This window comes from Schistocerca cancellata, chromosome 4 (genome assembly GCF_023864275.1).
Source record: "Schistocerca cancellata isolate TAMUIC-IGC-003103 chromosome 4, iqSchCanc2.1, whole genome shotgun sequence".
Lineage (NCBI taxonomy): Eukaryota > Metazoa > Arthropoda > Insecta > Orthoptera > Acrididae > Schistocerca > Schistocerca cancellata.
This window is the reverse complement of record NC_064629.1, coordinates 182,159,536-183,312,968: the sequence shown is the minus strand read 5'-3', so window position 1 is coordinate 183,312,968 and position 1,153,433 is coordinate 182,159,536. Positions and strand designations below refer to the sequence as shown.

General features: G+C 40.9%; 1 protein-coding gene, 1 non-coding gene and 3 pseudogenes across 6 annotated transcripts; 4 read left to right on the top strand and 1 right to left on the bottom strand.

The window, feature by feature from the left end:
• Window positions 1–207,098: 207,098 nt before the first annotated feature.
• On the top strand, window positions 207,099–207,216 carry LOC126186143 (5S ribosomal RNA; annotated as a pseudogene).
• A 43,920-nt stretch (window positions 207,217–251,136) lies between these two features.
• LOC126183202 (ankyrin-3-like) lies at window positions 251,137–1,143,889 on the top strand. Of its 5 annotated transcripts, none has more exons than XM_049924970.1 (37): window positions 278,797–278,832; window positions 293,280–293,360; window positions 437,868–437,969; window positions 532,339–532,471; window positions 549,296–549,459; window positions 562,028–562,183; window positions 575,857–575,985; window positions 579,489–579,686; window positions 579,775–580,071; window positions 588,629–588,826; window positions 593,078–593,224; window positions 621,828–621,977; window positions 635,420–635,560; window positions 640,503–640,658; window positions 642,711–642,809; window positions 647,816–648,013; window positions 648,526–648,712; window positions 681,914–682,039; window positions 682,129–682,249; window positions 697,124–697,348; window positions 712,825–712,985; window positions 718,483–718,694; window positions 753,296–753,500; window positions 806,885–807,074; window positions 809,539–809,674; window positions 810,162–810,344; window positions 810,425–810,569; window positions 810,705–810,911; window positions 811,041–811,261; window positions 813,736–813,790; window positions 817,809–818,309; window positions 846,895–846,960; window positions 853,085–853,144; window positions 1,042,995–1,043,045; window positions 1,114,478–1,114,537; window positions 1,131,743–1,131,821; window positions 1,141,591–1,143,889. In XM_049924970.1, the coding sequence occupies exons 2-37, from the start codon at window positions 293,322–293,324 to the stop codon at window positions 1,141,673–1,141,675; spliced, it is 5,583 nt and encodes a 1,860-aa protein (XP_049780927.1). In that variant the 5' UTR covers window positions 278,797–278,832; window positions 293,280–293,321; the 3' UTR covers window positions 1,141,676–1,143,889. The 5 variants fall into 5 exon arrangements, with proteins under 5 accessions (XP_049780928.1, XP_049780927.1, XP_049780926.1 ...); XM_049924969.1 differs by having other exon boundaries at window positions 681,914–682,045; XM_049924971.1 differs by lacking the exons at window positions 278,797–278,832; window positions 293,280–293,360 and adding an exon at window positions 251,137–251,266 and having other exon boundaries at window positions 681,914–682,045.
• On the top strand, window positions 431,244–431,361 carry LOC126186123 (5S ribosomal RNA; annotated as a pseudogene).
• Window positions 906,469–906,586, top strand: LOC126185612 (5S ribosomal RNA; annotated as a pseudogene).
• Trnat-ugu (transfer RNA threonine (anticodon UGU)) lies at window positions 1,101,886–1,101,957 on the bottom strand. Its single transcript has one exon. It is a non-coding gene; the product is annotated as a tRNA-Thr (tRNA).
• Window positions 1,143,890–1,153,433: the final 9,544 nt, after the last annotated feature.

Sequence of the window (1,153,433 nt, the reverse complement as noted above, 5' to 3'; positions counted from 1 at the left end):
AATGGTGGTGCCCTCTCTGCGCTCTATAAATGCGAGAGTACCTGGAGCCTCAGTGGCAGTAGCCGGACGACCTCGGAAGATGTCTCCCGCAGATGGAGACGAAACGTTAGGTGGAAATCTTATATATCGACCACGGCCTCTCAGCCCGGAAGTTTCAACCTTCTCTCTCATGTTGGAATTTTGAGCCAGAGCCATAGGCTCCTACTGTCTGCCTGTTCTCTAGGACCTGCCACCAGACACACAAGCATGAAGCGCCACCTCTCCCGTTTCCTGTTCCTTTATTTTGTTCACACTCCTAGACTGGCAGTCGCTCTTTACCTCCGTCCTCAAGGCGAGCCATTTCTGTATTCCCTCAATGAGAATATATTCCTAGTTTTCTTTAACTGACTCTTTTATTTCACCGTCTTCCTTCCGACGCTAACCTATCCCAACCTGAGCATACTGTACGAAGTTGGCTTCAGAATCGGGACCCAATCCACCGTCCAGTCTGAAGGAGGCTGCCAAACTGTGGTTCAGGTTCGAAACCGGGAGGCCGGTCAGAAACGTTGTGCTGTTAGGCTAGGCGCAAACAGACGAGTATAGCACGTGTGACGTGACACGACACTATACAGCACGACACGCACATGCCGTACGAGTCGCGCGGGTGCAGCGCATATTGCGACGCGTACATCGTACTTCGCACGCGCCGACTGGCGACGCTCTGCGCTGACAGAACCGATGCGCGCAACCTGTTATATTTCTCAAACGATTTTACAGGAACTATTCACTGAAAATATATGATTTTTGTCTTACTTGTAGCGTTATATGTCAGCTTCGTGGCGAAGTGCCCATCACCTCGCTAATGACCATTCTTATTGTGATGAACACATTTTAGTAAAACACTACGCAAATCTCAAAAAGTTTGCAACGAAAATTAGGGGTCGCTATGATTTTGCGTTTGGTGCATATTACACCATATGTCGCTGCGTATGAAATTTAGCTAAATTTAGCTGAATTTTTGTTTAGACTGCCTCCGATCTCGAGAAAATGGATCCCAGGTAGCGCGCTCACTTCCGATCTCACGCCCGCGAGAATGAAATACTCTCAATATCTCTCATATCTCCTAAACCGCTCCAGACATCGAAACGAATGTTTGGCGAATGATAGCACACAAGGAGGAGAGTGTTTTGCCAATTCTTAAACACACGCAACTTTCTTATCTATGACGTTATATCTGTACTATTTCCCTTTTTATTTATTTCACTCCATTGACTGTAATTTTTTAAGAGTTATCGACAGCTAGCGAAACATGAGCTTCCTAGTATGAAAATAAACATGAAATTTCGTCTTTTATGTTACTGCAAACCGACACTATGAGGTTTTTCGTAAGCTATTGAGCTCTGTGATTGCCAATTACATGTTTAATGAGGCACTCCGTTTCGGAATTCTGTCTCAATAGCTGCTGTGAGATGAGTTTGGCAAATTACATTGTGACGAAGGAAGTACAATTAAACCAGTCACCAAGAGAAATGTGGCCGTTACTCACAAACTGTGATGCTTCTTCGAATGAGAAAACGTTAACAAAATGGCTCTGAGCACTATGCGACTTAACTTCAGAGGTCATCAGTCGCCTAGAACTTAGAACTAATTAAACCTAACTAACCTAAGGACATCACACACATCCATGCCCGAGGCAGGATTCGAACCTCCGACCGTAGCGGTCGCTCGGCTCCAGACTGTAGCGCCTAGAACCGCACGGCCACTCCGGCCGGCAAAAGGTTAACAGCTCACACAAAAATAGATTGCCAATTGTGTTGAAATTTTGGTGGAGTCCCCGTAACGCATCGTATTTTTAACACTTAGCGACTGGAATGGAAATTTACCAAAGGATTTTATCCCTCCCCTTGAACTGAGCAGTATTAAAATAATGACGAGCGTTCCTTCAGGCGGAATGATAGGCACATGCCAGATACTGGTTACTCACCTTCGGCTTGCCAAACTGAAAATGTGTGATCGCGAATAAAATAGTTGTTATTGAGAAAAATAAAAAATTGATCTGTCGCACAAAAATGGTTCAAATGGCTCTAAGCACTATGGGACTTAACAGCTGAGGTCATCAGTCCCCTAAACTTAGAACTACTTAAACCTAACTAACCTAAGGACATCTCACACATCCATGTCCTGCCGGCCGCAATGGTCTAACGGTTCTGGCGCTGCAGTCCGGAACCGCGGGACTGCTACGGTCGCAGGTTCGAATCCTGCCTCGGGCATGGGTGTGTCCGCGCGGCCGACAACGTCCAGCGTCGAACCTCCGTCGGCCGGGTAGCGCCGCCTCGCCGCTACCTACAGCCGTGCGGCGCTTCTGATGTCCGTTTTTCGGCTCAGCCCACCTGCGGCTGCTCAGTCCGTCGTCCGGGGTACTACACCGTTGGGCCCCAGCCCGCCTCGCCGCTGTTTGCAGACAGCTACCACATCGCTAGGTGCCAGCGGTCCATGCTGCCCGTGGGCGTCAATGGTGCCGTACCGCTTCAACACGTCACCCGATTAGTACCAATAAATATTCCTGTGGTGAAGGCAAAAAGTGACTATATACAAAGAGTGTTTATTTATTAAGTTAGGTGTGGCCGGCCTATGTGGCCGTGCGGTTCTAGGCGCTTCAGTCTGGAACCGCGTGACCGCTACGGTCGCAGGTTCGAATCCTGCTTCGGGCATGGATGTGTGTGATGTCCTTAGGTTAGTTAGGTTTAAATAGTTCTAAGTCTAGGGGACTGATGACGTCAGATGTTAAGTCCCATAGTGCTTAGAGCCATTCGAACCAAGTTAGGTGTGATAGTTTTCAACTGAGAAGCTGTCACTGAGAAGTGTTCTGCGAATCTTAATGTTCACTGTCAGGTTTTCGTATTGTATATTGCTGCTTAGTGTCTTTAGTTGACAAGAGGACCATCAGACCTTTTAATCAGTCATTTGGTGCGCCTTAGATAGAAACGTGTAAAATGGTTTATTAAAAGTATTTAAACTCAAAATGGAAATACTTGGTTATTTCTTCTATTTCAAATGTAAATACACACATCACAAAAAAAGTTTTGCATCATCCCAGTTCCCAGAACTCCTGAAGATAGACGTTGACTGTGGATATTGTATCACAGACACAATTCTTTTGACTGTTCAGAGATGTCATTAAAACCGATCAAAGACGTGAACAACCATGCATGGGCAGCGACTATTAGACGAAGGGGGTCCGACAGCCGATCAGTTCCAGACATTCCACCAGGAAGGAGGTACACGGCTCGTGTTGTCTGTAGTTCAATCATGCCTAGATGGTCAATACCGCGGTTCGATTGCGTCCGCATTGTTACTTTGTGCCAGGCAGGGCCCTTAACGAGGAAAGTGTCCAGGCGTCACGGAGTGAACCAAAGCGATGTTGTTCGGACATGGAGGAAATACAGAGACAGTAAATGATGAGATCCCTCGCTCAGGCCGTCCAAGGGTTACTACTGCAGTGAATGACCGCTACCAACGTATTATGGCTCGGAGGAACCCTGACAACAACGATACCATGTTGAATAATGTTTTTCGTGCAGCCAGAGGACGTCGTGTTACTACTCAAACTCTGCGCAATGGGCTGCATGATGCGCAACTTCACTTCCGACACCCATGGCGAGGTCATCTTTGCAACCATGACACCATGCAGCGCGATACAGATGGGCGCAACAACATGCCGAATGGACCGCTCATGATTGGCATCACGTTCTCTTCGTTCTCTTCACTGATGAGTGTCGCGTATGCCTTCAACCAGACAGTCCTCGGAGACGCGTTTGAAGCCAACGCAGTCAGGCTGAACGCCTTAGACACACAGTCCAGCGAGGTGGAGGTTCCCTCCTCTTTTGGGGTCGCATTATGTGAAGTCGACATACACCGCTGGTGGTCATGGTAGGCGTCGTAACGGCTGTACGATACGTGAATGCCATCCTCCGACGATAGCGCAACCACATCAGCAGCATTTTGGCGATGCATTCGTCTTCATGGACGACAATTCGCGCCCCCATCGTGCACATTTTGTGAATGACTGCCTTCGGGGTAACGACATCGGTCGACTAGAGTGGCCAGAATGTTCTCCAGACATGAGCCCTATCGAACATACCTGGGACAGATGACAGATTGAAAAGGGCTGTTTATGGACTACGTGACCCACCAACCACTCTGAGAGATCTACGCCGAATCGCCATTGATGAGTGGGACAATCTGGACGAACAGTGCCTTGATGAACTTGTGGATAGTATGTCACGATGAATACTGGCATGCATCAATGCAAGAGGACGTACTATTGGTTATTAGAGGTACCGGTATGTACAGCAATCTGGACCACTACCTCTGAAGGCCTCACGGTATGGTGGTACAACATGCAATGTGTGGTTTTCATAGCAATAAAAAGGGCAGAAATGATGTATATGTTGATTTGTATTCCAATTTTCTGTACAGGTTCCGGAACCCTCGGACCAGAGGTGATGCAAAACTTCTTTGATGTATGTAGCTGAGTGGTCAGCGTGACGGATTGCCATTCTGCGGGCCCGGGTTCGATTTCCGGAGGGGTCGGCGATTTTCTCCGCTCAGGGACTGGGTGTTGTGCTGTCTTCATCATTATTTCATTCCCATCCGGTGCGCAGGTCGCCAATGTGGCGTCGAATGTAATAAGACCGGTACCAAGGCGGCCGGACTTGCCCTACAAGGGGCATCCCGGCCAATGATGCCAAACGCTCATTTCCCAATTTTCAATAAACATATTTAAGTACAAAATGCAAATTACGTATTTTCAAAATATATTTACTCAAATAAAATACTTCTAGTTAGTATTTACATAGCATTTATTTCACTGGTTTTAGTGTCAATAATTATTCAGATCTTTGACCTTTCATGTTCCGACCATGTAGCTTCATTATCAGTCCACCCAAGGTAAACAGTCGTTCAACAGGAGCAGAACTATTGTATTTAAGGAAACGTTTTTGTACAGTTGGATATCTGTTCAAGGAACCTAAATTATTCTCATTATCTATTACATACTGTAATGTTTACAGGTCTAGTGAGACGTGGTCTCTATCACTCTATCACCAGAGTCAGCAACAACCATATAATTAGGCTGACTAGACGTCCCAGTTTTGCAGGGACAGTCCTAGTTTTCACATAAATGTCCTGGTGTCGCGAATAAATCACTCGAGACACATACTTGTCCCGGATTTAATTGAGAAACAAAATGTGTGCAGTAATATTTCTCATTAATTAAATACACTCCTGGAAATGGAAAAAAGAACACATTGACACCGGTGTGTCAGACCCACCATACTTGCTCCGGACACTGCGAGAGGGCTGTACAAGCAATGATCACACGCACGGCACAGCGGACACACCAGGAACCGCGGTGTTGGCCGTCGAAGGGCGCTAGCTGCGCAGCATTTGTGCACCGCCGCCATCAGTGTCAGCCAGTTTGCCGTGGCATACGGAGCTCCATCGCAGTCTTTAACACTGGTAGCATGCCGCGACAGCGTGGACGTGAACCGTATGTGCAGTTGACGGACTTTGAGCGAGGGCGTATAGTGGGCATGCGGGAGGCCGGGTGGACGTACCGCCGAATTGCTCAACACGTGGGGCGTGAGGTCTCCACAGTACATCGATGTTGTCGCCAGTGGTCGGCGGAAGGTGCACGTGCCCGTCGACCTGGGACCGGACCGCAGCGACGCACGGATGCACGCCAAGACCGTAGGATCCTACGCAGTGCCGTAGGGGACCGCACCGCCACTTCCCAGCAAATTAGGGACACTGTTGCTCCTGGGGTATCGGCGAGGACCATTCGCAACCGTCTCCATGAAGCTGGGCTACGGTCCCGCACACCGTTAGGCCGTCTTCCACTCACGCCCCAACATCGTGCAGCCCGCCTCCAGTGGTGTCGCGACAGGCGTGAATGGAGGGACGAATGGAGACGTGTCGTCTTCAGCGATGAGAGTCGCTTCTGCCTTGGTTCCAATGATGGTCGTATGCGTGTTTGGCGCCGTGCAGGTGAGCGCCACAATCAGGACTGCATACGACCGAGGCACACAGGGCCAACACCCGGCATCATGGTGTGGGGAGCGATCTCCTACACTGGCCGTACACCACTGGTGATCGTCGAGGGGACACTGAATAGTGCACGGTACATCCAAACCGTCATCGAACCCATCGTTCTACCATTCCTAGACCGGCAAGGGAACTTGCTGTTCCAACAGGACAATGCACGTCCGCATGTATTCCGTGCCACCCAACGTGCTCTAGAAGGTGTAAGTCAACTACCCTGGCCAGCAAGATATCCGGATCTGTCCCCCATTGAGCATGTTTGGGACTGGATGAAGCGTCGTCTCACGCGGTCTGCACGTCCAGCACGAACGCTGGTCCAACTGAGGCGCCAGGTGGAAATGGCATGGCAAGCCGTTCCACAGGACTACATCCAGCATCTCTACGATCGTCTCCATGGGAGAATAGCAGCCTGCATTGCTGCGAAAGGTGGATATACACTGTACTAGTGCCGACATTGTGCATGCTCTGTTGCCTGTGTCTATGTGCCTGTGGTTCTGTCAGTGTGATCATGTGATGTATCTGACCCCAGGAATGTGTCAATAAAGTTTCCCCTTCCTGGGACAATGAATTCACGGTGTTCTTATTTCAATTTCCAGGAGTGTATATATGAATAACAAGTTTCCTAGAGGTAGGACGTTATAGAAATATACATTTTCACAATACCCTGTATAGGCATACCGCATTGCGTTTAACTCTCCTTATGCCTAAAGAAAAGAAAGGTTGGTATTATCTACCCCACCTCTAATATGCCGACCTTCCACTTCATGGCCGTCGAGTCCGCCCCGATAGCTGAATGGTGTAGGCTGTTCCATGGAGGGCCCTGAACTGTAAAATTTCGACGCGGTGTGGCCGGTAGCCTTTTCTGATCACGAGGCCTATATATGTGCCGTCACCCTTCGTCGCCAACGGGTGTGGCGCAGCCGACTTCCCTGGAAATTAAACCTCGCTCATCTCGCTTCTCCGGATTGTCGACGCGCCGTCGAAGACAAGTGGAGTTTGTGCGTCCGCGGCCTCCCGACGAATCCCACATCGGTTAGTTGGTGGTTATTCCGCGCCAAGCCGGCTCTACGGAGCACCTTTATTACGTATCGTCGTGAGAGTGCTGCTTGGAGGCGGCAGACCCTCGACTTTTACTTCACCGTCCTTCTCGAATGCTCCTCCTTGCCACCCACACCAGAACGACAGATGACAGTACAGCGTGCGAAGGCACAGATCGTAGCCCATATGCGCCGACACCTCGAAGGGACGATCGTCCCAGCGCGAACACAAGATAGACTCGCAACGGAACGACCCACCATGTACCACGTCATTCGAGAACGTACACTGCGAAGACGGGCGCTGATATATGCAATCACCACTGAGGACGGCCGTCATCACACCACACAACGCGATATTGGTACAGCCTTCTTCGACCATTACGCACGACTTTATTCTGCTCAATGTTCCGACCTGATGACGGTGACAGTAGTCTCACAACTGGTTTACGGCATTGTCCCACGGGAAATACAAACTGAATTATTCAACGAAATTACGGAAGACGAAGTTATCGACGCCATAGGTAAAGGAGCGGCAAATAAGTCTCCTGGCCCCGACGGGCTCTTTGTGGAGTTTTATAGAACTTTCCAGTATTTACTGGCTCCCAAGTTGGCAAACATCTGTCGGCAGCTTATGTCCCCCGTGGTGCCGCTCCCCGCAACCCTTGTAGAAGGAATAATTATACCGGTTCACAAACTTAAAGATGGGGCTCGAATACAAGATTACCGCCCGCTAACACTCGTCAACTGCGACATGAGGACATTCACCAGACTATTAGCAAACCGTCTACGTCATCTCACCAGATCAGACTTCCCTAGGGGGTATCAACAACATCCACACAGCACTGTGTCGATACCATGACATACTAGCCCTAGCAGGGCACGCCGCATCCCGGGAGCGCTGGCATCACTAGATTTTAGCCAAGCTTTTGATCTAGTGGATCAGCAGTACCAAACGTCCGTTCTCCAACACATGCAGTTCCCACAGCAGTTCACAGACCTCGTGGTGGGCCTCCTCCGATGGGCGACTTCCAGAGTGCTTGTTAACGGGCGTCTCTCGCAGTCCCTCGCGATTTTCCGATCCGTGCGTCAGGGCTGCCCCTTGTCGACGTTACTATATGCTCTGGCACTGGAACCGCTCCTCTGTGGCCTCCGTCAACGCCTCACCGGTCTCACCTTACCTGACGTCGCGTTTCGCTGTACAGCATATGCAGACGACCTGGTTCTCGTGTTCCGCAATCGCGACGATGTAATCGGCGCACTAGAATGGATTACCGCGTACGGTGTTGCTTCCGGCAGCTGTTTCAACGTCACAAAATCGGTCACCATGGACATAGGAGACGGGTTGACCCCAGCGTGTGTCGAACCCCTACAGCTTCGTGGCACTATCAAATGTCTCGGAATAGAGTTTCACTACGAAATATGGTGCACTGCGGCCCTTAACTATCGCCGCTTATTACAATAAATTAAGGTCCAGATCTTCAACCTTCGTTTGCGGACCCTCGACATTCTTCAAAGGACACACTTTGTCAATGTTTACCTCTTCGCGCCTTCCACACACAGCGCGTGTCCTTCCAACACCGTTACAACGTCTATTAGCGGCATTCGGAGCCTACGTCAGTACAGGCATGCTCTTCAAAGTCAGTTATGAGTCACTGACCCTTCCCCCTGAAAGGGGAGGTCTTGGTCTAGTCCATGTCCACGACAGAGCTGTGGCCCTGCAAGTCAGCTCGCACATCAAGCTGTGACGCCACCACCACGAAAGTTTGACAGGTTTGCTGCTGGAGTCCTTAGCTCCGTCTTCCCTTATGCCCCCACTGTCGACGCAAGACATACCCCACAGTTCTACTACTTCGGGAACTTTTACATTGAACACAGCTATGTCCGTATCGCAGTATCAACGACGAAACAGGTGTCGACGCGGGATTTATATCATGAAGCCCTCAGGTTAATTGGAAGGTGGTGTGGCGGAAGATAAAAACTGTTACATTGATACAGACGTCCGATCCGGATGGTACATCACAGTCAACGGTAAACAGATCATCCGATCATGACTCCACAAGATAAATATGGCGGAATCGCCTCTATGTGTAGACTGTGGAATGCCAGACACGGACGAACACCGTCTCACATGTGGCGCGGCAGAAGACGTATGGCGTTTGGTGCGACAAATTTTGTCGTATTTCCTACTAGTGACTCCGGAACACATTACACCTCGGTTTCTGCTATTTTTGGATAAACAGTATTTCCCGCCCACCAAAACCAACACAGACACGTGGATCCGTGGGCATGCGGTACAATACTTATTTCCCGATGGACCTAAAGATTATTCGACTTTTGGAACTACCTACAAGAACGTCATTGCAAGATCGTACGAAACACAAAATACGGACAGCACCTTTCTAATACTCGTACTTAGGGAGTGCCCTACGCGACCCTCCACGCAGCTGGATCATCAACAGGTAGGAGAAGACACCCACTGACTGAGCTGACAGGACCAAGTCCGGTTCTCGGTGGAATAACGTACGACATACGTGAAGACGTACCTGGATGAAGAAGCGTAAGGAGAGTAGCGACACACCCGTCTGCATCATGTACGCAGCACTTTTTTTTGTTTTCCCCATATATGTTACCACGGTGTAGGAACGTGCCGAGATATTGTTTTGTTTACTCAGAGCACGATGCGGTGCTAGGTACATTTTTTTTTGTTGTGGTATAAAGTAAATCCGAATTACAAATATATTAAAATCAGTATATATATATATAGTGGTCAGCGTGAGGGACTGCCGTCCTAAGGGGCCCGGGTTCGATTCCCGACTGGGTCGAGGATTTTCTCCACTCAGTGACTGGGTGTTGTGTTGTCTTCATCATCATTTCATCCCCATCCGGCGCGCAGGTCACCCAATGTGGCGTCGAATGTAATAAGACCTGCACCAAGTCGGCCGCACCTGCCCCGTAAGGGGCCTCCCGGCCAATGACGCCAAACGCTCATTTCACTTCCATGGCCGTCGAGACAATAAAACCAAAACCAAGGGTGGTATAAAGGAGCATCACTTACGCCTCTTCTCCTAGGTGGACTGCAGTCACGTGTGAGTTAATTTTGTGAAGAACATGAACGATGTGAGTGTGTTAGCAGTGCTAATTTATTATTGTTTTGCAAGTATGCACGCTTGCCCTAACAGTATGCAGTACAACGAAATTTTCCTATGAACAGTATAATTTGTATCTGACTACCGATTAGTAATATTACACAGACTGTGGGATTAACAAATTGTACCTAAATAAGTGGCAAAATATGGCATAAATATAAGTAGGCTGCTAGAATAAAAAAGTATGTATCAGTCTTCTTTATTGCTGAAGAAAAGAATTTTATCTATATGTAATGTACCTACAAGTTCCTTTCTAATTCACAAAAGGAAGATACGTTCATGCTATGGGTTTTCACCTGCTGCATCGTCATAGGCTTATGACCGACTTGAAAATTTCACGACAATTGGCAAGAAGGATAAGCATAAGTGTAGTAATGAAGTTAGGTACAAAGTATAAACGCAAGTGTCCCGGTTTCGTCTGTTTGAAGTGTGGTCAGACTACGTATAGTAAGATTCAACCATCTGTTTTCTATCAGAATATTGCAAGCTCTTCCCAACTTCTTTATCTGTTTCATCTTTCGCACTTCTGAAATAAACATTTCTTTGATGTACTCACTGCTAGCCTCTGGTATCCGTTACATTTCGAAAAAGTGTATAATATGGATGCTAATACACCATCCTTTGCTTTTAGTTCCTCTAATTTATAGAATCTCTTAAAACGCCTGATAAGACTTTCTTTAATAACATCTATCAACATACTGCAGTACTTAACGTTATCCACTTTCAAGCTGCTTAGTATTCTTTCCATTCTCATTAGTCCCGACAGGATACATCCGTAGCAGATACCTATGCCCCCTTCTTAAGATCTGATGCCGTCAGTAATAAATTTTGAACAGCTTATGAATTCTTTCAGGCATTTTATTTTAATTTATTTAAAAGCGGTGATCCGATTTTCTTTGTAGTTTCAATTAGAGTATCACTGACTATGGGTAGATCTTGAACACAATTACAGTGTGAATTACAATGTGTTGGACATGGATAAGTAGGGCATTTTTCCAGTTAAGTCTAAATAAGTTTCATAAGCATTAGGAGACCTTGGACACAGCTTCTAAAATGACTGACATTTTGACATGGCTGTGTCATGAAGGTTTTTGTATGAAACAATGGAGAATCCAGGATGAAATAATGACATGTTATGAAAACGATAGATTGCTCCTCACCATATAACGGAAATGCTGAGTCGCAAACAGGCACTACAAAAGCACCACTAAACACGTTAGCTTTCGGGCAGAAGGCCTTGTACTGAATTACACAACATGCACACACACATTCACGCAAACGAATCTCACACACACGTGACAACCGTCTCTGGCTGACGCGGCTCCGGCACACGTGTTCGAGCTGTGTTTGCGTGAATGTGTGTGTGTATATGTTTTTTTTTATTTCAGAAGAAGGCTTTTTGGCTGAAAGCTTATGTGTTTGGTAGACTTTCTGTTGTGCCTGTCTGCGACTCATCGAATCCATTGTATGATGAGTAGCAGTTTTTTGTATGAGCTATTTTGAGACATTGCAGAAAACCATCGATAGGCATAGCTCCACGTGTACTCATTACATATGTCGACTATTATAGTGAACTGGTACACAAATCAGGAGCCTAATACTTCTGAGCGTAACAGTTGCAGAGTCGATCTGCACAGCGATAGTTTCTAAAGTCGATTGCACTAGGAGAAAAACATTCTGACACAAATATGCAGTAACTTGGGTCATGTTTGCAATCGTTATGGGATTCATTAAAGAGAAAACGTTCTTACAACTTATTTAGTGTTACATTACGATCGTAGTATCACAAGACAGACTCACACATTCCTTCCTACGAAGAAGAAGAAAAGGGCTATGGTCAGCCAACGTGTTGTACAAGGTAGCTGATCAACATCGTAGTAGTGATTCTATTGCTGCTTCAACACATTTTTTATGAACCTTTATAGGTCCCGACTGTCGTTTTTTAAGTAGACTATCGACGTATTACATCCTACCATTGCTGAATAATCCATTAAAACTGCAATCTTTCACAACACGAACACATCCAGCTAAAAATATAAGATGTATTCGAATTTTAGGATCCATTACCAGAAAAGCCATCATGTTCGACTCCATCTCAGCTGGTATCCCCAGCAGACAAATTGCGGAACGTTTTTGGTAATTTTAAAGGGTCTGGTTGACAAACAATATCTCCTACCCGTATCAGAAAGGCATAACATATTCTACATCACAACCAACTAGACCCGCTGGAGCGGATGCCTAGTAGTTCTTTGCATTCTCAGATTTACTCTTACTAGAATTTTCCATACTGATTTACATACTACGAATAGACAGTCATCTGTCAGTACACCCCTTATCAGTCCATTTTGGTGGGGGTGGACATGCTTTTACTAGGTCATTTCTACATTAATTCTCTGTGTGGTGGTGGGTTGACCTCAGCCTGTAATTTTACACACATGTCATTTCGCTATTATTGTGTAGGTCAATCCCTGGAATGCATATTTTGTAGTTTGATAACTATAGGGATACAGTTCTATAACCGATTATTCGACCTAGTTGTCAGGAATAGATGTGACTTTAGACATGTCACTCATATCTACCTTAACTCCCCGGAACGTGATGTTTTAGATCTCACATCGTCTTGTGAATTTTCTGTTATGATGACGACGAACGAGTCGTTGCCAGTGTTGAATGATGACGACGAACGAGTCGTTTCCAGTGTTGAATGGTGGCCAATGCTAAGTAGAAACATATAAATAACAGCAGGTTTGTCAGTAACGTCGATAAGGTGCTGGCTGTATGGTATGGATCTGCAACGACTAAAATAATTAGAAGTCGTTGGTAAAAAATAATATGCATTGTACTTAACTGGTTGTACAGGATTCTTCTTGGCTGCGTACATATAATAATAAACAGATAGCTATTGAGGCCTCACTTAGGCCATACGTTACTAAGCGCCTTGTTAGAGGTTGCGTCCTGTCAGCTGAAGGTTATGTTACATTACTACTTGATGTCCCGATCAAGAGTGGGCGAGAACTCGCTAGAAACCTGATACAAGCCGCGGAGCGTCGCTAGCGGTGCTGGTCGAGACTCGCGGGTCGAACGATACTAATACGGACCGCGGTCGATAACTGCAACCCCTAACAAGTGTGGTATCGAACGTTGATACCACATTTATAACTTCCCCCCCCCCTCATGTGTCGTATTTTGCGTGTATGTTTTGAACATAGGACAACGGTTATTCGTACCGAGGACAGAAAACAACATCCGAGTAGAAATGGAAGCACTTTGGATCGTATAGGCTGTAAATAATGTTGCACTAAATACAATGATGTTACTTCCAACCACAGAGATTTAAGTCAATAAAACTGTTCAAAAACTAAAAAATTAAAAGTCAGTAGTCTTAGATGAAATACCAAGGTGTGTACTGAAACAATGCATAGGGTTTATACAAGGCCTCTTGACAAATATAATAAATGAATCCTTCACATCAGGGACATTTCCAGAGCAGTTAAAACAGGCAAGAGTTGCTCCACTGCTTAAGAAATGTGATGCAGAAGACATAGAAAATTACCGGTACATTTCCCTATTGTCAGCATTCTCAAAAATAATAAAAGCGATTATGAAAGACAGATTAACGAATTACCTCAATAAATACAATATTTTAAGCGAATCACAGTTTAATTCCCGAAGAGGCAAAAACACGGAGTCAGCTATAGTAGTATTCACAAAAGCTGTACTTAATGCTCTTGATAAATATTAGTGTGTCACAGGCATATTTTTGGATCTTTCTAACGCGTTTGATACAGTCGACCACAAGATTTTATTAAATAAATCAGAAGCATTAGGAGTAAGAGGAGTAGCTAATGACTGGTTTCGATCATACCTAACAGATAGGGTACGAAGAGTAGAGATAACACATACTTCAAATAGATCTAAACATTTAGTAAAACACTTACCACAATCAAAATACATTAATATAGGGGTTTCGCAAGGTAGCATACTAGGACCAATACTGTTCCTGATATACACTCCTGGAAATGGAAAAAAGAACTCATTGACACCGGTGTGTCAGACCCACCATACTTGCTCCGGACACTGCGAGAGGGCTGTACAAGCAATGATCACACGCACGGCACAGCGGACACACCAGGAACCGCGGTGTTGGCCGTCGAAGGGCGCTAGCTGCGCAGCATTTGTGCACCGCCGCCGTCAGTGTCAGCCAGTTTGCCGTGGCACACGGAACTCCATCGCAGTCTTTAACACTGGTAGCATGCCGCGACAGCGTGGACGTGAACCGTATGTGCAGTTGACGGACTTTGAGCGAGGGCGTATAGTGGGCATGCGGGAGGCCGGGTGGACGTACCGCCGAATTGCTCAACACGTGGGGCGTGAGGTCTCCACAGTACATCGATGTTGTCGCCAGTGGTCGGCGGAAGGTGCACGTGCCCGTCGACGTGGGACCGGACCGCAGCGACGCACGGATGCACGCCAAGACCGTAGGATCCTACGCAGTGCCGTAGGGGACCGCACCGCCACTTCCCAGCAAATTAGGGACACTGTTGCTCCTGGGGTATCGGCGAGGACCATTCGCAACCGTCTCCATGAAGCTGGGCTACGGTCCCGCACACCGTTAGGCCGTCTTCCGCTCACGCCCCAACATCGTGCAGCCCGCCTCCAGTGGTGTCGCGACAGGCGTGAATGGAGGGACGAATGGAGACGTGTCGTCTTCAGCGATGAGAGTCGCTTCTGCCTTGGTTCCAATGATGGTCGTATGCGTGTTTGGCGCCGTGCAGGTGAGCGCCACAATCAGGACTGCATACGACCGAGGCACACAGGGCCAACACCCGGCATCATGGTGTGGGGAGCGATCTCCTACACTGGCCGTACACCACTGGTGATCGTCGAGGGGAGACTGAATAGTGCACGGTACATCCAAACCGTCATCGAACCCATCGTTCTACCATTCCTAGACCGGCAAGGGAACTTGCTGTTCCAACAGGACAATGCACGTCCGCATGTATCCCGTGCCACCCAACGTGCTCTAGAAGGTGTAAGTCAACTACCCTGGCCAGCAAGATCTCTCCCCCATTGAGCATGTTTGGGACTGGATGAAGCGTCGTCTCACGCGGTCTGCACGTCCAGCACGAACGCTGGTCCAACTGAGGCGCCAGGTGGAAATGGCATGGCAAGCCGTTCCACAGGACTACATCCAGCATCTCTACGATCGTCTCCATGGGAGAATAGCAGCCTGCATTGCTGCGAAAGGTGGATATACACTGTACTAGTGCCGACATTGTGCATGCTCTGTTGCCTGTGTCTATGTGCCTGTGGTTCTGTCAGTGTGATCATGTGATGTATCTGACCCCAGGAATGTGTCAATAAAGTTTCCCCTTCCTGGGACAATGAATTCACGGTGTTCTTATTTCAATTTCCAGGAGTGTACATCAATGACTTTCGCAGTAGTGTTACTCATGGTGAAAAAATTCTCTTCGCTGACGACAGCAATATTATAGTCACTGAGAAAACAAGAGAACTTCTTGCCGAGAAAGCAAATGAAACTCTCAAGGAAGTTTATGACTGGTCAATAAGCAATAAAGTGACATTGAACATAAAGAAAACTAATGCCATGAATTTCAGTTTGAAATGCCAATGTTAAATTAAATGTAGATGGCACCTATATAGACTTTTAACAATTGCAAAATTTCTACGAATGAATATTGATTCTCTGTTGAAGTGGTGTGAATACACAAAGGTACTTGCAAACAGAATATCATCAGCATGTTATGCCCGTAGAATCCTATCATCAGTGTGTAACATGCAGTGTTTTTTAGTTACATATTATTCATAAGTACACTTAATTCTTAGCTATGGCATTCTTTTTTTGGGGAACAAATGCACAATTTTCGAACTCCAGACAAGAGCCGTAAGAATAATAACCAAAAATACTAGTCGAGCTCATTGTAAAGATCTGCTCAAAACACTGGGGATTTGAACTGCTCCATGTGAATACATTTACCAGTCAGTTGTGCACATAAAAAATAACATTGGCAATTACTGCACAAATAGCTCTGTCTATGACCATCTATAAGAGATAGACTCAACTTACATTTACCAAGAAAAAATAAACACAAAATTCAAAACAGCATTTCCTACCAAGGAATAAAGCTGTGCAATAAATTACCAAAAGAGATTAAAGAAATTGCAAAAATACACTTATTTAAAATGGCAGCCAAAAAGTACCTGTTATGCAGTACATTTTATAGATTGAAGGATTACTTAGATAAAACAGAGTAGGGGTTACATAAAAAATGTTATACAAATAAATAAAAATAATAATGATTATAAAACATTCAAAATTCCACATAACACCTTCACTTTATGTTTTTTTCCTTATTTTTTTTCCTTTCTAAAATACTTACCCCCAAGGTATGATCAGCACAATACTACCAAATGGTTCAAATGGCTCTGAGCACTATAGGACTTAATATCTGAGGTCATCAGTCCCCTAGAACTTAGAACTACTTAAACCTAACTAACCTAAGGACATCACACACATCCATGCCCGAGGCAGGATTCGAACCTTCGACCGTAGTGGTCGCGCGGTTCCAGACTGAAGCACCTAGAACCGCTCGGCCACGGCGGCCGGCCCAATACATCTCACTCATTATGGAGGAATACTGACTCAGTTTTTGAGGATAGTAAATGGGAAGTTGTGGTACAGAAAATGGCCCAGAGGTCACCAGTGCTTGTGCGTGTGTGTGTGTGTGTGTGTGTGTGTGTGTGTGTTTGTGACTGTAGTGAGTGAAGTGTTAAGAAACAATGTGTGTATAGTGTGTGCAGTGACTGATAGTGAGATATGAGTGAACAGTGTGGCATTACATTATTTAATAAGTTATTTGTAAAAAAAAAGTATTGTACACGAGGAGTAAATCTAATGATTGTCTCTAACTAGAAATCTGTAAATATATGTGTATACGAATTAGCTTATTTTAAATTGATCTATACATGTAAATACTTTGACATGTCCTATATCCTTGTAAAAAGAGATCTATGGATGAATAAAGCTACTACTACTACTACTACTCTACCTATTTATCCACCTAATACACGTCTGCACGACGCATTACAGTCCTTATACACCTATACCAATTAGGCATCTCCTTTACATTATCACAGTTATACTCACTAGATTTTTCCCCAGATACTGTTAACGCATTAGTAAAAATCTCTGGGAAAGGCGACGCTTTTGACGGTTTTAGAAACCGTAAGTAAGAGACGTGTCTCCCAGTAGCGTGTACCAGACCCCCAGCTGTAACATGTCTGACGAACGGACGATAATCCCATCCCTTTCGCACTGAGAGACGGAGAAAATATGTTCCTACAGCATAATATGTTATTGACGAGGAATTTACAGCAGTGTTTGGATAAACAAAGCTGGTTAAGCAATAATTTTTCAAGTATTTGTACAGCCGGTGGACTATGATTGGAGAATCTCACAGGATGGAGGATTAAGCTGTCGTCGATCCTGGACGAAAGCAGTATCAACGCTAACAGCGCCTTAGACCATCCTTCGCCATTACGATTTCACTCTCCACAGAAACACACCATTGGATATTTGTCGAAAGCAGTAAATTTGCAGAAACTGATGCAGCCGGAAAGAGCAATCAACAGAAAATTTAAATGTACGAAAAATAGGGTTGTAAAATTTGACAAACGCCAGGTAATAGTGTTGTTGTTGTTGTTGTTGTTGTTGTGGTCTTCAGTCCTGAGACTGGTTTGATGCAGCTCTCCATGCTACTCCATCCTGTGCAAGCTTCTTCATCTCCCAGTACCTACTGCAACCTACATCCTTCTGAATCTGCTTAGTGTATTCATCTCTTGTTCTCCCTCTACGATTTTTACCCTCCACGCTGCCCTCCAATACTAAACTGGTGATCCCTTGATGCCTCAGAACATGTCCTACCAACCGATCCCTTCTTCTAGTCAAGGTGTGCCACAGACTTCTCTTCTCCCCAATCCTATTCAATACTTCCTCATTAGTTATGTGATCTACCCATCTAATCTTCAGCATTCTTCTGTAGCACCACATTTCGAAAGCTTCCATTCTCTTCTTGTCCAAACTATTTATCATCCATGTTTCACTTCCATACATGGCTACACTCCATACATATACTTTCAGAAACGACTTCCTGTCACTTAAATCTATACCTGATGTTAACAAATTTCTCTTCTTCAGATATGCTTTCCTTGCCATTGCCAGTCTACATTTTATATACTCTCTACTTCGACCATTATCAGTTATTTTGCTCCCCAAATAGCAAATCTCCTTTACTACTTCAAGTGTCTCATTTCCTGATCTACACTCCTGGAAATTGAAATAAGAACACCGTGAATTCATTGTCCCAGGAAGGGGAAACTTTATTGACACATTCCTGGGGTCAGATACATCACATGATCACACTGACAGAACCACAGGCACATAGACACAGGCAACAGAGCATGCACAATGTCGGCACTAGTACAGTGTATATCCACCTTTCGCAGCAATGCAGGCTGCTATTCTCCCATGGAGACGATCGTAGAGATGCTGGATGTAGTCCTGTGGAACGGCTTGCCATGCCATTTCCACCTGGCGCCTCAGTTGGACCAGCGTTCGTGCTGGACGTGCAGACCGCGTGAGACGACGCTTCATCCAGTCCCAAACATGCTCAATGGGGGAGAGATCTTGCTGGCCAGGGTAGTTGACTTACACCTTCTAGAGCACGTTGGGTGGCACGGGATACATGCGGACGTGCATTGTCCTGTTGGAACAGCAAGTTCCCTTGCCGGTCTAGGAATGGTAGAACGATGGGTTCGATGACGGTTTGGATGTACCGTGCACTATTCAGTCTCCCCTCGACGATCACCAGTGGTGTACGGCCAGTGTAGGAGATCGCTCCCCACACCATGATTGGTCCTGTGTGCCTCGGTCGTATGCAGTCCTGATTGTGGCGCTCACCTGCACGGCGCCAAACACGCATACGACCATCATTGGCACCAAGGCAGAAGCGACTCTCATCGCTGAAGACGACACGTCTCCATTCGTCCCTCCATTCACGCCTGTCGCGACACCACTGGAGGCGGGCTGCACGATGTTGGGGCGTGAGCGGAAGACGGCCTAACGGTGTGCGGGACCGTAGCCCAGCTTCATGGAGACGGTTGCGAATGGTCCTCGCCGATACCCCAGGAGCAACAGTGTCCCTAATTTGCTGGGAAGTGGCGGTGCGGTCCCCTACGGCACTGCGTAGGATCCTACGGTCTTGGCGTGCATCCGTGCGTCGCTGCGGTCCGGTCCCACGTCGACGGGCACGTGCACCTTCCGCCGACCACCGGCGACAACATCGATGTACTGTGGAGACCTCACGCCCCACGTATTGAGCAATTCGGCGGTACGTCCACCCGGCCTCCCGCATGCCCACTATACGCCCTCGCTGAAAGTCCGTCAACTGCACATACGGTTCACGTCCACGCTGTCGCGGCATGCTACCAGTGTTAAAGACTGCGATGGAGCTCCGTATGCCACGGCAAACTGGCTGACACTGACGGCGGCGGTGCACAAATGCTGCGCAGCTAGCGCCATTCGACGGCCAACACCGCGGTTCCTGGTGTGTCCGCTGTGCCGTGCGTGTGATCATTGCTTGTACAGCCCTCTCGCAGTGTCCGGAGCAAGTATGGTGGGTCTGACACACCGGTGTCAATGTGTTCTTTTTTCCATTTCCAGGAGTGTAATTCCCTAAGCATCACCCGACTTAATTCGACTACATTCCATTATCCTTGTTTTACTTTTGTTGATGTTCATCTTATATCCTCCTTTCAGGACACTATCCATTCCGTTCAACTGCTCTTCCAAGTCCTTTGCTGTCTCTGACAGAATTACAATGTCATCGGCGAACCTCAAAGTTCTTATTTCTTCTACATGGATTTTAATACCTACTCCGAATTTTTCTTTTGTTTCCTTCACTGCTTGCTCAATATACAGATTGAATAACATCGGGGAGAGGCTACAACCCTGTCTCACTCCCTTCCCAACCACTGCTTCCCTTTGATGTCCCTCGACTCTTATAACTGCCATCTGGTTTCTGTACAAATTGTAAATAGCCTTTCGCTCCCTGTATTTCATCCCTGTCACCTTCAGAATTTGAAAGAGAGTATTCCAGTCAACATTGTCAAAAGCTTTCTCTAAGTCTACAAATGCTAGGAACGTAGGTTTGCCTCTCCTTAATCTAGCTTCTAAGATAAGTCGTAGGGTCAGTATTGCCTCACGTGTTCCGATATTTCTACGGAATCCAAACTGATTTTCCCCAAGGTCGGCTGCTACTAGTTTTTCCATTCGTCTGTAAAGAATTCGTGTTAGTATTTTGCAGCCGTGGCTTATTAAACTGATAGTTCGGTAATTTTCACATCTGTCAACACCTGCTTTCTTTGAGATTGGAATTATTATATTCTTCTTGAAGTCTGAGGGTATTTCGCCTGTTTCATACATCTTGCTCACCAGATGGTAGAGTTTTGTCAGGTCTGGCTCTCCCAAGGCTGTCAGTAGTTCTAATGGAATGTTGTCAACTCCCGAGGCCTTGTTTCGACACAGGTCTTTCAGTGCTCTGTCAAACTCTTCACGCAGTATCATATCTCCCATTTCATCTTCATCTCGGGAGCTAATGTAATGTAAATAAAAATTATGGTATCGAAGTTGCCATTTTTATATCCTATAGCAGCAAACTTCCGATGATTCGCCTATAGTTAGGCTAGTTTGGCATCAATGTGTTTTGATTCTGAAATGATACCACTTTACACCAAATGCAAATTTTTATGGTTCCAAATACATATGACTTCCAGTTAGAACTCAGAAAAACATAACACTACAGTTCCCTCACACACACGTAGTAAGGCAAATGTGCTGTCACTACCCCTCTTACATTTACTCCTTACAGCTCCTTTTGACCGATTTCGACATCCGTGTAGTGATTTTGTTTTTACTCTACTACATCGGTTTATAGGTAACAATAAAAACCACATTTTTTTTCCAAGGAATCTAGAACGAGCTCTCTCTCCCTCAGCCCGTAGCATAGATCTCAGTCAGTCTGCAGAGAGATGATGTAGTCCAGTAGATCACTCATGCTCATAGCAGCTTTCTAGAAATGTATCCAAGACATCTATCCAGACACATTGATCTAGAGTTTATGTCACCTTTCTACCACACACCAGGTATAATACAGGTATACTGTGTGACATCATATCCAAATGTTTTTACCGAATTTTTTGACATCTGCCGATATTAATCCATTTATTCCATATGTAAGCCTACAAGTATAAAAGTGTTATTACCGCTTACGGGGTCAGATGTGACTTGCTATTTAGTTTAATGCCATCGAGCTTTGATACAGAGCCACAACCCAGACATGGTATGTTCTTATTCCTCTAAATGGCAAAGAAAGACTAAAACATATGGACTGCTGTTGGAGGTAGTGTGTTGACGTTATTATGCTGTAAACGCACATTTCGCTATTTCAGGTGTTGACTTCCCACTCCCTCCCAGCACCGATGCCGGAGGAGTCGTTGGTGGTAGCGGAAACCGCGGCGGTGGTGGCCTTGGGCTCAGCCTAGAATGATGTTTCAGCGTTGGCTTTGCCATTTGGATGAATAAGTGTATACCCGGCTAGGTGGGGGATCTGTATCGAAGTTGTATGGTATAAAAAAAAAAACAGCAGGCCACATCTGATCGTGTAGGCAATAAGAGCATATTTATACTTGTATGCTCACATATAAAAAAACTGATAAATATAGAAAAATATTGGGAAGGTCAAAATATTCGGTAGAAATGTATGATGTGGTCACACAGGATATCTATATTTGTACATAGTGTGTGGTAGAAATGTGACATAAATTCTACACTACTGGTCATTAAAATTCTTACACCAAGAAAAAATGCAGATGATAAACGGGTATTCATTGGACAAATATATTATACTATAACTGACATGTGATTACATTTTCACGCAATTTGGGTGCATAGATCCTGAGAAAAGCAGTACCCAGAACAACCACCTCTGGCCGTAATAACGGCCTTGATACGCCTGGGCACTGAGTCAAACAGACCTTGGATGGCGTGTACAGGTACAGCTGCCCGTGCAGCTTCAACACATTACCACAGTTCATCAAGAGTAGTCACTGGCGTATTGCGACGAGCCAGTAGCTCGGCCACCATTGACCAGACGTTTTCATTGGTGAGAGATCTGGAGAATGTGCTGGCCAGGGCAGCAGTCGAATATTTTCTGTATCCAGAAAGGCCCGTACAGGACCTGCAACATGCGGTCGTGCATTATCCTGCTGAAATGTAGGGTTTCGGAGGGATCGAATGAAGGGTAGAGCCACGGGTCTTAACACATCTGAAATGTAACGTCCACTGCTCAAAGTGCCGTCAATGCGAACAAGAGGTGACCAAGACGTGTAACCAATGGCACCCCATACCATCACGCCGGGTGATACGCCAATATGGCGATGACGAATACACGCTTCCAATGTGCCTCCACCGCGATGTCGCAAACACGGATGCGACCATCATGATGCTGTAAACATAACCTGGATTCATCCGAAAAAATGACGTTTTGCCATTCGTGCACCCAGGTTCGTCGTTGAGTATACCATCGCAGGCGCTCCTGTTTCTGATGCAGCGTCAAGTTTAGCCGCAGCTGCTGTAAACGTCGTCGAACTGTTCGTGCAGATGATTGTTGTCTTGCAAACGTCCCCATCTGTTGACTCAGGGATTGAGTCGTGGCTGAACGATTCGTTATAGCCATACGGATAAGAGGCCTGTCATCTCGACTGCTAGTGATACGAGGCCGTTGGGATCCAGCACGGCGTTCCGTATTACTCTCCTGAACCCACCGATTCCATATTCTGCTAACAGTCATTGGTCTCGACCAACGCGAGCAGCAATGTCGCGATACGATAAACCGCAATTGCGATAGGCTATAATCCGACCTTTATCAAAGTCGGAAACGTGATGGTACGCATTTCTCCTCCTTGCACGAGGCATCACAGTAACGTTTCTCTAGGCAACGCCGGTCAGCTGCTGTTTGTGTATGAGAAATCGGTTGGAAACTTTCCTCATGTGAGCACATTGTAGGTGTCACCAACGGCGCCAACGTTGTGTGAATGCTCTGAAAAGCTAATCATTTGCATATCACAGCATCTTCTTCCTGTCGGTTAAATTTCGCGTCTGTAGCACGTCCTCTTCGTGGTGTAGTAATTTTAATGGCCAGTAGTGTAGATCAAAGTGTCTGGATTGATATCGTGGATACATTCCTAGAAAGCTGCTATGAGCATGAGTGATCTACTAGACTACATCATTTCCCTCAAAATTGACTGAGATCTGTGCTAAGGGTCGAGGGAGAGAGAGCTCGTCATAGAGTCCTTGGAAAAAAATATGGATTTTGTGTACTGAATAAGTAATAGATATGGCGGTGTCACTGATGAACTTAGAGAAAAGCAAAATCACAACACGGATGTCGTAATCGGTGAAGAGGAGCTGTAAGGACTAGATGTGGAAGGGGAAGTAGCATCACATTCGCCATGCTATTGGAACGATAGGACATTACAGCGAGAGAAGATGAATAGATGAATTTGTCGCATTTCCATTGGTTCCACGTGTGTGTATGTGACGGAACTGTAGTGTTATTTTTTCTAAATGCTACGGCATTCACTGACGCAATACACGGTAGTTGCAAATCATACGTATTTGGAAACGAAAAAAAAATGAAAAAATTGGATTAAGTGAAGAGTGGTATTACTTCAGAGTCGAAACACATTGATTGCATATTGACGACACAATAGGAAATCATGGGAAATTTGCTCATTAAGGATACAAAAAAAAAAAGAAGACACTGTTGGCAGCGTGGATAGTTACATGACGTAGATTAGGTCCTAATACTATTTCTTGGACTTTGCCTGATTTTATAACACTATCTATTGCACATTTAAATTTTTGTTGACTGTTCTTTCTGCCTGTATTATCTATGGCAAATTTACGGCTTTCGGCACTAATACAATGGAATGTTTTGGGTGGAGAGTGAAAGTGTGATGGCAACGGACGGTCTACGGCGCTGTCAGCATTGATACTGCTCTCGTCCATGGTCTACGACCGTTTCCAATCCTGCAAGTTCCTCCCGTCAAAAAATAGTTGTCAAATGTTTGCTTATAAACCAAATCTCTTTTTTTACAAACAATGCTGCTGGATATTCCTCATAAACAAATTAGTATGCGATAGAAACCTGTTTCCCGCTCTCTCAGTGCGAAAAGGATGAATTCACTGTCGCTTCGTCAAACTTCTTACAGCTGGTGGTGGGCGGGGGAGAGGAGGGGGAGGGGGAGTCTGGTAGATGCTACTAAATCAAGACTGGGAGACATGGCCGTTATTTATGGCTTCTAAAACCGTCAAAAGCGTCGCCTTTCCCAGAGATTTTCATTATTGTGTTATGAATATTGAGAAAAAAAATCTAGTGAGAGTAATTTCGATAATGCAAAGGAAAGTCCTAGGAAGCGTAGCGTCCCTATATGAACGAAATCTCCCATCTTTACCTGGGATGATGTTGTTTGACATCGGTAAGAGTAATCGTCATCGTGTGTTTACCATACATACACAAAAGATGACACATGACAGATAGGGGTTGCAATAATAAGACAAGTCAATGTGAGATATAAAACACAACATTTCGGAAAGTTAGGTAGGGTAATGTATAAAGACACACACGTATTGCTGACAGTCAGGTCAAATAATCGGTTACAGAAATGTATCCCTGTTGTTTTAATTATTTAACGTGGAAATATGCATTCCAGGGATTGACCTATACAATAACAGCGAAGTGACAGATATACAAAATTACTAAAGTAGAGTGACATGGGATCAACCCGCCACGAGCAAGCGTAACAAGAATACAGTCACAGACAATTAGAAGAGAACCAGAAAGCAACCCTCTACAATATCTATATTATAAACAAAATTAATTATGCGGTATGTACAGACAATGGAAAATTACTCCAAATAGTGTAACGGCACACTTGTTAAATGAATAGCCTCTGGAAGTTTTAACCCTCCAATAAATACCAAACGAACTATTCCATCTAAAACGTTTCCTAATCGAACGCAACTACATTCAATTCAGCGTTCTGGAAAAGAAAATGACCAACGTCAAAGGAGAACGCAGAAAATTAATGGAAAGCGAGAACAGGAGCGATGTTGCATTAAAATGCCCACTTAACAACTGGCTTGCAATCTGGACAAATTTCCACAACGGAAAGCTACCATCGGCAATGAGATCAGCGTGGCACGCAGCAGTCAACATAAAAATACCTACAAATTCTTAGCTTAACCAGACGAATCTAGCAGTTTCATCAATATGCCCCGCTTGCAACGTAAGGGATAATTAGGAACGCAGACTCATGTCTAAAAGTGTGGAAGACGTTTGGAATATTGGCAGGCAGAAACTTGTGAGCATCAACAACACTTCTCCAAACGCTATAAAACCATTGTATTTCCTAAACAAAGAGGAAATAGCGCACCCTGACAACCAGGAAAACATATCAGAGGACAGACAATGTACTATATTTTTGTACTATATTTTATGCGAAAAGGACACAAATAAGAAATATTGTTGGCTAAGTCTTACAATGGAACATTACAAATTAGGGAAGAAGAAAAGTACAGGGAAAATTACGCAACCTTGAAATGAATAGATTTACTATGGAGCACAGAGCAATAGAAAATAACAAGGAGAGAACACTGAGGTCATCAGCGTCCGTACAAGTTCCAATCTTTACATTTACAGTCTCGTCACTACCCGAATGATGATGAGATGATGAGGACAACACAAACATCCAGTTTCCGGGCTTCTTTTTCTTTATGAAAGGCTTATGACGAAGAATTCACGAAAATAATGTTCACTGTCGTTGTCTTCGGTGCCAAAGGACCTGGATTCAAACCGCTCTACCTCCTCAGACTTTTTCGTGAGATGTGGAGGTCTGGTATGGGGTCAACTCAGCACTTGTGAGACCGAATGAGGAGCTGCCTGTTTAAAGAAGCATCGCCGGCCGTTGTGTCCGAGCGGTTCTAGGCGCTTCAAAATGGTTCAAATGCCTCTGTGCACTGTGCGACTTAACTTCTGAGGTCATCAGTCGCCTAGAACATAGAACTAATTAAACCTAACTGACCTAAGGACATCACACACATCCATGCCCGAGGCAGGATTCGAAACTGCGACCGTAGCGGTCGCTCGGTTCCAGACTGTAGCGCCTAGAACTGCACGGCCACTCCGGCCGGCCTAGGCGCTTCAGTCCGCCACCGAGCGACGGTCGCAGGTTCGAATCCTGCCTCGGGCATGGATGTGTATGATGTCCCTTAGGTTAGTTAGGTTTAAGTAGTTCTAAGTAGAAAAACACGTTAGCCAAACACATGGTGTCATCCCATTTGTAAAAACTTCGTTATATGCTCACATACCTTCAGCGACTTGTTTGGATCTTGGCCATCGTCACCAGAGAACCCGGAAGGATGTCTCATGTGGTGGCACACAGTTGATATCGTAACGTCCTCTTCTTCTTCTGTCTCCGATAGATTGCGATCTGTTGAATATGGCTCCAACTCGTGTTCCTCGCCACGTAAACAGCGGCTCTGTCGTGGCCTGATGGGAGCCACTGTGACGTCGATAATATGTGCTATCACAAGTTCCAATACCCAGCGTCTGCACCAGAATAATTTCACGTAGAAGAAGGTGTTATTAGATGAACGAAAGTTTATTCAGCACTTGCACATACAAGCGCGCGGACCGAATTGCCTCCGGCCAGAACACATACGGTATATACAGGGTGAGTCACCTAACGTTACCGCTGGATATATTTCGTAAACCACATCAAATACTGGCGAATCGATTCCACAGACCGAACGTGAGGAGAGGGGCTAGTGTAACTGGTTAATACAAACCATGAAAAAATGCACGGAAGTATGTTTTTTAACACAAACCTGCGTTTTTTTAAACGGAACCCCGTTAGTTTTGTTAGAACATCTGAAAATATAAACAAATACGTAATCAGTGCTGTTTGTTGCATTGTAAAATGTTAATTACATCCGGAGATATTGTAACCTAAAGTTGACGCTTGAGTACAACTCCTCCGCTGTTCGATCGTGTGTATCGGAGAGCACCGAATTACGTAGGGATCCAAAGGGAACGGTGATGGACCTTAGGTACAGAAGAGACTGGAACAGCACATTACGTCCACATGCTAACACCTTTTTATTGGTCTTTTTCACTGACGCACATGTACATTACCATGAGGGGTGAGGTACACGTACACACGTGGTTTCCGTTTTCAATTACGGAGTGGAATAGAGTGTGTCCCGACATGTCAGGCCAATAGATGTTCAATGTGGTGGCCATCATGTACCGTGTGTACCGTGATGTGCCTACAACCCCAGAGGATATGAAACAACGTATTGTGGCAGCCTGCGGCGACATTACACCAGATGTACTGCGGCGTGTACGACATTCATTACGCCAGAGATTGCAATTGTGTGCAGCAAATGATGGCCACCACATTGAACATCTATTGGCCTGACATACCAGGACACACTCTATTCCACTCCGTAATTGAAAACGGAAACCACGTGCGTACGTGTACCTCATCCCTCATGGTAATGTACATGTGCGTCAGTGAAAAAGACCAATAAAAAGGTGTTAGCATGTGGACGTAATGTGCTGTTCCAGTCTCTTCTGTACCTAAGGTCCATCACCGTTCCCTTTGGATCCCTACGTAATTCGGTGCTCTCCGATTCTCACGATCGAACAGCGGAGGAGTGGTACTCAAGCGTCAACTTTAGGTTACAATATCTCTGGATGTAATTAACATTTTACAATGCAACAAACGACACTGATTACGTATTTGTTTATATGTTCAGATGTGCTAACAAAACTAACGGTGTTCCATTTAAAAAAACGTAGGTTTGTGTTAAAAAAACATACTTCCGTGCGTTTTTGTATGGTTTGTATTAACCAATTACACTAGCCCCTCTCCTCACGTTCGGTCTGTGGAATCGATTCGTCAGTATTTGATGTGGTTTACGAAATATATCAAGCGGTAATGTTAGGTGACTCACCCTGTATACAATTACAGAACATTCCAGTACAATGATTCTTGACATTTGTGGATACTTCTAGAATGTACTCGAACCAAATATAGAAATTGAAATTTTACAGTTGAGGTGAGTTTTGAACCCACAACCCTCCACGCAACAGTCTAGCATCATAACAACAACACCACAGTGACTGTTTTACAGAGTTTTCTCTGCTACAATATTTGTGAGCCGGTGTTCGCAAAATCATGCTGTGTTCCCTAAAATAAACTTTTTAGCCCTTGTACACGAGCATTTGGAGTGAATAATAGTCGTGGTTTAAAGAATGAGTGCACTCGGTGAATATTGAGATGTATCCTTGGCATAGAAGCCTTTACCGTTCATCCCACCAACACCTGTAATTGAGAGAAGGAAATTCCAATAATAAAAGCTTTCTTGATGTAGTGATACGATGACGAGCCTCAGTGCTGCTCCATCTCCAAAAATCTGGGAGTGATCACAGTCTGTTGCCACACTGGCGCGTCTCATCCGCTAATAATAATGTAACTCATAATCTGTAATATCTGAGTTTAATTAGCATCTTTTTATGAAAATAAGTAACAATTGTGATTACCAGTGACAGTGATTGTCAGATGAATCCGTCTAACTGTGCATTAATTCCTTTTTCTTGGTGGATGTCTTGCATTAATTTTTCGATAATTCAGTTGACTGTATGATGACCCAAGCCGTATGGGCCAGGCCATTGACCCAATGTCAGACCGACCTTCATGCGGCTGGGGACTGCCTTTTCAGTGGACTGTGTAAACCACAGTAACCGCGAAATAGAAGGTCCTGTGTTCTGACCCTCGCTATTGTCAGGGGCCGGTCACAACCAGGCACTTTCCTGCCTAGGCAATGATTTTGGAAAAAACGACATTTTGTCAATGGAGTGATTGACTGATTATTTTGCAATTTTTTTTGTTTATTTATAGACGCAATCACATTCTTATGACACATTCATAACCGGCTTCGGCCATACAATGACCATCTTTAGATTCTAAAGGCGGCTGAAAACCCATGAACCTTGTAAGTAGGCTGTTTAGGTTTTTATGTTGGTAACGTCACCTAGCGCTCTGTATGAAAATCACTGGATGTGCTGTGTGCAATCTGTGGCTGGTTGGCATTGTTGGAATATTCGTCATTGTAGTGCTGGGCAGTTGTATGTGAACAGCGCGTAGCTTTGCGCAGTTGGAGGTGAGCCGCCCGCAGTGGTGGATGCGGGGAGAGAGATGGCGGAGTTTTGAGAGCGGATGATCTGGACGTGTGTCCATCATGAACTGATATACACTCCTGGAAATGGAAAAAAGAACACATTGACACCGGTGTGTCAGACCCACCATACTTGCTCCGGACACTGCGAGAGGACTGTACAAGCAATGATCACACACACGGCACAGCGGACACACCAGGAACCGCGGTGTTGGCCGTCGAATGGCGCTAGCTGCGCAGCATTTGTGCACCGCCGCCGTCAGTGTCAGCCAGTTTGCCGTGGCATACGGAGCTCCATCGCAGTCTTTAACACTGGTAGCATGCCGCGACAGCGTGGACGTGAACCGTATGTGCAGTTGACGGACTTTCAGCGAGGGCGTATAGTGGGCATGCGGGAGGCCGGGTGGACGTACCGCCGAATTGCTCAACACGTGGGGCGTGAGGTCTCCACAGTACATCGATGTTGTCGCCAGTGGTCGGCGGAAGGTGCACGTGCCCGTCGACCTGGGACCGGACCGCAGCGACGCACGGATGCACGCCAAGACCGTAGGATTCTACGCAGTGCCGTAGGGGACCGCACCGCCACTTCCCAGCAAATTAGGGACACTGTTGCTCCTGGAGTATCGGCGAGGACCATTCGCAACCGTCTCCATGAAGCTGGGCTACGGCCCCGCACACCGTTAGGCCGTCTTCCGCTCACGCCCCAACATCGTGCAGCCCGCCTCCAGTGGTGTCGCGACAGGCGTGAATGGAGGGACGAATGGAGACGTGTCGTCTTCAGCGATGAGAGTCGCTTCTGCCTTGGTGCCAATGATGGTCGTATGCGTGTTTGGCGCCGTGCAGGTGAGCGCCACAATCAGGACTGCATACGACCGAGGCACACAGGTCAACACCCGGCATCATGGTGTGGGGAGCGATCTCCTACACTGGCCGTACACCACTGGTGATCGTCGAGGGGACACTGAATAGTGCACGGTACATCCAAACCGTCATCGAACCCATCGTTCTACCATTCCTAGACCGGCAAGGGAACTTGCTGTTCCAACAGGACAATGCACGTCCGCATCTATCCCGTGCCACCCAACGTGCTCTAGAAGGTGTAAGTCAACTACCCTGGCCAGCAAGATCTCCGGATCTGTCCCCCATTGAGCATGTTTGGGACTGGATGACGCGTCGTCTCACGCGGTCTGCACGTCCAGCACGAACGCTGGTCCAACTGAGGCGCCAGGTGGAAATGGCATGGCAAGCCGTTCCACAGGACTACATCCAGCATCTCTACGATCGTCTCCATGGGAGAATAGCAGCCTGCATTGCTGCGAAAGGTGGATATACACTGTACTAGTGCCGACATTGTGCATGCTCTGTTGCCTGTGTCTATGTGCCTGTGGTTCTGTCAGTGTGATCATGTGATGTATCTGACCCCAGGAATGTGTCAATAAAGTTTCCCCTTCCTGGGACAATGAATTCACGGTGTTCTTATTTCAATTTCCAGGAGTGTATATACAGGGTGAGTCACCTAACATTACCGCTGGATATATTTCGTAAACCACATCAAATACTGACGAATCGATTCCACAGACCGAACGTGAGGAGAGGGGCTAGTCTAATTGGTTAATACAAGCCATAAAAAAATGCACGGAAGTATGTTTTTCAACACAAACCTACGTTTTTTATTGGAACCCCGTTAGTTTTGATAGCACATCTGAACATATAAACAAATACGTAATCAGTGCCGTTTGTTTCATTGTAAAATGTTAATTACAACCGGAGATGTTGTAACCTAAAGTTGACGCTTGAGTACCACTCCTCCGCTGTTCGATCGTGTGTATCGGAGAGCACCGAATTACGTAGGGAGCCAAAGGGAACGGTGATGGACCTTAGGTACAGAAGTATGTGGTATCAGCATGATGGTGCACCTGCACATTCCGCAATTAACACTAGGCTGACCCTTGACAGGTTGTTCGACAGGCGTTTCAGAAGACGTGGAGGACGCGTAAATTGGCCAGCCCGTTCTCCTGATCTTACACCTCTGGACTTCTTTCTGTGGAGAACGTTAAAGGAGAATGTGTACCGTGATGTGCCTACAACCCCAGAGGATATAAAACAACGTATTGTGGCAGCCTGCGGCGACATTACACCAGATGTACTGCGGCGTGTGCGACATTCATTACGCCAGAGATTGCAATTGTGTATAGCCACCACATTGAACATCTATTGGCCTGACATGTCGGGACACACTCTATTCCACTCCGTAATTGAAAACGGAAACCACGTGTGTACGTGTACCTCACCCCTCATGGTAATGTACATGTGCGTCAGTGAAAAGGACCAATATAAAGGTTTTAGCATGGGGACGTAATGTGCTGTTCCAGTCTCTTCTGTACCTAAGGTCCATCACCGTTCCGTTTGGATCCCTACGTAATTCGGTGCTCTCCGATACACACGATCGAACAGCGGAGGGGTGGTACTCAAGCTTAAACTATAGGTTACAATATCTCCGGATGTAATTAACATTTTACAATGCAACAAACGGCACTGGTTACGTATTTGTTTATATGTTCAGATGTGCTAACAAAACTAACGGGGTTCCATTTAAAAAACGTAGGTTTGTGTTAAAAAACAAACTTCCGTGCATTTTTTTATGGTTTGTATTAACCAATTACACTAGCCCCTCTCCTCACGTTCGGTCGGTGGAATCGATTCGTCAGTATTTGATGTGGTTTACGAAATATATCCAGCGGTAACGTTAGGTGAATAATGACTCTTGAACATTATTAAGGTAAATACATTGTTTGTTCTCTATTAAAATCTTTCATTTGCTAACTATGCCTATCAGTAGTTAGTGCCTTCAGTAGTTAGAATCTTTTATTTAGCTGGCAGTAGTGGCGCTCGCTATATTGCAGTAGTTCGAATAACTAAGATTTTTATGAGGTAAGTGATTCATGAAAGGTATAGGTTATTGTTAGTCAGGGCCATTCTTTTGTAGGGATTTTTGAAAGTCAGATTGCTTTGAGCTAAAAATATTGTGTGTCAGTTTAAGCACAGTCATTTATAATTTTTCTAAGGGTAACGTTTCATATGTCGACCCTTAGCCGGGGATACCTCACTGTAATCTTCTGATTTTTTCTTGTAGTTTGTGTAATTAGTGTAGCTATTGTTTATTGCTAGCGCGTAATTTTAGATAGAAATTCCTCTGCAGTTTTAGTTTTTCATTGTTGTACAGTAAAACAGTTGTGGCATGCATGTAGATTTGCACCAAGTATTTCGCAGCTGCGCTTGCGATTAACTAGATATTATTTTCAATGCTATGTTAATGTGTTTTCTTAGTTTTGCTCTTCAAATTATGCTTTTCTTGTTATCGTGTGAAATACGTGATAATTATGGCGTGTGAAAAACGTAAGACTAGGCTCCAAAGTAAATTGAGAAATGATAGTGACGACGATTGCAGTTTATCAGCACCACCGTGTAATGAATTAACAGACATTCAAAGTAGTAATTTGGTAATTGGGCACAGGGAAATGGTGCGGGCAGCAAATAATGGTGTAAACAGTGGAACAATTAGTGAACAGGGAAGCATTATCGATCGATCGATCGGCAACAACTCATCTCAGGAATCCGAAATGACAGGACACAATCTTGCAAACACTGTAGATTCAGGTTTTGCGTCCTCACCGTTTTCTCAAATAAGTCAAGACACATTTTCTGCTTTTCAAAATGCGAATATTACCGGTTCAAATGCACTGCCGAACAGCACTGAGGAGCATGTTTCAGACACCACCAGTGCACTGTTATTACAGTTAATGCAACAAATTGGACAAATGCTACAAAAGTTAGACACAACGCTTGATCAAAATCAGAAACAAATGGGACAAAATCTTCGAAAGTTAGACGCAATGGAACAAAATCAAAAACAGTACAGCAACAAATGGAACAAAATCAGAAACAAATTAAAGAAACACTTCAACAAACACGTGAAGATTTAACTATTGAGTTATATAACATCGAATTGAAATGTCAAAAAGTCTGTAATGACGTAAAAACACAAATTTGTGAGCATTTTCAACCTATTTTCGCGGCATGAAGATGCATTACAGAATCCCGAAGCAGCCATAAAAGAACTGCAAACTATTGTTCATGAAAATCACGAGACCTTGCGGGCTAACATTGACTCAGTTGCATCTACCGATTCGGTTACGCAACTTGCAAAATCTCAGGAAAACTTAAAGGACACATTAGATACTCTGAAAATTGGTTCAGAAAGACACATGGAAGAAATTAGTTCATTATCAGAGAAAGTAGTCGAACTTTCGGATCAGCTAAATAATTTACTTACGAAGGTACAAGATGCTCTGAATGACACAAGAACGGCAGTCTTTAATGACACAGAAGAGTATGAACAAATTAGAAAATTCAAACAAAATCAGAATCAAATCAAAACACAGTACAAAAGAGAAATCCGGGAAGTACAAAATCAGTTGACTCAGGTAGGTAATACAAGAATTACATATTTCAGAGGACACTCACGCTCCAATACGGGAAGAGGGACATAGAAATACGGAACAGCCACAAAATAATAACACAGGGCACTTCCGAAATTGTGGAAGAAACTGGCAAGGTACACCGAATTTTGAGATGGAACCGCCGAAACGACGTCACAATGACCGACATGCGATTCGCCGACATGATGATTTTGACTATAAGCTGTTCATTACTACACGTAAATTCAAAACATTTAAGAATTCCGGCAACGACATTCATCCACAAGCGTGGCTTCATCGATTCTCTCATTGTTTTCCTCCCAACTAGTCATTAGAGCACAGATTAGAATTTATGTGTGGCTATTTTCAGAATGAACCAGCTGTAAGAATGCGATCGGTCATTCACGATTGCCACGGTGAAGGAGAATTTAATCATGCCTTCCTCTCAGCATACTGGTCTCAAGCTACACAAGACAGAGTAAAACATAGCATCATAATGATGAAACATTTCGAACAATCTGAATTTTCCAGTCTTGTGAAATATTTTGAAGACATGTTGCACAAGAATCAGTACCTGTCAAACCCACACAGCCCCTCAGAACTCATCCGCATTTGCTTAATCAAATTGCCTGAACATTTACGACACATTATTTTGGCAGGACGTTGCAAAGACGACATTGAAGCTTTTCAGGGACTCTTACAAGAATTGGAAATTCATACTGACAATCACGGGACGCGAAAACAGGAACACAACAATTACAGGTCACATCCGTCACAATTCCGCGATGGCAGAAATAATGACTGGACACGACAAGGCTATTCCTAAAACGTAAATCGTGACCAAAACAGACACCACCCACATGACAACCGTTGGCAGAGTAGTAGTAATTACAGGGAAAGATCACCTCTCCGCAGTGATGACTATCACAGAGACAATCAGAGAAACAGACAATATGGGAACCAAAATAATTATTATCAAAGAAGACAGAATAACTTCAGACGCAACGGTCCACCACGCAGTTACGATTCCGGGAGAAATTCTCCACCACATGACCGACAAAAAAGAAACTATGTAAACTACCGACAAAACGACAGACCTGAATTTCATCAGAACTGGCGGGATTCAAACAAGGCAGGGCTCGCTCGACAAGGTGAATTTGTAGAAGTTAGATCTCCAAATCCCAATAACGACGCACGCCAACAAAGAGACAATAGGCAATGACTCACACCGTTGCTAGCCACAAAACGTACTTATGAAGCTGACGACGTAGCTGCTGTAGTTAGTAATTATGTAAAAATGGAAGACATTAGGGACATCTTACTCCAGGAACATGATGTAAAACATAACAACATTGCATATCCTGTAATTCACATTACAGTAAATGGCGTAAAATTTACGGCAGTACTTGACTCTGGCAGTCCGATTTCAGTAGTTAGTGAAACAGCCTTTAGTAATGCAACAAATTGAACGATTTCCCCACACTTCCTTTACGTAAGATTATATTACAAGGTGCAATTTTTGGAAAAAGTGTAGATGTACGCCAACAAACCAACTTAGAATTCTTTTGTCAAAGCCACAGCTTCTCTATGAACTTTCTTATTGTTCCATTATTGTCGATGGAAATTATATTGGGAGTAGACTTTTTGGATGGATACAAAGCAATCTTAAACTTTCACGATGCTGAAATAAGTTTAGAGAAAGAAGGTAAGTCAATAGCTTTGAAATTTGAAGATTGGCTCTTAAACCATGACGAGGAAATTAATAGGCTTTACCTTCTGTTAGACAATAGTTCGGAATTTTCGACGGAACTAGACACTAACAATCACTCTGCAAGTACTGACAGGGATGATATCGATGGCGTATTTGATACTAATGAGTTAATTCAGAATAAAATTCAAACAATTGAAAATTGTAATGATACTGATAGGCAGGACCTTTTTGAGATTTTACAAGCACATTACACAGTTTTTACCCACAAAACAGGAACAATCAAGGGATTTCAATACCAATTTCGTGTTCGTGAGCATACTAAATTTTGTGTTAGACCATACGCAATTCCGGCACATTATAGGGACTGTGTTAGAACAGAAATACAATCTATGCTTGACGAGGGCATTATTGAGCCTGCAGTAAGCTCATACAACATTCCATTAGATGTTGTTGAGAAGAAAAATGGCTCTATCAGGCTTGTCTTAGATTCGAGACAAATCAATACTATCATCATTCCTGAAACAGACAGGCCGCAAACGTTGGAAGAACTTCTTCAAAATTTTAATGGTGTAAAAGTGTTGGCTTTCATTGATCTCAGATCCAGCTTTTATCAGATCGAACTTCATCCAGAATGTAGAAAATACGCAGCTTTTCTTTGTTTCGGCGTTTGTTATCAATTTCGGAAACTTCCTTTTGGTTTGAACATTTCTTCGGCAGCATTCATTCGCGGGCTAAATTCCATATTACCTGAGTTCTTAAAACGTCACATCACCTTATATGTGGACGATATTCTGATAGCAGAAGCCTCATGGGAACAACATAATCGCATCCTCAACAGCGTGTTACATATTTTTGCAGAATCTGGAATTACAGTTAACTTGGAAAAGTCTGAATTCGGTAGGAGAAAGGTGAAGATTTTGGGACATATTATTTCTTCTCAAGGCATTCAGCTGGATCCTGAAAAGTTAGAAGCAATCTGAGCCATTCCAGTTCCATCCAGTTTTCTAGGTCTCGTAATTTTTTTACCGTCGTTTTCTGAATATGCAAATTCTAGTTACATCAAAACTTCCTTTTGGTTTGAACATTTCTTCGGCAGCATTCATTCGCGGGCTAAATTCCATATTACCTGAGTTCTTAAAACGTCACATCACCTTATATGTGGACGATATTCCGATAGCAGAAGCCTCATGGGAACAACATAATCGCATCCTCAACAGCGTGTTACGATTTTGAACTGGGATGAACAGGCACATTTGGAATTCAGTTCTTTGAAAGAATCGCTACTTAACACGCCAATATTAGGTCATACAGATCTGTCACAAGATATCTACCTTAGCATGGATTCTTCTAAAGTCGGTCTTGGTGCCCATTTATTTCAAGAAGCCATAGAAAATGACGCTACTGTTCAGAAAACCATTGATTTTGCTAGCCGAGTGCTAACAAAATCTGAAAATAATTATTCCGTTACTGAATTAGAAGCTTTAGCTATCGTTTGGGCATTTAACAAATTCTATTTCTTTCTTTCTGGTAAGCACGTAAAAGTATACAGTGATCATCATGCATTACAATTTCTTATGTCTTCAAAATTAAATCATGACAGGTTAAAACGTTGGGCATTGTTTCTGCAAGAATTCCACTTCACAATAGTCTACATTCCCGGCAAGCAGAACATTGTTGCGGACGCACTGTTACGCGCACAGGTTGGGCTTGAGAAAAGTAACACAGGAGGCAACCTCGAGAAAAATTTCAGTATTCTTTACATTCAGAAAGTCGCCTTTGAAAACTTCATCACCACATCTGTAAAGGACATTGCCCATGAACAAGATTAAGATCCGATTTGGAAAGACATCAAAAGTAAATGGCATAAAAACACACACACAGATTCGGCATTATTATCTGGTTAGAAACAACATACTCTTCAAACGCTGCACTGTTGATGACAAGCTATGGGTACTCTTTTGCATTCCTGACGATTTTGTTAATAAGCTCATTGGTACATTCATTTCAGCTACGCACATTTTGATCCACGAAAATGTTATCATACTCTTCGGACAACTTGTTATTTTAACAATATGGAAAAGAGAATTCGAAGAGTCTTGTCTATTTATAAACTTTGTCAAAAGGCTAAACCATCTACTATCTCACATCGTGCTCCGTTGTCTCCTATCATTCCTTCTAAATTGAAAGAATTTGCTGCTGTTGATCTCTTGGGTCCCCTTGTTAGAACATCGAATGGATTTTCGTACGTTCTAGTAGCTGTGGAACTTACTTCAAAATTTGTTTCTTTCACTCCGTTACGTAAAGCCACTGGGTGGTCTGTCTCCAACGACTTTGTTAAAAATTTCTTACGTGGCCACGTTGCTAAAGTCATTTCAGATAACGGACCGCAATTCAGATCTGCTGTTTGGTCAAGCATGCTTCGGAATCATAAAATCAAATCTGTTTTTATTTCATTGTACTCACCACATTGTAACCCGTCTCAACGGATTATGAAAGAAATCAATAAGCTTAGCAGACTTTATTGTCACAGTAAGCATCAGCATTGGGACAGATATTTACACTTCTTTCAAAACGTGGTGAATGAAATGCCTCATGACTCCAATGCTTTACCACCTATTCATGTACTGAAGAATGAAGAACAACCGAACAGAATCAGAGAGCTTGTACCATTTCCGAATACGCGTAAACTTCGACACAAAGACATAATTGATTTGGCTATTAATAATACAAATTTTGCTGCAGTCAAAAGGAGAAAACTACATGGTAAAGCAAGTGCAAAGAAACTATATATTAGTCATAAAGTTCTCTTTAAGGCTCATTCATTGTCACATAAGAAGAAACACTTGAATCACAAATTATTTCTGATTTACAATGGACCTTACAGAATCCGACGTATACCACATGATAATTGCGTTGAAGTTGAAACTCTGCGTACTAGGAAGAGTAAAGGTTTACACCACATTTCACATGTAAAACCGTTTATTGAAAGATAATCTGCTTTTTAACTTTGTCTTTGCCATAAAACTTTTCACTTCACATTACTAGTACGCTTTGTCAGACTTAGAAACTGTTAACATGCAACAATGTTTGAAGTTAAATATCCAGTCAAGAACAAGAGAACTTATTTAAACAGAAATTACGAACGCATTGTTATAGTGAACAGACGATACAGTGTTGTTATTTGTACATTCTTGCTTGCTGGTTGCACAATTATGTAACGAATATACGGCTTACATACTTAGAACATATACTGCTAATGAGATTTTAATGCAACATTTTGGTTTACTTGAAGAGATATTAATTATTTGAAGTACATTCTGTGAGATTAAAGATGACTTAGCATTTGGTTTCTTTGACAGCTATACGATTATATCACGACGCTACTAATGTGTGACACAATTTACATTGTTGCTTTTGCGGTGTATCTGTTTTATATCTGCACAGTTTTTCTGTATTATTCTGGAAAGTAAAACATGTTTTAGTAGTAACTTTGTGGTATAGCTACAATGAGACAGCCTTTTCCATAGCACAACTATACGTTACAGTACAGTACTTACTTCATCATGGCAATAAGAGTAATAACTACGATATCTATAGCCAAAGCATTTCACTTTTGTTTATTACGAGGTAAGTACATTGACCTCTACATAACTTTGCTTACGGACGATGATAATTACGACACTTGGCACATTTTCTACCTTTAAGTAATGACAGAGATTATCTTACAACAAGATGCACAGTTTAACGCTACAGTACACGTATTTGAGTGATTAATTTTGTACTTAAAACATTTATTTTTAAAGATTTTTGAAATACAAAGATACAAAGGTTTTCCGTGATGCATTTCACTCCATTGCTGTAATCGGTAACACCTGCGGGTATAATTCCATTATCCTCAGGGGGTACACGCCTACTTTGTGTGCTAAGCGTCTAGCGATCGCTAGGAGCCCTAGCTAATATGGTATTTGCTTGTACAACTTTACGCATCGATACCATATTTCTCTAACACATAATTACACAGCTATCTGATCATTTAACTGAGAGAGAGAGACAAACATTTTTTTACTACATCAGTGACGTAATTACACAGTTGGATAACTTCACACTTATGAAATTGTATTTTGAACTGTTCATATTTTTTCGGAACCATTGTGATATTATGAGAGCTTTGAATGATGTATTTGGTGTGGGATCATGATTTTTAAAGTACGTTTGAGGTAGATGACACTATTGCAATGAGCAGAGAATTTTTTTTAAGGTTTTGAAATTATTGCAGAAAGCTATAACGTTTTTGAGATTTGGTTGAGGTTTTATGATGCTATTATCACGATGACAATGTGTATTATGCTGCTGAGGTATGTTTATGATCAATAAGCTGATGCTATCGTATATGAGGAATGTGATTATGTGTTTATATGTATATGAATAATGAATAGAAATTAGGGACTCTGGTTTGTGAAAAAGGATGTTGGAAACCAAGAATCGTACTTTAAGAGTTATGAAATGTGTGTATGTGTGAATGTATCACAATGCGGCGAAAATTTTTTGGACACTGTTATATTTATAGGATTTTGTTTCTACACATTTGTAACGCAAATTCTCAACCTGTGAAATTTTTTTTATATGAGACTGTCACTGCTGTCGTAAATATTTCGGTAAGAAAGTTAAGTGACCTTCATGTAATGCATCGTGGGCGCCCAGCTGTGCCACCTCCCTGGAGAAAAAGCCATTAGGTGGAGAAAAAAGAGGCCATTAACCTCGCTATTGACATTCCTTTGTAGAAAGCATCGCAAATATGACACGCTCATTACTTGGAAACATATTGTACTTTGTGATACTTACTGAAATTCTTATGAATTGATGGGAAATATTCTTACATCTATACACCTGATTATGACTACTGTCTTTCTAGTTGAGAGATTTTTTACTGCCTTATACAATGCCATATGGCTAGTGAATCATGTTTCATGCCTTCCTTTGTATATATATTTGCCTATTTTGTTTAATATCTAGTTTCTAGCTGCACTGCAGCATTGGTTAAAATAAAATTTAACAGATTTACTAATTTAGATATTTTATGCCTACAGATCCAGTAAATAATAATTTTATGATCTACTTCCAAAAAACGAGGGAGCACAAAAAGACATTTCCCTTCACAGGAATTGCATACATAATTTTTGACAATGACTGGGTATCTTGTTTCATAGAGTAAGTCAAGGTATTTTTTCTGATTGAACTTTGTCATGTTTAGATGTAAGTTACTGCATTTGCTGCTGCTGTTTGCCAGGCATAGTGCTACTGAATTTCACTTTGTATTACTCTGTTAAGCCAGTTTTACTACTGATTTATTTTTCTTGTCGGCTGCACATTGCCTTATATTAGTTGTAATATTGCATTTGCTTTGCTAATTTAAATATACTGCTGATTCCTTTGCCAATTTCCATTTTTTTGTCATTGCTGTTTGTGTTAATTGTTTTGTGCTGCTGCATTGCCTCATACCTTAGTATATATATCTGAGCTTAAGTTACCTTAAGATGGGGTAAGCAGTATAAGAGAATGAGTTGCGATGAACTGGATGAAATGCATTGAGAAGTTATAGGAAAAAAAAGTTTGTAAAAAAAAGGTACTGTACAATGAAGCATAATTATTTTGAAAGAATACAGAAAGCAGGTATAGATAGGCCTTTTTGGGAATAATGATGAATAAAGGGAGATCTCCAAGAAGTAAAGAAAGTTTTGTTTGCAAAATACTGCAGTAAAACGAACCCTGTCCTTTCCTTTTGTGTTATTCTGCTATGTGTTTGTGTACCCTTGGGTATTTGTGTTTTTCCTGTCTTTATATGTTTAGCTGATAAGAGTTATGTTGTAGAATTTTTTAATAATGTATTATTTACTTTGTAAAGATGTTTAGACATTATTTATTCTGTTTTGTTTTAATGCTCATGTGTGACATTAATGTTTCGAAAACTACTTTCATTATTTTTTTTATTTACTTATGTCATAATTCCTGTAACACTGATGTATACGTTTATTTCTATTCTTTTGTAAATCCTGTGTTACTACAAATGTTATCTGTGCTATTATGTTATTTATGATGTATTTTGTACCTTTGTAATTCTATTCTTACATTGTAAATTTATAATTGTATAGACACTAGTTCTTCAAATTAAGTTACATTTCACTGCACACGTTTCTGTTGGTCATAGTATATGCACAATAGATGAGAAGTTGAGACTGTTAGTGTTAGCACATGTGTTGATAATTCTGCAAGGGACTGGTTAACAGCATTGCTGGTTATAAGGACATACCAAAAAGTTTGTGAGTGCAAAAGTGGTGGTTTTTTGGACTTGCTATATTGTCTGCAAGACTCTTAGATGGTGATTGTGCACCTGCACAGTCGCAACGGATGGCTTCTAGCCATCTCTACAAGGACTACAGTCGGTCTGCACCTTTGATGACCCACCAATACCATTATTTCTACAACGACTGCAGTGGGCCTGCACCTCTGGTGGCCCACCAAAACCATACTCTCTACCAGGACTACAGTGGGTCTGGTCTGTGATGACCTACCTACCAATATTCTTCAACTTCGACTGACTCTGCTGTGGGTTTGCTCTGTTGTGGCCCATTACCCATCTGCATGTCAAGAGTCAGCACTGACTTTCCATTGGAAGGACAACACTGCTTCTTCAAGACTGCATGGAAATCCACTACTTCCGTGCGCATTTTCTTTTACTAATGAGACTTTGTAAAAAAAACTATAATTATTATTGTGATAAATGATCAGGACTGTCTTTATGGACTGTGAGAAAATCTTTGCTTTTGACCAACAGTGAGTGTATCAATAAGTGTGTGCATTTGATATCTTTGTTATTGTAATTATGAAAAAATTTTTCAAATCTGCATTGGACACTGCCCAAAACAATTTGTAAATTTTTTTGTGAGGGGCATGGGGGCTATGTAAGTAGGCTGTTTAGGTTTTAGATTTTTGTGAGGTAAATGATTCATGAAAGGTATAGGTTATTCTTAGTGAGGGCGATTCTTTTGTAGGGATTTTTGAAAGTCAGATTGCGTTGAGCGAAAAATATTGTGTTGTAATTTTTTCTCCTATCTACGTAATTCTGTAGCTCTCAATTCGTTCGAGCAATCAATCATTCATGATAGGAAACACAGTCATAGCTCAGTCACTCAAAATGATTCTGAAATTTTACTTGTTAGAATGAAATCAGGCGATGATTCTTCTTCTCTGCAGGCTCGTGCTTTGCGGCAGTCTACTAATCTGTGCAAATAAAATACCTCGTAATTTTGGGAGCGTTGTATAATCACTCGGGAAACCTCAGATCAAGCGGATATTTGGCTTTGATGAAGTTTAACCTTTCGAAGAAGTAATGGAGCTCTTGTATTATTATATGCAGGATCGTATCCAGTCTTTCGGAAGTCCCTTCTGATTAACAACTACGCAATATATCGATAAATATCATGAACTCTCAGTTGTCAAATACACACCTTTGTATGAAGGACCAATCTACATATATATTTCCTTTTTAATCGTACAGTTCGTATCAGTTATCTTCTGTTATAAATCTCAATAATCAAATTACAGTTCTTCCAAACCAAGCTCAGGCTAATCGGCACGAAGACAATCTCGGAAGCCCCCTTTCTTTTTTTTCTAACAACCACCAGAGAGAGTACTACAAAGAATACTTATGCGCTCATGGCATAGCTATTGTATGAAACTATTTTGCGCATGGATTCTGCGAGTATGAAGATAGAAAATTTGTAAACGTCATTCAAGGGTAGAATTGTATCAGAATAATTCATCGAATATAAAGAGATATTACAGTGTGTCAGTTTAAGCACAGTCATTTATAAATTTTTCTAAGGGGAACGTTTCAACCTGCGTTCAGTGTATGCCGCCTTTAGAAGCTGAAGATGGTCATTGTATGGCCAAAACCGCTTATAACTGTGTCATAAGAATGTGATTGCGTCTATAAATAAAAACAAATTTTACAAGACACTTTTCTGCCAGTTTCACATAATTCTTTACTATCTGCACATCTGCACTATGTGAGTCCAAGCCTGCAGTCATAGAAATACTTAACTTGGCGTGGTGAAAAGCTATGCTCGTTAGAAAGCTGCGATTTCTATGAGCAGGGACATGGACGCCAAACAAACGTCAAAGTAACTTCTGAAGCGAGGACGCACTTTCCAGGAACGTTATGCGAGGTGCAGTAAGAGATAAACATCTTACCATGTGTGAGACTCTAACAATACCACCACTTGCAAAGTGGGCTAGAAATCAGATTAATAATGTTGCTCACGCAGAGTATGTTCGCTGTATCGGGCAACAGCAAAGTTATTGACTGTGGATGGTATCGTCAGAATGCAAATAATGAAGTCACTGTAAAAAAGTCATTAATTTTGGCACTTGTCTTGAATGGATTCCCACGTACATTTCGTCGAAGTTGTTATGGCTCATCTTGTTGATTCCAGGTTGAGTCCACTTTGACTGCTAGAAGGTCCAGACCTGTATTTTAGCAATATTTTAAGACCTAACAAATGTGTTTTTCAGGAAATTCTTGATGATCAAACAATCCCAGATCAGAACAATGGTATGGTAGGAATAATTTTTGACTTGGATTTCACGATCCACATTTCTATTAAATTTCTTGTAAATTCACATATACTTTTTCTTAATTGTCACATCATCAAGAAAACAGTTTTGTATCAATCTTCATATATTTAATCTCCACTCTGACCAAACACAAGACTTTACTGTTCTTTTACAAAGCGAAATAACAACTTAACTTCTGCAAAGTGAAACAAAGGCTACTCTGTGCGCATTCGCGCCAAAACGGTTGCAAGTCGAAGACTATGACAGTCTCACAGAAATGAACACACACAAGAACCATATCACTGTAATATATCGATACATCGGAGTACCTATACATTAATAAAACCAAATGTGAATATTGTCACAAAAATATGTCTGTTACTTCGCAGAAAAGTAGTACGATATTACTGGTATCGAGAACTGGGGTTCGAGTGCCGTAATGGCCACGTAAATAAAGAACCATTACAAGACGCACCAGGGCTGCTTAGTGAGTAGAAATACCTTTCTTCTCGGACAACTTGTCCGTCCCCACCTTACGCGTGTTGGATGATGCCTGGCCTAAAATGTTGTAAGAGGCCTCCTCATTCGCTAACCTCAACAAATTGCAGAGTGTGGGAAACCGAGACAACAATTTTTGAAAAGTGTGTGTGTGTGTGTGTGTGTGTGTGTGTGTGTGTGTGTGTGGCTAAAACATCCAACAGGCTGGAGGGTTGGAGAGAAACTCAGCATTGCTAAAGGGCTCCAAGCTCATTTGTGTAACGACTGATTGATGTTATAAAACTTTAACTCGGAGTGGAGACAGTTTACTTGGTAACATATATACGATTGGCAAATCCTTTACAGAACTGTTGCCATTGGCACGCTAGATCTGTGCAGACTTACAGAGCACAGAACGAATCCTCTTATCGACAGGGAACAGAGAGACCACTCGATGTCAAAGGACAGACTACTGGGTGGTCATTGGGAGAGGGAAGAAGAATTCACTTCAGGTCTCAAAGGAGAACACTTAGAGACTTCAATTCCTATGTCGCGGTCTGCACCAATGCACGATAGCCATTCGCTTCACGCATTCAAAAGCTGAGTACTAAGAGAGATCAGAGCGATGGCGAGCGGGATGCGCACTGTTAGGGCTAGCCACTTTCCACAATCGAATATTTTCGAGCGCTTCTCCTTGCTCACCGAGCATCAACCAAAAATGTTACTTTCATGAGTAATAGTTTTCTTCTGTTGGCGGACATCGGCAGTCAGCGAGCGATCACCGTGGATTTAACTATCGATAAATCACTTTTAGATACCAGCTTTATCTCATCTACCTGAATTATCCAATCTTTGCCGAGGTATTCACGTGTTTGCTTTATTGTGACCCGGGTAAACAATTAACACTTTCTCGTTTTCTGCTTTGCTTGTAATTTAACTGATCCAATATTAGTTTGTTATTCGTGTATGTGAGCAAAGAATATTGTAATAAACGGGGATAAATGCAGACCACTGATTCATTTCGTAATTAGATGTACGTTCTGTTTGTTATCTTGTATGAGTTACAGCATCCAGTACCCATGTTTGCTGGTGCCATCCTGTCACGTTAATTAACTTTTGCGCGACAGCTTTTACACTGAATGCACATGAATCCGTGGTGAGCGATCTGACCATTGGCGAGGTGAGCTGATGCAGATCATTCTACCACACACAAGGATAGGTCGTTATCTCACACTGAAACGATCTCCATCAATTCCTTGCGAAATGTGATATAGCTTCAAGTCTATATTAGAGATTTCATAACGATGTGAACATGGCTGACTGGAAGGATGGTATTGTGCCGATTTCGAGTGATTTACGGATTACTGTGATTAAAAATTTCCGATTATATATACTTATGTAGAGAACACCTCTTCTTCTTCTTGTGGGTCCCTGTGGTCTAGTGGTAAAAGAGCATGTCTGGAAACAAAAAGGGCGCAGGATCGAAACCCACTTGGACCACGAAACTTTTCAATCTACGTTGAAACTAACCATCACCTTCATCTCTCAGTGATACGGATATTCGCCAGGAACTACAAGTGGTTCGGATTCCAAGTGAAACTGTAGGTCCCCTTTCACTGATAGGATATCTGGCGTAGGTCAGGGACAAGCAAGACTTCGAAATGGCGTCTAATTGGAAGCCTTACACTGCGCCTCTGAACCACACAAAAGTTATTTATTCTTATTATTATTCTGTCTCACTATTTTTATTCGATAAACTTAGTATCTTCTACTTTATATCAGAGCGACTACATGCAGCCACACAACCCCCACATGAGTAATGCTTTCAACCTGCAGAGGCGTGTAACCGGTGAGACGAAAAGAGTCGGAGGAAGTTTGGTTTTGAGCCACATCTTCGACAAAAGAATTACTTCGAATTTCATCTGTTGGAACAGGTCATATGCCTCGTCAAAATGAGCTATTAACGACTGCACTGGCGTGGCCGACAGTCAGGCCATAGGTATGTCCCACTGTGGCCGTCAGATCGCCGAACTGCGCCGTCCCTAATTGCTCAGTGGAAGGAAGACTAGGACCTGCATTTGCTACGGGAGATATTTCTCGTGAGTGACTACAGCTACGGTCCTCCAGGCTTCAATGAATGTTGACTAGCTAACAGAATGCATCTAAAGAGAGAGGACTGTTCAATGAGAAGGATAACATGTCCATCATGCAGGACACCGCAATGAGTACTTTTACCTGTCTTAAGCAACGTTTAAGGAGTAATAAAAGAGAAGGTTTATGTAAAATACATGACAGGATTCTAAAAAAAGTACCACTGTAATTTAAGTTTGCGGGCAGCAGAAGTAACCATATGAAGAATGAATTAACTTTAACACACTACTGGCCATTAAAATTGCTACACCACGAAGATGATGTGCTACTGGCGCGAAATTCAACCGACAGGAAGAAGATGCCCATGATACGTAAATGATTAGCTTTTCAGAGCATTCACACAAGGTTGGCGCCAGTGGCGACACCTACAACGTGCTGACGTGAGGAAAGTTTCCAACCGATTTCTCATACACAAACAGCAGTTGACCGGAGTTGCCTGGTGAAACGTTGTTGTGATGCCTCGTGTAAGGACGAGAAATACGTACCATCACGTTTCCGACTTTGATAAAGGTCGGATTGTAGCCTATCGCGATTGCGGTTTATCGTAGCGCGACATTGCTGCTCGTGTTGGTCGAGATTCAATGACTGTCAGCAGAATATGGAATCGGTGGGTTCAGGAGGGTAATACGGAACGCCGTGCTGGATCCCAACGGCCTGGTATTACTAGCAGTCGAGATGACAGGCATCTTATCCGCATGGCTGTAACGGATAGTGCAGCCATGTCTCGTAACTGAGTCAGCAGATGGGGACGTTTGCAAGACAACAGCCATCTGCACGAACAGTTCGACGACGTTTGCAGCAGCATGGACTATCAGCTCGGAGATCATGGCTGCGGTTACCCTTGACGCTGCATCACAGACAGGAGCGCCTGCGATGGTCTACTCAACGACGAACCTGGGTGCACGAATGGCAAAACGTCATTTTTTCGGATGAATCCGAGTTGTGTTTACTGCATCATGATGGTCGCGTCCGTGTTTGGCGACATCGCGGTGAACGCGCATTGGAAGCGTGTATTCGTCATCGCCATACTGGCGTATCACCCGGTGTGATGGTATGTGGTGCCATTGGTTACACGTCTCGGTTACCTCTTGTTCATTGACGGCACTTTGAACAGTGGACGTTACATTTCAGATGTGTTACGACCAGTGGCTCTAACCTTCATTCGATCCGTGTGAAACCCTACATTTCAGCAGGATAATGCACGACCGCATGTTGCAGGTCCTGTACGGGCCTTTCTGGATACAGAAAATGTTCGACTGCTGCCCTGGCCAGCACATTCCCCAGATCTCTCACCAACTGAAAACGTCTGGTCATCGGTGGCCGAGCAACTGGCTCACCAAAATACGCCAGTCACTACTCTTGATGAACTGTGGTAGCGTGTTAAAGCTGCATGGGCAGCTGTACCTGTACAGGCCATACAAGTCCTGTTTGACTCAATGCCCAGGCGTATCATGGCTGTTATTGCGGCCAGAGGTGGTTGTTCTGGGAACAGATTTCTCAGGATCTATGCGCCCACAATGCGTGAAATGTAATCACATGTCAGTTCTTGTATAATATATTTGTCCAATGAATACCCGTTTATCATCTGCATTTCTCCTAGGTGTAGCAATTTTAATGGCCAGTAGTGTAGTTTAATCAACTTAAGACTTGATGTGCAATAAGACTCGGCTATAGAATATTGGTGTCCATTGCCAAATTGGCGGGCGATCTGTTGCATTTAGTCCCCATGTACGAAAGAAAAAGAAGCTCGGAAACTGGATATTTGTGTTGTTCTCATCATCTCATCATCATTCGGGTAGTGACGAGACTGGAAATGTAAAGATTTGAACTTGTACGGACGCTGGTGACCTCAATGTTCTCTCCTTCTTGTTATTTTCTGTTGCTTTGTGCTCCATAGTAAATCTATTCATTTCAAGGTTGCGTAATTTTCCCTGTACTTTATCTTCTTCCCTAATTTGTAATGTTCCATTGTAAGATTTAGCCAACAATATTTCTTATTTGTATCCTTTGCGCTTATAATATAGTACAAAAATATAGTACATTGTCTGTCCTCTGATATGTTTTCCTGGTTGTCAGGGTGCGGTATTTCGTCTTTGTTTAGGAAATACAATGGTTTTATAGCGTTTGGAGAAGTGTTGTTGATGCTCACAAGTTTCTGCCGGCCAATATTCCAAACGTCTTCCACACTTTTAGACATGAGTCTGCGTTCCTGATTATCCCTTACGTTGCAAGCGGGGCATATTGATGAAACTGCTAGATTCGTCTGGTTAAGCTAAGAATTTGTAGGTATTTTTATGTTGACTGCTGCGTGCCACGCTGATCTCATTGCCGATGGGAGCTTTCGGTTGTGGAAATTTGTCCAGATTGCAAGCCAGTTGTTAAGTGGGCATTTTAATGCAACATCACTCCTGTTCTCGCTTTCCATTAATTTTCTGTGTTCTCCTTTGACGTTGGTCATTTTCTTTTCCAGAACGCTGAGTTGAATGCAGTTGCATTCAATTAGGAAATCTTTCAGATGGACTAGTTCGTTTGGTATGTGTTGGGCATTTATTGGAGGGTTAAAACTTCCTGGGACTATTTCATTTAACAAATGTGCCGTTACACTATGTGATGTCATTTTCCATTGTCTATACATACTACACACATACAGGACTGTAAATTTAAAACTAATGTCAGTGAGATTTAGCCCTCCGTTGGCAGAAGCGTGCGTTATAGTATCACATGTGATTTTGAATATGTGATCTCGTGTAGTGAAGTATCCTATCGTAGACATTGATTCATTCCTCAATTGTTGGGGATAGCGGGAGAACTTGTGCCACATAATTAATTTTGTTTATAATATAGATATTGAAAGGCTTGCTTTCTGGATCTCTTCTAATTGTCTATGACTATATTCTTGTTACGCTTGCTCGTATTTGTGTATAATCTGCAGGACTTCATCTATTTTCTTTTCATTTTTTACCAAACACCTTACGTCGTCTATGTATGCATTGTATATAATCTTTTTTTCATTTATATGTAAATGTTGTAGTTTTTCTGTCAACGTGGTTCGATCGAACAGCGGTGAAGAGTGCCATTGACACTGGGCAACCTTGTCTCACAGAGATCTCCATCTCGATTTCTTTAATTAGCTGTCTGTTAACCAAAATGTTTTTACACCATTATTTAACAAATTTTTTGTGAAGTTGATAAACTGAGGTGGAATGTGCCTACTCTATATGATTTTCTGTATGTAGCCCTACTAATGATTTACTTCATCAAATGTTTATTCAAGGTATAATGAAGCCATTGCGCACTGAATTTTGCAGGCTTCCGCAGTTTCTATGACGTCTCTAAATTCGTTTATGGTATGCAGGAGTTTCTTAAGTTTGCCTTGTTTGGTACGGCCGTGTTATTGTGTCCGTTAACGTTTCCACCCTGTGTAAACGATCCGCGCCATTATTTTATAATCCGTTTTCGGTAGAGTAATGGGTCTTAGGTTGACAATTTTTTTATTTCCTGGATTCGTGGGACCTTTTCCTCTATGGATCACATGTTGTGCCTTCACTCTTACTTTACAAGTATATCCTGCTAGGCGGTTTCTCTTTAGTGTGATTAATTTGCCTTTAACCCCGGAATTTTCGCGTCATTTTCTGTTACCTTTACGTCTCCTTGACGCAATTCCCTCAAGCATCTGAGGTATAATTTCGTTGTTTCCTTGCACCAGAGGTTCTTTTCTTTTGTTTAGGTGGTGACCATCCTTCGTATTTTTGGTTCTGTAAATCTAAGCCACCATTTAATTGCTGACTTACAGACAGCTAATTTGATTCCACATTCTGCACAGGTCGCAGATAAGGCCTTTCGGTATTCCGCATCTTGCACGTGTGCAACATTAAACTTCCCCTCTCCTTTTGCACGGTTCGTCTTCCATTGCTCCATATTTATTAAGGCTAAATATGAGGTAAGCTCAGAAACGATTACTGGCCGGATTTCAGCTTGTAGGACTCGAGTATTTAGGCTACTTGAAATGTAGATTTTGTCTAACCTGCTGGCAGAGTGGTTGGTTATATGGGTGAATCGGGGCATTGTACCACGTTTCAGTTCCCACGTACTCATTAAATGTAATACTTGATTGGTTCAAAAAATGGTTCAAATGGCTCTGAGCACTATGGGACTCAACTGCTGAGGTCATTAGTCCCCTAGAACTTAGAACTAGTTAAACCTAACTAACCTAAGGACATCACAAACATCCATGCCCGAGGCAGGATTCGAACCTGCGACAGTAGCGGTCTTGCAGTTCCAGACTGCAGCGCCTTTAACCGCACGGCCACTTCGGCTGGCTGTAATACTTGAATTATATGTTCTAATTATGTTGTTTTTGTGAAAGTACCTGTTTGGTCCGTTGGTCTGAGGACGCAACTTAAGTCTCCTGTAAGGGGTCGATACTGCTGATGTTTTCGAAATAAGGGGACTGTTGTTGTATTAAAGAATTCCGACGTTTTAAACTTACTGTTATTCCCGAGAGGTGCGTAAATGCGAGGGCTATTTTTTATCAACCTTCGATCGGCCGCGAAATCGAAACCATAATGAAAACAGAAATTGTTTTATTTGCAACATTTAGCTACAGCTCCCAGCTACTTGTCTACATAGTCGCTGCTCCGACACAGACATTAATTTTCTCGTAGCGTGGTTCCAACTTTCCAATACCCTCGTTATAGAAGGCAGTCGCTTGTGCTTTACTGAGCGAGGTGCTGCAGTGGTTAGCACACTGGACTTGCATTCGGCAGGACGACGGTTCAGTCGCGCGTCCGGTCATCCTGATTTAGGTTTTCCGTGATTTAAGAAAATCGCTTCAAGGAAATGCCGGGATGGTTCCTTTGAAAGGGATCAGCCGACTTCCTTCCCTAATCCGATGGCTCCGATTACCTCGCTGTCTTGTCCCTCCCCAAATCAACCAACCAACCAACCAACCAATTCCCTACGCAGGTCTGAAGCTCTCAATCCATGCAAGAATGCTGTCCTAATAGCCAGCGGTTCATGTGAGCAGAGAGATGAAAGTCGGAGGAAGTTGGTTCACAAATTTGTGTATTTAGTCTCTTATTCGTGGCCTGGTTGTTAGGGATCGTTTCCGGCGGTTGGTTCGCATTTTTATGGTTCAAATGGTTCAAATGGCTCTGAGAACTATGGGACTCAACATCTTAGGTCAGAAGTCCCCTAGAACTTAGAACTACTTAAACCTAACTAACCTAAGGACATCACACACACCCATGCCTGAGGCAGGATTCGAACCTGCGACCGTAGCAGTCCCGCGGTTCAGGACTGCAGCGCCAGAACCACTAGACCACCGCGGCCGGCGCATTGTTATGTTCTTTAGCAACTGCCGCATAGGTTAAGTGTAATACTTACCTTGTCGGAGATTGTAATCGTGCTCCGATTGGATCTGTTGTATAAACTACCATCGCATTTGTCCAATAAGTTTTCTACTCGGTTGCCACGTTATGCAGGGTGTCCCAGGATAAATGGTCAATATTCTGGAATATGACAGGCACGCTCGTTTAAGGGAAAAAAACTATGTGGGGGAGTTGGAAAATAAGTTTCCCCTGTCGACTGTGGTCAGAGTTGTGTGTGAAAGGTAAAAAAAGAGAACGACACATTAAAATTAATACATATCTTTATTTTTCTACTTAATTTCCAAGTACATTGAGACATTTGTCAAACCGCTTTATAAGCTTCAAAAAGCCTTCCAGGAAAAAATCGGGGCGTTGCATACGGAAGAAGCGTTGAACGGCTTCTTTGACATCAGCATTGCTGCCAAAGCGCCTTCCGCCGAGAGTCTTCCTCAAAGCAGGAAACAGATGGAAGACACTTGGTGCGAGATGCGGTCTGTAAGGCGGGTGGTGTAGGCGCTCCCAACCAAGAGTTGCAATATGGTTTTATGTTGCCGTCGCCGTGTGTGGTCTTGCATTGCCATCCAACAGCAGAACGCCAGATCTGAGAAGGCCAGGCCACTTTTCCCGAATCACCTTTTTCAATTTCGACAGAGTGGCACAGTACCACGCAGCAGTGATGGTTGCATCCTCCAGAAAGTCCATCAGCAAAACTGCTTTGGCATTCCAGAAAACGGTGAGTAGCACTTTATCTGCAGACGGGGTGTTTTTGAACTTTTTTCGGACAGGTGATGACGGATGTTTCCACTCAATGGATGTGGCCTTCGATTCGGGCTTGTAATGGTGGACCCACGTTTCATCCCCCGTCACAATCCGAAACAGAAGGTCACTGCCAGATTCACGGTAACGCACGAGCTGTTCCAGGCTGAACGCCATGCGTTGTTCCATGTGTGTCGGATTCATTTGGCGGGGCACCCATCGTGCTGACACCTTCCTGTATCGAAGAATGTCGTGGATGATCTTGTGAGCTCGCTCATGTCCGATTCCAAGTTCTGCCGCTACTCCATTGATGGTGATAAAAATGTTCAAATGTGTGTGAAATCTTATGGGACTTAACTGCTAAGGTCATCAGTCCCTAAGCTTACACACTACTTAACCTAAATTATCCTAAGGACAAACACACATACCCATGCCCAAGGGAGGACTCGAACCTCCGCCGGGTCCAGCGGCACAGTCCATGACTTCGATGGTGATACGCCGGTTCGCTTTAAACATATCATTCACCTTCCTGGCATTTGCATTTGTAGTGGCCGTGCACGTCCTTCCAGGTCTCGGTATATCCCGCACTTGCTGACGTCCATCAATGAATTGCAGGCACCATCTCCGCCTCGACATCACACCTGACCCTTACACCTCAACAAGGCGGTTATCAGTTTCTGTGCCTGATACTCCACGTGCCCATTCATTGTGGATAACAGCTCTCACTTCCGCCTTTGACCACGACTCCTAAACGAGCCTTCTCTCCATAGCTCCGGGAAAAGACCGAGCGGCTGGCCTCCGCTTTGCCCAGGCACTGCGACAGCGCCAACTGCTTGATCGCGGTCGACCTCTACCCAGTGGTGTATCGGTGTCTTGCACGTGCGCTTTCACCTGCCGTGTCATCTTTCGCCCATATCACACAACTCTGCCCACAGTCGACAGGGGAAACTCATTTTCCACCTCCCCCTCGTATATGGACATATGCCCAATTACGAATGGTTAGCGAGATGGAACACATTTAATGTATGTTTGTTTCTGGACGACTGGCTCGCTCGCACGTATGTGTCTTAACTGCCCAGCCTCTTTGACGCTTTAGTGTAGCCCAACCTTTTTGCTTTTAATCTCTTTGCTACTGATGTCTTTCTGCCATTAAATTAGCCCGTTGAACGCGCAATTGTCAGCGGTGTGTTGCGAGTGAAGCAGTGCGAGGGACTGAGAGTGTATTAGAGAGAAACATCGTTTGTACACCCAGTGGCTAAAATGCCACACATCTACATTAAAGAAGAAAATGCCGATATGGTGTATATTTCCAGCTTCTGCGATGGTAGTGCACCTGCTGCCATCGAAGAATAATGGCTCTGAGCACTATGGGCCTTAACATATGAGGTCATCAGTCCCCTAGAACTTAGAACTACTTAAACCTAACTAACCTAAGGACATCACACACATCCATGCCCGAGGCAGGATTCGAACCTGCGACCGTAGCAGTCGCGCGGTTCCATCGAAGAATACCGTCGGCGCATCCCCACGCGTCGAATTCCTGATCGTAGAGTATTTGCTAGAATTTTTAGCACATTGCATGAAAGATGCATTCTTCCAAGTTCCCATTTACCTTTTGAACGTGTAGTTGAACAACCTGTGCAGGAAAAGCAACACACTGTAGGAAAGTGACGTGTAAGATAATGCTCAGAGGTGAAAATACGTATTTTTCAAATGATTCTTTGCAAAATGCATGTCGAAAAGTTTACCAATTACTACAAATGTGTACATATGTAAATCTGACAACGTCATGCTCACCCTGTATACTGGATGAATCACATAAAAATTGCACCCCACATATTGATGTATGGTTTTCACATAACACATTGATAGTCAGGAGCTTGTACTGCAATAGCAGTTAGAAAGTGTATTTCTTGTACAGTCATAATTTTTTTTAAATATAACATTGCCTCTTGACATCCACAAACTAAAAGTTGGGTGAATCAGAATGTCAGCAGTGTTTATTGCAGGATTCTAGTGTGAGCCGTTTGCGATGTATTGTATTTGGAAAACCATCCACACCTACAATTGTAAAATACCTGTGGTAGCAGTCACTAAAGAATAACGTAAGTGCATAAACTAAATGTGTGGATCCTGAGCAGTAATGAGGCAACTGACCATCACACGTTGTATTCAGAATGACTGCCGGCAGCGGCAATACATGCTTCCAGTCTAGCATGCAATGACTGCTGCACACCCAATTGAGTGTGCTCCCTGCCGCCGTTGGATAAGCAGCTGCAGCAGCAAGTCGTATACTCCTAGCTCACTCATTTGTTACATAGTTTAATTCTTAATTTCTTTGCGTGTTTTTGGTACTTGCATTGTTTAATTCATAAATTTCGGGCGTATTATAGTATTTGAGAGTTGTAGCATCGCGTTTTAGTACCTGAATAGTGTAAATTCGCGTAGTCGTCTGTCATCTGTTTTTGTTTTGAACGGCCAGTGTCGGTTGGTCACAGTCAGTGTGCTCCCTGCCGCCGTTGGATAAGCAGCTGCAGCAGCAAGTCGTATACTCCTAGCTCACTCATTTGTTACATAGTTTAATTCTTAATTTCTTTGCGTGTTTTTGGTACTTGCATTGTTTAATTCATAAATTTCGGGCGTATTATAGTGTTTGAGAGTTGTAGCATCACGTTTTAGTACTCGAATAGTGTTAAATCGCGTAGTCTCCTTCCGCCGCCGAGCAGTGTGTCAGCAGTGCACAAGTGGCAGCATTACTGCATTTACTAGGCAATCTTGTATTTTAATAACCGCTTCAATTTTGTGTCGTTTTGTTTGCGCTCTCTGTAGATTAGTTCAGACGTTCTTTGCACAAGTTTTTAGCATGGATAGGGACTGCAACTGCTGTGTTCGGATGCAGGCTGAGTTGGCATCCCTTCGCTCACAGCTTCAGGCAGTGTTGGCTTCGGTCACACAGCTTGAGGCTGTTGCCAATGGGCATCACTGTGGGGGTCCGGATGGGGGTTTGTCGGGGACGGCCAGCTCGTCCCACGCATCCCCCGATCGGACTACGACTGTGGTTGCCCGGGATACTGCCCGCATTGAGGCTGCTCCCTCACCTGTGGTAGAGTGGGAGGTCGTCTCAAGGTGTGGCAGGGGGCGAAAGACATTCCGGAGGGCTGAACGGAAGGCCTCTCCAGTTTGTCTGACGAACAGGTTTCGGGCTCTGTCTCAGGCTGATACTGATCTTCAGCCTGACATGGCTGCTTGTCCTGTTCCAGAGGTTGCCCCTCAGTCTGCAAGATCCGGGCAGTCGCAGAGGGTGGGCTTACTGGTAGTTGGGAGCTCCAACGTCAGGCGCGTAATGGGGCCCCTTAGGGATATGGCAGCAAGGGAGGGGAAGAAAACCAAAGTGCACTCCGTGTGCATACCGGGGGGAGTCATTCCAGATGTGGAAAGGGTCCTTCCGGATGCCATGAAGGGTACAGGGTGCACCCATCTGCAGGTGGTCGCTCATGTCGGCACCAATGATGTGTGTCGCTATGGATCGGAGGAAATCCTCTCTGGCTTCCGGCGGCTATCTGATTTGGTGAAGACTGCCAGTCTCGCTAGCGGGATGAAAGCAGAGCTCACCATCTGAAGCATCGTCGACAGGACTGACTGCGGACCTTTGGTACAGAGCCGAGTGGAGGGTCTGAATCAGAGGTTGAGACGGTTCTGCGACCATGTGGGCTGCAGATTCCTCGACTTGCGCCATAGGGTGGTGGGGTTTCGGGTTCCGCTGGATAGGTCAGGAGTCCACTACACGCAACAAGCGGCTACACGGGTAGCAGGGGTTGTGTGGCCTGGGCTGGGCGGTTTTTTAGGTTAGATGGCCTCGGGCAAGTGCAGAAAGGGCAACAGCCTCAACGGGTGCGGGGCAAAGTCAGGACATGCGGGGACCAAGCAGCAATCGGTATTGTAATTGTAAACTGTCGAAGCTGCGTTGGTAAAGTACCGGAACTTCAAGCGCTGATAGAAAGCACCGAAGCTGAAATCGTTATAGGTACAGAAAGCTGGCTGAAGCCAGAGATAAATTCTGCCGAAATTTTTACAAAGGCACAGACGGTGTTTAGAAAGGATAGATTGCATGCAACCGGTGGTGGAGTGTTCGTCGCTGTTAGTAGTAGTTTATCCTGTAGTGAAGTAGAAGTGGATAGTTCCTGTGAATTATTATGGGTGGAGGTTACACTCAACAACCGAGCTAGGTTAATAATTGGCTCCTTTTACCGACCCCCCGACTCAGCAGCATTAGTGGCAGAACAACTGAGAGAAAATTTGGAATACATTTCACATAAATTTTCTCAGCATGTTATGGTCTTAGGTGGAGATTTCAATTTACCAGATATAGACTGGGACACTCAGATGTTTAGGACGGGTGGTAGGGACAGAGCATCGAGTGACATTATACTGAGTGCACTATCCGAAAATTACCTCGAGCAATTAAACAGAGAACCGACTCGTGGAGATAACATCTTGGACCTACTGATAACAAACAGACCCGAACTTTTCGACTCTCTAAGTGCAGAACAGGGAATCAGTGATCATAAGGCCGTTGCAGCATCCCTGAATATGGAAGTTAATAGGAATATAAAAAAAGGGAGGAAGGTTTATCTGTTTAGCAAGAGTAATAGAAGGCAGATTTCAGACTACCTAACAGATCAAAACGAAAATTTCTGTTCCGACACTGACAATGTTGAGTGTTTATGGAAAAAGTTCAAGGCAATCGTAAAATGCGTTTTAGACAGGTACGTGCCGAGCAAAACTGTGAGGGACGGGAAAAACCCACCGTGGTACAACAACAAAGTTAGGAAACTACTGCGAAAGCAAAGAGAGCTTCACTCCAAGTTTAAACGCAGCCAAAACCTCTCAGACAAACAGAAGCTAAACGATGTCAAAGTTAGCGTAAGGAGGGCTATGCGTGAAGCGTTCAGTGAATTCGAAAGTAAAATACTAGGTACCGACTTGACAGAAAATCCTAGGAAGTTCTGGTCTTACGTTAAATCAGTAAGTGGCTCGAAACATCATGTCCAGACACTCCGGGATGATGATGGCATTGAAACAGAGGATGACAAGCGTAAAACTGAAATACTAAACACCTTTTTCCAAAGCTGTTTCACAGAGGAAGACCGCACTGCAGTTCCTTCTCTAAATCCTCGCACCAACGAAAAAATGGCTGACATTGAAATAAGTGTCCAAGGAATAGAAAAGCAACTGGAATCACTCAACAGAGGAAAGTCCACTGGACCTGACGGGATACCAATTCGATTCTACACAGAGTACGCGAAAGAACTTGCCCCCCTTCTAACAGCCGTGTACCGCAAGTCTCTAGAGGAACAGAAGGTTCCAAATGATTGGAAAAGAGCACAGGTAGTCCCAGTCTTCAAGAAGGGTCGTCGAGCAGATGCGCAAAACTATAGACCTATCTCTCTGACGTCGATCTGTTGTAGAATTTTAGAACATGTCTTTTGCTCGAGTATCATGTCGTTTTTGGAAACTCAGAATCTACTATGTAGGAATCAACATGGATTCCGGAAACAGCGATCGTGTGAAACCCAACTCGCTTTATTTGTTCATGAGACCCAGAAAATATTAGATACAGGCTCCCAGGTAGATGCCATTTTCCTTGACTTCCGGAAGGCGTTCGATACAGTTCCGCACTGTCGCCTGATAAACAAAGTAAGAGCCTACGGAATATCAGACCAGCTGTGTGGCTGGATTGAAGAGTTTTTAGCAAACAGAACACAGCATGTTGTTCTCAATGGAGAGACATCTACAGACGTTAAAGTAACCTCTGGCGTGCCACAGGGGAGTGTTATGGGACCATTGCTTTTCACAATATATATAAATGACCTAGTAGATAGTGTCGGAAGTTCCATGCGGCTTTTCGCGGATGATGCTGTAGTATACAGAGAAGTTGCAGCATTAGAAAATTGTTGCGAAATGCAGGAAGATCTGCAGCGGATAGGCACTTGGTGCAGGGAGTGGCAACTGACCCTTAACATAGACAAATGTAATGTATTGCGAATACATAGAAAGAAGGATCCTTTATTGTATGATTATATGATAGCGGAACAAACACTGGTAGCAGTTACTTCTGTAAAATATCTGGGAGTATGCGTGCGGAACGATTTGAAGTGGAATGATCATATAAAATTAATTGTTGGTAAGGCGGGTACCAGGTTGAGATTCATTGGGAGAGTCCTTAGAAAATGTAGTCCATCAACAAAGGAGGTGGCTTACAAAACACTCGTTCGACCTATACTTGAGTATTGCTCATCAGTGTGGGATCCGTACCAGATCGGGTTGACGGAGGAGATAGAGAAGATCCAAAGAAGAGCGGCGCGTTTCGTCACAGGGTTATTTGGTAACCGTGATAGCGTTACGGAGATGTTTAACAAACTCAAGTGGCAGACCCTGCAAGAGAGGCGCTCTGCATCGCGGTGTAGCTTGCTCGCCAGGTTTCGAGAAGGTGCGTTTCTGGATGAGGTATCGAATATATTGCTTCCCCCTACTTATACCTCCCGAGGAGATCACGAATGTAAAATTAGAGAGATTAGAGCGCGCACAGAGGCTTTCAGACAGTCGTTCTTCCCGCGAACCATACGCGACTGGAACAGGAAAGGGAGATAATGACAGTGGCACGTAAAGTGCCCTCCGCCACACACCGTTGGGTGGCTTGCGGAGTTTAAATGTAGATGTAGATGTAGACACTTGCTAGCATATCAACGAAGATGTGAAGATATGGTGTAGTAATACTTCATGCACTACAGACTGGACAGCCTTCATGTTGGTACCACATTTTCCTTCCAGTCTCCAGTGAATCGCCCTCTAGCAACCGTAGAAGATGGTCTGTTAGGGGGCTGCGGCACTTGTGTTTGTTCAGTGTTCGGTCTACGAGCTGATGATTCACTATCTGACAACAAACGTTTACTCTCCACGGACGCTTAAGTTCCACCTGGGGAAGCCAATGGGGATTGTCAACAGACCAATAGTGCATGTTTCAGCGGCTTACATGACCATTATTGCCAAATTGGTTTCAGCACTAAACAAGATACATCATACATCTGGAGTATCCTGTCTTGTACCCATATACAGAAGTTAACACGATTCTCATAATCGTTCCCATGCAGCTCCTGGTAGAGAAAGATGTGACAGGGATGGAAACTATGTCCGTGGAGAATAATTACGACACATGCCTGACTCATGCTACTTCCTTTTGGGATTGTGCGGGAGTTAACTTGCGGACAACTGCAACAGCAGAAAGAACATTAGTTTCCTCCTGTTCTGTCGTCACTTGTTTCCTTCTTTTTACGTGGTCTAGGCGTTGAGAAATAATTGCCGAGTTGGTTGACGTCTATTGAGGCCGCGCGTGATTAGCCGCGCGGTCTGAGGCGCTGCAGTCATGGACTGTGCGGCTGGTCCCGGCGGAGGTTCGAGTCCTCCCTCGGGCATGGGTGTGTGTGTTTGTCCTTAGGATAATTTAGGTTAAGTAGTGTGTAAGCTTAGGGACTGATGACCTTAGCAGTTAAGTCCCATAAGATTTCACACACATTTGAACACACATTTGATGTCTATTGAGATATCTTGCTCCATACACTGTACAAGAACGAAGTGTATTCTTTTTACACTCTCCATTCACCATGACCATGTCGGATTTTTTGCACCGGTACGTCCATCGTCCACTCAGTACCTAGTGCTTGGATTGTCACACACTAACTGACTAGCTCAACGAACACGCAAGCACACTGCAAGTAAACATAACAACGTCGTACCCAGCAACTAAGCAGGTCGAATGGCACAAACAGGTGTCAGTATGGAAACCGTTCACAATACAATATCTCCTAAATGACTCGCACTAGAATCCTGCAACAAACACCACTGAAATTCTAATTTACCCTACTCTTAGTTAATCTGAATAGGCACTGTTCCATTTAAGAAGTTTGCACAAAAATACACTTTCTAAGTATTATTACTATCTGTTTATTGGCTAAGAGAACGAGCCCCTGACTATCAGTCAAATGGTTCGTATCGCTCTGAGCACTATGGGACTTATCTTCTGAGGTCATCGGTCCCCTAGAACTTAGAACCACTTAAACCTAACTAGCCTAAGGACATCACACACATCCACGCACGAGGCAAGATTCGAACCTGCGACTGTAGCGGTCGCGTGGTTCCAGACAGAAGCGCCTAGAACCGCTCGGCCGCCCTGGCCAGCTGACTACCAATCAATTGTGTGAAAACCGCACATTAATAGCACTTTCCATTTCCGAAGTATTTGCGGGCAAGTTTTAGGTGATTCACCTTGTATACGGAATGTCTCTCCTAAGAGTCGTCACCCACTATTTCTCTGGTGTTCCAGCAGATATCTGCAATTACGCTTTGTTGTGGCTGGCAGGAGAGCCAACACCGTGTTACTAGAGGAGGCCGAAAGGCACGCGTTTTAGCTCACGCAGGCTGGCGTGAGGTCTGGAACAGGACAAGGAAATTAGAATTTAGAAAAACAGACGTAGCTGGTGGAATACTTAACTTTAATCCATTAATGATAAACGTCGCTCCTGACGGTACATGATTAACAATATCAATAGTAACTGATAATGGCGCCTTGCTAGGTCATAGCAAATGACGTAGCTGAAGGCTATGCTAAACTATCGTCTCGGCAAATGAGAACGTAAGTAGGCAGTGAACCATCGCGAGTGCTAGGAAGTCTCTCTAGACCTGCCGTGTGGCGACGCTCGGTCTGCAATCACTGATAGTGGCGACACGTGGGTCCGACGTATACTAACGGACCACGGCCGATTTAAAGGCTACCACCTAGCAAGTGTGGTGTCTGGCGGTGACACCACATGCTTTTGCTTTGTGTCGCTGGAGTCAGCCCAAACAGATAGAGCTGATCACGTCCTTCATGCGACGCCCGGCGTCGACAGAAAGCGACGGTTTGTTACCCGTTACAAGCAAAATGATTTTTAAAGTAGAATTGTACATGGCCATTCGAAAGAGTGATACTAGATTAGTCTCCTACGATATTTGTTTTATCGGTATGTGTTACCAAATAGTAAAACACAGAAGAACCAGAACTCGAGCAGCGACAACACTGCCCTAGCCCCTGCTGACTGCTAGCGCCAAGCATGCAGCACTATCGACAAGGGAAAATCCCAGTCGCATCCCCCTTCAGATTTAGTGGTCAAATGGGCCAGTGGATGGCTCGTCAAAATTAAAACACAAATTAAGCATGAGAATAGGGAGAAGAAGTGCTGAAGTGTGGAAAAAGAAGCAAAATACACTACTGGCCATTAAAATTGCTACACCAAGAAGAAATGCATATGATAAATGGGTATTCATTAGACAAATGTATAATACTAGAACTGACATGTGACTGCATTTTCACGCAATTTGGGTGCAAAGATCCTGAGAAATCAGTATCCAGAACAACCACCTCTGGCCGTAATAACGGCCTTGATACGCCTTGGCATTCAGTCAAACAGAGCTTGGATGGCGTGTACAGGTACAGTTGCTCATGCAGCTTCGACACGATACCACAGTTCATCGAGAGTAGTCACTGGCGTATTGTGACGAGCCAGTTGCTCGGCCACCATTGACCAGACGTTTTCAGTTAGTGAGAGATCTGGAGAATGTGCTGGACAAGGCAGCAGTCGAACATTTTCTGTATCCAGAAAGGCCCGTACAGGACCTACAACATGCGGTCGTCCATTATCCTGCTAAACTGTAGGGTTTCGCAGGGATCGAATGAAGGGTAGAGCCACGGGTTGTAACACATCTGCAATGTAACGTCCACTGTTCAAAGTGCCGTCAATGCGAACAAGAGGTGACCGAGACATGTAACCAATGACACCCTATACTATCACGCTGGCTGATACACAAGTATGGCGATTACGAATACACGCTTATAATGGGACTTAACTTCTGAGGTCATCAGTCCCCTAGACTTAGAACTACTTAAACCTAACTAACCTAAGGACATCACACACATCCATGCCCGAGGCAAGATTCGAAACTGCGACCGTAGCGGTCGCGCGGTTCCAGACTGTAGCGCCTAGAACCGCTCGGCCACTCCGGCCGGCCTTGACAGTTGTCATACTATACATTGGTTATAAAATATGAATCATGTGGTAAGAATATACACTCATGTTCACAAAAACAGTACACCTTGAACTACTAGAGATAGGACTTTCACATTCACAGGACACGTACATTAGTATGTTGTGCACAAATGATTAGCATTTCAGTCACCTCAGCTCGTCATGTGTCCTGTTGCTTAGTAGGCACAGGATCTACCATGGGTGCAGATATCTTGTTCCATGCGTGATATTATCGACGCATATATGGCCCGCATGTGGTCCTGTGGTATAGTCATCCACGCTGCATTCACCTCGTTCCAAAGTTCACCTGTGGTGGTTGGCATTGGGTCGCAACACTGCACCTGTCCTTTCGCAGTACCCCACACACTTTCGATTGGCGACAAGTCTGGTGATCTGGCGGGCCAGGGCAAAAGGCTGACATCCTGTGACACCAACAAGGCACGTGTTCGTGCAGCAATATCTGGTCATGCTTTGTCATGCTGAAAAATGGCGTCTGGGGTTTTGTGCAGAAATGATAAGACTACTTGTCGCAGGATGCCATTCACATAGGTCGCATTGTTCGCAGTGCCCTGGACATGCACCGGCTGAGATTTGTGGTTGTGCCCAACAGCACCCCACACCATAAGGCCTTGAACTGGCGCCGTACGTCTTGTGCGAATACAGTCACAGGGGATGCGGCTTCCCCTGTCAGTGGCGAACCAAACGCGGCCATAAGTTTTTAAACAAACAGAACCTCGATTTGTCCGTTAACACTATCTGATGCCATTCCTGTCCCTAGTGACGTCGTTTCATACACCATTGCCGTCTAGCAACACCAATATTCAAGAAAGGTAGTAGGAGTAATCCACTAAATTACAGGCCCATTCCGTTAACATCGATATGCAGCAGGATTTTGGAACATATATTGTGTTCGAACATTATGAATTACCTCGAAGGAAACGGTCTATTCACACACAGTCAACATGGGTTTAGAAAACATCGTTCCTGTGAAACACAACTAACTCTTTATTCACATGAAGTGCTCAGTGCTATTGACAAGGGATTTCAAAAAATGGCTCTGAGCACTATGGGACTCAACATCTTAGGTCATAAGTCCCCTAGAACTTAGAACTACTTAAACCTAACTAACCTAAGGACATCACATACACCCATGCCCGAGGCAGGATTCGAACCTGCGACCGTAGCAGTCCCGCGGTTCCGGACTGCAGCGCCAGAACCGCACGGCCACCGCGGCTGGCAAGGGGATTTCAGATCGATTCCGTATTCCTGGATTTCCGGAAGGCTTTTCACACTGTACCACACAATCGGCTCGTAGTAAAATTGCGTGCTTATGGAATATCATCTCAGTTATGTGACTGGATTTGCGATTTCCTGTCAGAGAGGTGACATTTCGTAGTAATTGACGGAATGTCATTGAGTAAAACAGAAGTGATTTCAGGCGTTCCCCAAGGTAGTGTTATAGACCCTTTGCTGTTCCTCATCTACATAAATGATCTGGAAGACAATATGAGCAGCCGTCTTCAAAATATGGTTCAAATGGCTATGAGCGCTATGCGACTTAACTTCTGAGGTCATCAGTCGCCTAGAACTTAGAACTAATTAAACCTAACTAACCTAAGGACATCACACACATCCATGCCCGAGGCAGGATTCGAACCTGCGAGCGTAGCGGTAGCTCGGTTCCAGACTGAAGCGCCTAGAACCGCTCGGCCACTGCGGCCGGCCAGCCGTCTTCGGTTGTTTGCAGATGGCGCTGTCGTTTATCGACTAATAAAGTCATCAGAAGATCGAAACAAACAGCAAAACGATTTACAAAAAATATCTGAATGGTGCGAAAAGTAGCAGTTGACCCTAAGTAACGAAAAGTGTGAGATCATTCACATGAGTGCTAAAAGGAACTCGTTAAACTTCGGTTACACGATAAATCAGTCTAATCTAAAAGCCGTAAATTCAACTAAATACCTAGGTATTACAATTACGAACAACTTAAGTTGGAAAGAGCACACAGAAAATTTTGTGGGGAAGGATAACCAAAGGCTGCGTTTTATTGGCAGGACACTTAGAAAATGTAACAGACCTAATAAGGAGACTGCCTACACTACGCTTGTCCGTCCTCTTTTAGAATGCTGCTGCGCAGTGTGGGATCCTTACCAGATAGGATTGACGGAGTACATCGAAAAAGTTCAAAGAAAGGCACCACGTTTTGTATTAGAGAGACTGTCACAGAAATGATACAGGATTTGGGCTGCAAATCATTAAAAGAAAGGCGTTTTCCGTTGCGACGTAATCTTCTCACGAAATTCCAATCACCAACTTTCTTCTCCGAATGCGAAAATATTTCGTTGACACCGACCTACATAGAGCGGAATGATCACCACGATAAAATAAGGGAAATCAGAGCTCGTAGGGAATGATATAGCTGTTCATTCTTTCCGCGCGCTATACGAGATTGGAATAATAGAGAATTGTGAAGGTGGTTCGATGAACCCTCTGCCAGGCACTTAAATGTGATTTGCAGAGTATCCATGTAGATGTAGATGTAGCATGTTTCTGCACATTTGTCAAAGATAGTCGAACGTAACCCATGCCGTAACAAACGGCGACGGCCAGTCTCCCCTTTTAGAGTACAGTGTGTTCCACTGCTGCGCCAAGCCAAGCAGGACGCACATCTGTCCTGCAATGCCATTGATATGATGTTGTAAGTAGGCTGTTTATGTTTTCTTATTGGCAACGTTACGTAGCGCTCTGTATGAAAATCACTGGCTGTGCTGTGTGCAGTCTGTGGCTAGTTTGCATTGTTGTCTAACTTTTGAAGATTTTGTTCCATTGTGTCTAACTTTTGAAGATTTTCTCCCATTTGTTTCTGATTTTGTTCAAGCGTTGTGTCTAACTTTTGTAGCCTTTATCCCATTTGTTGCATGAACTATAATAACAGTGCACTGGTGTTCCTCAGTGCTATTCGGCAGTGCATTTCAACCGGCAATATTCGCATTTTGAAAAGCAGAAAATGTGTCTTGATTTATTTGAGAAAATGGTGAGGACGCAAAACCTGAATCTACAGTATTTGCAAGATTGTGTCCTGTCATTTCGGAATCCTGAGGCGAGCTGTTGCCGACCGATCGATCGATAATGCTTCCCTGTTCACTAATTGTTTCACTGCCTACACCATTATTTGCAGACCGCTCCATTTCCCTATGCACAGTTACCAAATTACTACTTTGAACATTAGTTAATTCATTACATGGTGGCGCTAACACACTGCTTTCGTCTTCACTGTCATTTCTCAGTTTACTTTGGAGCCTAGTATTACGTTTTTCACACGCAATTATTGTCACAATATTTCACACGACAACACAGAAAAACACAATTTGAAGAGCAAAATAAGAAAACACATTAACATAGCACTGAAAATAATATCTAGTTAATTGCAAGCGCAGCTGCGAAATACTTAGTGCAAATTTACATGCGTGCCACACCTGTTTTACTGTACAACAATGAAAGACTGCAACTACAAAGGAGATTCTCTCCACAATTACGCGCTAGCAATAAACAAAATTTACACTAATTACACAAACTACAAGAAAAAATCAGAAGATTCCAGTGAGGTACCCTCGGCTAAGGGTCGCCATACGAAACGTCCCCTTAGAAAAATTATACATGACTGTGCTTAAACTGACACACAATATTTTAAGCGCAACGCAATCTGACTTTCAAAAATCCCTACAAAAGAATGGCCCTGACTAACATTAACCTATACGTTTCACAAATCACTTACCTCACAAAAATCTTGGTTACTCGAACTACTGCAATACAGAAAGCGCCACTACTGCCAGCTAAATAAAAAGTTCAAACTACGGGAGGCACCAACTACTGATAGGCATAGTTAGCAAATGAAAGATTTTAATAGAGAACAAACAATGTAATTACCTTAATAGTGTTGAAAAATCATAATATACATAGCAGTTCATGACATCCAGTCTTACAAATTTCAAAACTCCGCCATTTTTCTCCCCACATCCACCACTGCTGGCGGCACACCTCCAACTGCGCAACGCTACGCGCTGTTCACATCCAGCTGTTCAACACTACAATGGCAGACAACAATGCAAACTAGCCACAGACTGCACACAGCACAGCTAGTAATTTTCATACAGAGCGCTACGTAACGTTGCCAATAAGAAAACATAAACAGCCTACTTACAACGTGACGATCTTCTTGGGGAGTGGTCTCAGTGGCGGAACATGACACTTCTCGCCGTGTTCTGTGGGAATCTGCATACACCCGTCGCACTGCCGAAACACTTCGCCCCACACGAGTAACAATTTCGCGGATGGAAGCATCTCATTCTCTCATGCCAATAATGCGACCTGTTTCAAACCTACTGATTTGACGGTACGGTTCGCGCATACGTCTGCGAGGCATCCTGCACATCTGCTTAAGTTACACCGATCCATTACCTCTGGTTTATAGAACAAAGAGAGCCGCACGTACATTTTACCGGTAGGTGGTGTTGCGCCACGATACGGATGTTGACCTGGAACCCGCGGGCCGATATTATTCAAATGCTAATCATTTCAGCAGAACACACTAATGTACGTGTCCTGCGAAGATGAACGTCCTAGCTTTAGTCGGCCAAAGTTTACTGTGTTTTGTGAACATGACTGTATTACCGTCGCAAGTAAATGTGATGAACAGTGAGAGCAGGCGAGAAGACGCACAGCCCTCTAACAGCCTCGCGGGATTAGCCGAGCGGTGTCAGGCGCTGCAGTCATGCACTGTGCGGTTGGTCCCGGCAGAGGTTCGAGTCCTCCCTCGGGCACGGGTGTGTTTGTTTCTCCTTAGGATAATTTAGGTTAAGTAGTGTGTAAGCTTAGGGACTGATAACCTTAGGATTTAAGTCCCACAGGATTTCACACACATTCGAACATTTTGAACAAGACCTCTAACAGAAATGAAAACAACAAATAAACGCATGTGAACTATGTTACAATAAAGGAATTCAAGAGTTAAAACTTCCAAAACGGAATGTAAGAGTCATAACATATGGTAGTTGTGCAGAACAAATAGAATGTACGTACGTCTGGAGCTCGCGTCCTCACGCTCCACACATCACTTGGACTAAGCAGTGATGTCTTATCTGACACAAAATGCGGACCTCGTGGACGCCCTGTCTCTTTGCAAATAGTTGTGACAACGATTCCTACTAGCAGTTTAACTGCGGTGCAAGTGATTTATGGTTGTGCTAGTTTTCTTATTGTGTGTCTCCATATGCAGGGATTTTCTAATTAATTCGTACTTGTTTTGAATACTATTGTATGACAAATGTCTTGTAAAATATTACCGTTCTGACAGCTTCTTCATAAAATGCTCTCATTTAATGATCGTACTTACAGTTAGGAAGCCAGGTAGAATTGTGATTATTGTCTGTTTCAAAAATGAGAAATTATTAGTCAAGAAAAATCATTTTTTAAACGACTTGCTCTATTAATATGACGCTGCGCTCGTATCGGAGGGAGATGTTAGCTCGGTAACTCGTACAGCTATTGCTGTAGCTATTTTCCAATTTCCGCATGACGTCCCTGCAACTGCTTCAGGAATAGAATGAGATTTTCACTCTGCAGCGGAGTGGGCGCTGATATGAAATTTGCTGGCAGATTAAAATGTGTGCCGGAACGAAAAATGGTTCAAATGGCTCTGAGCACTATGGGACTTAACTTCTGAGGTCATCAGTCCCCTAGAACTTGGAACTTCTTAAACCTGATTAAACTAAGGACATCATACACATCCATGCCCGACGCAGGATTCGAACCTGCGACCGTAGCGGTCTCGCGGTTCCAGACTGTAGCGCCTAGAACCGCTCGGCCACCCCGGCCGGCTGCTGGACCGAGACTCGAACTCAGGACCATTGCCTTTCGCGGGCAAGTGCTCTACCATCTGAGCTACCCAAGCACGACTCACGCCCCGTCCTCACAGCTTTACTTCTGCCAGTATCTCGGTAGAGCACTTGTCCGTGAAAGGCAATGGTCCCGAATTCGAGTCTCGGTCCGGCACACAGTTTTAATCTGCCAGGAAGTTTCATATCAGCACACACTCCACTGCAGAGTGAAAATCTCATTCTGTAAACATCCCCCAGGCTTTGGCTAAGCCATGTCTCCGCAATATCCTTCCTTTCAAGACTGCTAGTCCTGCAAGGTTTGCAGGAGAGCTTCTGTAGTTTGGAAGGTAGGAGACGAGATACTGGCAGAAGTAAAGCTGTGAGGACTGGGCGTGAGTCGTGCTTGGGTGGCTCAGATGGTAGACCACTTGCCCGCGAAAGGCAAAGGTCCCGAATTCGACTCTCGGTCCGGCACATAGTTTTAATCTGCCAGGAAGTTTCGCTTCACGGATAATTTTTCTCTTTCGTTTACATAATTGTTTCTACTTCTAACAGAACCGTTTTTCATGACCTAACGGTACGGAGGGGTGAAGAGGAATTCACTCGCAATGAATGACTTATCCATAGCACCAGCTGTTCTCACACGGTAAGCCTCCTGCTCTTTTTCACAATACGGATCGCATGCAATTATGAATCCTATAATATGCCCTGAATAAAATGTCCGCTTCTGTACGAGATTTAAACTCGTGAAATCATAAAATAACGCAGTCTCACAGCACCTTCAAAATGGTTCAAATGGCTCTGAGCACTATGGGACTCAACTGCTGTGGTCATCAGTCCCATAGAACTTAGAACTAATTAAACCTAACTAACATAAGGACATCACACACATCCATGCCCGAGGCAGGATTCGAACCTGCGACCGTAGCAGCAGCGCGGCTCCGGACTGGAGCGCCTAGAACCGCACGACCACCACGGCCGGCACACAGCACCTTCAAAGAAATATGACAACAGCAGAACAGAAATAACTGAACGTATACAGACATTTCTTTCTTTACTTATTCTGATCAACAGTAAACTAACACACTATATATATATAACCTACACCTTTCACAAATCACTTACCTCACAAAAATCTTCGTTACTCGAACTACTGCAATACAGCGAGCGCCAATATTGCCAGCTTAATAAAAGACTCTAACTACTGAAGGCTTTTTTTTTTTTTTACTTTATTGTAATTTTGAAACCTGAACAAACAGGTAGGCTGGCAGCAGCACAATACGCCGCTCTTCAGCCGAAGAGAGTACATGGAGATAAACAAGGAAGAGACATTACATAGAAAAACGGCGGGAAAAAACAGGAGACACAAGAATAGAAAAGCACAAGAAGCCGTTCACACTTGATGACAATCCACACTAGGAACTGGAGACCCGACGCACAAACACTGAAGAAGACGATGTCACAGGTGAACAATGGAGCGTGACGGCGAAACGGAACACTAAACATGACGGCACACACGATACACTGATGGCGGTGATCTCCGGCGCGCGAATGTCCACTTAGCGTGTGCGAGTCCGGGGACCTGCCAAGAGGGCAACAGGGATGAGGAAGGGGAGAGGGGAGGAAAAGAGGATGCCACGGCTGAGGAGACGGGGACAGGAGGATAGGGACAGGGGAGGGGGGGCCCGGGGGACGAGGGACGAGAAAAGGAGGAGGGAGGGAAAAGGGAGAGAAGGGAGGGAGGGTGCCCTGAGGAGCAAGCACAGGAGGAGGGCGGGAGGATCAAAGTTGGTAGGAGGGGTAGATGGAGGGGAGGAGGGCATCATCAGGGAGGGGGAGCTGGCGGAAGCCACCTTGGGAGAGGGTAAGGAGGGTGGAGAGATGGAGACCGGGTGGGACATGGGAGTACAGGCGCGGCAGCGGGCGGGGTTGGGAGAGGATCGGGGAGACGAGCGGGTGAGGAGGATCGAGTTTACGGGAGGTGTATAGGATTCATATCCTTTCGAGGAAGAGGAGGAGGTGGGGGAAGGGGATAAGGTCATACAGGATCCGCGTGGGGGAAGGGAGACGGATGCGATAGGCAAGGCGGAGAGCATGGCGTTCAAGGATTTGGAGGGATCTATAAAAGGAAGGGGGGGCGGAGATCCAGGCTGGATGGGCGTAACAGAGGATAGGGCGGATGAGGGACTTATAGGTGTGGAGGATGGTGGTGGGGTCCAGACCCCACGTTCGGCCGGAAAGGAGCTTGAGGAGACGGAGTCGGGAACGTGCCTTGGCTTGGATTGTCTGGAGGTGGGGAGTCCAGGAGAGGCGACGGTCGAGGGTGACGCCAAGGTACTTAAGGGTGGGGGTGAGAGCGATGGGACGGCCATAAACGGTGAGATAGAAATCAAGGAGGCGGAAGGAGGGAGTGGTTTTGCCTACAATGATCGCCTGTGTTTTGGAAGGATTGACCTTGAGCAACCACTGGTTGCACCAAGCGGTGAACCGGTCAAGATGGGATTGGAGAAGGTGTTGAGAGCGTCGCAGGGTGGGGGCAAGGGCAAGGAAGGCGGTGTCATCGGCAAACTGGAGAAGGTGGACGGGGGGTGACGGCGGCGGCATGTCCGCCGTGTACAACAAGTACAGAAGGGGGGAGAGGACGGAGCCTTGGGGCACACCGGCGGAGGGGAAAAAGGTGTAGGAATCGGTGTTATGGATGGTGACATGGGAAGGACGGCGGGAGAGAAAGGAACCGATCAGACGAACGTAGTTAATGGGAAGGGCGAAGGTTTGGAGCTTGAAGAGGAGACCGGAATGCCATACGCGGTCATATGCGCGTTCGAGGTCAAGAGAGAGGAAGATTGCAGAGCGACGGGAATTGAGCTGTTCGGAAAGGAGATGAGTGAGGTGAAGGAGAAGATCGTCGGAAGAGAAGGACGGCCGAAAGCCACACTGGGTAACGGGGAGGAGGCGGTGCTGGCGGAGATGCTGGTGGATGCGGCGGGTGAGGATAGATTCCAGGACCTTGCTGAAGACCGAGGTAAGGCTGATGGGACGGTAGGAGGAGACGGCGGACGGCGGTTTGCCAGGTTTGAGGAACATGAGGATACGGGAGGTTTTCCACAGGTCGGGGTAGTAACCGGTGGACAGGACTACATTGTAGAGCCTGGCCAGGGTGGAGAGAAAAGAGACAGGAGCTTCACGAAGGTGACGGTAGGTGACACGATCGTGACCAGCAGCGGTGTTGCGTTTGGTGCGGAGTGTAGTGATGAGATCCTGTGTGGTGATGGGGGCATTAAGGTCCGTGTGTGGAATGTTGTCCAAGTACTGGAAACCAGGAGCGAGGGGAGGGACAGAGGTGTCAGTTCGATCGCGGATATCTGGGAAGAGGGAGTAATCGAACTGGGGATCATCAGGGATGGAAAACACATCGGACAGGTAGGAGGCAAAGTGATTGGCCTTACTAAGGGCGTCAGGGAAGGGGTGATCATCGTGGAGAAGAGGATAGTAGGGGGAGGGTTTAGTTCCGGTAAGGCGACGGAAGGCGGTCCAGAACTTGGACGAGTTGATTGGTAGGGTTTCATTTAAACGGGTGCATGTCTGTCGCCAGTCCCGGCGTTTCTTAGCCGCGAGCAAATTTCGAATGTGTCGCTGTAGTTGCCGGTGGCGTCGTAGGGTGTCCGGGTCACGCGTGCGGAGGAAGGCACGGTAGAGACGACGGGATTCACGGAGGAGGAGGACGGCCTGTGGTGGTAAGGTAGGACGGTGGGGGTGGATTGCAACAGTAGGGACGTGGGCCTCCACGGCCTCAGACAAGGTCTGCTGGAGAAAGGAGGCGGCATGGGTGACATCATCGGGACGGCGGTAGGCGAGAGGGTGGCTATCGACCTGAGTGGAGAGGGTATCCCGGTAGGCATTCCAGTCGGCACGGGAATAGTCATGGATGTACTTAGGGGGAGGGTCATGACGAGGGTCGGGGCGGGGGTGACGGCCGTCTGAAACGGTGAGGAGGACAGGGAGATGGTCGCTACCAAGAGGCTCCAGGACATCCACCGTAATGCGACCAAGGAGGTTGGGGGAGGAGAGAATAACATCGGGAGTGGAGTTGGATTCGGGACGGGTGTGCTGGGGGATGGGGATGAGGTCGCCTTGAAGGGAGGAGAGGAACCGATGCCACCGTCGTAACTGGGCAGCAGAGCGACTATGGATGTTGAGGTCGGCGGCGATCACATAGGAGGAGAAGGTACGGTCGATGTGGGAGAGGAAGTCGAAAGGAAGAGGGGCGTTGGGGCGGACATAGATGGTGGCACAGGTAATGGTAAGGCCGGGGAAGAAGAGACTAAGGATCAGGTGTTCGGTGGGGTCGGGAAGGAGAGGTTGGAGCCGAACGGGGATCTGGCGGTGGTGGCCAATGGCAACTCCGCCACGCGCAACTGGGAGGGGATTATCGGAGCGGTGGAGGAGATAGGGGGAGGTGTGGATGGAGTGGTGGGGTTGGAGGAAGGTTTCATTAAGGAGGAAGGCATCCACACGGTGGGTAGCAAGGGTGTGCAGGAAGAGGTTCTTGTTGGCGGGAAGGGAGCGGATATTGTTGAAAAGGATACGATGCTGTCGCGCCATGATAAGGACTTATACGAGGGTGTCAAGGCGGGAGAAGGTGAAATGGGCCTGGTTATTGGAAAAGGTGGCGTACATTTTAAGGTGGAATATGGAACGGGCGGCGAGGGAGATCTGTTGTAAGGTGTGGGGGCGCTGAAAGGGATGGACGTTTCGGAGGACAATGGTGAGGAACCTGATGATGTCCTCAGCAGTGGGGGGGGGGGGGACGAAGGGAATTGCCAGGAGGGGTGGGGGCGTCCAGGGGACGGACAGGTACGGTGAGTTCAGGAGTGGCGGGAGGGGGTCGGGCTTTACACTTTTGGGAGTAGGTGGGGTGGGGGAGGCTGCAGGTATTACAGGAGGGAGGGGATTGGAGGTTGGGGCACTGCCGGAGGAAGTGCGCTTGCCGACAATGCGGGCAGGTTGGGGCCTCGCGGCACTCTGCTGTTGGATGTGCATTGTAACGCAGACATCTCTGGCAGCGCAGGGATTGAGGGGGGGAACGGGAGGGGTCGACCTTGTACCGCTGATTGAAGAGGAGGGCACCCTCCTTCAGGAGACGGTCAATGGAGGGGGCGTCCTCAGAAAAAACCCGCATAAGGCGGGTGGGGCCGGTCGCGTTGAAAATGCGGCGGACCGCCCGCACCTCCAGGGTGGGATGGGCCTTCAGCTCCGCCAGCACCTCCTCCTCCGTGATCGACGGACTAAGCCGAGTGATCACGGCGGTGAGGGTCGGCGGGCGACGCGGGGGTTGGGGTTGGCGGGTAGGAGATGGGGAGGGAGCAGGGGTGAGGGAGGCGTGAGGACCAAAACGGGTGATGGGGAGGCGGGAGAGGATGTCAGTATGGAGGGTCGGGCTGGGGGAGGAGATAAGAACAGAATCCCGTCTGGGAGTAAGGAGAGAGATGGGGGCGCCTGGGAAATGTTGGCGGAGGAGGAGGGAGAGATTCCGGGCCTTGAGGAAGGAAGGATCGGGACGGGACAGGAGATATTTGTAGAGACCGGGTGGGGAGGAGGAGGAGGAGGAGGGAGCGGGGCCTGGTGGGGAGACGTCCATGGCATTTTGGGGTGGGGATGGGGGGCGGGGTGGAGCCTTTTTAGGAGTAGAGGAAGTGGAGGCGCCACTAGGGCGTTTGACAGCGGCAGATGGGCGGGTGGTGACAAGAGGGACGGGAACGATGGGGAGGTGGTGGGAAGGGACAGGTCCCGGCACGGACGCAGCAGTCGGCGCCGGAGAAAGTGACTGTGGCAGTGATGGTGATGGCGACGATGATGACGGTGGTGGCGGTGGCGGCGGCGGCGGTGATGGCGATGGCGACGGGGAGAGCTGGGCGTGGGCAGTGGCCCGACGGGCCACCACCCTAGCCGGAGCTGCAGTGACAGGCTGGGGGAGTGGGGGGAAAGGATCAGAACGAGAGGAGGAAGCGGGAGAGGGGGCGACAAAGAGCGAGGGCGAAGGGATAGAGAGGAGGGGAGGGATGGAAGGAGGGGGGTGGGACTGGGCACACCAAGTGATAGTGGTGGAGGCGGCGGAAGGGGACGTATACACGATGGCGGTGGTGGTAGTAGTGACGGTGGTGGTGGGGGCGGACATGACGACAAGAAGAAGAAAGAAAAAACACAGCACTAAAAGGACAGGACACACACTGGGAGACGACGGACGGCGGACGGACGGCGGACGGACGGCGACGGCGACGGCGACGGCGACGGCGACGGCGACGGCGAGAGGCAGGGACGCTGCTGCCGCGGACGGGGCCGGGGCGGCGGCGGCGGCGGCGGCGGCTGCTGCTGCTGCTGGCTGGACTGCTGCTGGCTGGACTGCTGCTGCCACCGGAGGGCGGGCTGGCTGGCTGGCTGGCTGGCTGGCTGGCTGGCTGGCTGGCTGGCTGGCTGGCTGTGGGACCACTGCTGCAGGCCGGGACCGCGAACTGCTGCTGCTGCTGCTGCTGCTGCTGCGGGCTGGCTGGCTGGCTGGCACCTGGAACCCCTAACACTTCGATTAGCGCGAAAATTGCACTATCGAAGGGCGGTAACCTTTCGGTGTACCGCCGGAGATGCTACTGAAGGCACTAACTACTGATAGGTATAGTTAGCAAATGAAAGATTTTGATAGAGAACAAACAATGTATTGACCTTAATAGTGTTCAAAAGTCATAGTATATATATATATATATATATATATATATATATACAGGGTGTTTCAAAAATGACCGGTATATTTGAAACGGCAATAAAAACTAAACGAGCAGCGATAGAAATACACCGTTTGTTGCAATATGCTTGGGACAACAGTACATTTTCAGGCGGACAAACTTTCGAAATTACAGTAGTTACAATTTTCAACAACAGATGGCGCTGCAAGTGATGTGAAAGATATAGAAGACAACGCAGTCTGTGGGTGCGCCATTCTGTATGTCGTCTTTCTGCTGTAAGCGTGTGCTGTTCACAACGTGCAAGTGTGATGTAGACAACATGGTTTATTCCTTAGGACAGAGGATTTTTCTGGTGTTGGAATTCCACCGCCTAGAACACAGTGTTGTTGCAACAAGACGAAGTTTTCAACGGAGGTTTAATGTAACCAAAGGACCGAAAAGCGATACAATAAAGGATCTGTTTGCAAAATTTCAACGGACTGGGAACGTGACGGATGAACGTGCTGGAAAGGTAGGGCGACCGCGTACGGCAACCACAGAGGGCAACGCGCAGCTAGAGAAGCAGGTGATCCAACAGCGGCCTCGGGTTTCCGTTCGCCGTGTTGCAGCTGCGGTCCAAATGACGCCAACGTCCACGTATCGTCTCATGCGCCAGAGTTTACACCTCTATCCATACAAAATTCAAACGCGGCAACCCCTCAGAGCGCCATTGCTGCACGAGAGACATTCGCTAACGATATAGTGCACAGGATTGATGACGGCGATATGCATGTGGGCAGCATTTGGTTTACTGACAAAGCTTATTTTTACCTGGACGGCTTCGTCAATAAACAGAACTGGCGCATATGGGGAACCGAAAAGCCCCATGTTGCAGTCCCATCGTCCCTGCATCCTCAAAAAGTACTGGTCTGGGCCGCCATTTCTTCCAAAGGAATCATTGGCCCATTTTTCAGATCCGAAACGATTACTGCATCACGCTAACTGGACATTCTTCGTGAATTTGTGGCGGTACAAACTGCAATCGACGACACTGCGAACACCTCGTGGTTTATGCAAGTTGGTGCCCGGCCACATCGCAGGGCCGACGTCTTTAATTTCCTGAATGAATATTTCGATGATCGTGTGATTGCTTTGGGCTATCCGAAACATACAGGAGGCGGCGTGGATTGGCCTCCCTATTCGCCAGACATGAACCCCTGTGACTTCTTTCTGTGGGGACACTTGAAAGACCAGGTGTACCGCCAGAATCCAGAAACAATTGAACAGCTGAAGCAGTACATCTCATCTGCATGTGAAGCCATTCCGCCAGACACGTTGTCAAAGGTTTCGGGTAATTTCATTCAGAGACTACGCCATATTATTGCTACGCATGGTGGATATGTGGAAAATATCGTACTATAGAGTTTCCCAGACCGCAGCGCCATCTGTTGTTGAAAATTGTAACTACTGTAATTTCGAAAGTTTGTCTGCCTGAAAATGTACTGTTGTCCCAAGCATATTGCAACAAACGGTGTATTTCTATCGCTGCTCGGTTAGTTTTTATTGCCGTTTCAAATATACCGGTCATTTTTAAAATAATCAGTTCATGAGATCCAGTCGTACAAACTTCGTTTTTGTGGCGGACACATGTCCAGATCGTCGGCTGTCAAAATTCTGTCATCTCTCTCCCCACATCCACCACTGCTGGCGGCTCACCTCCAACTGCGCAACGTTACGCGCTGTTCACATCCAACTGGCCACCACTACGATAGTGAATATTGCAACAATGCAAACCAGACACAGACTGCACACAGCACAGTCAGTGATTTTCGTATAGAACGCTACGTGGCGTTACCAACATAAAAACCTAAACACCCTACTTACAACGTACAGGGTGATTAAAAAAGAAAGAACAGATTTCAGTTGTTTATTACAGACAAACTTCGAAAGATATAAGCTCATTGTGCATAACAATGGATAGAAGAAGGTTCAAAGATTTATTTTCGCATAGACACTATGCCATAATCTCAATATGAGGACTCCGTGTGCTGCTCGAGAAATATCGAAACGGTAGTCCATTTCATTCCACACACGAATCAACAGGTAGCCGTTTATTGAATTAACAGCTTCAACAATTCGATTTCTCAGCTCTTGAAGAGTAACTACCATAGGTGGGACAAAGGCTCTGCCTTTAATGTACTCCACTGCCCCAACCCCAACGTCACCCCCCGCCCAGAAAAAAATCGCAAAGTGTGAGGTCTGGTGACCTTAGAGTTCAAAAGAAATGAACAGGATCTTGTTGATATCCTCTTCCAACCCACCGTAGTGGGACGGTGGTGTTAAGATAACGCAGTACCCCAAAGTGAAAATGACGCGGGACGCCATCGTGCCACGGTGGAACCATTTGAATCTTCATGAAGTTGAGGAAACAACCAATTCTTCAGCACGTTCAGGTATCATATTCCTTTCACAGTTTCCTCCGTAAAAGAGAAAGGCCCATAAGCTATGTGAAGAAAAACAGCACGAAAGACATTCAGTTTCGGTGAGTCTCTTTCATGTTCGACGACCACTTCAGGATTTTGTGACTCCCAAATTCTTACATTATGGCGCTTTACTTTACCCCATAGATGAAACGTCGATTCATCCGAAAACCTGAATCGTTCAGAAAAAGTGTCCTCTGCCGGTTGCTGGGGAAATGAAATGCAAAATTCACGCCTTCTGTTGTGATTGCCGGGGCAAATGCTGCAGTAACTGCAACCTGTAAGGCCCCATATGCAGCCATCGTTTCAGAATGGACGACAACGTTGTTTGAGTCCATTGAAGTTCCTGGCCTGCGCGTCTTGTGGACTTCCGAGGGTTCCCTGTGAACACATCTCGGATCTGCTTGACATTTTCATCAGACGTGCGTGGCCGGCCAGTGCTCTTCCCTTTGCATATGCAACCAGATTCCAAGACTTATTATGCCGGTCATAAATCTGCTTGTGCAGGGGGGGGGGGGCTTCTTGCTTAACTGACGGCGGAATGCACGTCAGACTTGAACAATGGATCGACTTCGCGCAAATTCCAACACACAAAAAAAGATTTCTCTCGTGGTGTAGTCGCCATGCTACTACGTACTAATAACAGCTCAGCTGTGTCAAAACTTAAAACCGTCATCTATCCAGAGACGTGCGCAATGTGTTTCTACCTCTTATACACTACTGGCCATTAAAATTGCTACACTACGAAGATGACGTGCTACAGGCGTGAAATTTAACCGACAGGAAGAAGATGCTGTGATATGAAAATGATTAGCTTTTCAGGGCATTTACACAACGTTGGCGCCGCTGGCGACACCTACAACGTGCCCACATGAGGAAAGTTTCCAACCGATTTCTCATACACTAACAGCAGTTGACCGGTGTTGCGTGGTGAAACGTTGTTGTGATGCCTCATTTAAGGAGGAGAAATGCGTATCATCACGTTTCCGACTTTGATAAGGATCGGATTTTAGCCTATCGCGATTGCGGTTTATCGTATCGCGACATAGCTGCTCGCGTTGGTCGAGATCCAATGACTGTTAGCAGAATATGGAATCGGTGAGTTCAGGGGCGTAATACGGAACGCCGTGCTGGATCCCAACGGCCTCGTATCACTAGCAGTCGAGAAGACAGGCATCTTATCCGCATGGCTGTAACGGATCGTGCAGCCACGTCTCGATCCCTGAGTCAACAGATGAGGACGTTTGCAAGTCAACAACCATCTGCACGAACAGTTCGACGACGTTTGCAGCAGCATGGACTATAAGCTCGGAGACCACGGCTGCGGTTACCCCTGACGCTGCATCACAGACAGGAGCGCCTGCGATGGTGTACTCAACGTGAACCTGGGTGCACGAATGGCAAAACGTTATTTTTTCGGATGAATGCAGGTTGTGTTTACAGCATCATGATGGTCACATCCGTGGTTGGCGACATCGCGGTGAACGCACATTGGAAGCGTGTAATCGTCATCGCCAAACTGGCGTATCACCCGGCGTGATGGTATGGTGTGCCATTGGTTACACGTTCGCTTTGACAGCACTTTGAACAGTGGACGATACATTTCAGATGTGTTACGAAACATGGCTCTACCCTTCATTCGATCCCTGTGAAATCCTACATTTCAGCAGGATAATGCACGACAGCATGTTGCGGTCCTGTATGGGCCTATCTGAATACAGAAAATGTTCGACTGCTGCCCTGGCTGGTCTAGCGGTTCTGGCGCTGCAGTCCGGAACCGCGGGACTGCTACGGTCGCAGGTTCGAATCCTGCCTCGGGCATGGGTGTGTGTGATGTCCTTAGATTAGTTAGGTTTAAGTAGTTCTAAGTTCTAGGGGACTTATGACCTAAGATGTTGAGTCCCATAGTGCTCAGAGCCATTTTTTGCTGCCCTGGCCAGCACATTCTCCAGATCTCTCACCAATTGAAAACGTCTCTTCAATGGCGGCCGAGCAACTCGCTCGTCACAATACGCCAGTCACTATTCCTGATGAACTGTGGTATTGTGTTGAAGCTTCATGGGCAGCTGTACCTGTACACGCCATCCAAGATCTATTTGACTCAATGCCCAGTCGTATCAAGGCCGTTATTACGGCCAGAGGTGGTTTTTCTGGGTACTGATTTCTCAGGATCTATGCACCGAAATTGCGTGAAAATGTAATCACATGTCAGTTCTAGTATAATATACACTCCTGGAAATTGAAATAAGAACACCGTGAATTCATTCTCCCAGGAAGGGGAAACTTTACTGACACATTCCTGGGGTCAGATACATCACATGATCACACTGACAGAACCACAGGCACATAGACACAGGCAACAGAGCATGCACAATGTCGGCACTAGTACAGTGTATATCCACCTTTCGCAGCAATGCAGGCTGCTATTCTCCCATGGAGACGATCGTAGAGATGCTGGATGTAGTCCTGTGGAACGGCTTGCCATGCCATTTCCACCTGGCGCCTCAGTTGGACCAGCGTTCGTGCTGGACGTGCAGACCGCGTGAGACGACGCTTCATCCAGTCCCAAACATGCTCAATGGGGGACAGATCCGGAGATCTTGCTGGCCAGGGTAGTTGACTTACACCTTCTAGAGCACGTTGGGTGGCACGGGATACATGCGTACGTGCATTGTCCTGTTGGAACAGCAAGTTCCCTTGCCGGTCTAGGAATGGTAGAACGATGGGTTCGATGACGGTTTGGATGTACCGTGCACTATTCAGTGTCCCCTCGACGATCACCAGTGGTGTACGGCCAGTGTAGGAGATCGCTCCCCACACCATGATGCCGGGTGTTGGCCCTGTGTGCCTCGGTCGTACGCAGTCCTGATTGTGGCGCTCACCTGCACGGCGCCAAACACGCATACGACCATCATTGGCACCAAGGCAGAAGCGACTCTCATCGCTGAAGACGACACGGCTCCATTCGTCCCTCCATTCACGCCTGTCGCGACACCACTGGAGGCGGGCTGCACGATGTTGGGGCGTGAGCGGAAGACGGCCTAACGGTGTGCGGGACCGTAGCCCAGCTTCATGGAGACGGTTGCGAATGGTCCTCGCCGATACCCCAGGAGCAACAGTGTCCCTAATTTGCTGGGAAGTGGCGGTGCGGTCCCCTACGGCACTGCGTAGGATCCTACGGTCTTGGCGTGCATCCGTGCGTCGCTGCGGTCCGGTCCCAAGTCGACGGGCACGTGCACCGTCCGCCGACCACTGGCGACAACATCGATGTACTGTGGAGACCTCACGCCCCACGTGTTGAGCAATTCGGCGGTACGTCCACCCGGCCTCCCGCATGCCAACTATACGCCCACGCTCAAAGTCTGTCAACTGCACATACGGTTCACGTCCACGCTGTCGCGGCATGCTACCAGTGTTAAAGACTGCGATGGAGCTCCGTATGCCACGGCAAACTGTCTGACACTGACGGCGGCGGTGCACAAATGCTGCGCAGCTAACGCCATTCGACGGCCAACACCGCGGTTCCTGGTGTGTCCGCTGTGCCGTGCGTGTGATCATTGCTTGTACAGCCCTCTCGCAGTGTCCGGAGTAAGTATGGTGGGTCTGACACACCGGTGTCAATGTGTTCTTTTTTCCATTTCCAGGAGTGTATTTGTTCATTGATTACCCGCTTATCATTTGCATTTCTTGTTGGTGTAGCAATTTTAATGGCCAGTAGCGTACGTACTAATAACAGCTCAGCTGTGTCAAAACTTACAACCGTCATCCATCCAGAGACGTGCGCAATGTGTTTCTATCTTTTACAGTTTCTGTCTATAATAATCAACTGAAATTGTTCATTCTTTTTAAATCACCTGGTACAGGGCAGTTATAATAAATCTTTCAGTACTTGAGAGGGTCCCTATGAAAAACGAGTGATCATAATAGAACAGCGATATTTTGTGTAAACATTTTTGACGACATGCGGAAGAGGAATAAGTATTAAAGCACTGAAAGAAAAACAACAACATTCACTACGCAAATGCTGCAGATCACAGTCTGAACATTATTCCTATAAATTTGGGTACCCTTGCGGTAAATGCACAGAAGCGCCAAAGAAACTGGTGTAGGCATGCGTATTCAAATAGAGATATATGTAAACAGGCAGAATACGGCGCTGTGGTCGTCAACGCTTTTATAATATAGGTGTCTGGCGCAGCTATTAGATCGGTTACTGCTGCTACAATACCAGATTATCAAGATTTAAGAGAGTTAGAACATGGTGATGTAGTCGGCGCATGTACAGTGTGACACAGCATCTCCGAGGTAGCGATGAAATATAGATTTTCCCATACGACCATTTCACGAGTGTACCGTGAATATCAAGAATGCGGTAAATATCAAATCTCCGACATCGCTGCGGCCGGAAACAGATCCTGCAGGAACGGGACGAGCGAAGACTCAAGAGAATCTTCAACGTAGCAGAAGTGCAACCGTTCCGCAAATTACTGTAGATTTCAATGCTGGGCATATGAACAAGTGTCAGGGTGCACGTATACGGATACGGGTATGGAGACAACCTCATAAACACATGGACCCTGCATGTCAGCAAAGAACCGTTTAAGCTGTGGAGGCTCTATAGTGGTGTGGGGTGTGTTCCGGTGGAATGATATTGTACCCCTGATACGTCTAGATACGACTCCGACAGACATCCTGTCTGATTACCTGCATCCATTCATGTCCATTGTGCATCCCGATGGACTTGGGCAATTCCATCAGGACAATGCGACACCCCATACGTCCAGAATTTCTACAGGGCGTCTCCAGGAACACTCTTGCGAGTTTAAACACTTGCGTTGGCCACCAAACTCACCAGACATGAACATTACTGAGCATATCTTGGATGCCTTGCTGTTCAGAAGAGATCTCCACCCCTTATACTCTTACGGATTTATGGACAGTCAATTCTCTCCAGCACTGCTTCATACATTAGTCGAGTCCATGCCACGTCGTGCTACGGTATCTCTGCGTGCTCGGAGGAGCGCTAAACGATATTAGGCAGGTGTACCACTTTCTTTGGCTCTTGTGTATGTATCCGTTTACACTGGCTGAAATAGGGAATGTTTAATTCTATCCACCCTGAATGTAGTTGACTGAACTGCACGAACATGCTAAGCAGTGATGGCTCTGAGCACTATGGAACTTAACATCTGAGGTCATAAGGCCCCTAGACTTTGAACTACTTAAACCTAACTAACCTAAGGACATCACACGCATCCGTGCCCGAGGCAGGATTCGATCCTGCGACCGTTGCAGCAGCGCGGTTCCAGACTGAAGCGCCTAGAACCGCTCGGACACAAAGGCCGGCTGCTAAGCAGTGAGAAACTTGCAGTGAGAAATTGGCGTGAATAATACACTCCTGGAAATGGAAAAAAGAACACATTGACACCGGTGTGTCAGACCCACCATACTTGCTCCGGACACTGCGAGAGGGCTGTACAAGCAATGATCACACGCACGGCACAGCGGACACACCAGGAACCGCGGTGTTGGCCGTCGAATGGCGCTAGCTGCACAGCATTTGTGCACCGCCGCCGTCAGTGTCAGCCAGTTTGCCGTGGCATACGGAGCTCCATCGCAGTCTTTAACACTGGTAGCATGCCGCGACAGCGTGGACGTGAACCGTATGTGCAGTTGACGGACTTTGAGCGAGGGCGTATAGTGGGCATGCGGGAGGCCGGGTGGACGTACCGCCAAATTGCTCAACACGTGGGGCGTGAGGTCTCCACAGTACATCGATGTTGTCGCCAGTGGTCGGCGGACGGTGCACGTGCCCGTCGACTTGGGACCGGACCGCAGCGACGCACGGATGCACGCCAAGACCGTAGGATCCTACGCAGTGCCGTAGGGGACCGCACCGCCACTTCCCAGCAAATTAGGGACACTGTTGCTCCTGGGGTATGGGCGAGGACCATTCGCAACCGTCTCCATGAAGCTGGGCTACGGTCCCGCACACCGTTAGGCCGTCTTCCGCTCACGCCCCAACATCGTGCAGCCCGCCTCCAGTGGTGTCGCGACAGGCGTGAATGGAGGGACGAATGGAGCCGTGTCGTCTTCAGCGATGAGAGTCGCTTCTGCCTTGGTGCCAATGATGGTCGTATGCGTGTTTGGCGCCGTGCAGGTGAGCGCCACAATCAGGACTGCATACGACCGAGGCACACAGGGCCAACACCCGCCATCATGGTGTGGGGAGCGATCTCCTACACTGGCCGTACACCACCGGTGATCGTCGAGGGGACACTGAATAGTGCACGGTACATCCAAACCGTCATCGAACCCATCGTTCTACCATTCCTAGACCGGCAAGGGAACTTGCTGTTCCAACAGGACAATGCACGTACGCATGTATCCCGTGCCACCCAACGTGCTCTAGAAGGTGTAAGTCAACTACCCTGGCCAGCAAGATCTCCGGATCTGTCCCCATTGAGCATGTTTGGGACTGGATGAAGCGTCGTCTCACGCGGTCTGCACGTCCAGCACGAACGCTGGTCCAACTGAGGCGCCAGGTGGAAATGGCATGGCAAGCCGTTCCACAGGACTACATCCAGCATCTCTACGATCGTCTCCATGGGAGAATAGCAGCCTGCATTGCTGCGAAAGGTGGATATACACTGTACTAGTGCCGACATTGTGCATGCTCTGTTGCCTGTGTCTATGTGCCTGTGGTTCTGTCAGTGTGATCATGTGATGTATCTGACCCCAGGAATGTGTCAATAAAGTTTCCCCTTCCTGGGAGAATGAATTCACGGTGTTCTTATTTCAATTTGCAGGAGTGTAGTACTGAAACGGAGGATGACAGACTAAAGGCCGAAGTACTAAATGTCTTTTTCCAAAGCTGTTTCACAGAGGAAGACTGCACTGTAGTTCCTTCTCTAGATTGTCGCACAGATGACAAAATGGTAGATATCGCAACAGATGACAGAGGGATAAAAAACAATTAAAACAGCTCAAAGAAGGAAGGTTGCTCGACCTGATGGGATACCAGTTCGATTTTACACAGAGTACGCAAAGGAACTTGCCCCCTTCTTTCAGCGGTGTACCGTAGGTCTCTAGAAGAGCGTAGCGTTCCAAAGGATTGTAAAAGAGCACAGGTCATCCCCGTTTTCAAGAAGGGACGTCGAACAGATGTGCAGAACTATAGACCTATATCTCTAACGTCGATCAGTTGTAGAATTTTGGAGCACGTATTATGTTCGAGTACAATGATTTTTCTGGAGACTAGAAATCTACTCTGTAGGAATCAGCATGCGTTTCGAAAAAGACGGTCGTGTGAAACCCAGCTCGCGCTATTCGTCCACGAGACTCAGAGGGCCATAGACACGGGTTCCCAGGTAGATGCCGTGTTTCTTGAATTCCGCAAGGCGTTCGATACAGTTCCCCACAGTCGTTTAATGAACAAAGTAAGAGCATATGGACTATCAGACCAATTGTGTGATAGGATTGAAGATTTCCTAGATAACAGAACGCAGCGTGTCACTCTCAATGAAGAGAAGTATTCCGAAGTGAGAGTGATTTCAGGTGTACCGCAGGGGAGTGCCGTAGGACCGTTGCTATTCACAGTATACATAAATGACCTTGTTGATAACATCGGAAGTTCACTGAGCCTTTTTGCCGATGATCCTGTAGTATATCGAGAGGTTGTAACAATGGAAAATTGTCTGCGACGCATTTAGCAAGGTGCAGGGAGTGGCAATTGAATCTCAATGTAGACAAGTGTAATGTGCTGTGAATACATAGAAAGAAAGATCCATTATCATTTAGCTACAATATAGCAGGTCAGAAACTGGAATTAATTCCATCAACTATCTGGGAGTAGGCATTAGGGGTTGATGAAAGAGATGGAGAAGATCCAACGGAGAGCAGCGCGCTTCGTTACAGGATCATTTAGTAATCGCGAAAGCGTTACGGAGATGATAGATAAACTGCAGTGGAAGGCTCTGCACTAGAGACGCTCAGTAGCTCGGTACGGGCTTTTGTTGAAGTTTCGAGAACATACCTCCACCGAGGAGTCCACGTATATCTCGTGAAGAGACCATGAAGATAAAATCCGAGAGATTAGAGCCCACACAGAGGCATACCGACAATCTTTCTTTCCACGAACAATACGAGACTGGAATAGAAGGGATAATCGATAGAGGTACTCAAAGTACACTCCGTCACAAACCGTCAGGTGGATTGCGGAGTATGGATGTAGATGCAGATGTAGATCGGAAACAAAAGGTAATATGTGGTACAATATGAAGCATCAATGCTATGCGCTTCACAGTGGTTTGCAGAGTATAGATGTGTGTGTACGATGCCAGAGAAACCGCCTAAACGAGGAGTAAGTCACTAAGTAGCGGCAAGGCTAGATGCAGCCGATGTCAGCTGTAGATTCACGACGGCCGGCGACGGCCGCTGATCTGAACACGGCAAGCAGCTCGATATCGTCGCCTGGGGCGCAGCGACGGCGCGGTGGCCGCAATGAGTTCGTTTCATCATCGCCTGGCAGTGCTGGCGATGCGAGCAGCGAAGCTGCAAATAAACGTACCCGAAAGAATAGACACCCTTTGTCTCTTTGGGGATAAGGTGAGCTGCAATCTGGGGCTGTTTGCTGATGGTGCTCTGGTGTACAGCAAGGTGTTGCAGAGTAGGAGCATACAAGGTGACGTAGACAAAAATTTTCTAAATGAAGAAAATATACCTTACTGAGGATGAGTAGGAAAAGCAATCCTGTATTGTGCGAATACAGATTTTGTAGTGTAGTGTTTGACACAGTGACGTCGATTAAATACTCTACGCCGTGCTGGATCCCAACGGCCTCGTATCACTAGGAGTCGAGATGACAGGCATCTTATCCGCATGCCTGTAACGGATCGTGCAGCCACGTCCCGCTCCCTGAGTCAACAGATGGGGACGTTTCCAAGACAACAACCATCTGCACGAACAGTTCGACGACGTTTGCAGCAGCATGGACTATCAGCTCGGAGACCATGGCTGCAGTTACCCTTGACGCTGCATCACAAACAGGAGCGCCTGCGATGGAGTACTCAACGACGAACCTGGGTGCACGAATGGCAAAACGTCATTTTTTCGGATGAATCCAGGTCCTGTTTACAGCATCATGATGGTCGCATCCGTGTTTGGCGACATCGCGGTGAACGCACATTGGAAGCGTGTATTCGTCATCGCCATACTGGCGTATCACCCGGCGTGATGGTATGGGGTGCGAATGGTTACATGTCTCGGTCACCTCTTGTTCGCATTGACAGCACTTCGAACAGTGGACGTTACATTTCAGATGTGTTACGACCCGTGGCTGTGCCTTTCATTCGATCCCTGCAAAACCCTACATTTCAGCAGGATAATGCACGACCGCTTGTTGTAGGTCCTGTACGGGCCTTTCTGGATACAGAAGATGTTCGAATGTTATCCTGGCCAGCACATTTTTCAGACCTCTCACCAATTGAAAACGTCTGGTGAATGGTGACCGTTGAACTGTGGTATGGTGTTGAAGCTGCATGGGCAGCTGTACCTGTAAACGCCATCCAAGCTCTGTTTGACTCAATGCTCAGGCGTATCAAGGCCGTTATTACGGCCAGAGGTGGTTGTTCTGGGTACTGATTTCTCAGGATCACTGTATCCAAATTGCGTGAAAATGTAATCACATGTTAGTTCTAGTATAATATATTTGTCCAATGAATACCCGTTTATCATCTGCGTTTCTTCTTGGTGTAGCAATTTTAATGGCCAGTAGTGTAGCTAAGCAAAACGTTTCACTGCAATACGAAACGTAATAAGCACGTAGGTGAGGTAGTACAGAAGACGAATGGTCGACCTCGATTCGTTGGAAGGTTTTCGGAAAGTGTGGTTCATCTGTAAAGGATAGCTCGGATAGAACACTAGCGCACAGCTTCTCGAGTACTGCTCTCGTGCTTTTGGATCCGCACCAGGTCTGATTAAAGGAAGACATAGCAAGCAATTAAGAGGCGGGCTGTTAAATTTGTTGCCGGTAGCTTCGATCAACAATCGAGTATTCTGGAGATGCTTCGTGGCCTCGAGTGTGAATTCCTGGAAGGGAAGACGACGTTCTTTTTGCGAAAATTTAAAGACCGGAATTTGCAGCTGACTTCAGAACGATTTTTTTGCCACCAGCTTACATTTCGAGTATGGACCACAAAGATAAGAGAAATTAGCGCTCGTACGGAGTCAGTCGTTTCTCCATCGGTGTGTTTACGAATGGAACAGAAAAGGAAATGACTAGTGGTGGTAATAGGTACCCTCCGCCACACACCACAGAGTGACTTGTGGCGTATGTATGAGGACTTAGATGTAGGCAAAGGCGTTAAAGCTATAAAAGATACGAAACTGCGGTGCCGCTGTTTCATTGAGCTAGCCGAGATTGCTAATAGGCTGGGTTTATTTATGAGAGGTGGAACACCGGTGGTTGGTGCAGCGCGACGCGGATGAGTCACGCGAGGCTGGGGTCACGTGGGAGGTCTACCGCAATGCGCCGGCGGCCGCCGCCACCGCGACGCCGCCTCCGGCTCCCTAACCTGCACCCCCCCCCACCCTCCCCAGTCACACAGCCGCGCCGCTCCACATCCGCGCACCATTGTCAGAGTCTCCAATCACGGCGCCGGGATTCTTCCCTGAAAGTTTCTTGTTGCGAATTGCATGTGGAAGTGCGGTGCGGTAACTTCCCGGCTAGCCAAAGGAAACGTAGTATGTAAACATTTCTCCTAATACACTCTCTCTGTCGACCAGTACACTGATGGCCATTAAAGGCGGCGAGAGACGAACTACAGATTAGAAATACTTGTATTTGGGTAGGCGATGGACAGTTTTCATAAATGTTAGGAACAGCAACATGTAATACACAGCTGTACTCAGTACTTCGAAAATCGATTTCTGTGAATTGCAGTCATCTGTGTCAAATGAGAGCAAGAACAGCTTTACATTTTTCATCGAGTACACACACATTTTACATACTGTGTCACCATTGTATCAGGTGCGCCTAATGCGAATACCTCTACTAGCCATTAAAATTCCGACACCAAGAATAAATGAAGATGATAAACGGGTATTCATTGGACAAATATATTATACTAGAACTGACCGGTGATTACATTTTCACACAATTTGGGTGCATAGATCCTGAGAAATCGGTACCCAGAACAACCACCTCTGGCCGTACTAACGGCCTTGATACACCTAGGCATTGAGTCAAACAGAGATTGAATGGCGTGTACAGGTACAGCTGCCCATGCAGCTTCAACACGATACCACAGTTCGTCAACAGTAGTGACTAGCGTATTGTGACGAGCCAGTTGCTCGGCCACCATTGACCAGACGTGGTGAGAGATCTGGAGATCTGGAGAATGTGCTGGCCAGGGCAGCAGTCAAACATTTTCTGTATCCAGAAAGGCCCGTACAGGACCTGCAACATGCGCTCGTGCATTATCCTGCTGAAATGTAGGGTTTCGCAGGGATCGAATGAAGGGTAGAGCCACGAGTCGTAACACATCTGAAATGTAACGTCCACTGTTCAAAGTGCCGTCAATGCGAACAAGAGGTGACCGAGACGCGTAACCAATGGCACCCCATACCATCACGCCAGGCGATACGCCAGTATGGCGATGACGAATACATGCTTCCAAAGTGCGTTCAACGCGATGTCGCCAAAAACGGATGCGACCATCATGATGTTGTAAACAGAACCTGGATTCATCCGAAAAAATGACGTTTTGCCATTCGTGCACCCAGGTTCGTCGTTGAGCACACCATCGCAGGCGCTCCTGTTTGTGATGCAGCGTCAAGGGTAACCGCAGCCATGTCTCCGAGCTGATAGTCCACGCTGCTGCAAACGTCGTCGAACTGTTCGTGCAGATGGTTATTGTCTTGCAAACGTCCCCATCTGTTGACTCAGGAATCGAGACGTGGCTGCACGATCAGTTACAGCCATGCGTATAAGATGCCTTTCATCTCGACTGCTAGTGATACGAGGCCGTTTGGATCCAGCACGGCGGTCCCTATTACCCTCCTGAACTCACCGATTCCATATTCTGCTATCCGTCATTGGATCTCAATCAACGAGAGCAGCAATATCACGATACGATGAACCGCAATCGCGATAGGCTACAATCCGACCTTTATCAAAGTCGGAAACGTGATGGTACGTATTTTCCCTCCTTACACGAGGCATCACAACAACGTTTCACCAGGCAACGCTGGTCAACTGCTGTTTGTGTATGAGAAATCGGTTGAAAACTTTCCTCATGTCAGCACGTTGTAGGTGTCGCCACTGGAGCCAGCCTTGTGTGAATGCTCTGAAAGGAAATCATTTGTATATCACAGCATCTTCTTCCTGTCGGTTAAATTTCGGGTCTGTCGCAAGTCATCTTCGTGCTGTAGCAATTTTAATGTCCAGTAGTGTACATAGACAACTGACTGACAATTTCTAGTGAAATTTTGAGCTGCGTACACCCCAAAGTTCTAATTAGGCAGTAAATGAATTTTCAGCTTTTAACTGTTTGGAATACCTTGAACCTGTACCTTAAGATCTTTGGATAATTGTAACACTAGACTCGATTCTAAGGCTGTTTCTGGCACGTTAATGTTTTTTTAGGACATGTTATACTTCATCATAACATTTTATGAAAGATTTATCACTGCAGTAGCGAAATACATAGTTGATAACCTTTTAGTAAGTATATTCTCTGTATAATCGACAATTTGCATGCAATGCATGTACGCCCAATGGAAATATTTTCTCAAGCGGCACATAAAGCTGTTATATGCACTTTACGTATGATGAGCGGTAGATGGACTACATTTGAGCAAAATCGTTGAGTGAAATTAAATGGCAAGTGTAGTTGTGTCTTATATATTGCATTTCCTAAAAAAAGCCAAATTGCACAGAAGCGCCAAAGAAATTAGTATAGGCATGCGTATTCAAAATCAAATACTCAGATATGTAAACAGGCAGATTACGGCACGGCAACGGCTATATAAGACAACAAGTGTCTGACTAAGTTGTTAGGTTAGTTACTGCTGCTATAATAGCAAGTTATCAAAGTTTAAGTGAGTTTGAACGTGGTTTTATAGTCGGCACATATACGATGGGACACAGAATCTGATCAAACCACAAATCTCTGTCATCGCTGCGGCCGGAAAAAGATCCTGCAAGAACGGGACCAACAACGACGGAAGAGAATCGTTCAGCTTGACAGAAGTGCAACCCTTCCGCAAATTGCTGCAGATTTCAATGCTGGGCCATCAACAAATGTCAGTGTGCGAACCATTCAACGAAACATCGATATGGGCTTTCGGAGCTGAAGGCCCACTTGTGTACCCTTGATGATTGCACGACACAAAGCTTTACGCCTCGCCTGGGCCCGTCAACACCGACATTGGACTGTTGATGACTGGAAACATGTTGTGTGGTCGGACAAGTCTCTTTTCAGATTGTATCGAGCGGATGGACGTGTACGGGTATGGAGACAACCTCATGAATCCATGGACCCTGCAGGTTAGCAGGAGACTGTCCAAGCTGGTCGAGGCTTTGTAATAGTGTGGGGCGTGTGTAGTTGGAGTGATATGGCTCCACAGATATGTGTAGATACGACTCTGAAAGGTGACATCCTGTCTGACCACCTGCATCCATTCATGTTCATTCTGCATTCCTACGGACTTGGGAAATTCCAGTAGGACAATGCGACACCCCAACGTCCAAAACTGCTACAGAGTGGCTCCAGGAACATTCTTCTGAGTTTAAACTGTTGCTTTCGCTGTATCAGCGTGAAACTGTGTACAGATCTACGGCAAAGCATGAAATGCAGGCGCCCTATCTCGCTTTCCGTTTGGCCCAGAGCCTGATTTTGATGCATCTTCTGCATCTTGTTGCCAAATCGATGCGCAGGATTCTGAATTGCTGGACTCTTTTTCCTTGAACTCTTTTTCGGACCGCAGTTCACTCCAACTGATTTTGAACAGTTTTGTGAACACAATGACATTCGTCATCTAACAAGTGCTCTGTTCCACCCACAGTCTAATGAACAAGCAGAACGCTTCGTACGCAATTTCAAGCAACTGATGGCCAAGATTCGCATCACCCACACACTGGAATAGGCGCTGCAACTCTTTCTTGCCTCCTATCGCTCCCACCCACTAGACGGACCATCACAGGCGGGATTTCTGCGTGGCCGCCGCCATCGGATGCTGCTACACTTGCTCCACCCACAACAGCATCTGGCGCTACCAATGGTCCGCAAGCATCGCTTTGCGCCGCACGATCTTGTTCCTTTCAGTGTCTATGGCAACCGTGGGTGCTCGGAAACAGACATGATCCAGGAACGCATTGGCTCTTACATGTATTTAATTGCAGGTCCCGATGGTTTGCAGCGCCGCCAACAGGACCAGATCCGTGTATGTCATTTGCCCCGTGATTATGCTGCTTTTCTTCCCCAGATTCAAGTCTTCATGGGACCACACGGCCTTTGCAGCCGCCCGCTGGTGCCACCAGGGCACTCCAGGAGGAGCGGATGGACGATGCACCCTCGCTCCCACCGTCCCTGCTCGCCGATCCCATGGACCTGGACCCAACATCGCCCTCGCCGTCGCTGTCGCCGTCATCGCTCCAGCACACGCCCTCAGGCCTGGATGTGTGCCCTGGCAGCCGTTTACCAGAGGCTGTTTCTGTTGCCTCGCAACCCAGATGCCGGGGTACGGTCAGGAGTACAACGTCCTCCACAGTCACAGCTCATGGCCCATCGTGACATCCAGTGTCCCGCTTCCTTCCCCGCTGTCGTTTGCAGCCTCACTACACTACAAAGGTGCAGCATTTCAGGGGAGTGGAATGCGCTGGCGTGAGCTGGTGCCAGCACAGCATGCGACATAGAGTTTACAAGAAGATCGATCGAGGCCAACGACATACTGACTGGGAACACGCCGCCAACGCCCTCTGAGCCGCCAGTATTTATTATCGCCGCCGTGGACTGGAGGGCCAGTTAGTTCAGTTAATTCGAGTCTGTACGCATGTGAGTTCCAGCATGTCACCAAGATGGAGCCGCAGTCACAGCCTCTAGCTCAGATCCAGAATAGTGAACATACTGAACTTTGTACTTCACGAGCAGGGAGGCTAACGTGAACTAACAGAAGAGCTTGTACCACAAGTTAAGTAGATTTCTTATTCTTGTGAATAAAGAACCTAGTTAATATCTGTGTGCTGTTTGTGTTTGAGAACGAGGATACCGGCCACCAACCAACATCCTCTCCTTGGTTCCCATGGTACAGCTCTACAGAGACAACGAGACGACATAAAAGTTAGTGAAAACGAGCATTCAACATAAACACTTCCGCTGGCCACCAGACTCCCCAGACACGAACATTATTGAACATATCTAGGATGCCTCTTACTCTTATGGATTTATGGACAGCGCTGCAGGATTCATGGGGTCCTCCAGCACTGCTTCAGACATTATTCGAGTCCACTCCATGCCATGTTGCGCCACTTTTACGTGCTGGTGGGGACCCTACATGATATTAGGCAGGTGTACCAGTTTCTTTGGCTCTTCAGTGTATGATGGTCCCCTAGTCGTTATAAAAGGGGTAACGTGTTCCTTAACAAAGTGTCTGATCACCACGGACGGCAGTGCATGCTCTGAAACGTGCTCCCATGTTGTCCACAAGGTTGGTAAGGAGTTCTTGTGGCAGGGCATTCCATTCCTCCACGAGAACGACTGAAAACCGCTGGATGGTCATTGGCGCATGTATAGGGTCCCGCCACGTTAGCTGATAGCGCTAATGAGCTGCTTCCTGTACTCGGGTAAGCGCACCGGCCCCGGATCGAATCCGCCCGGCGGCTTAACAACGGAGGCCGGTGTGCCGGCCAGCCTGGATGTGGTTTTTAGGCGGTTTCCCACATCCCACTAGGTGAATACCACGCTGGTCCCCACGTCCCGCCTCAGTTACACGGCTCGCAGACATCTGCACACATTCGCACTATTCCATGGATTACACTAGTCACAGACAGTTGGGGTACACTAATTCCGTCCCAGGGGGTATGCGGTGGCGGCAGGAAGGGCATCCAGCCACCCCTAAAATTAGCCTTGGCCAATCCGATTAGCCATGCCGACCCCGCATCATTGCAGGAACAAGGTACAAGCAAAAGAAAGAAAAGAAACGAAGGTCATTGGCGCCTGTGAACGTGGGGCAGAACATCACCAGTCAAATTCCCTCTCATTTGAGCCCGTCCATCTGCGCAGTTCGATGTGATCGCGCATTGTCATCCACGAAAGTGAAGTGAGGGCAAGCTTATACTTTTGAGATATCGACTCTGTCTTGTTTTCCCCATCTTCTTTGGAGTTATTTCAACTCTGTCATTGACTTTAGTTGTGATATGTATCCAAACAAAAGATTAGTTCTCGTTTGTATTACGGAAAAATATCCAGTTTATGTGTTACAGCGCAATAAAATCGTCAAGTAACGTTCTTCCTTTCTCGCTAATACAAGATTTGCTCAGTCTGTTTTTCTTTTGTTTATGTATTGCATATTTGTGAGTGTGGTTTCACATCACATAATTGTGGTATCTGTTGGTGTTACTTTACACTTAGTTATAGGAAATACAGTTTATAAACGTTTAGAGCGCCCTGACACGAAACATGCGATTCGTAAGTACTGCATCCGTCGTCAGAAGTTGTTACTGTACATAATAGCCAGTAGACCTGAATCATGAAAGTTGTAACTGTCAATCAATATCATCGAGTATCTATTTCTAGTATATAACGTGTTGCATTACCTTCGTTCTTCCAAAAATGGGGCTTCAGTACAAATTAGATGTGGACATATTTAATTTGAGGTCATATTGTGACTTACACTAAGAGAAGATCTAATCAATTACATATTTGCAGTAAACCAGACTGCCTATTTTTTTGGGTGCTTGATGGACTGCTTCACGTAATATGTATTTTCTGCAGTTATAAGCGTGGTTGGGTTAGTTTTACGACATCAAACTTTTCTGCTTAACCTCTAATGTCAACTGATACTTCGTAGCCAGCCGCGGTGACCGAGCGGTTCTAAGCACTTCAGTTCGGAACCGCGCGATTGCTACGGTCGCAGGTTCGAATCCTACCTCGGGCATGGATGTGTGTGATGTCTTTAGGTTTAAGTAGTTCTAAGTCTAGGGGACTGATGACCTCAGATGTTAAGTCCCATAGTGCTCAGAACCATTTGAACCATTTTTTTTTTGATACTTTGTACTGCTATTTTTAACTACACCGAGGTGAGAAAAGTGGTATGATAGCAGTAGGTCATATACTGATCAGCTATAAAATTATGACCACCGACCTACTATCAATATAAAGCCATGCAGGGGATAGCAGCAACACAGGGTGAGGAAGACTGCTGCTCAGACACGCATATGGTGCATCATGTAGTATCAGTGAGCCTGCTGTCTGTGTGTACAATGGACAAGGCACGCAATCTATCTGAGTTTGACCAAGGGCAGATTGTGATGATCTGGAGATTCGGCACGAGCATTTCAGAAATGGTTCAAATGGGTTTGAGCACTATGGGACTCAACTGCTGTGGTCATAAGTCCCCTAGAACTTTGAACTACTTAAACCTAACTAACCTAAGGACAGCACACAACACCCAGCCATCACGAGGCAGAGAAAATCCCTGACCCCGCCGGGAATCGAACCCGGGAACCCGGGCGTGGGAAGCGAGAACGCTACCGCACGACCACGAGATGCGGGCGAGCATTTCAGAAACAGTGCAACTTCTCGGGTGTTCAAGGAGTGCAATGGTGAGTGTTTTCAACATGTGGCGAAACCAAGGTGAAACCACATCCAGACTTCATGGGTTTCTGTGGCCACACCTCATCACAGATGTCAGACACCAGAGACTGAGTATACTTGTAAAACAGGACAGACTGCAAACTGTGGCACAACTAACATCAGCCGTTCACGCTGGCAGAGTACAAGTGTGTCTGAACACACATTGCACTGGACATTCCTAATGGTTGGCTTTCGCAGCCGACGACCAGTGCATATGAGAATTTCAACACCACGACAACGACAACTACAGCTGAAATGGGCACGTGACGATTGGCGCTGGACGATGGCGCTATGGCAGAGTGTTGCATGGTCTGATGAATTCAGATACCTTCTTCACCATGCCGATAGGTGGTCGCGAATCCCTCGTCTTCTAGGGAAACAGCACCTTGACTGCGGGATGGAGACAAACTGGCGGCGACACCGTTCTGCTCTGGGGAACATTCAAGTGAGCATCAGTAGATCCAGCGGAGCTCATGCAAGGCACCATGATAGCCAAGGACTATCGTAGACTGGTTGCAAACTCGTACATCCCTTTACGCGATCATGTTTACTAACAATAGTAGAATTTTTCAACAAGATAATGCGCCGTGTCACAAGGCCAGGAGTGTGATGGAGTGGTGTGAAGAACACAGTGTCGAGTTCCAGTTCATTTGCTGGCCCCCATACTAGCTAGATCTGAACCCAAAGGAACACATCAGGGATGTTTTTGAACGTGGTGTCACAGCTCATCGTCCATCGTCCCCTACCCTTGAACTCACGGGAATTTGGTGACTTCTGCGTTCAGATGTGGCGCCAGCTCCCTCCAGCCACCTACTAAGGCCTCACTGCTTCCATTCCACGATGCATCGCTGCTGTTATTAGTGCCAAAGGTGGATATACTGGCTATTACGCAGGAGGTCATAATATTTTGCGTGATCAGGATATAAACAGACGGCTTTATATCGCGTATACAGGGTATAAAACGGCAATGCATGGGTGAAGTTGTCATTTATACTCAGGTGATTCACTTGAAGTAGTTTCCGACGTGATTATGGCGCCGGCCGGTGTGGCCGTGCGGTTCTAGGTGCGTCAGTCTGGAACCGCGAGACCGCTACGGTCGCAGGTTCGAATCCTGCCTCGGGCATGGGTGTGTGTGATGTCCTTAGGTTAGTTAGGTTCAAGTAGTTCTAAGTTCTAGGGGATTGATGACCACAGATGTTAAGTCCTAAAATGCTCACAGCCATTTGAACCTTTTTTTTTTAATTGTGGCAGCATGAAGGGAATTAACAGACTTTGAAAGTGGAATAGTAGTTGGAGCTAGACGCATGGGACATTCCATTTCAGAAATTGCTAGGAAATTCAATATTCCGGGATCCACAGTGTTCCGAGAATACCAAATTGAAGGGATTACCTCTCACAACGAACGACAGTGTCTGGTGGCCTTCACTTAACGACCGATATTAGCGGTGCGTAAAATACCCGCAGATATCAAATTGGGACGTAAGATGAACGTATCAGTTAAGACAATGCTGCGAAATTTAGCGTTAATGGGCTGTGACAGCATACGATCGAAGCGAGTACCTTTGATAACAGCACAACATCGCCAGCAGTCCCCCTTCTGGGCTCAGGACCATATCAGTTGGTACACAGACGACTCAAAAACCATGGCTTGGTCAGATAAGTCCAGACTTCAGCTGGTGAGAGCTCATGGTAGGGTTCGAGTGGGGTGTAGACTCCACGAAGCATGGACTGATGTTGTCGACAAGGCACTGTTCAAGCTGGTTGTGGTTTCATAAGAGTGTGGGCTGTGTTTATATGGAATGGACTAGATCCTCTACTCAATTTGAACCGATCATTCACTGCAAATCGTTATGTTTGGCTGTTTGGGGACCATTTGCAGCCATTCATGGACTTCGTATTCCCAAAAAACAATGGAACGTTTATGGATGACAATGCGCCATCTCACAAGGCCATATCTGTTCGCGTTGTCTTTGAAGAGGATTCTGGAAAATTCGAGTAAATTATTTGGCCCTACAGATCGACCGACATGAATCCCCTCGATAATTTATTCGACATAATCGAGAGACCAGTTCGCACACATGAACCTGCAGCGGCAACACTTTCGCTATTACGGACGGATATAGAGACAGTATGGATCGACATTTCTGCAGGGCATTTACAACGACTTTCTCAGTCCGTGCCACGTCGAGCTGCTGTATTACACCGGGAAAAAGGATGGCCGACACGATATACGAGGTACAGCAACACGTTTGTTACCTCAGTGTATTTACACATGGATATAACATTAGATTAATTACTTTAGGCTTCACAGTCACGTTTTAAACAGTAATCTGGCAGTTATTTCTGTATGTGGAAAGTAAAACAGTAAAATCTGACAAAACATACTACTTTCTGTTTTCGTTACGTACACTACTAGCCATTAAAATTGCTACACCACGAAGATGACGTGCTACAGATGCGAAATTTAACCGAGAGGAAGACGATGCTGTGATACACAAATGATTAGCTTTTCAGAGCATTCACACAAGGTTGTCGCCGGTGGAGATACCTACGACGTGCTGACATGAGGAAAGTTTCCCACCGATTTCTCATACACAAACAGCAGTTGACCGGCGTTGCCTGGTGAAACGTTGTTGTCATGCCTCGTGTAAGGAGGAGAAATGCGTACCCTCAGGTTTCCGACTTTGATAAATGTCGGATTGTAGCCTATCGCGATTGCGGTTTATCGTATCGCGACATTGCTGCTCGCGTTGGTCGAGATCCAATGACTGTTGCAGAATATGGAGTCGGTGGATTCAGGAGGGTAATACGGAACGCCGTGCTGGATCCCAACGGCCTCGTATCACTAACAGTCGAGATCACAGATATCTTATATGCATGGCTGCAATGGATCGTGCAGCCACGTCTCGATCCCTGAATCAACAGATGGGGACGTTTGCAAGACAACAACCATCTGCACGAACAGTTCGACGACGTTTGCAGCAGCATGGACTATCAGCACGGAGACCATGGCTGCAGCTCCCCTTCATGCTGCATCAGCGACAGGAGTGCCTGCGATGGTGTACTCAACGACGAACCTAGGTGCACGAATGGCAAAACGACATTTCTTTGGATGAATCCAGGTTCTGTTTACAGCATCACGATGGTCACATTCGTGTTTGGCGACATCGCGGTGAACGCACATTGGAAGCGTGTATTCGTCATCGCCATACTGGCGTATCACCCGGCGTGATGGTATGGTGTGCCACTGGCTGTACGTCTCGGTCACCTCTTGTTCGAATTGACGGCACTTTGAAAAAACAGTGGACGTTACATTTCAGATGTGTTACGGCCTGTGGCTCTACCCTTCATTCGATCCCTGCGAAACCCTACATTTCAGCAAGATAATGCACGACCGCATGTTGCAGGTCCTGTACGGGTCTTCTGGATACAGAAAATGTTCGACTGCTGCCCTGGCTAGCACATTTTCCAGATCTCTCACCAATTGAAAACGTCTGGCCAATGGTGGCCGAGCAGCTGGCTCGTCACAATACGCCAGTCACTACTCTTGATGAACTGCGGTATCGTGTTGAAGCTGCATGGGCAGCTGTACCCGTACACGCCATCCAAGGTCTGTTTGACTCATTGCCCAGGCGTATCTAGGCCGTTAGTACGGCCAGAGGTGGTTGTTGTGGGTACTGATTTCTCAGGATCTATGCACCCAAATTGCGTGAAAATGTAATCAAATGTCAGTTCTAGTATAATATATTTGTCCAATGAATACCCGTTTATCATCTGCATTTCTTCTTGGTGTAGCAATTTTAATGGCCAGTAGTCCCCTCCATGTAATATACGACCACACCATATCACCACCGCCTCCGAATTTTATTGTTGGCACTACACACGCTGGCATTCGCCATACCGACACCCCACCATCGTATCGCTACATTGTTTACCGGCGTGATGTTTAGCTTATGAGCAGCCACTCTACCATGAAATCCATCTTTTCTCACCTATCGCCTAACTGTCATGGTACTTGCAGTGGATCCTGGTGCAGCTTGGAATTCCTGTGTGATGGTCTGGCCAGATGTCTGCCTATTACACATTACGGTCCTCTTCAACTGTCGGTGGTCTCTGTCAGTCAACATACGAGGTCGGCCTGTTCGCTTTTGTGTTGTACGCTCCCCTTCACGTTTCCACTTCACTACCACATCGGAAACAGTGGTTATAGGGGTGTTTAGCAGTGTGGAAATTTCGCGTACAGACGTGTGACACAAGTGACGCCCAATTACCTGACCCCCTTCGAAGTCCGTAAGTTCCGCGGAGATACCCATTCAGCTCTCTCATGATGTCTAATGACTACTGAGTTCGCTGATATGGAGTACCTGGCAGCAGGTGGCAGCACATTGCACCTAATATGAAAAACGTATTTTTTTGGGAGTGTCCGGATACATTTGAGGCCAAATATTTCACGAAATAAGCGTCAAACGGAAAAAGCACAAAGAACGAATCTTGTTTAGCTTGAAGGAGGAAACCAGGCGCTCTGGTTGGCCAGCTAGATGGCGCTGCCATAGGTCAAACGGATATCAATTGGGTTTTTTAAATAGGGACCCCCATTTTTTTATTACATATTCGTGTAGTACGTAAAGAAATATGAATGTTTTAGTGGACCACTTTTTTCGCTTTGTGATAGATGGCGCTGTAATAGTCACAGACATATGGCTCACAATTTTAGACGAACAGTTGGTAACAGGAAGGTTTTTTAAAATGAAATACAGAACGTAGGTACATTTGAACATTTTATTTCGGTTGTTCCAATGTGATACATGTACCTTTGTGAACTTATCATTTCTCAGAACGCATGCTCTTACATCTTCGTTACCTGTAAATACCACATTAATGCAATAAATGCTCAAAACCATGTCCGTTAACCTAAATTCATTTGGCAATACGTGTAACGACATTCCTATAACAGCGAGTAGTTCGCCTTCCGTAATGTTCGCACATGCATTGGCAATGCGCTGACACATGTTGTCAGGGGTTATCGGTGGATCATTATAGCAAATATCCTTCAACTTTCCCCACAGAAAGAAATCCGGGGACGTCAGATCCGGTGAACGTGCGGCCCATGGTATGGTGCTTCGATGAGTTATCCACCTGTCATGAAATATGCTATTCAATACCGCTTCAACCGCACGCGAGCTATGTGCCGGACATCCATCATGTTGGAAGCACATGTCCATTCTGTCATGCAGTGAAACATCTTGTAGTAACATCGATAGAACATTACGTAGGAAATCAGCATACATTGCACCATTTAGATTGCCAACGATAAAATGGGGGCCAATTATCCGTTCTCCCATAATAGTGTATATTATGCCGGTTTACGTTACCGCTGTCATCGTCCCGTAATTTCTCTTGTGCCCAGTGGCAGAAGTGTACACGACGTTCAAAGTCGTCGCCATGCAATTCCTGGTGCATAGAAATATGGTACGGGCGCAAATCGATGTTGATGTAGCATTCTCAACACCGACGTTTTTGAGATTCCCGATTCTCGCGCAATTTGTCTGCTACTGATTTGCGGATTAGCCGCGACAGCAGCTAAAACACATACTTGGGCATGATCATTTGATATATATATATATATATATATATATATATATATATATATATATATGTGTGTGTGTGTGTGTGTGTGTGTGTGTGTGTGTGTGTGTTTGTGTTTTCGCAAATCGTGTGTTATTATAACCCTCTCATTATAATATAGCCATTGTAGCTCATTCACTAAGGTAATTGTACTATAGTACCTACGTATGTTATCATTATTACAAGTGTTCCTTTCTATAAAAGCCCATTGCTGATGTAGTTGGTGTCATGGCAGGATGGATGAAGCATCCTCGCCACAGTTATATCCCCCCACCAGAAAATGTAAAGCCAAACACTGTGCCCACATTTGAAGATGTTGCTGTGGAATACCAGGATCAAATTCGAAGGTATTTCTGGTTTGGTCGTCATATGAGTGTTGACACATTTTGAGTCGGACATATTCCAGACTTACAAAAAAGTTCTTGAGGGATAATGAAAGCCTCATTATAGCGTTCAGACAACATAATTTAAATTTAAAGCACATTTACCAAGTACATGTAGGAACTGATATGTGATTCAGTGAATTTGTAAGGATATGTGGAGATTGCTGGAATCACCAACAGTATGAGTTTCTTGTTAGTGATAAAACAAGAGAACTGAATAATGGTAGGTATAGACGAATTTTTCATGAATTTCTAGGTGTATAGCTATGAAAAGAGGTAACTGTATCAGTAAACATCAGATCATGAACAAGTTCGCATGCATGTTGACCACTCAACCTGAGAGGAAGGATATACATAGACAAAACATTCTGGCTCTCAACCATAAAGTTGTAAGTATAAGCAAGGAACTACCAACATATTGTCAGACCCTTATGAGATCGATAAGTATATCAAATAGTATGGTTAATGTAACTGAAAAGAAAGTAACCGACTTAACTGTAAATGCTGATGCAATTCAAAAGAATTTACGTAAGGTGTACCCCACACAGAACTCTGCTTACTATACGACAAGTTGTCGACGAAGCATAAAGTCAACGAGGCACGGAAGGCTATTCGAGAGAAATTATGGCTGTTAAGTTTAGGACCATGGAGTGGGATCAAACACTAAAAGAAACCTTTAAGCCAGTTACTGAATCTCTCAGGCAGCTCTCGGTAAAATTACGTGATTATGACGATGATGCCACTGCCGATTTCATTAACCGTCACAATGATGTTAGGATAGACAGACTATTCGGTGTCACCGGCGTAAAGCCGTACACGCTGGGCACACAGGTAGTAAATTTAGTTAAAAACCCAATACAGGTGGGTGATAGGGAATTTCAAAGAGCACCATGTCTACTTAACCTTATTTTCCTAAGACCTTCGAAAACCCTAGATTATTCAGCTAAAGCTCTGGAAACATACGGTGAAATATTCCATTTGACTGGTCTACAGCCGGCCGCTGTGGCCGAGTGGTTCAAGGCGCTTCAGTCCGGAACCGCGCTACTGCTACGCTCGCAGGTTCGAATCCTGCCTCGGACATGGATGTGTGTGGTATCTTTAGGTTAGTTAGGTTTCAGTAGTTCTAAGTCTAGGTGACAGATGACCTCAGATGTTAAGTCCCATAGTGCTTAGAACCATCTGAACCATTTGAACTTATCTATATAGCGAAACAAATGGAGTACCAAACAGCCAAAGCAGTGTGAAATACAAAACCATCATAAAACCTATATTAGATGGTGAAAATAGCAGCGGCGATGGTATTCTCATTCAGAATAAAAGAACGAACAATCGATTCCTGCAGTATATGTATTATGACGATCCCAAAGACCTAACAGATTCGCTACGATTTATCATGGCATCAGCTGACACTGGTAATACAGCTCATTTGAATAAGTTTCAGTAATTTCAGAGCTTAGACAGAGCTATCACGGAATAACTATGGAGACAGTAGTTCAAGAACTAACCAAATCAGCAGACAAGTTATGATTAAAGGTTTGGATGAACTATGGCAGGATGATGTTTCAGATATAAGGACGTATTTGCCAGTGAATTCGGGTTTCAAGTATATTTTAATGGTCCTTAATACATACTCTAAATTTGTCTGGGTATTACCTGTGGAAACAAAAACGAGAAGAGATGCCGCGGAGGTGTTTGAACACATATTGTGGAAGGTCACGGATGAGAGTTTTACAGCAGGTACTTCAAGAACGTAAAGAGGCAATATAGAATACACCACTGGTCCACATGCACCCACCAGAAGGCGAGTCTTGTGGAATATCTGAACAGAACAATAAAAGGTCAGACATGGATATGTTTTAATCTTCACGGTTTATAAAAATGTACAGATATCCTCCCACAAATTATTATACAGTATAATCGAACCAAACATAGCACAATAAAAATGAAACCAACCAATGTTTATGAAAATGACCTCCTAGATAAAGTGTACTGTCGCATTATAATGCTGGATCCATGCAAACAAAAGTTTAATCTGGATGATTTAGTACGTATTTCAAAACGCAAGACAGCATTTGAGAAGTCATACCTACCAAACTGGTCAACTGAGATATTTACAGTATCCAAGGTGCAAAGAACGAGTCTTAGAACTTATATCTCAATTGATAGCACTGGTACTGAATTGAAGCATGCTTTTACACGAAGAAATGCAGAAATGTCCACAATCGGCTGTGTTTCTCGTAGAGAGGATCATAAATCATTTAGGAAACAGAGCGCTACTTAAATGGTTTGATTTTGCTGCAACACAAAACAGTTGGACTGACATTGACGATTTGCTATATAATAGGGTGCGCACACCACAGCCACCACAGCAGCATAACACTCTTGATGGGAAAGGCATTACAGAAGGTTGTGGTATTCCCGACAAGTTGCTGCTTGAATTACACGTTCCTGGATATAACTTCTGTCGACCAGGAACAAGGCGTCAAAAATATTTGGCATGCGATGATAGGGGTTTTAATCTATTTGACGTGGTGTGTATGGAACATAACACTACATACGCAGCAAATGTAGATCTACCAGGACTAAAACTGTAGATCTTGTTTTAGTTTATAAAGCCAAGGCAATATGTTTAAGAAGGGATAGTGGCATAGATCAATGCATTGTCGCATTTGCAGCTGAAGGAACCGTGCGTGGTAAATTCAAGTTGAGGTTGGGGATGAATTTCAAGAGAGTTATTATCACAGCACGTCGCGCACTAAAAAACAAGAAGATGATGATGAGAATGAAGCAGACGGCCCAGGGTTATTTAGGAAACAGTATCCTGGTAGCGATGTATTTAGTTAAAAAGGCTCTGAAGCATAAAGGAGCGGTTAAAGAATCAGGGTTGTGCCAATACCCAGACGAAATTATTCCCTTCCTCATTCTGGCCGTCGAAGGTCTCTCAGCAGTGGGTTCTGTGGCTGGTGGTGCTGCAGCTATTGACAGAACAGTCAAGAATCCACAAAACTCCCAGGGGCAACTAGAGAGAGCAAGAAGACATGTGATGGAAGCAGCTGCCATCGGAAAAGGACTACACTTGAAACCATACAAGAAAGGGCTAAATTACTTCATAAATACAAAAAACCCTTAGCCTCCTACCAGATTACAAATACAGACCTGCTTAAGTTTATTACAAAAAAAATTCTTCGTTCCTAGATACAGTTGTGTGTTTATGCGGAATAGATTACCAATGACTGGAAATCCACAGAATGTGGAATTGTGAAATTAGATGTTGCTTCAGGACCTCGAACCCAATGGGTGGTGTATGTTAAAAAAAATAGATATAACGGCTACTGGTTCGACTCATTTCGTGATCTCAACTTCACTAGCAGAATACAAGTGTTCCACAATTTTCAATGCTACCAAGACTGTAATACTTACCTGTGAGTCACCTATGCGTTATGTTCCTCCTTACGTTTATAAGTAGGTGCGTTAAGCATCCATTCACCAGCTGAGCTTCAGGTGCAGTGTCGTATACTATGAGTTTCAAGAACGACCGTCGTCATTACGTGCAAATTATTTTCCACCAATTCATTTAACCATTGGAGAATGGAGTGTTGAACTCACTGGGCTTGAGACAAACGACAACATTCTGAATATCACAAAAGCTAATAATAAACTACATCCAGAAATTAGTGGTAGAAAAGAAATTGTGGAAATGGAGCCTGATGTATGCAATATTGATGATGCAAACGAAGTTTTAAAACTGTATGGAAAAGGGTTCGAGCTACGTGGAAACATCAGTACAATTAAATCTAAAATAAGGACGGGGAATGCAACAATTGACTGTAGATAGTTTCAGTAGGATGGCTGCTGCGTTTCACAAAAGGACATGTTTTGCTGAAGGATTCCAATAAATTTTACAGATCTGATCAGACTGTGGATATACTCCCATAAGTTCAGTCTGTGTTGTGTGTAACACTGTTACGAACTCCTATCTCAATGAAAGATTGAATCCTACAATTTATGGATTCTTGCTGTCAGTGGTTAGACAGTGGACTCGCATTCAGGAGGACGACGGTTCAATCCCGCGTTCGGCCATCCTGATTTAGGTTTTCCGTGATTTCCCCAAATCACTCCAGGCAAATGCCGGGATGGTTCCTCTGGAAGGGCACGGTCGACTTCCTTCCCCATCCTTCCCTAATCCGATGAGACCGATGACCTCGCTGTCTGGTCTCCATCCCCAAAACAACCCAACCCAACCCTCTTGCTGTCAGTTGTATTGGGGTATAACATTGTTGAGGGCCCCACCAAACGCTATATACCTCCAAGTGACAGTTCACACATTGGACTATCTTGAGCTGCATACTGTGGACCAGAATAACCTACTTGTTTACTTTCGTGGTGAGGAAATCATTGTGCGACTACACCTAAGATGTGATGGGTATAAGGTATAAAACCAGAGCACATGTCCCACAGCACAGCACTTCACAGGAGAACCGCAAGGTGATAACATTTTCGAACTATGAGTTTTTAAATCAGTGGGTCTGTAACCCCATAAAGACGTTGCTCATTATAAGGGTCCCAGTAGAATACGAAGAGCGCATTGTACATCACCAATACTTCTTACATAAACATTATGCTTCAACCATATTTAACAAGAACGACGATATTACGATTGGCATCCAGCACCGAGATGCTTTAACCCTCCCAGGCAAGAGTTTTATATATTTCAATAGGATATTTAGGAAAAAAGGTGTTTCTCCCACTGTGAGGTCAAAGCTTACACGTAATGCTTTGGCATTCCTATTTCATGAGACATGAAAGGAAATTAATGGGTTTGAAATGGACTGTACATGTAATGTAGGTATAGAGTAAAGAGTTAAGACATATGTCTCTGCCTCTCCCTGAACTTTAGGAGGCTTAGAAAATGCAGGATGATTCATGGACGAGCCAGTGCGTAAGCTAGGGGAGGAATACAAGACATTTAGTGTCTGCATGTCACTAGAACTGCTCATAAGGTACTTAGGCAACATGGGACGAGTTATTAGTAATGCTGAAGAGGAACTTATTATGGTACAGAGTGCAACGGATAGCAACTCACACATTCAGGGACGCCAAGATGAGAACTAGATCATCATATTGTCTTATTACTGTCACAGACAAGGAGCGTTTGAAGCTTTTAAAAGTTCTGAATGCTGGTGCATATCTGCCATTAAGTTTCTGTTAGTGGGAGATTTTTGAATACCCAGAGCTACCGATGGCAACTAGACAAACGTGGGCTATTAAAACCTTTGTGCAACTGGAGACAGCCAGAATTCACCATACATGCATTTCAGACCAACAGAAGGGGGAATATAGAAAATGATTCCGCTCCATTTGAAAATTGCAAGTTAACTAACACCAGAGTCTATGTTTAATTCAGAACTCTATAAATACGACTATTTACTGCTACAACAGGATAAAAATGTATACAGTCTAGCATTTTACACGTATGGAACGCTGTCTTTTTCTTACCATGAGGGTGTTGAAGAGAAAAGTTGTCTACTCAGACGAAGCAAATTCAACGAGCTACCACCAATCATCGTACTAGACTGCTCAAAAGAGAATGAGGTAATTACATCAGGACTGATAGATGTAGGAACTGAATTTGAAGCTTCAGCAAATTTCCCACAGCTCACTGTGGCATAGGCTCTAGTTCAATATGACTGTTCAATTAAATATTTCCCTCTCACTGGTGTTGTGCACTGAGCTGTATAAACGAATAAGTGTTGCACCATACTCAAGGAATTTCACAACGGCCTCTCAAATTGTGAACATCTCTGCAAACATTCAAGGTTTCTGTGTGATAATGAATGTAGATGGTTCATATTTAATGATATTGCATTCATAGCATTCACAGCACATTCTGGTGTAACAGAGACATTCTCAGTAAGCATTGAATCGCCGATGTCTTTCATCGATATGAAGTGCGCTAAAACATTCACGTTTCGTCCATGGAATTCAGTGGGACGATCGCGGTATACTGTATAAAGATATGGTGACATTGTTACGATTAGTTGACTACCAATATATGTATTTTGTTATTCTCCATCTTAAACTTCACCTCCTTACTAACACTCATTCTGAGAACTAATACGATATGTGTTTTGCACGCCCTCTATATATGCAGTGCAATGGTGGGAAGGTTGTCCGCAAATAGCAACAACAAAGACGTATCGTAACAAAATTCATTTGTTCAATTTTCCCCTATATACAAATACAATTTACTTGTATAGATACATTATGATTCTTTTTTGTACAACACTGTCACAATTTGGTTCTTGAAATACAATTTTGTTGTACAGATACAATTTGCTTCTTTTCCACAATGACACAGTTTTTACATAATATTTTTCAATGCAAATATACTTTTTTATTTGTATACTATCACTAATACTAATACTAATAACTATGGCTCGACAAAATCTCCCACAGCCCACCCAACAGCAGCACTGGTTGAGCATTTACACTTTTCAGGACACACTAGCACAGGCTGAAAATATTCACAATTTTTTCAATGGACTGACGATTGAATATATCTGTGCTAAAGGCTGATCACAGTTGGATAATTATCAGCAAGTTAAATTTCAACTCTTTTCTATATTTATATGACATACAGGGATTATTTATAAGTGTACACATTTTAACGGGCTATTTACTAGTACACATTCTGGTGGCAAACATGGTTGGCATGTATTTTACACAATGTTTGGTCTATTTACACCATCACTGCACATACCGTGTACATATTCTTACAAGTGCACAGCTATATTGACACACATGGTGTGCATATATTTTACACAATTTTTGGTCTATTTACATTATCACTGCACTCATGGTGTGGCATATTTACAAGAGCACAACTGCGGCAACATGCATGGTATGCATATACAGGGAGTTCGAAAAGATGTGTCGAATACTTTGAGAGGTGATAGTTCTCATCACACAAGAAAATTAAATCGACAAAACATGGGTCCAGGCATGCATACTTTCTGAGGTAAGTCCAATAAACATTGGTCCAGAAATGCATACTTTCTGCGACAAACACATGTTTACAAGAGCTGTTCAACGTGGCGTCCTTTCATGACAATGTAACCCTCTTGTCTCTGGCATATGGAACGAAGTATACCTGTGAATTATACCCAGTTGCTGTTGTACCTGCAGGCACACATTGAAGACGTGACCCTGTACTGTCCACACATCATTGATTGGCGTGGCGTAGACCAATTCGCTCAAGTGTCCCCATAACCAGAAGTCTAGGGGATTGAGGTCGGGGAATGAGAAGGCCAACGTGTGGGATTCCCTGACCACTCCAGCGGTACTGAAATGTCTGCATCAGATGTTTGTGCACATTGTGATGAATGTGTGCTAGTGGGCCATCATGCAAGAAGCACATTTGTATTCACTGCTGCGACGCCACAGCCTCCATTAACATTAATGAGAAAGTACAGATAATGCACCGCCATTAACCTTTGTGGTACCACATATTGCCCTATTAGTCTACCGTTAAGCACCTGCCCATACATTAATTGAGAATCGGTGTTGATGGCTTCTTTCCTGAACAACTTGGGGATTTACATCTGCCCATACATGCTTGTTATGGAAATTCACAGCACCATCTTTTGCGAACACTAGCTCATCAGTAAATAAGGTTTTGGATGTGAACAGTGGATCTGCAGCACAATTCTACAACAGTCATTGACCGAACCACCATCTCCCATGATTAGCTTGTGCCCTTAGGGCCTGAACGTGCTGAAGATGATATGGGTACAACAATTGTTCGTGAAGTACCCCCCAAATATGAGTGTGAGAAACTCCCTCTAATGCTGCTAATCATCTTATACTGGTCACAGGGGCTTCTTCAACCATACGTAGCACACACGCTTCTCCATGTCAGGCATGTGAGTTGTGTGGGCCATCCACTGTCAGCCTTTGGAGTTGAAAGGGTACCTGAGGCTGGAAAATTCAGCTGAACAGCTTATCACATGGCACTCTGCGTTGTGGACAATTTTCAGCCGAGAGGCCACAGGCTCCCATGCTACGTCCATTTGCTAAACCATAGCAGGTTATCATATCAGCCATTCCACTTCTCGAGTAGCAGGCTTCCATTTCTGACAAGTGATGGAAGAGAGAAAACGTAAATGTACTACATCATTTCCATGTACAGACAGCGCAATAGCATTAATGACATACGTGAATCAAGTGATTGGAAGAAGGTAAAACATCATGATACATACCCAGGTTTGACAGTACTGTTCAATAAGGCACACCAACATGACGAAACCCAACGTAGCCTACAATGCGACTTGAACCACACAACTGACTGGAGACCACCTAATAGTAGGTGGAGTACAGTGAGTAAGACATCATAATATCGTTCCAACACATTTGATGGAGCGCCAATGTAACGACTGTGGTAATGTCCACACCCAAGTGTCACGCAGCCCTTAATATAAACACATGTTTATCTTGGTAAGTCTTCATTTCTGGATCCATGTTTACTGGATTTATTTTTCTTGTTTCGGTTAGTACTACCGCCTCTCAAAGTATTCGACACTTTTTTGTACCCCCTGTATATTTACACAAAAAGGTATTTATACTACGATAAACTGATCATACCATTCCACACACAACCACTGCTCACACACACTCTTCTTCTCTCGCATTCATATCACTCTCATCAAGTGAATAGCGTGAGTATGGGTGAGTTTCGATCCCGTTCTCACAAGTGACCCACTTATCGTTTTGAGCGACAGACCGATTTTAGAGTGCAGCACAGTGTACACATCTTGCCATCACGATTGAATACTAGTTTGCTGTACCATATGCTGCAGCTGCGGTGGAACACCACGTACACTGCTGTACAGCAGTACAAGTAATATTCAATCATGAGGGAACTTGATGCCGCACAATCTGCACCATTTGCCAGCTTCTGGGTGGCAATGTGAGACACGCTTACGTTTTGGATCTAAGACCCGCAAACTCCACAATTGGCAACCCTTTCGCCTTGTCTTTTATAAAACCAATAACCTTTTTGTTCTGTGGTACAATACCATAACGATTATTGGACATGTAGGAATACATGTCAAATGCATTGGCGTTGCACGTTATTGATTCGTACGAATTGCACCACTTCACCCAATTGATGACCTGTCTGTATCCACATAAAGTAACTCTGATTTAGCGAAATATAGTTTCGCAAACTAATAATGGACTTGGTACATGTGGACTTTGGGCAAGTCTAATATGCACACCCCCCGTACATCGGTTTCATCAACAACACTGCAGTCTTGACAGCAACAAATATGATATTGAAGATAGTGATCAACTTAAAATTTGTTCTGGCGACACATTTCCTCACGCCCCAACGCCCATCCTTTTGTGTTGTGATATGAATTTCGCAATGTTTTCCCGAATTCTCAGTTGTCTAGTCGGAAACTGCGTTATTCACTAATTTTAAAAAATCTTTTTCTAAATCCTCAGAAGCCATCTTCTCAGTATTTAAATCAACATAATTCTTCAACAAGGGTGAATACTTGAAGGAGCTAGCATGGGTGATTCTAACCAGCTCCATCCCTAAGTTGAGACACTGCTGGAGGTTTCTGTAATGCATGTCGTATCTTTACTTGTTCCCCAACTTTGTCATCGGTTTGGGGATGGAATCCCCTCGCATAACTAGTTGCTGAGAACAAAGCAGCAAATATGTGTGCACATCATGCAAACTAATAGGGTATTTGTGGTCTGCCTGCACATTATACCCTACACCAGAAACAACCACCTCACTATGGGTATTTCCACCTAATCCCTTCCATACGTCTTCAAACAGCCATAGAAACTCGCCAATCGGCAGAATTTGTTTCGTGGCAAGCGTGTAGAAGTTATTTACAAGTACATGCTGTAGCTAGAATAAATGGATGCGTTGAACCTCTCGTCCATCCATGGGTTATATGCCTTAGCGTGCCTATGGATACATTGGCAAAGTCTCCACAGGCACCGCACTCAAAGAATAGAATCTTGTCAACATCAGTTAATAGCTCGATGTCGACTTTTGTTTTCTTAATCATTGTGTCATAAGACGACCAAGATGCTGTATAATCTCGAAAACATCAGTAATCAGATGCACATCTGTGTCCATATAAAGTTTCGCATACACTCCTGAAGTGGAGAAGTTATACTCTTGCTAAACATTCACAGCATGCTCATACTCTGCATCCGATATGGTATAGCCTAATGAGATTACTAGTGAACGCAGACATGTTGGGTAGTGTGATTTTGTCGAGTTTTACAATACAATCTAGACGCTTGCATGGGAAAACCCCCTTCCTTGTCACAAGTTGAAACTCTGTGTCATCATAATATGCACCTCGAGTGATGTACATATCCACTGATGCAGAGTTTCAACAAGTTTCTGGAATGGTGCTGCACAAAATGTAACGAGTCCAGGAAGAGGAACATAATTTTTGGCACAATTCTATTGCAGAATGAAATATAGTTCTCAATGCTGTCAGGCAGGACACTGACCTATTCATTCTCCATACTGAAATCACCCAAGTACTTAAGAAGAAAGTGAGCGTCATACGCGTTCAAACTGTGGAAGAACTAGGGTATGTACTAGGTAATTTATACTTCAGGTTCAATGTTTAATGGGTGGCACCATGGAACCCAGCTGTTAGATGAAAATGGTACCTACAAGGAGTTTTCACTTACTAATCTAATGGCTGCCCGCAGACATGAAAGTCAACCGGTACATATCACCATTCTCCTTTTACTCAGTCAAGAGAATGTTGTTTCTGTAAAGCTTATCATCTTCCCATGAATGATTTTCCAGCTCAGTGAGCAACAAAATTGCAGGATTATCTCCAACACGTGATTTGTGACAGCTTAAAACTCTAATAATGTGAACATACAGCCTGTTAAACTCCCACATTTCGAACGTATTTTTCTGTGAAGGTGGAATATGAGGCTGCAGGGTCACCTTCACACTATCTCGCAGGAGCGAGGAGGCACACAAAGCCAACACACACTACAAAACGGCAACACTTTCATCGTGGGGGTTCTTAAAATTTAAGATTTTGTTATCATCAGTGAGTATTACAACCGATACCCGTTCCTGGTAAAGCAATCAACGAGACATTCAGCCTATAATTCTCTTGTGATAAAGGCAATGAAACACCTTAAGCAAATATGCTTTTTATACATGTGCTTATTCAGTTGGAAGGAAAGGAGTCGTGAGATATCACTGATCCGTATGCAGTAATAAGTGTCTCATTTGCAGAACAACAGAATGCTTACGTGCAGATTACACTGACTGGAAAATTCGGAGAAATGAAGGGGTCTGACAACTTTGTTTGTAGCTTTACCATCTTTATGTAGCTTGCTCTCCTTCAGATTATAAACATGAACTGATATATCCTGTGCCTCAAATTCAGGGATGCCATGGATTTTAACGGCTATCTCGATACTGTCAAAACTACACTACTGACCATTAAAATTGCTACAAAGATGACGTGCTACAGACGCGAAATTTAACCGACAGGAACAATATGCTCTGATACGCAAATTATTAGCTTTTCAGAACATTCACACAAGATGAGCGCCGGTGGCGACACCTACAACGTGCTGACATGAGGGAAGTTTTCAACCGATTTCTCGTACACAAACAGCAGTTGACCGGCGTTTCCTGGTAAAACGTTGTTGTGATGCCTCATGTAAGGAGGAGAAATGCGTACCATCACGTTTCCGACTTTGATAAAGATCGGATTGTAGCCCCTCGCGATTGCGGTTTGTCGTATCGCGACATTGCTGCTCGCGTTGGTCGAGATCCAATGACTGTTAGCAGAATATGGAATCGGTGTGTTCAGGAGGGTAATACGGAACGCCGTGCTGGATCCCAACGGCCTCGTATCACTAGCAGTCGAGATGACAGGCATTTTATCCGCATGGCTGTAACGGATCGTGCAGCCACGTCTCGATCCTTGAGTCAACAGATTGGGGACGTTTGCAACACAACAACCATATGCACGAACAGTTCGACGACGTTTACAGCAGCATGGACTATCAGCTCGGAGACCATGGCTGCGGTTACACTTGACGCTGCATCACAGACAGGAGTGCCTGGGAAGGTGTACTCAACGACGAACCTGGGTGCACGAATGGCAAGGCGTCATTTTTTCGGATGAATCCAGGTTCTGTTTACAGCATCATGATGGTCGCATCCGTGTTTGGTGACATCGCGGTGAACGCACATTGGAAGCGTGCATTCGTCATCGCCATACTGCCGTATCACCCGGCGTGATGGTATGGGGTGCCTTTGCTTACACGTCCCGGTCACCTCTTGTTCGCATTGACGGCACTTTGAACAGCGGACGTTACATTTCAGATGTGTTACGACTCGTGGCTCTACCCTTCATTCGATCCCTGCGAAACCCTACATTTCAGCAGGATAATGCACGACCGCATGTTGCAGGTCCTGTACGGGCCTTTCTGGATACAGAAAATGTTCGACTGCTACACTGGCCAGCACATTCTCCAGATCTCTCACCAACTGAAAACGTCTGGTCAATGGGTCAATGGTACCAGAGCCACTGGTTAGTCACAATACGCCAGTCACTACCCTTCATGAACTGTGGTATCGTGTTGAAGCTGCATGGGCAGCTGTACCTGTACACGCCATCCAAGTTCTGTTTGACTCAATGCCCAGGCGTATCAAGGCCGTTATTACAGCCAGAGGTAGTTGTTCTGGGTACCGATTTTTCAGGATCTATGTACCCAAATTTCGAGAATATGTAATCACATGACAGTTCTAGTACAATATTTGTCCAATGAACACCCTTTTATCATCTGCATTTCTTCTTGGTGTAGCAATTTTAATGGCCAGTAGTGTACATGTGCTTATTCAGTTGGGAGGAGAGGAGTCGTGAGATATCCCTGATCCATATGTAATAATAAGTGTCTCATTTGCAGAACAACAGGCGGCCAGAGTGGCCAAGCGGTTCTAGGCGCTACAGTCCGGAACCGCGCGACCGCTACAGTCGCAGGTTCGAATGTTGCCTCGGAAATGGATGTGTGTGATGTCCTTAGGTTAGTCAGGTTTAAGTAGTTCTAAGTTCAAGGGGACTGATGACCTTACAAGTTAAGTCCCCTAGTGCTCAGAGCAGAACAACAGAATTCTTACGTGCACCTTACACTGACTGGAAAATTCGGAAAAATAAAGGGGTCTGAGAAGTTTGTTTTTAGCTTTACCATCTTTATGTCGCTTTTTCTCCTTCAGATTATAAACATGAACTGATATATCCTGTGCCTCAAATTCAGGGATGCCCTGGATTTTAACGGCTATCTCGATACTGTCAAAGTTATAAAACCCACAAATGTCAACGTCTCTGCTATATCAAAAGGTCCTCCGCGAATGTTTCATCTAACTTCAATTAACTTTTCTCAAAAACCTGGACTGACCATGCAAAACAGTAGTTCTCTTTTTTTTTATTTTGGACAATACGTGCCTTCTTATCATCCATAACCTTAGCAAGCTTGATGTAGCTGGACCCCCATTTATCAGATCAAAGTATAGTACTCGGTTGAGTCCTTTATCTGAGACTCTAACTTCTATCTCAGAAAACTTAGTCCATCTAACAGTGAAGGTAGAATCATGAAACCACTTAGCGACTGAGATTCTTCATGAAAACAAGCCATTTTTCCCCAAAACGGGGGAAGGCGGGGCAAGACACTCAGATGTTTAGGACGGGTGGTAGGGACAGAGCATCGAGTGACATTATACTGAGTGCACTATCCGAAAATTACCTCGAGCAATTAAACAGAGAACCGACTCGTGGAGATAACATCTTGGACCTACTGATAACAAACAGACCCGAACTTTTCGACTCTGTAAGTGCAGAACAGGGAATCAGTGATCATAAGGCCGTTGCAGCATCCCTGAATATGGAAGTTAATAGGAATATAAAAAAAGGGAGGAAGGTTTATCTGTTTAGCAAGAGTAATAGAAGGCAGATTTCAAACTACCTAACAGATCAAAACGAAAATTTCTGTTCCGACACTGACAATGTTGAGTGTTTATGGAAAAAGTTCAAGGCAATCGTAAAATGCGTTTTAGACAGGTACGTGCCGAGCAAAACTGTGAGGGACGGGAAAAACCCACCGTGGTACAACAACAAAGTTAGGAAACTACTGCGAAAGCAAAGAGAGCTTCACTCCAAGTTTAAACGCAGCCAAAACCTCTCAGACAAACAGAAGCTGAACGATGTCAAAGTTAGCGTAAGGAGGGCTATGCGTGAAGCGTTCAGTGAATTCGAAAGTAAAATACTAGGTACCGACTTGACAGAAAATCCTAGGAAGTTCTGGTCTTACGTTAAATCAGTAAGTGGCTCGAAACATCATGTCCAGACACTCCGGGATGATGATGGCATTGAAACAGAGGATGACAAGCGTAAAACTGAAATACTAAACACCTTTTTCCAAAGCTGTTTCACAGAGGAAGACCGCACTGCAGTTCCTTCTCTAAATCCTCGCACCAACGAAAAAATGGCTGACATTGAAATAAGTGTCCAAGGAATAGAAAAGCAACTGGAATCACTCAACAGAGGAAAGTCCACTGGACCTGACGGGATACCAATTCGATTCTACACAGAGTACGCGAAAGAACTTGCCCCCCTTCTAACAGCCGTGTACCGCAAGTCTCTAGAGGAACAGAAGGTTCCAAATGATTGGAAAAGAGCACAGGTAGTCCCAGTCTTCAAGAAGGGTCGTCGAGCAGATGCGCAAAACTATAGACCTATCTCTCTGACGTCGATCTGTTGTAGAATTTTAGAACATGTCTTTTGCTCGAGTATCATGTCGTTTTTGGAAACTCAGAATCTACTATGTAGGAATCAACATGGATTCCGGAAACAGCGATCGTGTGAAACCCAACTCGCTTTATTTGTTCATGAGACCCAGAAAATATTAGATACAGGCTCCCAGGTAGATGCCATTTTCCTTGACTTCCGGAAGGCGTTCGATACAGTTCCGCACTGTCGCCTGATAAACAAAGTAAGAGCCTACGCAATATCAGACCAGCTGTGTGGCTGGATTGAAGAGTTTTTAGCAAACAGAACACAGCATGTTGTTCTCAATGGAGAGACATCTACAGACGTTAAAGTAACCTCTGGCGTGCCACAGGGGAGTGTTATGGGACCATTGCTTTTCACAATATATATAAATGACCTAGTAGATAGTGTCGGAAGTTCCATGCCGCTTTTCGCGGATGATGCTGTAGTATACAGAGAAGTTGCAGCATTAGAAAATTGTAGCGAAATGCAGGAAGATCTGTAGCGGATAGGCACTTGGTGCAGGGAGTGGCAACTGACCCTTAACATAGACAAATGTAATGTATTGCGAATACATAGAAAGAAGGATCCTTTATTGTATGATTATATGATAGCGGAACAAACACTGGTAGCAGTTACTTCTGTAAAATATCTGGGAGTATGCGTGCGGAACGATTTGAAGTGGAATGATCATATAAAATTAATTGTTGGTAAGGCGGGTACCAGGTTGAGATTCATTGGGAGAGTCCTTAGAAAATGTAGTCCATCAACAAAGGAGGTGGCTTACAAAACACTCGTTCGACCTATACTTGAGTATTGCTCATCAGTGTGGGATCCGTACCAGATCGGGTTGACGGAGGAGATAGAGAAGATCCAAAGAAGAGCGGCGCGTTTCGTCACAGGGTTATTTGGTAACCGTGATAGCGTTACGGAGATGTTTAACAAACTCAAGTGGCAGACCCTGCAAGAGAGGCGCTCTGCATCGCGGTGTAGCTTGCTCGCCAGGTTTCGAGAGGGTGCGTTTCTGGATGAGGTATCGAATATATTGCTTCCCCCTACTTATACCTCCCGAGGAGATCACGAATGTAAAATTAGAGAGATTAGAGCGCGCACAGAGGCTTTCAGACAGTCGTTCTTCCCGCGAACCATACGCGACTGGAACAGGAAAGGGAGATAATGACAGTGGCACGTAAAGTGCCCTCCGCCACACACCGTTGGGTGGCTTGCGGAGTATAAATGTAGATGTAGATGTAGAAGACGGGGAGGTGGGGTTAGACGGGAAAGGGCTATAAGCTACAGTTAGAGTGCTGCCATCTGTGGATAGCTACGTCACCATCATCAATACACAGGTCTCAGTGCGTTGACATTGCTGAACCTTAGTTTAGCGGCGGTTTCTGCGAGCTTTGCAAGGTACGTACAAATGTTATACTGATTTGCAATGTTTTACACCTTTTGAGGTCCTAAAACATGTGTTTCGTGAACATTTGTCCAGACTGTATATATAGCACTGAATAGTACGTCTTATTAACAGTAAACTGCTGTGTCAGTAGTCAATGTTCACTAAATAGTGTTCATGTAGGCGTAACATAACCTGACAGCATGGTAGGGGGCAAGACGGGGTGGGGCAAGATGGGGAGCTTCCCCGTCTTGCCCCTAGTATTTGTCCAACCATTACGTTCTTATCGTCTCATGCGTTTACCTCGCTGCTTGTTTTTAAATCGTTCATTATACGTTGAATACAACTGTAAATAGAATGGTATTCGTTATTCCAACGTTTCCTAATTAATTACAAAGTATGCCTTAGGCTATATGCTGAATAAAAATACACAAAACGTGTAAAGTCAGTATTCTTGCTATGCTTTAACGACTGTCTATTGGAAATATGGTATTTACTATACAATATAGATTACCAGAAATGATCTGACTCAATAGTACGTACCACGTGTTTTATTTCAGATGGTTCGCAAGTATCGGCGACAAACGTCTAGGCAAGATTGGTCATTGGAGTCAATTGCTGGCGCTGTAAATGGTGTTATAGAAGGTCAAATGGGTTCTCTCAGGGCTGCTCGACAGTTCAACGTGCCACAGACAACGATTGAACGACATGTGGCAAAGAAACGTGCTAATCCTGGCTATACATTTGTGAAAAGGTTAGGGCCAATCACTAGTGTGTTTACCCCAGAACAAGAGGCAGAACGTAAAGACTACTTAACACAGATGGAAGGACAGTATTTTGGCCTAACACTTAAAGAACTTTGTGAACTTACTTTTCAGCTAGCTGAACGAAACAACATCAAACATCCATTTAATAATGCAGCAAAATCTGATGGAAGAGATTGGTTAAATGGGTTTCTTGCACGAAATCCTACCTTAACAATACGAAAACCAGAGGCCACATCAATTGCACGAGCAATGGGGTTTAATAGAGTTGCTGTAGACCGGTGTTTCGATCTGTTAGAAAGTCAATTAGACAGAATTTTCAATTGCGATGAGATCGGTTTAACAGTCATTCCAAAAGGTCACACAAAGGTGGTTGCTTTGAAAGAGCGCAGACAGGTGGGAGCAATTACTTCAGCAGTAGTGGCCAGACTGTGACTGCAGAAATCTGTGTTTCAGCGTCGGGGTGCTACGTACCACCTATGTTAATTTATCCTCGAAAACGAATGCAACAAGCGTTTGAGACTGGCCTGCCACCTGGTGCCTGGGCAGAAGTCCAAGAAACTGTTTGGATGACGAAAGAACTATTTTTGACTTGGTTTAAGAAGTTTTTTGCATTTACTGGAGCGTCAAAGGAAAGACCAATAATTCTCATATTGGACGGCCACAAAACGCACATCAACAATTTAGAACTGATAGATGTGGCCCGCGAAAATGGGGTTGTTTTGCTGTGTTTGCAACCACACTGCTCACACCGTCTTCAACCATTGGACGTGGCATTTATGAAACCTCTCAGTAAATTTTACGAAGATAAAGTAAGATCGTGGTTTCGCACCCAACCTGGAAAAGTTGTTACGCTGCATCAGATCGCAAGTTTATTCGGCAAAGCCTTCATTCATTCAGCTACAATGTCCACAGCCATGAACGTTTTTCGGAAAACAGGCATTTCACCCCTAAACAGAAATGTGTTTCAAGAAATTGATTACCTTCCTGTTCAACTACAGACATTCATCAAGCTCACACATCTGAAGTTACAGAAACGGAAGACCAAATACCAGAGATGTTGTCAAGACGTAAAACACCTGAACAATTAACAACTGACGATCAAGACTCTGTTTCGTCTAACTTTCAGGTTACCAGCCCTGAAATGGTGTTAGCTATTCCAAAGGTGGATAAGAAAACCAAAAGGAAACCATCTAACAGGCGTGGAAAACCCATAGTTTTAACCGAATCTCCTTATAGGAGTGAACTATCTGAAAAAATTAAACAAAAAGAGTCCCCAAACGTGCTGCATGTAAACGAAAACTCTTCTCACAGACGTTTAATAAACCTGGGATACCACCAAAAGGACATAATGACAACGAAAAAGTGACGAATGACAACGAGGAAGAGAGTGAAGAATGTTTATACTTCTATGACTCCTTTGAAGGAGGCTGGATACGGTGTATTAGCTGCGGACGCTGGGCCCACGACACTTGTGCAGGGATAGAAAGTAATGATGACGAGGCTGTCCACACTTCTGTACTACGTGAAAGTAAGAGGCCTAAATAAGACGTAATACCTGATTCTACAATTCGCAGAACCATGTTTCGAAGCCTTATCGTCACATGATTTCGTTATTCCAGTCCTTATTTAAGCTTTAGAGATGAGTTCATGCTAGTTCCCCATCTTACCCCGCATATGGGGCAAGATGGGGATTTGGTAGTTTCTGTTTCAAATTGAGATATTTCTAACTAAATGTAACAAGTTTGCTGGTTTCTTTGCATGTTATTGTAATTCAATTGTTAAGTAAACAAATGATAATCAGACCAACTTGAATTTGTTTATTTTTGACCCTTTTGTAAGGGTTTAAAGTTAGCTTCCCCATCTTGCCTTGCCTTCCCCTATATACAATTTTCATGTCTTCGACACCAGAATCCTGTTTGGGGGGAAATTTGAGTTCACAACACAGTGCAGCACTTAAGGACTGCATACCAAGGATCAGTCACGATTTTGAGGAACTTTGCCTGCAGAACAGAAAGGCACTCTTTCATTAAAAAAAATGGTTCAAATGGCTCAGAGCACTATGGGACCTAACTTCTGAGGTCATCAGTCCCCTAGAACTTAGAACTAATTACATCTAACTAACCTAAGGACATCACACACATCCATGCCCGAGGCAGGATTCGAACCTGCGACCGTAGCGGTTGCGCGGCTCCAGACTGTAGCGACTAGAATCGCTCGGCCACTCTTTCACAGAACCGAGGGTCTCTGTGCCCTAATGCAGCCTTCTATATACGAAAAAATGTGTTGCACTCCTCAAATGCATCCTCAGTCAACTCTTAATTTAACTGTAGCATCATGTTACTAACCTGGTGTCTCTCTTGATCCTGATCACTTCATGGTGTTAGAGTCACTATCATCTGCTCAATAAAAGAAGCAGATGGATGCACTAACAACAATGACAGCTGAACATAATCACAGACAGCAGCAGAATGACGATGACTGTGGAGAGGGTAGGGCTTAGTTAGACTCAAGTTTCAACCACAAATTTCGCGTAAGGCGATAGGAATGCTTATACAGGGAAAAAACAAAGGTTGGCAGGTTCAGACACGTCAGGTGTTGTTGTGCCACAGAAGGTAGGTGAAAGAACCAGTTCTGCTTCCTCTAGGAATGTCTTTATCGGCATCCACCACTCCTCCTGGAAAAAAATCTGTTGTTGGCTACATCAAAGATGGCACAAAATCCTCGGCGACAAGTGTTGTTTCAGGAAAGTCTTTGTCAGCATTCATCAGTCCACCTTGGGAACCTGGTTGATGGCTACACCAATGCTGAGGTCAGCGTCCTGGTGTTTTGATCTTGAAAATTTCTCAGTTATTCAGCCGGGTAGCGTCGTCCAAAATGCGCGATATTTCGGCAAGCTGACTTCTTGCCATCTTCAGGCGTTCTTGGTGTCTGATTGATCTCTGATGGATGCCGACTTTATATAATCTCCACCATTCTCCCGCAGCCTCCGTCTGGGCGCTTCCGAGCGGTCCGCGGCTGGTGGTGGGGGAAGGGCGGCGCTGGGTGGTGGGGGAAGGGCGGCGCTGGGTGGTGGGGGAAGGGCAGCGCTGGGTGGTGGGGGAATGGCAGCGCTGGGTGGTGGGGGAAGCGCGGCGCCCCGCGACAAATCATGGGCCGCAGTCCTTCCACGGCTACAGCCGCTTCCAGAACTCTGCCATCGTGGTGACAGTGCTTTTCTTCTTCTGCTTCAGGTGTCCTGAAAGGAGCGGATTTCCATGTAGACTGTCGTTGTGTTTTAATCATACTCAAAGCTGGATCCCAGGCTTTGCTTAACTGGAAACCGCTTTCTTTATTTATTAGTTTGTCATGCAGCCGGGCCTCCACTGCCTCTTTGAGGAGACAATCTCAGAAGGTGTTCTATTGCTGTAACACCTTTGTGCCATCGTAGTTCATGTCATGTCCATGTGAGATGCAGTGCTCTGCCACAGCGGACTTGGTGGGTTGTGCATTGTCTGTGTGGCGTTTATGTTCACTACATCTTTCCTGTACCGTCTGGATGGTCTGGCCTATATAAATTTTCTCGCAGTGGCAAGGAATGCTGTAAAGTCCTGGTTTCCAGAGTCCTAAGTTGTCCTTGACTGATCCCTATAATGTTTTCGTTTTGGATGGAGGGCGAAACACGCACATGACATTACATTTTCTGAGTATTCTGCCGATCTTTGCCAATGTGTTCCTGACATATGGTATGATCACTGTCGCAACCGGTTTGTCTTTGTCCTCGAAAGGCTGCGGTCTCGGCCACTTCGGTCATAAGGCGCGTTTTATCTGCTGGTTGTTGTAACCGTTCATGAGGAACACAGCCTGCAAGTGCTGCAATTCAGCTGGTAGGCGGTAACAGTCCGAGATTTCGCGTGCTCTGTGCACCACTGTGCTTACAACACACTCTCGCTGTGAAGGAGCATGACAGCTGGAGGCATGCAGGTACAAATCTGTATGTGTCGGCTTACGATAGACGCTGTGTCCTAGTGTGCCATCTGGTCTTCGCTTGACGAGCACATCCAGAAATGGAAGGTGGTTGTTTTCTTCTACCTCCATCGTGAACTTGATATTCTGGTGCAGCGAGTTCAGATGGTGCAGAAAGTCTTGGAGGCGCTGTCGTCCGTGCAGCCAGATTACGAATGTATCGTCTACATATCGAAAAAAGCAAGAGGGCTTGTAGGCTGCCAACTCGACAGCTTCTTCCTCAAAAGCCTCCACAAACATATTGGCCACTACTGGTGATAGCGGACTGCCCATCACTACTCCATCTGTTTGTTCGTAGTAGTTCGCATCGAACAGAAAGTATGTTGACATAAGTACGAATTCGAAAACTTTCATTACTGGAGTTTACAGCATCCCTTGCCAGTGTGGGAAAATGTGTATAGGCCAGACCATCCGGACGGTACAGGAGAGATGTAGTGAACATAAACGCCACACAGACAACGCACAGCCGACCAAGTCCGCCATGGCAGAGCACTGCATCTCTCATGGACATGACACAAACTACGATGGCACAAAGGTGTTACAGCAGTCGAACACCTTCTGGGATTGTCCCCTCAAAGAGGCAGTGGAGATCCGGCTGCATGACGAACTGATAAATAAAGACAGTGGTTTCTAGTTAAGCAAAGCCTGGGATCGAGCTTTGAGTATGATTAAAACACAATGACAGTCTACACGGAAATCCGCTCCTGTCAGGACACCTGAAGCAGAAGAAGAAAAGCACTGTCAGCACGACGGCAGAGTTCCGCAAGCGGCCGTAGCCGGGAAAGGACTGCGGCCCATGATCTGCCGCGGGGCGCCGCGCTTCCCCCACCACCCAGCGCTGCCCTTCCCCCACCACCCAGCGCTGCCCTTCCCCCACCACCCAGCGCCGCCCTTCCCCCACCACCGGCCGCAGTGCTATAAGTGTCAAAAGGTGGGACACATAGCCAGGGAATGCGACGGCGTGGTTGCGTGTGTTAAGTGCGGGAAACCGCACAACACACGAATCTGCACCAAACCGAGGGGTACTGCAGCGGCGTGCGTAAATTGCGGTGGCTCGCACGCCGCAAACGCGCGCAGCTGCAACTATCTGAAGACGTGGAAGCAGCGGAAGTTGGCCACCACACACGAAGAGGTGGCCCAACAAGAAGAAAAGGTGGACACCCCGCCCTCCTACCTTAGTAGGGGAAGCGGGCTGCGCCACAAAGACGTCGTGGACGCCTTCCGCCGATCACTGCGGGAAGCCAACGAGGACGCAATCACCGAGCTCAAATCCGCCATGGCGGAGGAGAGTGCGGCCCTGAGATCGGAACTAGAAGAGACGCGTCAGGAGGTGACTCAACTAAGAGTCGCCTTGTACCTCGCGTCCCGCACGACGACGTACGTGGCGCCGACCCCCACCAGTACGGGGCTAGACGCGGCAACACAAACGACCGCCTCCCTGGCCGACGCGGCAACGCAGGTGGCTAGGGAGGTGGTCATACAATCGGGGAAAACCACCGACAACAAGGAGACGGCCCCCTCGGAAGCAGTCGTCACTCCTGTCTCTGCGGTAACGCAGACGACACAGGAAGTGCCGATGGAGACCGAGGGAGAAGAAGAAGACGAGCCATTCGAGCGCCTCCCCCTCCCCAACAAGAACTGTGTGAGGAAGGTGCTCACCAAGATCACAGATTCCCTGCGCGACAGTACCTACCCCCATCGTGATCAAACCTTTCACTGTAGACAACATCCCTCCCCTACTTCATAAAGCTTATCCTTCCCACTGGGGGTGCGAACCCTTGAACCAGAAGCTGCACGGGAGGGATCTCGTCAGGCGTGCAGATCTGGAGCTGATAAACAAGCACCCGATCTTCACCGACGAGGATTGGCTGTACATGACTGACCAAGCAGTCATGTACATCCAGCAACAGACGCCGCCAGTGGACTTCTCCCGCCTGAAGAAAATAGAATTCGGGCAGCCAGGAAGCAGCAAGAAAAAGAAGAAAAAGAAGCCACCGGAAGCAGCCGGCAGATAATTCTTCAGCTACAGAAACCAGAGGCCAATCCAAACCGAGAACAAAAACATTCCCAGCAGATAGGATTCAGGAGGAACAGCTTATCCAAGCTTAAACTCCTACACCTGGGGCCAAGGCAGGTCCGTGAATATAGTGAGTGAGTGAGAGAGTGAGTGAGATCAATCAGACACCAAGAACGCCTGAAGATGGCAAGAAGTCGGCTTGCCGAAATATCTCGCCTTTTGGACGACGCTACCCGGCCGAATACCCGAGAAATTTTCAAGAATTCTGTGTGCCGGGAAAACCTCAGATCACACGTCCTGGTGTTTGCCATAAAACTATTCTGAATTCCTTTGAGCCGGCCGCGGTGGTGTAGCGGTTCTAGGCGCTCAGTCCAGAACCGTGCGACTGCTACGGTCGCAGGTTCGAATCCTGCCTCGGGCATGGATGTGTGTGATGTCCTTAGGTTAGTTAGGTTTAAGTAGTTCTAAGTTCTAGGGGACTGATGACCACAGATGTTAAGTCCCATAGTGCTCAGAGCCATTTGAACGATTTTTTGAATTCTTTTGAAGCAAGGGCTTGCGAGTGTGTGTGTGTGTGTGTGTGTGTGTGTGTGTGTGTGTGTGCAGACAGGAAATGCACCATCCTTCCAGGAACCACTTCGTGCTTTTGTCAACATGTTTTCACTGTGCAAGTGGTCACTGTCCTTCCAACAACAACAGGATAGGCTAAGGAATGCCTAAAAGCACCTGCCTGTGTGTGAAGACAGAAGATGCACTGTGCTTTGTCAGTCTTTCAAGGTAGGCCTTTGAGCTGCCGCTACAGTTCTGCTGGCTCAAACACATTTGGGGATGGAGGTCCCAGAAGTAATTAGGTACGCGGATAGACTAGTGCATGTGCAGGCAGCTCCAGGACCCCAGAGGCGTTACAGGATCGAATACAAAGCGAATCGATTACTCGCAGGTCCTTGCGCCAGGTCACAACTTATTGCACGAACAAAACACTGGCAGTTGCCAGCCAACCAGCACTTACAGCCAGGCCAGGGACCTCCAGATAGCAGGCGCTGCCGAGGTGGCTCTCACGACCCTGCTGGCTGTTGCTGCGCGTGAATATGCTCGTAGTGCTGAACGACACATTGTTTTTTCACACTATGTATCATTCCCCACCAATTTCTACACTCGTGATTGGTGGAAAGTGATGTCAGTTCAGTTTACTGTGATTATTTTTATCCGTGATGAAGGTTGTAACCACTGTTTTTCACGATACGTGTGATTCACGGTCAGTTTCTACAGGCATAATCACTGTAAAGTAGTGTCAGTTCAGTTTACCGCGGTTTTCCATGATTATTTTTATCTGTGACGATGTTTTTAACTAGTGTCTTTCGCGATATGTATGATTTACCGTCAAAAAGACCTGCTTTTACAGATATGTCTGGATTGACTATATTGAGTGCTAAGATTGCGATCTGCAGCACTGTAATTATGTGGGGAGACGGTTTATGCTGATGTTGACGCAAATTTCGCGGTGGTATTGCGCACAGAGTCGGAAAAGAGATCTATTTGCTTATTTAATTAGTTTTTGAGTGGTCGATAGGCTTTTAGAAGTATTTTACAACACTTGCAACTTCCAAAGTTAAATAAACAGCAGAAAATGGTGAGTATGCCCTAAAAAAAACGAGATCTAATCCCAGCAAACTGAATTTTTTAACTAAACAATTTACTATTGTATCTTCTGCAATATACAGTACTGGCCATTAAAATTGCTACACCACGAAGATGACGTGCTACAGACGCGAAATTTAACCGACAGGAACAAGATGCTGTGATATGCAAATGATTAGCTTTTCAGAGCATTCACACAACGTGCTGACATGAGGAAAGTTTCCAAACCGATTTCTCATACACAAACTGCAGTTGACCGGCGTTGCCTGGTGAAACGTTGTTGTGATGCCTCGTGTAAGGAGGAGAAATGCGTACCATCACGTTTCCGACTTTGATAAAGGTCGGATTGTAGCCTATCGCGATAGCGGTTTAATGTATCGCGACATTGCTGCTCGCGTTGGTCGAGATCAAATTACTGTTAGCAGAATATGGAATCGGTGGGTTCAGGAGGGTAATACGGAACGCCGTGCTGGATCCCAACGGCCTCGTATCACTAGCAGTCGAGATGACAGGCATATTATTCGCATGGCTGTAACGGATCGTGCAGCCACGTCTCGATCCCTGAGTCAACAGATGAGGACGTTTGCAAGATAACAACCATCTGCACGAAAAGTTCGACTACGTTTGCAGCAGCATGGACTATCAGCTCGGAGCCATGGCTGTTGTTACCCTTGACGCTGCATCACAGACTCGAGCGCCTGCGATGGTGTACTAAACGACGAACTTGGATGTACGAATAGCAAAACGTCATTTTTTTCGGATGAATCCAGGTTCTGATTATAGCATCTTGATGGTCGCATCCGTGTCTGGCGACATCGCGGTGAACACACACTGGAAGTGTGTATTCGTCATCGCCATACTGGCGTATCACCCGGCGTGATGGTATGTGTTGCCATTGGATACACGTCTCAGTCACCTCTTGGTCGCACTGACAGCACTTTGAACAGTGGACGTTACATTTCAGATGTGTTATGACCCGTGGCTCTACCCTTCATTCGATCCCTGCGAAACCCTGCATTTCAGCAGGATAACGCACGACCGCATGTTGCTGGTCCTGTATGGGCCTTTCTGGATACAGAAAATGTTCGACTGCTGCCCTGGCCAGCACGTTCTCCAGATCTCTCACCAACTGAAAACGTCTGGTCAATGGTGGCCGAACAACTGGCTCATCACAATGCGCCAGTCACTACTCTTGATGAACTGTGGTATCGTGTTGAACCTGCATGGGCAGCTGTACCTGTACATGCCATCCAATCTCTGTATGACTCAATGCCCAGGCGTATCAAGGCCGTTATTACGGCCAGAGGTGGTTGTTCTGGGTACTGATTTCTCAGGATCTATGCACCCAAATTGCGTGCAAATGTAATCACATGTCAGTTCTAGTATAATATATTTGTCCAATGAATACTCGTTTATCCTCTGCATTTCTTCTTGTTGTAGCAATTTTAATGGCCAGTAGTGTAATTGGCATTGATTACAATTTAATGTCGTGAGATATTCCAGGCCGACAGCTAAGCACAGGCTGAGCATTTCCCGCCATTTTTCCAGGTGGGGGAGGGGAGGTGTACAGGTCGGAGGGGCAGGACGGTGTATAATTGATCATTTTAATTAATTATTCAATTCATTTTGTATCAAAAATTCAGCATTGTCACTTCTACATGAGGGGGCAAGGGGAGGCTAAGGGGTTGGTCCACCATCTTGAATAAATTAAAGCTTTGCCAGAATCTCCCTTGTCTCACTACACATGTTCGAAAATGTTCCTGGGTGCTTCTCTCTGGACAGGGATGGCGTCGCATTTTTGTTGCCGTACTGTATGGATTTCTATTGTGTTGAGATTAATTGCTCAGTGAAGAGAATTGGTGGGGTCTATAGACCAGTAACAGACAGCTAAAAGAGAAGCAAGCATATTCTCGATTCTCGAAAACACATGGAAATGGGAGAGTCTCGAAACAGATGGAAGGTAACTAGCCATTCCACAATTTCAGACTACACAGCTCTCCGCAGGCTTGCTGTGAACCAAGCCACAAGTACATGAAAAGACGAAATAAATAAATATAATGGTAACTATTCGTGTCTGTAGAGGGAGTTTTTATACAGCTTAATAAAGACAAACACCTTGCTTCGAGTCACTGGTTCAGGTAAAGTGCTGTAACTTGAAACACCTTGTGAACACTCTGATAGGTGCAGCATGACAAAGATTACCTATATCACATTGATAAAATCAAGAGGCTGATCTCTCGTGTTGCAAACCGGATATTTTAATATTAAGCACAGTCGACTTTGCTACGAGCGTTGTCACTGAGTGAAAAGTACACGGTTGTTTCCGAGGTGGTGAAAACGAACACATGAATCGTGAAATGGAGGTTACTACCATGTAACTGCAGGTCGCAAAGTAAGGCTTACCATGTAGTACCACGGACTGTATGCTTCCTCTGCGAGCAAAAGTTGCCAGCTACCAACATGAGTGGCAGCAGGAATGCCGACTGTTGCTTACTCTTTCAGCCGAGGGCCTGTCAGGCCCATCCATGCACCTGGCGCCTGGGGAGACCAGTGTCCATCTGTGCAACATCGCATTGGCTTAGATTTTTTGAAGCAACAGCTGCTGAAACTTCGACAGGTTTGCGCCATTTCGAGTAATTTATGAATTAACTGACTGGTGATCCCAGAAATTTATCTGTCCCCACTGTAGCGGCACCACTGTTTAGGATAGGGCTAGTCAGTTTTGTGCAATATTCTGATTACAAGTTACAACCAGGTGCAGGCCGGATTGCAGTGAGTTACGCATACCAACAGTTGTGAAGTAGAATATAGGCCATAGGGCCGTCAAATTGCTGAAAGAGTACATGCAGTAGTTTTGCTTGTCGCAAATCACAGGCAGAAGGGGCCCACTGGCCAACCTAGCATGTTAACCCTAGGACGCCCAAGCCTTTTTTCCTAACTTGGATGCCTAGGGGGGGGGGGGGGGGGGGTTCGGCGAGCCTACACGTATTAAATAAGTTTATTGACGAAAAATTACAACTTTCAAAATGGTTTATGTATTTTAAGTAAGGCTTCGGTTTATAAATGTTGTTAATTGCTATAAATATTGGATTGAGTGAATAAAAAATTGACATATTACAATGCAAAATACAGATGTGTTCATATACAATAGACTACTCTGAGTCCTCAACTTCAAGGCAAGAGACACACTTCACAATTTTTTCTGAATGTGTTACACACATGTTTATGACACTGTCCACAATACTGTTTTGGTTTACTTAGATTGTTGTACTTCTGCTTCTTTGTTTTAGCTTTTCTTACACAAATATGGCACCGACCTTCTTTGGTTTTCTTTTGTAGTATAGACTCCATTGATTGAACAATTTGGTTAGATAACCCTCTTGCATTAGCACTTCTTTCTTCTACCTGCAATTTCACTAGTTCCATCCCAGCTTGCAGTAGATAAAGTTTCCACTTGTTGTGTTTCTTTTCATTCCATCTTGGATGTTGCTGGATGAATATGGTGGTTCCATTGATAGCACAAATGTCGATGAGAGAGTAAAATACAGATAGAGGCCATCTCTTTGTTCCCCTCTTGCAGGTGTACAGACGCGCCATTTGATCAATGGTATCAATTCCACCTTTAGTGGAATTATATTATGCATTTATCTCGGTTTTATTCTTCTCTCCTCCAACAGTGCCTTTATCTTGGTGCATTGTTGACAACATCAGTAAGTTTTTACTTGGTTTCGTTTTTGCTGTTTAGGACACCAAAGTTACTGGAGGCCTACGTGTTGGAACTACACTAACTCACTGCAAGTTTACGAGATAAATAACAGCTGACTGACATCAACAATCACTTCCTCTGAAAGTAAACTGATTGTTGTGAATATCAAGAATACCAACCAACAAGAAACTAACTTGCATTGTTGTAGAGATGACAAATACGAAATCCTTCTAAGAGAAATTTTCTATAGCATGGAAGCCTAAGGGGGGGGGGAGGTTGTTGGACCCATAATAAGTTTATATATTTTTTCTTTCAAAGCAGGAATTTTCTATAAAATATATTGACACTAACGTTTCATAAAATAGCCAACAAACAATAACTCAAAGGGAATATGTAGTATGAAAGTTACTTGGGCAAAACCAGGGGACATAAAAAAATTATGGGTTCAACAAACCCCCTCCTTAGGCGTCCTAGGGTTATGAGTACGTGAAGCGAAGCGCCGCTTATGGAAAAAAGAGGCGCACAGCCACGTACAAATAGGTGCGGGTTTCTAATGAGATTCATTCAAGTGTGGCACCTCTCCTTGGACGGTGGGGCGTGTCACACCACCAGCTACACGCAGTAGCAGATGGGGCGCCATTGACATGGAATTTAGACGGAACCCAAGGACTTGCGCATTTGATGGCTGTTTTTGAGAAGCAGATTTGTCGGGCTATGGAGTTTAGACTATCTCTGGAGGCGCATGAAGAGGAACATAGATCAGTGCCCTTTCTTCCTTATGCTGGAGGCATAAATGATTTGGCGGACAGGATAGGCAGCAGTTTGCGGCTATTTGCTGATGATGCTGTGGTGTACGGTAAGATGTCGAAGTTAAGGGACTGTAGGAGGATATAAGATGACTTGGACAAAATTTCTAGTTGGTGTGATGAATGGCAGTTAGCTCTAAACTGAGAAAAATGTAAGTTAATGCGGATGAATGGGTAAAACAAATCTGTAGTATTCGGATACAGACTTACTAGTGACCCTTGTTGATTGGCACAGTGGAGGAGGAGATTAGTGTTTAACGTCCCGTCGACAACGAGGTCATTAGAGACGGAGCGCAAGTTCGGGTGAGGGAAGGATGGGGAAGGAAATCGGCCGTGCCCTTTCAAAGGAACCATCCCGGCATTTGCCTGAAGCGATTTTAGGGAAATCACGGAAAACCTAAATCAGGATGGCCGGAGACGGGATTGAACCGTCGTCCTCCCGCATGCGAGTCCAGTGTGCTAACCACTGCGCCACCTCGCTCGGTCGATTGGCACAGTCACGTCGTTGAAATATCTGGGCGCTACTTTGCAAAGCAATATGAAACGTAACGAACATGTGAGGATTGTGGTAGAGGAGGCAAATGGTCGGGTCATCAGTGAAGGAGACCACATATAGGACGCTAGTGCGACTTATTCTTGAGTAGTGCTCGATTGTTTGGGATCCGCACCTAGTCAGCTTAAAGCAATTCAGAGGCGGGCTGTTAGACTTGTTCCTGGTAGGTTCGAACAACACGCAAGTGTTACAGACATGATTCGGGAACTCAAATGGGAATTGCTGAAGGGAAGTCGATATTTTTTTCGAGGAACACTATTGAGAAAATTTAGAGAACCGGCATTCGAAGTTGACAGCAGACCGATTCTACTGTCTGCAGCATACGTTGTGCGTAAGGACCATAATGATAAGATACAGATTGGGGACGTTTGCAAGATAACAACCATCTGCACGAACAGTTCGACGACGTTTGCAGCAGCATGGACTATCAGGCGGTTACCCTTGATGCTGCATCACAGACAGGAGCGCCTGCGATGGTGTAGTCAACGACGAACCTAGGTGCACGAATGGCATAACGTCATTTTTTTTTCGGATGAATCCAGGTTCTGTTTACAGCATCATGATGGTCGCATCCGTGTTTGGCGACATCGCGGTGAACGCACATTGGAAGTGTGTATTCGTCATCCCCATACTGGCGTATCACCCGGAGTGATGGTATGGGGTGCCATTGGTTACACGTCTCGGTCACCTCTTGTTCGCACTGACGGCACTTTGAACAGTGGACGTAACATTTCAGATGTGTTACGACCCGTAGCTCTACCCTTCATTCGATCCCTGCGAAACCCTACATTTCAGCAGGATAATGCACGACCGCATGTTGCAGATCCTGTACGGGCCTTTCTGGATACAGAAAATGTTCGACTGCTGGCCTGGCCAGCCAATTGAAAACGTCTGGTCAATGGTGGTCGAGCAACTGGCTCGTCACAATACGCCAGTCACTACTGTTGATGAACTGTGGTATCGTGTTGAAGCTGCATGGGCAGCTGTACCTGTACACGCCATCCAAGCTCTGTTTGACTCAATGCCCAGGCGTATCAAGGTCGTTATTACGGCCAGAGGTGGTTGTTCTGGGTACTGATTTCTCAGTACCTATGCACCCAAATTGCGTGAAAATGCAATCACATATCAGTTCTAGTATAATATATTTGTCCAATGAATACCCGTTTATCATCTGCATTTCTTCTTGGTGTAGCAGATTTAATGGCCAGTAGTGTAGTTTTTCCCACTGGTGCAAAATTCGTTTCTATCCAATTCCGTTTGAATTCTGATAAATCAATAGGTTCCATAGGTTTTACAAAAAATGCATTGGACATAGCACTCCAATGAGCACGCCTAACTATAGAAAGAAACAAAGTCATTTGCTTACCACGTTGAGGTTACTGCAGCGACGTGTCAACGCTGTAGAGACCACTGTCTCCAAATTCTAAGCTCTGTAGTCGAACACTTCCAACACAAATTCTCTGATGACGCCGTCGAAGTGCACACTTCTGGCACCAGTTGGCAGGGATGTCGAGCAGTGGCGTCCCTGCGTGAGGTCAGGCTGGTTGCTGGGAACATGTGAAGCGCTTTCGACGCTTTATTAAAGTTCAAACATTTATGCACTGTGTTTATACTACATTGCACTCTCACACCAGTGTCGGCTGATGCTGCTTCCAGCAGCATGTTGGATTCTGGCTGACGACTATTTAGTCAGCTCAGCATGCACTCCCAGATGATGGCGTGGCGGGTTGCCAGCTGGCATGCGCTGGCGATGCTCGACGTGAGGATGTGGTCTCGAGCTGCCACCGGAGAGCCCTCCACCCCACTGTGAATTCTACGATGGTCCTTGACGACGCATTAGCGATGAACCTGGTGTCGGTAGTCATGTAGTCGGGTGATCTCTTCCCCACCGGCCTGGCAAGTCTCAGCACCCAGCATGAAGGAAAAACGTTTCACATCGATGTAAGCTCTTCTTGAATCAGGTTTTCTCCCATCGGAAAATTCTTTGACGTGTATGCCATTTCAGAATCACAAGAATTATCATCCATTCTGCTTCCACTTGAAGTACTTCTTTGTAGTTGTACAGATGTACTTCAAGTGCATATTTGTCTAGGAGTAAGCTGTAGGTTGGTTGGGTTCATTTTGGGGAAGAGAAGAAACTGCGAGGTCATCGGTGTGATCAGATTCGGGAAGGAAGTCGGCGGTGCCCTTTCGAAGGAACCATCCCGGCATTTGCCTGAAGCGATTTAGGAAAATCACGGTAAACCTAAATCAGGATGGCCGGACGCAAGCTGCAGGTGTTCCGACGACAACGAATTCTGGTTGCAACACTATTCCCGCCAGTAAATATTGTTACAACAATGAGTAACATCGCTTAAAGCAACCAGTATAATCCATTGTAGCTAACTACTTGCTGCGGAAATGGTGCCGAGACATCAGAGAGTAATCTTATTGGATTGGCCGACTTTTGCTGTAACTGTAAAAATGCATATATCGTGTGATTCATATCCTTGTGATTTAGAGTGTTCATACACACACCAGTAGTTGACTTTTTATAAAACTTGGTTCAAGGGTTGATGTAAAAAGTCAGCATTATGCCATTATCAAATCAAAATCAATTATGAATTTTTTTCATACATCGAGTTTTGAAAAAACGATCCTCAACTAGAACTCGCACATAAAGAGTTTGGTGCTCGTTTTTCTCGAGTTTCGTACATGACTGGAAAAGTCGAAAAATTGAAGATATTCTGTGAACCCTTTACGAAATTCTTAATTGTGAATTACAGAGTAATCGTGTATCACTGCGATGTAAATGAAGTGCCTCAGCAAAACGTAATTTCCGTCGTGTAGCACTTATTGTTTCAGAGGCATTGAGTACACTTCGTAAGTGCTCAATATGCGAATAGTACACTACGTATACATAATTGTTTGACAAGGTTGCCACCGGAACTGTTTACTTTTACAATGCGGTTAGTTATCTTGGTGCCGGCCGGTGTGGCCGTGCGGTTCTAGGCGCTTCAGTCTGGAACCGCGTGACCGCTACGGTCGCAGGTTCGAATCCTGCCTCGGGCATGGATGTGTGTGATGCCCTTAGGTTAGTTAGGTTTAAGTAGTTTTAAGTTCTAGGGGACTGATGACCATAGGTGTTAAGTCCCATAGTGCTCAGAGCCATTTGAACCTTTTTTTTTTAAGTTATCTTGGTAGAATACATATTTTCTTACGGTGAGATCTAATGCTGACTGCTTACAAGAAAGAATAGTTTTCTGCGTCGTAGGATTACTACGTAGTTGAAGTATTTTGTGGTAGCTACGTTTAGCATAAGTGTATTCTTTAACTTACTTTTAGTTAAATATTTGAATAAAACGTCAAAAGTAGATGTGACTGCTAATGTTTAGCAAAATAGGTATAGCTACGTTAAATTATACTACACACTTGGGTACGGTAGATGAGTTGATGGATGCTTGAAGCTGTGAGCGTGGCTTTGCGGGCTGGGCGGCTGTCGTGCTGGCCTAGCAGCTACAGCCTGATGCCGAGGTGTGACCGAAGCAAACAAGCCGGCAGTGGCGGAACAACAACTCCCCGCCGAGGATGGGTCAGCACGGCCGCAGTGCATGGCTCTGCGTCTCCACTCCTTTTGACGTAAATGAGTTTACTTCCTCTCCCGGCATCGGTATAAGAGCAGCAAGCAGAAATACACATCAAGCCACCTTTTGCAATGGCTCATTGGGAGAGATCAACTCGGTATAGAGTCGTCGTTCTTACTGAAGAAGGTGGATGTTCCACCAGAGAAGCTGGCAGAAGGTATGGTGTGCCACATACAACTGCAACGAGATGGTAGAGGAACAACCTTGAAAGAGGCACTATCAAAAAATGGGTCAAATGGCTCTGAGCACTATGGGACTTAACATCTGTGGTCATCAGTCCCCTAGAACTTAGAACTACTTAAACCTAACTAACCTAAGGACATCACACACATCCATGCCCGAGGCAGGATTCGAACCTGCGACCGTAGCAGTCGCGCGGTTCCGGACTGAGCGCCTAGAACCGCTAGACCACTGCGGCCGGCGAGGCACTATCGACAGAGCTTCTGCCCCAAGCAGGAAGGGAGTGAGCTCACAACAGGAGGACAGGGAGAGAGTGTCTAAAAGCAGAGAAAACCCATTTCTGAAAGCGAATCGGTTGCGATGGGAGATCACCTTTCCTGGTTCCAGGCTCGGGGACGCTGGACTGCACGCACGACGATCCGCACTGAAAAAATGGCTAAACGAAGACAATGTTTTATACCGGCAGGCATCTGCGGACATCCATCTGTGTGTGTCGTGGGAAAACGTCATTTTCACTGATGAGAAAGTGTTTTCCACCAGTAACGACGGTCCAAGAGTCGTTTAAGGGCCGCAAGGGACTCGCCATCAACACTAATATACAGGGTGGTCCATTGATCGTGACCGGGCCAAATATCTCACGAAATAAGCGTTAAACGAAAAAAGTACAAAGAACGAAACTTGTCTAGCTGGAAGGGGGAAACCAGATGGCGCTATGGTTGGCCCGCTAGATGGCGCTGCCATAGGTCAAACGGATATCAACTGCGTTTTTTTAAATAGGAACCCCCATTTTCTATTACATATTCGTGTAGTACATAAAGAAATACGAATGTTTTAGGTGGACCACTTTTTTTCGCTTTAGATGGCGCTGTAATAGTCACAAACATATGGCTCACAATTTTAGGCGAACAATTGGTAACAGGTAGGTTTTTTAAATTAAAATACAGAACTTAGGTACGTTTGAACATTTTATTTCGGTTGTGCTAAATGGATGCGTGTACCTTTGTGAACTTATCATTTCTGAGAACGCACGAGAGCTATGTGCCGGACATCTGTCATGTTGGAAGTACATCGCCATTCTGTCATGCAGTGAAACATCTTGTAGTAACATCGGTAGAACATTACATAGGAAATTAGCATACATTGCACCATTTACATTGCCATCGATAGAATGGGGGCCAATTATTCTTCCTCCCATAATGCCGCACCATACATTAACCCACCAAAGTCGCTGATGTTCCACTTGTCGCAGCCATCGTCGATTTTCCGCTGCCCAATAGTGCATATTATGCCGGTTTACGTTACCACTGTTGGTGAATGACGCTTCTCGCTAAATAGAACGCGTGCAAAAAATCTGTCATCGTCCCATAATTTCTCTTGTGCCCAGTGTCAGAACTGTACACGACGTTCAAAGTCGTCGACATGCAATTCCTGGTGCATAGAAATATGGTACGGGTGCAATCGATGTTGATGTCTCAACATCGACGTATTGTAGATTCCTTTTTTTTTTCTTTATTGTCATTTTGAAACCTGTATACAGGCAGGCCTGCAGCAGCTTACTACGCCGCTCTTTGGCCGCAGAGAAACAGAAAGATATAATGAAGACAATGAGAGAAAAATAATGGTGGACATATAAACGGAGATAAACACTTTTTAAAATACAAGGTGCCGTTCACGGGCATAGATTCCAAGATAAAATTGTTCAGACACTTGGACACAGACAGAAACGAAAATTGTCATACGTGAACGTAGGTGCACAAAACGAATAACACTGAACAACTTAAGCACAAAACGACGGCACACACAGAACACGAGGCGTTGATCTCTGGCGCGCGAATGTTCACTAACTGTGTACGAGTCTGGAGACCTGCGAAGAGAGGAGGAGGGGGCGTGGGAGGGGGTAGGGGAGAGCAGATGCCATGGGCAGGGGAGACAGGGGGAAGGGAGGAAGGGGGAGGGGAAGCCCGGATGAAGAGGGGTGGAGGGAGGGGACGGGGCAAAAGGAAAAGGAAGGGAGGGAGGGTGCCTAAAGGAAAGGACACAGGAAGTGGGGGGGGGAGGATCAAAGGTGATAGGAGGGGTAGATGGAGGGGAGGAGGACATCATCAGGGAGGGGGAGCTGGCGGAAGCCACCTTGGGAGAGGGTAAGGAGGGTGGAGAGATGGAGACCGGGTGGGACGTGGGAATACAGGCGAGGCAGCGGGCGGGGGTGGGAGAGGATGGGTGAGACAAGTGGATAAGGAGGATCGAGTTTGCGGGAGGTGTACACGATCTGTATCCTTTCAAGGAAAAGGAGGAGGTGGGGGAAGGGGATGAGATCGTACAGGATCCACGTGGGGGAGGGGAGACGGATGCGATTGGCGAGGCGGAGAGCATGGCGTTCAAGGATTTGGAGGGATTTATAAAAGGTAGGTGGGGCGGAGAGCCAGGCTGGATGGGCGTAACAAAGGATAGGGCAGATGAGGGATTTATAGGTGTGGAGGATGCTGGAGGGGTCCAGACCCCACGTACGGCCGGAAAGGAGCTTGAGGAGACAGAGTCGGGAGCGTGCCTTGGCTTGGATTGTCTAGAGATGGGGAGTCCTGGAGAGGCGACGATCGAGGGTGACGCCAAGGTACTTAAGGGTGGGAGTGAGGGCGATAGGACGGCCATAGATGGTGAGATAGAAATCAAGGAGGCGGAAGGAAGGGGTGGTTTTGCCTACAATGATCGCCTGGGTTTTGGAGGGATTGACCTTGAGCAACCACTGGTTGCACCAGGCAGTGAACTGGTCAAAATGGGATTGGAGAAGGTGTTGGGAGCGCTGCAGGGTGGGGGCAAGGGCAAGGAAGGCGGTGTCATCGGCAAACTGGAGAAGGTGGACGGGGGGTGACGCCGGCGGCATGTCCGCTGTGTACAAAAGGTACAGAATGCGGGAGAGGACAGATCCTTGGGGCACACCGGCGGAGGGGAAAAAGGTGTAGGAATCTGTGTTATGGATGGTGAGATAGGAAGGACGGCGGGAGAGAAAGGAGCCGATCAGACGGACGTAGTTAATGGGAAGGGCGAAGGTTGGGAGCTTGAAGAGGAGACCAGAATGCCATACGCGGTCATAAGCTCGTTCAAGGTCCAGGGAGAGGAAGATGGTCGGAAAGGAGATGAGTGAGGTGAAGGAGAAGGTCGTCGAAATAGAAGGACGGCCGAAAGCCACACTGGGTAATGGGAAGGAGGTGGTGCTGGCGGAGATGCTGGTGGATGCGTCGAGTGAGGATAGATTCCAGGACATTGCTGAAGACTGAGGTAAGGCTGATGGGACAGTAGGAGGAGACGGCGGACGGCGGTTTGCCAGGTTTAAGGAACATTAGGATATGGAAGGTTTTCCTCAGGTCGTGGTAGTAACCGGTGGACAGGACTACATTGTAGAGCCTGGCCAGGGTGGAGAGGAAAGAGACAGGAGCTTCACGAAGGTGACGGTAGGTGACACGATCGTGACCAGGAGCGGTGTTGCGTTTTGTGTGGAGTGTAGCAATGAGATCCTGTGTAGTGATAGGGGCATTGAGTTCCGTGTGTGCAATGTTGTCCAGGTACTGGGAACCAGGTGCGAGGGGAGGGACAGAGGCGTCAGTTCGATCGCGGACATCCGGGAAGAGGGAGTAATCGAACTGGGGATCATCGAGGATGGAAAATACATCGGAGAGGTAGGAGGCAAAGTAATTGGCCTTACTAAGGGAGTCAGGAAAGGGGTGATCATCATGGAGAAGAGGATAGTAGGGGGGGGTTAGTTCTGGTAAGGCGATGGAAGGCTGACCAGAACTTGGACGAGTTGATAGGCAGGGTAGCATTTAAACGGGTACGTGTCTGTCGCCAGTCCCGGCGTTTCTTAGCCGCGAGCAAATTACGAATGTGTCGCTGGAGTTGCCGGTGGCGTCGTAGTGTGTCTGGGTCACGCGTGCGGAGGAAGGCACGGTAGAGACGGCAGGATTCACGGAGGAGGAGGACGGCCTGTGGGGGTAAGGTAGGACGGTGGGGGTGGATGGCGACAGTAGGGATGTGGGCCTCCACGGCCTCAGACAAGATCTGCTGGAGAAAGGATGCGGCATGGGTGACATCGTCAGGGTGGTGGTAGGTGAAGTGGTGGCTATCGATCTGGGTGGAGAGGGTATCCCAGTAGGTATTCCAGTTAGCACGGGAATAGTCATGGACGTGCTTAGGGGGAGGGTCATTACGATGGTCGGGGCGGGGGCGACGACCGTCTGAAACGGTGAGGAGGACAGGGAGATGGTCGCTACCAATAGGCTCCAGGACATCCAACGTTATGCGGCCAAGGAGGTTGGGGGAGGAGAGGATAACATCGGGAGTGGAGTTGGATTCGGAATGGGTGCGCTGGGGGAAGGGGATGAGGTCGGCTTGAAGGGAGCAGAGGAACCGATGCCACCGCCGTAACTGGGCGGCGGAACGACTGTGGATGTTGAGGTCGGTGGCAATCATGTAGGAGGAGAAGGTACGGTCAGTGTGGGAGAGGAAGTCGAAGGGAATAGGGGCATTAGGGCGTACATAGATGGTGGCGCAGGTAACAGTAAGGCCGGGGAAGAAGAGACTGAGGATCAGGTGTCCAGTGGGGTCGGGAAGGAGAGGTTGGAGCCGAACAGGGACCTGGCGGTGGTGACCAATGGCAACTTGGCCACGCGCAATTGGGAGGGGATTATCGGAGCAGTGAAGGAGGTAGGGCGAAGTGTGGACAGTGTGGTGGGGTTGGAGTAAGGTTTCATTGAAGAGGACAGTGTCCATGCGGTGGGTGGCAAGGGTGTGCAGGAAGAGGTTCTTGTTGGTGGGAAGGAAGCGGATGTTGTTGAAAAGGATACAGTGCTGTCGCGCCATGACAGGGATTTAAACGAGGGTGTCAAGACGGGAGAAGGTGAAATGGGCCTGGTTGTTGGAGTAGGTGGCGTACATTTTTAGGTGGAAAACGGAACGGGCGGCGAGGGAGATCTGTTGGAGGGTGTGGGGGCGCTGAAAAGGATGAACATTCTGAAGGACGATGGTGAGGAATCTGATGATGTCCTCAGCGGTAGGGGGTCGGCGAAGGGAATTTCTGGGAGGGGTGGGCGCGTCCAGAGTGCGGACAGGAACGGTGAGTTCAGGAGTGGTAGGAGGGGGTCGGGCCTTACATTTCTGGGAGTTAGTAGGATGAGGGAGGTTACAGGTATTGCAGGAGGGGGGACTGGAGATTGGGGCACTGCCATAAGAAGTGGGCTTGTCTACATTGCAGGCAGGTGGGGGCCTCACGGCACTCAGATGTCGTGTGTGCTTTATACCACAAGCACCTCTGGCAGCAGAGGGACTGAGGAGGGGAATGGGAGGGGTCAACTTCATAACGTTAGTTAAAAAGGAGGGCACCCTCCTTCAGGAGACGGTCTATAGAGGTGGTGTGCTCGGAAAAGACCCGCATAAGGCGGGTGGGGCCGGCAGCGATGTGAATGTGACGTACCGCACGCACCTCCAGATGGGGATGTGCCTGAAGCACCGCCAACACCTCCTCCTCCGTGATCGTCAGACTAAGCCGAGTGGTCACGGCGGTGAGGGTCGGCGGGCGACGCAGGGGTTGGGGTTGGCGGGAGGGAGGCGGGGAAGGAGCAGGGGTGAGGGAGGCATGAGGGCCAAAGCGGGTGACAGGGATGCGGGAAAGGAGGTCTGTGTGGAGGGTAGGGCTGGGGGAGGAGATGAGCACCGAATCATGGCGAGGAGTGAGGAGGGAGATGGGGACACCAGGAAAATTCTGGCGAAGGAAAAGGGTGAGGTTCCGGGCTTCAAGAAGGGAGGGATCAGGACGGGAGAGGAGGTAGCGGTAGGAGGAGGAGGCTGCAGGCTGCTGGCGGGGACCGCTGCTGGCTGCTGGCTGGGACCTCTGCTGGCTGCTGGCGGGGACCACTGCTGGCTGGACTGCTGCACGCCGACGGGCTGGCTGGCTGGGACCTACAACACCTATCGCATCGATTGGTACCGGAATAGCACAATCGAAGGGCGCTATTCAACCGAATTACCGCCGGAGATGTTTGACATTCCCGATTCTCGCGCAATGTGTCTGCTACTGATGTGCGGATTAGTCTCGACAGCAGCTAAAACACCTGCTTGGGTGATACCACGTACTTATACATTTGCGACTATTACAGCACCATCTATCACAAAGCGAAAAGAGTGCTCCAACTAAAACATTCATATTTCTTCACGTACTACACGAATATGTATTAAATAATGGGGGTTCCTATTTAAAAAGAAACGCAGTTGATATCCGTTTGCCCTATAGCAGCGCCATCTAGCGGGCCAACCATAGCGCCATCTGGTTTCCCCTTTCAAGCTAGACGAGTTTCGTTCTTTGTAGTTTTTTCGTTTGATGCTTATTTCGTGAGATATTTGGCCCAGTCACTATCAATGGACCACACTGTATAACCGTGACGAGAAGAAGTGGGCGGCTATCTGTTTCCTGCTGGGGATCGATTTCTGCGAGAGCAGCAGGATTTCTTCACAGGACGGAAGGAGCTTTCGACACCGAGCAGTACGCCCATATAATGGAAAATGTGATGCTCCCGTCAGTGCCAATGCTCTACAGAGAAGTGGACTTCACATTGCAAGAGGACTTTTCTCCCGTTCACATTTCTGCATTCGTTCAGCAGCAGCTTTCCACAATTGGGGTCAATGTCATGGACTGCCACGGGATGCTGACATGAACTCTATGGAAAATGTATTGGCTGAGGTCGCCGGTACGTTAACAGAGAACTGGCCACGAAACCGACGAACTACAGCGGACGCTCTTTTGGACTGCGTTAGTGTTGCCTGGGAGATAGTTGCCTCTAATGGCCGTTACGTCTGACGGCTTATAAAGTCTGCGCCCAGACACGTGGTAGAAGTGCAATTTAATGTGGTATTCTGGGAAAAATATTAGAGTCCTTGAAACGTTTTGTTATGTCGTCTTTTTCTTCATTTTCCTCATTGCGATCCAGTGAAACATCACTTGGCAACAGATAAACTAAAATTTGAGTTAGTCTCCCGTTCAGTTGCATTTTTTATTGAAGTGAGTTTCTTTTAAATACACAGTTTGTTAAATATTCTATTTTTATTTCATGTATGCCCTGTCTAGATACTTAGGAAGCAAGCAGTTTAGATGGACGCTTTTAAAGTATTGTATTATGTCAAATACATCTCTCTTTCCCCCTCCATCAATTGATACACACCAAAAATTATACAAACGATTTCGTCTTTATTCATTGTAAATTTCTTCTTCAGTATCCCTCTCGCCTCTCTCACATCGTCACCTCAGTTGCCTATCTCCTCCATTCTCCAAAAACGTTATAAACAAATCTAGTGGTTTCTATTGAAACTATATGTTCTCGTTTATTTTCTGATTTCTTTTCTGCACTCTACCATTCCACTCAAAACCAATGCAATAGTATTCTTTTATATCCTCTACCTATGACCCATACTACGTTCTGAAAACTTTCCTTCCTTTTCTCACTGTCGTAAGATAAAAGAAACAGTGGCATAAGTCTAAGCAAGGAATACTTTGCAAGCTTTACACTCTTTTTATTGTGCACTTCTGCATTCCTTTCCATTCCTAGATCCCTCCCTCCTTCCTGCTATCTCTCCCTTGACATCTACATCCACATTTATAAGTATACTCTGCAAGTCACAATTAAGTGCTTGGCAGGGGGTTCTTTGAACAATTGTCACAATATTTCTCTAACACTCCACTCACAAAAAGCTCGATGAAATAATGAACAACCAAACCTTACCGTGAAAGCACTGATGTCTCTTATTACAATGACCCTATCTCATACGAATATCGGGGTACGAATATCGTGGCATTCAGCGGACGAAACTGGGGATTGGAATTTCGTGAAAACACCTCACCGCAATGTAAAACGCATACGTTTCAATGATTTCCATCCTACTCGTCTACCATATCCGTGACACAATCTCCCATATTTCGTGATAATATAAAATCAACTGCCCTTATTTAAACATCTTCGATGTCTTCCATCAGTCCTACCTCGTAGGAATCCCATGCCATGCAGGAATATTCAGGAAGAGGACAGCAAAGTGTGCTGTAGGAGGTCACTTTAATTGATTTGTTATATGATCTACATATTATGCCAATAAAACGCGGTCTTTGCATTACCTTACCAACAAAATTTTCCATAATATGTTTCCAGTTTTAGTTGTTCGTCATTGTAGCTCTTAGATATTTAGTTGAATCAGCAACATTTAACTGTGACTCATTTATCGTGCAAGAGAATTTTAAAGGAATTGTTTCGATACTCATGTGGGAACATTTCATCATTTAGGGTCAGATGTCACTTTTTGCACCGTGAAGATATATCTGCAACATCATTTTGCAATTCCCTTTGCTCTCCTGTGGAGTTTACTAGACTACAGCATAACCTGCCACAAGTCTAAGAGATATGTTGTCGTTGTCTGCTAAATTGTTGTTGTTGTGGTCTTCAGTCCTGAGACTGGTTTGATGCAGCTCTCCATGCTACTCTATCCTGTGCAAGTTCCTTCATCTCCCAGTACCTACTGCAGCCTACATCCTTCTGAATGTGCTTAGTGTATTCATCTCTTGGTCTCCCTCTACTATTTTTACCCTCCACGCTGCCCTCCAATACTAAATTGGTGATCCCTCGATGTCTCAGAACGTGCCCTACCAACCGATCCCTTCTACTAGTGAAGTTGTGCACAAGCTCCTCTTCTCCCCAATTCTATTCAATACCTCCTCATTAGTTATGTGATCTACCCATCTAATCTTCAGCACTCTTCTGTAGCACCACATTTCGAAAGCTTCTATTCTCTTCTTGTCTAAACTATTTATCGTCCACGTTTCACTTCCATACATGGCTACACTCCATACAAATACTTTAAGAAACGACTTCCTGACATTTAAATCTATACTCGATGTTAACAGATTTTTCTTCTTCAGAAACGCTTTCCTTGCCATTACCAGTCTACATTTTATATCCTCTCTACTTCGACCATCATCAGTTATTTTGCTCCCCAAATAGCAAAACTCCTTTACTACTTTAAGTGTCTCATTTCCTAATCTAATTCCCTCAGCATCACCCGACATAATTTGACTACATTCCATTATCCTTGTTATGCTTTTGTCGATGTTCATATTATACCCTCCTTTCAAGACACTGTACATTCCGTTCAACTGCTCTTCCAAGTCCCTTGCTGTCTCTGACAGAATTACAATGTCATCAGCGAACCTCAAAGTTTTTATTTCAAAAAATGGTTCAAATGGCTCTGAGCACTATGGGACTTAACATCTTAGGTCATCAGTCCCCTAGAACTTAGAACTACTTAAACCTATCTAACCTAAGGACATCACACACATCCATGCCCGAGGCAGGATTCGCACCTGCGACCGTAGCAGTCCCACGGTTCCGGACTGCAGCGCCTAGAACCGCAAGACCACCGAAAGTTTTTACTTCTTCTCCATGGATTCTAGTACCTAATCCGAACTTTTCTTTTGTTTCATTTATTGCTTGCTCAATATACACATTGAATAACATCGGGGATAGGCTACAACCTTGTCTCACTCCTTTCCCAACCACTGCTTCCCTTTCATGTCCCCCGACTCTTATAACTGCCATCTGCTTTCTGTACAAATTGCAAATAGCCTTTCGCTCCCTGTATTTTACCTCTGCCACCTTCAGAATTTGAAAGAGAGTATTCCAACCAACATTGTCAAAAGCTTTCTCTAAGTCTACAAATGCTGGAAACGTAGGTTTGCCTTTCCTTAATCTTTCTTCTAAGATAAGTCGTAGGGTCAGTATTGCCTCACGTGTTCCAATATTTCTACGGAATCCAAACTGATCTTCCCCGAGGTCGGCTTCTACCAGTTTTTTCATTCGTCTGTAAAGAATTCGCGTTAGTATTTTGCAGCCGCGACTTATTAAACTGATAGTTCGGTAATTTTCACATCTGTCAACACCTGTTTTCTTTGGGACTGGAATTATTATATTCTTCTTGAAATCTGAGGGTATTTCGCCTGTCTCATACATCTTGCTCATCAGACGGTAGAGTTTTGTCAGGACTGGCTCTCCCAAGGCTTTCAGTAGTTCTATTGGAATGTTGTCTACTCCGGGGGCCTTGTTTCGACTTAGGTCTTTCAGTGATCTGTCAAATTCTTCACGTAGTATCACATCTCCCATTTCATCTTCATCTACATCCTCTTCCACTTCCATAATATTGTCCTCAAGAATATAGCCCTTGTATAGACCCTCTATATACTCATTCCACCTTTCTGCTTTCCCATCTTTGCTTAGAACTGGGTTTCCATCTGAGCTCTTGATATTCATGCAAGTGGTTCTCTTTTCTCCACAGGTCTCTTTTTTGCCTGCTTCATTTAGTGCATTTTTGTATTTTCTCCTTTCATAAATTAAATTCAATATTTCTTCTGTTACCCAAGGGTTTCTACTAGCCCTCGTCTTTTTACCTGTTTGATCCTCTGCTGCCTTCACTATTTCATCCCTCAAAGCTACCCATTCTTCTTCTACTGTATTTCTTCCCCCCATTCCTGTCAATTGTTCCCTTATGGTCTCCCTGAAACTCTGTACAACCTCTGGTTCTTTCAGTTTATCCAGGTCCCATCTCCTTAAATTCCCACCTTTTTGCTAAATAGTTTACACATACGTTAATAGTTTACATATGCTAAATACACTTCTGGAAATGGAAAAAAGAACACATTGACATCGGTGTGTCAGACCCACCATACTTGCTCCGGACACTGCGAGAGGGCTGTACAAGCAATGATCACACGCACGGCACAGCGGACACACCAGGTACCGCGGTGTTGGCCGTCGAATGGCGCTAGCTGCGCAGCATTTGTGCACCGCCGCCGTCAGTGTCAGCCAGTTTGCCGTGGCATACGGAGCTCCATCGCAGTCTTTAACACTGGTAGCATGCCGCGACAGCGTGGACGTGAACCGTATGTGCAGTTGACGGACTTTGAGCGAGGGCGTATAGTGGGCATGCGGGAGGCCGGGTGGACGTACCGCCGAATTGCTCAACACGTGGGACGCAGTGCCGTAGGGGACCGCACCGCCACTTCCCATAAAATTAGGGACACTGTTGCTCCTGGGGTATCGGCGAGGACCATTCGCAACCGTCTCCATGAAGCTGGGCTACGGTCCCGCACACCGTTAGGCCGTCTTCCGCTCACGCCCCAACATCGTGCAGCCCGCCTCCAGTGGTGTCGCGACAGGCGTGAATGGAGGGACGAATGGAGACGTGTCGTCTTCAGCGATGAGAGTCGCTTCTGCCTTGGTGCCAATGATGGTCGTATGCGTGTTTGGCGCCGTGCAGGTGAGCGCCACAATCAGGACTGCATACGACCGAGGCACACAGGGCCAACACCCGGCATCATGGTGTGGGGAGCGATCTCCTACACTGGCCGTACACCACTGGTGATCGTCGAGGGGACACTGAATAGTGCACGGTACATCCAAACCGTCATCGAACCCATCGTTCTACCATTCCTAGACCGGCAAGGGAACTTGCTGTTCCAACAGGACAATGCACGTCCGCATGTATCCCGTGCCACCCAACGTGCTCTAGAAGGTGTAAGTCAACTACCCTGGCCAGCAAGATCTCCGGATCTGTCCCCCATTGAGCATGTATGGGACTGGATGAAGCGTCGTCTCACGCGGTCTGCACGTCCAGCACGAACGCTGGTCCAACTGAGGCGCCAGGTGGAAATGGCATGGCAAGCCGTTCCACAGGACTACATCCAGCATCTCTACGATCGTCTCCATGGGAGAATAGCAGCCTGCATTGCTGCGAAAGGTGGATATACACTGTACTAGTGCCGACATTGTGCATGCTCTGTTGCCTGTGTCTATGTGCCTGTGGTTCTGTCAGTGTGATCATGTGATGTATCTGACCCCAGGAATGTGTCAATAAAGTTTCCCCTTCCTGGGACAATGAATTCACGGTGTTCTTATTTCAATTTCCAGGAGTGTAGTTTACATATATTAGAAATACCAGAAGGTCTACATTACATTACTTGCAGAATGACACTCATCACTTTAATTTCACCAGATGACGTCCTGTGATCTTTCAGGCAGGAAATCATGAATTCAGTGGCACAAAGCAATGTGTTAGGAAGCCGCTTATGAGGAATAATATCAAAAGCCTTTTTGGAACTCTCGAAACACGGAATAAATTTGAGAGTCCCTGTACATAGTACGTTGTGCGAATAAAGTGCCCGCTGTGTCTCACAAGAATGTTGTTTCCAATTCCATGTTGGTTTTATGTCAACAGGTAATATATTTTGGGGTATTTCTTAACGTTGGAACAAAGCATTCAAACAATGGAAAAATCCAGGATGGAATGTAACAATATTAGAGAAGGAAAGTTGCTACTCACCATTTAGCAGAGATGCTGAGTCGCGATAGGCAGAAGAAAAATATTCACACAATTATGGCTTTCGGCCATTAAGGCCTTTGTCAGCAATAGACACACATACACACATGCACACACACACTCACGCAAACGCAACACGCAGCCTGATGTCCTTTAGTTAGTTAGGTTTACGTAGTTCTAAGTACAGGGGACTGATGACCTCAGATGTTAAGTCCCATAGTGCTCAGAGCCATTTGAACCATTTGTTTTTGCATGCAACAGTAAAGTACAAGTGTTGTTTCACAAATCACATAGCAAGTCACTTGAAGGTGCAACTAGTGTATTACATCAAAATGTGATTTATGTCATGTTGCAGGTACTATAGAACAAACACATATTTTTAGAACAGAACTTACCACTATATATAGATAGTTCATTACGTCAAAATGTGATTCACGTCACGTCACAGATACTGTAGAATACACACACAATTTTCAGAAATAAGATGACCTCTGTATCTAGCTGTAATCCAAACGATGGCGGTAACTACCAGCCTGTGTGCCGTTACAAAGGCGTGAACAACACGTCGCTTTAGAAGAACGCAAAACTTTTACTAGACGGAATCACCTGTCAGAGATGTTGACAGCTTTGGGTAGAATGTGCACCTACCGTCACTGGCACTCAAAAACAATTAATCTTCCATTTATTAGTGTCGCTTTGGCATGTTGCGAATTCCCGAAGCACGTCTCTCCACCCTGCAAGATATATGAAAAATGATTTTCAGATAAAAATTACAGCAGCAGCTACTTTTTGCGCTAAATAAAATTTCCAATTGTTACATACGTTGATAATATTGTTAACAGCGGAATGTAAAACTCAAACAAACCTTTTAAAGCCATTTTGACTATTTTTCGACCGTGGATGCCTCAAGAAATATGTAAAGATTTTTTTAAGTACCGCTACCAGTCACAAACTTAGTGCTTCGGCAGCTCAGTTGGTAGAGCACTTGCCCGTGAAAGGCAAAGGTCCCGAGTTCGAGTCTCGGTCGGGCACACAGTTTTAATATGCCAGTAAGTTTCAACTATTGTATTACTTATTTATTTAGCGACATGCTTCGAGGGAATACCTCATCCTCAGGCTAAATGGCATTACAAAAACAACATCACAATAAGGTCATACTGATGTTACATAGTCTTTTCGTAAATGCTGTGGTCATCCTGTGGAAGAACAGGAAACTTAGTAAGAGGCGATGTCACTTTGGAAGATGGACTGATGTATGCACAAACTGTAGCAGGCCATTCAAAACATTTTCGTGAAAACATCAGTCCAGCTACCAAAGTGACATCGCCTCTTACTAAGTTTTCTCTTCTCCCACAGGATGACCACAACACTTACGAAAAGACTATGAAATATCAGTATGACCTTGTTGTAAAGTTGTTTTTGTAAAGCCATTTAGCCTGAAGGTGAGGTATTCGCTCGAAACATTTCGCTAAATACACTACCGGCCATTAAAATTGCTACACCACGAAGATGACGTGTTACAGACGCGAACTTTAACCGACAGGAGGAAGATGCTGTGATATGCAAATGATTAGCTTTTCACAGCATTCACACAGGTTGGCGCCGGTGGCGACACCTACAACGTGCTGACATGAGGAAAGTTTCCAACCGATTTCTCATACACAAACAGCAGTTCACCGGCGTTGCCTGGTGAAACGTTGTTGTGATGCCTCGTGTGAGGAGGAGAAATGCGTACCATTACGTTTCCGACTTTGATAAAGGTCCTATTGTAGCCTACGGCGATTGCGGTTTATCCTATCCCGACATTGCTGTTCGCGTTGGTCGAGATCTACTGGCTGTTGGCAGAATATGGAATCGGTGGGTTCAGGACGGTAATACGGAACGCCGTGCTGGATCCCAACGGTCTCGTATCACTAGCAGTCGAGATGACAGGCATCTTATCCGCATAGCTGTAACTGATCGTGCAGCCACGTCTCGATCCCTGAGTCAACAGATGGGGACGTTTGCAAGACAACAGCCACCTGCACGAACAGTTCGACGATGTTTGCAGCAGCATGGACTATCAGCTCGGAGACCGTGGCTGAGGTTACCCTTGAGGCTGCATCACAGACAGGAGCGCCTGCGATGGAGTACTCAACGACGAACCTTGGTGCACGAATGGCAAAACGTCATTTTTTCGGATGAATCCAGGTTGTGTTTACAGCATCATGATGGTTGCATCCGTGTTTGGCGACATCGCGGTGAACGCACGTTGGAAGCATGTATTCTTCATTGCCATACTGGCGTATAACGCGGCATGATGGTATGGGGTGCCATTGGTTACACGTCTCGGTCACCTCTTGTTCCCATTGACGGCACTTTGAACTGTGGACGTTACACTTCAGATGTCTTACGACCCGTGGCTCCACCCTTCATTCAATCCCTGCGAAACCTTACATTTCAGCAGGATAATGCACGACCGCATGTTGCAGGTACTGTACGGGCCTTTCTGGATACAGAAAATGTTCGACTGCTGCCCTGGCCAGCACATTCTTCAGATCTCTCACCAACTGAAAACGTCTGGTCAATGCGTCAATAGTAGCCGAGCCACTGGTTAGTCACAATACGCCAGTCACTACCCTTCACGAACTGTGGTATCGTGTTGAAGGTGCATGGGCAGCTGTACCTGTACACGCCATCCAAGCTCTGTTTGACTCAATGCCCAGGCGTATCAAGGCCGTTATTACACCCAGAGGTGGTTGTTCTGGGTACTGATTTCTCAGGACCTATGAACCCAAATTGCGTAAAAATGTAATCACACATCAGTTCTAGAATAATATATTTTTGCAATGAATAGCCGTTTATCATCTGCTTTTCTTCTTGGTGTAGCAATTGTAATTGCCAGTAGTGTAAATAAGTAGTACAATAGTTGACGAAGTTTGTGACTGGTAACGGTAATTTTAAAAAAATCTCTACAAACAATCCTTTCCATTAAAGGAATCGGACAGGTGGAGGAGGAGGAGGGTATTATGTGCGTATTTCATTTTTGGATGGTGTACGAAAATTTTTCAAGCTAATAATAAAACTCGAGATTTCTCATCTTTCTGACAATAGACGACAGAGTGATTCGGACTGCTAGGGATATCGGTGGGCTGTGCTGGTAGTTTGGAAGGCCCGCTACAGTTATGCCTCATTGTCAATTTTTCTGTCTGGCCTCTGAGAGATGCACTATGTGATCAAAAGTATTGGGACACCTATTAGTGGATATTAATATGGAGTATGTCCACTTTTCACCTTAATGACTGCTTGCACTGGGGACACTTTCAGGGAAGTGTCTGAATATCTCTAGAGGAATGGCAGCCCAATCTTCCTCAAGTGCCGAATCCATTTCAGGAATGTTATTAGCTAAAAAACATCGCCACAAAGATGCTGCTTTATGACAGGGTGCTCGATCACGTTGATGGAAATAATTATCGTCTCCGAACTGTTTCTCTAACACATGCAGTACAGAAAGTGTTCATATTCTTACGCAAAATGGCTCTGAGCACTATGGGACGTAACATCTGAGGTCATCAGTCCCCTAGAACTTAGAACTACTTAAACCTAAGTAACCTAAGGACATCACACACATCCATGCCCGAGAAAGGATTCCAACCTGCGACCGTAGCAGGCGCGCAATTCCGGACTGAAGCGCCTAGAACCGCTTGGCCACCGAGGCCGGCTTCTTACGCATTTAGCATTTTCTTGAGCGCCATTACGGAACAACACCCTAATCACGAAGAACACAGCCATCCGTAACACCACCTCCTCCGTTCTGTTACTACTACACATGATGGCAGGTAATGTTCTCCAGTTATTTGGCAAACCCAAACCCTTCCATCAGATTGCCACAGGGTATAGCGTGACTCATCAGTCGAAATCACTCGTTCAGTCATCCGCTGTCTATTGCGTGGCTTCTCACACAACCTCAAGCGTCGCTTATCAGTGGCTATGGGATTCTAACTGCCCACGACGCATCGTCTTTGTGCTAGGTCAGGGCGGGCCACGGGGGTGCAAACCTTCACACGGGCAGAGTGTGCGGGCCCTTGCCAGCCAAGGCGCCGCCTGTCTCGGTTTTGCTCGTTCCTTCCCGGAAATACTTGGTTCAAAAATGGCTCTGAGCACTATGGGACTTAACTTCTGAGGTCATCAGTCCCCTAGAACTTAGAACTACTTAAACCTAACTAACCTAAGGACATCACACACATCCATGCCCGAGAAAGGATTCGAACCTGCGACCGTAGCGGTCGTATGGTTCCAGATTGTGGCGCTTAGATCCACTCGGCCACCCCGGCCGGCAAATACTTGGTACAGTGCGACATTGCATCCACTACAGCGGTGTAGCATTCTGCGATCAGCACGACTCTCTTCAGTTCGTCAGAATTGTGGTGTCTGTTCTGTTTACCCTTTGCTACTTGTTCCTTTGTGAAGAAATTCGGAATGCACAATGGACATGGTTGGATGCAGGTGATCAGACAATGCTTACGTATGTGTTACCTGTCAGAGGTAGACGCATCAGGGGTCCCATATCGCCACAACTGCACACGCCCCACGCCATTACACAGCCTCCACCAACTTGAACAGTCCCCTGCTGAGATGCAGGGTCCATATATTCATGAGTTTGTCTCCATAACCATACACGTGCATCCACTCGATACAATTTAAAACGAGACTCGTCCGATCAGGCAACATGTTTCCAGTCATGAACAGTCTAGTGTCAGTGTTGACAGGCCCCGGCGAGGCGTAAAACTTTGTGTCGTGCAGTCATTAATGATACAGGAGTGGGCCTCCGGCTCCGAAAGCCCATATCGCTGAATGGTTCACACACTGACACTTCTTGATGGCCCAGCATTGAAAACTGCAGCCATTTACGGAAGGTTTGCACTTCTGTCACGTTGAATGATTCTCTTCAGACGTCTTTGGTCCCGTTCTTGCAGGATCTTTTTCCAACCGCAGCGATGTCGATGTGATGTTTTACTGGATTCCTGATATTCACGGAACACTCGTGAAATAGTTGTACGGGAAAACCCTCACTTGATCGGTATCTCGGAGATGCGGTGTCTTATAGCCCGTGCCCGACTGTAACAGCACGTTCAGACTCACACAAATCTTAATAACATGCCATTGTAGCAGCAGAAACCGATCTAACAACTACGCCAGACAGTTGTTGTCTTGTATAGGCGTTGCGACCGCAGCGCCATATTCTGGCTTATCTCTGTGTTTGAATACGCATGCCTGTACCAGACTCTTTAACGCTTCAGTGTATGTTCTGTCCTAGGACAACCCCCAGAGCCATAATACAGGCATCACAAAACAGAGTAAACTTTTTTCAAAATCGTGGAATATCAAACCAGGATCCGATGCCAGTGTTCGCTTTAAAGTATCGAACACCAACGGACATTCGGTAGACCATTCCAATTTTGTTCCTTTTCGTTCTAAACAGTTCAAAGATCCGGCAATTTCGGCAAAGTCTTTTACAAATCGACGAAAATAATTTCAGAGACTGAAGAGACTCTGCAACTGTTTGATTCTCTTTAGTGGCGAAAAATTGCGAACTGCTGAGACCAAGCATTCATCTGTTCTCATCCCTTCCTTGCTAATTATATTCCCAGGACCATTTAATTTAGTTGCTACAAAATGACACTGATCGATACTTCGCGTTAGTCATGCTATTCTCAGTCTTTTGGAAATTTACTTCAACCATCGTATATGCTTTTCCGCGTCCTCCGAAAACACTGTATGTTATCCATATAGATCAAAGGTTGTTTTGACTACAATCCCCTAAGTAAACCATCTAATACCTGAATGGTGGCTGATGAATTTTTGAGCTCCAACGGCATTTGACAGTATTGGAAATGACGCCCCAGAACGGAAAAAAGCTGTCTTTGGTCAATCCTAGGGCTCTGCCTCTATTTTATGATATCCGCTCATTAAATCCATTGCGGAGAAGTAGTTACACCGACCCAAGCTGTCGCAAGGCTCTGTTATGTTTGGTATCAGATATGCATTAGTGATAATTTTTACGTTGTGGTAATGGTACTCATAGCAAAATCTGTATTTTTTGGTACTGTCTGGTGACTCTTTCGGGACCGAAATTACGGGTGCCCCCCAGGAGTATCATTACACACAGTAATTCCGTCAGCTAGCTGCTGGTCGATAAATTCGTCCATTATCGGTTGCATACGCTTCACAGCTCTGTATGGGTTCTTGTACACAGGAACATCATTCCGTGCTGGTATTCTGTGTTGTATGAGAGGCGTTGCTGATAATGGACGATTCGCATTAAACAAATATGTGAACTGCAGTGACATAGCTTCCACTTCTTCTCTATCGTTTCCCTGTAAATATTTCACATTCTACATCTACATCTACATACGTACTCCGCAATCCACCGTACCTCGTACCACAACTAGCATCTTCTCTCCCTGTTCCACTCCCAAATAGAACGAGGGAAAAATGACTGCTTATATGCCTTCGTACGAGCCCTAATCTCTCTTATCTTATCTTTGTGGTCTTTCCGCAAAATATAAGTTGGCGGCAGTAAAATTGTACTGCAGTCAGCCTCAAATGCTGGTTCTCTAAATTTCCTCAGTAGCGATTCACGAAAAGAACGCCTCCTTTCCACCAGAGACTCCCACCCGAGTTCCTGAAGCATTTCCGTAATACTCGCGTGGTGATCAAACCTACCAGTAACAAATCTAGCATCCCGCCTCTGAATTGCTTCTATGTCCTCCCTCAATCCGACCTGATAGGGATCCCAAACGCTCGAGCAGTAGTCAAGAATAGGTCGTATTTGAAGCATTTCCGTAATACTCGCGTGGTGATCAAACCTACCAGTAACAAATCTAGCAGCCCGCCTCTGAATTGCTTCTATGTCCTCCCTCAATCCGACCTGATAGGGATCCCAAACGCTCGAGCAGTACTCAAGAATAGGTCGTATTAGTGTTTTATACGCTGTCTCCTTTACAGATGAACCACATCTTCCCAAAATTCTACCAATGAATTGAAGACGACTATCCGCCTTCCCCACAACTACCACTACATGCTTTCCCACTTCATATCGCTCTGCAATATTACGCCCAAATATTTAATCGACGTGACTGTGTCAAGTGCTACACTACTAATGGAGTATTCAAACATTACGGGATATTTTTCCTATTCATCTACATTAATTTACATTTATTTATATTTAGAGTTAGCTGCCATTCTTTACACCAATCACAAATCCTGTCCAAGTCATCTTGTATCCTCCTACAGTCACTCAACGACGACACCTTCCCGTACACCACAGCATCATCAGCAAACAGCCGCACATTGCTATCCACCCTATCCAAAAGATCATTTATGTAGATAGAAAACAACAGCGGACTTACCACACTTCCCTGGGGCACTCCAGATGATACCCTCACCTCCGATGAACACTCACCATCGTGGACAACGTCTTGGGTTCTATTACTTAAGAAGTCTTCGAGCCACTCACATATTTGGGAACCAATCCCATATGCAAGTACCATAATTAGGAGTCTGCAGTCTGCACTTTCTCACATAATGCAGATGCATTGACAGTCTGCTTGCAGTAGAGGTCCTCAGTTCACCTATTCTTGTCATCTTCCACGTCACTGACGCATACTCAATGGCTCTGCAAGATATAGTTAATCTTTAGGTGGGTTCACATGGGCAATTACTCAGATCAACTTCCCAGAACCTTGCGGTGTCCTATCAAGTGAATTGAACATGAGTGCTTTTGTCTGCAGCTTATTTGGTACAACCTGATTGATCGCTGAAACTGGCAGCGGTGTAACATTTTCAGCAGAAACAATGTGCCACCAAGTTAAATTGAAACTGGAGGTCCAGGATCGTACAATGCCCCTCACCAACACGCAGCAATACTTCCACAGACTCTCGGAAACACTTATTTCCCACGTTAAGACTGAACAATATTGTCCCGAATGGCTTCACGTCATTATCACCTACTCCGCTTATCATATACCATGACGCCTGTAGTCTCTTTCTACCCAAGAGATCCACACTGACTTGACACGTGAGCTCCAGTGTTCACCAAAAATTTATATTGCCTAACATATGCTTTGGCCCTGCATACGTTACTGCGGTCTCGTGTTCTACTGGTAATGCTGTCCAACGGATGAGGCACTCCCGTTCCCGCTTAACGACCAATTTTTAGGAACTTGCTTTGTCTCGTGCTTTCTTCAGCATATACGCGCTTTGCGGCCCATCTCACCACATTCATAACAATCGGGCTAACGACAGTTTCTTGATGTGTCCCGTGCACCCACATTTAGACTACTGGCCATTAAAATTGCTACACCACGAAGATGACGTGCTACAGACGCGAATTTTAACCGACAGGAGGAAGATGCTGTGATATCCAAATGATCAGCTTTTCACAGCATTCACACAAGGTTAGCGCCGGTGGCGACACCTACAACGTGCTGACATGAGGAAAGTTTCCAAACCGATTTCTCCTACACAAACTGCAGTTGACCGGCGTTGCCTGGTGAAACGTTCTTGTGATGCCTCGTATAAGGAGGAGAAATGCGTACCATCACGTTTCCGGCTTTGATAAAGGTCGGATTGTAGCCTATCGCGATTGCGGATTATCGTATCGCGACATTGCTGCTCGCGTTGGTCGAGATCCAATGACTGTTAGCAGAATATGGAATCGGTGGGTTCAGTAGGGTAATACAAAACGCCGTGATGGATCCCAACGGCCTCGTATCAATATCAGTCGAGATGACAGGCATCTTATTCGCATGGCTGTAACGGATCGTGCAGCCACGTCTCGATCCCTGAGTCAACAGATGGGGACGTTTGCAAGACAAAAGACATCTGCACGAACAGTTCGACGACGTTTGCAAAATTCAAATGGCTCTGAGCACTATGGGACTTAATATCTGAGGTCATCAGTCCCCTAGAACTTAGAACTACTTAAACCTAACTAACCTAAGGGCAGCACACACATCCATGCCCGAGGCAGGATTCGAACCTGCGACCGTAGCGGTCGCGCGGTTCCAGACTGAAGCGCCTAGAACCGCTCGGCTACAACGGCTGGCTCGACGTTTGCAGAAGCATGGACTATCAGCTCGGAGACCATGGCTGCGGTCAACCATGACGCTGTATGACAGACAGGAGCGCCTGCGATGGTGTACTCAACGATGAACCTGGGTGCACTAATGGCAAAACGTCATTTTTTCGGACGAATCCAGTTTCTGTTCACAGCATCATGATGGTCACGTCCGTGTTTGGTGACATCGCGGCGAAAGCACATTGGAAGCGTGTATTCTTCATCACCATACTGGCGTATCACCCGGCGTGATGGTATGGTGTGCTATTGGCTACACGTCTCGGTCACCTCTTGTTCGCATTGACGGCACTTTGAACAGTGGACGTTACATTTCAGATGTGTTACGACCCGTGGCTCTACCCTTCATGCGATCCCTGCGAAACCCTACATTTCAGCAGGATAACGCACGACCGTGTCTTGCAGGTCCTGTGCGCGCCTTTCTGGATACAGAAAATGTTCGACTGCTGCCCTTGCCAGCACTTTCTCCAAATCTCTCACCAATTGAAAACGTCTGGTCAATGATGGCCGAGCAACTTTCTCGTCACAGTACGCACAGTCACTACTCTTGATGAACTGTGATATCGTGTTGAAGTTGCATGGGCAGCTGTACCCGTACACGCCATCCAAGTTCTGTTTGACACAATGCCCAGGCGTATCAAGGTCGTTATTACGCCCAGGGGTGGTTTTTCTGGGTACTGATTTCAGAGGATGTATGCACCCAAATTGCGTGAAAATGTAATCTCATGTCAGTTCTAGCATAATATATTTGTCCAATGAAGACTCGTTTATCATCTGCATTTCTTCTTGGTGTAGCAATTTTAGTGGCTAGTAGTGTAAAACACTTCACTTTAGAAGAAAAAAGGAACAATGTGATCACTTTGTCTTCATGTAGCAATATCCATCTCCTCCAGTTGGGTAGCAATCCTAATCGCAGCAGATAAGTCACTTCAGTTCTCCATTCTCACCCTCCTTGACACATCAGCAGAAATGCCTCTTAGAAACACATCCAGAATCCTTTTCTTTGTCTCATGCAGAATTACTCTACCGGCCTCCGCATTCTGCCATGGTTTATACGCTTGCAAGTTTGTTTTCCTAATTCTGTCACAGAGAGATTCCACTGATTTGTCATGCTTCTTCGATAGTCCTTGAAGTTTTTCCCCCTAAAACCTCGCACTGTTCTGTTTCCGATAGCCAGTTAGCCAGTTCCTCAAATCCTTGGGCCTTACTGAGGATCTCATGGATCTTAACGTAGGTTCGGCGTCGCCCACTAACCTTAACCTTCCAATAAGTGTGCGTGTGTGTCAGATACGCAGCTACAATGTTCGCTACCGTTTCTTGGAGGGAAATACCTCCTTTGTTCTCGCCCCCTCTTTCGACTTCACCCTATTCCAGTCGTGGCCGCTATTCGCTTCGGTAAACAGGAAGCTAGGAACACATGTTTCGTATCTGAGGAATGTGAGTTTTTAACTTTTTATTTATTTTAACAATAAATCCTGCGAACCTGCAGAAGAGCTCCTGTAAAGTTTGGAAGGTAGGAGACGAGGTACTGGCAGAAGTAAAGCTGTGAGTACCCGGCGTGAGTCGTGCTTCGGTAGCTCAGATGGTAGAGCACTTGCCCGCGAACGGCAAAGGTCCCGAGTTCGAGTCTCGGAGGCTATAATAAATGCAAATCTGCGTGATATCGATGATGATAACTATCAAGACAATAGTTTTATAGAGGACAGTGATACAGATGAAGAAGATCACGTATCGCAAACAGATGGAGATGATAATAATAAGCGTATGGCATTGGTGGCCGGGAGATCTCTCGCGGGGCGGTTCGGCCGCCGCTTCACAAGTTCTTTAACGCCACTACGGCGACTTGAGAGTGAATGAGAATGAAATGATGAAAAACACACAACACCAAGTCATCTCGAGGCAGAGAAAATCCCTGACCCGCCGCGAATCGAACCCGGGACCCCGTGCGCGGGAAGCGGGAACGCTACCGGAAGCCCACGAGCCGCGCGCACAAATGGAGATTCTGATACTGAACTGACAGCTCAGTTCGGCTCATAACACGACGAAGATGAGAGCACCCAATTGACATTTCAAGCTGTTTAAAGGAAAACAAAACAATACTCGCGATTTGGCCATGACAAGAAAACCCGAGGAAAAGGTAAAGACGAGCTATTTACTTCATCTGCCCGGAGCAATCGGGCCTTCGAAAAACGAGACTAATATTCTTGATTGATGGAAATGCCTCATCTCTCGCAGAATGATTCAGCGTATTGTAGAAAATAGAAAGAAAACTTATTCTTACAATACGAGATAACCGTCCTCATTCAAAGGCCGCTCAACAGACAGACAGAGTGGAAATGAAACCCTTATTCAGGCTACTTTACACCACGGTGTTGTATCACCAGAAATACTATTCACTTGGTGAATATACCACAATCGATGAAAAACTCGACGCTTTTCGAAGGAGATGCGGTTTCACACACTAGATTAAAAATGGAAAAGAAAAGAGACCAGAACGCCCATTTAGTGTAAGCAATAAACAATAAGACATTGTGAAAAGGTTTGAGCACCCATTTTCTACCGTGTGAGAAATATCACGGCCGATAGTAGGATTACGGCCCTTTATTTTTTTTAGAGTCGTCAGTTTTCTGCTGGTTTGATCCAACTTGTTACAAATTTCTCCCCTGTGCCACCTTGACAAGCTGTGGGAAGAAAGTATGTGTTAGGAAAAGTTTCGCATGAATTCTTTACTTAGCTTCTGTATGTATAACTTTAGAGGCAATTTACCACCCGACGATCAAGAAAGTGCCCTGAACCTAATATTACTTTTATGATGAAAATTTAACGTTCAAAAAGACATGAAGTTTATTAACAACAAGTGGTATATGCGAGATACGCGCGACCGCGCTTGTCCGAATGAAGGAGTGCTTGCCCTACAGCAGGGCTCCGCATTGCACAATTATCCTACGGAGTGCTTCATTTTCTTTCCCCTGTATCGTTGAAGTTTGTAACGGAGTAGGTATTTGGACCCTCGAAGCCTCTACCGTTTTTTTTTTTTCAGAGTAACCGCTTCTGTGTCTGGCAATTGTGTAAACTCCATCTGCATTTATACAAGGAAAGCAGGAAACTGCACACACAATAGACAAAAAAAGAAATTACAGTTGATCTTTACATCATACCATAGCCCAACGAGATTTTGTGCACTGGTGTGCTTCGTGACCAACCCTTCTGCACTTACTGCAAGCAGATGAGACAGCTTGAACACATGGTAAGTCATGTACAAACAAATTGCAGTACGGACACCTCACTGCCAGCAAGTAAACTTCTCTAGTGTTCCCACGGCACGGAGACAAGTCTGTAGGTTCCTACGATCTAGCAAACGACACATTTAACGTATTATTAAGGTGCCTACAGCTCAACGTGGCCATAAGAAAATAAACAACAAGAAAGCAAAAAAATTTCAGTGATTCACCACATCTCATTGACGCGGGCTTCAGCTTCAAAGATGTTGACCTCACGTCGGAGCTGCACAGATGGTCGGCTGCTGTTGCCCTCGATGTGTGGGTGTGGCACCAGGCGTGGGAGTCTCGGCCACTGACATCCACTTGCTAACACCAGATATAGAAGTTTGGTCCCAGACTCATAGCGTCATAAGGAGACAACCGGGCAGGACTCAGTGACGAGGAACTAACTACGCTCGAGAGCGCCAAGAAAACATCGCTGACATTAACACATGTTTTTCAGTAATATAAGGCTGACTTCCAATCCTGCAAGACACAGTCGGCCTGGCAGAGCAGCGAGTCGTAAGGCCGGCGTGCGTTCGTCTCGCAGTTCCGCCATCGTAGCGAAGCATCGGGCGGCAGCTGTTATGTCACGGGGCAGCCGCCGAGCCGTGGACCTTGGTAGCCTCCAGCTCTGCGTATTACTCTCCAAGGAACACTCGTTGAATTACAAGATCTGCACTCAGGAGGAAGGCCCCAGGTTGACCTGAAGTACACTACTGACGATGAAAATTGTTACACCAAGAAGAAATGCAGATGATAAACGGGTATTCATTGGACAAATATATCATACTACAACTGACATGTGATTACATTTTCACGCAGTTTGAGTGCATAGATCCTGAGAAATCAGTACCCAGAACAACCACCTCTGGCCGTAATAACGGCCTTGATACGACTGGGCATTGAGTCAAACAGAGCTTGGATGGCGTGTACAGATACAGCTGCCCATGCAGCTTCAACACGATACCACAGTTCATCAAGAGTAGTGAGTGGCGTATTGTGACGAGCCAGTTGCTCAGCCACCATTGACCAGACGTTTTCAATTGGGGAGAGATCTGGAGTATGTGCTGGCCAGGGTAGCAGTCGAACATTTTTCGGATCCAGAAAGGCCCGTACAGGACCTGCAACATGCGGTCGTGAATTATCCTGCTGAAATTTAACTCGACAGGAAGAAGATGCTGTGATATGCAAATGATTAGCTTTTCAAGGCATTCACACAAGATTGGCGCCGGTGGCGACACATACAACGTGCTGACATGAGGAAAGTTTCCAACCGGATGAATCCAGGTTCTCTTTACAGCATCATGATGGTCGCATCCGTGTTTGGCGACATCGCGGTGAACCACTTTGGAAAGCGTGTATTCGTCATCGCCATACTGGCGTATCACCAGGCGTGATGGTATGGGGTGCCATTGGTTACACCTTTCGGTCACCTCTTGTTCGCATTGACGGCACTTTGAACTGTGGACGTTACATTTCAGATGTGTTACGAACCGTGGCTCTACCCTTCATTCGATCCTTGCGAAACCCTACATTTCAGCAGGATAATTCACGACCTCATGTTGCAGGTCCTGTACGGGCCTTTCTGGATACAGAAAATGTTGGACTGCTGCCCTGGCCAGCACATTCTCCAGATCTCTCACCAACTGAAAACGTCTGGTCAATGGTGGCCGAGCAACTGGCTCGTCACAATACGGCAGTCACTACTCTTGATGAACTGTGGTATCGTGTTGAAGCTACATGGGCAGCTGTACCTGTACACGCCATCCAAGCTCTGTTTGACTCAATGCCCAGGCGTTTCAAGGCCGTTATTACCGCCAGAGGTGGTTGTTCTGGGTACTGATTTCTCAGGATCTCTGCACCCAAATCGCGTGAAAATGTAATCACATGTCAGATGTAGTATAATATATTTGTCCAATGAATACCAGTTTATCATCTGCATTTCTTCTTGGTGTAGCAATTTTAATGGCCAGTAGTGTATTTAACCCAGGATTTGAAACAAGAGTTACGTAATTCACAGATGTAAATGCAGGAGCATTTTCACTAAGCAGAACTCTGGAGGAATCAAACAAAGCAAAAATTCGACTCAAATGGCTAATACTCTGCGCAGCCGTGACATCTTTACTACGCAACAACCAGCTATACACAGCAAACTCATCAACGACTAAAAAAATATGTCGAAACCGTCCCTTAATACGAGGCAAAGGACTGACGTAATCGATTAAGAGGCGTTCCATTGGCTTCTCGGCTCGAGTAGATAGAAGTAGCTTCATTCGCCCATCAGGATCCCGTCTGGGTATCTGGCAGTCCTGACACTGAGCAACCATCCTCCTAACATCTCAATACAGTGTAGTCCAGGGAAGAGATTCCCGGATTTTATGAATAGTCTTATAAAGAAATAGGTGGCCTACTGCCATTGAGCTATGACAGTACGTCTAAAAAATAATCGATGTAGGCATCTTTGGGAAATCTTTTTCTTAATTTGAATTCGTACCTCGAGTGCTTCCTTCAAAGACATGACTGAAACTCATACTGCATTCGTAAAACTGGTAGCTAAAACAAAATAACTTCTCAATTTGCACGGATATATGACGAATTTCTGTGTTAAATATTTGACCAGCCATTGTCCCACTTCCTCAGTGGATCAGCAAAGATATCTATAGCTTTTTTTCCTTCTAAAACTAAAAAAGGCGTGGCGCGGTTCATCGGGATGGCCAACTATTTCCGAAAATTCGTTGCCCAGCTCCGCCGAATTAGTGGCTCATCTGAATCCTATGCGCAAGAAAGGAGAGCCCTTTCTGTGGACGAACAGTTAGCAAGTTGCTTCTTACTCCCTTAATGTTGCTTAAATAACGCTTCCGTTTTGGCTATAAGTGATTTTAACTTGCCCTTCGTCATTCAGATGGACGCCTCGTACTCTGAAGCGGCTGCCGTTGTTCTTCAGGAGCAAGAAGGTGAGCGAAGATCATTGGCCTAGGCTTCCTGATGTTTATTGGAATCTGAGAGAAAATATTCTACTTACGAATTGGAAGCGCTTGTTGTTCTTTTCGCCCTCGAAAGGTTTGAATGTCATTTGGAATATCGAGAGTTAACGCTAGAGACCGATGATCAGGCTCTCCGTTGGGTTCTGGCCCATCCTTTTAAAACTGCACGCATTGTTCGATGGGCAGTCATGAATTCCACTTCTCGGTTCAACATGTAAAAGAGTGTGATAACGTTATAGCCGACGTCCTAAGTCACATGTTTGAGGAGCAAGAAGCAGAAGAGTGCTCCCTAGGTATCGCTGAGGCGGTGGAGCAGGAGGGTAATTTTGTGGAAGCTGCTAGGACCATAACCCAGAGGTCCGTGAATCGTAATCACTTTCTGCTACCAAAACGGTACACAGCTAAAGTGTGGGGTTGTCTAGGAGGGAGAGGATTAGCGCCAAATTGTTGTTGTTGTTGTTGTTGTTGTTGTGGTCTTCAGTCCTGAGACTGGTTTGATGCAGCTCCCATGCTTCTCTATCCTGTGCAAGCTTCTTCATCTCCCAGTACCTACTGCAACCTACGTCCTTCTGAATCTGCTTAATATATTCATCTCTTGGTCTCCCTATACGATTTTTACCCTCCTCGCTGCCCTCCAATACTAAATTGGTGATCCCTTGATGCCTCAGAACATGTCCTACCAACCGATCCCTTCTTCTAGTCAAGTTGTGCCACAAACTCCTCTTCTCCCCAATCTTATTCAATACCTCCTCATTAGTTATGTGATCTACCCATCTAATCTTCAGCATTCTCCTGTAGCACCACATTTCGAAAGCTTCTATTCTCTTCTTGTCCAAATTATTTATCGTCCACGTTTCACTTCCATACATGGCTGCACTCCATACAAATACTTTATGAAACGACTTCCTGACACTTAAAACTATACTCGATGTTAACAAATTCCTCTTCTTCAGAAACGCTTTCCTTGCCATTGCCAGTCTACATTTTATATCCTCTCTACTTCGACCATCATCAGTTATTTTGCTCCCCAAATAGAAAAGCTCCTTTACTACTTTAAGTGTCTCATTTCCTAATCTAATTCCCTCAGCATCACCCGACTTAATTCGACTACATTCCATTATCCTTGTTTTGCTTTTGTTGATGTTGATCTTATATCCTCCTTTCAAGACATTGTCCATTCCGAGTCCTTTGCTGTCTCTGACGAAAAAAGTTTTTATTTCTTCTCCATGGATTTTAATACCTACTCCCAATTTTTTTTTGTTTCCTATACTACTTGCTCAATATACAGATTGAATAACATCTGGGAGAGGCTACAACCCTGTCTCACTCCCTTCCCAACCACTGCTTCCCTTTCATGCCCCTTGACTCTTATAACTGCCATCTGGTTTCTGTACAAATTGTAAATAGCCTTTCGCACCCTGTATTTTACCCCTGCCCCAAGTAAGGGCTGAATATCATTCGTGACCAAAATATTTAGTGAACGACGTGTGCTTTTAACAGTCAAACCAGTTAAGAAATATTTACTTGTAAACTTTCAACAATTCGTTAAAAAGACATGTTAAGGACAACAACAACCAGTCTCAAAAGTCATAAAATTTCGTAAATGAGCACATCTCCGAACATGTGCTGCAGTGGTTGCTTTTCATTTAAGTAACACCTTAATACACTGTCTCAGTGTCTCACATTGTACTGTTAAAACATAGGAAACCTAAAATGTTGTATATGGTTATGAAAATATCTATATTCAAAGACAATAAATGAGTTTTGCACTTACCTATCACAGTTATGGAAGCAAATACTTTCAAAAACCTACATCACAGAGGCAAAGAAAATTTTTGCAGATCCTTGAGAGTTAATCACTAATCACGAAGTTTCAATTTCTGTAATGAGACACCATGTAATTAATAGGACACAAAATAATTTTTTAGTACAAGCGGAAGTGACTGAAGAACGATGCAAAAATTTATTATAGTATCTGTGTTTCAAAACGACATCTACAACAAGAAGAATTTGTGTAACAAACGATTTAGCAATTCTCCGTATGTTATTTACTGAGAGCGTGTTTGCTGATATACAATTCCTTGGTATCACAGAATGTTCCACAACACTACTGACCAAAGAAATGAAAACTTACTAAAACAATTACCTGAAAATCTATATTCAGTTTCCCAAAAGCAGACACACATATACACACACACAAACACACACACACACACAAACACACACACATTTGAAAAAATTAATAATATTTAAAATAAAAACAAAGACTGGTATAATGTTGCGTCAAGCAATTTTTGTTGTTGGACCAAACGAGTACTGTTGATCAAGAGGTAGTGCTTCCCGCGATCTCAGAGTCCAACCAGCTACACCCAGGTAGTTACTCAGCAAAATCAGTTATAGGCATCTCCCGCATAATCGAGACAATTCTGTGTACGGCGCTAGTAACTGCTAGTATTGTCTGGCAAGAAAAAGGATCTTTAAATTCAACTAATAATCAAATCACAAATTATCTTTAACCCATCAATCACAGAACTGAACACAATATGACTATGAGCGGCGTTACACACTCACATACTAATAAAGGGGCAGAAACAAAGTCCTCTAGTATTAATAACAAAAAAATCAGGGCCTTATTACTGAACACACAACAAAATCTCAGCAAGAAGATAAGAAGATTCGCTCTCCAAGCATAATTCAGTTTCAAAACAACGCCAACGTCACAACGGTAGCAGTGTCGCCACACGGGACGGTAAATCAACAAGAATTGAATGGATACACACGGTTGGCAAACGAGCTTCGATTATGTTACCACACAGTACCTTAAATACCAAGAATTTAGTACAAATGCTTTTCTCCCCGAATTAACAAGTTAACTAGCACTCATGGAAGCCATTCACAGCAATAAATCAAGTAACTTAAACCAAAGTCGACATAAAAAACCAAACTCCGTCCGAACAGGCCATGAAGGCCTAATGGTACCGACCGGCCGCCGTGTCATCCTCGTCCCACAGGTGTCACTGGAGTCCACATATGTATTATACACTCCTGGAAATGAAAAAAAGAACACATTGACACCGGTGTGTCAGACCCACCATACTTGCTCCGGACACTGCGAGAGGGCTGTACAAGCAATGATCACACGCACGGCACAGCGGACACACCAGGAACCGCGGTGTTGGCCGTCGAATGGCGCTAGCTGCGCAGCATTTGTGCACCGCCACCGTCAGTGTCAGCCAGTTTGCCGTGGCATACGGAGCTCCAGCGCAGTCTTTAACACTGGTAGCATGCCGCGACAGCGTGGACGTGAACCGTATGTGCAGTTGACGGACTTTGAGCGAGGGCGTATAGTGGGCATGCGGGAGGCCGGGTGGACGTACCGCCGAATTGCTCAACACGTGGGGCGTGAGGTCTCCACAGTACATCGATGTTGTCGCCAGTGGTCGGCGGAAGGTGCACGTGCCCGTCGACCTGGGACCGGACCGCAGCGACGCACGGATGCACGTCAAGACCGTAGGATACTACGCAGTGCCGTAGGGGACCGCACCGCCATTTCCCAGCAAATTAGGGACACTGTTGCTCCTGGGGTATCGGCGACGACCATTCGCAACCGTCTCCATGAAGCTGGGCTACGGTCCCGCACTCCGTTAGGCCGTCTTCCGCTCACGCCCCAACATCGTGCAGCCCGCCTCCAGTGGTGTCGCGACAGGCGTGAATGGAGGGACGAATGGAGACGTGTCGTCTTCAGCGATGAGAGTCGCTTCTGCCTTGGTGCCAATGATGGTCGTATGCGTGTTTGGCGCCGCGCAGGTGAGTGCCACAATCAGGACTCCATACGACCGAGGCACACAGGGCCAACACCCGGCATCATGGTGTGGGGAGCGATCTCCTACACTGGCCGTACACCACTGGTGATCGTCGAGGGGACACTGAATAGTGCACGGTACATCCAAACCGTCATCGAACCCATCGTTCTACCATTCCTAGACCGGCAAGGGAACTTGCTGTTCCAACAGGACAATGCACGTCCGCATGTATCCCGTGCCACCCAACGTGCTCTAGAAGGTGTAAGTCAACTACCCTGGCCAGCAAGATCTCCGGATCTGTCCCCCATTGAGCATGTTTGGGACTGGATGAAGCGTCGTCTCACGCGGTCTGCACGTCCAGCACGAACGCTGGTCCAACTGAGGCGCCAGGTGGAAATGGCATGGCAAGCCATTCCACAGGACTACATCCAGCATCTCTACTATCGTCTCCATGGGAGAATAGCAGCCTGCATTGCTGCGAAAGGTGGATATACACTGTACTAGTGCCGACATTGTGCATGCTCTGTTGCCTGTGTCTATGTGCCTGTGGTTCTGTCAGTGTGATCATGTGATGTATCTGACCCCAGGAATGTGTCCATAAAGTTTCCCCTTCCTGGGACAATGAATTCACGGTGTTCTTATTTCAATTTCCAGGAGTGTATGTAGGAAGGTAAGAACACACTATGTCTTAATTACAGAAAATCACAAATTTACACTGGTATAATAAGCAGTTGACACAAACACGTGCACGCCTCTTGAACCCACACTCAATGTAGCCAGTAATGGGGCCTAACCCTTTCGTTATCAATTTTTTTGTTTTTATTTATAAGTTCAGTGGTAATCAGTGTCCCCACTTCGAGCTTGTGCTGCCATCTCTGCTGTACTGTGCTACCTGTGTGTTATTTGTCAAGTGACGCACATAAGCTGTTGTATGTTTACATCTTTAGTCAGTCAATGCAGAGGCGCCGTTTCTGTGTGAAATCGGGCATTATTTTGACCACGACAGCTTCTTTTGTATTCTGTGCATTCCTTTTGTGTGTGGAGTGAATTGTGTTATATTTTTCTGCTCTTGTATTTACAATGGAGACTGTATACGTCTGTATTTGGCAACTTTAACTGAAAATCACATAAATATTGCGAGATAAGTTAGTTGGATCCATTTATCCCACTGAAATGTGTGTGATGTGCAAGTTGTGTAGCTGTGAAATTGACATCGTGTTTATTGTATTTGTCATTGTGTAGAATGCCTCTACTGACACCAGAGAAGATTCTAAGAATTCTGCACGCCTTACCAGAAGATATAGAGGATTCAGATTTCGATGCGGACTGCGATTCTGATGGAGACATCCATTCACCGAATACTTCACAGATTTCGAGCGAAATTAGTGATATCATTATTGTGTCAAGTGGTAATAATGATTTAGATTTGACTATAGAAGCGTGTGAAATTGGAAAAATGTTTCCTTGTCACGCCAGTGTATCTTACTACAATAAGAGCTACTTCAAGGGGGCAAGTAATGGATTTTGGTCCAAAAAATCGAATTTTCAAAAATATTATTTTCTTGATCTATACAGTTTAATCTGTGTGTGAACTTTATCGTGATAGCAGCTTTAGAAAGGCCTCTAAATAGTTGAACTGATTAACTCTGCACTGGGGGCTACTCCCACCTTTTCCAGTTTCCCAAGAAACTGCCTGCTTCAGCGGAACTGTTGTCAGTGTGAAGGCTATTTTCTTTCGATATCTTTGGCTGACGTCTATATCTCTGGCTGACGCCTATATCTTTGCCTGAAAACTTTCTTGCACGTGGTGACAATTCTAACACATATTAGTAGGTGGAAGGCTGAATTCCCAAACCTTTACGTGGAAGTCAAGATTTATGCATAATGGGTAATGGAAAAACTGTGTTTAGGAAACGGAGGTTTCGTGGTAATCAGTTTACCAACAAAAAAGAGGAAGCAGCTCGAAATGAAGAACATAAGCTATCAGCTTCAGCATCGAAACTTGGGACAGGAGAATTGCACAGGTGCGTGCGTGATGTTGATATGGATTCCACTGGATTCAGACTTATTGATTTAGAGCTTCTCTGCCACGATACAAAGTTTTCATGTTCATTTGTTTGCTGTAAAAATGCGGAATGCATGATTGTTGTTGAAGAAAGAAGAGTGGGAATAGCTTGTGAATTTAAATTAATTAGTAATACGTGTGGTATGAATTTTCATTTTTCTCCTCCAAAAAAACTGACACTGGTACCTATGAAAGCAATTTTGGGTTAGCATATCCTCTGAGATGCCTTGGACAGAGCAGGGAAGGAGGTAATTTATTGTGGGGTTTATTGAACATGCCTCCACCTTGTGCAAGGTATGAAAAAATAAATAAAGAAATGCCTGATGCTGTACGCGATTCTGCCAATGTTTCTATGACGAAGTCAGTGGAGGAATTGCTGGAAATAAACCAAAAATAAATAAATCATGGAGTAGATATTCGTGACACTGAATCTCCTACAAATGCTACTGACCTGTGTGTGTCTGTAGATGGGACCTGAATGAAAAGGAGTCATACATTTCTGTATGGAGTTGCATCTGTTATTGATATTGACTCAGGTAAAGTTTCAGATGTTGAAATTATGTCTAAATACTGCCACCAGTGTGGAACAAGGAAAATGTTCAGCAATAAAGACAGTGAGAAACTGTGGCAAGAACAGCATGCAGTAGCATGCTCTAAAAATTATAGTGACTCAAGGGGGCCATGGAGGCTGCTGCAGTTGTGAGGATGTTCTGCAGATCTGAGGACCAGTATGGTGTTAGATTTACTAAATACCTTGGAGATGGGGACTCCTCTTCGTTCAAAGCTGCTACAGATAAAATTCCGTACAGTACAACAATTGAAAAGTTAGAATGTGTTGGCCACATCCAAAAGAGGTTTGGTGGTAGGCTTCGTCGCTTGCTGAAAGAGAAGAAAGGTGAAGCACTTGAGGATCTAAAACAACGAGAAGGAAAAAGCAGGCTTACTGTGAAGGAAATTCATTCTCTTCTGTTATTTTATGGGAGAACTATCAGAGAAACAATACATAATTTAGAGGCAATGAGGCGCGCTGTGTGGACAATTTTTTTCCACAACTGTCCACTGACCAAACACCAGTACACAATCTGTGTCCGAAAGACGATTGGTGTAATTTCAACAACAGAAATGAGACGTATTCACATAAATACTCATTACAAGAAACTGTTATGAATGCAATTAAGCCCACATTCAGGTTTCTTGCAAACCCTGATTTACTGAGGAAGTGTCTTCACGGAAAGTCACAAAATGCAAATGAAAGCCTCAATTATTTAATTTGGATTAGATGCTCAAAAAGGACATTCTGTGGACTTGAAGTACTCAAAATAGGTGTCTGTGATGCAGTTTTATGTTACAGTAATGGAAATAATGGCAGAATTGAAGTGCTGAAGAGAGCTGGTATAGATCCTGGTGTGTTTACAACAAAAGCATTTTACACCATCGACGAGAGCAGGGTCAAGAAAACTAACAGATCAGTGTCTTACCAGCAAATACAGGTCAGGCATATTCTAAGAGGAGATAAGAGAAACCTGGAGGATGAGGAGTATCAGTAAGGAGGATTTTAAAACTAAGGTAAGCTTATTAAATGTAGAAGTATGAGAAGAAAATGTGTGAACCACATTTTCGCTGTTTTACATCTTTTACGTTATTAGAAGCCTTTTCTCAAAGAGTATATCCGATAATGCTATGAAATTTTCAGTAACTGTTCGTAACATGTTGCTGTCTCCCTGGAACAAAAAAATACGAGATCTTGCAATTATATTCTGATTTTTAGATGATTGTGTGTAGAAAAAAAGTTAATTTTGGATGTACAAAATTAAAAACTGTGTTAATGAAACAAATTGTACCATAAATTAATAACTGTAGTTCAGTGGTCTTGTAAACTTCTCAAGACACTACAATAAAATTTTCAGATAAATTGCATGATTAGAATTTGAGTTACGGCTTTTTATAAAAAAGACAATAAAAAATTAAAATTCAAAATATTAATCCTGCATGTTTTAATGTATTTTTCCGTTAAAGAAACAGCTCTTTTGCTTTAGACATGCAAAATTTTAGATTTGTACATCAATAAATATGGCTGTAATGATTTTTTAAATAAATGTTTACATTTTCCGTTACATCCCCCCTTAACATCCTCGCCCAGTGCTAATACAAGGAGTGTGCATGTTTCCTATTCTGAAAATCTTCCAGTGAAATTAGCAAAAAGTCAAGAAATTCTGGCTAATTTCTCAAAGTCTAATAATAAAATAATATATTTCTAGTCTATATTTACACATTTGCAAGCAAACAAACTTATATGCAAAACAGGAAAGATGTGTAGTGAAGTAAGGGAAGCAAACAAGTAAAGTAACTTACAACTGGCAGGACATAACCATTCTTGAGCTAAAAACTTTTTTGGGAATGCTTATTTTGATGGATATACATCAACTTCCACAACTTGGAAATTATTGGGGTAGCGACCACATTCTTGGTGTGCCTGCTGTCTTGTCAGTGATGACAAAGCATCGATACAAAAAATAGTTGAGAATCTCCACTGCAATGACAACAACATTTTTGTAAAAAAGGGACAACAGGAATGTAAAGAAGGGTCAACAGGAATGTGAGAAGCTGCACAAATTCCGACCTGTAATCAGTGCTGTATCAAAGAAGCTGTGTGAAGTATACAAATCTTTTTCTGTTTTGGCAGCTGACGAATGTATGGTGTCATTCAGAGGACGTTGACCACTAAAACAATATATGTCCATGGAGCCAGTCAAGCGTGGGTATAAATTGTGGAGCTTAGTTGATGCAAAGACTGGGTACATTATGAACTTTGACATCTGCACTGGAAAAAAAGGCAGATTCTCGTTGGATGAAGACGTTGTGATTACCCCCAAGAAGTTCAATGGTTGTAAGTAAAAGGATGGTGGCATTTCATAATTTACAAAATTCCGAATAATGGAACAGCTAAAGTGTCGTGCACTTTATGGTACTGATACTGTTCGCTCAAAGAGGAAGGATCTGCCAGACATGCTGAAAGAAATTCAAATCATAGCAGAGGAGACTTTGAATCTGCTGTCAGGTCATGCGTTGAAGCAGTTATGTGGCAGTATAGTAACCTGTGTGTATACTATCAAATTATCACAGTCTCAAAAACAAAACAACTGTTTTAAGAAGAAATAAATATGATAGCAGAAGTGAAGTATTCTGCCATTTGGCTGTGGCAGAGCACAATAAAATAATGGGACGGGTTGAGTGATTTGATCAGCTGCGAGAACGGTACGCTGTAGGTCATCGTTGCCTGAAGTGGTAGCACACACTGTTTTTCTTTTGGGTAGATTTGACAGTTGTCAATCCCTACATCACACATAAGGATCAAAAGACAGAAGCAGGTCAACTAACTTTTCGGTTACACCTGGCAAGGCAGCTTATCTGTGGCTTCTCAAGACGTAAATGAAGAGAAAGACTTTCGCATTTCCAAACACCGAAAAGAGGCGTGTCTGGACTTCCATACTGAGTTCGTCTGCAGAAAGTTGGGTCTCATTAGCCTAGAAAAGGTGCGACAAACAGAATATGCCGCTAATGTAGTATGAAGAACAAAGAAAAGGTAACAAAAGTGATGTGTAGCTGCTATCGTGTGGCTGTGTGTAGCACGATGCTTCTCTAAGTTCCATGGCACACCACCTTAGTGCCCCCCTCCCCCCCCCCCCCCTGTAGCTGAGTGGTCAGCGCGACAGAATGTCAATCCTTAGGGCCGATGTTCGACTCCCGGCTGGGTCGGAGATTTTCTCCGCTGCGGAACTAGGTATTGTGTTGTCCTAATCATCATCATTTCAATCCCATCGACTCGCAAGTCGCCGAAGTGGCGTCAAATCGAAAGACTCGCACCCGGCGAACCGTCTACCCAACGGGAGACGCTAGTCACACGACATTTACATTTACCCCCTTAGTGAACTCAAACAGAACGTAATACATGAAAACATGTAATATTTAAGATGTTTTTGTATATATAAATAAACAATTTTTTTCAAATTCTCAGGTGGAGTCACTCCAGAATTCATTGGGAGCAATAGATCCCACTAATTTTTTTATTCTTACAGGCTAATCTCTGACTTTCAAGATTTAAGCTATGATTTTATGTGTGCTTTCGTAGCCCAATAAAGAGCTGATATAAAGTCCACAACTTCTGTAAATACTTTGCTCACGAGAGCATTAAGCAACCCGCCAGGATGGCCGAGAGTGCGAACGCGCTGCTTCCTGGACTCGGGTAGACGTGCCGGCCCCAGATCGAACCCGTCCGGCGGATTAACGACGAGGGCCGGTGTGGCGGCCAGTCTGGATGTGGATTTTAGGCGGTGTTCCACGTCCCGCTAGGTGAATGTCAGGCTGGTCCCCACGGTCCGCCTCAGTTACACGCGTCGCAGACATTTTAAACCCGTCGCACTATTTCACGATTTACACTCGACGCAGATACTTGGGGTACACAGATTCCGTCTCGGAGGGGTACGGTGTGGCGGCAGGAAGGGCATCCGGCCATCCCTAAAACTAACATTGCCAAATCCGTTGTAACCACGCCAATCTTGCGACCACTGTGGCACTATGGCGTAAGCGCAAGAAAGAAAGAGAGCATTAAGCAAGCAGGAAGATTGAGCCAGTATTTTTATAGTTCTAATAGCCGTGATGGCGGGTAAGGAGCATTAGCAGGTGGCGACACACTGGGAAACACAATACAAAAGAGAATTTTGCGAACCTCACACTCTCCCCAAATTCTTTCAACAGACGTAAGGTACCTCACCATAATTCTAAAACGGCAGGCTTCCCTCTTAACCAAAGCCACAGCCACTGACCTCCACAGTAGGAATATCTTCTGCCACCTCGTGTCGTCCGAAGAAACCAGGATTAAAACTTATTCTCAGACATGCGACACCATGTGGGATATAGAAGTCCAGTCGTGTGGCTGAGTATTTACATAGCTCAAATCACAACGTGCCATGCCTGACGCACCCTTCTTGCTGCCGCGTCCGACTCACTCCTCACACTGCCAGTTGCTTACATCAAAACAATATGCTCTCCGGTAGAGGCAAATATGGTATGTCGAAGACGTAACGCAACCTATCGACAAGGTATGGCTCAACAACATACACTACTGGCCATTAAAATTGCTACACCACGAAGATGACGTACTACAGGCGCGAAATTTAACCGACAGGAAGAAGATGCTGTGATATGCAAATGATTAGCTTTTCAGAGCATTCACATAAGGTTGGCGCCGGTGGCGACACCTACAACGTGCTCACATGAGGAAAGTTTCCAACCGATTTCTCATACACAAACTGCAGTTGACCGACGTTGCCTGGTGAAACGTTGTTGTGATGCCTCGTGTAAGGAGGAGAAATGTGTACCATCATGTTTCCGACTTTGATAAAGGTCGGATTGTAAACCTATCGGGATTGCGGTTTATCGTATCGCGACATTGCAGCTCGCGTTGGTCGAGATACAATGACTGTTAGCAGAATATGGAAGCGGTGGGTTCAGGAGGGTTATACGGAACGCCGTGCTGGATCCCAACAGCGTCGTATCACTAGCAGTCGAGATGACAGCCATCTTATCCGCATGGCTGTAACGGATCGTGCAGCCACGTCTCGATCCCTGAGTCAGCAGATGGGGACGTTTGCAAGACAAAAAACATCTGCACGAACAGTTCGACGACGTTTGCAGCAGCATGGACTATCAGCTCGGAGACCATGGCTGCGGTCAACTTTGACGCTGTATCACAGACTGGAGCGCCTGCGATGGTGTACTCAACGACGAACCTGAGTGCACGAATGGCAAAACGTCATTTTTTCGGATGAATCCAGGTTCTGTTTAAAGCATCATGATGGCCGCATCCGTGTTTGACGACATCGCGGTGAACGCACATTGGAAGCGTGTATTTGTCATCGCCATACTGGCGTATCTCCCGGCGTGATGGTATGGGGTGCCATTGGTTACACGTTTCGGTCACCCCTTGTTTGCATTGACGGAACTTTGAACAGTGGAAGTTACATTTCAGATGTGCTACGACCCGTGGCTCTACCCATCATTCAATCCCTGCGAAACCCTACATTCCAGCAGGATAATGCACGACCGCATGTTGCAGGTCCTGTACGGGCCAGCACATTCTCCAGATCTCTCACCAACTGAAAACGTCTGGTCAATGGTGGCCGAGCAACTGGCTCGTCACAATACGCCAGTCACTACTCTTGATGAACTGTGGTATAGTGTTGAAGCTGCATGGGCAGCTTTACCTGTACACGCCATCCAAGCTCTGTTTGACTCAATGCCCAGGCGTATCAAGGCCGTTATTACGGCCAGTGGTGGTTGTTCTGGGTACTGATTTCTCAGGATGTATGCACCCAAATTGCGTGAAAATGTAATCACATATCAGTTCTAGTACACTCCTGGAAATTGAAATAAGAACACCGTGAATTCATTGTCCCAGGAAGGCAAACTTTATTGACACATTCCTGGGGTCAGATACATCACATGATCACACTGACAGAACCACAGGCACATAGACACAGGCAACAGAGCATGCACAATGTCGGCACTAGTACAGTGTATATCCACCTTTCGCAGCAATGCAGGCTGCTATTCCCCCATGGAGACGATCGTAGAGATGCTGGATGTAGTCCTGTGGAACGGCTTGCCATGCCATTTCCACCTGGCGCCTCAGTTGGACCAGCGTTCGTGCTGGACGTGCAGACCGCGTGAGACGACGCTTCATCCAGTCCCAAACATGCTCAATGGGGGACAGATCCGGAGATCTTGCTGGCCAGGGTAGTTGACGTACACCTTCTAGAGCACGTTGGGTGGCACGGGATACATGCGGACGTGCATTGTCCTGTTGGAACAGCAAGTTCCCTTGCCGGTCTAGGAATGGTAGAACGATGGGTTCGATGACGGTTTGGATGTACCGTGCACTATTCAGTGTCCCCTCGACGATCACCAGTGGTGTATGGCCAGTGTAGGAGATCGCTCCCCACACCATGATGCCGGGTGTTGGCCCTGTGTGCCTCAGTCGTATGAAGTCCTGATTGTGGCGCTCACCTGCACGGCGCCAAACACGCATACGACCATCATTGGCACCAAGGCAGAAGCGACTCTCATCGCTGAAGACGACACGTCTCCATTCGTCCCTCCATTCACGCCTGTCGCGACACCACTGGAGGCGGGCTGCACGATGTTGGGGCGTGAGCGGAAGACGGCCTAACGGTGTGCGGGCCCGTAGCCCAGCTTCATGGAGACGGTTGCGAATGGTCGTCGCCGATACCCCAGGAGCAACAGTGTCCCTAATTTGCTGGGAAGTGGCGGTGCGGTCCCCTACGGCACTGCGTAGGATCCTACGGTCTTGGCGTGCATCCGTGCGTCGCTGCGGTCCGGACCCAGGTCGACGGGCACGTGCACCTTCCGTCGACCACTGGCGACAACATCGATGTACTGTGGAGACCTCACGCCCCACGTGTTGAGCAATTCGGCGGTACGTCCACCCGGCCTCCCGCATGCCCACTATACGCCCTCGCTCAAAGTCCGTCAACTGCACATACGGTTCACGTCCACGCTGTCGCGGCATGCTACCAGTGTTAAAGACTGCGATGGAGCTCCGTATGCCACGGCAAACTGGCTGACACTGACGGCGGCGGTGCACAAATGCTGCGCAGCTAGCGCCATTCGACGGTCAACACCGCGGTTCCTGGTGTGTCCGCTGTGCCGTGCGTGTGATCATTGCTTGTACAGCCCTCTCGCAGTGTCCGGAGCAAGTATGGTGGGTCTGACACACCGGTGTCAATGTGTTCTTTTTTCCATTTCTAGGAGTGTATAATATATTTGTCCAATGAATACCCGTTTATCATCTGCATTTCTTCTTGGAAACGTTCAAATGTGTGTGAAATCTTATGGGACTTAACTGCTAAGGTCATCAGTCCCTAAGCTTACACACTACTTAATCTAAATTATCCTAAGGACAAACACACACACCCATGCCCGAGGGAGAACTCGAACCTACGCCGGGACCAGCCGCACAGTCCATGACTGCAGCGCCTTAGACCGCTCGTGGAAACGTTCCTCATGTCAGCACGTTGTAGGTGTCGCCACCGGCGCCAACGTTGTGTGAATGCTCTGAAAAGCTAATCATTTGAATATCACAGCATCTTCTTGCTGTCGGTTAAATTTCGCGTCTGTAGCGCGTCATCTTCGTGGTGTAGCAATTTTAATGGCCAGTTGTATATTCACTAACTCTTGAGCAACTGTACTCGTTTTTTGGTATGGAACTGCAACCATTATTATGTAACGTGAGAAATGACCAGTTATAGTCAATATGTGTTTATTTCTTGCTTACATTTTATTAAATGGGACAATAATGTCCAAAGCATTTCAAATGGTTTAGAACTTCCAGTAGACATTGAAACAGAATTAGACAGTTGTTAAGATCACCCAACAGGTCCTGACAACATATGGTCATGTGCTTGTGCCAAGACTTCATTCTGGAAACCTACAGGAACCAACAATTGTAAGTAAACTGCTGTTTGTTGTTCTGCACAGCAAGTTATTGTGAGTCACAAACTTAGATATTGATTTGAAACGTTGACAGCAGCTTAACCTTTCAGCTTTTATCAATACTCCTGCCCAGTGTTTGCAGAACTGCAATTTTTCTACTGAAACTGTTTGCGTTAGCTTGCCTTTTCGCCGGTTTGTGTGTTACCTTATTATCAAATTCACTCAAATGGAGAACCCACCTAGTTAATCAGCTGCAAGGGCCCATCAGTCCAAATAACCATTTGACCGCAGAGTGATCCGTCACTATCTTAAACTTTTTGCCATATAAATAACTGTGGAAGTACGTCAGGCCAGCCAGTCGAAGTGGCCGCGCGGTTCTGGCGCTGCAGTCTGGAACCGCGAGACCGCTACGGTCGCAGGTTCGAATCCTGCCTCGGGCATGGATGTGTGTGCTGTCCTTAGGTTAGTTAGGTTTAACTAGTTCTAAGTTCTAGGGGACTAATGACCTCAGCAGTTGAGTCCCATAGTGCTCAGAACCATTTGAACCATTTGAACGTCAGGCCATAGATTCCTGCTAGCATCTTGTTATTAGTAGTGAAATAATTTTGCTCTGTTTTCTTCAGCTGTCAGGATATGTACCCTACGGGACACTCTTTTACCATCTATATTCTGTCCTAGAACAACTCCGATGTCATTCCAAGCGTTAAAGTATCGAACGCATCGGACATTTGGTAGAACATTGAAATTTTGCTCCTTTCCGTAATAAATGGTTCAGAAGCAATTTTGGCAAAGTCCTTTACGAATCGAAATTAATAATTACAGAGACTGATGACTGTTTAACTGTCTTCGGTGGCGAAAAATTGTGAATCGCTGAGAACAAGCATGGATCTGTTCTCACGTGTTCCTGGTTTATTTCATGTCCAAGGTAATTTAAATTCATTGCTGCAAAATGGCATTTACCGATGCTTCGCAATAGTCATGCTATTCTTAGTCTTTTGTATGCCTCCTCCACACACCATATATGCTCTTTCATGTCCTTTGAAAACACTAGTATGCCGTCCATATAGATCAAACATTGTTTTGATTTTAGTGGCTTAAGTACACCATCCAATAATCTTTGAAAGGTGGCGGGTGCGTTATGAGCTCCAGTGGCATTTGACAATATTGGAAATAAGGCCGCAGAACGGAAAAAAGCTGTCTTTGGTCGATCGATGAGGCATTGAATAAGACTGGGGTGAAGAGGAGTTTGTGGCACAACTTGACTAGAAGAAGGGATCGGTTGGTAGGACATGTTCTGAGGCATCAAGGGATCACCAATTTAGTATTGGAGGGCAGCGTGGAGGGTAAAAATCGTAGAGGAAGACTAAGAGATGAATACACTAAGCAGATTCAGAAGGATGTAGGTTGCAGTACGTACTGGGAGATGAAGAAGCTTGCACAGGATAGAGTAGCATGGAGAGCTGCAACAAACTAGTCTCTGGACTGAAGACCACAACAACAACAACATCGGTTGTACAAACTTCACAGTTCTGTATTGGTTCTTGTATACAGGAACATCATTCCCTGCTGGTATTCTGTGTTGTGTGAGTGACGTTGCTGGTAATGAACCATTCGAATTAAACAGATTTATGAACTGCAGTAACATAGCTTCCACTGCTTCTCCATCCTTTCCCTGTAAATATTTGACCTTCTTACATAATGCAGATGCATTGACAGTTTGTTTGCAGGAGAGATCCTCACTTTCAGGACATCCAGATTAGCAGTAAGTAAACCCTTTGACAGACTCACTCCATCGCTGTCAAAATTGTCGAGGTTGATCCGAACTACAAAATCTCTGTCCACGTCACTGACGCGTACTATACTCCTGTGTACAAAACAGTATGACTTATCCAATTATTCGTTATTTCTCAATATCTCTGCTTACTCAAATCAACCTCCCTATACCTTCTAGTATCTACCACATGAGTTGATCATTAGTGCTTCCGTCTGCAGCTTGTTTGGTACAACCTTCATTACTAGTGAACCTGACAGCAGTGTAACATTTCCAGCGGAAACATTGTCCCATCAAGTTCAGTTGTACGCTGCAAAAAGTCAATTTTTGCGAGATGTTTAGCGAGGAACTCGAGTTCCAGGATCGTACAATACCGCTCACCAACACGTGGCAGTACTTCTACATGCATTCGAAAATACTTACTTCCCACGTTAAAACTGAACAGCGTTGTCCCCAAGGACTTCACGTCATTATCACCTACTCCGCTTAACAGCTACCATGGCGACTGCAGTTTTTCTCTTCTGCCTAAGGCATCTAGACTGACTATTCACACGTAAGCCCCTGAGTGCGTGGTCGAGCGGTTCTAGGTGCTACAGTCTGGAACCGCGCGACCGCTGCGGTCGCAGGTTCGAAACCTGCCTCGGGCATGGATGTGTGTGATGTCCTTAGGTTAGTTAGGTTTATGTAGTTCTACGTTCTAGGGGACTGATGACCTGAAAAGTTAAGTCCCATAGTGCTCAGAGCCATTTGAAACATTTTTAAGCCCCTGTGTCCACCAGGAGTTTATGTTCCCTGCTATTTACTTTGCCTAGCAAACAAAACTCTGCGCCTTCATACGCTACTGCGGTCTCGTGTTCTACTGGTATCCCGTTTCCCATTTAAAAATGGTTCAAATGGCTCTGAGCACTATGAGACTTAACTTCTGAGGTCATTAGTCCCCTAGAACCTAGAACTACTTAAACCTAACTAACCTAAGGACATCACACACATCCATGCTCGAGGCACGATTCGAACCTGCGACCGTAGCGGTCGCGCGGTGCAAGACTGAAGCACCTAGAACCGCTCGGCCACACCGGCCGGCGCGTTTCCCATTTAACGACTGTCCCATTTAACGACCGATTATTGGGACATTCGTTGCCCCACTTTCCTTCCGACAGTCACGCACTTTATGACCCACCTTCCTAATTCATAACATTTGGGCAGACGACGTTGGTTCCTGACGTGACCCGTGCGCCCAGCGCCCACATCTAAAGCACGTCACTTCAGAAGAAAGTTATCGTGAACACTCAGTCTTCATGTACCAATATCGATCTAATGGCAGCAGGTAAGTCATTTGGGTTCTCAATTCTCACCCTCCTTGACATATCAGCAGAAATACCTCTTAGAAACACATCTAGAGTACTTTTCTCTGCCACATGCAGAATCACTCAATCGGCCTCTGAATTCTGCGTGATGTCATACTGCGGCAGGCGGGATGATCTCTCACTATCCATTAAACGATCAGTCTACCAACCTGGATAGGTTTCAGGTTGTCTGCCCCTTCACTCTGTGATGGTACGTACTGGTTTAACCGACAGAAGCAGCGTTGACGAAAATTCGATTTAATAACTACCACGCAAAGGCCTCGTAAGTCCAGTCCATAAGTAGAAGCTGAAAGTTTGTTAAACTTTCAAGCGATCGGGATTCTTGCATGACACGTTTGAAAAAATATCTAAAAATTTCCTTTAAATTGGTTTATAGTCTTTAAAACGCAGAAAATGTCTATCTAGTTCGTATTTAATCTACCGAGACCACTTATGCAAAAGTTAATGATTGTCTCTGCTACAAGTTCACACTCGAAAGAAGCCAGATGATATTTAGTCCAACCCGACATTTTGAACCTCCTAAACAGCCACTGACCCACAACCACTTGCGAGTTAACACATCCAGTCGTTCATTAGGCTTCTAGTGAAGAAGTCCTCGCCATAATATCTCGTTATCTGCATGAAAGACGCCACGCGAATATCTTCTGTAATAAATCACTCAAAAAGCTCAACTTTTCACAAAATACTCAACACTGTCATCGCTTTTCATCAACGACACGAACACCGATTAACGCGCGAATTACTTGATTTTGGTACACATTTGATCAGCACGGTTTAACGTAGGTGTTTTCCAGAAGACGGCTCTCGAGCGACTATCTGAACTGACACATCTAAGGCGCAAAAGCCCTACTTAAACGGGCGGGAAATGCTGAATTCCTATTGGTTGGTATGTTAAGTAGCCAATCAGATCATATCGAGCACTTCTATATTCGTGGTGTTTCTGATGTCAGCCACTACGTTACCGCAAGTAATTCAGACTAGAAATCTCGTAATTCCGAAATCAAATAAAATTTAATGAAAACAAATTACGATTCCATTCCATAAAATAAATTATCAATAAATTCAATACAGAACCCTGCTTCAGGAGGCGTTTTACAAAATCAGCCTCACTAACATAGGTCACAAATTTCCCAACTGCACAACAACTTCCTCACCCTTAAATTTACACAATTTCAAGTAAAAATCACATTTTCACTCTGCGTACGTCCTCCATTCACTCACTCGGTCTTTTCAAAACACTCACACAACGAAAACACGATTAAGTAATAATTTTCTAATGTACTTTTAATTACGTCACGAATCTGTGGTAATGAAACTAAAGAAAATTCCAGAAAATTAGATTATATGAACCTATCGTATTGTTTGTAGTTTCAATTGATACTATAGACGAATAAATTATAGTCCCTAACTCTGATTCACAATGCCAGCACGGTCATAATGTGTTTTGCGTAAAAATTTATATCTTCAAAAATATCGAAGTTATTGATTTGAAATTTTAGCAGTATGGTTGTGTCATCCATAGAATTTGATGTACTAATTATGAAAAGGATCGATTAATATTTGAAAGTACTTCTCAGATTCATAGAGCATATGTGTAACATATTGCACGCAGCGTTAAGCAAGTATACGGTTCGCTTCGCTCAGTAGTCAGCGTCAGCTGTGACAGCGTGAGAACCAAAATCTGCTCTCCTCCCTGCTCAACGGCAAGCTACGCTTTTCATTTAAGATGACAACTCGTAATAATTTGCTACGTTACAATTCGTTGGCGAATTCGGTCTCCTTATCCTGTTGAAGAAGGATTCCACACACGCGGCAGTTTTCTGCGATAGTCCATTGAATTTTTCTCCAAAGAACCTCACACTGTTCTGCTTCCTACAGCGCTATATTTGATCGTTTGCCATTTCACCTACTGTTTCGGTCCTAATGAGGATCTCGTGGTACACAGTTCCATAGACGACTCAAGACAGCGAGGCGTCCTGAGGGTCGGCCTCCATAGCCTCCCCTCACACTGGATAACTGCACCTGACACAAGGGTTCAGGCTGTGCCCTGGGCAGTCGGCAATCAGCACTCAGCAATCAGGTATTTGTTGAGAAAAGTGGAGTATTAATATTGGTGCTTCTCGGTCCCTCCGAAGCGATTGGGGTGGCTATGACATCGTGAGCCCTGGTTTTCCTTCGCTGTCCGCTCTCCTAGGTACTTCAGTCTTTCGCAACTTGGCCTTTCAGAGGATATATTCCGCCGATCCGGAACCTGAACACTTACTGTTGCGTTGTACCTCGAAGACGGCAAGAGCTGACAAGTGCGAGAATTATCGCACAATCAGCTTAACAGCTCATGCATCGAAGCTGCTTACAAGAATATTATACAGAAGAATGGAAAAGAAAATTGAGAATGCGCTAGGTGACGATCAGTTTGGCTTTAGGAAAAGTAAAGGGACGAGAGAGGCAATTCTGACGTTACGGCTAATAATGGAAGCAAGGCTAAAGAAAAATCAAGACACTTTCATGGGATTTGTCGACCTGGAAAAAGCGTTCGACAATATAAAATGGTGCAAGCTGTTCGAGATTCTGAAAAAAGTAGGGGTAAGCTATAAGGAGAGACGGGTCATATACAATATGTACAACAACCAAGAGGGAATAATAAGAGTGGACGATCAAGAACGAAGTGCTCGTATTAAGAAGGGTGTAAGACAAGGCTGTAGCCTTTCGCCCCTACTCTTCAATCTGTACATCGAGGAAGCAATGATGGAAATGAAAGAAAGGTTCAGGAGTGGAATTAAAATACAAGGTGAAAGGATATCAATGATACGATTCGCTGATGACATTGCTATCCTGAGTGAAAGTGAAGAATAATTAAATGATCTGCTGAACGGAATGAACAGTCTAATGAGTACACAGTATGGTTTGAGAGTAAATCGGAGAAAGACGAAGGTAATGAGAAGTAGTAGAAATGAGAACAGCGAGAAACTTAACATCAGGATTGATGGTCACGAAGTCAATGAAGTTAAGGAATTCTGCTACCTAGGCAGTAAAATAACCAATGACGGACGGAGCAGGGAGGACATCAAAAGCAGACTCGCTATGGCAAAAAAGGCATTTCTGGCCAAGAGAAGTCTACTAATATCAAATACCGGCCTTAATTTGAGGAAGAAATTTCTGAGAATGTACGTCTGGAGTACAGCACTGTATGGTAGTGAAACATGGACTATGGGAAAACCGGAACAGAAGAGAATCGAAGCATTTGAGATGTGGTGCTACAGACGAATGTTGAAAATTAGGTGGACTGATAAGGTAAGGAATGAGGAGGTTCTACGCAGAATCGGAGAGGAAAGGAATATGTGGAAAACACTGATAAGTAGAAGGGACAAGATGATAGGACATCTGCTAAGACATGAGGGAATGACTTCCATGGTACTAGAGGAAGCTGTAGAGGGCAAAAACTGTAGAGGAAGACAGAGATTGGAATACGTTAAGCAAATAATTGAGGACGTAGGTTGCAAGTGCTACTCTGAGATGACGAGGTTAGCACAGGAAAGGAATTCGTGGCGGGCCGCATCAAACCAGTCAGTAGACTGATGACCAAAAAAAAAACCTCTCTTTCCTTACGAAACTCTGCTTTGTCACTAATATGAAGGAACCTCTCGACTTCTGTGATGTCATTACGCTTCGCATGCAGACTTGGGCACACGGTCGTTTCCCCACGCTGTGGCAGCTTCCGTGTTTGCCACAACTCGCTCAGCATTTCCCTCTAATTGCTAGCCTCCTGGTCATTGACACAGGCGATTCGGTTTCCAGGAGCTGAATGGTTCAAATGGCTCTGAGCACTATGAGACAACTTCTGAGGTCATCAGTCCCCTAGAACTTAGAACTACTTAAACCCAACTTACCTAAGGACATCACACACATCCATGCCCGAGGCAGGATTCGAACCTGCGACCGTAGCGTTCGCGCGGTTCCGGACTGTAGCGCCTAGAACATCTCGGCCACTCCGGCCGGCTTCCAGGAGCTGCCAAGGCAGAACTTTGACGAATTTTTAGTGTCCGCCATGAGCACGATAGTGATCACTATGACACTCGTAACTGGTCATGGCTCACGAGCTGAATTCTTGGCTGTCCCCATGCTAGATGGACTACAGGTAGCAATTTTGACCTCACGAGTGATCCCTTCCACTGATTTCGTGCGGTTTTTTACAACGAGCCTCCACAATGGAATCTCTCCGTCACTACATGATGTGTGCCTGATTTTGATTTAGTTGTGGTTCTTACTTCCCGTTGAAAGAGGATATGAACAAAAAACTGGGCTTTAGGGACAACAGGTTTAGGTAGGATCTTCTTGGAAATAAATTATGAGGTAAGATAATGGAAAATAAATAATGAGGTAAGAAATGTGTGAACATATAAATACAGAAAGCATGCTTGGATAGAATTTTTTTTGCTGGAAACAAATGTTCAAAAATGGTTCAAATGGCTCTGAGCACTATGGGACTTAACAGCTATGGTCATCAGTCCCCTAGATCTTAGAACTACTGAAACCTAACTAATCTAAGGACAGCACACAACACCCAGCCATCACGAGGCAGAGAAAATCCGTGAACCCGCCGGGAATCGAACTCGGGAACCCGAGCGTGGGAAGCGAAAACGCTACCGCACGACCACGAGATGCGGGCAGGAAACAAACGTTGAAATAAGAGGAAAGATGTATGGAATGAAGTTTTGGGGTGGACTGCAGTACCACATGTCACACTGAAAACAAACCATGTCCTGTATTTTTGTGTTATTACACTATGTGAATTTTTTTTTTCCTGTCTTAATGTGTTTAGCTAATAAGAGATATGTTGTAGAATTTTTCTGATAATATGTTATTTCCTTTGTAAAGATGTTTAGACATTATTTATTCTCCAGAATGAGATTTTCACTCTGCAGCGGAGTGTGCGCTGATATGAAACTTCCTGGCAGATTAAAACTGTGTGCCCGACCGAGACTCGAACTCGGAACCTTTGCCTTTCGCGGACAAGTGCTCTACCATCTGAGCTACCGAAGCACGACTCACGGCCGGTACTCACAGTTTTACTTCTGCCAGTATCAGTAAAGTTCGAAAGGTAGGAGACGAGATACTGGCAGAAGTAAAACTGTGAGTACCGGGCGTGAGTCGTGCTTCGGTAGCTCAGACAGTAGAGCACTTGCCCGCGAATGGCAAAGGTCCCGATTTCGAGTCTCGGTCGGGCACACAGTTTTAATCTGCCAGGAAGTTTCATATCAGCGCACTCTCCGCTGCAGAGTGAAAATCTCATTCTGGAAACATCCCCCAGGCTGTGGCTAAGCCACGTCTCCGCTATATCCTTTCTTTCAGGAGTGCTAGTTCTGCAAGGTTCGCAGGAGAGCTTCTGTAAAGTTCGAAAGGTAGGAGACGAGATACTGGCAGAAGTAAAACTGTGAGTACCGGGCGTGAGTCGTGCTTCGGTAGCTCAGACAAAGTTGGCCTTTGGCTGTGCTGCGGTGAGGACGCGCTGTTTGTGTTCCTGCCGCGGAGCGAGCGCTCGTGTTGTTTACATAGTATTCGGCCGTTTCGCGCGTGCCGTACTCAGCATATCGATCACTATGGCGCACCAATACAGAAAATCGACGCTCAAATTTACGTTCCGCAACGAATTTGCACGGCCTAAAGCACTCGAAGTCGAACGATTTCTACGAGAAGAAGTTAAAATCCCGGCGAGCGACATTCTCGGCATTCACTTGTCCATTGTGAGTAGTATCGTATATGTCAAGATCATCAACGACGCAACATGTGAACGGATCCTTCGGGACACGAAACAGGGCCTCCGTTTCTGCCATGCTGATGGCAATGTGGGGACTGTGCACGTCGATTATTCTGGCATGGGACTTCGCACGATCAGAATTTTCGAACTTCCTTTCGAACTACCGGCGGAGGACGTCGTGACGGCGCTGCGCCCCTACGGCACGGTCCATGATCATATTGCGGAAAAATGGACGCAATTCCAGACATATCCTGTGCTGAACGGCGTCCGCCAGGTCCGAATCGAACTTAAACGACATGTACCTTCATATCTCACTATCGGTGGCTGCCGTGCCATCGTCATCTACGATGGGCAACCGAAGACCTGCTCTGGTTGTGGGAAGGAGGGACACCTCAGATCAGAATGTATGCAACGTCGAATCACGCAACTGCCGCCGGCTGAAGCGGACCCGCCATCGCAGCCGACGCTGCTTCCTGTGACTTATGCAGCAGCCCTCACGACAGCTACCACTTCACCACGACAGCCGACATCCACTGCTGTGTCGCGGCTCCATGCTCCAATACAGGGCGATGATGCCACACCCGTTCCACAAGCTACGGATTCAACTCCGATGCTGCCGCCTCCGTCGACGGATAACAAAATACAGGAAGATAGCATGGCCGTCGATTCGCTTATTGTGCCTACGGCTGCCTTTGTGCCGGAACGTCGTGAATCTTTGCCATCGTCTGACGCAGAAGAACACACCAGGAAGCAACGCTCTCCGAAGCGACGGAAGCGGAGGCGTAGAGCAACTTCCGAACGGGATGCGACACCGCCTCCAGAGGATGACGATTCCACCTTCAATGACGACGCTACCACAGAGGCAGCCGCCATTTGCTGCAGTGTGGCACCATCGAACGATAATGAGGACCAACCACATATATCTACAGTGGCACAATCGGATGCCGAGATGCAGGACAGATGCTGCCCACCACCTTCTGAAGTGCAAGCACCAACGCCGTGTCCTAAGGACGCTAGGGAAGCCGATCTTGCTTTCAGTTCCCCGACGTGGGCGGTTGACCACGACGACGACGGAACCATGCAAGTTACGCCAACAGGGCCCACGGCATTGGCGCCGGCTCTCTAGAACGGCCTGCAGGTGAGGTTTGGGGGGATGCGGAGGTGTCAATACAGTCAGAAGCGTCATAGGTAATTCCAGTCTTAATGAATAACTTAACACCTGCGGTTCGTCAACAAGCTTATCGTATCGCCACGCTTAACATCAACACGATACGAACGGCAGTGAAGATCCAGTTGCTGCGTGAGATGCTTCTTTCTTCGGATGTTGACATTGCCCTGTTGCAAGAAGCATATATAGCGGCCCTCCCCGTTTTCTACGGTTATGTGACATATGTGTCACCGGCGGACCGGAATGGCAGCGGTACGGCAATACTAGTGCGCGACGGAATTGCCATCGAAGAAGTGACTTACCTTCCGTCAGGAAGGGGGCTGGCGATCACAGCACTGGGCACGCGCATCATTAACATTTACGCTCCATCAGGAACTGACCAACGCCGCGAACGATCGCTGTTCTACTCGGAGGATATCGCCCCCCTCTTTATCAGCAGCTTCGAGCAATATATCTTCGGCGGCGATTTTAACTGTGTGCTCCACCCCAAAGACCAAGTCCCACATTTCTCGACTTGTCAAGAACTTCGGCTCCTGGTTCGAGACCTGCTTCTCACCGACACGTGGGAGACAGTGCACGGTGACCGTCCCGGTCCGACATACCTTACTAGTCACTCAGCCAGTCGCCTAGACCGCATTTATGTCTCACGAGCTCTAGCACCGGGAGTATTGGACGCCGAACGTTGGCCGCTTGCCTTCTCCGATCATAGCGCTTTCATATGCACACTCACTCTACAACAGCAGCGGATATGGCGCAGCCGAGGACCCTGGAAGCTGAATGTGGCACATCTTCAAGCCCCGGAATGCCATCAGATTATCGCCAACACATGGCTGGATTGCGAACGTCGTCTTCCCCGATACCCATCGACTCTAGCATGGTGGGTGGACTGTGCAAAACCAGCTTTTCGGCGTGTGCTAACTCAATTCGGAAAAGATACCGCAGCTTGGCATCGTCACACATTGGACTTTTATTACACGATGCTTCGCGAACTCGACAGCCAACCACCATCTCCAAACCGACAAATGGAAAGCCGCCGAATTAAAGGTAAAATATTGTCTCTTACGAGGAAACGTTTGGAGGGGGTCGTAGTGCGATCGCGACGTCAAGACCGAGTGGAAGGAGAAAACCCGTCTATGCATCACATCGTGCTCGACAGCCGCCGACGCCGACAGCAGCTGATCACGGACCTCGTATTGCCAGGTGGTAGGGTCGTAACGACTCAGGCGGCGGTTACAGAAGCCTTCGCAGATCACTATCGCCGGTTTTACGACGAGGTGAATACAGAGGACGAGGAAGCGGACGATCACGACATACTGCAGCATGTGTCGCACACCCTCGACAATGCAGCAGCGGCGACGCTTTTAGGTGGAATTACACGGGACGACATCGAGGACGCGCTTAACAAGGGAGCACTCAACAAATCTCCCGGGCCAGACGGACTGCCGCTCGAGTTTTATCGTACTTTCCGCGATCTCATGATGCCCCGATGGATCATCATGTACCAAGAACTGATGACCCCTGGTTCCCACGTGCCACCTGCATTCGTGGAAGGTCTCCTTATACCGATACACAAGCCTTCCAGAGGTCGGACGGTCGAGGACTACAGGCCCATTACAATGCTTAACTCGGACTATAAAATCTTCGCCCGATTACTCGCCAGCCGCATAAAGAAGGTTCTGCCCCTGCTCCTCTCAATGGAGCAAACGACACAGGGCGGAGTGACCAACATGCAAACGGCAACCAGTGAATGCAGGGATTTAATAGCCATCGCCACATCCTGTCGCCTTCGAGCTGCTCTGATCTCCATTGATTTCGACCACGCCTTCGACAGAGTTCACCACAAGTTCCTTCTGTCCGTAATGGCCCGCATGGGCTTCCCGCCTGACTTTATCGACATCTTTCAGCGCCTTTTCCGTGGAGCTGCATCCCGTGTACTGGTGAATGGACGGATTGCGGGTCCCTTTCCGATCCGACGGTCAGTTCGCCAAGGATGCCCACTCTCCATGATTCTTTACGCGATCGCACTCGAACCACTTGTCGGAGGGTTGAAAAACAGGCTCTCGGGCATTTCATTGAGGGATCATACCTTTCAGTGCAGAATATATGCTGATGACCTTCTATTACTTGTCCGATCTGATGACGAGGTACGCTCGGTGATACAATGGGTCAATCGCTATGGTTTGGCAGCGGGCAGCCGCATGAATGTGGCCAAGTCGGCAGCGATGCCCATTGGGAGAGGTCTACAGGAGGACGCTTTAGCCCCACTCCCACTAGTTAACAAGATCCGGTTCTTGGGCATAACATTTACACAGGATGTGCGCCGCACGGCTGCCATGAACTATGCACGATTACTACAGGCAATACGCACCGAAGTTCGCCGGAACTTACTTCGACGGATGGACCTCCTACAGCGTGTGGAATACCTCAACCTTCACGTGGCGACTAAGATGATCCACATGGCCCAGGTCCTACCGATATCGACAGCGATGGCACACAGACTGCAAGCAGCGTTTGGATATTACCTTACCGCCGGACACCTATTCAAAGTCCGCTACGAAACACTCACCCTCCCTCCGCTTGATGGCGGACTGGGACTTATCAATGTACGAGCGAGGGCTACAGCATTATACTTGTGCACAATGATGAAATTGTGGACCCACCAAGATGCTTCCCTTACGGGTCGTCTGTTAGAGGAATTGCTGCCGGCGTCTCTTATGCCACCTGTCACGGTTGCACACATTACACCCTCACTCTCGCACCTCTCGGCATTTATTCTTGAGTATAGTTACGTGCACCCAGATCTTCCCAACACTCGCGCTCCCAAGGCGAGAGACTTTTACAGACTGCTGCTAAGGTCCACCCCTCGCAATGTGATTGAGAGGAAGAGCCCTACGACCCTATGGCCTGCAGTGTGGAGAGCGGTCCAGAAGTCGTTCCTCCCCACGCGGGTACGAGCCGCGTGGTACCAGGTGGTGAACGGGAAGGTTGTAACACGACAAAGGCTGCACGCTATTGGGATGGCGGATTCCCCCCTTTGTCCACATTGCCACCTCGTGGATACTGACGAACACCGTTTAACATGTGGATCGGCGTTAGAGGTATGGCTGCTAGTGCAGAAGATCCTCGCCTGCTACCTACGTATCGCGCCTCGCACAATTGAGCCACGGCTCCTCCTTTGTCCAGAGGATACTTATTTCCCACCTGCGAAGACTCATGCTCTCACATGGTTTAAAGGCATGTCCATATACTACCTCTTTCGAGATGATGAGAAGATGGTGCTTGATTACTGGCAATTTCTCCAGGACAGTCATAGCACACTTGAGTGTACACCCCGATACCGACAACTATTTGCGAACTATTTGCGCAGTGTCTTCGATAACCCCCCTCACAGTTGGGGAGTACCGGGCAGAGGATAATCGCCTTCATGGGGCTCCACACGCTGAGAAATGTTGTACCAATTTGGAACATGGAATCTGTATGCAGATGGGCCATGCACATGGAATGGCGTGCGGGATTTGGTTACATTTTTCTTTCTTTATTATCTATCATCACACTATTGGTTTCAAATTCTATTTCATAGTTTAGAAGGAACTTTTGTTCTGTTGTTGATATGGATGTCCATTCTAATTTTGTTTGTCGTAACTGAAAGACGCCTTTTTCCATCATTTACAATAAAAAAAATAAAAAAAGTAAAAAAATAAAAAAAAATAAAAAAAACGGCCAAGGTAACTGGCTACGACTTGGAGAACCCGGGTTCGAATCTCCAAGAAACCTAGCGGATGATGTTCTTTTCGTTTGTATTTTTCCCTAAAAAGTAAAAAAAAAAAAGTAGAAAAAAAAAGTTGGTAGAGCACTTGAAAAAAAAAAAAAAAAAAAAAAAAAGACAGTAGAGCACTTGCCCGCGAAAGGCAAAGGTCCCGAGTTCGAGTCTCGGTCAGGCACACAGTTTTAATCTGCCAGGAAGTTTCATTATTTATTCTGTTCTGTTTTAATGCTCATGTGTGAAGTTGATGTTTCGAAAGTTATTCTGATCTTTTATGTATGTACTCACGTCATAATTACTGTAACACTGATGTATTTGTTATTTCGATTCTTTTGTAAAGCCTGTACTACAAATGTTATCTGTATTGTTATGTTCTTTAATGATGTATTTTATACCTTTGTAATTGTATTCTTATGCTGTAAAATTGTAATTGACACCAGTTCATCATATTATTAACTTGTAAGTTACATTTCACTGCACACGTTTCTGTTGGTCATAGTATATGGTCAACATGTGAGAAGTAGGGACTGTTAGTATTTGCACGTGTGTTAATAATTCAGCAAGGGACTGGATAACAGCAGTTTTGGTTCTAAGGACAATTCCCAAAACTTTGTGAGTGCACGGGTGGTGGTTATGGACTTGCTATCTTCTCTGCAAGACTCTTCAATGGTGATTGTGCACCTGCACAGTCACAACAGATGGCTGCTGGTCATCTCTGCATCTTTGATGACCCACCAATACCATTATTTCTACAAGGACTACAGTGGGTCTGCATCTTTGATGACCCACCAATACCATTATTTCTACAAGGACTGCAGTGGGTCTGCACCTCTGGTGGCCCACCAATACCGTAATCTCTACCAGGACTACAGTGGGTCGGCTCTGTGATGACCTACCTACCAATATTCTTCAAAACGTCGAATGACTCTGCTGTGGGTTTGCTCTGTTGTGGCCCATTACCTGTCAGCATGTCAAGAGTCAGCATTGTCTCTCTGTTGGAAGGACAACACTACTTCTTCAAGACTGCATGGAAATCCACTACTTCCGTGTGCATTGTCTTTTACTGCTCAGACTTTGAGAAAAGAAACGGCAGTTTTACTGTGATGAATGATCAGGATTGTCTTTATGGACTGTGAGAAAATTTTAGCTTTTGACCAACATTGTATTAATAAGTGTATGCATTTCATATCTTTCTTACTGTAATTATGAAAAATTTTTTCAAATCTGTATTGGCGACCGCCCAAAACAATTTGTAAAATTTTTTGTGGGGAGCATGGGGGCTATGTAAGTAGGCTGTTTAGGTTTTTATATTGGTAACGCCACGTAGCGCTCTGTATGAAAATCACTGGCTGTGCTGTGTGCAGTCTGTGGCTAGTTTGCATTGTTGTCTGCCATTGTAGTGTTGGGCAGCTGGATGTTAACAGCGCGTAGCGTGGCGCAGTTGGAGGCGAGCCGCCAGCAGTGGTGGATGTGGGGACGTGAGATGGCGGAGTTTTGAGAATGGATAATCTGGAGGTGTGCCCATCAGAAACAGTACATTTGTACGAATGGATGTCATGAACTGGTATATATATTATGACTATTAAGGTAAATACATTGTTTGTTCTCTATTAAAATCTTTCATTTGCTAACTATGCCTATCAGTAGTTAGTGCCTTCCGTAGTTTGAATCTTTTATTTAGCTGGCAGTAGTGGCGCTCGCTGTATTGCAGTAGTTCGAGTAACGAAGATTTTTGTGAGGTAAGTGATTTGTGAAAGGAATAGGTTAATGTTAGTCAGGGCCATTCTTTTGTAGGGATTATTGAAAGTCAGATTGCGTTGCGCTAAAAATATTGTGTGTCAGTATGAGCACAGTCATGTATAATTGTTCAAAGGGGACGTTTCACCGTTTCCACTTCACAGTCACATCAGTAACAGGCGACTTGGGCAGCTTTAGAATGGGTAGTTGTTCCTGACGGATGCCCTACTCAGTGACTAGGCCACCAACGAAGTCCTGAGCGGTCCATTCTGCTTTTTCCAATTCTCTACTGAATACACTTATACTGGGTGATCAAAAAGTCAGAATAAATTTGAAAACTGAATAAATCACGGAATAATGTAGATTGAGAGGCACAAATTGACACACATGCTTGGAATGACATTGGGTTTTATTAAAACCTAAAGAAAACAAAATTTCAAAAAATGTCCGACAGATGGCGCTTCATCTGATCAGAATAGCAATAATTAGCATAATAAAGTAAGACAAAGCAAAGATGATGTTCTTTACAGGAGTTGCTCAATATGTCCACCATCATTTCTCAACAATAGCTGTAGTCGAGGAATAATGTTGTGAACAACACTGTAAAGTATGTCCGGAGTTATGGTGAGGCATTGGCGTCGGATGTTGTCTTTCAGCATCCCTAGAGATGTCGGTCGATCACGATACACTTGTGACGTCAGGAAACGCCAAAGGCAATAATCGCACGGACTGAGGTCTGGGGACCTGGGAGGCCAAGCATGACGAAAGTGGCGTCTGAGCACACGATCATCACCAAACGACGCTCGCAAGAGATCTTTCAAGCGTCTCATAATACAGCTTCACTTAAAGCGCCTTTTCAGCTAATGTCAACATGCTTCGACTGTTGGCGCATCTGATTCTCTCTCTCATTACAGCTCCTTTTATACACGATTGTCATGCGCAGTCACAGACATTTTGCTGTCCAGCGCCATCTGTCGGACATTTTGTGAACTCTGTTTTTTTTTATTTTTTGTTCTAATAAAACCCCATGTCATTCCAAGCGTGTGTGTCAATTTTTACCTCCCTATCTACATTATTCCGTGGTTTATTAAGTTTTCAAATTTATACTGACTTTTTGATCACCCGGTACATTGGCAGATCCACCTCTCGTCAGGTCTAATGGCCAATTCCGCACTATACATGGTGTCCCTTTATCTTGACCACCCTACATAACTGTTTGTCTATATGCAAATTACAAAATATTGCAAGCAAATGTTCTTTAGCCGCTAGGGGGACATCAATAAGTATGATTGCCTTCGTTGTAGCTTTGTTTCTTACAAAGATATGAACAGCGGTATGACTTTTTTAAATGGCACCCTGTATTTTATTTCGGTAATTCGTTTCCTCTCCTAAAGACCTATTCAAAAATGTATCACAGTGTACCATTCACTGAAACACAACGTTATTAATTACGTAACACAACACTGACTTTGAGCCTGGGATCACAAACTCGTCCGCTTGCTGGAGTTGTCAGAAAACAAATGAAAACCAAGTAAAAAGCTTACATAAAATTGACTTTGACTCTCCTGTACCATTAAACAGGAGTAGAACATTCAAAGGTGCTTAGAGCGGTGACCCTGGACAGCGATACACTGGTGCACTCGTTGAATGAAAGAATTATTTACTGCTTGCAGTGTTGCATGCTGAAGAGAATTACAAGCAAGCACGATACGTTCCTGCATGTCCTCTGGAGTTGTTGGATAATCGCGATAGACATCGTCTTTAATGCATCCCCAAAGAAAGAAGTTCAAATGGCTCTGAGCACTATGGGACTTAACTTGTGAGGTCATCAGTCCCCTAGAACTTAGAACTACTTAAACCTAACTAACCTAAGGACATCACACACACCCATCCCCGAGGCAGGATTCGAACCTGCTACCGTAGCGGTAGCGCAGTTTCAGACTGTAGTGCCTATAACCGATCGGCCCCCCCGGCCGGCAAAGAAAGAAGTCCAGAGGATTTAAATCAGGATATCTAGCAGGCCAAGTAACTGTTCCTCCTCGACCAATCCATCTGGCAGGATACCTTCGGTTCTGAACACGACGTGCACGCAAGGCATTATGTGCTGGACATCCACCGTGTTGATACCACATAAGCAATCTGGTTCTTAGCGGCACTTTATCCAGAAAAGGAGAAAGAATTCGTCTGAGGAAGTTGGCATACACTGTGCCGTTTAGACTACCATTGATGAAATAAGGGCCAATAATTGTAGTACCAAGCATCCCAAACCAGACGTTAACTCTCCATTGACGCTGATGTTCCACAAGTCTAAGTCATCGTGGGTTGTCGCTGGAGCAATAATGCATGTTCCTTATTTTTACCTGTCCTTTGTTTGAGATGGAACATTCATCGGTAAATAGAACATTGGAGAACAAGTTCGGGTTGGCGAGGATTTGCTGCTGTGCCCACTGACAGAACTGTACACTATTCTGGAAATCATTCCCATGCAATTCTTGATGTAGGTGTACATGGTAAGGATGGAACCGGTGACGTGTAAGAATACGATGTACACTGGTTTTAGGAATGCCAATCTCGTGTTCAAGCTGTCGTGTGCTCACATGTGGATTCATAGCAATGAGAGCGAAAACAGTAAGTTCGACAGATTCGTCTGTGCGAGTTGGCGTGGGCTGAAACTTCCCGTTTCCTTAAGCGTCGCAACAGGACGAGAAAACATCCGTCGGGAAGGTGGGTTCTTGTCAGGATATCGCTATCTGTACATTTCCCCTGCCTTCGTAGCATTTCGCCTACCTTCAACAACAGCAATAAAAGAAACGTTATGTCGATGCAGTTTGTAGGAAGGACAGCCTTTACTGTGTACCTACTCTACACAACAGCATTTAAAAGGACTAAACTACTGTACTAAATGTACCCTTACATAATAAAACATTATTCCAATTACTGTTCTGCTAACTTACATTCACCATAGATGAGTAGCATTTCTACCTTCTCTTCGTTGGTGTACATTCTACTTACACAACTCTTCAACTGACGATGGTTGACGGAATGACGGGTGTGCGTTCTGCTTATGTTTACATTTGTCCTCTGTCGACGTCACCCCGAGTACCTGTACTAAGCGCTGGGAGCGTCAACGTCAATGTTGTTTTGTGTAATTAATAGCGTTGTGTTTCAGTGAATGGTACACCGTGATACATTTTTGAATAGATCTTTAAGAGAGGAAATGAATTATCGAATAAAAAATACAGGGTGCCATTTAAAAAAGTCATACCGCTGTTCTTATCTTTGTAAAAAACAAAGCTCAACGAAGACAATCATACTGATTGATGTCCCTCTGACGGCTAAAGAACATTTGCCTGAAACATTTTGTAATTTTCATCTGGACAAACAGTTATTTAGGGTGGCAAGATAACTGGGACAAAATCAAATGGCTCTGAGCACTATGGACTTAACATCTGAGGTCATCAGTCCCCTAGAACTTAGAACTACTTAAACCTAACTAACCTAAGGACATCACACACATCTATGCCCGAGGCAGGATTCGAACCTGCGACCGTAGCGGTCGCGCGGTTCCAGACTGTAGCGCCTAGAACCGCTTGGCCACCACGGCCGGCAGTCCCCTAGAACTTTGAACTACTTAAACCTAACTAACCTAAGGACATCACACACATCCATGCCCGACGCAGGATTCGAACCTGCGACCGTAGCGGTTGTGCGGTTCCAGACTGAAGCGCCTAGAACCGCTCGGCCACTCCGGCCGGCTAACTCGGACACCCCATATAGGTTGCTTTTCATTAGATAGTGTACAACATTATCTATACAGGTTGACTCTTACAGAGAAGACAACAGCAACCAGGCACTTTTTACAATGCTATTTGTTTATTTAAATAGCGCCGTTACCGGTTTCGAACGGAAGGGTTCGTCTTGAGACGACTAGTTCACGTTATGTTACATTACGTGAACTAGCCGTCAGGAGATGAATCTTTCAGTTCGAAACCGGCAATGGCGCTATTTAAATAAATAGTGGCTTCTCGCTATTGTCTTCTCTGTAAGAGTCAACCTGTATTTTGTACACAGCCACGGACTCAGAAATTCAGTTTTCGGCAAAATAACATAATATTATTTGCTTCCGGGGTGTCATTCACACCGACTAACCAAACCAGTAAGTGGAAGCGACGGTTATTTATTATTCTGCTTTTTAGTTTCGTAGGGGTGATAATTTTTATTGTTATTTCAAGTGACTTTCTTGACTGTCATAATAAAAGGCACATAAGTTCGGGAGAACTCTGTGTGATCTCCAACAAACGCCAGTGCTCTGCAGAACATAGGTTAGCAAACGCTACTCTAACCTATTGTGAACAGCAGATATTCCGAACAGCAGTTACATAGACGGGAAGTTTCAGAGAACAAAATGCCGCATTTCTTTTAATACCCAACAGAACAATACACTATCGTGCTTTACAGACCTTCTTACAGATCCTAACATATCGAGCTTTTCACTGGTCTGCCTTTCGCCTAGCAATCTCTGTTTAGAAACGTGCGCAGTAAGATTGCAGCGTAAGGAGGCCTACAAATGTCTAGCAAAAATCAGTAGAAACTCACCCAAAAATGGCCTGCTTGCAAAAATCACTGGAACACTTCAAAAGTCTCACTCGTTCCACACCTTGCACCGATGTATCCTATAGTAGCGCACGAAATGCCTTGTTATCAACAGGGCTCTGGTTGTATTAGTATCATACTGCGTTATCTGTATCACTATTAGCCACATGCAGCATTAATTTTATACCGCCCTGATTATTCTTAGATGTTTTTGTTTGTGCTGCAGTGGAGACAGCAGAAGAATGATTGCCTGAGATTAACTCTTCATATGACATATCTTTGTGTGCCGAACCTTGAAACAGAATGTCACCGCTTTTTAGTAATGAATCAGTCGTTAGTATAAACTATCAGTACTTTATGTGCGGTCTGCCTATCATACAGCTTTTTCATACAGCTACTGTAGTAGTTTACATATCTTTGAAATCTGATTTTAAACTTAGCAAGACCGAATGAAAGAAACTCTTCAGTATACGAGAAACTTGTTTGTTGTAAAATCACATTTTTAGGTAGAGGCGAGAGCACTGAAATACAAAGTTGCAGTGGTTCACTCAAAAAAACATTAAACAGCGGGAATATTCTGAAACACTTTCCAGGCGACTATTTTCGAGTACAAACACTCTTCTTTCAGACATTGCTAATTGTAAGCTTTCTACATAGGGCTACAACTGCAATAAAAACTCTCGTTGTGTAAACATTATCGGAATACAAAAGAAAAGAAAATCTTTCTTCGTGTATTTAAGTATCAACACTTTGTTCCGTTTTGTTTAACGATAGTAGCAATATGCAAATTAAATTCTCGGTAATTACAGCCAAATTTGTTTGTCTTCATAATTTTTCACTGTGTCTAATGTATAAATGTGCCTGTGGAAGTTAAGACACCTTCTTGTCAGCATAAACAACATGATATTTTATTTACTATTTCTTATGGCGACTAAAACAACAAAAAGAGCCTGTGATGATTAATATAATTTCGAATTACGTTAAATATAAAGATGATGAAACTGACACTAATATGCCTTAAATGCACGTTACATCCGCAACCACATAGCTTTTAGCACGTACCTAATCTGTCGTATGAAAGTAACAAGACCAATTTCTCAAATAAACACAACGTCGAATATTTGTGTTTTTATTCTTGTTCATTTCTTTGTAGGATGTGGAAAGAAACCTTCAAGTGGTCTAGAAATGCTGACACAACAGTGCTTTCATTAACATTAACCATGTGCTCCTTCAGTGAACTGCCACAGTAGCACTCGGTCACACTGTTACGTAAGACTGCGGATAGGTGACGTCATCACTGCACCCGAGAATCTACCCGTTGCCATGGCAACGAGCGCTTCGTTTATTGGCTGCGGGACAAGTATGGTACGGCATGCCGTAGCATTCCGCAAAGTCTAAATTTACGATAAATGTAGCACGCTATGCCCCACAGGTACAAGGAAATATATAATCGATTCAATGCAGAACACAAGACAAAGTATTGCGGTTTCCTTTAATTCTTAATGTCGATGCACTTAAGTACACTACAGTTGTATTTTGTTTCGAAAATGTGTGAAGTTAAAAGTCCCCGGCCTTACATTTTATGTCTACTGATCGTAATTCTTTCCGTACATCTGGATAATTATAGCTTATGAATTTACGCAGCGACTGATCTTCACATTCACTGTAATATTTGCATTTCTATACCGCACATAAGCTCCGGAATTTTCAAGTACGTAACATTATCAGAGTTAAATACGTAGCTCTGGTTATTGTTTGTACATGAATTGATGGAAATAGCAGGTAGTTCTTCTCTTATTAATCTTAACAGAGATGTACCAGTTCGAACCTACGTAAGGAATCTTTCATCATGCAACGAATGAAAAACACTCGCTCTGACAGCGAGTTTTCATTTTCATTTTTAAATCTTTCATTGGCCTGCTTCTCTTCCAACTAAGCCTTAACCGAACAGTTTACACCCAATACTGTATATATCTGTTAACGGCGTTGTTCGGTTGTGCTATGGCAAAACTGAATAGACATTACGCTTTCAAGATGTAATTTCAGGAATTAAGAGCATGAATTCTGGAGAACTTCTCCATATTTAGGGGTTCCGTGATTCTACAACAAAGAGAAATAGCTACGATTAGTCGGAAAATTCGCATTAAGCACTTCGAAGCAGAGTTCTACTGTGCTATCTTGTCACTTCTCTCGACGCAGGGACATTTACTCTTTTGTAATAAGTTCTTGTCCGTAACTACCTCACGACAGCGAAGAGATGACAGATTTCATTGTACAGTGATTGTCTTTTACCAGACCGAAGCCAACAGCTAGAATATTACAGCAAGGAAAGCTACGCTTATCAGTGAAACGTTTCAGTCCCATAAATATTTAGTTTCCGTTCAAGATTCTTCCACGTTTCTCGTGTCTCTACAGCATCACTCGCTACTAGCCGTTATTGCTGTATAATGTAAAAGCACATTATCTCACTGTTGTCGCGTGGCTATCATTTCACTCACTCGCAGGTAGAGCATGATTGCTAAGTGCGAACGCAAGAGACATAATGTTATGGTACCCGCCTCGACTTATAGTTAAAAAATGGCTCTGAGCACTATGGGAGTTAACATCTGAGGTCATAAGTCCCCTAGAACTTACAACTACACTACTGGCCATTATAATTGCTACACCAAGAAGAAATGCAGATGATAAACTGGTATTCAGTGGACAAATATATTGTACTAGAACTGATATGTGATAACATTTTCACGCAATTTGGGTGCACAGATCCTGAGAAATCAGTACCCAGAACAACCACCTCTGGCCTTAATAACGTTGTTGATACGCCTGGGCATTGAGTCAAAACGAGCTTGGATGGCGTGTACAGGTACAGCTGCCCATGCAGCTTCAACACGATACCACAGTTCATCAAGAGTAGTGACTGGCGTATTGTGACGAGCCAGTTGCTCGGCCACCATTGACCAGACGTTTTCAGTTGGTGAGAGATCTGGAGAATGTGCTGGCAAGGGCAGCAGTCGAACATTTTCTGTATCCAGAAAGGGCCGTACAGGACAATATCGACCTATAAGAATCCTGTCCCGTGCTATCATACACTCAGCCGGCGTTACTTAACACAAACTGGGTAACTTTACACTCTTCGCACGAAGTTCTATCGAGAGCCGCAAGTGGCCAGTTTTGCAAGATCTGAGTCAAATGGCTGCTTAGAGAAGACATAGTGAACTTTACTGGTAGGAAAATCGTTATTGTGTTGTTCATACACCAAGCTACTGGATGATAAATCCAGTTAAGTGGATCTCGTCCGCAGCTCGTGGTCTAGTGGCTAGCGTTGCTGTCTTCGGATCATGGGTTCGCGGGTTCGATTCCCGGCCGGGTTGGGGATTTTCTCTGCCTGGGGACTAGATGTTTGTGCTGTCATCATCATCATTCGTGATAGTGACTAGATTGGACTGCGTAAAACATTGGAGTGTGTAAAAATTGGGACTTTGTACGGGCGCTGATGACAGCGCAGTTGACAGACCCACAAACCAAATGTCATCTCCAGTTACCTGGATCTCGATGTAAGTATACATTTTATATTGCCCAGAAACTTCCATTGCTGTGTAATAGTTATATTCTAGTTGTTATTCTTGTTTGTATGAAATGATCTTCAATTAGGCCTCAAGAGGCTGGAACTGTAGGAGAACGTCTATTTTTGTTGAGGCTTTTCACTAGCAAGACGAAAACAACCTATGGTGTATGACTCCAGCTTGGGTGGAGGTAACTTTTCAAAGGCTCTTAGATGCTAATAAAAAACAAATGGCACTAGTCCATTTCAGAGTTGTGGACGTCAAAAGGGCCTAAGCATAATTTCTTAGATTATTTATATTTACACGAACACTCATGCTAGTGTGTTTGTTGTTTCAGGTTCAAATTCACAAGGGGAAGCCACGACTTTGGGATCACGGATTTACTTCCAAATGTGTACACCTTTAGTAGGCCATTAAAACAACACAATGTGAAAGTAGTAAGATGAACTACTCTGGATATTCCGAGAAAATCGCAAGAGAAGTTTTACGCGTTTGATTGTCGCACAGATGACAAAATGGTAGATATCGAAATAGATGAAAGATGGATAGAAAAACAATTAAAATCACTCAAAAGAGGAAAGGCCGCTGGACCTGATGGGATACCAGTTCAATTTTACACAGAGTACGCGAAGGAACTTGCCCCCTTCTTGCAGCGGTGTACCGTAGGTCTCTAGAAGAGCGTAGCTTTCCAAAAGATTGGAAAAGGGCACAGGTCATCCACGTTTTCAAGAAGGGACGTCGAACAGATGTGCAGAACTATAGACCTATATCTCTAACGTCGATCAGTTGTAGAATTTTGGAATACCTATTATGTTCGAGTATAATGACTTTTCTGGAGACTACAAATCTACTCTGTAGGAGTCAGCATGGGTTTCGAAAAAGACGATCGTGTGAAACCCAGCTCGCGCTATTCGTCCACGAGACTCAGAGGGCCATAGACACGGGTTCCCAGGTAGATGCCGTGTTTCTTGACTTCCGCAAGGTGTTTGATACAGTTCCCCACAGTCGTTTAATGATCAGAGTCAGAGCGTATGGACTATCAGACCAATAGTGTGATTGGATTGAAAAGTTCCTAGATAACAGAACGCAGCATGTCATTTTCAATGGAGAGAAGTCTTCCGAAGTAAGAGTGATTTCAGGTGTGCAGCAGGGGAGTGTCGTAGGACCGTTGCTATTCACAATATATATATATAAATGACCTTGTGGATAACATCGGAAGTTCACTGAGGCTTTTTGCGGATGATGCTGTAGTATATCGAGAGGTTGTAACAATGGAAAATTGTACTGAAATGCAGGAAGATCTGCAACGAATTGACGCATGGTGCAGGGAATGGCAATTGAATTTAAATGTAGACAAGTGTAATGTGCTGCGAATACATAGAAAGAAAGATCCTTTATCATTTAGCTACAATATAGCAAGTCTGAAACTGGAAGCAGTTAATTCCGTGAATTATCTGGGAGTAGGCATTAGGAGTGATTTAAAATGGAATGACCAAATAAAATTAATCGTCGGTAAAGCAGATACCAGACTGAGATTCATTGGAAGAATCCCAAGGAAATACAGTCCGAAAACAAAGGAAGTAGATTACAGGTGTAAAGCTTTATGTCGTACAGTCATCAAGGGTACACGAGTGGGCCTTCGGCTCCAAAAGCCCATATCGATGATGTTTCGTTGAACGGTTCGCACCCTGACACTTGTTGATGACCCAGCATTGAAATCTGCAGCAATTTTCGGAAGTGTTGGCACTTCTGTCACATTGAAGGATTCTCTTCAGTCTTTATTGGTCCCGAACTTGCAGGATCTTTATCCGGCCGCAGCGATGTCGGAGATTTGATGTTTTACCGGATTCCTGGTATTCACGGAACACTAGTGAAATGATCGTACGGGAAAATTCCCACTTCATCGCTGTGTCCCATCACTCGTGCGCCGGCTATAAACCAACGTTGGAACTCAAACTCACTTAAATCTTGACAAAGTGCCATTGTAGTAGCAGTAACCGATCTAACAACTGCGCCAGGCACTTGTCTTATACAGCGTGGAGATAAATTGTGTCACAAAATTTTAACCCTGGATAGCTGATGCCAGTAGGAACCGAAATTACTAATGTTGTGAAGGACGACAACACACCATTTTTAAACTACGGAATCTAGGAACCATGCGCTCCGATTGGTCGTGGGATTGCCCTGTCCGTCAACCGACGAACGGCAGAAGGGCAATCCCGCGGCCAATCGGATCGCGTGGCAACACTTCACCTTCGCGTTGCAAGAACGGCGACGAAAAATCACTCCAAACCACAAGGCCTGGCATGGGGCAGAGCACCCCCTACGAATTCGCTCTACGAGGCAGCATTCACCGTCATTTGCGAGCATTCAGAATCTGCTTTCAACGCTGAAGACCATGGCACGCCATTTCCTCTTCCACGTGATTCTTTGACGGCATCAGTCTAGTCATACACGTCGATGCTGTGGAATGAGTGGAAAACGGGGTGAAGGTGTACGTGCGCCGGCCAAAGTGGCCGTGCGGTTCTAGGCGCTGCAGTCTGGAACCGCGAGACAGCTACGGTCGCAGGTTCGAATCCTGCCTCGGGCATGGATGTGTGTGATGTCCTTAGGTTAGTTAGGTTTAAGTAGTTCTAAGTCCTAGGGGACTGATGACCACAGATGTTATGTCCCATAGTGCTCAGAGCCATTTGAACCATTTGATTTTTGATCCTGGTGGTAATCAGCGCTGCCTGGACATCCAGAAGCTAGTCTACTGACGTGAAAATTTTCACATGGCCACTGATACCAGCATCGCTGCACAACTGACGCATAGGTCCAACTTGTGTGGCGGTTCACAATTTGACCACTCACAAACTTGCTCAGTTGGCTGTAGGAAGTACGAGTGCGTCTCTGTGGCATAGTTACATGCTTGCTTCTCACTTTTGCACCACAATGAGACTTCTAGCTGTGACCATTCCTACGACATTCACTCCAAAAGAAATGCACACTATTTTTGTAAAAATACAGTTTTCATCCCGAATGTGTGAAAGTTTTACAGTGTGTAGATACATCCCTCCTGCTTGTTTTCAAACTTAGTTCAACCTGTTCCCGTCAGTGGCGCCGTAACAGCATGGCTACTACACTTGACGTTCTTCAGAGGCAACGTGCTGTCATAGAATTCCTGTGCTGTGAAAACGAGACAGTGGGAAACATCCACAAGAGGTTGAAGAAGGTGTATGGAAATGCTGCTGTCGTTCGCAGTACAGGTAGTCGGTGGGCAAGCAGGTTACGTGATGAAAGCGGGCACGGCTATATTGAGGATTGTCCTCGCAGCGGCAGGCCTCGTACTGCTCACACTCTAGACAATGTACAGAGAGTTAACGAATTGGTGACTGCTGACAGACGCATCACAGTGAACGAATTGTCACGCTACTTTGAGATAGGGGAAGGAAGTGTTTGCAGAATACTAAAAGTGTTGGCGTTAAAAAAGGTTTGTGCCAGGTGGGTTCCCAGGATGTTGACAGTGACTCACAAAGAAACAAGAAAAACGGTATGCAGCGAACTTTTGGAACAATACGAGAATGGTGGAGATGAATTTCTTGGAAGAATTGTGACAGGTGATGAAACATGGTTCCATCATTTTTCACCAGAAGCGAAAAGGCAATCAATGGCGTGGCATCATGCAAATTCACCCAAGAAAAAAAATTCAAAACCACACCTTCTGCTGGAAAAGTTATGGCTATGGCGTTTTTGGTTTCCGAAGGACTCTTGCTTGTGGACATCATGCCAAGTGGAACCACCGTAAATTCTTATGCATATGTGACGACACTGAAGAAACTTTAAGCTCGACTGAGTCGTGTTCGACCACATCGGCAAAAGCAGAATGTTTTGCTGTTGCACGACAATGCACAGCCACATGTCAGTCAAAAAAACCACGAAAGCGATCACAAAACTCGGATGGACAACACTGAAACACCTGCCTTACAGTCCTGACCTGGCGCCATGTGACTATCCTCACTTTGGGAAACTGAAAGACACTCTTCGTGGAACGAGGTTTGAAGATGATGACTCCCTTGTGCACGCAGCCAAACAGTGGCTCCAACAGGTTGGTCCAGAATTTTACCGTGCGGGTATACATGCGCTGGTTCCAAGATGGCGTAAGGCAGTTGAGAGGGATGGAAATTATGTGGAGAAATGAAAATATTGTTCCTAAAGGATGTATAAACACACTGTAAAACTTTCAGACACGTAGAATAAAAGATGGATTTAAAAAAAACTAGTGTGCATTTCTTTTGGAGTGACCCTCCTATTTAAGGGAAGACACAGATGGAGCACTGGTAGTTGTAGCACTACGCTAACTGTTGGCGGATGACACTGAAGCAATTACCAATACATGTGCTATCACCCAGGTGGCATATGCCTTCATCGGATCCAATTCGACGCAGTCTTTCCAGGTACACTAATTTTTTTTTCAGCACTGTAGTTGTCGCACTGACAGTATCGTAGCATTATTCATAATATGAGTAATCTGGGCAGCATCAGCCGACCACCTATCCTGAGAAACATTTTAAGTCCATAGCAATGCATTCAGTGCCACTGCGTCAGGGGCACGTTGCTCTTGCGAGATGAAGCGTTAATATACGAGGGCGTGCTGAAAAGTAATGCCTTCGAATTTTTAATACGAAAATCCTGAAATATTTTTAAATAAAATAAACGTTATTAACATTCTATGCCTTTACTCCTCAGCCCGCATCTCGTGGTCGTGCGGTATCGTTCTCGCTTCCCACGCCCGGGTTCCCGGGTTCGATTCCCGGCGGGGTCAGGGATTTTCTCTGCCTCGTGATGGCTGGGTGTTGTGTGCTGTCCTTAGGTTAGTTAGGTTTAAGTAGTTCTAAGTTCTAGGGGACTGATGACCATAGATGTTAAGTCCCATAGTGCTCAGAGCCATTTGAACCTTTACTCCTCAAGTCTACATATTTGCAGCCCTCTGCCCCTAGAGGGCTTTTGAATTGTGGCGTGTAACATGGCAGTGTGCAGCTTAAGTGTGTCGGTGCGTGAGAAAGGGATGTTGTAATCGAGTTTCGAAGTGTTCGTCCGCACGTGGAACACCTTCTCGATAAGCATCACAATGCAAGACCACACACACAAGCGCTGCGGCATCTGCAACATCCTGACGCCTTGGTTTCACAGTCATTGATCATCCTCCTTGCGCTCCTGACTTAGTCCCATCCGATTTCCATCTGTTTACAAAACTTAAAGAACACCTTCGAGAATTTTACTTTGATAGTGATGGAGCGATACAGCGGAGGCGAGATAGTGGCCACGTCATCAAAGTGAAACGTTCTGCAGCGATCTTATCACCCAATTGGTCTCTGTTTTGGTGAAATGTGTTCGTCATCAGAGTGACTATGCTGAGAAGTAAATATGTAGACATGAAGCATAAAGATGAAGAATCTTAATAGCGTTTGTTTTATTTAATAAGGAAACGGCCTTGCCGCAGTGCATACACCGGTTCCCGTGAGATCACCGAAGTTAAGCACTGTCGGGCGTGGTCGGCACTTGGATGGGTGCCCATCCAGGCCACCTTGTGCAGTTGTCATTTTTCGGGGTGCACTCAGCCTCGTGATGTCAACTGAGGAGCTACTCGACCGAATAGCAGCGGCTTCGGCCAAGAATACCATCATAACGACTGGGAGAGCGGTGTACTGACCCCATGATCCTCCTATCCGCATCCTCCACTGAGGATGACACGGCGGTCGGATGGTCCCGGTAGGCCACTCGTGGCCTGAAGACGGAGTGCTATTTTTTAAAATATATAATAAGCTTTAAGACTTTTAATCTGCAAATTTGGATGGCATTACTTCTCAGCACGCCCTCATATCTGGCTCACATTTTGTGTTCTATATACCAGAAGCGGCCCATTATTTCTTGGGCTCCTACACCTTCCTTTCTTCAAGGTAAACGCTGCAGTCTCTGTTCCAGACAGGGTGATCCTCAAAAGAATTAACACACTTCCGAGGAAATGAACAACTGACGCATTCGTGGGTGTATCTTCACCACGTTTTCCACAAATCGGTTCTCCTTCACACGCTAGAGGTCTCGCGCCAACGACGGTACCGCCTCAGGAGCTATGCGGCTGATCGGCACCCAGCACACTTTGAGATTGATGGTTTGTTATACAGTCTTTTACCATCCTCACGACGAAGGTGGTTGAAGCAAGATCCCCGTTGCCTGCAACACACAACATTCCATCACAGCACCGCACGGTGGTCGCTGAAACGTGTCCAGAACTAACACCAATGAGCCAAAACATAATGAAAACCTGTTAAATAGCACGTTGTTTCACTACTCAAACACAGTACAACAGAGATTCTGTTTGGCATGGATTGTGTTCCGGCGTAACGACAAGCGCCGACACGAAGATCAAGAAAGATACAGCAGAGACGGCAGTGAGACGACGTCAGCCAATAGCACGCTGACTAGGACGTCACCACGACGGGAGCGGCCTCTACACGAAGAGAATGAAAGCGACGCGCCGCCTAGCCTCGGCCGCAGCAGAAGAGCCGTGACTTGGGAAACAGATCAATTACTTGCATGGACATTGTATGCAACGAAGGACATTGATTATTTGCATGTCGCCAGTTGCTTGCGACGAATCTTTGTTCAAATGGTTCAAATGGCTCTGAGCACTATTGGACTCAACTGCTGTGGTCATCAGTCGCCTAGAACTTAGAACTACTTAAACCTAACTAACCTAAGGACATCACATACACCCATGCCCGAGGCAAGATTCGAACCTGCGACCGTAGCAACAGCGCGGCTTCGGACTGGAGCGCCTAGAACCGCACGGCCACCGCGGCCGGCGACGAATCTTTGTAAAGACGCCAAGTTAAGTATTTCCAGTCTAGTTTATTGTAATAAAAACCATTAATGTTATTTGCTTGAATTGTAGGTTAGCTGTCTGAGAGGGCAGGATACCACAGATTTTACAAGTCGCCGGCCGCTGTCGCCCAGCGGTTCTAGGCGCTTCAGATTCCAGATTCCACAAATATGAGGCACCAGATGTCTGCGCACAGGTCAAGCAATTCCCGCAAAATACGTTCTGTAGAATTTAGATTTTTATATTTTTTAATGGCACGTCACTGCATTTCGCTCTGTAGACTTCAAACGTGTGTATTTTGTAATGGAAGCCATCAGACCTATATTCAGGACAGTGGAAATTAAAATGTCATGTGGTGCGTCTCCTGCTTCCAGTCGGACCGGCCGCGGTGGCCGAGCGGTTCTAGGCGCTTCAGTCCGGAACCGAGCGACTGCTGCGGTCGCAGGTTCGAATCCTGCCTCGGGCATGGATGTGTGTGATGTCCTTAGGTCAGTTAGGTTTAAGTAGTTCTAAGTTCTAGGGGACTTATGACCTGTGATGGTAAGTCCCAGAGTGCTCAGAGCCATTTCAACCATTTTTGCTTCCAGTCGGCCTGTTTCACATCCTACCCCCCTTACAAAAACTCTGAATTAATAGCGGGTGGGATTATTTGTGACCGGGAGAATAAGAAGTCTTCAGAAAATTTGCCTATTACCTAATAACTTTCTCTTTTGTGTGACATGAAAGTAAATATAGGAACCACTAAACCAGTAAATACAAGAGACAAGCAAGACAGTACACATTTCTTCAATCCTCAGGTCCCATCATTTTTTCTCTCTAAGCTTGCAACAGCTTTACACGGCGTGCTTTCCTTATTGCGAAAGAATGTAGTATTACCTCATCAAAGTTTTCAAGTTTTTTGATACATGGAAAATGAGGATGTCATTGTCTAATACTGTAAAAGCTGTTAATACGAATAGTACCGAAGACTGGTTTGGTTTCTCGATTTGGTTACGTCTATTTTGTCACTATCTGCTATATATAACGAAATAGACCTTTCTAATATTGCAGCAGTTGTAGCACATGCCAAATAAGCGAGATTGTTTTGGCACAAATGGTCATTTTTATCTACCTCATTTACATAAATAACACGACAGAATATAATTCATGGAGTACCAATACCAAATACCTATTAGGCCTACTACAGGCAAAAAGTTTTGTGTCAGTAAAAGGTTTCACATTTCATTCATACGCTCCAGTTTTTGAAGTATGAGATCGAAAAGCAGTAGTAGTACGAAATTTTTATATAAATCTGGAATCTTCGTATTCCTCCATTCTAACAAACAAACTTGTCAACCCTAATTCCGTAACTATTCGTACCATTGTCAAAACTTGTTCTCTGGTTAATGTCTCTAGCCCTACCAGAATCACCGGTTCAGTTATCTCGCGTTTATTCTCCGGTTAGGCGTTATTACGTGTTTGTAAAAAGTGTTTTCCGCGCTATGCCGTGAACAGAACTTAAGCGGCTGTTAACCGGGGACTGTAAAATTGGCACATAGCACTGCAGCGTTCTGGCAAAAATTTTCTAGCAAAATTTCATTTTCTTGGATAGCCCTGCCCCCTTTTGTCTGCAGAAAGTTTTTATTTCTATATGCGACCGGGATTGCCTTGGCAGAGACATCACGTACACTATCCATGCATTAAGAAATCAGATTATGATTCAGAAATCAATATACACTATGTCCAGAAATGTTCAAAAACCAACAGGGATGCTTTTCAAATTCAAATGGTTCAAATGGCTCTGAGCACTATGGGACTTAACATCTGAGGTCATCAGTACCCTAGAACTTAGAACTACTTAAACCTAACCAACCTAAGGACATCACACACATCCATGCACGAAGCAGGATTCGAACCTGCGATCGTAGCGGTAGCGCGGTTCCAGACTGAAGCGCCCAGAACCGCTCGGCCACATCGGCCGGTGGATGCTTTTCAAAATCATATGAACAATCGATGGAGCAACGTGCACTGTATGCGAGGCGCTTTTTTCTTTTCTTCGAGAATATGAAATTGGTGCCCAGGGCAGGTACCTCAGTTTGCTCCCATCCCCCACCCCCAACCCCTCCCCTCTCCCCGATCTGGGTGCTTGATAACGACACCTTAGTGGAATTTGCCCAATAGCACAAAAAATAGTAGATAAATTTAGAGCATACAACGGGCAATGTTTTCTTTCACGATATCCTAAAGTGCCGTAGCCATATGTCTTTGGGGAGCCGACAGGACACGTCTGCTACAGTTTTATAGGGCATTCGTGAGCGGCTAGACTATGGATGCACAATGGGTGCGAGATATTCTCACGTAAAGATTATAATGCTGGTCACCTCGAAGGGATCAGTCTGGTCACAGGTGCCTAAAGGTCTAGCCCCGTGCCCAGTCTGCTGAGGCAGGGGACCGCCATTAGTAAAACCAACTGATTTGTCTATAAGTACAACATAACTTCTGCACAATTTCAGTGCAGTAATGTGTTCACTGAAAATTTGTGTGTCTGTGTCTGTGTGTGTGTGTGTGTGTGTGTGTGTGTGTGTGTGTGTATGTGTGTAAGTATAATCTAACTTCTGCACCATTTCAGTGCAGTAATGTGTTCATTGTAAATAAGTATTACAGTAGTTGTATTACATGTTTATTACCTTATAAATAAATAAAAAACTTTTTTATTTTAAATTCAGTGCATTAGTATTTGTAAAATGACTCTTAGTGTTCATTAAAAAAAGACGATCATTCCACTTGGGACCTGTGGAATGGTACATTAGCTTATTTGTTTTAGTTGTAAATATTTGTCATGTATTGTTGTTTTTCTGACATGTTCCACATCCTGGAGGACCTCCTCACTACGGATCAATTGGAATGAAAGTAAATCTAATCTAATCTAATCTAATTTACCATCCGACGGCCGGCGACAGCTCCTCAGGGTGCCTCAGGCGTCTAAGTTCCTCGCAGCCCCCAGTTCACCAAATCCCAACTGTTGTTCGCCCAGTTATGGAATACCTCTCCTCCTGTCTTAGAAGAATCACCAGGCCGTGGAAAAGTGCAAACTCAGTTTTCTCCGTCTGCCACGCTGGTTACTGCAGAGGCCCACAGTCATTTTATATTTAATGCGGAACACGAGAGGCTGCACTCGTGCTTCTGTACTTATTAGTGGAACTCATGGACAATAAGTTCTCAAAGTTTCAATGATAAAGTCACATCCGAAATGCGTGAAAAGTAATTAAATGTGTGACGCAACCTTCCTGCCAAGCGCACTTTTTAAAGGAACACTTCAAACCAACTCGGTGAACAATGATTCCGTAGATTACTGTCAAGTAAACGCGCACGGGATACATCTAGAAGACTGTGTGATATATACTCTTTGGCTTTATAGATCATCTGCCACTTCTAAAAAAGTGTGTTCATGGCGAAACCCAGAATCCAAATGAGTCTCTAAATTCACTCATATGCCCTAAGACCACATTTTCACCTGATGCAGCTGTCAGAATTGCAACTTATGACGCAGTTCTTATGTTTAATAATGGGAAACCAGGGAGGATGAAGGTATTAGAGAGCATGGGCTTGAAAACAGAAAATTTCACTCAAGACATATTGAGAAAAATAAAAAAATATATGTACTGCGCCTCTCTGTGGCTGAAAAGTCATTTCAAGACCTGGTAACGAAAAGAAGGCAGAAAACAAGAAACTAAAAGAGAACCCTTGAAGGGAAACTGGACCCTGATTAAACTTCTGGGGCCTTCTGAAGAGATGACATAAGAAAAAATGTTAGGTTAAAATTTAAATTCCATTTCCTGAAAATTCTGTTTTTTAAAGATAATTTACCTTTTTCCTATAGTCTACGAAGGCTAAAATGATAACATTTTCTATAAACACAATAAATGTTGTCTCAATAGTAACTTCTGAAATTCTGAGTGTAAACTGAGATAAGGGGCAAAGTGCTTGATATCATGCATTAATTTTGTATTATATTTACAGAACTGTAAATAAAAAATTATTAAAATTCATCTATTTGAAATATTCCAAAAACCTCATGAGAGAAGCTTACTGTACGCAAAGGGATTAAACAGAGAAAATTGTGTAGAAATCTCTGAAATAGTTTCTGAGAAGAAGGTACATACATTTTTTAAATAAAATTTTGAAATTACATAAAAATGTTGAAAATGTATAATCCTTGGAACTTAAGAGTAAATGGGTTAGTTCCATGTAAAGCATTGTACAAAATTTCAATGCAGTGTCTTTAAAATTGTGGATTTTGTGCATCTTTTAATTAGTATTTTTTTCATGACCATCTCCCCTTAATATAATATTTTATGACATACCAAATGAACAGCACAACTGTATAGCTATTATTCACGATTGGGTCTAAACAGAGGTACTCCATTGGTTGCTGGGGCGTTTTCTCTTATCGTGTCTTAAGACATGATTGCATGAAGACTTCACTGCCCTCTACGCGGAAGTATACGCTATCACGTGGGCACTGGAGCAGATGACTTATGTTGCGATTTCGAATGCTATCACCTTGCATTTGAGGAACAGAGCCATATGTCAATGGACATCAGAGTGGCTAGAAGTGGCTGACAATAATCTGCGACTGTGCGGCTGATCCCGGCGGAGGTTCGAGTCCTCCCTCGGGCATGGGTGCCTGTGTTTGTCCTTAGGATAATTTAGGTTTAGTAGTGTGTAAGCTTGGGTGCTGATAACCTTAGCAGTTAAGTCCCCTAAGATTTCACACACATTTGAACAATAGTCTGCGTCTGGAAAAGTCAACAACTTGGCCATGACGAACGTCATTTCAGCAACACAGAAGGGCTGAGGTATTTCTCACTCCTCTTCGCAAAGGACACAGCTGTCTGACACATGGCTTCATCTGACGGGAGCACCATCGTCGTATGTGTGGTGCTTGCAGCGTACACATCGCAGAGCGCCAGATTTTAGTAGACTGTGTTTTACATTCATACAAGAGCGCAGCAGCACATTTGGCGACATACTAGCTTTTATTTAACTGACAATCAAACGAATATACACTACTGGCCATTAAATTTGCTACACCAAGAAGAAATGCAGATGATAAACAGGTATTATTTGGACATGTATATTATACGAGAAATGACATGTGATTACATTTTCTCGCAATTTGGGTGCATAGATCCTGAGAAATCAGAACCCAGAACAACCACCTCTGGCCGTAATAACGGCCTTGATACGCCTGGCCATTGAGTCAAACAGAGCTTGGATGGCGTGTACAGGTACAGCTGCCCATGCAGCTTCAACACGAAACCACAGTTCATCAAGAGTAGTGACTGGAGTATTGTGATGAGCCAGTTGCTCGGCCACCATTGACCAGACGTTTTCAATTGGTGAGACATCTGGAGAATGTGCTGCCAAGGGCAGCAGTCGAACATTTTCTGTATCCAGAAAGGACCGTACAGGACCTGCAAAATGCTGTCGTGAATTATCCTCCTGAAATGTTGGGTTTCGCAGCGATCGAATGAAGGGTAAAGCTACGGGTCGTAACACATTTGAAATGTAACGTCCACGGTTCAAAGTGCCGTCAATGCGAACAAGAGGTGACTGTGACGTGTAACCAAGGGCACCCCATGCCATCACGCCGGGTGATACGCCAGTATGGCGATGACGAATACACGCTTCCGATGTGCGTTTACCGCGATGTCGCCAAACACGGATGCGACCATCATGATGCTGTAACCAGAACCTGGATTCATCCGAAAAATGACGTTTTGCCATTCGAGCACCCAGGTTCGTCGTTGAGCACACCATCGCAGGCGCTCCTGTCTGTGATGCAGCGTCAAGGTTAACCGCAGCCATGGTCTCCGAGCTGATAGTCCATGCTGGTGAAAACGTCGTCGAACTGTTCGTGCAGATGGTTGTTGTCTTGCAAACGTCCCCAACTGTTGACTCAGGGATCGAGACGTGACTGCACGATCCGTTACAGCCATGCGGATAAGATGCCTGTCATCTCGACTGCTAGTGATACCAGGCCGTTGGGATTCATCACGGCGTTCCGTATTACCCTCCTGAACCCACCGATTCCCTATTCTGCTATCAGTCATTGAATCTCGACCAACGCGAGCAGCAATGTCGCGATACGATAAACCGAAATCGCGATAAGCTACAATCCGACCTTAATCAAAGTCGGAAACGTGATGATACGCATTTCTCCTCCTTACACGAGGCATCACAACAACGTTTCACCATGCAACGCCGGTCAACTGCTGTTTGTGTATGAGAAATCGGTTGGAAACTTTCCTCATGTGAGCACGTTGTAGGTGTCGCCACCGGCGCCAACCTCGTGTGAATGCTCTGAAAAGCTAATTATTTGCATATCACAGCATCTTCTTCCTGTCGGTTAAATTTCGCGTCTGTAGCACATCATCTTCTTGGTGTAGCAATTTTAATGGCCAGTAGTATAATTAGTTGCCTTTATTATTAAGTAATAAAATATTCACAATCATTAAATGAACATACAATAAATAAATCAGCAAGTCAAGGTCAGGAACATACAAAAAGTTCTATAACAACAGCTAATCTTTTAAATGAGTTCGTCTTTTTCAGATGAACCATCTTTGTCTGCATCATCATCATCGTCGGTTTCAGATTAATACGGTTAAACGCAGCCAAAACCTCTCAGACAAACAGAAGCTAAACGATGTCAAAGTTAGCGTAAGGAGGGCTATGCGTGAAGCGTTCAGTGAATTCGAAAGTAAAATTCTATGCACCGACTTGACAGAAAATCCTAGGAAGTTCTGGTCTTACGTTAAATCAGTAAGTGGCTCGAAACAGCATATCCAGACACTCCGGGATGATGAAGGCATTGAAACAGAGGATGATACGCGTAAAGCTGAAATACTAAACACCTTTTTCCAAAGCTGTTTCACAGAGGAAGACCGCACTGCAGTTCCTTCTCTAAATCTTCGCACAAACGAAAAAATGGCTGACATCGAAATAAGTGTCCAAGGAATAGAAAAGCAACTGGAATCACTCAACAGAGGAAAGTCCACTGGACCTGACGGGATACCAATTCGATTTTACACAGAGTACGCGAAAGAACTTGCCCCCCTTCTAACAGCCGTGTACCGCAAGTCTCTAGAGGAACGGAAGGTTCCAAATGATTGGAAAAGAGCACAGGTAGTCCCAGTCTTCAAGAAGGGTCATCGAGCAGATGCGCAAAACTATAGACCTATATCTCTGACGTCGATCTGTTGTAGAATTTTAGAATATGTTTTTTGCTCGAGTAACACGTCGTTTTTGGAAACCCAGAATCTACTCTGTAGGAATCAACATGGATTCCGGAAACAGCGATCGAGTGAGACCGAACTCGCTTTATTTGTTCGTGAGACCCAGAAAATATTAGAGACAGGCTCCCAGGTAGATGCTATTTTCCTTGACTTCCGGAAGGCGTTCGATACAGTTCCGCTCTGTCGCCTGATAAACAAAGTAAGAGCCTACAGAATATTAGACCAGCTGTGTGGCTGGATTGAAGAGTTTTTAGCAAACAGAAAACAGCATGTTGTTATCAATGGAGAGACGTCTACAGACGTTAAAGTAACCTCTGGCGTACCACAGGGGAGTGTTATGGGACCATTGCTTTTCACAATATATGTAAATGACCTAGTAGATAGTGTCGGAAGTTCCATGCGACTTTTCGCGGATTATGCTGTAGTATACAGAGAAGTTGCAGCATTAGAAAATTGTAGCGAAATGCAGGAAGATCTGCAGCGGATAGGCACTTGGTGCAGGGAGTGGCAACTGACCCTTAATATAGACAAATGTCATGTATTGCGAATACATAGAAAGAAGGATCCTTTATTGTATGATTATATGATAGCGGAACAAACACTGGTAGCGTTTACTTCTGTAAAATATCTGGGAGTATGCGTGCGGAACGATTTGAAGTGGAATGATCATATAAAATTAATTGTACCAGGTTGAGATTCATTGGGAGAGTCCTTAGAAAATGTAGTCCATCAACAAAGGAGGTGGCTTACAAAACACTCGTTCGACCTATACTTGAGTATTGCTCATCAGTGTGGGATCCGTACCACATCGGGTTGACGGAGGATATAGAGAAGATCCAAAGAAGAGCGGCGCGTTTCGTCACAGGGTTATTTGGTAAGCGTGATAGCGTTACGGAGATGTTTAGCAAACTCAAGTGCCAGACTCTGCAAGAGAGGCGCTCTGCATCGCGGTGTAGCTTGCTCGCCAGGTTTCGAGAGGGTGCGTTTCTGGATGAGGTATCGAATATATTGCTTCCCCCTACTTATACCTCCGGAGGAGATCACGAAAGTAAAATTAGAGAGATTCGAGCGCGCACGGAGGCTTTCAGACAGTCGTTCTTTCAGCGAACCATACGTGACTGGAACAGAAAAGGGAGGTAATGACAGTGGCACGTAAAGTGTCCTCCGCCACACACCGTTGGGTGGCTTGCGGAGTATAAATGTAGATGTAGATGTAGTACCGATTTCATTTACAACTTTTATCTGAATTTCGTATTCGTTGCAGCAATTTCCTTCCGATCTCAAACCACAGCCAATTCTTAATAAAGCAGTTGAAAGACTTAACTTCATTCTATTCCTCTGCTTGTTTTTTATGACATACATACTGCTAAAAAGTCTCTCAACATCGGCATTTGAATGAGGCAGTATTAGGAGAGTAATCGCAGAAGTCACTAATTCCTAAATTTGGATTCCCCTTGAGCATCTTTGAAATGCAATACTTCATTCCAAAATTTTTTTGCGTCTTTGGTCTCGTTTCAGTTCAATAAATGAATTTTTCGCCACTGATCAGTCACTCTTGCTATAAATTGTACACTTTTATTGAACTGAGCCATTATATCAATTAGATATTCTTTACTGTGATTAAGTGCTCGTTCAATACTTAATCTGGAAATTTTTTTCATCAGTTTCAAAATTTATGGTAACTTTTTTTTATTTCTTCAGTCAGACTTACTAAAAATGTTATACACCGATTACGCAACATTTCTTCGTCTTCCCGTGATAATCCTTTTTCTCTCATTTCAAGCAACTGCTTTTGAAAGCGGAATCCCAGATAGCATCTTCGATCGAAGAAATCACGAATATTTTGGGTAAAAATATTAACTTTATTTGCAGGTAAACTAACTTTGCTGACAAGCGTATCTAGCAGGTTGGTCAACTTATCAAAGAGTTTGGTGTGATCTGTATCTTTCGACTCAAACATTTTATTGACTCTATTTCAATTAATATTGGATATACAAATGAAATATATGCGTAATTAATCTCGTTCGCATACATAGCGTGCAATAACTCTGTCATGTGACACATTTCGCGCACTTTATCTACGGAAAAATGTGTTTTTCGCTCTGACCATTGCGTGTATATTCTTGATACAGCGGATTCTATTGGTAACCACCTTGTCTGGCACGCTTGAACTATTTTTAACGGTTCTTGTCCATCGTTGATGGTTCTGTATAGCTCCTTGTAAAGAGATTGTCTGGAAGAGGAGCGACTAAACCAATGATATGTCTCTTTAATTTAAAACTCCAAATTTCTCGGTAAAAATTCTTTTGCAGCAGCTGAAACAGCCAGCTGCAAGGAATGGCACAAGCAGCGGACTAAAATCAGATGTTGTACCTCTTCTTTCAGTTTCGTAAATACTCCGTTATTTACTCCAAACTTGACAGAGGCATTAGCTGTGCCAATTCCCACTCAATTTTCAAGTCGCAAATCGAATCGTTAAAGTGTCTTCCTTATAGCAGAGACAATAGCTTCAGCATTACACTCGTGCAGTTCGTCAAGGTATTTAGATACTATTTTTTGGCGTAATTTACTGCAATAAACTATAATCAGTCCCAAGTATTAATGTGCAGCAGTATCAGTAGATTCATGAATTAATAAGCTAAATGGTTGATCTTTACAATCTTGTTTTAGAACATCAGTGAAATGCGGTGCTCACACGTCTTTTATAACTGAGGTGCACTTAGTTCGGTGCAGCTGAACTTTTTCGATATCTTTTTCATGACTGTGATTAATTACCTGTGCCAAATGGTCGACATGTTAGTATGCGTGGCTGTGAATAATGCAAGTCTAGCTTCTTCCTTTTTTTCTATTCCCAATGGGTCCTGGCTTAAAAGCAATTTTAGGCTGCATAGTTAAAACCTGCAACAATTTACTTAGTCAAAGATGTAAAACCGATCAATGAAAGACTAATCAATTTAAAGAAAAAAAGGTTGCTTACCTTTTCATTTTGTAGATGCTCCTCTGAAATCCCATGAGACTTCAAATCTCCATAGTGACTCCTTAAAACTTACCACAAAATTTGCACTTCGCTATCTGACCCCTAATACTTTCAGTATCTTGCAGCCAGTATTTTAAATGTGGGGCTTGAGGCCAAGAATCCCGAAACCTTTTCGGTATAGTTATACACGTATCAAGTCGTGAAATAATATCATGCACTGATAATTACAGCTGTATAGTAAATGTAAATGTCGTGTGACTAGGGCCTCCCGTCGGGTAGACCGTTCGCCGGGTGCAAGTCTTTCGATTTGACGCCGCTTCGGCGACTTGCGCGTCAATGGGGAGGAAATGATGATGATTAGAACAACACAACACCCAGTCCCCGAGCGGAGAAAATCTCCGACCCAGCCGGGAAGCGAACCGGGGCCCTTAGGATTGACATTCTGTCGGGCTGACCACTCAGCTACCGGGGGCGGAAAAATGCTATGTGGCTAGGGCCTCCCGTCGGGTAGACCGTTCGCCTGGTGCAAGTCTTTCTAGTTGACGCCACTTCGGCGAACTGCGTGTCGATGAGGATGAAATGAAGATGATAAGAACAACACAACACCCAGTCCCTGAGCAGAGAAAATCTCCGACACAGCCGGGAATAGAACCCGGGCCGTTAGGCATGACAGTCCGTCGCGCTGACGACTCAGCTACCAGGGGCGGAGAACTGTATAGTGAACATCACGAATGACGACAGTCGAGTTACTTTTTCTGCGCGTCTGACGCGACGCACCCTGCGTGAGCCAACAAGCGCTCAATGGTTATTCGAAGCGACAATGATTAAGCGAGCACCCATTTCGCCCGTGAAATGAACTATAACTAGGTGCCACTAAATACTGTTCATTCTACAGGGAATCCCCGCATGTAGTCTATCGAGTCTGATGGTTCGTTTGCTGTCACATTGTAATGCATCATTGTTGTCTTCGCAGTAAAAGTTAAATACTCCTGAAATCAAATAAAGTAGAAATAACATATTTAGAAACATTGCAAGGGGGCTCAATTAAAAATAAAAGACTAATATTAGTGAACAAATGCAATAATTTTACTAGCTGTGTGACCTGTTACGAAGTCACGTAACCGATTGGCCCTGACTAGTATTAGCACGCAATCTGACTGCATAACATAAAAATAAAGAATGACAAGGAATTTACATTAACACAATTGATTAATTAAGTCCCCTGCAACTATAAAAGCTACGAAACAACAAAGCACAAGTGTAACTGTTCTGTGTATGGTAGTGTGACTCAGGGTACATGCATCTGGCTCGGTTCTTTCTCAATACGACAAAATATTTTAAACACCATTTACAATGAACTAATTGAGAAACCAGAAATACTATAATTGCACATAGAAACCAGAATTACAAGTCTAATAAATGAACACGAGCCAGATGCTTTGTTGAATGTACCTGTGAGCAAGAGGGATTGTTATTAAAGAAAACTGTAATACCCTTTTACCTCATTAAATATTGACAAAAATATTCTATTACACCAGCATCATAAATCAAAAGCCCGTCTCCTTTCTCAAATATATTCTGACAATTGCATCTTCTTCCATCTATATATTACACCAACCGAACCGTAGAACATTTCAGTCAACTCTCAGATCGTCTACTCTCTCGCCCAACAGAACAACGACAGCTCTCGACATCCTCTGAACTACTACTGCGCCCAGTGGAGATGGCGGAATAATAACCTTTGGCACAATCTCTGGCGCTGTGACTCAGTGTAGCCACCTTTCAACATATAAATAGCTTAGTGGTTGAGAGGTCGCATTTTCAGTAACTAAGACTGAATTCTACTAAACCGCTATAAAATCCACCAGACACTAGAAGCAATATTTCGCAACTAAAAGGAGAGTAGAAACCACCAGTTTTAGTGGAAAATCCACTAACAAGGAGACGGCACGACCGTGGGGTCGGGGATTTGTCCGAAATTTTGTGTGGTGAAAGAGGACCCCTAACACTTTACGTGGTTAAAATATTAGGACGCACTACTCGGAAAATTCCGAGAAAAAATCGATCCAAAGGTTCTTAGGTGCCGTATGAGTATAAAATGTTAGTCCATTCTCGAGCCGCCGTTTGGCCTACATGGTTAGCGCTCGGACCATTACGCCAGAGGTCCCGTGTTCGATTTCTCCTCCGGTACTTTCTTTTTTTTTTCTTTTCTTCTGTTGCTTGCAAAATTGCAGCGCATTGTTAGAGGAAAATCGTGAAATTAATTCCCGGGAAGATTGTATAAAAATTCATCCTATAATTCACCATCAATTATCGTCACCAATATTCCGAGACATGATTCAATATTCCTGGTTTGCCTCAAAATTATCAGAAACTCAAAACATTTTCGTAAATGTTAATGAGGCATGTTTTTGTACAGATTTATTGCAAACGCCCTGTGATTGTAAAAAATCCGTTGCTATATGTTGCGCAAGATGTCGCAAAAATTATTGCTTTGTTCGTTTTTACGATAATTACCACTGAGGTTCTTGTTTATAATTATTATATGTATAAAAATTGAATTTTTCCCAATCGACTTTGATATTATGACTAAAAACCCAATGTTTTTTCCTCATATACAGGGTGATTCAAAAAGAATACCACAACTTTAGGAATTTAAAACTCTGCAACGACAAAAGGCAGAGCTAAGCACAATCTGTCGGCGAATTAAGGGAGCTATAAAGTTTCATTTAGTTGTACATTTGTTCGCTTGAGGCGCTGTTGACTAGGCGTCAGCGTCAGTTGATGCTAAGATGGCGACCGCTCAACAGAAAGCTTTTTGTGTTATTGAGTACGGCAGAAGTGAATCGACGAGAATCCGCGGGAAACAACTCAGTATGAACGTGACTTGCCTAAGGTGAACGTTTTCTGTGCCATTTCAGCCAATTAAGTTTTTGGTCCCTTTTTCTTCGAAGGTGCTACTGTAACTGGACTATAGTATCTGAAGATGTTAGAGAATTGGCTGTTCCCTCAGCTCGAACAAGAAGCACAACAATTCATATTTCAGCAGGATGGAGCGCCACCACATTGGCACTTATCTGTCCGTAACTACCTGAACGTGAACTACCCGAGGCGATGGATCGGCCGCCAGGCAGCCCGTGAAACAGCACTTCATCACTGGCCTCCAAGAAGCCCTGATCTTACCCCCTGGGATTTTTTCTTATGGGGGTATGTTAAAGATATGGTGTTTCGGCCACCTCTCCCATCCACCATTGATGATTTGAAACGAGAAATAACAGCAGCTATCCAAACTGTTACGCCTGATATGCTACAGAGACTGTGGAACGAGTGGGAGTATGGGGTTGATATTGCTCGAGTGTCTGGAGGAGGCCATATTGAACATCTCTGAACTTGTTTTTGAGTGAAAAAAAAACTTTTTTAAATACTCTTTGTAATGATGTATAACAGAAGGTTGTATTATGTTTCTTTCATTAAATACACATTTTTAAAGTTGTGGTATTCTTTTTGAATCACCCTGTACTTTACAATGAAAAATGGAAAACCCACCGCCATGAATTGTGTTGTTGGACAAATAATTTTTATTCAATAATGTAACTAATTTGTTAAAGATAATGTAGGTTTGGGAGTCTTTTTGAATAATTGGTGGAATAACAAAAGAAAATGAAACAGAAGAAAAAATAAGTGCTGGAGGAGGAATCGAACCCGAGACCTCTGGCATAGAAGTACGAGCCCTAAACATCTAAGACAGACGGCGGCTCGGCAATGCACTAACATTTTGTACTTATATGGCACCTAAGAAACTTTGGATCAATTTTTCCCGGGATTTTCGGGGTAGTGCGTCCTAATATTTTAACCACGTGAAGTGTTAGGGGTCCTCTTTCACCACACAAAATTTCGGACAAATCTCCGACCCCACGGTCGTGCTGTCTCCTTGTAAGATGGCAACACTAGCTGACCCACTCATCCAGCAGTTGGGGTACTCAAAGATTTGTGCCCACTGGGTTCTTGGCCGTCTAACAGAAGACCATAAACAGCAACGCTATGAGGCTGATCGTGACACTTTTGGTCGAACATCGTCACAGGCGATGAAACGTGGTTTCATCAGTCCAAACCGGACACGAAAGGGCAAATTGTGAAGTGGCGTCACACCACCTCTCCTCCGAAAAAAAGTTCCACACCCTCAGCCGTTAACGTCATGGACGACGGTTTTCTGCGGCCCTGAAGAGATGATGATGATGAGTGGGGTTGAGGGGCGCTCGACATCACGGTCATCAGCACCCTGACGAAAAATCAACAGGAAATCTTATGGGTGGGGACGAAGGCTGTCCTCATATGCAGAGCGTTTTATAACGTACTAAAGTCTGCCGCCCTTCCCCACCAGTTTAGGGATGAGGCCTGATAGTTCACAAAATTTCACCACTCTGTTAACACTGGTATCGGTATCTGCGAGGACCATGGGCAGATCTCCAGCTGCCCTATTATCAGTATACAGGACACACGTAGCCACAATATGCTGAACTGAAATCGGCACGCCACGAACTTCACAGAACGGTGGATCCTCCCCCCGGAGGAGGAAGCTATGTGTGAAAGGGCTATGCCCGATGCGCAGTCTGGTAAGCAAAACCTCCTTCCAGCGGCGAGGCTGACACGAAGTCCGCCAAGCCTTTGTGGTCGGTTTGAGCGACCGCAGTTTGTTGTCCGACACCTGCAACCATTCAGTCTCCCACTAACGCTTGATGCATCTGTCATAAAACGAGATAACGGCATGCAACGGGATGGGACATTGATGGACAGCACCATCCCAACATGCTTCCTTGGCAGCTTTATCAGCCATGTTCTTAGCCTGTATCCCAACGTGGCCAGGTACCCAGCAAAAGATCACCTCCTTGCCATGGCGTTGGAGCCGCTGTAAGCAGTCAGGGATACGCTGAATCAGCGGGGCTACCGGATACATTTGGTGAAGCGGTTGCAGTGCGCTGAGAGAGTCGGAACAGACAAGAAAACTCGTACGGTGACGTCTGTGAACCCTCTCCAGTGCCATTAGAATGCCATATAACTCCGCATCATAACTTGTAAATTGTTCTGGAAGACGCACTTTAAAAACCCTATCAGGGAAAACCACAGAACAACCGAGAGCATTCCTCTGCTGGGATCCATCCGTATAAATAACGATAAAACGATGGTACATACTTAAAATAGACGAAAACAAAGTTTTCAAAACCATATCTGGAGTACAATTTTTCGGGCACTGCGTCAAGCTTAAAATCACTTTGGGCCTCCGAAGGCACCAAGGCGGTAGTGCGTTCCATCCCTGGGTGTGTATTTTCATGCCCGAGAGATCCAGATCCTTGAGACAGGCCGTAGCACGTATACAAATGGCTGGGTCGCGTGGGGCCGATTCCTGAATAGTCGTTCGGTTTGGATCACTGAACTAAATGCCAACGACTGAGGTGACGCTGAGATTTTCAGCGCCTGTCGAGCCAAAAGGATACGTCGCCGAATCCAGAGTGGTGGGGCTCTGAAGAGGTTATTCCGTTTGATGTCCTCCCTCATGGTGCAACGATTAACTCTGAAGTGTATTGTGCTACCCTCAGCAAACTGAAGAAACGACTTCAGCGTGTTCGTTGCCACTATAATGCAAACGAACTTCCCCATCTCCAAGATAACCAAGGCCTCACATAAGTCTGCGCACCCGAGAGGAACTCACAAAACTTCATTGCACTGTTCTTCCTCATTCACCCTCCAGCCCGGATGTCACACCTTCCTACTTCCACCTGTTTGGTCCAATGAAGGATCCACTCCTCGGTAAGCAGGAAAACAGTACATGGATGATAGGGAGGTTTTTGATACACCAACACGTTGGCTCCAGCGTCGCCCAGTAGAGTGGTATTATGTGGGCATACAGATCCTCCAACTAACGTGGCGTAAGGCCGTCGGGTTGAACGGAGACTATGTTGAAAAATAGGATTTTGTAGCCAAAAGAGTGTGGACTAATATTATGTTTCTTTTTTTTGTGTTACGGCAGGTCTTCTCCTGGAGGAAGCCTCGTCAGAGAGGTCCACCGCATGAGCGTCTAGGGAAGTGATTCCAGCGGTGGTTTCCCGTTCCTTCCACTGATGATGATGAAATGATGATGAGGACAACACAACGCGCAGTCCCTGAGCGGAGAAAATGTCTGACCCAGCCGGTAATCGAACCCGAGTCCCTTGGCGTGACAGACCGTCCGCTGACCACTTTTTTTCATTTTTTTTTTCTTATTAGTATTATTAAGAGTCCATCCTTCTACCAACTTTTCTTTTTACTGTTTTATTTCATGTACTTTTTTATGTTTTTGATGCCAAATCCTCATTTTTCTTACTTTTTGCGACTGCTCGGCCACTTTTTCTTGTTTTGTATCTTTTTATTTTATTTTACTTTATTTTTATTTCGGCTTCTTATTTTTTTTCTGTAAGCTGGATGCCTAAATTACCTTAGCTAACATAAATGAGAATAAATATTTCTTCTTAATATTAATTAAAGGTAATGAATCTTCCTCTTGCTAATGGAAAGACAAGTATATTAAAATAAACTGAAACGTGAAGTCTCTCATCTTCATAAGGAAAACATAAAATCTTGCATCCCCTTGAAAAACGTTTTTTAGAACTTAAAACTTCTCTGTGTATGGCGTAAGATGATTAAAAAAATAAAATACATAAAATATGATGTCTAATTTCTTCATGAGGATGTGTAGTCCGGTGCGTCTTGCCGCGGACTTGATTTCTTTTCTGTAGTGTCTCGTGAAAGGATCGAAGACATTCCGGTTCCAGTTATCTGTAATCGCGCAAGGCTGACATCTCTGAATTCCGTACCAATCTTAATCTGTTATTGTTCTCTGTATAATTTTATTCCATGATTCTATTTAGGAAGCATGCGTAATTTTTTTTGTAGTCTTTTGTCCGCATGAGATGATGGTGCTGAGTCGTTAGATACACCAAGTAATCTTCTTTGCTTTTATTTTCTGCCTTCAATAAATAGTGCACTGTGTGCCCTTTTAGCCAGTTAAGCATTTCTTTTCGTATTAGGATATGGCACTGCGTCTGGAGTCAGAAAATCTGCGGCGGTGAAAACGGTTGGAGATGTTCTGTTAACGGTCGCTAATTTCCGCTTAACTATATGCCATATGTCTCTTACTCTTTCACACACGAATCGGTGTTCTTCAGTGTCAAGAAGGTTTCATGACGCGCACAAGGGCGAATTTGTGAGATGTATAGCATGCAATTTGGAATTAGTTGACAATTTCCTGTTGACTGCATTATACCAAGTTGCTTTCACCTTAGAGGGTAAGTTCCGATCGTGGATATTTTTCCAAATTGCAGACCAGTCTTTGTTGGGGTATTTTCTTTCAATAATATTTCCTTCCTTAGCTTCCATCAAATACGTATAGATGTCCTTTACTCTCTTCAACTGCTGTTCTGAGAGCCTCGAGGAGATACAACTGTACTCAACGAGAAAAGTTTTTAGGTGACAAAAGACCAGCTGGTATATGCTTCACACCTATTGGCGGCTGCATACTTGCTGGGGCAATTTCATTCAGCAAGTGGGCCGTTAAGCTGTCGGGCATCTGTTTCCGTTGCTTGCACATTCGACACACATATAACGCTCGTGACCTGTAACTGACATCAACAAGGTTTAAACCTCCTTTCCTTGTTGGGAGTGTTAGTGTATTGAACTTCACTTTGAAAATGTTGCCTTGGCATACAAAGCTTCCTATCGCGGACAAAATTCTTCTGGCTGTTTCTAATGGCATCGGAAAAGCTTGGACAACATAGTTAAGTTTGGATGTTATAGTTTGGTTTTCTGCATCTCGTCCAGTTGCCTCATATTGTTTCCTTGTACAGATGCTCGTATGCTTGCAAGTAGTTTTTTACAATTGACGGCAATAGTGTGTTGGATGTTGCTCCTAAATTCAATACCCAAACATTTCAGTGTGGATACTTCCGTCAATTGTCCCCGATTTTGCATGCATATTCCTCTGCCTAGGTTCATGATGCCTGACTTCCATTTATTTAGTTTGGCGCCAGAAGCAAGTTCATATGTGTGTACAATCTGAAGAGCTTTCGCCACTTCATCTTCATTTATAACCAGGACGCCCACATCATCTGCGTAGGCGTTGCACACTATTTTCTTGCCGTTTATACACAACCCTTGCAGGTGATGCGTGAGTGTCGCGAGGAGAGGTTCTATTGCTATTGCGAAAAGGGCCATTGACATTGGGCAACCTTGACATACGGATCCAGTCAATTCAATCTCTCTACTTAGTTGTCCGTTTATCATTATTCGTGCTACACTGTTTTTCAGAATTTGTTGAATAATCCTCACGAATCTTGGTGGGAATCCCATTACTTCCATGATACCAAGGAGATACTTTTAATCTACTCTGTCAAACGCCTTCTCGAAGTCTAATGACACTAAAGCACATTTTATTCGGCATACATTTGCGGTTGATATTATATCCCTATATTCGCATATATTCTGATAGATGTTTCTGTCTTTGCCTACACATGTTTGGTACGTCCCAGTTACAGAGTTAATAACCATTTTTATTCACCTTGCTAATACGCGGGCCGTAATTTTGTAATCACTGTTGAGTAATGTTACTGGGCGAAGGTTTTCAATTGCTTTGCTAAGTGAGTTTTTAGGAATTAGAACTATGATCCCTTCAGGAAATTCTTTGGGAGCGGCAACAGTGCCATTCATGATTTCGTTGTACATACATAGCAACTTGCTTTTCATTTGTGGCCAGAACACTTGGTAGAATTCCACAGGGATACCATCAGGTCCTGGAGACTTATTTTTAGGACTCTGTGCTATTGCGTCTTTCAATTCGTGCTCTTCTATTTCAGCCGTGAGATTTTCTACTTGCTCTGTACTAATTCGTCCTGATACGTTTCTAACAAGATCACGTCGCGCCTCATCGACGGTAGGTTTGGTGGACATCATATCTGAGAAATATTTATGAACAGCGTTTCGAATTTCATGCTGTTTTGTGTGCCTGGTCCCATCAGGTAACTTAACTTCTGTCAGTATTTTTCTATTTCCTCTCTTATTCTCACGCATTACATGGTACATAGCTGTTTCTTCCCCTTCTACAATGTTGTGTATTCTCGCTCTGACTTTAAAACCTACTGACTGTCGCCGCTTCAGTGCTAAAAGTTTTGCTTTAACTTTCTGAATTCGGCTAAAGTTCTCCATTAATCGTGTACAGGTCTCTAAGGCAGCTAAAATAAAATTCAGTCGTCTTTTTAATCCAGAAAAATTTTCTGTCGTGAGTAATCGATCAGCATTCTTCTCATTTTAGGCTTCGCACATTGTAACCACCAAGCTATGGCAGAACTGTATAGCGGGAATCGTTTCTCGCATTCTTGCCACACATTAGTAAATGCTACGCGACATTCCTCGTCTTGTAGATGTGTAATGTTGAGTTTCCATATGCCCCTCGCTCGGTAAGTCTCTTGTTTTTCCAAATTTACTGTGGTGATGTACGCGGCATGGTCAGAAAACATAGTGGGCCAGACCTCAGACTGGAGTACATGGTTCTTAAGGTTGGACGAGACGTAAATTCTGTCTAGCCTGCTTGCTGAGTGACTGGTAAAATATGTGAAACCGGCCTGTGCGCCATGGGTATGTTCCCAGGTATCGGTTAGCTGCATTTGGTGGCCTATTCTTTCCAGTTGTAAGGACTTGTTGAAATTCGGTGTCTGGTCTTTCGGGCTAAGTACAGAATTAAAATCGCCGGCTAGGATTACATAATCTTGACGTGTACCGAAGAGATGAACGATTTCACTTTTAAAAAAATCCGCTCTAGCACGCCTGTTATTGTTGCCTGACGGTACATAAACGTTGATGATGCGGGCATTGTTAACAGTCACTGCAACCCCTCTGCTGTTTTCAAGTTTTGCTGTTTGTGTGACACGGATGCCTTCTTTCGTGAGAATTGCGGTTCCCAGCTCTGCACCGATACCGGGGTTTATTATGGCGTTGTATCCACGTATCTTTTCTAATCTAATATATGTTACTTCCTGTAACAGTAGTATATCAACGTCAGCTGCGTATAGAAAGTCTTGCAGATGTTGTAAATGCAGGGAGGAGCGTATCTTATTAATGTTCAACGTAGCGATTTTGTAGGCTTGTGCTGCGTTCATATTGTCCTATTCATTGCCGAAGTCAATATTCGTCATACGAAGTGCTGTCGGAGGAAAATCCTTTTTCACACGTATGTTCCGGCAATGATGTATCCATCGTGTTCAGTTGATCTCTTGGGGCAGGAGTCTGTTCCGTTCCTCCAGTTTCATTCAATTCTTCATCTTGATTCATTTCATCCGATTCATCAGCCCAAGTTTTGTGTTGATTAGCTTTCGATGTCTCTTTTTCTGCATTTCTAGTATCAGGGAAAACCTTGTCTGCATCGAAATTTGCTAGCAGCTTCAACCTCTCGTGTGACGAATGGTCCGTTGACATGGGGCATGGTGTATTTGATTTGGCTTGCAAGGGGTCAGGTGCCTGCATACTCAGAACCGGATTACTATGTTGTTCTTCATGCAGTTTGTTGCTAATCTGCTTTGCTTTTTCTCGCAAAGGCGGTGCCAGTTGTTCAGCACCCTTATGGGCTAGTCTCCTCTTTTTATGTTTCCTTGGAGGACTGACTCTTGGGGAGGTTTCATCGTTTTCCATTACCTCTTGGGTTTCTTGAGCTCGGTCCTGTTCGCTGGCAAGTGATGGGTTGGTTTCCTTGTGATTTGCTGGAGACTGCTCATTCTGAAGGACTATAACCGGTTCAGGAGTTTGCTCTATTTGAACAGAGATACACTCCTGGAAATGGAAAAAAGAACACATTGACACCGGTGTGTCAGACCCACCATACTTGCTCCGGACACTGCGAGAGGGCTGTACAAGCAATGATCACACGCACGGCACAGCGGACACACCAGGAACCGCGGTGTTGGCCGTCGAATGGCGCTAGCTGCGCAGTATTTGTGCACCGCCGCCGTCAGTGTCAGCCAGTTTGCCGTGGCATACGGAGCTCCATCGCAGTCTTTAACACTGGTAGCATGCCGCGACAGCGTGGACGTGAACCGTACGTGCAGTTGACGGACTTTGAGCGAGGGCGTATAGTGGGCATGCGGGAGGCCGGGTGGACGTACCGCCGAATTGCTCAACACGTGGGGCGTGAGGTCTCCACAGTACATCGATGTTGTCGCCAGTGGTCGGCGGAAGGTGCACATGCCCGTCGACCTGGGACCGGACCGCAGCGACGCACGGATGCACGCCAAGACCGTAGGATCCTACGCAGTGCCGTAGGGGACCGCACCGCCACTTCCCAGCAAATTAGGGACACTGTTGCTCCTGGGGTATCGGCGAGGACCATTCGCAACCGTCTCCATGAAGCTGGGCTACGGTCCCGCACACCGTTAGGCCGTCTTCCGCTCACGCCCCAACATCGTGCAGCCCGCCTCCAGTGGTGTCGCGACAGGCGTGAATGGAGGGACGAATGGAGACGTGTCGTCTTCAGCGATGAGAGTCGCTTCTGCCTTGGTGCCAATGATGGTCGTATGCGTGTTTGGCGCCGTGCAGGTGAGCGCCACAATCAGGACTGCATACGACCGAGGCACACAGGGCCAACACCCGGCATCATGGTGTGGGGAGCAATCTCCTACACTGGCCGTACACCACTGGTGATCGTCGAGGGGACACTGAATAGTGCACGGTACATCCAAACCGTCATCGAACCCATCGTTCTACCATTCCTAGACCGGCAAGGGAACTTGCTGTTCCAACAGGACAATGCACGTTCGCATGTATCCCGTGCCACCCAACGTGCTCTAGAAGGTGTAAGTCAACTACCCTGGCCAGCAAGATCTCCGGATCTGTCCCCCATTGAGCATGTTTGGGACTGGATGAAGCGTCGTCTCACGCGGTCTGCACGTCCAGCACGAACGCTGGTCCAACTGAGGCGCCAGGTGGAAATGGCATGGCAAGCCGTTCCACAGGACTACATCCAGCATCTCTACGATCGTCTCCATGGGAGAATAGCAGCCTGCATTGCTGCGAAAGGTGGATATACACTGTACTAGTGCCGACATTGTGCATGCTCTGTTGCCTGTGTCTATGTGCCTGTGGTTCTGTCAGTGTGATCATGTGACGTATCTGACCCCAGGAATGTGTCAATAAAGTTTCCCCTTCCTAGGACAACGATTTCACGGTGTTCTTATTTCAATTTCCAGGAGTGTATTTGGTTCTTTTTTTTTCTTGACTCTTTGGCTGTGTTGTCACCGTCGAGTCGCTAACTTCCATTATCACTTCCTTGTCGCGAGCTGCAGCATCCTGAGTAGCGTCGCGAGTAGCGTCAGGAGCGTCACGCGTATGGAGTTGTCCAGCGGCTGCCGCTACATAAGTTAAGGCAACGTTGACATGGCTGGGGGTCTCACTGCTTCGCCTGCAGGTAGCTGGGCCACTCGGCGTTGTATACACTGCGAGCGGACATGGCCTGTGCCGCCGCAAGACGAGCAGGTTCTTGGCTGCCCATCGTATATTACTATAGCCCGATAACCACAAACATTTATATACGAGGGTATGTGCTTGTGTAAATCAACTCGCAGTTGCCTGATACCATTCAAGACGGGGAACTTGTGAGCAGGAGACCACTTTTCGGCAAAATTGCTAATTATTCTCCCATAAGGAGCTATCACGGAATCGATCTGCTCAGCGGTGATTTCAAATGGTAGCTCAAAGTTACGGACAGTCCTTAATCCAAAGCCAGCATGCGCAACACGAACTTCACTAACGTTGCCATCGTGATGTTTGAACTTAAATGTTCAGCCACTAGATTCAACAATTTTGTCACACAATTCCGTGTTCTTAAGCTTGACATACACAATGCTACTCACAATTGAAAGGTAAGTACCTATAATATCCTCAAACGAAATTTTCACAACTTCCTCTAACCATGTCTCAATTTCGAACGAATTCGGTCTCTGCCCTTTCTGGTCAATAACAAATTTCAATGTGTCTCTTCTATTAGGCTAATCCATCTCTCCTTCTAATATGAATCCATCAAGAGTCTTAAATAACGCAGCTAACTACTGCAACAGGCGCTTGACTTACCGAGCGGAGCGCAGCAGACCGCAGCGCACAGCACACGCCGGAGGTCCGCACAGCACGGCCGCCAAAAGCCGACTACACCACTCTGCTATCGGGGTGGACCTAGTACGTATTGGAATCCCGAATGAAAACAACTTGCTACGGAAGCAAAGGGAACTTCACAGCACACATAAACATAGCCAAAGCCTTGCAGACAAACAAAAATTACACGAAGCGAAATGTAGTGTTACGAGGGCTATGCGAGAGGCGTTCAATGAATTCGAAAGTAAAGTTCTATGTACTGACTTGGCAGAAAATCCTAAGAAATTTTGGTCGTATGTCAAAGCGGTAGGTGTATCAAAAGAAAATGTCCAGATACTCTGTGACCAAATGGTACTGAAACAGAGCATGACATACTAAAAGCCGAAATATTAAATCTCTTTTTCCAAAGCTGTTTCACAGAGGAAGACTGCACTGTAGTTCCTTCTCTAGATTGTCGCACAGATGACAAAATTGTAAATATCGAAATAGACGACAGAGGGATAGAAAAACAATTAAAACCGCTCAATAGAGGAAAGGCCGCTGAACCTGATGGGATACCAGCTCGATTTTACACAGATTACGCGAAGAAACTTGCCCCCCTTCTCGCAGCGGTGTACCGTTGGTCTCTAGAAGAGCGTAGCGTTCCAAAAGATTGAAAAAGGGCACAGGTCATCTCCGTTTTCAAGAAGGGACGTCGAACAGATGTGCAGAACTATAGACCTATATCTCTAACGTCGATCAGTTGTAGAATTTTGTAACACGTATTATGTTCGAGTATAATGACTTTTCTGGAGACTAGAAATTTACTCTGTAGGAATTAGCATGGGTTTCGAAAAAAACGATAGTGTGAAATCCAGCTCGCGCTATTCATCCACGAGATTCAGAGGGCCACAGACACGCGTTCCCAGGTAGATGCCGTGTTTCTTCACTTCCGCAAGGCGTTTCAAACAGTTCCCCACACTCGTTTAGTGAACAAAGTAAGAGCATATGGACTTTCAGACCAATTGTGTGATTGGACTGAAGAGTTCCTAGACAACAGAACGCAGCGTGTCATTCTCAATGGAGAGAAGTCTTCCGAAGTAAGAGTGATTTCAGATGTGCCGCAGGGGAGTGTCGTAGAACCGTTGCTATTCACAATATATATAAATGACCTTACGGATAACATTAGAAGTTCACTGAGGCTTTTTGCGGATGATGCTGTAGTATATCGAGAGGTTTTAACAATAGAAAATTGTACTGAAATGCAGGAGGATCTGCAACGAATTGACGCATGGTGCAGGGAATGGCAATTGAATCTCAATGTAGACAAGTGTAATGTGCTGTGAATACATAGAAAGAAAGATCCTTTATCATTTAGCTACAATATAGCAGTTCAGCAACTGGAAGCAGTTAATTCCATAAATTATCTGGGAGTAGGCATTAGGAGTGATCTAAAATGCAATGACCATATAAAATTAATCGCCAGTAAAACAGTTGCCAGACTGAAATTCATTCGAAGAATCCCAAGGAAATGCAATCCGAAAACAAAGGAAGTAGTTTACAGTACACTTGTGCGCCCACAAAAATGGTTCAAATGGCTCTGAGCACTATGGGACTCAACTGCTGTGGTCATAAGTCCCCTAGAACTTAGAACTACTTAAGCCTAACTAACCTAAGGACAGCCCACAACACCCAGCCATCACGAGGCAGAGAAAATCCCTGACCCCGCCGGGAATCGAACCCGGGAACGCGGGCGTGGGAAGCGAGAACGCTACCGCACGACCACGAGATGAGGGCTTGTGCGCCCACTGCTTGAATACTGCTCACCGGTGAGGGATCCGTACCAGATAGCGTTGATAGAAGAGAGAGAGAACATCCAATGGAGGGCACCGCGCTTCGTTACAGGATCATTTAGTAATCGCGAAAGCGTTACGGAGATGATAGATAGACTCCAGTGGAGGACTCTGCAAGAGAGACGCTCAGTAGCTCGGTACGGGCTTTTGTTGAAGTTTCGAGAACATACCTTCACCGAGGAGTCAAGCAGTATATTGCTCCCTCCTACGTATATCTCGCGAAGAGACCATGAGGATAAAATCAGAGAGATTAGAGACCACACAGAGGTATACCGACAATCTTTCTTTCCACGAACAATACGAGAGTGGAATAGAAGGGAGAACCGATAGCGGTACTCAAGGTACCCTCCGCCACACACCGTCAGGTGGCTTGCGGAGTATACATGTAGATTTAGATGCTTCCAGAAAAAAAAAGTGTTGCATTACTTATTGAACGCCTTCCGTATTTTGACTAATAAATCGAAACCCATCTGCAAACAATCGTCCACAATTTTCAGTACGCTTAGGATGGCTTATAGCGAATAATTAAACCACAATTTAATACAACATATTACCTCCAACTGTTAGCTTGACACTTTAAGTATACCTAACGTTAAAAAAATTAGGATATGAATCAAATACAACCAAATTTGAAATGTGACTGGTGAAAATATTCCTCAAACTGCATATCTGAAAACGCATCCACGTAAACTGTACGCTGACGTAGCATTCTGACGGCGCAATAAAAATCATTGTCGTATTAAAAGGGTAAGATAGGAGGGGTAACGTCGGTAGGATCACATTCCGCACACTGTGCGTCAATGATGTGGATGTCAGCGTAATATCAGCGAATACGACACCGTCCGTCCGATGCGAAAGTTCAGCCCGGCAGTGCCCTTCATTTGATTTCATTCGATAGGAGTATGTTATATATTGTTACTAGAATGAGATTTTCACTCTGCAGCGGAGTGTGCGCTGATATGAAACTTCCTGGCAGATTAAAACTGTGTGTCGAACCGAGACTCGAACTCGGGACCTTTGCCTGTCGCGGACAAGTGGTCTACCATCGGCACACAGTTTTAATCTGCCAGGAAGTTTCATATCAGCGCACACTCCGCTGCAGAGTGAAAATCTCATTCTGGAAACATCCCCAGGCTGTGGCTAAGCCATGTCTCCGCAATATCCTTTCTTTCAGGAGTGCTAGTTCTGCAAGGTTCGCAGGAGAGCTTCCGTGAAGTTTGGAAAGTAGGAGACGAGGTACTGGCGGAAGTAAAGCTGTGAGAAGGGGGCGTGAGTGGCGCTCGGGTAGCTCAGATGGTAGAGCACTTGCCCGTGAAAGGCAAAGGTCCCGAGTTCGAGTCTCGGTCTGGCACACTGTGTTAATCTACCAGGATGTTTCATATATTGTTGCTGTTTTCGCCCTCTCCCTTCCTTGTTTTCACAGAAGAAACACCAGTCACAAACGTGCAAATAACACGTGGAAATTATAGTTAACTGTAGAGACAGACACATCTGTCTATGGGATCTGAGGAACCAGAAACAAGACAGTTTTTCGGCCATTTACAATGTGGCTCTATAAGAAATAAGGAGAAAGTATAGTGTACAGTTGAAAAATAGGTGTGACACAAAAGGAGCAGGAGGAACCATCAGGAAATTAGACAGCAAGATGGGAAGACGCAGTATGTCGTTAGATAGCAGAGAAAGACTGGCTGATTTTGTTTTTTAGCGTCACTACAATGTAAATATTACCAACGACAGAGAGAGAGTGAGAGAGGGGGGGGGGAGGAGAGATCTGTAAATCTGTTTCCATAGGAGCTCCTGTAACACACCTCAGCGACATTGGAGAATCAGAGTACAACAATTCGAAAGTATCGTCAAAAAATGATGCAACTCATGCCATACTAGACCAATGATGATACAAATAAATGATTATAATGTGTTAGAGATGTAAAGCAAATTTTTCGAAAAAGAAATGTGGTGTGACTATACGCATAGTTCTATTATGACTGTATCTGATGTCAAGAAATAAAATAAGAGATGCATTTAGCGTATTTCTGAAGTTGATTTCGAGACGACTCCACAGTTTATTAGCACTGACATCTGGCTAGCGGGTATGCCTTGCTGAGAGCAAAACGGTATTGTGTTGCAATATTGCAGGTATTTTGCATGCAGTGGTAATACAGTATATTCCGCCCAAGGAATGTGTTAATGTTCTACCCAAGCATAGTCACAACTATAATGTTATAAATAAACCTGTACCAAACCCCTCAAGTATTTTATTTTTGAAACTTCCTGGCAGACTAAAACTGTGTGGATGGCTCTGAGCACTATGCGACTCAACTTCTGAGGTCATTAGTCGCCTAGAACTTAGAACTAATTAAACCTAACTAACCTAAGGACAGCACACACATCCATGCCCGAGGCAGGATTCGAACCTGCGACCGTAGCGGTCGCTCGGTTCCAGACTGTAGCGCCCAGAACCGCACGGCCACTCCGGCCGGCACTAAAACTGTGTGTTGGACCGAGACTCGAACTCGGGACCTTTGCCTTTCACGGGCAAGTGCTCTGCCAAAGGCAAAGGTCCCGAGTTCGAGTCTCGGTCCGGCAAACAGTTTTAGTCTTCCGGGAAGTACCATATCAGCGCACACTCCGCTGCAGAGTGAAAATCTCATTTTCTTTTATTTTTAATTTTATTCGTTCGAAAGTAATGCACTGACAGCTTCAACGTATCTAAGAGTCGTAGCTGCATCCCCGAACACATCAACCTACTTGACATTTCGCCCGCAGTTGGTTTTCTGGCGCCAACACTAAAACTGCGCTATCGATAATTTAGCAGTGGCACTAACTACAGAGCCCGAGGTATTCTCATTCTGCTCGCCGTGCAGATAGCGCAGCCACGGAACTTGCCTGCAGCACGCACGTGCTTGGCTGCGGTTTACGGCGCTCAATAACGCCAGCTACACGGCATTAGTTCAATAGCTGAGGCAAACCAAAACCCACAGAGTATACGCGTCCTCTCCCCACCAGTACTGCTGTAATTTCTGCGATAGTATGTGTTTACTTCTTATAACATTATTCGGATGCTGTCGAGAGGATTAGGTCAGTAAACGACTTTTGCTGTTTGGGTAGCAAAATATCTGATGATGGCTGAAGTAGATTATAAAATGCAGACCAGCACCACGAAGAAAAGCATTACTGAAAAAGAGCAATTTCTTAACATCTAATAAAAATTTAAATGTTAAGAAGCCTTTTCTAAAGGTGTATGTCTGGATTAAAGCCTAGTACGGAAGTGAAACGCGGACGAAAAGTAGTTCAGACACGAAGAAATAAAAATTTTTGAAATACAATACTACAGAATAATGCTGAAGATTAAATAGGTAGATCAAATAACTAATTAGGAGGAAGTGAAGCCGGCCGAAGTGGCCGAGCTGTTCTAGGCGCTTCAGTCTGGAACCGCGCGACCGCTACGGTCGCAGGTTCGAATCCTGCCTCGGGCATGGATGTGTGTAATGTCCTTAGGTTAGTTAGGTTTAAATAGTTCTAAGTTCTAGGGGACTGATGACCTAAGATGTTAAGTCCCATAGTGCTCAGAGCCATTTTTGAGATAGTGAATGCAACTGGGCATAAAGAAATTGATGGTACTACTTGACTAAATGAAGCGATAGGGCTAATAGGACACATCATGGGGCACCAAGGAATCCTCAGTTTGGTAATAGAAAGAAGTTCAAATGTTTCAAATGGTTCTGAGCACTATGGGACTTAGCTTCTGAGGTCATCGGTCCGCTGGAACTTAGAACTATTTAAACCTAACTAACCTACGGACATCACACACATCCATGCCCGAGGCAGGATTCGAACCTGCGACCGTAGCGGTCGCGCGGTTCCAGACTGTAGCGCCTAGAACCGCTCAGCCCCCCCCCCCCTATGGCCGGCTAGAAAGAAGTGGTGGGGGGGGGGGGTAAAAACTGTGGAGAGATGCCAACACATGAATACAGTAAGCAGGATGCAGTAGTTATTCGGATATGAAGAGGCTTGCACAGGCTAAAGCACAGTATAAATGGATAGAGTGCGACTATCTGTGCAGTGTGAAGGAGTACATCAATTGTAAGATGACGAACGAGTACGACCCATTTTATACTCCTATCGACATCCATATTTTTGGCAGGAAGATGTGCATCACTGACATGTACGGAGACGCAACACTGAAGTTAACGTTTGGTGTCTCTTGCATTTATCTGCGTCTTTCAAGTGATGTGAAATTGCGCGACCTATACAGTACATTATTTACTGCATCAGACAGGCTCACTCTCTAGCGACTATTCTCTGATTTTGTAAGTTGTTTGCGTGAGCATAGTGTACATACGAGTATGTTAGAACAGTGTATAAGTTCGTGTGTTCATGCAGTACCAAAGTAGAATACTATTGTCCTCATAAGCATCGAATCCATAGAAGCAGATTTGCATACGGAATACCTAAGTATTTTCTTGCTCCTGTTGGTTTGAACGCATTACAAGGTGAATTTAATGTATGCGAAACATAGTTATATGTGAAATATACTGTAATTTACCGTCTAGTAAGGTCGTCCGAAGACCAGTATCAGTTGCAAAGCGATTTAGAAAAGATTGCTGCATGGTTTGGCAGGTGGCAGTTGACGCTAAATAACGAAAAGTGTGAGGTGATCCACATGAGTTCCAAAAGAAATGCGTTGGAATTCGATTACTCGATAAATAGTACAATTCTCAAGGCTGTCAATTCACCTAAGTACCTGGGTATTAAAATTACGAACAACTTCAGTTGGAAAGACCACATAGATAATATTGTGGGGAAGGCGAGCCAAAGGTTGCGTTTCATTGGCAGGACACTTAGAAGATGTAACAAGTCCACTAAAGAGACAGCTTACACTACACTCGTTCGTCCTCTGTTAGAATATTGCTGCGCGGTGTGGGATCCTTACCAGGTGGGATTGACGGAGGGCATCGAAAGGGTGCAAAAAAGGGCAGCTCGTTTTGTATTATCACGTAATAGGGGAGAGAGTGTGGCAGATATGATACACGAGTTGGGATAGAAGTCATTAAAGTAAAGACGTTTTTCGTCGCGGCGAGATCTATTTTCGAAATTTCAGTCACCAACATTCTCTTCCGAATGCGAAAATATTTTGTTGAGCCCAACCTACATAGGTAGGAATGATCATCAAAATAAAATAAGAGAAATCAGAGCCCGAACAGAAAGGTTTAGGTGTTCGTTTTTCCCGCGCGCTGTTCGGGAGTGGAATGGTAGAGAGATAGTATGATTGTGGTTCGATGAACCCTCTGCCAAGCACTTAAATGCGAATTGCAGAGTAATGATGTAGATGTAGATGTAGATATTGCAATTAAGAACGACTGTATCTTTTAAACTACTGTGATTGCCAATGTATGTAAATATATACATAATAAAATAATATTTCTTACGTTGTCATCATCTTTTGAGTACCCTACGGATGTCGCCGCTTCTCCTTTCCCGTTTTCCGCTTCTTCCTCTCATGCCATTCTCCTTCTTGCAGTCCTCTGGCATCCGTCGCTTCCCGTACATTCAGCTCCTCCTAGGTCATTCATGCTTTGTTCTTTCCGCTGCAGTCCCTGCCACACTTTCTTTTGCCATTTTCACCTGAATGACAGAGATGTTATGCTCCTCTGTTAGCTTATTTCTGCTACATATCCTGCTGTTGCAGGAGAGTGTCTCCATAAAAGGCCGACAGGCCTCCCCACCGCATTCCCCCCAATGAAAATGCTTTCCACAAATCTCACACTTCAACCCCATACCCACGAAACTACGACAGAGTCTACACTTTTCACTCATTTTAAGGGGGTAGGACGTGAAACGGGCCGACTTGGAGCAGGAGACGCAAAACAGGACATTTTAATTTGCACTGCTATGAGTGTGAATCCTGAGTCCTTCCTGGTCATGCTGACAAAGTTTTATGAATTTATTTGTAAAAGTATAGACAGTGCAAAATTAAAATGTCCTGTGGTGCCTCTCCTTCTCGAAGTCGGCCCGTTTGACGACCTACACCCCTTAAAACTTTTACAAGTGCTAAATAAACTATACTTATACGTTACCTAAGTTATGCTACTATAAACGGTTTATAAACTAACAAAAGTTATGTCAAATTTTACTCTCTAAAATAGTGTAAGTACTACGAAGCCGCACTGAACACTAATGCCTCCGAATTTTCTATATAAAAGCTCTTAAAGGTTTTTAAATAAAACAAACTTCATTAACATTCTGCGTATTTATTCATCATGTCTACATGTTTATTTCTCAACATAGTCATCCTTACGACGAACACATTTCTCCCAACGAGAGACCAGTTGGTTGATAGCGCCACTGTGGAATGTTTGACTTTGTTGACCTCACGCGTGCTTGCACTGCTTCATCACTATCAAAGTAAAGTTCTCGAAAGTGTTCTTTAAGTACTGGAAACAGATGAAAATCGGATGGGGCCAAGTCGGGACTGTATGGAGGATGGTCGACGACAGTGAAATCGAGGCATCGCATTTTTACAGATGTCGCAGCGCTCGTGTACTATCTGGCGTTGTCATGCTGAAGGAAGGGCGCTCCATGTTTGGAAAAATTGTTTAAATGTGTGCTCTCATCAATCTGATTACAGCACGCTATTTCTCACGAACCGACGTAGTTACGTTACACACTGCCATGTTATGCGCTATAATTTAAGAACCCCGGAAAATTGTTGCAAATAGGGAGACACGAAGGATAAATGTAGAATGTTAGTAACGTTTGTCTCATTTAAGGGGGGTAGGATGTCAAACGGGCCGACTTGGAGCAGGAGAGGCACCACAGGACATTTTAATTTCCACTGTCTATACTTTCACAAATAAATTCATAAAACTCTGCCAGCATGACCAGAAAGGATTCGTCCTCATAGCAGTGGAAGTTCAAAAACATAACAAAATAAACTTTTTAACATGTGAAATTTCATCATTTTTTCACTTACTATTGGCTTCATTTGTTGCTGTAGGTACACTTTTCTTCATAAGTAAGACAGATTCTTCGATGAATTTTGCACAGCGTACAAACCATACTTACAAATGTATGAAACTCTAGAATTTTCCAAATCTATTAAAAGCTGTGGTAAAAATTGAGATTATTAACTATAAAATTTGAGTTTTTTCTAAACATGAAGTTTAAAATGTTCCAACTCATTTAGTTTTTCATAAATTAAATAAATTCTAGAGTTTCATACACCCTTAAGTATGGTTTGCCTGCTGTTCAAAATTCATCGTAGAATCTCTCTTACTTATGAAGAAAAGTGTACCTATAACAACAAATGCAGCCAATAGTAAGTGAAAAAATGATGAAATTTCATATGTTAAAAAAATTTATTTCGTTATTTTTCTAACATTCTGCGTGGTGTCTGTTTGTTCTATATCGTGTCTCCCTACCACTTTCGCGCAACGACGCTCTGAGCGTGTTTTTTAGGGAATTGACTAGTTTGAACCTGGGACCTGTTGCTGGTAAGGAGACGCCAGACCACACGTGACATGTAGTGTTCAGAAGAGTTCAGTGAGACTAGCGATGATATAACCAAATACTTAATGATTTCAGCGTCAGCTCCACTGCACTCCCTGTAAAAGAATCTTAATACTGACTAAATTTAGTGGAAGGGGTTCAAGACTTTCCTATTTTTAGTTAGCTGGTAAAATAACGTCGAAAAAGCAGTTAAGTTTACCATTGGAAATTTTATTCTACTCACAAAACATCGTTTATAAATTGCACTATTGATAAAAGGAAATGTTTTAATACAGGATGGTAGAAACCAACTGCGTTCAACAAAAATGTGAACGAATATTCCCTGAATGGGTTTCCAAGTTCTACAATGGATCGAAGGATGACCTATGCCATATCACATCTATAATCTAGGTTTAAATTAAGTTTCACAAAAGAGAAAACTATCAAAATGGTCTACAGTGACCCTCAATTATCTTTAATTACTTATCTAACTTGTCGTAAATTACAGTGGCTGATGTGGCTTCTCAATAACTATATAACAGAAAAATCATTGCGTTTCAGATTTTTACTTCAAGTAGCAAATGTGAACACCATGAGTTTTAATTGACGATCGACTCTAGTATTACGAAAAAAGGGGGTGTAACAGATGAGACTTCTGCAGTTCTGAGTGAAGCTTTATGCGCTGTTATGCGGCATCGTGTGCGTTAATTACCTTGTCGGTGTTCGTCAGGGGCCGGCGGACAGCACAGCTCCGCTCACCTCGCCGTCTCGGAAGCAACTCTCTCCTAACTTCTCCTTACTACAATTTACCGAAGTTGGTTTAAAAAAACTATCTGGCTGTGTTTTCATCTGACCAATCAGGGTCTCAATGTTAACCTTAAGCTCCGCCTACAAAAATTCTGTCTATCCAATGAGAAACGTTATACTTTTCGTGGTGGGGCAATGTTTTTAAAGTTTGCAACGCAACAGAGACGCGAAAAAGTCTCACGCTAAAACTAGCAGCTGGTGTGGTCTTTTTTGTGTTATCGTAAGATCTATACTGTTCTTCTGGAGGGCTCTAGCTTTTAACAGGGGCTGGGGGTGGTCCTGACGTAACAGAGACGCGAAAAAGTCTCACGCTAAAACTTGCGGCTGGGGTGTGGTCCTAGCGGTTAGCTGGCGACGTGGGTGTCCGTCCCATATCGTAGGGCCTTCCATCTTAACACGGTTCTGCTCTCGGCTTCTGTTCTCGTTTCTCTCCTCGGAACTGCGTCTGTCTCACGGTGGGAAGGTATGACATGCATTTAGGCATTCTTGTGTTAGTCTGTGGTTTTCCATTTGCTCACTCGTTACTCGTATTACTTTGGTTAATTTAATGTCACGATTTATTCGGAGCTATGTGACATACTACTGGATTTGCTTGTCATGTCAGGGTTTTCATGGAAGGTGTTGGATTTGCCTGACACCTTACATGTTTTTGAACGTCCACTGCTATGAGTGTGAATCCTGAATCCTTCCTGGTCATGCTGACAAACTTTTATGAATTTATTTGTAAAAGTATAGCCCTGTGGTGCCTCTCCTGCCCCTATTCTGCCGTTTGACGTCCTACACACCTTAAAAAGCCTTAAGAATTTTCACATAGAAAATTCGGAGACATTGCTTTTCAGCACGCCCTCGTACATTCTTTTGGAACTATATCAGGAAAGATTCCCATTCAGAAATCGCATTTGAATGTTGACTGCTTTTAAGAAGATCCTGACGTGTTCGAGAGCGTGTGGGAATTCTACTGCGGCCCCATCGTGGGCTCTCGAGACTGCGGGCATCATTCCACGATGTTGGTGCTCGCGTTGGTCGGTAACTCAGCACCAGGCTTGAAGATATGACGGGCCATCGGATACACAACACCATCATTTGTGGTTGACATGGCAGGTAATTTGGTAACGTATCTGTCCGCTGTTTGGGACTTATCTCGGACATCGCCGTGAAGGTCTTTTCCAACAATTTAAGCGAAGACGCTATGCTGCCCGTGCTGGTTTGCCCTACCTAGGTACGTATCTACACGCGTACTCTCCAATTCACAAATGAGTGCCTGTCACAGGGTTCATTCAATCGCCTTCTGACTATCTCTGTACAGTTCCAATCTCTGAGAGCTCGCGGGAAAAGGAACACTTAAACCTTTGCGTGCGAGCTCTGATTCCCGTAATTCTATTACGAAGATCATTTCTTCATGCGGTTCTGATGGCCAAAAAAATATTTTCACCTTTGGAAGAGAGAGCTGTGACTGAAATTTCGTACAAAGATCCTGCCACACTGAGAAATGCATGTGGTTTGATGACTGCCACCCCAACTCGTGCGTCACATACGTGACACACTCTACCCTATTTCGCTATAATACAAAACCAACTGCCGTACTTCGTTTTTGAAGTCCTCCGTCAGTCCTGTCTGATGCGGTCCCATACCGGGCAGCAGTACTCAAGAAGAGGATGGACAAGCATACAAGCATAGTGAAGACAGTCTCTTCAGTAGACCTTCTGCATCTTCTAATTGTTTTGCCAATAAAACGCAGATTTTTGTGTGCTTTCCTCACGACATTATCTTCATGACGGTTGCACTTTAAGTTATTTGTAATTGTAATCCCTAAGGATTTAGTTTAATTGAAAGCCATCAGATTTGTGCGGCGTATAGTGTAGTCCAAATTTAGCGGATTGCTTTCAGTACAGATGGAGTTTCCCTGTAACGTTGGCCAGAGCTTCCTCCTGATCTGTTAGCCTATGATATGGCTTGATGTGTGCACGCCACCACTCACTACCCTGCAGCATGTACACTGTATACTGTCTACATACAATTTTCTGTGCTTCCTGAGCTAAGAGTATTAATGACGAGCAGTGTAGAATACAAATGCAACATAAGGAAATGAACTGCGATTAGTAAATGCAATGTTTGTGACGAATTTTTCTGAAAATATGACGGATATTTGAATACCTATGTGTCGATGCTATTCCCAGAAATCAGAGACAAATTTTAAAATATTAAAAAATAAAATAATCATCTCTAGTATCACAAAACCAGCGCTATACTGCACAAAGCTTGTCCAAGGCATCGACAGGACACAATTATTGACTTGACATGTCACGCCGAGAACACAAAAGCCATCTCAGCTCCTTAAATAGTAAGTCCTATGGATATCCATGGAAACATTCGGAGTCAAACTAATGACGAACCCGGCAAAAACAGCAGCTTAAAGTGAGAAAATGCGTGGAATAATTACTTAGGTTTAACTTCCTTCGACAGCTAGTTCAGTAGAGACAAGACACAAGCGTGAATTGGGGAAGAAAATCGCCCATTCGCCCATCCAGACATCTACGGGAAACCACGGAAAATCTAAATGTGGGCCACCGGACGGTCTGGGCCGCCATTCTCCCGGCTTGTAGTACTGAGCCACCTAGCGCGTGAGACTTGGCGGAGCAGATCACTTCCATAAGGGAGAGGGATCCATGGAATGGCTGAAACGCCAGTCCTAAAATTTGTCACAAATAACATCAGCGAAGCCCCGAAAATCCAAATTAGGATGCTTAACTGAAGGTTTGACTCCTACTCCTACCTGTCATAACCACTGCGCCATCTTGTTTCATACAAATCCTTCAGTTCTCGACAAACTCTAATTTATTGCTGTTTGATATTTTCTTTTTCCTTTTCCAACACAACGAAATGCTGGTAGCAAGACTATGTGGACGCAAAATATAGCATAGCTAATATTAATCGTGACTTCCTCGAAACCCCAAATTACGAGTGAGTGGCAGAAGGGTTAAAAAACTGGACTAGTATCCAGGAGCACTTGGATTGGCTATCCCGTCGGAGCACCCACATTTTAGTTTTCCGTGGTTTCCCTAAACGCCCTTGCCGCAGTAGTAAAACCGTTTCCCGTCAGATCACCGAACTTAAGCTGTATCGGGGTAGCCTAGCACTTGGATGGGTGACCATACCGTCTGCCGAGAGCTGTTGACAAGCGGGGTGCATTCAGCCCGTGTGAGGTAAACTGTGGAGGTACTTGATTGAGAAGTAGCGGCTCCGGTCTCGGAAACGCATACGGCAGGGAGAACGGAGTGCTGACCACATGCCCTTCCATATCCGCATCCGGTGACGCCTGTGGGCTGAGGATGACACGGCAGCCGGTCGGTACCGGTGGGCCTTCATGGCCTGTTTGGGAGGAGTTTAGTTTTTTGTGTTTTCCCTAAACCACTGAAGGTAAATGCCTGGATTTAAAAAGAACCAGTCCAATATTCTTAAGCATCCTTTCCCAAGTAAACCACAATCTTAAGTCAGTAATCCCAAATTCTGGATAGTGGACAACCCTCCTGGATTCCCGAGATACAGAGCAAGTCTACATTACTGAGAGAGAATACAATCATCTCCAAGCAGTAATCGATCACTGATTTTAAATACCGCACCAGACTGATATCCGATTTCCTGCATGTAAAGTTTAGAAAATTTATTACGTTCATTAAGCTTCTTTCTCATTTCAGAGTAGACCAAAAAAGAGCAGTGACATGGTTGATGTATTTATGAGTTGCTATTGCCGTGAAGACGTGGCTACATTCCATAACAGAATCTACTTTGAAAAAAAGGTTGTGAAATCCACTCAGAACTACTGTAGTGGTAGATGTCATGAGAAAATGAAATGAATGGAAATGGAAGTCATTACCTACCGTTTGAAGGACGTAAGATTTTGTTTAACGTCCAATCGAAGACGAGGTTATGGGAGACACATGTTCGAAATTTATAAAAGTTGAGGAGAGAATCGACTGTGACCCTTTCAAAGAATCTGTTCAGGCATTCAGCTTTGTCGAATTACGGAAACCACGGAAAACGTAAATCTCAATGGTTGGACGTAGACTGGAACCCTTGTTTGAATCCAATGCATAAATTCATAAAACTCTGCCAGCATGACCAGAAAGGATTCGTACTCATAACATTGGAAGTTCAAAAACATAACAAAATAATTTTTTTTAACATGTGAAATTTCATCATTTTTTCACTTACTATTGGCTGCATTTGTTGCTGTAGGTACACTTTTCTTCATAAGTAAGACAGATTCTTCGATGAATTTTGCACAGCGTACAAACCATACTTACAAATGTATGAAACTCTAGAATTTTCCAAATCTATTAAAAACTGTGGTAAGAATTGAGATTATTAACTACAAAATTTGAGTTTTTTCTAAACATGAAGTTTAAAATGTACCATCTCATTTAGTTTTTCATAAATTAAATAAATTCTAGAGTTTCATACACCCTTAAGTACGGTTTGCCTGCTGTTCAAAATTCATCGAAGAATCTCTCTTACTTATGAATAAAAGTGTACCTATAACAACAAATGCAGCCAATAGTAAGTGAAAAAATGATGAAATTTCATATGTTAAAAATATTTATTTTGTTATTTTTCTAACATTCTGCGTGGTGTCTGTTTGTTCTATATCGTGTCTCCCTACCACTTTCGCGCAACGACGCTCTGAGCGTGTTTTTTAGGGAATTGACTAGTTTGAACCTGGGACCTGTTGCTGGTAAGGAGACGCCAGACCACACATGACATGTACAATTCAGAGGAGTTCAGTGAGACTAGCGATGATATAACCAAATACTTAATGATTTCAGCGTCAGCTCCACTGCACTCCCAGTAAAAGAATCTAATACTAACTACATTTAGTGGAAGGGGGTCAAGGCTTTCCTATTTTTAGTTAGCTGGTAAAATAACGTCGAAAAAGCAGTTAAGTTTACCATTGGAAATTTTATTCTACTCACAAAACATCGTTTATAAATTGCACTATTGATAAAAGGAAATGTTTTAATACAGGATGGTAAAAACCAACTGCGTTCAACAAAAATGTGAACGAATATTCCCTGAATGGGTTTCCAAGTTCTACAATGGATCGAAGGATGACCTATGCCATATCACATCTATAATCTAGGTTTAAATTAAGTTTCACAAAAGAGAAAGCTATCAAAATGGTCTACAGTGACCTTCAATTATCTTTAATTACTTATCTAACTTGTCGTAAATTACAGTGACTGATGTGGCTTCTCAATAACTATGTTGTTGTTGTTGTTGTGGTCTTCAGTCCTGAGACTGGTTTGATGCAGCTCTCCATGCTACTCTATCCTGTGCAAGCTTCTTCATCTCCCAGTACCTACTGAAACCTACATCCTTTTGAATCTGTTTAGTGTATTCATCTCTTGGTCTCCCTCTACGATTTTTACCCTCCACGCTGCCCTCCAATACCAAATTGGTGATCCCTTGATGCCTCAGAACATGTCCTACCAACCGATCCCTTCTTCTGGTCAAGTTGTGCCACAAACTTCTCTTCTCCCCAATCCTATTCAATACTTCCTCATTAGTTATGTGATCTACCCATCTAATCTTCAGCATTCTTCTGTAGCACCACATTTCGAAAGCTTCTATTCTCTTCTTGTCCAAACTATTTATCGTCCATGTTTCACTTCCATACATGGCTATACTCCATACAAATACTTTCAGAAATGACTTCCTGACACTTAAATCTATACTCGATGTTAACAAATTTCTCTTCTTCAGAAACGCTTTCCTTGCCATTGCCAGTCTACATTTTATATCCTCTCTACTTTGACCATCATCACTTATTTTGCTCCCCAAATAGCAAAACTCCTTTACTACTTTAAGTGTCTCATTTCCTAATCTAATTCCCTCAGAATCACCCGACTTAATCCGACTACATTCCATTATCCTCGTTTTGCTTTTGTTGATGTTCATCTTATATCCTCCTTTCAAGACACTGTCCATTCCGTTCAACTGCTCTTCCAGGTCCTTTGCTGTCTCTGACAGAACTACAATGTCATCGGCGAACCTCAAAGTTTTTGTTTCTTCTCTATGGATTTTAATTCCTACTCCGAATTTTTCTTTTGTTTCCTTTACTGCTTGCTCAATATACAGATTGAATAACATCGGGGATAGCCTACAACTCTGTCTCACTCCCTTCCCAACCACTGCTTCCCTTTGATGCCCCTCGACTCTTAGAACTGCCATCTGGTTTCTGTACAAATTGTAAATAGCCTTTCGGTCCATGTATTTTACCCCTGCCACCTTCAGAATTTGAAAGAGAGTATTCCAGTCAACATTGTCAAAAGCTTTCTCTAAGTCTACAAATGTTGCCAGTTTTTCCATTCGTCTGTAAAGAATTCGTGTTAGTATTTTGCAGCCGTGGCTTATTCAACTGATAGTTCGGTAATTTTCAAATCTGTCAACGCCTGCTTTCTTTGGGTTTGGAATTATTATATTCTTCTTGAAGTCTGAGGGTATATCGCCTGTCTCATACATGCTGCTCACTAGATGGTAGAGTTTTGTTAGGCCTGGCTCTCCCAAAGCTTTCAGTAGCTCTAATGGAATGTTGTTTACTCCCGGGACCTTGTTTCGACTTAAATGTAACTTTAATCGTGTTTCGTGTTTTTTCTGAACAAACACTATTTTAAATGCAACAAAAAGTATTCCATATTGTTCAGCATTATATTTAAAAACAATATCAGTCAAATTCTTATGGTATCTTCAATGGATAGCTGTTGAAAAAATAAGAGGCAAACTGAAACAGCGGCAACACCCGTGACAACGACGAGGAAGTTGTGGATCGCCTGCTACGTATGTTTCACGGAAGTCCGTCGCAACCTAAGTACAGTGTGAGCTCAAATATTTATTATGAAATTATTTTATCCACGTTTCACACAAGGGGCTCCATAGAACTTAAAATGGAGATCATTGTGTAATAAAAAGTGTTTCAGGCCTATGTAAGTTTACGAAAAGTGTGGTTATGCTTAATACATGAATAAAAGGTATTTAAAAATTATATTAATTATTCTTATATTATAGACCCCCATCAGAAACAGCATTCAGGTTCAAAATGAATCGTAGTTCACTGAAATCTGCTATAAGATTCTTGAGTTACATGGAAGACAAATTTTCACGTTCTGAAAAGAACGCAAACTTTACCGAATTTTAACTCGAGAACCAGTTAATATTTAAGAGATACTTTACGAAAGTTGTTTTCTTTTACAATAATTGACACATGCAAAAATTTTTAATGATTTTAAAAAAATAGAAGGTCGATTTTAAAATTTTTCGTCCGATTTGGAATTGAATATTCTATATGGGAATCAGTGTGGGCCGTTCTCAGTGACCAAATACTGTATTAGGAGGTAATGCTTCAGTTGTTTCTGAACTCTTCACAACGTCGAGAAAGAGGTTCTCTCACACCTTTTCTCACATACATAAGAACTGAATCAGTATCGTCCGGTATATTCGACTGTAACTGCCTACGTTCTCCTGTGTGTCTGTTATAAAAACTGAACTATTGTTACTAGTGTATACATTTTGTGACCAGTGTACAATATACTACCATCTATGGCGGCAAAATGCAATATTATTCCCGCGAATGACTGTACTAACTATAAAATTACGCGTAATATTTTTTCTTAATTCCGGAAACAAGAAGAATAATTTCAGAACCCAAGTTTAACTTGTTGTCTTGACAGGATTGCTAGAAGGATTTTTACTTTATATGCTGGGCTAATCGGACCACGCTTAATTACTGTATATCATTGTCAGCAATCTGTTTCTGTAAAGGCGTTCTAAATTTGTTTTACGACTTCTGCTGTTGTACGCATTGGGGACGTTGGGCGCATTTAAGTACATTTAAAGAGCTGCATCATGTTCCGCGGAAACTCAAACAGAATTGTTATTACCTAATTCGGCTACAAAAATAAATTTTTCAGCTTCTGCAGTTGCACTAGCATAACTAGATCAAGTATTATTTGATGAGGTGCCCCTCTTAATAACAAGTTAACAAGTTTCGTTTTCAGTGTGTCCAACCAGTAAAAAAAAAGAAAAAATAATAAAACCTCATCTCTTCGGCCACATTACTAGTAATCGTAGCTTCCTTAGCAGAGACGTAAACGTTTATTTTCACGTTTCTCCGTGGAAAGAAAAATGTAAGTCAGTATCGTTTATGTAAAATAAATGCGTTGCCTTTTTATCTAAAAGAGAGACAATTTCTGATTTGGCGGTCGTATGTGAGGGCGTAGACTAAAAATCAGAAGAGCATAGTTCATTTCGTAAATGGGAAGAATTTTTTCCGGTACCATTTACGTTAGCACTACGAATTAGTGCGATTAAACAACTTCAAATTCTATCTTCTGAGGAGACTGCACGGAGAAAATTATTTTTCACAATGAAGCGCCAAAATCACTAAGCCCGTTCAACTGCGAGCGTAGTAAGCGGCAGATACGACGGGAGGGGTGCGTCAGGATGACTAAGTTAAGAAATAGTGCACTCTTTTGGCACGTAGCTGAAATGATGCAGTTGACAAAATAACAACAATAAAAAGAGCGGTTCGTCCCTTGGAACGGTGACCTTGTTCCAAGGTGAATTGATCCCGCAGTGGCGCCGGGAGGGGAGTACGTCCAACCAATGAAATAGCTGGAGGGCGTGGCTGCGCCTTATAAAGCCAGCACCCGCGGCAGGGGCTCTGCATTGCAGAGTCGTTTTCGGTAAAGTAGCGTTCACCATTTACTGCTAGGCGCTTACCTCTGTTTCAGTTACTCGTTTATAGTTGTTACATGCTAAGTACGAAATTCTAAAATATTTTTCATTGTTAACCTCACGACAGCCGCGAAAATATTTTCTGACCTTCTCAATACTTTTTTATAAATTATAGATTTTGACGTTTTTTATTCAGCAATGTCATGAGTGATTCTACGGCATTTTCAGCGTAGTTCAACATATTTTAGCTAACATCTAGGCTGCATATCTTGAAGTTAGACGTAAAGATCTTTTAAAAGAGTTTCGTTTTCTTTGCTTCATTTTCAGATACCGTGTTCAGTGTCGTGCAGTTATGCATGTTACTCAGGAGCAGTGACAACCATGACGAATAAAGACTCTCTAGATTCCGGCCGGAAGAAAAACGGCTCTGAAATTTCAGGGTTGTGAGCTGCCAGTCTCACAGCGCCAACATGAGTGACACGCTGAGCCCCAACATCGTAAGTACCGGTCTACTGCTTATTTTCTCCTGTGCTTCTTTGGAATCACTTACTCCTGCTGTAGTTCTCGCTTTTCTCGTAACGTGTCCAGTTCCACGTGATTTGCTAGTGTCTCGCACCATAATGAAGGTTTGAAACACTGGAACTTGTTTGTTTACTTTGTTTTGTTTTGCTTGCAAAAGTACGCTTATAACTTTGAACTGCCAACATTAGAACTGCTTTTCAATATTCGATTATTTCGCAATGCTAACATTCAGGAAGCCTTTGTGAAAAGTGCAGAGCTCCATACTCAAATAACGACACTGATGCTTATCTTACGACCTGCCGTTAATTCTGAGCAATTGACAAATTGACAGATCTGTAGGGCACGGTGCTAAAAACCAGTGAAAACAACATAATTCCCGATGTTAGTTTTGTTACCTTGTTATTTTTCTAACAAAAACGTTTACTAAAATAGTAATTTTTGTGCTATGTTGAACCGTAATTCTAATTTAAGAAACGTATATTTAAACAGAACTCGAATCATAATACGCCGGCCAAATATTCATGAGATTCTAGACTATAGTATACCTTGAACAGTAAGCTTATTTCATGTGAGATTCTTGAGAATGACAACTAAGTTAAGATATGCACCAAGTACAATGTATCTAACCTTCAGCAGTCACGTTGTCTTTGGTGCACTGTCGTCAAGCTAGCTGTTCCTTTCCTGATTTCATAACAAATTAGCTGTTCCGATCTCTTTGTTATTGAAAATGTGGCATATTTTGAACTGAGTACGATCATTTCGAACCGACGAATCAGTAATTTCAATTATTTTAATTACTATATATGTTTAAATGAATACACTTGCGGTGTGTAAGATCGCAGGATTTTGTGCTCTAGATTTTTGTAACAGGAGTATGTCGGCGCTTGTATTTTGGCTGACAGTAGAACGCGAAGGACATTCTGAAAACTTTTTAGTGTAAAAAAAAGCTTTTTTGGGTAGCAGTACTATAGAAAAAAAATTCATTGTCCATTAAAATCTTTCCGATTGCTAATACTTCCTCTAGATCAAAATATTTATCATTATTGTTCATCGTAATTTGTATATTTGCGCCAAAAAAAATTGCCGGCTAGCTATCGTAGCGCCTTCTGGTGAGCGAATTATCAACGATCGTGCTGTGAATAGTCCCGAGATCTTCAGCGAACACAGCTAGATGGCAGCTCATGAAGCCTCGTCAAGCGCCCATCGATTACATGCAGAGACGGGCGCGCACGATATTTTTGTAAGAGGCAACAGGGTCGACCAGGCTTGGGAGATCTGTAAACAAAGCGATTACAATCTGCCTGTAGCATGCTCTAAACACCTGAACACATCAATTCGTATTCTTTCCCACAATAGCCACATTCTAGGAGTCACGCACCGAAAACTTAGTACTGAAAGGTGCAGACCAAATGTCACGAAAATTTTAAAGCAAGTTGATGTTCGGTTGACATTTCCATTTGTGAAACTATGCCAAAGCAGCGTTATGCATGGAAGTGGAAAATATGCAAATTTTTAAACACTTGAACATCTGTGCATATGGGCGTCCAGAAAAATATTACGAAAAGGGGTCCAGAAAAATATTACGCCAAGGGGGGCAAGATTCTAAAACTTTCAGGTTTGACAAAACTGATTCGGTAAGTTTAGAAAAGTGCCGTGACCCAAGAACTAAATTTTGAGTAGTGGTAAAACTTACTGTATCTCAAACGATTAATATCCATTAGCGTACTTCAACAGTAAATACGAAGTAAATCTTTTTATGTTATTAATGTGAATATAGATATAATCTTTTTCGTTTAACGATCAGAAATTAATTTTCATTTAAGTAAACACACGATATCCCAGTTGCGAAATGAAGCTCGTAAACAGTTACAGAAAATTATTTGTTTTCCGATAGCGTTACGTTGAAACTGAAAGCAGAAAATAAAGTCAGGACTATCGCGAAAGTCGTATCGGACGGCAATAAAAAATTTGCAACAGAAGCTATTCCTCGAACGTGGCACTCAAAGGTTAATCTTTAGCAAAGACTTTCCAACTTTAATGCCACGTGCATTACACTGTTTGCATACAGAACTTAACATGTGACCATAGTACTGGATTTATCGCATTGTTTTAATGGCTTTTTCTGGGAATCCGCAGGCCGGTCGCTTCTCGCAGCTCGGTAAGAGCCTTACGTGGAATTACCACACAAAAGATTTAGGGCGGTATTTCGCAGTGTTCTGTAGAGGTACACATCCACCTATACTGCTCGACAGCGGCAAAATCATTGCCAGACCAATAAATCGTTATAACTTTTCTTGGTCTGGACGCCAGACCAATAAATCGTTATAACTTCCATAACCAAATAAATACAGGACTTACGGTGTCTGTTTCATGCCTTACTCGGTAATGTAAAATATATAGTTCAGTAACGTGGAAGACTAGATGTTGGCGAGAATTCTGTAAGGAATAAAAATTTTGTGACGCAATTCGAAATATTGGCTTTGAATGGCAAGTATCGACATATGGCTTTGCTTGCAGTACTCCCTTTATTATTTATTAAAATGTTTGATTTTAAAAAGAGACTTCCATTAGCTACAGTCTGTCACAAATCTTGATTAGTTATTAGTGTCAAGAAAAAGAATTTATTTTACGATTCGTTGCCTGGGTGTGATTACTATTTGTAAATCTCTATACTACAAAAAGCATTATGGCAGAACGCATTTGCTATATTCCATGTTGTAGACATTTTTGCTCCCATTTGTGCATGGAGCGCTAGAGCAATGACTGCGTAAGTGCATTAAGTAGCCTAATGTTGTCTTCATGGTCTGTACGTAGGATGTCGTAGTGTATTCCTAGATTCCTCTCTTAATACTGTTTCTTGAAACTTTGTAAGTAGGCTTTCGCGCAATGGTTGGCGTCTATCTTGAAGCGCTTCTAAGTTGACGCTTTCAGCTTTTCCTCGACGCGCTCACATGGCTCGCGCAAACCGTTCGTGGTGCCCCTTAGTGTACATTCAGTATCCCCGGTTAGACCTCTCTAATATGGATCCCACACACTAGAGCAATATTCCAGGATGAATTGCACAACTGATTTGTAACGGAACTCCTTATGTAGCGTGACTACATTCTCAAGAATCCTACCAATGAATCACCTTCATCCGTATCTTAGTTTGTGTGTCATTCCATCTCATATACCTGTATATTTTTAAAACCAGATATTTGTACGAACTGGCTGACTCCAGTTGTCACTGATTGGTATTGTAATCATGGGACACAACGTTCTTGCGTGTTGTGAAAATTAACCCAAAACATTTAAGTCACAATAGATGTCACTTTCCACAATGAATGTTGCATTCAATATTTCCAGGTTCAGGGCTTTACTTACACACCAATATCCCTTTAAAAGTATGTTGCATTTCTTAAATTTTTTTGTTGCGGTCGTAAATTCGGTAGTACACGTTATTTAAAGTGCATTGATATTGCTAAGTGTGTGCTAGAAACTATTTTTAGATTTTGGGGCGTGGACCCTGGGTGCACATCGGTACCTCCTTAGAAAGCATGTTAAAATGTGTTGTTAATATAATTCGACAAGAAGTAACGAATTTTTTGGTACAGCCTTCACTCCCCTCCCCACCCCCCCTCCCCCCTTCACCTACACTGGTAATGCTCGCCAACTTCGCGCCACTTTGAAATTCAGTCGAGATGTGGCTGAACATTTGTGCAGTTTTCACAGGTTGTGCTTCACTATAGATAACTGCATAATCTGCAAAAGTCTGAGGTTACCTTCACAATTTTATGCAGGCAATTAATATACAGCATGAAGATCGAACAGAGTTTCCACGGCCACGCGTGAAATTACCTCCACACCTGTCGACGACCATCTGTCCAAGATCACATGCTGCGTCGTCCCTAACCCCAAATTCTTATTTCATTTGTCAGATTCGTTTTATATATCCTATTGTCTTGTTTTAATTAATAAGTATTGGTGTGATACTGAATCAAATGTTTTTCGAGAGTAGAGATATACTGCATCTATGTGACTACCATTTTTTGCTTATTCTATAGCAGTGCTCGTCAAACTGCGACCCGAGTTATGTATTCGTGCCGCCCGTGGCCCTCGGCCGTATGTTATAAAAGTATGCATTTAGAATCTAACAGCCGGATCCAAAATACACTTTGTGATCAAAAGTATCCGGACACCCCCAAAAACATACGTTTCTCATATTAGGTGCAATGTGCTGCCACGTACTGCTAGGTACTCCATATCAGATATCTCAGTAGTCATTAGACATCGTGAGACAGCAGAATGGGGTGATCCGCGGACCTCATGGACTTCGAACGTGGTCAGGTGATTGGGTGTCACTTGTGTAATACGTCTGTACGCGAGATTTCCACATTCCTAAACATCCCTAGGTCCACTGTTTCCGATCTGATAGTGAAGTGGAAACGTGAAGCGACATGTACAGCACAAAAGAGTACAGGCCGACCCAGTCTGTTGAGTGACAGAGACCGCCGACAGTTGAAGAGGGTAGTAATGTGTAATAGGCAGACATCTGTCCAGACCATCACACAGGAATTGCAAACTGCGTCAGGATCCACTGCAAGTACTATGACAGTTAGGCAGGAGGTGGGACAACTTGGATTGCATGGTCGAGCGGCTGCTCATATGCCACGCATTACTGCTACGGTCGCAGGTTCGAATCCTGCCTCGGGCATGGGTGTGTGTGATGTCCTTAGGTTAGTTGGGTTTAAGTAGTTCTAAGTTCTAGGGGACTTATGACCTAAGATGTTGAGTCCCACAGTGCTCAGAGCCATTTGAACCATTTGAAGCCACGCATAACGCCGGTAAGTGCCAAACGACACCACACTTGCTGCAAGGAGTGTAAACATTGGACGATTGAACAGTGGGAAAACGTTGTGTGGAGTGACGAATCACGGTACACAATGCGGCGATCCGATGGCAGTGTGTGGGTATGGCGAATGCCTGGTGAACGTCATCTGCCAGCGTGTGTAGTGCCAACAGTAAAATTTGAAGGCGGTGATGTTATGGTGTGGTCGTGTTTTTCATGGAGGGGGCTTGCACCCCTCGTTGTTTTCCGTGACACTATCACAGAACAGGCCTACATTGATGTTTTAAGCACCTTCTTGCTTCCCACTGTTGAGCAATTCGGGGATGGCGATTGCATCTTTCAACACGATCGAGCACCTGTTCGTAATATACAGCCTGTGGCGGAGTCCTGACCTGAATCCTATAGAACACCTTTGGGATGTTTTGGAACGCCGACTTCGTGCCTGGCCTCACCGACCGACATCGATACCTCTCCTCAGTGCAGCACTCCATGAAGAAAGGGCTGCCATTCCCCAAGAAACCTTCCAGCACCTGATTGAACGTCTGCCTGCTAGGGTGGAAGCTGTCATCAAGGCTATTGGTGGGCCAACACCATACTGAATTCCAGCATTGCCGAAGGATCTTTTAAGTCATTTTCAGCCAGGTGTCCGGATACTTTTGATCAAACAGTGTATGTCATGTAACGTTAAGAGCTTCGCGAGAGTGTGTTTTCCTGCTCAGAAACAAACAGAAGTACTTACAGAACAGTAATATTTTAAGATGAGCTTAATTTTAATTGAAGCTGGTGATTTCGACTGTGAACTAAGAAAAAAATTGCCCACCTGCCTCAGGGACAGACGATTAACCGGCACAGGATGTGAGAGAGGGAAAGCTGTATTGGTAGTCTTCCATTTCTGACAACTCAAGGGCGGGCGCGACTCGTACCTACCAGCTACTGATGTACAAACTTTAACACAGACGTAAGATGTATTCGTATACCAGGTGTAGAAGTATGAAACCGGAATTTCCCTATAGATGTTGTTTGCCGTCAGTGTAGGGCCCGTGAGACCGCGTCTGCAGCGCCATCTGCTTCCTGTAACGGCTGACACACAGTAACCCAAGTTCCATAGATCGGTATCTGTTTCAAACCCATAAACATGTTGTGTTGTGTGCTTACGAACTACGATTTGGGGACAGCATTGGTTTTCTGTTATCATTTGAAGAAATTTGCTGCAGATTCGCATAGAATGCTTGTCCATGCTTTCGGTAAACAGGCTCTTGGGAGAACAAAGTGCTTCGAGTGGTTCAAAAAATTCAAAATGGTGGTTTTGACGTGAGGAACGACGAGCGTGGGAAACCACAGAAAAGTTCGAAGACAACGAATTGCAGGCCTTATTGGATAAAGATGGTATTGAAACTCAACAGGAACTCGTGGAACAATTAAATGTGACGAAAAATAGCCATTTCTCTTTGGTTGAAAACTACGGGAAAGCTGCAGGATGTGGGAAAATGGGTTCCACATGAACTGAATGAGAGATAACAAGAAAATCGAAGGGCCATTTGTGAAAGGCTGCTCGCTAGATACAAAAGAAAGTCGTTTCTCCATCGAATGTTGACAGGTGATGAAAAATAGATGTACTTTGAGAATCCTAAGCGTCGTAAATCATGGGTGAATCCAGACAAACCATCGACATACACTGCAAGACCAAATCGCTTTGGAAGGAAGACAATGCTCTGTGTTTGGTGGGATCAGAAGGGTGTCATCTATTACGAGCTGGTAAAGCCTGGTGAAACCATTGACACTGATCGCTGCAAACAGCAAATGATCGATTTAAATCGAGAATTACGTGAAAACCGAGCGGAATACGTAAAAAAATAGTTCAAATGGCTTTGAGCACTATGGAACTTAACTTCTGAGGTCATCAGTCCCCTAGAACTTAGAACTACTTAAACCTAACATCACACACATCCATGCCCGAGGCAGGATTCGAACCTGCGACCGTAGCGGTCGCGCGGTTCCAGACTGTAGCGCCTAGAACCGCTCGGCCACCCCGGTCGGCCGAAATATGAAAAAGGCGACACGAAGTCATATTGCGCCATGATAACGCCCCATCACACACACGCAAACGGGTCAGGGAAACGATCGAGGCGTTCAGTTGGGAAATACTAAGGCATGCGGCTTATTCTCCAGACTTTGCTCCTTCCGATTATCATCTATTTGCATCACTGGTACACGCTCTCGCTGAAAAACGCTTCAATTCGTATGAAAAAGAACTGTTTTTTTGACGTGGCAGTCATATCCTGCCGGAGAGGGGGGGGGGGGTATAAATAGCAATGGACATTATTTTGAATCAAATATTGTTTATCAGTTTCAAACAACAGACGTGTAAGTATTGCAACCAAATTCCGGCTTTCATGCTTCCACATCTGATGTCACCTCAGGGACGAAGCTAGGAGCAGGGGCAGATGGATTTGTCGTTGCAGAGTAAGAGGGTTTGATGGGGGGGGGGGGGGGGGGGGGCTCTTTTGCATGTGTGCCTCTTTAGCTGCTATGGTAGGAATTCCAAACAGAAATAACATCATCGACTCGTGGATGCACATTATAGAGACGTTCATCTTCAAACCCCGCCCGCATCTCGTGGTCGTGCAGTAGCGTTCTCGCTTCCCACGCCCGGGTTCCCGGGTTCGATTCCCGGCGGGGTCAGGGATTTTCTCTGCCTCGTGATGGCTGGGTGTTGTGTGCTGTCCTTAGGTTAGTTAGGTTTAAGTAGTTCTAAGTCCTAGGGGACTGATGACCATAGCAGTTAAGTCCCATAGTGCTCAGAGCCATTTGAACCATTTGAACTTCAAACCCCATTCCTATCTGTAACGATGAATATGAAATTAAATTAAGGCTGTTGTGATACGACATGGGAAATGGCATATGTTGCTGCCGATGTGTGACGACGTCAAACGCGCCAATACGGTCTCCAACATTCCCTGACCTCAATAGACAGAATTTACTAATATCTTCAACTTTTGTAGTCCTGTCGCCCTCATCTGCACGTAATATTACAGTACGTTGATAATTTTTACTTTTGGACTGTCTGATTTTAGCTGAATGGAACACGATTTTCATGCCATACACGGTTCGCCTTTGTTTTTTGCAAGGCATCTTCAGTGGCCTGGAATATCTACATTTTTTGTTTGTACATATGTAAGGCATCTTCAGTGGCCTGGAGTATCTACATATTTCTGTTTATAAATATATAAACAAAAATATGTACATATTCCAGGACACTGAAGAGACCTTGCAAAATGTAAAGGCGAAAAGCATATGGCACGATAATTGTGTTTCATTCAGTTGTGAGTAGACGGTCCGAAAATAAAAATTATCAACATACCGTAATAAGAAGAAGTAAACCTGCTGACAGACCGTGCATGGGAATTACGTCCACCCAGCATCTTGTACACCTATAAAAGACTTATCCGATCCATCCTCTGCCAAGACGTTTAAATCAGTGCACACTGTGCTGCAGAATGAAAATACATTTTGCTAACTATCAACATAAGAAAACCACATTTGCAGTATGTCCTATGGTTCATTCTGAAAGATGGCTCGACGACTCGCGACCATAATATCACAAGGGGAGAATAACTAGTTTCGTTACGTTGCCATAATTTCATGGATCAAACTGCATTTTAAGAAAAAGTTTTCGAATAAGCTCAAAACAGGTATATCGCATTCCATGAGTATCGTCAGGTGCTCAATGACTGTTTCACTGAGTCGAGCACGGAAAGACTGTATTGCATGTGGTGAAACAAATCAGTAATTCCTGCAAGCACTTTAGGTCTGGCAGCAACAGGAGTAATATGAACGGCAAAAGGTTTGCGATTAGGTTGCTACGAGCAATATAGTTAACGTGTTATCGCACAGAAATACGACACTCGCGGCCGTAACAACAACGTGATGCTTTGCCGCCAAGCCCTGCTGATAATTACCGAGCGAGGTGGCGCAGTGGTTAGACACTGGACTCGCATTCGGAAGGACGACGGTTCAATCCCGCGTCCGGCCATCCTGATTTAGGTTTTCCGTGATTTCCCTAAATCACTCCAGGCAAATGCCGGGATGGTTCCTCTGAAAGGGCACGGCCGACTTCCTTCCCCATCCTTCCCTAATCCGATGAGACCGATGACTCCGCTGTCTGGTCTCCTTCCCCAAACCAACCAACCAACCAACCAACCTGCTGATAATTACTCTTCACTAGACAACTGGTTCCTGTCGAAGAACTGTCATTACGTTCAGAAAACATTTACATCATACTAAGCAACATATAATCGGTGGCGTAAAATACTGAAATCCACGAATTCATCAATGTTGTCAAATAGTAATATAAATTACATCGTCACACATAAAAATATGCCAAACAGTGCGCTCATTCATTTTACGTAAACAGTCGGCGCTAACGTTGCAAACGGGGTTTTTCTACATACTGCAATATTGACTAATTCACGAACTTCTTTATTTAACGCAGCTGATCATTAGGATGAACAAACGTCACGGGTTTTGCATAGCTTCCAACAGGAAGTTGTAACAGCATATACGTTTATTATTGAAGAGGAGCCAGGTGGAGGACAAAGAAAGTGATTTAATCGTTCAGTGTGAATAAAATTCAACAAGTAACTGTATATTCATTTTTTCTGGCAACTCTTCGCACTAATGGTTTTATCACTCACGCAATGAAGTACAGACTCATGTTGAACCGTTTACTTTAAAAGTGGTGTAAGTCAGTTTTTAGTCTACAGGGTAGTCCATTGGTAGTGACCGGGCCAAATATCTCACGAAATAAGCGTCAAACGAAAAAATTACAAAGAACGAAACTCGTCTAGGTTGAAAGGGGAAACCAGACGTCGCTGTGGTTGGCCCTCTAGATGGCGCTGCTATAGGTCAAAAGGATATCAACTGCGTTTTTCTAAATAGGAACCCCATTTTTTATTACATATTCGTATAGTACGTAAATAAATACGAATGTTTTAGTTGGACCACTTTTTTCGATTTGTGATAGATGGCGCTGTAATAGTCACAAACGTATAAGTACGTGGTATCACGTATCATTCCGCCAGTGCGGACAGTATTTGCTTCGTGATACAATACCCGTGTTAAAATTGACCGTTTACCAATTGCGGAAAAGGTCGATATCGTGTTGATGTATGGCTATTGTGATCAAAATGCCCAACGGGCGTGTGCTATGTATGCTGCTCGGTATCCTGGACGACATCATCCAAGTGTCCGGACCATTCGCCGGAGAGTTACGTTATTTAAAGAAACAGGAAGTGTTCAGCCACATGTGAAACGTCAACCACGACCTGCAACAAATGATGATGCCCACGTAGGTGTTTTAGCTGCTGTCGCGGCTAATCCGCACATCAGTAGTAGACAAATTGCGCGAGAATCGGGAATCTCAAAAACGTCGGTGTTGAGAATGCTACATCAACATCGATTGCACCCGTACCATATTTCTATACACCTGGAATTGCATGGCGACGACTTTGAACGTCGTGTACAGTTCTGCCACTGGGCACAAGAGAAATTACGAGACGATGACAGATTTTTTGCACGCGTTCTATTTAGCGACGAAGCGACATTCAGCAACAGCGGTAACGTAAACTGGCATAATATGCACTATTGGGCAACGGAAAATCCGCGATGGCTGCGACAAGTGGAACATCAGTAACCTTGGTGGGTTAATGTATGGTGTGGCATTATGGGAGGAAGGATAATTGGCCCCCATTTTATCGATGGCAATCTAAATGGTGCAATGTATGCTGATTCCCTACGTAATGTTTTACCGATGTTACTACAAGATGTTTCACTACATGACAGTATGGCGATGTACTCCCAACATGATGGATGTCCGGCACATTGCTCGCGTGCGGCTGAAGCGGTATTGAATAGCATATTTGATGACAGGTGGATTGGTCGTCGCAGCATCACACCATGGCTCGCACGTTCACCGGATCTGACGTCCCCGGATTTCTTTCTGTGGGGAAAATTGAAGGATATTTGCCATCGTGATCCACCGACAACGCCTGACAACATGCTTCAGCGCATTGTCAATGCATGTGCGAACATTACGGAAGGCGAACGAACTACTTGCTGTTGAGAGGAATGTCGTTACACGTATTGCCAAATGCATTGAGGTTGACGGACATCATTTTGAGCATTTATTGCATTAATGTGGTATTTACAGGTAATCACGCTGTAACATCATGCGTTCTCAGAAATGATAAGTTCAGAAAGGTACATGTATCACATTGGAACAACCGAAATAAAATGTTCAAACGTACCTACGTTCTGTATTTTAATTTAAAAAACCTCCCTGTTACCAACTGTTCGTCTAAAATTGTGAGCCATATGTTTGTATGTTTGTGACTATTACAGCGCCATCTATCACAAAGCGAAAAAAGTGGTCCAACTAAAACATTCATATTTCTTTACGTACTACACGAATATGTAATAAAAAATGGGGGTTACTATTTAAAAAACACAGTTGATATCCGTTTGGTCTATGGCAGCGCCATCTAGCGGGCCAACCATAGCGCATCTGGTTTTCCCCTTCAAGCTAGACAAGTTGCGTTCTTTGTAGTTTTTTCGTTTGACGCTTATTACGTGAGATATTAGCCCGGTCACGATCGATGGACCACCCTGTATATATCTGTTCAGCCCCTAACAAGAATCTCCGGGAACGCCAAATGAGATTGAGCGACAGTTCGTGCAGCCCTATTGCCTCCCAGCTGTGCTACCAGCAAAACAGTAACTAATAATGTAATACCCAGCTAAACGAACCAATGAAAATACAGTTATATTGTGTAACCCTTCAAAGAGAGAGCTTTGTGGAAAATTAGGTATCACATAAATTATGGTTAATGTAGTAAATGTCAGAGGCTGAAAGTAGTAGCCTCGGGCGTTTGCTTATGTCCTCCGCCCCATGACGATAAACACGAAAAGCAGCGCCGCCAAATGAAGTATGAATACGCGCACCGTCCAACGGCGAGAAAAACGTTTATCAGTGCCGGTATGAATGTGTTATTAATCAATTAATCATGTGCTTACACATATAACACGACAACATTTCGTCAGGCAATTACAGTATAATAACTTTGGGTCGCTGAGTGTGGCAGCAAACTGAAACAGAAAACAGTTGACACTATGAGTTTCGAATGTTGCCGACTTTTAACGATTAGTACTTGGGGGCCAGGAGCCAATATATTGCAATCTTACTATAGCTAATCTATTGTGACCTTGTAACATACTAATATATATAGGGTACCAGTTAATAACAAGGTCGTTACAAACGCGGCCCGAGGTGCCTTCAGCAAAGAAGTTGAACTCTGTTGTACTGAATCGGTCCGCTGCCGCCCTAAACGAATATATGTGTTGCGTCGCAGCAGTGAGCAGTGTAGTAGACGACGTAGAAAATCGCTTATCTCTCGCTCTGGGCTGTTGTGCTAGAATGAGTGCTTACGATACCTTTACAGAAAAGAAAGCGCACTGAAGTATAAAGTGTGTGTTGCACCATGCCAATGAACCTGCTGACCAGAGCTATTTAAATGCACTCCTCCCATTAAGTTACCAAGAAATACTGCTAGTACTTGCTGTTACCGCTATGCGTTTTTTATTAGGCGTCGGGTAGCAGGTATTTTTTGTACTTCATATTCTCACCTTTTAAGGAAGCTATCTTCAGCCACGAAAAGCCAGCGTACTGCTTGTCATGTTGTATTGATCTCAGTTTTAATTAAGAACGAGGATTGTGGAGCATCAGTTCACTTCCTTAGACCTGCTGAAATCTTACAGCTGCTTTAAACACATCTGTCCTTTTTTACTTTCCTAGACGGATTGGAAAACAGTACTTACTTTAATTCTACTACAGCACTGAATAATAAAAGGAAGTTTTCATCAATCAGAATGTTGATTTGAACACCATAATGCATTACTAGGTGTGGACCTATTAAGGTCGTGCCACAGTTTTAACATACAGTCCAACGACGGTGCAACTGCAAATTTTTTCACATTAACAAATCATTGCTAGAGTGGATAAAATTGCGCCTCCTAGCAAGAACAACTAATATTGCGAAAAATAGTTTTTAGTCTGGCCTTACGATCTATTTTGAATCTTCATCACCTTGCTGAACCATACGTGCGTGGTTCAGTATGCCCCAAATCACATATCACAAGCACTCTATATAAAAGAATACTTATTGATCAGCTATCATAATCATGTTAGTCTGCTAAGCACACCGAACAAAAAATTAGTCACTCACGGGAGACATGATACACCGCGAGGAAGAGAGTCCACACCCTCCTTCAGATATGCCGTATGTCGCTGAAGCGGAGCCACAAAATTGTGGGAATGTCGACTGCTACGTTCCATTCTCTCTCCCAAATTGTTCTAGACTTTTCTGTCGGGTTAAGATAGGGTGCTTCAGCGTGCGCCATTCTAGGAGCGATAGTTGACAAGAGTGTTAGTTAAACCGAGAACGTGTGCAGCCGAGGCTGTTCTCATCTCAAAAGACGGAAGTGTCCACAGCATTCTCATCACTAACATTTAGGAGAAAGAGCAGCACATGGCACCGACAATTTTTAAATAAACGTCGTTGTTCATGTTCACAGTAAGATGAATGAGTGATCCGAAGTCCTGCTACAAAAAAAACACCGCAAAACATCGCATAACGCCCTCCGGCCTGGATTATACGCTCCACACACTGAGTGTTAAACGTCTCATTCGGTGCACTTGGCCCCTTGCGTAATGTGAAAAAGAGGCAGAACTGTGACTCGTTAGGACCGTACTACACATCCTCAGCCAGCTACTGTGTTGTTTGGCCCGTCGAAGACGTGCAGCAATCAGCAGTGGCAGCCTTCAATGTCGCAAACTAAGTTGACACTCGGCTTAGTGGCTGATGGAAGGGACAGTAAATGGAAAATGCCTGTACAGTCGCTCCCATCAGCCACAGCGCCGAGCGTCAACTTACTTGGCGCGGACTTGTACTCGCAGTTCGCTTCGCAGTGTTTGCTCGGAATGTGGATGAAATAGACCTGCATTGGCTGACAGATACAGTTTTTGTCGAATTTAACACCGGGTTTCATTGACAAGACGTTACAGTCTCTGTCGTTTAGGGCAAATTTTCGATCACTGTTTTTTACGCATCTTTACACGGATGCGATTAGTACGGTGTATGGTCCGCATTGATATACCTACAAATGGTGGAACCTCATTCATAGGCACACGTCCAAACACTATATGCCCTATCTGACATTCTGCCCCATTTTACTGCGCTGATACCGTGCAAGGGACCGACAAGAACACACCACCTGACTGTGATTACTTACGTCAGCGGTGGAAAAGTCCATATGACCACCTGATAGCAATGTGACAGCATCTACAGCGTGTTTCTTCTAAGGTTGTGATTAATATTTTGTTCGGTGAGCGTACCAACACTTGATCAGATACAGTTCTGTGTGCCGTTTACACCATTACGGATTTAAGGCCATACCTTTGTTCCGTGTACTGGGAAGGTATGATATAAACATCGTGGAAGGCCCGTGTGCAGCAGTAGGTGCATCCGACGACCAGCGGTAACCCTTACAAGCCCCACTATAATCGTCATAATATTGTGATGTGACAGTATTAAAAAGGAAGTCAACAATATTGATTACTAAAATTTAGACGAGAGGCTTGCAGAACTCTACGAAAATACACTACTGGCCACTAAAATTGCCTACACCACGAAGATGACGTGCTACGGACCCGAAATTTAACCGACAAGAAGAAGATGCTGTGATATGCAAATTATTAGCTTTTCAGAACATTCACATGAGATTGGCGCCGGTGGCGACACCTACAACGTGCTGACACGAGGAAAGTTTCCAACTGATTTCTCATACACAGACAGCAGTTGACCAGCGTTGCCTGGTGAAACGTTGATATGATTCCTTGTGTAAGGAGGAGAAATGCGTACCATCACGTTTCCGGTTTGGTAAAGGTCGGATTGTAGCCTATCGCGATTGCGGATTATCGTATCACGACATTGCTCCTCGCGTTGGTCGAGATCCAATGACTGTTAGCAGAATATGGAATCGGTGGGTTCAGGAGGGTAATATGGAACGCCGTGGTGGATCCCAACGGCCTCGTATCACTAGGCAGTCGAGAAGACAGGCATCTTATCCGCATAGCTGTAACGGATCGTGCAGCCACGTCTCGATGGGGACGTCTGCAAGACAACAACCATCTGCACGAACAGTTCGACGACGTTTGCAGCAGCATGGACTATCAGCTCGGAGACCATGGCTGCGGTTACCCTTGACGCTGTATCACAGACAGGAGCGCCTGCGATGGTGTACTCGGCGACGAACCTGGGTGAACGACTGGCAAAACGTCATTTTTTCTCGTGAATGCAGGTTCTGTTTACAGCATCATGATTGTCGCATCCGTGTTTGGCGACATCGCGGTGAACGCACATTGGAAGCGTGTATTCGGCATCGCCGTACTGGCGTATCACCCGGCGTGGTGGTATGGGACGTAACATTTCAGATGTTTTACGACCCGTAGCTCTACCCTTCATTCGATCCTTGCGAAACCCTACATTTGAGCAGAATAATGGGGGACCGCATGTTGCAGGTCCTGTACGGGCCTTTCTGGATACAGAAAATGTTCGACTGCTGCCCTGGCCCCCACATTCTCCAGATATCTCACCAATTGAAAACGTCTGGTCGATGGTGGCCGAGCAACTGGCTCGTCACAATACGCCAGTCACTACTCTTGATGAACTGTGGTATCGTGTTGATGCTGCATGTGCAGCTGTACACGCCATCCAAGCTCTGTTTGTTCTCAATGCCCAGGCATATCAACGCCCTTATTACGGTCAGAGGTGGTTGTTCTGGGTACTAATTTCTCAGGATCTATACACCCAAACTGCGTGAAAATGGAATCACATGTCAGTTCTAGTATAATATATTTGTCCAATGAATACCCGTTTATCGTCTGCATTTCTTCTTGGTGTAGCAATTTCAATGGCCAGTAGTGTACAAGGAAGACTAGACGCTCTATTCTTTTGCATTTTTACGTTAAAAAATACTTTTATGAGAAGATGTCAAGCTCTTACCGTAGGAACGAGGGCGCAGTTGTAAAGCTGAATACGTAAGCTATTTTTAACTTTGTTGATGAGCTGTCCATGATGTGTATTAAGTGCAGATGCATAGAGAAGAAAACTCTGACGAGAGCAGCAAATGCGTTTACGTTGCTGGCGATGGAAACCAGACATGCCGAAGAGGAAAATATGGAGCCGGAGTGTATTCCTCTCTATGACGACAATGGGTCCGGATCCTTGCTCCACGACACTGCGCAACGGCCTCAGAAACCTCTGAAACAGATTCCGATCATTTAAAATGAATGATTGCTACTTCTTCACACTTGTAAATCGGATTTAGATTGTGGAAATTCCTTGGTCTTAAAACTCGAGCGAGATACATCTGGATTGAGTGTGAAGGCGATTTATTTATTTCGACCATGAAAAGAAGGAATAAAATAGACACAACATCTCTGATGTCACGATTCTCGGTACCACATAGTTGGGCGTTATTCAGGATGTGGGATGTAGTCGAAAAATGTTGAAAAGTATGGTCATAAGAAGGATATACGTACGAAACCAATCTTTAAATTTTAAACATGGGACTAGCAGACTAGTAGCCGTAGTAAGTATCTATTACAACATACAAACAAAACCTGCACTTTGAAAGTGGACATGGAAGAAATTGTGAGCCGAGGATGAAGGAAGACAAAGAAGTAACTATCTCTGTCTGCTCCCACTAAAACTGAAAACGGAAGCGCAATATAACTGTGTGCTTAAACTTCATGATTTATTTATTTCGTAGAAAGTATTCAACCACCCTTCCATATACCGGGCGGAGTGGCCGTGCGGTTCTAGGCGCTACAGTCTGGAACCGAGCGACCGCTACGGTCGCAGGTTCGAATCCTGCCTCGGGCATGGATGTGTGTGATGTCCTTAGGTTAGTTAGGTTTAATTAGTTCTAAGTTCTAGGCGACTTATGACCTCAGAAGTTAAGTCGCATAGTGATCAGAGCAATTTGAACCACCCTTCCATATGAATATAACTCTAAGCGTTAATATCATAAAAATATTCCAATCAAATTTTCTTTTTAAATAAGTGACATCATGCGACAGCCAGAAATCTGATTGGAGTGGAGAAATAATTAAACATAGTGCACGCATTGGCCTTAAAATAGTTGCGAATGTACATGGTGGTTATCATTAATCTTCCGCTGCATAAAGCAGTGTAGACGGAAAACTATTTATCGTATGTGTACGTAACTTAAAAATGTTCCGACTGTAAGCGGCGCGATTTGCGTTATTAATAGTATTTGTATGATGACTTGCCGTTAGGTGCCGACACTAGTACGGCAACGTAGGGTTGAATCACAGTCATAAGTTATAGTTGCAGACAGCAAGGCGAGCAGGGCCTCCTTCGTAAAGCCGCTTAATCAAAACAACAGCAAAAGTGCTGCTGGTTATCGCAAGAACTGGCACTCGAAAGGAACACCTTTCCGTAGCGAGGTTTCAGAACATGATTGGGAAGTTAGAAGTAAGTGGCGATTTGGGAATTGCTCCTGCTAGAGGCAGATGACTATTTGCGCCGCAAATTGTTGAAGAAGTTACTGTTGCCGTGACTGAGAACCCTGTACCCATGTGCGGTGTTCAAGCTGTGCACTAGCTGTGTCACGATAGCTGAACATTCGTGGTCCACTGTTCAAAAAGTAATGCGAACAACTGTGGAATCGTGTCTCTAGTGCGGTTCCAAGCTGCCGTGGATGCAAAAAATTGTTCAAATGGCTCTTAGCACTATTGGACTTAACATCTGAGGTCATCAGTCCCCGAGACTGAGAGCTACTTAAAACCTAACTAACCTAAGGGTATCACACACATCCATGCCCGAGGCAGTATTCGAACCTGCGACCGTAGCAGCAGCGTGGTTCCGGACTGAAGCGCCAAGAACCGCTCGGCCACAGCGCCCGGCGCCGTGGATGCAGATGATCGTCAAATTGAGCAACGTTTGTAACCTGGAACTTAAACGTGGTATGCATTTAAGATACAGGGTGTTTCAAAAATGACCGGTATATTTGAAGCGGCAATAAAAACTAAACGAGCAGCGATAGAAATACACCGTTTGTTGCAATATGCTTGGGACAACAGTACATTTTCAGGCGGACAAACTTTCGAAATTACAGTAGTTACAATTTTCAACAACAGATGGCGCTGCAAGTGATGTGAAAGATATAGAAGACAACGCAGTCTGTGGGTGCGCCATTCTGTACGTCGTCTTTCTGCTGTAAGCGTGTGCTGTTCACAACGTGCAAGCGTGCTGTGGACAACATGGTTTATTCCTTAGAACAAAGGATTTTTCTGGTGTTGGAATTCCACCGCCTAGAACACAGTGTTGTTGCAACAAGACGAAGTTTTCAACGGAGGTTTAATGTAACCAAAGGACCGAAAAGCGATACAATAAAGGATCTGTTTGAAAAATTTCAACGGACTGGGAACGTGACGGATGAACGTGCTGGAAAGGTAGGGCGACCGCATACGGCAACCACAGAGGGCAACGCGCAGCTAGTGCAGCAGGTGATCCGACAGCGGCCTCGGGTTTCCGTTCGCCGTGTTGCAGCTGCGGTCCAAATGACGCCAACGTCCACGTATCGTCTCATGCGCCAGAGTTTACACCTCTATCCATACAAAATTCAAACGCGGCAACCCCTCAGCGCCGCTACCATTGCTGCACGAGAGACATTCGCTAACGATATAGTGCACAGGATTGATGACGGCGATATGCATGTGGGCAGCATTTGGTTTACTGACGGAGCTTATTTTTACCTGGACGGCTTCGTCAATAAACAGAACTGGCGCATATGGGGAACCGAAAAGCCCCATGTTGCAGTCCCATCGTCCCTGCATCCTCAAAAAGTACTGGTCTGGGCCGCCATTTCTTCCAAAGGAATCATTGGCCCATTTTTCAGATCCGAAACGATTACTGCATCTCGCTATCTGGACATTCTTCGTGAATTTGTGGCGGTACAAACCGCCTTAGACGACACTGCGAACACCTCGTGGTTTATGCAAGATGGTGCCCGTTCACATCGCACGGCCGACGTCTTTAATTTCCTGAATGTATATTTCGATGATCGTGTGATTGCTTTGGGCTATCCGAAACATACAGGAGGCGGCGTGGATTGGCCTCCCTATTCGCCAGACATGAACCCCTGTGACTTCTTTCTGTGGGGGCACTTGAAAGACCAGGTGTACCGCCAGAATCCAGAAACAATTGAACAGCTGAAGCAGTACATCTCATCTGCATGTGAAGCCATTCCGCCAGACACGTTGTCAAAGGTTTCGGATAATTTCATTCAGAGACTACGCCATATTATTGCTACGCATGGTGGATATGTGGAAAATATCGTACTATAGAGTTTCCCAGACCGCAGCGCCATCTGTTGTTGAAAATTGTAACTACTGTAATTTCGAAAGTTTGTCTGCCTGAAAATGTACTGTTGTCTCAAGCATATTGCAACAAACGGTGTATTTCTAGCGCTGCTCGTTTAGTTTTTATTGCCGTTTCAAATATACCGGTCATTTTTGAAACACCCTGTATGTTACCCTCTTATGTGAAAATTAAAATGTGTTCCTTTCAATGATTTATTTCTCTTCCTCAAGCCCTTAAAAATATTTCTATAAAAGTTCACTGCCCTACGATTACTCTTTTTTCATGGGGGCCCTCTCAAGTAGGGAAAGTTTAATTATAATGATTTTGCATATTACTAAATCGTTATCACGGAACGTGTTTCTCTGCACTAGTTACAGCGCAGGGCCAACAGAATTTCAATTTTCAATATTTCGCGTAATTATTGACCGAAATTAAAAATTTTAAATGCTGTCATAATTTACTCATTAAGAGGTATAATCTTATGTTAAAAGTTTAACACAGTAAGACAATTATTACAGGGGGAAACTGTGTGTTTGTGTCGAGACAGTGTAAGTGGCGGATTTCATTCATCCAGTGTTGCATAATGAGAGCATTTAGCGACTACCAACAAACTTTAGGCATAATTTCAAACCTTTACTAAACTTTTTCTCGCTTACATGCGTAAAAGCAAATATTTAACACATTAACTCATTTGTAAAGTAACCAGACTTTTGAAGTGGTTTTATTCTTCTGAGTTCAATTCTTTAAAGAATCGGAGTTCATTGGTTAAAGAGAAACGCTTTGCTGCATGTCTATTGTCCTATGCCTGTACATTGCCATTATGCCGCCAACGGTTGCAGTTGCACACCTTAATTCGCATTGTCTCAGTTCGAGGACACTTCGTTTTTCTCGTTTAGAAACTCAAAAGTTTCGGCCGTTATCCGTGCTTAGTTATTCCCATACACCTATGGTGCTGGCGAACATTAATAGTGATACTTACATTTCAGTTATGACCGTTTCCCTTCCATTTTTTGACGTGCTAGAACGTGCCAAAAGCCGAAGGAAAGTAATTAAATGGTGCCATACATCCATACGGAATATTTTTTGCATGGTTTGGATCCTTTAATAAAATCCAACCTTTGATTTTACAAAATAGTATCGCACCCTGACACAAGTCTAAAATCGCTCGCGTTCGATTTTACGAATACTTAAACAGTTTCAATAAATGTTGGGCCATTTAGGCAGTCAGGTATAATCCAAATCGAATACCTTTGAGGTTTGATCGAACTAGTGCTCAAAATATCCAGCTGGAAGAACCGTGCAACTATGGGCTATTATCGGGACGTCATTGTTGGTCGCATTCCTTGTGGGTGGAGGAGACATGAAAATAATTGCCGAAATACCGTTGTGTCCACGAGGACTATTCGGAAAGAAAAGTCCGATAGGTCGCGAAATGGAAACGGCAGTGAAAATCCCATGAAGCTTTGCACAGATGTGTTGGGCAGTATTTCTAGTATGGCTGTCGATCGCGTCACGGCCGTCTTTTCAGTTCTGAGCACACAGTGAGCAAGTAAAGATACCTTGAACAGTGGTATCTTCTGCCAAGTATGGGTCCCCTCTGCGAGTTTCCGCCTGATTTCATGCAAACCCACATAACATGCCTGTCATGCACATCCTTCTTCCTGACAATTCTCAGGCGCACACTATAAGGGCAATAAGGAAGACAAAGTAACCTCTGGCGTGCCACAGGGGAGTGTTGTGGGAGCATTGCTTTTCACAATATATATAAATGACCTAGTAGATAGTGTCGGAAGTTTCATACCGCTTTTCGCGGATGATGCTGTAGTATATAGAGAAGTTGCAGCATTAGAAAATTACAGCGAAATGCATGAAGATCTGCAGCGGATAGGCACTTGATGAAGGGAGTGGCAACTGACCCTTAACATAGACAAATGTAATGTATTGCGAATACATAGAAAGAAGGATCCTTTATTGTATGATTATATGAGAGTGGAACAAACACTGGTAGCAGTGGGAGTACGCGTACGGAACGATTTGAATGATCATATAAAATTAATTGTTGGTAAGGCGGGTGCCAGGTTGAGATTCATTGGGAGAGTCCTTAGAAAATGTAGTCCATCAACGAAGGAAGTGGCTTACAAAACACTCGTTCGACCTATACTTGAGTATTGCTCATCAGTGTGGGATCCGTACCAGGTGGGGCTGACACAGGAGATAGAGAAGATCCAAAGAAGAGCGGCGCGTTTCGTCACAGAGTTATTTGGTAAGCGCGATAGCGTTACGGAGATGTTTAGCAAAATCAAGTGGCAGGCTCTGCGAGAGAGGCGCTCTGCATCGCGGTGTAGCTTGCTGTCCAGGTTCCGAGAGGGTGCGTTTCTGGATTAAGTATCGAATATATTGCTTTCCTTCACTTATACCTCCCGAGGAGATCACGAATGTAAAATTACAGAGAGTCGAGCGCGCACGGATGGTTTCCGGCAGTCGTTCTTCCCGTAAACCATACGCGACTGGAACAGGAAAGGGAGGTAATAACAGTGGCACGTAAAGTGCCCTCCGCCACACACCGTTGGGTGGTTTGCGGAGTATAAATGTAGATGTAGAAACCCCTGCAGCGTTTCCGATATGTTGCGTTTGCTCACCCTCCATGCAGCCTGGGCTTGGCTTTCTCTGATGTTCTTCTCTGCTCACATGAACCACTGTATACGGAGACAACATTTTGGCACAGACAACGAACTGCAGATCAATTTATCGAAGTGACGGAAAGCACAGGCGGCTGTCTTCTATGCAGAGGGTATTGGAAAATTGGTACAACGCTACGACAAATGTTTTAAGGCGGAGTGTTGAAAATGCTGAGAGGCAGCCCGAAGGTGTAGCAAACTATTGCAAAAGAAACATTTTTGATTTTCACTGTGGCTTCGTGATAAACATGTTGCTCCAGACAGCTCTAGAGAGTGAAGGACTATCGCTACGTAGGCCTACGTCGAGGACGATACATCTGACCCTCGAGTTACGTCACGGCCAGCGCTCGGCATATTATAGTACCGGGTTCCACTGACCAGCGGATCAGGTGGCGCCCTGTGAAAGACGATCCATCACTTCCCACGCAAAGCTGATCCGCACAGGGAGGTGCAATATCTGTGCTCCGTTCTCAGAATGGTCATCTTAGTCGAGTCACTTGTACTATCGCGCAGTAAACTGCGCAGGTTCTGGGGCCTAAGGTGTTCGACTAATGCTGAACAGGAGTTATATAAAATTTAATTTGTAGAGACACCGAAGATAAACTCTCATTTCCTCACTCGCATAAGATACCTTCAGCATAATACGTGGTGGCATACACAAATAGTATCAACAGTGTGACTAAGTAAGTAGAAGACACTACGCACCCATAAGTATCCGTACGCTCCGGAAGCGTTTCAGTGGAAGTCTAGTCTTGACTACCACTTTTGCGAAAATGAGATTTTCACTCTGCAGCGGAGTGTGCGCTGATATGAAACTTCCTGGCAGATTAAAACTGTGTGCCGGACCGAGACTCGAACGCGGGACCTTTGCCTTTCGCGGGCAAGTACTCTACCAACTGAGCTACCCAAGCATGACTCACGCCCCGCCCTCACAGCTTTACTTCTGCCAGTACCTCATTTCCTACCTTCCAAACTTCAGGTACTGCTTGGGTAGCTCAGTTGGTAGAGCACTTGCCCGCGAAAGGCAAAGGTCCCGATTTCGAGTCTCGGTCCGGCACACAGTTTTAATCTGCCTGACGTTTCATCACCTGTGCGGTTTACTTGGGATCAGACTGCAAGTTATTCATGGAAACCTGGAAAGAGGACAGCTATCGGCGTGGATCATTGTGAACTGACAGAAAGTAGACATTCCAAATCTTTCCGGAAATGTTCATTTTTGAGTATTGTTCGTGAGTCTAAAAACCTTAGTAGCTTGGATTAACGAAGGAAATAGAGATAATGCAAAGAAGAGCGGCACGTGTTTCCTTAGTCAGCCAGTGAGAACATGCAACAGGAAAATCGTGTGCAACTTAAAGGCTTCCGAGAGAGTACGATCCAAAAGGAAGAAACAAATTACTTCCGTCTTTATGCAGTCCACGCAATGAACATAAATATGACTCTCTAGAAATTAATGCGTACACAGAGACTTATCGAGTGCCTTTATTGCCGCAAACCGTCCACTAATGGACTAGAAAAGTTTTAAAATGCTATTGGTCAGTTACGTCCCCTTCACCATAGACGAGGTGGTGGATTGCTGAGAGCAAAAGCAGGTGTAAATTCTAAGGGGTCTAAGAAGTAAGTTTCTTTCTTACACCTCTGTTGTACGAGTATCTGCTCTGTGATGGTGATACACAAAATGCTGGTTTCCAAAGTGTTACGGAGCAGTCGTAAGACAAAGGACCGCCAGTTCCAATCGCCGTTTGCCGCTCCAGATCAGGGTTTATTGTGATTTGCAAAACTCGGTTAAGACAGACGAATGTCCTATTAAAAAACACGCCGATACCTTTCCCGAGTCCCAGCTTGTGCTGTGCCCCGAATGACCTCGTCAGCTACGCGGTGTTAAACCCTAATGTTCCTCCCAACTCCTCTACGATGGTTAGAGCAACTAAATGAGTGCACTATCCTTGTAAAGCTGTTCCACGACGCCGACGCAACAAAACATGGAAGCAATATTAGGGTTCGAAACTCGTACACAGACCTAGTCTCTGTGACACTTTTGCGTGCTGTGTCGTGATTCGTTACAGCAGGAAGCGTCTCATCACACTTCACAGACCTGTGCTAAGGCTTCATGTGCTATGTAATGGTTTTCGCTTATTCAATTTGTGTAGCTTCTTGAATACAGGAACTAAGTGTAATCCCCGCACCAAACAATTATGGTGCTAAAACATGTACTTGTGCAATTTTTAGTTTATTGATTAGTTTACTGATAATGAGACGATATACACTACTGGCCATTAAAATTGCTACACCAACAAGAAATGCAGATGATAAACGGGTATTCATTCGACAAATATATTATACTAGAACTGACATGTGATTACATTTTCACGCAATTTTGGTGCATAGATCATGAGAAATCGGTACCCAGAACAACCACCTCTCGCCGTAATAACGGCCTTCATACGCCTGGGCATTGGGTCAAACAGAGCTTGGACGGCGTGTACAGGTACAGCTAACCAAGCAGCCTCAACACGATACCACAGTTCATCAAGAGTAGTGACTGGCGTATTGTGACGAGCCAGTTGCTCGGCCACCATTGACCAGACGTTTTCAATTGGTGAGAGCTCTGGAGAATGTGCTGGCCAGGGCAGCAGTCGAACATTTTCTGTATCCAGAAAGGCCCGTACAGGACCTGCAACATGCGGTCGTGAAATATCCTGCTGAAATGTAGGAACTCGCAGGGATCGAATGAAGGGTAGAGCCACGGGTCGCAACACATCTGAAATGTAACGTCCACTGTTCAAAGTGCCGTCAATGCGAACAAGAGATGACCGAGACGTGTAACCAATGGCACCCCATACCTTCACGCTGGTTGATACGCCAGCATGGCGATGACGAATACACGCTTCAAACGTGCGTTCACCGCGATGTCGCCAAACACGGATGCGACCATCATGATGCTGTTAACAGAACCTGGATTCAACAGAACAAATGGCGTTTTGCCATTCGTGCACCCAGGTTCGTCGTTGAGTACACCATCGCAGGCGCTCCTGTCTGTGATGCAGCGTCGAGGGTAACCGCAGCCATGGTCTCCGAGCTGATAGTCCATGCTGCTACAAACGTCGTCGAACTGTTCGTGCAGATGGTTGTTGTCTTGGAAACGTCCCCATCTATTGACTCACGGATCGAGACGTGGCTGCACGATCCGTTACAGCTAAGCGGATAAGAAGCCTGTCATCTCGAGTACCAGTGATATGAGGCCGTTGGGATCCATCACGGCGTTCCGTATCACCCTTCTGAAACCACCGAGTCCATATTCTGCTAAGAGTCATTGGATCTCGACCAACGCGAGGAGCAATGTCCCGATACGATAAACCGCAATCGCGAAAGGCTACAATCCGAGCTTCATCAAAGTCGGAAACGTGATGGTACGCATTTCTCCTCCTTACACGAGGCATCACAACAACGTTTCACCAGGCAACGGCGGTGAACTGCTGTTTGTGTATGAGAAATCGGTTGAAAACTTTCCTCATGTCAGCACGTGTTAGGTGTCGCCACCGGCGCCAACCTTGTGTGAATGTTCTGAAAAGCTAATCATTTGCATATCACAGCATCTTCTTCCTGTCGGTTAAACTTCGTGTCAGTAGCACGTCATCTTCGTGGTGTAGCAACTTTAATGGCCCGTAGTGTATACCTTAAGAGCTAGGAGCACTTGTTCAGTGGACGACATGTTTTCTTACTAGAGAACATGAACAAGTATTCATAGGTCTCAAGATGAGCACTTACAAGCCTCTCTTTACTGGATGTTTTTGCTACTAATTATTGTTACTGTCATATCCATGAATACTGATCATTACTCCTGGAATACCCTGTATTTGTTGTTGGCTCCGTCTTAATATCTATCAGTGTGGGCGCTGAATTTTTGAACACAATGTATATCTACATCTACATCTACATCTACATCTACATGATTACTCTGCAATTCACTTTTAAGTGCTTGGTAGAGGGTTCATCGAACCACAATCATACTATCTCTCTACCATTCCACTCCCGAACAGCGCGCGGGAAAAACGAACACCTAAACCTTTCTGTTCGAGCTCTGATTTCTCTTATTTCGTTTTGATGATCATTACTACCTATGTAGGTTGGGCTCAACAAAATATTTTCGCATTCGGAAGAGAAAACTGGTGACTGAAATTTCGTAAATAGATCTCGCCGCGACGAAAAACGTCTTTGCTTTAATGACTTCCATCCCAACTCGCGTATCATATCTGCCACACTCTCTCCCCTATTACGTGATAATACAAAACGAGCTGCCCTTTTCTGCACCCTTTCGATGTCCTCCGTCAATCCCACCTGGTAAGGATCCCACACCGCGCAGCAATATTCTAACAGAGGACGAACGAGTGTAGTGTAAGCTGTCTCTTTAGTGGACTTGTTACATCTTGTAAGTGTCCTGCCAATGAAAAGCAACCTTTGGCTCGCCTGTCCCGCGATACTATCTATGTGGTCTTTCCAACTGAAGTTGTTCGTGATTTTAACACCCAGTTACTTAGTTGAATTGACAGCCCTGAGAATTGTACTATTTATCGAGTAATCGAATTCCAACGGATTTCTTTTGGAACTCATGTGGATCACCTCACACTTTTCGTTATTTAGCGTCAACTGCCACCTGCCACACCATACAGCAATCTTTTCTAAATCGCTTTGCAACTGATACTGGTCTTCGGATGACCTTACTAGACGGTAAATTACAGCATCATCTGCGAACAACCTAAGAGAACTGCTCAGATTGTCACCCAGGTCATTTATATAGATCAGGAACAGCAGAGGTCCCAGGACGCTTCCCTGGGGAACACCTGATATCACTTCAGTTTTACTCGATGATTTGCCGTCTATTACTACGAAAGGCGATCTTCCTGACAGGAAATCACGAATCCAGTCGCACAACTGAGACGATACTCAGACCCTGGTTGGTTGGTTGGTTTGGGGAAGGAGGCCAGACAGCGTTGTCATCGGTCTCATCGGATTAGGGAAGGATGGGGAAGGAAGTCGGCCGTGCCCTTTCAGAGGAACCATCCCGGCATTGGCCTGGAGTGATTTAGGGAAATCACGGAAAACCTAAATCAGGATGGCCGGACGTGGGATTGAACCGTCGTCCTCCCGAATGCGAATCCAGTGTCTAACCACTGCGCCATCTCGCTCGGTACTCAGACCCTGGAAATACACTAGTTCGAACGGATTAGTTGAGAGAAAGTGTACTAGCAAACAGACACCCACGTCCTCGTGCTAGTACGCATTGTAATTGCGGAACTGCGGTCATGCGGCTTCCGCAATAGACGAATTAATTGCAAACTTTTGTAAGGTCGCTGGTGATGAGGGAGCGAGGCGCGAGTTCTGGCCGCCCCATTTGTTCAATCAGCCCGTGGCTAAAATTGTCCGCTGGCCCAGAGTCGGGCGTTTTAATTTTAGCGGCGTGGCGGCGTGTTGCCGTGTGTGTACTGTGTCCAGTCTCCGCCGTGCCAGCTCACAGCCCGCGACAGTCACTCCCGGTACGAGAACTTGTGTTGCATGCTATGCCTCACCCCACGTGCACGCACGCGATATAACGACGACCGCTGCTGATACGAGCTTACAGTGCCGAGTGGTATCGCGCGATTGCCGATGACATTTCGGAGTCGAGTAGCTAGCGGTGTCTCTCGCATTCGACCGACAGAGCTGAGCTCTTCCCATAGCTTTCGATTTTTCTTCTGTGTTCCAAGAAAACTTCCGCCGATCAGTTGGTTCTTTCGAAAGCCTTACGTAGCATTATTTACACTACGTTGAAAACTCTTGACTTCGGAAATTAATGTGTAATAAAACAAAATTTGCTGCTCGGAATTTAATGTGTAATGAAACAAAATTTGCTGTTCTGCAGATACATGCGTCGTCACTTGTAAAGAAAAAGGATAGGCATATTCAAATTTTAAGGAGTAAATTTACGAATAGTTTGTTGGTTTTGAGTCAATAAACAAATTAATGAATGAGTGTTACTTATGCTGTTGTAGTTAGCAGGCGGCTCCGGCATTATTTCGGCCGTTCTGACCAGCTGCGACAGTTGAATACTGTAGCAGTTATTCCTCTGCGGGCGTACAAGTGCAAATAAGTATTATATGTTTGTTTGCATGGCTATCTTCCACAGTAGCTGTTAAAATCAGTTATTATCTATTTCTTCGTGTTCAGCTTCCTGCAATTCGAGAGAATTTTACACCGGAAGTGTTTCGCTTTTATTTACAAAGCATCTTCTGTGGTCATTCTGCAAATTGGATACATATGTTTGTACATTTTTGGTTGTTTTAGATTAAAAACAGCATTTTGTTTATCAAGTTGGTGTGCAATTTACTTACGGTATTTCTGCCTCTTGTTTACATATTCACCAAATCATTGCTTCATCTCTCGTTGTTATCAGTCTGATGTCGAAAGAAACTTCGTTATACATATACACTTGGCAATCATCGCCTTTTTGCACTGCTTCTTACGCGAGTTTGCGTTATTTACACTTCACCTCACTTTCGGAAATAGAACACATACGTAACTTCAGTTCTATTTCCAAAAGTGAACTGAAGTGTAAGAAAAAATACAGAATGGCGAAAACGGACAAGTGTGTATGTGTAACAAAGTTTCTTTCGACATAATACTCTGACAAAAAGGAGAGGAGAAGCAATGGTTTGGAGAAAATTTAAACAAGAGGCAGAAAAACCGTAAGTAAACTGCTCACCAACTTCGTAAACAAAATGCTGTTTTTAATCTAAAACAACCAAAAGTGCACAAACGTATGTATAAAATTTGCAGGATGACCACATAAATGCTTAGTAAATAAAAGCGAAACGTGTCTGGTGTAAAATTATGTTTAATTAATTTCAGTAAGCTTAAGACGGAGAAACCAATAATCATCTAGGCAACTAAGTATTTTTTACAATTAATATTCTTTCGAAGACAGGATTTGTGATGCATTTTAGACGAAACGCACGATCTGAAAGCAAGTCATAGATAGAGTTTTACTGAATCTATTTAATTTTAACTAAAAGACATGAGACTATAATTCCATGACAGTGCGTAGAGTGTTTGAAGCCCCTAAGGGGAGACTTTTGCTTGGCTTGTTTATTACATGCTGCATTCTCCGATCTCATCTCTCTTCCCGCCCATAGTGCATCATTATGATAGAGTTTCTTCAGTTGTGAAGTAGGACGGACTTTTAATGCTCCATTAATGACATAATCAGCACAGATGATAGACTATTAATTTCGTGTGACAAGTTTTGTATCGGATTTAGTGTGTTGTTTATTAGACAGTCCTTCCACTACTATTGTGGAACGTGAAAGAACACCTACGTAATCTAAAATCGAATTCTGGTCGAGTTTATAAAAGAATATAATCTCAGAACCTTAGCACTCCTTCGCTTCGCTATTTCTCAACTGACGGAAGCAACAATAGCATAATGCAGTGTACTGAACATATATATATATACGAACATAACTTTAAGTGTTTAATGTGATATACAATAAAATACTGTCGTAGTTGGCGCCCTGTGCAGATTCTCGTAGGGATGCAGATGTTCGTTTATGATCATGCAAAACGCTGGAGCTGTTTTTTGAGTGACGTTGGTTTCATATTCTTGCCCGCTTCCCTTTTCGACGCCTCTTAAGGTGTATGCAGGTGGTTTCTTCAGTCACCAATGGTATATATTTTTTTCCAACGTTTCTAAAATTCCAATGACTTCCTTTTCATAGGGACGCTTGCGTATTATCATTTCGAAGTACGATAACACGCTCAACGAAAAAATTAGGGTGAAAAATTTGGGTTATCACAGATTTTTGTGCAGTGGTAGGGGGAAGTGTCATGAACACATACTAAAACTCTTGACAGGTGGGGTGGAAGCTTGGTGCGCGGGGGCGAGAGCGACAGGGGTGGGGGACGTAGGTAAATATCTGGATATCTACAATGTTAGAGGGAAACAGATTCATTCTCATACCGTATGGCAGCTGCAGCCCTCTTCTGGGAGCTTTTCAGTTTACAGACAGACTGTGCATCTCCAGCGTTTCCCGTCCAGTTCTCTCATGTAAGCAGACAAAATAATTTCACTGAGCTCTTATTTACATAGTGGAGGTTATCTCCAGTTTATTGAGTGAGTATTTATTTGCTACTGTTAAATTAGCTATTACATAAAAAATCTGAACAGTTCGAGCTGTCAGCTGTCTACCGCACTGTACAGCCTGCCCCAAGTGCAGCATGCTGTCGGTATGTATTAGACAAAGTAGATTTCATTGTCTCCTCTCTCAGTGGCTGGAGTACTTTTCGCACCTTGAGGGTACCATATGCGTCACCTCACAATCAGCTCTCCCAACATCTTAAGAGGCCCAAAAGTAATAACAGAATTTTTAAAAAAATGGTTCAAATGGCTCTGAGCACTATGGGACTTAACACCTAAGGTCATCAGTCCTCCTAGAATTTAGAATTACTTAAACCTAACTAACCTAAGGACATCACACACATCCATGCACGAGGCGGGATTCGAACCCGCGACCGTAGCAGTCGCGCGGTTCCGGACTGAAGCGCCTAGAACCGTTCGGCCCCCGCAGCTGGCACAATTCATGGTGAGTGAAGTACAGCAACGTTCTGGTCATTCGTTAATTCACCGACAAGTGACTACAACACAGTTACACTGCTTTACAATATGCTGTCAACAACAGACAGTAGCAAAAAATGTTCAAATGTGTGTGAAATCTTATGGGACTTAACTGCTACGGTCATCAGTCCCTAGGCTTATACACTACGTAACCTAAATTATCCTAAGGACAAACACACACACCCAAGCCCGAGGGAGGACTCGAACCTCCGCCGGGACCAGCCGCACAGTCCATGACTGCAACGCCCTAGACCGCTCGGGTAATCCCGCGCGGCAGGCAGTATCAAGAGTCCACTTTCACCAATTCAGTTTCTTGCCCGGCAGCACTACATTGGTCACTGATAACATCACATTTAGAAATTGAGCACGTCTCAGCCACTGTTTATGTGAACGTATTTCACTTAATTGCTCACTAAACAACTAAAATTAAGTACTCACTTAATAAACTGAAAAGGCCCTTGGGCGCATTTTCTTTGGTGTTACAGCACATATTTCCAATTTAGTTTTTTCAGTGTGTAGCTGGGGTCAGCCCAGACAAATCCTGGAACTCCTGCTCATCTCGTTTTTCATAGGACGCTCAGCGTCGACGGAAACCTTCGGTTTGTTTCCCATTACAAACAAAATAATTTTTGAATGGGAATTTTACGATCCCATTTGATACAGTGGTCCAAAATTAGTCTAGTGCATTATTCGTTTTATCGCTATGCGTTAACAGGAATAATACAACACGAAGAATAATCCGTACTTCAGCGGCGACTGCAAATTAGCAGCAGTCAGTGCGGATCTAGGCGTTGCTGGAGCAGCATTTGTGAGTTGATGTTTGGTTTGGGGGGCGCTCAACTGCGTGGTTATCAGCGCCCGTACAATTTCCCAACCTTTGCTCAGTCCAATTTCGCCACTTTCCTGGATGATGATGAAATGATGAGGACAACACAAACACCCAGTCATCTCGAGGCAGGTGAAAATCCCTGACCCCGCCGGGAATCGAACCCGGGACCCGGTGCTCGGGAAGCGAGAACGCTACCGCGAGACCACGAGCGGCGGACAGCAGCATTTGTGTTTGACTGTCCCTGTTAACGCACATCGATATAACGAATATCGCACTAGAATAATTTGTGACCGCTGTGACGAATCAGCACGTAAAATTCCGCTCTAAATGCAATTTTGTTTCTAATGGAATGCAAACTGACGCTCTTCATAGACCGCGGCGTCGCATGGTAAACGTGATGAGCAGCATTTGCCCGGGCTGAGCCCAGGTACGCACTGCACAAATTGAATTGAAAATATCTGCTGGAACACCAGAGAAAATGCGCCTGGCGACTCTTGGGAGAGATACCCTGTATGAACCCGTGCTCGGGTATGTACGTAACAGAACTGGACAGAAAGGCTTGTGAATATATAGTCTCCAGAATGAGATTTTCACTCTGCAGCGGAGTGTGCGCTGATATGAAACTTCCTGGCAGATTAAAACTGTGTGCCCGACCGAGACTCGAACTCGGGACCTTTGCCTTTCGCGGGCAAGTGCTCTACCATCTGAGCTACCGAAGCACGACTCAGGAAGTTTCATATCAGCGCACACTCCGCTGCAGAGTGAAAATCTCATTCTGGAAACATCCCCCAGGCTGTGGCTAAGCCATGTCTCCGTAATATCCTTTCTTTCATGAGTGCTAGTTCTGCAAGGTTCGCAGGAGAGCTTCTGTAAAGTTTGGAAGGTAGGAGACGAGATACTGGCAGAAGTAAAGCTGTGAGTACCGGGCGTGAGTCGTGCTTCGGTAGCTCAGATGGTAGGGCACTTGCCCGCGAAAGGCAAAGGTCCCGAGTTCGAGTCTCGGTCGGGCACACAGTTTTAATCTGCCAGGAAGTTTCAATATATAGTCTGTCTATGAACAGGAAAGTAAGCAGCGCTCGTGGTGGAAGAAGTCGCCTTACGTAGAACGACTAAGAATCAATTTTCCATAGAGCAGTGTAGAACAGTGTGCAGAAATATACATACAATCTGTCCATATGACTTTCTTGTGTTTGTACTATTAGCAAGTCGTATCTATGTTTAATGTAGAGTTAAAAACTTTGTGGGAAACAACATCTCCTCCCCCTACTACGTCTCCGGTTTTAATATTTTTTGTGGGATCTGAAATTTAAAAACCTCTCTCACACCGGCCTGATTTAGCTTCACTGATCAGGATAGTAAAAAACATGCGTATATTAAGGGAATTTTCATTCACAAAGCAGGCTTATCGCATTCACACAGTTCAATACTGTTCTATCCTGATTAAATTGAGCTTAACTTAAATTCCATAAGGCAGTGAAGCAATTTCGAAGTCTCGGTGCGACGAAAATTGTCAGTCTATCTCCTGAAAACATTTTTAATAATTATTAACTTTCGGTGATCACATGGGGAAGACCGGAGATCTGCTGGTAAGACCGTGTTAGCCCATTTATTGAAAGTAATAAACTGGATATCTTGAGCGTACAAAACGGCAGATTCGTCCAATGTAAATCAAACGTTCCCCACTGAACCCGTGCAACACAGCGTAGTAAGGAGACACTGTCAATAATAATCAGTTAAATAATACACTTACTTTAGTTTAGTTCATGTATTAAATTCCTTCTCATACAGAATCTCATCAAGATGGCGACTAGCTCAACAATACATACATATACATCTTAGTTCTTTCATGGCTAATCGGCAAGATCTGAATCATTCTTTTCATAAGAGAAAACATAGATAGCAGAGAAGCTATTCCATGGAGTAAATGCACGCTCCAAGGAATAATAGGGCTTGAAACTACTTTGCATTGATAAGCATCGTATATTAAAGTTTAGGAATCGGTAAGATAAGAAGAGATATTTCGAGATATGTACTGAGTTATATAATTTATAAAATTTCTGAAAATATCGCGGAGAGACCGCTGCAAGAGACATTACACGGTGATTCTTAACGAGGATCGGTATAACTTTGTGGAACACCATGTAGGGCCTTTCTGTGAGGCAGTGCGGTAAAGAGAATGGGGACTTGCCCGCTCGCTCATAATGTTGCTGACCTATGAAGGGGGGAAATGAGTGATCACTATCCGGCGACCTACCTTCCCTCACGCTTCTTAACATCCACCCTTGCCGTTCCACCCTGTTACACCCCCAAAACACAAGTTATCCCTTAACATGGCTCTGCTGCACTTAGATGTGTTATGCACATGTAATATCTACTCTTAACCCACTTCATTCAACAATAAATGTCACTTTTATACTATTAAAACACTATTTTTAATAAACTGCGATTTTTCCATTCCCTCCAACGTGCAAACTGTTAGTCCTAGAGAAAAATCGAATAGGACCGTCTTGTTGTAGGAAATGTAATGTAGTTTAACTTCGTAGCTGGAAACATTTTCACTAGATGCCGCGGAATTCGAGATATTCAAGAAAAACCTGAAAAAGTCGCCTTTACATGCTCCCTCCGGCCCCCACCCCCTCACTCCCACATTCCCTCGGTCAGGATTTTAATATGTTGTTCTTCACACTCCCCCTATCACCGTACAAAAATTTGCAATTACACGAATTTTTCCATCCCAGTCGACATTTTCATTGACTGGACTACAATGAAGACAGGAGTAATTGTGGAAAGCAACCGCCTCATAGGCGAACGGTCAACTAGCGTTTTCTTAGGAGCCCATCACCGCTCTCCAATCGTTTATCAGTGTCGAGTTATATATATAACTGATGGTTTTTGCTGCAAAAACCAGACCAGTCACAAAATACACATTCTGAGAAAACTGAAAAACAAAATTTGACATCTACAGGTGTGTATTTTTGAGATTATATAAGACAATGTTACTGACTTATGGCCCTGTATTTTATGTGCAATATATAAAAATTTGATATTAAATATATAGACATAAATAAATCAAAATTGCAATTATAAATATTTGGACTTACCTGGTTGTCGCACCAAAGACTTTAATTATAAACTCGGGTGACGTAAATTTTGTCAGCTGTTCGTTCTCATTTGCTGTAATCGTTTCCTGTTGAAGACAGCAACACACGCAGCTACGATATTCTGTACAATAGAAGGTCGTTCGAAACTGTATCGTCAACGTAAATTTTCATTATCTATTGACCTAGGTTTCTAAGAAATTTTACATGTTTACGTATAAGATGAAGTAGAGAACGCATAACCAAGGTCCGTTCCAAGTTAATGACGGAAGCGTGAGGAATAAGTATGAGGAGGAACGGACATATGGCGTGAAGATACATAGAGACACCAACGAATGCTATTCCTTTGTCTGCCTCCCTTTTTTTTTCTTCGTAGGCCGAACGACCCTAACACACGATCTCACAAGTACGCTACGCACAGAGCGAGCGAGACAAAGTAGAATGTGTCGGATCAAACGATGCCAAGCCGCCCAGCCGCGCTATGATCGCGCGTCGCTCCAATTCGTGTTGTGACACACAAGTTAGTTAGGAAGATGACAGAGCAGTTTAGTAGATTGAAGTCTTAGCTGCTATCATAACTGCCAAACTAGAGAGTTTTTTTTTTTTAGTTTCAACACGTTTAAGGTTGATCTAACAAAATAACGGTAATTGATTATTAATAAACGATTGAGAATATCGAATTGACTCTGTTTCCATTTAAAATAGATATTCCAGCTTCTGGGACAAAATGTGCACCTAAGTACAGCACCGAGTTCGGCTTTTCTATTTTTGGACCTGGCAACAATATGTATGTGAGAATGCTTCTTGATAGACGACCTTGGTAATAAAGTTTCTCCAGACTGACAATTTTACCACATATCAAATGAATTAGTAAGCTGGCTAGATGTGCTCTGGTGTCTTTATTTGCTTGCGATAGACATCTTGATAGAACATCCTATCGAAAATTGCAAGGGATACTGATTAAATGACTGTTTATTTTTCTTTTGTGGTCACTTCTTGTTTGAATCATCTTATTGGCTGATGTTTATGCTGTCTGAAATCAGTATTCAGGTACATTTGAAACAACAACAATCACAACAAAGAAAATTAATTGATATAGAATTTAGACCGAATAACATTTTTCGACATAAGGCCCTTACTTAAAAGCAAAATAAATACCCTCTCGCTAACTGGTTTTCAGCAATACTCTACCGTTTTCGGCTTAAATTAAGTCACTACTTATAACTGGATGGTCTCTCTAGTTTTTCAGGCTGATATTGAGCAACAGGATTTGAGCATCTGAATGTTTTTGACTGAAGACAGTTCTTAATCTCTGTACACATAACCAATTACCGAAGTAATGTGTGTTTGCAAAAGGTGGAGGTCATCACATACTTTCGGAAACCACCAGTAAAAACCATTTAGTAATAATGAACTGTGGGTAGAAGACAGTAATCGGTTGGCTTGAAGTAGAGGAGTAGACTGCAAATCGTGCCATGCAGCTATAAGAAACTGACCTCAACATCATGCCTAACTGCATTCAGCTTTTGTTCCCCATTGCTTGCCTCAAACAACGTAGGAATTGACAAAATTGTTCCTCGAACAAAACTGCGATGGTTTCATTCTTCTTCCATTGTTTGACCAGCAACAAGAAAAGATGTCATTACACTGATTTTGGAGCAGGTGTATTGTGTATATAGAGACGATAAAACATTGTTACAAAACTTAGTGTAACCAATTGTAACCCAACGTGGAAATATTTGTTTGCAGTATATCTCAACGGTGGGTTCATGTGCTGGCAAGCAGCCCTTTTCACACCCATTGAAAGAGTGGCTATTTCAAACATGGGTTATCTGAAATCTAACATACAAAATAATAGCTTAAAACTGCAGTTAACGTAACGTGCTAGTTCACTGTATTAGACGATATAATGGCAGTTATTGCTGAAGAGGTATTATTATCGAGGTGCGCTGTAATGAATAACATGTAGCTATGCGTTACGTAAGTCTTCGTTCCGATATGTTTTTCACTGTCAAGTGAAATAAGTGGAGGTTGTGGTATCCACATCTCCATTGACTGATAATTTCAAGTGTCGTTGCCCCCAGGACTACCCATTGGTGCCACTAGAAAACGTAAAACATTATGCAGTTAGAACACAATATTCACCGCAACTATACACTTTTTTTGAGGTCTTACTACAAATGGCTCTGAGCACTATGGGACTCAACTTCTGAGGTCATTAGTCCCCTAGAACTTAGAACTAGTTAAACCTAACAAACCTAAGGACATCACACACATCCATGCCCGAGGCAGGACTCGAACCTGAGACCGTAGCGGTCTCGCGGTGTCAGACTGCAGCGCCTAGAATCGCACGGGCACTTCGGCCGGCGGTCTTATTACATTTAACGCTTCTACTTCCTGTGTTTTTTTCACGGATTTATTTCAGACGAAATACTTGTGTTACACTATTTCCACGCGAGAACTTATTGAATTATCTCCAGAACTGCAATGGAATTAGAATGAATTTTCGTACAGCAATAAGCCATTTTCGAACGTCTGGTGTTTTTTAAGTTAATAGTTGACCGGAGCTGGCGGTCTAGATCATCGTATTCGGGTTCGATTTCCGTCCGCATCGGAGATTTTCTTCGTTCGAAGACTGGGTTTTTGTATTGTTCTAATCATTTCACCTCATCTTCAGTGACGCGTAAGTAGACGAAGTTGCGACAAATAGTAAGACTTGCACCAAGCAAGGACCATAATGCCGTACGATTACTTCCTTTTCGTTATTTGATAATTTACCATTCATAGACACGTCATCGACCAAGCTGTTCATAGTCCATTACAGTGCTCTGACCTCATGCTGGACATGGCCCTGAATTTTCTGCATCTCGACCTATCAGGGATACACATATACAGTCTTTGTCGCACGGGATATCAACAGAGGGTGTTTCCGAGAGAGATTCGAATATTTAGGCTTACTCTGTTGACCACATTCGGCCATGTATTGGGACATTTATTTCTGTATTATAGAATTTAAAACAGGGCGTGGACAGGTATGATTACGCGACATATCTCAGTATTGATGTCTTTCTTGGCTATTACACAGATGTTTTCGATATCATCTACTGTGTCTGGAAGCAGTAGAAAAAAATGACACACCTTCCTCCACCGTCTGAATGGTAACACTTCATCTTGGAATAGACTATCGAAGCCGTTTTTTACTGCCTTTGTCTTCACGTTCGCCAAATAAAATAGTCTGGAGATGAGGTCACTTAGCGAGAAGATACGCAGAGTCCCCCGAAAACCAATAGCAATGCTAATATCTCAGAAATACATTGGACCTCTCCTTGTGATTTCATATCTTGACGTAAGGAAAGTCTGTATGCAGCTCCGGTATTTTTAGAGACTAGTTGTGCGGCCAGCCGAAAAAAATGTTCAAATGTGTGTGAAATCTTATGGGACTTAACTGCTGAAGTCATCAGTCCCTAAGCTTACACACTACTTAACCTAAATTATCCTAAGGACAAACACACACACCCAAGCCCGAGGGAGGACTCGAACCTCCGTCGGGACCAGCCGCACAGTCCATGACCGCAGCGTCTAAGACCGTTCGGCTAATCACGCGCGACCAGGCCAGCCGAATGACTCTAATTCGATCTTTTATTCTGACAAAGTACGGGATCATAGTGCACGCAGCCTCGTGAGGGTAATGAGTAGCTATATGAACGAAAAGTATCAACTCCAGTTCAGCAAGTCGGCATAAAAACCAGAGAACAGTTTTGTTATCCATTTGACCTTCCACAGAGCTGTGCAATGGCGGATTAGGGAGAGGATGAAGCAATGTGTCATCTCTCGGTCCTTGTTGGTTGGTTTGGGGAAGGAGACCAGACAGCGTGGTCATCGGTCTCATCGGATTAGGGAAGGATTGGGAAGGAAGTCGGCCGTGCCCTTGCAGAGGAACCATCCCGGCATTTGCCTGGAGTGATTTAGGGAAATCACGGAAAACCTAAATCAGGATGGCCGGACGCGGGATTGAACCGTCGTCCTCCCGAATGCGAGTCCAGTGTCTAACCATTGCGCCACCCCACTCTCTCGGTCCTGGCCGTGTAGTTAGTTTTAATGTCGACTTGTACGGCATCAGTTTTACGTATTTTACGTATTGCGAGTATCCGTTCCTTTTAACACGAGCGCCTTTCTGGTGTGGATGCGCGAGTCGTGTCAGCCACCATCCGCGTTGTTGACGTCCACGGTCAACTGACAGCTCTAAAATCCTGAGCATGCTGAAGACCACGCTTGCGGGATGTGGTGTCGTCTGCTAAAATAGGGAAGTATCCGATTCTCGTCCCTTTCACCCATGTTTTAATAATACATTTTGTGTCTTCTTAACCTCGATTTCATTGTTTACAAAGTTTTGGTGACATACTGCAACGCTTGCATGAGGACAGGATATTTTTCCTGCTAGTGTTCTAGACCGAATATCTGAAAGCAAAAAGAAACTTAGATTTTACAATACACCGGCAAAGAAAAACTCGCCCTATACATAAATATGAATGCAAAAGATGAAAAATGTGTATACTGACAATTACGTCAACAGTGAAAAATTCAGCTCTATTCAGCATGAAAAATACAGGTCTTTGATTATATTTGGTAAGACAACAAGACAACACCGAGGATAAAGCTAAAAGGCGCTATGTGTTGCCTTGTAAATATTGTTTGGCGCGCTATTATGTATGTATTTCCTCAAGAAAGTAAATTTGATGTTTCGAAATGTTTGGACGACACTTCTCTAACATTTCCGTTCTCAGCAATGTCGAGTATTTAACATAAGCCTTTCTTTCGAATATCCACTACGAATTTTGTCGTTGTAGTATTTATATTCTATTATAACTGTCATTGAAATGAGTCCTCATAACGTCACTTTCACCGTTAAGTTGCCAACTTGCACAGCAGGTACCACTTGCAACATACTCAATTATACACGATTTTGGAATAACATTGTCGATGAATTTTTAAATTGACATCACTTCTCGCCATCGTCTGTACTTAATATTTATTATACTTTTCAGAAATGTAATTTCGAATTTTAAGTCATTTTTAAGTGGTTAAGGTGCAGGAAACACATCGGTTGCCAACTTGTGTGAAATAAATAAAAACGATGCAAGCCGATACGACGTAAGTCAGCATTCGTCACATAAACTATCTAACCACGTAAACTGTCTAACCACGATCTCATTCCTCTGTGAGGGATGACAGACAGTACAGTGGAGATATCACATACACTACTGACCATTAAAATTGCTACATGACGAAGATGACGTGCTACGGACACGAAATTTAACCGACAGGAAGAAGATGCTGTGATATGCAAATGATTAGCTTTTCAGAGCATTCACACAAGGTTGGCGCCGGTGGGGCACCTACAACGTGCCCACATGAGGAAAGTTTCCAACCGATTTCTCATACACAAAAACCAGTTGACCGGAGTTGCGTGGTGAAACGTTGTTGTGATGCTTCGTGTAAGGAGGAGAAATACGTATCATCACGTTTCCGACTTTGATAAAGGTCGGATTGTAGCCTATCGCGATTGCGGTTTATCGTATCGCGACATTGCTGCCCGCGTTGGTCGAGAGCCAATGACTGTTAGCAGAATATGGAATCGCTGGGTTCAGGAGGGTAATACGGAACACCGTGCTGGGACCCAACGGCCTTGTATCACTAGCAGTCGAGATGACACGCACCTTACCCGCATGGCTGTAACGAATCGTGCAGCCACGTCTCAGTCCCTGAATCAACAGATGGGGACGTCTGCAAGACAACAACCATCTGCACAAACAGTTAGACGACGTTTGCAGCAGCATGGACTATCAGCTCGGAGACCATGGCTGCGGTTACCCTTCACGCTGCATCACAGACAGGAGCGCCTGGGTGCACGAATGGCAAAACGTTATTTTTTCGGATGAATGCAGGTTCTGTTTACAGCATCGCGATGGTCGCATCCGTGTTTGGCGACATCGCGGTGAACGCACATTAGAAGCGTGTATTCGTCATCGCCATACTGGCGTATCACCCGGCGTGATGGTATGGGGCGCCATTGGTTACACATCTCGGTTACCTCTTGTTCGCGTTGACGACACTTTGGACAGTGGGCGTTACAATTCAGATGTGTTACGACCCGTGGCTCTACCCTTCATTCGATCCCTACGAAACCCTACATTTCAGCAGGATAATGCACGACCGCATGTCGCAGGTCATGCACGGGCCTTCCTGGATACAGAAAATGTTCGACTGCTGCCCTGGCCAGCACATTCTCCAGGTGTCTCACCACTTGAAAACGTCTGATCAATGGTGGTCGAGCAACTGGCTCGTCACAATACGCCAGTCACTACTCTTGATGAATTGTGGTATCGTGTTGAAGCTACATGGGCAGCTGTACCTGTACCCGCCATCCAAGCTCTGTTTGACTCAGTGCCCAGGCGTATCAAGGCCGCTATTACGGCCAGAAGTGGTTGTTCTGGGTACTGATTTCTCAGGATCTATGCACCCAAATTGCGTGAAAATGTAATCACATGTCAGTTCTAGTATAATATATTAGTCCAATGAATACCCGTTTATCATCTGCATTTCTTCTTGGTGTAGCAGTTTTAATGGCCAGTAGTGTATTAATACGGAACACTCCCCGCATTCGATGTCATCTTCACTGTACTGTAAAACAGCGTAGTAAATTCTGGATTGGGGTGGCGTATGTGTCGAATGCTGACACGCGTCATGTAAGGTCATAAGCTTTTATTTATTTAACTAAAATTGACAACTACAGTGTTTTCAACACCTTAGCCTTAAATTTCGGAATCGCAGTTTTGGAAATTTTAATAAATGGTACAGTCGATGGCGAATACGACACCATTTAAAAACGTGCCATGTGGTTACCACGTTTGTAAAGAGAAACAATCACAGGTGACAGGCGAGTCGTGGTACGAGTAAAAAACGCCAAGGCCACTGCGGTAGACTCACTTGTCACAAGTAGTCGATTGAGACGAGAAAGTCATTCGCGTAAAAGGCGCACTAAAGGGTACCGCGAGGTCGCCTCCATTCGAACATTTTACGAAAGAAATGCTCGTATGTAATAGGATTGGGACTGCTTTTGTAGAGTCTAGTGAGCGACGTAAGTGCGAGCGATTGACGAGACGGAAGCAGTAAAGTTGTTTGGGGTGAGGGCGGCTACGCGTGTATTTTTGCGACGTTGCTCGCGCTGGAAGCAGTGGAGGGGGGAGCTAGGAGGCCTCGCGCGCCTACCGCTTGCCGCCTGCCGCCGACCGCTGGGACGTGCACACTCTCTGCTCCTCCTCTCCCCGTAATGCAATTCATCGAGTGCAGCTCTAACGTGTGAACTTGATCTCTCATTCCTGTTGCTCCTGCGCTTCTGCGGCCAAGGTGGCAACGAACGCCCGCGCACGCGACGTCGAAGACGCTCCGATGTTCAAGAAGAAGTTCCCGTCGCTGTCCAGCCTGGGGGTAAGCTCGCCGCATCATGCATACTAACCATAAGAATGTCCTTTTCATTGTAGAGTAATTTACGCTTTCGACACTTTTTCAGAAATCTAAATTGTCGTCCAGTATAACGACAGCTCTTACTGTCATTACCGCGAAATTTTTCAGTTGCGAGTGCTGTGCCAACTCTTTTTCTTATACAAACGGTCTTTATTCGACAGAGTTCTAACGGTATCGTTGCGCTCGTGCTCTTGCGGTAGATTTCTCGCTTCCCGCGCACGTGGTCCCGGGTTCGATTCCCGGCGGAGTCAGGGATTTTCTCTGCCTCGAGATGACTGGGTGTTGTGTGTCTTTCATCATCATTGACTCGCCAGTCGCTGAAGTGGCGTCAGCTAAAAAGGACTTGCAATTCCGGCGGCCAACAATGCCGTACGATCATTTCATTTCATAACTACTCAGTTATCCAACAAAGTTCATCTTTAAATTCTTGACTCCGTAGCGTGATGTATCTGAGCCAATACAGAAAGACATCCGTGTACCTGTCATTAAAATCGTTCTGGGTGTACTGTAAAGCACTCTTCTGTAGTACTTAAAATGCTAAAATCATTAAAATAAGCGACGTTTCAGCAGTGTTGCGTGGCATTCCCCAGGAAGGTGTAACTTCAATATATTGCACGCACTTACGACAATGGTCCAAACGCAACGCGTTCGAACACCCAGAAATTACTCTGCATAAGTTGACGCAGGAGTATACCTAGAAGAATTTTAATGAGAGTGACAACGGCCACAAATGATTACGTATTTAGATTCGTGTAAATGGCTTCACGATTTCCTTCGGATCGAAGGGAAGCGGGATCGCTCCGTACTGTTCTGTACAGTGGATTGTTAAACGGGAACTTCTACAAACTCTGCAGTTTAGACTTCGGAGCACCATAACTCCAGAACGGATGGCTAGCAATGACCCAGATTGCAAACATGTGTCTTCGCCAGGAGGACGAAAATAGAGGTTATGCCAACATCCGGAAATATCGTAGCGGGCGTGCTTCAGGACTTCATCGTCCATGTTTCGCCGCACGCTCACAGACCGTTAGCAAAAAGTACCAGGACGCCGGCAGGCGAGCTTTTGCTACTCTTCGTGACAACGACAAATCTACAACGCATTTCTCATCGTATGTCGAACAGCTCCGAATTTCGTTTATCTTTCCCTACTTCTTCACTCTTTTCTTCCTTCACACCTTACCGTTTCACGTGGCAAAAGTTTTTCCAAGTATTTTTTTTTTAACGAAGGACTGCAGTTTTTTACGTGAGGCTAAAAATGGTTCAAATGGCTCGGAGCACTATGGGACTTAACATCTGTGGTCATCAGTCCCCTAGAACTTAGAACTACTTAAACCTAACTAACCTAAGGACATCACGCACATCCATGCCCGAGGCAGGATTCGAACCTGCGACCGTAGCAGTCGCGCGGTTCCGGACTGAGCGCCTAGAACCGCTAGACCACCGCGGCCGGCTACGTGAAGCTAGTGAAGAAACGAAAATATTCGCAAGAATTGTGAGTACCTTATCTATGAAAGAGGGCCTTTAACTACTTGCTTCACCACATTCCCGGATACAGTTCATCCGTCTGAAATACAGACCAAACTTGAAGGAATATGGGCGATGTTGTTGAAAGGAAAGCTGAAGGGTTCGTCATAGCACTGTTTAATCAACGCACGAACATTTCAGAGCTACTCCATACATCTCAATGAATGACAATGTGCGAACGCCGTTTTGAACCAAATGAAGAAAAATCCTGAAATTCGAAACCTTTGCTTTAGGAATTAGGGTTAGAGTGTGATTGATCCCTCTTATACTATCTTGGTTGTGGAGATTTCTACCTTGGCTGTGAGTTGGGGATTACAACGATTGTGGACACGAATAAAGATTAAAGTAATAGATTCCTCTGTTGCGTAGCTCGAGGCCTCCATTGGCGCTACATGTAACGCAGCATCACACACCTGATGTCTGCCGCAACACATCGTACTGTGGCTTTCGAAACAGTGAACGATGTTTCATTCGAGGACAGGGCAGCTAGTGCTCTGAGTCTACAGCGTGAATATTTCCCTCCGTCTAGCTCACTTGTTCACTCTTACCATAGTCTCGAATACGAAATAAAGATTGAGGGAGTTGTTGTTCAATGCATAATAACAGAATGATACCCCTTGATGTTCTTCTTGATGCTTCTATTTTGTAGAGCTTCACTTTTGTAGCGCTTTTGGATTAAAGTGACGAGAAGGCACGTATTGTTTGTGATATACCCGAATGACATGGGAGAGTTAGAAATGTTCACTGTATAAACTCAGTAGAAGTATAATTTAATGTTTGCCGTTCTCTCATTTTACGCTACAACGGTTAGGTTGAGACGACATCCACCACACTGCCATACAGCGTTCGAATGGCCGTTTGTATCTTTCGCTGTAAATGCTTTTCTGTGTTACAACGAGTCAGACGTCTCCGTCAATTGATCTCATATGTAATGGAACACAGAGGGACTCTTTAGATACCAACTATTTATATGTGAAGACTCTTTGGCAGTAACTGGTTGATTAATTGGATCGAATATCAATTTAAACTGAACTCTGTGACTTAAGAATACAATTCTAGGTATGAGTGTGATCGCCGCAGTCAGTCTCTTTCCTTTATTGCTGTTTTTTTTTATTTAAAAATTGTAACTGGTTTGAGACGAGCTGTCACTCATGTTCAGATGGCTCAATCACACATTTTTGCAGAGGTGTCTCGTACAGCTTGTACTAACACTGCCCCACTGTGTGAAAACATGTTGTAAATATTATCCTCCTCGAATATTATAAGAAAAAACAGCATTAAAAGACACATACCTCACGTCGATGCAAAGCGTAACTATGAGGGGCAAAAGGCGGCAATCGAAGAATTATTGCCTCGAGTCTACTGGAAACATTTTACAATTACAGCACGAAACTTTTTCCAATTGATAAATGTACTGGAAAATGTTTTCTCTGCAGTGTGTTGAGCAAACACACGTATGGCACCATATGACTGTCAGTACAAGATTTATGTGCTCAGAAATAAATTGTATAAAATTTGTTTGTAACGAAGCTACAAGCTAGAGGAATAATTTGGTACACAAACAAGAAAGAAACAGTGTTTCCGCGTTGGTAACAAAAAATACGTTTTTGCTTTAAAATAAGTCAACCAATATGACACTCAGAACCCAGAATTATGGACGGTGTATAAAATTATTGCAGTTACTTCTATGGTTATATACGGAGGTTGCAGTGAAATAATCAATGTGCATGAGAATTCAGCTGGTACTGGAGTGTGGCAAAGACGGAGGTGTTGCGACTTGATTGACGAATTAAGGCGAACATAGGGGAGCAGCACAATTCGACAGCATCCCAAAGTTCAGAAGTTTAATACAACAAATTAACTTGATGTAAAAAGCTAAATATTAAAGATGGAGGCATCCATTGCCGGATATTGACAGTTTCAATTCCTCGTCATCGTGGAAGTGCGTGTGTTGTCATAGTTAAATGGCTCTTCTCTCAAATCACAGCAATGACAGAGATGGCGAAGTGGATGAGACCCGGACGCACATTCGAGAGTAGTCGGGTTTAAACATAGTATGACCATGTTTATTTAGATTCTCTGTCACATTCCGGTATGGTGGGAATGGCACGCTTATCGATTTGGGAAAAAACGGATATATCTTGTCCATTCGTTATCCAGTTGAGCTAGTTTACCATCTCTGATGACCTTAATGACTCTACAATGCGTTCTTTTCCTGCTTCTGTCTGCGAACAGTCTTATGTCTAACATATACATTCGCTTTCACCTGTACAACAGTAATCCACTCACTACTTCATTCCCATGAAGCTTAAAATTTGACGTTGAATGCCAACTGGTCTGCCATGTCACGCATTTATGAAACGAATCGTTGGCTGAACATCTCAAGATTTTGACGTTACGATTCAGTTTACATGTAAAAATTTCGGCCGTCATCCGTTTACAAGTAACAACTAAATGTAAATAACGAATATTCCAGGTAAATTGCTTGACACTGCAGCCGAATCATAGCGTTGTCAGTGATCATCAAGGAAACCAACATTCAGGATGACCTTGCATATACACTGGTGTCCAAAATTAAACCAACAAATGGAATTTTTGCAAGATTGCGGTGGCGACACCTACAACGTGCTGACATGATGAAAGTTTCCAACCGATTTCTCATACACAAACAGCAGTTCACCGGCGTTGCCTGGTGAAACGTTGTTGTGATGCCTCGTGTAAGGAGGAGAAATGCGTACCATCACGTTTCCGACTTTGATAAAGGTCGGATTGTAGCCTATCGCGATTGCGGTTTATCGTATCGCGACATTGCTGCTCGTGTTGGTCGAGATCCAATGATTGTTAGCAGAATGTGGAATCGGTGCGTTCAGGAGGGTAATACGGAACGCCGTGCTGGATCTCAACGACCTCGTATCACTAGCAGTCGAGATGACAGGCATCTTATCCGCATGGCTGTAACGGATCGTGCAGCCACGTCTCGATCCCTGAGTCAGCAGATGTGGACGTTTGCAAGACAACAAACATCTGCATGAACAGTTCGACGACGTTTGCAGCAGCATGGACTATCAGCTCGGAGACCATGGCTGCGGTAACCTTCACGCTGCACCACAGACAGGAGCGCCTGCGATAGTGGGCTCAACGACGAACCTGGGTGCACGAATGAAAAAAAACGTCATTTTTTCGGATGAATCCACGTTCTGTTTACAGTATCATGATGGTCGCATCCGTGTTTGGCGACATCGCGGTGAACGCACATTGTAAGCGGAAATTCGTCATCGACATACTGGCGTATCCCCCTGCGTGATGGTATGGTGTGCCATTGGCTGCACGTCTCGGTCACCTCTTGATCGCATTGACGGCACTTTGAACAACGGACGTTACATTTCAGATGTGTTACGACCCGTGGCTCTACCCTTCATTCGATCCCTGCGAAACCCTACATTTCAGCAGGATAATGCACGACCGCATGTTGCAGGTCCTGTACGGGCCTTTCTGGATACAGAAAATGTTCGACTGCTGCCCTGGCCAGCACATCCTCCAGATCTCTCACCAATTGGAAACGTCTGGTCAATGGTGGCCGAGCAACTGTCTCCTCACAATACGCCAGTCACTACTCTTGATGAACTGTGGTATCGTGTTGAAGCTGCATGGGCAGCTGTACGTGTAGACGCCATCCAAGCTCGGTTTGACTCAATTCCCAGGCGTATCAAGGCTGTTATTACAGCCAGAGGTGGTTGTTCTGGGTACTGATTTCTCAGCATCTATGCACCCAAATTGCGTGAAAATGTAATCACATGTCAGTTCTAGTATTATATATTTGTCGAATGAATACCCGTTTACCATTTGCATTTCTTCTTGGTGTAGAAATTTTAATGGCCAGTAGTGTATTGTGCAGATAGTCTGGATTGGCAGATGCCACGTGTAGGCAATCACGATATTGCTACATAAGCCGATGCCTGTGACTTACCGGGGTATTGTCAGAGTTGCCTCAGTCACCACCAGCTTTGGTATGAAGTCATACCGGAAGACTACCGACAGCAAGACACCAGTAGTAACACAGCTGTGTCTTCCAAAATATTGGAAGACTGCGGTGGTTCCTCAGATTGCCGAAGTATTCGCCGACGAGGTTATCCGGGGTGGTGCAGAACCTCGATTCACTGCTAAACTCAATGCGACGCCATTAATCTGCTGTCCACGGTTCCCGGTCATGGTCCTACTTGAAATGCAGCCGTTTGTGTTGCAGTCGTAACGGCTGCCTATACATGGTACAATTCTCTAGTCTGGCCGCTGCTGTTCCCCGACCAATGGTGCAGAACGACACAGCATCTTTCTGGCAATCCATTACCTGTTCTCAGATGGCAGATGAACATGTGAAGAGGTTACGATATTCTTGGTGCGCAATACGGCAAGCCTCCTTTGTTTATGTCAGGCGTGGTCGAGCGGACCGTTGACGACGTATATGCCAGCCCTCACGTTCCCATGCAGTCACTGACCCATCAGAATGCCCTACAGATCAGGATATTACACGATTAGACCAGCCTCGCCGTGAGATCCTTTTCAACCTCTACACGGGTCCATAACGTTGTCTCACAAGTGTATACAGCATCTCCTTGTCCTTCACGGTGATCACGTAACATCTGAAACTGGCTCCGTCCCTTATACAGGGTGTTACAAAAAGGTACGGCCAAACTTTCAGGAAACATTCCTCACACATAAATAAAGAAAAGATGTTATGTGGACATGTGTCCGGAAACGCTTAATTTCCATGTTAGAGCTCATTTTAGTTTCTTCCACCTACGCTCAATGGAGCACGTTATCATGATTTCATACGGGATACTCTACCTGTGCTGTTAGAACATGTGTCTTTACAAGTACGACACAACATGTGGTTCATGCACGATGGAGCTCCTGCACATTTTCAGCCGAAGTAATCGTACGCTTCTGAACAACAGATTCGGTGACCGATGGATTGGTAGAGGCGGACCAATTCCATGGCCTCCACGCTCTCCTGACCTCAACCCTCTTGACTTTCATTTATGGGGGCATTTGAAAGCTCTTGTCTACGCAGCCCCGATACCAAATGTAGAGACTCTTCGTGTTCGTATTGTGGACGGCTGTGATACAATACGCCATTCCCCAGGGCTGCATCAGCGTATCAGGGATTCCATGCGACGGAGGGTGGATGCATGTATCCTCGCTAACGGGGGACATTTTGAACATTTCCTGTAACAAAGTGTTTGAAGTCATGCTGGTACGTTCTGTTGCTGTGTGTTTCCAATCCATGATTAATGTGATTTGAAGAGAAGTAATGAAATGAGCTCTAACGTGGAAAGTAAGCGTTTCCGGACACATGTCCACACAACATATTTTCTTTCTTTGTGTGTGAGGAATGTTTCCTGAAAGTTTGGCCGTACCTTTTTGTAACACTCTGTATACCTGCCATGCCTGGAAACAACACGGACAGCACTAACGCACTCTGATGACTTGTTCTATCCGTCACAGTTGCTTCTGTTATATCTTCAATGCGACTACTATGCCCGTGGTGCAGCGGTTAACCGTGCGTAGTTTAAATGCAAAGTCTCGAGACCGAAACATCTCGTTGCCTAAATTTTTATAGCGCCTTTCGACTGAATGCTCAAGTCCGGAGTGTCATAGTGTCTGTAGGTTATTCTGTCCTCATAGCTTTCCTCTACGGGGTGAAACAGAATAGTCTTTATACCCTCCTTTTTGTGTTTAGGTGAACATGGACATAAGGGACACACAAGTATGACTCTCAAATAAAACTGATCCGATCTTGAATAGTAATTCGTTCTCTCGTGGAGAATGCAGTGAGTTTGTCAGATAGTTTTGCATCTACTTTTTGTATTTAGATTTTAAACGGAAGTGCTCGACCGTTAAGAACTGGTTGACATCTAGCAGTGAAAGATCTCCTTTTGAAATCGCGTAATAATCATATTGTCCCAGCAGCCAAGTCAAGATTTTAGTTTTTGCATTGGGATACAAGTTCCAATCAGATTTCATTACACGGGGTGTAACGGATATAAGTTTAGGATTTCTACTGGTGATTGAGAACGGTGTCTGAACAACATTACATCAGTATGTACGTCATTTGAGGACTAATAATTATAGTTATTAGGACCAGTCCGTTTTTTGGTCGATTAATGCATCTAAATTTCGCCAATCTCGGGGATTTTACGTTCTTTCAAATTTGACATGTTTTTATCGTTGCCTCTGCAACAATATTCTGACCTGTTTTGTGTACTATTGGGGGGGGGGGAATCAGTTCCGTCTATTATTAATTTATTTGGTATAAATCTCTCCATTGCTATCGATACTATTTCTCTGAATTGATGCCATATCAGATGAAAGCGTATTTCATCGTTAGTTTCGAAGGAATAGAGACTGTCTCTTAGGAATACGTCAAGCGAGTTATTATCTGCAGTTTTAAATAAATATATTTGCCTTGATTTTTGGTGTGTTTGGGTGTTTCGGTATTCAGTCTCACTGCAACGACCTTTTGACCACTAATCCTTATATCCATCACAGTGCTCCAGATTTGCTCGGCGTTGTTTGTTGCTAAAAGGTCGAGCATGTTTTCGCCATCTTTTGCACTTAGAGTGGGCTCCTGAACCAATTATTCAAAATAAATTTTTGAGAAAGCATTTAGTATGATTTCGGACGATGTTTTATGACTACCACCGACTTTAAACATGTAATTTCGGCAACATATCGAAGATCGATTGAAATCAGCACCGAGTATAATTGTATGAGTAGGACACCTACTTCACACGGGTCTCAAGTCTTCTTTGGGCTGTTCAGCAACGGTATCATGTCAGTCGGCAGGTCGGTAAAGGGAATCAATGATTAATTTTTTCCAGTTGTCGAGTATAACCTCTACCCATACGAACTCACGGGAACTGTCTACTTCAGTTTCGCTACAAGATAGACTAATGAATGTGTATTACTTGATCCTAGAGAAAGACAGATACTGACTTTTTTTATTTTTCAAATACATGTAAAATAAATTTAAACCACGAAAGGTTTAAACCAAGTAAGTAATACTGGACTGTTACAAGCCTACCACACAATACAGTATTTTTATGGTGTATATGAAAAAGTGGTATTTTTCTCGAGAAATTCCTAGTACGAAGAAGACGGTATTTTGATCTTATTTTCGTTGAGCGTACAAACCATCTATAAATACACGTCGACCCATGTGATCGCACACAACTCTCTACACTGTGATGCCGTATGTCATGGGATATTTCCTAATATCATGTCGGACCTCCTTTTCTCTGGCGTAGTTCATGGACTCAATAAGTCGTTGGAAGTCACCTGCAGAAATATTGAGCCATGCTGCCTCTATAGCACTCCATAACTGCGAAAGTATTGGCAGTGCAGGATGTTGTGCATGAACTGATCTCTCGATTATATCTGATAAATGTTCGATAGGATTCATGTGGGGAGATGTGGGTGGCCAAATCAGTTTCTCAAATTGTCCAGAATGTTCTTCAAATCAGTCGCGAACAATTGTGGACCAGTGACATTACACATTGTTGTTTGGGAACATGAAGTCCATGAATGGCTGGAAATGGTCTTCAATTAGCCGAACACAACTATATCCACTCAATGATCGCTTCAGTTGGACCAGAGGACCCACTCCATTCCAAGTAAACACAACCCACACCATTACGGAGCTACCACCAGATTGCACAGTGCCTTGTTGACAACTCGGATCCATGGAGACTACACACAAATGCCACTGCTCTCGGTTGTTAAGTGAAGGCCGTCAGCCAATGCGTTGTCTGTGGTGAAAGGTGACGCTGTAGATTTCTGAATATTGAATTTCCTTATGATTTTCGAAATAGAAAGTCCCATGCGTCTAACTCCAACTACCCTTTCGCGTTCAAACCCTCTCAATTCCCGTCGTGCGGCCCAAATCACGTAGTCAACCTTTCCACATCAGTCACCTGAGTAGAAATTACAGCTTCGCCAATGTACTGCCCGTTTATACCTTGTGTAAGTGATACTACCGCCATCTGTATATGTGCTTACGGCTATTCCACGACTTTTGTCACTTCGTTGTACACTACTGCGCATTATAATTGCTACACCACGAAGGTAACGTGCTACAGACGCGAAATTTACCGACAGAAAGAAGATGCTGTGATATGCAAATGATTAGCTTTTCAGAGCATTCACACAAGGTTGGCGCCGGTGGCGACACCTACAACGTGCTGACATGAGGAAAGTTTCCAACCGATTTCTCATACACAAACAGCAGTTGACTGGCGTTGCCTGGTGAAACGTTGTTGTGATGCCTCGTGTAAGGAGCAGAAATGCGTACCATCACGTTTCCGACTTTGATAAAGGTCGGATTGTAGCCTATCGCGATTGCGGTTTATCGTATCGCGACATTGCTGCTCGCGTTCGTCGACATCCAAAGCGTTCAGGAGGGTAATACGGAACGCCGTGCTGGATCCCAACGGCCTGGTATCACTAACAGTCGAGATGACAGGCACCTTATCCGCATGGCTGCAACGGATCGTGCAGCCACGTCTCGATCCCTGAGTCAACAGATGGGGATGTTTACAAGACAACAACCATCTGCACGAACAGTTCGACGACGTTTGCAGCAGCATGGATTATCAGCCCGGAGACCATGGCTCCGGTCACCTTTGACGCTGCATCACATACAGGAGCGCCTGCGATGGTGTACTCAAGACGAACCTGGGTGCACGAATGGCAAAACGTCATTTTTTCGGATGAATCCAGGTTCTGTTTACAGCATCATGGTGTCGCATCCGTGTTTGGCGACATCGCGGTGAACGCACATTGGAAAGCGTGTATTCGTCATCGCCATACTGGCATAACACCCGGCGTGATGGTATGGGGTGCCGTTGATTACACGTCTCGGTCACCTCTTGTTCGCATTGACGACACTCTGACCAGTGGACGTTACATTTCAGATGTGTTACGACCCGTGGCTCTTCCCTTCATTCGATCCCTGCGAAACCCTACATTTCAGCAGGATAATGCACGTCCGCATGTTGCAGGTCCTGTACGGGTCTTTCTGGATACAGAAAATGTTCGACTGCTGCCCTGGGCAGCACATTCTCCAGATATCTCACTAATTGAAAACTTCTAGTCAGTGGTGGTGGAGCAACTGGCTCGTCACAATACGCCAGTCACTACTCTTGATGAACTGTGGTATCGTGTTGAAGCTGCATGGGCAGCTGTACCTGTACACGCCATCCAAGCTCTGTTTGGGTCAATGCCCAAGCGTATCAAGGCCGTTATTACGGCCAGAGGTGGTTGTTCTGGGTACTGATTTCTCAGGATCTATGCACTCAAATTGCGTGAAAATGTAATCACATGTCAGTTCTAGTATAATATATTTTTCCAATGAATACCCATTTATCATCTGCATTTCTTCTTTGTGCAGAAATTTTAATGGCTAGTAGTTTATATTATCCATGCCATTGTCTGTAGTATTTTTCTCCAAGTTGCGAAAGCTTCGCACTAGATGCTAGCACTACACAGATATGGGATACACAAGGCCGTGTGCTCTAAAGTAATGCCTCTTAAAGCTATCAAACCTTATAAGCATTCTACATATTTATTCCGCATGTCTACAGCTATATTTCTCAACGTAGTCAACCTGGTGATGAATACTATTCTCCCAAGGAGTGACCAGTTGGTTGATACCGTCACTGTAGAATGTCTGACTGTTCATGGTGCCACAGCCTCACCCCTGCTTGCACCACTTCGTCGTTATCAAAGTGAAGACCTCGCAGGTGTCTTTTAAGATTTGGAAAGAGATGAAATTGGAATGGGGCCAAGTCGGGACTGTATGGAGGATGATTGATGACAGTGAACCAGAGGTGTCAGATTGTTGCAAATGTCGCAGCGCACGTGTGTGGTCTTGCATTGTCATGATGAAGACGCTGCTCCATGTGTGGACAAAGTCTTCGAATACGCAAGCTTCGAATATGCACTGTCATAGTTACGTTACACACCGCCAAGTTACACACTACAATTCGGAGCCCTCTAAAGGTAGATACCTTCAAATACACTGCCGGGAAGAATCACTCCTGTTGTGTTCCCCAACAGTTTACTGAACGTAACTTCTTCTACAATACCATAGCTGGCTGTACAATAGATGCAGACGTCTGTCGATCTAGCCGGAGATGTTGTTCCTCTCAGTCGGTTGGTACTTCGATTGGCGGCGGTCGGCTGGTACTTCGGTGATATCTTCTCGGAGACTCTGCTATAGCGGTTGCCATTAGGAGTGGACGAGGACTAGTCTGCCTTTTTTTTTCTTTATTGTGATTTCATTCCCCTGCCCCATATGGGCAGGGGAGGGCTGTCAGCGCCACAATCCGCCGCTCTTCAGCCGAGTGACATGGCAACTAAAATAAGAATAAAATGTTACATACATAAAGCGATAAAAAGGGGAACAGAAAACAGAGTCAAGGGAGTAAATGGAGGTAAAAATAGACTGACATGGAAACGTTCATGGGGGACAGTTAAAAAAAGAAGTCACCAGAAAGTTAAAAAACACAGTTGGCGAGTCTTAAAACACAGAGAAGACACTGAGTGGACATGCACAGGTTAAAAGTCGGCCACAGTATTAAAAACACTCCAGAACAACACACTTAAAACCCACTTGTAGCACACACGACGAAGAATAAAACTGCCAGGTGGGACCTGCCGAGGGAAAGGTCAGAGAGGATGGAAAAGGAGGGGAGAGCAAGAGGCAGCAGGGGAAGCGGCGGGATGAAGAGAGTAGGGGCGTCAGTGGGTACACGAAGAGGCAGGAGACACGTGGGGCAGGAGATGAAGAGGGAAGACAGGGTAGGAGGGAGTGCAGAGACACTGAAAGGGGTCACAAGAGAGGGAGGGGGAGTAGGAGGGGAAGCCGCTCAGGAGGATGGAGGGGGATGAGAGGGAGCCCTGAGGAGGAGGCAGAAAGATGGTGTTAGAGTTGGTAGGAAGGGTAGATGTCAGGGCGAAGTTCATCATTTGGGAGGGGTAGACGGTGGAAGTTGCGTTGGGAAAGGAGATGGAGGGTGTGGAGATGGAGAGAGGGTGGGACACAACGGTAAAGGCGCGGCAACTGGTTGGGGGTAATCTGCCTTCGACCGGCCGGGCCTACATAGTGAGTTGGAGCCAATAGAAACCCGGCGTAGGAATCCGTGGCCGGATATGTCGCGGCGACCTCTGCAAGGAAAGGTTCCTATTAATCGACTGGAATCTTCGGCGTGTTTACCTGATGTCTTCGCCTGTTTGGCTGTTGGTTTGTTTCCCTCATAGCGTGGCTGTTATGGGGTGCTGTCTGCCATTTAGGGTAACCCCATGACAGACAGTACAACTCCACTTGGAAAGACTACCTCGATTCTGATCCGATGATGACATAGGCTACCTGGGGGATAGTAGATGCGCTGAGAATGGTTTCAACATCGTCGCCAACAGATAGCGTAGTGGCATAGCTATCAGAGCGTCATCTGCATCTACCCTTTAATACGGAATGCTCACAGCGAGAAGGCTCAGTGTTGTGCAAGTGTGTGGAGCAAGTGGGCAACCATGGCACGGACTCGTGCTTCCTACAGCCACTGATTGAGTTATGAAGGAGCCGAATAGTGGCCTTCCGTCTGCCGGGGAATTTCCACACAAGTTGGACGGGCTGCGTCAGTTGCGCGATGTGACGATGCTGGTATCAGTGGTCACGTGAACATTCTCAGACCCATAGAGAAATTTCTGGTGTCTCCGCAGCACAGACTGTCGGCAGGATCGTCGTGTTGTAACGGCAGCAGTGTTAATCGTACAGCTACCACAGCACAGGCAAGAGGGCTTGTGAGTCCAGATGTGTCAACATGAGCTGTTTCCAACAGGCTATTAACAGTGGGACCATGGGTACGCAAACCTCTAGCCCGTCTTCCACTGACGCCGCAGTAGTAATTATTCAAGGATAGTTGAGCAAAGGAAAGAGGTTGCTGATATCAACATGAAATAAAAGGATGTTTCAAACGTATTCTTTTTCCGACTACTTAATCAGACAACAAAACAGCCTCTGTGAGACATTTTAAGAAGCTAGCTCGGCATGATAATGGAATGAAATATGAAAGGGGGTCATCAGACCCATTTCAAGGTCATTACAATTACGACTTTTTTTCCAGAATATTAGAGAGCAAACACCGTAACTCCCCAACTGCTTCAGATTCACAATGTCCTCCCTTCAGTTGATGACAATCCCTATGTTATCGTGATCATCATAACTTACCTACAGTAATTATTTGCATCTTACTCCCTCCATCAAAGAACAGCAAACCGGTGCTGATGAACATGTTGTCAAAAATACTCTCTCTTGATTTTTTGAACCGCTTAATGCCTCTTATGCATTTTTTAAAACTTAGGCGTTTCTTCATGGCTAACACACATCGTACATTTCTTCTAGTTGCCATGTACACAGGATAATCTTCCAATTCCTGTTATACAGGGTGAAAAGTATTTAAACCGACAAACTCTGGGAGGTTGTCACCAGAAAGGTGACAAATATTTTTCCCTAATGTCATTTTTTTCCTATGAGGATTATTTAAACCGGTGGAGGCAGTATTACGCTCTTCAGTTGTTAGAGGCCGTATTACGATCTTCAGTTGTAGGCAACTGCTGCCCACCAGTGTAGTAGTGCATTGTCTCTGTTTACTAATGGAGCAATACACCGGGAGTGAGTATACTGATATGGTTGGTGGGTACTACGTAGCGCACCACAACGGACGAGCTGCACAGCGGGTTTATCAACAACAATATCCTAATCGCCGTATCCAGCATCATACGACCTTTCCTGCTGTGTACCAACGTCTGCGCGAGACCGGGTCATTTAGCAGGTTACCTGGACAGGGACGCCGTCGCACGGTAAGAACGCTGCAACTTGAGGAAGCTGTCTTGTAGCATGTGAAACGGGATCCTTCAATCAGCATTCGTGCAATTGCACGTAACATGGGGACGAATCAGACGAATGTAAGAACATTCATTCGAGAGCAATTGTTACTTCCATTTCACTTACAGCGTGTCCACAACCTGAAACCAGTTGATTATCCACCCAGAGCACAGTTTTCGCAGTGATACCTGGAACAGCGTGAAATGCATCCTACATTTCCACCCTCTTTGTTGTTTACCGATGAAGAAACGTTCGGGCATGCTGGAGTCTTCAACATGCACAATTCGCATGTTTGGAGTGAAGATAACCCACATGCCACAGTTACTAGCGCTCATCAAGTGCGGTTCTTCGTTAATGTGTGGGTCGGTGTTATTGGGGACTGCTTAATTGGGCCGTATCTGCTACCTAGGCCATTAAATGGCAGGCAGTATTACAATTTTCTCGCCAGACCATTGCCAGAATTGCTGAAAGACGTCCCACTCCCTACAAGACAATACGTGTGGTTCCAACATGACGGGGCGATGGCACATTTCAGTCGTCATGTGCGTCGATGGAGGTCAGTGGAGGCATTTTTGAAAATCTATTGTAATTGAAATTGGGTTGTGTTAATGTGTTGTCTCTTGGTCATAAAAAATGGAAAATTGTTTGTTGGTTTAATTAATTTGCCGCCAGAGAAATCTTCCTCTACCGGTTTAAATACTCCTCATAGGAAAAAATGACATTAGGGATAAATATTTGTTTTGATGTCCCCTGCAACCTCCGAGAGTTTGTCGGTTTAAAATACTTTTCACCCAGTACGTAATAGACACTAATAAAGGCTGACTGATCATCTCCACATATTGTCCCGTTAAGAACATACCCCTGTGCACTTCGCGTACATCGGCCTCGACAGCTAGTACAGTTGCGGCTGTTTATTGCTAGGTGCCATTCTGATCAAAGTTGACCCGTTTCCGAGTGAAAGGAGACTCTCCCTTGAAGCGCTCCTCTTCAGGATGTATATTTCCGTCGCTCGGAATCCCCTATTGCGTCATCGCGCGTTTTATTGTGCAGAGCACGATCAAAAATAGCGCCACTTCCTCACCGACTAGCGAGCCCCGTGTCAGTCCAGATAAAACATGGCGAGCTGTTCCTACCGAGAAAAGGCGCCTACAGAGCTGTGGTTGTCGTAATCCATATTCTGTTCTCATTTGTATCATTCCATGTTGTGGGGTTTTCATTGCGTCTGTGGCAAAAGTTTTGCTCCATTATGGCGATGTTCTAACAGGTATATGACCCGTTATGTAGCTGGGTGTAACGACCCTCGGATCGGAACCCTACACAATAAATAAATGAACTTAAAAAATTGGGTTAATGTCTGTTGCGTGTGAAATTCAAACAGAAGTACAACTAATCTGCAGTTGGTTCGGTAGTTAAGGTCTCACAAACTGAAAGTGTCACAGAAGCGTTTCGCGAAATCTACCCACGATAGGAGATTTATTTCTGTCTAATAACTCTTTCGTACCGATATGATTCCTTATGTAACCCCTTTTTGAGCCCATTCTCTCACTTTTGGTAAGCTTACCGATCCTCACGACAGTTTTCGTTTCGGGATATGAGAAAAATGTTTACACGAAACGGTAATCGACTGCAAGGTTACTGGACATGCATCACAATCGCAGACGGACACTGTACAAGCATTCGCAGTAAGTTATCTGTGGAAATCGTGCAGATCTAAAGCCAGCGTAGTTGGAAGCGGATTTGAATCCCACTCCTTCTGAATACCATTTTAAAGTGTTAATCACTGCGCAGGCTCATTAAGTAGAAACCATTGACAAGTGGAAGACTATGTCTTGTTGCCTTCCAAACTCTCCACTGGGACTAACAAAAATCAGAAGCATATGACTACGGAGGGAACTAGTAATAAAGAAATATTCAGCCTCTGCCAGTGTAAATTAATTTATTCGGCACACTGCATGTTTCAGAAGGCTTGTCAGGTGTGGTAACGTGAATGATTGCCATAAATGCACAACAATGTTACATCGCTGGACCATTTTGGAACCTCTCAACCAAACGCAAAAAGAAACCACACAACACGTATACGGACAGGCCAGATTTTACTCACTCCACGTGGGCATCAAAAACATTATAGTACGTAAAATAGGTTCATTCTATTGGCTTATCATAGCGATAAGAGAAAACTGGAGAACTTAAGCTGCACAAAACATGTTAGTGGATTAAATACACTACTGGCCATTAAAAATGCTACACCAAGAAGAAATGCAGATGATAAACGGGTATTAATTGGAAAAATATATTATGCTAGAACTGACGTGTGATTACATTTTCACGCAATTTGGGTGCATAGATCCTGGGAAATCAGTACCCACAACAACCACCTCTGGCCGTAATAACGGCCTTGATACGCCTGGGCATTGAGTCAAACATAGCTTGGATGGCGTCTACAGGTACAGCTGCCCATGCAGCTTCAACACGATACCACAGTTAATCAAGAGTAGTGACTGGCTTATTGTGACGGGCAGTTGCTCGGCCACCATTGACCAGACGTTTTCAATTGGTGAGAGATGTGGAGAATGTGCTGGCCAGGGCAGCAGTCGAATATTTTTTGCATCCAGAAGGCCCGTACAGGACCTGTAACATGCGGTCGAACATTATCCTGCTGAAATGTAGCGTTTCGCAGGGATCGAATAAAGGGTAGAGCCACGGGCCGTAACACATCTCAAATGTAACGTCCACTGTTCAAAGTGCCGCCAGTGCGAACAAGAGGCGACCGAGACGTGTAACCAATGGCACCCCATACCATCACGCCGGGTGATACGCCAGTATGGCGATGACGAATACACTCTTCCAATGTGCGTTCACCGCGATGTCGCCAAACACGGATGCGACCATCGTGATGCTGTAAACAAAACCTGGATTCATCCGAAAAAATGACGTTTTGCCATTCGTGCATCCAGGTTCGTCGTTGAGTACACCATTGCAGGCGCTCCTGCCTGTGATGCAGCGTCAAGGGTAACCGCAGCCATGGTCTCAGAGCTGATAGTCCACGCTGCTGCAAACGTCGTCGAACATTTCGTGCAGATGGTTGTTGTCTTGCAAACATCCCCACCTGTTGACTCACGGATCGAGACGTGGCTGCACGATCCGTTACAGCCATGCGGATAAGATGCTTGTCATCTCGACTGGTAGTGATACGAGGCCGTTGGGATCCAGCACGGCGTTCCGTAATACCCTCCTGAACCCACCGATTCCATATTCTGCTAACAATCATTGGATCTCGACCAACCCGAGCAGCAATGTCGCGATACGATAAACCGCAATCGCGATAGGCTACAATCCTACCTTTATCAAAGTCGGAAACGTGATGGTACGCATTTCTCCTCCTTACACGAGGCATCACAACAACGTTTCACCAGGCAACACTGGTCAACTGCTGTTTGTGTATGAGAAATCGGTTGGAAACTTTCCTCATGTCAGCAAGTTGTAGGTGTCGCCACCGGCGCCAACCTTGTGTGAATGCTCTGAAAAGCTAAGCATTTGCATATCACAGCTTCTTCTTCCTGTCGGTTAAATTTCGAGTCTGTAGCACGTCATCTTCGTGGTGTAGCAATTTTAATGTCCAGTAGTGTATGGTAATGCACATGACCTGTTATAGCGTTAGCTGTGCATCAAACGTGGCTTTTTTAAGTGACAGAGTATGAGATACATGAATTAAAAAGAAGCACCGCTGAAGGTAGCACATAAAACACTAGAATCTCTCTGCTTAAATGAAAAATAAAAATACTGTGCCTTTCATAAGGCAGAAATTATCTCCAATTTCCTTTACAAGCATGGAACGTTCTTGAGCTGCAATAGCCAAAAGATGATTTCCTTTATCATTCTTGATCTATTCCCGTGACTGTCCTCGATTAATGTCGTGTGTTTTCAATGACCGTCGTGAGAATTATCTAAAGGAGATAGTTTTTAAAACAATTAGTTGTATGGTAATTAACTAATTTGATTGTTTTAAAATGAAATTACCCGATAAAACCCCATTCCGGAGAGTTGCACATAAATTTTATCACACGGCTTTCACGATGTGCGTACGGCATTTCGCTGCTTACTCTTACCAGCAGCTAGATGTGCAACTCGGCCTTACCGCCTGTCGCAATTGGTTTGCAGTAGAAGTGGCAACATCTCGTGCCACTTGTACACAGCAACAACGTCATAGCAACTTAATTGCAGTTGAAGTATCAATGGCGGAAAAATTTCGCCAGTTGAAATGAAAGAAAAGAAAAAAAGATAACCCGAGTTAGCCACTGTCAGCACCTGTCACTATGTTTAAATAACACATGGGCTCAAATCTCAACTACTACAGAAAATTCAGGACTCTACTTCTTTCCCTGCAGCTTTTTTTTATCAGTTAGTAGTTGCATTACGGAGGATATGAAAGATTCATTTTCGTTTACCACACACAGTAGCTAGATTCGACCGCGTACACCAGCGGCCAGTAAAATGATGTAAGTATGGGAATGGTGAAGAGACTGTTACGGGAACACAAAATGAGAAACCCGAATCGAAGGTTTATGTTCTTCAACAAACAAAAAGATTCAAATTGTAACAGAAGGAAAGTCGCAGTTTCACCCCACAGTGATAGGGATAAACAGCCGTCCCAATATGGCCATTAGGGATGCAATACAAGTTCGTATCAGGAAGAAAATCCGTGCTGTTCCTTTCAAAGTAACCTTTCCGTCATTTGCCTTAAATAATTTAGAAAAACCATTGAAAACCTTAATATGGACGACCGGTCGAAAATTTGAACACCAACCTCCAGAATGTAAGTCCGGCGCAGAGCACCAGCTCAGACTTAATTTAGATTTTAAGTGGTTACAAAATACCGGTTTCCCATGATTTCAGAGTGCTCTCCGATTACACGACTGTTGCTTTCAGTTATAAATGAACACTAATATCCAGTTAGCACTTTTGCGAGAAACTATTGTCACGTTTGCTAGAGGAGTGCTGCAATGTTCTGGAAGAGGTTTTTTTCTGAATTTAGGGAGCCCCATGGGCTGCATTTCTATTTTTTATCTTTTTAAAAAATACTGTAAAAACACTAACTGAACTATGAATCTCTGTGAATTACTGACTAACTGACAGCGTCCTTTCCCTCACTTTTACTTTTCTTTTTTTCTTTTTTTTCCGTTATTGGATTTCGATCCCCCCTAGGGGGCGGGCTGGCAGCAGCTTAGTACGCCGCTCTTCAGCCTACAGAATTTTTAAAACATAAGAATATAAGAAACAATAAAAGCAGGCGATAAAACGGTGACTTAAAATGTAAAACAGCGGAAAATTGTGGAAAGTTAAAACATAAAACAAAAGGTGGACAATGATAATAAAATACACAGGAAGCAGACAGGGAAAATAGTAGACAGACAATTAAAAAACAACGCGACAGTCTGGATTCTGTTCGCAAGAGATATAAAAGAATCACATCCTGCGACAGTATGATTTCCGTTCGCAACACTTCGGAAGAGACGCACAAAACTTATCAATCACTGGAAAACACTGCACTGGAAAGTCGGCACGAAGATGACACACCACAGGCAAGAGCAGATGGGGGGGGGGGGGGGGGGGAGACTGGACAGATGAGAGGGAAAAAAAGGGAGGAGGAGAGGAAAAACGAAAGGCGGGGGAGAACCGACGAAGGGAGACGACTCAGAAGGGGGGGGGGTCCTTTCCCTCAATCTGTTGCGGTAAATATAGTGGGCAAGGACACACTTCCTCCACTTGTGATGTTGGTTCGTGATTGCTCTATACTTTAGGAGTGCTCCACGTCTGTGTAACTGAGTAAAAATCAAGTAAAGGTGTGTTCATTTCTTAGTGCTGTGCAACCGAAATTTGGTATGGCAGTCAGCAGAAAAAGAATAGCTATTAACCGGTGAAAGAACACGCGTAGAGCGCCAGCTACGAAATTTACCACAGAAGCTTCCTTGCAAATAACAAAGGTGAAACGCTTATGGCACGAAAAGATCTTTTTATTCAGTTGTAATCAGACGGACCCAGAGTAATAATTATTAACTTAACTATATAGGCAATATTTTATCATTTAACGAACTGTCCGTAAATATGTGGTGCACAATAATCCTGGTAAAACCTTCTCGCATAAATGTAGGTAGTATGAGGGGCGATCAAAATGTTTCCGTTTGAGGGAGTTGCTGCAGTGTATATGCAACGTAGCGCGACTCCGATGCGGCTATTTCAGCACTAACATTTAAGAAAGGGATAAGTGTGGCACTTGTGTCTTTCCGACGTGCGTGTGGTAAATGTGAAAACGATTACTATAGCGACGTTATTACCAAATGTGTCCAAACAGAACCAACGTGCTGTTCTTCTTTTCTTAGCTGCCGAAAGACAAACACTGGTAGACGTCCATCGGAGAATGAAGAATGTGTGTGGGGCAGCATATCTGTCGACAACCACCGTTGCACAATGATGCTCCAAGTTCATGATAACGCACGTCCCCATATCGCAAAGGACTTAACATAGAAGTTATGCCAACACTCGAGCACCCGCCTTAAAATCCTGATCTCTCCCCTTCGATCCCTTAATGTTGTAATGTTTATCGGCAGATAGGTAAGCTTCGTGGAAATATGAAGCGTATTATATGCTTCTTGAATGAAATTTCCACTCTGCATCGGTGTGTGCGCTGATAAGAAATATCAATGCCTGTAAGCAGCTAAAGCTCTGCATTTCACTGTAATTTCATTCTTCGAGAGCTGCAAGATCACCGATGGTATCTATTCTTTCGGACATGGTATCTGTTCTTTCGGACATGCATTTCAGTTTATCAGTACAATTGGCTCGGCCAAGCACATGCGAGACTTTAAGACGACTTACATGTTGCCTCAGTCAAACTGGCCAACTGAATGGCCGGCTAGTGTATAGCAACCTAACTTCCATAACTAGAATTAGAAACACCCATTTCAGTGTACAGACGGCCATTATAAACATACCATAGAGAAGTTATTTTCCGTAGTGCTTGTTGCCATTATTTCGCTAAATATCTTCGTCTCCTCTATTTTCCCATCCTAGCCTACAAAAGAATGCCCGAGTTTAAGTAATTACAGACTAGATAGTGAACGATGCATCGTTCGCCGACGAATAATTGCTTAAAAGGACCTGGAGAGGAATGAGAAGCTACGATCCTACTTACTAAATTACCTCCGTGACCTTCGACTGGAAGGCACGCACAACCTTTAGTGAAATGTCACGGCTGGGAACTCACAGGGTATACGTCCTGCTCGGCGTAGCGTCATCGCTTCTATCTTATTTAGTACAGGTGCCAACTGAACATGCGACCTAAACACGGGAACAATGTTGTAAGTTTCAGGATAGCGTACTGCAGAATCTACTGCGTACGTGAAATAAAATCGCTATTATTCATACATTCTGCCTATTGGCTCTGAGCACTATGAGACTTAACTTCTGAGGTCATCAGTCCCCTAGAACTTAGAACTACTTAAACCTAACTAACCTAAGGACATCACACACATCCATGCCCGAGGCAGGATTCGAACCTGCGATCGTAGCGGTCGCGCGGTTCCACACTGTAGCGCCTAGAACCGCTCGGCCACACTGGCCGGCTCTGTCCATTGGGCAGGACGTAAAGAAAAATATTTTTTGTGAAGTGATGTTTCTGAAAAACATCTGACACTACTCAGAATGAAATTTTTACTCTGCAGCGGAGTGTGTACTGATATGAAACTGCCAGGGAGATTTAAACTGTTTGCCGGAGCGAGACTCGAACTCGGGACCTTTACCTTTCGCAGGAGAACTTCATTGAGGCTGGGAAGGTAGGAGACGAGATACTGGCGGAAGAAAACTCTGAGGAGGGTCGCTGAGTCTTGCTTGGTTCAAATGGCTCTGAGCACTATGGGACTTAACTTCTGAGGTCATCAGTCCCCTAGAACGTAGAACTACTTAAACCTAACTAACCTAAGGACATCACACACATCCATGCCCGAGGCAGGATTCGAACCTGCGACCGTAGCGGCCACGCGGTTCCAGACTGTAGCGCCTGTAACCGCTTGGCCACACCGGCCAAGTCGTGCTTGGGTAGCTCATTCGCAAGAGCATTTGCCGGCGAAAGCCGAAGGTCGCGGGATGGACATCGACTGACGGGTGGATCTTCTGCACAGGTGTGGCAGCTGATTCAGAAAATGCTTGCCTTTCTTTTACGTACGGCTCGCGATTCCATTTCACCGAAGAGACTTCTGTTCCCAGATGAGACTTATTTCCCACGTACGAAGACCAACGCGGTGAACTGGATAAAAGACCTCTCGATATCTTATTTGTTCCATGAAGGCGATAAGAGTGTTCTTGATTTTTGGACATTCCTGCAAGATCACTTTACTTTTCTCAAGCATTATCTTCGGTACCGTCAATACTATGCCAACTTTCTGGGTAGTGCCTTCTTCGATCCCCCCTGCAGCTGAGGTGTCCCGGGTATGAGAAGATGATTTCAGTGTGATTATGTAATACCAAGACTCGGTCAGGTGAGGGATTGTTTGTTCTTCTGCACCACAGTCGCATCGTGGGTCATCAGTGAGTTTCCATTTGTGGAGAATGACCTTATACTTGCCGTGGTTAGCCCTCACACGATTAAGTCTGCACCAAGTTCTTCTGGACATTTGCATTCGTTCCACCTGTATCGAAGGATTAAAATCAGTGATGAGAGGATGGTTTGAAGGAGAATGGAGGGATATCATGAATGCTACTTCACGTGCTGTTCAGTGGGTGACCTGCTTGGATGTAGACTTGTAATAGCTGTAGTGGCTGTCTCCCTAATATTTCGCATATTGTTGTTTGCAATCAATCATTTAATAATTATCGTTTATTATAATAATTAATAGTATGTGTGCAGTTTTACTCTGTAGATGCCATACGATAATAAATGAATAAATAACCAAGACTCCGTCCGATGTAACAGCAAAATGGAATATTCTTCGCGAAGACGTGCCCGGAACATGCCTGACTGCCTTGGGATTCTGACTGCGTCTACCCACAAGTTGGCGTGGCGCGTTTGCCATTTCGTTTGTTCTGCCAGGAGGGTTTTTAATTCCATTTAAGTTTTGTTTGTTATTGATGCTAATTGCACATCACTATTTTTCGCCTGCATGACGTCCTATGTGATCTAAACAAATAAAGAAAACAAAAAGGGAGTATGATTCATGTTCTGATAGAAGTGATATTGAAAAAGTACACTTACAAAAAAAAGTCGCTAGAGAACTTGTCCGTGAGAGCCAAAGGTCCCGAGTTAGAGTCTCGTTCCAGCACACAGTTTTAACCTAGCAGGAATTTTTTTATCTCACACTATCAGTGAAAGCTAAACCAGAACGTTTTACTGTAGTCAGTCTCTTATTCTTCTCAGGAAAGTCTATACAGAATTAAGTTTATTCGTTCCCAGTTCGTTCCGCGTCGAGGTGCAACCCGGTATTCGTCTCCCCTTCCGTAATTACCGCTGCCGCGTAATTCTATCATTCGTACGAATTATTTATGAAGATTTTATCTGTGTCCGCATTGCCTGCGCAACATTTCACAGGGGTGTGCAAATTAGTCGCAACACACATAAACGTAGATTCTGTGTCCACTTCTCCACTCACAAGCTGTGTTATTCGACAAAATCAACATTCACGTAACCTAATTTCAATTTTCATGAAGCTTTTACTTCGTGCAATTAAGTGGAACGGGCTAATATCCACTTACCATGTGACGTTTCGAAATAAATCATATTTGTAATACAATGGGGAAAGCCTCGCCAGGAGACTTGCTAGCAGACAGAACTCACATGCAGTTCGCAATTGGGAGGATTCGTCAGAAGCAAGTTCCACTACCGGCTGTTAAAATTGCTACACCAAGAAGATGATCCCAACGGCCACGTATCACTAGCAGTCGAGATGACAGGCATCTTATCCGCATGGTTGTAACGAATCGTGCAGCCACGTCTCGATCCCTAAGTCAACAGATGAGGACGTTTGCAAGACAACAACCATCTACACGAACAGTTCGACGACGTTTGCAGCAGCATGGACTATCAGCTCGGAGACCATGGCTGCCGTTACCCTTGAAGCTGCATCACAGACATGAGCGCCTGCAATAGTGTACTCAACGACGAACCTGGGGGCACGAATGGCAAAACGTCATTTTTTCGGATGAATCCAGGTTCTGTTTACAGCATCATGATGGTCGCATCCGTGTTTGGCAACATCGCGGTGAACGCACATTGGAAGCGTGTATTCGTCATCGCCATACTGATGTATCACCCGGCGTGATGGTATGGGGTGCCATTGGTTACACGTCTCGGTCATCTCTTGCTGTCATTGACGGCACTTTGAACAGTGGGTGTTACATTTCAGATGTGTTACTACCCGTGGCTCTACCCTTCATTCGATCCCTGCGAAACCCAACATTTCAGCGGGATAATGCACGAACGCATGTTCCTGGTCCTGTACGGGCCTTTGTGGATACAGAAAATGTTCGACTGCTGCCCTGGCCAGTACATTCTCCAGATCTCTCACCAATTGAGAACGTCTGCTCAATGGTGGCCGAGCAACTGGCTCGTCACAATACGCTAGTCACTACTCTTGATGAACTGTGGTATCGTGTTGAAGCTGCATGGGCAGCTGTACCTATACACGCCATCCAAGCTCTGTTTGATTCAATGCCCAGGCGTATGAAGGCCGTTATTACGGCCATAGGTGGTTGTTCTGGGTACTGATTTCTCAGGATCTATGCACCCAAATTGCGTGAAAATGTAATCACATGTCAGTTCTAGTATAATATATTTGTCCAATGAATACACGTTTATCATTTGCATTTCTTCTTGGTGTAGCAATTTTAATGGCCAGTAGTGTAATATTCGGAGAATGTGTGGTAGATACGCTGCTGAATGATGTCTGGCTGTTCGCAGGTGATGCGTTTGTGTACACGGAGGTGACTTGTTACGAAATGCAGAGGGGTTTGCAGACAATTAGCACCCTGCACGAAGATGTCCAGCTGACTGTAAACATAAATAAATGTAATGTAACGTGTGTAAATAGAGAAATATAATCGATGTCGGTTGCTAGTCACCGGAATCACATACAAACTTGTAGCACGTAAAGGGAAGAAGGAAGGCAGGAAGATTGGGTTTAACGTCCCGTCGACATCGGAGCACAAGCTCGATCGTGTCAAGGGTGTGGAAGGAAATCGACGTGCCCTCTCAAAGGAACCATCCCAGCATTTCCCTGGAGCGGTTTATGGATATCACTGAAAACGATCAGAGTTACTAAGTCGGAGAGAAAAACAAATAAATGAATAAGGCAACAGACTGGAGTGGAAAATTTAATTATGACTGAAATGAAATGGTGGTGGATGGAAGAAGGAGGTAGGCGACAAGATGGTGGGTAAAGCAGCGCGTTCTTTGCTGCATTCCTGGATATGAGAAGAGAAGGAGACAGTCAGCTAAAGGAACGTGGGCGTGTACAGCGAAAGACTACAATAAACGGTAAAGTCTACAAAAGACCTACCTTGCCTGACAGAAAAGTGAAGCACCCAGAACATATAGTCGGCCGTCAAGTTAACTTCGTTCACGTACACCATCTGTGGATATGTAAATTCTGTTTGACAGCTACAGTGGCCGATGGAGTGCATTCATATTGTTCATTTTTAGTGTTGTTACGATCTTCGTAGAGTATAAAGTGGCGTTAACAGATGTTGACTGGTAACAATGAAGGACACGGAGATGCCGAATAGTCGTGTGAGACAATCCAGAGTCAGATTTTCACTCTGCAGCGGAGTGTGCGTCTCATTCTGGAAACATCCCCCAGGCTGTGTCTAAGCCATATCTCCGCAATATCCTTTCTTTCAGGAGTGCTAGTTCTGCAAGGTTCGCAGGAGAGCTTCTGCAAAGTTTGGAAGGTAGGAGACTAGGTACTGGCAGAAGTAAAGCTGTGAGGACTGGGCGTGAGTCGTGCTTGGGTAGCTCAGTTGGCAGAGCCTGCGAAAGGCAAAGGTCCCGAGTTCGAGTTTCAGCCCGGCACACAGTTTTGATCTGCCAGGAAGTTTCATATCAGTGCACACTCCGCTGCAGAGCGAAAATCTCATTCTGGAAGCGTCCCCCAGACTGTGGCTACGCCATGTCTCCGCAATATCCTTTCTTTCAGGAGTGCTAGTTCTGCAAGGTTCGCAGGAGAGCTTCTGTAAAGTTTGGAAGGTAGGAGACGAGGTACTGGCAGAAGTAAAGTTGTGAGGACGGGACGCGACTCGTGTTTGGGTAGCTCAGTTGGCAGAGCACATGCCCGCAAAAGGCAACGATCCCGAGTTCGAGTCTCGGTCCGGCACACAGTTTTGAACTGCCAGGAAATTTCGTGTGAGACAATGTTATCAGCAACTGACAGAATTTTAATGGGGACTTATTTTGGGTCTCCATTGGGCCGGTTAGCTGCATCGTGCAATATCTAGAGTTTTGGGATATTCGGATATGACAATGGTCCGATGTTGAACTGGATGGGATTTCAGGACAGGCATACTTGTCGTCAACATTTCGGTCGACCTCGACTCAGCCCCACGAGGTGTGATCGCCGTACTGTGCACCAAGCACATCGTAATCTCGTCACATACGTGCATGCCACCCATGAACAAGTAATAGACTCGGTGCAACATTGTGTCATTCTGCACCACTGGTCGGAGGCTAGCAATAGCTAGGTGACGGAATTGACGTCGTATGAGTTGGCTGCCGCTAATACGACAACACAGATGTCTGCGCTTGGATTGGTGACATAACCGGGAAGCATGGAATGCTGATTAATGCCGTCGCATTTTGTTCAGAGACGGACCGAGATTCTGTTGTACCCTAGATGACCATTTTGGGAGAGTAAGGTGGCTACCTGTTTAAAGGTTCCATGCTTCCGATGACTGGGAGAGACATAGCGACGTTACTCCTGACCTCATGGTGTGGGGGGCCACCGGGCATGACGTCAAATGGCTCTGAGCACTATAGGACTTAACATCTGAGGTCATCAGTCCCCCGCAACGGCCTTGCCGCAGTGGATACACCGGTTCCCGTCAGATCACCGAAGTTCTACATCTACATCTACATTTATACTCCACAAGCCACCCAACGGTGTGTGGCGTAGGGCACTTTACGTTCCACTGTCATTACCTCCCTTTCCTGTTCCAGTCGCGTATGGTTCGCGGGAAGAACGAATGCCGGAAAGCCTCCGTGCTCGCTCGAATCTCTCTAATTTTACATTCGTGATCTCCTCGGGAGGTATAAGTAGGGGGAAGCAATATATTCGATACCTCATCCAGAAACGCACCCTCTCGAAACCTGGATAGCAAGCTACACCGCGATACAGAGCGCCTCTCTTGCAGAGTCTGCCACTTGAGTTTGCTAAACATATCCGTAACGCTATCACGCTTACCAAATAACCCTGTGACGAAACGCGCCGCTCTTCTTTGGATCTTCTCTACCTCCTGCGTCAACCCGACCTGGTACGGATCCCACATTGATGAGCAATACTCAAGCATAGGTCGAACGAGTATTTTGTAAGCCACCTCCTTTGTTGATGTACTACATTTTCTAAGGACTCTCCCAATGAATCTCAACCTGGTACCCGTCTTATCAACTATTAATTTTATATAATCATTCCACTTCAAATCGTTCCGTACGCATACTTCCAGATATTTTACAGAAATAACTGCTACCACTGTTTGTTCCGCTATCATATAATGATACAATAAAGGATCCTTCTTTCTATGTACTCGCAATACATTACATTTGTGTGTGTTAAGGGTAAGTTGCCACTCCCTGCACCAAGTGCCTATCCGCTGCAGATCTTCCTGCATTTTGCTGCAATTTTCTAATGCTGCAACTTCTCTGCATACTACAGCATCATCCGCGAAAAGCCGCATGGAACTTCCGACACTATCTACTAGGTCATTTATATATATTGTGAAAAGCAATGGCCCCGTAACACTCCCCTGTGGCACGCCAGAGGTTACTGTAACGTCTGTACACGTCTCTCCATTGAGGAAAACATGCTGTGTTCTGTTTGCTAAAAACTCTTCAATCCAGCCACACAGCTGGTCTGATATTCCGTAGGCTCTAGCTTTGTTTATCAGGCGACAGAGCGGAACTGTATCGAACGCCTTCCGGAAGTCGAGGAAAATGGCATCTACCTGGAAGCCTGTATCTAATATTTTCTGGGTCTCATGAACAAATAAAGCGAGTTGGGTCTCACATGATCGCTGTTTCCGGAATCCATGTTGATGCCTACAGAGTGTATTCTGAGTTTCCAGAAATGACATGATACGCGAGCAAAAAACATTTTCTAAAATTCTACAACAGATCGATGTTTTGCGCATCTGCTCGACGACCCTTCTTGAAAACTGGGACCACCTGTGCTCTTTTCCAATCATTTGGAACCTTCCGTTCCTCTAGAGACTTGCGGTACACGGCTGTTAGAAGGGGGGCAAGTTCTTTCGCGTACTCTGTGTAGGATCGAATTGGTATCCCGTCAGGTCCTGTGGACTTTCCTTAAGCGCTGTTCGGCCTGGCTGGCACTTGGATGGGTGACCATCCGGGCCGCCATGCGCTGTTGCCATTTTTCGGGGTGCACTCAGCCTTGTTATGCCAATTGAGGAGCTACTCGACCGAATAGTAGCGGCTCCGGTCACAGAAAACCATTATAACGACCGGGAGAGAGGTGTGCTGACCACGCGTGCCTCCGCAACCTCAGCTGAGGATGACACGGCGGTCGGATGGTCCCGGTGGGCCACTTGTGGCCTGAAGACGGATTGCTTACCTTGCTTTTCATCAGTTCCCTAGAACTTAGAACTACTTAACCCTAACTAACCTAAGGACATCACACACATCCTTGCCCGAGGCAGGATTCGAACCAGCGACCGCAGCAGTCGCGCGGTTCCGGACTGAAGCGCCTAGAAACGCTCGGCCACAGCGGCCGGCGGGCATGACTTCAGGCTGGGCTGGTTGCGACTTGGAGAACTGTGACAGCACAACGCTACACACAGATATAGTGCATCCTCATGTGTTATACCTCATGTGACAGTAACATGGTGCCAATTTTCAGTAGGACAATGCTCGTACACACACGGCACGTGTCTCTGTGAACTGTCAGCACGAAGCTGATGTACTCCCGTGGCCAGCAATATCCCCAGATCTGTCCCCAGTAGAGCGTGTGCGACCAGCTCGGACGTAAACTCTATTCCGCTGCCAGTATCCGGCATATAAGGAACCAGTTATGTGCCAACATGCCCCAGGAGAGGGTACAGCGACTTCATGACATCCTCCCCAACTGAATCAGTGGATGCATCCCGACCAGAAGAGGTGCTGTGTATCATACACATAAGTGGGCTCATACTAAAAATTACTTTGTAAATTTGATACGATTTTGTCATCACAGAAATAACATCACATTACCTCTCGTCCCGTGAAGTTTCATTTCGTTTCCTCCACCCTTCCTGGATGTTTCACTGCTTTTGTCAGACAGTGTGTGTCTTGCAATTTCTACCAAACGGTCGACGTTCATGACGATGGTGATCTAATAAATTTTAGAGTCTAGAAAAATAGTAAGGATTCAGACAATTTTTAACAATTTATAGTAACGACCAGACAATAACGAAAAACCATTTGACTTTTACCGCTCAGGTTTGTTACCATTGTTCTAGATCATTGAAGTAGCAGGTGTGTGTGTTTGTATCGTGTGGATGGGTGCGTAGTGTAAAGGTACGTTGTGTGTGCATTGTTCCGGATGAGCATGATGTGAAAGGGAGGGCTGCACCCCTCGAACAGTGACAAAGGGGCCGCCAGGCTTCACGTGCCCATCCTACTGGCTGCTCACGATCAGTAAGCAACGCTGTATCTGGTAACGTTTAAAGTTTTTCCATATCATATTCTGCGTAACAGGTGCATGTGTCACTCATGCTGTTGGGAACAGAGTAGAAAACATTGTTATTGGAAACCTGTTTTAGCCAAAGCATTCGAGCGTGCAAAGTCAGTTGTCTAACTGATTCAGTTTGCTAATAATAAATTGTACTCTTAGGTTGTGTAACAGAAACAACCCAGCGCACCCTTTCATGGGCGCAATTATTATGTTCACTTTCTCTCTCGGGATGACCCATGGCCGGCCGGGGTGGCCGAGCGGTTCTAGGCGCTACAGTCTGTAACCGCATGACCGCTACGGTCGCAGGTTCGAATCCTGCCTCGGGCGTGGATGTGTGGATGGTTCTGAGCACTATGCGACTTAACTTCTGAGGTCATCAGTCGCCTAGAACTTAGAACTAATTATACCTAACTAACCTAAGGACATCACACACATCCATGCCCGAAGCAGGATTCGAACCTGCGACCGTAGCGGTCACGCGGTTCCAGACTGAAGCGTCTAAACCGCACGGCCACACCGGCCGGCTGCGTGCGGGCGTGGATGTGTGTGCTGTCCTTAGGTTAGTTAGGTTTAAGTAGTTCTAAGTTCTAGGGGACTGATGACCGCAGAAGTTAAGTCCCATAGTGCTCAGAGCCATTTGAACCATTTTTTGATGACACATGATTGGACGTGAAGAGAACATGGCACTTTTGCTGAATTACTCTTCAACGTCGCGTTGAGCACGAGGTTATTGGAAAAACAGCACTAGCTATGCCTGGGCAGGGAAATCGACCGTGCCTTTTTTAATGAAACCGTTCCAGCATTTCCCTTAATCGTTTAGAAAAATCGAGAAAAAATCAGGGTGGCCGGAGTCGAACCGCCGATCTTCCGAAGCGAGTCCAGCGCCATCCCGTTCGGTGGCTCATTTTTATAGACTAAATTTAATTTAGAACATTTTGTAATATAAGAGATTTTTTGATTCAAGATGTGTAGTTAAATGTTTGTAATTACTGTATTTGTGTTTTTTGTTTAAGGATATCAGTGACTATGTGTGTCTGTAATAGTGTGCAAGAGTTTAGTGCTATTTCGTTGTGTATATGGCCAATGGCAAATAAAGACGAAATGTACGCCTTGCCTTTCGTCGCTCAATAGCCAGCGCTGTTAGCTTTAGTCTGGACTGTTCAGTGATTTACGCAATAATGGACTGGTCGTGAGTTCGAATCCAGCAGTGAATATGTGCGTACATCTTCTAAGTTTCCGTTGTATGCTGCTGTAGAATATGGTGTTTTTCGCAGCGCTACATAACGATACGTGCCGATTTTCGTCGGTGTCCTGGAGCTACTGAGCAGGGCACCGTTTGTTGATAACTCTTCCGGGTTATAAGGCCGTGGTCCATGGAATACTTCTATTCCTATAATCATACAAAAGACTTTCACGACTGTATGGTACTGTTGTTGATAATTCTTCCGGGTTATAAGGCCGTGGTCCATGGGATACTTCTATTCCTTAATCATACAATGAAGGCTTTCACGACCGGATGGTACTGTTGTTGATAATTCTTCCGGGTTATAACGCCGTGGTCCATGAAATACTTCTATTCCCAGGAATAGAAGTAGGAATACTTCTATTCCCAGGAATAGAAGTATTCCATGAACCACAGCCTTATAACCCGGAAGAATTATCAATAACAGTACCGTCCGGTCGTGAAAACCTTCATTGTATGATTAGGGCACCGTTTATTTATACTCGTTAAGCCAGACGAAAATCCGGACAAAAATAGGAATTTTGTCGTAGTGCAGTGGGCAGGCAGTAGGTCATGGGGCGTATGAGTCAGCGCGGCTTGGCAGGGTGTCTGGGAGGGGCTGACGCGGAGTGCAGGTTGCTCTATTGATCGCCGCTGTACTGCGTCACACGGCGTCTGTGAGCAGCGCTGCAGCACTATCCAGGCTGGCCAACTTCCGCAGCCGCCGCCGTACCATTCATCCACGACGATTGGCTGTACTTGCGTACGTGTCGCCGCTCGCGAACAATAGCCGCACGCGTCGAGCCTCCGCGTAGCGCGTATTACAGTTTCACGTCTGGGGAGCGTTGGTCCACACTGGCGTTGTAAAGCTCCTTATGTAGCCAAATTTTCTTACTATTTTTGTTTCAAATCGTGTATAATACCCCACGACAGTTGATTCGTATATATATAACGTGCAGCTTAGCTTCCAAACAGTTTTTACAATTTTTCATTACGAACATCGCAGTCAGTGTTTCGTAGCTTCATTCCATCTATAGAACTGTCATTTTTGACATGTTTCCCTTCATTTTTTTAACACTGCGGCGAGATCTATTTACGAAATTTCAGTCACCAACTTTCTCTTCCGAATGCGAAAATATTTTGTTGAGCCCAACCTACATAGGTAGGAATGATCATCAAAATAAAATAAGAGAAATCAGAGCTCGAACAGAAAGGTTTAGGTATTCGTTTTTCCTGCGCGCTGTTCGGGAGTGGAATGGTAGAGAGATAGTATGATTGTGGTTCGATGAACCCTCTGCCAAGCACTTAAATGTGAATTGCAGAGTAATCATGTAGATGTAGATGTAGATGAGGGACTCACAGGGCAATAATATTGCCATGTTCTTGAAAGTAAAATATTTATCCTTTCTTTGACTATACTTACAAATCGAGGATTTTTGATTAATCAACACTGTTCGTGCAACTGTGCCAGTATTATGTTCGTAAGCCAAGCGTTTCTGCCATTCCAGTAGTGCTATTTTTTTTATAACCGATAGGGCCATTTTTTTTCTAACCGATAGCAGCCAAGAGACCCATCAGAACAGACCAAGAACAATCGACATCGCAAGGCTACCAAATCATCTGCGACATTGTTTCTTTGTATCCAGACGTTTAGATCAAAAGAGAGAAAGTCATACGGAAAGAAAATTGAGCTTGCCTAAGAGCGGCAGGAAGGTTGTCGACATATACCGGGTGATCAAAAAGTCAGTATAAATCTGAAAACTGAATAAATCACGGAATAATGTAGATAGAGAGGCACAAATTGACACACATGTTTGGAATGACACGGGGTTTTATTAGAACCAAAAAAATACAAAAGTTCAAAAAATGTATGACAGATGGCGCTTCATCTGATCAGAATAGCAATAATTAGCATAACAAAGTAAGAGAAAAGAAAGATGATGTTCTTTACAGGAAATGCTCAATATGTCCACCATCATTCCTCAACAACAGCTGTAGTCGAGGAATAATGTTGTGAACAGCACTGTAAAGCATGTCCGGAGTTAAGGTGAGGCATTGGCGTCGGATGTTGTTTTTCAGCATCCCTAGAGATGTCGGTCGATCACGATACGCTTTCGACTTCAAGTAACCACAAAGCCAATAATCGCACGGACTGAGGTCTGGGGACCTGGGAGGCCAAGCATGACGAAAGTGGCAGCTGAGCACACGTTTCGTCACCAAACGACGAGCGCAAGAGATCTTTCACACGCCATCTGTCGGACATTTTGTGAGCATTTTTTTCCTTCTAATAAAACCCCATGTCATTCTAAGCACGTGTGTCAATTTTTTCCTCTCTATCTACATTTATTCCGTGGTTTATTAAGTTTTCAAATTTATACTGACTGTTTGATCACCCTGTACTTGCACACTCTCTGCAAGTGCAACGTGAAAAACACACTGCATCGTAGAGATTTTGGAAACGCGAAGTGTTTTGTGAGGTATACAAGAATTCTTCTATAACCAATTAATCATTTCTGCATCAGAAGAATTTTGGGCTCTTGTGAACCAGAAAGCGAAATGTTTGTGCCAAGCGATATGAAGTGGAATGATCACGTCAGCTTGGTAGTAGGGAAGGGGAATGCTTCACGTCGTTTAATTGAGGGAATTTTGACAAAGTGTAGCTCATTTACGAGGGAGACTTCGAATAGAACGCTAGTGCAACCTATTTTTGAGTACCGCTTGTGAATTTGGGATCCCAACCAGGTCGGGTTAAAGGGAGACATCGAAGCAGTTAAGAGGCGTGCAGCAAGATTTGTTACTGGTAGGTTCGATCAGCACGTAAGTATTGTGGCGAAGTTTCCTGAACTCAAATGGGAATCTCTGGAGGGAAGACGCCTCTCTTTTTGCGAGGCACTGTTGCGGAAATTTAGAGAACCGGCATTTGAGGCCGACTGCATATGGATTCTACTGCCGCCAGCATACACTTGGCGAAAGGACCACGAAGATACGATGAGAAAAATTAGGGGTCGTAAGGAGGCTTATAAACAGTATTGTTTTCCTCGCTTTATTTGCGAGTGGAACACGAAAGGAAATGACTAACAGTGCTATCCTCCGTCATGAACTGTGCGGTGGCTTGCGAAGTATGCATGTAGATGCAGAATTAAATTTGCAGCAGGATATGTTCTGGAGTGATCTGCTGCTCTTATTATAGAAAGACAAAATGTAGAAATATGTATGTGAGTTTTCTAGGAAGATATTCTCGCTAATTTTCTTTATTAACACATGGATATGTTCAGATGCCACAGGTCCGTCTCACAGAATAATACATAAGCATAGTAATTTCATCTAGCAAAAACACTTTCTAGAGACGCATACGCCGCAAGAATAAATGGCAGGTAGATTTTTTTTTTTTTCAGCTCTACGAATACGAGTGTCTACGGCTGGTAATCTGAGCAAGACAGTTATCATCTTCCATCTAAATAGAAACATGGAATTTTCTCTTAGAACTAAATTTGAGTAGCTCGAAACCAATCTTACTCTAATCATAAGCAAAGTGATGTTGCGAGAGTAAAACTACACTGCGAATGCTCGGCTACTAGATAGTGTAACGACAAAATATGTCACAAACGCTTGCAAGGTACGAAAAAGCTACGATCGAATTACGGTTCGCTGGCTTGACATGACTTACTTGGTTTTGTGCTGCTGTGATCTATCAATAGAAATACATAATGTTTTGTTTTGGAAACTTCGAAACCAGTTTATTTCCGACAAGAATTTCGTTATAGCAGATAAGATGTGAAAACTGTTTCTTGACGTAACAGTGTCATTGAAATTAAGTTTCTTCCTAAATTTATGATTATAAAAAATATAGAACGTCTAATTTTGCTAGCCGGCCGTAGTGGCCGAGCGGTTCTAGGCACTACAGTCTGGAACCGCGCGACCGCTACGGGCGCAGGTTCGCATCCTGCCTCGGGCATGGATGTGTGTCATGTCCTTACGTTAGTTAGGTTTAAGTACTTCTAAGTTCTAGGGGACTGATGACCTCAGAAGTTAAGTCCCATAGTGCTCAGAGCCAATAGGCAGAATGTATGAATAATAGCGATTTTATTTCACGTCCCATTGCGTTCAGACCCATTTGAACCATTTTTTCTAATTTTGCTAACAAAATTAATTTGTTATTGCCACACTGTATCCATTTGGGTGATACCTTTGAAAGCTGAAAGCTTCCAAGGTTTCAGTGGACTGACATTCTTGTGGAATGCATTATGAGCATATAATAGAGACAGCGGGTAGCACTGATGAATCGTTTGCATCTATAGGAGAAAATTTCGACCTTTGTATCTGAGTTCCTAGTGTAATCTAACCGAGGTTTGTTCCTTGTTCGGATGCATTTATCAGATAGCCTGTAAGTTTTTTGCGTTATTAAATATATTTATAGAACCTAAATTAAGTTTGAGTTGACAAAAATATTTATCACTAGACTAACGTTCGAATCTTAACCATAATCCTATGCTCTTATCTTCTTTACTTAATTTCATTTATTTATATAACCAGAACTAACTTTTGGTGCGCATTCAACCACAATTATTCTTATGCTAGCCTACTGATCATATCCATATTCCGTAATCTTGGCTTACGATTACATTTATTTACATACTTGAAATCAGTTTGGTGCGCAGTCAAGAATGTACAGTCGCATATCTCCCATTCCCATGTCGTAACTTCAAAACTTTATCAAAAGAACACAGAAATGTTAGACGACTATTTTCCAGCATAGATAACAAGTTATGTGTCAAATGGTTCAAATGGCTCTGAGCACTATGGGACTTAACTTCTGAGGTCATCAGTCCCCTAGAAGTTAGAACTACTTAAACCTAACTAACCTAAGGACATCACACACATCAATGCCCGAGGCAGGATTCGAACCTGCGACCGCAGCGGTCGCGCGGTTCCAGACTGTAGCCCCTAGAACCGCTCGGTCACTCCGGCCGGCAGCTATGTGTCCTAATACTTGTTTCTAAATGCACAGATGACCAGTAGTAAGTCAGTAGTAGCACTTTCCAACGAAGTTTAAAAGTGTAAAGAGTCGATTTATCGTAAAAAGCAGATTTGCAACCATTTAGAGGAAAATAAGAGTCATCGTGGGGATACTCAGTCTCCTAAGATTATAGCGCCGTCGTAAGTATCTGTCTGCATAGATAAAACTGGTGCACAGAAGCTAGTTCCCCGTAGACGCCAATGAAGTCCACTCTCGTCATTCCATCAAACAGCAGTAATACTAAAAACAAATTAAGAATTATCCTGACCTTTATTAAAATGAAATAATGGGCACTAGCTGAAAATTTCAGTAGAATACTGTCTCCCTATGAACAGGAACTGTTTGACGGAAGTATGAAGAGGATAATACGTTTGCGATCAGCGGCAAGGATAAGAAGCGGTAGGTATCTAAAGTGTGGCGTGAAACATAATGCAAGATTTTTTCCCACTGAAGGGGTGATAACCATCATTATAGTATAGTTCTTGGAGAATAAACTCGCTTGTTAATGAGAGTTGACGCTTACTACTAAGTTCCGGGTCCGGAGGTAGGGGTAGGGGTCGCGGGTGTGGGAAGGTTGGCAGCAGCGGGCCCGCCTGGCGCACGGTGGGGCTGCAGTAGCACTCTCGCACCAGGAGGGCTGAGTGCAGGGCATAAGGCAGGAAGGAACAACACTTCGCCATGGTCACCGACGCCGCTCCCCAGGTAATTACTCGCCATTTCCTGTATTTACGCAATTTTATTCCTAGATTTTAGGACTGTCATTCTCTCCGGAAAATATGAATTGACTTTTGAAAGAGTAATACCGGTTATTGTTGGTCTACGTTAGAAGCAAGTGGTGCTTTTGAATATGCCGTGAACCTAGTAAATGCGCGTAAATTCTTATTGGATCCTGCAGTACTCAAACTGTACTCCGCATAAAAATTTGCTTCTTAGTTCTCTTTTAGTCTTGCAGTCGTCTGTGTCTATTTATAGGGGACTGAAGCGCCTTACTGATAATGCAGTTTGACGGGACTCTAATTGAATACGCTTTAAGATTCCTACGTATACGGAAGACAGCGGTGCATCGTTTCGGACGATAGTATGGCAATTCTTCGTAAATCGCATCATTTTCAGTTTTCCGCTAAATAAAAAAAAAATTGTTTTGAGATTAGTGATGTCACTAACTCTACATGCATTCTTACAGTTTCCGCATTATTTGTGACAGTTTCCACGATAAGCATTAGTCATATTTTAGCAAGTACTGTTTCTCAGGAAGTACATTACTGTGTCGGTATTTCGTATATTACGTTCTTAAATTTTCTATGTTATAGATGATAGTAAACGAGTTTGCACTATTTCCACTGTGTTATGTAACTGTTAAGCATTCCCGCATATCATTTTCTCCCGCACATTACAACTGAAGAGAATGTATGCAGTGCTACCAACTGTACTGCATTATTGGAATAACCATTGCAGTCTTTAATGGGGCCCACAGGCTCAGCTGAAGAGAACTTGAAGTATTAGTGTAATTTAGATGGTGCAGAGGCTCTTTGAACGTCGGAACCGCAAGAAAAATTTACAGCGTGACTTTTTCAAGCACTATTTAACCGATGGATTTATTGACATTTACACCATCTTAGTAAATAACTGAGCGTGTCAATGCCTGTCTCAAACGTAAAATAAGATTATTGTAATGTACGAGGTACTACTTTGTAATTTACGAATTGTGCGCTAATACAGCGTGGGTGAAAACGTTTCGCGAAACGTACTGCGTTCCCCAGCATTTTTATTTTAATTACGTTACGACGTCCACTTTTATGTCACTTGAAATAGTGCAATAACAAAAACCATATTTCTTAATGGGTCAGTTGTTATGCTTTGTCATATGTATTATGTAATAAAATGTTCCGCGAAAATATTCAATCGCGAGTGCAGTTAAAAGCTGTCGTAGTTACTTTTTGATTTATGCAAATGATGACAAAGTATTGATTAGGAAACGCTTAAGATAGACCGCATACAGGAAATAACTTGGGTGTCTATGAAGTAGTCCGCCTTTATCAGATTTTGCCAACGGCCATTATATAACTATGACTTATTACCACAATATTAATTTAATGGAAACTATATGTTGGTGTTGCAATGTGGCCTGCTCAATGTCTGGCATGTTCATTAGTAATGGAATTCGACTTCATTTCGTAATAATAATGCATCTTATGCGTAAAACATATTTCTGTAAGTTTTGACGTATAACATCACCCCGAGGCAAAATATAAGCCATTAGTGTAAACATCACCAAGTAAATGTGTTTCTCGAGCTCTTGAATTAATTCATTATAGCTTCGTGGCTATGGAGTGAAAATACAGCAGCCAGCCACTTTGTGTATAGCCGAGCTTTCTCCCATCTTCACTTGGATAAAAAATATCGTACATCCGGCAGCCGTAGCATACGGCATACAGAAAAGGTTATAAAGAGGGAAATTTAATTTTATTACTCATATCGAAGACAGGTGAAAGCCCAAAGACCTATTGGCGTAATGAGAGCTTTCTTCCTTTTCGGATTTCTGCATACGCCAGGCGACACTGGAATGCGGTAAAATAAAATTGTGATTTTTGTCATGAAATTACTCACTGTGTGGGAGAGTTGAAAGAAATGTTTTTTTCGTGACACGTGACCCAAGAATGGCGTAGATTCCAGCGGCAGTACCGAACCCGATCACACTCTAAACCTAGCAGAAAGATTCTTCCTGTACAGCCACATAAGATACGTACAATGGTAGGTAATCAGGCATTTCATCCTCAGTAGAATTAATGAATTTGTGGCAGGTTCCTATGGGACCAAACTGCTAAGGTCATTGGTCCCTAGGCTTACACACTACTTAATCTAACTTGTAATCTAACTTATGCTAAGGACAACATACTCACTCATGTCCGAGGGAGGACTCGAACCTCCGACGGGGGAAGCCGCGCGAACCGTGGCAAGGCGCCTCGGACTGTGCGGCTAAGCTGCGCGGTTCATTTTCAGTAGAATTTCATATAATACGAAGAGCACTATGTCACATTCTTGTTCCCCCTGTATCAGTTTAGTGAACATCTGAGTGCTAACGCGTCTAATGTACTCACAGTTTCTTCCGCACGCATAAAAATTATTTTCAGTTGTTACGTATGTGAATGGCAGCAAAACCTGAGCGAGGTCAGGGAAGAGAGTGACCATCTTCTTTGTGTCACGAGCATACAAGCACTCCCTTCGATTGTTTCTTTTATTTTTATCTATTTGCTTATTGACAACACTGAAACCGTAAGACATAATAATATTCCTGATTAAAAGTACGGTATTTTAGTGCACTGCTACGTCCGTTACAAGTCACAATAGAAAATAATTTAGGTATTTGTATTTTTCCGTCTTTATCGATATACTAGCTGAGTACTCGACATTGCCAGGGTATGTATTTATTCTTCTATTACTCCATCTCCTCCTACCCCTCTCTCTGTCCATCTCCTTGTCCCCCATTCATCTCATTACCTTCTCTTTCTCTGTACATGTCCTCTTCTTCCCTTCTTCTGTCTGTTTCCCTCCTCCCCTCTCTTTGTTCATCTGGTCCATCCTCCTTTCACTGCCTGTCTCTTCTTCCCCCTGTTTCTATCCATCTCCTGCTCTTTCCTTTCGCTGTCCATCTCCGTGTCCCCCGTTCATCTCATCCTCTTCTCTTTCTCTGTGCATGTCCTCCTCTTCCCTTCTTCTGTCTGTTTCCCTCCTCCCCTCTCTTTGTTCATCTGGTCCATCCTCCTTTCACTGCCTGTCTCTTCCTCCCCCTGTTTCTATCCATCTCCTCCTCTTTCCTTTCACTGTCTATCTCCTCCCCCCATCCCTGTATATCTCGTCGTCCCCCCCCCCCCTGTCTAACCATCTCTTCCACCTCCCTTCTGCCTCCTCGTTATCATGCCAATACAAGGCTGGTGCTCTATGGCCTCTTCCACCTCCCGCTCACAGTATTTCTTTCCAGGTCGTAACCAATAAGTTTACCAAATTTGGTTGATCGTTCAGTGAGATTAAGATGAGCTATTTACATTTGTCTTTGCCTGCATACCCACATGTCACATAAATTTCACATACATTTAACATATTTCACACCTATTTGTACACATATTTTCTCTGTAGCTATAGCGAATTTCGCGCTGCCATTTAATTTTCACGCAGCTCAATGTTCATGATGTCGTATCTCCTGAACTATGTGCTGTGCACTGATACAATTTTGCAGGTACATTCGATGGTATATCTGCCTAGAATTTCCAAAACGTGTTGCGAATAGAGTTAGTACCAAACGAATAGGTTGGCTGGTTGTTTCGAGGCAGGGGAGCAAACAGCGAGGTCATCGCTCCAATCAGATCAGCGAAGGATGGGGAAGGAATTCGTACTGTGCCCTTTCACAGGAACCATCCCGGCATTTACCTGAAGCGATTTAGGGAAATCACGGAAAAGCTGAATCAGGAGGGCCGGAAGCGGGTTTCGATCGACGTCCTCCCGAAGGCGAGTGCAGTGTGCTAACCACTGCGCCACCTCGTTCGGTATATTCGAATAACAGTTAGTAGTAAAGAAGTAATAAATTGAAACGTCATAGATGGTGCAACAGTTTTTCGCGCATCTCACTGTATGAGGTCATATCTCCTGAACTATGTGTCGTATAGTGATTTAACTTTGCTGGTGCATTGAGTGGTACACTACTGGTCATTAAAATTTCTACACCAAGAAGAAATTCAGATGATAAACGGGTATTCATTCGACAAATATATTATACTAGAACTGACATGTGATTACATTTTCCCGCAATTTAGGTGCATAGATCCGGAGAAATCAGTAACCAGAACAACAACCCCTGGCCGTGATAACGGCCTTGATACACCTGGGCATTGAGTCAAACAGAGCTTGGATGGCGTGTACAGGTACAGCTGCCCATGCAGCTTCAACACGATACCACAGTTCATCAAGAGTAGTAACTGGCGTATTGTGACGAGCCAGATGCTCGGCCACCATTTACCAGACGTTTTCAATCGGTGAGAGATCTGGAGAATGTGCTGGCCAGGGCAGCAGTCGAACATTTTCTGTATCCAGAAAGGCCCGTAAAGGACCTGCAACATGCGGTCGTGCATTATCCTGCTGAAATGTAAGGTTTCGTAGGAATCGAATGAAGGGCAGAGCCACGGGTCGTAACACATCTGAAATGTAACGTCCACTGTTCAAAGTGCCGTCACTGCGAACAAGAGGTGACAGAGACGTGTAACCAATGGCACCCCATACCATCACGCCGGGTAATACGCCAGTATGGCGATGACGAATACACGCTTCCAATGTGCGTTCACCGCGATGTCGCCAAACACGGATGCAACCATCATGATGCTGTAAACAGAACCTGGATTCATCCGAAAAAATGTTTTGCCATTCGTGCACCCAGATTCGTCGTTGAGTACACCATCGCAGGCGCTCCTGTCTGTGATGCAGCGTCAAGGGTAACCGCATACATGGTCTCCGAGCTGATAGTCCATGCTACTGAAAACGTCGTCGAACTGTTCGTGCAGATGGTTGTTGTCTTTCAAAGGTCCCCATCTGTTGACTCAGGGATCGAGACGTGGATGCACGATCAGTTACAGCCATACGGATAAGATGCCTGTCATCTCGACTGCTACTGATACGAGGCCGTTGGGATCCAGCACCGCGTTCCGTATTACCCTCCTGAACTCATCGATTCCATATGCTGCTAACAGTCATTGGATCTCGACCAACGTGAGCAGCAATGTCGCGATACGATAAACCGCAATCACGACAGGCTACAATCCGACCTTTATCAAAGTCGGAAACGTGATGGTGGTACGCATTTCTCCTCCTTACACGAGGCATCAGAACAACGTTTCACCAGGCAAAGCCGGTCAACTGCTGTTTGTGTATGAGAAATCGGTTGGAAACTTTCCTCATGTCAGCACGTTGTAGCTGTCGCCACTGGCGCCAACCTTGTGTGAATGCTCTGAAAAGCTAATCATTTGCATATCACAGCATCTTCTTCCTGTCGGTTAAATTTCGCGTCTGTAGAACGTCATCTTCGTGGTGTAGCAATTTTAAATGCCAGTAGCGTACATGTGAATGCTGTCTGCAAAACGGAATAGCGAAAATATAGTATGCGATAAACTTTTTGTCTTTCATCATTCTGTGGGGTTTGCCGGCGAGAGAAACATTCGTAAAAGTTTGAATTTACGTATAAAATTTGTTGCAAGTTACTTAGTGCTCTCATTCTCAAATACTGGATGACTAAATTGTGGGTATTCGCTACACTGTTTTGACTACTTGAAATCGGTCCTGTGGTTTAGGAGAAGATGCAAAGCATGCATACATACAAAACAGCCTTCGGCACATACTAATGTCTGGTAGTGAGTGCCCTAGTAATATGGCAGCATTCACCACACATACGTTGTGCAGGTAACTAACTACGTGCTGGCGGTTCTAGGCGCTTCAGTCCGGAACCACGCTGCTGCTACGGTCGCAGGTTCGAATCCTGCCTCGGGCATGGATGTCTATGATGTCGTTAGGTTAGTTGGGTTTAAGTAGTCCTGAGTTCTAGGGGACTGATGACCTCAGATGTTAAGTCCCATAGTGGTTAGAGCCATTTGAACTATCTACGTAAATACCTACGTTTGGATAATGTTTCAGGTTAGCCGTAAGCGAAAACAGGCCTAGAATTTTATCGTTGAGTTACATCTCTGTAAAACTCCCTGAAGTGTGCACCTTAACACTGGTCTTCATTTTTTTCGTGAGCCGTGTACAAGTTTTCCCTTGATAGCACTCTTCGATTTTTCTTAAGTATCGCTGATGCCTACCAAAATGGTTCCCCGATTGATTTATTATAGATTTTTTTCTGAAATAAAATACAGTTTGAGAAAAATAATGTTGTAATTGAGTCGTACTAAACATGTAAATGTCCCCTTATCCACTTTATTTGAATAAGCACGGCACTTGAAATGTATGCACGTAATTACGTCCGAACTTATGGTTTTATCCAACAGTGAATATTATTTTTCGATTCCGAGTCTCACATTGATTAAGATTTAGATTTACCTGAGCAAATACCAACAGGGTTCCTTTGAAAGATACACGTTACATTTCCCTACGTAGCCTTCCCCAAACCGCATTTCTTCTTCATCCCTGATAATATCGTTTTTTATTTGACATTACACGTCAGTCCTTCATTTTTCCTTCTGATTGTTTAGGAACGCTGATGACAGGCTCTAATTCTCTGTCAACGGTAGTGTATCCTCGTACAGCAGGACGAATACATTAATGAGTGGTCATGATAAACACGTGTTCTACTTGTTTCAGAAGTGTTTGCCCAGAGTCAAAGTCCCCGGAACACAAAGTCGATTAAATCTTATGCAGCAGTCGTAACTGAACTCTCAGGCAGCGCCACGTGCGACAAAAAAAATGGTTCAAATGGCTGAGCACTATGGGACTTAACTTTTGAGGTCATCAGTCGCCTAGAACTTAGAACTAATTAAACCTAACTATCCTAAGGACATGACACACATCCATGCCCGAGGCAGGATTCGAACCTGCGACCGTAGCGGTCGCTCGGCTCCAGACTGTAGCGCCTAGAACCGCACGGCCACTCCGCCCGGCCACGTGCAACATATCACCAATACACCGGGGGAAATTTATGAGCTGAGTATGTATTTAGGCAAGATCCGTTGAGAATATCTTTATGATCAGTCTCACGTCTGGTGTACGACGAATACTGTTGCATAATTTTGACTAACTCCGAAATGTCTGCCCAGTAGAACTGCGTCTATAACCGCCGTTCTACTGGCATCTAGGTGAACGCCCGAGTCAAAAATGTTCTGTAACTGGATGGTACTCAACCAAGACGGTGAATCAGGCCATTGAGCTTATAGTCATTTTTGAAGTTAAATAAATTTATACAGTTCTCAGTACACGTTGCGTTACAATGCTAGAATATACTGAAATAGTCTTTCGAGTATCAGCTTCACGATCAAACATCACTCAGCGCATTGGTGTGCTCGTGGATAGTTGCACTCCACGTACACCGATGAGTAAAAGCATTCACCACTGCCTACGGCGAGTTTTAAACCGACGTGGCGTTGCGGTGAAATTATACAAGATGTTACACAATTAATGTTACACGCCTCTGGAGGTTGTGTAGAGGACTTAGTAAATCAAGTTTTACATAGGAACCTATGTCCAGAAACGTCATCCAACGACACTATAGAGCGTCCAAGTTATAGGCTCCGGCCCCTGTAAATGTATGTATATACAGGATCATTCCGTGATGATGTTACAAACTTTCTAGGATGATGGAGAAGGATAAATGTATCAATTTGAGGTAATGGTTCCTGCACTGGAACGAACGAATCAAAAGTTACAAGCGAAAACCGTTCTGATACGTCTCACTGTGGAATATATGTACTGTTAGCGTTGTTGCTACGCTTATAGGATAGGCAACTTTTACGGTTGGTAGGTAGTATGGACCAAAGCTAGGAAAGGTGTCCAGTAAACATGGGCTCAAAATACGTACTTGAGGAGCTATGAGCACTTGTTCATCTTCGCTACTGTGAAAGACACGTCCTCTACTGAACAAGTGCTCATAGCTCGTAAGGTATGGATTTTAGAGCCCATCTTTACTGTACATTTTTCCTTGTTTTGGTCCATCCTGCCACCTCTGGAAGTTTCCTACCCTATAATCTTAGCAACAACAGTACCAGGGCATGTCAGAAGTACCAGAACGGTTTTCGCTTATAAGTTTCGACTCGTTCGTTTCAGGTGCAAGAACCCTTACCTCAAATTGATACATTTATCCTTCTCTATGATGCTAGAAAGTTTGTGAAGTCTTCACGAAATCTTGCTGTGTACACAGATACAGAGGGGTCCAAAAAATGTATCCACTGTTTAAAAGTCCATAACTTGCAAACTAATTGACGGAGTTGTCTCATTTTTGGTTAAAGTGTAGCTTGAAGTCCAACTTAAAGATATCACTGTAGGTGTTCGAAATGGTCACCATTAACATCCACACACAAACGATGAGGCCGAACTGCAGCACGAACTACTGACTGCAACGCGTTCAGTTGGATATTTGCACATGAATGTACGATGGATTCTCGAAGTTCATCCAATGTGCGTGGCTTTTGTCGATAAACGATGTCCTTTATTGTTCCCAACAGGCAAAAATCAAGAGGAGTTAGGTCTAGGGAACGTGGTGGATACTCCACAGCACCTCTATGGCCTATCCATCTTCCTGGTAGATTTTCGTCGAGATACGCCCTAACACGATTTTGGTAGTGGGCTGGGGCACCATCTTGTTGAAAGTAAACTCTTCCGTCTCCATACAAGTGTCGAATTGCAGGTCAAATGGATGTCTGAAGCTTCTGAAGGTACACCTCACCGGTAACTGTGCCGTCAAAGAAGAACGGCCCAATCAAGCCCCGGTAAGACAACCCACACCACACATTTACTCCTGGCAAATTCACGGCTTTGTCTACATGGACGTTCGGATTTCGGCGGCCCAGTAGATTCAGTTGTGGCGATTTACTGTACCATTGAGTTTGAACTGTGCCTCATCAGACCACACAGTCATCTCTGCAAACTCTTCATCGTTGCGCACCATGTTAGTAAACCACTCGCAGTACTCCAGTCTACGATCTGGGTCGTCCTCGTTCATTGCGTGTAGCAATCGTGGGATATAGCACTTCCACTTTGCTGTCTTCAAAATTCGCCGAACACTTGAACGACTCATTCCAGCTTCATGGGCACACTGTCTCACAGTGTTCTGTGGTGAGTGAATTGTTGTAACACACGACGGGAGTTAGCTGGACTTGTTACTGTTACTGGTCGTCCAGATCGTTGTTTGTGTACATCTTTAACACAGCCTTCGGCTTCAAATTTGTCTCGAATGCGACGAATCGTTAAACGTGTCGGTGGCTCTGATACTCATTTCGCCATTGCCGTTGAACCTCATTAATGTTTTCGTACTCAAAATACCACTACAAAACTGACTTCCTTACATTGAGTGTAAGCCTTGCGCCAGGCATGTTTACTGGGGTAATTAGGTGCAACTAAGAACAAAACACTATCTGGCGGCTGTCATCTGACAAAAGAAAACAACGCAATACAATGCTTGTGTGGCGATTGCTGGAACTACAAACTATTACACTACCAAAGGTGAGACAACTCCGTCAATTAGTTTGCCAGTTATGGACTTTTAAACAGTGGATACATTTTTTTTGACCCCTTTTTATTTACAGGAGCCGGCGCGTATAACTTTGACGCTCTGTAGCGTCGTTGGACGTGGGTTCCAGTGACGCTCTGTAGCGTCGTTGGACGTGGGTTCCAGTGTAACACTTGATCTACTAAGACCGCTCTGAAACCTCTAGAAGTGTGTAAAATGAATTGTGAAACACACTATATAAGCGGCGCAAGGACAAATGGAGAATCTGACGCTCTGTAGCGTCGTTGGACGTGGGTTCCAGTGTAACACTTGATCTACTAAGACCGCTCTGAAACCTCTAGAAGTGTGTAAAATGAATTGTGAAACACACTATATAAGCGGCGCAAGGACAAATGGAGAATCGTTCTAGTGACGATACGGGCCGCAATCTGGAAATCCACTAACATAAGCGACTTTGACAATGGGCAGATTGTTACTGCCTGGCTCCAGGGAACGAGCGTCTTGGAACCGGCTGGTTGTTAGCGTGTTACTGTCGTGAGCATCTGTGGAAAGCTGTTGAAGGATGTTGAAACCACGAGCAGGCGCGATGCTCTGTAAAACAGTATAGGCGGCGATCTGACGACCCATTACAATGCTGCTGCAGGCACATAAACGTAAGACTCCACAGCGTGTTACAATGTTAACCCAACGACGTCGTCAGTTTCGATGTCAGTGGGCACGATATCTGGACCGTTGATCAATTTAAATGTGTCGCTTGGCCAGATGGCTCACGAATTCGGCAGCTCGTTATATACAGAAAAGTGTCACTATTGTAGCAAGTGAGCGAGTAGCCGAGTGGCAAGCGAGCGAGACCCGTCTATGCTACTTATGTTTTCTTTCTGTTTTTTCAAATGCTTGTTTTAATATTTATTTACTCATGAAAATTTTGCAAGGAACTGATTAAAAAGAATTACAAGCCTCTATAAATCAAAATTACAAATTGAATGTCACATTTTGTTTCAATCTTTTGCGTTTATTTTTATTTTAACAGGAAATTAACCGTAATCAAAACGTTGGCATACATAAATTTGCCTGTTTACCTGAAAATTGAGAGAAGTTGTTAAAATATTTTTTTCGAAAGTAGTCATAAATCCGTCATACAAATGTTGGGACAGGGTCCTAGAAAATTTTATACCTGTCAGATCGTTGACGCGTCGTCGCGCCTAAATCCTGTTTATGGTCTGTGACCGTTGGCGTTCCTCTATTTGTACCTACCGTTCCACAAATAAAGAGACTCTACTGTATGTACGTGAGTAGCGACGGTTATAACTACCGAATAAACGTTTCTCGTCAGTTGAAAGTTTGGCTTTGAAGTGTGCAGACGCTTATCCTTTAAAATGGAGCAAAAAGTGCAAGTTGTTGACGAGTTGTCACTCAGTGCAATTTTGACGATATTGAACATTTGGTGGAAGACCAAGGAGGGCTTTTGTGGCCTCCACCTAACAGTGAATAACGGCAGGAGTTAACAAATTTTGACAAAATTTGACATTCAATGTGTAATTTTGATTTATAGAGGCTTGTAATTCTTTTTAATCAATTCCTTGTGGAATTTTGATGATTAATTGTAAATTAAAAAAAGGCATTTGAAAAAAAAAGGAAACAAAAGTAGCATAGGCGGGTCTCGAAGCAGGGTCGCCTGGACGGGAGTCTCGCTCGCTTGTCGCTCGGCTACTCGCTCACTTGCCGCAATAGTTAAACTTTTTTGTTTATAAAGAGCTGCCGAAACTTTAACAGGCAATATTTCAAAAACGAGCCTGCATTGCCACTTACAATTTTAGAGTGTGATAGTTGCCTACCCATACTACACTCCTGGAAATTGAAATAAGAACACCGTGAATTCATTCTCCCAGGAAGGGGAAACTTTATTGACACATTCCTGGGGTCAGATACATCACATGATCACACTGACAGAACCACAGGCACATAGACACAGGCAACAGAGCATGCTCAATGTCGGCACTAGTACAGTGTATATCCACCTTTCGCAGCAATGCAGGCTGCTATTCTCCCATGGAGACGATCGTAGAGATGCTGGATGTAGTCCTGTGGAACGGCTTGCCATGCCATTTCCACCTGGCGCCTCAGTTGGACCAGCGTTCGTGCTGGACGTGCAGACCGCGTGAGGCGACGCTTCATCCAGTCCCAAACATGCTCAATGGGGGACAGATCCGGAGATCTTGCTGGCCAGGGTAGTTGACTTACACCTTCTAGAGCACGTTGGGTGGCACGGGATACATGCGGACGTGCATTGTCCTGTTGGAACAGCAAGTTCCCTTGCCGGTCTAGGAATGGTAGAACGATGGGTTCGATGACGGTTTGGATGTACCGTGCACTATTCAGTGTCCCCTCGACGATCACCAGTGGTGTACGGCCAGTGTAGGAGATCGCTCCCCACACCATGATGCCGGGTGTTGGCCCTGTGTGCCTCGGTCGTATGCAGTCCTGATTGTGGCGCTCACCTGCACGGCGCCAAACACGCATACGACCATCATTGGCACCAAGGCAGAAGCGACTCTCATCGCTGAAGACGACACGTCTCCATTCGTCCCTCCATTCACGCCTGTCGCGACACCACTGGAGGCGGGCTGCACGATGTTGGGGCGTGAGCGGAAGACGGCCTAACGGTGTGCGGGACCGTAGCCCAGCTTCATGGAGACGGTTGCGAATGGTCCTCGCCGATACCCCAGGAGCAACAGTGTCCCTAATTTGCTGGGAAGTGGCGGTGCGGTCCCCTACGGCACTGCGTAGGATCCTACGGTCTTGGCGTGCATCCGTGCGTCGCTGCGGTCCGGTCCCAGGTCGACGGGCACGTGCACCTTCCGCCGACCACTGGCGACAACATCGATGTACTGTGGAGACCTCACGCCCCACGTGTTGAGCAATTCGGCGGTACGTCCACCCGGCCTCCCGCATGCCCACTATACGCCCTCGCTCAAAGTCCGTCAACTGCACATACGGTTCATGTCCACGCTGTCGCGGCATGCTACCACTGTTAAAGACTGCGATGGAGCTCCGTATGCCACGGCAAACTGGCTAACACTGACGGCGGCGGTGCACAAATGCTGCGCAGCTAGCGCCATTCGACGACCAAACCGCGGTTCCTGGTGTGTCCGCTGTGCCGTGCGTGTGATCATTGCTTGTACGGCCCTCTCGCAGTGTCCGGAGGAAGTATGGTGGGTCTGACACACCGGTGACAATGTGTTCTTTTTTCCGTTTCCAGGAGTGTATAAGCAGGCGAAGTGGGAGCTCAGGACGCAAAGCACCTCCCAGAAGGTCCCCTCGTCAGGTTTCTTGTTACATCAGGTCGATGGCCGTGTTCTGATACGCCATCGTCCAGGCGCACCATGTATTCAGACCGGTGGGGGCAGTATTACGTTGTCGTGGCCATTAACCTAGGCTTCCGTGGGACCTGTGCTACAAATCGACGCTGAAGGCTACGTGAATATTATTCCGGACCATCTGCATTCCGTCGTGCTTGGTGTCTCCCTCGACGTGATGACATCTTCCAGCAGGGTAGCTGTCTGTGTCACAAGGCCGGAATTGGGCTACAGGGACTTGAAAAGCGTGACAGCGAACTCTTGTTGATGTGCTGGCCACCACGTTTGCCTGACTCTGTAGGAATCGGCATGGGTTCCGAAACAGCTGACCGTGTGAAACCCAGCTCGCGCTATTCGTCCACGAGACTCAGAGGGCCGTAGACACAGGTTCCCAGGTAGATGCCGTGTTTCTTGACTTCCGCAAGGCGTTCGATACAGTTCCCCACAGTCGTTTAATGAACAAACTAAGAGCATATGGACTATCAGACCAATTGTGTGATTGGATTGAAGAGATCCTAGATAACAGAACGCAGCATGTCATTCTCAATGGAGAGAAATCTTCTGAAGTAAGAGTGATTTCAAGTGTGCCGCAGGGGAGTGTCGTAGGACCGTTGCTATTCACAATATACATAAATGACCTTGTGGATAACACCGGAAGTTCACTGAGGCTTTTTCCGGATGATGCTGTGGAATATCGAGAGGTTGTAACAATGGAAAATTGTACTGAAATGCAGGAGGATCTGCAGCGAATTGACGCATGGTGCAGGGAATGGCAATTGAATCTCAATGTAGACAAGTGTAATGTGCTGCGAATACATAGAAAGAAAGATCCCTTATCATTTAGTTACAATATAGCAGGTCAGCACCTGGAAGCAGTTAATTCCATAAATTATCTGGGAGTACGCATTAGGAGTGATTTAAAATGGAGTGATCATATAAAGTTGATCGTCGGTAAAGCAGATGCCAGACAAATTCATTGGAAGAATCCTAAGGAAATGCAGTCCGAAAACAAAGAAAGTAGGTTACAGTACACTTGTTCGCCCACTGCTTGAATATTGCTCACCACTGTGGGATCCGTACCAGATAGGGTTAACAGATGTGGCAGAGAAGATCCAACGGAGAGCAGACCATGATGAGTGTAAATATCAAATAACAATTCCTATTATCTTTGATGGGCTACGTGTTACAAGTGATGGAAACATTGATAAGAAATGCAATGCACCATCAAATATTTGTATGTTGGCTGGGATTGATTAGTACTTTTTCCCGGATGAAAATGGTTCATTACTGCACACTGTGTCATCATAGAATTACGACCAGCAAGACCCCCGCAAACGCACCTGCAACTGCAACTCATCCATTGACCACCTTGTTTTGTAAGACAAGAGCACGTAACTTAATGCTCTGCTATTCAACGGGGAAGAAGTTCATTATTAACGGACCATGAATACATATCTTCAGGCTTATATTTTTGTCATAATGCCCTACACAATTTCTTGGCGTGCACCTCAGTTACTATGCTTCGGCTTATAAATTACAGCGTATGTTTACCTCAACAGTGGGACCATGTTCGGAGAGTAATCAGCAATGTGTATTTTCCTTCCACGCGACACCGACAGTAGATTGTAAAGAAATCGGAAAACGTGAGTCGGCGTTAAAATTAAATACTTTGCTGGCGTTTTATAACACAAATCTGCAGTTCAGTCCACGCAAGAAACACTTAAATGCAACTAAAACGCGTCATACACTTTGCGCAATTTGTGCTATCTCCGCCGGCCGGTGTGGCGAGCGGTTCTAGGCGCTTCAGTCTGGAACCGCGAGACCACTACGGTCGCAGGTTGGAATCCTGCTTCGGGCACGGATATGTGTGATGTCCTTAGGTTAGTTAGGTTTCAATAGTTCTAAGTTCTAGGGGACATTTGACCTCAGATGTTAAGTCCCATAGTGCTCAGAGCCATTTGAACCATTTTGCTATCTCCGAACATGACTCACTGTTTTCTGAAAAATGTATGACACCAGAGTTTTACATTGTAATAGATCCTAGTAGGATATCAGTGCCGATTCAATAACAAAATTCAGGTCAGGGCGTAACCTGATACACCTATTTACGCCTCTCGGGGAATTGCGTGCAGTACATTCAAGGTCATCAAGTAGCCTGATACATTTCACGCGGCCACCCACACCTCTTGAGCAATTGTGTGACATAGAAAAGAAAGTCGACCATCCACTGGGCCGGTACGATAACCAAAATCATGGCCACCCTTTCACCACTCCCCTCTCTCTAGAGCCATAGGATAACTTAAATCAAGTCCCGACATCCCTCTACCCCCTTCTACCTTTCATGACTATTCAGATTGTGTGAGTTTCGTCAATCGAGATCCGTACGTTGTAGCGAAAGGATCGTGAAGTACCAGCAGCAGAGATTAGCCATTGCCTCTTGGACAGAAGGAACTTTTACATTCGAATGTAAGTATTAGTCCATCCGTCGCAGGTTCGAATCCTGCCTCGGGCATGGATGTGGGTGATGTCCTTAGGTTAGTTAGGTTTAAGTAGTTCTAAGTTCTAGGGGACTGATGACCATAGTGCTCAGAGCTATTTGAACCATTTGAACCATCACGTTTCCGACTTCGATAAAGGTCGGATTGTAGCCTACCGCGATTGCGGTTTATCGTATCGAGACATTTCTGCTCACGTTGGTCGAGATCCAATGACTGTTAGCAGAATATGGAATCGATGAGTTCAGGAGGGTAATACGAAACGCGGTGGTGGATCCCAACGGCCTCGTGTCACTAGCAGTCGAGATGACAGGCACCTTACCCGCATGGCTGTAACGAATCGTGCAGCCACGTCTCGATCCCTGAGTCAACAGATGGGGACGTTTGCAAGACAACAACCATCTGCACGAACGGTTCGACGACGTTTTCAGCAGCATGGACTATCAGCTCAGAGATCATGGCTGCGGTTACCCTTGACGCTGTATCACAGACAGGAGCGCCTGCGATGGCGTACTCAACAGCGAACGTGGGTGCACGAATGGCAAAACGTCATTCTTTCGGATAAATCGAGGTTCTGTTTACAGAATCATTATGGTCGCATCCGTGTTTGGCGACATCGCGGTGAACGCATATTGGAAGCGTGTATTCGTCATCGCCATACTGTCGTATCACCTGGCTTGATGGTATGGGGTGCCGTTAGTTACACGTCTCGGTCACCTCTTGTTCGCATTGACAGCACTTTGAACAGTGGACGTTACATTTCATATGGATTACGACCCGTGGCTCTACCCTTCATTCGATCCCTCCGAAACCCTACATTTCAGCAGGATAATGCACGACCGCATGTTGCAGGTCCTGTACGGGCCTTTGTGGATACAGAAAATGTTTGACTGCTGCCCTGGCCAGCACATTCTCCAGATCTCTCACCGATTGAAAACGTCTGGTCAATGGTGGCCGAGCAACTGGCTCGTCACAGTATGCCAGTCACTATTCTTGATGAACAGTGGTATCGTGTTGAAGCTGCATGGGCAACTGTACCTGTACATGCCCTCTAAGCTCTGTTTGACTCAATGCCCAGGCGTATCAAGGCCGTTATTACGGCAAGAGGTGGTTGTTCTGGGTACTGATTTCTCAAGATCTATGCACCCAAATTGCGTGAAAATGTAATCACATGTCAGTTCTAGTATAATATATTTGTCCAATGAACACCCGTTTATCATCTGAATTTCTTCTTGGTGTAGCAATTTTAATGGCCAGTAGTGTATTAATATTGTGTGTGTTTTTACCTACGATTTTTCTTTTTCAAATAGCAAAACAGGCCAGTGATGTTAGCTGAATAGTTGGACAAGAACACAGCAGCAGATACCTGTAATACTCGATCAGGAAACGCAGCCGGCTTAATGCGCACTAACAGGAGCGGGATACCGTAGAGATATCTGATGTAGTACAACATCTGTTCTCGGACAACAAGATCCTGTTAATACAACACCACTCGTTAGACACCTGCCATGGCATCTCCATTAAAGTGAATTTATTCTGTATACGTACAATCTAAATACGAGTGGTAGTAAACGTTTGGTTGTAGGTTTATCTTCTTATCATGTGATCAACGTAGTAGTAATGACAGAAAATTCCCAATATATTTGTGCGAATGAAATTCTTTCACACTACGAATGGCGTGTATTACGGCAAAATTTGTCAGAAATATCTGTAATGTCCAGTGGTCAAATAACTCCTGCATTACTAGATTACCACACAGTATGTGTTGGCAACTACCCGAGAACAGTTGAAACATAAATCATGTGGTATACCGAGGAGTGTTCCCACTTTCAGGAATCAACGTTCAGTAACTTGCTGTATGTGAACTCGTCCATTCAGTGTGCTGTGAATGAGTCTCTCGGATGGAGTTGACTATATGTACAGATATTTTGGGAAGTGTATGGTATGCTCTTACAGAGATTACCCATCAGAACACCTCAGAAGGCGTTTATGCAAAGAATTTCATTGACTGTGCTTAAGTATGAAATACGTAGGTGCATTGTTACTACCTGTAATTCCTAATGAGTTATATATATACATTATAATGTTAGCTGAAATTATTAAAAAAGTGAATGTCTCCAATCTGCAGTGCATTATTTAAACTTTTCCTACATACCAAGTCTACAAGGAGCTTTTTCTTGGATTATTAATGTGTGACTTCATATTGTTTTAAAAGTAGCATAAGTATGCCAGCACATGAGCACATTGTTATTTACATTTTGTAACGTTTTGTAAGTATCCAATGCCAGTGGTTGCAGTTACAGCACAAGTGATGGAAATTTTTTACACTGCAATTTAGCTTGTTTTTAATGTAAAATACCTGTCTGTTTAAGGCGGTTTTATAATGACGAGCCGGCCGCGGTGGTCTAGCGGTTCTAGGCGCTTCAGTCCGGAACCGCGCGACTGCTACGGTCGCAGTTTCGAATCCTGCCTCGGGCATGGATGTGTGTGATCTCCTTAGGTTAGATAGGTTTAAGTAGTTCTAAGTTCTAGGGGACTGATGACCACAGATGTTTAAGTCCCTTAGTGCTCAGAGGCATTTGAACCATTTTTTATAATGACGACGGTTTTTTTATCAACTAATAATGCAGTGATATGTTCCTCATAGACTTGGACGTAGCAAGAACGTATTTTTTGCACTGTGTTAATTGTTCTAATGTGGGATATGGGTATATTTGTTAAACTATCTCACTGTGCTAACCGCTTAACATAGGAGATCGGTGTATTTGTTAACATATCGAACTTCGATAATTGTTTAAAGTGGGGTCTTGGTGTATTTGTGAAAAATATGACACTGTGGTAGTTGTTAAACAATTAAAGACTAGCATTTATGGAATACTGAGAGAAAATCACTCAAAAAATGTAACAAAATATCGATGAGGTGCTCTTACACTGGGACGCTTGCCATTTTTAACATACTATGACATCACACATTAACAATGCAGGGACGAGTTCCTCGTAGACTTGGTACTTAGCAAAAGTTTAAATAATGCACTTCAGATTGAAGACTTTATATATAATAGTTCTTAGGAATATTTTCTATAGCTATTCCAGGTAGTGACAATGAACCATACAAACTGCGTATATAAGCACAACAGTCATCGAAATTCTTTGCAGAAACGTCCTCTGAGGTGTTCTGATGGAGAAGACCTATAAGCTCGTATCATATATTTCCTAAAAATCCATACATATACTCACACCACCCGAGACACTCATTCTCGGCACACTGAATAGTCGAGCTAACACTCATGTTCTCGAGTAGTCGCCAGTACATACTGCGTGGTAATTTGGTAACACAAGAGGTGTTTGAACATTGAACATTACAGATATATCTGATAAATTCTGACATAATACAAGCCATTCGTAATGCGAAAGCAATTCCATTCATACCACTACTCTCAGGTGACAAAAGTCATGGGATAGCGATACGCACTAGAGATGAGTCATCGCGAGCTAACAGGTCCAAGGGAATGGTTCACCAAGATGAACGGAACGAGCGAGAAACGAATTCTAAGTAACTGTCTTTCATAGTTCACTTCGGTCGCAGCTTTCTACTTATAGTTCCCGGGGACGGGAAACGGTCGGTCTCGTTCACGCAACGGCACGTCGGCCGCTCTCAATACAACCTCGGTCCCGTTGCCGTCTGTCTCGGTCGCGGCTTTCTACTTACAGTTCCCAGGAACGGGAAACGTTCGATCTCGTTCCCGGAACGGCACGTCGGCCGGTCTCGTTCCAGCCTCGGTCCCGTTCCCGCCTGTCTCGCTCGGCCGCAGTCGTCCTCCATCGCGTGGCCACTCGTCGCAGTTCCACTGCCGACTGCTCATAGTTATTTCAGTATCGAGTTGTTGTTCGTTTCGTTCGCTGCGTACGCCCAGTCTAGATCTGCTTCAAACCTTTTCTGAGCTTAGAACTTCAGGTTCTTTACGTATTCTATTCAGCGCCCACGATCGGTAATTAAAATGTATTTTATAATTACGTAAATTACATAATAATTACGTGATATGTAATACATACAGTTTATCAGGAAACAAAACGGCATATCAGCTTACTTCACTATTTCGATAAACAGCAGAAGAAATAGTTGTACAAACTCAAGATTTTTTTTTTTTTTTGTTATTACACATGCAAAGGAAGTCGGCACAACATACACGAGTGGCAATTTTCCGTCTTTTTTTATCAAAGGTAAAAGGGCATGTTCGTTTTTATGGAAGGCAGACCAATTTACAACCGAATGAAGCCCGCACTCCATAATCGAGTGTCTGGTGTTACATATTGTAAAGAGAAAAATGGTTCAAATGGCTCTGAGCACTATGGGACTTAACAGCTGTGATCATCAGTCCCCTAGAACTTAGAACTACTTAAACCTAACTAACCTAAAGACATCACACACATCCATGCCCGAGGCAGGATTCGAACCTGCGACCGGAGCAGTCGCGCGGTTCCGGACTGCGCGCCTAGAACCGCTAGACCACCGCGGCCGGCTATTGTAAAGAGAATATGATAGCTTCTACAATATTATTTCAATAGTACAGGGTGGCGCACAAAAAATCGGCCCCGAGTACTAGACTGCTCATTGTCGACCACCAATCGTCATCTATTGTTTCGAATTAGTTGTTTGCATTAGCTTATTTATTATTTCTTCACTGCCCAATTATTACATGTTTATCTATTCTGCTCGTAGCGGTTAACAAATCGTGCGTTAATTGGCGAGCAGTCTGTACTCGGGGCCGGTTTTTCGTGCGCCACCTTATACACTCCTGGAAATGGAAAAAACAACACATTGACACCGGTGTGTCAGACCCACCATACTTGCTCCGGACACTGCGAGAGGGCTGTACAAGCAATGATCACACGCACGGCACAGCGGACACACCAGGAACCGCGGTGTTGGCCGTCGAATGGCGCTAGCTGCGCAGCATTTGTGCACCGCCGCCGTCAGTGTCAGCCAGTTTGCCGTGGCATACGGAGCTCCATCGCAGTCTTTAACACTGGTAGCATGCCGCGACAGCGTGGACGTGAACCGTATGTGCAGTTGACGGACTTTGAGCGAGGGCGTATAGTGGGCATGCGGGAGGCCGGGTGGACGTACTGCCGAATTGCTCAACACGTGGGGCGTGAGGTCTCCACAGTACATCGATGTTGTCGCCAGTGGTCGGCGGAAGGTGCACGTGCCCGTCGACCTGGGACCGGACCGCAGCGACGCACGGATGCACGCCAAGACCGTAGGATCCTACGCAGTGCCGTAGGGGACCGCACCGCCACTTCCCAGCAAATTAGGGACACTGTTGCTCCTGGGGTATCGGCGAGGACCATTCGCAACCGTCTCCATGAAGCTGGGCTACGGTCCCGCACACCGTTAGGCCGTCTTCCGCTCACGCCCCAACATCGTGCAGCCCGCCTCCAGTGGTGTCGCGACAGGCGTGAATGGAGGGACGAATGGAGACGTGTCGTCTTCAGCGATGAGAGTCGCTTCTGCCTTGGTGCCAATGATGGTCGTATGCGTGTTTGGCGCCGTGCAGGGGAAGCGCCACAATCAGGACTGCATACGACCGAGGCACACAGGGCCAACACCCGGCATCATGGTGTGGGGAGCGATCTCCTACACTGGCCGTACACCACTGGTGATCGTCGAGGGGACACTGAATAGTGCACGGTACATCCAAACCGTCATCGAACCCATCGTTCTACCATTCCTAGACCGGCAAGGGAACTTGCTGTTCCAACAGGACAATGCACGTCCGCATGTATCCCGTGCCACCCAACGTGCTCTAGAAGGTGTAAGTCAACTACCCTGGCCAGCAAGATCTCCGGATCTGTCCCCCATTGAGCATGTTTGGGACTGGATGAAGCGTCGTCTCACGCGGTCTGCACGTCCAGCACGAACGCTGGTCCAACTGAGGCGCCAGGTGGAAATGGCATGGCAAGCCGTTCCACAGGACTACATCCAGCATCTCTACGATCGTCTCCATGGGAGAATAGCAGCCTGCATTGCTGCGAAAGGTGGATATACACTGTACTAGTGCCGACATTGTGCATGCTCTGTTGCCTGTGTCTATGTGCCTGTGGTTCTGTCAGTGTGATCATGTGATGTATCTGACCCCAGGAATGTGTCAATAAAGTTTCCCCTTCCTGGGACAATGAATTCACGGTGTTCTTATTTCAATTTCCAGGAGTGTATTATTTCACTGCGATCAGCCACATAAAGCAACAGTTGGATAACGAAAGGTTTAGGAGAATTACGGAAATTACTTCTACAAGTGTGTGAGACTGTTATGAATAAAAACTTGGTACTCCACGAGGGAGGCAAGTGCCCCCTCTTGGCACCTTCCATCTTCAGTCGCCTATGTTACTAATTTTCAGTTTTTCATAAGAACCATGTGTTGTTGTGGTCTTCAGCCCTGAGACTGGTTTGACGCAGAACCATGTACCAAGCACAAAAGAACGGTGAACGAGTAAAAATGAACGGTTCCCAAAAATGAGCGATCACTTGTGAAATACGAGGTTAATCCAAAAAGTAAGGTCTCCTATTTTTTATATGTACATAGACCTGTTTATTTCTTCAATAGTTTACATCTTGATCATTTAGCTATTTTTCGACATAATCACCATTTATGTCGATGCATTTTTGTAGACGCTGTGGCAGTTTTTGTGTGCCCATCTCACACCAGCTCACCGCCATGCTGTTCAGAAAGTTAATAACCTCTTCTTTCACCTCGGTGTCGGAGCTGAATCGCTTTCCTACTAAATGTTCTTTTAACTTAGGGAACAGGTGATAATCACTGGGCCCCAAGTCACGACTGTAGGGTGGGTGGGTGGGTGATTATGTTCCACTGAAACTGTTGCAGGAGAGAAACGGTTTGCCGAGGGATGTGTGGGCGAGCGTTGTCATGGAGAATGTGTACGCCCTTGCTCAACATTCCTCTTCTCCGGTTCTGAATTGCCCGTTTGAGTTTTTTCAGAGTCTCACAGTACCTGTCGGCGTTAATTGAGGTCCCATCGATTCATCTCCGACGACGAGATGAAAGAAGAAGTTCATAACTTTCTGAACAGCATGGGGGCCAGCTGGTATGATATGGGGATACAAAAACTGCCACAGCGTCTACAAAAATGCATCGACAGAAATGGTGATTATATCGAAAAATAGCTAAATGATCAAGCTGTAAACTGATGTAAACCATTCTATAAATAAACAGGTCTATGTACTCATAAAAAAATAGGAGACCTTACTTTTGGGATTACCCTCGTAGTTCCCAAGGATGAACGAGTTTGCCCATCTCTAATACTCACATATAAAGATGGCGGTAGTATTGAGTACACGAAGTAGAAAAGGGTAGAGCATTGGTGCAGCTGGCATTTGTACTCACATGATTCATGTGAAAATATAAGCAACGGGATTATGGCCACACAACGGGAATTAACAAACTTCGAACGCGGAATGGTAGTTGGAACTCGACACATGGGACATTCTATTTTGGAAATCATTAGGGAATTCGGAGCTTTGAAGTCCACGGTGTCGAGAGTGTGCCGAGGCTTTACCTCTCACCACGGACAACACAGAGGCCGACAGCCTTCACTTACCGACCGAGAGCAGCGGCGTTTGGAAGGAGTTGTCTGTGCTAACATACAAGCAACGCTGCGTGAAATAAGCGCAGAAATCGGCCTATGGCAGCAGACGACCGATGTGAGTGCCTCTGCTAATACCGGTAGGATCCTAGACGACTGGAAAACCTTGGCCTAGTTGAATGAGTCCTGATTTCCGTTGGTAAGAGCTGATGGCAAGGTTAGAGTGTGGCACAGACCCCACGAATCCATGGCCCCAAGTTCGCAACAAGGCACTTTGCAAACTGGTGGCGGTTCCATAATAGTGTGGGCTTTGTTTACGTGGAATAGATTGGGTACTCTGGTCCAACTGAACTGACAGTTGACTGGAAATGGATATGTTCGTTTACTTGGAGACCATTTTGAACCTTTCAAGGACTTCATGGTGCCAAACAACGATGGAATTTTAATAGACCAGAATGTGCCATGTCACTGGCACCAATAGTTCGCAATTAGTTTGAAGAACATTCTGGACAGTTCAAAAGAATGGTCTGTCCATCTAGAGAGCCCGACATGAATCCCATCCAACATGTATGGGACATAACCGAGAGGTCAGTTGGTGCACAAAACCCTGCACCGACAACACTTTTGCAAATATGGAAGGCTATAGAGGCAGAATGGCTCCTTATTTCTACAGGGGAATTCCAGAGACTTGTTCAGTCCATGCCGCGTCGAGTTACTTAACTATGCCGGCAAAAGGAGGACCGACACGATACTAGGAGGTATCCTATGACTTCTGTCACTGGGGATTTTCAGGCATTACTACTACGTTGAACCAATTATCAGAGGATAAATCTGCAACCAAAGATTTATTACCACTCGTATTTACACTACTGGCCATTAAAATTGCTACACAAAGAAGAAATGCAGATGATAAACGGGTATTCATTGGACAAATGTACTATACTAGAAAAGACATGTGATTACATTTTCACGCAATTTTGGTGCATAGATCCTGAGTAATCAGTACCCAGAACAACCACCTCTGGCCGTAATAACGGCCTTGATACGCCGCGGCATTGAGTCAAACAGAGCTTGGATGGCGTGTACAGGTACAGCTGCCCATGCAGCTTCAACATGATACCACAGTACATCAAGAGTAGTGACTGGCGTATTGTGACGAGCCAGTTGCTCGGCCACCATTGACCAGAGATTTTCAATTGGTGAGAGATCTGGAGAATGTGCTGGTCAGGGCAGCAGTCGAACATTTTCTGTATCCAGAAAGGCCCGCATAGGACCTGCAACATGCGGTCGTGCATTATCCTTCTGAAATGTAGGGTTTCGGAGGGACCGAATGAAGGATAGAGCCACGGGTCGTAACACATCTGAAATGTGACGTCCACTGTTCATCGTGCCGTTAATGCGAACAAGAGGTGACCCAGACGTGTAACCAATGGCGCCAAATTCCATCACACCGGGTGATATGCCAGTATGCCGATGACGAATACACGCTTGGAATGTGTGTTCACTGCGATGTCGCCAAACACGGATGCGGTCATCACGATGCTGTAAACAGAACCTGGATTCATCCGAAAAAATGACGTTTTGCCATTAGTGCACACAGGTTCGTCGTTGAGTAAACCACTGCAGGCGCTCCTGTCTGAGATGCAGCGTCAAGGGTAACCGCAGCCATGGTCTCCGAGCTAATAGTCCATGCTGCTGTGAACGTCGTCTAACTGTTCGTGCAGATTGTTGTCGTCTTGCAAACGTCCCCATCTGTTGACTCAGGGATCGAGACGGGGTTACACGACCCGTTACAGCCATGCGAATAAGATGCCTGTCATCTCGACTGCTAGTGATACGAGGCCATTGGGATCCAGCACGGCGTTCCGTATTACCCTCCTGAACCCACCGATTCCATATTCTGATAAGTCATTGGATCTCGACCAACGTGAGCAGCAATGTCACGATACGATAAACCGCAATCGCGATAGGCTACAATCCGACCTTTATCAAAGTCGGAAACATGATGGTACGCATTTCTCCTCCTTACACTAGGCATCACAACAACGTTTCACCAGGCAACGCCGGTCAACTGCTGTTTGTGTATGAGGAATCCGTTGGAAACTTTCCTCATGTCAGCACCGGCGCCAACCTTGTGTGTATGCTCTGAAAAGCTAATCATATGCATATCACAGCATCTTCTTCCTGTGGGTTAAATTTCGCGTCTGTACCACATCATCTTTGTGGTGTAGCAATTTTAATGGCCAGTAGTGTAAATTGTACGTTATAGAGAATAAAATCACTTTAACAGCCGAGGCATGCCATGGCAGCAGTCTGACGAGCGATATTCATGATAGAGATAACAAGAACTCAGTGTCTGGGAACAGTTTTTGTGCTATATCAGATAGCCCTTCGGTCTGCCGCTGCTGCTGGCGCGTATATGCTGGCTGCGTTTCCTGATCCAGTATTATAGGCATCTGCTGCTGGTACTGTGGTGGTGCAGGATACTCGAACGGCAGATCCTATAAATCTGGTGAGCCGACTCTGGGATGCTGCTGCTGCTGTAGTGCTGCAGGCAATAGAAGTTCGAACATTTGAGTGTTCTTTTCCAACTATTCAGCTTGCACCATGGGCCCGTTTTGCTGCCGGAAAAGGAAAATTCATAAGAAAAAACTCATAGGCTGCTAATAACCGAATAGTAGTAAGAGACAGATACCGATGGACTAATACACTACTGGCCATTAAAACTGCTACACCAAGAAGAAATGCAGATGATAAACGGGTATTCATTGGACAAATATATTATACTAGAACTGACATGTGATTACATTTTCACGCAGTTTGGGTGCGTAGATCCTGAGAAATCAGTACCCACAACAACCACCTGTGGCCGTAATAACGGCCCTGATACGCCTGGGCATTGAGTCAAACAGACCTTGGATGGCGTGTACAGGTACAGCTGCCCATGCAGCTTCAACACGATACCACAGTTCATCAAGAGTAGTGACTGGCGTATTGTGACGAGCCAGTTGCTCGGCCACCATTGACCAGACGTTTTCAATTGGTGAGAGATCTGGAGAATGTGTTGGCTAGGACAGCAGTCGAACATTTTCTGTATCCAGAAAGGCCCGTACAGGACCTCCAACATGCGGTCGTGCATTATCCTGCTGAAACGTAGGGTTTCGCAGGGATCGAATGAAGGGTAGAGCCACGGGTCGTAACACATCTGAAATGTAACGTCTACTGTTCAAAGTGCAGTCAATGCGAATAAGAGGTGACCGAGACGTATAACCAATGGCACCCCATACCATCACACCGGGTTATACGCCAGTATGGCGATGATGAATACACGCTTCCAATGTGCGTTCACCGCGATGTCGCCAAACACGGATGCGACCATCAAGATGCTGTAAACAGAACCTGGATTCATCCGAAAAAATTACGTTTTGCCATTCGCGCACCCAGGTTCGTCGTTGAGTGCACCATCGCAGGCGCTCCTGTCTGTGATGCAGCGTCAAGGGTAACGGCAGCCATGATCTCCGAGCTGATGGCCCATGCTGCTGCAAACGTTGTCGAACTGTTCATGCAGATGGTTGTTGTCTTGCAAACGTCCCTATTTGTTGACACAGGGATCGAGACGTGTCTGCACGATCCGTTACAGCCATGCGGATAAGATGCCTGTCATATCGACTGCTAGTGATACGAGGCCGTTGGGATCTACCACGGCGGTCCGTATTACCGTTCTGAATTACCCTTCCTAATGACACTTAGTAATGTGTGAAATACAGGGCGTTCTGAAACACCCGTTATAAATAAACTTCAACGCTTGTAGAGGGGAATGAGTACATATCATTTTGAATAGGACTCATGTCTGGAAACTCACCATTTCCGTTCTACGATGGTTTCTATTCAGATGTTTGACTCATCCACCTCTGCTTGAGGAATTGAATTAGGCGTGCCGCAGTACAATTATTAGATAAATATTCGAAAGGAGTCATAAAGAGACATCCATTCATCACTTACGCACATTTGTTTGCATTATCCCTGAAAGATTACGTGTTTACATTAGTCCAAAACAAAGAACAACACAGCAAACTGAACGTCACGGAACAGTGCTGATGCATTATCATAGCGGCTCGATGTGGCGACCGTCAGTGTTTTTACAGACATTGTACCTACGAAACATGTTCTGGTATACACTGCTGTCTCTTCAATTTCTAGTGCAGCGGCCTGAACTCGTGCCAGCAGGTTTTCCTCCGTCTCTACAGGAGCCACGTTAACTGAACTTTGGAAGGCAGACGTTAAGTGACATCAGGTGACGTCTGACGTAGTACACGTCATTCTACCTACCCCATTACATACCAGGACAAGCAAGTCCGAGACTTTTCTCTTTCCCTCAGCAGACGTGGGCGCATTACACATCTGAACTGAAACCGTCGCTGGAAATTTGCTCCTAATCAAAATATTGCGTACTCACTCCCCTCTACAACTCCTAGAAGTTTGTAGAGATTTCCGAACACCCTGTATAATTGACTGAAAGAAATCTGAAATAAACACAAAGGGTTGAAACTAACAGGATTGATTAATACATGATATATCTTAGCAGCATTTATTCGGAACAACACATCATCGAGACTAGCAAAAACTCATGAAAGCGGGCTGTTATTTTTGTGAAGACATGCTGTAAAGAGTAATAATACTGATTGGTTCTTTTGTTGTATAAAGACCACACTTCATTTGCTGTCCATATAAAAAGTACAGAACCCAAGCAAATGTATCGTCAGTTAATCAAATGCAATAAATTTCAACAAGATATAAGTAGTACATATTATAATAGTTGACATTAATTATCGTATGCTCATCTCTTAGGCACACATTTCACACTCTCTACTTTCCTTAACTTGATCTACGTGAGAATTCAGTATCGTACGAAAAACATGTATTGTTTGAGTACGTAATGTTTTCGAAATTTAGCAATATATATCACATTATTTACAAGAACTGCAAAATATTTCCATGCTGTATCGCAGCCTGTGCTATTTCGTTACGTCTGTTAACATATTACTTCTGGAACGACAGTGTAAACATTAGTTCACAGTTAATTTGTCACAATTTATATTGAATTTGCTATTTAAGATATTTATTATCTTCTTTGATTTTCATCGGCCTTGCTACATCTACATCTACATCTACATGGATACTCTGAAAAACACATTCAGTACATGCATCCTAAAGGTAAGAGTGCAGCTAAATTCTTGAGATGAGATGAGCGGTAGAGTAATCATTTAAACGTCGCGAACATAAGTAACTAGTATAGCTAAATGATCATGAGATATCCTTCTGTGTAATCTACGTATGTTAGCTCAGTATATCGAAAAGAAACTCTACCGAGAAGCGAATTCAACATCATTCTGCGTTCTTTTCTGCTTTAGTCCGACTAATCTTTCAGCAGTTCATCTTGTTTTGGTGCTCATGTAGCATTTGTAAGTGCGAGACGGCCGCGGTGGCCGAGCGGTTCTAGGCGCTCAGTCCGGAATTGCGCGACTGCTACGGTCGCAGGTTCGAGTCCTGCCTCGGGCATGGATGTGTGTAATGTCCTTGGGTTAGTTGGGTTTAAGTAGTTCTAAGTTCTAGGGGACTGATGACCACAGAAGTTAAGTCCCATAGTGCTCAGAGCCATTTGAACCATTTTTTGTAAGTACGAATTGTCTTCGCAGTTATTAGCTGCATTTGACGAATAATCTAAACTACGGGCTATTCCACGTCCCAACTTACTCTTTACATTTCAGCAATAGAGAAATGACTCGAACTTTACGTTATTATTTAGACGCAAAACATAATTAAAACATTATTTCTGTCTCTCGCGTTTTTTCTAACTTTTCATAGCCTCATATTCTTGATTATATCTTTTAGTGTGTGAACCTACTTTAGTGCTACTCGTGAGGTAATAGGTTATCATTAAGTGTAATCTGTGTTATTGCTACTGCTGTGACGGAACGGATATACGGTCAGTCCAAAAAAATTTCGAGAATGGATAAATAAAAAAAGCAGAAAAAATTAATATGGTGCTTTTAACGCATCAGGTGTTCTACATTGTCTTCCACCGCTTGAATACAACGCGCAGATGCTCATAGAACCATATGAAACTAGGTTTTCTTTGGGATGTTCTATTTACGAGTCACGTTGACTTGAATACTGGCAATGTCGTGAAAGCGTTGACCCTCCATGTGATTTCTGCACTTTGTAGTTTTGTTGTAGGTTCATACTGATAAGTCTCGTCAGCTGTGATGTTTGATGTATTTTTCAGAAAAGAATTTTCCGCGCTCTGCATTTCAACAAGTCGCTGCAGGCGTCGTTGAGTCATATATATATATATATATATATATATATATATATATATATATATATATACACTCCTGGAAATGGAAAAAAGAACACATTGACACCGGTGTGTCAGACCAACCATACTTGCTCCGGACACTGCGAGAGGCCTGTACAAGCAATGATCACACGCACGGCACAGCGGACACACCAGGAACCGCGGTGTTGGCCGTCGAATGGCGCTAGCTGCGCAGCATTTGTGCACCGCCGCCGTCAGTGTCAGCCAGTTTGCCGTGGCATACGGAGCTCCATCGCAGTCTTTAACACTGGTAGCATGCTGCGACAGCGTGGACGTGAACCGTATGTGCAGTTGACGGACTTTGAGCGAGGGCGTATAGTGGGCATGCGGGAGGCCGGGTGGACGTACCGCCGAATTGCTCAACACGTGGGGCGTGAGGTCTCCACAGTACATCGATGTTGTCGCCAGTGGTCGGCGGAAGGTGCACGTGCCCGTCGACCTGGGACCGGACCGCAGCGACGCACGGATGCACGCCAGGACCGTAGGATCCTACGCAGTGCCGTAGGGGACCGCACCGCCACTCCTCAGCAAATTAGGGACACCGTTGCTCCTGGGGTATCGGCGAGGACTATTCGCAACCGTCTCCATGAAGCTGGGCTACGGTCCCGCACACCGTTAGGCCGTCTTCCGCTCACGCCCCAACATCGTGCAGCCCGCCTCCAGTGGTGTCGCGACAGGCGTGAATGGAGGGACGAATGGAGATGTGACGTCTTCAGCGATGAGAGTCGCTTCTGTCTTGGTGCCAATGATGGTCGTATGCGTGTTTGGCGCCGTGCAGGTGAGCGCCACAATCAGGACTGCATACGACCGAGGCACACAGGGCCAACACCCGGCATCATAGTGTGGGGAGCGATCTCCTACACTGGCCGTACACCACTGGTGATCGTCGAGGGGACACTGAATAGTGCACGGTACATCCAAACCGTCATCGAACCCATCGTTCTACCATTCCTAGACCGGCAAGGGAACTTGCTGCTCCAACAGGACAATGCACGTCCGCATGTATCCCGTGCCACCCAACGTGCTCTAGAAGGTGTAAGTCAACTACCCTGGCCAGCAAGATCTCCGGATCTGTCCCCCATTGAGCATGTTTGGGACTGGATGAAGCGTCGTCTCACGCGGTCTGCACGTCCAGCACGAACGCTGGTCCAACTGAGGCGCCAGGTGGAAATGGCATGGCAAGCCGTTCCACAGGACTACATCCAGCATCTCTACGATCGTCTCCATGGGAGAATAGCAGCCTGCATTGCTGCGAAAGGTGGATATACACTGTACTAGTGCCGACATTGTGCATGCTCTGTTGCCTGTGTCTATGTGCCTGTGGTTCTGTCAGTGTGATCATGTGATGTATCTGACCCCAGGAATGTGTCAATAAAGTTTCCCCTTCCTGGGACAATGAAATCACGGTGTTCTTATTTCAATTTCCAGGAGTATATATATATATATATATATATATATATATATATATATGTGTGTGTGTGTGTGTGTGTTTGTGCGTGTGTGTGTATCGGGAGTCGAGGTCTGCGAGACAAACTTTTTCATACTTTTCTCTTCCAAATCATTTATTAGAATGTGTCGAACATTTGATTTATAGACTCCATTGCGTTTTGTGAGACAATGATGACACACTACAGCCGTACGTCCACTACTGCCTGCTCACAACTGATTAGTCGAATGCACTTTTTTTTACGTTTGTTAGTTTAAGCTACCTCCGTATATACTTCTCAGGCGTCGTTTATGCGCAAGGAGTAAAATCAGTCTCGAAACTTTCTGAACGGACGGTGTACGATGAAACAAGTTTGTACGGGTATGTTGTCCCACTAGAAAATAAATTTGTCGCACTGGTCATAGATTTCGGCACATCCACGAGTTTCTATAATACCTGGTATTGTTATGGCAGTGGCCAGACAAGATTCTAAACATAGGAGGTATCAGTTTGCAAACCCTTGTCGCAGTAAATCGCCAACATTGCGCGGATACTACCACTGACGAATAGTACCCTGTTCCAGACGTCAGCTGACTTCAAATTCAACTATTTTCTGTATCAGCTTTGCTCTATGGTGGCTCAGTGACACTTACCGCACGGTGGGCACGGAACTGTCACCACAGAAGAAAGAACTGATAATGTTGCCCCGACAATCCGACTGTGTAGCAGCTCTGCGTTATCGTTCCGAATCAAAGCAGATGTCATGTCAACAAAAGTTGCCATTTAAAATAGCCCTAGACCATCACTCTGTCTCCTCTCTAGCTTGTAGCGACTCCAGTATTCGGGTGTCATCACTGAAGTCTACTATGAACGCAATGTCTACATCTACATCTACATGACCACTCTACAATTCACATTTAAGTGCTTGGCAGAGGGTTCATCAAACCACAATCATACTATCTCTCTACCATTCCTCTCCCGAACAGCGCGCGGGAAAAACGAACACCTAAACCTTTCTGTTCGAGCTCTGATTTCTCTTATTTCGTTTTGATGATCATTCCTACCTATGTAGGTTGGGCTCAACAAAATATTTTCGCATTCGGAAGAGAAAGTTGGTGACTGAAATTTCGTAAATAGATCTCGCTGCGACGAAAAACGTCTTTGCTTCAATGACTTCTATCCCAACTCGCGTATCATATCTGCCACACTCTCTCCCCTATTACGTGATAATACAAAACTAGCTGCCCTTTTTTGCACCCTTTCGATGTCCTCCGTCAATTCCACCTGGTAAGGATCCCACACCGCGCAGCAATATTCTAATAGAGGACGAACGAGTGTAGTGTAAGCCGTCTCTTTAGGGGACTTGTTGCATCTTCTAAGTGTCCTGCCAATGAAACGCAACCTTTGGCTCGCCTTCCCCACAATATTATCTATGTGGTCTTTCCAACTGAAGTTGTTCGTAATTTTAACACCCAGGTACTTAGTTGAATTGACAGCCTTGAGAATTGTACTATTTATCGAATATTCGAATTCCAACGGATTTCTTTTGGAACTCATGTGGATCACCTCACACTTTTCGTTATTTAGCGTCAACTGCCACCTGCCACACCATACAGTAATCTTTTCTAAATCGCTTTGCAACTGATAATGGTCTTCGGATGACCTTACTAGACGGTAAATTACAGCATCATCTGCGAACAACCTAAGAGAACTGCTCAGATTGTCACCCAGGTCATTTATATAGATCAGGAACAGCAGAGGTCCCAGGACGCTTCCCTGGGGAACACCTGATATCACTTCAGTTTTACTCGATGATTTGCCGTCTATTATTACGAACTGCGACCTTCCTGACAGGAAATCACGAATCCAGTCGCACAACTGAGACGATACCCCATAGGCCCGCAGCTTGATTAGAAGTCGCTTGTGAGGAACGGTGTCAAAAGCTTTCCGGAAATCTATAAATACGGAATCAACCTGAGATCCCCTGTCGATAGCGGCCATTACTTCGTGCGAATAAAGAGCTAGCTGCGTTGCACAAGAACGATGTTTTCTGAAACCATGCTGATTACGTATCAATAGATCGTTCCCTTCGAGGTGATTCATAATGTTTGAATACAGTATATGCTCCAAAACCCTACTGCAAACCGACGTCAATGATATAGGTCTGTAGTTCGATGGATTACTCCTACTACCCTTCTTAAACACTGGTGCGACCTGCGCAATTTTCCAATCTGTAGGTACAGTGATACATAAGCAGTATGTACGATCAGGTAACATGTTTCAAAATTATCAGAGTTCATTGTTGCCGTGCCTTCGCTCTACTTTCTCAGTGGTGGTGATCGAGACTCTCTTATGGGTAAGTCTACTCCGAAGTTCACATTATGCATTCACTTGAAAAATTTCGTTATGATAAAGGTCAGGTGGGACTACAGATGAGGTCCTTCTTCAGTGTTTCGTTACCACAGCGAAATCCACCGTTTTCTTTCAAAGGGCGACCTTTACTACAGCTGCTGTTTTTGCGCCTGGTCACATTGGCGTTGCGATATGCCTCCTCCACCTTCTGGTAGTTTGTCTAGCACTATCTTATCCTGTTCCAGTCGTGTGTGGTGCGCGATAAGAATGATTGCTGCTAAGTCTCCCTGCCAGCTCGAATCTTTTTAATCTTACTTTCACGGTCCTTTCTCAAAATATTTTAGCGCTAACCCACAATACCCGAGCAGATACATTCCGATCCAACTTTTCCGAGGCTACCGCAGTCGCCTGAACTTTGTATTAACTGCAGTATGGCACTCAAATACTTGTTTTTGTTCGGTGAGGCTATAAAGCAAAGAAGTACAAAATTATAGAGACAACATTTCCACATAATGTGGTACATGGTAAACAATTTGGAATCACTTTCCGGAACTCTTGTGCGACCTATTCTTGTGGTCCATATTCAGCTGATTTCGAGAAAAAAGGTTAAAGGAATTGAGATAAGTTAGACGGACAGCGTATTCACCATGAATGTTACTCTGGTCTCCAGAGAAGATAAACAGGAGTCGCTGAGAGAGAGAAAAGGATCCTCTAGGTAATGATGGTGGGGAAAAGGTAAGGGGATCAGTATCACGTATAAGCTGTAAAAACGTTCTGCCGCAAAATCTTAAATTTCGCATGAGTTTGGCAGGAGCCAGATAAGTGACTTGAGGAGTGCCTTTGAAGACACGCCGTCAGAAATCTTTCCGCACTAGCTGGAGAGTATGGGCGTGGCAAATAATGCTACGAGGGACTCTGCACCATGCTTGCTGATAACACTGTACATCAGTCACTGATCAGACTATTAATAAATGTTTTGAAACTTCCTGGCAGATTAAAACTGTGTGCCCGACCGAGACTCGAACTCGGGACCTTTGCCTTTCGCGGGCAAGTGCTCTACCATCAGAGCTACCGAAGCACGACTCACGCCCGGTACTCACAGCTTTACTTCTGCCATTATCTCGTCTCCTACCTTCCAAACTTTACAGAAGCTCTCCTGTTTGGACTTTCAGTACAGTACTGTAACAGTGTTTTGCCACAACGGAGTGTGTACGAATGGATTGATAAATTCCGAAATGGTCGCACAAGTCCTACGCACGATGAAGGAGTCGACGACCGTTTACTGCCACGAATGAACAAACCATTGAGCGTTCACGTGAAATGATTCTCTTAGACAGACGATTAACTATTGACGAAATGGCACATCGTGTGCAAATTAGTCACGGTTCTGCCTACGAAATATTCCACAACAGACTTTGATTTCATAAAGTTTGTGCAAGATGGGTTCCAAAACAATTCACACAGATGCATAAACAAACGCGCTTGGACGTCTGCAAAAACATTTGGATCGCTGTGGTAACGAAGGGGATAACTTCCTAGACAAGATAATTACTGGTGACGAAACATGACTCCATCATTACGAGCCGGAGAGTAAACGGCAGAGTATGGAATGGAAACATTCAAATTCTCTGTGCAAGAAAAAGTTGAAGAGCCAACCGTCCGCAGGAAAACTCATGCTTACGGTGTTTCGGGACGCACGAGGTCCAGTACTGGAACATTATGTGGAAAGGGGCACAGCAATAAACAGTGTACGTTACAGTGAGATGTTTGCTGCCAGGCTAAAGCCTGAAATTCGAAGCAAACACCGAGGATTGCTGTCAAAAAGTGTTGTGTTGTTGTACGACAATGCCCGTCCGCATACTGCTGCCCACACTGCTGAAACGCTCCAGAAACTCAAATTTGAAGTACTGGATCATCCTCCATGTTGTTCCTATCTTGCCCCTCCTGACTATCACTTGTTTGGTCCACTCAAACAAGCATTCAGGGGCCGTCGATTTACCTCGGACGAAGCAGTGAAAGAAACGGTGCATTCCTGGCTCGCAGCTCAACCGCGAACCTTCTTTTATGAGGGCATCAAGAAGCTTGTACAACGTTGGACCATGTGCGTTGAAACGCAAGGAGACTATGTCGGAAAATGATGTTCTTGTAAATTTCCTGTTTGATTACAATAAAATTTTATAACTATTTTGCGGATAATAATTGCCTTACCTTCGTATAACAGTAGCGGTAGTAGGAAACAGAAATAATGATAATTTTAACTTATCTTCTTGCGGAGTCAGTGTCCAGAGGCGGATAAATTCCATTCAGTTACTCCACAAATGAAGTCCGGGCTTGCTACGAAATGACTGAAAAACTTTTCTTAGAACTCCACATTTTTTATTACAAACTTCACTGCAACATCCATTAAGCCTTTGCACGTGAATTTTCATATAAACTTGCCTTCAAATGGTTACAAAACAGCAAACATTGCTCGTAACAAGTCCATTATATTGCCAACGCAATCAAAACAACTCTCTCTGCCAGACTTGGTGCCAATATATTACTAAAGACAATAATGGAAATTTGAGGTAAGTTCCTATGGGAGCAAAGTGTTGAGGTCATCGGTCCCTAGGCTTACACACTACTAAATCAAATTTAAACTAACTTACGCTAACGACAACACACACACCCATGCCCGAGGGAGTACTCGAACCTCCGACGGGGAAGCCGCGCGAACCGTGCAAGGCGCCTAAGAACGCGCGCCTACCCCGCGCGGCAGACAGTAATGTAGATAACTTTCAAAGGTATTACATCGATATTAAAATGTAAGCTGTTTTAATAACTTTTTATTACACCAAAAGGTAAGAATTCATGCAGTATTGCTGAATATAATTTGCATTAACATTTGTAATTATTATTTTCACCATTTCTGTTTTAAATGAACGTAAGAATCGCTGGATAACTAACCTTTTGAGAGTTACCGTAATTATGTCTTCTGGGGATATACTAAATATTGTGTACGAGTTCATACACAATGACAAGGAGAAGTGGGGTACAGAATGGTGCGGCAACTGTCGTCGTGGACTGTGCGGCTGGTTCAAAAAATGGTTCAAATGGCTCTGAGCACTATGGGACTTAACATCTTAGGTCATCAGTCCCCTAGAACTTAGAACTACTTAAACCTAACTAACCTAAGGACATCACACAACACCCAGCCAACACGAGGCAGAGAAAATCCCTGACCCCGCCGGGAATCGAACCCCGGAACCCGGGCGTGGGAAGCGAGAACGCTACCGCACGACCACGAGATGCGGGCTGTGCGGCTGGTCCCCTCGGGCATGGGTGTGTGTGTGTGTGTGTGTGTGTGTGTGTGTGTGTGTGTGTGTGTGTGTGTGTGTTTTTGTCTTTAGGATAATTTAGGTTAAGTAGTGTGCAAGCTTAGGGAATGATGACCTTAGCAGTTAAGTCCCATAAGATTTCACTCACATTTGAACATTTTTTTAACTGTCGTCGTAGGAAAGCAGGAAACGAGCAGAAATGGTTATCGAAAAATTTAACACAACAAACAGAAGATTTACTTAACTTTTATTTCCCCAAGCATAGAAAGACTCATTACAAATAATGTAGTAATAATTAGAATCCATCTCATACAATGGCAACTAGGAAGAGGCTCGCTGTACCGAGCACGAATGATGGTGTCATAATAAAGAGACTCGAAGTGCAAGTGGGGTGAGCGGCGGCAGAGGGCTTATAGTCCAGAGCTGCTCGAGGCATGACTCATAGGTACACACTACTGGGTCCCCCAGATCACGCGCGACCGCTAGCGGCGTCAAACAGAAACTTGCTATTCTGTTGCCAACTGCTAAACGCCGGTAGGGTGGTATCGATATGTGATACCACAAAAAATACTCAAATAAACTTCAAATAGGACGAAGGAATGCTAATAACTGAATATAAAATGGATACAACAAGCTCCCCTGCAAAAACTGTATTTACACAAAACGGTATCGGCAGTTTCAGTTGAGAAAACGGTTATCGATGGAAGCAGTGAAGATTATAGGGTATCAACCTTGGGTCGTTACAAGCGTAGAATACATAGTGAATTTATTTCGGTTTTGTACCGCATGTAGATTATAGAGTAGCTCGTTCCAGAGATGTGTGGTTCAAATTGAGACGTTCTAGTAGGTCTTGCCAGTTAAGAATTCGGGTAATCATTCTAGGAGCAGTAGACATTTCCTGGCAGTAAACTGTCATTCAGAAACTCATCCAGTTGCACTGGCTGGCGTTATAAGAGAGATGGAGAGGCTTTCTGTTCTTAGTTCAAAATCAAACGTTCCAGTAACAATATTCCTATTTCTCATTTGGAATACTAGTTCTGTATTTGTCGCTGATTCTTTGCATCGACACCATATTAATGCACATAACTGCGCAGATAAATCGCTGCTGCATTTTAGTTGTATTTTTTTAAACTTTTTTCATCCCCATTTAGTTCACATGGATGCCGCACGAAATTCTGTGTCCCTAGCAAAAAATGCCCAACTGTCTCCGACGAAAGCTACCGGTCTGAAACTGCATGTGTCGATCCAGAAAGGAGACCAAATTGTGATGCTTGTACCGAACGTCAAATTAGCGTGTACTACATGATTAACATTTTGTAGCAACCGCAGAAGTAGGTAGGAGTAACGCAGTTTACATTTAGCACGTAAACAGAAGTTACGCAGCGAATTTCTCATTGAGAAACTGCATGTGAATCTTGTTTGTTTGTGATACATTTGTATTGTGCCTCGCATAGGTAGCAGCAACATGGTGTGACTGGACAACTGCACTACCGTGCCCTGTGGCGCGACAGGATTAGTGGTCCCGCGAGATTGCTGCTTGCCTTCCTCAGGTTCCAACGACCGAAAAAAAATGAAATGATCGTATGGCATTGTTGGCCGGGAGGCCCAATGCGGGAAAGTTCGGCCGCCGTATTGCAAGTCCTTTTTACTTGACGCCACATCGGCGATTTGCGAGTCAATGATGATGAAGAACACACAACACCCAGTCATCACGAGGCAGAGAAAATCCCCGACCCTGCTGGGAATCGAACCCGGGACCCCGTGCGCGGGAAGCGAGAGCGCTTCCGCAAGACCACGACCGCAAGACCACGAGCTGTCGACTCCCACGACTGTCATGCCAATATGGAATCGATGGGTTGAGGACGACCATCCTTACCTTCATTAGGGAAGCAGGGTTGTTTGCAGTAAGAGAATTATGTTGCAGCAAAAAAAGAGTCGTGCAGGCAAGGTTTGTGCTCGACGAGAAACTGGATACAAGAGTGCCATCACGTTGTCACGATTCTGTTACAGCATCAGGATGGGCAAATCCGCACTGGATGCTTCGAGGCAGACGAACGTTGCCAGATTACCTCGTTACAGGGTCACAGTGTCTGACGTCATTGGATGGGCTACGCAACAAGCTCGCCTCTGATCCTCACAACCATTGCATGTGACGTGTTGAGGTCGATCACTCTGCCCTGTCTTTAAGGTCTCCGTGACGTTGCCTTCAAAAAAGATAACGCAAGACCCGTGTTGTCCTGACCCGCCTGGATACAAAGTGTCTTCGATTGTTAACATGGCCGGCACCTTCACCAGATCTCTCAAACACTGAAAAGATTTGGTGGTGCGTTGGCTTGAGACTGGCACGTCCCAACTCGCTGGCCACTACAGTTGATGAACCGTAGCATAGAGCTGAAGCATCATGGAATGATGAGTCATCCAAGGTCAGCTGCAATCGATGCCCAGCCGGGTTAGAATCACCATTGGTGCCAGAGGCGGCAGGTCTGTGCCTGTCCCCAAATCGTATACGTATTTAATCATTCCTTCTCCCCACTATACAGTATGTGCATATTAAGCCAAATTTAGTTGCATTACTGGCCATTAAAATTGCTACACCAAGAAGAAATGCAGATGATAAACCGATATTCATTAGACAAATATATAATACTATAATTGACGTGTGATTACATTTTAACACAATTTGGGTGCATAGAGCCTGACGAAACAGTACCAGAATAACCACCTCTGGCTGTAATAACGGCCTTGATACGCCTGGGCATTGAGTCAAACAGAGCTTGGATGGAGTGTACAGGTACAACTGCCCATGCAGCTTCAGCACGATACCACAGTTCATCAAGAGTAGTGACTGGCGTATTGTGACGAGCCAGTTGCTCGGCCACCATTGACAAGACGTTTTCAATTGGTGAGAGATCTGGAGAATGTGCTGGCCAGGGCAGCAGTCGAACTTTTTTTGTATCCCGAAAGGCCTGTACGGGACCTGCAACATGCGGTCGTGCATTATCCTGCTGAAATGTAAGATTTCGCAGGGATCGAATGAAGGTTACAGCCACGGGTCGTAAAACATCTGAAATGTAACGTCCACTGTTCAAAGTGCCGTCAATGCGAACAAGAGGTGACCGAGACGTGTAACCAATACCATCACGCCTAAGATACGTCAGTATGGCGATAACGAATACACGCTTCCAATGTGCGTTCACCGCGATGTCGCCAAACACGGATGCGACCATCATGATGCTGTAAACAGAACCTGGATTCATCCGAAAAAATGACGTTTTGCCATTCGTGCACCCAGGTTCGTGGTTGAGTACACCATCGCAGGCGCTCCTGTCTGTGATGCAGCGTTAAGGGTAACCGCAACCACGGTCTGCGAGCTGATAGTCCATGCTGCTGCAAACGTCGTCGAACTGTTCGTGCAGATGGTTCTTGTCTTGCAAACGTCCCCATCTGCTGACTCAGGGATCGAGACGTGTCTGCACGTTCCGTTACAGCCATGCGGATAAAATGCCTGTCATCTCGACTGCTAGTGATACGAGGCCATTGGGATCCAGCACGGCGTTCCGTATTACTCTCCTGAACCCACCGATTCCATATTCTGCTAACAGTCATTGGATCTCGACCAACGCGAGCAGCAATGTCGCGATACGATAAACCGCAATCGCGATAGGCTACAATCCGACCTTTATCAAAGTCGGAAACGTGATGGTACGCATTTCTCCTCCTTACACGAGGCATCGCAACAACGTTTCACCAGGCAACGCCGGTCAACTGCTGTTTGTGTATGAGAAATCTGTTGGAAACATTCCTCATGTCAGCACGTTGTAGGTGTCGCCACCGGCGCCAACCTTGTGTGAATGCTCTGAAAAGCTAATCATTTGCATATCACAGCATCTTCTTCCTATCAGTTAACTTTCGTGTCTTTAGCACGTCATCTTCGTGGTGTAGCAATTTTAATGGCCAGTAGTGTATTCGTTATCTTTCCTGGTACTGCAGTTTTAATGTCCATGACTTTTAAAGAGAATGATAGGAGATATTTAGAAAGCTTTTACCTCGAAAAGTCTCATAATCGTGAACAATGTTCATCTTTCATTAGCCACAAGTAGCTAATAGAGACAAGTCGTGGGACATAATTGCTAACAGATGTGGATACGGTAACGCCATAACCATGCAGGCCCTGGCCTGAGATATGCATATCACATAAATTTTTAATTTCCTTAGGTGAAAAATCGGAATGAGAAATTGATAGAAATAATTTCGCTATTTTGTGTAAAATGTGAGACTTACGTACTCAAGGCAATCGTACAATTGAAATAATAAATGAGATGCTTACAGAATAACGCAGCAAAATGAACAGCTAGAATTTTTAAAACTCTGTTTTCGAGTAATTGTAAAATTTTCAAAAAATATTGCTCTGAGCACTATGGGACTTAACTTCTGAGGTCATCAGTCCCCTAGAACTTAAACTACTTAAACCTAATCAACCTAAGGACATCACACACATCCATGCCCGAGGCAGGGTTCAAATTTGCGACCGTAGCTGACGCGCGGTTCCAGACTGAAGCGCCTAGAACTGCTCGGCCACACTGGCCGGCTGTAAAATTTTCCTGTGACTTAACTTTAGCCATATTTCTTGCCTTTCTCAGAACACATATTTGGATAAAAAATTCTAGCGCTGTGAATTAATCATCGACGGAAAGTAAATGACTGACCGACACTGCGCATTATTGTTATTTTTCTAATGTTATTGGAGAGGAGGAAGCAATGTGCCGGCGCTGGAAATCTTCCGCGATCTATGAAGCAGGTGATCCTTATAAACAAAAACCTGCAACTTTACATTACTGTTCATTAGCAAATAATTTCGAGGCGATTTAGCATGTACATTTTGATCTCGTTTGCGTATAGTGAACTGTAATTCTACATAATGAAATATGACGTATATAGGAAATGTCGGTATTTACATAATTTGTTATAAATATCGGACGTGACAAAATAATTTCGGTAGACTTATAATGTCGGTTAAGTGTAAGGTTCAGTTAATGAAATAAATAATATTTGGGAGTATAAAGTAGATCAAATATCTACATTTTTCTCTAATGTGATTATTAGTCATTTACGTTGCTTCATTTTTCTCTAAATGTACTGGAACGTCAGAGTAGTTACAGTACTTGGTGTAAGGCAGCTGTCGAACGTTCGACCGAGTGCGGTGGCGACAGTTGAAATCCGTCTCCGGCCATTCAGATTTAGCTTTTGAGGCAAATACCGGGATGGTTTCTTTTGAAAGGGTACGGCCGATTTCCTTCCCCATCCTTGAAACATTCCGAACGTGTGCTCTGTGTCTAATGATCTCGTGGGCAACCTTAATTATACTTCCTTTCTTCCGTCTCCGAACGTTGGACGTTATACGGTACTGGCCATTAAAATTGCTACACCACGAAGATGACGTGCTACAGACACGAAAGTTAACTGACAGGAAGAAGATGCTGTGATATGCAAATGATTAGCTTTTCAGAACATTCACACAAGGTTGGCGCCGGTGGCGACACCTACAACGTGCTGACATGAGGAAAATTTCCACCCGATTTCTATACACAAACAGCAGTTGACCGGCGTTGCCTGGTGAAACGTTGTTGTGTTGCCTAGTGTAAGGAGGAGAAATGCGTACCATCACGTTTCCGACTTTGATAAAGGTCGGATTGTAGCCTATCGCGACTGCGGTTTATCGTATCGCGATATTGCTGCTCGCGTTGGTCGAGATCCAATGACTGTTAGCAGAATATGGAATCGGTGGGTTCAGGAGGGTAATACGGAACGCCGTGCTGGATCCTAACGGCCTCGTATCACTAGCATTCGAGATGACAGGCATCTTATCCGCATGGCTGTAACGAATCGTGTAGCCACGACTCGATCCCTGAGTCAACAGATGGGGACGTTTGCAAGACAACAACCATCTGCACGAACAGTTCGACGACGTTTGCAACAGCAGGGACTATCAGCTCGGAGACTATGGCTGCGGTTACCCTTGACGCTGCATCACAGACAGGATACAGAAAATGTTCGACAGCTGCCCTGGCCAGCACGTTCTCCAGATCTCTCACCAACTGAAAACGTCTGGTCAATGGTGGCCAAGCAACTGGCTCGTCACAATACGCCTGTCGCTACTCTTGATGAAATGTGGTATCGTGTTGAAGCTGCATGGGCAGCTGTAGCTGTACACGCCATCCAAGCTCTGTTTGATTCAATGCCCAGTCATATCAAGGCCGTTATTACGGCCAGAGTTGGTTGTTCTGGCTACTGATTTCTCAGGATCTATGCACTCAGATTGCGTAAAAATGTAATCACGTGTCAGTTCTAGCATAATATATTTGTCCTATGAATACCCGTTTATCATCTACATTTATTCTTCGTGTAGCAATTCTAATGGCCAGTAGTGTACGTTTCCAAAGACGCACTTGGCAGAATACAGAGTTTACTGTTTACTTTCCAAAGTTCAAATGCATTTCCACTGAAACATTTACGTGACTTTACGTCACTAAACGGAAGTTACGTAGGATTGAGATACGCATTGTGAGAAATGCGCGTTAGCGAGGTGTGGGAGAGAGCCGTTGAGCCGCCACTGGTTACGGAACCCTCCGGGGAGATCAATAGATGTTGTCGGTAGCCATGGCAACGTCCTCCCTCGCACTCCCTTACGCCCGAGGGGTGCGTGCCACGTGCCGCTGCCAGCAGGCAAACGACCAAGCACAATACAAATTGTACGTCGGCTGCGAGGCCTCACTTATGCTCCTGGCGACAGAAGATACTTATCAATAATGACTCAAATTAATTTAACAATTGGGTTTGTCACCTCAGGCCTAAGAAGTTATACGAGCAACATTTGGTACACTCTGCAATGCAAAAGACAATAGCTATGTGCTGGTATCTTTATACAGTTGGATCAAGCGCTGTCTCTGTTATAGTATATTCCCAAAGAAGTGAAAGAGACTGATGCGCCAATTATTCTCCATTGCCGAGTAACCTGCACGACCGTTCATCTTGACCAATTACGAATTGTATACGTGTATTCAGAGAGACCACGATCTATCTAAAGAAATTTCGAGAGCTGTTATTACTGTAGGCATACCCTGTCGTCACTTAAGTTCCCGAAAATATGTCTTGATTCCTTTTGTACTCATTGCCTTGAGGACTAATTAATTTCTCCTCCTTAAAATACACTACTGGCCATTAAAATTGCTACACCACGAAGATGACGTGCTACAGACACGAAATTTAACCGACAGGAAGAAGATGCTGTGATATACAAATGATTAGCTTCTCAGAGCATTCACACACGGTTGGCGCCGGTGGCGACACCTACAACGTGCTGACATCAGGAAAGTTTCCAACCGATTTCTCATTCACAAACAGCAGTTGACCGGCGTTGCCTGGTGAAACGTTGTTGCGATGCCTCGTGTAAGGAGGAGAAATGCGTACCATCACGTTTCCGACTTTGATAAAGGTCGGATTGTAGCCTATCGCGATTGCGGTTTTTCGTATAACGACATTGCTGCTCGCGTTGGTCGAGACCCAATGACAGTTAGCAGAGTATGGAATCGGTGGGTTCAGGATGGTAATACGGAACGCCGTGCTGGATCCCAAAGGCCTCGTATCACTAGCAGTCGAGATGACAGGCATCTTATCCGCATGGCTGCAACGGATCGTGCAGCTACGTCTCGATCCCTGAGTCAACAGATGGGGATGTTTGCAAGATAACAACCATCTGCACGAACAGTTCGACGACATTTGCAGCAGCATGGACTATCAGCTCGGAGACCATGGCTGCGTTTACCCTTGACGCTGCATCACAGACAGGAGCGCTGCGATGGTGTACTCAAGGACGATCCTGGGTGCGCGAATGGCAAAACGTAATTTTTTCGGTTGAATCCAGGTTCTGTTTACAGCATCATGATGGTCGCATCCGTATTTGGGGACGTCGCGGTGGACGCACATTGGAAGCGTGTATTCGTCATCGCCATATTACCGTTATCACCCGGAGTGATGGTATGGGGTGCCATTGGTTACACGTCTAGGTCACCTCTTGTTCGCATTGACGGCACTTTGAACATTTTAGATATTTTAGATATGTTACGACCCATGGCACTACCCTTCATTCGATCCCTGCGAAACCCTACATTTCAGCAGGATAATGCATGACCACATGTTGCAGGTCCTGTACGGGCCTTTCTGGATACAGAAGCACATTCTCCAGATCTCTCACCAATAGAAAACGTCTGGTCAATGGTGGCCGAGCAGCTGGCTCGTCACAATACGCCAGTGACTACTCTTGATGTACTTGGGTGTCGTTTTGAAGCTGCATGGGCAGCTGTACCTGTACACGCCATCCAAGCTCTGTTTGACTTAATGCCCAGGCGTATCAAGGCCGTTATTATGGCCAGAGGTGGTTGTTCTGGGTACTGATTTCTCATGATATATGCACCCAAATTGCGTGAGAATGTAATCACATGTCAGTTCTAGTATAATACATTTGCCCAATGAATACCCGTTTATCATCTGCATTTCTTCTTGGTGTACCAATTTTAATGGCCAGTAGTGTATTTTTACTGTCAACAAGAGAAAATTGTCTACTTACAGCGATCTGTGCTAAAACTAATCATTTCTTCGGTTCGCTGTCTAGAAGTTCCTTCAATAAGTAATGGTGCTGTGTGCGTTAGTGCTCCGTCTGTAGCGTATGTACATAACTAAACCACATGAGACGTATATCCTTGAGTCGTTTTGCACCCAGACTGTCACCCTTTATAGTAATTGGAAGCAGCGCACTCAGCGTATCCACTCAAATATAGGGACTTAGAACTTACATATTCTGTTTAATGGATTTAGACATAAGATATATCACGTACTTTTGAAAATTCAGCACTCAATCTGTAGACCTCCTGTGCTCCCCTTTGCTTACGCTATGATTATATATCACATTTACGAACAGAGCAAGTGGCTCGTCCCGTGCCGGAGGTATCCTCGTTGAGTTAGTGAAGCGGCACTTTTGATTTCACTTCCTATCTATCAGCACAAAGTAACTGTAAAAACCAAACTAAGAATCACGTCTGTAATTTACGTGCAAACTCCATCGAAACACTTTTTCCGCCTAAATGAATGTTGTTTAGTGGTTCTAAAGCATTGCGAGAGTTGAGGGAGAGATGTAATTTTGTGACTCTTATTACCTGAACTTGGATTCTATGGCTCTGAGCACTATGGGACTTAACAGCTGAGGTCATCAGTCCCCTAGAACGTAGAACTACTTAAACCTAACTAACACACATCCATGCCCGAGGCAGGATTCGAACCTTTCTGATTGAAGCGCCTAGAACCGTTCGGCCACTCCGGCCGGCGTACCTGGATTCTATATAAAACATACTGCTACAGACGACCTGCTTCGATAGTACCACCCTATGTTGCAGATATAAAACACCTGAACGAAAAATTTTGAGTAAACTTTGTCAAAGCCTAGTTTACTCTCATATTCACACATATAACCGTGCGACATAAAATTAATATGAACGTTTCCAGTGTTAAGGACGTGCAGCGAACTCGGCAGTTGTGTTACTCGTCCATCTTCATGGGCAGATGTTTTGTAGGTAAGATGTATTCTAAATAGTAAAGGAATATTTTCTGCCCACCGTCTTCGGATTACTGCAGATCTTTTACGCTGCTTATACTAATCACAAACGTTCAACGTTTCTAGACAAACAATATTAACCACTGTAGCATTGTACTCAACCTCGGTGTATGAATATTGCGGATGTAATTTAACTTTCTAGGCTGCCAAGAGCAAACGTAACTGAAACACAAAGTAACTGTATAAACCAAACTAAGAATCACGTCTGTAATTTACGTGCAAACTCCATCGAAACACTTTTTCCGCCTAAATAAATTTTGTTTAGTGGTTCTAAAGCATTGCGAGAGTTGAGGGAGAGATGTAATTTTGTGACTTACACAAGTTGTCATTTGAAATTGCAACTAAAAGAAATGGAAACAAGTAAGCAGGTCGACATTTCTTACTTGAGTACGAAATTCTTTCTGAGGCGTACACGTAGGCTGGTTGATTGATTTATCATGCACCGTTTGTTTCGCAGTACTGGATTCACGAGAAACATACAGCCAACTAGTGAAATATCTCTTTCTTATTCAGTGAATTTAAAAGAACTTAGGTGGCGAACTTCCAATCGACTAACTTGTCTTTGAATTCATTGACATCTGAACTTCCGTGTAACACATTTGTCGTCAGTTTCGACGACTTCGGATGCGTCACGCAAAGGTCATGTTATCGGAAACGTGAAAACATCGTTTCGTGTTCTTGTTTAAAGAGCAATCTGTAATAGCTACACTACTGAGAGGACTAAACAACAACCTATTTGACCTGGGTTTGCACGCTTTTTTTTTTTTTTTTGACCAGTTATGTGAAGAGAATCATCTACTTAGAATGAATGATTAGTAGCACATATAAATAATCTGCTACTGCTTATCTTTTAGTTTCACCTGATGGGAAACGACATTCCGTGCGTCAAACTACACGGTTTGCATCGTTTGCGTCATCCTTGCAGCGAACGCGGCTTACATGTTCTTAAGACATTTGTAATACTTCATTCGGAAATAGACCGCACAGAAAGCTTAAAGAACTGTGCCAGCGACGTGTGGTAACACTGTATTTTTGCGTTAGAAATAATATTCTGCGATGGCCGTTCAATAAGTAGTGCAACATTTTCTTTTCTCTGACAGTTTAGTTTGAAAAATGCGGAATTTGTTGTGGAAATCGTGGAATATTCCCGTTTGACACCCGATGGTTTCAAGAAGTTCCGATAGGTGGTGGTGCTGTACGTAGCCTTCAAAATGGCGTGTGTAACGGTGATGCGTTCCAAGCGGAGCGCTGTCATTGAGTTCCTTTTGGCGGGAAACCAGAGTACCGCAGGTATTCATCGGCGCCTGCAAAATGTCTTTGTGGAGACCTGGCAGTGAACGAAAGCACGCTGACTCGAGGGCGAAGCTTCTGTCATTATCACAAAAAAAAGTAGTGCAAATCTGTCCCATACCTTGCGTGCTGGCCGGCCGCATACGTCTGTAACTGGTGCAATTTTGAACGTGCGGATACTCTCAATCGAGGTGATCGACGGAGCACAATCAAACACCCCGCTGTACAAGAGCACGTCTCTGTTCGTACTGCTGACACACTCGTCCACCAGTTGGAGTTCTCAAAGGGTAGGATTCCAACCTGCAGTTCGGACTTCGCACTTGCAAACTTCCGTTTTTGTGGCCCAATGAAGGATGCACTTCGTGGGAAGCAGTACATGGATGGTGGGGAGATTATTGGTGCAGCAACACACTGGTTGCGATGTCGACCAGTAGAGTGCTACCATACAGGTCGAACTATAAGGCGGCGTAAGGCCGTAGCATTGAACGGAGATTATGTTGAAAAATTGATTTTGCAGACAAAATATGGGTAATAATATGGTATTTTGGAATCCTGAATAAAACGAATCTGCTTTCAGGAAAAAGTGTTGCATTACTTATTGAACGCCCCCTGTATTACAGTCGATGCAATAAAGATACCTTACTGTACGAAAAAGTAAATATCGTTTAGACTTAACGTTAGCAACGAGTATATTGCTGCTCTCCTGCTTGCCGTAGGCATAACTTTTACCAAATGCAAATTATTTTCTCGTGTTTGTGAATGGAATAGATGCAGATTCTGCAGAAGATAGGATACCGCCCAAACGGCAGATAGGCTGTTATAAACGAGTGACATTCTTACTCCCCTCTTACCTTGCATAGCCAGCCTTGGCGGGTTGGTGCAGCTGTTTTGAGGATCGTATTATCTCTGCTCACTTCGCGTCGTGCAGCCTCCTTCTGCCGCCTATAATGAAGCAAAACTTAATGTAAGTCTTTTATTATAAAATTTTAAATTCATTGCTTAAGTTCTTCTCCAAATTTTAAACTATCAGGGGCAGGCAAATGGAAACGACACAGATGGAGAAAGTAAGTAAACTGTTTATTATTTCAAAAGTAATAGCCATAACTGTTAATACATTTATCCCATTGTGAGACAAGACTGTCAATGGCTTCATGAAAAAATGTTTGCGGTTGCCTACGGAATCATGATTATGCCCAGCCGTGCACATCTTCGTCTGAAGCACAAAAAAATGGTTCAAATGGCTCTGAGCACTTTGGGACTTAACATCTGTGGTCATCAGTCCCCTAGACCTTAGAACTACTTAAAACTAACTAACCTAAGGACATCACACACATCCATGCCCGAGGCAGTATTCGAACCTGCGACCGTAGCGGTCACGCGGTTCCAGACTGAAGCGCCTAGAACCGCACGGCTACACAAGCCGGCTCTGAAGCACATCGACAACCTCAAATACCTTCGTTTACGGCTCCAAAAATATAAAAATCGCATAGGGAGAGATAGGGACTGAGCAGTGGCCCCCTGTTGTCAAAGAAAAAGGTCTTCATGACTTTCCCGGGCGCGGCTGTTGTTTCCACTACGCTGCAGAAGCTCCGCTGGGAAGCCCTTACACGTTCTCCATTTCTCCATACAGTCCCGATCCCTCCCCACGCGATTTTCAAATTTTTGGAGCCCCGAAGAAAAACATTCGGGGCTGTCAATTTGCTTCGCACGCAGAAGTAGACACCTGGGTATAATCTTGATTCGTAGGCAACCGCAATCAATTTTCCATGAAGGCATTGACTATCTTGTCTCACAGTGGGATAAATGTATTAACAGTTATGGCGATTACTTCTGAAATAATAAACAGTTTACTTACTTTCTCCATGAGTCTTTTCTTCATTTGACTGCCTGTTGTATATAAAATTCCAGGGTAATACGTTGGCAGTCCCCATAATGGGGGAACTAAAAGCTAAAGACAGTTTTTAATTCGGGACGGATTCATCACCAGATACTTAATATTGTTACTTAATATTGTTAGTTTATTCCATCTGACTTTATCCAAGACTGTATCGTACGGTTTTTTTTTAATATGTCCTCATTTACGCCCGCTTTATCGATTTGTTCAGCTGTTAGCTAGGGTAAGAAGAGAAATTGTCCTCTGCTCTAAGTTAAAGTACCAAAAAACTGACAGTAAGTGGGCAGTATTTTCATATCAGTCATTTACAATAAAACATCATCGATATATACACATATAACAAAAGAAGTGTGTCAAATCATGAGACTTTCACTTTCAAAATATAATAATACGTGATTTGGTACGTAATAGAGTTTGCACCTGATTGCGAGAATTAAGTAGCTGAAATTGGTACGAATGAAAAGCAAGCCTACTGGTGGTCTTTCGTTTCCTTTTGACCGAAATTTGTACTCTTCCGAAAGCTGTGTAGTCAATTTGTAAACTAATGCGACGTCTATACGCTGCGACTTCTCTCGAAAGTATTTTGAAACCTCGGCATGCACCTTTGCACTCATCTGTACTTAAAGCTACATTTTCTAATAGAAGGGTTATGTACTCGACAACAGAATTTGTTGATTATTTGCGTGAAACTGCCGCCAGTAAGTTGAAATCCCACGGGTGAAATCGTCTTCTTTGATTGTACGGCCACTTATTTTTTCGATCAATATTGATGCAACCACATAAAACGTTCACGAATTAAAGAACAGCAATATCTTATGAGGCTAACCTGTTGATAACTATCACGCAAACTGTGAACAACGAACCGTGCGATCATCTGCAGTGCGGCATTGCTATAATAGTCGCACGTGGAACTGTTTTACGGCTTCGTAAGATGTCTCCTGGCAACGCGGCCATACAATCGATAGTAACCCGGACGCCAGTTCACATGCGCATGTTCTCGCCTGACTGCGCTGCTCCCTTCGCGTTACACGCAAACCTGCGTTCGGTGGACGTTGCTTATCTTCAGCCCGTCAAAACTGCTCTTGCTAAGGGACTGATGCAACTAGAATCTAAGTGTTGTTGTATTTACAGGCACTCAGATACAAAACATGTACTGTCTAAATACATCCCTGAGCTGAATGTCTACTATCTTCCAGTCGCTTAATGTAAATTCAATACCCCAAACACCATCCCTTCCCTGCCCCCTACCCCCACCACCATAACCGAAAAACACATGCATGCGCCTGCGCTTTTACACACACACACACACATACACACACAACACTAACAAGGGGAGGCCACGACGTTTGGAACGCGGATTTACTGCAAACTTCCTACACTCGTAGTACTCCATGAGGACAACAAAATGTGTAAGCAGTAACGCGTACTTCTCAAGCGTTATTGAGAAAATCGCAAGATAGTTTCGGTCGTCAAATATATAGCTGTGCATCGGCAGTTTTACCATGAAGCGGCTGCAGTGGAGTGCTGGTGGCAAGGTGCCGGCACGGTAGCTCAGCGTGTTCGGTCAGAGGGTATTAACAGTTATGGCGATTACTTCTGAAATAATAAACAGTTTACTTACTTTCTCCATGAGTCTTTTCTTCATTTGACTGCCTGTTGTATATAAAATTCCCTGTAATAAAAAAACTGAGTGAATGGCTCAATAACGAACTTCAACGGGCTTCAGGGGACGTCCGCCACGAACAATTGAAACGAACTATAAGGAAAAAAATGAACTTTAAAAAAAAAAAGGTAGCTACGCGTGTTCGGTTAGAGCGTTAGCTACTCTATCTAATAAAAAATCAGAGCGAGCAGATCAACGAACGAACTGAACCGGTGTCATCGGGCGTCCGCCCTGAACAAATGCAACGAACAATATAGAACAAAATGTGTGTGTGGTTTTTTTTTTTTAAGTAGTGTTCAAGCCGTTGGATCGCTGGATCGAGTTCCGTTCGCCAGTTTTTTTTTTTTTTTTTTCAACACAGTCATTTTCTCTACTATTACTATTACAATTGATATAATGTGGAAAATACGTGTAATCGGATGAACTTTTATTAAATTTACAATGTCATTTGGCAGTCTACTAATTTTTATTGTCACAAATAATGTAATATTCATAACTATCGACTAGTAAACGACCAAACGCATAAAGTGATACTGAAAATGTATGTTTGTCCGTGATTTGAGAAATCCCTTATACTGGAAGGAGCCCGAAACGACTTGTTACCTCCAAGGTTTGACCGGCACAGACGGCTTTCGAAAGATGTACAATAATCGTCGCTTTCGACATTAAGAGTGCAAGTTGCAGGATGGTATTTTTCGTAAAAACATGGAACACATAAAGTTAAACGGCACCAGCTGCATTGAATAAATGCTATGGTTCCGCATACGCAAGGTCTTTTGACGTTTTCCGTGGAAAAACAAACCTCGTTAACATTTTCAAAAACCTCTCTTTCAGACGATAGTTTGGAAGCAAACTATGCATAACGCAGTATTTCCTTAAAAATCGGCGCTGATAATTTGTTATGCTCAAATGGCTCAAAATGGCTCTGAGTACCATGGGACTCAACAGCTGTGGTCATCAGTCCCCTAGAGCTTAGAACTACTTAAACCTAACCAACCTAAGGACATCTCACACATCCATGCCCGAGGCAGGATTCGAACCTGCGACCGTAACAGTCGCGCGGTTCCGGACTGCGCGCCTAGAACCGCGAGACAATTGGTTATGCACTACCGATTGTATTTTAATAGCGTCTTCAAGAGAAGCAATTTCTCGTTCTCTTTCGATTAAATACGAACAGTTTTGAAGACACGGACAAGCATACATTTTCAGTATCACTTTGTGTTTGGTCGTATACTAGTCGATAGTTATGAATATTATACTATTTGTGATAATAAAAATTAGTAGACTGCCAAATAACATTGCAAATTTAATAAAAGTTCATCCGATTACACGTATTTTTCCCATTAAATCAATTGTAAAATAAATAGTAAAGAAAATGACTGTGTTGAAAATAAAAAAAAACTGACGAACGGAACTCGATCCAGCGGCTTGAACGCCAACCAGTTTTTTTTTTTTTTTTGTTCTATATTGTTCGCTGAATTTGTTCAGGGCGGACGTCGATGACACCCTTTCACTTCGTTCGTTGATCTATTCGCTCAGTTCTTTAATTAGAAAGGGAAGCTAACGCTCTGACCGAACACCCTGAGCTACCGTGCCGGCACCACTCGGCAGCAGCCGCTTCATGGTAAAAATCGCCACGCACAGATTTATATTTGACATAAATCTTGCAATTTTCTCAGTAACGCTTAAGAAGTGCGCGCTACTGCTTACACATTTTGTTGTCCTCATGGAGTACTACGAGTGTACGAAGTTTACAGTAAATCCGCGTTCCAAACGTTGTGGCCTCCCCTTGTAAGACCAAGAATGGGGTACGAAGAAATTTTACTTAAGCCATGGACTTCATTCCAGTGTAATTCGTGCTCATAAACTTAGAAAACATAGTAGGCTAGTCGCAGCTTAGAGAGCAGAAGATTGCGGAAAACTGTTCGCGAAGAACCGACTGTGTACAATCGAGCACAGTGGTCTCTCGCTACGTCTCCCGGCATCCGAGGAGTCCGAAATGTATAAGGTACCCAGCGATCTCGGCTCGGAGTAATTTGGCTGAAATTCGTGTACAACTGAAATTTACCTCAACTACGGTCGAAGAACTGGATTTGTTGGGTGAAATACCTCGAAAACCCTTCCTCGAAGACCCAGGTACCTCAAGCGCAGTCCACTCCCACAGAACATTGAAAACGAAATCACTGCCATTCCCCAAGATTTGCTACACCGCGCATTCCAGAGTTTTCATAACAGGCTGTTAGAATGTGAACGCCGAATGGGAGCACATCTTTCCGATGTCGTCTTTAAAAAGTAAAGAGACACTTTTGGACATTTTGATTGTAAAGACATACTGAATAATGGCATACTGAATACATTCACTTTCCTTAATAAATTACTAGTTTTATGAATTTATTCATGGAAATGACGTTATTTCGAAATTTCCCGTTTCCCTGCGCCACCCTGTACTTATCAGCAGTCCGTTGAACATATAGCTGCACGCCTTCAATAGGCCAAATAAAAAACAAACTGAACAGTAGCTGACTGATGTGGTCCGAGGTGTAGCAGTTTTGTCTCTCCTCAGATGATGCAAGGCTTGGAGCGCACCGAAGGATTCGTTAGGTGTGTGATCCGCAATGAATCAAGGTTCCCTGATATAGTGAAAGTGTTTTTTGTACTGTGACTTGTACCCAGTCAGTTTCAATGAACATAAACCAGATGGTTAATTTGAACGTTCTCGGTGACTAAGTGTTGCATCTTCATGATGAGTATGTTAGATGAGAACAGCATAAGTTCCTGTACAGGTACCTCGACTACCCCGTAAATCAGGCGGTGTTAATCCTCTAGAAAATGTGTGCATCTATTTGAGAGAACGTGTGAACCGTAGCTGTTGTCACGCCCCCAGTTAGGTATCCGCTGGCCAGTGAGTGATTATCCGGTGCGCTTGCCGTACCGACAAAAAAAATTGTTCAAATAGCTCTGAGCACTATGGAACTTCTGAGGTCATCAGTCCCCTAGAACTTAGAACTACTTAAACCTAACTAACCTAATGACATCACACACATCCATGACCGAGGTAGGGTTCGAACCTGCGACCTTAGCGGTCTCGCGGTTCCAGACTGTAGCGCCTAGAACCCCTCGGCCACCCCGGCCGGCCCGTACCAACACCTATCGAGTATTCAGATTATTGTGTCTCACTGTTTAGAGGCACAAAACGCGAGCGTGTTTTCTGCTCGTTACTAAATGCAAATAAGTAGGAGGCCGAGTTGATTGGAGCTGAAAGAGTCCAGGTTGCAATAACATGCGGTACGGCACACTGTTAGAGAAAAGGATTATTATTCAAGAAACACATAGTACCATAAAGTTACGTATCTTCAGTAGTTTGTAGGACTGCAGCTGCGGCTATGAACTGACAATCTCGCAGCATGGAATACCATGAACTAATACAACATATTCTGAGGGACTAAGCCTGATGGGCCCTCCTCAGAGAATCAGTGCAAACATTACAGAACTGGCTGAGGGCCGAGTATGAAAGTGCGACTGCCTAGGTTGAAATGTAACTAACAAGGGAACCTCCCGATCGCACCCCCCTCAGATTTAGTTATAAGTTGGCACAGTGCATAGGCCTTGAAAAACTGAACACAGATCAATCGAGAAAACAGGAAGAAGTTGTGTGGAACTATGAAAAAAAAGCAAAATATACGAACTGAGGAGTCCATGTGGAAGATAGGCAACATCAAGAACTGCTTGAGCTCAGCAGTGCCGTGGGCCCGTGGTTAGCGTGAGCAGCTGCCGAATGAGAGGTCCTTGGTTGAAGCCTTCCTTCAAACGAAAAGTTTAATTTTTTTATTTTCAGACAATTATCAAAGTTCAGGCACTCACATAATCAACTTCGCACTCCAAAATTCCAGGACATGTTCAGATCTGCTTGGACATATGTAGGATTTGACGCTCTACACACGGAAAAATTTGAAAACGTTAAAAACATATGTTTTGACAGAGCACAGGGAAAACTGTGCGACTGTGAAACTATTGCAGTCATTTGTTGCAGTTTATGTGACAAACTTTTATGTTTTGATCACTTTTTTGGGAGTGATTATCACATCCACAAGAAAACCTAAATCGGGCAAGGTAGAAGAATCTTTTTACCCATTCGCCAAGTATACAAGATAGGCGGGTCGATAACATATTCCTTTCATGTGACGCATATGTCGTCACCAGTGTCGTATAGAATAAATCAGATGTGTTTTTCTGTGGACGAATCGGTTGACCTACGACCATGCGACCAAATGTTTTCGGTTCCCATTGGAGAGGGACGTCCTTTCGTCTACTAATCGCACGGTTTTGCGGTGCGGTTGCAAAACACAGACACTAAACTTATTACAGTGAACAGAGACGTCAATGAAGAACAGACAGATCGTAACTTTGCGAAAATAAAGACAATAAATTTATAGCTCGCGGGAAGATTTGAACCAAGCACCGCTCGTTTCGCAGCTGCTCACGCCAACCACGGGACCACGGCACTCTTACACTTGCGCCTTCCTGGATGTTGCCTATGTTGCGCATGGACTACTCAGTTTGTATATTTTATTATTTTTTTCATAGTTCCACACAACTTCTTCCTGTTTTCTCGATTGATCTGTGTTCAGTTTCTCAAGGCCTATCCGCTGTGCCAAATTATAACTAAATCTGAGGGGGGTGCGATGGGGAGGTTCCCTTGTAAGAAGTGAACGAGGCACACTCCAGTTCCGTCGAGCTGCACAGTCCGCTAGAGTGCGCTGTGCTCCGCAGACGACGGGCTGCCAAACTTGTGTTGGCGCGGCGTTGTAGTAGTATCTGTGGCAATGATACTACACAGGTGTCCCCTCATAAAGAAAAGTAACGAATTGTTGACATTATTCAGTGGCCATTCCGCTACAAAGACGAGTGGCGCTGGTATTAGTACCAGTGGTTGTAAAATACAGCTTACATCGCTAGAAATCCATGAGATCTCCGTTCCCGATGAAGTTCCCTTCAAATTCTAAGGTTAATTTAGAAGCGAATTAGTTCCACTATTGGCCATAATATGCCTCACATCTGGTCCGAATAAACTCAACTCGCACTCCTCACAAATGTTATTCTCAACGTCATGGATAGTGGCTTTCCAAAACATCTACATCTACATACATACTCCGCAATCCACCATACGGTGCGTCGCGGAGGGTACCTCGTACCACAACTAGCATCTTCTCTCCCTGTTCCACTCCCAAACAGAACGAGGGAAAAATGACTGCCTATATGCCTCTGTACGAGCCCTAATCTCTCTTATCTTATCTTATCTTATCTTTGTGGTCTTTCCGCGGAATATAAGTTGGCGGCAGTAAAATTGTACTGCAGTCAGCCTCAAATGCTGTTTCTCTAAATTTCCTCAGTAGCGATTCACGAAAAGTACGCCTCCTTTCCTCTAGAGACTCCCACCCGAGTTCCTGAAGCATTTCCATAACACTCGCGTGATGATCAAACCTACCAGTAACAAATCTAGCAGCCCGCCTCTGAATTGCTTCTATGTCCTCCCTCAATCCGACCTGATAGGGATCCTAAACGCTCGAGCAGTACTCAAGAATAGGTCGTATTAGTTAGTTAGTTAGGTTAGTGTTTAACGTCCCGTCGACAACGAGGTCATTAGAGACGGAGCGCAAGCTCGGGTTAGGGAAGGATTGGGAAGGAAATCGGCCGTGCCCTTTCAAAGGAACCATCCCGGCATTTGCCTGAAACGATTTAGGGAAATCACGGAAAACCTAAATCAGAATGGCTGGAGACGGGATTGAACCGTCGTCCTCCCGAATGCGAGTCCAGTGTGCTACCACTGCGCCACCTCGCTCGGTGTCGTATTAGTGTTTTATAAGCGGTCTCCTTTACAGATGAACCACATCTTCCCAAAATTCTACCAATGAACCGAAGACGACTATCTGCCTTCCACACAACTGCCATTACATGCTTGTCCCACTTCATATCGCTCTGCAATGGTACGCCCACATATTTAATCGACGTGAGTGTGTCGTGCGCTACACTACTAATGGAGTATTCAAACATTACAGGATTCTTTTTCCTATTCATCTGCATTAATTTACATTTATCTATATTTAGAGTTAGCAGCCATTCTTTACACCAATCACAAATCCTGTCCAAGTCATCTTGTATCCTCCTACAGTCACTCAACGACGACACCTTCCCGTACACCACAGCATCATCAGCAACAAGCCGCACATTGCTATCCACCCTATCCAGAAGATCATTTATGTAGATAGAAAACAACAGCGGACCTACCACACTTCCCTGGGGCACTCCAGATGATACCCTCACCTCCGATGAACACTCGCCATCGAGGACAACGTACTGGGTTACATTTTGATTTAGTAGCAGAGAGACGCCCTCTAATAAAATATGTTCCTATGGTATGTGTGATAAGATTGACGTTTGGGTCGAATGTTTCTTTACGTGCAGGACACAACACGCCATTCATTTAAGTGGAAGTATGATTGTATCATAATACACAGGGTGTTCCAGGAGGAATGCTGAATATTCAGGAATACGAGGAGAATGATGATTCGCAGCAAAAAAGTTGTAGTAAACAGGGGCTCTAAACTGCATACCTTAAGAGCTATGAGCATTTCTTCGTCTTCAGTATTGTGAAACAAATCTGTTCTACTGAAAGATCGTAGCTTTCCATATTTTCGCGAGAGATGGCATCAACCAAAACAAGAAAAAATTGCGTTATAGACATTGGCTCTAAAGCGCATAGTTTAAGAGCCATGAGCACTTGTTCATTTTGGCACCTGTAAAACACAACTCATCTACTGAACAAGTGGTCACAGCTGTTAAGGTACGCACTTTCGCGCCCACGTTTACTGGACCTTTATTCTTGTTTTGATCCATACTACCACCTCTCAGAATATGGAAACCAGAAGAGATTTATTTCACGATATTTAAGATGAAGAAGTGCTCATAACTCTTATGGTATGCAGTTTAGAGCCCATGTTTATTACACTCTTTTTGCGTCGAATAATCGTTCCTGTCATATTGCTGAATACAGGCCATTCCACCTGGGACACCTGCGTATGAATGACGTAGACTATTAGTTGCAATCTCAGACTTTTCGGAAACGAGCAACGTACCTACGAGGAAAAAATATAGTGAAATCCAGTTAGATCGTAACAGTTCAGTGTGGTAGAAACGCTGACAGCAACTCTTGAGTTGAAGGCGGGTCGCGCTGTTCACGAATCGCAAGACTGTAATAACTTTTGTACAGTGGATTAATGAGTAGCCACTAGAATGAAAATACTTTTCAGTACGTAAGACATGAACTGTAACGATCTCAAAGACTCGCGTGTAGGTGAAGCAAATGACAGGCTACGATTCATTGGTAGGGTTGTGGGAAACTGCTCTTTCCTACAAGAGAATCCTACATGTGTACTCTGCAGGCCACCTAACGGTGTGCGGCGGAGGGTACTCTCGTACCCCTTCGCTGTTCCACTCGCGAATGGCAGATGGGAACAACGATTGTCAGTAAGACTCTCTATCAGCTTTAATCTCCAAAATTTTCCCGTCCTAGTCATTTGGCGAGACATACGTGAGAGAAAGTAACATGTTGCCGGAGTCTTCCTGAAAGGTAAGCCCTCGGAATTTTAACAGTAAAGGTGACGGTGATGCGCTGGTTTCAGACTGATTATGAATACTCAAAAATTGGTCTTACTAGTGTTCTGTAAGCCACTTCTTTGATAGATAAATTACATTTTTTTTAACATTCTCTCAGACAGAGTTCCACCAGAGGCGTAAATGAACGAACACCTAAGATTCTCAACATACAGTCAACAGATATTTGCAGCAACATTCCCAGTTTGTTCGCTTACGAGCCATTTCTTCACGGAGAAATATCACTACTGGATAACTCGGGGTAATGTAGTACTCCGTTTTTGACTGCTTTATCAAGTAGCTGTGGTAGAGAAAATCAAAAAATTCAAATGTGTTGGTAGTACTGAAACAGTACGATATAGCTCGTACAAAACATGGTTGCTTAGCGAACGCAAAATGGAAGTTGTGAAAGAAATATGATGTTATTCTCGCGAAACCATATTGCGTCAATCTGGAGAGGCGGAATTAGGGAGACTGTTCCAATACTCCTACCGCCATCATTCTGAATCTTGCGGAAGTATCGTCAAAATAAGACCAGAGAGATGAAGGCACGCATGGACGTATACAGGTTGTTATTTTGCCATTGGTGCATATTTGTTGGCAGCACTGGCCCAGATCGCACACGCTTGAATATTAAGCTCGGGAAAATAAATAATTAATTCTATAATAACTTTCAATTAAGTTAATATTACAAAGTAGAAATGTTAATTAGAGTCTGTTTTATATTATCTATTAAAGGTTTCACTCGTTCCAAAGTATTTCTCGAAAAAAAAAAAAAAAAGAAGATAACCTAAGGGCCGGTTTCCGCGTACTTTAGATGTAGGTTTACATCGAAATTTAACTTTTCTTTAAGTATTAGTGAAGAATTTAGGTTGTTTTCATTACACATATATTAGTAGTGCTGCATCTACTCTGGAAATTAAAGGTTGTAAGTTCGATCTTTTATATCCTTTCAAAACGTCTGAAGTACGTATAGCGCATACACAATCTTAGGCCTAAATTTTTGGGTATACAAGTTTTGATTTTCAACGTTAGTTTAACTGCATTACGTTACTATATTAATAGTATACATGTATACTAGTGTTCCACATAACTTTAGTGACTCTTTTATCTGTAGTTAATAGATTATTTCTGTTATTGCGTAGATAAATTTTGTAAAAATATTGTAAAAGACCCTGAGCGAGAAGTGTTTGAGTTGCCGTAGGAAAGTTAGTTCTGGGGTTCAGTGCAGCTTGTGTGGCAAATGGTTACATTGGGGTGAATGTAGTGGCATGGGAATCGGGGAAGTAAATGGGTCTCTTCCATGGTATTGCAGATTATGTTCAAGGGATAGGAAAATAGTGGAATAGGAAGGGAAGATTAGAGCCCTTCAGGCTGAACTGGATAGTGCCAGAGAGGTTCAAATGGCTCTGAGCACTATGGGACTTAACTTCTGAGGTCATCAGCCCCTAGAACTTAGAACTACTTAAACCTAACTAACCTAAGGACATCACACACATCCATGCCCGAGGCAGGATTCGAACCTGCGACCGTTGCGGTCGCGAGATTCCAGACTGTAGCGCCTAGAACCGGTCGGCCACACTAGCCGGGGCCAGAGAGGAACTGATGTGGTTAAGGGGGGAGAAGAGTGAAGACAAGTGGGAAGTGGTAGCAAGGAACAGGGACCACAGAAAGAGAATAGTATCTGATAGTTTCATCACTGGCACAAACAATAGATTTGCCTTGATACCTCACTCAGTTAAGGAAAAGGCTCAAGTAGATGTAAGTGTAATCAGCACTCAAAAGACTTTCACTAGGAAACCAACTGTTGAAAAAAAGTAGAAAGTAGGAGGAAAGTTCTGTTTTTAGGTAGTAGTCATGGAAGAGGTGTGGGCCAGATATTGCAGGAAAAATTATTTGACAGGTACCAGGTCACAAGTATTTTCAAGCCCAGTGCATGTCTTAGCCAAGTGATGGTGGATGTAGGATCATTGTGCAAGAGTTTTGCAAAACAGGATCATGTTGTGGTAGTAGGTGGAGCCGGAAACAGTATTCATAGGGATCAGGGCTACAATATTGAGAGTGACCTGGTAAAAATAGCATCTGCAACGAACCATACAAATGTTGGCTTGGTTACTGCTTTCATGCAGTATTACCAGCCCCCTACTGAACAGCTTTGTCAGGAGGGTCAATATGGAGCTAGATCAGCTGCTTCGGGCGGCTTCTTTGTCAGGCATAGGTTTGGTTCCTGTTGATGGTATTGGTAGGTGGGTCTTCACAAGACATGGCCTGCATCACAATAGGAAAGGGAAGGGTAAACTGGCTGGGATGATAGCAAAATCTTCAAGTGGTGAGGGGGGGGGGGGAGGGGGCACTGAAACTCATGGGAGTACTTTTTTAGGCTAAGATCAGTGTCTAGTCATCCAATATTGATTGACATTAAGCTTAATGAGAAGTTCAGACAGGCAGGTACTAGAGACGTTAAAATATCACAAGATTCTCATAAAAGTACAGTGAAAAATAATGTTAGTATGTCACAAGATTCACATAAAATTACAGTGAAAAATAATGTTAGTATATTGCATCAGAATATCAGGTAATTAAAAAAAAACAAAGTAGACGAGCTTCTTGTTTGTTTAGAAGATTTAGAAACTGAAGGTGGAATAGACGTACAATGCCTGTCTGAACATCATATAGTCACAGGTATGGAAATGGCAAATGTAGGTGGATATAAGATTTCAGCACATGTAAGTAGAGACACTATGGAGAGAGGAGGAGTTGCCATATACGTTAAAATCTATCATAGTGTGAAAAATGTGGAAACTAAAAAATTTTGCGTAGAGCAAAGTATGTGTGTGTGTGTGAGCTTAAACTAAATAATCGCACTTTTATAATTGTAGACGTGTGTAAGTCCCCATTGGGAAATTTTCAACTATTTTTGAAAAACTTGGATTCTTTGTTGTGCTATCTGTCAGACATAGGAACGCAAATTATTGTTGTGGGGTTGTAAATATAGATTTTCTGAAAGAGTCAGATAGAAAGCTTGACCTTGAGGTATTACTTGGCTCTTTCAATTGGACATCAGTTATTGATTTTCCTACTCGGGTGGTACAGGAAAGCAGCACACTGAAATATAATGTTTTCATATACCAAGACAAATTAAATCAAATAAAAACTTTTCCTGATAAGAATGGTCTGTCTGATCATGATGCACAGCTAGTTACAGTATATGATATAGCTCCATACAGTATTGCAAAACAGTCCTCCAAAATAGCGCATTCAGTTAATGATTTAACAATTCAAAATTTTAGGGAAAGCTTGCAACAGTTAGACTGGGATGAGGTGTACAGGGATCATGATGCTAATTTAAAATTTAACCTATTTCATGACGCCTTTGTGAGTATATTCGAAAACATTTTCTCTAAGAAAATAGTGAAATATATTTGTAAGAAACCATGTAAAGATCCATGGCTTACTAAAGGGATACAAATATCTTGTGAACAGAAAGGGGAGATGTACCTTATAGCTAGGAGGAATAGTGATCCCGAAACAGTGAAACATTATAAAAACTGTTGCACTGTATTAAGAAAAGTTATTAAAAGGTCCAGAAGTATGTGCATTATGTCTGAGATTAGCACATCTGATAATAAAATTAAAACAATTTAGAATATTGTTAAAAGGGAAACGGGGAAGCAGTTTCTATCAAACTCAATGAAAAGTTTGTTAACAACAAGTCAGAAGTAGAAAACAAATAATCATTTGTTAATGTTGTAGAGAAAATAGGATCCAGCTATTCATTAGAAAATGCAAGGCAATATATGGAAAAGGCAGTATCTATGCAATTTGATAAAATTGAAATTCAGCCCACCTCACCTACTGAAATTAGAAAAATAATAAATTCACTTAAAAGTAAAAGCTCACATGGAAACGATGGCATTTCCAACAGAGCACTAAAACCTTGTCCCCCACAAATAAGTAGGATTCTCAACCACATATGTAGTAGCTCACTGAAACAGGGCATTTTTCCAGGTAGACTGAAATACGCTATTGGTAAACCATTGCATAAAAAAGGGGATAGGTGTGATGCTAACAAATACCGCCCAGTATCACTTCTGACAGCTTTATCCAAAATTCTTGAAACATTAATGTATTCAAGAGTAGCATCACATATTTGTAAAAATGAAGTACTAACAAAATGTCAGTTTGGGTTTCAGAAAGGCTTTCCAAGATAAAATGCTATATATAGTTTCACTGATCAAATATTAAATGCATTGAATAACCGAACATCACCCATTGGATATTTTGAGATCTCTCAAGGTCTTTGGATCGTGTGAATCATGAAATTCTTCATCTATATTACTAAACGGTTAAAATGCTGTACCTTGTCTATCTAACAGAGTACAGGGGCGACAAAATTTTGATTTTTAGTACTTCGTATAATTATTGACAGGATAAAAATTTTAAAATGCTGTCATAATCTTTTCATTAAGAGGTGTAATCTTACGTTAAAAATTTAAAAAAATAAGTCAAATGTTGAAGTTAGAAACTCTGAGGCATCTTAACTCACGGTGCGCAAATTATGCACTCTCTTCACCGTGTATATGAGAATGAGGGCACTTAACGACATCCAACAAATTTTACACACCATTTCAAACTTGCTGGCACTCCCTACAATATAATGAAAGCAAAAAAGTGTATCGCTTACGACATTTTTTTGCTGTTGATTCAGTAAACATTTGGAAGAAGCGTCACATTTTAATTTATTACTTCTTCACTATTAATTATTCTTAATACACTCTGCAGACTGTATCCTCATATACTATTGAATGTACCTGCAAAATGGTTATCCTTGTGCGACACATAGTTCAGATGCGTGAAAAAGTAGCTTTTCCTAAAAGGATCTTAAATTTTCTATTCCGTTCTGTGTTTGATAATGAGAGAGACTCATTAGGGAGGCGCGTAAGACTATTACCACATTATAAAATCAACAACAGACCGGCGAAAGCCTTTATCAGATGACATACGAGGGCTAAATTGGTCTCAGCCTGCTGTCCTCTAGGTTTGACTCGATAACACAGCCAACGTTAATAATTGGCAACAGTAAGATCATATGAGGTATGAAACAAAATGTGACTGAAATGGCGGTTTCCTGGTAGAGAGGACACAGCATGTTATCTTTGATGAAGAGTCATCGAAAAAAGTAACCTAAGGAAGCGTGTTGGGTCTCATGCTGTTGCAGTTGCACATTACTGGCCTCGAAGGCAATATTCATTATAACCTCATACATTTTGCGTATAGTAGAGATATCTGTAATGAAGAACTTTCTGAAAAAAAACTGCACAAATATCCACTCAAATCTCGTTAAGATTTCAAAGTGGTGCAAAGATTGGCAACTTGCCCTAAATGTACATAAATTTAATATTGTGAACTTCACGAAACGCAGAAAGATACTATCCGATGACAAAAATATCAATGAGTCACTACTGAAATGAGTCAACTCGTTGGTTGTAGGGATATGAACTGGAATTACAACACAGGGTCAAACGTAATAAGGCAGATGACATCCTTGTGTTCATTGGCAGAATATTGAGAAAATGTAATCATTCTGGTTCAAATGGTTCAAATGGCCCTGAGCAGTATGGGACTCAACTTCTGAGGTCATTAGTCCCCTAGAACTTAGAACTAGTTAAACCTAACTAACCTAAGGACATCACACACATCCATGCCCGAGGCAGGATTCGAACCTGCGACCGTAGCGGTCTCGCGCTTCCAGACTGCAGCGCCTAGAACCGCACGGCCACTTCTACCGGCTAATCATTCTGCAAAGGAGACTGCCTATTTGTGCGTTCCATCTTAAAACACTGGTCAAGCGTGTGGGATCCATACCAAATAGGACACACAGGGTATACAAAGAAGAGCGGCGCGAATGGTTTGCAGCTTTGTTCGAGAACTTCAGGGAAATGCTGAAAACATAAAATAACACTCGAGAAAAACGCCATTTGTAGCGCGGAAGCCTACTTACAAAGTTTCAACAACGAGTATTAAGTGAAGACTCTAGAAGTATTTATTGTTGAGCCCCCTAAATATCGCTCCCGTGGGGACCGCGAAGGCAACATTACACTAATAACAGAGCGCGCACACCAGCCGTTCTTCCAACGCTCCATCCACGATTCGAACGACAAGAAACTTAAACTTGTGTTACAACCCTAAAAACAGCTTGACAGTGGTTTGTAGAGTATGTGTGTGGCTGAAGATGTAGAAAGTCAAAAACGTCGAGGTAACATCCGCAATTAGCAGTTTTTAGACTGTATCTCACTAGAAAAAAAAAATTTCATGAATTTACTTGCCATCTACATCTGAATGACTGTGAACCAGTGTGATATGAAGCGCCCAGAGCGGTGAAGGTGAGTAATTGACGGCTCAGCTTTTCAGTGGAGATTTTACGGCGACGCTTGCGAGGATGGCGTCGCTGGCGGACGGGAGTAGGGGTGGGGGTGGGGAGGCGGCAGAGGGGCGGTTGGAAGGGGAGGCGTCGGCCTGACCTTCGCGCAATCAATACGAGTGGCGCCGAGCAGCCACCAGTTTGCCTAACGAATGCCTTAGGTCGAGGACGGGTGCCTTTCGCTTAGCGCGATGCAGGTTGCGCAGGTAAACATGGCTCTCAGCCCGTGCCTTCCACTACCCGACGCTCAGGGACCGCCCATTGGCTGCCGCTATGGGCTGCACATCGCCAGTGCAACGCCGCTGAGCAGTTTCTTCTGCGACTGGCGACGTGGTTGCGTCGAAGCACAAGTGTGACGCGTGCCGACTTCCGTGGCGGAGTGAACACCGCTGTCGTAAAATGCGGTGAATGACGTCTTCGCCGTAAATGTGTTCGGGCGGCCCCGATTTGTGGGCGTAACTTGTGCCGGTTACATCGCGGAATTTCTCAGTGGTTTGTGATTCTTGCTCGCTCCTAACACGGACGTATGTGCGAGTCCCAGTTTTTGCTCATAAACGGCAAATACCGTTCAAAAATCTACCTCGAATACTTTTATCTTCTACGAAGGCCGTGTAAGGAAGCGTAGTGACGTCTTAAAAGCAGTGATTACTTTCGTGTGTTATGCGCGTGTCTTTGAGCAATGTCAGTCTCCATTCGAAAAAATGGTAGCACCTTTCGTTGTTGAAATATAGGACAGTCGTCTGCTGTACCGCGACAGCAGTTAGAGGCGTTTGTACAGAATTACGTAATACTGACTGCCGATTGCAACTGGTGTTTCACTCATAAAGTAACACACGACTTTTAAATAAGTAGAATTTACTCTCATTGTTTAGATTGAAAGAGAATTTCCTAGCGCACTTGGTGTCTCACACTAGTTAAATTATAAAAGTGCACGTATACCTGAATTACCTAGCCTTCTAGAGGCAGCAATGTTTCTTGTCTGGAGACAGAACTGAGCATACATAAAGGCGATTTAACACGATCACCCTCAGTGTTCCTTTCACACTACTGTAGATAATGTAGTTTGCTAGTTAGCCTTAGTATCACAGCACCTGGTGGTTGCTCTGTTCCAAGGAAAGTGATCTAATTGCTTACAGGTCCCTGTGGCGGTGGTAGAATAGTGTGTGTTTGCTTGGCCTAGTGTAGGTAGGCAGTACTACGAGGCTCCATGTGGCTGTGCTGTTCCAAGGTGAGCACCGTTCAGGATCGTCGACACTTACTATAGCGCTCGTCTCCAGCCCAGCAACTTTCTCAATGTCTACTCCTTCTGCTTTGCAATGTACACTTACTTCCCTTCAGTACCGTCAATGCATCCAGTCCGTGGAAGACATTGGTTCTAAAGGCACACGTTTCAGGCTTATTTCACAACTATGCTTCTTTCGTAAATTATAGTTTGATGTGTGAGCAAAGAGCCAATAACCAGTAGCTTTTAGACAGTGAGCAACATTTTACAAGAGCACGGGCTTATTTAGCTTCAGTCTGAATAAGATATATCTGATATCTGTTTTGTGGTAACCTCTGTAACGCATGTAGGTGTTATCAGATTGAAAATGAGTGTTTCAGCATTGTAAAAACTCCTTAATATTCGAAAGTTTCTTGTGTTCGCAGATGTCACAAGTGCTGCTTCGCCACTCTAAGTATACATCTGCTGCCATCTGTACGATAATCTATTTGACTATGTTTCAGGAGAATTTTTAAGTATTCCCTCTCACTAGGTATCTCGTGCATGCATAAACTGCTATTAGTTAAGGTTCTGTAATTAAAACCTGAAAGTCGGTCGACTTGTCTTGACATCTATTGACGTTCAACAAGTGATGGATCATTTGTGCGTGCTGTGTTGATGTGTCTATAGCGAGAACTATGCAGCAAACTGCATTTTAAACATGTAAGAAGTGTTCTTCGTTAAAAATGTTAAAATACAGCATAACTAAGCATCTTATTTTTTCCCAAAAATTTCTATATTGTAATAAGAGCATAGACCATTATCAGCGAGAATGGAAACGAATTGTTTAAGCTTGGTTCAACTCATAATAAAAAATTACTTTTATGAAAACTGTAAACACCCAATCTTACGGGAAAAAGAGAACCGTGTACCAGCAGTAAGTGAAATTAGTCAAATTGTGAAAGTACGCTTTGCTGACAGCCGCAACAGCGTCTTTTCTTGCGTGACTCGGAAGGTCGGTGTTACCTCTAATTCAGCTAATGGAGTGTCTTTGTGTAAACATGAAAGAAAATTTCGGTAATACCTGTTGACTTCAAGGAGCGCTATCAACAAGTAAGTTCTATTGCGATAGAAACAACAAGTGAGTTCTATTGCTATAGAAATGAGTTTGTCATACCGTTACATTTTGTCTTGTCTGTGCTGCCACGATAGTGATGTGTGAAGCCAGGTGGTAGAACGAGGTCATACTTAGTAACTCGGGTACATATACTGAATCACACAACATGATCAAAGGCCTTACAGCATCGTCTATAGCGTTGGAGCGCTGGACCTGTATGCGTCGATGGTCGTATTGTGCGGGTTGGGGCGTTAGCACAAATACCATATCGTCGTCTTTCATTCAGAAAGGCATCAGACTGCAGTAGGCACGTCAGCATCATCACTGACATGCTGAATGGCAAAATTAAGCGGTTATGAACGAGATCCACTGCCACTTGCCCTTAGACACTATCACGATGATTGCAATTTTCTTTTCTACATTTTTACGTGACATCTTGGACAAGTTTCAATAATAACGGTTTAAGAAGTCGTTGAATACGTCATCTCCACTCCATGTTGCAGCCAATATGAGCAACATTCGCTGCAGCAGGGACGTTTCTTAGCCCGAGATACTTGTCATTTTTAAGGCAATTTCAATGCAAAGTTTCATTAGAACAATGCCCATCCACGTGTCAAGAGGTCAACGACAAGTAACAATGCTCCAACGGCTTGTACGCTTGCTTGTTGTGGTTGATCAGCGTCTTCTTTGCCATGAACCCCACTTACCACAGTTGATGATTTATGAAGACTCGTACGAAAGACATAGAAATTGATTGCTCAGGAATGTATTCAGGCCCTCTTTGATTTCATGCCAGTATATTTAGAGGCTCATATTGCTCCACGCCACACTGGATTCTCTAGGTTTGAAATCATGTACAGTTCTGCAATCCTAATTGTTTTTGTATCGTCGTGCACATAATATGCCAACGGCGTTGCCGTAGTGGTAACACCGGTTCCCGTCAGCTCACCGAAGTTAAGCTAGCACTTGGCTGGGTGACTATCCGGTCTGCCCAGCGCTGTTAGCAAGCGGGATGCACTCAGCCTTGTGAGGCAAACTGAGGAGCTACTTGACTGAGAAGTACCGGCTCCGCTCTCTTAACTGTCATACCCCTCCATATCCGCATCCAGTGACGCATGTGGTCTGAGGATGACACGGCGGCCGGTCGATACCGTTGGACTTTCATGGCCTGTTCGAACGGAGTTCAGCTAGGTGTACATAATATGTGATGTTGCAAAAATGGTTCAAATGGCTCTCAGCACTATGGGACTTGACTTCTGAGGTCATCAGTCCCCTAGAACTTAGAACTACTTAAACTTAACTAACCTAAGCACATCACACACATCCATGCCCGAGGCAGGATTCGAACCTGCGACCGTAGCGGTCGCGCGGTTCCAGACTGTAGCGCCTAGAACCGCTCGGCCACCCCAGCCAGCTGTGATGTTGCAGTTACCATTAATATGCACTACTGGCCATTAAAATTGCTACACCAAGAAGAAATGCAGATGATAAACGGGTATTCATTGGACAAATATATTATACTAGAACTGACATGTGATTACATTTTCGCGCAATTTGGGTGCACAGATCCTGAGAAATCAGTACCCAGAACAACCACCTCTGGCCGTAATAACAGCCTTGGTACGCCTGAGCATTGAGTCAAACAGAGCTTGGATGGCGTGTACAGGTACGGCTGTCCATGCAGCTTCAACACGATACCACAGTTTATCAAGAGTAGTGACTAGTGTATTGTGACGAGCCAGTTGCTCGGCCACCATTGACCACACGTTTTCAATTGGTGAGAGATCTGGAGAATGTGCTGGCCAGGGCAGCAGTGGAACATTTTCTGTATCCAGAAAGGCGCGTACAGGACCTGCAACATGCGGTCGTGTATTATCCTGCTGAAATGTAGGGTTTCGCAGGGATCGAATGAAGGGCAGAGCCACGGGTCGGGCGGATTCGATCCGAGGCCGGCGCGCCTACCAGAATCCAGGAAGCGGTGCATTACCGTTCTCGGCTAACCTGGTGGGTCTCCTTGTCTGTCACCTGTGTGGTGCCTGATTTCGGTGAGCATCCATGACAGGTGCACCTATCACTATCACTTCATGGACATTTTGCTTTATTACAATGATGGTGGTTCGAATTTTGCCCGTAGCCAGGTAGCGACCAGCGAGAGAGTTACGGCAGTTGGACGGTAACACACATCGAATCAGTCACACTGATGGCGGGGTTCGATGGCGTCCATCGAAATGAATCATTCTGATGCTTTGGGGATTCACCAAAATCAATCCCGTAGGGAACAGGGAATTACGGTACCATACAAGTAGCTTATGGCCAGAAATTTCGATGTCTAGCTACATTATTTGTACCGTACTATCCCATCTGGAACTCTCAAGTTACGTTTGAACATCAATATCAACCATTGGAACATTTCACTTCGTAAATAAAATGTAGAATCAAATGTGACTGTTCTTAACTGCACCTGATATTTGTTGATTACAGCGTCATCTACCAATAATGAAAAACAACGATTAGAGTAAACCGTCCGTTTGTTTTGGCGTACAATCCGAATATGCAATAAAAATTGGATGGGAGGGGGGGAGATTCCCTTTTGAAAATATAAAGTTGACCTCGCATACTTAGGAAGGGTGGTTAGAAGGTGGCCAGTTGTAGAAAGGTCAGGTGTTGCCTTCACTATCATTAACTTTTCACTTAGAACATTTCTTTTGCATACGATGCATCGTTATTTGTATCTGATGCGCACTACTACTCAGCGGTCCACATAATCTTCATCTAGGTTTCGAGCGTCCATTGATGGTGTTCCTGCTGATCAGTGTACCTCAAACGCAGTGAGTGGAGTTCATTTTCTTCTGCGTCCTATAAATGCTTGCGGATGGTATGGATGTTGTCGAGCATTTAAATGGAGAGTGGTTTGCTGCTCTCTCTTTTGTCTGTCAGTTGATACAGTTCACGATAGTCAACGGAGACCCTGTAATATACATGTAGATTAACTCTGGTAGCGGTGGTTTTCCCCGAATCGAGATAGTCAAGGAACTCCCACGATACAGTGTGACGTGGAAAGGCCAGCGGATGAATGCAGGGAGCACCGACGATCTGCCTCCGAGTAAGTGCAGTTTCCATCCTGGGCGCTGCCATCACGCCAACCCAGTCAAACGAAACAGCCAACACATCCATACGCCTTAGCATATGGAATGCTCACGACACAAAGGCAGTCCACCGCTCGTGGTCTCGCGGTAGCGTTCTCGCTTCCCGAGCACGGGGTCCCGGGTTCGATTCCCGGCGGGGTCAGGGATTTTCACCTGCCTCGAGATGACTGGGTGTTTGTGTCGTCCTCATCATTTCATCATCATCCAGGATAGTGGCGAAATTGGACTGAGCAAAGATTGGATAATTGTACGGGCGCTGATAACCACGCAGTTGAGCGCCCCACAAACCAAAACATCATCAACACGACACAAAGGCTGTCTCTGATTTAATTGCTTATGAGAGTATATTTATGGGAATTTGTACTAACAAATCAATCTCTCCAACTATATTTTTTGGCCGGCCGTGGTGGCCGTGCGGTTCTGGCGCCGTAGTCCGGAACCGCGGGACTGCTACGGTCGCAGGTTCGAATCCTGCCTCGGGCATGGGTGTGTGTGATGTCCTTAGGTTAGTTAGGTTTAAGTAGTTCTAAGTTCTAGGGGACTTATGACCTAAGATGTTGAGTCCCATAGTGCTCAGAGCCATTTGCACCATTTGAACTATTTTTTGTTGCACATAGTTTAGAGCTGTTTCGTGTAGGAGTCCTCATGTCATTGTTTACGAAATTGTCACTTTCTTGCACGTGTAATGTGCGTTGTTAAATGTAAAAAGCGTGGAAGAATGAAAGCCATGGCCATTATTTGCTCCTCTAGGAAAATCCTACTGCCTACTTTATACGCACTCCGAGCCGAGTTTGGACTGCTGCAGTACTCAAGTACTGATCCGTATACATCTAGTATTCTTATGCTTGCTTTTAAAGTCCTGTATCATATATTTACATTCATTACATGCACTACAAGTTATAAGTAATGACTAATGCAATATGGTGGCTTAAACCATTTTAACCCTTCATCCGTGAAGATGGTCCAAGACCGAAACCGGTAGATGTTTGAGTGTAAAATAAAAACAGATTATTATTCAAATATGCATTTTATACATTATTTGGTGTGTCTCCCTGTCTAAATGCAGTCCATATTTAAAAAAGAAAATCGCGATTGACAAGACTGGGACATGGGCACAAGATTTGCGACCATTTGTCTGTGTCACAGATGAGCCTGAGAGTTGTTCAGACATTTGCATATGCAATCCCTGGGCTGGGTTCTCACACTCTGTGATGCCGACTGTTGTTAGTCGAGCTGCGGTCATGTGTCAAATAGTTTTATCTTCTGACTTCGGTTTTATATATCTGATGGAATAGAGTGACCATGAGAGCAGTTGTTTTTTTAATTTTTATTTCTGCCACAACGATTTTATGTCATCTGGTCTGCCTCATGTATCGTTATATCCAAATGATTTATACGTGTTAAGCTTCACTCAGATCCGATGATGTCACGTTTAGTGTGTTGAAACCGGTCATCTAGTAAACAGTGTTTAAGCGATCTTGGCTTTTAAATTATTTCTTTAATAGTAATGGCAGGAGGCAAGACTACAGACAACATTACTCTACTTAAAAAAGGGGACTGACAGCTATACATAACACAACTCGTAGGATATTCTACCAAATATACGAGGGACAGGTGTAGAGCAGAGGATCTTTGTCAACACAGATTCTAGCAAAGACTACATAGGTATAGTATTAAAGCTGGGGAAACATTTTTTTCTAGGTCCAGGACCCTATTAAGGTGATATACCAAGCATCAGATTTCTGTACTGAGATAAATAATGCCAAAATGTGTCGAGCAAACTTAAGCCATCCCGTTTTAAATATTTCGAGTATATGGGAAACTATCATTCTGCAATTTGTCTATAGAGGAATTCTGTTTGCCTATATAGAGGATAGGCAAAATAATATGAACAGTGGTAGTAATGGGATGGTTGTGTTTGACGGCCAACAATGCAGGTAAGGCACGTGTCGCGCTGGACTGCGAGTTCGGTACGGACTAGGCATCAGCGCAGGTTGTTTGCGAGTAGTGCACACTTCGTGTTTGCATTCAGAGGCCGAGGTCGACATGCAGGGAAAGACCTAACAGAGTTCCAAAGAGGGCAGATTGTGGGGGCCCGATTAGCCGGAGCATTAGTAACCAAGAAAGCCAACTTATTGAATGTTTCATTAGCAACTGTTTCAACCACCACGACAGCCTGTACAAAACATGGAAAGCCATAACCGTGTAAATGTAACAGTGAGTGCAAATCAAAACTAAATGACAGAGATCATCGTACGCTAACACGAATTGTGCCAAAACAACACAAAACTGCGACGGCTGAAGTGATTGCAGAGCTCAATATCCATCTTCGAGATCCCATATCTATTGACACTGTCTGCCGAGAACTCCATAAAGCGAATATTCATGGACGAGCTGCTATACCGAATCCATTAGTGACGACAACCAACGCAAAGAAACGTAAAACATGGTGTCATGAGCGTAAATCCTGGACGGCTAATCAGTGGAAACATGTCATATAGTCCGACGAGTCAACATTTTCTTTATTTCCAACATCGGGCCGGGTTTACGTCTGAAGAACGCCAAAAGAAACCTCCTATCCTGATTGCTTGATTCCAACGGTTAAGCATGGAGGTGGAAGTGTGATGGTGTGGGCAGCCATATCATGGTATTCTGCTGGTCCCATCATTACTCTCAAAGGCCGTGTTACACCCAACGATTATGTGAACATTTTAGGTGATCAAGTGCACCCCACGATTCAAATGTTGTTCCCCAACAATGATGAAATATTTCAGGATGACAATGCACCCATTCACACTGCCAGAACTGTACAATCGTGGTATGAGGAGCATGCAACTGAACTGTAACGTCTTCCCTGGCCAGCACAGTCCCCAGACGCGAACAACATCGAACGCTTGTGGGCGGTATTGGAGCGCAGACTCCAGAGCAGATTTCCACAGAGCTTAGGAGAGGTTCTGATTGAAGAGTGGCATAACATCCCACTGGAGACTATACAGTCATTATATGCCAGTATTCCAAGAAGAATCACAGCTGTATTACAAGCAAATAGGGTCAACCCCTTATTAATAAACCATTCCCAAGTAAGTATAGGTGTTCACATTATTTTGCCTATCGCCTGTAGTCTTTAACCATGTAATTAATGTAAATATTATATTAAACCTGGAGAAACATATATTGCATACATGCATATATACATTCCAAGCATGGGATGGTGTATGTAAGAATGGTGATGTAGGTGAAACTGCTTTATTCAAAACATCTGTTACGTGGCTTTTTGCTTCTCTAAACAGCCACTGGAACACTTTCCCAGTGAATTAATAATTGCTGTGTGGGATCGCAATCGTTGGAAACGTTGCAGATAGATTCGGGTTTTGCAAAAGATGCAGTACACCTGTCTGGTTACGACATAAATATTACTCTAACACCTCTAAATTTCCTCCCTAAGTGGCGGCGCTGCATTACAGGGGTTGTGTGTCACAGAGAAGTTTACTCCTGCAAATATTGGAAGGAGTATGTTACAGACAGTTCCTCCCACACACACACACACACACACACACACACACACACACACACACACACACACACACACATCCTGCTATATGACCATGACAAGGATCATGGTTCTATGCCGACAATCATTCTTTTCATGTAAATGGCGCAAGGAAATGGGTTAGTTGCAAGATGTACCCTCCACCACACACAGTAAAATAGACGCTAATATCATCTGGGAAAAAAGCTGTAGTTGTCCAATGAATTCTCAGGTCAGTCTTTGTGTTGCATGCAAAATGCCGAAAATCCCATTCATAATGAGATGTGATATAGCAAACACAGTTTACCACTGTATATGAAAACAAAACGCATATTTCATCATTCTTTTTTTATTATGGGACTTAACTGCTAAGGACATCAGTCCCTAAGCTTACACACTACTTAACCTAAATTATCCTAAGGAAAAACACACACACCCATGCCTGAAGGAGGACTTGAACCTCCGCCAGGACAGATTTCATGATTCCATCATTGTGGTTAGCCTGTCACTACGAAAACAGCTCATTATATAAGGAGCGATCTCTGTCTGAAGGCTATACAGTCCAGAATCGATATGCTAAGCAGGCAAAATTGATGTTGAGCAATCATCCTACTGACGCACCAGGTCGAAGATACCCATTATATAAAATACAGTGTCCTGCTGCGTTAAGATGTCTGTAACTGCCTGTTGCACATTGTCATCTGACAGGAATCGTCAAGTCTTCGAGGCTTTTTTTTAAGGGACTAAAGGCATGATAATGGTATGGGGAGAGATTTTTTTCCTTTTCATTAATCTCATTTTGTTCGTTTTTGTTCGTTGTTCTGCTCGGGGCGGACGTCGCAAGACACCCATTTCAGTTGGTCGTTGATCCATTAACTCAGTTTTTATTACAGAGGGCAGCTAACCGTCTGACCAAACACGCAGAGTTACCGTGCCAGCGTTTTTCACATGTCTGCGAGGCGTATAACGGAGGCGGGACGTGGGAACCAGCCCGGTATTTACCTAGCGGGACGTGGAAAACCGCCTAAAAACCACGTCCAGGCTGGCCGGCACACCGCCGGGCGGATTCGATCCGGGGCTGGCGCGCCTACCCGAGTCCAGGAAGCAGCGCATTAGTGCTCTCGGCTAACCTGTCGGGTATATTCGGACTATAGGACGAATGCTCGAGTGTCTCCCACCTTAGTTGGTGTAACTTCCGCGTTATGACATTTGCGATACCGGGACATGCATAATCATGAAGCAGCAGCATCCGACATGGAACTTGGCGAACCATTCCACAACGATGGTTTTCGACACGTATAGTCTTCATTCTCTGGTGGTTGTCTACCAGCGTTTCTCCCTTGGCAGCCAAGAAAAGAATAACAGCACTTTGTTCCTGTTTGCGTGCATTTGATATGAACATCGTCATTGGTCACAATTTCGCATTAACCGCACTCATGTCGGAAAGAAATGAATGTCTCATTAATCCTTTATCTTAATGTCGGTGCTTATACAGCGTGATTCAGCTAGCCGTGCCGACCCGTTTTATGCAACCCGCATTACTTCCGTATCAGGAACGGTATCCACACAGACGACAGCCACGTATCGATGTCAGTTCGCTCTCAGAGCTTTGGTGGACTGTTAGCAAACGAAATCACACTGTAAAAAATCCAATTGATGATTGTCCATGAGCTGCACGGTATTTTTGAGCAAGATGTACCTTAATTCTGCCATACTTATCCAAGTGTCTCCAATATTTCTTTGTGTAATTAGCCTTGTTGTCCTACAGGTTTTGCATGTCTATCTAAGTTTATTCCGTTTGTAGTACATCTTTCGTTAATGGTTCAGAAACGTTGCCTTATAAAGTGTGTTTCACCATTGGAAACAACGAAATTAACAGGAGATATCAAAATGGGAAGTATGGAAGTAACAACTTCCCACTACATAACAAAATGGAAAGATTAATACTCAGGATGATCAGCTGCCCCTCCCGATGTCATTTTATGCTATCCTATATGACAGGACAATGTTATTGGCCAGTTTCCTCTGGAAATGTGAAGCACACTGTTAAAATGTCGCAGAATAACTGGTAAAGTATACGAAGATATCTGAGACCTATTGCACAAATTTTGTTTATGAAACTACTTCAGCACATTAATGCAACAAGTCTTATATTAATCTTTTCATTGGGTTATATGCTGAAAAGTTGTTACTTCCACGCTTTCTATTTTGATATCTCCTGTTAATTTCGTTGTTTCCGATGGTGAAACATACTTTATAAGGCAAGGTTTCTGAACCATTATGAAAGATGAAGTACCATAAACGGAATAAATTTACGCAGACATCCAAAACTTGGATGACTGTACCGCTAAGTACACAAATAAAAGTTTGGAGACACTTGGATAAGTATGACAGAATTAAGATATATCTTGGTCAAAAGCACCGTGTAACTCACGGTCAATCCTCTCTTACTTTTTTGCAGTATCATTCCGTTTGATAACACTCGCCCAGAACTAAGAGAGAGAACTGATCGATTACGTGGCTGTCACGTGTATGGATACCGTTCCTGATACAGACGTAATGCGGGTTGCATAAAACGAATCAGGAGGGGCGCCTGAATCACATTGTATAATATCCGATTCGCGCTATATCGCATATACGCTGCAGTAATGCTCTCAAACAAACCCTTTGATCTTCCCTTATACCGCGTACTTGTCGTTATCCCTGCCCCAAAACGTTTTTGTGTACAGTCGAGTTCAGTAAAAAACTTTTACTGTACAGATGTACTTTGCTAGTATTGAAATGTAAGTAACACTTCATTTCTGGAAATCTTATCGCGAATTACAGGTATTTAGTAAAAAAAATTAGTGCATTAAATACAGCTTGCATTCTCCTCTGCTGAGTGGGTAAAATACGTCTATAGGTGTCGGTGTTATCGAGCAACTGTGCTTTCACGAGCGGACTAGTGTTATTCGTAAACTTAGGCGTTGCAGGCATCCTGACCATTTCTTATCACATTTTACGACCAAGACTTTTATGGACGTCGCTCACTATTCAGAAAAAATTCAGAGTTACCTCGTGATTGTGGTACAAAGTGGCGAGCCACAAGGGCTGCGAGTGGTAGCGCGTGCTAGTACTTCCCCAGGGCAGGGGCGGTACTGGCAGACGTATGTCGATGGTAGGTCCTAGACAGGTAATATACGTACACTACTGGCCATTAAAATTGCTACACCAAGAAGAAATGCAGATGATAAACGGGTATTCATTCGACAAATATATTATACTAGAACTGACATGTGATTACATTTTCACGCAATGTGGGTGCATAGATCCTGAGAAATCAATACCCAGAACAACCACCTCTGACCGTAATAACGGCCTTGATACGCCTGGGCATTGAGTGAAACAGAGCTTGGATGGTGTGTACAGATACAGCTGCCCATGCAGCTTCAACACGATAACACAGTTCATCAAGAGTAGTAACTGGCGTATTGTGACGGGCCAGTTGCTCGGCCACCATTCACCAGATGTTTTCCTTTGGTGAGAGATATGGAGAATGTGCTGGCCAGGGCAGCAGTCGAACATTTTCTATATCCACAAAGGCCCAGCAACATGCGGTTGTGTATTATCCTGCTGAAATGTAGGGTTTCGCAGGGATCGAATGAAGGGTAGAGCTACGGGTCGTAACACATCTGAAATGTAACGTCCACTGTTCGAAGTGCCGTCAATGCGAACAAGAGGTGCCTGAGACGCGTAACCAATGGCACCCCATACCATCACGCCGGGTGATACGCCAGTATGGCGATGACGAATACACGCATCCAATGTGCGTTCACCGCCATGTCGCCAAACACGGGTGCGCCCATCATGGTCCTGTAAACAGAACCTGGATTCATCCGAAAAAATGACGTTTTGCCATTCGTGCACCCAGGTTGTTGAGTACACCATCGCGGGCGCTCCTGTCTGTGATGCAGCGTCAAGGGACTCAGGGATAGAGACGTGGCTGCACCATCCGTTACAGCCATGCGGATAAGATGCCTGCAATCTCGACTGCTAGTGATACGAGGCCGATGGGATGCAGCACGGCGTTCCGTATTACCCTCCTGAACCCACCGATCCCATATTCTGCTAACATTCATTGGATTTTGACCAACGCGAGCAGCAATGTCGCTATACAATAAACCGCTATCGCGATAGACTACAATCCGACCTTTCCAAAGTCGGAAACGTGATGGTACGCATTTCTGCTCCTTACACGAGGCATCACAACAACGTTTCACCAGGCATCGCCAGTCAACTGCTGTTTGTGTATGAGAAATCGGTTGGAAGCTTTCCTCATGTCATCACGTTGTAGGTGTCGCCACCGGCGCCAACCTTGTGTGAATGCTCTGAAAAGCTAATCATTTGCATATCACAGCATCTTCTTCCTGTCGGTTAAATTTCGCGTCTGTAGCACCGTGGTGTAGCAATTTTAATGGCCAGTAGTGTAGGTGCATGTGACTTGGTAAGTATTTTTGTTGCAGTGTATTAATTGTTCAGTATCGTATTTATATGGGTCTTTGGAATACTGTGGGAAAATAGGTCAAACTAATGTAAATAGCTATGGCAGGCGTTCATAAATGGAAGCGCTTACAGAAAATCCGTTTGTTTCTGATACATACCATGACGTTACTCATTGCCTGCTGGCTCTGCATACTGCTCAGCGCGGTTGACTGCCGTGCGGGGCGTTTGGGTTCGCTTCCCAGATTGGCAGGGATTTTTCCTCGCTGGGAGGACTGATGCGAGGTGCACTCAGCCTACATGAGGTCAACTGGGCAGGCACTCGACCCATTGGACCCTCCACACCGCGACTGAAGGCGGCACTGGCAGAGCGCTCGGTCGAGCCTGATTAGTCCGTCCAAGGCCACACGTGGTGGTACTGATTAATAATGCAGGGACAAGTTTCTCGTACACGCACTACATATTTTTTGCAGTGTTCTAATTGGTGAGGCCGATTTTTTACGCGTGTCTTCAGTTGACGATCATGGAAAGTTGGAGGAAACAATGTAACAATTACAATGGCTCTGAGCACTATGCAACTTCTGAGGTCATCAGTCGCCTAGAACGTAGAATTAATTAAACCTAGCTAACCTAAGCACATCACACACATCCATGCCCGAGGCAGGATTCGAACCTGCGACCGTAGCGGTCGCCCGGCTCCAGACTGCAGCGCCTAGAACCGTACGGCCACTCCGACCGACCAAAAATTACAATGACTCCCAATCATATATTGTGAATACTTACAGAAAATGCAATTGTTTTTTTGAGTTGTTGCGATGTCGCTCATTAATAATGCAGGAACAAGTACGTTTTAGCCTTAGTACACAATAATTTAAATAAGGCAGTGTGGTGATTGTTTAGTTTCATGTGTGCCTTTGGTTCACAATTTTGAAAAGTCGGAGAAAATCGGTCTAAAATGTAACAAATATAAATTGCATTAGGAGGTGTTCATAGATTGTTGGTGTTTACAGAAAACGATATTGTTTTTAACACGCTCTCACACCACTTATTTATTATGCAAAGCCAAGTAACGAGTAAATTTGGTACATAAAAAAATTTAAATAATGAACTGTGGGTTGGAGATATTAATTTCATTTCACCCTCGCTATAGGAAATTTCGTCAATATCCAAAAATCTCTGTAGGTGTTTGATAGACCAACAACAACATGGGTCTGTGACTTAATCCGTGAAAGTAAGATGGAAATAGTGTAATCCGAACGAATAAAAAGTATCCAAAAGAAAACCATGTTAGCCGGCCGGTGTGACCGTGCGGTTCTAAGCGCGTCAGTTTGGAACCGCGTGACCGCTACGGTCGCAGGTTCGAATCCTGCCTCGGGCATGGATGTGTGTGATGTCCTTAGGTTAGTTAGGTTTAAGTAGTTCTAAGTTCTAGGGGACTGATGACCTCAGTAGTTAAGTCCCATAGTGCTCAGAGCCATTTGAACCATTTTTTTCAAAACCATGTTACCATGCCTGTTAACTTCATTTATCTGGAAAGATACCTCAATGACTAATAGCAGTCACCCACTGGAGACTGTTCTTCGAAATTTAGAGCTGTTGTCTCCGTATTTTAATTTATGAAGTAACTGAACTGTATTTTTTCTTTTTGTTTTTATTGTGAATGAAAACAGCAACATTGGCAACTGCATTCCTTTGTCGGCTGTCTCTGATCTGCTAAGCTGTGTGAAACAGACAAGGAATTCAGTAAGTGTATGTTTTCCTGCTAAACTGGTGACATTAGAGCGAGTGCCAGGATATGTGACAGCAGGTCGAGCAGATGGTTTTCTCCTCACCTGTGTTTTTTTGGCTGAAAATGGCTGCTCAAAATAACTCGTCATGTACTCGATGAATACCTTATATTTTTCGCACTGTATGCAACACTAATACATGCATTATTAAGAATAACCAACTAGTGGAACTTACAAGAAGGCCGTATGAACTTCTTCTCCTCGACTTCATTCGCATTGACAGGGCAACTACGGTGCGGCTAGGACTTCAACATATGTAAACAGGAAGTAGCAACTCCCACATGTTTTCCAGAAAATCGAGTTTGAAAATTTTAATAGAAAACAGTCCGGAGCCGTGTGAGTATGCGCTTAGTTTGATAAATGCGAGCTTTTGATTCGGAAAGTCGCCACGGGGCCTTTTTTTTCATTCCCACATAATTCTAACAGCATATTTATTACGACTGTGTAAATCAACATGTAATGAATCATTTATTATTTTCATAATATCTACCCTGGCAAATCTAATTTTTCTCTAAATTTTTTAAAGTATTTCCCATTACAACCGAGAACCGTTTACGAACGTAAACCAAGTTTGTTTTGCAACAGGAACATTGAGAGAACGCTGCACAAGCAAAAATTCGGCGTTCATTACAAGTGCTGTATGTCGCAATAAATGTTTTCATTATTTCTGCGATCAATATAATAATATAAATAAAATGACAATACCGATTTTGTTGTACGTTCTCACGTACCCATCTTTATTTACAGTTTCCTTACGAAAGAAATAGTTCGTTCTTTTTTCAGGATAAAGATTATAAAATTAATAATTAAATCGAGCTGATGACGCTAAGCGGTTATTCGCTCGGATGCTGACTCAGCATTACCGACCATGCGAAGTATATGGGCACGCATAAGATTTTCAGACTCGATTTTCTCGAATACGGTTGAGACTTGTGTAGCGTCTTGTTTACATATATGACTCCTAATCGTGCCCTATAGACCCTGTCAATATGAATTCATTCGGTGAGGGGAAGTTTGTACGGTCCCCTTGTTCCAGAAATTCTCAAATTTGAAGATTGTAGCATTATTGAAAAAACATTTAAGAGGATTAGCTACCATCTGTAAACATCGAAGAGCTTTCAAAATACTTAGTACACAACTTGTTTTCATGCTGTGTTAATTCAATCACAGGAAAAAAGTCATAAATTGTAGTTGATACTCTGTTTTGAAGCTAACTGAATTTCTTCAAGCAGAATACGTCAGTAAAAAATTTGTACTTGATTTAAAATTTTCTTCTTACTTCCATGTTCCAGTTTCTCTATGGTGTCAGCATTTTTATATGGGTTTTCCCAAATGTGGTGATAATTGGCACCGGATGCCCTTGCTGACGCCACCACTACCCCTGGGTCGGAAATACCCTAACTGTCTGCTGAGACAGTAAATTTCATAATCAAATGTGAGAACGTTTTCTAATTGTTTGCGTAGCATGTATCTCAGACGGGACGTCAGTACCAGCCCGGCATTTACCTACCTCGATGTGAAAAACCACCTAAAACCGCATTCAGGTTCGCTGGCTCTACATCCCACGACGTTAACCAACGAGACGGATTCGATTTACAGCAGGTTCATCTCCCCGAATCCTGGAAGTGCCGCGTTAGTGTGCTTGGCTATGTCTTATTATTATTATTATTATTAAAAACGTTTATTCTCATTTTAGGGTAGAGCTACAGTTATTACATCACAGATGTTTTACAGACGTACGGAAACCATACAGCCACGTGCTTCATACATATACAATCACTCGCTCGTCGAAATATCCGTACCTGAAGACTGGTTTGTCACACCAACACCCAAGGAAGAAAACAGGAATAATCCGCTGAATTACAGACCCATATCACTAACGTTGATATGCAGTAGGATTCTGTAACATATACTGTATTCGAATATTATGAATCACATCGAAGAATACGATGTATTGACAAATAGTCAGCACGAACTCAGAAAATATCGTCGTTGAGCAACACAACTAGCTCTTTCTTCTCACGAAGTAATGAGTGCTATCGATAGGGGATGTCAAATTGAATCCATATTCTTAGTTTTCCAGAAGGCTTTTGACACCGTTCCTCAAAAGAAACTTATAATCAGCGTGCCTGTGGAGTATCGCCTCAGTCGTGCGACTGTATTCGTGAGTTCTTGTCAGAAAGGCCAAGTTCGTAGTAATTGACGAAGTCATCCATCTAAACATAAGTAATATCTGTCGCTCCCCAAGGAAGTGTTATAGGCCCTATGCTGTACCTGACCTACATAAACTACATCGGAGACAATCTAAGTAGCCGTCTTAGATTATTTGCAGATGACGCTGTCATTTAGCGTTTTGTAAAGTCATCAAATGATCAAAACAAATTGCAAAATGATTTGGACAAGACATCTGTATAGTGCGTAAAGTGACAGTTGACTGTAAATAATGAAAAGTGTGAATTCATCCACATGAGTAACTAAAGAAATCCCCTATATTTTGGTTACACGATAAACAAATCTAAAGGCTGAAAATTCATCTAAATACTTAGGTATTACAATTACGAATAGCTTAAAATGGAACCATCATATAGATAATGTTGTAGGGTAATAAAATGAGACTGTGACTTATTGGCAGAACACTTACAAAGTGCAACATGTCATCTAAAGTGAGTACTTACATCGCCTTTGTCTGCCCTCTTCTGAAGTATTGCTGTGAGGTGTAGGATTCGCATTAGATGGGCCTGACGGAGGACATTGAAAAATTTCAAAAAAGGGCAGCTCGTTTTGTATTATCACGAAAGAGGCCGGAGACTGCTATGGACGTGAATTGAAGAGGCAATCAAACAACAAAGGCATTTTTCGTTGTGGCAGGATCTTCTTGTCAAATTTCAGTCGCGTGCGAAAATATTCTGTTGGCGCCCACCTACATAGCGAGAAATGATCATCGTGATAAAATAAGACAAATGAGAGCTCGCAAGGGCAGATTTAAGTACTCGTACTTCTCGCGCGCCGTTCTAGAATGAAACGGTAGAAAATGTTTTGAAAGTGTTTCAATTGACCCTCTGCTAGGCACTTAATTGTGAATTGCAGAGAAATCACGTAGATGTAAATGTAGGTTTAAGCTGCAGTTTCTGCTGCACCGAGACTCCTGGACTCAAAAACGAAACGTTGTTATTTTTACGTCATCCCTTCGGAGAGAATCACTCAAAATATTTCATCTAAATGACAAAATAATATCGATTGCATTTACCTAGATAATTCTGGACCATTTGACGAAATAAGTCGACGGTCAAATTCTGAACTACTTCAGGAAGTAAATCGACGGTCACATAATTGCCAAACGTATTCTACAGCGTTGCCATTTCTCGATTAAACTAGTGACAAACAGTTTACGTTTGCTCATCTCATGTATTTCTTGAGCGGTCAAGCACAGAGGAAGTTTGTGCTTCGAAGCCGCGGCGACCCCTGTTGTCACCACTTTGACTGGGAGCTCAAATACCTGAAATGTAGGCCAATGAGTTTTAATTCACATTTCTGTAACTGTCGTTCGTGTCTAAAGCGTAGTTATAAACAGTATCCAGAAGTTCCGACTGAAATCATAAATAAAGAGCAGGAGAAATTATTTGGGCCTTTCTGCTCTTCAGTAGCTGTCGCAGTCCTTTTTATTTGTCTGTCTTAAGCAAACTGCGAACTAAAAAACTCATTCGCCAGATGCAATTCATTTTTTAGCGTCATCAGATGCTATTAACATTATGAGTAAGTAATATTAATTTTAATACAATGTATTGTAAAACAGATTTCCTTATGAATGCTTTCACAGCCACCACCTCCAACACATAACAGCACAAATGCATAGACAATATAACATCGATTACAAAACTATAACTTCCAGAAAAAAAATCATAGATCGATAATAACATGCAACATCAAATCAGAAAAGCAACCGTGCAAGGAAATATTTAGCAATGAACGAAAAAGAGGACTCTAAAGCCGTGAAGATGATTAAACAGGTGAATCGTTTCAGTGCAAGTTGCGTTCCAGCTTCTGATAACGTGAAAGGAGAAGCAGTTGAGAATGTGAAACAAGGAACAAAAGCTGTCGACAGTAATGAGTGCAACAATAACCAAAACCTTTCGTTCGTTATATAAAAATCAAAGGGACGAAAAGTATTCTTTGCAGTAACTCGCAGTTAGCGCATTTTTTTTTCGTAGTTTATTTCTCGGTTGTTCCACACTAACGACACCTATAGGCTATCACAACATTCATATGCGAATTATCGAAGTGTAATTTTAGAACAGACTGCTTTGTTAAATGTTATGTTACTTGCAGTCGAAACCGACTCATTGGACAACGCAAATGGTACTTTCATTTCATCTTCGAGATTACTTACTGGATGGGCTTACTAACGCTTTCAAGATTGATCCTGCACACATCAACTTGTCTCTTGATACAGCTGTTCGTCAGCTGTTGCTTAAGTAACAATTTAGAGGTCATATAAATAGGGCAAAACCAGAAGGACAAACAGACATGGCGCCCAGACACCTTACTCATGGCAGCATTGTGGAATAACTGGAAAAAGTGGAACATTGGTAAGGCAACGAATTTTATATTAAATTGTTTGATGAAATGAATTAAACATTACGAGATCGAACCTAAATCATTTCTTCTGAAAGTACTGTCATCATCACAGTCCCGGTGCGATGCGACGCCGCATGTGATCTCACGAAATGACGCATTACCATTATTGGAAAAATTTATAGTCGGGTGCAGATCAACACCTTTCACCTTGGGATTACCTTTACATAAGTTCCAAATTCGTTCTACTGAAACGGAAACATGTACTGCTTCCAGTCTCCACATAACGCCCAACTAGCACCCGCAAATCTACTTTCGAAAAGCGTAACTAACAAGGGGAACGCGCCAGGTCACTCTCTGGCATTGTAGAAATTTTGCTTGGTGAAAGAAGGGTGAAAATAAATGAATACATATTTTGTATTGGGTACCAACCTCAATAGTTCCCAAAAAATAGGTGTAAGTTTTAATTAATGCCACTACATTAGTTCACTCATGTGACTTTATTCCAACCGAGTCGGTAGCGTAGTAGCTAAAAGTAGAAATTCTTCCAGTCCATACGGCTTCAGTACTGGCACACGACGCTGTGGCGCATTATGCTTACTACCTGAGCCCCATTACTCATTCCTGTGAACGGGAACCCGTTATGCAGATCTTGGTGCCTCTCGCGTCCATCTAGAAAAGATAATGATGGTTGGTTCAAATGGCTCTGAGCACTATGGGACTTAACATCTATGGTCATCAGTCCCCTAGAACTTAGAACTACTTAAATCTAACTAACCTAAGGACAGCACACAACACCCAGCCATCACGAGGCAGAGAAAATCCCTGACCCCGCCGGGAATCGAACCCGGGAACCAGGGCGTGGGAAGCGAGAACGCTACCGCACGACCACGAGATGCGGGCGAAAAGATAATGATTTTACTATTTTATATTTCTAGTTTTTACTGAGTTTAACGAAGGTGATGTTGGCCTGATATATTCGACGATGCCCTTTGGCTACACTGACTAAAGAATTCTTAAGAAATACCAAATTAAGATATTTGCTCTTTCAATAGGTGATCTGTTTATACATGCTTATAGGTTATCCAAGTCTGCACAACGCGATCGCTATTCTTAAATAGATGTATTTGTTCTCTGTTTTCTATTTAGATAACCTGAAGATGCCTAAATAAGGCGAAACGCGTCGTTGGAAAAAAATTTGCAACCAAGACTGTTTTTAACCAACACCGTAGCTAAAAGTACAGTTCAGATTTTCGCACCTCATGTTCAAATCCTATCCCACCTGATGCTTTTTTTTTTTTTTTTGGTTTTTTGTCGTGGAAGTATGTAACATCAATGACATCAAGGTTTTTGTGGCATCGAAAAAAACAATAGGATTGTTTACAAAAGAAAAAACATTTTAATCTTTAATTCTGGAATTTAATTTTTTGCGCCGGCCGCGGTGGTCTAGCGGTTCTAGGCGCTCAGTCCGGAACCGCGAGACTGCTACGGTCGCAGGTTCGAATCCTGCCTCGGGCATGGATGTGTGTGATGTCCTTAGGTTAGTTAGGCTTAAGTAGTTCTAAGTTCTAGGGGACTGATGACCACAGCTGTTAAGTCCCATAGTGCTCAGAGCCATTTGAACCATTTTTTTTAATTTTTTGCTTTGAATTCTACTTTTATACTTCAAGAAAACCAGTGTATTCCCCAGGGTTATACCCACCATAAAAATGTCCAAAGCTTAAAAATTCGAAGGACCACCGGCAACGTGCGAAGGCGCATTACCACATTTACTTTTGTGAGCTCTCTAGATTTCTTGACTGTTGTGTACACAAGTCATTAAGTTGCCGTTCCAGTAATTCGTTTATGTCCTGTTGGACTTGACGACCATATTTGCCGCTGACTTCTTGGAGACAAACAAAAACTATTGGTAACATTTTCCAGGAAAGTGTTAATCCATACTGGGCAGTGTTTGTACAAACGTGAAAGTTGGTTCAAAAATGGTTAAAATGGCTCTGAGCACTATGGGACTTAACAGCTGAGGCCATCAGTCCCCTAGAACTTAGAACTACTTAAACCTAACTAACCTAAGGACATCACACACATCCATGCCCAAGGCAGGATTCGAACCTGCGACCGCAGCGGTCGCTCGGTTCCAGACTGAAGCGCCTAGAACCGCTCGGCCACTTCGGCCGGCATGAAAGTTGGCATGTACAAGACAGATGTCACGTTGGAGGACCCGAATGGCCAGAGCAGGATCGACTCGAGATAAATATGAAATGATTAATTCGGAGGTGTTCGGTCGTTTTACAAAAGCTTGAAACAATGGACTTGTGGTTACTGCACGGGCGTTACGGCAGTTCTTCTCGGTTAGTTTTGAATTCAAAGCCTCAAACCCTTCCTGCGATTCTTTCAAGAGGAAACACAAATTCGGCAGTGCTATGTCACCAAATACATCAGCACGAACACCAAACGTACATTTTATTCATTATTGAAAACAGCAATATCGTTTCAACTATGAGCATCGACTGTAATTCTCAGTTTCAGCTCTGATTTCGCTATAAGTACGGATCAAACAGACTATCACATCTCCAGTAAGAGAACGTTATCGTTTTCGGGTGAGAAAGTTACAGTAATAGTTGTCGGCCAACTGAAACAAAGATATCTATCACCAGTTCTGGACAAATTTTTGCGACCTAATGTAAAAATTGAGCCATTTCTGTATTTTGACTAGTGAGGTGGACAAAGCTATCTCTCCATATACGATGGCCTGGTTGTCAATGAAATCCGAATATCGACGCCATTAAAAGTAATTCCACCAGAGTGTATTCCCTTCTGTCAAACCTATGACGTATACCTTTACTGACAGTTAAAGAGTTACGTTCGCCCATTACAGAAGTTGTCTATTCTCATCTCACAAGAAACGGAAATCTCAAGTAGTAAGTAGTAAAATATACTCCCGGGTCTACAATCGACTGCAGTCTCAAGCTTTCGAGAAAATGCCTAGATATGCTAGGTTTGCCGCGAAATTATCGCCAGATCAGGAAGTATTTAGCAACATTTACGAGCTTCCTGTTGCTAATGGCATTCAACTAAAAAATGTGACTGTGGCGTATGCACCTGCTGTGATTCTTCGAATTTTTACGCTTTCGACGTTTTTATGGTAGACGTCACCCTGAGAATTCAATGGTTCTCTTGAAGTATAAAAGTAGCAATCAAAGCAAAAACTGAAAGACCAAGAATTTATATTTTTCATTTCCAGTTATTGTTAATTATATAAGATTCCGATGATAAAATTCGTTTTTAATAAGACTTTAAGTGCTTATTTCTTTTGTAAACAATTCCATTATATATTCGACGCCATAAAAACATTCCTGTCATTGATGTCACATAACTTCGCGATAATAAAAGAAAAAACAATTTCTCGGGAAGTGTTTGCACTTAAGACAAGATAGGTGTTCCTTTATTTTCACCTTTCTTCCAACGAGCCAAGTTTCGTGTTCGTCAGAGTTCGACCTCTGGCGAGTTCCTCTTGTAAGATATTGTTTCAGGAAATACTGATGTCACTCGGAGTGTGCGCATGGAAACGGAGTTCTTGTATTTCCACGCCAATCTCTAAGGATCCCAAACGCCTGTGTCGAGAATCTGGTATACTATCGAAGTTAATCACAACGTCCTGCAATCCCTCACGTTTGCTATGATGATATTGGTCATGTTAAAGTAATACTAAATAGTGTTGATCCCGTGGAAACTGAAGTTTAATTTCTTGTGATTTGTGGACTTTTCATTCCCTCTTTTTGATTCTCTTTATAAAATTACGTCATTGATGAGCTTTTCGACGAAATTGCAGGGTTCTAGTTGGGTGTTGTATCGCACCAGGACTAGGATTACGATGTTATCCGGTGGTGGACACTCCCCTCTGCGACGTCGAATGGACAAATTAAACGTCTGAAAGAGATCTACAATGACACATATTTGCCGTTTTTAAATTGTATGTGGCCGATTTCAAAACGTGATACTAGAAGAAGAAATGATTTAGGATTGGTCTCTAAATGTTTAATTTACTTTCCCAACCTGATTTCATATAAACTTTGTTGCCTTGTCAATGTTCGGTTGTTGTTCGACGGTGATGTCAAGAGTAAGGTGTCCGGTCGCCATGTCTGTTTGTGCTTCTGGATTTGTCCTATTTATGTGTCCCCCACCTTTTTACACAAGCAAGAGATGATAGGCAATTGTATCAAGAGCTTTGGTGGTGGGTGCAGGGTCTATCTTGAAAGCGTTATCAAGCTTTTCCAATAGCCTTGAAGATGAAATGAAATTACTTAAGCGTTGTCCAGCGAGTCATAGTCGGTCGCAAGTACCGTAATATTTGTCATAGCAGGCTGTTTTAAAATTACGCTTGGGTAAGTCTCATATGAATTTGTGATAGCCCAGAGGCGTCATTAGAGTGAAGCAAGTGGGAAATAAACTACGAGCAAAATGCGCCAACTGCGAACTACTGAATAGAAATTCCATCCGACGCGCATATAGACCATCCTCTTCTTGTTGTAGTGTTTCCTGTCTGAAAACTGAAACACTCAATTATCATGCACTTTTCACTTTTATTGACAAAGTATCTACTGTAATATTTACAAGTAGACGACACTTCTCGTCCCATCGGTTTTTACAGAATGAATGACAGTTCTGTTTAAGAACGACATCCTCGAGACATCCCTATCGGCACTTTTGGTCCCTTGTTTCACGTTCCCAGCCGTTCCTCCTTTCATGTTATCAAAAGCTGCAATCGAACTTACACTGCAATTATCCACCTGTTTCATTTTCTTCACAGCTTTTCAGTGTTGATCCATCACAGAAATTATCGAATTGGGATTGGATCCTACAAACGATGCCATTCCACAAGTGTTAAGAAATAGAGCGAACTTAAACCTCACTATTAAAGATTTCGAGTACAAAATACATATGTATAGATGTTGTGGCTCTTCTTATTTCCAGGCTTGCTAAGAAACTCTGCCTTATGCAAGAAACCGTTTATAGTGTTGTTTTTACCCAGACGTCTTCCAGTATTATACAGTATGTGCTTTCTTCAGTGGAATTCTTGTTGATTTTCCTTCTGAAAAATTGTTACATGTTAACGTATTGTGTAGGTTATATGATATTTTTGCTCAAAAGTATTTACATTTGCAAAAGGAGCGATTATTAACTGTCAAATCTTTTACATATAGAATGCATACTGTGCGAAGACATATGTCACTAAGTTTATGCATTATACGTGGTTCATTTACGACATGTTGAAACATTTTTGTTTTGTACTACGTTTGGAAATTCCGTTGATGTTGCAACATCGTACGTTCGTTAACACACCCTACGGGGTGCTATTAAATATGTATTCTGGTAGCTGAAAATAAACCATACATTCTACAGCTTGTCATCTGCGAACAACGAAACGTTATTTATTTTTCTGTTTATTGTTCATTTCAGATTGTGAATCGCAATACATCGCATTGTATAGCGTGTTACTTACGGTTTTTGATATTGCGGTTTTATCCGTTGCTTGTGTCTTGTTAACATGCTTATTTATTTTGCTGTTATTACACTCTCATTTTTTATAATTTGTCTGTCAAGCACAGAGTTTCTGCCGCTGTTTCACGTGTTGTTATGTCTATGTGGTGTTCATTTCTTTCGTTTTGTGTTTGTTCCGGGTGTGTGTCACGCAAATTAGTTTTGTTGACGTATGAGATATTTAACTTGTGTGTGTGTGTGTGTGTGTGTGTGAGAGAGAGAGAGAGAGAGAGAGAGAGAGAGAGAGAGAGAGAGAGAAATGTCAGCCACACTGAACCCCATCACAGAATAAAACTGCTTGAATTTAAACAACAAGTTTTACTTTCAACATGAAGAGCTAGCTCACGGATCACCAGTCAGTAGCCTCCTAGCTCACATATTCATGAATCAAACAGGAATTCAAACGTCTGACAAAATTGTTAAACCGAAGCAGTGCAAAATAAAATATTCGTACCAACATGTGGATGATATAATTTGCCTAGTACATGAATCATATACTCCTATAAAAGAACTTCACGATGACGTAACACTATCCATGCGCAAGTACAGTTCACCATAAAACACAAAAAGAGCCGGCTGGTGTGGCTGAGCGGTTCTAGGCGCTTCAGTCTGGAACTGCGCGGCCGTTACGGTCGCAGGTTCGAATCCTGCCTCGGGCATCGATGTGTGTAATGTCCTTAGGTTAGTAAGGTTTAAGTAGTTCTAAGTTCCAGGAGACTGATGACCTCAGATGTTAAGTCCCATAGTGCTCAGAGCCATTTGAACCATTTGAGCCAAACACAAAAAGATGACAGGCTCAGTTTCTTAGTCTTCACAATACACTAAGGAAACAACAAACATGAATTAACAGTGTATAGGAAACGTACAATCACCAACACAATCATTCACAACCAACCCAATCACCCTGTAACCCATAGAGAAGCCCGTTTCAGAAACTCACTACACAGACTGAACAGAGCACCTATGAACAAACATGAAGACACAGAAAAACTAAATACAATAAAGCAAATTGCACAGGAGGAAGGGTATGGTGAAAAAACAGTGGATAAAATAAACAACAAAATACAAAAACAGGTAACACACAATCATCAAACACACACACACGCACACACACAAGCAAGCAAACAAACAAACACAGATGCAACACAACACACAACAAATCAGCAGACATCGGAGCCGAAGGCCCACTCGTGTACCTTCGATGACTGCACGACACAAAGCTTTACGCCTCTCCTGGGCCCGCCACCACCGACATTGGACTGTTGATAATTGGAAACACGTTGCCTGGTCGGACGAGTCTCGTTTCAAATTGTATCGAGCGGATGGACGTTGTACGGGTATGGGGAAAACCTCATAAATCCATGAACATGTGTGATGTCAGCAGGGGACTGTTGAAACTGGTGGAGGCTCTGTAATGGTGTGGGGCGTGTGTAGTTGGTGTAATGTGGGATCCCTGATACTTCTAGATACGACTCTGACAGGTGACACGTACGTAAGCATCCTGGCTGATCGCCTGCATCCATTCATGTCCATTGTGCATTCCTACGGACTTTGGCAATTCCAGCAGGACAATGCGACACCCCACACGTCCAGAATTGCTACAGAGTGGCTCCAGGAACTCTCTGCTGAGTTTAGACACTTCCGCTGGCAACCAAACTCACCAGGCACGAACAGTATTGAGCATATCTGAGATGCCTTGCAACGTGCTGTTCAGAAGAGATCTCCACCCCCTCATACACTTAGGGATTTATGGACAGCCCTGCAAGATTCATGATGTCAGTTCCCTCCAGCACTACTTCAGACATTGGTCGAGTCCATCCTCTGTCGTATTGCGGCAGGCGCTTTTACGTGCTCGCGGGGGCCCTACACGATATTATGTAAATGGCTCTGAGCACTATGGGACTTAACATCTGAGGTCATGAGTCCCCTAGAACTTAGAACTACTTAAACCTAACTAACCTAAGGACATCACACACGTCCATGCCCGAGGCAGGATTCGAACCTGCGACCGTAGCAGTCGCGCGGTTCCGGACTGAAGCGCCTAGTACCGGTCGGCCACCGCGGTCGGCTACGATATTATCTAGGTGTACCAGTTTCTTTGACTCTTCAGTGTATATTCTTACTAGCGGTATGTAAATTGGGGATTTCGCTCGCTCGAGCGCGCCGCGCTCCGTCATGGCTTCCCGGAGTACGAACGCTCGAAGCGGGCTGTGGTCGAACTAGGCGCCGATGGAGGGGAGGGTGGAGGAGGCCGCGCGTCCTGGCTCGCTCGCCGCGCTGCTGTTGCCGCAGCACTCTGTGTCTGCACTAGAGTTGGGCAACACGATTCTTTTTCCCGATTCGATCTCACATTCCGAATCGATTCCTACGATTCGTTCACGATTCATTCTAGTCTGCGATGGCACGATTCTTACGTAATGCAAAAAGTTCTACATCTAAAGGTACGTTGTCCAAGACGCGACGCACACTAGCGACTGCGACGGGTCGCTACGTGACGTCAGAAGTTGCTTGCTGGCGCATGTGCAGTTCGAGTTTGGGATGCGACGCGCGGCTATTGCGACAGCTGCCGCAGCACTGCACCAGTGAGCAGTGTTGCGACGGGAGTCGCACGACACAAAGACGTACGGCTGCCAGAAAGATGTCGAGCCAGTCAAGGAAAACTGAAATGAGCCACCCACAGGATGTGATGCTCTGTGAGCTGGTCTCGCGACATCCTTGCCTTTACGATTTGAAGAACCCTAAATATAGAGACACTATGTTCAGAGACAGAATTTGCGAAGAAATTGGTGCACAGTTGAAACTGGCAGGTGAGTGAAATATATAATTTTTTCCCATTAATGCAAATTTTTCAGGCCTGTTATGAAAATCAGTATAATCCATGCAGATGTAGAATTAGAATGATGAAAATGAACTTGAAGGTCAATTTTCGCGTTACTCTTTTTTGTGACGATAAAAATTGAAAACGTCAAGTACATTATAAAATGAACAATCTAAAGAACAACGAGAAAGTTACATTTTACAATACCTTCACTTTGAAAGTAAACGGTAGATTGGTGTCTTGATGATACCTTCTAGTTGTGAAAAACCACCACCAGATTGTTGTACAGCTTTCTGTAATCAATAGATGCTCGTTTTTGAGGAAGGCGTTTCTCAACAGATTGCGCAAACAGTATGCTGCAATAAGTAATTTGTCACATTCGCTTCCATTCATTGGTAGAAGATGGTGCTCAAAAAAATTGTGCCAAAAGTGCACTACTGTTTTACAAGGCCCTTCTGGTCTGACACAGTTCACAATTGAAATTCGTCTTTTGTAAATCCTGGAGTCATCTTTTGAGTGCAGCTTGGCAAGATTAAATGTTCATGTCATCCATAACGATGTATGCTGTCAGAATATAAGAATATGGAAGTTCATTTGGATGGGAATAAAGACTCAGTCGGCTATGAAAGTTGCCTTAGCTTGTTCCAAAAGTTTCTGCATGGGAGAAACTGACAAGTATAATTTGGGGAAATTTTGTGAACAAGCACGGACATTATTTCTTCCACATTTCTGCCAGTGTATACTGTAGACGTTCAGAATGAAAATTCTAGAGATGTTTAAGGTGTAACCCTATCTTGTTGTCAGGAACTTGAAACAATGCAACGACGCAAGCGTGCGGTTATTGTTAATAAACTTATCTTTCATTGGAATTTTAGGTGAAATGTGCAAAAACAGATGGAGGAATATTCGGGACTCGTACCAGAGAAATAAACGAGAAAGAAAGCTTGGAACAGGTTTAGATGCCTCAGCAAAACCACGAAAATGGGTTCTGCTTGATCACTTGGGTTTAAGAAACCTACATTTCGTGGCATTTTAAATGAAATTGTCAAGAGCATATGGAGAAATATTAGTAACTCATACCGGAGAAATATGACATAAAATGGTTTCATTAGGTCCAAATGTGTCAGCGAAACAAAACAAACGCATTCTCTATCGTGTGATGACCACACGATTCTCGTTGCGCGTCGACAGAACTGGCGGCTAGTCGCGACGCTCCCGGAGATATATGAGCCCAAATCTCGGTAACGGAGTTCGATATCATTCTGATCTCAACTTTAAAAATAATTTCGATATGTTAGCTTCTTTTCATCGGCAACGATGTATGACCTAACGTAAACCATACGTAAAGTAGCCAGCGACCACATTTTTCACTGTACACAATTCAAATTTTATGCAGTAGGTTACTTGTAAATTAAGTATCGGGATAACTGTGACGAATATCGGAAAAATAGACACCTCATTATCAAGCTGTGATGTGAAACTGTAAGATACGCAAACATCAATTTTTTGTGCCTTTTACTTTCCTCACAATTGATAGAGAAGTAATATACAGCGAAAAAAACACGCAAAACCGGAAGAAATACTTTTCAATTTTTTAAAGTAAAAGGAGAATCTGTATCGAAAAACTAACTCTGGGAGCCGATGTAACTTTGTTGCATTAACATACAGTATTTTTTACAGCAATAAAATCGGAATTCTTATTTTTCTTATGTATTTGAATCCGCCGCCGCCGGCCGCAGCTTGGGAAACGGCAACGACTCCAGTCGTCTTGCGGCCGTGCCGCCGTCTGCCAGGGTGGGAAAAGAGGAGGGGGCAGCGTCGCAGTCGCAGCCAACTGTCGCGTCTTGCACAACGTAACTTTACTCACAGATGGCAGGACATGTCTGAAATTGTCAATGAGGTTAGAATCGAATTGTGTCATCATAAGATATGCCAGAAATAGTTTATGAGTAAACATGCATATGACGTTACAAGTGTGACTCTCGATTTATACGTGTAATGCTTTAATTGATGAAAGGTCACGTTTGATTTGATTGCATCTATTGTTTTATTTCAGTATGCCAGGAAAGAGGAGTCGATTTGTGCGGAAGGTGGTGCAAAATTACGTGTTATGCCAGTTTGGTTGTGTAGCTTGAACGCACCTAACTACAGACGTCTGTTTTATAGTAACAAAATCTAGCAGTGAGGCAGACGTGGTTTGGCTCATATCATCCTAAGTTTTTCTGTGTTAAGATGTCTTTCCAAGTCCACATCACCCCCTTTTAATTCATAACGCAGCTGACAGCCCTCCCACACAGCAAATTTAGCTTAACTTTCATTTTTTCTAAATACAAAGTATAGGTATTTTGCTTTTAAATTGTCAGAGAACTTGCCGCTGTCACTACTATTCACGTGAGAAGACGACATACTTCTAAACAATAGGATTCAATCGTATACAGCGACATTACTTCACTAAAATTTAATATGAATCTGAACAGGATAACATTCGAAAACTCGAACTGGAAATTATTAATTAAAGAGCTTTTGTTTAAAGACGGTATTACACGGCGATCCGCCAAGAAAGGTATTGGTTAGAGTGCCTACATTCTCTCTCTATAGGCTCTGTAATATTGGTCTAGTGCGACAGCCATTTAGTGGCGGCACTGGTGGAACTAACAGAATTAGCAAATTAGCAGTGAAGAAATGTCGCTGTATACGATTGTATCCTACACTTTAGAAGTATGTCGTCTTCTCACATAAATAGCAGTGGCATAAGCAAGTTCTCAGACAAATTAAAAGCAAAATACCTATGCTTTGTATTTTGACGAAACAAAAGTTAAGCTAAATTTGCAGTGTGTGAGGGCTGACAGTTGCTTTATTGTGAAATATAAGGTGCTGTGGAATTGGAAAGAGCGCAGAAAAACGTAGGATGATACGAATCCGCGATTGTGCACTATATAGGGATAGTAAATGGGAAATGCCTTTACGCTCGTTCCCGTCAGCCACCGCCCGTCAGCTTGGTTTTCACGAGTAATATTACGGCCCACGAACTTCGTTTGTTCGTTCCGAGCTTCCTTTGTTCACACGCATCCTCCACTTGACTCCCATCTGGCGGTCGTAATCATTCGGCACGACTCGGCATGATTCGGAAGTTGCCTTCGAAGCATAGTGTACTAAGAGTCGATGAATCGTTGCAACTTGGAATCGTCACGACTCGGAAACACGCAATCGTTCTTACGATTCTTTTGAATGACGATTCGTCCGTATCACGATTCGATTCTTACGATTCTTCATTTAGAGTCGTTCAATGAACGACTCATTCACGAATCGCCACAACTCTAGTCTGCACGCGGGCGTCGCTTTTGACTCCCACCAGCTGATGGAACTACACTCAGATCGGTTTGTTTACGCTGTAGACGTATACTCGTGGCAGTTTCTAATCGTGACATATTGTGATCCAATGAGACAACAGCTTACTTTACGCATAACGAAATTTTGGAAACAACCTTGAATTTCACAGGAAAACTATGTATCTGCCAACTTTTGTCGGTCTCATACTGAAAAATAACGTTGCTGCTTTTTATAACACCATCTGCTTTATTGATTCAAATGTACATATGTGAACTTGACCACCTAACAAATTAGAAATCTAGCAAGAACAAAATTGTCTCCAAATTATTCCCTGTTGGCGTAAAGCCGTCGGCACACGGACCGTGCATCCGAACGTTGAGCGTTGAGCGTGCCGAGTTCCTGACGTCACAGCGTGGAATAGTACGTTCGGGAGTCTTTCTGAACGTGCAGCATGTCAGATATTCTGAGCGTGCGTCTGACCGTTGACCAATCAGATGGCACAACGCCACCTACATCACATGCACGCCATCTCCAGCATTGAGCTGTGAGGCTCCATATTGGCATTCAGTTCAAACCTATACGTATATTTGTCGTTTCTGAGCACCAGAAACTTGAGAATCACTCGAAAACCCGTTGTTAACTGCGTGATTTGTTGCAATAGCCGGCCGTGCGGCTCTAGGCGCTACAGTCCGGAACCGCGGGACTGCTACGGTCGCAGGTTCGAATCCTGCCTCGGGCATGGTTGTGTGTGATGTCCTTAGGTTAGTTAGGTTTAAGTAGTTCTAAGTTCTAGGGGACTGATGACCTAAGATGTTAAGTCCCATAGTGCTCAGAGCCATTTGAACCATTTGTTGCAATAAAATAATGAGACATCATATTCGTGGCAAAAGAATTATTGTAACTTGCGTATTATGAGAGTGTCATCTGAAGGTAACGAGACACTCAGGATCCACCAAAAACACATTGTTCTTGGTGCAATATGCTATAAATAAATTTCAGTTAGTAATATAGCTACGATTACAGCATTTAGCAACTGGTAACATTTTAGAAATGCCCATTTTTAATTGTGGTTACTACAGCATTGTGAGTAGCGTTGTTGATTCATGTCCAGCTATGTGATCTGATGAAGATTCGCGTCTCGCAACGTCGAAATGTTTTTTTCCTAACATTCGCGTATATAACAGGTTCTGATGCTTTATTATTAGTTTAATGTAAGCATATACCACATTATTTGATGTTCGAGTGGTTTAATCTACAGGACAGGGTGCGCTACTTGTATAGAGATATTTTGTTCCTTTTGCTTTTGAGTTCCGTAATTTACATGTTGTAAATTCTGCTACTGGGTAGGAACAGTGATCAAGTAAGAAGGACCTGAGGGTCTTACTAAAATGTGGGAAAGATACAATAGTGTTTATCTTATGTGGAGAACTATTGCAAATTTGTGTCGCACTGTTTGTAATGGAACTTTTATAAGCCTGTGCCGTTATTGATTGGACATAGTACTTTCCTTTTTGTCTTAAAACAAGTAGCATTGTATCTACTCGTTTCGCATCAAGTTCGCTTCCATACCGCACTGATTTTTGTTGTTCTAGCTTATCAGAACCTGATACTTCATCACACATCTGACGTACAGTACTTTACGTCTCATCTCTGTCACAAACAAATATCAATTCCAATAATCGGAAGGGCGACCACAGAATTGTTACTATTCTGTGCAACGCCGGAATTTCAACTTTCCCATATGCGAGATGGAGACAGCGATGATTCAGCACTCTTAGTGCTTATAGTTAATAGATGATAATACGACCATCGTAGTGTACTGCCAAAATACCGGTGACACCGAAAGTGGCGTTTTGCAGTTAGGCGCAGTTTTCTTTTGCTGGACACGCAGCGTGTCTACAGTAATGTAAACGTATGCACTTCTCTCTCTTTGCGTCTTACATTACAATCACTTTTCAGTTTGTCCACCCTTAACAAAACAAACTGCTCTGTTGGAAACTTCTCCAGCATTCCTGTTGCATCTTTGATCGAACGGCTCTAAAAATGTCAAGAATTCTTTTGCAGTGTTGTCGTAATCAGTAAGTCTTTCAGAGACACCTCTCTCTGGAAGCAGTTCCATTACTTTGTCGTAGTGCCTTAATGCTTACAGTGGCATTCTAAACAAGCTGTCACACTCAACGTTTCTTGCGTCAAACTTCTCTATAGCGAAATCAGGTCACCAGGCTTTCTTCATGAAAGGGTCACTAACTTTAGCAGCATACGTCTTGGAATAAACTACTCCCAGTCCATTTATTAACTAATCGTCATCTAACATATATTTCAGGACTGTATTCAAAACATGTGTGGTGCATGCATAATGCTGAAAGGATTGCAGTGCCTTGCATACATTAGTGCTTTTGTCAGTGACAAATGAAGTCTTATTAAAATGCTGGAGATTTATTCCTAACAATTTGAATAATGTTTCCTCGATATAGTTCTTAATAAATTCCCTATAGTTTTTTTTTCTCTTAAGTGATTTGTCACGAAAGCCATATTCTGCAGTGCCGTATCTTGAGAAGCAAAGTCCACAGTACTAGACAGGTAACACATTTTCCGATATCTGTCGGTCCATATATCCGCTGTACATGAACATGCATTTTCGTCCATGTCCTGAATAATGCTGGACGACATACTCGCTCGTATTTCATCGACGTGTCTTTCAATGTTTCGTACTACTATCGTAAGATGAGGAAAAATGTTGGAAACATGTACATCTCCAAATTCTGAACCGACGTTTACAAGCTCCTGATGTAAAACGCAGAATCCTACACCTAATGTTAATGTATACGGACGAAAGTCTCTCGCACACATTTCTATGCACGTTTCTAATTATTGTAGGTTTTACTTGAACTGCTAATGCTTCAGAAATTACACTTCCTCGTAATTTGCAGATATGGGCCTTCAGATGTGTGGTGACGGATCTGCAAGACAGGAGAACAGAGCGTTTGCCACAATACACCTAGCCGACACCCATGCCAGTCATTGATGAAAATCTCTCCCTAATTTTGTCACAACCACCGCCTTTCGCACTCTGGATATATTATTTCGATTCAGATTTCGCTTTCGCACTCTCCTGTGACGGACTTCACCTGCAGCTTCTGTCAGTCTGAATACATGGGCCTAACGTGCAGAAAGTTTAGAATGTGATACACAGAACATATGAGACCAATGTAAAGTAATAGCTCCCACTCAACATTTTCTGAACACCTAATGGCACAGAATCATCATCCAACAAACATCGGAACCCATTTAAAAATTCTTAACACTAGTAACAGCTTAGCCCATAAATTAAGAATACAAAAAATTATCACTTCTAAAAATCGTACTCCAAGGATAGAAAATACTAAACAAATACACCTCACTGTGCTATAAAACCCTTTACGCGACGATAGAGGAATTATTGCGCACACACACACACACACACACACACACACACACACACACACACACACACACACGAGCTAAACATCTCAAACGTCAACAACACTTTAAATTCTCGTCCCTCACCCTATACAAAACGGAAACGAAAGAAATGAACACCACAGAGACACAACACATGAAATGGTGACAGAAACTGTGTGTTTGGCTGACAAATTATACAGAATGCGTGTGTAACGACAACAGAAAAAAAATAAGCATGTTAACACGACACAAGCGAGGGAAAAAATCACCGTGACATCAGAAACCGTAAGTAACACGCTAAATAACTACGTATGTAGCGGGTCCCAGTCTGAAATGAACAATAAACAGAAACATTAAAAAAAGCGACATTTCGTTGTTTGCAGATGACAAGTTGTAGAATGTATGGTTCATTTACAGCTTCCAGCATATATATTTAATATTGCCATGTAAGATATGTAAACGAGTGTATATAATATTCGCATAATTTCCAAATTTAGTACAAAACAATACTCTTTAAACACATCGTAAATTAACCACATATAAAGCTAATCTAAATGATAGAGGCAACGGCCTTGCCGCAGTGGGTACACCGGTTCCCGTGAGATCACCGAAGTTAAGCGCTGTCGGGCGTGGCCGACACTTGGATGGGTGCCCATCCAGGCCGCCATGTGCTGTTGCCATTTATCGGGGTGCACTCAGCCTCGTGATGCCAATTGAGGAGCTACTCGACCGAATAGTAGCGGCTTCGGTCAAGAATACCATCATAACGACCGGGAGAGCGGTGTGCTGACCCCATGATCCTCCTATCCGCATCCTCCCCTGAGGATGACACGGCGGTCGGATGGTCCCGGTAGGCCACTCGTGGCCTGAAGACGGAGTGCTTTTTAAGTGATAGAGCCTTAACTTTATGCTGTATGCAGACTATATGTAAAATATTTGACATTTAATAATTGCTCCTTTTGCAAAATTTGTAAATACTTTTGAGTCAAAATTTCTTACAACCAACACAAGAGAAAGAAAATTTTCAGAAAGAAAATAACAACTTTCACTAAAGACAGCACATAAAGTGCTAAAACAAGGCTGGGTAAAGCAATGAAACGGTGTCTTGTATAAGGCAGAATTTGTCTCCAATTAATGTGTGTCTATCTGTAGGCTTAATAATATACCTCCAAAACAAGAGGAGATTGTTAACACAATTGATACAGATATTACACAGAATTTGTGCTATGCATTCTTCGGACTACCTAGCGATATTTACAATATGTCCTTGCTACGTGCTTGAAGTGTGGTGCAAACTGGTAAGAATCCATTAGTTTCCGAAAGTGCTAGAAACTCTAGTTCTGTGCCTAAGAATATACACTGAAAAGCTGCTGACATGTGGTAAGTCCTCTTCCCTCGAGTCGTTTTATTACTAATGTTAGATTAGTGGTGTGTGATTTTTCAGATACCTTTTTATTTTGATTGTGGCTCTGGTATTCTTTCCCAATATCTGCTAGCTTTGATCACACCTACTTAGAATCGTAAAATATTTAGAAGTAACCATCCGAAGCAATCTAAAGTTGAATGATCCATAAAACAAGTTCATTACCATCGTATACCCCGGTAGCGATCATACGAGGGATTAGGGCATGTGCAAAGGCATGTAGACTATCATTTTCCCTTTGTCAGTCTGTCTGAATAGAATAGGAAAGAAAATAGATGATAGTCTCCTACCTGCGCTGCACATTGGCTTGCAGAGTATGTGATTGGATGTAGTAGAAAACAATGCTACAGGAGGGTTACAACGTTAGAAGGCTGTAGCGAAATGCACGAAGGACGTTATTTGTAGTAAGCTATTGGAATGAGTAACACGCAAATAATATCTTAATGTAGAATGATTACATACGAGGTGCATTCAAGTTCTAAGGCCTCCGATTTTTTTTCTAATTAACTACTCACCCGAAATCGATGAAACTGGCATTACTTCTCGACGTAATCGCCCTGCAGACGTACACATTTTTCACAACGCTGACGCCATGATTCCATTGCAGCGGCGAAGGCTTCTTTAGAAGTTTGTTTTGACCACTGGAAAATCGCTGAGGCAATAGCAGCACGGCTGGTGAATGTGCGGCCACGGAGAGTGTCTTTCATTGTTGGAAAAAGCCAAAAGTCACTAGGAGCCAGGTCAGGTGAGTAGGGAGCATGAGGAATCACTTCAAAGTTGTTATCACGAAGAAACTGTTGCGTAACGTTAGCTCGATGTGCGGGTGCGTTGTCTTGGTGAAACAGCACACGCGCAGCCCTTCCCGGACGTTTTTGTTGCAGTGCAAGAAGGAATTTGTTCTTCAAAACATTTTCGTAGGATGCACCTGTTACCGTAGTGCCCTTTGGAACGCAATGGGTAAGGATTACGAAATGGCTCTGAGCACTATGGGACTCAACATCTGTGATCATTAGTCCCCTAGAACTTAGAACTACTTAAACCTAACTAACCTAAGGACATCACACACATCCATGCCCGAGGCAGGATTCGAACCTGCGACCGTAGCGGTCACGCGGTTCCAGACTGACGCGCCACACCGGCCGGCCGGTAAGGATTACGCCCTCGCTGTCCCAGAACATGGACACCATCATTTTTTCAGCACTGGCGGTTACCCGAAATATTTTTGGTGGCGGTGAATCTGTGTACTTCCATTGAGCTGACTGGCGCTTTGTTTCTGGATTGTAAAATGGCATCCACGTCTCATCCATTGTCACAACCGACGAAAAGAAAGTCCCATTCATGCTGTCGTTGCGCGTCAACATTGCTTGGCAACATGCCACACGGGCAGCCGTGTGGTCGTCCGTCAGCATTCGTGGCACCCACCTGGATGACACTTTTCGCATTTTCAGGTCGTCATACAGGATTGTGTGCACAGAACCCACAGAAATGCCAACTCTGGAGGCGATCTGTTCAACAGTCATTCAGCGATCCCCCAAAACAATTCTCTCCACTTTCTCGATCATGTCATCAGACCGGCTTGTGCAAGCCCGAGGTTGTTTCGGTTTGTTGTCACACGATGTTCTGCCTTCATTAAACTGTCGCACCCACAAACACACTTTCGACACATCAATAACTCCATCACCACATGTCTCCTTCAACTGTCGATGAATTTCAATTGGTTTCACACCACGCAAATTCAGAAAACGAATGATTGCACGCTGTTCAAGTTAGGAAAACGTCGCCATTTTAAGTATTTAAAACAGTTCTCATTCTCGCCACTGGCGGTAAAATTCCATCTGCCCTACGGTGCTGCCATCTCTGGGTCGTATTGACAATGAACGCGGCCTCATTTTAAAACAATGCGCATGTTTCTGTCTCTTTCCAGTCCAGAGAAAAAAAAAATCGGAGGCCTTAGAACTTAAATGCACCTCGTAATAGAACTTGAGGAGAAGCACATACCTTGCTGTGGCTCCTTGACAGAATCTTAAGGAAATGCGATTCATCATACACGGAATAAACGGTTTACAAAACACCTTTTCGACCGATTACATCCTCCCAACACACATCTCGAGAAACTGCAGTTAATACACCCTAAGGATCCTATGTACAGTCCGTCATATATGTAGGTCATGAATGTGATAATCTCATTCTCCTATGTAATATTGTCTAGCGATCCAAACCCTGATGTGTAGATTCCCCTTCTCTACCGATCTACATCAACAGATACTACTCAAACTGTCTCAAACCTTTTGGGTCAAATTGAAACATGTGACAGTGGGTCCACAACCGATGATATTGAAATAGGGAACCAATGGCCAGAAATGCATATTTATTGTGTTATGGACATATACAGCGTACATCGTATAACAACGTAGCTCATAGTAATTGTTCAAAGCTACGATCGCCTGTCACAATGCATGTATTTAATGGCGCATGCAGTTCTGCCGCAGTGTCGCAAAGATCGCCATTGTCTGTTGTACACTGAAACAAGCAGCGGGTGAAAAGCAGCGTACACCCCTGACCACCAATCATACTGCATACAACTTTTTCATAGCACGTGTGTCATGTGGCGACCGCATGCATCGCACCGGCGCATTCATCTGTGCCACTACCCCTGTGTCAGTTGTCCATGGTAAGGTGTGTTACTGTGTACAATACATGACCTGTAGTCAAAGATGGAACGTTACTTGACACGAGAGTTGGCAGACATCTATTTAATGTACAATGCGGCAGGATGTAGTGCCTTTAAAGCAGCACGAGTGTACAGAGAATGCTTTTACAACAGGTATCATCCTAAATGGAAGCAGTTTATCTCCGTGGATACCAACTTACGGGAGATGGAGTCATTCACTCCATAGAGATCAGGTCAAGGTTGTCGCCAAGGACATGTCCGAACATCAGACTTTGAGGAGATGGTGTGGGATCGTGTCGCCGACCGGCCAGCAGAAAGCACCCGACAACATGCTCGTGAGACGCACGGGTCGTAGGATGCAGTGTGGAGAGTACTGGGGGAAGAGGTATTACACCTCTGTCATAAAGAACATCTGCAAGCACTGAGACCAACGGATTTTGAGCCCCGCGTTCACTTCCGTCAGAGGATTATCCAGTGCAGTTCTGTAGTCCCAAACTTCATAAAGTTTGTATTGTTCATGGATGGTGTTTCCAACAGCTGCAAAAAGCCATGTGTTGAGTGAGGACAATCCCCACACCACCCACATCGGTGGCTACCAGCAACTATGGGGATGCATTGTCCAAGGTGACGTAATAGGACGTTGTTTGCTACCTCCCGACTGGTTCATGTTACTTGGTATTCCTGTGAGATGTGGTGCCACAGATCTTGGATACAGTACGCCCGGTTGTCCATGAAAGGGCGTGGTTTCAACACGACTGTGCATCAGCTCACTTCGATGTTAATGTTCACGAACGCCTGAACAACACTTACCCTTATCGTTGTATTGGAAGGGGAGGTCCTATCCCATGGCCAGCGCGATCGCCGAATCTCACTCCTATAGCCTTTTTCCTCAGGGGTTACGTTAAGACATTGCTCTATCAACTCCCCCCCCCCCCCCTCCCCTAGAAACAGATGAAGTTCTGCCTTGCTAGGATTCAAGGTGCCTTTCTCCTGGTACAATAGACACCAGGAATCTTTGAGAAAGTGTCGCAGAAATTCATGCGCCGTTGCCATGCGTGCGTTGAGACTGACGGTCGTCACTTTGAGCAATTACTATGAAGTACGTTGTTGTTATGCGATATAAGCTGTGTATGTCCATTACACAGTAAATATGCATTTCCGACCGTTGGTTCAGTGTCTTAATATAATCAGCTGTGGACCTAGTATCACCTGTTTTAGTTTGAACCAAAAGATCTGAGACACCCTGTATTGTATCAGCATGCGGTGGATTGGTCATTGTCGTTATTCCATGGGTCTTAAGTAAAGAAAGCACCTTAAGCTACTGATATTCCCACAAATATTATTATTTTCTTAAGAAAAGGATGCAATCTATCAATCAGACTTAGATAGGTACTTACTAAAACAGGAATCTTATTTCAGATTCGGATATTTAGCTGACCTGTGCTTCGTTTTCAATGACACTGTCGTAGATGGAACGTTAACCCACAAACCTGCTTACCTTTTTTACTCCTCCACAGCGCCAGTCGCCGTACAATAACTCTTCCCTCGCTCGAGTACACTTCTAAGTTTCGCCATCGCTTTAGTTTCTTATTAGTACAGGATGGTTACATTTAAACTTTCGCTGCTTGAGAAGACCTCCGTGAAAAACGAGTGACTGTAGGACAATGAAATATTGTGGAAACATGCGGAAGAGGAATACTGAATAGACCATTGAAAAGGAACACATTTTAATTTATATGTGAGAGGGCAATATTTGTTAATTGCGTACCATTTTTACGTTCGGGGTTACATACTTTGCTCAGTATGACGATTATCTGCAACCACAACAGCCTGTAACTGAACTAGGGACACCATTTCACAATTGTTCGCCGTACTTTTCGAACGGTGGACCATGGAACGTTCAGCTGAGGTGACGCAGTTCGTGCACTGCTTGAAGATCGGCCAGCATTCTCAGACATGGCAACAGTAACTTCAACAATTTTTGGTGCAACTGCCCAAATCGTCAGCCAATTCAAACTCCCGAATCATGTTCGTCAGTCCCTGTGCGAAAAGAGGACCTCTCCGTATTCCTTCAATGTGTCGATGCTCGCGTGTAACTGCGGCACTGTTACTGTTGTATTGATAAAACAGCTTCACAAGTAAAGCCTTGCTCACCTTTCCCAGACCCATTTGACTGACTGCAACTGTAATACTGATGCCGCTGTACCAGTAACGGCGCCTAACGGCAAGTCATGACACTACCAATAACGCAAATCCTGCAGCGCATTGTCGTAAAAGTTGGAAACCCGTCCGGTAGATGGTTTTGTGTCTGCATTGGCTAAAGTAGCGAAAGTTTATAATTAAATAACATAATTTAATATAATAATGTAATTAAATAATAATTAACCACCCTGTGAATTACTGATCGTTCTGTTTAATCATAGTAAAGTCAGCTTCGTGCTGATATCTAAATCATGGCCTATTATATATGGTTCTGTATACATATTATGACGCTAATAGTTTTAGGCTTATCCAATGGAAAGTTTGATCGCATATCCATCTAATGTACAGCTTCTTTTCTTCATGTGAAGAGTCTCTCTACGACCGAAACCGTAGAAAATAATGAGTAATCGTATACAGCTGATGGCATATACACGGTTCTTCAAATTCCTGACAACTGTATAGAGTCACCTCATTAAACAGTCCTCATCAGTGCATCCCAGGTATCACGAGCCGCTGTTTTTTAACTCTCGGCGCAACGAACTACTTCTGCAATTCACTAATGAAACGTCACAATTTCATTGAGTTGTGTAAAATAAAAACCAATGACTTAATAAATAATGAAATAATGATCGTCATATGCACTGCAGCCGTACTAAATTCATGAATGTCAACTTTAAAGATCAGAAATAGTTCTGATTAAGTGTAAGAGGAGCTGAGCTAAGTTGCAATTTACAGGTTTTCTTTTAGAAGTATGTAACACAAGGTGCATGCTGTGCCTCACTGCTACGGAAATATTTCGCCTTCTGAGTTCTCCACTTTTTAAAATAACATTTTGTCAGTGTCCTCCATGTCATGGGAGTGAATGAAACACTTTTCTTTCTTTATTGCAGTCGGATGGCAACACTGCCTTCCTGAGGGCGGCTCGCGCCGGTAACCTCGAGAAAGTCCTCGAACATCTCAAAAACAACATCGACATCAATACCTCCAACTCGGTGAGTATGTCACATCTCAGTTTCTCTAATTTCTACTGCATAAATTCTCAATGTTTACAGCTTTCTGTTGCTTTTTTGGTGTGCGCCCTGTGTCAGCACCCGATCACAAACTGCGACTCTCCTCTTGATCACAGGCGAATATCAACATTAGCGATCCAAGCCAGATATTTTGAATGCCTGCACTTTTTCAGACTCCAATACTCTAGTTTTATTTCTTTATGGAGCTATTTTAAGGAAATGGTTTACTGAGGACGTACCCAAAGTCTTCGTCTTAATCAACCTATACAGTGTGATTCACGAAGATATGCAAATATTTTAATATGTTAGTCTTGAAGTAAAACTACAGAAAATAGTACATACAAACATAGGTCCGCAAATGTTTGGCTACAGAGTTACGGCTATTAAAATATTTTGCCTGAAATTTAGCGACTTAGCTAATATGAAGCCATCGCAAAACTGTACGAGGTTAAAGTAAAGCAAGATGTCCATTTATTTTGTTGTTATTGCTAAGGTGAATTTAATAAAACACGTCCCTGGCGTGTATCTGCAGCAGTTTTCCAAAACATCCACAGAAGAAAAGAAGTAATTTCGTAAAACTTTAAATTTATTAACTACTTGGCCCAATTTGTTTTTTAAATTCCAGACAATTGCACAAACTTTTAACAGAAGTTGTAGAGAATTTACATTTGGAAAAATGATGGTAATAAATTTAACTGAAACTGTATTTATGTGCCGGATAATCTGCTTTTAATAATACCATAGCACACGCGAATTCATGTTAAACCGGAAAAAACGAAGCTCAGTGTTAAGGAAGTTGTAGAGTGTACGTGCACATAGGTTAGGAAATGACTGGAACAACTCACTAACGGTTGCCAACAATGACATAAACGTTTCTACGTTCTTAATGGAAAGTAAACAAATTTACTTTTATCATGATCTTTGCTTCTGTGGATGTTCAGGAAAACTACTGCAGATACACGTCTGGGACATGTTTTATTAGATTCAGCAGACCAATAACAACAACATTAATGGAAATCTTGCTTTCCTTTAACCTCGTACAGTTTCGCGATGGCTACATATTATCAAAATTGCTAAATTTCGGGAAAAATCTTTTATTAGCCGTAACCCCGTAACTAACCATTTGCGGACCTTTGTTTATACGAACTTTTTTCTTTAGTTTTACTTGTAGACTAATATCTTAAAATATTTGCATATCTTCGTGAATCACCCTGTATATAGTATAAAAGGAACAGCATGGAATAAATGTCAGAAACAGATAAATTGCCCTAAATTTCACTTCGTCAGTGTATGTTGTGAACATCAGTCCGAAGACTGGTTTGATGCAGCTCTTGATCCTACTCTATCCTGTGCAAGCTTCTTCATCTTGAAATAACTATTGTAATCTACATCTTTCTAAATCTGCTTACTGTTTTCAACTCTTGGTTTCCCTCTACAATTGTTACCCCCCACACCCCCTCCCGACACAAACTTCCCTCAAATACACTGTATACAGTTTATACAGCCCTGCTAATCCGCCTGACTCCTGGTTGTTTCGAAAGACTGTTGAATTCTACAAGACGACTAGATGCATTTTCACCATTACTGAAACAGAGACGTACTGGTCGCTATATACACTCCTGGAAATTGAAATAAGAACACCGTGAATTCATTGTCCCAGGAAGGGGAAACTATATTGACACATTCCTGGGGTCAGATACATCACATGATCACACTGACAGAACCACAGGCACATAGACACAGGCAACAGAGCATGCACAATGTCGGCACTAGTACAGGGTATATCCACCTTTCGCAGCAATGCAGGCTGCTATTCTCCCATGGAGACGATCGTAGAGATGCTGGATGTAGTCCTGTGGAACGGCTTGCCATGCCATTTCCACCTGGCGCCTCAGTTGGACCAGCGTTCGTGCTGGACGTGCAGACCGCGTGAGACGACGCTTCATCCAGTCCCAAACATGCTCAATGGGGGACAGATCCGGAGATCTTGCTGGCCAGGGTAGTTGACTTACACCTTCTAGAGCACGTTGGGTGGCACGGGATACATGCGGACGTGCATTGTCCTGTTGGAACAGCAAGTTCCCTTGCCGGTCTAGGAATGGTAGAACGATGGGTTCGATGACGGTTTGGATGTACCGTGCACTATTCAGTGTCCCCTCGACGATCACCAGTGGTGTACGGCCAGTGTAGGAGATCGCTCCCCACACCATGATGCCGGGTGTTGGCCCTGTGTGCCTCGGTCGTATGCAGTCCTGATTGTGGCGCTCACCTGCACGGCGCCAAACACGCATACGACCATCATTGGCACCAAGGCAGAAGCGACTCTCATCGCTGAAGACGACACGTCTCCATTCGTCCCTCCATTCACGCCTGTCGCGACACCACTGGAGGCGGGCTGCACGATGTTGGGGCGTGAGCGGAAGACGGCCTAACGGTGTGCGGGACCGTAGCCCAGCTTCATGGAGACGGTTGCGAATGGTCCTCGCCGATACCCCAGGAGCAACAGTGTCCCTAATTTGCTGGGAAGTGGCGGTGCGGTCCCCTACGGCACTGCGTAGGATCCTACGGTCTTGGCGTACATCCGTGCGTCGCTGCGGTCCGGTCCCAGGTCGACGGGCACGTGCACCTTCCGCCGACCACTGGCGACAACATCGATGTACTGTGGAGACCTCACGCCCCACGTGTTGAGCAATTCGGCGGTACGTCCACCCGGTCTCCCGCATGCCCACTATACGCCCTCGCTCAAAGTCCGTCAACTGCACATACGGTTCACGTCCACGCTGTCGCGGCATGCTACCAGTGTTAAAGACTGCGATGGAGCTCCGTATGCCACGGCAAACTGGCTGACACTGACGGCGGCGGTGCACAAATGCTGCGCAGCTAGCGCCATTCGACGGCCAACACCGCGGTTCCTGGTGTGTCCGCTGTGCCGTGCGTGTGATCATTGCTTGTACAGCCCTCTCGCAGTGTCCGGAGCAAGTATGGTGGGTCTGACACACCGGTGTCAATGTGTTCTTTTTTCCATTTCCAGGAGTGTAATTGATTATGTGTGGTTGTTTAGTATTTAGCGGCCTGCATTATTCAGCAACGCTTATGGAACGTCTTTGGGATGAACTAGAATGTCGGTTTATAACAGGGTAGATTCGCATAAAAACCTAGCTACAGTCTTCAGAATGAAAACCAGTGCCGCCCTCAATGTGTCGGAACTCAGTGGAAAGCGTTCCCAGAAGATTAATTGCTGTCATACTAGAAAAAGAAGATGTTGTACCCTATAGTGTCTCTTAAATAAACTCATATGAGTGTCGCCTGTCTTTTGACTTATTAATGTATTAAGATATAATATTTAAAATACAGAGGATCGCTGACGTGCTTTTGTAACCTGTGACTGGCGTAATGTGACTGTTATAACGTTAAGTCCAACACAAAGAAAGACGACAGAAAGTCACAGTGACTTGCTAATGCTATATTTCACGGATGTGAAAGAACATTTCATTTGCAGAAAGAATAAAAACGTTTTTCACAGTGCCGCGGCTTTATTGTGCTAGTTGAGTTTTTCATCTTCGGCTGATGCTTCGAAGCTGCGGGAGGGCCTTAAAATGTAATTTCAGACTGCTTTCTCACCGTACCAGAAAGTTCAAGCGAAACTCGTGCATAAAGTTGAATTCATTAACCTGAGCAGTCCTTTATCGAGTGGTATCTTTCTATCTCTTTTTGTTCTATTAGCGAGTGCTGTCACGTCTTTAAAGGAGACAAAGCTGTCTCTGAGACGGACAAGAAAGTGGGCAGGAATTCGGTGTTGTTTTAAGACGATATTAGAACAACTTTTGCCTAGAATCATTGATGATATCGATAGTAAACGTAAATGGGGATATGTGGACAGCGCCTTTGAAACTCGAAGCCACTCTATAATGAAGCTAAGGTGCCACACAGGGATCTATACTGCTTTGGCAAAAGCCTCATCTTTAAGTTTACAAAGCACTTATTTTTTCCGCACGATCATTTCTCGACATTAAATGATATGCAGATTTCAGTTCCTTTGCACAGCATGCTTGCAATGATTACTGTTAAATATATTGTGTAGAATGAAATCTATTTTACGATTCTCCTACACAGATGACAGCGTTTGATATTTCTGCCCGTTTTCCATAAATGAAATCGCATACTGAGTAATCATTGATGAAATGAATAGAAAAAAAACACTAGCTTGTCAAAGACCACCAGTCAGATTTTAAGAATAATAATTACAATAACTAGTGCCTTGCGTTAGTTCTCACTTTCCATGTTTGCGTCACATGACATACAAAATTTTTGAAACCACATCGAATACATATTATAGCTCGATGGGTACTCTTCTGTTACTTGTGGCGTAATATTTGCCTTAGTATGCCACTAAAAAAGCGGGCAGAATCTTCAAACAGTGGATCCTCCACGTAGTGTCAAGAATGACAAGCCAGTTTTCATTAGAATAGAGAGCTACTGAAGCAGCTTTGTGCACGCTTAATGTCTTGAATGCTTTTTTGCGATCAGTTTCCTGTTTTGTGTAAAAAAATCTTGGGTCTTATTTTTTCAGAAACAAACTTACGTAGTGCTACAATTTGTCGATCGTCAGAGGAAACGCGAATTAATTTATTCAAATTCTTTGAAACGGAAACGGGCAAGAAGACCATACGATAGACGAAATAACATGGCTACGGAACGGACACCATGGTCATTAATGAGGCGAAATGGAAAGCTGAAAAATAAATTTTTCGGATACCTAGAAACATGGCCGCAGTCGTCTTGTCATATGGAAACAAAGCAGAAAGACAGTTGACATAAATGGGAAAAATTAGCGGAGTTTCACTGCTAATAGCAACAACATCAACATTACTTTTCGGTTGAAGTAAAATGTATAGGCATTGGAAAGATCTAGAAGTTAAATGCTCATTGCGTGTATGGAAACTAACGTATCTTTCTTTTTCCTGATGTATAACAAGAATGTAATACCAAATGTTGTTTATTTCCACCCAGTTTGCTGTTTCTCCCCACAGTTACAGAACTTTCACTGCGAATTTCCTCCTGAGTACTATCGATTTCTCCCTTCTTCGTGCGTTCAAAGCATAGTTTCTTTTTATTGCAGGTAATATTTCTGTAACCACACTGGTATACATAGCGGATGGTTTTGGATATTCAATTTAGACTATACGTACAGAACAAGTCGGTAGCTTAGAGTGCCTCCTCTTACGAACCGTGACAGTTTCTGTCTTTCTTTCGCTTACGCCTTAGTCCCGCATCGATCGCAGGATCGGCCTGTTTACAACGGATTTGGCAAGTTTAGTTTCTAGGGGGTGGCCAGATGCCCTTCCTGCCGCCGCCCCGTACCCCCTCCCCCTCCCCCCCCTTCCAGGATGGAATCAGTGTACCCCAACTGTCTGCGTCTAGTGTAAATCGTGAAATAGTGCGAACGTGTTTCAAATGTATGCGACTCGTGTAACTGAAGCGGAACGTGGGCACCAGCCCGGTATTCACCTAGGGGGATGTGGAAAACCGCCTAAAAACCACATCCAGGCTGGCCGGCACACGGCTCTCGTCGTTAATTCACTGGGCGGATTCGATCCGGGTCCGGCGCGCCTACCCGAGTCCAAAGGAAGCGCGTTAGTACTCTCAACTATCCTGGCGGGTACTTACGAACCGTGCCAATAGTATGAAATATATCGATAGAAAATGTAATACTTGACACAAGCTGATTGCCTCGGATCTAATATGGCGGCAGCCGTCTGTATGGCGAGGCTCGTCAGAATCAGTGTTTTCAGAAGGAAAAAACTTCGTAAACTGGACACACATTAATATTCTGAAATCTGCCGAGGAAATGTCTTATCAATCATGTGAGGATTAATTGCTGAAATCTTCTGCCAATTATGATAATTATCTGCTGGTATTGGCGTTTTGAGACCGTAGCCACATTTTGCAAAAAAAAATGAATATTGTTTGCTGTCAAGCCAAGTAGCATAACCGAGAATGACGCAATAGATGCACTATTGAAGAGAGTGCCTTCTGGAATATTTGACACGCAGCTCATGGTGTCTTCTAACAATTACTTATAAACTGCGGTGTACCAAGCGTGCAAGATTTTTTCGAATAAGCTTTTCAAGCTACTTGAGACGTAGCACGTGTGGGATGGCCAGGATGACGAAGACTCCTATCATCCTGGCGCGCTCCAAGACAGTGACGCTAACGAATACTTCTTTGGTGTGACAGGTCTAACTACGTAAAATGGTGGATCGTTGTAAGGCATTCACTGATTATTACTGTCGTGCTGGCTACACATTACTGAATGATTAATGAATGGCAATGGTAGTTAACACAGCGGTGCACACTCTGAGACCAATGAGTACGTAACTGTATATATCTCTGCCAGACTTCGTCTAGTGCAGTAATATGCTGGTTCGATCCGGGTGACCGTGGGAAAAACGTGAAGGTAGCACCAATACGCAACCGAGTCTGTCGGTGCGAACATCTGTACGCCACATAATTAGGCCAGTCATTTACCCTCCATTTTGCACGCTGACACTCTGTGTTAACTGTCATAAAATTTTGTAGAACAGCAAACCACCTATCCCAAGTGTTCGGAATGAGTTTCAGGCCCCCGGATTTTAGGAAGGGGGGAGAGGGTGGGGGGGGGGGGAGGCAATCCGGGGTATTCGCCCTGGTTGCAATATTCATGTTCTTGAAGAAAAAAACCTTGTTTCACCAAGCGCCTAGCATTCAGCGCATGTTGGTCCATCGATTCTTCGTATGATTTTGAAACTCATCCCTGTGGTTTTTGAACATTTTTTAACACATTCTAAGTTGATTTCTGAACGAGTCATAAGTTTATTTTTGAATGCGTGCATAGTGTATGTGCTGCCTCCGCCAGGGGGATCCTCGTCGCATCTAGAAATAAAAAACTTTCCCGCAGCCAAAAGGGGACGGAGCTATACGAGCTGAACCGAATAAACCCGAACGGTTGAATGCCAACAGCTGTTTGTTTATGTGGTTGACTGCGTGTGCCGATGTTAAGCGTTGTTATAATTACTAGCGAAATCCATAGATCCAGACTGCCAGAGTGGAAATAATCGACTAACAGGAATAACAGGTAAGAAAGATTACTTATTATCTTCTTGGTGCATCCAAGAAAATGAAATTTTGACAGAAAATTTTTGCCAGAGCGCCATACTACCAAGTGCCATTTATACAGTCCCCGGCTAGCAACCGCTGAAGTTCTATTCTCGGAATAGCGCGGGGGAATGAGTTGTACGAACAGGTAATAACGCCTAATGGAGAATAAACTCGGGATAACTGAACCGGTGATTCTGGCGGGGTTAGTGAAGTTAACCGGAGAACAAGTTTTGACAACGGTAGGAATAGTTACAGCATTAATGATGACATGATTATTTGTTAGAACGAGGAAGGAGACGAAACGGGGATATCACACAAACAATATGGAAGAATATGACGATTGTAATTTTATATAAAAATTTCCTGCTACTACTACTTTTCGATCTCATGCTTGAGAAACTGGAGCATATTAATGAAATGTGAAATTATTTCCTAACATAAAACATTTTGCTTGTAGTAGGCCTAATAGGCATTTGTACTGGTACTTCGTGAATTATATTCTGTCGTGTTACCTAGCTAAATAAGGCAGATAAAGATGACCATTTGTGCCAAAACAGTCTCGCTTATTTGGCGTATGTTACAACTGCTGTAATACTATAAAGGCCTATTTCATTTTATGTAGCAGATATGACAAAATAGACGTAATCAATTCGGGAAACCGTACCAGTATTGGGTACTATTCGTATGAACAGCTTTTTCAGTCATAGGCAACGACATTTTGATTTTTCATGTAGCAAAACATTTGACAAACTTTGGTGAAGTAATAGATTCTTTCGCAGTAAGGAAAGCACGCCCTGTAAAGCTGCAGCAAGATTAGAAAGAAGAAAACGCTGGATACTATCTTGCTTGTCTCTTGTCTTTACTGCTTTTATGTTACCTATATATAATTTTATGTCATACAAAAGAGAAAGTTATTAGCAAATAGGCAACAAAGAGTGCAAATTTTCTGAAGAGTTCTTATTCTCCCGGTCACAAATAATCCCACCCAGTATTAAATGTGAGCTTTTTTTTTTACGGGGGTTAGGATGTCCGACCGGCCTCCTGGGAACAGGAGAAGCACCACAGAACATTTTAACTTCCACTCTCCTGAACATAGGTTTGATGGCTTCCATAGAAAAATATACACGTTTGAATTCCACAGAGAAAAATACAGATTGGAGCAAGGCTGTGTGAAGAGGCGTGGTACTGCACTTTGGCACATCTAAAACCAAATAATATGTCTTAAATTTTCTCGAACATATATGTTTTATATATCAAACTCTTCTCAAAGGTGTGCGCTACAAAATGAACATTTTTTGAAAAACTGACTTTTTTAAAATTTTTGCAGCCGTATCTTAAACCCTGGGGGGGGGGGAGGGGGCGGTGGAGGGGAGGCGGGGCACTATAAAGTTTTTGCCCCGGTTAGGAAATATCGTACATCCGGGTCTGATGAGCTTTTAGATATTCCTTTCCCTGAGGTTGCTACTGACAGCGATATTCAGAAAATTAATGTTTGATGATGATGATGTTTTGGTTTGTGGGGCGCTCAACTGCTTGGTTATCAGCGCCCGTACAATTTCCCAACCTTTGCTCAGTCCAATTTCGCCACTTTCCTGGATGATGATGAAATGATGAGGACAACACAAACACCCAGTCATCTCGAGGCAGGTGAAAATCCCTGACCCCGCCGGGAATCGAACCCGGGACCCCGTGCTCGGGAAGCGAGAACGCTACCGCGAGACCACGAGCGGCGGACAAAAAAAAAAAAAAATTAATGTTTGTTTTATTTCAAGACACATATCTGTGTTATACATTACAACGTTGTTATATATTACAATGTTTTTAATATTTCCACATGTTTTTATAATTGCTTCTCAGGGATAAAACATTTTTTTTTTTTAGGCGATTGTGCTTGCTTCCACTGCATGCTCTTACGTTTGGGTTCCGGTTGAAACAGTTGGCATATAGATTCATCTCTGGCAGTGATCTCGGATACGAAATCGTCGCCCTCGTTCTGATATCGCTTAGATGGATCAGTCAGTTTCCAATTCTGTGTCACTTTTCCTCGGACAAACATTTGTGGAGCCATTGAGCACAAACCTTCCCGTAACCGTGTCTATTGCGCATAATGGTATGCAAACTGCCATAAGACTCCTGCACTTGAGCACTAATAGCATCCAAGGTGACCCACTACCAATTTGAATGCATTTGTCAATAGCGGAAACTGTCTCATCGGAAGTGCGATTCGTAACTTGCCCGCGTCACGCATCATCCGTCAGTGTCTCCCTGCCGCCTCGAAAACGCCGACACCACTAACGCACTGTTTTATATGATGCACACTTCGCATCATAAACACCTTGCATTCTCCTGTGTATGTCAGCTGGACGAACACCTTCCGCACAAAGAAAGCGTGCCACACTTCGCTGTTTTTCCTTGGTAACGTTCGTCTCTGGCACCTCTTTTGCTGTGTCACACGGCACCACGTCTTATCTGGAGGAGAAAATGGTTCAAATGGCTCTGAGCACTATGGGACTTAACATCTGAGGTCATCAGTCCCCTACAACTTAGAACTACTTAAACCTAACTAACCTAAGGACATCACACACATCCATGCCAGAGGCAGGATTCGAACCTGCGACCGTAGCGGTCGCGCTGTTCCAGACTGAAGCGCCTAGAACCGCTCGGCCACTCCGGTCGGCCTCGAGGAGAGAAAGGAACCTTGATAAGTAACCAACCTCTGCTAACGTGCCACACTACGCCCTTGCGCAACAAATGCAATATTTATTATGACCTGCACATAGATGGGTACGTACGGAATACAGGACTAACATCTCCCTCATCACATTGCGCGGTTATCTGCAATTGGACCTTCACATTTGACTGCCCTTTTATGATGTCAATTCATTATCTAAGCTAGATATTATCAACTGCTCATCTGCTCTTTCTAGCAGAAATCCTCTGCTAGGCTTCTTGAATGATTTATTAACTTTCGTAACCGTAGTTGCTGCAACTGATCTACATCTCCATTCTAACGCCGTAGATAGGCTTCATCCTATTTTTTAACTACGAGGTCTACGTGTGAGCTGCCAAACTAGCTGCACAAGACAGTTCTCGGAAAACGTGTTCAAAGGTACACTACTGGCCATTAAAATTGCTACACCACGAAGATGACGTGCTACAGAAGCGAAATTTAACCGACAGGAAGAAAATGCTGTGATATGCAAATGATTAGCTTTTCAGAGCATTCACACAAGGTTGGCGCCGGTGGCGACACCTACAACGTTCTGACATGAGGAAAGTTTCCAACCGATTTCTCATACACAAACAGCAGTTGACCGGCGTTGCCTGGTGTACCGTTGTTATGATGCCTCGTGTAAGGAGGAGAAATGCGTAACATCACATTTCCGACTTTGATAAAGGTCGGATTGTAGCCTATCGCGATTGCGGTTTATCGTATCGCGACATTGCTGCTCGCGTTGGTCAAGATCCAATGACTGTTAGCAAAATATGGAATCGGTGGGTTTAGGAGGGTAATACGGGACGCCGTGCTGAATCCCAACGGCCTCGTATCACTAGCAGTCGAGATGACAGGCATCTTATTCGCATGGCTGCAACGGATCGTGCAGCCACGCCTCGATCCCTGAGTCAACAGATGGGGACGTTTGCAAGACAACAACCATCTACACGAACAGTCTGACGACGTTTGCAGCAGCATGGACTATCAGCTCGGAAACCATGGCTGCGGTTATCCTTGACGACGCATCACAGACAGGAGCGCCTGCGATGGTGTACTCAGCGACGAACTTGGGTACACGAATGGCAAAACGTCGTTTTTTCAGATGAATCCAGGTTCTGTTTACAGCATCATGATGGTCGCATCGCCCACATCTCGTGGTCGTGTGGTAGCGTTCTCGCTTCCCACGCCCGGGTTCCCGGGTTCGATTCCCGGCGGGGTCAGGGATTTTCTCTGCCTCGTGATGGCTGGGTGTTGTGTGCTGTCCTTAGGTTAGTTAGGTTTAAGTAGTTCTAAGTTCTAGGGGACTTATGACCACAGCAGTTGAGTCCCATAGTGCTCAGAGCCATTTGAACCATTTGATGGTCGCATCCGTGTTTGGTGCCATCGCGGGAAAGCACATTGGAAGCGTGTATTCGTCATCGCCATACTGGCGTATCACCCGGCGTGATGGTATGGGGTGCCATTGGTTACACGTCTCGGTCACCTTTTGTTCGCATTGACGGCACTTTGAACAGTGGACGCTACATTTCAGATGTCTTGCGACCCGTGGCTCTTCCCTTCATTCGATCCCTGCGAATCCCTACATTTGAGCAGGAAAATGCACGACCGCATATTGCAGGTCCTGTACGGGCCTTTCTGGATGCAGAAAATGTTCGACTACTGCCCTGGCCTGCACATTCTCCAGATCTCTCACCAATTGAAAACGTCTGGTCAATGGTGCCGAGCAACTGGCTCGTCACAATACGCCAGTCACTACTCGTGATGAACTGTGGTATCGTGGTGAAGCTGCATGGGCAGCTGTACCTGTACACGCCATTCAAGCTCTGACTCAATGCCCAGGCGTATCAAGGCCGTTATTACGGCCAGAGGTGGTTGTTCTGGGTACTGATTTCTCGGGATCTATGCACCAAAATTGCGTGAAAATTTAATCACATGTCAGTTGTAGTATAATATATTTGTCGAATGAATACCCGTTTATCATCTGCATTTCTTCTTGGTGTAGCAATTTTAATGGTCAGTAGTGTATTTATATCACTCAGCGACTTACACGAGAACCCGATACTACTTGTAAGTTGCCTGTTCTACGGTTTTCCGGGGCAATAAATATTTTGTTTTCAATATTTTGATTAATAATTGGCCGAATTTAAAATTTAAAGTGATAAATCCCATGTTAATGGTTTAACACAACAATATACGTATTACAGATAGATACTTGAGGTAGCGTAACACATTGCGCGCCATACCCAGATGTTATTCATCCAGTATTTACGAATGAGAGCACTTAGAGACTTTCAACAAACTTTACCCTTAATTTTCTCGCTGACACCCTCACAGAGCCGGCCTGTGTGGCCGAGCGGTTCTAGGCGCTTCAGTCTCGAACCGTGCGACTGCTACGGTCGCAGGTTCTAATCCTGCTTCGGGCATGGATGTGTGTGATGTCTTTAGGTTAGTTAGGTTTAAGTAGTTCTAAGTTCTAGGGGACTGATGACCTCAGATGTTGAGTCCTATAGTGCTCAGAGCCATTTGAATCATTTTTTTTTTGAACCCCCACAGAATGATGAAAGAAAACATTTTATCGCTTACTACATTTTCGCTATCCATGCAGTAAAACATCAAACATGACGTCTTCAGTCGTTACTTCTCTGCACTGAATCTATTCGCAACATACTTGGCACTCAGTACCTGCATCTACCACTGAATATACCGACAAAATTTAATATCATTGTCCGGCATATAGTTCAAGAGATACGACGGCCAGGCGTTTAGAAATGTGAAAAACTGGGGTAGCTTCCGCTTAAAATGTCGTGCAGTAAAACTTCATTAGGCATGATGTTTTAAATTATTATTTGTTTACTGCCAACTCTATTCCCAACACATTTTACCGTCAGTGTCTACATATATCACTGAATGTACCTGCAAAATTATATCATTGTGCGGCATTCAGCTCAGGAAATATGACGTCATAAACAGTGAGATGCTTGAAAAACTTGCTTTTGCTTGAAACGGATCGCGAATTTCCCACATTATTTTCAGCTAATGTTACATAACGAGAGCACTGAGCGACTTCCAATGAACTTTAAGCACAATTTTAAACCTTCTCTAAACTTTCCCTCCCTTACACGATTAACGTCAAATATGTAACACACTAACTCGTTTGTAAAGAGATCAGACGTTTGAAGCTGTTTTATACACTTGAGTTCGAGAATTTAAAGAATCGGAGGTTTACTAGTAAATATCTAACACAGCAACTCGGCGCGCAGTAAGCCGCGGAACGAATGTTCCTGCTATTGAGCGTACATCTATTTCCGGGATAAACTACACGGGAGAGTGCGGGATGTATTCTTACACTTTCATATCTTTCGTTCAGACACACTGTATTAAATATGAATGTGTACTTTCCCACAGACTACTGTAACCAAAAGCATTCCATGAGAGCCATTAACTGTGAAAAATGGAGGGGAAGGAAATACACGTACTTTTAGTTTTCAGTAGAATGGCATAGAAGCGTGGCACTAAATTGTAGGTGGCCAACGGTACGCCAGTCGCAATTCTTTGTCGGTGGTGCTATGATTGATTGCTTTGTACTTTCATGCAGGATCTGGCAGTCTGTCTGGGGCGGATTAGGACAAACGAAATACAAAGGATTTTGTTATTCTATATCTCCCCCCCCCCTGGACATATGTATGTAAATAAAACATACACTATGTGATCAAAAGTATCCGGCCAGCTGGCTGAAAATGATTTACAAGTTCGTGGCGCCCTCCATCGGTAATGCCGGAATTCAATATGGTTTAGGCCTACCTTTAGCTTTGGTGACAGCTTCCACTCTGGCAGGTATACGTTCAATCAGGTGCTGTAAGGTTTCTTGGGGAATAGCAGCCTATTCTTCACGAAGTGCTGCACTGAGGAGAGGTATCGATGTCGGTCGGTGAGGCCTGGCACGAAGTCGGCTTTCCAAAACTTCCCAAAAGTGTTCTGTAGGATTCAGGTCAGGACTCTGTGCAGGCCAGTGTCGTGTAACCACTCCGCCACAGGCCGTGCATTATGCACAGGTGCTCGATCGTCTTGAAAGACGCAATCGCCATCCCAGAATTGCTCTTCAACAGTGGGAAGCAAGAAGGTGCTTAAAACATCAGTGTAGGCCTGTAATGTGATAGTGTCACGCTAAACAACAAGGGGTGCAAGCCCCCTCCATGAAAAACACGACCACACCATAACACCACCACCGAGCGAGGTGGCGCAGTGGCTAGTACACTGGACTCGCATTCGGGAGGACGACGGTTCAATCCCGCGTCCGGCCATCCTGATTTAGGTTTTCCGTGATTTCCCTAAATCGCTCCAGGCAAATGCTGGGATGGTTCCTTTGAAAGGGCACGGCCGACTTCCTTCCCCGCCCTTCCCTAATCCGATGAGACCGATGACCTCGCTGTCTGGTCTTCCCCAAACAACCCAAACCCATAACACCACCGCCTCCGAATTTTACTGTTGGCACTACACACGCTGGCAGATGACGTTCACCGGGCATTCGTCATACCCACAACCTGCCACCGGATCGCCACATTGTGTACAGTGATTCGTCAGTCCACACAACGTTTTTCCACTGATCAGTCGTCCAATGTTTACGCTCCTTACACCAAGCAAGGTGTCCTTTGGCATTTACCGACGTGATGTGTAGCTTATGAGCAGCCGCTCGACCATGAAATCCAAATTTTCTCAACTTCCGCGTAACTGTCATAGTATTTGCAGTGGATCCTGATGCAGTTTGGAATTCCTGTGTGATGGTCTGGATAGTTGTCTGCCTATTACACATTATGACCTCTTCAACTGTCGGCGGTCTCTGTCAGTCAACAGACGATGTTGACCTGTACGCTTTTGTGCTGTACGGGTCCCTTCACGTTTCCACTTCACTATTACATCGGAAACAGTGGACCTAGGGATGTTTAGGAGTGTGGAAATATCGCGTATAGACGTATGACACGAGTGACACCCAATCACCTGACTACGTTCGAAGTCCGCGAGTTCCGCGGAGCGCCCCATTCTGCTCTCTCACGATGTCTAATGACTACTGAGGTCCCTAATATGGAGTACATGGCAGTAGGTGGCAGCACAATGCATGTAATATGAGAAACGTATATTTTTGGAGGTGTCCGGATACTTTTGATCACATAGTGTAGCTACAGCCTCCTAGATTTTTGGTAAAAATACTACTTTCTATGTAAAAACTTGAAATACACTCATTTTGGGTTTGCTATGCGATTTTAATTAAAGTATTCTGTTAAAATACTTTATTCTTTCGCATTTTATAGTACCACATCGCAATATCGTAACGAATAGGTGTGAAACACTGTTCGCTCAGTCCATCATGAGATCGCAAAGTCAGTAGATATGAGAATACAGACTGAAGCTATGCTCCTTGACTTTCTATACATTTCAGCATTCTCTCCTAATGTACAAAATACGATGTTGCGGAATACTGGAGGAGTTTTTCTGCTGGATACAGGACTTCTACCAAGACAGCTCAACCTATCGTTCTTAACGGGCGGCAACGATGGATGTGAAAACTGTTGTCAAGAAGCTGTTCACAATGTTGTGTATGTAAATGAGCTTGTGGATAATATCGGAGGCCAAAAGCCACCTAACTTTTAAAAAATGAAGGCTTCGTGAAGATGTTCGCGGATGTTAATATTGTAATTAGGAAGACACGGCATCAGAAAGGCAGGAAAACTGCAGAGGATCGACATTTTGTGCAGGGGTTGGCACCTGACGCACGAAATAAACAAATTTAGTGCATTGCGCATAAATACGTAGAAGGACGCACTAATTTATTATCTCAGTATTAGCAACCAATCATTTGAAAATAGTTGCAACGGAGAAAGATCGAGGGGTATCTGTTCGGAGCGATTTAAAGAACTGACAGCCTAAACTAGTTGTGGGAATGGCTGATATCATACCGAGATCCTGAGTAAACGTAATTCATTCACGGAAAAAGAAGCTTACAGATTCTTTGTTCGACCGATTCTTGCCAAATAGGATTAACAAATGAGACAGAAAAAAACAAAAGATGAGCAGTTTGTTTCATTACGGTTTCGTCTAGTAAGTGCTAGAGTGTCAAGGAAATGTTCATCCAAATTCAGTGCCAAACGCAGCAAGAGGGATTTTGTCCTTTATGACGAGGTTTGCTGTTAAAATATTCAGGGATCTTACATTCCTGGAAGAGACGGACATCATGTTATTTCTTTGTAAATACATCTTGTAAAATTGTCTTGATGGGTGCTTGCCTGTAGTTGTTGGCTATCATAAGAAGAGGGAGTATAGATGTAGTTGTAGAATTTCTATGTCTACGTTATCGGTCGTAATTACTATAATACTTGGAAATTAAATAATGTATTGGTGTGGTGTGCGTACTGTAAGACCTTCGGTACACACACCATCAGATTATTTGACTTGTCGCTCTAACGAAGTAGGTGAGTGTCAGCAATATGTCTCGTGGTCTTATCATGGCGTGTTTATCTTCTGCCGTTAGGTCAGACGATAGAAATGCCACTTGCACGCTTAGAGTAGCAGATTGACGGTGATCAACTTTAAACAGAACTTGATTAATTTTCACACACATTTATTAAAATAATAACAATCATAAACCTTACTTAACTTGATTCTGGATGCTATTTACAATTGAAAATCAGAAGTTCCTTTGGTCTTGGTACGTTAATCTTATTCTCACATATCTCTGATACTTGACAAAGTGTCTATTCATTTATCTTCATGGCTATGTACAGGAATACGATAATCTGATTAGGCGCAGACTGAAACTTGACCATAGACTGGTACAGAAAAATGCAGACTGGTACAGACTGTTGCAGACAAATGCAGACTGAGTAATCGGAGGTCTGTACACTCGTTTAATACCTCGCATTTTCAGGTATCACTGCGCGAGTGTGATCCGCAAGGAGAAAAGGTTCTACGTTAGCAGCAATCTCATTGGCTGCGTTACATATTAATACGCTGATCGGCGGAAGCAGAATTTGGTCTGTCTCTAAGGCAGCGCCATCTTATAGTGCGGAGACGGACGAGCGCTGCGCCTGCGCTGTTGTGCTTAGCGGGGCGTGCTCTAGTGGGAAAGTTGTGTACGTGCTGACTACGCGGAACTATGTACACAACAATTGGGTAGTGCGCAATGAAAGATATTGTCGCCGGTTGGCCCTGAGACCGTCCTTATACGCTGTGTCCCTCTTCCGTACACCGTGTACCACATTTCTCTACTTCCGTTCGATATCTCGTTACAAGAAGAGAACCGCTATGCAGCGGATGCCAGTATTTACAGTACCTCATCTGTTATCCATGGCTGCCTCTTGTTTGTGGTAATCGTTTGTAGTACTTTTTGTGCTACATTTAAGAAGCATCTTGTGATGTCACTCCGTTGGTTTTCCACACGAGGTCGGCCAGTTGAAAATGAGAACGCGACACAAGAAGATAATAAGGGAAATTAAAAAGTCGTTTCTCAATTTCTTAAAGTTTTGCATAAATTCATAAGGAACAATTGCCTAGTTATTGATGAAATACAAGCGGAACTTATGCGGCCATCAAGCCAAAGGGGAGAGTAACAACCATTCAAGCTCACGGGTGAAGTTTACGTAAGTGGGATATATTTAATTAGATTTTGAGAATATTATAATTATTACACTTTCGACGAAAACAACCGAGAATAGGTGTGAACATTACCCCATAATCGGTCTAATATCACGTGCTTCAAAAATACTCAGTCGAGTGCTTTATCGAAGAAAAGAAACGAAAATTTAAAGTAGATTAAGAGAGAATCAGTTTTGTCTCAGAAGCAAGGTAGGAGCAATTTTAACTTTGCCGTTAATAATGCAGAGCAGAATAAGGAGAAATAAAGGAACATACATTGCACTCACAGATTCAGAGAAGGTTTTGCTAATATGGAATACAGTCTACATCTACATGGACACTCTGCAAATCACATTTAAGTGCCTGGCAGAGGGTTCATCGAACTACCTTCATATTTCTCTATTGTTCCAATCTCGTATAGCGCGCGGAAAGAATGAACACCTATATCTCTCTGTACGAGCTCTGATTTCCCTTATTTTATCTTGGTGATCGTTCCTCCCTATGTAGGTCGGTGTCAACAAAATATTTTCGCACTGGGAGGAGAAAGATGGTGATTGGAATTTCGTGAGAAGATTCCGTCGCAACGAAAAACACCTTTCTTTTAATGATGTCCAGCCCAAATCCTGTATCATTTCTGTGACACTCTCCCATATTTCGCGATAATACAGACCGTGCTGCCTTTCTTTGAACTTTTTTCGATGTACTCCGTCAGTCGTATCTGGTAAGGATCCCAGACCGCGCAGCAGTATTCTAAAAAGAGGACGGACAAGGGTAGTGTAGGGAGTCTCCTTAGTAGATCAGTAAATGTTTTAGATCAGTAGGCAGTGTGGTATCAACTACAGGGTTGAAGGATATCCATTCTCCTAACGCGATGCAGGTAGGATTAATTAACGCTGACTGAATGATGCATAAATCCAAAACCAAGAAAGGTGTAATTTAGGATTTCTCGTAGGATTGAAGAGCCAGTGAGGGAAGTAAACGAGTATATTAATATGGGACTTACCGCGAGCAGAAATTCATCAGGAAACGATTCGCCGAAAGCGATCACGAACTGAGCCGAGTGCTAACGAAATGGAACGTACACTAGCCGATGGCTTTAATGACCAATAAAACTCGTAATTATGTGCGCAGAAGGTGGACTTTCTTGATGACTGAATGTTAAATTTGGGCAGAGGTGAACGAATTACGTTGTCTCGAAAGTAGAACTGATAAAGAAGGAAGGTGTAGGGGAGACGTAATAGCAACGATTACACAAGACAAAATAGCTTTTTATGCGCAGGAGTCGCTGCAATCATCTACAAATATGAACCTCGAGATCAGAATAATACTCACGAAAAGAATATTTTTGGGGCATAGCATGCAGTGAGAAACGTATACGATGAGGAAGATGGAAAAGAAACGTTTTGAAGTCTCTGAAATGTTGTGTTACAGGAGACTGTTCAAGATCACATGGATCGATCAAGTTAAGAACGAAGAAATCCTGCAGCGAGCCAATAAGAGAAAAGACCAAACGAAGAACATAATAATTCGAACACAGGGAAGTGCTGGGCACATATTGTGACATGAGACGTTGCTAAAAAATTGTAAATGAAGGAATGTGGCCGGCCTAGATATGACTACATAAGGCTACGATGTGAGACCAACCCTTATCTTGAATAGATGGCAAGCGACAGGAGCTGCATCAAGCCACCCAAAACAAAAACAAAGAAAAACCTCCAAATGTGCGTAACGTAAGCCCGACGTGTGGCAATGACACTGATCTCCCAGCTGGGACAACATGCTGCGTATTAGGCATCAACAACAATGCTACATGCAAATCACAAAGTACTTTTCGTGCAAGCTATAACAGCGTGGCTACAGTGAAAATACAAAATTTGTTATACTTAGATAGATGATTAGAAACCGTCAACGTGTACCTACATAAACTCTCGGCAAATCACTGCACGGAGGATTCTTCGTACAATGTTGTTGTTGTAGTCTTCAGCCCGAAGACTGCTTTGATGCAGCTCTCCGCGATAGTTTACCCTCCGCACAGTTGTTGCAAACTATGTGCAATTGAGCATTTTATTGCATTGAGACTTGAGTCTCCCTCTACAATTTTTTACCCTCCACACTTCTCTCCATTACCGAACTGATACTTGTCTTTTAGACCGTCTCTTATGACCTCGTTGTTAACGGGACGCTTACTACCAATGTTCCTTCCATCTTTTGACTTACAAATTATCTGAGTTTTTGGGCGAGGACAAAAACTGACGGGCTGTGCTCCTTTGTACACGCCAAAATATCTCTCACAATGGAGACAGCAGAATTGCCCTCTGCTGCCAGTTCTCTAAATTTACCGAACAAGGTTGCGTGAGAATAACGTTACCTTTTCATAGTTTCTATGTTTTAACGTACTTTATATTTTATACATCAGTCAGAGGACTTTTAATCGTCTTGACCCCAAGTGCGGAAGCCTCCGTAGTTATGAGCGTTAACTTTCTTCCAAAGGTAGCGTTTATGTTCCTGGGTTCGTCTGTTACAGTTTCGTATGGGCTATTAAGATCTAATACGATTCTATCAGCACATCACTGAATTCGTTCATCTGCTCTTATGCCTACTTCGTAACGATTCCAAACCCTGGAGCTATTCTCTAGCGTCTTGCACTCGATTTTCTTTAAAGATGCACCGCCCATAGCCAGAAGCTTTCCATTATATGCAAGTCTCTGCTACTGATTTCACACGTTCGCATAGCTTCTTGTAATTATCCTGATGTTATGGGCTCCAGATGTTCAACACTAATGTTGTTATCGGATTTTTTCGCTTTATTATGGTCCTTATCTTGTATTTATCGACAGTTAAAGGAAACTTCCATTTATTACACCGAGTAAAAGTTCTGTCCATTTCTATTTGCATTTTATTACTATCGGCCAAGGACGATAGTTTCGTATAGACAACGAAAAATCTGATTTTGTGATGAAGTGTTTATGCATATTGAAACAACTTGCCCTATTACGCATGGTTGGGGCACAGAGACGTTTCTTTTGTTTCTCTTGAACACTTGCCGTCTAGTAAAACGCCATGGGTTCTTCTAGCCAATCACATATCCGTAAAGATGATTCACATCATCGTACCTTGTTTATTATTGAACGTGTTGCAGTGTGTAACGCCTAAATAGAAGAGGATGGTGTCTAACATTACACCAGCATATACTTTTTAGAGCAGATCGTTTCTGAATGAAGCGAGCCGTGTTTCACGCGAGTGGTTTCTTTGAGAAACGTCCAACTATTCCATCTAAAAATATGATCAGAAACCCTACAACAGACGAACGGTATCAATATTGGATTGTAATTCTGTGTAGTCGTTCCTTATCTTTTATGTAAACAGGAGTAGTTCAAATGGCTCTGTGCACTATGGGACTTAATATCTGAGGTCATCAGTCACGTAGAACTTAGATCTGCTTAAAGCTAACTAACCTAAGGACGACACACACATCCATGCCCGAGGCAGGATTCGAACCTGCGACCGTAGCGGTCGCGCGCTTCCAGAGCGAAGAGCCTAGAACCGCTCGGCCACTCCGGCCGGCTAACAGGAGTGACTTACACTCTTATCCAGTCAGGTTGGACTGTTCGATGGGTGAGAGATTCTCAGTAAAGCTGAGTCAGGAAAAAGGCTAGTTCTGCTGCGTATTTATTGTTATAGCATAGTAATCCCATCAGGTCTTGATGCTTTGTTTGCTTTGGCTAGCCTGCTCAGACATTGACAAGGCAGGGTTCTCATCTCTGAAAATATTTCCGGTGTCTTACTGTTTTCTTCAGTTTCGATATGTCTGTTCACACGATACTGTATGGAAGGTCAGAACCTGTTTACTGACTTTACATACAGGGTGTTTCAGAAATGACCGGTATATTTGAAACGGCAATAAAAACTAAACGAGCAGCGATAGAAATACACCATTTGTTGCAATATGCTTGGGACAACAGTACATTTTCAGGCAGACAAACTTTCGAAATTACAGTAGTTACAATTTTCAACAACAGATGGCGCTGCGGTCTGGGAAACTCTATAGTACGATATTTTCCACATATCCACCATGCATAGCAATAATATGGCGTAGTCTCTGAATGAAATTACCCGAAACCTTTGACAACGTGTCTGGCGGAATGGCTTCACATGCAGATGAGATGTACTGCTTCAGCTGTTCAATTGTTTCTGGATTCTGGCGGTACACCTGGTCTTTCAAGTGTCCCCACAGAAAGAAGTCACAGGGGTTCATGTCTGGCGAATAGGGAGGCCAATCCACGCCGCCTCCTGTATGTTTCGGATAGCCCAAAGCAATCACACGATCATCGAAATATTCATTCAGGAAATTAAAGACGTCGGCCGTGCGATGTGGCCGGGCACCATCTTGCATAAACCACGAGGTGTTCGCAGTGTCGTCTAAGGCAGTTTGTGCCGCCACAAATTCACGAAGAATGTCCAGATAGCGTGATGCAGTAATCGTTTCGGATCTGAAAAATGGGCCAATGATTCCTTTGGAAGAAATGGCGGCCCAGACCAGTACTTTTTGAGGATGCAGGGACGATGGGACTGCAACATGGGGCTTTTCGGTTCCCCATATGCGCCAGTTCTGTTTATTGACGAAGCCGTCCAGGTAAAAATAAGCTTCGTCAGTAAACCAAATGCTGCCCACATGCATATCGCCGTCATCAATCCTGTGCACTATATCGTTAGCGAATGTCTCTCGTGCAGCAATGGTAGCGGCGCTGAGGGGTTGCCGCGTTTGAATTTTGTATGGATAGAGGTGTAAACTCTGGCGCATGAGACGATACGTGGACGTTGGCGTCATTTGGACCGCAGCTGCAACACGGCGAACGGAAACCCGAGGCCGCTGTTGGATCACCTGCTGCACTAGCTGCGCGTTGCCCTCTGTGGTTGCCGTACGCGGTCGCCCTACCTTTCCAGCACATTCATCTGTCACGTTCCCAGTCCGTTGAAATATTTGAAACAGATCCTTTATTGAATCGCTTTTCGGTCCTTTGGTTACATTAAACCTCCGTTGAAAACTTCGTCTTGTTGCAACAACACTGTGTTCTAGGCGGTGGAATTCCAACACCAGAAAAATCCTCTGTTCTAAGGAATAAACCATGTTGTCTACAGCACACTTGCACGTTGTGAACAGCACACGTTTACAGCAGAAAGACGACGTACAGAATGGCGCACCCACAGACTGCGTTGTCTTCTATATCTTTCACATCACTTGCAGCGCCATCTGTTGTTGAAAATTGTAACTACTGTAATTTCGAAAGTTTGTCCGCCTGAAAATGTACTGTTGTCCCAAGCATATTGCAACAAACGGTGTATTTCTATCGCTGCTCGTTTAGTTTCTATTGCCGTTTCAAATATACCGGTCATTTCTTAAACACCCTGTATATCCAGAACTTTCGTCTGGAACTTGCTGTGGAGAACAGATTTTCCTCATAGCCGTTTTTACAGACCCACGAATTATTATTTAAGTTTTTGTGTATCCCAACATTCTGCTTTGTAGCATGAATATAGTAGTCCGTTTTCGCAACCCTCGTCAAATGGTACCATTAAACCGAGATCAGTCGTTGCCGTCTTTTATACTTGGTACGTATTTATCTGGAGAGCAGTTTATGATGGCTTTTAGCTTTAACCACATTTGTTTCCTGTTGGTCCGATTTATTTATACTTGCTTCGTATTTATCTGGAGGGCAGTTTATGATAGCTTTTAGCTTTAACCACATCTGTTCCGTTTTGGTCAGATTTGAAATAATTTTCTTAGTTTGTCATTCTACATCTACATCCATACTCCGCAAGCCACCTGACGGTGTGTGGCGGAGGGTACTTTGAGTAGCTCTATCGGTTCTCCCTTCTATTCCAGTCTCGTATTGTTCGTGGAAAGAAAGACTGTCGGTATCCCTCTGTGTGGGCTCTAATCTCTCTGATTTTATCCTCATGGTCTCTTCGCGAGATACACGTAGGAGGGAGCAATATACTGCTTGACTCCTCGGTGAAGGTATGTTCTCGAAACTTCAACAAAAGCTCGTATCGAGCTACTGAGCGTCTCTCCTGCAGAGAAAGGCGTTCAATAAGTGCTTCGACACGCATCGTACAGTGGTTTGCGAAGTACCTGTGTAGATATAGATGTAGATAAGTAATGCAACACATTTGTTTTCTGAAACAGGTTGGTTTTAGTCAGGATTCCAATACACCACATTATTCCCCCACTCTTTCGGCTACAAAACTCTATTTTTTCAACATAATTTCCGTTCAGTGCGATGGCCTTACACCACCTTACTGGGGGGCCTGTATGGCCGCATGGTACCACTCTACTGGTCGACGTCTCAGCCAACGTTGTGCTGCATCAATAATCTCCCCACCATTCACGCACTGCTTCCCACCAAGTGCATCCTTCATTGGACCAGACACATGGAAGTGGAAAGGTGCGAGATCCGGGCTGTAGGGTGGATGAGAAAGAATAATTCAGTGAAGTTTCGATGGCGACAGACCCGCGCCCAACGACTCGCCGTGCTTTTGGTCACTGGCAGGTCTCCTTAGACATTCTCCAAGCGCCTTTGAATATCTGCGATGCTCCGGTTTTCCACCAAAAGAAACTCAGTCACAACTCCCTGCTTGAAACGCACATCTGTTACAGACGCCATTTTGAAGGCTGCGTTTAGCGCTTGCCACCTGTCAGGACTTCATGAAACTACAGTGGCTGACGCGGGAATGTTTCACGATGTCCCACAACAAATTCCGCATTTTTTCAACAGGAACTGGCCGACAAGAAAAAGTGTTGCGTTACTTCTTGAACGCCCTCGTTTGTAGGTTGTTAGTTACTGTGTATCAGTTCTACCAAATATTAATTCTTTCCAAGCTTTCTTGATAAAATTTTTGCTTTCTCGTCCCCGTAATATCACCATGCTCGGTAATTCCTTTCTCTCTGACTCTCTTGAAAGATAGCATCATTTTGTAACTAGGTGGTCTAAGATACACTACTGGTCATTAAAATTGCTACACCACGAAGATGACGTGCTACAGACGCGAAATTTAACCGGCAGGAAGAAGATGCTGTGATATGCAAATGATTAGCTTTTCAGAGCGTTCACACAAGGCTGGCGCCGGTGGCGACACCTAAAACGTGCTGACATGAGGAAAGTTTCCAACCGCTTTCTGATACACAAACAGCAGTTGACCGGCGTTGCCTGGTGAAACGTTGTTGTGATGCCTTGTGTAAGGAGGAGAAATGCCTACCATCACGTTTCCGACTTTGATAAAGGTCGGATTGTATCCTATCGCGATTGCGGTTTATCGTATCGCGACATTGCTGCTCGCGATGGTCGAGATCCAATGACTGTTAGCAGAATATGGAATCGCCGTGCTGGATCCCAACGGCCTCGTATCACTAGCAGTCGAGATGACAGGCATCTTATCCGCATGGCTGTAACGGATCGTCAACCACGTCTCGATCCCTGAGTCAACTGATGGGGACGTTTGCAACCATCTGCACGAACAGTTCGACGACGTTTGCAGCAGCATGGACTATCAGCTCGAAGACAATGGCTGCGGTTACCCTTAACGCTGCATCGTGTTGTCTGCGTATGGCTCTGGCGTGTTGTAATGCATCTTCAGCAGCAATATGAGCAGCAGTTGACACCACAGTGACACAACGAACTGTTGCAAATTGGATACTTCAAGGACAGCTCCGAGCCAGAAACGCTATAGTGCTATTTCCACCTTACCCCAAACCTCCGCCGTTTGCGACTTCAGTGGTCTGAAGCGAGAGCTCATTGGAGGGGAGTGTGGCGGTCTGTTGTGTTTTCTGATGAAAACTGGTTCTGTCTCGGTGTCAGTGATGGCCGTGTGTTGGTGAAAAGGAGGCCATTTGAGGGCCTGAATCCAACCTGTCTGTGTGCTAGACACGCTAGACCTACGAATGGTTCGAATGGCTCTGAGCACTATGCGACTTAACTTCTGAGGTCATCAGTCGCCTAGAACTTAGAACTAATTAAACCTAACGAACCTAAGGACATCACACACATGCATGCCCGAGGCAGGATTCGAACCTGCGACCATAGCGGTCACGCGGTTCCAGACTGAAGCGCCTTTAACCGCACGGCCACACCGGCCGGCGCTAGACCTACACCTGGGGCTCTATTCTGTATCTTTCCGCCATTTTGCCGATCGCTTCGATAAGCGAGCGCACCGAACGGTCTTGTTTCCGCAGGAGAGCTCCAACATTATTCTGTAAGCATTTCGGAAGCAATGCCGAACGCTCCTAGCGAACTGAAACGCTGTTGTCAGTTCTCCTCGTGCCAACCAATCAAAAGCAATCTGCCTCAGATCCGCGCATGCGCACTGCTGCGCCACGGTTGCACGAACCCGAAGGGGCTAGCAGCCGACACAGGCACGCTATTCTTCACAGTACCGAAAAGTGTGGGTGGAACGATCACCAAGATAAAATAAGGGAAATCAGAGCTCGTACGGAAAGATATAGGTGTTCATTCTTCCCGCGCATTATACGAGATTGGAATAACAGAGAATTGTGAAGGTGGTTCGATGAATCCTCTGCCAGGCACTTAAATGTGATTTGCAGAGTATCCATGTAGATGTAGATGTATAGAAACACCCGAAAAAATCGTCATTTTTTCTGTTTTCCGTCGTTCCTTAGTTGCTTCAAAATTTATAGAGGTACCTTCTGTCTACGCAACTAATTTAAGGCAATTTGTTTATTGCCATACGCGTTTCGCTTCTTTCATTCATGAAGTTGCTTCACAAATAAAAGAAGCGAAACGCATATGGTAATAAACACACTGCCTTCAATTAGTTGCATAGACGGAACACATCTCCATGAACCCGAAAAATTGTTTAAGAGAGTGTCAAAGAATAAGAACATGCACAGAATGTGCTTGTAACTCGCTCCTAGAGATCCAAATGATGAAGTAGTCTACTCCCCTATATGATATATCACCGATTTGGTTCATAAAAACAAAATTAAAAAAAAAAACGCCTTTTCGAGAGCATATGATGAGTGCGACTATAAAAGTTTGTTGTGGTTTATAACTTGCATCTGATGGATCAAAATTTTTCATATATGGTGATATAATCTGAAAATATTGTGGCGGGAATGTTTCATCTCTATCTACTGTTGTTAGGGATTCGATCGCAGATAATTACTTGTGACAAGCTAAAATTCAAAGCCGATTGCTACTAGTTTCATTCGCAGTATTTTGTGTTCTTAGATTCCTGTCTGACCACACACTTGGAAATCGCTTCGTATTCAGAAAAAATGGTGAATTATTTGTGACAAGAAAAAGTATAAATGTCACTGTCAGTTGTTTCATGCACAACAATTTCATCTTTTATTTCTTAAGCATATGGAAGTCACGAAATTTGAAGATACTCATTACTGAGAAAGCGCGCTCTTACGTTTAACAACGAATATATCAGAAAATGCTTAACTTTGAAGATTAACGAAGTCTCAGACTGTTACAAACACGAAGAGGAAAAAAATATTTTGACACGCGGCAGTATGCGAAACTATGACCTTTGACACGTTAGTTCGTTGCGTTACCCATTATGCTAGTACAATTCATATACCTTTAGCTCTTTATTCCATATAATTCGCTTGGAGAGAGATACACGGTGACTTCGTTGCTGAATGATGCGGGCGTAAGACGTAAATGCATGAAATTTTGGAAGGTTTCCTCTATCGGGCTTCACAAAATTCCATTGCATTGTAACTTAAAAGTTTTAAACGCGTTTCGATAGTTAATAAATAAACTATTTGCGGTAAAAAGTACCCAAAGTCCCTAGTAATTTCAACTAACACTCATGTGATATACGTAAGCAGAGCCGACCATTCGAAATTTAATGATTTTTCAAAGTCGTAATTACATAAAAATTACAGGTATTTGTGAGAATATTGAGCAAAACTGCTTTTTTATGTTATAATCATTCACAGTAACAACAATACAAACAATATTTCTAATAAAGGAAAACAGTCTATAATTAACTCACTTTCCACCTAGACGTGTCCTGGTGATTCTTCAGTAACACAATCACTAAATCCGAAGCTAAAACCGCTCAATATGTTTAAAATAACAAATTAGGGTGTACATAAATCACACTGAACCGAACGAGAGGGCAATAGCGAAATCCAAAAACTTCGCAGTACAGTTGTCAAAAAATTGTCCGGAGGACCGGTTGGTAACAGGTCTCAAAAGCTTACAGGATAGTAACTTCGGATAAAAAACCGAAAATGACGTCACTACCGAGGCCTACCTGCTGCACCGATCGGTATGAACGATACAGAATAGGACCCCTGGCGCAGGGTAGCCGCGTGGTCTGAGGCACCTTGCCACAATTAGCGTGGCTGCCCCCTGGCTGAAGTACGAGTCTTCCCTGGGGCATGGGTGTTTGTGTTGTCCTTAGCGTAAGTTAGTTTAAGTTAGATTAAGCAGTGTCTAAGCATAGGGACCGATGACCTCAGCAGTTTGGTCCCACAGGAACTTACCACCACCTATCCCTGGAGTGGGGTGCGATTTCATATGACTGCAGCAGCACTCCCGTGGTTATCCCGCGCGCCCTTGCTGCAAATTTGGACATCACTGTGGTGATTCGAGATGTTGTACCGCCATTCATGAGCAGCACTCCATGGGGTATTTCCCAACAGGCTAACACTCGCCAACATACCAACATTAAAACCCAGCGTGCTCTACACAGTGTCGACACGTCGCCTTGGCCTGCCTGATCACCAGATCTGTCTCCAATAGAGCACTTTTGGAACATCATGGGACGACAATTCCAGCATCATCCTCAAACAGCACTAACTGTCCCTGTATTGACCGACCTAGTGCAACCTGCATGGAACTCCATCTTACAAACTTACAACCGTGTACCTGTAAAACACACAGTTTGCACGTTTGCATGCTTACATTCAACATTCCGGCGGTTACACCGGTTATTAATGTACCAGCATTACACATTTTCAATGGCTTATCTCGCATCTCCATTAACCCGTGATCACGCAATGTTAATGACTTATATACACTACTGGCCACTAAAATTTCTACACCAAAAAGAAATGCAGATGATAAACGGGTATTCATTGGACAAATAAGTTATACTAGAACTGACATGTGATTACATTTTCACGCAATTTGGGTGCATAGATCCTGAGAAATCAGTACCCAGAACAACCACCTCTGGCCGTAATAACGGCCTTGATACGCCTGGGCATTGAGTCAAACAGAGCTTGGATGGCGTGTACAGGTACAGCTGCCCATGCACCTTCAACACGATACCATAGTTCATCAAGAGTAGTGGTTCGAATGGTTCAAATGGCTCTGAGCACTATGGGACTTAACATCTATGATCATCAGTCCCCTACAACTTAGAACTACTTAAACCTAACTAACCTAAGGACAGCACACAACACCCAGTCATCACGAAGCAGAGAAAATACCTTCCCCGCCGGGAATCGATCAAGAGTAGTGACTGGCGTATTGTGACGAGCCAGTTGCTCGGCCACGATTGACCAGACGCATTCAGTTAGTGAGAGATCTGGAGAATGTGCTGGCCAGTGCAGCAGTCGCACATTTTCTGTATCCAGAAAGGCCCGTACAGGACCTGCAACATGCGGTCGTCCTTTATCCTGCTGAAATGTAGAGTTTTGCAGGGATCGACTGAAGGGTAGAGCCACGGGTCGTAACACATCTGAAATGTAACGTACACTGTTCAAAGTGCCGTCAATGCGAACAAGAGGTGACCGAGTCGTGTAACCAATGGCACCCTATACCATCACGCCGGGTGATACGCCAGTATGGCGATGACGAATACACGCTTCCAATGTGCGTTCACCGCGATGTCGCCAAACACGGATGCGACCATCATGATGCTGTAAACAGAAAATGGATTCATCCGAAAAAATGACGTTTTGCCATTCGTGCTCCCAGGTTCGTCGTTGAGTACACCATCGCAGGCGCTCCTGTCTGAGATGCAGCGTCAAGGTAACCACAGCCATGGTCTCCGAGCTGATAGTCCATGCTGCTGCAAACGTCTTCGAACTGTTCGTGCAGATGGTTGTTGTATTGCAAACGTCCCCATCTGCTGACTCAGGGATCGGGACGTGGCTCCAGAACCCGTTACAGCCATGTTCTGTTGAACTTTGATTAATTCCTTCAATAATTTTATCTTTGTTTATCTGTCATCTCGACTGCTAGTGATACGAGGCCGTTTGGATCCAGTACTGCGTCCGTATTACCCTCCTGAACCCACCGATTCCATATTCTGCTAACAGTCATTGGATCTCGACCAACGCGAGCAGCAATGTCGCGCTACGATAAACTGCAATCGCGATAGGCTACAATCCGACCTTTATCAAAGTCGGAAACGTGATGGTACGCATTTCTCCTCCTTACACGAGGCATCACAACAACGTTTCACCAGGCAACGCCGGTCAACTGCCGTTTGTGTATGAGAAATTGGTTGGAAACTTTCCTCATGTCAGCTCGTTGTAGGTGTCACCACCGGCACCAACGTTGTGTGAATGCTCTGAAAAGCTAATCATTTGCATATTACAGCATCTTCTTCCTGTCGGTTAAATTTCGCGTCTGTAGCACGTCATCTTCGTGGTGTAGAGCTATTTTAATGGCCAGTAGTGTATGTTTTAGTTTCCTAGGAGACCGACCCCAAAGCAGTGCATTCCGAATTGTCTTCGCGATGTCTGTCCAGTTTTCTGTTGAACTTAAATTCCTTCAATAATTTTATCTTTGTTTGTCTGTAAGTATTCTGGCTCTTGTTTTATAAAATTTGTTTCTGTGTTATCTTTCTCTTTCTTGGTATTGGCCTAATTTTTACTCGTTGCAGGTGATGGTCGGACTCGAAGAATGTCTTGCGTGTCCTCACATTCAGGATTACTCTTGAATTTTTGCGTATTATAGTTACATGATCGATTTGAAATTCTCCCCATATGTTTTTGGGCGTTTCACATATTGTAAGTTTTCGTTTTGAAATTATGTTGATGTAATTGGTAAGTTAAAATTTTGACAGTAAAGTACGAGATGTGCCCCATTCTCGCTGATGCGATTTTGTGCTGTCTTGCGGTTTGCTTGTACTTTTTTCCCCTTGCCTAGTTGTGCACTGACGTCTCCTAAAACAATTTTAACATGTCTTTTTGGTATTTTATGCGTTATTTCTTCCGTGTCTTCTAAAAAATCTTCGACTTCTTGTGGTTTATTTCTGTTGCCAGTGCATGTGCATTGATGATTGTGTATCTTTTGTTTCCTGATATGAAGGTTATTGTCCAGATTGTTTCTGATACTGAATTGAAATTTAGGATGTTGTCTACGACTATGGACATTCTTGAAAAATTTCACATCAAACTCCTCGCAATACAAGAGACGCGTTTTACAGACAAAACCACTTCAACACAGGAATTACAAGATGCACAAAGGGAAACTTGCAGTCACAAGAGGAACACTAACAACGTTCGGCACAGGATTTGCCGTTCAGAGCTGTGAATGACAAACACAGGAATTACAAGATGCACAATCTATAAACGGCAAATCCTGTGCCGAACGTTGTTAGTGTTCCTCTTGTGACTGCAAGTTTCCCTTTGTGCATCTTGTAATTCCTGTGTTGAAGTGGTTTTGTCTGTAAAACGCGTCTCTTGTATTGCGAGGAGCTTGATGTGAAATTTTTCAAGAATGTCCATAAGCTGTTTGAGTTTACCTAACTTGGTCAGCGTATTTGTGTTGAGAGATGTAGTATAGTCTCGAGAAGCTCCGATTCTTTTTCTTCTCATGATGTTCCTGGTACCCCAGAATCCGATGACCAGGAAAGTCCAGTACATATAATGGGGCTTGTAGTAATGGATATTTTTCCCGTTGATTTATAATCATTTTTTAAAGTTGAAAATGGTTTTGGTGGTCTCTGTTGGAGATCAAAACTGTGAAAGATTTTATTGTTGAGATCAAGACATATTTGTAGCAGCCGCACCAACTTGGTGATCAGACGCTGACCACAAGCTGCTGGATGCCAAATCAGGCATTAGTGGGTTTAGATCTAAGCTAGTATTTGGTCCACCCTGGGTATTTCATTTCCCCAGTGCCACCCACATCTAGGAGGCTTTCCCCTTCCCGCCACTTGAGGAGGCGCTCGATTCTGGATTTAACAACACCAAACGAGATATTCACACACACACACACACACACACACATACAGGGTGGTCCATTGATAGTGACACAATGGCTGCGACAAGTGGAACATCAGCGACCTTGGCGGGTTAATGTATGGTGCGGCATTATGGGAGGCAGGATAATTGGCCCCCATTTTATCGACGGCAATCTAAATGATGCAATGTATGCTGATTTCCTACTTAATGTTCTATCGATGTTACTACAACATGTTTCACTGCATGACAGAATGGCTATATACTTCCAACATGATGCATGTCCGGCACACAGCTCACGTGCAGTTGAAGCGGTATTGAATAGCATATTTCACGACAGGTGGATTCGTCATCGAAGCACCATACCATGGCCCGCACGTTCACCGATCTGACGTTCCCGAATTTCTTTTCGTGGGGAAATTTGAAGGATACTTCCTATCGTGATCCAACGACAACGCCTGACAACATGCGTCAGCGCATTGTCAATGCATATGCGAACATTACAGAAGGCGAACTACTCGCTGTTGAGAGGAATGTCGTTACACCTATTACCAAATGCATTGAGGTTGACGGACATAATTTTGAGCATTTATTGCATTAACGTTGTATTTACAGGTAATGATGCTGAAGCAGCATGCGTTCTCAGAAATGATAAGTTCACAAAGGTACATGTATCCCATTGGAACAACCGAAATAAAATGTTCAAACGTACCTACGTCCTGTATTTTAATTTGAAAACTTACCTGTTACCAAGTGTTCGTCTAAAATTGTGAGCCATATGTTTGTGATTATTACAGCGCCATCTATCACAAGGCGAAAAAAGTGGTCCAACTCAAACATTCATATTTCTTTACGTGCTACACGAATATGTAATAAAAAATGGAGGTTCCTATTTGAAGAAACGCAGTTGATATCCGTTTGACCTATGGCAGCGCCATCTAGCGGGCCAACGATAGCGCCATCTGGTTTCCCCCTTCAAGCTAGACAAGTTTCGTTCTTTGTAGGTTTTTCGTTTGACGCTTATTTCGTGAGATATTTGGCCCGGTCACTATCAATGGACCACGCTGTATATTACCTAGACAAATGTATTTCCGAAATTTTATTACTCTGAATTAATTAGTATATATATATATATATATATATATATATATATATATACACTTCTACATCATGAATGATGTTTTAATTTATTACTACTTTACTACGAACATATAGTTCTGGCGATACCGGCCATGACCATCTTGTCCTGTGAGGATGCACACATATTTCCCGAACTCTTATGGGACTTGTTAGGAATGTCTTCCATGAGTAATGAGTGTGTTGGGGTGGGACACTGTGAATGTAGTGTGTGGACATACAAGGTGAGAATGTGTGTCTCGCGGGAGGCGTGCGGGAGATAGTCCCTGCAGTCGCACTATCGTGTGCACTCGTTGGCTCAGATGGATAGAGCGTCTGCCCTGTAAGCAGGATATCCCGGGTTCGAGTCCCGGTAGGGGCGCACATTTCCACCTGTCCCCGCTGACATATATCAACGCCCATTAGCAGCTGAAGATATTAATATATAATTCTAATTTCGTAAAAGGATGCAGGTGGTTCACAGCTGTCAGCGTGTCTTAGATTACTACCAAAGGTCCCATACAAGCGCAGTAGAATGTCTCCCATAGCACAATACTGCTGCCACCAGCCTGCGTCCGTTGGGCGCTGCATGTTTCGAGCCACCGTTCACCTCGATGACGGCGTTTGTGGAGACGACCATCAACCTAGTGTTCCAGAAATGTGACAAACGAAGAACAGATGCGTTTCCGTTGATCGATGGTGGAATCCAGATGATCCTGTGCCCACTGGAACTTTAATTGATGATGTCGTTGGGTCGAAATGGGAACACGTAGGGGTGGTCTGCTGCGGTGCTCCACGTTCAACAATGTACGAAGGACGGTATGCTCCGTAACACCTGTGCATGCATCAGCTTTGTGCTGCTTTGGCAAAGATGTCACAGATCACCATCTATCCTACTTTACAGAACAGAGAAGCCTCCGAATCCCACGTGCAGTGAAGAGTCGCGGACGTCCAACCATTTAGCACCTCGTGATGGTTTCACTGCCCTTCTTCCTCTTTTCGTAGATGCTGACGACAGTAGCGCGTGAACATTCGACCAGCTTCGCCGTTTTCGAGATACTCGTTCACAGGCTCTGCGAAATAATAATCTTCCCTCTGTCAAAGTCGCTTATCTCAATGGATTTCCCCATTTGCAGCCCGCATCATCGCTAGCGTGGTCCCCTGTCCGTGTCTGCTCCGCTCACATTCTTTTGTTACCGAGTCACGTGCGCGCAAAGCGACCAAGCGGCATCCAAAGTCGCGGTGAGCACTGGTTATAATTTTGGTTTATCAGTGTAACCGACTAGAGCACTGGGTCAAAGCAGTCTGTCAGTTCTATGACTCAGGAGGAGTCACTACCAGGAAGCAGTTGGAAGCTGTACAACAGCTGAGTCGTTGGGAGCAGTCACTATAGATCGACTCTTTGACGCTACTACAATCAAAACTGTGAGAGGTCTGTATCCATAAGCATCCAGCAACAGTCATTAACTTGAGCTATCTGCGTGTTAGAAAAGAGCCGGCCGGTGTGGCCGTGCGGTTCTAGGCGCTTCAGTCTGGAACCGCGTGACCGCTACGGTCGCAGGTTCGAATCCTGCCTCGGGCATGGATGTGTGTTATGTCCTTAGGTTAGTTAGGTTTAAGTAGTTCTAAGTTCTAGGGGACTGATGACCTCAGATGGTGAGTCCCATAGTGCTCAGAGCCATTTGAACCATTTTGTTTGTTAGAAAAGAAGAAACATTGTAGAGTTTGTCTCTAGTAGTAGCAACGAGTAATAGTTGATATTTGGTGTGTGTGTCAGAACCTATAGAGAAACAGGCACTGTCTCACACTTGTCTTTTATTGTGAACGAGTACGATTCGATAGTTTCTATGGCTCAGAACATCGTAAGGAGCAAATACTGCCTCAGACATGTCTCCCTTTGTGGTTAAAATATTTGATGACGTATTGTCGGAATGAGTGGCAGAGCGCTAGTCTCTGATATTGAAATGTAGAACTCAGGAACGGCAGTTGCTGAAAAGGACCGACATATACAGTGCTCTGGTGTAGTCATAGGTTTGTAAAAATACAAAAGCCACTGTAAGATACCCCTCTGAATATGGTTGAACTATTGTGAAATATATTATACTTTCAGAATGAGATTTCACTGCAGCGGAATGTGTGCTGAGTCCCGAGTTCGAGTCTCGGACTGGCACACAGTTTTAATCAGCCAAGAAGATTCAAATTATACTTAAATTTTATCCTTCAGTGTTGCACCTTTATTCATTTCCTTCGAACCCAGCAACTCCTCTCTCTTCCAACATCAACTGTGCTAAGCATACTAGGATACAGGGGACAGGCAAAGTAATGTGAACACCTGTACTTGGGTGTGTATATTGTGTACTGCACCGGGGACATGGAAACGATGGAGAGGCGTCGTCCCACTATAGCCCTCAGTGGTTCACAACCCCACAACAGCCACAGAAGTCCAACACCTCACCGCCGCCCCACGCCGAATCAAGGGTTATTGTGCGGTTTGGCCCCCAGTGGACCCACCCTGCAACGTCTCATACCAGACGAGTGTAACCCGAATGTTTGCGTGGTAGAGTAATTATGGTGTACGCGTACGTGGAGACAGTATTTGCGCAGCAATCACCGACATAGTGTAACTGAGGCGAAATAAGGAGAACCAGCCCGCATTAGCCGAGGTAGATGGAAAACCGCCTTAAAAACCATCCACAGGCTGGCCGGCACACTGGACCTCGACACTAGTCCGCCGGGCGGATTCGTGCCGGGGACCGGCACGCCTTCCCGCTCGGGAAGCAGCGCGCTAGACCGCACGGCTAGCCGGGCAGGCAAACACCTGTACTTACTTGGTAATGGTCTATTAATAAGGGTTGGACCCCCATTTTCCCGTAATACAGCTGCGATTCTTCTTGGAATACCAGCATATAATAACTGTGTAGTCTCCAGTGGCATGTTATGCCACTCTTCGATCAGAACCTCTTCTAACCTATGTAGTTGCGAGGGAGGCGGAAAACCGCTCCGGAGTCTGCGCTCCAATACCGCCCACAAGGGTTCGATAACGTTCAAGTCAAGGGACTGTGCTGGCCAGGGAAGACGTTGCAGTTCAATTGCATGCTCCCCATACCGCGATTGTACTTTCCTGACTGTGTGGATAGGTGTATTTTCGTCCTCATTGCTGGGAAACATCATTTGAATCGTGGGGGGCAACTGATCACCTAAAATGTTCACATAATCGTTGGCTGTAGCACGATCTTTGTGACTAATGGTGGGACCAGCAGAATACCATGATATGGCTGCCCACACCATCACACTTCCACCTCCATGCTTAACCGCTGGAATCCAGCAGCCAGGATTATACGCTTCTTTTGGCGTTCTCGCCGGCCGCGGTGGTCTAGCGGTTCTGGCGCTGCAGTCCGGAACCGCGGGACTGCTACGGTCGCAGGTTCGAATCCTGCCTCGGGCATGGGTGTGTGTGATGTCCTTAGGTTAGTTAGGTTTAAGTAGTTCTAAGTTCTAGGGGACTTATGACCTAAGATGTTGAGTCCCATAGTGCTCAGAGCCATTTGAACCATTTTTTTTGGCGTTCTCCCGGCGTAAACCCGGCCCGATGTTGGAAATAACGAAAACGTTGACTCGTCGGACCATATGATATGTTTCCACTGATCAGCCGCCCATTATTTATGCACCTGACAACATGTTTGACGCTTCTTTGCGTTGGTTGTCGTCACTAATGGATTCGGTATAGCAGCTCGTCCATGAATATTCGCTTTATGGTGTTCTCGGCAGACAGTGTCAATAGATACGGGGTCTCTAAGATGGCTGCTGAGCTCTGCAGTCACTTTATCCGCCGTAGTTTTGTGTTCTTTTGACACAACTCGTGTTAGCGTACGGCGATCTCTGTCATTTAGTTTTGATTGGCGCCCACTATCACGTTTACACCATAATATCTTTCCATGTTTTGTGTAGGCTGCCATGACTGTTGAAACATTCAGTAATTGGCTGTCTTGGTTACTGATGCTCCGGCTAATCGGGCCCCCACAATCTGCCCTCTTTGAAACTGTTAGGTCTTTCACTGCACGTCGACCTTGCCTCTGAATGCAAATGCGAAGTGTGCACGACCTGCCCTGATGCCTAGTTCGTGCTGAACACACACAGTCCGGCGCAACACGTGCCTTACCTGAGTTGTTGACCGTCAAATACAACCACCCCATCGCTACCACTGTTCACTTATTTTCCCTATCCCTGTACATTCTCTCTCTCACTCCGTTAAAGGTCCCTTACAAGGGAACCTCCCCATCGCACTCCCCTCAGATTTAGTTATAAGTTGGCACAGTGGATAGGCCTTGAAAAACTGAACACAGATCAATCGAGAAAACAGGAAGAAGTTGTGTGGAACTATGAAAAAATAAGCAAAATATACAAACTGAGTAGTCCTTGCGTAAGATAGGCAACATCATGGCTAATGTGAACACAGGAGCGCTGTGGTCCCGTGGTTAGCGTGAGTAGCTGTGGAACGACAGGTCCTTGGTTCAAGTCTTCCCTCGAGTGAAAAATTTACTTTTTTTTTTTAAAGTTATGATCTGTCCGTTCGTTCATTGACGTCTCTGTTAACTGTAATAAGTTTAGCGTCTGTGTTTTGCGACCGCACCGCAAAACCGTGCGATTAGTAGACGAAAGGACGTGCCTCTCCAATGGGAACCGGAACATTTGATCGCGAGGTCATAGGTCAACCGATTCCTCCACAGGAAAACACGTCTGATATATTCTATACGACAATGGTGACGGCATGTGCGTCACATGACAGCAATATGTTGTCGACCCCCCTAACTTGCACACTTGGCGAATGGGTAAAAAGATTCTTCTACCTTGCCCGATTTAGGTTTTCTTGTGGATGTGATAATCACTCCCAACAAAGTTATGAAAACATAAGAGTTTGTCACATAAACTGCAACAAATGAATGCAACAGTTTCACAGTCGCACAGTTTTCCATGTGCTCTGCCATAACATATGTTTTTAACGTTTTCAAATTTTTCCGTGCGTAGACCATCAAATCCTGCATATGTCCAAGGAAATCTGAACATTTCCTGGAATATTGGAGAGCGAATTAGATTGTGTGTGAGTGTCTGAACTTTGATAATTGTCTGAAAATAAAAAGTTAAACGTTTCACTCGAGGGAAGAGTTGAACCATGGACCTCTCGTTGCGCAGCTGCTCACGCTAACCACGGGACCACGGCTCTCCTGTGAGTGAATGGCTCTGAGCATTATGGGACTCAACTGCTGAGGTCATTAGTCCCCTAGAACTTAGAACTAGTTAAACCTAACTAACCTAAAGACATCACACACATCCATGCCCGAGGCAGGATTCGAACCTGCGACCGTAGCGGTCTCGCGGTTCCAGACTGCAGCGCCAGAACCGCTCGGCCACTTCGGCCGGCGCGGCTCTCCTGTGTTCACACTCGCCATGATGTTGCCTATCTTGCGCATGGACTACTCAGTTTGTATATTTTGCTTATTTTTTCAAAGTTCCACATAAATTCTTCCTGTTTTCTCGATTGATCAGTGTTCAGTTTTTCAAGTCCTATCCACTGTGCCAACTTATAACTAAATCTGAGGGGGGGTGCGATGGGGAGGTTCCCTTGTTAGTAGACCTCAACTCATTCTCGTCAACATCCTGATTACGCTGCGCAGCATACCGATTCGTACAGACACACTGCTACGATAGTCATACTGTGGAGACAGGTGGTCGTACGCTGTTACAAGCAGGCGGCGTAACCGCAGGAAGGAACAACGTTCTTCTTGTCGCAGGAAAGTAACGGACGGTACGGCTTTGTCCACAATGTTGTCTCGAGCCGGGAACACTGTAACACTTCTGAATTTTAGCAGTCTGTTGCTGATACGTATGCCAGTTTATTAGCTTCCACTGCTAGAATCCATAAACGCTTCAGTTTAGTATAGACGCGTGAATGCGAGCAATGACGTGCTGTATGGCTTACGGTAGTGCATTCGGACGAGTCCGACGCCAATTTCATGTGCAGTGATGGCTGCATGCGTGATGGGCGCGATAGGGATGATAGCAATCTGGCAGCCTGCATTGTCGAGCAGCATAGTAGAACACTCCGCGTTCAGTGATTTGCGACCTAAACTACGTACTAGTAGCAGTCCGATCATTAACCGCTATATCTGGCAGGTCTTAGAACCCGATGCACTGCTCCGCCATACAACATTTCTACAACCCATGTTGTAACAGAATAATGCCTAGTTACATGTGGTGAGTAAGAGATAGGGCAAATAACCTAAACCGTGCACCGCAAATGTTACGGAAATGGAAAGTGGCATTGACGTGCGGTGTTCACAGACTGGATTAGTGAAATGGCTCTGAGCACTATAGGACTCAACATCTGAGGTCATCAGTCCCCTAGAACTTAGAACTACTTAAACCTAACTATCCTAAGGACATCACACACATCCATGCCCGAGGCAGGATTCGAACCTGCGACCGTAGCGGTCGCGCGGTTCCAGACTGAGGCGCCTAGAACCGCTCGGCCATCTCGGCCGCCTGGATTAGTCATGGGCTCGCATTGTCAGCCGATACACAGATTGTAATAATACTTAGAAAGTGTGTTTTTGTGCAAACATACACTGTTTTAAATGAAACAGTGCCTATTGACATTAACAAACTAAAAGTAGGGTTAATTAGAATGTCAGTGGTCTTTTTTGCAGGATTCTAGGGAGAGTCATTTAAGAGATATCGTATTTTGAAAAGTTCACACTCTGACACTTGTACAATACCTGTGGCAGCACACACGAAATAACATAAAGAACAACATAATTTCGTACATAGTTTGCGGATTCTGACCAGTAAGAAGACAACTGATCATCACAAGTTGTGTTCAAAATGACCACCGGCAGCGGCAATACAAGCTTCCAATCAGGTATGAAATGACTGCTGCATACGTGCTAGCATTTCAGCGGAGATGTCGGAGCAGGCCGCAGCAATACGTCAGTGCGTATCATCGGGTGTAGTTGGTAAAGCCTTGTAGACAGCGTCTTTCATCTTTCCCCACAGAAAATGTCTATAGGCGCCAAATCCTGGGAACGGGCCAGCCAAGGACAGGTCCTCTGCACCCAACGCAACGATTTGGAAACAATTCGTGAAGACACGTTCTGATACTTCGTGCACTATGGGCTGGGCAGCCATCATGTTTGTACCACAGGTTCTTCCTAGTCTGTAAAAGGCTTCTAGCATCCTTGGAAGGTCAGGGCGTATTAAGTCTTCCATCTATAAAGAAAATGGGCCTATGAGCTGATCGTTCACTATCTCACACCACACGTTTATACTCCATGGACGCTGATTTTACACCTGACGGAGCCAATGGGTATTGTCAACAGACCAATAGTGCATGTTTCAGTAGTTTACGTGGCAATGGTTGGTAACAGTGGGTTTATCACTAAACAAGATACATGATACATCTGGAGTATCCTGTCTTAATGTCCATGTACAGAAGTTAACACAATTCTGCTGATCGTTTCCGTGCAGCTCTTGATTGAGAGAGATGTGATAAGGATGGAACCTATGTCGATGTAGAATGTTTAAGACATTTGCCTATCTCATGCCACTGTGCGGGAGCTAACATGCGGAACAACTTGAACAGCAGCAAAACATTAATTTCCCCCTTCTCTGTCGTCACTTTTTACCTTCTATAACGTTGTCTGGGTGTTTCACCTCTACTTTCACGTAACTGGTTGAAGAGGTTGATAAATAACTGCCGAGATGGTTTACGTTTATTGGGATATCTTGCCACATACACTGTACAAGAATGGGCTGCATTTTTCCTACACTGTCGATACACCATGAGCATTTCACCGTTTTCTGCACTGGCAAAATCCATCGTCCACTAGCTGCCTACTGTTTGGACTAGCAAGTCGCAGTGCACTCAAGAAACACACAAGCACACTGTAAGTAAGCATAGCAACATCGTACGGCCGTTGTGGCCGAGCGGTTCTAGGTGCTTCAGTCCGGAGCCGCGCTAATGCTACGTTCGCAGGTTTGAATCCTGCCTCGGGCATGAATGTGTGTGATGTAATTAGGTTAGTTAGGTTTAATTACTTCTAAGTCTGGGGGATTGATGGCCTCAGCTGTTAAGTCCCATAGTGCTCAGAGCCATTTGAATCATTTGAGCATTGTACCTAGCAACCACGCAGGCTGAATGGCACAAACAAGTGTCGGTGTCGAAACTATTCAAAATAAGATACCTCCAAAATTACTCGCCCTAGAATCCTACAACAGACACCACTGACATTCTAATTTACACAATTTTTGATTTGTTATTGTCAATAGGCATTGTGTCATTTAAAAAAGTGTATGTTTGCACACAAAAAAATACACTTTCTAAATATTATTACAATCTGTTGACCGGCTAACAATACGAGCCGCTGACTACCAATCCGTTATGTGGAAATCGCACATCAATAATACTTCCCATTTCCGTAATAACGGCGGTTCAAGTTTTAGTTGATTCACCTTGAATATGCTTACGTCAAAGAATAATGGGACCACTCCATCCTTGATCTCCCATGTTCGCCTGATTGTCGCCCAAGGAAGATGTCTCGTTTATGGTTGATCGGCATCTTGTTCGTCACAACTCTCAGGCACCCACCCTTGATGCTTTTTGAAGTCCTTAAGAAAACCGCATGTATGGAAATTCTGCAGAAATGCGACCTGCACCGTTTTTGTTGCTTTCCACGATGTTTAGAGGCTCAGATTGCAGCACACGTGGGATTCACTCCGTAGACAATTCTCGACGTCGGATATCATGTACAGTTTTGTAATTACGATCATTTGTGTATTTGCATCTGCGTAATTTCTAATTTAAGTTCATTTCAGCCGCATGTAACACACTAATTTTTCGCCTCGTCACGTGATGCTGCAGCAGCGCTCCTAGCGCATAAAGTCAAAACTACATCGTCCGTGACGTTAATGTTTATGGGATAATGCACCGATATGAATGCCACCCCTTTTCCGTCACTTCATGTTCACCCCCTCTTCAGATGTTTACATTCATTTTCGTATTGTGTACATTGTTTCTTTACTTCGAAGCTTAAAATTTCTGTTGCAGAATTCTGCAACGGCATTAGTAAAGAAACGATGTTCACAATACGTAAGTGGGGATCGGTTGCCAGCCATTTTGAAATGTCATCGTGGAAAAATTAGCGCCTATAAAAAGCAATGGTTGATGCAGCTAAGACATTATAAATTACCTTCAGTCTCAACAGTTGAGGAGTTCTAACATGTCCACAAGGGACAGGAATTATTTATTGATGTTAATACGAGAAAGAGCAGAAAAACAAAATACAGCAATGAAACAGGTCGAAAAAGCAATTTGGAGTAACTTTGTGGTATCTGGCCACACAGGCACGTCATTCGATGGTTTGAAATTTAGTGTGTTAATATTCACAAACACTAGTGGCAAGCATTTTTTACATATTTGTTAAAAAAATACTTTTGATGAGTGATCGCATCGACGTACGCTATAACACTAAATAAATTAACTTGCACTGGCCGCGTCATTAGCCGGAAACCTAAGGCGAGCCGAGCGTAGGAGGAAATAGCCGAAAATGCGTCCCGAGTGGAGTACGATGCGAGCGCATAGCTCTCTCTCCAAGAATTTCTTTAATGGGAGGGATTAAAATACGGATGGCAAAAACCGATGGGCTACAACCGATACTGGTGTTTTAGTTCTGAATAACAGATGTTTTCGGCATTTGTTTGGTTTCGGTTATAACAAGTGTTTTTATTTTCCGCTAATAACTAGTTAAAACACCGAAATATCAGTTAGCCATGCATTTAAATTATGAGGAATGGGAAAAGCGATCAGTGCTCTTTTAATAACAATGCCGACAGAAACGAGTAACATACACATGGCATAAAAATTGGTACAGCATTGTCGAGACAATAATGTACCTGTTATCATGTGGTGTAGCTATTATTAGATGGTTATACATGTACATGCAATGTGTCCTATCTGGTCTATGCGAGGTGTAATCGAAAATTAACGGAAAAATATGTTTTTCTTAAAAAATCATTCTTTACTCGCCAACATCAACTGTGTCCCCTTCTAAGTGACCATCCTTATATGTAACAGAATTGTGCCAGCGCTTTTTCCAATCTTGGAAGCATTTCTGGAAGACAGTTTTCGTCATAGTGGTCAGCTCCTTCAGCGATACTATTTTTATACCATCGATGGTGCCAAAACTATGTCCTTTCATGCTTCTCTTCAGCCTTGGGAGTAGAAGGAAGTCACACGGGTCCATTTATGGCGAATACGGTGGCTGAGGCAGCATAACGGCTCTGTTTTTTGCCAAAAAGATCGCGAACAAGCATTGAGTGTGAACACTAGAATTATTGTGATGCTGTCTCCACGAATAGTTTCGTCACAATTCTGGTCGTTTGCTTCGGATTGCTTCACGCAGACAGCGCATGACTTCCAGGTAATATTCCTTATTGACCGTAAGACCCTAAGGCAGGAACTCATGATTTACTATCGTAATCGAAGGAACCTTCACATGTGATCGAACTTGTAGAACCGGTCTTGGCTCTTCAGGCAGTTTCCATTGGCCGATTTAAAAAAAACCGCAAAATTAAAAATTTCCCGTTACTTTTTGATCACACCTTATGTGGACACAAGTTGTATTACAGAATGGCACCATCCATAGTCTGGAAGTATTCAACGAAGTGCGGTGGCCATAAAGTACAGTGCTCCATTTGCTTTAAAAGATTAAAAACGGGAGAAGCCCTAACTTGTGACATAATATAAGGAGAAAACTTAAAAGTTAACAGTTCATTCATGGTTACAATAAAAATAGAAAGCTACTGATCTTCTAGATGTGTAGAAGTAACATGAAAAGGAGATGTCATTGGAAGCGTCTGATTCGATCCGTCTGCTTTGACACGTGTCGAAATGTGTTGTGACGTGTGACATCACTATGGCGCGGTGATTTCGAGTTGGTTCGTGTTTGCAGATGTCGTGTTGTTAAAAAATGGTTCAAATGGCTCTGAGCACTATGGGACTTAACTTCTGAGGTTATCAGCCCCCTAGAACTTAGAACTACTTAAACCTAACTAACCTAAGGACATCACACACATCCATGCCCGAGGCAGGATTCGAACCTGCGACCGTAGCAGTCGCGCGGCTCCGGACTGAGCGCCTAGAACCGCTAGACCACCGCGGCCGGCTGTCGTGTTGTATTCGATGGCGCCCTCTGGTGGTGGACGTCGACGTGTTGAGTTTAACGTGTGATACTGGATTCATTTGAATGGTCCAAATGGCTCTAAGCACTATGGGACTTAACATCTGAGGTCATCAGTCCCCTAGACTTAGTACTACTTAAACCTAACTAACCTAAGGACATCACACACATCCATGCCCGAGACAGCAATCGAAACTGCAACCGTAGCAGCAGCGCGGTTCCGGACTGAAGCTTCTAGAACCGCTCAGCCACCGCGGCTGGCGGTTCATTTGAGCATTGGTTATCACTGTGGTAACTTGAGTTTATTTGAGTCTGTAACTTGTATTTGGAAGTGTTTACGTTGTTTTCAGTTAGTATTGTAACAGTGTATAGGTCCCCCTCAGGGAATTTCCACCTATTTCTAGAAAACTTGGATGCTTTGTTGTGCTATCTGTCAGACAGGGGGAAGCAAATTATCATTTGTGGGGATTTCAATGTTGATTCCCTGAAAGAGTGTAATAGGAAGAATGACCTTGTAGTATTACTCAGTTCTTTCAATCTGAGCTCCGTCATTGATTTTGCTACTCGGATAACAAAGAACAGCAGTACATTGATAGATAACTTTTTTATAGACCAAGAGAAGTTTAAGGACATAAATGCTTATCCTGTTGAGAATGGTCTTTCAGATCATGGTGCACAGCTAGTTACAGTATATGACATAGTTCCATGCAGTATATCAAATCAGACTTTCAAAGCAGTGCGTTCAGTTAACAATATAAGTATTGCAAACTTTAGGGAAAGCCTACAGCAGCTAGACTGGGATGAAGTGTATAAGGAACCCGATGCAAACTTGAAATATAACTTATTTCACGATACATTTTTAAGGGTATTTGAAAATTGTTTTCCCAAGAAAATAGTTAAACATAATTCCAAGAAAACATATAAAAAACATTGGCTAACTAAAGGAATAAGAATATCTTGTAACTGTAAAAGAGAACTGTATCTAACAGCAAGAGGGAATACTGACCCCGAAATTGTTCAATATTATAAAAACTATTGTGCAGTACTAAGAATAGTTATTAAAAAGTCCAGAAGCATGTGTATCATGTCTGAGATCAGTAACTCTGATAATAAAATTAAAGCAATTTGGAATATTATTGAAAGGGAAACAGGGCAACCAAGAGCACAGGAAGATTTTAGTGCCATAAAACTGAATGAAAAGTGTACTAACAAACAATCTGAAATTGAAAATATTTTCAATAATCATTTTTTATATGTTGTGGAGAAAATAGGAGCTAGATCTTCACTAGAAGAGGCAAGGCTACTAATAGTAGAGGCCATACCTGTGCAGTTTGAAACAACTGTGATTTCACGAACCTCTCCCTCTGAAATCAGTAAAATAATAAACTCACTGAAAAGTAAAAGCTCTTACAGAATCGATGGCATTTCCAGCAAGGTACTTAAAGCTTGTTCCCCACAGATAAGTAGGATTCTCAGCCACGTATGTAATAGCTCTTTGGAACAGGGTGTTTTCCCCGATAGACTGAAATATGCCATTGTAAAACCATTGCATAAAAATGGGGATACGTCGGATGTCAACAACTACCGCCCAACCTCTCTTCTGACAGCTCTATCAAACATTTTTGAGAAAGTAATGTATTCAAGAGTAGCCTCCCATATTTCTAAAAATAAAGTACTAACAAAATGTCAGTTTGGTTTTCAGAAAGGACTTTCAACAGAAAATGCTATATACGCTTTCACTGATCAAATATTAAATGCTCTGAATAACCGGACATCACCCATTGGTATTTTTTGTGATCTCTCAAAGGCCTTTGATTGTGTAAATCATGGAATTCTTTTGGTTAAGCTGGATCATTATGGTTTGAGGGGGGCAGTGCACAAATGGTTTAATTCATACTTAACTGGAAGAAAGCAGAAAGTTGAAATAAGTGGTTCATGTAATGTTAAAACAAAAGCTGATTCCTCAAACTGGGGGGCTATCAAGTACGGGGTCCCACAGGGTTTGGTCTTAGGTCCTTTACTGTTCTTGATATACATTAATGACTTACCATTCCACATTGATGAAGATGCAAAGTTAGCTCTTTTTGCTGATGATACAAGTATAGTAATAACATCCAAAAACCAAGAACTAAGTGATGTAATTGTAAATGAGGTTTTTCACAAAATTATTAAGTGGTTCTCAGCAAACGGACTCTCTTTAAATTTTGATAAAACACAGTATATACAGTTTCGTACAGTAAATGGCACAACTCCAGTGATAAATATAGACTTTGAACAGAAGTCTGTAGCTAAGGTAGAATTTTCAAAATTTTTAGGTGTGTCCATTGATGAGAGGTTAAACTGGAAGCAACACATTGATGGTCTGCTGAAACGTCTGAATTCAGCTACGTATGCTCTAGGGTTATTGCAAATTTTGGTGATAAGAATCTCAGTAAATTAGCTTACTATGCGTACTTTCATTCACTGCTTTCGTATGGCATCATATTCTGGGGTAATTCATCGTTGAGTAGAAAAGTATTCATTGCTCAAAAACGTGTGATCAGAATAATTGCTGGAGTCCACCCACGGTCATCCTGCAGACATCTGTTTAAGGATCTAGGGATCCTCACAGTATATATATTCACTTATGAAATTTGTTGTTAATACTCCAACCCAGTTCAAAAGTAATAGCAGTGTGCATAGCTATAACACCAGGAGAAAGGATAATCTTCACTATGCAGGGTTAAATCTGACTGTGGCACAGAAAGGGGTAAATTATGCTGCCACAAAAGTCTTTGGTCACCTACCAAACAGCATCAAAAGCCTGACAGATAGCCAACTAACATTTAAAAATAAATTAAAAGAATTTATAGATGACAACTCCTTCTACTCATTGGCTGAATTTTTAGATATAAATTAAGGGGGAAAATAAAATAATAAAAAGCAACTTCAACATTAGTGTCATGCAATATTTTGTGTAATGTAATATCTTGTATAGACATCTTTTATTAACCTGACACGTTCCACATCATTACGAAGTGTCGTATTCATGATCTATGAAACAAGTATTAATCTAATCTAATCTAATTGTTATGCATCTTTCTCTTTTGTTTACGTGTTTTTCGTTTTTGTTAGATGTGATCAGTTTGGTGCTTGTCGTGGTCGTTTCGTGTGTGTGTGTGTGTGTGTGTGTGTGTGTGTGTGTGTCTGTGTCTGTGTGTGTGTGTGTGCGCGCGCGCGTGTGTGTGTGTGTGGCCAACGTAGGTGATTTTGTCAGAGGCTTTTGTCGCTAAGTAACTTTTGTTTTGGTTTTATTCTATAGTAATTCTCATGTGTTGTCTGTTTTACATATAGTATTATGATTGTGGTATAGACCCGCCAGGGTAGCCGAGAGTGCTAACACGCTACTTCCTGGACTCGGGCCGGCCGCTGTGGCCGAGCGGTTCTATACGCTTCAATCCGGAACCGCGCTGCTGGTACGGTCGCAGGTTCGAATCCTGCCTCGGGCATGGATGTGTGTGATGTCCTTAGGTTAGTTAGGCTACAGTAGTTCTAAGTTTAGGGGACTGATGACCTCAGATGTTAAGTCCCATAGTGCTCAGAGCCATTTGAACCATTTTTGAAATATACGATTCTTGTTGGTCTTATGGCTGTTGAGTTGTGTGGTAAATTGAGAATATATTTACGACTTTGTTTTGAGATGGTGCGGTGTTTTGTATTGTTATATATTTAGCTTCTTTCCCCCCCACCCTCCCCCTAAACCCTCTATTTTCCACGGTTGTCCCGTTAGCTTTATTTTATTGTTGTAGTGAGAATGTTCTTGTGTCGTTTTTATTTTTGTTCGCGTTTGTTGGCATGTGTGTGTAGTGATGACATCGTTGCCACTTCGCGCGAACTGGAAATAGGTGTTTCCGCCATTTTAATGACGTCATATGTCAAAGCAGGCGGGTGGAGTCGGACGCTTCCAGCGACCCGAAAAGAGGTTACGGGCGCTCAACGCTGAGGTTATCAGTGTCCACATAGCCCTTGGAAACAGACACATTATCATGAAAAATAGAGTTCTTCAATCCCAGTTTTGATCCTTTAAAACTGACTATTCGTAATGTCCAAATAGTAATTCGATTACTGATTACAACATGATTTTTGACTAGAGATTCAAAAAATAAATTAGAATCAATAGGAGAATACTGGTGACTTTTTATAGTGTTCATACATTTATAACTTCTCGAGAGAAGTAGCGAATGGTGGACAAACAAAGTTTTATTTGCCTATTTCATTTAATATTTTTATTTTATGTATCTTGAAACTGAGGCGGTCAAAATATTTCAGTCTAATTACACGAAATAACAGGGCTTTTAAAAACGAACGATATAATCGAAAACAGATTGTTTCAGCGATAACCGCCATCCCTAGATCGAGACCAGTAGCGGGCCGGATCCCGCCTGTGGCCTCCCTGTTGCCCACCCATCATGTATATAATAATTATTAACACATGTAGAGTATCAAAAATAAACACTACTTTCAGCCAACATCTGCAGCTACAGACATAACCCGCAAGCCAACTAATGTTGTGGCGGAGGGTATTTTGTGTACAACTGTTATTTCTCCCTTCCCTGTTCTACTCGCGGATGGACCCCGGGAAGAACTATTATTATTGGTAAGCCTCCATGTGAGCTCGAAACTCTATAGTTTTACTTTCGTGGCCTACGTAAAAACGCGCTGCTCTTTTATGGATCTTCTGTTTTTCCTCTGTCTTTCCGATCTGGTACCGATTCCAGACTGAAGAGCAATATTCAAGTGTCCTCTTTCGTGGGCGGACTGTACTTCTTGAGGATTCATGCAATTAATGAAACCATCTTCCTTATCTGCGATTAGTTTTATGTGGTCGTTACACTTTCAATCCCTCCCAGGTAGTTCATGGATGTGTGTGCCACCAGTGCCTGTTGTGAAATCGAGCCATCATAAATAATGGATGTTTGTTCTTATTCGTGCGCAATTTATTTTCCTTTGTAGTAAAATCCTACACTGTTCAGTATAATTCCTCTATGTCAAATATGCACACATCAAAAAAAGTTTTGCATCACCTCGGTTCCGAGAGTTCCGAAACCCGTACAGCATACTGGACTAGAGATCAATATAAACATCATTTCCCCCATTTCCGTGGTACACATTGCATGTTGTACCACGATATAGCGAGATCTTCATAGGCGGTGGTCCAAATTGCTGCACACACCGGAACCTCTAATACCTAGTAGCATGTCCTCATGCATTGATGCATACCTGTATTCGTCGTGGCGTACTATCCACAAGTTTATCAAGCCACTGTTGATCCAGATTGTCCCACTGCTCAACGTCGATTCGGCGTAGATCCCTCAGAGTGATTGGTGGGTCAAGTAGTCCATAAACAGCCCTTTTCAATCTATTCCAGGCATGTTCGATAGGATTCATGTCTGGCGAACATGCTGGCCACTCTAGTCGAGCGATGTCGTTATCCGGAAGGAAGTCATTCACAAGATGTGCACAATGGGGGTGCGAATTGTCGTCCACGAAGACGAATGCCTCGCCAATATTCTGCCGATATGGTTGCACTATCGGTCGGAGGATGGCATTCACGTATCGTACAGCCGTTACGGTGCCTTACATGATCACCAACGGCGTACGTCGGCCCCACATAATGCCACCCCAAAACAGCAGGGAACCTCCAACTTGCTGCACTCTCTGGACAGTATGTCTAAGGCGTTCAGCCTGACTGGGTTGCCTCCAAACACGTCTCCGACGATTGTCTGATTGAAAGTATATGCGACACTCATCGGTTGAACCATTTGAACCATGTCATCGACAGTTCCTGTCTTTCTGTATCTCCTCCATGTCCGAACAACATCGCTTTGGTTCACTCCGAGATGCCTGGACACTTCCCTTGTCGAGAGCCCTTCCTGGAACAAAGTAACAATGCGGACGCGATCGAACCGCGGTATTGACCGTTTAGACATGGTTGAACTACAGACATCAGGAGCCGTGCACCTCCTTCCTGGCGGAATGACTGGAACTGATCGGCCGTCGGACCCCCTCCGTCTAATAGGCGCTGCTCGTGAGGCCGAGCTTGGAGCTGGTGTGGATGGCTAATCATACGCTCTAAGGCGTCAGTGAAACAGTGTTGGCTCGACCTTTGTTTATTACAAGTAACTTACAGCACGTATTGTCTTCTCTGGCATGGTGGAAGGCGCCCTGATTCGCACACTCACGTATGACAGAATGCGAACACTGCGCTTCGTCAGTTGCAGCCGCAGTGCGGGTCGAGGCCCTGAAGCAGTGCTGTGCAGGTGGCCAGGGCAGCAGTCGGTGGGCCCAAGCCTGCAGTGGCTCACCGGCAACTATAGACAGTGTGGCCCGCCTCAGCGCTCTCGGAGAGGGATAAGCTTAAGTGGGTGTCTACAGTGTGTCGCAGACGGCGGGTGTCATGAAATCGGAAAATCAAGATCCCACTCAGCAACACTACGTACAGCAAGGGGAAGCGGTACTTAGGTAATTCGCGCAACAGGTTTTAGGCGATAGTTTGCAGTCGCTTGGTATAGCCCTCCACCAGGGGAAGGCCCAAGCTCGTCCATATCTTCTTCAAACACGGCGGTGGCCAAGCAGCCGCGTCAGCCTGCAGCAGCTCCCCACTAAAGCCGGCAGGCTGTGGTCTCGGGAGGCAGGGAGCAGGCAGTACATCACGATTCGCCAGTCATGTTACCCTGTAACCAGCGTGAGTCTCATTCCGTCAGAATCAGAGAGGTAGATGGAATGGCCAGACGCTGAGACTGCGGCTTCGGAAACGGTGGTATTTGAGCTGGACATGATAATGTCTACGCAGCCAGCGAGGCAGTCGTTTGCCCTCATTATCTGGAGCTGTCAGCGGACTTGTGTCCACCGTGATGGCTGAGCTATTGTCAGTTCCCCTTTCCCCTAACACTTCACTGCTAGGACGTCGTGGAGCGGGTGACCTCGGAAGCTACATGTTACGGCTCCGTAGTGCAAGACTTGCAGAATGACAATTTAGCTGACGTCTTACAACTCCATTAGCGCTTCTTAATTACCGCTCGACTGGATGTGGAAATGTATCACGAGCAGCGCCCTACCTTCTGCAAGAATACACTCCTTGCTTGCCCTAGATACTGGTTGTGACACGCAGTATGAACCGGATCTGATTCTCTGCCGTCTATGCCAACTGTAAAACTGTAAAAAATTATATGCGCACCCAAGAATTGAATTTGCTGTGCAACAATACAATAGTTGAGTGATTACGCTGTTGATGTCAAGAGTTTGAATAATAAACAGTTAACTAACTTTTTTCCATCGGTGTCGTTCATTTGACTGCCCCCTATACAGGGTGATCCATTGATCGTGACCAGGCCAAATATCTCACGAAATAAGCGTCAAACGAAAAAACTACAAAGAACGAAACTTGTCTAGCTCGAAGGGGGGAACCAGATGGCGCTATGATTGGCCTGCTAGATGGCGCTACCATAGGTCAAACGGATATCAATTGTGTTTTTTTAAAAATAGGAACCCCCATTTTTATTACATATTCGTGTAGTATGTAAAAAGATATTAATGTTGTAGTTAGACCACTTTTTTCGCTTTGTGATAGATGGCGCTGGAATAGTCACAAACATATGGCTCACAATTTTAGACGAACGGTTGGTAGCAGGTAGGTTTTTTCAATTAAAATACAGAACGTAGGCACGTTAGAATATTTTATTTCGGTTGTTCCAATGTGATACATGTACCTTTGTGAACTTATCATTTCTGAGAACGCATGCTATTACAGCGTGATTACCTGTAGATACCACATTAATGCAATAAATGCTCCAAATGATGTCCGTCAACCTCAATGCATTTGGCAATACGTGTAACGACAGTCCTCTCAACAGCTAGTAGTTCGCCTTCCGTAATGTTCGCACATGCATTGACAATGCGCTGACGCATGTCGGCAGGCGTTGTCGGTGGATCACGATAGCAAATATCATTCAACTTTCCCCACAGAAATAAATCCGGGGACGTCATATCCGGTGAACGTGCTTCGACGACCAATCCACATGTCATGAAGTATGCTATTCAATACCGCTTCAACCGCACGCGTGCTATATGCCGGACATCCATCATGTTGGAAGTACATCGTCATCCTGTCATGCAGTAAAACATCTTGTAGTAACATTGGTAGAATACTTTGTAGGAAATCAGCATGCATTGCACCATTTAGATTGCTATCGATAAATTGGGGGCCAATTATCCTTCCTCCCATAATGCCGCACCATACATTAACCCGCCAAAGTCGCTGATGTTCCAGTTGTCGCAGCCATTGTGGATTTTCCGTTGCCCAATAGTGCATATTATGCCGGTTTACCTTACCGCTGTTGGTGAATGACGCTTCGTCGCTAAATAGAACGCTTTCAAAAATCTGTCATCGTTCCGTAATTTCTCTTGTGCCCAGTGTCATAACTGTACACGAGATTCAAAGTCGTCGCCATGCAATTCCTTGTGCATAGATATATAGTACGGGTGCAGTCGATATTGATGTAGCATTCTCAACACCGACGTTTTTGAGATTCCCGATTCTCGCGCAGTTTGTCTGCTACTGATGTACGGATTAGCCGCGAGAGCAGCTAAAACACCTACCTTGGCATCATCATCTGTTGCAGGTCGTGGTTGACGTTTCACATGTGGCTGAACACTTCCTGTTTCCTTAAATAACGTAACTATCCAGCGAACGGCCCGGACACTTGGATGATGTCGTCCAGGATACCGAGCAGCATACATAGCACACGCCCGTTAGGCATTTTAATCACAATAGCCATACATCAACCCGATATCGACCTTTTCCGCAATTGGTAAACGGTGCATTTTAACACGGGTAATGTATCACGAAGCAAATACCGCCCGCACTGGCGGAATGTTACGTGATACTACGTACTTATACGTTTGTGCCTATTACAGCGCCATCTGTCACAAAGCGAAAAAAGTTGTCCAACTAAAACATTCGTATTTCTTTACGCACTACACGAATATGTAATAAAAAATGGGGGTTCCTATTGAAAACAAAACGCGGTTGATATCCGCTTGACCTATAGCAGCGCCATCTAGCGGGCCAGCCATAGGGCCATCTGGTTTCCTCCTTCAAGCTAGACGAGTTTCGTTTTTTGTAGTTTTTTCGTTTTTTGTATATTTCGTGTGATATTTGGCCCCGTCACTATCAGTGGAGCACCTTGTATAATTTCAGTGCGGTCTTACGTTGTTGCAGGTACTTTCTTTACTCAACCATCTCTCTTGGAACAAGCGGTTTTTGTGTGGAATCATCATCTTCGCTTTTGCTCAATATTTTTTTGTAAACTTGATGTAATCCGCCACTGGGTTTCCTTGAACTTTCAGTCTTTTAATTAGGGATCCTATTGTCATTTTATACTGGCTCCAGTCTGTCTGGCATATGTTCCAGCTGTTACATATAAGTTATCTATCAGGACTTTCTTGGAGACGTCGGAGATGTTCGATAAATGGTTCGAGCCTAGTAAATCTTCCGCCACATCCCGTGTAAAAGTTGTAACCATGGATCGGAACACAAAACACAGGTCGGCATCACTGCTCTGTTAGTTTGTATGGCTGATTATTCTTGTTCTCGTGTCGCTAAGCATTTCATTAAGTTAATGATATCTGTGTTTAATGTCCCGAATCTAATTTCTCGACCAGGGTCCCATGCAAGATGATGTGCACTGAAGTCCCCCATTATTAATTTTAGGATAGTACTGGGATTGACAAGGGTACAGCGATGGCCTTTAGTTACATCATTATGCGGCGCACTGTATACAGAAATTATGTCCACACTTCCAGTATCTGAGAGCATGGAGGCACCACCGTATCGAAATTCCACACGTGTAAGGTTTCAATTTAAAATTTTATATGGGATCTCATGTTTAATTAAAAGCTCTGTTCCTCCCAACCCGTCGTCTTTATCACCACCCACTATGTGAAAATCGGGTTTGGTGACGCCGGTCAGTGGAGCTAACGAAGTCACACTTACAGTGCAAGTTGCTATATTCAGTTCATTCGTAAATGAAAGCACGCTGTTTTTATTACTCCTTGTAGAGCGCGCATTCCATGGCATTATACTGTAAGGAAAAACTGCTGTTTAGTATTTATTAACCAATAGCAGTCAAGACTGGAACGAGCATGTTCTATATACACATTAAAAAAAAGTTTTGCTTCAGCCCAGTTCCCAGAATTCCTGAAGATAGACGTTGACTGTGGATATTGTATCACAGACACAGTTCCTTTGATTGTTCAGAGATGTCACTAAACCCGCCCAAATATGTAAACAACCATGCATGAGTTACGCCTATTAGACGGAGGGGGTCCGACAGCCGATCAGTTCCAGTCATTCCACCAGGAAGGAGGTATACGGCTCGTGTTGTCTGTAGTTCAAACATGCCAAGACGGTCAATACCGCTGTTCGATCGCGTCCACATTGTTACTTTGTGCCAGGAAGGACTCTCAACAAGGAAAGTGTCCAGGCGTCTCGGAGTGAAGCAAAGCGATGTTGTTCGGACATGGAGGAGATACAGAGAGACAGGAACAATCGATGACATGCCTCGCTCAGGCCGCCCAAGGGCTACTATTGCATTCGATGACCGCTACCTACAGATTACGGCTCGGAGGAACCCTGAAAGCAACGCCACCATTTTGAATAATGCTCTTCGTGCTGCCACAGGATGTCGTGTTACGATTCAAACTGCGCGCAATAGGCTGAATGTTGCGCAACTTCACTCCCGACGTCCATGGCGAGGCACATCCTCGCAACCACGACACCATCCAGGGCGGTACAGATGCGGCCAACAACATGCTGAATGGACCGCTCAGGATTGGCATCACGTTCTGTTCAACGATGAGTGTCGCATATGCCTTCAACCAGACAATCATAGGAAACATGTTTGGAGGCAACCCGGTCAGGCTGAACGCCTTAGACACACGGTCCAGCAAGTGCAGCAAGGTGGATGTTCCCTGATGTTTTGGGGTGGCATTATGTGGGGCCGACGTACGCCGCTAGTGGTCATAGAAGGCGCCGAAACGGCAGAAGGATACGTGAATGCCATCCTCCGACCGATAGTTCAACCATATCGGCAGTATACTGGCGAGGCATTCGTCTTCATGGACGGCAATTGCGCAGTATGGTGGTGCAACATGCAATGTGTGGTTTTCGTGAGCAATAAAAATGGCTCTCTATTCCAGTTTTCTGTACGGGTTCCGGAACTCTCGGAACCGAGGTGACGCAGATCTTTTTTCTTATGTGTGTATTAGACAAGCTGTTTCGATATGAGCCCACTGTTCATTGGGAGGGGAGGCTGAGAGATCAGAGCAACAACAGCCTCTGTACAGTCGGCGACAGGTCGTGTCCCGATGGAATGTAGTGCCATGGGTATATCGAAGCAAACGGAATGAAAAGAATTTGTACAATATCCTTGAGGTAGCTGTTTAGTATCAGCATCATTCATCTTCAGTCTACCAACGCATATTGTACCATAACCCGAAAACGACCAGGTTATAGGCTACGGTAGATGCTGGAATACTGCGAATGTCACACAGGTGTACAAAACGTCGCTTTTAACTTTCTTGCTTGTATTGGGTCAAAATTATGTTACACACGGACAAGCTGACCGCTTCGTACAATTCGAAGCTTCACACCATAAAAATCACTGATGAGTAATGCAATGTGTCTCGCATATTACAGGAAATTCCGAGAGCTATGATGTTCAGGACTTCCTAATAACAATGGCTGCTTCTGGAGGGATAAAAAGCGCAGAACCTTACCGACTTTCAGCCCACTCCTGAGCGTTTATGTTCATACGAATAAAGAACGTAATCAGAATATTGAAAATCGAAGTTTTCTTTGCTGTACAGGTGACTGTTTTGTTTCCTGTCTTCATTCTTGCCAAACACTTAGTATTTACATATTACCAGTATTACCTTACATTTTTCTGAAAAGTTTTTCGTCAAAATCTGACTGCGGAAATTATTTTGGACTTCACAGACAAACCTTGTTACGGACATATGAACCGCCATAAAGTTTTTTCTATTAGATTACCTGCATTCTACTTTGCGTAGTTGCTTCAGCAACGTTCTCCCAGTGAGTGGCTCTTTGGTCCAGCACCTGGTCTTCTTATCAGTTCGAAAAGGCGACACAGACCAGGGATGCACTGCTAGGATCATAACAGGACGTATAGTCCATTCAGTCAATTTGAAATTGAAATTTGTGGTGAGTTCCTATGGGAGCAAACTGCTGAGGTCATCGGTCCATAGGCTTACACACTACTTAATTTGACGTAAACTAACTTACACTAAGGACAAAACACACACACACACACACACACACACACACACACACACACACATATGCCCGCGGGAGGACTCGAACCTCCGACGGGGGGGGGGGGGGGGGGGCGAGCGAACCGTGACAAGGCGCCTAAGACCACGTGGCTACACCGCGTGGCAGTTAAATGAGAATCTGTAGAAGAAAGTCGATGTTGTTCAAACGAAACTTCGGTGGGTCAATTTAGAGAAAGTGTGCCTGCCGGTTCTGCTGCTCTAGCGCACCACTCACACTGTATTCCAAATCATTTACTGTTCACCCGTATTGAGGCAGTCGGTTAGCTACACTCGTGAGCGTGAATTAAGAGTTTTTCCAGAGGTAAGGGAAAAAAAGAAACAGAAACATTTTGTAAATTGTGGCGGAACAACACGGAAACGTATGGCATACGTGGCACGGGGGCACGATACTACTTGCAGGGGGAGGCCACGACGTTGGGTCACAGATTTACTTCGAACTTTGCACACCTTCAGTAGGACATTAAAACAACAAAATGTGCTAGTAGGAAGCTGCACTACTCCGGCAATTCCGAGAAAATCGCAGAGAAGTTTTAAGCGTCTATTATGTAACTGATGTGTCTGTACGTAGGGGCCAGGCTTTAGATTTCATGGTACCCAAGTAGTTAGCGCGCCGGCCTGTGTGGCCGAGCGGTTCTAGGCGCTACAGTCTGGAACCGCGCGACCGCTACGGTCGCAGGTTCAAATCCTGCCTCGAGCATGGATGTGTGTGATGTGCTCAGGTTAGTTAGGTTTAAGTAGTTCTAAGTTCTAGGGGACTACCTTTTACAAAATCAAGCTCACTCGGACACACAACACAAATTCCCCTCTTGCACAATAACGTTCTCATGCATAAATTTACATAGTTTTAATAAATATCACATTCTCCCATTACATATGCCCTCCATTAACTCTCTCAGTCTCTCGAAAACACTCACACAACCAAAACACGATTGAATAATAATTTTCCAAAGTACTTTTAATTACGTCTTAAATCTGTGGTAATGAAACTAACGAAAATTCCAGAAAGTTTGATTATATGAACCTATCCTCTTGGTTATAGTTGCAGTTCATACTGTAGATGAATACATTACAGTCCCTAACTCAGTTTCACAGGACCAACGCGGTCATTATGTGTTTTAGGTAAAAATTAGTATCTCCGAAAGTATTGGAGTTATTGATTTGAAATTTTAACAGTATGTTTGTATTATCCATAGAATTTGGTATACTAAGTATGAGAAAGATCGATTTATATTTAATAATACTTCTCCAGATTCATAGAGACTATGTGTAATGTACTGAAAGCAGCGTTAAGCAAGTATACGGTTCGCTTCGCTCAGTAGCCAGCGTCAGCTGTGCCTGCGTTAGAACCAAAATCTGCTCTCCTCCCTGCTCAACGGCAAGCTACGCTTTCAATGCATGATGACAACTTGTAATAATTTGCTACGTTGCAAGTGTAGCAAAAGTTTGGTTCAGGACATAGTTTCCTGCCTTGGGACTGTACTTTCGCATTAATCGGAATAAAGGAAGAGAAACGGATATCATGACTATTAATGAACATATGTAATATGTAAAGCTTGTTACACATCTTTCATTACACAGGAAATGAGCCAGAATGACTTTATTACTGTCACTGTTCTTCAAGGAATTAGGAATGGGACCTAAACTTTAAAATGAAGGGTACTAGGAATTATCAATGCAGGTGGTCCAAATACAATCTGTGTCTCGGTCATAATAATATTCAGCCTTGCTCTCTGCTAAAAACAAAAGCGAAAATCAGCCTCAAGTTAACATACCACTGGGGCAGTGAGTGGGAGTATGCATACAATGGCAAGCGTATGCAGTTTGTCTTTAGCAGATATCTTACAGCTTGTTCTGGCATATGGCAATACACATTGGTTTACATGATATTCAAACATGAGAGAAACATGCATAGAGAGATTTGAGACTAGGTTGTCCTATAAAAAAAATACCCTGATGCACATCTTCCTGCCTAAAGAGTATGGTATTAAGCAAAAAATGGTTCAAATGGTTCTGAGCACTATGGGACTTAACATCTGTGGTCATCAGTCCCCTAGAACTTAGAACTACTTAAACCTAACTAACCTAAGGACACCACACACATCCATGCCCGAGGCAGGATTCGAACCTGCGACCGTAGCAGTCGTGCGGTTCCGGACTGCACGCCTAGAACCGCTAGACCACCGCGGCCGGCTTGGTATTAAGCCGTTTAAGTCAAATATATTCCCATGGACACACACACACACACACACACACACACACACACACACACACACACCGCGCGCGCGGTGTTCTGACATAGTGAGAACACTGTCCACATATTTACAGTTTAAGATATAGTCATTCTTACATGGATACGTAGTGTCTCTTCTGTTGGACATGTCCAACAGAACAGACATCATATATATACCCAGCGGGACTTAGCGAATGCTACAAGCAGTTGGTCTAATGGAAGGGGGCGTTACTTGCACTTGACAGGTTGAGAATCTGAGTTGGATGGGAAGCATGTCCGGATGACTGTGGTGGTTAAGGCAACTGTTCTAGAAAAGCAGATCATCCAGGTTCGAGTCTTGGTCCTGCAAAAATTTTCAGCCTTCACCACTGATCTGTTTCAATGCCTGTTACAAAAAAGTCTAATGACATTTTCTTGTATCATGTAGTTTATTTTTGTATTATTAAAACCTAATGTTCGTAGGATAGATAGTATCCGCATTTCTGTTTACATAGTCAACCGACACCACACGGCGTACCGAGCTTATTGCCTGCAATGACGGGGCGGCCAGAGAAAGGCAACGAGCCGACCAGAGGATTGAAATCATTAGACGAATACAACGACGTGGTGCGATAATCAGGTGGTACCGAAAAAAGGAATGTAAACGGTTTTTGGGTTGTCAAGAATGTGTAATTCGTTTTACGTGAATTGAATACAACCAGCCTGTTTCTCAACAAGTCGATAACGAAGGTCGTAGTAGTAATGACAAGCTAATATCAAACACAATGTATTTCCATTAGTACAAATTGAATCAATCACCAAGTAGATAGTTGTGCATTAACCCTTAACTGCTCTAGTGGGGTCCCGGAGAACCCCAGACGATAGAATACAATACATAGTACGTGAACGGAACAACAGATGGCACCTGTGTTCTTGGTAATCCTCAGTGAAGTGCTGCCTTTTAACGCGGAGTGTTGAATGCTGTGTTTCCAGTATTATTGTGTGAGATAAAGAAAAAGAGGTCTCAGAATACCCCACCAGAGTATTAACGTAAGTTGTTTTTGACTGTCTCAATTAGTGTTTCACGCGACTGAAATCTTAGAGTACTTCGAAAACAGCACACTTTCCATTATAACGTTTATTGTTAAGGTTATGTGAGTATGAATGGATTATTTTTCAGAATGGCATCATCGAAGTCATTAACGGATGACGAGTTGGAAAGAATAGTGAATGATCCTGCGTTTTTGCAATCTGATGAGGAAACCACAGCAGTTGAGGATGAATTTATACTAAGTGATCATGATTCCACCTCTGAAGTTACATCAGAAAGTAGTTGTGAAGAATCACATGAAGAGGCGTGTATTAGACCTTCCGCTGACAAATATTTTTTTGGAAAAAAGCAGTGCTACAAGTGGTCAAACGAAGATCCTTCTACAACTCGTACCCGTGCTCACAATATAGTTAGTCATCTTCCAGATGGTAAACGTGAAGCAAAAACGATTGATTCAACTGACATAATATCTGCCTGGGAACTGTTCATTAGTGGAGATTTATTGCAACTAATACTCACCAATACAAATGTCAAGATACATGACATGTCAAACAAATACAGAGCTCCTAAGCCGGCGTTCATAAAGCCGCTATATATAATAGAACTGAGAGCATTTCTGGGTCTGCTTTATTTATCTGGAGTAATGAAATCCAATCACGAAAATGTTGTTCGACTTTTTGCTAATGATGGAACTGGTCGTGATGTGTTTCGAGCCACTGTGAGCGTTCAGAGATTTTTATTCATTTTGTCTTGTTTGCGATTCGATTGTGCTGCTACTAGAGATGCTTGGAAGGCTGATGACAGACTTGTAGCTATTAGAGATGTGTGGGAACTCTTTATAGACAAATGTCAAAAGTATTATACTCCAGGAGCGTGCGTGACAATCGATGAAATGTTAGTACCCTTTCGTGGTAGGTGCAAATTTCGCATGTATGTGCCCAAGAAGCCAGCCAAATACGGCCTCAAAGTTATGTGCCTTTGTGACTCACGAACATTCTATTTATGCAATGCATTTGTTTACACAGGAAAAGGGACAAATAAAATTATATTATCAAACCCAACACAGGATGTTTTGAAATTAATAACACCAATTGAGGGAAGCAATAGACATGAGACGGTAGACAATTGGTTCATGTCACTTGAACTCTGTGATCAACTAGAAGCCAAAACGTTGACTGTCTTAGGCACTCTAAAGCAAAATAAACCGCAGATCCCAGAAGAACTCAAACCAAACATAAAGCGCCCAGTAGAATCTGCATTATTTGGGCATAACGAAGGAAAGACAATTTGTTCTTATGTTCCTCGGAAAGGTCGAGCTGTTGTGTCGTTTTCGTCTATGCATCACGAAAAAACCTGAAATGATCATTGATTACAATGCCACAAAAGGAGGAGTGGACGCACTGGACCAAATGTGCGCCAACTATTCGTTATCACGGCGAACACGCAGATGGCCAATGTCTGTATTTTATGCCATTCTAAACATAGTAGGAGTCAATGCTGCTGTCTTGCTTCAGTGCACCAAAAAACTTGATGAAACAAATGATTTAAAAAGAAGACAATTGCTACAAAAGCTTGGAATGGATTTAGTAAAGCCCCATATACAACGTCGATATGTCCGACCCCTTTCTCGTGGACTTTGTTGTTAAACTTGGTGGTACTTCTCTTACCTCAACATCTTCAGAGCCAGAACCCATGAGGAAAGCAAGATGCTATATGTGTGCAAGAAATGTGGACAAGAAAACCAAAATAGTATGTGAAAAATGCTCAAAACATGTTTGCCCCAACCACAGATTATCAGTGTGCCAAAATTGTTTGTAATCATATCTCAAATATGTAAAAATGTTTATAATATTCAGTGATAAAAGTGCAATTCAAAATAAAATTTCCTTAAATTACAGTTTCGTTTTTCTTATTGGGGTACTCCGATACCCCACTAGATGGTTCAAATGGCTCTGAGCACTATGGGACTTAACATCTGAGGTCATTAGTCCCCTAGAACTTAGAACTACTTAAACCTAACTAACCTAAGGACATCACACACATCCATGCCCGAGGCAGGATTCGAACCTGCGACCGTAGCGGTCGCGCGGTTCCAGACTGAAGCGCCTAGAACCGCTCGGTCACACCAGCCGGGAGACCCCACTAGAGTATTAGTGTATGAGCATTTCACTAGAGTAGTTAAGGGTTAATTACAATCAACTGTTTCACCTTTTTACGGCAATGCCACAACGAATACTAAATTCACATTATTTTCCTTCTGTACAACAACATCGTAACGAAAAGAAAATCCATTACTTCGTTTCCTCTTACACAAATACTACAATAAATGTTCGAAATGACCACCATTCGCTTCTACACATGCTTCATTACGGCGAAGTAATACACGCTGTTCCATATCTGGTGTTTTGGCGTACCTCACAGTATCTTCTATTCTGACAAAGAAGGATCCAATTTCTCACAGGCACAAATGTGCAGATGGAGAAATACTGTGATGTCGTTGCTGTCGCTGCGGAAACAGCTCAGTATAGCTTCGTTGTGCAGCTATTCTATAAAGGATCCAGTTTCTCATAGGCACATATGTGCAGATGGAGAAAGACTGTGATGTCGCTGCGGAAACAGCTCAGTATAGCTTCGTTGTGCAGCTATTCTATTTGCATTCAGTGAACTCATACACAACTTGCATCTGGAAACCTGTCCATACCGATTTGTATCACTGTTAATGTACAGCATTGCCGATAAAAAGAACACAAGTCCGTGATAGAGCCGAGTAGTACTGAATGCAAGCTTGAGGGAGAAGAGGAAACTGGATGTTGTATGTTAACCGGGGACCTAGAAACGACGGAGAGGCTCCGTCCCAGCCGCAGCCGCAGTGGTCCACAACCCCACGACGACTACCGCAGTCCACTTCACCCCTCCGCCGCCCCACACCGAACCAAGGGTTATTGTGCGGTTCGGCTCCCGGTGGACCCCCCCCCCCCCCCCCCCAGGGAACGTCTCACACTAGACGAGTGTAACCCCTATGTTTGCGTGGTGTACGCGTACGTGGAGAACTTGTTTGCGCAGCAATCGCCGACATAGTGTAGCTAGGCGGGATAAGGGGAACCGGCCCGCATTCGCCGAGGCAGATGTAAAACCGCCTAAAAACCATCCACATACTGGCCGGCTCACCGGACCTCGACACAAGTCCGCCGGGCGGATTCGTGCCGGGGACCAGAAAATCCTTCCCACTCCGGAAAACCGTGCTTTAGACTGCTCGGCTAACTGGGCGGGCTAACTGGATGTTACTGTTGTAAGCAACAAGTACTGTGAGTGAATAGAAAATCTTCGTTTCCAAATACGACATACAAAACATACTGTCCACATATCTTGCGCCGTGTGTGTGTGTGTGTGTGTGTGTGTGTATGTGTGTGTGAGAGAGAGAGAGAGAGAGAGAGAATTTATTCCTAAGGGACGAAACTGGTGAGGTCATAAGTTCCCAGACTTACACACTACATAAACTAACTTATGCTAAGAACAAAACACACACACCCCTCCCCCCCCCCACCACACACACACACATATGCCCGAGGGAGGACTCGAACCTCCAGCGGGAGGGGTCGCGCAATCCGTGACAGCGCCTCAAACCATGCGGCCACACACCGAGGCATTTGCGCTGTTTTGCACATACACTACTGGCCATTAAAATTGCTACACCAAGAAGAAATGCAGATAATAAACTGGTATTCATTGGACAAATATATTATACTAGATCTGACATGTAATTACATTTTCACGCAATTTCGATGCATAGATCCTGAGAAATCGGTACCCAGAACAACCACCTCTGGCTGTAATAACGGCCTTGATAGGCCTGGGCATTGAGTCACACAGAGCTAGGATGGCATGTACAGGTACAGCTGACCATGCAGCTTCAACACGATACTACAGTTCATCAAAAGTAGTGACTGGCGTATTGTGACGAACCAGTTGCTCGGCCACCATTGACCAGACGTTTTCAATTGGTGAGAGATCTGGAGAATGTGTTGGCCAGGGCAGCAGTCGAACATTTTCTGTATCCAGAGAGGCCCGTACAGGACCTGCAACATGCGGTCATGCATTATCCTGCTGAAATGTAGGGTTTCGCAGGGATCAAAAATGGTTCGAATGGCTCTGAGCACTATGCGACTTAACTTCGAAGGTCATCAGTCGCCTAGAACTTAGAACTTATTAAACCTAACTAACCTAAGGACATCACACACATCCATGCCCGAGGCAGGATTCGAACCTGCGACCGTTGCGGTCGCTCGGCTCCAGACTGTAGCGACCAGAACCGCACGGCCACTCCGGCCGGCTCGCAGGGACCGAATGAAGGGTAGAGGCACATCTGAAATGTTACATCCACTGTTCAAAGTGCCGTCAATGTGAACAAGAGGTGACCGAGACGTATAACCAATGGCACCCCATACCATCACGCCGGGTGATACAGCAATATGGCGATGACGAATACACACTTCCAATGTGCGTTCACCGTGATGTCGCCAAACACGGATGCGACCATCATGATGCTGTAAACAGAACCTGGATTCATCCGAAAAAATGACGTTTTGCCATTCGTGCACCCAGGTTCGTCGTTGAGTACACCATCGCAGGCGCTCCTGTCTGTGATGCAGCGTCAAGGGTACCTGCAGCCATGGTCTCCGAGCTGATAGTCCATGCTGCTGCAAACGTCGTTGATCTGTTCGTGCAGACAGTTGTTGTCTTGCAAACGCTCCCATCTTTTGACTCAGGGATCGAGACGTGGCTGCACGATCCGTTACAGCCATGCGGATAAGATGCCTGTCATCTTGACTGCTAGTGATACGAGGCCGTTGGGATCCACCACGGCGTTTCGTATTACCCTCGTGAACCCATCGGTTCCATATTCTGCTAACAGTCATTGGATCTCGACCAACGCGAGCAGCAATGTCGAGATACGATTACCGCAATCGCGATAGGCTACAATCCGACCTTTATCAAAGTCGGAAACGTGATGGTACGCATTTCTCCTCCTTACACGAGGCATCGCAACAACGTTTCACCAGGCAACGCCGGTCAACTGCTGTTTGTGTATGAGAAATCGGCTGGAAACTTTCCTCATGTCAGCACGTTGTAGGTGTCGCCACCGGCGCCAACCTTGTGTGAACGCTCTGAAAGCTAATCATTTGCATATCGCAGCATCTTCTTCCTGTCAGTTAAATTTCGCGTCTGTAGCTCGTCATCTTCGTGGCGTAGCAATTTTAATGGCCAGTAATGTATTTTTGTGCAGTACAGTGAAAGCTTTGGATGAAACAATGTCTTCGAAAATCATGTATTTTTTATGCGAGTTATATTTTCCTGGCGAAGAAATATAAGATGTGCGCTGAAATTAACGGGAGACAGGATAAAAAGGACACTTAAAGTGAGCAATTTACCAGCCACATGAACTGGCAGGTTCTGATATATTTGTTTTATATTAAAAGTCCATTAAATTATGATTGTATAATAAATAATGCTGCACAAATAGCCTGAAGCAGCAAGGGGTATGTAGCATCGAGCTAAATAAGCAAAATTATATGTTTGTGTCTAAAGTCGCATTTTATTTGTTTTGCCTAGTGGCAATATCATCCTCAAGCCATCCCCTGGCATGCAGTCGTCCCACTTGGCTCCCAAGTACGTGTGTCAAGTACCTACTTTGGAAGCAAGTATGACGACTGCGTGCCAGGGGATGCTCTGAGGATGGTACTGTGTGCCGAAGTTGGTTGACACCAGGCAAAATATGTAGAGGCAAACATGTACTTGTTCAGTACTGTTCTGGTCGCCGTTCCACCGACAATATGTCGTGAATAGATAAAACTTTCCAAGGTTTCCACGATTTGTGGAAGAAAATGTTAAACACCACCAACACACTCAACATTTTCTTCCAAATGCTCAATTGTGGAATATAATTACGTTGCTTCGAAAATTATTATCAAATCCTCTGCTAAGTTACTGCAAAGTAAATGAAGTGCTATATACATTGTGAGTGACAGAGAAGAACAGGTTGATAGTGTACATACTGCACATTGTGTTGAGAAAAAGATGATTTTTCTAGAGAATAACACAAGAAAGTGGTCGAAGCCATCATCACTCGTGTAATCGTAATACCGGGTGAGCAAAAAGTCAGTATAAATTTGAAAACTTAATAAACCACTGAATAATGTAGATAGAGAGGTAAAAATCGACACACATGCTTGGAATGACACGGGGTTTTATTAGAACAAAAAAAAAATGCTAGACGCGTGAAAGATGTCTTGCACGCGTCGTTTGGTGATGATCGTATAGTCAGCTGCCACCTTTGTCATGCTTGGCCTCCCAGGTCCCCCGACCTCATCCGTGCGATTATTGGCTTTGGGGTTACCTGAAGTCGCAAGTGTATCGTGATCGACCGGCATCTCTAGGGATGCTGAAAGACAACATCCGACGCCAATGCCTCACCATAACTCCGGACATGCTTTACAGTGCTGTTCACAACATTATTCCTCGACTATTGCTATTGTTGAGAAATGATGGTGGGCATATTGAGCATTTACTGTAAAGAACATCATCTTTGCGTTGGCTTACTTTGTTATGCTAATTATTGCTATGCTAATCAGATGAAGCGCCATTTGTCGGACATTTTGTAAACTTTTGTATTTTTTTGGTTCTATTAAAACCCCATGTCATTCCAAGCATATGTGTCAATTTGTGCCTCTTTATTTACATTATTCCGTGATTTATCCAGTTTTCAAATTTATACTGACTTTTTGATCGTCCACTATGTAAGGAAGGATCTCAGAGAATTAGTAAGCGTTCTTTCTTTCTTTCTCTCTCTCTCTCTCTCTCTCTCTCTCTCTTTGTGTGTGTGTGTGTGTGTGTGTGTGTGTGTGTTTTAACGTCCATACATTAGCCGGCGCGTCGCCAGCGGTGCCAAATTTCGGCAGGTCAGACAGTGAGCCTCTGTATGTACGCCCACTGCAGCTCTGTGTATGCGGGAAGCTGGAGATGGGGGCATTGCTAATGTTATTTCATGTGGAGCTGCGATGGAGGCCCTTGGCCGAGATGATGTCTCATAACAAGAGCGAGTTGGCGGCCGCCACGATACCAACACAAACACTCGCGAACGATCGGTGCAGTGAACACAGGAGGGCCTTAACATCGGTTTGTTGCAGGATTCTCGAACATATTCTCAGTTCGAATATAATGAATTTCCTTGAGACAGAGAAGTTGCTGTCCACGCATCAGCACGGCTTTGGAAAGCATCGCTCCTTCGAAACGCAACTCGCCCTTTTTTCACATGATATCTTGCGAACCATGGATGAAGGGTATCAGACGGATGCCATATTCCTTGACTTCCGGAAAGCGTTTGACTCGGTGCCCCACTGCAGACTCCTAACTAAGGTACGAGCATATGGGATTGGTTCCCAAATATGTGAGTGGCTCGAAGACTTCTTAAGTAATAGAACCCAGTACGTTGTCATCGATGGTGAGTGTTCATTAGAGGTGAGGGTGTCATCTGGAGTGCCCCAGAGAAGTGTGGTAGGTCCGCTGTTGTTTTCTATCTACATAAATGATCTTTTGGATAGGGTGGATAGCAATGTGCTGCTGTTTGCTGATGATACTGTGGTGTACGGGGAGGTGTTGTCGTTGAGTGACTGTAGGAGGATACAAGATGACTTGGACAGGATTTGTGATTGGTGTAGAGAATGGCAGCTAACTCTAAATATAGATAAATGTAAATTAATGCAGATGAATAGGAAAAAGAATCCTGAAATGTTCTTTTCGTGAATCGCTACTGAGGAAATTCAGAGAACCGGCATTTAAGGCTGACTGCAGTACAGTTTTACTGCCGCCAACTTATATTTCGCGGAAAGAGCAGATAGATAAGGGAAGAGAGATTAGGGCTCGTACAGAGGCATATAGGCAGTCATTTTTCCGTCGTTCTGTTTGGGAGTGGAAGATGGAAAGAATATGCTAGTTGTGGTACGAGGTACCCTCCGCCACTCACTGTATGGTGGATTGCGGAGTATGTATGTAGATGTAGACTCCTTGAAAACAGTGTATTCTGCAGTGTGATAGGAATACACTAGGCAGAATATGGAAGCTATTTTTTGCTTGTTCTTAAATCAGTTGTATATTTCTCTTATCCTTATCCCAGTAGTAGTGGTGTGTGCGTGTATTGTGTATTAAACCGGGGACCTAGAAACGACGGACAGGCTTCGTCCCGCCGTAGTCCTCAGTGGTTCACAACCCCACAACAGACCACAGCAGTCCACCAACCTCACCGCCGCCCCACACCGAATCCAGGGTTACTGTGCGGTTCGGCCCATACTGCACACGGGACCGCCCCCCCCCCCCCCCAACCCTGGGAACGACCCAAATGCTCGCGTGGTGGAGTAACTACGGTGTACACGTATGTGGAGACTGTTTGTGCAGCAATCGCCGACGTAGGGTAACTGAGGCGGAATAAGGGGAACCAGTCTGCATTCGCCAAGGTAGATGGAAAACCGCCTTGCAAAATATCCACAGGCTGGCAAGCACACCGGACCTCGACACTAACCCGCTAGGCAGATTCATGCCAGGGACCGGCACGCCTTTCTGCTCGGGAAGCAACGCGTTAGACCGCGCGGCTAGCCGGTAGAAAGATTCCCATCCCTTAGAAGAATCTGTTAGTGACATAATTGTTTTAACGCAATAATACTGAATGGATAATTTCCTGTAAGTGTTGGCGCACAGGAGGAGCGTATTTGCTGTTCAATAATGCATTGTGGAAATAGTTTAGTAGGGAAAAACCATGTGATTTGATAAATTATCACATTTTGGTAATTTTTTTACATTCACAATCCCATATTTGTATGTGTGTCTTCTTGAAAAGTGGGTGTTTGTGGAGTACTGGAAAAAATCTTCAAAATTGTAACGAATTTCCCCAAAAATGTCAATAGCGCCATTCGCTGGTGTGCCTCCAGAATGTGCACTGTGGTGGTGGTGGTTAAATATTGACAGCCTCTTACTTACTTGGCTTCTTAACAAATGGGGAAAATCGGTAAAATTGTAACGAATTAGTCTTTAACTTTAATCAGCATTATACACTGGTGTGTTTGCAGGGTGTGCACGGTGGTGGTAATTGTGAACCATTAAAAGTCGCTTATTTACGTGTGTATTCTTGAAAAGTGGGAAAAATCGTCAGAATTGTAGAATGCAGTGTGCAAGCAGGGGATACCAGTGAGTGCGATACTGTGCTGGAAATTGCAAATATCACCTAAATTTGCTGCTGCTGACACTTCACGATGCTCTTGCTCTACTGAAATACAGATCACGAATGCCGAGTGTCATCTCAGGACGCCGTGTTCACGAAGGTTGGTGGTAGTGGGGGGGGGGGGGGGGGGGGCAATTGGAACACACTAATAGCACAGAGGGGGTGTCCGTCTAAAAGTGGGCAGGTAAAACACAGTAAGGTAGTTGTAGAAATGATTGGTATTGTAGCTGTAAATTGTCGTAGCTGTGTTGGGAAAGAACCAGAGCTCCAAGCCGTAATAGAAAGCACTGAAGCTCAAATAGTTTTAGGTACAGAGAGCTGGCTAAGGCTGGAAATAAGTTCAGCCGAATTTTTTTCAAACGATCTAACAGGATAGATTAAATACAGTTGGTGGTGGAGTATTTATTGCTGTCAGAGGTAGTTTGCCTTGTAACGAAACTGAAGTAGATAGTTCGTGTGAAATAGTATGGGTAGAGGTTATACCTGACAATCGGACTATACTATTAATTGGATCGTTTTACCGACCCCCCGACTCAGAAGATATAGTTGCTGAACAGTATAAAGAAAACTTGAGTCTCATTTCAAATAAGTACCCCGCTCGTACATTTACAGTCTGTGTTCACTTCAATCTACCCTCGATATGCTGGAAAAAATATACGTTTAAAGTCGGCGGCAGGCATAAAACGTCATCCGAAATTGTACTGAATGCTTTCTCAGAAAATTATTTTGAACAATTAGTTCATGGGCCCACTCGAAGCGTAAATGGCTGCGAGAGCATACTTGACCTTTTAGCAACAAATAATCCTGGACAAATAGTGAGTATTACGGTATATTGATAATTTTTACTTATGGACCGTCTGACAGCAACTGAATAAAACACAATTTTAGTGCCATACGCGTTTCGCATTTATTTTCTGCAAGGCATCATCAGTGGGAGGCTGCGTGGACAATTTCTTACATATTACGCTCCTGTTGCATTTTTGGAGTTGTTGTTCTTCTTATGAATGCCAATTTGCGGTTTTTCCCCACAGTCCACAGCACTATGAACTGAACGCTTGTTTCAATGCAGTTCATAGTGCTGTGGAATGTGGGGAAAAAATCGCAAATTGGCATTCATAAGAAGAAGAACAACACCAAAAATGCAACAGGAGCGTAATATGTAAGAAATTGTCCACGCAGCCTGCCACTGATGATGCCTTGCAGAAAATAAAGGCGAAACGCATATTGTACTAAAATTGTGTTTTATTCAGTTGCTGTCAGACGGTCCATAAGTAAAAATTATCAATATACCGTAATATTACACGCAACTGAGGAAGACAGGACCACAAAAGTTGAAGATGTAAATAGTGAGTATTGTGACGAATACAGGGATTAGCGACCGCAGAACAGTTACTGCTAGGCTGAACACCGTAACACCTACAACCATCAAAAACAAACGCAAAGTATATCTATTTAAAAAAGCTGATAAAAGTGCCCTTAACGCCTTTTTTTAAGAGACAGTCTTCACTGCTTCCGATCTGATCATGGAAGTGTAGAAAAGTTGTGGAATGTTTTCAGAGAGATAGTATCGACAGCAATTGAGAGATATATACCACATGAATGGTACTGATGGTACTGATCCCCCATGGTACACAAAACGAGTCAGATCGTAGTTGCAGAAGCAACGAAAAAAACATGCCAAATTTAAAAGAACGCAAAATCCCCAAGTTTGGCAAAGTTTTACAGAAGTTCGAAATATGGCGCGTACTTCAATGCGAGATGCTTTTAATAATTTCCACAACGAAATTCTGTCTCGAAATCTGGCACAAAACGCAAAGAGGTTCTGGTCATACATAAAGCACACCAGTGGCAAGACGCAATCAATACCTTCACTGCGGGATAGCAACGATGAAGTCACTGATGATAGTGCCACTAAAGCAGAGTTATTAAACACGGTTTTCCAAAACTCTTTCACCAAAGAAGACGAAGCAAATATTCCTGAATTCCAATCAAGAACAACTGCCAAAATGAGAAACATAGACGTAGATATCCTCGGTGTAACGAAGCAGCTTAAATCACTTAATAAAGGCAAGGCCTCCGGTCCAGACTGTATACCAGTCAGGTGCCTCTCAGAGTATGCTGATAAAATAGCTCAATATTTATCACTTATATACAACCACTCGCTCACAGAAAGATCCGCACCCAAAGACTGGAAAATTGCTCAAGTCACACCAATACCCAAAAAGGGAAGTAGGAGTAATCCGCCGAATTACAGGCCTATATCACTAACGTCGATTGCAGTAGAGTTGTGGAACATATACTGTATTCGAACATTATGAAGTGCCTCGAAGAAAACGATTTATTGACACACAGAAAATATCGTTCTTGTGAAACACAACTAGTTCTTTATACTCATGAAATGGTTCAAATGGCTCTGAGCACTATGGGACTTAACATCTGAGGTCATCAGTCCCCTAGAACTTAGAACTACTTAAACCTAACTAACCTAAGGACATCACACACATCCATGCCCGAGGCAGAATTCGAACCTGCGACCGTAGCGGTCGCGCGGTTCCAGACTCAAGCGCCTAGAACCGCTCGGCCACACCGGCCGGCAGATATAATTCGAAACAATGAACGACACACTGTCCAGTATCATATTGTTTACAGTTTCCTTTCGAATTTTATTCTTGAGGCTTATATGCATCTACTTACAAGTGAGTTTTGTTTTGCTGAAGGTTCAAAAGCGCTTGGGAGGTGCCTTCTCGGAGCAATCATGGATTTTACTCGTTTAGACAACGACGTTGCTGATAATTTTTTCATAATGTGGGGCCACAGTCATAATATATTTCTTTAAAGTCAGTACCGCCATTAGACTGTTGTTTATTTGCAGTGTTACATTTACACTCACACGATCATGATTTTGGCTTCAAAGTGCCATTATCAAGTGTTTTAAGTGTTCTACAGGACGAGTGTATGACATCTTAAGCACCGTATAACATTTAAAACACTTGTTAATGGCAGTTTGAATCCGAAATCATGATCGTTCAAGTGTAAATGAAACACTGCAAATAAACAACAGTCTAATGGTGTTACAGACTTTAAAGAGAGACGTTGCTGATGATTTCCGTTCTTATTGGTCTTTCTCTAAAACCTCACAAATAAGACCGAGCTTAATTTGGGTAACTGAAAAATTATTTCTGGTATGAACTTTGGAATTAACGTCGGAATTTAGCACACGTATCTCTAATGTGCGGAAAATACGTTCAATTTCATTATTTTGCTAAGACATTCCATCCAGCTAAGTAGCATGTCACATTTTTCCAAATGGTTCAAATGGCTCTGAGCACTATGGGACTTAACTTCTGAGGTCATCAGTCCCCTAGAACTTAGAACTACTTAAACCTAACTAACCTAAGGACATCACACACAACCATGCCCGAGGCAGGATTCGAACCTGCGACCGTAGCGGTCACGCGGTTCCAGACTGTAGCGCCTAGTACCGCTCGGCCACCTCGGCCGGCGCATTTTTCCACTGCACCCATAGTTCATCGGAATGCGAAACAAATATTGGTGAAAATTCTTCCGGGGATTGGCGGTCAGTTTTCCTAGATGATTAAATATCGGCCGCATACACCCGACATACGTATGTCTGTTTTGATAGGTCACTTCAAAACCATCATAATATATGTTGAGCTAAATTTAATCTCTTCTCTTTGCAATTTCCTTTCAATTTGTGGTATACTTATCTTTCTGATGTGAACTGTACCTATTTAATTTGGTCTTACAATCTGTGAATGGAATATTGACTTGTGTACCAGTTATCAATGTAGCGTACGTCAACTCCGAAATTAAGGACCCAGAAATGTTGTCACAATATTGTCCCTCTTTCCCAAATAGTTTTCACTGACAACTATGTAACACTTTGCACCACTATGCACTAAAAAATCCAGTATTAACGGCGTTTCACAACACAGAACAATTTTTTATGCTCGAACGACTTGTTTCACATAAAATGCACTATGTGAAAGCCAAGAGCCCCTTAGCTAACAAGAGGCGGTGGAAAATTTCAGAAATGTAATGAGGGCTGCTATAATCTTTCCTTTCAGGTACGAAACAATTGTATAGCCTGTGACCTTGAGGAGCAGCACTATTATTGGAAAAATTGTAGCGCCTGGAGTAACAGTAAATACCTTGAGGGAAAATTTTCAAACACAAAAAAGTAATTGATGTAGAATAATCAAATTTCGGGAGTACATTTGTCTCGGTAACAGATTTAAGTGATAAACATTGCAAGATCACAGATCAATGCAAGCGCGACGTAAGTTGTTGCAAATGTGAAATGCTGGTACATTAATAACTGGTGTAACCACCAGAATGTTCAATGCAAGCACCCAAACGTTCAAGTAATGCGTTTTACAGGTACCGGTTGTCAGTTTGTAAGATGGATTTCCACGCATGTTGCACTAGGTCGGTCAATACAGGAACTGTTAATGCTGTTTGTGGATGATGCTGGAATTGTCGTCCCATGATATCTCAAATGTGCTTTACTGGAGACAGATCTGGTGATCGAGCAGGCCAAGACGATGTGTAGACACTCTGTAGAGCATCTAGGGTTATAACACTGGTATGTCTGTGAGCGTTATCCTGTTGGAAAACACCCCTTGGAATGCTGTTCATGTGGCGGTACAACAGGTCGAATTACCAGATCGATCTACAATATTGCAGTCATGGTGCGCTGGATAACCGCGAGACTACTACTACTATCATACGAAATCGCACCCCAGATCATGGCTGCAGGTGTAGGTGTAACGTGTCTAGCACGCAGACAGGTTGGTTGCAGGCCTTCAAATGGCCCCCTTTTAACCAACACACGGCCATCACTGACGCCGAGGCAGAACCAGCTTTTATCAGAAAACACAACAGACCTCCACCTTGCCCTCCAATGAGCTCTCGCCGTACACCTCTGAAGTCTCAAACGGCGGTGGTTTGAGGTCAGTGGAAAGCAGGTTACAGGGCGTCGGGCTCGAAGCTGTCCTTGAGTAGCCGATTTGCAGCAGTCACTGTGGTGCCAACTGCTGCTCATTTTGCTGCTGCGCATGCAGTAAAACGCGCCAGAGCCATACTCCGAACAGGTGTCTTCCCTGTCGGTAGTGCGACGTGGCTTGGGACTATACATTCTAGAGATGGGGGATCCGCTCTTGAACTAATTCATAGAGTTGAATCTTTCAAAGGAGTGAACAATCAGTGATTCAGAAAAAAAGAACGGTAGCTCCAAACGTTTCCCACGGCAGAGAGAGAGAGAGAGAGAGAGAGAGAGAGAGAGAGACGGAGCATATCAGCAGCGCCTCTGCTGGTCAGAGCACAGTGCACGCCACACAACACAGCCAGCGCCGGCCTCTGCCCTGCTTCTACCTTGGCTGCCTGCATTGTGCAGTGCCCCATTGGATTTTGTGTTTCACATATGCCGTGCCGTCTCTGTGCGTCGTCTGCCGCGCGCAGTGTCTGGCGCAGCTTAACTTCCCATCGCACTCTGTCGGCGATCGTTTCAGTCGCACGTCCTGCCCTCTGGGCAGTTGATGCGAGCAACAGGACAGAGAGCCACCTAGCGGATAACATAGGAACTACTTGCAACAACCTGCTCGCAAGGGAACGGACGATTTGTCTCCGAGCAGGTGACTGGTGGCTGTTCACTGCTCCCCCCACCCTCGGAACTCGCCCGCTCAACGCTCACCCCACCGTTCTCGACTCTAGCCAGAGCGTTGAGCAAAGCGACTCAGGTGTCACTGTGATCTCTGCGGTCTCTGCTCACGCAGTAATACAGCTTGTGGCTCGACCTGCTCGACTCAGCGCCTCTGCATCGGAATTCGTCCCTACTGGATATTGTTCTTCGTAGTAATACCGCTACGTATATTACATTATTATGTTATGTATACATCAATTGTTTTTATTTTATTTTTATTTGTTTAAACTGATTAGATTAGGTTCCTGATGACTCCTCTTACTATAGGATTTTTATTATGGACACTCGAATTTACGCTTTAATTACGAGCGAACCGATAAACGTATCGCAAAATGTGATACACCAATATTTTCCTTGTTTTATTCTGCGTAAGGCTATATGCAGCACTTTCGTTTTACAGTCAAATTTATATTTTTTTTTCTTATTCTGGTACGGATTTTGCGATTTTAGGCGTCTTCGGAAGGAAACGTTCACTTTAAAAATATATGGCTTGCGATGTATTTGTATGAGGTTAATGAAATTTTAATACATTATAGCCAAATATATTGTTAATGTAAATCTCAAGTTACAACATTTTCCGATCACCCAAAAAACCACGATAGTGCAAAATAAATCAATAATCAAAAACTTTGTCATATCGTGGAAATTTCAATAAACAATACAAAATTCTTACTCATTATCTGTGTTACTTCAAAATAGGATCAAATAAGATCAAAATACAGGAATAGTACTGGAATAAACCAAGTTTAAAGGGCAATGTGCCTTCCATTTATTTTCTATTGTAAATGAGTGGTGAGTCATGAAAAAGAGCTAATTCATTTCAGGGAGTGAACAGTTCTGATCCAATCTCTGAAAAGAACAGTTTTGCCCATCTCTAATACATTCCCGTGACCACCGCTGCCAGCAATCATATGCAGTGACTACATTCCTGCCAAGTCTTTCTGCAATATCGCAGAAGGAACATCCAGCTTGTCATAGTTCTATTACACGACCTCGTTCACCCTCAGTGAGGTGTTGATAATGGCGTCATTGCCGACTTAAAGGTGTTTTTGACTAACATTAATTCACAATGTCCAATGTCAAAGGTAACTGAGGTGCACGACTTTTTTTTTTCTTTATTGTTAATTTCACACCTGATACAGGTAGGCCAGCTACGGCACAGACGCCGCTCTTCGGCCACAGATAAAAATAATGATACAAAAGAAGACAATCGCAGAACAGACAGGGTGGATATACAAACGTAGACATACAAAATTGAAACATACGGAGCCGTTCATGGGCGCAGAGTCCAAAATAGAAATGTTCAGACACGTGGACACGCACAGAAATGACAGATGGCACACGCGAACATTGGAGCACAAATGTGTAACACTGGAACACGAACACGACGACACACACAAACACTAGGCGATGATCTCTGGCGCGAAAGTTCACTATACGTGTGCGAGTTCGGGGACCTGCCAAAAGGGGAAAAAGGGGGGGGGGAGATGGAGAGGGGAGTGTGTAGATGCCAGTGGTAAAGGAGATGGGAGGGGGAGGAAAGAAGGTAGGGGAGGAGGGAGGGAGGAGGGAGAGAAGGAAGAGAGGGTGCCCTCAGGAGAAAACACAGGTTGCGGTAGAGGAGGTTCAAAGCTGGTAGGAGGGGCAGATGGAGGGGATGAGGGCATCATCAGGGAGGGGGAGTTGGTAGAAGCCACCTTGGGCGAGGTTATGGAGAGTGGAGAGATGGAGAGCAGGTGGGATGTGGGAATGCAGGCGCGGCAGCAGACGGGGGTGGGAGAGGATGGGAGAGACTAGCGGGAGAGGGGGATCAAGTTTGCGGGCGATGTAGAGGATCCGTATCCGTTCGAGGAAAAGGAGGAGGTGCGGGAACGGAAAGGCGGAGCGCATGGCGTTCTAGGATTTGGCTCTGAGCACTATGGGACTTAACATCTATGGTCATCAGTCCCCTAGAACTTAGAACTACTTAAACCTAACTAACCTAAAGACATCACACAACACCCAGTCATCACGAGGCAGAGAAAATTCCTGACCCCGCCGGGAATCGAACCCGGGAACCCGTGCGTGGGAAGCGAGAACGCTACCTTACGACCACGAGCTGCGGACTTCTAGGATTTGAAGGGATTTGTAAAAGGTAGGAGGGGCGGAGATCCAGGCGGGATGAGGATAGCAGAGGATAGGGCGGATAAGGGATTTATAGGTGTGGAGGATGGTGGAGGGGTCCATACCCCATGTGAGGCCAGAAAGCAGCTTGAGGAGACGGAGTCGGGAGCGTGCCTTGGCTTGGATTGTCCGGAGATTGGGGGGGGGGGGGGGGGTCCAGGAGAGGCGACGGTCAAGGCTGACGCCAAGGTAGTTAAGGGTGGGGGTGAGGGCGATAGGTCGGCCATAAATGGTGAGATAGAAGTCGAGGAGACAGAAGGAAGGCGTGGTTTTGCCTACAATGATCGCCTGCGTCTTGGAAGGATTGGCCTTAAGCAACCACTGGTTACACCAAGCGGTGAACCGGTCAAGATGGGATTGGACGGTGCACGACCGTTCCAGCGCGTATTTAAAGTAAACCTAATTTCCATCCTCATAGTGGCGCTAGTAGCGCCACTCGGGTGCTTACGGAATTAGAATAGACAACAACTTTCAGATGTAGAAACACTCCTACCAACTTTCGTTTGTCGCACACCACCTCCTTCGTATAGTGATTTTTTTGTCTGTGTATTTTTCATGAGGCATTATTTAAGGAAATAGTTGAGTTTTCAGGAGAGTACCGTTTGATCAGTTTCAGAATATGTAGTTTTTAAATTATTATCTTGAGAAGAATTACTGCTGGGAACAATATGCATCTGCTACACATTATCTTTATAGGTATCGTTGTAGTACCTCTTAGTCTCATCTGCATAGAGATAGAAGAGTGTCTGTGTTTGCGTTTCTTTGTTAGTTTGTAGTTCATACAAATCTACAGTTTTATTCCGCTCTTGATGAAATTTTGCGCACCTTCACGATAAGAGGAAGATCACTGTGTACATACGATTTCGTAATCTGAGTTGAAATATATAGGTATTTAATACATAAAAGCCGGCCGGTGTGGCCGAGCGGTAATAGGCGCAACAGTCTGGAACAGCGCGACCGCAACGGTCGCAGGTTCGAATCCTGCCTCGGGCATGGATGTGTGTGATGTCCTTAGGTTTGTTAGGTTTAAGTAGTTCTAAGTTCTAGGGGACTGATGACCTCAGAAGTTTAGTCCCATAGTGCTCAGAGCCATTCGAACCATTTTTGAATACATAAAAGGGAAAGTTTTTTATGAAAAATCTCTAAAAGTTTACTTCAGATCTCTAAAAATTGACTTCAAATTTCTACACGATTCCATAATGAACATGTGGGCGGACAAGGACTATATATATATATATATATATATATATATATATATATATATATATATATATATATATATAAAATATGAGAAACGTTGTTAACCAAACATTTCGAAAAGTGCCGGCCGTGATGGCCGAGCGGTTCTAGGCGCTTCAGTCCGGAACCACGCTACTACTACGGTCGCAGGTTCGAATCCTGCCTCGGGCATGGATGTGTTTGATGTCCTAAGCTTAGTTAGGTTTAAGTCGTTCTATGGGACTGATGACCTCCGTTGTTATGTCTCATAGTGGTCAGAGCCTTTTGAACCATTTCGAAAAGTACTTGACCCATTTACTTCTGTGTTCTTGGCCGGTTTGCTTCAAGTTTCTACATCCAGATGAAAAACAAAGAGAATGAACAATTATGTGCGTAACAAAGGAAATATATCATGGTAAACTGACTTGATCCTATCACGAGAAATAATTACAGTGGCAATACCCGCCTTGGAGATAGTACCATCAGACGTCACTAGATCGTGCAGGATGAGCGAAAGCTCGAGAATTCGACAGAAACGTGATTGTAAACTCTGATTTACTGATTAGTTGCCGTTGTTACATATCCAACAGAGAAAGACTCGCAGTGAAGAACGTAGTGTCGAACGTAATAGAGGCCACCGTTATCATTGGTGTATGCTGCAGGTGAAGACCTATTCATTCCTTGCCTTCCGTTGATATCCAGTGATTTAAATATGCCCTTCGGTTTAAAGCGATTGCAGTTTCCCAGTCAGCTTGCCTTTGCTATGAGTATCAACAACGCACAGGGCTAGTCACTTTGTGTCGTAGATATTGGACAGCCCGGGCAACGCAGGGCCTTGCAGCTAATCTATAATAACTGAGACGAATTCTTCCACGAATAATGTCTCACAATGTTGATAAGATTTGAGAGTAGTCCAAAGATTTTCAGCTTGCTTTAAATGTACAGGAATGCTAAATTATGTACTTCACAAAACGGAAAAACATAGTGTCCTTGACTACAATATCAGTTATCCACAATTACAATCAGTCACCTAATAGAAATATCTGGGTGTAACAATTTTTGGGGGAATGACATCGAAAGATCACATAGGCTCCGTTGCAGATAAGGCGGATGCAGAATCGGGATCGCTGGCAAAAAGTTTAAAAAATCACTCCTGCATCCCCACTTACTATATCGCTCAAGTGTGTGGAGCCCACTAACAGGGAGTACTAGACTTATATAAACAGGGCTGGAACGAATGGTCACAGGTTTGTTTGACTCACGGGAAAGCGTCGCATTAATGTTGACAGACTCTCAGACATAGACGCAAATTATCCCACGAGAGTCGACTTTCAAAATTTCAAGAACCAGTATCTAGAGATATTGTGGAACCCAATATGTATCATACAAGTAGGCACACAGAGGCATTTAAGCTCTCGCAAGCTAACATGTGATAATGGCTAAGTACCTTCTCCATAGAATTTCCAGATAATGTAAATAGGTGTAGAAAACCGTAAGGGACAAGCGTAAGAGTCACTGTAATTCAGTCCTTTCCTAGACCGCTGGGATGCTGTCCTCAGGCATGCCTTTCTTCACTGGGGCCACGCCATCATCGTCATTACTGCTGTCGGTCGTATTTCTGGAAACGATTTTTCCGCCACTCAGATGTCGAAGGGCAAAAATTACACTACTGGCCATTAAAACTGCTACACCAAGAAGAAATGCAGATGATAAACGGGTATTCATTGGACAAATATAAGAGACTAGAACTGACATGTGATTACATTTTCACGCAATTTGGATGCATGAATCCTGAGAAATCAGTACCCAGAACAACCACCTCTGGCCGGAATAACGGCTTTGATACGCCTGGGCATTGAGTCAAACAGAGCTTGGATGGCGTGTACAGGAACAGCTGCCCATGCAGCTTCAACACGATACCACAGTTCATCAAGAGTAGTGATTGGCGTATTGCGACGAGTCAGTTGCTCGGCCACCATTCACCAGACGTTTTCAATTAGTGAGAGATCTGGAGAATGTGCTGGCCAGGACAACAGTCGAACATTTTCTGTATCCAGAAAGGACTGTACAGGACCTGCAACATGCGGTCGTGCATTATCCTGCTGAAATGTAGGGTATCACAGGGATCGAATGAAGGGTAGAGCCACGGGTCGTAACACATCTGAAATGTAACGTCCACTGTTCAAACTGCCGGCAGTGCGAACAAGAGGTGACCGAGACGTATAAGCAATGGCACCCCATACCATCACGCCGGGTGATATGCCAGTATGGCGATGACGAATACACGCTTCCAATGTGCGTTCACCGCGAAGTCGCCAAACACGGATGCGACCATCATGATGCTGTAAACAGAACCTGGATTCATCCGAAAAAATGACGTTTTGCCATTCGTACACCCAGGTTCGTCGTTGAGACACCATCGCAGGCACTCCTGTCTGTGATGGAGCGTCAAGGGTAACGGCAGCCATGGTCTCCGAGCTGATGGTCCCTGCTGCTGCAAACGTCGTCGAACTGTTCGTGCAGATGGTTGTTGTCTTGCAAACGTCCCCATCTGTTGAGTCAGGGATCGAGACGTGGCTGCACGATCCGTTACAGCCATGCGGATAAGATGCCTGTCATCTCGACTGTTAGTGATACGAGGCCGTTGGGATCCAGCACGGCGTTCCGTATTACCCTCCCGAACCCACCGATTCCATATTCTGCTAACAGTCGCTGGATCTCGACCAAATCGAGCGCCAATGTCGCGATACGATAAACCGCAATCGCGATAGGCTACAATCCGACCTTTATCAAAGTCGGAAACGTGATGGTACGCATTTCTCCTCCTTACACGAGGCATCACAACAACGTTTCGCCGGTCAACTGGTGTTTGTGTATGAGAAATCGGTTGGAAACTTACCTCATGTCTACACGTTGTAGGTGTCGTCACCGGCGCCAGCCTTGTGTGAATGCTCTGAAAAGCTAATCATTTGCATATCACAGCATCTTCTTCCTGTCGGTTAAATTTCGCGTGTGTAGCACGTCATCTTCGTGGTGTAGCAATTTTAATGGCCAGTAGTGTATGTAAGAGGCACAGCGTCCCCAGCTTCGGACAAAGAAAAAGAGAAATCATTCTCATTATTACTTCGCATAAGAATACTTTTTAGTTACTTGCAGAAAAAACACCCGCTTGCACATGTTAGAAGCCAATGAGCACAGTTCAGAACAATCCAAGAGGCCGACAAAATGTCGCTGCGAAACCGTTTTCTGACTTCTCTAAATCAATTAGAGAAACCACTAATAGTCCTACAAACTTCTTGTAGCCCTGTAAACAACGTCATGTAACCATGTCGCAAGCATTTACGAAGAATACTTCGAAACGTATACAGAGACGTTCACAGTTCTTCTTGCAGGCTTCTAGGGTTTGCGAAAGGGACCACACTTTTGATAAGGAAATGTACCGTTTGGATAAAAAATAAATTTGAGGATGACATCAGTTTGAAATTTGCCGCCCACAGCGAGGGCAGTGAAGTGTAAGCTTGCCAGTGTTTCGAGTACTCCTCGCCGGGTTCTCTCCCACGTCACCTTCAAAGAGTGTGGCGCGTCGGTGGAGCACCATAACCAACGCTCGTAGTTACTAACGTACCAGTTTGGACGAAAATTGTATTTGATGCCATAATTACAACAGGGGTTGACAACGGCGCCGTTCTTCTCAGTTCGTGTGCGTACTGTGAAGCGGGAGGTTTTAATGCGAAACCTGATTCAAACTTATTTTGTAACCATACGGTACACTTCCGGACATGAGTTTCTCATTAAAACTATAAGTATTAAGTCCTCTCTACTCTCCTTAGAAGTCTGTAATAGGAATTGTGTAACTCCTTGTATATTCAACGTTAGCACCCCCTGCTGTCTCAACTCATGTTGTGTATATACGTAGTTAGGAATAGACACGCAAATGGTGAACGAATGTAAACGTCGCCCCCAGTTAAAGGGTTAATCGCGATTGCATCGTGTTTCTCGAACTTAATGCCCCATCCCTTGTGGCCACCATGAGCAAAGCGCGAAAGTCCTGTTAAAGCGAAACAATGCGTCTCTCTATACCGTTGCATAGGGTTGCAAAGGACGGACACAAAGTACTACGTCATCTACGAAAATGGGTCAAGCGATTTAAGTAAGTTTGCGACTTCATCTAACTGGGGTGAAATAACATTAGGTGTTCCACGGGTTTCAGTCATGGGTCCCCTTCTGTTCTTGATATATGTGAACGACTTCCCTTCCTATCTGAAACAGGAAGCTGAACTGAAACTGTCTGCTGATGATACAAGCATCATTATTAATCCAGTAAAAGAAAGTCCAACTGAAAATGATTCAAATAAGGTCTTTGGAAAAGACATTAATTGGTTTTCTGCAAATGGGCTTGCTCTGAACTTTGAAAAAAATACAGTACATCCAATTTTCTGTTGGAAAAAATACAATTCTATCAATGAATATAACACATCAACAGAAGTCTGTAGACAGGGTAGAGCATACTAAGCTTTTGGGTGTGCATATAGACGAGAATCTTAATTGGAAAATTCATATTTTGGGTCTCCTAAAGCAACTTGTGCGATCAGAATAATTGCCAATTTTGAGGATACAGAAATTAGTAAGCGAACATACTTTGCATACTTTCACTCTCTGATGACATACGGAATAATATTTTGGTGTAACTCAACACTTAAACAAAAAGTATTCACTGTTCAAAAGAAAGTGGTTAGAATAATGGGTGGGGTTCAAAGTCGCACATCTTGTGGGCATCTTTTTGAAAGATTGGGAATTCTTACAACAGCCTCACACTACACCTACTCACTAATGAAAATTGTTCTCAACAACATGGACCAGTTTAAAAACAACAGTGGCATTCATGATTGTAATACCAGAAAAAACCTATCTTTGGCACAGAAAGGGGTAAAATATGCTGCTATAAAAATTTTCGACAAATTACCAGATGAAATAAGGTGTCTGACAGACAGCAGTAATAGCTTCAAAAATAAATGGAAATCATATCTCCTTGACAACTCCTTCTATACCATAGATGAATTCTTGAATAGAAATAAATAAATCTGTAAATATAGTGTATGCATTTTGTGCCATTTAAGGGAATGGGGTAAATAATAGAAATATTAATATTTAACTCTGTATTGTTTTATATATATATATATATATATATATATATATATATATATTAAAAATTTTTGTTTCATATGTGCATTTATTGTGCACTTGACACGTTCCACATCATAACGGCTACCGTACCATGGGATTGATGAATGGAACACGCAACTAACTAACTAGTGATAGTGAAGTCTGACTAAAATCCATAAACTCGTATTATGAACATGTATGTATGTATGTGTGTATATACGTATGGATGTATGTATGTACTACATCTCGTTCTAAATCACAAGACCGATTTCAGCCAGACTTGGTACACATTTCTCTTACTGTCTGGAAAGAATCTCTGTTAAGTGTAAGAACCATCTACCCATCAGAGAGGGGGGAGGGGGCGCCAAAAAGCAGTATAGCCGACAGCTCGCGAATTCCCAAACTTCAGTCATCAAGAATCTGAGAATGAGAGCACTTAATGACTAGCAACACACTTTAGACATAATTTCAGACCTTTACGGAACTTTTTTCGTCAACAGCTCCCACAAAATAATGAGAGGACGAAAGTTTATCGCTTACTCTACTTTCGCTGTGTGTCTAGTAAAACTGACGCATGAAGCATAACGTTTAATTTATTACGTCTTTATTACTAATGGTATTCGTGACACAGTTTGCGGACAGGATTCCTAGATACCACTGAATTTACCAGAAAAATTATGTCAGTGTACGACATATAGTTCCAGATGTATGACGTCATAAATACTGAAATGCGTGAAAAACTGCCGCATTCATTACTTCTTTGCTATTAACTCTGTTCGCACCACATCCATGTATGTCACTGAATGTGCTTACGAAAATATCTCGTTGTACGATATATAGTTCGGGATATTTGACGTCAAATATGTGAAAAAATGTGACATCGTGTATGACATTTTAATTCATTTCTTTTTTGCTACTAAATCGATTCGCAACACATTTCTGAGACACACGTGCCGCTGAATATACATAGAAAAACGAATCATTTTAAGAGACATAGATACGTGATGATGATGATGATTGGTTTATGGGGCGCTCAGCTGCGCGGTCATCAGTGCCCGTACAAAGTCCCAATTTTTACACAGTCCAATTTTTTTCATAGTCCAATCTATCACTGTCACGAATGGTGATAACACAAAAACCCAGTCCCCAAGCAGAGAAAAATCTCCAACCCGGCCGGGAATCAACCCCGGGGCCCCGTGATCCAGAGGCAGCAATGCTAGCCACTAGACCACAAACTGCGGACTGAGATAAATGATAACTGCTGCATCATCCATGCCATTTTAGTTTGTTACTTCTTTACTACTAATTCTACTCATAACACATTTCTCAGACAGTAGCCACAAATGCCAGTGGATGGATGTACCTGCAAAATTATATCATTACACAGCATATAGTTCAGGACATACGGTATCCTAAACATTAAGTGGAGTGAAAATGAAACTGCAGGGCGAAATTCGCTGGAGACATGTGTACAAATACGCGTGAAGTATGTTTAATATATGTGAAATATGTGAGCGTGATAACGTGAAGAGGGAAGGGGGAGTAGAAGATGGACATACAGGGAGTGCGAAGGAGGAGATGGACACAGACAGGGAGGAGGAGAAGAGACAGAGAAAAGAAAGAGGAAGAGATGGACAGAGAGAGGGAGGGACATAAGATGGACAGAGAGGGGGTGAAAGGTGAGACGGACTGAGAGAGGGGGATAAAGGAGAAGATTTGAATAAATACATACCCAGCAACGCCACGTAGGCAGCTAGTTAATAAAATTTTAAAATATTTTGAATTTTCGTATCGTTTCAGCATATCTATACGAATGTATTAGTAGGTATTGCTAAAAAAAAAAGGCATTGTTGGCTCTTTCATTTGGACTGCAGCTACGAAGCATTTGAAATGTGCTGTTGAACACGCTGTGTGGTATAACGTGTTCCCTCTCTCTCTCTCTCTCTCTCTGGTGTGTGTGTGTGTGTGTGTGTGTGTGTGAAAGCTCTGGTCGTTATTAATTTCAACACTTACTGATAAGAGAACATTATGTTCAAGCAGTTGATTGTACGTGTTAGTCCACTTTCCACCGTCCGCATCGGAAACTGATGCAGTTTTTCGTAGCATTTGTTCTTCAAGTTGTTAGCACGTGGGTGGAGATTGATACCTCCTACGTTCACACACAGGTAGTGCAATTTGTTTAGACTGTGCGGTAACTTTTGAGGAATTTGACGTATAACACTTAACATCCGGAAAATCGGGAAATCTTTTAAATTTAATTCATCAATACCGTCTTCAAATCACCGTATCACATTTTTCCAATACGTGGCATAGAAACTTGATTTGCTTGAAAGTTCAGCAGCCATCAGCCATGAAATGATGAGCAATATTACTGAGGTAGTCTACAGTTTATGGTGCCTTAAGTAGCAACCACAGGTTCCAGATACGACCGTGTGACTGTACCCTATAGCACAATATTGTTAGCGTTGGCGCTTGTCTACATCTAATTACACAACAGCTGGTGCGTGAGATGCCATTCGGAAGTGGACTTCGTACAGTGCAGCCATGTTCTATGGTACTGTCTTGACCAACATGTTGTTACTTTACACATCCAATCGGACGTAATGAATTTCTGTATTGATGTTATTAGAAAAATGTTCGTAATCCAGGATTAGTTAAAAAGAAACACTTACTGTACATGCCTTTAAGGTATGTCGCATACGATAGGTAACATATGAAGTTACGTGTGCTTTTTCATTAACCGCTCCCCTACTCCGGACGTATATATACGCTTATCGTTTCAGTGCTCCAGATGTATATATATGACTTTGTATGAAAAATATTTACGGTAGTTCCGTACTACAATCGTACAGATACGTCAAACGTTTACTTCCCGGCCAGTAAGACAACTTATTGAATGCCGAATTCTCTTTAGAAGCCACTGATATCGTAACATTACCCAATTTGTGTGCTGCGCTTTCCGTGTTATCGAATAAAATGACACGACGTTGCCGTCCGTTTACTGAGGCTTCTACATCAAACTGACGACGAGGACTTCTTCATGCCTAATCTAGCTGATTACGGTTGGACAAATAGTGATGCCGATGAGCCTTCAGGTGAATCCGTCACAACAGATTTTCAAAATATGAGCATACCAGCATACATTGAACCAGTAAATGCAGATCGCTTTTTTGTTAACATCGCTTCTTCCTGCGATTCCGAAGAAGAGCCTGGGCATATGCCTGAACAATCTGCTAAAAGACACAAAAACTCTGATTTGGATCTCAAAGTGTATAATTTCGATAACAGTCATTCCGGTTGCAAAATCATCAATTTAGATGGTTCATCTACTGTACGTGCCTGTTTCCAAGTTTTCTTAGCTAAGAAATTGTGAACTGCATAGCTGAGCAATGTAATTTATATTACGAGCACCTTTGTAACGACGCCAGTGAAAAATCAAGACTGGGACGTTAGAAACCACAAACAGTGATGAAATTTACTTTTTCCTAAACTAAATTTTCTGATTGCTCAAGTGAGAAAAAATGAAAACAGTTACTGGATAAACGATCCGTTAATGTCTACCGCAGTGTTTGTGCAAATCATGCCAAGGGAAAGGTACCTTCTGTTACTAAGAATGTTACACTTTTTGATAACAATGAAGGCCCTGGAGATGACAAAATCTGGAAAATTAGGAGAACTGTGGATCATTTAAGAAAAACGTATCCAGATGCCTTCCATCCCTTTGAAACTTTGCGCACTGATGAAAGTTTAGTCCTTTAAAAAGTTCATGTCTTCTTCAGGCAGTACATTCCATTCAGACGCCATAAATTTGGCGTAAAGATTTTTGTGTTGTGTGATTGCGTTTCTGGATGTATTCTTGACTTTATTACGAGGGTAATCCCAAAAGTAAGGTCTCCTATTTTTTTATAAGTACAGAACTCTGTTTGTGTGGCAGTTGGTGACACTGTTATGAAGAGTGCTTCACGCGCTGTGTGTAAACATGCGAACGCCGTGCTGAGGCGCTCAGTCTTGGCTTGGCAGCCGTTGAGAATGGAGCTCCCGTTAGATGTTACCGCCAAGTTCGAATTGCGCGCAGTTATTCGGTTTTTGAACGCAAAGGGCACTGCGCCGATTGAAATCCATCGCCAATTGATAGAAGTGTATGGTGAGTCGTGCATGGATGTAAGTGGTGTAGAGAGTTTGCAGCTGGTCGGACCGAAATTCACGACGAACAAGGGAGCGGGAGACCGTCAATTTCTGAGGAGACAGTGTTGGAGGTTGAGCGAAGCATTCGTGAAGATCGGCGGATCACCCTGGATGATCTCTGCACGTTGGTTCGTGAGGTTTACCGAAGCACCGCTCACAGAATGTCAACGGAAACATTGAACTACCGGAAGGTGTGCGCAAGATGGGTGCCACGCAGGCTGACTGAGGACCACATGCGGCAACGAGTTGATGCTTCCCGCGCATTTCTTCACCGCCTTGCAGCCTAACAGGACAACTTTCTGGACTCAATTGTCACGGGTGACGAAACCTGGGCATACCACTTTACACCTGAGACCAAGCAACAATCACGCCAGTTCATAACTTTCTGAACAGCACGGTGACGAGCTGGTATGACATGGGCATACAAAAACTGCTACAGCATCTACAAAAATGCATCGACAGAAATGGTGATTATGTCGAAAAGTAGTTAAATGTTCAAGCCGTAAACTGATGTAAACCATTGTAGAAATAAACAGGTGTATGTACTTATAAAAAAATAGGAGATCTTACTTTTGGGATTGGTTGGTTTTGGCGAAAGAGACCAAACAGCGAGGTCATCGGTCTCATCGGATTAGGGAAGGAAGTCGGCCGTGCCCTTTCAGAGGAACCATCCCGGCATTTGCCTGGAGCGATTTAGGGAAATCACGGAAAACCTAAATCAGGATGGCCGGACGCGGGATTGAACCGTCGTCCTCCCGAATGCGAGTCCAGTGTGCTAACCACTGCGCCACCTCGCTCGGTGCTTTTGGGATTACCCTCGTATTTATGTGAGGGACGTAAAAGAAAAAACTGATTTTAGTGTGAATGCTCGAATAAATGGAAGCCTTGTTTTTACTTCACTAGAATGCTACCTTGATAAAGGTCATACACTGTATGTTGACAGTTGGTATATTACCCCGGCGTTATTTTCTTATCTGGGTGACAGAGTGGTTAATGCTTGTGTTACTGCAAAGAGAACCCGTGAAGAAATGTCTTCATGTGAGATCGAGTTTATGTCAACAGGTAGACTTCTTACTCTCGCGTGACAAAACAGGCGGGATGTGAGGATGCTTTCAACTCCTCATAAAAGCGAAATTATAGCGATTGACAAAATCGACAGAAGCACAAATGAAGCGAAAAGAAAGCCAGCTTGCATCATTATCTACACTGAAAATATGGGGACGTCGACAGGAGCGACATGATGCTAAGTTCATTAGAATGTGTACGAAAAACTGTAAAACTGCATAAGAAAGTATTTTTCCATTTGGTGGACCTGTCCCTGCTGAAAGCGCATACGTTATATTAAATTCAAACGGGAAGAAATAATTCAGTATCCGATTTTCAGCAGACACTCATCAAGGAGACCCTGAAGATTCACCACCGACCGCAAGCAGAGGGCCTTCATGGAAGGAGATCGGCTTACGGTGATAACCCCTTGCACGTAACCGAGCACCTCCGTTGTCTCGCTAATCCCAGGAACGCCAAAGAAGAAGATCACTCAGAGAATGTGCACTGTATGTGCAAAACACGATGTGACACTAGATACATTTCTACATCTACCTCTACATCTACGTGGATACTCTGCAAATCACATTTAAGTGCCTGGCAGAGGGTTCATCGAACCACCTTCACAATTCTCTATTATTCCAATCTCGTATAGCGCGCGGAAAGAATGAACACCTATATCTTTCCGTACGAGCTCTGATTTTTCTTATTTTATCGTGGTGATCGTTCCTCCCTATGTAGGTCGGTGTCAACAAAATATTTTCGCATTCGGAGGAGAAAGTTGGTGATTGGAATTTCGTGAGAAGGTTCCGTCGCAACGAAAAACGCCTTTCTTTTAACGATTTCCAGCCCAAATCCTGTATCATTTCTGTGACACTCTCTCCCATATTTCGCGATAATACAAAACGTGCTACCTTTCTTTGAAATTTTTCGATGTACTCCGACAGTCCTATCTGGTAAGGATCCCACACCGCGCAGCCGTATTCTAAAAGAGGACGGACAAGCGTAGTGTAGTCAGTCTCCTTAGTAGGTCTGTTACATTTTCTAAGTGTCCTGCCAATAAAACGCAGTCTTTGATTAACCTTCCCCCACAACATTTTCTGTGGGTTCCTTCCAATTTAAGTTGTTCGTAATTGTAATACCTAGGTCATCGTCATCATCATCATTTAAGACTGATTATGCCTTTCAGCGTTCAGTCTGCAGCATAGCCCCCCTTATACAGTTCCTCCATGATCCCCTATTCGGTGCTAACATTGGTGCCTCTTCTGATGTTAAACCTATTACTTCAAAATCATTCTTAACCGAATCCAGGTACCTTCTCCTCGGTCTGCCCCGACTCCTCCTACCCTCTACTGCTGAATCCATGAGTCTCTTGGGTAACCTTGCTTCTCCCATGCGTGTAACATGACCCCACCATCTAAGCCTGTTCGCCCTGACTGCTACATCTGTAGAGTTCATTCCCAGTTTTTCTTTGATTTCCTCATTGTGGACACCCTCCTGCCATTGTTCCCATCTACTACTACCTGCAATCATCCTAGCTACTTTCATATCTGTAACCTCAACCTTGTTGATAAGGTAACCTGAATCCACCCAGCTATCGCTCCCATACAACAAAGTTGGTCGAAAGATTGAACGGTGCACAGATAACTTAGTCTTGGTACTGACTTCCTTCTTGCATAAGAGAGTAGATCGTAGCTGAGCGCTCACTGCATTAGCTTTGCTACACCTCGCTTCCAGTACTTTCACTATGTTGCCATCCTGTGAGAATATGCATCCTAAGTACTTGAAACCGTCCACCTGTTCTAACTTTGTTCCTCCTATTTGGCACTCAATCCGTTTATATTTCTTTCCCACTGACATTACTTTCGTTTTGGAGATGCTAATCTTCATACCATAGTCCTTACATTTCTGATCTAGCTCTGAAATATTACTTTGCAAACTTTCAATCGAATCTGCCATCACAACTAAGTCATCCGCATATGCAAGACTGCTTATTTTGTGTTCACATATCTTAATCTCACCCAGCCAGTCTATTGTTTTCAACATATGATCCATAAATAATATGAACAACAGTGGAGACAGGTTGCAGCCTTGTCTTACCCCTGAAACTACTCTGAACCATGAACTCAATTTACCGTCAACTCTAACTGCTGCCTGACTATCCATGTAAAGACCTTTAATTGCTTGCAAAAGTTTGCCTCCTATTCCATAATCTTGTAGAACAGACAATAACTTCCTCCTAGGAACCCGGTCATATGCCTTTTCTAGATCTACACTCCTGGAAATAGAAATAAGAACACCGTGAATTCATTGTCCCAGGAAGGGGAAACTTTATTGACACATTCCTGGGGTCAGATACATCACATGATCACACTGACAGAACCACAGGCACATAGACACAGGCAACAGAGCATGCACAATGTCGGCACTAGTACAGTGTATATCCACCATTCGCAGCAATGCAGGCTGCTATTCTCCCATGGAGACGATCGTAGAGATGCTGGATGTAGTCCTGTGGAACGGCTTGCCATGCCATTTCCACCTGGCGCCTCAGATGGACCAGCGTTCGCGCTGGACGTGCAGACCGCGTGAGACGACGCTTCATCCAGTCCCAAACATGCTCAATGGGGGACAGATCCGGAGATCTTGCTGCCCAGGGTAGTTGACTTACACCTTCTAGAGCACGTTGGGTGGCACGGGATACATGCGGACGTGCATTGTCCTGTTGGAACAGCAAGTTCCCTTGCCGGTCTAGGAATGGTAGAACGATGGGTTCGATGACGGTTTGGATGTACCGTGCACTATTCAGTGTCCCCTCGACGATCACCAGTGGTGTACGGCCAGTGTAGGAGATCGCTCCCCACACCATGATGCCGGGTGTTGGCCCTGTGTGCCTCGGTCGTATGCAGTCCTGATTGTGGCGCTCACCTGCACGGCGCCAAACACGCATACGACCATCATTGGCACCAAGGCAGAAGCGACTCTCATCGCTGAAGACGACACGTCTCCATTCGTCCCTCCATTCACGCCTGTCGCGACACCACTGGAGGCGGGCTGCACGATGTTGGGGCGTGAGCGGAAGACGGCCTAACGGTGTGCGGGACCGTAGCCCAGCTTCATGGAGACGGTTGCGAATGGTCCTCGCCGATACCCCAGGAGCAACAGTGTCCCTAATTTGCTGGGAAGTGGCGGTGCGGTCCCCTACGGCACTGCGTAGGATCCTACGGTCTTGGCGTGCATCCGTGCGTCGTTGCGGTCCGGTCCCAGGTCGACGGGCACGTGCACCTTCCGCCGACCACTGGCGACAACATCGATGTACTGTGGAGACCTCACGCCCCACGTGTTGAGCAATTCGGCGGTACGTCCACCCGGCCTCCCGCATGCCCACTATACGCCCTCGCTCAAAGTCCGTCAACTGCACATACGGTTCACGTCCACGCTGTCGCGGCATGCTACCAGTGTTAAAGACTGCGATGGAGCTCCGTATGCCACGGCAAACTGGCTGACACTGACGGCGGCGGTGCACAAATGCTGCGCAGCTAGCGCCATTCGACGGCCAACACCGCGGTTCCTGGTGTGTCCGCTGTGCCGTGCGTGTGATCATTGCTTGTACAGCCCTCTCGCAGTGTCCGGAGCAAGTATGGTGAGTCTGACACACCGGTGTCAATGTGTTCTTTTTTCCATTTCCAGGAGTGTATAAAGCATACATACAATTCCCTGTTCCACTCATAACACTTCTCCATTATTTGCCGTAAGCTAAAGGTCTGGTCCTGACAACCTCTAAGAGGCCTAAACCCACACTGATTTTCATCCAATTGGTCCTCAACTAATACTCGCACTTTCCTTTCAACAATACCTGCGAAGATTTTACCCACAACGCTGATTAAAGAGATACCTCTGTAGTTGTTACAATCTTTTCTGTTTCCATGTTTAAAGATTGGTGTGATTACTGCTTTTGTCCAGTCTGATTGAACCTGTCCCGACTCCCAGACCATTTCAGTTATCCTGTGTAGCCATTTAAGACCTGACATTCCACGGTATTTGATGAGTTCCGACTTAATTTCATCCACCCCAGCCGCTTTATTGCACTGCAATCTATTGACCATTTTTTCCACTTCCTCAAATGTGATCCTATTTCCATCATCATTCCTATCCTATACCTAGGTATTTAGTTGAATTTACGGCTTTTAGATTAGACTGATTTATCGTGTAACCGAAGTTTAACGAGTTCCTTTTAGGACTCATGTGGATGACCTCACACTTTTCGCTATTCAGGGTCAACTGCCACTTTTCGCTTCATTCAGATAATTTTTCTAAATCGTTTTGCAGTTTGTTTTGATCTTCTGATGACTTTATTAGTCGATAAACGACAGCGTCATCTGGAAACAACCGCGACGGCTGCTCAGATTGTCTCCCAAATCGTTTATACAGGGTGTTACAAAAAGGTACGGCCAAACTTTCAGGAAACATTCCTCACACACAAATAAAGAAAAGATGTTATGTGGACATGTGTCCGGAAACGCTTAATTTCCATGTTAGAGCTCATTTTAGTTTCGTCAGTATGTACTGTACTTCCTCGATTCACAGCCATGATTTCATACAGGATACTCTACCTGTGCTGCTAGAATATGTGCCTTTACAAGTACGACACAACATGTGGTTCATGCACGATGGAGCTCCTGCACATTTCAGTCGAAGTGTTCGTCCGCTTCTCAACAACAGATTCGGTGACCGATGGATTGGTAGAGGCGGACCAATTCCATGGCCTCCACGCTCGCCTGACCTCAACCCTCTCGACTTTCATTTATGGGGGCATTTGAAAGCTCTTGTCTACGCAACCCCGGTACCAAATCTTCGTGCTCGTATTGTGGACGGCTGTGATACAATACGCCATTCTCCAGGGCTGCATCAGCGCATCAGGGATTCCATGCGACGGAGGTTGGATGCATGTATCCTCGCTAACGGAGGACATTGTGAACATTTCCTGTAACAAAGTGTTTGAAGTCACGCTGGTACTTTCTGTTGCTGTGTGTTTCCATTCCACGATTGATGTGATTTGAAGAGAAGTAATAAAATGAGCTCTAACATGGAAAATAAGCGTTTCCGGACACATGTCCACATAACATATTTTCTTTCTTTGTGTGTGAGGAATGTTTCCTGAAAGTTTGGCCGTACCTTTTTGTAAGACCCTGTATACATAAGGAACAGCAAAGGGCCTATAACACTACCTTGGGGAACGCCAGAAATCACTTCTGTTTTACTCGATGATTTGTATAAAATGTAATGCACCTTCATGTTTGAATTTTTGTTTCGAAGGATACCACACTTTGAAGTTTTCATAATGTAATAACTTAAGTATTTTTTTCTCCTGATAAAAGCACATTTTTGAAAAAATTAAGTATTTGTCAATAAAGATACAAAAGAAACAATTTAACATTATAATACTGCATTTTGCGTCTTAATTTTTTCTCAATAACAACGATAGACCGCTACAGAAAATGGTTCAAATGGCTCTGAGCACTATGGGACTTAACTTCTAAGGTCATCAGTCCCCTAGAACTTAGAACTACTTACACATCACACACGTCCATGCCCGAGGCAGGATTCGAACCTACGACCGTAGCGGTCGCGCGGTTCCAGAGACCGCTACAGTCGTACGTATAGCACCACTTGAGAATTACGCGCACATGCAAGTCGGCTGCTCAGACTAAATGCGCAGTGAAAGGGTTGAGATAATAAACACTGAGAAATAAATTTTTTATGTGGGTGTAAACCAGGAATGGAAAGTAGCATTAACTGAATTTATTTCATCCCCTGTGTATGAACCGGATAGTGTCTCAGCTAACTTAAATTGTGCTTCGCATATAAATTGCATCTCAGTAGCTTCGTACTTAATAACACAAAGAATCAATAGCCGTAATGATTTGTTTCAGAACGGTCTCAACGCCCTACACTTGGCCTCCAAAGACGGACACGTCGCTGTCGTCACTGAACTTCTGAAACGAGGTGCTTCAGTTGACGCCGCAACCAAGAAGGGCAATACTGCGCTGCACATTGCTTCACTTGGTAAGTAAAAAGCTCTCCTATTGTAAAGCTCTGAGGTAGACGGTAACCTGCTCAAGTCATATTATCTCATCTTTGCTACACGTCAGACACCACTGGCTTATTTCACGAAGTAACGAACACGTCTCGCGTTAGTTTTGACTTCAAGTCCCTAGTGTATCTGAAAAGACAATACGTATTTAGTGTGCCTTGCCTCTAGCGTACCTCTGGAAAGCTACACAGGACTTCTGGAATCCATGCTGTATTGCAGCAGGTGGTCGTCAGTATATCAAAGTGATCAAAGGCCTTACTGAAAACCACGATCCAATACATAGCGCAGTCTCCATTGTACGCTTTCCTTGCTACCCGCCACAGGTCTGTGTGTCGTGGCGTAGGGAATAGTAAAACTTCCGGACCACATTACATGTCAGTTCTCATATTGTGCTCTTGTCACAGCTGACATACCTTTTAGGCATCAAATCGGTTTATAAGAAGTTTACACTATCGGCTCTGCCGTGGCAGTCTGCAGTCCGCACTGTCGCCTGATAAACAAAGTAAGAGCCTACGGAATATCAGACCAGCTGTGTGGCTGGATTGAAGAGTTTTTAGCAATCAGAACTCAGCATGTTGTTGTCAATGGAGAGACGTCTACACACGTTAAAGTAACCTCTGGCGTGCCACAGGGGAGTGTTATGGGACTAGTAGATAGTGTCGGAAGTTCCATGCGGCTTTTCGCGGATGATGCTGTAGTATACAGAGAAGTTGCAGCATTAGAAAATTGTAGCGAAATGCAGGAAGATCTGCAGCGGATAGGCACTTGGTGCAGGGAGTGGCAACTGACCCTTAACATAGACAAATGTAATGTATTGCGAATACATAGAAAGAAGGATCCTTTATTGTATGATTATATGATAACGGAACAAACACTGGTAGCAGTTACTTCTGTAAAATATCTGGGAGTATGCGTGCGGAACGATTTGAAGTGGAATGATCATATAAAATTAATTGTTGGTAAGGCGGGTACCAGGTTGAGATTCATTGGGAGAGTCCGTAGAAAATGTAATCCATCAACAAAGGAGGTGGCTTACAAAACACTCGTTCGACCTATACTTGAGTATTGCTCATCAGTGTGGGATCCGTACCAGGTCGGATTGACGGAGGAGATAGAGAAGATCCAAAGAAGAGCGGCGCGTTTCGTCACAGGGTTATTTGGTAAGCGTGATAGCGTTACGGTGATGTTTAGCAAACTCAAGTGGCAGACTCTGCAAGAGAGGCGCTGTGCATCGCGGTGTAGCTTGCTGTCCAGGTTTCGAGAGGGTACGTTTCTGGATGAGGTATCGAATATATTGCTTCTCCCTACTTATACCTGCCGAGGAGATCAAGAATGTAAAATGAGAGAGATTCGAGCGAGCACGGAGGCTTTCCGGCAGTCGTTGTTCCCGCGAACCATACGCGACTGGAACAGGAAAGGGAGGTAATGACAGTGGCACGTAAAGTGCCCTCCGCCACACACCGTTGGGTGACTTGCGGAGTATAAATGTAGATGTAGATATGTAGTTCCCAGGACCCTGCGTCCTCTAGATAGACCAGTAAGTTTTGTAATCCAGAATGAGATTTTCACTCTGCAGCGGAGTGTGCGCTGATATGAAACTTCCTGGCAGATTAAAACTGTGTGCCCGACCGAGACTCGAACTCGGGACCTTTGCCTTTCGCGGGCAAGTGCTCTACCAACTGAGCTACCGAAGCACGACTCACGCCCGGTACTCACAGCTTTACTTCTGCCAGTACCTCGTCTCCTACCTTCCAAACTTTACAGAAGCTCTCCTGCGAACCTTGCAGAACTAGCACTCCTGAAAGAAAGGATATTGCGGAGACATGGCTTAGCCACAGCCTGGGGGATGTTTCCAGAATGAGATTTTCACTCTGCAGCGGAGTGTGCGCTGATATGAAACTTCCTGGCAGATTAAAACTGTGTGCCCGACGGAGACTCGAACTCGGGACCTTTGCCTTTCGCGGGCAAGTGCTCTACCAACTGAGCTACCGAAGCACGACTCACGCCCGGTACTCACAGCTTTACTTCTGCCAGTACCTCGTCTCCTACCTTCCAAACTTTACAGAAGCTCTCCTGCGAACCTTGCAGAACTAGCAGGTTCGCAGGAGAGCTTCTGTAAAGTTTGGAAGGTAGGAGACGAGGTACTGGCAGAAGTAAAGCTGTGAGTACCGGGCGTGAGTCGTGCTTCGGTAGCTCAGTTGGTAGAGCACTTGCCCGCGAAAGGCAAAGGTCCCGAGTTCGAGTCTCGGTCGGGCACACAGTTTTAATCTGCCAGGAAGTTTCAAGTTTTGTAATAACTTTCAAAAATATTCAAATGTGTGTGAAATCTTATGGGACTTAACTGCTAAGGTCATCAGTCCCTAAGCTTACGCACTACTTAACCTAAATTATCCTAAGGACAAACACACACACCCATGCCCGAGGGAGGACTCGAACCTCCGCCAGGAGTAATAACTTTCAGAGGACACAGTGCTCTCCACCTCCTCCAGCATTATTAGTAATTTTATTTTTCTATCAGCATTCTGTTTAGCAGAACAAGTTTTTACATCTGGTCTGTATGCTGTTACGACACGGGATAGAACAACAGAACCAGATGACCCAGTGGTTAGTCCACTCGACTCACGTTCAGGAGAAGCTGCTGTAACACCCCTTTTGTTGCTTTTATCTTTTTATATCGACCTGAAGTTGGATTGCTTTGGCCTCGGCCATCGGTCTATCAAAGAGAAGAGTGTTAACGGTAGGGAATCACGCGTCGTAGGCATTCCTACTGACCTAGTGAAACGCGGTCCTCCCATACAGTTAATGGTCCTATTACTTCGATAATAAACGAAGTTATGAATGGTTCGTCTGAAATGACACGATTCTAGAGTCAATCATTCAGCAAAAAGAAAAAAACTTAAATCCCTATCGCCTAGTTCACTCGCTCACAATAATGATTTGGAGGTAGCGATTATTTTACTGTCTGCTCAGTTTGATTTAACTTGAGAAAACTGCTGTTTTCATACGGAATGATTTGAGTTTTTTATCTCGACCCACTCAGGAGAGGTGTTACCGCTGTTGCTGCCAGCAGCCTTAGTGGCTGCTTTTACATCACTCTACTAGGAAATTTACTCTTGGCGCGTAAAAGATAAATCTTTAACTGGTACTAACGTTCAGGGTCGCGCTCATGTCTTGCTGCCGCAGGTGTTCAGTAATGAATAAACGTGCGATCAATTACAGATTTCCTGAGAGTTCAGTACACTGATAAGGCGAATTCTGTAGAAAGGTTCAAAAATGGTTCAAATGGCTCTGAGCACTATGGGACTGAACATCTATGGTCATCAGTCCCCTAGAACTTAGAACTACTTAAACCTAACTAACCTAAGGACAGCACACAACACCCAGTCATCACGAGGCAGAGAATCTGTAAAAAGGGCACGGTCGATTTCCTCTGCCTATTTGCCCTTTCCGAGGATTTGCTGCGTTTCTAAAGACGTGGCCATCGCTGGGACGTTAATTTCTAATCTCGCTTGTCGCATGCTCCATACACTCGTATTAGATCTGTGACTGTTGTCAGAGACGAAAGTGACAACTTGCACTCGTTGACACTGTGCAGCCTCTAAACATTTTTAGAGCTGTTATAGAAGAGGGGAGAAATAAAATAAAACTTGAGCAAGTTTCAGAGAATTTAAAACACGTTATGCTACACGTTATGCTACATCAGGCCGAAGGCCGTTTTTGGGGGAAAAAAGTGATATCCCCACCATCTGTTCACCAAATCTTGGACTTATTAAATTTGCAGAAGTTCTGGAAAAATAAACAACGGATCTAAATGGGTAATGTTTAGTTCTGCAGCATAGCTTATAAGCATTGAACCTGCACATGTGAAGCAATCCTTCGAATTTTACAACAGATCAACCGTTTCAATACAGGATTTATTGGCGAATTTGGTAAACCTGTGTGTAGTTCTCAATTCAGTGTTGCATTAATAGACCAAGTAGTAAAAAAGTCTGCTGTTGGTCATAGAGCAACCATTCTGTCCTGTATCCAGACCTAACAGTTTTTAAAACGATACACAGCTCTCTGTTACGAAAATTATGCTTTGCAGAGTGTGTTTTTGAGACCAGTCAAGTAGTAACTCATGGAATGCATAGGAGATGTCGTCAACGAAAGGGTACCGCAGAAGTATCGTAGTAACGAAGTATTATTGAACCGGCATGAAAACCGAACATTTCTCAATGTTATACTGAAAAGCGTCGTAATTGTTTTAAAAGACGTACGGAAACATGTGTGTGACGTTGCGTCTCGGGCAATAATGGAATTCTGATTGAGTACCAAACAAAAAGAAAAGGACAGAAGTTTATTATTACTCGTACGAATTATAAAAAAATTAATTGTGTATTATCTGACTGAGAGCTAAAAAAATTCTCTAACGTCTCCTAACAACTGTTCTGCAATGCTCCTGTGCGCAACAGACAATTTACCTCGTCTTGCTGCTGCAGTTGCGTGATCAGCAACACGCTAAAATATTTCAAGAGCAATACTGCGATGCATGCAGAGTGCAATGCATGGACTGATTGCAACAACTACTGCCATATTTTTAGAAATAGAAATTGAATGATCGGGCGGGGTTTGGTCAACTAGCCTTAAACGGTGTAAAAAAATGAAAGAAACCAATGAAGTCTCTTATATTTGCAATATATTCTTCAAACACTGACAAACTTTACACAGACCTTTAATTAGTCCACAATGCCTATACTCAATAAACACGTTTCTGACCTCAACAAAGATGCAATTATTACTCATAAGGAAACTCTTCCGTTTGGACTTGAAAGCGCGTGGATTACTACTCAGATTTTTGAATTCTTGTGGAAGCTTATTCAAAATGGATGCAGAAGTATACTGCACAACTTTTTGCACAAGAGTCAAGGAAGTGCGATCCAAATGCAGATTGGATTTCTGCTTAGTATTAACTGAGTGAAAGCTGCTAATTCTTGGGAATAAGCTTATATTGTTAACAAGGAACGACAGTAAAGAATATACAGGGTGAGTCACTAACTATTGCCACCTAGAATAACTCCGAAAGTATGATAGTAGCTGAAAAGTTTATGGGACAAATGTTGCATGGGACAACGGAGGCCATAAAATGACGTTGGTTTTTTGTTGCTAGGTGATGCCACGTCAGAGATATGAACTTTTTTTTTTTTAATGGGATGCTATAGTTTGGTACTTATTTTCTGGTAACGGCTATCGAGACGACGTGTGACAGTAAGGTCTTTGAAGGTCAACGAAGGTCACAAAGGTGGCATGAACGTCCATTTACAGAAGGTGTTCGAAGTGATGACCATTGGTATCAATGCAGTGTTGCAATCTTCTTATCATGGATTGAGTGATATTCCTTATCACTTCGCCACTCATCGAAGCACATGCTCTGACAATTTAGCCGTGCGGTCTTAGGTGCTACAGTCTGGAGCCGAGCGACCGCTGCGGTCGCAGGTTCGAATCCTGCCTCGGGCATGGTTGTGTGTGATGTCCTTAGGTTAGTTAGGTTTAATTAGTTCTAAGTTCTAGGCGACTGATGACCTCAGAAGTTAAGTCGCATAGTGCTCAGAGCCATTTGAACCATTTGCTCTGACAATTCTCTCGTATACCGTGCAAATAGTAAATATTCGCCGAATACGGAGTATTCATATAACGTGCCATTGATATGTAAACACCATTCGACGGTTTCGAAATACAACACTAATAGGAACGGTAATACTATTATCGTCAAATAAAGCGAATGTGAATGATAACGGAAAATACCAACGAAATTCAGCTAGAGCTAGAGACTTATACGCTGAAAGATATCCTCCACGTACTCACCCTACAGGTCACACATTTAAATACGCGTATGATAAATTGAGAACAACTGGATCTTTAACGCATCGGATACATATCCGGCAAAGGACAGTTGCTAACAAGGAAACGGAAATGGGTACTCTTGCTACTGTGGTTCGAGATCCTTACGTTAGTTTGCGTCAAGTCGCAAGGTTCAAAAATGGCTCTGAGCACTATGGGACTTAACTTCTGTGGTCATCAGTCCCCTAGAACTTAGAACTACTTAAACCTAACTAACCTAAGGACATCACACACATCCATGCCCGAGGCAGGATTCGAACCTGCGACCGTAGCAGTCCCGCGGTTCCGGACTGCGCGCCTAGAACGACAAGACCACCGCGGCCGGCCAAGTCGCAAGGGAATCTGCCATGAGCCAGAGTAGTAAATATCATCCTTACCACATCAGACTCCAACATGAATTAACTGGTACGGATTGTATGCGTCGCATTGAATTCTGCCGATGGGCTGAACTTCAGATTCAGAGGGATGACACATTTATTAATTTGATTTTCTTTACTGACGAGGCTACATTCACGAACCGTGGAAATGTTAATTTTCATAACATGCATTACTGGGCAACTGAAAATCAATGTTGGCTGCGGCAAGTTGCACACCAAAAACTTGTGGTCGGTGAATGTATGGTGTGAGATTCTGGAGAACAGAATTATAGACCCCTATTTCATCGAAGGAAATCTTAATGTTAGGAAGTACACCACAATACTGCAAGAAACATTACATCTGTTATTGGAAGAAATACCTTCAGGAACAAGGAACAGAATGTAGTATCAACACGATGGGCATCCGGCACATTTTTCGCTGACGGCTAGAAACAAGTAGCAGAGACAATCCCCAAATCGTTGGATCGGACGCGGAGGAGATGTGTCGCGACCAGCTCGTTCGCTAGACGTGACGCCTCTGGATTTTTTTCTTGTGGGGATTCGTAAAATACATGGTTTATAGAGACGTTCCAAGAAAATTGTCAGAGCATGTGCTTCGATAAGTGCCGATGTGATAAGGAATACCACTCAATCCATGATGAGAAGATTGCAGCAATGCGTTGATACCAATGGTCATCACTTCGAACACCTTCTGTAAATGGACGCTCATGCCACCTTTATGACCTTCGTTGACCTTCAAAGACTTTGCTGTTACACATCATTGGATTCGTCTCGATAGCCGCTATCAGGAAATAAGTACCGAACTACTGCATCCCATTTAGAAAAACAAAGTTGACCTTCATATCTCTGAAGCGACCTACAGGCGCTGATGACCGTGCAGTTGAACGCCCCACAAACTAAAGATCTCATCGTCATCATGTCCGCCCCTGATAGCTGAGTGGTCAGCGCGACGGAAGTCATACCTAACGGCCCGGTTTCGATTCCCGGTTGGGTCGGAGACTTTCTCCGCTCATGGACTGGATGTTGCGTTGTCCTTATCGTCATCATTTCATCCCCATCGACACGCAAGTCGCCGAAGTGGCGTCAACTCGAAAGATTTGCACCAGGCGAACGGTCTACCCGACGGGAGGCCCTCACTACACGACATTATTATTATTTATCGACATCATGAAGCGACCCCACGAGCAACAAAAAACCGACGTCATATTATGGCCCATGCAACTTTTGTTCCACAAACTTCTCAGCTCCTATCATACTCTCAGAGTTATTCTTGTTGGCAATAGTTAGAACTGACCCTGTATATGTTGAGAGACCAGTGTCAGAATACCCAGACTAGTGAACAGGGGTTGACAAAAGGTTCGCAAATTTACACCATTTATTGCGCGAGCTGCCCATTTCTGAGCCAAACATATCTTTCGAGAATGGGAAGAATTACCCCAAAATATAATACCATATGACATAAGCGAATGAAAATAAGCAAAGTAGACTAATTTTCGTGTCGAACGATCATTTACTTCAGTTAACGTCCGGATAGTGAAAATGGCAGCATTACGTCTTTGAACAAGATCCTGAACGTGGGCTTTCCACTAAAGTTTACTATCTATCTGAACACCTAGAAATTTTAACTGTTCCACTTCACTAATCATGTGCCCTTTCTATGAAATTAAACTTCGGGTTTTGTTGAACTGTGTGTTAGAAACTGTGTCTTACTGTGTTTATTTTCTGGAAGCCATGAACTTATGTCATGAACTGCACTATTTAAATACAGCCAATGTTTCACACAAAATCGTTCACTACCAAGCTAGTGTCATCGGCAAACAGAAATATTTTACAATTATCTGTAATATTAGGGGGCATATCATTTATATCAATATGGAACAGGAGTAGCCCTAATGGCCCCAACACTGATCCCTGGGGCACCCCCCATTTGACAGTGCCCCATTCAGACCCTGCATCACAGCCATTCTCAACATTGTGAACAATGACCTTTTCCAAAAAAATGGTTCCAATGGCTCTGAGCACTATGGGACTGAACAACTGTGGTCATCAGTCCCCTAGAACTTAGAACTACTTAAACCTAACTAACCTAAGGACATCATACACATCCATGCCCGAGGCAGGATTCGAACCTGCGACCGTAGCAGTCGCGCGGTTCCGGACTGCGCGCCTAGAACCGCGAGACCACCGCGGCCGGCAATGACCTTTTCCCATTTGTTGTTAAAGTAAGAGGTGAACCAGTCGTGAGCTACTCCCCGTATTCCATAGTGGCCCAACTTCTGGAGCAATGTTTTGTGATTAACACAATCAAACGCCTTAGTTAAATAAAAAAACCATATCTTCCGAAAACGTTTGTTTAATCCATCCAGTACCTCACAGAGAAAAGAGAATATAGCATATTCAGTTGTTAAACCACTTCTACAGCCGAATTGTACATTTGATAGCAAATTATGTGATATAAAATGATCGATTATCCTTACATACGCTGCCTTTTCAATAACTTTGTCAAACACTGATGGCGTTGGAATAGGTCTAAAATTGTCTACATTATCCCTTTCTCCCTTTTTATAAAGCGGCTTCACTACGGAGTACTTCAGTCGTTCAGGAAACTGACCATTCTAAAAAGGAAAAATTATTAATATGGCTAAGTACAGAGCTAACATGTGCATCACAGTACTTTTATATTCTTCAAGGCACTCCATCATATCCTTGAGAGTCCCTAGTCTTCAGCAATTTAATTATGTCATACGCTGTATTACTGAGGACAACAAGAACTGTCTCCCGCCTATTGGGAGAAGCTAGTATCACTAGAAGCTTACCATGAAGTGGCGTAAAAATGATGTCACTCGATGCGCCCGCCAAAGTCTATAGCACTCGACGTATGAAAAATATGGGAGATGCCATATTGGATTTCGTCGCATTTTGTTCTTTTTGTTTTATAGCATAGGTGTTATGACAGTATGCTGTTTAAAAGCAACGGCGCATCGTAGATTCATCACAAACACGTCACTCTTGGTATGATTTGTTATAATGAAATGTCAGTTAACGACCCACCGGCGGTAAAAACCTTGAGGGGATCATAAAATAACAGACACTGTTGTTGAATGTTGTATGTGTTCACCGTGGTGCAGAGTATACCAGTGAACCCCCATTTCCTTAAATAATCGAACTCGCTAATATAAAACAGCTTAAAACTTGTGATTACTTTACAGATGAGTTACTGTGTTTAATATTTGGCTTTAAGCATGTAAGCGATGTAAAGTTTAGAAAAGGTTTGAAATTATGTTTAAAGTGTGTTGGAAATAGCTAAGTGCTCTAATTACCAAACACTGGATGAGAATAGTTTTGGTAACCTGCGCTCCGCTTTTAATCAAAAGCTAGTTTCTCACGCATCTCGCTGTCTATGACTACATATTTGTTGAATTATGTGTCATACAATTATACAGGGTAATATTTTCCGCCGTGTACAAAATCTAGGGATTGATCGATGAAAGAATACGGAATAAAAAAGGCCTGATGAACGTATGTCCGGAAATGCATGGTTTCCATGCTAGAGGCCGTTTATTCAATCATACTTTGTTGCAGAGACTGCACAATGCAGCCACAGTTAAAGCATGCATGGTTTTCTCCTATCACGTTGTAGTGGATGTGGTACAGTGTTATACACAATGGTTCTGTATTCGAATCGAGAGCTTGCCGGTATGATGTCTACTTATGGAATGGCAAATGGGAACGGGCGGCAGGCAGCAAGGTTGTGTCAGGGGACCTATCGCCGCCGACAATAGCCACAACATTCAATGTTTGCAACAGTATTTCGCCTTTTGTCTTAGACAGGGTCGTTTCGGGAAGCAGTAAATCATGATGGACGTACCCGAAACGTTCGTACAGGCTTGGAGGAAAATGTGATTGACAATGTGGAAGGCGACCGCCGTGTCAGTGCCAGGCAGTAGGCCCGCCATAACAGGGTATGCCAGACGACCGTATGGAACATTCTCCATGACAACTGTCACTACCCTTGTTACTTACAGCGTGCGCAGGGCTTACTAGCGACAGACTTTACGCATCGGGAGCAGTTTTGTCGCCTATTTCTCCACCAGGAAACCACGACTCTGAGATCTGTATCATCCATTCTGTTCACAGATGAGGCTACCTTTAGGCGGAGTGGTATCTTCAACTTTCATAACAGTCATCTGTGGGATAGTATGCAGAACCCCAGTGGTATGGTGACAGCGAATCATCAGCATCGTTGCAGCCGGAATGTGTGAGCCGGGATGATTGGCGACCGAATTTTGCGACCAACCTTCCTTCCATGTCGCCTAGCAGGCCTGAACTGTCGGCGTTTCTTGCGGGTGGCTTTGCCTCCCCTGCTGGAAGAAGCGCCATTGATGATTCGAAGGGTTATGTGGCTGCTACATAATGGTGCTCTAGCCCACTTCACCGTTGCCGTCCGGATGCAGCTCTATCGTGTCTTTCCTGATCGATGGATCTGATGAGGTGGACCATTTCTGGTTATGGAACCATTTCAAAAGTATCGTGCACGCAGAGCGTGCATGTGGAGACTGGAGCAGCGTATTCGTGCTGCCTTTGACACTGTTCGGATACAGCCTGGCCGATGTGGACTACGGCGCTCATACGCATGCGTTGAGGCACATTAAAACCATTTTCAGCACATACTGTGACTGCGACTACACGGTGCAGCGCGTATTAGACCGCAGTCTCTGTGACAATGTATTATTCAATAAATGGGATCTAGCATGGAAACCATGCATTTTCGGACGAAAGTTCATTAAACCTTTTTTGTTCCGTATCCTCTCATCGATCAATCCCTTGAGTTCGTACACGATAGAAAAAATCACCCTGTATAATTTTGCAGTATATTCGGTAGTATATGTAGTATATGTAGACTGGCAATGGCAAGGAAAGCGTTTCTCAAGAAGAGGAATTTGTTAACATCGAGTATAGATTTAAGTGTCAGGAAGTCGTTTCTGAAAGTATTTGTATGGAGTGTAGCCATGTATGGAAGTGAAACATGGACGATAACTAGTTTGGACAAGAAGAGAATAGAAGCTTTCGAAATGTGGTGCTACAGAAGAACGCTGAAGATAAGGTGGGTAGATCACGTAACTAATGAGGAGGTATTGAATAGGATTGGGGAGAAGAGAAGTTTGTGGCACAACTTGACTAGAAGAAGGGATCGGTTGGTAGGACATGTTTTGAGGCATCAAGGGATCACAAATTTAGCATTGGAGGGCAGTGTGGAGGGTAAAAATCGTAGAGGGAGACCAAGAGATGAATACACTAAGCAGATTCAGAAGGATGTAGGTTGCAGTAGATACTGGGAGATGAAGAAGCTTGCACAGGATAGAGTAGCATGGAGAGCTGCATCAAACCAGTCTCAGGACTGAAGACCACAACAACAACAAACATGTCGATACTGTCTGAAAAAGTGTTGCGAATAGTATTCTTAGTAAAAAAAAATAACAATATAAAACGTCATGCCTGATGCGGCAGTCTTAACTGCATGAACAGTGAAAATGCAGCAACGATAAAAATTTTACCTTTCATCATTCTGTTGTGAGAAAAGGTGTGAAATTACATGATAAAATATTGCAACTCACCAAGTGCTCTCATTCGCAGATACTGGAAGAATAAAATCTTCGTATTTGCGTGCAGTGATTTACGCTGCCGCAAGATATATGCTCTGTTCCTAGCTGCAATTCTTCTCACATAAGCGTAATATTATACCTGTTAATGAGTAAATTATGACGGCATTTTAAATTTTCGCGGTTCGGTCAATAATTATGCAAAATATTGAAATCAAATATTTGTTGCTCGTGGAAACCTGCAACTTGTTCCCCGGTCCCGGAAAAGTTGCATAGTAATATAGATTCTCCAATATTCGGTGTTATTCACATAGAAAAGCGGTCTATCTCAGGAATGAGTTTGTTCAGTTTTGTGGCTTAAGTCTGATTAATGAACGAAAGATAAAATTGCTGCGAGTGAAACGAGAACCAGTGACATTTCTATTCTTACTTGTCACAAATACACTACTGGCCATTAAAATTGCTACACCACGAAGATGACGTGATACAGACGAGAAATTTAACCGACAGGAAGAGGATGCTGTCATATGTAAATGATTAGCTTTTCAGAGCATTCACACAGTGTTGGCGCCGGTGGCGACACCTACAACGTGCTGACATGAGGAAAGTTTCCAACCGATTTCTAATACACAGACGGCAGTTGACCGGCGTTGCCTGGTGAAACGCTGTTGCGATGCCTCGTGTAAGGAGGAGAAATGCGTACCATCACGTTTCCGACTTTGATAAAGGTCGGATTGTAGCCTATCGCGATTGCGGTTTATCGTATCGCGACATTGGCGCTCGATTTGGTCGAGATCCAGTGACTGTTAGCAGAATATGGAATCAGTGGGTTGGGGAGGGTAATACGGAACGCCGTGCTGGATCCCAATGGCCTCGTATCACTAGCAGTCGAGATGACAGGCATCTTATCCGCATGACTGTAACGGATCGTGCAGCCACGTCTCGATCCCTGAGTCAACAGATGGAGACGTTTGCAAGACAACAACCATCTGCACGAACAGTTCGACGACGTTTGCAGAGACAGGGACTATCAGCTCGGAGACCATGGCTGCGGTTACCCTTGACGCTGCATCACAGACAGGAGCGCCTGCGATAGTGTACTCAACGACGAACCTGGGTGCACGAATGGCAAAACGTCATTTTTTCGGATGAGTCCAGGTTCTGTTTGTAGCATAATGATGGTCGCATCCGTGTTTGGCGACATCACTGCGAACGCACATTGGAAGCGTGTATTCGTCATCGTCATATTGGCGTGTCACCCAGCGTGATGGTATAGGGTGCCATTGGTTACACGTCTCGGTCACCTCTTGTTCGCATTGACGGCACTTTGAACAGTGTACGTTACATTTCAGATGTGTTACGACCCGTGGCTCTACCCTTCAGTCGATCCCTGCGAAACCCTACATTTCAGCAGGATAATGCACGACTACATTTTGCAGGTCCTGTATGGGCTTTTCTGAATACAGAAAATGTTCGACTGCTGTCCTGGCCAGCACATTCTCCATATCTCTCACCAACTGAAAACGTCTGGTCAATGGTGGCCGAGCAACTGGCTCGTCACAATACGCCAGTCACTACTCTTGATGAACTGTGGTATCGTGTTGAGGCTGCATGGGCAGCTGTACCTGTACACGCCATCCAAGCTCTATTTGACTTAATACCCAGGCGTATCAAGGCCGTTATTACGGCCAGAGGTGGTTGTTCTGGGTACTGACTTATCAGGATCTATGCACCCAAATTGCGTGAAAATGTAAGCACATGTCAGTTCTAGTATAATATATTTGTCCAATGAATACCCGTTTATCATCTGCATTTCCTCTTGGTGTAGCAATTTTAATGGCCAGTAGTGTGCTTCATCACGGGTTAATTAGGTGCTCCTCCAACCCCAGTGGCAGGCGTTACAAGCGAGACGTTGTGTATGAGGGTGTGATTTATTGTAAGAGCAAGTATCCTAGAAGAGAAAATGAACATATACTTCGTACGCGAAAAAGGCACGAAGGTAAAACTGGAGAGAAACGATCAGGTACGGAGTCTGAATGGACGTTCTTGCCATCACCTGGAACAGGATAGGAGAAAGGCGAAGTAACAGTGCTTCACATAAAAATAAGGTAGCTTGTGAAAATTAGTTGCACATCTTCGGACTATTTTGCACCAGATTTTCACGCGCACGTGTGATTGGGGCGTACCAATATGGTTTGACATACAGTAACATAGATCACATTTTTCTAGTGTGGGGAAACAGTCACACTGGAGAGCAGTAGCGAAGAGATAAAAAAAAGATTAGAGATCGTTGAACACTGTGAAATAATATTCGTTAAAGAAACCGGAAAAAAGTTTAAATATAGTTTGCTTTTCAGAATTAGATTTTCACTCTGCAGCGGAGTTTACGCTGATATGAAACTTCCTGGCAGAGTAAAACTGTGTGCCGGACCGAGACCCGAACTCGGGACCTTTGCCTTTCCCGGGTAAGTGCTCTACCATTTGAACTACCCAAGCACGACTCACGCCCCGTCCTCACAGCTTTACTTCTGCCAGTACCTCGTCTCCTACCTTCCAAACTTAACAGAAGCTCTCCTGCGAACCAAAAGTAAAGCTGGGAGGACGGGGCGTGAGTCGTGCTTGGGTAGCTCAGATGGTAGAGCACTTGCCCGTGAAAGCATTGGATTGTTTTGGGGGAAGAGACCAAACAACGAGTTCATCAGTCTCATCGGATTAGGTAAGGACGGGGAAGGAAGTCGGCCATGCCCTTTCAAAGGAACCATCCCGGCATTTGCCTGGAGTAATTTAGGGAAATCACGGAAAACCTAAATCAGGACGGCCGGACACGGGATTGAACCGTCGTCCTCCCAAATGCGAGTCCAGTGCGCTAGCCACTGCGCCACCTCGCTCGGTTTGCACGCGAAAGACAAAGGTCCCGAGTTCGAGTCTCGGTCCGGCACACAGTTTTAATCTGCTAGGAAGTTTCATATCAGCACACACTCCACTGAAGAGTGAAAATCTCATTCTGGTCACAATTTATTGGTTGTGAACGGTAGATTAAAACTGATGAAATTGCAAAAAGTTAAGAAATTAAAGAGGTGGGACCTGGATGAACTGAAAAAAACCGGAGGTTGTTGAGTGTTTCACAGGGAGTGTTAGGCAACGATTGACAATATCAGGGGAAAGGAATGTAGTAGAAGAAGAATGGGTAGCTTTGAGAGATGAAATAGTGAGGCAGCATAGGATGTAGGAACACGTGAGGCATTACTGATCTTACGACTTCTCATAGAAGATAGGTTAACGAAAGGCAAACCTGCGTTTATAGTATTTGTAGACTTAGGGAAAGCTTTTGACAGTGTTGACTGAAACACTCTCTTTGAAATTCTGAGGGTAGCAGGGGTAAAATACGGGGAGCGAAAGGCTATTTACAGCTTGTACTTAAACCAGACGCCAATTGTAAGAGTTGAGGGGCATGAAAGGGAAGCAGTGATTGAGAAGAGAGTGAGACGTGGTTGTAGCCTATCCCCGATGTTATTCAGTCTGTACATTGTTACTCGAAGCAGTAAAGGGAAAATAAAAGAAAAATGAAAAATTTGGTGTAGAATTAAAATCCAGTGAGAAGAAATAAAAACTTTGAGGTTTACCGATGACTTAGTAATTCTCTCAGAGCAGTCGAACAGAATGGACAGGCTCTTGAAAGGAGGATATAAGATGAACAGCAACAAAAGCAAAACAAGACTAATGGAATGTAGGCGAATTACATCAGGTGATTCTGAGGAATCAGATTAGGAAACGTGTCACTTAAAGTAGTAGATGAATTTTGCTATTTGGGCAGCAAAATAGCTGATGACGGCAGAAGTAGAGAGGATATAAAATTTAGATCGGTAATGGCGAGAAATGTGTTTCTGAAAAAGAGAAATTTGTTAACATCAAGTATATACATTTAAGTGTCAGGAAGTCTTTTCTGGAAGTATTTTCATGGGGTGTAGCCATGCATGGAAGTGAAACATGGATGATACATAGTTTAAACAAGAGACTAGAAGCTTTTGAAATGTGAGGGTACAGAAAATGCCGAAGACTACATGGGTAACTAATGAAGAGGTACTGAATAGAATCGGGAGCAAACAAATTTGTGGCCCAGCCTGACGAGAAGAAGGTATCGGTTGGTAAGACATCAAGGGATTACCAATTTAGCACCGGAGGGAAGCTTGGGGGAAGGGGGTGGGGTAGAGGGAAACCAAGAGATGAATACAGCAAGCAGATTCAGAAGGATTCAGATTGACTAGTTACCCGGTGATGAAGAGGCTTGCACAGGATAAAGCAGCATGGAGAGCTGCAGCAGTCCAGTCTTTGGAATCAAGACCACAACAACAATGTGTGAAGGCTAATGTCAGGAACTATTGTAAGGATTGTTATACTACAGCGAGCGCGCCGCCGACGAATGAGCGGCGTTGTTAGCGGGTTACTAAGACGCCGCAGCACGCTGGCATGTTCCATGTGCTGCTTTATGAGGAAGTAGTACCACCTAAGCAAAGTCATCCATCCGTAGGTATTTTGTGTTATTGTATTACTTAAGTTAGGAAAACTAACTGTGTTGGGAGCAGACAGTCGCCACAAAAAATGACACCAAGGTATCTTTATTCCACTCACAATCGATTTCGTAAGTGTTCTGGTTCAGAACTAAGTATTCACCAATTTCTGAAAAAATTGTATTCTCGATTATGAATGCATATCTCTCGCCTTCAAAATAACCTTAATTATTAACACTACAAATCTGACAAGGGTTTCGAGATGTTAAAGATGTGTATTTAGTGCCACAGTTTCTAACTGTATAAGGTATTGCACTGTTAACCCATACGATTAAATAGTATGACCGTTTTCTGCTCAATGTAGAATCCTGTAATGTTTACGAAATTGTTGACCCACACAAATCTAATCCTGAAAAAATTACTGATTCCAGCTGGTCAAGAGGAAGTTGTGAAACTGCTTGTAACAAATGGTGCTGCAGTCAATGTGCAGTCGCAGAATGGATTCACTCCGCTCTACATGGCAGCTCAAGAAAATCACGACAACGTCGTCCGGTATCTGCTCGCTAATGGCGCCAACCAGAGTTTGGCGACAGAGGTAATATCGTAACTCCATAATGCTTTGCATTGTTAGAAACTGGCTATGAACATTTCTTGGTGCGAAGTTATTCATAAATATCTTACAGAAACGAATTATAGCTGTAGTTGTAATGATATCGAAAATTAGAAATTGTCAGATTGAAATCTCTGCTGGTTCATCAATTAATCCACATATACCAGTAGTGTTCTATAGATTCCCTCCTGAAGGAAATCCTTCAGGGATGTCGGAGGAGTCAAGTTATGCACTAAAGCACTGAAGCGCCCACTGCTAATAACAACAGTGCCAATCGACAGTCACGGACGCTCACAATATTATTACTAATCCATAAATGTGATTGTGAACAATAGATTTTACTTGAAAAACATTTGAGGCTCACAGTCGAAACACACGGTACAAAAGAAAATAAAAAATTTATTTGTGATTCGAATAATTTGTGTACTCATATTTTCATACCGTCCACTTTTGGTAGCACAAAACAAACTTTTTGCAAATGCCCAAAAAAGTTTCGCCATTTGGGAGATCAAACAGTTTATCTTTACATCACTGAGAAAAGAACTGGCACTCGACGTGGTGGACACCAAACACAAAATCAGGTACCGGTAACTTGTCAAATACATGCTAAACGAGTTTCAAATTGTCTGTATTTTGGGTATGGCAGTGTAAAGACACGTACTTCAGCAAAGCTGCACGAAATCATTTGCTTGAAGTTTTTTGATGTGGCTGAACTGGAATGACACTATTCTACGGACTGTTGCTCGAACTCAGTACTTGTGTAAGATCTCTATGAATCCGCACCAGGGACAATTTTTTATTGTTTTCATATTTACACGTTCTCTGAAGCCGTAAGTGGAGGTGATAGATGTGGCAACTCCACACATCTCTAGCGATGGAACACGGTACTATGAGCTCATGAAATGGCTATCACGCTTTAATTTCAACAGAATTAACAATGACCTTCAGCAGCTCTGTTCCCATATTGAGTGAGAAATGTAATAAATGACCAAAGTTCAAATTGGCAGAATTACTGAATTTCATGTTCATTGTAGCTCACTGCACTGTGAGATAAATAAAACCAACTAGTGATAGTATAAAAGTCACCTATTGGGTGGATTTGCATAAATGCTTATTTAGTAGGGTCTAATCAGTATTATGAATCATACTGTAGTAACTAAGCAATATACAAAACCGATTCGAGTAACACAACTATGGCCTTATTCACAAACCTCTGAACAACAATAGAAATAAACCTCCCGTGAGTCCACGTGTAACAAAAGAATCATAAAGGAAGTGCAATATAGCTGATACACAGAACGAGTGATGTGAGCAGTACAGACCAAAAGAACATGGTGAGAGTGAGTCAGCACTGTTGCGCCCGTATGTACACGCGAGTGACGGGACAGCATGTGCATGCTTCCTACAGGTGGCCTCTAGCAACACCGACTCAAAGGAAGGCCTCGGCGCTTGTTCGTGACGTCACGTCAGCTAGGCACGGTGAACGCCAGGTCTGTTGCAGGCATACTCATAATGGTGGTGTCTCCCTCTCTGACACAGGAAAATGTGAAACTATGGGCGGTAGTTGACCGACACACATTGTTCTGAGAGATTTCTGCAATCAATTAATTGTGCAATTCATTACACTTCTTAACAAATAGTGTACTCCTGAACTTAAGTTTCCACCTGTTTTAAGGATTGACATACAAAAACAACTTCGTGGTCCAGCAGCAACAGAATTCGTGCTTCTTTACCTTATTTGTAAATCTGAGGAAGTTACGTTTGTATCTTTAGGTACCTTGGTTAACTATGGGGTGAGGAGCACTGAATGTTAATGAAGTATCTTGCGATTGTACACGTTGGGGGAGCGGGTGGGGGACGGAAGAAGAGGCAAAAGAGAGATACTTGTTTTATCAAATAAAAGTTTTTTATCTTATAAAGTTTCTCCTTTCAGTTGCAAGAGGGGAATATTTATCTTTTCTAATGTGCATGTAAAAAATTCAGCAGTATTTTCGATGTATGAATCTATTTTGTTTCCTGTTTAGAATTCCTTTCGTTGAAACCGACTGTAAACTAATGACTGGCAACAGTTGGACATTTACACATGTAAATTAGTTCATATTTCCAGTGACGATGTCAAACGAAAGTAAATAAATAAATAAAAGAAACGAGTTCATTGTAAGGGGGTTGGGGTAAGTTTAGATAACTAAATGGATCAAGTACATATGGTTACTTGAATGTAAAATTTCCGAAGCTTGCAGTGGGGCAAAGCATCTTCTCATATTGATCTACGTTTGTTTCGACAGGATTCAGTAATACAGAACTATGATCTTCATTTGTAGCTTTACGATAGTAAGAAAACCTTTCATCTAAATAAAACTGCAGAATCCAAAACAATGCCAAACATTTTGTCCAAAAATAATTGATTTATAGTGATAAGCACGGCCAGGCGTTTCTGCCTGCAACAGACCTGGCGTTCGCCGTGCCTAGCTGACGTGACGTCACCAACAAGCGCCGAGGCCTTCCTTGAGTCGTTGTTGCCTCTAGTGGCTGGCCTGCATTCGTACAGTTAAGTAAACAAGCATGGCGACACTACACTCTGCTTGACGACATAAGCGGGGAGGAGGGTGCCGTGGCCATCTCTGCGTCATCGGCAGGCAGGTGAGAGTGCAAAGGAGATGGGGCTGGACCCACCGGCGATGTGGCTGAAGTGACGATGGCGAGGTTGCCGGTTGAGGTGGCCCAACCAGAACAGCAGGCTGTAGCGACAGACGTGAGGCTGGACATGGACCAGCACCCAGTGCTGGGAAGCGGGAATCCCAGGACGTCACACGTGAAGGAGGCAGCCAATGGGGCAGGGGCACCTCCAGAGCAGACAACGACGGGCTCGAGGCAGAGAGTGGTGGGGTTGGCTACGGCAATGTGGTCCACACCTGAGAACTGGTAGCTTCCAGTGGCAAGTGGGGTCACAGCTGATCAAAATGACGTAACACCAGCGCTTCAGCCTTACAAACATCACAGAGACGGCGTCCCTGGTGACGGAAAACAGTAGCCGGTATCCACTCGGGCCAGTGACCGAACCCTCGAGCCCACACCGTCGAAATAGCCAGACGAACCTGTCTGCAGAAGGTGCGGTGCGAGCTGTAGAAGGTGGAGAAGTGTGCGAGGCTGCCAGCATGAGGCAACTCAGCTGGGCTCCGCTCCTTCCTAGGCGTGAAGAGATAGGTGCTCGTAAAATGGAGAAGATGCCATCCAGCGAAGAATCCACAAAAAACTTTTCCATTTGGCACTTGCACGTACGCTGTAGTCATTTTGCCTCGCCATTTGATTGAGGGTGGAAAGGCGGAACCATAACGTGATGAATGTCGTGACGGGAACAAAACAATTGAAAAGTGTGAGAAATGAACTGGGGCCCATTATTGTAATCTAAGGTACGAGGCAACCCCTCAGTAGAAAAGCCCTCAACAGCGTTCGAACGGTGACCACAGCCGACATCGACACACACCAGAGGATGTAAGGGAACTGGTAAAATGTTCCGCAACCGAGAAACAATAGAAATCGTGAAGGGACGGCTGTGTTTCCATGGCTGGCGTGGAGCGGACCAGGGAGACAGAGACGCCCTTGGAGTTGCCTGTTGCCGTCACACTGCTCACAAGTTGCGACAAAACGGACAATTTTACCATCAGTCCCTGGCCAAAAAACATGTCTCCTAGCTAACAGTTTAGTGGTGCAGAAACTCCCCAATGGCCCTGGAGAAGAAGGCATAGAACCTCACACTATAATGCAGTGGGAATGACTACTCTGGGAGAGAGGTCTTCCGTGGACACCAGCTAAACACCATCAGAAACGGAGAAGCGTAAGGAAAAATAGTTGTACTGGTGGTCCGAAGCCCGACCTGGTGGATTATCTGACCAGCCGTGCTGAAAAAACCGAATTGTATGGAGGAGAACCAGTTCAGTGGCAATGCCAGCTGCTGTGAGTGAGCTCGTAATTAGGAAGCCCTCAGCCGTGAACTGTATTTCAGTCTCAAGATGGCAGCAAAGCAATTTTTCAGGATCACAGTCTAGGTCAGGACCCATAAGGAAGGCGGAACAAGACGTCCACATTGGCATCTTTAGACATATTTGGACATGGATTTCGTAATTGTAGCGAGACAAGAACAGCGGCCAGCGTTGTAGGTGGTGTGCTGCTTTGACAGGCAAGGAAGTATGAGGATTACACAAGGAAACCAAGAATTTATGGTCATAATAAGGTGAAACTTGGAGCCATACAAAAAACATGAAATTTCTGGAAAGCATAGACCTCGGCAAGAGCCTCTTTTTCCACCTGTGAGTAACGTTGCTGGGCCGGAGTGAGAGATTTAGAGGCGAAAGCGAAAGGTTGTTCAGCGCCGTCGGCATGTTGGTGCACTTGGACCGCGCCAAAACTATGTGGTGGTCCAGAGAGGACGTAGCTAAAGAAGGGACCAAGAGTAGTCCGGATTTCAAAATTTGAAAAGCACGTTCGCAATTCAGGCTGCAGCAAAAAGGTACATTCTTGCATAACAAGACATGTAGCAAGTGGGCCAATGTAGTTGTCCCTGGCGGGAAATTATGGTAGAGGCCATCTCCCCTAGGAAGGCCTGAAGATCCTTCGTGGACAAGAGACGAGGCACACACGTAACAGCAGAGATGTGCTCTGGCAGAGGGTAAACCCCATCCCGCAAGACCTCGAACCCCAAATAAACGACAGAACGTTGAAGAAAACTGAGATTTCGCTAGGTTACATCATAAGCCTGTGGACTGTAAGACAGAAAATGAAGTGTGCAAATTTTTCAAGTGATCAGCTATGGAGGAGCCTGTGACAACAAAATCTTGTGACAGCCAGAGCGAGAGCACCAGCAGCAGCGAGTACTGTTTGTATAAAGCGTTTATTTTGCATTTTGTTTACGACCTTCCACTAAGGAAGGGATTCTATTTGTGTTTATCTGCTTTGCATAGTAACTAACAGTTCTTGATAAAACTTTACGTAGTTTTCGTGTTAGATTTCTTAGTGTTTTCTTGATCGTTTAGAACAGAAAGCGCCCTAAAACCGTCTTTTGTTTGTTTCGCGGCCGTTAGCCACTAGTCACTTGAATCAGCAGTTGTCTTGTGACAGCCAGAGCGAGAGCACCAGCAGCAGCGAGTACTGTTTGTATAAAGCGTTTATTTTGCATTTTGTTTACGACCTTCCACTAAGGAAGGGATTCTATTTGTGTTTATCTGCTCTGCATAGTAACTAACAGTTCTTGATAAAACTTTACGTAGTTTTCGTGTTAGATTTCTTAGTGTTTTCTTGATCGTTTAGAACAGAAAGCGCCCTAAAACCGTCTTTGTTTGTTTCGCGGCCGTTAGCCACTAGTCACTTGAATCAGCAGTTGTCTTGTGACAGCCAGAGCGAGAGCACCAGCAGCAGCGAGTACTGTTTGTATAAAGCGTTTTTGTACTTATTTGCTGCGCTTAGCTTTTAAATAGTTTTTCTGGGAAAACCTAGCGTAGTTTTCGCGTCTCGTATTTCAGTGAGTGTTTCTTGATTATCAGAGTAGCTCATCAGAAGATTATCTTGGGAATTTGTCACCGTATAGGGTAGGGTAAACATAGTCATGTGTAGGGACTGTGGTTGTTGTGAGCGGACGCAAGGAGAATTGGCCACTCTTCGGGGGCAGGTGGAGGCTTTGTCTGTTAGGCTCATCGAGCTCGAGGCGCAGGCGTCGGCTCGTAGTGGCGTTGGGGCAACTGTGGTGAGACCTATGCCTACTTCGGTGGCCTTGGAATCACATGGAACCCCTGATGTCGCTGCGTCTTCCGGCAGTGAGCATCTTACCGGTCAGCCATCACTCCAGGGTGAATGGCGGACAGTGGTGGGCTCGCGCGTGCCTGGCCGAAAGGCGAAGGTGGGATCTGGCCGCGTGGCAGCTGCCTTACCCCTTTCCAACAGGTACGGGGTGCTTCCTAGTGGTGATGACATCGTTTCCGAGCCACCACAGGATGCCTCGCCTGTTGGGCCAGTGGCCGATTCTCCGGCAAGGTCCCGACAGTCACAGAGGGCGGGCCTATTAGTTATAGGGAGCTCCAACGTTAGGCGGGTTATGGAGCCCCTCAGGAAAATAGCGGGTAGGTCGGGGAAGAATGCCAGTGTGCACTCGGTGTGCCTGCCGGGGGGTCTCGTCCGTAATGTGGAGGAGGCCCTTCCGGCAGCTATTGAACGCACTGGGTGTGACCGGCTGCAGATAGTAGCACATGTCGGAACGAATGACGCCTACCGCTTGGGTTCTGAGGCCATCCTTGGTTCCTTCCGGCGGCTGGCTGATTTGATGAAGACAACCAGCATCGCACGCGGAGTGCAAGCTGAGCTTAATATCTGCAGCATAGTGCCCAGAGTCGATCGCGGTCCTCTGGTTTGGAGCCGTGTGGAGGGTCTAAACCAGAGGCTCAGACGACTCTGCGACTATAATGGTTGCAAATTCATCGACCTCCGTTATTGGGTGGAGACCTGTAGGGCCCCCCTAGACAGGTCAGGCGTGCACTACACACCGGAAGCAGCTACTAGGGTAGCAGAGTACGTGTGGCGTGCACACGGGGGTTTTTTAGGTTAGAGGGACCCCCCCTTGGGCGAAACGATAAAATACCTGACGGCTTACCAGAGAGGACATTATCATCGTTGATAAAGAACGTCCGTCCTCAGAGACCAAAAACAGGAAAAGTTAAAGTAATATTGGTAAACTGCAGGAGTATCCAGGGCAAGGTTCCTGAATTAGTATCTCTTATTGAAGGAAATAGTGCGCATATAGTATTAGGAACGGAAAGTTGGTTAAAACCGGAAGTGAACAGTAACGAAATCCTAGACACAGAATGGAATATATACCGCAAGGATAGGATAAACGCCAATGGTGGAGGAGTATTTATAGCAGTAAAGAATTCAATAATATCCAGTGAAGTTATTAGCGAATGCGAATGTGAAATAATCTGGGTTAAGCTAAGTATCAAAGGTGGGTCAGATATGATAGTCGGATGCTTCTATAGACCACCTGCATCAGCAACCGTAGTAGTTGAGCGCCTCAGAGAGAACCTGCAGAACGTCGTGAAGAAGTTTCGTGATCATACTATTGTAATAGGGGGAGACTTCAATCTACCAGGTATAGAATGGGACAGTCACACAATCAGAACTGGAACCAGAGACAGAGACTCTTGTGACATTATCCTGACTGCCTTGTCCGAGAATTACTTCGAGCAGATAGTTAGAGAACCAACTCGTGAAGCTAACGTTTTAGACCTCATAGCAACAAATAGACCGGAACTTTTCGACTCCGTGAATGTAGAAGAGGGTATCAGTGATCATAAGTCAGTGGTTGCATCAATGACTACAAGTGTAATAAGAAATGCCAAGAAAGGAAGGAAAATATATTTGCTTAACAAGAGTGATAGGGCACAAATCGCAGAATATCTGAGTGACCACCATCAAACGTTCATTTCTGAGGAAGAGGATGTGGAACAAAAATGGAAAAAATTCAGAAACATCGTCCAGTACGCCTTAGATAAGTTCGTACCGACTAAGGTCCAAAGCGAGGGGAAAGATCCACCGTGGTATAACAATCATGTACGAAAGGTACTACGGAAACAAAGAAAGCTTCATCATAGGTTTAAGAGTAGTCGAATCATAGCTGATAAGGAAAAGCTGAACGAAGCGAAAAAGAGCGTAAAGAGAGCAATGAGAGAAGCATTCAACGAATTCGAACATAAAACATTGGCAAACAATCTAAACAAGAACCCTAAAAAGTTTTGTTCATATGTAAAATCGGTAAGCGGATCTAAATCCCCTATTCAGTCACTCGTTGACCACGATGGCACCGAAACAGAGGACGACCGAAGAAAGGCAGAAATACTGAATTCAGTGTTCCGAAACTGTTTCACTGCGGAAAATCGTAACACGGTCCCTGACTTCAGCCATCGCACGGACGCCAAAATGGAAAATATTGAAATAAACGATATCGGAATTGAAAAACAACTGCTATCACTTAGTAGGGGAAAAGCATCCGGACCAGACGAGATACCCTTAAGATTCTACAGTGATTATGCTAAAGAACTTGCCCCCTTTCTATCAGCAATTTATCGTAGATCGCTGGAAGAACGTAAAGTACCTAGCGACTGGAAGAAAGCGCAGGTCGTTCCCATTTTCAAGAAGGGTCATAAATCAGATGCGAATAATTATAGGCCTATTTCGCTTACGTCAATCTGTTGTAGAATAATGGAACATGTTTTGTGTTCTCGTATTATGACGTTCTTAGATAATACAAATCTCCTTCATCATAACCAACATGGATTCCGCAAACAGAGATCATGTGAAACTCAGCTCGCCCTATTTGCCCAAGAAATTCACAGTGCCGTAGACACTGGCGAGCAGATTGATGCCGTATTCCTGGACTTCAGGAAGGCATTTGATACGGTTCCGCACTTACGTTTAGTGAAAAAAATACGAGCTTACGGAATATCGGACCAGGTTTGTGATTGGATTCAGGATTTCCTAGAAGAAAGAACACAACATGTCATTCTTAACGGTTCAAAATCTGCAGATGTAGAGGTAATTTCGGGAGTACCGCAAGGAAGCGTGATAGGACCTTTATTGTTTACAATATACATAAATGACTTAGTTGACAACATCGGTAGCTCCGTGAGGCTATTTGCAGATGACACGGTTGTCTACAAGAAAGTAGCAACATCAGAAGACTCGTACGTACTCCAGGAAGACCTGCAGAGGATTAATGCATGGTGCGACAGCTGGCAGCTTTCCCTAAACGTAGATAAATGTAATATAATGCGCATACATAGGGGCAGAAATCCATACCAGTACGATTATGCCATAGGTGGTAAATCATTGGAAGCGGTAACGACCGTAAAATACTTAGGAGTTACTATCCGGAGCGATCTGAAGTGGAATGATCACATAAAACAAATAGTGGGAAAAGCAGGCGCCAGGTTGAGATTCATAGGAAGAATTCTAAGAAAATGTGACTCATCGACGAAAGAAGTAGCTTACAAAACGCTTGTTCGTCCGATTCTTGAGTATTGCTCATCAGTATGGGACCCTTACCAGGTTGGATTAATAGAAGAGATAGACATGATCCAGCGAAAAGCAGCGCGATTCGTCATGGGGACATTTAGTCAGCGCGAGAGCGTTACGGAGATGCTGAACAAGCTCCAGTGGCGGACACTTCAAGAAAGGCGTTACGCAATACGGAGAGGTTTATTATCGAAATTACGAGAGAGCACATTCCGGGAAGAGATGGGCAACATATTACTACCGCCCACATATATCTCGCGTAATGATCACAACGAAAAGATCCGAGAAATTAGAGCAAATACGGAGACTTACAAGCAGTCGTTCTTCCCACGCACAATTCGTGAATGGAACAGGGAAGGGGGGATCAGATAGTGGTACAATAAGTACCCTCCGCCACACACCGTAAGGTGGCTCGCGGAGTATAGATGTAGATGTAGATGTAGATAATTCATGCAAACAGGGACAGGCATACTGGTAATCATTTGCTCTAAAAATCGTTGGAAAGTAGCAAGGGTGCTATCCATACCAAAAGAAAGATGCAAATATTGATAGAGACAAAAAGGAGTATTCGGAACCAGAACTCGCTGAAACTCTTCGTCCATGGGGACCTACAGATACGCTTCAGGCAAATCAATTTTAGAAAAGTACTGGCCACCAGATATTTTCACCAAAAGATCCTCCTGATGTGGGAGAGGATAAGTATCCACAATCGATTGTGCATTGACAGTAGTACTGAAGTCACCACAGAGGCGAAGTTTCCCTGACGACTTGACGACTTCTGAACTACAACCAGCATAGACGACCAATTACTCGCCATAATAGGTTACACCATCTCTAGAGACTGAAGTCTCTCCAATTCCACTTCCACTTGGTCTTTCATGGCGACAGGAATAGGACGCACATGACAAAAACAAGACCAAGCTGTGGATTTAAAAAATGTTCAGAAAAACTGGTATAACTCCCTGTACCTTCAGAAAACTCCTCACACAGTGTTTTCAATTGAGAATAAGGTACCTCATCAGACACAAAGTGAACTGCTTCGGGGATAGAAAATCCAAATGCCTGAAATGCGTCCATCCTGAACTAGTTCTCAACACTGGTTTCAGCAACCACCAAAACTGTAATGGAACGAAGCACTGACTTGCAAGAGGCAGATGCCATAAATTGTCCCAACAGCACAATGTTCTGTGTGTTATAACTGACAAGCTTCCACATAGCCGGTATCAATGGCGGCGAGCGTAAACTCACATAGTTTGAGAATTCGGTAGTGTCACTGCAGAACCTGTGTTGACCTGTATTCAGAGCACTTGGTGAAAACACTAAACTCGATAGATAGTTTGGGAGAAGTCAAAAGCATTGGAGTCGCACAGTTTACATCCATGTCCATGTTCTGAGCAACCGTTGGCAAACGACACGCAGATGTGACAGACATTTCTCCTGGCAAGCGTTACAAGTAGCCCAGTGCTTAGGGTACGCCGAACTTTCTAGCTGGGCAAAACAGAAAGGACAGGACGGAAACTGAGAACACTGATGCTACCGCTGTGGTGGTCATGACTGCTTTGGCTGCCCTTGATCTGCTCAGCACTGGGTCCCCATGTTTACTGTTGCTTGCTAGTGCAAGCTGTCTGTTGTCCTAGTGGGCATATCTTGCTACACTACTGCCACATCACCCCACGCTTCAATTTGGTTACCCACTGTCAGAGAAACTTCAAAACATTGTGTTCATCACAAAACTTGAGCCAACAGGGTTTTTTCACGGAATAAATCTTTCTGGCACACTTCCTAGTATGGAGCTCAACAGATAATTGTGTCGTGCACCATAGTGTCTGCAAAAGAATCATTATGGGCATCAATAACAAATTGACACTTATGGCTAAGGCCATGAAGGTCTGTTGCCCAGGCCCTGTATGACTGACTTAGTTTCTTGCAGCATTGGTTGAATTCAATTCGCGCCACTATGACATGCATTCATTTATGATGATAATTGGACGATAAACTGCATATGTGTTCAAAAGAAAGAGCTGTCAATTCTTGTAAATGGGCAAGCTAACACAGTAACTGATACACCGTAGGTGAAATCCATGAGAGGAATAACACTTTGGACAAATTAGAGTCTGTCACACTGAAAGCCAAAAAATGTTGTCTGAGTATTTTTTCGTAACCTTCCCAAGCCTTGGCTGAATCGTCATATTGAGGAAAAGTTAGTGGATAGACTAGTGGAAGAGTACCCTGTCTGTCAATGGAAGCCGACAAAGTGGTCACTGCCAAAGTTAGCTGATGAAACCACATTTAAAGACTGCACATGAGGAAACTGTTCCAAACTCATCACCAGTCATGTAGTAACCAAGTATTTTGAAACCAATCAAAGTAATGCAGATATGGCTTTATTCACAAATCTCTGAATAATAATGGAAATAAGTCTCTCATGACTTCACGTGTAACAAGACAAAAGAATCATACACAAGCCACATCATAAGCGATACACAAAACAACTGATGTAAGCAGTACAAACTAAAAAAACGTGAGAGTGACTCAATGCTGCTTTGTGTATATAAAGGCATGGGTTGCTGGTAAATGATGCGACGGAGACCTTGCCATGCGCTCGTTTCCTGCAGGCAGCCTCTAGTGGTTGATTTAGGTACACACGAGCGGCAACATTATGCGACACAACATTACAGGACACGGCACATACTATGTCATGGTTATGAAATGTGCATCATACAGTTTGTACTTGGTATTACAAGTGCAAGATAGTATCTCACTTTCAATACAAATAACCTCTTCATTGATCTGAAGGTGCAAATAATTCAGTGCCCTTGTTAATTTTTTCCCTAAAGTAGAGTTATAGCTGGTACCATTGTTATGTATGATGTAAGAGGCAGCTAAAAAGAGCTTCTTGCTTTCATCATATAAATTTCTCATACAGCATATGCAAATGTACAGTGTTCCTATATGTGTTAAAAGTCACTCATTTGCTCTGAGATAGTGGGGTAGTCATCTAATTAGAAGTAACAGAAAATCAGAGTAAGGTGGAAACCATGAAATATGCAAACACTTTTCTTAGAAGAGTAATTAATGAATGTCCTTCCAGAGAAATTTAGTGCTGATTGAAACATATAAATTGCTACTGTCCTCCTTTCAACACTTTCCAGTTGTAAAATGTAGTAACTTGAGGCATATATTTTATTCAGGTGTCTTTTCATTTCCATCTATTCTGTTTCTCCTGTCCCCAAACTAGAATTATTATTTTGGGTTCTTCCTAATCTTTCAGCATATTAGCTGCTTGATTTTCGTGTTTTGTATGCATTTTTGTGCTAATTGTTGTGTCATCTCAAATATTAGTCACTGAATAATTTGATTATGCAGTCACCTTTACTATTTGCAGTTATATTAAAAATGGTATACAACACAAAAGTCATCAGCTAAGCATCTAATCTTCCATTCATAGACAGAACTTGGCTGCATGTAAGTTACACTGAAATTATAAAATTTTGTACAGGATGGGTTCACACCACTGGCTGTGGCAATGCAACAGGGTCACGACAAGGTTGTTGCAGTATTACTTGAAAATGACACAAGAGGCAAAGTGCGTCTGCCTGCTTTGCACATTGCTGCCAAAAAGGATGACTGCAAAGCAGCAGCCTTGTTGCTACAGGTGAGTTAACTTTCCCAATTAAGTTTTTTTATGCATGTATTGATTTAGTTCCATTATAAATGTGCTCTAAATTACTTACTGTGAAATTTTGTTTGATTATAACTGCATTTATTGGCAGAGTATGAACTAAAGAAAAACAATTTATTTTTTGCATGAAAGAAAGGAAAATACTTTTAACCAAGTAAAGCTATGGATAATGAAGTAAAATATACTGATGAGCCAAAACATTATACCTCTTCCTTAATAGTATGTTTGTCCACCCATGGAACACAATACAGCAGTAGTTTTGCGTGGCATGGTTTCAGCTGGTCTTTGGTAGATTTTCAGAGGCATGTGGACCAAGATATGTGTGCACATGTCATATAATTCCCATAAATTATTGACTGGGCACTTGCAGGCATGGAGGTGAGCTCACTAGCATCTCAGATGTGTTCATTCAGGTTCAGATTGGGCAAATTCAGTGGACAAGACATCAGTCTGAGTTCACCACCACACTCCTCCAACCGCTAAAAGCCTGGCTGTGTGATATGGATAATTATCCTGCTGGAAGATGCCATCACCCTCGGTGAAGGCATCAAGCATGAAGGGATGCAGGTGGTGTCCACAAAAATGTGCGTGTAGACCACAACTGTCATGGCGCATTAGATTACTATCACAAGTACTGTGGAAGCCCAGATGACAGTCCGTCATACCATAATAGTGCCACCACCAGTGTGTATCCATGGCATGGTGCCAGCTTCAAGCAGCCATTTGCCTGGACAATGGTTTATCCAGATGTGAACATCAACCTAGTGTAACAAGAAATGTGATACATCTGACCAAGCACGGTTCTAGACTGTATCGCCTAGAATCGCTCAGCCACTCCGGCTGGTGAGTGATGATATGTTTGAAGGAGTTTTCTTAGAAGACAGTGACAGAAATGGAGCAGATACAGAAATACATAAAAAAATCATGTAAATATAAAAATTTCTTTGTTCAAAGATATTTATTCAGTGCAACAAAAAGTCATAGACTAATAGACAAAAATTCTCAAATGAATGGTCAGTATGGATCACACACTTTTACTTGCCCCTGAGAAGATGATGCTGGAGGGGAAGCTTGCAATCAGTTTGTAGCACATTGGCTGCTGAGACATGCCCCACCTCCTTTTCCCAGAGCAGCCAGCTTACAGGTTATAAAAGGAGTGGATGTGTAATAGGTTAATGAGTCACAGAAGTAACATAAAAGTTGATCACGCCTCGCTACGAGGACCAGGTATAGCCCTCTTCCTTCTCTTCTGTAAATCACATTAACAATCACACAGTGGAAACTCCAGGTAGCATATCAACAATGTAGGAAGAGACAGATTGCTACTTACTGAAAAGATGACACATTAAGTTGCAGACAGGCACAATTAAAAGGAACTTACACTTAAGCTTTTGGCTACAGCCTTTGTCAGAAAAAAAAAGAGAAACGCACACGATTCATTTACACAACCAAGCACACCTCACACACACACATAACCACCAAACTCTGGCAGCTCTGGCCAGAATGCAACTATCGCAAGAGATGGAATCAGCAGTCTCAAGGGGGTGGTGAAGGGGAAGGGATAGCACTGTATGGGTGGGGGGAGAAAGGAGCACTGTCTGGCAGAGTGTGCAGAGATTGGAATGACAACAGGTACAACATCAGGTTGTTGCGGGGCAGGGAGGTGGGGAAAATGAAGCAAAAAGGAGCAGAATGGTGAAAGATGGGTGGGTGAGTTGACAGTGTGTGGCAAACAAAGAGGGTGGGAGACAAGAGTGGGAGGAGGTGATAGGACAGAGAAGGTGGGAACTGTTTGGTGGAGGGTGTGGGGCAGTATGTTTCGTAGGTTGAGGCTGAGATAATTATGGGAGCAGAAACTGTGTCGTAAGGATAACATCCATGTGCACAGTTCAGAAAAGTTGGTGATGGAAGGGAGGACCTAGATGGTTCAGGCAGTGAAGCAGCCATTGAAATCAAGCATTTATGTTCAGCAGCATATTGTGCCACAGGGTGATCTACTTTGCTCTTGGCCACAGTTTCGTGGTGGCTGTTCATCGTGGTGGACAGCTCATTGACACTCATACCAATATAAAAAGCAGTTCAATGATTGCAGCAGAGTTGGTAAATGACATGGCTGTTTTCACAGGTAGCGATAGGATAAGCCTATGCCAGGTCTCGAATAGGGAGTTCTGGAAAGATGGATTGGGCTAGGCTTGCACCTGAGTCTTCAAGTGATATGATCATTGTGGCAAGGGGGATGAGATTAGGAGTGATGTAGAGGTGTACAAGGATGTTGTGGAGGCTGAGTGGTTGATGCAACATCACTTTAGGAGGGGTGGGAAGGATCTCCGGTAGGATGTCCCTCATTTCAGTCCATGATGAGAGGTAATTAGACCCCCTGTGGAGCATTCCAGACATCATCTCAATAAGTAATTGAACCTGCTGACCTCCCACTGCCACCTCAGGACACCAGTTTCCATCCCCTATCCTACCCACAATGTTCCTCCTTGTCCTCGTCCCACAGCATCTAAACCTAACCTATCCAACCTTTTCATCTTGCCATATCCCCCAAAAGTCCTACCAACACTCCACCAAATCCAGAGCCAAAACATTCTTCTAACACTGTTGTTAACCTTTTTGCCAAAATCCTCTGGTCCATGGAAGTTTCAGTCCTATCCAAAGGCCTCACCTTTAGCCCTACACTCAAATTTAGCCATGCTCGACTTGGCAAACACCTACTCTCCTTCTCCTGATCCCTGCAATGGAACACTTCTTTGCTGCCAATCCCCCAACAAATGCCAACCTGCCTCTCCCAGTTCATACCACTTTCCAGCCATGATCCTCTGCCCTCCAAACTAGCCATCTGCTGGTCACCTTCCAGAAATTCCTTACCTCCAATTTAGCCTCACCATCCTTCCTCGGGTCCCTTCCTCAGAATACCAACCTTTAAGCAGAAGAAAGAATAGCCATACACAACCTCATAACAAATCCTGACCTAATAATCATACAGTCAGACAAAGGTTTCACCAGGGACCACAGTGACTATCTGGCAGAAGACCTCTGCATATTATATGACTCCTCCACATGTAAACTCTTCCAGATGATCTCAGGCCAGAAGTTTGACACAACCTCCAATCCCTGCTTAAGGCCTTAAGCCCTTCCTACAGCCTCTCCCCTGAATCCATTTCCCTCCACATCCCAATGACAGCCCACCCACCCACCTTCTACGTGCTCCCCAAAATCCAAAAACCCAACAATCCTAGACCCCATGTTGTGGCTGGTTATTGTGCCTCCACTGAAAGAATTTTGGCCCTCATTGACCAACACCTCCAACAAATTGCTCGTAATCTAGCCTCCAACAAAGATACCAACCACTTCCTTCACCGAGTCTCCACCATCTCCACCCCTTTATCTCCTGGATCCCTACTCATCACTGTTCATACCACCTCCCTATACACCAATTTCCCTCATGCCCATGTTCTTACTGCTATTGAACACTACCTTTTCCAATGTCCTTCAGACTCCAAATCTACTACCTCATTCCTCATACAACTCACTAACATTATCCTAACCCACAACTACCTCTCCTTTGAAGGGAAGGTGTGCAAACAAATCTGTGGCACAGCCATGGCACCCTCCTGTGCCAATCTGCTGAAGGGGTCTTCAAGAGGAGGCCTTTCTAGCAACCCAAACGTCAGAGCTCTAGTCTGTTTCAGGTTCATTGACAATATATTCATGATTTGGAGTCAGGGCCGAGACACTCCATATTCATTCCTTCACAACCTCAACTGCTTCCCTCCCATCTGCTCCACCTGGTCCTCCTCAACCCAACATGTCATGTTCCTAAATATTGAACTCCTCTTCTCTTATGGCTCCATTAAGACCTTTATCCACATTAAACCCATCAACCACTGACTGTGCCTGTGTTTAAACAACTGTCATCCCTTTTACACCAAAAAAAAATCCCTCCCATACTGCACGGCCAGCCAGGCATGATATATTTGCAGTGATAATAACTCCCTTGCTCATTATGTTGACAGTATCACCAAGGCTTTCACAGACAGACACTGTCCCCCAGACCTAGTTCATGACCAGATCTCCTGCACCAATTCTCCTCACATCCTCAATCCTCCCACTACCCCCAAGAGCCAGCCACAAAGGAGTGCCCACTTAATCACTCAGTACCAACCCAGAATGGAACAACCAACCACGTCCTTCACCATGGCTTTCATTACCTATCATAATGCCCTGAGACAAAGGACATCCTACCCAAGGTCCTTCCCATCCCTCCTTAAACAGTTTTCCATCAACCAACCAACCTCCACAACTTCCTAGTCCATCCCTATGCCACTCCCAATCCCAAACCCATGCCACAAAGGTCATATCCCTGTGGAAGACCCAGGGGCAAGACCTGCCCAATCCACCCAACCAGTTCGTCCTATTCCAGTCCTGTCATAAGTTTATACTACTCCATCAGGAGCCGGGCCACTTGTGAAAGCAGCCATATCATTTACCAACTCTGCTGCAATCATTGCACAGCTTTTTCTATTGGTAAGACTACCAACCAGCTGTCCACCAGGATGAACAGACACTGCCAAACTGTGGTCAAGAGGAAAACAGACCACCCTGTGGCACAACATGCAGCTGAATGTAAAATGCTTGATTTCAATTGCTGCTTCACTGCCTGAGCCATCTGTCTTCTCTCCTCCACCATCAGCTTTTCTGAACTGCACAGATAGGAGTTATCCATAAAACACAGTCTCCACTCCCATAATTATCCTGGACTCAACTTACAAAACATACTGTCCCCACACCCTCTACCCAATGTTTCCACCCTCTCTGTCCTATCACCTCTTGTTCCTCACCCTCTTTGTTTACTGCCCTCTGCCCATGCACCAACCCATCTTTCTCCATGCCTCTCCTTTTTGCCACCTCCCTGCCCCACAAAAACCTGATGCTGTGCCTGTTGGCATTCTCATCCATGCATACTGCATCAGACAGCACTTCTCTCTCCTCCCACCCATACACTGCTATCCCTTCCTTTTCCCCATCCCCTCCAGATTGCTGCTTCCATTCCACATGATAGTTGTATTCTGCTCCAAGCTGCTGGAGTTGGCAGTCATGTTTGTGTGAGGTGTGTTTGATTGTGTGAATGAATGGTGTGTGTCTTTTTCTGATGAAAGCTGTGGCCGAAATATTATATGTAAGTGTCTTAATTGTGTCTATCTGCAACTTAACATGTCATCTTTACGGTAAGTAGCAATCTATCTTTCCCTACACTGTTGATTTTAACGATTACTACCCGTAAGACCACGAACTATATTCACAATGGATGCTTATTGTTATGGCACACAATACTTTTATATAGTTAACACTGGCAGCAACTGTAAATATTCCAGAGGGGCACAAAGTCAGGTGACTTCCACCGATAGCAGAGGGGCAAAGTAAAAGTGCACAATTAGTATGCATCACACCTGATGGTGATGTATAGTAGAGAAACTAATTATAAACCTTAAAAACAGTTTTAAGGCAAGAGTAGCTTTTTTACTAGTAAAACTTATTTCAGCTCTCCATATAGGTAATGTCAGCTGGACCATGATCACCAAAGCAACTATGCACCCACCACTTTTAAGTTTCTTTCTGAATAATTGACAACTAATATGTCAAATTCTTAAATAAACTTTGAAGCAGTAATCTATTGTACAGCTTTTGCTGTTCAGGAAATTAGAGGAATGTGACTTCATTTAAGAACCTCACATATATATGTATGTCTGTCACTTTCCTATATCATCTTACGATAATGCTATGGTGATTGACAGGTAAGAGACATATTTGTTGTCATTACTTTTGAAATGGACATGTAACGTGTGTTTGCAGCTTGTATGTCATTAGAATGTTGTATGTTGGTATGGTGGTGCAGCAGGTAATTTTTTACTACTGTGTTATTCAGTTTCTTACTGAATTCTTATTCTAAACTTTAGTATAAAAATTAAGTAATGCAGAACATGACTGCCAACAGCCTTGCTGCAGTAGTAACACCGTTCCCATCAGATCACCAAAGTTAAGCACTTTCGGGCTGGGCTAGCACTTGGATGGGTGACCATCCGGTCTGCCGATCACTGTTGGCAAGCGGGGTACACTCAGCCCTTGTGAGGCAAACTGAGAAGCTACTTGATTGAGAAGCAGTGGCTCCAGTCATGTAAGCTGAGATATGGCCAGGAGAGCGATGTGCTGACCACATGCCCCACCATATCTGCATCCAGTGATGCCTGTGGGCTGAGGATGACATGGCGGCTGATCGATAGCATTGGGACTTACAAGGCCTGTTTGGATGGAGTTAGAACATACTGATATTACCTTACAAAAAAAACTCAATCACCCACAAAAGGCGTCTGAAAGCACACATCTTTCAGTGGTATGCAGCTAGGGAGTCAACAAAAAGATAGTGCCACTAAATATTAGCTCTCTAATGCAGTAAAGAAATTATTTATTATAGTTATAGGTGTGATATGTTCCTGACTTTTTTTGTAAATATGTACTTGATTACTTTCACCCAGATCACATATATTATATAGGAGGAGTTGTTAGAGAGAAGAAATTTTAATCTGTGGCGAAGCATATTGTTGCTGTCAAAATTTCTTTGGTTTGATTAACAAAATACCACTATTTTTTCAACTATAAAATCTTGTTGAAAACAAATCAATCAATGAATGAGTACAGTGCAGGGCATCTGCTTGTTCCGCAGTATCATAAATATTACAACGTCAAGTTTAACACATATATTTCAGAACGACAACACGTAAGTCACAGAGTAAGTTGACAAGCAAGACATGCGTACACGTTAGCATTCGAATGAGCACTGAGTCCCAGTCTGGCGGCCGCTGCTCGGCTGGCTGCTTAGGTGGCGCAGCTGCTGCATGGCTGGCAGACAGCATCGCACGTAGGGGACGCGCGTAATTGCGCGGCGGCGCTTTGAATGATCGGCGAGTCACAATACTTTTCCCCCTTTGAAATTGTTGCACTGGTCTTGATGGAGGTGTCCTGGAGATGGCTAACGTCCATAGGCATTGTTTGACTCGCCGTAAAGTCTCGAGGAGGAGGCTTCCCGTACGGACGGAAGTGTCCCCGATGATAACGGGTCGAGATGATAGGAGACGTAGGGGTCGAATCTGCTGGGGCCCCATGCACCAATCTGCCCGTTGCGGCAAGTCCAGTTGATATGACAGGAGACATGGGCAATGTGTCTGCATCCATTGGAGGAGGAGGCGAGTAGATTTGCTCTGACAGAGGATGGTCATCCGGTTCCTGCATGGGCACGTCTCCTGGTGGCGTCCGTTCTTGTGCTGGCATCGCGATGACGGTGAGAGGGCTGCGTTGTGAGTATTGAGAGATGCCAAGATCCCGAATGTCAGGTAGAGCCAAATGTGGTGTGGCGGCATTCGGAACAGGCGTTGCTGGTACACGAGGCCGAAGCTGGTCCGAATGACGCACTGCAACACCCGTGTCCATCTAGATTTCATACACGCGTCTGCCACGGTGTCTTAAGATGCGGCCGGGCTCCATTTTGGCTGCCTGCCATATCCCCGTACCCAGACGAGGTCGTCGGCGGTGAACTGGCCAAGTGAAGGCACCCGCGGCCGTGAGGTGGAAGGCCGCAGAAGATGGAGTAGCGTGCGGTGCTGTCGGCCATGTAAGAGCTCAGCCGGGCTGTGGTCTCCCATGGGGGTGAAACGGTAAGACGCCAGAAACTGGAGAAGCGCATCATCAGCAGCAGAAGAAGTCAGAAGTTTCCGCATCTGAGCCTTAAATGTGCGGACCAGTCGTTCAGCCTCACCGTTGGATTGTGGATGGAACAGCGGGGCCGTGACATGCATAATGCCGTGACAAGCACAAAAATCCGCAAATTCGGAAGAGGCAAATTGCGGACCATTATCAGTAACAAGAGTAGAGGGGAGGCCTTCTAAAGAAAAAATGCGGGCGAGAGCATTGGTGGTTGCCGCGGTGGTAGGCGACGTGCAACGGACAATGAAAGGAAAGTTAGAGTAGGCGTCAATTACGAGGAGCTAATAAGTACCTAAAAAGGGACCCGCAAAGTCAGCACGAATGCGCTCCCAGGGCTTCTCAGGTGACAAAGATGACTTCGGGGCAGCGGCCTGTGACGCACAAGGGCCGCAGGCAGCGACCATGTGTGCTATTTCAGAGTCGATACCAGGCCAGTACACATGACGGCGCGCCAGAGATTTTGTGCGAGACACACCCCAGTGCCCTTGGTGAAGGAGGCGCAAGACCGAAGCATGCAAAGACGCAGGTACCATGACACGCGGCGAAGCATTGTCAGTGGAGAGGAGGATAACACCATCCCTAGCCGTGAGGCGGTAGCGCAATGCGTAGTAGTTCCGCAACGGATCAGAAGTCTTAGCGGACGGGCGATCTGGCCAACCCTTCTGAATACAGCGTAAAACCCGGGAGAGGGTAGGGTCAGAACCCGTAGCAGCCGCCAGCCTGTCCCCAGTGATGGGGAACCCGTCCACAACCTGCTGCTCGGCAACATCCAGGTGGAAACACAGAAGTTCGTCCCTATCGAATGCCTGATCAGGAGCCATGGGAAGGCGAGACAGAGCATCAGCATTTGCATGTTGAGCCGTTGGCCGGAAATGAATCTCATAATTGAAACGAGACAAGTAAAGAGCCCAACGCTGGAGGCAGTGTGCAGCCTTGTCGGGAAGTGACGTTGATGGATGAAACAAGGAAACAAGTGGTTTGTGATCCGTAACAAGATGAAAGAGCCATAGAGAAAAACGCCAAACTTATGAAGAGCATAAATAATGGCCAAAGCTTCTTTTTCAATTTGAGAATACTTTTGTTGGGCATCCGTGAGCGTTTTGGAGGCATAAGCAATGGGTTGTTCCGACCCATCAGAAAAACGGTGCGCAAGGACTGCACCGACCCCGTATTGAGAGGCGTCTGTGGCCAGAACAAGATGTTGGCCAGGTCGATAAGTAGCCAGGCACGGGGCGTGTTTAAGCATAGTCTTCAATTTCTGGAAAGCCGCTTCGCATGTCGCGAACCAGTGAAAAGGCACGTTTTTATGCAACAGGCGATGCAACGGCTGAGCCACCGAAGCCGCAGACGGTAAAAACTTGTGATAGTATGCTATTTTCCCCAAGAAGGCCTGCAGTTCCTTAACAGATGTAGGGCGAGGAAGGGCATCGATCGCAGCGACAGGTTGCTGAAGCAGACGAATACCATCCCGAGAGAGTTGAAACCCCAAGTACATGATAGATGCCTGAAAAAATTGTGATTTCTGAAGATTACACTTAAGACCGGCAGTCTGTAAGACATGAAAAAGTGTGGGGAGATTTTGAAGATGGTCTTCAGTGGTGGAGCCAGTGACAATTATCTCGTCCATGTAATTGATACACCCAGGGACAGGGAGCAATAATTGTTCCAAGAATCGCTGAAAGAGAGCAGGGGCGCTAGCAACCCCGAATGGCAAGCGTTGGTATTGATAGAGGCCGAAAGGCATGTTAAGGACCAGAAACTGTCGGGAAGCAGCGTCGAGACGAAGTTGATGATAAGCTTCTGACAGGTCAATTTTAGAAAAATACTGGCTTCCAGCAAGTTTAGTGAACAGTTCTTCAGGATGGGGAATAGGGTAAGTGTCAATGAGGCATTGAGCATTTACAGTGGCTTTGAAATCGCCACAGAGACGAATATCACCATTTGGCTTAGCAATGACAACGACAGGAGAGGACCACTCACTGGAAGTGACAGGAAGCAAGACTCCTGAAGTAGTGAGACGATCCAACTCCCGTTTTACTGATCACGAAGGGCCACAGAAATGGGTCGAGCCCGAAAAAACTTAGGCCGAGCAGTGGGTTTGAGCTTGATATGAGCTTCAAAGTCATTTGCACGGCCTAACCCAGGAGAAAAAAGGGACGAAAATGTCGTCAACAAGGAATCCAGTTGCGCATAAGGAATAGCATCAGAGACAATATTGACAGAGTCATCTATGGAGAACCCAAAAACGCGAAAGGTATCGAAACCAAAAAGATTTTCTGCGTTGCTCTTGTCGACCACAAATATGGGAACAGTGCGAATGACGGATTTGTAAGATACCTCAGCATTAAACTGTCCCAAGAGAGAAATCTTCCGTTTATTGTACGTCCGTAATTGCCGAGTGACAGGTGACAGGAGTGGAGAACCCAACTGAAGATACGTCTGAGAATTAATTATAGTGGCAGCAGAACCAGTATCCACTTGCATGCGAACATCTCGACCAAGGATTTGGACAGTGAGGAATAACTTCCCTGAAAGGGAAGAAGTGCAGTTGACAGACAACACCGAATCAGAATCAGCGTCATGTTCATGAACATCATGTATGCGGTCAGATTTGCAAACGGAAGACACATGACCTTTCTTTTTGCAATTGTGACACACAGACCAACGTTGGGGACAATCCTCGCGTGAATGTTTCGTAAAACACCGCGGACATGAAGGAAGTTGCCGGGGGTTTTGCTGCAGTTTCTTAGCGGGTTGTTTATGGCTAGGCCGAGGTTGCGCGTGGGAGCGCACTGCGGCCACGTCGGCCGGCGAGGACGCGCCGCACGCGTCGTCAACAGCGCACAGAGGTTGTATTTCCCCGACATCACCCCACGCCTCTATTTGTGCCCCAGCGGTGTGAGAAATTTCAAAAGACTGCACAATGGAGAGAACTTCATCTAGAGTCGGATTCGCCAACTGAAGGGCACGTTGCCAAACTTCTTTGTCGGGCGCCGACCGGATAATAGCATCCCATACCATGGAATCGGCATAGGATTCTTTGTGAACGTCAGTAACAAATTGACACTTTTGACTGAGGCCGTGAAGTTCAGCAGCCCAAGCGCGATATGATTGATGTGGCTGTTTTTGACAATGATAAAAGGCAATACGAGAGGCTACCACATGCGTTTGCTTTTGAAAATAGACAGAAAGAAGTGAGCACATTTCAGCAAAGGGGAAAGACGCAGGATCCTTCAAAGGAGCCAATTGCGACAACAACCGATACATTTGAGGTGAAATCCAGGAAAGGAACAGAGACTTACATGGTTGTTCGTCCGTGACATGAAATGCTAAGAAGTGCTATCGAAGACGTTTTTCATAATCAGACCAGTCTTCTGCCATCTCGTCGTAAGGAGGAAAAGGAGGTATAGCCAACGACGAGAAACGCCCCGCATTTGACGCCGCGACGAAATCGCGAATCGCCGCTGTTAGAAGCGTTTGCTGTTCAAGGAGATTTTGCAATAGTTGCTCGACAGTAGCCATGGAACCCTGTGGGTCAACGGTGAAAAGGAAAAATCCACTACCTCGTCGCCAATTGTTATAACGTCTAGTTTAACACATATATTTCAGAACGACACAACACATATAAGTCATAGAGTAAGTTGACAAGCAAGACATGCGTACACGTTAGCATTCGAATGAGCACTGAGTCCCAGTCTGGCGGCCGCTGCTCGGCTGGCCGCTTAGGTGGAGCAGCTGCTGCATGGCTGGCAGACAGTGCCGCACGTAGAGGACGCACGTAATTGCGCGGCGGCGCTTTGAATGATCGGCGAGTCACAACAATAAACAGATTGGTCAAAACATTCAGGTGATTGGTCATGATACATCCTGTTAAGGAAGTTGTGTCCAAGACAGCTTGGAGTACAGTTGCTCAGTATTACACATATGTTCCCTTATCACACTGTCATAATTAGGGGAGACGTCAATCATCTTCCTCTCAGTTGAATAATTGTTGTTTTTTAAGTGGTGAAAATAACAAGCCACCCTGTGAAACAATACTAAATGCTGCCTCTGAAAGTTATTTGGAACATGTAGTTCAGAAGCCTAGTCATGATGGAAATATATTAGACTGCTAAAATCTAGGCTCAATGACTCACACAGCAGAACACCAGTTTTTATACGGTTTGAAGGTACATTACTTCACCAGCAAAAGTATCCTAGTACAAGAATCTTCATTGAATGAAAAACATTGACAAATGTCATCCATGCAAAGTTATCACAACAGTATCATCATTATATAATTGTAAAGAGGTTAAACACATCCATATAAAGGTATATGCTCCATTTGCATAGGACAGGGGCATGTATCCCATTCACAACACTGCAACATAGTGGATCAAAGAATTAGTTATTGACACAGTATTAATGTAGCATGCTACATGGATTTGTTTATTTGAACCATCATTTAGTCTTGAACATGACAAACAATATATTTGTACCTGGAGAATGGATGAAATTTTAAAAACTCCATTCACTGGTACATGAAAAATTGATAATATTTTGCTAATGGAATGGTGACTTTAACAAGAATATTCACAACCAAAGATAGCAAATGTGCAAGCTTTATTGACAATTGAATTGGTTCTTTGATAACACAAAGATGTAAGAACAAAATTCTCTGTCATTATATTCTGTTGCTTGATCTACAATAATTCCCTTTCCACAGATACACAATTATATTAAAATTAATGAATGTTTATGTCAAACCTGATGAAGGTCAAATCATTTGCTTAATGATTTTTCTTATAAGTTAAGTGTAATAGCAGTTAACAATTTTTAGAGCACGTTTATATACTGGGACATACATAATGTTCATGTATGACATGCAGTTTATATCTCATCACATTTAACAGTCACTTAATGCTTACAGCAAAAGCTGTGTAACTGCATTGGTCTGCAGAAGGCTTTGTTGCAAGTTGTAGTTGAAACTAATGTGCATGAACAGTACAAGTGATGATAATTTTGTACCAGATGAAAACACAATCCCTAGTACGATGGTGGGTTCTTTGGTTTACTCTGGGAGAAGACTGAGTGGATACTATAACACATAAAATATTAGTTATTTATTACAACGTAGATAAGTATATTTACACAACTTTTTACAGTCAATTTCCACAGGAATGTCATGAGTATTTACAACAGTCTCTGAACACTGAAATGTCACTAGATACAGACAAAATACAGGTGTCTCCACCAGAGTACATTTAACAATAATTGTTACTTTTAGTTCTACCTATGACATTCATTACATTGCTGGCCTACTAGAAGATGATGCTGTCGTCTTAGTCAATGATTGAAAACTGTGCAGAGTAGTCCTGTGCTTGGCTGTAAGTAGATAAGAGGATATGGCAGTGTAGCAAAAAATGTATGGTTATGGCTACACTGGTGTGTCTCATTACTTGATGCAGCTTACAGTGACTATCGTTTCTTGTGGTTGTGTTGCGAGGTACCAACCTTGCTTTGGAACCTCCCTCTTCACATGATAGCACAGATAAAGTATCTATCTCATCAATAAAGAGAAATAATGCCTATAATTATGTTAAAAACATGTAAGACCACACTGATAGTAGATGAGAAAATTTCAAAGTGCGCATGATATTGTAGTACTTTAGTTGCAAAAGTTGGAAACAGGGTGGTGCATAAGCATGTAAGACTCATAACTTATTTTAAATTGTGATACTTACATGCTTTAATGTTGTCCTAATGAAAAGTTTTTACCTGATCACATTGAGAAGAGAATGGAAATGCTTTTCTGTATTAATTTTGCTCCTGAGGAGCCATAAATTAAGCTTCCTCTGCCCTTTATTCCATTCATTTAATTCCACAAAACCTTTCTTATTTTACAGAATGATCATAATCCAGATGTGACCTCAAAGAGTGGATTCACTCCTCTCCACATTGCAGCTCACTATGGAAATGAAAATATAGCAAATCTTCTTCTCAGTAGAGGTGCTGATGTTAATTACTCTGCTAAGGTTAGTATTTAATGAAAGTATTAGTTTGAAATTGTGTATGACATGCTACACATTTCATTTCTATGAGTAAATACCTTTCTGCACAAGTAATTATTATTATTTCCTATGGTCTTACAGACACATGCTACAGCTGATAAAAACAGTGCAACTTCTTAGATGCTAAGTAATTTAAATTCTCATTGGTGGCTTGCCACACTGTTGTGGTTGTGAATTGTTATATCTGAGGCAGAGATGTATTAAATCCCCAGTAATAAAAAGCTGCTTCTGGCCTGTTAGGAGTATCAGATATTTACTGCTAGACATTATTTGACTGTAAGTGTGTCTGGAAGCTACAAAGCGCAGATGTTTAAAGTCTGCAGCATCTGACTTCCAGTTCAGGTTCTTCTAAATATAAACATCAAAGAATTTAGAGTACTCTGTTTTAGTTATTGATTTTCCGACATGTATTATTTCTGATACTTTTGTCTGGCCTGATTCAGAATTGAACTGTGTGTAATGTATCTTATCTACGTTCAGTGGCAATCCATTTGCAGAGAACCTCTTGGATACAAAAAGAACAAGAGTTGATCCAATAGCAATACCTGCAGTATATTTCTACTGATTATTCACTATTCTCAAGATGCTGCTTTATTGTGCAAACTATGTGGGTTTCTGAATGTGACATGTGCGTTCATATAGTTAGGAAGAAACCAGTCACCAACAAGATCTCGGATACCATACCACCACAAGTGAGCATTTCACTTCTTTAGAAGAACTCTATAAACAACACAATCAGATGCACTTTACAAGTTACAGAAAATACCAGTTAGCAGCATTTTCTCACATAAATTCTGTATAATCAAATTAATGAATTGAAACATCGCACGGTCTGTGGAGAAACCTATCTAAAATCCTAACTGGGACTAGGTATCTCACTTTGGTATAGATGTGCTACTGTTCTTGCATACATATACTTTTCTAGTAGCTTTGAGAAGGAGGTAAGCAGAAAGACTGGTTGGTAATCATAATATCTGTCTTACTACTTTTATTGAGAAGGCACCTGCATTATTAGTTGGGAATTTGTAGGACACCCCTTGACAGGTCAGGGGTGCAGTACACAAAGGAAGCAGGTACTTGGGTAGCAGAGTACTCATGGAATGCACATGAGGGCCTTTCAGGCTAGGAGGTAGTTTGAGGTACACTTATGAACACTCACCAGTTGATATGCAGCAAGGGAAGTCAGACCATGTTGAGAGTAAAGAAACTTTGACGGTTAAAATTTTATCAGTAAATTGTCAAAGTATTCATAACAAAGTTCCTGAATTTACTGCCCTTCAGGAAAGTTCTTGCAAGCAAATTATTCTCGGGACCAAGAGCTGGCTGCAACCCAATGTGGAAAGCTCCGAGACATTTAGTGAGTCATGGTCGAATGTCAGAATGTATATAAAAAAGACAGATAAGAGACCATAGGAGGGGGAGTGTTCATTGCTGCTGACAAAAATATTGTGTCTATTGAGGTTGAAGCTTTGTAACAGTTGAGTGATCTGGTCAAGTACAACAGGTCTAACAGAAACCAGGTTAACTGTTGGATGTTTTTACCAATTTTGATATCACAGTTCTTGAGTCATTCAAAGAAAGTCTTTGGTCAGTAGTGCATAAATACCCAGATCATGAGATACTAGTTGGAGGCAACTAGTTATGGAATAAATCCTTTGACAACGTAGAAAATACACACACACACACACACACACACACACACACACACACACACACTCATTCACTCACTCACTCACTGTGTGCACCTGTAATGTGGGTGTGCAGGCGTTTGTGCGCATATGATAGTGTCAAAGGATTTCTTCCAAAAGCTAGCAAAGCTTTATTCTTTTTTGTGTGTGCCTGTTGATGACTCAATGCTTCTGCTGTTTGCCGAAACAGCCAAATAAAAAAACATCTTAATTGTTTACCAAAAACTGTGATGCTCGTTGCTAGCTGGAGCCACAGCCAAGTCAGTAGTTCAACATCTGAAATTTCTTCCTTCCACACATATACTTATCTATTGTCAAAAATCTGTAAGTAATTTTAATTAATCAGTCAAAGTTATCTGTCCAGATGATTATTGACAATGATGACAGTAAAATGTGAGATGATAAACTGAAGATTAAATATTAAATTCTGTCTTTCAAAATTCTTTCACTGAATATCACAACACAGTTCCTACTTCTTATCTTCAAACACATGAGAAGGAAATGGTGCATATAGAAATAAATGAGCATGAAACTGAAAGACAAATGAAGAAGGCAACAGAGCCAGGCCAGTGGACCTGATGGGGTTTTCATTAAATTTAGTTCTCCCAGAAATGTGATAATTTACAAAATCATTAGTTGAGTACTCTTTGTCAGTCTGAGGTGCTTACCAAATTATTTATGGAGAACATGCATAATACAGTCACATGATTTGTCTCAAGATTCTTTGATCAACTTAGGAGTGTTGTAGAAAGGCTCATCAAATTTCAGTGGAAGACATTGCAAGAAAGGCACTTTGTTAGGCAAGAAACATGTAACTTTATCAAACTTTTGTGTTATGACCATGAAGGCAAAAGTAGAGAAACAGACAGGGGTAATGAGAATGAGATTTTCACTCTGCAGCGGAGTGTGCGCTGATATGAAACTTCCTGGCAGATTAAAACTGTGTGCCGGACCGAGACTTGAACTTGAGACCTTTGCTTTCGTGGGCAAGTGCTCTACCAACTGAGCTACCCAAGCATGTCTCACGACCTGTCCTCAGCTTTAATTCCACCAGTACTGCTGTTTGCCGAGTTGTGTCTAAAGTACTTGCCCGCGAAAGGCAAAGGTCCCGAGTTCGAGTCTCGGTCCGGCACACAGTTTTAGTCTGCCAGGAAGTTTCAGACAGGGGTAATGACAATCTTCCCACTCACCACCTGTGAATGGCACAGAGGATGAAATGATTCAGTGTGCTGAGTCTCTGTGCAACATTCTGAACTGTGGCTTGTGAAATACAGATATGAATGTAGATTTGTGATTTATCAGACTGATAAAAAGTGTCATGTTGACAGTTATTTACTGAAAAAGGAAATTTGGTGTGTAACATGAAGCCAACATGTGGATAAGTTACTGGGAAAAGCTCATTTCAGTCTGTTATGTATTTAAAAGTTGTGTTAGTATATTGTCATTAAAAATGAAACTATGTTCAAATCAGAAAAGGAAGCTAAGTGACATATTAAAAAAAATCTGGTATATGATGTCAGGAAACAAAAAGATGCCCATAAGCAAGAGATACAAAATGCCAAAGTTTCCTCCCTGTGTCCCTGTAATAGAAGAAAGGTAGATATACTTAATGATAATACAAAAACCCACTGGGTTGATGGAGAGATGGTATGTCAGGACGATCAAGCATTTTTGTCACAATTTATTTGTTCATATCTCTGCTACCATTCTGTAAATTTGATGATTCAGGTACTCTAAAAATGTATATCTAATTTAACTAAATGCTAATAATATTCACAGCACAACATAACACCACTTCATGTAGCAGCCAAATGGGGCAAGACCAATATGGTATCCTTACTTTTGGGGAAAGGTGCTAACATTGAATCAAAAACTCGAGATGGACTGACACCACTGCACTGTGCTGCCCGTTCAGGCCATGAACAGGTAGTTGACATGATGCTAGAGCGAGGGGCACCGATAAGTTCAAAGACCAAGGTATGCTGTATATGGATACTTGACATTAAGGACAAAAATCATATATTTTTATAACGATAATACATTCTTCACATTACTAACTTTTCAGAATGGACTGGCACCTTTGCACATGGCATCACAAGGAGACCATGTTGATGCAGCAAGAATTCTCTTGTACCATCGTGCACCAGTTGATGAAGTGACTGTAGACTACCTTACTGCCCTGCATGTTGCAGCTCACTGTGGTCACGTGCGAGTAGCTAAGCTACTACTGGATCGCAAAGCTGACCCAAATGCCAGAGCACTCAATGGATTCACTCCTCTCCACATTGCTTGCAAGAAAAATCGCATAAAGGTGGTTGAGCTGCTCCTGAAACATGGTGCATCCATTGAAGCAACAACTGAGGTTTGTTACTAGAGATATTAAATTGTTTTTGTATATACCATATTTCCTCAAGTATAAGACAACCCTGAATATAAGACAACACCTTTTTTTTTTTTTTTTTTTTTTTTTTTTTTTTTAAGAAGGTTCATGAGAAAAAATTATGTTTTTACATATTCTTACTAATCAAAATTACAAACTTCTATTGACCTAAGGTAGCTGCCTAAAAAGTTGCTATTACACCTACTTTAAATTTATGCCATTTATTGGACGTCTAAATTTTGATAATACAAGGAGAAATAAAAAACAAAAAATGTTTATGTTAATTTTTATTTTCACTGCCTCTTTTGTTTAGCCTGTCTGTGGTACCACTATATTTGATCATCATCATCATCCTAACAGGACAGCTGTGAAACTTATATCTTCATTCTCACAAATATTTGGCTGTTTCTCGCAGATATGTTGCAATTTTCTTTTTTAATTTTTTTTTATTTTTTTTGACACAGCAGATTTCACATCTGTAGTGACATGAGAATGTTACAATATTTTTTGTTACAAAAACATATTGTCTGCCTGGTACTTACTCAATGATTGTGTAGATTCAGCAGCTGTTACACCCACTATCTTGTCCATCTCGCCTCATGGTAAACTTTGATAACATTTCTACACAAAACACGTAAGTACACCACTGGCTGCAGTCTAGACTTTTAGCATCTCCTGCAGAAATTTATACTGTTGTTGAGTATTTGGCCAATTGTAAAGTCAATTCGATTCCTGGTACAAACTGATTCAGGCAAATTGCAGTCAAACATGTTAGATGTCCATAAAAAGCCAAAGTATGCAGTATAGTTCCCATGGTTGGCAGCAAGACAAAATTTGTTGCCCGCTCACCACTCCTCTCCTCACATTGGTTATAGTTCTCAATTAAGCTCATGTCACCTTTCTCTCACCAAACCTTCCATAGTGCTGTGCTTGAGCAGCAGTGAAACAAGGACAGCTGTATGTTCTAGGGTGCAGGTTACATTAAACAACAGCAACTAATACATAAATAAATGATCAAAATCATGATTTATTCCAATTGTCGAACCTTCGCTCAGCCTGGAATCTAAAGCTGTCTGCTGGAACCACTCACTCCACAATGGGTCTTTCTGCTGTAATTTATTGTTGTGGTAACAGTTGCAATCAATTTAATGTAATTTGTTTCATTTGTTAGGCATTCACTTCTGGATTAATTTTCTTTCTCGTTTCATTTGAATGTCACCATCTTGTTCTAAAGTGGATTAAACGCTGGTAATTTTTTTCTTGGGTATTCTGATACAGGAAGAGCTACCAAATTTTCATTTGCAAGGCACTTTGTAAATTATTAGTTTCTCATAACCAAATAAAACACTGACTTCAATTCAGAATCATGTAATGGTTTTTGAAGTACAAGGACTTCACCTTTCATTGTTACCTTCACTTAAAAATCAGCATAAATGTATGTATATGGTATCCACTCATGTATGAGAACTCCTATAGAAAACCTATTCAAATATGACAAACATTTATGAGTTGATAGCTTTAATGCTATTCATCCACATTGTGACATGGTGGATGATGTTTTTCCCATTTTCTTATATGTGGCAAAGCTCTTCGATACAGTGTGTCTTGAAACATCGAAAATTTCTGCTCTCTTGGATATGGAAGCACCCACCATATGAGCATGATCAATTTGTCCACAGCCAATTTAATGCTACTTTCTCCTGTATTTCACAAAATTGTCAATTTTTTAAATAGAGCATTAGATTGTTGTAGTGCCTAGTTCATAGTTCCTCATGTATCCATCCATTGCACTAGTGCTGCAAGCCAAATGTCATGTGATTGATTGAACAGGATTGATACTTTATGGAGTGCTTCTGTGCGCTGGGAAATTTCAAGCCTATTTGAATGAAGGTATTATTTGTTAAGCTCTACACATCGGAATTTTTCAAAATAAATGTGTATGAAACCCTAATAGCTTCATCTGTAAATCTGAGAGGACCCCTATATTAATCTGTTAAATGGTGTAAAACCATTTACCTATTTTTTGAATGACAAATATGGGAAAAAAAGTCGTCTTATAATCGGGTAAATATGGTAATGGCATAGAAAGGATATAAAATCAATTTTGCTTTAAGTTTGCTCCTGTACCATTACCAGAAATCCTTTCCCTTTATCAAACTCCTTCTCCTCTCTTATTACAATTACCAGGAACTGATAATCAAAATTGTATTTCATTGCACAAACTGCTTAAATATTTCTCTCTCTCTCAGTAATTTTTATTGCTCTGGTGACTGTCTCATATTGAATTTATAAGAATAAACTCTAAAATTCAAATTGTTTGTGGAGTTAAACCTTATTAATGGACCAAATGTGATGATGGGGTGGGGGACTGGGGATGAAATAAGATTGAGGAAATGTAGATAGATGAAAAAAAAGCGAGAATTGAGTGGGAGAGAGGACAGGCTAAGAATGATGCTGTTATTTCATCATTTTATCCTGGTACTCATTTCCTGGGCTTGTTCATAATATAAATTGTTCATGCTATAAACAGCATGTTATCATGTAGCATGATTCCTCATCCCTGTCCTCAACAAACATTATATTTTGTAGCTTGTGTACCTGTTTGTCTCTGTATGTTAGATATCATGTTGGTACAGTGTGAGCTACATTGTATCAATATCCCCTCCTCTTTCTCCAATCCCTTTCTGTGTGTACATTCCCAATGATATTTGGGAATTCATGATAGTAAAAATAGTAACAGTGGTTGTAAGCAACTGTATGTGTGATGTAGGCTGAAGGAGAGGTTGTAAAGATGACTTTGAGGTGTCAAAGGCATGAAAAAATCCTAAGCTGTTTCCTTAAAGCTCAATTGCCATATTACTCGTGAAGACTATTTTCTGACCAAGAAAAAACAGAATTGTTAAATTTGTTTTATTCATCTCATAACATACAATTTTCAAATAATTTGTTTTATTACACAGGGAGCATGTCAAGATTTAAAACGAACATTTCTTTAAATTAGAGGAATACAGAAGTTTTATGCTGTTTTCCACACATTACTGTGATACAGTGACACAGTAATGTGTCCCCTGCTGCATTCTCAGTCTGCAGCAAAATATACAGTTTTGTTATTCAAACTGTCTACATCATGCATGAATTATTTGATAAAACTATAGCACTTTTAAACTAGAAAAGTAAAGATCAATCTTGTCAGTGAATCAACCTCAATGTTCCATATATTCTACCTTTTAGATTATCATAATTTTTCAATCCCATACATTCTGGTATCTGGGCATACAGTTTGAACATTGAATGAAAGGTTAAAATTTCCTCTGTGACAAATGCTATAATTAAGCTGGAAGTAGAAAGTTTCAGACTTACAGCAATTTTTGTGCAAGAAAAAGAGCTCTTAAATGCACAGGGAAGAAATGGTTAATATTTTCAAATGTTTTAACAGTGAATGAAGGAACACCCTTCATTTGGCAACACACATGTTCTTAATAATTGTCTTCTGTTTATAGCTTTGCAAGGTTTGTTGAATTCTTTGGAAAATGGACTCGTAACGTATAACTGACTCAAAGTAACTGTGATGCACTGTAATACTGATGTCCATGTTCTTGGACAAAATTTGCAGTGCAAATTTATTTTTTAAATAGTCTGTGTGCACCTTCTGATGTACATTTTAGTCAATATTTAGGCCTAAAAACTTTATTTGTTTAGCTTCTGTCATTTCCTGATCATTGCAAGCTGTTTTTATGTACCCAGTTTCAATGATATAGTTTGAACTCATTAAGAAACCTAGGTAATGCTTTTAGTTCTGTCCATTTTGATGGAACCAGGATGCAAGCTTTCCCAAAGTATTTTCAACACTTTTTGGAAATTAATTTTCATTCACAATTAATATTTCATCTGCAGATGAAATGTAATGAACAGACAGTAACTCATAGCTTATTTTCATAGAATATGAAGAGATGGATATCCAATTTCAGACTATGTAGGACCACCATAAATGAAAGTTTCATGGTGAAAAAAAAACATATAAAATTATTTGAGAAGAATTTATTGAAACTGTTAAAAATTGTAGTTTTCTGTCCTTGTGTTTCAACGTTTCAGCCAATTATGAATTGAAATTCTTAATTTTATTAATTACATATGTACAGAGGACACTGATAAATAGCAAAGTAACCTAACTCCAATTGATAATTGAAAGAATGAGGTAAGAGCCACAGATGAAGATACTATTTTGTTTAAAGTATGAAAATACAGTTTGTTGTATTAATTTATGTTCTTTTTGTCATCCTTCTTTCTCCTTTATGTGCTACAAGTTTTTATAGTAATGGTGAAATAGCCTATGATGGGTTCATTTGATATTCAGAAGTTGGTAATGATCATTGAGAAAGGTTTTGAGTTATATATCTTTCCTTGTAAGCATAATATACGGTGACACAGTAATGAAAAAGCAGTTACACAAGACATGAAATATTTATCTTATGTGAACATTACATTTTTCAGTAGTGTGTGTTGCACCAGTTTGAAACTTTCATTTATGAACATATTTCAGTTAGTTGTTGATATAAAGCCTGTATAAAGAGAGATTTTTAAGATGCAGATTGTATTTTCTCTATATTGATTGACAGGAACAGTTGACAAAAAAGGTTTGACAAACCTGCTACATCCCTTGTCTTTAATGTTAAGATTAGGTAATGGGCCATTTGTGAGAACCACAATTTTACCACAGATGCTTGTGGTTGCAGACTTCCAAGGATTTGTAAGGATCACATATGTTTTTGCAAGTTCTTCATATGTACCTTTTATTGGTATGAAGGTAAAGTACAGAGACTGAAGCAGCAAAGAAAAACCCACAAGCAGTAATGGTCGGGTTTACATGATTAGTACTGGATCAGCGCATATTGTATTCAGTGAAGTTTTTTTTTTTTTCCAGTGGGTGAATCATATTTCATATTCTGCGAATACTACAGAGGGTTCTAAGGATGTGGGAGAAAGCCAAGGATATCCATCTTCTTTAAATGCAATACAATACAATGACTTAACTGTCACTACTGTGCCAGTATCAATTATATTATATGCAGGGTGTCCATAATTAAAGTTCCAGTTTCAAAACACTGTAGAAAGAGAATACCTGTTCAGAATGATGTCAGACTTCAACAGCAGATTACTGGAGTGATGGGAAAAATATTAATGAAAATTTGATCAGTAGATAGTCTGTAAGTGTCAAAATGTCAAAATATGCATACCAACAGGTGCACAGCGCATAGCTGTTCCTCAATTTGCATCCAAGATGCCCAGCATGACTGTCTCTGTGAAGGATCACATGCTGCTGATAAAGCTCTTTTACAGGAATGGTGACTGTCCTCCAGCAGCCCCGCAGAATTTCATGACAGTCAAGTGTATGAAAGTGTCTGCTGAGGGTCTGGAGAAAATGATTAAAAAATTCAAACGACAGGTTCCTTTGAAGTGTAGTGTGGCAGAGGGAGCAAAGCAGATGATCTGACATCTCTCAAAGATGTGGTCGCAACATTGCAGGACAGGGAATGACCTGAATGTTGGACATGCGTGTGAGCATAGTGCATGAAATCCTATGAAACATCCTTCCTTACTATTCATATAAAATCATCCATGTTCAGGAGTTGCTTCCTGATGACCTTCCAGCAAGACAAATGTTCACTCTGGAATTTCTTGCTCATATTGAAGTGGACAATGAATGACAATGTAACATTCTGTGAACATTATGAACATCTCCAAGGATATGTCAATATCCAGAATTGCAAAATGTGGGCAATGGAAAATTCACATACACATCAACTGGTTTGACTTAATTATTTAAAGGTGACTATGTGGTGCTGGTCAGTTGCATCATTTATCATAGGGTTGTATTTTTTTTGAGAAGATGAGCCCTTCGGTTCTGTTACCATCACTGATAAACTCTATGAGAGTCTTTTGTGCACTAGCCTCATTCCAACCCTTCAACAGTGTGGATGTGTGGGTAGGATCATTTTTATGCAAAAATGACACTCCTCTACACATTGCACAGCCAGTGAAGAGGCTGTTGCAGAGACATTTCAGAAATGCTAGAATTATCAGACATCATTTGCTTACAGCCTGGCCATCCAGGTAACCTGATCTTGATATGTGTGACTTCTGGCTGTGGAGTTATCTGAAATATGTTGTGTCCAGTGCTCCACATTTGAACATAGTTGAACTGTAGGCACTCATTGTGCAACACATTCTGAACATTACCCCTGAGACCCTCTGATCTGTTGTGAAACATGCTGTTTCTCAAGTTCAACGTGTGCCAGGAAACTGTTGACAGCATAATGAGCATGTTTTGCAACACTCTCACAACATTTGGAAACCAATGCCATCTTGCTTTTTATGCTGCTTTCAGCCTCAGTACACTTACAAACTGATTTTTCTCATCCAATGTGGTATGATCTTTCTGTAGTGGATGGGCTTACCTGACTAACTGTTGATTGCCAAATCTGTGCAGTCATGCACACTGAACAGTACAGATGGTGAATGTGCAATTCAAACCATAGCCATCATATTGTGATTCATCTGTCATTTGTAGCTGACCCATTTACATTAATACACTTACAGTGTCATATATTGACACATCCCCCCCCCCCCCCCCCATGACAGTTCTCCCTCTGTCAGTAACATACTGTTCAAATCCATTCTGAGAAGTGGTTCTCTTTCTACGGTGTTTTGAAACTTTAATTATGGACGCTATGTGCAATATGCTAATTTTAAGAGTTCCTACAATGATATTCATCAGTGGATTAGAACATATTGCCTGACAGAGTGCACTTCAGTTCTCTCTTAAACATCATTATATTTCCCACAAAATTTGCAATATTCTCTGACAGGAGACTCAATAGACATGCCCTTTTATGTCTCATTCCTATCTGTACAAATGTTAAGCCCTTGAAATCTTTGTAGAGGTTGTTGTCAGCCTTAGTATTATAACAACATGTTGCATTATGGTTTTAAGAGGGGAGTAATATTGATAATAAGAAAGGTATTAATGAATATATGTATTCTTAAACAGTTGCCAAAACACCAAGTTTAATTTTAATTTAATAAAGACATCTGTGAAGAAAGTTCTGAAAGTAACACTAGATATAATTCTTATAAAACATGCTCCTTTAAGCTGGATTCCCCAAAACTGATTCTGTAGTTGATCAGTGAATGGAATTTTGTGGAATAAACTGAGTTCTTTATTTTTAAAACACTTATAGCTGTGCTAATGGGTACTATAAATCTACCTGAACTAATGCACACAGTTAATTATAAGGTGCAGGTTAGGGAATTTATGTTATGATCTATCTACTGCCTCAAAAACTAAACACTATCTAATCAGTGTAATTCATAGTTCATTGCATAGCTTCTGGTGTTTGAATTATGTGTACTACATCTTTTAAGAATAATAACATAATAATAATAATAATAGTAATTAATAATAATAATTCATTGTTCTAGCACCATGAGCTGATGCTTTCAAATAGATCATTAACTGCCTTTTATGTAAGAGGACTGCTACTGTTTTTTTTTTATTTCTAGAAGTACCATTCTATCATCTGCATAAATAGCAAAATTGACATCTTTTAACAATGCTGTTGGAAGATAATTTGTGTGTATTAGAAGTACTGATCTATTCAAAATAGAATCCTGGTTTACATCATGTCAGCGTGTCCGTTGCTATCTGATGGACATTGAATTGACTCATACTGTTTTATAGCATACAGACAGGACAAAAATCTTGAATCTACTGTGACTACCATTCCATGATATTTTAACTTTGGTATGAGGATGTTACAAATGCCTCAGTCACAAATCTCAGATAAGTCACAATATTTTTTTTGTTTGAATGTTCCTCAGTGGCATAGGTCTTAGTTTCAGTTGGAGGAGTGGTGGCAGATGGAGGGCTGTTGTACTTCTGTATTTTGCTTAAGGCATTATAGAAAAAAAAACTGTTGTCAAAAAGATATTATGTGTAAGCCCATATCGATCTCAGTACCAATTAGCATTCCAATTGAATGTTGATACACATAATTCAAAAAGCAAAGCAACAAAAAAACTGAGGCCTTCTGTTCTTGGTTTTAACATCTTTTCAGCTTTTGCTATACAGTTTTTCATGTATTTTAAATCATCCTAGGGAAATTTCAGTATCATATCATATGCCAGCAGTGGCAATTTCCTTCTTGTCTATTTCTAATCTAAAATAGCATCCCATCTCCAACAATCCACTGTTAACATCGTTATACATGATGTTTTGATGATGAAAGTACTTGAAGCTCTTTCAGCAAACAAGATAAAAAGAAATTTGAGATATATGTTATGATAAAAAGTAAACATAATGGCAGTTAGGTGTGCAATCATAAGTATACAATTATGAACAAGCACTTATTAGCTCAAAACTATTATGTATATGTTCATTACTTTCATTTAAAATTATGTGTTAATTTCTTGGTTAGTTAGTTACTGATTGTTAAAAACTCCCTTCAAAAAATTATCATGGTGTTTTTTTTTATGTTTACAGTCAGGACTAACACCACTTCATGTAGCAAGCTTCATGGGTTGCATGAATATTGTGATCTACCTCTTGCAACATGATGCAAATCCTGATGTTCCAACAGTTCGTGGGGAGACACCCTTGCATCTGGCAGCAAGAGCCAATCAGACAGATATCATCCGTATTCTTTTAAGGAATGGAGCACAAGTCGATGCCCGGGCAAGAGTGAGTATAAATTCCTTTAGTACAAGTACATTTTACTAACTTAGTAGGTTTAGATTTTATAAAACATTCAGAAGACAAATAGTTACTGTCCTCAGTATATTAGTTACATTTCTATGGATTCTTTTGCATTGAGAAAATCTGTAAAGCTCACAGGGAAAATCAGAATGATTAACAAATTTATTTGTGATTGCTATGTATCTGAAGATATATTCTGATGAACTCAAAAGGTTTTAGTGTTTGCAGTTTTACACTGTTTGAGGTAGTTGATCATCAGCCGAGTTCAAAATGTGTTGTTGAAACTTATTCAATGTCCTCTCAACTTAAACTAATATTCAGCCAAGTGAAAATTCTACATGTTTTAGCAATACTCACATTTTTTAAGACACCTCTTTTTAGCATACAGAATATTACTTGAATTAGGCTCTTTCTTTCTCTCTCCTCCTCCTCCGCTTTCTACTTCTTCTTCTTCTTCTTCTTCTTCTTCTTCTTCTTCTTTTTCTCCTTGTTGCTCATGTAACACTTACTTCTATTTATGATTCATAGTTTACTTTTTATTTGAATTTCCTCAATCTTCCTCATACAATCTCACCTGTTTCATTCAGCTCCCTTTGTTGTAATACTGTACTCAATATAGTGTGTCCCTTTAACTTTAACTTGAGCTAAATTAGCACAGGGAATAAGAATGTCCATATTATCATCATTTTTGCATTGTGTGACTGTGTGGCTATGAGTATCACATTTTTTTTAAAAAATTTCAGTTACGTACTTGAAGTGGAGACAGTAGCTCCACCTCCACATTTTTGTAAATAAAATTGGAGCATATCTTGGTAGTCATTCACAGGTCAACTACAGTCTGATTAAAATTACTTGACAGTTGACATTTGTCACTTGCTGTTACATTGTTACCACATCGGCTCCTGGCTATCACTTGGTTACAGGTGACACACCAACATGGTGGAACACTTCACAAATGCTGTTATTGTGTAACATGAAGCAATGTCGGGAGTGGCTGCTGTGAGGCACGTCAGAAATATGAGATGCCCTGTCAACTGGTGATTCAATGTGACTGATGAATGAACTGTGACATACAATGCATTAAAAAATGAATTTAGACTCGTGTCCTAAGCTAACCACAAACTTGTGATATGAAATATATCCAAGAAAATGTCAGTCAACAGTCTGTGGCAGAACTAAAATCATGATTGCTTTGTTCAAGGCCATTAAATCTAACCTTTATAAGCAAACTCAAGACTGAAAAAATTCAATTTCATCCCACAAAAAAAAACTGTTTTTTTTTTTTACTATCATTGGTTACCTGAAACTTTCCTCGCATTGCCTACATGAACTGCCATATTACCAGCCAATTGGCAGTCCTCATTGGCACATAGTTGTTGATTATGGGGCAACACAGGCAGATTCCAAATTTTAAAAAAGGATTGGAAGAAAAGTAAAAAAATAAAAAGTTAATTCTATTGTGGAAAACGATGCTGCAAACAATAACAAATTAAGAAAATTACATTTAAACCATTAACTGAATAAAAATAATAATCAAACTCTTTTGTTTAAAAAAATCCACTGCAGTTGATGAGTTTCAAACATACAATCTTCTACACATCAAGCTAATATGCTGTGTGTGCTGTTGTTACACTTATAACTTTGGTGAAGCAGTCGCATTGAAGAATTGCAGCCTTAAAAAATTCAGCTTCATGCAATGCCATACAAAGCTTATCTAATGTAAGTCAATCTCTGTGGTTATGATAACTGGTGAATTGCATATTGTATGGAAATATCCAGGGATCTTTGGTTAGTGCTGAGTATGAAACATGTGTATTTCATTAGCTTTATTACGTGTGTGTGGGTGTTTTTTGGTGTAGTTATCATGTGTGATGAAATATGAAATAAAAGTGCCAGATCCATGATTCTGGCTACAAAAACATCCAGAAAGAATGCTGGAACAAGGAATTGGAAGTGAAATGGCCAATTTTTGAGGCAGTTTGGTAGTTTAGCAGTGGCGAATGGTTCAGGTGTGACACTGAGTGCTCTGATTGCAGGAAACCAGCTCCAATATTTGAAGTGTCAACTATCAAATAATTTTAATTGGACTGTAGAACAACATTTTTTTCTTTTTTAAAGAATTGATTTTTATTTTGCAGTGGAGTTTTTGCTGATTTGAAACTTCTTGGTAGATTAAAACTGTTTGTCAGGTTGGAACTTGAACACAAAACCTTTGCTTCTTGCAGGTAAATGCTCTACCAGCTGAGCTATCCAGGGACAATTCACAACTTCTCCTCACAGCTTTGCTTCCACCAATACCTCTCCCTACCTTGCACAGAAGTTCTGCATATCTTGCTGGACAGTCACTCTTGGAAAAAAGAGTATTGCAGAGAATTGGCTTAGCCAGAACAACATGGTGGGAGCTCCGTAAGCAGGGAATTGCAGGGATAGCTGGAATTGCAGAACCACTCATGAGTGATGCGAATGACCATAACAGGAAAATGTGGTGCTGGACTGAAGCAATAGAAAATTTATTTTGTCAGACGAGTCTTGTAATGCACTGTGTGCCACTTCTGGCCGAGTGTACATTCCAAGAGCGATTCCTGGTGAGAGGAGGGGGGGAGAGGGGGGGGGGGGGGGGGTTCGGCAGTGATTTGGGAGGCCAAATTTTGGTGTACTCTGCTATGTCATGTTACTGCCAACGATTATGTGACTATTTTGGCTGATGATGTCCATCCCATGGTACAATGTTTGTTCCCCAATTGTGATGCTGTGTTCCAAGATGACGGCCTGGTTCACACAGCTCGCATTGTCCGGGACTGATTTTGTGAACATGAGGATGAATTTTTTCATCTTCCCTGGCCACCTCAGCCACCATATCTAAATATTATTGTGCCTTTTAGGTCTACTTCTGGCAAAAGTATGTGTGATTAACATTCACCTCCATCATCAGTACCTGAACCTTGTACTGTTTGCAGGAAAAATGGTGTAAGGTTCCTTTAACGCACATACAATACCAGTTTTTTTTGATGACTGGAAGCTGTTTTGAATGCCATCAAACCTCCTACACAAAATTAGGATCGGTAGTGTGTTGAGTTTCTGGTGTTTCCATATTTTTGACAACTCCATTTCTCTCTCTCTCTCTCTCTCTCTCTCTCTCTCTCTCTCTCTCTCTCTCTGTGTGTGTGTGTGTGTGTGTGTGTGTGTGTGTGTGTGTGTGTGTGTGTGTGTGTGTGTGTTTGTTTTGAAGAGAGTGGGGTGAGAGAGAGGGGGGGAGGGGGGGGGGGAGAACAGATAGGATGGGTAGGAGAAGAAGGCAGGGATAAATCTCATACAGTTAGCTAGATAGTTATGGCTTTACATCCACATCCATACTTTGCAAATAGCTGTGAGATGGTGAATGGCTGAGGTTACTACCCCTTGTACCATGTATTATGTTCTCTACCTGACCCATTTGCATATGGAGCATGGGAACGACTGTTTAAAAATCTCTCTGTGTGTACTGTAATTAGTCTAATCTTGTTTTCACGGTCCCTATGGGTACAATATACAGGGGGCTGTGGTATGATCCTAGATTTGTCACTTAATACTGATTCTTGAAACCTCTGTAAGCAGGCTCATGTGGGATAACTGACATCTGTTCTGAAGTACTTGTCAGCTCAATTTCTTCAGGATTTCTATAATGCATTTCCATGAATCAGACCAGCCTGTGGCTATTCATGGTGACCTTCTTGTTTGTAGGTATAAAGGTACAACATCCCCTATTAGTCATATTTGTTATGTGTGCACACACTTGTACAGTATTCTAGGGCAGCTGACAAGTGTGTTTTGTAAGAAATTTCCTTTGGAGACTGACTTTACTTTCCCAGTGCCCTACCAATGAACCAGAGATTTCCACCTGCTTCTCCTACAATTGAGTTTATGTGTTCATTACATTTTATGTTCCTTCACATTGTTAAACCCATATATTTGTCTGAATTGACTGATCCCAGTTGTAACTCACTGATATTGTAGTCATAGTATACTAAATTTCTGAATATTATGAAGTGATGAATTGTACATTTCTGAATATATAAACCAAGTTACCAATCTTTGCACTTCTTTGAAATCATATCAAGATATGCTTGGATATTTGTGCACCTTTTTTCATAGAGAAGATCATTATAGAAGTATGTGAATGATTTAGTCTGAAGAATTAAGTTTTTGTTGTGCCATTTAATTTATTTATTGCTTTGAATGAAAATATTTGTTGTGCAGGAGCAACAGACACCTCTCCATATTGCATCTCGTCTTGGAAATGTGGATATTGTGATGTTATTACTGCAGCATGGAGCAGCAGTTGACTCTACTACAAAGGACATGTATACAGCTCTGCACATAGCTGGAAAGGAAGGGCAGGAAGAGGTAAAGTACCTGGTGGGCCGCCGCATCATGGATCGTATAGACACACTTTATCTCATGGAACGATTTTGGTATAAGAGGCAGGAGTACTTTATATAGCTTCCATTGTTCTCTTTTATGGTGTGTCAACATACTCACAGAAAGTGGTGAAATGTTATACTGCAGCAGTGATGCATGAGCTTTAGTTATACAGTTGACTTCTTCAACCTTCCATATTTGGAAAACAAAATGTTTGTCTTTCACACCAACAATCCCTTGATGAATGCATCTGGAAGAAATAGTCAGTATATGTAATACAAAGTGGTAACTGTAAAAAATACTCTTCCAACAAACACTGGGAGACTGAAGCCAGGATTCGAACATTTCTGCCAAAAAATATCCCCGAGTGTTCCCAACATAGTGAAGTATTTGTTTCAAACATGCACTGTAATGGTAAATATCTGTGCTTTAGTCAGTAACTACAATGATTTTTGTAGTTAGTGTTAATTTGTAACAGTGACTACTCTTGACAGTGTGTATGTTTGAGGCACCTACCACCACTTGCTGAAATATGTGCTATGTATTGTAATGTTGTCTTTATTTTGTGTAACTTCCAGTATTTACTGGGAAGCTGTTTGTTTGTTAGTTTTCATGTCCAATTGATGATTTGCACAATAAATCAGAATCATGTGGAACCAGTCATTTTATATTCACACCTCAAATTAATTTTTAAATGTATCTACATACTAATCATGTTAGTTAGCAGGTACTACCCACCACATTTTACACACTACAATAATGGAAATTCTTCTATGGAATAGAAAGAGGAGCAACTTTTTCAGTTTGTTTTCAAATTTTACTTTACTGTCGATCAGAATTTTGTATCACTGGGCAAGTGTTCAAAAATTTTAGTTGCAGCATTGTGCACACTGTTTTGTGCTAAAGGTAATCTTAATGCAGAGTAATGAAGGTCAGTTTTTCTTCTCATACTGTAATTATGAACACCATTGTTCCTTTTGAACTGCAGTGGATTATTTACTACACATTTACTGTACCAATAAATATATGTAAAGCAGTTGTCAAAGTGTCCAAGTTCTTAAACAGGTGTCTACACGATGATCATCATTGAACACCACATATCATTCTTACAGCATGTTTCTGAGCAATGAAGACTTTCTGTCTTAAACATGAATTACCCCAGAACATTATTCTTTCATGACATTATTGAATGAAAACATGCAAAATATATTAGTTTAGTGATTTGTCTCTCCCCAAAATTTGCAATGATTCTAATTACAAATGTAGGTGAACTAAGCTGTTGTAGGAGTTCCAAAATGAGATTTTTCCAATTTAAATTCTGATCAATATTGACACCTAAAGATTTTAAACTTTCCACCTATTTATTATTTCCTCACCCTGTGTTACATCTATCAGTGGCCTAATACCTCTGGATGCACAGAAGTGACATGTGTCTTTTTAAAATTGAGAGTGAGATCTTTCACAGAATATCAGTCAATGACACTTTTAAGAACATTTTTTACCATTTTTCTGGTGGTATATGGGCTTGGATTGTTGATTACAATACTAGTGTCAACTACAAAAAGAATACCTTTGCTTCTTGCATATTATATGTGAGGAACAATAGTCAGGCCTAATGTTGAGTCTTGGGGAAACCCATATGTGATTTCTCTCAAGTCAGAAGAATCTTCCCTGATTACATTGGTTCAATTAGTAAGTACAACTTCCTGCATTCTGCTGATTAAATATAACATTTTTCTTGGTTGGCTATACCGTGAGTTCCACAAAGCCTCAGTTTATCTAGGAAAATATTGTGATACACACAGTCGAATGCCTTTGATGGTCACAGGAAATACAACCGGTGCTGTTATGTTATTTTATGCTTGTAAAATTTGGTGAGTGAACGTGTAAATGGTAATCTCTCTTGAGCAACCCTTCTGAAATAGATATTGTTATTTACTGAGGATATTATTGTTACTATTCTAGATCAAATCAGCTTCTCAAAAAATTTGGAAAATAATGTCAGGACTGAAATAGGTTAGTAGTTACAGACATCTCTCCATCACCTTTCTTATATTTTGGGGTTTAACAATGACACGTATCGATCTCTCTTCAGAAATCCCTTATTGAGGCATTGCATATTTCAGATAAGACAGGGCTTATTACATTTGAACAAATCCGTAGTACTCTCTTTGAAACACCATCAGATCCAGATGAGCTTTTATTTTTGAGAGAATATATATATTTTTTAAATTTCAAATGGAGAAGCTAGTGATATAATCACATGATTAAATTCTATGAGAGTTACTTTTTCAACATACTTCTGTAATTTTTCTCTGAACTCTTTGTCCATATATTTTCTAGTCTATTTAAGAAATCATTATTGAATCTACTTACTACCTGCTGACTTACCATGTGCCCTTTCATGATGTTATCCTGTTCTTTGGCTAGCGGTTCTGTCTCTGGGTTCACTACATTCCATATAGTCCTAAGTTTGTTGTCAGAATTATTGATATCTGACATAACATGCATGTCCCTAGTTTTTTAATAACTTTTCTTAGTAATTTTGAGTATTTTTTGCTGTACGCAACTACTGCAGAATCTCTATTTGCCTGCAGATTGAGTTTCCTGTTGAAAGATATTTTAATCCCTATTGTGATCCATGGTTTAAGGTCCCTTCTGATCACTGTATTGGAAAGTTATTTTCAATTAATGGTATAAATTTATCATGGAATGGATGAAAATTTATATCAGCATTTGGTTCACTATTAGTTTAATCCTAGGTCATCTCTTGTTATCTGTTTGCAACCCATTTGTTCTGCAGTCGTTAATTACTCTGTGAGGAGTATTGGTATGGTAAGGCACTATCTTATATATCCTAACTAACCGTGCATCATTATTAGAGAGCGAATTTGTTACTTGGTGTACAGTTATTTTTGTGCATTGAGCTTCATCAAAAAAAGGTGCCTATGCATCTCTGCATAGATGTCAGAAATGTTAGAAATGGTGGTGGTCAAGTGATTAGTGTTTGAACTTTGTGAGACGAATTTGTGTGAGGTGACAATTCCACTCCCCCTCAAACTAAATTATTAATGTGGTTTTTGCATCACTGGTCATATTATTTAATTTATATAACATTTTAGAGGTAATATAATAAATAAAACCACTTCTATTTAAGAAGTATTTGCACGAAGTTTCAATTTATTTTTCCCCTGTCTGTCCGACAAATATCATGCTGTAGCGTGTGATGTCAAGAGCACGTCTGATGAGTAATTGTACATTACTCTTGTGGTTTGGCACATTGTGACTTACTATATTACTTCTTGTGAATAACATCATTCACGTCATTATTTATCGAGGTTGACTTAGGCTTTCAGACCTGTCCCTCCTCATTGAAAATTTAGTTACAAATAGTAGATAGTCAAATAACATATGAAATTTATGACAACTTCATTAAAATGCACATGGGTCTTTTTTTCACCATATTGCCTCTCAAATGTCATATAAATTAAATATTGGGATCACTGATGAAAGCAAAAAAAAGTAAGTATTAGTGAGATTCAAATCATAGCCTCATTCATGATCCTCTTGCTTAGCGCAAACACCAACCACTTGGCCACAATGACTTCCTACAGTCAGTGCCTTCACAGAAATACATCAGTTACTTAACAGACGCATAAAACTTCTCTTATGATTTTTTCGGAATGGCCAGAAGTGCACCTTTCTACTTGCAAGTTATGTTGTTTTATTGGCCTACTAAAGGTCAACAAAGTTTGAAGTAAATCTGTGACCTCAACATCGTGTCTTCCACTTGTGAGATTAAACTCTAGGATATGTATAAGGTTTCCAGTTCATTTCTCCTGTAAGAAACCTTTAGAAATTTTATGTTGAAATCACTACAGAGTAGTAACTGCTTGCTGCTGTGCGACATATAGCATAGTAAGGAAACCAATTTCCTCATAAAAAGTTCAAAATATCCCAGTGGAAGCAGCATACAATTACAACAAAAAGTGAACTATTTTTAATGATTCATTCACAAGTGCAAACATCTTTGTGCTGAGCGTTACAAAATCTGTGTTGACAGGGCTGACAGCACTGTTTTCCCAGGGCCTGTCAGGTGTCTGTTTTGCAATCACTGAAAGGGTTCAAAATATTTTCATTGTGTGTGTAGCTGTTGTTCCTATTTCATTCATCACCCCTAATGCTGTAATTTCTGTCCAGCCAGGTGGATCTGTGCTCCACATCCTATGATAACCTGATCCCTTTTGTCAAATTATTTACACAAATCCCCTATGTCCTCTGTCACCTAACTAAGGCTGGTACTTGGCTTCACAATACTTGTGACCTGGTACCCTGCCCTTAATTTTTCCTGTACCGTCTTGCTATATCCCTCCCATGACTACTGCCTAGCAGCAAGACTATTTTCTTCCTATGCTCTTTCAGTAGTGACCTATGCTTAATTTTTTTGCGAGAGGTCTGCTGCACTCTACTGTGACCTATAGCTGGAGGATCTTCCCCTTGTACTTCAGGTAACAAATCAGACATATTAGATACTGTAAGCACAGATGTAGATGAAGTTACAGAGCTGTTCTCCTTTCACCCATTAATTGTTGCCTCTATCCAAACCTCATTATCTTTTTCCCCCTTTAACCTATCACGTTCAGATTTTACAGAATCTAACTCAAACTGATAAGCACAAATCTCTGCCTCCTGTTCAACAATTCTCTCATCTCTTACAGTGCCTATACAGTTATTTTTATGACAAAAAAGAACTCAGAATTCACTTGACTGTTGATTAACTTATCCACACTATGATCAAACTTTTAATTGCTTCTATCAATGTTTGTGAACATGAAGTCCATGATTGGCTGCAAATAGTCTCCAAGTAGCCATACATAACCAGAAGACCTATTCCATTCCATGTAAACACAGCTCACACAATTCCAGATTTCTCCTAGATTTCCTTTACTGCTTATTCAGTGTACAGAGTGACTTACATCAGGGTTAAGCTACAAACATTTCTCTGTCCCATTTAGCTACTGCTTCCCTTTCATGTTCTTCAACGCTTATAACTGCTGTCTGCTTTCTGTACAAGTTGTAGGAAACTTTTGGTTCCTGTATTTCACCCCTATTACCTGAAGAATTTCGACTATTGTATTTCAGTCAACATTGGCGAACACCAAACAAGAAGTCAGAATTTCACTTGACTGTTGATTAAATTATACACAACACAATCTAACTTTTAATTGCTACTTATCATTGTATTACTTAAAATTAGACAATGTTTACTATTGGTAGAATACTGCCTGCTATACATGAGACAACCTTATGCAATAATTTAAAAACAAAATCTCAGATCACAAAATCTTCTATTGCCCAGATGAAGCAGATATAAAGGAACAAACTCATGTGTAAAATATGCTTCACACCATCATTGCACCCTATGGAAATATGGAATGTATTTATGATAAGTATTTTCAAATCATTTTGTAATTTGCAGTGCTTAGATTTTTATCAGTAATATCTTACTATTTATTTATCATACAGTGTGTGTGTGGGGTAGGGGGACCAGGGCTGAAGCATTGTCACATATGTAGGTCTAAGTCATATTTATTATGACAGTAACTCCTGTAAATACAAAATTATGTCTTCCTTTTTCTACTAAAAGAAAATATTTCAAATCCTTTCATAGAGTGCATGATAGAAAATGTCAACAGTATTCTGTAAATATGAATAAAACAGTTAGGATATGCATATATTTGAGAAACTCTGTAACTTCATTGCCTCTTTTTTGCTATGCTCATTCGTCATAGCCTTTTAAGGGGATCAGGGAATATAACCTGTTGCATGACTCTTTGATATCAGAAGAGAAACTATCACTTCTGTAGAAGAATAAGTTTCTTGCAAGAGAATACCCAAGACCCAACAATATGTGAATTATTTGTCATATCCATTCTCTGGGACCTAATCACTATGAACACAGCAATTATACTGGTGCATCAATGTTGACCACCATGGCTTACTACTTTAGCAGGCCTTCTCTGGGTTAAAAATGAATGGTTAAGCTAATACCAAAGGTCATGGACATTGACTACATACCAACTATTAAACTACTGGTAGTGAAACATACTTCCCATAAAGCTTGTTTTAATAACACTGTTCATAATGACACAAAGATGTTCACATAGTTTAACAGGGCACAATTAAAAAACTGTCAATGAAAAAGTAAAAGAAATCATCAGTTTTCTCATTTGATTGTTCTGACATTTGCATTATATAGCTACTCTGTTTGCTTAATGTTTCATAGCCAATTCTGTCAACAATTAGAAATGCTTTTTCCAATATTTGTCAGAGATTTGTTGTCCTTAGGGTAACACAGACAGAAGAATGTAAATTTCAAAAGATGAATAGTGACAATAAGCATGATTGCAATAATGAACTAACTACTTAATTAAGTATACATTGAGATGACAGAGGATTAATAAAAATGAATGAAGAACACAAGATATCTAATCACTAAAATATTGTTTCATTTATGTCTGCCTTTCGACTAAGGTTTCTTTGTGATGATCCATTGCCAAAATAATTGTTCCCCTTCTATTAACCATTCCACTTTGCATTTGTTAACTTTTTGTCCTGATTGACCAAGTGAGGTGGAGCACTAGTCACAGCAGTGGGCCCACATGTAAATATAGCAAGGTTCTAATCCACATTTGCCTGACTCGTTGGTATGCCAATGGTTCCTTTGAAAATGTTACAAACAGTTTCCTGTCTCAATCTAGTCTTATATGAACTTGTGCTCCTTGCTTAATGACCTCAGAACTGACCAGACATTAAACCCTAATCTTCAGTTCTTCAGAAAATAAAACTGCCTGTTTCAAAAAATAAACATTATTTGTTTTTCATATTTGTTTTGTCAACTGTTCTCTTGTTACTAAAATTTTCATGAACTCTGCATTCAGTTTAAAGTGTCATTAAAATTAATTGCTTATTTCTGTATTAATTAATTCTAGAGATGCACACCACAGAATCCTTATAACATAATAACCATGTGTAAGCCAAGTATGATTCAGTAGTAGCCATTTTAAGACAATGACAATTTATTTCTTCATATATACTGAGACAGGTCTGATATAAATTAGTAAGAAAAAAAGAATATCCTAAGATCTTTTCTTGTTCTTGACATGGCTCTTTAACAGTCGTAAGTATATGCCTATATTTTTTGCTTCTTCATCTTAGAATTTTGGAAAATGTAGTACTGGTACCGTAAATGGTGGTGAATAGAAACAGTGTTCAATTTTAAAAGAAAAAATTGATAATTTTAAAACAAAATTTGAAAAACCAAGATTAAATTTGATTGTAGTTCTTGTGCCTAGCTTTAAACTTATAATTAGATTATGGACCTAGCTCATGCTTTTATAATATAAAAACTTAATGTTTCTATTCACGTCTGCTGGAGGGGGGGCTGAAAAGTAACATTTTCAATTAGCCACAACACAAGTCAGATTAAAGTCTTCTTTAAAACTGAACTTTTAGGTAATGAAACAGAATTGCATATTTGCTTACCATGTACTTAAAAAAATAGATTTGTGCTTACAGATACAGTTTGAAGTAAAAAAAATTGAGCGTCATACCCAATGTTTGTTATGAGTGAACAATCATCAACTCACAGTGTTGCCAACTTTGAAATTCATAATTTCCTTCTTACATTGGTTCACTTCTTATTTATCCTATTTATTGGCCATTGTGGGGAATAGGGACATGTCAAAATGTTTTTTGGATCTAGGAGAATAAGAAACAAAAGTTCTCTGGCTGAAAATAAGTTTTATTCAATACAAAAACTGACAATATTGCATGGATTGTGGTTTTTTATTCTGTTCATTAAAAATGATCGTTATATTAATTTATTGTAACATTAAAACTCATGAACTTGATTTGTTTGTTAATACTGAATGCAGAATTAATACATTAAATCACTGACATCACATTTAAAGATGATGTCTTTTAATCTACAAGTCATACCTCCAGATGTAATGAAGAGTGTTCGAAGAATGTCTCATTTACGAAAAAATTACTCCTCATCTCTTACTTTTTCCATGTACTTTAATCACAGTGTAATCTCCTGGGTTGACAACAGTCTCAGGTTGTTCATTTCCATGACATTCTTGGTCTTCTTCTTCAGAAACACTGATGATTAGTACTTTTTCTATCCATCCCACAAATTATGAAAATGTCACCCTACATTTTCAATTAGCCACAATACACGTCATATTAAAGCGTGCTTTAAAACTGAACTTTGGGTTGCTTGTGTATTAGCTTACCATGTATTTAAATTAAAAGAACATAATTTAGAATTTTACTTATAGATACAGTTTGAAGAAAACAAATTCAACCTAACATCCAATATTGGTCATAAAGTGAACGAAACATCAACTGATAGTGTTGCCCCCTTTGAAATTCATAATTTCCCTCTTACATTGGTTCACTACCTAACGAGACAAACAAAGCTTTGAATTATATTCCCATTTTTCTTCCAGCACAATAGTGTGGAACTTTTTGGAAGTTTTGTTTCAGTTCACTCCATTTTTTCAGTTCACCCATTTTACGGTATGATATTCTGACTTCATTTCCTCTCTAGTAATATATCCTGGAAACATCTTTCGAATGAAACCTGATTTTGTTTCCACTATCGTGATTATCCATGCAATAATTAATGCTTATATAACATAAATATCACTCAGAAGTTAAAAGAGAGACTTACAAAGTAATACTTAGTATTAAGTGCTGTTGATGTCATATATCTGTATGTTTGTGCTCTTATTGTTCACATATCTGCTTACTTATGAAAATATTTGGAAAATCTTAGATGTTTTCAATTATTTTATGGGCAATAACACAGTTAGTGCACCATTTAATGATCTCCTATACATTTACTGACGTTACTTCTTGCATTCGTACACATCTAGTATTTATGTGGATTACAATCATTTAAGTTGAAACTGTGTTGTATTTATTGTACTCTGCCCTGTTTATTAAATGACACACTTTTTATTTGAAATTCATTTTTATTCTGTATCATAATCTCTGTTGTAAATTGTGGAATGTAGACAGAGGAAAGTGCATGTGAATACTTTCAAATATCTATGTTAGCTTATTAATGTTTATGATTCCACTCAACCACTTACATGTGGCTTCAAAAACTTAATTGGTCTAAACACTGTAGAAAGAATACAATTACATTGCATTATAAATGTTCGTAATGACACAATGCTGTGCTTTTCAAGTAGTTTCTTGCATGCATGCATTTCTTTCACATGTAGCAGATTATAAAAGTGAACAGTTCTTGGATGTGACATTTATTTGTGAAATGATTTGGCTGTACTTATCTCCATATGCATCATAAATAGGGCAAAGCCATACTGAAATTATTAGAGATTTTTTGTAGTTGTATGCTGTGTAAATGCTATTTCAGTATGTCTAGCAACAATACATAGATGTGGTTTTCTGACATAGTTGGCAGGTATGATCTGAAATGTGAATCAGGAATTTTTTACATGTACTTAGTGATATGTTAATTTTTTTTTTCTTTCGTGAGGAAAGTTACAAAGGCTTTCAGTATCGTATGTTGGATTCAACATTCAACATGTAAGGTTCTGAGCTTTTTTCTGTGATCATTTTTATTTATTCGTGTCATCAAAATAATAAGATTTGAGTGTTTACATCTTTTCTCTACATTATTCTCTGTCTCTGTTGAAAGGTATATGGCATTTTTGCATTTGAATGAAATTTATAAATGAAAAAACTAAAATGTACTAAAAGATTGAAACATGCAATATAGAAAAATGTAAATACAACATCAACACATTATACTACCTCACATTTTTGTAAAGACTTCTTTTTAAGATTAAGATATCATTATGTTATGTATGATCCATGATTTAGCACCTGTGATTCAACCACAGCAGAAAATTACTACTGGTAGTATTAAATTTCTTTTCATCATCTTATGCTTGGTTTTCTGCCTTGGACTGTTGATATGATACCATATGCATTTAAAATGAAACATTAAGATTGTGAGTTATGCCAGTTGCTGAAATGTGGATGAATAATGATGATTCTATATTATTAGAAATTTAAATGGTGAAGAGCAATCTTACAGAAAGTACATGTAGACATAAACCCTATATCAAAATCCAAAATCAATAAATTTTAGTTAATATTGTAACTAACCATTTGTATGAAATGGTATTTTCAAAACTTTGAGCAGTATGTCACAGAGTACAGCTAAATAGTCAATAAGGGAAGCTGTGTTTGCTTACCTCATTGCATGCACTTTCTCTGTTTTGTTTCTCTCTTAAAATTGTTTTAAATCTACTTGAAAAGGAGACAAGGAAATAAATTAGTTCTTTGTAATTGACAGCATCAGCAAAAGTCTTATACTAAGTCTTGAAATTTTTTGTATATAAAATTTAAATATAAACCTCTTGTTGGTATGATTGACTGATGAAGGGTGGGGAAGCCTGGCAGATTGTCTTCTAGCCTTGCAGGAAAAACGAATACTTACACAATATTTGTGATATGTTGATAGAAAGAGACATCTTGATGGAGACAATATTCCATTCTCTGTGTAGATAGGTCATGCATGCTTTCAGTGTAGAGCAAATAATAGGATTTCTTAAATTTATTTATTTATTCACTTTTTCAAATAAATTGTCACCAAATTTAAATTGCAGATGGTTTCATTGTGAGGTATAAACTATTTTGATATCTTTCATACAAATCTCACTGTTGCAATTACAGCAAATTATGCTTTATATATAATATTTTTGAATATTGTTATATTTTGTTGGACTGTTAATGTTTCAACAATAAACTATTTTATAAATTTCAAAGTTTCTCACTTTCCTTTATTTCTCATGCATTATTTTCATTTGCTGCTAAAACATTTTTAAGCATGTGCATTGATCATTGCATTAACAAGGACATTCACGAGACTACATTGCTTTCTGTTAGTCAAGTAGCGCAGAATTTTTAATCTTTTTATGGCATGCGACATTGATTGTACAAAAAGACATAGTAAGCATGTAATGAAGCACATACATATAAACTAATTTATTAATACTACAAAGGTTAGTTTAGTAGTATTGCAAAAGCAAAATTTTATACACAAATCAGTTCAGAATAACAAAAACTCCATGCTTCTTCAGCGATAGCTTAGCAGCAATATAATCTGTATTTCTAATATATTTTCACATGGACCAGTGAAATGAACATTTAGTACAATAGTCATACAATAATACTTCAAGACAATATTTAATGATTTTTCAGTTATTGGCATATTCTTCCTGATGCATTCTGGAAATATCATCTTGTATCTTGCAACAGATTTGTATGAAACAATGAAGAATTACAGTTGGTGTGGAAGACAAATGTTTTTTTTCCCATGTTTTCCACCTGTTATATACATGTCGTGAAATTTATTACATTTTGCCCTAATTCATTCCCAAAGCATATATGAAGCTGCTTTTTCAAAATTTTGAAATACTAAGAATGAATTGCCACTGAAGGAAAGTGGAAGTGTATTAAACTGATTTAATATTAATTTCTTTAAGAGAAACTAAATTGCTGTATGTCAAAAGGTTACCGTGGACACTTCCCATATCTGAAAGGATGAAATATTGTGCGTACCTGCGACTCAGCATCTCCACTATATGTGTAATATATGTATTACACATCACAAGCTACTCATTGAAGCTCTCTAGACACTTTTTATGTGGTAAAAAGCAAAGAATATTATAAATAAACAGATATGGGAAGTGTCCATGGTAACCCTTTGACTCACAACATTTTAGTTTCGTACTTTCAAACATATATTAAATTGTGCTTATAAACACCATTGTCATTTTCTCTTTGTGGCTGAAGGGAACTATTGAGAATGTCATTTCTTCTAAATATGCTATCAATGAGTTACCCATCCCTCTAGCATTCATATTTAAATACTCATCCTCTAGTACAGCAGTTGCCATGGGAGTTGATGAAGACAATGTCATAGGCACATGGATTGAAAGTGCAGCTTATGAATTACAGAATTTTTCTCCAGAATATGTCAGCAGGATATTTGCACAAAACATACCTTATTACACCCATTCTGATGACGATTATGGGTTTCTTGACTATGAAGCTCAACTAATGTAGGAACAGTTCATATTTTATGGCTACACTACAAGAATAATGTGGTTTGTTGTGTCACAAAATCTGTTATAAATGTGCATACTAATGTTAGAGAACATATCCTTATTGGTCAAGTCCACATTCATTGAGCAATATAGAGTTGTATATTTTACCGTGAGACACAGAATGAGAAAATATGAATGTCTTTCTTGGTTTGAATAAATGCAAATAAATCACAATCCTCTTGAAGCAATACTAGGTGTGTAACAGAATATTTAAAACAATTGTTAATAAGAATGAGAACTCTGATTTGGAACAGAATGTGTTTCAGAAAGCTTGCTTAGATGGCAACCAGTGACATGTTTGTGACTTTTTAGGCTTTCTCAGCCGATCTGTTGCAGTTACTATCAGACAACATTGTGTAAGTCCCACAGTATCTCATCAAAGCAACTATTTGAAATATTCAGGTGGTTGCGACCACCTGAAAATGTCAACCAGTTGCCCCAGTGAGTCATTGTGGAACTAAAACATTGTTTTCCAGTGTCAAACATAAGAAGGGTATACTATGTTTGTTACTCCTGAAAAACACATAGACTTTGCTAAAGCAGAAATAGTAGTTAGTGGCTTAAATTATACTCAAATCTAAGAACTGGATACTTATACGCACAGCTGGATCAGCTATTAAAATTATGAGGTATTTTATTTAAAACTTTGGCAAAATCATATTCAAGATTTTTGTTTATATTATCTTGAAGTTGTTAGAAAGGTAAGAAATTCTCTCTCAAACACCTGAACAGAAAGATATTGAAAATGTGTGAGTAAAGTCATTATGAATACTAAGTTGAGACTTTATAGTCAGTCTAAGTTCTAAGGAGAAAAATGACAGTTTCTTGTTTGATTTTAATATTTAATAACTTGATCTCTGCAAACTTGCATTAAGAGTCTGCTGTAAAGTCAGCACGGCCAGTGTGCTGGTTCAGCAGTGACAGAGACTGACACATGAGGGTGAATAAGGCCATAATCACCACATAGCCTGAAATAATACCCATCTTGATGAAATGCCGTAAGGTCAAACATTAATGAACACACATGTTCACAACAGATCAAGCATATACTCAACAAACAAAAAAAAGAAAGAAAGTGAATGCAGCAGACCATTGAAAAAAAGCTTGGAAACAATAGAACAGAAATAAAAAAGCTGTTGCATATCAGTTCTAATTTTTTAAACTTTTTCACAGAGGACTTCAGTGGTAGACATTATCAAGAGACACAGTATTCTTATAACCATAAAGCTACACTTTCATGGCAGTCTTTTTTGTTTTTAAATTTTATCTATGCATCAAATGGCAGGATTAGAGAAGTGAAACCCTTTTTTGTAGGTATTTGACCAATTGGGATTTTTGTGCTCCATTTACAAGAAGAGTAGCCAGCTGTAGTTGACAAAAGTACTTTGAATGTTTATATATTGTGTGGATTATAAATGTAAGCAAAGTTTATAATAATTAATTTGAACCTTAAACTAGCTAGTCATGCCATAGGTTTTTGTAGAATGACCTTATGTATTGGGATGGACTCCATCTTCCTACCCTGGTATAATACATCGAATGTGTATCTGTCATGCATCTAGGCAATGCTGTGTTGTGGTGTGTTTGTGTTGATACAGGTTTGATGAAAATGGAAGAAAGTCAACGTGTAAAATAATTGACAGGTTTATAGTTTCTTGTATCTTGTATGTTGCATTTCCATCAAGCAGAACTGCTACAGCATTGTACTAGTTTTGGGGCATTCTCGTCCTCTACAGAGATCCTATGGATAATTTTGTAAGTTTCATATGCATTATTTTTTCTGTAGATTTAATGATTTATTTTCCAACACCACCCTCTTCATGAATCTTCACTTTCTTTACACTTCATATGGCTGTAAGTATATCTTCAGACATTACTTCTGGAGTGTCATTATTTACAGTATTTTCTGTGTTTCTGATTCAACTCTTCAACTTTACAAACATTTATAGATGTCTTCCACTGCTTCCACAATTTTTCCCTATTGTTAGCTATTGTACAATCTGTACAAGAAACAGCTTAGCCACAGCAAAGCAGCTCTTTGCAGAATGGATCTTCTCTTCTGTAGTGGAGTAGGTACCGTTTTGAAACTTTTGAAGAGTTCCGACATGGTATACAATTTTAATTGACATATTTGATTACACTGATTTTTGTTTGTTGTGTTTGCCACAGAAAGTCCTATGAAATACATATAGGAGAAATACTATGTTGAAGATATATGATCAACAAAGCAAAATAAACTTTCTTTTAAACAGAGATTATGCCATTTCCTCATCTCCCTAGAAATTATATTATAAGAGAGATCAAAATTGTTTGAAATAAATGTGAAGAAACACACATTTAAACAAGAACATATGAAGAACAGAACGGAAAAAAGATGTTTAGAAGGACGCAAGAGAGATCACAGTGAACATCCGAAGAGAATTTGGGAAGAACGAAGAAAGAACAACAACTCATGACTACTCAAGTTCAATTGCTCCCTCAAAATGGAATAATCGAAAATAATAATAATTATAATAATAAATGAGAAGAAAGGTAAAATGCAAAATTGATGCACTGACTTTTCTTCCACATTAATGTAATAATTATATCCTCTGAGAAGAGGGCAGCTATTGTATTGAGGGTAAGCAATGTCACTTCATTGGCAGGTGAAGATGAAAACTTCTCCATATACAATCTTCAAGCTACTGTACAGTGCAAGTAATGTCAGCAGTAGAATGATCACACAGCTTCCATGAATACTGGTTCTCTAAATTAAGCCAACAGGATTTTGTGAGAACTACATTGTCATTCTTCGTATTTCAATTTCCATAACATCTCTCTTACAATTCTATATCAGCTATACTGACCTTTTATGATCCTAGCAATTCATCTCTCAATTTTTTCCATGACTGTTGTCACATCTACTTAATAAAGACTACAAGCACTGAGATGATACTCTAGAACTGGTCATACTAGTTCCTTGTTGGCAGTTTCCTTTGCAGGTGCACAGCTGTTTTGCAGAATCCTTCCACCACAAGTCTTCCATGAGCCATATCTAGTACTGGACCCATTTTGTATCTCTTTTTAGTATTACCTCTAAATACGACAAAGAAAACATTCTAAATGCCACTTTCAACCAAAATCCATTTTCAGTGCTATTGTGTTCTCAGTACTCCGTTGCATGTCCTTAGTTTTGATCTGTGTGTCAAACCATGAATAAACCTTTCAAACATGTGTTAAGTCAATGAGGCATAACATTTGTGCACAGCTGTGCTTACTCCTAGAGGTCCAAATTTTAACATATATGAGAAGTGGTTTTTGTCGACTCCAGTTCTATTGATTAAAACAGTAGTCTTGCATTTCTGTACTTGCCCACAGGTCCCAGATTTGAGTACTGTTTTACACTCCACTTGCAGAGTGAAAATTCATTCTGGAAACAATCACCCATTCTATGACTACGCCAGCTTCCACAATATCCTTTCTTCCAGGAGTGCTAGTCTCACAAGTACTGCAGGAGACATTCTCTCAACTTTGTAAGATAGGAGATGATGTATTGGTAGAAATAGAGCTACAAGGACAGGTCATAAGTTGTACTAGCTTAGTTGGTAAAGCAATTGTCCATGAAAGGCCAAATTCTGAAGTTTGTGTCCCAGTCTGGCAGACAATTTTAATCTGCTAGGAAGTTGTGGTTATTGGACTTTGAAGCTACCAGCATTGGTGGTGAGTGAAGCAAATACATTGTTCAGTGGCACCCATAGTTCTGACCTCTAGCATGATATGAAGGCAATAATGCTGAGCAGGCCCCTTCACTGTGGCTGTTGCATGAAGACAAGACTTGCATTTCCTGGCCCATATCATACTAGCCTGGCATAGCTGCTCTGCAGTGAATACGTTGAGCTTTGCCATGCCTATTAGTGTGGGATATTGAAGTCTCTCATTGACACCTCAGCACGGGTGGGAATGGCTAGACCCCAACAATGTAGTCCCAAGAAGATGACAGAGTGCCCAAAGACCCAGATGCTTAGCTGGCAGCCTGGACTTTGGTACTGGTAGAGATGGCAGTGTTGTTGATATGGCACTGAACAACATAGGCTGCACATCCCACTGCTGCCCAACTGTTTGACAATGATTGCTTTTCTGGCTGGAGTTCATATGCACCTTCTGCTAGCTGACTTCATGATAGTAAGTGTGTTCTGTATGTCATGCTGAACAATCTGGAGCAGAGGCAATGTCCACAGTGGCTGTTGTAATTGGCAGCAGGTGTTGGCATATGGGAGTCAGTCAAGCAGCAGTTACTTCTCGATAGCAGGCCCCAGGGCATTAAAACTTAAAACAGTCTCACAAAAGCATCTTGCTTCTGCTAAGGTGTGCTGATGAAGCAATGTGACAATTGGCAGTGGACAATGTCTGTTTCTTGTTGCTCTGTTCTTCGTCCAAGCTCTACTACTGCCCATCCTATTACAATTCCTTTATCCTAAGAAAAATTTGGTCTCTGGATATCCATTGAAAACTGGCTGCAGCAGAAGCACTGATTTATTTATGAGCATTTGCACTTCATGTCCTCTACTTCACTCACTGTGGTAGTTGGTTGGTGCTTTTCACTATTTACACATCTGTTCAACCTTGCTAGCTCTTGGCTCACACATGGAGTTTTTGTCTGCAGTTAGTGCTGTTTCTGGTTGGTGCTGCCATTACTGATTTAAATGCAGAGGTTAAAGGCTGTTGGGGATGTAATGTGGGCAACTTTCTGCTTAAAATGGCAGTGAGCAGTACCTACTACAGCTAAAACCATGTAGGTAGCTGAGGTCAAGGTTCCTATAGTTATGAGTTGGTGTTGATATTCTTATGATACCATTTTACATGGACTAAAAGTTGCTACATTGATACTTGGCCATTTTGTGTGGCTAACATCTGATCTAGGGAGGAGAGTAGGGTTGGATCTGAAGTATTATTCAGGTAAGTCAGGTTTTCAGCTGGTAGGATGTCTAAAGGTATGTCAGGTAGGTATATTAATATGTGGGTGGTATTTAGGTTGGTGGTTCCAGTTGGGTGTGTTGATCAATAGCCCTTGACCCTGTAATTCTATCAGTGTGTGCCATTGTAATTTCCTAGCTCATAACAAGTAAAAATAATAATCATTTAGTTTAACACAGAGTATAATGAATGCAGACCTACTCTTTGCAAGAATTCTGTTTTGTCTGTGATTATCTCTTCAGGACATTCTGTTCCCGATTTCTGGGAATGGAACAAGGTGAACTTGCACAACCTATGGACACGGTGTAACCATTATGTAGGGGAGATGCTGATTGGCCCAGTTCAGCAGCACAGTTATTTCTGAGTCAAAAGCAGTGTATGGTTCTCTTTGTTTGGGGTGACCATTAGTACTTTGTGTACTTTCAGATGTACTATTGTTTTCAAAATGTCCCAGGCTGCTGGGTAAGTGTGGAGGGCATAACACTTCGATCTGCAGTCTCTGCAAGTTAATAGTATTTGTATTTGAATTTTCAGTTCTCATGACATTGGCCATATGATGAAATAGTAATAATTTTTTTCCCCTACTGCTGTTAGCAACTCTAATGGTACAGGTAACTCTGCTCGAACCTTATGTGAGCCTTCCAATAACTAAAATGGAGGTTGTAGTATCGGTGTGAAATGACTATGAACAGCATGTAACAGGTCTTCATGTAGTTCGGTGATTTTTGTATGTGCATCAGTTATGCTTTCAGTGAGGGTGCTGAATAGCCTTGCAGCCATTAATCTGGTATCTATGTTATCCAAATAGTCCTTAAATATGCCCAAAGCATGATTAGTGTTGTCTGCTAATGCCTAGACATGGGACATTAGCATTGCTGCCAAGATGCATAGCTGTCTGGTATTGTTTGCTCTGTCCTTTTCCTTGCTGGTGAGCAGCATAGTAACTAGGTCTACTGTTCCCAGACTGCCTTCTACATCTGCCTGTACTTGTTTTAAAGCCTTATTTATCTTATCTTGGTCCTCTGCATTGGCTGTACCAAAAACAGTTTTCAAGATTGGACTGCCAGAATCTAACCACTCCTTTCTACTTAAAAATCTCAAAAGGAGAAGACATCTTCTGGCTGTTGCAGCCTTGTAAGGGGATACTGCTTTGCTCTTTTTGAATTCTTTGTTCCTATGACATGTGGAAGCATGGTATTCCAGTCATTGTGCTGAGAGTTAATGTAGTAATTTAACATTTTTGCTATAATTTGATGGAACCTTTCTGTTTGACCATTTCCTTGTGGGTGCAATACACTGGTCCTAAGTTTCGTAATCCACAATACCTGTTGTAACTACATTATTAAATCAGACAAAAAATTCATTCCTTGGTGTGTTATTACTGTTTCCAGTGTGAACTTTGGTCCACAATGATTGTCCTTCACATGTTCCACTGATACTGTGTGCTAGTCAGGTATGGCAGTCATGGACACAATATGTGAAAAATGATTGATTGTTGTTAGTAAATAATGGTTTCTTCAAGGTGTTTGAGCAAATGGTCTGAGAACATCCACGCTGATCATCTGAAATGGTTAATCAGCCTGTGGTAACCTTTGTAACATAATCTTTTGGTGACTGAGTTCCATCCTTTGTGGATATTGGGAAACAAGTCTTGATATCATGATTGATGTCATGTCTATATTACTATACACCAGTAATGTTGTGCTACTCTGTAGTCTGTTGCTGTATGACCAGTGTGTCTAGCTAGAATTAATCATGGGCCTGCCTCAACACTTCATTCTGTAATTTTACTGGCACTATTATGTTTAGCTCACATCCCATCTTCCTGTACAGCACTCCATCTTCCATGCTGAATTGTGGCTGTCTGGTAAACTGCAGGTTATCTAGGTCATTGCATTCCACTTTCTTCGGTTCCTATGCATCCCTACTACACAATTCGTTGGTGAGTATTTTGTGACTTGTATCAGCTGTGTTTTTGTGTCCATCATGATGAACACATTAGAACACATCAAACACTATAGAATGATTAATATGACATGTATTTCTTTACAATGTAATCTGTATAAAGCATACATAACTTTGTATCCTGTAGTGTCTATGCAGTCTCTCTCTGTGTTCCACTAGTGCTGGTTTCATTAGTCACTGGCAGTTGGAGTAGCAATACTGTTGCACTGGGTTTATGTAGTCTAACTAGCTTTGTAAGATCTTTCTCCTCTGTTGTTTGTACACTTGGCATGATCTGAGAGTAGTCTGATGAAATCTGGAGATAATCTGACGTGGAACTCTGAGTGCAGCAGCTAGGATGCGAAAACCAATCACAATTGCAGACAGTGAGGTGATGCAAATTTGTTGTCCTTCTTTGGTGTGTTTAGTGCCACCTGGCAGTGTGTGGTGAGCCCTCTATAGCAGCATCTGACAGAGGCCAATTTGAATATGTCCTCCACAGAGATGTGCCATGTGCAGTCAGTGAAGACACTATCAATACCACAGCATTTGTGTGCAATCTATTTGGACAGTGTATTACATCAAAATCAAACTCACTAAAACATAACTCCCTTCTAGTTAATCTACTAGGTGGATCTTTAAGTCCGAGTAACTATTTGAGGGCCACATGTTTGGTTATTACTCTAAAATGTCATCTATATAAATAACATCAGAAATAGTTTACTCCATATGCTAGCATTTCTTTCTCAGTAGTTGAATAATTCTTATCAAGTTACAACATGATAGCTTTATTTCACAAGGACTAAAGTTATCAGTACTGACAAGCACAACTCTGCTTCCAACAATTTCTCATACATGGGATAACCTACACCATGGCAAATATTGTAGTTTACCTAAGTCTTCATTCTCATACAAAGTGTCAACAATAACAGGCCAGTTCCTACATGAGCCCAGATTAATTTTCAGCTACCTTTTGGTATGATATCCTATAAGTTGAGGTTAAGGACCATGGTACCCAGTTTAGGTGGCCCTCACAATGTCTCAGGCATCCCTTGCGACAGTAATGGTTTTCCAGCTGTAACTCCATCCAATTCTACTATATGCCATTCCAAGTCAATTTTCTCATGATGCGCATCTAGGAAATCTAAACCAAGTACAGCTTTGTAGCCACTGCCAGCCATAGGTAGAACTTCTATATAAACCTAGAAGTTACCTATCCCAATCAGAATCCCAGCTTTGCTAAATTGAATGAATCAATTTGACCCCCACCTAAAATGATTAATTTCCAGTATGATGGATTCAGTTCTACTTTACCAAGTATATTCCTACTTGGCATAGGGACCGATGACCTCAGCAGTTTGGTCCCATAAGGTCTTACCAAAAATTTCCAAAGTTTCCTACTTGGCACAAATACTTGAGATATAGTATCTAATGAACGTTTGTACATAACTGCTCATAAAAAAGTCTGCCACTGATTGCGGTCAGAAGTTCCCCGTTCTAGTCCTTACTGGGAGTGTTGTACTGTGGACATACCATCCTATGCATGATTTAATGGTGGCGTATGAGGTCCATCCTGTGACCACTTTCCTTGTCTCTGTGAACATCTGTTCTTGCAATTGCAGTTAGAATATCCTAAATGTTTATATGCCTGACTCTGTTGTTCCCTGCTATTTGACCTCTATGACCTCATCTAAGATATTTGGTATATGTATTAAATATTTCCTTATTTACCTGTGGTTTGGTGACCACATCAATCTCCGTCAGTGCTACCATGATTTCTATTGCTTCATTCAGAGACTTTGGGCATTGCATATGAATTCTGTGTGTGATTTCTGGTCATAAACCCCATAAAAATGCGTCAAGTGCTCTCTGCTCAGCTTCCTGTTATATACCTATATTCACAATATCATCCTCAGTAAGCTAATATACACTGATATTAATTTTGCAAATGTGGTTCACAAATATCTTTACTGATTGCCTGTGTTTCTGAAATATCCCATTAAGCAGCTCATGTTAGTATCTCAGTTTATTTCCCTTTTATATCCATCTACCAATTTTTCCCTGAGGTCCAATTTCCCAAACTAGTGGCTGTATTTAAATTATAAAAAAAACACAAAGAAATCTTCCCCTGATTTCCCAGAAAATGGAGTGACCAACAAAGCAGTGTTAGTACTAAGGATAGGTGCACTACAATATGACTGTTCCCTCTTTTCCTCCCTTAGTCATCTTAATTCTGTCTGATACTAAGTTACTTGATCTATCAGATGCTGAATCACATCTTGAGCCAAAACTTGTTTATCCATACTGCAAAACAAAATGGAAAGGAAGAAGAAAGGATATAGAAACAACCATATAGCCCCCAAACAAACTAAATGACCCCGGTACAGTACCATGTAACTAGCAGCTGTCTTCTGCTTGACCATCTTCACCTTCAGTATTTCTTCTAACACCTATTATAATGGGTGTAGCATTATGGCTGGATTTGGGTGGCAGTTGTCTGCTGAATATGTATGCAGGCACAGCAGGAGAAGACAGTTCATAAATACAAGAACTTCTTTATTGCTGTTTGTCTACAGTCATTGGATTTTGAAGCTAGTAGCATCAATGGCAAGTAAAATAAATACATTGTTCAGTGGCACCAAGACTGCTGATATCTGGCACAGTATGAAGGTAATAGTGCTGAACAGATGCCTCTGCCCTGGCTGCCACCTCAAGAGATGGCTCACACTTCCCAGCCCTGTTGTGCTGGCCCAGCATAGCTGCTCCATGGTGAATGCATCAGACTACACCACACCAAGTGTTGTAGGAAACGGAATTCCCTCTCTGATACCTTGGCAGGGGCAGAGGCAGAGCCTCAGACAAAGGATTGTGATTCAGAGCCTGAATGACCAAGCTGTGTGTCACATTGCTGCCGTCCATCCCTATAGCTGAGTGGTCAGCGTGACAGATTGCCATCCTACGGGCCCACGTTCGATTCCCGGCTGGGTTGGGGATTTTCTCTGCTCAGGAACTGGGTGTTGTGTTGTCTTCATTACCATTTCATCCCCACCCAGCGCGCAGGTCGCCCAATGTGGCATCAAATGTAATAAGACCTGCACCGAGGTGGCCGGACCTGCCCAATAAGGGGCCTCCTGGCCAATGATGCCAAACACTCATTTCCATTTCCACATTGCTGGCCAGCTGTTCTGTAACTGTGGCTGGTCCATGTGGTATAAAATGTAGCTGCCACTTACTGACTTTACAGTAGTAATTGTGTTCATATGTTACGCTGAACAATCTGTAACAGAGGTGATGTCCCAGGAAAGTGTGTCAATCATCAGTGAGCATCAGAATGTGGAAGTCGGTCAGGCAAGAGTGGCTTCTTCAGAGCTGTCACTGGGACATTTGCACCTGGAACAAGTCACAGAGGCATATCACTGTTGCCAAGAGATGCTGATCAAGCAGGATGACAGCCAGTGGCTGCTGATCTCCATTTCTTGGTGTGCTGTTCTTGGCTACAAACTCGGCTACATCCCATTACAGTTTTCCTGAAAAATGTCAGATTTTACACAGGACAGTTTTCCATTTCCAGTCTTCATATTTATAACTTGATCTGCAGAAGACATTAATGACTAACCTTGTAACCAGATATTATCTTGTTCTGTACATTTGCTGAGGCATTATCTCATATTTACGTACATTTAAAGAGAGCTATCATATATCGAGTGGAAATTTTATCCAAATCTTTTCAAATTTCCTTACATGATGATAATTTACTGTAGATGACAGCAGACAATCTATTGGTGCTGCTTATCCTATCTGACAAGTTATATACATATATTGAGAACATTGGAAGTCCTAGAACCCTGCTGTGGAGTACAACCAATGTAGTTTCAGTCCTGTTGTATGTTCACAGTTTAGTATAATGTACTGGTTGCTATCAGTTAAATATTCATTGAGTTTACCATATATCTGTGAATATGCTCTGTACAACTGTACAATTGTACAGTGTGGTAGCATGTAAAGTACCTTTTGATTACCTGAGAAAATAGGATCTATTTGTTTACCATTGTCTACTGTTTGCATGATATCACATATGTAACAGGTAGCTGTGTTTCATATAATAGGTTTTTGCTGAATCCATGCCAAATTTTTTAGAGAAGGTTTCATTATAATTTTTGTGCTTAGACTATGCTCTAGGATCCTGCAACTGATTATCATCTGTGGTATTGGCCTGTAATTTCTTGCATCCAATACTTTACCCTTTTTGTAAACAGAAGTGACCTTTGCTCATTTCCTTTCATGCAGGACTATTTGCTATTTGAGATATTCTCTATAAATGTGTGCCAGAAGGGAGTCTCATTCTACAGTGTATTCAGCATAAAATGTAACTGAAATTCTAGTGAAAATTCTTCAACCATGGCATAATATACAGATTATTTTAATAAGTGTGAAGTTCCTGGGTCAGAAAGTTTGCATTTTGTAATATTACTGCATCAGTCATCTGCCATAATTATCCAACCATGCACTGGTCAGTTTCTATTCTCTTCATAGCTAAAATTAAAATTGAAAGGAAGATGTTTAACAAATTCTGATGAAGATGTGACACAGCAATTGAAGGCTGTTTATAATAAATGGTCCCAAGAGTGTTTTGAACAGCTGGCTTAGCATTAAGGCAACTATATGAATGAAAAAGGAAATATGTTAAAGGAAATGAAACTTATAAATATGTAAGTGTAACATATCTTATGTTTTTGTTTTGGTTTTTTCAACTTCTTGTAGGACTTTGTGGCTTCTATTTATAGTATTGGGCACTTTCTGACAAATCGTACTGAAAAATGTGACCTAAAATTCTGCACAAGACTAGGATTTTAGTTTTGTCCTGTAATGCGACATTGATGTGGTACATGAGTTCATATGCACACATACAGAAAGAAGGTGAACACTGCAATATTTCTTTTACATCTGTATTAGTTTTTGGAACATAGGTTGTGATGACAGACTGATCTGTAGCATTGCCCAAGGTCTAGTTTAGATTGGAAGGTGAAGTTTGGACTTGTATTGAGACCAGATACTGAGAGTTTTTCATTCCAAACACCATTAGTAAATAGAGTGGGAAAGGGAGGAAATGGTTGTGGTATTCAAAGTACCCTCAAGTACTTATGTGTGTTTTAGAGTGTAGTGAAAGTGTAATTTGGAAGACAGATACTGTATACCACAGTTTTAACAGGTAGGCTTCTCAATGAATGTATCTTTAATTTGTGGGCTTGTGTTTATATGATTTTTTTAAAGCTATTACGTAATTGAGCGGATTTTCAATTCTTCTTATATTTATGAAACTACATTGTCTACAAAGCAACCCTTTCACCACCTCTACCATGCTATAAGTGGGTTAATAGACCCAAAATTTTCATTCATAAATGATAAATTGTTGAAAATTCGAAGCTCTTTGAACAAGGTTCCACAGATAGTACAGTTTATAAGTTTTGTTTACTATGCATATTTTAAATTATTCTATAATGTCATCATCTCATCTTCTCTATATTTAAAGTTTAATGATATTATTCCCTATTTTGTCACATATAATACAGAAATATGATTACAATAGAAGACATACTAACCTGATTAAACATAATGTTTTGTTACTCTTCAGATTCAGTTGTAGGTCATGATTACACAGTATTTATTGTGTGTATAGTAGAGCTAAATTTTATGTGACATAGTGTAATGCACAGACATCATATTCCTTAGACACAAAATTACATAAAAAGTTCTACATTGTTACCTGGCATTTCAAGATTACTGCATAAAGAACATGCACTTCAGTAGTTAGTTATATTCATGTTCAGTAACTTACTAGTATTCTAAAATAAACAGAGTCTGTTCCCCCATTGACAATGCTTTCTTCACAATAATTGAATTTTTGATCATAAGTCAGAGTGTTAAAAAGAAATGCATGCAAAGTTTAAGTTGCAAGTACCACTTAATGCAAATAGCCTAGGATTGTGTTCACACAGCTACAGAGAAAATGTTTGTATGCAGCTCATATATAGCTGGAAATGATATTTTTTATAAAATAATATGTTTAGTTGCTTTTCAAATGTATGATATAGCATAAAATGTCATTGTACCCCAACTCCTGTAAAGATTACAATCAATCAAAAGCTGTTTCAAGTAGGAACCACATTTATCTGTATCCAGTTTAAAGTATACATACATGTCCATTTTTAAGTCAGTTCACTGCAACTCCATACTGCCACATATCTCGAACATCAAAATATTTGGCTAAAAACTTTCATCATTCGCGATTTTCTTTTCAATGCTGTGACTTGCCCTATCTCATCCACTGATAATTAATATTGCTAGTTAATTTGAATGGTGCACTCCATCTGCTGTGAATGGTGGTTATCAGTGATTTTCACTCATCAGGTCATTGTTTTCAGTACAAAGTGCTGAGAAGACTAAGCAGTACAAAACTAACTACATCCACAATTTGTATGTTGGAGTAAATGCTTGATTTTCCTGCACTGAAATTGGTATAGTTTTAAATAAATGTGAAGTTCAAACTGGTTTAAGAAGTCTGTCTCCCTCCCACCCACCTGCTCCCGCTTTTCCCATGAACATCAAAACATTTCATTTTCACTGCCTAAGACCCTCAAGACCCCATTTATACATATCCCCATTTTATTAGATACTAGTATTTCAAAATTGCACTAGATGTGCTGTGAATATGCTGGTGGAATAGATATGAGTATTTACCAGACATAGTTTTGTGAAGACATCTTCATCAAGCTTAATAAAACCACAATGATTTGGCATTCCACATGCTTAATAGACTGAATTTCCAAAGAGACATCAGAATTATATACATTCTAATGCATATTTTCAGTTATAGTATGATGTACTATTCTGTTCTAACAACTATTGGACACATTCTTTGTTGTTTACACAAGCAAGTCTCAATCTTTTGATGTAAGTCCATGTTTCTACTATATTATATGCCAGTTGGTTGGTTTTCAATCACAACTGTTACTTGAAGTGCCAATAAATTCTCCTATATTGCATGCCTACTGCACCACATGGAAGAGTAGTGTCCTGCCACCACTTATGGCATCTTTTTAAAACAGCTTCACACTACATCACAAAATTACACATTTTCTCATGAACCATCCTAAACTGTAATGATGGTAGGTGACTAGATTTATATATTTTGAAGCATTTTTGTCCTGTTTTTAAACTATCTGTAATTTTTTAAATTTTCTTTTAATGACACATGAAGCTTTGAGTTGTAATGGGGCAAATACGTCACAACTCCAGCTAGTTACTGGTAGATCCCTTTCATGATCCTTCCCCACCCCAAACCCTCTACATGGACACACACACACACACACACACACACACACACACACACACATAGAGTTTTTGTACAATAACTTCTTAACAGTCTGTCAGTTGGACTTTCATAAGGCTTTGCTTGACTTGACTGTACGTCAAAAATCCAACCAGGCTCATAATGTGTGATATCTGATACGTCATCCTTCAAGATTTTCATTTTGGCTGATGATATTTTTCATCTAAGTGATCAAAAAAGTTGGAAGAAGTATTAAAAACTCTGAACATTTGCTGCTGACAATATCATACTGATCAACAGCCAGATAAGACATACAACTGAGAGGATTATACAGTAATTGGTTCCTGTCAAACAGTTTGGTTCTTGATTTTACAAAACTTCATAGCATACAATTAAATGGTACTGATCAACAGTTTGCTTAAATGTATCTGAATGATCAGATCCTAACTGTGGCAATGTTGTGGTTGAGATGCTGGCCCTATATTCAGGAGCAGCTGGATTAAAATTACTGTCTGACCACCCCAACTTTCTGATTTAGGTTTCCTGTGTTTACTTAAATTGCTTCAGTCAAAGCCTACAATGGTTCCTCAAAAGACTATTTAATTTACCCTCTCCTCTCCCCACACCCATACCCATGACCACTTTCCAGCTTATACTCCATATAAATCATGTTGACACAATGACTAATCTTCCTTGTGCTCTTCTTTAACACCTGAAAATTTGTTTGCTGAATTCCTCAGCGTGCAAAGGGATGACAAACTAAAACTGAAACAAAGCACTGATGAGCCAATTGAATGTAACTTTGGGAAACCCATCATCTGTGTGGGTGTCAGCTGGACATGACACCATTTTACTATGCACCTTTTGTTTTCAGTTTGATTACAGTCTGACCCAGGAACTTATTTTTGGAGTTTCTTGTAACTTCCCAATACTAGTCCAACATCAATCCCAAAAAAGTTATTGAAGTTCTCATTCATTTGAGTAAATCCTATAATGGTTAGTAGGTGTTGTGTGTGTTTCTCAAAAGTATGCAGATGAAAGGTTACATTCCATTTCATTTATTAATTTATAGTGGTTTTCGTTAATAATAAGTAGTCCTTTATGTTTGGAAGTAACTGTGGAGATGTAAAGCCACTTCATGTATTTAAGTCCTAATGTGAGATTGAGAATAGTGATCTTTATTCTCAAATGAGACTATTCAACAAGTTGTTGTGAGATGCAAAACACTGATGTTAAATCCAGTTTCTTAAATTCATTTCTCTATCCATCCACAGAAAATATATTTTGAATTGATGTTGAGAGACTGCACACACAAATTTATAAAATTATTTACAAAAAAGTGACATTACAGACAAAAGAATAGAACATAGGGTTTTGAAAGCTGAAGAACACAAACAATTTTTCATCTGAAGCAAATTCAATCAATAAAAATTGTTGAACTGTGAGACAGAAATGTTTATCAGTAATTATATCCAGGTGGTAAAATAAATATTGGTACTGACCGATACACATAAAAGTAAAAGTACACAATACTATCTTAGCTTTCAGATCTTTCCATCATTGGGAAGAAGAGGAGGATGGTTCAAGGCAGGTTAAAAACGGAAGGCCAAGTTACTGAGCTCCCAGTCTATGTTCCCTGCTCTTGGGCCCAACTAATTGACCTATCTTTTCTCCGCCTTATAATTTTTAGAAATTCAGAGATAAATTGAAATTATATTCATCAATCAGTGACTAAAGTGCTTGAATGTCTAGACTCTGGGATTGCAAATTCATAACAGTATAACAGGTGACAATAACTGCAGAAAAATGAATATCAGTTCTAACAGTACATAGTTAATATTCATTTGAAGTTTCCAAATAAATAGCAGCTGAAACAAGAATAATAGAAGCTTCTCTTTAGTAACATATTCCAAGGTTTAATTCACAACCTCAAACATTTTCTTCCATGTTTAGACATGTGGAACACTTTGTTAATTAATGCATATTATTTGAAATTGTAAATAAATGCAACTTATGTTATGACCATCTTATGACAGAGAGATTGTAACACTTTTGTATTACATTCTTCTTAAAATTTGTGTCTGAAATCACTGATGCACTTTTAACAGCTTTCTGTGACTTCCATTCTTGTTTTCAATTGGTACAGGTTGCATCTGTTTTATTGGAACATGGAGCATCTCTCACAGCTACAACAAAGAAAGGCTTCACACCACTTCATCTCGCTGCAAAATATGGGAACATGAAAGTTGCAAAGCTTTTACTTCAGCGTGATGCCCCTGTCGATGCGCAGGGAAAGGTAAGTTTCTTTTGTTTGTGGTTTGAATGACCTTTTGTAGATCTGTGTGAATACTATATCACTTGTGATGTTTCATAATCGACTGATGATAGAGGAGTGAAATACTGGTCTCTTTATTGAATGTACAGCAAATTCAATCCCTTTGCTACTGCATAATTTAGTTCATCCATAAATTCCCAAAACTGATATGAGCAAAAAAAATAAACAAACAAAATAAAAAACAAAGTAAATAAAATAAAATAAATTGCTATGAACAGAATCATGTTCAATTGCTTTAATAAAGCTATATCTAGTTCTGTTCACAAACACTGCCTAATTTGAGTGAAGGGTGAACAGGATGTATTTGTTTTCTTTTTATCAAGAACTATTTTAGAAATTTACTTCACTTCTCACACTTTTTTTAATTTCTATGTGATCCTCTTTTATTTGTTTGATATTTGCATAGTGTATTTGTCAGTGAGTAGTTTCTATTTTTCTCTTCTAACAGGAGTCATTTCAGTATTTCTTTTCTTCTTCTTCTAATCACACTTTAATAAAATATTGTAGGTTTTCTTTAACCATATGTCTGAATTTGCCTATATCTCATCAGTTTTCTTCAAGATGCCACACATTTTGCTTCACATTGTTGAAATAAACTTATTATTGCAGACTTAGCTGTATACAGGGTGATTACTGAAGCTATGCAAATATTTTAATATGTTATTCTACAAATAAAACTAAAGAAAAAAGTTCATATAAACATAGGTACACAAATGTTTAGTTACAAAGTTATGGCTAATAAAAGATTTTGTGTGAAATTTAGCAACTTCGATAATATTAAGCCATCACAAAACTGTATGAGGTTAACGTAAAGCATGATTTCCATTTTTTTTTTGTGAATCTAATAAAACATGTCCCAGATGTCTGTCTGCAGTAGTTTTCCAGAACATCCAGAGAACCAAAGAACTAATTTCATAAAATTTTTAATTTATTTACTACTTAGCCCAATTTTGTTTTTAAGTTCCAGGCAATTCACTGAACAATACAGAAAACTAACTCTTTTCAAGGTTAAGAAATGTCTGGCACAACTCACTAACAGTTGCCAACAATGACAAACATTTCTACATTATTAATAAAAAGTAAACAAATTTACTTGTATAATAATCCTTGCTTCTCTGGATGTTCTGGAAAACTAATGCAGATACATATCTGGAACCTGTTTTATTAGATTAACTACACCAATAACCACAAAATAAATGGAAATCATGCTTTACTTTAACCTCATACAGTTTTGTGATGGCTTCATGTTACCAGAGTTGCTAAATTGCAGGCAAAATCTTTTATTAGCCGTAACTCCATAACTAAATATTTGTGGACCTATGTTTATATGAACTTTTTTCTTTAGTTTTACTTTTATGATAACATATTAAAATATTTGCATATCTTTGTGAATCACCCTGTATATTGTACCAGTTATGAGTTTCTTCCCACTCCATTCATATGTGGAGCACAGGAAGGATGATTGTTTAAATGCCTCTGTGCATGCTGTATTAATCTAATCTTGTCCCACAATCTGCATGTGAGCAATATGTAAGGGGTTATAGTATATTCCAAGAGCCATCAGTTAAAGCTGGTTCTTGAAACTTTTTCAGTAGGGTTTCTTGGGATAGTCTGCATCTGTCTTCAAGAGTATGCCAGTTTAGTTTCTTCAGCATCTCAGTGAAACTTTCCCATGGATCAAACAAATCTGTGACCATTTGTGTTGCCATTCTCTGTAAACAGTGTCTCCAAAGCACGTGATGCTGTAGGTCTGACAAATGTGCCTTGTGATAAGAACACATGTACAGGATTTTATTACAGACACTCTTCATCATGTGATGCACCTAGTCCAATTCATAAACACTATTATTAATAATGTCCTGTTCCAGGCTACTCTTTGGTGTAATATCTACCTATATATCTCAGTTAATTGATCCTTCAAATCTGCCCATAATTTATTTAGAATTCTTGAAGTTTATTTTCAGGACCACATCATTACTGTTTTTATTAATTAATTTATTTCTGCCTGGTAATATTCATGATTAGAGAATTCATGCTGTTGCCAAACATGTCATACACCTCTGCAAGTTCCAGATAATCAACATGCAAAAATCTGGGTCAATGTCCAATTTTACACTGATCTTCATGTCTTTCTTTTAAGCTCGACATCTTCCTCAGGTCTTTAATTTCTTTTAAATTAGAGTGGAAATGTTTTTGCTCTGTTTGATAACATATTTAGTATAAGATTTTTCCAAGATTTTACCCATTAACTTCTCTTAGTTAGTGAAAGAATGCTTAATCAATGGAACAGAATTGTCATTGATTTTCCATTCATTCAGGATATGTGCGAGTAGTTCTCATTGAACTTAGTTATAGATGTTCTTAAAATCCAATCCACTGCTGAATCTTCAATCACCTTATAACTTATGGTTACACATATAACTGAAAATCTCAGTTTGGCATAAATATGCCCTCATGTTCTCTTCTACTTGTACCTGTATTGTCTTTGACTCTGACATGACAGAGTAATAAGTTATATGTGAATAATAGTTACCATTATTATTCTCATACTTGTCAGGTTCAGAAATATTGAGTCTTCTTACTTTGTTGTGGGTTGTCTGTTTGACTTGCATCTTACATGATAGATACAAGATGGTTATTTCATATAACTAATTTGGTACCAGTTTTCACTTTGATTCACTTATCCAACATGAGCCATAATAGAAACACTGAGTTAAATAAAAATGATGAGTTAATTTCTTGACTTCAAGTAAATATATTTAATTTCACTAATGGCACTTTTTGTGAGTCAGTATACGAAGTTCAAACATTATGATGTAAAATGCTGATACTTTTGATACAGATGATCCAAAATGAATGAAAAAGTTTTGTGTGTTTGGATAAGTAATTTGATATTATGAGAGAATATCATCAGAGGTTCACATATGATACTTGCTACACTCCCACTTCATTTATATCTACATCCAATCTGTGTGTGGCACAAGTAGTGTGTGATAGATTATGTATAACATGCCAATATCTTTTCTCTCCCCCCCCCCCCCCCCCCCTCTTCCCTCACACACTACCTCTTCTGCTCTTAGATAATGCATAGGAAGAATGAGTGTCCATATTCCTGCTCCTAATCATAGCTTGCTTTGTTTTTAGAATAAGTCTCCAAGATGCAAAACATCTACACACATCAAAAAAAGTTTTGTATCACCATAGTTCCCAGAACTCCTGAAGATAGATGTTGACTGCTGATATTGTATCACAGACACAGTTCCTTTGACTGTTTGGAGATGTCACTAAACCTGCCAAAAGGTCTACACAACCATATATGAGCAGTGCCTGTTAGATGGAGGGGGTCCGACAGCTGATCAGTTCCATTCATTCCACCAGGAAGAAGGTACACGGTTAGTGTTGTCTGTAGTTCAACCATATCTACATGGTCAAAATGCAGTTTGATCATGTCCGCATTGTTACTTTGTGCCAGGAAGGGCTCTCAACAAGGGAAGTGTCCAGGCATCTCGGAGTGGACCAAAGCAATGTTGTTCAGAATGGAGGACACACAGAGAGACAGGAACTGTCAATGACATGCCTCGTTCAGCCACCCAAGGGCTACTACTGCAGTCGATGACCACTACCTATGGATTATGGCTCAGAGGATCCCTGACAGCAACGCCACCATGTTGAATAATGCTTTTTGTGCAGCCACAGGAAGTTCGTGTTACGACTCAAACTGTGCACAATAGGCTGCATGATGCACAACTTCATTCCTGACATCCATGGCAAGGTCCATCTTTGCAACCACAGCACCGTGAAGTGTGGTACAGATGGGCCCAACAACATGCTGAATGGACTGCTCAGGATTGGCATCACATTTTCTTTATGAATGAGTGTAGCATATGCCTTCAACCAGAGAATCGTCTGAGACATGTTTGGAGGTAACCTGGTCAGACTGAATGCCTTAGACACACTGTCCAGTGAGTGCAACAAGGTGGATGTTCCCTGCTGTTTTGGGGTGGCATTATGTGGGGCCGACGTACATCAACATCTACATCTACATTTATACTCCGCAAGCAACCCAACGGTGTGTGGCGGAGGGCACTTTACGTGCCACAGTCATTACCTCCCTTTTCTGTTCCAGTCACATATGATTTGCGGGAAGAACGACTGTCCTAAGGCCTCCGTATGTGCTCGAATCTCTCTAATTTTACATTCGTGACCTCCTTGGGAGGTATAAGTAGAGGGAAGCAATATATTCGATACCTCATCCAGAAACGCACCCTCTCGAAACCTGGCGAGCAAGCTACACCACGATGCAGAGCGCCTTTCTTGCAGAGTCTGCCAATTGAGTTTGCTAAACATCTCCGAACGTTATCACGGTTATCAAATAACCCTGTGACGAAACATGCCGCTCTTCTTTGGATCTTCTCTATCTCCTCCGTCAACCCGATCTGGTACGGATCCCACACTGATGAGCAATACTGAAGTATAGGTTGAACGAGTGTTTTGTAAGCCACCTCCTTTGTTGATGGAGTACATTTTCTAAGGACTCTCCCAATGAATCTCAACCTGGAACCTGCCTTACCAACAATTAATTTTATATGATCATTCCACTTCAAATCGTTCCACATGCATACTCCCAGATATTTTACAGAAGTAACTGCTACCAGTGTTTGTCCCGCTATCATGTAATCATACAATAAAGGATCCTTCTTTCTATATATTCGCAATACATTACATTTGTCTATGTTAAGGGTCAGTTGCCACTCCCTGCACCAAGTGCCTATCTGCTGCAGATCTTCCTGCATTTCGCTACAATTTTCTAATGCTGCAACTTCTCTGTATACTTCAGCATCATCCGCGAAAAGCCGCATGGTGGACGTGGAAGGCACCGTAATGGCTGTACAATGCATGAATACCATCCTCCGACTGATAGTGCAACCATACTGGCAGCATTTTGGCGAGACATTAATCTTCATGGACAAATATTCGCACCCCCATCATGCACATCTTGTGAATGACTTCCTTCAGGATAATGACATCCCTCGACCAGATTGACCAGTATGTTCTCCAAACGTGAACCCTATCAAACATGCCGGGAATAGATTGGAAAGGGCTGTTTATGGACGATGTGACCCACCAACCAGTCTGAGGGTTCTATGCCAAAACACCGTTGAGGAGTGGAACAATCTGGACCAACAGTGCTTTGATGAATTTGTGGATAATATGCTACAATGAATACAGGCATGCATCAATGAAAGAGAACATGCTACTGGGTATTAGAGGTACTGGTGTGTATAGCAGTCTGGACCACCACCTCTGAAGATCTTGCTGCATGGTGGTACAACATGCAATGTGTGGTTTTCAAGAGTAATAAAAAGGGTGGAAATGATGTTTATGTTGATCTCTATTCCAATTTTTTGTACAGTTTTCAGAACTCTGAAAATCAAGGTGATGCAAAACTTTTTTTGATGTGTGTATGTTTACTCCTACATTCTGTTGCTTTTTGTGTCAGATTTCAAGTCTGATTAGACAAGAATCTCACTGCTTTTCTTTGAAGTTTTGCTATATCTTACATTAACCCATCTTGGTGACTGTTCAAAACTTAGAAATAATCCTTGTTGTGGGTTGGCAGGACGCCAACACCGTGTTACTAGAGGAAGCCGAAAGGCACGTGTTTTAGCTCACGCAGGCTGGTGTGAGGTCTGGAACAGGACAAGGAAATTAGAATTTAGAAAAACGGATGTAGCTGGTGGAATACTTAACTTTAATCCATTAATGATGAGCACCGCTCTTGACTGTACATGATTCAATATCAATAGTAACTGGTAATGGCGCCTTGCTAGGTCGTAGCAAATGACTTAGCTGAAGGCTATGCTAATCTATCGTCTCGGCAAATGAGAGCATATTTTGTCAGTGAACCATCGATAGCAAAGTCGGTTGTACAACTGGGGTGAGTGCTAGGAAGTCTCTCTAGAACTGCCGTGTGGCTGCGCTCGGTCTGCAATCACTGATAGTGGTGACACGCGGGTCCGACGTGTACTAACGGACCGCGGCCGATATAAAGGCTACCACCTAGCAAGTGCGGTGTCTGGCGGTGACACCACATTCCTCCACCACAATTTGGCGTACGGTTGTGGCATAAGGCTTCTGCCCGCCGTGGGGAGGACCCCATGTTGACATATGCGACGAGGTGGGGAGCCTAACAACAGGTGAGGCTGTGCCACCCGCACCCTGCCATTCGGACCGCGGGCAGCTAGGAAACGCCTGAAAACCTGCTCCAGGGTGCACGCCAACATGCGGTGTATGTGCCCGCAGAGAGACAGGAGGGGCCAAAGGGTCGACCTCCATCGGGCCGGGGCACCCGACAGGCGAAGACAACATACGGTCCGGAGCGGGCAAGAGTTCCAGGTCAGAGGACAACTGGTCACGGGAAGTGATTGGCGGCGCGTGACCCAGGGAGGCGCCCGGCGGTTGCAGCAATGCGTCAACTGCGGGCGTCGCCGGCGGGAGAACAGGCGGCGGCGGCGGCGCATCGCCATGGGACAAAATGGAAGGCAGCGTCGGTAACACCTGGGGCTGAGGTGAGCCAGTAGATGGGTCCCCAGGGCGCTGACCGGACGGCACCCTCACTGAAAGCAGATGGGGAGCAGCAGATCTCATGCGACAACAGAGGCGCAGCTAATTGAGATGCCGTCGCACCTCACCAGAGGCCCCCAAAACCAGATACATAGCACGGCCGAGGCAGAGAAGAATGCGCCCTTCGAGCCAACACCGTGAACCTTGATATTGGCGGTAGTAGACAACATTGCCTGGGGCAAAAGCAGGTTTCTGCCGCTGCACAGGAACCTGATGCGGCGGATGTAGCAAAGACATCAAGGTTCGATGAGGGCGACAGTGGAGCAACTCAGCCGGCGAGCGACCATCTCGGAGCTGAGAGCGATACGAGGACAAAAAGAGCAATAACGCGTCCTCCGGAGAATGCGACTCTTTCAACTTCAACATCTGTGACTTGAAAGTCCGGACCAATCGTTCAGCGGCACCGTTTGACTGTGGCGAAAACGGCATGGACGTCAGATGTTGAATACCATTGGCCTTGCAGAATGACTGAAATTCTGCGGACATGAATTGTGGGCCATTGTCGGAAACAATAGTCTGTGGAAGACCTTCAAGGCAAAAGATAGCAGATAACGCTTGGATGGTTGCAGATGACATCGTGGAAGACATCCGGACAACAAAAGGAAAATTACTGAATGAGTCTACCACAACCAACCATTGAGCATTCCAGAATGGATCAGCAAAATCGATGTGTAAGCATTGCCAAGGGGAAATGGCTTTTGGCCATGCAAAGAATTTCCACGGTGGTGCTGATTGTTGTTCAGCACACACCCTGCAAGAAGAGCACATATTCGTAATCGCGGCATCGATTCGAAACCAAGTACAGTGCTGACGAGCAAGTTGTTTCGTTCTCACTATACCCCAGTGTCCTTGGTGGAGAAGCTGTAAGACAGAGGAATGTAACAGACGTGGGACCACGACCCTGGACTGATCATTATCAGAACGCAACAGCAAAACACCACGTTGAACAAAAAGTCTCTCTTTGTGAGCAAAAATTCGGCGAACCGACAGGTCCCCGATCCGTGATTTTGACAAGGGCCATTGCGTAGCAACAAAACGCAAAACGGTAGCAAGGACAGGGTCAGCAGCTGTGGCTGTAGCTACACGACGAAAATCAATCGGAAACGATTCGACCACGTCATCGGTTTCTGAATCAATGAACATGCAAGCAAGTTCGGAGGAATCGAATGCTCTATCCTCAGCAACAGGCAAACGGGACAACGCATCGTCGTTTCCGAGCGTTTACTTTCAGTTCCAAATGTGCATTATAGTTCTTAGCGCAACCAAGCCCCGTGCAAAAATGTCTGCAAATTCTTCACATAGACGAGAAACACTGTCGGAAGGCACAGTCTGGTTCACTGATAGGACCTAATTTACTATAGACAAGTTAAACAACTGAAATAAATCGAAACCAAACAAGTTCACTGCAGAAGAAGAACGAAGGACATAAAATGACAAAAGTTTTGTTTGTCCCTTGTATGTTGCAAGAAGGCTGCACTGTCCTAACACAGGGATCACGTGACCTGAATAGGTAGTTACCAGTTGCGGCATGCAACAGAGGTGTGCCCAGCAGTTTGTAAGTGTCTTGATTGATCAGTGAAACTGCAGCCCCAGTATCAAACTGGAATGGTATCACTTTGCTGTTAATGTCCAAGTCCACAAAAAGTTTATTGCCCTGCTGACGACAAGAGCGACTGTCTCGTGCAACGTGAACTGACACTGGTACAAAATCACTTGCGACTTGACGGGAGTTCCGGCGATGTCGACGCACACTATTTGTGGGATGAACACAGTCACTGTTAGAGAGAGTGACACTGGCCGGAGTGGAATGAACTATATGAATTTCCATGGGCGAAGTTTCGCGAGCCTGAGTATCCTTGGTTCGATTCCGATTCCGGCGTGAAGCAAAGGCCCTGGAATGATTTTGAGTTTCCGATCTGAGCTTTTTCTGGCAAACACTCTGAACATGTACTTTTTTATTACAGTAAAAGCAAATAGCTTGGCGTGACGGGCAATTCTCATGTGAATGTCTAGTAGCACACCGCGGGCATGATTTTAGCACTGCATTTGCTTGCCAGCATGGTACACGTGGCTGAGAGCCTGGCGGCAATGGCGCGGCCAGGCGAAAGGGCTGTTTACTGTTCCACGCAGCTCACCCGTCGGGCCGGTTTACCTGACACACAGGTGGTGAAATTTCAAATGAGTCCTGAGCAAAGTCAAGTGAGTCCTGCTGATCCAATATGTCCATCACTTGTTGAAGGGAGGGATTGACTAGTTTCAAAATCTGTTCCCTTATACAAACATCAGAAACGTTCTGTGCAATTGCATCATGCACCATAGTATCTGAATAAGGGAGTCCACATTGACACTCAAAAGCACAATCCCTAGTAAGGCCTTGCAAGGTTGCAACCCACTCCCAATTCGTCTGACCTGCTGTACGTTTTGTACGAAAGAAGGTATACCGTTTGGCTACTACATTGACTGATTCTTTGAAATATGCATCTAATGCAGACAAAATTTCATCATAGGACAGAGTTGCTACATCACGTCGGGGAAATAATTTGACTATCACACGGTACGTGTTCACCCCTACTGAGGACAACAAAAAAGGCTTCCGCTCGTTACCTTGAATTCTGTAGGCGGCGAGATGGAATTCAAATTGGCATGACCACTCCGTCCAGCTTTTCAGTGCAGCATCAAAAGGACGAAAAGTTGGTGCAACTGCATGTTGTGGCTGCATTAGTGGTGGAGCGGCAGCTGCCACATCGTTTTGCATTGCACGTTGACCCTGGACGAGCTGTCCTAGGGCATTCAGTAAGGCCTGCATCTGCTGATTCTGTAAGCGATAAAATTCGGACAGTACATCTGGAGATGGTGGCAAAGCCATTACACAAGTAAATCAGGGCAGTATAGTTAAGAGCGCAGTATTGCCTCGTCGGCAATGTTGTGGGGTGGCAGGAGAGCCAACACCGTGTTACTAGAGGAAGCCGAAAGTCATGCATTTTAGCTCACGCAGGCTGGCGTGAGGTCTGGAACAGGACAAGGAAATTAGAATTTAGAAAAATGGACGTAGCTGGTGGAATACTTAACTTTATTCCATTAATGATGAGTGTCGCTCTTGACTGTACATGATTCAATATCAATAGTAACTGGTAATGGCGCCTTGCCAGTTCGTAGCAAATGACTTAGCTGAAGGCTATGCTAATCTATCGTCTCGGCAAATGAGAGCGTATTTTGTCAGTGAACCATCGCTAGCAAAGTCGGTTGTACAACTGGGGGGAGTGCTAGGAAGTCTCTCTAGACCTGCCGTGTGGCGGCGCTCGGTCTGCAATCGCTGATAGTGGTGACACGCGGGTCCGACGTATACTAACGGACCGTGGCCGATTTAAAGGCTACCACTTAGCAAGTGTGGTGTCTGGCGGTGACACCACAATCCTCATGTAGATATTAGATATGGATTTGTAATTAGCTTGCTTGGTGGATTAATAATACTACCACAGAATTCTTCCAATAAATCACATTATGACATCTAGCTTCTGCACAACTACATTTACATTTTCATTCCCTCTTGAATGTCTTTGGATGTTCACCCATAAATATTTCATCTTTGTGACTTATTATAGGGATTTATTGTTGATTTATAGCCATTTTTTTCTAGTTTTGTTCTCTGACAGCTTGTGATCTTCATTAAGTAATAAGAGCAATATACAGTTGGCACTAATCTCCTCATCCTTTCCAGTCAATATTGCACCTCAAGTATTTGCACACAAAAAAATATATACAATAGACTGAAGTGTGTACTGATAGGGATTTCCTGCATGTTTATGGCTTTTCTTCACACTAAACAAAACTCAAATGACTCTTTTTTGCCATATTGACTATAATGGGTCCTTATCTTGTAAACTGTAAATATTATATAATCACTTTACCCATCTAAAACTTTGTATTTCACTGTATAATAAATTAATATTTAGAATTATCAACTGTTGTTGTTGTGGTGGTGGTGGTCTTCAGTCCAGAGACTGATTTGATGCAGCTCTCCACACTACTCTATCCTGTGCAAGCTTCTTCATCTCCCAGTACCTACTGCAAATTACATCCTTCTGAATCTGCTTAGTGTATTCATCTCTTCATCTCCCTATATGATTTTTACCCTCCACACTGCCCTTCAATACTAAATTGGTGATCCCTTGATGCCTCAGAACATGTCCTACCAACTGATCCTTTCTTCTAGTCAAGGTGTGCCACAAATTTTTCTTCTCCCTAATTCTATTCAGTACCTCCTCATTAGTTATGTGATCTACCCATCTAATCTTCACTATTCTTCTGTAGCACCACATTTTGAAAGCTTCTATTCTCTTCTTGTTCAAACTATTTATTGTCCATGTTTCGCTTTCATACATGGCCACACTCCATACAAATACTTTCAGTAACGACTTCCTGACACTTAAATCTATACTCAATGTTAACAAATTTCTCTTCTTCAGAAACACTTTCCTTGCCATTGCCAGTCTACATTGTATATCCTCTCTACTTCAACCATCATCAGTTATTTTTCTCCACAAATAGCAAAACTCATTGACTACTTTAAGCATCTCATTTCCTAATCTAACTCCCTCAGCATCACCCGATTTAATTCAACTACATTCCATTGTCCTCATTTTGCTTTTGTTGATGTTCATCTTATATCCTCTTTTCAAGACACTGTCCATTCCGTTCAGCTGCTCTTCCACGTCCTTTGCTGTCTCTGACAGAATTACAATGTCATCAGCGAACCTCAAAGTTTTTATTTCTTCTCCATGGATTTTAATTCCTACTATGAATTTTTCTTTCTTTCCTTTACTGCTTGCTCAATATACAGCTTGAACAACACCAGGGAGAGGCTACAACCCTGTCTCACTCCCTTCCCAACCACTGCCTCCCTTTCATGCCCCTCGACTCTTATAACTGCCATCTGGTTTCTGTACAAATTGTAAATAGCCTTTCACTCCCTGTATTTTACCCCTGCCACCTTCAGAATTTGGAAGAGTGTAATCCAGTTAACATTGTCAAAAGCTTTCTCTAAGTCTACAAGTGGTAGAAACATAGGTTTGTCTTTCCTTAATCTGTTTTCTAAGATAAGTCGTAGGGTCAGTATTGCCTCATGTGTTCCAACATTTCTATGGAATCTAAACTGATCTTCCCCGAGGTCGGCTTCTACCAGTTTTTCCATTTGTCTGTAAAGGATTCGTGTTAGTATTTTGCAGCCGTGGCTTATTAAACTGATAGTTCGGTAATTTTCACATCTGTCAGCACCTGCTTTCTTTGGGATTGGAATTATTATATTCTTCTTGAAGTCTGAGGGTATTTCGCCTGTCTCATACATCATGCTCACCAGATGGTAGAGTTTTGTCGGGGCTGGCTCTCCCAAGGCTATCAGTATTTGTAATGGAATGTTGTCTACTCTCGGGGCCTTGTTTTGACTTAGGTCTTTCAGTGCTGTGTCAAACTCTTCACACAGTATCATATCTCCCATTTCATCTTCATCTACATCCTATCAACTGTTAGTGTACAATAATACAACTAGTTCTGTGAAGGTTATATCTGTGTTCATTGGTCTCAAATGTATCTTGTAGCCGGCCACAGTGGTCTAGTGGTTCTAGGCGCTCAGTCCAAAATGGCGCGACTGCTACGGTCGCAGGTTCGAATCCTGCTTCGGGCATGGATGTGTGTGATGTCCTTAGGTTCATTAGGTTTAAGTAGTTCTAAGTTCTAGGGGCTGATGACCACAGATGTTAAGTCCCATAGTGCTCAGATCCATTTTTTGAACCTTTTTTTTGTATCTTGTATTCTAGTAGCCTAAGACATATCTGATCTTTGTGGAACATATTTTAACAGAAAATCAATTCATGCATATACATTATAATATTCTACACACTGTTAATAAAAGTAGAAAGATGACAGTACTGGAAATACTTGAAATCAATAGACATCTGATGTAGAACACTAGTGCATTTCTAAATCAGTGATCATTATTTCCTTTTCCTCCTCTCTTAAGATGGGTTTAATTTAGGCATCTGTTAGAGAAACAGATTAGAATATTAAATTAAACTGTATTATTTATTTTTAAATGTAAGTAATTTGTTGATTGATTTTAAATACAACTCATCACAAGTTAAGAACCCTATATCTGTGTTATTACAATCTCAGTAAGTGCACATTATTTGATATATATTTGTGACATTCAATTGTCACCTCACAATGTTCCAAGAAGAATAAAATCAGTTTGTAAGTGAGGCTAAGTGATATTAGCAGAACATCAAGAAAGTATTCATTTTATTTTTGTTATTGCTGGCATGTTCTGACAGAGAAGCCAGTTAAAGATATTCAAAAGTTTATTTTTGATAAAACACCTCCTCTGCTGTTTTTTTCTATTTTACAGCCATTCAGATTATAGTGAGATTAAATCATGTGCTATTTTTAGTGTTTTAGTTTTATTTATTATATTTGTGAAACAGAACTCACTTTCATAGAAGGTGGTACCTTTTCCCTTTTCTTTCACTATAAGTACTCTACATTCTTAATATCTAAAGCTGTAACTGGAATGAGATGGTCATTTCAAGCCACTTTTAAATATAAAGCTTTTGTGCTTGTTTATAAAATTTGTAATGTTAATTGTGTCCTCAAGTGGGGTTGGACTGAAACAAATTCTTGCAGCAAGAAGTTCCATTATTTTATTTAAAAAAGTGGATCTGAAATGTTAAAGTGTATCACTAATACATGCATTAGTGTCTAATGTGATCTGTTTTTATTGTTCTTAGAATGGTGTTACACCTTTGCATGTGGCTAGTCACTATGACCATCAAAATGTTGCCCTCTTGTTGCTCGACAAGGGAGCCTCTCCACATGCCACAGCTAAGAATGGCCACACACCTCTTCATATAGCAGCAAGGAAGAATCAGGTATAAAATGCTCAAAATAGATAGCTATATTAGTACTTTGTTTGAAATTTCTCTCCTGTAATAGAAGCAGATAGGGGAGTAGTGACAAATTTAATTCTGTCCACATTGTTGCTATGACTAAGTTATTCTTAAATTCCTGTTGTTCTGGATGATTCAGCTAAGTTGTTCAGCTCAAATATATCTGGAATCATTTAAGATATCATAATTCTGCTTTCACCCAGACAAATCATGAGAAAGTCTTCACTAAAGAACTTATAGTCTATTTTCATATCTGTATTGATTATAGAGATATTGCTGTTCACTTCACTTTTTCATATGAAAATATAGTCATTTCTGCTGCCAGTATTGTAGTTCTAAAAGATATGACTTCACCTGAAATTATTTTCCTAATTTTGGAGGAATAATAATATTTAGAAATTAGAATTTATCTGTTGTGAACATGGAACTAATTGCTGTCTTATGTGGGAGTTCGTGATTCCATACCAAATAAGGAAATACGTCATGTCACAGAAGCAAGAGACAGAGCGTTGCAACACCACAAGACTGGTATAAAAGGGGTTCAGAGGAAATGTAGCTTTCATTCTGTCTGTGTTGTTTGCATGTAGCTGAGTGCCAATTAGTTTGAAGGAAATAAATGTCTTTCACAAACCAAGAGAAACTAGATATATCACTGTTTTATGGAGAATGTGGAAGGAATGTGAAAAGAAGAGTTGAGTTGTATGCATAAAAGTATCCTGACAAATGGTGTCAACCAGGAGTGACAGTTCAGCACTTGTTCGAAAGAATTATTATTTTAAGGGCCCTGGAATACTGTGCAAATGCCTTTCATCCAAATCATGTTCCTCTTGACCAACAGATTATCCGGAGGCACTGCAGAAGACATATCAAATTCTGTCACTCAATTCTGATGTACTGTAACAATGACAAACTGCCTATTGGCTTCTGTCTCGGGTTCTTCGGCCGACGTTCATCTAATGATTTTTCTGACGCAATGGAGGGTGAAGCTTTGACAATGCCAGCCATTCGTGCTGGCGAAACGTCAGAAAAATCATTAGATGAACGTCGGCCGAAGAACCCGAGACAGAAGCCAATAGGCAGTTTGTCAACAAGTGGCCACGAAAGCCTTAACAATTTTGTACTGTCACAATAATAGAGTCTTTCTTCAGATAATTATTTTTCATATGAAAAGTTTGGAAAGCTGAATGTAAGAAGTATGCATTATTGGGCCACAACTGAAAATTTGCTGGCTGAAGCAGGTTGAAAGTCAGAAACACTGGAGTGTGAAAATTTGGTGTAGGATTTATGGAGACAGTGATTGGTCCTTACTTTCTTGAAGAAACCATAAAAGATATAGTTTCATAACAAAGTGCTACTGGCTCTCCTAGAGGAGGTACCACTTGAAGAACATACATGTATGTGGTACCAACATGATGGGTGCCCATTTCTCTAGATGCTTGCAGCTAGGAAAGCACTCACCCAGTCCTTCCCTAGTTGCTGGATAAGACACAGAGGTGTTGTCAGTTGGGCTGCACATTCACATGTTTTGGGGTCACTGGACATTTGTCTCTGTGGTAACCTCAAAAATGAAGTCTACATACAAGTTCCAATTAACCAAGATGATTCAAAACTTTACACCGTTGCAGCATGTGGAATGACATTGAAAGAATTTCTTCAGTCTGCCCAGAAGACCTTCCACCAATGACTTGAATATGTATTGCAATAGGCAGTTGGCATTTCAAACCTTTGACAGCATAAAAAGGAATTTGAAGGAAGTTTTCACAACTACATTCTTTTGTGATTTCCTTTTTGTTGCTCTTGCTGATGTAATTTTGCAATGTAACTGTGAACCTTGACATTAAACATATGACATAAACTTATTATTTAACAATCATTATACCTCAATTCACTGTTTTACAAATATGTTAAACTTTTGATATACATTTGTTTTCAAGGCTCTGGCAAAAACAAGAACAGAACTGTTATTGTAGTGATAAATCCTACTTATCCATCTTTGGCTTTAATCATGGCAGTGCACTATGCTGCATAGAGCACATATGCTTTACAACTGTTTCATGGTTTCTAATTTTCACATTAAAGGAGAATGATTTTTTTGTTGATGATGACTGCAGAGAGTTGATATTTCATCTGTATCTTCTGGTATCTAGTGCTGTTTGCTTTTCTGGTCATTCCATTCATTTTAATTATTTATCACAGGTACTTAAAATTTTGAACATAGTTAATTTTCCCAAAATCTTTTTAAATAATTCAGAGAACCTCCATATTTGTCATATATTTCGTCCTGGATGGCAAGATTTGTTGCCATGCTTTCTCCAATACTCTTCCAAGGATGTTTATTTGTGTGTTGGCTGGTTCTATATCTTTGGTAGAGGTATGAGCTCATCCACAGAGGCCAGGCTGTTAATTTTGTTTCCTTTGTGTTTTGTTCTTAGTTTTATCTGCTGATTTATTCCAGCTCTTTGATATAATTCCCTATTCTCTCATGATTTTTTCCAAAAAACTATTATAGAGTACAAGGGAAAGTCCTTCCCACTGTCAGACTCCTGTTTTGATTTCAAACATTCCCCAAATTTGACCTTGTAATTTATCTTTTCATTTCATGTTCATGAGAGAGTGTTTAATCAAATTCAGTACTTTATTATCTAATACAAAGTCTTTTAGTGTAGAGAACAGCATTGCTCTGTTGATAGAATTTCAAATTTTTCTTTCTTTCCTTCTTTTTTTAAATCCATAAAGGTGATGACATTGTGTAGTGCAGTATTATTGATCAGAAATTGAAGATTTGTTCCACATACAATCTTCCCTTTTAGAAACCTCCCTGATATTCCCCTACATGTTTTCAGTTTGCTTTTCCATTCTTCCTGTATTTCTTCTGTATCCCAAATCTTTAGAATTATGTTGTGTAAGATCTTTTGTAGGTTTTCACGTGCTGTTTTCCACATTCCCACCAATATGCCAGTTTTTCAGATACTATATGACTTTTTAATTTTCTGATAATCCCTTATGTTTCTTTGAAACTGGAGGGTGAAAATGGTACAACATGGATTTCAGATTATAGTAATGTCAGACTTCCTTTGGTTTTTCAAAGATGAGCAGTTTCTTAAAATAGTTAGCTGGCAGTTCACAGTTTTCTGTGTTGCTCAATGCTGGTTCTCCATTTCCTTTCCTGAAGCATAAACTTGGAGACTGACATATCTGTAGCTCAGTCTTAAATGTTTTATAAAAGTTTTTTGCCTTTTTCTTCTGAATTCGTATTACTATGCTTTGTATCTCTTTTTATTATTCAGTGCATATAATTTTACATATAAAGTTGTATGTTATATTTCCTTCTAATGATTTCACATAAAATTTGTATGTGCATTTGGACTAGATACATATTATGTTTAATGTCTACAGATGTATAAAGGAATGAATAAAGTAAAATAAATAAACTGATTATAATTGCTTCATACTGAATGATCTTCAGGCATTTCTTAATATTTTGGCTGTTGGCCTCTGTATTTCATTGAAGTTTTGCTAGTTTCATGCCTGTATCATATTATCTATGGTTTTATCATAATCTGTCTTCATCTATATCTATTTCAAATATCCTCTCAGAGGAGTCACTTCTTTGGCATAGTACTAGAAGAAAAATTTTCTAATTCAATGTTCCAGCACTGTGGTTACTTTGTTCTTGGCCATTTGATTGTAATTCACCCACTCATCTCTTCATTATTTGATGATATTGTTTTCTTATTATCAAAATTATAGATTTTCTCTTTTCATTTTGTTCTGTAACACAACCCTTGGACTAGTGAGAAATACATCCAGATTATAAATACTAATAGATGTTCATTACACAGTAATTGTGGTAGACAGTGAAGGAATATGTTGTGCACAGACTGTTCCAGTTACCTTTGATAATATTTTATTTACTAGTGTTATATTTGGAATCTTCTAACTAACACCATCAAAATTACTCACTGTTTAATTTTCACACTGTAAAAATTCTTAATAATGTTGTTAACCATTAAGAGAGATCTTTCCTTAACATTTATTTTTCATTTACTCAGAAATGTGGAACAATCCAAATATATTTTTAGGAGCAAAACCAACAAATAAAAAACGTTACTTAATAACATATTGATATGCTCACTGTTCAACAGTGATTAACTTGCATGCAAACTAAGTACATAGCTCTCGGGAGCTGTTGAAATCCATCTTCATCATTCACCTCTGTCCTTAACCCTATGGAGAATATTGGGCTTTGGAAATGAGTCATTTATGCTGTTATATAAAGTGTTACTGGCACATATGTAATTGATGTATCTTCAAAAGTAAGACATATTAAAAAATACCAAACTTCAAGATTTATTTTTCATATCTATTTTAGTTCTTCGATAGATTACAAATTTTTAAAACATGATAGTGGAAAGTATAATTAAATTTAAAAATAGTGCAAGGTGAATTAATGAGTAATTGCTAATTATCCTTCCAGAAACAAGTGTGAGATAAGTTACTGAGCAATTTCTTCTTCTTGAACGTCCAAAATTTCTTACTCACTCAACAAACATGATGTATTTGTAGCAGAAACTGTGAACTCTAATGAGTAATGTACAAAATTACATCAATGTGATTCTATTGGCTTAGCCGTTCATGATAGCAGGTGTTAAATTTGCTAACATTTCTTTCAAAATAATGTTAGAAATTGACAACACAAGGCAGCAGCAGACAGATGACAGGTACTGAGATGTCCAGTTCTCGTTTACAATAAGCCCAGTTTTCGAGTGATAGATGGCTTGCACTTTGAGAAAATTGTGACCCAACCTTAAAACCCATTAAAAATACTAATATTTGATTCATAGCATTTCCAATAGCATTTTAAAAAAATATGAAAATGAAATCAGTGTAATAGAGACTTTAAATTTTGTGTCTGTTATTGCAGATGGATATTGCTACCACTTTGCTTGAGTATGGTGCAAAAGCAAATGCAGAATCAAAAGCTGGATTCACTCCTTTGCATCTGAGCTCACAGGAGGGACATACAGACATGTCCACTCTGCTAATAGAACATCAGGCTGATACCAACCATAAGGCAAAGGTACAGTCACAATATTAATATTTAAGCTTTTATTTCTGTAACATTCTTGTAATATGTGATGCATTTAGTATTTCATGTAAAATACCAGTTCAAAACAACCAAATGCAGTTTCATCAAAACGAAAATTCATTCATGAAAACTACAAAATTATAATAAACAATTGATGTCTAGTACTTATGTTCTAAAGGTCAAATATTTAGTATTGTCAATAGCTATGTATAAAAGGACATGATACTGTCTCATCTTTTAGAATCTGTTCCTTCCTCAAGAAGGAGAAAGGTGTAGATCAAAAAGGTTAAAAAGCGAGTGCACATCAGTCAGAACCCTATGTGAGAGGGTCCCACCTGTCATGAGGATAAGGGGAGACAATAATGAAGAGGGACTGTAGAGAGTAGGAGGTTATAGATGAGACACTGGCAAACAATGAGCCAGCTTCAGTCCATTAATTATGAGGATGGAGTGAGAAGCAAAGATGGATCAGAGGAAGGGAATTGAATAGTGTAATTAAGAACTAGGAGAGAAAAGGGATAAGAAAATAAATAAATAAGAGAGAAAATATTAAAATAATGAAAAAAAAAGAGAAGCGGAATGTATTAACAGAGTTTAACTCCAAGTGGATGTTGGGACATGAGCACATCAGGCAGACTGTGAATAGCCTGTATTGTGTCACAGGCACTCACTGAGGAACATCTTCAGCAACAGGGCAATCCCATTCCCTGATGCACACATTTCTGAACCCATTTGTGTACTCAAGCAGATCAGTTGGGTTCATTCCTGTATAAAACGCCATGCAGCAGACTCAAGTTAGTTGGTAAATGGCATGTGTGGCTTTAAAGTTGACTTGCCTTTGATATGGTAGAATTTTGGAAGTCCTGAACCCTTATCCCTATCCTGAAGTTCCTACATTTACAATCATACCCCCTGTAAAACCTGCCACAAGCAGCCACTCACTACAGGGGCCTCTCCAGTAAATCCTACAATATCAGAGAAAGACAAATTCAAGAAGTCACATGAGACATTTATCCACCATCTCATGTCTGCCACACCGTGTTTTATATAGGGAAGACTGCCATTAAACTGGCCAAGTGCACAAATGGACACGAGACCTGTCTGCCTCAGGGAAACCTGGCACATGGTAATGTGACTTAAGGACCAGTCTGTTATTTGGATCCTCCCACCTGATACTAGTTTCCACAGACTCCAGAGACAGGAACTCACCCTCCAAGATACCCTTGTGTCCTGACACCCTAGAAGAGTTAACCCCTGTTGACATGTTCCCTCTCTCATTTTCCATTGTTATCATCTTTTTTTGTGCTTATTCTCCTCTCTCCTCTCCCTCTCTGTCCCTTATTTATTTATCTTCTTATCCCTTTTTCCACCTAGTTCTCATTATACTTTTTATTTTTCTTCCTTTAACCCATCTTCACTTCTCCCTCTCTCCTCTAATTATCTCTGGAATGAAGATGGCACAGTGCCTACCAATTTACTATCTTTGATCCACTACACTCTATGATGCCTCTGCTTTCATCTCTGTTTGCTCTTGTCATCATTCTGAGGTCTCAGTGTCTTGCCCACATCTCGTGGTCGTGCGGTAGCATTCTCGCTTCCCACGCACGGTTTCCCGGGTTCGATTCCCAGCGGGGTCAGGGATTTTCTCTGCCTCGTGATGGCTTGGTGTTGTGTGCTGTCCTTAGGTTAGTTAGGTTTAAGTAGTTCTAAGTTCTAGGGGACTGATGACCATAGATGTTAAGTCCCATAGTGCTCAGAGCCATTTGAACCATTTTTTTCTCAGTGTCTTGCCCTTCTCTCTTCCTTCCCCAACTTATCCCTTTCTCCTCCCAAAGGTAGGAATTAACAAGCCTGGTGCCATGTACTTCTATGTGTTTTTATTAGCTGTCCTAATTATTTCACCCCTGTAAGAAAGTACTGACCACTAATTCCATCTCATGGCTGTATTTTATAAAAAAACTGATAACTTGTAATCACTTCTCTACTATTCTGTTTCTACTATATTACAGATAATATTGAAAACACTGCTATCTTATATTTCAGAATGGTCTGGCGCCACTACATTTGTGTGCACAGGAAGACAGGGTAAATGTTGCAGCAATTCTGTTAAAGAATGGAGCAGAGGTTGACACAACAACAAAGGTACGATTATCACTTGTGAAATTTGATTATTCCATGATATTTCCAGAAAAAACCTGCAATTGATGCTAACTGTCTACAAGTATTCTATAAAAATAAACAAATTTGTTTGAAATGAGAATGTTAGCAGTTCAGATATTGCAATTAAAAGTGTTATATAGTCTCAGTATGGAGTACTGAACTGGCTGAGACCTGTGGATGATTTTCATTTGGCTTTACATGTAGTTTATAAGTGGCATAAAATTTATTTGTCACCTGATACAAAATATTTGATGGTGGTGTGAAATTAGTATTTTATAATGCCAAATGATATTCCATTAGTCATACCTTGAGATTTTTGTAAGTAATTACCATTTTTATCTTAAAAACATGAAGGCATTTTTAAAAGAAATTTATTGTTACATAGAACTTCTTTTTAGTACAATTTTCATCAGTATTAAGGTACTCATTATAAGAAATTGCGAACTTCTGAATTCTGTTCTAATAAAAATCTGCAACATGAGTTGCTGTCCACTGCTGAACTGCCATTTTGATGCCATCATTTTTTTATAGTGCTGCTCTAAATGTTGTTTGAGTACAGTATCAAGTGGTAATCACTAGCTGTAATGTAGTCTGTTCAAAACTTTACATCAGCCTTTTATGCCGAGACTTCAGTGAAGACAAATGATCACCCATTTCGCATTTTATTACGAAAATTACAACAGCCATCTTAAAATTCCCTAATTTATATTCTTACCATTCCACCACTCATAGCATTATCTCCATAAACTTCATTGATCTCTTAATGAATTTTAGTCACTTTCATACTTCTTGCATACAGAAAACTGATTGCTGCACATATCTCTCAGCATGATTTTCAGTTAAATAAATACAAACTAATAAATGCTTCCCTTATGGCATCTGTGGGTAGTCAATAAATGAAAGAACTGAGAGGGCATACCTCGATACTCTCCATAGCATGCTGCCATGATTCAATTATCTACGTATATTATGACCCACCTCCTTTATGTTTAAATTTGCAGGACTGTGTCAGTATTTTCAACCGTGTAACTTATAAACATATATATATTTTTTCAGTGCTTGTTCTGCACTTAGAAAAATTTATGGTAACTCGTTAGCCATCTTTATATACATCTCTTACCCACTTAATACATACTCACTTTTTTACACAATATTTATGCAGCAATCATTTACAAGCATATTAAGTTTTTTCCTACCTTTGGATACCAAAAATCATAGTTTTTCTCAATTATGGGTGCATGCTTTTCCCAATAGGGCTTCATAAGTCTCAGATGTTGCCTGGTATTAGAACATCATACAGATAAAATGGTAAACTGATTACCCACCTGTTTAGAGGATAACTAGTTGCTATTGTTTCTATAGGTAGTTTTGTTTCTGTTGTTGTTGTGGTCTTAAGTCCAAAGACTGGTTTGTTGCAGTTCTTCAGGCTACTCTATCCTGTGCAAGCCTCTTCATCTCCAAATAACTACAGCAAACTGCATCTTCTGAATCTGGTTACTATACTCATCTCTTGGTCTCTCTCTATGATTTTTACACCCCATTTTTCCCTCTAGTACTAAATTGGTGATCCTTTGATGCCTTCGAATGTGTCCTACTAACCAGTCCCTTCTTCTAATTTTTTTTTCTCCCCAATTCTAGTCAGAATCTCCTCATTAGTTACATGATCTACCCATCTTATTTTCAGCATTCTTCTGTAGCAGCACATTTCAAATGCTTCTATTCTCTTCTTGATTATTATTCATGTTACATTTCCATACATGGTCACACTCCATACAGATACTTTCAGAAAAGACTTCCTGACACTTAAATCTATATTTAATGTTAACAAATTGCTCTTCTTCAGAAATGATTTCCTTGCCATTGACAGTCTACATTTTATATACTCTCTACTTCGACCATCATCAGTTATTTTGCTGGCCAGTTAGTGAAATTAAGCTACTACTTTAAGTGTCTGGTTTCCTAATCTAATTGCCTCAGCATCACCTGATTTAATTCAGCTATATCCCATTATCCTCATTTTGCTTTTGTTGACATTCTTCTTATATCCTCCTTTTAACACACCCTCTATTCCATTCAGCTACTCTTCCAGGTCAATTTTTCTCTCTAACAGAATTACAATGTTCTCAAAATACCTCAAAGTTTTTATTATTTTCCCTGGACTTTAATTCCTACTCCAAATTTTTCTTTTGTTTGCTTTAGTGCTTAATCAATACACAGATTGAATAACATTGCGGTTGGCTATAACCCTGTCTGACTCCCACCTCAACCACTGCTTCCCTGTAATGCCTCTCGACTCTTATAACTGCCATCTGGTTTCTGTACAAATTGTAAATAGCCCTTTGCTTTCTGTGTTTTATCCCTGCCAAATTTAGAATGTGAAAGAGATTATTCCAATCAGCATTGTCAAAAGCTTTCCCTAGGGCTACAAATGCTATAAATGTAGGTTTGCCTTTGTTAACCTATCTTCTATGAGAAATTGTAAGGTCAGTATTGCCTTGCGTGTTCCTACATACCTCTGGAGACCAAACTAATCTTCCCCAAGGTCAGCTTCTACCAGTTCTTCCATTCTTCTGTAAAGAATTTGTGTTAGTGTTTTGAAACTATGACTAATTAATCTGATTGTTCGGTACTTTTCACACCAGTCAGCAACTGCTTTCTTTGGAACTGGAACTATTATATTCTTCTTGAAGTCTAAGCTGAGGGTATTTCACCTGTCTCATACATCTTGTGTACCAGATGGAAGAGTTTTGTCAGGGCTGGCTCTCCCAAGATTATCAGTTCTAACTGAATGTTGTCTACTCCCGTGGCCTTGTTTAGACTTAGGTCTTTCAGTGTTCTGTCAAGTTCATCACACAGTATTGTATCTCCCATCTCATCTTCATCTACATCCTCTTCCATTTCCATAATATTGCCCTCAAGTACATCTACCTTGTGTAGACCCTCTATATACTCCTTCCACCTTTCTGCTTTCCTTTCTTTTCTTAGGACTGGTTTTCCATCTGAGCTCTTGATATTCATACATGTGGTTCTCTTTTCTCCAAAAGTCTCTTTAATTTTCATGTGTGCTTCTTCTACCTTTGCCCTGGTGATATATGCTTTTAAATTGTTACATTTTTCCTCTAACCATTCCTGCTGAGCCAATTTGCACTACTTGTCATTTAATTTTTTAGTCATTTGTATTTCCTTTTGCCTGCTTCATTTACTGCATTTTTATATTTTCTCCTTTCATCAATTAAATTCAGCATGTCTTGTATTACCTAAGGATTTCTACTAGCCCTTTTCTTTTTACCTATTAGATCCTCTGCTGCCTTCACTGTTTCATCTCTCATGTTACAAGTGCATCATATTGTAATGTTGACTTTGGTTCTGCTACAATATAGTTTTGCCTGTTTCTTATGCATAATTCTGCAATGAATTGTTGATTCATTTGGTGTCCATCACTGCAGCTGACTTCCCTAACAGCAGCCAGTGTGTCACCTGTTCCTGTTGCTGCTGCTGATGTCATTTTTATTGAGTGTCATCTGTTGCTGATATAACCTTGACTCTAACATTATGTAACTAAATGTGGTATTGTGTGTCCTCCACTCTGGACAAAAGCAGTTGCACACAAGTGAATCACGTATAAACTTTTATATCTTGAGATAACCTATGACAACTATACACATACTTCATTAAAGTTAACTTTTACATTGCAGTTCCAATATTAACATCTTTCATGTGCAACATTTTCTCTCAGAATAACCCAAATTACAATAGATTTCTTTCCTTCAACATCTGTTTGTAATAAAACAAAAAGTAGATATTAATCCACTCCTGCTATGCCAGCCATCCTGCCTGAGATGCAAAGCACCATTTGGAATGTGTCTCTACTTCATTGGATGTTACCAGGTGCTGCAGTGTGTAAGACTTGATACTCTTATTTGGGAGGAGTGAGGTTGAGATTTCCATTCATCTGACCTGGTTTATGATTTCCTATGGTTTCTGTAAAGTACTTCTTCAAAATGCTGGGATACTTTTTTAAAGGGACCACGGCCATTTCCTTCTTGCACCCTTCCCCAGCACAATCAGTACTCCATTTCTTATACTCTAGGCACTGAGCACTGACCTTCCTGGCTTAGTTTCTTTGCATTTTAATAGGTCATTTATATTATTTTTCTCTGTGTTCATACAAAGTTTGTCATTTGAATTTCTGTTCATATTTCCCTTTGTTTTTACCCACATTTGTCAACAGTCTGTCTTATTTGCATGTTATTAAATGAATTATAATTGTTATTTAACATTATATTTCAATTGCTGTGCTTTATAGTTAACTGACAATGATTTTTGTTTTAAGGTACTGTACTCATACGTTACCATGAAATTTGTTTGATTGTGTTTTAGACTATGGTGATTCTGTTGCTACCTTATCTCTCACTGATTTCCTGAATAGCTGACCATTTCCATTTGTATTATAAATAAGTGTTTCAAATTAAGTTGGTTGATGATCTGTCCATAATTTCAAAAGTATACCAGTATTCTTCTATTTACTCTGGACACCGTAATTCTTAATGAAAGTTCTTATTGTTCTTGCAGACAGCCATATACTACTGACTGAGCATTCTTAAAACAACTTGCTTTACAGTAAGGCTATACACCTTCTGTGTTTCCTTACAAATTGCCTATGATATGTCCTACACAAAATTTGTATCTAATCATCTGCACAATTAATTACGAATAGCTCAAAGACTGAAAGTATGCATCCCACTGATGCACATTACTATACAGTGAAAAATGAAGTTATAGAAACTCATACATTATTCCACCTTGTAATTTAGTACATAGTAAATAGCTTTTTTGTTTTATTTTCATTTCTTTGTTTTTGAAATATCTTGGAAAATATCTTTATGAAGTAATGTTTTCATTTATGTATATGTACATATTTGTTATCCAACATAATATTATATCAGTTAATAACTAAAAATACCTGACTTCCCTGCATATTTCTACAGGCGGGATATACACCACTTCATGTAGCGAGCCACTTTGGTCAAAGCAACATGGTTCGCTTCCTTCTACAGCACAAAGCAAATGTGGCAGCTGTGACCAGTATTGGTTACACACCATTGCACCAAGCTGCACAACAGGGTCATGCCCCAATTGTAAATATATTACTGGATCATAAGGCACCTCCAAACATCCTCACTAGTGTAAGTTGAAATTAAGATAAGTGTACATCTTAATTTGTAATATATACTCACTGTCACCACATGTGATCTTTCCCAACAACATCATGTTTCACCCAGCTTTGATAACTGAGCATAGGTATAATTGGAAGTAACTTCTTTAGAAAGCAATTTATTACTTCTAAAATTATATGTATAGTTCTATATCATTATTAAGTAATAATTCAGTCTGGATAGTTTTAAATGTGAAGTATTTCAGTTATCAAGATATTTGATGGACATAGGTTAATTATTTGTAACATTTTAGAAGTTTCTGGCTGTTTTTTTTTTTCCATGCTACTTTTGGAAATTATTTGCAGTGGACATTCAGTTCATGTGATGTGAAGTCATGAAGTGAAGCTTCAGTGTTTTGCATTTTGATTATTTTGGAGTTACTAACATCTGTATTTAGTAATTATAAATGAGTCATATATAGTTAAAACATGTATAAAAATATTAATCATCAGTGAATTAAATTGGTCTGTGATACTACACAGCAAGGGCAAACAGCTCTTTCCATTGCACAGAAGCTTGGATATATCAGCGTTGTGGAGAGCTTAAAAGTTGTGACTGAGACTGTGATACCTACTAATGCTACAGCCATGCTGACCGAAGAGAAATATCGAGTTGTTGCTCCAGAAACAATGCAAGAAACATTCATGTCTGACTCTGAGGATGAAGGAGGTACTTTGAAATTCTCTTAAATAGAATTCATTGATGTTCTAATTTTTTTACAATATAGTTTTCGCTTCTTTCAAAAGCAGCTTCAATAGAAATGTCTTATAGTAAAATTAAAGTGTTTCGTTCCATATTCACCACTTTCAACTTACTTATACTAAACTATTTGATTGTCTTTCATTGTTAATAGGCTATCAGCTCACATGGTTTGTATTTTCTCTACATTCACCATCATCAGGAACTTTAAAAACTTTACATACACTGATGGAAAAAATTGCAATACCAAAAAGTAATTAATGTACAGTAATTACATTTTGGTAATAGATTTGTGTAGGTAACATATTTGAGTGATTAACACTGCAAGCTCACAGGTTTATGTAAGCGCAAGATAAGCCATTGCAAATGTGGAATACTGGTACATTAAGAACCAGTGTATCTGCCAGAATGTTGAATGTAAGCGTGCAAATGTGCATGCATTCTGTTGTACAGTCAGTTTTTGGGATGGTGTTCCATGCATCTTGTCAGTCAACAGCGGGACATTTAATGTTGATTGTGGGGACAGTTAATGTTGCTTGTGGATGACACTGGAGTCATAGTCCAATGATGTCCCATATGTAATCGACTGGAGGTAGATCTGGTGATTGAGCAGGGCAAGGCAACATGTTGACACTCTGTAGAGCATGTTGGGTTATAACAGTGGTATGTAGGTTAGCGTTGTCCTGTTGGATAACACTCCATGGAATTCTGATCATGAATTGCAGCACAACAGGTTAAATCACCAGATTGGTGTATAAATTTGCAGTTGTGTTGCATCGGATAACCATGAGAGTGCTCCTGATATCATACGAATTTGCACCCCAGACCATAACTCCAGGTGTAGGTTAGTTACAGGACCTCAAATGGCCACCTCCTAACCAACACACAACCATCACTGGCACTAAGGCAGAACCAGCTTTCATCATAAAAACACAACAGACATCCATCCCACCCTCCAATGAGCTCTCGCTTTACACCACTGAAGTTGCAAATGGGTGGTGGTTTGGGGTCAGTGGACCACACTCTACAGGTCCTCTAGCTCAGAGTCGTCTGTGAAGTAACCAATTTGTAACAGTTAATTGTGTCACTTTGGTGCCAACTGCAGCTCAGTTTGCTGCTTCAGATGTAGTATGATCTACCAGAGCCAAATACTGAACACAATGGTGTAACGCTCTTCCCTCTCGGTAGTGTCACATGGACATCTGGAGTCCGGTCTTCTTGCAACTGTACATTTTCATGACCACTAATGCCAGTAGTCATGTTCAATGGCTACATTCCTGCTGAGTCTTTCTGCAATATCATAGAAGGAACATCTAGTGTCCTGCAGCCCTATTACGTGACCTTGTTCAAACTCAGTAAAGTGTTGATAACGGCATTTTTCTCACCTTAAAGGCATTCTTGACTAACATCAACCCATCATGTCCAGTCCGGAAAGTAACTAATGCTCATTACTGGTGCAGCCTGTTTTTAAAGCAGACCTGATTTACATCCTCATAATTGCACTATTAGTGCCACACTCATGTAAGTGATGCAAAATTTAAATAGACATTATCTTTCAGATGCCTACCAACTTTCGTTGTGTCTGACAACTCCTTCCTGTTGGTGTGATTCTTTTCCAGTAGCGTTGTTTTCCAAAGGAATAACTTTTTCAAGAATGTCTTCATAGAAACTCTGACTGTGATCCATATTTTTATTTGCCTCAAGTGCTACTGTTTGATGGTGTTCATCTTTATATGGCTTTCGAATATACACTATTTGATTGGAAGTATTCAGACACATATTAGTGGACATTAATATGGGATGTGTCTACCTATTGCCTTTATTATGGCTTGAACTTTGATGCGCATACTTTCAGTGAGGTGTCTGAGTGAGTGTGGAGGAATGGAAGGCCATTTGTCCTCAAGAACCAAAACCAGAGAAAGTAGTGACGTTGGATGCTAGGATCTGAAGTGAAGTCAACATTCTGTCTTATCTCAGAGATGTTCCATTGAGTTCAGGTTGGGTCTATCCAGGCCACTCCATTTCAGGAATGCTGTTATCCTCAAACCATTGCCTCACAGATGCTACTTTGTGACAGGATGTATTGTCATGCTGATACAAACAATCATCACTCCAAACTGTTCCCATATTGACACAGAACATAGTGCTATAAAATGTGTTCATATTCATCCAAATTCCACATTTCCTTAAGCACAGTAAGGGGACCACACCCTGACCATGAGAAACAACCCTGTAGTGTAACACAATCTCCTCCATACTTCACTTTTTGCGCTGCAGATGATGGCAAGTAATGTTCTCCAGGCATTCGCCAAACACAAACTCTGTCATCTGATTACCACAGGGTGTAGAGTGATTCATCTCTCCAAGCCACTTATTTCCAGTCATCCACAGTCCAGTAGTGTAGCTCTTTACACCACTTCAAGCTTCATTTACCACTGAGTATAGAGTTGTGTGGCTTATGAGGGGCTGCTCAATCATTTTACCCCATTCTTCTTAACTCCCTGTACACAGTCATTATGCTAAATGGATTTCTGGTAGCACTTTGGAAATAATGAGTGATTCCTTCTAAAGGTTCCATGCAATTTCTTACAACCACCCTCCACAGCACTTAACAGTTCCTGTCTGTCAGTATGTCAGGTCTGACTGGTCTTGGTTTAACTGTGATTGTTCCTTCATTTTCCGCTTCACGGTCATATCACCAACTTTAGTCTTGGGCAGCTCTAGAAAGGTTTAAATGTCCCTGAGGGATCTGTTGCTAAGATGACATCCATTGACTATTCCACATTTGAAGTCACTGAGCTCTCCTTACCTACGCATTCTGCTGTTTCTAATTCTCTCCTGATAACACCTTTTATACTAGTGGATGCACCTCTTGTGCCATCTAGTGGTCAGTTCTGTATTACATAGAGGAGTGTCCAAATATTTTTGATCTGATAGTGTTCACTATGTATATCCTTTATGATTTGGAAGCACCTTACAAACTCAGTAACAATGCAAAATCCAGGATGGAATTAACAATAGTATGAGAATGATAGTTGCTGCCTACAGTATAGTGAAAGATTACCTTCCATTAGAAACATGGGTGCATTCAGCAACTGTGATATGACTTTTAAATGATAGATCACAGCAATCAGACATCCTTTTCTTGCAGGTTTTATTCAGCAAATCTAGATTTCGGCTAGTGCCTAACCATTAGCAATGTACCATTTCATAGAATCAATGCACAATCTAATATATCAGTCCCCTGTTGTTCGGGCTTAAGTCACAGTTCTTTCAACACTACTGCACGTCATGTGCAGTGCGAAAAGTGAAGTATGGAGGAGACAGTCTTACAGTATGGGATTGTTTCTCATGGTTAGGGTGTTGTCCCCTTATTGTGCTTAAGAAAATGTGAAATTATACAGTAGTGTTGAAAGGACTGTGACAGAACCCTGAACAACGGGGGTCTGATGTATTTGAACATGCTTTTATTCTATGAAATGGTGCATTGATAATGGCTAGGCATTAGCCAAAATTTAGATTTGGTGAATAAAACCTGCAAGAAAAGGATGACTGATTGCTGTGCTCTATCATTTGAAAGATATAGTGAAAGATATTGAGTTGCAGATACGCACAACAAAAAGACTATCAGAAAGCGAGCTTTTGACCAGCAAGGTCTTCATTGGAAATAGGCGACACACACACACACACACACACACACACACACACACACACACACACACACACACACACACACACATGCAAATGCAACTCATACACACATGGTCACAGTCTCTGGCTACTGAGACAGAGTGTGAGCAGCAGTGCATGATAGGAGAGGCAATGAGGTGGTGCGCTAAGGAGGAGGCTGGGGTGGGGAGGGGGCGGGATAGCAGGCTAGGGGTGGGAGGCGATAAACTGCTGCTTGTGGAAGCATACAGAGACAAGGTGGAGAGAGGGTAGGGCAGCTATGTGCAGTCAGGGGGCTAGACAGAAGGAGGGGGTGGGGGAGAGGGTAACAGAAAAGGAGACAAGTGAAAAGACTGAGCGTGAATTGGTGGGATGGAGGGCTGTGTAGTGCTGGAATGGGAACAGGAAAGGGGCCAGATAGGTAAGGACAATCATTAATGAAGGTTGATGTCAGGAGAGCTACAGGAATATAGGACACATTGTAGGGAGAGATCTTACCTGTGCAATTCAGAAAAACTATCATTTGTGGAAAAGATCTAGATGGAACTGGCTGTGAAGCAGTCATTGAAATGAAGAACATTGCATTGGGCAGCATGCTCAGCAACAGGGTGGTCCAGCTCTTTCTTTTGCACAGTTTGTTGATGGCCATTCATGTGGATAGATAGCTTGTTAGTTGTCATGTCCACATCTAATACAGCACAGTCATTGCAGCTGGTGCTGATTTCACAGGCAGCCCTGCCTTTGATGGGATACGTAATGCTTGTGGCTGGACTTGAGTAGGTGGTGGTGGGAGATGTATGAGACAGGTCTTACATCTAGGTCTATTACAGGGATATGAACCGTTAGGCAAGGGGATGGGAGCAGGGTTTGTGTAGAGCTAGATGAGGATATTGTGTAGGTTCAGTGAGTGGCAGAATATCTTTGTGGGAGGGGTGTGGGGTGTGAAAGATAGTGGGTAGGACATTCCTCATTTCAGGACATGATGAAATCAATTAGTTTACAAGAAACATAATTCATTAAGAATTCCATAATTTTCATTTTGAATTATATGAAGTTAGTAATCCGTTATTTTAAGTAAGGGACAGTTTCATGTAAGCATCTACTTAAGATTGTATAACCAACACTGCTTCTTTGTGAGAGTCATACAGTCCTTATTTTTGTAATATGTGTTTGGTTATGGACTTGATAACCAAAAATAAAATATTTCTATTGCTTACTGTGAACTTTATTATGGAGCGTACTTACTGAGACATTAGTGTGAACATCATAAATGGCTTGAAGAGGCTCATGAGGAAGGTGTGATTACTTACAGTGCAGGTCACAGTGAATATATATTTCTATATTATCAACACTGCGTTAGTGACTGTAGTACTCATTCAGAATATTACCCCATTTAATGCCAGATCCAGAGATATACAAAGTAAGACAACTTGCCTATCAAAAATTCAAGAATTAATTTGGGCTTCATAATGTCTTAATCAGTTGAATATTATGTTCTACTTCTTCAATTTTAAACTATTTACTGTAAGGCATTTGTGAAATTTTATCACAATTTTGGCTTAGTCATGAATTTTGAAGCTGGGACCCTCCACCTGGATGTATATGCAATGATAAAAAATGGTTGCATTATGTTTATCATGTAGATAAAAAATTCCATTTTTTACAACAATGTTTAGTTTGTTTGTAACCATGAACAGCTGAAACATGCAGGATTAGAAATAAAACAGATATTCGTTTCAAAATCTGAAATAAATTTTTCTTATCTACATAACTGAAGTAGCAACTGAGGAAGAATGGCTGTTGGCTTTGATGATTTATTAATTGACAGTGGGAGATAATGCAAAGCAATGTTCAAAGAGGGTCAGTGTACTTAATATTTCCAAATTATGAATATATTGTTGTGCCTGCATTGGCCAGTTACCAGTACCTGTTATTTAAATATGTGACTAACTGACTGATATACTTTGTGTAACATGTTACACTTGATAGAGTTAAAAGCTTAACATATCAAGACAAAATAGTAACTAGTCTATGAATACAGGCTAATAAAGATGCTTTCAGCATATTTATTGAATTAATGATAGACACTACTGTTGCTTCTGGTATGACACTTGATAATGCTCCATGTGGTCTAACAGTCACTATTACAGCATTTTATACATACTCGTATATCACTGTTATCAAAATTTAAGTAGAAATAGTTTGATGAAAACCATTTGTTGCTAACTAACATACCACTATATGCATTGGAGGTTTTAAGTGTACTTAGCATAAAGAAATATACTTTTGAGTTCAGAACACAGGAAATGTTTACAATCTGTGTGTACAGGTGATGGCACAACTGTTGTGCTAATATTTGAGATTAAGGTCTATAGCCCATCACTTCTGAGTAAATTAGGTGCTTGCCATGCTACTGCAATATAATATTTCTTCATCTGTATTCAAGTTTATGAACTGTCTGGTTTTCTTACGAGTGTCTTCCCCACAATTGTGACTACATTACCATCATATGCCACCTGGAATTCAATTCCATAATATGACTGACCATGTTCACAGTGGTTTTGAAATCTTGCACAAGATTAATCTACATCACAGAACAACTCACAATGTTCAGTGACATCCAGTATGGCAGTACAGCAGGTGTTCCTCAGCCCCTGTACTGGACATCGCTCTGTTGCTAATTCCCTATCTGGCAAGCATTCCTTGCTTTGCATGTGTGCAGGTTAAACATCGATATATTATTCCCATTGAACCTCTTTATGTGGTGTTATGATTACCTGACATGCTGGATTGGCCTCAGGTGATCTAGAGATGCTTGTCTTCAAGTTTCTGTGGAGAAAATTACTCTCACAGCATGACTGCCCTAAGGTGATGTGGAGGTGAGTTGTCCTCAGGCTGCTGTGGAGAAAATTATTCTCACAGCAGATCCAGCCAAAGTGTTGTTGGTCTGTGGTGTTGTTGGTGAACCAGTTCCAGGACAAGCCAATTGCAGGACTGACCTGACTTCTCATAGAAGGAGTAAGCAGTCTGCCAAATTCTGTCACACAGCAGCAAGATGCCCATTTCTTTGTGCAGAAGATGATTTGATTAGACACTCAGCAGGCACAAAGTAAGTTTTAGAGCTCTGTTCTGCACCCTCTGCAGTAGCACAACTTGTGAGTCACAGGCTTTTCTCCACACTGTGACCACGTCTTCTAGCACTGGTCTGACCGGTGTTATGGAGAGCATAATGCTCTAGTGTGGAGGCACAACAATGCTCTGTATCTCTAATATTTTACCTATTATATCCTGCTGTGAATTATGTGTGTCATTACCATATGCGTGCTTCCTTCATAGGATTAGTATTTTCACAAATAACCATAAGTGATTGGTTAAGATCTAGTTGTAGTAAATGATTGACTAAACCACTGACTGTCATTCCCATACTTCAAACTTGAAATTCAGATTATGTGTTTTTGAGGATGAGTCCATAGGTAGTAGATGGTATCTATGAACATTTTAAAAACTGACAAATAATTATTGATGGCTGTGTGGATGTGCTATGTGATATCACTTTCAAACTCATAACCATGACAGAGAAGAATCAGGTCAGAAAGAAATTGCTTTGGGATTTGAATAGCCTCTAAAAGAATACTGCTTCTCAATATTCAGCTTTATATCAGCCATTTTTATTCCCTAATAAAAAATATACCACCTTCTCTTTTATATTCAGTTCAGTTCCTGCCTGAGCTTCCAGCTATCATTGTGCATTTCTTTCCACTTACTAATGGACATCATATTTCAGACCTCCTACATTCCCTGTCATAAAATCTTCTGTGATCCACATTTTCAAATTTACTTTCCTGCCATACCCGCACCTTCTTCATTGCTATAGTTTTCAGCAACTGTAGTATGTATTTCAGAACAAAATCCTGTCGTCAGTTGTAATTTGTCTTCTTCAGAATCGTACAGAATTACAGATATTATAAATCTTAAACCTTGGCTGTACATTTACAAGTATAAGAAGTGAATACAGAAACTTACTTAGCATTGATTTTGCAGTTATCAATATCTTCTTCATAGACTGTATATATGTAGTTCCTCTCAGAATCTTCATCTGTCTCCTTTTTCATATGTTTCTAATGCCTTATTTCCCTTTGCTTGAAGACAAAGACCTATTTCTTTCCAGTTCTTAAAAACTTATCAGACAGTCATTTTCATCTATCTTGTTCCTTGTAGTATTTAACAACTGTGTATCATCCAAGTACTTTTGCGTGCCTTAATTTTTCTCTCTGTTTTCCTTCCTCACCCCTGCCTCCTAAATTGTCTTCTGGTGATTATGTTCACACATATTAATACCTTGTTCTTTTTCCATCTATAAATCCATTACTCTTATTACTTGCAACCATCACACTTTCACTGGTATACAACATAATCTGGTACAGTACCTACTTGTATTTTCAAAATAACTTATTCTGAACAATCCCTTTTTTGAACATTTATAATATGTGTTCTTGTCTTTCATATTTGTAATTTTTTATGAAAACTGTGAAGCCAACATTTCTGGTTTATGTGTGTATTCTCTGTCTATGACTTCATCTCTGCTGGCATTGTCCATTTCACTTTCTGGCATAATGTTTATCCTCCCAAATTACATGCATGAGACATGAAAATGAAGTCTTGTGTGAGAACTAGTCACTTTATATTATTAACTTAATTTGTCACATTTGTTTCATAACCTAATATTTCAAGAAAAAATATAAATGACTTAACACTCTGTACAAATTAAAACTTTATGCCAGACTGAAGTACAAACTTGGATATAGATTCAATTCCTGCTGAGCATACAACTTTACTCTTGTCATTGTGATGCATACCCAACTACAAAGCGGAGGTTCCTTTCTGTGAAAGAGTAAGTTATACTCATTTTACTAAGGTTTGAAGCTCCTCTTGATGTTTCTCCATGTTTGCAATTTAAAAATTGGGTTGTTTTGAAAATCATCCTTATGCAAACACAATTAATTAATTTATTTTTTATTTTTTTTACCCAAAGTAAGTTACACTTACGAGTTTTGGTTTCAAACCAACTTCTTCTGTTTACCTCTTGTATCTAAACTATCTTGCTCCCATAAATGAATTATTGTGTGTCATATTCAACCAGAGTAGCTTCCTTTCACACAGTGATTATTCTTTCTAGTGTTATATAATATTGTGTGTTCATGAGAGGAAACAGTTGTACATTCTCTTAAAGGTATCTAAATGAAGTTTATTTATATATTTTGCATCCTTGTAGCTCATCATTATAAAATGATATAAATTTTGTCATACATGGCCTTACTTAGATAACAGGACATGAAAAATTTGCAATTACATGTTGGCTAATAAACAATACTTACATATAAAATGAAACCATACACATATCAACAATTATAAGATACCAAATAGAATAATAAATGAATACAATTTATTTTTCATGTCAGCACTTCAGGTCACTATGATGAGGGAAGTAAGCTGCTCTATTTTGAATACTAATGATTTAAGTATTCCTTGACACTATACAAGTTCTTGGCAGCTGGCATTTTTTGAACTCTTTTTTTTTTTAATATGTGGAGTTGCAATATATTCTCTTAATTAAACAGGATATTAGGCTGATAAAGAGCACTATTTTGATACATGGCTTTTGTGTTAATTTCTCTGAAGATCATCTCTATTTCTCATTTTGTAGTCATGGACTTGACTTTTTAACACAGAATGTTCCTGGTGTGCCTTCAGATAACATATACTTTCGTAAATATGGATACATGGTAGGTTCATGATCTTTAGTTCCTTGAAGTAATTTTTACATGATTCTGTGTATGTCACCCTTTTAAACATTCTTATTGCTCCCTTTTGAAGCATAAATTTGTGTTTCAACAGATTGGTATTCCCCCAAAATATGATGCCATATCTTAATGTGCTACGTATGAGGGCAAAATACAAACATACCCCTGCATCAACACTACAGGAATTTTTAAGGATGCTAAGATTATAAAAATACTGACTCAATTTTTTGCTAACCTGTTTGTGTGTTTCTCACTCTTTAAAGTTTCATCTCGCTATACACCTAAAAATTTAGTATGGAGGGTTTGCTGTACCTAACACCACCCAACTTCTACTTTTAGGTTGCTTCCTAGTTTTTTTGTTATATGTATGGAGTCCATCCCAACTGTTATTTTGTCATTCACAATTAATATATCATCCTGAAAGCATATCTTTGTTTCTTCTGCACCTACTGTGACTCAGTCACAGAGATCAGATAGCTGTATGTATATGTTTTTATAGTGCTTTTGTCAATGTTCTTTAAGACATTGTTGAAATAAATTTGTGAACTTAAAAATTTTTGACATGAATACATTTATGTCAGAAATCAAAAACACTGAACTTGATGGAATGATTTATAAAATGCAGACAACACTGTGTCATAATTCTAATTCTTAATAAAGAGTGGACTCAGTATTGTAGAGTGAATGAGTTTGCACCCCTATGTGTACATTACAAAGTTAGTTTGTTGAACATCCTATTTTGATTGTTACTAATGTACACATAGTGGTGCAAAACATTTAGTCCGTAATCAGTCAAAAAAGGATGTTCAATAAACTAACCAGCACAATGCACTTTGAGCTCACCATTTATTACCAGCAATAAAATAATGTACATAAAGTTTGTTTCTTGAAGTTTCCATAATCTTTCAGTCCTTTATCTAGGATAGTATTATTTTTTCTTACAATATTTCAGCTACTAACTTTGCAGTCATCTTCAAGGTAAGTCTCTGGCAGAATTTACTAAACACAGAGTGAACTGGAACCCTTGGAAGATAGTCAGTAAAAAGACAAAATCAAAACATCGAATTAAGTGATAATTTCTTATCAACGAAAGAAAGAGGAAGAGATGGAGATATAATAAAGTCTATCACTTTTCTACCATGTGTGAGAAATTTTTCTTCAAAAATTGCCAGAATGATGAAGTGGCATTAAGTGGATGTGATCTTCTTTCCACCAGGCAAGATGGTAACCTTTCTAGGCATTTATAAAAGGCAGGTATACACTCAGATTAGAAAAGTCATGGGCTACCTCCCAATATTGTAGTGGAGCTCCTTTTGCCTGGCGTAGTGGAGCAACTCAACATGGCATGGACTCAACAAGTTGTTGTTAGTCCCCTGCAGAAATACTCAGCAATGTTGCCTCTATAGCCATCCATAATAGTGAAGGTGTTGCTGGTGCAGGATTTTGTACATGAACTGACCTCTTGATTATGTCCCATAAATGTTTGATGGGATTTATGTCCCATAAATGTTTGATGGGGTTCATGTTGGGCAATTTGGGTGGCCAAATCATTCTCTTGAATTTTCCAGAATGAGCTTCAAACCAATCACGAACAATTGTGGCCTTCTGATGTGGCACATTGTCATCCATAAAAATTCCCTCATTGTTTGGGAACATAAGCCATTCATGGCTCCAAATGCTCTCCAAGTAGCTGAACACAACCTGGACCCAGTCCCTTCCATGTAAACACAGCCCACACCATTATGGAGCAACACCAGCTTGCACAGTGTTTTGTTAACAACTTGGGTCCATTGCTTCAAGGGATGTGCACCAACCGAAATCAAGACTCACCTGACTGAGCTTTAGTTTCCTGTCATCTAGGGTCCAACCGATATAGTCATAAGCCCAGAAGAGGTGCTGCAAGTCATGTTTTGCTGTTAGCAAAAGCATTCACATTAGGTGTCTGCTGCCATAGCCCATTAACACCATATTTTGCCGCACTGCACTAACAGATATGTTCGCTGGATGTACCACACTGATTTCTGTAGCTGTTTCATGCAGTGTTGCTTGTCTGTTAGCACTGACAACTCTATGCAAATGCTGCTGCTCTTGGTCATTAAGTGAAGGCCATTAGCCAATGTGTTGTACATGGTGAGAGGTATTCTTGGCACACTCTCGACAGTGTTGATCTTTATAATGTTTAATTCCCTAATGATTTCTGAAATAGAATTTCCCATGCATCTAGCTCCAATTACCATTCCATGTTCAGAGTCTATTAATGCCTGTCTTCTGGCCATAATCACATAGGAAACCTGTTAACATGAATCACCTGAGTACAAATGACAGCTCCACCTTTTGTTGTTTTAACCCTTGTGTACATGATACTACTGCCATCTGTCTGTGTACATAACACTATCTCATGACTTTTGACACCTCAGTGTATATGAAATTCCTTGTTAGATTAGTAAAGGGTACATAGGACAAACAATATGTACTGCACAAGAATGGTACATTGAACACCCATTACATGCTCACCTTCTACAGCCCAACAAATCAGCAGTGGCTGACCATTGCATTGCCACTGGCCACTCCGTAGATTACAGGAAAGTCAAGATACTACCCACAGCTTCATCCTATTGCAATTTAGTGGTCAAAGAAGCTGTGGGAATACAATAAGCAAACAACCTGCTCATGCAAGATCAGGGTTTCCTGCTCAACAAATCATGGAAACCACACATTTCATGTATGGACTCTCCAAGGAATTATTATTCTAACGCTTCACGGACTGGCATTCCAAACATATGCCATACATTTTAATAATCATTCACATAAATTGTAAGCATCATGGATTTTCTGCTTCTGTACTTGCTTTGTTTCACTCATAGGCACATAAAATTTTGTCTGTTACTGACATTCTTGTTGCAAACAATGCTATCTGTAACACACGAACATTGACTCCACAGTATTGTGTCAAGTAGTTTAAATTCTTCCAGTGACTCACTTTGAAGATGGCTGTAGAATTGTAAGCAAAAATACTGGAATAAGACATGATATTATTCCAGTTTCATGCCTGAAAGGTGCAAGGTGATGAAACAAACTACATAAAGACGGCTATACATAAGTTGCAGTGTACTGTTAAAAATAATGTAGCCTTCATAATTGCTGATATTGATTTATGGGCATAAGGCCATAGTCCAAGGCTTAATTCCATGTCTAATGTTTCATCTCCCAATGCTGCAGACATAATCAGAGGCCTTAACAAACTCAGATAGCGGTTACAGTCTCAAATAAGCTCAACAAGCCACCAGCTTGCTAAGCTTGTCCAAGACTGTAACTGCTTTCTTAGTTCTTTATAACCTCTGATGATATATCACAATTGTGCAATTACTATCCATGAGAGCCTGCATTCTATGAATATACTCTCTAGTTTTTGGAGTTATTAAACGCATTAGACACATCCACACAGTGGGGGAATAGTATGATGTAGGCCTAATATAGTTCTTGTACTTAAATAATGTTGTCAAATGGTATTAGACATGTCAAGATGCAAAGAAGAATACATAAGCATATTACATATGTAACTGGACTATGCTTACATTAAAATATTATTAAAACACACACACACAGCCTGATTTTAACTACTCTATTCACTCCACTTCTTTATTGTTTCCTTGCAAGAATCACTTTTACACCCTGCAGCATACTAGAATGAAACATTTTCACTAAAACTACTTCACCAATTCTTACTTACTTCATATCAGTGAGATACAAAGAAAATATATGTACTACAGTATCCATTTATTGACATTTCCCATAGTATAGCCTTTAATTTGATAAAACATTCCCTTCATAAAGAATGACAATTGTAGCAAAACATACTATTTTTTTAAGTACACATTTTTGATTAAAATACTGCTTTTTATTTCTTCACTCTTACTACAACTATCTCATTTCAGTTCAAATACTTTTCATTTATATACATAACTATGTTTGTGATTAACAAACATCTGATATGTTTTAAATGAAAATGATGAATTGATGATGTGCTTGGCTCCTGAATAGTTTTTTTAAATGCTGAGTGTACATTTGTACCTGTAGCTTTCTTTGGATGATGGATGTTATGTTTATGGAACATATTTATATTTATTGAATTATTTTATATGAGTGTAACTGAGTAGATCCACTAACACCAAGCTGTTTAATAAGTATGCAACACTTTTTTCTGAAATCAGGTTGGTTTTATTCAGGACTCCGATACTCCACATTATTCCCCTCTCTTTCAGCTACAAAACCCTATTTTTCAACATAATCTCCATTCAATGCAATGGCCTTATGTCATCTTACTGGGAGGGCCTATATGCCCATGTGGTACCAATCTACTGTTCAACATCAGAGCCAATGCCTTGTTGCATCAATAACCTCCATATCATCCATGAACAGCACCCCATGGAGTGCATTTTCAGCAGCCCAAACAGATGAAAGTTGGAAGGTGCGAGATCCGCGGCATAGGGTGGATGAGGAAGAACAATCCAACAAAGTTTTGTGGGCTCATCTCAGGTGCACAGTCTTGTGTGGGGCCTTGCATTGTCATAGAGAAGGAGAAGTTTGTTTACAGTTTTTTAGTGCTGAACACAGTGAAGTCATTTCTTCAGTTTCCTGGGGATAGCAAAATACATTTCAGAGTTGATCTTTGCTCCATGAGGGAGGACATAAACAGAGTAACCCCTTGAGAGGCACAGAATACTGCCACCATGACATTACCACTTGAGTTTACAGCTTTGAACTTTTGATTTGGAGGAAGGGTTGTGTTGTGCCACTCCATGGATTGGTGTTTTGTTTCTGGTTCAAAGTGATGAACCCATGTTCCATTGGCTGTGATGATGTATGACAAAAAATTGTACAATCAGGCTTGTAACACAGAAGCAATTTCACACAGATCATCCTTCATTGCTTTTATGGTTTTCTGGTAGGCACAGAGGAAGCCAGCAGGCACACACACCTTTGAGAACCACAACTGGTGGATGAGTGTTTCAGCACTACCAACAGAGATGTCCAGTTGTGCAGCAAGGTGTTTGATTGTCATCTATTGACTGCCTTGGAATGCACTTCCATTACAGATGACATTTTGAAGGCTGTGCATAGCCCCACCACCTATCATGAAACTATAGCTTATGAAGTCAGAATATTCCATGATGTCCCACAACAAATTCTGCATTTTTTTCAGCTGAAATTGGCCAATAAAAATGCTGCATTACTTATTGAATGTCCTTGTACATTTGGCATCAAGTAAATACCAATGTGAGTAACCCTCTCTTCAAAAAGACACACACCTGTAGAAACTTATTTTATTATAACACTCCTGAGTTTCTCTGGAAATATTAATCAAGTGTTGGGAGGGATGTTTATAGCTACAAATAAACAAAAAGGACACCTGAATACACCATGCAGTTTTGTTCACAAAACAAGGAACACTACAGATCAGTCATAAAAACATTCCTTCAGCGTAGGCTTATATGGATGACACTGCCAATTTATCAATACTGAAACTCCCTGGACACTATCCAGAGTTAACCTTAGTATTGCTTATACTGCATAACATAATATCAATGTTGATCAATTGAAATGCTGCTTCTGGCAAAAAATAAGGTCTTTATTTCTTATTTATGTTGCTGCATGATGACTTCCTACTACACACAAGCATGTGCTACATGTGCCTGATGGAATTCCGCCACACTTTATGTAAATCATTTGTTCACTTACACATACCACATGTATAATCAGACAAGCTGCACATGTGGTACACGTGAATGTCTCCTTGGAATGCAATGGATTATTATGAATGGGGTACATTAAAAACAAATCTTGAACATATCAATTTGTTTCACCACATGAATCAGAACAACATACATCTTGTGCTTTTCATTGTGTCCTTCAAGGCTTACAGTGACTATATGTTCATTATCTGGTCAATATTAAAGTGTTATACATTGCAGCAGTAATGAATTTTGGTGCTCTGTAACTTAGACCATGTGGTTTACCCAATATGTATATAGTTAACAAATTTCTTACTTCACTATATTGTTGAGTTCACTTGCAACATCTTACAGTGGGACCCCTGCATAAAATACTCCAGAAATATAGATTTTTACTTTCATCTAAAGTGGATCATGGATTTCATTTGTTTCAGGGTTAAAATAATGGCATTCTTAAGTTCCAGCTTTGTCTTGCTTTTTCTATTTTCGTTTTATTTCAGTACTTTTTCTTATATGTTTCAGGATTACTAACATACAAATTTCAATATTTGTGTATGTACTTGAGTAATGCTACTGTTATTTTTAAAATGATATGGAGCTTCGTGTTTCTTAGGGATTATACCTTATTGCTGAAACTTGTTGTATAAAACAGTTGTAAATTATTGTATGTAAGACATTGTTTGTGAATGCTAAAATTCAGTTTAAAATTCTATATTTCATTATGACCATATCATTGTTAGGCTTTCTTTATTTGGCTGTATGACAGAGGGTCCCCCAAGCATATGATTGTAAGTTTTATTCATACCTAAAAGCTATGAAGAAATATAAATTCTATGAAATTTAAATATTTAAAAATATAAGCATATCATTTTAATAGAATTCATTCAGGAGTAAGACATTGTGATGTCGGGTTAATTTAATTAAAGGTGATGAAGTATTGGATGCTGGTGTGTATGGGAAACCCACACATGCTCAACATGTCTACTTGCCATATTATGAGGGGCAAGCACTGCTGACGCGTAAGTTTCTTTTCTCCCATTCACTTCACTGGGAAACTTTTATCAAAGATTCATAGGGTTTCTCTTGGTCAGTGGGCTAGTAGAAGTGTATGAAAGAAATATATGCATTGTGGAGATCCAGTGTGACTTTTGATTGCTTCCATGAACTTCATAAACTGGGATGGCATTTCACATGCATGTACACACTTTTTGTTTTTATTGCAGTGTATGTTTCTATGTCTGCTTATAATGCTAGGATATTACTTTCATAAATGTTATAGTCCAGTAAATGGGCTAATTTTTGCAATTTTCAAAATACTTTTGGAATAATTTCCTCGCCAGTTTGTAATAAATCATTACTGCTATTAAACTTTCTTTGCAGTATTTTGGCATAACAAGACGACTTGCTTTGGCAACAAAATGAATATGTAATTTAATTTGTGTTTGCTACAAAGTCCAACTGTGTTTAAATGTGCAAGTGTAGCCAAATCATTTGTCTGAGATACTAAAGCTTGCATTTTACACAATTATTTGCTACTTTTTTTGTCATTTTTCATAATTTTGCCTCACAATGCACTATAATAAGCCATATTCAACATTTTTTAAACATTTGTTTTTGTAGATAGCATGGCCTAATTTAATCACCAACATCTTCCATATAAGAGGAACTGCAGAATGATTGAATTTGCTACATGACATCTACACATAGCAGCAATAGCTTGATAGTTATTTCTGTGTCCAAAATTCACTAGTGAAAGAGCTATAGATATAGTTTTCCCTCTTCAAACTATGATCTTTAGATTTGTCAATTTAGGCTTTCTCTTAGTATCAAAATTTTATGACTTTGACAGTATTCTTTATGAGTAGGTAACTTCCATTTAAAAAGTGTAGCTGTATAAATATACCTTGAAACCAATCAAAGCTATTGATCACCTTACTTTCAGTAATAGACTGTGGGGAAATACTTGAACACTTATGAAAAATTCTGCAACTTTTGATGTTCTTTTGCCATTTAAACAATACACTGATCTATGAGGAGTGAAGAATCAGCAGATCTTTGAAGAGAGAAACAATCATATTGAAGGATAGTGGATGGAAAAAGGGGCTGGGTGGATGGGAGCTTAAGACAGTCAATAGATTCTCCCATTATTCATGGTGTTCCCAATTTGAAAACGGATTCTAGCCTTAGTACACAGCAGTAGATGCTATGACTTTTGGGCTCTCTCAACTAGTGCTACCTCAGAAGATTTGTAAAGGTTGTAGTTTTACACTTTCTATAATGCATTTTTGACGTTATAAGATGCTACAAAAGTACATTATGCTCACTATGTCTACACCTTCTTGGCAGTAAACCAGGAAATTGGTCTTCTTCACCTTTCATTCACCAAATGGGCTTATAATCATTCAGAAAATGTTGTATTATTCTTCCCCAATAATGACTAATAATGAACTCTGTTAAAAATGAAAGCAGATTGCTTGACTGTGTCAGAGGATTGCATCAAACACATCTTTCAGTTGATTTTGTGACGAGTAAGAAGCTGAAATTACAGCTCATGATATCTTCAGAAAATACCAATGAACTGAGTGCTCTGCACTTTATTTATTTACTTGTATGACTATGGCACAAGTTTTTCTCCTGAAAACTTTCATGGATCTGTACTATTTGTCCAGAAATTTTCTTTAGGGACCATATATATATTGACTATGTTGCTCATATTGGAATGGCATTTATAGGCTCTTATATTAGATTGATATGGAACGAAATATGAGAAAATCTTGATCTCTTCATTGTGTACAAGTAACAGTCATTTAAGAGGCCATACTCACAGTTCAGGGAAGTGTCTCATTAGGAAATTATTGTATTAAATTAATCAAAATATAATTAGTTACCGAGTCTTACATTCCATGGATCATTTGCATTATAAATTTCAATGATGTGGAATAGGTCATTTTACATGCAAATAACAAATTAATTTGTACATATGGCTACATGCTGACAACTTTTCCTTTCTTTTAATATATAGATGTAAGTTAGTAATTCCTACCCACTACCTTTTACCCTTTACAACAATAGACATTCTTCTATTGAATAGAAGGTGTTACAGTTTGTTGCAGTTTGTTTCAGATCTTATTTTGTTGTCTGTCAGACATTTTATATCACTGGGCAAGTGATCAAAAATTGTTGTTGCAGCATTGTGTACCCCATTTTCACTAGAGACAACCTTAATTTGAAGTAATGAATGTCATTTCATCTTCTCAATGTGTAATTACATACATCATTGTTCCTTTCAAACTGTAGTGGATTTTTTCAGCAAGACTCGTGAAGGAATAAATATACTGTGAAGCTGTAGTCAAAATTTGTAACTGCTTACACAGATGTCTTCAAGATTAACATGGGTGAACACACATGTTGTTCTTTCAGTACATTTTTCAGCAATGAATACTTTCTCTCTGAAAGATGAGTTACCCCAGAACATTAATCTATATGACATTACTGAATGAAAATATGAAGAATATGTAAACTTTCTGATTCATCTCACCTCAAGGTTTTCAATGTTTATAAATGCAAATTTGCCTGGACTATGTTGTTCTAGGAGTTCCAAAATGTACTTTTTCCAGTTTAAATTTATTATTTCCACACCATGTGTTACACATTTTATTGTTGTACTACCTCTAGATGTGAGAGCTGAAGAAGTCTTTTTGAAACTGAGAGAGAGTCTACTTGCACAAAACCAGTCAATGATACTTCTAAGAACATTGTTTACCATTACTTCTGCTGCTGTATGAATGCTAGGAATGATTATAACATTAGTGTCATCTGCAAAAAGTACTCATTCTACTCATTGTATATTAGACAGAATATAATTTACATACTTGAGGAACAATAGCTGATGCAAGATTGAGCCATGGGGAATCTTATACATGATTTCTTCCAAGTCAGAATAATTTCCCCCTATTACATTGGTTTAATTACTAAGTACAACTTTCTGCACTCTTTTGGCTGTGTATGACATTATCCAATGGTTGTTTATACTGTCAATTCCACAGAACTTCAGTTTATATACTGTGTTTCACACAGTAAAATGGCTTAGATAGGTTGCACAAAATGCCAACCAGTACTATTTTGTTATTTAATACTTGTAAAATATGGTTGAGTGAACATGGGAATGGCATTCTCAGTTGCGCAACTCTTCTTAAATCCAAACTGTCATTTACTGAGGATATTATTGTTGCTCTGGTGGGATACTCTTCTAGAATGCATCAGATTTTCGAAATTTTTGAAGAATTATCTCAGTAGTGAAACGGACTGCTAATTATTGACCTATCTCATATCACCTTTCTTATAGAGAGGTTTAACAATGGCATATTTCAGTCTGTCTGGAAAAATGCCTTGAGTAAGTGATGCAGTGCATATTTCAGATAAGACCAGGCTTATTATATCGAAACAAATCTTTAGCAATCTGATGGAGTTTTTATTTTTGAGACAATATACAGTTTTCTTAATTTCAGAAGGAGAAGTTGATGATACATTCACGTGATTGAAGTTTATGATAGTTCTTTTTTCAACATACTGCTGTGATTTTTCTCTTGAACTTTTTGTCTCTATATTTTCTACTACATTTAAGGAATGTTTACTAAACATATCTGTTACTTGTGTTTGATTATTTAAGGCCTTTTCACTTAATTCAACAGTAATGTTCTTTGGCTTGTTGTCCTGTCTTTCATTTGATTGCCTTCCATATTGGGAATGATATTCCATGGATCAGGTAAACAGATTCTATGAAGTACTTTTTAAAAATTTTCCTCTAGATTATGCCACCATACTTGGAAGACATGTAATTCAGTATCATTATATGTGTGTCACAGTGAGCAAAAACAGTATATTTCAGTCTTTTCAATTCTGTTTATGTATAAGGAAATCATATTTGGGTAATGAAAATGATGCAGATTACTATAGTGAAGAACACTTTTTGTGGCATAACATTTGAGGATATTCACATCTGCGGTATTGTTTCACTGTAAATGTTAATTGCTATTTCTAGTGTAAAGTTATACAGATGCTAACGTGCCAGGAAGGGGGGTTATAATTGTTACATCCCACTCCTGACACCAATTGTAAAGTTAGGGGAAGTTTACAAGGGACTTCTTCAACCGATGTTAATGTATAGCTTGACAGGGAAGGGGGAAGAAGGCTGTTAAATATGCCTCATGGCGGCAGTGTGCAGGAGATCGAGTGGTCAGGATTTGATAGTGGGCATCCAGGGCTGCCGTTAAATGACAAAACAGGAAATTAAGTACAATGAACAGGATATATTTCAATATACGCAGTACAAAGGACATGCCTAGGGTCAGAAGTTAGCAGGTTTAGGCCACTCTAGGAGTTCGAATAATTAATTAAAATGAGCAACGGAAGGGGAAGTGGTTCATGTTAACTTATGGTGGTGACCAGTCGTGAAAGGCAGAGCCAGAGGCTCTGCCTTCCAAAAAGATGTCTGTTCTGCTCGAGGTCTGGATTGCAAGAGAGTGAAGCAAGTGTGTTCTGCTCCGCAGGACGCTCCGGTGTCCACACATGTGATCGGTATCCCGCGCATGCTATTGGCTAAAATCAATGGCGTGAATTTGCTAGCAGTTTCAGCAGAGGGTTCAGGGTGTCTCCTGTCAGCAGCTATAACTGGACAGAACCGCCTCGGTTTTGAAAGGCAAGCGACTTGTGTCATGTAGGCATGGCATGAATTACTCTGGGAGAAAACTTGTAAAGATTCCACTCAGCCTTTGAAATAAATTTCTTAAACCAATTCTCTAAAATATTCATTGACTGACTGCCATCCTGTACAATAGTCATGGAGGAATGTATACTCCATTATTATTGGTACATGGTTCCACTTTTACAAGTGATCATTCACCATTAATGCTTCAAAAAAAGTAATGGCAAAATGATACATCTAATTTATATGAGATGGTTGCTTACAAGCAGAATTTTTAACTAACTGAGTGATTAATTATGATTCATAGATCTTATCTTGAAGAAGAGTCTTCAGCGATGTTATTTACTTACAGTTGTAAAGTAAATAGTTAAAATTGTTTTTAGAAGAGTCTCAGTACATTTCTGTCCCCTCTGATAGATGCAGCAGTGAATTTTGCACTGGTGGTTTACTTACAGCTCAAATACATTGTTGAAATACTAAGTAGCATGAAATCAATTTTCTTAAATGTGTCTTAGATGAGTCTTTGGACAAAAGCACTGTAAGGTAGCCTGCTAAAATTATGACACATGGTGCCACAAAATTTAAGCATTCTGATGGTATGCTTCTTTCAATTGTCCAGTCTGCCAATTTGAATCACAGCTATGGATTCATACTTTCAGAATGTCACCACAGATGGAGCTGAATCAAAGAAATTCATGAACCATTTAGACAGACCACTTTGCCACCATTGTACTTCAGTTTGGAATTTTAGTCACCTCTGTTTTTGATGCATTATTGTAACCCACACCACGGTTAAGCTGTCTGAATGTTACTATTGTGTGTATCTGACTGTACCTGTACTGTTGCATTATATTTATCTGTTGCTACGACAATTACATGTTTTCCCTCTCAAAAGATATGAATGCTTTGAGTTTTCTATGGAGATGTTACTTCTTGTCATATTAGCTTTGTAGAAAACTCTGCAGGTCTTCCTTTTCTTACTTCTTTCCAAACTTCAGATTGAAGTTTAGGAACAGCTTGCTTGAAACTGCTGATAATCTCATGTTTACATAACATTCTCTGAACTCATGCAATGTTGAGGCCTTGTGGCAGCATGGGTGTTGTTGTCTCACCTAGTTTCTTCACCATCAAATTGCCCATTGTCCTTGAATTGTGACTCTCACTGTTCTGTCAGAGTGAGATAGTCAATCCACCTTGTCAAAGTGTTTCACAGTAGATTTTTGGTTGTAGAGGTTCCTAGTTGCAGTGTTTCCACACACCCACTCCTGAGTCTTGGCTGAAAGACTGGAGAACAGGGGCAGATGGCAAGTGAACAGAGTTTGTGCATTTTTGTCAAGCTCTTGCCTTCTACTCTATAGTTGCTCCCACATTATGGCCTAACTGTATTATGGCACTGAGCAAACTGTGGTAGAGTGATGCTACTTCAACATAGCTGTAAGAAAGTGAGTCTGCTGAGCAATCTTGCTGTCTTGATTAATTATTTTTGCAGTATCCTGAACTTACATTTTACACTGAAGAGCCAAAGAAATAGATACACTTGCCTAATATCGTATAGGGCCCATGCGAGCACGCAGAAGCACTGCAGCATGATGTGGTATGGGCTCAACTAATGTCTGAAGTAGTGCTGGAGGGAATTGACACCATTAATCCTGCAGGGCAGTCCATAAATCTGTAAGAGTATGAGGGGGAGGAGATCTCTTCTGAACAGCATGTTACAAGGCATCCCAGATATGCTCAATACTGTTCATATCTGGGGAGTTTGGTGGCCTGTGGAAGTGTTTAAAATCAGAAGAGTGTTTCTGTAGCTGCTTTGTAGCAATTCTGGATGTTTGGGGCGTCAAGTCTGTCAGAATGCACAATAGACATGAATGGATGCAGGTGATCATACAGGATGCTTACATACATGTCGCATACATGTCACCTGTCAGAGTCATTCTAGATGTATCAGGGGTCCCATATCACTTCAACTGCACACACCCCACACCATTACAGAGCCTCCACTAGCTTGAACAGTCCCCTGCTGTCATGTAGGGTCCATGGATTCATGAGGTTGTCTCCATACTTGTACATGTCAATCCACTTGATGAAATTTGAAACAAGACTCGTCTGACCAGGCAACATTTTTCCAGTCATCAACAGTCCAATGTCAGTGTTGATGGGTCCAGGCTAGGTGTACAGCTTTGTGTCATGCAGTCATTGAGGGTACACAAGTGGGCCTTCAGCTCCAAAAGCCCATATTGATGATGTTTCATTGAATGGTTTACATACTGACACTTGCTGATTGCTCAGCACTGAAATCTGCAGCAGTTTGTGGAAGGGTTGCACTTCTGTCTCACTAAATTATTCCCTTCAGTTGTTGTCCATCCCATTCTTGCAGGGTCTTTTTCTGGCCACAACTTTGTCAGAGATTTGATGTTATACCGGATCCTGTATATTCATGGTACATTCATGAAATGGTCATATGGGAAAATTCCCACCTCATCACTACCTCAGAGATGGAGTGTCCCATCATTTGTGTACCAACTATAACACCATGTTCAAACTCATTTAAATCTTGATAACTTGCCATTGTAGCAGCAGTTACCGATCTAAGAACTGCACCAGACAATTATTGTCTTATATAGGTGTTGCCGACCACAGTGCCATATTCTGTATGTTTAGATATTTCTGTATTTGAATACACATATGTATACCAGTTTCTTTGGTGCTTCAGTGTATTTTCTCATTGCAGATGTGAACTGTATGACAACTGAAGTTTTCTAAATGAATTTCACTGATTTAACCTTCTCGGGTTGTCAGCCAAGTGACAGTATTATCATGAAGCAATGTTTCAGTGAGTTTCCAACATATCAGCTTCAAGAGAAGTTATGGTGCTTTTGTAGAATGTGAACTTCTAGAGCTATTGCACTACAGTCTCCTTTGCTGAGGGAGCATCGGGCAGGCCAACTGTTTTCCTTCAGAAGAGAGCACGTTTTCTTTGTTTTTTCTGGTGTTATTCAACTGGCTATTTGTTTGTTCCTCCTTTCGTTATGTCCATCATTTCTACAAGGTTTTTCCCTTGTTTTCAATAATGTAATTTTCCTGCTCAGCATTCATCCATTTCTTCTTTGGCTTTTTAAATCCTTACAGAAGTTAACATTCACTAGGTTACGAGTATGTCACTACACATTATTCATTTTTTCTGAATAAAAAAACCCTGAACTGTGAGTGTAATACAGGTAGCTACATACATTATGAACTGGCTTTTGTGGTGCACGGTTTTTGTTAGTAAGAATTTGATACAAGGGCTAGAGGTCAGGAAGATGGTTAGCAAAGACATGCTGTTTTCTGATTGTAATTTCCCCTACTTTTGCTTGTGAAAGCACTTAAATCTTTGAAGTAATCTTCAGGTTGGTTTAGGTTTTTCTCACTTCCCCACAAACATAATAAAAGAAACTTAAGTCCTTTTCTTATTTTCAAGCACAACTGTTCTTGTTGGGCAGTATGTTGATAGGGACAACAAATATTTTACCAGAATGTTTCAAAATACTATTCTGATGTTCAAACTTAAATATAGCATAAAATTCAATGAACACTATTGACATACAACTAATTATATATCCCAGATTTTTTTTAAAAAAAAACTTTGTTCCTATTGGCCTTTTATAACAGTTGTTAGCCTTTAGTTGTTTAAAAAGACTTCTTTCATGCAACCAGCTCTATCATTGTAATACCGTATTAGTAATTAGATTATCATTGTGCATCATGCAGCATTTGTGTTTTTCAGAAATCACATTTTGGGTAGCATAGCTTCAACTGTGTTGGGAGCTTCCCAGAAAATATTAAAATACAGCTCCCCATCAGGATTGATGTCAGAATGCTCAAAATCATAACTGCATGTCCTAAGTATTAGTCATCTCAGCCTTAACCTTTTATAAATAATATTAACTTCAAATGAATTTTGAAATTACAGAATTTCTTTGTATTCTCTGTCTTCTATTTTCCCATTTCAGGAATTTTCCAAGTAAAGTTTGCTGCTTTACAAAATAATTAGTGTGCTCTTTCCAAGTAGTCTCTTGTAAGCTATGTTCATTTTTATCACCATATAATAAACAAGTGTCCTCATGAAGGTGGGAACAGACAGACAAAAACAAACATTGCTCAAGTAAGGTAGATTCATGTAGAATAATGCCCAGATTTGATATACTGTTTATTAATTGCAAGTGATTGTGTCCCATAGCTAGGAGAGCTCTTTTTAAAATTTAATGAGTATTAAGTGAGAAATTAATCACCTTCCTAATATGTAATTCTTGATATATTTGATAGTTTTAGGATATTTGTGCAATTATTTATTGTGACTATTCCTCCACAAAAAGTAAGACAGTACATGATGTGCTACTTAAAATTAACTAATAAAGATATGTCACAGAGTTATCGATCATTTGTTGCCATTTACAAGAGGTATTGCCTTGATATGTTCACATACATCTTTCATAATGAACCCATAGTAGCTTTACAACCCCTCCTGACCAACCCCCCCCCCCCCCCTTTATTGCCCACTGACCTCCCCCACTCCTCCTCCCCCCAAAAAAATTAAGTCTTGTTTGTGGTCACTGAAATATTACTGTATTAAGGTATAGTAATGTAAAGCTGTTCTGGTGTATTTTAGAGAATTTTTGCATAAACAGTACTGAATAAATATATTAGGTCTTTTATATAATGTAGTGCTTTATACACTCCTGGAAATTGAAATAAGAACACCGTGAATTCATTGTCCCAGGAAGGGGAAACTTTATTGACACATTCCTGGGGTCAGATACATCACATGATCACACTGACAGAAACCACAGGCACATAGACACAGGCAACAGAGCATGCACAATGTCGGCACTAGTACAGTGTATATCCACCTTTCGCAGCAATGCAGGCTGCTATTCTCCCATGGAGACGATCGTAGAGATGCTGGATGTAGTCCTGTGGAACGGCTTGCCATGCCATTTCCACCTGGCACCTCAGTTGGACCAGCGTTCGTGCTGGACGTGCAGACCGCGTGAGACGACGCTTCATCCAGTCCCAAACATGCTCAATGGAGGACAGATCCGGAGATCTTGCTGGCCAGGGTAGTTGACTTACACCTTCTAGAGCACGTTGGGTGGCACGAGATACATGCGGACGTGCATTGTCCTGTTGGAACAGCAAGTTCCCTTGCCGGTCTAGGAATGGTAGAACGATGGGTTCGATGACGGTTTGGATGTACCGTGCACGATCACCAGTGGTGTACGGCCAGTGTAGGAGATCGCTCCCCACACCATGATGCCGGGTGTTGGCCCTGTGTGCCTCGGTCGTATGCAGTCCTGATTGTGGCGCTCACCTGCACGGCGCCAAACACGCATACGACCATCATTGGCACCAAGGCAGAAGCGACTCTCATCGCTGAAGACGACACGTCTCCATTCGTCCCTCCATTCACGCCTGTCGCGACACCACTGGAGGCGGGCTGCACGATGTTGGGGCGTGAGCGGAAGACGGCCTAACGGTGTGCGGGACCGTAGCCCAGCTTCATGGAGATGGTTGCGAATGGTCCTCGCCGATACCCCAGGAGCAACAGTGTCCCTAATTTGCTGGGAAGTGGCGGTGCGGTCCCCTACGGCACTGCGTAGGATCCTACGGTCTTGGCGTGCATCCGTGCGTCGCTGCGGTCCGGTCCCAGGTCGACGGGCACGTGCACCTTCCGCCGACCACTGGCGACAACATCGATGTACTGTGGAGACCTCACGCCCCACGTGTTGAGCAATTCGGCGGTACGTCCACCCGGCCTCCCACATGCCCACTATACGCCCTCACTCAAAGTCCGTCAACTGCACATACGGTTCACGTCCACGCTGTCGCGGCATGCTACCAGTGTTAAAGACTGCGATGGAGCTCCGTATGCCACGGCAAACTGGCTGACACTGACGGCGGCGGTGCACAAATGCTGCGCAGCTAGCGCCATTCGACGGCCAACACCGCGGTTCCTGGTGTGTCCGCTGTGCCGTGCGTGTGATCATTGCTTGTACAGCCCTCTCGCAGTGTCCGGAGCAAGTATGGTGGGTCTGACACACCGGTGTCAATGTGTTCTTTTTTCCATTTCCAGGAGTGTATTTTTAGCTCCAGTATATTAAACTGCTACAGAATCATAATTACTTAATAGTACATGTGCAAAAGTAACTTTTATAAATGATCAGTGTGAAGCAGTGTTATGAGAGTTAACTTTGCTTGACCTATACTGGCTACATATCTGGCATAATATCATTGACTTTTTTTAATGACAACATTATTTTCCTTTCACAAGTTTCTCATAAAAGATTTGTTGTTACTATGGATAACAATCCATTGTTCTTAAAATATTTTCTGAAACAGTTGTCTTCTTTATTAGTAATGACTCCATCAAACGCCTGTGTTGATAAATGAAACTAATCAATTATTGGCAATATAATGTAAATGGATAGATAAGAAATCCATCCACCAGGTGGCCACAGGGGAACAGACACAGACAAAAGTGTTTAACTTTTACAAGCTTTTGGAGCCAGTGGCTCCTTCTTCTGGCAGAAGAGTTGAAGGAGAAGGAAGAGGGGTGAAGGAAAAGGACTAGAGTGGCTTATGGAAAGGGGCACAGTTCCAAAAGGTCACCCATAACAATGGATCAGGGGAGACTCAGCAGACAGGATGAGAAGGAAAGAAAACAATTGGTCTTTCCTTCTCATTCCGCCCGGTTCGTCTGCCCTGACCAGGGGTTCTGGGTGACTTTTCAGAATTGTACCCCTTTTGTCTTTCCTTCTCATTCTGTCTGGTATGTCTCCCCTGACCCAGGGTTCTGGATGACTTTTCTGAACTATACCCCTTTACCTAGGTCTCTCTAGTCATTTTCCTTCACCCCTCTTCCTTCCTCTTCAACTCTTCTGCCAGAATAAGGAGCCACTGGCTCCAAAAGCTTATAAAAGTTAAACCCTTTTGTGCACATGTTCCCCTGCCATTGCTTGGTGAATATATTTTTTATCTATCCATTTACATTATAAAGACTTGTGTAGAGTATGTGCACCTCAATTTACGTCATTCTCATATTTGCTTAACTTAAAAACTGATTTTTACCTATCACAAAATGTAATGATTGACCCATAGTCTATTGAGAACACTATTCACATTCTCTGGACATTACACTGTGGGATTAAAGTTGCATACCCATGGAGCATACCGTGTGATTTATGGGGCTGGTTAAAGATAAAAACATATCAGAGTACAAGGCTTGCTCATCAAGAAAATTATGTTTACAGCTTTTCTCCTCACCACATCATTCTTTCTTTTCTGTGTAACAACTCTATGCTTTTTTATAACAGCTTTGTGCTTTTTATACAGCATACATGAAAGAGAGAAAGATATTTAACCAATTGTAATAAATTACAGATTCAAGCTTTTATAATTCAGAATGCTTATTTAAAATGCTCACTTATCCATTGGCCCTCTCTTCTCCTTTCACTGTAAGAGGCCTCAATGAGCATTAATGCAGTTATAAATAAAATTTAACATTAATGAACTGGCTGCTGTTAAACAATTGAACAATGTAGTGTTGAAATATCCATTGCTATTACACTTGTCTTTGATATGTCATGTACCCAACATTCTACTGATATCATTGCCTTTTGATGGCACATGTGTCAAGTGATTCAGGCATGTTTATGATAGCTACAATACACTCTTTAAGAAAAACTTTTTTTATTTAGTGTTTCACTGTTGGTACATTGTTACACTTGTGTCATTGTCAAAACAGTGGTAGGCTTCATACTTAGTAAAGTGTAGGTAATGGAGCTTTTGTTCAAAACCCACCATTAAGAATGTTTGGCTGGATTTTTTTGTTAATCAGTGATGTTATACCAGCACCCTGAGTAACTCTGTTCTTGATAAAATCTTATGACTGATTTGACCTAGAAGAGGAAAGTCCTGTCCATTTCATGGAAAATTCACTCTGTATTGTCTCAATAATATATTTAATGTCAGTGTCTGCCATTATTCATTTAATGATTATTCTTATATAATCTGAGAACATGTATGAACAACATAAGCTCTTCAGCATCATTTGGCCAAACTAGTCATGGAAGTTGTGCTTCTGAGAGATTTATTGCAGTCATATCAGTTGCATCTAATGCACTCTTCAGAATTCACTCAGCACTTTGTCTGAATTGATTAATACTGCATATATTCCAGTTCACTGCAGATTTTCCATCATGCTTGTGTATCACCCCATACAGGGGACACATGCATCACAGTATTTCATAACAGCCTCCTATGGAGACTAATCAGCCTTCGTGATCCAATTTGGGGACATTTACAGAATTATAAGTTTCTACTATGGTAGTTAACAGGGTATAATTGGATGCAATGTGTGGTGGGCACACTTGTGCTGCAAAGTATACAAGGAACCATGCTCTACTGAGCAAAAAAGTGTAAAAAGCCAATTTATCTGAACTATGGAATAGCCTCTAGCACATTATTTATGATGTATTGAAGGATCTGCATCATCAAAATTGGACATCCAATGGTTGAACAATTTTATATTGTATTGTCTTAATTTGGAAATAATTATTTCTTCTGTGAACTTTTCTTGGGGGCTGCAATACATATTAGTTACTCTTTGAGAAAAAGTGTAAAGAAACTGGTTGTCCTTTGGACCTGCAGTAGAATAAATAATTTAAAACAAATGAGTTTAACTGTGTTGATTAAAATTTGCCAAAATACTTTGTCAAGTAAAACAAAATATACAGAAATACTGCAACATAGAATAAATCTAGCTTTGGCAGTATCATCTGGCAGAAGTGTATACGCTTTGACACATCAGAAGCACAGATCATAAAACACAGTTTATATGGTGTCTGCCCCCAGTAGCTGAGCAGTCAGCGCAACAGAATGTCAATCCTAAGGGCCTGGGTTTGATTCCCAGCTGAGAGAAGATCTTCTCCGCTCAGGGACTGGGTGTTGTGTTGTCTTAATCATCATCATTTCATCCCCATCGATGTGCAAGTCATCGAAGTGGTGTGAAATCAAAAGACTTGCACCCGGCAAATGGTCTACCCAACGGGAGGCCATAGTCACACAACATTTTTAGTTTATAAGGTTGGATGTACCATACATGATAACAGTTTGCCAAATCATCTATCTTTATCATTGCTTTCAGTTTTAATGTGACATGGGCATAATTTTGCTACTTACATTTCCATCTTTAAATATTCCATGGAATGGCATTGTGAAATCTGAGTTGAAAAGTTTTTATATTTTAAACAACAGTGTGAGAAAAATCCGGATTCCATCAGTTGGTTACCATATAGGCACACTAGTAAAATGTTGACTGCTACAGCTAATTATTGCTTCCAGCCTGTTTCAGAGCACACACACAAACACACACACACACACACATATATATACACACATACACTACTGGCCATTAAAATTGCTACACCACGAAGATGACGTGCTACAGACGCGAAATTTAACCGACAGGAAGAAGATTCTGTGATATGCAAATGATTAGCTTTTCAGAGCATTCACACAAGGTTGGCGCCAGTGGCGACACCTAAAACGTGCTGACACGAGGAAAGATTCCAACCAATTTCTCATACACACACAGCAGCTGACCGGCGTTGCCTGGTGAAACATTGTTGTGATGCCTCGTGTAAGGAGGAGAAATGCGTAGCATCACGTTTCCGACTCTGATAAACGTCGGATTGTAGTCTATCGCGATTGCGGTCTATTGTATCGCGACATTGCTGCTCGCGTTGGTCGAGATCCAGTGACTGTTAGCAGAATATAGAATCGGTGGGTTCAGGAGGGTAATACGGGATGCTGTGCTGGATCTCAATGGCCTCGTATCACTAGCAGTCGAGATGACAGGCATCTTATCCGCATGGCTGCAACGGACCGTGCAGCTACGTCTCGATCCCTGAGTCAACAGATGGGGATGTTTGTAAGACAACAAACATCTGCACGAATAAATTGACGATGTTTGCAGCAGCATGTACTATCATCTCTGAGACCGTGGCTGCGGTTATCCTTGACACTGCATGACAGACAGGAGCGCCTGCAATGGTGTACTCAACGACGAACCTGGGTGCACGAATGGCAAAACATCACTTTTTCGGATGAATCCAGGTTCTGTTTACAGCATCATGATGCTCGCATCACTGTTTGGCGACATCACGGTGAACGCACATTGGAAGCTTGTATTCGTCATCGCCATACTGGCGTATCACCCGGCGTGATGGTATGAGGTGCCATTGGTTACACGTCTCGGTCACCTCTTGTTCGCATTGACGGCACTTTGAACAGTGGACGTTACATTTCAGATGTGTTACGACCCGTGGCTCTACCCTTCATTCGATCCCTGCGAAACCTTACATTTCAGCAGGATAATGCATGACCGCATGTTGCAGGTCCTGTACAGGCCTTTCTGGATACAGAAAATGTTCAACTGCTGCCCTGGCCAGCACATTCTCCAGATCTCTCACCAATTAAAAACATCTGGTCAATGGTGGCCGAGCAACTGGCTCGTCACAATACGCCAGTGACTACTCTTGATGAACTGTGGTATCGTGTTGAAGCTGCATGGGCATCCGTACCTGTACACGCCATCCGAGCTCTGTTTGACTCAATGCCCAGGCATATCAAGGCTGTTATTACGGCCAGAGGTGGTTGTTCTGGGTACTGATTTCTCAGGATCTATGCATCCAAATTGCGTGAAAATGTAATCACATGTCATTTCTAGTATAATATATTTGTCCAATGAATACCCGTTTATCACCTGCATTTCTTCTTGGTGTAGCAATTTTAAAGGCCAGTAGATCATGTCACATCACTGCATTTGTGATCAAAGATTTTTTTTGTAGCTGACTACTTCACTTCTTTTTATGCAATACTGTGATTCAGTGCATGTTTGAACTGCAGTTTATTGTGGCAACAAATTTCAAAAGAGGTTTAATGTGTTGTAGGCAATATTCCCAAATGTTTGAAGAGCTGTCTACAAAAGATTCTAGAGTGGATACTATATATTTTCCTTGTCACACATTTCTACTCAGCTCTTTACAACTCTTCCAAGAGTCCTCATTGATACAACAACACATATCAGCTCTCTCTGGACATCTATTGCCTTATACGACACCTTCATTTAATAAAAGCAACTGATAAATCACATCTAGTATTTTTCCTGAATTACTCATAGACTATTTAATGTAATTGTATTGAGGTTTGAATATCCCATCCTTTCTGATAGTTTCTCAGGGTTGCAATGTATGCATTGGTGTGTACACCTTCAGCTCGATATAAGGGACGATCAAGAATTTTCCATCTCAGGGCATTGCTGCAGTGTATATGCAACATAGTGTGACTCTAATGTGAGTATATAAGCAGTTACATGTAGGTAAGGTATTAGTGCAGCATTCATGTCTGTCTGACATGTGTACAGTAAATGCACAAATGTGAATTGTGACGACGTTGTTATTTCCAAATGCGTACAAACAGGACCAATGTCCTGTTATTCTTTTCTCAACTGCCAAAAGACAGACACTGGAAGATGATCTTCAGAGAGTGAAGATGAGGCAACACATATGTTGAAACCTGTGATCAGGAGTGCTGCTGCTTTGTGGTAATGCATGTCCCCATATAGAAAATGTCGTAAAGTGGAAGTTACACCAACTTGGTAGGAGATACATGAGCACCCACTCTGTACTCCTGATCTCTCCCTGGGTGATTATCACACCTTCTATCCCTTAAAGCAGGCCTTGAAGGATGGACAGGTCCTTTCAGACGAGGATGTGCAGTACATACTTACAATCTTCTTAAAGCAGCTGGACACGGGGTTTTACCAAACAGGTATCTTCGACATGGTGGATCGGTGGGATGATTGCTTCAATGCTTGTGACACATTTTCCTGATTGGCATACTGATTCTTGACTGAACAGCATTCAAAAAGAAACTTTTTGATCACCTCCTGTAACAACCACATGCAATACGGGCAAAAATATGATAAGAACATTGAAATTTCTCTAGCTGTGGCAACTGCACTCATATAACAGTGTTATGATCATCGTTCAGCAATACAATACCACAATTGTAGCTATACAAACTGATTGATAGTGATTACTTTAAATGATTGTGTAATACATTTCTTCTGTCACTTTTTAAACCTGAGAAATTACTACTCAAGAATTTTTGTTTTATGTTGTTGTACTAGACCTAACTCAACAATTTTTTTTATTATTTTTAGGTGAAGATACAATGCTCAGTGACCAGCCTTACAGATACCTGACAGTAGATGAAATGAAAAGCCTTGGAGATGATTCACTGCCAATTGATGTGACAAGGGATGAAAGAATCGATTCCAATAGAGAATGTATGGGTATGTTTGTAGATATGTAGTTGTTTTGATCTGTGTAAATGACATTACACATCAGTTAACACAATTTGTACTTCTCTCTTCAGCTCCACCAACAGCAGTTGATGATACTATCAGCCCACAACATGCCAAAGAAACATACACTCCATTTGTAACAAATTATGCACCAGACAATGTGGATATTAATAGGCATCCTGTTCATGTTGGGTAAGCCACAATCACATTTTTACCAGAATTCTGTTTCTAAAGATCAGAAAAAATTTCTTGACTGTCAAGTTTCCATTATTCTTGACTGACTGTTTTCTCTCTTATCTGTTTTTGATAAGCAACAAATTCTGCATACAATTTTACTAGAAATGCATTAACATTTTCATAATAGTAAGACAGCAATTTATTTCCAAACAATACAGTGAATTTCATGTAAATGGTATTCTCCAGACAGATTACAGAACAGGACTGCTGAAATGTTGAAGAATATAAAAGAAACAATGAGAAACTGTGTTTTCTTAAAGAAAGCATTAATTTTAAAGTGTGTTAATAAAGCAGAAAATCTGGAGTTTATGGCTATTAAAAGAAGAATGCTAATTCTATAAATAAGATATAATTTTTGTAATTTTCCAGAGTTAACAATGGTTATATGCTGTGAACAATGGCCAAGGCTACCAGCTACCTTGACTCAGCATGTTGATTAAAAGAAAGGTGGTAAAGACTGTCTGCAAGAAATCATTTCACACTGACATCCTAATCTCTAGAGTTCACACATTGTCAGACAGAACCAGAGGGGAGAGGGTGTGGGAGGGGTGGTTACCACAGAATTACAAGTAGTTTCCCAAATTAATGGTTATTTAAAAAGGAAAACTGTACAGGCATTGCACCATCACTCAACAACACCTATGAAGGAGCTCAAGATGAAGGAAGGAAGTAAAAGTTGTGCATGTCTGCCCAATGTTGTTTCAATTTCTGGAAATACTAGTTCTGTTCCATGGAAACATGGAATTCCATGTATATCAGACCTGTCAGCAAAGATAAAAATTTATCTTCAAAAAATTAAAGACCACTAATGTTAGTCCTCTTATAACTGGACTTCCTTTGTCAGTACCATCCCAAAGTCACATTATATGCGAGACAGATCCTTCAAACAGTCAAGTGAAATGTCAAACACTCCAGGTAGGAATATCAACCCCTTGACACAAGGATCATATCCCTGTGGAAGGGCCGGCTGGAGTAGCCGTGCAGTTCTAGGCGCTACAGTCTGGAGCCGAGCGACCGCTACGGTTGCAGGTTTGAATCCTGCCTCGGGCATGGATGTGTGTGATATCCTTAGGTTAGTTAGGTTTAAGTAGTTCTACGTTCTAGGTGACTGATTACCTCAGAATTTAAGTCGGATAGTGCTCAGAGCCATTTGAACCATTTGAACCTGTGGAAGGCCCATGTGCAAAACCTGCCCAATCCACACACTCAGCATTTCCTAGTCCAGTCCTGTCACTTGTTTATCCTATTCCATCAGGGGCCGTGCCACCTGTGAAGACAGCCATGTCATTTACCAGCTCTGCTGCAATCATTGCACAGCTCTTTATATTGGTGTGACTACCAACCAGCTATCTACTCAGAATGAATGACCAGTGCCAAGCTGTGGCCGAGAGCAAAGTAGGCTGCCCTGTGGCACACCATGCAGCTGAACATAACACACTTGATTTCAATGGCTGCTTCACTACCCAAGCCAGTGGATCCTTCCCTCCAGCACCAGCTTTTCCGAACTGTGCAGATGGGAGTTATCCTTTCAACACATTCTCTGCTCCTGTAATTATCCTGGCCTTGACCTACAGTAACATACTGTCCCCGCACCCTCCACCCTGGCCCACAACCTCCTGACGCTGCACCTGTTGATATTCTAGTCCCTGCACACTCCACCAGACAGCATTCGTCTCTCTCCCCACTTGTACACTACTATCATTTCCCCTTCCCCACCCTCTCCAGATTGCTGCTTGCATCCCGCGTGATATTGCATTCCAGCCTGAGATGCTGGAGTTGGTGGTTGTGTATGTATGAGGTGTGCTTGTATGTATGTGTGAACAGTACATGTGTCTCTCTTTCACTAATGGAAGCTGTGGCTGAAAGCTATATGTGAGTGTCTTTTAACTGTGTCTTTCTGCAACTTGAAGTGCCTTCTTTACATCAAGTAGACTGTGTAAGGGGAATACCATGCCAAAGTTTCATATTATATATGGGCATTTTCTTTGAACAGTCAAGTAAAATGTATAAGGAGAATGGACAATAAACCTGGTAGTAGTGCATACATGCACTCATACCAGCAAACTATAACAAAAGCATCCAAATACCCATATTTTGAAAAATCTATAAGATTACTGACCTTATTTTCCCTCAATCATCATTATCATTTCTTGTCTAGTAGATGTCCTGTTTCATGCATAAACAGTTTAAAATAATCAAGTGCCTGTTTGAAGACTCATGTAGGATGGTTATTACAAAAAGTTAAAATAGAGAGTTATTACATATTCAATAATACCATAAAAGATGGGAATGGCACCTTGCTCTATGCTTCTAGCCATATTTTGAGTGCATGAGTTACATTATCATTATCTGGAAAGTGTATCCCACATAGAGAATCCTTAATTGGTCCAAACACATGGAAGTCAGTGTGTGCTAGATCTGGGCTATAGAATGGTGCATTGATGTCCAGACCAAATTGTTAGCTGTTCCTAGAGTCTTAGACTTGTGTGAGAATGCATTGTTATTCTGGAGCATAATTTCTTTTGGATTCTTGTTAGACTGAACACACTAGAAATGGTTTTTGAGTTTGTTCAGAGTTTTCAGTGTGCCTTCAAATTAAAGTTTGACCCTTTTACCATCCATGAGAAAGACACCACCCCTACCCAGAACACTGTGATAATGACTCTGCCAGCAGACGGAGCTGCTTTGCATGTCTTCTTCTTTGGTGATAGCAGGTGGTGCCTCTACAGTGACTGTCTCCTTGTTTCCAGCTCAGAGTGATGGGCCCATATTTGGTCCTGACAATTTGTAACAATCTGTGACAGAAAGGCCTCAAACTGATTTAAAAGTTCAAATGAAATGGCCTTTCTTTGAATCTCGTGATCTGTTGTGAGCATTCATGGAAACCATTTTTAGCACACCTTTGAATACCAATAGTCTCATTCACTGCACATGCACTTCCAATGCTCACCATTACCTGTAGAGCACATTTAAGAGATATGATGTGCCAGGCTGCGTGAATAATGGCATCCACACACTTCACCATCTTGGGAGCAGTGGCTGTGGCAGGACGTCACCATTGTGGCAAACCATGGAGTTTCTACACTTCCTGACACTTTTACTTGTTTCATCCACTGCCCAACAGTACTCCTCTATCAATTGCATATATTATTACCACCAACTATCAAATCGTACAATGATCACCATTCAAAGATAAGGGAAATAAGAGCTCTTACTGAGGCATTCAGACAGTCGTTTTTCCCTTGCATGATCTGCCAGTGGAACAGAGGGCAGGAAATATGACTTTGGCATGAATTGTGCCCTCTGCCACACACTGCTTGGTGGCTAGCGGAGTATATATGTAGATGTAGATTGGCATACACTGCATACAACTGTTTTTCCTCTCAACTATATCAAAATGATTGCCCTGCAATTCAAAATTAAGTGCCTGGCAGTGTGTTCATCAAACCACCTTTAAGCTACTTCTCTGCTGTTCCACTCTCAAACTGTGTGTGGGGAAAACAAAAACTTAAACCTTTCCATGTGAGCTCTGATTTCTCTTACCTTTTATGATGATCATTTCTCTCTCTGTAGGTGGGCAGCGACAAAATATTTTCACACTCTGAGGATGAAACTGTTGAATGGGATTTCACAAGAAGGTCCTGCCACAGCTAAGAACACCTTTGTTTTAATGAATACCACCCCAATTTGTGTATCGTATCTGAGGCACTCTCTCCCCTATTTCATGATAAGGCAAAATGAGCTGCCGTTCTCTGAATTTTTTCTGTGTCCTCCATCAGTTCTATCTGATGCTGATTCCATACCACACAGTAATACTCCAGAAGAGGACAGACAAGCATATTGTAATCAATCTCTTTAGTAAACCTGTTATATTTTCTAAGTGTTCTGCCAATAAATTGCAGTCTTTGGTTTTGCTTTCCCCACAACATATCTGTGTGTTCATTCCAATTTGAGTTATTCATAATTGAAAGACTGAAGTATTTAGTTTAGTTTATGGCCCTAAGATTTGTGTTATTTATTTTATAACTGAAATTTAGTGGGTTCTTTTCAATGCACATGTGGATGACTTCACCCTTTCGATGGTTTAGACTCAACTGCCACTTTTTCCATCATACAAATATCTTGTCTAAATCATTTTGCAATTTGGTTTGATCAGCTGATGACATTCCATGGCAGTAAATGACAGCATTATCTGCAAACAATCTAAAAGGGCTACACAGATTGTCTCATAACTTGTTTACATAGATCAGAAACAACAGAGGGCCTATAACACTTCCTTCAGTAAGGTCAGATATTACTTCTGTTTTACTCAATGGCTTTCTTTCAGCTGTTATGAACTGTGACCTTTCTGACAGGATATCGTGAATTCAGTCATACAACTGAAATGACTCCATAGGCATGCAATTTGATTAGAAGTTGCTTCTGAGTAATGGTGTCAATTTGACATCCTCTGTCAATAGCACTCATTACTTTGTGAGAATGAAGAGCTAGTTGTGTTTCACAAGAACAATATTTTCTGAATCTGTGTTGGCTATTGCCAGTAAATCATTTTCTGTGAGGTGATTCATAATGTTCGAGCACAGTGTACATTCCAGAATCCCACCTCAAATTGATGTTAGTGATATAGATCTGTAATTCTGTGGATTACTCCTATTTCCAGTCTTGGTTATTGCTGTGACTTGTGTAACTTTCCAGTCTCTGAGTACAGATCTTTCTCTGAGCAAGTGGTTGTATATGATTAATGATTATGGAGCTGTTGTATCAGCATACTGTGAAAGAAACCTGACTAATGTACAGTATGGACCATGAGCCTTGCCTTTCTTAAGTGTTTTAAGCTGCTTCACCACACCAAGGATATTTACTTCTAAGTTACTCATAGTGGCAGTTATTCCTGATTCAAATTCTGGAATATTTATTTTGCCTCCTCAGAAAAAATGAGGCATTCAGTATGATTTTGGACAACATTATATGCTTACCACTGACTTTAAACATATATTTTTGCTGAAATATCAGGAGTAGATTGTAGTCACCACCAACTATAATTGTATGAGTGTGGTACCCAACTGAATTAACACTCAAGTTTTCTTTGAGTTGTTCAGAAACTGTATCATTTGAGTAGGAGGTTTAATAAAAGGCACCAATTATTAATTTATACCAGTTGTGAAGTATAACCTCTACCCACACTAACTCGCAGGAACTATCTGTTTCAATTCCACTACAAGATAGACTACTTCTGGCAGCAATAAACCCTCCACCATCAACTGTGTTTAATATATTCTTTCTGTACATCATTAGGTTCTTTGTAAAAATTTCAGCTGAACTTATTTCGGGCTTTAGCCAGCCTGTAACAATTTGAGATTCAGTGGTTTCTATTAGCCCTTGTAACTCTAGTTCTTTTGCAATGCAGCTATGACAGTTTACAACTAGAATATTGATTATTCCTAAGTCCACCCTCTTACTGTGTTTGACCTGCACCCTTTGAAACTCAAGCACTTTCTGCATGTTCCCAAGACCTTCTAACCTAAAAAGCCACCCAGTCCCTTTGCCACCTCTCTAGCTGCTTCTTGCATGTAGTGATCTCCTGACCTATTTGAAAGAACCTGGAAACACACCACACAATCATGCAAATTGAGGAATCTGCAACCTACATGGTCACAGAACTGAGCCTCTGATTCAGACCCTCCACTCAGTTATGTACCGAAGGACCACAGTCAGTTCTGTTGATGATACTACAGATGGTGAGCTCTGCCTTCGCCTCACAAGCAAGACTAACAGTCTTCACTTCTTCAGCTATCTGCTTGGAACCAGAGAGAATTTCTTCCAATTGAAAGCGGCACACATTGTTAGTATCAGCATGAGCCACCACCTGCAGTTGCCTGCAGCCTGTGCTCTTCATGGCACCCAGAAGCATCCATTCCACATTTGAAATGATTCGTCCCAGTATGCACAGAGTGTTCACATTGGATTCCATCCCCTCCTTTGCAGACATATCCCTAAGGGGTGCCATTATCTGCTTAACACTGGAGTTCCTGACTACCACCCTCTGTGAAATCCTGGTTCTTGCAGGCTGGGGGGATTCCTCTGGAACAGTGTGAGTAACTTGCTCATGGAGTTTGCCAGCCACAGATAGTACCTAAACCCTGTTTGTCAGATGAAGTGGGGAATCCCTCCCATCAGCCTCTCAAAATTTCCACTGCTAGTGAAACCTTGGAATGACCTCCCACTCAACCACAGGTGAGGAATAAACTTTAGTGCGGGCAATACCAAGAGTGGCCACAATGGTCGGCCGATTGGGGAACACATGGGTCATGCTGGATGTCCTTCCAATCGCAGCATCCATTCACCCACAATGATGTCCATTGGTAACAGCCTTTAGCTACATGACCAAAGCCAATGCTGAGTGGAGCTGTGAGTGAAGTCTCATCAACTCAGTTCACATCTGAACACAGCAGTCACAGCTGCTATACTTACTAAAAACAGCCTGATAAATACACAGACATGCATGAAATATAGGTGCTGAAGCTATGGAACACTGATAAAATGAGAAGCTGTGTCAGTTCACAGTACTTTAATGGGCTGATGCTAGGAGATGCTTGATGGGGGATATAACTACTACAAGTGGCTCTTGAAACACAAAAACAAATGCCTGGCATGATGCAAACAGCAGTTCTATGTGCTACCACAGTTAATAATGTGTGGGACTGTGCCTGATAAATAAACAAACATTCACAAAATACAGAAGTTGAAACTAAAGAACTCTGATGAAATTTAAAATAAGTCACTTCTTATGAGAAGCCATGTGAACTCACAGTACTCATAAAGATAATTCACAAACAGATGGTGAACTCACCTTTATCTGCAGCAGGAACACAGGTCCTCTCTCACTGACGCTCTAGCTGACACTCAAGAATTGCTCATAACAAGTGTCTTGTGTAGACGTCATTTTGATATCACACTATGCCTGTGCCATCTGTAGAATTGTTTGAAACTTCACACATATGCAGAAGAAGCATCAAATTTGAAGCACATGAAAGGTAATTTTCCTACATGCATTAATAGCTGTAAAAATTATATTATCTTTATAAATAATAAAATGTACTGAATGGCACTCATTAATACAGGTTCAGGTATGTAGACAATGTACTGTTTATGTGGACAGGCACTATGACAAAAATTAATATGTGTTTTAATTGTGTAAACACTTAACACCATAATATTAACTGCACCATTGACGTGGGTAACAAAACCATGAATGTCTCACTGATTAACATTGATATCAGTGCATTGGTATGTTGTTTTAAAATCTAAATGCCAACAAATAGTATGTTGATAACTCTCAGTGGCCAACAGCACACAAAGAGGCAACTTTCTACCTTAGGGTACTTCACCTCATTGCTATTTCAATGTCCAGAGTAGATTTTCAAAGTTAGGTACCATAATATCCAGCAATGGTTGTAATCTTTTTCTGATACACTATGCCGTTATATATATATTTAATATAAACACAGGTTTATTCCCTTTTTCTATCCATCCTCTGCATTTCTATCCAATGTCTACAGAAAGTGTTGTAGCATACTACACTTAAAACAAATATACCAAAATATGGCCAAAATGTTACAACCCTGCCACATAAAATATCATGCTAAAATCTTAAAATATGCTCTTCAGGTATTCTGTTCTCGAAGACTTCAACATATTACATCAATAAAATGCAACTTATGTGTGTACAGACATACTATAACAGTAATTACATGTACCATAATTTGTATAAAGTTGCTATGTGCTGCAACACGTGTTAAATATAGTAATCAGCTGTTTAGGAAAGCTGATCCAATTGCTGTAGAGACCTTTGTAAACCTTATCAAGGAACAAGAGTGGCAAGATGTTTATAGCGCTGATACAGTAGATGATAAATATAATGCTTTTCTCAAGACTTTTCTCGTCCTCTTTGAAAGTTGCCTTCCATTAGAACGTTCAAAACAGGGTACTAGCACAAACTGGCAGCCTGGGTGGCTGACTAAAGGGATAAGAATATCTTGTAGAACAAAGTAGCAATTATATCAAAACGTTAGAAACAGTCAAAATCTAAATGCAGCAGCCCATTACAAACAGTATTGTAAGGTGCTTAAAAATGTTATTAGGAAGGCAAAAGTATGTGGTATGCAGATAGAATAGCTAAGTCTCAGGATAAAATTAAAACCGTATGGTCAGTCATAAAGGAAGTGGCTGGTCTGCAGAGACAGGTCGAGGATATAGAATCAGTGCGTAGTGGAAACGTCCGTGTTACTGATAAGTCGCATATATGTACAGTATTTAATAATCACTTTCTGAATATAGCAGGTGAACTAAATAGAAACCTAGTCCCAACAGGGAATCATATAGCGCTCTTAGAAAAAAGTGTTCCGAGACTGTTACCTGAAATGCTCCTCCATGATACTGACAAGAGGGAGATTGAGTTAATAATTAAATCACTAAAGACCAAGAACTCTCATGGATATGACGGGGTATCTAGCAGAATACTGAAGTATTGTTCTATGTATGTTAGCCCAGTACTTAGCCATATATGTAAATTTTCCTTTAGGAGTGGTCAGTTTCCTGACTGATTAAAGTACGCGGTAGTGAAGCCACTTTATAAAAAGGGAGACAGGGATAATGTTGACAATTATAGACCTATTTCTATGCCATCAGTATGCCATGTATCGAGAAGGTTGTATATGCAAGGTTACTGGAGCATTTAAATTCACATAATTTGCTGTCAAATGTTCAGTTTGGTTTTAGAAATGGTTTAACAACTGGAAATGCTATATTCTCTTTTCTCTGTGAGGTTTTGGATTGATTAAATAAAAGGTTGCGAACGCTAGATGTTTTCTTTGATTTAATGAAGGCTTTTGACTGTGTTGACCACAAAATGTTACTGCAGAAGTTGGACCATTTTGGAGTAAGGGGAGTAGCTTACAATTGGTTCACCTCTTACCTTAAGAACAGAAAGCAGAAGGTAATTCTCCACAATATTGAGAGTGGTAGTGATGTTCAGTCCCAATGGGGCACTATTAAGTGGGGTGTTCCCCAAGGGTCGGTGCTGGGGCCACTGCTGTTTCTTATTATATAAATGATATGCCTTCTAGTATTACAGGTGATGCAAAAATATTTCTGTTTGCTGATGACACCAGCTTGATAGTGAAGGATCTTGTGTGTAATATTGAAACAGTATCAAATAACGTAGTTCATAAAATAAGTTCGTGGCTTGTGGAAAATAATTTGATGCTAAATCACAGTAAGACTCAGTTTTTACAGTTTCTAACACACAATTCAACAAGAACCGATATTCTGATCAGACAGAATGGGCATATTATAAGCGAGACGGAACAGTTCAAGTTCCTAGGAGTTCAGATAGATAGTAAGCTGTTGTGGAAAGCCCATGTTCAAGATCTTGTTCAGAAACTAAATGCTGCTTTATTTACCATTAGAACAGTATCTGAAATAAGTGACACTTCAACACGAAAAGTAGTTTACTTCACATATTTCCATACGCTTATGTCGTATGGTATTATTTTTTGGGGTAATTCTGATTCAAAAAGTGTATTTTTGGCTCAAAAATGGGCTGTTTGAGCTATATGTGGTGTAAGCTTGAGAACCTCTTGTCGACCCCTATTCAATAGTCTGGGAATTCTGACATTGCCCATTTGTTGTTAGCAATATTAGCCTATTCCCAAGAGTTAGCAGCTTTCACTCAGTTAATACTAGGCAGAAATCCAATCTGCATGTGGAATGCACTTCCTTGACTCTTGTGCAGAAAGGAGTGCAGTATTCTGCTGCATCCATTTTCAATAAGCTACCACAAGAACTCAAAAATCTTATCAGTACCCCAAACACTTTTAAGTCTAAACTGAAGAGTTTCCTCATGGCTCACTCCTTCTATTCTGTCGAGGAGCTCCTGGAAGAGCTAAAAAATTAAGCAAATTCCAGTGTTACATTGTTGATTTTCTTTATTTAAATTTACGACTTGTCACCTGAATATGTTTTTTTATATTTCATTTTATCTGTTTCTAATATCATGTTATAATTTCATGTATTGACTCGTTCCATGACCATGGAGACTTCTCCTTAATTTGGTCCCACGAATAAATAAATAAATAAATAAATGTATAGCTGTACAACATAAGCTGTTATTTTTGGGGCTTTCAGTCTGAAATTCAGCTCTCTATGCTATGGTAGTTACACATCAGTACATATATTTTTGACTGGTTTTTTATTGATCCATCTTTATCGTACAACACAAATTGTACAATCAGTTTTGAACATGAGGATACCACTATATTTAGAATCACCAAAATGATGGGAAAGCAATTAGGTAGATGTGCTCATAATATAGTTTTATCCATAACTGATGGACAGACCAAAATAAAGATATAGTAATATATAGTACTGGAAAAATAGTAGGCAAATTAAAATTAGGTACCTATTCTTACAGTTACCAAGTGGCAACAGGAGAAAAAATGTATAAAAGATTTGAAAATATATGAGCTTTTGCAGTCAGGGTTCCTGCTTCTGGCAGGAGGGCGGGAGGGAAAGGAAGAAGGATGAAGGAAAAGGACTGTGACCCAGAATCCTGGGTCAAGGGAGACTTCAGATGATTTCATAGGTTTCCTGAAGAACTGAAAAAAAAGTGATTAACACTAAATCTTCAAATCTAAGTTGAAAGGTTTTGCTGTGACACACCTGTTCAGTTCTGTACAGCTGCTTATCCATATTTGCTCTCACAATCTTTTTCATGTTATTTTAATTGATATGTTTATAGATTTTCTAATGAGCTTTTTGCTAATTGACTTCTTCCATGACCAAATAGCTTAGGCTCACATGTTTCCATGGATCCTAATTAAAAATAATAAAATAAATAATGCATATTCTCATGTTAGGCAAACAAGAAATGAAAGCTGACTATTGGAAGGATTCAAGATCTGCAAACATGTGGCATACACTCACATTATTGAATACAGCTTGATCTTTCCCCTCTCTTGGTCTTTACCTAACTTTCTCATTTGTCCATGCTTCCAACACTGCCTGGCACATTATACCAAAACAATACATATGGTATTTATTTTATTATCCTTTTCAGTGTAAATTGAAATTTTGTTTGGTATTACCATGATTTAAAGCTATAATGTAAATTGATTTGCCAAGTGCAAACTTCTACCATTCCTCCTTTCACATTTATTTGTACATGGTATTGATGTTTTTTGCAATGTCATGTTTACACTGTTGAAGGTGATTTTATATTCTGATTGTTAAGGCTTGTTAACACCTCTGATGAATGTAATTAGCTATTTTCTTGAACCTCAAAAACTGAGTTGCAAGATTATATTATATATTATATACCATGCTGAGTTTGCATATTCATTGATAATCACACACAGTAGGAAATAGGTGGTACTTAGAGTAATATGGTATATGAAAGAAAGGAACTGATGTTGTACTTCTTTGCTTCAAACACAATCTACTGTGTAAATTCTTCTTCGTTTCTGTGCCCATAGTGTCTGTTAATGCTTTACAATTATTGAAGGTGCATAAAGTCTGTCCTTGCAACTACAAAAAATGCACATTTTTTGGTAGTTTCAAAGACAGATTGTATGTGCCTTTAATAATCAGTTATGTGTTGGTTTGGAAGAACAGTAATTGACTAATGTAATCTCATACAAATTGTTTCTTCTATGTCTAACACAGGAAGCTACACTGGAAGAAGTAAGTTTTATCTCATTTTTGACTTAATTTTTGTTGTCTTACTTACTACAAAATGTAATGCATGGATGAAGATAAATGCAAATAGTTGGGAAACAGTTGAATTCTGCATTCATCAGTTGTTAGTCATTGTCAGTTCTCTACCAACAATGATTTCCTTAATAACACTGCTGAAGTAGTGTATGCATTTTTGTTATATTTCTGTTTAACTGATATTTGAGACTGATATTTATATCTTCTTTTTCTTATTTATGCTTGTATAAACTGTCCAATCTGTTTATATTTCAACTTATATGTAGACAGTATAAATTACACTGACTAAAATTACATAAACAAGATTTCCATTTTAATTTAATAGTACAAGTCATTTTTTTTAAACTGATTAGATCTGTATTTTAAATTCCAGTAGAACCATCTTCATTATCATTTGTTGCTGACATCATAAAAAGAACTTTTGGGATGTGGAATTTCTCAAGAAATACTTAAATAGAATGCCATATCTATCATGAACTTTTTCTACACACTGCATTAACTCTTGACTCTCCATAATACAGTCTTACTCATTTTTTTCTACCTGCACTTGTATATAATGGTTAATTAATTCCTTACTTTATGCACAAAAATGCACTTATCGTTCATAATACATTTTCTTCTGTTACACAATAAATACGAGGGTTGGAACTTAAATAGCAGCAACTATTTATTCACAACCGGTACACAAGAGTTACATGTTTTCCCCTGTTACTGTCCTTCAAAGTAGTCACCAAAGTTGTGCAGAACCCATTGCCAATGATATGGAAGGCATAGTATACCATTAGCAGAGCCTGTTCTGTTGATGGTGCGAATGGAGTGGTCTACTGCCTGTCGAATCTCTGGAACAGTTCTGAAGCGAATACTATGAAATGGTTCCTTCATCTTCGGAATCAAATCAAAGTCACAATGACCCTAAGTCTGGGGAGTATGGTGGATGGTACAGTACTTCCCACTGCCATCGACCAAACAGAGCAGCCACAGCTTGCGCTGTATGTGCCTGCGCATTGTCATGCAAAATGATGGGTTGGTTGTGCAGAAAGAGTTGCTGCTTCTTTTGCAAAGCTGGTCACAGGTGATGCTTTGAAAACGATCAGTAATACTGTGCATTGATGGTCTGCTGCGGAGGAACGTAAGGCGTTACGATAACACCATCACAGTCGTACACAAGAATCACCATAACCTTAGACCGTTCCATATGCACCATCAACAGAACAGGCTCTGCTAACAGTATACTATACCTTCCACATTGCTGGCAATGGGTTCTATACAATGCTGGTGACTACTTTGAAGGACAGTAACAGGTGATAGCATGTAACTCTTTTGTATCGGTTGTGAATAAATAGTTGCCACTATTTAAGTTCCAACCCTTGTATATTGCTTATGAAATATGATAAGCCAACACACATGTACATATGCGTCTGCACATGAAAATATGTTAAATCAGTTGAAATATTTATTTAGAAATGTTCCATTCACAGTTATGCCTTTAGAGTAAACTTTTATTGAAGCTCAGTGGATATCAGACAACACAGAATGAGCTGGAGTGAAGAGTGACTATTGGGGATTGTAGACTAATGTTCAGAGCATCTGTGAAAGCAGTAAAACTCAATGAATGGTTCTGCATGTACTGAGGGGAACAAGACCAGTTCAATGCAGTGAAAAAGAGGGTCATTACCTTTGAGCATATGAAGGTCATCCTGTGACGCAAATAAATTTTATGGCTGTATTGTTACATACTGTCCTACTAGTTTACTTACAGTCATCCTATCTGCAAGGAATTCAAGCCACATTGGCCACTGTAATATTGTTATGACAGTCAGGGGCCATGAATGTATCCACAGTCATGGCAAAAATTCACTTTGATATGATGCAGGCCTTGTGTAAAACATCTCCTTCTATATTATAATGTATGAATATTAAGAAGAACACAAACATGTGTGGAATTAAATTTCTGTGGATACATGTGACCAAATATTCATGTGGTACACAATCTTTATCTAGAAATTTGGTAAAATTTTTCGTTACCTGTTCTTGGATTCTCATCACAAAAATATCTCTTTAATATTGTAGTACCAATTACGTCTGTTTATCTTTGTTTTAGGCTGTTTGATGATTGCTATTGATTATAAAATGGGTTGATGATGAGATTTCAAAATAAACATAAACTCTGACATTAAAATGAGGATGTTTTGAGAGTATATAGAGTTTATTTGTCAGTTTTTCTCAGTATTTCAGTCACATGTGTTGTCACCATTACAGTCAACATTGCCACTAACATAATCAGTTCCTCATGGTTGGATTGGAGGATCTTTCATTCTCATTGTCTCAATTTGTCATTGTTTTTCCTGTGTGCTTTGCTTCCTCTCTCATTACTACTGAATGATAGGAACCTGTGGCAAAAGAAGGGAAAAGGTTGAACTGATAGACTGAAATTGAAGATATGTTCATGAAATCAGTACACTTAATATGTTTCTTCCTTTTTATTTATAAATTAAAAACAGTTGTTTTCTTTATTAACCATAAGTAAACTTTCTGCCCAACCATTTTTAATCATGAATAGCAAAATGTAGATACATATTGTATACATCATATTGACAGAATGATCACTGAATGTGTTTTGTAAATGAAAACAAAACAAGACTGGTAAAGCACACTTTTAAATGGTCTTATGCTTAAGATGGGAAAAACTATAGTAATTGACAATGATTATAGTTGAACTTGATTGTAAGTACGTATGATAATAGGATTTACTTTACAACCGTTACTGTACAGGACAGACATGTGTAATTACTTTTAATGAAGTTGCCTTTAAGTTTTAAAAAAATCATCTATGGTGATACTTTTTATATCTCAAGATATCTCATAATCTCGTCATTATGTTAAATCCTAATCTTCCTTCCATTCTTTATCACTTTCAAACTCTATCATTTAACCAGACCTGAGGACATACTCTTATTAACCTCAGACAGTCAGAAAACCATTTAGTCTATTTTATGGAAATAAACCCATATTTTTAAGAACTCAGGAGCCAAAAAAAAATAATTTTTTGCAATGTTGCAGTTTCCTGGTAAGTTTCCTTGTGGATGCAAGGGGAGGAGCAATGCGTGGTTGCCGCCACAGTGGCGTGAGAGTCATTGTTCCACCACGGCGGGCAGCAATGCCAACACGTGTCACTTGCCGCTATTTGAAGAGGGACAAATTGACACATCCACCACCTTTAATGGAAGGAGAGGCATTGGCAAGTCGAATTCTAGAGCTGGGTCCAGTTGGTGCAAAATTTTTAGGGTGAGCGGACAGATCTACATTTTATTTGTTACAGTCACACAGTAAAAACACTAATTTAATGAAATTATGTATACAGATAACAAATATGTAAATCTGATGTGCTAATGAATTAAGGTGCTGATGAAAAAATGGATAGTGAACTCCAGATGATTGATAGGACATATTAGTTCAGTTTATGGAATTTTTGGCTTTTTGTCTATAGTTTGCCAGTGTGTCCTATCAAAACTATTGACATAATTTTTATAAGCTGCCTACTAATGTATTAATTGAATCTGTAAGCAATTTAAATAGGGAAAACACCAATGTTAGTGCAGAAAACTTCCTATAAAATAATCTGATGTGTGTGTGTTTGTGTTTTTGTTAGTTTGTTTTGTTGTGAAAACTAAATATTTCTGCAGTCATTTTGACAAGTAACAGTTGCTTTGTTTTCAAACTATACTTACAAAACATCTGTTCATCAGCACAACCAGAAAATCACTGACAAGAGATAGCACCAAGAAACAGAAATATAAATATAAGGATAAGTTGATTACTACAACACAGTTATTGAATTCCTCACACTTAAACAGTTATTACATGGCTTTCTCACTATGTAATGACAGAATGAAGAATCTTTTAGAAACTGGTCGTATTATGTAAATAATGTATACTATACGTGCTACTGAAACTGCTAGAAGTCTTTAAACAGAAACCAGAATGTGGCTGCATAGGCCAACACTTATTTCCTGAAATGACATTTTGAATCTGGCAGATTTGATGATATCTTCTTAATATTATCAAGGATCCGTAAAAAACAATCTAAAAACATAAATTGTACCCTGTTTGTCACAAGATGCCAGATTTCCCAGTAGTATACAATGATTTCATGAGGAATCAGAATGAGGAATGCATTCACTTGGCACTGACAGAACCACAGGCACATAGACACTGGCAACAGAGCATGCACAATGTCGGCACTAGTACAGTGTATATCCACCTTTCGCAGCAATGCAGGCTGCTATTCTCCCATGGAGACGATCGTAGAGATGCTGGATGTAGTCCTGTGGAACGGCTTGCCATGCCATTTCCACCTGGTGCCTCAGTTGGACCAGCGTTCGTGCTGGACGTGCAGACCGCGGGAGACGACACTTCATCCAGTCCCAAACATGCTCAATGGGGGACAGATCCGGAGATCTTGCTGGCCAGGGTAGTTGACTTACACCTTCTAGAGCACGTTGGGTGGCACGGGATACATGCGGACGTGCATTGTCCTGTTGGAACAGCAAGTTCCCTTGCCGGTCTAAGAATGGTAGAACGATGGGTTCGATGACGGTTTGGATGTACCGTGCACTATTCAGTGTCCCCTCGACGATCACCAGTGGTGTACGGCCAGTGTAGGAGATCGCTCCCCACACCATGATGCCGGGTGTTGGCCCTGTGTGCCTCGGTCGTAGGCAGTCCTGATTGTGGCGCTCACCTGCACGGCGCCAAACACGCATACGACCATCATTGACACCAAGGCAGAAGCGACTCTCATCGCTGAAGACGACACGTCTCCATTCGTCCCTCCATTCACGCCTGTCGTGACACCACTGGAGGCGGGCTGCACAATGTTGGGGCATGAGCGGAAGACGGCCTAACGGTGTGTGGGACTGTAGCCCAGCTTCATGGAGACGGTTGCAAATGGTCCTCGCCGATACCCCAGGAGCAACAGTGTCCCTAATTTGCTGGGAAGTGGCGGTGTGGTCCCCTACGGCACTGCGTAGGATCCTACGGTCTTGGCGTGCATCCGTGCGTCGCTGCGGTCCGGTCCCAGGTCGACGGGCACGTGCACCTTCCGCCGACCACTGGCGACAACATCGATGTACTGTGGAGACCTCACGCCCCACATGTTGAGCAATTCGGCGGTACGTCCACCCGGCCTCCCACATGCCCACTATACGCCCTCACTCAAAGTCCGTCAACTGCACATACGGTTCACGTCCACGCTGTCGCGGCATGCTACCAGTGTTAAAGACTGCGATGGAGCTCCGTATGCCACGGCAAACTGGCTGACACTGATGGCGGCGGTGCATAAATGCTGCACAGCTAGCGCCATTCGACGGCCAACACCGCGGTTCCTGGTGTGTCCGCTGTGCCGTGCGTGTGATCATTGCTTGTACAGCCCTCTCGCAGTGTCCGGAGCAAGTATAGTGGGTCTGACACACCGGTGTCAATGTGTTCTTTTTTCCATTTCCAGGGGTGTATGATGCAAAGATAACATCACAAATTTTTCATGTAAGGACAACAGAGAAATTAACCATGATTTCACACTCAGCCTAAGTTACATGTACTACATGTATAATTGATATCCCACAAATGAGTTCTATAGACATTACAGTTGGTCAATACATACATATGAACACATTTATAACCATGATTTCACACTCAGCTTAAGTAACATTTACTACATGTATAATTGATATCCCACAAATGAGTTCTATAGACATTACAGTTGGTCAATACATACATATGAACACATTTATAACTAAAGGCAACATAGAAATTAATCATTATTGTATATTTCGAATGAGTGTAAGAATTTTTTGATCAGACTGAAGATTTTTATGCTAGCTTTAACCCAGCACTTATCCCCAGATTGTTTTGATCTACTATTCTTAAATTTTCCTTTGTCCGAGACCACATGTAGATTTGTGTGTTGCTTTGAAGTTCTAGATTTTACTGTTTGTGTTGCTTGTGCTTAATATTTAATTACTCTTTTTGTATTGTGATGTATTGAGAAATTTTGAACATTTACAAGTGCTGTGATAAACTAGTACTGCTATTATCAATTGTAGGCTTAAATTTAATTGTGCTCTTTTAAAATTTTTGAGAACAGTAGGCCTGTCCTCATTTAAAACAGCCTTTTTCTAATTTCATTGTAAAATTACGTGAGAAATAGCTTATTTTTGAGAATTTTTGGACGCTTAAGAAACTAAATCCATAACTTACAAGTAATTTGGATATATAACTTAATTCATAGCAAATCAGCATTTGTGGTCCACAGTTCCACTAAAGAATGCATCATGCCTGAATTTTATTGTAAATCACTGCAAATAAACATGTGTTTTTGAGAATTTTCAGAATCAACATTGTCCTTTGCATAACCTATGAGATATTTGCAATAAATTGGCGTTTGTGATTTAGATACTGTACCAGATATTGTTACTAACATATTATGTTGCATCTGGTTTTTCCTTAAAGAATAGTAGCCCTATATATTATCTGCGTTTATCTTATATTAACCCTGTTTTTGAGCTTGATAACAACTGTAATTAATCCCAAAACATTTTAGGAAACTAGTAATTTTTACAGCAGGTTTCTGTATTGCCTTAATAGAAATCTTGTTTTGCGTATTTGCTTCAATTCTCATTGGGAATTAGGAAGTTTTTAAACCAACAGATTAAAAGGTACTAGTGGGCTTAACATAAAGTTATTTGTTCATTACCTTGTAACACATTGCACCAGCCAAAAGGTGACCACACTGTGAATGCTGTTCTCGAACACAGGATGAGTTAGTTGACATTAGTAAGCAGCTGGAAATCACCCTGGCTACTGTCAAACAATTGGCAGCTGCTGCAAATTGGTGCCTTGGAAGAGTTCCCAAGTGTCATGTACCTGTGATACTTGTACCAGAGGTACCCCAAGTACTATCCTCTCCTGTGCATCCTGTCTCCTCTGCAGAAAGCAATGATCTGTCACTCATCCACTTGACTGTGAGTGGCATGTCAGTGGTAGATCTAGCGTCCTGTACGGGGTGAACAGGACCAGGGGGGACTTAGGGTGTTGTATTGATTCCCCTAACCAACAAGTTTGAAGTGCTGTTTTTCACTGAAACTGAGCCAAAAGCACTCACTTCACATGTTTTGGTAACCCCTGTTTTGTCCGGTGTCAAGAGGGGGCAAACACATAAGAGTAGGGGTCTATTAATCATAGGCAGTTCAAATGTATGGTGAATAATGGTACCCCTTAGGGAAATGGCAGCGAGGAACAGGAAAGGAGACCAGGTGCACTCAGTGTGTCTGCTTGGTGGCCTCATTCTGCATGTTGAAGAGACTATTCCAGCAGCAATTAAAGGAACAGGGTGCAACCAACTGCAGATTGTGGTGCACATTGTAACAGATGATGTCTGTCATCTTGGCTTCAAGGTCATACTTGAGTCATTCCAGTGATTGGCAGGGAAGGTTGAGAAGACCAGGCTTGTGCATGTAGTTTCAACTAAGCTCACAATCTACAGCATTTTCCCCTGAACTGATCATGGCCCTTTGGTTCTCAGTCAAGTGGAAATACTAAACCAGAGACTTGGAAGGTTCTGCGACAAGCTATAATGTGATTTTCTGGAGTTGTGCCATAGGGTTGAGAACTGTAGGGTCCCCCAAAATGGGTCAGGTATGCACTACACATCAGAGGCTGCTACTCACGTAGCTGACAGTGTTTGGGGTGTACACAAGAGTTTTTTAGATTAGGCGACTCTCCATCCAATCCAGACAATGATAGCTGTAGGAAACCTGGGAGTATCAGTGTAAGATCTAATGAAATGCCTCCCACAGGTGAAAGTATTAAAATTCTAATGGTAAACTGCAGAAAAATTTGCAATAAAGTGCCAGAGTTTGAAGTGTTCATGAAATACTGTGAATCTCAAGTAATCGTAAGTACAGAAAGCTGATTGGAATCTGTAATTGATAGCAGTGTGATTTTTGGGGAAAATTTAAGTGTATATTGAAAGGATAGGAAAGTGGTAAATGGATGTGGAGGTGGTGTATTTAAATCCACTAAGATGGCAATTGGAGCTACATGTGAGGTTGTTTGGGCAAGACTCAGTATTATGGGTCGGCATAAAATGATAACTGTATCCGTCTATCATCCACCAGACCCATCTCCTGATGTAACCAAAACCTTTAGAGAAAACCTCAGTTCACTTGTACATAAGTTCTAGAGTGTAATCATTGGTGGATATTTTAATCATCCAACAATCAACTGGGAAAATTACAGTTTTGTTAGTGACAGGTGTGATAAGGTATCCTGTGAAACATTATGAAAAGTTTCCTCTCAAAGCTTCCTAAAAAAGATAGTGAGGAACCCCACTCATGATGGAAATATATTGGATCTAATGACAACAAGTAGACCTGACCTCTTTGATGATGTCCAAATCAAAACTGATATCAGTGGCCATAATGTGGTTGTGGCAACAATGATTACTAAAGTACAAAGGACAACTAATAGAAGCAAAAAGACATATGCGTTCAGTAAACTAGATAAAAAATCAGTAGTGTCATCTCTCAGTGAGGAATTTGCAACTTTCAGCACAGGGCAGGATCATGTAGAGGAACTTGCAAGAAGCCCCTATTCATAATAAACCTCCATAAGTGTCTCAGTATAGCTGGTGAGTCTGTAGATGGTCATATAAGGGGCATACAATATTATTAAGCCAGACCATCCTTGAACTGACTTAGTGAGCCACCTCAGTATTCTTCCTACCTGTTATGTGGAGATGCTGTCATAGTTTTATGTCCCCTTGCAGAGACGCAGCAGCACTACTGTTTATGTTTTAGATAATGAAATAGGAAGAAATCTCTCCCCCTCCCTCTCATGCAAATAAATGTTTACACCGGTTGCCATTATGGTGTTTTTATTTAAGAAATACCATAAAATGAACTTGTACACACTGATTATAAGCTAAATATTAATGGTATGAGAGCATGGTCTACTGCACGACTAGATCAAAAGGCATCCTACTGTCTACTGCTGACTATGTCAGGCAGTCTGTAACTTGAGTATACAATTGGTATAGTTTGTATAAGATCATACATCTTTGGGTGTGTCAAAGTTATTCATTTATTTATTAATATCAACTTTTCCTGGCATTACTGAAAGATAGGATTTATGACCCGTAGACTTCTCCTAACATCTGACTGGCAAAAGCCAACTTTTGTTAGCAAATGTTTATTAATAATTACTTGATTCATGCCAGAATGAATGTACGTTCCCTAGATATCTCTTTGCTGATGTCACAAGTTATTTCCACATCGGCACCTCATCCCACTTGCTCTGAAAGAGCCAGATGGCCAATCACCTCTGCTAGCCAGTGTGGGAACCTACCATTCGTTCCTTACTCCATACATCGTGCAGCTCTGATACATTCACTTCACGTATGTGAATTAGCAAAACTGGAAATAAATTCAAGTGCACTATTATTGCAAATAAGAGTTACCTTCCGAGCTATGGCTCAAGTTTAAAAGAATAGTTGACCATGCAATATATAGATACATTCCCAGTTTGTAATGGGAGGAAATGTCCATGGTATACAGGCACTGTTAAGAAACTTCTAAGAAAACAGAGATTACTGCATAATAGGTGTAAAACAAAGCATATGGCTATAGATAGAGAGATGCTGAATGAAATGCCTTTGGCTACCAAGAGAGCAATGTGTGGTGCCTTCAATGACAACTGTAGCAGAATACTGACAAATGATATTTCACAAAATCCAAAAACTTCTGGTCGTATGTAAGGTCTGTTAGTGGCACCAAAGTTAGTGTTCAGTTCCTAGTGGATGAGACAGGAACTGAAATTGAGGATAGCAAAGCAAAAGCTGAAATCCTTAACTCCAGTTTCAAATGTTCCTTTACAAAGGAAAACCTACGAGAATTGCCCCAATTTAATCCTTGTACCACTGAAAAGATGAATGAAATAAGTATTAATGTCAGTGGTGTTGGGAAACAACTGAAATTGTTTAAACTGAACAAAGCTCCAGGGCGTGATAGAATCCCTATCAGATTGCACACTGAATTTGCAACAGAATTATCCCCTCTCCAAACTAAAATCTGCTGTAGATCCTTCGAACAAAAAACCATGTCCAGTTCTTGGAAAAAAGTGCAAGTCACACCTGTCTACAAGAAGGGGAGTAGAAGTGACCCACAAAACTACCGTCCAATACTCTTGACATCAGTTTGTTGTAGAATCTTAGAACATGTTCTGAACTCGAACATAATGAGGTATCTTGAAGCGAATACCACCTTAACGCCAGCCGGCATGGATTCTGAAAACACTGATCATGTGAAACCCAACTCACACTATACTCACTTGACATACTGAAAGCTTTGGATCAAGGTACTAAGTTAGATGCAGTATTTTGTGATTTCACAAAAGCATTTGACTCAGTACCACACCTGCACATATTGTCAAAAGTATGACCATATGGAGTATCAAGTGAAATTCGTGAATAGATTGAAGACATGTTGGTAGGGAGGATGCAGCATGTTATCTTGGATTGGGAGCCATCATCAGATGTAGAAGTAACTACAGGTATGCTCCAGGGAAGTGTGTTGGGACCCTTGCTCTTGATTTTGTATGTTAATGACCTTGCAGACTATATTAATAGTAACCTCAGACTTTTTGCATCTAGAATTAAGCACTGTCTCAAGGAAGCTGCATAAATATTCAGTCAGATCTTGATAAGACTTCAAAGTGTTGTTCAGAAAAGTGAAACTGTATGCTTCACAAAATGAAACAATGCAGTATCCTACGATCATAATTTCAGCGCGTCACTATTGGCATCAGCCAACTCATACAAATACCTGGGTGTAGCACTTTATAGGAAGATGAAATGGAATGATCACATAGGATGTCATGGGTAAAGCAGGTGGTAGACTTCAGTTTATTGGTAGATTATTGGGGAATTGCAATCAGTCTACAAAAGTGACTCCTTGCAAATCACTCGTTTGACCAGTTCTAGAGTATTGCTCAAGTGTGTGGGACCCATACCAAATGGGACTGACATGGGATATAGAATGTACACAGAGAAGGGCAACATGAATAGTCACAGGTTTGTTTCATCCATGGGAGAGTGTCACGGAGATACTGAAGAAACTGAATGAGAAGACTCTTGAAGATAGACTGAAACTATCCTGAGAAAGTCTATTAACAAAGTTTCAGCAACCATCTAGGGATCTTCTACAATTCCCTATGTATTGCTCACATAATAATCATGAGGATAGAATAATTACCACACATACAGAGGCATTCAAACAATCATTCTTGCGCACTCCATACCTGAATGGAGCAGGAAGAAACCCTAACAACTGGTACAATAGGATGTACCCTCTGCCATGCACCTCACAGGTGTTTGTAGAGTATAAGTGTAGATGTAGGAAAGGTTATGTCAAAATAATACTTATATGTACCATGAAAGTTATTGAACATTTTATTTGTATCCATCTCTTTGTTCACTTCATCCCCTGTGTCTCAGCTTAGTAAGTAGTGGAAGTGTGTAATGTTACTGTCACTGAAGTCCCTACACTCACTTACTTATTTTTATAGTTGTTCTTTTTGCTGAACAGAGCCTCATGATCACTCTAGTCCATATTTATTACTTTACTGTTATATGGGTAGTAGGTTTCTTGGATGAACATTTGGTTTAGGGCACCTTCATTGTCTGGAAAGATTCTTGTTGATATATTTGCAGTGAGGATTAGGTTGATACTCTTTGTCATGCATGGTATCTTGTCTCTGTGATTTGATGGTTTCAAAAAATCAGTGTTGAAGTCACCACATATGATCCTGTTTTTAGTTGGCTCTGACGTATTTAAGAACATTTTCAGGTTACAAAGGTAGTCTTCAAAATTTCTGTCGGGGGATCTGTATACAGTGACAATCACTAGGTTGAAGTCAGAAAGTTCAGTGGTTGTTATTTCAAGATCATTTTCCTTTATCAAATCAGGAAGAGTTTGGATTGCTGTATGCTTTAAATTCTGCTTTACATGTTTGTAAAAAGATCTGCCTTGGAGGAAAAGAGGAATATTTGCAGTATCCATTTGCTGTTTCCCTTGCCAGTGTTCAGCTATGCAGATTACATCAACATTTAGGTCGGATCCTAATATTACTTAAAGGTCTTGTAACTTGTTTGTTAAGGATTGAATATTGTGACACATTGTATTTAAATATGGAAAGCTGATTTCGTGTTGTTTACTATTGCTATTGCTTTTATTAATTTCTTCTGATGAATAACTTACCTTAGATATGGTCATGTCTCTGTTTATCTTGTTGACTTCATCCTCCTCTTTCTGGTTTCCTCTAAAAAATTGTTTAGATTGTTTGGAGACATTGGTTTCCATCTGCTCTCTGAAATTCTTTTAGTTGACAGTGCTGGTTCTGCTAATGCTGGAGTTGGACCTGCTACTGTTACAAATGGTTCTGCTGCTACTGCTGCTGGTATCGGAGCTGGCTCTTCTGTTGATGGAGCTGCTGCTGCTTTTGTTGATGTTTCTGTAACTGTTCCTGATGCTTTTACTACTTTCAGGGAAAAAATTTCTGAAGCTGTATGTTTTAAAGCTAATGGAGATTAGCTGTTCATCACAAAATGGTCCTCTTCACACACAATATCTGGCTCTTCTTTTTGTGTTCCTTCCATGGCAGGTATATTTACTGAGTATTTATGCTTGGAAGAATGGAATAGTTGTGGATAATGACATGTTGTCATTATGTTTGTTGACTCTGTCCAACATTTCATTGATTTTCCCATAGAAAAATTTCTTGCCCTTTTTGTTCAGACACATACCAGTCTCTCTTAAGAAAATCTATACAAAAAAGCTTGTATTTGGATACATTTTGCAAATTTTCTAAAACTGTGAATGGGCTACCCTAATTTTGATGTTTACACATTAAATGGGGATGAGATCATGTCTATATGGGATACCAGAAACAATCATATTCTACTTCTTAGTATTTTCCAGAATGTTCTTTAAGTTGTGCATAGATTTCACTAACTCATTTTTGTATACATTGTTGGCACCTCTAATTAATATAATTTTATGATTTCCATTTTATTTATTTATTTATTTATTCCTGCATTGGAGCAGCTGGTTGTACATAACTGCAGGCTTTTAAATCATGATGGTTATTGTCAATTTCTGCAAGACCATGTCATGGCTATCAGAATTGATATTTAGGCCAACCTCATTTTTTGTCCTGTTGGCAGTGTACAATGTTTTGGCCTAAATACTGGTGTTTCAGCAGGATCAGCAAGAAGTTAAATCATTTTCTCTAATATTTTAATAAACTTTCTAGCTGCTTTTGAGTCTCTGCATGCTTCATTTTCCCCATTTCATTCATGTTCAGCATTGTACATCTCTATGGTGACTTCTCGAGCGTTACACTAATGATAACAGTCACACAAAAATATGTTATTGAGATTTACTTTTGCAAAACAGCTTGAATGATACCATATATGTTTTTGGACATGTTCTATGTTCTAACACTGATTTTCAGCTTTTCACCACACAATTGACACTTCACTGATGCTAAAAGTTTGAAGCTTAAGGAGCAATTTTCTGCAACCTGTATACATGCCACCATTTTTAATTTTCATTGATGACCTCCTACTTTATCCTTATCAAAGATATGGTGCTACAATTCTCATTGACAAATTATTAGAAAACAATCTTGAATAAACTGTGAACAAAGTTTTCACCGAAATCTTAAACTGGTTTTCTTTTAAGGGTCTGTCACACAATGCAGTTAATACCAATCATATGAGGTTCCATAGACCACTAAGAAACCTTGAAGAGATTAACATAAAGTGCACAAACCAAGCTAAAGAGGAAGTTGAGGACACAAAATTCATGGGTGGATATATAGACAACAAATGCAGTTCGTCAATTCACATTCTTCACCCTTTAAGAGACTCCACTCAGCACCATTTGTATTATGGGTTATTGCTTCAGTTGGTGAAACAGATACCTTTAAGTCTTCCTATCTGGGTTACTTTAATTCATTACTGTTGTATGCTATTATATTCTAGCGGAACCAACCTCTTCCAAAAAGCATTTACACTGCACAAAAAAAGTCATCAGAATAATGAGTGGTGTGCATCAAAGGCACTCTTGTTTCAAAATAAAGGGATTCTTAGCACCACCTCACAAAATCAGTCTGCACATTGAACTGAAAATCTTCATCTTGTTCAAAAAGGAGTTTATTGCTGCAGCATTTTGCACTGTTCAGTGCTCTGCCAACACATATTAAATGTCTTCAAAAACAATAGCCCAATTTCAAGCAAATTCTCAAAGAGTATGTAACAGAGAACTCCTTTTATACAGTTAATAAATTTGTGAGGCAAAATTAATGTCACTGGTAAACGTAAAATTGTGTTAGAACTAGCTTAAATTAATTTTACACCAGGAAATCTAATTTAAACGTGATTGTAATGTACCTCTTAAGAACAGTGTAAACTACAAATGTCTGTATCATATTTCTCCTCTTTTTTGTCACTGGTAAACTTAATTGTTTCATAAAGTTTTAATCCATTTTATGTCAGGAATTCTATTTTCAACATAATTATGATGTCCCACTCAATTGTCCATATCATATTTTTCATCTTTTTTCTCTTCTTACATTTGCAGTTGAGTAGATGCAGGCAAATAGTGGCATACGGGCTACATGGTTTTTGTGCAGCCTGCCAAGACCGTCAGAATTTTTATGTAACAATTTATACTTTTTTGAAAATACAAAATTAACCAATTAATAGGTGTGGCCCTCTGCCAGCCTCTGCTTCCATAATGTGGCCCCCAAGCCAAAACTATTGCTCACCCTGCAATAGTGCATCAATTATCAGAATGTCAGTCAACTGAATGACAACTTAACCACACTGTTACTCGCTTCCACATGCCGCCCTCTCTCCACTATGGTCTTGCCTACCATCCATCTCCCCCCACACCAATGCCAAGTTGCCACCAATAGCAAACTTTGCGCACTGCTATGATCACTTGTGTCAGCTTTTTCGTGTAAAGTAAACTTCCAATATAAAATGCCTAAATGTAAATGTGCTGACCTTTCTGTGAGAGCTAATGGAGATTTAAAGCTAATGGAGATTAGCTGTTCATCACAAAATGGTCCTCTTCACACACAATATCTGGCTCTTCTTTTTGTGTTCCTTCCATGGCAGGTATATTTACTGAGTATTTATGCTTGGAAGAAAAAAAAAACAAAAGGTTAGAGAAATGTTGACCCACAACCAAGTTGTGTAATAAGTACAAGGTAGGTAAGTTAAAAAAAAAAAGATGAGCATTAATAATTCTATATTTAAGCTTGATTCTATTGATGGATTGACAAGTCTCAGTGAAAAGATGTTATGAACAAGAATCTAGATGATGCCATTTACAAGTGGTTTACACAAAAAAAGATAACAAGTTCTAGTCCCATTCTATGTCAAAAGGCAATTAAATTTAAAGAAAATTTTGGAGGGTCATCAAATATTGAAGAGAGAAAGAGCTGGTTAATAACACCTTATTACAGCTCATGGATCAAGGTGTTATTCTGACTTTCAGACAGTATCACAGGAAAGAACTGTTACATATGTTATTGTTAGAAAGAGAAGAGGAGGGAGAGGAGAGTCTGTTAAAAATCAGAAAAATAAGGATTTGAATAAGAGCAACACGGGGCAATGTACAGGAACAGAATTTGAAAAAATCCTGAATAAAATTTTGGGTATCATGGAAAGTTCTCAAAATCTAATTGAAAATGATTAATGGAATTATATGTCCAAAGTGCTCAATATGCTAAAAGAACTCAATTTCCCTGTATGAGGTGATGAAGACATTCAAGAATTCATGAGTGTAATGATGGAGATCCAGGGAACCAAATTATGCAGGATAGTGAAATAAAACCTCATCACCAAAAAAGCTGCAACTTCCAGCATCTCATCTACTAGTGGTCCAAAAAATGAAGATGAAAATATACCAGCTGCTTCAGAAGCATTAACATGTTTAGATACTGTGTTGTGATGGTTTGAAGCTCAGAATGAAAGTGACCAGCATCAGATAGTTGTCCTGAAAAATATCCACGACATTCCTACTTGTAAGCTGGTAGGTTTCTTAGACAGACCAAAATTAAGGCTTTTTTAAGCATTGATTCTATACATACATACTGTACATGCTAAATGTATATGTGTTACTTAATTTATGTGTACTAGGTTGTACTATACACATTCTTACTTTACTGCTTTTTTTAATAATTGTTATAAATATATGTAGTTTTTGTTGGTAAACTGGTAAATAAAAGTATACCATTTGATTATATGTATTAACTGGATTTTTGACCATAACTATTGTGAGTGTGAAAGAAACAGGTATAGAAGATAGTAAAACATGCAAAATTATCCTCAGAGGTTTGCTATCTGATCTGGACCAAATAGAAATTAAACATATTGATTACAGATGTTTAAGTATTTTGACATGTTTCTGAAATTATGACAGAATATCCATAACAGAAAAAAACTCATGTAGTTTTTGTGAGTTCATATACATATGAGAATTTTTTTTTTATTTCCTATGTAAATTATATAAATTTGAGGGTCATTACAAAAGTTATAGCAACTATGTTTTGTCTTGAAAATGGCAACAAATTAAAAAATTCTGAAATATGCAAATGTAAGGGTAGTTCATATGTGAACTTTACATTTAGGGTGATAGATGAACACACACACTGCCATAATGATATAGCACAAGAAAGATGATGAAAAAAGTTTGTCATTGGATATGTGTTTTACTGTCAGTTGCAACAGCACACAATAGTACACTGCAAACTACATGCATTCCATGGCATCAGAAATCTTCCTAAGAATCCACAGTCGTGATGTGATGCTAGGTGGTAGTCTTTTCCAGGAGAATAAAGTGTGAAGAGAGTCTACAGTGTGAGTAAAGCAGCCATTCAGAATGGATGTTACCTGACTTAAAGAGCACTCTTACATAAAGATTGCAGTTGACCATGGAGGGAATGAGCAAAAATGCCGCAAGGAGCTTGTTGAAGCAGTAGGAAATGCTGGTCTACTGCACCGAATGACTACTCCATAGGTAGATGCATTCAGGCATGGCAGAGGTGCAACAGCTGACATGCATCAATCTAGGTAGCTTGTCAGAGTACGTATTGACTGTGCTCATGCCCAGACTTCCCAGTGCTTGGAGAAAAACAGAAGATGAGTGCTGCAGGAATTACAGTGCCATACTGGTACTGAGAGGACAACAATCTACAGAATTTCACACAAAGAGCTACATATGTGTAAATTTGCTGCAAAATGAGTTCTTCATGAACTAAGTGGAGTGGGAAAGTGGATATGTTAAGAAACTTGTCATGCGCATATAGCAAGTTTTGAAGAAGACGAGGACAACATCCTTGTGAGAATCATCACCACATAGGAATTTTGGGCCAGGGCCTATGAGCCAGAACTGAAACACCAGTCCGTGGAATGGTGTCATCCAGGTTCACCACTTAAGCACAAATTTCATTGCAATCCCTCTCCTGTCAAGTTAATGGCAAACACAGTCAACGACATTAGAGGAGTGATTTTGTGCCATTTCATCCCACAAACTGTTAATGCACTATATTACTGTTGTACTTTCCTGCAGTGACACCTGTGATGGATTACTTGGGAGAAATATCCTGAAAAATCTACATGATGCATTAATTCTCCAGTACAACATGATAGCCCATACAACAGCATGTGTACAGAATCTGCTCTTGTAATGGGGATGTGAAGTACTGGAGCATGTACCATACTCACCAGACTTTTCACCTCATTATTATAAACTAAACTAAACTCTGCCCAAACAGGCTATGAAAGGCCAACAGTAACAACCAGTCGCTGTCTCATCCTCAGCCCACAGGCAGCCATCGGATGCAGATACGGAGGGGCATGTGGTCAGCATTCCGCTCTCCGGGCCGTATGTCAGTTTACGAGACTGGAGCTGCCACTTGTTAGTCGAGTAGCTTCTCAGTTTGCCTGACAAGGACTGAGTGCACCCCACTTGCCAACAGTGCTCGGCACACTGGATGGCCACCCATCCGAGTGTTAGCCTAGCCTGACAGCACTTAATTTCAGTGATCTGACAGGAATTGCCTTTGGCTCCTTGTGATTATAACCTCGTACCAAAACTGAAAGAGCCATTGCAAGGCACATGCTTTTGAATATGTGAAGACATTGCCACAGCAGTGACGTATGAGATCAGATGATTCACTCATGGTGAGGCCACGGGTATTTGGAGTCTTCTGCAGTGTTGGCAGTGTGTAATGGAGTCACTGGGAGACTATTTTGAGGGACTCTAAGATGTAACAGGTCCATGGTACTGTCCTGTAGTTTTATGAACTGTTGTAACTGACAGTAAAGCATCTTTGAAATGTCAGAATTGGCTTTGTCCTTTTCTCGTGCTAGATCTTTATGGCAGTGTGTGTGTTCATCCATTTTCTTACATGTAATTTTTACAAATGAACTAACGTTCCATTTGTATATTTCAGAATTTTTTAATTTGCTAGTATTTTTGAAATAAAAAATGGTTGCCATGACTTTTGTAATGACCTTGTATTTACAAAACTTGTAATATCTATTTTCTTAGTAATGGGTTTAAGTATCTCAATTTATACTGACAGAATTAAAATGTTACCACTTTATGTGTGCAAAAATTAATTTATTTCAGACCAGTGATTATTGAGGTACCACATTTTGGTTCTTTGAGAGGAGTGGAACGTGAAATAGTCATACTTCGCTCAGATAATGGTGAGACATGGAGAGAACACACTACAGATGCCAGTGACGAGGCTATTCATGAAGCCATCAATGAGAGTTTTGAAGGAGAAGGTAGGTAGTACTTATATATGGGACTGCTGAGAAATTAACTGGTTGTCAGATCAACTCAAGCTGTTAAATCTTCTAAAATGTTCTCTTTTTTTTTCATTTATATAGACTAACTCAATTAGAACATTTTTATTGGCTGTACATTATTAACTAAACTTCTGAAAATTGTAATACCATATAGGGTGCATACCACAGAAATGAATTTTATGACACAGGTTAGGTACATGACAATGAACAATTTATAGTGATTACAAAACTGTAGATGATTTCTGACTTCAGAATTCAATATGATGTGAAGCCCCATCACATGCCAATCAGTGCTGCTAAATGTTGTAGCTTGATAAAGCTGAATTCTGTTGAATATTTCTCAATGTAATTATGATATAGGTACACAAATTATCAACAATGGTCATCACACAATGTTGATAGACAAATTACCAATCATCCATATTGCAGACATGTTTGATGGCCAATATGTTAGACAGATATTGAATTTAACAATTCATTTAATGAAAATAATCAATGTTTCAAAATATAAGGATAGATAAATGAGTTACTCCCCAAGCAGCACATGAAAGAGGTAAAAAAGCACAAGCATTCGGAGCCAGTGTCTCCTTCTTCTGGCATAAGCATTGAACGGAAAGGAAGAGCACTAAGGGAAAAGGAAAAGAGATTTAGAAAATAAAAGAGTTCTGGAAAAGTCACGCAAAACTCCAGATGAGACATGAAAAGGAAGGACTGATTTTTCGTACCTATATCGCACGAGATTTGAAAACGTGAGACTTAAAGGTGGAAGATAGTGTAATAAGCAAGCAAGAGGTTGCTAAAAATATTATGAGTGAGTCAGTAAGAGTGGAAAACTAAGTGAATTATACGTGGTATGCAGGTGGGTGGGGCTGGAAAGATAGACAGACCAGAAAATAAAAAATATAGAAAAATAAAATACAGCAAATTAAAGTAATAGTTAGTGAAAAGAGAACCTAAAGCCACAGAAATTAATGTAAACTATTCCTTTTCTTTGCCTACAATATTTTCGATTTTCTGATCTGCCTATCCCTCTCCCCTTGCCCACCTCATCTCCCCCATCTACCATGTATAATGCATTTAGCTTTCCACTCTTATTGACTCTTTCAATACTTTTTTTCAGTAATCTCTGCCTACTTTATCACCCAATCTCCCACTTTAAGTTCTCAAGTTCTGAAATTTCATCAGGTGCAGGTACCAAGAATCAGTCTATCTTTCACATCCCATACAGTAAGCCTCTTCTAACATGCGGTTCTGAATGACTTTTCTGTAACTCTTTCCATTTCATAATCCTCTCCAGTCCCTTTTCCTCATTCCCCTTCCTTTCCTCCTGTCTGAAGAAGGAGTCACTGGCTTAGGAAGCTTGTGCATTTCCACATCTCTTATGTGTTTTCTCATGTTGCAGCTTGGTGACGAGATTTTTTTATACATACATGTTGTAATTTTATACAATATAATATGTGAGACCTAATTATCTGAGTACTCTTATTTTATGAAGTAATAGTCAGTTTTCTTTATTTATGTATGATTTTCCACAGTTCCTGTTTCATATTTCTGGTTGCTGGAGAGTTTGAAGTTATCTAAAATTGGCCCTTTCATACTTTTTGTTTTCGATTCATAATTGTTGTTTTCTCATTCAAAGTTAAGTATTTATTTTACTCTCACATCTGTCTCCATTGAAAATTATTGTCCATCATCTTTAAAAACGACTAACTGAACATAATATCTTAGTAGAAATTATCAGATCTGCTGCCAGCAATATACTGTAAGATATGATAACCAAATATAAAAGATATTAGGCCTCAATACATCACATCTGTTTATTATTTCTTTATTTTAGTTCTTCCTTCACGTTCAGGAACATTGTGCATAGCTTACCCAATATTGATTTATTATTATATGGAAGATATTTCTCATCACTGGGCATACCTAGAGGTAGGTAAACTATTGGTGAAGAATCTAATTTAGCAGTAGATGTCCTTTGTGATACCAAGTGACAAAAGGATCAAGGATCACAGGCTGGTCAGCATGTGTGAGAGGAGTATTAGATGTGTGTGGAGAATATGTGGGGAGTTCTATTTCTCTACATGGCAGGGAGTTGAGCTTTTGTCTGTGAAGGCCTTCAGCATATTCGGGGTGTGAGTGTTTGTCACTACAAACAGGGTGTCGATGGAAGGGCCAATTTTATGGAAAGCAGACCTACCCAAGGTTCTGGAGGTATTTCTTGGCTGTAAGGTGAATGTTCCCATAAGTCACCCAAAATTAATTTCTGGTTACGCGGTATAGAAATAAGATCTCGGCCTCCCTCCTCCCGTGATAACAGGAAATAGAGTGACAACCAAATCAAAGTAGATGGAACCTTAGGTCCAACAGGCTAAATGTTCTGTTCCCCTCTTCCATCCTTCAAGAGAGTAACTGGAAAAAAATATGCTGCTGCAGAGAGTATTGTCTGCTAGCAAAGATTGTTGCCAACAAGACTGAAAAAGCTGTAACCCTCCGTTTTTCTTATTTCTACTGACTGAAAACTACAGAGTCCAAATGCTAATACAGAACATTGTGTAGTAGGTAGGTGTGTTGGACAGGTGGCAAAGACCCTCCGCTATCTAGCTAAGTGAATTCGAAGGTGTGCAAACTGATGCTACCTGTATGACGGGTGCTTCCATAACTAAGGAAGCCAAAGTGTATGTTGTTTCAAGAGGCACCATATCAAAAATTTGTACCACATACAGGAAAAATGGGAAAGCATCATCTGGTAAGTCACAATGTGGACAAAAGTGTGTGTTGAGTGACTGTGACAGATGGCTATAAAAAATGATTGTGACAAAAAACAAGAAGACAAGAGCTGCAAAAGTCACTGCATAACTCAATATTACACTCAAAAGCACTCTCAGCACCAAAACATGATGAAGGGAAGTACATAAGCAGGGAAATTCAGGGTGAGCTTGAATTCGTAAATGATTCATCAGTGATGCAAATGCCCATAACAGGAACACATGATGCCAAGTTCATAAAACCTAAACTGTGGAGTAATTGTCACATCTCTCCCAGACACTATAGTCACCAAATCTCATTATTACTGAGCTTTTGTGGTCTATGTTAGAGAACAATGTGTGTGAGCCCTATCCACTTACATTATCATTAACAGGACTTGTCACAGTTTGGCAGGATGAATGGAATAAGGTTTACTTGAAAACCATACAGAACCTGTATTTATCCACTCCAAGATGACTGTAAGCTGTTTTGAATGACAACAGTTTTCCTACACCATACTAGGCATGGTAATGCGCTGTATTTCTGGTGTTTCCATAATTTTGTCCACACCCTGTAAGTCAAATGTCATCTTGAACTGCAGAAAGGTTTGTCTCAGCTACTTTTTGAAGTGTGTATTGTTCATGCGGATAATTTGATAGACCATGCTGACATAAAATTCTTTGTTTTGAAATGTTTATTCTAAAGTTGGTGAATGTTATAAGAGGTCTTTATTAGGACAAACTTTTCGGTCCAGTGAAGAGACTGGGGGGCAGCTGTGTTTAGTTTCACATCTTCCAAAGTTGCTCTTTAGGGATGGAATTTATTTACTGTAAAAATTCAATGCACTTTGCATCCATCTAAAACATGGCTTGGATAAAAAAAATGCCTTTCTTCTAAAAAAAAAATGTTTTTACAGCTAATCTGAAAACTTTTTTCATGCCTGGATGACAGGTATCTCACTCTATTACTACTTGTACCCTCACAGTTGTTTATAAATCAGAATATCATTTAAAATTATTTGAGATTGACACTGGCATGTGCACTGTCTGAAACTGCAGTAAGGATTATCTTCGAAGAACTTAAAATATTTATGTTATACCAGTGCAAAAAAGGACATTTTTACATGTAAATAATGGTGAATAGCTAAATAGTGCAAATTAAAAAAATCTAACAAGCAACTATTACAAGATTCTAAGAACTGAAGCATTTTCTTTTAAAGTTCAACAAAAAAAAAATGGAAATATTCTGAACTGCAGAAGAGACAAATTAGAATGATATGTAATGATAGGAAGTCAATGGGCTGAGGATAACATGAAATAAACAACAAGAATTTTGTGAAAGTTGTGAGAACCTATTAAAGTAACTGATTTTTTCATCAAAAACACACAAATTATTTCATATCACAGTTATAGTAATACTTATAAATCCTCAGGTCAAGTTACATTTAAAATCTTATATAAGCCACCTCTTAGTTTGTAGCTGTCAATGGTGCTTTGTCTCCTGGAAAACCCATATTAAGTCCACTTTTTGTGATATATCCAATATCAGACAATTAAAATATTTCATTTAATATGGAGAAGAAGAACCTAACAGAGTAATTATAACGGTTATTTTTCTTACAACATGTCCAAGTCTATAACAGTGGTGACTATATAAATATATGATAACTGTATTGAAGAGTGCAATGGCAGATTATTCACTCCAAAAATATTATTTACAATTATGCATTTCCACAGATTAGAATGTTTTGTTGCTTTTTTCTGTGTCCCTTCCAGCTACGAATTCTTTTTTCTTTTCTTTTTCCTTCTCACTTCACAAAGTTCTAGGTTTAATTTTATTTACAGCCTGCAATTAGGTCAGGAAAAATACTAAAAAAGTCATTATTCATTTATATGTATATGAGAACATAATCTGAAATAATTAAATAAAGCTGTTGGTTAACAGTAATTAAGAAAGCATTAGTAATGAGGCAATGAAAAAACAAACAAACGAACACCATCCATACAGGCCTTGATGGCCCAATGGTACTGACCGGCTGCCATGTCATCCTCAGCCATTAGGCATCACCAGATGCCAATACAGAGGGCATGTGGTCAGTACACCATTCTCCTGGCCATTATCTGTTTTCATGACTGGTGCCACTGTTTCTCAATCATGTAGCTTCTCAACTGGCTTCACAAAGACTGAATGCACCCAGCATGTCAACAGCACTTGGAAAACTTGGATGATGACCCATCCCAGCACTAGTCAAGCCCAACAGTGCCTAACATTTGATATTGCAGTTGGGCTGCAAATTCATGAAGGTTTATGGGTTTGGTATACATTCAACTTAACAGGCTTCTCTATGTAAATATCTGTTTTAAAAAATTTACAGAGATGATCTGACAGGCCTAGATTTTGAACAAGTATATAGCATTTTTTCAGTCAATATTGCTACACAGTCTAGTGTTGAAGACTGTTTGCTGAGTCTGGTCCTTCTTTGCGAATGTATCTGTAATTCAACTATTTCAACAAATAATTTACATCAACTGCTATTCAGGAAGGGCCATCTGCTTCACAGACAAGATATCAGGGCAGTAAATGTGTAGAAAAAATTATCCAGCATATCATTTGTATGTGAATCACACACACACACACACACACACACACACACACACACACACATGCATGCATTGCAAATGACATCTTTTACCTTTCTTTATAAATCTGATAATTATTGTTACAGAATTAAATGCCCTGGAAGATTCAAGTTCTGGACGAACAACTAGAATACTGACAAATGATTTTCCTCAGTACTTCGCTGTGGTGTCTCGAATAAGGCAAGAAGTTCATGCAATTGGACCTGAAGGTGGAATGGTTTCCTCTTCTGTTGTACCACAGGTGCAAGCTGTATTTCCACAAGGAGCACTTACAAAGAAGATCAAAGTTGGACTTCAGGTAAACTTGTTCAAGCCTCGAAAAGGTACCAGTGCTGCCATGTTAAGAAAAATAACTGTTAATCACATTCCAAAGAAAAAACGTTTCTCATTGGTATGGTAGAAAAGTTTTGTGACTGGCAAAGTTGTTTTTGTTGAAGAAATTACAGTTAAATGATTTATCATTTTCCTTTTTGCTATGAATATGTACAGTCTCAATATAGAGTACTGTTGTAATCTTTAGCTCATATAATTTATGATTAAATTGTGTGATTTATATTGTACTTAGTTCCACCATCTTATTGACATGGAAATTATTTGCTGGTATTCACAGAACGTGGAGAACAATTACAGAAGCAATGTTTAGAACTCTTACTGAGTAGTTAGATTTATATGATACCTAATGCTATTGTAAAAATATTTGATTCTTCTCCAAAATTATACAAAAGATCACTAAATCATTCAGTACCATTCAAGGTCCTTTCAGACATTTGGCTAAGTAGTAAATGTTAGACGTCATGCACTTCCATATTTTTCTTTTTCCTGCTGCTTATGCATATTTTCAGATTATTATTTAAAGAAATTTTTCTTTACAGTAAGTAAATATAAACTGTAGTCCTCATGATCTAAGGTAGCAAATTCCCTCCCAGATCCTTCTTACATGTGTTCTATGGCTCCATCTTTAATGATCTTGCTGTTGATGCTAAATTAAAAAAGCTATGAAAATCAGAAAGGTGGTGAAAATAATATTCTGATTTTACACATTCAGACACTATTGGCAATCATATTATTTGCATATATAATCCAATTAGCAAATGATCTTCTCAACTTTCTATAATGTTTTCAGTATACTTTGGCAATTTCAGGTTGTTAAACAGTATACAGCTGCATGGACAGAAGTCAAGGGTGTAACCATAGGTGTCTACTTTCTGTAGCAAGATATATTTTGTAATTTACAGGCTGTATAATATTTAACAAAACACATAAATTCCATGGCAGTTTTGTTGACTTCTGCCTGTTGCTGTTCCTTAAGTTAATGAAAAGTAGTTTGGACTTTTCAGGCTTTCCTGATGGATCTGTTGCAAGCATATTTCTTGGATTTGCTGCTGGGTTGTATTGTGTAAATCACACAGTATTTCATTGATTAACTGCTTGACACCTTCAGGTGGTGTAGGTGCTGCTGTCACTGCTGCAAGGTGCAATTGATGATAATCTCATAGCTGTCAAAATTTATCAGGTTGGGAGCAGGCAATATGTGTGTGCAGGAAGATGCTCACATTTGGAGGAAAGTGGCATTCCTGGAGCTCTGTGATAGGAGATGCAGAAAAGCCTTCCATGTGTGTACTGCGGGCAGTGACTGTGCAGCCAGATGCTCCTGTTGTTAAAAGTTGAATTAAATCTCAGTAGTGCATTGGCTTGAATCATGAATCAGAATTCCTCATTTCCCTATTTTGATTTAATGGGAGCCATTGCTGGATTCCAGGCAGTGCTTAAATGAAAACTTGCATTCCTGTTGATAAGATTGTCTGCTGTATGGATATGTATGGCCTCCTTAACAACATAGTCCCCGAAAGGTGATGCTGGGGATAAAATTTCAGTCTTTTTGTAAAACATATGATGCCCTATGTTTAGGCACTGCTCTGGTGCCGCTGATTTATCATGTTGCCCCAGGCATGTATGATGATGATGTTTGATGCAATGTTCTTGTATGGTTTGGCATGTCTGCCCAGTATAAGATTTTCCACTTTGGCATGGGATCTTATACACACCATATTTCCTAAGGTCAAAGTCGTCTTTGACTGAGCACAATAAATTCCTCAATTTTTTTCTGGTGGCCAGAATACACACTTGATGTATGGCTTTTGAGGATCCTTTCTACTCTTGAAGATGTGCCACCAAAATAGGGCAAAAATGTCATTGCAATGGGTGCCTTTGCATCTACATCTACATCCCTGCTGTGGATTTACTTAGAAAGGAATGTGTGGCATATCTGTACATGGGAATAGCCATTCTGCTGGAATACCATTCTTACTGGAATGCAGTAATGGTCACCATTAAATCAAAACAGGGAAAACAAGAACTTCTGATTCATGACTCATCACAATGCACTTCTGAGATTTAATTCAGCTTTTGAAACAGGAGTGTCTGGCAGCACAGTCATTGCCCACAGCACGGACATGTAAGGCCTTTCTGCAGCGCCTATCAGGGGGCACTAGGAACACCACTTTCCTCCAACTGTGAGCATCTTCCTGCGTACGTATATTGCGTACTCCCAGCCCGATAAATTTCAATGCTACTGCGCGGTTATCATCAGACGCACTTCGCAGCAGTGACAGCAGCAACTACTACCATCTGAAGATGTCAAGCAGTTGCATCAATGAAATATTTGCCATTTATACAATATTACCTACCAACAAACCTGAGAAGTGTATTTGCAAAAGTAGCTTTGATTGTGAGCACAATGATGAAACATGAAATATAAAATGCATTGTAAACGTAATGTAACGTTTGTTATATAGATGGTTAGATTTACATCTATACAAAGAGTGAACTACTTGTTTGTTCAGTACCTGTATGCGAAGATAATTATTTTGACAGTTTCTCCTCATGTAATGATTTTCATCTTGACATGAGCTATGTGTCATTGTCTAAATGAAAAATAAGTTTCAGGAATGAACATAGCATACATTACGCTAACATTACATAGAAATCCACATTGAAGTGCCAATATTCACATCATTATAGAATCATTACTCTAATCTTACCTGTGCTATTTCATACAATCTGTTAGGGAATAAAACTTTTTTGAAATATGAACTCTGATATGCTTGGCAGTAAATAGATGAAGTGAAGAAAATGGAGTTATAGCTTTCATAAGAGAGTGGTAAACAATATGAAACACACAATAATAGGTGGGATATGGTAGGATTATCTAGGCTTTGATTTAAATTAACTGTTGTTGAATTTTGTGTTAGCCTCCATTAATTTGTGTTTCACTCTATTTTTCTTTTCCCAAATAATTTAAATAGAAATAATAACAAGTAATTGTTATAGATCTTACTGAAATAAACTTTCTTCAGTTTATGTGTGGAAGTGATTTTTGTGTGGCACTAAGGAATAACATAACCCTGATAAAAAAAAGTGTCTCATTCTAAATACAGATGCTAAAGAGTATATCTAATGCTAATTCATCTACTAGTATGTTGCATATATTCATTTGCTACAATTTGCACAAAAATACTATGAGATGAAGTGGCTATTGGATACACTTTAATAACTTGCAGATGTCTTGACCATATAATTTATTATTTCCAAAATCACCCCATGCATTTCGACATTCTGCCATTTTCAGAGCAAATACTGTGTCATAATGTGATAGATAGGAAACAGCAGTAAATGCACTTGCCTCTTAGCTAGAAAATAGAGGTAAATGCACTTGCCTCTTGGTTAAGATTTGTGTTAAGGTAGAGTGTATGTATTTGGCAATTTTCTATGTTTCACATTATGAAATAACATTTGCTCCCGAAAATGATGGAATATCAAAACACATAAGGTGATTTTGGAACTAATAAAAGTTTAGTCAAGATGGCTAGAAGTTATTTCAATATTTATTTCTATGAACGTTATCACACATGCAACGTGTATGTATGTTTACGCTCACAGATATTCTTGTACCAGTAATTATTTATTCATCTAATTTTGTTTTTACATTTTCATTCTCTTGTATTTTATTTATTCTACTTTTTTTCTCACAGGGTTAATGTAATACCTCTGTGACTTATTGTGGCTATTGATTCAGTTAACCCCTTGTTTGGAAGAAAAAAATTGGTGATGTGTATCTAAAATTCAACTCTGTTTGATATTGTTTCACCCATTGTTGCATTAATTCAAGATAAAATATACCAATGCTAATCCTCTTGAAATTGAGATTACACCAGTCGAACAATATTTTGAGCTATTTTTGTCAGAAAATTTTTCTGTAAGTGCTCATGACATCACAGATGACTTTTTCATTCATGTTGGTAATTATGTGCAGAAATCCTCAGTGGCAAAGTGTGAGACTACAAATCCACAAGTCTTGGGTTCAATCACTGGTCAGTCCTAGGATTTTGATCTGTCACTTATCATTTCTTTCACCTCTGACAACATTTGTCAGCGTTAAAACTGCCAAGTTGTACTGTGGTTTGGAATCCATGTTAAACTGTAACTAGGTGATCAGTTCAAAGGTCAGAGGAAGGCAACAGCATATGAGCCCCAACAGCACTATGGCTAGTAAAGCACTACGGTGTTCAAAACAATCTTCAGATTAATGATTGCTTTACTTAATGAAATGCAGTATCACTAAAGATTTACTTACAACCCATAACCCATAGTGTTATTTCAAGTTCAACCATGCAGTGAATTATGAGTAGTTTAAAAATATATTCAGACTTTTCATTACTCTTTGTTGTTTTCTGTTGCATGTATTTCAGTCATGAGAACATTGGTACCAGTGCTATAAAAATACATAGAAACTGTTGGATTTAATTTACACATCTATGATTTCTAGATATATTTTATGTATTCATACTAGGAACATTGTTCCAAAATTGAAGAAATGTTACAACACAATTATCATATTGGTTTCTCTGCCAAAAAGTACAGAGAAATGTAAAGATATGCTCCTTGGATTCAACATATTACAAAAATATCTGACCTGCAGTTTCAAAAGATATTTTTGCAATCTATTGCCTGAAATAGAGGTTGAATGTGGTACAACCAAATTTCCATTTCACTTTATATGTTTCTTTAAAGAGAGTATGAGTTTTCATATTATCATTATCATTGTCAAAGATGCAATAGTTGTTCAAAAGACCCAATGATGGAAGATGCTTAATAGGTCTAACTCCATTGTTTCATAAGAATTTCTCAAGACAATAACTAATAATGCACTTAATAATATTATGAAAAGAATAGATTGCTCCTCATATAAAAATGACCTCTTGTGTTGCAGATAGGCACAACAAAAAGACTCTAGATGTTATAGCTTTTGGCCAAAGCTTTCTTCAGCAAAGAAAACACACATACATTCATACAATCAAGCACATCTCATACACATTGGACCATTACCAATGGCAGCTTTGAGTGGAATCATGGTTTCGGTCAGAGCTGCCGGTAGTAGTCATGTGTGCATGAGGTGTGCTTGTTTGTGTGTGTGTGTGTGTGTGTGTGTGTGTGTGTGTGTGTGTGTGTGTGTGTGTGTTCTTTGGTCAAGAAAGCTTTGGCTGAAAGCTATAATGTGTAACAATTTTTTTGTTGTGCCTGTCTGTGACTCAAAGGGTCACTTTATGGTAAGTAGCTATCCATTCTTTTCCTACTATTGTTAGTATTCCAACCTGGAGTTTTCATTGTTGAATAATGAGCCTAGTACTGTGAGTTGTGAATAGAAAAAGATAAACATGTTCCAGCCTTAAGTCCACGTTGCCTATATTGACTCACATACGGCAAAATATGCATGTGCTCTTTGCTCATATCCAGTGCTATTTAATGAGATTGTGGTGTGGCATGCATTCCTGGTGTATCTGGGATGTTTATTCAACAACAGTAAAATCTCAAAATACTATATACTGATATAGTGTTACTTGAAAATGGGTAGTATATCTTGAAGCCTATACATTTTCTTCAAAAAAAGTACATTCTTGTACCATTTACTTATTTCAGTAATGCATTATATATGGGGAAATTCCCATCTTCTGCATCTCTTATAGTTCCATCGTCTTATGAAAAGTCTTGATTACTACTCACCATAAACATAACATTTTTAGTTAGAGACAGGAACAATGAAAAGACTGTTACACATTGAGTTTTGACCAAAGCCTTCTTCAGAAAAGAAATGCACACACATTCCCACAAGCAAGCACACCTCATGCACACGTGACCACTATCTCCAGATACTCTGGCCAGAATGGAACTGTGTAGAATTCAAGCAACAGTCAGGAGTGGGAGGGGGGGGGGGGGGGTGGGGGGAGGAGTGATATCAGGGGTATGGGTGGGGTACAGCCTGACGGAACGTGCAGGGACTAGATGGTGACAACACGAGGCTGACAGATGCAGCATCTGTGGCTGTGAGGAAGGAAGGGAGGATGCAGAACAGAAAAGGAGAGGAGCAGAGAAGTGGAAAAGACCAGTGGGTGCATTGGCAGAGAGCAGTGCACAATGAACATTTGTGAACATGAATTGGTAAGAGGTGCTAGGACAGAGAGGGGCAGAAACTGCTGGATGGAACATGTGGGGAGAAAGAGGTGCTGTAGGTTGAGGCTGAGATGATATTGGGAGTGAAGAAGGTGTTGTAACGATAGTTCCCATTTGCTCACTTCAGGAAAGCTAGTGGTGGAGGGGAGCAACCAGATAGTCAGAGCTGTGAAGCAGCCATTGAAATTCAGCTTCTTATTTTCAACTGCATGTTGTGCCACTGGGTGGTCCACTTTGCTCTTGGCTCCAGTTTGGCAGTAGCCATTCATCCTGGTGGATAGTTGATTGGTAGTCATGGCAATATAAAAAACTGTGCAGTGATGCAGCAGTGTTGGTATATAACATGGCTGCTTTCACAGGTCACCCAGCTTCTGATGGGTCAAGATAAGCCAGTAACAGGGCTCTTATTATCTATCATCATGCCCCTTAATGATAGACATCCTACCCTTGATCCTTTCCACCCCACCTAAAGTGATGTTCCATCACCCACCCAACCTCCATAATATCCTAGTCCATCCCCATGCCATTCCCAATACCAACCCCTTGCCACAGTGATCATATACCTATGGACGACCCAAGGTGCAAAGCCTACCCAATCCAACCACCTAGCACATCCTAGTCCAGTCCTGTCACAGGCTTATCCTACCCCTTCAGAGATTGGGCCATCTTTGAAAGCAGCCATGTCATATACCAGCACTGTTGCAATCATTGCACAGCTGTTCATCAAGATGAATGACTACAGCCAAACCATGGTCAAGAGCAGAGTGGTAAAAAATGCAGCTGAACATTATATGCCTGATTTCAATTCAACTTGGGCCTTCTGAATCCTCCCCTCCACAGCCAACTTTTCTGAACTGCATAGATGGAAGTTACTCTTGCAACATATTCTCTGCTCCTGAAATCATCCTGCTCTCCACTTATGCTAACCTACTGTATCCCTGCTGTCCACCCAACAGTTTCTGTCTTCTGTGTCCTACCAGCTTTTCCCAATTCACGTCTCATCATCTTTATTGTGCACTGTTCTCTGCCTACACACCCACTGACGTTCTCTGCTTTCCCAGCTGATTCATGAAAGAGAAATCACACTGCTTTCCCAACTGATTCATGAAAGAGAAACAGTTGAAATATTTCATGTAACTATGAACTGGTCAATATTTCACATGAGTGTAGGGTGTTTGTTTTCAGTGTACAGTTACACAAAATGTTTATCTAGGCTAACACATTGACTTTCCTCTGCATTTGAAAAATATGTAGAACCTTCCATAAATAGTTAGGCCTTATTGAAGTTCAATATAAGCTGATTTCAAAGCTCGTACACTTTTACAAGTGGTATACTTCTAACAGAAGTGAATTTTTACACAAAAAAATGCTTCTCTGTACACTGAATTATGGAGATATTTGCCTATGTTTTGTTATATTTTCATACTTACTTTAATGACAAGCAGTACCTGTGGGTTATAATAAATTTGTTATCAGAGAGAGAAAATAGTAGTTGCAATCAACACTTCCTAATTTAACATACCATATATAGATCTTGCTGTTATAAATATTGACTTATACATGTTTCTCATTTACTTGTTATGACAGAAGCAAGGTTAAACAGCAATATATTGTTTATCATCAATTTATGAATGATGAGTGGCTAGCATATAACTCCTTTTACTATTTAATAAACTTTTCCACCGGTCGCATGAATATTGTATGTTAAATGTAACATATGACTAAGTCAGAGCTGAATAGTATGTCTACTAAGTTCATCATCTAAAAGTTAATGGGAGTAATACAATATGTGGAGAAGTAAAACAATATTGCATCCATTAACAACTCACTAATATGTTCCTGATTAACTACATCTTCTACAGTTGGTTAATTAGCTTACATGAATCCATGGTTAAAAATGTGGTAGTTCTGTAAACTTGTAAAGTTCGGTTTTTGTGATTATGAAGGATAAAAAGGAGACCTAAATCAGGGAATCAACCAACAAGCTGGAGGATGGTAATTATAATACAGAATGAGAACAATATTCAATTAAAATATTTGGGAAAATCATACTTTCTATTATGTTGTGAAAGGAAATTATTAATGTCAAGTGTCTAAACTAATCTGTTATTCAGTACTTGTCTTCACCTGTTACAACACTGTTTTGATAAGAAATTCATCAGGATATTTAAAATGGAGGACAAGATTCCTTGTTTTTTTGCATCTCTGTTTACTGGAAGATTATGGTAAGGCTACATTTTTGTTTTGGGCTGTCAAACAAGAATAAGTAAGCTACTATGTTGAGACAGAAATTTACTCAACCTTTTTTTCCACTTGATGTTGTGATACTCACACAGGAAGCAATTTCTCTAGAGTGAATGTGGCTTCTGCTACAAATGACATCAGTAACTTCCTTTTTCTTTACTTTTTTCAGGTCACCATAGTTGAAAAGTGTTTGCAAGCATATTGCAAATTTAGGACAAGGTCATAAGACCACATAGTACAAATTGTATGCCTCATCACATCACTATATCATGAAACAGATAAGAATTACACTAACACATTTAATTCATTATAATATTTTCATTATCTTTGATGTGAAACTTGAAATGGACTGTGCCATCATTGCATGGATAATTTTGCATAATGTTACTGGTACAAATTGATCCATCTCACATTCACAGCTACATGTCTCAAGATTGACTATTCTTCATTTTTTTAAATGTAAAATTTTCCAGTCTTGTTGTCTGGTAATGCTGTTTGCCTCACACGTCTGGTTTCTCAAAACTACCAGAAAGAAGACTTTTTGTATTATGAGACCTGAAAGAAGCAATGGCCATTACAGTGAAAAAATGTTTTTTCATAGTTCACAGGAAACCTTTTCAGGCAGATTGTATGTCAAGTTCTTATTGAAGTGCAGCCTGCAACAATATTGACAGTTTAATGAGACACTGTCAAATGTTTGCTAGGAAATACAGTTGTTCTTCTGAAAATATGTGACTTCTGGAAAGTGTTCCTTATTAATACTGATGTTTCAATGCATGCCTTGAAATGGGATGAATTTTGTGAGTCTGGTACTGTAAATGAATTGTGCTCATTAACACAGTATTATAAACATTTGGGGACTTTGATATGATAAAATGTTTGATAAACATTTGGCATTTAAAAATTCTGAGCCATCAGGTTAATGTCTGACATTTTACAATTCACAAGAGATTCCTTTGTTATCCAGTTTTGGTTGGTTTGCTGTCACTGAAATTTGAAATACTGGTATTTCCAGTAATTCATGGAGGGTTTCATTGTGTTTCATCCACTTCAAAAATACAAAGAGGACACATTTTCATAGCTTTTGACAGGCTGTGAATATGCCACAGAAAAAAATAGAAAGTTCAGATTTTATAAACACTGACGGCTGTACAAAACGATGTATAAATGTGACCTGCAAGTGTGCTTATTTGTTGGCAGCCATAGAAGGATGGCTTTATCTCAGTAGGTAATCATTTTGTGAATATATTGCTGATGCATGTAGTATTTAATTCAATTTAAGAATACTTAGGCATACTGTGTGATTTTTGAAGAGTGATGGTCAATCTAAAATAAGAGTCGTACGGGCCTGTGACACTAGTTGAAGCAGCCATTATTTTTAAAGATATGCCTACACATTTGAGACCTATTTTCATACTGGAAATATATTTGCAGTTATGAATATGTATCACCATTGACTGCATATTTATTAGAGTGATGACAAGTCTAGGACTTGAACCCAAATTTCCCACTTTATATGAGTTGTCCCCTTAACCATTTCAGTTTTCTGTGAATTGGGGCCAGATTCAAACTTCTGTGTTCATCATCCATGAGTCACAAGCTGCACTTGTACATTATACACATTCCTGTCCAGGACATATTTATTGAGAGTGGAAGGTCTGTTATTGGCAAATAAATATGAAATAACATAAATTCCTGTGTTATTAAGAAGTATGATGCAATGCACCTTTGGACATGAAGGCATGCATGTGGTTCATATTCTCAATAGCGAATACATTTCCTTTATTTCTTGATGGCTGTAGTCACTGCAGTGCCTGTTCCTTCAGACAAGAATGTGTGTATAAAGAAATATTGCATCACACTTATTAATAACATAGACACTACTGTTTCATACCTATATTTCATTAGGCAAAGAATATTCAGATGAAAGAAGCTTAATATCAGGAAAAATGTACAATACTACCTTATTTTAAAGCTCTAAACTGAAGGTACATCGGTGCACGGTTTAATGAAATCAGATCACTGCCCTGTGTTCTTAAAGTGACAAGGACATAACAAATAAATTACTCATCTAATGCTACAGATTTTGGATCTGAGGTTATTCAAAACACTGCCACTCTAAATACACATTTCTTGTTTGATGTTCTTAATGTGTGTTAGACATGTTTCAGATACTTGTTGTCAGATCAGTGAAGTAAAAAGATAGCATGAAAAATGTTTTAATCTGTTAGTGTATTTGCATGTTTTGTGGAGCATAAATGCAATCTCTCAATACGATAGCTAAGATGTTGATTAGTTTAAAATATTATGGCATTTTCAATAAGAAATATGGATACAGACTGATCATTTACTTAACTGACATTTATATTACTCTTAATTAACTTCTTTTACTTAGACTGCTTCCTGAGCAAAACACACACACACACACACACACACACACACACACACACACAGAGAAAGAGAGAGAGAGAGAGTTATTACAGCCTCAGACATTGTGCATACAGTAATTATTATCTTATTCTCATGATCCCTGTGTGAGCGATACATAGGGGGTTGTAGTATATCCCTAGAGAAATTGTTTAAAGCCAATTCTATAAATTTTCTCAATAGACTTTCTCAGGATAATTTACATCTGTTTTCTAGAGTCTGCTGTTTCAGTTCCTTCAGTATCTCTGTGAGACTCTCCCACAGGTTAAACAAACCTGTGACCATTTGTGCTGCCCTTCTCTGTATACGTTCAGTTTCTCCAGTCAGTTCTGTCTGATGCAGGTCTCACACACTTGAGATATATTCTAAGATGGCTTGCATGAGTGATTTGTAAACAATCTCTTTTGTAGACTGATTGCACTTCCCCAATATTCTACCAATAAACCGAAGTCAACCACCTGCTTTACCCACCACTGAACCTATGTGATCATTCCATTTCATATGATTACAAAGTGTTACACCTAGGTACTGGTATGAGTTGGCAAATTCCAACAGTGACTCACTGATATTATAGTCATAGGATGAACATTGAGAGCAAGTTGCCAGTCTCTGCACCACGTTGAAGTCTTATCAAGATCTGACTGACTATTTATGCAGCTTCTCTCAGGCTGTACTTCATTACAGATAAGTGCATGATCTGCAAAAAGCCTGATTTTACTATTAATATTGTCTGCAAGGTCATTAATATACAACGTGAACAGCAAGGGTCCCAACACACTTCCCTGGGGCACATCCAAAGATACTTCTACACCTGATGATGACTCTACATTCAAGATAACATGCTGTGTCCTCCTACCAAAAAGTTCACTTGATATTCTATATGAGAAGAGGGACTAACTCAGCTAACATGGTAATGAGTCAGAATTTTTTTGTGTATGTCAGCAAAGTTGAACCAAAAATTAAAATTTGGCTGAAGAGGTTTAATAACCTGAAAAAAGGGTAGTATAAAGCAGACTGAAAATTGCACTTTTTTCAGCTGTAAGTGTTTTTATTTAAATTTCCTTTCCTTTTCATTCTAAAATTCTCTCTCTCTCTCTCTCTCTCTCTCTCTCTCTCTCTCTCTCTCTCTCTCCCTCCCTCTCTCCCCCCCCCCCCTCCTCCCTCCCACCCTGCCACCACCCACCCACAACCCACCCCCCTCAGCACTGGAAGCTGACCGCTTTTCAGACATCCGTGTTTGTACACTGCAAGCCACCTTATGGTGTGTGGGAGAGGATAATTTTGATGCAGCTAGCTGTATCTCTCCCCCAAAACCCCAACCCCTTTTCCTTTCCCATTCATGAAGGGCTTGTGGGAAAAATTATTGACAGTAAACTTACACCTGAGCTGTAACTTTTTCATTATGATTATTTTGTAAGTCTAATTTAAACAGTAAAATTTTCCATGACCTACAATACCTCTCTTGTATCATCTGCCTATGGAGTTTGTTGAGCACTTCTGTGACCTCTCATCCTGACTAAATAATCCTGAGACAAAATTGCCTTTCTTTGTTCACTGCAGCCTGGCTGGTGTTTAGTTATATTGATTTGGATGGGTGACAGGGATATGAAATGAGGGAGAAATACAAGGAAGGGACTTAAGGAAAACCATACCCATGTGGAACATGTAGATTTGTGTGGACGACAGATAATCACACAGAGAAATGTGTGTGTGTGTGTGTGTGTGTGTGTGTGTGTGTGTATGTGCTTGGATGTCAGTTTTGAAGAAGGACATTAATGAAAGCTTAGGAAGTTATCATCCATTATATGTGCCTGTTTGGTATGGAATGTCTCTTCAGTTCTTTTGAGCAATGATGTCATATACATAATCATATTCTATCCTGGATGTTCTATCAATTACATAGTCACAGACTGATAAGGTGTTCAGTAGAGGTTTGTTATATTTGACTATGTCACGGAAGTTTCATGTAACTATATTGTCATTGTAATCAGAATTTACTTTCTTCCCCATATATCATGCCATTATTTAAACTGTGAAATGTCTAGAAGACCTTTACTCTGTTACTATAAAACCATAAAATGACTACTTACAAAAAAATCAGGTGGAGTAAGACTATTCTAACATTATGCTTCAGATGATGTTCTTGGCAGTCATTAACATATTAAATCATTTAAAGTCTATGTTAAAAGGCTGATTATGGTGTAGAGGCATGGATAATTCTCTTTCCTCATTTTCCATGGTTTTGTTGCTGTTCGTAGATAATTCTGATAAACTTTTAGTTTAGGTGCACGTTAAATATGCTCTGACTAACTTGTAATATCCAAAAATATGGTAATTCATAACAACTAAATATCCATTCTTGTTCAGGTCTTTACATTCTTAAGAGGTTTCTGGAAAGTATTCCTACTAAAATGAGAAAATCAAATTGTGAATTCTATTTTTCTTTTCTGTGTTAACTGATTAAAAATTCAGTTTTAAGTTCAATGGTACTGAAAGTGATCATTTTAACTTTAATAAATATTAATTTGAATTGTTACTGCAAAATACCAGCAAAATGACTTTGACTAAATACCTTTCCCTTAATATGATGATTCTCCATGTCAGTACCACAAGATACTTTGCTATCTACAATACATTTTTGGCTTGATGAGGAGATATTTTAGCAGCAAATATTTGTGAATGAGTATTTATTTTCACTTTATGGCCTTTAAGATGTATTGGTGATAACATTGTTGGTTTTACCAGTATAGTTCACATTTGAGATAAATTTAATACAAAGAATTTGTGAGATAGTTATAGGTTAAAGTAGAGGTACCTGATGATGCTCTGCAAGAGTGTTTTCTTTGTTGTTGATGCTGAACACTGCAGTGAATTGGTTTCAGATTAACATAGTACAAAAGTAAGAGTGCGATGTGATTTATAGTTAAACAATTAGCATTATTGTTCTTTGTGTATAACCTAATTAAAATTATGATGTATAGAAAGAATCAAGGTAGTAGCCATTAGAAAATCATGAATTGTTGTTGATGAAGTATCTGTGATACATTCTTGTATCTTACCTTTCTAGACAGCTAGACCTTCATTTTCCAGTTCATACATATTCACAGAGATTTTCTTGTAGTCAAGGATTTCACACCTCTTAAATTTTTTAAAAAAGAAAGCAATGAGAAATTCTAAATTAATGGACATTAAGCTGAGCTAATAATGCTGTTTAAAAATGTACAGAGCATTTTACTTTTTTAACAGTAAAAGGTCTCTAATTGTCACCTGCAACTGCAGAGGACTTTTGATCAGTCATCACATTCAACCTGTTTTGTTCCATATATTCTAAATTACAGTATTTATGTTTTCAAACATTTCTGTTTTGTTTCAGTATTGCCCTTCATAAAAAGTGCTAAGAGTATGGTAATAACTTCATATGCATTTTATGTATCAAATATGGAAGTGTAAGGATGACTGCACTCAGGACTTATAATTGCTAAGTAGAAAAAAGAAACTTTGCTTGGTCACTATGCTCTCTTCTGCTGTTTATGTTTTTGAAAGAAGGTTTTATCATGATTGTCCACAGTTCTTTCTGGCATTTAGTCACTGTTCTTTTTTATCAGAACTGATGAAATATAAGAGAAATTCACAGTAGCTTTCCTGGTATCTCTAATACATCCCAACACAGTACAATAAGATAATTACTGTATTAATTCACTGTGTCCCAGTAAAGTAAATTAAAATCTGTGACAATGGTAGAATCTTGAGATGTTTGAAGCATCCTGGCAATAAAAGATAAGCTCTGGAATCAACTACCAATAACTGCTGTAAAATCACTGTGACTGACTGTGATCTGTTCCCACAACATATACTGCTTCACACTGAAGCAACAGACACAGAAGATACCTTATAAATCTGTGTCTACATCCACATACATACACTGCAAGCCACTTTACAGTGCATGGCAGAGGATTCCCTGTACCACTACTACTAACTGCCTGTCTTGTTCCACCACTTAGAAACAAAGCAAGGGAAAAACGGCTGTATATGTGCCTCCACATGAACCCTAATTTCCCATATCTTATCTTTGCAGTTCTTACGCAATATTTATGCTGGTCTAGTAGCATCATTTTGCAGTCAGCTTCAACTGCCAGTTCTCTAAATTTTCTCAACAGTGTTTTTCAAAAAGAACATCACCTTCTCTCCAAGGATTCCCATTTGAATTCCCCAAGCATCTCCGTACTACTTGCATGTTGTTCAAACCTACTGACAACAAATTTAGCAGCCCACCTCCAAATTTCGTCAGTGTTGTTCTTTAGTCCGACCTGGTGCGGACCCCCAAACACATGAGCAGTATTCAAGAATAGTTCCCATTAGTTTCCTATATGCAGTCTCCTTCACAGATGAATCATACTTTCCTAAAATTCTCCCAGTAGATTGAAGTCGATCATTCACCTTCCCCACCACAATCCTCACTTGGTAATATGACTGTGTCAAGTAGGACACTAGTAATGCTGTATCCAAACATGATGGGTTTGTTTTTCCTACTCATCAGCATTAATTTTTATGTATATCCATTTAGAGGTAGCTGCCATTCATCACAACAACTAGACATTTCTGTAAGTCATCTTGTATCCTGGATAAATCACTCAACTTTGACACCTTCCGATACACCACAGCATCATCAGTAAACAACTGCAAATTGCTGCCCACCCTGTTTGTCAGATTAGTTATATATATAGAAAATAATAGCAGTCCTAACCCATTTCCCTCAGGCACTCTTGACACTACCCTTGTCTCTGACCAACAATTGCCATTGAGGGCTACATACTGTGTTCTATTAATTAGGAAGTGTTCAAGCTACTCACATATCTCAGAACCTATTCCATATGCTTGAACCTTCATTAACAGCCTGCAATGGGGCACTGTGTCAAAAGCTTTTTGGAAATCTAGAAATGTGGAATCTGTTTGTTGCCCTTCACCTATAGGTCACAGTATATCATGTGAGAAAAGGGCAAGCTGAGTTTAATGCGAGTAATGATTTCTAAAGCTGTGCTGATTCATGGACATAAACTTTTCAGTCTCAGGGAAATTTATTATATTGTACCTCAGAATATGTTCAAGAATTCTGCAGGAAACCAGTATTTAGGATATTGATCTGTAATTTTGCACATGTACTCAGTTTATGTATAAACTTTGTCTTTCATTCACTTTAGACATCCACCACTGAGACTCAAGGCATGCTTTGCTAATACCCTCTCAGCATTTACTAACCTCCAACATTTTAGTCATATGACATTGTTAGAGATGGAACAGTATCTGAAGTTTGCCATGAGTTATTGACTTTTGAAAATGGGATTGACCTTACAACATTTTGTGATCATGTGATTACCATGGGCTGACATCCCCTCCTATTCCCTGTCACTATCTCTCTCTCTCTCTGGTTCTTCTATTTTTTCTGTTATTTTTCATTCTTTGTAAATTATTGTGATTCACCATGTTATGTGGTATAGATTTTTCTGTGCTTCCAGAGCTTCCTGTGGCACTTCATTTCCATTCTTTCATCTGCCATGTGATTTAGATAAGTATTTTCTGTGTGTTTTTTACCTTTCTTCTCCTTTTGTTTATCAAATTTCCTTAATTCAAAGTTCTCCAATCCTAGTACCAACAGCAATTAATTTCTTGTCTTAGCAGAGTATACCACAAGACACATTACTTCAACAGCTGGTCTCTTCAGTGGAGCATGTGGCAGTTTGACTGTTTTTTAATTTTTTGATGTCTCACAGCATGAAGAGCATCATTCCTCTCTCTCTCTTTCTTTTCTCTCCCCCCCCCCCCCCTCCCCCCTCTCCGTAGTCAACTCACATAAATAAGTATTAATTAAGTATTAATTAAAGATTACTTGTTGAGTTGCAGACAGGCACAACAAAACAACTGTTATACACTCATCTTTCAGTCAAAGCTTTCATCAGAAAAGAGAAACACACATGCATTTGCAGAAGCAAGCACACCTCACACACGTGACAACTATCTCTGGCTGTTCACATGTGAAATTAATTATCACTCAGTTATTGTTTTGCTCATTATTGATTCAAATGGATGCTGGTAACACAAGTTCTATGTTATAGTCAACAATAGCTATATCTAATGGCTGCTACCTGGTAGCCCAGATTTGTAGGGCTGAACTTCCACTGAGAGTACAATTAAAAGTAAGTTATTCTTCATTAGTATTTAATATGAATCTTTTATTCTTAGTCAGCTCTGTATGAGCAAACTGTAACATTTCTGATGTATCAAAACATTATATTTGTGAAAGCATGAAGAAGTAATTATATTTGAAAAAAATCTTGTGTAGAACCAAATTTGCCAAGGTTGTGGTTTTTCTATTTCTTATAATGGTACATCATATTGTTTCATTGAACCTACATTTCAAAACATTCACTATACAGTAAGTGATTTATTTTTGAGCACATCTTAATATGAGTAACAGCAATGTGCTAAAGATTCTGCGAAGTTAGTTTTTCTCCAAAGAAATTTCATAAAATTAACAATAGTTCCTGTAAAACCTATACCTATTGTTAAACCTCCCACTGAAGTTTATGTCCTTATTCTCAGTATTTTCAGGCCTGTGAATGAGATATAAGTATGTCAACTGTGAAACAATAGCAAAACTTCTATGCAGAAATGTTAATGTTCCACCAACTAAATTTCACTGAGATTGAAAGGCTAAAAAGCAAATTTTATAGTGTCAGAAATGTTACAGAAATTATCAAACGTTTTTGCTAAGCACCGTAGGTAATGATTTCCTACTAAACTTATCATTGCTCTGAAGCTGTATTTTGTAACAAACAACCAAGTTTCATGCAGATTACAAATGTATTATGAGCTTATAACTTGCTTGATATTCCAGCAATAAAACAAAAGTAAACCAGTTGCATTTCATGCTACATGCCAATGTGTGTTCCTTAATGATGTAAAATAATAAGATTACAATTTGATCTAACCTTCAATGGACATGGCTGCTATGTTCCTGAAGGCATGTTTTCTAGGTACTTTTAAAAACAATTGGACACCTCAAATCACATATTTTCTGACATTTTTAACAAGACTTTTTTACTTACAGCTTTCTGTAATTTCATTAACACAAGGATAAAGTTTGAGAAATGTTGCAGAATGTAATAACAAAGATATTAAGTGATGTTAGACTGATTGATGTTGGAAGTGTATCTGGTAGATTTAAGTATATCATTGCAACAACCAAAATAGTTGCATAATGCAATCACGATTTGAGAAAATCTTGAGGTCTGTTTACCACACTGTACAACAGCTTGGAGTATTTCCAGAATGAATTTCAGATATAGTTTTGGAACCATGAATTTGTTCTTTAGTTATTGCAATGATAAACTTTAAAATTACCATTAAACAGTTTGTAATTGTCCATAGAAGGTGTAATGATATTTAAATGGATGAAAGAATCTTATCATCTATGTTCTCCAGAATATTTGCTTATGAATGACATGATTTTTAAAGAGATGTCTTTTCATTGTTTCTGCTGTTGTCATCATTTTATGATTTACAATTATAATGTAAAGTATGTAAATTCACCCAAATGAGAGGAAAGAGGAACTATCAGATCCTTAAACTTCATACATTTCTTGCTTCAATGAAATCATATGTTACTTTCATTTGCCATTATCTGACTGATTTGGCCATAAATTGCATTTTATAAATTTGTGACTGTGATATTTAGTGTGTGGATGCAGTCAGTAAGTACATATGTTAATTTTTCTTCTTTCAAAGTAATTCCATTTAATGGAACCCAGATGATGACCATTTCAGCACAGACTAGTGTAAACACATTTCTTTATCTGACATACTTAGCTTGTCACTATTAACTCTTTCCAAGCATTGTACTGTGCACTTAAAGTTCTTGCAGACACTGATTACTGGCTTGGGTAATACTAACTTCCTGAATTTAGTTTTATTTTCCAGTTAGTTCCAAAAATTGTATAATAACTATTATCCTCAGCTGTCAAATTTGCTGCATTTTTTGACGACTGACAGTAAAATATATTATTTAAATTATAAGATTGGTAACAAACTTTGTTTAGTCCAGAAACATCAAATGACAAACAATGATTCGAGTTAGTGTGGGAATAAAAATAGCTAAAATTGTATAAGCACTACGGTATGGCATATGGGATTTTGAATAAGTGATGAACTTGTTCTTCCACTCATAGTACAATCCCTTCTTTTTATATACATATGTTTATTAATGATAGATTTTGCTGCTAATGTTCCAAGTGCATAGAACTGTAAAAAAGCATTGAGTAAAGATGACAAACATAATGAAAATTTAAAAAATAATTCTGATAATTAAATTCAAATTTCAATCAAATGTTAGTCATATGTTAACTGATTTAATATTATACTTTGCTGTAATGTTGTGCTGATGTCACACATAGAATACTTAATTTAATCAAATGTATATATGGAGTTAGAACATAGTTAAAACTGTAAAACATTTGAGACCAAATGGAAACATATGTTTTATATCCCATAGTACTGTTCAGCAATATATTACTAACATGCGGCACTGCTCTCGCAATAAAATACTCAAATTGTATTGAAATTAGAAACATGCCCAATAAAATTAGTTAAACTACTTGTGTTGGGTTTCGATTTAAAGTAGATTGTGACCCTTAGTATGCACTGAAGCATGGTTCGAAATATGGCAAATTGTTGTTTACTGTGGATCCTTCTGAGACTTCTTCAGTTTAACTAATCTTATTGGGCGGAGAGAGAAATGGATAGTGACTGGATGTGTGGCCTACAGGTTAGACAGTGATAGAAGCTTCTATTATTCAGTACAGCATGTAATGAGCACTATGTGAGATATCACCATACAGTGTCAGCTTCTTAGTGGTATTTGTGATGCACTGTCTAACAGTGTGTCACTGGCATTTTCATTGTACCAATCAACTTACACTAATTTAGGTGCTGGTTATTGAAAGTAATGTCCATTAAGGAAGTACCAGGGTTTTAACAGTTCGCAATTGGGGGCAATTATACATTCAGATGTTTTTCCTTGACTACCATGAGGCCACTCATGCTAATTAAAACAGTTTTTATTACTGTACTTTCTGGGAAAAGATGCATCATATTACCTTTACTCACACTATCAGTTTTGCTTGTAATTTATTTTGGTGGCTGTTTCTGTTGTGAATTTGCAGTGTTATTTCGAACCCTGCTTTTGTGCTGTTTTTTCCTGCATTTCCTTTCTCTTTCATAATTTATCTTATGGACATGGCAAGTACCTCAAAATATTTTTACTCATTTCTGTTGCACAATTCATATTACACACAAAACTGGGAAATACATGCTTATTACCATATCACTTGCAGTCACAGACAAAAGATAACATTCTTTTAATCATTCACATAATAATTAAATAAATTTTCTCTTTTTTCTGAATTAAACAGTTTTACTGTCAAATAAAAATGTTAAATTTCATTTTCATGTTTTATATATTTCCTTTATAATGAAGTTTAACTTGCTGTGTTGCTGGGAACCATCAACATCACTTCATTTATTGTAGAGCTTCATGGATTAGTTACTAAAATTTTATCAAATTATCATATATAACCAACTACAGGGTAAAAAACAGAGATTTTTTTCCTAAACACACATTTTACCATTACTAAAATCTATTTTTGTGGTATTTTGCATGGTTCAGTTTCAGCAAATTTCTTATGCTAGTTACTGTATTAAGCAACTGTTTTCTGAAACAGTGGAAAGTCCAGGTTGGAATATCAACAATACCACGAAAAGGGTAGGTTGACACTCACCGTAAAGATGAGACATGACCAATATCTCTGGCCATTCTGGCCAGAATGTGTGCATGAGATGTGCTGGCATGTGTGAATGTGTGTGTATTTTCTTTTTAAAGAAGGCTTCAGTAGAAAGCTTAGTGTGTTACAGTCTTTTCATTGTGCCTGTCTGCACAATATGTGATATCTTTAAGATTTCACAGACTTTAGTTGAGTCACAATATTGTAACTTACTTTATTGGCGCTGCCTTTACACAAAAATTGCAAGAAAAAGTTTTGTTGGATTATTTATTGCAATGAAACTCCATGATCTTATCATTCCTGCTTCTTGGATAAAGCCTGAAGAACAGATATTGAAAATATTCAGTGTTACTGAAGTATTTTCATATTAGTAATTCAACAGTATGTTACACCTTATCTTTTCAGATATAGAACCTATCCCGAAGTATTTTTATGTACTTCTTAAGAAGCAAATACTGAAAGTAGTACAATATTCTACTATCAAAGAGCTTATTAAAATAGAAATAATTTTCTAGTTTTATTTGCTAACAGTCATATTCATTGAGCCCATTTGTTCTGCATTGACTTGGCAACTGCAATTCTCACTTCCGTGAATTCTTCATTTTTTATTTTCCCTATTTAATATTTAAACATATTTCCATATTTTGTTTATGTGTTTACATAAGCAGTTAACTCTGTGTGACTCCCTTTATTCAGATTTCTCTTGTTTTAATATACTGAAGTATTTACTTCTTGAAAACAACAGTGTACATCCATAACTGAGTGTTCTGCATGGCAGAATGTTATGCGAGTGGCCCAGATTTAGTATATGGCTGGATCACAGATTTTCTCCACTTAGGGAACGGGTTTGTGTTGTTTTCATCACTATTTCATCCTCATTGGCATGCCAAACATCCATAAATTAAAGAGATTTGCATCAGATGACCATTCTACACGATATAAGGTCCTAGCCACAAGCACATCTCATTTCATTTGAAAACAACAGAAGTGTAAAAACAATATTAAAATGCCTTCCAAGCATATATTGAAAATTAAATTGTGTTTACATTTATCATTTTGATCTTCTATCTAAGTGTCCCCATGAGCCACTTCTTCATTATTCCTATGGTTCATTATACAAAATACTTTGGGCAAAACTTCTGTTATGAATGTGTCCTAATATACATCATATGTAACTCATTCAGTTATTGTTATTGTTATTTTGAATAATGAAATTCATTTTCTCTCCAGTCACTTGTAATTATTTTCAGATAAAAGCAGCCATATGAACAATTTGTCACCATCTACTATACAGACAAGTTGTGACTGATGAACAGTTACTGCTGGTTGCAGACTGAAGTTGTAAATTTCTACTTAACCAAATATCTCTGAAAGCCTTCAACTGCTACCTTCAAATCTGCAAAATTCAGAAAAAATTGTATTTATGCAATATAACCCTGAGTAAATGAATCAGTCACATCAAAATCCATACCACAATCAATACAGAAAAGTTATTGACAGTCAAGCGCACCTGAGCATTTTGCCTACAGTATGATTCTGGCACCAATAGCTGAGTGGTTCAATATTGAACAGATTCACAATGTTCACTTTGCATGATTTCACTAGCTACAGCATTTTTCTGTACACATCTTTTTCTACCTAATTACACTCTGGTGCATAAAATGAGCATACTCCTCAAGAAAGACAGTACACAAAAACAAATCATAACAGTTATTATGCTGACCATAAGTGTTATCTCAAAATATTATGGTAACTGACAGATGAGGTAATAAAGCAATATCACATCAGTAAAAAGAACAGAAAGTGTGATGAAAAGCACTCTTCAGTTGGTCCTTCCTAATGAAGTTATCTTACAAACACCTATCTGTCAATCAGTTTGTTATTCTAATCCAGATGCAAAGTAATCAACATCTATGTTTAGCATATTGTTGCTTGGTCATTTTTTCCAAAAGAAGTGATTAAAGTATGTAGTGACTTGTTTTCTCATTAATTTCCTGTATGTGTAACAGAGTTTTATCTACATGTCTACCTAATAGTAATAAATGATGAGTCTGTAGTGATTTTGCTGTCAGCTGAATGCTGACAGTTTATATTTTTTAATTGTCAGCAGTTTCCAGTTTTCTTAAACTTTCAGTATTCATGAATCTGGATTATAGGCTTGTGATTTAGAATAGTCTATCTCTAAAAACCTCATAGTCTGATAAGGAGAAGCTATGGCCTAATAATGCTTACATAAGTCATGCTGAACCCCATTACATATGTGTATAATGGGATATAAAGTGATTGCAGTTTTCAAACTGAGGAGAATAACAGATCCGATAATGTGTTTGACAGATACACAAGTGAGAACACTGTTACCAAAATACTCACTTGATGACCAAACTCATTTCTTTCAAATGCCTTTAAGTGTGGTATCTGGAGTGTTATTAATGCCTTTATAACATTTTAAGAACATCAGTTTTCTTACATAAATGCTTATACAGAATACCCAAGTAATCTCTGTATGTTTAATTAAATTTGTATGTTATACAAAATTTTCATTAGGCGGTAGCTAGATATTCTTTCAATGCATAATTCTGTGCATCCAAACAGTGTATTAATACAGTTATTTCAGTATACTCTTATCAGAATACCATTGGTGTACTGATTAATTGCTTGCATTTTTTATTTATTCTTTTCCTTGTCTGCTGTGTTTAGCTGCTCATGTATTGTTCTTATAAAGGCTCACCTTTATCAACACACCACTGCTACATGAATATTCTGTTGCCACTAAAACAGTCTCTTTACACATATATGTTGGTTTTAGTTGGATTTGGTAAGTCCAAAGGATTACATTTGAATGCCTATACTGAAAGTGTGACATTATAGCTAAGTGGGTAATTGTGAGATTACAAATCCAAAGACTGGGGTTTAACCACCTAATAGTTGTTTCACCTCAGTCAGTGATCTGTGTATGTGAAAACTGTCAAGTTGGACCATTGTTCAGACTTCACATTAAACTGTAGACCACCTATAATTGACTGAGTAAGTCAGTTACAAAGTAGGAGGATGGAAACGATATGACACCTCTTCCAACAAACTTTCAGACTGACAACAGCGTTAATTTTTTAAGTCAGGGGAAAAAAAGACAGACACAAAAAACTGAGGAAAGTTGTCAGTATGGCAATATTTGATCATTTTAAATATCTCAACACTGCTCAGTAGATGTATAAACTAGATGGAAATATTACCATGGTATCCATATATTACAAAATTTCCATGACTGTTACCCGTGTTAAATGAGATTTGTTTTCTCTCATACTTTTGGATATGCATTTTGTCCCCTGATTGAGCAGAATTTAATTTTCATAAACCACATTAAGTCGCATTCTATTCGTTTTGTGCACAATTGTGCTGTGTTATATCTTTACTGACCAGTTTGTTTCAAATGTGTATTTTTACTTCCTGTGATTACCATACAAGTGATCACAAAATAATGTCTCTTGCTTCTAACAAGACACTTACATAAAAAGAATCATGACATTTCATTTAACATCTCTTCACATCATTATTGAGTTTTCCTTTGTGTAGATTAACACTGAAGTTTAACAATCCATGACTGTTTTATGCACTTTACATGAGACGTGAAGATTCATTCTTTGTTTTTACATGCTGCCACTTCCAATAACTGCTCTGTAATTTCAATCAGTTGAATTGTATAGTACACTATTCTGGTGCACAAATAAGTTATATATCTTCCTATATTTTTCTACATGTCATATATGTAATACACAAATCAGATTATAATGCTTATTGGCTATTTACAATATAGTTTCACTTTTTCGCTGCTATTGGGAGGTAGCACTTACTATTTTTTTCTGTTTGTACTGCATACTAGACAACATCTGCAACTAGTTGAATCATTATAGTCACATCTCATTATCAATATCTGTGAGTATGAAAACAAATAGGAATTCATGTGTATTCACTGATATTTTACTAATTAGTTACATTCTTTGATTCAAACATTTATTGTATGTACACGTACATCATCATCATCATCATCATCATCATCAAAATCTCATAATTGTCATCATATGTCATGGTAATGTTTCTCAGGTATTCTGTTTTAACTTTAGAAATGGCTCAGTTTAAATAAGGAAATGAGACAATGATCCTCACTTTTCCTGAATGAGTGTTTGAACTGCTTATGGGTGATTGACAGAACTGGATACTGATGATTCTCCTCATATGGTAAACTCATCAAGTCCCTTATCTCTTCTCTGTTATTTATCCTTAGATGATTATCTTGCAAAGTTATTCTTATTATAGTGACTATTTGCCCAAAAATATGGGTAGCCTTTGATTTAATTGCATGAATGAGGTACCCTGATTTATAGATTTTCCTGCTTGCAGAATCATTATTTTTGTCAGCCAATGATATATGGAACATTTTATGTTTATGTTTTATTTGAACTATATAACATGTTGTACATACCCATGTACAGCAAACATAAAGAACGATTAGAAACACAAGTAATTTCCAGGCAGAGATTCTTGTTTCTCTTCTTTTAGGTTTTTGTCATTGTTCAACTTTCTGTGGTGTCTATTAATCTGTTAATTACAGATTTGTAAAGAGCAGTTCTCCTCCTGACATTTCACTTAATTGTTTTCATACCACTGATGAATTGATTTTGCTGTATTAGGAGTTTGTAATGCTTTCAGACACATTGTTAGCTTCGTTCATTCACAGAAAATCAGTTTATTCCAACATATTACTTCACAACAGTTTCTCACTTCATTATGATTAAAAGTGTGAGTTTCTTCCTAAGTATAAGTATTCTGTATCCAAGATCTGTTTAACAGTACTGTTCCAGATAACATATATATATCTATTACTGAAATGAAATATTTAGTTAATACATAAGAACAGCTATTAAAAGAGAGAAAGAGAGAGAGGAAAACTGTGAGTTTCTTTCTAAGTAAAAGTATTCTGTATCCAAACCCTGTTTAACAATTCTGTTCCGTTGGCATACATTTATCTATTACTGAAACATGAAATTTAGTTAACACACCAGAACAGTTACTAAAAGAGAGAAAGAAAGAGAAGAAAACTGTGAGATTCTTTCTAAGTAAAAATATTCTGTATCCAAGCCCTGTTTGACAATTCTGTTCTATATGGCACACATTTATCAATTAATGAAGCACAAAATTTAGTTAATAAACCAGAATATTTATTAAACTTATCACTAACTGCAGGATACCCATGTCCCTTTCCAAAGAATTAAAAAAAAGGACACTATTCACTAGTAATCTGTCTCTGGGTCATAATAATTCTTTAGTTATTACTACTCTTTTTTAAGAATGGACATTTAAACTGTCGTGTTTGTGTTACCCACTCTCTCTAATACCCACAGAAACAGCATTCTTTCTCCTTTGAAAGGTTCAAAATAATCAAATAAAATAATATAAAACATACTTTTATGTTGAAAAACTGTTTTGATCCCTGCTGCATTATTTTTTTATCACTTCATCAGTACTGTGCGACACAATACTTTGAGTTTGAAGCTATATTACCATTAATCACATTTATATATCAGTGCAGTCGTTCCCTTTAATAATAATAATCTTCACTGATAATTTATTGAAGTTCAGAATAATGTTTTGGCACTCTTTTCTCATATATTAAAGAGTTCCATGTTACTTCTTTTCTAAAATACATCTGTCATCATTCATATCTTCTTCTGTTCCTGTCAATTTTTTGCTTTGTGCAGTCTTCACATTTGTTTCAGTTATAGTTTCTTTTGTTCAGGTTGAACAACTTTGTGGGCCCTGTTGAGGTAATTACGTGCATTGATAATGGGATCAATTTAGAGATGTCAATATTCCCAAATGTAGACTTTGATAATATTCAGTCAGATCTTTCTGTCAGCTACTTGCTACTATATATAATCAGACAGATAAACTATTATCTCCTTTATCTTCACGTAATGCAATGTTGTCCCTTCTAATTACAAAAATTGGATATACTTTTAGTTGTTTCACAAATTTTAATTCTTGGCTTTGGCATTCATGTGTGTCGACTCTGAATGGAACCACCATTAATGTGGTCCCAGTACAAGAAACTAAATAAACACAATCAGAAAGAAAGTAGTAGGTTGATAGGTTATGTCACCATAAATCTGTTTCTGGTGAATTCTTTGTATTCCTAAAAATTTTAGATGCTAGACTTGAAAACATTTGGTTGATGTTCAAAAATCTCAATTTTATAGGCTTCAGTATATTCTCCATGATGTACAGTCTTCAAATCAAATGAAATGTACTAATTATAAAATTTTGGAATACCATATTCAATGGGTATCACTTAACAGTTCTGAAAAATAAGACAAAATTCTGTAGTAAAGTTGTCTGCAGAATTACTTGAGAATTACCTTAAAATCAGTTCAGATGGTTCAAATGACTCTGAGCACTATGGGACTTAACTTCTGAGGTCATCAGTCCCTTAAAACTTAGAACTACTTAAACCTAACTAACCTAAGGACATCACACACACCCATGCCTGAGGCAGGATTCAAACCTGCGACCATAGCGGTCGCACGTTTCCAGACTGTAGCACCTAGAACCACTCGGCCACCCTAGCCAGCTTAAAATCAGTCTGTTCTCTTGATGCCTAGAGGAAATCTTTATATTTGAAAGGAGACAGAATATTGTTTTATGTTCTAATATGTCATTGATGCCTGAATGAAGCCCCAGTTTAGGACTAGTGCTTCTGAATTAGTTTTTGTACCCGATTTACAGGAGAACTGTTTGTGATTTTCAGTACTGATCTTGGTGTGTTGATGCAAGCAGGATGATAAGATCTCTTATGGCATTTGACAATTTGTGCTGGTAGTTTTAATTCCATGGTGTGGTGGTTAGCAATAGGTATGCTTTGTTGAAATGATTTTGTTGCTTTTGCTACATATGCTATTAAAAACGGATATTGGAAAACTGTATGTAGATTGTTAGTGAAGGAATGTGAGAAACTGTCTTTAAAATAGTATTAAGTGAAGGTATTATTTGCAGTTAGTAGTTGCAAAAGAGGCTTGTTTGCCTTGTATTATGAAACCTATGTGTTAATAACTGGCACAAAATTCACATATATTGTATACAGAGTACTAAAATCATATAATGACAGTTCACTGTCTGCATCATTGTTCATTGTCTACATCTTCTTCTTCCTTAATTTCCATAGCTACTTTTTACATAAAAGTTATATGGAAAATATGGAGAAATTGGATTATATTAGAAGAGAAACAGAAAACAAATCTTGACCTTTCAGTAAAGCTGAAGACAAATTTAGATGTGACCAGGTGTTTGCATCTCAAATGGACTGCTTCATTGGCACATTGAGAATAAGAGTACAGTTATTTTTGTGTGAAACAACAAAAATGGACTGTGTTCATAAAGCTAACTGACCAATTTTTGATATCTACTAGTATCAGTTTATAAAAATAGCTGCAAATCCACATCTACATACATACTCAGCAAACCACCATATGGTGCATGGTCAAGTGTACCTTGCAGTATTGCTAGTCATTTTCTTTCCTGTTCCACTTGCCAATAGAGGGAGGGAACAATGTCTGTCTATATGCCTCAATATGAGCCCCAATTTTTCTTATCTTATCTTCATGGTCCTTACACAAAATGTACGTTGGCGGCAGTAGAATCATTCTGTAGCCAACTTGACGTGCCAGTTCCCTAAATTTTCTCAGTAGTGTTTCATGAAAAGAATGTCATCTTCCCTCCAGGGATTCTCACTTGAGTTGATGAAGCATCTCCATAATATTACATGTCGACCAAACCTATAAGTAACAAATCTAGCAGCCCTCCTCTGAATTGCTTTGATGTCTTCTTTAATCCAACCTGGTGGGATTTCCATACTCTCAAGAACTCATCTTCATTCATTTAAATTTATTTACATTTATATCACACTGCCAACAACTAGAAATCCTGTTTAAGTCATCTTGTATCCTGCTACAGTCACTCGATGATGACACCTTACCATACACCACAGCATCACCAGTAAACAGCTGCAGATTCCTGCTCGCCCCATCCTTCAGATCATTTATGTGTGTAGGATGTCCTAGGAGTAGTGGTCAACATTCAGGGATATGAAAGGAATGATGATTCAAGCAAAAATGTTTGGTATACATGGGCTCTAAAATGCTTACCAGTACCTTAAGAGCTACGAGTACTTCTTCATCTTCGATACTGTGAAACAAATCTCTTGTGCTGAAAGCCCTTTGCTTTCTTTATTTTGAGAGGAGAACCAAAACAAGAAAAAATGTCCAGTGAACATGGGTTCTGAAATGCATACCTTAAGTGCTATGAGCAATTGTTCATCTTCGCTACTGTGAAACACATCTTATCTACTGACAAAAAGTGCTCATAACTCTTAACACATGCATTTTAGAGCCTATATTCACTAGACAAATGTTTTTCTAGTTTTGGTCCATATTAGCTCCTCCCAAAATATGGAAAGCAAAGAGCTTGCAGTAGAAGAGATTTGTTTCACAGTATCAATGGTGAATAAATACTCATAGCTCTGAAGCTGTACATTTTAGAGCCGACACTTACTTGACCTTTTTGCTTTGAATGATTATTCTTGTCATAGCACTGAATACTGACTATTCCTCCTTGGGCATCCTGTATATGGAATAAGACTAATCCTATCACACTTCTCTGGAGCACTCCTGATGATAAACTAGTCTCTTATAAACACTCGCCATGAAGAAAGACATACTGGGTTCTAATAATTAAGAAATTTTTGAGCCACTAACATATCTGGGAACCTATTCTGTATGCTTGTACCTTCTTTAACAGTCCACAGTGTGGCACAGTGTCAAATGCTTCCTGGAAATCTAGGAATATGGAATAATACAATAAAGAAAGACAAGGATAAAACTTCTGTCAAGAGAGATATTCCCATTCTTTTATGTCTTCTTTGCAAGTTCATACAAAGGAACTGCTTCACAGGATCAGAAATAAGCGAAAATCCTATGTAGTAATAAAACTTTATTAGTGAAAGTACTAAATGTCTGTTTCACATATATTTTCTATTACATACATATTCTGAGATATGGTACAATATCACCCCTAAAATAAACTGAATGGATAGCAATCAAGAGATCTCAATAAAGCAGCCAGAAAGCAGTTGTACTTCACTAGTAGATGAAGAAAAACAGTCAAACTGATCACAGTTTAGTTAGGTAACACGTAATAATTCATATGAAGTAACTGGATGATATTGATGGTTGCCTCAATTTTCTGAGTCCTAAGTCTATAAATAAAACTAACTAACAAGAAAACACTGTAAAATGAATTGGGAAGAATGACGAACAATGTGTGATGAAATGACATCACTGGGAATGTTCTAGGAGCAATACATTTTCAGATGAGGAAACATGATGTTTAATGTTGAAAATCCCCATAAAATAGAGCATTTATGAGAAGTATTATACCATAAATGACAACTAATTAATCTACCACTTTCTCACCTATTATACATCACATTTGACTATACATATTTCAGTTTAAAGATATTCCTTTTATAACTTCGTCCCACATTCATTTTCTCAACATTTACATACTATTTCATTCATGTTAATGATTTCCACACTTTTGGTAACTCCCTCTTGGGTCTAATCATCAGTAAAAGTGTTGCAAATGAAATCTCTTTCAATGTGAACATTTTAGGTCAGATGTGACAGTGACTATTATGAATATCAATTTAAAAATATAACTTACTGGAAGTAGTCATATTTATTGGTCTTGCTACTATGTATATCAGACGATTATACCTCCATCATGAGGCAGATGGATTACAATTGTATATAGGCAGAACCTTTGTGGTACTGTCTGACAGTAACTATGCCTGTTTTAACTGTAATAAACCAATCTCATGCTTGAGGTATAATCCTCCAAAATATCAAGTGGAAAGAACAATAAATACTATCGGTTACAGCAATTTACAGTTTCAAACCAAAATTAGGCATTGCGTGCCATTGACAAATGAGTATTTTGTCACAAACAAAATCAAACAATGGAAAGTCCAGGTTGGAATATCAACAATATTAGGAAAATGATAGAATGCTACTCACTGTAAAAATGACATATTGAGATGTGGACAGGCACAATGAAAAGGTTGTTACACATTGACCTTCGGGCCAAAGCATTCTTGAGAAAAGAAAATGCACACACAATCACCAAGCAGAACACTTCATGCCCCAGTAGCCAGGCATAGCAGTCATGTGTGCATGTGGGGTTCCTGTTTGCATGAATATGTGTGAGTTTTCCTTTTTTGAAGAAGGCTTTGGTTGAAAGCTCAATGTGTAACACACTTTTCATTGTGCCTGTTTGCAACTCAATGTGTCGTCTTTATGGTGGATAGCAATCTAACCTTTTTATAATATTTTGCCAAAAAGCTCATTATGCAGATGAAGAACCAGTCAAATTGTGCTTCATCACTTTACTTAAAAATAAGTTACAGCCTTATCATTTATACCACAGGCAGTATTCTGTTTCCTTCTGGTTGGGTCTTTGCGGTACTATACACTGGTTTTTAAAATGTGCATCTGAGTTTGGGGTATATTCTACAGCTGATTTAAACTTTCTCAGTTATTAAAACATTAGAAGTATTATATTTCATACAGAAAATGAATAGAATAAAATGGAATATTAGTGGACACAAAATCAAAGGGATGTAGAGCATAAGTGAGGTCTAGTTTTGCTATTTTGTAAAGTTTCTTGTTTAGAACCACAACATCATGGCCTTCATTCTTCTTTCCCCTATGTGTTGCCTTGCTTGGTGACTACATGGTCTGCATACATGGAACTAACCATCATAAATATTATCTCATTAATTCTGGTAAAACTTAATCAGTTTCATATCATTCAGTACAGATAAATTTGCTTCTGGGAGTCCAGGCTAGCCTCCCTTAAGGAGAGTTCTCACCTGAAAGTCATTAATAAATCTACTGGTGGTGTGTCAGTGACATCAAGCATAAATGTAACTTAAATCTTGATAAAAATATTTAACATCAAGACAGTATTTTTAGAAGTTGGAGCACATATTTTGTGGAATCTAAATCAGCAAAATGTTAACTATTTTCCACTTTAAGTACTTTGCATTTCTCTTACACAGTTTTTCAATGACAATAAACCACTGTAATTTCGTTTAGGAAATGGAAAGAACATGCAAAGAATGATGTTATTTAGCACAATTTACTAGAATAAAAAACTAAAATAGATTGGGGCTGCAATTTAAAAACTTGAGTTCAGTTTGCGTTATCTCACAATTGACCAGTTCATGCATTGTGCAGTATACGGCCACTGAATAACAATAAACTAACAGTACAGAATTCTGGTTTGTAGCATTGACAGTTACTAATATTTGTGTTTTAACAGAAAGTCTCATTTCATTATATAAAATCACATAATTGATAAAGGAATGCATTGTTCAGCACATGACCATTGTATAAGAACACAGCAATAACAATTGCTTATTTACCAGCATTGTTAGTTACTTCAGATTTTTAAGATCAGAGCAACTTTTGAGTGAATTTTCAGAGTAAAGTTGTGTGTTTAATAGGGAATTATGCACAAATTTTTGTGTTAAGTTGGCAATAGTAACAACTGAGCCATCTGAATTAGTCCTGTGCTCCATTTTTTGGCTTCAATGTGGCAGTTGTGATCAGTCATTACTAAATTTTGTTTTTATGTGTAATTGATCATAATAATTAGAAGTTTTATATGGACAGTCTATGGTGTAGTTGATTGTGAAAGAATTAGGTGTATTTATGGAGTTTTAAAGTATTTTAAAAATATTTTACCATGAATATATAGGTTAAGTTATTCTGTTATTTTTCTAAACTGACATATGTACCGTAGCTGAAGTCTTGTTGCATTTCATGTCTGATCCTTGTATGTAACAGCAGAAATTGTAATTTTAAACTGTATGCGAGGATAGGTATACTACTAACAGATTTCTATATTTCACTGCAGAGCATTTATCAAGTTACTAAATCAAAAAAGTATAATGTAGATTATATTACTTTAAGATACTTAACATAGACTGTTTTTCCCTTCACACTGTTGACACATGAATTGCATGCTTCAGCCATGATGTTTCATGAGTATTGATAGGGAGATCATTAAAGATGGTTAATTTGTGTAAATGGTTATAAGTTAAAGGACAGAACTTGCAATAAGTTTGCTTAACACTTTCTGGTGACACCAGATGAGTGACAATATGCTTAAATGTACAAACCTTCACAGGTATATACTTCCTCCACATTTTTACAGTTTGCTTCTTGATTTAGAAATGAATTGTGTGCTTCAGTTAAAAACTATGAATTGATAAACTGCTGAGCCAAAACATTATGACCACCTGTTTAATAGCATGTTGTTCCACTTTTCAAACATAGTACAACAGAGATTTTGCTTGGCATGGATCCTACAAGTCCTTGGCAGGATTCCAGAAGTATATGGCATCATATGTCTATGCACAAGTCAAGCAAATTCTGAGATGGTGGTTTACGGGCAAGCAGCTGGCACCCATATGTGCTCGAGTGGGTACAGATCAGGCACATTTACTGGCCAAGACATCAATGTGAGTTCACTGTAATGCCCCTCAAACCACTGTAGCACGATTCTGGTCTTGCAACACAGACAGCTATCCTGCTGGAACATGTCATTGCCCTAGGGGAAGACTTCAGGCATGAAGAGGTGCAAGTGGTCCACAATAATGTTCACATAGTTAATTGCTGTCATAATGCCTTCGATTACCACCACAGATCCCATGGAAGTCCAATTCAACGCACCCTATTGCATAATTCTGCCCTCACTGGCCTGCATCTGTGCCACAGTGCATGTTTCGTGCAGCCATTAATCTGGACAGTGATGTGTATGGACCCAACCATCGACCTGGTCAAACAAGAAATGCTATTCACTTAACAGACAACACATTTCTATTAATCCATGGTGAAAACTCAGTGATGCTGTTCCCACTGCAAACATAACTGATGATGTCATTGGGTCCACACAGGAACACGTAAGATCATGTGATATGGATCTCCATGCTCAACAATGGCATTTGAATGGTGTGCTCTGACACACTTGTGCCTCCACTAGATCTGTAATCAGATCTGCCACAGATCACCGCCTATCCTGCATTACACAGTGGGGGATCCTCTGACCTCTATGTTTTGTGATGAGACATGGTTGCCTAATACCATACACCATCCTTCAACCACTTTCCATAGGTGCTCATGACAGAAGTAAACAAAGAGGTGACCAGCTTCATTTCCAGCTGCAGGGCCATGACAATGTGCCATTTGTCAAACCAGCTTATGTCAGTGGATTTCCTTATTTGCGACCCATATCTTCACTATCATTACAGCCTTTTAATCTCTCTTCTGCTTACATTCTTTTCTTACTGCATCATGTACCCACAACACCGCCTGGAGGCATTCAACCTTGCAGTGGGTAGTGGTCATAATGTTTTGGCCATAAGCGTATTTTGAAAAAAAGTTAAATGTTGTAGGAAAAAATTAAACAATTTGTAGTCAGCATATTGTGTGAAAAAGATGAAAATTTTGTTAGTAAAATGCTTATTTATCTTTAAGTAGTTTATTTAATAATCTAGCATAATTTGCAATGGATATCCATGAGAATGATTTGACAGAATTATAATCTCTGTGATGAAAGTTCAGCACCTTAACAGTTAGTCAAGTGTTGTAGATTGTCCAAGGTCTGGAGTCATTTTGTGTTTATTCTAGATATGCACCTATTTAAACCAAAATATTTTAGAGGATGGTGATCTAAGATTCTGTTCATTATTTATTTGTCAATTTTTTTGGATTTATAGGCACAGCCAATTGCAGCTGAACTCACAGCGAAGCTTCTAGGCAATAGGGTTGCTGTATCACCAATAGTAACAGTGGAACCTCGAAGGAGAAAGTTTCATAAACCGATTACCCTGACAATCCCTGTTCCACAAGCAGCAAACAAGGGCATGATCAACCAGTATTCAGGAGATGCACCAACTCTGAGACTCCTGTGTAGTATTACAGGTAAAATTCTCAAATGTAATACTTTATTAGTTTCAGATATTTGTTACATTATTAATTATTAATTGCTCAGTTGACTATATTAATGTAAATGAACTAATATGGGAAGTAACTGATAGAGTCAGATCATTTTTAAACTTCTGTGATCTATGTGTATTGGTTATTTTTTCTGTCAACTTTCACTGTTGTTTGCCAGGAACTACACACATGTACATCTCTCTCTTACAATTGTGGTGCATATCATATCACAACACATATCTTTCTTCAGAAACAAAGAGGGAAAAAGAGAAAGTAAAAGTTGTATAACTTTCAAATGAGTAGCACTCAAAAACCTGCATCTAAATGGATATGATAGGCTAGTTGCAGGAAAACAACATTACATGTCAAGTAAATGATGATGTAGGAATGAAATTTTTTTGATATCCTTGTGGGAACACTGGGCAGAAATTTACTACATGAGAACTGTCAGTCATTGTATGAAGTCATTTGTGCTGAGAACTACTTTATCTTTTGGTATTCTGTTATGCATTTGCTAAATCTTACAACAATGGTACAGTTTTGATACATGCACTAGAAGAAGTGCTATGTTTATGTGCAGCAGTTTGACAGAAAACTATTTGTAATTAAATATTATTTGGAGACTGGGTTATATAAAATCCATATATATTTATCTAATGACCAGTAAAAGCAGAAAGATATAGAGCAGTTGTACTATGGAACCAAAATAGTTATGGCTCATTTGAAAATTAATCAGTCAAAATGTGTTGTGAAGTTATAGTTAAGTGGATGGAAATAGTTGAAATATGCGAGCAAAATGCAGGGTTTTTGTGACACCACAGGCAGTATATGTAAGTTGCTGTGAAAGAAATATGGAAACTGCATTAAATTGTGGCAAGAGCTGTTGAAAGCTGTACAACCACTTGTATCAAATATCAATACAGTGAACAGTTGCCCTCATGTATGGTTGCAAATAATAAATACTGTGTGGTTAGCTGAGCTTTGTGCAATACAAGGGATTTTAATAAGGGTTTTCCCTTCAGTTCTCTTTGACAAGCACAGAAAATTTAGCAAACTGAGCAGGTGGCCATTGCTACAAGCTATCAATATAAAAAGTACCTAACTTTTATTTTCATAAAACTTGCATTACTCCAAAGCTATTTTAAAATTCAAAGAAGTATTCGAGGCCACCTTAGTGCTGCAGAAATATATTGCTAGTAAATCGTTCATTTCTTGCACAATATATTGCAAATTACGAATTGTATGAATTCTGTCTCACTATTCCCAGTGCACGCATTTGATATTTTTCTTCTGTATGTCAATATTCATTTAAAGTACCCTACTCTTTGTAACAGTGGGAAGTGCATGCATCAAGAAAGCAGAATTATAGTTATATTCAGATAATTTAAATATATTCACCTGTGTGGCTCATTTGCTAAATGTAAGTCACAGCAATGTGGACTTTTGAGGTATCTGATGTCAAATTTTTAAAAATAATAACTTATTCCTGCATAAAAAGGTTTAATCATTTTCTTCTGATGCATATGTTGAAGAGTTATTTGAGCAACATAACCATAGAACAGGTGGACGGTTTCAAGTACTCAGTATGCATATTCTCACAGGTTGGCAACATAGTGAAAGAACTGGAAGCAAGGTGTAGCAAAGCTAATGCAGTGAGCACTCAGCTACGATCAACTCCCTTCTGCAGGAAGGAAGTCAGTACCAAGACTAAGTTGTCTGGGCACCATTCAATCTTTCGACCAACTTTGTTGTGTGGGAGCAAAAGCTGGGTGGATTCAGGTTACCTTATCAATAAAGTTGAGGTTACAGATATGAAAGTAGCTAGGATGAATGCAGGTACTACTACAATGGCAAGAGGGTGTCCACAGTGAGGAAATCAAAGAAAAACTGGGAATGAACTCTATAGTTGTAGCAGACAGGGTGAACAGGCTTGATGGTGGGGTCATGTTACATGCATGGGAGAAGCAAGGTTACCCAAGAGACTCATGGGTTCAGCAGTAGAGGGTAGGAGGAGTTGGGGTAGACCAAGGAGAAGGTACCTGGATTCAGTTAAGAATGATTTTGAAGTGATAGGCTTAACATCAGAAGAGGCACCAATGTTAGCACTGAATAGGGGATCATGGTGGAATTTTATAAGGGGGACTATGCTCCAGACTGAATGCTGAAAAGCATAATCAGTCTTAAATGATGATGATGATGATGAACCATATAACTTCATGTAAGTGGACCTATTTCTTGCCTTTTAGTATCTTTACATGTGTGTAATGCACCTTACTACAATGTAGAATGGAAGATATAGAAAGAAAACTCTTTTGCTTCAGATAGTAACCATACAGAGAATTTTACAATCATACTTCATTTATCCTGATGCTGTTCATTGTGAAGACAAACATGTCATAATTTTTAACGAGATGACATTTGGTGCAGATGACTTCATCTTAGAAATTAATTTCTCTAGCAAATATAACTACAATGTTTGGTGGCATTCCAGCTGATGTAAGGGTGCTCAGTAGTGAGACTGCTTAGTGAGAAATTTGACATTGAATAGTTAACACACTATAACTACCATGACTATTAAGTAGCCATTGCTGCTGGAGCTACCTAAAATACTCCAGTTTATAATTCTGTTATAGGTAACTATTACCTAAGCAACAGCTGAAGTTGTAACCTTTGCTGTTATTGTGAAATACTTCATATTCAACTGAACATTTTTTCATGCATATTTAAGATAAAATTAGTACCACAAAGACTGTGTTGGTCACCTCCCATGAAAAATAATGTCATCTGAAGAAAACATCACACCTCACAGAATCTAACCTTTTGTATACATTTCTTTCTTACTTTAATGGAAACACATTTTAGACAGTTTGAGTAAACACGCAACTTTTTTGAAATGAGCATATGTAAGGGACAGTCAAATGATAATGAGACAAATGGAGAAAGGTAAGTAAACTGTATATTATTTCAAAAATGAATGTCATAACTTTTAACACATTTATCTCACTGTGAGACAAGATGGACAATGCCTTCATGAAAAATATGTTTGTGGGTACCAACACAACTATGATTGTACTCAGGCATGCACCTCTTTGTTTGAAGCAAATCAACAGCCACAAATGTCTTCCTTCAAGACTCCAAAAATATTTAAATTATATGGGGAGTGATTGGGACTGTATGGAAGACATGTAAGAGTTTCCCAGTGAACATCTGTAGTGTAATAGAAACAAGAGGCATGCCAGTCTTTGACTAAAAGGCCCACAACTCATTGACATTCTAGAGCATGGTGCCACAATTAATGCACAATGGTACTTGGGCATTGCAAACACTGATGCATGCTATCATATCCAAGCACCCAGGAATGTTGACAGATAGCATTGCATGATAATGTTGATCCACACGTTGCAACATTTGTTTCGACTCCACTGCAGAAGTTTTGCTGGGAAGCCCTTAACAATCATCTTGCAGTCCTGATCACTCCCCATGTGATTTCCACATTTTTGGAGTCCTGAAGAAAGACATAGGTGCCTGTCGATATGCTTTGGTTGAGAGATGTATGGCTGGGTACAACCTTGGTTCTGGAGGTAATGGCAAACATTTTCGATGACATTATTGACCATTTTGTCTTACAGTGATATAAATGTATTAACAGTTATGGTGATTAATTTTAAAATAATAAACAGTTTACTTAAACAATGGAAAATCCAGGATGGAATAATGACAATATTACGAAAAGGATAGATTGCTACTCACCATATAACAGAGTTGTTGAGTTGCAGATAGGCACAACATAAAGTGAAACAAGTAAGTTTTTGGTCAAAAAGGCCTTCTTCTGTATTAGGCACCACACACACACACACACACACACACACACACACACACACAAATGCGACTCAACCACACATGACCACTGTCTCTGGCCTCAATAGCCAGGCAGTGGTCATGCGTCTGTGAGTTTCATTTACGTAAGTGTGTGTGTGTGTGTGTGTGTGTGTGTGTGTGTTTTGTCTAATTTGGAAGAAGGCCTTTTTAGCCAAAAGCTTAACTGTTTGACATTCTTTTTGTTGTGCATATCTGTTACTCAACATCTCTGCTCTATGGTGAGTAGTAATCTATCCTTTACATAATATGTCAAACAGTTTGCTTACTTTGTTTCATCTGTCTCATTTTCATTTGACTGCCCCTTATATAACTGTGGAGTGTAACAATAGACATTAATTCAGCACTCTCACACACACACTGAGCTATATAACACTGTGTCAAACTATAATGTTTTATTTATGTAAGCACAGAAATAATTAATACAGAAAATAAAATCCACCAGTGTTGAGTCTCAGAAGTGAGGAGCTATGAATCATAGGATAAAAAATGCCTCTACATCAATAATGTTCCATTGTTTCTCCCTCAGTAACTTACTGTTATGCTGGTATGTCTAATTCGGAGTCACTGTATTTCTGTACTTTGGTTCTCATCTTTAGTTGTTTTTGGCAGCTACTGCAGGTCTGGTTCTCAGTGCCATCTTAGTTATCTGATGTCATGGGTGGTCCATAACTACTACAGTTCTTGTTGGTTTCCTTAGCATCAATAGTGTTGGATTCTGATGAAATCCCACATTTTTCATAACTCTTATGTTTATTTAAAGGCTTAATAGTAATATGAAAATTATTGTCCCTAACTTTTATTTTTAAAGATGATCAGAAGGTTCATTTTTGCATGCAACTGTCAACAGCCATCCCTCTATGCCAATCCAAAATTTATTTGAGAAGTTAGTGGGTGAGGAAATAGTGATAATTATTGTATAATCTTCACACTCATACATTTAAAAAACTCTAATATTCCAGTGTCATTTTGCTTAGAAGCTATGTAACGGAAACCAATTGACGGCACTGCAAACTAGTTATTGTAATGGACACTCATGTATTATAAAATATTTTAACTTTGTGTTTCACTTAAGCTTTTGGTACAATGATTTGTTTTATGGTGACCAGCCTTCAGTCTTCAGAGGACGTGGTAGTTCACAGTTTCACACATTATCTGACACATGTATTGACTGGCAAACTTTTACTCTGTCATTGATTGTAGGGAGCAGAGTTTGACCTCTCAACTTTGTAGCATACATCTTGAATTTGATTACATTTGAATTTCTCAGTGTATGCATAATGTACCTCATTGGATTAATTAACTGTGAAAAACCTAATGCCCTTGTTCTCCATAGTAGCAGTTGCAAATATCCAAGAATTTCACTGAAGTGAAATGAACATTGCCCAGTCAGATTGTGGTGAGATGTCCTGATGGCTATTAAGAAGCAGCATTCCACCTGTGATACTCATAACAGTTAACACTGAATGCACCTGTGCTCTTCAATCCAGTTAAATCTCATACAGAATTTAATTCTTCAAAAGACATTTTTAACACCAATAGGGCCAGTTTAGAGTGTTATAGATCTTCTGCATTCATACACATATGACTGACAAGAAACTGTTTTTGCTGTATGACTCATTGATACTTGTGAAAAATATTCCATTAGTTGCATTTTTAAGTAGTTTCTCTAGTGCATTTAAGGTATGTGTAATTAAGTCAAAGGAAAGCTCCTTTCCTTAACTGGTTTAATATATTCACCTCCACCTCCACCTCCTCCTTTCCCACAGCACCTGCCAATACCAAAAATATAATCAATGATGACTTACCTCCTACAGTATAGAAATAAAAATTGCAATATGTAATTTTATTTGACATATATCTGCTTTTTTTCAGGAATTTGTAGTTAATTAAAATTTGGATTTCATCCTATACACTTTTTATCACAAGTGTAAGCAGAATAGTCCAATTATAACTGTCATATCTACATGTTGTTGAAGAAAGCCCACTTCCATTTCAAGTTTTGGATTTCTCTACTAATTTTCATAGTTAGCTCTATTTGGTATAATATGTTTCAAAGATATCCTAATTCATGTCACTGGGATGAGACATATGATTATTTCCAACCCTGGAGCTGTTACAGTCATTTATTTAATGTTTGTTGATTCTTTCTGGATGTTTGTGACTTTGCAGCCATAAAAATCATTATCTTTATCTGTCTTTCAGCAGTCATTATCATGGAATCAAGTATGATTTCATTTCTGTTAGAAAACAGTATCATCTGATTTATTTTCTGTGATGTATCATAACAGTTCACAATTCAATTATAAAGAGCTGTAAAAACATATGAAGAAAACAGTATAAACTGTTAGTGATACAGTTTTCCTCATTCTTTCAGTTCGAAAGTTCTCATTGGGTGTGATAGGATTCATGTTGAAACAGCTTGCAGCATGTAATATTCAACAGTTACTACCCCTAAATCAATTAGCAATAGTGCCAAGATTTTCTGGAGTTCTTAACACACTAGTAAGCCCATGCACAACTTTCTTTGTTGATGTGAAGTGTAGCTGGAACACACTGTGAAACAGACTCTCTCAAAATCTCACCTCTACATGTCATTTACAGTGGTAGGCAACTGGGAGCAAAAGTCTTAACACAGGGTAAAAATAATATGTTAGCATCCATACCCTCATTTTCTCTTTTTTTGATAGACTGTAAAATTTAAAGACATTGCTAATAGCTAGATACACTGCTACATTATATAATTACAAACAGATTAGTACACATATATTTCTTAAATTTAAAGCTATTGATGCCATCCTTGCCAGTCTCTTGTACTATCATTTTTATTAGAATGCATCATTGAAGGATGATATGGTCAGTTTCTTATGGCAGCTGAATTGATGCAGTGGAAGATTTGAATTCTTTCATTAAGTGTTATGCACACTACACCCAGTTACAATTGAGAAGAAATTAAATGTAAATCACTGGAGAAGAATGTTTATCATGTAATTTACTGGTGTGTAATATGTTGTCAAATTGTACTTGCTTCAAGTCTTCACTGAGACTGCATCATCACAATGCAAAGGATAGAACTACAAGAATTTGGCATCATACTGTAAAAGCTGTACTTAGACACTGCATCGGTATTCCTAACTTATTTTTAGGTATGCATAGAGTACTCATACAATGTGTCTTTTGCAAGAAGTAATAATTTGCTCAAGCAGTCTATGGCAATTTGTTTCACCATTGTCCACTTTATAGCTTTGTCTGATCTAAACTTGACTGCCACATACAAATTTAAGTTCTAATTGGTTTGAATGAAACCACTCATATGGTGACAACACATATATTTATTTGTTTAGTTATTTTGACCTGATATTGCCACAGAGATTCTATCAGATTACTTCAAAGTTGTTTTTTTTTCTAATAATTAAAAATCACCATGGGCTATTCTTAAATGTATTATACGCACAGTATACATTATAATTTTTCATTTTTATGCACTTTTTTTAACTTTACTGAAAACAATTTTGCCATATAAATCTACATATACTGTGTAATACATGTTAGTGTGGTTGTGAACACTTGATGTAACACTAACTACCATCCCATTCCCCTCACCTCCTTTCCTTAGTAGTGTGCAAGAAAAATTACTTTCTGTAAGCATCCTTGTGAGTTTGATTTTTCATTATGCCCAACACCCCTCTTGTAGTGTCTGCCACTGAACTTGCAGGAACAGCTCTGTTACGTTCTTGTGCTCACTAAATTGCAAATTTTAGGTAAGTTACATATAAAGCTTACACATGCAGAACTAGCATGGGAAAAATAGGAGTTGTTACTTTTATTAAGACAGAACACAAGTTTAAAAACATTGAGACGAGTAGATTTTGTATTGATCAGCACATACAAATGAGTGCTTGTCAATTAATTCTGAAAAGTATTTCGCTTTTAATTGTAACTGTATATAGTTTTTTTTTAAACTGTGTATGAGAAATCTAGATTTCCTACTATGCTGTCTAATAGACAGCAGCAAGCAGTTAATAGTCTATGAGGATTTCAATGTAGATTTTCTAAAAGATTCTGATAGGAAAAATGATCTGAGTGCCTTACAATTTGATCTCAGTAATTAACTTTCCAACACTGGTAGATAAAGACAATATGACCATAACTGATAATGTCTCCTTTGGTGAAGCTCAAAGCAAGAAAATAACAGTTTACCAAGTAACAAATGCTCTCTCTGATAGTGATGCACAATTAGTTAGGATGGATAAGACAGTGCCTTACAGTATGGATACTCTTAAGTGGAAATCAGTTTAGAATAATTAATGACTCCAGGACAAATCTTTGTAAGAATAGTTTACAAGAGATGATCTGGTATGAAATTTATAATGAAACGAATGTGACATAAAATTTGACCTATTGCATGATACATTGAGATCATTATTTTAAAACAGCTTTCCACAAAAGCTAATCATAAAGGACATTAAACAGCAGTGTAAAAAGCTATGGATCACTAGAGAGATTAAAGTATCTTGTGAAAGGAAAGGGAAATATATCTGATGGCAGAACAAGCACAGATTCTGCAGTAGTTGCATGCTACAAAAACTAATCAAAATTACTGAGGAAAGTTGTTAAAAAATCAAGGAACATGCACATAATGTTGGAAATCAGTAATTCAAACAATAAATTTAAGGGTATATGGACGGTATTGAAATGACAGATGGGACAAACAACCACAAAACAGAATAATATCACTATTGAACTCAATGGAAAGGTTATGAGTCTCAGGTAATAAATATTTTTAAGAATTATTTTTTAAATGTTGTAGAAAGTTTGGGGACAAACAGTTCAAGAGAAAAATCACAACAGTACATTGATAAAGCAATTCATTTAGAAATTAAGAAAATTATATATTCTCTCAAAAATTAAAAAACTCATCTTGTTTTGATTGTGTTAATAAAGTACTAAAGATTTGTTCCCATACAATAATCTCTATCTTGTTTGAAATATATAATGCATCACTAACTCAAATAATTTTTCCAGAGTGATTGAAATATGGCATTGTCAAACCAGTCTATAAGAAAGGTGATAGCAGAGATATTAATAAATAGCAATCTGTTCCACTAAAGAGCCCATTTTCCAAAACTTTTGAGAACATGACATATTTTTTAGTAGTATGCCATCTGCACAGCAGTAATATACTCAGTAAATCACAGTTTGGACTTCAAAACAGTTGACCAATTGAGTATGCCATTTACATGTTCACTCACCAGATTTTACAAGCATGAAATATTAAAATAGAACTGTCTGGTGTTTTCTGTGGATGATCTAAGGCATTTGGCTATGTGAATCACAGCACTCTCCTAACAGTAGTCTGCTATATAAACTGCAGTTTTATGGGTTTAGGGTATAGTCAACCAACGAATAACATGAGATCTAAACAAAAGAATGCAGAAACTTGTACTTAGTAATTCAACCAATGCAGTCTGGGGGCGTCATTCTGACTGATGGGGGAGAAATCACATATCGGGTTCCCCAAGGCTCAGTCTTAGGTCTACTATTGTTCCTCATATATATAAACAAACTCCCATCTAATATACAACAAGCAGAATTAAGAAATGGGAACTCCAGGTAAGAATATCAGCAATGTAGGAAAAGACAGATCACTACTTGCCATAAGAAACACACATTAAGCAGCAGACAGGCACAATTAAAAGAAACTTACATAAAACCAGCCCTTACCAGTAAAAGAGAGACACACACCATTGACACAGACAAGGAAGCACATTTCATGCACACATGACTGCCAACTCCAGCATCTCAGCCCAGAATGTAACTATCATGTGGGATGCAAGCAGCATAACGGGGGAGGGGGGATAATAATGTACAGGTGGGGAGAGAGACAAATGCTGTCTGGTGGAATGTGCAGGGCCTAGAATGCCAACAGGAGCAGCATTACGTGGTTGTTGGGCTGGGAGGTGGGGCTAAAAGGAGCAAAAAAAAAAAAAGAGGAACAGGTAAAGACGAATGCATTGGCAGAAGATGGTAAATAAACAGGTTGGGAGATGAGAATGGGGAGGAGATGATAGGACAGAGGGGGAGGAGGGGGTGTAGGCTGTTGGGTAGAGGGTATGGGGGCAGTATGTTACAGTAGGTTGAGACCAGGATATTTACTGGAGCGGAGAATGTGAATTAAGGATAACTCCCATCTGCACAGTTCAGGAAAGCTGGTGTTTGGAGGGAAGGATCCAGATGGCTTTGCTAGTGAAACAGCCATAGAAATCAAGTATGTTATGTTCAGCTGCATGTTGTGCCACAGGGTGGTCTTCACCACAGTTTCGCAGTGGTCATTCTTCATCGGGGACAGCTGGTTATTAGTGATACCAATATAAAAAGCTGTGCAGTGATTGCAGCAGAGTTGGTAAATGACATGGCTGCTTTGGCAAGTGGCCCAGGCCCTGATGGGGTAGGATACGCCTATGACAGGACTGGAATAGGAAGTGCTAGCTGGGTGGATTTGGCAGGTTTTGCACCTGGTAATTCCACAAGGCTATGATCGTTGTGGCAAGGGGTTGGGATTGGGAGTAGAATAGGGATGGGCTAGGATGTTGTGCAGGTTGGGTAGGCAATGAAACACCACTTTGGGAGGGGTGGGAAGTATCTCGCGTAGGATGTCCCTCATTTCAGGGCACGATGATAGGAAATTGTTGTTACAGTCCATGGTGGTACTCGATGATGAAGGGAACACTACTTTGTGGGTGGTTCTTTGGGGTGGAGGGAGGATTGGTGGTGTGAGGAGAAATGGCACAGGAGATCTGTTTGCACAATTGGTCTGGGGATACTGCCTGTCTGTGAAGGCTTTTGTGAGACTCTCAGCATACTGAGAATGGGAGTTTTTGTAACTGCAGATATGCTGTCGCTGAGTGGCCAGGCTGTATGGGAGGGATTTTTTTTGTGGGAAAGGGATGACAGCTGCCAAAATGCAGTAGAGTTGGTGGCTGATGGGTTTAATGTGGACAGAGGTCCTCATGGCACACTCCTAAGCCAACCTTTTTATGGGCCGGCTATAGAAAACCACCCTAGCCTCCCTAAACACCAAACCCCTAGTCTGGTTCAGGTTCATTGATGCTATTTTTATGATCTGGACTCAGAGCCAAGACACCCTATCTTTGTTCCTTCACATCCTCAACACCTTCTCTCCATTCACTTCACATGGTCCTCCTCAACTGAATGTACCACGTTCCTAGACGTTGCTCTCCTCCTGTCTGATGGCTCCGTCCCCATCTCTGTCTGCCTTAAACACACTAACCACAACAGTACCTGCATTTTCACAGCCATCATCCCTTTCACACTAAAAAATTCCTCCCACACACACTGGCAACCCAGGGATGGCATATCTACACTGACAAAAAACCCCTGCTCAGTATGCTGAAGGTTTCACCAAGGCCTTCACAGAAAAGCACTATCCCCTAGACTTAGTATTAAATAGATCTCCCATGCCATCTCCCCTCACACCCCCAATCCTCTCACCACCCCCAAGAACCAGCCAGAAAGGAGTGTCCCCCTCATCACCCAGTACCACCCCAGCCTGGAACAACAACAACATCCTTCAGGGCTTTTATCTCCTATCATCGTGCCCTGAAATGAGGGACATCCTAAGCAAGATACTACCCACCCCTCCAAAAGTGGTGTTCCGTTGCCCACATAACCTCCACAACATCTTAGTCCATCCCTATGCCTCTACAAATTCCAACCCCTTGCCACAATGATCATATGCCTGTGCAAGACCCAGGTGCAAAACATGCCCAATCGACACTCCCAGCACTTCCTCTGCCAGTCATGTCACAGGTTTATCGCATCCCATCAGGGGATGGGCCACCAGTGAAAGCAGCCATGTCATTTACCAGCTGTGTTGCAATCATTGCACAGCTTGTTATATTGATATGACTACCAGCCAGCTGTCCACCAGGATGTATGGCCATCACCAAACTGTGGCGACCGTAAACCGTCCTCTGGCACAACGTGCTGCTGAACATAACACACTTGATTTCAATGGCTGCTTCACTACCACAGCCATCTGGATCTTCCCTCCACCACCAGCTTTCCTGAACTGCACAGATGAGTGTTGTCCTTACAACACACTTCCACTCCCATAATCATTTCAGCCTCAATCTACAGTAGTATACTACCCCCACACCCTCCACCCAACAGTTTACACCCCCTCTGTCCTATCATCTACTCCCCATTCCCATCTCCGACTCATGTTTATTTGCCACTGTCAATGCATCTGACCATCTATCCCCACTCATCTCCTTTTTGCACCTCCCTGCACCACAACCTCCTAACACTGTGCTTGTTGGCATTCTAGTCCTTGCCCGCTCCCCATTTGTACATTACTATCCCTTCCTCTTCCCTGCCCCATCCAGATTGCTGCTTGAATTCCACATTGTAGTTGCATCCCGGCCCGAGTTGCTAGAGTTGGCGGTCATGTGTGCATGAGATATGCTAGCTTGTGTGTATGAATGGTGTGTGTCTCTCCTTTACTGATGAAGACTATGGCCACAAGCTTTATGTACATATCTTTTAATTGTGCCTGTCAGCAACTTACCATGTCTTCTTTAAGGTAAGTAGCAATCTGTCTTTTTCTACAAGCAGAATTAGTTCTTTTTGCAGATGATACCAGTATTGTAACCAATACAAGCATATATACCCCAGCAGAAGAAATGGTAAATACTTTTCTTAAATCAATCATAGACTGGTTTTCTGTGAATGGTCTCACCCCCAGGAAGGATACTACTCCACTGATAAGTGTAACATTATTTTTGTAATCATTACTGGAAAATATCAGTGATCTTTACACACTATTTAATAAAAATCAAAATGCAGTATTAATCTTAAATGAAAGTGTATATACAATCAATATTGCCCTTTAATTTTTATTATATAAGTGTAACACTTGGTAAAGAAAAAATATAAATTCTTAAGTGTCCATATTGATGAGAATTTAAACTGGAAAAGGTACTTTTTGCTACTCCTAAAACAGCTTAATTCAGCCACATTTGCACTTAGAATCATACCAGATCTTGGAGAGAGAGAAATCTGTAAGTTGACGTATTTTACACATTTTCATTTAATAATGTCATATGAAATAAATTTGTGGGGTAACTTATCTGTAAGAATCAAAATCTTCATTGCTTAGAAACGTGCTGTAAGAATAATATCTGGTGCTTACCCATGATCTTCTTGTAGACATGTATTTAATGGGTTGGGTATTTTGACTACTGCTTCACAGCATATTTATTCCCTCATGAAGTTTTTGTAAACAATCCACAGCAATTCAAAAGGAACAATTATGTACATAATTACAATACTAGAAGTAAAAATGGCATTCATTCTCCACATTAAGGTTGTCTTTAGTACAAAAAGAAGTACACAGTGCTGCAGCTAAACCTTTTGATAACTAACTGTGCCACTCTTCTATGGATCATGTGTCTCTCCATAAACCTTGACAGGAAAGGAATTTATATGAAGACAGTGATGTATTTCATATATGACTGGAAGAAGAGAAAAGGTATTGCCACCTGCCACACTAATATATTCATTATTTTGTCTCTGTGACAGTAAAATTTTCCTTAACTGAAACAAAGCTAAACCAAAAAAGAATTTACTGATACAGGTAGAAAATGTATGATAATTTTTAGTGTTTCCTGTCTTACTGGAGCATCTGTTTGAATTGAATAGATATGGTTTTCCTTCAGTGAATGTATTTCATGTTAAAATCTAGTAAAAACAAATGAAGTATACCACAAGGCAGCTAAGGAAAAGTAATGTAAGGACTGACAGCTAAATCTGTAAATGAAAGTAACTGGATGTAAAAGAAAGTGGTTCAGAAGGTAGTAAGACATGTGAGAAGAAATGTTCAGATGACAAGTACTAAGATTTTATAGTATGGCACTGGAAGAAGAAATGCAGCAGCTGTAGTCTATGCTACTGGGTTGACATTGTGGTTACTGAAAGTTCACTTCATTTTATTATTACTAGATTAAATTTAACAAAGGATCTCCCCAGCCCCATTGTTATGAAATCCCCATATAAGGAATGAAAAATAATGTGGAAAAATTAAGAAGAAACTCAAACATATGGTCAGATCAGAAACTGACTGGCAGTTATTGTACAGGGTGCTCAGGACATAATGTACAGGCTCTATTCCTTGGAAACAATGTGTTAGATGCATTTTGAATAATTTTATAGTGCAAGGATGATAAGTTATTGCAGTATTTATTCTTCCATATTAATTAGTAAGTATAATTTGCAAAGTCAACAGCTCAAAAATCCTTCACTCATGCACCTGCACGTCTAACACAACCTAAGAAAAGAAGTGACGCACCACGAGGGAATTATCCAAATGAAACAGAAATTGATAGATGTGATGTACATATACAGACAAACAAACAACCAAAATTTCAGAAACTCTGGATGATTTATTCAAAAGAAAGACCCTTATGCAAAGACCCTTATGCAACTATTATTTGGCTTGGTATTGATTGACAGTGTTGTTGGATGTCCACCTGAGTGATGTCATCTCAAATTCTATCCAACTGGTACATTAGATCATCAAAATCCTGAGATTTTCTTTTCATAGCAGGACCCCTTTGGTTGTTATCCAGACCACCCTTACAGCGCAATGATATACTGGCAATATTCAACATGCCATTTTGTTGCCCTTCATGGCAAGCCATCCTGGGCTTATATTACAGCAAGATAGTGCCTGCCCACACACAGGTAGAGTTTATACTGTTTGTCTTTGTGCCTGCCAAACTCTACCTCGGTCAGCAAGGTCACCAGATCTGTCACCAACTGAGAACCTTTGGAGCATTGTGGGCAGGTCCCCCAACCATCTTGGGGTTTTGATGGCCTAACATGCCAATTGGACAGAATTTGTCATGAATCCCTCAAAAGGACATCCAGCAACTTTATCAATCAATGCCAAGCCAAATAGCTCCTTGCATAAGGGTCAGAGGTGGGTCAATGCATTATTGATGAGCTCAATTTTTGAAGCTTTTTCCCTTGAAAATATCATCCAGTTTTTCTGAAATTATAATCATTTGTTTGCCTGTTCATGTACATCATGTACCAATTTCTGTCCCATTTGGATAATTTCTTTATAGTGCATTGTTTCTTTTTCCTTTTTTTTTTACTTAGTATGTATTTAATAGTGATGGTGGTTAATAGCAAAATCAAGTTTATTTTGTATGAGAAAATATACAGCCACATTATAAAAATACAAAAGTATTATTCACACTGAGTTCTTTCATCTTTGTATAGAATCAATATTTGGTTTTGTATACTAGTCAAAAACAACATAACAAGTTGTTCTTAAGTGTAAGGCAGGAAAAAATCCTTAGAGTTTCTGAAAGAAATTGAAAACCGTACCTTATTTTCCATTTTTTCAGAAAATAATCTGTATAGTTTAGAACACCAAATCCATTTAACTACCGTGAAGCGTAATATTCATATTAAAATAAAACTCCATTCTGAATTACTTACATAACTAAATACTGGTTTAAATATGAAGCATAACAGTTAGTAAGCTGAAGTTATGTATTGGGGAACAGCAGTTTTTCTCAGAAGATGACTAGACAGCCCTGTGCATTAGAGCACCCCTTCCAGGACAGAGAGGCATGCCGGCCCCACACTGAGGATGAGGGCTGGTGTGCTAGCCAGCCAGTATGTGATTTTCAGGTAGTTTCCCATAGCCCAATAGGTAAACACCAGGCTGGTACCCATGACCCACCTCATATACGTGCTACACATACATTTACAAAACTTTCCCACACTTGCACATAGACTTTAATCTAGATGCAGAGAGAGGGATACAGTGATTCCATCCAGGAGGAGGGAGATGGGGATGAATAGAAGACTCCTAACTTTATGTGTTTATTCTCCATAAACCCACAGTCGGCAGTAGTCAGAGCATCAGCCTTTTTTTATGTGTCTGATAAGGTGTTAATTTATAGGTAACCTCAATATACATATTCTAAAGCAAATGATGTTCTTGATTAATATATCACCAGCAAAATAATGTTAGTAACAGCTAGTAGTGTACATACTGCTGTAGAACTGTTTTCTGATAATTATTTCAAAATTATGCGTCAATCACAGCATCAGATTTATTAAAAAGAGAAAACATCAGCATGTTGAAACACCTAAGGTTGTGGTTCAGTGTACATTTTAACTGAGTGAGTTGGTTACTGGTACTCGCTTTTCCTGTGTACAGCCTAAAAAGAGAACTCATTTTTAATTATAGTGATTAAAACACTTCCTCTAAAATTATGATAGCTTTGACTATCTTTTGGAAAATACATCTATGGCCCTTTGACACTATAATTTTTATTAATACTAGGAGTGCAATTAATTATGATTTAAATTTTGTACATTAATACTCTAAAATGTAAATCTTCTGTGTTTGAAAAATATATTAAGCATTGTGTGCTGCATAATTTTAATGATAGTTTGAGGGAAGACTGTCTATAACAAGACATTCTTTTGTTTTGAATACATATAACCCTATACTATATTTTCCCTGCAGTGGTTAGACACATTCCAAACTCTGAGCAATTTTTTAAATTAATTCAGTAGCCCTGTTAATACATTTGCTACAGTCCAGATGTAATTTTGAACCACCATAATAGTATCAATAAAACTACTGTATAAATTCGATGTATGAATAATATATCAGAAGCTAGGCCACAAAATGATTACACAGATATAGATGAGATAATGATGTGAGCTTAAGAAGAGAATACATTCTTTCACTAGAAGTAATTTTCTTGAAATGCTAGAGATAGTGGGTACCCCATTTAAAGATATCATTTATCTTAACATGAGGAATTCCTAAAAAGGCCATCAAAGCATGTTTGTGGGATAGCCAAGTCTGAATGACAGGCAGCAGCAGCTGTAAGTTGTTTCCACTGTTCTATGATAGAACACAAAAATTATAACATTTAACATTAAAAATAGGATAAATAGTGAAGTTGTTATGTTACTGTATATTATCGTTCTTGTGGTTAAAAATCATTTTACATTTATTTCAAACATAAATGATCAAAAATTGCCTTCTGTCATGATCAACACTACACTTTCACTCACAAAAAATATAAGTTGATTGATTTTGAAAATGAGTGAGGTGGAACGCATTTGTCCCAAGTCCATGTTTTTTTTTAAGTTTTGTACACAGGGAAACTTTATTGAGGTGGTCACCATGGAAGGAATATAACAAATCAGTACCAAAACACATTTACTCCTATGACAATTCAAAATATGAAATATTTCAGACTTGTTTTCAACACAAAATTCAAAGATGCTTTTGACATATTCCATACCAACATCATTTTTTACATTCTTTGATGTTTACTGGGGCATATACATCCCACTAACTACAAATGATATACAAGCCAGCAGAAATACTTAGTAATGTAGTCATGTTTCAAATCAGTGTGTATAATGAAACACAGTTACTCATTTCAGACACACTGGGAATTGAGTAGATGGTGATTTGATTTGATTTTTGTGAATCTGATGCACTTTGCCACTATAAACACATGCCACCTCACTTGATTGCTCACAGCTTTCTACATGTTCACCTAATTTTCACCAGGTTCCCAGTAGAAGAGAGCACTAAACACATATGGGTCGTAAATGTCCCAACAGTACCCACTGCATATTACTTTAATGGGACATATGTGTTGCCTTGACCATGAAAGTTTTAAAACAGAGACCACAACCAGAAGAAAACAGTTATTTTTGATGTACCAATATAGAAGAAAAAACAAAAAGTACAAATGTGTAATTTTCTCGTGATTCAGTTGCAGAAAGGAAAATATAAATATACATCAGTTGGAATGTTAACTCAAAACATAAAAATCCTGTTACTATATTTTAAACACTGTGTGACACTAGAATAAAAGCTGTCTTACACACTGTGTTTATCTCTTCTGTTACATATTCAAGAGGCATTTCTGTACTGCATATCATATGGTTGATATGAACATAGGAAGACAGAGAAATTTTGCAAGGAGGATTAGAGTTTAACATTCCATTGCTGATGATGTCATTAAAGACAGAGAATTTTCCATAAGCAAGTCACATAACTTAAGTCTGAGAAGATATCTTTTACTTTGTATGCTGATGGAAGTAAATTATCCTGAAGTAAATTTTCAGTATAAGATTGTGCCTCTCATTAGATAGGCTACATATTACACTACAACAATTCTTATGTAATCATTAGACCCATAATTGGATAGAGTTTCTTGTTAATTTCCAGATTATTAAAAAATTGTTTGTAGAACTTAAGATGCCAAGGAACTTGTAATCTGATACTGCTATAGTGCTCTCCTGACTACTTTTTGGTGTGTGTGGGGGTGAGGTGAGGGGGGTGGCTAATTGTCAGAAGTCAGAAATGAGAGCGTTTACTTCATATGTAAAATCTTTCGTTTCTTTTTAGTTCACTTCCATAGTGTTTTTAAGTTAATGCCTCATGGATATCAAGCACTTCATGCCATTAGCATTTGTGGAATTGACTATGAATTGAATATAATGTTCTTGCAAATAAGCATCTTGTTTATCTTTCAGTAGAGAAGTTGCCCATCTTTGAATGCAATATAAGTAATTCTATAGAAGTTAATACCCTTATTAAGTTATAAGCCATCAAATAAATAACAAAACCTGCAAGTGCAGTAGGAAATAGTTGTGTTTACACATAAGATTCATTCACGTAAGTTGGTGCAGTTATGTAACATGATTTATACAGCGAAAAGATTTTCTCAGGTTATCACCAAAGTAACAGTATCATCTTAAAGGATTCTTTCAACACATTTTCTATACAAAATATTCAGGACAAATGCGTGGGCTCTCTCACAAACATGTAGTTATAGTCTCTGAACTCCTCTCCTGAGAGGCTATCAGGTGGTCCAGTTTTGTACTCATAGAAGTGAGTTTCATTGTGTTGGGAATCTCGTGGTGAGAAATAAGATATTTAGTCCAGGAGCTGTCAGATCCTATGGCCTTCTGGTTGCTTCACGTCAGTGTCAGTGTCTTCTTACTAGTAATACAGCATTTCATGTGTAAGATCGATGGAAACTGCTATTTTGGTGGACAAAACCTTCATTCATAATTATTTCTGCAGCCTCTTTGATCACAGAGGTCCAGTTTTGTACTCATAGAAGTGAGTTTCATTGTGTTGGGAATCTCGTGCTGAGAAATAAGATATTGAGTCCAGGAGCTGTCAGATCCTACGGCCTTCTGGTTGCTTCACGTCAGTGTCAGTGTCTTCTTACTAATAATACAGCATTTCATGTGTAAGATCGATGGAAACTGCTATTTTGGTGGACAAAACCTTCATTCATAATTATTTCTGCAGCCTCTTTGATCACAGAGGTCCAGAACCTACAGACATAGTACTATGTCTATTGAAAGTTTACTATGTCTATTGAAAGTTGAGCATGTGTACTAATCGATGTTGTGTATATCTTGTCTGATCAAGACAAATATAGTACTACCAGATACACCAGATGTACTGGCAACCACATTCACACTTCATTCTATAAATAACACATGTCTTTAAATTTAGTGGGTCTTTGATGGAGCCCACAGTCTTCTTAATACTGTGTGTTGTGTGGATTATATTTTTTATGTTATATTTGTGAGTTTTCTGCAAACTTGGAAGTGGGAGGTAGACATTTGATGCCTTCTTTCACTTTCTTGTTGTTCCAAAATCTTATCCATCCACTAGTCTTCAAAAGTCAAGGATGAAAGTAACTTTTTCATGTTGTGTTGCTGCCAAGTAACATAGCTTGAGGAAACCTGGACCAACATGAAAGAACTGCTACAGTATAGTACAGAAGGCAGCTGAAAATAAATATACAATGAGATAAACAGAAATGGCACTTTTCTTCAAATCAACAATTTCACAGAAGTCACCGTAATACAAGATGGGCCCCTGGATGTTATAAATCATAGAACATGGTTCTTAACAAGGTGTGTGATCATCATGAATGGCAATGTGTACTCTGAAACATGCTCACATGAGGAGTGGTACAGTGTCACAATAATGCTGAACAGTGAGTCTACCTAAGTTCAAGGATTTGGACATCAGTATGCCCATGCAAGATTATGCCTCCCCAAACCAACATCTGGACCACTAAAACAATCATATTCAACAATACTGGGCATGCCCTCATATAGTGAGAGGTGCAAACACACAATACACACAGAAACATTTTTGAAAATGGTCATTTTAATGGTCCAGGTGTTACAGTGTTTGGAGGCATGTATTGCAATACATCCACTTACACCAATGACCATTCAGTAGTTTTCAAGCATGCTGTTGGAGAAAATGTTCCCCGACCACAAGAACTCCTTACCAACCTTATGGCAAGCAAGGATGAAAGTTGCATTGGACACATTGCCATCTGTGGTGATCATTCACTAGCAAACAATGTTCCATGATTTATAATGCCTAGGGGGCCATCATAAATCATGATGATTTCAGTGTAATTATTGTCTTTGTCATATCTGTTTGCCTCCTTGTATATTGCTTTCAGTTATCTCCTGCACCATACTGTACTGTACCAATTGTTTCTATGTATGATCTAAATTTCATTGAGTTATGTTACTTGGCAGTGACACATCATGCAAAAGTTGATACAGGTCCTTTCAAGCTGCAGATTGGAAACCTGTTTATAAGTTCGCATGCAACTAAAGTGGCATCTTTCTTCTTTCATTCTAGCATTGAATTGTTACTGCATACTGAATCTTTTTCTAAATGTTTTAATTTAGAAAACAACTAAAATCTCAATAACATTTTTTAAACATCAAGTACCTATCCATAGCTTGAGACTTCTTGTATATGAGTATGATAGCCTATATTCATTTTGTTTATATGCCTCTATTGATGTATAGTTCCCATTATTACAAAATGGGCAATTCTTGATTACCATAAAATGTGTTCTCACTAGCAAATAACATTTTATCCATTAGAGCAAACTTTATTTCATTTATAAGCTGTGTAGTGCTTTGAGTATGAATTACCCAATCTATATTTGATCATGAGTATATTTTTATACTAAAAAGTAATCCTTGTCTGTTGTATTTACTTATTGGTGCATTTTCTTTCTTCACTTGTTTTTATGATCTTCAGTGATTTAAGTGACTAAATAGTGTAATTTTGCTTTCCTTTCTCTGTACCTCTCCCAGATTCTGTACATTGAAATTAGTATTCTTATCCATCCAACTTTCAATAACTCATATCTCGCTTTCATTAATCCACAACAACAAAATTTTGCTGAGGCACTTTAACATAACAGGGCAATGTGTTTGTATTGTTTTTGTGGGAGAAGTAACTCATCTAGACAAAGGAAGAAAGGAAGATTAAGGTTTAATATCCCATTGATAACAAGATCATTAGAGATGGAGCACAAGGGTTTTTTTAAAAAAAAAAAAAAAAAAAAAAAAAAGATGGGTAGGAAATTAGCCATGCCTCCTCAAAGGAGCCATCCTGGATTTGCCTTGAGCAGTTTAGGGAAATGATGGGAAACCTAAATCAGGGTGGTTGGATGTGGATTTGAACCTTCATTCTCAATAACGTGGGTCCATTGTGCTCACCACTGTGCCACCTTGCTTAGTCCCTCCCATACAGCCTGGCCACCTATGGTAGACGCATCTACAGTGATGAGAACTCCCTCATCCAGTATGCTGAGGGCCGCACAAAGGACTTCACAGACAGCAGTACTCTCCAGACTTAATTCACAAACAGATTTCCCATGCCATACACTCACACACAACCCTGACCCTCATATCCATCCCAAGAACCAACCAGAAAGAAGCACCTCTCCTCGCCACCCAGAGCGTCCCAAGACTGGAATGACTGCACCACATGTTTCATCAGCGCTTTGATTATATATCATCATACCCTGAAATGAGAGACATCCTACCCAAGATATTTCCAGCCCCTCCCAAAGTGGTGTTCCACCACCCACCCAACCTCCACAATGTCCTAGTCCATCTCTGTGCCACTCCCACCCCCAATCCCCTGCCACAGGGATCATACCCCTATGGAAGACCCAGATGCCAGACTTGTCTGATCCACCCACCTGCACCACCTACTCCAGTGCTGTCACAGACTTATTCTACTCCAGCAGAGGCTGGGCCATCTGTGAGAGCACCTATGTTATATACCAGATCTGCTGTACAGTGTTTTACATTTGTATGACAACCAAAAGGCTGTCAACTAGAATGAATGGCCACCGCTAAACTGTTGCCAAAAACAAGATGCCACCTAGTGGCACAACATGCAGCAGGGCACAACATGCCAGATTTCAATGGCTGCTACACAATCTGTGCCATATGGGTCCTCCCCACCACCACCAGTTTTTCTGAGCTGCACCAATGGAAGCTATCCTTACAGCACATCCTTCACTCCCATAACCTTCCTGTCCTAAACCTAAGGTAACTCACCCCCCCCCCCCACCCCACCCAATAGCGTTCGTGTGCATGTGTGTGTGTGAGAGAGAGAGAGAAAGAGAGAGAGAGAGAGAGAGAGAGAGAGAGCTAGCTAGCTAGTTAGCCTACAGATGGCTCCCCACTCTCCCATGAGTTGAGCCGCTAGATACTTCCCCTGAACCCCTCCCTGCCTCCCACCTCTCTCTATCCCCCACCCCACCCTACCCCACACTCTCACCTCACCCCAATACACTCACTATGGACAAGCAAAGAGCTGGCAGTCGACTGAGCACAGGCGTTTGCATGTGAGTGAGTGTGTGTATGTTTGTGTGCATGTTTTTCCTACAGCTAGAAGAAGGAAGTACATTCTAAAAGGTAGCGGGCTACATACCTTTCGTTTGTGTGCCTATCGAAAATGCAGCATTTCTGCTTATCGGTGAGTCATCTAAATTTTGTCCTAAATAATTGTGTGTGTGTGTGTGTGTGTGTGTGTGTGCGTGTGTGTGTGTGTGTGTGTTGTCTAATTCAGAAGAAGGCTTTCTGGCCATCTGGCTGAAAGCTTACTTGTTTAGCAGTCTTTTTGTTGTGCCTGTCAGCGACTCAACATTTCTGCTATATGGTGAGTAGCAAACTATTGTTTTCATAATATTGTCATTGTTTCCTCCTGGATTTCCATTGTTCGATTTTAAACATTTGAAGATACATACAGTATGAGTAATGACATTTTAGAGTTATGTGAATTTGCTGAAACAGAGTACAAATAACTATTCTCTCATAACAGCACAAGGTTTCATATAGTTTGTTACTTGCAATAGAAACATCTGTCTCCTTTTACAATGGCCTGAAATCATTCTTCTTAACTTGTGAAAAATGTCCGAAATTATTATTTGATTTTTTTCAAAATTTAGAGAGTGGACTGTTTTTGAAATTTCTGTGGGACTCTATACTTATTTACAAATACATGTCTTAAATTGAAAGCTAATTCGATCACAGCAATAGAATTATTTCATGTGCAGTTTTCCCACTCCTTGGCATGTCTGGTACATTAACCATATGTAATATTTTGAAAGAAAAACAGACTTGGTTGGAGGAGAAACAGTACTTTTATTGGTGTGTTTCACCTTTCTGGATCATCATCAGATAATTTTGCAGTATATTTAAATTTTCTGATGATGACCCAGAAGGGCAAAATGTGCCAATAAAAGTATTGTTTCCCCCTGCAGTTGAGACTGTATTTATTTCAAAAGAATCATGTCAGACATATTCTGAATTAATTTGTTAACTACAGGAAAGAAAGACCCACAAATTTATTCTAACTTCTGTTAAAGAATTGCTATGAACTCAAAAAGAAAATACTAATATACAGGAACAAAAATTCTTCCCAAGCATAGAATTTTTTTTATAATTTTAGTTTTCAATATTTAGAGTTGTGGAGAACCCAGTTTTGATAAAGTTAGTAAGTTTAAATGAGTAAACATACAAATTGAAATTGCATGAGTTTAGAAAAGAGTGAAGTTATAAAAGGTTCCATAAATACTGATGATCTATTTTTGGACCTACATTTTTGAACCAAAGTGTGGCTTATGGTTCAAGTTTGGAAAAGTACCAGATACTGTTGAAGATAATTGGAGAGAATTTTTAAGGCGTTTCAAAAGACTGATATTTCATGTTGCAATATTTCTAAAATGATTGAGTTTGTAATGTCTTTGCCTGGGACATCTGCTCCAGTTGAGAGTGTTTTTTCAATTATGGGGAACATTTCATCTATAGAAAGGGGTAGACTTTCAGTATCTACACTTTGGAATTTTATGATTTAATTAAAACACACAATAACTTCCCAAAAAGTGATGCTTAGTGAAAAACACAGCTGAATAAATAAAGTTCAGTGTTTCAGTACACTGTTCAGACTTTATGTAATATCATAATTATGTCCTGCATTGGACCTAAAAAGTTGTGATAAGTTTACTTACAAATAATGTCCTCTTATACTTCTAACTATAGTTCATCAAAATTTCAACCATCATATGCCGATATCTTGCTCAGAACCATGCCTTATATCTGAATACCTCATTATAAATGATGATGTTTCTAAACTAGATTTATGTTCCTGAATAATAGTGAAAGACTGCTCATAGTAGCTCAAGATGATGTCACTCATTGTGATGTTGCATTAATCACCTTTACATTTGCTCTCAATGTCTTTTACTTAAGAGTTTCAGCAATTTAAATATGAACAAGGTTGCTATCAGTGCTTGTATTTAAACACAGTTGCTTTCTTGGCATATTGCTACATTTTCACCAAAAAATGCATTATCTCTCTCCAAACATGATGTAACATTTGATGTGATAAATATAGGATGACTGTATGGAAAAATGATGTGGGGAGAGGATACTGAATAACTTTAAATGTGTATGTATATTTATAAACTTGACTATGGCTTTACCGCAGTGGATACACTGGTTCCCGTCAGATCACCGCAGTTAAGCACTGTCGAGTGTGGCTGGCACTTGGATGGGTGACCATCCAGGACACCATGCACTGCTGCCATTTTTCGGGGAGCACTCAGCCTCATGATGCCAATTGAGGAGCTACTTGACTAGATAGTAGAGGCTCCAGTAAAAGAAAACCATCATAACAACAGGGAGACGAGTGTGCTGACCACACACCCCTCCTATCCGCATCCTCAACCGAGGATTTTACGGCGGTTGGATGGTCCGGATGGGCCACTTCTGGCCTAAAGATGGAGTGCTATACTTATAAACAGTTGCTTTAACGCTGTAACAGTTAGTGATAGACATTTGAGAAGAATATGGAATGTCAGGAATGGTTCCAAAGTGGCACGATGCAATGAGCAAAAGGTCATTAAAAAAAATTATTATCAGAGGGCTATCACATTGGCTCCCAAACATTTTTTAATATTTAATTTTAATTTTTTAAAGTGTTATTATTTTTTAAAGAGATGACTAGAAGCTAGTGACTTGTATTAGTACACACATGTTGGTGTGCAAAACTTAAGGGCAAAAGTAACTTATGCATGACGTGCCACTGCAAAGTGACATAGCTCAATGAAACTTGGACCTTTTGTAGAAAGAACTACTACAGTATAGTACAGAAGGTAACTGAAAGAAATACACAGTGAGATGAAGTGCAATGATATTCCTATTAAAATACAATAATTCACTGAAGGCACCATGATTTGTAATGGTCACCTGGGTATTACAGAAGGTGGAACATGGTTCTTAATAGTGCATGTATCACCATGGACAGCAATGCAGACTCTGCAGTGTGCTCTTATGCTGACAACAATGTTGGTAAGGAGTTCTTATGGCATTCTGTTCTTCAACCAGCATGTCTGACAATTTCTGGATGGTTGGTGGTGCATATGGACATACCACAATATATCTCCTCAATGCATCCCACATATGCTCAATGGGGTTTATGTGGTGGAGTGGGCAGGCTAGGAATTTCACTGAATATCCCCTTGTTTCAAGAGTTCCTGTACCTGCCCAGTTCAATGCTGCCACACATTGTCATGTGTAAAAATGAAGCCAGGCATGAATACATCCCTAAAAGGATGCACATGGGGAAGGACTACAGCATCACTATAATGTTGGCTGGTGAGAGCACTGTGCACAAGGATTTGAAGGTCAGTACGACCACACAACATTATGCCTCCCCACACCATAACATCTGGACCACCAAAGTGATTGTGTTCATAATTTTTCCTGGGTGCATTATGTATTCCCACTATGAATATGCTACAGTAATGGCTGAAGGTTTCAGGCAGTGTCCTTTTGACTCATAAGGGAATTTTAAGTAAAGTCTCTCTGTCTGTAGCTCTGGTTTAATGACTTTTGAAGCTTCTCAACACTGTCAATGAGTCATAGAGATCTTAACTTCCTCACTAGGTGATATTTTCCTTGTGTTGTTCAACTATTTATCTGATCTGGGTTCTAGTTTACTTTCCTTCATTCATAAACCTTACTATGACTAAATGTTTCTAGCTCTCATTTCAAATCTATGTCATGACTGTTTTCTCCCTTATTACTGCAAATATAAATGTATTTACTCATTCTGATATTTCTTGGTATTGAGTTAAAAAAACATTGTTGATACAACTTCACTGAGGTCATTTTTCCAAACCTAACTGTGAACACTCACAGATACATATGTTGTCCTATATATATTCTGTATGCTTATCACTGGATATAAGTAGAGAAAATCTCAGTTGTTTCAAAAACTCAGTGAACTGTCTATTGTTTAACTGTATTATTCACCATTCACTTACAAACAATTCAACTTCAGTGCAAGTACAGATATTGTTGTTTCACAAACCAGCATACTAAATAAGCAATATTTTATTTTGAAGAAAAGGAGACCTGCATAGTGTATAGTAATAAATGATTAGTTCCTTACTTCTGTCAGTTGGTGCAGCATGTCTGTATTTTGTACTAGTCAGATGATCAGTACTTTGTGCCACAGAACTGATGAAAAGAATAACTAAGTGGGGAAGTATTCCATTCTGGTAGTTACATGATTTAAATTAAACCATTTGCATCTTAAGAGTCAGTAGACAGCCTATAGTTTTTTCTGTAATAGATATCGTTGCAGGTATGTCTTTGATTCTTGTTCATCAAGAGAGTTCAGATAAGGCTCCTTATTGTCATCAACCTATTGTATATGTTCCTTTGTGCCTTACATTATAGAACTTCTTCATGTATGAGATGCCCATTTGCGTTCCATTTCATTGTCAAGACAAAGAGACTGTCGAATTAATGAACCCTCATAGGGGAGAAGAAGTTTATTATTACTCCAGTGTATGCAATTGCCTGCTGAGTTTATTTATTATTTGAGTGTAGATTATTTCATTGGTGTATCTGTTGATTTTGGTGAATTTTAATAGGCAGTGTAGCTAGAAGATGTGTAATGTGTAGTTCTGTAGTGTAAGATGGTTTATTTTGATTGTCAGCTGGAACTATCTTGCTGTACACTATTGGCTGTGAAATGTTGAAGGTCTGATGGTTTGTAGAGAATAAACTGTTTTGTTCCATGATAAACTGTTATTGTTTGGTCCTTTTCGAACAGTGGTGCCCCATTGGTTTATGACAGTGCCTGTTCTTTCATTCATACACTAAGGTAACATTTTTTTATGTTGCTACTATGATTTATGGAAGAATCAGTTTTTCACCTACTCTTTTAAAATACTGTCTGCATCATTAGAACTTAATCAGTGAAGTTTCTGGGCTGGAATATGATTTGTTGGAAGTAGAAGTCTATTCACATAATTGACTTCAATATTTCTGAATTGAAAGAACCTCTAAATAGACAAGGGAAGTTTTAAGAAACATCATATTTAGGGATAACTGATTCCTCACGAAATGAGATTGTAAGGTGGAGAATTTTAGTGAAACCATGGAGTTACTCATAGACTTATTTGCATCAGTTACTTTCATTTCTAGACTCACTCATTATTTCAGCCTGAATTAAATTTTATGCCTTTGACTGAATCAAATACAGTAGCATTTTTTTGTTGTGAGATTTTGTTCGCCTCATTTGCATTTAGTTTTGTGACTTTGATAATAGAGTTATAAGGGTATTTATTTTTATAATTGTTTCTGATGCCTTTTATGAATTATCTAACTTTATCTCACACTTAGTTCATTCATGCCAAGTATGCCAATTTACTTTCATTCATTGTTTATTATACAACTGAATTAATCCTATTTACATGTGTACATGGTAAAATCAAACAATGGAAAATCCAGGCAGGAATAGTGACAATATTATGAAAACAATAGATTGTTGCTCACCGTATAAAGGAGACATTCAGTTGCAGATAGGTACACTGTAACTACTGCTCTACATTTAACCTTTCAGCAAAAAGATCTTCTGAAGTAGAAAACACGCACATATTCACACAAGCACAACTCACACAGACACGTGATCACTGTCTCTGGCCACTGAGCTCCCAACCCCTGCTCCCACCCCCTTCTTGTCCCATGGCATCACAGGGATCACCTATCACATCAAAGGAAGGGCTACCTATCAAACGAGTGCTGTGTGGGGTAGCCGCGTAGTCTGAGGCGTCTTGTCACAGTCCGCACGGCTCCCCCCATCGGAGTTTCGAGTCCTGCCGCGGGCATGGGTGTGTGTGTTGTCCATAGCGTAAGTTAGTTTAAGTACTGGTGTAAGCCTAGGGACTGATGACCTAAGCAGTTTGGTCCCATTAGACCTTACCACAAATTTACAATTTTTTTTATGAAACCTTTCATGTGATCTACAAACTAAGCTTAACCCATTAAGGGGAACACTCCTTTACTTCTCTCGTTTCCCACTCTCCTTCTTTCATGCCCCTCCCATGTCTCTGAAGGCTCCCACAAGCAGCACTACACCTTCCCTCACTCCTAACCTATCACTCCCCCTCATCTCCTCCATCCTCCCACCAACCATGGACTGCTTCTCCCATCAGACACAGTTGCTGTGCACATTTCGGCCTCAGCACCCAGAGGCAGTGGCCATGTGTATGTGAATTGTGCTTGTGTGAATGTGTGCATGTTTTCTACTTCACAAGAAAGTCTTTTGGGAGAAAGTTCAAATGCATAGCAGTCCTTTTGTTATGCCCATCTGCTACTGAATGTCTCCTCTATATGGTGAATAGTAATCTATCCTTTTCATAATAGAGGCTGTATGCAAGTTTGTTCAGTATTGTATCATCTTTCTTTTCAGAAATATGGAATAACCTGATCTCATATCAGTATCAGTTCATTCAATTTCTCACATTTTAGTTGTTATTAATTTAACCTTGTAGAGAATGCAATTTTGTTATAATGGCGTGGCTCAGTTACTTTTTAATGATGGTAAATTCTGATTTAATTTCAAAATTTTTCGATTCTTGGACATACAAAAAGAATTTCAGTGCCTAACATACCATGAGTACTACACTGCAAACAGCCTGCCCAGTTAGCCGAGCAGTCTGACACACAGCTTCCAGAGTGGGAAAGAGTGCCTGGTCCCTGGCACGAATTCGCCTGGTGGACTTGTGTCGAGGTCTGGTGAGCTGGCCAGTCTTTGGATGGTTTTTAGGTGGTTTTCCATCTGCCTCGGCGAATGCGGTCTGGCTCCCTTTATTCCGCCTCAGCTACACTATGTCGGTGATTACTGTGCAAACAACTTCTCCACATACGTGTACACCACCATTATTCTACCACACAAACATAGGGGTTACACTCGTCTGGTGTGAGACATTCCCTGGGAGGGGGGGGGGGGGGGGTGTCCACCGGGAGACGAACCGCACAATAACCCTGGGTTCAGGGTGGGGCTTCAGAGGGGTGAAGTGGACTGCAGTAGTCGTCATGGGGTTGGGACCACTGCGGCTGCCGCGGGGACGGAGCCTCTACATCGTTTCTAGGTCCCCGGTTGACATACATACATACATACTACACTGCAAACAATTTTGGCTACTTCTCTGATGTTTTCTTCATAGGATTTCATTACATGCCTTGGTAATTGCCTTGTTCCTAGTCTTTTGGTTTAATTTATTGTATATGGATTTCTAGTTACAAAAAATTCGAATATCATACAAAGAGCAGTTGCCAAAACAACAGTAATAACTAGAGACCAGATTATATGCATTTTCATGTTGCATATGCATTTGCACATTTGGCTCCTTTTCACCAGTTATTGCATATTTTAACTAAAAACTAGTGACAATGCATATCTTCGCTCTATGTGTATGATATTTTAAAAATTTAGACAGCCAGCCTCTAGCTCGATCTGGTTTTGACGCGTCACAGATTCACTGCGACCTAGAACTTTTGTGCAAGTGCTAACAGAGAGGCCACTGCCTAGTGAAATCATTACAGAGGAAAAGGGACAGGCAGACAGAGTCAATGCTCCTGCACTCGTGCCCCTGGTTAATCCCCTCCACTGTAATACCGTACGCGTCAGCAACAACTAAATTAAACTACGCAAGCTTTTAGTCACACGTCCATTGTTTCAGTTTAGCTTTCTATTTACTTGTACACAGTTGAACATGTTTACAGCATGTAGTGTGTAACATGTTGTGCATCTTGCCACCTGAAAAGGGAAATGTTGTTACATGGATATCTGACTATCCTGGAACATTTACATATGATGGACTTGTTTTATATTGTCGAGTTTGCAAGAAAAACATTTTGTGCAAAAAACAGTGTCAAATAGACTAGCATGTCAAGACAAGTCTTCATATCGCAGGAATGCAGAAGAAAGTACCATGACAACAACTTCTGACAACAGCAAGTTGTAGTAGCACAGACTTGTCCAAAGGTAACCAAAAAAAGTTGGTTTAACATGGATCTATGTGAAGCAGCATTCATTGCAAGCAATATTCCTGTTCACAAACTTATAAAACCTATCCTCAAAGTCTTCCTGTGCAAATATTTCTTAAATCAAAATATACCAGATGAATCAACATTCCGTAAAAATTACATACCGACAATTTATATAAATGTTCAGGAAGAAATACGCTGTGAACTCAAGGACAGCACTATCTGGATTTCAGTTCACAAAACTACATACACTTGTTGCCAATACATTGCAAATTTAATTGTTGGTGCTTTAAAAGAAGAGCCTTCTTCCTATTTAATGCCCTGCAAAGAACTTAAAAAAGTAAATCATTCTACGACCACCAGATTTGGGAATGAGGGTTATTGGAAAAATATTTCCAGACTCTTCTTTAGATGAAAGGGTGTTTGTGTTTATTTCAGTTGCCACTCCCTATATGATCAAACAAAGGAAAAGCCATCCGAGTATTTTATCCCAATTTGATTCATGTGATATGCTTTGCTCTAGGAGTACATCACCTTGCTGAAGAAGTATGTTCCCCATTTGTGAATGTAAATAAACTGATTTCATCCCAATGAAAGTGTTTCTAAAGGCTTCTGCTCACATCAAGACCTACAAAGAAAGACTACCAAATGTGCCTTTACCTCCCAAACCAGTGGTAACTCGTTGGGGTATGTGGGTTAAAGCTGTGTTGTTTTACTCATACAATGAACATTAAGAGGCCATTAGAGGGGTAGTAAATGACTTTGATAGTGCAGAGGCTTTAGAAGTTTGCCAGTGCAAGGAAGCTTTTAATGATTCTGGTATTAAAAACGATTGCTGTGATTACCACTCATTTTTCCATATACCTGCAAGTATTAAAAAGCTTGACACTCGAGGTTTGGTGTTGAATGAATTTATTCCATTAATGAATAAAATTATTCTAGTGAACTCCTCATTGCCAGAGGTATGCCCAAGAAAACTTAAAGAAAAGTTTGAAAATATTTTGAAGAATATCCCAGGCTTTGAACCCTTGTGGCAAATTGATAATTTCATTAATGAGATGGGTGAACTTTTACCAGAAACAATAAGTGCTAACATAGCACCCTCTTTTCTGCTTATAAAAATGTTTTGAGTGATCAAAGACACAATATTACTACCAAACATTTGGAACAGTACTTGGTTGTTTATGTCTACAATGGGAGAAAAATGTAAAACAAATTGTAAATTATGCTTTGGTCCAATAGCATAAATTAAAAGTTAATGCTGTTCAAATAAATTCATGGTCTTTTGTTGTTTCTCTAAATAAAATGTTATGGAGTTTTCGAGTGTTCCCCTCTGCGTGTGATATATCTTGAAGTTGGTCCTGTACATATTGATTGTTTCACTGACTCACTGGCATCGTATCCACTTATTACTGACAACAATAGCAAAGAAGGAACTTGTCTTGAAGCACAATATGCTTCCTCATTTTGCAAATTATTAGAAAATAATCCCAGAAAGGCCCCCTTCCTAACCTCTACCAGAAAGTATTCAGAAAATGATATCAGCATTCTAAATGTACTGATTTTTTGCATGGCCAGAACTCTTCCTCACAACTGATATGCACAGGTTTACTTGACTTTGAGATATGCGGCATTCAGTAACTATCATGTTTCTTATTATTTGATCTTGCACATTTTAACACTTTTCATGCATTTTAAGCATTTTTCATGCATATTTTTAGGTTTTTATGATGCATATAGTCCAGTCTTTAGTAATGACCCTACGTTAATAACATTTAGAAAAAACTGTAAGATGTCAGGTTGTATCCGAATATTATGAATTATGGTGAAATGGAATATTTTAAAAGGAGTAAGGTGACACAGTGGTAAGACACCGCACATGTGGGAGGGTAGGAATGTAAATCCCCATCAGGCTGTCCAAATTTATGTTTCCAGCACAGCAAATACTGAGGCAATTCATTTGAAAAGGACATGGATGACTTCCTTCCCCAGGCATCTCTTATGACCTTGTCTCAACAGGATATTGAATGCCAATCTTCCTCTTTAACTATCTGAATAGCTCACGTTCATTTAGGGTTCATTGGATAGCACCATAGTGAGCTAACAATTCATCAATCAAAGTATCTTTATAAACTTCTTTATTTCCAAATTTGCACTGCTGATCTTGTGAATATGTGTGAGTACATGGTTAGAAGGGGCAGGTATTATAATTTGGATATTCTCACTGGCTAGGTACCACTTTGCCTTTGCTTAAAATGACGCGTGTTGTGCACTTCTTTTTTGTTTTCTATTTGATATTTAATTTAGTCAGCTGTAATGTTGCTCTACCATAGAAATTGCAATTTGTGAAGGCCAAACTACTTCAGTAACATATTGCTGTTGGAGTCTGGTCATGAAAACTGATGAGAAAGAGAGTGTGCTGAGCACATGCCCCACCATATCCACATCCAGTGATGCCTATTGGCTGAGGATGATATGGCAGTTGGTGGGTATCATTAGGCCTTCTGAGGCCTGTTCAGATGGATTTTAATTACTGTTGGAGAGCTGTATGAAACCTAACACATTTGCTTCAACAGAACTTACCTTGAGCCATGTGGTGATGTAAGAAATATATTTAATATGGCAACTTGTTTGGGAACTCAGCTGCTTAAATTCTATACCCATGCAATGTATCAGACATGTTCTTATTAATTCCAGTTAATTGTCACTCACTAATTTCTCTGAGATGAAAAAACTGGATATGAATTTGGTACAATCATTTATCTCTTTAGGATGTTGGACGTATTCCTAATCGTTTCATCATGCATTTAATGAAGCAGTGTGTTATAGTAATATCAGATGAAAGGGCACAAGAAAACTGCTTTGTTCAACAGTTCCAATTGTTTGCAGTTAATGCAAACATGTTTAGGATGCAACAAAAGTGTACAGATGGATTTTCATTACTGTTGGAGAGCTATATGAAGCCTAACACATTTGCTTGAAGAGAACTTACCTCAAACCATGTGATGTTGTAAGGTCGCATTTGAGTATTTATATCTTTTTTGATCTTTTAAAATCTGTGATAATTGCAAAAATATTTTTTTTCATTTTAAGATTTATGTTAATGCGACTCTACTTATCAAAGACAAGCAGTGTTTTTTGTATGAAGTAATTTCATTAGACTTGTAAATATGGTGTGTGAGAATAGTTTCTAGTGTATGAGAATTCTTTCTAATGTATGAGTATTCTTCCTAAAAATTTCAATATGTCTTTATTTTCTGTTTATTGGTGAGGAAAATTCTGACATAAATCAATTGGCAGCATTTAATAATATTTGTCATACTATTTTGAATAATGTTATGTAGGATTTTACTTGGCACCAAGTTCCTCTAAGCAAAAGTCTTTAACACTAGGTTATATCAAAAGAAATAATACACAAGAAAAAGTCTGGATATCCCATCTTAGTAATCATGTAAATAATGAAACATACTCCTGGAGTATCCTGTGCAGTAACCAATCTTATCTGAAATAATATAATGGATTCGCAGTGTGTTAGGTGATAACCTTCTGTTCAGTTTTTGGATTTGCTGTTTTACAGTTTTGAGAAAAAAGAAAACAAACTAGTGTATGGTATTAAAATAAAACATTGTGTTAAATTATGAAAACATCTGAGACAAATGTCATTTCTCGTACTCTTGTTAAGGCTGTTTATTTCTCTTCAGTCATTCACATGTCTTCACTCATAACAAATAATTATTTTGTTTTGAGATTTAATAATATGTAAGGCTTCCATTTTCATCTTAGATTCATCAATCAAGTACCTTGTTAGTCCAATAAGTTTCAAGACTGGATTAATTAATTAATGCCTTGGGTGCTCTTCACAGTCTCCTCCTACCTGAATGCAATGCATAAATTGTTCATTAAACTGTGTGAAACTGTCAGAAAAGTCCTTTGGGATGTTGTTCAACTCATGCACCACGTTGGCTTAAATGTTGGTTATGTTGTCAAATCATTGACTCTTCATGTGAATTTCTGCACTCTGTCACCAAGTAAACTTTGTGCACACTTCCCTTTTCTTCAATACCTTTTGAAGAATGTCTTGAAAACTTGATTTAGAGATAGTGGTCCATTGCAATTTGTGACACAACAGTGTTGACACACCACAGTCACACGTCCACTACCTAACACTGCCTCCTCACACCTGAACTGCTGAATACACATCTGCTGCTTACAGTTGTTAGTTCAGATTGGCACCATTCCATACCAGGAATAAAAAACTTCAGAATTTTTAGACAGAGGACTGATTTCACCTACAGTGAATATAATAACTTAGCTAGCCTTACTGTGGTTTATTTGGCATAGTGATTCTTTTGGCCTTCCAGTAGTGTTACTTCTAATATCCAACCACCACTATCTTCATCATACATTGCAACATTCTGCTTGTGCCTTATATCATTTTATGTAACTATTATTTTCTTTGACACATAAAGCCACAATGAATTAATACTTTGGTATTATCCTGCTAACAGTATTCAAACATCTTATTAATCTGAAAAGAAACTCACATTGATGTAGATTATGCAATATAATTCAGTCTTTTCTACTAACCTGAATTCACAAAGATATTTTATCACATGTAACAGAAAAATAGTTTCACTGTAAAAAGCTAGACCATACGATAGGAAACATTTTGGTTATTTAAAACAGTCCATAAAAATGAGCTATATAATTTTGCTAATTATTTCTTGTAATAATATCAAGAAAGGAAAGTTTCTGCATAATTTGTTTTGCTTCCAAACTATTTCTTCCTCTAAATGTATGCAAGTAATAACATCTTTGAAATGAATACACAGAGATCAAAACTAGATTAATGCTGTATCTTCTACTGTATGGCAAAATTTTAAAACAGGCTCATCTAGTGAAATTATTTGTAATTGCACTATACTGAATAATAGAAAATGTTTTTGTGTCATCATAATGTTATGTAGTGGAAAATAAAATTAAACATAGTTCTTGCACAGGTCTTAATTTTTTTCAACAAAAATATGTTTTATGACTAAAACCATCTAAAGTTTTACACCTACATTTAAAGGTATTCTGACAGAGAAATTACAATGCAAAAAGATGCATACAACAGATAAAATGTATTGTACTCAGTTTTTAATGGTGAGATGTCTGGATAAGATTCAAAAACATCATTAAAATCTTGTTTAACAAACAGTTTGATATGTGCTATGAACATCATGAAAATTGTTTTGTAGTGTCAGATAACTTTACTGAAACCTCTGCAGTTCATTATTTATGGAAGACACCATGTATGGATTGTCAGGAGAATTTATGGGAACCTTACTGTGTATTTCAGGCAGTGAGTAACTACTGCTGTGACACAAATTTTGATAGTAATCTTTTGAAAAAAACTGTGTGTAATTTAGATCATTTTCTCACATTCTTATACAAATGTGTACATCATTTCTGTCATCTGATGTTGGTAAGTTGGTCTCCTTCAGTTCCTTTCTCAGATAATAATTGTGAATTTTGTTTTAAGGCATTGCTAATATTTAATGCATCCACTTTTGTGCTGCTTGTTTAACAGTTTATTTCATCACCAACAATTCTGGTTGCTATAGTCTTATTGTGCTTAAGGTTGTTCAGTGGACATTAAATTTTCTTATCACACTTCCATTGTGTCATCTTTAGCACCTTGTTGCAAATATGTCTTCCAATGTTGAGATATTTTATTTTAATCATTCATTCTGTTACCAAAATTTTGTCAAGGAAAGGTCATTGTAAGAGCAATACAAGAAGTGATCTTTTCCATTGTCATAACCTTCATTTCATATTGTAAGCTGTAGGATATGCAGACAGGTCAGCAGGATGTGTGACGTGGCGTGTTAGCGTTTTCCATTACTTCCAGGATCAATTTGACTTGTTGAGGCATTACATTTAATATATTAAAAGGAACTGAAATACAATATAACTGGTTAGAAATCTAAACCCATAAAATATGTCATTTCATGATTACTCTTCTAACTTGTTTGCAAGTGATAAAAGTGAAAAGACTAAATTAACAGCTGTAATATACACTGTTGTACATAAAACAGTTAACAATGAGTGGAAGATAATTTCATATTACAAGTATGGATAGATTAAGTGTTAGCCTTTCCATTTTAGACGCAATAAATCAATAGCTTAACTATATTTCCAAGTATATCTTACAAAACAGATTTCTTGTTAACATTGTCAGAGTGTAAGACATGCAGGATTTGCATTTATATTCTTCCTCCAAGCTGGACTTCAAAAACATGATATTATAGTGTATGCTGAGTGTTTGTATCAACCTTGGTTGCTGACCCCTGGAAGTTATGTTGTGACTAATACGCTCCCTCACTTTGATGCATTGCTGCACGCTATGGCAGGGGTGTTTCGGAAAAGATCACTTAAAGGTAATGGGCAACTCTCTCTAGTTTCTTACAATTTTGATTTTCATTTCTGTCTTTTTTTTTTTCATTTTCACAAAATCACAAATTATTCAAAAATCAACAACACGTCTCAGTCACTTGATTCATTTTATAGACATATTATTTTTGTCTGCTAGTTCTTGGAGTTGTTAATGCTGCTGACAAAATATGTTGTTGACTGAAGTACATAATTTTTGGCACTGTCTACTTCATAGTGGTTTAGATTTTCAGCACTTGATTTCAGTTGAAAGTAATTTATATAATTAATTTTGAGCTGTGTAAAGCAGAGGGAAAACTGAGACACCTCACCTTATTCTTAGATCCATCTCAAATTGTTGTGTATATTTAAGGCAAAATTTTTAACTCCGTCTTGTGCACCCGAGGTCCAAAGTGTACATGTTACATAGTCTGTGGCCCAAAGGAAGCTCAAAATCATGTATAAAATTACTGTGATTTCATAGGAAACCAAACCAAATTTATGTAAAGCAGTAAATCTGAAGGTGGAAGGGGAGGCCCATGTTCTCATCTTTGTTTCCATTGGTGACAATCAGCATGTACAACAGCCATTGAAATTTTAATGTATGTTATCAGAAGTAGTTAACTATTATACTTTTGAATTTCTGTGATGGAGTTCTATGAGATTCATGTTGGGACCTACCCTTTCAACAAACGAAACTTTATTTACTGCTTTCATCAATTTTTCACTGTTGCCTTGAAGAGCTTTAACTCAAAAGCTCAAAGAATAAAGGTTTTGCCAAACACAGCTTTCATTCAGATTGCCATTCTGAACACTGAGATGCATCTATGATGCCAGAGTACTCTTCCTGTTGGAAGAAAGTGACCCATTTCCCTTTTCCAGGAACTGTCTCTATAGCTGTAGAGATACATTTAGCAACAATAATGCCATATTGTCACCAGTGTTAACAACTTGGCTGAGTTTGGTAATAATATTTTAAGTGAAGGAAATAGTCTTTAAAGGAAAAATTCTTGTCTAGAAATAATACTTTGTTGAGAAACCTTATGTAGTTGCCCGGAAAGGGTCTTTTCTGAAACCATTGCTGCTTCCCAGATTAATCTGCTGCTAAAGAATTTGTTTGCACTGCCATATGTGTATGTACATCTTACTAGCTCTTAATACTACAGCTTTCTTTTTGGTACATGTTTTCAGTTTGCTGATCAATCATTGCCCGTTGCATTTGCTATACCTTGAAGAATTTTTATATTACAAATTAATGGATAGGATTCACTCTTGTGGAAAGACAAAGCACCAACTTGTACATAAAATATGTTTATAAATGTCCATCACTACAATACTTTTGAAAACATATGTCTATGCTATAGGCCACTTGCTTAATACATTTTCTTCAAACATGCATGATAGTATTGTTATTTAACTGACACAGTCCTGAAGTGTAGGATCCTACCTCAAGTAACAAAGAATTTGCCATACACATAACAGCAAATAATTGTTAACAGATGATAATGAATAAAATATATTTACGTGTTTTATGTTGTCTATAATAGTTGACAATGTATTTGATGTTATTATAATTATTGCTCTCTACCTGAAAGCTGCAGGGTTTTTCAATATTCTTACCAAATTAGTCAAAAGTTTTTCGTTGTAGTATTTTTGTCAAGTAATTTCAGTATAATGCCCATAGTAAATCTGCATTATTACTTCACTTTTCTGTGATTATTTCCATTTCCATTATCAGATGTGACTCTTTTATTTCTACAATTACTAGGCTGGAAGTTTAAAACTGAAAATTTACAGTGTAAACATTAACTAATATGGATCAAACAAAATTCTGATGGGTAGAAGTTACAGTTTAAGATTAGTATATATCTAGAGATAAAAACTTCTGTCCCTGTCCATACTAGTAATGAGAACAAGGCTGGGAAAGAATGGACAAATTTAAGAATTTTTGCTAGCAGAAACATGATTTCAATAGAAGCCCAAAAGATGGCCTTAAATCACTGCGGTAACTTATAGGTCTAATAGTAAACTACAGTGATTGTTGTAAGGTATAATAAAAGAAGAAAAAATAGCTACTCAATAGCACCACGTAATGGACAGTATTATTCATCCATCTTACCTTGTACGATGACAACACAAAATAATAGAATCACAACATCTCTTCATTCATCCCTGTTCACATGGATATTCTCCATGCTCATATAACAATTTATCTTTATCACATAAACATCACTAACAATTTGTTTATTCTTAATATAAATATGTCTCAAGAAGTCATGCTCATTGGTGAATTTTCTGTCTTTGATGCTAAGACCATGCTGGAACATATATCATTTCAAAAATGTCTTAATTATTATGCCAGATGCATTTTGGTGATAGGTTTAAGCTATGTTATAGGAATTGCCAACTATAACTAGCTATTCACACCTAAGGACCAGTTGTTGACCACATAACTTGCTAGAGGATTTTATTTTCAGGTGACGAGTCAGTTAATCCAAGATTATGGAGTGCCTTGCAAAGATAATATTTCTTAGGCATTAGAGAACAATTTTTCTAAGCAGTATAGTTTCTTGAACACTGGAAAATGTAGTGGAAAGATTGTATAGTGCAATATTCTTTTAATTTTTTTCTGAGATGGTAATATGTTTGTAGAATTTCACCCTAGAATGAGATAATGGTGAGAATTGAATACAACGCTGTGCAGGATGTAACACAATCTGTTTCTCTTGCAGAGCTCATACAAGACACATTGCACAGATTAGTAGGCATTGAGTGAACTGTCCTCCACAACCAAAGATCCCCTTCATGGTGATACAGTTGATCAGCAGAGAGTTTGCTACCTTGTGGTGTTCCTACATGTTCTTAAGTAACATTTATCTTCCCGTGATCCTATTTATTAGGACAACTCATTCTCATCATAAATGCCTAATGCTAAAATAAAAATTATCTTTGAAAATGTGGTGTGTTGCCATAATTATTTTTGTTGAGAAAATCAAATTCAACTTTCTCAGTTATTGGTCACACCACTGAAACTTAAAATACAATACTATTGTAGTGCACCCGTATCACTAGAAAATATTATTTTCCTATTTCATGATTTAATAAGTGTCACATTCTTTCAGTGTTCAATGATACATTTGAAGTCAATGCACATGTTGTCTTTTTCTGTATTGTTTTGTTCTGTCGTCACAGTATCATAGGCAAAATTACCTCAGAAGTTCATATAAATCATTTCAATACAAATACATTGCTTTGTTATATCATACAAATGGAACTAGAAGTTCATAACTGTAAAAATGGATTTCACTATAATTACATAGATTTTACATTTTTCATTCTCCAGATACATATATATCTTGGTAACATTTGAAGCTGTTTGATGGTAATATAGTTAACTGCATAGATACTGAAACAAAGTAATCTCAAAGATTGAAAATGAGCAAAATTAAAGCAGATAATTATAGAGAGGAGAGACCAATTCACAGCTCAAATCCAAAGGCCCATGACAAAATGATTCACCATAACTGATAAAGCTCCTCACTGCTACCTTTGCAGCCTGTAAGGTGGAGCAATGATTATTGTAATGGACTTACATTGTAGAGAAGTTCGGTTAAAATCTCTCTCTGTTCATTCACACTAAAGTTTCCCATGGTTTCCTAAATTTCTTAAGGTAAAAGTGAAGACGATTATTGTGAGAAAGTCATAGGTGATTCATCAGTCTTGTTCTTGCGAACATGACCTCTAATAATAAATGTTCTGGACACTGACAAGGAGTTCAACTGTAACACACACCAACATAATTATTCCCTACCTGCCAATTTATGTGCTTTCTAAGACTCATGAGCCTGATAATCCTAGACACCCAATTGTGGCTGGTTACTGTGATGCTTCTGAAATGATCTCTGTGCTTGTGAGCCAGTCTATTGGCTACAGCTTGTTTGCCGAATTTAGAGCAACAATCACTTCCCTCACTGTGTTTCTATAGACCAGTTTTTGTCACTGCTTCTCATCATTTAAACTATCGCCTTGAAAACAAATATCCTCCATGACTATTGGCTTTGCTGCCATTAAATACACTGATTGCTGGGTGGCCGTTGCTGCATGTGAACAAGCTGCAATACATTTCCTCAATGCCTACCACGCATGCTTTATGGAATTTAAGTTGAGGAACAAGTAGGCCAGTCCACTTGCTGAATATCCTTTCATTCCAAGTGCTCCTCAACTTGCCCTGTTCAATGCAGTTGTGCATTGTCACCCCTGAAAACATGTTCATGGGGAAGAAGTAAAGAGTCAAAATAACACTGACCACCATGTTCAAAGATTTGTCTGGTGCAAACTGCGTAGAGACTGAACCAGTAAGGAGTAAAATCACGTGCTCTTCTTGGTTGAGAGCAGACACACTCTGCATAGTGATACTGGATATACCATCATATAGTGAGAGATGAGAACATAGAAAGCACCCAAAAACATTGCCCAATATGATCGTTGGTGATCTCGGTGTTCTGCTGTGGGAGGCCTAATGTTGCATGGGTGTACCAACCTCCAAATCTTTGAACACAGTACACTCACTGGTTAACATTATTGTGACACCATATTCCTTCCCCATGTGTACTTTTCAGGGGTGCATGCAGCCCTGACCTCATTTTTATAGATGGCAGTGCATGACCACATTGAACAGTGCAGATGGAGGAGGTCTTGGAATGAGAAAATGTGTGGCAAATGGACTGGCCTGCCCATTCCCCTGATTCAAATTCCATTGATCATGTGCAGGATGCATTGGGGAAACATATTGCAGCATGCCCACAATATCCAACAACCATCCAGCAACTTTCAACTGTGCCTGTGGAGGGAAGGAATTCTCTGTCCCAGGAACTTCTTACCAACCCAGTGGTCAGTGTTGGAGCACACTGCAGAGCATATATTACCATCTATTGTGATCACATACTGTATGAAGAATGATGTCCATCATCGTATATCAGTGTAATTATTTTCCTTGAATAAAAGTCTCATTTCTATTCATCTCATTGTGCAGTTCTTGCAGCTACCTTCTGTACTACATTGTAGCAGTTCTTTCTATGTATAGTTCAAGTTTCAGTGAATTATGTTACTCGTCAGTGACACAGCATGTAAAAGTTACTTTTGTCCATAAGTTTTGCACACCGGTTACTATATCTCTCAACAAACCTGTCACATCTTTCTGTATGAAAGAGACTAACTATGTGTGTACACATAATTAGATTACATATAAGGATGTAGCATTTTTTCATGACTCAGCACTGTGTCTTAAACATGGATTGTGGCCTGTTGCATCAGTTATTATATATATTTCATCTATAACTTATTATTATGAAAATGAGAGTCTATTTTTTAAATAATTTTTACCATTGCAATTAAAACTCCACCATTATATTTAGTAGGAACAATTTTTATGTCATAGTTTATCCACTCTGATAATTTTTTTCATGGTTTTCTTAAGCCCTTTACAGTGCATGTGTGGATGGTTTCTTTAGCAAAGTCATTGTTTCTATATGCTGTTATTCTTCTGATAGAATCCATGCCTCTACTCTCATTGCCCTTTTGTTAACAGGACTTAGTGCATCAACAAATAAAGAACAAAAGTAAAGAAACTTCCTGACATATTAGAACTTGAACATTACAGGGATCAAAACCTGGATTTTCACTTTTCATGAGCAATGTTCTTACTGATTAAGCTACAACGGGATCAACTTATGGCTTGCTATACAACCCCTGTCTGCTGCTATTTCTCTTGTCCATATTTACAGAGCTAGCACTTTTGCTACAGACTTGCTATGACATCACATAATAAGAATGAACCCATTCATAAAGAACAAAAATGTTTGTTCTTTATGCATGAGCATTTGTTCTTTATGCATGGGCCAATTCTTATAGCATGTTCATTATATAGACCTGTCTTTAGCAGCCAACCAGCACTGCAGGCAAAGAAGAAAACGCCAGCATGAGTAGATATGCAATAGTTGCCTACTAAGACTTCCACAGTTTACACTGTATCCCATTATTTTTTTTAGTTTTGTTTTTTTCCCCATCAGTCTTCTAGCTGGTTTGATGTGGTCTATGATGAATCCACTATACTAATGTTTACTTTCAGCAGTTTAGTTTAATGTCCTGCATTTAATCATTTCTCTTCCTCTGTGTAGCAGGCTTTCTGTATCTGCCTTTAGATATTTGCAACAATATTCCTCTTAATTACAGAAAAACTCTACAAGCTGTGAAAATGAGAACACCCAAAAATAATTGCTTGAATGAATCCAAACTTGAAATATGTGTAGAATGATTGAGATTCCAGCATTTATTGAAGTGGAAACATGAAAGGAAATGTCAATTTGGCTAGCCAACACAGAATATTGGCATTGCAATGAGGCATAATGACTGACCTTTGGGAAATGTGTTTGTCATATTATGACACTAGGCTCATGCAGGAAATGATGTAAGAAACAAATGTTTGGAAGCAATCAGGAGAAGAGTGCCTTGCTTACTGACAAGCAAGTAATTGACCATGTAGTACTACCACAGCAGTGAATGACTGCCATCTTGTAGGTTTGGAAACAACAGCCTGACCTCAGTGTTGGCTCAGTATTAGAGGACTGCAACATGTATCTATAAGTCTCCACTGACAATCTGAAGCATTCTGCTGTAGGTTGAACTGAAGATAATTTCACGATTGCATAGGCTTCTGTTGTCCTAAAACTGCAGATACATCAGGCTGTATTCAGCACATTCACATTACTGATTTGTTGAGTAGCAAAAGGTAAAGTTTTTGGATGAGTCATGCTTGAACCTGTACAGTATTAATAGTCACACATGTATTCAGTTCCAGTGTGATGTCTGCTGTTTGGCTACCTGAACAGTCAAGTGGTGAAAAGAAAAAAGTCAAGTGCACTGGACTGGGTTATCAATAAATAAAACATCTGATCTTCAGTCCTACAAACTGAGGACAATTCAAACAGTAAAGGGTTCACAATAAAGCCTTAGAGCCCAGAGTACTGTTCTTGCTTCAGGTAACTGCATATGCCAATTTTTTTGCCATGACAGTGCTGAGCCACCCATGGCAAGGAATTTCCTTGCCTTCTTCAATGAATGACAGAAACTACTGCTTCCCTGGCTTGAAAGTTCATTTGACATATAGACAATGAAATGTTTGTGAGGTAGACACTACTTATACTGTATAGAGTACATGCTATTAAAATTTTTGCAGCTTGTAGCTTGTTATAGTTCTCTGGTGGATGAGCCAGAGTGTGGCCCAAACACAGAACCCCTGAATTTTACTGAGAGTGTGTTAACTATTGTGCTATTCACGCAGGCCTCATGGACCAACCCAAACCTTTCAAAGTATATAAATGTGTCTGTCTGCCACTCACTGTCTCCTCTGTGGGGTGAGTAGCTCTCTGTCCTAATTCGTACTGTTGTTATTCCAAATGGGTATTTCCCATTTTTTGAAATAATGGTGTGCTTGACTTTATGACAGTTGGTGTTCTTAGTGAGACAACATGTTGTATTCAATGCAGAGTATAAATTGTGATTAATATTTTTTACAGTAAGTTAAAATTGTTTGCCAGGCAAGACTCTCAAACTGAGAACCCATACATTCTCCAGGATGTACTAGTGCAGCAGCATAGCAAAAGACTCTCTGTGGAACTTGGGATCTAAGAAGGGAACAAATGGTCCATGAGGTTTGCACAACTATAGTACAATGCCAATGATTTTATTCTCAGTCTGTTGCGCAGGTTTTACATATAATCTCATATTAAAATATATACTCTCAGTAACAACCATTAAGTGGCGATTAAGTTAGATTCTCTACAGTTTCTTTTCTCCCAGGGGTGCTAGTTCAGCTGAATATCTTCCTTCAGCTGCAGTTATCAAATCATGTATATTCTTTTCTGGTCAGCAGATTAGACCAAAGTACTGTTCTTACTTCATCTGACTACACATGCTGTCCATGCAACTGAACACTTATGTTGCCATTATTTCTTTAGTTGTTGTAAATAACAGTCTCTCAGATTATGCTAAGAAAATATGTTCGTTTGGAAAAAAAGAGAGGCATTAGTCATTTTTGTTACATAGACAGGAAACTACTCAATACACTGTTTCTTTATGCCATGAGAATATTTCTCACAACAAATATTATCGAAGGTTTGTTGTATAATATGTTTTATTGTAATAGTGTGTTATCAGAGTTGTGATACATGAATGACATGATTTTTGTTGCTTTTTTATCTTAAACCAAACAGTCTTGGTTGTTAATGAGATGCTGTGCATGTTTATATTACTCTCCAGATCTACCAGCCACACAAAACAAGGTTTTTTTTAAAAAAATATATTTGTATATAAAACCTATTGAAATGATCATCACACTTTTTTTTTCATCAGTGTTCAGGGAATCGATTACTGATAGTGGTGCATAATATGTCCTCCCATCATTCATCTATTTAGAAAAGCAGTGTCATAATTACTGCTTCACCTTTTCTAGGAATAAATACTACAGATGATTTCATATTATAATAAAAAGGCATTTTGCAGCCATTAATGGACCCAAAGCATGCAGAAAAACAAGTTTGTTCAGTTTTTCAGATGTCCTTGGTTTACTGTTGTATTGCCTGTACAAAATGTGTGAACTATTTAAAAGTTTATAATTGCAAAGAACTCTGAAACCATGCAACTATGTACAGAGAATACATAACAGTAATATACAGTGGCTTTCAAAGATTACTGTTGATTGTCTCAAAACATGAATGGGATGCACTGATAGAAACTGAATAGAACACAATAAAGCAACTACAGTTTCTAAACCCAATAGTATTTGATGTAATTATGCCTTTTATTAGCTTTTTGATGTACTTTTTGTGTATGCTGCTGTTTTACTATATCCTTAACATGGCTTTCGCCTTAGCTGTAGGTGGCCTGTGTGAACAGAATGCTACCTTACATCTTGTGCTAGATCCCAATGCAAAGTTGTAGATCTTTATATGAAGCTGTACAAACTGGTGAATACATTGGGTGAAGAACCAAGGACTTACATCCTTCACAGATTCATCCCTATCACAATGTTGCAGTGCACAAGTTAATTATGTTGGCTTATATGGCTGTGTGGGCTATTTGACACTGGTGAATACTGAAAGCTAAATTATCTTAAATAAATGCAGACAACTATATGAACAGAAAACAAGAACTTCTGTCTGTAATGAGATCATAACGGATGAGGTATCAAAGCCTAAAATTTCTTCCATCTCTCTGTTTTTTGTACAAAAGCTGATTATGGAGCAATTTAATAAAGAGAGCAGATAAAACAGAGGAAAATGTAGCAAATAAGGACAATCAGCCATGCGTGAACTGTATTTGACACACACACACACACACACACACACACACACACACACACACACATTTTAGTTTGTGGTGGGGGGGGGGGGAGGTAGAGAATGTGTGTGTGTGAGTGTGTGTGTGCGTGTGTGTGGTGTGTGTTTTTGTGTGCGCATGCGTGAGAAAGAGACACAGAGAGACAGAGAGTAGGTGGAAACATGGAGTGTTACAGTTGCTATTGGTATTTTTTGAAGATCCTTATGTCATAATATTGCCAGAGAGTTGTCAAATATTTCTCTTCATTATCATGATGATGTATGTTGCTCATTAAAAAGAAAATATAAGTTTCAATATTTTTCAACTACGGTACTAAATTTTATTACCAAGTGTTTCTGCTTTCACATTCAGCATCTTTTACGTGAAATTATTCTTGTTGGCTGAAGAAAAATGTGAAAATAACTACTATAGATCTTTCTGTGGAACTGACAATGGTTGTGCTTTATATAATGATTGGTGGTTATGTGCAACATCTGATGCACAATATTTTTTAAAGGCAATTGCCATTGTCTTCTGAGTAAAAGTATTTTTCTGAGTTATAGAGAAAGGAAGATGAGGTAGCCTTAGACTAGAATTGCACATTTATAGATCTTTCTGTGGAACTGACAATGGTTGTGCTTTATATAATGATTGGTGGTTATGTGCAACATCTGATGCACAATATTTTTTAAAGGCAATTGCCATTGTCTTCTGAGTAAAAGTATTTTTCTGAGTTATAGAGAAAGGAAGATGAGGTAGCCTTAGACTAGAATTGCACATTCTGCCTAAAAACCTTGGATTTTGTTTGATTAGGTGACATGTACTTCTAGGTCATTTTTCATATCTGTGTGAATTTATACTTGCTTGATCCATCTGAAGTAAAGCATGGATAAATAATAATAAAAAAAGGTTAATGAACAGTGTTCAGAACTTGTATGCTTAATACCAAGGCAGACAATGCTTAATTAAGGTGAATAAGTAAATAATTGTTCCATGGAAAAAGTGTTGGTTAAGATGAGTAGGAAACAGTTGGTCAAGGAATAGGTGTTTTTCTAAGAAATGGAAGAGAACTCTGTGTGCAAAAATTGCAGGATATAAATATCCTTTGATATTTCAGATAATAATAAATTAGATGCTCATATAACATAATGTGCATCGTGTTAGCTTTGAAGACAGGTAGGTGAGACTGATGGATGAACTCCACATACCAGATTAATTTCTGTACTTGGCTTAAACTAGAAATTTTTCGTTGTCAGTTTCCAACACTTGTTTAAGTTAATGGTAATCTGGTTGCCCCTAACCAAATCAGTAGAGCCCCACAAGCAGAAAAAGTCTGAAAACACATCAAACAGAAGTCACACATAGGTAGAATACACAACACAACATTCCTTCACTTAGATAAACATGATGTACTACCTATTACTACGTTATACCAGAAAAAAGTGTACAGTGGTTTGTGAACAAAAGACACATCAAGTGCAAACCTTTTGAGTAATGTTATAGTTATAAGAACTGGTAGTGAAAATCCTTAATAAAGCACATTATCAAAGCAACATGTGACATGTTTCAGTATTGTTAATGGAAAATATTATACAAAAGATGTCATAAAATACCTGTATCAAATAGTGTTAAAATGTTAAGAAGCATCAAGAGAATAGAAAGAGATTCTACTTTCTAAACAAGCAGAATTCAACAGTTGCACATAAACTAGAGACCACTTTGGATGACTAAAACTGAAACATCAAGGCATTTTATGCCACTATAGGGTTTTCACATGTTTACCAACGTTGCATTTATATAAGAACATACTGGTTATTTCAGGAAGCTGATTGTCATTATAAATATATATGACACTGAAGAGTTTTTGAAAATCCAATCTTTTATAACATGTGTTAGGCTGTAGGTGAAAATGTAGGTTTCAGAAGTTTTCCATTGATGTGGAAAAGGTTGTTGAGAATCTCTATGATAGAAATTGCTGTTATTCAAGTCCAATGCAAATATGATGTAGTTGCCTATGTACTGAGTTTTAAGATGTGTTTAAATACTCAGTTTCTTGTGTTAGACATTTATAGAAGTTAAGTGATTGTTACGGTAACTGCTTTGAAAGGGATAATATGAACAGGACTTTGGCAATAATTAAATATGTTACAAAGTTCCACATAGCAATAACAGATTCAAATATTCTTCTACAGTGTAGTTCCTTTAAGTTGTTGTATCTGTCTTATCATTTTCAAAATCTAACTTCTGAGCTTGAATGACACAACACTATTGCTTTTGCTAAAAGCTTTAACTAGCTACCTGAAGCAACTTCCAAGATTTGACAGTTCGATGAAAATGTTGGTGATAATTGTTTGGATGATGTCATAAGTTATGTCAGATATGTAGGAAGAGATACTCAACTTATGACTAAAATCAAAAACAAATTTGGATATCCTAGTTGTCTAACCTCTTCATCCTCGGTCAACACCATCCATAATTTAGAATATCTGTAACACAATGTTTGTTAATTTATTGCATCCATGGCCTCAGCAGTCTATGCCTGCAAGTTTTCCATTCAATTTTGGATACCCTGAGTTCACTGCTCACTCTCATGTTAGGCAATGGTACATTCCAGATGGGCCTATATTACAAAATCTTATTTTTATTTTAATTAGCAATATTTTCAACATTTTATTATCATGTCATTACCAAGTTTGCTATTAGTAACTCACATATGTCACGATATGTAGTGTACCTATATTATTTCATCATATTGGCTAATTTCTCATCTCCAGTAATTTGTATTGTGTAGTTTATTTTATGTCATTGTGCAGGGATTTCAAAGTTTTGTCTTTCTTCACAATATTCTGATATATGAGTTCAGTTCATATTAGCAGTATACAGAATCAAAGTGGCTTTTTTCCTGTACTTTCTTGTGTGGGCCATGACAATGTCAATTTAAAATGAATGTTTCTAATGGTGCTTTAGCTGTATAGCCATTTTAGATTATTCACCCAATGGAAAAATTTTAATAAAGTATCAAAAATTCTAGGGTGATTTATACCAAACCAAATTTGGCGTTGAAGAAAATTACTCTTATCTTTGGTATTGAGAACATAGAGACAAATGATTTTTATATTTTGTAGTCTGTTATAAACTGTACTAGTTTGTGCTAAAATCAAGTTTATGGCTAAAAAAAGAGAGACATTGGACATTCCTTCGAAATATTGAACTTACCATTCGATGCTAGTTTTTACATTTTCAGACTTTTTCATACTGAGATTACTCCAACAGAACTTCAAACTAGGAGTTAAATTAAGACTAGAATATTATTATTATTATTATTATTTATAGCTGGAAATATAAGGTAACTAAATTTGCAGACTCTGGGGTCCGGGCTTTTTTAATTTTCATGTGCTATTTACACTTATCACTAGATGAGTATGATGAATTTTTTGTAACAAAGCTGCTTGTAGTGTAACACTAATATTCAATGATGACTGTGTGTGTGTGTGTGTGTGTGTGTGTGTGTGTGTGTGTGTGTTTGTGTTTGTGGGCACACATGCCCGTGCTCACACTCGCACACAAATGCATCTATGGGAAGGTGGGTGGGTGGGTATGTCTGTATATGCTTTATTCTAGATTCCACAGGGAACTTTGTACTTTTTGTTAAAGCCCTTAGAAGAGTATGCAAGACAAGGATTAAAAAACATCTATCACACCGGACCGATGACCGTAGCAGTCTGGTCCCTTCAATCCCCAAATCAACCAATCTATCACACCATCACTTAATGTTGTCATATAGATCCACAGAATGAGCAGCACTGCTGAGAAAGTCATTTTCAAATATTTTGCAATAGTTAAACTATACAGCAAGCAAATATTTGATTGTTAATAAAAAATCAATTATGTGTCAGATAGTCTCATTGTTGTAACTACAGTGTTATGTAGCTGTATAGAAGGGGTGAAATGTCAAATTATTCTTGAAATCAATGTGGATGAAACTTATGGGAATAATTTGTTATTGCATTTGTATAAAATTAGATGGGAAAGCATATGTAAGAATTATACAGTTGTATGCAAATAGGCTGATAGCTTAGTATGCTGAAAGTTACTCATCTGATATGTTAGAAAATACATATAATCTTAGAAATAAATACCTCATTTTATCACAAGTAACAGAAAATCAGTTAACATTTTATGAATACTTAATATTAATTTATTCTCAGATAAATGGGAGCTGACCTCTATTGGCAAAGTCACTAATCATTACATTGACATTATCTGAAGTTATTGAAGGATGGATGTGATTCCTTTCTCAATGCACTTCAGCCTAATTAACTTCAACCCTAGATAGAGAGACAAAGGTGTTTGCCACCTCTAATGATGTGATTTTCTGTGTTTGTAGGTTTTATTACTTTAGTTGATTACTTTAGTTGTAACTTTGAGAGTTTTTTTATGTAGTTCCAGATTGAACTACCACACATCTACAAAACTTAATTTATTGAGAAAATTATGCAGTTATATGCTCCTGTAGATAGAAATACAAAAACTAAGAAAAATCACAATAGCAGCAAAGACAGCAACTAAACAGCACCTACTTTACACATAAATTAATACCCTACGAATGACCATACAAAACATGTGAAAGTTTTAAGAACTTCTTCATTTAAATGTCGTAGCAAAGACATATAGTAAAACAAGGAAGAAAACTAGGTTCTTTAAATTCATGGTTTTTAGAAGTGATAATTCCTTTTGTGTGTTGCAGATGTCATTATGTTTGTAAAGAAATATTTATTTATCCAAATGTGACCTCTCTAATAAACATATGAAATAAATAGTATATTCATTTAAAAAACTAAATTTGTCACATGTCATCTTTACCCCATTGTTAACCATATCTCTCATGCACAGTTTTGGAGAAGACTAATTTACAAATCACAAAAGCCCAAATATGTCAGAACTCATAATTCGCAACAATAGGTATTATCATCACTGCAACAAACTATAACAAAATATTAATTAAATCTGAAGTGTATATTGACTGAGCTCAAAATTTTATTTCTACACATGAGCCATTCTGAAGTATGCACCACTGTACTAAACTCTGAGTAGCTTTGTCTTTCTCACAGCAGATATAATTAATGTGTTAAGGAGACCAGATGATATCATTTGTTTGCCGTCATACTTCAGTAATACAATACAACAAGTTGCTTCACTGTGTATGTAGACATGAAAGCAGATTATCTTCCTGCAACAATGAAATCCCAAAAATAATAACATTTTTTTATGAATGGCTATATTTTTACATTCATAGAATTGCATGTATTACATACGCTCTCTGCAAACATAGCAATGATACATGTACATCAATATAGCTCATTCATTATCTATTTTTTTATATAAACCTACTTGTACTTCACCCTGTGCTGTTTTGAATGAAGTTATCTAACGTGTTTTATTTTTTACGACATATTAACATGAGCATTTCACAATGCTCTAACTATTTTAAACCAGCTAGTGGTCATCTTCAGAGTTCACGTCATTTCCTCAACTTTTTTGATTCTCACAGATGTGTCTGTATACTGCACAATTTGGTTACACATCACAAATAATGACCCAGTAGTTATTACAATTAAGTCTGATTTTATTAACTTAAAATATGCTTTTCTGCGACATAATCAGTCCTACCATTTAAAAAAATAGTTTTACTTATTCAGTCCAAATTCTTTTCATTTGGGAACATAGTAATGGTTTCATAGCAATGGCAGAACCTACTTCTTTCACAAAATTACCAGTTTAACAATTAATATTCAGCTTTTAATACCTTTACTTAACTTTTACTGAAATTATTTAAATAATAGGTCTCATTGTTTTTTACATGAGTAAACACAGCATGAATGATGTGTCCTGTTTCACAACTGCTTTGAGCAATTCAAAGTTGAGCTTCCTTTGTTTGGCTATTATCTATTAATTGTGAATGTATAAATGCCTAATGATGATTTTTCCCAGTTTTTTTGTAGTCATTAAAACATAGAATCCTGCATTGTGGTCTGTAAAAGAGTACCAAACAGTATTTTGCTTTTTGTCATATGACTATTTTCATGTTAGGATACTCCACATATTCCTTTTCATCTGCACATTAGCCTTACATATTCCTCATTTGCTTGCCTTACTGTGTGAATATTTTATTACACTATGTGTAATCACTCATTAATGTCATTGTGTTCTTCAGCATGCCATGAAGGACGTCACTACTCTTTGCCATAAGAACATTTTTTACATTCATTTTGACAAAAGAATAATTTTTGTGTAGTTGTCACAGGTAAAATGAAAAGTAATTGATAGGCTCTTCCAATTCTGCATGGTAGATCACACATGTGAATAATACATAATGGTTGTTTTTACAAAAATGCGCTGCCATTATCCTGTTTTCTACATCATGATGTAATATGATCATTTGAAAAATTTCCTAGTCCTTGTTAGAAAAACTGAAGGGAAATTCTCAGTATTTGTACAAAAATACAATAAAATGTAAAGAACTCTTTGGCATTTAAATGTAATTGAATCTTAATACTGACAGAGCTCACAATCAGCATTGAATATTGAAACATTCTGTATCAGTGATGCAGAAATAGTCTAATTTTTGCTCCCCATATACATACGTGATGAACACATGTACCTATCTGAAGAAGTTCATGACCAAATAGTCATAATATTTGCAAGAAGATGGTTAAACTGAATTTTTTCCAATAAATATATAAGTTCATTGAAAGAAAATTCAGGGTCCGTTTTACTTCTCATGTGTTCTACAGTTTAAAGATAAGAGACAGACACAGTTAATCCCAATATATACTTTGTCCTTGTGAATTCATATTACTGGTAGATGTTATGTGGAACTTAAGAAGACTAAATACTGAACATTAAGTTTTCTTTAGGAGGGACAACACGAGCCCAGTGGGAGGATGTAACTGGGTCAACACCACTCACATTTGTCAATGACTGTGTGTCTTTCACAACAACAGTATCTGCAAGATTTTGGCTGATGGATTGTAGAAATATTGGTGAAGCCACAAAAATGGCAACAGAGCTGTACAAGGAAGCAATACACGTTCCTTTTATGGCCAAGTAAGTGCATGAAGTATTCTGTTTTTATATAGTGTGCCAGTCACTACAATAATTGTGCAAATAACTATATGAATGTATTGCAGCAAAAAATGCATTTTTTTAAACCTCTTAATATATTAAAGTAGTTCTACTGTACTGGAAAGGCTGGAAAACAGTTTCATTGGACAAAAAAGTCATCATCATTAATGTTATACTCTTTTCGCAATAGGTCACCCATATAAGATTTGCTATTTCCTTTACAACATTGCCACTGAAACCAAATGCAGTGCACTACCTCAACTAGCTTTTGAATTAAACATTGCCCCTGCAGCCCACAGTTCAAATTCACAATAGTTTTATGAAATTCAGGCAAAGCCAGTTCCTATCCTGCTGGTGGAAAATATTTTCTTTACAACCATTTGACCAAGAATAATGGAGAGACTGAGCCATGCATTTATCTTGCTGATGGAAAATATTTTCATCAGACCAAGAGTAAAGGAGAGAAAATGCCACGCATTTCACACTCAGCAATCTGTTAGTGATGTCATAGATCCTTTGTAATCTTATGTTTAGGGCTCAATGGGTGACATTGTTTAGGTAATTTAATGTACAAAGGAACTATTCTGGAAAGCTCAATGTTCTTCTTATGCTCAAATTCGTGTTTTAGATGCTTTATGACATAATGCATGTTCTTCATAATAAAATATTAAATTTGGTCAATTGCATAAAATCCTAGTGCAATTCAGATATAGATGAAAGACATTCGAGCTTTTGTAATTATTAATAATCCTTAGAATATCAAGACTGCGTGATACAAAGATAATAAGACAAAGTTTTAGTTACTCTGGTATATGTATAAGACAACTAAGGTGAAGATAACGTACTTCCTCCTCCAGCTCACTGTAAAGAGATAGAATGTCATCCTACGATATGCTGCAGTAGGGAAAGTGCATATATACTTGTTCAAATTTGTGGGAAACATTACATGATTGAGTAACCTCGTTCAAATTATCATGAACTATTGAACAGTTATTTGGAGAATGAAATGTTATGTGAGACTTGAGCATGTTCAATAGTACGTAGGTTTAAAATCTTTAAACTCAGTACAATGTAAGACAATTTATAGATGTTACTCAATCTTCAGTATCAGGAAAAGAGAGAATGACTTGTAACCTGATATCACTGATAATAGTGATAATAATAATAATAATAATAATATGACCTGATATCACTGATAATAATAATAATAAATAATAATAACAACAGAAGAAATGAATGAGAAGATGGAGTCACATTTCGAAGTTAAGAGATATGGCGATACAGTAGAATCTCATGAGCCTCATTAGTCAAAAACACTAAAATATTTATAGAGCAATATTATTTAGATCTGAGATCTTTAATTTCATTTCAGGAAGCTCTATTAATAGTTGAATTTTGACTAATTTTCCAAAAACTAAAATGTGATAACCTCAACAGTCTAGCTATTTCTCCTATCATTCTTTCCCCTCTCATTCTTGAACTGAGTTTCTGTTCAATCACATGTACACCTTAAAAAGAAAAGTATTTATCTTAGCAATGTACAAAGATAATAATGTACACATTTACCTGGGAATGTATAGTGACAAAATTTCAACATCCTGTTTTGAAACAAATTTATGTGAGTGACTGTATATAAATTTTCCCTGTTGTGGTATGAGAAATTAGTCACACTGTTATTTGTGAACGTGATTACTGCCCACATTATTTATTCCCTATCTCTTACATGTTCATTTGATGTAAAATCTTTAACTTCAACTCTGCCACATCAACTAAATGAATATTGACATCTATTTTCAGGAACACATTTTGTAATGTTTCAGATATAAGTTCTGAAAAGATTTAGTATACTTCAGTCTCCTGTTTAGCTTTACATTTATTAATTTACTCATTTTTAACTTTCTTCATGATTTCGTGATAGAAGTACTCTAATACTTTAATATTGATTCTGAAAATTAAAAAGGTTTGTCCTGTAAAAGCATAGTAACTTCATGAAAATTTATGTATAATATGTGCTTGGCGTGTGTAATTTTATAGCAGTACAACAAAAAACTTATTCAGACAAAATAAATAAACGTCACCATCTGACATTATATACATTGGTAAATAGTAACTATGTGCCAAAGTTCTTCAGTTGTGCCTTACTACAGTTATCAGACGAAAATAATTTATTTCCTTCAGTAAAATGGGCTGGCTGTGAACACTTTTTACAGGTACTGGTGTTAACATTGGGTACTCATGAATTAAGTATTCAGAGCTGAAGTCTACATCAGCTTTAATTCCAGAAATATTTTGTAGACAATTCATTGTTACAAACTATGTCTGATATTATGATATTGTTTGAAATGCCATTCAAAATAATATTTACTTTTGAAGAGCAATGTGAATGACTTACACATTTAAATGAGTAATGCTGGTATCACTGATATATTTCTTTGAATTCTTACAGATTTGTTGTTTTCGCAAAACGTGTCGATGTTCTCGAAGCCAGACTTAGGGTGTTTTGCATGACTGATGATAAAGAAGACAAAACATTAGAGCATCAGGAGCATTTTACTGAAGTTGCAAAGAGTAGAGATGTTGAGGTAAGTTTCTTTAAGACTTACCTTTGTAATACTTAGTTCACCTCTATAGCTGGGTGGTCAGCACAGGTGACTGCCATGTGGAGGATCCGGGTTCGATTCCCAGTATTGCCAGAGTGGAAGGTCTGATAGGAACTGCACTCGGCCTTGTGAGGCCAACTTAGGAGCTGCTCAGCTGATTAGTAGCAGTTCCAAAATCGGGAAAGCCGACAACAACCAAGAGAGTGGTGTGCTGATCACATCCCCCTCCATACTGTGCTGATCACACCCCCCTCCATACTGCATCCAATGATGCCACTGGCAGAGGATGACACAGCAGTCAGTGAAGCGCATTTGGCCCGTATAGGGGTAGAATGAGGAACTTTACCACCCTTACCTTTTATAATGCATTCACCTAAAAATGTTATTGTTCATTTAGTCATACTTACTATGCATTTTCTTAGACAGTGCCTCAATTACAAAGGTTTACTTTCTTATTTTTATTCCACAGGTGCTTGAAGGAAAACCACAGTACATTGAATTTGCAGGGAACTTGGTTCCTGTTACAAAGTCAGGTGACCAGTTACAACTTGGATTCAGAGCATTTAGAGAGAATCGTCTTCCATTTACTGTACGTGTCAAGGACCCACATGCTGATACAGTTGGCCGCATACTTTTCATGAGAGAGCCGAAGGTATAAACATGACACGTAGAAAGAATATTGGATGTCTGCTTAATACATTACCTGATAATCCATATGTTTCACCTGTTTAGGTTGCAAAAGGTGAACCACCCCAGCAGCCAGTCTGCATATTAAATATTGTACTCCCTGAAACGATATTACCTGAATCCGGACTGTCAGAACCAGATCTTGTTTCCTTACAGAAGAAATACAGCTTCCTCCGTGATGGTGGTTTTGGTATTTATCTTCCTCTTCTCTATTTAAGTTTACATTTGTTGCAACATTTAATTAAACTTTAATTAACATTAATTAAACTTACTTCAGAATACTGAAGATGATGTACCAAATAAATATTGTTTCTGGACCCTACAGGTCGAATTAATGCTTTCCGACACATGAATTTACGTTTATCAGATATTAGTAACTTGCTGGCGGAAGATTGGGTGATTCTGGCCAATGAACTTGGAGTTTCTACATCCGATGTAAATATAATAAAAACAGAATTTCCCAGTAGTGTAGCTCAACAAGCAATGGCAATGTTGAGACTCTGGGTACAACAGTCAGGAAATAAAGCAACAGGTGAGTGATAACATTAAAAGTGAAAAATTGTGGTAATTTTTTTATCAGAACATCACATTTTTGTTTACAACTTGGCTCAGATGTGCAACATTATTAAAAACATTCAAATTAATTTTTATTCCATTAAAGCTAACACACTGGAGAAAGCACTGAGGAAAATTGGCCGTGATGATATCATTCAACAGTGCATTTTCAATGTTGATGAGATGGATGAAGCTGTTGAGAAAGTTCGGCAAGACCAATCAGGATTTGACCTCTTGAAAGAAGAGTTAGGACCATCAAGAAATGCATCATTACATCGAGACACTGCAGTGGACATTACAGCATATGATGAACAAGATTTAATGAAGGTATTTCAGAACTTATTTATTGTAAGATTCTAAATAAATTTACTGTATGTTACGGTATCTCATCTGTTTTCTTTAGAACATCCACATAAGCGTATCTGCAGTTCTATAGCATGCACACACATACGTGCATAGCGTCCCAAGATTTAGTGTCCAGTATGTGTGGGTTGACTAATACATTGCTTAAAAATATAATATTATACTTCTGTATATCATTACATTCACTGTTTCCAACAAGTTTCAGTTATGATTGCCTACAATTGTCAGAGTAATTTTCTCAAGATATTTTTCATAACTGCATCAATGACTGTGTCTGAAATCATGTAATTGAGACAATGGAAACACATCCTAAATGTGCTTTAATACATAACATTCACACAGAGAACTTTATTTTGTATTCCCCTTGGACACTCCACTAGATTGAAATAATGTGATAAATTAAAGGCAGTGTATTCATACTGTGGTACACAGCGCACTGCACATTTATTTTATTTATTGATGAGTGGAAATGCTGTTCACGTGAAGAAGTAATAATTTTTATGAACAATAGATATGATATCATGCATGATGCATTTGGTATAAATATAAAAAAAAAGTCATCATGGGTCACTGTAATCGGACCTGTTTGCAAAAGACATTTGCTAAGCTGGAAGAGATTTGAAAATACTAACATCCTTCATAAATATACAAACCATTCCTTGCTGGTTTGAGAAGATTCTTCCATCCAAGTGACTTATGATCTGGTACTCCCCCCCCCCCCTCCCCCTTTCCACTCACACATTTTCTTCATGTCAATTGTCATCACTAATTGTGATACATACTGTATATAAATCTTGCACTTGGCACCCCCTCAGCTTGGTGCTCCAACTGACCACTACTAATTGTGATACATCCTGTATAGAAACCTTACAGCTATAGGTGCCTCTGGTGCTCCTCTCAGCTTGGTGCCCCAAGTGACAGCTTATGTAGCTTGGTCCTTAAACTGGCCCTGAGGCCATTTTATGATTCTGCAAGAATAATGCAGAGAAGTAGACCACACCTCTATACCAAGGCTGAAGAAGTTGTTTTATACAGTGGTCCATGAAAACTCACCCACCAGTATCTATTACGCATGAAACAGGTTGTTGGGCCCCAAATTAGACATCCCTGTAGCATTATTCACTATAAATTCTGTTATGATGCATACTTTTTGTCTTCAAAGTGTTAATTTCATTATTGACACAAGACTTGTGTCATACACATAGAATTTTGATTTTACATGTAGCTTCAATAGGTCAGACATGTCAAAGTCAATTTACATTTGATAATACATTCAACATTACATAATTTGAAAAGAAGATATCAAGAGAACAGCAAGAGAATTTAGATATTCTGTACTGAGTGTAACAGATTCTATGAAAACAAGATTGATCCCATTATCTACAAAATACCACAGGTCTTATTCTGTCTCCATTTGCAATATTATTTCTGCTATATGATAGATATCTGTAATAATCTTGCCCGCAGTCTAATGAACACAACATTGACGGCCACAGTTGGCCATGATTGTTTAACTGTGATATTTCCATTACTTGATCCAGGAATTCTTCTGTAGTAGAGGTAGGAGACCATCCACATTTGAAACAAATCGCAGTTACAAGAAAGTCTGGATCACATAAGTCTTTATTTTTTAATAAGGAATTGCACAATCTATATTTTTCCATAAATGCAGATTTGTGTGAAATGATACTGTTGTTGCCAATGAAAATAGGATTCTTGACACCTGATTTATTACTTGTGTCTCATTCTTGACTTATGCTCAGAAGTACTATAGCTGAACTCCTGCCCACTAATAATGAATTAAGCATTCTGAGCTGCAATTGAGATAAGTCCATCAGTATTGTGGACATCTTTTGTATATAGAAACATCAAAAGTAGCTTCTCTAATTCTCATGAATAATACCTGGTTCACATGTAGCACATATCTTGTTACAAGTGCCATATTTTTTGTATGCTTTATGTACCCTGCTGTCCAAACTGTATACAGTCATGATACCTTTTGTGAGCAATATATTTATGTATTGACTGAGCCCAGCACTATTTTCTCAGTTGCTGAAACACTCATAAGTATTGTGCCCCATTAATATCTGAATTTTAAATCCATGTTTCATGATCCAAAACAAAGCTATTTACAGTTAATAACTTAAATATTATACTTGTACCATAAAAAGTTGTATAACAATATTGAGGACTTATTGCCAGTAGAGGTAAATGAGTAGCACATCATGTTCTGAAAATAATGCTCAAATTAGTTATAATCCAATAATTTTCTGTTACCTATTGGAGAGTTTGAGATCTTATTTAAATTAGTAAACAGCTATTGAATAATGGAATAAATACAAGTAATTCTGGTAAACTACACTTTTTAATTTCCACTTTATATTTGTTTTTGTCTGGCTTTTATGAGTTTTGCTGTAATGATGTATACCCCATTTTAGGAATCAGAATCTGTTGAAGAGCTTGTGCAAGCAGAGAAGAAGAAATCACATGAAGGTAAGAAAGTCTTATTTTCATTTAAAATATGGTAGGAAATATTCTGGAAGAATGTAAATAATTTAGGCATAAAGGAGACCACTGGCCAAATGGCAGAAGTATTGAGTCATTGATAGGCACAGACAAAAGAGAATGAAGACTTTAGTAGCTTTTCGAAGAAAACCTTTGACCAGCTAGAGTATAAATGTATACACACAAGGAAAAAAAGAAAAACACACACACACACACTTGCACACCTGCAGTGTGCCAGTTGAACACACAACTGCTTTAGTTTATTGCAAATTACAGATACTGATATTCACCGTAAGACCAGGATATCAGTGTCTATAGAATTCTTGCATTAAAAACAATTTATTGAGTATAATATGCAATACCTCACAGAGAAAAGGGTATAGGAAGCCATTAAGTAGTTTACTGGGAACAAATCATGCTACAGTGTATTTTTTTTTTTTTTTTACTTTTTGAGATTACTACAGCAATTTACCAGTTATATTTGCTAGTTATTAATAATAAAGAAAACAGAAGAGTTACAAGCTGAATGAATGTCATTATGACCATTATTACTGGCATGACATTGCAAGTGATTCACAAATGTCAATATCATAATGTATTGATCAGTTCTTGACAAGTAGGAAATCAAATGTGAAATATCATAATCACATCATATTTGGGAATCTGATAATTTAGAGGCACCACAGTGACTACCGACAAGGTAGAAAGAAGGCAAGGAAAAACTGGAATGAGAGCATCAATAAATAAAAGTAAAAAGAAAATGTTGTAAATATGAGACTGAGTGCATTCAGTATTATTACAAAATGACAGAATAGTTTAAGAACTCAGTTTGGTCTTTCCATTACCTTCAGTGATCTCCAGAACTATTAAACAAGTGCAGTGTTTTGTGGAATGGCACATGCTACTACACTTGTATATTGTATTTCACGCACAGAACACTGGTTGGTATTCATTCCTGAATAGCTGGTGTCACAGTATTTAGTTGTAGGACTTCCCAATCATCTGGTGTTGTGTTATATTACATTAGAAACCTATACAAACAGAATGAAGTAAACTGTCAGGCAGCAGCAAGCAGTTAGTAGTCTGTGATGACTTCAGCATTAATTTTCTTAAGGGTTCTAATAGGAAAAATGATCTAGAAACCTTATTTGGATTCTAAAATATAATTTCAGCCATTAACTTTCCAGCACAGGTGGATAAAGACATTAAGACCATAAGTGATCATGTTTTCTTTTGTAAAGCTTAAAGTAGGAAAATAACTGTTTATCCAGTAACAAATGCCCTTTCTGATCATGATGCACAGTTAATTAGGGTAAATAACATATTGCCTTTAGGTATGTATGCTGTTTAGTGGAGATCAGTGAGAATAATGAGTGACTCCACGACAAATGTTTTTAAGCACAGTATACAGGGGATGACTTGGGATGAACTTTATAATAAACCAAATGCTAACATCAAATTTAATATACTCCATGAGAATGTCATATTATTATTTGAAGACGACTTTCTGAGTAAGCTAACCAGAAAGGATACTAAACAGTGATGTAAAAGCCGATGGATGACTAGAGGGCTTAAAGTATCTTGTGAAAGGAAAAGGGAAATTTATCTTTTGCCAAGAATGAGTAGGGATCCTGCAGTAGCTGCTCACTACAAAAGCTACTCAAAATTACTAAGAAAGGTTATTAAAAATCAAGGAAGATGCACATAATGTCAGAATAATTTCGACAACAGACTTAAGGCTATATGGAATGTAGTGAAATGAGAGACAGGTCAACCAGCCATGGAACAAGATTACATCGCTATTGAACTCAATCAAAGGAATGGAATGATGAGTCACAGGAAGTAAATGTATTTAATAATCACTTCTCAAATATAGTAGAAAGCACAGGGACAAACAAGTCAAGAGAAAAATCACAGCAGTATGTTGAAAAAGTAACTCATAAAATTCAATCATATGAATGTACCACCAACTTCTCCGTATGAAAGTAAGAAAATTATAGTCTCTCAGAAATCAAAGCTCATCTGGGTTTCATGGTGTTTCCAATAGAGTACTGAAGATTTGTTCCCATTTAATAAACCCAGTCTTATCTGAAACATGTAATGCATCACAGACTCAAAGAATTTTTCCAGAGAGACTGAATATGTCATTGTTAAACTCCTCTTTAAGAATGGTGATAAGAGGGGTGTCAACTGACCTGTTTCACTGCTGACATCATTTTCCAAACTTTTTGATAAGGTGATGTATTCTAGGATAGTAATTCACCTTAGCAACAATAATATCCCCAGTAAATCACAATTTGGGTTTCAGAATGCCATTTACATGTTCCGTCGCCAGATTTTACAAGCAATAAATAATACAATAGTGTCGGTTGATATTTTCTGTAAACACAGTAGTGCCGGTTGGTATTTTCTGCAAACTATCTATGGCATTTGATTGTGTGAGTTACAATATTGTCCTAGATAAATTGAAGTTTTATAGGATTGATACTATAGCCAACCAATGGATGCTGTCATATCTAACCAAAGAATGCAGGAAGTTGTTCTCAGTAATTCAACCAATATAGTCTGAGAACATAATTCTGACTGGAGAGAAATAATGTATCATGTATGGGATTCCCCAAGGCACAGTCTTAGGTCCACTATAGTTCTTCACATAAGTAAATGATCTTCTATCTAATATACAACAAGCAGAATTAATCCACGAATACATACAGAAACAGAAGACATGGTAAACATATCTCTTAAAAGTATCATTGACTCGTTCTCTGCAAATAGTCTCACCCTCAATTTTAAAAAGAAACAACATATTCAGTTCTACACATCTAGGGGTACTACACCAATGATAAGTGTAACACATGGCAAGCAAATAACAATAGAGTGGAAACATTGAAATTCATAGGTATCCATACTAATAGGAATTTAAATTGGAATAAGCACATTTTGGAACTCCTAAAACAAGTTAGTTCAGCCATACTTACACTTAGAATCAAAGCAAATCTTGGGAAGAGAAAAATCAGTAAGCTGACATATTTTGCATATTTTCATTCAGTAATATCTTATGGAATAATGTGTTGAGGTAACTCATCTTTAAGAAAGAAAGCCTCCATTGTGCAAAAATGTGCTGTAGGAATAATATTTGGTGCTTGCCCATGATCATCTTGGACAAATCTGTTTAAGGAGTTGGGCATACTGACTACTGCTTCACAGTATAATTATTCCCTCATGAAGTTTGTTGTAAATAATCCATTACAGTTCAAAAGGAACACTGATGTACATAATTACAATACCAGAAGGAAAAACGACATCCATTATTCCACATTAAAGTTGTCTTCAGTGTAAAAAGAGGTGCACAATGCCGCATTAACTAGATTTGATCATTTACCCATTGATGTGAAATGTCTAACAGAAAGCAAAGTAAAATTTGAAAACAAACTGAGAAAGTTTCTCCTGGACAGCTCTTTCTATTCTGTAGGAGAATTTCTATTACTGTAATGAGTAAAAGATGGTGGGTAGGATTACCAACTCACACCATCTTTATATCTTTTTCCCTTTAAAAAAACCTTTAAATGTTCAGAATGTAACAATATGTACAAATTACTTTGCAACGTGGATGTAAAATGACTCAGTCCACATCATTACAATATGTTGTGCAAAATGAACCATGGAACATGAAAGTAACTAACTAGTATACATCAATGTACTGTGATACTAAAAGTAGATATTACATACCAGTATTACAGCAGATTAGTCTCAGGCAAACATATATTTCTTATTTTTTAAGTCATTTTAAATGGAGCACTTAACTTTTGCCATTCTTTCTTTTGGTAACAATGAATATCTTACATATTTTATATATTACTTGATTTTTATTAGGACCATTGTCAGAAAGAAAATGTATTTTACTTTAGCAGAAGTGAGTAAATTGCTATGCATTATTGAGAAACTACTGCTTACACTTTTAACATGAAGTAATTTATTCTGATGCCATTCATTTACTTGTTTTTAGACTTTCAAATACAAAAAACAGATGTAATACTAAAGGACTGGCCTCTGAAGGAGAGAGATGATGTTGATGAATCAGAAGAAAGGAAGTATATTGGTGAAGAAAAAGTTGTTGAAGAAGAAAGGCGAACAGTTGCTCAGCTGAAAGAAATATTTGCTCAAGATAAGCGTGATCGGCAGTATGAAAGACAGCCAATAATTATATCAGACGAAGAGGCAATGAAGAGGCACACATCAGTAATTACTGAAAGTGATTCACCTATACCTCCATCAAAAACTGAAGATGACACGTCACGGCTGTCAACCTCCACTTTTGAGGATAGCACAATGGAAGATGAAATGTCACAGAAGCAAGTGTCCTCTCCTGAACAGTTACCAGAGGAAGCCGTTCCTATTAAAGTTACACTAAAAGAGGATCAGAGACGAGATTCTGAACTTTTTCAGGGTGTTAGTGAAGGGCTGGTCAGACTGGATGATTCCTACAAGGTGATTCCAACTGGAGAAGGTAAGAATTTTTTGTCTCAATGTATTAACACTGTTACATTTCTAAGCATGGTATCATAACTTTTTCTCCTTCCAATTTTCTTTTTATTTCATTTATTAGAAGAAGGTCTAAGAAATATCTGGCACTGACAGTTTGCCTAAGTGCACTTTGGCTGTGTCACTGTCACATGTTCTTCTGCCACATGTAGTGTAATAATTGCCAAAAGGTATAGTTCTGTTGCATGAAAAGAACTGGTATTATGGCATACTAAATTAATTATGAAGCTGCCCTTTTTAATTAATATGAGCCCAAAAACTCTTTTCTGTGTTGTTAATATAGAAGCTTGGTCTCATTTACATTTATGCTAAAAGATGTTCAAGACTATTTTCAATATGTACTTGCACAAAATAACAGAGTAGACCCTAATATCTTTTAACAATTGTGAAGGCTTAAAATAATTTTGGTTTGGTAAGACTTTTATGAGACTTTACTTATGTGGTCTCACATCTCTTGTTAATATCTAGAACCCGCTGGATTATTATGTCAGAAAACTCTAGAAAAAAGCTGAAATTACTGTAAATAAATATTTATTACAATCATTTATTTGGTCAATGAGATCACACTTTTTTGGCTGGATTTTCATGTTGTGTTTGCACAAGCTCATTATAAAGAAATGAACTCAGATGGTTATCAGGCATCATACTACACAGTACCTCATATGTTTATTGTTCTAATGTCAAGGATATAGGGCACTAGCTATAGTGACCTAAACTCTGTCCCGGTATTAAAAAAAGTATCATTATTGACTACATTTATAATTTTATCTAGCATTTATGTGCAGTGCTTTGTCTTATCTCTGCTTCTATCTAACTATCACTATTATATATAGGAAAATACACCTATCATTTATGCTGTGCTACCAGTATACTACTGACTGACATGGCTTAAATAGAATGAAACTAGCTGAGTACCCAGTGTTGCCTGGGTATGTACTTATTCCAATTTTCTATTAGTCCATCTCCTCCTTTCCCCTCTCTGTTCACCTCTTCCAACTTGCCCCCCTCTCTGTCTGTCTCCTCCTGCCCTTCTCTCTGTCCATCTCCTTGTACCTATCCCTCTGTACACCTGCTTCTCCTCCTCTCTCTGTCCATCTGGTCCTTCCCCATCTGTCCACCTCCTCCTCCCCCTCTAATTCCATCTCCTCCTCCCCCTCTCTTTGTTCATTTCCTCCTTCTGCTTTGTCTACAGTCTCTTTGTTCCCCCTCTCCCTACTTAAGTCCCATAAGATTTCACACACATATGAACATCCTCTCTCCCTTTCAATCCCCCCACTGGCCATCTCCTCTCCCCCTCTCCCTCCATTTCCCCCTCCCCTCTCTGTGTCTATCTATTCTTGCCCCTTCTATCTGGGTCCACTTCCTCCTTCTGCCTCTCTATTTGTCCACTTCTCCTCACCTCTTCTCTCTCCACATTATAAGCCCCATCCCAATAGGATGCTGATGGCTCTTACCCCCATAGTATTTCTTTCCAGATTGTAATTAACACGGGTACCAAATTTGGTTGAAATTGTTCCATGGGTTTAGAATGAGATTTCTAATCACATTTTTATCCACATGCACACACCTCAGACATCTTTCACATGTATTTAAAATATTTCACACATATTTCACCTGTACTTCCAGAAAATTTTACCCTGCACTATCATTGTCAAGTAGCTTATCATAAAGAAGTAATAAATTAAAACATCATGCATAATGCAGCAGATTTTCATGTATCTTAGTGTTTATGATCTCAGATCCCCTGAACTATGTGTCATACAATAATATATTTTTAAAGTATATTTAGCAGTGTATGTGGATACTGTCTGCAAAACTTAAACACCATGCATGATGAGGCAGTTTTTCACACATCTCAGGGTTTGTGGTATATATCTCCTGAACTCTGGGTTTTACACTGATATAATTTTGATGGTACATTCAGAGGTATATTTGAATACTGTCTGCAAAATTTTTCACAATTACAGTTAGGAATAAAGAAGTAACATATTAAAACACCATGCTTCATGCAGCTGATTTACCGAATGAACAGTAAAAATATGATAAGCAATGAACATTTTTCCTTTCATTTATTTGTGGGCATTGTCATCCAGAAAAAGTTTTGTAAAGGTTTAAAATTATGTGTAAAGTTTGTTGCAAGTCACTAACTGTTCTCATTCTCCAGTACTGGATGACTAAAGTATGGGTATTTCACGCATCATGGGCTACACTGTTTTTTCACCCTCACCACCATTCTTTGATAAATAGGTGGTGCTTAACCCCACAGCAATTCTTTTCAGGCCATAAGTGATATGTATACCAAGTTTGGTTGAAATTGGCCCAGTTGCTTAGGGGAAGATGTGGAAAATACATACATACATAGGGTGGAGAAAAACTGTGTCACGAAATTTTAACCCTGGATAGCTGATGCCAGTAGGAACCAAAATTACTAATGTTGTGTAGGTTGACAATGCACCATTCTTAAACTATGGAAACTTGGCACCACGCACTCCAATTGGCCATGGGATTGCCCTGTTGCTGTTCAACGATTGACGGGCAGTGCTATGGTTGTCGGTTCACACATACAAATGTCCCTCGCCCCATCACTGCCCCAACATGATACACACATTTGTCAAATAGGTCTTGCTGTTTCCACCTCATGTCAGAGACATTCAAACATAAGCTTTGAGTGAAAAACACCTGACAACACTTTATTTTTTCTTTTCCCTGAGAGCTGGGGAGGGGGGTGGGGTGACCCTTTGCTCACAGGTATGAGCACCCTTGGATACAGGCAATTGAGTATTTGCGAAAATGTGAATATTTATTTGGATACAGTCTTCAGAACTTACCACTGTGCAAAATACACCGTCTCGATCTAGGTATCTTCTTATGAATATTATACATATAGTTGGAGAATAATTTTAGGTTCCCATTTGTATTTGTCGATTAAATTGTGACAGTTCCATTTACATTATTAATTGTAGGTCTCACCATATCTTACTGAAAAACAAGTCACAGTGCTTTTATGGTTGGCAGTAAGCTGCTTCACACCTGTCAATTATACTGTCCCATTCAGGAAGATGAAGCTAACTTCCAAGTTAGTAGACATAAATCCATCCTACTGATACAAATAAGCTTAAACATTTTTCACACTATTCTAAGACAATTTATGACATTATATATAAATTAAAAACAACATTCAGTATATAAAAGTGGAAACAGTTCTCTTTAAACAGATCCCATAAGTTCCACTGATGATATTGAGTTCAGAAGAAACTTTGAATTTATAAAAACTTTAAGAAGACATATCTTCTATTTGGAGTGCTGTATGGAAGGAGTTCTTTGTGGCTCAAGAGAGATTTTTTCTTGTGCTATTACTATGACCAATTGCAGTAGCTTAACATATCGCTTCTGCCTTGGTAGAGATTTGTTGGTAAGCAGAAGTGGTAGTTCAAACTTTCCTAGAAACAATGTAATGGGTAGCACATCACCGAGATACTCGTTTGGATTTTATGTAGCATGATGCTTTCTGTAACTTTCTTCCATGTCTGTAGATGGTACACTTGAAATATTTATCCTTTGCTTTCTCATTATAGTTGACTGGACTGGTGATAAATTACAATAATTAAACTTTTTCATACTTATTATTTACGTACTGCCTCACATTCTGAGTTTTAGATTGTCAGTCCATCACTAAGAAGAGTAGGAGGCAAATTTTCAGTAACACCACATATATTTTTCAAAATGGTTATGGCTAACAATCACACATCTCTTCAGAGTCATTAGATCATTTTTGCTAAGTCTTTACTGACAGCTGAAAATGTTCTTTGTGAGTTCAAAAACTCATGTTCAGCAGAGAGAGTGCTCGAGAACATTTGAACATACTGCAATTAAACAGGCAATAAAGATTTTTTTAACACAGTGTTTATAACTTTATCATCACAAACAAACTCTTGGATCTGAATTTTGACTGTATTGTTGGAAGTGCCTCTGCAAGTTGAGGCACTTACTCTTCTGTTTACCACTTCCCTGTGACTGATTTATTAGAGCTGAGTAACATCTGTTTGAGCACTGACATTTCAGTGGTCTCTTCTTGACAAACAGGATTTTAAGATTGCGGAGGTTATGTTACCATTTTTAAATACTCATTTCTCTTTTGTGACTTGGCTGATCGTAAAGATGAAGCTAAATTTTATCAACTTAGGTTGTTTAAAAAATGAGAAATGGTATCCCATCAGCCTATCTGTCAAGAACAAAACTTCCACACTTCACTGTGTAGAGCAGTGCAAACTGCAGATGCATAAAATTCCAAGGATACCTTTATCTGGTTGTATGATACACACCAGTTTTTGTTCCATAGTTTCCATACTGTGGCAACATTCTGTTTAATGACAAATGCAGAATGTCCAGTGAGTGTCTTTGATGAACAGTCTTTTATAACAGCTGGGGAAATTTCTTCAAAGATCTGAACTACTGTCAGCCTTTGAGACAAATAGTGCCAATGTGTTCTTTCACTGGGACACTTGAGAAAAGGCTACTAACAATAAGCCTAATTAGCTTTGTATTTGTAAAAACATCATTAACCTCTAATTTATCAACAACATTCATAAAAAACTGAGCTTTCCTCAATCTGAAGTTTGTCTTTAACAACAAAATATTTTACTAGGCATGGTTATATTTGGGGTGGTACACTCTTGCCTTTCTCCAATCTTTGAACTGACTTATTCAGTCAGTTATAATGGAGCACACTGCTTAACTTGGGCTCCAAACCATGGAAGACCTTGGCATTTTTACATTAACAAATATTTACCAAATTGAAAGAAGGAATAAGTGACAGAAAACCCTAGGAGAAACCAAGAATTGAATCCTGAATCAACTAACTTACAGAAAATAATCATCCCATCATTCATTAATTCTCCTATTGAGTAGTAGCATTTTTCAAGTCTCTAATAATAGATATTTATGTACACTTTTTTGTAAAATCAATAAATTCTAAACTCATCAGAATGTCTGTGCGTGACACAAGTGACAATAGTATTACTGCACATAACAAAAAGATTTAAAATAAACAATTTGTTCACTACAATACCTGTGGTCAACAGATCTGATACTGACATTCAGACCTGAAACAATCCATGAAGTGGATACTACAGCAGAATAATAAAATTATGAAAACACTATTTGAAGTGTATTTTATGAGAGAAAAGTTTTCAAAGATATTGGTGTAGTGATTTACGAGAAAATAATATTCCGTGCACAAAGCTTCACCATGTACATTCAAGCTGAAATTGGTTGCACCTCCAGCATCACATATTACAAGGCAACCACTACTATGAATTACAAGAAAGCATGCAGATGCTTGGTTTTCAATCCCACGTCTATGAATGAGTCCTCTACTATTATTGCAACAATGGGAATTTCGGTTTCTACAAATCTCATGGACACTTCCTCCACTTTAGTTACGTGTAAAGAACCATAACTAACTATGTCATAACATAAAACCACTTGTGTCAGAACCATGTAATCAGAATGTCATTATTGGACACACACAAAAAAATCTCCTTCCCCAGTCACTCCTCAAGATAAATGGAATTCTCACTGTAGCAAATTTCATTCTTGCACCAGCACTTTCAGATCCATCCAACCGGGCAACACCATTTTACTCTCCAATATATCAGTTTTACTTATGCCAAATACTTTGTTAAACACTATTAATAAAGTTTCAGTAAATGACTATTTGCAATGGGGAGAATGAAAAAAGCAAATGACATGAAATAGTGTATATTTTGTAGAATACAATATAAACAAAATTATATCTCCCTATATAACAATAAAATCATAATGCATGTTTAACAGATTCCACCTTTGAGGATAAACAATTATCATAACACATTTCTAGGTTCTTAAAACACAACAGCAGCAATTTCATCCAACCGGTTGCATTCATTTGTTATGTAACTAAATATCCTTCTACAGTTAAACAAAGAACTTTTGAGCTTTATGTTAATGAAAAGTCCTTTGAGCATTATAAATAATGTAAGAAGTACAACACACTGAATAGTTGAGGAGCTGAGTCATCAAAAGGCACGTAAACAAGATTGAGAACTTCACTTCAAAAAATTCATTTCTCTGCCTCTCCTTCACAATATTTCATTGAACATAATAATATTTAAGTTATTTCTTTGCTAAACAAACTAATACAGTAGTAGAGACTTGAGCTAGACAATTTATAACAAAACAGAGATGATTTTGCTATCTGCAGCTTATGTTTACAGCTCAACAAAGATAGAACTTAATATCATACATAGTTCGATGGCTGTTTAATATAACCATAAATAAAAACTAATTTCTTAATGATGAGTCAGGCAGTGCAAAATTAAACAGGTGGGGAAAACCATCTATTAGCCCATGTGTATACACCACAACATCCACTGTTCCATGTCACTTCTGTCCTGTAAAAGAGTTCTGCTGACCACAGTTAGATTACACTGGTGTCAATCTTCTCAGCAGTGCTCAGTAGTGGGTCTGTTTAAATGAAAACAAAACATATGCACTGCTAACCATTAAAACTGCAACATCAGACAGAATAGAAAATAAATAAATTTTACTTCTTTTGAGTATACAGTATAGCAGGAAGAATACATGATTAAGTAAGTAGGTGTGTTGGGTGCGTACAGAGTGTGAAAGTTTGTACACAGAGCTGTCACCTAAGACAGTGACAATGGCCCTAAACTGGCTGGGTGCTAATTTGAACTGAGCTCCACTGACAGATGTGGATACATCACTCCATGCTCCTTCAGGTCTATGACAAATTTGATCAATCGTAGTAGCAACCTGGAGGTGGTGTGCCAGTCTCTCAGCAACTCATGTCTAGATGTTTTCAATAGGTGAGAGAGCACGAAAACATACTTATGAGGGGGACTATAAAACACGCTCTGCACTGTGATAGATCATGACACCATGGACAAAATGTAGTCTTGCATTATCTTACCAGAAGGTAACTTTGTACGGACCTTGAAGATAGGACACAGTCATCAGCCTTAATACCTCAGAAATATGGTGCCTATTGTCTCAATTATTGCTCTGCAAACCAGGAATGATTGTAGTATGTACCCAGTGGCACCCCTTAATCATACCAGGTACTGGACCCATGTGAGAATCATAAATGCATCTGACAATGTCTCTTCCCTCAGGGCCTCCTCACACTGTCTCTTCCCTCAGGGCCTCCTCACACAGGTACATTAAGTATAATACTGTACACAGAACAGGGACCCATCTGAAAAGATAATGTGGTGCCATTTCTGTGGCCAATGTTCTCATTGGATGTTCCACAGCAGCCAGCTGCTCTATTTATCATGGAAAGTTAGAACTGTGTTAACCGTCTGTGGTGCTTCAGACATAATCACACTGCCTGTGGAGGTATTTGCCTTGTTGCAAATGAGCATATTTCCATACTTGAGGTATGTGACATGGTTACATACTCCTCCACAGACTAGAAACAATGTCTGTTCTCTCAGGTGCTAGTCATATGGGGTCATCGAGATTCTGCATAGTTGTGTATGGCTCTCCTGAACACATCACACTTCCCTGATGCACTACTGATCATTTGTCATCAACGACAATGTACAGGGTTCTATTACTTAAGAAGTCTTCAACTCATTCACATATCAGGAATTGTATTCCATATGCTCAGATCTTCATCAACAGTCTGCAGTGGTGCATTCTATCAAACATTTTCCAGACATGTGCTTTCTAAGTCCCTACTAATTTGTGTACAGTAGCTTTTCTGTCTCAAGGAAATTTATTTTATTTGAACTGAGAATATTCTCATAAATTCTGCAGTAAAGCAGCGTTAAGGATAAAGATCTGTAGTTTTGTGGGTCATGTCTTTTACACTTCTAATGTGAAGGAGTTCCCTGCAGTTTTTTTCCAGTTGCTTGGTACTTTCTGGTGGATGGAAGAGTTGTGATAAATGCAATGTACGTAATGTTCCAATGCTGAAGACTACTCTCTGTAAAACCAAATTGGGATTCCATGTAGACAAGGTGACTTATTAGTTTTGAACTCCTTCAGTTGCTGCTCAACACCAGGAATGACTATTTCTATGTCCTTCATGTAGGGGTCTGGTGGTGCAGCAGTCTAATGAAGGTATTTCCATACAATCATCCTTTGTGGACAATTTTTAAATGTGAAATTTAAAACTTAAGCTTTCCTTTTAGGGTCTTCTACTGCCACACCAAAACATTTGATGAGTGACTTGGTAGATGCCTTTGACCCACTAACTCATTTTATATACAACCAGAATTTTCTCATGTTCTTGACAGGATCTTTCACTAAGGTATGATGGTGAAAGCTGTTGTGTGCTTTCTGCATCAATATTGTTATAGCTGCATGAATTTCTACTAACTTTTGCTTGTTAACATTTCTGCATTCTTTTTTGAATTGGGAATGCAACAGTCTCACTTCCACAGCTGCTTCCAAATTTTGTTATACTGTAGATTCTTCTATAATTGGCTGGATAAATCACTTCAAAGGGTGGTGGAAAGCAATAGCAGATCAATCTCACACAAACTCACACACACATAATTCAAGTAACTTAAAGCATAAATATTTGAACCACATATGTTAATGAATGAAATAAATAATGATGTTTTTTTTCTTCTACATACTAGATACCTTGCGATAGCAGTTCTTGCATTTTCTTTTTTCAGATTTCTTTAATTTTTATTGCTGTAAAAATTTTCACACTGAGAAGAAGTAGTGATCCAATAAGAACTGCCTTAGTGTTTCACTAATCAGTTATAATGAAAGAATAACTTTTATTTTATGTGGGGGACTATTGTGAATTTCTACAGCACAATTTGTAGTACATTTTTACTTCTAAGACATATGTTCTGGTAGTTTCATTTACCTCAGGTTTTATTTCTACTTTACACTCTTCATTTGTCATGCATCAAAAGAACTGTTCTGGTGCAGTGCCTCTAATTCCACACATTTGAATATTTTCAAACTGTAATTTACAGTCCAAAAAGTTGACAGACCACTTAAGTCTAAGAAAATACCAGTAATGTTTTCTTTTTTATCCAATATGTGTAAAGCTTTTTTTAGAATTTAATAGAAGCATTAGTCATAGGTTGACATTTGTTGAAGCTATCAATAACAGTTGTGTTTTGTCCAAGGATTTCATTAACCTACACAGTTTTTCATACTATTTCTGAGAAATTTCTGTGCACTTCACTTGGTAACACAATCAGATATATTTTTAAGTGAAAAATCTGTCAGTTTGAGTGTATCATTAGCTTATTCATATACTGTTTAAATTTTAGCATGCCACCCTAAGTTTGACACAAAGGAATTTTGTATGTAGTATTTTCTTTAGTAATTGGTCATTAATTTCTACTTGTAGTACCATCAGGTTGTTATGTGTTTCAGATTAAATAATATGATCTATTTTGCTTTAAATGTTCATCTGTTTACTGTGAAACCATTGTGGCTTGCTCAGTTGTCATCTGACTGCATCTGGTATGATTGAGTTTGGCCTTTGCATTGAATGCTTCTGTCATCACCAAACATTTTAGTTTTTGAACATTCCTTTAAGCTCATAGGAAGATTACTTGCGTACCATATTTATCTGATTATAAGACGAGGTTTTTTCCCAAACTCATCATTCAAAAAATACTGTGTCATCTTATATTCACAGATTAAACTATTGTTGCTGAGGTAAATGTTTTTGCAGTGTTTTCATCTTCCATTTACAGAGGAAGCTTTGGCTATTGAAGTTTTGTACAAATTTATTTTGAAGAGTTTCGAAGAGTAGAGAATAGCAAACAATACGTATGTTCAAACAGGCTCAAGTCTCAAGATTTCCCAATATGCAGAAGTGCTCGATACAGTATCAATCCTGTTCTGTCAGTCACGTGACATTTGACTCATGGCACTGGTGCAATGGATGGATACATGACAAACTATGAACTAAGCACAACAACAGTCTAATGCTCTGTTTAAAAAATTGGCAATTTTGTGAAACACAGGAGGAAACAGAATTAAATTCTATCAACTCACAAACTTCTATTGTATTTGGATAAGTTTTCAATAGTTCTCATAGATGTATGGATGACATATATTTATGCTGCTCTTTAAGTAAACGTAACATTCAAAGACAAAAATCTTGTCCTTATAAAACCATTACTGATTCTGAATCCTAGTCAGTATTTAATTTGGTCGTGGAACACTAATCAAAATTCAGTTGTTCACCTATTAAGATACTGGGGCAAAACATTAACAGCTTTTAATCAGCTTTAGAACAAGATGATAACATTCAGAGGAAATGAGAAATAAAATTAATCCAGAATTAAATGTTTAACAAATGAAACAAATCACAGTAAGCTGACTGCAATTGTTAGCGCAAGAATAGATTATATTGGAAGACTTTTGTGGAGATAGTACCAACAGACAGCACTAGATCACGGGATGAGCAAAAGTTCGAGGATTGGACAGAATTGCCATTGCAATTGATTATTTATGTATTAGTTGCTGTTGTTACATTTGAACTGCACCCTAGAAGATACAGACATCTGTGTTTCACTGTTGCTCCAGTACAATGCAGTGGAAGGCATGGAGGGAAAACAGTGACATGAGCTTAGCCGAGAACTATAATGAGTGTGTGGAGGTGAATGGTGAGAGGCAGCAAATTTCATTTTCTGTCAACCATGGAAATGTATACTGCTTACTTTGGCTTTTTGTGGACATCTGCCATTCATTTTTAAACTGCAGTTTGCCTGAATCCATTTGTACTCGGAATCGAAAGACACTAAAAGTCTAGACTGGGGCCAGTGACAGATTTATGTGTTTTGTGCAGTAATGTTGTTGAAGCTCACCATGAGATACGACACAAACAAAAGGGCATGTGCCACAGCCAATGAGGGAGCAGTGGGCGTGCAATATGATTTTATAGCAAAAGGTATTGTAACGTTCTCACGTCAGTATAGCTGTGTGTTAAAAAGAAGAAAAAAAAAAAAAAACACGTCATATTTGGAAGAACAGCCAAATATTTGTGTTTTCACAGTTTCCCTGTGAGGATGATGATGATGATGCTAATTAAAAATAGTAGTACCACAGATGACAGGCTAAACGAAAGAGGCACTGAAGATAAAAATTAATTTAAACAATTTCTTTTTGTTCATTTTATTTCTCCTTGTATTATCAAAATGTGGACTACCAATAAATGGTATAAGTTTAGAATACGTGTAATGGGAACTTTTTTGGCATATGTACCTTACATTAATAAAAGTATGTAATTTTGATTAGTCAGAATATGTTACAAAATACATTTTTCTCAAGGATCCTCTTAAAAAACAGAGGGTCATCTTACATTCTGGATCTTCTAATGCTCAGTTAAATACAGTAAGTAAAAAACTGCAGTGTACCAGATTATGCGGAACTCCTTATTCTATTTTTTGAAAGATTTCAGGATGCCTTCAGCTACCATTCTTTTTATTTCAAGTATGATTGTACAATTTTGGCCGTAGGCCATTTTCAAGTATCTGAAATGAAAGCATTATGCATTGGATACATTAGTGACACTTGTGATTTTGATGTAGGAATAAGTCATATCTGTAGATATACTAGGTGGATTATAACTTACTCAATGGATTATTTTTTATGCCAGTTATGTCATTGCTCCTATGACTCAATGTTATGCTCATATCCTCCTTATTTTATGTTCCTCATTTCTGATTTTTGTTTTATTCATGTGGTGTGGTTTGTCAATGAGGCTCTTTGCTTTCTGGTGTAAAGGTAAGATTCCATCGATTCAAGGAAGGTACCAATGATGCCACAGCATTTCAGTCTCTCAATTACAGTTTTATGGTGCACACAGTAAAAGGCCCTGTAGACTCATTCTGTATATCACAAGAATACTTTTTCTTCTTCCTCTGTCTGCCAGAGCATTATTTGTGAGATCATCAAAGGAACAGCAGTAATCAAGTTCTGGTCATAGAGAAGCTCGAAATTTAGTGCAAATGTCAATGCGAGATGCTTTTAATAGTTTCCACAATGAAACATTGTCTCAAAATATAGTAGAAAACCCAAAGAGATTCTGGTAGTATGTAAATTACACCAGTGGCAAAAAACAGTCAATACCGTCACTGCACGATAGTGATGGAAATGTTACCGATGATGGTACCACTAAAGCAGAGTTATTAAACACAGTTTTCTGTAATCCCTTCAAGAAAGAACATGAAGTAAATATCCCAGAATTCGAAACCGGACAGTTTTCTGTAATTCCTTCACGAAAGAAGATGAAGTAAATATTCCAGAATTCAAAACCAGAACAGCTGTTAGCATGAGTGACATAAAAGTAGATATCTTAGGTGCTGCAAAACAACTCAAATCATTTAAGAAAGGCAAGTCTTCCAGTCCAGATGGTATGCCAATCAGGTTCCTTTCAGAGTATGCAGACACAATAGCACCTTTCTTAGCAATCATATACAACCGCTCACTTGATGAAAGGTCTGTTCCTAAAGATTGGAAAGTAGCACAGGTCACATCAATATTCAAGAAAGGAAATAGGAGTAACCCATTGAATTACAGACCAATATCACTGACCTCAATTTGCAGTAGGATTTTGGAGCATATACTCTACTTGAAAATTATGAATCACCTTGAAGAAAATGACTTATTGATACATAACCAACACAGATTCAGAAAATATTGTTCTTGTGCAACACAGCTAGCTCTCTATTCCCATGAACTAATGAGTGCTGTCGACAAGGGATCTCAGATCGATTCCATATTCCTAGATTTCCAGAAGGCTCTTGATACCGTTCTTCACAAGCGACTATTAATCACATTGCATGCATAATGAGTATCGTCTCAGATGTGTGACTGGATTTGTGATTTCCTCTCAGAGAGGTACATAGTGATAGATGGTAAATTATTGAGTAGAACAGAAGTGATATCTGGCATTCCGCAAGGTAGTGTCCTAGGCCCTCTGCTGTTCCTGATTTACATAGGTGATAATCTGAGCTGCCCCCTTAGATTGTTTGCAGATGATGCTGTAATTTACCATCTAGTAAAATCATCATACGATCAATTCCAATAACAAAATGATCTAGAGAGAACTTCTGTATGGTGTGAAAAGTGGCAATTGGCACAAAACAAAGACATGGGTACTAAAGGAAATCTGATAAATTTTGGGTATAGGATAAATTGCACAAATCTGAGGGCTGTGAATTCGACTAAATACCTAGGAATTATAATTATGAGCAACTTAAATTGGAAAGACCACATAGATAATATTGTGGGGAAGGCAAAACAAAGACTGCGCTTTGTTGGCAGAACACTTAGAAGATGCAACAAAGCCACTAAAGAGACAGCCTACATTACACCTGTCCATCCTCTGCTGGAATTTTGCTGCATGGTGTGGGATCCTTACCAGGTAGGATTGACGGAGGACATTGAAAAAGTGCAAAGAAGGGCAGCGAGTTGGAGTGGCAGTCACTGAAACAAAGGTGGTTTTCTTTGCGGCGAGATCTATTTACGAAATTCAATCACCAACTTTCTCTTCCGAATGCGAAAATATTTTGTTGACACCCACCTACGTAGGGAAGAATGAGCATCATAATGAAATAAGAGAAATCAGATCTCAAACGGAAAGATTTAGGTGTTCCTTTTTCCCACGCGCCATTCAAGAGTGGAATGGTAGAGAAGTAGTATGAAAATGGTTCGATGGACCCTCTGCCAGGCACTTAAGTGTGAATTGCAGAGTAACCATGTTGATGTAGATGATATGAGTCAATATTTAGTGTAGATCACTTTCTTCAACAAATTTTGAAAAGATTGATAGGAATAAAGTGGTTCTGTTTCTAGAGGTGATTTTCATATCACTGTTTTTTAATATGTCTGCAGTTACTTCACATTTAAGTTTATCATTAAATATGTCTTGCTGCATCCACTGATTATGTGACAGATCACGGGGGGCACGGAGTTTCCATTGAATACAAAGCAGTAATACTCTGCTACAAACACAAACATAAAAACAATAAATGCACTTTCTATAATTTCTGTATGCTGGTGTTCTTCTAAATTAATTTCTGTTGATACTGAGTACAATGTCTAGTGCATGAAATCTAATGCATGAGTATTTGGTCCAATGTTTGCTGCCACATTAGAAATCCAGTCATTGAATTTAGTGGCCAATAAATCAGTGTGTTATCATTTTTTGACAGCTGTTGCCTGTAAATTCAGTTTCATTCACCTCATTGTTTTTAGTACTTCATATTTGTCACATATAATGATAATGCACCAGTGCAATTCAGCTTTATTCTTGAAGGTTTTTGTTGATATATTTACTCACTCATTTATTTTAATAAAACAAAGCATATTGTTAGTACGTGTCATATTTTTAGAGCATATTTACAAATTATCCTCTATATCTATGTTGCGATACTTCAGTATCGCAAGCACACCTCACACACACATGACCACCAACTCCAGCACTTCGGGCCAGAATGCACCTGTTACATGAGGTGGAAGCAGCAATCTCGAGGAGATGGGAAAAGGAAAGTGATAGCAGTGTGTATGGGTGGAAGGAGAAAGTAGAACTGTCTGGCGTAGTGTGCAGTGACCAGAATGCCAACAGATGCAGTGTCAGGAGATTTTGGGGCAGGGAGGTGGGGAAAACAGAGAGAAAAAGGAAAGGGGCAGGGAAGGATGGGTGATTACGTTGGCAGAGGGTAGCAGACAAGAATGGGGAGGAGGTGATAGGACAGAGGGGGTACCAGCTGTTGGGTGGACGATGTGGGGACAGTATGTTACTGTAAGTTGAGGCCAGGATAATTACATGACAAGAGAATGTGTTATAAGGATAACTCCCACCTGTGCAGTTCAGAAAAACCGATGGTGGATGGAAGATCCAAATGGCTTGGGTCGTGAAGCAGCCATTGGAAACAAGCATGTTATGTTCAGCTCAATGTTGTGCCACAGGGTGACCTACTTTGCTCTTGGTCACAGTTTAGTGGTGGCCTTTCATCCTGGTGGACAGCTGGTTGGTGGCCATAACAATATACAATGCTGCCCAATGAATGCAGCAGAGCTGCTAATGACAAGGCTGCTTTAACAGGTGGCGCCATCCCAGATGGGGTAAGATACTCTGTGACAGGACTGGAATACGAAGTGTTGGATGGGTGGATTGGGCAGGTCTTGCACCTGGGTCTTCGCCATGGATATGATCCGTGTGGCAAGGGGTTGGGATTGGGATTGGCATAGGGGTGGGCTAGTATATTGTGGAGGTTGGGTGAGTGATGGAACACCACTTTAGGAGGGGTGGGAAGGATGTTGGGTAGGATGTTCCCCATATCGGGGCATGGCGATAGGTAATCAAAGGCCTCACAAAGGATGTGGCTCACTTGTTCCAGTCTGAGGTGGTACTGGGTATGAAGGGGGCACTACTTTGTGGATGATTCTTGGGGTTGGTGGGAGAATTGGGGATGTGAGGGGAAACAAACAGCATGGGAGATCTGTTTGCAGCCTAGGTCTGGGGAATAGTGCCTGTCTGTGAAGGCCACGGCAAGACCCTCGGCATACTGGGCAAGGGAGTTCTTGTCATGACAGATCATCATCCCAGGGTGTGCAGGCTGCATGGGAGGGATTTTTTGATTTGAAAGGGATGAAAGCTGTCAAATTGCAGGTACTTTTGGTGGTTGGTGGGTTTTATGTGGACAGAGGTGTGGACGGAGCCATCAGACAGGAGGATATCAACGTCTCTGAAGGTGACACTCTGGGTTGAGGAGGACCAGTGTGAAGTAGATGGAAGAGAAGGTGTTGAAGATGTGAAGGAATGAAGATAAGGTTGGCCCTGAGTCCAGATCATAATGATAGCATCAATGAACCTGAACCAGGCTTGGGGTGTGGGGTATTGGGAGGCTAGGAAGGTCTCCTCTGGATGGCCCATAAAAAGTTTGGCATAGAAGGTTGCCAAGTGGTTGCCCATGGCTGTGCTGCAGATTTGTTTGTATACCTTTCCTTCAAAGCAGAAGTAGTTTTGGGCTGCATGCACCTGAACATAATTCTTCTTTGAAGGGAAGGTATAAAACAAACCTGCAGCACAGTCATGGACACCTACATGGCACCCCCTTCCTAGCCTCCCACAATGCCAAACAACTAGTCTGGTTCAGGTTCATTGATGATATCTTTATGATCTGGACTCAGGGCCAATACACCTTATCTTCATTCCCTCACTAATCTCAACACCTTCTCCCCCATCCACTTCACATTGTCTACCTCAACCCAGCACGCCACCTTCCTAGATGTTGCTCTTCTCCTGTCTGATGGCTCCATCTGCACCTCTGTCCTCATTAAATCCACCAATCATCAACATTATCTGCATTTCAACAGATGTCATACCTTTCATATCAAAAAATCCCTCTTATACAGCCTGAACACTTGGGGATGATGTATCTGCAGTAACAAGAACTCCCTTGCCCAGTATGCTGAGGGTCTCCCCAGGGCCTTCACAGACTGGCACTATGCCCCAGACCTAGTTCACAAACATATCTCCCATGCCATTTCCCCTCACACCCCAAATCACCCCCCCCCCCAACCCCAAAAACCAGCCACAAAGGAGTGCCCGCTTCATCACTCAGTATCACCCAGGACTGGAGCAACTGAAATACATCCTTCACCAGTGCTTTGATTACCTATCATCATGCCCTGAAATGAGGGACATCCTCCCCACTCCACCTCAAGTGGAGTTTCAGCACCCACACAACCTCAACAACATCCTAGTCCATCCCTGTGTTACTCCCAATACCAACCCCTTGCTGTAAGGATCACATCCCTGTGGATGGCTCAGATACAAGACCTGCCAAACCCACCCACCCTGCGTTTCCTGTTCCAGTCCGATCACTGGTTTATCCAGCCCCATCAGGGGTCGGGCCTTCTGTGAAGGCCATTTACCAGCTCTGCTGCAATCATTACACAGTTTCTTATACTGGTATTGTATTACTACCAACCAGCTGTCCACCAGGATGAAAGGCCATTGCCAAACTGTGGCCAAAAGCAAAGTAGACCACGCTGTGGCACAACATGCAGCTGAATATAACATGCTTGATATCAATGGTTGCTTCATTACCCAAGCCATTTGGATCGTTCATACCCCCACCATCTTTTCTGAACTGCACAGATGGGTGTTATCATTACAATACATTCTCTGCTCCTGTAATTATCCTGGCCTCAACCTGTCCTAACATTCTGTCCCCACACTCACCACCCAACAGTTTCCAACCCCTCTGTCCTATCACCTCTTCCCCAGTCTTGTCTCCCACCCTCTTTGTTTGCCACCTTCTACCGATGCATGCACCCATCTTTAGCTACTCCTTTCCTTTTTCGTTCTGTTATCCTCACCTCTCAGCCCCACAACCTTCTGCCACAGTGCCTCTTGGCATTCTAGTCCCTGCACAATCCACCAGATTCTCCCCCCCCCCCCCCCCCCAACCGTACACTGCTATCACTTCCCCTTCTCTACCGTCTCCAGATTGCTGCTTCCATCCCATGTGATAGTTGCATTTTGGCCCAAGGTGCCGAGTCGGCAGTCATGTGCGTGAGATGTGCTTGCTTGTGTGAATGAGTGTGAATGAATGGTGTGTGTTTCATTCTTTCTGACAAAGGCTGTGGCCAAAAGCTTATGTGTAAGTGTCTTTTAATTGCACCTGTCTGCAACTTAACGTGTCATCTCTATGCTAAGTAACAATCTAGCTTTTCTTACATTGTTGATATTTCTATCTGAAGTTTACCTTGTTTAAAATCATGGTGTGTAATCTACACTACAATTTTTCAAGCAACATGGAAGTCCTGGTTCTCCAAAAGCTACACAGCTACTGAATACTGAAGTCAAAATTCATGTGCGAGATCGTCACAATATTGGTGAATCTCGTTTAGAACAATATACATCAATTCCAGAGAATTTATGTGTTGAAATTTGTTTCTTCAGTCTGTGAATGTCAAAAGCTAGCACATATTTACCCGTATTTACTTTCTCTACCCTTCACAGAAGTTCCTCAAAGTCAAACAAATGGCACAAATTTTTCGCTTTTGTGCTACCGCAAGGCAATATTTTAGTGCTTGTATGCCTGTACCTCTTGAATCACCAGATTTTCATCCAGACATAACAGATTTCTGAGCTGACAATGCAATAAACCTCTTGGAATAAGTGTATCATAGCAGTGTTGGCACATAAAGCTTTGGGTTTATTCTCACTGTTGGACATACTTGTAGTATCATGAAGGTGAAAAAAACTGTCAACTGCAAAGTTTCTACTCAAGGGTTGATTGCCTCATGTTGTATTAGAGCATGGTGTGGCCTTTCTGTAAAAATAAAAACAAAATAATAAAAATTTGTTGGTACACTTATCAGGATATAGGCAAATAGAAGGTCATTGGGAAGTATGGCATTCCTGTTTTGATAGATGTATCTACCATTGAAAATTATTATTTTAATTTATGTTGATGCTTGGGAAATGAAATAATTGTGAACTGTTGTGGTAAATTCATCCTCACTGAGTCCTTCTCTGCTTCTGGAATTTCATTCTGTTGCAGCATAACACTGGTTCTTTAGTTCCTGTTGCAATATAATTATATGGTCCCCATCAAATAAATTTGGTATGACGAATAAAATATTTTTGGTCGCCAAAAACACTTATAACTGAAATTGATGTAAGTAATGGGAGGGGTAAGGTAACAACTCAGCATATAATTCAGTAATTGAGAGGTCAATAGGCACATAAACAAGAATGGAAATTAGGTTATCCTTTTGGACAATGTATTTCATCAGAGCTAACTACAATGGTGTGCAAAGCTTGAAGCATAAAAATAACTTTAGTAGGCTGTGTCACAGCCAAGTAATACAGCTCAATGAAACATAGACCATACACAAATAGACCTGGTGAGGTATGGTACAGTAGTACAGTACAGAGGGTAACAGTTAAAGAAATACACAACGTGAAGAAAGAAATGAAATTTTTATTCATAAGACAATAATTATACTGAAGTCACCATGATTTATGTTGGTCCCCTGGACATTAAAAAAAAGGCAGGACATGGATCTTAAAGGCTGTGTGATCACCACAGATGGCAGTGCCTGCTCATACTTCCATACTGGTCACAGGGTTAGTAAGGAGTTCTTTTTGTGGGGCATTCCATTCCTCCTCCATGTGGTTGACTGAAATGACAGTGCATTACATGTTCCCACCTCTTACCATATGAGGGTACATAATGCTCCGAGGAACATTGCTGAACGTGATTGTTTTGGTGGTTAAGGTATTACAGGGTGGGAGGGTATAATGTTACATTGGCATACTGACCTCTGAATCTTTGAACATGATACACTCACTGTGACACAGTACTCCTTCCCCAGGTGTGTCTCTTCAGGGGTGCATTCGGCCTTGACTTAATTTTTATGGATGACAATGCGCAACTGCCTTCGAACTGTACTGGAAGAGGAGCTCTTAGAGCAAGAAGATATTGGAAAAATGACTGACCTGCCCATTCCCCTGATTCAAATTGAAGGATGCATTGGGCAGACATATTGCAGCACATCCACGTGCACCAAAGACCATCTACCAACACCAATGACCATCCACCAATTGTCAACTGCGATGGTGTAGGAATGGCTCACCCTGTCATGAGAACTCCTTAAGAACTGTGTGCACATTGCAGAGCATGTATTTCGATCGCAGAGCATATATTTTCATCTATGGTGATGATATTCCCTTTAAGAACCATGTCCTGACTTTTTTAATGTATGGGGCCCATCATAAGTCACAGTCACTTCAGTGTAATTATTGTCCATGAATAAATGTGTCATTTCTGTCTGCCACATTGCATATTTGTTTAAGTTACTTCCTGTACAATACTGTGTGATCCAAGTTTCATCGAGCTATGTTACTTCGCAGTTGCACATCATGCAACAGTTACTTTTGTCCTTAAGTGTTGCCCACCAGTGTACTACAGAACAAACAAACACACACACAACTACATTATCATATTTATAAATCCTCATAAATCTGAAACAAAAACAGCATACCAAGGTATTTGTTGCTAATGAAGCCTAGAAGTCATGTTGTTTAACATTATGTTGCATTTTTGTAGAACACAGAAATTTAATAACTTAATATGTTTAATGATTAAAACAGTAATAATAGTTAACAGTTGGTGTTAAAATCTCACCTTAAGTAGATGAAACTAGTGAATTCTAGTTTTAATCTGCCAGGTAGTTTCATATCAGCACACATTCCACTGCAGAGCGAAAATTCCATTCTGGATACATCCCACAGGTTGTGGCTAAGCCATGTCCTCGCAGTATCCTTTCTTCCAGAAGTGCCAGTCTTGCAAGGTTCGCAGGAGAACTTCTGTGAAGTTTGGAAAGTAGGAGACAAGGTACTGGCGGAAGTAAAGCTGTGAGGACGGGTTGTGAGTCGTGCTTGGATAGCTCAGATGGTAGAGTACTTGCACGTGAAAGGCAAAGGTCCCGAGTTCCAGTCTCGGTCTGGCACACAGTTTTAATCTACCAGGAAGTTTCACTAATGAATTCTGCTTGTCAAGTTTCACTGAAATGCATAAGATATACACAACATTTGAGGTTTTCTTGCCAGCAAACCAACAGTGTAGGAACACTTGCTTACATGAGTAGATGAGATACAAGGTTTTAAAACACATGATGCAGAAACATAATTTGGTGTTAAATGTCAAAATATGAGGTTATCTCTGAACACCAGTGATATGTCATTTACCTTTAAATGATGTGGTACTAATGTGAAAATAATCTACTCTCCCAAAAGAAATACTTTGATAATATAAATGTACTAAAGAAGTCTAATTCCATTTGAAGGTAGTTTCCTTTGAATTGTTTGAAGTACCTCAAATGTTTTTATACAATTTTATATCCATGTTATGGGAGCTGTTGTCTGCAAATTTTGTTATGTGCCAGCTGATAGTCACAATTTCTCCTTGTATTTTAAGTACAGATACCGTTGTTTAGATTATTGTAGTACTTGTATTCCAAAAGTAACAGTGCAGTTTTATAGATATATAGTGACACCTATGTGATTTTTTTTTCAACACTTCAGTCTTACATTACATGACTTATTATAAGTGAGATTCCACAGAATCCTTACTGCCTGTTTTATAGGACATCCACTTTCTTAATATGCTTAGCTACAGTCCATCCCACACTGCAGTTAGATATGTGAGACAGATCCACTGGTGCAAAATGCATCACAACCATTTGCTCATAATTCAGATTTTGTAACACTGTCTTCAATACATAAACTGATTTTATTAATTTTTGGCATAAAAGGTAAACATGATGTTCCCAGGAGAGATTGTTTTCTTACATTACACCAAGAAACACTGCTGTTCAATCCAATTTTATGTCTCTATATTCTCCAGATATGACATCCCATTGCACTCTTTCAAGTTGGTAGTTCAGATGAAAGTACAGAAGACATGTCTTGCAAATGGTTCAGCTTATGTCATTATTTTCAAGTTAATTACTCATGACAAATAAAGCACTGAGAGAGTTAGGTATAGTTCATACTCATTATGTGCCAGCCAACAACTGTTTTATTATCTTCATAATTGAATACCTTACTCTCATGGAATAAGGATAAATTGTTTATACAGGGTAATTCTCTGATGATGTTACAAACTTTCAGGGATGATGGTGAATGGTAAATGTATCAATTTGAGGTAAGGGACCCTGGTCTATAAACAACCGAGCCAAAAGTTATAAGTGAAAATTGGTCTGATACCTTTGACTATGGACCTCTTCTACTGCAAGCTCTTTGCTTTCCATATTTTCAGAGGAGGTAGTATGGACCAAAAACGAGAAAAAATCGTCTAATAAAAATGGGCTCTAAAATGCATCCCTTAAGAGCTATGAACGAGTGTCCAGTAGAAGAGATGTTTTTCACAGTGCCAAAGACGAACAGTTGCTCATAGCTCTTAAGGTATGTGCTTTAGTGTGTATGTTTACTGGACTTTTTTCTGTGTTTTGGTCCACACTATCTCCTCCCAAAATATGAAAAGTAAAGAGCTTGCAGCCGCGAGGGATTAGCCGAGCGGTCTAAGGCGCTGCAGTCATGGACTGTGCAGCTGGTCCTGGCAGAGGTTTGAGTCCTCCCTCGGGCATGGGTGTGTGTGTTGTCCTTAGGATAATTTAGGTTAAGTAGTGTGTAAGCTTAGGGACTGATGACCTTAGCAGTTAAGTCCCTTAAGATTTCACACACATTTGAACATTTGAACAAAGAGCTTGCAGTAGAAGAGGTATCAGAACGATTTTCTCTTATAACTTTCAGCTCTGTCATTTCTGGACCAGAGTCTCTTCTTCATGGTCCTGAACGTTTCTATCATCATCATAGAACCATTCTGTACATAATATGAAAAACAAGGCCCCAAAACTAATCCTTTGGGGAAAGTGCATGTTAGAATAATTTAACTATGACTGCAAATCTTATCAGTCTTGGCCTCTCTGTCATCAATTTGTGTAACTGGAATCTGACTGGTAGCTGTGGTTGTAACATATTGGTAAACATTCCTCTGATGTCATAAGATTTCAGTTTGTTAACTAATTTTAAATGAACCAGTGTATTGCTCACAAGATCCTGTATATTTTCCCCTGAAAGTTCATTACCAACATTCTTTCAACTTTCATTCCTTATTAAACAGAAAATCATTTACAATGCCTACATGTGTAAAGTATAAGAGGATGGATTTACACACAATTAAACTGTATAGACAATATAGACAAATTTTTATGCTTTGTAACCTGGTGTGCCATATCTATTGTAGGAATGTTGACACATGACAGTATGTACTTACCAGTTATGAACATAAAGACAGAAACATGTAGTACTGGCATGTGATGGAAAGACCGCTACAGATTGACCACATAAAGCAGAGCAATTTCTCACCTCTCTTGGCCATAGATGGGACTATGATCTCCCATACAATAAGTGGTACATGGAACATACCTTCATGTTGGAATAGCCAGGCCTTTGCAGTTACTATGTTCAGTATTTTACCACTATGCCTTTAATGTAAGAAAAATAGTGGTACAAATATTGTATTACCTAACATATGCTGTCAGTGTTATGAGATTTCACCCCAGAATTCTTCTTCAAGTTGTATGTCAACATTGGGACTGAATCGTGGGTTATTTTTCTGTTATATAATATAATTTTTGTTTAATTCTGGTTGTATGTTTCTTTATTAACATTTGACCAGCATGTTGATTAACCCACTTTTTCCATCCAAATCACTGAAGGTACCAGTACAATAGTTCAGTCTTATTCAAACCAGATGTCATCATCACTTTCAAACCTCAAAGGGAAGATAACCATCAAAAATAAATCAAAGTTAGATATAAAGAAAACCTGCATGTATCCTCAGCTACTACTGTCTGGCAGAAAATCAAAAATTAAATGTTCACAAACAACAAGTCTCCAGTTAAATCTACCAAGAGTACATACCTCTAGTAACATTTCTCTAACAACATAATCTAAAATTGTGGTATGTTAAATTATTGATACTACCAACCATTGTAGCACAACATTCAAAACATTTTCATTGCAGTATTCATTAATTTGTGAAACTGGAACTCAGCTCTAATTTTTCTGTATATAGCCACTCCACATTTTCTGTTATTGTTTCTGTATAATATCTAGAAGTATCTGTCCAGTTTCAGTGACTTCCAGCAGTATTCTGATAAGCATAACAAGGCTGTTGGCATTCCACTTGCTCTTTTATTTTCCAGTGTTCATATGATCATTTCATCTTTTTATAATAATTCTTTGTGGAATATACTAAACAAATGTTGTTTCTTATTTATGCTGTTGTTCAACCTTCAGTGTTTTGCACTCCTATAGCTGCTGCTATAACCATGTCCCCTAGAAAGGCCTGTTTAGATAATTGAAAAACGCTGGGATTCAGTGGACACTGCTTTGGACAGATTGTGTACTACTAGCAGGTAGAACTGCTGTTAGCCTCTTTGTGGTGCAAAGGACTAAAGGAAGGTGCATCAATCACATCTGTCAGTTAATAGTACTCTCTTCTAAGTGATTCCCCAAGTTCTGCGTTAATATGTTCCACATAGTACTTCAACCAAGACTTTTTGTGTACCAGTAACTAGCCCCATTTGAAAAACTGATACAAATATTGGAAAATACTTCAACTTATCTGGTTTAACATAGATGTGTTTGCACTATATACTAGATGGTTGTACTTAAACTTTCACTACTTGAGTCAGTGTAGATGGAAAACTATTTAGTACATGGACACCCAATGTTATAGGTTTGATGTTCAGACTGAGCTGCAGGATTTGCATTGTTAGTAGTGTCAGTGCCATGAGTAGCTGTTCGGCACTGGTAATGGTATAGCAACACAGCATTTAAACACAAGCATCAGTGTGAAATACAGTTGAAGACAGTCAACATGGGCCTGGACAATGTGAACAGGGATTTACTCGTAAAGCTGTTTTATCAAAACTACAGCAGTAGTGCTGCTACTGTTTGTATCAACACATTAAAGGAATGTGGAAAGATTCTCTTTTCACGTCAGGGTTGAAGAACATGTTTCAGAAGTCTGAATCGACTGGAGATTCGGAAACTGATCACGAGAGAGGCCAATGGCAGAACTGTGCCACAAAGTACTGAAGAACTTACTGTTGCCACGGCTGAGAATAGTGGATGCAATGTGCGATCTTCAATCAATGCATGAGCTGTGTCGTGACGGCTGAACATTCCGTGGTCCACCATTCAAAACTTGCTGCAAGCAGTTGCGAAATGATATCTCTAGATTGGTCCCAGGCTGTCATGGATACATATGGTCATTACATTGAGCAATGTTTGTAAGCTGGAATGTAAACATGGTATGCAATTAAAAAATATTACCCTCTCATGTGAACAATAAAATGCGTGTCTTTCAATGGTTTATTCAGTATTTCTCTTCTGCAGGTCCTTACAAACGTTTCCACAAAGTTTCATTGCCCTACAGTCACTTGTTTTTCATGGGAACCCTCACAACTTTAATTACCACAGAATGGAACCTCCGTGTTGAAATACCAGCAATGTAAAAATGTTTAATTATAGCCACCATCTTCTAGCATATGTCACACATCCTCTCACAGCTAATTTCCAAGGAGTCTTACATGATTTAAGGAAACTGTGGATAACTGGAATGACCAGGTCTGAATTTGAAACCAGCATTCCCCGGAGAAAGCTCTGTCTTGTTATTTCTGGATTGCCTGTTCATATCATCATGAAAGCATTCTTTATTTGAAGCACTATTAGTGGGTTTTGATCCATGAATGAAACTCTTTGGTACTGCTATCTTTGCTATTTGTACAGAATTTTACATACAATGATAAAAAAATGTTAGTATCCAGATAGAATGCCACAGTAGTATCAGAGTTGCCTAATTTTGAGGAAACATTAACAACAGTCATGATAAATTAAGTCTCGCCACAGTGTTACTGTGCCTGTCAAGAAGAGCACAATAACTGGGGATGCATGAAGTTCTCATGAGTATCCAGCATAATTTTCAGTGAAAAATTCAAGTTCAGTTTTGTTATAGATTACCATCATGCCTGAGCAAAAGAGCATTAAGAGGAGTGGACAGATTCTATCAGCAATTTTGAGTAATACTGCAGCAGTAGTCAGTGGCTTTTATTTCATGTCTGTTTGATAATGCTTTGGTAAATCTGATTTCACAATGACAACACCCTTGGCCATCATATATTACCTCCAGGAGACAACAAACTGGACTGGCTTTCAATACCTACACATACTACATTTGTTTACAAGCTGCCTGCATTATGTTGACTTATATCCACAGTCAACACAAACCTTTATCCTGTGCTGGATAGGAAATGTCTGGAAGAACATCTTGTGTATACCAGTGCATGGTTTCGGGCCAGAGGTACGGATTATGTTCTCTCAGGCTTCCAGCCATGTCAAGTGGTTTAAAACCCACAATCTCTCAGCCAAGTACTCTTCACACATTGTCAAGCAATGATTATCTTTTGATTGCTGCTATAGCTGCAGAAACAAAAAGACTGTCACCACTTGACAATGGCTAATGAGTACTCAGCCAAATGCTCATGGGTTTTAAACCACTTGACATGACCGGAAGTTCAAGAGAATTTTATCAGAACTTCTCATGTGTCAACAGACTATTACTGCAATGTCAGTCTCCTTGATATGAAAGGTTAGTGCTGACAGCTGAGGTCAAGCTTGCTTCAAGGTATGGCAGCTTTATACCCTAGATATATGGGACCGGTGAAATGCATGCATTACCAACTACTTTGTCCATTTGAATTAATGTTGTAGTGATTGTAACAGTAATACATAACTTCTCAATAAGTGTGATTTCTTTTCATTTACGTACTCTCATGTATGGTTAAATTTGTTATTTAGCAAGTGCAGAATTAGTTACAGATTTTTCAATGCTTACCAATATTTTTTAACTAAAAAACTTTTGTCAGTATTTTATTAAATGAAATTCGTAGACCTAGATGAACACTGATAATTGGGTATTGGAAAAATGCTGATATAGGCATAACTATATACATTATTGCAAGGGAAGAAATTAGTTAGCTCATATTGAAAATTTTGTGTAGTGATGAAACCAAAATGACAAAGTTGAAAGAGAAAATTTCTTTGAAAAGTGTGGTTAAAAGATTTGCATGTATACTAGGTAGCTCCTCAGTTTCTTTCTTTTTCCTTTACCTTCTCCCATTTTCATCAGCATTCTCAAATTCACAAGCTAGTGATAATTTTCCTGAAATCTTAAGTTGCAGCTATCAGTAATTACTTTTCTCATGAAACTCAGTACAAAGTGTGATCCTATACTAAAAAAATTATAAACCATATCCATGATAACCTCTAGTGCTTCTTGCAAAGCTACAGAACTACACTAATGGAAATTTTCTGACTGCTTTATGACCAAAAATATAATACAGTGGGTCCCAAAGCCAAATCTGAGCAATTTTTGACACAAAATATCACAGGAAATGGAAATGATTGAAATATAGACATATGCAAATAGAAGAGCTGATGGGACATTTTAAATGACCTGTTAGCTCTGTAAACATGAAAGTGACTACCTAACTGAATTCAACTTAAATTCATACATTAGGACAGTAGTGATGTAATTTACGTTTGAGTGAATAGCTATGACTGAGGAAACTGTGTGTTGCATCACTTCTCTGAATTCGTGTAATCCATGTCACATCATGCGCAGATTAGAGCTTTTAATGATTCTTTCACTGTACAATGCAAATAATAATATCAGTGGGTCTACCAAATTTATTCTACCTACTATGTTACTCTGTGTCCACACAGATTTCAATAAAACAGAGCCAAAATTTGTTCATGTTCAAACTAGTGGGTGGTACACAACTTGAATATTGTACAGTGTTATTTATTGTGTTATAACTTTGCTATTGATAACTTTTTCATTGATATTTAACACGAATGTTCACATAATTGTTGTGTTTCAGTTTCCTAAGTCATAAAATTTTATTTTTCTCACATACTCTGAGACAGACTTTGAGTATGCATTTCTTATCACATACTACTATTAGCTGTAGAACATAGCAACATGACTTTTGTACACTAAAACAACCAAATTTTCTCCATCATGATGGACAGATATTGAAATAGATACCAAATATTTATTTTCTACCACATCATTATGCCTGGTAGAAAACAAATTATTAAATGGTCAATAAAGTATAAATTTGAATCATAACTACTTTTTATAGCTTCTAAAGCTCATCACACAGTCTCACCTTGTAGGACATCCCATTCTTTATATGGTAATTCATATCCTGAACAAATTAATGCTTTATTTAAGCAAATAATACAGTAACTGACCCTATATTGCTGAGTTATTACAATCAATCACTTCCTTTTTGCCTTTGTACTCTACCCCATATGAATATAGCAAGTTTCCTTATCTGTGTATGCACAGGTAATGTTTTTGGTGTCATCTCCATATTACATGAATATCAATGATTAGTGTTTCTTATGAGTTTTCCATTTCCTTTGTACTAAAACAGTGTGTTATCCATAACATTTAGTTAAATTATAATGAGTGATTTCCAGCTGTTTGAGAATTGTTACTAATATTAAAACAACAATTGTATTTTAAAATAAAGTTTTTGACATTATCATAATTTTTATTCTGTTAATTCTTGTTTTTATATGGTGTAAATAACTTTTGATTATTTTAAATGCTAAGTTCATCTCAGTACACATTTTCGTGAATATTTTATTTTTATTTATTTATTTATTTTTTTAATTCTCTAGGAGCTGTTATTATGCAATGACTACAATAACTACCTTCATGTGTGTTCACTTCCTTGTAGTGGCAGTTCAAAAGCCTCTAATGTAATTCACCTAATCCACTAATGTTATGTGCAGAATATTTTACCAACATTTGAAATTTAGTAGACTTGTGCTTGGAACAAGTGCCACTAATGCTACTGAGTCTCATAACTTGCACACATTTTTTCAGAAATCCTGTCACCAAAAGTTTCGAAAACCCCGCCCCCAAGTCCAGCTGAGTTCAAGGAGCAAACAGGTGAGTTTTGCAATCTGAGACGTAATATGCATCCAATCAGTTGAAGTTTAAGTGGAAGAAGATATAAGAAATATTGTTGACTCTTGAAACTGCTCAAGTGAAGATTTGTCCTCACTGAACACCTACACTATATGCATTGTTTCTCACTCAATGCTGGTGGTTCATTTCACTTATGTTATAGGTTCATCTTAGTGCAAAACATCTTAATATTTCTTTAGGGTAAGTGGTGAAACTCGGAACATAAAAATTTGTTATGAGTTGTTAATAATTTTTGGGTTTGGACTTCAAATCCTTGCTCCAACAAAATCCCAGAAAACATTTTGAATCTGTAAAATGCTTTATTGATACTTAATCAGCTGTAAATGAGTTAAGGAAAGAAGCATTGATTTTACCATGAACATATATTAAGAAAGTCCTTGTTGATGTGGAACACATCTAGAATAAAATAAAATGAAAATTGGTTGTGTTTTACATGAATAAACATGAGTAAGGAGACATATGAAATAAGAAGATGAAATAATAGTGTTTGAATTATATAGCTAGCTGTGTTCCTAGAGCTATACATTCAACTTAAACTCAGTACCATGGTTTCAAAACCTCTCTAGATCATCTGATTAAAAAGACTGTTTAATGATATTATAACTTGTTTTCCCATTTTTTAACACAATAAAAGGACAAAGAAAGGAGTGACTACATGAGCATTAAGGATAAGTATTCACTCTGTGTCTTACAAAAAGAATGAAGACAGTATGGCAATTTTTATTGCTTGTAATTGGAAAGAGACAACTTCCAAACGTGTTCCACTACAAACCCACTTCAGTTATTGTATGATTGCAAAGATATATTAATTATATAAATATCAGTGCTGAAAAAGAGCTGAAGTCACTAAAATGTTATAAAGTCCATGGAATCCCTATCAAGTCCCCTACTGAATTTGTAACTGCGCCAGTTGATTTGAAGAGTAGGGGGAAACTCATCTTAAGAAGAGGTGTAACACAGATGCATAAAACTACCACTCAATAGCCACAATATGAAACCAGAACATGATGGAAGTTTAAACATAATGACCTGCCTTAATGAAATGGTCTGCCCTGTGACTTCCAGTATGGTTGTCTAATGTTTGTAGATTCATTTCACACACAATATCTTAAAAGCTACTGTCAAGATAAAAAGTGATTTTTGGCTTTTCATACGCATGCAATTAAGTTTGTGTGTGCCCAATAAAAGTGGGATGGACTCACTACTGTACATTAACATTCTTGAGAATCAGAATGGAGTCTTCTAGCTTACAATCAAACACAGTGACTGCCTAGCCATGAAGACAGACAATGTTGTAACAACTACCATCATTTCAGACATGCTGCTGTATCAATGCATAAAATAATTTATTCATTACAGTAGTGATGTTTCTGCACTATATGACTATCCATATAGAAAGTAAAGTTTCAGCACTCACATCAGGATGGCTGTTGTATAAAAATTATTAAAGCTCATTTTGTGCCTCCTTTGTGTTTTCGGCGTCTCTATAAGCAGCAAATAGTATATGAATATTAGCACTTTCAGTTGCTTAAATACCCCAGATCCCCAGCAGATACATGTTGTCTGCTCTGTGTGATACCATTGATAACATGGTGCACCAACTGTAAGCTGGACTTATGTTTAGCTGAAAGTATCATTTTATCACAGAAAATAATTTGAAATGAAGTATCTATTCCTTTACATTACATGTGTAAGTGCAGTATCAATGATAAAACAGCCAAGAAATTTTGAAGATGAAAATTTTGATGCAATGTGTTACCATTAGGTTATAGAAGTGTTATTATATTTACTAAAGGAATACCTACAGAAAAAGGACAGAAGTAAGACTAAAACTTTTTGTATGACTGTGGCTCCATACAAATGTATAATCATTATTCATAAACTTGTTACTCATATTTGAACCAACTATTTTTACTACTTCATGCAGAAGAAAATCTTGACTAAACTATCATTGTCTGCAGTGTTCATAAAATGGAAATAATCCTATGCAAAAAGCGTACAGAGTTGAATAACAACCAAAACAAAAATAATTTCACACATTGTGTAAAGTAGTGTTGTACAAAGTAACCAAGAAGACACAATAGAGCTACTCATCACTTCTTTTAAATTCAGCTATTGATGCTATCTCTAAATGAACCAATTTATTATTACAAGCAGACTCAGAAGACATTAGCAATGTTTTTCAAGTATGGTCTTTCATTATATGATACTGGAAACTTAAATTTTCACTTGCTTAAAGGTCTGTAATGAGGACACTGCTACATCAGTTGCTAACAGTTATATGTGAATGATTTAATTAATTATTGCCCTTTCCGTATGAAATTATTAACTGTTCATGTAACACACTTCAAGATAATAACTTAATATTCTATGAACAAAACTGGCATGATAATAACTTTTATATACAAGCTGAAGAGCACAGTATAAGTCAGTTTTATTGGAATTTAATTATTCAAATCTGAGAGGACAGAGGATAAATTAATTTTTAAAAAATCAGTCTCATTGTTATACAACATGGGTTGAAGTGCATGTATCATAAGATGCAATGGCATTGTGACTATGTACAATGGTAGTGCATTCTCTTCTGTCATCGACTGATTTTAAGAACAAGTGATTATTAAGAACTTTTCAGAAAATAGGGCTCCAAATTTCAAGATGATGAACAAGCATTGAGGTTGCCGAAGGAGTTCTCCAGTCGTATGACTGCCATCATACGACATACCTTTTGAAACGATTGAGATAGCACAAATGTCTTCAAAAGAAGATGCCTAATATTATGGATTATGAGTGATATGGGAAAATGTATAGATCATCTCATAAAGTTTTCAATTAATATGCCCAACAGCGATGGTATACACAAGTTTCCTCATTGTGCAGCAACATTTCCATAGTGATCATTGTTTATAAGGTCTGGTATCATCTTCTTCCAACAAAATGCTAAAGTCATCTTCAAGAGTAGAGTTTGTGGCAGTGGTATGTTAATACGAAGAAAGTGGAACAGTTAGAGGTTTAGTACACCCTGCGGTCATTGCTTTGGGAAACTGGCCATTAAGGAGACACATCTTCGATGATCAGTGTTCTAGGACAGCAGGATACAACAGAAATTGTAACTCCACAGTGTGTATTCATTTTAATTCCATATTCATTTCCTTCTTAGTGAAAGGCTGTGGGTTAAACTACTTCTCGAACTGAAATATCATACCATAGACTATAATGGTCAAACATAATTCTCAGAAGCAAATACTGGCATCGCTGGATAACTTTAGAAAACCACATCATACCCTTTCAGAACCAAGTTAGGAAATGTTAGGAAAAATAAAATATGTATACATACGTGTATGTAAGAAGCTGAAATTTTCAAGAGAATGGGAAATTATAAAATATTGAGTATTCAGGCAACATGACTATTAGTTTTATGAAATAACTCAAAACATAAAATGTTTGAAAGTGTAGTTGTGGAAATGTATGCAAGACACAGGAACATTTTGTATGAACCACATCATAAAACATCATTAATGATGCAAACCACAAGAAATGACGTGACACTTTTGCAAATATTATAAGCTGGAAGTTTTAGGAATCAGAAGGCAATTAATTCTTTCTGCAGTAATTTGTGAAGTAAATGCTACACAATAAATAATTCTGAGAAAGTACATTCTTGAAATGTGAAAAGGACAATGTATAGCATGTGAAACAGATTTCACAAATTCAGTTTGAGATGGCTTACTATCAATGACAGAAAAATGTTTAAAACCAATAGAGAAACTGATTATTATTTGCAGTACTTTGGACAGATATCAGGTAGAATTAGGAATTATGAAGACACTAAGCAAAGCTAGAAAGCAAGGTTTAGGAATTACAAAGACACTAACGAAAGAAGTCTAATATTAACATGCAGTTACAGAAAGGCTGTGTGAGAGCAACCAATATGTTTGCACTCTATACATATCTTTGAAGAAAGGAATAAATGTCTGTAATCTTGAGAGAAAGGTAATCTAGTACAGAGACAAATAAGAAGTAACGGGATTTATATACAGCAGGTAAATATAATGAAAGTGTAAAATAATGATGTGAAGTACTTATTCAGAAGCTATTACAAATTCAGACATCTAATTTACAGATTGTCTGTTGGAAAAGCATTGAGAAATTATTTCGGATAAGGACAAAGTGTAAAGAAACTTTACATTACTAAATTTTTTTACAGTGTCACTCTGCTGTAATTAATTTGTGTACAGCTGATCAGTTCAGAATTAAAGATTGTTTAACAAAGAATTTGAGTTGGATATAAACAAAGAAAGATATAATTGGGAAAGGTGCTGTGCAAGACATGAAGAAGATGACTACCAACCAAAACTATGAATATATAAGGGGCGATTACATTACATTGTTTTCTATGTGTAGTTAATGGAACAGGTTCAACAATAATACACAGAGTGAAGTCGACAAGATAAGTCAATATTGAAGATACAAACACAAGGTCAACATGGAGGAAAGCAGTTTGCATAACCACAAGGTCAACACAGACGAAAACGACTTCAGAGCGCAACATTATACAAAAATAAATAATGAAAAGAAGAGGCTGGAAGATCTGGAACATGATGCTCCATAATGATATTAAATATTAACTGAAGAAACTAACTGAAGACATTTTAGATCAAGTATATAAAGAACAAGCTCAAAAGAGTCTTTCTTAAGGAGTACGATCAAGAGGAATAGTACAGCGGGCATTGAGGCTCACAGAATCCTTGGAACTGTTCAACAGACACATCATGGGAGTTAAAATTATAATATGAAACAAAGACTGAAATATGTGTTATAGGTGTAGAAGACATTAGTAAAAAAAGAAGCACTTATGAAATATGTTTGAAAATATTATGTAAGTATTTCCTTTTTGTAATTTTCTGCATATTCTATAAAGCACCAGTGGAGAATTCAGTTATTGTTTTCAAAGATTTTGATTGTTGTAAGCATTCATAGATGTAGAAGGTGATATATATATAATAAAAAATATGTGAGCTACCATGTAGCTTAGCTGCTACACGGAGGTAATATTTACACGGAGCCTAATTGATACGTTGATATGAAGCAAGTGTTCTGATTTCAGTAAGTGCATTCCAGTAGGACACTAAAAGCAAAGAAGAATAAATATGACAAAAGAAAGAAGTCACAGAAAATATGATGTACTGCTTCAGTTTAGTTGAATGTCCAACGACAGCACATAATTCAAAACATATTAAGCAGTATAAGCTCTTTCAATCTTCAGAGTATTAATAAAAAATGATTTGAAGTAAATATGAATTTGTCTTAAGTTAATTATGTGCTTCCAAAATCTTTTGCAAACTAACATCAAAAAATTTATGCATGATTGATCCTTATTAATGTGCTAGTTACAAATATTTATTTAATTTATTCCTGTGTACATCCACAAAATGATGTAGCCTTACAGTTAAAAATTGATCCTTGAGAACTGTTTGCTAACAGATGTGTGGATAAATTGGAATGTCAGTGGCATTTATACAGTTTAAAAAGGAAAAGCTCTTCAGGAATCATTAACAGATGCCAAAGTTAGCAGATTCCCATGAACAAGAACTCCATAGAGAACAAAATATTATAGTTAATGCAAAAGACACCTACTCAAAACATATATCAAAAGATATATGTTTTTTTTCTAATTTGAGAATACACCAAATATATGATAACATGGGATTATCAGTCCTGTTGTAATTTTAGTAGCTGCAACCTCATTGAAGTTCATAAGCAGCTCTTTCATTCACTCAACACTCACTCACTTAAAGGGCATTTCTCTTTAGGGTAAGGCTGTAAGGTATTTTACTAAAAGTGGTAGATTTTGAACAAGAAGAAATTGCAAACTGAGAAGATGGTTTTGTATTATATTATGTGCATCAATAAATAAGAAAAAGTGACATGGATGAAGGTATTAGTGCTTCTGCCAATAAATCCAGTGATAGTTTTCCCCTAAACAAACTGCTGAAGAGTGCATAAAACATAATCTTCAGACTTTTCATAACTTTCATATTGGTTCCAACATTAAAATTTTATAACTAATGTGTGTGTGTGTTTCCAGGAACAGCGATATGGCAGGAAGGTCCACTGTTAACAGCTGAACACCAGCCTCCTGCACAAGGTAGGATGATGCACAAGTAGTTCCTGCTTTTTAGTTTCTTGTAGTTTTCAGTATTTTTCCTAAATTTTCATAGCCATTTAGACTGTTTATATTTCGGTAATATTGTAGTGTGGAGGAGAGTCTCTAAAACATGTCTCTTCAGGAGCCAGCATCACTATAACATATATAAATAGTACCACAGCATGTTACCATTCAGAGAAAAATGTGTGAAATTTGTGGAATGCTAGAGGAGATGAAGTGTGTGGATTGAGTGAGTTTGCACAACACTGAAACACTAAATTCACACTCTAGGTGTTTTATGCTGTACTTTCTGCACAACATTTTGTTTCATTGAAATTTCAAAACAAATAAAATCATCTATAACCTGATGAGTACCCACTATGAAGTTATCATCTACCTAATTTTAAAGTAACTATCACATGTGTCACTATGAACCTTGATGGAGCTGACACTAGCAATTGGCTTTCAGATAGTGGGTTTCATCACTGTTTTCTGTTTTTTTTCTTTTTTTTTCATACAAATATTTTGTATCATCTGTTCAAAAAGTTTATCAATTACTCAGTTATTACAGAAAATCCATTATTTGTAAGTAAATAAGTATTAATAAATATACTGTCTATCATTTCATGACAATATAAACAAACAGAGGAAATAAACTCATTGATTCATAAACCTACAATACATATTAGAGTGACTAGTGGACAGAAAAGTTATCAGAATGATACACAATGGAGTTCAACACTTATGGCACTGTCTTGTATATAAACATAGAAAATGTAAGCCTTACAGAGTTTCTACAGAATAAAGACAGATCTCAATTATCTGTGAATACATGGAGCATGAACAGTCATATCTTATTTGACGTCATTGTTAATATCTTTATTATACATAGTGAAAGACATTGTATGGTTCAGTCTTCTACTTTTCCATGTTTTATCCAGTATAGAGGACTCAAATGCTAACTGTTCATCTTACATTGCACACTTTAGTCTGTAACCACTGTCATTGCTTTTGGAAGCACGTATCCTTCCTCTATAAGTCTCTGAAGATACATTTGCAGCTAACTATCAATGTCTATCACAATTATTATTTTTTGTTTAAGTGCCTCTCTGTGCCTATCTCTGATTAATGGCTGGGCTTCACTACTGAATGGCTTTGTAAAATACAGGGTGGTTATAATCGAACTTTTGCTACTTGAGCCAGTATAGATGAAAAACTATTTATCATATGGGTACCCAACTTTGTAGGAATAATGTTCAGACTGCTGGATTTGCATTGCTAGTAGGGGTAATGCCATCGCTTGCCATTAGATGCCAGTACTGGTACTGTGATATATGATTGAAATACAAGCATCATGTGCAATACAGCTGCAGATAGTCAACTTGAGTCTGGAAAAGTTGAGCAGGACTTCATTCGCAAAGCTGTTTTATCAACAACAGCAACAATGCTGCTGCAAGAATCAACATGTTAAAGGGATATGGAGAGGTCCTCTTCCTGTACCAGAGTTCAAGAACATGATTCGGAAGTTCAAATTAATTGATGGTTTGGATCTGATTGAGAGAGGCCAGCAGTGAATTGACCATAAACTGTTCCAAGAAGTTACTCTTGGCATAGCTGAAAATACTGGACACAATGTGTGATCTCTGAGCAGTACAAGTGTTGTGTCGTGACATTCCATGGTCCACCATTCAAAAAATGCTACAAACAATTGTGACATGATATCTCTGGTGTGCTTCTAACTGTCATGGATGCAGATAGTCATCACATTGAGCAATGTTTGTAAGCTGGAAGGTAAACATGAATGCAATTAACAAATATTACATCTCATGTGGAAATTAAAATATGTTTCTTTCAAAGCTTTATACATTGTTTCTCTTCCACATATTCTTACAAATGTTTCCACTGATCTGCATTGTGCTATGATCACTTGTTTTTCATGGGGACCCTCTAAATAGCAAAAGTTTAATTAAAACAACCATGTATATACTGTAAAAATGGTTCATATTGCTGCATCATCTTTGTTGCATTTTCTTCTTCTGGGTCACATCACATTTGTGCTACAGTAGCAGTATATATTAGTGCAGTTACAAGGCTTAAACTGTAATTGTTGTGGGGCACACTTTTCTTCAGATACTGTTCACTTGGGTTATTTAACATATGATATTCAAAAATATAGTAAAATTTGTGGAAAATGATAGTATGGAGTGCATTGTAGAACATAGTTAAAATGCAACTCTCAACATTAAAATATGATCAGACAAATTAATGCTGAAAGACATGACAAATACTACTTTTTTTGGCATCTTTACCCTCAAGAATGAGACTGATCATGACACTAATTTTGTATGTCAGCTCATTTTCCAACAAGCGAAACTGTATCTACCTCATGATCCAATAGCATTCATTGCATTTAAACCTAATTTGCTTAAAATTATGACCAAATAATTATCTAAATTGTGATGAGTCTGTAGAAAATTATCTGAGCTAAAGTAACACAGGCACAATTAATCACCATCTGAACCGATAAAAATTAAATTCTCAGTTTTAAAGACAAACTTATTTTTAAAATAACATGATGCACAATAGTTACTAAGCATATGAGAGACTGGCTACAATTAAAGCGAAACAAATAAAATATATTTATAGCGAAGACAATCCTGAACTATGACCCCAAAGAGAGTAGAGACATACATTGACCAAGGAAACAATGGACATGAAATTTGTGGAGACGGAACATGCAGATGCTTAATCACTATATGTAAGAAGATGACAAAAACAGCAGTTGAATCAAATGTGATGAATATCGAACATAAGGTGAAATACAACAAATTTCTCAACTGAAATAACAAGTCAATAATTTATGTGTTATTAAGGTACCCTCAGCTTAAATATGCAGAATTATTGTGGCCATTTGTGACAGTGTATAGTAAGTAGTTTGAGCCTTTGTAAATTAGCAGTAATTTCATGGTGGAGGAGGGTGCAAATATGCACTGTCATTTATTGGTGATATTTCAATTATTTTCATTTGTAGTTGATGCTTTGCACCTGAGTCATGAGGCATAATGGCTAGATCTTGTTGTAATCAGTAATCCATACAGAGACCAATTATGATAGGAGCTCCTTCGATCACGTACACCATTGTTTATGACACTAGCTTTAATTTTAAACTAGGTCCTCTCACATGCAGTACAATGATGTTCTATATTATTTCTGTTTATTTACCATCAGTTGGGTGATTTAATGTGTGTATGTAGATGCCAAACAATTTTTGGTTTGGAGGATATGCAAACATCTTCCAGAAACAAGAAAGTGTGCAAGCTGTGAATGTGAATATTCCAGTAACAAAGTATGGTAATTCTCTCGCTTGGTTTCGCGGTCTTTGATTAGGAATTTTGTGAATCAGGGGATCTGGAATGCATTTTGAGATTGTTTGTTCCAGTGTGTGCAACTGTTAGTCAAACTTACAGAAGGGAAAAATATTTATTCTGTTATTTTTTGCCAATTTCAGTGTTATCATTTGCTAGTGTTGGTGTTATTTTTTGACAATTTTGTCATTATTTTTTGGGAGCTGATTTTTCAAGTATCACGTTCCTTTCTCTGTCTTGTTCCGCCATTATACAGTGTAACATTAAAAATTATAATATGCCTATCAGTTATATTATAGTTCATTGACATCACTCACTACATTTATTTATATTATATTCATTGACATTATATGCCTCAATTATTCTACATCAAAGAAAAAGAAAAAAATATGTTGAACCCAACAAATCTAATCAAGTAACTATGCAACAGTGTTTCTCAAAATATCAAATTTCTCTTCCAAGACATCACATCAGTAATTGCCAACATTTTACATATTTGAACACAACAGATAATTTGCTTTCTGCACAACTGGAGGCATTTGATAATTCCACATTTCATGCAAAGTTGCTTTTCCACTAAATTTTGAAGGGATTTGTATTCTGTTAGAATATATACACTACTAAGACCTGCTATTCCACAGTATACATGACACTCCGTTTGCCATGTCAGCATTAATAGAGGTCATCATTATCACCTTACATTTGAAAGAAGAATCTAAGCCTGCAGTCCATCATATTTCAATTTTTCCTTCACTTTTCCTTGAAGAGGTTGTCTCTCACATTAAAAAAAAAAAAAAAAAAAAAACTTAGTGGTTTTATCACCAAAGATTCATTTTCCCACAATAGTGAAGCCATCTTCAAACACTGATCTGTAGCTTAGCTGAGGTCTATGTTAGACTGAAAGGTGATGATTAGTTTGTGATTCACTAAAAAGCAAAAAAAAATGGTTCAAATGGCTCTGAGCACTATGGGACTTAACTTCTGAGGTCATCAGTCACCTAGAACTTAGAACTACTTACACCTAACTAACCTAAGGACATCACACACATCCATGCCCGAGGCAGGATTTGAACCTGCGACCATAGCGGTCACGCGGTTCCAGAGTGTAGCACCTAGAACCGCTCAGCCACCCTGGCCGGCCACTAAAAAGCAATCATACTACTTATTTAGCACTATTTAACAATTTTAGTGCCATGTTTGTAATATAAAATTGGGAAGAATGCCACACCTGTAATTTTACGGGCCTATTATGGACATGGTACTCAAAGAGTTTAATTCTTCAGTCAGTCATAAATGATGACAGTGATTTTTGTGTGACTTCAAGTATCCTTTGCTGTGCTCAGTTGACAGAAGCAAACGGAGCAGATTCCATGTTGACTTCCACATTTGTAAACGTAAGTGCCATTTTTCATGTTTTATTTTGTAATTATACTTGCATATGTTATATGGAAATATACAGTTCAGTTCATGCACAGCATTAAATATCTCATCAAATTGAGCCTTTTTTAATATGAATTGTTTTTCGAAAGTGCCAGGAAACATTACATTAGTGAAATAAATTCAATAAATCGTTGTTGTAAAATGCCAATGTGAATTATTTCCAGAAGAATCAAAAGACTGGTAGAAGCCATGTTTATAGATAAATGTGGGAATATGTGAAGCAGTAGTGATCCTACAACTTATCTTAGGAAATAGATTTAAAAAATGCAAACCTACAGCTAAAGCATTTGTAGATTCACAGAAAGCTTTTGACAATATTGACTGGAATACCTCTCCGAAATTCTAAATGTTGGAGGAATAAAATATAGGGACCAAAAAGTTGTACAGGTACCAGACTGCGACCATAGAGTCATCGGGCATGAAAGAGAAGAAGTAACATTGAATGGAGTGACCCAAAGTTGTAGTGTGTTCTCCATGTTATTCAGTCTGTACAATGAGCAGCTAACAAAGGAAACCAATGAGAAATTTGGAAAGGGAATTAATGTACAGGCAGAAGAAACAGAAGCTTTAAGATCTGCAATTGACATGATAATTCTGTCAGAGATGACCGAGGACTTAGAAGATCTGTTGAATGGAATGGATAGTGTCTTGAGAAACAAAATATGACATAAAAATCAGCAAAAAATAAAAGGGTAGTGGGGGGGGGGGGTAGCCAAATCAAATCACATGATGCTGAGGGAATTATGTTGGGCAAGGTTTACTATTTGAGTAATACAATAACTGAAGGTGGCAGAAGTAGAGAGGATATAAAGTGCAGACTTGCAATGGCAAGAAAAGCTTATCTGAAAATGAGAAAATTGTTAACATAGAATATAAATTTAAATGTTAGGAAGCCTTTCCTGAACATATTTGTCTGGAGTGTAGTTTTATATGGAAATGAGTCAGGTGATATAAAAACGGTGCAGGCAAGAAGAGAATGGAAACTCTTGAAATGTAATGTTACAGAGGAATGCTGAAGATAGGATGAGTACATTGAATAACTAATGAAGAGTTTAATCTAACCCCTCCTTCCTAATTCCATCTTTTGTCCACATTAAAGTCTTTTATGAAGATCTGAGAAGAGTGAAGATTATAATAAATTTTCTAGTTTACATAGCTTTTCATGTAGAGTTGGCTCCAGTTCTTGTCTAGGGGTCTGATTCTTGAAGCTGAAAATGTCACATTTTAGGTCCTCATGGTTGGATTGATCTAAATTAATTTGAAGGTTGTTGTTGAAGAATTTTTGTTTTTACATAATTATATTTCCTCACATTTTAGTATATCATACAGTAATTTCACTTTAAGAAAGCCGAAATTACATTGTTCTCATAAAACACAAAAATATGTCCAATCACATCAGAGGCATGCTTACGACTCTCACGCTCTGTGGAAGTAACTATATTCCAAAGGGTCTACAATTTTGCTTAACAAATGAATTTCTACTAGTTTCTGTTACATTATTAATTTCGGTTTCTATTTCATGTTTGTAATTCCAAATGTTTCTAAAAAAATAATTTTAACTGTACATACAGAACTAGTACTTATTGATTATAACATCAGGACTAAAACATTTTATAAAGTAAATCATTTTCATCAAATTTAGCTTGAAATATAACATACTGTGTATAAAATTATATGAAAGTTTTCAGAAAAGAAACTGAAATAATACTGTCATGTTCAAAATTCGAAAAATAATAATGGTATCAACAACTACTGTTGACGAAAAGTAATGCTAGAGGAGGATATCCCATTATAAGAGGTAGTGAATAGAATTGGGGAAAACAGAAATTTACGATACAGCTTAACTAAAACAGGAAACACACTTGAGGCTTCAAGGAATGCTTAATTTCATAATGGAGGGAAGTGTGGAGGAAAAAACCATAGTGGGAGACCAAGTCTTCAGTACAGTAAGCAGTTTCAAATGGATATAGCATGCAGAACTATAGTTCAGTTTCAATTTATTTGTGGCCCTCTGACATTTCACCTTAAAAACGGTATTCACAGATATCTTATGAAAGCTTATTAGTGGTGTCATGCTAAACTATAACAAAGGTTCCAAAATGAAGAAGTTTTACTACTGTGCAGTTATTCTGCAAGCATTCTAATAACTCATGACAAGTATTACTAGGTAACCAAGAGTATTCACAAATAAATTTGATGAATAAGGACTTGCAGATTACTGGTACGAGATAAGCAGTTGGAACTGAACATGTCCATCAAAAACCTTACTAGTAAAGTTGGAGAGGAGAATTAAAATTAGTGATAGAATTTAACCTAGTCTGGACATTATAATGTGTAACATGGGAAAGGCAAAGGTTTAGTCCTTCAATAGTGTTCTGGCACAAAGTTTTAATCTGTAAACACATTCATTTCAATATAAAGTCAGCTGTAAAATAAAAAATAAACTATGTACACTGTACAGCATTCTCATGAAATGTCACTTTGGAGAACTTCACAATCTAAAGCTTGCAAGGCACTATAATGTTCAGGACAGAAGACAGTTACTTTAGTATCACTGCTATCAGCTGCTTCTTCCACTCACAGATATAGTATTGTGAGAATTTTGCCGTACACATATCATGATAATGATCTTCTTCATCACAGAACCATCAATATGCAAGCAAATAAATAACTGTCCTCTTCAATAATTAGCATATTTGTTACAACTCCTTCCTTTTCACATTGTTCAGATTTCCCATAGTACTCACCAAAGATAAAGCACACATACTAAAATTCTCAATATTAATTTTGTATCTTCCATTACTCTGAACTAATGGCAAGTGATGGTGCACCTATTCACTGTAATGTGGCACACATTGACTTTACCTTTGTAGCTGAAGGATCAGCATATCTGACCACTATTGTAGGACTCAGGTTCAACGCCAGATACAGCCAGGAATTTTTCTTTGAGAGATCTGGAATGGGACACATTCTGACTCGTGAGGCCAAATTATGCTGACCCTATCAACTCCATACCATATCTAAATGAAGCCATATGGCAGAGGATGACATGCCAGAAGATCAGCATACATGTTCTCTGGTCTGATCACTTACAAATATCGGTTGTGCAACAATTTACTAAGCCAAATCCTTCACAGAAATATTGGAAATTCACAACATTCAAATGATAGACTGAGCCGTTTGACTCATTTTCTCCAAAACTGATACATCCTGATTATTCAAGTTCATATCTCTATACATAATGCCTAGATCAAGTTGTAACTGTTTAATTACATAATTTACTGGGGCAGATATCCCAAAAATATATTTAGAAGGCTCAGTTTTGAATACACACCACAGACATAAAATGTGAAGTGTTATAATGGATCCATACCTTCAATAGTATTTCGTCTTCGTCATCAGTTTCAAAAGTGCTGCATAAGTTAATTTCTTATTAACATCATGTATAACACAGACAGTCAATACAGATTGCAACAGTTATTTATTTAATAATTCTGATAATATGTCATCAAGGAGGTTCTGGTATGAAGATGCTCGCTTAGACTGAATCCAGGTACCAAAATTAATAATTAAATTGTTGTGATCTGCACTGACTGTTTCTGTTATACTGTTAAGCACAATCACATTTGTTCTGCTATGACATAAAAAATTATCTCCTGTATTCCTATGCTATGTGATAAAAACATCTTACATTTTTTGCTGTGCCAGCTTTCATGAGTTAGTCATTATATGTTATTTTAGTTAATCAGAGTCACAGTGTTCAAAATTACATCCACATTTTTTCCCATTCTGTGGAGTTGTCACTTCATAGATTTCTACCACTAGACTCTGAATTCCTGACAAAATCATGGACCAACAAGTTGAAGAAGAATATGAGCTCTGTATCATTTCTCCAGGCAACTATCTTTCTTAGCTGAAATTTGTCACACACTGCTTGTGTAGCAATGCTAACAGTAAAGTTCAGCCATCAGTTTCCTCATTAAGCTAAAGATTATAAATCTCAGGCAGCTTTCTTTCAGAAACTGTATGTGATATTGTTTCAACCATACATATTTTCCTTGGCAATAGAACATGTGATTAACAGTTTTCCTATAGAGCTATTCTGAGGCACATTGGCTAACACTTGCTTTTCTATGGATGATTAAAGGTTCAGCATAACATACTGTTTTTTCTCTACAAGAAAACGTATCTGTTAAAATACAGGGTGGTTGTAATTAAACTTTTGCTGCTTTAGACAGCCCACATCAAAAATAAGTGTTCACAGCACAACAAAAATTTGTGGAAACATTTGTAAAGATATGCAGACGATCAATACTGAACAAACCACTGAAATACACAAATTTTAATTTCCAAATGAGAAAGTCACATTTGTTAATTGTGTACAATGTTTACATTCCACCTTAAATAAATTGTTCAATGTGATGACTCTCTACATCCACAATAGCCTGTAACTGCACCACAGATACAATTTCACAATTGTTTGTAGCACTTTTTGAATGCTGGACCATAGAATGTTCAGCTGTTGTTACACAGCTTGTGCACTGCTCAAAAATCACACACTGCATCCTGCATTCTCAGCCGTGCCAACAGTAACTTTTTCAACAATTTGTGGCACAATTGGCCATTGGGTTCTCCCAGGATTAATTCTCAAATCACCAGTCAATTCAAACTTCCGAATCAGGTTTTTCAACCGCAGTGCAGAAAGACTTGTCCATATCAGTCCAGCAATGCCATTGCTTTTGTTTTAATAAAATGGCTTTATGGGTAAAGCCCTAGTCACCTTGTTCTGACCCACATTGACTGCAACTGTAATGCACGCTGATGCTTGTGTTTCTACCCTATGTTGCTGTACCAGCACCGGTGCCTAATGGCAAGTGATGACACTAGCACTATTAACAACACAAATCCCGCAGCGCACAGTATGAACATTATTCCTATAAACTTGGGTACCCATACATTAAACAGTTTTTCATCAACAGTGGCTCAAGTAGTGATAGTTTAATTATAACCAACCTGTATATCTGACTATAGTAGAGTCATTAAAAGATGGTATGTGATGGCTGACAGTGTTATTGCCATCTTCCAGCTACAAAGCACAAACAGCTCTGGCAAAAACAGTAGACATCTATAGAGTTGTAACAACACTGATGTGGTACCCGAACTAAACTATTGGTTGAACAAGACATGTGATGTAGCCTTGCCATGTATTGTGCAACTGGCAGGGATCTTCCCTGCTGACTCTACTATCGATATAATGTTCTAATTTAATCAATTGTTGTTATGTAATCATATGAAAAAAATGTTGATTATTGTTGAGAAATCATGCTTATGCATATAAAAGAGTTTGCAACTTTTAAAACCAAGGACTATTTCTTGAGAAATTAGATAAAAAAAGGAAGGGCAAAGGGCAGGTCATTTTGAATATACTGTGAACTTCCATTACTTCATGACTGGGACTACTTTCTCATAGTAAAGGTTGCATTATGGCACATAGTGAAGTCTCATAAATCAAATCTCATGCCAATCCATGAGCCCATGGAGCTAGACAGTACTGCTCATGGCTTGCTAGATGGACTGTGTCACCTAGTGCCTTTCTATCAAAGCTGTTGATCATCGTTTGTTGTCATTGGTTATTTTTTTGCTGAAACATGTTCTCATACCATTCACTTCAATCTCAAAAACTTTGTCTATCAACACCTTTTGCCATACAGCTCCAACCAAAAGTGATAATTATGATAAGTTCCTAATACATGGTCCAGTCATATCAACATGATGACCACTTATGCCCAATGTCAGCTTGCAATAACCACTCAAAGATGGGAGGGGACAGTGCTAGTAGTGCAGGATATATAAAGCATGTCACTGGGAAGCAGAAAACAGTGCAGTCGTTGTTGTAATGAGGAAACGGAACAATTTATTTGATGTCCAAAAGGGCATAATCATTGGGTTTCGGGCCAAGGGTGGAAGCATTTCCAAAATGGCTGAGTTTTAAAATGTTCACATGCCACCGTGGTTATAGTATTCTGTGCATGGCAAATTGGCACTACCCAAAACCGGCACTGAGGCAAGTGTGGTGCACCGCGTGCCATAGATGACAGGGATGAGCAACAGCTGTGGAGATGTGTATGGGTGAACAGACGTGCAACTGTTGAGCAACTGACCACCCAGATGAACTGAGGGGCTCCCAACATTGTCACCTCAGCAACTGTTCAGCGTAAGTTGCTGCATATAGGCCTCTGCAGCAGGTCCCTTGTTCATTGACCCATCATGATTGCTGTTCATTGGTGACAAACACTAGAATTTACATGCCAGTACAGCAACAGAATGTCCACTTAGTGGCAAAAGGTGACCTTTTCATATGAGTCACATTTTGTGCTCCATCGGACAGGTGGCTATCAGAGTGTACGGTGTGAAACATCTGAAAGCAAACACCCTGCATCCAGGACGGATTGTTATGTTCGGGGAACATTTTTATGGCATTTCCTGTGTGGTCTCATCATTCTGGAATGCACAACATATCAAGATAACTATGCATCTATTGTTGGGCACCATTTCCACCCCTACGTGCAGTTTGTTTTTCCTTGGCACAATGGCATCTGCCAGCAAAACAATGCAGCATCTCACACAGCTCACAGTATACTTGCATGGTTCAAAGAGTGTCAGGATGAGTTTACCGTACCCCCTGGCCACCAAATTCTCCAGATTTAAACCCAATCAAGAAACTGTGGGACCATCCGAATTTGGATGTTCATGCCACGGATCCTGTGCTAAGAAACCTAGTGCAGCTGGCCATGGCGTTAGGGTCACAGTGGCTCCACATCCCTGTCAGTACCTTCCAGAACCTCATATGATTGCTTAAATGTCATTGTGTGTGCTATAAGAAGTATAATCCTTTATTTGTGGAATAAATCTCTTAATAAACAAAATAGAACATTGTGGAATAAAAGACAATGAACTAGAAGTTCTGAGATCATATTTAACTAACAGAAAACAAGTCCTGATCATAAATCCAGGAAAAAATCTGATATTGTAAATGTAAGGTATGGAATTCAACAGGGGTCTGTGCGGGGACCTTTTCTGTTTGTGATATATGTAAATGACTTGCCTAGTCTTGTGACATGTAAAACAGTGGTCTTGGCACAAATGAATGACCTCTTGATGAAAGAGTCAACTCAGTGGTTCAAGGATAATAGATTAAAGCTAAATCATAACAAAATGGAACCTTTCTCCCTCAAGAATCTTGATACTGAACTGTACAATCTCAAGAAAAAGTCAGCGAAATTGTTAAGCATCCATGTAGGCAATAAGTTAGGCTGGAATACCCAGACAGAAAAGGTTCACAATAAATCATCTGAAGTGGTGTGTCTGATGAGAAAATTAAAAAGCTGTGTCAATTTAGACGTCCTCCTAATGGCCTATTATGCATTTTTTCATACACTATGTTTCATGCAACAACAATGTTGTCTTCAGATATATAAAAGGAATTGAATAAAGATGTAGAATGTTAATGACATCTGTTTCATTTAAAAAACTTTAAGAGTTTTCACATAAAAAATTCAGAGACATTAATTTTCAGGATGCCCTCATAGAATGGATCTAATGGCAACAAGGAGACCTGGCCTCTTTGATGATGTTCACATTGAAACTTGTATCAGTCACCATGAGACTGTTGCAGTCACCATGAGACTGTTAGTAGTAACAATGAATATGAAAGTAAAAGAGCAGTTAAAATAAGTAGAAAGATTTATGTGTTCAACAAGCTAGATACAGAGGTAGTAATGCCATATCTCAATAACAAATTTGAAATATTTAGCTTAGGAGCATGTAGAGGAGCTGTGGCTGAAGTTTAGGTAAATAGTTGACCAAACACTGACTACACAAGTAGCTACCACAAACGTTCATGATATCTATACAGAAGGAAATGCCTGAAGCCTTTAATGGCATCTTATTCAAAGACCTCTCACAAACCAAAGGAAATTATGGTAGTATGTAGAGGCTGTTAGTGACACCAAAGTCAGTATCTATACACTCGAGGATTACACAGAAACTGAAACTGGGGGTAGCAAAGAATAAGCAGAATTTCTGAATTCCATTTTCAAATGTTTCTTTAATAAAGGAGACACAGAAATACTGTATCAGTTTATTGGGGTAAGTGTCATTGAAAAATAGTTGAAGTTGCAAACTTAGTGTCCATTCACTCGCATAGGAGACAGGAACTGAAATTGAGGGAAACAAAGTAAAAGCAGAAATGCTTAACTCTATTTCCAAATGTTCTGTTACAAAGGAAAATCCAGGAATAGTGCATCAATATAATTTGCATACCACTGAAAAATGAGTGAAATAGTTATTTGTATCAGTGATGTTGAGAAATACCTAAAATTGTTAAAACTGAACAAGGCTTCAGGACCCCCATTCCATCCCCATCCAGTTCTATAAACAATTTGCAGCTGAGTTAGCCCCTCTTTAATCATAATTCCCCAAACAAAAAAACTGTGTCCAATAGGTAGAAGAAAGCACAGGCTACACCCTTTTACAAGAAGGGTAGCTGAAGTGATATGCAAAACTACCACCCAATATCTTTGACATCCATCTGTTGTAAAATCTTAGAACATATTCTGAGCTCAAACGTAATGAGTTACCTGGAATAACTCTTCCATGCCAACAAGCAGTGATTCAAGAAAACTTTGGTCATGCAGAACCCAACTTGAACTTATCTCACGTGACACCCTGTAAACCATGGGTCAAGGTAGTCTTGTAGATGCAGTATTTCTTGACTTCTGAAAAGCATTTGACTCAGTACCACAGCTACACTTATAGCTGACAGTATGATCACATGGGATATCAAGAAAAATTTGACTTGCTTGAGGATATCATGGTAGGGAGGAAGCAGTAGCACTTTCAGCCTTGTCCCAAGGAAATGTGTTGCGACGATTGCTGTTCATATTGTTTATTAATGACCTGATTGAAAATAATACAGTAACCTGAGGACTTTGCAAACGATTCAGTTATCTATAATGAAGTACTGTCAGATTAAAAGTTGGACAAATATTTAGACAGAAGGGCGGTAAGAATGAATTCTGTTTTAATGAACTGTCATCAAATTTCAGATGCAAGAGCAAAGTTTTTGGCTCTCAGGTGTTCAGCTCAGGTTGATTTTTCATCAAAATGGAGAAATTGGAGAAGCTCCTGAAATCTGTGCCTTGGCATAAAGTCCTTGATAAAAATTGACTCCCAAGAGTGCGACCAGAGATCATCTGCAGACATACCTTTTATACAAATGACACCCCAGGCATACAAAATGGCTATCAGTTTCTTCAGTACCTCAAGGGACACAGTCCAGTCATTGTTTTTAGTACTTTTTGAGCATTTGATTCTGCGTATTTCTTCATCAGACATAACACTGCTTCATTAAAAATAAGACGGAAGGCACTGGTGACAGAATCACCTACTCACTGGCAAGTGCAAGCAGTGGAGCCTCCTCTCTCCTTCAGAACATTCAAAGTTGACCACCTTCCAGATGATGAAAAATTAGCACTCTCCCACACAGTTCCATCCCTGTAAATGATCTCTCTAGAACTTCCAACTGTGCCTGCTGTGATGAAAGAGGTGATGACTGATGTAGATTGTCATATGAATCCTCTTCCACTAATAGCTCCTCGTTCACAGTGCCTTCATCATCACTTGTCTCTGGTGCATATAATCATCATCTTTATCAGTGAAGGCAGTTTCTGTTTAAACTTCTAAATTCTCCAAGTGATGTAACACTTCTTATCAGTAAGTCCACTGTGATGATACATGTTTGAAAGCGTGTTTTGCGGACAAAGACTATTGCATGATTGACACAATATAAACTGTGGTAAATTGGAATTTACATGTAGCAAGTTGGCAACTGTGCTGCAAGACTGCTGACTGTCACTGTTTCAGTGTTGGATAATTTACATATATTCAGAAGATAAATTACAATGGGGTAAAATTAACCCCTTCTGCCATTGTAGCTAGGCCTATACAGAATGAAATGTTGAAGAAAATATAAATATTTTGTATATCCTGACACATCACCGTAAAGAGGAGAAAATTAGAAAAAGACATATAATTTCAGTAACAAAGTAAATAAATTATATATGACAAGGAAGGAAAAAAATATGACAGGGGTCATTTTGACCACTTCCACTATTCTATTGTAAACTGAAATAATTGATATGCAGGAAGTGTATGATGAGTTTTGTCTTGTTGCCATTATTTTGGAGAGTACAGAAGATGCCTCAAACAAGTGGTTGTCAGTGCTTACTTATTGTAAAGGACAATACAAATTAATACACACGTCAAAAAAAGTTTTGCATCACCCCGATTCCCAGAACTCCTGAAAATAGATGTTGACTGTGAATATTATATCACAGACACAGTACCTTTGACTCTCCAGATTTGTCACTAAACCCACCCAAAGATGTAAACAATCATGCATGAGCAGCACCTATTAGACGGAGGGGGTGTGACAGCCGATCAGTTCCAGTCATTCCACCCGGAAGGAGATGCACGGCTCGTGTTGTCTGTAGCTCAACCATGCCTAGATGGTCAATACCGTGGTTCGTCGCATCCGAACTGCTACTTTGTGCCAGGAAGGCCTCTCAATGAAGGAAGTGTCCAGACATTTCGGAGTGAACCAAAGCGATGTTGTTCAGACTTGGAGGAGATACAGAGAGACAGGAACTGTCAATGACATGCCTCACTCAGGCCACCCAAGGGCTATTACTGCAGTGGATGACCGCTACCTACAGACTATGGCTCGGAGAAACCCTGACAGCAATGCCACCAGGTTGAATAATGCTTATCTTGCAGCCACAGGACGCTGTGTTACAACTCAAACTGTGTGCAATAGACTTCATGATGTGCAACTTCACTCCCGATGTCCACTGTGAGGTCCATCTTTCCTACCACGACACCATGCAGCACGGTACAGATGGGGCCAACAACATGCCGAATGGTATCATGTTCTCTTCACCGATGAGGGTCACATATGCCTTCAACCAGAAAATCGTTAGAGACTTGTTTGGAGGCAACCTGGTCAGGCTGAACGCCTTAGCCACACTGTCCAGCGAGTGCAGCAATCCCTGCTGTTTTGGGGTGGCAATACGCCGCTAGTGGTCATGGAAGGTGCTGTAACAGCTGTACAATAAGTGAATGCCATCCTCCGAACGATAGTGCAACCACATCGGTAGCATATTGGTGAGGCATTTGTCTTCACGGATGACAATTTGCGACCTCATCGTGCACATCTTGTGAATGAATTCCTTCAAGATAACGACATCGCTCGACTAGAATGGCCAGCATGTTCTCTAGACATGAACTCAATCGAAAATGTCTGGGATTGATTGAAAAGGGCTCTTTATGGACAACATGACCCACCAACAATTCTGAGGGATCCATGCCGAATCGCCGTTGAGGAGTGGGAAAATCAGGACCAACAGTACCTTGATGTACTTGTGGATAGTATACCATGATGAATACAGGCATGCAAAACATTTAGCCTACTCGAATTTCCAAGTTTTATTTTGTCTAAATTCAACCATTATGTTGTCTGGACTTTTTATGTCAGCTCACTGTTCAGTTGTTTGTTCAGAATGGTCAGCATAACAGTATTCACAACCTGAACTTTTAGCCTGTGTGTAGGGAAATTTGAGAGAATATGGTTTATTAATGTACTTGACGTTTCAGTGTATCTTGTTGGAGTTTTTTACATGGTACTAGAGATTATATGTCCTCGTGCATGATGTCATGAAAACTTCTAGTGTTGCCATTGTCTTTCAACGTATCTGTATTTAAATCACCTGCTATTATTACGAAAATATATTTCTTCATTACTTCATGGGTCAGCTTCGATAGTTGTAAAAAGGACTGTATGCTAATTTCTAGCGTACAGCTATCAGAATGTGCCTAGTAAACCAGTTTCACGCGTGTGCAGATGCTCATGTTTAAGTAAAAAGTGTTTGTTGAAACACGTAAGGAGTTGAAAGCCTTAACACAACGGCTGATCCTGGCTTAAGATTCACACTGTAAAAGCTGCTTCTGGCCGCCTTGCCTTTTGAGCCCATTTCATAGACTTTTTTGAGAAAAATTTCAGCTCCAACGTTAACAAGTGTTACTGGTATACAACTGAACTTGTGCTTTCAAGAGCCTTCGAATGCCGTTAAAAAAAGTACTGGTACACTGTTCCGTTTAATATAGATCCTTGCTATAGTATCTCGATTGATGCATAAGTTAAAAGCAATATTTCCCATCCACAGTGCTTTAGTTGGAATAAAACATTCATGAGAACTCACCTTTTTCAATTAAAAAAAGGATTATGGCTCCTCCCTCGCCATCGGAAAGAGATCACCTCGAACATACGAGTAACACTGATTTTTGACTCACTGTCGTACATTCCTGATTGCTGATTGCGATAAAATTTATATAGCATGCTATCGGATGAATGTAACTGGGAATGGCGTTACCATTCGTTACCTCGCAACTGAAGTACTGCCGACACAACGAAATTTTATGCCCGTCTGCCGATCATCTTTTGCTGAAAACCTCGTTTCGATACCTTGAACCGTTTACAAAGAAAAGGGGTGCAAATTTTTTATGGTTTACTATGTGTACAGGAACACATACATAGGGCTCAATGTGCAGTTACCGTACCCTCATTAATTACTTCGTGGTTTAAGTTATGTATCTTCTGAACAGTTTTAGAGTTTCTCAAATGTGTAATTGGGGAGGCTGCTCTGCCTTCCCATTTTCTAGTGAAGCTAAGAGATCGATGAAGTTAGAATATGGGACGAAGGGATATTCATCTCGAAACCTGCTGCGAATTGACTTTGATAAATTCACTTGCATTACAATCAGGGGAAACCCCCTTCCTCCTCGAAAACGTTCGTCATAACCAGGGCAATAGGACTTGTTTTATTTCATTTCTGCAACGATAAATACTGACAGAACTACATATGGTAGCTTAAGTTGTGCATTTGTGTCACTAAGTGCATACAACAGAGAAAAATAGGCACCGTAACGGTGACTTTCTCGGCATTTATTGCAATTTCCTGGCGGTTAGAACCCGAGAAGCTCTTATAGATATAACAAGCCACAAAACTTTTAACTGCACGCGAAAACATGTTATCCGTCGCCCTTTAGAGTGCATAGAATAAAACGAATTTAGAGACCAAGAAAAACTGCGGGCTATGACAATGTTACTGTGAATAGCGGAATGCTTAAAAAAATAAACAAAGGTAATACTTTACTGTGTGCACACTGTCTCACAATGAAAATTCGAAACATAGGCAAATTACGTTTCTTATTTATTGAAGCGCTCGTGACAAGCATTAGCAAATTGGGGGACGTCCGTAGAAGACATTCTACAGGACTGAAGAAATGTAAGCGCGTGGAAGCACAGAGCGGAAACCCGTCAAGGCAGTATACAATGCTTTGTAAGGTTTCACTAACAAGATCATATATCAAGTGCACACTGGCGTGCAAGCCGTGTCAGTTGGACAGTGCGAGTCTTAAGAGCTGTAACACGGTCAGGTAAGAATCCATTAAACTAGTTACTAGCGATTATCGATGAGATTTAGAAAAATGCTATAAAATTCCATTCAAGTGAGAAATGCGATTTCACTATTGCTTTCCAGTTTCAAACACTGCCACGTACATTTGTGACATGAAGTAGCAATTATTCGTTTTGGAACCGCACTGTAGTTATTTTTAAAAGGAAAGAATCGTAACAATTTTATGTTGTTGCACTTGAATAAAATCTTTGAACTACATGACTTTTACTCCATGATAAATCAGATATTAATTTATAGAATATTGCTCATCCAAAAGAAAAGTGACACAACACAAAAACTTAAATTTTATTTATTTATTTTCTGCGGCATAAGGCCATGTCGTTTAACTCTGTATGCAGCTGTATAAGCGTACATAAAAGCGTAAAACCTTTAAACACCATGACTTAGAAGAGACGTGTAAATTTGACCGTCCCACCCCCTCCAACTGCATTATGTAACCCCATTTGGAATTATGACATTTTTCTTGTAGCGCAGTTTATCAAATTCCAGTTCTCCCTCAAAGTAGTAGCTACATACAACAATGTGAATTTCGCTCATTCAGAGTATTTGAAACTTTATAAAAACATGTACAAAGAGAAATTCACAAAGCAGGGAATTTAAATGTAAGAAAAAATGACCATTTACCAAATCTTTGGTGTGTTTAATCACATTACAAAGAATTTTTAGTCTTACAGTCAAATTTCAGCAAAAAATACTAGGACAACATATGCATGTACAGAAGTTATTGTCCTGCAAATGAGTCATGTTCTCTTAAGTATATAACGGAATTGTTGGTAACAATTGGAAATAGAATGAGGCAAGTTATTTTACAGAATTCAATGTTACAATATCTATGTAGTAGTACATGATACTATTAACTGCGTTATTACAAAATGAAAACCTTACTTAATACAAACCAAAATACAATTATATTGTCAGTCCTTTTTGTATTAAAAATGAATTAATTATTCTGAATTATAAAGAACTTTCACAGATTGGACCATTGTTTAAAACAAATTTGTATGAGTGCAACAGAACAGTCTTCTCTCTATGTTGTGAATGTTACAAGTTCACAGAAAAAAGCTGCATAAGTTTGCGGAATATGCTTGGAAACAATTAGGGACGAACAATATTGTTTGTTCTATTCACTCAAAGGAAATGGCCTCGAATGTGCTTTATGTAAAGAGAGCTCTCTCTTATTTCAACTTTAGAAAAAGCAGACTGTTCATAACAGTGTTTAAAGCTGAATGAAGAAGCTTTTTATTTAATAAATATCAAATTTTGATTCTGGAAACCTCAAGAGCATTACCTTCGTAATCTATTAGAAGCACAGCACAACCTATTTCGCCACTCAGTCGTTATAGATCCAAAAAATCAGAATGAACTAACTCATTCACAGCGAAAGGATTCCCCTTCTTCTTTGCGGTTCTAATTAGTGTCACATATTATTGCAGGGTGTAAATTGGGTCAGTTATCTTTACTTTTTTAATTTTTTTTTTTTTCTGTGACTGAATGAGCGACGTCGCCTTCTTTCTGTGTGTCCACAGATCAAAATTTTAGAGTTATTCTTTTTATTTTTTAGTGTTTTGAGAGCATGTATGAATAATGAAATAACGTATTTAATTTTATTGTGTCTGCGGCAGTTATCACAGTAAAAAGTTAACTGCAAATTTTTTTCATTAACAAGTGGCGGAAGTTTTTGCAGATTACATCCGCAGGCAAGTACTGTCTGGCCAAGATAACTTGACGATGTCGCTGCTTGAAAGATAGTTATTTGACTCTCAGCGCTGCCGACGTCAAGCTGTGCCCAGACGCGAAGTATTACGAAAGGCGTGTGTCCACTAGCAAGTAACTTCCCTAAGCACTTGCTGAGGTCTTTACATCGGAACAAAAACTTACTCAGGTTTACTTCTTCAGGTCACTGGGGCAAGTTTATTTCAGGCACTTGATGCAACTTCTTGCTACAGAAGTGCAGTTATTCTTAAAACCAGAGCTGTCGCCAACGTTTTTGCATCACTATTAATGAATAAAAATCGTGGAATGACACAAAAAGTAGAAAAAATGTTAGAGTACATACTGATGTTACCAAGAAATACTATTCAGTTAACTAAAATCAGCCAACTTAACTTCGATTAAAAACTTGAGGATATCGTATGCAAATGTCAAACATCTCTTTTCTATTGTATAATCAAATATTCGATAACAGGAAACAAAAATGCGATTTTTGCAAGCAGTATTTACTACTTTTATCACAGATGTAATGCATTTATGTTTACAGTACCATTTAAAAAAATTTAAAGACATTTGTCGCGTCATTCTACTTTCCCTTCTGGTAAATCAAATTGATTGGAAACTCATTTCGCACTTGTTTGACTGATGGTGTCAATTATATGTGCTTCGGGGTTGCAAGGCACATTTGTTTCAGCCCATCTATCTTTGTCCCATTCTCCTTTCCGACACTGAAATTTTCGCACCGTTGCTGAACACAAACAACTTCTGTAAGTTTGAGAAAAACTTCCACGAAATTACAAATACGTTAAGTACTTGCAGCAAGATGCAAGAAACTACAGCTACATCTGTATCCATACTCCGCAAGCCACCTGACGGCGTGTGGCGGAGGGTACCCTGAGTACCTCTATCGGCTCTCCCTTCTATTCCAGTCTCGTATTGTTCGTGGAAAGAAGGATTGTTGGTATGCCTCTGTGTGGGCTCTAATCTCTCTGATTTTATCCTCATGGTCTCTTCGCGAGATATACGTAGGAGGGAGCAATATACTGCTTGATTCCTCGGTGAAGGTATGTTCCCGAAACTTCAACAAAAGCCCGTACCGACCTACTGAGCGTCTCTCCTTCAGAGTCTTCCACTGGAGTTTATCTATCATCTCCATAACGCTTTCGCGATTACTAAATGATCCTGCAACGAAGCGCGCTGCTCTCCGTTGGATCTTCTCTATCTCTTCTATCAACCCTATCTGGTACGGATCCCACATTGCTGAGCAGTATTCAAGCAGTGGGCGAACAAGCGTACTGTAACCCACTTCCTTTGTTTTCGGATTGCATTTGCTTAGGATTCTTCCAATGAATCTCAGTCTGGCATCTGCTTTACCGACGATTAATTTTATATGATCGTTCCATTTTAAATCACTCCTAATGCGTATTCCCAGATAATTAATGGAATTAACTGCTTCCAGTTGCTGACCTGCTATATTGTAGCTAAATGATAAGGGATCTTTCTTTCTGTGTATTCGCAGCACATTACCCTTGTCTACATTGAGATTCAATTGCCATTCCCTGCACCATGCGTCAATTCTCTGCAGATCCTCCTGCACTTCAGTACAATTTTCCATTTTTACAACCTCTCGGTATACCACAGCATCATCCGCAAAAAGCCTCAGTTAACGTCCGATGTCATACACTAGAACAAATTTTCACCCTGGAGTGGAGTGTGCGCTGATATGAAGCTTCTTGAAAATTTAAAATTTTGTGCCAGGCCGGGACTCGGACATGGGAACCCGGTCGGGCACACTGTTTTCATTTGTCAGGAAGTTTCATGCAAGAAACTGTTTCGCGGATGTCGACGGCAGGGGAGAGAGAGGTTGCAGATATTGTGGTTGCTAATTCTCCACCAAATTCTGTGATTGTATGGATACTGCGCCATATCACAATAGGAAGTTCGACAGAATGACTAATAAATATGATTTCAGGATTACGGTGTTAGAGTGGCTCGAGAGAGGCAAATAAACCGGAACGATGCAATAATGAAAGATGAACTGTTATCTAAAATAAAGGTGCGCCCCCGGTAGCTGAGTGGTCAGCGCGACAGACTGTCATTCCAAAGGACCCGGATTCGATTCCCGGCGGGGTCAGAGATTTTCTCCGCTCAGGGACTGGCTGTCGTGTTGTCCTGATCATCATCATTTCATCCCCATCGACGCGCAAGTCGCCGAAGTGGCGTCACATCGAAAGACTTGCACCAGGCGAACGGTCTACCTGACGGGAGGCCCTCGTCACACGACATTTCATTTCATCTAAAATAAAGAAAAACAAACCAGCCATGATAGTGTACATTGTGGTTAAAATAAGTTGTTCAATCATCTGCTTTCATGTTTCGTTATTTTCGATAAATAAATAATATATATGCTGTAGTTAAAACTCACGAGCATGAATATATCAAGAAACTAGCTGATTTCCGATCCGTCACTTACGCGGGCAGTATTTCCGCGCGTGTCGCCTCCGATTTCGTTTCGAACACAAAACGCGCCAGGCCTACTACAAGAAGCCGACGCTACACCCCCGCCCTCCCTACTCTCCAGTGACCAGGGCAACCACCGCGCCAATCGTCAACTTATCGTGGACAAACAATACCTATCTCATTTGAACCATGCTGCCCTGACATTCACTCCAAAAGTGACATTCGACAATATTACTTCCTAGCTGACAAACTTGTCAAGTTACAACAATTAATTTTTGACTTGTAGTAAAATACAGAGCTTTCACCTGTAGGACGCGGCATTACGGCCTGAAGGTCAAAGGTAGCCATAATGACTTTGTTATTAATTTTACATTTATCATTATCTCTGGCTTGACTCTTATTCATGTTCCTGAAACTTAGCTTTCAGTTCTGCATCGTCTGGTGCATTTTGTACACTTCATACAGATTACCGAAGCCTTTTTTTGGTATGAAGAATGAAATATTGCATTCGTTACTAAAAATTGTTTAATACCGTACATCATTAATTTGCCGGTTGGTTGACCCTTCTTTTCTGCAGTTTTACATAGTCCCAATGGAGATCTGCCAAATTTTTATGCTCTAGAATAAAGTTACAATTGGTCTCAGCTTGCGTGTAATGACTCGACACTCTGGGTAGGAAAGAATGTTGTTTCTCCAATTCACTAACACCAACTATCGAAAATTACCTTTCGTTCTTCCTCAGCGAACTTAGCAATGCACTGGAGCCTACACTTTAGTTTTGAGGAGTAGACATATTCATTGCCTGAGTTGCATTGGCATTTTGAAATTCCTTTAATGCAAGCAGATTTTTTTTATAGGTCTTTCTTGCTGCAGTTTGTTGGGGATGATTATATTTTTGTTGATGTATTTTCTTGATCACTCCATTGAGAAGGTGGGGGTAGTGAGGAAAAACTAGTCTCCACCATATCTGAAGACATAGGCTGGACATCAGATACTTGTGATATATGAACCACAGTAAAGGGGCTGTCGTCAAATTGGAAAAAAATTTTATCCTCAGCATCAGACAGAAAGTCTTCTGTATCTGAAGCTTCACTCTCTGAGGGAACTTCATACTCTGGATCACAGTTCGAGTCATGGACAGGTGATATTAAACTATCACTGTCTTTATTGCACATTTTAATGAAGGAAACATGATTTCTTTTCAGAGAGGTACCACAATTAGCAGCGAGGGGCTGCACTTTCTCAAACAGAGTGTCTTATATCACTCTAAGTATGAACTTCATTACAATAGAAAGATAAATTTCCAGTCACAGCCTTTTGGTCATTACCTTCAGCTTGTACCCCTGTAGCTTCACGATTTTCCTCAGAAACTGTAGATTCCGTGATACTTGACTTGACTGGCATTCCTGATGTGGCTATCTGCACCATCATCTTTCCACTAGATGAGTAAATCATTTTCAGAGTGTATAAAAACAAAAAAATATGTAACTATTATTTTAATTAATTTCAAACAGTAATGTTAAATACCTAATAATATTATTAAAATTGTGGTACTCATACTTATGACAATAACAACACATGTCAAGGTTACATTCTTCAAACATACTCAAAATTTGATGTTCTTAATTTAAATGGCACAATGAAATGCTTATCTCACAAACAAGAAAAGTGTCCTAATTCATGATGTGATGCATGGACCACAAAAACTGTCAGAATGCAAGCAGGACTACTGTCATAACTAAAAATGACAATATTCTTGATTCATGCAACACGTTGCACCTGTTCCCAACACAACTGAGAAGTGCCACTGTTGTTATTCCAACAATTGATATTTTCTGTGAAGTAACACATCACCCAGTCTAGCAGTTTTCCAAATAACTCCACTCATGACACTTCTACTGTAGCAAGATGCAACAAAGTCAGACCTATTAGTGGAATAAAACACAAAACTATTTTTTAAATTATGTCACTTTTCTTGCAGGAGAGTGATATATGCTTTTGTTGGCCGTGGAGGAAAGTACATTAAATAGTATTTTCATTTTTGAGCTAAATACTTACATACAAGATTACAAGATAGAAACAGTTTCCACAATGCAAATATTTGTAAAGTTTTTGCTGTGAGTTGTCTGTTTGCTGTTTGTGGTTGCTGGAAAACCATCCAATGCAGGCTCTGTGTCTGTCTGTGTGTGTGTGTGTGTGTGTGTGTGTGTGTGTGAGAGAGAGAGAGAGAGAGAGAGAGAGAGAGAGAGAGAGAGAGAGAGAGAGAGAATGAGAGAGAGAGATTTTGGGGGGGGGGGGGGGGGGGGAGATAATGCTGAGGTGTCCTTGTCTGTCAAACTGTGTTGCCAGAAACTGTGTGTATTGAAACTTAATACCCTGCTCTAACTCACTCAGAAATCGTACATAGGGCTACCCATTTATTTGTGAAAATGACACTGACAGATCAAGTGGTGTAATATCTACTGCTTCCCAATATATTTATTCCATGATGAAATTTGTCACTAAAAAGATATTTTTAACCAACACATCATTTCATGTAATCAATAATAGAAATAAGAATAACTTTCAAAAAGATTTAAAGTCACTTACTTTGGTTCAGAAAGGTGTCCACTATTGTCCCATACACATTTTCAATAACATGCCAGCAGCTGCAAAAAGTTTAACTAAGAAAAAAGTTCAGTTTGAGAAGAGTCTAAAGGATTTATTGGTCGCCAATTCCTACTGCACTGATGGATTTCTCGGCAGAACTTATTGATGTGTGTATGTTATGAATAATATCACGTAATGTGAATTAGATTAGATTCAGTTTTCGTTCCATAGACCCAAAAAATGAGATGAATACTGTGTACATTCTGACTTCTGTACAAGTTTTTGTGGTAATGTGATCATTCTAAATAAGTGCTGTAAAATGTTTATTTTATTGTATAATGTGTTGCTACAATAGCCTAAGAATTATCATGTGCACCTAAGTGCCTAAGTGTATTGAACATTTATATTTGGTGACAAGTTTTATATCCTTTTAAATGTAAACATGCTTGCAGACAAGAAAGTCAAATTCACTGAGACAGAAATTGAAGCAGCATGTGAGATTGTTTCAGCAAGACACAGTATCAGGGGTGGGCATAAAATGATAATTCGACCCTTCTGTCACCCACCAGACTCATCTCCTGATGTAACCAAAAACTTTACAGAAAACCTCACTCAGCTCACTTGTATATAATTTCCCCAATCATACTGTAATCATTGGTGGAGACTTTAATCATTCAGCACTTAATAGGGAAAATTACAGTTTTGTTAGTGATGGGTGTGATAAGACATCTTGTGAAATATTACTAAATGCCTTCTCTGAAAACTACCTAGAACAGATAGTTATGAACCCCACACCTTATAAGAATATATTGGATCTAATGGCAACTAATAGACCTGACCTCTTTGGGAGTGCCCACATCAAAACTGATATCAGTGACCATGACAAGTTTGTGGCAACAATGATAACGAAAGTACAAAGGACAACTAAAACAAGCAGAAAGATATAGATGTTCAGTAAACCACATAAAAAATCAGTAGTGTCATATCTCAGTGAGGAACTTCAAACTTTCAGCATAAGGCTGAAGCATGCAGAGGAACTATAGCTCAAGTTTAAAAGAATAGTTGCTCATGCACTGGATATATATGTATCCTGTAGAACAGTTCATAATGGGAGGGACCCTCCATGGCATACAATCACTCCAAAGAAACTCCTACAGAAACAGAGATTACTGCATAGTAGGTGTAAAGCGAAGGATAGGGCATTAGATAGAGAGATGCAGAATGAAATGTGTTTGGCTGTCAAGAGAGCAATGCATGATACCTTCAATGACTACTGTAGCAGAATACTGTCAAATGGTCTTTCACAAAACCCAACGACATTGTGGTCTTATATAAAGGCTGTTAGTGGCACCAAAGTTAGTGTACAGTCCCTAGTGAATGAAACAGGAACTGATTTTGAGGGTGGCAAAGCAAAAGCTGAAATGCATAACCCATTTTCAAATGTTCCTTTACAAAGGAACACAGAGCTAGGTGGCGCAGTGGCTAGCACACTGGACTCACATTCAGGAGGACGACGGTTCAACCCCGTGTCCGGCCATCCTGACTTAGGTTTTCCGTGATTTCCCTAAATCGCTCTAGGCAAATGCCGAGATGGTTCCTTCGAAAGGGCATGGCCGACTTCCTTTCCTAATCCGATGAGAACAATGACCTCATTGTCTGGTCTCCTTCCCAAAACCAACCCAACCCAACAAAGGAACACCCAGGAAAACTGCCCCAGTTTCATCATTGTACCACTGAAGCGATGAATGAAGTAAGTATTAGCAAGTTGATGAACAGCTGAAATCATTAAAACTGAACAAAGCTCCAGGGCCCAATGGAATCATTATCAGATGCTATACTGAATTGGCAGCTGAGTTAGCCCCTCTTCTAACTACAACCTATTGTAGATCCCTCAAACAAAAAACCATGCCCAGTTCTTGGAAAAAAGCACAGGTCACACCCACCTACAAGAAGGGTAGTACGAGGGTTGCCCAGAAAGTAATGCACCACATTTTTTTCTTCAACAATTCTTTATGGAACACAATGAGAATTACACACATGAAAGAATAGTGTTTCATCTACACACCCTATTTTTCCATCCCCTTCCATGCCCTTCCTCCAGCGCAAAACAAGGGTACGTATGCCCTTTCGATACCAATCCTTGTCCTGGTGGTGGAGCCAGAGCTTCACTGTGTGAACTTCCTTTGCTGATTGACTGTTGCAGCACCAACTGCCGAGTCTAATGTGTTTGTCCTCACGAATGACATCAGCTCACTACAACATGTCAGGTGTGACAGCCGTGGATGGTCTTACCGACTGCTGCAAGTTGTGGAGCCCTGCCTTCTGGTGACCTCACCCTCTGTGCCCAGTGACTAACTGTACTTCTGCCTACAGCAGATGCTCCATAGACTTTGCACAAGTATTTGTGAATAATCCCCACAGTTTCTTTCACTGCAGTGAGAAATTCAATGATGGAATGTTGCTTGTAATGTACATCACCTACAGAAGCCATTTGGAACTGACCTGCAGCTGCGCTATCTGTCGGAAGTGACAGAAACTTGGTGTGCTCACTCAGGAGACTTCAAATAATACATATTTAATGTTTTACATTTGTAGCATTGTTTACGGCTGAGAAAAAAAATGCTGTGCATTACTTTCTGGGCAACCCTCGTAGAATTGGTCCATAAAACTACCGTCCAATACACTTGACATCAGTTTGTTGCAGAATCTTAAACATATTCTGAGCTCCAACGTAATGAGGTATCTTTAACAGAATGACCTCCTCAATGCTCACGAGCATGGATTCTGAAAACATGGATCGTATGAAACCCATCTCTCACTTTTCTCACATGACACAATGAAAGCTTTGCTACAAAATAGCAGGTCAGCAACTGGAAGCAATTAATTCCATAAATTATCCAGGAGTACACATTAGGAGTGATTTAAAATGGAATGATCATATAAAGTTGATCGTCGGTAAAGCAGATGCCAGACTGAGATTCATTGGAAGCATCCTAAGGAAATGCAATCTGAAAACAAAGGAAGTAGGTTACAGTACACTTGTTCGCCCACTGCTTGAATACTGCTCAGCAGTGTGGGATCCGTACCAGATAGGGTTGATAGAAGAGATAGAGAAGATCCAACAGAGAGCAGCACGCTTTGTTACAGGATCATTTAGTAATTGCGAAAGCGTTATGGAGATGATAGATAAACTCCAGTGGAAGACTCTGCAGGAGAGACGCTCAGTAGCTCGGTACGGGCTTTTGTTGAAGTTTCGAGAACGTACCTTCACTGAAGAGTCAAGCAGTAAATTGCACCCTCCTACGTATATCTCACGAAGAGACCATGAGGATAAAATCAGAGAGATTAGAGCCCACGCAGAAGCATACCGACAATCCTTCTTTCCACAAACAATACGAGACTGGAATAGAAGGGAGAACCGATAGAGGTACTCAGGGTACCTTCCGGGACACACTGTCTTGGCTTGCAGAGTATGGATGTAGATGTAGATCAAAGCAGTCAGGTAGACGCAGTATTTCTTGTTTTCAAAAAAGCATTTGACTCAGTACTACACCTACACTTACTTTCTAAAGTATAATCATATGGAGTATCAAGTGAAATTTGTGACTGGATTGAGGACTTTTCGGTAGGGAGGATGCAGCCTGTTATCTTGGATGGAGAGCCATCATCAGACGTAGTAGTAACTTCAGGCGTGCTCCAGGGAAATGTGTTGGGTCCCTTGCTGTTCATACTGTATATTAATTACTTTACAGACAATATTAATAGTAACACCAGACTTTTTGCATATGATGCAGTTATCTACAATGAAGTACTGTCTGAAAGGAGCTGCATAAATATTCAGCCAGATCTTGATAACTTTTCAAAGTGGTGCAAAGATTGGCAACTTGCTTTAGCTGTTCAAAAATGTAAAACTGTGCACTTCAAGAAATGAAAAAACGTAGTATCCTATTATGATAATATCAGTGAATCACTGTTGGAATCAGCCAACTCATATAAATACCTGAGTGTAACACTTGTAGGGATATGAAATGGAATGGTCATGTAGGCTTACTTTGTGTAAAACAGGTGGTAGACTTTGGTTTATTGATAGAGTACTGGGCAAACGCAATCAGTCTACAAAGGAGACTGCTTAAAATCACTTGTGCATTCAGTTCTAGAATATTGTTCAAGTGTGTGGGACCTGTACCAGATATGACTAAAAGGAAATATTGAATGTATACAGAGAAAGGCAGCATGAAAGGTCACAGGTTTACGTGAAGGAACTGAACTGGCAGACTCTTGAAGATAAACATAAACTATCTCAAGAAAGTCTGTGAACAAAGTTTAAGGAACTGGCTTTAAATGATGACTCTGGGAATATATTGCAATCCCCTATGTATCGCTCACATAGAGATCATGAGAATATGACTAGAATAATTCTGCATCCACAGAGACATTCAAACAATCATTCCTCCTGTAGTTCACATGCGAATGAAATGGGAAGAAGCCCCAATAACTGGTACAGTGGGAAGTACCCTCTACTGTAGACCTCACAGTGGTTTTCAGAGTATAGATATATAGATGTAGGTGTGTAAATGAATGGGTTTGCAGTTTGGATGGGTTTGCAGTTACGATTGTGGTTCAGTAAGTAAAGAAACAAGAGTTTGCATGGGTACCTCATGCAAATTAAATTACATGTGTACATAGAAGAGATATCAAAGATTTCAAATGCCATTGGTAGGTGAAGATAACTTTCTCACTGATCTTCGAAATACAGTTTTGACTGTGTATTTACTGATACACGGTTGGTAACTGAAGTGCAAAATGTACAAATGCTCTTGCATTCAAAGAAAGTGTCACTAGTTTTAATTCATAGCAAACAAGTGGATCTTTATGAAATAAATTTAGGATTTTGGTACAAGTGATTTGATGAAGACAGAGTAGGTGTACGGGACATGCAGAGATCAGGATGACAGAGCAAATTCCACCATAGATGATAAGAAGTGGTGCGTCAGAGGGCCAATTCAAGCTGATTGTCACATTTTTGTGAGGCAGATTGCACATGAACTCAACATCTCTATTGGCAGTGTAGTGGATATCATGCACAACACAGTGGATCACCAAAAGATGTGTTCTTGCTGACCAGCATGAAGCTGAATGAATAACATTGTCTTTTCAGCACTTAATATGGTATCAGTCAGAGAATGCTCCATTCTTGCACCGTAACATCATGGTAAACAAAATATGGGTGCATCATTTGGAACCTGAGATAAGTTCAAAACTGTGCTATTTGTAAAGAAAGTTATGGCCATAGTCCTTTGAGGTATGCAGGGTGCGCTGTTAGTCGATTTCATCACCTACAGGGAGACTGAATACTGCTAGTTATTGTCCACACTGGAATTTTTTGCAAAAGTTAATTTGCAGGAAACAATTGGTATTGCTTTCGAAATGGGTCATGTTGTTGCTTAATGATACCTGAGGGTCTACAGCCTCAGTTATGTGTGATTTCGACCAGAGTTTCTGACTGACTGTGTTGGTATATCCTCTGTACTGCTCAGGTCAGACACTAAATGATTTTTATCCCTTTGGAATGTTAAAGATGCACCTGGCCAGTTGACACATATGATCAGGAAACTGTTTGATGACTGTGTGAAAAAGTAGTATCTGTGCATGCCTCTTCAATTTCCAAAGAAAGCTTTTCTCACAGAGTTGTTACCTTGTTTTGAATGATATGTGTATTTCATCATGTGAAAGATTTTCAGTGAGTGCAGCTATATCTTCTAAATAAACACTATAGTAATAATTATTGTGCTTGATAAGATCTCAGGCATTGTGTCAGATGGTATCGTCCAAAATGCAAAATATTTCTGTGAGACTACTACTCGTCAGCTTTTCGGTATGACTGTGCCTAGCTGTTGTGGCTCATCAATTTATATGAGCCATTATAACTAACCACAGTTGCACCTGGAAATGATGAGCAGCTGGCTCATAGAAATATTATGTGATTTAGCAAATATACCTGACACAACACCCAAGAACCTATCAAGTAGCTATTTCATGGGGGCGGGGGAGCCTCAGACAGCCCAATAATTATTGTATTTATTATTTTTGTCTCGTGCAAAAAGTTTGAGGTGAATGCTGGAGCAATTTTACACATAATTGACTTTTCTATGGAAAAGCCAAAGTGATCGACAGACGATTTATTCAGTCAGATAACCCACAAAATGTTCGGTGCACAGTCGTGAAATTTATAATTGTGCTTGTCAGAAATATTCAGCTGCTGCAATTTAAGCTGCAACCTTAAGATACTGCCTAATCACAGCCTAGCAGAAAATAGCGAAAAAATTTTGACAGTCAGAATTATAGGTGTAAGCCTAGCTTGTCATGTAGCCATACTGAATGAATATTAATTTAAACCATTAGCTTTTCCTATTTCTCTTCACACTACCGGTACCTAACAGTGATGTTGGTATTGGCTGACTACATCACAAGTATTAGGCTCTGAATATCAGCTGTCATTGGTCGGTAAATCAAGAAACGTAAGCTATGATTGACTGACAAAAAGCACATCACAATCTTGATTTCAGTGGTTCCAAAGTTACCACACTGTAATTGATAGAATTTGTATATATACTTTTGTAATACGAAAACGTGCAGGGCTTTTTTCCATTTCCTAAGTGCTGGGAAGTTGTATGCCAGTATAAAACACCGCTACCATTCAAAGGATATGCAAGGAAAAAATGTTTTTTCAAGTGGGAAAAAGTGTATTTTCACACGAGGAAAAATTCACACATCCAAAAAAGATTTGCATCACCTCGTTTCTGAGAGTTTCAGAACCTGTACAGAAAATTGGAATAGAGATCAACATAAAGGTCATTTACACCCTTCTTATTGCTCATGAAAATCACACATTGCATGTTGTACCACCCTACAGTGAGACCTTCAGAGGTGGTGGTCCAGATTGCTGCACACACCAGTACCTCTAATACCCAGTAGTGTGTCCTCCTGCATTGATGCATACCCATATTCGTCATGGCATAATAGCCACAATTTCATCAAGGCAGTGTTGGTCCAGATTGACCCACTCCTCAATGGCGATTTGGCATAGATCCCTCGGAGTTGTTGTGGGTCACGTCGTCCATAACCTATTGCAGGCATGTTCGATGGGGTTCATGTCTGGAGAACATGCAATATCATTATCCAGAAGGAGGCCATTCACAAGATTTGCATGATGGGGGTGCGAATTGTCATCCATGAAGACGAATGCCTCGCCAAAATGCTGCCGATATGGTTCCACTATTGGTCAGAGAATGGCAGTCACGTATTGTGTAGCAGTTACGATGCCTTCCATGACCCCCAGTGGTGTACATCGGCCCCACATAATCCCACCCCAAAAGAGCAGGGAACATCCACCTCTCTGCACTCACTAGACAGTGTGTCTAAGGCGTTCAGGCTGACCAGGTTGCCGCCAAACACGTCTCCAATAATCATCTGGTTGAAGGCATATGTGGGAACATGATGCCAATCCTGAGCGGTCCATTCGGCATGTTGTTGGCCCCATCTGTACCACGCTGCATGGTGTCGTGGTTGCAAAGGTGGACCTCGCCATGGACATTGGGAGTGAAGTTGCGCATCATGCAGCCTATTATGCACAGTTTTAGTCGTAACATGACATCCTGTGGCTGCATGAAAAGCATTATTCAACATGGTGGCGTTGCTGTCAGGGTTCCTCAGAGATATAATCCATAGGTAGCAGTCATCCACTGCAGTAATAGCCCTTGAGCAGCCTGAGCGAGGCATGTCATTGACAGTTCCTGTCTCTCTGTATCTCCTCCAAGTCCGAACAACATCGCTTTGATTCACTCTGAGACACCTGGACACTTCCATTGTTGAGAGGTCTTCCTGGCACAAAGCAACAATGCAGATGTGATGAACCACGGTATTGATCATCTAGGCATGGTTTAATTACAGACAACACGAGCTGTGTACCTCCTTCGGTGGTGGAATGGCTGGAACTGATCAGCTGTCGGACCCCCTCCATCTAATAGGTGCTGCTCATCCATGGTCGTTTATATCTTTGTGTGGGTTTAGTGACATCTTTGAACAAAGGTACTGTGTCTGTGATACTGTATCCACAGTCAATGTTTATCTTCAGGAGTTCTGGGAACTGGGGTGATGCAAAACTTTTTTTGATGTGTGTACATTTTTCCCCCTTGTCTGCTTATACATCCTGCACCACTGAATTCCAGTCCCCATCATAATCACATTTTTCTCTCCCTGAACTATCTGAATAATTTATTTTATCTCATCATACATTTTTTCAATATCTTAATTATCTGCTGTGCTAGATGGTGTATAACTTGTACTAAATTGTGATGTGTGTTGGCCATGTTTCTGTCTCGGCTATGATGCATTTGCTATGTTGTTCATATTAGCTTACTCACTTTTATATTTTATTATTCATTATTAGATGTAATGCTGCATTGTCCTTACATGATTTTATATTCATAACCCTGTACTGATCTGAACAGAAGACGGGTTCTTCCTGCCACCGTACTTTACCAATTTCCACTCTATCTAACTTCAGCCTGTCAATTTCCATTTTTAAATTAGCTAACCTACCTACTCAACAAGGGATCCAAAATTACATACTCTGACCTGTAGAATGCCAGTTTTGTTTTTCTTGATCATGAGATCCTCCTGAGTATTCCCTGCCAAGAGTTCCAAGTAGGGGGACTATTTTATTTCCAGAATATTTTACCCAAGAGGAAGCCATCATCATGTAACGGTACAGTATAGCTGTGTGCCCACAGGAAAATAGGGGCTGTAGTTTCCCCTTTGCTTTCAGCCATTTGCATTACCAACGCAGTAAGGCCATATTGGCTGATGTTATGAGGACAGATAAATCATCTGGGCTGCTGCCCCTGCAGCTATTGAGAAGGCTGCTGCACACCTTCAGGAAACACCTCTCTGTCTGGTCTCTTCACAGATTTCCCTCCTTTGTGGTTACACCTACCTACCGCTATCTGTGTGATTGAGGTGCACAAGCCACCCTACCAGAGCAAGGTTGGTGGTTTATTTGGGGAGTTGTATAGATAGTTTTATTTATAATGCAGTAATAAAAGAACTGCAGGAGGAATATATTAGTCATACATATATCATCTGTTGGTGCATCAGATGATAAAAACTGTGAGTACAACAGATAATATTTGTATTCCTGAAAAATTTTACTACTGTTTAACAGAAGACAATAAATTATTCATAGGCTAGCTAATGTGTTAGTGATATCACTATTTATGAGGGAATTTTTGTGAAGGTAATAATGAGCTGATCGAAGATAGCACTAGACTGCAGATACTTTTAATAATTGGTTTCTGGTTTTGAACAGTCTTTTTAAGAAAAATGATCCAAAACAAATTTAATAAAATTCAATTTTCTCATACACCACCAAATGAAATTCACAGTATGATCAACAGTATTGAAAATGATATACTGTTTGGATTATGGTGAAAGCAGTAGTAAGATAATCACATGTTGTTCATCTCAGCTTCTTGTGTGTGTGTGTGTGTGTGTGTGTGTGTGGCAGGGGGGGGGGGGGGGAGGGTGTACTGTTCTGCTCTTTCTGTGCCTCAGTTCAGGAAAAGGAGATAAAATGTTAGTGAAGAATTGTTGACTCATCTCGTTACTGTCATCTTCTCCTAAACTTTTTGAAGTCATGTACAGTAGAATTTATATACTCTTAGTACAGAAGAAATATCAGTAGAACACAGTATAGATTTCAGAAATTACTGTCAATTGAACAGGCTGACAGATGACATATTAGAATAAATAATCGTAAATTGGAAAAAATTGTGACTAATTGAAGGCCTTTTATTGTGTGAACCATAATATGACGTAAAAGTTAAATTATTTCTGTCTTTTCTGAATAAAAGAAAGCAGTTGTGTATGAGTTACATATCCATCACACATCAATAGGCACTTGAAATTTGAGGGAATGAGAGATGGTGTACCACAAAGTTATCTATTGGGTGCCTTGTTGTTTCTAATATATGTATTTGATCATTCATTTTAATTGTCAGAAAATACAGATTTTGCCATTTTTGTGGGTGATAGATAATATGAATCATCTCACTATAAAGGCAGCTAATGAAATATTTGAAATTGTCAACAGATGGTTCAAGGCAAATTGATTGTTGTTGTATTTTGATAAGACTCTGTACATACAATTGAGTACTTCTTGTTGACAAAAAGAACACTGGCTTGGATGGGCTTTGTTAGCTTTCCAGTAGAATAACTTGTTATACTCTTTAAGTTCGTAGCTGGATCTTCAAGTCAAATTACAGTATTTCAGTGCACCACCTGGGTCATCCTCAGGTGAGGAGCTGCTGTTACTGAGACCCATCAGACTAATTCTACTCTTGAGCTGGGGTGCTGTTTAGAGTACTCAGTGCATATGCCAAGCGGTGTAGTGGTAGTGCTACCCCCACTTCAAACATAAATGTGGTATCGGAGTGTGAACTGTCACCAATAGTACAGAAAAATGAGTCTACATCACTTGCTTTCCTACAAAATTTGGGGAGTGTATCAGCTAAAATAGGGAGAATTCTGAGAAATTTTAAGATCAAGACTGTGTTTTGTCTGCCTGCTAATATAAATGCCCTTTTGAGTTCTGTTTAAGATGATCTGGACCTAAGAAAGTCTGGTGTTTATATCATGTCACTGTTTTAAAGCATACATTGGTCAGACTATTTGTACTGTGGAGGACAGGTGCGTGGAACATTGTTTTCATACAGAGTTATGACAACTCTGCAGTGGAAGACCATTGCTTAGCCAAGGGACACACAATGAAGCATAATGAGATACAGGTGGTTGCTGTTACTTCTCATTACTGTGATTTTTTCCCAAATAATCTGTTGAAATTAGACTGATAATCTTATTAATAGGGACAAAGGCTATCCCATAAGCAAATTGTGCAACCTTACACTGACCTGCATTAAAACAGAATGTTCTCAATCTGCAGAAGATTATGACAGTTAGTCATTACCTTGTTTTAGTTTGCTTTCACCACTGGCATCATGGCTGGTATTTTTGTGGTAGGGCAGCACTTGGCATATGCGCTGAGCACTTTCTGTTGGCTCACATAGGTGAGGATTAGTTCGATGAGACTCAGCAAAATTAACAGCTCATCTGAAGATGATGGGCAGGCAGGTTGTCAAAATATTGTGTCAACTTGACTCAAAGATCAGAATAAAAACCCAAGAAGAGTATCACAATGACACAGATTGCAAATAAATCATTAACTGGTAAACTTGTTGCGTAAAATTCGGATAAAGTCCCAAGTTTTTGATGACTACCTCCATTATTGTCATCAAGGGCTATGTCAGATGTAGGTCTTGATGTTGATGATGGAGGCAGTAGTTGAAAGCTTGGGATTTTATTTGAATTTAATGTGGCGGGTTTACTAAGGACTCCATCACAAAAGACTTCATAGCCATAAATTGTGACCTGACTTGGGGAACTCACATGCTAGAGTTAATTAAGTACATTACTTTGCAGTTTATATAATTACAGCAACAAGAGATTTAAAAATTCTCCTTCTCTCTCGAGTATATTAGATTGACAGATGGTCTTAAATGCACATGGAAAGTGCATATGATCAGTGGAAAATTAATGGTGTTGTTACCATTGAAATTGAGGACCATTCAATTCTAAAGAGCCTAAAATTCATAATATGCAGGGAAAGTAGTGAATGCAGTTGCAATTTTATTTGGATTTCATTGTAATGTAAAGAGCAAAAACCAGGAAAATGAGAAATGAAACAGAAGCATGTGATCACTCTTTACCTCCATAACAGATGTAACTTTCAGAAATATACATTTTGTGTGGACAGTGAAAGCATTTAATGGTCACATGCTATGTGTTAAAAGCATTAAAAACAAAAAGACCTTAACATCCTTATAAAAATAGGTTTGTCATGCATGAACCATGTTAAAGCATAAGTCTTTAAAATATTCCATAAAAATATGGTGATATTTTGGAAGACATAATCTCATAAAATACATGTACAGATACATGAAGAATGTTCTTTTCCAACTTTATTAAAATAAATTTACTCTGTCTGAAGAAAGCTGCCTTGATAGAAGTGGTTCCAGTTATGGGAGGGTCAGAGTCATTATGCCCTTAGATACATTTAGATTGTGTTGGTGGAAGTTTTATTTTTAATTACACATCAAGTTCCATAGGACCAATTTGAGGAGCAAATCTGCAGGGTCGTGGAACTTGTCAGTACATGAAGTTACAACATAAAAATAATAACAGATAAAAATATATGTTTATGAACAAAAAAGTCAGTCCATAAGTTTAAGTATAAACAATCAACAATACAACAAGAATCAGCTTAATTTTTCAAGGAACTCCTCGACAGAATAGAAGGTGTGACCCATGAGGAAATTCTTCAGTTTCGATTTGAAAGCGCATTAGATTATGCTGTTATAGCATGTCAAGTACAGCTTAGAGATATTAATAGTCAGTTAACAAGTTAAACGCCACTTGTGGAATAGGTGTTAGGCCTGCCTCGACTGGCTGACTGCCGCCTACAAGGCAGTATGAGGAGCGATGTGTGATTGTGAGGCATGCATCAGCATGTCACCAAACCCTTCAGCCATTATTGCCAGTAGATGAATCCTGATGATGCCACTGCTTCTTTATTTGAGCAGTTACTGATTCGGCCACATGAGGACTGAGTTAACCCCATACCAGGTCTCCATATCACAGAAAAAGTCTGAGTGGGTACTGGGTATTGAACTAGGGTTCTCCCACACCAAAGGCAGTGAAGATAAGTATCTGGCTATTGAGGTGGTCTGCTGATAAGTTAAACCAACAAATTAATTAATATTTGTGTACACAATGTAACTTTGCATCATGTTTGAGACAGAACTGCTTCAAAAGTGTTTCAGTAACTAGCTCATTGTTAACCCCTCTAATGTCGTTGAATTTCTGTTTAGCTGTTACAACGAAATATCATGTCATGGAGTGTAATCCAACCACAATTAATAACTGTAACAGGCTGGACTTATTATGGGATGTAAACTCTTAATGTGTGGCACTCTGAGGGAGAAGAATTTGAAATGATATTATGTGACCAAGGTAGATGAAGTGGAAACAAACTTTAGAATCTGAAATTAATAAATAACAAAACAAAGTTACATGTGGATCAATACATTCTATGCCTGATACATAATAGAAAGATGTGCATAGACACTGACAACCAAAGAGTTGCTGTGAAATTATAGCTGACTGTAGGTGGTAGGAGTGATTTTCACCATTACATATCCATTTAAAACTCCTGTCAGTAGGCTAATTTGAAAGTCTGTACAAGAAAGAAATGTTCATGATACATAAAAACTCAAACAAATAAGAAAATAAAAGAGATGATGAATGATGATGATATTATACTTCCTGAAGATATTACACTCTCTGCATCTTAATCTATGAATCTGATGGAGAAGAGTCCCTGGGATATGCACAGAAATTCCAGACGTACAGTTTACTTAATGGAGAAGAGTCCCTGAGCTATGGACATAAATAAAAGATGTAGAATTTACTTAATTGTTGTACAATAAAATGACATAAAACAGTGAACATTATAATAACACAGTGCAAATATTAATTACAGTACAACAAAATACATGAGAGTTCCAAAGAATATGCTATTTAGAGTAGTAGAAGGAGTTGATCACCAAGAACATTTTTCTTTCACTCTTGAACTCCACCTATTACCCACAAGACAATTATTATACTCAGACAGGTTGAAAAATGTCTGTGTATCTGTATGTCAGATTCTATTCTCTACTAATGTTAAACATTTGACTTTTTTTAGATTTCATTTTAGTCTTTGTCTTATAATCACGTTTTTTACTGGTTTGCTAAAAGGGAAATACTGATGAGGCGAAGGATGTTAATGGGTAAAATTGCAAGTTTTTAAAGAGGTCAATGCTGGATATTGTAGCACTAATATCAGATATAATTACTGTAAAACATTTGTATTTTCTGCAACCCTAAGCGAATTTTAAAGATAAATAAAAATAGATGTTTTCACAATGTGCTAGTGAAGGGAAACAATCAGATTGAAGTAATGTTTGCCTGCGTAAATCTACTATATCTGTAACCACATGTACTGCAAATAAAGGCACTTTGTTAATTGTAAGCTGATGGTTTTCCAGTTGAGGCTATAATCCATTTCTGATCACAAAACACAAACTCTACCTATTTCTTCCAATTCAAAGTTTTAGTACCTAGCCCTAATATTCTATAGTGTTAACCAAACTGTGGATGTTGGGTGTTAGAAACACTGACTTGTGTACTAAGTTTGGTCAGAATTTAATGATAATTCATTTGCTTCACTCATCTGTTGATGTTTACAAATGTATACAAGGAACAAAAAGGACTCAAGATAAATCCATATGACACACCATACATAATCTATGAGTCACTTATAACCACCCTTAACTTTTGCTTGAGGATATTATGTTTCATGTAGTCAAAAGCCTTAGGTAAGTCCCAAATTTTTCTCAATGACAATAATTTGAAGTAAAATGTGACTCAGATGAATGTGAATGAAACCTGTTCAGCTGGCATTCCTTTTCAAAATTCAGTCTGTATGTTACTGCGCATGTTTTTCGACATTCTCATTTTTCAGTTTTATGGCAGCAATGACATTGGTCTGTTATCCTTTACCATTGCTGTATATGCTTTCCTGTGAAGTGGCTTGAGAACAGCATGTTTGTACAGAAAAAAATGTAATATTTTAAATTTTGCCAGAAATGTTGTGTGCATCTTTCCTGCATATTCCTTAAAAAATTCTTGAATTACTCAATTCTTTTTATTTTAGGTGTGGTTTTTCTCTTTCTGTTACTACAATGCAGGCCATTAAAACTTCAACACCATGAAAGTGGCATGGAACAGTAGTCAAGTGTACTACATATGTCACTATGCACACGATAAGCATTTCAGCACAATTACATGATGTAGGTAGGAGTAATGCCATCTACATTCTGTATATAAGGAAAGATTATGCAACAAGTTTCTCATTCTGAAACTGCATTTGAATTTTGTACATTTGTGAGAAGATGGTTTTACGCCTCATGTAAGGAGGAGAAACATCTACCAGTATTTGTCATAATTTAACAACCACAAGACGCTATGCCCTATCAAGAGCTCAGTTTACCGTTGCCCGATATTGCTGCTCCCATCAGTTGGAATACCATGACTGTCACGCAAATATGGGATTGACAGGTTTGGTGGAGCCATGCTCACTGTTATGGAGAATATTGGTGGCCCACTGTGACTGGCAGCTGAGAGGAGAGACATACCGTATGTTTGGCCATGCGAAATCGCATGGCCACATCATGTCTCTCAGTTCACGAAAGGGGACCATTTGTGGCAAAATGAGTGTCTACACGGACAATATGACAGTGTCCAGAGCACTGCAGACTGTTAGCACCATGATCACTCTTTGAGGAGACTCCAAGGAGAACAGATGTTAACAGATTGTGTTCATGACCATTGTATGTGCCCAGCACCTAAAGTGATGGTATCAGGTGCCATTGAGTGCACGACACTGTCACCTCCAGTTTTTGTTGCCGGTAATAGAGCATCTGCCATTATATTTGTGACTGTTCAGACCAGTGGTCACTCCATATTCTAAAGGTCTCCATGACACTATCTTTTGACTAGATAACATGAGATCACATGTCATCCATGTTCTTCTGATCTGTTTTGCTATAGAAGGTGTTGAATGTTGCCCCGGCCAGCTCATTCTCCAGTATCTGACCTCTTGAGAACATCTGGTCGTGGATTGCCGAGAGACTGGCTTGCCACCTCTCACTAGCCACTACAATTGACGAATGCTGTCACAGAATCGAAGCAGCATGGAATGGCATACCTACATCTGTTGCTCGAGACCAATTTGACTCGATGCCCACCCGAGTTAGAGCTATGTTGCTGCCAGAGATGGCAAATCTGTGCACCCTGTGTACCTTCAAATAAAATTTAACCACAGATTCTCCCTACTGTATGTCCTATTACACTGCATACACAGGATAAATCAAATTTTGTTACTTGCCATCCTCCTAGGTTCTTCAGTTTTAATGGCCTGCAGTTTATTTATGCCGAGCACCGTGACACTAAATGCCAGTTGTTTGAAGTCTCCGTTGACTGATTTTGCACAGTGATTCTGCTGTGCAAATGTGCTATCGATGTCACTGCTTCATGTTCCCATAATATGTGTTCCAAATTGTAGGAGGAATGGCCCTAGAATAGCTGTGCTCTAGAAAATTTAAATCAGTGTCTCCATGTAGTACTACTTCATATGTATAGGTGTTTAAAAGCTTACTAAAACATTAAGTTTTTCTGCGAGTAGCTGAACTTCTGTTTGGCCTAGTAACCGACATAAGTGACTGACATAACTTCATGTTCACCTTCCTTGAAGAGCTGCTCAGTTCGATTTGACAGCAATACCTGAAAATAAAAATGAACTTTAAATATTTGGACATACATTTTCTAAGTGATTTTTACATGGCCGCTCTCAATACTGGAGCCCTGATTTCTGACAGTACTGTTTCCAGTCTGTCGCCGTATCTTATTATGGTCCTCTGCAGAAAATTTCTTACAAAAATGTACACATCAGTGAATAGCAATTTTATTATGTTACACAGCTGTCCACTGTGTACAGATTTATCTTTTTTTTTCCATCTGTGGTGCCAAAGAAAGTAGTGTTATCCTTGTTCAGTCAAACCCTATGATTTCACTTCTTTTGGCTTGTACTTTACTTGAATGACACTATTGGACAGAATAGGTTCCTATGCCATTTTATCAACAGTCCACACCATCTGCAATGGAATCAGGTATGTCTAGTCTTGCTATCTCCAATTTTGAATACATAATAAAAAAAAATGCAATAAGTATATTGTCTCCTTGCATCTCATTTGTTTAAGCACCAGAATTTAGGATTTTTTGAGCTTCAAGTAGTTCCAAATTACTTTCTCATTGAGACTCATCGGTTTGAGGAAGGGCCAAAGATCTTGTTGACAGAATAGTTATTTTGCAATGATGTAAGAGTGAAGGGTGAAAATATTTCTAAAAGTCATCATGAATCAATTTATGTTTATATTCAAGTGTAGTGAAGCAACACAATGGTATCTGAACAGGAAGAGTAATGAAGTGATGTTTATGATAAAGGAATATTCACTAATGGAATTGTACAAATTATCAAAGAAAAGACCCAAAACTTAACATTTTCGATTATCAAATAATATTGTGTCAGTGTTAAGAAGTAGTGATGGTAACATTTAACCATTTTAATTGTACTTAACACAGGTCGACAATGGGTTTTTAGGGACAATGCTCCCATCATGAGGTTGTCAAAAGTCAACACATGTAGTTGGTTGGTTGATTGATTCGAGGGAGGGACAAAACAGTGAGGTCATTGGTCCCACACATATTGTTAAAACACTAGAACCCTAACAAAACATTTGTGGCATTTGGGAAATAAAAACATGTTGGACCACTGGTCCTCAGCTTATCTTAAGGCTGCTCGTTTCTGTTGTGAAATATCCCATCATGTTTGCCAATCTCACATCAGGCAGTTCCTCTTCAGCTGTGGGAGTCAAGAGTGTCCATTTGACCATTCTGCTGGTATCTAGGTGGTGAGCTGCCCAAAGTACCATCATACGCACAGTTACTGCCTAAACCAAAATGCCATTCCATTGGTCACTTACTTTTCCCTCATTTCCAAAGATGCTGCTTGCATTCTGACATGTACAATTACTAACTCATACCTGCTACATGGAGATTGATTTGCCTGGCTGTTCTGTTCAGTGCATTACTCACTGGCTAGCTTGCTGTTATATTTGTGTCTTAGAATGATGAATTCATTACAGCAGCTGTAGGTATTCCATATAAGTTACATTTGCTGAATTATTTAACACTTTTTGTGCATCCACTTTTGCAGTTCTTGGGCATATACAAATCTTCTTTCTATGATTTGATGGTTATTGGTAATTCTATTAGGATCATATATGGAGAATAAATTGCCAACATTTACAATGAACAACCATAATCCTTTTCATCTTGCTAGGGTAGAAATGTATCTATGGCACATACTGTTGTTACTACATCCAATACATCCAACCTAAATGTTTTAGGAACGGTAACTATTCAATACATAATTTTAGGTTGTCCAATCATCTCTAGCATCTATATGTAGTCTGTGAGGGAGGGGAGAGTAACTGGACATATAACACCTTCACTGTGTACTTCCTTGTTTTGTAAAACTGCCAATTTTGTTTTCAGGGTAAACATACCTATTCTCAAATGTGAAAGAATTAGTAGAATTGCAGATGATGGTGCTTCAAAATTAGTCTCACAAGACCCAAAGGTGGGAGGAAGAATCGTTAAAAAAAAAAGAGCATAGAGCACAAAATTTGGATTATAAAAGAAAAATTAAAACATATGATTTCACAACTAACATAAATTAATCCACATACATTAGTTTAGTTTATTTTCATTTAATTACAACAGAGAACTGAAATAATTAACAAAACTGTCTCTTTAGCATGTTGTCCACTGTCATAAACATCCTTTTATTAATTCTGTTGGTTGTCCCCTTGTCAATACCAATTAAGTCCCCAGTGGACAGAAGGAAATCCCCAGAGGAAAAGTATCTTAGTGTCACTAGCAGCTGGTTCATTGGTGGGACAGAGTCATTTCTAAAAGAAAGAAAAGAATTGCATGAGACAATTTGTATAACAATCCAAGACAAACTTAAAAACATAGTCTTATTAATTTGTCTGGGAGATCTTGTAGGTACACAGAATGTTCAGTATGACATTGGATATCATTTGACACAAATTTCTGTAGTTCTATATTGTCTGAATGGAACAGGACTGTGCCTGGTCAAAGACTTGAAGAAAATAAATACTGACAGCTGTAATTTATGGCTGTTGGTATTTATTTTCTTGAAGTAACTTAACACAGTAGGCCTACTGTCTCTATCATTATAAAACATAATTAATTGTTTATGATTACAATACAGATTATTGCTACATTATTATTAGTATTTGTTTAGTGATTACAGTCCTATTATGGTTTCAGTTCATAATACCGATTCATAATTATTTGTATTGGTTTGTTATTATGTATCAAAAAACTCTGTCTGCAAAAGGTATTAACACAAAAATGCCCAAGACTGGTGTGGTTTTTCAATTTCATTTGGTCTATTTTGTCTGCTAAATAAAACAAAGGTCTAACACATGCCACATAAGTGAAGCTATTTTGGCACAAATGGTCATTTTCATGCACCTAGTTTATATACATAACACAGTAGTATATCATTCATGCAGTACTAATGTCAAATGCATATTACTACAAATGAACAATGTACATTATGAAACACTGAAATTGTCTTATCTGTCAGTCATATACTGCAGTTCCTCACTTACAAGATATTAAGGATGAAGTACAACTCTTTTTGACAGATACAATCTAGATATAAATTTGGAATCATCTCATTCTTAAAAATAATTGTGGCGATATCTCACTTTTTTCTCCATTTTCAATCTAACAAAAAATTTTGTCAAAATCTCACCACTACTGTCTGGCTCTATAATTATTCCTGCATTGTCAAAACTTATTCTCCAGATAAACTCACTAGCCAGGTGTGAAATTGTCAGTTAAGTAATTCTGAGTTTATACTCCTGCAGACATCTATTTAAGGATCTAGGGATCCTCAAAGTAACCTCACAGTATATATATTCACTTATGAAATTTGTTGTTAATAATCCAACCCAGTTCAAAAGTAATAGCAGTGTGCATAGCTATAACACCAGGAGAAAGGATGATCTTCACTATGCAGGGTTAAATCTGACTGTGGCACAGAAAGGGGTAAATTATGCTGCCACAAAAGTCTTTGGTCACCTACCAAACAGCATCAAAAGCCTGACAGATAGCCAACTAACATTTAAAAATAAATTAAAAGAATTTCTAGATGACAACTCCTTCTACTCATTGGCTGAATTTTTAGATATAAATTAAGGGGGAAAAAATAAAAAAAAACAACTTAAACATTAGTGTCATGCAATATTTTGTGTAAAGTAATATCTTGTACAGACACCTTTTATTAACCTGACACATTCCACATCATTATGAAGTGTTGTATTCATGATCTATGGAACAAGTATTAATCTAATCTAGTTAGATATTATTCCAAGGTGGTACAGCATGTTTTCTGTGCTTTTCTGAGAATAGAGCTTAACCAGCTGTTAACTGTAGTCTGTACAACTTGCCCTAAGTACAAAACATAATTAGGCATTTAAAAACTCCAAAAAAGTCTTGTTTCATTGTCTTTTGCCTGTATGATAAGAACATTGTCGAATTTCCTATTGTGAGTAACTATTTCTAACACTTTCAGCGAAGTCGAATTTTCGTCCTTTCTTTTCTGTGTTCAGAATTTCTAAGTCATCTTGCCTTTAAAGGGAGGTCTGTTTTGTACACATCATTAGCTGCTGCAGATTTTTTGTCATTTCTCCTGTTTATTGATTAATTTATTTATCCAGAGATCATCTTATAGTGATGTAGGATTGGTAATCATAATAAAATGAAAATAAATTGTTCTAATGTATGTACATACAGATTATATAAGTATGTTTTACAAGTCAGTCGGCTGTGGTCCTGCTGAAGGAACCATCTTAGCATTTACTTGAAATTACTTAGGAAAACCATGGAAAACCTACATCAGGATGACTGGACAGAGAAAACACCATCCTCTCAAATACACTGATGACAAAAAAAAAAAAAAAAAAAAAAAAAAAAAAAAAAAAAAAAAAAAATGCAGCACCAAGGAGTTTTGCAATATACATGATATCTTATAGATGTGTTTCTACATCTAGAAGATTATGCATATTCAAATTTCATGCCAGTTGCAGAAGAGTGGTGCTAGTAATGCCACTATGAGGATGCAAGTCAGGTTTGTTTTAAATACATTCTGTAGTGGTTGTGAGCATAGTTACCTTTGAGACTGGACGTGGGGAGTTGATGTAAGTCAAGAATGTCTTTAAGGCAACAAAGACATCATTGTCATCACCTCATTGAGTTTGAACAAGGTCATATAATGGGACTACAGGAAGATGGATGTTCCTTCTATGATATTTGCAGAAAGTCTTGGCAAGGTTGTAGCCATTGTACACAATTGCTGGCAGCAGTGGTCACGAGAATGCATTTTCACAAGAAGACCAGGCTCCAGATGGCCACAAGGCACTACTGAGAGGGAATACTATCATGTTCAGTGTATGGCTCTGGCACGTCATTTTACATCTGCAGGAGCAATTTGAACATCAGTTAGTACTGCAGTCATGCAGCGAACTGTTACAAATCAGTTACTTCATGGACAGACACCCTGTAGCATGCATTCCGCTGCCCCAAACCGGCACCATTCGAGCAAGAGCTCATTGGAGGGCAGAGTGGAGGTCTGTTGTGTTTTCTGTTGAAAACTGGTTCTGCCTCGGTGCCAGTGATGGCTGTGTGTTAGTTAGAAGGAGGCCAGTTGAGGGCCTGCATATAACTTGTCTGCATGCTAGACACACTGGACCTACACCTGCGATTATGGTCTTGGGTGCTATTTCGGATGATAGCAGGAGCATTCTTGCATTTATCGCATACACCCTGACTGCAAATTTGGATGTCACTTTGGTGATTTGACCTGTTGTGCTGCCATTCATGAAAAGCATTCCAGGGGTGTTTTTCTATAAGCTAACACTTGCCCACATACTGCTGTTGTAACCCAACATGCTGTACAGAGTGTCAATATGTTGCCTTGGCCTGCACAATCTTCAGATCTGTTTCCAGTTGAGCAAATATGGGACATCGTTGGACAATAACTCCAGCATCATCCACAAACAGCATCAACTGTCCCTGTATTGATCGACCAAGTGCAGCAGTCGTGGAACTCATTCTAACAAACTGACATGCCCTGTACAACTCAGTGCATGCAACATGCTGGTGGTTACAGCAGTAATTAATGTACCAGCATTCCACATTTGCGATGGCTTATCTCAAACTTACATTAGCTTGTGACATTGCAATGTTAATCATTTGAATATGTTACCTAGACAAACATATTAACGAAATTTTGTTACTGTACATCAGTTATATTTTGGTGTTGTGATTTTTTTTTTTTTTTTTTTTTTTTTTGTCAGTGTCTAAACCACTTCACTGCCTCATTTGGTTGGTCCCTATTATACAACATTATTTTGATCATACACAATTTGTATCAACTGTAGTTTTGCATCACCACACACATCCGCTGGTGACTCCAGGACCACAAACATGCATGTCTCCATGTTCTCCTTCAGTCCTTCTGAAAAATTGAGTCAGTATCGCCCATGATGAGTGTAATTTTGAGCCCAGGAGAATGACAAGATGTTAATATTATGCAATGTAGATCTTGGAACATGAATTTAATGTAAAAGCAGTTCATTGTGATCATGTACTGTAATGTAGCAGGATGTGGTAGTCATCCTCTTTTGTTATTAGCGCGTACTCTGAGTTCTCTAAGTAATTTTTAATGTGTAGTATGATTTACTTATGAAGGTTGCTTTAACTGCCTTTTTAAGTAGACATATTTTAGCAATCTTTTTCATCTCCTTAGGCAGTTTATTATACAATCATAATCCCTTATAGAAAATGCTGTTTAAGTTTGGTAAATGTAAGTCTAGATTGGCTCTGGTTCCAGGATTATGTATACAACTATTAGTTGAATATTTAGCAATATAATGCTTGATGTGCACAACAGTTTGGTAGATGTACTCACATGGTGCAGTAAGGATGCCCAGCTCTCTAAATAACTCTTAACAATGAGCTCGGCTACTACTTCTTGTTATTATTCTTATGACCCTTTTTTCAGTTTAAAAACTGTGTCCACGTTTCGTGCCTTCGCTCCCCAGAAAAGAATCCCATAGATAAGAATTTAATCTACACAGGAATACTATGTCACAAGACACTGGCTATAACAACAGATGATAAACACCTAAGAACATAACGTGCTGATGACATTCTTTTTGCTGGTTTTGATAATCTAAATTCATTTGTGAAAAGTTGTGCTTGTTAGACAGCCTACAGATTTATCATCTGTGCCTAATGTGACTGAGTTGTTTTCCGTCTTTATGCTGAAGTGCGCACTGGTAGTTTCCTTTATGTTAAATGTCAGTTTGTTACATAATGCCCAACTTTAAACATCTTGGGAGTTTCATTTGTTTTCTCTAATAGGAGCTCTGATGTTTTATCAGTGACTATGATGTTGCTGTCTTCAGTGAAGAGAACTTGTTCTCCATGTCATATACTATCCGGAAAGTCATTTATATATTAAGAACAGAAGTGGACCCTTAGGAACACCTATGTTTATGTGTTTATATGTTGATGTGTTTCTTGTGCATAGTACAGAGTACATGGTTTTAGCCTCTTTGATGGCACCAGATAGGATATTTTTAATACTGCTTATAAAGCCCCATTAGTTATCACTTAGTGCTAGCTCCCTGTGTTAAATAAAGATCTCTAACCCTTGCATTAGACACTATCGTCCTAAATACTCGTTAACCCGTCTCTCAGCATCCGCTATTGTCCCTGACTCATTGCAAAAGGAAAACTGGATTCATAGTGTTGTCAGAATATTTTTAGGAAAGAATTAAATGTCTCATCTGATGTGAATCTTTGGCAAATTTCTTTCCATTTTTCACGTGGTAAATTCTCTCTGAGTAGTGTAACCGAGATGGCATTTACAATTCTCTGGAACTATACCTTTTCCTTCTAAGCTAATTCTGATTGATTCGATGTTCATTTCTGTCATTTGACTGTCATGATCAGATAAACCTTTTATTATGAGATTCATCTATTTAATAAAATACAGTTGGACTTAGAAATAAATAATCAATTTATTTTGCACTGTGTATTTCTATTGTCATTGGAAACCAAAGGTTTTCTTGATCATAATTATTTTACATGATATTAGACTTAAAATCTGCATGTATAATTACTTCATAGTTATTTATACTAAGCCTTATTAATATCATCTCTAATTGTTTGTAAATTATCCTATTGGTAGCCTGTACACCACAATCCTGTATGTTTCCAAGCCAATTACTAAAGTGAAGTGCTTAAAGAAATGTGCACTGTGGTACTGGTTTAGGTCAATGGCTTAGGTCTTTTTTCCACTTCTTGTTTAAATAGCCACTCCCCTTTCATTACACAATTCCTACCTTCTTATCCTTGTTTCAAATGGGCCTACTTTGGACCACACTTGTTCTGCTGTTGGACTTTGATCTTTGCCCAGTATTGTCACATCCTCTGCTGATGTAACTCTTTCCCTTCTTCTGTCCAAGGGGTAATTTTTCTGAAATCCTCGGACTTCCTTCAGGGTACATCTCACATGCTGTCTGTTCTGGAGATCAGTTATTCCCAGTTCTTTATTGTCCTCTTCATTTTCTGTCAGCCAAGTTGTGTGAACCTTCTTGTTTTGCCAGAAGATGAACAGATGGTTGGTCAATCTGTTTGGAGGCAATCTTGCAACATGGCTATAGAAAACTACCCTTATTTTTCTTGCACAGTCAGAGAGCCTCTTGATATGTTCATAGAGCTCCAAGTTATGTCACCTTCTGAATTCCCCATCTTCTTCTACTGGGCCTAGGATCTTCATGAGGATTCTCCTCTCTCTGACTCCCAGACTTCTGCAGTTCATGGAAAGATATTCTGTGGCGTACAAGGCTTCTGCTTGTATGACTGATATGTAGTGCTTAAGTTTCAGGTTGCGTTACAGGCATTTTTTGTTGTAGGTGTTCAAAGTTAATCAATAGGTTAGTTCCAACTTGTTGACTCTCATGGATAATGACATTATTTCTGATAAGTTGGGTTCAAGCCATTCGGTGAGATACTTAAACTTATCAGTCCTTTTGATGTTTCCCTGGTCTAGTAACATCTCTCTGTTAACTTCTTTGATGTTGGCGAAGAACTCTGTTTTCTCCAGCGACACCTGAAGACCCACTTTCTCTGCCTGTTTTCTGAGGCACTTTACCTCCACTTTCCCTGTCCGTTTTCTGAGGTAGTTTACCTGCACTGTTGCCATTTCAAGAGAATTAGCTATCAGTGCCATGTCATCTGCAAAAGCCAGGCAACTTTCAATCAGTCATTTGTTCTTACAATTCCTATAGTAATATGATACCAGCTTATAGCCTTCTTGGTGCATCTGTTCAATTTCTGTGACTTCCAAGAATATTATGCTATGCATAGTTCATGTACAAAAATAACTCCTGCAGCTGGATTAAAATGTAGAAAAATTTACACTTTACTAAATGTAAAAATTATGTGCATACTGACTCCAGAAGAATTGAGTCTAGAATCATCTAGTGCAGTGCGGTCTATTGCCTATTGAATTTTTAGCAGTTCTGAAGTGAATGTCACGAAGTGTTTCCTTCAGTTTAGAAATCGAGTTGAACTTACGAGGACTTAAGTCAAAGGAATGCAGTAGGTGGTATAGCACTTAGCAGCCCAATCAGTCAAACAAATCAATAACAGCTTGCATTGTATGTGCTTGAGCATTGTCCTGCAAAATGATGGTCAGGTCCTGCAGAAAGTGTCATCACTTCTGTCTTTAAGCTGGTCATAGGTTGTGTACCAAAAATGAACAGTGTAGAGACTGAAGTTCAACTCAATTTCTAAACTGAGGAAAACACTTCATGGCATTTGCTTCACAACTGCTACGAATTCGTCAGGCAATAGACCGCGCCGCTCGAACTGTCAACACAACTGGCACTGCTAATAGTATCCTATGACTTCCTCATTGCTGACAACAGGTTATACACAATGCTGGTGACTACTTTGAATGTCAGTAAAACTTTGAAACACGTATCTATTTTGTACGAGCTGTAAATAAATAGTTGCCACTATGAAAGTTCCAAACCTGGTATATTTTGTGGCCATGTCAAAGTCTTTGATTGTGTGGATTCTGACTGGAAAAACAAAATGTTATGTCAATAATGACATCCATCTCGCATGGGTAGAGACACTTTTAGAAAGTAGAGGATTCATTGACAGACTGTATCACTGGAATGAAACTAACCTGAATGGGGGAAAAAAACTGTGAGCTTCCCACAAGGATCAAAACTGGGCCAACTCTTTTTCTTAACCTACATAGATGAACTTCTAATGACCTTAAAGGGCAGTTCAACTATAATGTTTACTGATGACACAATAACAATAATAATCAAGGACACAAACTCAAACTTGTCTAACACAGCTCAGATGGTAGCTGAATAGGACTGCAACTTGTTCACAGCAAACAGTTTAAGTCTTAATCTCACAAAGACTCCTATTATGTGGGTTCAAAAAATGAAGGTGACTTTCTAGCAGCAGAAACAGGCATTAAGGAACATACACTAAATGAAACTCTGTGTGTAAATTTCCTTGGGACGAATCTTGTCAACAAGTTGAAATGAAGTCAACATATAGATACAACAATTAGGAAGCTCTTATCAGCATGTTTTGCCATTAGATGCATCTCTCATTTTGTTGACCTAAAGGCAAGAGTGCTGCCTTGTTTTGCATATTTGTGCTCCCTGTTGTTTCCAAAATTATCATCCGAGATAGTGCACCTAAAGTAAATCATGTTTATTCATAAAAAGCTTGCAATAAGCATGTAATGTAATGTAGATACCACACTGCGTACAGAAGCATCCTTTGTGATTTAGAATCCTTACACTCATTTCTCAATACGTTTACCTGTTAATGAACTTTGTTATTTAAACTGTGAGACACAAAAATAATTTAAACTGTGAGACACAAAAATAATTTTCATGTAGGCTTTGCTTCCCTGTTTTGGGTTCAGAGTGAACTTGCATACTCTGGTGCAAAGGTAGTCAACTATCCCCCACCTAATATAATGAAAGAAATTGGGAATTCCAATTAGTTCAAAATAAAATTAAATATGTACTTCATTAGTCTCTCTTTCTATGTATTATCTGAATATCAACAAATAAGAATTTAAAAGTTCTCTTAGCTACAAGGCAAGTTTCACTGTGCTTTGTAAAGTTGTATTGCAAGTAGTAATGGAGTGCAAACAAGATTAATTATTTAAAAACACACATTCTAACAGGAAACAGAGGCCAAATGTTTGTTTAATGCCCAACTGCAAGTCACACAGTAGTAATCTCTGTGAAACTTCAAGCCTCTGTCCGCTATTTTTATTCATGCAAATAATGAAAATCTTTTTCGAGATAATTCAGGTCAGGTAAATGCACTCTAAGAGAATGTAACTGATAACTATAAAAGATATTACTCATATGTATACAACAATTGGGAACTCTATACTGAATAAAAGTGGAGGTGAAAGGTGAAATGGATATTTTAAGGTGTATGCCATACATTATGCCATTATTGAAAGTCACAGAAATGGAACAGTCAAATGAAGCATTTTAAACAAGTTCATACTTTTTTAAGAACATAGCTTTAGTATGTGAAGAAGTTTTATTATTAATGATATTTCATTCAAGACACTAACTTACAACATTTTTCAGACACATTCCATTGCTCATAAATGATATCTATTTTATTTTGCATGTTGAAATACCATTTGTAAAGGTATTCCTTTCTAATCATTATTTGGATTTGGGTATCATATTCAATAACATATGAACTTTACTTGATGGGTGTTTTTCTTTTCGTCTAAGTGCAGTAGCACTGTAACTCCTATATAAAACAATTAATGAGACTCACAAATCTATGGAAATAGTTTATTTTTTAAATATTTTAGGTGGAGAACATAGGTTCAGTTTTGTCATGAGCATTTATTTTGAGGTTTTGCTAAAAAAAAGATTGGAGAAGTATAATAACCCATGTACAAAAACAGCAGTAATATGTATATTTGGGATACCAATCACATAAATATAGAGTTCTATGATATAAGATGACTTCTGGAATCAACAATGAGCTTCATTATGTTTGAAAACCTTGGAATGAAAATATACTTTTTGAAAGTCTTCAAAACTGTATATTCACGAAAACCTTGGAATGAAAATATACTTTTTGAAAGTCTTCAAAACTGTATATTCACGATAGGAAAACATTATCATCGACCATAGAAATGTACGCCAATGGCCTTGCCACAGTGGTAACACCGGTTCCCGTCAGATCACCGTAGTTAAGCACTGTTGGGCTGGGCTAGCACTTGGATGAGTGGTCATCCGGTCTGCCAAGTGCTGCTGGCAAGTGGGGTGCGCTCAGCCCTTGTGAGGTAAACTGAGGAGCTACTTGACTGAGAAGTAGCAGCTCTGGTTACGAAAACTGACAATGGCTGGGAGAGTGGTGTGCTGACCACATGCCCCTCTGTATCCTCATCCAGTAATGCCCCTGGGCTGAGAGGATGACACGACAGCCAGTCGGTACCATTGGGCCTTCCAAGGCCTGTTCGGACGGAGTGTGCATGTATAGAAATATACACTGATGAGCCAAGACATTATGAGCACCTACTGAATAGTATGTTTGTCCACATTTGAAATGCAATATGGCAGCAATTCTGCATTGCAAGGATTCAACAAGTCCTTATTAGGTTTACAGAAGTATGTGGCACTTGATGTCTATGCACACATCATTCAGTTTCAATAAAATATATACTGGTGGCTTGTGGACAAGGAACTAGCATCCAAAAGCATCCCAGATGTGCTCCTTCAAGTTCAGATCAGGTAAATTTGATTCCCAAGCCATCAACCTGAGTTCACTATCATGATCCTAAAATCACTGCAACATGATCCTGGCCTTGTGATATTAACTGTTATCCCACTGGAATATGCCATCATCACTGGGGAACACATCAAGCATGAGGGGATACAAGTGGTTTGCAATAACGTTCATGTATTCCACAGCTGTCACACTGCCCTTGATTATTGCCATGGGTCCCACGGAAGCCAAGGGATTGCCTCCCATAGCATAATACTGACTCTGCTGGCCTGCATCCATGGCATGATGCACCATTTTCCTGGATGAGGGCATATCCGGACATGACCATTGTTCTGCTTTAACAAGAACATGATACATCTGATCAGACAACACTTTTCCATTGATCCATGGTTCAATCTCAATGACTCCCTGCTTACTGAAATCATAATTGATCATGTTGTTGGGTCAACATGGGAACAGGTAGGGATCATATGTTGTGAAGTCACATGTTCAATAATGTGCACTGTATGGTGTAGTCTGAAGCACTTTTATTTTTACCAGCATCATACTCTGTCATCTGATATGCACAGATCACCACCTATCTTGCTTCACAGAACAAGCCTACAACCTTGACATTACTTGATACAGCATGGAAATCCAACACCTTGTTGCCCACTTAAGGCTTCACCATACTTCAGTTACTTTCTGTAGATGCTCAAAATGGTAGCACATTAACAGTCAAGCTGCTTTGCTGTTTCCGAGATGCTCATTCACAGGTGCTGGGCCATAACAATCTGTTTTGTGCCAAAGTTGCCTATGCCAGTGGGTTTTCCCTTTTGGGACCTGTGTCATTGCTAGAATAATACCCCATTCATCTCTTCTCTGCTTATACAGGGTGATTTTTCCCACCATGTACAAACTCAGGATTGATCGATGAGAGGATACAGAACAAAAAAGTTCTAATGAACTTATGTCCAGAAATGCATAGTTTTCGTGCTTGAGATCATTTATTCAGTCATACTTTGTTACGGAGACTGTGGTCTCCTTCCTTCTAGAGGGTGATACTCTTCCTTATATGTCATGTTCTATTGCCCTCTTGTCCCATAGTAATTGGTAATGTTGTGTCTGATTCACTTCTCTTATTGATTCACCTTACAGTGGATGTGATGCAGCATTGTACACAATGGTTCCATATTTGAATCGAGAGCTTGCCGGCATGGTGTTTACTTACAGAAAGGCAAATGACAATGGGCAGCAAGGTTGTATCAGGAGACCTATCCCTGCCAACAACAACCATGGCATTCAATGTTTGCAACAGGAAGCAGGAAATCATGAAGGACGTACCCGAAATGTTTTGACACCAGACTTGGCAGAAAGTGTGATTAACACTGTGGAAGGTGACCACGGTGTCAGTACCAGGCAGTTGGCTCGCCAGTATTGAGTAAGCCAGACGACTGTGTGGAACATTCTCCATGACAGTTGTTACTACCCTTATCACTTACAGCATGTGCAGGGCTTACTTGCAACAGACTTTCTGCATCAAGAACAGTTTTGTCACTGGTTTCTTCACCAGGCAACCACGATTCTGGGATTTATGTCATCCATCCTATTCACAGATGAGGCCACATTTACGTGGAGTGGTATTTTCAACTTTCATAACAGTCATCTGTACGATCGTATGCAGAACCCCAATGGTACGGTGACAGCAAAACATCATCATTGGCGCAGCCAGAATGTGTTGGATGAGATAATTGACGACCATATTTTGGAACCAGTCTTGCTTCCACAATATCTAATAGGCTGAAACTACTGGCATTGCTTGTGGGTGACTTTGCCTCCCCTGCTGGAAGAAGTGCCATTGATGATTCAAAGTGTTATGTGGCTGATACATGATGGTGCTTCAGCCCATTTCACTGTTAACATCGAGATGCATCTCAATCGTGTCTTTCCTGGTCGATGGATCAGACGAGGTATTCCAGTTGCATGGCCTGCTCATTCACGAGATTTCAAACTGTTTGATTTCTGGTTGTGGGGTCATCTCAAAAGTATCATGTATGCAGATCCCATTCCAGATGTGGAGACACTGGAGCAGCATGCTGCCTTTGACACTGTTCAGATGCAGCATAACCGATGTGAACATGTGGGACAGAACATGCAATGGTGTATACACGCATGAGTTGAGGCACGTGGAAACCATTTTCAACATGTATGTAACTGTGGCTATATGGTACAGCGTGTATTAGACTGCAGTCTCTGTAACAATGTATGATTGAATAAATGGTCTCTAGCATGGAAACCATGCATTTCCAGACATAAGTTCCTTAGATCTCTTTTGATTGGTATCCACTCATCGATTAACCCCTAGAGTTTGTAAACCGTGGAAAAAATCACCCTGTATACTTTTCTCACTGAGTCACCTGCTGATAATGTGTTCATTTGATATTCAGATTCATGGTTATAATGTTTTGGCTCAACAGTGTATACTGCAATTCAAGGAGAACAACCCAATAGGAATAATGTATTGTACATAGAATTTCTGGATGGAAGAAATGCACACCACAGAAAGATAATTATATTTTCCATTGAACACGGAAACTACACAATAATGGTCAAAATTTTGTACATTTTTGCTTGACAGAAATATAACTGCAATAATAACTTTATGTAGAAACTAGATTTCTAATTTCTGATAACCTCAACATTGAATGCCCATAAATCACACAGGCAATGCACACTTTTTTAATCAGAAGTTATAATTTTTTTATATGATTGAAGTCTTGTGAGAATGTTGTTGTACAGTAGTTCTCAGAATCAGTAGTAATATTTCAAGGCAAAAATTATGTCCAACACTCTCAACATATATTCACCATAATTTCTCATAGGGAAGATTGTGCTCAGGCTCATGAATACCAACTGTTATTGAAACACAATGTGAAATTTTGTCTAAAGAGATGAAGAACAAAGCCAATTTTCATTTTCAGTAACAATATGTACGATGAGCATATTGTATTTACAACCCTTTAAAATAGATTCGGGAGACAAATGGACAACTGTGACAAATGTCTATAAATACCACTAGTGGAGGTAATAAAAGCAAAGTGACATTTCCGACAGGAGAATCTTCAGTTTCAATCTGAAAGTCAAAGGCTGTTTTTGTTGTGCAATGCATTGTTACTTCATGACACTACAGATAGCACATATTGACTTTCAAATGTTTCTTTATTCAGTGTCGCCTTGCAGTGTTCATTACCAGAGACTGCTAACGTCCATGCTGTAAATAAAACTACTGAAGCATTTTATTAGGATGTTACATGGACTGTAAAGTTCAGCTGTGTGTGGATTAGTACTAAATAGAATGATCAAAGTCGTGACTTACAATGTGAGCAGCTACACACTTGTGCAGATTCACAAGTAAACTACTTAGATCTAATGCAATGTGCATTGGTGAGAAACAGTGTTACATGGTATATTTTATTTCAAACAAATATGCAAGTACAGAATCCACATTGTTGACACAGTTCCTACACATGAAAAGTGTTACCCCTTTACAAAGTTGCCTCTTATAAGGTTGTTCTAAGAAAATATTGTGTGCTAATTTTTTTCATTCATTTTTTCTGTCAACAGAGTGAGTGCTGTTGCATATATTGTCCTATGTATTAGGCTTCTCCTCACCATCATATTTTTACTTTTCTATTTGACTAAAAGTTATAGAAGCCATTGTGTATGCTTCTACATTGATACACTGTACAAAAAAATGCACATTGCTAGCAACAGATAGTTGGTTACCTGCATGTTCTTTTGTTATTATGCACAGATACTTATCATTTTGTTGAATGCAAGTAAGTTTAGACATCATGCCTGGAAGAACTTTAGGAATTGGATGTTACAAAGTATTTTACATAAATGTAGTCCAGATCACTTACTTCTAGCACAAACAGTTCCAGTTTTGATTTTTGTTAGTCATCTTCAGTCGTCATATGTATCATTTTTTCAATCAGACCAGTGTCTGATATCTGGCTGTATAGTTACATAAAGTACTTAGCAGAATGACTTAATGTATGATACAATCAGATGTCTTGTGCCACACTGACTGATACAGTAACATTTAATGTTTCTGAAGATGATTAACCTAAGACAAAACAGGTATTAAGAAAAGTGATTTAAACTGTACTTAAAAAAGTAATGATATGTGGACTGTGCCCCTCACTTTGCAGAAATAATTCATTGTCCCACTTCGTGACACATGGTGACTTGTGATTTGTATATAAATCTACTTAATTTAGGATTATATTTATTAATTATTGTGGCAAAGGGGTGACCTGGTTGCAATGAAAAAAACAAACGGTATTGCAGATGTTCACTCACTTTAAACACAGAAGTTATGAACAGCAGACAGCAGGTTTACAATTCTCGGTTTCTGAAGGTGTGTGCATGCGCACGCATGTGTGTGTGTGTGTGTGTGTGTGTGTGTGTGTGTGTGTGTGTGTCAGGGAGAGAGAGAGAAATGCTTCCGGTCTGCTTCGAATATGAATGTAAGACTGCAAGTATGGAAACTCAGTGATACTGTCTCATGTCAGTCAGCTGGTCATTACTTTGTTTAAAAATAGTAGAAAAGGTAGATGCCAGGCAGAGGTTCATTGAGAGAATCTTAAGGAAATGTAATTCATCCACAAAAGAAGTGATTTACAAAACAATTGTTCACCAATTCTGATGTGTTCTTCATCAGTCTGGGACCCTCACCAATTAAGATTAACAGAAGAGGTTAGAAGATCCAACAAAAAGTAACATGTTTCGTCACAGGATGCTTACTTGATGCAAGGGCATTATGCAGATGTTCAATGAACTCCACAGGCAGATGCCACAAGAGATGCATTGTGTATCACAGAGAGGTTTACTGTTGAAATTTCAAGGGTGTTTATTCCGAGAAGAGTTGGACATCATTAGTTCCTCCCACATATGTTTCTTGAAACGGTCACAATGAGAAAATCAGAGAAATTAGAGTTCATATGGAGCTTTACTGACAATAATTCTTCCCATGGGCCTTTCTTGAGTGGAAAGGGGAAGGGGCAAAAAATTGTGGTTCTAGAAATACCCTGTGTCTCACAAGGTAATGTGGCATGCAGAACAGATGTAGATGTATGACGTGAGTGCTTGTTGTGAAAGTGTGCATGAGGCCACACTTAGTTCTTACATCTTGGACAGGGAGGGGGCTGGAATGTAGTACTTAAAGTGTTCTGAAGTTTAAAGGGTTTCTTTAAAAGAAATGATTGCAATTTATTTCTAAAATTATTAGCTTTTGTCTGTCAGGAACTTAAAATTCACTCACAGTACTGACAGATAGCTTTATGTTACCATAATTTCTACATGTTAATGCCAAAATAAGGTAAAAAAATACTGGCCATATTTTCCTTTTCATTATATAATTGTGAATGCTGCTGTTGTTTCAAAATTCTGTTTGAGATTACATTGACTGTGACCCTATCTGTATGGCTAATTGTTTCAAGAATTGCCTGTTAGAAGTATGAAGTTATATTTCACATATTTTATGTATTATATTCTGTAATACATGTTTTACTTTGTATTTGAGAGTGTAAACTGCCCACAGTTTTATGTCTCAGTTCATCAATATATCAAGCAAAACCACATTTTGATTGGTATGTCAGCAAAATCATTGATTGCAGACAGAGCAATGGGAACTGTACTTCGTTGGTTAAGAGGTTAAATAACTAATGAATTAGACTTCCCACTGGCTGCTACTGCCATCTCATTTCCTGCCTACACACAGTGGTGACCTTTCACATCTGGCAACCTTATGACTGCTTTTGTCACAAAGGACCCACTCGGGTGTCTCTTCTGCCACTCTGCTCTCCCAACCTAGAAATGCTCTCATTAGTGGTCCTTTACCCTGATTTGTTATGCTAATATTTTAAAATCTTGCACAGTTCAGAATTGTAGAAAAAATATGAAAATATTATCTTTGTCTATAATAAACCATTACACTGTTATTTAGTTGAAAATTTAATAGTGTAAGACTTTACATGATATAAGAAAGGTATCTCAGTTGGAATATGCTTCATAGATTTTCCACTCACAACAGACTTCTGTTTTGATTTTAGTGACACTAACTGCAATATTTCTTTGTGTGCAGCATAAAAGACTGGACGGCATCCATCTTTGAACTCACTGACAACATTGCACGATATTTGATAACTTCTGGAAAAAAAAAAAAAAAAAAAAAAAATGTGTCCAAATATAGCAGAACCATTACATGCCACATATAGTGGGAATTAGTGAAGTGCAGTAGCAGGGAAAACAGTTTTTATGGTATTGTGTGTACAGAGTTATTAATACAAAATCAAGTAGGGGTAGGACAGAAGCACGTGTAAAAGTGAATAAGAAAATAGGAATGCAAGTAAGATGCTATGACCAGCATAGTGACAACATTATCATATCCAAGTTAACACAGAAAGTCAACCCACCATGCTAGAACAAATTTATATGCCTACAAAATCCACAAATGGTGAAGAGATTGAAACAATGTATGATAAGATAAAAGAAGCTATTCAGATAGTTAAACAAAAATGAGAGTTTAATTGTTATAGGGACCTGGTATTTGATTGTAGGAAAAGGAAGAGAAGTATGGAAGAGAAGTATGACGGGTGTTCAGTAAGTAATGCAACACTTTTTCTGAAAGAAGGTTGGCTTTAACTCAGGAATCCAATATGCCATGTTATTCCCGACTCTTTTGGTTACAAAACCCTATTTTTCAACATAATCTTCACTCAGTGAGACAGCCTTACACCACCTTAATGGGAGGCCCTGTATGCCTGCAGAGCACAACTCTACTGGTCTGTGCTGCAGACAATGTCTTGCTTCATCAATAAACTCCCCGTCATCCACATACTACTTTCCACAGAGTGCATCCTTCATTGGGCCAAACAGATGGAAGTTGGAAGGTGTGAGATCTGGGCTGTAGGTTGGATGAGGAAGAGCAGTCTAGTGAACTTTTGTGAGCTCCTCTCAGGTGTGTAGTCTTGTGTGCAGCCTTATATTGTCATAGAGAAGGAGAAGTTCATTTACATCTGTTGATCACCTCAAATGAGAGAGTCTGTGCATTCCAACACTGCAGAAGTCACAGCTGTGTGGTACAGCCAGAATGTGAGAGATTGAACAGGTTTATACAACCTCACTGCGATGATGGCAAGTGCCAATGACTCAACATGCTTTTGTTCATCGCCAGGTCTCTGTACACATTCTGCAACCACCTATGAATATCTGTGATACTCTGGTTTTCTGCCAAAACAAACTCAATGGCAGCTCTCTCCTTAGAATGCACCTCCGTTACATACTCCCATTTTGAAGGCTACGTTCAGTCCTGCCCCTATCAGAACTTCTTGAAACTATAGGTGCTGAAGCAGGATATTCCACAATGTCCCACAACAAATTTTGCATTTTTTCAACTGAAACTGGCCAAGAAAAAAAGTGTTACATTACTTATTGAACACCACTCATAAAAATGGTAGGAGAACGAGGATGGTTGGGAAACTATTGAAAGAGGAACCCACATGGTAGCATTTTACATAGAGCATAATTTAATCATTGCAAACACTTGGTCTAAGAATCCTGAATTAAATTTGTATATGCAGAAGAGGCCTGGATACACTGTAAGGTTTTTGACAGAGTTTTTGAAACTAGATTTTAAACTGCAAAACATTTGCTGTGGCAGATATATATATACTCTGACAATAATGTATTAGTTACAAGCGACAGCTTAAAACTGAAGAAACTGCAGTAAGGTAGGAAAGAAACTGCAGTAAGGTAGGAAATTAAGGACATGGCATTTGAATAAATTGAAAGAATAAGATGTTGTTGAAAGTTTCTAATGGAAGATTAGGCAATGATTGACTGAAACTGGGGAAAGAAATACAGGGTGATTATAGTTAAAGTTATTGGAGAAGGGGGAAAATGTACGGCAATAGAAAAATAAATAGTTACAAAAAGTAGCAATATATTGTGCTGTAAGCATCATAGTTTAATAGTGGTCAACTACAAATGAAAAATGAATCATATAACAATGCCTAAGGTGTATGTTTGATGTTAAACAAACTGTACTATTCAGTGTGGATGTGTGTATGGTGTGATATTATTAGTTATATAAGCCCATCCACCCTGGCAAGGTTATATCGCATCAAATGGGAAAAATCTGACACTAAAAACTGCATAAAAAGCATCAATCATATCGGTTTTTAATTGCCCTGAGGCCAAAAACTACATAAAAAGTATCAATCACATTGGTTTTTAATAGTCCTGAGACCAAAAACCACATAAAAAGCATCAATCAAAATCAAATCAGATTATTAATTTTCGTGTGACTGGCACAAAACATGTTCAATATGCTGTTCTTGTTTTCTGCAACAAGTTGAAATCGAGAAACAGTATGTTCCACAACTGATCGAAGCGTTTCCAGGGTCATGTTCAGAATGTGTTGTGCAATGCGTGCCTTCAGTTCAGCTAAGTTTGCAGTGGGATCACTGAACACAACATCTTTCAGATAGCCCCACAGCCAGAAGTCACAAATATTAAGGTCAGGTGATCGGCATGCCCAGGCTGTAAGGAAATGGCGGCTGATAATTCTAGCATTTCTGAAATGGTGCTTCAGCAGGTGCTTAACAGGATTTGCAATGTGCAGAGGTGCGTCATCTTGCATAAAAATGATCCCATCCACACATCCACGCTGTTGGAGAGTTGGAATGACTTGGTTGTGCAGAAGACACTCATAGCACTTACCAGTGACAGTACAGGTAACAGGAACCGAAGCACCTGTCTCTTTGAAAAAATATGGCCCTATGATAAATGATGCCATAAACCCACTTCACACAGCGACCTGTTCAGGATGGAGTGGTACTGGTTGATTTGCGTGTGGATTTTATATTACCTATATTCGACAATTCTGTGTATTGGCATATCCTTTCGGGTGGAAGTGGGCTTCATCTGTCCATAAAATATTCCATGGCCAATCATTGTCCACTTCCATGTGAGCAAGAAATTCTAAAGCAAAGGTCTCACTTGCTGGCAGGTCAACAGGAAGCAACTGGTGCACATGGACAATTTTGAATAGATAGCAAAGGAGGATGTTTCGTAGGATTTTGCGCACTATGCTCATGGGTATTTCCAATGTTTAGGCAATTTTCCATGCACTACACGTTTGCACATCACCACTCGTCTCACCGACATCAAATCAATTCGTTTCCTCCCTCTACCTGGTTGCACACCACAAGAACCCATCTTTTTGAATTTCTGAATCATTTTCTCCAGACCCACGGCAGTCATCGGATCAACGCCTTTTTCAAACCCTTCAGAGTCCAGAATTTCTTCAGAGCAACATGTGCACAGTCATCATTCTTGTAATGCAGCTCTACAAGCAGAGCTCGATACAGCATTGAGACAGTCATGGCGAACGTCCCAGACATGAAAGGAGGAAAAGCCGGGTATCTGGTATGTTTATACCAACTTTAGTGGGTTGTGTGCATGGCAGGTGTTTTCATTTTCATATCCTGACACATACAGCGCCATCTATGATCAATTTTCACACTATTTTTTTCTTCTGCCATATGTTTTCCCCTTTCTCCGATAATATTCCATTGCAATTTGATGTCATTCTGACCAGTGGTGTTATTTCTACAGCGTTTTGAGAGCTTAATTATACTCACCCAGCACGATACAGACAAATGGGTAATTCTGAGAGATGAATAGCAAAGGCAGCAGAGTGTCAAACAGGCAAAAAAATCCTTTGCTAACACATTATATATTGAATTTAACTGATGAAAGGGAAAAAATATAAAAATGCAGCAAATGCTTCTGACAAGATGGAACACAAACAATTAAAAAATGAGATTGACAGAAAGTGCTAAATAGATCAGCAGCTGTAGCTAGAGGACAAATGTAAGGGCTGCAGAAACATTAATTGTTACGGAAAATATAGATGCTGCCTGTAGGAAAAGACTCTTCTGGAGAAAAAAGGAGCAGCTGTATGAATACCAATAGCTCAGATTGCAAACCATTAAAAAGCAAAGAAGTGAAACCTGAAAAATGAAAGCAATGTATAGAAGCACTGTACAAGGGAAATGGCACTGAAGACAGATTTTTAGAAAAGGAAGAGGAAGTAAGTGCAGATGAGACTGTAGAAGCTGTAAAGTGTAAGAAATATATAGAAGAAAAATGAACTTGAAGACAATATTATAGAAAAGGAAGTGGAAGTAAATGAAGATGAATTGGGTTATGTGAATGAGTGTGAAAAATTTAAGAGAACAGTGTAGCAACTTAGTCGACATGAGGTTCCTGGAGTAGACAACATTTCCTCAGAATTATTGAGATCCTTTGCAGAGCCACCTGTGACAGAACTATTCCATATAGTGTGCTAGATATTTGAGACAGTTGGTGTACCCTCAGACCTGAAGAAGAATTCCAATTCCAAAAAAGGCATGTGCTTATAGATGTGAAAATTACTGAACTGTCAGCTTAATAATCCATTGTTGCAAAATACGGACATGAATTATTTACAGAAGATTGGAAATACTGGAAGAGGCCAACATTGGAAAATATCAGTTTGGCTCTGGGAGAAATGTAGGTACATGTGAAACAATACTATCCATGCAACTTATCTTAGAATGAAAAAAGGAACATGTATGTTTATAGCATTTGGAGATTTAGAGAAAACTTTTGATAACGTTGACTGGAATACGCTCTTTGAAATTCAGAAAGTAGCTGTGGTAAAATATAGGAAATAAGAGGTTATTCACAATGTGTACAGAAATCAGACTGGAGTTGTAAGAGCTGAAGGAGATGAGAGAGAGGCAGTGGTTCAGAAAGAACTAAGATAGGGGTGTAGCACATCCCCCTTTTTACGCAGTCTGTGCTTTAGTGTCTTGTAAAGTGGTCATAAGACGAACATCAACAAAAGTAAAATGAAAGTAGTGGAAAAAAATTAAATAAATGAGGAGATGTACAGGCAATTGGACTAGGAAATGAGAAACTAAAAGTAGGAGATGAGTTTAGCTATTTGGGCAGTAAAATAACTGATCGTGATGGAAGTAGAGAGAATATAATATCCAGGATGACAATAGCAAGAATAGTATTTCTAAAAATAAATTAAAGTGTTACACAGTCTTTTTGGGAGTTATTTGTGTGACATGTAGCCTTCTATGGAATTGAAATAATGGAAAATAAACATTTCAAGCAGTAAGAAAAGAGAAGTTTTTTAAATGAGCTGTTACAGAAGAATGCTAAAGATTAGATGGGTCTGTTGGGTAACTAATGGAGGAGAGACTGAATTGAATTGAGGAAAATACATTTATGGCACAACCTGACTAAAAGAAGAGATTGATTGATAGATTACATCCTGAGACATCAAGGAATCATCATCTGTTTAGTAATGCAGGGAATTGTGAGGGGTCAAAATTATAGAGGGAGACCAAGGCATTATTACAGTAAGCAGGTTTAAATTGATACAGGTTGCAGTTATTTTATTTTTATTTATCTATTTTCATGTTCCTTAGATTCTTGATGTAACTATATCACTACCATGTAGAACGTGTCAGATTATTACAGTTATTAACATATATAAATGGTCATGAGGCTTACAAACTAAATCATATATAAACAGATATATGAGGTTAAAAGTGTTTAAACAATAATACTGATTATAGTAGTAATAATGATTACACAAACAAATTATAAGTCCTGCATTCTAATACATATAAAAAGCATTCTGTCATCAGTTGATATGCCAGTGCTACATACTCAGTTCTTATAGGAACACTTAAAATAAAACAGATTGTACTAATTGTTACACATGCCGAACATTCCTGTAAAGAATAGAAAGGACTACTGAAATTATAAAGTTTCAGTTGTTTTTTGAATTTAGTCGTGTCCCCAATGACTGATATAACATGAAATGGAAGTTTATTGTATAATTTTATGCTTGCATACTGTACTGCTTTCTGAACCATGCAGAGATTTTTTATATATTTGTGAAGATCATGTTTACTTTTGTATCATTATCATGATATTCACTGTTTGTTTTGTAAATTGTATGATTATTGCTCAGAAAGTACATTAGTGAAAAAATGTACTGAGATGGCATGGTGAGGGGCCTGAGCTTTTTGAATAAGTTTCTGCAAGAGCATCTGGGATGCACTCTAGCCATAATTCTGATAACTCTTTTCTGTACAATAAAGACTTCATTTGCTCGTGACTAGTTACCCCAAAATATGATGCCATATGCCATGAGTGAATGGATATATCCTAGGTACGCAGTTTTAATTGTTTACAAATCACAAATAGATGAAATTGAGCAAATGGCAAATGCTGCTGAATTCAATCTCTTACATAGGTCGTTGATGTGAACTGAGCAGTTTAGATTGTTGTTTACGTGTAATCGCAGGAATCTGGAAGACTCAGCTGTCAATATTTCTTTGTCACCACATTTTATTTCAATATTTTCGTGGTTCTTTTTATTTGCTGTTTGAAACTGAATGAACTGAGTTTTGTTAACAATGAGTGACAGACCATTTGAAGTGAACCAATCTAGAGCTTCTTTGAATACAGTGGTTGCAGTCTTCTCTAGACTGCAGTTGAGTGTTTTGTCAATCGTAATGGTTGTGTCATCAGCAAACAGGGTGAAGTGTGCTTTTTGTGTCATTCAGCATGGAACAGTAAGGGACCAAGCACTAAGCCTTTTTGTGTCATTCAGCACAGAACAGTAAGGGACCAAGCACCAAGCCCTGTAGCACTCTACATTTTACTGTGCCCCAGTCAGAGGAGGCAGGTGCCATTGCAGAATTATTCAATACTACCTTCCGCCTTCTGTTGTCTAGATATGACTTGAGCCACATCCTTACTTTACCATTTAATCCATAGCGCTCAGCCTTTGTACGTAGAATTTTGTGTTCTACACAGTCGAATACTTTGGACAGATCACAGAAGATTCCAACTGGTAGTTGTGCAGAGATGAATATACTTGAACAGGATAGAATAGCATGGAGAGCTTCAGTAAGCAAGTCTTCAGCCTGAAGGCCACAACAACAGCATCTGTCCACCATCTGTCAAGTCAGTCTTTTCTTACCTTTTCCTTATTTCTTAGAATCCAGTGAAGAACTTCCTTGCTGCATGTAAATCCATTTGTCTGTATATGTATCTTGTGCACCTCCATTTGATTTTCATTGTGGTTATAATTACATCTTCACAAGAGACTTGGCAACAATTTATTTGTTTTCGTCTCTCTTGTAGTAATTTCCAACATGCATTGCTCCACTGGTTGTCAAGCAAGCAACCTTCACTTTTTGAATGATTTTCACATTTAAGGCTGCAGGCTCACTTCCATGAGTGACAGCTGGTAAAATACACAGCTTGTAAACTCTCCTTATCAGACACATCACAAGCATTGTTCTGAAACAGTGTTTAAGTTTCCAAAAGTACCACAGGCCTCCTTTAGTTTCCTGTTTATTTATAATGCAGTCCATCCAGTTGTTCTCAACTGTCCCAAATAAAACAATTCAACAACGTGTTCTGTGACTTGTCAGTAATTTTACTATCTACTTTTTTGTATTTGGGTTATGCATCATTCTAGGCTTAGTATAATCAGTTTTCAGATCTACCTTCAAGCTTACTCTATTAAGTTCTTCCATTCACTGTTCATGTATGTGTGTGCACTAGTGATAATCAGTAAAATGTGAACAACCTAACAAAGACAGTTCGGAAATGGCCCAATAACTGATGCATCTATACTCTGCACTGCATGGCAGAGGATATTTCCCATTATGTCACTTATTAAGGCTTTGTCCTATTCCATTAGAATATGCAATGTGTGAAGAATGATTGCTTAAATGCCTCTGTGTGCACTGTAATTAAACTAATGTTGTCTTCACAATTCCTGAGAGCAGTATGCAGCTGCTTGTTGAATATTCCTAGATTTATCACTGAAAGGTGATTCTTGAAACTATGTAAGTAGGCTTTCATGGGGTGTTTGCATCTACTTTCAGATGTCTCCCAGTTCAGGTTATTCAGCAGCTCTGTGACACTTTTCCATGGGTCCAACAAACCCATGACCATTCATGCTGACCTGTTTTATATACTTTCAATATTCCATTCCCCATTAGTCCTATTTCGTACAAGCCCCACACACTTGAGTAGTGTTCTACTATGGGCCCCACAAGTGTTTCATGAGCACTCTCCTTCATATAGTGAATGCATTTTCCTTGTATCTTTCAAAGTTAACCAAAGTCTGCCTTCTGCTGTACCTAAAAATTAACCAATGTGATTGCTCTCTTTCATAGGCTACAAATTGTTACATCCTGGTATTTGTATAAGCTGACTGACTACAGTTGTGACCAAGTGACATTATAGTAACAGGCTACTACATTGTTTCATTTTTTAAAGAGCCCAGCTTTACTTTCCTGAACATTCAGAGCAGTTTGACAATCTTTTCAATACTTTGAATCAGTATCAGGATCTGACAGAATATTTGTGCAGCTTTTCCAGACAGCACTTCATTATAGATAACAGCATCATCTGCATACAAATTTGAAGTTACTATTAATAATGTACGTAACATTATAATTGTAAAACATTCATGCCTGAAGTTACTTCTACATCTGACAGTGACTCTCCATCCAAGAAAATTGCTGCATCATTCCTACCAAGAAATTGTGAATACAGTCACAAATTTTGCTCAGTATGCCACATGATTGTATTTTCCATAACAAGTGGGCTAATACCGAGTCAAATGCTTTAAGCAAGTCGAGATGTATTGCTTCTACCTGACTGCTGCACATGAGGTTTAGTGTATGTATGGCTATTGGTCCAAACATTTTATCGTAAACAGTGATTTTGCAAGAGTCAGTTGTACAGGTAGCTTTAGTGTCTTGCGTACTTTTGATTACATTTATCAGGTAATGGTTCAAAATCATGGTGCATAGCATCTATTAGTGATTAAATTAGTTAAGTAATTTTTAAACACTGCCTTCACATATTACATGCAAAAATTTGACTGTATATTGCTGAATGGGAGCCCACTCATTTATCAGTCCTTGGACCATGTGCAACCTTAAGCCAGTCATACCACACAGTGTGGTAATTCATATGCATTACTACATTCCATAAAGTCATTCTTGACATCCAAATGATCCATTGTGGTAGTGCCTCTAAAGACAACTTCATACCTTGCCTAATTAAAATCCATCATTTTTTTCCTATGTAGTGATTGGTAATTTTAATGAATATCTTGCACATTTCTGATATGATTGTAATTGGTCTCTAATTTTTATGTCTTGACTGTCTGTTTTCTTGTGAAACTGAATAATTACAGATTTATTTCAGTTTTGCAGAATAGTCTTACTCTTTGAACATTCTGTAAATAATTTTTGTAAGTCCTTTTGTATTTTTTTAGTACTTGCTTTGACCATTTTTAGTGAAAGATCACTATCCCCTAGTGCCTGACCCATCATTTTACAATGAATTTGTTTTACCACTTCATCTCACACTATTTCTGGAATGTTATTATTTTCATTATTGAGTATCTTCCTTTCTGATTCACTTCTTAAACTTTACAAACACTTACAGAAGTCTTGGAAATCTTGTACAATTTTCTGTCTGCTCTTATTCATTGTGCCACCTGACATAATAACTTGTGAAATGTGGTGCCTGCCGAACAGAACCTTTTTTTTTTTTTTTTTTTTTTTTTTTTTTTTTTTTTTTTTTTTTTTTTTTACTTCATGCTGTTATTGATTTCATTGTTCCCCTGCTCATAATTAATTGTACTTTCTCAAATTCTCCCCAAGACATTTCTGAATATTTGTGATTAATTCAGTGTGTTTTATAACCTTCCTGTTATTTTTTGCTTGAAATTCATACTGTATCTTCAATAGCTACATTGTGCAGTTTGAGAGTTTATTTCCTTTTCCTCTCGTCATACCAGTAACAGCCTTTGCTTTTGGCATATGTATCTTCATTAAGTAATTGTGGCTTTCATCTGTGCCTGTTTAACCTTCACTTTCTAACATGCTGGACATTTTGCTTAGTTTAATCTGGTATGCCTCCTAGCTCTCGAATAGCTTTCGATTCCCAATACCTGTCTCTTTATAGCTTAGTATATATTTTCCCTCTGTATCTTATGAGTCAGTGATCACTATCCGTACAGTAATGGTGTAGGACCCTCACATCGTGTTGGAATTCCTTTTTTCTCTTTCTTTATATCAAATATAATCATTTTCATGTTTGATTCTACCTGGTCCTTGCAAGCTCAATTTTTTGTTTCTTTTCTTCTGTAACAATGTGCCTAGGACAAACATGTACATCTCAGTAAATTATACTATTATTATGCCCTCTGCCATTTCTAATATAATATCTGATGTTTCTCCATTGAGAATCCTCATTAAAATATCTGATTATCACTTTGTTGTGGGTTTTGCTGTCATTTAACAGATACTGTAATGTTTTGTATCAGTGTTCTACTGGCTTATCAGTATTTGAAGATCTTGGTGCTTAGATGTCATTAATTTAGAGGGAATATCTTTTGTTTGTTTTTAAAGTATCAATAATGTTGATTTTTATTTATTTATTTATTTACTTTGTTTAGAAAAGAGTTACACTTGTATTTTTCCCCTGTTCCTCTGTTTTAAGACATGTCATGATTTTTATTCTATCTGACTTTGTGATTCACGCAATAACGTGCTTAAATGGATCATGCACATACCAGTTGTTGCTTTTTTACTAATCCAAAGTGTGGTTTATTTTTCTGATCACATCCAATTATCATAATCTCCAAAGCATATTAAAAAATGTTCATAAGGAAACCAATAAATAGTACCACTTGTCTTCATACCTTCATAGGCATCTAAAAATAGTATAATATGGTGATACAAGAAGAATTTGGTGTTCAGTTCTTTGTAAGTGTTCCAAATCTCATTGTAGTTTTCACTTTTTAGGGGATTAATCATTTTGTCGACTTCTACAAGAGAACATTATGTAAACTCAAACAGAGAGAATATTCATTCAACAGCTGTCTTTATAATGATGCTTCCTGCTTTGAGCTAGGTACTGCAGTGTTTTCTGTTACAGTTAGGAGGTGATTATTAAAATTTCTGATTCATGTTGTTGTCATTTATCATTTAGTCAATTCTTTGAAAGTTTAAATAAATACGTTCTATATTTTCATATACTGGTTTATTTAATTCAAGTAAATTCATTATTCATAAGTGTTCATTCCACACATATCATACAAAGCAATTTTTTTAATAACTGGAGGGCGGTAAACTTTTAAAAATGAGATCATTTACATACTTCTGTCTATCTTTACATGACACTGCAAGGTTATCATGTAACAAAGTCATAAATAGCTGTATTTTTTACCTAGCCTTGACTTCAATGTGAGCTTATCAAATGCTCGCTACTACTAGTTGATCATTCATTCCAGAGAATTCCTTTGTGCATAGTAAATATTGCCTTAATTGGTTGTATTCATACATGAAATTTGGTTGTTTCTGAAGGTTCCATTGCCATGCATAGTTTTTACAGGAAAATTAATATAAATAACCAGGGAAGTCATGTGAAACTTTTGCACATATATAGTTTTAAATAATGACAGTATTTGGAATAGGTATAGTTGTTGTGATCAGGGTATCTGTGGGAATGCACCTTTCTCGCTGAACAGGTGTTTCAGCTGCAGCCATCCTTTTGGAGAGGCACTTCTCACTGACTGTTTCGAATGTTCTTGTGCATGGAATCATAAACTTCTCATTTATTGTTTGTGACAGTTGTATTTACACCACTCTGTTGCTGACAAAAGTTAATACTTAATGAGAAAATACAAACACCAAATACGAAATAAAAGAAGTAAAGAAATGCAATTTGTCAATATTTGACTGTCATGAAATACTTGTAATTTATAACTTTTGACCATACTATTTACATTTATCTGTTGTTGAAGAGAATTTTAATGAGAAATACAAATATATAAAATACAAGGAAGTAAATAAATGTGAAATGTATAGGTTAGAATGTAGTGTTTGCTTCTTACCTGATGTGACACTAATTCCACAATAACCTCTAACTGCATTTTGAAATTTTAATTGCACTTCGTACTTTATGTAAGCATGTTAGGCCATAGAAGCAATAGGTAAATCACAATTCATGGTAACAATGACAAATGTGTTTGTCATTTCAGAAAGTATATTCGTTTAGAAAAGTCAGCTTGTATGTCTGGTAGCAATAGGGGGACTACTACTGTGGTCACTATTATTATCTGTGCCAATGCTGTATACAAGTTATCCAGTTAACAAGTGCTTTTAAAACAAATAAAATGATATTTGTAATAAGATAATGTGAAAAGGGAGTCTTTATTCATGATTAATAGGTTAGGTTCATAAAATATAGGTATGAAGCTATCTGTCCGTGGTGCCTCTTTGCCTATGATAGTTAAAAGTCTCTTTTTGTGTTAAAATTTTCCACAAACAATAAATTTTAGTGCAAAATTGTTATGCAATGTCAGAAGCCGCTTAAAAACATTTTATCCATATGAACTTGTTATTTTTCATCAAAATGACAACATATAATTCCTCTCTGCTCCCCAATTTGTAAAACAGTGGTCTGCTAATTTTGTAAACATTTTATTCAACATCAGTGTTGCTGCATACAGTCACTGCATATTAATATAAGTTCAATCCTCTAATAATCTAATCAGACAAAGAGTTTAATATTTCTTTTCTGAGAATCCTTTACTATAGTTGTTCCTCAAGCTCAATTTACTACTACATTTTTCATCATGTACTATGTTGAAAATTTGTTTACTTTTACCCCTTAATACTTTCTATGCAAATGATTAATTCAACATAAAGGAGGCCTTCTCTCTGGCACTAGTAACTATCTAAACATAATTAATACATTATGTTAATACATTTACATGAGCACATCACAGATAAATTCAGTGACAGGTGTCATCACATTCCTATTTCTATATCAGTGTAACAAAAAAAGGGTTAACAGCTGCTCCTTCGTGCTTCGAGTTGTTAGGAATTATTTAAGTTACTAACAAATACATGTAGCAATTATGAGCAATGTTATTACCATATGGAAATGCTTTACTGTTTACACATTGCAGGATGGTTTACTGTTTTCCCTCCTCCTGCCACCATTTGTAAAGCCATACATATGTTTATCCCTCCCAAGCATTTTAAAGTCTTCTCCTGTGGCATCCCAGTAACCTCATTAGTAGGCGAGCCATTTTTCGGCCTGGTCTGTAGTAGCACATAAGGTCTCAGTGAAACAGTAACACAAATCTTTTGTTTGTATATTTGTATCAAACATTGTATTGAACTAAAGTAGGCAAGCTGAACTGAGAGTACTATCCTGAAAAACAGTTTATTTTAATTGCTTTCATGGGTGACTTCCTAGGTTTTTGAGAAAGAGGGGAACAAAGAATTGATCAAGGGATTTTTTAGTGTTTACACAATGGGATGATGAGATATATTTGTAGATTACTTAGTGGTGTGTTACAGTTACTACATGAGTGATGTGGCTTGTAAAGTGCAGGCACAGCTGGTGTGTTTGTATGCTGTTGCAGATTTTCATCATTTTGAATTTAAAGGCTGAATACTGCTGTAAGTAGATCTAAGTAAAATCTGTAAGTCTTTCTTACATTCATGGCAAAATATTTATTGTACTCTGAAGAATCAGTGTTCACTTCAGTGTTAACAGATCTATTCAGCTGTTGTAGAGGCAGCTGTTACTTTTTGTGAACAAGAAACATCATAGTATACAGTTTTTCCTTCACCATACATTGTCAGTGTACTGATTAATGGCTACATATGCTAGCTTTTTACTAGCCCACATTGTTATTTTGTCATCAGTTTTCATAATAAAATATAATTAAACAAATGTAGTTAAATATCTAAAAAAAATGCCATTTATATAAATTCACTCTCAGTTTCCTAAAATCACTCACCCTTTCATACACAGACATTAAAAATACCAAAAGGTGATATTTTAAATGATACATTTCCACATATATCAAAACCCTGATTGTCAGTGCAAGATTCACATCATTTAAATGTGGCTGCCTGGAGAAGGGGAAATATGCTTTCAGTTTGTATATGGGATTACAAACATGACGCTTGCTTAAATACTAGAAAAGCAAACAGTGAGCCCAATTTTATGCTAAGCAATTCCTATTATTCCACAATTCTTTTCGCTGTGCGAAATTTTTATGTTAAACATGAAACTGAGTATTTTAGTTCTCTCCAGTGTCAGTAACATCATTGTTGTATTCTTATAAACAACTCCTTCTTCTGAAATGTATTTCTCTTTGATATAGCCTATTCTATATTTCCTTGCAGTAGGCATACTTCTTGTTCTGGCATTAGTTGTGACCCTCAAACATCAACTCTGTTAAGCAAGAGATATGTAAGAAGATGAAAATAGAACAATTGTACAGCCAAGTGAAAAGTTAATTAATGATTACAAAATATGTAAGAAACTTAAACAACACCTTTTTATTTACAGAGTAGATTAAATGCGAATTTAAAAAATCTAGATAGTAATAGCACCAACGAAAAAAAAATTAAATTTACTAGGTCAATAGAATTCAAGCCTAAGATAAAAGATGAAGAAAATATAGCTGCTGACAATTTTGCTTTGGATAACAGTTATCAGTACTGTGATGAAACGTTCAGACTAGTTGATTGAGTGTTCAGTTACAACTGCCAAGAGATATTTTGAATCTGGTCTTTTCGTGTGTCTTAATTTGTAAAGTGGTTTCAATAGAAGACTCCAAGAATTGAGGTTTTGTAAAGCATTTAAGTGCTTTACTAAGTTTCTGAATATTCATGTGCCACTGAAGTGGTTACCACAATACTTCTTTTCAAAAACTATATTTTTACCTTTATAGTAATGACTACTTTTAGTTTCATGCTCTGGAATATCATCAGCTTCATTAAGTTTCCATAGTTTATACCAGTGGACTTGTATCACCTACTGAAAATATGTCACCAATATATTACCATTACTGTTTATTATCATAACTACATCCTTTGCTAGTCAAGACTGGATAGACTGTATCAGTGGTATCGCGTTAAAATTACACAAGCATAAGTATGCATAATAATACAGAACAAATTTGCCTAAGTGCATCATAACAGTTAATGACATATATGGCGAGAACTTTTTAACAAGTATATATTCACTTCATTTCACATGGCACTGCACTGTTTAGGGAGTCTAGTTTGCTGTTTCACTATCGAAGAACTCATTTAAACTCTACACTGGCCTTTGGTGTAGATTTTGTGACACCTTTCCTCGAAATTTTAACAAGTTCAGAGGACTGCATTTTTGTATTTAGATGTTAGAACATTTTAATATCTACTGTTGAAAATCTGTTCTGTGTCATAGAGAGTCAACAGCTTTTTCTTGTTGGATGTGTTATAATTGTGGATGTCACTTCTGTTGGTGTATTTTTAATGATTTTCTTTCACATAAAAGAGACAGGTGAAGATATATTGACTGAAAATTGTCATCACTCCAAGACTTGTGAAGATAGGTTTTCAGTGGTCCAGTTTCCTACTGGATGCTGTTATCCCTGTTGTTTTGTGTTGTGTGTGTGTGTGTGTGTGTAGTAGTAGTAGTAGTAGTAGTAGTAGTAGTAGTAGTAGAATTTTCTTGCATTCTGTAGAGTGATCCCATAGTACTGGACCATAGCTGATATGGCTGTGGAACAGTGAATAATATACCATCAGCAGATACTGATCAGTTATCACAAGGTTCTGTTTCCTCAGAAGGTATATGACTCATGACAGTTTGTCACACACATCCACATTGTATTCTTGCCAAATGAGTTTACCATGAGCCCCAGAAGCTTCACAGTTCCTGATTACAGACTTGTGTCACCTATGAATTGCAAGTACTGTCCATGAGATTTTAAATCATTTGCAAATAATAGGAATGGAAGGGAGTCATTACCAAACCCTGTGGCACACCGTATTCCAACTTCAATTTACATGATAGTGCTCCTTGAACTGATAAAATTTGGCTTCTGTTTTCCAAGTAAAATTTGGTGGTTGCTAGAACAATGCCTCCAACTCCATATTTACTGAGCTTGTTTAGTAGTATCTTACTAGGAATTCAGTCAAATGCCGTCTAAGGTCACAAAGTGTCAGTGCTGCAGATTCTTTTTTCTGAAAACTCTGCTTTATCCTAGAAACCAAATCTAGTGCTGCTGTTGTTGTCATTTTACCTTTTTAGAAACCATGTTGCACATCTGTGAAAAGTTCATTAATTTCAAAGTAATTTGATATTTGGTATGTCAATGCAGTCACTTTAGTCAAGACTAGAATGATTGAGATTGGTCTGAAGCTCGCTACAATGACTCTGTCACCCTTTTTATGAACTGCCACTGTTCATGCAAATTTCAGAGTCAGGAAATATAGCAGCAGTGAAACACTTATTAATTACCATAGTGAATGATTCAGCAATATCATTCATAATTGTCTTGAGGACATTATTAGACATCCCGTATGTATCCTGACTATCAGAACGTTTATAGATTTTACAATTTTTATTATTCCATTTTTTTGCAATTCCCTCAAGTTCATCATGACACATATTTTGTCATTTATTGCAGCAACTGCAGGGTCTATATTGAAGTCTGGAACTGTACTTACAGTGTTTTCCACAACATCAATAAAATAATTATTAAAGTCATCTGGATTACACAAGCTTAAGGCAGAAGTGGTTTTCTTTCTATGTTCACTGATCAGGTCCCAGGTTGCCTTGTGTGGGTTGTGAACTCCTTCAATGAACCTATCATTGCATTTCATTTCGGCTTCTTCCACATTCTTTCTGTAATGTCTTTTTGCTTGTAAATATCTGCTGTAGAACACTTTCTTTGCACTGGGATCTGTTGCTGTTTTGTAGTGATCATGTAATAGCAGTACTGTGTATTTTAATTTTTTTCCTTCCACACTGTGGCTGTGTTGTGACATGCTTGCAGGACATTTTTTGCACTTCTGTGGATAGATGTAGTCAAATTGGGCTTTGAAGGTTTGGAAAAATCTCTGTCAATGCATTAGTCACTGCCATTTCCTCCAGTCCAGGCTGCCACTTTACTGCAAACACAGCTGTCTCAAAGCATTTAATGTTTATTTATTTTTTTTGCAAATACATAATTAGAATGCTAGGTAACAGTTGATTATTTTTATCTCTTTTTGTATATAGTTCCATAACTAATTCACTGTGGTCAGGAATCACTATAAGTGCACTGATCAACATGGTGTGTAAGGTAGTGGCCTGAAAAAAAGTCTGTTAAGTAGTAGGCATCTATGTCTAGTAAGAATGAGTGGCATTCTGACTTTCACAAATAAAGTCATTCTCAATCACAAGTGTGTTGCTTGGAGACTGCCATGGTTTCCTTTTTTTTGTGTTCTTGCATTCAAAGTTAATATTTTTATGTAAAACCAATTTATGGTGATTAATACTAGAAACTGATATCCATCACTAAAAAATTATACTGTCTAATTATGCCCTGCAAGTAATTGCTGTTGAGATCTTGGTGCACACATACCATCATAGATTACCATCTTTTATTGTTCACAGATCACAGAATGCATATTATCTGAATTTTTTCCTGTTTTGTTAGTATGTAAGTTTGAGCAGCTATAACTTCTATCATGCATTGGTTATTACCTGGTTGAGTATTGCAGCCTTCCAGCTAATTATAACTAGCTTAATCTCCTCATTTAGTAGTGGCATGACTCCACATTTGTGGGAGTCCTTACCACCTGTTTATTAATTACGTATTCTTTTAGTTAGACCTTGTCATTCCAGGTGCTTATCTCCTCAGTAATTCCTAGAATGTACAGTGAATAATTTCCATGCTTGTGTATTCCTTGTGCCAGTTGTTCAGCTTCACATAAAAATCAATTCTAGACAATTAAGTGTAGAGTTTCATTTTCATCTTACATTTGCTGTAGGTTATATGTGTACATTCATCGTGTGTCAACTTTGCCCTCTTGTTATTGTTGATGGACTATCTACTATACACCCAGCCCTATTCACATTATCTGTTATGGGACTTGTTGGATTGTTGTTGATGAATTCCACTGAACCAATATGAGATGTTAGATTCAGTAGATTGGCATCAGTGGAAATGATATTAGCTAATTCAGTCTTTCAGACAAGTGGATGATGACAAAAGATAATTCTGCTGAAATATAATTCTGATATGTCGTGCAATTATTTTTTGTGAGTTTCTGATGGTTACTGTCACTCAGAGTAATGCACAGCAAACCTTTCTTTCCATTTTCTTTTGGAATAATTATTTTTCAGTTCTTGTTCCATAGCCATAAGGTATCATCACTATGCATTCAGCAATTAATGTTGTTGTACTCTACTGTCATGTTGAGAAATATATTTACATATCTGATTTTGTTTTCATCTTCCTGTGTGACTTCATACAGTAGTTATTCTGATGAATCAAAAGAGTCACTCCATGTACCCAAAGTTGAGTTGCAATCCCCAGTTCTTCCTACTTTACATTTTTGCTCACATTTTGCGAGGCATCTTCTGGATGTAGTTCTGCATTAATAAAATTCTAGTCTCATAGCTGTAGGAATTGGCATTTATGTCTTGGTCTGTTCACTTTGATTCAGGTTACAGGCTGTTTTCATGTCTTACTGATAATGATATGAAGGTGAAACACTCTAACAGATTATGACAATATCTTGTGGGGGTGCGACTCAATCCAACTTGTGTGTGTGTGTGTGTGTGTGTGTGTGTGTGTAACCATCTGAGCCATACAAGCTGGCAGTTAATTCAAAGCCTGAATCTATTGTCACTGGCCCAATCTCAACTCAGTTATGTAACCAAAATATGTGGCAAAGCATTTATTGTACAGAGTAATTAAAAGCTTGAATCTACTGTTACTGGCCCTAAACTCTTTAATTCTGTAGTCAAACATCTGGTGGAACATTTACTTATTTATTTATTTATTTATCCATTCTCAGACAATATAAATTGTATGAATGTTGTCGGCACATAACTATGTACAATACAGACACAAATACACACATGTATACAAGTACAGATACAAAGAGATAAATACATTGTTTGCTTTACTATGTTATGTGTTTGAACATCATATTTCACTATCCTATTGAACATGTTGTAAAATGCCTCTTACTCAGAGCTCCATTAGCTCTTAACATAATTGTCCATAAAATTTATGTATCAGTCAAGGTAATCATTGACAGTATAAAAACACTTTTCTTGTAGATAACTTTTAAAGTATTCCGGAAGGCGTATTTTTACTTTTGTCTTTCATCACTTTTGGAAGTTTACTGTTTAATTTAATTCCAATATAACACACTATTTTGGGTTTTTGTTTTGTTTTTCTGACTGAGATGGAAGTAGTGGCTGGATCTGGTGCCATGTTCATTTAAGACCTTTTCATTGGGTACTGATTGATACCTTTATGTGGATCTCTGTTCACAAAATATATTCAATTGGAACAGTCAAGATTTCCATAGATTTAAACAAATCAATGTAGTGAATGTTCTTGCTACTTTTTGTTGCAATTTGTACAACCCTTTTTTGTAGCTTAAAAACTGTTTTTGTATTCTGCTTATTTGTTCCCCAGAAAGTTATGCAGTTACTAATTATAGAATGAATGTGTACAAAAAATATTGCTCTAGTGCACCAGGTATGAAACACTGAATTTATTATTCTAAGTGCATAGCATGCTGAAGCTATTATCTTCCTGAGAGCAGTAATATGCTCATTCCACTTTAGTTGTGTGTCAACATATATCCTGAGAAATTTTGTTCCTGATACCTATTCTATGACACATTTCAAAGTCACTCAGAGAATAAAATCTTCCATTTAGTAGTGAAAACACATAGATATGCATATAAACCCTTATCCAACACACAGTTAATTATGCTGGACACTCCTTTCCCATGCAGCTAAGTTTATCCAGTAACTGAATTTAGGCTCTTTCATGCCTTTATATACCAGGATTGCAAATTCTGTTGCACATTTGTTAGGAATCTTCTAGACTCTTGATATCCAGTTCTTACTCTGTCACACAGGACACTCTTTGTTTTTGAGTGAAATACTTTGCTTAGATAAGCCTTGATTGTTTTATAAAGTGTCTTCCATACTACCACAGCTATTACAAAACTCAGTCATTATGATGCCCTGGCTATTGATAGGACCTGAAACCATAACCAAAGAACAGTTGTGTGTCTTTTACAAATGGTTACTCTTGTAGATATTAATGTTTTCACTTTATTGTTTGACAATCAGTTTATCTTTCCTCCTTACAAATTGTATAACCATTACCCTTCAATGAATAGTTTAGTTCTTTTTTCTTAGACTACTTGGAACTATTTGAAGCATTGTTAAATTTCTCCAATCATAAATGAGTGTCAATCATTTTCATATCAATTTTATTATTTTTGGGACAAATATATTAACATGTGAAAATACACTTATCATTTATAGATCAAAAACTCGCAAGTATCTTTAAATGGAGTAACAGTTACACATTACTAAATGAGTTATTATCCTGTAAAAACTTTTAAAAACTCCATTAAATTGGAACTTCTACCTCAAAAACATTCCTGACCTCCACGTTTTCTCTAGCTGTTCATTTATCAGTGTCACTCATCACAAAACAGAAGAGCACCAAGCAGTTTTGCTGTATGGATAAAATATTCCCAGACTTTTCTCTGAAACAGTTTTGAGTAAGAATTTCAGCTTTTGATTAATGCCTCTATTTTCATATGTAAGAGCAAATGACTGTCATAGTAGCCACTGTGGTGGCCTTTCATAATCAGTAGTTAGTTTATGTTTGGTTGACTTACATTACCATGATATCATGCATTACTCAAGGAATTGGCACAAGGCTCTCAATGGAAAGAAACAAATTGGTATTGATGGGCCATATTCATGACTGAGATTGTAGCGACTGTCTCTGTTAAAGATGTTTCTGTGTACATATTCTGAACTAAAATGCCTTTTTGATGATGGAACCACACTAGGCTGATGCTCAACACAAAAACTTTGTTTTGATAAATCTTCTTCGTCAAGTTGCACTTAGCAACAACTGAATTCTCTTTGTCAATTTGAACTCAACAAAAGCTGAATTAGTCCAATTTCAAATTGTAATATGCCACTAATGTTCTACACAATGTTCTGAAACTATATACTCGTATATGGGCTTGCCAATAAAGATGTTGCTGCACTCCCAAGGAATAGTATAGATTCTATGCACTTTGGTCCATAGACTATGAGGAACAGCATTACCTTTCTCTTCCTAGGCGGTCTGAAAACACATCCAGCACCTTCTCTCTCCAGCATCTTATCTAACTTGCTAGAAATAGCTATGTAGAGAAAAAGGAGCAGTGGGTGAGCCATCTTGTAATCATTTAATACCTTTGTGTTTTTGTTTATTAGAGATCATATGCTTAATACCTTGTTCACAATAGCTTTTCTTTCATAAAGCACTTCAAATGTTTAATATTGGAATCCAGTACATGATTCTTATAATTTGTTGTAGCTCTGTGAATCAACTTGTTTACAACAACTCTCTTCAAGGCTGGGTGATGAAAGCACTGCATACTGATGTGTAAATCGTTATTCATTGGCTTGCATAATACAAAGTTGCCAAGTAATCACACAAAGTGGCAACTTTCCTTGTTGTTTGCATCAGCAAGAGCTCAATCTAATATCCCATTTATGGAGAAAAGACTAACTGTCTGACCTGGAGGTCTAGAAGCTGGGGCACTTATATTCTGTACCATATCATCAAATAGGCTAATTCTTCAGTAACCCCCATCATTCTCCTGTTAAATGATAGAGTAATATCATGGTGTAAAGCTCTTAACATGTTGCCCCCTAATAGCAATGACAGTTTGAAGTGTTAAGAGCAATTATGACATTTCTCTTATCAGTCAACAACAAAATTAGATCTTTGTCTTTCCTCAAAGCATTGTGCTCTTTCTTCTTTGATCTACAGGTAGGCTTGGCAGCTACTCAATGCAATTTGTGATGAGCCTTATCTCATTGGCAACATCCTATCAGATGTGGTTCACAAGTAAATTACTTGGGGTTGGACCAGAAATTTGCATCATTGTTCAGGACAGAAACAGTTCCTGTATGAATGACTATTGTCTTACAAGTTGAGAAAACTGACACAGGTCCTTATGCATATACACTTAAACTTTTTTGTTTATTTCAGTATTATATTCCTCATATTTTTCTCTTACGGGCTGTTGTGATCATACTAATCCATCCCACTTGAAAAGTATGTGAGCTGCAGGAAAAAAGTGGCTGTCATTTGAACAGTTTACACTGACTTCCAGTTATTACTGTATATTTTATTTCATAATTGACAGGTCAGCTTCTGTGAGACATTTGTGAATTTAAACACAGTAAACTTGGGGACAGCTTCCTTATCTTGATAGTATAGCAGTAATGGAAGACTGCTCTGGAACTGTGAATATTTCATGTATAGTTTCACTGATGAAAGTCATGCATGGTGCCCTAACTGTAGAGGAAAGAAATATGTTAATTAAATTATTTTACAAAATATACTGAGAATTATTTCCATTTCAGTTCTGAGTAGTAACTTGAGCTTCCAGGTGACATCCCTTGTTATGATTACGAGCACGGTACATGATTTTTCTTGAGGGCTGACAGTAGGCCCAAGAAAATGTTGCTGCAGTTTGTAAATTCATGAACAAAGGCTGGTGTGTGTCATACCACTATTTAAAGGAATCTACATCTACATCCATACTCCGCAAGCCACCTGACGGTGTGTGGCGGAGGGTACCTTGAGTACCTCTATCGGTTCTCCCTTCTATTCCAGTCTCGTATTGTTCGTGGAAAGAAGGATTGTCGGTATGCCTCTGTGTGGGCTATAATCTCTCTGATTTTATCCTCATGGTCTCTTCGCGAGATTTACGTAGGAGGGAGCAATATACTGCTTGACTCTTCGGTGAAGGTATGTTCTCGAAACTTTGACAAAAGCCCGTACCGAGCTACTGAGCGTCTCTCCTGCAGAGTCTTCCACTGGAGTTTATCTATCATCTCCGTAACGCTTTCGCGATTACTAAATGATCCTCTAACGAAGCGCGCTGCTCTCTGTTGGATCTTCTCTATATCTTCTATCAACCCTATCTGGTACGGATCCCACACTGCTGAGCAGTATTCAAGCAGTGGGCGAACAAGCGTACTGTAACCTACTTCCTTTGTTTTTGGATTGCATTTCCTTAGGATTCTTCCAATGAATCTCAGTCTGGCATCTGCTTTACCGATGATCAACATTATATGATCATTCCATTTTAAATCACTCCTAATGCGTACTCCCAGATAATTTATGGTATTAACTGCTTCCAGTTGCTGACCTGCTATTTTGTAGCTAAATGATAAAGGATCTATCTTTCTGTGTATTCTCAGCACATTACACTTGTCTACATTGAGATTCAATTGCCATTCCCTGCACCATGCGTCAATTCGCTGCAGATCCTCCTGCATTTCAGTACAATTTTCCATTGTTACAACCTCTCGATACACCACAGCATCATCTGCAAAAAGCCTCAGTGAACTTCCGATATCATCCACCAGGTCATTTATGTATATTGTGAATAGCAACGGTCCTATGACACTCCCCTGCGGCACACCTGAAATCACTCTTACTTCGGAAGACTTCTCTCCATTGAGAATGACATGCTGCGTCCTGTTATCTAGGAACTCCTCAATCCAATCACACAATTGGTCTGATAGTCCATATGCTCTTACTTTGTTCATTAAACGACTGTGGGGAACTGTATCAAACGCCTTGCGGAAGTCAAGAAACACGGCATCTACCTGTGAACCTGTGTCTATGGCCCTCTGAGTCTCGTGGACGAATAGCGCGAGCTGGGTTTCACATGACCGTCTTTTTCGAAACCCATGCTGATTCCTACAGAGTAGATTTCTAGTCTCCAGAAAAGTCATTATACTCGAACACAATATGTGTTCCAAAATTCTACAACTGATCGACGTTAGAGATATAGGTCTATAGTTCTGCACATCTGTTCGACGTCCCTTCTTGAAAACGGGGATGACCTGTGCCCTTTTCCAATCCTTTGGAACGCTACGCTCTTCTAGAGACCTACGGTACACCGCTGCAAGAAGGGGGGCAAGTTCCTTCGCGTACTCTGTGTAAAATTGAACTGGTATCCCATCAGGTCCAGAGGCCTTTCCTCTTTTGAGCGATTTTAATTGTTTCTCTATCCCTCTGTCGTCTATTTCGATATCTACCATTTTGTCATCTGTGCGACAATCTAGAGAAGGAACTACAGTGCAATCTTCCTCTGTGAAACAACTTTGGAAAAAGACATTTAGTATTTCGGCCTTTAGTCTGTCATCCTCTGTTTCAGTACCATTTTGGTCACAGAGTGTCTGGACATTTTGTTTTGATCCACCTACCGCTTTGACATAAAACCAAAATTTCTTAGGATTTTCTGCCAAGTCAGTACATAGAAGTTTACTTTCGAATTCATTGAATGCCTCTTGCATAGCCCTCCTCACACTACATTTCGCTTCGCGTAATTTTTGTTTGTCTGCAAGGCTTTGGCTATGTTTATGTTTGCTGTGAAGTTCCCTTTGCTTCCGCAGCAGTTTTCTAACTCGGTTGTTGTACCACGGTGGCTCTTTTCCATCTCTTACGATCTTGCTTGGCACATACTCATCTAACGCATTATGTACGACGGTTTTGAACTTTGTCCACTGATCCTCAACACTATCTGTACTTGAGACAAAACTTTTGTGTTGAGCCAACAGGTACTCTGAAATCTGCTTTCTGTCACTTTTTCTAAACAGAAAAATCTTCCTACCCTTTTTAATATTCCTATTTACGGCTGAAATCATCAATGCCGTAACCGCTTTATGATCGCCGATTCCCTGTTCTGCGTTAACTTTTTCAAATAGTTCGGGTCTGTTTGTCACCAGAAGGTCTAATATGTTATCGCCACGAGTCGGTTCTCTGTTTAACTGCTCAAGGTAGTTTTCAGATAAAGCACTTAAAAATTTTTCACTGGATTCTTTGTCCCTGCCACCCGTTATGAATCATTAGATCTATATGCATTTGCAGTTAACAGTAATTATGAAAGCCTTAGTCTTTGTGGATACCACTTTACTGGATAGAGAATCAGTCTGCATACTATGTTTTGTGGCTCAGGTAAATACTTAAAGTACACCTTGCTGGGTGGAAACATTTTCCCAAACATGAAATCTCACATCAATATCATCACATTCTAACCAAGCTACAAAATTAGAAACAGATGTTAAACAATTAGGATGTGTCTGTTGCTGTTAAAAAACCTTATTCTCTCAAGAAGAGAAGATAGGATGTTTTCTTCACTGTGAAGAAGATTTTAAATTTCAGTATAGTCACTTAGGAGTGGTTTGCAAACAACACTTGCTTCAAGCTACAAAGGCGTTGAAATCTTTTGTCCAAGATTAAAACACAACAACATTCCAGTAAACCAATCATTAAGTTTAATGACTACTTACCTGCAATAGGCACTGAAGCCCACTAGATCCCTACCTTCTTCTTCAGAATTGTCTAATGCAAATCGTTCTTTTTTCACAAGTGAAAATATGTACAAAAGGCATTCACCTAAAAATAAAAAGCTCTTAGAGCTCGTATAGACATGAGTGTGCTCAGATTCCAGAAACCATGTAAAAAAAACTGCTTTGTTGAGTAGCTTTGAAAGATCAAGAGACACACTGAATGCAAGAAAAATGTTTTGATCCAGTAAAATAATGTGGGCCACACTGCAATGCTTTTCTGAAACCATACCAATCGCAAACTTACATCACACACACACACACACACACACACACACACACACACACACACACATACAGAATTCACTGAATAGGTGTTGAGCAACAGATAAACACACAGGAAATGTGTGTGTGTGTGTGTGTGTGTGTGTGTGTGTGTGTGTGTGTGTGTGTGTGTGTGTGTGTGTGAATACATGATGGGATTATTATTGACATATTTTTAAAATTGCAACTTTAATTATTAAGAGATATCCAACACCTCAAAGGAATACTAAGATTATGTATATCCTGCAGCGCTACAGGTATTCTGAGAAACTGTATTTGACTTTCGGTAGGATCATTGTTAGGAAGGAAAACTTTGAAATTGTGATCCAAAACTTCTGTACTGTTATTAGTTAACACTACCTTATCTTGGACAGTTACATCTGACAAATTACTCATTTTTCTTACCCTTTCTGTAAGAGATGATTATTTCTTCATTTAAGCTTTCCACCCAAAATTCAGAAGAAAAATCTAAAATCATTACCGTTTCACTCAGCAACTCTAAGTAAATTAATATCCAAAAGTTTGCATAATGAAGAAATGAAATATTGTTTTGAAATTAAAATTTTAGAATGGTATGAACAAAGTAAAACTTAATCACAACACATTTGGCATACAACAGTGACAAGAATACAGATGTAGTAAAGAGTTCTAAATCTGAAAATGCACTTTTTAAAAAGTAACTAAACTGCAAAAATCTCTTCTGCAAAAGCAAAAGTGTTATTAGATGATTATCTGCTGCAAATTCCTGCAAGTACTGTGGCATCTTCTCAATGAAGTGCTTCAAAGGCTGTGTTGCCATTACTGAGAAAAAACTATGTAGAGGCTTCAAAACGTCTTTGACGGCATTAGACGGACTGCTCTTCTCCTCTCCAATGCAGCCCTGACATGCACTATACAATTATGATCCAAAGACATGTCTGCACTTCAGTGCAGTAAATATAACTTTATCAAAAGTTATCCAGTAGACCATTTTAATGTGCAGGGGGGATACCATTAACAAAGAGGGAGTCTGTATAGACTGTCAAATATGTGATTGGAGTATCTCATGTACATACCCATGGCATGTAACAATGTTCCCCTGACCACCATCAAACATGCCCATTCAACATAGTGCTATTCACATCAAAAGCTATGTTTGTGTGTGGTCCTTAGATATCTTGACCTCTTCTAAATCATTTTGTCTTAGTGAGGTATCCTAGCTAAAAATGCCTCACCTCTTGCAACTGTAACCACAGTAATTCTACTATCATATAACTAAATAATAACAATACTAGGTAAAGGATAGATTGCTGCTCACCATAACGATGACGCAAAAAAAAAGACAATTACACATTATAGCTTTTGGCCAAAGCCTTCTTCAGCAAAGAATACACACACACACACACACACACACACACACACACACACACATATATATATATATACATATTCACACAAGCAAGCACACCTCATGCACATTTGACTGCAACTGCTGGCAGCTCCGGCTTTGGCCATAAGCTGTTATGTGTAACAATCTTTTCATTGTGCCTATCTTCAGTTCAACAGGTCATCTTTACGTTGATTAGCAGTCTATCCTTTTCCTAATATTGTTGGTATTCCAGCTTGGAGTTTCCATTGTTTAACTAAATAATAAAATACATTTTCTGCCCAGTTCTAGGGATCTTATTTTATTGTTAGTGAGGACATGTGAACTAAAGCTTCTCAGTAACTATGTAGGAGAATCCAAAATAAGTTCACTGTAAGATGAAACTTCAAATGGACATGTAACCACTAACCCTTTATGACATAAGAATGCAGTCTTGTGGCAGAAAACTGAATAAAATGTTCTCAGGCTTCCAGCCACATCAGTTGAGAAAAATGCCACACGCTTCTGACAGTACTCCCCAGCCATCATTAACTAAACTGCTGATGGGCTACAGGGTTATCTTATATAATATAGCTGCAGGCTTTGATGTCACTGGTGTCAATGGTATCTCCATATACAGGGCTATTACAAATGATTGAAGCGATTTCATAAATTCACTGTAGCTCCATTCATTGACATATGGTCACGACACACTACAGATACATAGAAAAACTCATAAAGTTTTGTTCCGCTGAAGCTGCACTTCAGGTTTCTGCCGCCAGAGCTCTCAAGAGCGCAGTGAGACAAAATGGCGACAGGAGCCGAGAAAGTGTATGTCGTGCTTGAAATGCACTCACATCGGTCAGTCATAACAGTGCAATGACACTTCAGGACGAAGTTCAACAAAGATTCACCAACTGCTAACTCCATTCGGCGATGGTATGCGCAGTTTAAAGCTTCTGGATGCCTCTGTAAGGGGAAATCAACGGGTCGGCCTGCAGTGAGCGAAGAAACGGTTGAACGCGTGCGGGCAAGTTTCACGCGTAGCCCGTGGAAGTCGACAAATAAAGCAAGCAGGGAGCTAAACGTACCACAGCTGACGGTTTGGAAAATCTTACGGAAAAGGCTAAAGCAGAAGCCTTACCGTTTACAATTGCTACAAGCCCTGACACCCGATGACAAAGTCAAACGCTTTGAATTTTCGGCGCGGTTGCAACAGCTCATGGAAGAGGATACATTCAGTGCGAAACTTGTTTTCAGTGATGAAGCAACATTTTTTCTTAATGGTGAACTGAACAGACACAATGTGCGAATCTGGGTGGTAGAGAATCCTCACACATTCGTGCATCAAATTCGCAATTCACCAAAAGTTAACGTGTTTTGTGCAATCTCACGGTTTAAAGTTTACGGCCCCGTTTTCTTCTGCGAAAAAAACGTTACAAGACACGTGTATCTGGACATGCTGGAAAATTGGCTCATGCCACAACTGGAGACCGACAGCGCTGACTTCATCTTTCAACAGGATGGTGCTCCACCGCACTTCCATCGTGATGTTCGGCATTTCTTAAACAGGAGATTGGAAAACCGATGGATCGGTCTTGGTGGAGATCATGATCAGCAATTCATGTCATGGCCTCCACGCTCTCCCGCCTTAACCCCACGTGATTTCTTTCTGTGGGGTTATGTGAAAGATTCAGTGTTTAAACCTCCTCTACCAAGAAACGTGCCAGAACTGCGAGCTCGCATCAATGATGCTTTCGAACTCATTGATGGGGACATGCTGCGCCGAGTGTGGGAGGAACTTGATTATCGGCTTGATGCCTGCTGAATCACTAAAGGGGCACATATCGAACATTTGTGAATGCCTAAAAAAACTTTTTGAGTTTTTGTATGTGTGTGCAAAGCATTGTGAAAATATCTCAAATAAAAAAGTTATTGTAGAGCTGTGAAATCGCTTCAATCATTTGTAATAACCCTGTATATGGGCAAACATTGACTCTGTGTCCAGTGTACCCACTTCAACCTTGTGATTGCTGGATCCATTCTGCATTGAGCTGTTGGCTGCTGTCCTTATTAAGTGTGTTGTCAGGGATTTTTATTTCAATTGCTAGATTAATTACACTGTACTAATACATACTGTCATTATACAGTAGTATTGAAAGAACTGTGACAGAAGCCCAAACAACAGGGGACTGACGTACTAAAACATGCATTGATACTGTGAAATGGTGCATTGATAATGGCTAAGCACAAGCCAAAACCTAGATTTGGTGAATAAAACCTGCAAGAAAAGGATGACTGATTGTTGTGCTCTATCATTTGAAAGTCATATCACAGTCATTAAGTGCACCCATGTTCATAATGAAAGGTAACCTTATCATGATTTGTTGTTATACCTTTTTTTACACTTTATTGACAAAACATTTTAGCAATTTTTGTATATTTTGTGAAGCTACTGCCCTACAAATCTCATTTGAAATCCTCTTTTGGCCTCGATTGATTATATAGTAAATGATGTTTGGAAATTTTCTGCGGTCTAATTGACACTGTAGATACATAAAATACTTTTGAGAGTCAATTATTTTAGCAATTGCACTGAAATGGTGGTTTAATCTAGTCAGAATACATCAAAAATACCAGGTCTGTAACTTAAAATGTAATTGGACATATTTTAAAAAAATCTACTTACCAAGAAGCAGCACAACCCGTATACAGTTATTCAAATGTGCAAGCTTTTGGAGTCACTGGCTCCCTCTTCTGGCAGAAGCATTGAAGAGAAAGGAAGAAGGGGGAATTAAAAGCACTGGTGAGGCTTAGGAAATGGGGTGAGTTTCGAAAAGTTGCCTAGAACCGCGGGTCGGAGGAGACTCACTGGATGGGATGAGAAGAAAAGATTGAGTGCTTAAATACGATACTGCAGTGCCTGTATTATTCTGATGATGATGCAAAGTTCCTTTGTACATGCATGCATGTCCAAAGGAACAGGCACTGCAGCAACTACAGCCGCCATGAAATGCATTAAATGTATTTGCAATTGCGAATAATGACACCATCAGCAGTACAATAGAATGACAACAATGAAAATATAGTGGGAAATCTGGGTTTGAGTCCCAGTCCAGCACATAGTTTCATTTAAAGGCACTTCAGTCTGGAACCGCGCGACCGCTACGGTCGCAGGTTCGAATCCTGCCTCGGGCGTGGATGTGTGTGATGTCCTTAGGTTAGTTAGGTTTAAGTAGTTCTAAGTTCTAGGGGACTGAGGACCTCAGAAGTTAAGTCGCATAGTGCTCAGAGCCATTTGAACCATAGTTTCATTGTTGTCTTTCCACTGTACAACTGACGGTTGTCATTATTTGCAGTAGCAGATACATTTAATGAGAGCTTAAAGGTGAAAGATAGGGTAATACGCAAGACAGAGGTTACTCACAATACATCGTGCGTGAGATAATAAGAGCATGAAACTAAGTGTATTGTATGTTGTAGAGGTAGGGGGTGGGAAAAAATAGACTTGTCAGAAAATAAAAGGTATAAAAAACTAAAAGTGACTGAAGAAAGGAACAGTTACAGAGAAGAAATGCTGAGACTGAAGCTTATTAGCTCCTTTCTGTCATTATGTCTGCACTTGTTGTTTCACTTCTTTATACTAATTTTGTACATACACTATGAACCACATGGCCACGGCATTTGCTGTATGCATCTTATTGTTGGCACTCACAAACAGTATGAGAAGTATGACATCCTGAAAAAGGACACTAAGTTCCCAAAACTGCTAAAGGAATTAAGTTTCTTTTATGGAACTAGTTGCTTATACTTTCATTAAAATTAACTCGAATTAAGGCCAGGTTGTTGGTGAGAACTGAGGACATGTAATGCCCATTCCCACCTGTGGAGTTCTGAGAAACTGTAGTCTGGGAGAAGAATCCAGATGTTACATGTGATGGAACGGGCACCGAGGTCACAACTGTCATGTCATCTGCAACAGGATATTGTGTGTTACCAGTATGCACCCTCTGCCTATGGCCATTCTTCCTGCTGATAACTTGCTGGTAGTCGTGCCAATGTAAAAGGCCAAACAGTGTTTACATAACATCTGCCATCGAGATCCCATCCCTGTGATGCAAACTGACCTACAGTTGCCCCCTTAAAACCTCAGGCCCCTTACAAGGACTAACACCTCAATCTGTGGAACTTCATATCCCACCAAAACCACGAACCCCATGTTTTTTACCTTCTTCCAAAGATAGATAAACCCAATCACCCTGGCCATCTCATAGTTGCTGGCTTGAAAGCACCCGCCAAACGTACAATGGTGAACCGAAACATTAAGTCCACCTGTTTAACAGCTTGTTTGTCCAGCTTTGGAATGAAATACATCACTGCTTCTGCATGCCAGGGATCCAACAGTTTGTCGGTAGGTTTGTGGAGGTATGTGGCATTAGATGTTTATGCAGAGGTCATGTAATTCGCATAAATGAAGGGCCTCTGATTTGCGTACATGATGATGGTGTCTGATAGTGACCCAGATGGGTTCCATAGGATTTACATCAGGCAAATTTGCTCACCAAGACATCAACATGAGTTCAGTATTATGCCCCTCAAACCACTGTAGCTTGGTTCTGGTTTTGAGACATGAACAGTTATACTGCTGAAAGATGACATCATCATTGGGAAAGACTTCAAGCATGAAGGAATGTCAGTGGTTCGCAGCTGTCATTGTGTCTTCGATTACTACCACAGGTCCCATGCGAGTGCAGGTAAATGTTTACCGTAGCATAGTCCTGCTCCCACCAACCTGTATCCGTGGCATGCTGCACATTTCAAGCCACTGTTCACCTCGAGGACAGTGTTTGTGGAGACAACCATCGATCTAGTGTAGCAAAAATGTGATTCACCCAAAGACCTAGCAGATTTCCATTGATTGACAGTCAAATCTTGATGGTCCCATGCCCACTGTGAACACAACAGATGATGTTGTCGGGTCAGCATGTGAACAGATAGGGGTGGTCTGCTGCGAAACTCCATATGCACCAAATTACGATGAATGGTGTGCTTGGAAACACGTGTGTGTGCACCAGCATTGTTCTCGTTCAGCAGAGATGCCACGGTTCACCATCTATCCAACTTTACTGAGGAGACAAGCCTCCAAACTCCACATTACATGAATAGCTGTGGACATCCAATCATTTAGCACCTAGTGATAGTATCACGACCCTACCTCTTTCCATTGATGCTCACGACAGTAGCAATCCGTAGATGCTCACGACAGTAGCATGTGAACATTCAACCGTAGTACAAAGGCTTCCCTCCTATATTAAAGACACAAACCACTTCCTAGATTATCTGAAATCTGTGCCCATCCCATTCCCACCACACACTTTGCTTGTCACCATTGATGCCACCCACGTCTGCACCAACATCCCTCACGTTCATGGTCTGTCTCCTGCTGAACATTTCCTCAGTCAGTGCCCACCTGATTCCAGATCTGTGACAGTCTTCCTGCTGACCTTAATCAACTTTGTACTTAGCAGCAATTACTTTACCTTTGAGCAACAGACGTATAAACAGATCAGGGGCACAACTATGGGAACCAGGATGCCTTTTTTCTGTGCCAACCTCTTCATTTCATGGGTCATTTGGAGGGGTATTTCCTGGGATCCATAAGCATTCAGCCCCTAGTTTGGTTTAGATACATTGATGACATTTTTGCCATATGGATTCATGGTGAGACTGGCCTTTTAAAATTCTTGGCATCTCTAAATATATTCTCCAAATTAAATTTCACATGAATGCCATGCCACTTCCTTTGATGTTGATCTCATCCTCACCGAGAGTCAGCTACACGCTTCTGTTCACATTAAACATACTAACAAGCAACATTACTTATATTCTGTCAGTTGCTATCCTTTCTATGTCAAACATTCCCCCAAATACAGCCTTGGCATTCAAGGCAAATGTATTTGTTTAGATGCAAACTCTTTACAGAAATACACCACCATTCTCACCTCAGCCTTCATTGGATGTATTTACCCCACCAGCCCAGTTCAAAAGCAGATTTACTGGACCATGACATTCAATCCTGGTATTCCAGAAAACAACTTAAGAGTACACCTCTTGTCACTCAGTATTACCCTGGTCTTGAATGTGTTAATCAGCTTCTTCACCAAGGCCATGACTTTCTAAAATCATGCCATGAAATGAGGTCCCTTCTGTCTGACACTTTGTCCACTATACCTAGAATAATTTTTCATCACCCTCCCAATCTTCACAATATCCTTATCTCACAGCATGTTCCTTATGCACCCATTTCTCTGCCCTGTGGCTTCTGACCCTGTGATCATTTGCTCTATGCACCCAGCTGCCACCACCTACTGGTAAAATATATACTATCAAAGCGAGAACCACTTGTGAAATGACACTTCGTGTATCATCTGGTATGTAAAAACTGTACTGTCTTTAACATAGGCATGACAACCACCAAGTTATCAGTTAGGATGAATTTGCGTAGGCAGAGGATGTATAATGGCAACACACAGCATCCTGCAACATAGCATACTCTACATCAGGACAGTTGTGAGCTCGGCACTTGTTCAACCTCAACTGTAAATTGGAATTCTTCGCACAGACTCTAGTGTCTCAGAACTTCATAGGTGGAAACTGGCATTACAACATGTACTTTGTTCTCGTCACCTACCTGACCACAATATTTATTAATTTTTTTGGTCTCAACATTTCTTCTCAGTAACTATTCCTTTATTCACTTCCTTTTAGTTCTTTACATTTTTTTATTTTCTGACCTGTCACCGTTAACCCTTCTGCCAGAAGAAGGAACCACTGCCTCCGAAAACTTGCATATGCAAAACTTTTTTATGTGTGTGTTCTCCTGCCACTGCTTGGTGAGTAGATTTCTTAAATAAAATAATAATCAGAAAAATAAAACTGTTAAAAAAATTTGAAATTTTAGACAACTATTGTATGTAGATGAGATAAGGAAAAGAAAAGAATAGTATTGATGTTAGGAATGACTTCAGGGCAAGTGCATCTGTGCCACATTACTACATTTCAAGTTATAAAATTAATATTACTATATGATCTGTTTCAGCTATAGCCTTAATGTATGAACTGTAAAAAAAGGCTATAAAATCCTTTGTAGAGAGTGCACCATGCACTCATTCATAACCACCACTGATTATTACTATGGCATTTTAAAACAGTTTCCTGAGACATCAATTTCTGTCATATTTTGCTTGACTGTTGCAATCACTCTCTGTTAAAGTCACAGATGGACATTACAGTTGGGCATTTCTTATCTTCAGAAGGCAGAACCCCAACTGTTTCTGGGAGAAACTCTTAAAAAGAGCACAGTGCCTGTAGATTTGGGAAAAATAAGTTTCTTCTTCAGAAAGGATAGAGGAACTTATGGAGGGAGATAAGAAAGTGATGGGAATTGGGGTGGAAGGAGCGTTCATGCAGAATGTAGATACTAAAGGCACACCCTTATAAGGAGAATGGAGGAGGCACAGAGTCTTACACCCACTGTATCTCTTTCTAAAATTTGTCGGTAAGAGTCACAGGATATTTCCATTTCGCATCACTCAAAGTTGTATAATTATGAAATATAACATGAAAACAATCAATTTTTGACAAAATAATTTAATTGGATAAATAAAAAATCTACTCATCAAGCAACGCAGAACATACACATAAAAGAGGCTTGTAATTAGGCAAGCTTTTGGAACCCCTGACTCCTTCTTCAGGCAGAAGGGTTGAAGGGGAAGGAAGAGGGGTGAAGGAAAAGGACTGGAGAGGTCTAGGAAAAGGGGTAAATTTTGGGACAGTCACCAAAACTGCGGGTCAGGGGAGACTTACTGCATGGCATAAGAAGGGGATGAGGTTTGAAAACCAGAGAGCTTAAAGGTGGAAGAAAGGGTAATATGCAAAACAGAGATTACTGCTTAAACATCATGCATGAGTTAATTAGAGTGAAAAGCTAAGTGCATTGTGCATAACAGAGGTGGGAAGGGGGTAGTGAAAAATAGACAGGTAAGACAATGAAAGGTGTAGAAAACTAAAACGGAGTGAAGAAAAGAGTAGTTACAGTGAAGAAATGCTGAGATGGAAGAAATTAACATAAATTAAGGCCAGGCGGGTGGCGAGAACCAAGGACATGTTGTAATGCTACTTCCCACCTGTGGAGTTCTAAGAAACTGGTGTCTGAGGGAAGAATCCAGATGGCGTGTGTGGTGAAGCAGGCACTGAGGTCATGATTGCTATGTTGTAGAGCATGCTCTGCAACAGGATATTGTGTGTTGCCAGTATACACCCTATGCCTGTGCCCATTCATCCTAATTGATAATTTGGTGGTAGTCATGCCAATATAAAATGCCAAACAGTGTTTGCATAACAGCTGGTATATGACGTGTCGTTTCCCTTTGATAGTATATGTTTTGCCAGTTACAGGGCTGCTGTAGGTGGTGGTAGGAGGGTGAATAGGGCAAGTCTTGCAGTAGGGATGGTCACAGGGGTAGGAGCCATAGGGTAGGGAGATGGGTGAAGGAGGTGCATAGAGTCTGACAAGAATATTGCAGAGATTGGGAGGGCGACAAAAGCTATTCTCGTGTGGTGGACGAGATTTCAGACAGAATGGATCTCAATTCAGGGAATGATTTTAGGAAGTCATGGCCCTTTCAAAGTAGCTGATTAATACATTCTAGTCACCAGTGGTGTGCTTCAAAGTTGTTTTTTTGAATGTGATAGCTTGTGAAATCTGCTTTTGAACTAGGCTGGTGGGGTAATTACGTGCGGTGAAGGCTGGGGTGAAAATGGTAGTGTATTGCTGTAAATAGTCTGCGTCCACACCCTCTCATATGAATCAGTTGCATAACGGTTCAGATTTATGGTTCCAGTTTTATGACACCATATGATAAGTTTGTTAATACGAAAAAAACATATGGGGCCTGAAGATGGCAATATTGAGTTGCCAAAACTGGTAGCATTTATTATACGAAATAAAATATCTCAAATATATGGCTGATGGTAAAGTTTTTTGAATCAAGAAATACATATCAGCTGATGTCCCCTGGCCATATCGGACCGACAGAGATCTAGGAAATGGTTGGTATCTTTGATATAGGAGGGGGGGCCTTTGTACTATGAATTGTAGGAGCTGCCTTAGTTGATCAGCACCTGCAACCCATAGTTAAAAGACTCCCCTCCTATATCAAATACAACAGCCATTTCATAGATTTTATGAAATCTGTGCTCGTCCCTTTTCCACCACACACCTTGCTTGCCACCATTGATGCCGCCTCCCTCTATACCAATATGCCCCATGTACATGGTCTGTCTGCTGCTGAACATTTACTCATTCAGCGCCCACCTGATTCCAGACCTATGACATCCTTCCTACTCACCGTAATCAACTACTTACCAACAACTACTTCACCTTTAAGAGGCAGACTTACAGACAGATCAGGGGTACGGCCATGGGAAGCAGGATGTTTCCTTCCTATGCCAACCTTTTCATGGGTCGCTTGGAGGGGGCTTTCCTGGGCTCCATAAGTCTTCAGTCTCTGGTTTGTTTTAGATATATTGATGACATATTTACCATATGGACTCATGGTGAGTTTGACTTGTGAATATTCCTGGAATCTCCGAATACCTCTCCCAGTTAAATTTCACATGGTCCGAGTCTGAATCCTATGCCACTTTCCTTGATGTTGATCTCAACCTTACCGAAGGCCATCTACACACATCTGTCCACATCAAACCTACCAACAAACAACAGTACTTACATTTTGACAGTTGCCATCTTTTCCATGTAAAATGTTCCCTCCCATACAGCCTTGGCATTCAAGGCAAATGTATTTGTTTGGATGCAGACTCTTTACAGCAATACACCACCTTTCTCACTTCACCCTTCACTGCACATAATTATCCCATGAGCGTAGTTCAAAAGCACATTTCCCAAGCCATCACATCCAATACTGGTACTGCTGATCCCCCGAAAAAACAACTTTGGAGCACACCACTTGTGACTCAGTATTATCCTGGTCTGGAATGTATTAATCAGTTACTTCAAGAGGGCATGTCTTCCTAAAATCATACCCTGAAGTGAGACCAATTCTGTCTGAAATCTTGCCAACCACACCTAGAATAGCCTTTTGTTGCCCTCCCAATCTCTGCAATATTCTTATCAGACTCTATACACCTTCTTCCCCCATCTCCCTATCCTATGGCTGCTACCCCTGTGACCGTCTCTGCTGCAAGACCTGCCCTATGCACCCTCCTACCACCACTTGCAGCAGCCCTGTAACTGGCAAAACATATACTATCAAAGGGAGAGCCACCTGTGAAATGATACATCATATACCAGCCGTTATGTAAACATTGTTCGGCCTTTTACATCGGTACGACTACCACCAAATTATCAATTTGGATGAAATTGGCATACGCAGAGGGTGTGCTGGCAACACACAATATCCTGTTGCAGAGCATGCTCTACAACATGACAATCGTGACTTGGTGCCTGCTTCACCACACACACCTAATTTATTCTACCCCTGGACACCAGTTTTTTAGAACTCCGCCCGGTGGGAAGTAGCACTACAATATGTCCTTAGGTCTCGCCACCCACCTGGCATTAATTTATGTTAATAAAGGGTAGACTAAATAAAGTTGGTGATGGAGGTTTATTGCTGTTAGAAGCAGTTTACCTTGTAGTGAAACTGAAATAGGTAATTCCTGTGAGTTAGTTTGGTTAAAGGCTATACTTGACAACCAACATAAAGTAATAAATGGGTCCTTTTACAGAACCCCTGAATTAGATTATACAGTTGCTGAAAGATTCAAAGAAAACATTTGAGTATCGTCTACCCTCTCATTCAGTGATTTCAATCTATGTCATGGTGGCAAAAATTCATGTTCAGTGCTAGTGGTAGGCATAAAACTTCAAATCTGTACTAAAAACTTTCTCCGAGAATTATTTTGAGCAATTAGTTCAGGAACGTACTTTATCTTTTAGCAAATCCTGAGGAAATAGAAAGCATCACAATTGCTACAGGGATTAGTGACAACAAGTGCAATAACTTTCAGACCCACCAAAAATAAATGTAGAATATACCTATTTACAGATGCAGATAAAAATTCACTTGACAACTTGCTGAGAGATAATCTCCATACCTTCTGAACTAACTGTGTATATGTACACTGGATATGCCTTGACTTCAAGGAAACAGCATCAACAACAATTGACAGATTTATACCAAATAAATGAATAAGATATGGAACTGATCCCTGATGGCATACAAAATAGGTCAGAACACTGTTGTAGATGCAAGAAAAAAACCACGTCAAATTTAAAAGAATGCAAAAGTCCCAAGATTCATGAAATTTTTCAGAAACTCAAAATTTAGCACAGGCTTCAATACAAATGATTTTAATATTTTCCATAATGAGAGTCAGTCTCAAAATCTGGCAGAGAATCCATAGAAATCTTCATCATATTTAGAGTACACCAGCAGCAAGACACACTCAATACCTTCATGGAGCAATAGTGATGGCAGTGTGACTGATGACAGTGCCACAAAAGCAGAGTTACTGAATTCAGTTTTCCAAAATTCCTTCACCTAACAGGATCAAGTAAATATTCCAAGAACAGCTGTCAATATGAGTAACTTACAGGTAGATATCCTCAGTGTAGCAAAGCAATTCAAAAACAGCTTGCAGTCCAGATTTAATACTAGTTAAGTTCCTTTCAGAGTATGCTGATGTAATAGTTCCATATTTAGCAGTTATGTACAGCTGCTTGCTTGACCAAAGATCCATGCCTAAAGACTAGGAAGTTGTGCAAGTCACACCAATACACAAGAAAGAATGTAGCAGTTATCCCTGCAATTACAGACCCATATCAGTGACATCCATTTGCAGCCGGATTTTGCAATATATACTGTGTTAGAATGTTATGAATTACCTCAAATAAAGTTATCTGCTGACACATACTCAGCATACTCAGCACTGATTCAGAAAATATTGCTGGTGTGCAACACAACTAGCTGTTTATCCTCATGGAGAAATGAGTGCTGTTGACAAGGGGTCTCAAATCGTCTGTGTATTTCTAGCTTTATCTGAAGGCTTTTGATACCATTGCTCACAAATATCTTCTAACCAAATTGTGTGCCCATTGACTATCATCTCAGTTGTGCGACTGGATTTGTGATTTTCTGTCAGAAAAGAAACAGTTTGCAGTAACTGATGGAAAGTCATCGAATAAAACTGAAATGGTATCTGGCATTCTCCAAGGAAGTGTTGCAGGCCCTCTGCTGCTCCTAATCTATATAAATGAGTTGGGAGACTATCTGAACAGCTATCTTAGATTACTTCCAGATGATGCTGTCATTTACTGCCCAGTTCAATCATCAGAAGATCAAAACCAAGTTTAAAATGATTTAGACATGATATCTGTATGATGCAATGTGGGTAAAGTGATCCAAAGATGGCATTTTATTGGCAGAACACTTAGAAGATGCAACAAATCCACTGACTGTGTGCCCTATGTTTGCCCATCCTGTGCTAGAATAATGCTGTACAGTATGAGATCCTTGTCAGATAGGATTGCTGGAGGACATTAAACTAGTTCAAAGAAGGGCAGCTTGTTTTGTACTATTGTAAAACAGGGGACAGAGTGTCACAGATATGATATGTGACTTGTGGTGGTTATCATTAAAACAAATGTGTTTTTCATTGTGTAGAGATCTTTTCCCAAAATTTCAGTTACCAGCTTTCTCCTGCAAACGGGAAAATATTTTGATGACACACAGGGAGATGAGATAATCATAATAAAATAAGGGAAGTCAGAGCTCACAAGGAAATATTTAAGCATTTGTTTAGCCTGTGTGCTGTTTGAGAGTGGAATGGTAGGGGAATAGTGTGAAAGTGATTTGATGAACCCTCTACCAGGCACTTAAGTGTGAACTGCAAAGTTGTCCCGTAGATGCAGATGTGCGGAACTTTGTTGCTAGGAGCTGATTTGTTTAATGTCTCCTACAGTTGAATTTTGTTTGGTCTTATCTATTGATCAAACTACTGCTATGCTGTCATTTACTGCCACTGATCAGTTTTTTTGTTCTCATTTCCTCCCAAATTCTGCTTGGTAAAGTAGGTAATGGCCTGGATTTAAGTGGTGATTTTCACCAACAGATCACTTGCCAAACAAAAGGCACGCCATAGGGAAAAAAAAGTTTGCTCTGTGGCACAACCTGCATGCTGAGCATCCTATTGACAGCATTTTGAAAGCTATGGCAAGATTAAGGACTTTTGAGTGCCACCACAAACAGAAAAATTGCATTCTGATAATATACATGTCACAACGTGCTCACACTACCTGCAGAAGGCATGTGCCATGATGTAGTGAAGACTGCCACACTGCAGTCATAATCAGGTACATTACAAACCAGACACTTGCAGGCGACAGTGGTTATAGCCACACAGTAATTAAAGAGAGGATCACAGCTTTCAACTTACGAAAACAGTTTCCATTAATGACTGAAAATTACGAACTATTTAGAAATAAAGACAGAACTGAAAGTCAGAAGCAATGTGTCATCAAAAGGCACACAAACAAAAGGTACAGAGCTTGATTAGCTTTTGAAATGCACGTCCTTTTTCTAGCTGTAGGAGAAACATGCACACAAACACACACACACACACACACACACTCACATGCACATACCTGTCTCCCTACATTGTGCTCAGTTGACTGACCAATAATTAAAAAGGTTTCCAAGTTCAATAAATGTGTGAGAAACCAGGAAGATGATTTTTTATATATATGAGGAAGCCAGATTGCTGTACTGAGGTTGGTGGTATTTCCAAACATTTGTGTTCCCATTGCCCTAATTGTAGTGCAGTGTTTTTCTGTAATTACTGTAACTGCCAGATGGGAGACAGATGGGGTTGGGACTATTGTTTAACTAATGTTGGATTGTGGAAATATTCTTCCTCTGTTTGAGAGCTGGGACCTACATTTTCTAAGGCTCATAGCACTCTAGCAGGCTGTCAATCAGTGCAGTACATTCTGCAACCAAGAAAATTTGGAAAATGTTGCTAAAGGGAAGAATTTCTGACTCATTGAGGATAGTGTTCTGAAACTTACAAAGAAACTTCCTTGTTCCAAGAGTTACTGTAGTTTATCTCTCACTACTTAGCAGACACCTTAAAGATAATCCCTACATTATCTGTTCTGTACCTTGAGTAAGTCCCTAGATATTGTCAGTGTGAGTTTAGTATGTATCTCCACCAAAGACTTTTTTTCTTTTGCATTGAGAACGTCAGCAATACAACATTGTTACAGGTTTCCCATATGAGTGGTTTGTGTGTGAACAACAAGAAAACTGAATTAATTGCCAAAGCACTGAAATGCAATGACTCAAATATGTCTGATTGGGTATCTAATAAACTATTAAAGCTCTCTGTGCTTTACATTAGTCCTCCATTGAATCATTTATGTAACAGTTAAAGTCTAGATTTGTGAAACTAATATATAAAAATACAGAGAAGCACAATGTGCGCAACTATACAATGTCAATTCCTGTAAGATTTCTACTGTTTTTGAGACCACTATAGAAAATGGAGGAACTTATCATATAGGCTGCTCTATAGTTTTTTTTAGTGCTAACATTGTTCTCAAGGTGTTGAAGAGGCAGTTCATACAACGTGGTTACACCTTTTAGTTGAAAATGTTTGCATTCTATGTCTCGATTAGGATCGAGGAATGCCTCATCCACCAAAAAGGCTTTGTGGTTGATGTAGATAACAGCCTCAGTAGGGAAAGAAGGTGAAGCTAACTGGAATCCCCCCTGAGTTACTGAATTAATAGTATCAATCCTTACATTCTTCTATAACATTTGTTACAGGCCTCATTGCAGGCTGTTAATGAAGGTACGAGCATATGGAATAAGTTCACAGATATCTGAATGGCTCAAATACTTCTTTAATAATAGAACCCAGTATGTTGTCCTCAATGGTGAATGTTCATCAGAGACAAGGGTATCGTCAGGATTGCCCCATGAAAGTGTGATAGGACTTCTGTTGTTCTCTATATACGTAAATGATTTGGCGGACAAGATGGACAGCAATCTGCAGTTGTTTGCCGATGATGCCATGGTGTATGGTAAGGTGTCAAAGTTGAGTGACTGTTGGAAGATACAAGATGACTTTGACAAAATTTCCAGTTGGTGTGATGAATTACAGATAACACTAAATGTGGAAAAATGTGGATGAATAGGAATATCAAACCTGTAATGTTGCAAAGCGATGTGAGATGCAACAAGTGTGTGAGAACTGTTGTAGGGAAGGTAAATGGTGCAGTTTATTGGGATAATTTTAGGAAAGAGTGATTCACCTGTAAAGGAGACCACATGGAGGACACTTGTGCAATCTATTCTTGAGTACTGCTCAAGTGTTTGGGATCTGTGCCAGCTCAAATTAAAGGCAGATTTCGAAGCAATTCAGAGGTGAGCTGGTAGATTTGTTACCAGTAGGTTCAAACAACACATAAGTGTTATGGAGATGCTTTGGGAACTCAAATCAAATGGGAATCCCTTGAGGGGAGACAACAAGGTGACTTTCTTTTCAAGAAACAGTATTGAGAAAATTTAGAGAACAAGCATTTGAAGCTGAATGCCAAATGATTGTACTGCCAGCATATGTAAGGTACATAGACAGTCATTTTTCCCTTGATCTATGATGGTGTCTTGCGGAGTATCTATGTAAATTTGATGAAGATTACAAATATGACTTTAAGGGTTACCCAAAGGTTTTGAACTAAATATTTGATTTTATATTTTTGAGAAGTTTGTTATAAAATTTAATTCCCATGTGGAAAGTACTTTTTTGGCACAGGAATGTGTTGATTTGGGTCAAAGGTAAATTTTATTTTGTCTGACATAGTGATATGCAATCTACTAACCTTACCTAACAGTCTATAAAAGATGTCTCAAATAGGGCACTGAATAGGATCAGTACATGGCACACAACAAATACACTCCTGGAAATGGAAAAAAGAACACATTGACACCGGTGTGTCAGACCCACCATACTTGCTCCGGACACTGCGAGAGGGCTGTACAAGCAATGATCACACGCACAGCACAGCGCACACACCAGGAACCGCGGTGTTGGCCGTCGAATGGCGCTAGCTGCGCAGCATTTGTGCACCGCCGCCGTCAGTGTCAGCCAGTTTGCCGTGGCATACGGAGCTCCATCGCAGTCTTTAACACTGGTAGCATGCCGCGACAGCGTGGACGTGAACCGTATGTGCAGTTGACGGACTTTGAGTGAGGGTGTATAGTGGGCATGCGGGAGGCCGGGTGGACGTACCGCCGAATTGCTCAACACGTGGGGCGTGAGGTCTCCACAGTACATCGATGTTGTCGCCAGTGGTCGGCGGAAGGTGCACGTGCCCGTCGACCTGGGACCGGACCGCAGCGACGCACGGATGCACGCCAAGACTGTAGGATCCTACGCAGTGCCGTAGGGGACCGCACCGCCACTTCCCAGCAAATTAGGGACACTGTTGCTCCTGGGGTATCGGCGAGGACCATTCGCAACCGTCTCCATGAAGCTGGGCTACGGTCCCGCACACCGTTAGGCCGTCTTCCGCTCACGCCCCAACATCGTGCAGCCCGCCTCCAGTGGTGTCGCGACAGGCGTGAATGGAGGGACGAATGGAGACGTGTCGTCTTCAGCGATGAGAGTTGCTTCTGCCTTGGTGCCAATGATGGTCGTATGCATGTTTGGCGCCGTGCAGGTGAGCGCCACAATCAGGACTGCATACGACCGAGGCACACAGGGCCAACACCCGGCATCATGATGTGGGGAGCGATCTCCTACACTGGCCGTACACCACTGGTGATCGTCAAGGGGACACTGAATAGTGCACGGTACATCCAAACCGTCATTGAACCCATCGTTCTACCATTCCTAGACCGGCAAGGGAACTTGCTGTTCCAACAGGACAATGCACGTCCGCATGTATCCCGTGCCACCCAACGTGCTCTAGAAGGTGTAAGTCAACTACCCTGGCCAGCAAGATCTCCGGATCTGTCCCCCATTGAGCATGTTTGGGACTGGATGAAGCGTCGTCTCACGCGGTCTGCACGTCCAGCACGAACGCTGGTCCAACTGAGGTGCCAGGTGGAAATGGCATGGCAAGCCGTTCCACAGGACTACATCCAGCATCTCTACGATCGTCTCCATGGGAGAATAGCAGCCTGTATTGCTGCGAAAGGTGGATATACACTGTACTAGTGCCGACATTGTGCATGCTCTGTTGCCTGTGTCTATGTGCCTGTGGTTCTGTCAGTGTGATCATGTGATGTATCTGACCCCAGGAATGTGTCAATAAAGTTTCCCCTTCCTGGGACAATGAATTCACGGTGTTCTTATTTCAATTTCCAGGAGTGTAGATGACTCCTGTAATACATGATATAATTATTTCCTGTCACAAATGTAAACCAAATGTTTCATTTATTCCTTCAACATAGACAAGAAGCCACTGTGATTATGTACATCTGTATCCCCTAGCATTAGTGGTAGATGGGAAACTGTACAGGATCTTGACATGTCAGTCTTGTACTACTTCTTGTGATTTGATGTCAACAGATTTAAGTTCTTTAGCACCTATAGGATTCACTCAATGAACACCCTGTAGTGACAGTGCTCACTTGAATTTTATTAAGTACTGAGCAGAAAGTGTTAAATTAATCAACAGTCTCACTTTTTGTAGGCGTCCATCAAAAATGAAATTGCACTGGGCAGTTCGTGAGAACTGGATTCAGCTCAGCTGCCATCTGGAATAAACAGTTGTCATTTCATCGTGCCCTCTTAAACATTGGGAATCTTGTTCCACTGTCACCTGCATTTCATGTGATTCTGTGTCTAACAAAGGAATGACTTGTCACTAAAATCCTCTAACAACAAAACCATTTAGGATATGTTCAGAGAGCACTGAGAAAGGGATTTATCCACTGACTGTTGTACAGTTTTGATATACTTTAGGCTGTTATTATGGGCTGTAGCAATCTTGAGGTACTTGGGGCAAAGGCTGTGCACCTGATGTAGCCACATCTTCCAGTATGCCTTACCTTGCTCCATTAGACAGGAGACTGAAGTGGTGGTACTGGAACTTGCTTTTCGATGTGCTAGTCTGTGTTTAGTTTCACAGAAATGGTGAAACTACAGTTTGCAATTTGGAGTACCATTCCAAAATCAATCAAACACCTTTGGTTTGCAGTCAAATGTGAAGATTTCCATCAGTGGCTCAGATGATTATGCAACAACAATGGATGCATAATTTTTTACTTCTCTTACAGATGGAGAATTGTAGTGACACTTCTAATAGGTAAAGCCTGTGCTAGAGGTGGTTTATTTGCAAAGTAAAGGGTTAAGAGGAATGGTTCACTAAATTGAACAGAAGGACTGGGAACAACTTGTAAGTAACGGTCATTCATCTTTCCCTCCAGGTGGCTTGATTCACACCTATGTCTCATTCATTCGGTCTCGCTCCTGCCTTGGTCTCATTAATTTAGTCTTGTTCTTTTTCAGGCAGTCACTCATTCCTTGATCCAGATCGTATTTCTCACCTCTGTCTCACTCAGTTGGTCTTGTTCTTTTTTTCTGGTTGTCATTTATTCTGCATTCCAGTTCTGCCATTCCTCATTCCCACCTCTGTCTCATTATTTTTCAAGAGGTCCCTCATTCCATGCTCCACTGTTCTTCTTTCAGCACCAAGTTTTAGTTTCTTTTGTTCATTGAGTTCACACATTCTTGTTCAGCTTTAAACCATTCTTGAAGTCGTGACTCCTTGTTGTTTGTGTATGCCATTCAACATCCATGACTAGTAATTTATAACTTTTTTGTGTACATGTATGTATCATCATTTACTTCCAGTATGATGGGCATAGAGGAATTATGGGAAAGTTTTAATTGATTGTAAACCATGTTTTGGAGAAGTATGTGTCAAGTAAGTGGATTGAGGACAGAAAAGACCCACTGTTGTTTAACAACAAAATTCATAAAATGCTGAGAAAGGAAAGGCTGTTGCACTCTTGGTTCAAAAGAGAACATGTAAATGATGACAGACAAAAGCTAATAGAAATTTGTGCATCTGTAAAAAATTTATGCGTGAGGCACACAACAACTATCAGCATCATCTTGCTGAGAGCCCAAGAAAATTCTGGTCATATGTAAAATTGCTAAATGGGTCAGTCCATTTGGTGTGGCAGTAACAGATAGCAAAAGAAAGCCAAAGTATTAAATTTTGCATTTAAGTAGCTGTTCACATGGGTGAACTGTACAAACATACTGTCATTTGACTGTGGCACATGGAGGACATAGTAATAAGCATTTCTGGATAGAGAAACAACTGAAAGAGATGAAAGCAAGTGAGTTGCCAGGTCTGTATGAAACCCCAGTTGGGTTTTACCAAGAGTACTCTGTGGCATTAGCCCTGTACATAGTTTGCATTTATCATGACTCTCTCACCAAATGTGAAGCTCCAAGTGCTTGGAAAAAAGAGCAGATGACTCCTGTATTTAAGAAGGGTAAAAGAACAGATCTACAAAATTACAGAACAACATCCTTAACATCAGTTTGCCTGCAGATTCTTGGCTCTGAGCACTATGGGACTTAACACCTGCAGATTCTTGAACATATTCTCAGTTCTTATATAATAAACTTCCTTGAGATGGAAAAGCTTCTGTCTGTGAATCAGCATGGTTTTAAAAGGCATCACTTGTGCAAAACTCAGCTTACCCTCTTCTCACATCATAGCATATGAACTATGGATGATGGGCAACTGGCGGATTCTGTATTCCCAGATTTATGAAATGCATTTGCATGGTGCACCACTGCAGACTGTTAACAAAGGTATGAGCATACGAAATAGGTTCCCAGATATGTGAGTGGCTCAAAGACTTGTTGAGTAGCAGAACCTAGTACATTGTCCTTGATGGTGGGTGTCCATCAGAGACAAAGTCATCATCAGGAAGTGTTACAGGACTGCTGTTATTTTCTATACATATAAATTATCTGGGAGACAGGGTGAGAAGCAATTTGTGATTATTTGCTGATGATGCTATGGGTTATTGAAGGTGTTGTTGTTGAGTGACTGTAGGAGGATACAAGAGGACCTAGACAAAATTTCTAGTTGGTGGCATGAATGGCAGCTAGCACTAAATGTAGAAAAATGTAAGTTAATGCAGATGAGTGGGAAAAACAAATATGTAATGTTCGACTGCAGCATTAATAGTGTGCTCCTTGACACAGGTATTCTGAATAAATATCTATGCATAACATTACAAAATGGTATGAAACAGCATGTGAATGTAAGGAATGTTGTAGAGAAGGCAAATGTTTCACTTAGCTTTACTGGAAGAATTTTAGGAAAGTGTGGTTCATCTGTAAAGAAGATCACATATAGTACATTAAGACAGCCCATTCTTGAGTACTGCTTGAGTGTTTGGGATCCATATCAGGTCAGATTAAAGGAAGACACTGAAGCAGTTCAGAGACGGGCTACTTCATTTATTACCATTAGGTTCGAACAACATGCAAGTATTATGGAGATGCTCCATGAACTGAAATGGGAATCCTTGGAGGGAAGGCAACATTACTTTTGAGGAACACTACTGAGAAAATTGAGAGCACTGGCTTTTGAAGATGACTGCAGAACGATTCTGCAGCCACCAACATACATTTTGCATAACAACCATGAAGATAAAAAAATTAGGACTTCTGTCAGGCATACAGGTAGTCATTTTTCCCTTTGTTTGCGAGTGGAACAGGAAAGAAAATGACTAGTAGTGGGACAGGATACCCTGTGCCATCCACCCTACGGTGACTTGCAGAGTATGTATATAGATATAGCTGTAGAAGTCTCAGTTCACTGGAACTTGCTTTTCAGCATGCTAGTCTGTGTTTTTGAAAGCGAAGTGCCATAATTTCCACCTTAGCTTGCATAAATAATATTTATCAATGGCAATGTTCAATTATGTACAGATATGGTCTATGAGTTCCTAAAAAATAAAATATAAAGATGAAATTAAATGAATTTAACTGAAGAAATTATTCAGCATGACATACATTTTTCCCCCTGTGATCCCAATCCCACCCCTAAAACTCGGATCCTGGATCCTGGGCACATTCTTCTTATTGGATACGGTACTTATAGTTTTCCATTTTGAGATTTGTAAAACCCACACAGCATTAAAGTAATGGGGATTGCCGCATGGGATTAGCCGAGCGGTCTAAGGCACTGCAGTCATGGACTGTGCGGCTGGTCCCGGGGGAGGTTCGAGTCCTCCCTTGGGCATGTGTGTGTGTGTTTGTCCTTAGGATAATTTAGGTTAAGTAGTGTGTAAGCTTAGGGACTGATGACCTTAGCAGTTAAGTCCCATACACATTTGAACTTTAAAAAATGGTGATTAAGTAGAAATGAAATCAATGAATGAGTTTGCCCACCTTTAGCATGTGCCCCACAAAAAAAGTAGCTGCTCAGATTTTGTAGAATTGTGGTGTGCACATGTTACTTTTTAAGATTAGAAAAACTCTACTGTAGGCCCCATTGACAGTTACTTGTATACAGAGATGGGAATAGATCTGTTGCATTCATTACAAAAGGGAATACTTGTGCTTGCATGTCAGAAGGATGTGTTACACTGGGGTTAATCAATTTAGAAGCTTCCATGAAAAATTCCCATTGTTAGTTTCACTTATTACTGCCATTAATCTCCACATAAGTACTAGGAACAGAAATCCAGCTGAAACCAAAAGTGAATAGCTGAAAAACTTTAAATTCCACCTGGTATAAATGTTTCAATGATATTCTTGAATTGGAAAAGGATAGGGAAGGAAATTGTCTGTGTCCTTTTCAAAGAAAGAATCCCAGCATTTTCTGTAAACAGTTGAGGGAAATGTCACAAAAATAAAATCTGGATAGTCAGACAGGGATTTGAATCACCCAACTTCTGAATGCAAATCCAGTATTGTAATCCTTGGGCACATCTATCAGTGATCATTACAAATTCTTAATATGAAATAACTTGCTAACGTGTAATCTCAGAGGTTTGGCCAAATACAGCAATTGGATGGTGCTATAAACCTTTTATCTTTGGAACTACAGTGACTGAATACTTCAGGGAAAGCTTTGATAATGTAGTATGGTAAATTTTCTGATCATACTCAAGTGCTGATGGAGGTTTTATATTAACAGTTGTAGACTGAGAGACTACGTGGGTTAGTAGAGATATTATTGTACTGAATTTTGGATCAAAAAACTAACTTTACCCATTACTTACAGAGTCAACTTGTGAAGGTAATATCTTAGATCTTTTGCTGATGAACATACTTGGAATTTTCTGCTTAGATTGTTGAGTAAGACCTTTCCATAAATTTTTAATTCATGTTTACATTTTTAACTATTTAAAGATCATACTTTATGTTGGTTTTTTATTTAATGTTTTTTAAATACTCTACTCCAGGTTTGAATTACAAGTTTAATTAAAAACCTCAGACTGTAATAATTTGCTTAAATAGTTTCATTCCCAAATGAAAAATGCAGCCTTTCATATCTGAACTTGGAGTTTAAACTAAACATAAACAATGCTGTTTAAAGTAAATATAAACAAGATCTTAAAAATAACTTCCAGCTCAATATTATTCTTGGACAGACATTAAGTTATCAACCATTTGTGGTAGAGGGGTACCCACAAGTACACTATGTGATCAAAAGTATCCAGACACCTGGCTGAAAATGACTTACAAGTTCTTGGCACCCTCCATTGGTAATGCTGGAATTCAGTGTGGTGTTGGCCCACCCTTAGCCTTGATGACAGGTTCCACTCTTGCAGGCATACTTTCAATCAGGTGCTGGAAGGTTTCTTGGGGAATGGCAGCCCATTCTTCATGGAGTGCTGCACTGAGAAGAGGTACTGATGTCGGTCGGTGAGGCCTGGCATGAAGTTGGTGTTCCGAAATATCCCAGACGTGTTCTATAGGTTTCAGGTCAGGACTCTGTGCAGGCCAGTCCATTACAGGGATGTTATTGTCGTGTAACCACTCTGCCACAGACCATACATTATGAACAGGTGCTTGATCATGTTGAAAGATGCAGTCGCCATCCACGAATTGCTCTTCAACAGTAGGGAGCAAGAAGGTTCTGTGATAGTGCCATGCAAAACATCAAGGGGTGCAAGTCCCCTCCAAGAAAAACATGACCACACTGTAACACCACCGCCTCCAAATTTTACTGTTGGCACTACACGTGCTGGCAGATGACATTCACTGGGCATTTGCCATACCCACACCCTGCCATCGAATCGCCACATTGTGTACCATGATTCGTCACTCCACATGCCACTCCACCATGAAATCCAAGTTTTCTCACCTCCTACCTAACTGTCATAGTACTTGCCGTGGATCATGATGCAGTTTGGAATTCCTGTGTAATGGTCTGGATAGATGTCTGCCTATTACACATTACGACCTTCTTCAACTGTTGACGGTCTCTGTCAGTCAACAGACAAGGTCAACCTGTACGCTTTTGTGCTGTATGTGCCCCTTCATGTTTCAACTTCACTATCACATCAGAAATAGTGGACCTTGGGATGTTTAGAGGTGTGGAAATCTCATGTGCAGACGTATGACAGAAGTGACACCCAATCACCTGACTATGTTCGAAGTCCGTGAGTTCTGCGGAGCACCTCATTCTGCTCTCTCACGATGTCTAATGACTACTGAGGTCACTGATATGGAATACCTAGCAGTAGGTGGCAGTACAATGCACCTGATATGAAAAACATATGTATTTGGTGGTGTCCAGATACTTTTGATCACATAGTGTATTTGTTTATGTTGAGAAGTCACCCATGTAGTAATACCAAATCATCTTCAGTTAGGAGAACAAATAAAAAAAATAAAAATATCAGCAACTAAAAAAAAAACAAATATCAGCCACTATGCATAGACAGAAGAGAATAATCTACAAATTACATGTTTAAATGGAATTGGGATGTTGTTGTGGTCTTCAGTCCAAAGACTGGTTTGATACAGCTCTGCATGCTACTCTGTACTGTGTAAGTCTCTTCATCTCTGAAAAACTACAGCAACATATATGCTTTTGAATCTGCTTATTGTATTCACATCTTGTTCTCCCTCTACAATTTTATCCCCCACACTTCCCTCCAATACTAAATTGATGCTCACAATCCACTAATCACCTCCTTTGTTCAAACTGTGCTACAAATTTCTTGTCTCCCCAATCCTATTCAGGACCTCCTTATTGGTTACGTGATCTACCCATCTAATCTTCAACATTCTTCTCTAGCACCACATTTTGAAAGCTTCTGTTACCTTCTTGTCTGAACAGTTTATTATCCATGTTTCCCTTCCATACATGGATACACTTAAAATTATTTCAAAAAAAGACATCCCAACACTTAAATCTATACTTAATGTTAACAAATTTCTCTTCTTCAAAAATCCTTTTTCTGCCATTGCCAGTCTGCATTTCATACCCTCTCTACTTCAGCCATCATCAGTTATTGTGCTGCCCAAATACCAAAACTCATCTGCTACTGTAAGTGTCTTGTTGCCTAGTCTAATTCCCTTAGCATCACCTGATTTAATGTACTACATTCGATTACTTGTTTGCTTTTGTTGATATTCATATTATATCCTCCTTTCAAGTCAATGTCCATTCCATACAACTGCTCTTCCAAGTCCTTTGCTGTCTCTAACAGAGTTACAGTGTCACAGGTAAACCACAAAGTTTTTATTTCTTCTCCATGGATTTTAATACCTACTCTGAATTTTTCTTTTGTTTCCTTTACTGCTTGCTCAATATACAGATTGAATAACATCAGGGAGAGGCTACAAACCTGTCTCACTCCCTTCCCAACTACTGCTTCCCTTTCATGCCCCTCAACTCTTATAACTGCCATCTGGTTTCTGCACAGTAGATAGCCTTTTGCTCTCTGTATTTGACCCCTGTCACCTTCAGAATTTGAAAGAGAGTACTCCAGTCAACATTGTCAAAAGCTTTCTCTAAGTCTATAAATGCTAGAAATGCAGATTTGCCTTTCCTTAATCTGTCTTCGAAGATAAGTTGTAGAGTCAGTATTGCCTCACGTGTTCCAACATTTCTCCAAAATCCAAACTGATTTTTCCTGAGGTTGCCTTCTACCATTTTGTCCATTCTTCTGTAAAGAATTCATGTTAGTATTTTGCAGCCATGACTCATTAAACTGATAGTTCAGTAATTTTCACACATTTCAGCAATTGCTTTCTTTGTGATTGGAATTATTATATTCTTCTCAAAGTCTGACGGTATTTTGCCTATGTCATACATCTTGCACACCAGATGGAAGAATTTTGTCATGCTGGCTCTCCAAAGGCAATCAGTAGTCCTGACAGAATATCATCTACTCCTGGGATCTTGTTTTGACTTAGATCTTTCAGAGCTCTGTCAAATTCTCCTCGCATATCTCCCATCTCTATGTTCACTTTTTTTTTATAATATTGCATTCACGTTTATTTCTCATGTAAAAACCCTCTATATACTCCTTCCATCTTAAACCTTTCTCTTCATTGCTTAGGACTCATTTTCCATCTGAGCACTTGATATTCATACTGGTGGTTCTCTTTCCCCAAAGGTCTCATTAATTTTCCTGTAGGCACTATCTATCTTTCCCCTAGTGAAATATGCTTGTCCTCTAGCCATTCCTGCTTAGCCATTTTGCACTTATTGTTAGTACCATTTTTTAAACATTTGTGTTCCCTTTTGCCTTCTTCGTTTGCTGCATTTCTGTATTTTCTTCTTTCATCAATTAAATTCAGTATCTCTTGTATTATCCAAGGATTTCTACTAGGCCTTGTCTTTTTATCTATTTGATCCTCTGCTGTCAACACTATTTCACTCTCAAAGCTACCCATTCATCTTCTACTGTATTCATTTTGCCCGCTCTAGTTAACCATTGCCTAATGCTCCTTCTGAAACTCTCAGCAACCTCTGGTTCTTTCAAGTTATCCAGGTCCCTTCTCCTTAATTTGCTACCTATTTTCCAATTTCTTCAGTTTTACTCTAGAGTTCATAACCAATCATTTGTGGCCAGAGTCCCCATCTGACCCTGGAAATATCTCACAATTTAAAATTGGATATGTCTTACAAAAGCACAAAATTACAAAGAGGAGTGGATTCTTTGTCTCATCTAGAAGTTATGTAGGAGAAGAGAAGAATAAACTCAATGAAGCTGCATTTTAAGATTAAAACACAAACCGTGAAGTATCTGATCCAAATTATAATGGAAATTGTAAAGTTCCAGTGTAACTATATTGTTTGGCCCACTTCACCAGATTCTTAGAATTACTCTCCCTCCTTCAGTTCTTTCTTCTTCTTCTTCTTCTTCTTCTCTCCCCCCCCCCTCCCCCCCTCCCCACTGTTCTGTAATCTTTTGCCTTATATGTATAAATCACAATCAGTTAATTGTTTGCTCTATTCATCTTGTGACTCTGCAATGAACACATGTCAGCATCTTGGTTGAATCATGATAAAACTAGGGCCTGCGTAAATGGTGTGTCCATAATAGAGTGGCTGCACAATGAATTATGAGTAGTGACAGATAGAGAATACTTTGTCAAAAAAAATTCATTCACACAGGCCCCTGTTGTGTAATTTATGTTCTACTTTTATGTAATATAATGTCCCCAACAGTTGAGATGTCAAGATACCTCCTAGAGAATACTAATGTAATCTCTGCAAAGGAATGAAAGCATGTATTTTGAACCTCACTACTTACAGAATGCACAGGTAAAAACTTTTATGGTTCTGCTGAAAGGTGGGGATAACATGAAATATGAGTGTCAGCTCTCAAAACGTAAATAGCTCCACATGACATTGTCCATTTTCCCGTCCACAGAACAGCACAGAGGGTGAATGTAACTGTTTCTCTAAATAATAATAATATTGCATCTGTGATGAATTTTGACCATATGCAATTATAATTGTCATAAATTGGTTAAGTTTGAAGGTATTATATCTTCTGGAAACAGAAGATAAGTATGTATTACTGAAGGCTGCAAGAACCTTGACACTTGTGGTAAGGAAGAAGGCTGGAGAATAATGTTTAAAATCTCATCAATTAAGAGGTCATTGTCAATCACCCACAAACTCCAATTTGATAAGGATGTTGCAGAAAATCAGCCATAGCCTTTTTGAAGCAACTTCCTTGACATTCATCTAATTCAGTTTTGGGAAGCCGTGAGAAAGTTAGATCAGGATGGCTAGACATGAATTTAATGCCCATTTGTTCAAAATGTGTGTTTAGTGTCTTAACCAACGTGCCATTTTGCTTGTTCACACATTTGTTGGATCCTGAAATATATCTTGGCATTCTGAAAGCAGAAATTATTGGAATATAAGATGTTCTTTGCTTTAAATGTCTGAGCATTAGTGCAACACAGTGCTCCTCTTAGCATCGCAAACAAGCTCACCATTTGCCTCTGCCTTATGGATTAGTTTCATAGTTTTACTCTTTGTGCAGAAAGTAAATAGTCATTACCAAGTAAGAAGGGTGAATTTAACATATGTTCATTTGATTGATTTGCCAATGTAATTTAAAAATTATTAGAAAATAACCACATGCTCTACTGTCAGTGTTGCATCTTCCACATTTTGTGTATGTTGCTTCATATATTCATATCAGCCATAGGATCTACACACTTACCTGAGCAAACATTGTGATGGAATGAGTGAGATGTAAATGACACATATTGTTTCATGTACAGTGTATTGTATTGCTACTTCATGTTATATGTTACAGGCAGTGATTATTTGTATTTATTTCCTCATTTTATGTGCCACTCTTTTGTCTGTTCCTTTTTATCCAAACCTAATATTTGTGTTACATACACCGCATGGCGATTGTGTATCAACTGAATGTGCTCAGAGAGAAAGGGTGAATGCCACATGTTTTCATGTATCTGGTTTGTAGAAAAAGAAAAAATCTTTCCCACAGTATTGACAGCATTTATTTGATTCATATTCTCAGTAACTGATTCCTAGTCATTTTATGTCAAGTGTTCTCCCAAAAATTAAATAACCATAATAACTTGTGTGATTATGACCTCTTTTAACCATTGATCTGAACCTAAATACTGAAATCATGTGGCAGATAACACCTCCTTTTATTGGGCATGTTATGAGCAGTAATATTTGTATACTGTGTGTAGGGGCATGATTTTTGATGTTTTCTATATGGTACAAATACGCCCAAGCCACAGCAGTATTTGTTTTTCATGGAGTCAACTGACAAAGCAAAATAGCAAGCACTTACATACAAGAGTAGAGAGGGCATGAGCAGAAAATTCAGAAGATACGTTAACTGTCTGCTGTTTTGGCTTTTAAACTTTTATTTTTTATCCTAAAGTTCATGTAAGCATGCTTTTACAGTTACAGTAACTCAGATGCAGTATTCTGTCTTCACTGTTGTGACTGACTGTACTATATGTCTAATTCTCTCATACTTGTAGAAGGGTAAGGCTGAAAAGGTCCAACATTGAGCCAACTTTGGCAGATCCTCCCCATTCAGTTGTTTTCCAGAGAATCTTTATGGACATTGCCCTTGGAGAATGATTGTGGGCTTATTTCCCATCTAGTTATTTGGAAACAAACAGTATAATATGCCATCCAAAGTATTGAACAATTTGGTATTTTGACACAGAAAGCATATCTTAAGATAAAAGTAAAAATAAATGAAAGAAAAAAATGCTATGAGTGACCTGTGATTGCAGTATCATTAATAAGGTGTATAGAGACAAGCATATGCTTGAAGATATTAGTGAGGCCCATTAAAAATATGTATTTAAATTTTAGTTGGGGTGTCTAAATTTTTATGACAGTTCAAGGTATTAAAATACCCAATTACAAAACTGCTCATCCAAATAGGTAATTAAAAGCCTTCCTCCCTCTCTCTCTATTGCTGTCTTCACAAACATTCATAATACACATACTCCATTTATGCAGTTGTATTCTTTTTCTTTACATCATTTCAGTATAGATCACTCCATAATACAACTGCAGTTAATTGGTCAGTATTTACTAGAAAGCTGTGGATTGGGCTGTTTGTATTTCAGGAATCAACTATCGACTGATGGAGATCATCTACTGGGGAGGTTAGTAATTATATATAAGAAAGAATATCATGAAAGTTAACACCATGAATATTCATATTACTCAAATCCAGTTTACAGTTTTTTCTTCCATTGATTTTCATGCACTTGTCTTACAGTATTCATTCCTGTTTTCATGGTGTTGGCTTCATTATCTGTATTTAGAGTTTATGTACAGTAAACAATATGCTTAGATGAAGTTAAGTGGTATATGATGGGTGTAAAGATTTATTAGGATGATAACTGCCTTAGTGGGAGAGGAAACTATATATTTTAATTTTTTGCTTATCATTCCCTTGTCCATGTTTCTGAAGAATAGCAGTTTAGGCACTAGAAGTCCTGGCCACTGGCGTCCTTAATATATAAGACTCTGAAATCATTAAAATTACTTTCACCACAGACCAGTTTCTCTTTGTTCTTGCCTAACACATTAATTTGTGTTTATCCTGTTTATTTCATGCCTTCTCGGACATACCCCAGTTGCTTCCACTTCTCCTCAAGATGACGATGACTCTCTTGATACAGAGGGCTTTCAAGAGCAGTTTCTTTTGGAGACGCCTCCACCTATTGATGATAGCAGGGAAAAATCCTCAAAAAAATTTATGCAGAAAGACGTATCATCAGAATATAAAGCAGTTAGGCAAGTCTTGGAGAAGGCAGCTCAGTCAAGAGCTGAAAACCTAGTAGTGGGAGGATTAGCTTCAGGTGAAGACTCAGAACTTGGGGATGAAGCAGAAAGGTTAGAGGAATTTGAACCAGTACAAGACTCTAGATTTGAGAAAAGATACGACTATCACAGTGCTGAGCACATTTTGAAACAACGGCCTCACGAGTTTGATAGGGGTCGACCAGCAAACCTAAACATCAAAAGTATAAAATCGCCAGAGGAAGAGAAAGGCTCAAAAGACTCCAAAAAGCAAGAAAACTTGAAAAGGCAAGATGATTTTAGTGGAAAACCACAAGAAAAACTCTTTTTAGAGACTACAAGTAGACGAATAACATTCAGACCTGTAGAAAGATTATCTGGTGGTGTTGGAGTTGGAAAACTAAGTGACAAAAATGTTTTGAAGTCATCTGACAAAGTTGGTGAAGAAGAAAATATCAGAAGTTCCCAGACAGGTGGAGAAGACACACAGAGTGACTTGTCAAATCAAGAAAGCATGGGAAGTGATAAAAGGCGTGAGGAAGGTGCCCAAAGAGGCATTAATGTAAGGGGAATTAAGAAGCAGTATGAGAAACCAACAGAAAGTCAAGGCATACAGAGCACAACAGAAGATGGTAAACATATTGATCGTGGCACTAGTCCACTTGAGGGCAAAATTATGATAAGCCCAAATCCACATCCAAGCGAACTTCCTCCAAGTCATTCATCAGGCGGCAAGTCAACTTTCCCCCCACCTACACTTGAGTTAGTCATTGGGAGAAAAGAGGTAAGAACAAGGGAAGCTAGTGCAAGTGCAGAAAGTCGTCTTACTTTGTACGGGGCACGCGATGTTGAAATTTCTATACGATCTCAGTCTCATATCAGTGTAACAACTACAAGACGAGAAGCCAGTGGGAAAGAAACATCAGAAAGGGTTGATGTTGGTATGACAGCAACGGCAGGTACTGGTGGAAAAGTGGAGCTTGTTCCTGATCATGATACAGGTGTCACTAGTGAAACAGTTGCTACTCCTCATGAAGTTTATATCATTCCTCCGCCATCAGTAGCAGACACAAATGTACCATCTTTTACTGACATAAATAAAGAGAAAAAACGTGAAGACACTGTTATATTCAGTGGTAAGAAAAGTGTGTATCGGTATGAGTCAGTAGAAGCTACAGGCTCACCTGCATTTGAGAGTCCTACAACAGAAGATAGTGCATCTCACCATATTACAGATACTGGTATAAGTCTGACTAGGGGCACAACAACAGATACAATTACAAGCTCTGCACATCCTCCTCGTGGAGATCTTTATACTGATGAGAGAGGAGTTTTGTCAGACACAGCTGTAGATGTAGGAGCAGAAGAAGCGGAGCTTACAGATGCGGGTTTAAGCCCTATTCAGGCTGATGAAATAGCCATAGGAGTTCCAAGCACAGAATTGTTTATGGAAGATGAAGCTGTTCTTTCACAATACTGTGATACAGCAAGTAGCCCTGTTTATTTCAAAGGGGAGTCAACATCAGTAGCTTTGTCCCCATTCCAGATTGACACATCAGAAGCTAGTGTACTAACAGACAAGGTGGACACAAAAGATGCGAGTGTCAGCCCAGTTTACTCTGAGGAAGTGTTGCAGCCAGTGAAGGAAGCTGCAGCATTTCCTAGTGATGCTTTGAAGTTCATGGGAAAACATGTAGTTTCAGAAGGTGAAATTGTAAGAACCCGTCGAGATTCAGGTGATGTTAGAGCAATGATAAAGTTTCTTGAGGAAGGTGCTCATCTTCAGAGACCAGCTGAGAGAGTAGAAATAGCAGTACAAAAAGAGAAAATAAAAGTTCGAGATGATTTTCAAACATTTACAAAACTAAAAGAAGAAAAGACACGTATTAGGCATGATAAATCAGTGGCTGAGTACGATGAATTTACTCAAAAACCTGTTTCTTATAGTGATAAATCTGAACAGTTAACTTCAGTTTCTCTTACTGATGAAAAAATTGCTAAATCTCTTTCCACTAAACATATTGGTCCAAAAATTAAAGAACTCCAGAAAATATTCAGTCAGTCATCTATGGAGGAAGAATTAGATAAAAGATTGCCTTACATTCATGATGAAGATAACAAAATGGGTACTATAGAAAAAAAATCTCAATTAATATATGATAATTTAGACAAGAAAGAGAGGAAAAAGTCTTTGAGTGACTACACTTGTGAAATCAGTGGCCTTGGTGTTGAAATAACAAAAAGTGAACTTGTGAAAAGCCAGGAACTGCAAGACCATGAGGCGTCTACAATTAAAGAGGTGACAGCTGAAGAAAGCTATCCCCACATTTCTGAAGTCATAGAAAAAATAGAAAAACGCATAGCTAAGGCAACCAAGCCAGAACATATGAAACTGAGTGACCATAAGGGCCTCGATGTGATGAAAGATGAGGCCAAGAAGGCAATTATTTCATATGAAGACAAGCCATCAATGGTAGAAGAAAAGTTAACTCAGGTTGTCCAAGCAGAAAAACAGGTTCTTCAGAAGATTGCGGAAGTAATTCACATTGTAGAAGAAAAATCAAAACTTAATGGAATACAGGAAACAACAACAATTCACAGTGCAAAAGATATTGATATTGTTGAAGCTGAAATGCCTGCTGAGGTGAATGAGGTCCATGATCTAAGTGAAAGAGTAGGAGAGTTAATACAACAACCAGTAGAAAAAGAACCACCACCACATGAGTGTAAGAAATCTATCACAGTGCATGAAATATTAATAGACACTGAGTTAGAAGTGGAAAAGGGGCCTGATGACAAAGTAGTGACCACAGTACCAACAAAGGACAAGGCACTGGTTCCAGAGAGGAAGCATCTGGTTTCTACAGAGTTAGCTTTATCAGATATGCAAGAAGCCTTTGAAAAAGAGCATGTCTCTCCACTCAAAGATGTTGACATTGTGCGAGAAACTTATGAGAAATTGGTTTCCCCTATTAGAAAAGTTGTTGCAAGAAAGTTGTCACATGAGGAGACAGTGTTGGAAACAGAACCAGGGGTTTCCATTGATACAAGTGTACTAGAAATCGAGGAAATCACCAAAGAAAAGGTTGTTGGTGCACTCAGAGAGGTTTCAGTAGGAGAAAAAGATCAGAAGCAAGAAATTATTCTGGACACAACAAAAGAGAAGGAACCTGACTTAATGGGTAAGTCTCAGGCCATAATTGAAACATTCAAACAGGATACTATAATGGAGACAGCACATCAGGCAGATATAAAAGTAGCACCAGCTAAGAAAGAGGCACCAATTTTGGAAGATGAGATTATGATTTCTATTGAGTCAGCTAAATTAGACAAGAAGGAAAAGATAGGAGAACCATACAAGGAAACATTTTTAGGTTTTGGAGATGAGCTTGAAGTATTAGTCAAACCATCAGAAGGGAAGGAACCAGTTTTGGAGAGAGAGCCACAAGTTTTAATTATGTCAGTAGTAAAAGAGGATGTTTCTTCACTTAAGGATGCATATGCTGAGGAAGGAGTGACACAAGCACCAGCAGATAGAAAAATACCAGCAGTCATAGCAGAACAGGAAGTCACCGTAGTGTCGTCTCTAAAAGAGTTGCAGGAAATCACTGTATGCGAAGTTATTTCTCCATTCAGAGAGGTTGTTGTGGGGGAGAAATCAGATGAGCATAAAAGTACAGTAGCTTTTCTTCAGGAGGATAAATCTGGGGTGTCTACTGATATAACTCACGAAGCTGTGCCAGCAATCATGGAAAATGAGTTAAAATCCCCAATTGGAGTAAGACCAGTAGACAAAAAATTTGTTGACACAGCAGGCAGAGATGAAGAATTGGACACAAAGGAGAAATCTGTTGTAGAGAGGGCACATGAGGTATCTATTCAGCTGGTAAAAACAGATGTGCAAGATATTATACAAAAGGAAACGGTTTCCATAGTACGAGCAGTGGACGTAACACAGGTGCATGAGGAGGACGTGACTTCAGAGGACAAAGGAGAAGAGCCTTCTGCCTTACAGGATGAAACCATGGTCTCAATTGAATCTCATGTGACAGAGATGGAAGAAACCATCGAAGAACATGTCCCACAAGAGAAAGCAGCTCGTGATACTGCAAAGACAGATGAGGAGGATGTGAAAATGGCACCTTCATTAGAGCAGGTATCCCTTAAGAGGCATCAGCTCGGGGCATCTGTTGAGTCACAAGTGTCAGATATGCAAGATAGCTTGGTAAAAGAACTTGTGGCACCCATCATAGATACAGAGAAAGAGCAGATAGTAGAAGAAGAAGTCAGAGAAACAGTGACAAAGAAAGTGTCATCTGTCTTAAAGGAAGAGCCCATGGCCTCAATTCAATCTCAAGTCACAGAGTTGGAAGAAATCACTAAAGAACATATTCTACGACAAGAACGGGTAGTTCCTGGCACTGCAGAGTTAGATGAGGACATGAAAATGGAACCTTCAGCTGAGCAGGTACCCCTTAAGGAGCACAAGCCAGGGGTCTCTGTTGAATCACCTGTGTCTGATATACAAGACATTACTGCAAAAGACAGAGTGTCACCACCTACAGAAATTGTCATAAAGCAGTTAGTTGGAGAAGAAGTCAAAGAAACAGTGACAAAGGAAGAATCATCTGAATTGAAAATAGAACCTGCAGTCTCTGTAAGCTTAGCTGCCTTTGACGTGCTATATACCACCGAAAAAGATGTTGGTACTCCAACTACAGAAATTACTGTAATTGAGAGACAGGATGTGTGTGAAACAATAATAAAACCATCAGTTGAGGTAGCACCTGTTTTGGATGATAAGCTTGATCTGTCTGTTGAACCTGAGGTAACAGATATGCCAGAAATATTAGAAAAATCTGTTGTATCTCTTCTTGCAGATACATCTACCGATGAGGATGTTACAAAAGCACCAGCACTGATAAAGGTTCCTGTTTTTGAGGATGACCAGGAAGTTACCACAGTGTCATCTGCAAAAGAGTTGCAGAAAATAACTGTACATGAAGTTATTGTCCCTGTGAGAGAAGTAGTTTTTGAGCAGAAATTGGACGAGGATGAAGGTAGCGAGCCAGCAGTCAAGGGAAGTGAGTTAAAATCCCCACTTACAGTAATATTAGCAGACACAACATTGGAAGAGGCAGCTGCTAGAGATGAAGAATGGGACACAAAGGAGAAACCTGTTGCAGAGGGTGCATATGACGTCTCTATCGAGCAAGCAATAACTGTTGTGGAAGATACTGTAGAAGAGAAAGTGTTTTCCATAGGAAGAGAAGTTTATTCAACAGGGGAGCATCAGGAGGAAAAAGTGACATTAGAGGAAAAAGAAACAGCGCCGTCTGCCTCAAAGGAGAAGCTCTCAGCATCAATTGAATCTAGGATCACAGAGTTTGATGAAACCACTGAAGAATATATTGTACCACAGGAGACAGTTCCTGATAGTGCAAAGATAGATGAGGAGGCTATAAAAATGCTGCCTCCAGCAGAGGAGGTACACCTTAAGGAACATGAGGCAGGGGTTTCTGTTGAATCACCTGTGTCAGAAGTTCAAGACAGCATGATAAGAGATATAGTGACACCTGTAATAGATATGGTCAAAGATCAGTTAGTAAAAGAAGACGTCAGGGAAACACTGATGGAGGTAGAGCCACCTGAATTGAAAAGTGAGCATGAAGTCTCTGAGAGATCAGCTGCATTTGATGTGCCAGATATCACCAAAAAAGACATTGTTTCTCCAACCCAAGAATTAACTGTTGTACATGACATTCTAGAAGAGGAGGCGGTTTCTGTAGTAAGAGAAGTTGACGTAACAGAGGAGCATGGCAAGGAGGAAGATAATTTAGAGGAAACAGAATCAGAGCGATCTGCATTGAAGGAGGAGCCTGTGGTCTCAATTGAAACTCGGGAGACAGATTTGCAAGAAATCACTCCAGAACGCATTATACAACAAGAAAAGCCAGTTCCCGATAGTGCAAAGGTAGATGATGACACCTTGAAAACGGCACCTTCAGCAGAGCCATTAACCCCTAAAGACCACGAGCCACACATGTCTCTAGAATCACCTGTCTCAGATGCACAAGACACAATGGCAAAAGACATAATGGCACCTGTAGTAGTAGATATGGTCAGAGAGCAGGTAGTTGAAGAAGAGTTCAGAGAAATAGTTATGGAGGTAGTGTCACCCGCGTTGCTAACTGAGCCTGAAATCTCTGTAAGATTAGTTCCATTAGATGTTCCAGACAGAACCGATAAAGACATTGTTTCTCCAACTGAAGAAATTACTGTAAGTGAGCAACTGGATGTGCGTGAAACAGTGCCGGTGTCATCAGTTGATGTAGGACCTGATGTAGAAGAAAAGCTCGATCTCTCTATTGAACCAGAGGTAACAGAGATGCCAGAAATAACAGAAGAACCAGGTGTGTCACCTATTAGGGATATATCTGCCAAGGAGGATGAGACAAAAACACCATCTGTGGTACAAGTACCAGTTGTTGAGGCAGAGCAAGAAATTACCATAGTGTCATCTGTAAAAGAGTTGCAGGAAATCACTGTAGATGAAGTTATTTCCACAGTGAGAGATGTAGTTTTAGATCAGATATTGGATGAGGATGGAAGTAGGGTAGAATCATTAGATGAGGAAGCTGTTATTGAGGAAGGCAAATCTGATGTGTCTATTGAGGTAGCTGACAGAGCTGTGCCAGCAATAGTGGAAAGTGAGGTAAAATCCCCACTTGAAGTAATATCAGTCGACACAACATTTGATATGGCAGCTGACAGAGACAAAGAATTAGACACAAAGGAGGAAACTATAGTGGAGGGTGCATATGAGGTCCCTATTGAGCAAGCATTTACAGTTGTGCAGCACATTACAAAGGAGGAAGTTGTTTCCATAGTAAAAGAGGTAGACGTAACAAGGGAGCTTGAGGAAGAAGAAGTCACATTGGAAGAGACAGTAGAAGAACTATCTCCCTTAAAGGAGGAGCCCATGGTCTCACTCAAAACTCCTGTCACAGAATTGGAAGAAGTCACTGAAGAACACATTGTACCACAAGAAAAGGCAGCTCCTGATAGTGCAAAGATAGATGAGGAGACCTTGAAAATGTCACCTTCAGCAGAGCCATTACCCCTTAAGGACGATGAGGCAGACGTGTCTGTAGAATCACCTGTGTCAGATGTACAAGACACAATGGTAAAAGACATAGTGGCACCTGTAGTAATAGATATGGTCAGAGAGCAGGTAGTTGAAGAAGAGATCAGAAAAACAGTGATGGAGGTAGTGTCACCTGCATTGATAACTGAGCCTGAAACCTCTGTAAGATTAGCTCCATTAGAAGTACCAGATAGAACCGATAAAGACATTGTTTCTCCAACTGAAGAAATTACTGTAAGTGAGCAACTGGATGTGTGTGAAACAGTGCCGGTGTCATCAGTTGATGTAGGACCTGGTGTAGAAGAAAAGCTCGATCTCTCTATTGAACCAGAGGTAACAGAGATGCCAGAAATAACAGAAGAACCAGGTGTGTCACCTATTAGGGATATATCTCCCAAGGAGGATGAGACAAAAGCACCATCTGCGGTAAAAGTACCAGTTGTTGAGGCAGAGCAAGAAATTACCATAGTGTCATCTGTAAAAGAGTTGCAGGAAATCACTGTAGATGAAGTTATTTCCACAGTGAGAGATGTAGTTCTAGATCAGATATTGGATGAGGATGGAAGTAGGGTAGAATCATTAGATGAGGAAGCTGTTATTGAGGAAGGCAAATCTGAGGTGTCTATTGAGGTAGCTGACAGAGCTGTGCCAGCAATAGTGGAAAGTGAGGTAAAATCCCCACTTGAAGTAATATCAGTCGACAAAACATTGGATATGGCAGCTGATAGAGACAAAGAATTAGACACAAAGGAGGAAATTATTGTGGAGGGTGCATATGAGGTCCCTATTCAGCAAGCTTTTACAGTTGTTCAGGACATTAAAAAGGAGGAAGTTGTTTCCATAGTAAAAGAGGTAGACGTAACACGGGAGCTTGAGGAGGAAGAAGTCACATTGGAAGAGACAGTAGAAGAACTATCTGCCTTAAAGGAGGAGCCAATGGTCTCCCTCAAAACTCCTGTCACAGAATTGGAAGAAGTCACTGAAGAACACATTGTACCACAAGAAAAGGCAGCTCCTGATAGTGCAAAGATAGATGAGGAGACCTTGAAAATGTCACCTTCAGCAGAGCCATTACCCCTTAAGGACGATGAGGCAGACGTGTCTGTAGAATCACCTGTGTCAGATGTACAAGACACAATGGTAAAAGACATAGTGGCACCTGTAGTAGTAGATATGGTCAGAGAGCAGGTAGTTGAAGAAGAGTTCAGAGAAATAGTGATGGAGGTAGTGTCACCCGCGCTGCTAACTGAGCCTGAAACCTCTGTAAGATTAGCTCCATTAGATGTTCCAGATAGAACCGATAAAGACATTGTTTCTCCAACTGAAGAAATTACTGTAAGTGAGCAACTGGATGTGCGTGAAACAGTGCCGGTGACATCAGTTGATGTAGGACCTGGTGTAGAAGAAAAGCTCGATCTCTCTATTGAACCAGAGGTAACAGAGATGCCAGAAATAACAGAAGAACCAGGTGTGTCACCTATTAGGGATATATCTCCCAAGGAGGATGTGACAAAAGCACCATCTGTGGTAAAAGTACCAGTTGTTGAGGCAGAGCAAGAAATTACCATAGTGTCATCTGTAAAAGAGTTGCAGGAAATCACTGTAGATGAAGTTATTTCCACAGTGAGAGATGTAGTTCTAGATCAGATATTGGATGAGGATGGAAGGAGGGTAGAATCATTAGATGAGGAAGCTGTTATTGAGGAAGGCAAATCTGAGGTGTCTATTGAGGTAGCTGACAGAGCTGTGCCAGCAATAGTGGAAAGTGAGGTAAAATCCCCACTTGAAGTAATATCAGTCGACAAAACATTGGATATGGCAGCTGATAGAGACAAAGAATTAGACACAAAGGAGGAAATTATTGTGGAGGGTGCATATGAGGTCCCTATTGATCAAGCATTTACAGTTGTGCAAGACATTAAAAAGGAGGAAGTTGTTTCTATAGTAAAAGAGGTAGACGTAACACGGGAGCTTGAGGAGGAAGAAGTCACATTGGAAGAGACAGTAGAAGAACTATCTGCCTCAAAGGAGGAGCCCATGGTCTCACTCAAAACTCCTGTCACAGAATTGGAAGAAGTCACTGAAGAACACATTGTACCACAAGAAAAGGCAGCTCCTGATAGTGCAAAGATAGATGAGGAGACCTTGAAAATGTCACCTTCAGCAGAGCCATTACCCCTTAAGGACGATGAGGCAGACGTGTCTGTAGAATCACCTGTGTCAGATGTACAAGACACAATGGTAAAAGACATAGTGGCACCTGTAGTAGTAGATATGGTCAGAGAGCAGGTAGTTGAAGAAGAGTTCAGAGAAATAGTGATGGAGGTAGTGTCACCCGCGCTGCTAACTGAGCCTGAAACCTCTGTAAGATTAGCTCCATTAGATGTTCCAGATAGAACCGATAAAGACATTGTTTCTCCAACTGAAGAAATTACTGTAAGTGAGCAACTGGATGTGCGTGAAACAGTGCCGGTGACATCAGTTGATGTAGGACCTGGTGTAGAAGAAAAGCTCGATCTCTCTATTGAACCAGAGGTAACAGAGATGCCAGAAATAAAAGAAGAACCAGGTGTGTCACCTATTAGGGATATATCTCCCAAGGAGGATGTGACAAAAGCACCATCTGTGGTAAAAGTACCAGTTGTTGAGGCAGAGCAAGAAATTACCATAGTGTCATCTGTAAAAGAGTTGCAGGAAATCACTGTAGATGAAGTTATTTCCACAGTGAGAGATGTAGTTCTAGATCAGATATTGGATGAGGATGGAAGTAGGGTAGAATCATTAGATGAGGAAGCTGTTATTGAGGAAGGCAAATCTGAGGTGTCTATTGAGGTAGCTGACAGAGCTGTGCCAGCAATAGTGGAAAGTGAGGTAAAATCCCCACTTGAAGTAATATCAGTCGACAAAACATTGGATATGGCAGCTGATAGAGACAAAGAATTAGACACAAAGGAGGAAATTATTGTGGAGGGTGCATATGAGGTCCCTATTGATCAAGCATTTACAGTTGTGCAAGACATTAAAAAGGAGGAAGTTGTTTCTATAGTAAAAGAGGTAGACGTAACACGGGAGCTTGAGGAGGAAGAAGTCACATTGGAAGAGACAGTAGAAGAACTATCTGCCTCAAAGGAGGAGCCCATGGTCTCACTCAAAACTCCTGTCACAAAATTGGAAGAAGTCACTGAAGAACACATTGTACCACAAGATAAGGCAGCTCCTGATAGTGCAAAGATAGATGAGGAGACCTTGAAAATGTCACCTTCAGCAGAGCCATTACCCCTTAAGGACGATGAGGCAGACATGTCTGTAGAATCACCTGTGTCAGATGTACAAGACACAATGGCAAAAGACATAGTGGCACCTGTAGTAGTAGATATGGTCAGAGAGCAGGTAGCTGAAGAAGAGTTCAGAGAAATAGTTATGGAGGTAGTGTCACCCGCGCTGCTAACCGAGCCTGAAACCTCTGTAAGATTAGCTCCATTAGATGTTCCAGATAGAACCGATAAAGACATTGTTTCTCCAACTGAAGAAATTACTGTAAGTGAGCAACTGGATGTGCGTGAAACAGTGCCGGTGACATCAGTTGATGTAGGACCTGGTGTAGAAGAAAAGCTCGATCTCTCTATTGAACCAGAGGTAACAGAGATGCCAGAAATAACAGAAGAACCAGGTGTGTCACCTATTAGGGATATATCTCCCAAGGAGGATGTGACAAAAGCACCATCTGTGGTAAAAGTACCAGTTGTTGAGGCAGAGCAAGAAATTACCATAGTGTCATCTGTAAAAGAGTTGCAGGAAATCACTGTAGATGAAGTTATTTCCACAGTGAGAGATGTAGTTCTAGATCAGATATTGGATGAGGATGGAAGTAGGGTAGAATCATTAGATGAGGAAGCTGTTATTGAGGAAGGCAAATCTGAGGTGTCTATTGAGGTAGCTGACAGAGCTGTGCCAGCAATAGTGGAAAGTGAGGTAAAATCCCCACTTGAAGTAATATCAGTCGACAAAACATTGGATATGGCAGCTGATAGAGACAAAGAATTAGACACAAAGGAGGAAATTATTGTGGAGGGTGCATATGAGGTCCTTATTGATCAAGCATTTACAGTTGTGCAACACATTAAAAAGGAGGAAGTTGTTTCTATAGTAAAAGAGGTAGACGTAACACGGGATCTTGAGGAGGAAGAAGTCACATTGGAAGAGACAGTAGAAGAACTATCTGCCTCAAAGGAGGAACCCATGGTCTCCCTCAAAACTCCTGTCACAGAATTGGAAGAAGTCACTGAAGAACACATTGTACCACAAGAAAAGGCAGCTCCTGATAGTGCAAAGATAGATGAGGAGACCTTGAAAATGTCACCTTCAGCAGAGCCATTACCCCTTAAGGACGATGAGGCAGACATGTCTGTAGAATCACCTGTGTCAGATGTACAAGACACAATGGTAAAAGACATAGTGGCACCCGTAGTAATAGATGTGGTCAGAGAGCAGGTAGTTGAAGAAGAGATAAGAAAAACAGTGACGGAGGTAGTGTCACCTGCATTGATAACTGAGCCTGAAACCTCTGCAAGATTAGCTCCATTAGATGTTCCAGATAGAACCGATAAAGACATTGTTTCTCCAACTGAAGAAATTACTGTAAGTGAGCAACTGGATGTGTGTGAAACAGTGCCGGTGTCATCAGTTGATGCAGGACCTGGTGTAGAAGAAAAGCTCGATCTCTCTATTGAACCAGAGGTAACAGAGATGCCAGAAATAACAGAAGAACCAGGTGTGTCACCTATTAGGGATATATCTCCCAAGGAGGATGTGACAAAAGCACCATCTGTGGTAAAAGTACCAGTTGTTGAGGCAGAGCAAGAAATTACCATAGTGTCATCAGTAAAAGAGTTGCAGGAAATCACTGTAGATGAAGTTATTTCCACAGTGAGAGATGTAGTTCTAGATCAGATATTGGATGAGGATGGAAGTAGCGTAGAATCATTAGATGAGGAAGCTGTTATTGAGGAAGGCAAATCTGAGGTGTCTATTGAGGTAGCTGACAGAGCTGTGCCAGCAATAGTGGAAAGTGAGGTAAAATCCCCACTTGAAGTAATATCAGTCGACAAAACATTGGAAATGGCAGCTGATAGAGACAAAGAATTAGACACAAAGGAGGAAATTATTGTGGAGGGTGCATATGAGGTCCCTATTCAGCAAGCATTTACAGTTGTTCAGGACATTAAAAAGGAGGAAGTTGTTTCCATAGTAAAAGAGGTAGACGTAACACGGGAGCTTGAGGAGGAAGAAGTCACATTGGAAGAGACAGTAGAAGAACTATCTGCCTTAAAGGAGGAGCCAATGGTCTCCCTCAAAACTCCTGTCACAGAATTGGAAGAAGTCACTGAAGAACACATTGTACCACAAGAAAAGGCAGTTCCTGATAGTGCAAAGAAAGATGAGGAGACCTTGAAAATGTCACCTTCAGCAGAGCCATTACCCCTTAAGGACGATGAGGCAGACATGTCTGTAGAATCACCTGTGTCAGATGTACAAGACACAATGGTAAAAGACATAGTGGCACCCGTAGTAATAGATGTGGTCAGAGAGCAGGTAGTTGAAGAAGAGATAAGAAAAACAGTGACGGAGGTAGTGTCACCTGCATTGATAACTGAGCCTGAAACCTCTGTAAGATTAGCTCCATTAGATGTTCCAGATAGAACCGATAAAGACATTGTTTCTCCAACTGAAGAAATTAATGTAAGTGAGCAACTGGATGTGTGTGAAACAGTGCCAGTGTCATCAGTTGATGCAGGACCTGGTGTAGAAGAAAAGCTCGATCTCTCTATTGAACCAGAGGTAACAGTGATGCCAGAAATAACAGAAGAACCAGGTGTGTCACCTATTAGGGATATATCTCCCAAGGAGGATGTGACAAAAGCACCATCTGTGGTAAAAGTACCAGTTGTTGAGGCAGAGCAAGAAATTACCATAGTGTCATCAGTAAAAGAGTTGCAGGAAATCACTGTAGATGAAGTTATTTCCACAGTGAGAGATGTAGTTCTAGATCAGATATTGGATGAGGATGGAAGTAGGGTAGAATCATTAGATGAGGAAGCTGTTATTGAGGAAGGCAAATCTGAGGTGTCTATTGAGGTAGCTGACAGAGCTGTGCCAGCAATAGTGGAAAGTGAGGTAAAATCCCCACTTGAAGTAATATCAGTCGACAAAACATTGGATATGGCAGCTGATACAGACAAAGAATTAGACACAAAGGAGGAAATTATTGTGGAGGGTGCATATGAGGTCCCTATTCAGCAAGCATTTACAGTTGTTCAGGACATTAAAAAGGAGGAAGTTGTTTCCATAGTAAAAGAGGTAGACGTAACACGGGAGCTTGAGGAGGAAGAAGTCACATTGGAAGAGACAGTAGAAGAACTATCTGCCTTAAAGGAGGAGCCAATGGTCTCCCTCAAAACTCCTGTCACAGAATTGGAAGAAGTCACTGAAGAACACATTGTACCACAAGATAAGGCAGCTCCTGATAGTGCAAAGATAGATGAGGAGACCTTGAAAATGTCACCTTCAGCAGAGCCATTACCCCTTAAGGACGATGAGGCAGACATGTCTGTAGAATCACCTGTGTCAGATGTACAAGACACAATGGTAAAAGACATAGTGGCACCCGTAGTAATAGATGTGGTCAGAGGGAAGGTAGTTGAAGAAGAGATAAGAAAAACAGTGACGGAGGTAGTGTCACCTGCATTGATAACTGAGCCTGAAACCTCTGTAAGATTAGCTCCATTAGATGTTCCAGATAGAACCGATAAAGACATTGTTTCTCCAACTGAAGAAATTACTGTAAGTGAGCAACTGGATGTGCGTGAAACAGTGCCGGTGACATCAGTTGATGTAGGACCTGGTGTAGAAGAAAAGCTCGATCTCTCTATTGAACCAGAGGTAACAGAGATGCCAGAAATAACAGAAGAACCAGGTGTGTCACCTATTAGGGATATATCTCCCAAGAAGGATGTGACAAAAGCACCATCTGTGGTAAAAGTACCAGTTGTTGAGGCAGAGCAAGAAATTACCGTAGTGTCATCTGTAAAAGAGTTGCAGGAAATCACTGTAGATGAAGTTATTTCCACAGTGAGAGATGTAGTTCTAGATCAGATATTGGATGAGGATGGAAGTAGGGTAGAATCATTAGATGAGGAAGCTGTTATTGAGGAAGGCAAATCTGAGGTGTCTATTGAGGTAGCTGACAGAGCTGTGCCAGCAATAGTGGAAAGTGAGGTAAAATCCCCACTTGAAGTAATATCAGTCGACAAAACATTGGATATGGCAGCTGATAGAGACAAAGAATTAGACACAAAGGAGGAAATTATTGTGGAGGGTGCATATGAGGTCCCTATTGATCAAGCATTTACAGTTGTGCAAGACATTAAAAAGGAGGAAGTTGTTTCTATAGTAAAAGAGGTAGACGTAACACGGGAGCTTGAGGAGGAAGAAGTCACATTGGAAGAGACAGTAGAAGAACTATCTGCCTCAAAGGAGGAGCCAATGGTCTCACTCAAAACTCCTGTCACAAAATTGGAAGAAGTCACTGAAGAACACATTGTACCACAAGATAAGGCAGCTCCTGATAGTGCAAAGATAGATGAGGAGACCTTGAAAATGTCACCTTCAGCAGAGCCATTACCCCTTAAGGACGATGAGGCAGACATGTCTGTAGAATCACCTGTGTCAGATGTACAAGACACAATGGTAAAAGACATAGTGGCACCCGTAGTAATAGATGTGGTCAGAGAGCAGGTAGTTGAAGAAGAGATAAGAAAAACAGTGACGGAGGTAGTGTCACCTGCATTGATAACTGAGCCTGAAACCTCTGTAAGATTAGCTCCATTAGATGTTCCAGATAGAACCGATAAAGACATTGTTTCTCCAACTGAAGAAATTACTGTAAGTGAGCAACTGGATGTGTGTGAAACAGTGCCGGTGTCATCAGTTGATGTAGGACCTGGTGTAGAAGAAAAGCTCGATCTCTCTATTGAACCAGAGGTAACAGAGATGCCAGAAATAACAGAAGAACCAGGTGTGTCACCTATTAGGGATATATCTCCCAAGGAGGATGTGACAAAAGCACCATCTGTGGTAAAAGTACCAGTTGTTGAGGCAGAGCAAGAAATTACCATAGTGTCATCAGTAAAAGAGTTGCAGGAAATCACTGTAGATGAAGTTATTTCCACAGTGAGAGATGTAGTTCTAGATCAGATATTGGATGAGGATGGAAGTAGGGTAGAATCATTAGATGAGGAAGCTGTTATTGAGGAAGGCAAATCTGAGGTGTCTATTGAGGTAGCTGACAGAGCTGTGCCAGCAATAGTGGAAAGTGAGGTAAAATCCCCACTTGAAGTAATATCAGTCGACAAAACATTGGATATGGCAGCTGATACAGACAAAGAATTAGACACAAAGGAGGAAATTATTGTGGAGGGTGCATATGAGGTCCCTATTCAGCAAGCATTTACAGTTGTTCAGGACATTAAAAAGGAGGAAGTTGTTTCCATAGTAAAAGAGGTAGACGTAACACGGGAGCTTGAGGAGGAAGAAGTCACATTGGAAGAGACAGTAGAAGAACTATCTGCCTTAAAGGAGGAGCCAATGGTCTCCCTCAAAACTCCTGTCACAGAATTGGAAGAAGTCACTGAAGAACACATTGTACCACAAGAAAAGGCAGCTCCTGATAGTGCAAAGATAGATGAGGAGACCTTGAAAATGTCACCTTCAGCAGAGCCATTACCCCTTAAGGACGATGAGGCAGACGTGTCTGTAGAATCACCTGTGTCAGATGTACAAGACACAATGGTAAAAGACATAGTGGCACCTGTAGTAGTAGATATGGTCAGAGAGCAGGTAGCTGAAGAAGAGTTCAGAGAAATAGTGATGGAGGTAGTGTCACCCGCGCTGCTAACTGAGCCTGAAACCTCTGTAAGATTAGCTCCATTAGATGTTCCAGATAGAACCGATAAAGACATTGTTTCTCCAACTGAAGAAATTACTGTAAGTGAGCAACTGGATGTGCATGAAAAAGTGCCGGTGTCATCAGTTGATGTAGGACCTGGTGTAGAAGAAAAGCTCGATCTCTCTATTGAACCAGAGGTAACAGAGATGCCAGAAATAACAGAAGAACCAGGTGTGTCACCTATTAGGGATATATCTCCCAAGGAGGATGTGACAAAAGCACCATCTGTGGTAAAAGTACCAGTTGTTGAGGCAGAGCAAGAAATTACCATTGTGTCATCAGTAAAAGAGTTGCAGGAAATCACTGTAGATGAAGTTATTTCCACAGTGAGAGATGTAGTTCTAGATCAGATATTGGATGAGGATGGAAGTAGGGTAGAATCATTAGATGAGGAAGCTGTTATTGAGGAAGGCAAATCTGAGGTGTCTATTGAGGTAGCTGACAGAGCTGTGCCAGCAATAGTGGAAAGTGAGGTAAAATCCCCACTTGAAGTAATATCAGTCGACAAAACATTGGATATGGCAGCTGATAGAGACAAAGAATTAGACACAAAGGAGGAAATTATTGTGGAGGGTGCATATGAGGTCCTTATTGATCAAGCATTTACAGTTGTGCAACACATTAAAAAGGAGGAAGTTGTTTCTATAGTAAAAGAGGTAGACGTAACACGGAATCTTGAGGAGGAAGAAGTCACATTGGAAGAGACAGTAGAAGAACTATCTGCCTCAAAGGAGGAGCCCATGGTCTCACTCAAAACTCCTGTCACAGAATTGGAAGAAGTCACTGAAGAACACATTGTACCACAAGAAAAGGCAGCTCCTGATAGTGCAAAGATAGATGAGGAGACCTTGAAAATGTCACCTTCAGCAGAGCCATTACCCCTTAAGGACGATGAGGCAGACATGTCTGTAGAATCACCTGTGTCAGATGTACAAGACACAATGGTAAAAGACATAGTGGCACCCGTAGTAATAGATGTGGTCAGAGAGCAGGTAGTTGAAGAAGAGATAAGAAAAACAGTGACGGAGGTAGTGTCACCTGCATTGATATCTGAGCCTGAAACCTCTGTAAGATTAGCTCCATTAGATGTTCCAGATAGAACCGATAAAGACATTGTTTCTCCAACTGAAGAAATTACTGTAAGTGAGCAACTGGATGTGCGTGAAACAGTGCCGGTGTCATCAGTTGATGTAGGACCTGGTGTAGAAGAAAAGCTCGATCTCTCTATTGAACCAGAGGTAACAGAGATGCCAGAAATAACAGAAGAACCAGGTGTGTCACCTATTAGGGATATATCTCCCAAGGAGGATGTGACAAAAGCACCATCTGTGGTAAAAGTACCAGTTGTTGAGGCAGAGCAAGAAATTACCATAGTGTCATCTGTAAAAGAGTTGCAGGAAATCACTGTAGATGAAGTTATTTCCACAGTGAGAGATGTAGTTCTAGATCAGATATTGGATGAGGATGGAAGTAGGGTAGAATCATTAGATGAGGAAGCTGTTATTGAGGAAGGCAAATCTGTGGTGTCTATTGAGGTAGCTGACAGAGCTGTGCCAGCAATAGTGGAAAGTGAGGTAAAATCCCCACTTGAAGTAATATCAGTCGACAAAACAGTGGATATGGCAGCTGATAGAGACAAAGAATTAGACACAAAGGAGGAAATTATTGTGGAGGGTGCATATGAGGTCCCTATTCAGCAAGCATTTACAGTTGTTCAGGACATTAAAAAGGAGGAAGTTGTTTCCATAGTAAAAGAGGTAGACGTAACACGGGAGCTTGAGGAGGAAGAAGTCACATTGGAAGAGACAGTAGAAGAACTATCTGCCTTAAAGGAGGAGCCAATGGTCTCCCTCAAAACTCCTGTCACAGAATTGGAAGAAGTCACTGAAGAACACATTGTACCACAAGAAAAGGCAGCTCCTGATAGTGCAAAGATAGATGAGGAGACCTTGAAAATGTCACCTTCAGCAGAGCCATTACCCCTTAAGGACGATGAGGCAGACATGTCTGTAGAATCACCTGTGTCAGATGTACAAGACACAATGGTAAAAGACATAGTGGCACCCGTAGTAATAGATGTGGTCAGAGAGCAGGTAGTTGAAGAAGAGATAAGAAAAACAGTGACGGAGGTAGTGTCACCTGCATTGATAACTGAGCCTGAAACCTCTGTAAGATTAGCTCCATTAGATGTTCCAGATAGAACCGATAAAGACATTGTTTCTCCAACTGAAGAAATTACTATAAGTGAGCAACTGGATGTGCGTGAAACAGTGCCGGTGACATCAGTTGATGTAGGACCTGGTGTAGAAGAAAAGCTCGATCTCTCTATTGAACCAGAGGTAACAGAGATGCCAGAAATAACAGAAGAACCAGGTGTGTCACCTATTAGGGATATATCTCCCAAGGAGGATGTGACAAAAGCACCATCTGTGGTAAAAGTACCAGTTGTTGAGGCAGAGCAAGAAATTACCATAGTGTCATCTGTAAAAGAGTTGCAGGAAATCACTGTAGATGAAGTTATTTCCACAGTGAGAGATGTAGTTCTAGATCAGATATTGGATGAGGATGGAAGTAGGGTAGAATCATTAGATGAGGAAGCTGTTATTGAGGAAGGCAAATCTGAGGTGTCTATTGAGGTAGCTGACAGAGCTGTGCCAGCAATAGTGGAAAGTGAGGTAAAATCCCCACTTGAAGTAATATCAGTCGACAAAACATTGGATATGGCAGCTGATAGAGACAAAGAATTAGACACAAAGGAGGAAATTATTGTGGAGGGTGCATATGAGGTCCCTATTGTTCAAGCATTTACAGTTGTGCAAGACATTAAAAAGGAGGAAGTTGTTTCTATAGTAAAAGAGGTAGACGTAACACGGGAGCTTGAGGAGGAAGAAGTCACATTGGAAGAGACAGTAGAAGAAGTATCTGCCTCAAAGGAGGAGCCAATGGTCTCACTCAAAACTCCTGTCACAGAATTGGAAGAAGTCACTGAAGAACACATTGTACCACAAGAAAAGGCAGCTCCTGATAGTGCAAAGATAGATGAGGAGACCTTGAAAATGTCACCTTCAGCAGAGCCATTACCCCTTAAGGACGATGAGGCAGACGTGTCTGTAGAATCACCTGTGTCAGATGTACAAGACACAATGGCAAAAGACATAGTGGCACCTGTAGTAGTAGATATGGTCAGAGAGCAGGTAGCTGAAGAAGAGTTCAGAGAAATAGTTATGGAGGTAGTGTCACCCGCGCTGCTAACCGAGCCTGAAACCTCTGTAAGATTAGCTCCATTAGATGTTCCAGATAGAACCGATAAAGACATTGTTTCTCCAACTGAAGAAATTACTGTAAGTGAGCAACTGGATGTGCGTGAAACAGTGCCGGTGACATCAGTTGATGTAGGACCTGGTGTAGAAGAAAAGCTCGATCTCTCTATTGAACCAGAGGTAACAGAGATGCCAGAAATAACAGAAGAACCAGGTGTGTCACCTATTAGGGATATATCTCCCAAGGAGGATGTGACAAAAGCACCATCTGTGGTAAAAGTACCAGTTGTTGAGGCAGAGCAAGAAATTACCATAGTGTCATCTGTAAAAGAGTTGCAGGAAATCACTGTAGATGAAGTTATTTCCACAGTGAGAGATGTAGTTCTAGATCAGATATTGGATGAGGATGGAAGTAGGGTAGAATCATTAGATGAGGAAGCTGTTATTGAGGAAGGCAAATCTGAGGTGTCTATTGAGGTAGCTGACAGAGCTGTGCCAGCAATAGTGGAAAGTGAGGTAAAATCCCCACTTGAAGTAATATCAGTCGACAAAACATTGGATATGGCAGCTGATAGAGACAAAGAATTAGACACAAAGGAGGAAATTATTGTGGAGGGTGCATATGAGGTCCTTATTGATCAAGCATTTACAGTTGTGCAACACATTAAAAAGGAGGAAGTTGTTTCTATAGTAAAAGAGGTAGACGTAACACGGAATCTTGAGGAGGAAGAAGTCACATTGGAAGAGACAGTAGAAGAACTATCTGCCTCAAAGGAGGAGCCCATGGTCTCACTCAAAACTCCTGTCACAGAATTGGAAGAAGTCACTGAAGAACACATTGTACCACAAGAAAAGGCAGCTCCTGATAGTGCAAAGATAGATGAGGAGACCTTGAAAATGTCACCTTCAGCAGAGCCATTACCCCTTAAGGACGATGAGGCAGACATGTCTGTAGAATCACCTGTGTCAGATGTACAAGACACAATGGTAAAAGACATAGTGGCACCCGTAGTAATAGATGTGGTCAGAGAGCAGGTAGTTGAAGAAGAGATAAGAAAAACAGTGACGGAGGTAGTGTCACCTGCATTGATATCTGAGCCTGAAACCTCTGTAAGATTAGCTCCATTAGATGTTCCAGATAGAACCGATAAAGACATTGTTTCTCCAACTGAAGAAATTATTGTAAGTGAGCAACTGGATGTGCGTGAAACAGTGCCGGTGTCATCAGTTGATGTAGGACCTGGTGTAGAAGAAAAGCTCGATCTCTCTATTGAACCAGAGGTAACAGAGATGCCAGAAATAACAGAAGAACCAGGTGTGTCACCTATTAGGGATATATCTCCCAAGGAGGATGTGACAAAAGCACCATCTGTGGTAAAAGTACCAGTTGTTGAGGCAGAGCAAGAAATTACCATAGTGTCATCTGTAAAAGAGTTGCAGGAAATCACTGTAGATGAAGTTATTTCCACAGTGAGAGATGTAGTTCTAGATCAGATATTGGATGAGGATGGAAGTAGGGTAGAATCATTAGATGAGGAAGCTGTTATTGAGGAAGGCAAATCTGTGGTGTCTATTGAGGTAGCTGACAGAGCTGTGCCAGCAATAGGGGAAAGTGAGGTAAAATCCCCACTTGAAGTAATATCAGTCGACAAAACAGTGGATATGGCAGCTGATAGAGACAAAGAATTAGACACAAAGGAGGAAATTATTGTGGAGGGTGCATATGAGGTCCCTATTCAGCAAGCATTTACAGTTGTTCAGGACATTAAAAAGGAGGAAGTTGTTTCCATAGTAAAAGAGGTAGACGTAACACGGGAGCTTGAGGAGGAAGAAGTCACATTGGAAGAGACAGTAGAAGAACTATCTGCCTTAAAGGAGGAGCCAATGGTCTCACTCAAAACTCCTGTCACAGAATTGCAAGAAGTCACTGAAGAACACATTGTACCACAAGAAAAGGCAGCTCCTGATAGTGCAAAGATAGATGAGGAGACCTTGAAAATGTCACCTTCAGCAGAGCCATTACCCCTTAAGGACGATGAGGCAGACGTGTCTGTAGAATCACCTGTGTCAGATGTACAAGACACAATGGTAAAAGACATAGTGCCACCTGTAGTAGTAGATATGGTCAGAGAGCAGGTAGCTGAAGAAGAGTTCAGAGAAATAGTGATGGAGGTAGTGTCACCCGCGCTGCTAACTGAGCCTGAAACCTCTGTAAGATTATCTCCATTAGATGTTCCAGATAGAACCGATAAAGACATTGTTTCTCCAACTGAAGAAATTACTGTAAGTGAGCAACTGGATGTGTGTGAAACAGTGCCGGTGTCATCAGTTGATGTAGGACCTGGTGTAGAAGAAAAGCTCGATCTCTCTATTGAACCAGAGGTAACAGAGATGCCAGAAATAACAGAAGAACCAGGTGTGTCACCTATTAGGGATATATCTCCCAAGGAGGATGTGACAAAAGCACCATCTTTGGTAAAAGTACCAGTTGTTGAGGCAGAGCAAGAAATTACCATAGTGTCATCTGTAAAAGAGTTGCAGGAAATCACTGTAGATGAAGTTATTTCCACAGTGAGAGATGTAGTTCTAGATCAGATATTGGATGAGGATGGAAGTAGGGTAGAATCATTAGATGAGGAAGCTGTTAATGAGGAAGACAAATCTGAGGTGTCTATTGAGGTAGCTGACAGAGCTGTGCCAGCAATAGTGGAAAGTGAGGTAAAATCCCCACTTGAAGTAATATCAGTCGACAAAACAGTGGATATGGCAGCTGATAGAGACAAAGAATTAGACACAAAGGAGGAAATTATTGTGGAGGGTGCATATGAGGTCCCTATTCAGCAAGCATTTACAGTTGTTCTGGACATTAAAAAGGAGGAAGTTGTTTCCATAGTAAAAGAGGTAGACGTAACACGGGAGCTTGAGGAGGAAGAAGTCACATTGGAAGAGACAGTAGAAGAACTATCTGCCTTAAAGGAGGAGCCAATGGTCTCACTCAAAACTCCTGTCACAGAATTGGAAGAAGTCACTGAAGAACACATTGTACCACAAGAAAAGGCAGCTCCTGATAGTGCAAAGGTAGATGAGGAGACCTTGAAAATGTCACCTTCAGCAGAGCCATTACCCCTTAAGGACGATGAGGCAGACGTGTCTGTAGAATCACCTGTGTCAGATGTACAAGACACATTGGTAAAAGACATAGTGGCACCTGTAGTAGTAGATATGGTCAGAGAGCAGGTAGCTGAAGAAGAGTTCAGAGAAATAGTGATGGAGGTAGTGTCACCCGCGCTGCGAACTGAGCCTGAAACCTCTGTAAGATTAGCTCCATTAGATGTTCCAGATAGAACCGATAAAGACATTGTTTCTCCAACTGAAGAAATTACTGTAAGTGAGCAACTGGATGTGCGTGAAACAGTGCCGGTGTCATCAGTTGATGTAGGACCTGGTGTAGAAGAAAAGCTCGATCTCTCTATTGAACCAGAGGTAACAGAGATGCCAGAAATAACAGAAGAACCAGGTGTGTCACCTATTAGGGATATATCTCCCAAGGAGGATGTGACAAAAGCACCATCTGTGGTAAAAGTACCAGTTGTTGAGGCAGAGCAAGAAATTACCATAGTGTCATCTGTAAAAGAGTTGCAGGAAATCACTGTAGATGAAGTTATTTCCACAGTGAGAGATGTAGTTCTAGATCAGATATTGGATGAGGATGGAAGTAGGGTAGAATCATTAGATGAGGAAGCTGTTATTGAGGAAGGCAAATCTGAGGTGTCTATTGAGGTAGCTGACAGAGCTGTGCCAGCAATAGTGGAAAGTGAGGTAAAATCCCCACTTGAAGTAATATCAGTCGACAAAACATTGGATATGGCAGCTGATAGAGACAAAGAATTAGACACAAAGGAGGAAATTATTGTGGAGGGTGCATATGAGGTCCCTATTCAGCAAGCATTTACAGTTGTTCAGGACATTAAAAAGGAGGAAGTTGTTTCCATAGTAAAAGAGGTAGACGTAACTCGGGAGCTTGAGGAGGAAGAAGTGACATTGGAAGAGACAGTAGAAGAACTATCTGCCTTAAAGGAGGAGCCAATGGTCTCCCTCAAAACTCCTGTCACAGAATTGGAAGAAGTCACTGAAGAACACATTGTACCACAAGAAAAGGCAGCTCCTGATAGTGCAAAGATAGATGAGGAGACCTTGAAAATGTCACCTTCAGCAGAGCCATTACCCCTTAAGGACGATGAGGCAGACGTGTCTGTAGAATCACCTGTGTCAGATGTACAAGACACAATCATAAAAGACATAGTGGCACCTGTAGTAGTAGATATGGTCAGAGAGCAGGTAGTTGAAGAAGAGTTCAGAGAAATAGTGATGGAGGTAGTGTCACCCGCGCTGCTAACTGAGCCTGAAACCTCTGCAAGATTAGCCCCATTAGATGTTCCAGATAGAACCGATAAAGACATTGTTTCTCCAACTGAAGAAATTACTGTAAGTGAGCAACTGGATGTGCGTGAAACAGTGCCGGTGACATCAGTTGATGTAGGACCTGGTGTAGAAGAAAAGCTCGATCTCTCTATTGAACCAGAGGTAACAGAGATGCCAGAAATAACAGAAGAACCAGGTGTGTCACCTATTAGGGATATATCTCCCAAGGAGGATGTGACAAAAGCACCATCTGTGGTAAAAGTACCAGTTGTTGAGGCAGAGCAAGAAATTACCATAGTGTCATCAGTAAAAGAGTTGCAGGAAATCACTGTAGATGAAGTTATTTCCACAGTGAGAGATGTAGTTCTAGATCAGATATTGGATGAGGATGGAAGTAGGGTAGAATCATTAGATGAGGAAGCTGTTATTGAGGAAGGCAAATCTGAGGTGTCTATTGAGGTAGCTGACAGAGCTGTGCCAGCAATAGTGGAAAGTGAGGTAAAATCCCCACTTGAAGTAATATCAGTCGACAAAACATTGGATATGGCAGCTGATAGAGACAAAGAATTAGACACAAAGGAGGAAATTATTGTGGAGGGTGCATATGAGGTCCATATTCAGCAAGCATTTACAGTTGTTCAGGACATTAAAAAGGAGGAAGTTGTTTCCATAGTAAAAGAGGTAGACGTAACACGGGAGCTTGAGGAGGAAGAAGTCACATTGGAAGAGACAGTAGAAGAACTATCTGCCTTAAAGGAGGAGCCAATGGTCTCCCTCAAAACTCCTGTCACAGAATTGGAAGAAGTCACTGAAGAACACATTGTACCACAAGAAAAGGCAGCTCCTGATAGTGCAAAGATAGATGAGGAGACCTTGAAAATGTCACCTTCAGCAGAGCCATTACCCCGTAAGGACGATGAGGCAGACGTGTCTGTAGAATCACCTGTGTCAGATGTACAAGACACAATGGTAAAAGACATAGTGGCACCTGTAGTAGTAGATATGATCAGAGAGCAGGTAGTTGAAGAAGAGTTCAGAGAAATAGTGATGGAGGTAGTGTTACCCGCGCTGCTAACTGAGCCTGAAACCTCTGTAAGATTAGCTCCATTAGATGTTCCAGATAGAACCGATAAAGACATTGTTCCTCCAACTGAAGAAATTACTGTAAGTGAGCAACTGGATGTGCATGAAAAAGTGCCGGTGTCATCAGTTGATGTAGGACCTGGTGTAGAAGAAAAGCTCGATCTCTCTATTGAACAAGAGGTAACAGAGATGCCAGAAATAACAGAAGAACCAGGTGTGTCACCTATTAGGGATATATCTCCCAAGGAGGATGTGACAAAAGCACCATCTGTGGTAAAAGTACCAGTTGTTGAGGCAGAGCAAGAAATTACCATAGTGTCATCTGTAAAAGAGTTGCAGGAAATCACTGTAGATGAAGTTATTTCCACAGTGAGAGATGTAGTTCTAGATCAGATATTGGATGAGGATGGAAGTAGGGTAGAATCATTAGATGAGGAAGCTGTTATTGAGGAAGGCAAATCTGAGGTGTCTATTGAGGTAGCTGACAGAGCTGTGCCAGCAATAGTGGAAAGTGAGGTAAAATCCCCACTTGAAGTAATATCAGTCGACAAAACATTGGATATGGCAGCTGATAGAGACAAAGAATTAGACACAAAGGAGGAAATTATTGTGGAGGGTGCATATGAGGTCCCTATTCAGCAAGCATTTACAGTTGTTCAGGACATTAAAAAGGAGGAAGTTGTTTCCATAGTAAAAGAGGTAGACGTAACACGGAAGCTTGAGGAGGAAGAAGTCACATTGGAAGAGACAGTAGATGAACTATCTGCCTTAAAGGAGGAGCCAATGGTCTCACTCAAAACTCCTGTCACAGAATTGGAAGAAGTCACTGAAGAACACATTGTACCACAAGAAAAGGCAGCTCCTGATAGTGCAAAGATAGATGAGGAGACCTTGAAAATGTCACCTTCAGCAGAGCCATTACCCCTTAAGGACGATGAGGCAGACATGTCTGTAGAATCACCTGTGTCAGATGTACAAGACACAATGGTAAAAGACATAGTGGCACCCGTAGTAATAGATGTGGTCAGAGAGCAGGTAGTTGAAGACGAGATAAGAAAAACAGTGACGGAGGTAGTGTCACCTGCATTGATAACTGAGCCTGAAACCTCTGTAAGATTAGCTCCATTAGATGTTCCAGATAGAACCGATAAAGACATTGTTTCTCCAACTGAAGAAATTACTGTAAGTGAGCAACTGGATGTGCGTGAAACAGTGCCGGTGTCATCAGTTGATGTAGGACCTGGTGTAGAAGAAAAGCTCGATCTCTCTATTGAACCAGAGGTAACAGAGATGCCAGAAATAACAGAAGAACCAGGTGTGTCACCTATTAGGGATATATCTCCCAAGGAGGATGTGACAAAAGCACCATCTGTGGTAAAAGTACCAGTTGTTGAGGCAGAGCAAGAAATTACCATAGTGTCATCTGTAAAAGAGTTGCAGGAAATCACTGTAGATGAAGTTATTTCCACAGTGAGAGATGTAGTTCTAGATCAGATATTGGATGAGGATGGAAGTAGGGTAGAATCATTAGATGAGGAAGCTGTTATTGAGGAAGGCAAATCTGAGGTGTCTATTGAGGTAGCTGACAGAGCTGTGCCAGCAATAGTGGAAAGTGAGGTAAAATCCCCACTTGAAGTAATATCAGTCGACAAAACATTGGATATGGCAGCTGATAGAGACAAAGAATTAGACACAAAGGAGGAAATTATTGTGGAGGGTGCATATGAGGTCCCTATTCAGCAAGCATTTACAGTTGTTCAGGACATTAAAAAGGAGGAAGTTGTTTCCATAGTAAAAGAGGTAGACGTAACTCGGGAGCTTGAGGAGGAAGAAGTGACATTGGAAGAGACAGTAGAAGAACTATCTGCCTTAAAGGAGGAGCCAATGGTCTCCCTCAAAACTCCTGTCACAGAATTGGAAGAAGTCACTGAAGAACACATTGTACCACAAGAAAAGGCAGCTCCTGATAGTGCAAAGATAGATGAGGAGACCTTGAAAATGTCACCTTCAGCAGAGCCATTACCCCTTAAGGACGATGAGGCAGACGTGTCTGTAGAATCACCTGTGTCAGATGTACAAGACACAATCGTAAAAGACATAGTGGCACCTGTAGTAGTAGATATGGTCAGAGAGCAGGTAGTTGAAGAAGAGTTCAGAGAAATAGTGATGGAGGTAGTGTCACCCGCTCTGCTAACTGAGCCTGGAACCTCTGCAAGATTAGCCCCATTAGATGTTCCAGATATAACCGATAAAGACATTGTTTCTCCAACTGAAGAAATTACTGTAAGTGAGCAACTGGATGTGCGTGAAACAGTGCCGGTGTCATCAGTTGATGTAGGACCTGGTGTAGAAGAAAAGCTCGATCTCTCTATTGAACCAGAGGTAACAGAGATGCCAGAAATAACAGAAGAACCAGGTGTGTCACCTATTAGGGATATATCTCCCAAGGAGGATGTGACAAAAGCACCATCTGTGGTAAAAGTACCAGTTGTTGAGGCAGAGCAAGAAATTACCATAGTGTCATCTGTAAAAGAGTTGCAGGAAATCACTGTAGATGAAGTTATTTCCACAGTGAGAGATGTAGTTCTAGATCAGATATTGGATGAGGATGGAAGTAGGGTAGAATCATTAGATGAGGAAGCTGTTATTGAGGAAGGCAAATCTGAGGTGTCTATTGAGGTAGCTGACAGAGCTGTGCCAGCAATAGTGGAAAGTGAGGTAAAATCCCCACTTGAAGTAATATCAGTCGACAAAACATTGGATATGGCAGCTGATAGAGACAAAGAATTAGACACAAAGGAGGAAATTATTGTGGAGGGTGCATATGAGGTCCATATTCAGCAAGCATTTACAGTTGTTCAGGACATTAAAAAGGAGGAAGTTGTTTCCATAGTAAAAGAGGTAGACGTAACACGGGAGCTTGAGGAGGAAGAAGTCACATTGGAAGAGACAGTAGAAGAACTATCTGCCTTAAAGGAGGAGCCAATGGTCTCCCTCAAAACTCCTGTCACAGAATTGGAAGAAGTCACTGAAGAACACATTGTACCACAAGAAAAGGCAGCTCCTGATAGTGCAAAGATAGATGAGGAGACCTTGAAAATGTCACCTTCAGCAGAGCCATTACCCCTTAAGGACGATGAGGCAGACGTGTCTGTAGAATCACCAGTGTCAGATGTACAAGACACAATGGTAAAAGACATAGTGGCACCTGTAGTAGTAGATATGGTCAGAGAGCAGGTAGTTGAAGAAGAGTTCAGAGAAATAGTGATGGAGGTAGTGTCACCCGCGCTGCTAACTGAGCCTGAAACCTCTGTAAGATTAGCTCCATTAGATGTTCCAGATAGAACCGATAAAGACATTGTTTCTCCAACTGAAGAAATTACTGTAAGTGAGCAACTGGATGTGCGTGAAACAGTGCCGGTGACATCAGTTGATGTAGGACCTGGTGTAGAAGAAAAGCTCGATCTCTCTATTGAACCAGAGGTAACAGAGATGCCAGAAATAACAGAAGAACCAGGTGTGTCACCTATTAGGGATATATCTCCCAAGGAGGATGTGACAAAAGCACCATCTGTGGTAAAAGTACCAGTTGTTGAGGCAGAGCAAGAAATTACCATAGTGTCATCTGTAAAAGAGTTGCAGGAAATCACTGTAGATGAAGTTATTTCCACAGTGAGAGATGTAGTTCTAGATCAGATATTGGATGAGGATGGAAGTAGGGTAGAATCATTAGATGAGGAAGCTGTTATTGAGGAAGGCAAATCTGAGGTGTCTATTGAGGTAGCTGACAGAGCTGTGCCAGCAATAGTGGAAAGTGAGGTAAAATCCCCACTTGAAGTAATATCAGTCGACAAAACATTGGATATGGCAGCTGATACAGACAAAGAATTAGACACAAAGGAGGAAATTATTGTGGAGGGTGCATATGAGGTCCCTATTGATCAAGCATTTACAGTTGTGCAAGACATTAAAAAGGAGGAAGTTGTTTCTATAGTAAAAGAGGTAGAAGTAACACGGGAGCTTGAGGAGGAAGAAGTCACATTGGAAGAGACAGTAGAAGAACTATCTGCCTCAAAGGAGGAGCCCATGGTCTCACTCAAAACTCCTGTCACAAAATTGGAAGAAGTTACTGAAGAACACATTGTACCACAAGATAAGGCAGCTCCTGATAGTGCAAAGATAGATGAGGAGACCTTGAAAATGTCACCTTCAGCAGAGCCATTACCCCTTAAGGACGATGAGGCAGACGTGTCTGTAGAATCACCAGTGTCAGATGTACAAGACACAATGGTAAAAGACATAGTGGCACCCGTAGTAATAGATGTGGTCAGAGAGCAGGTAGTTGAAGAAGAGATAAGAAAAACAGTGACGGAGGTAGTGTCACCTGCATTGATAACTGAGCCTGAAACCTCTGTAAGATTAGCTCCATTAGATGTTCCAGATCGAACCGATAAAGACATTGTTTCTCCAACTGAAGAAATTACTGTAAGTGAGCCACTGGATGTGCGTGAAACAGTGCCGGTGACATCAGTTGATGTAGGACCTGGTGTAGAAGAAAAGCTCGATCTCTCTATTGAACCAGAGGTAACAGAGATGCCAGAAATAACAGAAGAACCAGGTGTGTCACCTATTAGGGATATATCTCCCAAGGAGGATGTGACAAAAGCACCATCTGTGGTAAAAGTACCAGTTGTTGAGGCAGAGCAAGAAATTACCATAGTGTCATCTGTAAAAGAGTTGCAGGAAATCACTGTAGATGAAGTTATTTCCACAGTGAGAGATGTAGTTCTAGATCAGATATTGGATGAGGATGGAAGTAGGGTAGAATCATTAGATGAGGAAGCTGTTATTGAGGAAGGCAAATCTGAGGTGTCTATTGAGGTAGCTGACAGAGCTGTGCCAGCAATAGTGGAAAGTGAGGTAAAATCCCCACTTGAAGTAATATCAGTCGACAAAACGTTGGATATGGCAGCTGATAGAGACAAAGAATTAGACACAAAGGAGGAAATTATTGTGGAGGGTGCATATGAGGTCCATATTCAGCAAGCATTTACAGTTGTTCAGGACATTAAAAAGGAGGAAGTTGTTTCCATAGTAAAAGAGGTAGACGTAACTCGGGAGCTTGAGGAGGAAGAAGTGACATTGGAAGAGACAGTAGAAGAACTATCTGCCTTAAAGGAGGAGCCAATGGTCTCCCTCAAAACTCCTGTCACAGAATTGGAAGAAGTCACTGAAGAACACATTGTACCACAAGAAAAGGCAGCTCCTGATAGTGCAAAGATAGATGAGGAGACCTTGAAAATGTCACCTTCAGCAGAGCCATTACCCCTTAAGGACGATGAGGCAGACGTGTCTGTAGAATCACCAGTGTCAGATGTACAAGACACAATGGTAAAAGACATAGTGGCACCTGTAGTAGTAGATATGGTCAGAGAGCAGGTAGTTGAAGAAGAGTTCAGAGAAATAGTGATGGAGGTAGTGTCACCCGCGCTGCTAACTGAGCCTGAAACCTCTGTAAGATTAGCTCCATTAGATGTTCCAGATAGAACCGATAAAGACATTGTTTCTCCAACTGAGGAAATTACTGTAAGTGAGCAACTGGATGTGCATGAAAAAGTGCCGGTGTCATCAGTTGATGTAGGACCTGGTGTAGAAGAAAAGCTCGATCTCTCTATTGAACCAGAGGTAACAGAGATGCCAGAAATAACAGAAGAACCAGGTGTGTCACCTATTAGGGATATATCTCCCAAGGAGGATGTGACAAAAGCACCATCTGTGGTAAAAGTACCAGTTGTTGAGGCAGAGCAAGAAATTACCATAGTGTCATCTGTAAAAGAGTTGCAGGAAATCACTGTAGATGAAGTTATTTCCACAGTGAGAGATGTAGTTCTAGATCAGATATTGGATGAGGATGGAAGTAGGGTAGAATCATTAGATGAGGAAGCTGTTATTGAGGAAGGCAAATCTGAGGTGTCTATTGAGGTAGCTGACAGAGCTGTGCCAGCAATAGTGGAAAGTGAGGTAAAATCCCCACTTGAAGTAATATCAGTCGACAAAACATTGGATATGGCAGCTGATAGAGACAAAGAATTAGACACAAAGGAGGAAATTATTGTGGAGGGTGCATATGAGGTCCCTATTGATCAAGCATTTACAGTTGTTCAGGACATTAAAAAGGAGGAAGTTGTTTCCATAGTAAAAGAGGTAGACGTAACACGGGAGCTTGAGGAGGAAGAAGTCACATTGGAAGAGACAGTAGAAGAACTATCTGCCTTAAAGGAGGAGCCAATGGTCTCACTCAAAACTCCTGTCACAGAATTGGAAGAAGTCACTGAAGAACACATTGTACCACAAGAAAAGGCAGCTCCTGATAGTGCAAAGATAGATGAGGAGACCTTGAAAATGTCTCCTTCAGCAGAGCCATTACCCCTTAAGGACGATGAGGCAGACATGTCTGTAGAATCACCTGTGTCAGATGTACAAGACACAATGGTAAAAGACATAGTGGCACCCGTAGTAATAGATGTGGTCAGAGAGCAGGTAGTTGAAGAAGAGATAAGAAAAACAGTGACGGAGGTAGTGTCACCTGCATTGATAACTGAGCCTGAAACCTCTGTAAGATTAGCTCCATTAGATGTTCCAGATAGAACCGATAAAGACATTGTTTCTCCAACTGAAGAAATTACTGTAAGTGAGCAACTGGATGTGCATGAAAAAGTGCCGGTGTCATCAGTTGATGTAGGACCTGGTGTAGAAGAAAAGCTCGATCTCTCTATTGAACCAGAGGTAACAGAGATGCCAGAAATAACAGAAGAACCAGGTGTGTCACCTATTAGGGATATATCTCCCAAGGAGGATGTGACAAAAGCACCATCTGTGGTAAAAGTACCAGTTGTTGAGGCAGAGCAAGAAATTACCATAGTGTCATCTGTAAAAGAGTTGCAGGAAATCACTGTAGATGAAGTTATTTCCACAGTGAGAGATGTAGTTCTAGATCAGATATTGGATGAGGATGGAAGTAGGGTAGAATCATTAGATGAGGAAGCTGTTATTGAGGAAGGCAAATCTGAGGTGTCTATTGAGGTAGCTGACAGAGCTGTGCCAGCAATAGTGGAAAGTGAGGTAAAATCCCCACTTGAAGTAATATCAGTCGACAAAACATTGGATATGGCAGCTGATACAGACAAAGAATTAGACACAAAGGAGGAAATTATTGTGGAGGGTGCATATGAGGTCCCTATTCAGCAAGAATTTACAGTTGTTCAGGACATTAAAAAGGAGGAAGTTGTTTCCATAGTAAAAGAGGTAGACGTAACACGGGAGCTTGAGGAGGAAGAAGTCACATTGGAAGAGACAGTAGAAGAACTATCTGCCTTAAAGGAGGAACAAATGGTCTCACTCAAAACTCCTGTCACAGAATTTGAAGAAGTCACTGAAGAACACATTGTACCACAAGAAAAGGTAGCTCCTGATAGTGCAAAGATAGATGAGGAGACCTTGAAAATGTCACCTTCAGCAGAGCCATTACCCCTTAAGGACGATGAGGCAGACGTGTCTGTAGAATCACCTGTGTCAAATGTACAAGACACAATGGTAAAACACATAGTGGCACCTGTAGTAGTAGATATGGTCAGAGAGCAGGTAGCTGAAGAAGAGTTCAGAGAAATAGTGATGGAGGTAGTGTCACCCGCGCTGCTAACTGAGCCTGAAACCTCTGTAAGATTAGCTCCATTAGATGTTCCAGATAGAACCGATAAAGACATTGTTTCTCCAACTGAAGAAATTACTGTAAGTGAGCAACTGGATGTGCGTGAAACAGTGCCGGTGACATCAGTTGATGTAGGACCTGGTGTAGAAGAAGAGCTCGATCTCTCTATTGAACCAGAGGTGACAGAGATGCCAGAAATAACAGAAGAACCAGGTGTGTCACCTATTAGGGATATATCTCCCAAGGAGGATGTGACAAAAGCACCATCTGTGGTAAAAGTACCAATTGTTGAGGCAGAGCAAGAAATTACCATAGTGTCATCTGTAAAAGAGTTGCAGGAAATCACTGTAGATGAAGTTATTTCCACAGTGAGAGATGTAGTTCTAGATCAGATATTGGATGAGGATGAAAGTAGGGTAGAATCATTAGATGAGGAAGTTGTTATTGAGGAAGGCAAATCTGAGGTGTCTATTGAGGTAGCTGACAGAGCTGTGCCAGCAATAGTGGAAAGTGAGGTAAAATCCCCACTTGAAGTAATATCAGTCGACAAAACATTGGATATGGCAGCTGATACAGACAAAGAATTAGACACAAAGGAGGAAATTATTGTGGAGGGTGCATATGAGGTCCCTATTCAGCAAGCATTTACAGTTGTTCAGGACATTAAAAAGGAGGAAGTTGTTTCCATAGTAAAAGAGGTAGACGTAACACGGGAGCTTGAGGAGGAAGAAGTCACATTGGAAGAGACAGTAGAAGAACTATCTGACTTAAAGGAGGAGCCAATGGTCTCACTCAAAACTCCTGACACAGAATTGGAAGAAGTCACTGAAGAACACATTGTACCACAAGAAAAGGCAGCTCCTGATAGTGCAAAGATAGATGAGGAGACCTTGAAAATGTCACCTTCAGCAGAGCCATTACCCCTTAAGGACGATGAGGCAGACGTGTCTGTAGAATCACCTGTGTCAGATGTACAAGACACAATGGTAAAAGACATAGTGGCACCTGTAGTAGTAGATATGGTCAGAGAGCAGGTAGTTGAAGAAGAGTTCAGAGAAATAGTGATGGAGGTAGTGTCACCCGCGCTGCTAACTGAGCCTGAAACCTCTGTAAGATTAGCTCCATTAGATGTTCCAGATAGAACCGATAAAGACATTGTTTCTCCAACTGAAGAAATTACTGTAAGTGAGCAACTGGATGTGTGTGAAACAGTGCCGGTGTCATCAGTTGATGTAGGACCTGGTGTAGAAGAAAAGCTCGATCTCTCTATTGAACCAGAGGTAACAGAGATGCCAGAAATATCAGAAGAACCAGGTGTGTCACCTATTAGGGATATATCTCCCAAGGAGGATGTGACAAAAGCACCATCTGTGGTAAAAGTACCAGTTGTTGCAGAGCAAGAAATTACCATAGTGTCATCTGTAAAAGAGTTGCAGGAAATCACTGTAGATGAAGTTATTTCCACAGTGAGAGATGTAGTTCTAGATCAGATATTGGATGAGGATGGAAGTAGGGTAGAATCATTAGATGAGGAAGCTGTTATTGAGGAAGGCAAATCTGAGGTGTCTATTGAGGTAGCAGACAGAGCTGTGCCAGCAATAGTGGAAAGTGAGGTAAAATCACCACTTGAAGTAATATCAGTCGACAAAACATTGGATATGGCAGCTGATACAGACAAAGAATTAGACACAAAGGAGGAAACTATTGTGGAGGGTGCATATGATGTCCCTATTCAGCAAGCATTTACAGTTGTTCAGGACATTAAAAAGGAGGAAGTTGTTTCCATAGTAAAAGAGGTAGACGTGACACGGGAGCTTGAGGAGGAAGAAGTCACATTGGAAGAGACAGTAGAAGAACTATCTGCCTTAAAGGAGGAGCCCATGGTCTCACTCAAAACTCCTGTCACAGAATTTGAAGAAGTCACTGAAGAACACATTGTACCACAAGAAAAGGCAGCTCCTGATAGTGCAAAGATAGATGAGGAGACCTTGAAAATGTCTCCTTCAGCAGAGCCATTACCCCTTAAGGACGATGAGGCAGACGTGTCTGTAGAATCACCAGTGTCAGATGTACAAGACACAATGGTAAAAGACATAGTGGCACCTGTAGTAGTAGATATGGTCAGAGAGCAGGTAGTTGAAGAAGAGTTCAGAGAAATAGTGATGGAGGTAGTGTCACCCGCGCTGCTAACTGAGCCTGAAACCTCTGTAAGATTAGCTCCATTAGATGTTCCAGATAGAACCGATAAAGACATTGTTTCTCCAACTGAAGAAATTACTGTAAGTGAGCAACTGGATGTGCGTGAAACAGTGCCGGTGACATCAGTTGATGTAGGACCTGGTGTAGAAGAAAAGCTCGATCTCTCTATTGAACCAGAGGTAACAGAGATGCCAGAAATAACAGAAGAACCAGGTGTGTCACCTATTAGGGATATATCTCCCAAGGAGGATGTGACAAAAGCACCATCTGTGGTAAAAGTACCAGTTGTTGAGGCAGAGCAAGAAATTACCATAGTGTCATCTGTAAAAGAGTTGCAGGAAATCACTGTAGATGAAGTTATTTCCACAGTGAGAGATGTAGTTCTAGATCAGATATTGGATGAGGATGGAAGTAGGGTAGAATCATTAGATGAGGAAGCTGTTATTGAGGAAGGCAAATCTGAGGTGTCTATTGAGGTAGCTGACAGAGCTGTGCCAGCAATAGTGGAAAGTGAGGTAAAATCCCCACTTGAAGTAATATCAGTCGACAAAACATTGGATATGGCAGCTGATACAGACAAAGAATTAGACACAAAGGAGGAAATTATTGTGGAGGGTGCATATGAGGTCCCTATTGAGCAAGCATTTACAGTTGTGCAAGACATTAAAAAGGAGGAAGTTGTTTCCATAGTAAAAGAGGTAGACGTAACACGGGAGCTTGAGGAGGAAGAAGTCACATTGGAAGAGACAGTAGAAGAACTATCTGACTTAAAGGAGGAGCCCATGGTCTCACTCAAAACTCCTGTCACAGAATTGGAAGAAGTCACTGAAGAACACATTGTACCACAAGAAAAGGCAGCTCCTGATAGTGCAAAGATAGATGAGGAGACCTTGAAAATGTCACCTTCAGCAGAGCCATTACCCCTTAAGGACCATGTGTCAGACATGTCTGTAGAATCACCTGTGTCAGATGTACAGGACACAATGGTAAAAGACATAGTGGCACCTGTAGTAATAGATATGGTCAGAGAGCAGGTAATAGAAGAAGAGATCAGAAAAACAGTGATGGAGGTAGTGTCACCTGCTTTGATAACTGAGACTGAAATCTCTGTAAGATTGGCTCCATTAGATGTTCCAGATAGAACCGATAAAGACATTGTTTCTCCAACTGAAGAAATTACTGTAAGTGAGCGACTGGATGTGCGTGAAACAGTGCCGGTGTCATCAGTTGATGTAGGACCTGGTGTAGAAGAAAAGCTCGATCTCTCTATTGAACCAGAGGTAACAGAGATGCCAGAAATAACAGAAGAACCAGGTGTGTCACCTATTAGGGATATATCTCCCAAGGAGGATGTGACAAAAGCACCATCTGTGGTAAAAGTACCAGTTGTTGAGGCAGAGCAAGAAATTACCATAGTGTCATCTGTAAAAGAGTTGCAGGAAATCACTGTAGATGAAGTTATTTCCACAGTGAGAGATGTAGTTCTAGATCAGATATTGGATGAGGATGGAAGTAGGGTAGAATCATTAGATGAGGAAGCTGTTATTGAGGAAGGCAAATCTGAGGTGTCTATTGAGGTAGCTGACAGAGCTGTGCCAGCAATAGTGGAAAGTGAGGTAAAATCCCCACTTGAAGTAATATCAGTCGACAAAACATTGGATATGGCAGCTGATACAGACAAAGAATTAGACACAAAGGAGGAAACTATTGTGGAGGGTGCATATGTGGTCCCTATTCAGCAAGCATTTACAGTTGTTCAGGACATTAAAAAGGAGGAAGTTGTTTCCATAGTAAAAGAGGTAGACGTAACACGGGAGCTTGAGGAGGAAGAAGTCACATTGGAAGAGACAGTAGAAGAACTATCTGCCTTAAAGGAGGAGCCCATGGTCTCACTCAAAACTCCTGTCACAGAATTGGAAGAAGTCACTGAAGAACACATTGTACCACAAGAAAAGGCAGTTCCTGATAGTGCAAAGAAAGATGAGGAGACCTTGAAAATGTCACCTTCAGCAGAGCCATTACCCCTTAAGGACGATGAGGCAGACATGTCTGTAGAATCACCTGTGTCAGATGTACAAGACACAATGGTAAAAGACGTAGTGGCACCTGTAGTAGTAGATATGGTCAGAGAGCAGGTAGTTGAAGAAGAGTTCAGAGAAATAGTGATGGAGGTAGTATCACCCGCGCTGCTAACTGAGCCTGAAACCTCTGTAAGATTAGCTCCATTAGATGTTCCAGATAGAACCGATAAAGACATTGTTTCTCCAACTGAAGAAATTACTGTAAGTGAGCAACTGGATGTGCGTGAAACAGTACCGGTGACATCAGTTGATGTAGGACCTGTTGTGGAAGAGAAGCTCGATCTCTCTATTGTACCAGAGGTATCAGAGATGCCAGAAATAACAGAAGAACCAGGTGTGTCACCTATTAGTGATATATCTCCCAAGGAGGATGTGACAAAAGCACCATCTGTGGTAAAAGTGCCAGTTGTTGAGGCAGAGCAAGAAATTACCATAGTGTCATCTGTAAAAGAGTTGCAGGAAATCACTGTAGATGAAGTTATTTCCACAGTGAGAGATGTAGTTCCAGATCAGATATTGGACGAGGATGGAAGTAGGGTAGAAACGGTAGATGAAGAAGCTGTTATTGAGAAGGTTACATCTGAGTTGTCTATTGAGTCAGCTGAGAGAGCTGTGCCAACATCAGTGGCAAGAACCAGGAGTGAGACTGTCTCAGAGCTGGTTACAAGTGAAGCTCAAGAAGTCTTCGAAAAGGATGTAATTTCTCCACTAACAGATCTTCCTGTATGTGATAAATCTGATGGGCAAGATTCAGAAGTTTCCTTACAGGAAACGTGTAAAGAGGCAGAAGCACTGGCAGTCATTACTAAAGAGGCAACTGTGATAGAGAAGCAAGATATATTTGAAGAGTTAACTGTTTCCCCAGTTCTGGAAGTAAGTAGTACAACTAGAGCATTTGTGGAAGAGAAGGAGAAACCTGAAGAGCCACCAGTTGAAGAGGATTACAGGGTGGTTTCAACCAAGATTTCTGTAACAGATGTAGCGAAGGCAATAGACAAAAGCTCAGCAGATATATTCCCTAAGGAACTTAGTACAGTGGACGCATCATTTGTAGAAGGGGAAGTAAGACAGGATAGAGCCCTGTTGCGTCATGCAGCAGTAGTTTCCAAAGAAACCAGTGAGTTAATACTTCATGATTCTGAAGTTAGTGTAGAAAGCTCCTTACATCACACTGAAAAAGATTTAGCTATGACAGACAAGGAGTCAGACAAAGCAGCTGAGTCTATGAGAAGTGGTGAAATAAAATATCCGTCTCAATATGTAACACTTAAAAAGCCATCAGTTCAGAAGCTAATGCTGTCATCATTAATTGATGTCACTGCTGTAACATCATCTGTTGAAGGAGGGAAAAGCACTGGTCACTCCCATGAAATAATTGACAAGAAAAGTGTACAGGAAATTATTCACAGTGTGAAAGAAGCCACAAGAAAAATAAAGGAAGAAGTTCGTGAGATGAAACCAGATCTTACACCAACCCCTGAAGGCAAAGACACTGTTTTGTCATTACCAGATTCAAAAGAATCCAGTGAAATTTCAGAACTGGTTTCCATCCAGGAGGAACTTTTGCCAGATGAAGCAGTAGCAAAAGATGTAGGACTTCATGGTGATTACAGTGGTATGGAGTATGATGTGGAAGAAACGAATGGAACAGGAACAGAAGAGCAGTCTGCTCTTGCGCCGGATATTGATTCCCACTTCCCACCTCAAACAATGTCTTTTGTAACTTCTGCTTATCCTGGATTGATAAGACCCACAACTGAAAAAGTTCCAAGAGCAGATATAGGAAGCCTTGAATATGATGTTTCATTCAAAAAAGAAATTTCTACAAGCTATGATGATTCACACAGAATTCTGTCAAAATCTGTTGTGTTACCCTCTGATTTTGTAGACTCTGCAGACAGATCTTATGACAACATCAGTGTTTCCACAGACATTACAGCTTCTGCAACTTCAGAACAGGGCTATGAGAGAGATCATGTAGAAATGGCAGTTGATGATGAAACAATTGCTGTACATGGTACAGCTATGCCAGACAAACAATTTCTGTTATCACCAGATGCTGAGCATTTCCATGACCATTCTGAAGAAATATCAGAAGGATTAACACACTCTTATGATGAAACCCCAACCGTGTCTGCCATGGGAATGGTTGAAGCCACAACTCTTCTTGACGAAACAAAATCAGTTCATTCTATTTCTCCAGAACCAGAATTGAAATTTGATGTCAGCTCAGAAGATATTGTTATGAAGGATGATCTCCTGGAAGTTACTGTCAGTGAGGAAGAAATTAAAGCTGAAATGGCTAAAACAGGAGTTTTTCTTGAAACTGCTTCTGGTGTGTCATATGTAAATATTGAGTCTCATGGGAAACAGTCAATATGCATTTGTGACGATATTGTTGTTAGTGAATCAGTAGTTCTTGAAGCTCCCCAGTCTTCCAGCAAAACTTCAGTGAAGGCTGCTGAGGAAGCTGCTGGTAAACATTCTGAAGATGCACACAGTAGAAGGCCTTCAAAATATGATATTGATCATACAGGTTTAAAACAAAAAGTCAAACGGAAAGATCAAGAAAAAAGTTCATTATATGATGGGATCAAGCAGTTGAAAGAGCTTGGCACAGACCCACATAAACCTATGACAAGAAAAACTAGTACCCCAAAACATTTAAAAGAAGGTATTTCTCTTCCAGATACCAGTACACAGAAATATGTTGGCAGGAAAAGAGTTGATGACAGGTGGGATGGAGCCAAACCATTTAAAGAAAGTGATACTGGAACAGATACGAGAACACTTACTGCAAAGAAACAGCCTCGTGAGCACATCTCTAGAAAGGGTAAGGATAGTGATACAAAATTAGATGAGGGCAGTAGCAAACCATCTTCAAAATATGATAATCGAGTGTATGGCTATATGGCATCCACTCTGTCAAGGGATTTGAAAGTTGGTCACCCATCCACTGACAGATTCAGCAGTCTGAGCAGAGAAACTTCATTTAGAAGGAGAAGTGCAGAGAGGGAAGAAGTTACTGCATCCTCTCCCAAAAGTTCACAGAGAAAAACTTCGATTGTGACAGATTCTAAAGGGGCTATTCCAAAATCATCACCAATGAAGATTTCTGTTAAAGATGAGATATCTGATACCAGAACAGTGAGTACGAAACAAAGAACAAGTGCAGAAAAATCAGATCATGAAGGAAACCAAGTTGGAGTGTCAACCTCAAGAAAAGTAGTTTCCGATAAAAAGAAACAATCTATTGGACGTGAAGGCATGTCTTCATCTGTACTTCATCAGGCTGCTTCTAAAAAGGTGGAGATGCACACAACAGCTGGAAGAGGCAAAAAGTCAATAGATACAGATTCTTCAAAAAGTACATCAAAAGCTGGGAATGTTGGTGGTAAGTCAAAGAAATTACCTTCTCAAGTTCAGAAAACATATGAGCAACAAAGAGAAACTGACCAAAAGGGCAGGCATGCCATACACAAAAGAGATACTGGCAACTTCTCACTAGAAAAGAAAGTACCAGATGCAAAAGCTTCACTTGTAGAGACAGGTTATAGCTCTGACCAAACATCTGAATATGATGAAAGTATATCCATTAAAGATCATCAAAGTGTGTTATCATCAACCAGTCCAGAACCCTCTCTCTCAGTTCAGTCAGTAGTGGAACGCTTTACTGCAGACAAACCAAGCCAGTCACCATCTGCATCACCAGTTCGAATTGCTCGAAGTCCACCTTCAGTGCCTTCAAGCCCTGGCCGTGCATCACGTGTGACACAGCTTCTTACATCTGAAGTGTTTACAAGAACCATTGACACAACAGGGTCTATTGAAGTTATATACCGACAGCCGACAGCATCTGAGGCACTACGTCGTGTTGCAGCTATTTCAAGTGTTCGTGGATCTCATGAAACAGGCAGCATTGAAGCAGAACTGTCAGTGATAGACACTACAGACTCTTCCTTGTCTGATTCTGTTGCACTTCCTCTGTCTTCTTCTGATCACGACCTCCACGGCTCACCAGCTTCTCCTAAACCAACACGCCGATCTCTTGACATGATTCATGATGGTGCAGGACAGAGAATTCGTTTGTCAGATCTTGAGCCTGAATTGTGTACAGTCCCTAAAGATGAAGATTCTGGTATCATCCACAAGCCAGAGAGTCTGTTTCCACATGAAACCACTTCCAGTGCTACAATATCCCCTGTGAAGAGACGTGCAGAGCCTTCAGTCTCTCAGTCTCGTTCACAGATATCAGAGGAGCAGCTCTCCCCAATCCTGGATGTTCGAGCTGTAACCCCTCCCAGAGTGAAACACAAGTTTCACTATGTTGCTGAGGAAGAACCATCGGAAGCTGCATCCCTCTCCTCTCCAGGTAAAATATTTGTACCCACATTCCACGCCTACTCCAGCACTAATATTCTGATGCCATCAGTTGCTGCATTCATTCAGAGCATGGCTTCTGAAATAGAAGAAATGTTAAAGGAGCTTCGCATTAATACTGTGTCAGATTGTGACTTGAATTTGCAATCTCTTTTACCTAAAATATCAGATTTATGGGATAAGACTGAATTCCTTAAATATTCGGTAGAAAATATTCTTGTAGTGAAAGGGTATAATAATGAAGGTAAGTCATTTGAAGGGGAGAATTCTAAGGATTTTATCAAACACACAGACCTAGCTTTTCATACAGAAAGCATACCCACAAATAGCATATTTCAAGGAGATTCATCTGCATGTACTAGTAACCAAGTTTCTTCAAGGTATTTAAACTGTGGTATTGATTCCCAGATTCAGGATCCCAAGGGACGTTTGGAAAGGGAAGTTCCTGCAGCTGGTCATCAAGATATAGCTGTGAAACAAGGCTTCACTTCTCCTCTGCATAAAACAACAACTGACTCAAATGAAGAATTACAGTTTGTCAGATATGCTTATTTGAATAATAACAACCAAGCAGCTAGTGAAGAAGAAAGAGAACAAGAGAAAGCAGAATATGAAGTAGAGGAAAAAGACTTTCATGATGAAAATGATGATGAAATCTGTACTCTGTCCACATCTGGTTCTGACGTTGACTATGCTATTTTAGAGTCTTCAAATTTACTAGCTGTGATTGAGGAGGAATCAGCCACAGATGAAGATCAGGACTTGATACCAGTGGATAATATTCCTCTCAAAACTGAAACCGATGATATAGAAGATTTTCCAATTTCCACACTGCAAGATTACAACATTGGACAACAATTTAGCTCTTGTAATTCATTACATTACTCTGACACTGTAGTTTTGTCAACAAGCTCCAGTATGGAGTCTGATCTCAAAAAACTTCCAGTTATTGCAGTAACATCTGATAGTGATTTAAGGACTTCCTGTGATGGTTTACAGAACACAGAAGAGAGTAAGTCTTCATTAGTTTCAGAGAATCTGACAGATGTGGAAGATATATTAAGTGAGACAGAGGATTGTAAATTCCCTGTCGCAGCAGAATACAGGTCTCTAACTACTAAAAATAGTGATGAAATTCTTGCTGTAACAGAAGATGAATCAGTTGAAATATCAGATGAGGATGTTGGAGGATCTGTAGATCAAAATTATGCTTCCAGTATAGATCGGTTTTTAGAAATTGAAGGAACAATTGAAGAATTAGTTAAATATGCTGGAGACAATCAAGATCTTCGTATGAAATGTATCAGAGTAACTGAAAAATTGTCAGACAGTGCACTAACATTTGCTGCCTCTACATCAGATGAGCAGATAAAAAATGGCTTGACTGATTTTGAAGAAGTTCAGTTATCTGATGATGACATCCTTTCTGACAAATCTGAAGAATTTGCAAGTTCATGTGCACTGACACAACTGATAAGTGAAGGGGATTCTGTAGAAATTTCAGACACAGTTAAGCATCTCTCAGATCTTGCAACATCACCTGCAGTAACTCCTGAACCACAGAATCTTCCAGAATATCCCATAAAAGCATCAGTCAAATTACGGAAAGGAAAATCATTGTCTAAAATGCACCAGTATTCAAAGCAAAAACAAAAATCATCTTCTAAAACACATTTAGGGAGCAGTTTTCTCCCATTAGCGCTGAACATAGCTGGTGAGGGTGAAGTTTTATCATCTGACTCAGACACAGATGTGACTACAAAAGATGGAAAAAGCAATCAGTTACGAAGACGCCGACTGAAATCTCCAGGTGTGAAACACCAAACTGGTCTTCTAACAGATGTTGAAGACATAGAAATTTCTGATTATGAAGGAACTGAGAAGAGAGTTGCACCAAGTAATGCACCAGTTCATTACATGTTAAACACACAGTTACTAGAGGAAGACTGCTTCACTGAAACAGAAAATAGCTTAAAAAGTGAGAAGTTGAAAGGAAATCTTAAAACAAGGGAGGGGAGGCCATTTCCAGATATAAAAATCACCCAGGAAACTGCAACTGACAGTGAAGAATGTGAAGTACATTCAGAAGATAATAGCATCTTGTGTGATGACAAAGAATGTGTCTCATTCCAGCACTTTAGTCTGGCAAACGCTTATGAATCTGTTACAGAAACTCATCATGTCATAGCAAAGATACCTAAAAAAGAACAATATTTAGATTTTCTAGGGACACTTGATGATTACTGCTCTAATGATGATCCTGATACTGGCAATAACCATAAAATGAGAAAATTAAAAAATCTGGAACAGTCTCCTGACAAAGGAAGTAGCACAGAAGAAGATGATTGTGAAGGTAGTGATGGAGACACTCATGTTCAGAAGGACTGTGATGAAGTAGTGGGTATCAAGTTCCTTGACATTGCAGGTGAGCACCTGCCTGTAATTGTTGCAAGTGATGATGATAGCCACGAGAAAGCAACAATTATCTCTGAAGAAGCAATACATTTAGCACAGGGGCTGGACTGCGTAGGGTGCAGCGGTGAAACAGCTCTCCATCTGTGCAGGAAAGATACCATTTCGTCTGCATCATATGAAAGCTTCAATGTTGTGGCTCCCATAGCAACAGATTCAGAAACAGATTGTGAAATGAAATATATCAGTGTTTCTGAATCGACTGATCTTGGGAAACCACATCACAAACAGTTTTCGATTCCACCAATCCCTGTACATGATTTAAAATGTGATTATTGTTTGAAAACTGATAAAGAATTTAAGTCTACTGTTAATGAGAATGAGGGAGCCACTGATCAGATGTACACAGGTGGTTGTTTTATAGGATCCTCAGATGTAATTCAAGCGGAAAAGGAAATAAATACACTTCATGCAGATGCAACAGATACAGAAATACTAACAGAAACTGAAGAAGTCTTCCTAACTGATGAGTCCACATTGAATAAACACAAAAAGGCAAGAACAAAATCAGTTGCCATAAAGTCTAAGTCACATCTCCTGTCACATAGCACAATGGGTTCTGACTTCTGTGCAGAAACTGATACAGAAGAAATTGTTTTAAGTGACAAAGATGACTTGTTGACTAGCAACTCGCAACAGATGATACCAGAATCCTATCCTTCAGATATGAGTACACTGGATACAAAGACAGATGTTGAAGATATTGAAGTGTCAGATGGAGAAGTAGATGGAACAGTGATCCAGGTGATGACTCATGACCGACCTTTGTCTGTCACTCCAGATATAATGAGAGACTATGGTTTACAAACCGTGACACTAAAGGAAGGTGATGGACCATTTTCACATGAAGTAAGAGAGCAAATTTCTACTTCAGCTGACACTGTTATTCCTGTGATTCGCATGATGTCCCCTACTTCAGATATATTCCATAGTGCTCACACAGATACTGAAGATGTTGTAGCTTCAGCAGATGAAGAAGCTTCATATTCGAGGGCTGAAACTATGACTCCAATGGAAATGCACCGTTATTTAGATGATCAGACATCTTCTGTTGTTCATGATAAACACACACGAAAATTTGATTTAGAAGCTCCTCAAGAAGCTGTACATGTTAAGGGTTCATTTGATTTACGAGAATCCCAAACAGATGTTGAAGATTTTGGATTTTCTGAGGAGGAGTACCATAGATCAGAACATCCAGAAGATAAAGTTACCATACTAGATGGAGAAAGAAATGTTTGTGTATGTGTGTCATCAAAAAGAACAGATTGTTTAGAGAATGATTCTGTTTGTGTTTGTGTTGGTAAACTCCATGGTGAACTTACAGTGGTGTGGCAAAATGAGAACTCTACACTGCCTGTACCCAACCAGACAGATTGGAATATCTGCGAAGAAGCTGAAGGTATGCGAAATGTAGAATTGTCATCAGCCCTACATTTGAACAATACATCATCTGTAGAAATGGATTACTTAGCTGTAACTGATAGATACCCTGTATCGTTACTTCACATTAAGAAAATCAAACCACCTTATTACCGCCTTAAAATATTTACCCATTCTGTGCGTAGTATATATTTGTCTCACAGAAGCTTGTATAATACATGTTTAGATCATGAGAAAATGGCTGCTTTCAGCTGTTTTTGTCGTAAGGAAACTGATCATAGTGGAACTGAAAATTTTGCAATTTCTTGTTCCTTTAATACCTCTCATGCTGCTAATCAGGCTGTACACGCTATGTCTGCTAAAATCAATGTCTGTAGTTTGTCTGATGATGTTTGCTTTGCTATTACCTTAAGGAAGACTCTTAAAGGATATCAAACTTTATTAACTATGGCAGCCTTGAAGTTATACATGCAATCATGGACAATGCACTATGTTGATTACCTCGCAACAGCAGAAGTAATGTCAGAAGAAAAGAGCACACACACAATACCAATAGCAAATTCTGATGTAAGTAATGCTACATTCAATTTAAATTTGACACAGTTTTTGAAGTCCACAGATTCCGAAGCTGTTTCTAGGAAAAGGAACCCTAAAAAATGTGTTGAAAAGAGGACTCTCTCAGAGAATTTTACATGCCTCTCAACAAGAGGAAGGAATTCCAGTGACACACCTTTTACACCATTATATGCTCGTGGCAGATTTGGAAGTGTTTCTAAACTGATTTCAAAGTTTGAAAATATTTTGTCTGCAAGGAAAGACTCCCACGTAAATTTAAATTTGACTACTGGAACAACAGTACAGATCAACAGGTCAACAAGAAGTACATCTGAAGATGGTTTGATATGTGAGCATACATCTTCACAAATAGGAGGGGAAATAAAAACTGAAAATGTGAGAGAGCTCTTAACAAAGGAAAATTCCATTAAAAAATATCCTCCAAACCCAAAAGAAAATATTGCTTCTAAACCTGCTGTCCGCATAGTTTGTCTTAAGGATCGAAGCATAAGCCCTTGTCGTCTCGACCCTTCAAGGATTCAAGATTCTCCAGCATTCAAAATATTTTCCACTATATCTGACATTGCCCTTCACCAGAATAGTAAAAATAAAAATGGGACTCATGATCTGTTTCAACTGAAGCACCCTAAGCCTGCATCAAATAATTCAGGCATAGAGAAGAAGAAGAAGAAGAAGAAGGAGCAGCAGCACCTTACAAAAACTGATGTTTCCACAGTTACATCAGATACATTGTTCTGTAATAATAAGATGATTTCTGATGAAGATTTTATTATTTCTAATAGTCATTATGATCCATCAATAAGAACTGTTCCAGAAACTTCATACTTTAGAGGATCAACCACACATGAAAAATCATCCAAATTACTTCAGTGTGTTGAAGATGCTTCTCATGTGCCGAATATGAGTCTGAAGAGGAGGGACAGCTACACATGTTTACTTTCATCAGAATTGAAATGTGTGGAATTATGTGCAGGTATAAGAAGTTCCTTTCATCTATAATTGGTGGAAGCGTATGCTGCAAAAAGGTTGTGGTGGAAAATTCTCTTGTTAGTCATACTTTGTTGAGCTGCTTACATTTCTAGATAATAAAGCTATTTCTGTGTGGTGTTGGGAGTTTAGTAAAGTGCCGATGAAAGTGTAGATCAAAGCCATCTACAGATGAAGATCCAAAAGAAACATACCCCGTCTTACACCTTGTATTTCTGCATGGGTCATTAATTAATATACTACCATTATCTTCCAATCCTACGTAACTTCAAGATCAAACCAGAACTGAAAATGGTCTATTAATGTATCCTTGATACCAGATCAGTAATCTTCTTCACCATCATGTATAAAAAAAGTGAGATGTTCAGTTGTTTTTATGGGTTTTGTGATTTTTAAGTGGAATGTGTAGTAGTGTTGTCAGTGTATCTTGTATTTAAGCTGTTAGTGCTGCTTGTGATGCAAGTGTTTCCTGCATTTAGGTGACTAATTTCCTTATAGTAGTATTAATAATAAATTATTGCTCAACTGCTAACACAACACTGCTTTGCATGCTTCTATTTTTTCCCTGTACTTTTCTTGTAGCAGTATCTTCATTGTATCAGCTGTGTTATTTGGATTTTATTGCTCTAGACTGCAATAAAAATACAATGCTCATGCTTGTGATAATTAAAAATAAATTATGGATCTTAAACTATATTTTTTCTCATTGTTGAATTTTTAAACATTGCCATAAATTGGTGGATATGCCTCTAATTATTAAATTAAATATTTTATGAAATATCATTTTAATGGTATGCACGTAGTTTGCCAGTCTGTTGTGGTACGTTATACTATGTTAATTTTTTTTAACAGAATGTATATTGTGGTCAGTAACAAACTATTTGTTTGTGTAAAAGACAAATTTCTCAAGCAAGAAACCTTCTCAGGCATATGACATTGAACTTCTTGTTATAGCAAGGAAAAATAATTTATTTACAAGGATTTTTAAAGTTTAAAAATTGAAATTGTACTTTAGGTGCTTGAAAGAAACATTTTGGAATACTGAAGCTTGTTGCTACAAACTATCTTTGTGGAATACGGCAGTGGACAGTTTTAGGCTATATGTTGGCATCAGGTTTTATGTTTCTCGTTCATTACAGTCATAAGCCATGGCAAAAAAATATTACATTTACTGAAAATACGAGGGTTGGAACTTAAATAGTGGCAACTATTTATTTACAACTGATACAAAAGATTTACATGTTTGCACATGTTACTGTCCTTCAAAGTAGTCACCAGTGTTGTGTAGAACCCGTTGCCAGTGATGTGGAAGGTGTAGCATACTGTTAGCAAAGCCTGTTCTGTTGATGGTGTAAATGGAACGGTCTAAAGTTATGGTGATTCTTGTGTGTACGACTGTGATGGTGATATCCTAACGCATTACGTTCCTCCACAGCGGTCTGTCAATGCACAGTATTACTGTTAGTTCTTGGAGCATCACCTGCGACCAGCTTTATGAAAGAAGCAGCGACACTTTCTGCAGAACCCACCCGTCACTTCGCACAACAATGCGTGGCCGTGTACAGTGCAAGCTGTGGCTGTGCTCTGTTTGGTCGATGGGACTGGGAAGTACTGTACCATCCACCATACTCCCCAGACTTAAGTCCTTGTGACTTTGATTTGATTCCAAAGATGAAGGAACCATTTCATGGCATTTGCTTCAGAACTGTTCCAGAGACCGGTCAATTCACACCAGCAACAGAACAGGCTATGCTGATGGTATACTATGTCTTCCACATTGCTGGCAACTGGTTCTACACAACGCTGGTGACTAGTTTTATGGAGAGTAACAGGGGCGTACATGTAACTCTTGTATTGGTTGTGAAGAAATAGTTGCCACTATTTAAGTTCCAACCCTTGTATATTCATCAAAGTTCTGTAGACCATAGAACAGAATCAAGTACAAACACAAACTTTGATGGTGTTAACATAAATATGACAAAAGTTTATGTTATTAATTTCAAGGTAGTTGCTCCTACCTAGGTATAGTAAATAAAGAAAAATGTTTTATTCCTTTTGTGCTTCACTGCAGTTGTATTTCTTCAGTTTTGAAGACCACAAATGAGTTAAATTAACCAGTTAAACCAATATTTGTGCTTTCTCAAGTTGAGGGAATTTTCTTGCAAAGCGATCTCTATCATTCATTTCTGGAAATCTACAGGACTATGTGAATTTTGTGTTATCTACATTGAAAATACAGTTTTCTGTCTCAAACTCAAGACCGGACAAAGTTATATTTAATTTGGCTAAAATGAGGTTAATGCATTACTCCCTCCTGAAAAGAACATGCACACACACACACACACACACACACACACACACACACACACACACACAGAGAGAGAGAGAGAGAGAAGAGAATGTGTACATAATTGTAGAATTTGTATAACACTGCTTGTTGAGTAACAGTAAACTCTAAAAGGGGCATTTACGGAGTTTGGAAAGGAAAACACAAGTACCTACAAGGAAAGCAACTGCAAAAAAACCATGAGTAATGGAAGAAATACTTCAGCTGATTGATGAAAGATGGAAGTACAAAAATGTTCAGGGAAATTCAGGAATACAGATATTACAAGTTGCTTAGGAATGAAATAAATACAAAGTCTGGGGAAACTAAGGTGAAATGGCTGCATGAAAATTATGAAGAAATAAAAAAAAAGAAATGATTGTCAGAAGGACTGACTCATGATACAGAAAATTCAAAACAACCTCAGGTAAAATTAAAAATGAGGATGATAGCATTATGAGTGCAATGGAAATTCCACCATTAAATGCAGAGGAGAGAGCAGATAGTTGGAAAGAGACCACTAAAAGCCCTGTGAGGGAGGGGGGGAGACTTGTCTGATCTGATGATGTGACAGAAGAATAAACAGGAGTCGACAGGGAATAGACAGGGGATCCAGTGTTACAATCAGCTTTGTAAAACTTAATATCAAATAAGGTAGAAGGAATAGACAACATGGCATCAGAATTTCTGAAATCGTAGGGGGAAGTGGCATCGAAGCAACTATTCAAGTGGGTGTGCAGAATCTAAGAGACAGGCTACACACTTCCATAAAAACATCATCCCACAATTGCAAAGATAGCAAGATCCAACAACTGTGAAAATTAATGTACAATCACCTTAATTAACTGTTGATGCATTCAAGTTGATGATGAGAAGAATGGAAAAAAAATTGAGGATCTGGTAGATGATGATCAGTTTGGCTTTAGGAAAGGTAAAGCTACGAAAAGGCAGTTCTGACATTGCTGTTGATAATGGAAGCATGACTGAAGAAAAATCAAGACACATCTATAGGATTTGTTGACCTGGAAAAAACGTTTGACAGTGTCAAATGATGCAAGATGTTCAAAATTCTGAGAAAAAAAGGGTAAGCTATAAGGGAAGATGAATAATATACAATATGTACAAGTACCAAGAGGGAACAATAAAACAGAAAGACCAAGAGTGAAGTAGCACTCCATCGTCAGGCCACAAGTGGCCCATCGGGACCATCCTTCCGCCGAGTCATCCTCAGTTGAGGCTGCGGATAGGAGGGGCATGTGGTCAGCACACCGCTCTCCCGGAAGAATGAAGTGCTCAGATTAAAAAGAGTACAAGATGGGAATGGAGTCTTTCACCCCAACTATTCAATCTATACATCGAAGATGCAATGATGGAAACACAGGAAAGGTTCGAGAGTAGGATTAAAGTTCAAGGTGAATGGATGTCAGCGACAAGTTTCACTGATGATATTGCTATTCTCAGTGAAAATGAAGAAGAATTATTACAGAATCTGTTGAATGGAACTAACAATCTAGTGAGTGCAGAATACTGATTCAGAGTAAACTGAGGAAAGAAGAGAGTAATGAGAAGTGGCAGAAATGAGAACAGTGAGAAACTTAACATCAGAATTGGAGATCATGAAGTAGACGAAGTTAAGGACTTTTGCTAACTAGGCAGCAAAATAACCCATGATGGATGGAGCAAAGAGGATATAATAAACTGACTAACACTGGCCAAGAGAATCTACAAGTATCAAACCGGCATAGAAGAGAATCTAAGCATTTGAGATATGGTGCTACAGGAGAATAGTGAAAATTAGGTGGACTGATAAGGTAAGGAATGAGGAGGTTCTCTGCATAATTGACAGAAAGGAATATGTGGAAAATACTGAGAAGAACAAGGGACATGATGTTAGGATATCTGTTAAGACATCAGGGAGTATCTTCCACGGTACTAGAGATAACTGTAGAGGATAAAACCTGTAGAGGAAGACAGAGATTGGAATACAGCCAGAAAATAAATTGAGGCTGTAACTTGCCACTGATACTCTCAAATAAAAAGTTTCACACGGAAGAGATGATGGTGGGTCTCACCAAACTAGTCAGAAGACTGATGACTCAAGAAAATCTGTGTATACTGCAACACACGAATCCTCGATTATTGTGTAGAGTCACCAAGTTTAAATACACTGATCGAAAAAAATTACAATGCCAGAAAATAATTAATGTAGAGTAATGAAATTTCAGGAATATATTTGCCTAGGTAACATTTTAAATAATTAACATTGCAAGATCACAGGTTAATGTAAGTGCAAGAAAAACCATTGTAAATGTGAAATGCCGGTACATTAATAACCAGTGTAACCACCAGAACATCGAATGCAAGCACGTAACTGCGTGTGCATTGTGTCGTACAGGTGCCAAATGTCATTTTTCGGGATGGAGTTCCGTGCCTGTTGCACTAGGTCGGTCAGTACAGGAAGTTATACTGTTTGTGGATGATGCTGGAGATGTTGTCCAATGATGTCCCATATGTGCTCAGTTGGAGACAGATCTGGTGACTGAGCAGGGCGAGACGATATCTCGACACTCTTTAGAGCGTGTCGAGTTATAACAGCAGTATGTGGGTGAGCATTATCCTACTGTAAAATACCCCCCGAATTGTTCTTCACGAACGGCAGCAAGACGGGTCGAATCACCAGATCGACGTACAAATTTGCAGTCAGGGTGCACGGGATAACCGTGAGAGTGCTTCTGCTATCGTACAAAATCACATCCCAGACCGTAGCTTCAGATGTCGGTCCAGTGTGTCAAGCTTACGGACAGGTCGATTGCGTGCCCTCAACTGGCTTCCTCCTATACGACACACTGTTAGCACAGGCACTGAGGCAGAACCAGCTTTCATCAGAATACACAACAGGCCTCCACCCTGCCCTCCAACGTGCTCTCGCTTGTCATCACTGAAGTTGCAAATGGCAGTGGTTTGGGGTCAGTGCAATGCACGGTACAGGGAGTCTTGCTCGGAGCTGTCCTCGCAGTAACCAATTTGTAACAGTTGGGGTCAGTGCAATGCACGGTACAGGGAGTCTTGCTCGGAGCTGTCCTCGCAGTAACCAATTTGTAACAGTTTGTTGTGTCTCTGTGGTGCCAACAGCTGCTGCAGATGCAGTACGATGTGCCAGAACCATATGCTGAACACGGTGGTCTTCCCTGCCAGTAGCGCCACTCGGTCATCTGGAAACAAGTCTTCTTGCAATTGTAGATTCTCGTGACCACTGCTGCCAGTGACTGTGTACAGTGGGTACATTCCTTCCAAGTCTTTCTGAAATATTGCAGAAGGAACATCCACCTCCTCATAGCCCTATTGCACGACCTCATTCGAACTTCGTGGGGTGTCGATAATGGCATCTTTTCTGCCTTAAAGGCATTCTCGATGAACGTCAACTCGCCCGTACGATCTCGTAGGTAATTAATACTCGTGATCGTTACAAAGTGTGTTTAAAGCAAACACAATCTTGCACCCTTATAGAGGCGCTACTAGTGTCACTCTTATGCGAGTAGTATGAAATTTGAATAGACACTTTCAGAAGTAGAAACACACCTACCAACTTTTGTTTATGTCGTGGAGCTCCTTCTTAGTGTTGTGATTTTTTTTTTTTTTTTTCCTGTCAGTGTATTTTCTCTATACACTTTTTGCAATAAATCATTTTACTGTGTAAAGTGTTAGTACACACGTGGATGATTTCTCGTGTCAGATAAAGTGATTTCAGAAATTTTCATTTAAGTTATCTTTAAATGTATTCCTTATGTTTTATGTGGTAGCTATTTATTTATTTTACGTGGATATTACTTTTAGAATTTTGTACCGTGTAGCTGCCAAGAACAAAAATGTGTCAGTGGTTTTCTCTTTATATTATACAAACAATCCTCATGAGTCAAATAAATTGCTTTTTTTTTTAATGATAAATCTCTTTTTCAATACTCTTTCAACCACACAAAATCACTAAATACAGCCTTGTGTGAAAGGGAGGTAAAAGCAAACTTGGATACTGATGTTTTATGATAAAAAGGGCTATCAGGAAGTCGTCTCGTGAATTAGCAGATGCTACGGCAATGATATTCAAACAGTCAACTGCTACTATGAGACTATTTTTTTTTTTTTTTTTTTTTTTTTTTTTTTTTTTCCAAACTACCTCCCAACGATCACCTGGGAACAATGACACCAGTTGACAACCATTACCTACAAACTGTGACTTGTAGAAGTTCTGAGGAGAATGAGACAGAACTGCGTTCTTCCTTTCCTGGAGGCAGTTGGTAGGGCCCTGTTGACTCACATAGTACATGACCATATTTGCAGTATCAACTGATCACTATCCATTATGAATGGCAGTGCAAACACTGTCAGGTGTGAAGAAGGTAGGTGAGAAGACACCCAGTACATTTTTTTTAGAATTTTAATCCATAAAAATGCCGAGAGCAAAAATTTGTAAATAGTTTTCTCTTTCTATTACACAAACAGCTCAAAAAAGTTTTGCAGCATTTTTTTCAGCACAAACCTCTTTCTCAGTATTATTTTGACCTCACAAAAACAAATTCACTTTATTGACTATTGTATCATTTGCACCATGTCCAACAGTCATCAAAGGAGACCCTGGAGAAGACTGTACACTGATGCATGTCTCAGGGGTGCAGCCCAACAGGTATGGCAGGGATGTGGACTGGTTGTGCTTTGGGTTACTATCATCTATCAAATCATCCTCATCACCCTATTGGTAATGTGGCAACTGTGCAGTATTGAGGACAGGAACCTCCAACCTGTTGCCTAGTTCTGTAAAAGTGTTTTGACAATGGATCATTTCATACGTTACCACACCAGAATTACATTTTTCCAGAGCCAAATGGAATGGCTCAATATGAAATGAAAACAATCAACTACTGATGAAATTATTTAATTGTATAGACAAAAAATCTGCTCACCAAGTGGTGGCAGAAAACACACATAAAAGACTGTTGTGATTGGCAAGCTTTCAGAGCCAGTAGCTCCTTCGTCAGGCAGAAGGGTTGAAGTGGAAAGAAGAAGGGTGAAGGAAAAGGACTGGAGAGATTTTGAGAAGTCACCCAGAACAGTGGGTCAGGGGAGACTTACCGTACAGGATGAGAAGGAAAGACTAATTGTTGGGGACTGCATTAGACGAGATTCGAAAACCTGAGAGCTTAAAGGTGGAAGACAGGGTAATATGCAAGACAGAAATTACTACTTAAACATCGTGCACGAGTTAATAAGGGTGAGAAAGTAAGTGCATTGTACGTAACACAGGTGGGAGGGGGCAGTGAAAAATAGATGGGAAAGACAATGAAAGATGTAGAAAAATAAAACAGAGTGAATCAAAGAGTAGTTACAGTGAAGAAAAGCTGAGATGGAAGAAATTAACATAAATTAAAGCCAGGTGGGTGGTGAGAACCAAGGACATGTTGTAGTGCTAGTTCCCACCTGTGGAGTTCTGAGAAACTGGTATCTGGGTGAACAATCCGGATGGCGTGTGTGGTGAAACAGGTGCTGAGGTCACGATTGTCATATTGTAGAGCATGCTCTGCAACAGGATGTTGCGGGTTGACAGTATATACCCTCTGCCTATGCCCATTCATCCTAATTGATAATTTGGTGATAGTCATGCCGTTGTAGAATGCTGAACAGTGTTCAGATAATAGCTGGTATATGAAATCTGTCATTTTGCAGGTGGCTCTCCCTTTGATAGTGTATGTTTTGCCAGTTACAAGGCTGTTATAGGTGGTGGTAGGAGGGTGCATAGGGCAAGTCTTGCAGCAAGAATGGTCACAGGGTAGGAGCCATAAGTAGGGAGATGGGTGCAGAAGGAGCATAGTGTCTGACAAGAATATTGTGGAGATTGGGAGGGCGACGGAAAGCTATTCTAGGTGTGTTGGGCAAGGCAGAGATTACTACCAAAATATCAGGCATGGGTTAATAAGAGTGAGAAGCTAAGTGCATTGTGCATAACAGAGGTGGGAGGAGGCAGTGAAAAATAGATGAGAAAGACAATGAAAGATGTAGAAAACTAAAACGGAGTGAAGCAAAGAGTAGTTACAGTGAAGAAAAGCTGAGACAGAAGAACTTTATGTAAATTAAGGCCAGCACCCACAAAAATTTCAGACACAATGGATCTCATTTCAGGGCATGATTTTAGGAAGTCATGGCCCGTTGAAGTAGCTGATTTACACATTCCAGACCAGGATAATACTGAGTTCACCAATGGTGCACTCCAAAGCTATTATGTGGAGGCATCAGCAGTACCAAGATTGAATGTGATGTCCCAGGAATCTGCTTTTAAACTAGGCTGGTGGGGTAATTATGTGCAGTGAAGGCTGAGGTGAGAGTGGTGGTGTATTGCTGTAAAGAGTCTGCATCCAAACAAATACGTTTGCGTCAGATGCCAAGGCTGTATGGGAGGGAACATTTGACATGGAAAGGTTGACAACTGTCAAAATGTATGTACCATTGTTTGTTGGTGGGTTTAATGGGGACCGAAGTGTGTAGCTGGCCTCCGGTGTCGACGAGATCAACATCAAGGAATGTGGCATAGGATTCAGAATAGGACAATGTGAAATTTAATCAGGAGAAGGTATTCAGAGATTCCAGGAACTTTAGCAGGTCAGCCGCACTGTGATTCCATATGGTAAAGATGTCATCAATGAGTCTAAACCAAATCAGGGGCTGAAGACTTATGGATCCCAGGAAAGCCCCTTCCAAGCGACACACGAAAGGGTTGGTGCCTGTCCTCTGCAGAACTCCAGGCTCTACATTCCCAAACAGCTGATGACTCCATTATTATCCTCCCAGCAGACAAAGGATCTACCACTGCAGTACTTAACCAAAAGCAGTATGTTAGTGGAGGCTGTCTGATATCTCTACATACAGTGTCTGCCATCAATATCCCATCCCTGTGATTGGGACACAATGGATCTCATTTTAGGGCATGATTTTAGGATGTCATGGCCCTGTCAAAGTAGCTGATTTACACATTCCAGACCAGGAGAATGACATGGAAAGAATGGCAACTGTCAAAATCTAAGTACTGCTGTTTGTTGGTAGGTTTAATGTGGACAGAAGTGTGTAGCTTGCCTCTGGTGAGGACGAGATCAATATCAAAGAAAGTGGCATGGGATTCAGAATGGGACTATGTGAAATTTAATTGGGAGAAGGTATTCAGAGAGTCCAGGAATTTTAGCAGGTCAGTCTCACCATGAGTCCATATGGTAAAGATGTCATCAATGTATGTAAACCAAACTAAGGGCTGAAGACTTATGGATCCCAGGAAAGCCCCTTCCAAGCAACCCATGAAAAGTTTGGTGTAGGAAGGAGCCATCCTGGTTCCCATGGCCATACCCCTGTTCTGTTTGTATGTCTGCCCCTCAAAGGTGAAGTAGCTGTTGGTAAGTATAAAGTTGATTAAAGTGAGTAGGAAAGATGACACAGGTTTCGAATCAGGTGGGAGCTGACTGAGGAAATGTTCAGCAGGAGACAGACCATGTACGTGGGGGATGTTGGTATAGAGGGATGTGGTATCAATGGTGACAGGCAAGGTGTGTGGTGGGAGTGGGACTGGCACGGATTTTAGCCGATCTAGGAAATGGTTGGAATCTTTATTGTAGGAGGGTGAGTTTTTGTACTATGAGTTGCAGGTATTGATCAACTAAGGCAGATATATGTTTGTTGGGTTCTTTGAAGCCAGCAACTATAGGACGGCCAGGATGATTGGGTTTGTGGATCTTAGGAAGACGGTAAAAGGTGAGGGTGCTTGGTTTGGGTGGAGTGAGAAGTTCTGTGGATTGCGATGCTAGTCTTGGTGAGGGGCCTGAGGTTTTAAGGAGGGACTGCAGGTCAGTTTGAATCACAGGGATGGGATATTGATGGCAGACACTGTATGTAGAGATATCAGACAGCTGACGTAGGCCTCCACTAACATACTCCTTTTGGTTAAGTACTGCAGTGGTAGATCCTTTGTCTGCTGGGAGGATAATAATGGAGTCATCAGCTGTTTGGGAATGTAGAGCCTGGAGTTCTGCAGAGGACAGGCACCAACCCTTTCGTGGGTTGTTTGGAAGGGGCTTTCCTGGGATCCATAAGTCTTCAGCCCCTGATTTGGTTTAGACTCATTGATGACATCTTTACCATATGGAATCACAGTGAGGCTGACCTGCTACAGTTCCTGGAATCTCTGAATACCTTCTCCTGATTAAATTTCACATTGTCCTATTCTGAATCCTATGCCACATTCCTTGATGTTGATCTCGTCGACACCGGAGGCCAGCTACACACTTCGGTCCCCACTAAACCTACCAACAAACAATGGTACATACATTTTGACAGTTGTCAACCTTTCCATGTCAAATGTTCCCTCCCATACAGCCTTGGCATCTGAGGCAAACGATTTTGTTTGGATGCAGACTCTTTACAGCAATACACCACCACTCTCACCTCAGCCTTCACTACACATAATTACCCCACCAGCCTAGTTAAAAAGCAGATTCCTGGGACATCACATTCAATCTTGGTACTGCTGATGCCTCCACATAATAGCTTTAGAGTGCACCATTGGTGAACTCAGTATTATCCTGGTCTGGAATGTGTAAATCAGCTACTTCAACAGGCCATGACTTCCTAAAATCATGCCCCAAAATGAGATCCATTGTGTCTGAAATTTTTGTGGGTGCTGGCCTTAATTTACATAAAGTTCTTCTGTCTCAGCTTTTCTTCACTGTAACTACTCTTTGCTTCACTCCATTTTAGTTTTCTACATCTTTCATTGTCTTTCCCATCTATTTTTCACCTCTGTTATGCACAATGCACTTAGCTTCTCACTCTTATTAACCCATGCCCGATATTTTGGTAGTAATCTCTGCCTTGCATATTACCCTGTCTTCCACCTTTAAGCTCTCATGTTTTCAAATCTCATCCAATGGAGTCCCCAACAATCAGTCTTTCCTTGTCATCCTGTACGGCAAGTATCGTCTGACCAATGTTCTGAGTGACTTTCCCATAATCTACCCCTTTTCCTAGACCTCTCCAGTCCTTTTCCTTCACCTTTCTTCCTTCCCCTTCAAACCTTCTGCTTGAAGAAGGAGCGACTGGCTCCAAAAGCTTGCCAATCACAACACTGTTTTATGTGTGTATCGTGCCACTGCTCGGTGAGTAGATTTTTTGTCTGTTCAATTAAATAATTTTATCAATATGAAATGAGCATGTTTGGGTCCAGTTGCAACTCACAAAAGCTCTTCTTACACACTGTGTGATTGCAAGAGGGCTGTCATCATTTCGGGTGGGACCAGCTCGAGCAGCAACATCTCACTCATCTTGTAAATAGCATGGTAAACAGGGTCCACAGTGCTGAACATTACCTAGCAATAAGTGCAAAGATGTACACTTTCAAACAGGCTGCCTTCATTTTAGTTATTATTTTGTCTTTATTCCACAGTAATTATTTTTCTTTTCTTTTTTCTCCATAGGGCTTGTTCTTTCATTCCCTACTCCAAAAAATGTTTCGCAGTATGCCGATGAAGTAAAATTTTTTAGTGGTTTATATGACCTCAGTGGAAGATATTGGAATGCAAAGATTTCTTGTACTCCTTATTCTGAGTGTTGACTATAGCAAAACCTAATTACCCATATGAGAATCTAGAATTGTTTATATGGATTACTCTTGAATTTATGTCCATAAATGCAGTATTTAATATCTAATGTGAAGAAACTAGTATCTGCGTAAAATACATAGATTGTGGTCATAGAATGAAATTTTAAGTTGTTAAGTTTAAAATATACTATATTGTTATTTTCTTTTCTTGTGTAATGTTTCTTTCACTGATCCCGATGTAAAGTTGGAGACTGATAGTAATTAATATTTGTCTCATAGTTGGTTACTAGCCACCTGCTCAAACTGGATGCCTATGATTTCTTACAAGCATTAACTTGAACACCTCTATTTCCATCAGTTGTGCAATGTACTTCTACTTTGTCGGGCTCCTCTCTTACGTAATGGTTACATTTTCATTCCCGAGCACTGAATGGTGTAGCTTTGTGTGCAATGCCTATTTATAGATGTGCATAGTACAGAAAACTATAAACTGAGAAAATAGTGGATTATTACAGTTTATTTGTGAACATAAAGGTAGCAAAATTAAAAGAGAAAAAGCTACAATAGGCAGAGCTGTAAGTTTGTTTAGCTAATAGCTGTATAATTAGAAAATGGCAAAATAATCATTACTATTTTTTTGGAGAACAGTTTAATGTGAAAGAGGATTCCCAAAGTTCACTAAAATTGCTAGAAAATCAAATATCTTAACTGGAATAATTAACAAACTAGCAAATTGTTTCAGAGAAAGTATGCATTTTTGAAAACTGAAAAATCAAGGCTACAATAGTGTTTCCTGAAAAGAAGACCGCATTTCCTCCAGGGATTCCTATTTGAGTTCCCGAAACATCTCTGTAACACTCACGTGTTACGGATGAGTGTATTCCATGTGCCATCAGAGACTAGAGCACTGTTTGGCTCTGTGAAGGATGATTTGGGTTTGAGGAAGCCTCGTGTCTACAAAATTCCCTGTTGTTATGGGAAAGCCTATATTAGATAAATGATTCGTACAGTCCAGGATTGATGTGTGGAGCATTATCACCACATGCATTTATTTCAGCCAGAAAAATCCGCAGTTGTGGAACATTGTGTTACTGAAGGACATAAAATGTTGTATGATGAGACACAAGTGGTTGCCCCTGCATTGCGTTATTGGGACTGTGGAATGAAAGAAACTATTGAAATATAGCTATCAGTCAATATTATAAACAGAGATAAGGGTTCCAGAATGAGATGCTCACTCTGCAGCAGAGTGTGCACTGATATGAAACTTCTGGCAGATTAAAACTGTGTGCCAGACCGAGACTCGAACTCGGGACCTTTGCCTTTCACGGGCACTTGAGTGTTCGAGTCCTTTCTTCCAGGAATGTTAGTTCTGCAAGGTTTGCAGAAGAGCTTCTGTGAAGTTTGGAAGGTAGGAGACAAGATACTGGCAGAATTGAAGCTGTGAGGGCGGGTCGTGAGTCGTGGTGGTGTAGCTCAGTTGGTAGAGCACTTGTCTGCGAAAGGCAAAGGTTCCGAGTTCGAGTCTTGGTCTGGCACACAGTTTTAATCTGCCAGGAAGTTTAAGAGATAAGGGTTATCCTTTAAGTAAGATTTGGACCCTGTTTTGTTTGACATTAATAAACAATAGTCTTTGTTTCAGTCGTCAATAGGCTTTGATATCAATTTATTGTTTTTGTGAGTTTTCACAAATGATGCACTGTCGTACTTTGCGGTAGAGGGCAGTTACGTTTGCGCACGCATGGTGGACCTACAGGCAGTGTATAAGGAAGTCGCCAATATGGTTTTATTTCAGTTCTGGTGAGTTAGTGTGACAGCTAACTCATCTGAAGATGGCGGCCAGGTGGACTGCCAAAATATTGTGGCAAGATGCTGTTACGTTCCAGCAAGAGACCTGATATGAATATCATCAATTACTATGCCGGAAAAGTTTATGGAGCTTCTAATCTTCATTAATTCCTTCTGTATTTTGAGGAATTTCATCTTCAGCAGAACTTCATAATCCATTTTCTATGATGTGAAGCTGGATGAATTGCAGTATTTTTGTGTATAGCTATTGCAGTATACGAGTAAGGCAAATGTACCCAGTTTACACAACATTTTCAGATTAACTGCAAAACAAAACAAAGTGAAAAGTCCAAGCAGCATACAGATTATACAGTACTTAGGATCAAATGTTATTAAAATGGCATATATTTTTCCATGTTAACAAATAAATCACATAATACACTCAGTGCCGTTATTCCACTGATGATTCAAATCCCACTTCACTTCTACAAGATCAGTTAACATTAAGCATTGTTATTGCATTAGTTGGATTGTTATAAAGGTAGTAATTGACAAAGTGATAATAATTATTTATCATGCATTTACCCAACTGATGTGACAAAAAGAGACACGTTGTTTTACATGTGAGTTCCTATAACATGGTCAGAATACATGTCTGTATGTGGAGTCCTATTTAGATAATTATAAATCATTATGTACCCAGAAACTTCTGCATGTCCTCAGAGTTTTTAAGGCAAATAAAGAAATACTTGTATGTCAAGTAAACAGCAAAGACTCTTCTTGTGTTGTTTCTATTTGACTCAGATCACAGGTAAGGAAGGGTCACTTCCATGTGCTTTGTTTTGTGACTTGTTCTTCTATGGCAACAGTTATTTATTACACTTGCTTAAGTACACTGAAACATGAAACAAAAGATCAATAAGTTCAGAATAAAATGAAATAATTTTCCTGAGCCACAAGAAAATTAAAAGAATTTGCACAACTAATTCACTATGCCTCTAAGTTAAATTGGTATGCACTAGTTGCTGGATAGTTGCACAAGGCGACAATAGTGCCAACACTAATTAGTTCACTCAGCTAGTTGTAACTTCATTCTCACGGTCTCACATACAAGCGTTGTTGACTTGACTAACAGAACAAGCAGTCCAATTCATTATCCGGCAGAGACCATAAATATTGCTTTGTTATTTAGGGAAGTATTGGTTAAGATTGGAACACTGTGTTGTTTGACCCACAAAGAATGAGAGTAAGCTCACGGATGCTCGTACTCAAATTGGCCAGTTAGCTGGTCTCGCACGTTCGCTCGGCCAGAGATGCCGTGTTTTTCTCACTGACAGCTCCATCGCTGGACTTAGGCATAATGACTCGTGTCAACAGCTCCACATCTTCCGCCGATACATCTGGTAGGATTACGAGGCCCCTTCTCCCCTGGAATTGGCACAATGGGCCAGGCTGATGTTGGGGAGGCAGTGAGGTGGCAGCAGGCATTGGTTGAGGAAAAGCCTGTGCTCAGTTCCAGGGTGGAGTGTTGCTCCCAGATGGTGGTGGTGAAACCCAGAGGGCATAGATGTAGTGAGGGAACTACGGAAGCTGGCTGCACTGATGCTGGTACTGGCAGCCCTTTTGGAGCTGAATCCACGTCCATGGGGGGAACCTGTGTAACAGGTCGCGGTTGAAGGGCTCTTTCACCTACAGTGAGCTGGTGAAGAGCTCAGTACGGGGACTGTTGCTGTTGTGCTGGCCCTCCGTATGGTGAAGACATGTGGCAGGGATACCACAATCGGAGCTGATTGCAGTGTCTGGGCAGCATCCTGCACAGTCACTGAGTCACTGTCGCAAGCAGCAATACAGTAGAAGATGAATGGGTAACTTTGAGAGATGAAATAAGGAAGGCAACAGAGGTAAATAGGTAAAAGAACAGGAGTAATAGAAATGAAACATACAAAAGGGAATGCAATATCTAAAAATGAGATTAACGGGAAATGCAAAGTGGCTAAGTAGAAATGGCTAGAGCACAAATACAAGACTGTAGAAACATGCGTAACTAGGGGAAAGATAGATGTGCCTATAGGAGAATTAAAGAGATCTTTGATGAAAGTTGAAGCAACTGCTGTATGAATATCGAGTGCTTAGGCTGGACGCCAATAGGAAGCGAAGAAGGAGAAAGCTGAAATGTGGAAGGAATATATAGAGGTTCTATATAAGGGAACCAAACTTGAGGAAAGTATTGTAGAAAGAAAAGAGAAAGTAGATGGAGGTGAGATGGGAGATATGATACTGTGAGAAAAATTTGACTGAAAGACCTACATGGAAATGAGGCGACAGGAGTAGGTGACGTTCACTCATTACTGTTGACATCCGTGGGAGAGCCAGCCGTGACAGAACTATTACAGATGGTGTGCGTGATGTATGAGACATCACAAATAACCTCATACTTCAGGGAGAAGGTAATAATTCCAATTACAAAGAAGACAGGTGCTGACAGGTGTGGATACTGCCAAACCTTTAGTTTAATAAGTCATGATTGCAGAATATTGGCACAACCACTTACCAAAGGATGGAGAAACTGATAGAAGATGACCTTGGGGAAGGTCAATTTGAGTTCCTTAGAAATGAAGGAATATAGAAGGCAATATTGACCCTATGTCATATCCTAGAAGGTAGGGTGAACAATGTGAGACCTATATTTATAGCTTTGTAGAAGCATAGAAAGCTGTTGCAGTGTTGACTGGAATACACTCTTTGAAATTCTGAATTGAGCAGGTATAAAATACCAGAAGCGTAAGTTTATTTACAACTTGTACAGAACCGAGACTGCAGTTGTAAGGGTTGAAAGACATGAAAGGGAAGCAGTGGTTGAGAAGGGCATGAGACAGAGTTGTAGCCTTTCCTCAATGTTATTCAATCTGTACATTGAGAAAGCCATGAAGGAAGCCAAAGATAAATTTGAAATGGGAATTGAAGTTCAATGAGAGGCCATTGCAATTCTGTCAGAGATGGCAAAGGACTTGGAAGAGCAGTTGAACAGAATGGATAGGGCCCTGAAAAGTGATTATAAAATGAACAGCAATAAAAGTAAAATAAGGGTAATGGAATGTAGTCAGATTAAATCAATTAATGCTGAAGGAATTAGTTAAGAAATAGGACACCAAAAGTAGCAGATGAGTTTTACTATTTGAGCAGCAAAATAACTGATGATGGCCAAGGTACAGAAGATGTAACTTTGAGACCCAATAATAGAAGACAAGTAATTGTTAAGTGGCTGAAGGCCAAACTGATTTATCAAAATGTTCAAGTCCAGATTCACTCGGAATGTTCAGGCATTACTACCACAATTAGTACCTGGCGTATAGCCAATGTCTAACGAAGTAAAGTCACAGCCCTAAGCTCGGTAGGGATTAGAAGATTAACACTGCATTGCTCGATAAAGATAAATATTGCGCGGTGACTGTCTGAAAGTGATTTCGTAGCAAAACGCTGATTGATAGGCTGTGGATGCAGCTCATAGCTGAGACCAAACTCCCAATCCACAGTTGAGCACCAGTTTAAATACTGTTGCAGTGCACGGATACAGCACGAGCTGCTGGCAAGCACGTGACGTGCCGTAGGAAAATAGTGCTCATCATCCCAATGCTGTGGTTGTGAAAATGCACTCTGCTGCCAGTGGACTTGGCACCACTTGGGTCAGCTGCCAGAGACTCCGTGGACAAACAATCAGCCTGTTGCTGTTGTTGCCCGGAATATTTACCAACATGCGAGATGAGTGCAAATCAGTGTTTGGCTTGCAGGCACTTGTGCCTGTTGTGGCAAACAGTGCCTGAAGAGTGGCCACCGGCAGGACACAAGTGTGTTGCAGCTTGCTCTGTTGTAGGAGGCACACAGCAGGACCCACTCTGCTTGATGTTTATCACACGGATAAGCTGGTCAACAAACGGTTTGTCAGGACGCAAACGTCGTGGGATTCCGTGATGCAGTTAATATGACATATTTGTCCTATTGTGGAGTGATTATCCTCAGCTGACTTTTTAATGGCCTTCTACAGATACTTCATATGTTTCTGCACCATCAGCTCTCCACTTAAAGTACACTCTCTGGTGCGTGACACTGCTAAGACTGCTGTCTGTATCTGGCCATTTCGAGGAGTCTAAGGATCCATTGTGAACAACTAGATAGTGTATTTGTCACATTACATTGTAAATGTCACAAAGAGACTACAAGCTGCTCATTACAGAAATGCAAACAGAACTAAAACATTATGGAACTAATGCACTGTTCTGAAAGTTATCATTGACTCACATGCCTAACTAAAAGAGAAAATACTCTTTTCCTTTTGGTTTGATTGTTGTTTAGAGTGATTTTTCTTTGTTGTTTCCAGTTTCCCTTTTCCCAGTTTATGCTTAACATTTGGATACTAGTTTATTAGATGAAGGAGTCATTATATCCTGAAGCTAACTGTAAGAAAGATAGGTGACAAGCCACAAATACTTAGATAATACTGGGACACATTTTGTTACACATATCTCCTACAAAGAGCAGACAGTCAGAGGAAATTCAATAATGAATTTTTCAACCAGCTTTTTTAGTCTTTTTGAGGGCATCATGAAAAAGCTGCACTGTAGTCACTAAATAAATCACAATAAAGACATTTCACAGTGAATATTTAATGGTTCTAGTATGTGCATCATTTCCATTACACATTAGAAGAGTTTTCGGACATTTCACCACCCCGCACATTCCTGTAGCATTTTCATTGAAACTGTAGAACCACTACCATGGAGTCTAATCTTCTACATATTTCACACATATGATTCTATAAGTCTTTTCGTAAGGTGAAGACCATTATATTGGGATATCATTATCCTTTGTTGTATCCAGTCATGGTGGTATTATCCCCTAAATATATAAATAAATGTTTCTGTGATGTTATTTCCATTATTAATTTACAGCTTAATTATATCTTCTTTCAGAAGCCATTACATTTGTTTTGGAGATATTTATTTTCTTATTGTATATTTTCCCAAAATCTCAGTTGTATGTTTGCGGTAATCTTTAGGTCTTCATTGCCCTCAGTATCAAAAGATGAGCCACCTATAGATATACGAAAGGTGATATTGCAGAGTATTGTTTTGTAGTTGAGGATGCAGATAGGAGGGGCGTGTGGTCAGTACACCGCTCTCCCAGTTGTTATTATGGTTTTCTTTGATCGGAGCCACCACTGTTTGGTCAAGTAGCTCCTCAATTGACATCACAAGGCTGAGTGCACCCTGAAAAATGGCAACAGTGCATTGCAGCCCAGATGATCACCCATCCAAGTGCCGGCCACACCCAACAGTGCTTAAATTCGGTGATCTCACGGGAACCGGCGTATCCACTGCAGCAAGGCTGTTGCTGCATGAAAATAGCTGTACTTTTATTGATATGACTTTCAGAAACTGTAGTAATTTCACAAAACTTTTATTTCATATGAGGAGTAGACATAAAGTTTTAACTATCACCATGAAAAAATAAATGACCATGAAACTTGGTGATGGTGTTAGTACAACTCTACATATTCACCCTTCTGTGTGACACATATTTCTGAATTGTGGATGACTTGATGGAGACCTTGATTGTAGAAGTCTGCATTTTGGCTACTGAGAAAATGTTCCACCTCAACAATCACATCATTGTCATTCTGGAAATGCCTACCATACAATGATTTCTTCATCCAAGAAAAGAAAAAGAACTAGTTACTATGTTGGAGCAAAAATACCCCATTGGACAGTTTGCTATGACTCTGTGACTTTTCTGTCTCAAGTAACCTCATCAAGAGATTATAGTAGTATACTCCTATGATGGTTTGCCCCTTTCAAGCATAATATGGTAGCATAACATCATGTCCATCCCAAAAAATACTAAGCAACACCTTGGTCACTGATGGTAAAGTCTTTACTGATATTTTTTTCCTCCAGTAGTGACATCGATTTACAGTAGGATTTTGAAACATATACTGTATTTCAGAACTGTGAAATACCTTGAAGAAAGTGATATATTGACACATAAGAAGGCATGGATTCAGAAAATATCATTCTTGTGAAACACAACTGCCTCTATATTCATACGAAGTAATAAGTGTTGTTGAGAGAGGATCTCAAATTGCTCCATATTTCTGGGTTTCTGAAAGGCTTTTTGACACTTTTCCTTACAAGCAGTGCTTTTGGAGTATCATCTTAGTTGTGTGATGGGATTTGTGATTTCCTCTCAGAAGGGTCAATGTTTGTAGTAATTGGCAGAAAGTCATCTAGTGAAACAAGTGATATCGGAGGTTCCCCAAGAAACTGTTACAGGCACTCTGCTATTATTAATTTATATAAATGATTTAGGGGACGATCTGAGCATCCTCTTAGTTTGTCTGTAGATTATGCTGTCATTTATAGGCACAGCAAAAAGACTGTCAGAAAGTGAGCCTTCGGCCAACAAGGCCTTTGTCAGAAATAGACACCACACACGCGCACACACACACACACACACACACACACACACACACACACATTTCACACACACATGATCACAGTCTTTAGCTGCTGAGGTCACAGTGCGAGCAGCAGCACTTGATGGGAGAGGCAACCGGTTGGTGAGGGTAAGGAAGGGGCTGGGGCAAGCAGGTAGAGAGGTAACAGGGTAAGGGTGGGGGACAGTAAAGTGCTGCTTGTGGGAGCATACAGGGATGAGGTGGAGAGAGGGTAGGACAGCTAGCTGCAGTTGGGTGGTCAGACAGATGGCGCGGGGTGAGTTGAGGTATTGGAAAACTAGAGAAATAGAGAGACTGCGTGTGCTTAGATGGAATTGATGGCTGTGTAGTGCTGGAATGGGAACAGAAGGACTGATGGGTAAGGACAATGACTATCAAAGATTTAGGTCAGGATGGTTATGGGGTCATAGATATATTGCAGGGAGAGTTCCCACCTGTGCAGTTCAGAAAAGTTGGTGTTGGTGGGAAGGATCGAGATGGCACTGGCTATGAAGCAGTAATTGAAATGAAGAATGTTGTGTTCAGCAACAGGATGATCTAGCTATTTCTTGGCCACAGTTTTTTGGTGGCCATTCATGTGTACAGACAGCTTGTCGGTTGTCATGCCCACATAGAATGCAGCACAGTGGTTGCAGCTTAGCTTATAGATCACATGACTGGTTTCATAGGTAGCCCTGCCTTTGATGAGATGTGTGTTTTAATAATTAAGCAGTACTGTCATAATTTAGTGTAATGCGTAACAGTTAAGCTGAAAACTGGCAGTTACAATTGTTGAACATGTTACACTGAACAGAAATTAAGAATATATTGGCTTTAAAATCATTTCAGTCTGTTTCAGTAATCAGAAAAAACACATCTATTTTTGGCATAATCAGAGTTGAAGGATACAGCATATTACAGAAGGAGTACTGCACAGAACAAGATAACCATGGGAAAAAAACAAGATATGTGAGAAGACTTAGAATGAAGCAATGTGTTGGGTGAGACCAAGGGTCATAACTGGGGATCTATCATATATATCATTTATAAAACATTATAAACTAAGACCAGACAGGGAACAAGAATAATATTTTATAAAAAAAATTTATGAAAATAATACAGGATATGTATAAAAAGTACTTTACGTAATCTACAATTTCTAGAATTGAAGTTTCTGAGATGAATTGGCTGCTGCTCAAGAACTGATCACACAACAAATAAAGAGATGCTACATTAGTTGAAAGTAGAATCAAGTAACATAGTTGAGTAAATTCCACAATATCTCATAAGAACATGTGCAGAAGATGGACAGCACAATGCTTCAGCATTAGGTTATAACATTTCAGGTAAAAGTTATTTGAGAAGTCATCAGAAGAGATGGGCTTATAATTTGTGTAGATGGAACACACTTAAAGCCTAATCCATGAAGAGAAGGAGTAGTGGATTATACTACCTACCTCGTTCTCCATCCCCAGTTATGACCCTTGGGCTCATCCAACACGTTGCTTCATTCTAAGTCTTCTCAGATATCTTGTTTTTTTCCCATGGTTATCTTGTTCTGTGCAGTACTCCTTCTGTAATATGCCGTATCCTTCAACTCTGATTATGCCAAAAATAGATGTGTTTTTTCTGATTACTGAAACAGACTGAAATGATTTTAAAGCCAATATATTCTAAATTTCTGTTCAGTGTAACATGTTCAACCCTCCTAACTTCCTGTTTTCAGCTTAACTGTTACCCATTACACTAAATTATGATAGTACTGCTTCATTATTAAAACACTCTGATCTGGCAGTTTTTGTGACAAAGACTAAGAAAATAAATCCACAGGTGAAATGTACTGTACCATTTTTTAATAAATTTTCTGCGATCATTTCATATTTTTACTAAATTTATTGGATAAGATAAGTCCTTGAAGAGCTCTATCTTCTATACAGTTATGGAAATAGTTGATTTATATGATAACTTTCCTTCTTCATGACAATTACAATTTACTCCAAAAACTTTGGTTGTATGAGACCCATTTCTTGGTCCTCACTTGTGATATTTTAAAAGACACAAGTTGTGGGAACCACACGTATTTGAAGTTTCCTTGGCTGTCAAACTGCTCCTGACGCTGTACCACATACAGGTAACACATTTTTATTAGAGTTATAGCCTAAATTATGGGTGGTGTGTTGATTTTAAAATCAGCATAAAGCCCGTTATCTTAGAAGAAAAGTCATCTTGAGGCATAGAAGCATCTGCAGATGTTCCTCAGTGGGATATAATAAAACTACTCTTGACCTGGCATACAGTATTAGTTGCAACTTCTGACTTTTTGCAGTTGACAGAGCTAACTTTGTGTTATCTGTTGTCGGGGAAATACAGCAGAAGAAAGTCTATATGGTATCCAGTCAACTTGGAAGTTTACTGACCTGTCAGAATAGATGGACACCTCTTAAGTCCTCCTCTTCTTCTAAAGTTCAGTTGTTGGCTGCTAGGTGCTATGAGAAATTTTTAAATAACTTTATACAACACCATCAAAGTAGATGTTCACTTTTATGCATATTTATTACCAATGCCCCAATTTGTTGGTGATCAGATTTTGTGTAGTAAACTTCATACTTATAACACAACAGATCAGAAAACCCCAAAGACTTTGAGGAGTATGACAAAATTTAACAAGTACCAATGCTATATTGTCAATGCTCAACAGCTGCCTAATAGAAGTAACTATATACTAAGGTAGCTCAGCATGGACTGAGTTTTTACTACTGACTGCACACAGTGCTGACTTCAGACCTTGGCATGGTTGATACTGAATGGTGAAAAGTAGACATACATACATACATACATTAGGGAGCAAAATAATTCTGATTAACAATTGGTCAAATATCCTCAAAACATCATGATAAACAGGTTTTTTTTATTTTACAAGCAGAATTTTGGATGTGCACTTTTAACCTTGGATTTTCACAAAGCCTGCCAAGAATTTTCTGGAAACTAAAATTTTCTAATTGAAATATCTCATTAACTAACATGTTATTATCATAAAAGTATACATTTTTGGAAACAGAAAACCAGCGCTGCAATACTACAACTCTGTAATTTTGATCAGTTGATGCTTTAAGTTATCAATTTTCTCAAGTTCAATAATTTTTGATACAGATAACTTTTTGACTGTACATTCTTCAGGGAATACAGTATTTTTTTACAAAGAAGAAATTGAGTGTTTTCTAATTATGTGTCAGTCATAAACAATTTAGTAGGTCAAATTTTCAAATCTAAATTTTGAATATTTCTTTAAATAAGTAAAAACTTGGACAAAATAGAAAGCTTGCAATAACTGGTATAACAGGAAAACATGCTGTAATTGGGAAAATCTCTCAGTTTGGTAAGAAGGAAACAGATAAAATTATTAGGGTGCAAAAGAAGTGCTTTGAAAATGCCACTTAAAACTGTGGAATAACACTCTAAAGATAAGTTATAACAAACTATTGCAAAACATTCAAGAACTCTGTTAAGTACATTCCACAATCACTATCCTACAGGAAAGAAAATGGAAAATTCACACTTAACAATGAATGAAAATATAAGCTACTAGCAGCATATTTTGAAAGCTATTGATCTGTGAAAAACCAAACAACTGGAATTCCATGATAATATTCCAAGTGAAAATTCAAAACGAGTAAGCATTTATATGATTAAAAGTGACATCAAACAATTAAAACACAATACAGCCCCAGATGAAGATGGCCTACAGCACAAATTCTAAAAGCTAGTGGAGACCCAGGTGTCAGTACTATAAAAGAAAAACTAGATAAGGTCTGGGACACTGAAACAATTCCAGAAAACTGGAAGGTTGTGATTTTTCACTTACTTCATAAGAAAGTGGACAGAGGAATTTCATTACTGCCCTTAGAATAGAAACTATTATTGAAAACTCTTCTGGATATATTAAGTCACCAATTAGAGAAACAAATTGGAGAACATCAATCTGGATTCAGAACTGGCAGTTCATATCCTTAGCAAATTCTAAACTTTTAACACATAATTAGATATATGAAAATATCAAAATAAAAGCTAGTGGTAATATTTGTTGATTTTAAAAAGGTGTATGATTCGATACACAGACACCTCCTCCTTAAAACCTTGAAAGAATCTACAGAAGACAGAAAAACTCTGGAAATAATGGAACAAACTCTTACAATCAAAGTACCTGAAGTTAAATTTCCTGGAACGACTTCTAGTCTCATCTATATTTATCAGGAATCAGACAAAGAGATGATTTGTACTATTATTATTCAGTTGTGTGCTGGAAAAGAGTTGTAAGATAATAGAATGTTGAGGAAGAGAAACAAAAAGTTAATAACTACATAAAGTTGGGTAAGTTAAAAACAGCAATAAATTGTTTAGCCTTTGCAGGTAATCTCTTAAAGACGGATGGAAGCTTAGAGAATGCGAAAGAAAGACTAGAACTCCTAAAAGTGACAACTCAAAAGACAGGCCTGCAAATACCTTTTGAAAAGGAGTACATGACCAATTAAAGTAATGCATCAGTAATTTTAAAAACCAAATATGGCAACTTCAAGGAAACAGACAACTTTAAATATCTGCGTGAAAAGACACTACATGATCAAAAGTATCTGGACACCTAGTTGAAAATGAATTACAAGTTCGTGGTGCCCTCCATCAGTAATGCTGGAATTCAATATGGTGTTGACCCACCGTTAGCCTTGATGACAGCTTCCACTCTTGCAGGCACAGGTTCATTCAGGTGCTGGAAGATTTCTTGGGGAATCACAGCCCATTCTTCACGAAGTGCTGCACTGTCAGTCAGTGAGGCCTGGCATGAAGTTGGCGTTTCAAAACATCCCAAAGGTGTTCTGTAGTCTTCAGGTCAGGACTATGTGCAGGCCAGTCCATTACAAGGATGGTATTATAATGTAACCACTCCGCCACAGGCCGTGAATTATGAACAGGTGCTCGATCATGTTGAAAGACTGCCATCCCTGAATTGCTCTTCAACAGTGGGAAGCAAGAAGGTGCTGTGATAGTGCAACTCAAAACAAGGGAGAACTGCTGAAACATATAATCTGGTAATGCCTGAAGAAATGAGGCTGTTCTTACATGAGAAATGACATAACTATTCAAGGACTGGTTTAAGTGGTTTGAGTTAGGAATGTAGGAACATTTGATGCAATCTTCTGTAGGAATCAAATGTAATAACTTATCAGCAGCTCCTGCAGAGACTTACTGGCAGGGACATGTTACACATTCCTAATGTCTATAGATCAGTAAATTACTTGTTTTGCGAGACAAGAAAAATTACTCACTGCCACACAACATAAATTTGTTTCGTATCATTGATCTAAGCTTGTGATCAAATGGTGTAAATTTCAACTATCACAATGTTACTGTAACTGAAACAACTAAACGAAACAATTAAAATTATTACATGTGCATTAGATGTAAGGCAACAGAACTCCACATCAACATTTAAAAAAAAGACTATCCACAAAATGTTGAGCACTGTAATTCAGCATTCAAACACATATATACGAAGAGAGAAGAGAGAGCACACTACATTCACTTGATACTGCAGGCCACACACTTGTTAGATATATTTTATCATAGGTGTAAATTCCCTTGTTATTTATAAGTGAAATTCTCCATAAAGACTATTGGTATACTTTCTTGTTTCATTATTTTACAGTATTATTGCTATAGACACAGTTAGTTATGGCTTGAATGTTTAAACTGTGGTCTTTTGTAAATTCAATGTTAACAGAAATATAATTGTATTTGAAATGTAAATTGTAAATACTGTAATTTTTACAAAACATATTTGTTGTGCTAATTTTATCTTTTCATTGAAAAAGATAATTAATATGACTTTTCATTCTGTTTCAGACAAAAGGGATGTATCTCAGGGAAAAAAGCAAGAGCAAGATAAACCAGCAGGTGAGACAAACATTATATTTTAATTCACTTGTAAATGGATCAGTATGATTGATAAATATAAAAATATAGTCCCATATAGCAATTTTTTCTGTGGCCTGTGGAAAACTCCCATAATTACTTTTAATATTTTAATAGTCTCTCTGCACAATATTAACAATGGCATTTACAGAAGCTTTTCGCTTTTGACTACTTTCCATTAAAGACTTTCATCTATTATAATGTGTGATACCACCTATAAACCTGTCATTTAAATTTCCCATATGTTCAGTAATTGTAAAACATAATTGTCCATCTCTTCTGTCATAAGAAAAAATTGCTGATTTTATTTTAGCATTGAAATGTCTTACATAAACTGATCAGATGCTTTTTAACATTGTTTACAAACTGCTAATAAAGGAGGGTAGAAACACTTAAAAATTGGTTACATGTTTTAAAGTAATACGTAATGGTTTTAGAAATATAGTTTAAATGTTATCCTTCTAATAATTTATACTAGTAGGTAATTTATTTGTGGATAAAATAGAGTATATTTTATGTTTATAACAAACTACTAATCACATGTTGGCACAGTAGCATTTCAACATTATAAACTATCTCCTAGTGTTCATTATCACCCATGTAATATAAAGTTGGAACTCATACAGTTCCTCTAAATTTTCTTTGCTTAAATGGTTTGTTTATTTATACTGATATCATTATATTGATAAAGTTTTTTGAGTGTATAATTTCTTGTTGTCTTTTGGGTGTATAATTCCCTGTTGCATGCATGTTTCTGATACTGAAGATTCAAAAACCAACTTTTGACAGTATATGAACCTTTCCATCATGCTCCAATCTGTTACAAGCAAATCTTCCACCCTTAGCATCTGTAACCATAATATTGGAACTATTGCTCTCATAGTTTTCCGCCTTTAGTATTGGGAAAAATAATTTATTTAAGAGTTGCGTAAAAATATGCAGCCACATAACATTAAAAAAAGCAAATGAGACAAATCACTAGGAAGAAAGAAGAAGACCTGGCAGAAGCAAACATACTTAAAATGAAATCACTACAGTATCAAAAAATGAAATGCTTTCCATGCTTTGCAACTATTATGTATTTGGTAACAAACCAGTTTTTGATATCTTAAGATGTCAGAAGATGACAAATGAATATCACAACAGCAGATAAGAATGTTGCATGGCTTGCACAATTATTAGGCAAGATATATAAAATGACGAGATACGGAATGTTTGCAAATAAAGCTGTCACATTTCTGTACACTGTATTGAAATCTTTATATTTAATAAAAGATGAGTCATAAAGTTGATTTTACTGATCTAACATTCATGTAACTGAAACTCAGTTTAGCAGAATGGAGAAAGAAAACTATCATTCTGTGTCATATGTTTCTTGATTTCAAGTATTTCAATAGTATCATCTTTCTGCTTTTCTTAAAAATATGTAAAATGACACAGTGTACAAAGCATGGGTGGTCTCTGTTAAAAAATGTTCCACAAAGGCTGAATCTGACTTAACATACTTCCACTGTGCTCACAGGTGATTTTATGCACACCACACTGTTGCAAAGATTTCATTGCATCTTTACTATTGAATACAATTTAGTGATGTCGTTGTAAAACAGAAGTCTGTAATAGCGAGAATTTAACTTTTTGCAAGCCCATCTGAAATCTGGCCAACATATGGTACAGTGCAGCTGTTTTTGCAATTGCTGATGAGTTCATATTGGTACCAGCATAAAGAAGTACTATAATTTTATGTGTTTCCCTTTTTCATCAGATTTATCAACTAAGTCAGAGAGTGGTAAGTTGGTTTGTCTGTAATTTGAATTAAAAGGACAGTGGAAATGAAATAAGATGGCACACAATGGAATGTAAAGGTGTATGTTGATGAGTTTGTGGGTATTGGGAGCTTGCAAGGAATACAGTATCAAGAACTGTTTTTTTCTGTAAATGCTAAAATAGTATTTTTGTGCTAATATCTATATTTAGTTCTGACAAATTTATGGAAAAGCCTCCCACCTCCATTTTGAAGTGAATTTTAGGGTTTTGAGGTTAAATGTGTTAGGAATGTGATTGATTATGACTAACAGTTACAGAAAATGTGGAAAGTGTTCCCTTTTTGATATTATTCTTGTATTTTATCAAGCACCACTGTAGAACCTTGTTAAATAAATTTTAACAATTGTGTAGACTTTGTTACAGTATAATAAGGGGCAAGAAATAGAGCATTAGCTTTGAATCTGAAAAAGTAATAACAAATATAGGGAATGTATTGAGGAACTAATTGATGAGAAGGTGTTAGATAAGCTTCAGATTACATAAGTATCAGAAGAGGTGTGCAAAATGAATTTGTAGTACTACCAATTACCAGATCAGAGATCACCAACTCTTTAAACAGTTTGGATAATAAGACAACAGTTGAAACAGATAATATCCTGCATCAGTTATTAAAAAATGTTGGAGACAATGTAAGTTAACAACTGTAGAAAGTTTTGGGTGTTTGCATCATCTTCAGAATGTTACTGGTAGAATTTATAAATAGTAAAGCTACTACTATGCTTAAGAAATAAAACACTTTAAATTTTTAAAATTATTATCCCATGCTTCAGCAGTTCTACTAAAAATTCTGAAAGAAAGGTTAAAAGCAAAATTTATGAAGACCAATTTCGATTTAGGAAAGAAATCAAACAAGAAACGCTCCAATATAACTGCAGCTTATTTCAGAAGTAGGAGTCAAAATGAACAAATAATATATATGTAATATTCATTCAGCATTCAGCTGGAAAAGGCTTTGGTAGAGGGGGCTGCAACAAACAGCTTCGATCATTGAAAGAAATAGGAATAGACTGGAGGGATTGGTTTATACAAAAGCTAGAATTCAGAAATCAATATTATCATAGTTAAAATAAGGCAACAAGGGGTGTCAGATAAGGTTGTTCTCTCTTTGACCCTATATTTTTTTCATAGAAAGTGCAATTGAAACCATGATAAACCATGTGAAATCAATAAAAACGGATAGTTAACAAGCAATTTCCATTAGATTTGATGAGAAATATTAGAAGATTCAGAAAATCGCTAGATATGTGTGTAAATAATTTTGACTGACCTTGTGGACACCCATAAGCAAAGGGCAAAAAAAAAAGATAAATGTATTGACAGCAGAGATGAGAATAAAAGAAAGACAGAATATGTTACTCTGAAGCAAGTTAATAAATTATCTTGCTTGATTAGTACAGTAACTGAATATTAATAGAAGTCTGATGGGTATTAAACGAAGAATGCAACAATCAAACAACTCATCAAAAATAAAATAAATCTAATAACCAACATACAAAAGTTGTAGAAATTTATCAAATTTTGAATGTTTTAAGCTGTGGTTGTGGAAAAAGGAAAAATTAGATGCAGTACAGTTGTGGACAAAATAAATAGTCTCACAGGCATCCAGAACTGAAAGAAATTAAATGCAGCTGCTACTGACTGACACCATACGAAAAAGAAAACCTAGATTGATGTACATCTAATTTGGGGTCATGGTTTCATACAATATATATTCAAAGGAAATCAACACACAAACCCAAAATATCCCTTCTGCAAAGCATCATCAAAAGATATAATTGCACCATAACGTACACTTTTGAAGCAACAGAAAAGAATAGTGGCCTCATGAAGGTGTCACGTTTAGTGGATGTTGATGATGAAATAAATGTACTTGAAGGCTTACTTAGGTGTACAAAATTTGAACAAGGAACTGAATGTTATCAAAGTTTTCCTCAGACAACACATTTTCTTCTTATTTTATCTCTCTCTTCTCCTTTTCTAGCTGTAAAATTGAGGATAACATTTCCAAGTTTAACTGATTTTGTTTATTTATTAGAGATGTAGTAGTTAGCTAGCTTTTATTTTTTATTTAATGAAACCAACACTCTTCTTTTAAAAACTAAAGTTCTCCACAACCTTATTGTTGTTTGGAATACCATAGTGTTTCACTATGCATCATGCTATTGGGTTTCATGAATTTTTACTGGTGGTTCTAAATAGTGTCAGTATTGCTTGTAAACAGTGCCTAGAACTGCTGTAGAATAATATTCTGTTCTGTATCAATTCAACACTGACTTCTTGTAAAGGAACAAGAGTTATTCTTACATACTGCATATCAACAAATATTGTTCATTTGCTTTCCCTTTGCATTAATTTGAGACAAATAAATCATTTTTATGTTTTACTTACACAGAACAGTGATTTAATATATAAATTATATGTTCAGGTGTTCTTGCATTTGACATAATAGATGGTATTCACTCATTTAGTAACCTGCAGAACCTGTCAAATGAATACCAACACATTTCCCATGAAGAGTATTGAAATTATTAGAAAAACTAAAAAGTTATATGCAGAATAGTTAAAAAAACTGAAATTGTGAAATACATTCTGATATACCTGTCTGTTGCTATAAAGCTAAAGTATCTCTGGTACTATTAGGTGCAGTAGGGCCTTTAGGATTAAAGGTTGGAATCGGTTGACTGAGTTCAGGTTAAAAGTACAACACATACATTTATTGACCACTGGGGCAGAAACTACAGATTTATTTTAACAGACAACCTGCCAAAACAACTGTAATGTAGCACAGCAAATAAAATGTAAATGAATATAGTACCATAATAAAATAACCACAAACAAGTTGAAGCAAACCACTTCCAATTCATATTGAGTTTAAAAATGAAATATTTAAAAGATACTATAACAAAATCCATTGTAATGACAGTCAGTTATTTACTGAAGACTCACATTAACCACAATTTAAATGAACATGATTAAGAAACACCATGGACAAAACAAGTTGGTGAAAGCAACTTCATCAAAATCTGAGTGTATGTAAACTATAATGATCAAAACAAGTGTAGCATCCTTAGTGTAACCCATTACTCTCAGCCACTGCATTCTCTCATAACATATATCTTTGTACTTGAACATCAGACCATCCACTTGAAACAGTTAATTATTAGAAAGAGACAACAAATTTTGTTATTCTCTAAACAGACATATGCTGCATCTATTGTCCATGTCCTGTCAAACAGCACATTAATCTCAATGTACCAAATATCTCCTGAACTGAGTATCCATTTAACCACACACCAACAGAATAAAATCTGTACTATGTACAAGAACATAATGCCCTCTGTGCTGACAATTTAATGTGCTCAGTTGAAACACAGTCTAGCACTGCACTGTTCGTGGTTAGCTGTTCGAAAATGTTGATTTAGCAAGAAACACATTACAATGTATATTCAAAAGAAAATGCTCACCAGTACAGCTGGCTCCATACACAATTTATGTCCAGTATCCTCACTGTGCCTGGCAGAGCAGGAGCATTGACACACTATAACAGGTTCCAATACCTCAAGTCTGCTCAGGCAAGCCAGTGCACAAACACTCATGCATGTACAGTGCACACAGACAAATAGGTCCAACTCTCAGCTCGCGGCCATGGTCTCTTCTTCGAGCAGCACTGTGCCATTTGTTTGCACCATTTTTCCTTCTTTCTGTCCATGCACACCACCACATAAACACTGTCCCATACAGAAAATTACTGCACACAAGGCATGCTAACATAGAAACCTAGGACAGATAGTGCCACATTTTTCATAAAACACCCCTCCCCCTTACCCCTGCCCACTGCCCCACATGCCATTAATTTGGTGACCTGCCAAGAAGAACCACATTATCCCTCAGAGCCCAACTTAATCGAAGATAGGTGTGCCCTGAATTCCATGCCCGTTCGCAGATCCCCTAACAAAACACTGATCAGGATAATAAATCTTTTGATCTCAAACCAACCCTTAAATCTGGGCAACAGTTTCTTGGTGACCCTTTCAGAGGCCTTGCTAACATGTGAAAGTCCCTAAAAAAACACCTTGTCTCCAACTTGGTAAGTGTTTATCCACTGCCTCATATTATACACTGAGGCGACAAAAGTCATGGGATACCTTGTAAATTGTGTCAGACCTCCTTTTGCCCGCTGTAGTGCAGAACTCAATGTGGCATAGACTCAACAAGTCATTGGAAGTCCCTGCAGAAATATTGAGCTATGCTGCCTCTATAGCCATCCATAATTGCAAAAGTGTTGCCAGTGTAGTGTTTTGTGAACAAGCTGACCTCTCAATTATATACCACAGCATTCATGTCGGGTGATCTGGGTGGCCAAATCATTCACCTGAATTGTCCCAAATGTTCTTCAAATCAATTGTGAACATTTATGGCCCAGTGAGATGGTGCAAAGTCACATAAAAATTCCATTGTTGTTTGGAAACGTGAAGTCCATGAACAGCTGCAAAGTGTCTTCAAGTAGCCGAATATAACTATTTCCAGTCAGTGATCAGTTCAGTTGGACCAGGGTAACCATTGAAATTTGGTTCCATGTAAATATAGCCCACACCATTATGGAACCATTATCATGGGTAATGTTGGGTCCATGGTTTCATGGTCTCTGTCCCCCACTCAACCCTACTGTCGGCTCTTACCAACTGAAATTGGGACTTATCTGACCAAGCCATGGTTTTCCAATCATCTAGGGTCCAATCGACTTAGTCACGAACCAAGGCGAGGCAATGCAGGTTATGTCATGCTGTTAGCAAAGGCACTTGCATCAGCTGTCTACTACCATAGTTCATCAGTGCCAGATTTCACCACAGTGTCCTAACAGATACATTCATTGTATGTCCCACATTGATTTTTGTGGTTGTTTCATGCAGTGTTGTTTGTCTGTTGGCACTGGTAACTCTACGCAAATGCCACTGCTATCGGTCATTCAGTGAAGGTCATTGGCCACTTTATTGTGTGTGGTGTGAAGTAATACTTGAAATTTGGTTTCTTGGCACACTCTTGACACTGAGGATCTCAGAATATTGAATTTCCTAATGATTTCCAAAATCTGATGATGTCCCGTGCATCTAGCTCCAACTACCATTCTGCATTCAAATTCTGTTAATTCCTGTCATGTGAACATAATCACTTCAGAAACCTCTTCACATGAATCAGCTGAATACAGATGATAGCTTCGCCAATACACTGCGCTTTTACACTTTGTATACATGACACTACTGCCATCTGGATATTTGCATATCGCTATCGCATGACTTTTCTCACCTCAGTGCAGCTCATGGCTTCCTTCTTATGAACTTCCTGAATATTCTCTTAGCCAACTTCCATTGTGCAATCACCTGATGAGCATCTCTCTTCTCAGGCAATATCAGTAGACTTTATATAAGTTGCATGCTGGAGTTTCTATGCAGTAGACCAGGAGCAGACTCTTGGGTGTGAACTGATGATTTCCATGATGTGATGTGTTGAACACCATAATTAACCAAGGGAGCTAGCAGTCCCATACACTTTGGTCATTGCTGTGATAGGCTGTCAGGGCCAAATTAAAGGTTTCTATTAATGCATTGGCTTAGAATAATAAGGTGTTGTTATGTCAGTTTCCAGGATGAACTTCCAATGTTTGAGATAGTATCGAAACTTCTCAATGCCAAACAAAAGTGCCAGAGTTTCCAATTCATAAATAGAATACTTTTTTTCTAGTTTGTTTAATCTCCTTGACATGTAGGCAACTGTCTTCTTATTCCCATCATGTTTTTGCAACAGAACTGCTCCTATCCCTAGAGCTGATACGTCCATCTAAAGAATGAATTTCACATTGAAGTCTGGTAGTTCTAATACTAGGGCTGACGCTGTGCTTGCTTTAATGCCAAAACTGTGGCTTCCTGTGAAGGCCTCCATAGAAATTTACATCCCTTTCAGTGTAACTTGTTAAACAGCAGTGCCTTCTCTGCAAAACCAATAATGAACTTAGTAAAAAAAAATTGCCATGCTGACAAATCTGGCAACTTGCTTGACATTCTGCAGCTGGGTATTGATTAATAGCTTCCGATCTCTCTGAATCTCTATACATTCTTTGACATGAAACTATGTGCACTAAGAAACTTAATAGAACAGGCAAAAATAACCTCTTGTGGATTGACTGTCAGCCCTGCTTTTCTTAATCATTCAAAAACCACCTGCATATGCTATGTTCTTGGACTGAGCTACTGTAACCTAAGATCGTTAAGATAATGGTTGTTGTTCTTGTTGTGGTATTCAGTCTGAAGACTGGTTTGAGGCAGCTGTCCATGCTACTCTATCCTGTGCAAGCCTCTCCATCACCAAATAACTGCTGCAACCTATATCCTTCTGAATCTGCTTACTATATTCATTCCTTTGACTCCCTCTATGATTTTTGCCCCTACACTACCCTCCAGTATGAAATTTGTGATCCCTTGGTGTCTTATAATGTGTCCTATCAACAGATCCTTTCTTCTAGATGGTCTGTGGCACAAACTTATTTTCTTCCCATTTCTATTCATTACCTTCTCATTAGTTACATGATCTTACCCACCTAATCTTCAGCATTCTTCTGTAACAACACATTTCAAAAGCTTCTATTCTCTTCTTGCCCAAACTATTCATCATTCAATGTTTCACTTCCATACAGAGCTACACTCCATACAAATCATTTCAGAAGAAACTTCCTGACACTTAAATATATATTTATTATTAACAGATTTCTCTTCTTCAGAAACACTTTTCTTGCCTTTACCAGTCTACATTTTATATCTTCTCTACTTTGTGCATCATCAATTATTTTGCTGCCCAACTAGCAAAACTGATCTACTAGTTTAAGGGCCTCATTTCCTAATCTAATTACCTTCACATCACCTGGTTTAATTTGACTATGTTCCATTATCCTTGTTTTGCTAATGTCGATGTTCAACTTATATCCTCCTTTCAGTACACTGTCCATTCCATTCAGCTGTTCTTCCAAGTCCTTTTGCTGTCTCTGACAGAATTACAAAAACATCAGCAAACCTCAAAGTTTTTATTTCTTTTCCTTGGACTTTAATTCCTACTCCACATTTTTATTTGGTTTCCTTTGGTATATTGGCTTTCTCAATATACAGATCGAATGATATCAGGGATGGGCTACAACCCTGTCTTCTCTCAACCGTTGCTTTCCGTTCATGCCATCAACTCTTATAACTGCTGTCTGGTTTCTGTATGAGTTGTAAATAGCCTTTCGCTACCTGTATTTTATCTCTGCTACCTTCATCATTTCAAAGATAGTATTCCACTCAACATTGTCAAAAACTTTCTGAAAGTCTGCAAATGTTATAAACATAGATTTGCCTTTTCTTAACCTGTCTTCTAACAGAAGTCATAGCATCAGTATTGCTTTGCATGTTCCTGCATTTCTCTGTAATCCAGATGTCAGCTTCTACCGGTTTTTCCAGTCTTTTTTAAGAATTCGTGTTAGTATTTTGCAGCCATAACTTACTAAACTGATAGTTCACTAATACACACGCCTGTCAGTACCTGCTTTCTTTGAAATTATAATTACTATATTCTTCCTGAAGTCTGATAGTATTTGCCTGTCTCATATATCTTGCGCATCAGATGGAAGAGTTTTGTCATGGCTGGTTCTCCCAAGGCTATCAGTAGTTCTGATGGAATGTTGTCTACTACTGGGGCCTTATTTTGACTTAGGTCTTTCAGTGCTCTATCAAACTCTTCTCACATTATCATATCTCCCATCTCATCTTCACCTATGTCCTCTTCCATATATAAAATATCACACTCAAGTACATCTCCCATGCTCTATATACTCCTTCAACTTTTCAGCTTTTCCTTCTTTGTGTAGTACTGGTTTTTTATCTGAGATCTTAATATTCTTGAAGCTTCTTCTCTTTTCTCCAATGGTCTCTTTAATGTTCCTGTAGGTGGAGCTATGTTTCCCCTAGTAATATATACTTCTGAATCCTTACATTTATCCTCTAGCCATTCCTTCTTCACCATTTTGCGCTTCCTGTAAATCTCATAGACACTTATATTTCCGTTTGCCTGTTTTATTTACTGCATTTTTATATTTTCTTCTTTCAATTAAATTCAATATCCCCTGTGTTGTCCAAGGATTTCTACTAGGCCTTGACTTTTTACCTCTTTGATCCTCAGCAGTCTTCACTATTTTGTCTTTCAAAGCTACTCGTTTGTGTTCCACTGTATTCCTTTCCCTTGCTCTTGCATTGCCCAATGCTCCCCTGAAATCATCAACAACCTCTGAGTCTTTCTACTTATCCAGGTCCCATCTCCTTAATTTCCTACTTTTTTGCAATTTCTTCAGTTTTAATCTACAATTTGTAACCAATAAATTGTGGTCAGAGTTCACATCTTCCCTTGGAAATATCTTACAATTTAAAATCTTGTTCCAAAAGCTCTGCCTTACAATTATATAATTGGTCTGAAACCTTCTGGTGCCTCCAGGTCTCTTCCACATGTACAACCTTCTTTCATGATTCTTAAACAAAGTGTTAGTGATGATTAAATCATGCTCTGTGCAAAATTCTACCAGGCTGCTCCTCCCAGTCCTCATTCAACTGCTATACTTCCTTATCTTCCTTTTGCTAGCATCGAATTCCAGTCTCTCATCACTATTAAATTTTTGTCTCCCTTAACTATCTGAATAATTTCTTTGATTTCATCTTACATTTCTTCAATCTCTTCATCACCTTTGGAGCTAATTGACATATAAACGTGTAATTCTGTGATGGGTGTGGGCTTCATGTCTGGCTTGGCTAGAATAATCCATTCACTTTGCTGTTTATAGTAATTTACGTGCATCCCTATTTTCTTATTCATTATTAAACCTACTCCTGTATTAACCCTATTCGATTTTCTATTTACAACCCTGTATTCACCTCACCAGAAGTCTTGTTCCTCATGCTACTGAACTTCAATAATTCCCGCTGTATCTAACTTTAACCTGTCCATTTCCCTTTTTAAATTTTCTAAACTACCTGTCCTATTAAGGGTTCTAACATTCCACTCTCCTGTCTGCAGAATACTAGTTTTGTTTCTTGTGGTGAAATCCTCTTGAGAAGTCCCCACCTGGAGATCTGACTGGGGGACTATTTTACATCTAGAATATTTTACACAAGAGGATTCCATCATCATTTAACCATACAGTAAGCTGCATTTCCTTGGGAAAAATTATGGTTGTTGTTTTGCTATGCTTTCAGCCATTTGCAGTCATCCAGACTGTTGCCCCAGCAACTACTGAAAAGGCTGCTGCCCCCCTTCAGGAACCATATGTTTGTCTGACCTCATAACAGATACCCCTCTGTTGTGGTTACACCCATGGTATGGCTGTCTGTATCGCTGAGGCACACAAGCCTTCCCACCATTGGAAAGGTCTATGGTTCTTGGGGGGTGGGGGGGGGGGGGGGGGGTGGGGGGGAGATAATAGTGAACATACTTAAATTTTATATTAGAAAACATGGCATCTGTGAGCTGCATGAGGACAGCATCACCTATTGCCATTCCAAGAGGGATACAATTAAACTCAAATAAGTTTCAGTCCTTCATGCTACTATAAATGGCTTTGAGCCTTTCTCCTGGTGTAACTGGTTATATGCTTGATTAAGATCTGACGTGGTAAACACCTTTGCTCCCTGAATCCACCTTAACCATGAATACATATCTGGCATTGGCACTGATCTCAATACTACCTTTTTATTTAATTCATGGATTCCACTACCAGGTGGTGTTCATGTTTGGATTTAGTTACCAAAATAATTGAAGCAGTATATGGAGATTTAGATAGTTGGATTACACTTCGTTCTAACATCCTTTCCAAATGTTCTTTTAATACTTTCATTCTCAGTGGTGATTATGGTTGAATTACACTTTCCAAAAGTTCTCTTAATACTTTCATTCTCAGTGGTGATAATCTATAGGATGGCTTCTTGACTGGAACCTCTTCAGTTAATTATATACCCTTTCTGCCATGAGGGAAAATTACTTAACCCTTTATTTAATACAGGACTTCTCAAGCTTTTTAGCTGGTGGACCCGTTCTTCTAGCAAAAATCCACAGTGGATTCCTTGTCAGTCACTTGCACATAGCTGTTAAAATTCAGCACAAAACCCTTTGGATTTGAAAAATTCTTAATGAAACTGCCATTTTTCCACAGTCCCCATGACAGATCAATAGTCTTTGGTTTAACAGTGAAGGGAAACAAATTAAAACTAATGATGTTCCCATTTGTCTAAATCTCACTTTATTCAGATACCTATTGTTGGATTTACTTCCATTGTTCAGCAAACTAGGCAGGCCATATCTCTGATTGAATGAAGCAGAATATATTGCAAAGAAATGTAACATTGGTTGGATATAATTTTAATTTTGGAACAAAAATATCAATACCAAGAGAATTCAATTAAATATTAGGTAATTGATAGAAAACACTGAACAGCTTTAGTACTTAGTTTTGTTGGTGGCATAGATGAAGAATCTAGATTCATGTATGTATGTTGTGGCAAATGGAAGTAGGACATGTTTTGCTCTTTCAACAAGGGAGTAGATGATTTTCGAAAGAGATCCAAAAGTATAAACACATTACCCAAAGTACATTTCAAGGTTGAGTCTGTGGCCATTTCTATCAAGAACTCTTATTCATTCAATGACAGAATGTCAGCTTTTTGCATACAGTGAATGGGTTGGCCAGCCATTTGTATTCCTTCAGTTTCTCATCTTGAGCTGGTGGGGAAATAATGCTCCAACGATTATGTCAAGCTTTGTAGATGTTTGAGGATTTCATGGAACAAATTATTCCCAATCTCCTGTGTGTTGTCTTTCAGAAAATTGTTGAAAACAGGAAAACACTTGATATCCCTGTCTCAACATTATCTGCCCAAAAATTGATTTTCGTCTTGAACACCTGAACTTTGTCATTGGCAGTGACCGTTGTTATACTTTTCCCTTGCAGTGAAATATTCATTTCATTCGTTTCTGAGAAAATATCTGCCAATCCCATGTGGGAGCCACCTCACTTCTGTGTGGAGAAGCAGATAATAATGAAAGCTTCCCATATCTTCACACATTATCATAAAATTTCTTGACTTCAATGGCCATGGGGTTGTGTAATTAATAATTTGGAGAGATTCATCTAAAACTTTCTTGAATGAAGCAGGCCCTTTTTTTTTTTTTTTTTTTTGTGTGTGTGTGTGTGTGTGTGTGTGTGTGTGTGTGTGTGTGTGTAAACTGTTGGACCAGTCATAGCTTTTGCACCATCTATCCAAACATCAATGCAGATAGACCATAAAATTTCATTGGTCTTTACAAAATCATCCGACAAACAAAATATTTCAGCACCTGCTGTATTGACAGGTAGTGGTTTGCACAATAAGAGTTTCTCCTTGAAACATTGCAAATATTCATAAAGGTGAAAAGCCAATAAACTTGCTAACTTCACAACATCACTACATTCATCTAAGGGGTGTTTCAAAATGGACTTCTCAACTTTACAGCTGGGTTTAGTGTTATTTTGTAGGGAAACACATCAAGCCTTTTTACCTTAAACTAAAGATGTTGTATGTTGCTTCTGTTGGTTGTCCTGCACACATCACATTGGAAGTCAATTTCTTCCCAAACTTGCTGTAGCATTACAGGTGTAACTTGCTCAGTGGTGGCATAAATTCTTGCTCTAAGTTCAGACAGAGAAGCCAGCACAGGAGGTACAAACACACTATTTTTGATGAATCCCCATTAAAAAAATTGAGTGTTGTCAGGTCTGGGGAATGTGGGGGCCATGCAATTGGCACATCATGGCCAATTCATTGACCTGGAAAGTGGTCACTGAGAAAATCCCAGCCATCAGCCAGGTAGTGAGGTGGTGCACCATCTTGCATGAAGTAATCATTTCGTTCTTGGTCATCCTCCTCAATCTGTGTTATCAAAAATTGTTGTAACATATTCAGGTACACTATCCCATTGATGGTTCTCTCATGGAAAAAAAGGGGCCATACACTTTGTTCTTGCTCAATGCACGAAAAACATTCAGTTTAGGGCTGTCATGAAAATGTTGCAATGTTTGATGTGGATTTTCACTGCCGTAAATCCTACAGTTACGTGTGTTAACTTTGCCTTAAGTGAACAGTCGACTCATCAAAACAGATGATTTTGTCCAAGAAATGTTCATCGTCATGTAATTGATTTAACATACCTCCATAGAAGTTCTTGCAAGTAATTTTATCAGTGTCATTTATTGCTTGTACAATCGTCAATCTGTATGGTTTCAAATGCAAACAGTTTCTCAACACATGCCAAACAGTTGTGTGTATGATTTGCAGTTCACGAGATGCACACTGGGTTGATTTCATAGGGCTGTTGACCAAACATTTTCTCACTCGCTCAACGATGTCATCACATATGCTTGGATGGCCTGATGATTTCCCATGTCTTACTGAGCATCCTGTTTCTACAAAACATTTATGCCACTCATAAATTGTAGGCCTACTAGGTGGCTCTTTAGCGTACTTGATATGGAAATTATGCTGAACTGTTTTGCCGCCGACTTCAATTCATCAAACCAAAACACACAGCTAGCACACTCGGGTCCAGTGAAGGCAGCCATCTTTAACACAACTGCTGCTGGTGCTCCTTATGGTGCAATCCAGCACTAGCGAACTACGTGAGACAAAACTTGATGTATTTCCCTACAAATTGACACTAAAATCACCTGTGTAGGTACTATGAATTAATTTATATGAATTTTCATAGTTGTAAAGTCGTTTTTTAAACACCCTGTTTTTGAGGAGAAAATGAATTGTGTTGGATGCAAGAAACCAGAGATTCTTTCACACCATTTGATGTGTCAAATATGTGTTTCCTGACGGTATCATTTGATAGTGGCATAGAAGATACAAGTTTTACTGCCTTTTTGTCTAGCATACAAGAAACAGTATCAGTAACATACAGTTTCATGAGCATTTTTACAATGGTGTGAGCTTCGTCATTCAATAAAACTGTTTTTGTATAAGTTTTCATGCACTCTTGAGAAGCAGCTAACTCAGTGCTCCTCCTCTTGAAAAAAAATCAGTCTTTTTTGTTTGGAAGTCTGAATCAATACCCTCAAAATGACAGTGCGATTTAAGTGGAACTATCAAATTGTTTGGAAGGACTTACGTGCAATTTACACACTGAGCTTTACCCTCCCGTGCCTTGATAAAGCCCATTTCTGCATAGCTTTCTTTCTACTTATGCTTTTTAGTTCTTCCACTTCCACAGGGTATTGCAACTAATGGAGCACTTGCAGAGTTTTTGCATAATATATCCAGTGTGGTGCTTCACATGATTGTTCTTCCTTTGGCCATTGTCCCTCCTCATTAATTTCATCTGGGGGCTTTCCTTGCTATGAAGGAAATGGAGAAACTGCTCACTTCTTTAGTGATCAAGACTTAAGCCATCAATCCGTGTTGAAAGTAATAAACTGGACAAAAAGTAAATGATGGAGCAGGTAGCGCACTCACAAAGGAGGTTTAACATTGAATGATGTTTCAGACTGCATATGTGCCAGTGAGGGCTCTGGTTGGTCGACTAAGCTTGCACCATTTCAGAATATCATGCACATAAGGTTTCTGCACATTGAGTGCCGTGAGCTGTGCACATGTGTCATCTGGGGTGTTGTAGATACAGTTGACCTGGGAGGTCACATCCACTAGCACTAAACTACATATGGGTCCTCACTTGGGAACCGCAGCCGCTGCTTGGGAACGTGGCCTGATGTATACGTACATGTATTGTTCAAACAAACAGAAATATGATATTGATGAATTTGCATTTTACATTTTTAAATTAATAATTTTACTCATTCTTTTACAAGTTTTTGCCAAAGGTGGCCATGGACACCCTAGAAAAAGCTGGTGGACCCCTTAGTGGTCTGCAGGCCACATGATTGGAAGCCCTGATCTAATATATACCAATTTCCATACATTGTGACTTATAGATCAGGTAAAAATACTGAAATAATTCATACAGTGATAGTTTGTTCAAGAAGTTACATGTATAAAATCCAGCTGGCTCTTCATGCATATGTTTTAGACACCATAAGTACATTAAATGATACATTCTCAGTAAAATAATTCAGGAATTGCCTTAAACTAATGAACTTAGGAAAACATGGTGTATTTATCTGGGTGACGCATGACTTTGTCTTTTTGTGGAAGTTTGAAATGATTTGTTACACTATGGTAGTCACAACACGAAACAAAACAGTTGCCAATGGAAGCCAGGAACTCACACAATCATTGCAGTCTGGGATGATGCAGAAAAGTGATGTAATTAATCCAGGACAAATTTAATATTGAACCTACACGATCGTGCAGGCCATGGTGAAAAGAGATACACTGTCCTAGCACTCTGGTCACGCCCATTTCCTCAGACAAGACATCTGGGAATTCAGTACATGCAGCTTTAATCTTATTTTTTCAGAAACTGATGTAAATTAGCTAACTGGTCATCTAATGAATATGACTTCCACACACTAGCTGCTTCCTTACAGGGTTTGTCACAGGCCACCATCATTATCCCCTGTTGCACATGCTGGCAAAACTGAAACTACATCTGTGACTTAAAATAAAATTGTTGTCCAGACCAAACAGGAATTTGACTCACATTGGCTATAAAATTCCCTCCCAAAATACACTTCATGGCCAAATTTTTTATGGCCTTATTGCCAACCTTCCTAGAAAACTCACCAAGCAAGACCTTGATTCATAAACACCCTTTCACAACTTGATTTAATTGCTGTCGAATATTACCACTTATCTGCTACCAAACTTTCCCACCTACAGATTCCGTGATGCTCCAAAAATTGTCTATATCAACAGTGAAGATCATGCTGTCTAAATCCAGCAATACGCAGATTGGTCCATTACTCTATACCGTGCAAACAACTGGTAAATGTCACCTGTTATCCTTGAGGGCACTGATTGACCTACTCTACCTTGGTGTTACTGTCATAGCTCTTCACTTTTGTTCCACATACATTTCCTCCTTACATGTCCAGGCTTACCACCATTCCAACACATTACCTTAGATGCTCCCCTTCCCATATGCCATATTGAATTACTGTTTGATTGGTGTGCCTTTCTATAAAGATTTTGCCCATCCAAATCTTTACTCTTTCAAGCCCTTCTTCTCATGGCATAGTTATGCCTGCATGAATCCACATATTCCATTGCCAGTATTTACTTTACTATGTCATCTAACTGAACCAATGTCTTAAAAGACCTGACAAAATATCACTCTCTGTCTGCCCCCCCTTGAGGCTCTGTCCCATAAATATGACTTACTACATGTTCTTCAGTATAAACAATTCCAAGGCCATAGCACTTCTTTTAACTTGCTATGCATAATTTATTAATGATTCCTGAATCCCCTGTTCCCTACTATACTGACAATAGATTAACTCTTGTAGAGCTCTGTGCAGAATTAATCTGCAAATCCTAGCCAGTAATTGTCTCCATGTATTATTTTTCTGTGTTGCTTGCAATACTTCTTCGTGCAAATTATCTTTCACCATTACAGCAGTAAATCTCAAGGCATCTAAATCACTTGTTTCCTTGATGCATGCTCTGTTTTGAAATTCCACCATAAAATACAAAAATTTGACTACATGGTAACTGAATTCAAAGCTAAATTAGAACATTCATTCAAAAATCCTGTGACAGGTTCTGCAACCTAGCAAGCAAGGTATCATAGATTGTTCACCTTGCCTCCCTATTGCAGTCTCTCTGATTTAAATTCACTACCAAGGTTACTCAGTTTTCTATTACAGGTCTGCAATCATTCATTAATAGCTACTAAATATTTCTAAACACTGTTCCTGATTCTTGTCAACACCCACTGTGTCATTCATTCCATCCACAAGGTGGTTAAAATGGGCCTGCAACCTCTGTATCTGACCAAGAGTACAACACTCCTCATTTTGCATGACCTCTTAACATTTCTTCAAATGCAGCACAAGTTGTGGCAGCTGCCAAACTTATCTCATTTGGCTCAGTAATTTGTTGCTCCAGCGATGCATGATTATTCTGTTGTAGTTGTTCAATCAGTTTATGGACAGTCCCTTTAGGCTGTAGATTCCATCATTACCTCATTCATAAATTAAATCTCTTTGCCTCAGAAAGGCTGGCATTCTGGAAAATATCAATAGCATAAGTAAACAGAAAACTGCCTTAATCCAACAAGAAAATTTTGCCCTAATACAATTAATCAACCACCCTGTGCTACCAAATTTTACATGCAGGATTAAAGGGTGGAACTGGTTAAATGAGTTCTGGTTGAAAGTACAACACATACATACATTTATTGACCACTTGAGCAGAATATACAGATTTATTTTAAGAAACAACCTGCCCAAATAACTGTAATGTAGCACAGCAGTGAATTGTAAATAAAACAAAATTTAAATCAGTTTAGTACCATAATAAAAGAACCACAAACAAATTGAAATAATACACTTCCAGTTCATATTGAGTTTAAAAATGAAATTTTTAAAAGATACCCTAACCAACTCCACTGAAATGACAATCAGTTAATACATTACAATTTATATAAATTTAAAGAAACATGATTAAGGAACACCATTAAAAAATAAAAAAATAAATAAATAAAATAACAGCAGGTTGGTGAAAGCAGCTTCAGCAAAATCTAAATTTATATGAACTATAATGATCAATATAACTGTAGCTTTGTATGTGTGTCCATGGCCATCAGCCATTGCATTCTCCCATAACATGTATCTTGGTATTTGAACATCACTTCTCCTTAGCATATACAGATGCAAGGAAATACCCCAGACTAACCTACAATAGTTCAGTGTTAGAAAGAGGCAACAACTTTTTCTTATTCTCTTAACAGTCATGTTCTAAATATATTGCCCATGTCCAGTCATACAACACATTAATCACAATGTACCAAATATCTAGCCAACTGAGTGTCCGCTTAATCACGCACCAACAGAATGAAATCTGTACTGTGTACAGCAGCATAATGCTCTGTTGGCAGACAATTTAATGTGCTCAGTTCAATCACAGTCTAGCAATGTACTATTCATGGATAGCTGTCAGAAAATGCCAATTTAGCAAGAAGCAGATTAAAGTACCAGTTCAGGAGAGAATGCTCGCTAACACACCTAACCACATATACAACACATGCGTTTCTGACCTACCAGGAACCTTGACATACCATAACAGGTTCCAGTAGCTCAAGTCTGCTCATGTAAGCCAGTGCACAAACACTGCTGTATGTACATACAGTAACCACACACAAACAGGCCCAACTTTCATCTCACAGCTGTGCTTCCATCTTTGACCAGCACTGTGCCATCTGCTTGCTCCATTACCATTTTTCTTACTTGCTCTCTTCAGTATCTTCACATGTGTGACAATGCCACTTCACTGCATGGTAGTCATGGATACCTAACAGGGCAACAGTGGCTCGATAACAGTCAGGGAGCAGAGCCCCCTGAGAAGGAAACAAACCAGCCATGTGAGTCAATTTTTGTGAAGCAGAGAATCCAAACCCAAGTAAAGATGAGCATCGTATGAACTCAGCACGTGGCTGCTGCAGACACCTAATGACTAGTCGGTCTGCACAACATACGTCACTGTATGCTCGGTGGGATCAGCTGTGATTGAACTCCGCGTAAGTATTGGCCCGCCCATTCTACTGCTGCCTGTGGGTAAACACTTCTGCCAGTGGGTATGCCCTGTGCCCATACCATGTGTCATGTGCACTTTTCATGGGAGGTTTTTGCACTATCCTGCTGTGCTACCCACCCCAGCTTGTCTGCCTCCATTGTGACGTCTGATGGCAGGGACACTAATGCGTCTGTGCATACTTCCAGATAAACACTGTCCCAGCTAGAGACTTCCTGCATACAAGGCAGAGGGAAGTATTGTCAACCTAGAAACCTAGGCCAGGTAGTGCCAGACTTAGCACAGACCTAGAGAAAGGTGGCCATATCAGTCTATTTTTAAAAAAGGTCACGTGTTACAGGAAAGTATTTCACTGAGAGGGAGGAACTGAAGATGTGTTAGCAGTCAGTTCCCATTTGAAATGATAAGATGCTAAGTAAGATAATTAAAACAGCTTTCTTTAGTCAAATATGTACATACAAGGCTGACATTTTTGTACAAGTGTATACATGGATCTTTGTGGCATTGTTGGAAATTTATAGATGGTTCATCAGTGCTGTTTAAGTTGTAAGCATGGAAGCTTCCCCATAAGTTCTTATGCTCCAAGATTTCTAACATGCATTTTTCAACTTGCTGATTATTTATTTCTATGTCTGGATATCTGCAGCCTGGCATATTCCGTAAATTACTCTTCAAGCTTTTTGTGTTTTTGTAGTTTTATGGTAAGTTAAAGATATGCTAAATATATTAGCATCATCACTCTCACTTTGTCTTAAATCTCAGTACACTAATAATTGTAAACTTAGCTAAAATTATTTATTTTTCAGCCCCAGGGACTGGGAGTATAGAAATGGAAAATTGAATTACTTTCACAGAATTAGAAAGCATTGGCATTAGCAGTCTCAGAGAAAATATCTTCTTGTGTATGAGGGTACAAAACACTGCAATGAATCACAAAACCCATTTTTTCAGCTAGCTCAAAATCTTGAGAACTAAACGTAACTGAAAGGCACTTTGAAATGACATATTGCCATGGTAACAGATATTATTATCCACAAGTGTGTTATAACAGTGATGTTTGTTGTTATTATTTTTAGTACTTTTGCTGTGTTTAGATTTTTCTCATATTTTAGTTTTGTTCAAGTACTAGTGGTATTTGTCTCCCTATTTCACTAGCAAATTATCTGTTTGATTGAATTCTTACTTCTGCCTCACTGCATTTTTTCAGTTGATAATCCAATTTCTTCTAGCTCTCTACAGTAAAAGGATAGAAAAAAGGTCCAAATGTCCTCTTTCCATTCCTTAGAATGAAAAGACAACTACTTTTCTTATGTTTTGCATACCCATTGTCATTGATCTTGTGTGTTGAAGTGTTTCATGAGTGACACTATTAGGGTCAGTATTACCATTAGATAAGATTCATGACTAATATCATTATCAACATAAAAGTGATTACCTGATTTAAGTGGTTTTTTGCAATATATTACTGGAACTGAATTCATTTAATTTACATTACTGCAATAGCAAAAACAATCCAACAGTTTCTCCCGATACTACAGCTAGTACTACTGCAAATAATACCATCAGCGGTATTGCTCTACTAGCTGTCCCCAAAGTTTGTCCATAAATTTCTTTCTTCTCATATTTTTTTGTCATAAAGGTCACATTTTTCTACATCTGTGTATGTATCACCGCATGATTTTTATTCAGTCACTTCACCATAGGTTTTGCTCATTCCCCAACACCACAACCATTTTAGAATTTCCTTAGGCTGTTGGTTTATTTGCACATTTATTTTCAGATATTTTATGCATGCAGAAGTGGTTTTCTTGCAGGAATTAGATTATTTGAATAACGAATTTACCCATCTTTTAAATATTTATTGTTAGTGGATTGCATAGGATACTTACTTCTCACAAAGAGATGCAATATCAAAAGTATAGTTTTTTCTATAAGTATATCATTTATTTAGAAAATTTCTGAAACAATTTAAAACAAGATATAACATGTTACTGCACAAGTGAACCACATTGATGTGTAGAGCACAGAAACACGTAATAGAAAACAGCATTCATACTATCTTTTCCCTTTTTTTACATATTGCTCCATCCAGTAATTTCTTTTATTGTTGAGATATATCATGTAAATGATTTGATTGCAGTGATGGTCAGATATGTGTGATACAAAGCAATAATTGAAGTTTTTTTTTTCCTTCAAAGTTTAAAGTAATTCCATAATTCCATGTATGCAAGGGTGAAGAGGGGAAGAACTCTGACAAAAAATGAAAGTTTCTGTTTTCTTTCTGTTGATGCCTCTTTGCTTAACTTTACAGCAATACTTGTTTCATATATGAAAGGAACTAATTCTGCTTCCTGGTTCAAATATGGTGGTAGATGATTGATGTAAAACAAGAATAGTCATTGAACTTACATTGAACCGTATGAACTGACTGTTATAATCTTTACGAAGGCAAATGATACAGCATTGCTCTGTGAATTTTCTGAACAGCCTAATGTAATTTTCTGCGTCCTGTTGCTTAAGACCTATACCTGGCATGTGTTTAACAGTGTACACCATAAAAGTATAACTTATCTCTTTGTAAGTTATGGGTGACACAATTATATGCCTTGTATAAATTTAAGAATATCACAACAGTTGATATTTTACCATTTAAACAGTTTATAGTGTGAATCCTGTTTCAGTGGAATAGACCATTTATGTTGAGCTTAGGTCCCATTATGGCACAAGTGAATAACAACTCCTGAGTACACTGCTTTCTCTCAAAAATCATAGAAACATAGTGACTAGCTAATAACTACTGATATCTGTGGAATCATCTTTAGAGCTAAGACTGAAAATCACATTTTCTTATAAGTGCACGATTACCCAAAATTAATTGCGTGCTACACATGTGACTATAGACATTATATATTATAAGCCAACAATGATTTGGTAAATGTTATCAATCCCTGTGAACTTTAGCTGTTGAGGGATAATGTTCCTTTTCTGGTAGGGAATGTAAAAGATTCTTTAATTTCTCTGATTTTTCTCTCCATCATTCTGTGTTTTGCTGTCTCTGTTGAACTGTTTGTACCAATTTCCTCATCTACCTCCAAAAGGTAATTATTAAAACTATTTGCTGTGCATGAACTACCTTCAATAATGTCCCCATTCTCTTTAAGAGAAATAGTGTCATATCCTACAGCTTCTTTCCCTTTCACTCTTTTAACAATATTCCATAATGATGCTGTAACCTGAAATTGTAATTTCATACAAGATCTGCATAAGTTTAGAAACTATTTTTTACAAATTTCCTTTATACTGTATTTTAGAATTTTGTTTTTAATTTGTAAATACTATGAGTTGTTGCTCAATGTATTCATTATTATGTAGATGCTGGTTCTGATGGTATTTTTATACTTTTGTTGATTCAAGATTTCGTTAATGAATTCCTAGTGTTATATTTAATTATATTTTCTAGAAACTTGTTCTCCAAAATTAAAACAAATTTATTAAAAATATGTTAAATTCAAAGCTGGTATTGTTTTAATTTCAGTTTCATTTAATATTTTTCAAGCTTTCTTTCAAGTCTGCAATTAATTTTTCATAATCAGCCATTTCTGTATTCACCATTATCTTTAATTGGTTATATACTCTACATGCCAGTAAGTTATGTAATGAGACTGTGTGAATACATGTCCGAGAGAACAGACACCAGGGTTTATTCAGGCTCTACTTATTTGTATACTGTTGACCGACAGACAAATTACATTAATTTGCTTCTAGATATTGAGGTTTTTCTAAACAAATAAACATCTTTTTTACTTTATCCCCCCCCCCCCTTTCCCCACCACCGCCCCGACGCAATGAAGTAAGGTAATTTCACCTTTCTCTCCATTCTTGGTGAACAAGGGATTCTCACGAATTTCTTTTGCTTGTTTGTATGTTGTCTCGATTCTGAAACTTGTCTAAAACAAGATTTCTCTTCTGATAATAATAATTGCAGAAACTTGTTTTTGTGTAATTGTAGGCCCTGTTATGGTTTCTGCTAATAGAGCTAATGATTTGTGTTTACCCTCCATATTCGAATTTAGGCCTTTAAAAGAAACTATGTCTCCTTATAGTACAGGGTTATTTGTAAATACCTCCAGGGTTTCAGAAGATGAAGGTGCAAAAACTACAAGATGTACAGAAAATAGATACATATCAGTGGAAAGAATATCTTTCCAAGTTTTTAACTGACATTACAGAGCTCAGTACAGGCACTGTATGTGATGTGAAAACATCAATACAGGCATGAACTTCACTGAAAATGTTGCTGCATCTGTCCAGCATGATATGACAACAACAGCCTGCTTTCGAAATCTGTTCATGGGGTTGCCTATCTGCAGGCAAGAACTAATTCTGTGTGGCAATAAGGATCCCAAGATTTGGCCAGTGTCTTCACATGCCCACTCCTTAGTAGTGTGGTCTGCAGCTACACCACAGTGCGTATAATGATTTGAAACTCAGTGAGATGCTCTGTCCATCAATATGAGCCATTTTTATACACATTGTAGTTATCACCCCAAAACCACAGAGGTACTTACAAATAACCCTGTACAATGTGGAACACCCCTGATAAGTGATCCTACCAGCATCTGAAGGAGTCCCCTCGGTTCTGTGTTCCGCCATTTGACACTTGAGTTAAACCATGGCTGATCGTGGCAACACAGGAGCTTCATAAAACGTAAATTTGTGTTTTCAGTAGCTGTCATTATTTTGCAATGGTCACACCTAACAGTATATTTTATGTTCTTAGTCAGGTTACTTCCATTTCAATTTTTCCTGTAACTGTTAGCCTACACTTGTCCCATAACTGACGTCTTCATTTTGTATGCTGTTTTTCTCTAAATTTATTTCAAGAATTCTTGCTATTGTCCTGATGCTCTATATGTGTATATGAGGCTCACTTGTTCATTAACTTAAGTTGAAATGTTCTAAAATATTGTTCCATCTTAGCTCTTTGCTTATGTTTTCATGGAATAACTACCCCCTTTTTTTAATAAAAAAATAAAGAAAGAAGACTGGTATGCTGTAAACATTACACATTGGAACTATACCTAGGGAAATGTTCTCTTGCTGCCTCATGCCATACTCACCCTGTTCTTTTCTCCACTACAGTTGTCCCAGAGAAACCAAAATCTAATTTTGTTGGATGTAATTCTCACTTTAACATGTTGCACATGGTCAATCAGTTTCGTAAAACTATAACAATTAAAATAAATGAAATATAAATAAATTAGATGACAGAATGCTATTATTTTTTATGTGTAAGGTGAGGCTTCTAGTGAGTAATTGGTTCAAGGAGAAATGTGCACTTTTTACTTTGTTTCTGTTTATATTACAGAACAATAACACTTACATTAAGGCAAGCACACTTAAATTATAAATATATAACTTCAAAGAAATGCTTAAAAATGTCTCTTATTTCCTATAGAATGTAAATATTTTTAGATTAAAGGAGACCACTCACTGAAAAGCAGAAGTATTGAGTTGTTGACACACACACACAAAAAGAAAGAAAATTTGCTGGCTTTTGGAGTAATCTTTTTATGAGCTAGAGACAGACATCGACCCATCCACTCACCTACCCACCCACCCACACACACACACACACACACACACACACACACACACACACACACACACACACACATGCCTGTGCTCCTGCATGACACCAGCTTGATTTGTCATCCATCCTTTGTTATTGTCTATTAATGTACGTCACTTTTTCTCTCCTGTATTTTCCATCTGCATCTTTTCCTACAATTTCTGTCTAGCCTTGATTGTGCACATGTTTTGCCAGTTCTGACCAACATGGTTGCACACAAATTTTGTTACACCCTATAACATTGGACACAGCTGTTACAACTGCTTTGCATGGTGTTCTACCTACCATCAGGCTACCAGGTCACACTTATAATACCTTCTAACTATTACATTTCACCTCTGAATCCACCCACACCTCCTCACACATTGCTCCCGTCACAATTTTACATCTTTCCTTTCTCTTTCTCAAGTGTGACAATAACTTATGCATGATCAAATATCCTCAAGTCACAAAACTATTGTATTGTCTTCAGCACAATTTCCTCCTTCCTTTTTGCTTTCCGAGCACACACTCTTTTATCCACTTCCCCATATAACCACCTAGCTTTCAGCTTTCCATGTCCCATGTTCCAAACACAATCCATACCCCAATGGACCCATGCTCCATCTATCTGCACCACTTCAGAAAAGTATCTATCCCTTTCCCTCACTAAAACCCATTCCCATATACTGTTCCTTAAATGCAGCCTAAGCTATGGAATCCTTCTGCCCCTCCTCCCCTGCCAAGTGTCTAACCATAAAAAATTCCCTTCTCTGGATCTCACCCCTCCTTTCAGAATGGCCTTCACCTTTTCAGATTCTGCTAGTCCCTGTCCCTCCCACCCTGCACTTCAGAAACACTTGCCCTGCACTACAGAAACACTTCTTCTTGTCACAGGCATCCTTGAACAACATCTGCTCCCTCTGCAAGATACTGTTGCTGTGAAATCCTTTCTACATACACCACATCTCCAAAATTTAAACCCTTGCACACCAACACCTGGAAGAGCATTCTCGACATCACCTCTATAACTGCCCATCCTGTTGACATTTCACTCCCAATTCAGGGCACAACTATCCATCAGTTCCATCTCACTCACAGTGAACCACTTCCTCAAACCCTCACAGCATCCAGATCCTGCCTACCTGACCTTTTCAATTTACATCTTCCAAATCTACCTCCCAACACTCTACAAAATCCAGAACCCAAACAAACCCAAAACACTCTTGTTAACCTGGCCTCCGAAAACCTCAAGCCGAGATAAGTTTCAGTTCTGTCCAAAGCCTCATCTTCAGCTCCACACCCAAGTTTAACCATGTTGGACTTGTCAAAGACCTACTCTGCTTCTCCCAGTTCGTGCAATGGAAACACTTCTTTGCCACCAATCCCTGCCACCAAAGCCAACCTAATTCCAACATTGAACTTTGCCTCTCTTGGTTCATACCACCATCTGATATTCATACTTCCCCCTCCCATCTGACCAACCCCTGGTCACCTTCCAGAAATTCCTTACCTCCAAAGTGGCATCACCATCTTCCCCAAGTCCTTCCGAAGAACACTAACCTTTCAGCAGAACAAAGGACAGCTGTGCACAGTCTTAAAACATATCCTGCCCTGATCAACCTTCCTGCAGACAATGACTCCATCAGTGTTGTGATGAGCCACAGACACTACCTGACACAGTCCGCAGCTCGTGGTTGTGCAGTAGAGTTCTCGCTTCCCACGCCCGGGTTCCCGGGTTCGATTCCCGGTGGGGTCAGGGATTTTCTCTGCCTCGTGATGACTGGGTGTTGTGTGCTGTCCTTAGGTTAGTTAGGTTTAAGTAGTTCTAAGTTCTAGGGGACTGATGACCATAGATGTTAAGTCCCATAGTGCTCAGAGCCATTTGAACCATTTGAACCACTACCTGACAGAAGGCCTCTGCCAACTCTCTGACTCCCCCACCTACAAGCTCTTCTATAATCATCCTACCTGGAAGTTCAACATAACCTCCAGTTCCTACTGAAAGCCATAGGCTTTTCCCAGAACCTCTCCCCCAAGTCCATCTCCCTCCTAACCCCAACCACACCCTGCATATCCACTTTCTACCTACTCCCCAACATCCACAAACCCAATAACTCTGGATGCCCGATTGTAGTTGGTTATTGTGCTCCCACTGAAGAATTTCCACTCTTGTGTAACCAACACCTCCAACCAGTTGCCTGAAACCTAGCCTCTCAAATCAAAGACACTAACCATTTCCTTCAGTAACTCTTCACCATCCCCACCGCATTACCTCCTGGATCCCTACTTGTCACTGTTAATCTGTTGATGCTGCCTTCTCTCCCACCTTCTTTCACCTTGGCCTCCTCAACTCATCGTGCCATCTTTCTGGATGTTGATCTCCACCTCTCTGATGGCTCCATCCACACATCTGTCCACATTAAACCCACTAACCACCAACAGCGCCAGCATTTTGACAGCTACCAACCATTCGACACCAAAATATCCTGCCCACAAAGGCTGAATAAGAATTGATGGTGTATCTGCAGTGACGAGAACTACATTGTCCAATATGCTGAAGGTTTCATGAAGATCTTCACAGACAGGCACTACCCTCCATATCTAGTTCACAAAGAGATTTTGTGTGTCATATTTTCACACAGCCCCAAATCTCACACCACCCCCATGTCACACACCACAATCAGCTACAAAGGAGTGCCCCCCTCATCACCCAATATTACATGGAACTAGAAAAACTGAAGCATATCCTTCATCAGGGCTTTGAATATCTCTCATCATGCCCTGAAATGGGGGCATCCTACTAGTCCATACCTGTCACTTCAATATGCAACCCCTTGCCACAGGAAATAACCCTGTGAAAGACGAAGGTGCAAGACCTGCCCTATCCACACACCCATCATTTCCTGCTCCAGGCATACCGTACTCCATCAGAGGCTGGGTGACCTGTGAAAGCAACCATGTCATATACCAGCTCTGCTGCAAACACTGCACTGATTTTACTGTTCGCATTACTACCAATCAGCTGTCTGCCAGGATGAATGACCACTGCCAAACCAGACCAATAACAAAGTTGATCATCCAGTGGCACGACATGCAGCTGAGCTTAACATGCTCGATTTCAGTGGTCGCTTCACAACCAGGGCCATCAGGATCCGTCCCTCCACCACCAGCTTTTCTGAACTATGATGATGGGAGTTATCCTTGCAACACAGCCTTCACTCCGATAATCACCCTGGCCTCAATCTCTGGTAACCCACTGTCCCCACACACTCCACCCACAGTTTCTCTTTCCTATATCCTGTCACCCCTTCCAAAATTCAAGTCCAGATGTCACCTTCAGTATGTGTCTCTCCCCACCAGCTCCAAGAACTGTGCATCACATGCCTTGCCCATGCACCTACTATCCCATCCTCCTGCATTCCTAGCCAGCACACCAGCTGCCTCTCTCCAAGCCAGCCTCCCACTCATCAGATGAAATTTAATCATTGATAAGACAATTGCAGTGTAAAATGTACGCAAATAGAGCTACATAGTTTAGAGACATTGTGTTATCATTAACTATATTTCTTGTCAGTAAGAAGGTGTTTATATGTGAACGTAGTGCAGAAACCGTCAGAAAGAAAGCAACTGAGACCAAAAATATGCATTGCTGAGTGTCTTAAGTACATTGCTGAGTGCCTTAAGTAGTAGAACAGATTGTTATTGAACTTTCATGTTAGTTTTTATGTACTGTGTAGAGCCTGCATCTACCTTGTATGGAGACTGGTATCAGATGCTGCACTACAGAATATCATTGATCTTAATTGTGTCTGTCCTGATTATGATGTATTAGCTTCTAAATAAATAATGATTGGTGATCCCAGATGGGAAGGATGTGCATGCTGGGAAACAAATACAGAATACAAATGTTTTACATGTTTGCTTTATTTGTATAGCTCTCTCAGCTTTCCAGTATTATGTTACTTAGAGCTCGTATCTCTGCACTCTTTCCACTTGAGGCTTGATCACATTAATGAAATTTTATCATCTTTTATTTCTTAATCAGTGAAACTTTGCTTGTGTTCAAATTTTGTTCATCCTCCCTGCATTCCGTGGTACTTAGTGAGACTTGGTGTACTTTAAATATATTTTCTGTCATTTTCTTTTCTTTTTGGCCTCCATAGTCTTCTCGTTTCAGTAATTTTCATTGCTTCCTATATCACTTTGTCATCTTACCTATTTATTGGCTTTTCCTTTCACTATCTTTCTTTTATTTCTGCTGTATTCTTTGGTTATTAGAGTTTCATCATTTCATTTATTGTTGCAGCTGCAACTTCAGTGAGAACTGTGACACATCACTAAAACATTTTTCTAATACAAAAGAGAAGCCGGATGTAAATCTTGGAATGTACATCAGAACTTAGGCTTCGTGTGATTTTCTTGAACCACTCTAGAAATTTCTCAGCATATTCTTCATCGAAGCCACTTTTATCTGCTATGTACACAATCTGATCAAATGTACCGAGAAACCCCTACGTAATGCAAAATTGACTACCAGATGTCACGAGAGGCACACCTGCCAGTATAAAAAGAAGCAGAGAGCCAATTGTTGTCAGTAGAGAACCAGTAACAGCAGGTCTCGATTAGTAGAGCTTAGTGACTTTGAATGTGGACTAGCTATTAGATGTCAACTGAGTAACATATCCATCATGGACATTTCAGCCCTTCTAAAATTGTCCAAGTTGATTGATGGTGATGTTATTGTGAAGTGGAAACATGAAGGAACAATCACAGCTAAATCAAGGCCTAGCAGACCTCATGTACTGATCAACAGCGACCATCGAGCATTGTGGAGGATGATAGTAAACAATTATATGAAATCATCAGAAGTAACTACTCATGAGTTTCAGACTACTATCAGCAGTCCAGCTAGCACAATTAATGTGCACAGGAATTAAGAAGAATGGTGGTAGAATATTTGAGTAGCTCCTCATAAGCCACAAGTTGCTGTAGTCAGTGCTAAGTAATGCTTGAAATGGTGTAAATAGCAACACTTCTGGACAGTGGGTGATTAGAAATAAGTGATTTGGAGTGATAAATCATGCTATACCCTGTGGCAATCTGATAGAAGGGTTTGCATATGGTCAGTGTCTGGAGAACGTTACCTGCCATCATATGTATCCACTGTGAAACACTGAAGGGGTGGTGTTATGATATGAGGTGTTTCACTGTTTAGGGCATGGCCCCCATATTCTACTGAAGAACATGCTAAATATGGAAGGATATGTACACATTGTACAGCATTGTGTGCTGTGTACAGTAGAGGAACAGTTCAGAAAAGATGATTGTATCATTATGACAATGCATCTTGTCCTAAAGCAGCATCTGTGAGGCAATGTTCTGTGGACAGTAACATCCTTGAAATGCAGTGACCTGACCAGAGTTGTGATCTGAATTCAATGGAACACTTTTGGGTTGAGTTAGAACATCATCTTCACTCCAGACCCCAGCATCCAACATCACTATCTTTTATTGTTTCAATTCTTGAGGGAGAAGTGGCTACCATTCCTCCATAGACATTCAGACATCTAAAGTGTTCCCAGCAGAGTTCAAGTCATCATAATTGCAAACGATGCACACACCCATAGTCGGGATACTTTCAGTCAGATAGTTTAGCTTCAGTAAGATCTCTAATAACTACATATGGCATAAAATAACTCCATCTGGAGCATCCGTTAGCATATTGGTCATTATTGTTTTCTAAACTTACTTCTTTTGTCTTTGATATCAACACATTTATGCTCTTTTCCTAATTTTACTTTGGTCTGTTAACTCTTTCACAAATAAGTTTGTCTCCACTAACAAAGTGAAGTAATATCCCGATAGTGTTACAGCAACACAGGCCAACCAATATGGCATCACTGATATAAATATCTGAAATAATTCAATTTTGAAATTATGCGCCATATCACATGCCTTTTACAGAGATACAAATTACCAAAAATGACAAGTTCATTAACGTATTTATAAGAAATGGTATTAGAAATTTGTAAATTACAACTTCATCAACACAGCAGCATGAAACAAGATCATCAAAACTATAGCAGTCACCTGCTATTTACAATTAAGGTTACATTACATATATGAGGGCGTGCTGAAGAGTATAGCTCCAGATTTTTCATGTGAAAACCATTAAAACCTTTAAAATAATACAAACGTATTAACATTCTAAATCTTTATTCTTCACATCTACATACTTATTTCTCAATATAGTCATTCTGGCAACGAACACATTTCTCTCAATGAGAGACCACTTTAGAACATTTAACTTCATTGACAGTGCCACAACCTCACCTCTGCTTGCACTGCTTCATAACTATCCAAGTGAAGTCCTCAAAGGTGTTTGTTAAGTTTTGGAAACAGATGAAAATTGGATTAGATGAGTCGGGACTATTTGGAGGATGATCAGTGACAGTGAACCAAGGCATTGGATTGTTGCAGATGTCACAGTGCTCATGCGTGGTCTCGCATTGTCATGCTGAAGGAGAGGTTGCTCCATGTGTGGACAAAGTTTTCTGAGATTAGAAATTTGATTACAGCGTGCTGTTTCTCATAAACCGGCATAGTTACATTACACTTTGTGATGTTACATGCTACAGTTCGGAGCCCTCTTGTGACAGAGGGTTGCAACTTGTGTCAGTGAAGTTTGAAAGTCAACCAAGTAATATGCATGACTTGTAATACCAATATTGGGAACAAAATAAAAAAAAATCAGGGGCACTACTTTTCAGCACACTCTTGTACATGTAAACTCATGGATATTTGTCAAATGGAACTAATTATATGCATATTTAGAAGAATGACACTATATTGTTATAAGACCATTATTCTGTAATGTCTCACCTGAAGGTAATTTAAAAATTGGAGTAAACATCATGTGCATGGCATTTAATTAGTTTCATTTGCAAACAGCAAATTAAGCTCTCAATAAAAGAAGTAGTTTTTATTGTGCGGTGTTCCTCTTTTCCCATGATCATTTGCCACCTTATACTTTTTGTATTACCTAATACTGTCCCAAAACAAACTTCCTGATTTTGAGCTCCTTGCAGCTTTCAGTTAAGGTGTTTAATGTACATGACAATCATAATGAATGGAAATATTGCCCTACCTACAACAACTAAAAATAATTCATATCAACTAAAGCTTTTTGAATTGTAGGGCCACAGTTGGAAAGATGAAAATGACTTGAAGATTGGTTGTGAAGACATCAAATAAATCTCAGATGGCATTCTTTGTCTTAAAATTTATTGGCTGTGAATCATCTTCTATAGTACAATTCGGCTGAATCTTCCAACCAAGTCTGTATTTCATGTGATTTCTCTGATATGGGGGAAAATACCTTGAGCAACTCATCCTAAAATAGGCCTGATATCACACCAAAGTTAGGTGGGCTTTTTGGCATTCTTTTGTCCCAATCTACTTTATTCTGCAGGCTTCTGAACACTTCACCAAGAGGAGAAAGTGTAGCTGCCTTGAATTCCTTGGTGTGTTACAAGTCTATAGAAAGAACATTGTGGTGGAAACATATTTTGATATCCATATGGGGAAAAGCTTATCCCAGAATGAATGAAATTGTACATATATTCCCCAGTTTAAATTCATTTGCCCAGTTTAACTATTACCATTTTCCCAGACAACTATTACATTAAGTGTGACAAACTTTGTTTATAATGAATGGAATGTTTCACTCACCACCAGAATACAATTTCCAGGCCAGCCAACAATTCAGTCTGTAAGAAACTGAATGTCTTCCTAAACTCTTTAGCAGTTATTTTAGTACTAGTTTCACACAACACTGTGCACTGTAGCTGCAATACAACACATATTAGATATAAGGCATCATTCTTTTGACTCCATTCCATTCATTCTGTCACTGTCATTTGCTGCATTGCTAACTGAAAACAGAGTGATCTGTTAGCATGTAATATTGAAATCAGTTGCCTTAATATTACACCAAGTAACTCTTGTTTAAAAACTCTTATTTCTTTTTCATTTACTGACATTAATAATTTCAGTTATAGATTGCTAACATATAACAGATTTTTAATTAATGTGCCCTCTTCACAGGAGGAGACAAGGTGATGAATTAACTGATTCATATCAATGTGAACAATAAGCAAGTTAAATGGATTATTATCTCTGTACTTTGTTGCTCAAATTGGGCAGGTACTAAGGTAAATAAGGAAAAAAGTAATGAGGAATAGGAAGATAACACAAGTTGGTCAAGTGTGAAACTGTTATCTCCTGATTTCTGGTAAAGATGGTAGGAGTTAGATGTCTGTTGGAGATGTACATGTATCTTGTGGGCTTCATATTCACTGAAAAATGTAGGTATGGAATGAACTACACAAGATAATGCAGTGACAAAACACTAATATTGTGTTTCAAAGAACTCAGGTTCAAATCATCACTGAAGCATTTTGTATTGTTTTTGTACAGTGTATGTAAATCAGTCTTTCCAGATATTGCCATAGCCAGTTATTTCCCATGCTCTCAACCAAATAGAGCAAGAGCTTAGGTCTATAATGACCTCAGTATCAGTGAAGCATTATACGCTATGGTAAAAGAGTGAAATGGCAAAAGAACAATAACAAATGCTTTGAATGTGTGATGCACATTCAGAACCCTGCTGTTGCAAAATACATGCCATGTGCCAACTAATTTTCACTGTTTCGTGGGCAGTCATCTACTTTGGCTTTAATTGTTACCTGTGCTACTTTCTATGGGAAATACTAAATGTCATTTGAACTGAACATCATGTGAAGTTCCTGTGAAGATATAGGTTTTATTTGATAATAATTTGACAAATTATGATAAAGGTAGATTGCTACTCACCATATAGTGGAGATGCTGAGTTGCAGATATGCACAACAAAAAGACTGTCAAACAAGTAAGCTTTCAGCCAAAAAGACCTTCATCAGAATTGGATAAAACACACACACACACACACACACACACACACACACACACACACACACACACAAAAACGAACCTCAATCAGACACACGACCACAGTCTCTGGCTTCTGATGCCAGACTGCCAGCCGCGGTGCATGGTGGGAGGAGCATTCTAGGTGGTGGAGGTAACCAGGAGGCTGGAGTGGGGAGGAGGAGGGATAGCAGAGTTGGAGTGGGGGACAGTAAAGTGCTCCATGTGGGAGAATTCACAGGAATGAGATGGTGAGAGGGTAGGGCAGCTATGTGCAGGGGGAGGGGGGGGGGGCAGTGGAAAAGTAGAGAAGTAAAAAGACTGTGGGTGTGTTTGTGAAATAGAGGGCTATGTAGTGCTGGAGTGGGAACAGGGAAGGGGATAGGTGGATGTAGAACAATGGCTAATGAAGGATGAGGGCAGGAGGGTTATAGGAATGTAGGATATACTGCAGGGAGAGTTCTCACCTGCCCAGTTCAGAAAAGCTGGTTTTGGTATGAAGGATCCAGATGACACAGGCCGTGAAGCAGTCATTAAAATGAAGAACACTGTGTTGGGCAGCATGCTCAGCAACTGGATGGTCCAGCTATTTATTGGCAACGGTTTGATGGTGGCCACTCATGCAGGCAGGCAGCTTGTTGGTTGTCATACCCATAAAGAACACAGCACAGTGGCTGCAGCTTAGCTAGTGGATCACAAGACTGGTTTCACAGATAGCACTGCCTCTGATGGGATAGGTGATGCTTGTGACCGGACTGGAGTAGGTGGTGGTGGGAAGATATATCAGACATGGCACTTGTCATTATTCTATCCTGGATTTTCCATTGTTTGATAATAATTTGTTTATACAAGCATCAGCATCTAATTTCTTGCACTATATCACAATTTATTTATTCAAATTTGTGGACTGTTTATATTGATATTATTTTCTATTAAACATTGCTTCAATTCTATACTTTATTTAACTGCTTTATGGTATACTGCAATATGATGTTCTGACTTACCTCGTATTTCCTCAATATGATGTTCTGACTTACCTCGTGTTTCCTCAGTTCTTAAACACGGAATTCCAGTTTGTTGTATTTCTTGTTTAATCATTTCTGCATAAATTCTTGTGCTTCTCATAATCGAAAACAGAAAGAACTGGTTTTGATACCTGAAATAAAAAGTCAGTTCATCATTGTGGAGTGTGAGTCTGAAATATGTTCCTGACTTCAAAAATCAGCTATTCATACTAATCATGTTGGAACTGATATTGGTAGAAAGGGAAACTCAAAAAGGTTTTTGGAACACATTACAAATGTTCAGTTTGTGCATTGTGAGTCACATGACACATAAACTAAGGTCACCACAGATTCTGTGTAGCATCTTTGGGTCAGTTAGTAGAATAACTGTAGGTACAAAATTGAAGGTCCCTGATTTCAAAAAGTAATTATTATTATGTAAGTTAATATCTTATATTATTCAGCAATAATTCCTCTCTGAAACCTAGAATATCATTTCCATTGTCTTCGCGATATTAGATAATTATTTATCCACTGAATGCCCCCCTACCACACTTCGTGTCTCACTCCCTCCCTCCATCCATCTCTCTCTCTCTCTCTCTCTCTCTCTCTCTCTCTCTCTCTCTCTACCTCTCTCTCTATCTGCCTCTTTGGCTCTTTGTATGTAAATTAAACATGGTCATTTGCACCACACATAAATCTTTCTATTTGTGCTTACTAATCTCACCTTCATTGGTATATATTTCTCCTATGAGAACTGTGCAGTTTTCAGATGATCAGTTCGCATTTCTGTGGTGTCTCCATATCATTACAAGTCAATGAGACAAGGGCTATTTCAGTAACTTTTCTATCTTTAACTGCTCAGACCTGACCTATATATACCTGTCACAAGTTCTCTGAAAAAATAAAGAATAATAAATTGTTTTTTAAGTGTTCATTTCACTGACTTTTGTAGTGAGTGTAGCATTTACATCCATAGTTTCATTTATTCCTACATATTTCAGACTACAGGATTAACACAGATTATTATAGCAAACTCTTAATTTTTAATTATTTAATTTAAATTTCCTGAAATTAGTGGAGCATGAGGGTATTACCTTCAAATACTCTTTTACATGTCCTGTGATATATTATACACTACCAATATCATGTGTTATTCTAGCTGTTCTCCTTAGGAACAATGAAAAATAGATGCATGTAGCATGTAGGATGCAGAAATTATTATTTATACTGTAATTTATAATGTTGTAGTTTAATTGCTTACAAACTCTTGTACATGACATTCCTCCTGTTGTGCTAGTTCCATCAGTTTACTGTACATAGACAAAAATTAAGAATATTTTTTGCAATATTCTATGATACTGTGTGTAAGTAAGATATTAACTAAATGTAATATTAACACCTTTATCTCTTTGATTAATATGTATGCAAGAATGTGGTTTTTATGTATGTAGTGTTTGTATAATTCCTGTCATAACAAAACTTACTTAAACATTTGTAAGTTAGAAAGTGGTTGGTACATATTCTTTCTACTAACCTTCTTGAAATCTCTTCTAGAAAGCAGCAGACTGCTAAAACAGACAGTGGACCATCAGCAAGCAGTGGAGAGCTTGTTAATAATGCATCCAGAACCAAGCCCAAGACTTACTCCTGCTTCTGTCCAAGATGTACCCACAATTCCCATTACCAATTTATTGTCAAGCAGTCTTCCTGTCACAAGTGTTTCAGAACAACCAGTCAGTGAAAAACAACCAGATCAAGTCATAGAAGATGTGCAGAGTTACTCAGAAAGGAAGAAGTTTTGGGAACAGATGACAACTGGTCATACAAAATCCTCTAGTACACAAGATGTTAAACAAGATAGTGGGCCGTTGCCTATTCCAAAGCCTCGCTCAAAAATGCTACCAGCACAGAGTGCTCCAGATGCAGCTACGCTGGAGACGTGTGCGAAATCTAAATCCAAATGTGATTCAGAAACAACTTTAAGTGATCCTACAGTACATATGGATCCTACAGCACTGGAGAGCAAGCACTTACATTTCACTTCTTTAGATAGTGAGGACAGGGAAGGTTCAGAAAAAGAAGTTATAGATACTGTTGTTAGTCAACCTACTACTGACATTTCCTCTGTTATTCCAGAAGTTGATGGTGGTGAGGAAGAAAGTGTAATGAAGCCAGATCCTTCAGCAAATGATTACAAAGCTACTGATGTTGAACATGAGCCACAAACAAAGCTTATTGAGAGTAAAATTTCGAAACAGAGACACAGCATCTCTGAAGACAAAGTTTTTGAGAAGATACCACATGCCACTGCTGAAATAGGGCCTCTTTCAGAAGTCAGCACCAGAATATTGCCCGTTCGAAAATCAATATACGAGAGGTCGGTCTCACTACCAATGACAGACATTACCCCATTTGATCGCAGCAGTAGTGTACAGGCTAAAAAAAGGTATTTTGAAGCTCATATAAAGAAAGAAATGGTTGTAGAGCAGTTAATGAAACAGCCAGAGGAGGAATCTTCACCTGAACATAAATCGATACACCATTCACCCGATGTAAGTGAAAAGCATACTGATCATGAAGCATTTGCTGAAAAGTCCTTCATGCCTGATATAAAATCAGAAGTTTCACATGCAGAAGCTACAGTGAAATCGCTTGATGGCAAAACAGTTGATTATGTGGATTTGAGTGCACTCAAGGATACAGAAGACAAAGATGCTCCATGGATTACAGAAGAAACTGATACTACCAGTTATAAAAAGGGTGTAAAAGACATACGAAGTGTCTTTGAAAGTAAAGATACATGTAAAGAAACACAGTCAGTAAAGGCTAGCCATATCACTCCACAGAAATTCGAGACTGAATTTGTTGAAACACATCAGGAAATGACTACAATGCCATCAGAAATTTTCCAGGAAATTTACTCTCCTGAAGCTCCTATTGGTATGGGAGATTTGACATCTGGTCAGAAGGAACAGTCTGAGCTTATTCCTGATTCTGATATAGACCAAGGTTTTAAAATAGATGAAGTTCTGCAGTATAAAACGGAATCTATTTCAAAACCATCAGATTCCTTAGAAGTACATGTTGATAAAAGTGAAACAGAAGAAACAGAAAAAGATATTGAAGAGGAAATGAAGGAACTAGAAGTTCAGGAAGGAAAGATATCAGCCCAGGATGAGTACAAGAGCTCCACTGTCATTGAAGAAGAACCAATACCTTTAATTAGAGTAACTTACTCAGGAAAGCAAAGAACTGATAGTGATAGTCCAGGGGAAAGTGAGGACACAGCATCAGAATCTGATGTTACACCAGAAGAGGCACGAGGTGAAGAACATCCACTGTACCAGCCTGAAGAGCACATACATGACACAGTGTGGGAAGTTCCAGTGCAAGAAGAACCACAAATAATCCAAGAAGAAGTGACCCAAGAAATATCTGTCATCAAACAAATCCCAGTAGCATCCACACATTCAGAAGAGCATACACACATTGGAGGTGGTGCTCCTCGCCTAATCACAAAAGAGCAGGCAAGAATTTTAGCAGAAGAAGTTATTTATAGCATTGAAGAAGAAGTTTCAAAACGTGATGATTTATGTTTTCGAAGCGAAGCTAGTACATCACCTCCAGTCCCTCCTCCTGAAATTGCCGAGACACAAGTTACTGAGTACTTGCGACATCTGTCTGGTAAAGAACAGCTTGAGCCAAGGGAAGTTCAGCTAGTGGAATCTGTTCTTGCCAGGAAACACAGAGAACAAATAAAAAAGTTCTCTAGGACAGACACAACGTCAAGCATAGAAATTACAGATGAAGATCTACGAAGCAGTGGAGTTGATACTGATTTATCACCAGTTGAAGGACAGTTAGGCAAGTATACAACAGTTTCAAAAGAAGAAATTCCACATGATAGCACTAGTTGTGATGGGGCACTGGATGACAGCTTTGAGCCTTCTATCGATTTAGCTAAACTGGAAGCTGCAGAAGCGGTAGAAAAAACATTAGCAGAAGTGCGTGAGTCCTTGGAGGCAGCACAAGAAGAGTTGATTGAAGAGCATAAGAAGAAAGAAGATTTGATGCAAAAGAAGAAATCACCATCAGAATTTGAGTTTAAAATGCTAACCTTTGAAAACAAATTTGATGAACAAATTGAAGAATCCTACTCTGAACAAGTTAGTGCCTCAGTTGATTATATGGAAGCAAAAGAAGATGGCAGTATGAAAATGCAAGCTACTGACATAGCATTGACTGAATCATATGATTTAAAATCTGATGCTGAGAAAATACAGAAACAAGAAACAACTATTGCAAAGGATGGCACAGAAAAACAGGAAAAAACTGTAACTGAAACCTCAGACATCAGAGACACCAGAACTGTGGAATCCACAATAGAAGACATTTCCATTTACAAAAAGGATGATTCTCATTTATTAGTAGGGAAAAAGATTTCTGCAAGCTTTTTAGATGAGGAGGCTCAGAAATTAACAAGTGAGACCAAGGAGACTAAGCTGAAATCAAAAAAAGACTTGTTTTCTAGTAAAACTGTTAAGGAATCAGAAAAAACAGATAAGGTGTCAAAGGACAGAGTTGATACTAGCAGCCAGAGAGAAGAAGAAACTGATGGTGTTTTAATAAGAGACAGAGATGAAGAAATGTTTGCAAAAATGTCAGTTTTAAGGAAGGAAAAGGACCATAAGCTCGAAGAACACACTGAATCACTCAGTGAGGCTAAGTCCAAAACTGTTACTACAGAAGAACAGTCTACCTCACACTTGATTCAAGAATATGTATTTGAAGCTACTTCAAGCTCACAATCATTCCAAACTGATATGGAAAGTGATACAGACAAAGAGAGTAGATCAGAAGACACTGATATGACAAGAAAAACTAGTAAACCAGAAGCTACTGTGAGTGAATTACAGAAGCCATCAGTGGAGTTTAATTTACATTCAGATAAGAGTGAGGCATGTGAAAGTGAACTGAAAACTGGCATAGATGTCTCTGAGAGTGGAACATCAGAGGCAATACAGGCAGAACATTCTGCTGAGGTGCAGCCAGAGTTGTCAAAACAGGTTACACACGATCAGACAGAATTTAGTTACAGTGAAAAACTGGAACATTCTTCAACACACGATGAACCTACAAAATCACCAACAGAAGTACCTTTCAGTAAAGAACGGGATTATTCAACTGAACAGTCTGATGTAGAAACGCCAGTGGTAATGCGTCGTCATCAACACGAGTCATCAGACCCTGCAGAGTGTGTGACAGGAGTCACTTTGCGTGCAGATAGGAGATCTGGAGCAGATTTTGAAGCTTGGTCAAGTTCAGGAGAGAGCCATTATCAGTCTTTTGAGCAGACTTCTGAAAGTGGTCGCACCTACAGTAGACCTTGTTCCTCAGATGTTGAAGTTTTAATTGCTGGTGTTGGCAGTGGAACAACTGGATCCTCTGAATATGAGTCAGCTCTTACATCAGCAGAATATTCTGCTCGTTCTGCAGCCACATCACATGAATACCATACTGCAGTTAGTTCTCTTAGTTCTAGGGAATCAATGAAGTCTTTAGATTCTGAAAGTTCCGGTCACTTGGCAAGTATAGAAGTATCGAGTGAAGCATCAGAGACCCTAGTGCCATCAGCACTGGAACTTGAAAGGGATATGGATGGCATGGTTGGATCTGTTGTAATGGATGAAGATGATCATCGTGATGTGGATTTCACAACAGAAATGGATGAAGCAAAACTAACTCAATCATGTCACCATATAACTGCTTCTCACATTGCTGAATCAGAAGCATCTGACACCATATATGGTGCTAATGGGAAAGAATCTGGAGCTGATGAATTTCATATAGATTCTAGGCAAACAGAGGGGGAAGAATATGGAAGAATTAGTCCATTTGAGGTAATTAGTGAATCTGATATTCTTGACTACACTGGACAAATATTTATGCCTGAAGAAGAAGTAAGAGACCAGACTTTAGGTTCCATGTCCGATGAAGGAGAAAGACATCATTGTATGAAACGCTCTCACGAAATGATATTCCAGCCTGAGCCACGACCAGTTATCACAGATAGCCCATTATCAGAAACAGGCACTGAGATTCAGGATGATAGGCTTGGATCAAGTGTTGAAGAAAGCAGTATGTTGAGTACATCAAGTACTTCAGATGCTGGTGCTTTAAGAACTGTCATTGAAGTACTAAGAGCAGATATTGATAAGATGGAAGCATCAGTGGCTTCAGAACCAACCATTATGACTGTGTCACAGGTGTCACAATTAAGTCTTGAAGATGTTGATATGATAGTAGATGCTTCACAATCATATGTGGCAGATTCAGGTACAAGCACACATCTGCCACCCTCATCTGAACAAGACACGCAACTCTCGTCAGTCACCATAACGACGTCATCTGTGGATGAATATGGTATCCAGAGTGTCTGTACACAGGTGACATCACAGTCACAGAGTCCTGTTCTTGATGAATCGTGTGATCATTTAGCAATAGAAGATACTGGTGTTCATGAAACTAATGGTCCTACTCAAGTTGACTACATTCCTGAGTATGATGACTTTGAGGATGTCAGTAAAAGAGGCTTAGGGCATAGGCGCAAAGAAAGTACTAGTGCATTTGCACTCTCTTCTGTTGTAAGTGATACTAAGCACGAGAAGGTATGCTATCCAGAAACTGCTTCTTCAAAAACTGCCATGTATGCATTTGGTGACATGGCTGAAAGTGATAAATATAAAGATACAGGACCATTGACACTCAAAGAAGTTAGTAGTGATGAAAAGAAAGATATTGACGAGTCAGAGAGGTCAGAAGAAGAATCGTACCAAACAGAAGCAGATCAAGGTTTCCATCGTGATTTGAAAGAGGGCAGAATTCAACTAGAAGATGTTTCTAGTATTGATGAAGATACTGAAATAGAGTTCAGAGAGTTGGATTCAAGCAGGCCTCAATCTCAAGTTAGTAAATCAGATTCTGATGGACATAGGCCTGTGTCATCAGGTTTTTCAGATGACCGACCTGATTCTGAATTAGCAGAGCTTCTAAAACAATGTTCTTCGGATGGAAAAGATTTTGAAGACCCTGTGGAAAGGCCACTTTCACCAGAACCAGCAGAAGAATGTGAACTGAAAGGAGATACTCCAGAATTATCGTCAGTGGCTCAAGCAAGTGTAACTGAACTAGAAATGGAATATTCAGGTGCCTTCAGTCGTGCAGCAGAATACGCATCACACGTAAGTCCAGTACCAGAAGAACGTATGTCGTACGATGTTGTCTCTGAGGAAGAGACAACAGATGCTGGCATAACAATTCAGAAAGATCCACAGTTTTTGCCTGCAATACAAAGTGTACACCCAGGGACTGGTGTCGGTGATTTAACAGCTGAAAAACACGAAACAGAGACAGGTGACCGTCCTCTTAAAGAGAGGCGATATCAGACTCGCGATATAACTGTTTCATCACCTAATGCAATTCCAAATATAACTGTTACACAGCACATGACCCCACTCGTTGACAGAGACTTTCACTACCCAGATCTAGAATGTGAAGAATTAACCAGAACATTACCACAAACACCAGTGTCCGTATCGAGCCGAGCATCTTCAGAAACAGAGACTGACCAAGGACGGGAATACATAGTAGATGAAGAAAGAGCACCAGATTTCATTTCTGAAGAGTCAGAACGAGATGAAAATGCAGAGGACAGAGTTCACGAATCACGTTCAGCAGACGAGGTATCAGGAGCGGAAGAGAAGACTATTTGTGAAACCGAAAAGAAGATAGTCTCTAAAAGTGAAGTAGGTTCACCTGCAACTGAATCACCTGCAAGTGATTCATTTGAAATGTTAGAGAAACCAGATTTAACTGACGAGTATGTTGTCGTGGAAGAAGTGGGTAAAGAGGCAGAGGAACATGACACCGAAGGAAAAAGTGTACGCATACAAAAAGCAATACAAACAATAAAAGCACATTCACATAAGCCTCGTGACGATGACACAGTTGTCGTTTCACCACCGGCACCGACAACCGAAATGACACAACTGAAGTACTATCCAGAAGCTGGTGCAGGTGATGATGTTGGCCCATTTCCTTTTGAAGACAGTCCTCCTACTGGTGGTGCTGCAAAGAAGCCTGTGACTAGTCAGGAACAAAATGGAGCAAAAGCTGGTAGTTATGAAAGTGAAGAAAGTGGCTATGAAAATGAAGTAGAAGCAAATAAGAAGTGGATGGAAATGCAGTTTCAAACAGAAACAGCATCAAGCTCATCATCTAGCTACGGATATGAAATGGAATTTGAACGTGCACCACTTGAGGACATAAAAGAAGAAGAAGTAAGTGAGTTTGATCAGAGTAGCAGCAAAGTTGGTAGTATTGGAAGTTATCAAGCATCCACAATTGGAAGTTTTGGCAGTATGAAGGAATCACTCAGCAGTACTCCCGAGTACGACGTCTTGGCCGGTCGTAAGTTTTTTAGTAGATCGGGAGAGCACGATGATGTTTCGATGAGTTCTCTTCAGGAGTTTGAACAATTAGAACATCAGTTAGCACTCGAAGCTGCTCGCAAGAAATCACACGGGTCTCAAGATTCTCTTAATGGTAGCCTCAGTAAAAGATACTCGTCAGCTCGTAGTGTACAGGGAGATGACGTATCACTTTCTTCGTTGAAAGAGTTTGAAGGGTTAGAAAGTGCGTGTATTGAAGCTGCTAAGATTGAATCGCGAGCAAAGGAAGAGGAAGAATCGTTGCTCTCTGAGATCGAAGAAGGTCACGAAAGTCAAGTGTCTGAATCTGAAAGTTGTGAAACTGTGTCTGTAGGTGAAGGAAAGATTGGAGGTGAGTCAGTTGACTCTGACGACTATGAGAAGAGAATGTTTGAAATTGATGAAATTATTCGACAAGCTCAATCCAATGTCGAAAAATTTGCTGAAAAACGGGATAAAACTTGTGGTGAAGATCAGACTGAGAGCAGTGTGTTGGAGAGAACCGAATCTGTCGATCGTGGCGATTCCTTGGAAGAAGTTGCTCATGTCCCTGAGCTCGACCTCGACCGACCGACTACCCCACACACTTTGCCGGAATCACCGAGGCGATCGACACGCGATATAACAGATTCAATGAAGAGCAGTACCGATTCACTGGATCTGCGGACTGTCGAACGTCGAGACTCGTCGCGTGCCAGCACGGATTCTCTCGATCTTAAAACAGTTGCGGAGAAGTCGGGAGATCTGATGACAGGTAGCACTGATTCTATAGAGATGCAGGCACAAAAGGGATATGCCACACCAGGTGATTTAATGACTGATTCCATAGAGTTACTAGCTGATACAATGGTCACAGCTACTTCTACTGACTCCTTAGATGTGCTGGAAACGACAGCAATACCTCCTGGAATTACTATGTCAGATTCAGTCGAGGAAGAAGAGGAAACATCTGTACGAGGCCAAGGAGGGCAAGGTTCGGGCTCGGGAGCTCATGACCGAAGCAGCTCCAGTGGTCGTGAAGGGGATCTGAGTTCATCTGGTAAAGAAGATAACAGTGGTGATCAGTGTGGAACCACTCCTGCAGGAGCAGATTTAATGCTTGGAAGCACTGATTCATTGGAACCGTCCAGCTCTACAGCAACTCATGCAACATATCAGTATGAAACTGATTCAGTTATGTCATCAAGTTTTACTAGTGGAGGATCTAACACAATGGTTTCAAGTACTGACACCCTTGACCCAACTGCAACAATTACTAGTGGAATAAACACAATTGATCTTGTAAGTGCTGCAGCACATTCTGGTTTATGGTTTGAAGAAAGTAGTGGTTCTAAGACTTTTATAACAGAGGGGTCTGAGCCAGACTCAGAAGGTAAAGTTTCTCTTACAATGCAAAAGATTGTTTCATTACCTCCTGAAGTACAGCAGATGTCTGTGCGTGCTTCAGATGTTCACAGTGCACTAAAGGAGTATGTGGAACAGTATGTCTTGGAAGCAGCTGTATCACAGTTGCAAGGGATTGATACTGAAGCTACAAGTGATGTCAAACCTACTGTTGGACAGTTAACTGATTTGCCACATGATGGTACCCAGACGCCATTCACTGACTCAGAGTTTTCAGAAAGAAGTATGCAAATAAAAGATAAGAAGAAATCAGACTCTGGAAAATTGATAGAATCAGTTAGTGGCACAGGACTTGCATCCCTCCAGCTCCATTCCTTGCCTTCAGGGCTGCTGACACAGCATACCTCTGTTACTCATCATGTTGTTCCTTCTACCCATGGGGCCGTAGTTGTCACCCAGCAAGGAAAAAGCACTCCCCACCTAACAGGTAGATCTCCCACTAACTGCTCATTACCATAAAGAATACTAGCTCAATTTTACCTTCACATTTTTTTGTCAAAGTCAATGTTTAAAAGCTGGCATGAAGATTTATCTCAGAGCAAATTGTGTAATCTTAATGTGAAGGTAATCTGAGTGTATCCAGCAGTAGTTCCATAATAGTCTTCCATATGAATGAAATTGTCACAAAATATAGGTTGTAAATGGTACAGTATCCTCCAGTAGATGCTGGTTATTCCTTTAATTTCCAGTGGCAGTATTATTATGCAAAGTAATCAGTTTTATCTATTCTCAGTACATTTCAGATATACATGTTAATTCTATGAAGGGGTTCAAAAATCTAATGACAGTATGTATGTCTCATATTGCAGATTTGTAGCTCGCTGCATCATTTTATAACAGAGAATCTGAAGACTATCATGGATTAAAAGAAAAGTGTGACTAATCAGTAGTATTTTGTTACAATGCTTTGTCTCATTATTTCCTTAATTTTGTACTCATATGGACTAACAAACCTGGTACTATAAAGTTATTTGCCTTTTTACCAGCCAACTAAATATATATTAAGCAAAATTTCAGATATAAAAATACGTATTTAGCTGTGCTGTAATATGTGTGGTCTTTGCAAGAAGATACAATTCATCTGGAAACATCAAATAAATCAGTATAACACCCTATTTATTTTACTGTTACTGAATGACTTATCACAGTATACTCCATATTTTACAAGTTCTCCACTGCAAATGAAGGATATGCACTTTTATACATGAAAGGTGACTGAACAGACAAATAGTGAGACAATAAATTGGAAGAGTGGCCGGTTGTATCAGAGTCATCAGAAGACTGCTTTTAAACTTGACTAGCTACAGAGTGTTAACGAATGTTGTCAAAGAGGCTAAAGTGACTGACTGCCAGTAAGCCTGAAAATGAGTCTTCTATAAATTTAGTGATGTCAATGAAAAATCTATGCCATTCGATTGGTTCATATATATTTAGGCTTACTATTCTGATCTGTCACCCTAATTTGAAGATGTCGGTAGTTTTCTGTGGGCATTATGTACATAGTGGCACTTTATGGTCATATATATGCCTTTTCTAGGGTTTGAACAACTGTCTTGTTTATTCAAGTGTGGTTTTCTTTGATTGTTATGTATTTAAAATGCCATAATTGAGGGAAAGTTAGTCAGAAAGTTATGGAAGACTATTTCATAATGTGTAGATGTGTAGTTGTGATGACTTTCTAAACCTGCTACCTTTCTGATTTTTTATTCATATGATTTGCTAACTAGGATGATTGAGATGCAATTCCTGCCATTTGATTAACTTAGAAGGATTTGAAGAAATATCATTTATACCACTTGTCTAAAAGAAAACAAAAAGTAAGATGATGCCAGAACGTTTAGGTATTGACTGACTGGAGGAATACAATAGATGATGTAACCTCATAATGAAAATATTAATGACCAAAGATTAAAGAATTGTAATTGATTCAAAAGAAGTCATTTTCCTCCGTATGACTGTTTTTTATTTGAAATAAATACTTTATTTCATTTCATTTGCAATTAGGTAATTTCAGCCTCTTGGACGTTATCAAGCAACATTGCACAAAAATTATGTAATATGCTTACAGCATGTCACGATCTACACAGCTATCTGAGAAAGAACACGTAATGGCATCTGTAATATAATTGCAATACACCTGTAGTAAGTATAACCCACTTCAATCACAGGTGTGAAGTTCTGTATTTAGAAAGAAATAAGTGCATTCTTAATGTTGGTTTGGACACTATACCAGCATACATGACACACTAAAATAGCCAGTATATCTCTTCAAATAAAAACGCATGGTGTGGACAACATCTTAAAATGAAATAGGATGAAAGTATCAGGTAATTGCAAATGAAATGAAATAAAGTATTTGTTTCAAATAAAAAATAACTTCATTCAGAAAGATATCTTTTTTAAAGAAATTTAATGCAGCTATACACCCAAACAAAACAAGGCAAATGAAAAGTGACAGAAAAATTAGTTATTTGCGCCTCTTGATAAAAAATGGCAAGAAATAGGCTAGTGCACAGAGACAGAGGCATACTAATTGATAGACTGAAGACTTTTAAAGACTCCTAATTAATATAACTTATTTATTTATATACTGATTTACTAATCCATCCTTTCATCCAGGGATCAGCTTACAATGATGTAGGATTTGTCATAAAAATACAATGAAAATAAATGGCTAAAAAAATATAAATACATGTGTAATATATAAGTATGCTTTATGAGGATTGAATAGGAGGTCAGCTGTGGTCTTCATGAAGGAACCATCCTGGCATTTGCTTCAAATGATTTGGGAAATCCATAGAAACCCTAAATCGGGATGGTCAGACAGAAAAAGCTACATTCTCCCGAATATGAGTTCGCCATCTATCAACTGCAATGCGCCTTTTGGCTGGCACATATTGTACAGTTTTCTTTGATATAACACAGTTTTACTCTTCATCGCTGTGTACATCAAGGGCACTCATTAATGACTGAGGAACCATGACCTAACTTGTATACCCATTTCACTCACTCCAGTCCATTCAGAAAACTGAGTCCAGCCCATTCAGAAAACTGACAGTTCTCCATTTCCTTCTTCATGTCCTCCCATCAGTCCACGTGAAAAACTGAGTCACCGTTCCCTCATGACAAGTGAAATGTTGGAGGATGACAAGACATTACTGCCTTGCACTATAGGTCTTGGCATATGATTTTCTTGCAGGTATTGTAAAGTAACAAGGTGATGTAGATATCCCCTTTCATTACTAACCACTACTGTGAATCCTCTAAGTAATCTTTTATTATGCAGTATGAATCACTTATTAAGAATGTATAGCTGTTTAAAAAAAATAGAGGGAAACATTCCACGTGGAAAAATATATCTAAAAACAAAGATGATGAGACTTACCAAACAAAAGTGCTGGCAGGTCGATAAACACACAAACAAACACAAACATACACACAAAATTCAAGCTTTTGCAACAAACGGTTGCTTCATCAGGAAAGAGGGAAGGAGAGGGTAAGACGAAAGGATGTGGGTTTTAAGGGAGAGGGTAAGGAGTCATTCCAATCCCTGCCTTTACAAATGTCTGCTTGTGTGTGTGTATGTGCAGATGGATATGTGTGTGTGTGTGCGCGAGTGTATACCTGTCCTTTTTTCCCCCTAAGGTAAGTCTTTCCGCTCCCAGGATTGGAATGACTCCTTACCCTCTCCCTTAAAACCCACATGCTTTCGTCTTTCCCTCTCCTTCCCTCTTTCTTGATGAAGCAACCGTTTGTTGTGAAAGCTTGAATTTTGTGTGTATGTTTGTGTTTGTTTGTGTGTCTATCGACCTGTCAGTGCTTTTGTTTGGTAAGTCTCATCATCTTTGTTTTTTATATATATATATATATATATATATATATATATATATATATATATATATATATATATATAAAAATAAAATTTTATTCCCTGGTAGAAAATGCTATTTTAATTTTTTTCTTTCCCCTTAGAAAATGAAAGTCAAAACTGGCACTTGTCATGTGATTAGGTGTAGAACTATTAGTGAAATACTTAGTAATATTTCCCCAGATGTACACAACAGCTTGACAGATGTACTCATTTGGTGCAGCAAGGATACCCAGTTGTTTAAACAGTTCTTTACAATGATCCTGACTACTACCTCTAGCTATTATTCTTATAGCCATTTTCTGCAGCTTAAAAATTATATCTTTGTTTTGTGCCTTCGATCCCGAGAAAAGAATTTCATAGCTAAGAGGTATGTAAATGTAGGAATAGCATGTCACTGCAAGACACTGGCTGTTAAAAGCTGATGTTAGAACCCAAGAGCAAAACATGCTGATGACATCCATTTTGCCAGTATCTTTGTGTGGTCATTCCATGTTATCTGACAATCAGTATTCAGCACTAAAAACTTTGTGCTTGTTTACACAATCTATAAATTTATCATCAATGCTTAATGTTACAGAATTGTGTTTCCTCTGTATGCTCAAGCACATACTGTTTGTTTTCTTTATGTTCGATGTTAATTCATTGCATACTGCCCAACTGTAAACATCGTTGAGAGTTCCATTTGTTTTCTCTAATATGAGTTCTGGTGTTTTATCAGTGACTATGATGTTGCTATCATCAGCAAATGGAACTTTTCTCCATGTCTTATACTGTCTGGAAAGTCATTGATTTATACTAAGAACAGAACTGGACCCAATACCAATATACTACCTTGAAGTATACGTATAATTATAAGTTTCTTGTCTGACAGTTGCTTTACTAAAAATGTACTATCAGCAGATGTTTGAACTATCTCTACCTTTTGCTGCTTGTTTTCCAGGTAAGACTGGAACCATTTGACATCTATTCTTCCTGCACTTAGTGCTTCTAGCATATTTAGTAGTATTTTATGGTCAAGTGTCAAAAACCTTTGACAAGTTAAAGAATATGTCTGTAAAACAGTCATCGTCAAGAACTTCAAGTACCAGTTTTGTGAAGTCTGTAATGGCTGATATTGTACATCTTCAACTTTGTAAACCAAACTGTGCTTTGTTTGAAAGCCTATATTCATTCGTGCAACACAATAGTCTATCCTTCAAGTTAGTTTCAGTTATTTTTGAGAATGCAGGTAGTAACAAACCCATCATTTAGTTTTCAATACTCTTCACATTACCTTTCTTTAGCAAGGGCACAAATTGTGTATGCTGTAGGTACTCTGGAAAAATACCTGACTAAAGTATTCATTTATTATATTTGGTAATGTGGCTTGTATGCTCTCTATGCATACCTTTGTAACAGAGACAGAAACGATTATCTTCATGTGCTGAATGCTTATTTTTTAAAAAAATTCTGTTTTTTCTTCCTTACTTTAAACTCTATAAATCATTGTGGGTGCTCATTTTAGGAAGATTTTGTTGCAACTTCTCTGCATTACAAAATTTCCCAACTCCTGATAACTTGCTATTCTGTCCCCATCTTTGACTTGTATGTTGTTGCCGTGCCACAAATATTTTATCCTAGGTGAATAAGCCAGCATTTCCTGAGAGCAGTATGCCAGTAATAGTAACTGAGTGTACTCAGCTACACAGTTCTTGTTTTCATGAAATGTGTGGTCACACATATATACTAAAGAAAATAAATTCTGAATGACTCCCTCCAGCCATCACCTGTAAAGAAATTAAATAAAAGAAAAAGCACAAAAATCAGTTACAAATGCATGAAACTCAGTCTGTTGCTTCCGTAAATAAATGTAGAGTGATACATGCATATGCTTCGACTGTAAGTGGAATTTTTCATTCTTATGGTCCATTACCAACAAGCTGCAGTGCAGAAAATATGCTATCCATTGATTTATTTATCTATCTCAACATACCAAAGAGTGAACAAGAAATTTTCAGATTTCAGCTGAATACAGGTGTTGCATTAAATGACATGTGAAACTTTGTGCTGGACTGAGGCTCAAACCCAGATGCTCTGCTTCTCTAGATCAGTTGCCTTAACCACCTTGGCCATCCAAGGATACCTTCCATCCACCCCACATTTCCACATGCTGCACATTACAGATGTAATGTTCTCTGCCCATTATCTGCTATTTGCTCACAGCTGTTCTGCTGAGATCCAGAAGAGTTTGCATGAGTGAGTGCATCCACAGAGAAAATGTCATTTTGCCATCAAGGTGCATATATGTACATATTTATTTGAGTGGTGTCCATTCCTTTGGACATTTGAGGTGGACAAAAGGCATGCTCAATCCCAGTCTGCCACAAATTTTCACATGTTGCTGTTGCATGTACTGCAATGCTCATATGAGGCTGAGATTTAAAAATTTCTCTTTCATTCTTTATATGTGGCTGCTGAATCATACAAAAGGTGTCTGTTCTTTTGGATACGTCTGAAAGAACAGACACAACACATGTAAGTGTGAATATGAAAGAATTTACAACACATGCAGCAAGCATACACCTTATAAAAAGGAAAAAGGGAAGGAATGTTATAGTTTAATGTCCTGTAAAATCAAGGTCATCAGAGACTTTGATTATTCGGTTCAACAGGTTGTAGGGGTGCAGGTGGGGATGGGAGAGTTGAGGGAGTGAGGGTTATGTGATTTTTGGGAAACCATGGGAAACTGAAAATCAGTATAGTTGGATGAGAATGTGTACCCCTTTTCTAATTGTAAGTCTTGTGTTTTAACCATTGTGTCAGCTCGCTCTGTTGAAGTTCAGTATTCACCATCAACAAGGCAGTTTAGAGGATGTCACAAAATGTTCATGATGTGGAAAGCAATTGTAAATTTATTCCTTTCTGTCATTTTAAAATACTTTTATTAGTTGCTGGTTTTCATTCTATGTGCAAGTAAGGCCATGTAAATCATGGAGAAACTTAATAACAGTTTTCTTTAACACCTTTCATACAACCAAATGTATGGTTTGAGTCTGTACTTCACTGTATACATAACTGTGCATGTTTTGAATGGTGGTGTATTTTGTGACATTTCCAGATGTTGATGAGTGGCACATATAATATAGCTGATATGAAATCAACTGCTGTGATGAGTATTTGTGTACCTGTAAAGTGCACATTTTAACTATCTTATCTCATTTCAGTGGAGTTCTTTCCATAATTCCAGTCTGACTTATTGTAATTAGTAATTTCTTTATTATTTTTGTTATCACTTTGTCTTATCATGGATTCTGAGCTTATCAGAGTTTTCAGTTAATGACACATGACATGGAGGTGTCTGTAAGTTCATTTAATGATTATAGTTGCTTCCACTAAATGTAATATTTTACCCAGTGAATATCCTTCCAACTGGTATTATAGACTTTTGTTTCATACCTGCTCACTCATGTTATCTGCTATTATTTCTACATGGGCACTTTTAAATAGCAAAACTTCAAGATAGAAACTCTATTAAGGTGAAACACAAGAAGATTCTGCATTACAATACAGCATAAATTTATTACTCACAACAAACTCTAAGCTCAATATTGGCTAGAGTGCAACACTATTGTAAATGACAGTTCCTTATACAGATAAGTTGGCCCCTGTTTGTTGCAATTGAAAGTTACTTTGACTATTATCGAATGTCTGGAGGCTGTCTTATGTTGGTATGTTTAGTGAATTACCCCGAATAACATACCTGAGATACATAAGCACAAGTACTATCTGTTTTTGTTATCTACCTACTTGACTGTGAGAGGCTTGATTGGAAAGTCTAGGTATTCTCTATGAAGGAAACATTGGCAAGGGATAATGTGGGGAAGTGACACACTTACCAAGGTAAAGCATAAGTAGAACAGCTGTTACTTAATAATTATCACATGTTCAGGAACTGATGACCCTGTAGTTTGGTCCCTTTACTCCCCAAACCAACAAGCCATTACATGTTCAAACATATAGCAACTGATTAGTGTTGAAAACAACCGCAATATACACTCAGCCTATGGCCCAGTTCGACATGTTAAGGTGGTTATCCTAGCTGCCATCAATTGCACAGCATTCACTGAGTTGCAGATTGTGGCTCCAACTAGAAGGAATGGTACATGTAATGTAATTTCTATGGTCCTACTTTGTTCTTTATGCCAAATAGCAGAGAAGGGGGAGACGACAGGTATTATCCATGGTATTTTAACCAAATGCACAATTTGCAGCAATGTCAGTAGAACTGATAATGCCATCTGATTTTGAACCGAGGGGATGCCTCACTGACAGTGTTAAGTATTTATGTGGCAATCCAGGTTGTGACTTCTTGGAGTTGTTCCAAATGGCAGGAAGCTGTATATTAGTTCTAAATTACTTTGAGTGCATTATGAATGAGAGGCAATGCCCAGTTTAGCATATTTCATGTAAATCCATATAAGGGTTTATTACTTTAGGTAGCTCTCTTATTGTTTGGGTTGAACATTGCTGCACCACTCTAAAAAAAACTGTATTGGAGCAAAAGAATTGCTACCAGTTAAAATATTTGTGATAAATTCTAGAAGCATCTTCAAAAAAATACTGAAATGTAGAGAGCTTTTGAAAAGTAGTTAGGTTTGGATAATACTCACAAGGAAACAACACCAACTTGACCTCTGATTTTAAGGAGAAAAAAGCGCACTTGGAAGGTAACAGCCCCAGTGATCAATCCCACATGAAAATTTAGGCCATAATTCAGACAGTGCATAGTAATGACCTCTTAAAATTTCAGCTTTGAACTTTCCTGTGCTCCAGTAGCTCGTCACTCATTGTGCCCCACTGTATCCTCATAATGCCCACGTGCAAAGTGCTATATGGGATGATGAAACTTCCTGGCAGATTGAAACTGTGTGCTGGACCAAGACTCGAACTCTGGAGCTTTGCCTTTTGCGGGCAAGTGCTCTACCATCTGAGCTACCCAAGCAAGACTCACGACCCATCCTCACAGCTTCAATTCTGCCAGTACCTTGTCTCCTACCTTCCAAACTTCACAGAAGCTCTTCTGTGAATCTTGCAGAACTAGCACTCCTGGAAGAAAGGATATTGCGGTAACATGGCTTAGCCACAGTCTGGGGGTTGTTTCCAGAATCTCATTCTGCCCGCGAAAGGTAAAGGTCCCGAGTTTGAGTCTCAGTCCAGCACACAGCTTTAATCAGCCAGGAAGTTTCATATCTGCACACACACCGCTGCAGAGTGAAATATCTCATTCTGTATATGGGATGATGACAACCACAGTCAGGTGAGGGAAGAGGAGGTGACAAGTGAACACATTTGCTTTGAAATCTTATGGACAAACATGTTATTCCACACAAAAAATAGTAAGTAATGTGAGTACATAATATTTCAGTCTCACACACATACACATTCTACATCTACATCTACATGGATACTCTGCAAATCACATTTAAGTGCCTGGCAGAGGGTTCATCGAACCACCTTCACAATTCTCTATTATTCCAATCTCGTATAGCGCGCAGAAAGAATGAACACCTATATCTTTCTGTACAAGCTCTGATTTCCCTTATTTTATCGTGGTGATCATTCTGCCCTATTTAGGTCAGTGTCAACAAAATAATTTCGCATTCGGAGGGGAAAGTTGGTGATTGGAATTTCGTGAGAAGATTCCGTCGCAACGAAAAATGCCTTTCTTTTAATGATTTCCAACCCAAATCCTGTATCATTTCTGTGACAATCTCTCCCATATTTCACGATAATACAAAACATGCTACCTTTCTTTGAACTTTTTCGATGTACTCCGTCAGTCTTACCTGGTAAAGATCCCACACCGCGCAGCCGTATTCTAAAAGAGGACGGACAAGTGTAGTGTCCCTGCCAATAAAACGCAGCCTTTGGTTAGCCTTCCCCACATTTTCTATGTGTTCTTTCCAATTTAAGTTGTTTGTAATTGTAATACCTAGGTATTTAGTTGTATTTACGGCTTTTAGATTAGATTGATTTATCGTGTAACCAAAGTTTAACGAGTTCCTTTTAGTACTCATGTGGATGACCTCACACTTTTCATTATTTAGGGTCAACTGCCACTTTTCGCACTATTCAGATATTTTTTTCTAAATCGTTTTGCAGTTTGTTTTGATTTTCTGATGACTTTATTAGTCAATAAATGACAGCGTCATCTGCAAACAACCAAAGACGGCTACTCAGATTGTCTCCCAAATCGTTCATATACATAAGGAACAGCAAAGGGCCTATAACACTACCTTGGGGAATGCCTGAAATCACTTCTGTTTTACTCGATAACTTTCCATCAACTGTGACCTCTCTGACAGGAAATCGCAAATCCAGTCACATAACTGAGACAGTATTCCATAAGCACGCAGTTTTACTATGAGCTGCTTGTGTGGTACAGTGTCAAAAGCTTTCAGGAAATCCAGGAATACAGAATCAATCTGTAATCCCTTGTCAATAGCACTCAGCACTTCATGTGAATAAAGAGCTAGTTGTGTTTCACAGGAATGATGTTTTCTAAACCCACGTTGACTGTGTGTCAATAGACCGTTTCCTTCTAGGTAATTCATAATGTTCGAACACAATATATGTTCTAAAATCCTGCTGCATATCGACATTAAGGATATGGGCCTGTACTTTAGTGGATTACTCCTACTACCTTTCTTGAATATTGGTGTGACCTGTGCAACTTTCCAGTCTTTGGGTACGGATCCTTCTTCAAGCAAACGGTTGTATATGATTGTTAAGTATGGATCTAATGCATCAGCATACTCCAAAAGGAACCTAACTGGTATACAGTCTGGACCAGAAGACTTGCTTTTATTAAGTGATTTGAGTTGCTTCACTACTCCGAGGGTATTTACTTCTACGTTGCTCATTTTGGCAGCTGTTCTCAATTTGAATTCTGGAATATTTACTTCGTCTTCTTTTGTGAAGGCCTTCATTTCGGAAGACTGTGTTTAGTAAATCTGCTTTGGCAGCACTGTCTTCAATAGTATCTCCATTGTTATCACACAGAGAAGGCATTGATTGTTTCTTGCTGCTAACATACTTCACATACGACCAGAATCTCTTTGGATTTTCTGCCAGGTTTTGCACAAAGTTTCGTAGTGGAGACTGTTATAGGCATCTCGCATTGAACTCCATGCTAAGTTTAGAGCTCCTGTACAGGATCACCAATCTTGGGGATTTTGCATCTGTTTAAATTTGGCATGTTTGTTTCGTTGTTTCTGCAACAGTGTTCTAAACTGTTTTGTGTATCAAGGAGGATCAGCTCCATCGTTTGTTAGTTTATTTGGTATAAACCTCTCAACTGCTGCCGATACTATTTCTTTGAATTTAAGCCACATCTGGTCTACACTTATATTATTAATTTGGAATGAGTGGAGATTGTCTCTCAGGAAGGTCTCAAGTGAATTTTTATCTGCTTTTTTGAATAGGTATATTCATGCAATGTTATTTCAACAGTATTGATATGCTGCAGCTATATATACACCTCAAAATCTAAATGAATAAACCTAAGTATCTGAAGAAATTTTATGAAACGAAGTTAATGATTTCTGATTTGCAAATTAATCATGTCAATCACATTGAAGAGTAGGGCATCTCGTGCAAATGTACTTCTCTTAAACAGCACCAGCTTTAAAATACAAAGAAAACAATGCACAACAGTGATGTTAACAACTAAATAGCACAACACTACTTCTTTAATGGCACACCAAATTGTTTCATGCACTTACACTGCATTGGTGAACAGCAACATAAAAACTGGCACCAACTACAGGTTAGAAACTGCACATTTTGACAAAATGAACAAAGCATGTTACCAATGTCACAACAGTAATTCACAAACCTCCTATTCACTCCACCATATAGTACTTAGTACTCAAGCTGCAGGCAGCTGCAGTGGGGTGGAGCATGTGACAAATGAGCAGAAAATTTAAAATCTTTACTTTCAAAAGTTCATAACTGCATACAACCAGAATTGTGGCCCAAATAGCTGTGGATATTTATTAAATTTTTTTCCAATTTTTGCTAGTTATTTAGTACTATAATTTGTTTTAGAGATTGTGAGTTCACAGAAGTTTTGAGATGTGGAATTGTGTCTAGGATAAATTCAAAATTGATTTCAAATATATCTCATGAAATGGTGGGTGGTTGAAAACTGTGTGTCGCAGTGGTCCCAAAGTAAAATCACAACTTTACAACAATTTATTGTTTACTTTTTGTCAATTACTGTGGGAAAAGCTTAAGCAAAGCAACAGATTATAGGGTCTGGAAAGAGACTTTTTATTGTAGTTGATAAACTGGGTGTTTAATATGTTCCTATATGTTGTGACTCATTTTAATGGGTGTTTGTGCTATATACTGAAATACTGATGCAGGATACCCTTTCTTACCTTATCATAATGTTATTTAACATTCTGACAAATGGATCACTACCTTAATCTGTGTCTACTGATCAAGATCTCATGTCATTTGTTTTCCATCTATGTACAGCCGAATTTTAGTGAGTAAATTCATAGATCCTGTGGTTAGCTAGAAAAATATTTACAAACATCTGGTCAGATTCTGAAAAGACATCAGCTTGGTATACAGATTAGCAACTGCCTCTAAATGCCGTATTTTGTGTCTCATGAACAGTCAAATAACGACTCACAAACGGAGTCAGTTCTCTCATACATAAATATAAATCTACTGCATATCAAATGAAATAAAGATTCAGTTGAGGGTAAAATGACTGGTAGGTTCATTATCCAAATTCTGGGGAACTGTTTTTGTCTGTTAAATATTTTAAGAACAGATAATGAATTTCTCATGTAATATGTGGAATCCTAATCACTTGGAATAACGGGAAACATCATATGTATACAAAGAAGCGTGCTGTGAATTGTCACAGATTTCTTTCTCACAGGGTAAAACAATGTAGAAATACGGTAGACTTAGAACTGACAGACATTATTAGAAAAATAAATCATATCAAAAAATTTTAAATATTCTAAGATACTGTTTTCATAATCAATTCTGTTAATATTCTCCAACCCCCTACAAATTGTTCCTATAGGAAACATGCATATGCAATAAGGCAAATAATAGCTCATTTTTCCCATAGTATATCCAGGATTTTTAATTTTATTAACACAATCTATGGAGCAGACATAAGTATCAAGCAAAATTTACTTTTAAAATTTTAGATCAGCATTTTTGGTTCACTTCAGAAATGCAGAAACATATTTATGGTTGCATAGTTTTCACTTTTCTGTGCAAAAGTAAAGTTAAGCCATGATCAGTAGATGTCATTTCCAGATCTAGTGTTATATTCATAATTCCACAACTGTTTTCAATTTGATACTGGTTGTTTCGTTCACTCACCTTAACAAAAAACTTCAGACACTACAGCTGTTGTTATTATGACCAGCTGTGTAAGTAGTATAGCAATGGAAAATGTGAATGGAATATAAAGCTTTATAAGGAAAGATAACCATTCGCTGTGTCTGATATGTTTTATGTAAACCAAGCAGTGATTGTCCTGGCTCAGCTGTACAACCTGCATTTTTTGTTAACACACATGCATACAAAATACTGCCTTGTTGCTTGAATCTACATGTGGTTTGCATGTGTACACAGTACACTAGTGTATTGAATGAAACACATACGAATACTCTGTAATAAGTGTAAATTTGCCTCGAGATATTATTATATATTACCTTAATGAAAGAATGTATTCAGAGAAAGCCAACTTTGTGACACTTTCAGTGCCTAAATCAGGAGCCACAAGCAGAGCAGAATAGGTTAAGCATGGCTTATGTTTGAGATCCAGCTGAATTTAAAATGCGGTATATATGCAGACTGAAGCAATGAATGAAAATTTGTACCAAGGCTGGGATTCGAACCCAAGTCTCCTGCTCACAAGGCACATGTGCTAACCATTACACCACCCTGGCACAATGGCTTTGCACAACTGCATGGACTACCCTAGCACACCTCCTTCCTCAATCCAAATTCCCGTTCGTGCCTCAGCCCAGTTGATATTCCTCGAACAGCATTGCAGAGGGTCATCAACTGTGTTGGAATTGCGCCTCAGAATCGAATAAATGGGGGATCCGATGTGAAACCGAGGCATAGAGGCTTATAATCAAATGAGATTTGTTCAAAGTATTTTCATTGACGGGAGTCCAGTGGGGAAGCCAGTGGACATTCTAGTGAGATCCTCTCTTGGAAATGCATAATTTGTGGCAGAAATAAGTTGATAGAGGAGCAGAAGCATAACATCTGTACCATTCAGGTGCAGTTACAAGACACAAAGGAGGAACTAGATAGGTTGAGGCAGGTGAAGGGCACCGGGGAATGGGAACTGGCAGTTGGTTTAGAAGGCAGCTAGAAGGAGGAGATATTCAGACAGTTGTACTTTGCGTATAACCAATAGATTTGACAAACCATCAGAGTTTAGTGAAGAGGAGCCTCTTTTAGCTGTAGGTGTAAGAAACATGCAGCAGCCCTCAGCAGTTCCGGAGCCTAAGTCAGTTGGAAATTGTAACAGAAAGAAGAAGGCTCTGCTGCTAGGCAGTTCGTATGGCAGAGGTGTGGGCCAGCAGTTTCAGGAAGTGTTGGAGTGTGAGTACCAGGTCACCAGCATTGTGAAACCTAGTGCAGGGTTGGCTCAGGTGACTGTTCACGTAGGGGAGTTATGTAGGAATTTTACAAAAGAGGATCAGGTAGTGATTGTGGGTGGAGCAGGGAGTAGTCTTGATAGGGATGGGGAATATGCTTAATGTGCACTTCACGCAGCTGTTTCAGCGTCATGATCGGCCTCATCTTAATACTGCTGCTAGGCATGTTAACAGGGGGTTGGAGAAGGCACTGATGGCGGAGGGCATGTCTCACATTCCAGTGGTGGCAGTTGAGTCTATCAACAGGTCGGGTTTCACTAGGCATGGCCTGCACCTCAGTAGGTATGGGAAGGGGAGGCTGGCAAAGCTTATAAGTGACAGTGTAGTGGGTGGTGGTGGATCGCTCATGGAAAACTTCCTGTAGCAGTTGATGTTAGAGCTGCACCGTTTTTTACATTGAAGTTAGCTGATAGGCATCCCTGCATAAAGGAAGTCCCTCTAACAAAGGAATCACCTTCACAGGATGTCAGGTATCCAAGTAGAGAAGGAATTGGCATATTTCATCAAAGTATAAAAGGTATTAGAGATAAAGTTAGTGAACTGCTTATGGATATTGACTCTGACAGTATGGGTATATTGGAGCAACACTTAAATAATTTGGCAATTCAGAAGCTTCCTTTACCAGGATACAGATTAGCTGACTGTTTTTCAAGAAGTTCTTTGTGGAGTGGGGGAGTGGCCATGTACGTAAAGAACAGCATTCCATTTGAGTTCGTAGACGTATCACAGAACTGCACTGAACAGGTATTTCAATGTTGTGCAGGGTTAGTTGAATTGAATGAAACTAAACTCCCAATTGTTGTTGTTTACAGGTCCCCTAACTCTGTCTTCAGAGCATTTCTGGTCAAATTAGAGAGGGTTCTTGGTGCACTTTGTAGGAAGTACCAAAAATTAGTTATATGTGGTGACTTCAATATTAGTTTTGTATGTGATTGTACAAGAAAAAGATGTTGGAAGATCTCCTAAACTCATATGACCTGATGCAGATGGTTTTCTTTCCAACCAGGGTGCATGGGAACAGCAGCACAGCCATAGACAATATTTTTACTCATTCTTCATTACTAGATGGACATTCTGTTAATAAAAGGGTGAATGGCCTTATACACCATGATGAACAAATTTTAACACTAAAAGGTTTTTGTACTCAAACAAATGTTATGTATATGACTACAAACTGTGTAGAAAAGATAACCCAGTGGCAATAGAGAGTTTTTTAAACCTCATTAAGGAACAAGAGTGGCAGGATGTTTATAGTGCTGAGAACATAGATGACAAATATAATGCTTTCCGTAACACATTTCTCGTGTTCTTTGAGAGTTACGTTCAACTGGAACGTTCTAAACGTGGTACTTCCAGTAAAAAGCAGCCTGGATGGCTGACTAGTGGGATAACACAAAGTGGGAATTATATCAAAATGTTAAAAGCAGTCGCAATCTAGCTACAGTATCCCATTACAAACAGTATTGTAAGGTATTTTATTAGGAAGCCAAAGAGTATGTGATACGCAAATAGAATAGTTAAGTCACAGTATAAAATTAAAACCATATGGTCAGTTGCAAAGGAAATGTCTGGTCAGTAGCCCAAGATCAATGATATAAAGTCAGTTCATAGTAAAGATATTTCTGTTACTGTTAAGTCAGATATATGTACAGCATTTAACAATCATATTCTGAGTATTGCTGGTGAATTAAATAAAAACTTAGTTTCTACAGGGAATCATATAACTGTCTAGGAAAATGCTTTTCCAAGATTGATGTCTGAAACACTCCTCTGTGGTACTAACGAGGGGGAGATTGAGTCAATAATTAAATCACTAATGACTATCATGGATATGATGGAGTGCCTAGCAGAATATTAAAGTACTGTGCTGCACATGTTAGTCCTGTACTTAGCCATATTTGTAATTGTTCCTGTAAGAATGGTCATTTTCCTTAACAGTTAAACTTCTCAGTAGTAAAGCTGCTTTACAGAAAGGGAGAAAGGAGTAATGTAGACAATTTTAGACCTATTTCTATGCCATCAGTGTTTGCTAAAGTTATTGAAAAGGCTCTGTGTGTAAGGATAATGGATCATGTTATTTCACATGATTTGCTATAAAATGTAGAGTTCGGCTTTAGAAATGGTTTAACAACTGAAAATGCTATAGTCTCTTTTTTCTTTGAGGTACAGGAGGGATTAAATAAAAGGTTTTGAATGCTGGGCATCTTTTTGATGTAGCTAAGGTGTTTGATTGCGTTGATCACAAAATATTGCTACAGAAGTTGGGCCCTACACGGGGTAGCTCACAATGGGTTCACCTCATACTTTAAAAAGGTCATATTTCACAGTGTTGAGGATGGCTATGATGTAGGGTCTGAGTGGGGGATGGTCAAATGGAGGGTGCCCCAGGGATCAGTGCTGGGGCCACTCCTGTTCCAGATTTACATAAATGATATACCCTCTAGTATTACAGGTAATTCTAAAATATTTCTGTTTGCTGATGACACTAGCTTGGTAGTAAAGGATGTTGTGTGCAACATTGGCTCTGTTTCATATAGTGCAGTTCATGACATAAGTTCATAGATTGTAGAAAATAAACTAACGTTGAATTCTCAGCAAGGCTCAGTTTTTAGTTTCTAACACACAGTTCAACAAAACATGACATTTTAATTTCACAGAATGGATATACCATTAGTGAAACTGAATGGTTCAAATTTCTAGGTATTCAGATAGGTGGTAAACTGTCATGGAAAGCACACATACAGGATCTTGTTGAAAGATTTAATGCTGCCATTTTCACTCTTCGAACGATGTCTGAAGTAAGTAACAGTTCGACATGAAAAGTAGTGTACTTTGCTTATTTCAATTGGCTTATGTCATATGGTATTATATTTTGGGGTAAGTCTTCCCATTCTCAAAGGATATTTTTGGCTGAGAAACGGGCAGTTCGGGCTATAAGTGGTGTAAATTCATGAACCTCTTGTCGACCCCTGTTGTCTAGTCTGAGTATTCTGACATTGGCCTCTCAATATACAGGGTGAGTCACTAACTATTGCCACCAAGAATAACTCTGAAAGTATGATAGTAGCTGAAAAGTTTGTGGGGCAAAAGTTGTGTGGGACAACGGGGGCCATAATATGACATTGGTTGTTTGTTGCTAGGTGGGGTCGCTTCAGAGATATTAAGGTCGACTTTGGTTTTTTAAATGGGATGCTATAGTTTGTTATTTATTTTCTCACAGCAGCTATCAAGACAAATTTAATTATGTGCAACAGTAAGGTCTTCGAAGGTCAACGAAGGTCACAAAGGTGGTATGAACGTCCATTTGCAGAAGGTGTTCAAAGTGATGACCATTGGTATCGATGCAGTGCTGCAATCTTCTTATCATGGATTGAGTGGTATTCCTTATCACTTTGGTACTTATCGAAGCACATGCTCTGACAATTGTCTCTCGCATATCTGCAGATCTAGTTGGAATGTCTTTATAAACAATATCTTTTATGAATCTCCACAAGAAAAAATCCAGAGGTGTCAAGTCTGGCAAATGAGCCAAACATGACACATATTGTCCATGTCCAATCCAGTGATTTGGGAATTGTCTCTGCAACTCATTTCTAGCCATCACTGAAAAATGTGCTGGACACCCATCTTGTTGATACTACATTCTGTTCCTTGTTCCTAAAGGTATTTCTTCCAATAACAGACCTAATGTTTCTTGCAGGAATGTGGTGTACTTCCTACCATTAAAATTTCCTCCAATGAAATAGGGGCCTATAATTCTGTCCATCAGAATCCCACACCATACATTCACCGACCACGGTTTTTGGTGTGCAACTTGCCGCAGCCAACATGGATTTTCAGTTGCCCAGTAATGCATGTTATTCAAACTAACATTTCCACGGTTCATGAATGTAGCCTCATCAGTAAATAAAATCAAATTAATAAATGTGTCATCCCTCTGAAGTTCAGCCCACCGGCAGAATTCAATGCAACTCATACAATTCGTACCAGTTAATTCTCGGTGGAGACCAATATGGTAAGGATGATATTTATGGCAATGCAGAACATGAACAACACTACTGTGGCTAATGCCAGATTCCCTTGCAATTTGATGTGAACTAGCACAAGGATCTGAAACCACAGAGGCAAGAGTACCAACTTCCATTTCCTTGTTAGTAACTTTCCTTTGCCGGATATGTTTCCGATGCATTAAAGATCCAGTTGTTCTCAATTTATCATACACATATTTAAATGTATGACATGTAGGGTCAGTACATTGAGGATATCTTTCAATGTATAAGTCTCTTGCTCTCACTGAATTTCATTGGCATACTCCGTAAATGAGAAGCATATCGACTTGTTCTTCGAAGGAATACATCATTCATATTTGCTTGATTTGATGATACTAGTCTTACCATTCCTATTAGTGCTGTATTGTGAAACCATCAAATGGTGTTTACATGTCAATGGTACATTAGAGGGATTAGCCATATTCGGCAAATATTTACTATTTGAATGATATACAAGAGAGAATTGTCAGAGCATGTGCTTTGATAAGTGCCGAAGTCATGAGGAATACCATTCAATCCATAAGAAGATTGCAGCACTGCATTGATATCAATGGTCATCACTTTGAACACCTTCTGTAAATGGACGTTCATGCCACCGTTTTGACCTTCATTGACCTTCAAAGACCTTACTGTTACACATCATTGGATTTGTCTCAATAGCCACTATCAGAAAATAAGTACCAAACTATAGCTTCCCATTGGGGACTTCATATCTCTGATGTGAATCCACCTAGCAACAAAAAACCAACATCATATTATGGTCCCCGTTGTCCCATGCAACATTTGTCCCACAAACTTTTCGTTGCTTCAGTCTGCATATATACATCATAGATGTTTGAGACTTGAAAGTTCTCCAGAACCATGCAGTTTCGTTTGATTAAAGAACCTATTCCTGGGTTTCAGGCAGGATCCTCCATTTTGTTTGATGCTGAGTTGCTATTCCAATACAGTTGGAAAGACTCTGCAATGCTGTTTGAGTTTAGGTGAAATATCAAATGTGCTGAGGTGCGAATGGAAGCTTGGAGTGATGAGAGAGGTATGCTAGGGTAGAACATGCAGTTGTGCAAAGCCTCTTGCCAGGGTGGCATAGTGATTTAGTGTGTTGCCTAGCGATCAGGAGACCCAGTTTCAAATCCTAGCCTTGGTACAAATTTTTGTTCATTGCTTCAGTATGCATATAAACATCATTGATATGTGAGACTTGAAAATGTCTCTGGAACCATATATTTTATTTGGATTTAAAATCAATTGAAAGACATAAAAATGTAGAACATTATGTTGTTTAATACCTCACCACCACAACCTGTTGTTATTCATGATGGATCTGCATCTAGTATTGTACAAAGAAAGAAGTATTGCCTCAAAACCAATCAATATTTTCAGTGGAAATTTCATTTATTATTCTTTATATGGTGAACTTGGTTGTCATGCTTGAATTAACACCAAAGACAGTTACTTCTGCTTTATCGATATAAGATGGGAAGTCATTTATATATACCAGCAAAGGAGTGTGCTCAGTATTAAACCTAGGGGCATTGTAATAACGATTTGACCTCAAAGATGATATCATACTAAAGCTGTTTGTACAATTACCTGTTTTGAAAGAGTTAATCATCTGTAATGATCTTGACATTACAGGGACAATAAACATTAACCTTTCTTCCTTTTAATTGAATAAGATGCAAGCTAATCATGTTACAAAATTTTTCCTTCTCCAAACAAGTGTTGTTAATTATACAAAGATCTTACACAGATAATAGGAATTCCAGTTTGTACCAATTTTTATTTAAATATTTTATTATATGGCTAGTGAACTGGTAGGTAGAAAGCTCATATGAGCAGGATTTCTTGGATTCAAGTTGTGAGTGACTAAGAATATTATTTCCACAGATATACTCAAGTATTCAATATTTTGCTTCTACCACTTACCTGCAATGATTCTTAGTGAGTCCATGGAGATATTGCTTACTGGCACAGTCTTATTTCGTTATTATTTATGTTGTAAATTTTGTGGATTAGGTACATGAGCTGTGCAGTAGACCCATAACATCTCAGCCATGTTTGTGCCTGTTGAAAGCGTGGTGTAATCTTTTATTGAGGCTTACAAAAAGTGAGATGTTCATCACTTTTTTTAAAAATATGAATACTCAAATGCCTTAATGCACATCATAAATATTCCATAGTCTCAGCAGCATTGAAGTCACTGAAAAATATCATTTCATGGTTTACAAAACGGTTGTGAGATGCAGTACAAAATTGACTATTCCATAAGACAAACATTTAGACATAATTGCACAATGTACTCCAATCTAGTCCAAAAAAAATTTACATGCAGATCTTCCAGTTGCCCTGTGAGTTGCTGAACTACATATTGGATACTCAGAGTGGTTAATCTGCCCCAGACATGTGGCACTGATTAATTTGTTCATTTTATTAGGGAGAGTCAGCAATATCAAGACTGGGCCAACATTAAAGAGAGACATGGACCATTCATGGATATATACTTCTCCAGTTTTCAGAATAATTTTTGTTGCACATTTGTCTTAGGGAATGCGATAGCCAGCATAATCACAGGAACACCACACAAATAAAGCATTTTTGTGATCTCACAGGATCATGTTGAATGGGCATATAGAACTCCATATCTTCATTAGTGTTTGAAGGATATTGTTAATGTGCAGTGGTAGTGAGATAAAATACTGCAATCACATGTGTGACTTTTCGGGGGAGGGGGGGGGGGGGGGGCAATAGAGTCAAAGTTCATCTTCATAGATGATAATGTACATCTGCATTCAAATTGGGTGGATGAATCTCTTTTAGGTGAATATATGTAGTACATGAACTAGCCAAAAATGTGCCTAGAACTGAATGCTATAAAGCATTGGGGAGACAAACTTCAGCATGGGCTCTTCCAGACCTCTACCCAACCCTTTCCCAAGACAGGGAACTAGTTGGATGGGTTGTCTGGGGGAAGAGACCAGACAGGAAGGTCATCGGTCTCATCGGATTAGGGAAGGATGGGGAAGGAAATCAGCCATGCCCTTTCAAAGGAACCATCCCGGCATTTGCCTGGAGTGATTTAAGGAAATCACGGAAAACCTATATCAGGATGGCCGGACGCGGGATTGAACCATCGTCCTCCCAAATGCGAGTACAGTGTGCTAGCCACTGCACCAGCTTGCTCGGTCAGGGAACTAGTATTAGAGTTCCTGGACCCCTTCTTAAAGAACATTCCCCATTGCTACAAAGCATGTGTGACAGCTAAGGCAGTCATATCCATTAGTGACTGTTTCATTTTTATGTAAGAGGTCTTTCAGATTTTGTTTCAGAACTTTTCTTCTTTTAATTGACCAATACATGATTTTCTTGAGTTAACTTGTGTTGGTGCAAGTTGTAGCAGATTATTATTTGTGAATTATCTCATGTTCCATGTTCCTTTTTGTACATCTAATCAACCAAAATAAAACACTTGGCACAGGTACTATAGCTGTGTAATGAGTGACATGTAATGTATTAGACTACAGTACAGTTGGTGAAATAACTTGCATTTCTTGCACCACTTCATAGCATTGTTAGAGTCCTGTGTGTGGAATTTTATGTTGATTTGCCCATTGTTACTACTTGAATAGAAGGATAGTGCTAGACATTCATCTGGAAATGAATGTGAGGTGAAAAATCTGTCCCACAGTAGGTGTTAGATACTGGTACAAAACATCTAACTTCCACTGTGGTTTTATTGGTGCTCATTTTAATATTGCTAACACGACTTGAAGATTTCTGGTATAAAGAGGGTTACCCATGATATGTCATACATTTGTCCAATATATTTGAAACAGCTGTCAATAAAGACCTAACAGAGTTCATATCCCTTCATGGCCACAGATCTCTGTACGCCTGGTGGACAACCTCACTGAAGAGCTTTTCATGTGGATCCATTAATCCTTATTCCATGGTGGTCGAGGAATGTCTAACTCCCTCATATGGCCCTCAATTTTAGAGATATTAGAAGTGATTGAGACCAATTCATTGCCAAAGGCCGGCCGAAGTGGCCGAGCGGTTAACGGCGCTACAGTCTGGAACCGCACGACCGCTACGGTCGCAGGTTCGAATCCTGCCTCGGGCATGGATGTGTGTGATGTCCTTAGGTTAGTTAGGTTTAAGTAGTTCTAAGTTCTAGGGGACTTATGACCACAGCAGTTGAGTCCCATAGTACTCAGAGCCATTTGAACCATTGCCAAAGACCAAGACTGAGACATTTGCATTATCAACTTTAACTCCATTTCTGAAAGCTCATTAATTTGGCACTGGTTTGGCACTGCTGTGTGCTTGACAAATCTTTGCCCGTCTTGATATCACCCTGTTTTTTGTTAACTAGCTCTGCGGCTTTGTATTTTGAAATGTCAGAAGTTGGCAGTATTTTGTAATTCTTTGTTCTTTCTGGATGTTGAATTAGCGAGTGCTAGTTGAAGAAACCAACAAATACACAGAGCAATGAGGTTCTAGTCCAGAACAGCAGTGACCAACAAAAAGTGAATAAATATGTATTTTTCTATTACTTGTAATTTTACAAATCATAATGAAGTTATTTCAATTGCAATAATATTGTTCATGCAACCAAATAATTTCTTCCATAGATTCAAACAGCTGATAAGATTCTTACACTTTTACAATAATGAAACATATGATCCAGACAGACAGTTATCCCCATCTTAAACTGAACAAGCCATGGACTACACCTAATAAGCCATAGGAAAATGTGTGCGATTAAACACTCCTGAAAGAGATCTAATAATACATGAGTCTTTCCCTGAATATGAGTACCTTAGCATCAGACGTGTTATGTATAGGTGTACTACCTATTAGTGACATATGAAAATTTGTGGGGGAGAAGGACTCAAACCTGGAGTTCTCACTTATCATAAGCGATCACCTTAACCACTTCAGCTATCCATGCACACTTCCTGGACTAACTCAAACTTTCATATGTCACACTGTCTACATCCCCGTACCATAGTCTACTACATTCTTCTCTTCACGCTTGCTGCTTTACTTTGTATTCCCACAACAGTGAAAACGAGACTATGAGGAATCAAGACCTTGATATTATCATATTGCGCCTGCATCAGCATGTAATATTTACTTGTTTGTCTAGATGGACAGACATTAATGATGATTAACAACCGTCTGAAGTTAATTCAAAATAAATTTGCTGAATACATATATCTTGGCATCAACTGTGTTAGGTACGAATGTACTACGTACTGGTCCAGAAGGCATGCATGGATGGCCAAAGTGGTTAAGGTGATCTGTCATTATAAGTCAGAAGTCCAGGTTTGAGTCCCAGTCTGGCACAAATTTTCATATGTCACTAATAGAGAACACATCTATAATCAACACAGATGTTGTCAAGATATTGATTTCAAATTAATTTCAGAAGGCTGGTAATTGTCATTAATGTCTGTTCATTCAGATGTCCAAGTAATGATAAGTAATAGTTCACTGCAACAATGCTGTGCATCAAGTACATTGTGTAGCTCAACACCTGTCATGTAATCATTTTCCAACTTGTTCCATTCATTGATGATTCATCTTCGATGAGGTGGATCATCAGTGAATGGAACATGTCAAGCAAACATAATCATATATGCAGATGTATTTTACTGTATTTTGTGATTTTTAAGGCTTAACAATCATCTGTGAACACTATGTGTACAGACACAGCTATATGTACTAGGTGCTTTTTAATCGCAAATGTTTTATTTTTAACAAATCTTTACATAAAGTGCTACATTTTATCCACTATTATGACAACATGGTATGAGGTTCTCCCTCCCAGTGAACAAATTTTGTAACACACATTTTTGAAGACCGTAAGAAGACAGTTATATCTGTTGAAACTGGTTGTCAGAAATAAGAATTTATGCAGTCTTGGCTGCAAAAAGTTGTTGTCAAGTAAAACAGATTTCCTCCTCTAATTTCTCAGCATGAAAAAATTCAGTTTAAAAAAATCTTGTTTCATCTATTGGAAATAGCTGCAGAATTCATATATTCTTTACTATAAATGTTGTTGTAAAGAGAAGCCTTGCAGCACAGACTGAAACTAAAAGAAGCAACCATTGTAAAGTCCTACAGTAGTTTGTTTGCCAGAAGCTAAACTTCAGCAAAAGCACCAACATCTTTTGTAATTGAGAAATAATTTTTTCAGCACTCATGGTGCCTATGGAAAGAAATGACATCAACTAGACAGTCTGCAATGAGCAGATGTGTGTTTGATACAAACTGATAGGACAAAATGTTGAGAGAGCTGATATTATTGCGTTGATTTCAATGTACCCTCTGCATTTTTATTTTTATCCCATTTAAATAAATGTATTCTACGTTTTTAGTGTCATCTGTCCCCCCCCCCCCCCCAAAGCCTTGTATTTTGATCAGTTATCAAGATACTTAATGGGGCCTTCTTAGGATAAATTTTTTCATTAATTTTGGTAGCTATTATGTAGAACTCTGCAACAAAAATGTTCCGTAGTATGTATTAGTCAACTTATGTCACTACATGCTACACAAAAGCACAGTTAAAAAGTATGATCATTTTACAATGTATGATTGGAGAAATAGACCATGAAGGAGTTGTTATGTACAGTTTCTGTAAATCAGAATAAGTTTTCATCACTATGATGATACTGAGCTTAATTAGACCTGTCATGTATATTCAGTGTGAAACATCTATCAATACCAAATCAAATTGACCATTACTTCTCAAATTACAAATTCCTCATCTTGAAGTCTATGAACCTCTGCTCTTTGAAGTTTTATAATCAGTACAATTGATGTGATGTTATGTTATAACTTCTATAAGTTTTTGTTTTCTTCTTTCATGCATTCTTATATCTTTGGTATATCCAGATATAAATTGTATTTCAATTTTGTCTTTTCATGAGCTTTTTCCCCATTCAGTATTCTTTAAACACAATCTACCATCTGGTGTGTTATGAGACACATACTGTGCACTGCAATATCTTTCTGAATAGTCCTGTGACTGTGCCACTGAAGATTATCTTAAAGTGGATTGTAATGTATGTTGCGACCTGTTGAACAATAAACAATCATTAAGTTTTTCAGTTGTTCAGTCAACTGTTAAATAGTAGTTTGTTTTTTATTGGTAACGTCAACTTGATCTAGATGTTTTGTGAAAGCAAAATTTGCAGATTTCTTTCCCAGCAAAAGAACAGTAAAAGTAAAGCAATGATCAAAGGTTGGTTTGAACACCATACTGCTTTAATAAGCCTGGTCCTATTGGATCCATGACTTCCTTAGACCTTTGACCTAATTCACCCAACAAGTTATAGGAGAACCTACAGTTTGATTTGCAGTCCAAACCTGCTTCCTGGTTTGACCAAGTTATTTATTAAATGATACCAATTTGCTTATTATGTTTGATGACAGTGTGAAGGGGAAAAATTGTGGCCAAATGATATGTGTTTGTGTACTTTCAGTTTGGTACTTGGCCCTTTTATGTTAATATACATTAGCTATCAGTATATGCATGTGATGAACCATTCTGTGTAGTTTTCAGCATAAAATATTTATCATTTATATATAATCTTATTAAAATGATCACTCAAAATAAATAAATACAGTGCAAAACCTGTCACAAAAATTAGTTACTTTTCTTCACATAATTATTATTAACATTATAATAAAACATTTTAATATTTGGTGTTTAATATTTTCTACTTTATCAAAAGATTTGCCTTCTGGAGAACAGCAGCAGGATCCTCTTCCTTCACATGAAGTCACTGTGCGAGGTTATTACAAATTTTCAAACATCTCTATGTTTTATGTATGTGGAATGGGTGTGTTTTCTAATTTTAAGTGTGCATTTGATAGCAGGCTTTTACACATCATTATGTTTGCAATTATTAAAGACTTGTCTTGTCACTATATCTCAATGTATTTTGTCTGTAGTGCATTACTTCTCTGTTGTGTCCATTTCCTTTCTGATAATACCGATTAAAACATTTCTCAAAAATGTTTTCAGTGACATCTTTAGATTATCCCTGAATTTGTCTCCATAATATTCATACAGTTGGTTGAAATGTGGCTAACGCATCACAAAGTTCATATAGAATTTTCCGTTAGTCATTGCCTACTACCTTTCTAGTAATTCAGTTATTTACACACTTCTTTCTCTAAGTGTAAAAAAGTATAGCATCAACTCAAAGTAAACTGATTATATTTTGAGTATGGTAGCTTATGGTATGCCGAGTTGTTAAGTTGTTACTTTTGCTTTCAGTTCCTTTAATTTACATTTATATTGATCAATTATCTAAAAACAGGTTAAGTGGCATTAATATTTTCTTTTTAATTTTGCTTCCAGTAGTTTTTTTTAATTGATTATGGTTTGCAAATATTAGTGCATTTGGAACATAATTGCATTGGCTTTGTCAGATACCGTACTGTCAATCTATGTAATTCCTTCAGTGGAACTGGGAAACTATGAATGCTGTTTCAAAAATTGCATGACTTTTGAATTTGTCATTATTGTGTCTGTGTTGCTTTGCACCAGTACGAATGTAAGTATAACACCACCAGTATTCACAAAAAAAGCATATTACATTTTTAAATTGTGTGCTGATTGATATTTTATCAATCTTACTAAAATAGATTTAACATATATTTAAGCTTGCCATGTTAACAGTACTATTCAAAGTAGCATTCTATAACAACAGAATCCATAAATATGCATTTATTTCCTAACAGTTGCAGTTCATAAGAATCACACTGCAGAGAAATCTTGCAACTGTTCATATCTCATGTTGAGTAACACTGAAATTATCATGTGGTTTTATAATATATGCTTTCATACGAATACTGAACACTACTGCTAAATGTTCTTGCATAGGGTATGGGGGAACAGCACCACTGAGAAAACGGAGCTACTGGAGGTCCATGGCTTACAGTGCCGTATGTATGTACTGAATAGGTGGAAACGTCAGTGACCACAAACATTTTAGCCAAACCAGGAGGCATTCTCAGATAGCCTGATGGTGAGGATGACTGCTTGCAAAAAGCAGGAAATTCAGGCTTGAGTCCTGGTCAGGCACAAATTTTCAGTTGTCACAACCCATGCATTACATTGTATGTTCAGCATATCTGGATAGTTTACGCTGATATCATGTCGTGCTTTTCATCTTCATTGATTTCATCCACACCAGTCCACTCATTTCCAGGCACTGTATTGAATTCAATTCATATCGATCCTCTGTGCAGGATAGGTGCTATTCCCACATACCACATGGGAGGAGTGTTCAGAACTCATAGGTGAAAACAACAGTGACTACAAATGTTTGAATCAGGCCTGGAATTATGTTCAGATAGTTTAATTGTCAAGGCAAGTGCTTGTTTGAATCCCAGTCTGGCACAAATTTGCAAGTGTCACAATGTATTCATTGCACTGCGAGTTCATCTTATCTGAATGATTTTAACTGATATCATTTCATGTCGTTGCATCTTCATTGATTTCATCCACAGTGGCCCATTCATTTGATCTCAGTGCATATAATTTGGTTCATTTACAACACCATTTTATTTCTGTTATCAGAGTTCACTTACTTTTCATTATTTGTGGAAAATCATGTTTTGCACACAGCTGTACTGTCACTTTCTTAAAGCAGAAATTATGATTTTTTTTTTTTTTTTTTTTTTTTTTTTTTTTTTTTTTTTTTTTTACTCCACATCTGTGAGGACTATTTCACTTGAGACCCATGAAACATAGGTCAGAAAATTTGTTTTTCTTTGTAAATATTTATTGTGTATTCTTATTTTCTGACATGTTATGTATCCTGGAGGATCACCTCACCATGGAGAACAGAAACCAACCATCCTCAAGTATAATGCGACATTATTAATCAGTTGCATGACAAATCATAACTATTAACATGTGGGGGTATGAAGTGGTTTACACTGATGGCTCGATGGCTGATGGTCATGTTGGCTTCGCCTATGTTCATGGAGGTCATATAGAATATCACTCCTTACCAGATGGCTGCAGTGTTTTCACTGCAGAGCTGGCGGCCATATCTCATGTTCTTGAGCACATCCGCTCATGCCCAGGCAAGTCATTTCTTCTGTGTACTGACTACTTGAGCAGCCTACAAGCTATCGACCACTGACTGCTACCCTTGTCATCCTTTGGTAGTGACCATCCAGGAGTCCATCTATGCCCTGGAACGGTCCAGTTGTTCAATGGTGTTTGCCTGGACCCCAGGTCATGTCGGAATGAACTTGCCGACAGGCTGGCCAAACAGGCTACGCGGAATCCACTTATGGACATGGGTTTCTCTGAAACTGACCTGCGTTCAGTATTACGCAGGTCACAAGGTTTTGCGGCTTTGGGAGACGGAATGGCATAACCTCTGTACGCACAACAAGCTGCGTGCCATTAAGGAAATTATGAATTTGTGGAAGACCTCCATGCACGCCTCTGTAGTTCTCTGTTGGCTCTGCATTGGTCATATGTGGCTGACGCGTGGTTACCTCCTCTGTCGCGAGGACTCACTTCGGTGTTGCTCAGGAATGACGGTCATCCATCTCTTGCTGGACTGCCCACTTTTATCTACTCTGTGGTGGACTTTTAACTTTCCCAGCACCCTACCTTGGGCGACAATGCCTCAACAGCAGTTTTAGTGTTACATTTTATTTGTGAGGGTGAGTTTTATCATTTGCTCTGAGTTTTAGCACATGTCCTTTGTCCCTGTGTGTCCTCCACTCTAGTGCTTTCAGGGTGGAGGTTTTAATGTGTTGCAGAGTGGCTGCCAGCCATGGTAACCTGCTTACTTGTTTTAACCTCTTCTACCTGTATCTTGTATCTTTGTGGTTTTCTTGTCCCCTTTTGTCCATTTAAGTGTTTGTTGCCCTTCAGCCATTGTTGTGGTTTTTCATTTCACTCTGTTTTGTGTTGTAAGTCTCATTGTCTTATTCTCAACCTTGTGGTATTGTTTTCTTCACAACAAGGGACCGATGACCTCGTAGTTTGGTCCCTTCCCCCCCCCCCCCCCCCCTCTTTTAAATCAACCAACCAACCAACCAACTATTAACATGTGTCATGCCATAAACCAACATTACTGTTCTTAGTAGTTATGATTTGTCATGTATCTCAATAATGATGTCACATTACACTTGATGATGAGCCATTTCTGATAAAAACTGGTTGTTTAATAAAGTGACAATACAGCTACGTGCAAACCATTATTTTCAAAAATTCCTAGAAACTCTAAATTATCACCTCCTCAAAATAAAATAATGTTTTTATCATTTGTTTCATCACAATGGAAATTGCTTGTAGGATTTGATTCATTCAAAACAATTTTTTTACGTAAAATGAAGTAAGGGCTTGCCTTAGATTATAAACAACTTGCCAAAACATTAAAACTGTGGTCACTAAAAGTTCAAGAGCAATAGATGAATATCACATTGAGTACATTTTGCAAGTAATAACTTGCAGCTCTTCAGGAACATTGTGAAATTCAACACCTTTTGAACATAAACCATGCTTGCACTTGATTTCACAGTAACAGTCATAAATGTTCCCCTTGATTATACTGTCGTGTGTGTCAACAACATTAAACAGTATCAAGCCCCCAGATCTATGATATTTTGGAAACTGGGGCAAAAACTTGATAGTGGGCCTCTCCCCCTCCCCCTCAAGTGTTTGAGATAGGACATCAAGGAGGGGGGCTGGGGGGGGGGGGTGGATGTTTGTTTCAAAAATATGTTCATGTAGTGCACATCTTTCAGAAGAGTTTGATATATAAAACATATATGTTCAAGGAAATGTTAAACATGTCATTCAGTCAAGCAAACTGCCATGCCTCTTCATACAACATTCTTCTACGATATGCCACTGTATTCCCCTCTGTGGAATTGAGACAGTGGAAATTAAATTTCCTGTGGTGCCTCTCCTGCTCCCAGTCAGCTGGTTTGACATCCTACATCCCTATAAAAAAATAAAAAAAAAATAAAAATAAAAATAAAATAAAATAAAAAAAAAAAAAAAACCCTCAGTTAATACTGAGTGGGATTATTTGCGACAGAGAATAAGAACTCCTCAGAAAATTTGCACTCTATTGCCTATTAGCTAATAACTTTCTCTTTTGTTTGATGTAAAATTAAATACAGGAAACATAAAACCAGTAAAGACAAGAGACAAGCAAGACACAATGAGTTCAAAAAGTAGTGGCCCAAAACTTTTATATAAATTTGGAATCATATTCTTCCATATAATTTGTGTGATGTACTCGTTTCTTCTCCTTCCTCATTCTAACAATCTTGTCACCAGTAATTGTGTAACTATTCCTGCCATTGTCAAAAATTATTCCCCTGTTAACGTCACTAACCCTGCCAGAATCACCGGTTCAGTTATCCTGCGTCTGTTCTCTGGTTAGGTTTTATTATATGTTCGTACAAGGCCTTTTCCTCGCTATTCCAAGAACAGAACTTAAGTGGCTGCCAACCAGTGACTGTGCAACTGGCCATTAGTAGTGTGGCGATCTGGCAAAAATGTTCTTTCAAAATTTCATTTTCTCAGATACACCAAGAAGATAATATGTGATCGTTCTTTCCTGTTATTCCTATTAGTAATTTATTTCCACCTTGGTGGTTTGAATCTCTGGATTTTGCTAATAATTATAACAATGGTGTTCATTCGCACACCTAGTCAACCTGTTCAGGTTTATTTGGCTCAGCTCATACAGCCCTGTCTCCTTTTGTCTGCGGGAAAGTTTTTTATTTCTAGATGTGACGGGCTTTCCTCTGGCAAGGACATCACATACACTATGGCAGAGACATCACATGCACTCTGCATGCATTCAAAAATCAACTTAGAATGTGTTCAAAAATGTTCAAAAACCAACTGAGACGCATTTCAAAATCATATGAATAATTGATAGACCAATGTGCGCTGAATGCTAGGCATTTTGTGAAACAAGGTTTTTTTCTTCTTCAAGAATATGAACTTGGTGCCCCCTGAAATTGCTGTATGGGGCAAATACACCAGTTTGTGCTGCATCAGGCCTGACACAAATTTAGGACGTGCCCATGACTTTTTTCACCTCATTGTACATCTCTCTGGCTAAAGGGAATTATGCTGGAGACAAGTTATCAGTCTGACGGAACACCACTCATTTTTTGTTACCTCCAGCCATCCAGACTCCCAAAGATGCTTGGACAATCTTCACAAAAGTAATACCATAGCATACAGGGGAATGACACAGTGAGTTTTAGAGTTTACATCATGTCTCTCCTTGGCTATAATTTGTGGGTTCATTTCCCCTAATTCCCACATGACCTCGCATCCAGCAGAATGATATGACATTCCTATCTGGAAAAAGCGAACAGTGTCCGACTTTCCTGTTGGGAACAGCCGCTGAATCAGAGAAGATGAGGAATTTTTGTGCCTTACGACATTTCATCTGATCAAGATTGTGTAAAGTTCAGCATTAAATACTGTATATTTCAAAATGGTAAAGAGCAGCAGTTAATCATCATTTCAGTTCTCGCTTTATTAGAGCAGATTCAGATTTTGGATGGTGACTAGCTATTATCAGTGCAGTATTTTGGAGTTGTTATACATGCCCAAGTACATCTACACCTGTTGTTCAGGCTCTTGTCACAGTTCAATTAAAGACCACTATATTTGAGAGGCATACCATGAAGATACAGTTGAGGCAAACTGTGGAATAACCAATTGCGTCATCAGTGTACACTACCACAGGGTTGCAGTATTTACTTGAAATATTACAACATTTTGTCCTGTAAAGGTAATACAAATTACAGGATTGTATGTGCTCAGCCAATTAAAAATTAACCAAGACTTAGTAATAACCAAGGTGATTGTTTTACAATTTTGTATGAAGATGAGGATATTCTTGTCTGCCAGCCTCAGTTCAGTCAGCTGTATCATCACAAACTCCAAATGGGTATACAGATTTTAGGCACCTGCTATACATGTATTCAGTCATAATCAATTGTAGTGAAGCAGTAGCTTCACCGAATGCTAGCGGTGACTCTCCAGCCTCTGTACAAAGCCTGAGTAAGGGTCTGGCCCTGAAAGCCCCAGTAGCTAATCTGATGCTGTCATGTTACACTGAAGTGAGCATGTTAGGATATGAAACCCTCACTGATCAGTGTACATGGTGTTCAAAAAGTGTCCAATAAGCTTTCAGCAGAGAGTACTGGTCAAAACTAGGAAAAGATACCATAAACATATGTCCAGAAACAAACATTGGTTGAGCAATGGCAATTCCATCCTATGATGGGTATGCTTGTGGACACTGCAGGGGTTGCTCACTGTGGTTACCACTCATTCTGACACACCTTTCAGTCCTCTTTCTGGAACAGTAAAAACAACTTAGATTTTGTAATACAGATATGACAGACGTCCCTGTAAATGTGAACATTGTCGATGGATGTGCAAGACACTAATGCCCTAAAATGTCTCCGTTGCCAGAAATATAAGTGCTGAAGATCAGGTAAACTGGTAGACCATGCTATTAGATGATGCTGTCATATGAGGTGTAGAAAATGGGTTGACATCCCACTGTGCATAAACCACATCCAGAGGTAACATTCTACAATAGTGCCTGTAATCTGTTGCACAGGAATTGGTGATTTGCTTAATAAAGTGTGAGGTCCTAAAAGTCAGTCAGTCAGTCAGTCACCATTAATGCCTACACATTGACCCTAAAGTGAACCTTTTGCTAGTTTCTGTGATCACTCCAGGAATTGAAAAGCTACTCACATGTGTTTATTTCAGTCATATACTTTTTCACTCTGCACAAATCCTACATTATCCATAAATAAAGTGCAAGCTGTGAACTCTGGATTTTCAGCAGCCCATTTTAAAATTCATTGACTTTGGGGTGTTGTGGCTTAAGAACTAGCATACACACAGATAACTTAACTGCCCATAAGAAGTGAATGTGCAGGAGCATGGTTTATGTCTTCAGTAACTACAATTCTTTGCACAGTTGTTTCAAGATTATCTTCTACTCGTTACAACACACACTACTGCATATATGATGTGCAATCTGTGCTAGGTGTACCATGATTGCTGCAGATGATCCCATGTTTGAAAGCCATTGGAACACACTGTTGTACATCTTTTTTTCCAGATGAAATGCAGCATCAAGGATGTCATTTGGCATACACAACATGTGCCTGTTGATTAATGTCATTGGCTAAACCATTACAGAATATAATGTCTGCCATTTCGTATGTGGAACAATAGGACTCTATTTCACTGTTTACGTTGTCCATACTCCAGGACTCCTAACTAGCACAACCTTCAAACGGAATTTACAGAACAACTGATGTGGGAGACACTTATAAGTGTTTTGTCTGACAGCAGCATCACAGTCAAGAACTAAGTACAGTGACTAACATAATAGCCTTCATCTCAAAATGATTTGTTTCTCTACATATGTTTATAGGACTTCTTTTCTACTTTTGAACAGTATTATCTCCTGTAAGAATATAGGAGACCTTTTTTTATCGCCCTGTGTAGCACAGCTATAATCTAATTGGGATCAAGTAAAACTACTGTAAAACTGTTAGAGCTACCATCTACTTGTCCCAAATTTCTTTCCATGCAGACATTTTAGAATATTCAAGGCTCTGTAACATCTTACCTTTATATCTGGCAACCATGTCCTTTCCCATCAAAAATCTCTCGAACAGTTTAAAATAGATAATGATATCTCACAACTGTAGCAGATGTAGATTTTAAAAAAAAGGAAGAGTCTAGTTAAACAAAACACGTACAATCTAAATCTGGATGGCCAGATGAAGACAACTCCATTCTCCCAAATATGATGCCAGTGTCTTAACAATGGTACTGTCTCATTTGGTTGGTCCCTATTGTACAACTTTGTTTTGATTACGCACAATTTGCACAAGACGACATTTAGTATAAAACATAGTTTTGCGATTTATAGCTGCACACACTAGTGACTGCTGGACCACGAATATGCTGAAATGCCCCATGCACTAACTGCAGCCTGTTTGGAAGCATGTAAATGTGTAACTATGTCCATGCACATCTTCATGTCCTCTTCTTAGTCAGCCTGAAAAATAGTCAAATGTTGAGTGATCATTGAAGGACTGGAAGATGCTGTATGCTCAAGTGAGAAAGCATTATTAGCAACTGACAGAGTTGGAATGGAGCCATCATTGTGAGTCTCCATTTGGCAGCCTGGTTGAATCATACAGTATCCAGAGTTGGGGGGCATTCAACTGTGACAGTGGCCCAGTGTTTGACTGTACAGGAATGTGAGGGCAGGTATAATTGATGTCAATGTTCCAGACCACAATGAGAGAGCATTGCTGTAGAGTGCACTGGGCACACCATAACCCCTTCACATTTGTGACTGTATCTGAAAGAGTAATGGACTTTTTGCAACATTGTGTGTCATCCTGCACCATTGGTTAGAGATAAGCAGTAGTCACACTGAGTAATTACTACCCTGCACATAGCCTGCCATTAACACTGCATCACAGATGACTGTGCTTCGAGGAATACCATGACTGGGAATGCTGACGATGGCATCTCTTTGTTTTCACCAATGAATCACTGTTCTGCACTACCCCAGATGACAATCATCAGTGAGTGTGATCATGACCTCGAGAGAGGTCTCATTGTTCCATGTTTTGGAGAATAAGTGCAGTGGTCTTCCTGACCTCATAGTGTGGAGAACCACAAGTGTGACATTAGGTCATGGCTGGTAGGTATTGAGGAAACTAATGGCACAACAGTACATCATGGACATCCTGAGTCCTCACATGTTACCCATGTGCAACGGTATCATGATGCAATTCTTCAACAGTCCAATGCTTTTCCACACATGATGTGTCATTGAACTGTCTGCATAAAGTTACGGAGTAAATTAGCTAGATTGTTAAGATTTTTTTTTTTTCTGAAGTGCTGGGACAGTGACCTCATTCTGGTGTTTGTCAGAGTGACAACTTCAATACAGTCAGTAAAGTTTGGCCTCATGTTAGTGAAATCACTGGACGTAGATGTTTTTTGACACTCCATAGTCAATTTTACAGAGAATGTTTTGGACTATGTGCTGCTGTCATTATTTTGGAAAGGCTTCAACTTCACACCTACACCTATAACTTTGCCTTTGATTGATTTCAGTAGTGCTGTTGAAGAATCTGTTAGATCTCTTCAGTGACACAGCAGAAGAAATAATGTATGAAACATGTTGCACACTTGTGAGATCTCCATCTCAGAAGAGTAATATTTCGTCCCTGGAAAGAGCCACACTATGCAAGTTATGGGAACACCCATCACATGGTGGTCCTTCCAGCAGATAATGGAAATGCCGCTGTGCTGTTGCCATGTGACATCTATGACCAGAAGATTTACAGCTTGTTGAGTGATCCAACATACAAGATGTAATGGTGGCGAGGGTGGTTGCCTCCTGCACCAATGGCTACAATGGGATTTCCAGGATGGTTCGATATGAGCAGAGATTCTCTGCTGAAGAAGGATGAGGTGTGCAGCAGAAAAATAACTGATCAAATGTACAATAACTTCTTTATTAGAGTTAGTTTACAATCATTGGTATGGAACTGCAAGTAACAGTGGAGGACGAGGTGAATATCAAATTCCCCAGTGCATCAGTCCTCAGCTGCTGACTGTGCACCCTGCTACTGCTACTGCAGCTTTGCCAAATTCTTGGGTTCCCCATTTAAGTAAGGTGTGGCTGACAGCAGTTGCTACAAGAAAGTCTGGCTGCATCACACACCAGTGCCCAAAGTGTAGAGATCATCTGTTGATACTCTGACAAGACAGTGGATGGCTGGAAGTTCACACCATGCTCCTGGCATGGCAGTTAATTGTGAGGCTGCCATGGTATCCAGATGCCTAGGTAGTAGGCAGCCACTCATATTCTGGCACTGGTAGATGTGTGTGCATCAGCACAGTGCTGAGCAATACAGGTTCAGCATTATCTAACTGCACAGCTGCTCAAGTGATACAACACTAGTTTGGGTGGGCTTAAATGTAGCTACTCCCCACTGACTTTGCAGTTGTGGCAGCTTCTGTGTGTCATGCTGAATTATCTTGACTAGAGGCAATGACTTATCATAACCAGCACTGGGTTGGTCTGTAGTACTTCCTGGTGAGTGGCATGGTTTTCTCATATGGTAGGTTGTGACACAGAGGAGGTGTTGGTCTTCTCAGCATATGGGTTGCTGACTGACATTTTGGTGACTCAAGTGTGGTCTGATTACTGTCCTGGTGCTCCGTCTGGCTCCAAGTCCCACTATGTTAACTTTTTTCCTCTATGGAAAAAAATCTGCCCTCGGATTCTGCTGAAACAGACACTGGTTTATTTACAATTATTTATACTACATATTTACACCTTCACTCATGGTGTGACTTTATCCTTAGCACTATTTGTACTTTCTGTCCAACTTCACCAGCACATGGTCTTATACAGAGGTCTTTGTTCATGGTTCACTTTGTCCTTCATTGAACTGCTCCTTGTTGGTGCTGTTATGACTGGTTTGACCTTGTAGATTGAAGGTTAACAGGGATTTGATTTGTGCTACTTTGCACTTGAAGTGGTAGTATATGATTCCTATTACTGATGCGTCAGTTTTGTGTAGCTAACATTTAAGTAGGTAAGTAGAGTCATGATTGATGTGCGATTTAGGTAAGTGAGGTTTTCCACAAGTACAATTTTGATGGTCAGGTACATAAATCAGTGTCTGGGTTATATTCAGGGTGGTAGTTCCTGTTATGGTGGCAGGTAATTCGAATGTCAGTCCAGATGTACCACATTGATTACCATTTATGAACATCCTACAGCTCTGTATATCTATTCACTGTGTGCTGCTTTGTCAATCTTGCTCATAAAAAGTACAAATAATAGCTGTGTAGTGTGATACGGAGTATAGCCAGTGTAGATCTACTCATCAGAAAAACGCTGATCAGTCTGTCATTACTTACTTTGGACATTCTATCACAGATTTCTGGTGGTGAAACAAGGTAAACTCACATGACCTGGGAATGGTACATACCTGTTTTGCAGGGCAGATGATGATTCCCCTGGCTTGGTGGTGTAGTAATTCCTGCAGAGGGAGCAGGGCATGGGATTGTCCATTCGGGGTCACCAATAGTATTTCGTGCACTTTCAATTGTACGAATTTTTGTACGGCTTTCCGCACTATGTGGTATGTGTGGAGGACATAATACTCAAACCCATAGTCCTTACAAGTTAACAGTATTTGAATATGAATTTTCAAGCAGTGCCTACTTGTGTACTGGTAACTGTGGCCATACGGTAGTAGACTTATAAAATTTCTTCCTCTACTGCTGTTAGTAGCTCTAAAGGAGTGGGTACATCCATTTGTTTTTCTGTAATCCTTCCAGGAATTAATCTGGTGGTAGCAATATTAGTATTAAAAGCCTACAGTGCTGTCAGTGGATGCATCATTAATACTGTCTGCAAGGTTGTGGAAAAATTTTGCAGTCACTATCAGTGTATCTACATTATCCATACGGTCCCTAAGTATGCGTAAGTCATGATTAGTTGTGGTGAAGGCCCACAGCTGTGTAGTATTGCTTACTATGCATTTTTCCAGACTGGTGAGCTGAGTAATATGTAATTCTACTGTTTCCTGGTTCCCATCCACCTCTGCCTGTACTTCTGATGTCTTGTTAATCTTACCTAGGTCCCCCCACATTGGCTGTTCTGAAAACTATTTCAAGATCCAACCACCTGTGTTTAGCCAATCTTTTTTTTGTGCACTCTCGTGAGACTAACTCTGTAGTCTGATGTAGCTGCCTCTGCGGTCATGCAAAAGCTGGCCACCACAACTGATACTCTCCCTACATATTACTGAAACTTGCCCGGTTGGGCATTGTGCATTGTAATTTGTCAAATGAGTTTTCTAACCACCAAATTGGTTGTGTATTGTGCATTTTAATTTGTCAAATGTGTTTTGTAACCACTGAATTCCATTCTCCAGTTGAGAAATGTTGCAATCTAACCTTAGGGTCCACTATTGGCCCGACATTATCACGTCCAGCTGCCATGTAAACAAGACACCACTTGTTAGAGGATGTACCTTGAGGGCTTCTACCACCCTGCAACAGCATTGTTGATTTAGTATAACGAAGTTCCCAATGTTCATTTTCCTTTTCACCCAGAGCCTGATACCTGGTGCTGGAACTGCTTCTTCTAATCCTGGGGTAAAATCATGTGTCCTAAAGGAAGGGGAAATCCTGTTGTTAGTTTATTATTCTTGCTCATGTTCTAAGTGTGTAGCGATGTGTCAGGATAACTTCAGGACTGTCTTCATTTTCTTGCCTAATCTTTTCCTTCTTCCTTTCTCCCAGATATTCCCCTCCCCTCTTCTAAAGAGACTTTGGACAATGGATGCAGCACCTCTATGGTTCCCTTAAAAGGATGAATATGACTAATATACACTACTGTGGGGCTAGTTGAAAGTTGCAATTTGATGTTAACAGGTGATGTCATTCCTATCACCTGGTAAGGTCCAAGTTAAAGTGTCACAAACTTTCTTGTCTTTCCTTTTGGTATATACAAGTTTATCATCATTACCCATTTGCTCACATGATACTTAGATAACACTACTTTCTTATTACAGGTTGTGTCTTGCCAAGTGAAAGCTTTGGTGCTCATCTTTTTCACCTGTCACCAAATAGTTTTTAACCTTTTACAGACGTTTTTCACTGACATAATATCACTTTCTGGGGGAAGCTTTCAGAACTCAAAAGGGGAATTTCAATTTTGTGGAATTTCAAATTATATATTCCTGTGATCTATGGAAGTAGGGCATTGAAGTCATTGTGATTTAAGTTGTAGTAGTTTAACATTTTTGCAGTTGTGCAATGGATTTTCTCCATTTGACTGTTTGCCTGTTGATGGAAAGCATTGGTTCAAAGTTTCTTAATGTGCAATAGTAGGCATAAGTGGTTCATTAAATCAGACATAAAATTTGTCCCTTGGTCAGTTATTATTGTTTCAGACAATCTGAATTTTCCAGGACAGAAAGGAGGTCAGCCTCAGTTGTAATATCGTCTGTATTTTTTATTGCAGATCTGGGTTTCAGCTAACAGAGCAGTTATCGTCAGTGCATCATAATAATCATGTAGACTCAACATAATTATAATTACATATATTCAAATATAACTTAATCACATGCAAGCACTGGTGTTAAACTAAGCACATGTAGGAATTCCCCAGTTAAGGAAAGGAGAAAAATAATTTTTCAGTATTGTAGGTATCTAAAATTAAGACCTATTGAAAGTGAAATTTAAATTTGTTTATAATTGGTGTGTTCATTACTAATACATTGTTTCTGATTAGTAATTTCAGTTGAAATATATAGTTTCACACTTAATTGCATCATTCACAAATAAATTTTTCCCTCTGTTGCCATAGGCAGAAGTATGAACAGGATACCCATGACTGAACACACTGTAACAGGAAGTGGAACCATGTTATGTGACCTTTTTACTGTGTTTGTCATGTAGCATCTAAATGAAATCACCTATCAGAAGAATTTATAATGCAAATTTGTGAATAAATTCAAAGAGCATAACATTTCCATCACATACTTGTTGTTGGTACAGCACTAACCACATTGCCCATGGATTCTCTCAGTGGAATGAGAATCTTGCATATTGTTGATCATCATGGAAAGAAAATATGTTTCTTATATAGATTTTTGTTGCGTGATCAGGATGGATAGGTCCCAAATCTGGAGCAATTACTGCATGATACAACATGGCTTCAACTAGCCCCAGAGGCACTAAACAGCTGCCTTGTAGCTGTACAGCATTGAATGAATTTAGATGTTCCATTATGAGATAATATACTATAATAGATATTTTTTGTACAAGTACGATTTTTAATTATATCTGTCCCTGAAAGTCCACCGGGATCATACTGGGAGAATTGACTTTGGCATTCATGGAATAAATACAATGTAAACAACATTTTCTGTAGTTGTGCATAACACTTTCCAATAATTAAGTGATAAAAGAGATGGAATACATTTATAAATTCAGTTGACCTTTACCATTCAAAAGCATTCCTTTCACAACGTTTTATGAACAGAAAGGTGGAGCAGAAGGCTTTGTTTGCAATTGTTAAAATTCCAGCTACCCGCGCAGGGAATTTCACTTATACCATCTGCCTGCTAGTGTTGTAATGCACACAATTTCAACTTTTCACAGGTGTAACAAGATATTTTCCCTTTTTCATCAAGACAAGACAGAAACTAAACATCCAAATTTCCACTGTATCATTGTGTATACACAGTGTTCATTCAGCAGCATATGCTTAAATATTTTTACAAGAAATTCTTCTGAAAAATTGAATATCAAAGATATTAGGGTCATATCAGAGATTAGGATCATAACAAATTTTATCAGATTTAGCTGTACAAAAGATATTATTTTTAAGTAATTTTAAAATTATCTGTCCTCTGTCACTTAACTCTTTACTGTTACTTCACTGTGAATATAAATATAATAATGTTTTCTGATGGATTACACTTCAGTATCTCATCATGGGCAATGAGAATATTTCATTTTCAGTGCATAAAAGTGATGGTTCTGGCCACTTTCCTTAAACAAATTTAAAAGTGTATTTAGTATGTTTGCATTTTGCATGATAAACATAAAATACATATTTTGTTATGTCTGTTGCATTCATATGTTATAATTTCTTTTTTCTTAACATCTTTCATTGTGGTAATGTAGCTACAAATTGTTCATAGAAAATTGTTTAATGAACTAGTCATGTCCGCAGGTGAGACTTGTGTCATTGGAAAAAATACCTGTACTGGTGCAGTACTTGCACTGTTGTTACCCAGAAGTACCAGCAATATGCTTTTCTGTACTTTCTTGTAATTCCTTTGTAGGTGTACCTGGAGATGGAGGCAAGAATCACGGATTGTTTTTCACTAACGTGTAATAATTTAACCCATGTGTCACATGTCTATTATGCCCCTGGCTAGTCTTATCTGGTAGCGTGACTGTATTATCTGTAACATTATAAATGCACTTTACAGCACACTCTAATGAAAAAAAAACACCAAAACATAATGATTATTTCTATCTTTAATACTGATCTGAAGAATAACATTTTTTCTTGAAACTTACCTCTCCATTTACTCTTCTGATCATACAATTTGAAGGCATTTTTATTGTCAGTTTCCACTCACTGTGCCAGAACTCTTAGAAAATTAAATGCAAAGCTTTGAGAAACTAAATAATGGAGAGAGGCTTTGCATTCACGTATTACCATAAAAGGAAATCCTGATTATACCTGTACAATAAAAGTACTATCACCTTTCTTCAAATGCAGTTCACACTCAATTCCATAAAGATCCACTACAGTATCCAAAACAAATTAATGTCTGTTACTTACAGGTTCCACTTACATTACAGCTGTTGTTCATAGAGTTATTCTATGCAGTATTTATCAAGAATCTGCCAAAATGGGATTTGATTTGTCTTAATACTATGAGTCTTAATATACTTAATTATACATTAAATGTATTAGGCAAACACAAGTGAGACATCCACTGGGAAATGTATTGGTTCCATGTAAACATAATCTTTAGCTTTGTTTATAAGATGAGCTTTTACTTCATGGCAGCATAGTGCAGAGATGATCTAGATCACAATATAAGTCTGAGAGACTAAGACTAAGATTATATGTCTCTGTGAAGTAGGGGGATGGGAAGGAGGGGGGCAGAGGGGATGGAGACATGAGGTACAAAAGCTGATCCTTTGAGTGGTTACTTAAAACAATCTGCCAAATTCCAGTCAGGAAGTAGGCTGTGAACCAATCACAAACTTCGTATTTTTTAGTCATTACATCATAGTACAATACTGAAAACTGACATCATGGGACTGACACCTAAAAATAAAAATTATAATTTGCCAAACTTTTTGAGATTCCTTGACAAAATACAGGAAATAAGTATATTTTTGACAGAGAAAAATGTGGGTAGTAGAAATTAAATTACTCTGTACAAGTAGTAACTAGGGAAGGATAAAATTCAGCATGGACAGAAAAGGTTGAGACCTGGCATCAAAGTACATATATCATTAAGTAATACATTTCAGTAAGGAAAAAAGAGAAGCTGGAATATGATTTTTAATAAACTTTTTTGGCATCTGAGGTGATTAAGAAAGTTTAACACAGAAAAAAGAATGGAAGGTGGCATGGGGCAGGGGGAAAATTTACTGTGATCTTGTTGAAAGTTTCCTGCAATACATCTGTACTTATGTAGAGAAAAAACTTATTTTGAGATGGCCAGAATAGACAGAGTTTGAACCTAAAAGACATTCTGCATAAAACAAAGGGATGTTCAAGCTGATGGCCTACAAAAATGTTGATTGAGAAACTTTTTAGTCAAACATAAAGAAGAGGCCTGAGACAGGAAGGTGTAAGCCAACAGTAAATCAATTGTTTATTTGATTTATACAAAATGTGTAGCTTTTCCATAGATAGTTGTATAAGGGTAAAAAATAAAGTAATCAGACAATTGCTAATTGACCAAGGAATTTGTGGAAATGAATACATAAAACAGTTCCTTTTCTCATTTAAACATAAATTTAGATCGACACCATATTTTAGAAGAAATAAAAAAGAAGACTATCTGTTTACTTTCAGGACTTTCTATTGGGGTGATATTTATTTATTTATTCGGAAAAAGAAATTCAGTGTGCTGTTACTATAGTGGTATTCCTGATTATCTCTTATACTGGTGCTATACAGGTCTTAAAGTTGCCACCATCTGCAACTTGTGTATCTTACAATGAAGCGTATATAATATTGCATTAAATTTACAGTCTTTTGAAGAATCATGTTTTGTGAATTTTTATTATATAAGACAAAATCTCACAAAATTCTGCAAGAAAAAAATAAAAACATTATATATTGACTTATTTACAGATGAGCAGGAAGATGAGTCTCTTGCCCAATCAGGAACATCCCAGGGAGAATGCCCTAGCAGGGAAATGCAAGATGCGGGGTAAGAGTTCCTATATTGATACATTACAATTAAATGTGTGAATTTACTATCACATACATAATGATTTACAAACAATGGAATGAAAGAGAACCACTCACAATATAGAGGAAGTGGTGAATGATAGATATGTACATAAACCAGAACATGAACATTGTAATTTGACTTTTAAACTTTCTTTATCTCGGTCCAAAGATCTGATGTGTGTGTGTCATATATATATATATATAATATATCAGTGAAATTAAGTGTACACTTGGAGTGTCATATTCACACTTCATTGTTCGAAAGAGAAAACCAAGTTAAAGTTGCACAAGAATTCTGGTGTTCTATTAAAAATTTATGGCGCTGCAGTCACCAAAACATTGCTTGCTTTGCAAAGAATTATCCTATTGTAAATAGTATCCTTTTGCATTCTTTTGACCAGTGAAGTAGTTCACCTGATATGTTATGAAATGGCAGAGATTGGGGGGGGGGGGGGGGGGCAGAAGGGCAGCTGAACGAGGTACATGGTATCTGAACCATTGTATTTTCACCCCATACACAAGTCATTACCTGAAATGAAAGAATTGGGTATTAAACAACATACCTTTAAATTTTCACACTGAAGCTGTATTGAGCCACAAATAAGTTTAATATATTTTATGTCAAAGAAAACAGCCAAAGCTGTAAAATTTCATTTGCAGCCCACACACACATTAGTTAAAATCATTAAAAAAGTATTTTTATCATTATTTTTAATTCTGTAGATCAGCTAAGTATTGGTATTAAAACAGTCAAAAATCCAGGATGTGGTTAAGCACTAGTATTATCTTGACATATGTAATGGGCATATTGAAATGTGAAATAAGGCTAAGAAAATAATGACAAGAAGTTGAGATTATACAGGGTTATTCTAAATGATGGACCCATTTTCAAAACTTCGTCTTTATTCAAGTACAAATCCTAAATAAACAAGCTTTATACCAATGAAAAAAGGAAGTTTCAAAGTTTTTTCCCCATAATGTTTGATATCAATTTAACAAATTTAATAAGTTGTAATTAATTAGTTTTTAATAATTACTTAATAATTAGAAATTTAATAAATGTTTAATGTGGCCACCGTTGGTTTATGGAAAAACATCGACGCGATAGCCAAACTCATCCCACACACGCAAAAAGCATATCTGCTGTTACTGAGTGCATGGCAACAGTGATCCAGTTCCACAGATCATTCGGAGTGATTGGTAGAGGTGGGACATAAACAGCTTCCTTCACATGACCCCATAAGAAATAGTCACAGAGTGAGAGATCAGGAGATCTCAATGGCCAGAATTGCAGAGCCAAATCCTCGATCTCCTGTGACCAATCCAGCATTGAGGAAGGGAGTCATTTAAGAAGCCTCATACATCACAGTGCCGATGGGGCGAAGCTCCATCCTATTGGAAAATGAAGTACTGGGAATCTTCCATAACTTGAGCGAACAGCCATTGTTCCAACACGTCCAGGTACATGATTCCTGTTACAGGTGTTTCTGCAAAGAAAAATGGTCCATATGGTCCATCAGCTTTTGTACAGGATACGGCATGGAGCACGTTGATCTTCAGTGAGTCTCTTTCATGTTGCAATGGTGAATGAGGATTTTCGAAAGCCCATATGCGAACATTGTGTCTGTTGACTAAAAATTACACGCTGTAGTAATGCGTCATCCTCCATCTTTGCTAGCACATAACCACAAAATGCAAGATGCCTCTCTCTGTCATTGGGATTGAGAGCCTGCACAAGTTGTAATCAGTAGGGCTTGTACAGCAAACATCTTCTCAGAACTTTCCATATGGTTGGTTGGGATGTTCCAAGTTCTCAACTGGCTCTGTTGGTAGACTTACAGGGACTGCACACAAAACGTTCTTGAATCCATCGGACATCATCCTCTGACACATGCAGTCAGAATCATCAATACACAGCTGTGCACGTCTAAGCATATTCAGATACACCCGACAAAGTTTGGATACTGATGGTGGAAACTTCACAGCTGATACTGTCTTTCAGTTCCTGTATTGTGGGTGGATTTGCTTCATGGACCTTGCTCTTCAAGTGTCCCCACAGGGAAAAAAAAAAAAATCACATCGTGTTAAATTCGATGAACTTGGTGGCCATAAATATTTGCTGACAGTTCATTCCTCAGTGAAGACATCGTGGAATTGTTCCAGGGCTACCTAACATGTGTAGCATGTTGCTCCATCTCGCTGCAAGAAGCAGTGTTGTCTTTCATATACAGTGAGTTGAGCACAAAATGTATCAAAAATTTCAATATATACAACCGTTTTTAGGGTAGTGTCAAAAAATGTCGCTCTAATGATGCGCTTTCCTGTTACACCGCAACATATCCAGATTTTTTCATTGTGGAGTGGTTGCTGACACTATATTAGGGTTCTCTGCTGCCCACTATCTTATGTTCAGTGAATTCTCCTGACTAGAAATGTGGAACGATGCTTCGTCACTCATGATGTAACGGAAGGGTCTAACAAACCATCACTGATGTTATCCAAAAGCCATGTACAGTAATCTATACATTTCTGACTGTCATTCTCCCATAAGTGCTGCACAACCATCACATTATATGGCTTCAAATTGAGACTTTTCAATATCCGCTAGCACTCTTCCTACGTTCATGCGTCTGGTGCACCAGTTTACATGTAGACATATTTGGGTTCTGAATAATTCTCCGGTGAATGTCTGCAATAACTTTTGGTGTCTGCACTGAAGGAATTCTTTGTCATTTTACATTTTGCACAGATCCATAGGTGTACCAATTTTTATAGACTCTGTATTGTTCTCTTTGCTGGCATTTCTCTATCGGGATACTTGATCCCAAAAATTTTGAGAGTTTCCTTAATTGAACCTGTTTTCTTTATGCTTCCATAATTTCAATTCTTTCTTCCATCAAGAAATTCATTTTACAGATCGCTAAGAGAAATGTCTAACTTAACTGATTAAATAAACTGAAATGCTGACACACAAATGCTAACAGTTGATTATTTCCTAAAACTGTCCATTGTTGTAGCTGCTTACTCTGTTTCAGAAGTCGAAATATTGTATTCACATTCAAAGGGGTGAAGGGCTGCTTTTAACTGTGCCACCCTGTACTTCATGTAATGCAATAGCATACGTTCAACTAGATTTTATGAGTTATCAATGAAGGAGGAAACAATTTCATAGTCCTACATGTGCAACAGTAGTGAAAGAAGTGAAGGTACTTCAGTGGTGACAATGTCCAATTTGTGAGACATGTATGTTGTTTCCAGTGTTTTACTACCCAGTTTAGAATTATATCACATGTACATGTGCATAAAATCAGAATTTATGGAAAATTGTTGAAACAGAATGCAGAGGAATGAAAATTCTGATTTTAATGTATAACACAAGGATAGAATGGATGCTGGTGGTGGAGGCATGTTTTTAGTCCTAAATATTAAGATAACATCTAGTGAGGTTAGTACAAGTGTGAAATAATTTGGAGGAAGATAAACATGAAAGGTGTATCAAACATGATAATAACGTGCTCTTATAGACCCCTACCTCAAGTGCTGTAGTGATGGAACTTTTCAGTGGAAACTTAATGGACACCATGCACAAATTTCCTGGTCATATTTTAGTATTAGGGGGAGATTTCAATTAACTGGGAGACGCAAGTAAGTAAGGCAGTTGGTAGTTACAGGGACTCATCCAATATTGTTGTAAATAACTTATCTGAAAATTACCTTCAGCAGTGAATCGGAGAACTGACTCCTGAGGTAACATCTGAGATCTCCTGGTTGCAAAAAATCCTAACTTTTCAATTCAGTTAACATAGAGCTGGGAATCAGTATTTATAATACCACTGCAGCATCACTAATGGAAGGTTTTGCTAAGAATGCAGATGTTTCTGCTTAGCAAGAGCAACTAGAAATGGATTTCTGATTACCTGAGCAAACAAATATGAAGTTTTCATATCTGAGACTGAAAAAATTGAGTATAAATGGACTTCCAAGAGTATTGTATGGTACGTGTAGACATTTGTGCTGAGCAAAGTTCTGAGGTAAGGGAATGAGCAATGTGTTTCAACAGACTCACTGGAAAGCTGCTCTGAAAACAGAGGGAGCTTTACCAATGCTTTAAATATACAAAGCCTGTTAGATAAACAGAATCTTACTGAAGTCAAAATGAGAGTAAGGAGAACCAGTCATGAAGTGTCCAATAAATTCAAAAGTAAAATTCTGTATCAATCTGACAGAAAATCTTAAGAAGTTTTGTTATGGGGAATAGAGGCTATTTCTTTACAATTTTTTCTCCACTCAACTATATTTATTGCTTTTATTAGATTGTATTCAGCTGTTTATTGTTTTTATTAGACTGCTTAAGACAGACTCAGTGTTATGGTTACCACACCAGAGGATGCTGATGTACATTAATCAGGTATACTTGTGCTGCTGAAGTGCCTGAAGAAGAAGTTGTAGCTTCTTCAAAATTGATAGAAAATGTATAAAAATAATAACTGCAGATGTGTTGACAAGAAATAGTATGAGAATAGCTCTCCTTTTTCATAACCTAATATTTAACAATTTATTTTCTCAATTTTTGTGCAGTGTGAACAAACAAATTAGGAAGTTTTGGTCTTACATTAAGTCAGTAAATAGATCAAAGCAATCTGTCTAATCACTCAGTGACCATACTGGCACCAAAAAGGAGTAGAAAGCTGAAATCCTTTAATTCAATTTTTTGTAATTGTTATGCTGGTGAAGATTTTACTGTAGTTCTTCTTTCAGTTGTCTACATTTGGAAGACAGTATTTTCTGAGTGTGACATATTTGGGATGCTAGACTCTTGCCAATAAAACTTTACTTTCTGTAGGCTGATAGCCTATTTTTATTTTTTTTATTTTCATATGATCCTTTGTGTCAGATTTCATTTTAGCGTTTGGCATATGGGGTCTACTGACAGATGGTCAAATGCCACATGAGCGAGAAAAAGAATGTAAAATCTGCAGTAGTGAAACACCAAGAACAATATGAACAGGATATAGATTTTAATAACAGCCCAGGAAACAGCTGAAATCTCCAAGAACAAATGCAGTTTCAGAGGGTGCGACTGCTGCAGCCTTGTGACAGCTTTCAGCTGCTTGAGGATATTGGAAGACTCCAGGAGGAGGATCCCTGGGGTGGGAACAAAAATTGAGTTTTGGAAAAGTTTGAAGATGAATATGTTATGGCCGAACAATTCACAAGATTTTACCTTCAGTGACAATGTCCACTGTCAGAGAAATGAAGCCCACACTAGATGTTTCATGTGGGAGTATTGGCAAAGATAAAATATGATCTGCAGAGCTGACCAGTGGTCAGCTAACTGAAACTGAAAGTGCCTTATAAAGTGAATAATAATCTTCACTAGAAAAATATTAAATTATAAATAAGTGGTTCCTATGCCGTATAACTACTACAGCAAAACACTTTGTTACGTTTATGCTTACCAGAGAAGATATGCAATTTGTTCTGAGTCTTCAGACCTCAGCTGATTAAGAACCAAATACCTAATAGAGTCAAAGAAAAAGTGTGCGGATAGTAATTCACATATTATGCAAATGACTGGTACAGATTGTTTCACATTATCTCTACACTGTGAGACTTCCTTTGCAATAACAGTTATGGAATTGTTGCAGTGCCAGATGTTAGTTGATACTGATCTCAGCAGTGGCAAAAATTTAAATAAACAGTGTTCGACAACAAATGATAGATTCATTTCCTAAGTACAAAATTGTTCACAGAGAGCCTGCCAATGCAAATTCTACTGCAATTCTACACCTACATATGTATTTTCCATGCTGCCTTACAGTGTGTGGTAGAAGGTTCTTCACAAACCACTGTAACTTAGGGCCTTCAAATGAAACTGTATTAATTATGCAAATGAGAAGAATGAAGAACTTTGCCCTCATTCTGTAAGATTAGCCTTTGTTACTAGAGTAACTAACCATATGAGCACACTCCTTCACAAGAATGATATAAGGCACATTCATTATCAAGTGCTCTTGATAAATCCACTACATCCTTTCAGTATAAATGGCCCCTCCCTGTTCTGTCCTGATTATTACACATCTTTTTCTGGACATCAGTTGACCACACCTTCATGCTCCATCACTTTTGTTACCCTACATTCCTTTTTTTTTATTGATAGTTATCTGTATGTCTTTGTGTAATCTCACGAAATAATACTAATGCTGTTGCATTTTTCGTTACTGCTATGCCTAACAATGTATTTGTTCTTCCTGATTCTGTTCCCTCACAACAAACTACTTCTGCTTCTTTATTCTCTTCTTTCTGTATGCTTCTTTTATCACTTTAAACTGGAAAATGGTATAGTCATTTCTATTTTTTTACAGATTGATATTATATTAACACTAATATTTTATTATTATTGTTACTGTTATTCGTCTTTTATATTTTTATTGTATTACTGTACTGCATACTTCTAATTTCAGTGCAAGTATATATTTTTCCCCGACGACTTCTCACATTATGTCACATGTTTGCAGTTTTAATTACATTTTGATTCTCTTGCCTGTCAGTTAACTTTAAAAAAGTAACAATAGGCTTTAACAGTCTATTGATGATGTCATTAGAAATGAACCGCATGCTCATATCAAAGGAACCATCCTGGCATCCACCTTAAGCAGTTATGGAAACCATAAAAAACCTAAATTAGTGTGATGGAAGAGTCTTCAAGAGTTTGTATGTTGTTATTTTCTCATGTGATGTTATACCACTTGTAATGCATTGCTTTAAAATCTCAAACACATGATTTAATTACAAATGTGTCTCATGGCTATAGCAAACATTTACATTCTTTTTCACTAAAAAATTGGGACTGTCAGATGCAACTGGGGGTGTATGGTGGATGATGACTGCCTGAGAAGGCAATGAAAAATGAAAGATCATGAAGGAACAGAAAAGCACAGAAGATGAATAAGGAAGATTGAGAATATAATTGAAAAAGATGGAGAGAGGAAGAGAAACGAGAAAATACTAATAATAGTTGTGTTTGGAAGCTACTAGTGATCCACCCCAACTTCACATGGGTAACCTTAAGTATCCATGGTCAGACAGTTTGTTTGACTTAACAGTAATAAATGTTATGCACAAACCTTTTTTATGAATCAGCCTTTCTGTTTGTTAGATCCATACCAGAATCCCTACTTTAGTACCTGTGATTACCCTCCACATACAGACAGAAAAACATGGGGGGAAGGGGGAGCTTCAATTTAGTAATATGTATAAATGACATAACAATGACAAGCCTCTGATGAGAAATGAGAAATTCTCCAACAGTCATGCTTAGTATGATGGTCGACTATTTGTAATCCATTGTACCATTTCAGTTATTTAAGAAAAAGGTGTTGTACTGTTAGTATTCCAATGGTTGTAAGAACAGTTTTCTTTGAAAGTAATCAATGATAATGTTTCATCAGGGTTATTATGCTCTCTGTAACAGATGTTGATGTTCATCTCTTCTTTTTAGAACTGAAAACTTCTTATGTCACCCACATTTGTAAAACATTTCTTCTATAGTTCCCTCCCCAAAACATATTCCGGCAGATATTTGTCATCCTTAAGCTGTTTCCTTTTCTATCTCACTTTTTGTGAGGACCATTGATGTGACATAAATAGACGCTAATTATTGTTCAGGGAGGAAGGTACAACATCAGCTAGGCTGGTATATGGACTCCGTCCATATACCTACCAAACTTGCTGTGGCTGGTCGAGTCTCCGTTGCTTCTGCCGTAGAAGTCAATAATATTTCATACCAAGAGGCTGGTCAAAAAGGAAGGATGAGCAGTTTTTAACATTAAATTGATGACAAAGTGCACAAACTGGTATTGGTGAAGGATATGGCAGGAAATTGACATTGCTTTTTTAACAGACCATTGTGACATTTACCCTATATTAGTAAAAGTTTTGGAAAATCTAAAAAGTGAATCTAGTTATGGTGTTCTATAGGCTTGTCTTTAATGCTGGAATAAGAATGTATGCAACCCATGAACTATTTATGGATAAATGTTATAGCAATAATTCTGATGTGCTGCAGCTTCTTCTGTCCATGAGAATGTGGGGTAAGTTTACAAGGAATGCTCTGCAATGAAACTTACCACAGATTCTCAGTAATCTTTGAGTAAAGTTATTGAACAGGCCAGAGTAAGTGTTTAAGTTCATGATCATCAACTAATATGTGAACACAGCTAGCAGTACAAATTGGTAAACTGTTGTCCTTAAAGATAGAACCCTACATGGGCAATAAGAATATATGGACTACAGAAGGCATTAGATTATCTAAACTGTCCTTACAATATAGCCCGTAGTTCGTCCTTAGAAAGTAACTGGAATATTAAGGAAATACTACAAAACTCAGGCTCATATCATCACAGAGGAATATTATACTAATAACTCAAAGTAAGCTGTCTGACACAGGATTTTTTCAAACATCTACATACCTTGAGTCAGTGGTTAAAATCACACTTTTATCCTAATTGGTTCATATTGCTAACATTTTGAACCTTTGCTTATTGCCAACAAATTCTTTGTGCTTATTACCAATGAATTATTTGTGGTATCGAAGTACTAATGTCCTTTTTGAACATCTTGTATTGGAAGCTGACTGCAGAAACTCTCGGTCTGAACACTTTGTTGGATTACTGACAACTGTGGTGCAATAACTACACATTTTTGTGACAATCATTTTCTGTGCTCATCAGTTTTACTCACAGATGATTGGTTTACATCGATGTAAGTCCTTTGTTGCTGTGTTACCGAAAGTTATTTATGCCATCATCATCTTAGAAGCTGTTGCTCTTGATGCAGATAATAAACTTGATACACAAATACAGTCTTTGTACATTTACTCCAATTAACTACAGTCCAACAATCTTCCTTTATTGAGAGCCAAAGTGTCCCTTTTTTTTTTTCACCCAAAGCACCCATGTTCCACAACACACAATATTTTTCAGAGAGTAACAATAGTCATTTGTGAATTACAATTGTCACTACATTGGAAGAAGTTATTCTGAAGTACCACACTTAAGATTTCTTTAAAACAGCACACACTTTTTTCTTCAGCCACTTTTTATTTCCTTGATAAATTGGCACAGTGGGGTTGAACAAGATACTGCCTTTGTTGCATGCATACATGCACGTATCTCATTACTAGTATATGCGTTGACAAGTCATCCATTTATATATACAACTTTTTGTTGTGTCAGTAGTCTTTGTAACTTTTTATAGTACTATCTTACTGAAAAAAATGTTACATGTATGTTAATATATATGAATCGGTGTTCACTTCGAAGTTGAATTTCAAAGAAAATGTGTTCTTTTGCAACATATGCTGCAATGAAATTAAAGCATGTAAGAACATGGACATTTTATATTCTGGGAGTATGATACTGAAACCATACACTTGCATGGGTAGAAATTAGTTGTGTGGAGAGGTTGGGGAAATAACATGTAATGAGAAAGTTCAATATAATAACTGAGATTTGACTAACACCATCCATTTTGAACTAGAGCTGTGGAAATAAAACTGAGATCAATTTTTCTTGCAGTCAAAGTCTATTGTAGATCTAAATCTATTATTTGATGTCAATTTACTTAACGATTTCTGGGGAAAAAAATCAAAGAAGTTGTAGCAGAATTGTTATATCCATAAGTCTTAGTTGCATTCATTAATGAATCCTAAAAAAACAATACATTTTTCTGTTTTTCTTTCCCAGTGACAGAACATCAACACCAACCATCTCATCATCAGCACCAGAAGCTGAGAAGAAAGATATTACTGACGACAAAAGAACACAGTGAAAGTGAAGACTATTACTGTGGAAATAACATTGATCTCTATCATAAGTGGCAGAAATGTGTGTCAGATAAAATGAAAATGCACAGCATTTTCCTGACATCACTTATAATCTCACTTTAGACGAAACACATAAAACAATAAACTTCATGCATTTTTCATAATAAAATTATTAACTATATGGAACTGCTTCTGTGTATTACTTCATATCTGTATCTACACAGAGGACATTAAACAACAACACTCTGTTCATACAATAATTTTTAATATTTCTGTGTCCGATTTACTGTTTGTGATGTAACAGCTAGTGACAATTATTGTCACTGAACTGAGAGGCCCAGTGAAAATACTATGTAAATGAATATATTTTAGACACTATCTTTGGTCAAATGGTACTTTTTATACCTAGAAGTTTCTCTCTGTCAAATTCTTTGTTGTTGCAATATTCATACAGAGAGTGCATTAATATAATTTCCTCTGTCTTTGTTGTTGGAACATACAACCTCATACTCAGATTCAAACTGGATACTATGTTAATAGTTTTGCATAGTGTATCTCAAATCCTTTGATGCTTCAATGTGGTAAAGTGAAAAAACCAAAACATGAAAAGGCAGTTTATTCATGTCACAAAAAACTTGATATTACCAGTTATTCATATCATGAAACAATTGTTACTCTGACAATTTTCTTCATTTGTGAGATTTCAAATGAATTAAGCAAAAATGTAATATGGCCTGCCAATTCATAATGCCAATTCATTGTGAGATAAAAATGATTCTGAACCTGCAAAGTGCTTTACAAAGAAAGTGGAAGAACTTCTATCAGTATAAGGTTATTGTCATTGTGAATATGTTCTTAGACTTACGAGCACACCACTCACCTAAGCAGAATGGAGGAATGTGAAGTTATACAAACGATATGTAATATTTGACTACAAATAATTCAAGTTCAGGTTTAGAACTGAAGAAATTTGCACCAGTACAAGCTATTACAGTACCATAATATGTTCATAAACATATGGTTTTGTAGTTGACAAAATATTATGAGATTGCTCAAGAAAGTTTGAACAACACTATAAAAAATATATATATATATAAAAATAAAATTCTGCAGACATAATTTTAATGCTGCATTCGTATGTAAAAATTACCAACTTTTCAGGACGCAATTTTATATTTTATGAAGCAATAAAATGCTTAAATGTTTGCTCAGTGGGCTAATGCGAATGGAAATAAATCATAAATCAAGTACAGCTACTAACTAAAATCTCTTTGTAGGCTGGTGGAAATACTGCCAAGTACTGAACTATTCCACTTGCTACATTACTAAGGAATTATTTATCAATTTTGCCTTCATATTTGTTGTGCTGTATCAGGCATGCCTGGGATATGTTGAAATTCTATAAATGTTGCAATTACAAGTTAACATTAAATACAATTATTAATGAATGTGTTAACAATGAGATTAAAATTTCAGTGTTATCTCCTAGAATAACTTCCAAACAAAATTTTTCATGTGTTTTAAATTTGCTTGTGATTACCCTGGAAAGTAACACGATCCATCTTGTCAGCTTCACAATATGTGACATAATTCTCAGTGGTGTGGAAAATGGCAAAATGTAAAAAAGAAGTTCTATTGTGATATTAACTCATTCAATCATCTCTGTTGTGCTAATTTATGTTATTGTATGGGTCATGGTAACCTGCTTTATTTCTTTAGGCATAGAAAACACAGCAACAGTGGCTTTGGGACTCATCACTGAACGTTCATTGTCTTCTGATGTAAACCTATGAGTTGCAAGGGAAGCATTTATTCTGGATGATTTTAATGGTGTCAACTGGTATTAATATTTTTACCATAATCATTGTATACATTTGCTTAAATGGTAGTTTTTAGAAAACAGTTTAAAGTTAAGAATGTCAACACATTTCAGAACTCATCCTGTTTGTTTCCCATATCCTAGCATGTTGTATGAAGGCTGCATTGTGAATTATTTAATAATTCATCAGATAGCAGTTAAGAAGAAAAGAACTGTTGTTATTTTTTAAAAGAAGAGTTTTCTTAGCTAAGAAATCTATGATGGACTGTGCTTTGTTTTCCAGTGATGCATGTTATTTCTACTAATGATGAAATTGTACTGAATGAACAGAATGTGATTACAGCTGATGTTTTTATTGGCTGAGAGTTTTGACAAAGAAATAAAGCTTACAGATATAATATTTCTTCATTTTAACTGAACAAAAACAACCCAACCCTTCTCACAATACATTTTAGAGAAGGCATAGATAGAATGGTATTAACTAGTTAAGTGAATCATAAAAGGAACTGTAAGTTATTTATCCAGAGAATATCACTTCTTCTAGTTTTCCTTAATTCAGGCAGCTATGGCAGTTATACTCTTAACACAAACTGTAATTGCATTCAGGATTATACATTCAAGAAGGTTTAAATGTGATGTGGAAGTGGAAGGTATTAGTAGCATTAAATAAACAAAAGATGCCCATAGCGCATATTACACAATGCAATGCTGTTCCTTCCACATCGTAAAGCAGATATTAAACAATGGGGTGCTGTTCTTTCCAAATCGTAAACAGCTAACTAGCCAATGTAGTGTACACTCTCAGGCAGCCTGAACTGAAACACACAGTTTCTGTATATTTCATGGTGGAGACTTACTCCAAGACATGTGTTCAATTTTATCTCACATATTTTATATCAAAAGGAGAACAGGACTAGGATGCTTCAAAGGAACCAACCAACTTTGGGTAACCCCATACAACATGGAGCAAGGGAAGAAAAACTGCGTAAATGCCTCTGTATGTGCTTTAGTTAGTCTATTCAGGTCTTCGGGGTTCCTACATGAGCAATACAGAGGGGGCTGAATGATATCTTCTCTTAATACTAGTTGCTTCTTGAAACTTGTGAGTAGTATTTTTCAGAATAATTTGCTTCTACCTTCAAGGGCTTGCTATTTCAGTTTTTTTAGCAAATCCGTGTGGCTCTACCCTGAGTCAAGTAAACCTGTGACCATTCATGCTGCCCATATTTGAATATGTTCAGTTTCCCCAGTTAGTCCAGTTTGGTATGGGTCTCACAGACTTTAACAATATTCTAAGATGGGATGCATAATGAGTGTCCTGTCAATCAACTAAAGTCTGACACTTGCTTTACCAATGACTGACTGTATGATCATTCCTTTGATATCCATGCAAAATGTTTCATCTTGTTTACTTACTGCTGCTACAGTAATGAAAGAGCAACAGTGATAGATAAACATGGCAGGACACACTTTTTAAGTGGATAGACTTGGCAGAAAGCATTCTGTTGAGGCACAATACATGGCTAGATAATTTTATTTACTTATTTATTTATGCATGTACTTGTATTGGCAAAATTAAAGTTGTTAGGCCATCTACGACATTTAAACAACCATTTTCTTTACTCTTTGCCGTTAATATTACAATGACCATAGAAGATGAGGTACCGTTGCAGTAATCCTAGAGTTGCCAAAATAATACAATAGTAATAATCTTCTTCCAGTAGAACAGAAATCGTGTTTCAAGGATTCATATAGATATATTAGTCCTCGATAAGCTAATACCTAAGAATGTGAAGCAACAGAGGTGAAATGTGACATGGTTAGATTACACAAAAACCATATGATAGAATACCACATGATTTGGTACTAAAATGTCTAACTCCAGAAGAAAGTGCACTCAGAATTGTTAGAGTTATGTAAGTACAGCATGGAGCAATGGGACACCAGATTATACATAAATAATGGAAACAGCTGATGAAAAGCTCTCAGGTTTCCAGCCAGGTGGCAGTGTTGTGACACTGTGACATTTTGATGAATTACTTCGCCATAAGAATTAGTGTGGCATTTATTGAAACATCAGGTATCTCAACACATCCATCCAGCTGGAACCCAGAGAGCTTTTCATCAGCAGTATACACAAGGAAAAAAAATCTACATTCCCAATATGTACAACAACATTTACAGTCATGATTATACACGTAAAAATGGAATATTTTAAGGTTGTTCCCATTATTTTGCATTTGCCTATTTCCTCTTCCCAGACAACTAGGTATATAATCTTCCAGGTATAAGCTTGATGACAATCAGAAACTAATGTCATCTTTTTCATATTAATTACTTGGAAGAAACTTGCAAGAAATGGCAAGACCCTAAATGATATGCTAAGTATCATTAAAAGATTTGCTGATGACATTTGGATCTAGTTTGACAGTGACAGATGGATGGAACTAAGGACCACTAAAAAGAAAATTGAGAAGACAGAGCATATTCACCTGTATACAGATGATACCTGTATTTGAAACCTAGAACCTGGTAAGATGTACAAGCATCTCGGTACAGAGGAAAATAATGAAACTGCAAAAGAAGCAGTGAAGAAATTGGTTTTCCAAGAATACTATAGGAGGGAAAAGTCAGTGTTAAGTACCAGATTCATCTTCAAGAACAAAATTATACCTATAGGATCACTGACAGCTCCAATGATTAAATGCAACTTTGGTCTGGTACATTGCACCTAACAAGAGATTTTGTCTGCAGACTATAATACATAAAAGTTGTGTTCTATACATGGTACAGAGGAAGCTACAGCTGATACTGAAACTTCCTGGCAGATTAAAACTGTGTGCCAGACCATGACTTGAATCTGAGACTTTGGCTTTCACAGAAAAGTGTTCTACCAACAGATCTATCAAAATACGACTCCTGACGTGCTCTCACAGCTTTACTTCCCCCAGTATGTCATCTCCTAGCTTCTTAACTTCACAGGAGTTCTCCTGCATACATTGTGGCACTAGTGCTCCTGGAAGTTTTAATCAAACAGGAAATTTGAAATTGGTGCACGTACTTCTGCAGAGTGAAAATTCATTCATGAAAATCTCCTAGGCTGTGGCTAAGCCAGGTATCTACTGTATCCCTTATTACAGGAGTAAGGAGGTCCAGTGAGGTATGCAGGAAAACTTCTGTGGAGTTTGGAAGGTAGGAGATGAGGTAATGGTGGAAGTACAGCAGTGATTCATGCTCATGTAGCTCAGTTGGTAGAGCACTTGCCCATGATATGCAAAGATCCTTGGTTCAAGTCCCACACTTTTAATCTGCCAGCAAGTTTCATATCACTGTTCACTCTGCTGAAAAGTGAAAATTTCATTCTGGAAACCATGCACCAGGCAATGGCTAAGCCATGTGTCCAAAGTATCCTTTCTTCCAGGACTGCTAGTCCAATAAGGTATGCAGGAGAATTTATGTGAAATTTGGAAGGTAGGATATGAGGTACTGGCAGATGAACAGCTGTGATTTACACTTGCGTAGCCTCATTGGCAGGGCACTTGCTCACAAAAGGCAAAGATCCTGGGTTTGAATCATGCTCCGGCACACAGTTTTAATGTGTCAGAAGTTTCAAATCAACACACAATCTGCTACAGAGTGAAAATTCATTCTGATCATATAATATGGTCTAAGATATCAAATAGAAACAGAGGAATTATTGCTAAGGCTTACAAGGTTGCAAGAAAGTTCCCACAGACTCCAGAAAGTATTGAGACAGACTCAGTTCTACAATTTAAAATCAAATCTGACACACAAAATAAGTTACAACCATCCCTGAGACAGGAATCTCTCCATGATCTGTACCTAAACTGCCTTGTGAAATTAAACACTGACTGAGAACAGTCACATCTGTGGCTTTAAAAGAGGAGGAGTGAGAGCAGAGTCAGAGGTTCCAGTAGTGGCTGTATAAGATCAGGCTTTAAGGACAAAGATATACAAAATAGTAATCATAAAAACAGATCAGTATGATACGAGGGCAATCCCAAAAGTAAGGTCTCCTATTTTTTTTTTATAAGTACATAGACCTGTTTATTTCTACAATGTTTACATCAGTTTACACCTTGAACATTTAGCTACTTTTTGACAATCATTTCTGTCGATGCAGTTTTGCATACGCTGTGGCGTATATGCCAATGTCATACAAGCTTGTCGCCATGCTGTTTAGAAAGTTATGAACCTCTTCTTTCACCTCGTCATTGGAGCTGGATTGCTGGGACCACAATTAATGCTGACAGGTACTGTGAGACTCTGAAAAAACTCAAACGGGCAATTCAGAACCGGATAAGAGGAATGTAGGGGTGTACACATTCTCCATGACAACATTCGCCCACACATCGCTCGGCAAACCATTGCTCTCCTGCAACAGTTTCAGTGGAACGTAATCACCCACCTACCCTACAGTCCTGACTTGGCACCCAGTGACTATCACCTGTTCCCTAGGTTAAAAGAACATTTGGTCGGAAAGTGATTCAGCTCCAACGACAAGGTGAAAGAAGAGGTTCAGAACTTTCTAAACAGCATGGCGGCAAGCTGGTATGACATGGGCATGCAAAAACTGCCACAGGGTCTACAAAAACGCATCGACAGAAATGGTGATTATGTCGAAAAATAGCTAAATGTTCAAGCTGTAAACTGATGTAATCCATTGTAGAAATAAACAGGTCTATGACTCAAAAAAAAAAAATAAATAAATAAATAAATAGGGGACCTTACTTTTGGGATTACCCTCATAGATGTCAACATTTTTATGTGTGCTCTTGAGACCATAGACCACATAATATCAGGTTACCTTATCTTGGCAAAGAATGAATAGCTCAAGAGGTACAATGAAGTGTGCACACACCTTCACTGGACACTTAAAACAGTCATGACACTATACTGTATGATCAACAAATATGTACAGACTGATCAGTAGCAGCAACAAATCAGATGTTTATGAACTTCCAGCATGCTGGAGTAACTTGGGTCAGCAACTTTTGTTAATTAACAGAATGAAAAACCATTCCAAGCTGCATATATTTTATGTTTCATTTGATGACTAGTTTCGAGCCAAGACCCATTTTAAAATCAACCTACAAGGCAGAAAACCAAATTTAGATGCATGCATATTACAGTTATTATCAAATTCCTTAGCATATGCCAAAGATACAGGACATATTGTTTTAAATTTACATAACATAAGTCGAAAATAGCATTTCAGAAGACGTCAAAAAATGTGTAAAGTATAGTCCTAGTGCATACCGATAACTGACAGTTTACTCCTTGCCCTGTGGTAAGGAAACCTCAGGAAGGGAGTTGTGCTATCAGGATATAGGAAACCTTTTTATGTATTAAAATGTTATCCAATCATTAATAATACAACAGTTCATAAAATAACCATACAAGTCCACAGTAAAATTAGCACTATTTAAAATCTTTACCAAAAACAGTCAAATACTTAACATCACTGTATTTCTGCAAGTACTTCCTCTCCTACATTTAAAACTTTACTGAAGTTATCCTACAAAACTTGCAGGACTAGCTCTCCTGGAAGAAAGGATATTGGGGAGAAATGGCTTAGCCACAGCATCTGGAATATTTCCAGGATGAAATGTTCACTCTGCTGCAGAGTGTGTGTTGGTACAGCACACATTTTTAATCTGTCAGGGGGTTTCATATCAGCACACACATGGCTGTTGAGTGTAAAATTCATACTGGAAACATCCCCCAGCCTGTGGCTAAGCCATGTCTTCACCATGTCCTTTCTTCCAGGAGTGTTAGTCCTGCAATTTTTGTAGAAGTGTTGTGAAGTCTGGAAGGTAGAAGATGAGATACTGGTGGAGGTAAAGCTTTGAGGATGAGTCATGAGTTGCATTTGAGTAGCTCAGTTGGTAAAGCACTTTCCCATGAAAGGCAAAAGTCTCTAGTTCAAGTCTTGATCTAGCACAGAGTTTTAATCTACCAGGAAGTTTCATATCACTGTACACTGCACTGCAGAGCGAAAAATTCGTTCAAGATACAGTAATGTTCGAAATGGCCCATATCCTGTCACTAGTCAAATGGTTCAAATGGCTCTGAGCATTATGGGACTTAACATCTGAGGTCATCAGTCCCCTTGAACTTAGAACTACTGAAACCTAACTAACCTAAGGGCATCACACACATCCATGCCCGAGGCAGGATTCGAAACTGCGACCGTAGCGGTTGCGCGGTTCCACACTGAAGCGCCTAGAACTGCTCAGCCACAGCGGCTAGCCTGTCACTAGTCAATTAAGTCACTACGCCTATATCCCAGAAAGCTGGATGTAACGTGAAGTAAGCACAACTACAGCCAGCAGTGTAACTCAGAAGTTTGTGTCACTTTAAAACAGACACACTTTAATGTAGGCATAATTATGTGTGTGTCCGAGGTAATGAGCAACAAAACTGGAAGGAGACTCTTGCGCGGCAACTGCCTGCAGCTGAATGGAATAATCAGTGTCTTCGAATGTCGAACATGAAGAATAGGCACTAAGAAAATTGCGTCCTGGAGTTTATGGACTGGGAGTGAAAGTTCTACCAGCTGTGATATGGAAACTACATAAGATTTCGTACCTCAGATGTGTGCAGAACAGTGGGATTGGGTTAGGCATGAACATCCAGAACAGCAGGGTTCTTTGAAGTAATAGAAAAATTGAGGAAAAAGCCTAGAGTGTTTTATTCATGATAAAGGAGCACAAATGACACAAATGGGAAAGCAATCAACTGAATGGCAAGTGGCCGCTATGGCCAAAGTCCTGAGAAAGGAACTGGAGTGCAAGTGAAGACCGTGTTAGCATATCAGATGCCTGCAACCATGAGAGCACTGTGTCCCTTAGCTGGCTGCATCTAGCACACCACGTGACTCCACCCTGCATCCTTATTGGCCAGGGATTGTAGACAAAAGTCCACCAAGGTACCCCCCAATCAGTAGTCCTGACTATGTGAACTGTAGTACCTACAGTTCTTTATTAACGACAACAACAATAATCATACACACTGGTGGTGAGCCAAGCACTGGAATTACACAAGCATGAGAGAATATTAACTGGAGAATACAAAACCAGGCTGATTCGAATCACATGCAATGTTCTTCCTACAATATCATGTAATTGTCCATCTCTGTGAGCTGCACCTTTATCCAGCATGGCTGATGCACAAGAGAGTGAGGGCATGCTGTCAGCATGCCCCTGGGATTGCTCATCCACTGGTGGCACTGCCACTAAGTAAAGCAGACAGCCTCATACGGCCTTCTTGTGGGCAGAGTTCACACGGGTTACCGATGGCCATGGCTGTAGGTTGACAGCAGCTAGAGATCAATGGTGTTCAGCTCCATTGGTCTGTCTGCACCTGACATGGTGTTACAATCATGAGGCCGGACAATCAGCTGTCTCTGGCCCAGTGGGGCATATGACCGTAAGTGGCCTCGATGATAGCAAGATGGGTGTGGGAATGACCTCACAGGTGGTGACGATGCAGGAGATATGCCATTGGTAGTGGTGGAGAGGCTGCGATGAGAGGGAAAGGTCCACTCAGTGCTCGTGCAGAAAAGCAGCGTCCATGCAGCTGCCGTGAGATGCTGGCAGATGGTCTGGAATGGCTGGCAGCTGCATCTTGATGTTACTGTAACACACAGCACATCAACCAGAGGCCCACTGTGGCACTGGGCCCCAAGGTGGAGTGGTGCTACTGGGAGAGTGTGCATATTGGTATAACACGCAGGGAGTGTTAACAACCATAATTTTTTTAGATGCGGAATCGAGACAAAGCTGCAGGTATGCCTCTGCCCAGTCAGTTTTCGGAAAACACTCACCACCTACCAACCTTGCAAGAATATCGTTGGTGCATGGAATTGGTTAGCAATCAACTATCGATTGCGCTTTATTAGTGGTCTTAAAGTCCCCGCACAAACGTAGCACCCCTGTAGACTTGTGGATAACCACCAGAGATGTAACCCACTGGCTAGAAAGAACTGCTTCGATGAAGCTCACGTCTTGCAACCTGTCCAATTCATCCTTAACAGCCTGTCGTAGAACAAAAGTGACAGCCTGAGCATGCCAAAACTTGGTATTAGTTATAGATTTGAGAATGATGTGAACCTTGTCGTCCTTTGCAGCAGCCAGTCCAGACGAAGACAGATCAGAACTTGTGACAAAGTTTGTACAATGCCTGGAACAGATTGCAGTCAGTAACAAGTGCACAGAATCCTGAATATGAAATCCAAAACCGTACATGCGCCAAAACTAAAAATGTTTTCTGATGTCACACTGTCAACTGCCAAAAGTGCGATCGTCCTTGTGACAATCTGATAAACAGTGGTGATTGCGAACTGTCCATGAACAGGAATGGACTGCTTGTCATAACCAACCAATTGATGATCTGTTGAAGAAAGAGACAAAATGGTCCCATTATTGACCTGGAAATGGAATGGCTGTAGCTGAATGTGTGGCAGATATAGATCTTGCCAGGAACGCTGAGCTCCTGGACTTGCATGGGCATAACAATATGAAGTTACGTAAACTCCACATCCGTGACCAAAGACTGGGTGGGCACACAGCTATGAAATAGTTGCCATACGGCTTTGTTTACGAGAAGCCATGTACCGTGCCTGCCAGTGCCAGCAGCAACTACAGGAGAGTGCACAGAATGAATCAGGACATGAGGGGAACTAGCATTGGAAGGGGCACTTTCCAGCTGCAACCAGTGTGAACCCAATGATCATGATGAAGGTGTCACTGAATGACACTTCTGCTGTGGATTCGCATACACCGGGATGACTTCTCAGATGTTCTTGGAACTGTTCTGTCACAGCCTGAGACACCTAAAAAACCTGAGTGATACACAAAACCTACTCTACTGTCAGATCTTCTAAATACAGAGCGTCACGATGTACCTCTCTGTACAGAGCAGAATGGACAATGACGTCATGTATCGGACATTCTGCTTACAATTGTTGACAATGAGAACAAATAAATTTGCATTTCCTTCTTAAACCATGGTGGTTGGCCATCTACATCTGATAGGACTGCCCCAGTTTCTTTTGTCACTGGCGAAACTTCATATGGGAAGCAACAATGTGGGTCTGCTTAAGGTAATAAGCACTGAGCAACTATCACAATTCAGAAAATGACAACGGTTCTGGGTCATTTAATGGAGCCAGTTTTCAAAGTTAATCCAATGTTTCAGGCTCAGCCCAAGAGAAGAAGAAAGACTTTTGCAAAGATGGGTTCTCTACCAGAAACCCTGTGAAATATTCCTCCCAACGGCGCACTTATGAGTCACAATCTTCTTTCACTTCCTGGAGTGGTGGAAAAGCTGGGGGTGCACTAAGGCGTGCAGGGGGCAGATGTGGAGGGCCCGTGGCACTGTGAAAATTCTTAGCCAACTGACAAGGCAAATCTAGCTGCTGATGTTGTTCAGACTGTTGCTGTTTTTTCAAACTATTGTGGCCGCTGAGTAAGCTGCTGCTGCTGCTGCTGTCGTAACAAATGAACCAATGCCAAATCCATCATACTCGTGGAACATGTGTGGGAATGAAGCAACCTCTTCAGCAAAAACAGTTCTTTATTGACAGCAACAAGGCACAATTATATACGATGGCAGTGAGCTGAGTACTGGTACTGAAATTACATGAGCATGAGTGAGCATTAACTGGAGAATACAAGTCCAGGCCATAACTGATGACATGCACCATTCATCCTACAATGACACGTTACTGTCTTAGTCTGTGAGATTAACCTTCACCTAGCATGGCTGATGTACAAGGGAGCGAGGTCGTGCTGGCAGTGTGCCACTAAGAACACTTGTCCAGCAGTTGCATTGCCATCGATTGAAGCAGGCGTCCCCATATTACCTTATTATGGGCGGTGCTGAATACAAATTTTGTGGTCATGGTGTTGGCATATGTG

Coding starts and splice junctions, on each gene's coding strand:
- LOC126183202 (XM_049924969.1), top strand. CDS start 293,322: ATGTTCAAGAAGAAGTTCCCGTCGCTGTCCAGCCTGGGG. Junction 621,978..635,419: donor CTGTCGATGCGCAGGGAAAG/GTAAGTTTCTTT, acceptor TATTGTTCTTAG/AATGGTGTTACACCTTTGCA. Junction 640,659..642,710: donor ATACCAACCATAAGGCAAAG/GTACAGTCACAA, acceptor CTTATATTTCAG/AATGGTCTGGCGCCACTACA.